Source organism: Lissotriton helveticus, chromosome 10 (assembly GCF_964261635.1).
Source record: "Lissotriton helveticus chromosome 10, aLisHel1.1, whole genome shotgun sequence".
Taxonomy (NCBI): Eukaryota; Metazoa; Chordata; class Amphibia; order Caudata; family Salamandridae; genus Lissotriton; species Lissotriton helveticus.
The window spans coordinates 765,899,322-767,052,754 of NC_136071.1; the positions used below are offsets into that span (position 1 = coordinate 765,899,322).

At 45.8% G+C, this 1,153,433-nt stretch overlaps 1 protein-coding gene and 1 long non-coding RNA gene across 7 annotated transcripts; both read right to left on the reverse strand.

The window, feature by feature from the left end:
• Positions 1 to 113,398: 113,398 nt before the first annotated feature.
• On the reverse strand, positions 113,399 to 950,939 carry CREM (cAMP responsive element modulator). Of its 6 annotated transcripts, none has more exons than XM_078663315.1 (8): positions 950,636 to 950,937; positions 844,401 to 844,463; positions 771,779 to 771,902; positions 556,112 to 556,209; positions 492,573 to 492,715; positions 251,222 to 251,410; positions 129,591 to 129,747; positions 113,399 to 114,114 (listed from the first exon to the last, which is right to left on the reverse strand). In XM_078663315.1, exons 3-8 carry the CDS (start codon positions 771,890 to 771,892, stop codon positions 113,970 to 113,972), a joined length of 846 nt encoding a protein of 281 aa, XP_078519441.1. In that variant the 5' UTR covers positions 771,893 to 771,902; positions 844,401 to 844,463; positions 950,636 to 950,937; the 3' UTR covers positions 113,399 to 113,969. The 6 variants fall into 6 exon arrangements, with proteins under 6 accessions (XP_078519441.1, XP_078519440.1, XP_078519442.1 ...); XM_078663314.1 differs by having other exon boundaries at positions 113,971 to 114,521; positions 950,636 to 950,939; XM_078663316.1 differs by lacking the exons at positions 556,112 to 556,209; positions 844,401 to 844,463; positions 950,636 to 950,937 and having other exon boundaries at positions 113,971 to 114,521; positions 771,779 to 771,904.
• Positions 740,817 to 741,365, reverse strand: LOC144785480 (uncharacterized). Its single transcript, XR_013601918.1, has 4 exons — positions 741,301 to 741,365; positions 741,152 to 741,213; positions 740,986 to 741,060; positions 740,817 to 740,893 (listed from the first exon to the last, which is right to left on the reverse strand). It is a non-coding gene; the product is annotated as an uncharacterized LOC144785480 (long non-coding RNA).
• Positions 950,940 to 1,153,433: the final 202,494 nt, after the last annotated feature.

The window sequence follows — 1,153,433 nt, forward strand, 5'->3', positions numbered from 1 at the left end:
TGTTATGCGACATCACTGAGAGGATTGCAGAACTGGCATCAGGCCCTTGTTTACTTCACTGGTTCCCTCACACCTCCAAAACCAAGATCACTAGCAAGTTTATGGACTTGGGTCTGGTATTAGCCAAACGAGAGATTACAGCACACTGGAAATGTAAAAGAGGTCCGAGCTTTAAGAGATGGAGGGGTGTTTTTCTCAGATGGGCGGAGGGTGCTAATTCAAGCAGCTAGTTGTGAGCATAGTGAAAAGGCTTTGGAAACTGCAAGAGCTTGGGAGGCGCTCACGTTGTTGTTGAGAGCGACAGATGCAGATTCGGAAGTGAACTCCACTACTAGTGATCAGACCGGTCACACTTGATTACAACTTGTTTGACACACTTATGGGGGTGTGGGGATCCCCCTGTCAGCCTAATAATGCTTGTGACCTAATTGAAGGGTTCCATCGCTACCCAAAGTAAAACTGCATATTACCCAGTGGAAAGAGATGTTGTTTCAGATTATTGGGATCTATATGCCACGCCAGGTGGGAGGGAGGGTGGGAGGGGGAGATTTTTCTGTTAGTTGAGATTACTCCGGATGGAATCAACAGTCTATATTGTTATGGTTCATGATGTGCGACAAAAGAAATGAGAAGGCAAGTGTGCAATGGCAGTTTTGACAAACAAGCATGGAGTAATCATGAGGTCAGTGGCCTATCAGATATTTTGGGTCAAATAGCTGTAAGTCTTCATAGTTGTTTGAAAGTGAGTGAGACTGTTTGAATTGCAATTAAACAAATTGAAGGGATTGTGATGGTACGTATATGAGTTGATTGTTTGTGTGTGAAGTTCTGCTGACTCGTACCTGAACTCAGGATATGACAAATAGTCGACTGACCAGATATGAACAAGTCATACTGCCAGCTGGAAACATTTAAATCAAAATGTGTAATTTCTTTTTTTTTGTTTATAAATCTTTTTTTATTAAACATACAGCGGTTCAAGAAAACATTACAGTGGAATCAAACCATCCATGCACTGCAATGACACTGAAGGAATCATGGTACACCATTAAAGGGATAGTCGTGGGGAAAGTGGATCATCATGTTCAATACAGCGAGGTGGCAAACATATTTCTCCCCAGTATGTATTCCAAGGGCCCCAAACACGGGACCACTTTTTGGGAGAGCCCCTGGCCAAGTACACCATCTTCTCCCTGTACATACAGCAGTTGAGATAGTTTTTCCAAGCTTCTATTGTGGGGGGTTGAGTTGCGCCCATAGCTGTGTAATGTTTTGTTTCGCAAGCATGAGCCCCAGTGTGGGCCATTGTGTCTGATAAGTGTTCAGGTCAGTTGGTCCCCAGATGTTTAGTAAGCATCTTCGCGCCTCCGGGTGGAGACTAACAGAGAGTACCGAATTGATGATGTTGTGCACTCTGCTCCAGAAGGAGCTTATGGAAGCACACTCCCAGATTATGTGTATAAATGTTCCCATGGTCCCACAACGCCTCCTGCACTCCCCACTATCCGCTCTCCCCATATGTATCAGTCGGGGACCTGTAATATACACCGGATGAAGGATTTTGAGCTGCACTAATCTAAGTCGTGCTGGGATGGCAACCACTCTAGGGAGGACACTGCCTCTTGCCAGTCCTCATCATCCAACTCAATCCCATTTCTTATCCATTTCTCCCGCAATGGTTGGAGGGGGTCCTTCATGTTGTTTATTAGTTTCTTATATGTTAGGGAGATAGCTTTTTCTGGTAGGTGACCGTCCATTATTCTATCTTATAAGTGAGGAGGAGTCAGGAGGAGCAGAGCCCCATGGTATATGAGCAAAATATGTAATTTCTTGAACCCTGAAATGGTGCCACCCACATAATTAGCCCTTTAAACATGTCTCTGGCCTGCCACTGCAGAGCCTGGGTGTGCAGTTTACACTTTTATGTTGACTTGGCATTTAAAACCCCTTTCCAAGCCCTAAACATCCCTTTTATTACATATAGGTCACCCCTAATGTATGCCCTAGGTAGCCCATTGGGCAGGGTGCTGTGTAATTAAAAAACATAGGACATGTACTTTTAACTTGTACATGTCCTAGTAGTGGAAAACCTCCCAAATTAGTTTTCGGGAGCCTAATTCTCCAACATATTAACATTGGGGACTCTTTGTTATATCTAATAAGCTGTAATTCCTAATTGAAAGGTAGACCTGTCATGTTTAGTACCTATGAAATTGTAATGATACATTTTCTTTAGTGGTAAAGTCAAATTTATTATTACAATTTTTGAAATACCACTTTCAGAAAGATGCAAAAAGAACAATTGATGGACAGAATGCAGACGAATGTCATACATTCACCCCAGTACAGAGATCTGGGCCTAAATCCATAGTTTTTTTGCTAACCATCCCATTCCAGTTTGGACCCAGCCATATGCAAATCAGTCTTGACCCTGCGCCCAATAGAAACAGTCCAGCCCGAACTGCCAGGCCAAGTCCTCCCTGGACTGGAAACAAGCATCCTAGGACCGGTTTCGTGCTTTCAGCCCCCATCACCCAGGATAGTTTGACTCCAGTGGCATGGAGAGCATGAGACTCACGTCTGAGCATACCCGTCCCACTCAGGGTGACAAATGCAAAAAGAACAATTGAGGGACAGAATGCAGAACAATGTCATACATTCACCCAAGTACAGAGATCTGGGCCTAAATCTATTGTTTTTTTGCTCACCATGCCATTCCAGTTTGGACCCTGCCATATGCAAATCAGTCTTGACCCTGCGCCCAATAGAAAAAGTGAAGCCCGAACTGCCAGGCGAGGTCCTCCCTGGCCTGGAAACAAGTATCCTAGGACCGGTTTCAGGCTATCAGCCCTCATCAGCCGGTCCTTGGATGCTTGTTTCCGGTCCAGGGAGGATCTGGCTTGGCAGTTCGGGCTGGACTGTTCCCATGAGGCAAAGGGTCAAGACTGATTTGCATATGACCAGGTCTAAACTGGGGTGGCATGGTGAGCAAAAGAATGATGGATTTAACCCAGATCTCTTGACTGGGGTGAATGTTTTGATTTGTTCTGCATTCCCTCCATCAATTGTGTGTCTTTTACTTTCTTTCCCTAAGTGCGCCAGGTATGCTCAGACGTGGGTCTTGGGTTCACTGTGTCACTGGAACCAAGCTATCCTGGCTGAAGAGGAGTGAAACCCTGAAACCGGTCCTAGGATGCTTTTTTCCGGTCCAGGGAGGACCTGGCTTGGCAGTTCGGACTGGACTGTTCCCATGAGGCACAGGGTCAAGACTGATTTTCATATGGCCAAGTCTAAACTGGAGTGGCATGGTGAGTAAAAGAATGATGGATTTAACCCAGATCACTTGACTGGGGGTGAATGTTTTGATTTGTTCTGCATTCCATCCATCAATTGTGTGTCATTTGCTTTCTTGCCCTAAGTGCGCCAGATATGCCCAGACGTGGGTCCTGGCCTCACTGTGCCACTGGAATCAAGCTAGAGTGGTGAAACCCCGAAACCGGTCCTAGGAGGCTTGTTTCCGGTCCAGGGAGGACCTGGCTTGGCAGTTTGGGCTGGACTGTTCCCATGACGCACAGGGTTAAGACTGATTTGCATATGGCCAGGTCTAAACTGGGATGGCATGGTGAGCAAAAGAATGATGGATTTAACCCAGATCTCGTGACTGGGGGTAAATGTTTCGATTGGTTCTGCATTCCGTCGATCAATTGTGTGTCTTTTGCTTTCTTGCCCTAAGTGCGCCAGGTATGCCCAGACATGGGTCCTGGGCTCACTGTGCCACTGAATTCAAGCTATCCTGGCTGAAAAGGGGTAAAACCCCAAAACCGGTCCTACGATGCTTGTTTCCGGTCCAGGGATGACCTGGCTTGGCAGTTCGGGCTGGACTGTTCCCATGAGGCACAGGGTCAAGACTGATTTGCATTTGGCAAGGTCTAAACTGGGGTAGCATGGTGAGCAAAAGAATGATGGATTTAACCCAGATCTCTTGACTGGGGGTGAATGTTTTGATTTGTTCTGCATTCCGTCCATCAATTGTGTGTCTTTTACTTTTAGAAAGCTGGCATTTTTCTGCAGCCTGTCTCCAATACATATCTGGGGTTGGTGACATCTTAACTTTGTGCATTCCTTCTAGACAGTCACATTGAATGGGAGCTTACGTGTGACTTGATGGGCCATCCACACCCAAGATCGTGTAGCCCGCGAAACTGCAATACAGCGAAGCACTACATTTATGTACGTAGTAAAATCACAAGCTGAACGTTGGCATGATGCTAGGGAGGAAGTATTGGATATACAGAGGTATGCCTCTGTGGAAGAACTTGACCAATGGTCTAAAGAAGGAATGTTAGATGATGAGGGTTGTTGGCGTAACAAAGAAATCAATAAATGGAAATTGCCTGTAGCCTATTTACAACTTATGGTTCAAATGGCACATGGGCTGGCACATGTTGGAGCTCTAGCAATAACTAAATTGCTTACACAAGTCTGGGAGCATCCTAAAATTGCCAGCACAGCTAAAAGAATAGTACAGTCCTGTTTGATCTGTTGGCAGTACAATCCTGGAAAAGGGACACAAACTCCTACAGGAGGGTTTGCTTCACCAACCACACCTTTTGAAGTTTTGCAGATGGATTACATCCAACTTGAACGCTGCAATAATCTAAAATACGTCCTAGTGGTGGTATGTGCCTTCAGTAAATGGATAGAGGCATATCCTACAAAGGATAATACTGCTCTTACTACAGCAAAGGTGCTTCTGAAGGAATATTTTCCTAGGTATGGTGTTTGTAAAATTTTGTGGAGTGACAACGGACCTCATTTTATTGGGCAAGTTGTTGAGTATGTCCTGAAAGGGTTAGGGATCAAACAGAAATTCCATACAGTCTTCCACCCACAATCAGCAGGATTGGTGGAAAGGTATAATGCTACCTTAAAATTGAAGCTGGTGAAAATATTGGCTTCCACGTCCCTAAAGTGGCCAGATGCATTGCCTGTGGCACTGTTATCCATAAGATCAGTACCACACTCATGATCAGGTCTTACACCGTACAAGATGGTATTTGGAAGACCGATGAACATTTGGGGAGTTCCTAAGCCACGCCACATATATGATGTACCTTGTGTTCTGTTGAATGATTATTTGGCACAGTTAACTGACAGTTTGACCTCTATTCATCAACAGGTTCGAGAAGCTCTTCCTGATAGATCTACAGGTGAGGCCCATGATCTCCTTCCCGGTGACCATGTGATGGTCAAGGTCTTCGACAGATCGAACAGCTTGGAGCCGACGTGGCGAGGTCCAGAGGAGGTGCTGTTGGCTACAAGGACAGCAGTTCGAGTGATGAACAAAAAGAACTGGCTCAATACCACGCACTGCAAGCGTGTATCGCCCGCTTTGGTGGAACCTGCTGCGCTGACCGACCATCAAGAAATTCTGGAGACGGAGGAAGGTCAAGCTATCTCATCTGATGAGTCTACAGAAGTCTTCCCGGACCACACGATTCCTGGAGCATCGCGATACAATTTGAGACAGAGAAAAGAATCTGCAGTTTTGAACGAGACTTGTTGAGCTACCACCCTGGGTTTGTGAAACGGAGAGCCAATGAGGCAAGGGAGGAGATCAGCCTTGCATTAGTGTAGTGACACCCGTCCTGGCCCGTGGTGAAGTAATCAACGGCTACCCAAGGGAGAAGAGCTCCAACGATTGTTTTCAACAGGTTCTTAGAAAGATAGATCATCGCTGTTGTTTAAATGAATAACAAGAGGATTATTTGTGCTGTAGGGTTTGTTGTTGCCCTGGTGGTTTTGGCAATAACCACTTGGTTCATTGAGAAAGCAGTTCCTACTCGACAGCTTTTTTTTTGCAACTATTCCAGCTCCACTGGAGCATTGTTACTATACTCTTTCTTATCATGAACAGAAACATCGACAATCCTATCTGAATAACACATTCCTCCAGGTGTTGCATCATACCCATAATGCTACAAATACTACCAATTGTTGGGTATGTGGGATGATACCTGCACACCAGAAGAAAGGAGGAACACCTTTTATTCCTCTACCGTTTTCCCATAATGGTTCATGTCAAGCTTGGTATGCCCTTTTGTTTGCTTATGGAAAGCCTTCAGTAGGTGGAATCATTTTTCAATTAAATAAAGAATGTTACCAAGATGAAAATGGTTATCCTCAAGCTAAAGGGACTAAATTGGAATGGGATGAATACCAACCGGACAATATTTCGACACCATATATCTTCACAAATGAGAGGAATATGAAAAACATTGGACCCTTTGTGATTTCTGTAACCAGAGCAAAAGTAGATTTATGTATTGGCAGTGTTGGGAGAATTCCCGTAGGACAAAATGAATGTATTTCTGTACTGAACATTGAGGGCATGAATACTAGTAGTTTTACATCGTCGCACAACACCTATTTTGTGTGTGGTAATAAAGGATACTATCAATTACCTGTTGGGTGGTTCGGGGTATGCTACATATCATTTTTGTTACCCCCTGTGTTTTTAGCACCTGCATCATATCATCTTGACCTGAAGTTGTACAATGATATTTCTAAGAATAGATACAAACGAACAATAAGTACAGATGAGATCGACCAGACAGATACCACTTTGCAACAATATGTCTATTTCAATTTGGGTTTGTTCTTCTTTGTGGGTGCTGCATTGAATAGCAGAAAAATCAGACGATTGACTCGTGTTGTAGAAGCTGTCACCAATCAGACAGCCATGGCACTTGGGAACATTACAGAAGAACTGCAAATTGCAAGAATTGTAGCACTCCAAAATAGGATGGTGCTCGACGTGATTTTTGCTGATCGTGGTAGTGCATGCCGCATCATCGGTAGCAGTTGCTCCGTCTTTATACCTGACCACTCACCTTCAGTTTATGACGCAATCTATAAGCTGCATAAGATTGCTGCAGACATTCACCCAGAGACTGGTACATGGACATTTTCAAACTGGATATGGACACTTTTTGTTACTTGGGGCTGGAAGCTACTGACTATTCTATGTATACTACTGGTGATACTATTTACATGCTGTACTTGCATACAATGTGGTCCCATGATTTGTTCCTTGTGCCTCACTGCTTGTACACAGGCCAAAAGAAATATTGCAAAAGAACAACAAATGTTAAATATTGAAGTTACTGAAACGATGAACATTAATATATAGGATGCAGATTTAGATTACCCCAGATAAACGAATGTCTTTAGCAAATGCTGAAAGGTCGTCTGTGGTAATTTAGCAATGATTAGGTTAAGCATTAGCAGAAGACATCTTGTATTTAGAGACTATCTTGTCCGTTTTACGGAATCCATTTTGTATTTCTGTCGGCCATTTTGTTTGCCATGTGCTCTGTCCTACTTTCCTGTTAACTGCTCTTGAAATCTGCCTAGAGACAAGATATATGTATCCTCTTCTGCTTTGCACATGCTCAGTTGAGCAGGCGGCTGTCTCCAACTTGTAACTGTCAAGATGTGTCCACCAGAATTAGCTAACTGTCAGCCCTTCCCACTTGTTGCTAGCACACTCTCTGTATGACCTTATATTTATTTGAAACCAACACTCTGTGCCTTGTACCGCCTTCATTTCAGCCCCTGTGTGGGTATAAAAGGACCAAGCTCCTTCCAGTCAGTGTGCTACCTCATACTCTACCGAAGGGTGTTGTGTGAATGTAGTTCCACCTCATGAGGTTTAATAAACTCAGTTTTTTCTATTCCAGTTCCTGTGCCAACTTCTTATTATTGGTCTAAGGACTCTAAGCAGAGATGGGTGAATCCCTTGCACTAGTAGGCCTGGTTGAGGCTTGCTACCACACTTCTTGCACTTGAATGTACGGATCCTGAATTTCCCACTCTTATTGTGTGTGATTCATATTCCTGTATACAGTCCTTTGATGATAATCTACATTATTTGCAACAAAATGGATTCAGTGATTCAAAAGGGTAGCACAATCAAGGGTAAAATGCTTTGGGTTAAGGTGGCATACATCAAAGGAGGATGCTACAACCTCATGTAATGCATACAGTGAGACATCAGCGTGTAGGAGCACACGGTGTAGGGAATTCTCTGGCTGATTAATCATTACAATAGCAGCAATTACACGCTCTAAAACTCATATAGATAACGATATCTTGGCTGCCCTGAATGCAATTAAAAACATCATCCCTTTACCAAAGGGTTTTCCTTCTAAATACTCATCATATAAATGACCAAAATGTTCCTTCTGTAACAATTCCTTTGGTTAGCAATCGCTTGATTGCCAACCAAGACAGCAGATACTGTTTGGTTGTAGCGGCCCATGAAGTTGTTGCTTCAGCACATGCTGGGGTGGCAGCCACAATGTCTCTCCTATAGCAACCTTATTGGTGGCAAGGCTTATACCAGCAAGCCAAAAAATATGTTCTCTGTTGTGACATTTGTCAACAGATTAAATGCTCCATTGTGGCTCATCCATCACAAACACCCTATTGATTTCCAACACGCCTTTTGGTTGTATCTATTTGGATCCCTGTGGTCCACTGATTTTGGACACTGCGTTCAAATTTAAATGTATTTCAGTTGCAGCTGATTCTTGCTCGGCTGACACTCAAACTGTTTTTAAAGATGGTCAGGAATTATGCATGCTGTACGTACCACTCAGACCAGGGTCTAGCTTTCGCGTCTAAAGTGTAACAAGATTCAATGACGTCCCTGAGAGTACAGGTGCATTATTCTTCTCCATGTACGCCTGTGGCAATTCTTAAAGCAGTCCTTAACGGCTAGAGTATTAGGTACTGAACATGGTTGGGTCACCCACCTCTACGGGTTTACACAAGGTCTCGATCCCCTCCCAAAAAGACCCTGGGTGGCCGGACCCCGTTTGAAGTCCTGTTTGGCATCAAGATGTATGTTATAGGCTTTGACGGTCCAGACATAGTAGCGGCTGTCGCAACCTTTGACGCAGATAACCATTATGCTGTTTTACGGGACTTACAAAACTTCTGTGGTTCTCAAGCAAGAGAACACTTGCATACATATCTCTCTCCGAGTGCACATGTAAAAACTGACCTTTCTGGCTGGATTCCGAAAATGGTGTTTCTCATTCAGGAGAATGTGGCAATTAAAAAGGAGTTTAGCCCATCTTACTGTGCTCCGGTGCCTGTCATTGGCATCCAAGGCATAAGAACTGTAATCTAGCCACCGCTTCCTGCTTCTACAGACAAACGCTTTGTCTCCATTGAACAAGTCAAACTACACCATGAGGCAGATTCTACATAGTAAGCCACAGGGTGTCCATGCTACCCCACAAGATATTCCTTTGCAGCCCCTGAGCGCCACTTAAACTGATTCTCCCCGGCAGGTGTGAATTGATTAAACACCACCGAACGCTGCTGCCTGAACTTCTCTGTGGGAACGTTTCACTTTCACCGAACTCCGAGTTAGGAGCAATAAAGTAGAATTATGTTCGCCTGATTTTCCTTCGTTTTCTTCGCCACAGGAAAGCTTCTTAGGAGGAATATTTATTTTTTGACGGAGCAGTATTGCCTCAATCTTTTCCTGCTTGCACACAATTAACAGACTGCATACCTGCCAGAGGGGTTCTCAAGACACCGGCACCGCTGCCGTCGACGCTGCTCCACCGCTGCCTGTCATCTCCCCCCGCCGCAGCCTCACTCCACCAGCGCTGCCGCAGTGTGGGGGAGACAGAGTGAAACCACAACTCCCAGCGGCCTCCGCGACCGGAAGTCGCGTTGAGTCGGAGCGCGCCAGGAGGCGCTATAAATCGGCACTCACCTGCTGGGGAGCGGGTGCTCATGCAATCTTTTCCTGCTTGCACACAATTAACAGACTGCATACCTGCCAGAGGGGTCTCAAGACACCGGCACCGCTGCCGTCGACGCTGCTCCACCGCTGCCTGTCATCTCCCCCCGCCGCAGCCTCACTCCACCAGCGCTGCCGGATGTATGACGTTACAACGCATACTTTTAAAACGACTACCATTACCACGCAATTTTTACAACGCAGGATCCATTACAACGAAGTACCATTACAACGCATGTATTTACAACGCAGATACCTTTACAACGCATACCATTACAACGTAAGTATTAGTAAGTATATAATATTTTTTGAAATGTAAATTAATTAAAATTAATTTAATTTAATGTAATTAATTTAATTAATTTAATTAATTTAATTTAATTTAATTTATTTTAATTTATTTAATTTAATGTAATTTATTTAATGTAAATAATTTAATTTAATTAATTTAATTTAATTTAATGTAATTTAATATAATTAATTAATTTTAATTTAATTTAAATAATTTAATGTAATTTAATGTAATTTAATGTAATTTATTTATTTTAAATAATTTAATTTAATTTAATGTAATTTAATATAATTAATTTATTTTAATTAAATTTAATTAATTTAATGTAATTTAATGTAATTTAATTAAATTAATTAATTTAATTTAATTTTATTTATTTTAATTAATTTAATTTAATTAATTTTATTTATTCTACTTTAATTTAATGTAATTTAATGTATTTTAATTTAATTACATTTAATTTAATTATTTTATTTTATTTAATTAATTTTTTTAAATTAAATTAAATTTAATTATTTATTTTAATTTAATTTATCCTGTACCCCTTTACCCTAAAAACCCCAAACTGACCCTGAACCCTAAAAATACCCCTTTACCCAAAAACCCAAAACTGACCCTGAACCCTAAAAATACCCCTTTACCCAAAAACTGAAAACTAACCCTGAACCCTAAAAATACCCCTTTACCCAAAAACTGAAAACTGACCCTGAACCCTAAAAATACCCCTTTACCCAAAAACTGAAAACTGACCCTGAACCCTAAAAATACCCCTTTACCCAAAAACTGAAAACTGACCCTGAACCCTAAAAATACCCTTTTACCCAAAAACTGAAAACTGACCCTGAACCCTAAAAATACCCCTTTACCCAAAAACTGAAAACTGACCCTGAACCCTAAAAATACCCCTTTACCCAAAAACTGAAAACTGACCCTGAACCCTAAAAATACCCCTTTACCCAAAAACTAAAAACTGACCCTGAACCCTAAAAATACCCCTTTACCCAAAAACTGAAAACTGGCCCTGAACACTAAAAATACCCTTTTACCCAAAAACTGAAAACTGACCCTGAACCCTAAAAATACCCCTTTACCCAAAAACTGAAAACTGACCCTGAACCCTAAAAATACCCCTTACAAAACCCAAAAATATAACATTTTAAATATAATTATTAACTTACCAATACTTACGTTGTAATGGTATGCGTTGTAAAGGTACCTGCGTTGTAAAAACATGCGTTGTAAATACATGCGTTGTAATAGTTTTTGCGTTGTAAAACTTTCGTTGTAATGGTAGTTCGTTGTAAAAGTTGCGTTGTAAAGGTTGTTTCCCGCGCTGCCGCAGTGTGGGGGAGACAGAGTGAAACCACAACTCCCAGCGGCCTCCGCGACCGGAAGTCGCGTTGAGGCGGAGCGCGCCAGGAGGCGCTATAAATCGGCACTCGCCTGCTGGGGAGCGGGTGCTCGTGCAATCTTTTCCTGCTTGCACACAATTAACAGACTGCATACCTGCCAGAGGGGTTCTCAAGACACCGGCACCGCTGCCGTCGACGCTGCTCCACCGCTGCCTGTCATCTCCCCCCGCCGCAGCCTCACTCCACCAGCGCTGCCGCAGTGTGGGGGAGACAGAGTGAAACCACATCTCACAGTGGCCTCCGCGACCGGAAGTCGCGTTGAGGCGGAGCGCGCCAGGAGGCGCTATAAATCGGCACTCACGTTGCGGGAGCGCGCGGGGCCGCGCAGGGCTAAGCCCGGGCAAAGGGCGGGCCCTCTGTGGCCCTCAGGGGTCCGAGGAGGCCGGGACGGGCCACCTCCCTGACATTTTGTGGCGCACATACCATCTAAGGTGAACTCTGCTTTTAACATATTTCTCAGCTATCTATTAAAATTCAATCTAGTAGATATCATTCACTATTGTTAGCTAAAGGATGTCGAGCACTAGGAAAACTCCAGTATCTACAAGATCTACAACCAGAACTAAAAATGTCTCTAAAATGCCACTACCTACTTTAACCGCCATAGATCTCATGCTTCAGAAGACGATTGGCGTAGTGGCAGATGCCATACAAAACACTGAGAGACGTCTTTCAGTAACTCCAGATTTGTGCTTTCCCGAACTGTCACAGCACACTACTAACAATACAAACATCATGGACAATACATTGAACTCCCAAGAGTCAATATTAATGTTATCGTTTACGGGGCTCCCAAGCTCCCAAACTAGAGACAATACCCCATCAGATCTGTTTTCTCCTTTTTTAGTAAACAGCAGGGATAGCAGTCCTATTAGGATTAGTAATTCTGGTGAGATCAATTGTTTTCCGCCCACAGTCTCTCTAGTCCCAGTGGATGTACTTGTGGAGGGACTATCATCTACAACGCAACCTATCCCTAACAATAGTTGTGCCACCTCAAATGTAAAGCAGCAACGTAAAACATAAAGCAAAACCTTTTATGAGAAAAATTCATCGTCCAATAATCAAACATAAACACTTAGCCAAGGACATCTGGTCAAACTTTAGACCGGCTAAACGTACTAGAAATACAACTCCGGCCTTAATATCATCTAATGAAGGCCTAGATTCATCTTTATGCAAAAAACAGCTGGTGCAAATAAACATGGCAAAACACCAGCCAAGCCAGTCAGACGAGTCATTGATGTCAAATAACTCCCTTCTGAGTGAAATAGAAAAGATGGTCAGGTCTCTCCTGTCGCCCATCAATGAGAGAGTGGTCAATATTGAGAAAGCTTTAGGGAAATTTGAGAGCGCCCAAAACGATGCTTCTTCCTGTATGCTAAAAATATTGAAAGCACCAAAATCAATTTCCTCCTTTGTGCCAGCAAGTAGCTCTCTTGGCTCGATTAGCACCAAAAATGTACGGGCCAAGAGAGTCTTACAAAATGTCGCCACTAATCAACCCTTGCTAAATCATGAGGGTGATAGAATTTCTACAAATCAAATAACAAATTCCCATGTAGCTATTAATACATCACACATAGTGGCCAAAACCCCGATTAGTACCCCGATTTCGCCTGAAACTGAAAACGATGAAAGCGAATGGGCCGCTGAGGGCTCCCCTGTCAAATCAGTTAAAATTCACACAGAGCCGCCGTGTCATACTAAAACCTCAAATCTGCCTACAACTACAAACACAGTAGGGGATAAACCGTTAAAACCAGCGGCATTTAAAAGACCCCTACACATTAATCTCCCCCCTGAATCTAGCCCATACACCATTGTTATGATTGGTGTACCTAAATTAGTCGGTGAGAGGACAGAATCCCACGTGGAATTAAAAAATAAGGTGAGCCACTGGCTGACCACACACAGACCGATCCCCCATCATATAAACGGTCACATCTCCCACGTGAGAAGGGTAGATTGGGTGGGAACCAGATTCAAATCGACAGAGGGTGATTGTATAGTGGTAAACTTTGGAGATAGTCGTGCGGCTAACTTTATCACTAGCTGGAAAAATGATGTGACAAATAGCCTGATCCGTACGATGGATCTAAGCTACTTTTATCCCTCCAACATCTCGGGATATAACACAATAAAACCACAGACATTCTATGGTCAGGGGGGGATGTTTGAGCCAGCACCTCATTATCGACCCAGGGAAACCCCGGGGTATTTCGGCCAGGTCATTCCAACAGATTTCACATACCGAAGGCAGGAACCATCATGGGAGAACAGGCCAAATAAGCAACCTCCAATATTTCAAGAGAGAAGGGAGATATTACCCCACACACAACAACGAGATTTCTTACACCCATACCACTTAAATACGCAATATGGGGTCCCCATCTCAAATAGATTTGATGCTTTCCAAGCTCCTGACTACCTGGATGCGATTGATTGACAAACAGCATCCTTGCCCTTATCTGCCCATCCTGAGTCCTTAAACCGGATAGTACCTCCGAATATAAGAAAGTGCATTAACATAGAGAGTGCACCAATTTCCCCCCAAGAGTCAGAAGAAACTAGCACAATAGAACTGTCAGCCTCTTATCCTAAAAACACACCGTTACTGAACGGGCCTATCTTATTAGTTTCCACCACCCAAGTTTATAACTCTGCCTCTAGTGAGGTAAATTCTCTGTCCTCTAATAGTGAAGTGCATGCAGACGTAGTGACAGATAGAGGTAATCAAGTTTCATCTATACCTCTAAATACGATACAGGCAGCAGGCCCAGGCTATGCACCACCTAGCATCATAAAATTCCTATCTTGGAATGTAGCTGGACTAGCTGGTAAGGTAAAAGATCCTACATGGGTTTCATTTATAAAGAAATTCACTGTTTTGTGCTTCCAAGAAACATGGATGGAAGAAGAAAACGTACATATTGAGGGCTATCAGAGCTTTTTCTCACCAGCAGTTTCGTCAAACAGTGGAAGATCAAAGGGGGGTTTGGTAACATACATTAGTCTTGCACTTATCTGCCAGGTTACAAATAGACAAACTGAAAACAGACATTTCCAAGCTCTGGAGCTCAGGAGAGGTAAAAGGGCTCTTACCCTGATCAACCTCTATAATGCAGTATCTCCACAAGGGGAGTGTAACATTCTCCATTTACATAATTTTTTAAAAGACAAAGCGGCGAGCTTGCCCCGAAACATATTAGTGGCTGGTGATTTTAACGTGCACCCATGTGGCAATCCAGAAATGACACCGATCGGCTCCCTAGGTTGTAACAACAGGTCCGGTTTTCATTTTGACCACTCGACGCGTGGCACGCACGCAAACAATTTAATTGACGATAGGAACCTAACTGTTGCTATGTCCATGACAGCGGATGCTTACATCTTTGATGTTCCTACCTATAAAGGCTCAGGTCGTGGATCCTACATAGACCATATTTTACTCTCCAGCGATCTTGTTTATTTAGCCTCTGACTTTCAAATTCATACAAGTATCCACAGTGACCATAACCCCATTTCCATTGTAGTAGGAGGAGGTATTTTTGAACAGCGGAAGACGTACACAGACTGTGGGTCCTTAAAGTCAATAAACGGAAATCGCCGATTGAAATGGTCAATAGTGGACAGTGACATTCTGTACAGCTCAATTAATACTAGTTGCGGCCATGAACTTGGACTTTGTGTCTCTCCAACCACATCGCCCGAAATGACTCTAAATGCCTTCTCTGATGTGGTAAAACGAGTTGGTCAAATGCTAACTATACCGGTGAAGGGTCAGTCTGATTGCCAACCTAGATGGTTTGATCAAGCATGTTCAAAGGCCGGGCGAAATCTCAAAAAAGCATTAAAATCTAACCCAAGAGACTCTGCCCTCATAAAGTTTTTGAGAGCCGAATATAAGGCAACTCTGGCATCTCGGAAAAGAGAAGTAAAAGCACGCACCTGGGAGACTCTGCTCGACCCCACAGTCTTGGGTAATAGCTCCAAGTTCTGGAACATTATAAATAAACCATTGTTTGATGATCCTAGTAATTCTTCGCCTGGAACTAATATACCCGAGGAGGAGTGGGTCTCCCATTTTAGTGTAATTTTTCAAAGTGATGAGTCACAGGCAGAATTTGATTTTAAAACTCTTGAGGAAACTCGGCTGTGCTTCACAGCCGGGGAGGTAGAGAAGGGGATCCGGGGTTTAACTTGCAACAAGGCTCCTGGCCCTGACGGCCTCCCCCCCGATTTATTCAAATCCAACATCCACCTATGGGCGCCTGTCCTCACTGCAGTAATAAACGCTGGAGCTTCAATTGGCTGCCCCAAGTCTTGGGGATCCTCAACCATAGTGCCCGTTTTCAAGAAGGGCTACCGAAATAGTGCAGTATGCTATAGACCTATTTCCCTGATTAATTCAGTTGCCAAGGTAGTGGGGGGTATAATTTTAAATAGACTGGTAGCATGGGCAAATGAAAATAATATAATGTCGCCTATACAATACGGGTTCAGACCAGGCCATTCAACTGTAACTCAATGTCTGAATCTGTATTTAATAAATGGAAAATATACTATGGCAAGAAAGGGGACCATCCATATGGCCTTTATGGACCTATCGTCTGCCTTCGATTGCGTTGACAGAGGTAGGCTCTGGGAGGTCCTGCAAAAAATGGGGGTGGAGCAAAACTTAATAAACTTTCTGGCCGATCTTCATTCGGACACAAGAGCCAATGTCCGTTATACCCAAGACCTGAAAGTAACCAGGGATTTTAGGATAAACCGGGGAGTCAGACAGGGGTGTATTTTAGCCCCGTTTCTTTTTAATCTTTATATTAATGATTTGGAGGAACACTTATTAAAAACGGGTACAGACTATCCATACATAGGAAGGAAGGGCGTGCCCGTCCTGCTATATGCGGACGACGCCGTCCTAATTTCTAGAACTGCTATTGGCCTTCAAATCTTGCTAGATTCCTTCCATGTATTCATGAACTCTCGAGGCCTGAGCATCAACAATTCGAAATCTTTTGCCATGACGACAGGATCAGGCCCCAGAAAGTTATACCCCTACTCAGTTAACGGCGAAAAAATACCGATAACCAAGACCTTTTCATACCTTGGTGTTCTTTTTGACCACAAACTAACGTGGGCACCAGCGGTACGAAAGAAGAAGGGGGAAGTAGTGCGGGCAAACGCAGCAATAATAGATTTCGCAAGGAAAATGGGAAACAGCCCAGTGGCTGCCCTGATGAAGCTATACCAAGCTAAAAGCACGGCTGTCGCGTGCTACGGGAGCGAATTATGGGGCTTTGTTCCTCTTGACGACCTTGAGGTTACTGAAAATAACTTCTTAAAACAAGTGCTAAGGGTCCCAAGGGGAACGGCAAACTTTTCAGTCCATGAGGAACTGGGCATGCCCTTTCTAAGCGATAGAATTGCTGCAAATCCTTTGTTATGTTGGTTAAATTGTTGGCTGAATATAGACATACCCCTCACCAGAAACATCTTACACGAAGCACTATCGTGGGAAGGGAGGCACAAAATCCCATGGATAAGTTATGTCAGAAGATGTCTTCTTGAAATGGGACGGGTGGACCTCTTCCTAGCCCCAGAGTCAATTACCAAATCTGATGTAAATTATGTGAAGAACACTTTTATGTCATCTAGGTACCTAGCTAGGGAAGAAAGAGAGCTCAAGAAAAACAGTGTGAGGTCGCATGTTCTGACAAAAACCTGTCCACAAATGGAACCCTACCTATCTTGGCCCATGTCTGGTTTTGAACGTTTTTTGCTGACAAGGTTTCGTTTTGACCTGTTTCATTTATTGTTAGCTGTACCAAGTGGGGCCCATAGAGGTCAAGTGTTGCCAGCTTGCGGCTGCGACAATAAGTCTCCGCAAGACCTGGCACACTTTTTATTTATCTGTTCTTACTATATAGTTCCCCGCAAACTGTTTTTAAAACCTCTTCTTTTAAAGCTGAATTTTGCACAAATCAGACCAGCACTTTATTTCCTTCAAATGCTAAACTGTGAATGTACTATGTTTATTTGTAGCTTTTTAAAATTAGCACTGAAGTTCAGGAAAAGCATGGAAGGTTAATTAATTGTGCTACTGATAGGTATATTATTTTTATCAAACTGTATACTTACACCTTTTAGCTTCTTATTTTGCCTGTGCCCGTTGCTCTTTCTGATACATTTTATTTTTAATTACATTTTGTGTCAAATGTTTTTTATTATATTTTGTGTCAAATGTTTATGCCATGAAATGTACTTTTATGATTGTCAAATGTATACAATCGAATAAAGATATTTGAACTGACCTGATACTCCCCGGCTTTTGTCGGGGGGAGGGAGGCTGAGTCCTCAACCGACAACACGACTGAAGAGACTGCAGTCTCTACTACTGAGTCTTCTGCACCTGAAGTCATTTGTACTGATCTACCCTTGGTGCACCCACCTCTGTTAGACTTTCCCTCTATTGAACCTGGACCTCTGGTTTTTCAACTAAGTACCTTTGGGTATTGCATTGATCAAAATGATTTTTCTTCAGACAGTTCTTCTGTTTTGCATCCGCCTCCAGCAAGGATTTGTGTTTGTATTACACGGTTGAACCGCACTTCCCTAGTTTCATCTTGGGTATTTATCTGAATCATACTCTCTTTGGTTTTCTTGCTCATGGATTGCATTTGTGAATGTCTTTTTCCTGTTGATTAATGGCCACTACCTCCCAGAATGTTCTGGAATGGAACTGGTCGACAGGGTGTTGGCCCCCAATTCTTTTTTTTTTTATTTCTTTATTGCATTTTACTCTGAGAACAACAAGGTAAAATAACAGTCCTGCTCAATATCCCCCCTCCCCCCATCTGACATTTCTGGCGTTCTCTGCTTACATGGTATCTTTGCATCCTTCTAATTAGTATGTACACAGCCATTTAGCCAACAACCCATAGCAGGGCAGGCGGCGCTTCACCATAATTGCAAAGTATATGTCAGTTAAGGGAAATTTTGCGCAGTCAGTAATAGCAATACAGAGGCAACACCCTAAGCTCCAGCCCCCGCCACATCAGTCATAATAGTATACAATACCCTATACCTCTGCAGCTCTTTCGGCTCCTACCCTGTTCCCCAAGTAGATTTGGTACAGTCCCCAGAAGTTCTTAGGCCTGCTAGTGGGGGGCTGTAATTCACTATACTTTTCAGATTGAGTGCAGCGATAGAGCATATCGCACGCCCAGCGCTTAGGAGTGGGCAAAGGGCCTCTCATCCAGCAACTAGCCAGCACCCGGCGGGCCACGAGCAAGCCCATGTCTACTAGCCGCCTAATCGCCTTTGGCAGCTTCCTGGTGTATCCTAAGAGAGCCATCAGGGGGTCAGGCGCGAATACAACCTCCGTCAACCCGCTAATATCAGCAAATATTTTTTCCCAAAATTCCCAGACGCCAGGGCACTGCCAAGCGAGGTGAAGAAAATCTGCATCTGGGGCGCTGCACCTCTCGCAGCAAGCAGAGTCCCTCAGTACATATCTGCAGAGTCTGGCTGGGGTGTAGTACACCCGATTTAGGAATTTAAAGGGAACCAGTCTGTGTCTGCCATTGAGTGATACTTTCTTAGCAACAGTGCAGCAATATCGCCACGTGTCGTCGTCCATCACAGTGTCTAAATCAGCCTGCCACGCTAATCGCGCCTTAGTATATGGTTTATGTGCAGTAGCTTGCGTCAGTTTGTATAGATTGGACACCAGTTTCCGGGGGGAATCAGTTTTAAGGACATATGTGAGCTCGGGGACCTCTGGGGGTTCAGCCATATCCCCGCCCAGCAGGTCTCCGAGAGCCCGGCGTACCCTGTGAAACTGGAATCGTGTCATGAGTGGGGGCGTGTCACAGGCTCCCAAGGTTTGTTCCCATGTCTTTGCGACACCGTCAATGAATAGGTCACCCGCCGTTGTTATATTCAGTGTTTGTAAAGCAGTAACTACTCCCTTTTCTTTAAGCGGGGGCAACCATTTGGCCCAGTCTATTGGCATCTCCGGCGAGTATAGCAACACGCCGCCCTGTATTTTTAAGAGACTATGCCATGCATGATTCGTGGCTGTTACAGAATCCAATAATCCTGTTCTGCGATCAGGCGATAGGAAAATCGTATGTGGGAGTGTGTTAGGGCTGGCAAAGAGAGACTCCATGCGAACATGCGGTATGTTCCTGTCCCCATGTAGCCAAGTGTGTAGATGTGATGCCTGAGCTACGCGGTAATATGCCTCCAAATCTGGAGCTCCAAGCCCCCCGTTGAGTATGGCCTAGTGAGTGTCGTCCACCGGACCCGTGGTTGCCCGCCCGCCCAGGCCAGTTTCGTCATCTGTTGCTGAAGCCGTGCAAAGAATGACTTGGGAAGAACCATCGGGATGGTCATGAACAGAAACAGAAATCTGGGGAGCACTACCATTTTCCTGATGGATATGCGTCCCATTAGGGAAAAAGGAAGTTTACTCCAGGTGAGTACGTCATCTTCTAACTTACTGACAGCAGTGCCATAATTAGCTCTAAAAAGGATTTCCGCATCCGTGTGTAACTGGATTCCCAGATAGCGGACTGTATCTGTGGTCCACTGGAGCGGATATTCCATTGGGGTTGGCTGAGTTATCAGTGTCAGTGGAAAGGCCAGAGTTTTGTTCCAATTAACCTTTAAGCCAGAAAGCGCCCCAAAGCGTACCACCTCCCTAAGTATCGACGATAGGTTGCTATCCGGGTCGCGTACATACAGCAGGGTGCCGTCTGCGTACATCGACACTATAATCTTATAGCCCGGGAATCCTAAGCCCTCATTTCCGTGATACTATCGCAGAGCGCATGCCACTAGGGCATATAAGAGGGGCGAGAGAGGGCACCCCTGCCTAGTACCTCTACTGATAGGGAAGGAATCCGAGACCAGGTCTCCCATGCGGAGCCGAGCCCGCGGATCGTGATATAGTGCCCCCATCATCTGTAGAAACGGCTGCCCCAGACCCATACGCTGCAGTACCATACGCATGAAGGGCCACTCCACCGAGTCAAAGGCTTTTTCCATGTCCAGGAATACAGCCAGTGCTTTCCTATTGTGTCTCACATGCTGAATCGTGCCTAGGACCGTACGTATGTTGTAGACTAAGTTCCTACCAGGGATAAATCCTGCCTGCTCCGGGGCCACCAGGCGGTCAGCAAGGAGCACTAAACGGGTGGCCAAAACCTTGGCAAACAGCTTGGTATCGACATTCAGGAGTGACAGGGGTCTGTATGAGCTGCACTCATCTTGTGGCTTTCCCGGCTTCAGTATGGTAACCAGGATTGCCTCCCTCATAGAACTTGGCATGCTGCCCTCAACGCATATGTCATCGAAGAGAGCCGACAGGTGTGGGAGTAGTTAGTCCCTAAAGGCTTTGTAGAAGCCCGCAGTAAGGCCGTCCGCACCCGGGGCGCTGCCCGACCGCATGCTGGCCAGCGCATCAAGGATTTCTTCCTTTTCTATCGGATGCATGAGGAACTCCCTGTCTGAGTTGGTCAGTGGTCGACGTTTTGTACCCTTCATAAGGTTGGCCAAGACCGCGCTCGGCCGCTCACCTTCCCCATACACCCTGGCGGTGGCGAATTTTGCCCATGTGTCTAACCTCCCTATCTGCTTCTTCATGATATTCTGCAAGCAGGGTCTTAATTTCTTCTCCCACTGTGGTATCCGCCTGTTCGCACTGTCTATGCTCCAGCCTAGCTAGCTGCTTCTCAAGGTCCGCCAATCTCCGCCGAATGGCCTTGAGTATGCCCGAGTGCTTCGACATCGCGACAACCCGGATATAGACCTTGAAAGCCTCCCAAATCACCTGGAAACTATTCACCGAGCCAACATTGGTTTACAAGAATACATCTATGGCCTCAGCCTCCATGTAAAAGGCGGTATAGATTTACCAGGAATGCGCAGTTCCAGCAGAACCAGTGAGTGATCAGACAGCATTCTGGGCAGCACTCTGCAGTCTCTAATGCGGTCAAAGTGGGAAGAGGAGGCAAGCCAGTAGTCTATCCTGGTATGTATATTGTGGTATGCTGAATAGTGCGTGTACCCACCTTGCTGAGGATTACGAGAGCGCCATACATCCCCTAGGCCCAGGCAAATCATAGCACACTGCAGCTCCAGAGCAGCCGTGGGTCTGCGTATAGGACCGGAAGATCTATCTAGAGCCGGGTCCATGTTTAGGTTGAAGTCTCCCCCCCACAGCAGCATATCTCTCCGGTCAAAACATTTGGCCTTAGCAGCAAGAGTCTTATAGAATTCCGGCGAGTCAAAGTTGGGGCCATAGGTGTTTACCACAGTGAAGTCTATTGCAGGGCCTTGGCATCTAGATATAACATATCTACCTTCAGCATCCGCCTCTAGGGTTTGTATCTGTAATTTGGATCTGGGATTCACCCATGTCAGGACCCCTCTGGAGCTGGAGGTATACCCGGCCACGGAGACATTACTCGCAAGACCCCTGCATCCAAGCATGCGACTGTGTGATGGAACATGCGTCTCCTGGAGCAGGGCGACGTCTATATGCTGACGTTGCAGGTAGCTGAGGACTTTCCTAACCTTGCGGTGGTCATTTAGGCCGCGAACATTCCAGTCTGGGTGTACATGACGTCCACTATCTAAAACGGAGTCAGCCATAGCGCAATATCAGTGAGCATAAATGGAGCATACGTACAACCATGCACAGTACAATCACAGAGCGTAGAGCCAGATTGGTCAGATTCCCAGTAAGAACGTAACCATAGATATGAATTTATCCAGCCCAACACAGTACCACCCTCCTCCCACAGTAGACCAACCCCAACTTGGCCTAGCATGTCGTCACCCCTCCCCAATCTAGATTCCCTTAGAACAACTAATAGCTCCCGAGGGAGCTGTGGGTGCACACAGCGCTAGGGCCGAGGTTGCCAGTAGGAACAGTCAGTAACTTTAGAAAAAATCCAGCTATTCGCCCTCCCCCAACGCCATCGCCGCATATTACAATCCTGACATGAACCCGCATAACACAGTTAAACACCTCATATGCAATTCAATATCAATATGGAGTCTTTATAATACGCATAAAAACCAGTCTTGTGTTCACCCATCAGGAAAACGCACTTATAAAGTCAGTGTTCAACATGTGAGTACATTGGCAATTTGAAAATTATATAGCATGAAACATTCTCACCCATCTGCTGGAGGATCCGTGGTTTCGGGGGTGAACTGACCGCTCGAGTGCAATCCTCAAACAGGAGAGAAAGAGGTGTCCCTATGGAGTCCGGACTCCTGGTCTGGTCCGGAGCGGCACATCAAAAACAGATTCTCAAGTAAAAGTTCAGTCACCACGCTGCTCTCCGCTCTCATTCCTGTTCCTCCACCTGGCTGCTGCTACCCTCAAAATCCCTCTGGCCGCCAGGGTCCCCCCGACGCTCCCTGAACCATACCTTCAAGGTTTTTTGAAGATCCTTCGGGGCTGTGAAGAAGTGGGAATGGCCCTGCCGGTTAATTCGTAACTTCGCTGGATACAGCATGGCGTAGTCTAAACCGAGATCGCGCAGTTGCTTCTTGTAAGGGGCAAAACGTTTGCGCTATTCCTGCACCTTTGCCGTGAAGTCCGGATATATGGAGATTTCTGAGCCTTCATATTGTAAAGTCTTTTTTTCCCCGGGGCGATTCGCAGAGCCACGTCCCTATCTCTGTAATTTAACAGTTTTGCAATAATTGGTCTCGGGGGGAACCCCGGGCGGGGCTGAGGGCCCAGCGAGCGGTGTGCTCTCTCCACGATGAACATCGGAGAGAAGGCTTCCGCCCCCAGCAGCGAGGTGAGGAGTTTCTCAACAAAGAGCTCCATTTTCCCAGTTTGCGTTGTCTCCACAAATTCCGGTGATACGTATGTTAGAGCGTCATGAGCGGGCTTCCAAATCCTCCGACTTGTCCTGTATCACTTGAAGGAGTTTATCCATCCGCTTGCGGTCTTTGTCCAGTTCAGTTTGGGCTTCTTCTACTTCAGTCAGGCGCCGCTCCGACATGTCAAGACGCTCCGCGTGCTTGTGCACTCGCTCTGCCATGCTGTCCATCCGATAGGTTAGGGCGTCGATCTTAGTGCCGATGGACGCCATACTATCTTGCAGGCCTTTCTCCATGGTGACGAGCAGGGCCTTGATGTCCGAGTAGATAGTGCCTTCAGCGCCTCTGGGCGCGGGTGCAGCGTCCGCGTCTTGAGTCTCCGAGGATTTAGCACGCCGGCTTTCAAAGAGGAGTTTACTCTGGGTCTTGTCTCCCTTGCCCATAATGAAGTCAGGCACTGTTCCCCTCGCGACCACAACAGCACCACTCGACCGGCAACAGGGACGATACCACTCCTTTCACTCCTCCCCAACAGCGGTCCACAACTGGCCTGAGTGGGTAAATCACAGGGGGTCTCTCTATTATCAAACACCCCTGTGCGTCTTCATCCAGGCGTAGCGTCTCAGCAACTCCGTCCGAGTCGCCGAGTGTGGCGCTCTCCAGGCCGGTCTCAATATGACTCCGCCGGGACCAGGGCGCACCTCCCAACAGCGCAAACGCCCGCCGGGGTATTCCACAGTCACCAGCGAAGGACCACCCAGTCAGGCACTCCGTGGTCACAAGGGCCACGGTAATTCTGTGGACAGTGACCACAGGGCAGCAGCAGTTCAACACCCGCACACGTCTCAGCCTCAAGCGGGGGGGGGGGCCGGCATCCAAAATCGAGGTGAGCTAACACTCGTGGGGGGGGGCAGGGAGGCGGCCGAGCTATGACACCGCAGAAGACCCCCGCTCACCTCAGACTGGCCCCCCTGTCTTGCCCCCGCGGCACTCTCCCGGTCCTGGTGTGGAGGCGAGGACCGCCCGGTACCAGCACAGCGTGCTCCCCCTCAGGCCCTCGAGGCAGTAAGACGAGTGGCGGCAGCGCCCCGGTGCTCGCAGGCCCACGGGTTCAGAGCCCTGCGGCGCTGCCGCACGTCAGGTCACGCCGGTCGGCGTGTGTGTAACTTGAGGCCGGGGATCTGCAGCCCTGTCCGCCGGCCGTCTCAGCCCCCCGTCGGCCGCCCCACACAGAGCAGACGCGCTCGGTTTTGTCCGCTCCGGGCACCGGAGACCTGCGGACCTCAGCTCAGATGGTCTATGCCGCAGCAGGTCAGTCAGGGAAGGATTATTGCAGGATTAAGCTTGCGATGGCGCGGAGCTGAGGATTCACCTGTCCGCCATCGGCGCTGGCAAGCTCCGCCCCCGTTGGCCCCCAATTCTTCTTCGCATAAACTGAAAAGAGACTTTTCCCTCGACAACATTTCAGCTGTTCCAGTGACTGATGGAATTCTTTGTGATAAGGTTCCTTTCGATATATTCGGCTCTACAGATACCATATGTGTTCAAAGTTTCTAAGGGTGATGTAATAGTACCTGGGTTACGTTCAGGTGATTGGGATGTTGATACCGTAAATCCAATGCTTCAAAGCTGGAATATTCTACTGTTTTTGAATCAGAGGACCTATATCTCAATTCTGCTATGTCAATAAGTTATGTTATTACAATTATGGACATAATTTTTTACACAGAGCCAGTAGTCAACATACAACTTTTAAATATACACAATGGGAAAATATTCCGACTCCCCTAAAAGGGAGTTCTAAAACATATGAAGACAAATTAGCGTATTTCACAGGATATGACACTTTAGACCCCACGTCCCTACTCTACCCAAAAATAAATATGCTTACACAGACAAAGCTCTTATATACACACATTTGTTTGTCAACCAGTGAGCCCTTAAAGGCTATGATTTTTGGGAAGACAAAATTGATTTGAAACAAATTTGGGGAACAAAACCCTGGCAGGTTCATTGAACAGAAACGTTATTTTGAGCCTGCTTAGTTTCCACACAAACGATCTTCTTGAATGACACCGTCCAACAGACTACATGTCTGAGATTGCCAAAAATTAAAGAAATGAATGTCAGAACAATTCCCTCCATTGCCCGCTTTGATAATAGGCAAAGTTTGACAAACTATACCAACAACTCAATAGCATGGTACAGAATGGTAAATTTCAATTTCAATTTGTAAACTTTATTCGGTTCTTAAAAAGACACCATAAAAGCACATATACAGAGTACACACAAAAATATTTAAAAAAGCGGAAGTAAATTTCGTTTAAAAGAGGATATAAAAGTTAAAATTATCTGTTTTTTTGACACCAAAATTCATTGGGCTAGGGGAGAAGAAGTTAATTGTTCAGGGGGACAGTTAAAATTAGGGTCCAGCTTCTCTGGTGTTCCTCAGCCGCATTGCCATCCGAATGAAATTTATAGTGCAGAAGAGAGTGTAAGCATCCTCAGCTTCCTGTAAGAACCTCAAGGCCAATTTTGCGTGTTTAAACTTTAAGTCCTTCAGAAGCCCCACCAGGAACTTGCGTCTTGGTACGGTGTAAAAAGGGCACAATAAAACAAAATGAAGGGTATCCTGCGGAGACCTATGGTCGCAGCCGCAGGTACCCTTCTCTGCCACTGTATGCGTGAACCCCGCCGGAACCGCGAAGAGATGGTGGAGCATGTTAAGTCTAAAGCGGGTCATGACATAACGATCCTGGGCGTTATACATGACTCTCAAATAGGGTTCCATTCCTTGCTTTACTGTGAGTTCACTGTAGGATAGACTTGTGGGTTTATGTCTTACTTTCTCCGCCCTTAGTAACTGTAGCCGTGCTGGGAATAGTTTTTTCACCCAAACTTTACTCTCAGTTGTTAAAGAGTCAGGTGATGTAAAAAAGTTTATACAGTCAATATCTGCTAGGGATTTCTTGACGTTTTTCAGCCAGGGGATATCTTGGCCTTTATCTCGTTTTAGGCAATCCAGTATAATTTGTCTTGTTAAGGTCGCCTCGGGATTGGTCCATAGTTTAACCCATGCCAGGAGAGGTTTAATTTTAATCCTGTCTTCTATAAAGGGTTCTCCCACCTCCTCGTGAATGATGTGAGCCGGTACACTCTGGGGCACTTTCAGTATCCTTCTCAGGAATTTATTTTCTTCTGTCTGGATTTGCTGAGCTTTGTTATCCAAAAAGCCCCACACTTCTGCCCCATAAGATACCTTCGCGCAGCAGATTGATCTGTATAAATTCAATATTTGTTCAGGGGACCATCTTCCTAGTCTTTGGCCATACCCCATGATGGCTCCTACTGATGCAGCCAGTTTCATAGCCTGTTTTTCCACCAGTGGTTTAAAGTTTAGCTGGTTATCGAACAGCACCCCCAGGTATGAGAAGGTCTTAACCTGGTCTATCTTGTGTGACCCAATGTGATAGACAAAGTTCCCTTTTGTCAGTGGCCCCGATGACATGATGTAGGATTTTTCTAGATTTGTCGCCAGGTCCAGTTTGTCCATGAACATTACAAACCCATCAATCAGTTTTTGTAGTCCTAAAGGGGTTCTGGCAAGCAAAACCGCGTCATCGGCGTAAAGTAATACGGGCACTGCACGATGACCGATTTGGGGTGAATCGACCTTCAATTTGAGGAGATCTTTTTCCAGCGAATTAATATAAATGGAAAAAAGGAAGGGCGCGAGGATACATCCCTGCCTTACTCCACTGGTGCAGGTGAAGGGATCGGTCTTTTTTCCCTCTTGATTGTACCTCACGCTTGCTGTTGTATTCCAGTGGAGATTTTGCAGGGTGTCCACTAGCGGTGGATCCGCTCCTAGTTCTATCAGCATGGACCAAAGCTTTCTTCTGTTCACGCGGTCGAAGGCCGCTGAAAGGTCCATAAACCCCATGTGAATGGACCCCTTCCCAGCAATGGTATATTTAGCTACCAAGAGATATAAATTTAGGCATTGGTCAGTGGTGGATCTGCCCTCCCTGAAACCGTATTGGATTTCAGAGAGGACCTGACGCTCCTCAGCCCAGTCTTGTAGCCGCTGTAAGATGACTCGCCCCAATACTTTTGCCGTCACATCGATGAGAGAAATAGGTCGGTAGCATTGAGGGTCGTCACGGTTCCCTTTTTTGTAGACTGGAACTATAGTCGCTGTAGACCAGGACCGAGGCAGTCCTGCCACCGCTGCCTCATTCAGCACCCTGGTAAGCAATGGGGCCCATAGTTCGGGTCTGCTTAAGAATAGATCAGGTGGGATTCCGTCCGGGCCCGGTGCTATGTTTTTACTGAGCCCTGCAATTCCCCTTTCGACTTCTTTCAAGGAGAGGTCCAAGTTCGCCGGTTGGAAGCCCCTTGATACATCCCCCTGAATAGAATGGCTTGAGTGATTATATAGACTCTGGAAATGCTTCTGCCATTGCTCCGGCAAAATAATATTCGTAATTTTTGGAACCCCTTGATCTTGAAAACATGGGGAATTGATGACTTTCCAGAAACTGGCAGAGTCTTTCCTTTCCGCGGCGTCCCTTAAGTCCTCCCAGGCTTGATTTTGTAGACTTTGTTTACGTTTTTTCAGGGCATCTTTGTATTCAATCCTGTTTTGTTTAACCCGGGACTTGTCCCTAGGAATGGCGTGGAGGCTGCCTTTCAATTCTTTTAGCGCCTTAGTACAGGTTGGGTCAAACCATCGTGGATTTTGAGACGCTTTGTTCGTCCCGGTGGACTTTAGAGAGTTATTTACGTGAAGCGCGATTTCTTCGAATGTCCTCACCACTGAAGCTCCGCTCATACTTGGATCAAGGCATTTGTTTATTGCTTCCGAGGCCTCTGTTATCAGTTTTTTATAGAATCGGTCCCCGTCGACCCTGGCCCATTTAATTCTTCTTCCCTGATCCACTGCTTTTTCTATAGTGTCGGTCCTCTTGGGACCCGTATTAAAATAAAAGCCTTCAATTGTAATAATAACCGGGTTGTGGTCACTAAAGATGCTTCTGTCTATTAAGGTTCTGCTAATATTTCTTTTTAGTGTGGGTGAGACTAAGACATAATCTATGTAAGAGTTACAACCTCTGCCTTTGTATGTTGGGGTTAGTTCTCCTTTTTCACCCAGCACGACGAGGTCTAGGGTTTGGGTCAGGTTGTACCTTTTCATTAGTCTCTCCAAGTCCCATCCCTCTTTTGAGTGAATGAAATGTGGGCCTTTCGTTATGGTGCATCTCGACCAGTCTTTGTTAAAAGGTTTTAATTTATCACAAAGGTGACAGTTAAAATCTCCCGTAAGTATTAGACTTGGGGGATTAGGTGTCTTATTTAAGAAATTCAAGTTTTGTAAGCAGGCATCCAGCTCGATTACGGCTGTTCCCTTTTCTGTCTTACCCGGAGCGTTATACCAGTTTACTAAAAAGAAAGTTAGTCTTGGTGAGTCAAACCTTAGTACTTGGAGGTAGTGTGAGGCCCCTTTAATGTTGGACCAAATGCCCTTGATATCTAAGCTGACATATGTGACGAGGCCCCCACTAGATCTCCCCGAAGCTGCCTTTTTGGCAGGGACAAAAAAACTTTTATAGCCTTCTAAGCTGTAGTCATTTAGTTCGGTTGCCCATGTTTCTTGCAAGCATATTATTTGGAATTTATTTATATAGCTAAGCCATTCCTGGGATTCAAATTTGGCCGCTAAACCTGCAATGTTCCAGGATGCAACCAGTAATTTTCCATGAGTCTTTTCCTTTGGGGATCCGATTAAATTTCTTGCTCGAGGCGCTGTAGGTTTTCCCACTGTGGATGGTATGACCAAGCTGGGTTGTATGCGACCAGGAGTCGCCAATCTACTCTGTTTGGTAACTGGCCTGTGTATTGGGAAGTTTGTCTGGCCGCCTTTTCCCTTACTTAGGTTCGACGGCTTTATGCAGTTTCCTTTGATTGATGCGGATTCAAGTCTGTCTCCTTCCCCCGTTCTCGATTCTATGTTAAGTGGTCTTGCCTCCTTCCACTTAACATTGGTGAGGGGGTGTTTTTCCCATCCCTGTCAATCGACTTCTTTGAGTGCGCTGAACCTGTTCCAATGTGCATGCTGCATTAGGAACGAATCAAAGTTTGGGGTCACGTAATGTGGCCTTTGCCACTGAGGTGGGCCATATTGAAAATCCATGTGAGGCCTTCCGAACAATGATGGTCTGTTGTTCTGCCTAGGTCTCTGTTGTGCGAATGGATAAAAATAAGATAAGTGTACCGGGTGAATTTGGGAGTCAGTAAGGCCAGGGGGAGCATTGCAGATGAAGTTAACTGCTGCGATGTCTCTAAAGTTAATCGTAATTATGTCCCCTGCAATCGTCTTTGTGCCTTTGCCGATCCACTCCCCCCTTCTTACTGAGAGGATCTCCCCGTGAATGTTAGGGGGCAGTGGTCTATGTAGTTGTAGCCACTGTGCGCATTCGTTTTTTAGCTCTACTTGTGTTTCCCTTTTGCCCTCCCTTAAGGGTGGTACTCCTGTTAAAACTACTACAAAAGGTAAGGCTTCAGGCGGAAGATTGATTGACCTGGAGCGAGTTGCTGCTTTATTATCCTTGGTAGCTGTTTTAGAGGGAGTCGGGTTGGTCTTCATACTCGCTTTGGGAATTTGAGCACTATTTCCTTCCGAGATTTGGGGGGTTCTGGGGGATGGTCTACTAGATTCCGTAGGTATCTGTTTATTGATTTTACCAGTGTTTGTTGTAGTAGTGACCTTTTGAGTATCTTTGATGCTTTTTTGTGTGACTGGGGTAGAATTTTTTGCTGCCATGTCAGGTATTGGAGGGGCCTTGTCTTTGGTTGTTCTTTTGGCTAAGGCCTCATTTTGTTTTGTTCGGGCACCCTTTTGTGCTGGTTGGCCTTTCGCACCTGCCCCCTTGTTGTTTACAAGTGATGTTAATCTATCAATTTTAGCTATGAGGGGTTTTATTAGTACCATGATGGAGTGTTCAAGGTCCGTTTTTAGATCCGCCACCATGTTGGTAACCCAGCAGGGTATTCCTGGTGTGGGTGGATTTATGGGCGTTACCAGGTTGTGATTTCTGGTTTTAGTTGGACCTTTTTTGACCCCACAATTATAGCCTTCCTTAAGCAGATTTTTGTCCAAGGTTTTTGGTTTCTTTTTGTAATTATATATTTGTGGATCCATTCGCTCTATGCTAGTTTCGGCAGACACCTGCGCACATGGGAAGTCAACAAAGGAAGAGGGAGTAAGGGCCAGGGTGGTATCGGGGTCCTCTATCAAATCTATAGAGGCTTCAGTTAGATTAATGAGGGCTTCCTGTGTTTCCTGAACAATAGTCACGGGTGGTAGGGACAGCCTTCTCTCTGTGTTAGCAATGGCGTTCGATACCGCCCCTATTGTTTGTTTAAGCATCTTATCGATAGCCGTTAGGGTTGGTAAGGGTGGAGGGGGATCTGCTTTTGATTTGGTGCTTGATCTCAAGATAGGCATCTTGGCTTTCTTGGCAATCTTCCGCATAATCCCCAAATACAGGGACAGTTTTAGTGGATTTTAGGGGGGTGGCCCAGCCCAGCCTCTTCTGGCCTCTGAGGGCCACGGAGGGCCCGCCCTTTGCCCGGGCTTCGCTCGGCGTCCCGCTCGCGTCCCGCTGAGCGTTTGAGCGCTGTTCTTAACGAGGGAGCGTTGCGACCGGGGGGCGTGTCTTGCAGGGGGGGCGCGGCCGTGCATGCCTGTGCAGCGCAGGGACTCCTGGTCTAGAGAGTCCCTGCAGCACGCGCCCTCCGTTGGAAATCGCTGCACACCCTCCTCCTTCCTCTGACTCGCAGGCCCTCCCGCAGCCTCGACCCCACGCCCACGCCGCGCACGGGTGCTGCAAGTCGTAGAGTTGCGGCGGGGTGGTCAATCCCTCCTGGGACACAGGGAGGCTGCGATGGAGACCTGGCGCTTTTCCTCGGTTCTTTGGCGGCAACACACGGGAGAGGTTCTAAACAGGAAAGGGTCCCGCTTCAGACAGGATGTCTTCCCACTTTAATGCTCTGGTCGGCCGGGGGGGCGTGTCTTGCAGGGGGGGCGCGGCCGTGCACGCCTGTGCAGCGCAGGGACTCCTGGTCTAGAGAGTCCCTGCAGCACGCGCCCTCCGTTGGAAATCGCTGCACACCCTCCTCCTTCCTCTGACTCGCAGGCCCTCCCGCAGCCTCGACCCCACGCCCACGCCGCGCAGCGGCACCCGCGAAGCGGGTGCTGCAAGTCGTAGAGTTGCGGCGGGGCGGTCAATCCCTCCTGGGACACAGGGAGGCTGCGATGGAGACCTGGCGCTTTTCCTCGGTTCTTTGGCGGCAACACACGGGAGAGGTTCTAAACAGGAAAGGGTCCCGCTTCAGACAGGATGTCTTCCCACTTTAATGCTCTGGTCGGCCGGGGGGCGTGTCTTGCAGGGGGGGCGCGGCCGTGCACGCCTGAGCAGCGCAGGGACTCCTGGTCTAGAGAGTCCCTGCAGCACGCGTCCTCCGTTGGAAATCGCTGCACACCCTCCTCCTTCCTCTGACTCGCAGGCCCTCCCGCAGCCTCGACCCCACGCCCACGCCGCGCAGCGGCACCCGCGAAGCGGGTGCTGCAAGTCGTAGAGTTGCGGCGGGGCGGTCAATCCCTCCTGGGACACAGGGAGGCTGCGATGGAGACCTGGCGCTTTTCCTCGGTTCTTTGGCAGCAACACACGGGAGAGGTTCTAAACAGGAAAGGGTCCCGCACACGTCTCAGCCTCAAGCGGGGGGGGGGGCCAGCATCCAAAATCGAGGCGAGCTAACACTCGTGGGGGGGGCAGGGGGGCGGCCGAGCTATGGCACCGCAGAAGACCCCCGCTCACCTCAGACTGGCCCCCCTGTCTAGCCCCCGCGGCACTCTCCCGGTCCTGGTGTGGAGGCGAGGACCGCCCGGTACCAGCACAGCGTGCTCCCCCTCAGGCCCTCGAGGCAGTAAGACGAGTGGCGGCAGCGCCCCGGTGCTCGCAGGCCCACGGGTTCAGAGCCCTGCGGCGCTGCCGCACGTCAGGTCACGCCGGTCGGCGTGCGTGTAACTTGAGGCCGGGGATCTGCAGCCCTGTCCGCCGGCCGTCTCAGCCCCCCGTCGGCCGCCCCACACAGAGCAGACGCGCTCGGTTTTGTCCGCTCCGGGCACCGGAGACCTGCGGACCTCAGCTCAGATGGTCTATGCCGCAGCAGGTCAGTCAGGGAAGGATTATTGCAGGATTAAGCTTGCGATGGCGCGGAGCTGAGGATTCACCCGTCCGCCATCGGCGCTGGCAAGCTCCGCCCCCGTTGGCCCCCAATTCTTCTTCGCATAAACTGAAAAGAGACTTTTCCCTCGACAACATTTCAGCTGTTCCAGTGACTGATGGAATTCTTTGTGATAAGGTTCCTTTCGATATATTCGGCTCTACAGATACCATATGTGTTCAAAGTTTCTAAGGGTGATGTAATAGTACCTGGGTTACGTTCAGGTGATTGGGATGTTGATACCGTAAATCCAATGCTTCAAAGCTGGAATATTCTACTGTTTTTTAATCAGAGGACCTATATCTCAATTCTGCTATGTCAATAAGTTCTGTTATTACAATTATGGACATAATTTTTTACACAGAGCCAGTAGTCAACATACAACTTTTAAATATACACAATGGGAAAATGTTCCGACTCCCCTAAAAGGGAGTTCTAAAACATATGAAGACAAATTGACGTATTTCACAGGATATGACACTTTAGACCCCACGTCCCTACTCTACCCAAAAATAAATATGCTTACACAGACAAAGCTCTTATATACACACATTTGTTTGTCAACCAGTGAGCCCTTAAAGGCTATGATTTTTGGGAAGACAAAATTGATTTGAAACAAATTTGGGGAACAAAACCCTGGCAGGTTCATTGAACAAAAACGTTATTTTGAGCCTGCTTAGTTTCCACACAAACGATCTTCTTGAATGACACCGTCCAACAGACTACATGTCTGAGATTGCCAAAAATTAAAGAAATGAATGTCCGAACAATTCCCTCCATTGCCCGCTTTGATAATAGGCAAAGTTTGACAAACTATACCAACAACTCAATAGCATGGTACAGAATGGTAAATTTAATTCCACACCTTCAGGTCCTAAGGGGTAGTTATTGTTACCAGTGGACACTAATGGTTGTCATGCTCGTTTTCTCAATTCTACACCTAGAGTCAAATTAAGCACATTCGATCTCTGATACTCTCAATTACAAATTTCTGGTATTGTTACCACCTATTCAGTGAGAAAATTGTGTCAACAATGGTTGGAACATTCCACACTGTCTGCAATAAAACAACAACTTTCTCTATTGTCCGAAGAAATGGATTTGTCAGATTTTCTTTTGGGTCCCAAATCCCCACATTCCAAAAGATTTATTTATGTTACTTATAATGAAATTTGGAAATTGCCCCAAATGGAAGCTGCCACACGCTTAAGACAAATTGACTATGATAATTTGGATAAAGTACTTGCTGTTGTCGATAATGATATTATTGCGCTGTCTTCTCATATTTATATTTTAAATAACATTGTGTTGTCTGTTGTTGACATTATGTAAAGTGAAATGTCAACATTGCATCATGGGCAAAGTCAACTTAGATCTATTATGCAATTTATTTGGACGCTTCAAACCCTTACAAATTGACGTGTACCATGGTGCTATTTGATTTGCAGTAATTTGTTCTTGCCCTTTAATTTAACAAACTGATGGCAATGAAAGATGCAACCTACACAATGCTACATTTAGAGAAGTTAGAACAACTTCCATTCACTATAGCTGAAACACCTTCGGCTGTGTGGTTCATACATGGCAAAATCGGTTTACCTATTTCAGTTCACAGCTTGCATGAAACATTTTCCTATTAGTAGATATTAACCCCTGGGAGGCAGCTTAATTTAAGAGTTATGGTCACTTCCCTTATACTATCGTTATGAACCTGCCAATAAGGACATTTTCCTTACTGGAGAGGAATGGGACTCTTCTGTCAGTCATTCACTCGTTTGCAAACATGTTAAGATCCATGGTGCATATAATACATCAGTTCCGAATTTCACCTGTTATTTTAAAAGAATACCAGTTCCCGCAATTCTTCCACTTTCAAATGGAAGTTATTTAATGCTTAGTGAACAAGGCTGTTAGGGAATATGAGCTGGAGTCTCCTACATCTTGTCCGTCTCCCAGCTCGTCACTTGTTGCAACAACGTCCTGGTTCCCCCTACGAATGGGAATGTAGACAGCTCGTTGTGGCCTTCCATTTCAACCTTGAAGGCAGATTTGAACATTACTGTTTCAAAAGGCGGTAGCTCTCACATGTGCTCACAACAACTTTGAATTGCAGGTGGCTGGTACTAGTGAAATACAGTCATTGTTAAATACAAACCATCCCCTTGATTTTAATGAAGTAGTGCATTGAATTTTTAATGCCTCTAACACAGCTGGTCTTGTACACTTTTTTAAAGTTGTAGGTTCCGGCCGTGTCAGTTTGTTTCAAACTGTCTTTGGAATAATAAATAATTTTATTCATTCAATTTCTTTCAGTATGTTGGGATGATTTTCACTGCTGTTATTCCTCATTTGCGGCATTCTCACCATATTACTGCGTCTCTGCAATGGATGTTCCTTTTGCAAGCCCCATGGAACTACAATCACTCCAACATTATCGTGAACGCATGCATCAGAATTTTGGAATATTTCTACTACAAGAACTGGATCTTGCTTGATCCTTAACATTCCAGCCTGTCTGGATTACCTGCGTACAATCCGTGTTCCGCTGCCTCTGGTCGCTCTTTATATTGGGCACTGGATATCTGCCTGGCTTTACAGACGTCTGCTGCCGTGGATGTTGAACTGCTAATGAGTCCCTAGCAACCCATTTTCAGGACTGTTCCTTAGGTTTGCGGCTTTGCCTCAATGAGAGGTTTGAGCCACTTACTTTCAAGGAAATATGTGAATCAGCACATTAATCAATGAATACAGGCTCTACTAACACGGATGCAGGTTACCCGGTAACTATAGCAGAGGCTGAGAACAAGTATCAAGTCTGTTCTTTGGAAATTGTGATTTGGGTTGTTAATCAATCATCTTTTGCGGAGGCTGATTCTTTTTTTGGAGTCCCTGGCCTGTGAATTTGCGAGTGACATGATAAAGTCCTCCGACGCACTATTGATTTGACTATTTTTCTAAATTGACAATTCATTCTTTAGCTTTCCCAATATAATTTTATGAATTATGCTTTGAATTTTTGTATCTTTGATTGTGATTTATCATGCTATTATCCTGACCAAATGGAGAGTGTTGTGTGTTCCTTGTATGGCCTATTGTCCTTTCCCCTTTTAGCCTAGTTGTGCACGTTGTAGGCAGCTTTTATTTCACGCATGTTACTAAATATCGCACTTGCTTTTGTGTTACATTGTCTTTTCACACAGGACCAGTGCATGTTTTTGCATTTTACTCTTTTTTGCTGGGATTTAGTATGAACAGTTTAGGCAAGGTCAAACAACATTGCCCTTTGCTATTCTCTCTGGTCAGACACTAGCAACTAGACATAACTAGCATCTGAAATGTAATAGTTCGCACCTTTGGCAGCTTATATGTTTTGAGCTATGAAGCACATTATCAGTAGGGGAAGAGATAGCTATTGAGTGACTGTATGGCACAACGTGAAATCTGAAAACATAGGAACTTTCCTAACTTCTCCACTTGAGTAAACTCTATGAATCCAGGCAAATATTTTATTTCACTGAGCTTCATTTTACCTTATTGCATGTGAGAGCACTTTGCAATATGTGCTATACTAGCACCTCTTCTGTATCTGATTTAAATAAACTATACAAATTCTAAGCCACATACAGGGTGCACATGACAGCTGACTAACCTATTCATTCATTAATGCATGGTGGTTGTGCAGGATAAGGAAGAGAACGTAAACAGAAATGTGGTTAGGAAGGGGAAAAGAAGCTGCCTTGAAGCACAGGACAAAGAAGCCTCATACAACAGGGCAGGAAAAGCCTTCAAGACTCTGCCGGATGGCTCGGATCTTGTTTCTGGGTCAACTTCCCATGGAAGTCTGGGAAACCAATATTTGCAGAAAGACTGTGCCCTATAGACATGCTGAAACCCCCATTCCCAATCAATCCCCTCCTATCCGGCTGAGCCTACTCCACTAAAACGCCAACTCGTGACCGCTCCCGCACGCGGAAACAGACTTCTGAGGCCCACTAAAACCGACACGATGATCCCTCCTCAATCTCTCGCAGGAACCAAAGCACACAGGCCCGGAGTTCAGAGCCACACTAACAAGGATGTGGAGACACAAAAACAAAGACCATCCAGAACGAAAGCAGCAATGTCCGCCAAAGAAGCTTTGGACCTAGCCTCCACTTATGACTCCTCTTTCCTAATGCCCAGGAACTCCAATATCCAAGTGTTCACGGGCTTCGGAAGAGACCTCCCTCCCGCGAAAACTATAAGACCGCCGTCCTTCCTCACCTCCATACCGTGGGCCCCATTAGGAAAACATCTGAACAAAAATAATCCAGCGACTAACTGCATGCTCATTAACAGTAGATCCGCCCCCAAACATACAACGGAATTAGCTGAAACCATCCTATCTCAGAACCATGACATTGCGTTCATCATGGAGACATGGCTAAAGGAGACCTCCCCACCCTTTCTAGACATGCTGGTACCCCCAGGTTTCACCATCATCAACAAAGACAGAAAAGGTCAACGCGGGGGGTGTAGCCATCATACATAAAGTTGACATTGACATCGCTGTAACAGACTCATGCAAATACAGCTCTTTTGAATGTCTATCTGTCTCCATCAAGACTAAGGATAACCGCCCTTTAGTTGTTAACCTTCTCTATCACCCACCTGTCAATTCCCCCACTTTTGGCGAACACCTATCTGACCTGATTGCTCACTGTGCTCTCAAAGACACTAACTTCATAATCCTGGGTGATCTCAACTTACGCTGGAACGAAACCAACAACACATTAATTCAATCTCTCAACAATCTCCTTTTTGATAGTAACATTTCCCAACACTGCTCTGAAGAAACCCACAACAAAGGAGCGACCTTGGATGCCATCATTGCCCATCAAGACGTAATAACGATCGACAACATCCTCCCAGTGGACTGGTCTGATCATCACATGATTTTATTCCGCATCAACCAAAGGGTCCTATCCCTGCCCCCTGCTCAAGATCCCCCCAAATGGTCAGGAAATCTAAACCAAATCCCCCTGGACATCATGGAGGAGAGACTCAAGTTTCTCCTACCCAATGACAAAGATCTCTCCACAAACGACCTCACCTCGCTCTATAACGCAAATTTGGGATCCCTTCTTGACCAACTAGCACCCAAGAAACTAAAAAAAAAAAGCGAGCCACCCCATCCAGATCCTGGTTTGACTCTGACACTAATGAAGAAAGGAGACAACTAAGGGCCGCAGAAAGATGCTGGAGAAACTTTACCTACCATCGTGACAAACTCAGAACTATCCGGAAGAAATACAATAATCACATCAAGAACAAAAAATCTATGTTCTTCTGCTCTGCTCTGGAGAGCGCAAAAAATAGACCTCAGGAACTCTTCAGTATCATTAGACAGTAAACCTCCAAACCAGATACTTACCTGGAACTGGCCTCCATAGAACGATGCGACAACATTTGCCAACTTCTTTGATGATAATATCTCCAAGATCGAGCACTCTCTGGCCACCAACCACTCCCCCCCCACAGCAAACAAGGTGGGGTGCTTGATAGTGCCCCCCTCCCTCTACTAAACCCTGGTCCCTCTTTCAGCCCATTCTAGAAGAAGAGATAGTCAAACTTATCGCCTCCTCTAAACTTTCATCTCACACCCTTGACCCCCTTCCTGCTCAACTCACCAAAAAACTGAAACTCTCCCTTGCCCCACTGTGGTGCAGGGTTATCAACAGCTCCCTAAAAATGGGAGTAGTCCCAGACTGTTTGAAAGTGGGACAAGTCACCCCACTACTAAAAAAACCTGGCCTGGACAAAAATGACTTAAACAACTTCAGACCCGTCTCTAACCTTCCTCTTCTCTCCAAAATCCTAGAAAAATGTGTTCTCCACCAACTAACTCGCCACTTGGACAATACCAGTCTCCTCGACTCACATCAATCGGGATTCAGGAAAGGGTGCAGCACAGAAACTTCAATCCTCAAAGTAATTGATGACCTACACAATTCACTGGACTCAGACCATTGCTCCCTCCTCATTCTCCTAGACCTATTGGCGGCTTTTGACACGGTCGACCACATTCTTCTCCTCAAAGCTCTGGAAGACGGGCCGGACTTGACGACGTGGTCCTTAACTGGTTCTCCTCATTCTTACACAACCGCTCACAAAGTATCAAAATCAGAAGCTCCGAATCCGACCTCCACCCAGTCATAAGGTGAGTACCCCAAGGCTCAGTGCTCTCCCCCCAACACTTTAATATTTACATGGAACTCCTCACCACCCTACTCAGAAAAGCCAACATGCCCTTTCACCTCTACGCTGACAATACACAACTCTACCTGGAAATTTCCTCTTCTAAAGACATCCATAGACTAAATGAAACACTAAAGGAGGTCCAACGTTGGCTGTCAAGCAACCATTTAAAGCTTAACCCAGACAAAACTGAACTGCTTCTTATCTCGAACAAAGAAGAGAACCCACAAATGAACGAATGGCTAAAAGATATTGATGCGCTCAATGGGAACCTCTCCTTGGCTGACTCCGTCAAGTCATTAGGCATCACGCTAGACTCTAAACTTGATCTGACCAAACACATCAAGATTTCGGCCAAGAGTGCCTTCCTTAACTTGAAACTTCTAAACAAAATTAAACCTTTCATTCCATCCAAAGATCTCAAACAAGCCACCCAAGCACTGGTTCTGTCACGACTGGACTATGGAAATGCAATCCTCTCGGGAATACCCAAAACTCACCTTGCTCCTCTGAAAACAACCCTCAACGCGGCAGCCAGAATGGTCACTGGAATAAAGAAATTCGATCACATTTCTCCGGCACTAAAAGAACTCAAGTGCTACCTATATAAATGCAGGCACATTTTAGAACAGCCTGCCTCACCCATAAAGCCCTTCACACAGGCAAACCCGAATATCTGGCATTCAAACTCAGAAAAAAGAGGGTCAGAACAGGACTCTCAGAAGCTCTAACACCCTACTTCTTATCCCACTCAAAGCATAAAAAAACATAAAACCACGGCCAGGTCCTTTGCCGGAAATGCACCCAAAATATGGAACTCTATCCCCCCCCACATTAGAACTATTCCTTACTTCCCGAAATTCAAAAGCCAACTCAAAATCCTTTTCCTCGACCGCTCCCTATCGAACAGATAGGAACCGCTTGGAGTGTTCAAAACGCCTTTGCTCTCCTTTACGATGCGGTTGGCCATCTCTACTTTGACTCGTATCCTGAATGCTTCGCTGACTGTATTATATTTTGCACTGCTCTCTACTTGTTGTAAAGCGCTCCGATACCTTCCGGTCAGGCTAGCGCTATATAAAACTTCTTAAATAAATAAACAATTTACAGTAGGCTGAACTCCAATATGATAGGGTTATAGTTAGTTTATGAATGAGTTTTTGTTGGTAGACCACCATGCAACAGTAAATAAAATCCAACAAACCTATCCTATACAGATAACACCCGTCCCAGAAATGCACACAAATTTGCTCCACTTAAGCCAGGAGTCACTTCGTTTTGAGGAAGGGAATGGGGAGGAAAGATATCTCATGCATAAGGTGGTAACACAACTACAGATTCCACACTGGTGGTAGCAGCATTTGTTTCTGAAAAGAGTAAAAACATGCACTACACCCAGTGGTCAAACTGCATTAAAAGTTCTGTGATGCCAAAGTGATTTTCACATTGCACACACTATGCAAATACTAAATCACAGCAAAGGGGCCTTGATGAACCATGAGGTTTCCAAATGTTGACAGAGATACAAGCTAAAAGCGTCTTGCAGCTACAGATTTCCATGAACCTTACGATGCGGTAGATGCAGGAAAATGCTCATGCTTGTGGTTGGGCTCATGCAAAACAACTAATGATACAGAGGAAGGACAAAACATTGGAAATCCTTCCTCTTGACTCTGAATCGAGCACCATCTTAAAAGAGAAGAATTTCATAATGAACACTACAATATAACTAGAGTACCAAAAAAAAAGCCACTGTTGTATTGCAAAAGTAACATTAAAAGCAATATTATGTAACACGTTTCAATTTTCAAAGTAGTACGTCACTCTTGTCAGCTATGCACAGTGCCTGAAATCACAAAGTTAAAGTACAAATATCACTCACTGATATGGAACGTTGAGTATGCCTTAATTCCAAGGATTTGAATTCCTGACTGCAGATTTCCCCATTAGTCAGCGATAACTGAACCATCCAGTCCCAGCTAACTTATCATTATACTTCTTTCAGTGAGGAGGACACCTCTAGTTTCCTACATGACACGGCTTGAGAGGGAGATTCCATTGGCCTAATTATAACTTACTGTATTGATACAGACAAAAACGAACAGTTCAAGTATAGATCCAACCACTCAGCCCCATTCGTAAAAGGGAGACAGTGAGTCGTACATCCGATGCCACAGAGAGAGAAAAATGCTCATGCTTGTGCGTGCACTCCAGCAAAACAACTAATGATACAGAGGAAGGACAAAACATTGGACATGCTTTATCTTGACACTGAATCGATCGCGATCTTAAAAGGGAAGACTTTAGCAATGAACACTGCACAATATTACTAGAGTACCAACATAAAAAAGCACTGTCATATTGCAAAAATAAAATTGAAAGCAAAATTGTGTAACGTTTCCTTTTTCAAAATAGTATATAGTTATGTCGAAATTGACTTCTTTGCAATAGAAATAAGTGTAAATTTGATTGTGATGAGCAGGAACAATTTCCAGTAGGGTGAGACAGAACATCTGAAGATATATTCAATCCTGCCCACCAGCAATGGAGAAACAAGTCAAAACAAGACTTCAACAAGGTAAAACCCCCACCCCCTTAAAAGGAAGCTCAAAACCAAACAGATACCCTACCAAAAAAGCCCAACTGACGGTCAACATGCAAAAAGGCTTAAAAAAGATGCAAGCAAAAGAGCGGAGGCACGGCGTGGGGGGCAGCACTAACACAACTGTGGCATTAAGAGGACGTGGGAGGGAGGAATGCTTTAGTAAAATGTCAGAAGCTGTGGCGCCGAAGTTGAACTGAGGCAAATACTAACAGAACAGGAAATTAAGAAAAAAAATAGTCCCCGAAAGAACAGATAAAGAACCATACCGTAGTGAGACAGTACTTTGTCCCTGCTGCGTGGGAGGAACAGAAGAGAAAAAGGAGGAACAAAGAGGCAGGACTGACCACTAGCATGCAAGGATTTTTAAACAACACTGACACAGACAAATGAAAAGCAAAGGCAAACAATGGGTGGAGTTGGAAATCCACAATGCATATACAAGAGGTTGTTAAGTGATAGTGCAAGCACTGTCTTCGCTCAACCTAATAAAAAAAAGCAGCTGCGTTTTTTAATACACATATCTTGTATTATAACTGAGGACCGGGGTTCTGAAAACAACAGACACAGAGCGAAGTTCCTGAGACAAGCGTGCTACATCAGCTGAGCTGTAGAACATCCACCTATGTATGCTAAGGTATAGGGTCTGCCACTAAACCCAGTGATCTATGATTTATAATCACGTAGCTTCAGTAGTACAGGAAGGTTTAAGCAGATCTGTCAGTTAACATGACAGGGCTTTTTATTGTATATGGTTTATTAGCCATGCTGATGATATTATTGACATGTATTTGTTTTCCAATTGTGATGCAATTATTGCATCTTAGAGCATGATAGTTTAAATAAACATTGTAATCTCCTTTATCTATTTGTGGACAAGCACGAGTGAGAGAGCAAAAGGGTATGTCCAGTTACCACGAACCCTGAGAGGGTCGAGAGTGTTGTGTTCTGGGGTGCCAAATCACTGGTCTCTCTAGAAAGGTTGGGAGAGCAAGTGAGGATCTATAGCTAGTCTGACTTGGGCTCACTGGCACTAAGGTGGTATGGTGTCTTGGTTCCTACATACTGATGTTCTATGGTCCCAAGCAAAGGTCTGTTCCTGAGCAAAATGCCTGGCAATGACCAATATGTATTATCCATGTAGAGGCATGACACATTGATACAGACTTTTTTTTGCATTACTGCTGGCTAACCCTATCTGATACACTGATGTGATAGTATTGAATGGCATTGATGCCAATTCAATCTTGTCTGATGTAGTCACAATTACACCCCTAATAATATTATTAGCTCAGGAAGATATTGACTGAACATAAGTAGCTCTTAATATAGAAAAGGATGGAGACCCCTGACCTAAATCAATCTTTAACTGTTCTTCCATAGGATATGGTATGAGAAGTAATTTATGTGCCACAGGCGTACTGGCCTTAAATCTAATTTGATGTTGGAAATTGGTAAGCCTAACATTTCTGTGACTATCTCTGGAAATTCTTTACATGTTATACTACCCCCTTCACCCCCAGTAAAAGATCTCTCTATTACAAGGGCTGGTTAATTTTCACTGGAATCAAGTTGTATACAGAGTTCTTTTTGGTGGCTTCTTGCAAGCACACTAGACACATGCTTGGCTACAAACATTTTGCCAGACGTTGCTCTTTCTTTAAAAGAAGTCCAATTGATGTCTAGTTCTTCTAAAAAAATAAAAAATAAAAAAGTCTTACCTGTATACTGTAGTTCTCCTGTATTGACATCTTTCATAGATTTACATGATTGAATATTCCCCAAACTCATGGTAGGAGTCCCACAGTAATAATAACAAGCAGTACTATACATAAGCTTTGAAAGCCATAGAGAAATCAAGTGACATAGGCAAGCGTAATACTGCTTGCCCAACTGTAGCATCAGCTTTCCACGAAGAATCCAAACAATAATATGTGGTGAAGGTATGGACAATAGTCCATGTTGCCGCTCTGCAAATGTCTGGTAACGAAACTCCCCACTAACGACTGTGGACAGAGCCACTTTACTTGTAGAATGCACCATAACCTATTGACAATGGCCTTCCTGCTTTGTCGTGGCAAAAAGTAATGGCTGGAGAAACCCAATGAGCTATACGGTTCCGTGACAAAGCAAAACGTTTTTTGGCAGAGCAAATGATATTAGAAGTTGGTAGGATGTTCTAAAAGTCTTTGTTCCATCTATATAAAACTTTAAACATCATCCGATATCCAGAGAATGTAGAGCTCTTTCAGAACTAGATGATATATTTTTCAAAAATGTCAACACAACTGCTTCATTGAAATGGAAAGAAGATGAAACTTGCTGAATGGATTTTGGATTATCTCTCCATATCACTCTGTCATCCTTGAAATGCAAGAAAAGTTCAGTAACCGTAAAAGCTTGAATCTCGCTTATTTGTTTTGCTGAAGCGAGGGCCAAGAGAAGGGCCATTTTCCACGAGACATATTTTATGTCTGCCTTATGAATAGGTTGAAACGGACTTTGCATGAGCTGTGATACAACTGCATTTAACTGCCAAATCTTCAAAGGAGAAAAGACGATGAAAAGACCTTTCATGAATTCTTTAATTAGCCTATTAGACCATAGAGAGACTTCTACCCTATTTCTGCAAAACCTTGAAATTGAAACCAAATGAACTTTAATCGAAGTATATGCCAAACCTGACTTCACTAGAAGGAGTAGGCAAGGTAGTAACTGTTCTGGGGAGATTTAAAGGGATGTAGATTGTTATTGGCACATCAATAGCAAAACCGTTTCCATTTCACTTTATAGGATTTACTTGAATCATTTGCACAGGACTGCTCAAGAAATGACTTATATTCCTGTGGAATATTCAGCAACCCAAATTCATTGTCGTGAGGAGCCAGGCTGATAAATTGAGCGATCGTATTTGCGAATGGACAATCTGGCCTTTGCTCGTGGAAATGAGGTTCTCCAAGGTTTGAACTGAACGTATGGACATTCTGAAAGAAGCTTTGTGTACCAATATTGCCTTGGCCACGCTGGAGCTATCAGAATGAGGCAGCAGGGTTCTTGCTTCATTTTTCAAATAGCTTTGGAAATGAGAGGGAAAGGAGCAAAAAGTAAGCGAACATTCCTGTCCAGGCTATCAGAAATGTATTTCCACCCAAACTTTTTTTGAGGAAACCTGCTTGCATACATTTAGCCTTTCTTGTTTTGAAGATTTGCAAACAGATCCAGATGTGGGGTTCCCCATTGTTTGAAAATCTGAAGTAACTACTGCTGGTTCATTTCCAAGTCTTGGCACTGTTTCACCATTCTGCTCAGAGAATCTGCCCATTCGTTGTTCACCCAAGGGATGTGCACCACTTGTAATTAAATGCTGTGGGTGAGTCACCATTTCCATAGTCGCTGGGCTTGAGAGGACAGTATCTTCGGTTTTGTTCCTTCATGCTTGGCGAGATAGAACATGATTGTTGTATTGTCTGTCATTACCAAGACAAATGAATTGCGAATTCTGGAAAGGAAGGATTGGAGTCCTAGGAAAACAGCCGACAGCTCCAGAAGAGTGATGTGCATTTTTGTATCTCAAGATGACCATTTTCCATGAATTTCCAGAAGGTGAGCTCTCCAACCTTCCAAGGAAGTGTCTGGCATCATTCTGAAATGGGGTGTACTGTTACGAGTGTTGGGCCCAGAGCGATATTTTCCTTTTCCCCCCGCGACGATATTGCTAGTTTCATATTTGAGATAATTTGATCAATCAATCAAGACACTTGTAAAGCACGCTACTTACCCGTGAGTGTCTCAAGGTGCTGGGGGTGTATGGGGTGGGGGGTGCTGCTACTGATCGAAGAGGAGATCTTGAGGAGTCTTCTGAAGGCCAGTAGGTCTTGGGTCTGCCGCAGGTTGGTTGGGAGGGTGTTCCAGGTCTTGGCGGCGAGGTGGGAGAAGGATCTGCCGGCAGTCGTTCTTCGGATGCAGGGGACTGTGGCGAGGGCGAGGCCGGCAGAGCGAAGCTGGTGGGTGGGGGTGTAGAAGCAGAGTCATCTGTCGAGGTATGCTGGGCCGGTGTTGTGGAGAGCTTTGTGTGCGTGGATGAGGAGCTTCAAGGTTATCTTTTTATTGACAGGGAGCCAGTGCAGGTCTCTCAGGTGGGGCGTTATGTGGCTGCGGAGGGGATGACGAGGATCAGGCGTGCCGAGGCATTCAGGATGCATTGTAGTCGTCTCAGGAACTTGGCCGACGTTCCTGCGTGGAGTGCGTTTCCGTAGTCCAGCCTGCTGGTGACGAGGGCCTGGGTGACTGTTCTTCTAGTTTCGGTGGGGATCCACTCGGAGGGTGTTGAAGCAGGATAAGGATTCAGCGTTGACCTGCTTAGTCATGCAGAGGGTGGAGTCGAGGATGACCCCTAGGTTGTATGTGTGGTCGGTGGGTGTCGGGGCTGTTCCTAGTGTTGTCGGCCACCAGGAGTTGTCCCAGGCTGAAGGGGTGGAGCCGAGGATGAGGAACTCCGTCTTGTCCGAGTTCAGCTTCAGTCAGCTGTTGCTCATCCATTCGGCGACGGCCTTCATTCCTTCATTGAGGTTGGTTTTGGCGGTGTGAGGGTCTTTGGTGAGTGAGAGGATCAGCTGGGTGTCGTCGGCGTAGGAGATGATGTCGTGCTGTTGGGCGACGTGGGCGAGGGGTGCCATGTAGATGTTGAACAGCGTCGGGCTGAGGGAGGAGCCCTGGGGTACGCCGCAGATGATCTCGGTAGCATTGGAGCGGAAGGGGGGGAGGCGGACGCTCTGAGTTCTGCCGGAGAGGAAGGATGTGGTCCAGTCCAGGGCCTTCTCTTGGATCCCGGCGTCGTGTAGGCGTCGTGTAGGCGTGTTCAAAGTGTGCGGCGGCAGACCGTGTCGAAGGCGGCTGACAGGTCCAGGAGGATGAGGGGCGCTGTTTCTCTGTTGTCAAGCAGGGTCCTGATGTCATTGGTGGCGGCAATGAGGGTGGTTTCGGTGCTGTGGTTGCTGCGGAAACCGGACTGGGATGGGTCCAGGATGCTGGTGTCCTTGAGGTAGTGGGTCAGTTGTTTGTTGACAATTTTCTAGGTGACCTTCGCTGGGAACGGGAGCAGGGAGATGGGTCAGAAGTTTTTGAGATCCTTGGGGTCTGCCTTGGGTTTCTTGAGTAAGGCGTTGATCTCGGCGTGCTTCCAGCTTTCCGGGAAGGTTGCTGTCTCGAAGGAGATGTTGATTACTTTTCAGAGATAGGGTGCGATGGCTGTGCTGGCTTTGTTGAAGATGTGGTGAGGGCATGGGTCTAGCGGTGATCCAGAGTGGATGGTGTTCATGATCTCGCTGGTGTCCTTGTCGTTGATGCTGGTCCAGGAGAGCAGGAGGTTGGTGCAAGTGGTGGTCGTGGGGGCGGTGGTTATCGGGGTGGTCGTGGCGTTGAAGCTGTTGTGAATGTCGGCGATCTTGCTGTGGAAGAAGGTGGACAGCGAGTCGCACAGTTCTTGCGAAGGCGGGATGTCGTTGGTGTTGGAGCTGGGGTTGGAGAGTTCCTTGAAAATGTTGAAGAGCTCTTTGCTGTTGTGTGCGTTGTTATCTAGGCGGTCTTTGAATGAGGTCCTCTTGGCGGCTCTGATAAGTTGATGGTGTCTGCGGGTGGCGTTCTTGTGGGCTGCACAGCTGTCCGGTGTTCGTTCGCGGAGCCAGTTCTTCTCTAGTTTTCGGCATGTTCGTTTGGAGGCCTCGAGGTCTTTGGTGAACCACATGGCTTTCTTGCTGGTGTGGCTGTTGGAGGGTGTCTTGAGCAGGGCGAGGGTGCTGGTGCAGTTGTCAATCCATTGTCTGAGGTTGCGGGCGGCGGTGTCCGGGTCGGTGGAGTCGGCAGGTGGGCTCTGGGCCAGGGTGGTGGTTAGCTGGTCTTCAGTGACTTTGCTCCAGCAGCGTCGAGGCATCTGTTGGGTGCGGTGGTGCGTGGTGGGCTTCCTGAAGGTGAAGTGGATGCAGTGGTTGTCAGTCCAGTGGTGTTCGGTGGTGTGGTTGAAGGTGATGTGGGGGCTTGCTGTGAAGATGGGGTCAAGCGTGTGGCGGGCAGTGTGGGTGGCTGTTGTCATGAGCTGTCTGAGTCCAAGGTTGGCAAGGTTGTCGATCAGGGTGGTGGAGTTGGTGTCGTTGTTGTTCTCGAGGTGGAAGTTCAGGTCCCCGAGGAGGATGTAGTCTGTGGAAGCGGGGTCATGTGTGCTGATGAAGTCGGCGATGGAGTCGATGAACTGTGGTCGAGGGGGTCTGTAGACGAGGGTTCCTCTAAGGGTGGTGTTGGGGTCGGTGTGGATCTGGAAGTGCAGGTGTTCTGCGGGGTCCTGAGGGTGTCGTAGGTGTTTGGTGAGACTCTGAGGGTGCTCCTGTGGATGATGGCGATTCCTCCTCCAACGCCGTTGGTGCGGTCTCTGTGGGTGATCTTGTAGCCTTCCGGGATGGCGATGTCGGGAGCTGAGGTGGGTTTCAGCCAGGTCTCCGTCAGGAAGGCGACGTAGCGGGTGTTGAGGAGGTTGAATCTGAGGTAGTTGGGTTTTTTGGTTGGCAGTTTGGCAGGCTGGGTGCTGGTGAAGCTGCAGTTCCAGCAGATAAAGGGTCCTTGGGTGTGCTTCGGGGTGGCCCGGTAGCAGGTGTGTTCTCATCCGGTGTTGAGTGCGTGGAGGGCGCTGGCATCGTAGCGCAGTCGAGTGTTGTGGTGTTTGTGGCGGCCAGGGGTTCTGGCGCTGGGCGCGGTCCAGGTGAGGTCGGGCGCAGACAGGCTTGCCTTCGGCACGCCAGCGGCGCGTCCGCTGCACGCATCCGCTGTGCGGCCATGCAGGGGCCGCCATATAAGGGAGGAGCCGCTGGGAGGCGGGAGCAAATGGGCAGCAAGGGGGGCGGGGCCGCAGGGGGCGCAGCGGCGGGAAGGCGGGAGGGAGCAAAAACGGCAGAGGGAAACAGAAGGCAAGAGGGGTACAGTGGGGAGAAGAGCGCAGAAGTACTAAAGAACACAATAAAACAAAACGGGCACAGTACAAATGCAGTAAGGCAAAACACAGTATAAATACAGTAATGAAGGAAAAACGAGCAGGGCCATGTCTTCAAATGTTCCCTGAGTTTTATCCATTGTGCTCCCAGTTGTTCTGGTAACTGCCTCATGTGCAGACAATTTGAAATTAACACTTACTCACACGTCCGTACAGAAGTGGACTTTTTCCTTAATAAAGAAGCTGTTATTTCCATTATGCGTTTAATTCTTTTCATAGTTGGATATGTTTTGGAGACGTTTGTATTCAGAATTGTTGCCAGGAAAACCAAAGCTCTGGATAGTATAGTATTAGGGATGACTTTTTCTGTTTGTCTTTAGACCTACATTTTTGAACAGCCGAAGATGGGCCAAGGTAGATCTGCTTGCTGAATGGAAAGTGGGCGCTTTGATAAGCCAGTTGTCCAAGTATGGAAACACCTGGTGAGCGTTTCTTCTCAAGAAGTCTACCACAGGAGCCATGTATTTTGTGAACACTCTGGAAGTAGTCTGAATTGGTAATGGCACCCGGTCACTTCGAAGCCCAGAAACTGATGATGATTTATATTTATGGGGATGTAGAAATATGCATCTAGGAGAGCTAGAGACGTCATGTAATCCTCTGTATATAGCAGGAGTAAAATCTCTCATGAAGACAGCACTCTGAAAGGTTGTCTCTATATGCATTTGTTCAACAGACTTCAGATCCATTACTTGTCATCATTTACCAGACTACTTTTTGATTAGGAAGAAATTGGAGTAGAAGTCCTTGTTGCGATATATAAGCGGACTTCCTCTATTGCACCCTTGGAGATAAGTGAGTTTATTTCCTGCTTTTACAGGGTTAGATGATGACGAGACGTCTTGCAAGGAGGAGGATATGGAGGCTTTTGAACAAATTCCAAAATGTAACCATGCTGTATTGCACCTAGCACCTACTTCTCTGAAGTGATGCTCTTCCAACGATCGTAAAATTTGGAGAAATGTTTACCTATATGTTGCCGATGAGAGGCTGAGGTGACCAGTGCCTGGAAATTGTCATGGACATCTAGCAGCATCTTGGGATCTTCTACTGAGGACATCTACGAGTTGGCTGCTGTGAATAGGTGGAAACTGAGGAGGCTCTGTACTGCTATAGTGAGGTGTATTGGGGATAATATCCCTGTTGAAAATAGGGTTGATATCTATAAGCTTGGTAGGAAGCTCTTTGTATGAATTGGGCTCTCCCGCCTCGAAATGCCTACCAATTACAATGCTGTAATGTTCCCAGAGAATGTGTGGTGACAGTGACCGTTTTCATAAATTGAAGGGTATCAACATACTTCCCAAAGAGATTTTCCACATCAATAGGCATATCCAAATTCTTAGCCTGCACTTCCGGTCGAAAGGACTTATACTTTAAACAACCTTGCTGGCAGACCACAGCTGCACCCACCATTTGCCCGAAAGCCATTGAAGATATATCCATTGCTGTATCTATGATTTCGGAGGAAGATCTTTCACCTTCCGGCAGTATTTCTCTAGCTTTTGATATGTTCGACCACATCTGTCTGTCATATCGTCCTAAAATGGGTAGCGCATTAGAAGTTCTAATAGATGTCGCTGCCATCGCTGAAAAACATTTGCTAATATTATCTAGCTGTCTTCCTTCTTTGTCCAGTGGTGCTGAACATGGGGTGGAAGGATTCCTGAACCACCTTTGTGCTGCCTGCATCACCACAGAATCAGGATGAGGATGACCTATCAAACAGGTAGCCGAATTTACAGGCGTTTAATACTTTTATCTAGTTGAGGAACTACTGCTGTAATAGCAGCTTGAGTTTTCATGAGCTTCATTACTTCCTCCCAAATGTAAGCCACAATGGGAATGGATGAAAAAAAATTCTAGCTAAATCTTTGAAATCATAGAGGTAACATTCCGTTTGCTTTACTGGCAAAGGTAAGTCAAACTGCTTAGACGTTGTTAAAAGAGTTCATAAAAACATTCTATGTCCTCTGGAGGAGAGTTAGCTGGTGATGGAGTTGTACCAACAGACAAAGGAGGAAACTAGTCATCCCACTCCTGACTAGAACCTGCTTGAGCCTGAGGAATTTCCCTTTCCTCTGTTTGTTCCTCCAGATCACTCTAAATATAGTAAACTCCAATAGTAGTTGGTGGTAAAGAACAAGTTTCTTACCTTTGGTAACAATATATCTGTAAGAAACACAGGTTAGTTGTAGATTCCTTACCTTAGAATTTCCCCCAGGCATCAGACTGGATCCGGAAAGTTTTTTCATCAGCAGTATCCCTGCGCATCGGAAGGTGGCGTCGGTCGACTCCGCGTTCGTTGTCGGCGACGTGGTCGCCGGGATGACGTCGCGGTAGCTACTTAAGACGCAGCCCTCGCGTGCTGACATCAGTTATGTACACGACTTTCCACGCCACAGTGCACAGCCATGCAAGACATTACCCACTGGTGCACAAAACTAGGGCCCTGAAAGGAAATCCTTAACCCTAGAAGTCAGTTTGCAGAATGGGGAGGATGGGTGGGGTGGTAAGGAATCTATAACTAACCTATGTTTCTTACAGATATATCGCTACCGAAGGTAAGTAACTTGTTCATATGAAAGAAACAGTTAGTGATAGATTCCTTACCTTAGAATAGATACCCCAGCAATACCAACCCAGGAGGTGGGTCTGTGAACTAAGTTCACACCAGAAGGTCCTGGAGAACAGAACGGCCAAAGAAGCCGTCTCTCCGGACTTGGCTGTACAGGCAGTAGTATTTGGTGAACGTGGGCAGCGATGCCCAAGTAGCTGCCTGACAGATGTCATTTAGGGGCACTCCTCGTCCCAAAGCAGTAGTAGCTGAAGTCGCCCTGGTGGAATGGGCGCGCAGCCCCACTGGAGGTTCCTTCTTTGCCAAGGAATAGCAGGCTTTGATGCACAGAATGACCTACCTGGAGATGGTCCATTTGTGCACGGCCCGACCTTTCTTAGCGCCCACGTAACCAACAAAGAGCTGGTCACCCACCCGGAATTGTTTGGTGCGATCCAAGTAGAAGGAAAGCACACATTTTGGATCCGTGGAGCCTATCTTTCTCTTTTGAAGGATGCAGAGGCAAAAAGTAGGTGGGCAAAGTGATGGTTTGGCCAATGTGGAAAGAAGTAACCACCTTGGGAAGAAAGGAAGACCTAGTTCTAAGGACGACCTTGTCCGGATGGACAGCCAGAAAGGGAGGCTTGGAAGAAAGAGCTTGTAGCTCACTCACCCTGCGTGCAGAGGTGAAGGCCACCAGAATAGCAGTTTTCAAAGTGAGAAGTCTGAGAGGACAGTTATACAACGGCTCAAAGGGAGCGCACATAAGATATGTAAGAACCAAGTTCAAGTCCCACTAGGGCATTACCAAGGGAACAGGAGGAAAAAGATGAGTAATGCCCTTAAGGATTCTATTTGCAACAGGGGACTTGAAAAGAGAAGGCTGATCGGGAAGTCTAAGGAAGGCTGAAATGGCAGAGAGGTAGCCATTTAGAGTGCCCTGAGGAGAGCCCAGCTAGCCCAAAGAAAGGAGGAACAAGAGAATCTCAGAAAGAGGGGCGGAAAGGAGATCCACAGCCTTTGCTGTGCACCATGCCTCAAATTTGTTCCATCTGCAGGCGTATACCGTCTTAGTGGAGGGACTCCTGGCTGCCAAGATATCATCACAGACTTGGAAAGGCAGGTCAAACCACGTCAACTACTGCCGCTCAATATCCACGCAAGGTGGTGGAGGTTGGACAGGTTCGGGTGGAGGACCATCCCCTGCTGCTGCGACAGAAGATCCTCCCAAAGAGCCAGTCGGATCGGAGGATCGAGGGCCATGTTGAACAGCTCAGGATACCAGAATGTTCACCCCCTTTTCTGAATCATTTTGTCCACCATAAGTGTGGAAGGGTATACTCAGATGTGAGTCCCTTGCTCATTGCACCATCAGGATTCAAGCAAGCCGGGCCGACGACGCCTGAAATGGCAGAAACCGGTCCCCGGAAGCTTGTTTCCTTCCCAGTATAAGAATTGGCTTGGTAGTTTGGTTTGCCCTGTTCCCATCATGCACTGGGACAGGAACAGACTAATTTGCATATAGCCAAGTTCTGAGCTGGGATGGTGCAGTGAGCTAAAAAACGGTGATGGATCAAGCCCTGATCTTTGGACTGGGTAAGAGTGGTCTGCTTAATTCAGGCACTCTGTTCATCACCACCCCCTTTTCTGAATCATTTTGTCCACCATAAGTGTGGAAGGGTATACTCAGATGTGAGTCCCTTGCTCATTGCACCATCAGGATTCAAGCAAGCCGGGCCGACGACGCCTGAAATGGCAGAAACCGGTCCCCGGAAGCTTGTTTCCTTCCCAGTATAAGAATTGGCTTGGTAGTTTGGTTTGCCCTGTTCCCATCATGCACTGGGACAGGAACAGACTAATTTGCATATAGCCAAGTTCTGAGCTGGGATGGTGCAGTGAGCTAAAAAACGGTGATGGATCAAGCCCTGATCTTTGGACTGGGTAAGAGTGGTCTGCTTAATTCAGGCACTCTGTTCATCACCACCCCCTTTTCTGAATCATTTTGTCCACCATAAGTGTGGAAGGGTATACTCAGATGTGAGTCCCTTGCTCATTGCACCATCAGGATTCAAGCAAGCCGGGCCGACGACGCCTGAAATGGCAGAAACCGGTCCCCGGAAGCTTGTTTCCTTCCCAGTATAAGAATTGGCTTGGTAGTTTGGTTTGCCCTGTTCCCATCATGCACTGGGACAGGAACAGACTAATTTGCATATAGCCAAGTTCTGAGCTGGGATGGTGCAGTGAGCTAAAAAACGGTGATGGATCAAGCCCTGATCTTTGGACTGGGTAAGAGTGGTCTGCTTAATTCAGGCACTCTGTTCATCACCACCCCCTTTTCTGAATCATGCCCAATCTGGAGCCACAAGATTGACTTGGGCCCGGTCGCGCTTGATCTTCTTCAGCACTCTGGGCATAAGTGGAATAGACGGAAAGGCGCATAGAAGACCGCAACTCCACTGACAACGAAAAGCGTCGCCATGCGAGTGCCACCTTGGAAATTCCAACGGGGAGAACTGCTGACATTGCTCGTTCTCTTCTGTGGCAAATAGATCTGACAAAGGCTCTCTCCACTGCTGAAAGAGACCTTGCACCACCTCCGAGTAAAGACGCCATTCGTGATCCATCATGCACCTGTGGCTGATCTCGTCCACCCTGTTTGTTGCAGTACCACATGGGGGTGGTGTCTGTGAACACATGCACTACTCTTCCCCGGACAGAGGGGAGGAATGCTTTGAGTGCAAGACGACTCACCCAAGCTCCAGAAGGTTGATGTGGAGCCCGGACTCCACCGGAGACTAGAGGCCTCTAATCTCCACCTCCCCCATGTGGCGGCTGTAAGGAAGTGGGTTTCTGTTGCAGTAACCCCACCACTTTTTGCCTGATACCTGGGTTCTTACCAATCAGGTACCCAGGGCCTGTGTTCCTTCCCTAAAAACTGTACTAATGCCTAAACCCAATTGGCATCTCTGGCCACATGTCAGCCCCTGGTAAATGGTACCCAGGGCATTGTGACCAAAGAAGACCCCTAAGGACAGCAGCACTTATTGTGCCACCCTTAGGGGCCATGTACCCTGACACACACACACTTCCTTTGCAGGCTGAGTGTCCTGGTGCAGAACTAAACAAAGAGTCGACATGGCACACATCCCTGTGTGCCATACCCACAACTCCACTGCCCTGGCATACATCTGCCACCCCTCAAGCTGGGTGCCCTATGCCAGTGGTGTGGGCACAGCTGCATGAGCCCTGTGCCGCTCCAGTACCCAGGGCCATTCCTGGGCACTGTAAGTGCAGTGATGCCATTAAGAGTATGTGGTGCTGAGAGCTTGTCATTACGAACTCCACAGCACCATAATGGCTTCACTGGATATCAAACTCCTCAGCACAATAAACCCACACTGATGCCAGTGTTAGGTTTAATGTAAAAATGCACTACAGAGGGCATCTTAGAGATGCCCCCTGAAACCTAACCTACAATCCACGTCTTGTCTGCCTGGCTGGAGAGCCCCCGGCTCTCCTGGGCCTGCAACAATGCAGATCCTTGGCGAGGTGCTAGGTATCCTCCCCCAGGATGGGCAGGGGAAGCTTCAAAGGCATTCCAACTTTGTGAGCTTCTCCAGGCCACTGGCTGTACTTGGCAACGGGCCCTCACCAGTTCTGACCCCCACTCTGGCGAGAAGACTGGCGGGAAACCCTACGTCAGGATTAGGGGCTGTGCCAGCCTGTGCCAACTCCACCCCTCACGTGGAGGAGGCGAGGTGAAGCACGACTCTGGGCTACCGCCATCTTGAGGATGGGGAGCCCTAACCACTCACAGCTAGGCTCCTTCCTCCCTCCCCCAGGAGAGGACCAGGTTAGGGGGTGTACCCACCCCAGGACAGGGACCTATTGGTCCCGGCCCTCACCCTACCTGTACCGCCCCTAAATGTAGTATTTAGGGGCACCCTGAACCTTCCTTCCTCAGATCCAGATTCCGAAACAAGAAAGAAGAACAAGGAACAAGAAGACCTGCTGTGCAGCTGCTAAAAAGAGGAAGAGACCAACTGATTTGGCCCCAGCCCTACCTGCCTGTCGACCCTCGAACCTGCTCCTGCTAAACCCCGGCGTCTCCAGTGGTCAGCAACCTCAAAAACCCCGGAGGACCTGACTGCCTTGTGACTCTGAGTACCTGGGTCTGCCACGAGCAGTGGCACTGCTCAAAGCAAGTAACCAGCCCTGGCATCAGCCCAGAACCGCAAACCCTGCACACTCTGCACCCGCCATGCCTGGCCTGTGCTGGAGTGAATCAAGACCACGAGGACGTCCCCCCGGCGACTGGGACCCAAAGTCCAGTGCCCAAAGACCCACCTCGACGAACCAGATGATGCCTGCAGCCTCAGAACCAGGGACCCACCATACCGCGACCAGCAGAGGGTAAGATTTCCCGACGCCAAAAGACACTCCTGCACCCGGCGCCCCATGGCCTCCTGTGCCCAACTCCTGGGTGTCCACCCCTCCTCCAGCTTCCCAACTTATCTCTCGAAGTGGTGGTCGCACCTGAAGAGTCTCCGTCCCCGAGCCTGCAGTCTTTGTTCACTTTCCAAGATCTCAATTGAATAACATTGAGCGCCCGACGGCTCAAAAGCACCCTGGACCCAGCCGCCCGAGTGCCCTGGGAGTGCAACCTCTATCCTATCTCACTTCCCCACTTGTCCTGAGCAAGTGACCAGGAGCCCAGCTCCCACAGCTGCGTGGCCTGCTAGCCAGCAGTCACCAACCAAGGGCCCCCTGCCTTCCATAGGATAACATTGGGCCTAACTCACTCTGCACCCGGCTGCCCCTGGACCGCTGAGGGTGTAACAACTGCACTTACCTGACCCTGGGAGACCCCTGAGTCTATGCCCAGAACCTTAACTCTGCCAGTCGAGTACTTACCCAAAAGTTGATAACTCACTTTTTTTTATAGGGTAACATGGACTGGTTTCACTTGAAAATTCTTCTGTGTGGAGTTTTTAAACTTTAAAATATTCGTCTAAAATCAGCCGAACCACAAATTCCGATTTACTCACCTGCTTTCAGGAGAGATCCCAGTGCTGGATCTTGGTGCCCAGCACTGACCCTGAAAAGTAATTCAAACCGTACTTACCGCTAACTCAATTTTCTTCTATAGGAAATCATTGACTGTTTTTCTGGGAAACTTCTTGTGTCGATTTTTGCAAATTACAAATATTCCTTAAAAATCGTACAAACTACGAAAGCGTAATTACTTACCTGTTTAAGATAGATGTCCCAGTGCTGAACCTAGACTCCCAGCACTGGATTACAAAAGTAACGCAAACATACTTTACCTGCAATCTGAATTTCATTCCATAGGATAACATTGCCTGGTTTTGGCTGAAAAAGTTTCTGTCGATTTTGCAAACTTCCAAATATTTTACAAAATTAACTGTATAACAAAAACACAATCTTTCAACTGGTTACAGGTGGTGCACCAGTGCTGGATCTAGGATCCCTCCCTGAGTTAGAAAGAGTACCCATAACCCCACTTACCTGCTAAGTGAATTTCTTCCATAGGAAATCATTGACTGTTTTTCTGTGAAATTTCTTCTAAGTGGCAACTTTTAAAATACCAAAATATAGCTTAAAAATCACTACTGTGACTTAATTGATTTTGCTCAACTGTTTACAATACATGTCCCAGGACTGAATCTAGGATCCAGTCCTGCAGTTAGAAAAGTATTCCTAGAAGTAATCTATTGCCTTCTTTTAGAAATTCCCTTTGAGTTCAATGTGTTACTGTGTTTGAAACTGTAACTATCCTATTCCAAAGTCTATTGTCTATTGAAAGTATGTATTTGAAAGTAACTCAACCTGAGAAAGTATATTTTGATACCTATTGTTGGTTCTAAAATAAAACAAGTATATTTTTTTTATACAAACCATTGGCCTAGAGTTCAGTTCTTGAGTGTGTGACACCATTTGCTGACTGAGTGTGTACAACCAATGCTTTACACTGTACTCTGATACTGCCTTACTGCTCGACCAAGCTACCACTTTAGAGAGTAAGGTTATATCTAACTTTAGCCTTTGCCAAAACTCTGGGGTCTGTGGACTCTATGTACCTATTTGGGAACAGTATATACATAGCCACTTTCTCACAGCGCCCCCAACACAGAAGTGATGCATCGGCCACCACTGTGAACTCTGTTTGAGGAAGGGAGAGAGATCTGCCGTCGAGCCAATCCTGGTTTATTAGCCACCACTGCAATTGGTGTTTAGTGCCCTCTGAAATCTGGACGCAATCGGACAGGTCTCCCTGATGTTGGACCCACTGGAACTTCAGGTCTCAATGCAGAGCCCTCATATGCCATCTGGCATGATTCGCCAGCAGGATGCAGGAGGCCATCAGATCCAGTAGCCTGAGGGTCATACTGACCACAACCCAGGATAGGGGCTGAAAGATCGGAATCATAGCTTGAATATCCCGGACTCGCTGTTTGGGAGGATAGACCCAAAACTGAGTTGTGTCCAGAACCACTCCGATGAAGAGGAGCTTCTGAGAAGGAATCAGGTATGACTTCGGCAAGTTGATGGAAATCCCTGCAAATGCAGGAGTTAGGCCCTAGTCTGGAGGTGGGAGACGACAGCTTTGGGCGAGACCGCCTTCAACAGCCAGTCGTCGAGGGATGTATGACATTACAACGCATGCTTTTACATCGCATGCCTTTACAATGCTGTTTTTACAACGCATGCCTTTACAACGCATAGTGCTTTGGGGTGCTGGATAGTGAATAGTTTAATTTACTATTCCAACTCCAGTCCCCGTGGATAGTAGGGAAGGTGTTGGATAGTAAATTAAATCTATTCCCTATCCTAGAGCGCCCCCCCAGCGCAATGCGTGTAATGGTTTGTATTGTAAATACCGCGTTGTAAAGGCACTACGTTGTAAAAGTTGCGTTGTAAAGGTTGTTTACCGTCGTCGAGATATGGGGAAGACTGTAACCCCTGATCTGCGCACACCCGATGGGCATTGGTAAGGCCAAAGGGGAAAACAGTAAACTGAAAATGCCCGTGGCCCACAGTGAACCGCAGGTAGCACCAGTGGGCCGGCAGGACAGGGAAGTGAAAGTAAGCGTACTGCAAGTCCACCGCTACCATCCAGTCTCCAGGATCGAGGGCAGACAGGACCTGAGTGAGAGTCAACATTTTGAACTTCTCCTTCTGGAGGAAGCGGTTGACATTCCTGAGATCCAAGATAGGATGCAGGCCTTTGTCCTTCTTGGACACCAGAAAGTAGTGGGAATAGCAACCATGACCTACTTCTGGGACAGAAACGTGCTCGATGGCTCCCTTGGCCAAGAGTGCTGAAACTTCCTGTTGGAGAAGCCCCAGATGACCCTACATTATGCAATGGTACTGAGGTGGCATTAATGGAGAGGCAGTCTCGTAGGGGCAGGAGTAGCCCCTTCGGACTATCTGCAAAACCCACCTGTCCGACGTGATGGTGCGCCAGTGGGGGAGGTGATGGCCAATCCTGCCGCCCACTGGCATTTGGTGGCCCTGAAAGGTCGGACTAGGAGGGTTTGGAGGCTGCTGCAGAGGGGGCTGTGGTGGACTGGCCCGCCCGCTGGCCCCCAGAACCTCAGCGTTGGTTCCCACATCCCGGGCCGCGCAGGGGCGGAAAAGCTTGCACCGGCCTGTGGCCCTGGGTGGGACATGGTGGGGCACCCCTTCCGTAAGCATGAAAGGAGCAAAAAGCAACCTGCGCAGGGGGGTGGTGGAGAGGCCCTAGGACTTGGCCATAGCTCGAGAGTCCTTAAAGCGCTCCAGCGCGGTTTCTGCCTTGTCGCTGACAGCCATCAAAGGGCATGTCCATAACAGTGGATTGGACATGCCCTGAAAAAGCAGTCGACCTCAACCAGGCATAGAGGCGAAGGGCTACCGACGTGGGAATCGTCCTGCCTAGTGAGTCGACGGTATCCAGCCCACAGCAGATGGTAAACTTTGCTGCGTCTCTCCCTTCGGCAACTGCTTGAGAGCGAGTAAGGCCTGGGCCTCCTCCGGGCACTGAGGCAGCACTTGCGCAACCGTATCCCACATGGAGTGGGTGTAACGGCCCAACAGACATGCAGTGTTTACCGACCGCAGCCCAAGCTGGAGGAAGAAAACATCTTCTTCCCAAGGTGGTCTAGCTTTTTGGATTCTCTATCAGGTTGGAGCGGTAGGGAATGCGCCCTTGGAGGTGGAGGCTTGGACCACCAAGCTCTCAGGGGTGGGGTGTTGAGAGAGGAAAGTGAGGTCATCCAGAGCCGGGCAGTGGCGTCGGGCAATCATCCTGTCCACAGGAGCCCCTGTGTTGGGCCTCGACAAGCTGCCCAAAAGGATGTCCGTGAGGGCTTCATTAAACGGCAGCAGGGGCTCCGAAGAGCTCGCTACCGGTTAAAGCACCTCTGTCAGGTGGTTAGTCCTGACAGCCACCATAGGTAGCTCGAAGTGGAGAGCCTCGGCCGCCCTACGCAACACCACTGATTATGCCGCTCCCTCCTCTGTAGCCACGGTAGTAGGAGACAACATGCCAATGTCTGGTGAGGTATCCAGACCACTGGCTTCCCCCAGTTCCTCTCGCCAGTCTGGTTCATAACCTAGCTGGTTGGTAGAAGGGTCGCCAGACCCCTCCCATTCCTCCTCATCTTTCTCTGGCTGCCAATCCGGTCTCACAGAGCCAGGGTAGAAGAGAGGCAAAAAAGTACCCATCAACGCCAGTCCGGTTCCGTGTCTACCTCGAGGTGGAGGCCGGGGTCAACGCTGGCTGGGGACACAGCCGATGCCGGTTGCGGACGTGGTGCCGGTGGAATCGGCGCCAGTGGAGGTGTTACAAGGTCGACCAGCGCTGATCCGGATCCAGGTCTGGATCCAAGGGACCCTGCGGTGCCGAGGCCGGAGCCGCTGCCCAAAGATGGCATGCATTGCTTCATAGGAAGCTCGTAGCTGGACAGGGGTTGCTCTGGGTCCCAGGAAGGGAGGGTGGCTCCAAACGCGGAGATGCAGGAGGGGCACCACCTGCATCTGTCGTCGCGTCGGCCAATGGACGGGGAGAAGTCGAAGAGCGACGGTGCTTCTTCAACTTCATGTGCTTGACTTACCTGACCCAGAGTGAGAGGACATAGAAGAAGAATGGTGGTGGCTCCGCGACTGGTCCCTCGACCTCCTACGTGAATGGGACCTCAAGCGGCGCGTATCTGATTACCAGGCCTCAAGTAGCTTTCGGGACTGCTCCCGCAAAGACTTTGGGGCCATGGTCTGGCTGTGGGAGCACGACCTGGGGTCGTGGTCGCACTCCAGGCAGTGGAGGCACACGCGGTGCGGATCAGTCACCGACATCAGTCGGTTACAGGAACCGAAGCCTTGAAGCCGGGCATCCCTTGTGCACCAGGAGTCAATGGACTCAAACAAGAAGTTGACAAAAGTCGAGAAGAAGTCAGTCAAAAAGTGACTGGAGGTACCGCACTCTCCGGATCTGCGCTTGCTGGCAAAGAAAAAGAAAGAACTACGTCAGCATGCGAGGGCGGCGTCTAAGTAGCTATCGCGACGTCATCCCAGCTACCACGACGACGACGAAAGCGGAGTCGGCCGATGCCACCTTCCGACGTGCAGGGGTACTGCTGACGAAAAAACTTTCCGGATCCAGTCTGACGCCTAGGGGTAGTTCTAAGGAAAGGAATCTAGAACTAACTGTTTCTTTCAGATATGTTTTTCTTTTTGTGATTGAAGGCCTAAAGCCCTTTAAGGAAGAGAGGATGCACCAGGTTTATAAGAACGCCCTGGAGTATGTGACAATGGTGCATTTGATTCAGGAACCCGCTTAGAATAGTCAGTCAGTCAGTCAAATTATCTTTATTCGATTTAGTTAAAAATCATACAAAGAGCATAAAAAATATATTATATACAAGTAAAATACAATTAAACAATGTCATTACAATCGAATACATATGACAGGGTGTAAAAACAAAATTTAAAAATCTATAAAAAACAGTTTATACAGGAATGTTTACTAAATTCCTACGTGTTCTTGATCTAGCTGCCGCCACTAAAAAATTTGCCATGCAAAATGTAATGCGGATATTTTTCAATGATTGTAGGTAAAACATGGCTGGTCTCACCTGAGAGAAGCCAGCTTCCCTTAAAACAGGTAACAAATGTTTTTTTCTCTGTTCAGAAAAAAAATCGCAAAACATAATAAAGTGCATGGTGTCTGGTGCAGAAAAATTATCACATGTACAAGGTGGTGCTAGCTCTGGTTTTGTCCAAGTATTGAAACTGCCCAAATAAAAATGAATAAGATTAAACCTGAATTTCGTTAAAAGAAACCTGTGAAATGGATTAGTGACGAAACATAAATAAGGTTCAAGCGCAGGTGAATTAACTAACAGATAATGACGTCTTACTGTTGGCTTTAACAGTTCAGTTTCTTCTCGGCTCATTCTTGCCTTTAGCATAAATTGTTTTTTTATGGAATCCACATCTTGGTTTGTTATGCCAGAAGGGTCAGTAAATAAATCTGGCCGTCCCAGGTCCATAAAGTTTTTTTTCAAATAAGCCAGCCATGGGATTGCACTGCTATGCTCCAGACACATAACATCTTTCATAATCAGATGGTTAAGGGTTAATTCTGTGTTTAACCATGTCTTGAGCCAGTATATTAGGGGCGCCAGTTTTAACCTATCGTGGACATAGTCCATTCCTACCTCCGCGTGAATGGAAAAAGTCGGTGTCGATTGGGGAAGGCACAAAAGAGAGCGTAAGAATCTATTTTCTGCCTTCTGGATGTTTTCCAAACGTACATAACCCCATAAAGGCGCGCCATAAAGTGCCACAGAGAAGCATTTACTGTTATACACCTTTAAGATGGCTTCCATCGGTCTGTGGCCCAACCTTTTGGCAAAGCCCAAGAGGGCCGTTGATGTCCTTATCACCGCTAGGCTTTTGGCCCTTACCTGGGGTCCCCAGGTACCCTTATTGTCAAAAAGCACACCAAGGTAGGGAAAAACGGGTACTCTAGAGACTACTTCTCCTTTGCATCTAAATGTTTTTACCATGGCTCTTTTGTTTTGTGGTCCAATGACCATAGTATGTGATTTATTTGAATTAACCTTCAAATCAAGATGGTCCATGAAGGTACCAAATGGATCCACAAGCTGTTGGATACAAACGCCAGTACGAGCAATAAGTACTGCGTCGCCGGCGTATAGGAGAGCAGGGATCTTAACTTCTCCTACACGCGGAAAGTCTCTCGCAGCCCCCTCTAAATGATTGCCTAGGCCATTGATGTAGATTGTGAAAAGCAGGGGTGCTAGTATGCAACCCAGCCTAACACCCCGCATCAAGTTAAAGCGGGACGTACATCTACCTTCTTTTGTGACCCTCACCACGGCAGAAAGCTCTTGATGGAGTGAGGCCATGAACCTGACCAGGGCCTCATCAATCCCTATCCTCAAGAGGGTGTCCCAAAGCCTGGACCTATTGACCAAATCGAAGGCCAAGGAGAGGTCCATGAACGCTAAGTACAAGGACCCCTCCTTGGCCACCGTGTACTTTGAGATCAATAGGTGCAAATTAGAGCACTGCTCGATCGTGCCTCTCTTCTCTCTGAATCCGTACTGGATATCAGCCAAACCACCACAGTCTTCCAGACTATCCCTTAGCCTAGCCAAAAGCACTCTGCCCAAGATCTTTATTGCAGAATCCAGAAGGAATATAGGCCGGTAGCACCCCGGATCGTCCCTTTGCCCCTTTTTTAATATGGGGACTATAGTAGAAGTCGCCCATGTGGTTGGGGGGGTACTATTTGCAGCTGTAAATACATTTGCTAGGATACCGGCCCATAGTTCTGGTGAATGTATATAAAAGTCAGCCGGTACCCCATCCGGGCCAGGGGCTTTATTCCTGGTAGTGGCGCGGATTGCTTTCTCAACCTCGGCCCTGTTAAAGTGCAGGGGAATAGCCTCAGGGAAGGTCGTGTTAAGTGGTTGGGTGATGGTACCAATATCTCCATAAACGGAACTAAAATGTGCTAACCACTTGTCATCTGGGATGACACAGTCCGTATCTAAGTTGGGTGAGTCAGAGAAGTAAGGCTGGTTGATTACATTTCAGAATTGCCTGCTGTCCCGCAAGATATCGGTAGAGATTAGATTCTCCCAGGCCTCCTGTTTGATCTTATCCTGTCTGTTCTTAATGGCTCTTTTGTATTCTTTTCTTAGAATTGCAACCACTGCCCTATCCCTAGGGTTTGCTTTAAGAGCCAGTTTTAGGGATTTGTGAGCTTTTGAACACAGAGCATCAAACCATCGGCAGTGTTTAATCTCTCCCTTCCTCAATTTGACCATGAGGTTAGTAGAAACTTTACTACAGATCGTTTGAAAAGCATCCATGATATCATGGCCCTGCGAGGATGGATTGTGGCAAATCATGATCTGGTCATTTATCTGCGGACCAATATCAGCATAAAAATCACCAGGGACCACGTTTGCCCATTTCAGCCGTCTACCCTGGTCAATTGAGCATAGGGCAGGTCCAGGGGTGACCTGTCCTGGCCTAGGGCCCATACAATCCCCCCATGCCACCACCAAGAGAACGGGATTATGGTCACTAACGGGGGAAGGGACTGTACAATAAGAGATAGTTCGATTGAGAATGGCCGGAGTCACAAAGATGTAATCAATAATTGTTCCAGGCGTTGTCCCCTTGAAGGTAGGTATTCTAGACTCCCCCTCCCTATTCACTAATTCAAAGAAATTAAAATAGGCCAAAAATTCTTCTAGTTCTTCACCTGCTTTAGTGTGCTCAATATGAGGCCCCTCCTGTCCCATTGTCTCCATATAATCAATTGAGCCACAACCATAATCACAGGGGTGGATATTAAAATCACCCATTAACACGTAATCATAATTAGTATGAGTATTATGTCTGACTGAATTTAAAATCGAATCCAATGCGGCAATATTGTCGCCACCCCATTCCTTGTTGCCGGAGTTATAGAAATTAATAAACAGAGTGCTCGTAGAAGAACTAATTACCCTTTCTACAATCAGACAGTTCGGGGAGTCATGTTTAATCTGTTGCAGCGACCCTTTAAGGTCAAGTGAAAAAAGAGTCAAAAGGCCCCCCCTAGCTCTGCCTGCATTACTTGGACTTGCAGCTACAGCGAATCCTACGAAACCATCCAACCAGAACTGGCATAAAGTGTCCCAGGTCTCCTGTAGGGCAATAACGTTATGTTCTCTAATAAAGCTCACCCAATCAGTGTCGCTCATTTTAGATCTAATACCTGCGACGTTCCAGCTAAGGATTTTGCATCCTGCTGCTCCCTTTGGGTTGCTTCCCCCTACAGTCGGTGTTAACTCAGCATTTGGTAGTCAATCTGTATTGTCCATGCCGGACAGAGGGGCATAGTGGTTACTCAAGATGAGCCTACCATCCTCTGTTGAATCCTGGGGGTTTTGTGGGCGGATAATCAGAGGGACATTTGGGACTATTGCTGATTGTATCGTTACGCCAACATTAGCGTTTCTGCGTTCCACTACTGCCCTCCTACCCTGCCATCTTGCTTGGTAATTAATTATAGGTACAGAGTAGACTGGAGGTTGATAAAAAAAACCTAAGGGAACAGGTCTCAGGCGATCCCTGAAGGAGATCGCCGAACCGTCCCAAAACAGCCTATCAGCTACACTGCCCCTACAAAAATTAATTACCACGCAATCACCGTATGTGATTTTCGATTGTTTGCCAATCCAACCCACCCTCCTTGCATGGATTATCATATCAGCAATGTTCTCCCCACAACAATTCTCGGAGCACCACATTTTCGCTTTGGCCATAAGATCCCTGGTTGATTCCCTCTCCCCTTCATAAGGGGGTCCACCCCAATGAACACAGCTACCAGAGGAGACGCCTCTGGAGGAAGGTTGAGTTTGAATGAACTTGGGGTGGCCCTCCTCTGGGGGGGTGAGATCTTCTGGGGTAAAGCCGATGATTGGGCTCCCAGAATGGGAGCGTTGGCCATCTGTTGAGGGGGAACTGGTATTAAAACCAGGGGCCTGGCATCTTTATACATAGTGCTACTTGTGGGGAGTATATTGGTCGAAATGCCTGCTGGTGTCAAGACTCCACCTGCTACCTCAGGTATACCTTTGTTTGATTGAGCGATATTGGCAGGTAAAGAGCTTACAAGTCTGTCAATGAGGGAACATTTCTTTAAGAGGCCTTCCAGGCACGTATTTAGAGTGTCCACAATGTCTTTGGCAATTCCCACCAAGAGGGGTTCAATCCTAGCCACAAAGAGTTCCTCGAGTTTATCCTCCAAGCTGACCGAAATATCAGTAGTATGTGACTTCGTATTGACTTTTTCCCCTTTTTTACGTTTATTTGGTTGAGGAGCCAGCTGGGGGGACACACTTGGAGATGTAGCAGATAAGATAGGGACAGTGTCTTTACTCGTTTGACCCAGAGGGGAAGGATTTACTATAGTGACAAGTGGTTCCAGGGGGAGACTGGATATATTAATAGGGCCTGGCACGACTACCTCCAGAGATTGAGATAATGCAACAGATCGAGGGGGGGTCGGGACAATGCCCAGTTCTTGCTCAGCATTGGCAATCTCCTTGGTTAGGGCCCCCACAGCAGAAGAGAGGTATGACATGATAGAGTTAGAATGTCTTGGTACTTTGGCATTTTTACCCCTATCCTCCATAGTTAAGTTTTTCTTCCTCTTACCCATTTGAAGGGGTAGATGTTAGTGGGGTGGCCCTGCCCTGCCTCTTCCTGCCTCGGACGGCCACAGACGGCCCACCCTCTGCCCGGGCTCAGCGCGGCGCTGCCTTCGCGCGTCCCGCGGGGCGTGAGGAGTACACGCAACTTATGGCGCCTCATGGCGCGTTTGCACAAATCACACGCCGCGACCTCCCCTGCTGCCGCTGGGTAGTGTAGTCCTCTAGGCGGGACTGTGGCCGTTGCCCTCACGGCGCCGATCAGTCAGGAGCTGCTGCTGCCGTTCCCCTCACGGCTGGATGCTTCTGTAGGTGACCCCAGGGAGCGCTCGGTGCACACGCAACTTATGGCGCCTCCTGGCGCGATTGCAGCGTCACATGCCGCGACCTCCCCTGTTGCCGCTGGGTAGTGTAGTCCTCTAGGCTGGACTGTGGCCGTTGCCCTCACGGCGCCGATCAGTCAGGAGCTGCTGCTGCCGTTCCCCTCACGGCTGGATGCTTCTGTAGTCATTTATTATAAGGCATACGTCTGTTACCAAGGAAATAGGTAGAGGAATTGTGTTGTCATGTGAGCGTGGTGCTATTCTAATGGCTCATTACATGGGTAGTGCTCCTAGAAAGAGTTGTAGCTTTGAGCTGCTGACTGCTGTCTATATTGAAAAGAGAAATCTCCTGCCAAATATGTGAAAGTGTCTTTTCCAAGGTCATCTTCATCGGTGTCATGACATTATTTTACATTAAGTTGTGTGGGACTGTAAGCTTGTCCAAAGGGTCCTTCGCCACCAGACTTTTCCATCTCAAGGAGACATACAGGAGTGTCATGTGTCTTAGTTAGGCCCACGTACAAACTTTGCCATCTTTCATCATGAACACGTTTAAGTTGCCTTCCCTTACACACAATAAACTTTTACCCACAATTGCGTACATCACACAGAAGGATGAGTTTCTATGAAACTGCTTTGCTTGCAGATTATGCTTCCCGTAACATCGTCACAACTACTTTAACAACCTGTACAAGGCCTCGACACACATCATGCACATGTTCTGCATGGCTAACTATAGTCTATAAAAATGCAGGCATTCCAGGACTCACAAGGATGCTTTTCATTATAAATAAACAAGCATTTCTGGGTTTAGTTAGATGAGCGCTTTGCTGACATTAGTGAAGTCTCTACACACTGAAACTTCGGCCGAGCAGCTTGCTGACATCTCTGCAAGGCTGTATACCTTGTGACCAAGACAGGGACTTACATTCTTTCGGTTAAGGTAACCACGGTTGGATCATCCAGTACGGGGATTCTTGGAAGAACACACACCCTAGACACTTAGGTTAAGGACGGCATAGTAGGAGTACGCCAGATTTCTATATTGTGTTATATGCCTGCATATATACAGTGGTTCAGCACTATGCTGGCACTTTTTATTCTGTTCACTGTCTTGGTACTTCTAATAACTTTCTTCTGCTTCTGTCTATTGATCATTGCAACACATATACTTTATACAAGAATCACGTTGGTTCAGAAACACTGAAAACATCTCATTGTGCATTCCTTGTATATTTCTCTCAGAATAAGAGAGCACGAGTGGCTGAGCAAAAGGGTTCTAGATCTGTTTTCACGATCCATGGAGGGATCAGGGCTGTCATGTTCAGTGGTTGCCAGAATCATTTGCTCCCCGCCTAGGTTTAGGGATACTTATGGTGGAACTGTGAGCTAGTTGGTCTATAAGACAACATCTCGTGAGGGGGTACATAGAATAAGTCTGGCACAATCATGTTGTGTAGTTCCTATATATCCTATACAGGATCTGCGCGTTTGGATAATATAAACTGTGGAATTGGTGGCAGACTGGTTCCGAGCACCCTCACCTGATATGTTAGCCTGTCTGTATCAGTTAGCTCACAGTGCCACTAGAATCTCCTCTTATTGGAGAGACAATAGTTTCTGGCAACCTCAGAACATGACAACCCTGATCCCTCAGAATCGTGGAAATAATCTACTACCTTTCGCTCAGTCACTCGTGCTCACTTAGTTGGTCTCAGAGACCAACTAAGTGGGCGTTTTAATAAGAATTTATTAAACAGTTGTTATTCTAGTGTAGAATAGATGAGGTGTAACAACCATTAGACAGTAGCAGAGATATATGATTAGCAGTACTACGAAAGTAAGGATTGGTACAGTTCTACCATTTTGCAATAATCATGAATTCATACAAGTATACAAAACACATGATAAAATTGCAAACTCCTACGATGTCTCCCTATTTAGATGTACCTAAATGTACCTAGTATCTATGGATGTGTTATGCCTCTAGGATCTAGTCAACCCCATTACCTGAGAATGAGAGAATATGGAACCCCGTCCTGGTCTCGAATTGGACACTCCACGAGGGATGTTAGTCCACTGCGAGCTGGAGTGTCTGCATGCAGGAACCTCAGCGTCTCTGGTCAGTGTGTCAGCCGGGAATTCACAGTCTCCTCTGTCTTTCTAAAGCAAGATGTGATGTATAAATACCCACAGGTCTCCACAGGGGTCCTACCTTGCTGTGTTACTGTGTCGGCCTAAAGGATGACGTCTGGCCTGAACTTTATACAGAGATATTATACAGGAGATGTTCATCCTTCTGTCAGTCCTATTGTGCTTCCAAGAAGCCTCATGCATAATGTATGAGTTTAGAACTAGGGAAAACCCTGCGTTCTGAATGCAGTGTCGTACGTAGGTAAAATGTCAGTCCCTATGAACCGTTATGTATGTAAAGTAGGAAAGGATATAGGTGAAAGGTTGCAGTGTTACCTGCGCCTATATAGGGTACCTATATGGAATATAACAATCCCAATGATCATGAATGCCATAAATGTGTAGATCATATCGTAGGGTGGAAACTACAAGACATGGCGCCACCAACGCTGGCTAGGTATTTATTTTAATGGATTGCCTGAGTAGTTCTATCGTGCCTTCTCAGAGACCCCCTACTTACCTCCAAACACGAGACATCCAGGGTGGTAGGGAAAATCCTCAGATGAGTAGGTAACCCCTATGCATTGGCTGTAGGCAGTTCAAGCTCAAACTTTTAAAGGATTAACCTCCCAGTGTTCATACCCACTCTGTAATTCATCTCCTATCATGTCTGGAGACGAAGTTCCCCGGGCGTTAAATACTGCAGAGAACTGCAGACATGCAGTTACTCTGAAACTATTGCACCATGGTCTCTCAGCCAGGGTTGGAGATGTTACCTTCGTGGTTGAGCAACATGAAGCATTTAGGACTGAGGTGTTCTATTCTTGGGTTACATTGCAGGCTGCAGACAGCACAAAACAATTATTTCACACCTACACTGAGGATGGAACACCAGCTGTCTACATTCCTTATGAGGCAACAGAAGTTCCTCTCACTTACCAAGAACACATGAATTGGTTTCAATGCACACAAACAGGAGTACACACATCAGAAAACATAAGACTAGCTCCGCTCAGCAATGACGGAGCGGCATGGGGAGTCTTGGATACACACCGCATCCTAATCTTGATAATTTACCAGCAGCAGAGGTGCGAACACTATACAAAGATTTAGTAACAATATATAAAAGTCATAAAGCACAAGTTACTTACCTTCCGTAACGATATATCTGTAAGAAACAGTAGTTAGTATTAGATTCCCTACCTTAGAATATCCCCAGGCGTCAGACTGGATCCACAAATTTTTGCGTAGCAGTACCACTGCGTGGCGGTAGGCGTCGTCTGCGGCTCCGTGTCCATCGTCTGCGTCGTTTGCGCCGGGATGACGTCGGAGTACTTAGAAGCCGCCCTCGCGCGCTGACGTCAGTTCTTATACACAGCTTTTACGCGCCAGAAACGCAGAGCCATGATAAAAACCAACACTGATGCCATGAAACTAGGGCCCTGAAAGGGGATGACCTTAACCCTAGATATCGGTTCGCAGAACGGGGAGGATGGGTGGGGCGGTAAGGAATCTAATACTAACTACTGTTTCTTACAGATATATCGTTACCGAAGGTAAGTAACTTGTGCATCTGAAAGAAACAGGTTAATATTAGATTCCTTACCTTAGAATAGATACCCCAGCAATACCAACCCCGGTGGTGGGCCTGCGAACCAATGATCACACCAGAAAGTCCTGGAGAACAGAACGTCCGAAAAAGCCATCTCTCCGGACTTGGCTGTCCAGGCAGTAGTGTCTTGTGAACGTGTGCAGCGAGGCCCATGTAGCTGCCTGACAGATGTCCTGCAAGGGGACTCCACGACCCAGGGCAGTGGTAGCCGCCGTGGCCCGAGTGGAATGGGCACGCAGCCCCACAGGAGGCTCCTTTTTAGCCAAAGAATAACAAGCCTTGATGCAAAAGACGACCCATCTGGAAATGGTTCGTTTGTGCACCGCCCGTCCCTTCTTAGCGCCCACATAACCAACAAAGAGTTGGTCATCCACCCGGAAATGGCGTGTGCGATCCAGATAGAAGGAGAGATCACGTTTTAGGTCCAGACGGTGGAGCCTCTCTTCCTCTTTCAAGGGATGCGGAGGCAGAAAGAAGGTGGGCATGGTGATGGACTGCCCGATGTGGAAGGCTGTGACTACCTTGGGCAGGAAAGGGGGTCGCGTCCGCAGCACAACTTTGTCTGGATGGACAGAGAGGAAAGGAGGTTTAGAAGAAAGGACCTGGAGCTCACTCACTCTCCTGGCAGAGGTAATGGCAACCAGGAATGCAGTCTTAAGGGTAAGAAGACGAAGAGGACAGTTTTGAAGTGGCTCGAAGGGAGCGCACATCAGATAAGTCAGAACAAGGTTCAAGTCCCACTGAGGCATCATGAAAGGAACAGGAGGGAACATATGAGTGATGCCCTTCAAGAACCTATTTACAGCTGGGGACTCGAACAAAGAGGGCTGATCAGGTAGACTTAAGAAGGCGGAAATGGCAGAGAGGTAGCCCTTGATAGTGCCCAGAGCAGAGCCCTGCTGGGCAAGAGAAAGAAGAAAGAGGAGAACCTCAGAAAGAGCGGCAGAGAGAGGATCCACAGCCTTTGCTGTGCACCATGCCACCATGCCACAAATTTGTTCCACCTGCAGGCGTATATCGATTTTGTGGAGGGACGGCTGGCTGCCAGAATAACATCACAGACTTCAGGAGGCAAGTCAAATGGCCTCAACTGTCGCCGCTCAATCTCCACGCATGGAGGTGGAGGCTGGACAGGTTCGGGTGGAGGACCGTCCCCTGCTGCTGCAACAGAAGGTCCTCCTGAACAGGCAGACGAATCAGGGGATCGACTGACATGCTGAGTAGCTCGGGATACCAGTATCTTGGTGCCCAGTCCGGAGCCACAAGGATGACTTGGGCCCGGTCGCGCCTGATCTTCTTCAGCACTCTGGGCAGAAGTGGTATAGGCGGAAAGGCGTACAACAGACCGCAACTCCACTCGCGACGAAAGGCGTCGCCGAGCGAGTGCCGTCTTGGAAATTCCAACACGCAGAACTGATGACTTTGCGCGTTCTCTTCTGTGGAGAATAGATCTAACCAAGGCTCTCCCCACTGCTGAAAGAGACCTTGAGCCACGTCCGAGTTCAGACGCCATTCGTGATCCATCATGCACCGACGGCTGAGTTTGTCCGCCCTGGCGTTCAGGGAACCTGCCAGGTGTTGAACCACCAAGGTCACACCCTGATGTTCCAGCCACTGCCAGAGGCACAGAGCCATCTGGCATAGGGTCCAAGACCCCACCCCGCCCTGTTTGTTGGAGTACCACATGGCGGTGGTGGTGTCCGTGAACACCTGCACTACACTCCCCCGGACAGAGGGGGGGAATGCCTCCAGTGCAAGCCGGATCACCCGCAGCTCCAGAAGGTTGATATGGAGCCGTGACTCCACCGGAGACCAGAGTCCTCTGATCTCCGCCTCTCTCATGTGGCCCCCCAGCCCTGGAGGGATGCGTCTGTCACAACTACGTGCTCCGGTTGGGGTAGGGAGAGGGATCTGCCGCTGACCCAATCGCGGTCCGTGAGCCACCACTGCAACTGTCTTGCAGTGCCCTCCGAGATCAAGAAGTGGTTGGACAAGTTGCCCTGATGCTGGGCCCACTGAAACGTCAGGTCCCACTGCAGATTCCGCATCCTCCACCTGGCGTGATGCACCAGATGGATGCAGGAGGCCATCAGCCCCAGAAGCCACAGCGTCAACCTGACCGAGACTCTGGATAACGGCTGAAAGATCAGAATCAGAGCCTGAATATTCCGAACCCGCTGTTCGGGAGAATAAACTCGAAACTGCGCTGAGTCTAGAACCGCTCCGAGGAAGAGGAGCTTCTGTGAGGGACACAGGTGCGACTTCGGCACATTGTTGGAGAACCCCAGCAGGTGCAGGAGGTCGACCGTAGTCTGGAGGTGGCTGACGACTGTTTAGGGTGAGCCCGCCTTCAACAACCAGTCATCGAGGTAGGAGAAGACTGAAACCCCTAACCTGCACAGATGAGCTGCGACCACCACCATCACTTTTGTGAACACCCGTGGCGCTGGTAAGGCCTACGGGGAGCACGGTAAACTGAAAGTGCTTGTGGCCTACCGTGAACCGCAGGTAACGCCGGTGGGCCGGCAGGAGGGGGATGTGAAAATAAGTGTCCTGCAAGTCCAACGCTACCATCAGTCTCCCGGGTCCAGGGCAGCTAAGACCTGAGCAAGAGTCAGCATCTTGAACTTTTCCTTCCGGAGGAAGCCGTTGACGTTCCGCAGGTCAAAGATAGGGCATAGGTCCCCTTTGCCCTTTTTGGGAACCAGAAAGTAGTGGGAGTAACAACCACACCCTACTTCTGGCCCAGGAACGCGCTCGATGGCCCCCTTGGCCAAGAGGGCCGCAACTTCCTCTTGCAGAAGTTTGAAGTGATCCCCCGACATGCGGTGGTTCTGCGGTGGCATGGCTGGAGGGGTCGCCTTCGGATGATTTGCAGCACCCACCTGTCCGATGTGAGGGTGCGCCAGTGGAGGAGGTGATGGCGAACTCTGCCCCCCACTGGCGTCCAATGGGCCTGAAAGCTCGGACTAGGAAGGCTTTGAGGCGGATACTGCGGGGGTAGATGTGGACCGGCCGCACCATTGTCCCCTGTTACCGCCGCGACGGTAACAACGTCCGGCGCCGCGCTGGATGGTAGTCTGCGGCCCGTGGCTGGCAGGACGTGTAGGGGCGCCCCTTCCGTGGCCACGAAAGGAGCGCTGGGCAGAACATTGCTGACACGGGGCAGAGAGGCCCAAGGACTTGGCCGGAGCCCTGGAGTCCTTAAAGCGTTCCAGCGCACTATCTGCCGTGCCACCGAAGAGGTGGCTGCCATCGAACGGCATGTCCATAAGGGTGTTCTGGACATTGGCCGAAAAGTTGGCGGACCTCAGCCAGGCGTGGCGGCGAACCGCCACAGATATGGAAATCGCTCTTCTTAGCGAGTCCGTGGTATCCAGTCCAAATCGTATTGAATACCGAGCTGTGTCTCTTCCCTCCGCGAGGGCTTGAGCGAGTTTCACCCGGGCCCCCTCCGGGCACTCAGGCAGCACTTCCGCGTATCCCACAGAGAGTGGGTATAACGGCCCAAGAGGCACGCGGTGTTAACCGACCACAATCCCAAACTAAGGGAGGAGAACATCTTGCCGAATTGTTCATACCTCTTGGATTCCCGATGTGGTGGTGCAGTTGGGAATGCGGACTGGGAAGTAGAGGCCTGGATAACCAGGCTCTCTGGGGTGGGGTGGGTGGACAAGATACTAGGGTCGCCCGGGGCAGGGCAGTGGCGCCTAGCGACGTTCCGATCTACAGGGGGACCTGTAGTGGGTCTGGACCAAGTGCCCAACAGGACGTCCGTGAGAGCCTCATTAAACAGCAGTAGAGGAGCTTACCTGCAGTTTAAGGACCTCTGTGAGGCTGTTGGACCTCACTGTTGCGACGGGGAGCTCAAGAGCCAAGGCCTTGGCTGCCCTCATCAGCACCACACTATAAGCAGCCCCCTCCTCCGTAGACACGGTAGGAGGGGAGACAAAACCAGTGTCTGGGGAGGTATCCAGGCTACTAGCTTCCTCTAGTTCCTGAAATGACTGGCACTCACGTGCCAGGGGGTCCTCAGACCCCCCCCCCAGTCTCCCTCGTCATCCATGTCCTGAAATTCAGGGATAAAGGATGGACCCAGATCCTCGAAGAATTCCTCTTCGGCCGGCGCCGAATGCGACGCCGCCCCGGCACCGGACACGGACCGAGGGTTGGACCAGGGACGGCGTCGTGCGGGGACGACGCGGGGGGTGACACCCAAGGGTCGACGCCGGCAGGGTCATAAGGTCGAGCAGCGGGGACCCGGATCCAGAACCGGATCCAGTGGGGCCTTGCGGCGTCGGGACCAAAGTCGCCGACAGCGCCGGGGCCGAAGCACCCGACGGCACCGGGGCCGAAGCACCTGGCCCGCTTGGGCTCCCAGTCGGGGCCGCTTGTCCTGAAGGCGCTGCAGAACCCGACGGAAGAGTGAGCGACCTCATGGCCATGAGGAAGGCCTTGATTTCCTCCGGCGTTGCATTCTGCCCAGGGACCGGCGGGCATGAAGCAGGCCGCGACGCCTGCGTGGGCGGTGTCACCCGAACCCCCGGACGCGTCGCGCGAGAGTCGGGGGGAGTCAGAAGAGCGATGTCACCTCTTCGACTTCTTGTGCCTCTTACCTGAGGACTTCGAGCCAGACGAGTGGTGTCGACTCGCCGAGCTGTGATGACTCCGGCCCCGCGACCGGTCCCTCGACTTCCTTCCGGACCGGGACCTCAAGCAGAGCGGGGCCGACTGCTGGAGCTCGAGGCGCTTACGGGACTGCTCCCGCCTAGCCTTCTACATCAAGGCCCGGCAGTCGGGGCACGACTTGTCATCGTGGTCGGGCTCCAGGCAATGTAGGCGCCGGCGATGGGGGTCGGTAACCGACATCAGTCGGTTGCAGTTGGCACAGGACTTGAACCCGGGCATCCCTACCGGCACCGATGGAGTCGTAGACTCGAAACGGATCGAAAACGCTTAGTCAAAAAATGACTCAAGGGTATCACTTTCTTCGGACCTGCGATTGCTTGCGCGGAAACATAAACTGACGTCAGAGCGCGAGGGCGGCGTCTAAGTACTCCAACGACGTCTAAGTACACCGACGACATCATAGCGGCGCCAACGACGCCGACGACGGATGCGGAGCCGCAGACGACGCCTACCGACGCGCAGGGGTACTGCTACGCAAAATTTTCCAGATCCAGTCTGACGCCTGGGGATATTCTAAGGTAAGGAATCTAATACTAACCTGTTTCTTTCAGATCAGTTTATTATGTGAACATGGACCTTAACCCCGAGCGGGCTGCTGAAGCACAATCACAATTGGGTACCTCTGGAATCAGCCCATAAAAGCTAAATGCAGTCATTGGAAACGTTTGTGTCAGACGGAAGAAGACTCCGTTCTGGATTGCACAAAAACAAGCCAGATTGAAGCAGTGTTTCCCCATACAGGCCCTCAGGAAAAACACAGAATATTAACTATCTGCTTGTCGATGGGGATGGCTCACCATGTGGAAGACTGCACCACCTGGGGCACAGTCTTTGCTGCAGTATATCCGGAACGCATTGTACCCCTTCCTTGGTTGTTTTGCCAAAAGTGCAGAAACAGCTTCAGAATGAATATGGGGCAACACCTGCCCAGCACTTGGTGATTAAACTGATGGGCAAATTTGCTGCAGTATCTGCCTTTATATTAAGTCTTTATATTAAGTAACATAAAAGTGGACATAACATAAAAGTGGAGAGGCAGGGGCGTGGTCTCTCTGGGAATGCCACTCGCTGCATTTTAAAGCGATTATTGCGGAGCTAGGGGCTCACAGGGGCCGCTTCAGAGGGCCCTTACCGGCCGCCATTTAGAGGCGCTGGGGCCCGGGTCACCCTGGTGAACTTGGAGAGCTGTCCTGAGACCCTTTGGAGCCTCCTGGTGCCACGCAGTTTCGAAACTGATGGCGGAGTGGCTGGGGCACTTCTGCGGGACCAGACTGCGTTCATGATCGGTCCTGAAACGCAGTGTGGATTCCGGACTCGGGTTGCCATTTTAGCTATAGAGCCATGGGCACCCACTGGCAGTGTGTGCTGCGGATTGCCCCCCCCAGACCGGAGCAGCGGGGTGAATGCACGTCCCCGAGACTGTGCAAGAGGTGACGGGGATTGACTCAGCTGGGAGCGTGGGCTCCCTACTCCTAGGGGCTGCAAATGGAGGCGGCCGCCATCTTGTCCGCGGCGGTCCCGGGCCGTCTGGTGTGGTGGGCACCTGTCGTGACCGGAAGATTGCGGGCTCCCAAGACCGCTGGAGGACCTGAGGATGATCTGCTGCGCGGAGGTTGCGGCTGAATTGCAGACATAAAGGGCTGGTGAGACTGTCGTTCTGGGCCTGTCACTCCCCCCTTTAGCTGGCTTGTGGTGGGGAGCGGAGACTCCTGAGGTGGCGGGCCGAACCGAATTGGCTGACTGAGCAGCGGGACAAGATGGGGGCCCACATTATGAACGCGGGCGCTGGGAGGATGCAGCAGTGCCCCGGGGAGCCATCTGGCCTGGAAGCGGTGGCTCCCTGGTCTGGTAGGCCTGTGGTTTGGTGTGGACCCTTGTTCCTATGCGCCAGACCCCCGGGCTCTGGTACAGGGCCCTGACAGCTCTGCAACACGACTCAGGTGAGGTGTATAGGGTGGGGGCACCTACTGTTGCATTTCCACCTCACGTCACACCCCCAGGCCCCTGCACCTCATGGACCCTGCGCAGCCCTGTTGTCCCGCGCCTGCCTGAGGCCTACCTTGGCAAACTGATCTACAGGCAACTAGAGGCTTGATTGACCTGACGACAGGGAAGCCCTGGTAACTGGCTCCCCTGCCATTGGTGGATCCCCTGCGACTGCTGGTGAGGTTGGACCACACAGCCTCCCCTGAGCTGCCCGCATGACCCACTCACTCTCTTAAAGACACTAGAGGCCCAGAGTCATTCCCCGAAGGTGGATGCAGGGCCTGCGACCACTGGGGCCCCCTCTGTCTTGGTCCCCGGTGCCTGCCTCTCCTACTTGGGTGCTGGGATCTCTACGCAACCTGCCCTCACGGTGTTTCACAGCGCAGCATACACTAGCCAACACCGGCAGATCTAGAGGGCTGGCGGAGGCGGATGGGAGCGGCAGGTATTTGGTGAGTCTGGATTAGCCCGTGGGGCCCCAGCCCCTGAGTGGCCATATCCCGGCCTAGCAGGAGTGTGTGGCAGGTTGCGACCCCACGCTTCTCTTTGCCCCTGGTATCCTGCTCCCAGCTGGCTTCCTGGACAACAACGCGCCTCTTGAACAGGTGGGGAGTGGAGGTGAGAGCATTCCTGAATACGGAGACCCTACCTACCCCTCCTGGCACTCGTCGCACTACTAGCTGTGGAGCCCGGTGTGACGCATTGTGACCTCCACCAACTGAGACGATACAGGTACACTCGGCAACCAAACCTACTCTCTAATGGCTCTTCAACCACCCACTAGCTCCAACGCCAGGTGCTGATGAGAGGCAGTCACACCTCAGAGATGACACATACCAAGGTCGGGAAGGACCCGGCGGCACCCCCAAAAGTCAATTCTGTCGTCGCGATGTGGGGTAAGGCGGGCACGTCAACGCCTGGAGAAGCGGCCTCACAGACTGGAAGAGACTCGTCCCCAGTCACGCAGGCTTTTATGGCAACCTTTAGGACAGAGCTTAAAACGGAAATAGGTTCCCTGCGTACCGAGGTCCACACATGTGTACGGGAGCTGAGAAAAGAGGTCACGGACCTCGGGGAAAGAGTGGATGGCCTAGAAAAGACTGTAGATGCCCGAACCGAAGACCAGAAACAACTTTGGCAGCGCCAGGCCACCCTGGAGGAGCAACACATAGAGCTGCAGCTGAAGCAGGAAGATTTAGAAAATCGAAGTCGCCGGAACAACCTCCGCATCCGGGGGGTTCCCCTCGGGGCGGAGGGGAACAGCATTATGACTTACGTAGCGCAGCTCCTGCATGAGGTCGGGGGAGATGACGATGCCTCTCCACCAGCCCTAGACCGGGCCCATCTTGTTACCGGCCCTGCTGGCAGACCGGGTGTTCTCCCGGACATCCTGACCCGGGTCCACTTCTTTACAGAAAAAGAGACTATTCTTAGAGCGGTGCGCTGGGAGGATGCAGCAGTGCCCTGGGGAGCGATCTGGCCTGGAAGCGGTGGCTCCCTGGTCTGGTAGGCCTGTGCTTTGGTGTGGACCCTTGTTCCTATGCGCCAGTTCCCCGGGCTCTGGTACAGGGCCCTGACAGCTCTGCCACACGACTCAGGTGAGGTGTATAGGGTGGGGGCACCTCCTGCTGCATTTCCACCTCACGTCACACCCCCAGACCCCTGCACCTCATGGACCCTGCGCAGCCCTGCTGTCCCGTGCCTGCCTGAGGCCTACCTTGGCAAACTGATCGACAGGCAACTGGAGGCTTGATTGACCTGACGACAGGAAAGCCCTGGTAACTGGCTCCCCTGCCATTGGTGGATCCCCTGCGACTGCTGGTGAGGTTGGACCACACAGCCTCCCCTGAGCTACCCGCATGACCCACTCACTCTCTTAAAGACACTAGAGGCCCAGCGCCATTCCCCGAAGGTGGATGCGGGGCCTGCGACCACTGGGGCCCCCTCTGTCTTGGTCCCCGTTGCCTGCCTCTCCTACTTGGGTGCTGGGATCTCTACGCAACCTGCCCTCACGGTGTTTCGGCAGCGCAGCATACACTAGCCAACACCGGCGGATCTAGAGGGCTGGCGGAGGCGGATGGGAGCGGCCGGTATTTGGTGAGTCTGGATTAGCCCGCGGGGCCCCAGCCCCTGAGTGGCCATATCCCGGCCCAGCAGGTGTGTGTGGCAGGTTGCGACCCCACGCTTCTCTTTGCCCCTGGTATCCTGCTCCCAGCTGGCTTCCTGGACAACAACGCGCCTCTTGAACAGGTGGGGAGTGGAGGTGAGAGCATTCCTGTATACGGAGACCCTACCTACCCCTCCTGGCACTCGTCGCACTACTAGCTGTGGAGCCCGGTGTGACGCATTGTGACCTCCACCAACTGAGACGATACAGGTACACTCGGCAACCAAACCTACTCTCTAATGGCTCTTCAACCACCCACTAGCTCCAACGCCAGGTGCTGATGAGAGGCAGTCACACCTCAGAGATGACACATACCAAGGTCGGGAAGGACCCGGCGGCACCAGGAACAACTTTGGCAGCGCCAGGCCACCCTGGAGGAGCAACACATAGAGCTGCAGCTGAAGCAAGAAGATTTAGAAAACTGAAGTCGTCGGAACAACCTCCGCATCGGGGGGGTTCCCCTCGGGGCGGAGGGGAACAGCATTATGACTTACGTAGCGCAGCTCCTGCATGAGGTCTGGGGAGATGACGATGCCTCTCCACCAGCCCAAGACCGGGCCCATCTTGTTACCGGCCCTGCTGGCAGACCGGGTGTTCTCTCGGACATCCTGACCCGGGTCCACTTCTTTACAGAAAAAGAGACTATTCTTAGAGCGGTGCGTGCCAAGCAGGACCTCACCTACAACGGGACCAAGATTCAGATCTATGAAGACCTCGCACGTAACACCCTCCGGAGACGTCGAGATTTTAGACCTGTGACGGACAAACTGCGAAGTCTGAATATTCCATACCAATGGGGAGACCCATTCGCTCTTATTTTTTAATGGGAGTCCAAGCGCCGGATGGTAAGGTCTTTTAAATAAGCGGCACAGCTTATCCACCTCTCCTCAATGCCACCACCTAGCCCTACACATGTATCGCACCTCGCGCGGGCTCCCGCCAAGCCCTCATGGTCTATTGTACGCCGTCACCGGCGCTCACCACAACCGGACGGCTCCCGCCAAGCCCTCATGGTCTATTGTACGCCGTCACCGGCGCTCACCGCAACCGAACAATCATCCTCGCAAGCCAGGAATGACATTATCCAACATATCCGGTCGCTGGAGGGGGAAAGATCTGCACCAAGCTCGCGACCTTGGTCTACTTGATTGATTGAAAACTCGCCTCCGCAAATGCACGAGCCTGCGGACCTCGGAAATTGTCTCAGACACCATCCGGGTTGGCGCTCACCATCTGGAACTGGACATACCCCAGCTCCCTATCTGCAGTGATGCAGGTACTGGACTACCCACCCAGACGATCCCGCAGGCAACTGACGACCCGCCCCCTACCTGTTCTTGAGAGAGTGGCATCTCTGGGATCACCCTAGCCTTCATGTCTGGGCTGACCCGCAACTGGAACAGGACAATGTGGCCCGGCTGGCCAATGTTGGTTATATACTCTTTGCTTATACTTATCTGTACTCTCTTTTCCCTCTCTTCCCTCTTCTTCTATACCTTTCGTTATGGTGGGCGGGGAACCCCCCCGGATGGTGCCCTCCCCTTGACAAGTGACAAATCCTTGCGCCTCCCTCCCACCACCCCATCTTGCTCTCTACAGTGGCTTGAAGGACTACCCACGATCTTAACACAAATATGGCTGCATCCTGCTCCCTGAAGATCTTATCCCTTAATGTTAAGGGACTTAACTCCCACAACAAACGACATCAAACATGGCGCTATCTTCTGCAACACAACCCAGACATTATTCTTCTACAAGAAACTCACCTGTTAAACGCTGATGTCCCTCACATGGCCCATCCGCAATATCCCCCTCCAATTCTGGGCTTTGACACCCACTAAAACGGCTGGGGTGGCAATCCAGCATCAGGTAGGGGGAATCTAGGGTCTTCCGTAGCTCGGATGGCCGCTTCATCAGGGCTGGGGTCCAGATTGGACAATGCCACTTTACACTGTGTACTGTGTATGCACCCAACCAGGCGCAGGACTCCTGCCTTCAGACGACCTTGCGGGAGCATGTCCCACAGGACGACCCCTCGCTAATCTTAGGAGGTGATTTCAATATGGCATGGGACCATAAAATGAACCGCAGTGAGGCATCCTCGCATGGGACCGGGGCTATGTCCTGGACCCTTTGGAGACAAATAGCGGACCTTGGTTTACTGGACTCCTGGCGCTACCACTCCCCCGAGACGCGCGAATTTTTGTATTACTCACACGTACATCGCTCGTATTTGCGCATAGATTATATTTTTATTTCTCACACCCTGGTCCGTGACATGTTCTCGGCCTCCATGTCTCCCATCTCGCTCTCCGACCACGTGTATGTTGTACTCCTCTACAAGATCCGGCCACTTGTCCCTTCCGTACCCCACAATGGCTTTTACCACTACACATTCCGCGGGACCCAGTGGATGTGGAGAGCATTCGGAATGCTATCGACTCACGATCAATGATATTCCCGAAACTCCCTTTCCCATGGTATGGGATGCATTCATGGCCACGATCCGCAGCCACATCACATCTCTGGCAATTGCAAGGGCGCGTGAGGCTTGTCTCTTGGAGAATAACCTCTCTAAAGTCATTAAGGATTTAAGAGAGCCAAGACCAGGAACACCCCACATTCGCCCGTAAATGCCGCCTCGCTAACCTCAGGGGGCAACTCTGTTCTCTCCGCACTAACAAGGCTGAGAGAGCCCTACTAACGTTGAAGCAGTGACATTTTGAGGGGGGAGACAACATTGGTAAGGTATTAGCGAGACGCCTGCAACTGCGCACTGCCAAAGCACATAGCTAACATCCAGCTCGCTAATGGTGAGAGGGCCACCACAGAACGGGCTAAACGCGAGGCCTTTCAGGCATATTACTCAGCCCTGTATACAGCGGATGAGCCGTCACCAGATCGGGTCAAGGATATCCTAGATCACTGCCCCTGGACTCCACTTAGTTCCTACCATTCCAAGCAGCTGGAGGAACCCCTCACAAAAGAGGAGCTGGCAAGTGCGCTGAAAGACCTCCCCCTTGGGAAATCACCAGGCCCGGATGGCCTCCCATTGGCCTTCTATCGTCTGATACTACCGCAACTCCAACCCTACCTCCTAAGGCTGTTCAACTCCTGCTCCGACAAGGAGGGGCCGTCGTCTTCTATGGGAATGGCAGAAATAGCCCTCATCCCCAAACTGGGAAAGGACCCCACCCTGTGCTCATCCTACCATCCCATAGCCCTTTTAAACACAGACCTTAAAATCTATACCAAAATGCTGGCCAAATGCCTTGATCCACACATGCCCGGCCTTATAGAGCCGGACCAGGTCGGCTTTATTCGTAATCGCCAGGGAGCAGACAATATACGTAGAATTGGCCATCTCGTGCGAAAGGCGCAACATTGGAATATACCGGCATGCCTTTTATCACTTGATGCGGAAAAGGCGATCGGGTCGACTGGCCCTTCCTCCGAGCGGTGCTGACGAAAATCGGACTCGGCCAGAACATAATAGCTAGGATTATGGCCCCTTATCTCTCCACCCAGGCTCGGGTGCGAGTCAATGGCCAACTCACTAACCCTATCTCCATATACAGGGGCCCGCGACAGGGCTACCCCCTGTCCCCTTTGTTGTTTGCTCTTGTGGTAGAGCCTCCAGCTATGATGATTAGACAGGACTCAGACATACATGGCCTCTTCCTCGTGGGTCAGCAGAACAAAGTGGCGCTCTTTGATGACGATCTTATCCCTATGTTATCTCGCCTGCATGTCTCCCTTCCGGCGCTAAACTCCTTACTGCAATCTTTTGAGCTGGCCTCTGGTCTTAAAATAAATCATGTAAAATCCTAGGCCTTGAACCTTACGATCCCCGAAGAGGAGATACCGACCCTGCGAGCACTCGTCCCCTATCAGTGGACCACCAACTCCATTCGATATTTAGGGCTTCAGTTGCCTCCCTCTTGCCACATGGACCCTAACGAATTGGCGGGAATGTAGCAAAGCCGTCTTTGAAGACCTGAGGGGTTGGAAATCCCTGACCCTTTCCTGGCTGGGCAGTTTGAACGCTATTAAAATGTCGGTGCTCCTGAAAATTCTGTACCTGTTCCAATGCCTGCCCACTCCCATCCCACAACACTCAATCAATGAATCAATCAAAGCATTTATAAAGTGCACTACTCACCCGGGGGGGTCTCAAGGCGCTAGGGGAGGGGGGGGGTCCACTACTGCTCGAACAGCCAGGTCTTGAGCTGCTTCCTGAAGGCAAGGTGGTCCTGGGTCAGGCGGAGGTGGGTCGGGAGGGAGTTCCAAGTCTTGGCGGCCAGGTAGGAGACGGACCTTCCTCCTGTGGTGGCTCTTCGGATGCGGGTGACGGACCAGATTAAGAGTCTTCCGAGAGATATCACCGACTTCATCGGGGGCAGACGTAGACTTCGCTTATCCAACAAAGTTCTCATGCTCCTGCAGGATAGAGGAGAGCTGGCATGGCCACACCTACTAGACTACTACTGGGCCTCTCACCTTTGCATCGTTTCGGAGTGGACAGCGTTTGAGAGTGACAAGGTCTGGTTCCATATGGACAGGGCGGTAACCGGACGAACCATTTGGGATCTTTCCTGGCTCCATCGGAATTCACGCTCCCGCAGCGCCTGTATTGCAGTGCCCACTAAAATGGTGCTAGATATATGGGACAGAGTGGCAGTGTCCAAGGGGCTCACAACCTTTCCTTCCCCTCACACCCCCATTGCAGGTAACCCGCTATTCCCGCCGGCCCTCAATCCGCGAGCGTTCTCAAAATGGCTGGATGTAGAACAATCGGGGACTCACTCAAAACCTTTGCCCAATGCAAGGAGGAGTTCCAACTCTTAGAGGGAGCTAGGCTCCAGTATGCACAGCTGCGGCATTGGCTGTTCTCGCCCGAGATGCAACAGGCCGCTACCCGCCCATTCTCCCCTTTTGAGCGGCTGGTACGCTCGTTTGATGAGTTAAAGGGTCTTATTTCCTGGACTTATCAGATCCTGCAACACCCCCCGTTGATAGCCACTCACCCGTACCAACGTCAATGGCAATCTACGTACCCTACAGAAATTATGCATGCTCAGTGGAGCAGACAGTGGCGGTACATACCGAAGGTGTATCGTAGCACAGCACAACGAGAAACCGCGTACAAGATCATGACACAGTGGTACTATACACCTTCGCGATTGCACAGGATGTTCCCCACATCCTCCCTGCAGTGCTGGAGATGCTCAAACACGTCTGGGGATTTCATTCACATCTGGTGGGCGTGCCCTCTCCTGACCCTGTTCTGGAAAAGAAGTTCTTAGTCATATCAAGGAGGTACTTGGCTTCCCTCTGCCTGAATCCACAGCCACGATCCTTCTAGGCCTAAACCCAGACAACTTACAAGCACTCACCTGTAGTGACTGGCACATTGCTCTTCACATGCTAGGGGCCGCTAAGCAACTCATAGCGTAATATTGGAAGAAGCCAGAGACCCCCCCTCCCATTGCCGCTAGGTTCGTGCGCATATGGCACGTAGTGACTATGGAATCTCTTCACAGCGCGCCTGCAGTCCCATGACACCCGATTCACCAAAATCTGGCAACCATTAGTTACATACCTCTGCAAGATAGAACATGCGCGTCTCCTGCCCCCGAAACTCCGGGCCTTAGGCCTATTTGAAGATGCTGTAATTCCATCTGAGCCCGACAGACTGCTTGAGCAACCATAACGGCCCTGCCCATTGATGCACATGACGCATGCACCGATCCCTGGCCTGATTAGGGTACTATGATTGTACCTCTCACTCCCTTCCCTGTCCGCCAGTATTTTGCCCATCACCATCATCTTATACAGCCCCCTTGTCACTGACTCCTTTCTTTCCCCTGATCTCTTTACTTCCTCGCCGTTCTTTACCAGTTCAATCTTTGCTGCTTTCTTTCTGTAGGTCTCTTGCCAACCCCTTCTTCCTTTTTTCTCGTTATGATGTTACATATGTTAACTTTGGGTCTTGAAATTCTCCCACGAATGCAATCTAATGTTATGACACATGCACTACGCAGCCGGCCCACTGAGGGTTGTAGGCGACATGCTGTGTACAGTCTACATCGCTAGACTTCTTTGGAATCACCAGAGTATCCTCTGATTTGCGCATCCGGTCCAGTGTAGGCCCTGCGCTGTGTAAATCTAGGCCCTCTCCTTATTCTTTATACGAAAATAAAACAGAAATTAAAAAAAAAAAAAGTGGAGGAAGCAGCATTGACTACACGCCAATACCTACAGGAATTGACGCTTGCACAGCAAGAGCGCAAATTACCTAAATGTATCAAAGAAACCTATGCTACGCTAGGTAGAGATAATTTGGGAACCAAACCTAATTCTGAAAAGGATAACTATAAGCAAGCACCCAACTTCAACAAATAAGAAGTGGGACAAAAAATAATAAAGACAAGACAAATTCACAGGGTGGGTGTCCTCAACAGGAAGCCACTGAAAAACAACAATCTCCGAAACTGTGATATTAGACCGCCTGACAGGTATCAAGATACTGACACACGAACGTCTCATTCCTTTCAGGGGTCATACGATAAACATTTGGAGAGAAGTGGCGCATATCGGAGGAGCACATGAAACAAAAGAAGGACTTACAACACTCATCTAACTACATAATAAAACAGGAAAATAAACAGAAAAGTTTCAAACATCAATTCAAAAAGAAGATAGCCGGACTGAAGATCAGGCATGCCCTGGATATTGAGGACTCTGCTTCTGAGCGAGGAATGGGCAATGACAATGCTAGACAACACAGCAGAAGTCACAATGGTTTGTTGGAACCTGATGGATTGTCTGGTGGGAATAGCGCTGAGTGAGCAAATCACGTGGAAACACCTGATACTAGGGTAAGTTTTCCCCATCGTTTATACGAAATAAAGCTCCAATTGGAGGGGAACATACCCACATACATCAATGTTCTCTTTTGGGATGACTTAACTTACGGTTACGATATTCTTTTGGCTGAAAAAAGACTGCCCACCCGGTTTTGTGATGGAGTGCCCAAATGGGGAAACAGTAATTTTACCTGCTTTCTCCGACCTCGTTCCAGAATCAGTAAAACATCCATATGCCAAGGAGTGGACATTAGCGCTAGCCCCAGCGTTATACCGCAACCACGTTGGGTGACATTATGGCTACTCTTATAATGAGATCCCACTGAGACCGACCCCACACCCTCAACGACAATATACAATAAAATATGAAGCTAAAAAACAAATCCGGGACATCCTAGAACCAGAGTAACAAGGTGTAATGGAAAGTTGCACCTCATCTATGAATAATCCTTTGCTTCCATGAATGAAACCAGACCATTCATATTGTCAAGTATTAGACTACAGATATTTAAACACAGCAACTCACACATTTGCAGTACACAATGCATACAGTGCTGCACTCATGAACAATATTGTGCGGTTGAAATACAAAACAGCACTTGATATCTCAAATGGATTTTTCTGCCAAAATATAGAGCCTGAAAGCAGATATTTGACTGCCTTCGGGGCGCTAGGCTCTCAGGGCAATTCGGTTGATTGCACCAGGGGTATAAGAATAGCTCCAGGCTATATTCAGCCAGAGAAACAGAGCTACTAGAAAGTTTTGACAAACAGGCGTCCTATGTCGAAGACATTTAGTTGACAGATGATGACCTTATGGAACACTCAAAAAGAGTGAATCGCATAATCTTGGGATTTGTTCACATGGGCTACAAATTCAATGTCCTTTTTTGGGGATATGAGCTGTCAAGTGAAGGCAAAAGCCTAGCGACACAGTTCCTAGAGAAATGTGCGCGCTGCTTCAACCTCCAACAACATTAAAAAGGCCATATGGGATTCCTAAATTTTTGTAGAACATACATTCCAGATTACACTGTATGGGTTAAACCATTCTACAACTTGATAAGTCCAGAATTTTGGAGCACACATTGGACACAGGAACACACAAAAATGTTACGTTCTGTACAAGCTGACATGATAGCTTCCAAACAAGTGTGAACACAACGAACCTGGTGATCGGCGTCATTTCGCTGCAACATCAGGGAACACTTACATCCCCTTCAATGAATACAAATCGCATTTATACACCAGTGCTGAAATTAATTTTGCACCTACTGAATAAATACTAACAGCAGTACAGACTGCTGTAGTGAGAGAGCGAGCCCTGGCTCAGGGTAAACATGTAATTTTTGTGAGCCCGGTGGTGACCTTAGAGGCTGTCACCAAAGAAAGCTTTCCGAACGCTGAGGCTTTACATCCACAATAGATACAATGGGCTAACTCACTCACTACAACAGATGCAACTACAGATTCGATTCTACACTACAAACACAAGCCTTACTGCAGTATGAACAAGAATATCCTATCCCTAATGAAATAATGCCTCTATATCATTATGAATACATCATGTATACTGATGGGTCTGCCCAGTAGGGACTAAGCAACAATACTCAGCTCCGTGTGCAATCGATAAAGGGTGCATGCACAATGGAGAATTCCATCCTTAGAAAACCTACACAGTCAGTCGGTGACTGCACAGCGCAGCTGGCAGAACTAAAGGTTCTGATTCTAGCACTAGAAAATACATATCATGGATTCCCCACGCACATAGTGCGTGATTCTTATTACTGTTTCCACTCCTATAATGAATACCTACACTATTGGAGCCAGAATGGATTCAAAGATTCAAAGGGTTGAAACACCATTGTACCACCAACCCCCAGTTTAACAACACCTGCCAAAGATTGATCGGACTGCCTCTGGCTACTTCATTGACTTTGATGACTTCTTTTCTGATGCATCGGATTCACCAACACAACATCTGCCTCTCCCTTTCAGGTTGAAGGTGCATGTTTTCTATCTTTGGCTGAAAAGGACATATTTTGTATCTCCTTGGTTACATCTTTGGATTACAACTGGGTTACTTTTTCTGGTCCTCTGGATTGGTTTTGGTTTGGTCTTTTCCCTGTTTCTGAATGGACATTATCTTCCAGAACGCTCTGCAGTACAACTGGTGAACTTGCTACTTAAACCATAGGCATCATCACACCGTGAACATAGAGAACTATCCCTGGTGAACATTTTACCTGCTCCAGTTCACAAGGGTATTGTTTGGTCGTCGTATGATGTGTAATGTCCCACTGACCTATTACAAATTCCACATTTGTTCAAAATTTCTTTGAATTATATCATTTCCCCTAGTAGTGTATCTGATGATTGGGACACTGATACAGTGTATGAACTGCTAGATCTAGAGCATTCAGCTGTATTTTCCTCTGATGAATTGTATGGTGGTACATCTAACTAGGATGACATGTTTTGTTTCCAACATTACGGCCATCATGTCCTGCATAAAGCAAGTGTTCCACGTACTATTTACAATTACACTCAATGGAAACATTGCCCTTAACCCCTTCATGGTAGCTCTAAAACATTTGCACCGATGTTTGCTTATTATACTAGTTATGACACATCTGAACCAGCCTCATATTTTCATAGGTTTGCACCAACACCTGCAAAGAAAAATATGCTGACACCAAGCTGATATATTCTTCTTCCTTTCTTTCTCAGCTGTTTGTACAGCGTTTTGACTTTTGGAAGGACACTACAGATGTAAAATCTATTTGGGGGACAATGGACTGGCAGCTTCAGGTAACTGAGGCTTTGTTCAGCGCATGCTTGATCCCGCAAAAATGATTTTCCTGAACAAAACTGTGCAACAAACAACATGTCTTAGAACAGCCAAGTAAAAAGATTTGAACACACCACAAATAACCACATTTGCACATTATGAAAGTTAGCAACAATTTACACATTACAGTGAGGAGAGATTGGATGCCATGCTGTGTAATGTCACATACAAGTCTTCTGACCCCAATTGGAAGGGAAGGTTAGTTTGCCCATTGGGCAGTAACAGGTGTCAAGCGCGATTCCTGGGTAACACAGAGGGTTTCAAGATTATTAGACCTGACTGGCATTATGTGCAGTATGAACACTCGGTGGTGACAGCTTTCAGTGTTGGGAAGTTGTGCCTTGATTGTCTAAAAATCTTGACACTGTTTCAGGTGAAACACTTGTCCCTTTTGTCTGATGACCAGGATCTCAGGGACCTTTTTATTGGGTCCTCGGATGCCATCTCAAAAGCGTTTCTTGTATGCCATATACAACGAATTATGGAATGTTTCTCAGCAGGACGCTGCTGGAAGACTGCATGAAATTGACAGGGCTCATTTAGAAAAGGCTTTAGCAGTGGTTAACAACATTATGACCACCCTATCCTCTAGAAAATACTCTTTGGGCAACATGCAACATAGTGTCATCTGCGATAGACATTACACAACAGGATATGTCCGCATTACAACATGGGCCATCACAACTTAGGTCTATTATGTTATTGAGCTGGACACTTCAAGCACTACGTTCTGGCAACATGCCATGGCAACATATTATTGCCACAAGCCTGTCTTCTCCATATCACCTGACGGAACAGCAGATACTCATGGTGCGTAAAGATGCAAAATACACCATATGTTACACACTGAAAATCAAGAGAAGTTACCTTTTACTGTTGTGGAAACGCCATCCATGGATTGGATAATCCATGGTTATATTACTTTGCCAATTTCGATATTACATTTCCAATATTGTTTCCAACCCCACCAAGTAGGCAAATATGCAGCATTAGGGGAAGGGTTTGTACAAGAGTATTGGGAACTGCCTATTAAGTTTCGATGTAGAAAGTCTTTCTCAGCGGTTCAGACTGGGGGAACACTTTAAGTGGGCCCTTCGTCTGCAAGGACATTTCACTTCAGGGGGCTTGTAATGAGTCTGTGGGAAACTCGTCCTATTACCTGAAAGGTTCCTTGGCAGCCATGATTCGTCTGGCTTTCAGATTGCTCTCTACTCGGAGCTATTAATGCTTAACAAACAAAGCAGCTGAGGAATATACGCCGGCATTGCTTATCTGGTGTTGATGAAATCCATAGTTACTTGTTGTACTAAAGTTCTATTTCTAATGCCCGCACAGTTATGGAGGCAACGCTATGGCCTTCAATGAATGTTTCCAACAAATGCTTTGAGGCTCTGAGCAAACTGAAAGCCATGTTGCTTCAACAAGTTGTGGCCTTAACATCTGCTAAAAAAACGTTTGATGTCCAGGTTGCAAGGTCCTCTACGGTTGCAATACTACTTCATACTGACTTCCCACTGCTTTTTTGGGGAGCTGGTCCATCATATGTATAACATGTCTGATACGAAGGGCAAAGCCCACATGTTTAAGTGTATAGGCTCTGGATTGGTTAGTACTTCCACAGTTTTTTAGAGTAATTCAATCTTTCATACACTCTGTGCTCTGAAACATTTTTGGAGGTCTTCCACTTGTCCTGCTCCTGATTTCCGGGAATGGGGTTTTAATTCTTCTGCTCCAAAATAGATGTACCAGCTCAAAACAACATGGAGCAAGCACAACCACATGTGCTGCTGTGCCGTGAATGCATGGTGCACTGCTTCAACACACCTCTGCTTCAGGAACTGAATGAGCATTGGTTCTTATCATGTCGGCCTGCCTGGCTGCACTGCGTGCAAACTGTACTCTGCTGTCTGCTGTGCACTTTCTAATGTGCCATGGACTTATACCTCAGAATGCAATTGGTTGAGCTGTTGGACATTGATGCACCGGTAGAACCCTTAAAGGCCCATTTGTATAGTTGTCCCCAGTGTATTCCATTGCTGCTGAACACATTTTCCGAGCCATCCTGGGATGCCTCAGCTCCTAGCGAAATGGATCATGGCCCTGGGAACCTTCTACAGGCTGTAGTCACTCCCTCAGCGGCTGCTGTGGGGAGTGGATGGGAATACATTTGCTTCATAAACCTGCTTCGAGGTGCGCCTCTGGGAACATCGTCTGTGGTTGCTGGAAACAGATTTGTTTAGTCTACCACTTGGAATACAAACAATTGGTTATTCTGTTTGATGGGAACTTTGAATTTGGCATGTTTTTTCTACAAAGTGAATTTAAACCAGATTTTATCAACGGTTATATATTTAATAATTTAAAGCAAATTGCTTTCTGTGTGCTTTGACTGTCAAATTGCATGATTGCCTTTTTTAGCATTAGTTTTAGACGATTTAATATCATGGCTTTTATGTGCCACTGTTTAGGGGGTTGTCCCCGTCTCATGTGTCTAAGTTAGGTCCACTTCGAAGTAATGCCATCTTTCATCATGAACACTCTTCTTAAGTTTCCTTACCTTTCACACACATTTGAGTGTGTCACAATGTGGGATTAGTTGCTCTGAAACTGCTTCGCTTACAGATGCTGCTTCGCTTAACATTATCACGACTCCTTGAACACCATGTACAAGGCCTTGACATAGATTGTACAATTGTTGTTCTATTTTTTATCCATGAGGCGATACAGCTATATATAGAGGGTAACAATGCAAGCTTGCAGAGAACTCACAAGGATGCTTTTCATTATAAATAAAAAATAAACAAGTGTTTCTGGGTTTAGTTAGAAGAGCGCTTCTGCTGAAATTGGCGAGGTCTCTACACACTGAAGCTTTGGCCCAGCAGCTTGCTGATATCTCTGCAAGGTTGTCCAGCTTGTGACCAAGACAGGGACTTACATTCTTTCCCTTCAGTTAACCGAGCTTGGATCCTCTAGTACGGGAATTCTTGGTGGAACACACACATCCTAGGCACTTAGGTTACGAACTGCACAGTAAGAGCACGCCAGATGAACAAGTTACTTACCTTCGGTAACGCTTTATCTGGTGGATAAAGTATCTGCCTGTGGATTCCTCACCTTGTGAATATCCCCCTGCGTCAGCAACATTCAGAAATTCTTTTGTAGCTCTTCACGCCGACGACGTCACAGAAGCACGGCATCGTGCGCGGCTCTGCTGACGTCACTGACTCCGTCGGCGTGATGACATCAGTTCCGCCCTTTTTTCCGTGCCCTCGAGGCACACGAACGGACCGACAACAGTAGATATATACACAATGTACACAGTTCCAAATAACCAAGTTAACACACACAGTGTGCAGTCAATGCTTGAAAGCAATTATAACAATACACTTCCTTTGACAGTAATATATGTACTTTAAAACAATGCCAATAATGCAGGTATAGAAGAGTGGACAACGGGAAAGCGGGTGGGTCAGTGAGGAATCCACAGGCAGATACTGTATCCACCAGAAAAGCGTTCCCGAAGGTAAGTAACTTGTTCTTCTGATGGATACATCTGCCAGTCGATTCCTCACCTTGTGAATAGATTCCCACAGCAGTAGGATTTCCTCCCTTCTATACCAAAAAGTCCTGAAGGACGGAACCAGCAAAGTGTCCGTCACTCCTCACCTCTGCAGCCAAACAATAATGCTTTGCGAAAGTGTGGAGGGAGGCCCAAGTTGCCGCCCTGCAAATGTCCTCCACAGGAACACCCTAGACAAAGCAAATGTAGATGACTTTGCTCTAGTAGAATGGGCTCTCAAACCTTCAGGAGGTTCCTTACCGGCCAGAGAATAGCATATCTTGATACACAAGACAATCCATCTTGACAGCGTGCGCTTGTGCACCGCTTTGCCTCTTCTGGCACCAACGAAACCCACGAAGAGCTGGTCATCAACTCTGAACTCTCTGGTTCTGTCCAGGTAGAAGCTCACCGCCCTCTTAGGGTCCAAACGGTGAAGTCTCTACTCCTCCTTGGAAGGGTGAGGGGGAGGATAGAAGGTAGGGAGGGTAATGGACTGCCCTAGATGGAAGGGAGTTACCACCTTAGGCAGAAAAGCAGCCCTGGTCCTGAGTACCATTCTTTCAGCATGAATGGTCAAGAATAGGGGCTTTGAACTCAGAGCTTGAAGCTCACTTACCCTCCTTGCCGAGGTAATCGCAATCAGAGCGACCGTTTTAAAAGATAAAAGCCTCAAGGGACACCTGTGCAAAAGGTCAAATGGATAACACATTAAGAAAGCAAGCACAAGATTCAAGTCCCACTGTGGCACAATAAATGGAGTAGGAGGAAATTTATTTGTAAGGCCCTTTAAGAACCTTAAGACAATAGGAGACTTAAATAAGGACAGCTGATCCGGCAGACAGAGAAATGCCCACAAAGCCGATAGATAACCTTTCACTGTAGCTACAGCAAACCCTTGCTGAGCCAAAGAAAGCGCAAACTGAAGAATGTCAGACAATCGAGCCTTCAAAGGGTCAATGGATTTCTCCCCACACCAAGAGACAAATTTGGACCATCTGTAAGAGTAGATAGACTTGGTGGAATGACGCCTGGCTCATAAGATGACATCCACCACATCTTGTGGGAGAGAAAAAGAATTCAGGTTGCCCCGTTCAATCTCCAGGCTTGAAGGTGTAAGGTCTGGAGGTGGGGGTGTAGAACCTGCCCCTCCACCTGAGAGAGGAGGTCTGCCCTGAGAGGGAGACGGAGCAGCTGGCACGAGGAGAGGTGGAGAAGATCTGTGTACCACACCCTTCTTGGCCAATCCGGGGCGATCAATATGACTTGGGCCCGGTCTTGGCGTATCTTCCTCAGAACCCGAGGAATCAAGGGTATGGGAGGAAACGCGTAAAGGAGTTTTGAGCCCAACTCAACTGAAACACATCCCCCAAAGCTCCCTGCATCGGATACTGGAGACTGCAGATCAACGGGCAGTGAGCATTCTCGTAAGTGGCAAACAGGTCCACCTGTGGAGTTCCCCACGTCCGAAAGACGTGACGAACCACCTCCGGATGAAGCCTCCATTCGTGGTCGGCCAAGAACTGCCGACTGAGACTGTCTGCACGTACGTTCAGAACTCCAGCCAGATGATTTGCCATCTGACAAATCTGATGGTCCTGAACCCAGGACCAGAGTCGCAGAGCCTCTCTACAGAGGCATTGCGACCCCACTCCTCCCTGCTTGTTGACATACCACATTGTTGTAGTGTTGTCCGTCAGGACCTGAACCGACTGACCGCAAAGGGAAGGGAGGAAGGCCTTGAGCACCAAACGTATTGGCCGTAACTCTAGAAGGTTGATGTGAAGCAACCTTTCCTCTGGAAACCAAAGACCCTTGATCTTCAGATCCCCCAGATGAGCACCCCACCCTAGGGTGGATGCATCCGTTATCACCGTGGCCACCGATGGAGGTAAGTGGAACAGCTTCCCTTGAGTCAGATTGCTTTCCACGCTCCAGCAAGACAGATCTGCCGCAGCTTCTCTGGAGATCCTGATCGACTCCCTGAGATCTCCATGGTGCTGATACCACTGCCTGCGGATGCACCACTGGAGTGCCCTCATGTGCCAGCATGCATGATTGACCAACAGAATGCAGGAAGCCATCAGACCGAGCAGACTAAGGACCTTCAGGACAGTAACGACTGCTCCATTGTAAAATAAAGAAATCATATCCTGTATGTCACGAATCCTTTGCATAGGAGGGAATGCCTGACACACAGTGGTATCCAGTACCACACCTATGAACAGGTTGCGCTGGGAGGGCACCAGGTGAGATATGGGCACATTTATCGAAAAGCCCAATCTGTACAACAACTGAGTTGTGACTTGCAGATGATAGAGCACCTTCTCCGGAGATTCTGCTTTGATCAGCCAATCGTCCAGATAAGGGAATACTGGTATCCCTGACCTTCTGAGATGTGCTGCCACCACCTTGGTGAAGACTCGAGGTGCAGTAGTAAGACCAAACAGAAGGACCGCAAACTGGTAATGTTGCGATCCCACCGTGAAACGGGGATACTTCCTGTGTGACTTCAGGATGGGCATATGAAAATACGCATCCTGCAAGTCGATCGACACCATCCAGTCTTCTTCCAGCAGCGCTTGAAGAACCTGTGCAAGGGTGAGCATCTTGAACTTCTCCTGTTTCAGAAAGAGATTCAAGACCCTGAGGTCCAGGATTGGACGAAGTCTGTCATCCTTCTTGGGTATCAGAAAATACCGGGAGTAACATCCCTGACCCCTTTCTTGCTCCGGAACCACCTCTATCGCACCTTTTTTTTAGTAAGGTTAGATACTCCTCCTGCAGGAGAAGAAGGTGGTCCTTCGTGCAAAATCCTTGGCAAGGAGGATAATTTGCGGGAAACTCCCGAAAGGGAAGAGCATACCCATTCTCCACGAGATTGAGAACCCAAAGGTCCGATGTGACCAATTCCCAATCTTGTAGAAAATGAGTAAGCCGACCCGCTACAGGACCAACATGATCCGGAATGGCGGATCTAGGGCTGCTTTGCTGTGGTTGGAGGGGTGGTAAGAGGAAGAGGAGGAGAAGGAGGAGAAGGAGGAGGAGGAGGAGGAGGAGGAGGAGGAGGCTTGATGACCTCTAGGGTGGCCTCCGTTTCTACCTCTGTACTATTTGTACAGAGAATTCTGCTGCTGTTGCTACTGTGGTTGCTTGTAAGAGCGAAAGGATGATCTCCCAAATCCTCTGTATCTCTTACCCGATGTACCTCTGGTCTGAAGGCCCAAAGACCTAGCCGTCGCCTTACTGTCCTTGAACCTTTCCAAAGGCAGCATCAGCCTTTTTTCCAAACAGGACGGAACCATCAAATGGAAGGTCTATTAAAGTAGCCTGTACATCAGGAGAAAATTCAGAAGACTTCAACGAAGCAGCCCTCCTGGTGGCAACAGATGATCCCATGACCCTTGCCACAGAGTCAGCCGTATCCAAACCACTCTGGATCACCTGGCGAGCAGCAGCCTGAGTATCCGCAAGAACCTCACTGAAGTTCTGCCTGTCCTCCTCCGGTATCTTTGGTACCAACTGTTTTGCAGAGACCATCAAAGCGTGTATATAGCGTCCTAAAAGGCACGTGGCATTTGTGGACTTGAGAGCCATGCTAGCCAAAGAGAATACCTTCTTAGCTGATTGGTCCAACTTCTTAGACTCCTTGTCACCAGGTACCTGTGGAAAAGCTCCAGTTGATGTCTTGGACAGGCTGCCTGAATAACTAAACTCTCTGGAGACGGATGTGTTGAGAGGAAGTCAGGATCTCCAGGAGCCACCCTATATCTCTTAGCAACAGCCCTTGATACAGCAGGTGATGAAAATGGCTTTTTCCACACTTCTATTACAGGCTCAGTAATAGCCTCATTAAAAGGCAGCATCGGTTCCACCACTGAAGAGGGAGAATGGAGTACCTCGGTCAAAATGTTCGACTTAAACTCCGCAGTAGGCAGATTCAAATCCAAAAGTTCAGCTGCCTTTCTAATAACCATGTGATATGGTGCTACATCCTTCGAAGAGACGTCAGGAGCTGAGGAAAGCTCCCACTCTGGAGATAACTCCAAACCACTAGCTTCCTTAAGGTCATCAAAGAAGTCTTCGGAGTCTTGCAGCTCTCCTTCTTCCACCTCCTCCGCTCTATATCTCCGCTCCTCCAAAAGCCTTTGAGCCTCCCGCCTAGACCTCATCTTCAGGGTCGGCATCGATGGAGCCACAACCGACTCAGACGGAGGCGGTGCGGGAGTCGAGCTCGGAGCCGGTGAATCAGTTTAGAGCGTACGAGGTCAGACCGGAGCCTGTGAAGAAGGAACCGGCGTCGATGACCTCGGAACCGGAAAATGCCAAGCCAGAGCCGGCGTCAACATAAAAGGCGTAAACGGCGCCGGTGCATATGCCTGAGGGACGCCCAAATTAAAGGCCATCTTTCTTGCCTTTCATCTTCGCCACAAGAAGCTTCGCCTCTCTTTCCCGCAGCGCCTTGGGGTTCATCTTCTTACAGCATGGACACTCTTGGACATCACGGTCAGAAGAAAGGCACCATACGCAGTCTTCGTGCGGATCTGTTATGGACATCATCTTCCCGCACTCAACAGGAAACAAAGAAACAAGAAAGCACTAGAAACAATCAACAGTAACAAAGTTATCCACGAGGTACTGAGGATCCCTAGAAAAACCGTTAGCGTCAACGACGCGGAAAAAGGGAACTGTTGTCATCACGCCAACAGAGTCGTATTATGGAGTCAGTGACATCAGCGGAGCTGCGCGCGATGCCGTGCTTCTGTGACATCGTCCACGTTGGCGTGAAGAGCTACAAAAGCATTTCCGAATGTTGCTGACGCAGGGGGATATTCACAAGGTGAGGAATCCACTGGCCGATGTATCCATCAGAATTCTATATTGTTTGATATGCCTTCATATATACATTGCTTCAGCGCAATGGTGGATTTTTTTTTATATAACAAATGTATTCGTTAAATAGCATATATGCGGCAGAGCTCTGTAACCCAGAAACTTCAGCATAATAAACGTACATTATTATTCCTGAATTTTTACACAAGTAAATTAAGGAAAATGGAGAGCGATACATATAAAAGGAATCATGAAGAAACCCTAACCCAAAACCCCTCCTATTTTTTATTATGTTCACTGCCTTGGTACTTCTAATAACTTTCATCTCCTTCGGTCTACTGATCACTGCAACACATATATTTTATACAAGAATCACGTTCGTTCAATAAACATTGAAAACGTCCCACTATCTATTCTTTGAATATTTCTCTGAGAATAAGAGAGCATGAGTCACTTAGAAAAAGGGTTCTACATCTGTTGGATCAGGTTTGTCCTGTTCAAGTGTTGCCAGAACCATTTGCTCCCAGCTTAGGTTTAGGGGCACTTACAGTGATACTGAGAGCTAGCTGGTCAATAGAACAACATATCTTGAAGGGGTGCATAGAATCAGTCTGGCATGGTTATGCCATCCACAAGCCCGCAGTTCCTACCGTAGGGTGGAAACTACACAACAGGAGGCAGAGGATACACTTTACTTGGGGATGTTTGAACCCCTTGTGAGAAGTTGGCCTGGTATATGATGTTCACTATTCTAGTGATCACCTTGCACCAGTCCAAACAACCCTCATGGTGATGGTTGTAAGTCAACCTTATAGACCAGCTATCCTAGTGGTAGCGTGGACAGAACAGTCTTAGGCTAAAAGACTCCAGAGGGCGTGTAAAGCCAGCTGTTTTACCATATGTAACCCCTTGAATATCAAATGAAAGGACACCACACAGGATATATAATAAAAATATATATGTATGTATTTCTAACACACTCCTCTGAACTCTTTATGAGGTCAGAGGCCAAAGCCCATAACAAGACACTTAGTTATTATACGTTAAGTTGCACAATTTACAGTTAGGCCCTAGGGGCGAAGCAAACCATATATTAAGAAAGTGGTATAAGTACCACGTCACGCGAAAAGGAAATGCCTAGGGCCTAGGGAATCGCTGGGGCTACACTGTCTTAACAATAGTTTAGAAGTAGGAGGCCCTCAGGCGGCGCGTGCAGTGTCTTACACACACGCGGGATTCAATGCAACGTCAATGGGAACTTAGAAGTTAGATTTAGAAGGATTTAGTACACTTCCGGTTTAGCTAGGAGGAAACAACTAGAGACTTAGACACTTGGATAGTCAATACCCTTGGGAGCACCGAAGTACTCGCGTTACCTCACCCACGGACGGCGGGTGCATAGGTGTGAAGATGTGTCGGGTTTCGGCGTTGGATCCTATGGAGACCTGAAGAAAAGAGGCTGCAAGCGACCAGGAGGAAGATGTCCGGGTGGATCCAAGGGTGGATCGAGGATGAAGAGGACCTGAAAGCAGAGGGGACAGAGTCTGGGTCACTAGCCAGTGACCGGGTGGAACCAGGAAGGAACCAGACGACGTCGAGGAGCAATCAGGTGCTGTCTTGAAGCTTGTCTTGGCAGCCACGTGGCCCAGGAGGCGTCGACGACGACCAGGTGCTGGAAACGGACTGTCCCACGAAGGATCTCGCAGATGGAGGGGTCGACTTCCGGATTGGAGTCAACAAGCCTTGGCAAAGGCAGCCCACGCAGGATACAACAAAGGCTTCTGGTGCAGACCAGCAAGGTCTGAGGTGCTTCACCTTTGCAGGGAAGCAAGGGCCAGTCTGGAGCAACCAGACCAGCGATGTGGTTCAAAAGGTTTGTCGTCACAGAGGCTACTAGCCAACGGGCCAGCAACCGGACAACACGTTGAGCAGAACAAAAGCAGAAGGGCCCCACGCAGAACTCGTGGAGTGTGGGGGGCTGATCTTCGTCGCAGATGGAGCTCAGGATCGGGGTTTCTCAATCCCCCGTGCACAGCTTCGAGGATGCCTCAGGAGCTGCGCAGGTAGCAAGTTGCAGGCTTTCCAAGATGTCCGGTCCCACGTGTCTAGTCACCTCCACGAATCCCAGCTATGCTGCAGTCGTGAAGAGAGGGTCAGAGAAGTCTGGAAGTCTGGGTCTTGTCAGGCTCTGTGCTCGGGTTCCGGCGGGAACGTCAACAAAGCAAGCCGTTGATTTGCTGGATGGTGCCTGGTTGCCCAGGGTGGTCACTCCTTGGCCACAAGGGAGATTCTTCAGTCTTCAGCTTCAGCAGAATGTCGAAGGTCCAGAGTTTCGTGTCAAGTTTCAATTCAGGATTAGTCTCCAGTCTCAGGACTCGGCTCCTACCTTTATACAACTAAAAGGGGCTGGATTACTTTCTAGGTCCCTCCTATGGGTGGGACCAGGAAGGGGGGTGGTTACACCCCCTTTCCTTTGTCCAGTTTCGCGCCAGAGCTGGGGCTGGAGTGCCCCAGCAATCAGTTTGAACCGGGGTATGCATGGAGCACCTAGGTTGCTCCAGGCAGTGTCTCAGTCTATTCAGCCCTCCCTGTCTCAAAACACAAAGTCCTGTCTGGGGTGGTGCTCGCACCTCCCCAGGCAGGAAACCTATTGTCCAAACCTCAATGACTGGAAGGACTCCCAGCAGCAGGAGGTCAGACTTGTGTCGGTGGCAGCAGCGTCCATTTTGTAACGCTGGGGCTCTGGTTACTTTAACCGGGATGGTCAGCAACAACATGTCTTCTCCCTCTAGAAGGGTGGAATGCCACCCCCGTCCCCAGAACTGGCGAGGGGGTAGTATTCCAAAGCGTATGACACCTTACACGACATGTTTTGATAAAGCCAAACCAAAGTTAGCATTTAACCGCGAGGTTCATAATGCACTTGAGAGTATATGGTATGGCAATATCCTAGAACAGCTTTAAGGACATGGTTCCGAAAGCTGCAGACAGGCTCAGCTCATGCTAGAGCACCATCTCACATAAAACCAAGCACTCTGCCTCCAGGATTGTTAAGGTCTGCCATAGGAGTGACTTATAGGTGTATATGTGTCTAGATATAAGGTTAGATATAGGTATACTATATCTAAGCAAGGGGTGATTACACGACCTTGCCCCAGCTGAGTGATCAGCCAGTTGTGTCAGTTTGGATGGCCAGCCAGGGGTGGCAAAAGATATGCTGCAGCCCCGGGTAGGCCTTGGGTGCACCTATGCCCTGGGTACCTATAGTACACTATACAGGGGCTCATAAGGTGACCCAACATGCAATTAGTTATGTACCTAAGGAACGTGGAGTCCATTTTACAGAGAGAGCAGATAGCCTGGGGCCCGGATTAGCAGGATCCCAGGTCAACTAAGTCGAAAACCAGCTAAACACAAGGCAAAAAATCTGGGGTAACCATAGTCAGGTATCCACCTTCCTACACCCCTTCCTCCGATATACATACAGTCTCTGTTTGAGCCATCGACGGGCTCGTTGACAATGGTGCCAACAACGAAGAAAGGGTCTATTTCTTGCAAACCACCTAGTGGGAGTGATTTTGGTCTTGTCGTCGTAGACGTAAAAATTCCCATTGGTGGTGTCATCAAAGTATTTATCATCAGTTTCCTCGTCAGAGAAGATGTTGTAGTTGGTTTTGTCCTCATCAGAGTTACTGATGTCATCGTCGTTACTGGCAAGGTGTGTTGCTTTGTCGTCAACACGGTAGCTGTAGATGAAATAACTGTCAATGACGGATCTGTTGAGAAGCAGATTTTTGTAGACGAGGGCTCCTTAAAAGGGGTCACAGGCACTGAGGAAGAAGATGAAGACTTTCTGTGAGAGGACGATGGACTAGATTTTTCTTTACTGAAAGACTTAACTGACTCAGAGTCCTTGATGTGAGATTTTGAGTTTTTAGGATCTTTGAAATATGAGTTTGGACCCTCATTTTTAAGTTTGCTCCCTGCTTGGAAATGACTCTGCCCCTCGTCTTCAGAGCTGTACTCTGAATGAGTCTTCTTCTTTTGGAACCATAGGAGCAGCCTGGCCTCACAATCTTTCAAAGTCTTACCAGCAAAGGTTCTGCAATGCGTTAATCCTTAGGTTTAGGAGGATGCAAGCAATTAAGGCACATGGGGACCCTCAGCGAATAGCCTTGGTGTTTAACAAGATTTACAAGGCCTGAAAAGCCTTTTTTAGATCACTCTGACATGGTGTTATAAGTGAAACAATTCAACAATTTTACCTCCGGGTTGCTTGAAGTGTCAAATGTCTCACTTCTGACAGAATGAAATGATCAAAAAGTGACTGAAACACAGTAACTGAGCATAGCTTAGGGAGACTCCCTCACCCAAGACATGCGGTTAGAAATCTGAGGTATAGTAGCCCTGCAGGGCAAAATTCTTTATGGGTCTGGGCTCCCTCTGACTGGCTGAATCTATTGGTTTGGTTCTACTAAAACAATGTGAATTGGTTGCCAATGTCACTTGACATCCTATGGCTTTCAATGTTTATGTATAGAAAAGCTTGTTTTCACCATGGGCCTCCCACAATGACGACAGGGAAGAGGCAAGCATGTAAATCTATTAAAGATTCAATACTGAAGAACTATCTTTGCCAAAAGTTTGTTTATCAAGGTTGCTGTCACTCAGAATAGAAGGTGAACATGAATCTAAAAATACTCAGATCACCTGGTAATCAAGAGCAATATCACAACTGTCAAGTGGATATCCTCACTATTTACATAAAAACCTGCTGCTGCTCATCTTCCGAACTTTTTACGGTGTGTATCTGCCTAATCCAATTTTATTAGATGTCAAGGCAAAATGGCAAATTTTAACACACCTACTATATGTAGGTGGAATTTCTAGCCAGGGAGTTAGGACTGTTTTCTAAATGCCCACCATTCACACAACAATGTCATTTTTTGGCAGTGTTCCGATTTTATTTCAGTGTAGAGGGTTAAAGTTCTTTCACTTTAACCACTTCATTTTTTTCTTTAACCTCACAAACTTAATTTTCTGGTGACTTTGTCTCTTTGACTCAATCCATTCATGCTCAATGACCTTAGCAATGAGCATGGCTTCTTTCAAGTCTGTATTGAAAAGGTTTCGCCTGGATTCACAGATAATGTTACACTTCACTAATTGGTCTCAAGTCAAGGAGTCACACAGCACATTAAGTTCTCAGGAGTTTGATAGAACCCTTCTACAAAGCAATGTAGCTAGTCTCTTTCTCATTTTTTCCTTGCAACTCTTCGAAAGAGTTTATGAGTCTCCAAAACAATGTAAATGTTTTCTTTAAATACTTTCTAGTTTCTCAAAGGTCATATGGACCACATCTAGTTGTGCATTCATTCCATCTCCATTACCACTGGTTGGGTCAGGCAAATCGTTATAGACTTTGCTACTTTTTGTTCCTAAATTGGGCCTCCAGGTAAGTTGTGCATTCAATGTAACGCTCAAACAACTGAATCTACTGTGTCCAGGGTAGTGTGGGTTCTACTACATCAATTAAGAAGGAGGGAGGGTTGATGAACTGGCAGCTGCCATAATGGAGCTAGCCAGGGTCACAGCAAAACAGGTAGAGGGAGAAATGTATAAAGGATAATGTGAAAGTAGAAGTAATCAAAATTAAAACAATTTGATATGGGCAATATATGGTACCCTAAAGGAGACTTTACAACAAAAAAATACCAAACCAATTGAGTTCCGATGGAAACGTACGTTTAAATTATACTGTTCCACATGTGGTATTTTGACTGCAACGCTATTGTATTTAAACTTCAAAGGTGAACTATGAGAGCATGCAGACAGCAGTGAGACCAACGGCTACAATTAATTTTCAACTAAAATATAGATACAAGTTTTTCCAAACCAGAAAACAAAACTGCTTCAAAGACAGAAAAAATATATTTTAGTTTACTTCGTGTTAGATTGTAGTTAGAATGGGAGTCCTATTTTATTTCCTGTGCCTTTTAGTTCTGTGCAGGAACAAGCATTCCGAAGCAGGCACTCCGCAAAGAATTCACTGTGACCTAGTGATGAGCTACGCAAGATGTTGCACACTTCCAGTGCAATGCAGCAAGTGATGCATCAGAAGAAGAGTCTTAAGGGGTGTATGGGGGGTCACAAAGAGCACCTCAAGGCTAATTATAACATTGACAGACAAGATGAACTGTTCTTTTGAAGGCTCATAAGGGAGAAATCAGCAACATTCATTAGTTTGACAAGCTAGTCCATACGAAACAGTGTTGGTGTCCCCCTGTACAGCCTAATTTTCCTTGTCGTCAGAGTCAGGTTCTAAAGAGGAAGAAGGAGAAAATCCTAAATAATATGCTGTTATTATCAATTCTCATGACTGTAGTGTACTAAGGCTTGTCAACTTCACCAAATGGCAAGCCTAGAATAGTATGATTTCCATTATAAAGGGGGGTGCCACAGCTAGGTCAAACGAAAGAAGGGGAATTTATTTATTTTATTTATATAGCGCAAATCAGCTACCCACCAAAGGGTTTCCCGGTGCTTGATAATTCAGAAGTGCGTTCTAGTGCCAAGCAATATTAGATGTTAAATAGCCAGGTTTTTAAGGCCTTTCTAAATTTCACGTGGCTCATCTCCGTACGTAATGCATATGGCATCGCATTCCAGAGAGATGGACCCAGGAAAACAAAAGATTTCCCACCCATCCGTGACAGTTTGATTTTAGGAATAACGAAGTTATTGGCTGTTGCTGACCTAAGGGTTCTAGATGGTTGGTAAGGACGGGCAAGTTTCTGCAAGTATTTTGGGGCAGTGCCAGTTGAAGGGGAAGGTGTGAAGGCAAAAAGGAAGGTGTCAAGGGAAGTATATACATAGTTAACGAGACAAGGATAATAATAATTCAGTTTAAAAAAATAAAAGACATTAAATTAGGATTACTTCAAATATATGTAATAAGGAATTGAAATATTGTGGACTCAATGTTATCTTATTCTTAACTGCTGCTCTAGATGACTGGCGCAACCTTCCACTAACATCATGCTCAGCAGCATTTCTGGACATATGCAGAGGGAGAATGGCTTTGTCAAGTGTAAAATTTGAGCAATAAAATAGTACTGTACATGCATAGGTTTGTTATCAGTTTTGGCCCAGCCTTTTGCCTTTTGTAGTTTGTAATCTATAACATTTCCTTTTCTGGCTACAAGTAGCCATGTGGGTACACAAAAGCCCAAATATGAGTGTGGATGCTCGTTTTTGTTTGATTGTACTTAGTCATTACTTTGACACCAGACTGTTAGATCAAATGGCATTTAACTTGTATTTCTAGCTGCAATTTTAAGATAGAATTAGATGCAATTTCATGGAATTACCAAACAAGGCTGCAGAGTAGGAACCATTTCTTGCCCTTCTTTGCTGATACCAGCAACAGTGATTGTGACAGGTTGCCCAAACTCAGCTTACCTTTCCAGAGCCCACATATGTAAGAAAATGGTTGTTGGGTAACTTGTAACACTTCCTCTAAAATCCCCCAAATGTTTAGTGGTATCAAGTATATTTATTTATTGAAGGGAAATAGTAATAATATTTTTATACTCAATTATAGGGTGTGTTTGAGAAGGATTAGTTACTTACCTGTAATCCTAGTTCTCATCCAGGGGTATACTCATCAAAGTCATAATCTATGAATAATCACCGCCCACGTGCGGGATCCCGGAGCATATAGAAAATACATATATGTACATATGTGAAAACATATACATGCAGCCAAGAATGTTTACAACATGGCAAAAATGCCGAAATTACATAGGTTTGTATTGTAAGAACAATACCCTCCTAACTCATAAGGAAAAGAGGAAGCAGTGAGAAATTGTCATACAACAATGCTTTATTGCCTTAGGAAAGCTTGTAATTGCAGGCAGTTGCCAGGTGGCTGCATAGCAGAGCAATGAAATAAAGAAACAACTGACACCTTCCCTTTAAGGCTTTCAAGGGTTAGGGTACCGTGCCTTTAAGACCTGCAGGAGACCCCCTTCTCTCATGATGCACCGCATGTGACCGTTAGGCCAGTTCTTTTTGACGGTGTACTATGTACAGACACCGGAGTAGACCTGCTATAAACATACGAAAACAACTCCAATAATGCTCGTCCGTGGAGGAGGGAGGGTCGCTTATGACTTTCATAAGTATACCCCTGGATAAGAACTAGGATTACAGGTAGGTAACTAATCCTTCTCATCCACGGGATACTCATCAATAGTCATAATCTATGAATAGAGTAGCAAGCCCATACCCAAAGTCTCGCGGACGAGCAATAGAGTATACAGAACATGAAATAACATCATATTCAAAATGCAATCATGCAAACAAATTCCTTAAAGAAGCCTGCCCAACCTGGGCATCAGCTTGAGCATCAGAATCTAGACAGTAATGGCGACTAAAGGTATGCACTGAACGCCATGTAGCTGCCTTGCAGATTTCAGACATAGAAACGTTGCGAAGGAGAGCTGTGGTAGAAGCTTTCCCTCTGGTAGAGTGTGCTTTAGGTCTGCCTTGTAAGGTCTTGTTAGCTAACTGGTAGGATAGAGCTATACAAGGGACGATCCATCGAGAAATAGATCTTTTAGATGCAGCTAGACCGGTGTTCGTGGAACCGTAGTTGATAAAGAGCAGGTCAGATTTCCTAAGCGGAAACGTTTTTGCCAGGTAAAACTTCAATACCCTCCGGAGATCTAAAGAGTGTAATGATCTCTCCGTGGGAGTGGATGGCTGAGGAAGGAGAGTGGGCAGAGTAATCACTTGATTGATGTGAAAATCCGAGACTACCTTAGGAAGGAAGCCCGGATGTGTTCGCAGCACCACTCTATCGGCATGAAACACAGTGTAAGGCTCTTTGCAGCACAGCACCTGAATCTCACTCACCCTGCGGGAGGAAGTGATGGCTACTAAAAATGCAGCTTTCCAGGATAAATGCTGCAAAGACACCTTATAAATAGGCTTGAACGGAGCACGCATTAGTTTGGTAAGGACAATGTTAAATTCCCAAGGTGGAGAAGGGGATCTCACTGGTGGATATACCCTCCTGAGCCCCTCCAGAAAGTCATTGACTACTGGCATTTGGAAGAATGAAGTCTGGGTAGGAGACTTTCAGTAAGCTGTAATAGCAGCCAGGTGGACCCTGATGGAGGGGTATTTCAGGCCTGACTTCGCAAGTACAGTAAGTAGGTGAGGATCACTTGCTCCTGACCCTTTGTCGGATCAAAAGCGTTGTCCTTACACCACAGATAGACTCTCTTCCACTTGAAAGCATAAGACTTTCTGGTGGAGGGTCTTTTTGCTTCCCTGAGAATGTGCATACAGTCGGCAGAGAGGTCTAGATGTCCGTACTGGATGACTTCAGGAGCCATGCAGTCAATCGCAGAGACGGGAGGTTGGGATGAAACACTCTCCCCTCGTTCTTGGTCAGCAAGTCCGGCCGGCAGGCCAGCCTCTGGTGTTGAGCTTCTGACAGCTGCAGGAGATCCGGATACCACCACTGGCGCAGCCACTCTGGTGCTATCAGGATCATTCTGGTGTTGGTCCTGTAAAACGTCGGTATGACCACCGGAATTAGAGGGAGTGGCGGTAAAGCGTACAGCAATGTCTGTGACCAGCTGATCAAAAGTGCATTTCCCCATGATCCTCGCTGAGGGAATCTGGGCACGAAGACGGGGCATTTTGTATTTGCTGCGTCTGCGAACAGGTCGATGTCTGGCACTCCCCATTGCTGAAAGACGTCCTGAGCGACTTCGTCGTTGAGCACCCAGCCGTGCGCTTCTACAAAGTCTCTGCTGAGAACATCTGCCTGCACGTTCAATGTTCCTGGAAGATGAACGGCTACGATCGGGAGATTCCTCACCAAAAGCCACTTCCATGTGGTCTGGGCCTCCAGAGTCAGGACCCGTGACTTGGTGCCTCCCTGCTTGTTCAGATAAAACATTGTTGTTGTATTGTCTGTCTGAATCTGAATGGATCTGGAATGTAGGGACGGGTGCAGAGACTTGAGAGCAAGATGGACTGCCCTTAATTCCTAGAAGTTGATGTGATAACTTCTCTCTGTCTCGGACCAGAGACCTTGTACCTGAAGCTGGTCCATGTGAGCTCCCCAACCCTGCAGTGAGGCATCTGTCACCACTGTCTGGGTCGGAGGAACCTGATGAAAAGGGACCCCTTGTAGACGATGTGAGCGTTTCATCCACCATTTGATGGAGTCTCTGGCAGTCTCAGGAAGAGAGACACGATCTTCCCAGCGACCTGACCTCTCTGTCCATTGATCTTCGAGGGACTGTTGTAGCGGCTGCATGTGTAGTGTTGCATTGGGCACAATGTAAGAGGAGGACGAAGGAAGCAATGCCTCACTGCTTGGGAGGCTGCTTGGAGGAGGACTGCTGTTGTTTGTCGTTCCCCCTCCCTCTGCCAGGACGCTTTTGCTGGAATTGGGACCTCTGTTGGTTCTGAGATGACCATTGAGGGGTTTGAACCCTCTGATGGAGGGGCCGTTTGTCGTACTGACAAAAACGCTTGCGGAACTCCTTCCGTTTTTCCAGCCCAACTGCTTTGACCGTATCGAGCTCGGTCTTCATCTTGTTCATCTCCTCATCGGCATGAGCTCCGAATAAGGAGGATCCGTTAAACGGAAGGTTCAGGATCTTCTTCTGTGCGTCTGGCGTAAGACCTGTAAGGCGTAACCAGGCTGAGCGCCGTGAACAGATTCCATGTGAGTAGCCACGAGCGACAAGATCTGAGGCGTCCGCTGCCGCGCTGATGACTTGGGGCCAGATGTAGGTCGCCATTTACCGGTCGGTAACGGCCGATTTCGGCCGTTACCGACCGGTATTTGGGAATTGGCATGTAGGGGGCATCTCATTTACAGAATCGGTATATTTACCGATTCGGTAAATATACAGAATCGGTAAAATACCGAATCAGTAAATTTACCGATTCTGTAAATCAAGATGTAGGTGGAACTTCAAAGAGTGCCACAGGCCCTTTAGGAGTCGGTATTTACCACCCAATCCTATTGGGTGGTAAAATACCGAATTCCAGTGTACATGCACAGATGTGCATGTACACCTATGCCATGTGACACACAGACATGCCCTTAGGGCATGTATGTGTGCCACATGGCACACAAGCCTGCAATTGGGGTGCTACAGGGTGTCAAAAAGACACCCCGTTCCCCCTTCCAGGATTCGGTATTTACCGATTCGGTAAATACCGAATCGGTATTTTCAATTGATTCCTATGGGCTTCAAAGCCCATAGGAATCAATGGGGAATACCGAATCGGTACCGAATCTTACAGATTCGGTAATTGTAAATTAAAAATTACCTACATCTGCCTCCTTCCAATTTACCGATTCATAAATACTGAATCGGTAAAATTCGGTATTTATGAGTCGGTAAATTAGATTTACCTACATCGGGGCCTTGATTGGCTACTAGACCCCCTTCTGCAGGATCTCATGGAAGTCCTGCTGATCCTCTTTGGTGAGCTTGTCCGTAAACCTTGCCAGGGAGTCCCAAAGGGATCTGTCATATCGCCCTAGGAGGGCTGAGGCACTTGCAATCTTCATAGATGATGCAGAAGTATTGCACATTTTTCTGCCATAAGAGTCCATCTGCTTACTGTCCTTTTCAGGAGGAACTGAAGCTGACGAGGATGCAGAGTGCGATCTCATGGCGGTTGCCACAATTGCGGAGTCCGCTGGGGGATCAGACCTAAGAAACAAGGAATCTTCAGCTGGAGCCTTGTACTTCTTAGCGATCCTCGACGGAACTGACCCCACTGAGGCAGGGGTGAGGAACGTGGCCATGGCTGGTTCTAACAAACCTGGCACCGAAGGCAGAAGCGGTCTGGGAGCTGTCCGTTGGTCCAATGAGTCAGAAATAATTGACGTAGGGATTACAGGAGTGTGCAAGGTGATATTCAGCTTCTTTGCTCCTCTACCCAGTACGTCAGAGAAAGTTCTGATGTCATCAATGGGAGATACCCTTGATGGTGGAGTCGATGAAAAAGTGGACGAATAGTCCCGAACAGAAGACCGTGTTGAAGAAGACCAGGTGGATGATCTTTTGCGTCTCTTCTTGTGTGGACGTTCGTGGTGCGAGCTGTGACGACCCCTTGACCTTGATCAGCGTGTGGAAGGCGACCTTGGTCTCCTGGGGGGGGGGGACTTGGAAGGCTTTGCAGGAGCACTTATATCTGGAGAGGTTCTGGATGGTGAGTATGTCCGAGTCACCTGTTCCGACGCCCTCCAGTCATCGGGGCGACAGACCGTAGGCCCTCTTCTTGTCAGCTCTAGGAGATCTCTCTGGAGAAATCTGCACAATATGCAGCCCTAGCGATGATGACTGGGCTCTTGAAGTCAATTGGGACCTCGACGTTAACTTGCGCCAGGCCTCCTCAGTGGTCTCTGCAATTTTGTCCCTCGACGTCGAACTTCTCGACGTCGATGAGGTCTCCGTCACCTTCGGCATCGATGTGCGCGGCGATCTGCTATGGGAACGCCGTCCTGTCCTCGCCATTGGTCTCGACGTCGATCGCCTACGACGTTATTGGGACCTTGACGTTGACTATCGACGACGTTGGGGGAACCTCGACATTGACATCCCTTGACGTCGTGCTGGCGTCAATCTCCTCGACATCGAATGATGGGACTTCGACGACGCTCTCGCCGTCGACATGTCCCTTCGCGGCATGGTTTTTGCTGTCGTGTCTCTCAACGCCGACCCCCTCGAGGGTGGCGGAGAGTGCCTCAACGTCGACGGAAGTCTCGACGTCGACTGAGCTTTCTCAGGTCGCTCTGGACCCACAGCCATTGACCCCGAAGTGCTGTGCCTCGACACCGACTTACTTGCATGCGGCGGAGAGTCTCGACGTTGAGACGATGACTACTCCCTTGACGCTGAAGAGTGCCTCTGCCTCTTCGACGGCGATCTCGACGTTGACGGCGAACATTCAGTCACCTTCTTCTTCCTGGACTCAGGAGAGGTGGAACGACGCCGTTTTCGGTGTTGCTTACTTGAGGAAGACGCTCTGAAGTCTCCATGGTCACCTCCATGATGGCTTCTGTCCTTCTCCAGCTGGGCATGAAGCTTGATTCGTTCTCTGTCGCACAGAGTCCGTCTTGAAAACTTCTGGCAATGCTAACACTGGTCAGGGTTGTGTGAAGTTGGAAGACGCACAATACACACGGAGTGTGGGTCTGACAGTGACATTTTCTTGCCACAGGAAGGACATTTCCGAAATAAAGAAGGCATTCGGACTGGAAATAATTATGGAAAAAAACAAAAACCAGTAGAATAAGCCTCTAGGAATCAGAAAATGTCGAATTTTCTGAGAAAATATCAAATAACACACTTTCAGTCAAAAAAATGAAGAACTCAAACTACAGGATCCTCACAGAAGGAGCCGGAAAAAAGAACTGACCTGTCACCTGTGGTGCATCATGGGTTCAGGGGGTGTACTGCAGGTCTTAAAGGCACGGTACCCTAACTCTTGAAAGCCTTAAAGGGAAGGTGTCCGTTTTTTCTTTGTTTTATTGCTCTGCTATGCAGCCTACAGGCAACTGCCTGCAATTACAAGCTTTCCTAAGGCAATAAAGCATTGTTGTATGACAATTTCTCACTGCTTCCTCTTTTCCTTATGGGTCAGGAGGGTATTGTTCTTACAATGCAAACCTGTGTAATTTCGGCATTTTTGCCATATTGTAATCCTTCTAGGCTGCATATATAGGTTTTCACATATGTACACACACACACACACACATATATATATATATATATATATATATAGGTCACTGCACCCGTGATTTCAGGTCGGCTGGATTCAGGAATCATGTGGTTAAGGCGTTTTGGGGACACAGGAGAGAAGCTTTCTTTCAACATCGATACTTTCCAGCAAACTTGAGCCACGTTCTTAATTTTCTCCAGGACCAGGAAGGGACACATGGAAGCTGAGAGGAGACGCTTGCCCAGCACACCGTGTCTGGTGCATGCTGGGACCTGTAGTTTGCTGATGCAGCTACATTGGAACTGTGAACTCTGACTCAGCCCACCTGGAGGCGCCACCAATTGCAGAACGGATGGTAACATATCAGGTGTGCTGGCAGGAAGTATTGCTGTTAGCAGGCATTTGATAAAGACAGTAAATGTCGAAACGCGTCATGCCACACGCTTTTAAGAAATATAGTTGCTTACCTGAATTCCCCTTTGTGTCCCTCCGGTTCTTCCCACAGCAAGAATCTTCTTTGGCATATATATATATATAGATACTTTGTTCAGAAATTGAGAACGCACTCCAACGCAGGTAGGTTTCAAACCTTTTATTTGCAAAAGCAGGCGGCTTCGCATTCTGTCATAATCCTTTGGCCTAACGCGTTTCAGAGACCTGATTCTCCTTTATCAGAGGCCAGTATGAGTAGTTCGTGATTACGTGCTTTTACATCATCCCCTGCATGCTTCATTAATTTGATTGGCCTCAGGTGTGCCTTTACAATGAAATGCTTTTCCTCATGCACGCTGGGACATGCAGTTCATTTGTGCATACTTTCTCTCTCCGGTGGGTTTGGGTACTCACACACAATTCAGGAACGTTTGTGCAGCCCTTCAGTGAGCTTCCGAATGGGATTACGCCTGCTTAAATGAATGCCTCAGCAGCGCCATGTACAAAAAGGATTTCATATATATGTATGTATTTTCTATATGCTCCGGGATCCCGCACATGGGCAGGGATTATTCATAGATTATGACTTTGATGAGTATACCCCTGGATGAGAACCATTCTGCCAGAGAGGAAGGGTACCTAAAAAGCCTGAAAGTTGAAATGGACTGACTAACATGGAACTCAAACACAACCTTGTGAATTAAACATGAATATGTGCCTTATTCTTACTGACTATAGCCAAGCGGGATTCATGGAAGCACACATCTTGAAACTCACTATCCCACGTGCTAAAGTGATCGCTAAAAGGAAGGCAGCCTGCCACAAGAGGTGTCTCAATTAACCTTTGTGGATTGGCTGTAGTGGAGGCCCCAAGAGTTTTGAGAAGACACCATTGAATTTTCAGGGAATGTCCCCTGACTGGTGGAAATATGTTTCAATCCCTTCAAGGTGGATATTAACTGGGACCATGAAAAGGAGGTTTGTGAATGACATTTCTTGTGAGCAATAATGGATGCAGGATGTATTTTTTTCAATAACAAACCCTAACTTGGCCAGATAACGTCACTTAGGAGCTTTCAGGACAAAACTGGGTTTGGAGTAGGTCAGCTTGACTACATCTAACATTATCAGGGTAATTGATAGAATGGCAGAAACTTCATTTTCGGAGATCAAAAAGGCATTTCTTATGATGCAGAGATCAACCTCTTCAAACCTTCTTTCTATCACATTACAGGCACTTCAGGAACAAAAAAGCATTTTGAAGAAAAAGAAAAGAATTTCCTATGAGTAAATACCACAACACATACAAACACCTAAATGATGTTGAGTAAACATAATTTCCAATTGTTTGGAAATACTACAAAAGTATGAAAGCATCCTGGAGGAGTGCCCTTCCTCAAAAGAACAATTGGAACTCGTCTGCCTCTAAATGCTGCATATCCAACATTTCCTAAGAGGCAAATATGGAAAAAGAGTTCCAATGAAGAATTCACTCAATTGTTCACTCAAATAGGAAATTGAACCAAGTAAATTTTTTGTGTATGAATTCAATAACATGCTACAAATAGGGGTCTAGAACGGAGTAATTCATACAGAATGGGAAAGCCATTCTATACAGTTTGGCGAGATTCTGTACAATGTGAAAGTACAAATAAATACAAAATCTAAATACGGACTCCCTTCACAGAAATTCTTTGATGGTGGGTTCTGTAGAATAAAAATATGGGAGAGATTTGTAGCTCAAGAATTTGCACTTAACCTGCAATGCAATATAATGTATTTTATTATTACTGTCATATGTTTTTAGTCTATATGAAACCAATATCCGGTCCTTTTGTTAGATCAGAGACTTTCATGATCAAAGAGGAAGAGGAGAAGGGGACAGAAGTTAAGATGGAGAGCACACTAAAAGGCGATAGAGTACGTTAAAAGACACTGTCATAGCTGTATATCCCCTAAGATCTATTGAGTGCAATGCAGACTATCCGACCGCAAGTGCCTTATTTTCATAGCAAATTTTCCCCAAGTTCTACATTAGATTTTAGAGAGGTTTAAAGTTGGAATCATTTCTTTAGACTCCAACTAAATGACTATATGACAGACCACGTTAAAGATACCAACATCCTCAGTAGAAACTACTGGAAAGAAGATGCTATAGCTTCGTTTTTTCTCTATGCAAATGCTCCTCGGAGGGCATCAGCTACCCAGAAACTAAACAACAGCTTCGGGGGTTCAATCATTTAAAAAACTGATTGTAGGTCCAAATCAATACATTTCTCAAATGTGTTACAGCAGGTAATGATATAAATAACAGACGTCACAAAATGTAACCAACATGGTTCTATTAAAATCTTTGTGCAACTATAGCATTCAATGACAGAAATGCAAGACTAATTTCACAAAGCAATTGATACAAAAATATACAGGGTAAGTTATAAATTCATTTATAAATTAACAGTATGTTTTATATGTATGCCGTAATAAACATACTTTACATATAAATTGTTGCCTGAGATACTCTGAGTGAGTAATTGTGTTTTTGTTAAGAAATGTACAGTATCAGCTCTGATTACCTCTTAAAAGACCTACAAAACAAAGTCTCACTTAGGGCACTGTATCAATAACAAATTCAAAAATGTGATAAGCAAATGTACGGCCATGGAACAATTTTTACATGTCATAAATGTTAAACTTTAACGTTATACACATACGTTTACATTTTTTGTTATTTTAAAAGAGTTACTGTTTGAGCTGATTATTAAAAATTACAGTAGAGCAATTCTGGAATGTTACAGGTCAGAAAAACAAAGAAATGGAAAAAGCAATACAGTAATTTTTACAAGTTATACCTTCAGTGCGTGTTTGGATGTTTCTACTATGTCAAAGCAAATATTAGCTCTAATCTGTTTTAGGAGAGTATATATCTTTTAAAGATTCAAGCTCTTCTATAAGTTTCTTGTTTTGAACTTCTAGTACTGCAACACGACTTTCCAGACATTTGACATACTCTTTCTTCCGACGTCTACACTCTTTTGCAGCTTCCCTACAGAAAGCAGAAGCAGAAAAGGCAAACAAAAATGAAAACAATTGACATGCCATTAAAATATATGATTAAGACCACGTAGAGCTATTCTGTATGTTCATGATTGTGGACAGTTGGAATTAAACTCCTCCTTGTACTGAACACTGAAAATATTATTCTTCCAAGAACAAAACTCCATCTTGAAGTCCACACAGCAATTGCCTCCTCCCATGCCTTACTTAATCAAAGTTCAAAGTTTAAAAAAAAGTCCCTCCAAAGGCATCTATTCTGCTTTACGACAGTAAAGATCTTTAAGTGCCTTTAGTTCCTCAATTAGAGTCTTGTTTTGGTTTTCAAGTACAGCCACCCGGTTTTCAAGACACTTGACGTACTCTTTCTTCTTCTTGCGACATTCCCGAGCAGCTTCCCTGGAAGCAACACAAGGCAAATGACTACCAAAAAACGACTTTCATCACAATACGTGTAAAGAGAAAATGTGTCCAAAATGCAAATATTTTACTTGCCAAATATGAGACGCATCCTCAACAGATACCTGTCCTAAATATATTACTTTTAAACGTCACCACATCGGTTGAAAGACACATTATAATGGTCAGCTATCATACATACAGGCTGGTCAGCTTGAACGTATACACCAAGAAAATGCTATACAATTTTAAAAACAATAGTGCAAGTCCTGACTTCCCTAAATATATATTATTTCATGTAAATTCCCAAAAGTATGTATACATACTGTATTTCTTAGTGCGTCCCTACTACTTGAAAACTGATTCATATTGTGATCATGGAAAAAAACGCCATTTTATTTCTCATCCCTGAGTGTATACTTAATGCACACAATTCAGCAATCTCTAATTCAAGTCATAATCATTTACAAAGATCACTTTAAGCAAAATCTACTGAAAAAGAAAAGCGACTACTTGTAAGTCCAAGCACAGATGATTTACTTGTTAATATCAAAATGCAAAATGAAGCAGAAGTAACCTGAAGAGGCATGAGAGGAAAGCAATGCTGCAGAGGCAATGGAAAAGCATGCTAACAATCAATAAATTAGATCATGCAGGATGGTATATTACATGCAGAAAGCAAGAAAGCGGGATCTTCATCTACAACACAGGTATGTTTACATGGCTCATATTCATGAAAGAAAATCAGCATTTAACCGAAAACCTACAGGCCTGATTCTCAAAGTTATTTGCACACCTAAGTTAAACAAGGGTGGACAAATACGTTAATTTTTTAGTGAAGAACTCACATTTTATTTTTATTAGCAAAACATGAATATGCACTTGTAAATGTTCACATCTAATAATACACTAGTATAGTGTAATGTTAAGGCTGTTAAAAATCTGTCTGCTTCAGGAGGTGTGTTGCAGACATTTCAAGGATGACATAATAGAGGAAACGACATACAAAAAGTTTGTGGTCAATTAATTAACTTATTGGAGGGACACCACTGCCCTGGAGCTTTAACTTCTGTCAAGAGCATAAGTAAATCTCTATCAACAACCGGGATGAGGAGGGAACACTGAACAAAATTGTGGAGGTACAGGGAAAGGTTTTCTCCAAAGTGAATAATATTTCCTATAAAAAGACACAGAATTCCACTTGGCTAAACATTAACATTTGCAGAAATGTATACATCTTAAATTTAGACAAGAATGTTTTTACACATAAGTAACTTGTAATTCATGAAGAAGTTTAATTCTTTGAAGCTGCATCTATAACTTCCTATGAGCATCCAAGGACATCACTGAGCATTTTGAAAAGTCTCAATTTATTTCAACAGGAAACATATATGTGAATAAATATGACTTTTAAAGAACTCATGTCTTACAGGCTGTGTTACCAAAGCATATAATCATTTTAAAAATCTAATAACATTGAATATTTTGTCTAGTAAACAATACAAACTAAAAACAACCAATGGCAAAGATAATTGCTCGTGCTTTGCCAATGCGAGACATTTTTAATTTGTGTCAGCATAGGCACAGCCAACAGCGGTGACCAGCAATCTTTCAAAGGACAGAAAATAATGTTTTCATACTTTCAAGAAGTCCTTCATGGTGCAACGTTACAATGCAACAAGAAGAACACCTTGAAATTAGGAAAAGATTGTTTTCTATTCTTTCAAGATCACTGCTGCGTTGCGTCAATCTGGGTTTAGAAAATACCTTTTGAAAAAGGATTGCTTTCCATGCGCTAGGATACATGCCACAGACAGAAAGAGATTAAGCAGTGTTGCAATTAGAGGAGCTAGTCCTGGGGCCAGTCCCTGAACTACACCTAGGGGACAAGGGTCAAGATGGTTTAGCAGAAAATATACTGTTACACCATGCTTCAACAGTAATAGACTGAAAAGAGGAAGAAGTAGGCACACAGGTGACTGACAACTGATCTGTCGTTAGATTTTTCAAGCGACAGCTCAGCTTTAATCTTCATTCAAATCGTATGTATTTTCTCCAAAACCTAATTTCAAAGCTTTTCAAATATTCCTTTTGAGGTTGCATTTAGAATCTGAATCAAAAGGGAGTTAAAATCAGATTTGATTAAATCAGATATGACCATAAAGAACAAATCACTTGCATTCGGTAGCAATCTTTCTGGTGGATAGATACTCTGTCTAACTGCTAGTTCCTCACCTTATGAATACTCTCCATTGGTCAGACTGGATCCAGAAACTATTCAGCAGTACAGCTGAGAGCCAGTAGGTGGCAGTGACATCCAGAGCCACGTATAAGCGCCACCAGTATGTGCTGACATCAGCTGCTTTCTAGGCTGTGTTTGCCCTCTGATGCAGAGCACATCAGCAAATGAGTATGACCTAGACCTAGATTAAGATCTTTTTAGAAAGAAGAGAGTCCAGTTAAAAAAAAAACAGTGAGGTCGGAGGGTTGGTGAGGAATATGCAGTTAGAGTATCCACCAGAGAGATCCATACCGAAACTTAACATAACTTTTACTTCTGATGGATACTACCAACCACAGATTTCGCACCTTAAGAATAGATACCATGACAACACTCATGTCAAAATGTCCTGCAGGACCTCATGAGCAAAATGCCCATCTCAATGAACTTCACTGTTGAGGCAGTATTGCTTCATGAAAGTGGAAAACGCAGCGCACATGGCTGCCTAATAGATGTCCAGGACAAACAGTCTGTGTGCTAGCACATTGATAGTAGCTTTGACCCTGGTGAAATGAGCCCCTAAACCCTCTTGAGGCGGTTTTGGGTCAGTGCATTTTTTTCTTTATGCAGAGAACAATCCTTCAAGAAAAGGTCCATTTTGCACGGCCTTACCGTTTATTGCTCTGGAAAACCCTACACAGAGTTGATTGTCCAATAAGTGCTTCCTCAAATGATCGATATAAAAAAATCAAAGCTCTTTCAGTGTCCAAACGATATAGTCTCTCTCTTCTTCCTTAAAGAGATATGGTGGAGCAAAGATTGCAGAAATCCTAAAAGATATACAAAGGAGTGACCGCTTCTGGTAGAAAGGAGGCCAGGGTCCTCAAAAACAAATTATTAGTGAAGAAGTTGGTGTAAGGTAGTTTTACACAGAAAGCATAAAGCTCAGTCACACGTCTATCTGATATTACGGCAATGAGAAAGGCTGTCTTCAAGGTCAGAAGTCTCAAGAGACAACTATGCAGGAGGTCAAAATGGGTGCACATCACTAAAGTGAGGACTAATTTCAAGTCCCACTTGGCAACCACAAAGGGTTTTGGAGGAAACAAGTGTTGCAAACCTTTCAGAAACCTCTCCACAACTGATGATTTAATTGAGGAAGGCTGTTCCAACAACAGCAAGAAAGCCCAAAGTAGCCCTCTGATACCGCACACAGAATTTAGTGGAGCGACACCTTGCCAGGATGACATCAACAACATCAGGGTCAGGTCAAAGGAGGTTAACTGTCGTCACTCAATCTCCAAGCATGGAGATCTAAGGCCGGCAGGCCCAGGTGCAGAACCATGCCCTGCTGCTGCAACAGCAGATCCTTCCGAAGCAGTAGCTTGAACAGAGGACAGATGCTCATGTCCAGGAGTTTCAGGTACCACACTCCCCTGGACCAAACTGGTGCCACTAAGATAACTCCTTTATCATTTCGGGCTGAAAAAGCAATGGTGGTAAGGCATACAGGAGTCCTGAACTCCACTCTAGACTGAATGCTTCTCGGAGCGAGAGCTGCTTTGGAAACTCCAGTGCACGGAAATGATGACATTGAGTATTCTCAGTGATGGAGAAAACATTGTAGGAAAAGGGCCTGTGCACCTCCTGGTATAACTGTCATTTGTGATCCGCTAGGCGCCTGGGTTTGTCCGCCTTTGGTTATAAAGAACTTGCAGTGTGTTTCACCACCAGAGAATTCCTATTAGTTATCCAGTCACTTCTGGAGGCACATGGTCCTGCTTGTTGCAGTACCATATGGAGAAGCTGCTGCCCGTGAACACCTGCACCAGCTGTCCTTTTAATAGTAGGCAGAAACGGTTTCAGTGGCAGGCAAATCGCCCCGACTCTGATGTGGAATCGAGTTTCTGCTGGAGACCAGAGTCCTCTGGTCTCCACTTCTTCAGATGGCCTCCAAAACCCAACAGTGATGCATTCATGAACGCCATCAGTTCTGGCTGAGCAAGGAGAGGGGCCTATCACTGACCCAATCACAGTCCAGTAGGCACCACTGCTGATCTTTTACTCTCGCCTCCGAAATCTGGATACAATTGGCCAGATTTTCCTGGTGTTGCGTCCACTGGAATTTCAGGTTCCACTGCAGAGCCCGCATGTGCCATCCAACTTGTGACACAATCAGGATAGAGGATGCTAAAAATCGCACCAGCTTCAGAGACGTCCACATTGGTATCCAGAACAGAGGCTGAAACATCGGGATCATATCCAGAATGACCTGGACTCTCCGTTCCAGGGGAAAGCCACAAAACCATACTCTGTCCAGAATGGCTCTGATAAAAAGGGAGCTTTTGCGAAGGAGTCAGGACTGACTTCAACTCAATGAAAGTGAACCCCAATAATGTTAGTAGGTTCTCGGTCATCTGAAGGTGGTTGATTACTATCTATGCCAAGCCTCAACAAATTAGGGGAAGACTGGTACCCAGACCTCCGCAGATGTGCTGTGACCACCAACATCACTTTTGTGACTATCCAAGAGGTGCTGGTGAGCCCAAACTGCAAATTTAAAATGCTCTTGGTCCACAGTAAACCGCAGGTAGCGTCTTTGAGACTGTTGTATAAGGTTCTGAAAATAAGCGTCATGCAGGTCCAATGCCACAATCTTATCTCTAGGGTCCAGGGTAGCGTTAGCATATTTAATTTGTACTTCCAAAGGAAGGTGTTGAGAAGGTGGATATCTAAAATAGGATAAAGGCCTCCATCCTTTTTTGGCACAAGTAAGTCGTGGGTGTAACACCCAGTTCCTACTTCCGAGGCTGGAAACCTCTCGATTGTCCCTTTGGCCAAAAGGGCCAGCACTTCCAGCCGTGAGACGGACTGATGTCCCCCCTCAGTACCCCAAAGGTGGTAAGAGTGGATGAGCAGAAATTAATGGAAGACACTGACAATTTGAAGGACCCACATGTCTGTAGAAAATCTAGATCCTGCCTCAGACAGAGTGCTCTGTGCAGGCAATGACAAACTAAAGGGGTTTTGCGGACGCTGAAGGGGTGGGGGACTGAGCAGCGTGGTGCCCCTGCTGACCTTGTTGTCTCTGGGAACCGTGGCCTAGGCTACACAAAGGCTGAACAGCCAGGCATACTGGAGGAGGAGTCTAGTGTTGAAGAATGTAGCCACAAAGAGGTCAAAATCACTGGTGGCACTGCCTTACGAGAGAAGACAGTCCCAAGGAATGCGCTATGGCTCTGCTCTCTTTAAAACACTCCAAAGATGAGTTTGCTTTATCCCCAAAAAGTGGGTTAGTTGAAGGACATGACCATTAAGGATGTCTGGACATACCCAAAGAATCACGCGGATCTTATTCAGGCATGACGACGGAGAGCCACACTGGTCCCTGATGGCGCATCTCAGTTGTGTCCAGTCCTGGGAGTATTATACATTTTGCCAAATCGCAATGATCTGGAATATCCTACATGAGAGATGCATGAATGTTATTTGGATCAGCCGGCATAACTTGGACCACTATGTCCTATAGGGCAGCAGAATGACAGCCAAAGAGAGAGCTGACAAAGACCAATCTTAGAGCAAGGCTCATGGAGGAGAATATCCTGTGCCAAAAGTCTCAATTTGCTTAGATTTACAATTGTTTGGAATAAGTAGTGGGGAAAGCATTTGTATTGGCCCTGCTGGCTGAACCTTGGGCAATCAGGCTCTCTGGGGTGAGATGCTGTATTAGAAAGGGAGGGTTCCCCAGACACAGGGCGATGGTGACGGGCAACCCGTTGACTGACGGGCAGCCTCGAACAAGTTTTAGCTCAATTGCTGCAAAGGGAGTCACTAAGGGCCCGATGTAGGAAATCTCGATTTACCTACTCTTAAATACCGAATCATACTGATTCGGTATTTAAGAGTAGGTAAATGGGATGTAGGTAATTTCTCTTTTTAAATTACCGAATCGGTAAGATTCGGTAATTACCGAATCGGTATTTACCGATTTGGTAATTGGGGGAAACATTGAAGGGTGGCAGGGTGTCACTTTGACACCCTGTTGCACCCCTCAATCGTGTATGGGTGCACATGTTGCAGACATACCATACATGCCCTAAGGGCATGTATGTCTGCAACATGGCAACGTTTGAAAAGCAAAAAAAATGCTTTTACAAGGCCTTTCATTATTTACCACCAACTTCTAGTTGGTGGTAAATAACGAATTCTTAAAGCCCTGTAGCACTGATTACAATGCTACCTACATCTCATAATACAGATTTGGTAATTTTATAGAATCTGTAAAATTACCTAATCTGTAAAATTACCGAATCTGTATTTTAGGTGGCCCTACATCTCATTTTCCAAATACCGGTTGGTAACGGCCGAAATTACCGAATTTCGGCCGTTACCGACCGGTATTTGCCTACCTACATCTGGCCCTAAGAGTCTTAGTAAAGGGCAACAGTGACTCAGTGGGAGCTTGACCAGGTTGCAATACTTTGATTAGGACATTCATTTTGACATCCATGGTTGGTAGTTGCAAGTCTAGGACTTCTGCTGCCCTTTACATCAAAACAGTAAAAGAGGCACTTTCTTCTATAGCAGGACCTGGGGGAAGACCCAAGAGCAGTATCAGACGAAGTTTCAAACCCACTGGCATCCTGTAGCTCTTCAATTGCTGTCATCATAATGGGGAAGATAAACGTTCCCTTCATCATAGTTGTCTTTCTCTGAATCCCTACCAAAAAGCATATGTAATGTCTGGCTCCCCTCATAGCCTGAGCTTCTCCCTGGTATTTTAACCAGAGTTTTACTCACAGATTATCCAGTGTGCATCTGAATGCGTAGAAAGAAAAGAACTGATGTCAGAGCTCATGGTTAGCTCTTATATGCAGCTCCACATGTAACATACGGAGCGTAATAACGTCAGTGCGAAGCCGCACAAAGTCACCCACCAGTAGGCAGAGGTGCTGCTGAAAAGTTGCCAAATCCAGTCTGATGCCTGGGGAGAATTCACAAGGTGAGAAATCTGTGGTTAAAAGTATCCATCAGAACATTTATTTGTCTGATTTGGGTATTATCTAACTCAATATGCAGTTTTTGTGACTTTTATTATCTCTTTCTAAAGCAACACAGCTTTTAAAATTAAGATCTGCTACCAGTGCAATACAGGGAGCGGCAAGGGTTATCTGCTAAATTCACTTACACATTAAGACAATTAAGTTCACTCCAGAACCACTTATTCTGAGCCATATAACTATTATTCATTAAGATACTTGATTTCAGGAGTGCCTTGACATCAAGAATCTAAGAATCAAGGCTACTCAAATGGTACTTTATATCATCAATAGATCGTTGTGTTAATTGAGCAATTTAAGCTGAAAGTTAATTGGTTTTGATCTTGTGCCAGTTGGACTTCTGTCTTTAAATTAGTGTACTTTGAGTTTTAGCTTGACCTAGCATCTTATGTAACATGGGATATAAAAGAGAAACGCTAAATGATGTATCAAATAATTTCAAATTGGGCGCCTTTTTTCACAGCCTCAAAAATTGTGAAAATGGGATCCATCAGTGGGTGGCAGAGGTCCTGGTGATTGCACATATTCATGCTCTGAATGGTGCAGATGGGGTTCCCATGTCGTGCTCATCCCCTGCAATCCTCCTCCTAGTCTGTCCCCAGAGGAACTTGTTGGAGAGCAATTAAACTGGTAAACTTACTGCCTCGTGGGGGGAGGGAGGACATGGGAGAAGGAGCTTTAGGAGGGGATGAGGATGCAGCACACCAGACTAGGTCAGCAGCAATGAGTTCCCACGTGGATTAACGTGATGTAATTTGTTGTATTACCATCTGAAGTACTGATGGCCACTTATGTGGCTCAAGAATTTGATGTGCCCTCTGCTATAGGCCAGTATAATCTGCTGCAGGCAATGAGATTTTATGATTCTCAGTCCCCCGAACAAAGTAATTGTGACCTCCCTAATGTCTGTTTCATGTGTTCAAGACTCAGTCATGCCCTATGGGGTGAGCGCCTAACTGTTCTGCCCTGAGCCTTGAGTGTCAGAAGAGCAGGCGCAGGAAGGTCCACCGGCATTCTCCTGCTGGGCAGCTTTGATAACAGCAATCTCTACATGTAGGTGGGGGAGAGGTTACCCCCACCGTGCAGCTGTGCAGGGTGGGCTGAATCCTGTCTTAGCTCTTACCAGCCTCTGATGCACCACATACCCTGAGGCACCAGCAGAGCATCCAAGGCTTTGGAAGCAGAGATGGACCGCTACCGCCTCCCCAGCGCAGCACCCCCACAAGTGATACTCTCTTCCTAAAGGCTGTCTTGTCACTCCCACAGGAAACCATCAGAGGCAGACCTATCTTGGGGAGGGGTGGTCGCACCCACTAGGCAGCAGTCCACAATGAGTGATGTCCTGGAGGCCCTTGTCTTGGTCTCACTCCAGGTCCCAAGATGCACTCCCACAAACCTCATTAAAGCGTCCACTAAATGGGATAGGGGAGAGAGGCTATTGTCGCCCCCTAAAGGAGTACCTCCTCCAAGTGGTACTCTGTCCCCAGAGTAGGGTGGACTACTCCAAACGGGCAACAGTGAAAGGAGTGCGCTGTCCTGCAGCCCTACGTCTAGGCTTCTCCCCATGCCCTGAGTTGCAGCTTGTTAGGCATCTGCAGCCTGACAACTGCAATTTACCCATGGGGCAAGCCAAAATTCTCAGCAGGTTGCGAAAAAGAGAGGTGGTATGGTCCTCCTGGTGGCAGTGTTTTTGCTCCAGTTCCGCCCTAGTTTCTCTCTCCTACCTTGCCGGGAGCTTTGCACATTCAGTAACCACAGTTGTTATGCTGTGCACACAGCAAAAATACTGGGAGGCTGCTCCTCTGGAGTTCACCAGCAACCAGATGGACTTGGCTTGATGCTCAGGTTAGCAGAGCTCTATATCCCTGTGTGCAACATCTTTGGAATGTTGTCAACGCCACTTAGCTTCACAATCTAAAAGTTACAATAGCCATGTAACCATATCTCCCACACAAAATCAATGCATGTAATCTATGTGTTTCAATGGAAATAAGTAACAATACCTAAAAGCACAATGTAGTTAAATAACAACACAAACTTAGTAAGTAATATGATATGCATAGTTGTTTGACTGACAGTGTTATGGTAATATAATTTGTAATATGACCTCAAAGATCATCTAGAAAATGTTAAATTGCATCTCTTCAATGAAGGATGAGGTTGTGTGCAATGCAGTTAGTGCACTACTATGGTTGGCATGTCTGCTGTGCGTGTTATGGATTGCAGAACCAAAATTTGTGAACTTGAGGGTTTTTCAATTTTAATTCCTAACCAGAACTGTACTTTAGCTATGATTTTTAAAAGGATTTCAGAGTTGCTTTTTTTAAACATATGTTCAGATGTTAAAAAACATATTCTAAACATAACTTCAATTTAACTGTACTTTTTCAGTGAATTTCTGTGATGTTTGATTATATGCTTCTTCCAAACATCAATCTGCACAGGTAGACAACTCTTATGTGCACATCTTTTGGCTGGGTGCAGCAAGGATTCGCTGTAAGGCCTGCTTATCGACCAGGCACTGCGGCCAGGCCCTTTCATGTAGCTAACTCCTACCGCCCGCAGAGTTCAGCTACGTACAGCAGGAGTTAGTCGTAATATCTGGGCATCATCCATGTCCTGCATCCACCCCACCCCTCGCGTGGTCAACTCTACCTGCGCAGAACCTTCTGTTAAGTTTTGCAGGGCCTGGCCTTTGGACAGACTCTGAACATAGCTCCTCGTGGGCAGCCAAACATTGCTTTGTACAGCCCTCAGCTGTATACAGTGGGGGCTGGATGGAGTGCCTGACCTTTGACCAGACCCTGTGCCCACATCCTCAGGCAGCCAACCTCTGCTGCACAAAGCATTTGGCTGTGCACAGTAAGAAGTTGGCTGCAGGAGTAGGCCAAAGGTCAGAACCTGCACCCACTCAACTCAGGAGCGATCAACCACTGCTCATGGGCTGGCTAAGTCCAGCTGTAGTGCACCAAATAATTTCCCCCTGGATTTGTGAATCAAGTGCTGGAATTCCGAATCCTAAGACACCCACAGTGTGCCCTAGAACCTTGGAGAGTCAAGGATTAGCAAATATGGCACAGGATGTGCAAATCCTCTGATAAAAAGGATTTTTGAAATATTTATTTTAAAGCCTAGGGTACCTTTGGGGCGTCCACACAAGCAGCTGGGGATCGGGTTAGGCATACCCTGTCTGTTTTGCCCTTTTGTTTTTAAATCTCTAACTTTTTATCTCTTTCAAAGTCATTTAACACTTTTTTGTAAAGCTAGTTTGTCAAAACCTACTCCCCATTTTTCTCCCAACCCATCCCTTCTGCGGAGTCTGGCCACTTGCCATTTCACTGATGGTCAAGAGTAAGGCTTCGCCAAGTGCCCATGAAAGTAAGGGCTCATAAGAGGCTAGAACAGTGTGCGAAACCCAAGGAAGGACATTTGTCTTGAGTTCAACAGTAGGCAGTTGTAGATCTTGGACCTAAGCAGCACGTATAATCACTACAGCATTCACCTCCATTGGGGTTCCAAGGTGTGAAAGCAACCCTGTATCAGGGGTAGTGTCCAGCCCACTGGCCTCCTCCAATTCATAAATATACTGTCCTCATCGTAACGCAGGAGTAAATCATCCACCCTTATCACCATAATTATTATCAGGTGGCAGCAAACTGGTCAGAATCCAAGCAAAAATTATAAAGGCGCCCCTGAGGAAGACTTCATAAGAGAGGAAGTGCTTTGTCTCCATCAGAACATACAGGAACCAGAAAGTGCAACCTTGGGCCGGGTTCCAACCCCTGAGTCAGCAGGTGCTCAACATCCAGTGTCAGTGGGATCGGCTTCACTGATGAAGGGACCAATGCAGCTATAGAAATCAGAATAGAAGTCAGCACTGCAGTCAGTGCAGAACCTTAGGCAGGTTCCAGGGGTTCAGACCGAGCCAAGGACAGATCAGCCAACGGTAACCTGAGTGAAGGCTGCTGAAGTTCCTTAGAAAACAAAAAACACGCCCGAGGGAGATTGAAGGCAGCGAAAAATTGACAGCATGGCTTCTTTAAATGTATCGACCTGCTGTGGCTTCTAAGCTGGTCCGGGGAATTTGGGGTGCTGGAGGACTAGATGTGGAATCGGTTACTCAAGCGGAGCTAGAGAACAAGATTAGTTGCCACCTTAACAACCTGACAACTTCTCTTCAGACAGAGGGAGGCGGATAGGGTCAAGTCTTGTTTTGACTTCTACTTCAATTTGGACTTCGACCATGAAGAAGTCCAGACACTGGAACGACTTTGAGTGTGGAAATGGGTCCATACACTCAACTTGAATCAGGAGCAAGGTCCATGTCTTCTTTCATGTGTTCATTGACATACAGCTTTGTTCCCAGTCCCAGCTGGTCTTCGTGTGCATGAGGGCACATACTTTGAGTAGTGCCTGAGCTTGAAAACCAGAGGCGGACCTCATGAGGATCCGTCACTGACATTTGTTTCCAACAGTCACTGCACGGTTTGAACCCTTGTAGGCTTTGGTGGGGACATTGTTTCCTTCACGCTGCAAAAAGAGAATTGAAAGGATTTGTCAACTGATAAAAAAGGGAGTGGATCTCCATATACGTGTTTGAAGGCTCAGAAAGATAGGAACTGGCATCAGCGCACATATGTAGCTCTTCTCCATTACTTCTGGGGCAGATGAAGGCTAACGTGGAGCCAGATGACCCTCCTAGCGGTGCATAGCAGCACTTCTGTTAAAACTTCCAAATCCAATCTGGCGCTCGGAGAGTACTTTAAAAGGTGAGGAATCTACAGCTAGAAGTAGCCATCAGATCTCTACACAGTTAACCTTATAAATAAGAATTTTTCTCTTCTTTTCATAGCAGACAAACAAGCAGTACAGTTTAGTATTTCACTATTTTCAATAAATGTTCCCCTTTTTGTCACACTACCTACCCCAAAATAAATATAACATAAATAATACATAGCAGGTAACTAAGTAATATGGTCTGATATTGCCATTTTGGTGTTGAATACATTAATTACCGGTAATCCTAGTTCTCTTCCAGGAGTATCTTCATCAAAGTCATAAGCACTGAATATTCCTGCCTACGTGCAGGGACCCTGGAGTACATTAAAAATATTTATAAATATACATATATACACACATATATATATATGGTGCTTGAACGAGGGGCGTGGTGTCGCCGACGGAGAGGGAGATCTTCATCTGGATGCGGTCGACTTCTAGGCCATATAGTCAAATTTTCTCTCTATCCTTGAGAGTGTGCCTGGAAAGGGTTTAGCAATGCTGGCAGGTCTCAGGAGCATGTGCCTTAGGGAGACGGAGAATACAAACAGAATGATAATCTGTATTAGCCTTCCTTCTTTGAGCCACAAGAAGGGCAAGGATCAAATAGAGAAGGCATCTTTTGACAGAAAAAAGGTAAAATTCAGTCAGGAAATACAAGCTCCTCACTCCAACAGGTGAAAGACGTTGAGTGAAAAGGAACTAGCAAGTTTTAAAAAGGATTCTTTTGATAAAAAGCCCAAAAAAGTAAGAGCTGAAAAATCCAGGGTCCTGACTGAAGGAGCCAGAAAGAACAACTGACCTAACTGTCAAACCTGAGGCATGATGGGAGGCTAAGGGGTCATGGCTGCCTTAAAGGCATGGTGCCAGTTTTTTTCTTTCATTCTTTATCCGTTATGTGTTTTTACAATGTAGCCTATGGGCTAAAATGCCTGTCCTTTTACAAGGCAGTTTGTGCAGTTATATAAAGAGATTTGAGTGCCTCTTTGTTTTCCTTATCTTTCTCCCTACAAGTGTATGTAAGGCAGTTAACAATAGAATACAAGTTTATTAATACTAATTATGGATGCATTGTTTAGCTTTGATTTTCAATAAGGCCACATTGTCTTATTTTATGGAATTTTGTTTTAGAACCAAGTCACAAGGAAAGAGTAAAAAAAGGTGAAAAACAAGAAAAGGGAGCAGGGTAGAAACACCCTGACCCCTTAGGCCTAATCAGGGGTCCCACAAGGACCACCAGGGCCACAAAAAAGCATTGTTTAATATAATTTCGGCCGAATTCGCGCTGGGTGCGCGAATCAGGACGAAATTATAAAAAAAATTAACGAAGCTTGTTAAAAAGCCCCCGGTGGGCCAGGTCTCGGGGGCAATACTATTTATGGTGTGGGGGCCCGTGGTGGCATCCACAGCCCCAGGGACTGCCACCTTCTCCGGGGCTCTATGATTTATGCGCGGGGGCACCTCCCGGGCTTAAATAAAATAAGGGTGGGGGGCCTCGCGGGCCCCCTCCAAGCCCAGGGACCACCATCTCCCCAGGGCAGTCATTAAATTAGGGTGTGGGGCCTCGTGGGCCCCCCCCAAGCCCCACGACCGCCACCTCCCGGGCCTATATTTAGTCATTAGTTTTGGGGTCTCAAGCCCCCCCACACTGCCCTGGGGACCACCACCTCCTCGGGCACTAAATATTCAAATTTGGACCCCCGTCCCCGGGGACCACCACCTCCCTGGGCCTTTAAACACATGGAAGGGGGGCCACGCGGCCCCCCTCCTGGAGCCCTTGATGGCCCTAGGTACCGCCACCCCCAGGGCCGGCTCCTGCAGAGTCACGGGTGCCCCGCCCCGGGACATTGCTGTTTGCTATGGCAGGCGGGAGCACGGCTCCCGCCCTGTCATAGAAAACTCTGCTTTGCTTGATTGAAGTGATAGCAGGAAAACCTGCTCTCGCTTCAGTGAAGCAAAGCATGATTTCTTTTGAGCAAGGGAAGCTGCATGTCAGCAGCTCCCCTTGCTCAAAAGCAATGCAGACTCCTGCGTTTGCAGCGTGGTGTAAAAAGTGGCATGGCCTCAGAACACCTCTCTGCAACGCAGCTCTGTGGCACTTACTGGAAGTAGCTGGGGGGCTAGTTGGCCCCCAGGGACCCTCAGGATTCAAGGGGACTTAATCCCCCAACTTACAATGCGCCAGGGGGCATGTTTGCACAGCGGTGCAGGGAGCGGGCGGACCTGATATAACAAGTTAGCAATCCTGCTGTGTGGGACTGACTGGAGGTAATAAAAGGGGTAGTTGATACAGGAATGATGCTAAATGACATGGGCATAAAAAACAAGGTGATGGTTGGAATGCTTGAATTAATCTGAGTCATCGCTCGCAATCGTGCGCCTACATCCCAATCCAGCGTCTTTCACCAATACTGCAATATGCAAATCAGTCTTGGCCCGCTCCAATAGGAACAGTCAACCCAGCACTGTCAGGCCAGATCCTCCCTGAACTGGACACAAGCAACCCAGGACTGGTTTCACTCTTATTAGGGCTCATCAGCCATGTATAGCTTGGTTCCAGTGGCACAATGAGCATGGGACTCAAGTCTGGACATGCCTGTCACACTTAGAGCATCAAAATCAAGGTGATGGATGGAATGCTTAAATTATTGTCAGCCACTAGCAAATGCTCGGACCACATCTCCATCTATCGTTTTTGTCCACCATGCCCACTGAGTTTGGACTCAGCCACATACAAATCAATTACATGCTCAATGACCTGGCGCAATTCTTTTGCCAAATGTTATTCTGCATCATTGGTGGTAGCAATTTCACCACCTGACGTGGCAGATAATTCTAATTATGGTGGGCAAAGTGCAACACAGAGTGCAGAAGCGTGCCACCAACCCACCGACGGGCTGCCAGCCTGCCTGCAAGGATATATATAAGTCTGCACGTCCATAAAAAGAGCATGTAAAGTAGACTTGAACTAACAAATTACAAATGCTTGAGTGATATAAATATTCGTACCTATTTTTCATAAGTCTTAGTTCTCTTTTGCGTGTAGCCTCTTCTGCTAATTGCTGAGGACTGTGCATTGTTCCTGGTGATGCAGCCATTACGACACCTTGTGGCAATCCACTTGAAGGAGTTCTTATTTGGTACGTTGGCATGTCTCCTGTGGCAGCTGTAAATACAAAATAGATGTTAGTTTTCCATAATATCATAATATGTATTCAAGTAATACTGCATGAAAGGGTATTCAACAAATAACTGATACAGTTAAACACGTGTATTGTGATATTAAAGATCAGCAGTGTAGTATACAGCTCCATGTGCTTTTATTACCATATCTTGTAGAAAGCAACTTAGGTCATTTCCAAACAAAATGTTTTTTTGGTCACATAAGAAGCTCTTAGGCCCGACTGAAAATAATGTTATGGGTTGTAATAGGCTAATTGTTAATTAGCTAAATATGTATTATTAGTTGCTGTACAACTTTACAGATACATGTAAAAAAGACTCAGCATTTATTATCATTTTAATGTTTAAATGCATAGATCTTGTACAGTGGAGACCCATGTGGTACACCCACCAAGTAGCATTTCTAACACTGTAGTCTATAGTCTACACAGTTAAATATGTAAGAAAGGTACAAAGGGGAAATAATGCAAGAGAGAGTTAAAGGAATTTGGATTTTGGTGTAGTTTGAAAAATGACGGACAGCATTGAAAAGTAAATTACTTGTAGTCCTGGTTCTTCATCAAAGGCTCTTCACAAATTGTGATTAGCACTGAGTCAGCCCACTTGCGCAGTATTCTGAAGCACGTTTAATAAGAGGTGAAATCTCAACTGACAAAAGTGTAATTAACTGAATTTGCCACTCTACTAAGAAGAAGTCCTTATGTAATGCATAATAGATTGGAATGGAATCAAACTGCTGATTTACCAAAAATGTATAATTCCTAATGGAATACATAACAGATCTCAGATCTCCTCACCGCCGCCTCCATCCGACATGCCCACACCATCCTCTTGGGTGACTTAAACCTCCCAGACAACACAAGCCAAAAAATAAAAAGTGATACTCTCTCCATCCTCGACACAGTCAACATAGTACAGCATGTCACACAACTAACACACTCTAACAACCATATTCTCGACATTATTTTTCCAACTTAACCAACAATAAAATGGAAGCCACCCATATCCCTGGATTGTAATGGCCACTTTGCCATCCCTATCTCCCTGCTTAGATTCCTCCCACCAGAGCATGGTCAACAAAAAAACGAAGATCAAACCTTCTGATCCTTCAAAGACTTGTCCTAAAACAATCAAAGGCTTGAACTCATCTCTCACCCTACCAACTCCATGTCCGATGCCAACACCCTTCTGAACAACTTCAAGAATTTTTGGAAAATTATGTGAAAATCCATGCCCTAAATAAAACCTGCAAGAACAAGCCGAAGCTTTCAGTATCCTGGTACTCTAAAGATCTTGCTGACAATAAATGATCCAATCGTAGACAGGAAACAAAATGAAAGAAAAAAATAGAACTCTTAATGACCTCATGGTACGTGTAAGAAATTGGGTTGTTGGATGACTGGTGTTGGAGCCCTGGTCAAGCAGCAGCCTCCATTCTTCCCAGAGTAAGGCACAGGCCAACCCTAAACTAACCTGTGCTCAACCCTCTGGAAGCTTGGCACATAGCAGTCAGGCTTACCTTAAAGGCAATGTGTTAAGTATTTGTGCAACACTTCAAAGAGTAATAAAGTGAAAACCACCACACAAAAAGGATCCCACATCAAGTTAGAACTATAGAGTGATTTTTAATGAATAAAAGAAGAGCAAAATAACAAAAATCCAATCAGTAGAACAGGAGATATGCAATTTTAAAGATTTTAGTGAAAGTAGCGGCAAAAAAGCACAAAGCACCAACTGTGGCTATGGTAGCACAGGACTGGGACAACATCACAAGTTCAGGCCGACTACGATGGAGTGTGGGCCGGCTATAAGGACCCAGTTAGGCCCGCTGAACAAAGTAACTTAAATCCTGGTTTGCGAAGCATTGCGAGGATCCACGTTGAAGAAGCATAGCACAGCTGAGGCGATGAGTTGGTTCTGAGATGCGGTGAGCTAGCGATCTGAGGTCCTACGTCATCGCGGAGTATCCAGTCGATGAGGGCTTGCGTTGGGATGTCCAGCATCAAGGATGTGTCGCGCAGTTGGGGCGATGCATCTGTTCGGAGGGGCTATGAGGCTGCAATGTGTAGTCTGACATTGTTGGCAAGGCTGCAGTTGACGAGAGAAGTGAGGGCCTGCACTGAGGATGCATCGCGCAGTGGCAGTTCAAAATTCCACGTAGCAGCTGTGATGCGTTGGTTCCGTTGGATCTACAGATGCTGGTAGAGCACCTTAGGCCCACTTTCAAAGGACCAGGACAGGGGTGGCACCCCTAGGAAGGGTAGACTCACAGATAGCAGAGGCCAGGTGCTGGTGTCAAGGTTGTGGGAGCCTTCAAGTCGAGGCTCAAGTCAGGAGGCCAGCCAATTATCCCTTGAAATCACTCTGGTGACCCTGGGTTTAACAGAGGCTGGCCCAGTCCTACTGACACAGGAAAAAGGGCAGCAGGGCATTACAGCAGTCCTTCAGAGCAGCAGTCCAGGAGAGTGGCATAGCAGTCCGTCTTCCTGGAAGAGTATCCACAGTTCCACAAGTGTATTGGAGAGTTGGTGTCGGAGGTCCAGTATTTATACCTAGTTGTGTCTTTGAAGTGGGGAGAAGCTTCTAGAGGCATGCCTTTTAAGTGCTCAGGTGCCGTGCCATCCCTGCCCTTCCTCCAGACTAAATACAGCCCTTTGTGTAGAGGCAGGGCACAGCCTATTCAAGTGTAAGTGGGGCTGGGCCCAGCTCCTCAGTAACATCCTGCAAGTGATGTCCCATCAAGGCACACCTAAGATCCCTATTGATGGTCATCAAGACATACCTACGATCCCTACTGAGTGGCTGTCTAGGAGGAATACACAAAGCACAACTGCCAGCTACACCCAGTCGTGTGACTAAGAGATGTGCTACAGGCACCAAAAGGTTAAGGCAGGAAAATGCAAACTTTCTTAACAGTGGCATATTCAAAATTGTAGTTTAAATTCCAGAGTCACCATAAGTTAGGATTTTCCATTACAATTCCAAAGACACAAAACATGAATTGATGTCGGCTTCCATTTGAAAGTTACATCTTATTAAATGTAACAAGGTAACTCCAAAGCTATCCTATGGGAGAGGTATACATACACCTTGCAATAATGAAAAACGAATTTAAGAGATTTTCACCATCAAGACATGTAAAACTAAAAAGTACATGTTCAACTTTTTAAATGCATTGCACGCTGCCCTATGAGTTAATATTTGTGTGCATATGTTAATACTGTTCAAATTTGCATTCATGGTTCATTAATTTAAAGCCTTTATTATTAGGGTGAGCGCTCTAAGTAAACGTAAATTCTGACTGCACTACTGACAGTGGTTCCAGTATAAAAATGTGTACACACTGTTTCAAAGTTTGGCAATATGAGGCTATGCATAATGCTCCGAGAATGCTCTCTGATTAGATGCAAATATTTGCAGAAGCTTGAAAGCAAGATTAATGATTCTTAGCTTTCAATATAAAATGTTCCTCAGAAAATAAAAGAAGGGAAAAATACATATTGCTAAACTACTGTAAAATTTCAGGTACCATTTCTTTGCAGCATCATTCAGTAAAATGTGTACATGCATGCTAGTATTTCCCAAAAATATTCATATTGGAAGATCAGTGTAACCAGTTTCAATAAGATTATAGGAAATATAAACATAAACAAGCATTGGTAAAGCCAGTAGGTCTGAAATTGGTGGTCAGCTTTTTAGTTTTGGCAATGTGTAACTTGTTTTGCCATGGTTTTTGTAAAACCTTATTGTTGAGAGGAGCCTGGCCCTCACCATTATAACAAACATTGGCAAAAGCAAAAATTGTTTTTGGTCTCAAAAAGCACACACTGTCACATTAGTTATTAGCACTGAACAAAACTACTTTGTGTGCCAATATGCTCCTTGTGAAAGAGCAGAACGTTGTCACTCGCAGTGAAGCCAGCAGATACAGAGAGAGAGAGAGAGAGAGAGAATTTTAATAAACCCAAAAGGTCATGGTTAACGCCAGACCAAATTAGGGGCCCAATTAAAAGTGCACCCTTGGTATATTTCCTTGCATTAAGTGCAGCTATATGACTTTCGTGAATTCACAAGAATTTACAGAAGTAGGGCAAGAAATTGTACTCCTAGAAAATATTTGTGAACTGCATTTTGGCATGAGCAAATATGCATGTGTAGATTTGCTCATGCGGAACCCAGAGTATTTGCAAGTTAATTTTCCTTCTAACCATACTTTTCCCAACTCTGGGAGAAGGTTTACGTCTGCCATTCTCAGGAGTAAATTTCCAACATTTCTCAGTATGGGAAAAGATTAGAGAAGAGTTGTTGAAAACCCTTAAAACATGCAAGTTAGTAGGTTTTCACAGACTCAAAAGGGCATTTCAACCCTGGAACTATTGCTTACCACTACATTCAGTCCCAGGATGTAGATCTGCCGAAATGTGGCAACCTAAAGGGATTGCTAGTATTCAAACACTATGAGCCCTGGCATAATCAGAGAAGCTATACAAGAGCTCCTATATAATGAGATTGCTGCCATAATTTGTCGCCGCACTACATGGCACCAAAGGGACAAGTGGATTTTGTTACAGGATAAGTAGATTTATGAAGCAACCTGCCCCATGAACAAGTAGATATTTTAATTAATTCCACACCCCTGCTTAAGACCATCCCTTCCCATAGAATCCTGCAATGGTCAGCCTTTAATGCCCTTCTGCAGATCTCATGGATATACTCAACTCCCTCAAAACCCCTTCTAATGAATATGATGTCTTCCATCCTCCTTTATCAAAGCTCTATTTAGGGACACACTATCTCATCCCTACTCAGCACTGTGAATGTTTCCCTCACTCAAGGCATCTTCTTAGAAGCTTTCAAGACAGGCCAGAGTCTCACACTCATAAAGACCATGGCATCCTCCCAATAGCCGGCCCATCACTCGCCTACCATTCATAGGTAAGATCATATCAATGATAACCATCAGTGAAAACTATTGCCTGCACAACAGATTGAACCAGGGAGGAAAGACATTTTACACTGAAATAGAAGGAATGTTGGGTCAAGAACACTTACTCAATAAGTTTGCAGACAATACAGAGAAAGAGAGATTGAGCAATTATTAGAGGATGAGTCAAAATAGGAGTTTTCTTTTTAACGCAGAAAATAGGAGTGTGTAGGAATAAGTGAGGAAAATAGCAGATGAAAGAGAAAGTAGAAGAAGAGAAGTGAAAAGGGTAGCAAATTAAGGTCTTCACAGTGTCAATGAAAGACTTGGTCGCTTTTGTAGCATGTTCCCAGCGCCACAACTAACGGAACAGGGCAAAAAGGTGCAGGGTGTGGTAACATCAAACTTCCCACACAACGTGGGAAAAACCGCAAAGTGTAAGCTACTGAGAAGTAGCTGACTGGAAGTGTTAGAAAGCAGCTGTTCCAGATTGATCCTAAGCTCCCAGAAGATCTGGATCTCTGATGTGAACTAACAAGGGAAATAAGGTTTCCCCAGATGAACGCCCACTTTGAATAAATGACAGTCGAGTGTGTTAAGTTGATACCCTACTTAGTATAGCATTCGTGTGGTGTGCTCCGTCATAAGAGTTTGAGTGATGTCCCTGACCTTTGTGAGGACTGCAGATCGTAGCTCCTAATGGGCAGGCGAGAATGTATATGGTATAATTTCCACCTCTCTCTCCTGCAAGAGTTCACTGTTTTTACTTTGCAAAAGTATATTATTGCATGTAGTCAGCTTATAAACGTACCAATATTCAGCAAAACTATGTGAGGCCCTTTCAGAAAAGGCAATAAAAATATATTTTTTAAAAGTGTAGGTCACCAAGCTTGTGATTTTCTTTGGTAGAGCAGGCAAGCTACCCCATATCCCATAGCATCTTAAAGCACATTCTTTACTGACACTCACTTTTTTCCTTCTGGTGCCACTGTTACCTTGAAAAAGAGTCCTCAAATATTCAGAGCTGGCTCTTAAAGTGCATTCTGCGTTCTTTAGTTGTGGGTGGTACTCACGGCTCATTTTCAAAGCCCACAAGAAATATCGAATGCTAACTGGTCAGAAGGAATTATCACAGACAAGCAACATTTTCCTCGGTCAGAAGACCTTCTTTCACTTCAAGCACTAGGGTGAAGGTCAACAAGTAAAAAGAGGCTTCACTAGCAAGACGTCTATCCTAAACATCCTACATACAATTAGACCCATCCTAATAATATTACCAGCCTTCCCATTCCCCGTTTTGCAGCCCAGTTTTGAAGCAAAGTAGATTTTTTGTGTCTGCCTGCTTTGTACTCCTTGTACATAAAATGGTATATTCTGCGTCAGCTGTGTGGGGTTCTTCTTCCAAAGTGCACACCTAGCTTGTCCAGTTCAGCCTTCCGAGCTATAAAGGAAATCTGCTGCCCATGTGCATGCTTATAATGGCTGCACTGTGTCTCTTTGACCTCTGAATGAGGAGAGGTGCCATTGATTCCATTCAGTGACATATGTTCTATTTGGTTGCCCCAGGGGATATCGTCCAGTCAACTTAACAAATTATTTTCAAATAGGGTCCTAGGGACTGATATTTAAAGACCAGGTATTGTTCTGTCCCCACACTAAACCTGAAAAAACACACAAAGAAAACTACCGGTCTAGAAGCAAAGTGATAAGGACTAACACAGAGGCCAATGTGTCTAGGTCAGTAAAGTAACTATTCACAATACATAGGAAAAAAATCCCATCAGCCCACCGTGGTGGCAATTGTCATCATCTGGGATCACGTCTGCACTATCTCTGATCATAATCCCCCGATGATGGCGCTGCAATGGGACAGGGCACGTACCTGTATTCCTAGTTGGCGGTTAAGGGTGGTGAGCTTAGAGGACCCCATGTTTCGTGATTTAATTCGGGAGGGTATTCAGAACTATTTCGCCAAGAACACTGGTACGGCTACCTCCCCACTTGTGAAATGGGACACCTTCAATGTAGTAATTTGGGGACACTGCTTATCAGAATCTACAGGAATCTTAAAGTCGCTACTGCAGGATATTGTTGTCCATGATCGGGCACTTAGTGATCTGGAACGTCGCCGCCCTGCTCATCCGGAACTGTAGCAGCATCTGCTGGAAGGCAAGGAAAAAGTGGCTGAGCATGTGGGGCGGCACTGCTGCTTCGACCACAAGGTTTACATTGTCAGGGGGACATACCGAGGGGGACAAATATGGCCCATAGCTAGCCTGACTGGCCAATCCCACATTTCACGGATCTCCAGCACTGGGATTGCTCACTCTCAACAATACTCACCTATACACTCAGGGTGATATAAATAACTCCTTTGTAGACTACTATTCCCATTGTTGTTCAGCTCGGCCAGCCCCACAGGATAACATTATCGAGGACTGGCTTGCCGTCTACCGAGGTGATGACTGACCCATGAGAATGTGGATACACTGGGAGACAACATCACTGAAGGGGAAATCCGGGCTGAGATCCAACACATGACGCCCATGGGAAGGTCCCGGGAACAGATAGTTTACCAATAGAATTTTATGCCATGTGCCAGGACATTCTTGCCCCCTGGCTGGCGGACCTATAAAAGAGCACCCTCACTGTTGGGACACTGCCCCCCCACGTTACGTGAGGCCCTTATCATTCCTCTTCTCAAACCAAGGAAACCTGCCACAGACGTGTCCGCCTACTGACCCTTGTCCATGCCCAACGTGGACTATAACATTCTTAGCAGTCTGCTTACACACCACCCACTCTCTCATATGTCTGGACTGATCTACCCTGATCAATCCGGGTTTATACCTGGTCATTGCACAACCCTTAATGTTAATCGACTTCTGGCTCTACTTAGGGAGAACACACAACTTCCTCGATGGGTGGGATGCATGTTTGTTGATATAGAGAATGCCTTTGATAGCTTGAATTAGAGCTATCTCCGTGATGTCATGCTTCAGATGGGTCTTGGTCTTGAGCCTTGATTTTTGTTATACATGGATCCTATAGCCAGGATACGCACCGGAGGCACAATCTCTGACCAATGCGCAAGGAGCCGGGGTACCCTCAAGGCTGCTCACTGTCACCACTGCTCTTTGCCCTCGCCGCGGAGCAATTGGCATGCAGGGCTCATAGTGGCATGATCTTTTCAGGCGTTCAAGTTTGTGGGGTTACCCATTCCATCTCTTTCTACACAGATGACAAGGTGCTCTTCCTTCACAATATGCGCACAGAACCATCAAGGGCCGCTTGCCTTCTCTCTGCCTTTGGTCTTAGGAGTAGTTTGTTTCCGATGCGTGACGATGAGGAGGAACCCCCAGGCCTGGTGAGCATACGCTAGGACCCGATACTGGTGCAATATCGGAGGTGCAGATATATTGGTCTCCCCCTGATCTCTTTGAGGATAATATAGGTGTGGCGGTCAATGTCATGCTTCAAAGCGTTGGGTACTGAAAAACCTTGCCCCTTTCTGTTGTGGGCCGCATCGTGGTGGCCAAGATGATGGCACTACCTCTTCTCCTGTACTCCTTTGCGGTGCTCCCTCTAGTGATCCCACAAACCACTTGAGATGAACTAGACTGTAACCTTATATGGAACAAAGGTTGCTGTGGATTGGCCTTAACAGAATTGCAACTGCAGATGGGAGGCTGAACGCACCTAACTTCTATTTATATTACTTAGCAGCTAAATTGCAGTGGTGAACAGGTAGGTTTCCTGGATCGGATGCTCTGGGATTGTTACGCTTACCAGGGCTCCCTGATTCCTAACAAGTTTGGGCCATGATGCTCAACCCAAGGTGACTCACCCATATGCGGCGCCATGACCTAATAGTCCTCCGGTCATGTTGGATATGTGTTCTTACTAGGCAGGGCTCGTCAAATCCACTCGCCCGCTCGCATTTGCGAGGGAGAATGGATGAGGACGAGCTATTTTTAGGTCCTACGAGTAGGAAGTCAAACTAACTTTTGTCCTCTGTCTTTGAAAACAGAGCAAAGGTGACAAGATAACACGATTTAAAGGCATTTTTATTGCTCACAAAGGGAATGAGCAATAAATATGCATTTAAATCTTGTTATCTTGTCACTTTTGCTCCGTTTTCAGAGACGGAGGTCAAGTAGGTTGCAGTCAGGTCGAGGGGATTTTCCATGGTACTAGACCGGCAGGACTAGTACCATTTTTCGGATTTGTCGAGCCCTGCTAGGGCGCATGGGATATCAACATAATCCCCAAATTTGCCGCTGTGGGCATCATTTACCCAACTGAAGGGTCGCTTGTTGGAATGGGAGATGGGGAAGTTGGACACAGTGGGTGCACTGTGTTCTGTTGGTGTACTGCGGCCATTCATCCATCTGTCGACTATGGTATTCCAGTGGGACAATTTCTACTGTATGGTACGCTGACGGCGTCTATGCACATAATATGGGGCTGAATTGGTGTGGAACCCAAACCTCTTCCCAGCTGTCACTTCCTCTGTAACACCTCCAACGTCCGTCGTCTGGTCTCGGGCCTTTATGTGGCCATAAGGGATAATGCCTGTTCCCCCCTCGTGGTGCTACGGGGACGATAGGAGGAAGACTTGGGAGGCCCCCATTTCTGGGGACTAGGCGACTATGTGGAAAATGGCGCTTACAAATTCACGCAAAGCTGGCTTTAAACTAATTCATTACTATGTCCTCCACTGAGTATATCTCAAGCCTTTGCAGCTTAGTATATATTTTCCCCTGACCTCAACTGATTGACCACGCTGCTGAGTTGTCACAAAAGATATCCTCCATATGCTATGGGGATGCCCCCATTTAACCCATTATTGGTCTGAGGTGGAGCGCTTTCTGCCCAAAGCCACTGACCACACTTTAACCTCTTCACTCCAATTTTGCCTCCTGGTTATCTATCCTCCTCTTGCCAAACACAGAGTCACCAAAAACCAACTGTTTCATTGACCTGGCCTTAGTACTGGCCAACTTAAGATTACTGTGATGTGGAAGAATGCTGAGGGTCCCAGAGTTGAAAGTTTTCAACCAGAAGTAATATGTTGGGCAACATATGAAAGTATGAAAGTGGCAGAAAAAATTGTGAACATACAGCTCATGGAATATCTGGAGCAAGGGCGATTCCTTCACCCTACCCAATCAGGCTTCAGAGCTCATTATTCTACTGAATCGGCAGTCCTTTATTCAACAGAACTGCTGAGGCAAATAGCTGACAAAGGCCAGACAGCAGCGCTTGTGTTACTTGACTTAAGCGCAGCTTTTGATACTGTGTCTCCACGCTGCTGTCACGTCTATCAGAGATCGGAGTTGAAGGAGATGCATATGAGTGGCTAAAGTCATTTTTGGAAAACAGAAGTTTCCAAATTCACTGCCCGCCATTCAAGTCTACTCCCAGACAGCTGAAGCACGGGGTTCCACAGGGCTCAAGTTTGAGCCCTACCTTGTTCAACCTGTACATGGAACCCCTTGCACGTATAGTTGAGTCCTTCGGTGTTAATATTATAACTTACGCCGATGATACGCAACTGATGATCATACTCAGTCAAGATGGTGAAGAGACAGCTATCAACTTTTCAGCCTGTCTTTCAGCTGTAGCGAGCTGGATGAACAACAACTGTCTGCGTCTGAATGGAGACAAGACTGAGGTGTTGCTCATTGGTAAGGCTCCTTCAGCGTGGTCATCAGACTGGTGGCCAGCAGAACTTGGTCAGACCCCTGTCCCTACGGATTCAGCCAAGAATTTGGGAATGATACTAGATACCAAACTTTCGTATGTGAAGCATATCGAATAGGTTACTGGCAAATGTTACGCAGTCCTCAAAATCCTGCGTAAGGTCCTGGACCTAGTACCGATGAGTTCAAGGAAATCCCTTGTCCATGCCTTAGTCACCCCCCATCTTGACTATGGCAATGCCCTACTTATAGGGCTGAGCCAAAAAGGTTTGAGACAACTACAAAGAGTCCAGAATATGGCTGCCCGCCTAGTTCTCAACCTCCCATGCAGAGCTTCAGGGAAAGATGCATTATCCAAATTGCACTGGCTTCCTATAAAGGAACGTATACTTTTCAAGGCCATGTGCATTTCCCATCGAATTGCACAAGGGAAAGGACCTCCTTATCTGAACAAGATCCTCAACATCCACCGCCCAAAACGTCACTTAAGGTCACTGGGCAGCATGCTGTTTTCAGTTCCTCGTATTTTTAAAGCCAAAATGGGCGGGCGTTCATTTTGTTACTTAGCGGCCTCCTATTGGAATAGACTGCCCCTTGAATTACGGATGGAACCCTCCGAGAGGAGATTCCGTATGAAACTTAAGACGCATCTCTTCCCTATAGATTAGTGGTCTGTGTCGTGTTAGAGATTCTACTGGTTTGGCTGGTCTGATGGTTTAATGATGGGGTTCTATAGCGCGGGGACACACTGTTCAGTGTAACCAGGCGCTCAATAATTGGTTTTATTATTATTATTATTATAACATGGGAGGGTATCGCTTTGCTGTTGAGGCCCACAATGGCAGGCGTCCCTTGGAAGAGGAGACGGCTTTGGATGTAATTCTGGCAGTTTTTCGGAGTGATGGGACTGAGTGCGAAGATGAATCCACTGAGTGATGGTCCCCCTAGACGCGCCCTTCCTATTAGGCTCTCTGTGCTCTGATATTCGAGTTCCTGGCGCTGCGTGAGGTGCCCCTGTATCATTACTGCAATTACATGTTGAGCCCTGCTACTTTCGCACAATATTCTTTAAGAAACTATAATTTATACCACTTTGGCCTGATAACTTTGGGATTTTCCAGAGGGTGTAAAATGGAGGAGGGGGCAGGGGGGAGATACTGCGGGAGGGGGGTTTTGGGTTTGAGTGTTTGATCACTTTTTATTAGTTTATTCAAATGTGCTAGCTCCGTATGTCATAATACACACAGCTATAACACTGACAAACATTCTTGCTCATATACATATGCCTTGGATTGTTGTTATATTGTCATATATATGCTTCGTACCTCACATTTTTTAATTGTTGGCTCTTTATGTCCCTTTATTTGTACTGATAATTGCTTGGGAGGATTGAAACATAATGTACAAACTGAAAGTGCTGCTATATTTCAATTCAATAAAATTCTGTTGAAATATTTTTTAATAAATGTTTTAAATTGATTTACAATATTATTTATTATCAAGGTTCAAATAATCTTTATTCGGTCAGCAACATAACCATTAAAAAAGAGCACATATTAAAAACAAGTACAAACAGATCACACAAATCAGTATCACAAATTTCAGTTACCAAAATATACATCATCATTGGCATTCCATATCATCATAGCTGAATTATGAGGCATATTTTTTCCTAAAACTCATCGCCTGGGTAATAAAATGTAACACTGCAAAACAGATTGTTGAGGACTCAAAACGTTGTATAACTAGTAAATCCTCTTGATGCGTTTTAAGAAATGTTCCCGATAAAATTGGACGTAAAAAACAGGTTCTAAAAACAGAGAATAAAGTGCAAAATAACACAAAGTGCTTAGTGGACTGTAAGGACACTCCGTCACATGGACAACAGGGTAAAGAAGCAGACCAAGTCCCAGTAAGAAGAAAATCCACTAATATTAATCATATTTACTCGAAGGCGAGTTTAATAGAATCTATGTTCTGGGGCCTTTATCTATGATAGATAGGGCTCCATGCTTTCACAGGTTGGCAATGAAATATATGAATGGACAGTAACCATATCAAAACTTTCTCAAATTTCATCTGATCTCTGTGGGCATGATATGCGTCCTTTACCGGATCCTTTGTGTGTGTGCTAATCTCACTAGTATCCTCGAAGAAACTAGATAATACCAGGTCTTGAAGGGTGTTTTTAATACACTTAATCCATGGGATACCCAACGTATTACTCTGTTTCAGGCAATACTCCACTATATCCTGAGTAAAACTTAACTCCAGGGTGAACCAAATTTTAACCCACAGCAAGATGGGTGCCAAGCACACCGTATCTTCTAAAAAAAATCTAGACCCACTTCTCTGTGAGTGATAAAACTTGATGCGGATCTGTGGAGTCCTAACAGCCTTGTTAAAAACGTATTTTCTCGGGCGTGGCTAGGCGCCGGCTAAGATGGCCGCCTGAACTGAGTGCTCCGGGCGACCGATCCCCCAACAGCCCTAAATCCAGCAGAAATCCGTCTAGTCCTGCAGATGGCCTTCGGCACTTGATTCACCTCACAGAGCTACACCCAGCGATCTGACTCCGGCCCGCTGCGCTCCTCCGTCATTGAGAGGCGGCCCCTGGATCTTCGGCCCGGAGGCGGGCCCGGGGAGAGAGTGCTTTGCGGGCGGCCTGTCTTGGTGGGCGAGTCCCCGGCTTTGCGGCCTGGCTGGAGCGGGACCCGTAGGTCCTGAGAGGAGCCGGGACGCATCATGGGAGCCGTACTCCCTGTTGCCTGGCTGAGGAGACCTCCGCCCCGCATCGGCTGCACGGACACGAGGTGAGGCGCATTGGCCTGGAAGGAGCGGGGGAGCGGTGCTTCGGCACGGCGGGGGATAGCGACACTGGCCGAGAGCAGTGGGATGCCTTCTTCGAGCCCCGCGAAGTTGGAGACCCGAGGCCGGCTGGTGGAGGGACCCCTTGTGAGTTGCTGGCTGACCCTGGCCACACGTGGTGGCGCAGCGGAGCGGCGAGAGTCGGCGGCCTGCCCTACACATCACTGGGCCTTCCCCCTGCCCCCGCGTCCGGCGTGACCCGGCCCCGGGGAGTGTGGAGGTGCATGCCGAGGCGGACGGCCGTGGTTGGACCGGGCTTGCAGTCCCCGTGCCTTCTGGACGACCCACGGCGACGGTCTGCTGCCTCCTGCGGCTGAGGTAGACTGTGCCAGCCTGGCCGCCGCGGCGGCTGACTGCTGCTACTGACCGGGGGCGGTCCGTGTCCTCGGGGATAGAGCATCCCAAGCATCGATTCCAGCCTGCTCCCCCCTCTGGAGGTCCCGGGTCGCTGACGTAGGGGCTGAGCGCGCTTCTACGGACCCGGGTTGGAGACCCCGCGCAAGCATGAGGCCCAAGCAGGGTACGTCCACCCAGACAAATAATCTCGATAAATATACGGTCCAGAAGGGCGCGAAACGGTCGGAGATGCCAGCAGGTGACCAACAGAGCCCAAAAGAACCGTCACTGGCCAGCATCACGACGGCCATTCAATCGCTGGGCGCGACCCTTGAGACCAAAATAGACAAGATCTCCATAGAAGTTAACCTCCTCCAAATGGACCTTAATAAAACAACGGAAAAGACAAAAGCCAACGAGGCAGAAATTGCGGGACGGCAGACGTCGACGAAGCAGCTGTAACAGCGGGTAAACGATCTAGTCCATCAACACCGCCAGATGGCACTACGGCTCGAGGACCAGGAAGGAAGGGCACGAAGAAGCAACATCCGCCTAGTGGGAGTGCCGGAAGATCTCGAGGGGCCCAGTACGGAACTCTTCGTTGAGGACTTGATCCTTAACCTTCTTAAGCCCAAACGCCTGTCCAAGATATTCACTGTTGAGCGAGCACACCAGGCGCCCATCCCAAAGCCGAAACCGGGGGCACCGCCCAGGACGATCATCGCTGAAATCCTCAATTACAGGGATAGAGACGCAGTCTTGCAGGCAGCCAGACGGGCTGGGGACTTACCCTATGAGAATGCCAATATTCCGTTCTTCCCTGACTTTACCCTTCAGGTCCAACGGGAGAGGAGATCATTTGCAGGTGTGAAAGCGGCGCTCAGAGAAAAAGGCATTAAGTACATGATGTTTTTCCCTGCCAAGCTCAAGGTCCTCGCAGGGGGAAAATCCTTCTTCTTTACTTCACCCGCCGAGGTGCAGGACTGGATCGACAGGACGTCGCCCACCGATGGTGAGGGAGCAGAGGGCCAAAATTGGAGAGACACTCGGATGGCTTCCCCAACATCTGCGGCTGGGAGATCAGAACTAGACGGTCAGAGTCAGCGTTCCTGGAGATCCCGCTCTGCAAGCCCGAGATGAGACACTCTGCGTGAAGCGGCTGGGCTCGGAGAACGAGGGACCCAAATAATCTGATAAATGCTGAACCATGAAGCAAGGTATTGCCTCTGGTCCCAATATGTCCGCCTATGGGGGGGAACTGAAACAGCTAAAGTGACACTGACGTATATAGCTGTTGGGCGAACTAATCTGCAGGACTGGTAGACACTTCACACACCTGTAATGTTGGGGGGGAGGGGACTCGGGCGGCCGGTGGGGCCGGGGCCAGTGCATGCTCCGGGCAAAAGGTCCACTCGGGAAGGAAGACTGGTTACCTAGAGTTTTAGTTTCTTCCTTTTCCGGGGTGAGTATTGAGCGAAAGGCACTCTGCTAATTGGGGATGTGGGTAGTTTTAAACCTGCGGAGCAGGGGAGCAGGGAGGGGGATTGGAGCGGGAGGAGTTGGGGGCGCGGGTGGGGAGGGGCGGGGAGCAGTTGAGGTCAGTTGTGGGATTTTGGTACTGTCACACCAAGGATGCTATCGTTTTGCTAAAACTTTTGTCACTTTGCGCAGGGCTTCAATACAGAAATGTTGTTTCATGCATTTGCAGGAGGTTCAGAAATATAGGGAGGTTAACTCGAGAGGAGGTACACACTATCATGAAGTGGGATAAGAGTATAAAGTTATTAAGTTGGAAAGTCAACGGGCTGGGGATAAGCTAAAAAGAACTATCGTCCTACAGTTTGTCAAGAGGCACCTTCCTGACGTGGTACTCCTGCAGGAGACACACTTACTGGGCAACACCTGTCACGCACTTAACCGTTTGGGCTACTCCCTCGCGGCACATGCTGGCTTCACTTCCGGATCCCGGGGGTGGGCATCCTGCTCCGTCGCAACTTCCCCTTTACCATTGAACACACAGATTCTGACCCCCTAGGACGCTTTGCATGGGTGTCGGGTGCATGGGAGGGCCGCAAGATAAACTTAGTTACGGTATACGTGCCGCCTGGTCTCCAAACACAATCCTACCAGGATCTAGGTAAGATGCTCCTTTCGCTCCCAGAGGGACGCCTCCTGATAGGGGGTGATTTCAACGCCGTAGTATCAGGGACCCTTGATAAACTTCCGCCTAGAGACATACCAACGGGACACAGATGGCTTACAGACTTTCGAGGCTTTCGGCCTGGTGGACCTTTGGCGCACCGGCCACCCTCGAGACACCCAATACACATTCTTCTCTGGCCCACACCGTTCATTTTCTCGTATTGATTACATACTAGCGGCACAATATCACGACACAACAATCCAGGAGGTTACACACCTAGCAAGAGGGATCTCAGACCACTCGCCGCTACTAGCCCACCTCACAATTGGAGACAAACAAGAGGGGTGTACTGCGCCAATCAACGCATGGTATCTGCGCTGTGCAACCATTAGACAGAAACGTATTCTTTCGATAGATCGATACTTTGTAGAAAATGATGGCACGGTGGCCTCGTCCACGGTGCTATGGGAGGCTTTTCTAACCGTTCTAAGAGGGGAGGCCCTCTCTGCGATTTCTGGACGTCGTAAGGAGCGGGAAGAACAAATCGCTAATGTGGAAAGGGACCTCCTGGAGCTGGAAACCGTGGCTCATGCTGGGGGTGAGCCGGGTGCGGTTCACCTGATGGAACTTAAGGCGGCGAATACAGGGCCCTGGCTACTGACGCTGCTAGGACTACAGCCAGAGATAAAGAGGGTAGGCTCTACGACCAAGGGGACAAGGCGGGCAAACTCATAGCCAGGCTGGACAAAAAACAACAGGGCCAAAGGATAGTCGCAGAACTCAAGACTGAGTCTGGAGCCATACTTACGGAACCTCGTGACATAGTCACAGAATTTGCGTCACATTACCGGAAGGTATATAGCAGAGGCTCGGACAGACCTGAGGAGGACTCGGTCTCCTTGCTTATTGACATCCGAATGCCCATCCTTTCGGACGCGGAGCGCGAAGACCTGGAGACTCCACTTACCGTGGAAGAACTGACTCGAGCGATCGGAGATCTCCGGCACGGAAAAGCGTTGAGGCCAAACGGACTTCCAATAGAACTATACAAGCTCGCACCCGGTGGCCTTGGCCCTTACCTAAAACGGATGTTTGAGGAGAGCAGGGATCGAGGCATTTTACCTCGTGACCAGCGTATTGCCACAATAGTGGCCATCCACAAGGAAGGGAAGCCAAGGGACTCCTGTGCCTCCTACAGGCCCATATCCCTGCTCAATGCAGAACCCAAAGGTTTAGCCAAGGTCCTCGCTAACAGGCTGTCCTGCCAACCCTGGTCCACCCGGACCAGTTGGGCTTCATGCCCCACCGCAACATGGCGCTCAACCTCCGCAGGTTGCACGGTGTGTTGGGGAGATGTCACACCATCCAGTAGGACGCGGTGGTGGTGTCCCTAGACGCAGCAATGGCGTTCGATACGCTCGAGTGGTCATACATGATGGCAGTCCTCCGCAAACTGGGCTTCGGCCCGAGTTTCATCGGGTGGGTGCGCCTCCTTTACTCTGCACCCTTGGCTCAGGTCTCTGTCAACAACAAAGTCTCTGAGGTGTTTGAACTCGGACGAGGAACACGTCAGAGGTGCCCCCTCTCGCCCCTCCTCTTTGCCCTTTCACTGGAGCCCTTGGCGGCATGGATCAGGCAGGACCTGTCCATGAAAGGGATACGATGGACTGACGGGTGGGAGGACAGGATCTCACTTCATGCGGACGACGTCCTCCTTTACCTCACGAGACCTCGTAGGTCCCTAATAGTGGCCATGGACATTTTTACCAGCTTTGGGAAAAACTCTGGCTACAGCATCAACTGGGGCAAGTCCATCCTTTATGTACTCCGGGGCGATGCCCCCGCGCTCCCTAGAAACTGTCCGATCGCGATTGTCACAGAGGGGTTTCGCTACCTGGGGATCTTTATCTCCAAAGACGCGTCGACCAGGTATGAAAGGAACCTTCTCCCGCCTTTGCAGAGATTCAAGAGGGACGCTGCATCCTGGCGCCGGCTCCCACTCTCCCTCCTCGGACGGGCGGCGCTTTTTAAAATGATGGCACTGCCCAGGTTTCTCTACGCCCTTCAGAACTACCCAGACCTGGTACCACCATCCTACTTTGCCTCCATTGAGGCCACACAGAGGGAGCTGTTATGGTCAGGAGTACCCCACATATCCCTTCAGAAACTGACTTTGGGATGGTTCAACGGCGGTATAGCGCTCCCTGATATTCGCAAATACTACTGGGCTGCACACCTTTCCGCCATTAACCAGGGCACATACAGCGACGGGAATGATCCGGCTTACGGTATGGATCGATGGATCTTGCCGGGCGGGAACTTTGAAGCGGCACTCTACTCTAAGCCGGGACGCTATCTACTGACGGGGCCCACGCAAGATTCAGTGCAGTTGTGGCATATTGTGCAACTTAAGTTAGGACACTCTTACGAAGGCCACCCCTTTGTGGGTTTCGGAGAAACTAGGTACACTCGGTCAAACCAAAGGGTTCCGAAACTGGGACCTCATAGGCATCTCCCACATCCGAGACCTGTGGGGCCCAAAGGGGATGGTGCCATTTGCCTCGCTCCAACAGACCTACGAACTCGCCCACTCGGAACACTTCAGGTATATGCAGGTTAGGCACTCCCTTCAGACTAACATTCTCGCAGGAACGCAACCCCCGGCATCCTCCCCGCTGGAGGACAGACTCCTGGATGGCCACCTCCCCGAACACGCCATTTCACTCGCGTATAAGAAAATCATTAACAATTCCCCGGACCTACTTCTCCCCCTCAAAGAGAAATGGGAAGCTGACGGCCTTGAAATAGACGAGGAAGAATGGAAAATTGCACTTGTCTCCCATAAGGAGGTCGCCATATCAGTCAGACTCTGACTCATTCAGCTAAAAATCCTACATCGTACTTACCTGTCAGAGACTAGATTGCAGCGAATGGGTCGGAGTGCAGATGGGCTCTGTAGGCGGGGGTGTGGAGAGATGGGGGCGTACTTTCATATATTGTGGGAGTGTCCACGGCTGAATCACTATTGGACTCGGGTGACCCGCTGTATGCAGGAGGTCTGGGGGGTTGGGCTCAGATTGGAAGCAAAAAGGTGCCTGTTAAACATATGGGAACCAACCGACCTGTCACCTAGTGGGAGGTTATGGGCCACACTAGGGTTTGTAATAGCCAAAATGAACATTGCTAGACAGTGGGGGGCGGACAGACCTCCTAGAGTGGGACTGTGGAAAACTGATATGGATTGGTGCATGCTCCAAGAAAAAACGGTGTACGAGGCGCGGGGGTGCCCACGGAAATGGACAGCGATATGGACCAACTGGAATGAATACAGAGGTACTATCTGTGAACCCCCCCAGGTTTCCCCGATTGACGAATCTCTTGTGCTGTGAATGTAAAATTATGTGATGTTACCAATGCCTCTATACCATGATCACTGAGAGTATGCCATAGTTTCCTGCGCTTTTCTGTAATAGACTATGCCTTGATTGTGACGACCACCACCTATTTCTTTGTTATCAATAAAAAGAATTTTTAAAAAAAACGTCTTTTCTGCTTTCCATGCAGGGTCTTTACAGATGTATGCCCCCACACTCCAGCACCATATGTGCACACAGACTGACATTTACTTCTATATAGCATGGTCAGTTTTTTGGGAGGTTTATGTCCCAAAGGTTTGGCAAATCTGACAGAGATTCATATACCGCCTCCATTGAATGGGACTTTTGGGTAATTAAACGAATTATGCAACCTCAGACTGGCACTAAATAAAATGCTGAAGTAACCAAGTTACAAAAATACAGTGTTTTCATTGTGGGTGTATTCACACTAAAACACTTCTTTGAATGGGTGGTCTTTGGCCCACATGTTAAAATATATGATTTCTCATTATTTATCATAAGATTCCACCTCTGGATAAAACTATAAAACCCATCTAAAAGTGCTTGCAGACCATAAGCAGTGCAGGCCAAAAGAACAGCATCTTCTGAGAATAGTAACACAAGAATTGAACACGAACCATAAATAAGAAATAAAAAAAGGTTCCAAAATACAACCTTGTCTCACCCTATGCGTAACTTGGATAGGGGGGGGAGTCTGTTTGCCTGTCTGAGAATAACAACCTCTCATATTCGTGTTTTGATCTAGACTTTTTAGCACACTCAATCAAGATAAATCCACTTCTGCATGTCCCATAATGTCCAGCAATTTATTTCTGTCCACTAAGTTGAAGGCATAGGAGAGGTCCATGAAAGCCATATGTACCTCTCCTAGCCTTGACGTATTTACCCACTCTCCTAGCCCTGACGTATTTACCCAAAATTAAGGAAAGATTAAACGCTTGTTCAGTGGTGCCCAATCCCAGGCTACCAACTTCCCTAAAAATGACCCTACCAAAGATTTTCCCAGACGAATCTAGCAGTGCAATCTTGTCTCATTTTTTAGGTCTCGCCTGAACGAGCGCATGCCCTGGCCTGGCCGAGACATTTAGTCAGTGGCTTTTCGAAGTGCTACCAAAGGCTGCTTTACCCGGCCACCAGCTTGCGATTACGCGCACAAGCGCGCGCCTCACTCCGCCCCTCCAATGCAGCGTACCTCGATCCACCCCTCCCCGGCCACAGATCGTGTCCCCGCGATCGTGATCGCTTTCACGGACGCGTTGAGTTGTTTAGCTGTCTTCCTCGTGCACTTCTCTCCTTTGCGTTTTTGGCTCATCCGTATGCTTCTCCCCATTGCCTCCGCTGCCTCCAGCGCTGTTTCAAGATATTTGCCTACCACCGAGATTTCCTTTTGGGCAGCTTTACTTTCTTCCGGGCGTCCTCACTTTGTTACTTCCAGAAGCCTTTTCTACAAGCATGAGTACAGATTACAATATTGTGCCCAGTGCCAGTTTTCAATGTCCTCTGAATACCAGTACGTCCAGGGTGCCAGCTCACAAATAGCCCCCTCCTCGACCATTATTTTTCTTCGTCTCATGTACACTCCAGACTTTCTTAAAGTCCATGTTTTATGGTCTCCTGTATACAACTCACTTTCTGAATATACAAAATAATAACATTCTTGCTGTTCTCACATATGGTATTTGCAAATGCCTCCCTGCTCCTCTCATCCCTTTTATTTAACTTTTTAGCCTTTTTTTGGAGGGCCGAAAAGCTGAAAGTTGTTACCAAGGAATTACAATTACTAAATTATAATTTCACTGACTGATTCTTTTTTTAAATATACTCCTAGGGTGGACGCCTGCCATCTTTGAGTGATAAATAAAAAACTTAGCTGCTCCATCATGCTGTATGTGCACACAAGGGTCGTGATGCAAGTGCATACATAGGACTTCATGCTGAGGAGACAATAAGCTGCTGCGTCTTGCCAGCCAAGTAAAATTGAAGGGCGTGCTTGGGTTGGCATCCATTGTGCAAGTCCCTATATCTTATAAAAGGATAACTGGATAACTGGATAACTACCCCCCAACTTCTCCCACCCCTCTGCTCCTATTTCTACAAAAGTTCTGCTTCTTGAAGTGCTGTCTCGAATGTTCGTGAAACATGGTCTGCGTTTCAGCTAAACGTGTTTTGAGGCTCATCTGGGAGTTGCATGCCGTACTAATGAAACTATTGTCAACAAATGGATTGTACAAAGTGCAGAGTTTGAAATACCATCTTAACTAGCATAATATTGCGCGTTCTGACACTCCAGCTCTGGCTCACAATGACAAGTTGCAGCCCTTTGAGGAGTTATCCGCTCCGTTTCGAATTTCATTCATCCTGCGGGGATCTTCACATTTGAAGACACGCATCGCGGTTACACCCATACGAGCCATACCTGGCTACTGACAGATTTACACCGCGTATTACTGAAGCTCTTTCCATGACATCCAAGACCTTCAGGCGAACCTGCAATAGTCTTGAGCCCATCAGGGGTAACAAGTGCTTTATGAATGCAAATCTTTCTTCCCCTTTTATCCCTCCGCTATCCTTCTCACTCCAAGTATCTGAGTAATATCCACCACTGAAATTACTTCATATTTCACCATATTAATTCACCACTAATCCTTTGTAGGCTTCCTGAATAGCGTGCATCAACAAGCGCTATATAAATACAAACCTTTGTCCTCCTCTATCCTTCTGCTATCATTCCAAATCCAAATAACTGACTAACCTATCCACCACTTAAAATGTACTTGCATGTTTCACTATACTAATTCAACACTAATCCTCTATGGGTCCCGGAGTAGCGTGCTACTCGCCGAAAAATTGCTTCGACGCCTCGTCAGGGGTAGTAAGCGCTATATAAACGCAATTACAATACAATTACAATACAATACATTTAACTTTCTACACAGCCTGAGGAGTCGCGGAAAAACTTTTCCATGTGCAACAAAACACGTGTCGGCTGGCTTGCTTAAGAAATTAAAAGAGACTAAACCTTCTTATACAACAAAGAAATGTTTGTGTATTTCTGACAGCTTTGCTTTGAGATTTATACGGGTCAACATTGACGTACAATTATTGTTTGTTGTGTGCATTGGGGATTTGTTTTGTTTCTACAGTACGGTGGTTTTTTCCATCACACACTCGGGGGGTTATAGGGCTTATCCGCTCACTCAATAGCACCACACCCTAACCTTTCTTTGATCTACATCATTTGCGCTCACAGTTAGCAGAGCGCCTAGCAAATTTCCCCTAACAGAAAAACCCTTACGTAGCACATTCCTTTTTGGCGGTAGTAACTTTATTAGTGTAGTATGTGAATAGCAATGGGCTTACTCTTTTCTAGGTGGTTGACTGTCCCTCCATAAACCCCTCTTTAGTAATCCCTAATCCCCTCCTTACTCCTTTCCAAAACACTTCCATTTTGTAGTAAGTATGCCTCTTTTTCCGGCCTCTTCCCATTGATCCCTTCTACATTTACCGATAAGTAGTAAATTTGCATGTGTGATGCTCTCTCCATGGAAAAGATAGGAGAGGCGGAAGTGGAGAGTCACATTTGTTAGTTTGTGAACTGCATTTTGTAGTAAGTAGTACTACTACTTTACGTACTAAAAATTGAGCTCTATGAATCAGGCCCAAAAAGTGTACGTCTCTGCATACAGAGTATTTTCACAAAACATTTAAATGTGAAAAACAACCCTGTGAAATGCATGCCAAATATGTGTTTCAAAACTTTATTTTTTAGGTTTAATAGCTTGGAACTCAAGGGGCATCCGAGAACAAAAATAAACATGTTGAAAGTTAGGCAATCTTTTTTTATCTCCACGTTAATACTGTCATCTGGTTTGTTTACATTCTATTGGCTGACTATGATATCAAATATGGAGACTGCAGTGTGGCAACAGCATTCTAAGCCTACAACACTTCTCTTGGTGGAATGTAGATAGGCGCATGCTGTGTAAATACTTTTCAACAGTTTAAAATAACTGCTGGCGACCTTTTATTTTAACATGTTTTTGCACAATATTTTTTTTAAATAACCAACCTACAATGCCTTCTGCTGACGTCTAAACTAAAACGTAATAATTGTAATTTCTTTACCTTACTTTTCACAAATCTATGTTATCAAACGTGACAAATACACCAGAAACGCCTCCAAGTAATACAATACAACCTCTACATTGTGGAAAAAACAATTACATAGTTACATCAAGTGTCTCAAGGTGTGCTCAAAGGCTCTCAAAAATGTCACCATATTTATAAAATTGTATTATAGCAGCTGACATGAAAAGTTATATTATAGATGCATTCGAATCAACAACCCACACATCTCAAGGATACAAGATAAACAACTGAGACAAGCTGCCTCGAATTCATCATATTCCCATAAAGTCTGCTATTTTCTATAAACCCAAGAAGTTTCTTGCATCTGGAATGGTAGCCCATGGGGTCGTCTACTTCCGAGAATGTATTAAGTCTGAAATTAAGAAAATGCCCACAAAATTAAGGGCAAAAGCGCTTGCACAATTTTAACTATGGTACCTGGTCAAGGGGCTCTAATGAATTAAGACTACCAAGTATGTTTTTCCCAACAAAAAACCTCTCTTGTTTCAATATAGTATTGCTTAACTCTGTTCTTTATCAAACTTTTGAAATCAGATTTCAACTGTCATTGAGTCATCATAATAATGTGGACCCTCTTATGAGTCCAACCATTATCTATATAAGTAGCACAAATACTGCCCCTCCTGTAATTTTTGTTCAGAATGAAACAACCTGTTCAGCACCCAAAGAAGAAAGTTAACTGGGAACCTAGGTCAAACTGCATTAGGTACCTTGTATAGTCTGGACTGCTAGCACATCACAAGACATCAGTCGAATGTCTCGACTTATCATCTCACTACTTGATACCTACTTCTGCAACTTCAAAACAAACCTTTTTCCAGAGCCAATTATAAACCCTAAAAACTACACCTGGACTGCAAGAACCATGTTATGGTCCAGTATGCCGAAGCAGAGGCAAGTTTCTCCTTGAAAGGTACACGGTACTGTGGGCTCTCGTGATTCATAATAACATTCCTTAGCAAGCAGCTTATGCTCTTTCCACATTACTTCGTTGTCAATAATCAAACGCCCATGTACCCAAGTTTGAAACATTTCCAGGACAATCAATCCACAATCTCCACCTGAATTATGTAGGAATCTTCCCACAACTGTGTAGAAATCTTTCCCAAAGATCATAATTTGTGATCTTCTGGGGTTAATATGGATGGGATTCACCCTAGTCAAAGTAAGGCTATTTATTGTTCCACTCATTACATCAGCCAGGGTCTGCAACTACAATGCTAACCTACGCCGTCTGAGTTTAAGAACACTGTAAAGTCAAGAAGTGTAAATTAAAATGAACAGGCAAGCACACACACTTGCTTAACTCTGCAGTGAATAAGTCTCCGTTTAACCCACTGCTGCATGCACACAATCTGTCTGCGCTGACATTCCATTAAGAAGCAGAAAAGACCCAGAGAACCACCTCCCTCCACACAAATACCTTACTCCACAATAAACAGCTGCATAACGGAAGTGTATTTGGCCACGGGCTGTGTTCAAACATGGCTCCCTTGATGCCTTAGTACGAAAACAGTGCTAAGAGGAGTGTTGCGTGGTGACGAAACTTCGGCAAAACTACATGTCTGATGCAGTCACCAACAGAGCTCGCACTAGAAGAACATGGATTTAAACTATACGTAAGAAACAATTAGGCAAGCAGATATGAACGCACAACATATGCTGTGCAGTCGTGTTTTTCTTTCATTTCGCAAGGTTACAATTAATTGATAGAATCCCACACAATAAAAAATAACAGAATGCGCGATCAAGCCTAGTTAACAAGCAAAGGCGGGTGTTTCTAGATTGCATCACGTCTGAGAAACCAGGCACACCAGGAGAACTTTGACCTTCCAAAACAAAATGTTATGAATTTAGGTAATCATTCGCCTTCGTGATTAGCATATACACGGTACAGTGCCAGAGAGTTAACAAAACGCTGGGTAAAAAAGCTTCAAGATGCACACATCCGTCCAACATCTTAAAAGGTAAAAGTTCATCATTTAAAGCAGAACGCAGCGAATAAAATAACATTTCAACAACTAACATGCAGTTCTAGGCACCTGTCAGAGCACTGCCCAATGTACTTAACTGCTTTCCACGGGAACCACTAAGATCTCTCTGCTCAAACTCACCCCACATGTTATCGCACCAGCAGAAATCTCTGGCAAGCCACAAACCAATGTATTCTCAGCAGCAGCTCTTCAGTTAGAAGCATACAATAGCACTATATTTCTAACATCTCAACAACAGTCTAAAACCTTATTTAAAAAGTAAAAATATACGTTACAGCCAAGGGTGTATGCTCGCGGAGACGGGCTGCGAGCGAGCTGGCACTCCCCACTGTCAGCGGTACGTGGTGAATCAGAAAGGAACTGACTCAAGCACAGCACGAAGCTGCGCTGACGTCAATGTGCAGCTTGTTTGGAGTTTAACATTTCCATTTGCCTGCTGTAACATGATTCCAGGAAATCCAGTGACGTCAGCATTTTCAACACAATTAGCTTGGAATAAACCATTTTTACGGGGAGGCGACAGCGAGCAGGCTTTCGACAATTCTACCACAAGGCACTGCTTACCGTTAAGGTTGCGATACATTATTACGATGTTACTTTAAAATCTCAAAATTCATTGCGGAACTCGCTCTGGAAACCGAGCAGCTCTGTAGTTTGCAACAGCAACAGGCTCTGATTGCACAAAGTAAAGTTCATTGAAGCAATGTGTGCTCCATTCACAGAGTATTATTGGCGTTGCATAGTATGCTGCGCAAACAACATTACCACCAGAGTTAGGCAATCCAAGCAAAGAAAGGACACCAGATAATAAATACATCATTATACAGCAATGTTTTATATACTGGACGCTGCTTGAAAAAGCAGAAAAAACATAACTAAACATTATTATAAAATATCTCAGCGAAGACAGACGTAAATGGCGTCCTGCCTTCTTCGTTCACTTTTACAGCTGCATTCGCCATAATAACAAACCCTTAACTCTCCCAGTCCCCAGTTTCACACAAACGGCTCCAAACCAGTCATCATCTAAAGGGTTAGTTTTAATGCTGACCTCATAGTGACATCACTGCTCGTGCTGCTAATGTGAGCTATGACTGGGGCAGTTGCTGGCAGACAACTGATAATTACTGTGTGCAAATCACAAAGCACGTTTGCGATGACTAATATAATTTACTGAGGGCGTGTTTTACAAAAACGTTTTCAGTGATGAAACTGCATTGAAACAAGCATTGGCAAGGACAAATAGTTTGGCACTGACTGCAGGCGCAGTGGTTATTTTATTATTGTTGATTGCAAGGAAATGCCACGAAATTAAAAGAAGAAAATATGCTGCCACCTAAACGTGGCCGCTACATGTCACCACATAACCAGGCTCTGAGATCATAGGAGGCTAAAAAGTGACTTAAACACTTTGTACCAGCAACGTGATTAATAGGATCTGGGAAGTGCAGGCAAAATAAACTAAACAGCTGTTATTTAAATTTGAACCTGCTTTGTCACTGAAGAAAAATAGATTATTTTAACTACCTCATGGAGTATTCTGATGTGGAAGCAAGCACGATGAAGTAATTTTTACCTATGTATACGTATGAATGTTTTTGAAAAATAGTAGAGTGGTGAAACAGCCAAGTCTAAAATGATATTCAAAAAGAGAATTATCGTGCTTTTAAGAGATTCTGCACATACACAGTACTATGTGCAGGAAAACAGGACCTCAGTGTATAGTGGTTGTACCTTCCTACCCAATTTGTGCCCAAATCCCAAAACCGACTAGCTATAGGGTCTTATTCGTTCTCCTACATAATCACAAAGCTACAAATGATAAGACAACCCAGAACACAGCACTCCCGACTCTCTCATGAATCGTGATAGCGAGACATACCCTTTCGCTCGCTCACTCGTACTTGTCCACAATAATAATTGTCAGAGTCACTGTAAAGTTCAAAATGTTTATTTTAACTATCATGCTCTAAATGCAGTATACGAGTCACTACCAGCAGCAAAATGCATAAACCTAGAACAGTTAGCATTGTTACAATACCATAGAATATGAAGAGGGATGTCATTATATACAGACAGTGCAAAAAGGACTATAAGGTCTAAGCACCCTCCCCTTGGTAAGTTAAGGTTTATTATAGAAAGAAAGATCTCTGGGCTTTGTCAGCAGACCCCATACCTTAAGGCCTAGATGCTAGCTTTACATCATAGGAACAGCATAGCTCTTCTCCAAGAAGAGGTTTCACTCCAAGTGTGTGTGAACAACATGCATTCCCATATCAAAGCACGAGCTCCCCAGCAGTGCAGCTGTGTGCCGCATGTTTTGTCTAGGTAATAGGGACTGACCAGAACAGAATAACAAGGGGCATGTTTATCAACCTTGCACATTGTGTTCAGACAAAACTCCGGGAACAGCAGAGAACACAGAAAGCAGACCGTTCTCATGTGAGAGACACAAACAGAGTCTTGCAAAATAAAGTCATGTAGTAACGTGCGCAAAAGCAGCATCATGGCAGGAGAGCGCATGCTAACTTAGCAATGTTGAGAACGACCCTAACGACATATAACACATGGAGTATGATGATGTGGACGCAAGCAGAATGAAGTCATTTTACCTATGTATATATATGAATGTTTTTGAAAAATAGTAGTGTGGTGAAAAAGCCAAATCTAAAACAATACTCAAAAAAAGAATTATCGTGCTTTTAAGAGATGGATTCTGCAACTTTACAGAACAGTGCATACTTGGCAACCTTTTTGATTTAGCCTAGTGTTCTCCAAAGTCGGTCCTGGAGAGCCGGATCCATGCCAGAGTTTACCGATGCCCTCTTGGTCCCCAAACAACCAGCTAGCTTGGCCACAATCCTACAATATTCTGATGGTCCCTTCTGTGTCAGCTATCCCTGGAAGCAGCGACCAATACTCACACTATTAGTCTGGCTCCTCGCCCATTTCCTCCTCTCAGATGAATGTGTAATTTTTTTTGTTTACCAGCTTTCTGCCCCTTGATATATCCATCGCAGACTCTCAGCTATAGGTAAGTCCTCCCTCGTACAGTCACTCACTTTTGTTTTCCATTCTCTGTTATATTTAGACCAGTTTTCCACCCATTTCTGAAGTCATTTAGCGTGTGCAGCTTGTTGTTTTGACCCTTCTATGACTCTTACATTGCAGGCGTTACTAGACTCAATTCCGTTTCTGTCTTGGTTTTCAGGGAATCCTGGGGACTAGTTAAAACTACTCCATCCAGGAGCTCGTAATCTGCTGTTGGGACTCAAAAAACCTCAGCATGGTTATGGATGTGTACCCCTACCTGAGTGCCTAATTGTACTGTTGCCTGAATCGCTAATGCTGATTTTATTGTTGTAGCCAAACACGGATCATGTGTGTGCGCCTAGTTCTAAGCTTGACTCACGCATTGCGGACTCCAAGGCCTGAGAGGGATGCCCATGCGTTAGCCACATAGTGGTAGAAGGTTACTGCTTTTATCAGGAGTTATAAATTACACAAAAAAGTTATGGAATTACTCGGGGGTCCTGTGCATACTGTGTCACTGGAACCAAGCTGTACCTGGCTGATGAGCCCATAACTAGGGTGAAACCAGTCCTGGGTTGCTTGTGTTCTGGTCTAGGGAAGACCTTGCTTGGCAGTTCGCGCTGGACTATTCGTATTGGAGCAGGGTCAAGACAGATTTGGAAACAGCTGGGTCCAAACTGAGGTGGCATTGTGGGTCCAAATTGAGGTGGCATAGTGTGCAAAATTACAATGGATTGGGATGTGGCCTCAAGTGATTACCAGAGGCTGAGATTAATTTAAGCATTCCACCCATCGCACAAGTTACTACTTGTGTAACGATATATCTGTAAGAGACATTAGTTAGTGATAGATTCCTTACCTTAGAATATCCCCAGGCGTCAGACTGGATCCGGAATTTTTTTGCGTAGCAATACCTCTGCGCGTCGGTAGGCGTCGTCTGTGGCTCCGCGTCCGTTGTCGGCGTCGTTAGCGCCGGAATGACGTCGTCGGAGTACTTAGACGCCGCCCATGCGCGCTGACGTCAGTTCTGATACACAGCTTTTCCGCGCCAGATACGCAGAGCCATAATAGAACCAACACTGGTGCCAAGAAAATAGGGCCCTGAAAGGGGATGACCTTAACCCTAGATATCGGTTCGCAGAACGGGGAGGATGGGTGGGTCGGTAAGGAATCTATCACTAACTAATGTCTCTTACAGATATATCGTTACACAAGTAGTAACTTGTGCATCTGAAAGAGACACGTTAGTGATAGATTCCTTTTCTTAAATAGATACCCCAGTAATACCAACCCCGGTGGTGGGTCTGCGAACCAATAATCACACCAGAAAGTCCTGGAGGACGGAACGGCCAAAGAAGCCATCCCTCCGGACTTGGCTGTCCAGGCAGTAGTGTTGTGCGAACGTGTGCAGCGAGGCCCACGTAGCTGCCTGGCAAATGTCCTGTAAGGGCACTCCCCGGCCCAGGGCAGTTGTAGTTGCCGTGGCCCGAGTTGAATGAGCCCTCAATCCAACAGGGGGCTCCTTCTTAGCCATGGAGTAACATGCCTGGATACACAAGATGATCCACCGGGAGATGGTCCGCTTGTGTACCGCCTTCCCCTTCTTAGCACCCACGTAGCCAACAAAGAGTTGGTCATCCACCCGGAACTGGCGTGTGCGATCCAAATAGAATGAGAGTGCACGTTTTGGGTCCAGACGGTGGAGCCGCTCTTCCTCTTTAGAGGGATGCGGAGGCGGAAAGAAGGTTGGCAAGGTGATGGACTGCCCGATGTGAAAGGCTAAGACAACCTTGGGCAGGAAAGATGGCTTAGTACGCAACACAACCTTGTCCGGATGGACAGAAAGGAAAGGTGGAGTACAAGAAAGGGCCTGGAGCTCACTCACTCTCCTGGCAGAGGTGATGGCAACCAGGAAAGCAGTCTTTAGAGTCAGAAGACGAAGAGGACAGTTGTGAAGTGGCTCAAAGGGAGCGCACATCAGGAAAGTAAGAACAAGGTTCAAGCCCCACTGGGGCATCACGAAGGGAACATGTGCGTGATGCCCTTAAGAAATCGATTTACAATAGGGGACTTGAACAAAGAAGGCTGATCAGGTAGCCGTAAGAAGGCAGAAAGGGCAGAAAGGTAGCCCTTGACGGTGCCCAGAGCAGAACCCTGCTGGGCAAGAGAAAGAAGGAAGAGGAGAACCTCAGAAAGGGGGGCAGAGAGTGGATCCACAGCCTTTGCTGTGCACCATGCCACAAATCTGTTCCACCTGCAGGCGTATACCGACTTCGTGGAGGGACGCCTGGCTGCCAGAATGACATTACAGACTTCGGGAGGCAAGTCAAATGGCCTCAACTGTCGCCGCTCAATCTCCAAGCTTGTAGGTGGAGACTGGACAGGTTCGGGTGGAGGACCGTCCCCTGCTGCTGCGACAGAAGGTCCTCCCGAAGGGGCAGACGAATCGGGGGATCTACTGACATGCTGAGTAGCTCGGGATACCAGTATCTTCGTGCCCAGTCCGGAGCCACAAGGATAACCTGGGCCCGGTCGCGCCTGATCTTCTTCAGCACTCTGGGCAGAAGTGGTATAGGAGGAAAGGCGTACAACAGACCGCAACTCCACTCGCGACGAAAAGCGTCTCCGAGCGAGTGCCGCCTTTGAAATTCCAACGCGCAGAACCGATGACATTGCGCGTTCTCTTCGGTGGCGAATAGATCTAACCAAGGCTCTCCCCATTGCTGAAAGAGGCCTTGCCCCACGTCCGAGTTCAGACCCCATTCGTGATCCATCATGCACCGACGGCTGAGTTCGTCCGCCCTGGCATTCAGAGAACCTGCCAGGTGTTGAACTACCAGGGTCACACCCTGACTTTCCAGCCACTGCCAGAGGCGCAGAGCCTCCTGGCATAGGGTCCACGACCCCACTCCGCCCTGTTTGTTGCAGTACCACATGGCGGTGGTGTTGTCCGTGAACACCTGCACTACACTCCCCCGGACAGAGGGGAGGAATGCCTTCAGCGCTAGACGAATCGCCCGTAACTCCAACAGGTTGATGTGGAGACGGGCCTCCGCCGGAGACCAGAGTCCCCTGATCTCCGCCTCTCCCATGTGGCCACCCCAGCCCTGGAGGGACGCGTCCGTCACAACCACGTGCTCCGGGTAGGGTAGGGAGAGGGACTTGCTACTGACCCAATCTCGGTCCGTGAGCCACCACTGCAACTGTCTTGCAGTGCCCTCCGAGATCAAAATGTGATCGGACAAGTTGTCCTGATGCTGGGCCCACTGAAACTTCAGGTCCCACTGCAGAGCCCGCATCCGCCACCGGGCGTGACGCACCAGTAGGATGCAGGAGGCCATCAGCCCCAGAAGCCGCAGCGGCAACCTGACCGAGATTCGGGATAACGGCTGAAAGACGGGAATCAGAGCCTGAATATCCTGGACCCGCTGTTCGGGCGGATAAACCCGAAACTGCGCCGAGTCTAGAACCGCTCCAATGAAGAGGAGCTTCTGAGATGGACACAGGTGCGACTTCGGCACATTGATGGAGAACCCCAGCAAATGCAGGAGGTCGGCCGTAGTCTGGAGGTGGCTGACGACTGTTTGGGGCGAGCCCGCCTTCAACAATCAGTCGTCGAGGTAGGGGAAGACTGACACCCCTAACCTGCGCAGATGAGCTGCGACCACCGCCATCACCTTCGTGAACACCCGTGGGGCGCTTGTAAGGCCAAAGGGGAGCACGGTAAACTGAAAGTGCTCGTGGCCTACTGTGAACCGCAGGTAACGCCGGTGGGCCGGCAGGACGGGGATGTGAAAGTAAGCGTCCTGCAAGTCCAACGCTACCATCCAGTCTCCGGGGTCCAGGGCAGCTAAGACCTGAGCCAAAGTCAGCATCTTGAACTTCTCTTGACGGAGGAAGCCGTTGACGTTCCGTAGGTCCAAGATCGGTCGCAGGCCCCCCTTGCCCTTCTTGGGCACCAGAAAGTAGTGGGAGTAACATCCACACCCTACTTCTGGCCCAGGAACGCGCTTGATGGCCCCCTTGGCCAAGAGGGCCGTGACTTCCTCTTGCAGAAGTTGCAAGTGATCCCCCGGCACGCGGTGGAATTGCGGTGGCATGGCTGGAGGGGTCGCCTCGAAGGGGAGGGAGTAGCCCCTTCGGACGATCTGCAGCACCCACTTGTCCGATGTGACAGTGCGCCAGTTGAAGTGGTGATGGCGAACCCTGCCTCCCACAGGCGTCACATGGTCCCGAAAGCTCGGACTAGGAAGGTTTGGAGGCAGGTGCTGCGGAGGGAGGTGTGGACTGGCCTCGCCGCTGACCCCGACCGCCGCCGCCAGGGCGGTTTCCACGGCCGCCACCGCGCTGCTGGGTATTCTGCGGTGCGTGGCTGGCAGCACATGTGGGGACGCCCCTTCCGTGGCCACGAAAGGAGCGAATGGCACCCGATTGCTGGCGCGTGGCCGAGAGGCCTAAGGACTTGGCCGTAGCCCTGGAGTCCTTAAAACGCTCCAGCGTATGGTCTGCCTTGTCGCCAAAAAGGCGACGGCCATCGAACGGCATATCCAGGAGGGTGGCCTGGACATCGGCCGAGAAATTGGCGGACCTCAACCAGGCGTGGCGTCGAACCGCCACCGTCGTTGCCATCGCCCTGCCCAGTGTGTCCGTGGTATCCAGTCCACACCGGATAGAGTATCGTGCCGCATCTCGACCCTCCACAAGGGCTTGGGCGAGTTTAGCCCGGACCTCCTCCGGGCATTGTGGCAGCACGTCCGCGACCGTGTCCCACAGGGTGTGGGTGTAGCGGCCCAAGAGACACGCGGTGTTTGCAGACCGCAGTCCCAAACTCAGGGACGAGAACACTTTCTTTCCGAACTGTTCGTATCTCTTGGATTCCCGATCGGGCGGGGCCGTCGGGAATGCGGTCTGGGAAGTGGAGGCCTGGATAACCAGGCTCTCGGGGGTGGGGTGGGTGGACAAAAAGCAAGGGTCGCCCGGGGCAGGGCGGTAGCGTCTGGCCACGTTCCTATCCACAGGCGGACCTGTGGCGGGCTTGGACCAAGTGCCCACAAGAACGTCACATAGGGCTTCATTAAACGGCAGCAGAGGCTCACTGGAGCTTGCCTGCGGTTTAAGAACCTCAGTGAGGAGGTTAGTCCTCACGGCCGCCACGGGGAGCTCCAGGCCCAAGGCTTTGGCTGCCCTCATCAACACTACGCTGTAAGCAGCCCCCTCCTCCGTAGCCACGGTGGGAGGGGAGACAAATCCAGTGTCTGGCGAGGTGTCAACACCACTGGCCTCCCCAAGCTCATATGTCCAGTCCTCCTGTGACTGGCAATCCTGTGCTAGAGGGTCCTCAGACCCCTCCCAATCACCTCCGTCATCAGTCTCCTGTAATCCAGGGTCAACAGACTGGGCCTCCTCATGGAAATAGAAATCTCCAAAGGCCGTCGGAAGCGGCGCCCAACGGCGCCGTTCCGGCGCCAGAGTCGGACCGAAGGGAAGACTGGGGACGGCGTCCACAATGGGCGCCGGGGGCGACACCCTCAGGGCCGGCGCCGGTGAGGTCGTGAGGTCGACCGGCGACGACCCGGATCCGGAAGCGGATCCTGTGAGGTCCTGCGGCGCCGGGACCGAAGTCGCCGGCGGCGCCCGGGCCGAAGCACCCGGCGGCGTCGGGGCCGAAGCGCTCGACCCGCTAGGGCCTCCAGCCGGGACCGCTGGGCCCGGAGGCGCCGCGGGGCCCGGCCGAGGAAGGAAGGGACTTCATGGCCATGAGGTACCGCTCGACCTCCTCCGGCGTCGCGCCGTGCCCAGGGACCCGAAGGTGTGGGGCAGGCGGCGACGCTTGTGACTTCCGCAGAGCCGCGTGGGCGGTGTCGCCCGAACCCCCGGCCGCATCGTGCGAGCGTCGGGGTGGGTTGGAGGTGCGATGACGCCGCTCCGACCTCTCATGCCTCTTACCTGAGGACTTGGATCCCGACGACCGATGTCCACTCCCGGAGCTGCGGGGACTCCGACCCCGCGACCGGTCCCTCGACCTCCCGTGGGACCGGCACCTGGAATGGCGCGGGGCCGACTGCCGGAGCTCGAGCCGCTTGCGGGACCGCTCCCGCCTAGCCTTCGACGTCAGGGCCCGGCAGTCGGAGCAGGTGCGGTCGTCGTGGTCGAGGCCTAAGCACTTCAGGCACCGGCGATGGGGGTCCGTGACCGACATCAGTCGGTCGCACTTCGAACAGGGCTTGAACCCGGGCATCCCTACCGGCACCGATAGAGTCGAAGACTCAAGAAAGAAGTGATTGAAAAAGATCAAAAAATGTTGTCAAAAAATGACTAGGGGTAGAGCTTCTCCGGATCTGCGATAGCTGGCGCGGAAAAAAGAAGAACTGACGTCAGCGCGCATGGGCAGCGTCTAAGTACTCCGACGACGTCATTCCGGCGCTAACGACGCTGACGACGGACGCGGAGCCGCAGACGACGCCTACCGACGCGCAGGGGTATTGCTACGCAAACAAATTCCGGATCCAGTCTGACGCCTGGGGATATTCTAAGGTAAGGAATCTATCACTAACGTGTCTCTTTCAGATACTGTTTTGTTTATTCACCAGGAGCTCAGCAGAACAAGTGTGGTGGTGGTAGCATACCATCTACTGATCAGTACAAGTGACCAGGCCCTTCTTAACCTGTGTCACTGGAGTGAGGCCTACTGCTCACTCAACCTTTTTAAAGTTCTGCTGCTGTGTGCTTAACTCACCTTTAGCCTACATCAGTGCTGGGCAGCACAGGAGCAGTTACTGCACTGAATATATGTGTGCCTGGGAACAATACAGTACAGGGATAGAGCAGAGCACTTCCTGATTTATTGAATCTTTCACTCCTTAAGTGCAAGGGGGAGAAGTGGTGCTGACGAGAAGAGGAGCAGCACAGAGCTTGGAATCACTCTAGCCATTCTAGCCATGGGGCAGCTGAGCTGACGAGTCACCAAGTCGCTAGCCTTCAACGCCAAATCCCTGAAGCCACTAGCCTGAGCCAAGAGCCCCAAATCAAGAACAGTGCGTGGGCCTCCTCCCCAAGTAGCCACCTGCGGTTCCCATTGTCAAATAGATATGCTTTGCCTTCACACTGTGTTAAGTTAGCATGAGCTTATTAGGAGTTTAAACGCCATTTTACCTTTCTGCTGCTTCTGCACACGGCTCATATTGTTATTAGAGCTTTGAGCCTAGTAGAATATTTTGCTTCACACGAGAATAATATGTTTTGCTATTGTATCAGCTTTGCTTGGTAAGCTATGTCTGCACAGTGAGTGCCGAGGCCTTCAAGGTTATTTCAACACAGTGGTTGTTGTGAGGTTTGATCTTCGCACGTCCTAGACATAACATATATGCAGCTGGGGCCAACTCTGGCTTTAGGCGCGATTAATATTGCACTGCGCAGAGCATGCAAACACACTTGATGTATCTTCGCATGCAGAGAGCTGGTGGAAGATGATGTGATCCCCTTCCACTAAGATCAGAGGTATGGGGCCGCCCTTCTAAAACCCAAAGAGACCTTCTTTAGATATAATATAATATACTAGCAAGGGAGGGTAAGACTTAGGTGCCATTTAGCCTTCTTCCCTTTAGCATTTTAACATGCTTTATCCCTTTGTATTTTATGGACTAGTAACTATGCTGATTACTTTGTTTCTTATAATATGTTTGCTTGTATTAGCTAAGATACTGCGTTTGAGAACACTGCATTAGAAATAAACATTTCAAACTTGCACGTGTCTTCATTTACTCCTTGTTCTGGATTGATATGTTGGTATAATGAAAGAGTGTTTATGTGTTCCACGTTACCTGAGGTGTTCTAAGTCCATGTTCTGGGTTGTCTAAACATTGGGAGTTTGTAAGAACCAATGAGACACTGATTGCTAGTCTGGTAGGGGATTTTGGGTACTAAGGTGAGTTTTGGCACACCCTAATTCACTGAGGTTCCAAGTCTCTATGCACAGTTCTGTGTGAGAGCAGGATCCCTGCGACATGGCGCCCAACGTTTGGTGGTCTTATTACATGACACTTGAGTAGTGCTTCTGTCAGTCCTTAACCCCCTTCGCTATTGTTTCCGGAAGACAGTGGTATCGGACAAACCTACCTATAGTTACATAGGTCTTTTCAAGCTTGAATCTTTTTGAACAGTTTCTTTTTGAATTACTACCCAGTTGTGCTACGTAGTTTTTATTGTACCTCTTTCTTACGGTGTCCCTATGGCTAATGCCATTGATATTTCGCAGCATAGTCGAATTGCCGTTCGCAATCATTTGCAGACTTATGATGTCCCCGTGGACGGCATGGCTGTGATCATGGTGGTGAGTGCAGAAGTGGCTTACCCATACGAAATTTTTTACTCGTGGGTGACCTTCCCGGCTGTGAATGCAAATACTAATGTGTTCGACACGTACACTCCGACTGCCATGCCACAGGAATATGTTCCCTATAGGACACAGGAAGTTCCTATTAATGCCTGGCAGCACCGAGTTTGGTTTAATGGCGCCCTACCTCACTCTTTGTTAACTCCGAGGTTAGGTCCTTTGTCCATTCCAGGCGCAACTTGGCCTGTTTTGGCAAGATTTACACCACATCCTCAACAAGGGGCGTCTCCCCTTGCAGATTTAGGACGACTACATGTAGTCGCAATTAGCGTGATTAGGTCGTTAGTGCAGTACATTACCCGCAATCTCCCGGGCGGGGCCCCAGGTGTTGCGGCGCTTCCAGCCGGACAGGGCGGAATGAAGCTCAGTCCTGTGATGGTGAACGCAGTAATGGGCAAGCAACCCTAGAATAAGGATGATTTACCTTTCTGGCTTGCCGAGAAGTTTGACCAGCTGGAAGCAGTATTTCCTAACACGACTCCTGGTGAAAAACACAGGATTCTGAAGTAGGAGAGTAGGGTCTGCTTCCTATGGTCACCCCCACTTTTTGCTTTTGCTTTACTGGTTTTCGACTTAGATGTGAATGTGGGCCTGCTAATCAGACCCACAGCCCGGATGCACTCTCTCTAAATTCACACCCTGTACTCTAGGTACATCCAATTGGGAATTGGTTCACCTTGTCAGCCCCTGTAGAAGTGTACCCTAGGTACTCAGGGCATAGGTGTAACCAAGGCCTACCAAGGGCTGCAGCATGTATTATGCCACCCCTGGCTGGCCACTCAAACTGACACAACTGGCTGATCACTCAGCTGGGGCAAGGTCGTGTAATCACCCCTTGCTTAGGTATAGTATTCCTATATCTACCCTTATATATAGACACACAGTAACCTATAAGTCACTCCTATGGCAGGCCTTAACAATCCTGGAGGCAGAGTGCTTGGTTATGAGTGAGATGGTGCTCTAGCATGAGCTGAGCCTGTCTGCAGCTTTCGGAACCATGTCCTTATAGCTGTTCTATGATATTGCCATACCATATACTCTTAAGTGCATTATAAACCTCGCGGTTAAATGCTAACTTTGGTTTGGCTTTATCTAAACATGTTGTGTAAGGTGTCATATGCTTTGGAATACTACCCCCTCGCCAATTCTGGCGACGGGGGTAGCATTCCACCCTTCTAGAGGGAGAAGACATGTTGCTGCTGACTATCCCGGTTAAAGTTAACCAGAGCCCCAGCGTCACAAAATGGATGCTGCTGCCACAGACACAAGTCTGACCTCCTGCTGCTGGGAGTCCTTCCAGCGAGGGAGGCCTGGACAATAGGTTTCCTGCCTGGAGAGGAGCGAGCACCACCCCAGACAGGATTTCGTGTATTGAGACAGGGAGGGCTGAATAGAATGAGACACGCCTGAGGCACACTAGGTGCTCCATGCCTACCCCAGTTCAAACCGGCTGCTGGGGAACTCCAGCCTCAGCTCTGGCGCGAAACTGCACAAAGGAAAGGGGGTGTAACCACCCCCCTTCCTGGTCCCACCCATAGGAGGGACCTAGTGAGTAAACCAGCCCCCTTTAGTTGTATAAAGATAGGAGCTGACCCAGGAGATTTTAGATTTGATCCTGAACTGAAACTTGAAACGAAACTCTGGACCCTTCCACATTCAACCGACTTGAAGACTGAAGAATCTCCCTTGTGCTCAAGGAGTGACCACCCAGGGAAACCAGGCACCATCCAGCAACTCGACGGCTTGCTTTGTCCCTGTTCCCGCCGGAACTCGAGCGCAGAGCCTGACAAGACCTCGACTCCAGGACTCCTCTGACCCCACTGCACGACTCCAGCACAGCTGAGCTCCGTGAAAGGCGTCGGAATCCGTGGAACCTGGCAACTTGGAAAGTCTTCAACTTGCTAACAGCGCAGCTCCTGAGGCATCCTCGAAGCTGTGCACTGGGGACTGAGACACCCCAACACCGAGCTCCACCTGCACCGAAGACCAGCCCTCCACACTCTATGAGATCTGCGTGGGGCCCTTCTGCTTGTGTTCTGCTCGACACGTTGTCCAGTTGCTGGTCCGTTGGCTAGTAGCCCTCTGACGACGATCCTTGTGAAAACCCATTGCTGGTCTGGTTGCTCCAGACTGGCCCTTGCTTCCCTGAAAAGGTGAAGTACCTCAGACCCTCCTGGTCTGCACCAGAAGCCTTTTGTGTATCCTGCGTGGGTTGCCTTTGCTTAGGCTTGTTGGCTCCAATCCTGAAGTCGACTCCTCCATCTGTGAGAACCTTTGTGGGACATCTCCTCTCTAGCACCTGGTCGTCCTCGACGTCTCCTTGTCCGCGTGGCTGCAACGACAAGCTTCACATCCCCACCTGATTGCTCCTCGACGACGTCTGGTTCCTCCCTGGTTCCACCCGGTCACTGGCTAGTGACCCAGACTCTGTCCCCTCTGCTTTCAGGTCCTCTTCATCCTAGATCCACCCTTGGATCCACCCGGACATCTTCCTCCTGGTCGCCTGCAGCATCTTTCTTCAAGGCTCCATTGAGAACAACGACGAAACCCGACACACTTTGACACCTATGCACCCGCAGCCCGTGGGTGAGGTAACGCGAGTACTTCGGTGCTCCAGTAGGGATTGACTATCCTACTGTCCAGATTTACTAGTTGTTTCCTCCTAGCTAGACCGGAAGTGTCTTAAATCTTCATTTACTTACCTTCTAAGTTACCATCGACTTAACATTGACTCCCGCGTGTGTGTAAAGACACTGCACGCGCCGCCTGTGGGCCTCCTACTCCTAACCTAAGGGTCAGATAGTGTAGCCCCAGCGATTCTCTAGGCCCTAGGCCTTCTCCTTTCCCAAGTCGTGGTCCTTATACCACTTACTTAGTATATGGTTTTACGCGCCCCTAGGGCCTAACTGTAAATTGTGCTATTTAAAGTATTTCTAAGTGTAACTTGTTATGTGCTTTTGCCTCTGACCTCATAAAGAGTTCAGAGGAGTGTGTTAGTTAATAAATACATATATATTTTATATCTTTGTACTAGCTTGAAGTGACATTGGTGTACTACAGAGCTTGTGTGTTTTACCCTGCGCTCCGTGAACAAAACGGATCGTTTTAGGAAAATTTTAGCGAATTTTTAAAATGGTATATTTCCATTCTGTAATGCACTCAGCATACTTATAATTTACTTGCACGCATTTTCGCTCATTTTTCTCGGCGTTTGCTGCCGTTAGAGCTTCAAACCGGGGTCAGGCTTTTCTGTACTCGGCGGCCATCTTGAGTGGGGGCTAGAGTGGTGGGAGCGCTCTAGTGGACCAGATATAAGGAGCCCTGAAGCAGCGCTCGCGAGATCCATTCTTTGTACTAGCTTGAAGTGACATTGGTGTACTACAGAGCTTGTGTGTTTTACCCTGCGCTCCGTGAACAAAACGGATCGTTTTAGGAAAATTTTAGCGAATTTTTAAAATTGTATATTTCCATTCTGTAATGCACTCAGCATACTTATAATTTACTTGCACGCATTTTCGCTCATTTTTCACGGCGTTTGCTGCCGTTAGAGCTTCAAACCGGGGTCAGGCTTTTCTGTACTCGGCGGCCATCTTGAGTGGGGGCTAGAGTGGTGGGAGCGCTCTAGTGGACCAGATATAAGGAGCCCTGAAGCAGCGCTCGCGAGATCCATTCTTTGTACTAGCTTGAAGTGACATTGGTGTACTACAGAGCTTGTGTGTTTTACCCTGCGCTCCGTGAACAAAACGGATCGTTTTAGGAAAATTTTAGCGAATTTTTAAAATGGTATATTTCCATTCTGTAATGCACTCAGCATACTTATAATTTACTTGCACGCATTTTCGCTCATTTTTCACGGCGTTTGCTGCCGTTAGAGCTTCAAACCGGGGTCAGGCTTTTCTGTACTCGGCGGCCATCTTGAGTGGGGGCTAGAGTGGTGGGAGCGCTCCAGTGGACCAGATATAAGGAGCCCTGAAGCAGCGCTCGCGAGATCCATTCTTTGTACTAGCTTGAAGTGACATTGGTGTACTACAGAGCTTGTGTGTTTTACCCTGCGCTCCGTGAACAAAACGGATCGTTTTAGGAAAATTTTTGCGAATTTTTAAAATTGTATATTTCCATTCTGTAATGCACTCAGCATACTTATAATTTACTTGCACGCATTTTCGCTCATTTTTCACGGCGTTTGCTGCCGTTAGAGCTTCAAACCGGGGTCAGGCTTTTCTGTACTCGGCGGCCATCTTGAGTGGGGGCTAGAGTGGTGGGAGCGCTCTAGTGGACCAGATATAAGGAAACAGTGGTGTACCGCGCTAGCGGTCGCGTTTGCGGGGGCGCCGTCCCTGCGCCGGAGTCACGCCAGAGTCAGCCCGTCTGCACCCGTCCGCGCCGCGGACGTGCACCGGGCGTGTCGTGAGATATGACGACATCTCCATCAGGTACCAAGGAACACTTAGAATGTCCTTCTATAATCAATGCATTAACAGACACAACTGGCTCTTCACGCTTAAAATATGCAACTGATTTTCTATTATCCCTACGACCCGCAAGTCATCCTTTATGCAGGACAATAGAGCCGGATCTAGAGAAAGCTATATGCCAATGTTGCCAATTCTCCACTGACCATGCAGTAATTAAAGCTTTGCAGGTCAAAAAACCTACAAATAATGCAGAAACGAGCTCAAAATCGTTTTTATTCTTCAGTATTAACTGCCGTTCAGTACCTAAGAATAAAACGGAAATTTTTAACTTGCTCTTGGATGAGGCTCCCGATGCTGTGTTTTTAACGGAAACGTGGCTTCAAGACAGCTCTGGCCCTGACTTAGCTATGGCACTCCCTGAAACATATGCTATTGTCAGACTAGATCGTGAAAAGCAATCAGGAGGAGGAATAGCAATTATCTTCAGAAATTGTTATAACTGTGAATTTAACAAACTCCCATGTGAGGGTTGCAAAGGCGTAATTTTTAAACTCTCACTTACACCTAATTTTACCTTTTCTGGAGCACTTATTTATAGGCCGCCAGGAGCCGCCTCTAAATGGCTACCTAACCTTATTGAACTCATTGGACCTCTAGTTATGAAAATGGCTAGCTTTACCATTCTAGGGGATACGAATTTACATTTGGAGAAAGAAGATTGCTCAATAGCCAATGATTTTAAAACGGACTTAGCATCACTTAATTTGACCTTAAAGAATTCCGGCCCCACACATAGAGCCGGTCATTTGTTGGATCCCATCTTTTCCAACTTAAATGACATGTTCACACACACTGCCCTTCCAGTGCCCTGGTCAGACCATTTTCTGATCAAATTTTCCCTTCTTGTAAAAATTTCTAACAAGGATAAAATATCAGTACCCACGCAACTAGTCAGGAAATGGAAAAAGCTTGACATAGAAAACCTCAATTCCTTTCTCGAAGGCCATCTTCCCTGCACAAAATCAACAGTACAAGAGTTTTCAACATCGGTCCAAACTTGGCTGATAAAAGCTATTGATTCCGTTCTGCCTAAAACTAAATTAAAACAAAATTCCCACCGCCCCCCTGCCCCTTGGTTCACTGAGACCTTGAAACACGAAAAAAGCACCTGCAAAACTGCATAACGGCAATGGAGGAAAACCTACTGTCCAGATGCCAAACTAGCCTACAAAAATAAACTTTTAAATTACCAGAGGCTATGTGGTAAAGCCAAAGCTGAACATGCCTGCACAAAAATTACTGAAGCCCTATGCCAGTCCAAAACACTTTTTAAAACTGTGAGAGAACTAGCTGGTTCCCTCACCTTACAATCTCCCCCAGACCTTAATAAATCACAATGCGACTCCCTTGCAGCCTTCTTTGTAGAAAAAGTGGATAAGATATATCAGGGTATAGAACAAACCACAATTGACATGGCCAAGACTCATGTGATTTTGCCTTCCACTGATACCAATTTTGAAACAAATACTTCAGCCTCCATCATCCCTGGTGAAACAGCTCCGTCCTCCTGCACACCCCCATATGACGTAACACCTCCAGCTATTCTAAACAACTGGCCGAAGCTTGACCTAGACCTGGTTCGCAAACTATTAAATTCTATCAAATCAGGCTCACCTAATGATCCTTTACCATGTTCAGTCCTGAAAAAATTCAATAACGAGGCCCTGGAAATAATCACTAATCTTCTTAATAAATCCTTACAGGAAGAAACCGTACCGAAGGAGTGGAAACATGCGATGATTCATCCATTGCTGAAAAAAGCAGGAGCAGATCCCAATTTGCCATCCAACTTTAGACCTATTTCCCTGTTACCAACCTTTGCGAAAATACTAGAAAAACATGTTCATAGGGTCCTTACTGATTTTATTACTATTCATGATTTATTACCCCTTCACCGATCAGGATTCCGCACAGGCTTCTCCACAGAGACGACCTTGTTAGGCGTCACCGAGAACATCCGTCTAATGCTGGACCGTGGAGAAACGGTAGCCTTGCTGTTACTCGACCTCAGTGCAGCATTTGATACTGTGTCACATGCTGTACTTGAACAAACACTCCATTCCATTGGTATCAGGGGCGCAGCTTGTAATTGGATTAAATCCTTACTGGAACAGCGCACTTTTCAAGTTTTCTCCAAATCCGCCTGCTCAGACATTATGACCCTTAAACATGGAGTACCTCAGGGCTCCATACTGAGCCCATTGCTTTTTAATATTTACATGAGCCCGCTGGCCAAAATGATAGAAGAGACTGGATTACTTATGTTCTCCTATGCTGACGATTCTCAGCTTATCTTCTCTCTATCATCCACTGAATCTAATAACATCTCGCCATTAAAACTCGGTCTAACCAATATCGCGGAGTGGATGAGAAAAATTTTTCTCAAACTCAATGGCGAAAAGACCGAGCTACTTGTTCTGGGTAAGAACAAAGAGCTCTGGGGACCCCAACACTGGCCAGATGTGATGGGTACCCCCCCGATCCCAGTCAAATCAGCCCGCAACCTCGGGGTCATCATGGATGAATCGCTTAATCTCAATCAACAAGCTGCGAAGACGTCAGCTACATGCTTTGCGATTTTAAAGTGGTTGAAAAAAATCTGTTGGATGCTGCCCAAAAATACCCAGAAAACTGTCATCAACGCTCTTATAACCTCCAGACTTGATTATGCCAACGTGCTATACTTGGGGGCCAATAAGGCCACTACCCGACGATTACAGACAGTGCAAAATGCCGCCGCGAGATTACTGTGGAAAATTCCCATCTCCACACCTACCACCAAGTACATCCGCGAATTGCACTGGCTGAAAATCGAAAATCGGGTGAAATTTAAATCTTTATGCTTTATGCATAGGATCTCAACCAACAATGCACCCAAGTACCTACAAAATCTAATACATCCCTACCGCCCATCTCGAACCCTTCGTTCAGCCACAGCCAACCACTTTGTGATTCCTAAAATCAGGCTGGCGCGAATGGGTGGAAAATCCTTCTCATATCTCGGACCCTCACTCTGGAACACTCTTCCGGTGACACTTAGGCAGGAAACCAACTATATGAAATTCAGGAAGGCCTTAAAAACCTGGTTGTTTAACATCTAGAATCTGAACCTATCAAAGCACTGGATCACTAGCGCGGGGAAACCCTTTGTTGGGTAGCTGTCTGCGCTATATAAATGAAATAAATAAAAATAAATAAATATATCTTGTGTGGTGTCCTTTCATTTGATATTCAAGGGGTTACATATGGTAAAACAGCTGGCTTTACACGCCCTCAAGAGTCTTTTAGCCTAAGACTGTTCTGTCCACGCTACCACTAGGATAGCTGGTCTATAAGATTGACTTACAACCATCACCATAAGGGTTGTTTGGACTGGTGCAAGGTGCTCACTAGAATAGTGAACATCATATACCAGGCCAACTTCTCACATCTGACAATTAGCATGCCAAAAGACTTGCAGCCAGATTCATGAAGCCCAAAACGGCTCGCAAAGGGCCAGATTCTGAGAATCTGGCCCTTTGCGAGCGCTATTTTTGCATTTGGGATTCATCATCCCAAATGCAAAAATCGCAGTTTTAGAAATCGCTAAATTGCGAATAATTGCATTTAAGTCATCTCAATTTGAGATTCCTTAAATGCAATTCATGAACCATTTTAAATTTGCGAAATCGCAATCTGGGGCCGCTATTTACCGCGAAGTCTGACTACGAGGTATATAGCGAAAACTTAGAAAAATGCACTTTAGTGGATTTTTCTAAGTTGTATGTTACACACACACACATGTCCTTTGGACATGTGTGTGCGCGACACCAGTGTACATTACAATTTCAGGGGTGCTACAGGGTGTCCTTTGGACACCCTGGCACCCTTGAAATCGCTTCCTTATTTGCGATTCGCTAATTGCTTATCGCAAATAAGGAATGACTCCCCATTCATTCCTATGGGCCCTTAGGCCCATAGGAATGAATGGGAAAGCCATTCCCTATTTGCGATTAGCAATTAGCGAATCTCAAATAAGGAAGCAGTAGAAATCGCAATAAATATTGCGATTTCTACATGCATCCCGTTTTGCGAGTCTTTAATAGCGATTCCTTAAAAATCGCTATTAAGGACTCGCAAAACAGGACTTTGATGAATCTGGGGGTTGGTCCCGGAAGCTGGTGACTGTGAAACTTGGGGTAAGATCTTTGCGGCAGTGTATACGAGGTGCTTCGGCACACCGTCAATGACTGTCCTTCCAATGGTCCTTAAGCGTGTTCAAGATGAGCACGGACCCGAAGCAGCGGTTGAATTGGGTATGCGCCTATGCGGCACTTTTGACGTAGTTTACGATCTCGTACTTGCGAATGTCAAGGCAGATGCAGTGAACTTTCAGGTGTCTAATGCTTTGCAGGCTGTACCCGATGTCGACAAACCCCGACAGCTACCAAGATTTATTGTGGCGGCTTATAAGACCGTAGGCCGTAATAGTTTGGGACTCAAGCCTTTCTCGACAAAAGAGAAAAAACAAACCCAAGGGCAGAAGTCTGAAACTGACGAACAGCCCAAGGCTAAGAAGCAAAAGTGGCCGAAAAAACAACAAAAACAGGGTAAACAACAACCGCAGAAACAGGAGTCTCGTCCTGCGTCTCCAGTGCCTGCACCTACAGAACGTATTTATGACTTGCGCGATCGCGCAACGATAAAATCACCTGATCGTTTTCAGGTTTCTGAACAACGCTCTCCTCGTTCTTTTCAGGAATCATCAGCCTCATCGACCGGTGGTGGAGGAGGTGGCAGAGGTCGGGGTGGCCAGCAGGGATGCGACCAGCCCCGCCCGAAAGACGGTAAAGGCAAGCAGGACGATTCAACACCGAAAAGTCCCCAGTTTCAGAAAAAGAAAGTTGCCGCTTTAACAGGGAGATATGCCACAGATAGTGAGAACGCAGCTTCGGAGTCGGACATGGGCTCTGAGCTTGCTGGACAGCGCGGCGGAGATTACCATAGTGCGAGAGGCCCTGCGTCCGCTACTGAAGGTGACAGCGACTGACCGATATGTTGTTGTGGAGACAGCTGACACTAGAGTAGCTCCCCCTGATAGACTTTATGAAATAGTCCTTTTAGTTGAAGGTGACATACAACGTACCATAAAAGGGGTATTTTGGGAAAATCTTACGACTACATATGACATTTTGTTAGCGGAGGCTGACTGGCCCCCACCTTTTGTGCTCGCAGCTCCGAGAGGGGAGGAGGTGATCCCTAGTTTCGCGCACACTGTCTCGAAAGAGCATGCGCTGAATTTTGCATAAGAGTGGGCTAAAGCCCTTGCGCCGGCTCTGTACCGTACACACTGTGGTTGGGATACATTTTCCCCACACCACGAGATTCCCTTACGGTCTATGCCACAGCCTCAACCTCAATATCCCATCAGACGCGAAGCTAAGGCTTCCGTTGCGGAAATCCTTGATCAATTGGAATATCAAGGTGTATTTGAAACTTGTGTGTCACCGATGAATAACCCTCTTTTTACTGTGACCAAGCAAGACGGCTCGTACCATTAGTATTGGATTATCGGCATCTTAACTCGCATTGTCGTACCTGTGCAGTACAGAATACCCACGGCTCTGCTTTAGTGGATGGTCTTGTGCGTAAACAGTTTAAAACCACATTTGACATTTCCAATGTTTTTTTTGCCCACAACTCAGATGGTCTAAGTTCCCAATAGACCAGTTTTACAAGTGGCGGCAAACAGCGCCAATACAAACGTTTGCCGATGGGCTATAAGAACAGTCCAGGAGTGTATGCTGCCCGCATAGTCTCTCTCTTAGAGAGGGTGGACACGGATGCGTGTTCGTATGTGGATGACATCTTTCTCACAGACGACGAGCTTTGGGCGCATCTGTGTCGCGTTGATCGCATAATTTGTAACTTTGCGGACTTTGGTTAAAAATTTAACTTTGCAAAGTCTCACATTGCAGAGTACACAGTGTTGTTCCTTAGCTATGAGCTCAATAATGAAGGTCGAGGATTGGCTCCTCACTTCTTGGAGAAATGCGCACAACTGCACGCTCCTACAACTCCCTAGTTTCGCGCACACTGTCTCGAAGGAGCATGCGCTGAATTTTGCAGAAGAGTAGGCTAAAGCCCTTGCGCCGGCTCTGTACCGTACACACTGTGGTTGGGATAAATGTTCCCCACACCACGAGATTCCCTTATGGTCTATGCCACAGCCTCAACCTCAATATCCCATCAGACTCGAAGCTAAGGCTTCCGTTGCGGAAATCCTTGATCAATTGGAATATCAAGGTGTAATTGTAACTTGTGTGTCACCGATGAATAACCCTCTTTTTACTGTGACAAAACCAGACGGCTCGTACCGTTTAGTATTGGATTATCGGCATCTTAACTCGCGTTGTCGTACCTGTGCAGTACAGAATACCCACGGCTCTGCTTTAGTGGATGGTCTTGTGCGTAAACGGTTTAAAATCACACTTGGCATTTCCAATGGTTTTTTTCCCCACAACTTAGATGGTCTAAGTTCCCAATGGACCAGTTTTACAAGTGGCGGCAAACAGCGCCAATACAAATGTTTGCCGATGGGCTATAAGAACAGTCCAGGCGTGTATGCTGCCCGCATAGTCTCTCTCTGAGAGAGGGTGGACACGGATGCGTGTTCGTATGTGGATGACATCTATCTCACAGACGACGAGCTTTGGGCGCATATGTGTCGCGTTGACCGCATAATTTGTAACTTTGCGGACTTCGGTTACAAATTTAACTTTGCAAAGTCTCACATTGCAGAGTACACAGTGTTGTTACTTGGCTATGAGCTCAATAATGAAGGTCGAGGTTTGGCTCCTAACTTCTTGGAGAAATGCGCACAACTGCGTGCTCCTACAACTCTGAAAAAATTACAGTCCTTGCTGGGATTTTTGAATTTCGGGCGTACACATATTCCTGAATATGCCCAGCGTATCAAGCCTTTGTATGCTTTGATACAACCTAATTTTACCAAATCGTGCTGGCTGCCAGAACATACAGCTATTTTGCAATCTTTGCAGGCTGATCTTCTAGAATGTAAATTCTTACTGACTCGTGATAACCACACCACACTGGTGATAAGTGTAGGAAGGTGGATATCTGACTATGGTTACCCCCAACTGTTTGCCTAGTGTTTTGCTGTTTTTTGACTTAGTTGGCCTGGGATCCTGCTATTCAGGACCCCAGGATTCCTGCTCTCTCTGTTAAAATGGACTCCATGTACCTTAGGTACATATCTAATTGGATACTGGGTCACCTTATCAGTCCCTGTACAGTGTACCTTAGGTACCCAGGGCATAGGTGTACCCCGGGCCTACCAGGGGCTGCAGCATGTATTATGCCACCCCTGGCTGGCCATCCAAACTGACACAACTGGCTGCTAAGACAGCTGGGGCAAGGTGGTGTAATCACCCTTTGCTATAGAGATAGTATACCTATATCTAACCCCAAAATGGACACATATACTCCTATCAGTCACTCCTATGGCAGGCCTTATCAATCCTGAAGGCAGAGTGCTTGGAATTATGTGAGATGGTGCTAATAGTCCTAATAGCTGTTCCATGATAACGCTATACCATATACTCTTAAGTGCATTATCATCCTCATGGTTGAATGCTAACTCTGGTATAACATTATCAAAACATGTCGAGTAAGGTGTCATACGAATTGGAATACTACCCCCTCACCAATTCTGGCAATGGGGGTAGCATTCCACCCTTCTAGAGGGACACGACATGTATGTAACTGTGAACCCCGGTTAAAGTTAACTCGAGCCTTGGCATCACAAAATGGATGCTGCCACCACAGACACAAGTCTGACCTCCTGCTGCTGGGAGTCCTTCCAGCGAGGGAGGCTTGGACAAAGGGTTTCCTGCCTTGGGAGGTGCTAGCACCACCCCAGACAGGATTTTGTGTATTGGGTAGGATAGGCCTGAAAGGAATGAGACATGTCTGGGGCACACAAGGTGCCCTGTGCATACACCGGTTCAAACCAGTTGCTGGGGCATCCCTGCCCCAGCTCTGGCGCGAAAACCGGACAAAGGATAGGGGGTGTAACCACCCCCCTTCCTGGTCCCACCCATAGGAGGGACCTAGTCATAGTACAGCCCCCTTTAGCAGGATAAAGGTAGGAGCTGGCCCCATTCCAAATTAGATTAATCCTGAACTACTCTACAAGAAGAAACTCTGGACTTCGACGTTCTGCTCCACAGAAGACTGAAGAAATCTCCCTTGTGGGCAAGGAGTGTCCACCCTGCAACTGCAGGCACCATCAAGCATCCAGCGGCTTCACTTTGTCGTCTTCCCTCGAGGATCCAGACTTCAGAGCCCGACAAGACCCCGGACTCCCAGACCTCTCCAATCTCAACTCACATCTGCAGCACAGCTGAGACCCGTGGGTGCGACGAGACACGTGGGACCGGCCATCTTGAAAGAAACTGCACTTCGCTTCCAGCACGACTCCCGAGGTAAACTCGACCAAGTGCTTTGGGGATTGAGAAGCCCCAGCCCCGAGCAGCCCCTGCACCGAAGACCAGCCCTCCAGCTTCCACGAGATCTGCGTGGGGCCCTTCTGCTTGTTTGCTGCCCGACGCGTTGTCTGGTCACTTGCCGGCTGGCTAGTGGCCTCCTAGACGACGAACCTTGAAATCTTCACTGCTGGTCTGGTTGCTCCAGACTGGCCCTTGCTCCCTTCTAAGAGAGGGGCATCCCGGACTCCCCTAGTCCGCACCAGACGCCTTTTCCACTCACCGCGTGGGTTGCCTTTGCCAAGGCCTGTTGATGCCGAATCCGGAACCAACACCGCCGACAGCAAGAGCCTGCGTGGGACAGCTCGTGCCTCCATCCTGGTTGTCCAAGACACCTCCTGGTCCACGTGGCTGCAGAGTCAAGCGTCCACTCTTCACCTGATCGCGACGACGACATCTGGTTCCTTCCTGGTTCCACTCCAGTCACTGGCTAGTGACTTTGAACATTTTCCCCTCTGCTTTCAGGTCTTCAGCATCTCTGATCCACCCTTGGATCACACCGGACATCTTCCTCCTGGTCGCCTGCAGCATATTTTCTTCCAGGCTCCATAGACTTCAACGCCGGAACCCGACACGGCTTTGCACCTAAGCACCCGCAGCCCGTGGGTGAGGTAACAAGAGCATTTCGGTGCTCAAGGGTAGATTGACTCTCCTAGTGTCCAGTTCCACAGTCGTTTTAGTTCTAACTAGTCAGGATTGTCCGTACTTACCTTTTTCTTGAACTGTACTGTCCATAGACGTTGTTACGCATCTCGCGTGTGAGTTCACACTCTGTACACGCTTTCCGTGGGCCTCCTATTACTTACCTAAAGTTAGGGTAGCGTGGTCCCAACGATCCTACAGCCTCTGGACAGCTCCATTCCTTCTATCGACTTTCACATTCCATTTACTTAGTATATGGTTTGCCGTGCCCCTAGGGCACCATTGTAATTTTGTGCAACTTATCGTATTTTTCCTAAGAGATTGTCATGTGCTTAGCCCTCTGATCTCATAAAGAGTTCAGAGGTGTTTGTTATTAATAAATATATTGTTTATTTTCATAACAACCTGTGTGGTGTCCTTTCATCTGGTATTCAAGGGGTTATATTGTGGTAAAACAGCTGGCTTCACATGCCAAAAGAGTTTAGCCTAAGACTGCTTTGTCCATGCTACCATTAGGATAGCTGGTCTATAAGGTTGACTTACAACCAATCACCATAAGGGTTGTTTGGACTGAGACAAGGTGATCACTAGAACTAGTGAGCATCATATATCAGGCCAACTTCTCACAATAAGAATCATCCCTGGGGCGGTAGGTTTCACATAACTTACTTTTAACGAAGGAGACACAGTACCTATTGCTTACAAGTCACACTTGTACACTTCGGCTGAAATGCGGTTTTCCTCTGTGGAAAAAGTTTTGACAGCAGTGGAGATGGCGATTCTTAAGGAACGTGCACTGTCGCAGGGAAAACGCATGTTGGTTGTTACCCCGTATCCTGCACTAGAGGCAGTGACGAAAGCCAGTGTATCAAATTCTAAAGCTTTGCACCCTCGGTGGATACAATGGGCAGCATCATTGACATATCCGGTTGTCATGTTTATTTTTGATGCCTCCTTACAGTCGGCAGGGGTTTCTGTAATATGAATTCGTTCATCCTGCACCTTTGGCTTTGCGGCCTTTGGAGGATTTCCATTGTATCATTTCCACTGATGGTTCAGCACAAGTTGCGCATGGATCTACACACGCATACATTTCCGCTTGCGCCATTGTGGTAGGTGCCATGGTGAATGATGAGTTCAAGTCCAGAGTCGTACACACGCAGACTCTAGGGGCTGCACCGCACAATTGGCAGAGCTTCGTGCTCTGATGCTTGCATTGGAGTACGCTGATCCTAGTGTGACGACTCTTATTGTGAGTGATTCTTATTACTGTGTCCAGTCTTACAATGAGAACCTCTTCTTTTGGATTCAGAATGATTTTCATGATTCCAATGATAGAACAATAATACATAAAATGATCTGGGTCCGAGTGGCTGAGCTTAAAGAGCAGTTGCCACTCGTGTTTGTAATTCACACTTTAGGTCATCAGCACATAGGAGTCCACGCTGCGTATAAGTACATCTTAGTAGCAGTTGATTCATGCACACGCTTTGTGTGGGTGTGGCCTCACCGCAGCGCTATTTCACGAACTGTCATAAGAGACTTGCGTGTCTTTGTAGGGATTTTTGCCTGTGGTACCTTCCATTCGGATCAGGGTCCGGCTTTCGCCTCTAAGGCGTATAAGGATGCCATGACTTCGTTGGGGGTCCAAGTCAAGTTTTCGTCTCCATACAGACCTGAGGGTAATAGTGTTGTGGAACGAATGAACCGAGATTTAAAGCAGCCTTTAACAGCTCGAGTTATAGGCACTGGCAGGAACTGGCTGGCCCACCTCAATAGCGTGCAGCGTGCCCTAAATAATCTCCCTAGAAGGTCTCTGGGTGGGCGGACCCCATACAAGATGCTCTTTGGTATCAAGATGTTCGTACCGGACCTTGACGGTCTAGACTCGCCGGCTGTTGATGCCTCCTTTGACGTAGATGAACATTGTGATGTTTTACAGAATCTACACGAGATGAGAGACAGTCTTGCAAAGGAACATTTGCCCTCCACCTCGGATGATGCGTTGCAGATCCCGGTAGTTGGCTGGTTACCCAAAGTTGGAGAACTGGTTCGGGAGAAGATCGAAAACAAGAAAGAATTTGGTCCCTCTTATCGAGCTCCAGTTCCAGTGCTTGGTGTGAAGGGCACAAGAACAGTCATTTTACCACCACTTCCAGGTCGTAAGGAAAACAGGTATATCTCCATTGACAATGTCAAGATACACAGAGTGGCCGATTCTTCTTAGTATGACACCGGCGGTCTCATGTCCTTCGATTTTGAGAAATTCTGTTTTGGCTCCGGCTTCAAATCCTGTGCCTGATGTTGCCCTCGAGATGCCTGCAATTTCTAGTCCTTTATTGAGTACACTGCCTGGTACTCAACTTGATGAAACTGACTTGTCGATGCCTGATTTACAGACTCGCTTGGCCACTGAATCCAGATTTTCATTTGACACTGTTTCACACACGTCAAGAAAGCCTTCAAGGATTACTATTTATGTAAGACTGTTTAAGAAACACTTTTTGATTCCCCCTTGGACCTATATTTGGATGGTGCTTTTTTTGATTTACCTTTTTATGTCAATTGGTTTTGTGTTTTATTTTTTCCGTCTCGTCAATAGACACTATGGCGAGGAGAGAACATGCATTCGACATATCAATGGAACATTGGCACCCTATTCCTCATCACACAGATTGAAGAGAGACTTGGCTTTTGTTAACATCACTGCTTGGCCTGTCCTGGATGGGATTGTATGGGATGCTATTACATTTCAAATCCATGGCCCCACTGGGGTTATAAATGTCCCTAATGTGCTTAGAGTTAACATGGGGGATGTAGTTAAACAAAATATACGTTCTGATGATTGGGATGTTCAGGCCGTAGAAGCGTTGTTTTCTGATTTAAAATATTATGCTGCCTTTGATGCTGAAGATTTGTATTTAGAATCTGCTAATTACGGTGATTTATATTCTTACCAACATTATGGCAATTACTACCTGCATAAAACTAATACCAGGAGGAACACTGTAAATTATACACAATGGGAGCATTGTCCAACTCCTATGCAAGGCAGTTCTGCTTCCTTTTTGAAAAGGTTCACTTATTTTACTGATTTTAATCAGTCAAATTCCAATGCATTTTATTTTAAAATGACTGAAAAGTCCACATCCAAAGTTAGACTTACTGATACTAAATTATTGTACTCCAACTCCTTTCTAAACCAGCTAGCTGTTGGAGGCTACGAGTTGTGGAAGGAAACAGTTGACCTTAAATCTGTTTGGGGTTCTAAAAGTTGGCAGGTGCAAGGCACTGAGGCTTTGCACCATGCATGTCTCATCCCGAATCATATGTTGTTTTTGAATTGTACAATTTCACAGACAACATGCTTTGGATTGGCTACCTCTAAAAAATTAAATGCTCCTTCTTTCCCTGATTTAGAAGAATATTCAGATTGGGGTAATACTACAAAATTTTCGATCAGAGGGTTACAAACTCTATTGCTAACTTCTTCTTTTAACATATCCAGTTTGGATCCCAATGGCTGGTTGCTCTGGCACAGAAGTGCTGACTCGTGCCAGCATCGTTTTCTGGGTTTGGCTCAAGGCTTTACACAGGTCAGGGTGGATCCCCGTTTTGAAAGTGACCATTTTGTGACTACCTATTTTGTAGGCAAATTATGTCAGGGTTGGTTCAAACATTCTACCTTGGCGTTAGTTAAACAGCATTTATCTAAACTGACTGACAATGTTGATCTGAATGATTTCATAAAAGGCCCGGCTAAAGGTAGATCTAAAAGATGGATATATGCTGTTTATAACAAATTCTGGAAAACATCCCAGATTGAGGCGGCTACCCGCCTTAGAGCTATAGATCAAGCTAATTTAGAAAAAGTGTTAGCAGTGGTATTTATTTATTTATTTTTTTTATTTTTATTTTGAAAGTTTTATATAGCGCGAACAAGATCTTTGCAGATATCAGAGCGCTTTACAAAGTAGGGAATACCAACATAAGAGTGAATAGCAGGTCCTTAAGTATATGGACATTGTGGGTAGTAAGTGGGATGGGTAGGTACGTGAGGGAGCATAAAAGCACAGGTAAATCAATACTGCAAGTAGATAGTCAGGTAAGTGAATCAATAATACAGGTAAAACACATGGTCGTAGGGATCGATCAGAATAATACAGGAAAAACACATAATCGTAGGGATCGAGCAGAATAATACAGATCGGTGCAGAGACTTTACAGATTCACGTTAATAGATCAAGTGTATTTGCCCATGAGAATAGCTTTTACTTCTTTCTTAAAAAGTGTGACGGAGGGGATGAGCCTGATTTCAGGAGGGAGTGAGTTCCAGATCCTGGGTGCCATTCCTGAGAAAGAGCGTTTATAAGTTTTTTCCTTCCGGAATCTTCGAGGTTTTAGCAGAAGATTGTTAGTGCCTCTAGTGTTTCTAGAACCGCCAGAGATTGACAGCTTCTGGGTGAGATATCCGGGAGAGCTCAGGTGTACAGCCTTGTGTGTCATGCATGCGATTTTCAGATGTATTCTGGCTTCAAAAGGCAGCCAGTTCAAGGATTTCAAGTCAGGGGAGATATGCGAGTGTTTTTTTGACCCAGTGATGAGTCTCGCTGCAGCTTTTAGAGAGGCTCTTAGGGGTGCAGTGGTGGTTAACGGGAGACCGCAGAGGGCGGTGCTGCCGTATTCAATTCGCGGAATTACTAGTGCTTGTACTGCAGTTTGGAAGTCTTTGGCTGGTAAGAAGGGTTTGAGTTTCCTCAGGGTATTGATTTGGACGTTCGCTCCCTTAGTAGCCTTGCTGATATGATGCTGCATGTTGAGATTGGAGTCGAGACTTATGCCTAGAGATTTTGCTGAGTCCACGATGGTGGGTAGGACATTGAGTGCAGTTAGCTGTTTAAGCCATGTTTGAGTGGTAGAGATCTTCGCGGGAGGTGAGATCAGAAGGAACTCTGTTTTCAGAGCATTGAGTTTGAGATGATTATTGGCAAGCCAGGATTGGGTGCTTCTGATCGTTGAGTTCAGGAGTAAAATGTCCTTGGGGGATTGTAGTTTGAGATATAATTGGGTGTCATCTGCGTACATGTGAAAAAGAACATTGGATGCTTGTAGCAAGGTGGTGAGAGGTTCCATAACTAGGTTGAACAAAGTTGGTGATAGGGAGGATCCTTGGGGGACACCTAACGAAACAGGTATTGGCGAGGACATCAGGTTGTTACTCTTGAATTTCTGCGACCTGTTGTGTAGGAAGGAGGTGAACCACTTGAGCACCGTCCCAGATAGGCCCATTCTTGTGTTCAGAAGTTCGAGTAAGTTCTCATGTTTAACAGTGTCGAATGCTGAGGAGAGATCAAGAAGGATGAGGAGGCAGGTATCATTTTGATCCAGCATTTGTAGGGCGTCGTCAATTATGTGAGTCATAGCAGTTTCAGTACTGTGTCCTGCTCGGAAGCCTGATTGATGAGCGTTGAGGAGATCAAACTGATCAATGTGTTTAGTTAGCTGTAGTTGTGAGCATGTTTCCAATAGTTTGGCGAGAGTGGGAATATTGGTAATGGGCCGGTAGTTGTTTAGGTCGGATGGGTCGGCCGTAGGTTTCTTTAGTAAGGGTGTGACTTGTCCAACTTTGAGGGAGTCAGGGATTGTTCCTTGTTGGAGCGAGCTGTTGATAATTTTAGTCCACAGTGGAAGGAGCCATGGGGTGAAATCTTTGACAGCGTTGGCAGGGAGGGGATCCGTGAGGTGATTAGAAGGTTTCAAGGTGCTGAGCAGTTTGCCTATTTCTTCTTCGGAGTAGGTGTCAAAGGATGACCATGTAGCATTGTTTTTTAGTTCGGTGGGTGTTATGCAGTTGGGTGTGGTGTAGAGGCTTGCGTCAATGCGGAGATCACTCTTTATGTTGTCAGTTTTTTGGGTAAAGAAAGCGGCGAAGTCTTCACAGGATGGTGCTTTGCCCACAGTACTGAGAGGTTGGAGTTGTTCCTTGGCTTGTGTTCTTATTAGCTCAAACAGCTTTCTTGGACGGTTTTTTGCTTGATCGAGCTGGAGGCTGAAGAAGTTTGCTTTTGAGCGCTTTATTTTCCTGAAGTAGGCGTTTCTCTTTTTCTTCAGGGTTTTCAGGTGCAGTGCAGAGGGGGCTGTTCTCCAGGTGCGCTCTGCCATTCGCATGGCTCGTCTATCTTCATTGAGACTCCCGTCGTACCATGGATTGGATATTTTAGCGGAAACTCTTTTTAATTGCATGGGAGCAGCCTCATTAATTATTGAGGTCATGGCGTTGAGATAGTGGTCAGTCAAGGATTGGACATCTGTAGCGTCCGTGGGGGGGAGCAGGAGGTCGCGGCTGTTCGGGGGTAGGGAGTATGGATTCAGTTTTTTCAAGTCTCTTTTCCATATTTTAGGTCTGGAGGATTGAGTCATGTTGAGTTTGACTTTTTCATTGATGAAGAATGTGACTATATGATGGTCTGACCAGTCACAAGGTTGGATAGACTCAAGTTGAATAGCGTCCTCTTTGGCGATGATAAGGTCGAGGATAGAACCTTTCTCATGGGTCGAAGTGTTGCATAATTGTGTGAGGTCCAGGGCGTTGAGGAAATTTTTAAGACTATTTACCACCGCATCATTGTGATCATTCCAGTGGAGGTTGAAGTCACCAAGGTATATTTGGGTGAGCTGTCGTCCGGCGTTAGTTGAAATTATGTCCATGATTTGTTGTGCGAAGGTGAGGTTGTCTCTGGGTGGGTGGTAAATGCCATGAAGAGAGCATACCGGTTTACCCTAACTGATAATATCAAGGCAGATGTATTCGCAGGAAGTTAAGGAGGGTAGGGAAGGTGCGGAGACTTTCAGGACAGAAAGGTTGTTCCTGTATATGCATGCAATTCCACCACCTATCTTGCCAGGCCTGTCAAGCCTAATGATGTGGTAGTTGGGGGGGAACCAGAATGTCCATTATAGGTGTAGAGGATTCGGTTAGCCAGGTTTCAGTCAAGATGATTAGGTCAAGGTCCAATGATAGAATGAGATCGGCAATGGCAGAGGAGTGCCTAGAAGCTGATCTACAGTTGAGGAGAGTGCATTTGAGACGGGGTGTGTTAGGGGAGGTAGAGGGTACTAGAGAGAGGGGGACTTTTCTAAGGTTATTCGGGACGGATATTCTGTTGTTTAGTGTGGAGGGTCTACTGGGATTTGAGTGTATCGTGGGAATGGGGAGGTGCGTGGCGGTTGTGTGGATTAGGGGAGCTGGGTCGTAGGAGCGGAGGAGGGTGAGAGTGTCGATATCCGAAAGAGGGTTGCATGTGCGACGTGGGCGGTTGTTGCGATTGTGAGCAGGGATCGCGGTCCACTGTGGGCGGCGGGTGCGGTTGTTGCGATTGTGGGCATGGATCGCGGTCCTGTGTGAGGGGTGTAGCTTGCGCGCGTCATTAGGACGGGTGGGGAGCCAGTTGAGGGGGGGTGGTGGTGAGTGGGGTGTGTCTGGGGGGTGTGATCAGTAGCTCTTTGATGGTGTGAATGTCTTCTTTGATGGTGTGAATGTCTTCTTTGAACTGGAGAAGGGAGGTCATAATCTTGTCCAGCGTGGGATAGGTGTTAGTGCTGGGGGAGGTAGTCATGGGTGAGTGGCTGACCTGGGAATTAGCGTGCGGGTGGGGGGGTGGGTTGGTGTTCATGCAGGGCTCCGTGGTGCCGGCGTATGAGTTGGTGTTAGGGAGGAGAGAGGGTATGGGGGCGATGGGAGTGGACGAAGTACGGAGGAGGTTGGTGGCGTAGAGGAGGGCATTGGTGGCAGGCGGAGAGAGCGGGGTGGAGGTGGCGTGTATGTTGGTGGTGATGGGGGAGCCTGAGGGGTAGTGAGGGCTGAGCGTGGGGGGGGAAATGGTGTTGGAGATGGTCCTGTCGTGAGGAGGGGGAGTTATAATAATAGATGTGGTGTGCTCTGTGTGGTTAATTAGCGGGTGGTAGTGGGGACTGAGAGTGGGGGGGACAAAGGGTGGGAATTGTCGTTATGCGTGTCGTTCTGATGCTGATCTAGGTTAGCGGAATTGTGGGTGGGAGCTGTGGTGTCAGGGGAGAGAGGAGTGGGAGTGGTATGTGTGGGGGTCCAAGTGTTGGTGTTAGGGGGGCGGCTAGTGTATGAGGGGGAGAGATTTGTGACTGTGATTGAGGAATGTGGGGTGGTAACAGCAAGTGGGTGATTGACTAGGGTGCTGGGGGTAGAGGTGGGGTGCGTGTCGTTCTGATGCTGAGCTAGGTTGGAAGTGTTGTGGGAGGGGGCTGTGATGTCAGGAGTGATAGTGCTGGAGGAGATATGGGTGGAGGTCCGGGGCTTGGAAAGGTGCTCTTTGAACTTGGGGAACAGGTTGTCTAGGAGTTCCAGGTTCTTGTCTGTGGATTGCATTAGGACAATCCCGTTATTGTAGATAGTAATGGTGATTCTGCCAGGGAAGAGTTGGGATGGTGTGATGGAGAGAGTTAGGCCATGAGCCGTTTTCCTGGTGGTGGAGACGGTGAGTAGGGTGAGGAACGCTTCTCTCCATTGAGCTCTACGTGAGGTGTGGAAGATGATATCAATGTTCAGGGATCCATTGACCGGTGAGAAGTAGGTGTCGGCAAAGGGGGTTTCGGGGTGGGACCTCAGGAGGTTGTGTTTAAAGCGTTTAGCGGCTTTTTTGGTGAGTGTGGATGGATAATTTATTCTATATGTGTACTTGCCGATGAGATCCATGTTGGGATAGCTGTAGAGGTGGGTATGGGAGGGAGAACGATAATAATACACATGCGCAAATAACAACTGTCAGTCGTAAGTTACTTAGCACAAAAGTGACACTAGTGAATGGCCAAAAATAACCACAATATAAGAGGTAGCAGTCGGTGCAGTCCAGAAGTAGCGGTGAGTGGATGCAGCTTACAAAAAATGTACAAGGTAAAAGAGGTAGCAGCCAGTTAAATGGAGCCAAAGTGACATTAGTGAGTAGCCAAAGATAACCAGAATGCAGGAGTTAGCATCGGTGTAATCCAGTAATAAAAGTGAATGTGTGCAGCTTACAAGAGTGACAAAATATATGAGGTAGCAATCAGTGCATAATAGGGATAGCAGTGCAATAGGTGTAGCTTACAAACTATACAATATACCAAATAGGAGTAAAAAACTAAAGATATACTGGAACCAATATAGGTGCAGACAGAAGGATACAGTAGACAAGTATGACACTAGTGAGCAACCGGTACAGTATGAGGTAGCGATCGGTGCAATACCGGTGAGGGAAAAGTGAAATGGGTGCAGTTTACACAGAGTGTATAAAATACAAGTAGAGGTATAAAACTGCAATATAAGGCAGACACTTAATCACACGAAGATATAAATACAGAGCTATGTAAAGTCTGTGGTAGGTGAGATTGGTCTAGACAGGCCAGCTCTTAGGGTATGTTCAGATAGTGGGAATGACTAGTCCATGATGGGCGCCAAAGCGAAAGAGAGACCAGACCAAGGTGGCCGCCCAATTAGGGGAGATCGAGACGATAGTCCTCTTTTTGGTGTTGTTGCTTGTAGATCATGGGAGTGGAGTGAGTGCAGCTTACAGATAGATAGTAGCATTAACACGCTTTCTTCCCGCATTTACACGTTGGATAATATTGTGTCATCTGTTGTTGATATTGTGCAAGATGAAGTGTCTGTATTGTACCATGGTCAAAATCAATTGCGTTCTATTATGCAGTTTGCATGGACCCTGCAGACGCTTAAGGCAGGAAAAGTGCCTAGGCATTACATGAATACCTCTTCCCTGTTTGCCCCATTTAATTTGACTGACAAGCAGCGTTTACTTTCAATGAAGGATGCCTCTTTTTCTATGTTACACATTGAGCGGTTGGAGTCTTTACCGTTTTCTGTGGCAGAGGCCCCTACTGCAACGCGGCTTATCCACGGATTGATAACTCTCCCGTTTCCTCTGTTTGAGTTTAAAAACTGTATGAAGTACTTTGCCATAGGTAGATACGAGCCTCTTGGAAGTTCTTATCTCCATGAAGCCTGGTTGCTTCCTTTTACATATCCATGCCTCAGGGAGGGCAAGGAAGTTTATTTGAATGGTGAAGAATGCACTGAAACACCATATCACTCATTAATGTGTAGACATATCCAATTACATGGCTCCTGTAATCAGAACGAGCCAAATTTAGCCTGTGTTTTGAAATGTACCCCCGTGCCTGCTAGCGTTCCCACATTCACATTACTGGCAAATGGAAGTTATTTACTATTAAACAATGAGGATTGCTGTGGGTTAATAAAAGTAATTGCTTATGTCGTTACCGTCAGTGAGTGTGTGGTTTGTTGTAAGAATGTAATGTATCCACCCCCGCATGGGAAACTGGATGTTTCCATCTGGCCCAAGTTTCCGACCTTGAAAGCAGAGTTCAATAAGATGAGTCGCATAAGAGCTCTATTGTCCCAAAAAGAAGTTGCCCTCACATCTGCTCGTGAAACATTTGTCCTTCACGTGGCTAACACCCGCACAGAGGTGCATGCTTTATTAAATACTGACCTGCCCTTGCATTTTGGCGAATTAATTCACACAATCTTTAATGCATCCTCCACAACTGGGCTGGCGCACTTTTTTAAAGTGGTTAGCAGTGGCCTTTTGACTTCAATTTAGAGTATATTTGGGGTCATTCCTGCTTTCTTTCATTCGACCTTTTCCAGCCTATTGGTGGATTTCCCATTCTACTGGCACTGGCTGCAGGCGTTCTTTTGCTGTTTTGTTTTATTCAAAATGGATGCACGTCCTGTGTTTCAAGACGAGCTGTCGCGACTGGCACTGTTTCGCAACAGAATGCTTGAGTACTATGGAGCGCTGCCGCTTGCCACCTTAAGTGCAGCTTATGGATTATCGTTTCGATTTTCCTATTTTACATGTGTCCAGCCAGTCTTTCATTGCCTGAGTTGTGATCTCGACTGGGCCCTGGATTTGTGTCTCTGCAATACGGTGTCTCCTGATATGGATTATAACCAGCTCATGAGCCCCTTAGTTGCTCATGAATTGTTTTGTTCTGACGGAGGGATTATGGCCTTTGCAGCGATGCATGGAATACTGGGTCGTTGGAATGTATTCGCAGCGGCGCAAGATTTCTTGGCACACAGTTTCATTGAGAACCCACCGAGTTGCCCTCTGATGGTGCTAGAGGCTCCGGTAATTGAAGAGCATGTATGTTCTTTCCCACTATTAAATTGGATGGCTGAACTGTTTTCGGATGAGAACAGTGATTTCCTATTGGAAGCTGTTGCTGCTTATTTTGCATGTTCAATGTTAGGATGAAGTATATCATCACAAATCAACAGAAGAGTAACGGAATAAGGAAAATAGGGCGAACCAAATAAGGGGATAGATTACTACCACCAAAGTTGGAATAGTAGAAAGATACATGCACAGTGTTAGAAAGAGCCCTCAGGCACCAAAAGATGATTGGTTGCCAGTTGTCGTCATTGGGCTCTTGTTAGAAAATTGAAAAAATGATATCCAAAGGTAGTGAAAAAGTGAATTAAAAGAAGTACTGGCTACTCCCCAGTGAAGAAACATTATTTAATACAGGGGTAGCTCTGACTTCATTAAAAACATAGTGCAGGACGGACATAAACCTGGTTGTGTAAATTTGAACCAGGGAAGTCCTATACAAAACTAGGGGTCAACATGTTTCTGCTACACAAGAGCCACAGATCGGCTTAGCATTCATCAGGACCAAGAAAAAAGATTCGCCTCTTTGAGCGACGCACCCTAAGGCGTCAGACCCAACTGGGGCGAAAAGGAAACAAAACGGTTACAAACTTGTTAGTGAACCGAGCACAGGGACTTCCTCGTGCATACCCTCCAAAGCGTGAGGGCTGAATTACACCAAGGTATCAAAGACGATACTCCTTAGGCTGGTGGAGGGGGGAAAATCTTCACGCCAGGACCGTTTGTAACCCGGCGACTGTCCTCCATTAAACCTGTTCTGTCCTCATCCACCACTCAGGTGGTGGATGAGGACAGAACAGGTTTAATGGAGGGTTTAATGGAGGGCAGTCGCCGGGTTACAAACGGTCCTGGCGTGAAGATTTTCCCCCCGCCACCAGCCTAAGGAGTATCGTCTTTGATACCTTGGTGTAATTCAGCCCTCACGCTTTGGAGGGTATGCACGAGGAAGTCCCTGTGCTAGGTTCACTAACAAGTTTGTAACCGTTTTGTTTCCTTTTCGCCCCAGTTGGGTCTGACGCCTTAGGGTGCGTCGCCCAAAAAGGCGAATCTTTTTTCTTGGTCCTGATGAATGCTAAGCCGATCTGTGGCTCTTGTGTAGCAGAAACATGTTGACCCCTAGTTTTGTATAGGACTTCCCTGGTTCAAATTTACACAACCAGGTTTATGTCCGTCCTGCACTATGTTTTTAATGAAGTCAGAGCTACCCCTGTATTAAATAATGTTTCTTCACTGGGGAGTAGCCAGTACTTCTTTTAATTCACTTTTTCACTACCTTTGGATATCATTTTTTCAATTTTCTAACAAGAGCCCAATGACGACAACTGGAACCAATCATCTTTTGGTGCCTGAGGGCTCTTTCTAACACTGTGCATGTATCTTTCTACTATTCCAACTTTGGTGGTAGTAATCTATCCCCTTATTTGGTTCGCCCTATTTTCCTTATTCCGTTACTCTTCTGTTGATTTGTATTGATAGCCTTATAAGGGGTTCAAGAGTGGCTTTTTTGACCCTTTCTCTCCTGTTGATGAAATATGAAGTATATCATCACCATTTATTGGACATTGAACATTTTTTATTATTATTTTTTTTTTAGCATAGGACAATTTTCTCTGCCCCAGGCCTATTGACTTTGCTAAAGCCAATGACTAAACTTTCTTGATTATGAGATTTTGTTTTTGGGTGATTTTTTTTTTTTCACTTGCGCAAATTTGAGCTGACTGTCGTTCTTGAACTCTGCATTTCAAAATGTGCCCCTTATCTTATCTTATCCGTGCTCGGATCAAGGGAGGGTGTCATATAGATATGCTTTGCCTTCACACTGTGTTAAGTTAGCATGAGCTTATTAGGAGTTTAAACGCCATTTTACCTTTCTGCTGCTTCTGCACACGGCACATATTGTTATTAGAGCTTTGAGCCTAGTTGAATATTTTGCATCACACGAGAATAATGTGTTTTGCTATTGTATCAGCTTTGCTTGGTAAGCTATGTCTGTACAGTGAGTGCAGAGGCCTTCAAGGTTATTTCAACACAGTGGTTGTTGTGAGGTCTGATCTTCGCACGTCCTAGACATAACATATATGCAGCTGCGGCCAACTCTGGCTTTAGGCGCGTTTAATATTGCACTGCGCAGAGCATGCAAACACACTTGATGGATCTTCGCATGCAGAGAGCTGGTGGAAGATGATGTGATCCCCTTCCACTAAGATCAGAGGTATGGGGCCGCCCTTCTAAAACCCAAAGAGACCTTCTTTAGATATAATATAATATAACATACTAGCAAGGGAGGGTAAGACTTAGGTGCCATTTAGCCTTCTCCCCCTTAGCATCTTAACATGCTTTCTCCCTTTGTATTTTATGGACTAGTAACTATGCTGATTACTTTGTTTCTTATAATATGTTTGCTTGTATTAGCTAAGATACTTCGTTTGAGAACACTGCATTAGAAATAAACATTTCAAACTTGCAAGTGACTTCATTTACTCCTTGTTCTGGATTGATATGTTGGTATAATGAAAGAGTGTTCATGTGTTCCACGTTACCTGAGGTGTTCTAAGTCCATGTTCTGGGTTGTCTAAACATTGGGCGTTTGTAAGAACCAATGAGACACCGATTGCTAGTCTGGTAGGGGATTTTGGGTACTAAGGTGAGTTTTGGCACACCCTAATTCACTGAGGTTCCAAGTCTCTATGCACAGTTCTGTGTGAGAGCAGGATCCCCTGCGACACCATTGTGAGTAGGGAGCTGTGAATCTTTCGGCCACCTTACGGCTCACTCAGCATAGCTCTATCCTTTCTTCCCGGCCCCTCCGCCTCTTGCATCTTTCTTGGGCACAGGCGGAGTGGAGCTGAGCCTTAGGGAGACTCAGGGGGCCTTGTGACTGGGAAGCGAGGAGGGGTGGAGGTGAGGAGTGTCAGCAAGGCTGGGCAGGGCTGGGTTGACAACTTGGAGACTTGGAGGAGTGGATTAGGGAAGGAGCAGACCAGGGGCAGCTCTACTGTAGGCGTTAGGCCTCTGTTCCGCTGGAGGCCCAAGGTAGGATTTCACCGAAAAGGGCAACTTAGGGATGGGTGTGGCTTGCGTCCCTGGTCTTGCTGGCCACCTGCCCAGTCTACTTGAAAACCTGTTTTCTCAGCGTCATCCTACGTCATCGTCATCCAACGTGCATATCAATGTGCCTCCCCCTTAAGCACAAAAGCAGCGATCTTAAACTAGCAAGCACAAGGTACAAGGCAGAAAACACAGAAGCCCAACGAGTGATTCAAACAGAACTGCAGAAAGCTTTTGTCACAGCGAATATGCCCCTGAGATAGACTGTGGCCTTTCAGAGTCCTGTGGCTTCAGCATTCAACAATCTATATTCAACAATCAAGAACTATTCAAAATAAGCAAAGCATCTTTGGCGATTACAATTTTAGATAAACTAATAACAATCAATAACCATCTCAATGATCTCAAGTACACAATGCCAGTCAGTCATAATAACTTTATTTCGCCAATGCATGTGGCATAAAAAGTATTCTAAAAGAAGACAATCAATCAATTACATTTGAAAATATTAAAAATAACAAATTATATATAAAAGAGTTAGAAAGTGTTAAAATCGTACAAATAGTAAAATAAATCTCATCAAGACATTCGCCATTTACATTACACCTCTCTCTATGTAAACATACAATCATCCATGAGAGTTAATTTTCTTCTTTCTATGGCGGACAGGAAGAATGAGACTACACAATAACAGAAAAAGAGATGTGACAATAATTGAAGATAATACAATGCTGGGCGACATTGGCTAAAATTTAGTTTACATGAGTGTTAAAATATATCTTTTCCTTTCGTCCACGTATAAATTACAAAAGAACAGGAAATGGAGGTCGTTATGGGGGATTGACAATCGCATGGACAAAGAGGCAGTGCATTAATAGATAATATATTAGCATGATGGCCTAGCATCAAGGGGATATATTGCAGCTAGAATCGCAGTAGGACATATCTGTGTTGTTAATTAGAAACTGATGTTAAATATGAAAACGTAGAATCGTCTATACTCTGTGTTAGGAGGTACTGATTAACCATAAACATTTTGCGATTCTTCTACCATATATCTCTGCTCAGTCTATCCAATAATTTAGATTTCAGTTCTGTTCTTGGAAATGCCACGCATAATACGGGGTCTGTAAATAGCTCTCCAAGGGTGATGGGTGATGGCTTCCAAATTGGACTGGATATATTTTAGCCACCGTATTTTAAGTGCCCTATCTAATTCCAGGCACTCTTTTACAAAGTCCCTGGTTAGGTTGAGGGTCAAATTCCCCATCAAGGTTGTATATTCCCATATAAGCTTTTAGAGTGCATTGCCCGTACACAATGCAATTCCGCGTGTACACTGAGTAGCTGCAAGCCAAAAAACAGATAAAGGCTCTACAACATCCTTAACTTTCCCTCATCTACTTCTACACAAGCCTCCCTTTTGCATCCTCACCCCCACCTTTAAGCAAGATGAGACAAACAAGAGAACGGACAAAGCTTCAAAGAGCAGGGAATACGTCAACAAGGCTCAATGCCACAAAGCCTTCATTGAAAAACTGCAGGAAATGTACTTCCATAAAATCCGAAAGCACAACCAGTATAATCAGGGAAATGAAGGCCTACATGACACCTGGAAAGGTGCAATACAGTAATGGTGACGCAACTCACCCAGATGAAATTGCAATATGCTTACACAGCTCGCCAATAGTCTCTGGGTCATGGCCTATTTCGACCAGATTTGGGAGCTACAGAACAACAAAGGCTGAAATTTATTGGGAAAAATCACATTCAAATCTTAATCTCAGCTCTTCAGTCCACTCACCAACACAACTCAACTTTAAATATAACTATAACTCTGAGCTTCAACTGGGTAGGGACAACAAAAAAAAACTCCCACTTAAGGCAGAACAGTGATTAATAACTGGGCCGACTCCAATCACACAGACCGGGTCATCACCCAAAAAGTGGACAAAATAGAAGACCCCGATCAAGCCACGAAAGAAAAGCAAGCACCTCAATAACATTCAACCTTTAGAACAATTATCTCAGTGCCCTTTCAAGAGGCACATAGCACCTCTGAGTCCTCAGCTACAGCCTCTTCAGTTAGCACATTGAACCCTATGGCCACACTATTGACTAGGATAGTGGAAGCCCTGAATCTGCAGTCCTTTAAGATGGAGGTACAAATCGACATACTCTCAAGAATTACAATACAGCTGCAAGGTTTTAACGAAAAGGTGTTTTTCCCCATGACAAGTACCTCCCTCCACTGCACACTGTTTCTGCGGAGACATCATTGATGCTACCTAGCATCCTACGTACAATGATCACTGCTTGAATGCAGATTGAAAAAGCAATTAGTCTAAGCACAACGGCCCATATTCCTTCAAATCGGGGCCTGGACAAATATGTCCCCAATCCCCATTGGCATCAAACTCATCTACCAAAATGGCAGAAGATAAGCCCCCAATATAGCTGCTACCACTATCAATACCCACCAGCTTAGCGGTTATGGCACCAAATGACCCGGAAGAGGAGTCTTGCCCGAATGGGCCAAACTCGAAGAACACCGAGGTTTTGGTGAATAACCCAGCATTACAGGAATTGCATATTTTACAGAAGTGCTCTGGACAAAAGCAAACCTAATAGTAATATTGCAACATTTTTCACCGTCAAAACACAGAAGCCTATCGTATCAGGAGATAAAACCCTGAAGAAGGTCTCCAACGGCTTAAGGAAGGATGACCAACTACCAAGATACACAACCAAATCCGACAACACCCCAGAGGGTTTCCAACCAATAGTGCATTTCTCCACCTACTCTGTGCAATCACAAGCAACACTTTGCTCTGTGGCTGAAAAAGTGAGCCTTATCCACAATCTTGACAATCTCTTCCAAATGGATAAATCATATAGCAATAACGGCTGCTTAACTGGAGTCAAGGGTAAGGGGAACGTTGATGGTCCTCAAGAAGGGCAGCCCACCAATCCAGTACTTGCATCAAAACACACAAGCTATGGTCGCTGAAATACAATGCAACTTAACACCAGTAAATGGAGTTTCTTGGACACAGCCTTGCAATACAACATCCAAGACTGAGATTCAATCAATCAAAGGCTTGTAAAGAGCGACTACTATCCAGTATGGGTCTCAAGGCGCTGGGGGGGGGGGGAGGGCGGGGCAGGAGGGGAGCTTTAGGTCCGTCAAGGCGTTGTGGGTCAGTCGAAGAGCCAGGTTTGAGGTCCTTCCTGTATTGAGACAGTGATGGTGATTGCCTGAGGTGGAGAGGCAGGGTGTTCCAGGTCTTCGCTGCGAGGAAGGAGAAGGATCTTTCTCCAGCTGTGGTTTTGCGGATACATTGGACGGTGGCCTGGGCCAGTTGGGCGGAGCAGAGGTCTCTGGTGGGAATGTGGAATGCAAGGCGGTGGATTAGGTACACTGGTCCGCATAGTATTGGGCTTTATAGGCTTGTGTGAGAATCTTGAAGGTAATTCTTTCGTTGCCTGGGAGCCAGTGGAGGTCTCTTAGGTGGCTGGTGATGTGGTTGCAGTGGGGAATGTTGAGGACGAGCCTGGCAGAAGCATTCTGGATGTTTTTCAGTTTCTTGAGAAGTTTCTGGGTGATGCCAGCATAGAGTACACCCAAAGGAGTTGAGCTAGGTGCCCGGCATCCTTTCTACGTCCCGCATGTGCCAACTACATCTAGGCAGGGACAGTATAGATGTCACAGCACAATGTCTCTCAATGGTCTCTTGGAATTTGTCAGGGGCTCATAAACTCACAAACAATATTAATCTGACGGGTTAGTTTACGAGCTTCTCTGCAATTTGTTTGCAGGATACTTCGGGCAGGGATGAGATTTCCCAACCTAGCTTTTGTTCTATGGGAAAACCAGCAGGATGTATATCTGCACACGGTCGCCTCTCGGGAGGACTAGCGGCTTATATTTAGTCAAATTTGAAATTCACCTGGTCTGCAGTCTCGATTCCATGAAATTACATTCTGGTTTCTGAAATAACCTTACACAATATGCCAGGAGTGCTTTACAATTTGTATATTGCCCAAGATTCCATTATTAAAAAGACTCACCCAGAACATTTTATTACAGCATCTTGGAGCTTACCAATCAATATCTCCGGATCATGACGAGCTTGTAACAAGAGACATAAATGCGATATTGACCCCTGAAGCATTACAATCTCAAGTTCTCAATGAGCTAACCACTCTGCACCACATTCCACGTATGTCTGTAGCTCCAAATAAGCAAAGCAGCAAAGGCAAGCTCTTCTGGTCACTATTACTCTGCCAGGGCCTGATAAACCTAAATGGCAGCTTTAAACCGGACATTCCTGCAATAGTTACTCATGTAACAACACACTTGGCTACAATTCTGGACTATATCCAGTTGACTCCACATTTTCTAGCATCAACTGAATAATTTAAAATTGTACAGTGACAAAAAGGACTACTTTCATCAAGAACTAAAAATGTATTGGAAACCAAAGCTCAATGACGCTTAGAAAACAATTTCTTCTGAGAAAAACATCATTTGCCAGTACAAAGTAAAAGGGAATATAAGTTCCGAATTTAAATACAAACAATGGAGGCAAGTGGAAGTCAATAACTTGATTGCCACCTGTGCCCAGCAGAATGTAACAGACTTTATCAGCCACAGTTGGTCTACATCTATGAAATCCAGAAATCCATGGTTGATTATCATCATAGCGTGTGCCAACAAATAACCCCCAACACTCTGGAGCAAGTGGGAGAAAATTAAGAATGTTACAGCCACCACTTAGTATTTACATGAGCTAAAAGATCTTCGGAGAGCAACGAATGAACTAAAAAGGCACTCATGCGTCAAAGAAACAAACAATGCAGTAAAAACGTGCATTCAACAGTTAACAAAAACATGTATAGCTAAATGTTGGAACATGAAAACCAAATTTGAAGCTCAGAGATGGTTTGACAATAATAAAAGGAACCATACCAAAGACAGATCAGCATTTTGGTGCCTAATTCAAAACCTTATCTCACCCAAGCAGTCAATTAACTCAATTGATGAATGAACCTGGGATGTTTATCTGACTAACCTATTATGTGGAATCATCTACAAATAACTGCAGATGAATGCCATCTTCCGAATTTCTAAATATAGATTTGAGCTCGTCCGACAGCTCCCAGACATGATCCAAGCAGCAATACATTCAAAATTCTGCATTTTTTATCCCCAGTGATAAAGTGATAACAGCGATTATGGACTTAAACACAAAAAGGGCTCCTTGCCCAAATGGAGTCCAATGGCAGCGTCCAAGCAAGGCTTGCTTCACATTTAACTCTTTGCTCAGAGGCATATTATCCTGAACCACACAACTTTACAACCATCGACCTATTATACATCGAGGCAAAAGCCTTTGCTGGGCTATTATTAGAAGAAATAGAAGACTCGGCCCTCAATCAGAATATTCTCCCGAAACTCCAGAATGGGTTTAGGAAAGCTGTGAAACGCTCAACAATATTATAGCAATCAGCCAATCACAAACAACGTCTTGAAACAAAACTCATCTCTCTAAGATTGCTTCCTGGAGAACGGTGTAGCATTTGAAAATGTGAACCGTGGCATCCTTTGGACGAAATTGCAAGCATGGGGTATTCCTGACCTGCTATGCGACGCAATCAGATTGCTATACATGGACATTTTGGTCAGTATCAAGCTGGGTACTGACTCCACAATCTAAAAGAAAATTCCAACCAACCGGGGCTTGAAGCAAGCTGTGTATTGGCTCCAGCTCTTTCCAATCTCTACAGTGCTGACCTATTACCATCTCTTACCAACCTGAGGACTTATCCGCCGAGACTAAGTGGTCAGCATGTGACCGTATTACAGTATGCCAATGACACCGTATTACTTGACCAAACAAAAATAGGCCTCAATACCTATAACATCAAGAATGAGCTAAAACTAAATCGGGCAAAAATCAGAAATTGTGAAAGTCGGCTCCGGTAAGACCAGATACTCATGGAGTGTCAACATTCAAACCATATCGACAACTGAGGCATATTATTTAGGGGCTTGGTTCGACAAAAAATATATTTAATCACAGACTCAAAGCCTTATCTGCTCGCTGCTCTTTCTTGCAAAACCAACTGCGGCGCATCTCTGAACAACTTAACTGCCTGAAAGGCTCATATATTTTGTATATATTCAAAGCTAAGGTGTTCCCAGCACTCTTATGGTTGTCCCATCTGGGCTCCGCATCTTCATAAGAGCATTCAGAGACTTAACTCAGGAGCAATTAGGGCTCTATTTGTTCTGCCGAAAACTACGTCGTTAGTCAAGTGAGGCTGGAGTGTGGCCTATTGAATATAACTTTATTAGTTGATCTTGGCTTTATGAACTACACCCGGTGAGATCCTAAAAACCCTAATTTGGAAAGAACTAATAACTTTCCCCAAAACGCATCAAACTAACGCGATATGCCACCTCAAGAAGATCTTGAATAATCTCCACTAAAAGGACTTGTGGGAGTCTAGACCAGACTAACCCCCAGATTCATCAAACCCAAATTCTGCGATTTCTAAATTGCGAGAAATACCGAATCGCAATTTAGAAATCGCAGAATGGGATTCATGAAAAATTGCGAATAAAAAAAATTGCCGATTGCGATTTTCCCAAAATCGCATAAAAATCGCAGAATCGGCCGTTTTCCTTGTTGAAATTGTGATCTCGCAATTACCGAAATCGCAAATTGCGATCTCGCTAATTGCGAGATCGCAAAAACGGGATGTCGCATTTCGAGCACAGTGATGACATCACAACCAGGAAGCAGGCAGTTCCCACCCTCATTCTGCATACTGAGCCTGAAGTGGAAGCAGCACTGTCCAGAGCTCCACTGCAGACCACCTCCAGCTCAAAATCAGGAGACACCCCACTGCAGAAAATGTCCCAGGAAGCAGCAGGGGGCAGTTCCTCAGGAAGGAAACGCAAAATAAAATTTTCAGAGCAAGAATTGGAATACTTCATTGAGGGAGTGAGCAAAGACCACGACCGGCTCTTTGGGAAGGACTCAAGGAGGGTGCCTGAGGCGGACAAAAGAAGGATTTGGATGCGCAACCGCGCCAAAGTAAATTCCGTGGGAGTGACCTAGCGCTCCATAGATGAATTAAAGAAGAGGTGGTACGACCTCAGAGGGCGTGCCAAGGAGAGGATTGCAGAGAGGCTGGGGAAGCGTGTCGCAACAGGAGGAGGAGAGCCCACTGTCCCACCCAACACCCCACTGGAGGACCTTGTGGAGGACACCCTGAATCCCCAGGCATGCGTGGGGGTAACCCAGCTGGACTCCTCCCGACCCACCCAAGATTCCCAAGGTAAGTGCCATGCGACTGCGACCCTGTCCTCTAACAATGGCCATGACCCCAGAGCAACACATTAGAAACCCCAGTCATGCAGCACATGCACATCAGAAAAGCCCTATTGCATTGTGGGACATGTAGTCTGACCACAATTTCCATCTAGCCCCATACAGCCAGACCTGTCCAGTGAGAGTCAATCCTACAGCCAGTCAGGGAATGGTAGCCTGCATGCATGTAGCAACCTTCCATGTGTAAGATACATGTCATTAATCAACGTCCACTTTACATCACAGGTGGCGCTGAAGAACCCAGCACTGATAGCGAGGCCCTGCAAATAGATGACATCCTGAGGATACCGAGGGAGACGCCCATCCTTCCCCTCAACCCGGACCATCAGGGCAAGCTGCAGCACCAGCAGTAGTACAACCACCTGCCCCTGTGGACAGTGCCACCTCAGCAACAACAGGCGCGCCACAACCGCAGCGTGAGACACCCATGCCAGTGGCACTGACAACAACAGCTGCAGCACGGACACAAACCCAGCGCACTGCCACTGTGAGAACACAGTCCAGCGGACTGGTGAGGGAGCCGCGCGACACAACACCACGCGCTGGCAGGGGGGTGAATGTGCGGGTACCTGGCCTCTCAATTGAGCGCCGTATGCTCCGCATACACCAGAAGCAGGCCCGTCATCTTGCAGCCATTCACCGACAGCTGCACAAGACCGCTAGGAATGTGGGACAGCTCTCAGACAGAATGGAGAGGATGACCACTGCAGTGGAGGAAAACACCCAGGCCATGTTGACACAGCGGGACGTCAACCAGTGCCGCCACCGCCAGCTGCTGACCCGCCTGTCTGCGTACACGCGGTCGAACAACATCATAGGGAATGCCACCTCCCAACTCTCACGACGCTCGTTGGCCATGCAAGTACAAATGGTCCAATGCTGCCAGGATGTCGCTAGGGCACTGGAGCAAGTTACCACTGCAGTGCAGGGTCTGCAGGCAACTGGCCATGGCCAGGTAGGTGGGGGGATGACGCAAGTGAGGGAAATTCAAGCCACAGCAGCCAATCGGTGCCACTGGTGATAGTACCCCGCCGCAGCACCAGGCCCACTGCTGCCTCACGGGCAAATGCTGAGGAAGAGGTGGAAAGGCGACTGGGAGCGTCCGCCCGGAGGCGCCATTGACTATTTATTTTGTACCATGAAGGGCCATGCTGCTGAGACAAGCATGCCTTCCTCACATACATGGGGACGTATGACTCAATATAGCTCCCATGTAACTGTGAGAAAAAATTCCACTTTATTGTGAAAAAAACAATAATATATGTTCAGTACCAGTTAATCTGACTCATGTCATTATTTCAATTGCCATGCATGAGTGAAGTGTTGGGTGAGGGGAGTGGGTTCACTAGAAACAGTTAATAGTGATTTGGTTGTGGCGCCTGTGTCCTTCTGCAGGATTCTCCCCGCGTGCATGACGCACATGTGCAGGTGGGCGGTTGTCCCCTTCCGACTCACTGCCAGAGATCTTTGCAGGTATCCTGCGCTTGGTAGCAATGTTGTGGAGTATTGCACACACGACGCCTGAAATGGCAGAAACCGGTCCCCGGAAGCTTGTTTCCTTCCCAGTACAAGAATTGGCTTGGTAGTTTGGTTTGCCCTGTTCCCATCATGCACTGGGACAGGAACAGACTAATTTGCATATAGCCAAGTTCTGAGCTGGGATGGTGCAGTGAGCTAAAAAACGGTGATGGATCAAGCCCTGATCTTTGGACTGGGTAAGAGTGGTCTGCTTAATTCAGGCACTCTGTTCATCACCACCCCCTTTTCTGAATCATTTTGTCCACCACAAGCGTGGAAGGGTATACTCAGATGTGAGTCCCTTGCTCATTGCACCATCAGGATTCAAGCAAGCTGGGCCGACGACGCCTGAAATGGCAGAAACCGGTCCCCGGAAGCTTGTTTCCTTCCCAGTACTAGAATTGGCTTGGTAGTTTGGTTTGCCCTGTTCCCATCATGCACTGGGACAGGAACAGACTAATTTGCATATAGCCAAGTTCTGAGCTGGGATGGTGCAGTGAGCTAAAAAACGGTGATGGATCAAGCCCTGATCTTTGGACTGGGTAAGAGTGGTCTGCTTAATTCAGGCACTCTGTTCATCACCACCCCCTTTTCTGAATCATTTTGTCCACCACAAGCGTGGAAGGGTATACTCAGATGTGAGTCCCTTGCTCATTGCACCATCAGGATTCAAGCAAGCCGGGCCGACGACGCCTGAAATGGCAGAAACCGGTCCCCGGAAGCTTGTTTCCTTCCCAGTACAAGAATTGGCTTGGTAGTTTGGTTTGCCCTGTTCCCATCATGCACTGGGACAGGAACAGACTAATTTGCATATAGCCAAGTTCTGAGCTGGGATGGTGCAGTGAGCTAAAAAACGGTGATGGATCAAGCCCTGATCTTTGGACTGGGTAAGAGTGGTCTGCTTAATTCAGGCACTCTGTTCATCACCACCCCCTTTTCTGAATCATTTTGTCCACCACAAGCGTGGAAGGGTATACTCAGATGTGAGTCCCTTGCTCATTGCACCATCAGGATTCAAGCAAGCCGGGCCGACGACGCCTGAAATGTCAGAAACCGGTCCCCGGAAGCTGGTTTCCTTCCCAGTACAAGAATTGGCTTGGTAGTTTGGTTTGCCCTGTTCCCATCATGCACTGGGACAGGAACAGACTAATTTGCATATAGCCAAGTTCTGAGCTGGGATGGTGCAGTGAGCTAAAAAACGGTGATGGATCAAGCCCTGATCTTTGGACCGGGTAAGAGTGGTCTGCTTAATTCAGGCACTCTGTTCATCACCACCCCCTTTTCTGAATCGTATTGCACACACGGCCACGATGCGGCAGCAGACCTCAGGCTTGTATTTGAGGGCCCCACCAGTCTTGTGAAGTATGCGGAATCGGCTCTTCAAAAGCCCAAATGTCCTCTCAATGCAATTTCTTGTGCGTATGTGTACAGCACTGTAACACCGTTGCTGTGGTGTTGCAGGGTTGAGGTATGGGGTGAGGAGGTACTCACGGAGACCGTAGGCGCTGTCACCTGAATGAAAGGGGCAGAGGGTGAGTGCCTGTTATGCGCAGCTACATGGTCACAGTGTACTATTTGGTGGCATGTGTACTTACCTAGTAGGTGTCCTTCGCCAAAGTCTCCCCTGGCCAGTCGTGTGTGCATGCCGCTGTGCCGGAATATGAAGGAGTCATGTGTGCTCCCCGGTATTGTGCCACTATGTCCGTGATGATTGTCTTAGCGTTGCACACCATCTGGATATTCAGGGAGTGGTAGGACTTGCGGTTCCGGTACATGTATTCTGTTTGTGCAGGTGGGCAGATGTGGATGTGGGTACGGTCAATGCATCCAATTACATGTGGGAATTGCGCAATGTTGTAGAAATGAAGCTTGGTTTGATTCAAGTCCTGTTGGGTGGTCGGGAATGTGATGTAATGGTGTAGCCGGGTCAGCATTGCCTCCAGGAAACTCCTTAGGCAGCGGGACATGGTGCTCTGGGAGATCCCCCCTGCAACAACGACTATCCCCTGGAAGCTTCCGGAGGCCAGGAGGTGCAGGCTGCACAAGACCTGGACATGGGTGGGCACGGCATTGGTCCTCCTTGTTGGGTGCTGCATCAGGGGGTCTAGGTCCCGGATCAGCTTAGTGATCATTGCCCCATTCAGGCGGTACTTGGAGTAGATTTGCTCTGCAGTTTGGCCCAGAACGGTGAACCGCTGGCGGAATATTCGCTCCTGAATCCTGCGTCTGTTCCTTGCTGCAGCCTGGAGCCTTCGCCGCCTGATCACCATGTAGAGTCCTGGCATTGTGAGAGTCCTCATGCTCCTACTGTGTCTCCTTAAGTGTGTTTGATCAGGCCTGCACCTGTGGCTAGTTAATTTTTATTTTTTTTCTTCATGGTTACCACCTGGTCTGGGTTCTCCTTAAATTGCGCGTCGCAAATCGCGATTTTCTGATTTTTCGATATTTGTGAGTTTTCATGAATTGCGTTAGCGATTATTTAGCGAGTTCGCAATATATTTTGCAGAATCCATGGATTCTAGCTAAATCTGATTTGCTATAGGGGTTCCTCCTAGATTCTGCAAATTATTTTGCGATTTCGCAATTTTTTTTAGCGATTTCGCAATTTTTAACTTTTTCTAATCATGAATTGCTTTTCTTTTAATTGCGATCACAATAGCTAATTCGCAGCTATTGCAATCGCAATTTTGGTTGATTAATCTGGCTGTAAGCCCTTTTCAAAACAACGGCCAAAGTAGCTGCTAATGGCGTTTGCTTTAGAACCAACTTTGAGGCCTTTGGAAAACTAAAAAGAGCACATTCACAATGCCATTTTTTGCATCACCTATTCATCAACCATAATTATCTATCAATTTAAAACACTAGGCACGTCTCAAATTGATCAGATGCAGACATTTATTATTTCCAATAAAGACCCTCCAACCCTGGGAATTTAAAGAAACCTGTTCATGCTGTAGGTGATGTGGCAGTAGATTAGAATTGGTAAAGTACATAATTTGCCGTTGCCCCCTTTTCTTAGACCTCAGAGGAAAATTATTGCATCCTTGTTTCATTCGCCTGGGAATCTGAACCAGCAAACAATCTCAACACGACTGCCTGCACGGAACGGATGTACAGTTTCTGACTAAATTTCAGAAGTTTCTGAGTCTTGCAATAATTCGACTGGAGAAAACTAGCCTCAATCTTCACAGCCAGTCACGTAGTGAATTCAATCAGCCACTCTCAAAAGATACTACTCTTCAGGACTCATCAAATGTTTCTTAACCAAATTACCCATGCATAAATTGCCTTGAGGCACAGCCCTAGAACTAGCTCGAGTTGCCATCACAGTCCAGATTTTTGATCATCCATTAAGCATCCATAGAATCTAAGGGCCTGATTACGATCTTGGCGGATGGACTACTCCGTCACAAATGTGATGGATATTCTGCCTGCCATATTACAAGTTTTGTAGGATATCATAGAATTGTAATTTGGCAGATGGGATATCTGTCACATTTGTAACAGAGTAACCCTGTTCGCCAAGATCGTAATCAGGTCCTTAGTAAGAATTGGGACCTATCAAAGTACTATGTTTGTTAGCAGGCTGTTCATATAATGCCTTTTGTCCCTTTCTCATGTTTATTTAATTATCTTAGATGATTGCATCAATCGTTTCCTGACTCCTTAATGGAGTGCCGTTTTATAATAACGTGTACCTCACGCCTAAATATCGCTGTTCTTCAACATGACTTAGTCCCTTTTCTTTATGGAGTCCAATAAGGTGCACATGAGATGGTCTGTTATAAGTATCAAACCCCTTATTAAGAATAATTTTATTTTTATGTTAATCCACTGCTTTGCCTTACATTAAGGGGGATCTCATACGCCACAGAGACGGGATGTGAAATACACATATAATCCGAAACCTTTCCTCTTTACAAATTTATGGAGCAAATACATGGAGGAGAATTATAAAAAAAATAGTGAGGTATGTCTGGCGTTATAAACTAAGTTTATTAAAACCATCATATAGGTTAAAATGATCTAATAAAGGGAAATATTTTTCCTGTATTAGGTGGCTATCCCCAGGTACTAACTGGAAGATTGGATAAATATATTCCAGGAATTGAATAATTATCACGCATAAACTGACAATCATAGGAGAGAGTTTAAATGGAAACTCAAAGGTACACATGAATAACTGGTTATAAAATTACCAATACTATATAGATTACAGTATATCAATTACGTGTTTCATGTTTACCTATATTAATTATAAGGTGCTGCTACCAATGAACATTTTATTATTGGAAGTGGAGATTGAAAGAATAACCATAGATTACAGTATAATAATTATGTGTTTCATGTTTACCTATATCAATTATAAGGTGCTGATACCAATGAACACTTTATTATCGGAAGTGGAGATTGAAAGAATAACCAGCATAGTCAGAATCACCACTTCTTGGTAAGCAAACTGAATGTCTTAATCTAAATATGAGCGGGTCCTTCCATATGAAAAGTCGCCCCAAATATAAAAGTGTTTGTTTAGGAATGACCTTTATTTTACATTAAGAATAGGTTCTTTTTCCTTCATTCAAAGGAAACTATGTAATAAAATTAGGTATTCGTTAGTAGGTGAATTAGGCTGATATATATGATGAGAACATGTTGATACTAATTTCAACTCTGTATAGAAGATATCGATTGCATTTATCTTTACTGTACATTCGTGTGTGTTTTTAAACTTGTAAATAAGATTCTATATAATATGTATTTTTTTATACTTGTTTGTAGCCCTGAAGAAGTCCTTTTGGACGAAACGCGTTGGCTATGTTTTATATGAAGAATAAGAATAAAGAACTATTAAAGCCCTACTGAACGGATTCTAAACTTCATTTGTTTACTATTGTTCTTTGTGGAAAGTGCTGGACTATTGTGTTTTATTGGACCTATCAAAAGGGACTGGCAGGAGCACTCTCTTCTTGTCTATTGCATATGGTCCATCTAGAAAGAAGATTGACAGTGCTTAGTCTTAGTCTTTCAAAAAATGCTTTGCCTTAACTGCAAGATTAGAATATATCTTATGTGCTCACTTGAATGTTAAATATCAGTGCTGTGCAGTGCATGCATGGTGAATGCGTGTACTGGGTGTATGTATACCAGATAGGTTTGCATTATATGAGACATGTAGTGCTGTGAAGTGCGTGAGCAGTGAAAGTATGTTCTAGGTGTATGTTTGCTTGCGAAAAGTACAATACATAATCAATCAATCAATCAATCAAGACATTTGTAGAGCGCACTACTTACCCGGAGGGTCTCAAGGCGCTTGGGGGGGGGGGGGGTGCTGCTACTGCTCAAACAGCCAGGTCTTGAGCTTCTTCCTGAAGGAGAGGTGGTCTTGGGTCAGGCGCAGGTCGGGAGGGAGGGAGTTCCAGGTCTTGGCGGCCAGGTAGGAGAAGGACCTTCCTCCTGTTGTCGTTCTTCGGATGCGGGGGACGGCGGCGAGGGCGTGACTGGCTGATCGGAGATGGCGCTTGGGAGCGTAGAAGTTGATGCGGTTGTTGAGGTAGCTCGGGCCTTGATCGTGTAGGGCTTTGTGTGCGTGGGTGAGGAGACGGAAGGTGATTCTTTTGTTGACGGGGAGCCAATGCAGGTCTCTCAGATGTCCGGAGATGTGGCTGTGTCGGGGGATGTCGAGGATGAGTCTGGCTGAGGTGTTCTGGATCCGCTGGAGTCTCTTCTGGAGCTTGGCGGTTGTTCCGGCGTAGAGGGCGTTGCCGTAGTCCAGTCGGCTGGTGACGAGGGCCTGGGTGACCGTCTTCCTGGTCTCGGTGGGGATCCACCGGAAGATCTTCCGTAGCATGCGCAGGATGTTGAAGCACGACGAGGAGACGGCGTTGACTTGTCTGGTCATGGAGAGGGAGGAGTCCAGGATGAAGCCCAGGTTGCGTGCGTGGTCTGTCGGTTTGGGTGCGGTGCCCAGGGCGGGGGGCCACCAGGAGTCGTCCCAGGCGGAGGGCGAGGAGCCCAGGATGAGGACTTCCGTCTTGTCTGAGTTCAGTTTCAGGCGGCTGGTCGTCATCCACTCGGCTACGTCTTTCATCCCTTTGCGGCGGCGGGGTCGTTGGTCAGGGAGAGGATCAGCTGGGTGTCGTCAGCGTAGGAGATGATGTTGAGGTTGTGTTGGCGTGCGATGGCCGCGAGGGGGCTCATGTAGACGTTGAAGAGGGTGGGGCTCAGCGAGGATCCTTGCGGGACGCCGCAGATGACTTCGGTGGCCTCTGACTTGTACGGTGGTAGGCGGACTCTCTGTGTTCTTCCGTCGAGGAAGGAGATGATCCATTCCAGTGCCTTCTCCTGGATTCCGACGTTGCTGAGGCGCTGCACTAGGGTGCGGTGGCAGACAGTGTCGAATGCCGCGGAGAGGTCTAGGAGGATGAGGGCCGCTGTTTCTCCGTTGTCCACATCAGGGCTCGGATGTCATCGGTGGCAGCGATGAGGGCGGTCTCGGTGCTGTGGTTGGCTCGGAAGCCAGACTGTGAGGGGTCGAGGGATCCATTCGTCTCGAGGAAGGCGGCCAGCTGTTTGTTGACGGTCTTCTCGGTGACTTTGGCTGGAAACGGGAGGAGCGAGATGGGGCGGTAATTCTTGAGTTCGGTGGGGTCCGCTGTAGGTTTCTTTAGTAGGGCGCTGAGTTCGGCGTGCTTCCAGCTCTCCGGGAAGGTGGCGGTGTCGAAGGAGGTGTTGATGATGTCCCGCAGGTGGGGTGCGATGACAGCGTCGGCCTTGTTGAAGACGTGGTGAGGGCAGGGGTCGGTCGGAGATCCGGAGTGGATGGAGTTCATCATGCGGACGGTGTCTTCGGTGCTGATCGGAGTCCAGGCGCGGAGGGTGGTGGTGGGGGGCGGTGGTTCGGTCGTGGCGTGCGACGGTTGAGTGCTGAAGCTGTTGTGTATGTCTGCGATCTTGTTGTGGAAGTAGGAGGCGAGGGAGTTGCAGAGGTCTTGCGATGGGGTGATGTCGTTGTTTCCGGCGTTGGGGTTGGAGAGCTCTTTCACGATGTTGAAGAGTTCCTTGCAGTTGTGTGCGTTGTTGTCCAGCCGGTCCTTGAATGCAGTTTTCTTGGTGGCGCAGGGTAAAGTGTTGTGCAGTGCGCACATGGTTGATGTGTGCTGGCAGTGTGTGTGTTTGCATGCAGCACATCATGGCACAATATAGAAAGGCTACAGTACTGAGCAGTGCATGCAGAGTAAATGTGTTTGCTGAATGTTTGTGTGCCGGGGGGGCACAATACATGGAGGTAACAGTACTTAACTTTGCATGTGCTTTGTATGTACACTGAATGCAAGTGTGTCTACAACGGTACAGTATATGGAGGACACTGGGATCCATTTTAGGAATTCCAAGCCTACATGGTGAACACATGAGGAGTAGAGGAGTCCCTACCAGACAGATTTGTGTATTGTTGCATTCCCATGAGCTAGGTGGGACACACTGGAGACGGGGAGAGAGACTCCCCCTGTACACTTCAAAGATTTCTCTTTGATTCAGTGAGAAATCACAAGGAAAGGGCTTGGACACATCCCAGGAGGGGGATAGGGCTGATAAGGGAATCTTAAAGAGACAAATTTCAAGGCGAAAGATCTGAAGTCTTTTCAGCACAGGATACAATCCCCTCACTGGCTTTTTCAACCTCAACAACAGTAGTTTTTTCAAGGATAAAGGTATCCATAATAGAGGAGGTAATCGAAATCGAATTCATCGAAGAAATCTTCCACTTCCTAAGGGGCACTCCTACAGTAACAGACAGCGACCTTCTCATACCCCAACTCAGTTTTCACCTCCAGTGAGAGAATCGTTATGCTTCCACCTAACAAAGTGGACTTCAATTAGTATAAACAAATGGGTATATGAAATATTGTATCTTGTCAATATTTTATATGTTTCAGGCCCCTCCACTGCTAGTTCCTCCAGTATTAACATCGAAGCATCAGATACCCATCCTGTCAAAGGATGATTAAAGTGTAAAGGACATCTTCTGTAGACCTCTTCACAACATCGATGTTGGAAATGTACCCTTCCTGCAGGTTCATCCCTGATTTTATTTTGTTGCTGAACCTTGTTTTCAGTGCCTGTAGAACTCAGTGCACTTTACCCCTGCTAACCAGCGGTAAAGTGCTTGTGCTCCTCCTTTCAACATGATAAAATAGATATACCCCACACTAGCATCTGCAACATACTTATAAGTGCCAAGTATATGATACTTAAAGTATACCCAAAGCCTGTAAGATAAATATCACCAGTGGGCTGGAGCATACACTGTTCCAACTACTACTGCAACAGAATAAAGCACATCTTCAGGCCTACCACTGTAACTCAGGCTGTGCAGTTTTAAACTGCCAATTCAACTTGTCGGAATAAACCCTTTTGACGGGCCTAAACCTTCCTTTTAAATATTAATAAGCCACCCTTAATTTAAACCCTGTTGCCCAAAGGGCCTCGTGCATGGTATTTAAAAATGTAATGTATATGATGATGACGATTGACCTTGCTGAAAATTATTGTACATTCAGCCAAATAAAGGCTTAAACACTAATGTAAAACTCAAGGTTGACATAAGTTTAATTCCTATTCTGATCAAACAAAAGTTTAAATTGTTACGCATTTTGAATAAAGTGAATTCGTGTATTCAAAAGGTGTGCATCCAGTATACAAGTGAAGAAAACAAGTTACTTACCTGTAACTACGGTTATCCAGTATTGGTATCTTTCATAGATTCACATGCCTGAATCATTCCCCGTCGCCGAGGCGGGAGTCCCAAGGTAATATTATATACAAAAGCAGTGCCTTATTAAGAAACTGTAGTAGGCTGACAAGATAATAGGCCCAAAAGGCCCAAAGCTTAGTAGCCTATCTACCTCATTATATGAAAAGAACTAAAAAATAGTTCCAACCAATCAGCTGCCAGCACCCTCTAGAACCTTCCCAGCAGAGGCAGTTCTCCTCAGATTTTCCCAGCACAAGTGAGAAGTAAGTATACCAAATAGAGAACTGTCTTGTCAGGGAGGAGGGTGGGTGCATGTGAATCTATGAAAGATACCAATACTGGATAACCGTAGTTACAGGTAAGTAACTTGTTTTCTTATCCAGTATTGGGGTATCTTTCATAGATTCACATGCCTGAATCAGAATAGCAAGCAGTAAACCTAAACATGTCGTTTGCGGAAGGTGGGAGACAAGCGTAACTGTACATATCCCCACACATCCGGAAGGTTATAGAGCACTAGAAAATGTAAACATACATCAATGCAGAAACCTTCTGAAATGAAATAAATATAGTCAGATAACATACTTCATAGTAAAAAACAGTATTTGACAAGCAAAATATCACAGTGGATTATGTTATAATCATACTTCATAAAGGCAATATGAGAGACATTTAAAAATCTAACCTTAATGAAGAAGATGCTGCAGTACTGCTTGTCCTTCTGCTGTATTGTCCTGCGATGCCGACTGCAAGCAGTAATGCTTTGTAAATGTATGGACACTTTTCCATGTTGCAGCTCGGCAAATGTCCTCCAGCGTGACCCCAGCAAATAGGGCTGTCGACGCTGACATCATTCTGGTGGAATGCGCTTTCACCTTTCTGATTAGAGGCTGGTTAGCTTTTTCGTGACAAAATTCTATTACAGAAGATATCCACCTGGCTATTGTTGCTTTTGTCACGGCTTGCCCCAATGTGGCTTGACCATAGGCGATAAATAGTTGATTAGCTTATCGTATGTCCTTAGTTTTCTGAAGATAGAACTTCAGTCAACGTTTCACATCAAGATAGTGTAGGGACTTTTTTCCCGGATCCGGGAAAAAAGTCTTTAACATCACTGGTTGGTTTAGATGAAATTGAGACGGTACTTTAGGAATTAATTTTGAATTTGTTCTCAAAGTGACGTAGTCTTTAGAGAAATGAAGGAAAGGTTATGAAATCATGAAAGCTTGGATTTCACTAACCCTCTGGGCTGAAGTGAGAGCAAGTAAAATAGCCACCTTCTAGGTTAAAAACGTTAGCTCAGTCCTGTAAATTGGTTCGAAAGGTCTCCTCATTAACTGAGATAAAACTATATTGAGATCCCATTCAGGAGGTGGAGGTCGAATTGGAGGAAAGGCTCGAACCAATCCCCTCAGGAATTGTTTTATAAGCGAGGAAGAACAGAGTAATGGCTTGTTCGAACTCTCCGTGAATCTAGAGATAGCAGCAAGATGAACTTTGATAGAGGAGAATACTAGACCTGCTTTAGCTAGTGATAGCAAGTAAGGAAGGATATCTTCCGGTGGAGCTTGGAGCGGATGAATATTATTGGTTTCACACCAACAACAGAAGCGTCTCCATTTAAAACGGTATGTTCTGATAGTACTTTGAGCACGGGCCTGAGATAGAATTTCTCTACAGTCCTGAGAAATCTCGAGATCCTTAAACTCTAAGAAGTCAGGAGCCAGGCGTGCAAGTGAAGCGATTGTAGATCCGCGTGTAAAATCTGACCTCTTTCTCTTGTTAACATTGAAAGTGTCAGTTTGAGACGAATTGGAGGCTGCTGAGACAATAGGAGTAGCTCCTGGAACCAATACTGCCTCGGCCAGCGAGGAGCAATGAGAAAAAGAGTGCAATGTTCCCTCTTCATCTTTTGCAGAATCCTCGATATTAATGGAATTGGGGGAAAAGCGTATGCATAGATTCCAGACCATCGCATGGACAGGGCATTCCCTCTTGATCCCCGTTGAGGAAATCTGCTGGTGTAATAAAGGCATTTGCTGTTCTGTTTCATCGCAAACAGATCTAGAGTTGGCGTGCCCCATCTTTGAAAGATCTTGTTCACCTGTTCTTGTTCCAGCTCCCATTCGTGGCAACCTGTGAGAGATCTGCTGAGGTTGTCGGCCAGAGAGTTTTAAACCCCTTTCACATGCTCGTCTCTGAGGGTTATGCCATGTGTTATAACTCATTCCCACATCTCTTGAGCTTCCTGCGATAGGGAGAGAGACCTCGCCCCCCCCCTGTTTGTTGATGTAAAACATGCTGGTGGTATTGTCCGTACGCACCAGCACTCAGGAATTCGCAATTCTCTGAAGGAATGCCTGCAGAGAAAGGAAAATGGCTCTTAACTCGTGACTGTTGATGTGTTTCTGCCGATATTGGTGAGACCATCGGCCCTGAATCTGAAGGTCCAGGAGGGGACATCCACATCCTTCCATAGACGCGTCCGTGGTCAGGATGAACTCCGGAAGGGTTGAAAGAAACGTGAGACCCGGAGACAGGTTGCTTCTTCTTGACCACCATTGGAGAGCATGTTTCATTCCAGAGGTCACTTGTATGTAATCGTCGAAAGAACCTCCAATTTGTTGCCATTGACGGTGCAACTCCTCTTGCAGCGGCCTCATCCTGAGTCTTGCAAATGGGACTAAACTGATCGCTGAAGAGCACATCCCCAGAAGAGATGCGAATGTTCGGACAGAAACTGACTTTTTTCTTGAGATTAGTCTTGCCAGGCTTTGTCAGTGACGCTCCCAGAAAGGTTAAAACTTGGAGGGGTTGTAATTGTGACTTCTTTGCATTGAGAGTGAGTCCCAGATTTGAGAATAGATGCAGGCAGCTTTTGACCGCTTGTCTTGTAGCCTGTTTTGATGGTCCTTTGAGCAGCCCGTCGTCGAGGTATGGGAAGACTTGTATTCCCCGAGACCTCAGCACGGCAGAGACTGGGGCTAGACATTTTGTGAATATTCTTGGTGCGGACTTCAGTCCGAACGGGAGCACCTTGAATTGAAAGTGGACGCCAGCCACCATGAATCGTAGGTATTTGCGATGTTTGGGATGTATAGGGATATGGAAGTAAGCGTCTTCCAAGTCCAGAGAAGCCATAAAGCCCCTTCGTTGAGGCAACTGAGTACATCTGCTAATGTCACCATGCGAAAACTCTGCTTCTTCAAGAACTTGTTGAGTTTGCGCAAATCCAGAATCGGGCGCCACTCTCCCGACTTTTTCTTTATGAGGAAGAAGCGAGAGTAGAATCCTTTTCCTTTCTGCGAGATTGGAACCTTTTCTATCGCATTCTTTCGAAACATGTTTAAGGCTTCTTTGAACAGTAAGTGAAGATGAGGGGGAGGCGGGCCCTTGGGCGGGGTCATAGGTGGTGTCTTTAAGAACTCCAGAGTGTGTCCTTTCTCCACCAGGTCGAGGACCCACTGATCCGATGTTATGCTCCGCCATTGTTGGAAAAAGGCTGAGATCTTCACGCCCACAGGGAGGGGAAAATGTTGGACTAGCGTCCGGCAAAGCTCATTGACGTTTATTGGAATCCCGGCCTTGATTATTCGATCTCCGTCGTCTTCCTTGACGAGAGAAATTGTTCGAAGAGGATTGCCTGTATGAAGATTGGTAATACGGCTGTTTATACTGAGAGTGGTATTGTCTGTTTTGTTGATTGTGGTAATTTCCTCTAGAAGAAAAACCACGACCCCGTGCTCCTCTAAACGAGCCTCTCTTATATTGTAGGGTACCAAGTGATTAAGCAGTGTTGGTATCCGTCTTAATGGTCAGTAGGGCGTCATCTATGTGCTTACCGAAGAGCGAGTCCCCATCGTAAGCCATATCAAGGATCTTTGTTTGCACCTCCGGCCTGAAAGAAGTTGCTTTGAGCTAACCCTGGTGTCTGAGAACCGCAGCACCCGCTAACTGTCGAAAGCTAGTATTTGCAATGTCCAGGGCGCAGTCTATTATCTCTGATGCCACCCTCTCTCCTTCAAGCACTATCTTACGGGCTTCCCGTTGGCTATCTTCCGGTATCAAATCTATGAATTCCGACAAATCCGACCACATCTGCCGGTCATAGCGTGCAAGGATTGCAAGAGAATTTGCTGCCTTGATGGATGATGCAGCATTGGTGGAGAACTTTTTCCCTATTAAATCCAATCTTCTGCCCTCTTTATCTGGTGGAGTTGAGATTGGGGTAGATGGATTCTTGGATTTCTGTTGAGCAGCTTGCGAAATTACAGAGTCCGGACGTGGATGGCCTAACAGACAAGATGGAGTTTCTGGCGGTGCTCTATATTTCTTTTCAATAAGCGGAAGGACTGCAGGAATAGAAGCCGGTGTCTTCAAATGAAATCTACGATAGGTATAGCCCTGGTGATTTTTCCATACCTCTCTTTAAAGTCGTGCAAAAAAACAGTCCGACTGCTCAATAGTAACTGGAAGTTCAAACCTTGTAGCAGCTCTTTGCATTATATTGTGAAAGCCGCCAATATCCTCAGGTGGAGAATCAGAGGGTTGCGGCAAAGGAGGCGAAGGCATGGGGATTATATATTCATCCCACGGATCTCCAGGTGTATTGTCATTCGGCAGCTCGCCTTCCTCTCTTCCATCTTCATCCAAAGAGGAAGTATCCCGATCCTCTTGTGGCATGGGGTCTATAGTGTGTCTTGGCGACACTGGAACCTGCGGTGGTGGAGGCATAGGTACATCCGCCTGTACAGGAGGCACGGTTGGAGTGGACAGTGTAGGCGGGAACCTCTGGCGATAGTCTGCCAACATGGCCTGTAAGTCCTGAATCAAAGAAGGAGGGAGATGACTTGTCTCTTCCGAACGTGGAGCTCTATATGATTGTCTATGGTAAGGTGTAGACAAATCCCCTTGACAGAAATGCTCCTGAATATCCTCTTCTTCATCCTCTTCCTGACATTTTATCCGTAATTCTGATGGATGGTGTGCAATCCCAAAGGGGCCTTCTTCATCTCCATCATCCTCATCAGATTCCTATTCTTCCACATATGTTTCCAAAATGTGTGATGGCATCAACGGCGAAATATTAGTGTAGTCCTGCCTATGATAGGTTTTTAACTGAAAATGAGTGTACGCCACAGGTGACGCATGAGACACTCGAGGTAAAGCAGGCCAGGCTCTTGCAGGTGGAGGTTTGGAGATTAAAGGACTCTTTGTTGACTTAGGCGTCTTAAACGTAGGCGGCTGAGTCATTGATGGAATTGCCATCGACGAGCTCGTCGTCAATGGACTCGTCGTCGACGGAGTTGCTTCTCGATAGACTTCTCGTCGACAGGATCGCCGTTGACGGTGCAATCGTCGACGAGGCTGTCATCGACAGGACAGTCGTCGACGGGCTCTTCTTAGATGATCCAGTCGTCGACGGGCTCTTCGTCGACGAGATCTTTGACGATGAAACTGTCGTCGACGGAATTGAAATTGAAGAAGTGTCCTTAGCCTCAGAAGATGTCTTAGAAGAGACTTTGGCTGACACAATAGTAGAAGAAATAGCTGAAGTAGACACCGTAGCAGAAGAGCTTGAGGTGGTAGAAGTCACAGAGACTGTGTGAGAAGACACAAGTGAAACAGTTTTTGCCTGGGCTTTACTCACAGTTTTAGACGCTGAAGATCCTGAAGGCGGAGATAATGGAGATTCAGAAGGAGGAGAAAATGACCTCCTTGTGGGTTCTGAAGCTCTATGAGAGGATTTTTGATGTTTCCTCCTCTCAGGAGAAGAGCTGTCTATGGATCTGGCTCTTTTGCTGGAAGTAGAAGCTCTGTCCTCATCATCTGTAACAGATGATTTGAGCCATAGAAGAACCCTTGCTTCCTTGTCCCTGATGGTTTGGGCAGGGAAGGTGCGACAAATCCTACAATCCTTCACAATGTGATTGGGATGTAGGCAGTAGATGCAGTCTTTATGCTGATCATCTATATAGACCCTCTTCTTATCACAGGTCCTGCAAGCTTTGAATAGGGCTTTCTTTTCAGACATCCTGAAGAGAAAAATATGAAAACTGATTAGGCACTCAATCAATCAATCGAGGAATTTGTAAAGCGCGCTACTCACCCGTTAGGGTCTCAAGGCGCTGGGGGGGGGGGGGGGTGGGGGGGGGTGCTACTGCTCGAACAGCCAGGTCTTGAATTGTTTCCTGAAGGCGAGGTGATCCTGGGTCAGCCGGAGATGGGTGGGGAGGGAGTTCCAAGTCTTGGCTGCCAGGTAGGAGAAGGATCTTCCTCTGGCGGTGGCTTTGCGAATTCGTGGGACGGTGGCGAGGGCGAGGCTGGCGGAGCGGAGCTGGCGGGTTGGTGTGTAGAATGCGAGGCGGTTGTTGAGGTACGTGGGGCCCGCGTCGTGGAGAGCCTTGTGTGCGTGGGTGAGGAGTCAGAATGTGATTCTCTTGCTGATGGGGAGCCAGTGCAGATTCTTCAGATGGGCAGAGATGTGGCAGTGGCGGGGGATGTCCAGGATGAGTCTTGCCGAGGCGTTCTGTATGCGCTGTAGTCTTTTCTGGAGCTTGGCTGTGGTTCCGGCGTAGAGGGTGTTTCCGTAGTCCAGGCGGCTGGTGATAAGGGCCTGGGTGACCGTCTTCCTGGTAGCGGTGGGATCCATCGGAAGATTTTTCGGAGCATGCGCAGGGTGTTGAAACAGGATGATGAGACGGCGTTGACTTGCTTGGTCATCGTGAGGGTGGAGTCCAGGATGAAGCCCAGGTTGCGTGTGTGGTCTGTGAGTTCGGGGGCGGTGCCCAGGGCAGGTGGCCACCAGGAGTTGTTCCAGGCCGAGGGGGAGGCCCCCAGGATGAGGACTTCCGTCTTGTCTGAGTTCAGTTTCAGACGGCTGAGCTTCATCCATTCCGCAACGTCCTTCATTCCTTCCTGGAGGCTGGCTCTGGCGGTGTCTGGGTCATTGGTGAGGGAGAGGATCAGCTGCGTGTCATCGGCGTAGGAGATGATGTTGAGGTTGTGTTTGCGTGCAATGGCTGCGAGGTGGCTCATGTAGACATTGAAGAGGGTGGGGCTGAGCGAGGATCCTTGTGGGACGCCGCAGATGACTTCGGTAGCCGCAGACCGGAACGGGGGGGGAGGCGGACTCTCTGGGTTCTACTGGCGAGGAGAGAGACGATCCACTCCAAGGCCTTTCCTTGGATTTCGATGTTGCTGAGGCGCTGTATCAGGGTGTGGTGGCATACCGTGTCGAAGGCTGCTGAGAGATCCAGGAGGATGAGTGCGGTGGTTTCCCCGTTGTCGAGCATAGACCTGATGTCGTCGGTAGCTGCGATGAGGGCGGTCTCGGTGCTGTGGTTTGCTCGGAAACCGGACTGTGATGGGTCGAGGGATCCGTTTGTCTCGAGGAAGGCGGAGAGTTGTTGATTGACCGTCTTCTCAATGACTTTGGCAGGAAACGGGAGGAGCGAGATGGGTCGGAAGTTCCGGAGGTCCGTGGGGTCCGCGGTGGTTTTTTTCAGGAGGGCGCTGAGTTCGGCGTGCTTCCAGTTCTCCGGGAAGGTGGCTGATGCGAAGGAGCTATTGATGACGTCCCGGAGATGGGGTGCAATGATGGAGTCGGCTTTGTTAAAGATGTGGTGAGGGCATGGGTCGGTGGGGGAGCCGGAGTGGATGGTGCTCATAGTTCAGGCGGTGTCTTCGGTGCTGATCCGGCTCCAGGTGCAGAGGGTGGCGGTTGGGTGCGCTGGTTCAGTGGTTGGGTGGTTGGTCTGTGCGCCGAAGCTGTCGTGTATGTCGCCTATCGGTGAAAATCTGAAGAGAACTGCCTCTGCTGGGAAGGTTCTAGAGGGTGCTGGCAGCTGATTGGTTGGAACTATTTTTTAGTTCTTTTCATATAATGAGGTAAATAGGCTACTAAGCTTTGGGCCTTTTGGGCCTATTATCTTGTCAGCCTACTACAGTTTCTTACTAAGGCACTGCTTTTGTACATAATATTACCGTGGGACTCCCGCCTCGGCGACGGGGAATGATTCAGGCATGTGACTCTATGAAAGATACCCCAATACTGGATAACATTCACTTGCACATTGCATTTTAAAAAGTAAGACATAGAACTTTAATATTTCATACGTCATAGTGAAAATATAAAAAAAGCTATTTTCACTGTTGCAAGGCTGGCTGCTTCCATAGGGAAACATTGAATTACACTATAACACATTTTAATGCTAAGTTTGGATTCATAACACCTAGAGAAATATTTCAATGGTTCTTTTTAATAGTTCAATAAAATACAATTTAACCCCTTCCATGCGTTGGACGGCCGGCGGCCGGCCGACGTCACGGTGGGCGTGTGCGGAGGACGGCCGGGGGCAGTCCGAACCACGCCCACGCCGTAAATCACCCGCATCGTGGCAGAATTTTCGCCGCGGTCAAGGGGTTAAAGTAAAGTTGTATTTTGCCCATTACAGAAAAAGTTGCAAGAAAAGTTACAGTTTACCAGCTTAAAGCCTCAGGAAGCCTTTCTGTAAGTATTCGACTGTCACTTGGTAGCTTGATGGATGCCTTGGGGCAAGGTGTTAACTGCTCCTAAGGCAGGCACAATAGGCCTGGGCTGTGGGGAGGTGTTTTGGCCTCCCCTTGACAACATGGCCTGGGGCCAGATCACAGGCCCTTGGTGCACTTCAAAGGACCTACTCTATCCCAGGCTGATGTAGCTCACACCTGAACCCGCCTCCCTTTTGTCTTTTTAGTCAGCCAGGCACCAAACCCAGTGGGAGGAAGAGCTTCCCCAGAACTGGTTTAGCATGACCACGAGGTGGGGCTGTGTGCATCCTCTTGGGCATTAGTGTCAAATCCAGCTTGAATGTCACATGGTGCTTGACAGGTCTGCTGGGGTTTTACATATAACATTTAGGGCACCTGTCAAAAAACACAGGCTAAGCTTCTGCTAAAAGCTACAGGGATACAAAAAGCCCCAAGAGTCCATTTCTATAACCACCCAGCTGGACTCTGCCTGTCACACTGTGAGTCTGTGAGTGCCTCCCCTGAAGTCCTGGGAGGCTACAGAAGTCAACACTTGTGCTGAATGTGACTTAAAGAACTAAAGTCAGAAGGTGAAATCTTTGATCAGAATGATCCTGGTTAGTGACATGTATCCGACCCGCTCTGCATCCAGTTCATCGTCAAATTGCACCTAGGTCCTGTTCTACTGTGACCACTGACTACCATTTGCACTTTGTGCCACTTGGCGTTATTTCTACATAAAACTTTAAAAATGTATATCTTAGGTTCCATTTATTGCCTTTGTGTCATTTTTGTCGCACTTTGTTTATTAAATATTACTCAGTTTTCTAATTAGTTATGGGAACTGTATTGCTTTGCATTTCGACTTTTACTGTTTTAGTACTGCATAAATACTTTACACATTGCCTCTCTATGCCACGGTTACCAAGTGGTTCAGCTCAAGTTTATTTAGGGACTTTAATAGTTCACCATGACAAGGATTGTGATGAATACTTGAGGTGGGAACTTACGCTCCTCAACTAATAACCCAATTGCTTATAGCTGAAAAACAGAAAATGCTCAAACTTTGTATCCAGGCTACCAGAACTTGGGTCTCTATGAAATGCTCGTTTGATCAGTTGGTCAAGGCCATTTCTTTTCTCTTTTATTCTGATCCCCTATCACATTAGTAATACAGAAACTCCAGAGATAGCGAGGAAAATCAAATTAATAGCGCTGGATGGGTCAAGGCAGTGGTGGGACCTAAACCTTCTGTAGATGTACATGGAACGGCACAGAAGACTTTCATGCAAGCTAGATCTGCTGAGTAGAACTTCAGGGGCAAATTCAATACCCGAATTTAACATAATTGGATTTGCCAACATGCCTCCTGAAGTCAGATAGCATGGATGCTAAATCTTCCACTCCCCTGTATGGAGATCTTGAAAGGAGTGAAACGTCCCTCCACAAGACCTTGCTATTCCAAGAAATGGTAAAGACTTTGCATTTGGTGTCTGGATAATGGGTATAATCCAGGCACCTGCTAGGTGGACCTTATAAAAAAACCTACTCTGGATCCTCTCATCCCCGCAAGCTATAGGCCTATCGCTTGTCTCCCATTCCCAGCAAAGATCTTCGAAAAGTCCATGAACATCCAACTTTCGAAATTCATCAATGACAACAACTTGCTTGATGATACCCAGTTCGGGTTTAGACAAGGGCACGGGACGGAAACAGCACTCCTGAAAGCCGCAGACGAAATTAGAACAACCATGGATAAAGGCGGAGCGGCTATCCTGATACTCCTAGATCTCTCCGCTGCATTTGACACGGTCGATCATGTCACTCTGATCGACCGTGTCTCAGCCATGGGAATAGGAGGTACAGCTAAAGATCTGATTGTATCATTTCTCGCCAACCGCCCCCAGACTATCAAGATGGGCAATTTCACTTCCCAGACCTTTTCACTTCCCTGCGGCGTCCCTCAGGGTTCCTCGCTAAGTCCGACGCTTTTCAATATCTATGTTTCGGACTTAGCGAGGGTGATAAAATCTTATGGAATTGCCCTTACCACATACGCCGATGACACACAACTAGTACTATCGGTGTACAACAACGGAGCCAGTGTTGCAGCCAACTTTCAGGAGGGAATGAGGGCGATAAGCTCCTGGATGTCATCAAACTGCCTCAAACTCAACTCCGACAAAACGGAGGTGATGACGTTCGGGAGCTTACAGCCATCATGGTCCCCGCAGTGGTGGCCAGTTGAGTTGGGCTCCCCCCCCCAACCAGTGGTAAAGGTCCGCAACTTAGGAGTCACCTTTGACAATAAGTTGACCTTCCACCACCACGCCAATGCCATCGTATCATCCGCTTTTTACACCCTCAAAAAAATCAAGAAACTGCTCCCTTACTTACCACAGTCAGCCGGCAAAACTCTTATCAGTACTTTAGTCTTTTCAAGAACAGACTACTGTAACTCACTTCTTTTGAATGCCCAGGAAGGAGTTCTTAACAAACTACAGACCGTGCAAAACGCGGCAGCCAGAACCTTACTGTCCATTCCTAAATTCACATCCATCTCCCACCACATCAAAAAACTCCATTGGCTCCCAATCAGGAGTCGAATCAAATTTAAGGCTCTGTGTATAGCCTATAAGACCTTGAATAACCCTGGACCACGGTTTCTAAAAGAAGCACTCCGCCCTGCGGAGCAACGCAGAACTTTACGATCCTCGGCAGCCTTCTTGCTGAACGTCCCTCGGACAAGAAAGGCCACCTGGGGAGACAGATGCTTCACGACAGCCACAGCCAAACTGTGGAACACCCTCCCACTCCATATCAAATCCGCACCCACGCTTCTTACATTTCGGAAAAACCTTAAAACATGGCTCTTCTCCTCCTCCTAACTCCCCCGTCATACTTTAGTGAGCTCTGAGATCACCAGCGCCGAGACACCCGTATGGGTATTTGTGCGCTTTAAAAATTGCAAAAATAAATAAAATAAATAAATAAATAAATAAATATTATACCATATCTCCTTCATTTAGCCCAAGTCAAGCTTCAACTCACACCAATATAAGTGTATCTGGCTGCAATTACAGCCTACAAATCTGCAAATCAAATATAGTTTTTAAAAATGCCTGTCACCAAACCCTTTTTGGAAAGAATCAAGAAAGTGCTCCCTTCAATCTCCACCATGGTAGCTTCGAGCTTGAGCCAGTACTGAATGCTACTTTGCAGCATCTCTACTAGAAGACAGCTTTTCTAGTTGCCATCATATCTCTTTGGAGAAAGAGTGGGTTACAAGCTTGATTGATGACTGAGCACTACACTCTTTTCCGTTCTAAAAGTGTGGTAATGAGTACACATCCTTCATTCCTCCCAAAGGTCGTTTCTGACTTTCAGATTAATCAAACTATTACTGGGTTTACTTTCTTTCCCAATCTTTCCTCAGCAGCAAAACGTTTCTTTTGCTTCTACCCAGACAAAAGAAAAGACCTTGAGAAAAGCATTGCAACTGTTTGTTAACTATGGCCAAATCAGGCAGGGACTAGACACATCCAAACACTCTACTGCTAGATGGATATAGCCTGTATCACGTTCTGCTACCAATTAACAAACAAATCTCTGTCAGAGAAACCTAAGGCTCACTCTACCCGAGGAAAACTAGCTACGACAGCTTGGATTAGAAATGAATCAATCAATGACATCTGCAAGCCAGAAACATGCAATCGATCCACATATTCACAAGATGCTATTGTTTAGATTCAGATAGGTAGGTTAATGCTAAAATGGGCCAGAAATCCCAGAAAAAACATACTACATCGAAAAACTCTATCAGTCGATATACCTTCTGTACACTTAGGATTGTTGTCTTTTCTTTTTCTTCCTGCTACCCAACAGTCCCCCTTTAGTGAATAAAACTAGATTGCTACTCCCATCTAGCATTTATGAGTATCAATGAAGAACCTACAAAGTACAAAAAAGGATAATTACTTGTAGTCCTTATTCCAAATCATGGGAATCTTCATTGAATTCATAAATGACTCACCCGCCTCCTCAATTGGGTAGGGTTGGGGATTGGAAAGCAAACGTGAAGACAAAAACACCCCTGATAAAATAACCTCACCATAATCCAGAGTACTCACCCCATTTCTGACCTACTTCTTTTTTGCCTTTTCTGGCCAAGCTCTTAGAGAAGACTGTCACTTCTCAGCTTTAGAGGGTACCCATCCCTTCTCTTCAAACACTGTTCCCCTGTGATGTGGGTTTCCCTTAGGAGCAGCACTATCCCCTCACTTATTTAATCTCTATGTCCAACCCTTGGCCTTACTACTGAAATCTTTTAATGCCTATTGGACAAAAGGGACATTGCCATGCTCTGTTGCTCACCCACAGCCCCAGCGTTGGCAGAATGGGCCCACGGCATGGGCCAATGTCCCTTGGTGGAGGCCACAGTATATAAACCCATGGATGGCCAGGGAAACATAGAAATTTATAAGGCAAATTGTTAGACCATTTTCATGACTTCCTGCTTCAAATGTTATAATAATGCACTCTAAGACGTAAAAGTTATTACCCTGCCACTTATCTCAGAATTTGTTTGGGAAGACTGGTTTCGCCTCTATGATATGCTGCTGTGTAATCAATTTTCCTGGTACATCCTTGTTATATAAAACCAATAAAAAGAAAAAAAAGTTCTCCAAGAGAAGCCAGAATAACAGGCTGACAAATAGACTCATAAGGTGAAAGGATCTGTTCATGCCTTGAATGTCCAGCTCGAGAATACAGAGCCCAGGTTTGCTACTGCTGGATAACAAGGTGCTCAACCAAAGGACAGATGAGCTTTGGTTTCTGATATAGGAACTAGGTAACTTCAGAACCACTGTGGTGAATGTTGTAAGTATGCTGGATATTAAGACTCAAAGCTTGAAAGTGTGCAAAGAATGGCCAATATCAGCATCTTGGGATTTCCCCCAGTGACCCTAAACACCTACCTGACTGAAGGAGAGGGCTCCTTTTTTCGGATGCACTGGGCCCTATCCATGGTACCTAAGGTGAGCTACTGAGAAAAACCTGCTAAAGCTTCACAAGCATGTGCTCCCTCTGACAGTGGCAGAGGCACAGTCATAGTAGTGCTCACAAGAGTACCTCCCTTCCTGGATTAGAGAGACAACACAATGTAAAAAAGGTCGGATGCAGGCTTTTTGCAAGCAGCTGTTGGGCTTTGGAATAGGGACAGCTGGAAATGAACCAGATAGGAACGCTATGGCAGTTATCTTTGAAATATTCATATAAAACGGTTAAATATGCATCTCTAAGAAGGAATCATTTTTCCATCATCTATAGAATTTACTGGTCTCCGAAAAAGCTGGTGAAGTTCTCCAACCAGGGTGAGGGAAGGTGCAAGGCATGTTCAGAAACCCAGGCAGATGACCGTCACATGTTCGTATAATGTCCCACTTGGCAAACATATTGGAGGAATAGAGGTACGTGATTAATGATATTTCTCAACAATAATTTTGGGGTAACTGAAGCACAGGATCTTTTATTGAGAGAAATAGACCAACGTCTTTTACTCTATTTGATTCTTTTTTCAAGAACTTTGATCTGTAAATAATGGACTGAGTTAAAGGCCCCATCTGTGTGGAAGTGGGTATCCAAAGTTGGTTTTTCTCATATTTAGACAAGAAAACAAATGGGCAATCAGGAGGGGGGCACTTTAGGAACGTTTTGAAGTTTGGAGGAGGAATCAAGTCTAATAATTACATCATAATTAGCTCTAATGACCCCCGCCCTTTAAAAATAAGGGGGTGCCAGGGGAGCAAAAACAGTTCTCCAAGAGTACCCTAAATAACAGGCAGACAAACAGACTGTATGGCCTCATAAGGTGGAAGGATCTGTTCATGCCTTGAATGTGCAGCTCGAGAATACAGAGTCCAGGTTTGCTACTATGATGACAGCTGTCGAGTTGCTGGATAACAAGATGCTCAACCATAGGACAGATACGCTTTGGTTTCTGACATTGGAACTAGGTAACTTCAGAACCACCGTGATGAATGTTATAAATCTGCTAGATAATAAAACTCAAAAGCTTGAAAGTGTGCAAAGAATGGCCAATATCAGCTTCTTGGGATTTCCCCCACTGACCCTTAACACCTACCTGACTGAAGGAGAGGTCTCCCTTTTCCGGATGCACTGGGCCCTATCCATGGTACCTAATATCCTAGTGCCAGTACTGGAAAGGGTATACAAAGCGGCTTTTGAGGAAGGTCATTTGCCAGTATCAACGATGCAAGCCCTGGTCACATCCATACCCAAGCCGGGAAGGGACAAGCTTGAAATGCCTAATTACAGGCCCCTATCAATGCTCTCAACGGAGTACAAGATTCTTAGTAAGGCTGTCGCTTTAAGGATACAGCCTTATCTCCCCGACTTGATACACCCAGATCAATGCGGTTTTCTCCCAGGAAGGAGTACATCCCAGAATACACGGAGGCTCCATGCTCTCATGACTGCCACACCGCAGGACCACTCCCAGGCGGCCTGTATAGCACTGGACCTCAAACAAGCGTTCAACTCTCTGTCTTGGACGTTTATGTTTGAAACTTTGCGACGCTTTGGTTTTCCGGACACCCTGCTGAAATGGGTCAGATTATTATATACTGATCCCAGGGCCCGCGCACGTACGGGTCGGTACATCTCAGACAGCTCCCCGATTTACAGAGGTACCCGACAGCGTTGCCCTTTATCGCCAATACTGTTTGTGATAGCACTGGTGCCCCTAGCCATACTCCTTCGGGCTTATTGAGAGCGGATGGGTATTTCGATTGGAGGAACACATAATCTGATATCGATATACGCTGACAATATCTTATTGTACTTTCGTGACCTAGAGGAAGACCACTCGGCTATAGCGGATGTCTTTAGCCGGTTTGAGGAAGTGTCTGGCCTAGCCATTAACCCAGAGAAGTCCACTGGTTTCTATTTTAGTGAAGCACCACACCCCCCATTTCTCCACTTTGGGAGATATCAGATCCCGGTAGCCCAGACTACGTTCAGATACCTAGGTATACAAGTTTATAGACGGCCCGAAGATCAGATCGAGGGCAATATCAGAAAGGCCATTACTAGCCTTCGCAGCAGTGTGGGGTTTTGGACGTCCTTACCCCTATCCGTCATGGGTAGAATTGCCATATCAAAGATGGTCCTGCTTCCCCGCATGCTATATTATTTTTTTAATCTGCCAGTCATTCTCCCACAACAGATATTTAATACATTAAACACGATCTTGATCAATCTCATCTGGGGTTCCGGACGGAGACACATTAGTCTACGAAAGCTTCAACTAGGGACTAGACTAGGAGGATTCGGGGTGCCTGACCTTCGAGGGTATTACTATGCCAGTCAACTTCAGTGGCTTGCGCGATGGGTAGCGGGTAAGAATTTTCACGAGATTGACCTCACGACAGACCAGCTGGCACGGGGAGAATTGCACTCCTTGATATTGCTCTCTCCAGACTGCCATCCTCTCCTGCGCACTGCTCTGATATGCTGGAGAAAGGCACTGGCTTACACATCAACCAGTGTGCCCTTTGCGGAGAATGTCCCCCTGTTAGGCATTCCAACACCACAGGGTAGACTTACGCAGCGCAGACTATGGCCCTGGGTAGAAGCTGGGGTAGAGGATGTGGGTGCCTTTTTTGGGGATGACACTCTGATGGACCACGACTCCTTTCTAGAGGCCACGGGTGCCCCTCAGAGAATGTACCTGCTGCACGCTACAGTATCCCACTATATACAACATACCTGGGCTCCACAGAGACTTAAACCCACACAACATGAACTGGTCCACTTGCTCTATTATATGGGAGCGGGTGGTCATTTGGTACGGTGGCTGTACACGGGGGATCAGTGAACATGCAGCCATTCCACTCACCACACTTAAAGATACATGGGTACAGGACACCGGAGAGGTGCTGTCAGATAAGGCTTGGCAGATGACTATTGAGCATCCCAAGAGGGTATTGAGGAATGTCAAATTAAAATTCATACAGGTTATGGTGCTCCACAGGGCGTACCTCACCCCTCAGAGACTACACAGAATGTTCCCGGACTCTCCCCACTGTTGCCCACGTTGTAAAGAGGACGAAGCTGGCTTTCTCCACACGTTATGGGCATGTCCGATACTGCGAAGTTACTGGGTGGAGATTTTCAAGATAATGCGTACAGTAACTACCCTGCCGGTGCCAGAAAACGCTCTATTTTGTTTAGTGGGGTATCGTAAACGACCTAAGAAACAAAAAGCTAAATTAAAATTCCTAGACCTGGCCCTGTTGTTAGCAATTAGAGCTATAATGATGAGGTGGAAGTCCCCTAGATCACCCTGAATATCTATGTGGCAGTCTGACCTGATTAGGTGGGGTAGGATGGAGGGTGTGATGCTGAGGCGGGAGGAGGAGGGAGGGCAAAGGAAGCATCCCATAGCGCAAGATTGGGAAATTATGTTGCTGGCATTGGAAGAGATAGAGATGACAATATTGCAGGCAGACGGGATGTAAACAGAAGGGAAATTACAGGGTATGGCAGTGTGTGTAGTCTAGGAGAACAAGAGCCCACAAACTCACAGGAGTAGTTTCTGTAACCCTTATTAGACACTGAATTAGATTGATCACACAGTTACGGAGTGCTTTTCTGAATATTAAGACCATGAGACGTTAGGGACAGGGGTGGGAGTTGTGGGGAGGGAGGAAGGATCGGCGGTTTGATCCTTTATATTGTTGGTTATTGAAATGGGCAATGACACACTGTACTGCTCAATGGTGTGCATGTAAATGCTGCTAGAAAATAGCACACCGACATTGAGTATGGACTATTATATACTCCTGTTCGCGCTGAGCTATGTTACACGCCATAATGTAACTGCTAATGACCGACATGTTTTGTTGGGGAGAAAATAAGAAAAATAACTGTACTGTATAATAGGTGAATGGGATATGCTATATTTTTGTTGTGCAGTTGCGAATAAAAAGTAAAAAAAAAAAATCCATGGTACCTAAGGTGAGCTACGGCGGAAAGCCTGCTAAAGCTTTCCGCCGGGTCTGGTGGCTCAGTGGACCAATGCGTCCATTGCAGGGGCCTGTGTTCGACCTCATGGTCACAGGTTCAAATCCCGGCGGGTCCACTAAGCCTTTCATCCATCTGAGGTTGATAAAATGAGTACCACTGAGTTGGGTAACAATGAACACCTGTTATTCAGCGCCAAAAGACCTCTGGGTGAACCTGTGCTTTACAAATACACATGTTATGTTATGTTAAGCTTCACAAGCATGTGCTCCCTCTGACAGTGGCAGAGGCACAGTCATAGTAGTGCTTGAGATGTCCGGGAGCCAATTTTTAGTCAGTCGGGAGCCAATTCTACAGGCAGCAGCATCATTGAAAGGCTCCCTAAAGAGAGGTATCACAAGAGTACCGACCTTCCTGGATTAGAGAGACAACACAATGTAAAAAAGGTCGGATGCAGGCTCTTTGCAAGCAGCTGTTGGGCTTTGGAACAGGGACAGCTGGAGAAGAACCAGATAGGGACGCTATGGCAATTATCTTTGAAATATTCATATAAAACAGTTAAATCTGCATCTCTGAGAAGGAATCATTTTTCCATCATCTATAGAATCTGCTGGTCTTCGAAAAGCTGGTGAAGTTCTCCAACCAGGGTGAGGGAAGGTGCAAGGCGTGTTCAAAAACCAAGGCAGATGACCGTCACATGTTCCTAAAATGTCCCACTTGGCAAACATATTGGAGGAATAGAGGTATGTGATTAATTATATTTCTTAACAATACATAGAGGTAAGCCCCCATCTCATTATTTTTGGGGTACCTGAAGCACAGGATTTATTGAGAGAGATAGACCAAAGTCTCTTACTCTATTTGATTCTTTTTTCAAGAACTTTGATCTGTAAATAATGGACTGAGTTAAAGGCCCCATCTGTGAGGAAATGGATATCCAGAGTTGGTTTTTCTCATATTTAGATAAGAAAACAGATGGGCAATCGGGGGGGAGGTGCACTTTTGTTACGTTTTGAAGCTTGGAGGAGGAATCAAGTCTAATGATTATATCATAATTGGCTCTAATGACCCCCCTCCCTCTAAAAATAAGGGGGTACCAGGGGAGCCTTGTCCTGGGGTCTGGACACATGACCGCTTTAGACAAGGACTAGAAACTAGACAAGAACTAGAGTGTGTAGTGCCTGCACAGCCCTGTAGTTGGAGCAGCTATATTCTGGTGAATGAGTACACTGTTTTGCTGATTGGGGGGAACCACATCTATGGCTTCTTTTAGAGTGATGTTGTTCCACTAATCATTAGGAACTGCACGTTTGTGGACGACAAACTTTGGGATGATGCCAGACTGATTTTGTAGGTAGCTTACAGTGCCACCATAAGCCCCCCTAACCTAGAAAGGGAGCAAACAGTTCTGGCAATCTCTGATCATGACAACCCTGTTCCCTCAGGAACCATGTTGACAGACCTAGAACCTTTTTATCATACTCTTGTAATCTCGTTTGTTGAGAGAAATATACGAAGAATACACAGATGGACATTTTCAATGTTTAGTAAACCAAAGTGGTTCTTGTATAGAAAATATGTGCTGCAATGATCAATAGACAGAAGCAGATGAAAGTTATAATAAGCGTCAGAACAGCAAACAGAACGAAAAGTTCCACCATTGTGCTGGAACAATGTTTATATGCAAGCACATAAAATAATATAACAATTCTACGTACTCCTACTATGCAAAACCCTAACCTACGTGTCTAGGGTGAGTGTGTATGTTCTGCCAAGAAACCCCCTATTGGATTATTCAACCCGATTAACGGGTGGGTAAGGATGTAGCACCCCATTTTGGTCACAAACTGGAAACCCCTCTCATGGAGAGGTCAGTCAACTGCTGTGCAAAAGCTTCGGCATGTAAGGACCTCTTAAAGTCAGCAGAAGTGCCTCCTCTGACTATACCCGGAAACAGATGTTTATTTATAGAAAAAAGCTTTCTTGCCTTGAGCTGAGATTGTGATCAGGTTGCCACTGTTTGCATTCTACAGACAGCTGTGTCTGCATATGGATGTAATTAAAAAACACATTTGCACAACGTACATGTAAGCTTTGTATATAATGCCAAGGCAGTATGATAGTGTTCTTGCAAAGTTGATTGTTTGTAAGCAAGGTTGGTGTTTCCGGGAAACTAGCCCAAAGTGTCGGAAATGTGCGATAAAAGTTGATGTGGAAAGTGAAGGCAACTTTTGGAAAGATCTGCGTACATGTAAAACATTGCAATGTTTTCTACTAGGGCTAAGTGGGACACATGACATCCACTCCTAGGGCATAAGTCGGCTAAGAAGCTGTCTTAAGTTAAAAACCTTATTACTAAAATTGCAACAACATATGTAAAGGAAATTACTAAAAATCAAATGTTGAAAATAATGATAAAAAGCACAAAAAACAGGTACTTATGCTATTTGGATACCCACAGCACAAATAAAGTCAATATTTAAAAAAATATAAACGCTGCAAAATGTAAGGCAATTTAAAAGAAATTTGGAAGTTAAACCAGGACGAATACAAAGTTACCACCAAACAGAAGAGTCAGATGTTTATGTGTTCTGAGTGGTAGATAAAACATTGCTGTTCCCAGCATCCGCAGATGATGATCCCAGAGGCACACCTCAGAGCAAGTTGATAGAGCAAGTATGTTCCCATCCAACCCCAACAGCAGCTGCTGCGGGAGCGAAAACAGCCAATTAGTGTACCGTCGAGACAGAACCAAGATCAAACCACCAGGTGCAGAGGCAACCTAGGGAGGCTCGTAGAACAAGGCCAGGAGCAATGGAAACCTCAAGGGACAGCTAAACAAATGGGCCTTTACCGGGTCCATCAGTACGTGTATGTCCGAAGGTTCAACCAATTGCAACCGCAAGCACATGTCCAGGGCACAATCGTAAGTGCACAGGAGACAGCGGAAAATGACAGGAACCAATGCTCATCCAGTTCTCAAAGCAAAGGTGCTCCAAACCAATGCACCATGCGTTCACAGCACAACAGGACATGAGGCAGTGTTAGCTCCATTTGGTCTCAAAATGGGACATTCATTACAGAGCAAAAATATTAAAAGCAATATCCCTGTAATTAGGAGCAGGACCAGCGGAACACCTCCAAAAATGCTTCAGATGACGGAGTGGATAAAAGACTCCAAACACCATCTGGAAAGTACTGACCAGCCCGGAGCCTATACTTCTGACAAACTCAGCTCTTCCAGTCAATTCAATTCAATTCAATTCAAAATCTTTTATTCGATTAAGCGTTTTGTTAATCATAAAAAGTACATCATGTTTAAACACTTCTTCATAAAAATCACATTATTATTAATACATTAATACAGTACAGGTTAAAAAGAGAAAGTAAAAAATAAAAAGTGAATACACTTTAGTTCATAAATAGAGTTAATACAGATGTTTGAAAATTCAGCTAGGTTTCATTTCTATGGCTTTACGAATTGTTATACATGATTTCAGAAACAGGGCTAAATTCTTTGCGACGTATTGTGATTCAAGCTGTTGTAATGCTAGAAATGCCGGGCGACAGGTCCTCAACCCCATCTGTCGCAGTACTGGTAAAACCCAGCGTTTACGTGTTTCAGCATAGTAATGACAAAACAGTACTACATGCATGGTTGTTTGGGCGGAGACCTTGTCGCATGGACATTTTTCTAATTCGTGTGACCAGTTTAACATTTTTGGAAAAGTAACCAATCGAAAAAACAGATTAAAACAGAACCTGGTTAATAGGTATTTTTCGTGATTAGATGTATGATATGTTAAATAAGGCTGTATACCTGGAGACACTTGGGCCATCAAAATATGAGCGTTGGATTGCTTGGATACTTCGCCAGACAGACGGAGTTCCCTTAAATGATTGAGACATTGATGTTTCAAGGTTTTTCTACTCATCTCGGTGATAGATGAAGGCTCGATGACATACTGTACAAGGTCCAGATCTTTCAGGAAGTTGCCCACATACGCCAACCATGGGATGTTATTCCAGGATGTCAGCTCTAGGCATTCTAGGATCAGGGCACGTGTGAGGTGGCATTGTGGCTTAGTCCAAATTTGATGCCATAGAAGCATTGGTTGACATTTGATGTAATCTACTAAATAGTCAATCCCAAGCTCAATATGACAGCCGTATGTGGGGGCACTCTGTGGGAGGGCCAACAAATATTTGACAAAGCCATTTTGGATTTTTTGCAATTCCACCGCTTTTACATAGCCCCATACGCCGGCTCCGTATGTGGCAATGCTCAGGCATTTAGCTTGATGAATTTTAAGTAATACAGGTGGAGTTGGTTTACCCATTTTTCTGGAGAATGAGACGAGGGCAGAAGTTGCTCGTTGGTAAAGCAATTTCCTAGTTACCATCGCCCTTTTCCATGTTAACTGGTCATCTATTAGGATGCCCAGATAGGGGTATTCCCTGACACGTTCCAGTTTTGATTGCTCAATACAGAGATGTTTAGAGCTTTTTACCTTGGGCCCTGTTTGCATGACAAAGGTCTTTGTCTTGTTCACCTTTAACCCAAGTGTGAGCATGTAGTTACAATATTTATCCAGCTGCTTCTGGAGCTGTACTAGGGTCCTAGCAAAAATTACGGAGTCGTCAGCATAGAGTAATGCTGGAATAGGGCGATGGTTGATGGTAGGTAGATCCTGACTCCCTTCTAACATGGCTGCTTCCAGACCATTGGTGTATAAGTTAAATAGAAAGGGAGCCAGGACGCAGCCCTGTCTTACTCCACGGTTTATTGGAAAAGAGGATGTTAATTCTCCACCCATGCCAAATCTTACGCAAGCCGAGGCGTCAGAGTAAAGCTCGCGCAGAATTTTAATAAGGGGAGGGTCAACACCCAACTCCTCCAAAATAGACCAAAGCTTGGCGTGGATTACACAGTCGAACGCCGCGCTGAGGTCGACGTAGACCATAAATAGGTTACCCCGTTTTACCCCAACATACTTTCCTATTAAGAGTGTTAGGTTTAGGGCCTGTTCAGCAGTGCCCAGTCCCTCCCGGAATCCATACTGAAGGTCGGTAATGATGTTCTTTTCTGCCGCCCAATCCTGTAAGCGGTCCAGAATTAGACGACCCGCGACTTTGCCCAGTGAATCCAGGAGGGAGATGGGCCTGTAGTAGGCAGGGTTGTTTCTCTCACCTTTTTTAAAAATTGGGAGAAGAATGGAGGAGGACCAAGAGTCCAAAAGGCCAGTATTTAAAACTGCCGCCATTAGCTGGGTGATGATTGGGGACCATAAATCGATGTTTGAAAGAAATATATCAAGTGGGGCACCGTCTGGGCCAGGGGCCTTTCCAATTTTTGAGGAGGATAGTGCGCTTATGACCACCCCAAGTGTAAGATGGAGGTCAATTGGATAAACCCCTTTTTTTGAGGACGCGCTCACTGGGGTGGAGTGTGCAACGCTTACCGAGGGAAGGTCACTAAAGATTGTAGAAAAGTGAGTCACCCACTCGTCCGCGGTCACAGCTACATCCAGGTGTTGATGTGAGTTTACCTCAAGTAGAAAAGGAGATTTTACTACCTGCCAGAATTGAGAGCTGTCCTTACTGTGGCAACTCTCATGTAGTTGGGCCCATAGTTTGTTTTTGTGGTCCTTTTTACAGCTAGTTTGGGCCTGCTTGTAATCAGATCTTAATTTAGCTACTTTGCTTTTGTCTCTAGTTGGATTGTGAAGCTCTTTTTTTAGAGCGGTTAAGGCTTTCCGACATGCCGTGTTGAACCATCCTGGCTCAGAGTGGCTACCCGGTTTGTGAGTTCGGAATAATTCCTTCTGGATGACTTTCAGGATTTCCCCCGAAGCTAGAAATAATTTGCTCGGGGGGGGATTCCACGTCAAGACAAATGTTTATCCATGGAAGTGCCTTAGTTATCACCATGCTTGATGTTTCTACTGGGTCTATCCTTGACCATTTCACGGAATAACCGTTGGTTCTATCCATACTCAGTGCCTTTTGAGTCAGTAGACTCTTCCTTATGTATTGGGGAGCACTCATAGGTAGCTTAAGTACAATACTATTGGGGAAATGATCTCCTGAGATTTCTAATCCTGTAATGAACTGTGAAAGTGAGCCCTTTAAAGAATATGAACACAATATAAAATCTATGATGCTAAAACAACCCCTGCCGTGAAAAGTAGGAGTAAATTCCACGGGAGGGTCTACAAGTTCATTGGCATAAGTCATTTCTAACAACATTAAACTATCGTTAAGGGAATCTCCTACTGGGGAGTGGGTAAAATGTGTCAAGGGGCAATCATTTTCGTCTAGAAGGCCACAATCTGATTTCTTATAATTAGGACACAACTGTACATTAAAATCCCCACCCCATATTACGTTACACATAGTTGATGAATGCTTGGAACGTTGTTCACTTATAAATAGTGAAATTTCAGACACAGTTTTCACACATTCTGCAGGAGATAAATTGTTGTAAAAATTAATAAGACTATATGACGTACCATTTTTAAAAGTAATCATAAGAATTTGATAATACAGAGTAGTACGCTGGATAGAGATTTTCTTTACTGCAAGATTGTTTGAAATATAAACCACAAGACCCCCCATAGGTCTGCCATGTATTGATGGGCGAGCTGGAGAATGGAATGTTATGTAGCCTTGTAAGTGCGATGGGTCAATTGTCCATGTCTCTTGCAGACAAATTATCTGATGTGAGGTGACAAAACCTAGCCAAGATGTCAATAAAATCTTAGATCGAAGGCCCGCTACGTTCCAGAATAATATAGGTACTAGCTGGGTCGACGAAGTTTCATTGATAAGTGCTGGTCTTCCTTTTTGAGATGGAATTTTTAAGGATGCACGAAAATCAGTATTGAGAGAGGAGGACAATACCTCTCCTTGGTCGTCACGTATAGTAGTAGGGCAAGGCTGACTACCGGCGCGATGGGAGGAATGTACTTCCACTGTGTCAGTTAAGATTGCTGTGGTTGGTGATGGCGTTGTTTTGGTCGATAAAATTGGGGGCAGGGGAGAACTTAGTGACATCGAGAGTGGTAAACCTAAGGGGGGAGAATTCCCATCGTCCAGGACATTGACTGTTGGTGGTCAGTCCACCATCTCCAAACAGTCAAACCTGTTGTACGTGGGAACACCCCTCCAATCCGGAAGTGTCATGGTATCTCTACCTCCTTGTCCCGACCAATTTGTCCAATCCGAATTTCTATTCCAGTTCCCTACCTGAGTCCAGTTCCACTCGGGGCCTGGTGGTAAGGATTTAGCAGGAGGGTAAAAAAAGGCTAGTCTTTTCGTACCAATTCCTTCAGAAGATGTTTGAGAGCCCCATGAGGAAATATATTCTACAGTTTGGGGGTCTTCAAAGTTTATTATTATGCAGTCTCCTGGGATAGTTTTTAACTCCTTCCCTACCCAGGGGACTCTGCGAACTGAGACAACTCTATTATTAGCAAAAGGAGGAAGTGGCCGATTCATTGACAACCAGTGGAGTACTTTATTTTTTAGGGACCATCCAGGTTCTTCGGAGTTAGTATGCAACGCTGGAACCCCGGTCATAATGACGACAAACGGAGTCGCTTCTGGGGGAAGATGAACAGGACGAGGTCCGTTGCGTCTTGTGTTATAAGCTGCATTTTTGGAGGCTGGTGTTTTTGCTGTGGTTCGTGTGGTAAATAGACTGGTAGGTTTGCCCGTTGGTGCGGGAGGACCTGAAAGGGAAGAAATAGCAGGCTTTTTCGCAGCGGTGTTAGTTACTGTATGCTGCGCGTTTGTACTAGTTGTACCAATTGGTTTTTGGTGGACCAGCACTGTGGTAGTCACCGCTTTGTGGGCTTGGGGTGTTTGTTGGGGATTTGTTCCCCCTGCATTTATTGGTTTTGGGTTGTGTTGTTGGATCACTGGAAGTGAGGGCATAGGGATCGAACTTTTCTTGGCTTTTAGTTCCGATGTTAATGTAGCTAGAGATTTTTCGATCTTTGACAGCACTAATTCAATAGGATGTAGATGTAATTTGATTAAAGCCTCTATAGAGGCCAATGTATGTGCATCTTGTAAAGGGGGGTCCCGCCCACTACCTATGGTGCCGCTCGAGGTAGGATTAAGTATGTCAGACGAGAGGTTTATTATTTCTGACATGTGATAGTCGGCTGTTGAAACATTACTGGTTGGGATAAGGGTTGGGCTAGTGAGGGAGAGTGGTCAATAGATTGTGTCAAGGAATCCTGACGAGAGTCAGTATTATTTAGGGAAGGGTTCTTATTTCCTTTTTTACCCTTACTCTTTTTCGGGATAGCACCTTCCCTCTGTCCCCTCGTGTTAGGAGACGGAAGATTCTCCTCTGGATTTGTAAAGAGTATCGGGGTTCTCTCAATTGAGCGGGGGAGGTGGGAGACGGAAGAATGTGATATTTGTGTTGTGGAGAGGTCGATGGACACCGATAAATCCACGGTCCCGGGAACCGTTTGGGTCTCATGATGTGAGTCAGAGGCTAAGGTGCGTTGCGGTGTTATGGCTGATGCCAGTAGTCCCAGTGAGGAACGTCTGGCTGCAGCTACGTCCTGTGAGACCCTCCTTTCTAACAGGAGCACACCTTGATTTATGGCATCATTAGCTTTAGCGATGAATTGATCTATTGGCCCTATAATCTGGGCGGCATGTGTAGCTTTGCTATTTCTAGTAATTCTGGGTGACATGATATCAGAAACAATATGCACGGTTACAGTATACAGTACAAAAAGTCTGAAATAAACAGAATAGTTGGATAGTATTGGTGGGGGCACACGAGATGAATTGTTAATAAGGTGGCCCAGTCCAGTCTTACCCGGTCTTGAACGGGCTTAAACGGGCCCGCCCTTGGCCCGGGCTTCGCCCGGCGTCCCGCGAGACGGGGGTGACTGGAGATTTAAGCGCCTCCGCTCGGCGGCCTCACCCCGAGGTGGAACAGGGGTCGGGCGGCGGGAGGCGGGTGGGCAAGTGGCACAGCAGTTTGGAAAGATGAAGACTGGCTTTCTGTCTTGCCAAAGGGTCCTGGTAGCAGCAATTCTTCTCGCAGTAATTCCCCCACTCGACCGGGGTGACTGGAGATTTAAGCGCCTCCTGGCGCGCGATTGACGCAGGTAGCGCCGCAAAGGATGATGGGCAATGTAGTCTTTGGCTCCCAACACCGCGCTCCGCTCGGCGGCCTCACCCCGAGGTGGAACAGGGGTCGGGCGGCGGGAGGCGGGTGGGCAAGTGGCACAGCAGTTTGGAAAGATGAAGACTGGCTTTCTGTCTTGCCAAAGGGTCCTGGTAGCAGCAATTCTTCTCGCAGTAATTCCCCCACTCGACCGGGGTGACTGGAGATTTAAGCGCCTCCTGGCGCGCGATTGACGCAGGTAGCGCCGCAAAGGATGATGGGCAATGTAGTCTTTGGCTCCCAACACCGCGCTCCGCTCGGCGGCCTCACCCCGAGGTGGAACAGGGGTCGGGCGGCGGGAGGCGGGTGGGCAAGTGGCACAGCAGTTTGGAAAGATGAAGACTGGCTTTCTGTCTTGCCAAAGGGTCCTGGTAGCAGCAATTCTTCTCGCAGTAATTCCAGTCATTTTAGACATGTTAATAATACTATGTACCAGTCCCCAAAATGATGTGGGAAGTTGGTGCAGAGTAGCCCCTGTATCTCACAAGAGGAATGTGCCACCTGAGGATCCAACAAGTTCCTTGGCCGAAGTTAATGCCACATCTTTTTGAAATAATAAGGCGTTCAGTTGGCTCAGGGCATCAGAAAGTACGCTGAAGGCATAGCGTATCCTCCCTAACTGTACCTGGCAGGTGGAAACAGGACTTGTGTACAACAAGTAATAATGGAAGACACAGTCACTACATAGACAACCCCTGGTTTCATCCCACAGCAACCTTGTCTGTTCAACATCAGGTAACTCCCATTCAAGAGTAATCTGAAAGTTGGATATATCACGGCTGCCGGACAGCCTTTCAAGTAGCAAGACAAGTTCGCCACGGACGCATTAAATACGTGCAACAAAACATCTTTGCATAATAGGGACCCAATCAAGGTATTCTCGCAGTATCCTTATTGGCACACTGGGATTTGAAAGGAAGCTCCCAATGTTCATGTATGAACCCTTCATCTAACGCTTTATATCTGTGCACTTGATGGTGTTGTAGACAGTACTGAAAGTGTTAAGTCGAGATTAGCAGTGTAATGTACCCATGGATTATCCAATCCAAGGCTGCTACCTCAGCAACTGTAACATGTAATTTCTCCAGTCTTTCAATATGTAACATAGTGTATTTTGCATCCTTCTGTGCCATAGCTATCTGTTGTTCTGAAAGGTTGTAAGGTGAAAACAGATATGTGATGTTAATGTGTTGCCAGGGTACATGGCCAGAATATAGTGCCTGTAATGTACAGTTTAACAATAGGATAGATCTAAGTTGGGACTTACCGTGTTGTAATGAAGACGTCGTGCTGTATGATGTCTATTTTGGATGATACAATGTTACCCAAGGAACATATACTGGAGGATAAGGTAGTCATACATTGTACACAACTGCAAGAGCCTGTTCTAAGTTTGCCCTTACAATCTTGAACAGTCTTTCAGCAGCCTCCTGCTGAGATATGTTCCATATCTCATAATAGACTGCCTAATTAAAGCATTTTTTACATGCTTTTTGAGGACCCATTAAAAAATCACATAGATCCAGGTCATCAGATAAAAGGGACAATTGTTGGTGTACCTGAGACAATGTCAAGGTCTTTAGCCAATCAAGGTACAACTTTCCAACGCTGTAAGTTGGTTCCACCCCCGAATGATCAGTCTGCATACATAGTATGTCGGGCCTATATGCTGTAAACCCCTTGCTGTTACTAGGGATCAAGCCTGACATCTGTTTATGTCTAATGATCAGACTAACCATCCCTTCCAATTGGGGTCTGATGAGTTAGGCTTACTCTTACGAAACATGCGGTCTGTGATATCCTCAGTGTATGGTGTTAACTGCTAATAATTTGAAAGAAGGTAACTTGCCCAAGGCAGGGATAATGTCAATGAATTTCAAAAGAGCCTTGGGCAACTATTTACAAACATAATCAAGGTAGGGGGCACATACTTAGATACACAGAGAGCCATGCATGTTGATACAAAAATAGAAAAGTATTGTTCTTTTTATGAATAGAAGTATCACTTTTTCTTTAAACATAATTATTTAAAAAAGAATACATGATCATTATGTTTTTTCTCCAAAAGAATTAATACAATGTATTCACATGACACTCATACCCACACATAGCTATGAGTGCATCAACTTCACTCATCCTTCATATAAAATATTGTTGGTGACTAAATTGTGATCATAATATGTATAAAAACAACAACAAAAAGAAGTAAATTTCGGCAGGGCAGCGCTTTACAAGATGATGGCGTTACCACGCTTCTTGTATGTCCTTGACAATTCCCCCTATCCTGTGCCACCCAGGTTCTTCCAGAAAGTAGCGGCTCTGGTATCCAACCTACTTTGGGGAAACCTCCCGGCGCGAGTGGCGCAGTCCAAGTTACACAGAGACTGGTATAGCGGAGGCATTGCGCTACCGAATTTAAAACTGTACTATTGGGCTGCGCAGCTCAAGCCCATCAATCAGTGGATACACGCACCACATACCGAGCCAGTGTTTCGCTCGGATAGGGTGCAGTTGGGCGCTGATAGTCTATTGGGTCCACTGTATGATCATCGCAAGGTGCGCACTCTGGTCGGCCCCACTAAATTAACAGTGCAGATATGGCACGCAGCTACGGCAGCTCTGGGCTGGAAGGGGAGGGTCACGGGGATGACTCCGCTGTGGGACTCACGCACACTGGGCAACCTGAGGAACACCAAGGGGTTCGCACAATGGGACACGATAGGCATCTCTGCGGTGGGTGACCTGTGGGAGAGGAATGAAGTGGTCCCCTTCGCCCGACTGAAGGAACTCTATGAGCTCAATGACAGGGAACTCTACAGATACATTCAGGTCCGTCACGCGCTGCTGGCAGTCATTCCGGCAGGCACACCGCTCCCTGAGTCCTCACCTTTGGAAGATCGCCTCCTCACCGATTACATGTTAGAACGGGCGACATCCCTCACTTACCGTAAGCTACTCAATAACAGCCCTGCGCACCTGAAAGAGAAATGGGAGGGTGAGATTGGCGACATGGATGAACCTGAATGGCACGAAGCACTTGGGTCCCCTAGAGAGGTAGGCATCTCGGCACGCATGCGGCTAGTGCAATTTAAGATTTTACACAGGGTTTACTATACCAGGACGATGCTGCATCACATACACAGGGCGCCTCATCCCTACTGTCTGCGGGGGTGTGGGGAGGAAGGCACGTTCTTCCATACTATATGGGACTGCTCCAAGATCCAGGAATACTGGAAACAAGTGCTCCGCACACTTTCGCAGACATTGGATCACTCCATACTGCCTGACCCGAGGAGGTGCTTGCTAAATATATGGGAGCCTACCGACTTAACCAGATACGAACGACTTTGGGTCACGGCGGGACTAATGGTAGCGAAACGAGACATAGCACAGCGCTGGGGGGCTGCAGAACTGCCAACCAAGTCCATGTGGTGCTTGAACATGGATCGAGTAATGTTGACCGAGCGAGCAGTGTACATCAACCGAGCCTGTCCCGGGAAATGGAATAAGATATGGCTAAAATGGAATGAATACAGGGGGGACATCTGCGAACCTTTGCGCGAAGATGATCAGGATGAGTCAGACGAGGAGGGAGAGGAGGGCTAAACCTAGGCGGGAGGAGGGGACGGGGTGGAGGCCCGGGCTGCTGCAGGGGATTTCCTCTTAGAGCTTAGGCAGGTGAGCCGAGGGGGCGGGGGCGGGTGAGGTGCGTGGAGGCATGCGCGCATGGTGTAGGGCTGTTAGGTTCCCATACTCCCAAGAGACACTAGAAACTTGAAATTCTTTGATTTGTGTTGGACCACACTGTCATTCCTAACTGTTGTTGTTATGTGTTTGTTATTTTTCGAGCATCGATCGAAAACCAAAAAAGTGAAAAATCCATCAAAACCTCAATTTCTGCCTTGAATAATTGCTCAACCGGCGCTTTTATTTTTTCAGTATACTCCATCTCGAATTTATTGTAACTGTAATTTTGTTATCCTTTTTGCTGAAAATCACTGTATACAACGATCCTCTGATAGCGGCCAGCCCACAGGGTTGTAGGCATTCCGCTGTGTACTATGCAAAGTGCAATAAAGGTTTTGAAAAAAAAAAAAAATAAAGAAGTAAATTTATTTTCTGATACAACAACGGTCAGTTCACATTTGTGGCCTAGCCAATATATTAATTTTTCTACACACGTTTCGCCACCTCTTCCCCAAGCAACTTACGCTTTACTGTGCAGCCTTTTGAATCACTGAAACCGTACTAGTTCCAACAATGTAGGTACTCATTATATGACTGCACACAATAATACGAATTACACACTATAAGTGTGGGGAATCCAGCATCCGTATTCTGCAGTGCCAGTACTATAGCTTTCAGTTCTGCCAGCTGCGCTGTGTTATCACTGAGTGACTGCATGTAGGTTTTCTCAGGATGGAAGACTCTGCTGTTTTGTCCCTAAGGCAGACTGGGCAGAACCATCAGTATAAATGATGTAGTCCTAGCAATCTAGAGGCATTATTTCATTAGGCAGAGGATATTCTTGTTCGTAATGCAGGAAAGCTTGTGTTTGTAATGAAGAATCAAACCTGTAATCTACACCTGTTGCAGTGAGTGAGTTAGCCCATTGAATGCATTTTGGATGCAGGGCTTTAGCGTTCAGAACGTTTGCTCTTGTAACCGCCTCTAACGTTGGCACCTGGGTCACGACAATAATTCAAGAGAATTTTGAAGAGAAAAAGCCTAAAAGGCCGAGCTCAGCTCTCCAAGATCCTGTCACCATGAGCCGGAAAAAAGATCTGAAGAAACTGCCACCTGCTAAGCACGATGGGGTACTCGTGGTCTCTGGATCCTTAAAGGCACAGACTCGTTTTTTACACTCATATAATGACAGCCTCTGGGGCTACAGTGTCCTGCTATACTTCATCTCTCTCCTTTACACAAAGGGTTTGTGAAAGAGATTTAAGCTGTTTTATAAAGTATTGGCTTTAAATATTCATATATATGGGTCTTGACCTTTTTTTAATCTGAAGGATTTGGCCATTGTAGCCTAGCTTTTAGGTTGCATTATGTTCTTTTCTTAAGTATTACTACAGGTCTTCCTGAAAAAAGCGAACATCTACACTTAACAAGATATACTATGAAAAAGTGCTTTGGGATCACCGCACATGAGCAAGATTATTCAGTGCTTATGACTATCAATGGAGATCCCCTGACTGAGAATAATTGGTATGGGATTTCCTTTCTCACTAATAAGCATAACTTCTATCTCCTTTGTTGATCAGTCCATTTGTGGTGTCCTGGGAGGGTGTTTTCTTTGCTTAAAAACATTATTGGCTACGTCGAACTTTGTGAAGCTTGAGTCATTGATGTGTTTCCTCATCATTGACAGGCCATCAACTGTTTGTTCATCATCCTCAATTTTGTTGAAGAGGGGTTCCTCTACACCTTATTTACTTCAGAAGATGTTCTTAATATAGGTGTTGAAGGCCCTGTCCTGGATTCTTCTGACCTTGCCAAGGTATCAGAGTGTTTTTACCGTATAATTTCTCCCTTTTGATGCACATCTTTTATCCATACCCATTTTTTCAGAGCCCTTTCGGATTTTCTTAGACAACTAGAGAAAGGAATTTGTCTTATGAGGTTTCTTGTGATGTGAATATGTTCACCCAACTACATATCCTAATAATTGTTGCTCCATTGACTTTTTCTTTTGAAACCAAAGCAGGAGTCTGCCCTCTCTATCCTTTAGAGTTTTTGCTGGAAAGTTTCTGTATATCTTATACTCCTTAGATATATGGTGTGGTTGAAGGCATACATTCTGTGGGTCCTCCGAATATAAAAAGAGCTAACCATTGGATCCACAAGGTCTGAAAATACCTTTTTTTTTAGCATATTCTAACATTATTTTTCTCTCAGAAGTTTCTTTCAGTTGGTGGAATTCTGAGGATGTATCCAAATAAGTTCAATTAAAGATCAGCTGATGCCTACAATCAGCTGAAATGCCATTTAAAGTGAGCAGAGCTCAGGGAGACTCCCTTCACACACCACAGGGTGCAGAATGGAGAGTTGGGTTAGTGTGGCCTGTTCCTGTGGGCTGAATAAACCTTTTCTTCTTGGGTTGCTCTTCGTGCCTTCGGGGGGGGGGGGGGGGTGAGGTGGGGTCTACACTTGAGAAGATGTATATGGGGAGTGCTCTGGGGTCCTTGCACATGGGCTTGACTCTTTGCTGCTCATGACTATGGTGGAAATTCCCCTACGAGAGAACAGGAGTTATGGGTAAGAAACAAATCCTTCTTTGTCAATAAAGACCACTACCAATTCATGGTCTAAGGGTCATGGACATGCACAAAGGTGTAGGTTTGACTTTGCGAATCAGGCCCTTAGCCCTCAACAACCACACAACAGACCCAATAAGTAAATGTTTGCTTTTCTTTTTGAAAAGAGAAATACTTCACATTAAAATGTAATATAGTGCATATAGAAGAGGGCAGCACTACTGGCTGCCTGTGCCTTGTTCTCCCTTACTGTCCTCCAACTTCCCACAAGCGTTTTATGAAGGGAGTCCTGTAATATATCCTCTACCTCCACTCTGACTCATCTCAAACCTCATTCTAATAATTTCCAATGCCCTACCCTATTTCTCACCTTATACCTCTCTCAATATATCCTCTACCTCCACACTCTCATTCATCCCAAACCCCATATCACTACTATGACCCCCAAAATAACCCTTTCTGGACTTTTCCCTCCTCTACCCCTCCTTCCATCATCTCATACCTCTTTTACTGTTCAGATCTCCCCGAAAAACCTTTCTAAACCCTTCTCTCTAACTCTTCCCCCTCCGCTTCCCCTTTACTAATTACAAACCCCCTCCTATTGCTATGAACCCCCCCAAAAAAACAACTTCCTAGACCCTTCCCTTTCCTATTCCTAGACCCTTCCCTCTTCTATACCCACTATTCCTTTTCAATCAAAATAACAGACAAACATGTCCACCACTCAAATAAATTAATTTTATATTTCCCTATACTAATTCCACACTAATCCTGTTTGGGTTTCAGAGTAGCGTGCTTCTCGACGAAAAGTGCTTTGACGCCTCGTATGGGGTAGTAAGCGTTATATAAATGCAATTACAATACAATACAATACATACAGCTAGAAATCTGAATCATGCTGGCCAGTAGGGGAAGTGTGTTTAGGAAGCTACTTCCTGATTGGCTGAAGATTGTTTCTTATTAAATTATGTGAATTGGTTAACAATGTCATTATTTTAAGCTTTTCTGTTCAATGCTTTTCTATGCACTGCTTGTTATAACAATCGTGGAACTCCCACCTTGACGATGAGAAAGATTCAAGCATCTGAGTCTATGAAAGAATCAATACTGGAGAAATACTGTTACCAAAGGTAAGTAAAGTATACTTCCGGTGGATCCATCTTCCTGGACATTTCTCACCTTAAAAATGGTTCCCAAAGCAATACCAGCGGAGGGGTGGGAATGAGTAGTGCAAATTAATAAAAAGAAATCATGCAGTAGACCCTAGCACAGTATCTGCAATGCAAGCTTGGGCTGTGAGAATGTAATGGTAAGCAAACATATGCAGGAATGACTACACGCCAAATCGGTAAATGTCCACCACCGAAATGCCTCTGGTGAGAGCTGTGGAAGAAACCATTGCCTATTGGAGTGGGCACAAATGTACTTCGGAGGATCTTTGTTTGGCCAAGGCATACTAGATCTTCATACACAGGACATCCTCACATGAAATGGAGCATTTGGGCACCATCTTTTTTTTCTGGCCCCTGCAAAGCCCACAAAGATCTGATCATCCACTCTATTCTGTAAAGTGTGGAACGCCAGTGATAAAGTCTATGTAGTCACTCCTCCTCTATGGTGTAATGAGGGTGAGGAAAGAAATTTTGAAGAGAGATAAACTGGGGAATATGAAAGGCTGAAACCTCCTTGGGCAAGAAGGTTGGAAAGGGATGTAGAATCAGCTACTATAGGTAGAAAACTGGCAAGAGTTGATGATTCTACATCAAGGCGTTATTGCAACACTGTTCACAAGGTACAAAGTCGAACTGCGCAACTGCGCGTCAACTCAAAAGGAGATGCCATCAAGAAAGTCAAAGCAAGAACAAAATCCCTTTGAGGAACAATGAATGGAGGGGAAGGAAACAAGTACAGTAAATCTTTCAGCACATGTGCCACCAAAGTTCACAAAAACAATGATGGCTAATCAGGAAATCTCATGACAGCCAAAGTGACATCCAGGTAACTCTTGATTGTAGCCACTGCCAGACCCTGCTAAGCAGCAGAAAGTGCAAAATGCAAGATATCAGAAAGGCCCGAACTTAAGAGATCCCAGCCATCTAACCCACACCATAGCACATATTTCTACTTGTGGCCCACATAAATTGATAGTCTAGCAGGTTTTCTGGTAGCAAGTTGTCTCAGGGTAAAATTGTTATGGTAGTGTACCGTAAGATGGGTTTTGGGCAAGGTGGCACATATACACATCCAAAACCTAGGCTCAAACCACTAGTATATCACTGTATGACTGGGGTACGAATGTTGACTGTAGGTAAACCAGTCACCAGAAGTAAACAGAACTACAAGTTCCAAAATGGCTGTCAGAAAAGGCACTACATTCAGCAGCCATGTAGTTGTCAAGATGTATAAAGACCACACTTCTGAGATTGTCCAGGGCTTGACAATCCGTTTGGAGGTGGAACTGTGTGCGACTTGGAACCCTATCCGAAATAAAAATCAATTGTTGCAAGCTTCCATAGGCTTACTTTGAGTTCTCGTCCCACTAGGGGGCATGCCGGTTATGTCCGTGGTTTGGGCATTCTTGCTTGTTGGTGGTTGCCGGATGCGTAACAAACGCCAGCTCTTTCATCTTCTTGAATCACGGAGTTGATCTGTAAGCTCCTTCTTAACATTCTGACTTTTCGCTGGGCCGCAGAGGATTGCAACGCTGTGGGGTATCTAGAAGTTTGCCACCTGGTACAGGTAAGAGAGGGGAGGGGAGGGGAGCGGCTGTCAGATGACTTGTTCATGGGGTGGGGGATGGTGGTAGTCAACAGACGAACTTGCTCACCTCTGCTGCCCCCAAAAACAGTGCTGCCTGGGGTGGACCTCTCAACGCCTGCCACCCCGCCCCCCCCCCCAAACCCCCACCTCCATCTGCGCAACTGTTGCGAAGTAGTGGAACCTTCCAGATTAACTTTCTCTTCACTGTGCTGCAAGCAGGGAGAGAGGAAACCGAACTATCTGGCAGCTGAGTATCCCGCAGTGCGCGCTCCTCGCACTAAGTTCCTTTTTGTGTACTATTGACTGCATTTGGCATAATTCCCAGATAGAACGTTTCTCTGAAGTACAGGATATGTAGGTTTTCAGTACTGCAGGGGACTTTCTAAAGTTTAACCTACAGAATACATTTGCTTACCTTTAAATTTTGTTTTGGAACTAAGTGAAATTTGGACTCTGATCTTGTGCTTCACCTTCCTGCAGCTGAATGAGGAGTGTGCTGTGAGTATTGACTATGAGGGGGGAAGAGTGTATATGATTCATGTTGAATGGAATTACAGGAGGTGGCCGACGTACCCTGCTGTTCCCTTCTCATATACAAGGCAACACACACAAGGTTGGCTCTACCCGGAGGATAGACATTTCTATTCCTATTGAGAACACTGCAGACGAGGCCTTCCAGATATCTTCAGCAGCTTTTATTAACTTGTATCATTCCTCCTCCCACTGTGTGGTTTCTCTCAGGCTAGCGGTATATTTCCGCTCTTGGGGGATAACTCAGGGGGGGAGGCGGTTGGACAGGCTTCATGACCACCGACCCCTCTGGTCGGATCCTGAAGGTGAGTGGTGTTTTAAATGTGACATTACTGACAAAAATTATGTGCAACAGGTCGCTATAATCAAGGGTACAGCCAGCACCTCTTTGTGAAAGTCAAGAGATCATTGTGAGAGACGTTTTGGTCATTAAAAATTCTGATTAGGGGGGGAGGAGCTACGCCAGCAACCAAGATGGCCGCGTAAGCTCCAGGCTCTGTCGACCTCCGCCAGCAGCTGGTATATCCTGTTCTCAATCCTGAATTCGCACCGGTCTCCCGGGTTCGTGAAGTGTTCCTGCTTCTAAAGGTGTAATCCCGAGCTTTTTATCTTGTTGGATGCCAAAGATACGCCGTGTTCCCATTCTCGGCCTAACATCGTGTGGAAGCCGGGGCCTCGATTTCTGGCCTATCCGGGTTGGAGTTGATCCCGGTCCCCCGGAGTGCATCGTAAACTGCTTGTTTGATGCTGACTTTGTGAGCGGTCTACACCGTGGAGACAACAGCGTACCGCACCGGTTGCCGTGTTCGGGGGTCTGACGCCCGGAGACCCTGCCCCTTCCCGGGGTTGACGGGCCGGGGCCCTCGCTGCCGGCGAAGGTGTCGATCTGGCACGACGAAGTGCGCCCATTACTGTCATCGGATTTGCGTGGCCTGTTACCCCGGAGAAGCTGGCCTCCGGGGTTCGAATCCTGCTCTGCCTCTTCGTGAGAGGAGATGGGGCGGACGGAAAGTACGCCATCGCTACAGGCCGTCATGGCTGCCATTGAGGCGCTCCATTCACAATCCACCGCTGTATTCCGGACACTGATCGTGCAAGTGGACAGTCTCTTGGGACCGGCACACGACTCTCCATTTAGTCCTAATACATCTGTGGTACCAGCGGTGCAATGTACGCCAGAGATCGAGGTCCCCGGGCAGAACCTGGATTCAATGTGCTTTGTCGGCCCCCAATTCACACTCAGTGAGCCCGTGATTGCCGCTATCGTTCCCTGCTCGATCCTGCTGCCGCCTCGCACAGATATGGACAGTCTTCTGTGCTGTATTCCAAAGTGACTGTTGGGGAGATTTGCTATTTCTGGACACATTCCCTCACTCGTTTTGTGGCTATCGTGACTTTCTATCCTTTTGTCGATCCTGCAACACTGATGTGGACTTTAATGAACGTTCCGCCTTTTCCTTTGTGATGGTGGTTCGAGTGAAAGAGACTCTCCCGAAATACCGTACTGGTCAGGGTTGAACTTGAGAGCTTGGACTTGATAATATGGCTTGACTCAATGCCGGGATTGTCACATGTACTGTGCTGGGAGTTGGGTGGTGCTTTGTTATACTCCCCCGATTGGTTTGTATATTTTGCTAAATGTTGGTTCGATTATGTCTCGGGGTGGTCACTGCTGGCGGTGGGTACGGGAGACCGGGGGTGTGTTTGCTTTTACGACATTCCCTCCTCCATCTTTTCCCTTCCTTGGGGTTAGTTTAGTGGGCGACAGGCACGCTGCTAGTGGGTTAGGTCGTAGCCATCCGCAGGGGTGCAGGGTGGGGGGTTGAGGGGGGGTTTGTTATTTTTCCTTTTTTTTGTTCTATGACCTTTCTTTTTCCCTTTTCCCTTCTTCACAAGAGATGTGGCGTATTCTCCTGATTTTTAGTCTCATATTTGGGTATCGAGTGTCTGGTCTTCATATCCTGTATTCTGAGTGGGCGGGACTCGCTGATGTTTGCTTAGGTTAACTGTAACGTATTGTTTCACCTCTGCCCTACGCGGCTATTGATGTCTTTCGGATGCCTATAATTGTTGTGTATTTTCCTAATTGATTTGCCCGTCCACCATTACGATATGTTCCTCCGAATGATGCCCGATATGTATATTTTTACTCTTGTGTTATAATTAATAAAAATATATATATAAAAAAAAATCTGATTAAATATACTGATGATAAAGACACTGGTGAGGCTGTCAAGACCATACAGGTCCATTGTTGATCCAACAAAATGATGCATAACCTACAAGATGCTTACAATATTTCAGAAGTTAAGGAACTTTCATCTTGAAAGTCTTTTGCCTTGATCACTAGGGTCATTTTAGAGAGTTTTGGGAATGCTACATCAAAGTTTAGAACAAACAGTGCTTAACCCACTAACATTTGTTAGCTCAAAAATAACTATTCATAGTAGAGAGAAACAAGTACAAACATTTTGAATGGTTGAAGCACAGTAGCATGGTTTGAAAGAAAGAAATGTGAAAAACAGAGACTACTAAACAGTAAATAGAATTGCATCCCAAAATCTTAAATAAAATAGATTAGATTCCCTTACCTTGAACAACAACCTGGCTGCCTGGTACAAAGAACTGCTGTGTACCATCAGCTGATTGTGCTGCATATTGGACAATGGTTGCACCTGGCTGAGGAGTTCCCGAGTTTGTCATGGTTAATGTCTGCAGTCCTTGAACACCATCAGATGCTGGATTGGCAATCTGAATAGTTCCACCTTGGGCAATTGCAACTTTGAACAGAAGGGAAACCAGAAAAGCATAATTAAAAAACTATAAATGTCTGTACAAGAACTGCAAAATGAAATTGCACATTTTATGATCTCAAGAAATGATTGCCAACATCTATTCTTAGCCCCTTAGATGCATCACAAAAGGCATAAAGGCCAAATTTGCATCCTTCTCCACACATGTTGGAGATTCTAAAGGTAATCACAGTTTGTGGAATCCCCTGAAGAGAACTGAGAATAAAGCAACAATTTAGAAAAGTTTGTTGTCAAAACATGGCATCAAAAAAGTATTAATATGCTGAGATCCTCATCTTTCCAGCTTTCAGGACTAGGCAGAGGTGTAGCAACATTGTGTTTTTCCACTCTTTCCATTTTCCTGCACGGTTGACCACGATGTATATTTTTTTAGGTAGTTTCTATCTACTTGCTGTTTGTGTTGGAAACAGGTGTGAAGCTCATGGGTGAACTCAGAAAGCAAAACATTTCAGAATAGTAGACACATTTTGAAATTCTGCAAGTTGTCATCTGTATAACTCGCTTTATGGTTTCCTAAACAAACTAATAAATGAAATAAAAAAATCATAGAACAAATACAAATAGGCGACCATCTGTATTTTCTTTTCTCCAATGGCTGATTTACAAAAGTAATATACCCTTACGTCTGTCAGACCCTTCTGATCGTAGAGAGATATGTTTAGTACAGTGATGTTCAGTAACCCAGAAATGGAGTACTGAGTGAGGACTCCTCCCCTGTTGCCACGCTCATGCCAGTCACAGAAAGGTTTGCAGAGTATCGAACGCATTGTAGCAGTTGGAATCCATGGTGGGCGCTGCAGCTTCAGGGGCTTAACACAAGCCCCCGCAGCCCACGCGGTGCGGGGGGGGGCCTCAAGCTCCAAGGAGCCCCCTCGGCTCTGCACTCTGGCCAGAGAGCTCATGATTGAGCCCGGAGGGGGCCCCTCTACGTACCGTGCAGGGAGGCCCCCTCAGTTTTCGTTACGCCAGCGTGCAGCTTGATGCTTAACCGCCCACGCCGTTCCACGTTGCCTCTAAGCTGTTCTTGCCATGGTCCTTTGGGAGGGAATGAGGGTCTCTTATTGCAGTAATTGCTGCCACTGCCGCCACCACTGCGTCCCTCTCACATTGGGAGCATAGTGAGTACGGGTGCGCAGCAAGGCAAGCAGGCTGGAGGTTACTAGTGGCTACCAGCAAGAAATGGTTTGTGGGGGCCGAGGATGCAAAGTTGATGTCTTCTTGGATCCATTTTTGTATGCTTTGCCCTCAAGGGGGAACTGAATGTTTGACGAAGCCTGTTGGAAGGACTTTTGAGCATTCACCTGCACGTTCATTGGCTTATAAATGTGCTCATAAACTTTGCTCCATACGCTCTATCTCCACGGCGAGGGACTTGTGTGACACTTGAGATCAGAGCCAGAGACTGTCAAGTGCCCTAGAGTGTTGTAAGCACATCTAATCACAGTCAAATGCCTACATGCACCGGTGGGTGGAGGCGGCGCCAGACATCAGTAAGGACCAGGGGAAGAGGTAACTGGAGGCCATTGTTGATAATCTCAATGCTGGCACTGTTCTCTTCCTGGACTATTCCTGCATGCATAGACCTTAACTTCAACCTCAACCTTAATCATGCATAGGCCTTAACTTGACCAACTAGCCTTTTGATTGAGAGAAGGAGGTTACTCGTTCTTGTTCATTAAGTTCTTGAAGGTGGGAGCAGAGGGAGGCACCTACAAAAAGAAAAAAAAAACTCATCTTTTGACACTGCTAAATCCATTAGAACCCGTTGGAGTCACCACCTTTGGACTGAACTGGGCTGTGTCTTTGTGTCGCTTGTGTTTTCTTACATCAAGCCCAAAGGTTGCTAACTCCTTTTCATCTTCTCTCCATCAGGAGTTGTTGATCCCTAGCTCACTTCCCCCTACTTCTTATAGGTCTTATAGGTTGCATAATGGGCAAGAGGAAGGTGGCGGATGTGGGCAATGGTCTCTACCTGGCAAAAAAGAGAGAAATGAGCTGGGGGGAATTGTAATATGGACTGAATAGACGACTTCCTAGAAGAAGTAGACGAGATCTTAAGTCCCCCTGCTGACTCCGTCACCCGAGGATATTGCCCAATTGAATACAAGCACTACTCAGACAAAGAAAAAAAGATCGAATTAGAGAGTATTGTAGGGGTGATGGAAGAATGGTTCACCAGTTTTTGACCACGCAGCATGCAAGACGCAGCAGAGCCTGGAGCACTCGGTGCCCTTGGAGCCAGTGGAGCCGTCGGGGGCTTGGGCTGTGCCGTTTTGAGGGGAAAGAGCTGAGGCCTCCTTCCCCCCCCCCATATCCCCGAACTCCATCATCCTTTTCAGTGGGCCGTGGATCGCAGAGGCTGCAGTGTGCCGCGAGCCGCAAGAGAGTGAGCAAGTGCGGCAGCCGCAGCAGGCTGCCGTGAAGTGTAGGTCCCAGGTGACATGGAAAGGGCCCTGTTATACCGGGTGCGGTTTGCAGCTCCTTGGAGTGCCCCCGCTTGCCCCAGAGAACACACGTCTTCTTGAGTGTGCCCCTAGTGGTGCATCAAGCTCCGGCGGCTTCAGCACCACATCCAAGAGCCACCAGGTGGGGAACAACAGACCCCGGAACCTGCCGGCCAGCCGCATTGCCATTTACTGGTAGCCAGCAGATGCCCACCAAGAGACTACGAAGGCGCTGCAGCGTCGAATCCATGAGTGTGTGTATAGGGTTGTGGGGTAGTGTTATATCTTATTCATTTATTATTCTGTTATATTATGTTTAATGTACCTTTAACAAATGTTATGTTAGTACTGCATCTTTTAACTAGATGTTGCTTAGCAGTTTAGAATGTTGGGCTCTGGCTGGTCAGTCTATGCTGGAGCTGATAGAAGAAACACTCTGTTTGGATCTGAGTGCTGTACTTGTATAAGAATAAACCGTATTCTTATTTACTAAACTTCTCATCTCTTCATTGGATGTAACATAAATTTGGCGACGAGGTGGTCAAGTCAGCAACCCTGAACCCTTCGTTTTTAACCTCTAAAGAAGATCCATCAGACCTACAGTGCTTCTTGATTACTGATTGATGACCTACTGACATTTAAGAAGATTATCATCTACTGATACCTAAGAAGATTATCATCTATACTTGAGATAAGTTTTCACTTTTCCAGCTTACATTTTGATGAATTTCCTATCTTATTTTTCAACCTTATTTGCGCTTTTGAGTTTAACTCTACTGGGAGTTTACTTTCAACATTATCGATGCAGTCTCGTAGTGTTTTGAATTCTTAATCTTACTCAATTAGAACGCTCCAAACTCAATATTTTCTCGTTGTAAGCTCTATTAATTTTGAATTCACCCTTACCTACTGGGAGCTTCGCTGCATATTACTCATAGAGGCATTTATTACATACTCTTTGCGCGCTATTTCTGCTTTCCTTTTAACACCTTGGAACTGTGTATTTTTGACCAAAATTCACTTATTTCGACTCATGGATATCTGCGTACCTGATGGCATCTTTTAAAAATCTTCACCGGCCGATCTTGGAACGCTCTGGTCTTCGGTCTCGTCATCTTGCTTACCGGCTGGAAATCGCTGCTCCATTTAAGAATTCTGCGTGAGCCTCCTTCAGCGACTTGTCTACACTTCTTTCGTCTCGTTGGTGGCACGTCTTTACGCTCCTCACGCAGTGCTCTCTACACGTCACTACGTGGCAGCCATTTTCCACAAATACTTTTCAACCGGAAACATTTTACCCGGCTACAACATTAAATACACGTAAATTGGTATTTATACCTTGATTTATGAACAATAATAACTTATTTTTCAACATTTCATTCATTTTAAACAAACATTTATTTTCAGATTTCAATGTTCTGTGCATTTCCTCGCTGATGTGCACAGCTTCTTGGACTTAATTTGTTCGTTATTTGAGGCGTTATTGTGCATTATTGTGATATTTACAACCTTCTGCTTATTTTATTTATGCTGATTTGATCTTCACAAATCTTATACATTAATACATTTTCTAGGTTTAAAGAAACATTTATTTTGGACCTGGATTTACTTAGATGCGCATTTATGTTATGTGTTTGATCTTGATTTTAATGCTGTTATTTTGAAAATGTTTATTTATCTTTAGCTAAACAGTAAGTTAAAATGATTTTAGGATTTTACGTCTAATATCAAAATTCTCTATGTTTCTATCTTGTGTATTTTTACATTTATCACCTATACCTTGCCTAATAATTTTTGTTAATTTTACTTTCTCATATTATATTATGGCTTTACAAACAGCAGTTCTTCCATCACCTTTTCTCCCTGAGCCTGGCACTCCTAAAATTAAATGGGTTCAGCGGTATAAAGCTTTTAACAGTTACATAATAGCAATTGATGGAGTAAAATGTTCTCCCATTAGGAAAAATGCCATGTTATATAATGCTTTGGGTGGAGAAGGCCAAAGAATTTTTGATCATCAACCTCAAGTTATTCGTCCACCTTCTGATGATTGGAATGAGTATACTGAGGCGGTAGCGAGATTAGAGAAACACTTTAAAGATGAGCCAAGTATAATTGTCGAAAGACATAAGTTTTATACCAGGAAACAAAGAGAACATGAAAGCATTGATACTTTTTTGGCAGAATTGAGAATTCTTGCTGTTCATGTGAATTTGAAGGTCCCATTGAACAATATTTAAGGGACCAATTAGTTGTTAATTGTTTTAATAATGAAATTCAAAAGAAGATCTTATGTTGTAGGAATCCCTCACTTACCGAAACTTTAGAATTAGCAAGGGGCGTTGAAAGGTCCGTTTCTGCTTCTAAAGAACTTGGTAACAATTCTATCAAACCTACTGTTACTGAATCAGTCAATAAAATTTCACAACATTTTTCTCAAATCTCACATAGAGATAAATCCACTAATAAAATGAATCGAAAAAAGGAGATAAATCTCTCCAGTGTTTTAGATGTGGGTCAAAGTCACATCTCGCTAACTCTCCTACCTGCCCAGCATTAAAGAAACAGTGTGCGAATTGTAAGAAAATTGGACATCTTACTTCAGTTTGCAAATTTAAGCCTAAAACAATGTTTCTTGAAATGGAACATTTAAATGAAGTGGGGATTGTTAAACAAAATAAGTCCATTAAAAATATCTTATTATCAATTGATATGGTTGACTCACAATTGGATTTTATTAGTGGGGATCCGATATGTGATATGAAAATTGGTGAAGTCCCAGTGAAAGTGAGAGTGGACTCTGGATCTCCTGTTACCATTCTTTCTGACATATTTTTCTTCAAAGAATGGAAAGGAATTAACTTAACACCTCCTGATATTCGTACTGTAGCTTTTAACGGACAGGAGATTGATATGATGGGTTACTTCAATGACAGTCTCACCTTTGAAGATAGGATCATTGAGTCTAAGATATATATTGCGAACAAGGGATATAATATTCTGGGTTGGAAAGACCAAGGGAAATTTGGTATGGTATTAAGACCAGGTACTGACGAACCTATTTCTCTGGATCGTTCAAAAAATGTGAATTATGTGACCACTGATTGTTTGTCCTTAGAAGCCATAATCAATAAACATCAAGATGTCTTCTCTGACAAGTTAGGTTCAGTTAAGGGCTTTGAAAACAAAATAATTTTGAAACCAGATGCCTTTCCAACTATTCATAAGGTTAGACATGTTCCCCTCAGCATTAGAGATAAGCTTAAAGATCATCTTGATCAATTATGCTTTGATGGAGTGATAGAACAAATTGATTCATCGCTGTGGATTTCTCCAATAGTAGTCGCTCTTAAAAAGATTTTTGACGAGCTCAGACTGTGTATTGATCTAAGGTCGCTGAATAACAATATTCAAATTGATTGTTTTCCCTTACCCCGTATCCAGGACATGTTGGCGCAATTAAAGGGCTCGAAGGTCTTCTCCACCATAGACTTAAGAGCGGCTTACCATCAAATTGAATTGCATAATGAGTCTAAAGATCTTACTGCTTTTAATACGCCATTTGGTCATTTCAGATTTTTGAGGTTACCGTTTGGGTTGGCTTCTGCGGCCTCGGTCTTCCAAAAATTAATGTACCAACTATTTGGAGATGTCAAGGACGTACTAGCTTATCAAGACGATATATTAATTTCTACCAATACAGTACAAGAACATCTTTTAAAATTAGACCAAGTTTTAGGCATATTAAATAAGTATGGCATGACGGTCAAGAAACAAAAATGTAAATTTTTACTTGATCAAGTAGAATATCTGGGTCATGTCATCTCCCATCATCCACATCATGCCACATCAGTCCTAAACAGGATTTGTTAAAAGCTATCTGTGAATGCGATCGACCTGTTAACAAACATCAGTTGAGGTCGTTCTTGGGCTTGAGTGAGTTCTATTCAAGATTTGTTCAGAATTTGCCCTGATTAGTGAACCTCTAGGAGTTTTAACTAGAAAGAAGGTTAGGTTCATGTGGGGTAATGAACAAACTTTAGCATTTGAGAATCTCAAGAATTTGATCATTACTGCTCCTGCTCTTAAACCTTTTAATGAGGAAAAGACTTCATACATTACAGTTGATGCCAGTAATATTGGGTTAGGTGCTGTACTTAGCCACAGCACGATAGAGAAAGAGGCCCTAGCTTGTGTGTGGGGTGTTAAACATTTTTCCACTTATGTTTGGGGCAGAGAATTTATCCTAATTTCTGATCACAAACCACTAATTTTTATCTGGAATAATAAGGGATTAAGAAGGGCTAGTCCTAGATTGGTTCGTTTGTTTTCGAAACTTTACGATTTTAATTTTGTTATGAGACACATCCCGGGGGGGAAAAATTTGAAAGCAGATTTTTATCCAGGTGTCCCTTACAAGATTCTGAGTATGATATGGTGATTGATGATAAAGAAGTAGTGGTCAATCTGGTTGAAGGTTTGAGTTTAATGGATAGCGTTGTGTCTCAATCTGATTGGGTAAAAGCCTCGGCGGAAGATGTTTCTCAAGAAATTCTTAGACGATACATATCTGTGGGATGGCCAAGAGAAAATCAGCTAGACAAACATTTACTTCCTTTTTCTAAAGTTAAGGAGGAATTAAGTCTTGAAAACAATTTTGTTTTGAGAGGTTCCCTACTTATCCCTCCAACTTCAATGTGAGATAAAATTGTTGCCCTGGCTCACAAAGGTCACGGGGGTATCACCAGCACTAAAAAGAGATTGAGGTTGCATTACTGGTGGCCTGGTATGGATATTAGTGTGGAGACCTTGTTGAACAATTGTACTGAGTGTACTCATGCTAAAAAGTCTTTAGGTACATATAATTCTCCTTTATCTCCGGTTATCTTTCCAAAAAATCCTTGGGAAAAGCTTGGGATTGATTTTTTAGGTCCTGTGGGTGGTTTAAATCAAGGTTTCAGATTTATCTTTACAATTGTAGATTACCACTCTAAATGGGTGTCTTTCAAATTTATGAAGCATCCCAATACTGAAAATGTTATCAAAAAATTGTTCAGATCTGAAGGCGTTCCTGCATATCTGGTTTCAGATAACGGTGTGCAATTTGTTTCACACGATACGAGAGATTTTTTTAGTATTCTTGGAATAAAACATTTAACTACAGCACTTTATAGCCCACAGGGTAATGGTTTAGTAGAAAGAGTGAACCGTGTTGTGAAAGATTCTGTTGAATTAGCCATTTCTTCAGGTCTGGTAGTACAAGAGGTGGTAAGTGACAGAATTTGGTCGTATAATAACACTCCCCATTCCACAACTGGAGTCACTCCGTTTGCTATGTTGCGAGGGAGAGAGTCATTCAATGAACTTTCTCCAGAATGTGTTGTGAACAAAACTCATTTTGGAAATATTGCACCTGAATTGGATATAGTTAAAATAAAAGTGAAAAGTTCTCAAATTAAATCAAAATCTAGATATGATGAGAATAAACATGTAAAAAATTAGAAATTTAAAGTGGGAGACAAAGTCAGAATTAAAAGACCTTTTAAAGGTAGCTTAGGGTCTAGATTTTATCCGGAAACAAACATTGTTAAAGTAGGTAAACATTCAGTTATGGTTGCTGGTGGAAAATGGTGGAGCAATAGAAATGTTGCAAGAGTGAGGAATTCAGTAGAATCAGATATTATGGTACGATCTGATGATTCCTTCGATTGTCTTTTCAGTCACACAGGTTGTTCGTCATCTAAAGCCTGTGATTTATCTGTTCGTAATGATGCTTCAGAAGACAGTGCGCTGAACATCTCAAAGAATTATGAATTAATTTCTGATGCACATGTTGAGAATAATTATATTGTTTCTCCAGACGTTTCTGAGGCACATTTGGAGAATTATCCTACTGTTTCTCCGGATATATCTGGTTCTTCAATTAGAACTAGCTCTAGGTTAAAATCCACACCTAAGTATTTGGAAGATTATGTTACTTGAATTTACTTTAGATATTGTGAGGAGAGGAGGTGTGTTATATCTTATTTTCATTTATTATTCTGTTATATTTTGTTTAATGTACCTTTAACAAATGTTATGTTAGTACTGCATCTTTTAACTAGATGTTGCTTAGCAGTTTAGAATGTTGGGCTCTGGCTGGTCAGTCTATGCGGGAGCTGATAGAAGAAACACTCTGTTTGGATCTGAGTGCTGTACTTGTATAAGAATAAACCTTATTCTTATTTACTAAACTTCTCATCTCTTCATTGGATGTAACAGGTAGCCATATGAACAGCGGGCATTTTGGGATCGCTGCCGGCCAGCCACTCGCCCCCACCTGCAAAGGATCTCCACCTCACTTCACAAGTATACACACCAGGTGAAAGGGCATCAGTCATAACAGCCCAGATAGCCTTGTGGGAGCCCACAAACGGCCTAGGACACCTCTTAGGACAGCATTCAGTTCTCTGCCTGCGAACTGTCCACACCACAGAAGGCGCACATAGTACTCTACTAATCATTACTCCAAAAAAGGAAAAAAGGGCCCAAGGGAATTATTTACCGACCCCCTTCAGATTCAATCCCCAATTCAATACTAGTTCATAACACAAAAATAATCTGGTGGTAAAAAACGCATGGTGAAAGCGAGAACCTGCAAAAACTGTGTCTACTATCACGGTAAAGGATGTCCTACCCAATGCCTACTCATACGCATAGACTCCCAGCATCACAGACAATAAAATAAAATTGGAGGATTTCCATCAACTTCCCCTCGTGGCCAGTGTCATCATCTGGAATTCCTGCATGTCTGCCAAGGCACCTATACATCACAAAAAGTGCCACCATGGGCAGAATCACCAATTAATCAGACAGCAGTAACCCAATTCGTTCAGATGGACTAAGGACAACTTTCTGCCATGTGTTCAGAGTAGACAAATGGAAGGAGTGCAGTGCAAAAAAAGGGTGAAATTTAAAAAGGATATGGAAACAAGCAGACACTTTTATTGACACATTGTTTCCAAACCTACTAAAAAAGGAGTGCAGAAACGGCTTTTAACAAATAAGCCATTGTTATCAGTGGTCTACTAGTTTCAGCCGTATAGGGCTACTCGCCCCGGCTTTCTTCAGGACCTGATGTCTGTTCAAGCTACTGCCACTCAGTGAGAAATTATATAAATCAAAAAGGTGAACTTTATTCAATAAATACCTCCATACAGGCAGGGTGATCTTCACACCTGTGGAGGTAAATTACACATAACAGATACCATGTAATGTAAAACACAGGAATGCATTTCTCAAAAAACAACCATCAATGTTAAAGGCTGATACACTCACCTGTCCTTAAAGGGGTATTGGCCTCACCGCACCTGGTAACCACTCAGGTATATGGGAAGCCCCGCCCTGCAAAAAAAGGGGTTGACTTTTCTTAATCAAAGGACCCATTCCTGTTGTAGGAGACGTGTATGTCACATGACCATACTAGGTACTTGAAATCCTGAAAAAATCATCATCTTCTTGTAAAAACCACTATGCGAATTTGAAATTAACTAGGAACCCCCAGATTTCGAGAAAAGGTCCCATACTCCTGTATCTTGCCCCTGGATGTATAAGGCATCCATATAGTCATAAAGCTAGGTTGGTAACTACAGTGAACAATAGTATTCTAAAGTCGCTGAGACCCCAAGGTCTATAACAGCCAGTATCAGCCCACGCTACCAATCACACAGGAAAGACACCAAAGGGGGAAGTAGCGCCCATGCTTTTCTAATTAAGCTCACGTGATCCGCCCATAGTATCCACACCAACAACTTAGCATACAACCCCTCTTTCTTAAGTGTATGGGTGTAAATGTCCACACTTACTACTGGTGATGGATCTAAAAACTTAGCCAAGTATTACCAAAGAAAGACTGCATAGACCGGCTACAATTCGTCTCGTTCTTCCACCTTGATAGCCGCCAAAGCCGCATGTAGTGCACTCAGCCAGGCATCTTGCTAACATCAGTATAAACAGTAAAAACAGTCATCTCAACTAGCCTGAAAATCTCTCAATGGCAGAATGACCACACCAGCGTGTCTATGTGCCGCCTGAGACGCTCTCCGCGATCTAAGCACCGCATGAGACTATCGTTAGTGTAAACAACCACAATTAACAGGCATTTCCTCAGAGGCAGCCGGAAATCCTCCAATTGTATTTTATTTTATTGTCTGTGATGCTGGGAGTCTATGCGTATGAGTAAGCATTGGGTAGGACATACTTTACCGTGATTGTAGACACAGTTTTTGCAGGTTCTCGCTTTCACCATGCGTTTTTGACCACCAGATTCTTTTTTGTGTTATACACATAGTACTCTGCCTGCTGTTAACAGCCCAATTACTAAACTCGGCCCGCGATGAGGTCAAGGAGAGTCAGGAAGAAACCAGCCAAAAACCAAAACAAAACCCTTTAACCAGCCCCTGACCTCACCATGGCATACCAGCCTCACAAACAAACAAACCTTAGAACGTCAGCTTCTGTAGTAACCACTACAAAAATGGCTACATTGAGGGATTACTTCAGGAATACTGCTGCTGCCCTAAAACCAAGATCAAGCACACATACAGAGACGTCTGACACCACTCAGGCAAGCCTGGCCTTAGATTTGCCTCAAACACGGGTCCAGGTCATGATCCACGATGCTCCCAGAGGGCCAAGTTATAGCCCACCTCTGTCTGGCACAACAAAGGTTGAACATTCCGTCCAAGAAGTTGCTGAGGGTTACCCATCACTGCATGGTCTCCACGAATTCTCTTATGATCTACTAGCCACGCATCCATACGCCGTGCTGTTCTCATCGCCAATCACCATCTTAAGTGAGTACTCATAGTTTATTTCGAACCCAAGCTCATTTTCGCCCTCATCATCTAAATTGCAAACTAATATAGACGACACTGCAGGGAGCAAAAAAGCACCCAGCTCTCAGGCTGTGCAACGGGCAACGTCCCTCTGAGGCAAAATCAAATGGCTGACCCCAACAACCTTATCAGATCATATCAATCAGTACAATCACACAGCCCCCTCAGGTGCGGACGGTAACATCAACACCTCCCTAGACATATCTGCTTTTACCACAGATCTTAAGTCTGTAGACCGGGAAGGTCGCCGCCTGATCGATATGAATGTGCTTTATTCACAACTTCTGCAAACCCTCCAATCAACGGTATAAGCGCTAAATTACCATTCTGAAACATTGAACGTATAGGTGGACCTCTTAAATACACTTGCCGTGTACACCGCTGGGATTGATAAAAAAACTAGAGGCTCTCAACAGGCTGATTAAAAAAGCACAACCTAAAGTTCAATTAGCACAAGCGGTATGTTGCTCCTCTCCAATAATTGACTCTCTGTCCTCGTTACCCCAATTTCTTTTGTCAGTCTTAACTGAAGTTAGGAAGCTACCGTTATCAAGGCTGGCTTACATCCTGCAACAGGACCTTCATTTGACAGACGCTCCAGAACTGGATGCCCAAAAGGAACATAATAGGAAGAAAGGTTCTACCAATTGTCAAGCCCCACTCGATCTTTCAACGTCAGTCAAGCAAACAGTTCTCCCAGTTATTAACTCCACCCTTGAAAATCAAAGTGCCATCTCAAAGAGTTTCCCTAACCATCAACACATACTAGTTAATGTGGACTCGAATGCTCCAGGACCAAACCAGACGACCGTGCAAAAACATGCTCTTTCAATAGGCAACGGGGCAACAGAATACGCTAATCTGGACACTGGTACATTAACCAACCTGCTGCAAGTTTATAGGTTGAGCTAGCAGGAAAAAAAAGGCTTTGGAAAAATCGCAATTGATACACTATCGAAACCCGAAACCCAATCAGCAACCACTTCTCAAAAAACAAACCCACCACACCACTGGGTTCGATTACTACATCTAGTACTATCAGCAGTCTGTCATCGGTCTATCAATCACTTATGCATCAAAAACCAACCCCAATAAATAATCTATCATCAGTAGTACTCTCACAGACTGACCCAAGTCACCTGCCAACGCTCACCCCCCAAGTGATACCATGGAATGGCCAACCTCAACCCAGCGTGGACCACAAACCTGTTCAGGAGCGAGCCCCAGCAGTGAATTATCCAGCAGCAAGCCCTGGTATCAGAATCTCCCTTTCAGCACCAGCGGGCAAGTCTAGATCAGTGCAGAGATCAGAGGTTTCAGAAAACCTTACGGGTAACTCAAACAAAGGCGTTGAAGAAAGGCTTCCGACAACACTACCTAAGTGACCCGACCCAGAGATCATATGCAAAATAGTTTCAAATAAAGCAACCCTAAACTCCACCAGTGACCAAGTAGCCCCTCAGCAATGTCCATCCACATTCCAACGGAGAATGGTTCCAAATTCAAAATCAATCGAGCCCTCTGCTATTGCAATAGAGCACAACCCGGCCATAGACCGCTCTCAGTCCAAATTGTTGCTAACCCCAGAGTACACTTCCCAAGGCCCGCATGACATCTTAAATCGCTGTAACATTCTCCGACTTTTCAAATCGATCCCAGAATTATGCAACCTGGAATCCAATGACATAACTTCAATCGAATTCAAACCTAGTGATAGCAATCGAACAACCGAAATAACCTTAATTACTTTAGCATCCAAGGCAATAAAGGAATTGGTACAATCAAAGGTAGACCAATTCAACAACTGGGGAATCAAATTAACAAAGCCCTGTGATCTTCGGTATCCTTCAATACTAGCAATCCCCCTGGCCCTTTCTAGCCTTTCAGGAAATCCACCTTTTTCTATATTGAAATCTGCCCGAAGCTGCTTCCCATCTGGAAACGATGAGTCAGTAGCAGAACGACAATCCACTTCAAGGGCCGATTGGACCTGGCTGCCAGCAGCTCTGTCTCGGGGCTTGACAGATTGAAACAACACCTATCCAGATATAACAATATGCTCTTGGAACATCAACAGCTTTTCCAAACAATCTCAATCATTTGACACACTTGAATTTCTAAAAAAACATTTCTCGAGGAAACATGGTCGGCGACAAGCATTCCAAAAGAAGGCTATCTGGAATTCAGGTCTCCCACCTCAAGACTGCACAAGCATGGCAGACTGCGAGGTGGGCTTTCAATCTATGCTGCCTGTAAACTATCTCTAAACATCAACCAGCTAGAATTCGATGAAGATTGGATCACCGGCATTAAAATTAGAAGCCCCAATTCGGCCAGACAGCTACTTTTGCTCAACATTTATATTTCTCCTCACACCAGGGAGAAAAAAGCCAAATTAGATGGTCTGATTGAAATCATGTGAAATTTAATAAACAAACATGGCAGTAAACCCTGCCTAATCTCAGGCGACTAACACAAACATCTTTCAAATCACCACCGAGGACTACAATGACACACTTAACCTCATCACTGCGGCGTGAATTCCGCCGCAGTGCTGAGCCTACCAATCGCGGGCGTGGTCATGACGGCTCCCGGCCGTCATCAGCACACGCCCACCGCGACTCATGACGGCCGGGAGCCGTCATCAGCGTAGAAGAGGTTAAAGTGGTTCCAATGCACGTTGCAGCCCAATCGATACCCGCAGGTAACAGGCCAAGTAAATTGGGAGAGTATATAGTGCTTCAATCAGCAGCGTGGGTTATACCATATTGAATGGCCGTTTTCCCAAGGACACTCCACCTGCATGGGCAAGAGCAAATTGCAACACTCACTCATTCCTGGATTTCACTTTAAGCAATAATGAAATGCTCCCTCTGATAGAGGATTACTGTATCGAATCATCGGGTGAGAGCAATCACCGTCCTCAAATAATAAGCCTTTACTTCAACGTCGTGTACCATTCGGTGATCTTTCATACAACAACTGGTACCCACACAGAGAAGTAAAAAGACTAAATTGGACAGACTTCTCAATCCCCACAACCATGGAAAAATGAAGAGCTCTCCTATGTGTATGGCGCGATGTGGACCCTACACCAATCGATGCTTGGGAGCTTCTAGCAAATCACCTACTCAGTGAATTTCCGTCTTCTTCACGAAATCCGCCAACCTTCCATCAATTACGTATCTCAATGGAGACCAAAACATTAAAAACCCAACGGAACACTGCTCTACATCACGCCAGGAAGTGCCTGGGCACTGCTCATGTATTTAACAACTACAAACAATCTCAAAAAGCATTTAGGCTATCAATCTACAGAGATAAACAAAAAGCCGTTGACCAGTTTTGGTTGAAATTCGTACACGCTAGCAAAAACTCCAACTCAAAGCTATTTTGGTCGCTTGTGAATAGGTCACGGGGCGGAAGCGGGCAAGGCAATGCAAATATAAGCGAAGCCGAATGGGTCCTCTTTCTAACAGACCACTTCTAAGAACATATCATCGGAGACGATCGACCCTGTATTTACTCATCATCTGAACCAGTGCAGCTATTATTAGATACAAAAAGCAATGGTGTGCCAACCGTGCAAATAAAATCGGCAGATGCATGCTCCAGCCGCCATCACCATTGATACTGTGAACCAGCAAGACGATTTTCTGTCAAAGACCTTGATGGCTCCAGAAACTCTTGAGAAATAATATCGCTCGTAGCATCAGTAAAGCCCAGTTAGACGGGGCACCCGGGCCCAAGTGACCGTCCTGACTCGTGCAGAAGCGGTCGCTCCCCACGCTCCCCAAGCTCCCTGCTGTCCTGGTATCGTAGCGCTTTGCTGCTCATTGCTGGCATTACCTGATTTGCTCTGCTCTCACTGCTTATAATTATAATAGTGCCGATTAATAGCGTAGCGCTATATTTGCATAGCCCACATAGTGTGTATTTCCATTTGTGCCTGCTTGAAGTCGTAGCGCTTTAGTGCAAAGTTCGCATTGCCTGTTAATTGAATTTGTGCCTGATTGTGCCGGTGCCTCTGCCCACATCATAGCGACATTGCTGCTTGTGCCCCAATCTCGTCCTGTTTCGCTTTTGTTTTGCTGCCATTTTGTTGTTGTGCCTCCCAGCCCATCTCTCCACCCCGCTCCCGCCTCCCAGCTGACCCTCCCTCCCACTGAAAGATTAGGACTGACCCGTATGCCCCAGCGCTGTGACCGTCCTGACTCGTGCAGAAGCGGTCGCTCCCCACGCTCCCCAAGCTCCCTGCTGTCCTGGTATCGTAGCACTTTGCTGCTCATTGCTGGCATTACCTGATTTGCTCTGCTCTCACTGCTTATAATTCTAATAGTGCCGATTAATAGCGTAGCGCTATATTTGCATAGCCCACATAGCGTGTATTTCCATTTGTGCCTGCTTGAAGTCGTAGCGCTTTAGTGCAAAGTTCGCATTGCCTGTTAATTGAATTTGTGCCTGATTGTGCCGGTGCCTCTGCCCACATCATTGCGACATTGCTGCATGTGCCCCAATCTCGTCCTGTTTCGCTTTTGTTTTGCTGCCATTTTGTTGTTGTGCCTCCCAGCCCGTCTCTCCACCCCGCTCCCGCCTCCCAGCTGACCCTCCCTCCCACTGAAAGATTAGGACTGACCCGTATGCCCCAGCGCTGTGACCGTCCTGACTCGTGCAGAAGCGGTCGCTCCCCACGCTCCCCAAGCTCCCTGCTGTCCTGGTATCGTAGCGCTTTGCTGCTCATTGCTGGCATTACCTGATTTGCTCTGCTCTCACTGCTTATAATTATAATAGTGCCGATTAATAGCGTAGCGCTATATTTGCATAGCCCACATAGCGTGTATTTCCATTTGTGCCTGCTTGAAGTCGTAGCGCTTTAGTGCAAAGTTCGCATTGCCTGATAATTGAATTTGTGCCTGATTGTGCCGGTGCCTCTGCCCACATCATAGCGACATTGCTGCTTGTGCCCCAATCTCGTCCTGTTTCGCTTTTGTTTTGCTGCCATTTTGTTGTTGTGCCTCCCAGCCCGTCTCTCCATCCCGCTCCCGCCTCCCAGTTGACCCTCCCTCGCTCCGCCCCCCCACTATCCACTTATGTCAGATGCACTTGCGCGCAGCGTTCACGCGCAGCAGACGCGCCCCATGCGCGCCGAAGGTGCGCCAAAGGTAAGCCCGTCTACGCCCGTCCGCGCCTGTACCGCGCCCAGCGCCAAACCCCCTGGTCCCCGCAAATTCCACTCCACCCGCATAACGTACGACGCCTCAACCCTCTCAGAACTCAACTCCGGCCGTCTCCCAGAATGCTACCAAGCCGCCCCAGGACACACCCATGAACCCTTCACCTGCCACTCTTGCAAGTTCGACTGCATCAGAACCCACACCAAATCCACAAACGCCAAACAGACCTCCGTAACTAACCAGCTGAAGTGCATCCTGCTCAATACCTGCTTGGTTCACAAACACGCCATTGAACTATGGAACCTACTAAACAGCACATCGCCGGACGTCGCCTTCCTTACGGAAACCTGGATGAACACCTCATCTGCGCCCGACATCGCCATAGTCATCCCGGACGGCTACAAGATCATCCGAAAGGACCGCACCAACCAAACAGGAGGAGGCATCGCCATCGTCCATAAGAACACCATCCGCATCACGACCAGTTCCGACGATAACCTCGCAGCCGCTGAACACCTTCACTTCCAGATCCACACCGACCCCAAGACCACACTCAGAGGCACCCTCATCTACAGGCCACCAGGACCCCGCACTCAATTCAGCGAAGACATCACTGACTTCATCAGCCCACACGCCCTCCCCTCCGAGGAATACATTCTACTGGGAGACCTCAACTTCCACCTGGAAAAGAACAACGACAGCAACACCACCACCCTTGTAGACACCCCCACCCACTATCCCGGACACACGCTCGACCCAATCTTCTCCTCCAGCAAGCACATCTCCTCCATCCGTGCAGACCGTCCTGAAGGTAAACGGGGTGGGGGGGTGGCTCTAATAGCCCGCTCGGATCTCAACTTTCAGACCCTCCCTTCTCCCCCCATCACTGATGTCGACCTTCTTGTAGCCCGTTCCACTTCCCACTTAGTTCCCCTTACCGTCGTCCTGATTTACCGTCCCCCCCAATCTACCCCTTCCTTTCTCCCTAATATTCAAACCCTCTTGGCCACTCTGGCTGTTAATAACTCCTCAGTATTAGTTCTGGGGGACCTTAACTATTGGCCTGATGATCCTGCCGAATCTCCACAATCTAAGGACTTTACAGGCCTTATGGAAAGTTTGAATTTCGTCCCGTGGATTCACAGCTCCACACACTCCCACGGCCATACGCTCGATCAAATCTGGGCGTTGAACATCCCACTTACTTCTCCTATCATATCCCCCTGTTCATGGTCGGATCACTTTATCATCACCTTCTCCCTCTCCCTTGCACCCCTGCTAAAACCCCCTCTGCCCAAAAACACCTGGGTCCGCAAATGGGGTAAGACGGATATGCCCTCCTTTTGTTCCACTCTGGTCAAAACCTGTCCTGATCTATCTGATTTACCTGTCACCCCTCAACTGGCCGTCATTAACAACTGGCTCACGACGGCAGGCGACGAATTTGCCCCACTTAAGCGCCTCTCAGTCAAGCGGATCCATGCAGCTAACCGCTGGTTTACCATCGATCTGAAGGAAAAAAAACTAGCCGCCAGAAGGGCCGAACGTGCTTGGAGAAGAACCTACGACCCTGCCAAAAAAACAACTTATTTGGCAATTCTGCAGACCTATAAAAAAAGCATCCTGGAAGCTAAAACCGAGTTTTACACTAACAGGATAATGGTCGCGGAATCGCAGTCGAAGGAAATCTTCTCCACCGTTCATGAGCTTGCCTCATCCTCTAGAGCCACTGCTGCTATTCTCCCGTCCCAACCCCTCTGTGACTCGCTCAATGAGTTTTTTATTGATAAAGTAGTTAAAATTAAACAAAACATTCCCCCGCCTTCCGCCAATTTTGTTGATCCTCACATCCCCCCCACCATTCTTAAATTGACCAACATCCCATTGCTCACTACTGCAACTCTCTTTCCTCTACTTCACCGAATTAAATCCGGTTCCCCTCTTGACTTTGCCCCCGCCAGTATTCTTAAGGAAGTTTACCTAGCTTGTCCTTCCCCTCCCTTAACCCTCCTCAATGCTTCACTCACTCTGGGTCACGTCCCTACCCTACACAAATCAGCAGTTGTTATCCCCATTCTCAAAAAACCAGATGCCGATCCCTCTCTGCCCGCTAACTTTCGCCCCATTTCACTCCTTCCCTACCTTGCGAAAGTGCTGGAAACTCACATTAGCACCACACTCAGCGCACACGTTGAAGCAAATCATTGCCTCTCCCCCTGTCAAGCTGGTTTTCGTCCCCTGCATTCTACAGAAAAAGTGGTCGTCTCAGTCATGGACAAGCTGCGGGAAGGTATTGACATCAACCTCCCGCAAGCCTTGATTTTGCTAGATCTATCCGCCGCCTTTGACACGGTGGACCACACCATCCTCCTTAACCGTGTCTGGGCGGCGGGCATAGAAGGCCTAGCCTTCTCCTGGCTGGAGTCCTTCCTGGCTGGGAGGTCCCAGGCAGTCCGGCTGGCTGACTTTAAGGCGACCTCTCGGAAAGTAGAATGCGGGGTCCCCCAGGGCTCATCACTTTCTCCCCTTCTGTTTAATCTTTATATTTTTCCCCTCATTTTTATGTTACAGCAACTGGAGGTCACCGTATTTAACTACGCGGATGACCTCCAGTTAATCTTCAATCTTTCCCATTCACCTTCATCTGCTTTAAATGTCCAAACCATCATGATCCTTATCCAAGATTGGATGAACTGCAGCCACCTCAAACTCAATCCGGACAAGACTGAATTGATCTTGACCGGAGGTGGCTGCAGTCCATGGACCCCTTCTTTCTGGCCCTCTTCCCTTGGTACCCCTCCACTCCCGGTGACTAAAGTAAAAACCCTGGGAATTTACCTTAATTCCCAACTCACTGTTCACCCACAAGTCAATTCGGTGGTCTCTTCTTGTTTTTTTTCTCTTAGGGTAATTAGGAAGGTTTCTCGTTTTTTCACCCCCCCAGCTTTAAAAATCATCATGTTAGCCATGGTTCTATCCCGTATAGACTATGGAAACATAGTCTATAACGGAGCTCCTGCATACCTGATTCGCCGTCTACAACTGGTGCAGAATCAGGCGGCTCGCCTGATCCATGGCTTACTCCGATATCACCGAGTCACACCTTTACTTAAATCGTTGCACTGGCTCCCGGTTAGAGAACGTGCCCTATTCAAACTTGGTTGTCTTGTATACCAGGCTAGATCGGGCACTGCTCCTCAGTTCATCTGTTCCCTTATCAAGCCATATTGTCCAGGCAGAGAACTTCGCTCAGCCCACTTGGCCCTTCTTACCATCCCGCGCTTTAAAAAGCAAAGGGCTGGCGGAGCGAGGTTCGCAGTCCTGGCCCCAACCTTCTGGAATTCCCTCCCTGTCACACTTCGCACTTCACTGTCCTATCCCCTGTTTCGAAAAGAGCTTAAAACTTTCTTGTTCACACAAGCATATCCGATCTAATTCTTATCTGCCGTTTGGCCACTGATCAACACTAGCGCCATGAAACCGCGTGGTATGCGAGCGCTGAATAAATAATTTTAAATTCAAATTCAAAATTCAATCACGCCACAGAACTCCATTGGACAGACCACAGCTGCGTTCACTTCAACTACAAAAAGACCACGACCCACAACCACCCACAACCAATTCCCCGCAGAAACTGGAACAAAATTACCACCGACCAGCTCTTCACATCCCTTCAACAAAACCCTCCTGCCAAATCATTGGACCCAAACCAAGCAGCCATCAACCTCACACAATGGATCACCCACAGCGCTGACGAATTAGCACCCTTGAAAAACCATCACATCAAGCAAGGTAGCAAAAAAGCCCCCTGGTTCAATGATGACCTTAAGAAATCCAAGAAGATTTGTCGCACCCTCGAGAAAGTCTGGCGAAAAAACCCAACCACTGACAACCTGGCCACCTTCAAGAACGCCACCCGCAAACACCACCAACTGATCAGATCCACCAAGAAATCAGCATTCAAGGATCGACTCGACAACAACGCCCACAACAGCAAAGAACTATTCAACATCGTCATAGAGTTTACCACCCCCACCGCCGGCACCAACGACATCACTCCCTCTCAAGACCTCTGCAACTCTCTAGCCTCGTTCTTCCACAACAAAATCGCTGACATACATAACAGCTTTGGTGACCAGTCCACCCCACCCACCTCCAAACCTAAACCCCCCTCCAACAACCTTTACGCCTGGAACCCAATCACCACTGAAGACACCATCCGCTTGATGAACTCCATCCACTCAGGATCGCCAACCGACCCATGTCCCCACCACATTTTCAACAAAGCAGACTCCATTATCGCACACCATCTCCGAGATGTCATCAACTCCGCTACTTTCCCGGAAAGCTGGAAACATGCAGAACTCAGCGCCCTCCTGAAGAAACCCACAGCAGACCCCACTGAACTTAAGAACTACCGCCCCATTTCGCTCCTCCCATTCCCTGCCAAAGTCATTGAGAAAACCGTCAACAGTCAGCTCGCCGCCTTCCTCGAATCTAACGGCTCCCTCGACCCATCTCAGTCCGGCTTCCGAGCCAAACACAGCACCGAGACCGCCCTCATCGCAGCAACAGACGACATTCGAACTCTACTGGACAACGGAGAAACAGCGGCCCTCATCCTACTTGACCTCTCCGCAGCCTTCGAAACAGTCTGTCATAGCACCCTTATACAACGCCTCAGCAACGTCGGAATACAAGGAAAAGCATTGAACTGGATCATCTCATTCCTTGCCGGAAGAACCCAGAGAGTCCGCCTCCCCCCTTTTAAATCGGAAGCCACTGAAGTCATCTGCGGCGTTCCACAAGGATCATCACTCAGTCCCACCCTCTTCAACGTATACATGAGCCCCTTCGCATCCATCGCGCGCCAACCCAACCTCAACATCATCTCCTACGCAGACGACACCCAACTGATCCTCTCCCTCACCAAAGACCCAAAGACTGCCAAAACCAACCTACACGATGGGATGAGAGAAGTGGCCGAGTGGATGAAGAACAGCCGTTTAAAACTGAACTCGGACAAAACGGAAGTCCTCATCTTAGGATCATCCCCCTCCGCTTGGGACGACTCATGGTGGTCACCGGCCCTAGGAAACGCACCCAAACCAACGGACCACGCACGTAACCTGGGCTTCATACTGGACTCCTCCCTTTCGATGAACAGACAAGTCAACGCCGTCTCATCATCATGCTTCAACATCTTACGTATGCTCAAAAAAATCTTCCGCTGGATCCCCACCGAAACAAGAAAGACGGTCACCCACGCACTGGTCACAAGCCGACTGGACTACGGAAACACCCTTTACGCCGGAACCTCAGCCAAACTACAGAAAAAACTCCAACGCATCCAGAACGCCTCAGCCAGAATCATCCTAGACATCCCCCGCCATGCTCACATTTCCAGTCACCTGAAAGACCTCCACTGGCTCCCCGTCAACAAGAGAATAACGTTCCGTCTCCTCACCCACGCACACAAAGCCCTTTACGACCTGGCACCCGAATACCTCAACATGTGCCTGACCTTTTACACCCCCACCCGCCAACTACGATCATCCAATCAAGCCCTTGCCGCGATTCCACGCATCCAAAGATCCACCATGGGGGGAAGATCCTTCTCCTACTTAGCGGCCAAGACCTGGAATTCTCTCCCCACCCATCTCCGCCTTACACAGAACCACCTCTCCTTCAGAAAACAACTAAAAACTTGGATATTCGATAAGTAACGTACCCCCCCTCCCTCAAGCGCCTTGAGACCCTCTGGGTGAGTAGTGCGCTATACAAATCTTAACTTGAACTTTGAACTTGTCTCCCCCAGGCCCTGTTCAAAGCAGACTCTAAACTGTGGTCTGAACATTTGACCCCTCTGTTTTCATATTGCTGGTTCAATCATAACATACCTGAGTCGGGGAAAGGAGCCATAATTCACCCTATTCACAAAGGAGGTGGGAGAGACAACCCTAAAAACTATAGGATTATAGCTCTCTTGGACGTTGAATCCAAACACCATGCTACTCTATTGCTTGAAGAGCTGTCATCCTGGGCCCACAATACCCAGCATCTACCTTTTAACCAGACCGGCTTTGTGACCAAAACAGGAACCACTAGTAACTTACTCGTGCTATCTGTATTGATGGAGAAAGTTGCGGCCCAAAGATCGCCACTATATTGTTGCTTCGTTTACTTTAAAGTGGTCTTCGATCGGGAGCCCAGGGGCCTGCTATGGCATAAACTGCAGAAATGAGGAATACCCTCCGTCCTTTTAAAGGCCATAATTCAACTCCACTCAAATACCTGGATCCGTATAAAGTTGGGAGAGGGATCCCACATCTCTAGAAAAATACTGACTTCCAGTGGCGTCAAACAAGGGTGTGTGTGCTGGCCCCCCTCCTTTTTAATCTTTTTATCTCAGATTTATCTCAGTTAATGGACAACTTTAATTCCCATTACCTTCAACTAGACAGATCCTTCATCAGTAATTTGCTATATGCCAATGACCTTGTTTCACTCAGCCACAAAAGGGTCGGACTACAGAGACTAATTGACCAGCCGCTTCCCTATACAAGTAAGGCCCTGGAATTAAATCTGTTGAAAACAAAGTCAATCACCTTTGGGAAGCAGAAGCAGCCGAGTGGCAGGTGGCTCTTCAACGGCAAAAACATTGAAGCAATGACATCCTATAATTATTTGGGGATCCACATCGACTCTAAGGGAAACTTTCCAAAACAGAAAGAAGTGGTTCAGGCAAAAGCCCCGTCACTTGAGGCTGCACTAATGAAGCCCGCGAGACAGCTATTCGGACCAAGCTTAACTCCGCTACTAACAGTAATGAAAGCCAAGATCACAAACTTTTTAACATATGGCTAAGAGATCATGCTGGGGTCCAACTTTAACATACCGAACAAAATAACAACTACAATCTTCAAGCGAGTTTGGCACCTCGCAAAATCTTCATCGCCAGCCCAGATAAGGCTGGAGTTTGAGCTATTAGATCACAGAAGCGTCGAGGCCGGAGCATTTATCAAGCTGTGTAACAGATTGCGTGACTCCCGGGATGGTAGTCTGGAGGCCGGGCTGTGGCAAGAAACATCTGCTGGCCAAATCGATCAAAAACATCGATGCCACCTTAAAGACTCATTGCAACTGCTTGATGTGAAGAAATACTGGGAAACAAACCCGCCCCAGCAGGCATTAAAGCTTTCCATTAAAAGAAGCGTTCAACTTTGGTCCTTTCATTCAGATAGGGCACAATTGTCTAGAAGAAAACATGCCTGGACAGTTATTTCAGAGTTCAAGCCCGGGTCAGAGGTACCCTATCTATCAAGCACCTATGCACTTTCAAGGAAGATAAGGTTTATGGCACTGAGGATGAGCGAATGGCCTTTTTAAAGTCACTTACCTGAATGGCGATGTTCAAGTGATAACACCGAGTGCAGGGGTTGCGGGAATCACCCAAAATCGATTGAGCACGTGGTCTATGTCTGTCCCACATTTCTTAACAACAGAAGGATCTTGTTGCGGGGCGAATGTAACAAACACAGAGTTTGATTGTGCGGACAAGCCATCATAGCTGCTATGAACCCAGAAAACACGATGCTCAACATCCGGTTCACCAAATTTGTCCCATGAGCGGACAAAAATCTTAGAATGGCAGGCCTGCCAGCAATCCTGCCTCAACCTGCGCACCTGTGACGCCAGTTGAGCCTCTAACGAACCCGTGAACATTCTGTGCCAATCCTAAAATGCTGCTTCTGTTTTTATTGTTTCACTCCTCCCCATACTATCTTTTTGAATGTTAATGTTCGGTCCTCATTTTTTTGTTCACAACAACAATGAAATTGCTCTAGTTAGCCCATATCTTAGATGAGATATTTGGACAATTTTGAACATTTAACATCAGGGACATCTCGCCCCAATGAACTTTTAGCAATATCACCGCTTTCTTTTTAAACCATTTTTTATCAACGATTTGCTTTTTAACTTTTTTGCATATAAGTGTTCTTTCTAATTTTCATGATTTTTTTTTTTTTTTTTTTAAAGACCTTTATTGCATATTTTCACAGTACACAGCTTCCAGCCTACAACCCAGCGGGCCGGCCGCAGATCACTCAATGTATGCATTGCCTCCTTAGGTACACAGCCCATAGCCGTCAACCCGGGGGTACGGCGGCAAAGTAAGGTGCACGTGATAAAATGTCCGAAAGATAATAGCTAAGGTCTGGTTTTTAATTTAAAACTCTATTAACCTTCCCTCTTCCGAGGACTTTCAGTACAAGCAAACTCCCCGCCCTCCCCCCACCCCCTCATCACAGTCACCAGATAGCATAGTGAGATTTGTCGCTGTACCCTCTAGGCAGCAACAGCACCGAACATACAAGCCTACCCAATAATCAAGACACCTGGGGCCTTAGATCTCCTCCGAGCTGGAGTGCTTTGTGGGAGGAGGCTCGCAGATGTCTCCCCTGAAGTCATTCCACTTAGTCCACACTTCCACCCATTTCCGTGGACACCCTCTCGCCACATACACTGTCTTTTCCTGCAGCATACACCAGTCCAGATCAGTACGCCAGTCAGCGAGTTTTGGTGGGTTAGGGCTTCCCCACAGTCTAATTTTCATGATTTTAAGTAATCAACTAATAAATACAAGGAAAAAGAACCTGGTTGCACCATCTTGTACCACTAAGGAGAGAATCTCATCGAATAGAAGTATAGATGCTAACTGCACTAATCTTAATGTCCACGGAATGGTCAACCCTGATATGCTATGGAAGAACAGGTTCTCCATCCTCTGCTCTCTGGATGAAGGCAGACGTGGGGCCCTCCCGCGGTGCAGGGTTCAGAGGAGCCTGGAGATAGTGGAGCGGACAGGCGGGTGCAGTGATCCCTCGGGAGCAGCCTGTGGGGCTGCAGGCTGGTGCGAGCGCTCCCTGCGTGGCTGGAGCTTCGGAATCACCGGGCGCGCTTCCCGCCGAGCATGGAGGCAGACAGATCCACTCCACTGCATACGGAGAGGGGCCCTGGGAGCCAGAGGGACCCGAGTGGGCAGAGAGTGAGTCAGCCAGCAGCGAAGACAGGAAGGTTTGGACACTGCGCTATGTGAGAGGCAGGGACCAGCGGAGAGGCCTGGTTGTCGGCTGGGGCCTTGCTCGGGAGCAAAGCACACCATACTTGGTGGGGAGGCCTGGAGCTCTGAGCTGTGATGGGCCTGCTGAGAGACTCGGTACACGGTTGGGTCGCCTAGTCTCCTTGGACGTCGCACAGAAGACGGGACAATGCAGGGGCTGTGCAGCTAACATTGTTGATCATGCTAGCACTCTGAAGGCCGGCGGGAAGGCGTGCATCAGCCATTGTTGCTACCTGGGGAGGTGATCGGCTGCTTCGGCTTAGCTCCTCTGCGGAGGGCGTGTTGGCGGTTCCTGGTGGTCTTGTGGCCCGGTGGAGAGTGGCAGCCCAGTCTGGTGGACAAGGGCAGGGGCCGGCTGGCCACTATCTGAGGAGAGCGCCAGAGGTGGAGGCGGGCGATGTCCACTACTAGGGGACGCAAGGATAAAACGGTGAAGGATCTCTTTGTCAAGGTTCAAGTGAACCAGCAACGTGACGCTATGGCATCTGCTTCGCCTCAGGCGCCTTCGGAGATAGGGGCCGGCTCGGAACCTATCACTAAGGCCTTTTTAGAGTCCCTATTCACGTTGCTGCGGGAAGATATCCACACCCTGAAAGCGGAGTTTGCCAGTGAGATCAAAGAGGTGAAACGGGATGTGGATGGTCTCGGGGAACGGGTGGCCGAGCTAGAGACCAAAAGTGATAACAAAGACTCTGAGCTCGCAGCCCTGCAGCAAGAAATCATACGGCTCCATGATCAGCAGGTTGACCTTCAGACCCACATGGAAGATCTGGAGAATTGCTCGGGGCGACATAATGTCCGCATCAGGAATGTGTCGATGACTGATGAAACAAAAGACCTGTTTCGCTTTGCGACTGAACTTTTCAATCATATCCTGGGGCGCCCGCTGGAGTCAGAGCTTCACCTGGATAGGGCTCCTCGTGTGGGACCTCCACGGGCTTCCCCGGCGCCCCTGCCAGATATCCTGGTCTGTGTTCAGGATTTCTGCACAAAGGAGGAGATCCTCCTGAAAGCCAGACAGATGCACCTGCTCTCGTTTCAGGGTTAATCACCACTTCTGTTCCAGGATCTCTCGGCCCTTACGTTGCAAAAACGCAGACTTTTTAAACCTGTCACGACCCACCTGCAGCAGCGAAACGTTCCTTATAGTTGGGGCCATCCGTTCCGACTGGTCTTTAAATTGGACAACAAACTTTATCAGTTGCGATCTGTCTCTGAGGCCTGTTGCCTTTTGGCCATCGACCTACCTGCCGAGGAAAGTGAGAGCCTGAGCCAGGTCGCTGACACAAGTGACACCAGACCTCAGTGGTGTCAGCAGGGCAGACGGCGTCGAGTGAAGAAACCACCAGCGGCAGTGATCGCGGAAGGCCAGAGAGCCACTGTGGAGGCGGTTGCATTGGATGGTAGCCTGGCCCTGACCGGCTGATTTCACAAGAACTATACAGTCTGATGGCACTATTTACATGTTGTTTTGTCGTTGGCGGGAGGGAGATCACTTGGATGTACATTGGAATACCTCGTTTAAATGCCTTTCTGATCATCTGGGGATGATGGACTCTCCCTGCCCGCACTGCAGCGTGCGCGATGGACTTGGCGCCTCAGGGAGACGTTATCACATCGAAAGGAGGTGACTGCCCGGATACAGTGTGCCATTTCAGACTATCTTGTACATAATAGCAACACAGACACTACACTCGCCACTCAGTGGGCTGCCTTGAAGGCTGTCCTTTGGGGGAGTTCATTGCAATCTCAGCCGCAGAGAACGCCAAGCGGCAATGCAAAAGGGATGACCTTGCGGGCGCCTTCAGGGACTTCTATGCTGATCTTTATTCCGCTGACCCTCCTGCAAAGTGAGATGGTGATGCTTTTCTGGCCTCTGTCCCTCTCAGGCAGAACACTTAGAGCGAGATATCCGGCCAGAGGAGGTTATCTCGGCCATTTCCCGCCTTAAATCGGCGAAGTCACCGGGTCCGGATGGTTTTCCGGGATTTTTTATAAAACATTCTGTGCTCAGGTTGCCCCTCTACTCACGTGCCTTTTTAATTCTTTTTCGGAGCCGGGAGCGATTCCAGTTGACCTTTTGGAGGCCTCCATAGCCGTCATACTTAAACCGGGGAAAGACCGATCGCTGTGTGGGGCATACAGCCCTATTTCTCTACTCAATGTAGATCTCAAACTATATATGGGGAATCTAACTGCCTGATTGGCACCTGATATGGGAAGCCTTGATGATCTTATCGAAAAGGCCAACCGCACAGACGGGGAATACATGATGCTGCCCATCGACCCCGAGAAGGCATTCAAGAGGGTTCACTGGCCCTACTTGGAGAAGGTGCTGGGGAAGGTGGGACTGGGCTCGAAGTTCAGCACACGCGTGATTAACTGCTACAAATTCCTGATGGCCACAGTACGGGTCAACGGCTATACATCCCCCCGGTTTGCTATCGAGAGAGGTACGAGACAGGGGTGCCCATTGTCGCCCCTACTCTTTGCTCTCTATATGGAGCCACTGGCCCAACTTTTGAGGCTTGACCCGCGAGTAACAGGGATTAAATTTGGGGACTATGTCCACACAATCAGCTTATAAGCTGATGATGTCTTGATCTCGCTGCCTCACCCGAGGAACTCCCTGCCTGCATGTTTTGGGGACCTGGAGTTGTTTGGCAGTGTATCTGGGTTCAAGGTCAATAAGAGCAAGTTGGTGGCCCTCGATCAGTCCCTGTAGAAATCCACCCGGGCTTTGCTGCAGGCCTCGTTCACCATCCAGTGGGCAACAGAAGCTGTTCCTTACCTGGGGATCCAACTGGCTCCTTCCCCAGAGCGTCTTCACGAGATAGATCACACTAAAGATGCACTGTGCTGGCGAGGTTGCGGACAGGTTAGCACGTTAGTGCACCTACTTTGGGACTGCACCCAGCTCCAGGGATATTGGAAGCAGGTATTAGATGAGGTGGACACCCACTTTGACACAGAGATCCCGCGTTTCCCATCGTATGTTCTGTTAGGACTCCCAAACCCCATAACATATCCGCTGCGCTCCCGCAGGGGCCGCTTGATAGCAATTGCATTGGGCTCAGTGATGCAGAATATACTCGCACACTGGCGCACCACACATGTTCCTACATTTCATGGGTGGCTCCATCTACTTTGGATGGTGCTTGGCATGGAAAAGCTCTCGCTGTCAATGGCGGGAGAGAGTACCAAATACTTAGAGCTATGGCAACCCTTCCTGTCCTTGTTGGCCTCAGAATTTCATGAGATCACCTGCCCTAGATACCTCCGACTATTGCGTCTCACGGATACAGAGTAGTAGCAGGCCGAAAGGGAATGCGGGGGTTGGGTTTTTATTCCCCCCTCCTTTTGCGACCTCTATGCCCCCCTCACGCACCACCACCCGCCTCACCACTCGTAGTAAACACTGGCCACTACTGGCTTTGAATCACTTCCACATGATTGGTTTGTACCTCTGTTGTCATTTGAGACACGGATTGAAGCATTTTCACCATCTTAGAACGCTCTGGAACCATGAATTCTGTTCTAGTGATCTTGTCCATTACCTTCACAAGCAGCTGGTGCCCCTCCTACAACACTAATTCATCTAATTGATCATTTATATGCTGCCTGTGATCTTTTTGCTGGGGAAACACATTCTATCAACAACTAGAGCTGTTTTTCCTGCAATATGATCAGTAAAATGGACAGAATCAATGCTGAATGAAAGAAAGTTTTCAACTATCTTTTTTCTTACATTTTTTTATCAAGCTGCATTTTCTTTATTTGGCCCATTACAATACCATGCCTGGTCTGCGTAGTTGTCAAAATGCATCTCTTCATCCGTTTTATGATTGATGTATTGTTATGACAGTGGGCCCGATTCACAGAATGAACTTAAGACTAAATCCTAAACGTACTACTATTTGGTATTCACAGAATGCACTTACTACTTTCGGGAGTCATAGAGTGAACTTACTACTTTCGGGATTCACAGAATGAACTTACTAATTTCGGTATTCACAGAATAGATTTAAGACTACTAACTTTACGTCCGCACTCAGGCCGGAAATTCCGACCCGGAGGCGGAGCTTCCGGCTTGGGGCGGAACTTGCGGCCAGGAGGCGGAGCTTCCAGCCCAGAGGCGGAGTTTGTGGCCCAGAGGTGGAGATTTCAGCCATGGCTAAATCCCCACCTCCGAGCAGGAAGCTCCACCTCCAAGCCGCAAGCTCGGTGTGACGGGGTGGGACCGGGGCTGCCAGGCTTACCTGTCTCACCTCTCTTTGACCAGCATGCAGGCGCCTGGAGGAACGCGGAAGACTCAGACGACCCGGACCCCGAGGAGGCTGGAGAGTCCTGCTACTTTAATTGGGCGGAGCTGGACTGGGAATACGTCACTGATCACGCCCCCTATGTGCAGGTAAAAGCCGCCCACGACTCCGCACAGGTGTGTTACACACTCGGAGGTGAAGAAGGAGAGACGGACGGTTGGCGAGGAGAGGACGAGAAAGAAGGTGGAGGAGAGCCGGGAGCTGAGGAGCGAGGGAGACAGAGGAGCGGAGCGGAGCCGGGATACGAATGAACATCGGAGGCCAGAGGCAGAGACAAGAGCAGGAGAACGGCGAGGAAGTGAGGAGGCTGTCCCAGACGAGGAGAGAGAAAGAAGCACGGAGAGTCGACAGCTGAAGGGAGAAACCGACAAGCCAGGAGGCCACCAGGAAGGCGCTCCGCCCAGCCACACTTCATCGAGGGAAGTGTGGCTTCCAGAGGTACGTGCACGGCTTCCAGGCTGGGCGGGCTTTAAGTGGATTAGACCACGAAAGTAGTTTGTCACTCACACCCTAAAGCACTACCCCTCCCTCACCGACCACCACCGTAGTCCATAGAAGGAGTTGTGCACGTGTGAACCCTCACTCCCTTACCCGTGATTTGGTCTCAACCAGTCAGCTGAAACGCTGTTCTTTTTTCTCCCCTGCACGGCGGACGGCTCGACATCGTGGAGGAGAGCTCCAGGACCACCAGTCCCAGAAACCACCGGGATGTGCGAAGAGCAGCAGCGGAGAAACGCCTACAAAGACTCTCTGAAGAGGCGGAGACAGCATTACCGTACTATAGAAAGACAGTACACCGTAAAAGAACGTTTAAAGCAATAAAACCTGCGTTACCCCGACTACCGGTCTCTGTCAGTCTGTTTGAAGGGACAGTAGTCCCACCCCCTGCCTCGCTCGATGTACATAGCGACCCCGAGGCGCCGCACTCCGCCTCCGGGCCGCAAGCTCCGCCCCCAAGCCAGAGCAAGGGATTTAAAACTAGGCATCGAGTCGGCACACTTTCTCCGATACTTCCCTGCTGATGGAGTATTACTGGTGTGACGCTCGTACCGCTTAAGTAAGTAGTAGACTCTTAGCGATCTGTTCTTAACAGACTAGACTTAATTTAGACAGGTGTTTGAGTTAATATTTATGTTAAGTTGGATGAGCGAGTTTTTACCCTATTAGTATCTCACTGGGGTTTGTTTCTTCCTCTTCTTTGTACTACGATCTGGGAAGAACAAACTACTGCAGACAGGACAATTAACTCGTGGCCTCGAGATGCTATTTAATATGGCGTCTTTGTCGGTACCAAAACAGATTTGCACATTACATCTTAGTTAGAACTGATGTTGGACGGTCTTAAATACATAGTGGAATGTATAGCTTTGGCATTATCTCTAACTAAGTTTATCTCTTTTCGAGATTACGCTACAAGTTTTTCCCTCAATAGAACTAGATTAGTATGATGTTTGTCAAGGAGACACCCTTGAATATGGTGTAGTACTATGATTGAGATTCCAGACATCCACTACCAAACTCGACCACCTAGAAGTTTGGCTACCATTATATTTAGGTAGAGTTCCTGCAATATAATTAGGTCATACTTTTTTTTTTTTTAAACCTTTATTATATCGTTCAACACAAAATACAGAAGTAGCCCTGCATCGAAAGGGGCCGGTCACCACATGTATGCAGAACGTATCAGGAAATCCAATAACACAGCTCTTCAGCCGACAACCCATGGGTCCGGCAGCGGTAGAGGATAGACGATGTATTGAAAACATTTCGAGATCAAGGATATGCCTAAGGTTTCATTTTATATTTAACCCCCCCCCCCCCAAAAACAAGATAAAGAAGAAGATACAGGATATCCGGAGCTACACACTGGAGATATAAAAATGCGGGTAGGCGTTAAAAGGCAGTCATGGATCAAGATAGACCAACAGTAAGAATGCAAGCGCCAGTATGTTCACTAAGGGAGAAGAACAAAGCTACCAATCTATCATCATAACCACCCACCCCAAACCCCGCCCACTCATATGCTGCGGGAAGAGATCGAAAGTATCGCTACCGGACCCTGCGAGAAAAAAGAAAAGGGGCCATAGAACACAACAAAGGCAAAATAACAAACCCCCCCCGCACCCCCCACCCTGCAATGGCTACGGCCTACCCCACTAGCAGCGTGCCTGTCGCCCAGAGGAATACCCTAAAGAGAGAGAAAGAGAAGAAAGAAGGGCCCATAGAACAAAACAAAGGCAAAATAACAAACCCCCCCACCACCCTGCACCCCTGCAATGGCTACGGCCTAGCCCACTAGCAGCGTGCCTGTCGCCCAGAAACGTCCCTAAAAGAGAGAAAGAAGCGGAGGAGGAGAGATAAAAAAAAAAAAAACACGCTCCGGGACTCCCTTACCCTCCACCAGACGCGACCACCCGGAAACAAGTGCAAAATAAATGTAGCGAGATGCACAATCAAGTACGAAACATACCACCCGACTCCCGCATTTCACAGGTCACAATCCCAGCAGCAGATTAAATTATTTTCCCGTATCCTAAAAAGTCCCACAAGTTAACCCTGGCCAGTACGAATGTCCACCGGATCACTTATAACCCAGGCCACTGCAACAATGAGAGAGGTAAAGTTTTCATGAAAGTTCAAGTCAGTATGAGCAAGCCAAATAAAGGATAAAAGTTCACGATCTCCACAGAGCAAGCGAGGAAAAGCGTGGAAGGATGATAAAACTTTCCAATAGTCACAGGTGATCTTGTTAAGGCAGTCAAGGTTGTCCATAGTGATATTCGGCGAGATAGGGTTCAAGCAAGGGACGCTGACAATGTCCACGGGTGCGCGATCTGTCTCATAGGAATCAGCAGCGCGAAAGGGATCCGGCGTCTGCACAGGGACCTCGAAGTTGGATACACGATGTTTCGTTGGTGGCACCGCTGGCTGCGATGATGGCAAAAAGCCGCTGTCCGGTCTCCGGCAAAGATCATCCATTGTTACCGACAGTGCCTGGTAGTTGACGATGATCTGTGAGTGGAGCGCTCTAATGGCCGCCATTACGGCGCGCAGCGGTGGTGTGTCTTTCGTCCCCTCCATCTCCTCTCGTAAGCAACAGATCAGGATGCAGACCCCGGAGGCCGGCTACTCCGGGGAAGCAGGCAAATCTGGAGCGGACACCAACCACGGGCGCTCTCACCTCACAATTTTGCACCTTCGCCGCTGGTCGGGGCTCCCGTCCGCACCCTCCCCGACAAGCTTACTATGTCTCCGGGCGTCGGATACAGGGCCGCAGCAAACGATGTGTCACGCCGTGGCATGTGCGTTGCAGGCAGGATACGAAATCGCCGTTTAAAACAGGTAGATTATGTCCCCGTTCGGGAGACCCGACAAAGCCCAAGGTTCACAGCCGATGTTGTTCAATTCCAGCCCGGATGGGTTAGAAATCGAGGCCCCGGCTTCCACTCCCAGGTAGGCCGAAAATGAAACACGGCGTATCTCCGTCATCATTTGTGATAAAAAGTTCGGGATTGCGCCTTCAGAGTCAGTCACTCCTCATATATACGGGAGTCCGGTTGGAAAACAGGATAACTTGCAGGATATACGAGCTGCTGGTGGAGGTCGGCGGAGCCGGGAGCTTATGCGGCCATCTTGCTTGCTAGCGTAGCTCCTCAATTAGGTCATACTTGAGGTTGCGGCTAATATGTCTATTTGGGGATTAGATCCATGAATTCCGGCTAGTCTCATTAAATCTGTTGGAGAATGCCCCTAAGTGACACTAGTTGGTTTGTTCCTAGATAAACGGACGACCAACTCCTACAAGCAGCAACTGCCATTGTAGCTCAACTGACGGCTGGAATTTCCAACAGTGCCGCCTAGAAACGTGCAGGTATAAGCTTTCCTTACCTGTTTTAGCACACCAGTTGGCATTTGGGCGATTGAGTCATTACAATTCCCTGTTTTACATTTTGACAGATTTGTTCAAGTCACGTTCCATCACCATTAAGGGCTTGCATCGAACAATCTTGCTTTCCCTCGCAATTCACCTAAGTACGTTCTTTCTAAACTTGGGTCAAAATGGGTGATGGTGATTTACTTACCCGAGAGCATATGTTGTAAATGAGCCTACATATCTGTACAGACTTAAGGTTGTTTGTCTGAAAAGAATAATACTATATTGTTTCAAATTGTAAAGTTACACCGTTTGGGTGTTACACACACGGTTCTCTTTAGTTCAAATATGTTTAGATGATATGAAATTTGTTAACATGTGTAGAATGGATTGTTAATGGTTTTATATTGTATCTACACAGGGGGCTTCCTCTGCACTTTTATCTGTCCTGATGATGGTCTTATAGACAACTGCAACAAAGACCGAAACGTCGACCTTTTACATCATCTCCTAAGGACATTTGTGTTCTCAAGAGCTTCTTTATGCCAGTAGTTGGTCTAAGTTGCCCTTCCTTCAATGATTGGAGATTATGTTTGTTATGAATTGATTTGCTGATTTTTTCATACATCTGTTCATGACATTTTGTTGGTGATCAAATCGCTTGTTTGTTCCCCTCAAATTGATTTCTGAAATATAAAATAACCTATATTTTCATATATACTAGGATTTCCGTGTGTTCTTTTCCTTTTATTTGATTGATGTCAAATCTCTTTAGATGTCTTGTTGACACGCCTGAGTAAGATTGATCACAACATACTCAATGACTGATGCCAATAAATAAACTAAATCTTTGAATTAACTAAATCCCTTGTAGACACCTCTTACCCCACATGACTCCATGTTGGCCCCCATGAGATCAATCTGACTCAACTTGCCTGACATGGCAGCCTATCCTCATTCCCTTTCCTATCTTGCCACCCTTGTCTTCTACACTCGCCCGTCTCTGGACTCAATTACCTTTGGTCACTTCCTGATCTTCACACTAAGCCGGCTGAGCACGAATCACATGGGCGATTCCCAGTGGAGCTGCTCCGACAGCTATTGGGGAGATTGGCTCTGGCACACCGCTATGGCGTCACCTACCCAGCCTGACTTCGGACATTTGCCTCATCAGTTTCTCCGCTGCTGTCTCCTTCCTGTGGTCTCCCAACTCTCCTTGGTACTTTTTGGGTCTTCATTTTCTTGTTCGCTAGTAACTGACCTTCACACTAAGCTGACTGAGCATAAATCACATGGCTGATTCCCGGTGGAGCTGCTCCGACAGCAATAGGGGAGATTGGCTCTGGCACACTGCTATGGCCGTCAGCTACCCAGCTGGACTTCAGACATATGTCTTGTTAGTTTCTCCGCTGCTGTCTCCTTCCTGTGGTCTCCCAACTCTCCTTGGTCTTTTGTTGGGTCTTGATTTTCTTGCTCGCTAGTAACTCCTGTCTTGACTAAGTAATCATGCTGTAACTAATGTGAAGGATTTGTAACATGTAACATGCTTTTCCCTTATGTAAAGGGCTTGGATACCTCCGGGTCTAGCCAGCGCTATATAAAACTCAAATAAATAAAAAAAAATAAACAGGTCAATTGGGTGGGAAAGGTGATAAGTCACAGAACGGGGATTGCATTGCAATCAATTTCGGCGCACACGCCCTAGGTAAGAAGATCCTTTGTATCTGCTCAAATACCCCCATTTTGTCTAAGACCATTATGATTGTTCCACTGGGCTACTTCTATAGACCCCTTAGGATGCTCGCTCCAGCAGAGATCGTACACTCCTCTTATGGTTTGGTTGACACCTCATTTATTCATCAATAAACATCCTTATCTTCAGTCTAATGACAGATTTCTCCGCCAAATTGAAACTAATTTGAGGAGTGGAACACAAGAAGATTGCTGCTGCAACCTGAATGGTGAAGATTGACTCCCACTAAATAGCATGCAGAATGTTATCCTGAACAATGATACCACAGAGGTGTGTGCAATACCAGGGGATCACTAAAAATTGAGGATATGATCCTAGAATGGGGAGAGCCAAAAAGCCAAATTGATTAGTGAGGAATGGGTGGGGGGGGGGTTATAGACAGTTTTGATATTTGTGTTTTACAGGAGACGTGAGTTACTGATATAATCCATAGGGTGGGGTTTATTAACTTTAGTATAGCACCCTCTCTGTCATGTTCTGGTCGCCCATCAGGAGGATTAATTATTTGAGTCACTATACGGCTAAATTGCACTCTTAAAAATCTTGACTTAAACTCTAGGGACATACTAGCCGTGAGCCTTGAAAGTCCAAACATTAAACTACCGGTTCTACCGATTAAAATCTACAACAGATTCTCTTCGCAGAACCTGGGCTCCCCTATCATAGCCCTAGACGATTGCTTGGAAAGTGCGGAGGGCGGCAAATAACTACAACTCACAAAGGACCTGAACATTACTTATGAACCCCTTAAAGTAATCTCAAATGTTACTGATGAGGATGAGGAATGGGGAGTTCCTGGTTTATGTCACGACGTAACTGCCAGGAACACGAAAGTAACCTTTCAAGAAGCCTCGCTTACAATTAAATATGGTTTGCGAGCCTGCAATGGGTGTTTAATTTCAGATAATGAACTAAGACACACCTACCAAAGAGCTAATTGTAGAACCAGGATAGAATATATATTACTGGATCTATCTCTTTGGAGATACCTGGTTGATACGAGGGTAACCGACCGATTAGACAGTGATCACAATGCCTTGAGATAAGAGCTGGACCATTCGCTCCTCTTCTCACAGTCCCAACCGAGGGTAAATTAATCCATCCAGCTGTCCTTAGTAATAATAGGAGGGTTAAGTGGCTTGTGATTGAGAGGAATCAAGATATTCTTGTACAAATATACTCTATAGCTGCATAATCACACAAATGAGGTCGAATCAATCCCAAAAATGTTCTGTGAACTTATGTGCAAGGTTTAAACATTTTATAAGGCTGGAAAAAGTAAGGTGTACATAAACAAAAAGTAGAATGGTTTGATGATCGTTGTAAGGCAGCAGGAGTGGAGTTGATGTGTGCTGCAAAAAATGGATGAAAGACTATTGTGGCGTTGAAAAGGAAACAATACAAAGCAATTCAAATGTAGGGCAAAAGCGATTTGGAAATAGGGTTCTGGAGGGACCTAGCTGTCGCGGCCAAAAATAGACAGTATGCAGTATTGGCATATACTAGCGAAGGGGTCAAAGAGCCAAATCGCTGAAGATGACTTTTATATCCAGCCCCAGTCTTGGGTAAATCATTTTAGTTTACTCTACACCAGTCAGGCAGGCAATGAGATAGAGACAAGTGGAGCAGCCCACCAGACACACACAGCGACACACAGGATGCAGATTTTAGTCTTGAGGAAACTAAGCTAGCCCTTATGTCTCTACAAAGGGATAAAGAGCCAGGACTAGATAAAATCTCAAGTGACGCCTTTCTTTCTGAGCCTGATTATAAGGAGTGTCATTCTTAACCAATGTTTTAATGACATTTTAAAGGGTGCTGTGGAACCAGACTCCTGGCAGGGGGCAGAGCAGTGGCGTAACAAAGGCCTCGCAAACCCCATAGCTCCAGGGGGTCCCCTCAGCGCAGTACCTGGCCTGGGAATTCCGGAGTAAGTTAGGAAGGGAGCCCCTTAATGTACTTCTGGGGAGATGGGGGGGGGGCGGAAGTTTCGTTACGCCTCTGGAGCAGAGGTTGTACATGTATTTAAGAAAGGTGACAAAAATTAACCATCTAATTATAGGCCAATGAGTCTGATTGATACGTCACAGAAGTTATTTTACAGGCATCTGTTGTTAAGACTACAGGATTGTTTAAGTGAGGGCCAGATATTATCACCCCAACAGGCAGGGTTTAGGGAGAACACTAGCACTATCGGCCAATTATTTAGGATCTTATTCCCAGAGATGAAATGTGAGCAGTTATGGAGCAATTAGGGGTTCAGAAGAATTTATTAGACATTATAATTAGGCTCCACAGGGATTAATATGTCCAGATTAGATGGGGATGAGGGGGGAAATTAACAGAACTGATAAAGGTGAACAGAGGGGTGAGGCAAGGATGCGTACTGCCTCCTAATCTGTTCACCCTCTACATGGCTTGATTGAGACCATAGCTGATTGTAATGGCGATCCCCCTAAGATTGCTGGCCACCCGCTGCATCCTTGCTATTCGCTGATGATACACTACTTGTTTCCAGGACACCAATGGGATTACAGAATTTTTTGGATCAATTTGTGGTAGCATTTGGGAAATTTGGATTGGAAGTGAATCTTGCTAAGACCAACTTTATGATATTAAACCTGCAGAAGACTTTTAAAGGGAAGGAGGAAAGGATGTGGCCGAACGGGCTAGGACAGTCTATCTCAAATCTGGGGAACCGAGTTTCAGTCTCAGCAATGACGCTCAACATTCTGTGATTCTGGGCAAATCACTTAATCTCCCCGTGCCTAACAAAAATGAATGTGTCCTTGTGTAACGTAACTGACGCTCATGTAAAGTGCTCTGATATCTTCGGGTCAAGTTTGCACTAACAAAATATTTTTCTTTTCTTTTTTTAAAAGGTCATATTGGCCGACATCCCTCTAGAACAAGTAAATACATTAGATTATTTGTGGGTCAGGTTTACAAACACACTATCTTGGGGTCCGCTAATCTCAAAGAGTCAGTTGTCACTTAAACACAAACTCATCCCTAGTGAAAAAGTTGAAATGATCTGAATTCAGGCCAGTTACTCCAGCTATAGGGATCTACCAGGCCAAAGGTATAGAAGCTGCACTGTACGGTGCAGCGATTTGGGATATAATAAGGTAGGGGTCATTGAAAAATTAGAGAATATTTTTATGAGATCGGTCCTTGGACTACCTAGAAATGCGCCACTAATTCCTATCCGATTAGACCTTGGCCTTAAAAATATAATGCAAGTGGGAGCTTTTAGAACGCTAGCCTATAACTCACCACTCCCACGAAGGCAATCTGTTTCTGAGGTGCTTGCACTTGATACTAAAGGGAGTATACCCTGGTTTAAATATGTTAAACAATGGTTTTTCAGACTTGGCTTCAGTGACTTATGGTCTAACCCTGGCCGTATCCAAAGGAATACAGTAAATTACCTCAAATCAAGATATTGGCTTTATAATAATGATCTTCGGTTGAATCACAGTACCGTTGGGGAGTTAAGAGGGAGGTTCATGCATTTTAAACACCAAATGCAATGTGATGAATTTTTAAACCAAATAGAACCCCCTCTAGCAAAGTCTCTGTATCTGAAATTCAGATATGGTATTTTGCCAGTAAATGGGTTTTGCAAAAGATGGAATGTTTGCAATATTTCCCCAAAATGTCCATTGTGAGAGGTTGGCTGTGAAACAGAATTTGTTTTATTCTTTGGCCCAAAATACACTGCTATTAGGAGAACTTGTCTTATCCTGATTTGTCTTATTCTTTTCATGGGACACTTGAAAACTACTATTAGTACCCTAAGAAGAGATTGTACAGAATGGCTAATCTAAATACCTCGGACATGCCTGGTGCTTAAGATGTAAAAACCTATAACCAAGCCCCAGGTTGTGGACTGGATTCTTGATGCCAATGGGTTATACCTCATTTTTTGCACTTGCATCTAAGAACTTCATTGTTTATTTGTATTTTAGCTCTGCTCCCTGAATTGTATTATTGATTTGACTAATGATTTGTACTCAACTTTTGCGCTCCTACTTGGAATCTTTTGCATTTTGCATTTTAGTCCAGGCCTTAAGTATTTTTAACTGAAACTTTGCTGCTTGCGGTTTTAACCTTGAATAGATTTTATTATACGTTTTTATGTAAAAAACGAATAAAGAAAAAAAGAGTGACTGTGGCTTAGTGGTTAAGGTTGTAGACTCTTATTCGGACGGTCTGACGGATATATGGTTGGTTGTCCAAAAATATGTGATACCCAAAGCCAACAACTGAGCTACAGCTTATAGTGATAGTTAATTGTGTACCAATAATGCAGCAGTACATGTGGTAAAATCCAATGACTGAAAAATAGGTATGAAGAAAACCTATGCACTTTTGTTTTTTACTTCATGTCTGTTTTTATTACTATGATAGAACATAAACACATACTATAGTACACGGCATATAGCAGGCTGAAGCTGGTGGTAATCTGTACATTGTTAAACAGGAGAGTCATCGAGAGCAATAGGCTGCTTGCCGTATATATCTAGCCTCTTAAAGACCAGGCACAGAGACGTAATAAAATGAGAAAATAATGACTGTGGTAGAAGGAGCTGACAAACACTTTACTCAATGTAACATAATAACTGGGCAAAGGGGGAGGAGAAAGGAGTCAGAGGTGTCATAGGGCGAGCACGGACGGGCTATCAAGCGAGCTGGGACAGGGGAAACGCAGACAAAGAAGGTTGAAAAGATAGATGAGCAAAGGAGAAAGAGGACAGAGTAGAAAGGAAGAGGGAGGAGAGGGGGAAGTTTGGGAGGGGAGTTGGGAAGGAGAATAAACAGCCGGGCTTCCCTGAGATAAACCGTTGGGGACCCCCATTGGGAGCTTGGGGGAGAATAGTGATTTTCTCCCAAGATGGGATTGGGCAACTCACGGTTAAGGTTCAGCAGCACGGAGTAGGAGAAGATCCTCGAAGAGCTGGCGGGTGCAGAGTTGGGGAGGGATGAATCAGGAGTAACCTATGCACTTTTTAAATGTGTCCATGATACTCAGTTTAGGAATAGTAGTTATATGTACAGCTCTATATGTACAGGTCACGCATACTCTCCTGTTATCCAGAGGACACTTTGCAAACTGAGTTCTTTCTTGCACGATGGCCTACATTTTGGAGCCAAAAATGGAGAGAAATTCAAATGTCAATAAACTGCACACTGTAGTTATCCAGTGTAGTTCTCCAGTATCTTTCATAGATTCACATGCTTGAATCTTCCCAGCCATCGAGTTGGATGTCCCTAAGTAATTATGACAAGCAGTATAAAGGAAAGCATTGTATAGCAAGCTTAAAGACGTGGCATTGTTAGCCAAGTCACCATATTTTAACCAAACTTCAGTCACTCAGGAAGTGAGCTCCTGAAGCACTCTTCCCCTCAACGGCCATCATTCCTCAGATTTCTCAGCACAGTGTAAAGGTAATTAGTATGATATAATAATGCACCAAGCTCCTGTGGGGAGGATAGAGGGTTGCATGAGAATCTATTAAAGATATCAATACTGGAGATCTACAGAGTAAAGGTAAGTAATTTGTTGTTCCTTCAGTATTAAATCTTTCATATATTTGATTCTGAAATTCAAGCAGTTATTAACTTATAGAAAGTCCTGTACGTGGAGGTGAGAAGAAAACATAAAAAGAAATCTTAAAATAAAAAGGGGAACTTATCTCCTTGAAATAGATGGAGAAGAACTGCTTGACCCACGGCCTAATCATTTTTCACCCAGGCATCAAAACAGTAATGACATGTAAGTGTATGCCTGTTACTCCATTTACTGGCTCTCCATGCCTGGTATGTATAATCGGTGAACTGAGTAGTAGAATTAGATACTCCTCTTGTGGAGTGTGCTCTAACTTTCATATCTAAAGGACGGCCATCCTTTTGATGACAGAAAAGTATAGCAGCTGAAACCCATCGAGATATACTGTGCCTTTACAGTGCATGTCCTTTCCTTGGAGGGCCGTAGACTACTAGAATCTGATAGGTCGTTCTGAATGTCTTAGTAATGTCAAGAGTATGAAGCACTTTTCTGCTGCATTAGAAGGATTTCTGAAAAAGGTTTGAAGGACTATTGGTTAATTTAGATGAAAGTCTAATGGAACCCCTGGGATGAAACACGGGCTAGCCCTCAATATAGCTCTGTCCTCTCTGAACTGCATGTATAGTTCCTTTATAGTTAAAGCCTGAATTTCACTAATCTCCTAGCCGCTGTTAAAGGCAGCAATAATGCCATTTTCCAATATAAGTATTTGAGATCTGCTTTATGAATAGGTTCCTCACCAGTTGGAGGAGGACAGTATTTAACTGACAAGAAAATGACGTTTTTTTTGATTGGGAGATATGCTCTGAAGAGATTATTAAGGAAGGTGGTAGCCATCACTAAAAAACGTTTTCCCACATATTCTAGACTACTTCCTTCCTTGTCAGGTGGAGTGGAGCAAGGTATAGTAAAACCACCTATGGGCCTCCTCCATATCAGCTGAATCTGGTCGCTGGTGTCTTATAAGGCAAGCCGGAATTTGTCTGGGGCCTTATATTTTTTTATCAAGGTGAACCACAACCACTGCTACTGGATTTCTCATTTGCTTCAAACCCTCGGCCCATATGTAGTCTACTATTGGTATAGCTTTTACTGACTTGCATACCGATTCCTTAAAGTAATAAAAAAAAACTGTCTGTTTTATGGGGATTGGGAGAGCAAATCTCTTGGAAGCTATCTCCAAAAAAAAGTGACACTCTCCTATGTCATCCAGATAGGAGGTAGCCGGAGGTGAAGCAGACATGGCTGATAGCAGTGCCACATAATCATCCCATTCCAATAAGGTATCAGGAGGAGGGTCTTGAGTTAGCTCATCCTACGTTAGTTCATCATCATGCTTTATGGTAATGCGAGGGGAAGTGTTCTGGGCGGTGGTTATTGTCCTGAATGAGAACCAGGACTTCTTAAGGTCTGAAATGGGTGAGGAGTATAAGGAGAAACAGAATGTTTAAGAGCAGCAGTTGTATGAGAGGGCCACCTGATCTAGAAAACTCTTATGGTAATCTGCCAGCATCTGGTGTAGATCTGTGACAAGAACTGTGGATACTTTTATTATTTGTTCCAGATATTTACCTTGTTCGTTATATGTGTCAGAAGTCTATCATTCATCAAAGGCTTCGATAGATCTTGCCGCTGGTCGGTCATGAAAAGAGAAGTCACCCTCCAAGTATGTATCATCAGCATTGTCTGATATTGGACAGGGAGCTGCTTGGGACTACATGCAGGGCCAAAAGTAACGTTGTTCTCACACTCTTCAACATCTAGCAAGTGAGTGGGTGCAACAGCATAGACCTTACTGGGGAAAGCTTGCTCTGGCATGATAGAAATTGGTATTTCCTTATCAGTAATCAAATCGATATTTTCTTCCTTCGTTGCCTGGTCCATCAATTGTTCCAACGCCAGTGCCGTCAATGGCTCTTTTCAATGTTTGAAGAATGCTGCCAGCTCAGATGATGAGGTTGTCGAAGTCTGTGTTGTTGATGAAGTTTTCCTTACAGACTGTATTTTCCCAGTAGCTGAAATCGCTGTTGATGTTGTTGTAAACAATGCTAACATTGTTGTCATTTTCGATGACGATAATGTTGTGGTCGTTCTCACCATTAATAATGCTGTTGTCGGGGGCGTGGCTTAGCCGTCTAACAAGGCAGACGTGCTTTAGCGAAGCTCCTGCAGCCTGCCATTAATCCGACATTTATCCTCCCTGCGAGTGTGCATCCTCCTGCCTTGGAGCTTGCAGACGCCTAGCGACACTGCACCGCAGCGACAGAAGATCCTCTGAGACCGCCCTGTCAGGATTGCGAGGTGGGGACCCAGCAGCGTGGCTGCCTGGTGACTGCGAGACGCGCTGCCTGCCTTTTCGGCGCCCGATCGTTGGCTGTGTTTAGAAGCCTGGTGCAGCGGGGCTAAGGCTCTGAGCCCCGAGCAGTCGTGACCCGGAGGACCAGATCGGGATGTGGCGTGGGGTCGGGACCGAACCCCGCTCGCCTTGGGCCTTACTGCGGACGGATTGCCTGCCGAGGGGTGTAGTAATGTACTACATTAGAGTAATCCAAAAAGACTTGAAAATTCAATTTATGATTTATTCAAATCAGGACCCACGACCAGTACTTCCTTGATGAAGTCTTGCCTTTGAATGATACACATAGCCTAACAGAATATTAACACTCTAGAACATGTAAGGAATTCTGCATTCATAACATTCCTTAAAGTAAAAGAACATCTTACCTACATATTACACACCGCCCTCTTTTTAAAATTTTTTTTTTTAAAGAGAGATTCGAATAAATAAATAAATAAATAAACAAAACAAGCATTAATAGTACACATACTCTCTAGAATGAATAGGAGCAGATCTTAAGCGCGTACTACATCTTGTAACATTTTCTCCACTTCCAGAAGCAATTTCACTGGAACAAGCAGGAACACGTCTAGGAACTTCTGACACATTCCTACTAAATAAATCACCTCTATCAAAAACATGTTCAACATTTCTTTGAGCCCTATGTTCGTGACGCTCTGTATGATTTGATTCAGTTAATTTATCGAGATCAAACCAATCCTGTCTTTGACATGGTGTAGTTGAACTAACGTTAGGTAGTATTATATTAGCTTGTTCAGAAGAGACCTTGACCAATGCATTACTGTTCCACCACCCTTAATATGTAACAAAACAGATGTTTTGTTAATCTTCAAAACTTTTACTGGTTCAGCAAAAATTTAGACTGACCTTTACGCACTTTATTGGGTTTTTTAACCAACACCCAATCACCAATTCTGAGAACAACCTCTTTAACATGCATTTTCTTGTCATAATTCACCTTATATTTCCTTTGCTTTTCCTCAACATGTTCCCTTACTTTTTTCAAATCAATATTATGGCACTATCCAACTTTTTTTAATAGCCAAGATGGAGTGATTGAAGAAATAGGTTTCCTACCTCTTAATAAAATAAAAGGAGCCACATCAGTAGTACTCTGAGGAGTGATATTATAATTCCAGACCTTGAACTGCAAAAATTCTAAAACATTCAAATTATTTGCCACCACAGACTGAATACCCTCTTTTATCAACCTATTCGCTCTCTCCACTAGGCCATTAGAAGCTGGACTATACAAAGGTACTCTTATATGTTTGACATCATGTTTAAGAAATCCTCAAATACCTCAGAAACAAAATGAGATCCATTATCTGTGACAACTTCTTTCACCCTTCCTTCAATTCGAAACAGAAACTTTAAGAAAGCAACAGCCGAAGCTGAAAGTGCAGTATCAACAAATGAAAAATAAAGCCATTTTGAATAGTAATCGATAGCCACAATTAAAAATCTCTTATCTATCCCAACTATATTTAAAGGACCAGTGAAATCTAATCCGATCTTTTCCCAAGCATTACTTGGCCAATTGACTGGTATAAGAGGACTATTCGAGGTTGTTTTCCAATGCTTGTCAGGGCATAAGCATTCTGAACAAGTGTCTACATGTCTCTTTACCTGACCATCAATCCCTGGCCACCAATATGTCTGTCTAATCTTTTTAACAGTGGCAGAAATTCCTAAATGGCCCTCATGGGCAAAGGCAATAATACTAGATCTTAAACTAACTGGCGGAACAAACAAATCCTGTCTCATCACAATATTATTCACTACTGATAACTCAGATGAAACTTGAGCAAAGCTTCTCAGTTCCATGGACAAATTCCTATCCTGTGGCCAACCCTTCACCAGGAACTTCTTCACCTGAGCCAGACAATCATCATTTTTACAACAATTCAACAATTCTGACTCAGAAATTTTAAACTGTTCATTAATATCTTGAACCATGAAAACATACTCCACATCATCAACATTTTTACCAGAACACTCACTCAAATCATCAGAATCAGATGGTAACCGGGACAAACAATCAGTTCTAACATTTCTTCCTCCTAAAATATACTTGATCTCAAAATTAAATTCCTGTAGTTTTGACAGAATGCGAGTCAATCTACATGAAGCCTTATTTGAACAACTGTCCCTTAACATGAATATCAAGGGTTTATGGTCTGTATGCAACTCATATCTGGTGCCCCAAATATACATTCTAAATTTCTCAGAAGCTCAAGCACATGCCAACGCTTCTCGTTCTATCGTGCTATAATTCTTCTCACTTGAATTCAACGTGCGGGGGGCAAAAGCAATTGTAGATTCCTTGCCATTAATAAACTGACTAAGCACAGCCCCATGCCCTCTAGCACTAGCATCAACTGTAATGATACATTTTACTCCATGTGTAAATGGCTTAATGGCTGGAGCAGTGACAATAAGTTTCTTTACAGATTCAAACACTCTTTGACATTCCTCAGTCCAAACATATTTCTAATTTTTAAAAAAAAGATTCCTCAGTGGTTGTACAATGACTGTATAGCCCTGAACAAAGCGAGCATAGTATTCGGTTAAACCTAAAAAGGCACACAAAGAGTCTTTGTCAGTGGGAACACTTGCATCATTAATACCACCTTTAAGCAATGAGACCTTAGGTTTTATTCCCTCTGAAGAAATATTATGCCCTAAATAGTTAACCTCTTGCGTCAAGAATTTGCATTTATTAATATTAACCGTCATGCCATTAGACCCTAGCTTCTCTAAAACTTCATCCAACAAAACAATGTGTTGGTCCAAGCCCTCAGTATGAACCAAGATATCATCCTGAAATGCTTGTATACCAACACGATCACCAAAATTTGTCCATAAGATGTTGAAAAACACTGGCTGCTGACGCCAGCCCAAATGGCATGCGTTTATACAAGTAAACACCAAATGGTGTGACAAACGTGGTCAAATGTTGAGAGTCCTTATGAAGAGGAATTTGGTAATATGCAGAGCGTAGGTCAATAGTGGAAAAATATTTACTACCCCCGACTCTAGCTAACATCTCATATATCCTAGGAAGGGGGTGACAATCAACTAGGATATTTCTGTTCAGGACCCTCAAATCCGCACATACGCGTATATCGCCAGAACTTTTCCGTGCGAGGACGGCTGCAGAAACCCACTCGGACGATCCCACCTGTACAATAATACCTTGTGACCACATATTCATGAGTAATTTTTTGAGATCTTCCTGTGCAGACAGGGATACAGGTCTTACTTTTTGTTTCACAGGAATAGCATTATTCTTAAGTTTGATGGTGTGCTCAAAATCCTTAATCACACCAATCTTATCAGAAAAGACAGTGGAAAATGTATTATGCAATTTCTTAGAAAACTCATCCAACTCAGGAATCTCTTGAATAGAGAAAACTGGCATATCACCAAGTACCACAGGTTCATCATGCCCAGGTTTTAAGATGATCCCCAATTTAGCTTGGTCCTGCCAGCCTAATATATCCCTTCCGTTGACTGCAACATATATTTTGGTGTGAATGTTCCTACCTTTAAATAAGATACATCAAAGTACCCTTTCATGATAATATTGTATTCCCCAAAGGCTTTAGGGTTGATACTGGTAGGTTTAAACACCTTTTGTGACTAAAACTTATTAAAAGTTTTCTCAGCCAAAATCGTGATCGGTGACCCAGAGTCTGCAGTGACATTCAGATCTAGAGTGCCAATTTTCGTATCACAAATAGGACCTTTACAGCGCTTCACAGAGTCACCTATTGCATTAATTTCCAGAGAAGAAATAGAAATATTGTTAACGGCTTCAGATAAGATATAATTCTCTACATCTAGTTGACTGACTCTATCTTTAGGCTTAGGTGCATGGCAAACATTAAAAAATGTCAAATTTTCCTACAATTATTACATCGTTTACCCTGGGCAGGACAATTAGGATTGTTACCCAGGTGAAACTTAGAACCACATTCTGTAGCAACTCCCACTACCTTTACGTTCATTGTTCTTTTTATACACATTTTTATGAGATACCATGCACACACTAGTTTCACTATTAGGTGAATTAATATCAACTGTAGCAACTCTGGAAACGACCAGTACTTCCTTGATGAAGTCTTGCCTTTGAATGATACACATAGCCTAACAGAATATTAACACTCTAGAACATGTAAGGAATTCTGCATTCATAACATTCCTTAAAGTAAAAGAACATCTTACCTACATATTACACACCGCCCTGTTTTAAAAAAAAAATTTTTTAAAGAGAGATTCGAATAAATAAATAAATAAATAAACAAAACAAGCATTAATAGTACACATACTCTCTAGAATGAATAGGAGCAGATCTTAAGCGCGTACTACATCTTGTAACATTTTCTCCACTTCCAGAAGCAATTTCACTGGAACAAGCAGGAACAGGTCTAGGAATTTCTGACACATTCCTACTAAATAAATCACCTCTATCAAAAACATGTTCAACATTTCTTTGAGCCCTATGTTCGAGACGCTCTGTATGATTTGATTCAGTTAATTTATCGAGATCAAACCAATCCTGTCTTTGACATGGTGTAGTTGAACTAACGTTAGGTAGTATTATATTAGCTTGTTCAGTAGAGACCTTGACCAATGCATTACTGTTCCACCACCCTTAATATGTAACAAAACAGATGTTTTGTTAATCTTCAAAACTTTTACTGGTTCAGAAAATTTAGACTGACCTTTACGCACTTTATTGGGTTTTTTAACTAACACCCAATCACCAATTCTGAGAACAACCTCTTTAACATGCATTTTCTTGTCATAATTCACCTTATATTTCCTTTGCTTTTCCTCAACATGTTCCCTTACTTTTTTCAAATCAATATTATGGCACTATCCAACTTTTCTTAATAGCCAAGATGGAGTGATTGAAGAAATAGGTTTCCTACCTCTTAATAAAATAAAAGGAGCCACATCAGTAGTACTCTGAGGAGTGATATTATAATTCCAGACCTTGAACTGCAAAAATTCTAAAACATTCAAATTATTTGCCACCACAGACTGAATACCCTCTTTTATCAACCTATTCGCTCTCTCCACTAGGCCATTTGAAGCTGGACTATACAAAGGTACTCTTATATGTTTGACATCATGTTTAAGAAATCCTCAAATACCTCAGAAACAAAATGAGATCCATTATCTGTGACAACTTCTTTCACCCTTCCTTCAATTCGAAACAGAAACTTTAAGAAAGCAACAGCCGAAGCTGAAAGTGCAGTATCAACAAATGAAAAATAAAGCCATTTTGAATAGTAATCGATAGCCACAATTAAAAATCTCTTATCTATCCCAACTATATTTAAAGGACCAGTGAAATCTAATCCGATCTTTTCCCAAGCATTACATGGCCAATTGACTTGTATAAGAGGACTATTCGAGGTTGTTTTCCAATGCTTGTCAGGGCATAAGCATTCTGAACAAGTGTCTACATGTCTCTTTACCTGACCATCAATCCCTGGCCACCAATATGTCTGTCTAATCTTTTTAACAGTGGCAGAAATTCCTAAATGGCCCTCATGGGCAAAGGCAATAATACTAGATCTTAAACTAACTGGCGGAACAAACAAATCCTGTCTCATCACAATATTATTCACTACTGATAACTCAGATGAAACTTGAGCAAAGCTTCTTAGTTCCATGGACAAATTCCTATCCTGTGGCCAACCCTTCACCAGGAACTTCTTCACCTGAGTCAGACAATCATCATTTTCACAACAATTCAACCATTCTGACTCAGAAATTTTAAACTGTTCATTAATATCTTGAACCGTGAAAACATACTCCACATCATCAACATTTTTACCAGAACACTCACTAAAATCATCAGAATCAGATGGTAACCGGGACAAACAATCAACTCTAACATTTCTTCCTCCTGGAATATACTTGATCTCAAAATTAAATTCCTGTAGTTTTGACATAATGCGAGTCCATCTATATGAAGCCTTATTTGAACAACTGTCCCCTAACATGAATATCAAGGGTTTATGGTCTGTATGCAACTCATATCTGGTGCCCCAAATATACATTCTAAATTTCTCAGAAGCCCAAGCACATGCCAACGCTTCTCGTTCTATCGTGCTATAATTCTTCTCACTTGAATTCAACGTGCGGGGGGCAAAAGCAATTGTAGATTCCTTGCCATTAATAAACTGACTAAGCACAGCCCCTAGCCCTCTAGCACTAGCATCAACTGTAATGATACATTTTACTCCATGTGTAAATGGCTTAATGGCTGGAGCAGTGACAATAAGTTTCTTTACAGATTCAAACACTCTTTGACATTCCTCAGTCCAAACATATTTCTAATTTTTTTTTAAAAGATTCCTCAGTGGTTGTACAATGACTGCATAGCCCTGAACAAAGCGAGCATAGTATTCGGTTAAACCTAAAAAGGCACGCAAAGAGTCTTTGTCAGTGGGAACACTTGCATCATTAATACCACCTTTAAGCAATGAGACCTTAGGTTTTATTCCCTCTGAAGAAATATTATGCCCTAAGTAGTTAACCTCTTGCGTCAAGAATTTGCATTTATTAATATTAACCGTCATGCCATTAGACCCTAGCTTCTCTAAAACTTCATCTAACAAAACAATGTGTTGATCCAAGCTCTCAGTATGAACCAAGATATCATCCTGAAATGCTTGTATACCAACACGATCACCAAACATTTTGTCCATAAGACGTTGAAAAACGCTGGCTGCTGACGCCAGCCCAAATGGCATGCGTTTATACAAGTAAACACCAAATGGTGTGACAAACGTGGTCAAATGTTGAGAGTCCTTATGAAGAGGAATTTGGTGATATGCAGAGCGTAGGTCAATAGTGGAAAAATATTTACTACCCCCGACTCTAGCTAACATCTCATATATCCTAGGAAGGGGATGACAATCAACTAGGATATTTCTGTTCAGGACCCTCAAATCCGCACATAAGCGTATATTGCCAGAACTTTCCCGTGCGACGACGGCTGCAGAAACCCACTCGGACGATCCCACCTGTACAATCATACCTTGTGACCACATATTCATGAGTAATTTTTTGAGATCTTCCTGTGCAGACAGGGGTACAGGTCTTACTCTTTGTTTCACAGGAATAGCATTATTCTTAAGTTTGATGGTGTGCTCAAAATCCTTAATCACACCAATCTTATCAGAAAAGACAGTGGAAAATGTATTATGCAATTTCTTAGAAAACTCATCCAACTCAGGAATCTCTTGAATAGAGAAAACTGGCATATCACCAAGTACCACAGGTTCATCATGCCCAGGTTTTAAGATGATCCCCAATTTAGCTTGGTCCTGCCAGCCTAATATATCCCTTCCGTTGACTGCAACATAAATTTTGGTGTGAATGCTCCTACCTTTGAATAAGATACATCAAAGTACCCTTTCATGATAATATTGTATTCCCCAAAGGCTTTAGGGTTGATACTGGTAGGTTTAAACACCTTTTGTGACTAAAACTTATTAAAAGTTTTCTCAGCCAAAATCGTGATCGGTGACCCAGAGTCTGCAGTGACATTCAGATCTAGAGTGCCAATTTTCGTATCACAAATAGGACCTTTACAGTGCTTCACAGAGTCACCTATTGCATTCATTTCCAGAGAAGAAATAGAAATATTGTTAACGGCTTCAGATAAGATATAATTCTCTACATCTAGTTGACTGACTCTAACTTTAGGCTTAGGTGCATGGCAAACATTAAAAAATGTCCAATTTTCCTACAATTATTAAATCGTTTACCCTGGGCAGGACAATTAGGATTGTTACCCAGGTGAAACTTAGAACCACCTTCTGTAGCAACTCCCACTACCTTTACGTTCATTGTTCTTTTTATACACATTTTTATGAGATACCATGCACACACTAGTTTCACTATTAGGTGAATTAATATCAACTGTAGCAACTCTGGAAACGACCAGTACTTCCTTGATGAAGTCTTGCCTTTGAATGATACACATAGCCTAACAGAATATTAACACTCTAGAACATGTAAGGACTTCTGCATTCATAACATTCCTTAAAGTAAAAGAACATCTTACCTACATATTACAAGGGGTCTCCCCGCTGCGGTCGCGTGGGTAAGGCCTGAGACTGCTGTGTGGTGCCGAGGGAGGTGCCGCAAGTGCCCCCATGCTGGCCATCCAGCGGAGCCTGGCAAACCCTACCAGGACACCATCCACTGACCCGGTGAGCGGAGGCTATGGGGTAGCAGTGTAGGCCGTTGTCCCGAACTGCGCAGTGGCAGCTACATGGCCGAGAGCCAAGGGAGGGAGGCAGTGATCGTTCTAATCCGACCCCCGCCTGGCGGGCCGCTTTGGCACGGAGGCGTGACGCATGCGGACTCTGGGGCCCGGCCTAATAATGGGCGCATCAGCATCTTGGCTGGACCGCGTTTAGGATCCATGACTGGTGGCATGGGCCTGATTTGACAAGAGAGCAGCTATACCTCTTCTCCAAGACACAGGGGGTACTTATTGGAACCCATGCCTGCTGTGAACGACAATACTGACACATGATGGACAGGCTGACATCGCAGCCCACCTTGCGTGTACCTTTGGGGTCCTGCTTGGTTGATAACTTAGAGCGCGATCGATGTGTCCTTTATGCTTCCCATTGCCCTGCGAGGCGTGCTGCTGATCTACTCCTCTCCTGAGTGCCGTGCTGGTGGTGGGGGAACCCTGACATACTGCCTACATATTGCTGCATTGTAGACTGGGAGCTGTGCCTTGACGCCCATTGGGGAAGGCTGGGGTGCCTAACTTGCTGAGGCGGCCAAACGAGGTTTGGTGCGGTTTGTGGATGCGGTGGCCCCACCTGGTCTGGCCCTCCCCCGCTGAGGGTAAAATACCTGGTACTTGCCACACGCATCCTTCCTACAAGCGCAGTAGGTGATTGCTGTGTCCCGACTGCTGGAAAAGCCTCTTTGGCCCCGCGGGGCTCTACCATAGCCAAGGTTAAGCCGCCTGGTGCGTCCTCTAAACAATGCAACATAGACAAATATGGTGGAACAGTAGCTTCAGGACCCTCGCTGGGCGGCCCGGAGGCACTTATGCCAGATAATGCGGTGCTGCTAGCAGCGATCACGCAGTTGAGGGAAACACCGGAGACCAAGATAGGTGCGGTGGGCGCAGATGTTATGTTGCTTCGGCAGGATCTCCGGAATGCCGTGCAACGTATCGCAGAAATAGAGTCACGCATTTCGAACGTGGAGGACAGAGTGGGCACATTGACGAAAAAAGTGACTACCCTTGAAGCTCTCACCCGGGGCCGGGCGACACGAGTAGAGGATGCAGAGGGATGGATGCCAAGGAAATAATGCATAGGGACTTATTGCCACGTGGCTCAAGGGATGGCTCGCACCCGATGCGCTTTCTCCATGTTTTGTGCTGGAGCGCATTCACTGTACGCTAGTGCAGAAGCCGCCGCCGGGTGCCCGTCCTCGCCCTATCATTGCCCGTAGCCTTAATTATAGAGACAGATATGTAATACTACAACAGGCAAGAGTGAAGAACTCCCTTACCTACGATTCTCGGCGCATCCTAATATTTCCGGACTACACCAGGCTTGTACAGCAGCGCAGACAGTCCTTTCTTGAGGCTAAAGCTCACCTTCGGGGTCTCAAGCTATAATACTCCCTGTTGTACCCGGCTCGCCTGCGGGTGGTGTACCAGTCACGCACCTACTTTTTCTAGTCCCCGCAGAAGGTGTTCCAATGGCTTGAGGAGACATTGTGATACATGGGACATTGTACGGGGAACCCATTGTCCTGGGTAGTATCTACGCCCACCCCCCTCTTTCATGGTCTCTTGTGGAGCAATTGATAACGCTCTGGACTGAACTTCCATCGGGGTTGACCTTGGTTGGGGGAGATTGGAACGATGTTATGTGCCTGTCACAAGATAACAAGATAGGTGGCGTACCACGGTGCAGGCAGCAATCAGTCAATCAATTCCATTTGCAAAACGCGCTACATATGTCAGGCTCGGACTTCCGGTCTCTTTGGGGCTGTGCTGAATTACCTATCGCTTCCCCTACAGAACGTCCCCAGAGTCTGAAGTACAAGTACAGACTGCTAAGGTAGTCCAACACGGGAAGGAAAGGAAGGGGACAGCAGGGAGGGAGATCTACAAGCACAAACAACAGACGTTTAGAAGACACCCCCCGTGACTCCCTAATCCTGACCCACCCACGTTATCTCATGTAATGCAACACAACCAATCTACACTCTCGTACCTGTAAAGAAAAATACAGAGGACTAAATCCCAGGAGATGAGAAACGAGGTGGTACCAGAGATTTTACCCAACTAAATCGTGAATGAACACACTTCAGTGGTTTAGACAAATCCCTCTGACTTGATACCCCTCGTTCGTGTCTCCTGCTTTGGTGCAAGATAAACAACACTGTGGAGAGAAAATCATAGAGAAAATAGCAGACAGGGTTAATACTTCCTTAACGTAGTCTGCAGATGCTCCAATTGGCGTCTAGAAGCCTCTAGACATATCGCAATTGGTCCAAGACCTAGAAATCCAGCCACCGATGCAGCTCGTAAATGGAGCAATCACAACAGCGCCAAAGCAAGGGCAATGCCAATGAATACCTTACTTTAAAGTCTAGTACCCCCGCTACAAGTGGATGGTCCGCCTATCCACTCTTGAGGGGAGCAGCTCTCTCAACTGAGAAGAGTCAAGAAAAGTTCGTAATACCACGCAAGAAGCGTGATCGATAACGGTGATTCAACTAGTCACAATCGGTTCTTATGCCAAAGAACCAAGGCCACGGAGGGGTAAGAAACCAAGACGCTTACCGCTTTACCAGCTTACCGTCCCGCCTGGATGTCTGGAAAGTATTATCGGCACCGCCGACTTCCTCGGTGTGATCTTTATTTCCGGGTTTTGCGTGCCATGCGTCACGTACATGACGTGCCTCCCAGCATGCTGGGAAATGTAGTTTGTTCCTTTCGGAACCTCCGTGAGCGTGCTAGCCCGGTCAGCGAACCATAAGTCATGCAGATTCTGACAGTACATCCCCCCTCACAAGGGGCGCTGACCGGCAGCAGGCCTGTCCGGACAGAAACAATGGAACTTTGCCACCAACCGGGGAGCATGCACAGCCCCAGCGGGCTCCCAGGAATTCTCCTCCGGACCATAACCCTTCCAGGAAATCAGGTACTGCAAACGCCCCCTCACCCATCTGGAATCCAGCACCCCTTGCACCTCATACTTACGTTCCTGTTGCACTCAGATAGGAAGGGGAGCACAGCGCACCGGGCAACGAGAGGGCTTCAAGAGGGACACATGGAAAACAGGGTGTATCTTGAAATGCGCAGGTAAGCGCAACTGCACAGCCACCGGATTAATGTGTTTTACAACCTTGTACGGCCCTATGAACCTCGGGTTGAACACACTATACCTCTTAAACTTGATGAGTTTCGTAGACAACCACACCAAGTCACCCCTTTTGTACACTGGGCATGGCCTGTGGTGTTTGTCAGCCTGCTTCTTGTAACTAATCTTGGCACGCATGAGATTCTTGCGTGTGGCGAGGAGCACCTTGCGAACACGCAATAACCTTTCCATGACGTCTGGCAGCCTAACGCTAGTGCTCGGAAGCAACAAAGGGTTGACTCTGGGATGATGCCCATAAGAACAAAAGAAAGGGGTGTGAAGAGTGAAGGAGTGTTGGGTGCTGTTATAAGCAATTTCAGCCACCCACAGCCAGTCCACCCATGAGTCTGTGTTGTCCTGAACGTAACAACGCAGATACTGCTTCAGAGTCTGGTTCAGCCTCTCTGTCTGACCATCAGTCTGCGGGTGGAAACTGGTGGACAAAGAAGATGTTATTTGCAGCTCGGAACACCATGTTTTCCAAAAGCAAGCAGTGAACTGGGCCCTTCTGTCTGACACTATGACCCTCGGAAGACCATGTAACCTGACTATGTTAACCAGAAGAAGGTGAGCTAATTGACCTGCTGTGGGGACCTGCTTGAATGCTATAAAGTGACCCATCTTTGTTAGATAATCAACAACCACAATGATAGCAGACTTCCCTTGATCTTTGGGGAGACCAACAATTAAGTCCACTGAGAACCTCTCCCCTGGACTGTCCGCGTGGGCATAGGGTGTAGGAGCCCCTGAGGTTGTTGCCGATCAGACTTCATCTGGGCACATTTCGTACATTCCATCACCCACCGACGAAGGTCAAGTCTAATGGAAGGCCACCAGAACTGTCTCAACGTCTTTTCAAGAGTTTTCCCATACCCCATGTGTCCAGCACAGGGAGTGTCATGACACCAGGAAAACACGGTTTTTCGTAATGTTATTGTAGGAACGAGTACTTGCGTTCCCCTCAGGGGTACTCCGTGCTTTGTTTTCCATTCAGGGTGGTGTCGAAGCCAGGTTCTCCACACACAAGTTTGCAGTCCATTTTTTACTGCCAATCATAAAATCTCCGGTGTGTGTGACACCTATGACCCTAGAGGGTTCTATGATTGCTCTGATTGGTTTCGCGGCATGTAGTGTCGGGTTTTCTTGTCTTGTCAAGGCATCCGCTTTTCGGTTATTCGCGCCTTGTCTGAAGGGGACAATAAACCGGTATTCTTCAAAGAATAACATCCAGCATAGTTGACGTGGAGTAAGATGGCGTGCAGCCCGCAGGAACTTCAGGTTCCGATGGTCGGTGTACACTGTGACTTGGTGTTTTGCTCCGATCAGCCAATGCCTCCATTCCAAAAACGCATCCCTGATAGCCAACAGCTCTTTCTCCGCGATCGTGTAGTTTATCTCAGCCGGGCTAAGTTTCCGAGACATATATGCGATGGGATGTAATAATCCAGTGGTGTCATCTCTTTGGGATAGCACCGCCCCGAGTGCAACTTCGGATGCATCGGCTTCCACTATAAAAGGCAGTTCTGTGTTAGCGTGGGTTAATACCGGAGCCGTGGAAAAAGAGACTTTCAGGTGGTTGAAGGCTTCCTGTGTTTCCTTATCCCATACGAAAGGTACGTTCTTCCGTGTGAGTCTGTTTAAAGGTGTCACCATATCTGAGAATCCGCGTATGAAACGCCTATAAAAGTTGGCGAACCCCAACAGGCTCTGGATATCCTTGACGTTACAAGGGCGAGGCCACTCTTTCACTGCCTTAACTTTTCTTTCCGCCATCACCTGTCCGGAAGGAGTGAGCATTACTCCCAGGAACTCTCCGGTGGTTACATGAAATTCACACTTGGTGATTTTGCAGTATAAATGATGGTTCAACAATGCTTGTAACACCTGACTCACATGTTCCACATGGGGAACATCGTTTACGACGCGTTTTTTACACCGCAGTGCCTTTACCCCGCAGCTATTACTACGACTTGCGCTGGATGGCGCTGTGGGATAAGAAATCTTGCAATTTTATATTCCAACACCTTCCCTACTGTTACGGGGACTGGTGTTGGAATATAAAATTATAAGATTCCTAAATCCACGCCCTCCAACGCAAGTCGTTGTAACGACTTGCGTTGTAAGACTTGCGTGGTAAAGGCATGCGTTGTTACAACATGCGTTGCAACAACGTACATCCGTTCCACATGCTCTTCAGTCGTATTCGAATAGACCAGAATATCGTCTATGTACACTACGACGTAATGATCGAGAAATTCCCTCAGGAGTTCATTTAGGAAGAATTGAAATGCGGCCGGGGCATTACATAATCCGAAGGGCATTACCAAATACTCGTAAAGCCCATACCGCGTCTTGAATGCCGTCTTCCACTCATCACCTTGTCGTATACGGATAAGGTGGTACGCGCCTCTTAGGTCCAGCTTCTAACTCCTTTCCGTCCACAGCGTACACCGTTTCGGGATGGGTCTTGGTGATAAGATGTACTACCAGACGTTCGGCTTCTGTGTAGTCCATGGAGCAACCCATAGCGCCGGAGTCCACCATCGCACGGATGTACTTTTCTTTGGAATCAATCACCAGTGACAAGCCCAGAAACAAATGATTCTTCTCCTGATCGCATCCTGGTGTTATAGAAGGGATGATATTCCTGCTTGATGGTTCCCCTTCACTCACCTTCAAGCTTTGTAGTTTTCCTGCCCCTTTACGGTGATTCCTGCTGCAGTTTGTCCCACTCTGAACCTGCCCGGCTTAGGTTTTACTGGACATTCTCTTAAAAAATGCCCCTTCTTGCCACAATAAAGACAGAGTCCTTGTTTGCGACGGTGGTCCTTTTCGCTCAGTGTTAATGAAGCCCGCACTGTTCCTATTTCCATTGGTTCTGGCACTGTGGGTGTTTCCTCCCCGTGCCCTGTGTGTTCAAAAGGCATAACAGCCCGTTCCTTCTTCTTATGATCTCCCTTCCGCTCCTTCATCCTATGATCCAAGCGTAGGGTGAGTTCAATAAGTGCGGCACAGGTACGAGGTTGAGGGTCAATGTGCGCCAACACATCCTTTAGATCGTCGTTCAACCCTTGATAAAAGAGTGCAGATTGTTTGGCTTCTGGCCAGTCACTTTCCGCCACCAGTCGACGAAAACTATTCAAGTATGTTACCAGTTCTGTGCTGCCCTGTTTAAGCTCCAGTAATTCTCTGTCAGCAGTAAATGTCTCAGCCCTTCTATCGAAAGTCTTTTCGAATTCAGCACGAAAATCATCCCATGCGTAGAGTAGAGGATCATCTCTACTGACTACAGGGACTGCCCATTGTGCTGCTTCCCCCCCCAGATATGAGATCAAAAAGGCTACCCTGGCTTGGTTAGTAGCGAACATTTTTGGTTTGCACATGAAATGCAGCAATACCTGAGTCATGAACACTTGCACCTTTTTGTTATCCCCATAAAAACGTTCAGGGGGGGCTAGGGGTATCTGTGCAGGCATCTCAACTACCACAGAGGTAGAAGGGGTTTGACTACCTCCAGCCTCTGATGTGGGAACAAGTATCCTATCTACCCTAGCCCGTAACTGTGCGTTCTCGGCTCTAGAGGCTGCCACTTCTCTATTGGAAGCCGCTAGCTCTACATGAACCAGCACCAATGCTGCCAGTACGTCATCTAGGGTTGCATTGCGACTTTCAGCACAGCCAAGAAGAGAATTATATTCTTGGGCCGATAATTCTGTCAGGCTCGGATTTCCGGTCTCTTCGGGGCTGTGCTGAATTACCTATCGCTTCCCCTACAGACCGTCCCCAGAGTCTGAAGTACAAGTACAGACTGCTAAGGTAGTCCAACAAGGGAAGGAAAGGAAGGGGACAGCAGGGAGGGAGATCTACAATGACAAACAACAGACGTTTAGAAGACACCCCCGTGACTCCCTAATCCTGACCCACCCACGTTATCTCATGTAATGCAACACAACCAATCTACACTCTCGTACCTGTAAAGAAAAATACAGAGGACGAAATCCCAGGAGATGAGAAACGAGGTGGTACCAGAGATTTTACCCAACTAAATCGTGAATGAACACACTTCAGTGGTTTAGAAAAAATCCCTCTGACTTGATACCCCTCGTTCGTGTCTCCTGCTTGGGTGAAAGATAAACAACGTTGTGGAGAGAAAATCATAGAGAAATAGCAGACAGGGTTAATACTTCCTCAACGTAGTCTGCAGATGCTCCAATTGGCGTCTAGAAGCCTCTAGACATATCGCAATTGGTGCAAGACCTAGAAATCCAGCCACCGATGCAGCTCGTAAATGGAGCAATCACAACAGCGCCAAAGCAAGGGCAATGTCAATGAATACCTTACTTTAAAGTCTAGTACCCCCGCTACAAGTGGACGATGGTCCGCCTATCAACTCTTGAGGGGAGCAGCTCTCTCAACTGAGAAGAGTCAAGAAAAGTTCGTAATACCACGCAAGAAGCGTGATCGATAACGGTGATTCAACTAGTCACAATCGGTTCTTATGCCAAAGAACCAAGGCCACGGAGGGGTAAGTAACCAAGACGCTTACCACTTTACCAGCTTACCGTCCCGCCTGGATGTCTGGAAAGTATTATCGGCACCGCCGACTTCCTCGGTGTGATCTTTATTTGCGGGGTTTTGCGTGCCATGCGTCACGTACGTGACGTGCCTCCCAGCATGCTGGGAAATGTAGACCCGTGAGGGTCTCAAGGCGCTGGTGGGAGCTGCTACTGATCGAAAAGCCAGCAGGTCCTGGGTCTGTCGTAGACCGGTAGGGAGAGTGTTCCAGGTCCTGGCGGTGAGAAGTCTTCTGAAGGCCAGCAGGTTCTGGGTCTGTCGTAGACCGGTAGGGAGAGTGTTCCAGGTCTTGGCAGCGAGGTAGGAGAAGGATCTGCCGCCGGCGGTGGTTTTCCGGATGCGTGGAACTGTGGCGAGGGTGAGGTTGGCAGAGCGGAGTCTGCGGGTGGGGGTGTAGAAGCTGAGTCGGTCGTTGAGGTATGATGGTCTGGCGTTGTGTAGGGCTTTGTGTGCGTGGATGAGGAGTTTGAAGGTGATCCAGTTGTTGATGGGGAGCCAATGCAGGCCTTTCAGGTGGGGTGTGATGTGGCTGCATCGGGCGACGTCGAGGATCAGTCGTGCCGAGGCGTTCTGGATGCGTTGCTGCCGTCTCAGGATTTTGGTTGTTGTTCCAGCGTAGAGGGCGTTCCCGTAGTCCAGTCTGCTGGTGACGAGGGCCTGGATGACAGTTTTTCTCATGTTGGAGGGGATCCATTTGAAGATCCTGCAGAGCATTCGGAGGGTGTTGAAGCAGGAGGCGGAGACGGCGTTGACCTGCTGGGTCATGGAGAGGGCGGAGTCGAGGATGACCCCCAGGTTGCGCGCGTGGTCAGTGGGTTCTGGGGCTGTCCCTAGCGATGTTGGCCACCAGGAGTCGTCCCAGGCTGAGGGGGTGGGGCCGAGAATGAGAACCTCCGTCTTGTTAGAATTCAGCTTTAGCCTGCTGTCTTTCATCCATTTGGCGATGGCCTTCATTCCTCTGTGGAGGTTGGTTTTGGCGGTGTGGGGGTCTTCGGTGAGGGATAGGATCAGCTGGGTGTCGTCTGCGTAGGAGATGATCGCGGGGGTGGTGGTCTAGGGGGTGGTGGTCTAGGCGGTGGATGTGGGGGTGGCGGTGTTGAAACTGTTGTGGATTTCGGTGATCTTGCGGCGAAAGAAGGTGGCCAGTGAGTTACACAGGTCTTGTGATGGTGGAATGTCGTTGGTGTTGGAGCTGGGGTTGGAGAGTTCTTTCACGATGTTGAAGAGTTCTTTGCTGTTGTGGACGTTGCTGTCTAGGCGGTCCTTGAAGGTGGTCCTCTTGGCGGTCCTGATGAGTTGGTGGTGTCAGCGGTTGGCGTTCTTGTGGGCTGTGTAGCTGTCTGGTGTTCGGTCGCGGAGCCAGCTCTTCTCCAGCTTCCGACAGGTGCGCTTGGAGGTCTGGAGGTCTTCGGTGAACCATGCGGCTTCTTGTTGGTGTGATTGGTGGCGGAGGTCTTGAGTGGGGCAAGGGTGTCGGCGCAGTCGTTGATCCACTGTTTGAGGTTGATGGCGGCGGTGTCGGGGTGGTGGGGTCGGCGGGTGGTCCCAGGGCGAGGGTGCTGGTCAGTTGGTCCTCGGTGACCTTGCCCCAGCAGCAACGTGGCATCTGTTGGGTGGTGTGGTGGGTTTCCTGAAGGTGAAGTGGACGCATCTGTGGTCTGTACAGTGGGGTTCGGTGGTGTGGTTGAATGAGACGTGGGGACTTGCGGAGAAGATGGGGTCCAGTGTGTGTCCAGCGGCGTGGGTGGGTGTCGTCACGAGCTGTTTGAGTCCGAGGTTGGCGAGGTTGTCGATCAGGGCGGTGGAGTTGGCGACTTTGTTGTTCTCGAGGTGGAAGTTCAGGTCCCCAAGGAGGATGTAGTCCGTGGAGGCGAGGGCGTGGGTGCTGATGAGGTCGGCCATGGAGTCGCTGAACTGTGGTCGGGGTCCGGGTGGTCTTTAGGCGAGTGCTCCTCTGAATGTGGTGTTGGGGTCGGTGTGGATCTGGAAGTGTATGTGTTCGGCGGTGGTAAGGGTGTCGTCGGTGTTGGTTGAGACTCTGAGGGTGTCCTTGTGGACGATAGCGATTCCCCCTCCCACTCCGTTGGTGCGGTCTCTGCGGGAGATCTTGTAGCCTTCTGGGATGGCTATGGCGATGTCTGGTGCCCAGGTGGTGTTCATCCAGGTCTCCGTCAGGAAGGCGACGTCGGGGGTGGTTGAGTCTAGGAGGTCCCAGAGTTCGATGGCGTGCTTGCGAGCGGAGCGGGTGTTGAGGAGGATGCATCAGAGGTGGTTGGGTTCTCTGGTTGATGGTTTGGCAGTCCGGATGCTGGTGAAGCTGCTGTTCCGGCAGGTGAAGGGTCCTTGGGTGCGCTTCGGGGTGGCCCGGTAGCAGGAGTGATCTCATCCGGGGTTGAGTGCGTGGAGGGTGTCGGAGTCGTAGTGTGGTCTGGTGTTGTGGCGGCTTCGGGGTCCAGGGGTTCTGGCGCTGGGCGCGGTCAAGGCGCGGACGGGCGCAGACGTGCTTGTCTCTGGCGCGTCCTCCATTTAAGGCAAAGTGGGAGGGAGGAGCAGCTGGGAGGTGGGAGCGGGGCGGCGGGAACGGGTCACAGAAGGAAAAGGGGCAGGCCCGCAGGGGAGCAGCAGCGGGAAGCGGGGGTGGAAAAATAGAGCGGTGGGGTACAGGAGAAAGGGGTGCTGGGAGAATCAGGAATACAATATGGGCAGAAAAACAATAGCAATCGGAGGCAAAAACAATAGCAATCAGAGGCAGCAAAACAGAAAAAAGAAACACAACGCAGGGGGAGTTCACCAGCGGTGAACTCAAGGCAGTGGAAGGCAGCACGGGGGAGTCACAAGCGCACAGGGGGAGCCGAGTGGCGTGGGGAGCGACCTGGCCTGCAGGCAGGGTCGAGGGCAGCAGGGACTCAGGACTCTAAATTACTGCCCCTGGTTCAGGGACTGGGGTGGGTTGACTCGTGGAGGACTCTACACCCCACCGCACGTGCATACACTTACTTCGCTGGAGCTCATGAGTCCTTCTCTCACCTTGATTACATTTCCCTCTCAGTGGTGCACACCCATATATTGTCTGAGGCCGAAATTCTCCCTAGGGGCTTATCAGACCATCCACCGGATCCACTCTTGTCTCTGGATCCCAGGCGCTCCCAGTTCTGGTGGCGTCTATCGCCATGGCTGTTACTTGATAATAAATATAGATCACATATCCATGGATCCCTACTGGACTATCTTTTACAAAACACATGTACGGTAGACTCCGCAGTTACTTCCTGGGAGGCGATGAAGCCCACTCTTAGAGGATCAGATACTGCCTTTTGTACTGTGAGACGCCAGCAGGGCTGTGACAAATTGTTGAAAATGGAGGCCCAGCTGCTCGTTCTGGAGTGCGCGAGTAGAGACACAGAGGGACATATTGCACGCAGGCAACTGTTGAGCGTGCAACAGACATACGCCAGGGAGATCCTAGACGAGGCCCGGCTTTGTTGGCTCACCACCCCTAGCCGGATATACCAGAGGGGGTACAAATCTAGTGCCTTGTTGCATGGTCTGTGCCAACAGACGCTACACCCTCAGACACTCTCGAGTATACGAGGTCCAGATAGGATTACTCCTACAGACCCACCAGCTTTTGCTGATTGCTTTGCCTCGTATTTTGCAGACTTGTATGCTCCCAGAGAAACTATCCCTGCGGAACTAGTTCAGAAATTCATTGATGATTTTCCCCTCGGGCCCTATCCGATGAGGTGCAAGAGGTGTTAGATGCACCCTTGTCGGTGGAAGAACTACTGAGTGCACTGCTCAATGTGCGAATGGGGATGGTGCCGGGTCCGAATGGCTTCCCCTGCGAGTTTTTCCAGAAATATCACCCACAATTGTTGAAACCTTACTTTGCGGCTCTCAAGGCTTCCACGGAAAGTGGTAGTTTCCTGCTAGATTGGAGACATGCAGAGATTGTTGTGTTTTTAAAGCCAGGTCGATCCCCGGAACAATACTTGTCATATCACCCGATCTCTTTGCTCAATGTGGAGGTCAAACTTTTGCCTGGTTCCACATATTACAGATCTGGTTCATCCTGATCAGGCAGGCTTTATGCTTGGCCGTGCCACTCGGCATAATGTCAGACGCGCACACAATCCTATAGCTGCAGTCGATAGATTTGGGAGCCCAGAGGTGCTCCTCCTGGCAGATATGAATAAGGCTTTCGATTCCCTTAGCTGGACTTATCTCTTTGCCTTGCTTGGCCGCCTAAACATTAGACCCGTCTGCGGAATCTTAGCCGCCTGTTATATACAGACATAACTGCATAGGTCCCGGTGGCCGACTCAGCTTCCAGACATTTTCTTATTGGGTGATGGACACACCAGGGCTGCCCACTCTCCCCTTATCTTTTTGCACTAGCCATGGAGCCGCTCGCAGCTTGGATACAAATAGACGGGCAGATGCTCGGCTTCGAATGGGCACCAGGAGTTTCCGATTGCATAGCGATATATGCGGATGATGTGTTATTTTTTATCACAAATCTTGACCAGACTGGTCCGCATCTCCTTCGTAATATGTAGATCTTTGGCGAGACCCCCAAGATATATATTAACCGGGGAAAATCCTTTTTATGGTCGCTGCGGGCGGAGATTGATTGGGGGGCTGGTCACCGGAGGTAGTGGTAGTCCCGGACGGCTTTAAGTATTTGGGCGTGTTTCTTTTGACATCCCAGACAATGGCGTGGGACAAGTATCTCGCCCCCCTGTGGATACAGGTGAGTGATCAGACACACTCGTGGTGTCACATGCCTATCTCTCTTTGGCAGGGCTGCCATCTTTAAAATGATCTCCTTACCCCGTCCTCTATATCAACTGCAAAACCATCCTTATCCAATAAAGCCAACATGGTTCTGCCAACTAAATGCTATTCTAGCCCACTTTCTTTGGGGGGGGTGCGTCAAGAGTAGCTCTGAGGACATGCTTCCAATCTACATATTCTGGCAGAGTGGCCACCCCAGACGTCCAGGCGTAATACATGGCCGCACACCTTCTCTTCCTCAACGACTGGTGGTACGGCGACTGCAGAGACCTGGCGTATGCTGTGGAGCGTTGACTGCTGGGAGACAATGCCCGGCACACAGCTTTCTGTTTGATGGCGCTGCTTAGGGGGCTGCCACCCGCTACCGCTACGATCTTTAAGATCTGGAAGTCTGCACTTCGTCTGATGGGTTGGTGGGGAGGCTTACCAGGGAAACTCCGCTGTGGAATACCAGGCAGCTACCACAACTGGCGCGATTGACCGGCTTTCGGGGCTGAGACGCTATAGAGATAGACACAGTGGGGGCTGTTGTACGTGCAGGGCTCGAAAATTCCACTCAACCGCTCGCATAGTCGAGCTAAATTTAACAAGGCCGAGCTGTTTTTAGGTCCTACTCACCCTTTCTGGCGAGTAGGAAAACAAACCAACTTTTGTCCTTTGTCTGTGAAAACGGAACAAATGTGACAAGATAACATTTTTATTGCTCACAAAGTTAATGAGCAATAAAGATGCCTTTAAATCTTGTTATCTTGTCACATTTGCTCCGCTTTCAGAGACGGAGGTCAAGTAGGTTGCAGTTAGGTCGAGGACATTTTTTAAGGTACTAGTCCTGCAGGACTAGTACCATCTTTTGGATTTTTCGAGCCCTGACGTGGCTGCACTCTCAAGCCTTTTCTCAAAATTCAAACGGAGTATGATATGCCCTGCACACAATTCTATCGATATCTTCAATTTAGACATGCTTTCACTGCAAAGCTATCACACCTAACAGAGATACCTGAATTTAACCCCGTTGAGGCAAAGGTCTTTATGGGCGAGTTGGGGGGACCATAAAATAACCAAAATCTATTATACACTTATTAACAACACGCCTGCAACATTACATAAAACTAGAGAGGCATGGCAGCAGGACCTGGGTCCCTTAGAGGAAGATGACTGGGTAGAGGCTCTGGAATCCCAGTGTAGTGCAATGATCGGCCCGTCTGCATCTTATCCAGTTTAAATATCTACATAGAGCCTACTAGACCAGGCACAGACTGTGGCGTGCTGGATTAATTGCTTCCCCGCATTGTTTACCATGTGGGTCTATAGAGGGTACTTCCCTACATATTGTGTGGTCTTGCCCGACACTGTTGAGTTTCTCGAGGAGGGTGTTTACATGTCTATCTGAGGTTCTGGGATGGAACATTCCATCCTCTCGGAAAATAGCCATGCTACATATCACGGAGGGTCTGGATGGTAACTGGTACAAGTGTCACCTGTTGTTTCTTGGCCTCATGTTGGCGAAAAGAGAGCTTGCCCAGAACTGGAAGGATGAATCCAAACCGCGGGTTGGGGTATGGAAGAAGGGCTTAGACTTTTGTATGGGCCTAGAAATCCTGGTCTTTGAAGCAAGAGGATGCCCTCAGAAACATTTTGAAATTTGGAATAGGTGGGCAGATTATAGGGGGCTATATCTGGAGCCTCCTTCCCCCCCCATCTACTACTGAAGAACAATTGATATGAATATACTGGACTGGAACATACATACTACACATGCTGGATGTGGTTATGGGTGGTTAAAACTCTCCCTGTATATGTGACGTTTTTACCTTTCAGACAGATGTAATGTGGCACCGTTGTTTGTTTTTCTTTAAAGTTTTCCCTCACAACTTATTCTTTGTATGAACAACATCATACTATTGTTGAAAATTTTGATATCAGTATAGGTCACCTTCTATGCATTTTGCTGCTGCCCAGTGAGGCATCATCTTTGTCTAAGCTGTCAACAATAAAATTATGTTGTGAAAAAAGAAATAATGCTGTTGTCACAGTCTGTGTTCTCATTAACAGCTTCTTTGATATGTACATTTTGTCGACAACGGGTCTATCAACGCCTTCTTTACCCCAGACCTTGTCAGCACCTTTATCAAACGTGTGGAAAGCTCAGACCTGATGTTTTATGGCCTCCCTGAAGAAGATGGATATTATTTTTTTATCGGTTATGATTTTCTACCTCTGAAGGAGGACTCTAATTTGAAGGACTCTTTTCTTGGCCCTTATGGGTATTTTTGATGAGAAAAACGATCCTCAGCTTTATCTCCTTAAGATAGATTCTATGTTGGCTTCTTTCCTGGAGCTAAAGTAGGAGCCTGCCCTCTCTATCCTTTTGGAGCTTCTATGATGAGAAGGAATGACAGCACTTACAGTCTTTTTTTGTACAGTGAGGATGAAGACAATAGAGGCATTCCTTGGGGAGTCCTCAGAGTAGAGTCTGAGCTTATCACTAGATCGATAAGTTCTAAAAATACCTTTTTGTAAAGGCTATTAACATTTGTTTCAGTCAGAATTAACACCCAGTAGATGTTATCCTGGAGATATAGCCAGGTGAAATCCAAGGAAATGTCAAAAGTTGGCAAACATCTGCTATAAATAAATTAAACTGAGCAGAGCTCAAGGAGACTCCTTTCACACGGTGTGCAGTAAGAAATGTGAAGTATGGTGTCCCTCAAGGGGAGGAGTGCTTCAGGGACTGCTTCCTGATTGGCTGAATTTTGGTTCTTATTAAAATAGTGTGAAATGGCTAACAATGCCACATGTTTCAGCTTGATATGCAATGATTTCCTTTATACTGCTTGTTATAATTACAGTGGGACTTCCACCTCGAAGACCGGGAAGATTCAAGCAAGTGAATGTATAAAGGATTCAATACTGTAGAAGAAGGCTTTTCTCCACAAAAGGAGTTTTATGTTGAAATAGGTCAATCATTCAAAAGGCTTGCAAAATCGCCTGGTCAGTTCGAGGTTCAATCCTCAGGAAAAGCAAGATACATTTCTGGAAGGAACAAAAGGAGTAGGCCCATCAGATATCTCACAGCTTCACTGGCTGTGGAGAAGAATTTCCCAAGACTGTCCAAAATGCAGCCACTTACCGCAGTGCAGGTCTTTGCAGGGATCCATCAGAACCCCTGTTTCAAAGATGTGGCGCTTCAGGTATGTATAGTTTTATAATGGGTTCCAAGGGAGAAATCCCTGGTGTTCCTCTGTTCAAATTGAATACAGTTACCCTGCAGTGGATGTAGTAGGTACACCTATATAACTAGATGAGGCCTGGGTGGAGCCGTCATGACAACAAAATGCCAGTACTTGTAAAGCGCACAGCTACCTCCAACGGAGGTGTCCTCGCACTGGGGGCCATCGGGAAGAATAAGCAAGCCAGTGCCCAGAGTCACATGGTGCTGGGCTAACCTGCAGGCCAGGGATCGAACCGTGAACCATGTGGTCTGGAGTCAGGCACCCTGGCTGCTGCGCCACACTTCTTCCTTAATGTTTTACAGAACTCTCTGAATCAGAGGAGTTGGAACTGCTCATCTCAGAAAACAAAGTGGTTGCACTTGGCTTTCGGATGTGATGCTAAAAACCCTTTATGTGTGGATGACTCCAGGCACAGGTAGCTGGGCCATAGAGGGGCGCTGGAGCAGCACCCCATGCACAGGGCAGGAGAGGTCAGGTGTCCAGATGGACTGCGCATGTGAGGGGAGCTTTTCATTTCAGCTCCAGTCTCACATTGCCAAGGCATTAGACACACTGTGCATGCCCAATACAGTGCAGTACGTCTAAGATAGAATATTGCATGGGCAGTGACGTGTGTTTGACATAGTTGTCCCATTCCCTGTCATATGCCATGATAAACCAGAGTTAAGAAGGGTCAGCTCCAAGTCATATCCTGCCTTCCAATCTGGCAGTCAGCACTCAGCTCCTGGTTTTGAAATGCATAGCTTCATATGGGATGTACGTCATGACAACGCGTGCTTTTACACCGCGCTGCCATTACGACGCATCCATTACAACGCAAGTCGTTACAACGACTTGCGCTGTAGGCACTGGATTTTGGAATAGTATGATTTACTATTCCAACTCCAGCCTACGCAACAGTAGGGAAGGTGCTGGAATAGTAAATCTACTATTCCTTAGTATCTAGCGCCATCCAGCGCAAGTCGTTGTAACAACTTGCGTTGTGATGGCAGCGTCGTAATGGCAGCGCGGTGTAAAGCCCGCATTGTCATGGCTGTCTCCCCTTCATATGGCCCATAGAAGCAGAGGAAAGGATCTATGAAGATGCCTGCAGTAAGTTGACTGGAAAGGTGGCGTTTGGATTAGTGGTCAGGTTTAATTTCAGTTCATTTTAAACATTTTCCTCAACAATAGGGCACACGAAAAGTACATAAAGTACGCAACTGTTACAATGCAACTGCCTTTGGATTGCATGCCATTACAATGCATGCCATTACAACGCATGTGACTACAACACATGCCATTACAACACATACCATTACAATGCAAGCAATTACAATGCATTATAAGGTAAGTAATAGAGTTTTTTTAGTATTAGGGTGGGTATGGGTTTTGGGGTACATGGGAATAGTAATTTATACCCCTACACTATCCAACACTTTTCGTACTGTTGCACTCACTAGAGTGGGAATAGTAATGTCTACCCCTACACTATCCAGCGCATAGTATTTTTACCCATACACTATACAACACTTACCCTACTGTTGCCCTAAAAGTATTACGTTTTGTAATGGTATGCGTTGTAATGGTATGCGTTGTAATGGTAGTTTTAAAAAATGTGTTGTAATGGCATGAGTTGTAAAATCAAGCAATGTAATGGTAGTTGCGATGTAAAGACTGCGTTGTAAAAGCATGCGTTGTAACGTCATATATTCTGTTGGACCATGAGTGACACTCTGCTCCCTAAAGTAAAAAAATTGATATTGCATGTGTGGACCATTACCACCCAGGGGAACAGCATTCCTATGAGAGCCATCAACAGCTATAAGACTGCCCTCAGTGCAAATATACTTAAGTGCAGAGATGTTTCTGATCTGCCCTACAAGGCACTGAATCTGGGTGTCCCTCATCCGTTTGTTAATAAGTTGCTCGAGAACAATAGTCACCACCACAGGGTAGGTAGAAGGGGTATTCTCCACAAGGTTAGAAGCCTTTGATTAAAATTCCAAGGTTGGAACTTAGGACAGATGGACAGTGATGAACCTCAACAAGTGAACCCAGAGATGGTCCCTATGTTCTACCAGATGGAGTTACAGCAAATGCAACTGCACAGCATGCAGTTTCATTCCTATGCGAGACACTTTTAGTCCCAACAGCCTCAGAAAAAAACAAGATACTTACCTGTACACTGCGGTTCTTTAGTATGCACATCTTTCATAGATTCACATGCTTGAATCTTCCCCGTTGTCATGGTGGGAGTCTCACGGTAACTTTAAATAGCAGTATTAGAAGTACACAGAACTCAATGCAAAAGGAGCAGAAACCTTTGTTAACCCACTGTCCTCTTTATAAGGACCAAACTTCAACCAATGAGATGCAAGCCCTGAGACCAGAAGCCCCAGCAGAGCCACCATACCTCAGATTTCAAGCACAAGTGTGAGTTGCAGCTAGCGTCCTGGGGTAAAAGTGGCCAGCCATAAACGGGGTGGCGGGCAGGCAGCATGTGAATTTATGAAAGATGTCAATACAGGACAACCACAGTGTGCAGGTAAGTAACTTGTGCTTTCTCCAGTATTGAATCTTTCATAGACTCACATGCTTGAATCAGAATAGTAAGCAGTACATAAAACGTATTTATCTCTATATGTGTGTGTTTACGTATATATATATATATATATATATATATATATATATATATAGACATATATATATATCTGCAATACCTTGCAGCGCTCCACCAATACAGTGAAATAACAAGGCATGGACCTTCTTATGCAGTATACCGTTTATTGCCCAACAAACAGCTCAGCCATGACGCGTTTCGGCCGTCCCTGCGGCCTTGGTCACATGACGATACATTTTTTTTCGCCCAATTTTAAAGTGCTAGTGCATCACATGTCAACAATAGACATAGAAGAATTACTGACGGTATAAATACCCTTGCTAGATTTAGGTAACACTGTCACAGTTTCTATCTGTATAAATACAGTAAATCATTCGCACAAACGACAGTTGGTAATTCACTACCATCAACATAAGTTCATATTACGGGCAATAACATCCCATTATTTCCGTAGCTCTTCTTCTGTCTACATATATAATTTATATCCCATAACCTAATATCTTATACTAAGTCTATATGACATGTGTTTAAAAAGGAGATATCTAAAGAACAAACGTGCTCACCATAACGTGTTTAAATTATATAATCATACTAAACAAAAAATATTTTTTACTCATAATAAAGTGCACAGGAGTTTATATAAGCATGATATTAGTCACTAAATACCAAAATTAAATTACAATCAAAGTAAATATATATATACACATATATGCAATTGCTCAACTGTCACCTGAATTTACTGTATATCAAGTCGAAAAACATACACATTGTTTGATATATAGGAGGATCCCCTTCTATAATCAAGTTAAGATGGCTTAGTGCAACAGTGCAATGAAGGTAAAGTAACTCATGCTTCTTTTTTAAAAAAAAATTAATTAATGAAACACCCAAAAGTATTATGATAACACTAATGAAGTTTCTGTTCTTTGTTCATTGTTACTTTGGGACTTTCGGGGGAAGAGGGACCAGTTACTTCTTAATCTACATTGGGGGGCAGTGTTTCAACAAGAAAATCAATACAGTACATAATTTGATTGGCTATATATCACTATTCAATTCATCTATATAGAACCATGGTTAATGGTAAAAACAGATAAAAGAATACTATTTCAATGTAAGAACAAGCCCAGTGTATAAAAAAGGATATCGGTGACATAATAAAACCAAACAATCTAAAATACATATGGATAAAACTACCCTAATGTTTAGAGGTCGGCTTATATTGACTATAGATCACCTATTGTAGATTATTGCGCGCCGGTATATTTTCCAAATCCTCTAATAATTTTGAAGGAAAAGGGGAAATAAATATATATTCGGTACAAAATATGTGCAAAATACGCAATTTGATATCCTAATCTTAAAACTTGTTCTCAACAGATTGTGGAGTGATACATGTCTACATCTACCTTTGTGAACCCCTGAGTGGCTTTCCCTATAGATATGTATGGAGGTCCTCCGTAGTGTTTAGACCTCCAGGCCACTTAGAATCAAATTCTAGAATGTAGTTCGTTTCAGTTCTTCGCATGCTGGCCTCCCTATCCCCTCCTCTCTTTGTCACTGGGATAGACCCAATTGCATAATATTTTAATCCTTGGGGCTTACTGTTGTGACATGCCTCAAAGTGTCTAGCAACTGGGTAGCTTTGATCTTTGTTTGTTATTGCACGCAAATGTTGCAGGATTCTTTTATGAACCGGCAACTTGGTGCTGCCAACATACTTAAAATGACATTCACATTCTAAAACATATATACAGTATTCGGTTTTACATGTAAGCAATTGTTTAATTTCTCGAGTTGCCTTAGGGATGACCGTAGTGTATTGTTTAGTATTCACCCCATATTGACACGCTTTACATGAAAAGCACTTATAAAATCCCCTACTTACAGGTCTGCTGGGCTCTTTCTTCTGGGATTCCTGACTTTTCTTAGTTTTGTGCCCAGGCTCATACCTTTACGATATGTTATGGACGGATTAGCGGGCATCAATTCACCAATAGTAGGGTCATCTTGTATCAAGTGCCAATTGCGTCTGACTATATTTCTTAATTCCCTTTCTTGCTTGGAATAAGTCAGAACTAACCAAACTGTGTTGGTATCCACACTCTGGATTCTTTTATCTTTCGGGATATATTTAAGGAGATCACTTCTAGCTTTTTGTCGGGACTTTCTAATAGCGGTTTCCACTGTTCTAGTGCTGTATCCTCTTTCCACAAATCTGATTAAACTTTCATTAAACTATATATATATATCAATCAAATGCTTCAATTAGTTCTCTAACGAAAAACGGAGCAATCTTCAGATGCATACTTGAAAAATTATTTTTTATTTTCCTACCCGTAGGCCATGACGCGTTTCTGCCATCAAGGCGGCCTTGTTCACACAGCTTTCACCGCATCTCTCGTCAGTGGCCTTTACATACCATGTGGTTCAACTGCAGCGAGAGCAGACTGACTCTGCTTATCTCGCTGCCCATAACTGCTTACATTTTACTCAGTTTATAGGCTGGAAAGTTAAATAACCATTCTCCTCGCAAAAAGAGGTTACACATACATTAAACAAACTGTAGAAGCTTCGCATCATTACAAGTTCTATCAAACATGTTATATATTTAAACATTCAACTATTTTCACTATTATAGATGACTTCAAAGTGCTCATGTTTCGCGCTGGATATGCTACAAATTACAAGTGCCATTAAACTATGCACGGTATAGTTACCTAGCATCGCAGAGCCTACAGTTTATAAGAAATCATCATTTTGGTTTAAAATGTTCTTGATTAATGATGCAACAGCTCCTTACAGTGTTTGTCCCTTCGGCAAGTGCCTGCATTTACAAAACAGTGCATGCAATATCACCTCATATAAAATCTCTGGGTCAGTGCCCAAATCAAATACCACATGTTATGGGCCAGCAATAAAGGGAGTTAACCAACTGCTTTATATTGAACTAATGACTCCAGGACCGAATTTTGCTGCAAGTGCACTTATTCTACCTGTCACCAACAAACTTGTGTTCATCAGTATTTGCATGTTTATAGGCATGAATGGAATTCCTCATCATAATTAATAAAATAATTATATATATTATGTTTTTTAATTAATTTTTTTTGTCTGAAAAGCCTCAGGTTTCAGGGACGTTATAGTTAGGGATTAGCATTTAAAATATAAATTCATTGAAAAAACCACAGGTTTCAGGGACGTTATAGTTAGGGTGACATTTCTGAAGAACCGGGTTATTTAAGACCCAGCAGCGCCAGGGAACATGCCCAAAGTCTCCGAGTTCACCTGTCTTCTAAACACAGAGACACGGAATCTTCTTGGTGACGTCAAAGATCGAATTTATTGGCTGCAACCAGAAACAGAGGTCCACGAAGTACAATGGCTGTATATTCGAAGGAGACTGCTCAATATTTACAAAGCAAGCCATCCCTTTTATGCCAAAAATCATATTCCAGACAAATACCTTACATTTACAAACTGTCCAATCACATGTATCCAAATCAGAGGTATCGCATGACGGTAAAACCCACTTTTTAGTTGCCCAGCACACATTCGATCATTGGTCGAGCCCAACATTCTTCATCAGACAGGTCGATCGAAACCCACCATAAAACCGGGCACCTCCCCATCGTAAACAGCCAGAGGAGTAAGGAGCAGAGACAGGTGTGAGTAAGATAAGACATAGTTGTGTGCAATAAAGGGGTTTATGATCTCCTGTGCCTTGATTCTCAATCTTGATCAGCTACTGGGAAAGGAACTGGCCTAGCAAGTTTGGCTTCAGGCAAGAGGGACGTTCGCTCGGGTCATTCAGAAGTCAGCTAAAGTGTACGTGTGCTAAAGACTCGTTCGGCCGAAGTCATCGGCCTATGTGAGGGCAACCACAAAATGGCTGCCGTATACAAAATGGAACCCGAGGGTTCAGAACGAATCCCTAAATACGTGGTGAATCCATCGGTGTAACGTAACGAAAATACTCATGCTTGCCGTACTAACTGGTTACGGTCTGCTAATACCAAATTCGTAACGAAACCATGACCTTTATGAAACGGGTTCAGGATTCACGGAACCTCAGACCCTCCTTTTGCCCTTACATAGGCAATTAACCTACACTCACGTCAATCTGAGTCCAGGTCTATATTCATCAGATCATCAAGATGTTGCTGAAGCATAATCCTATTGCTTAGTAACTCTCTTGGGACAGGGCTCCTTGCACACGTAGTAGCACAGAGGCCACATATAGCAGGAGCGCACTGCACGCAAAGACAGAACAGGAACAGAATCGCTAAAGCTATCCCAATGACCATCAGAATCTTCCATCCCCAGGTGGATAACAGTTCCCAGAACCATCCCATCAATGACCAATCTCCCTTATCCACGTGTATAGAGTCGGAGATCTTATGTAACTTGGAAATGGCCTGGCATACCGTAGGAGCATTGTCTGGAATGAAAACACAGCAGCTCGATTGGATCACTTTACATACCCCACCTCGATCGGCAAGTATGACGTCTAACGCAACTCTATTCTGGAGTGTCATAAGACGATCCGACTGGAGCTCAGCAGTCAAGTTACTAAGGGCACCGGCAGTTTCAACTACGGTGGACTCAACCACTCTCGACAATTGCCGTATGTTCCTGCTGTTAACCATCGGTCCCCAAAATGGCAGAAAACCCTTCAAGAAATTTCCAAATTCTTGTCCTGCAGTATCTTCCTTATTGAAGACACCTCTAACAATTCTTGTCCTGTGGTAATCTGCCGCGGCTGTATATGTAGGAGGCAACAGGAACGAGACAAAACATGTGCCCGAGAAGTCAGGGGGCAACCATGTGTACGCTCTATTGTAGCAGACAAAATAGGTACCCTTAGCTGCTAGAAACAATGGGGAAGTCTGGGACGCAAAAACATAAGTCTCCGTGCAGATACTCTTCCCTAGCTGAGCTCTCGGATTTTTGCCATTACCTTGCAGACAAAGATGACCCTGATGGGGTTCAATCCAAATCGGAGAGGATCTTTTCGCTCGCTGCTTCTCATTCAGACTAACTCCATATCCAGTCACGTTCCACCCAATATATGCTAGTGTCTCATCGCTCGGGATTGTCTCATAGGAGTTAACTCCTCTAATCATATCGACTATACCCTTAACCAGAGCACTATTCTTTAGATTATCCTTCACAGAACGTAGGGGGTAGACTTCACGGGCATAAATGAACATCGTTCTATATGCCCACACAGAACCATTGTAGCTGAATGGCAGGACCAGGTAAGGAATACCTTTATCAGTAGTATGCGGCATAAGGCCACACACCCAACAGTTAGTCGTGTTCACTACTAGCTGGTGTTGGTGCAGAAGCTGAACAAAGGAGTTATTAACGAATTCCAATCTTCTAATGTATTGATGTTCAGGCAGAGGATGAAAAGAATGCGAAGAAACAGTAGAAGAAGGTATGGGTTGTGTAGTGGGTGCAAACGTTACTTGAAAAGAGAATATAATGTATCCCATTAAAAACATCATCAAGCTAAGTAACATGAAAAGACACAATATTAAAAAACATTTTCTGCTCATAAGTTTACACATTTTGCTTTTAAAACTCGCTTCTTCAACAGGTCTCTCCATCTCGAAAAACTCCATCCTCTAATCGTGCTGCTCGCGGCGGTTGGGTGTTCCGTGCTAAGGAATGCGCCTGTCGATCCAGGGGAACGCCTAGGACCCACCAGAACCATTGACCTTGTGTCTTCGGCTTGCACTCCCAAGACTTTACACCGCGACCCTACAGCTGAACCCGGATGGCGGTTCGAAAAACAAAAATCGATCAAAACAGTTTCTCAGATGGGATAGCTGAATGTCAAAAATAGCAAAAGGAAAATTTTGTCATTTTATTTGTCCCATGACTCTTGGTCGCAAATTATAACGGCCTTTATCAGGTAATGTCTGGTCACGGAATAGCAGTTCAGGCTCAGTGGTGTCCAATCGAACTGACGGTGGCACAGCTTCTTGCAGAAGATCGTCGCTTTCTCGCTCAGAACTTGTCCCAATTAAACGTGCATCGCTAAAAGGCAGAAAACGTGGCACAGTGTCAGTTCCCGAATCAGGAATGCCCTCCTGGACCCACCGGTCAGACGGCAGAGGTAAAGGAACCCTCTTACAATGTACGCCGTGGATCCAGTTCTTTTTCCCTTGCACTCGCACTGCAGATTGCATTGATAACAGCACCGAGTAGGGGCCAGTCCAGCGAGGCTAATCGTTCTTTGTCCGCTGAAAGTTCTTGATTAGCACACAGGAGCCAGAATCGATGACATGTCCTGGATCGCCAGAAACCTGAGGCAGTGTATCATGAACCTGTTGGTGTAAGACACGCAATTTAGCCGTCAAATCATACAGATAGTCAAGCAATACAGGGTGTTCAATCTCGCTGAATTTCGTTGGCCTCGGCACTCCCCATATGTTTGCCGGGCGAACAAAAATTATTTCATAGGGACTAAGTCCCACTCGAGAATGTACAGTCATCCTAGTTGACAAAAGTGCTAATGGCAACGCGTCAGGCCATTTAAGACCAGAGCTCGCCTGTATCTTGGCAAGTTTTAACTTAAGAGTGCCATTATAGCACTCTACTAGTCCAGCTGGTTGCGGGTGATTTGCAGCGTGGAACTTCTGTCGGATACCTAACCCCTCACACACTCTCGTCATCACTTGACCCACAAATTCGCTCCCATTGTCACTCCAGACCATTCTCGGCAAACCATACCTAGGGAAGAACTCCTTAATAAGGGCTTTAGCTGTGGAGAAGGCAGTATTATCTTTTAGGGGATATGCTTCTACCCATCTCGAAAAGGCACAAACAACCACAAGCACGTATTTAAGGTTGTTGCATCTCTCCATGTGGATGAAATCTAATTGTAAAACCTCAAACGGATACGTCGGAGGCGCAAAATGACCAGCTGGAGTTGGGGTTCCCTTACCAGGATTGTACATCAGATAAACCATACAATTCTTGACCACATTCTCTGCACACTTAGGAATTCCAGCATTCTGCCATACTGGAGCCAACAACTTACAAATCCCTTTCGCACTGATATGAGCCATTCCATGCGCCATCGTAACCATTGCAATCACGTATGCATCGGGTAACAACCATCGCTGATGCTCTGACAGCTCAACCCAACAACCATTCGCAACCAATTTACCCGTACTCTCTCTCCACATGCTCAATTCTTTCTCTGTAGCTTCAGCTTGGATAGACTTCACACTTTCTATCGTATCCTCACACATTCCAACATCACCAATCCATCTTGCAGGGCCTGCAACATACATTCGACTCATCCCATCCCTCGCCACATCTTTCGCAACTTCATCGGCAAACGCATTACCGCGACCAACGTCATCGGTAACCTTCTTGTGCGCACTGCATTTCACAATTGCAACTTGCAACGGCAAGGTAAGTGACTCAAGAAGCTCATTCACCAACTGACCATTCTGAATCTTCGTTCCATGAGATGTGAGGAACCCACGTTCTTTCCACAAACGTCCAAAACTATGAGCCACACCAAACGCATACTGGCTGTCGGTATATATGGTCACTCTCTTTCCTTTCGATAACACACACGCTCTCGTAAGTGCAATCAACTCGGCTGCTTGAGCTGAATTATGTGGGATACGTGCAGCTTCAACAATTGTATGCAAAGTCGTAACAGCATATGCCGCAGTCGTATCACCATTTGGAAGCTTGAAACATGAGCCATCTACCCATAAGGTACCATCACACTTCACAAGAGGAGTGTCCGTAAGATCTACTCTCCCTTTCGTTTCCTCTTCTGTCCTGAGAAAACAATCATGCTGTTCAGAAACATCTGTATCTACTGAAATCGGCAACAACGTCGCTGGATTCAACGTATTGCATCTCTTTATGTGCACATGACTCGCTCAGAGTGTCAACTCATAACCTGACAGTCGAGCACTAGTTAAGTGCTGTGTCTTAGTCCTGTTTAACAAAGTATCCACTGCATGTGGCACCATTACAATCAACGTATTATTCATCACCAAGCCAGCAGACTGTCGAATAGAAACAGCTGCTGCCGCTGTGGCTCTCAAGCAACTCGGCAACGCTCTAGCTACCGGATCCAAGGTCGACGAGAAATACGCGCATGGACGTTGCTTGTCCCCAAAAGATTGCATCAACACTGACAACGCGCATCCCTCTCTCTCGTGGACATAAAGCGTAAAAGGCTTACTGTAGTCGGGGGTACCCAACACAGGAGCCGAACACAATGCATCGCGCAATTCAGAAAAACTTTTCTGACAATCGCCGGACCACGGGATGGGATTCGGTGTATCTTTACAAGTCAATGCCACCAGAGGTTTGGCCATCAAAGAAAAATTCGGTATCCATTGTCAGCAATATGACGTGATACCCAAGAAAGCATGCACTTCTCTCTGTGTAATAGGCACACTCATTTTCGCAATCGCTTGAATTCGTTCTGGGGTCAATCTTCTTCCCTCCTTCGATAAGAGATGACCTAAGTAGGTCACTTCTTGTCGACAATACTGTAACTTCAAAAGAGACACCTTGTGGTGGAAGTCAGACAAATGACGCACTAATGACAAGGTAGCTTCCTTACAAATCTCTTCAGTATTGGCAGCGACTAACAAATCGTCAACGTACTGGAGAAGGGCAGCACCATCAGGTAAAGCAATCGTATCAAGCTGTGTTTTTAAAGCCTGACTGTAGATAGAAGGACTTTCGCAATAGCCTTGAGGAGCTCTCTTAAACCGGAAGCTTCGGCCTCCTAAAGAGAAGCCAAAGATATCCCTACTCTCCTCGGCAATCGGGATGCTGAAGAAAGCATTCTTCAAATCAATCACCGAAAACCACGTGGCCGAAGCTGGAATCATTGTCAATAAGGCAGTGATATCTGGAACAACAGGAAATTGTGGAACAACTATCTTATTCACCTCTCTAAGATCGATCACAAACCTGTAAACAGGTGGCTGAGAAGAGTCGGTGCGTTTCAAGACAGGCAAAACAGGGCTATTGCAAACATTACCTCTCGTTTCTTCAATTACGTCTTTCTCAATTAGATCATGAATAATCGCTAGCAATGCTCTTTCACCATCACTAGAGATCCTATATTGGGGAATACGTGGCATTTTAACGTTCGCTTTCAGTGTCACAACATATGGTGGTATCTCCAAAAGACCCGCATCATTAGGACCAGTAGCCCAAATAGTATCAGGAAGAGAAGACAATTCTGTCGGAAATTGATCCCTCGACAAATACATCGGAGAGACCACTTTCTTACCCAATGTAAGTTGTACTCCCGAAGGAGAACAATACAATGTCGCATACAATCTTTTCAACAGATCCAATCCCAGCAAGTTCTCATCACAACCTGTCGTCAGAATGAGGGGTGCTTCGAATTCACGAGGTCCAACAGAAAGGGACAAAGGATTAGAAATCGGGTTTCTAACTGGGGCGCCAGAAAAACCTACTGAAACATTCGTTAAGCCAGACAAAGGTGCGCCAGGGAGTCTAGAGTGCATAATAGAACTCTTCGTAGCACCAGTATCCAACAGAAAAGGCTCTGACACACCTGATGTAATCACTTCAACATAAGGTCCACTCTGATCTACTGGAACTGAAACAACTCCCTCTCTTTGTCCATGGCTGTCCTAGCAATCATTACCATCCACATTCTCACTGTCTACGTAATAGTCATCAGTATAGTACTGAGGCGTCCTACCAGACGTGTTATTCTGCTGATCGAAACAATTAATTGAATTCTGCTGAGGGAAGGAACACGCGTTCTGGGGGAAACCTCCACGTCCCCTACCTCTAGAAGCTTGCGGAACACCCCGACCTCTTGCGCCAGAAACACCATTCATACGCTGTAACAAAACAGGGCAACTATGTTTAAAATGACCCTCTTCTTTGCAATATGCACATTGGTTAGGGCCTACAGGAAAACGCGGTTGAGAAGGCTCAAACCTTTGTGAGTTCCGCTGAAACTGCTGAGGTTGCTGATAATCACGTTGGTTATTACAAGGCGGATACGCTTGCTGCAAAAGAACCTTCGTCTTCAAATCTTTAGTCTTTTTATCTGCTCTATCCTTCTCATCCTTATCCCTATTTTCGTAATATTGTGCAGTAGCCAATATCTGTGCTGACGAGGAAACAGCCCAAGAACTCTCTGAATCCTTTAACTTGGTACATAACTCGGGAAGTAAATTATGCACAAACTTATCAACAAACAACCGTTGACCACCCTCGGTACTCATGTCTTGACCACTATGGTCAATAAATGTTTCTTCAAACCTAGTGAAGAAATCGGATACGGTTTCATCCTTCTTCTGCTTACACGCAGACAATTTGTCCCAATTTACTCTCATAGCAGGCATTAACATTTTCATGTAAGTAATGATCTTACCAGGAAGTTCTGCGACTAAAGGCTCAGGTTTAGCACCACCAACTTGTCGCGCATCCGCAGCACCAATATTAGCCCATGTATCACCTAACTCCGGCGCATGATCAGTATGACGAATCAAAGCCCATAAAGGCTGCGGGACCACATTATCAAACAACATGTCTATATCCGCTAGATTCATGATGCATGAGTCTGCAGTCTGTGATAATTCCTTATAATACTCTGCAGGATTTTTACGGGGGTCAGGCAAAGTCTGCTTAAGAGCCAAGACTTCAGCTCGTTTCCACGGCACATGCACCCAAACACATTGAAAATGAGCCAGTACGGCGTCAACTTGATTAGCGACATCAGCCGCAACAGCGTCCTTCCATACAGGAGGAACTTCTCTCATGGGATACTGTCTCACTTTCCTCCTAACGGAAGGGTCAGGCTCAAACAACGACCGAGAAGGAGACTCGTTCCTGAACGAAAGCAGCGTCGCTACCGCTCTTTCAACATCGGGACCCACAATAGTGCCTTTCGCAAACTCGGATTGCACATTGGACAACTCAGGCGGAGTTAGTTCCAGATCACCATCTTCCCATTCCTCACGAAGGAACGTGCACATCTTATCAAAGACATATCTCTGCTTCGGCGCTTCCCATTGACGGAAGACATCCATAACTGACTCTACATCATATCTTAGAGGACGAGTGACCCATTTATGCGCTAAATGATCCAATACTTCCCTCTCTCGGAAATCAGGCAGTTGACTACGCAACTGTTTACGCTCTGAAACGGGGGTCGCACTAAATGACCAAAAGAAAGGAGACAAAAGAGTAGTGACAGTATCAGTCATCCTCTGTCGAACAGAAGGAGAAGTTGACAGGACAGGAGTTAAAGCGGACTGAGAAAAGGTCAACGTAGGAGCAGTAGCAGGGGAGGCAGCGAGAACAGGCGGGAAAGTCGCAGGAATTAAAGGCGGAGCAGGTTGCAAAGTCGGCAGCCCTTGAGAAGGCTGCACCAGAGGAGTAGGAGCCAACTGAAGAGGAGCTGGCGGTTGTGCAACAGCATGAGGCAAAGCACCCGGAGGTTGGGCAACCAAAGGTTGCGGAGGTGCTGTAGCATTCTGAGCATAAGGGGGTGGCGAATTCAACAAATGCGACATCAAAGGATCTTTCACAAGATCCTTCATCGCATCTTGCTGAAGAGGCGGCAAAACTGGATAGCATTTATCTATCGCCATTTTACGTTGCCAGTGCAACTGCTCACTCGCTTGTTCTTCTTCATTATCTTTAAACTGTATAGCAGCTTGCATTATCGAGATACCCTTTTCTCTTTTATTTTTCTTCGCTAATTTAATTTCTTTCTGTTTGGCTTCTTTCGCCATAGGCGGAAAGAGTCAAACATCGCCGGCCGGGCTTTCTTCTTAAAAAGTCTAACTTCTAGATTATCTAAAACTTCCAAGTCAAAGCTACCATATTGGGGCCATTTAAGGACGCCGTCCTTCCTTGTGTACCTAATCCATACTTCATTATACGTGATGGGGCCCACGCCATGTTTCACATAGAGCTCATAGGTTGGAGTTCCAATCGGAAGAACCGGACACGAGTCCTCCAATCGGGAATCCCTATTACGACCAAAACAAAATTTTCTTCCAAGTCTGCTAAGACAAGGCATCTTCGCTCTCTAGTCTAGCTTCAAACTTCAAGGGAGTATCGAGTACGATAGTCTCGTGACTACACAAGTCCCTCCGCTTTGGAGCTTGCAAGTCCCAAATCAAAGATCAACGAGTTCCAAATCAAAAGATCCCAAGGGATACCCAAAAACTAAGGACTGGGAGACGCTCCACTCATACTTAACTGAAGTATCGATGATGTCGCCAGAAGATCCGTCTATCGTCTCGCTCTACAAATCATCAAAGGCTCCAAGACAGGGCGACAGTCAGGGCAGCAGTCCTTCGTAGCCGTCGGAAAGCGGGGAACCTCGCAGCAAAGACTTTCGGACCACGACGACATACAGGGGTCGATGAAGTGGCAGGCCTTCCTCCAGAATTTCCACACGAAGCTCCTCACGATCTTCAGGCTTGGACCGGTACCGCTGAAGTCGCCCCACGTTGGGCGCCAAATGAAGAACCGGGTTATTTAAGACCCAGCGGAGTCAGGGGACACGCCCAAAGTCTCTGAGTTCACCTGTCTTCCAAACACAGAGACACGGAATCTTCTTGGTGATGTCAAAGATCGAATTTATTGGCTGCAACCAGAAACAGAGGTCCACGAAGTACAATGGCTGTATATTCGTAGGAGACTGCTCAATTTTTACAAAGCAAGCCATCCCTTTTATGCCAAAAATCACATTCCAGACAAATACCTTACATTTACAAACTGTCCAATCACATGTATCCAAATCAGAGGTATCGCATGTCGGTAAAACCCACTTTTTAGTTGCCCAGCCCACGATCGATCATTGGTCAACCCAACATTCTTCATCAGACAGGTCGATCGAAACCCACCATAAAACCGGGCACCTCCCCATCGTAAACAGCCAGAGGAGTAAGGAGCAGAGACAGGTGTGAGTAAGATAAGACATAGTTGTGTGCAATAAAGGGTTTATGATCTCCTGTGCCTTGATTCTCAATCTCGATCAGCTACTGGGAAAGGAACTGGCCTAGCAAATTTGGCTTCAGGCAAGAGGGACGTTCGCTCGGGTCATTCAGAAGTCAACTAAAGTGTATGTGTGCTAAAGACTCGTTCGGCCGAAGTCATCGGCCTATGTGAGGGCAACCACAAAATGGCTGCCGTATACAAAATGGAACCCGAGGGTTCAGAACGAATCCCTAAATACGTGGTGAATCCATCGGTGTAACGTGACGAAAACACTCATGCTTGACGTACTAACTGGTCACGGTCTGCTAATACCAAATTCGCAACGAAACCATGACCTTTATGAAACGGGTTCAGGATTCACGGAACCTCATTTCACTCATACAAAACCAAAGAAATTCAGCTGTTCTAGTTAGCGCAGCTAACTAGAACTCGCACCCCCGCAATGCACTGCTGATGATGTCACATATTACATCATTGATGACATCTCAAATGACATCACTAATGACATCATCCAGTGACTGCGTGTTTTTAAAAAGTTTAAGAATTTTAAATATATATATATAGGCCAAGGTGTATTGAAGAATGAGTGGGTTTATGAGTGTCTGAATATATGATTTAGTGGGTGTGTGACTGACTGTGTAAGTGAGGGATTAGACATGTTTTAGTGACTGCATGGGTGAATGACTAAACTGTGTGAATGTCTATCAGTCTGTCAGTTGGTGTGTAAGTGGCTGTATGAGTTGGTGAGTAGCTACATGAGTGTCTATATGGGTTAATGATTGGTTGTCTGAGTACCTGTATGGGATCCTGACTATCTGTGAGGGTGGGTGGGGGGGGGGGTGTCAATCCCTAAATGGATTTGTGAGTGGGTGATTTACTGGGTGTATGGGCTCATGAGTGCATCTGCAAGGAGCTGTTTGGGTGAGTGAGTGTGCGCATGGCTGTGTTGGTGAGTGAATGGATGTCTCAGATGTATATGTGTAAGTAACCTGATTATATACAAAGGAATATCTAGGAGTCTAAAAGTGAAATCAAATCACAAACAACTGTTGATGTGACAAATAAGAGAGGTGGCAGCTACATTAACCAATTGCACCACGTGATATAATGACACCACATTCACGTGAGACACATACTCAAGGTGAGAATTTTCCCATCAGTTGTCTAACTGTTCTGCCACTTTTACATCATTTGGGTTCTCCTTACCCAGGAGTCAGTGCAATCACAGTCACACAAAACGGAATAGAGGACTGTGAGAGTAAGAAGACCCACCGTTCTTGTCTGGTGAGCGGAAACAGTGTGATAGGACAACTGAAAAAGCAGTGCAAGTAAGTGATTAGTGAGAATATAAAATTAGGTGAGACTGAGTAGAGGAACGACTTTTAATGTTTTCTCTCAGCTCCCTAACTCTAAAAGCAAAGGTGTAGAAGCAGATTTAACAAAATATCTGCTCAGCGAGTGGTCAACATGTTTCTGCATCTAAGGAAGTACTTATGCATTCATCAGGACCTAGTTGGTGCTACTGCTGTAAAATTAGTGACAAAAATAAAAAGGAATCATATCACCTGATTGTCAGGTTCAGATGCTCCACCACAATCTACAAAATAAGATCACATCAACAGGAGGGGGAAGTGAAAAGAAACACATAGCATTATAAGTTTTGTAAAACAATACACTCAAAAGTAGTGTTATTGAAGTGACTTGTCAACACATATTTCATGACATATTCACACTCACCCAATTAGTGTGGGGATCGCGCCTCACCTCACCTGGCTGCAGCTCAGGTAAATGAGGAGCACCGCTCTGTTTAGAAAAAACACATATACACATAAGCATTCACTGTTAATCCCGTCAGGTACCGAAAATTACAACACTGACCAGAGTTGCTATCAAAAGTCTCTTATTATGCCACGTGATAGCACAAACAACTCTGGACACACTGTACACTGTCCTTTGTTTCGAGTTACAGATGATCTATGTATTACATGCGCACAAGACTGTTGATGGTAATCAGTTATTGTGCCACATGCTTGTATCGACAGATTTAAAATCTTTACTTTCTATCCCTAACTTGATGTTACACGCGATCTTTATATAAAAGAAACTGTTCAACCAAAGAGGCTTTTGAGACCCATTCGGCCAAATTGTCAGAACAGCTGCGTGAGAAGAATTATCCATCTACAATTATACGCCAATCTAAGAAAAGGGCGTCGAATAACAACCGTGAAGCCCTTCTAGATTTGGCGGTCCCGAAGGAGAAGTCAGACAGGATGACTTTTGTGAACACTTTCCACACCAGATCTAATCAGGTTGAAAAGATCATAAAAAAACACTGGTCAATTCTGAATACCGGCGGGGACACACTGCCTTTACCACTCTTTGCTTTCAAGAGAGGTCAAAATATAAAAGATCAGCTGGTACACACCTGGCCAAAAAACAGGATGACTCGACAGGTGGGGACCCTATGGGATCTCCCACCTGTACAAGGACATCATCCTTGCGGAAACTGTTCTGTCTGCCCGCAGACAACTAAATCTACCACAGTTGAGATTGGCACAGGCCGTCCGTGGCAACAGATAAAATTCACAAATTGCAACAGTGAGAACACCATCTATCTCATTACTTGCCCATGCTCTAAAAGATATGTGGGCATGACCACAAGAAAAACAAGAACTCGCATTTGTGAACATAAAAGTACAGTCCGTTGCCGCAAACAAGCAACGCGCCTAACAGCCCACTTCCTTGAAGTGGGACATGGCCCCAATGATTTCACGTGAACTATACTAGAACAGCCAACCATTCCTGACCATTGCCCTGATGTAAGCAAATTTCTTTTCAGAAAAGAACAGAAATGGGTATATAAGCTGAATAGCGACAAGGAGGGCCTAAACGAACCTATTCCCTGGATGTCGTTATGATCTGATAAAGGAACTGTGGGGTACCATCATAGATATTGATCATGTTGTTGCGCAAAATATATACCACAATCTCTGTAATATAAACATTACTGATATAGAGATCGGTATCATTCATAAGATTCAGTGGTCCGCTGTATATTGATTACATAGCGGTAATAGACTAAGTATATGTCTTGGACACATTGCCTCTATAGATACCTTGCTGTAGATCACATCGCAGTTATGGGAGGCTACTGGAGTCAATAGATCAAGCCTAGTATTTCACAACGAGAGACTCATGTGTGTAGTCTACAGTCGTTGTAAATACTACTGCCTAAACATTACTGCTCAAATGACTCCTAACAAGGGCGCAGTCGGGTTTACATAAAGTAGGCATATCCGAAAATGTGCACATACATATTCCATCACAGCCAGGGTCTCTAAGAGAGTATTTTGTTAAGCAGTACGCTTTATGTACTACAATAACCATCATCCTTTGCGCTATCACGTGAGCGCATTGAGAATGTGAGTCATCAAATAGACGGCGCCCCTTCCGTTCGGTGCCTCCCCAAGTCCAGCGCAGAGGAACGCCTGGAGACACCGACGGAGAGGTAAGCGCTTTCTGCTCTGCACTCTCACGCGCGAAGTTTGACTGAATGTTGTTAATTGTTTTCGTGGCGTACGAATACGGGCCATACTGAAGATAATGTGGAGTGCTTCGCCGTATGTAGCTAAATACTCATGGCGTACTGAGTTCGTCCACATTTGAGCAAAGATAGAGTGCCTCATCATGTCATGTCTGTACGTCTGGTTGTTACGCATAGAACATCTCCCAGCCTCCCTCTGAGCCATTGTGTGAGGCGGCGTTCACGTGCACTGACTCCCGTGCTAGCGAGACGCCTGGGCGGTGTGTACTTTTCATCTTATGACTCCTTAATGCGAGTATCTCAACATCACTGGCCTCTTCGAGGGGACGCGATATAAAGATCGCGTGTAACATCAAGTTAGGGATAGAGAGTAAAGATTTTAAATCTGTCGATACAAGCATGTGGCACAATAACTGATTACCATCAACAGTCTTGTGCGCATGTAATACATAGATCATCTGTAACTCGAAACAAAGGACAGTGTACAGTGTGTCCAGAGTTTTTTATGCTATCACGTGGCATAATAAGAGACTTTTGATAGCAACTCTGGTCAGTGTTGTAATTTTCGGTACCTGACGGGATTAACAGTGAATGCTTATGTGTATATGTGTTTTTTCTAAACAGAGCGGTGCTCCTCATTTACCTGAGCTGCAGCCAGGTAAGGTGAGGCGCGATCCCCACACTAATTGGGTGAGTGTGAATATGTCATGAAATATGTGTTGACAAGTCACTTCAATAACACTACTTTTGAGTGTATTGTTTTATAAAACTTATAATGCTATGTGTTTCTTTTCACTTCCCCCTCCTGTTGATGTGATCTTATTTTGTAGATTGTGGTGGAGCATCTGAACCTGACAATCAGGTGATATGATTCCTTTTTATTTTTGTCACTAATTTTACAGCAGTAGCACCAACTAGGTCCTGATGAATGCATAGGTACTTCCTTAGATGCAGAAACATGTTGACCACTCGCTGAGCAGATATTTTGTTAAATCTGCTTCTACACCTTTGCTTTTAGAGTTAGGGAGCTGAGAGAAAACATTAAAAGTCTTTCCTCTACTCAGTCTCACCTAATTTTATATTCTCACTAATCACTTACTTGCACTGCTTTTTCAGTTGTCCTATCACACTGTTTCCGCTCACCAGACAAGAACGGTGGGTCTTCTTACTCTCACAGTCCTCTATTCCGTTTTGTGTGACTGTGATTGCACTGACTCCTGGGTAAGGAGAACCCAAATGATATAAAAGTGGCGGAACAGTTAGACAACTGATGGGAAAATTCTCACCTTGAGTATGTGCCTCACGTGAATGTGGTGTCATTATATCACGTGGTGCAATTGGTTAATGTAGCTGCCACCTCTCTTATTTGTCACGTCAACAGTTGTTTGTGATTTGATTTCACTTTTAGACTCCTAGATATTCCTTTGTATATAATCAGGTTAGTGATAGGGGCATGTATCTAGTATGAGTCGGTAAATCAGCCCTTAGACCCCCTTCCATGTAGTCTGGTAATTATGTGTAAGTAACTAAATATATGAAAGGTAGTATATGTGAGTGTTGGCCTATATAAGTGACTATATGCGAGAGTGAGTGATTGTGAGAGTGGCTGTATGGATGAGTGTGTGTTTGTGTCAGTGATTGTAGAAGAGAGTAGTATGTGTTACTATCTGTATGAATAAGTGAGGTGGTGTTTGTGTGACATGGTTGCCAAGCTGGCAAGTTGGGGGAAATGTGTCAGTGGCAAGGGCGAGTGAGGGGAGGGAGTTGGTGGGACGTAGATGAGTTAAGTAAGTTATTGCTATAAGTGGGACATGTACTTGACAGGTACTTATGTATGTATGTATGTATGTATAACACATTTATAAAGCGCTCCTGTCACCCAACGGGCATCCTGGCGCTGTGATCTAACAGGTCCTGAAGCACAGTCAATACTATATCAGCAAACTACACTATCCTAGGGAACAGGTGAGTTTTTAGTTCTTTTTTAAAGGAGAGAAGGTCTCCTAGACATCTGAGCGGCAGTGGCAAATCATTCCACAACTTGGATGCCGTAAAGCCAAAGGAGCGGCCACCCATCCGCTTTCTCCGGATCTTGGGGACAACTACCAAGTGGGCTGAGGCAGAGCGGAGAGATCTAATAGGGATGTACCAAGAGAACATCTCCTGTAGGGGCAGCGGTCCCAAGCCATGAAGCGCCCGGAAAACCAAGCATAAAGCTTTAAACTCAACCCGCTGAGAAATGGGCAGCCAGTGCAAGTCTTTAAGTGCTGCAGATGACGAGTCAAGACGTCGACGGGAAAGTGCTAATTTGGCAGCGAAATTCTGTACCCGTTGTAGTTTGCCTAATGCAGTGACAGGTGCCCCCAGAAGCAGTGCATTGCAGTAGTCGAGTCTGCTCAAGATGATACTGCGCACTACTTCTGGTCTGGCATGGGCGGGGAGCAAAGGAAGAATCTTCCGCAGGGTACGCATCAGCCTCATGCAGGTAGACACTGTTTTAGCAATGAAACCATCCAGTTGAAGATTAGGTTCCATTGTCACACCCACTTATGCAGGAGGTAAGGACTACTGTGGAGAGTCTGGATTTTTAAACAATAAGGTAGATGCCAGGCCCACGTGCGCTAAGTGAGGGGAAATATTCTGCATTGTCCTGGAATGTAAATGGGCTGGGTAACAAGATTAAGAGGGGACTAGTGGCTGGAGATATTAAGAGAGACATACCTGACGTAGATCTCTTGCAAGAGACACACTTAAGGGGCTCTCATTGTAGTTTCCTAGAGAGAGATGCATATATAACATTAGCACACGCAGGTTTTACTACAGGATCCCGGGGAGTGGTTATCCTGGTGAGGAGAACACCACCCTTCCACATTAAGAAAACATGTGTAGACTCAAATGGAACGTATGTAGTAGTAAAGGGAATCTGCTGCCGGAGAAATTTTACCGTGGTCAGTGTGTATGCCCCCCTTCGACTCCAGAGACCAAACTTAGAAACAGTGGCAGAGTTATTGTACGAGACCAGCTCATCGGCCCATATCATTTGTGGTGATTTTAACGATGTCAAGAATCAATCCCTAGACCGCACTATCCCAGTAAAAGGTTCAGAGAAAAACAATCCTGGTAGGTTTCATAGGCACCATGGGGCTTACAGACCTTTGGGGCTGTATCAACCCACTGATCGTACATACTCTTACTACTCAGGCACACACAGGGTGTTTTCCAGATTGGACTACATCTTCACACCGGCTGGAGACGTAAAAGGGCTAGAAAGAGCTGAATCTCTGGCCAGGGGACTGTCTGACCACTCCCCTCTTTGGATAACGTGTGGGGCACAGCCATACAAGGAGACACAGACTTGGAAGCGGAATACCTGGGAACTGCAAGATGAAAAGGTGGTTAGGAAAATCTGTATAGATACGGAACAGTATTTTAATGAAAAAAAGAACTCAATGACGTCCGTCCTGGTTTTGTGGGAGGATTATAAAGTAGTACTCAGAGACAGGGTGCAAAATATCAGAGCCCACAGGGAGAAAAGGGAAGTGCAGAAAATGGAGGAATTTCAGCAGACACTTCTAGAGCTAGAAGGCAGACCGGGGGCCCACTTGGACCTGGAGGTACTGCGTGTGATAGAGATAACCCATGGAGAATACCAGGCACTGGCATATCAGGAAGCTAGGGCTATCTGTGCAACATCGTTTATATGACGTAGGCTACAAGGCTGAGCGACTGCTAGCATGGCTCGATAGGAAGGCAGCAGAGGTCAATTGGGTAAAGGAGATTGTCGGAGATGGGGGCGTGGCTAGCGAGCCACGATGGCGGACGGAGTCTGCTAGAGCTCCGGTGCCGCCAGGGTTTAGCCATCCTGCTAGGTGCTTCTGGGGTGCCAAAAGCCGATCGAAACGGGCGGCTTGTGTGCTGCGGTAACACTCGGAAGCTCCGAGACGCTTTTGAAGGCACGGAAGGCGAAGGCGGCTGGAGGTTGCACCGAGGCGATTGCGGCCTCCCTCCTCGTGAGCAGCCAGGGGCTATATTCTGGAGCGGACCCGGGAGGCCTCGGACGCCGACGACCGGAAGTGCCGTGACTGGACCCGGGGAGTGCAGTCGGAACATCCGGACCCCAATCGGACCGCCCAGGAGACCTCATCGGCGGGACTGCCCCGCGACCCGACCGTCCCAGCCACAGGGGACGCTTGGAGGAGGCGAAGCCCACACACAACGTGGCACAAAGCTGGTGGGCCCAGCACGCCGGACGGAGTCTCTAAAGGAACAACGCTGAGGGTAGGGAAGCAGGGCTGGGGCCCCTGGGGGCGAAAATAGCTGGCCATATCTTTCGCCTGGGCCCCCCCCCCTCCGCTCCCTCCTTCCTTCTTTTCTTCGCTCCCCGGTCGGCTACCAAGGAATCCAGGGCTGCTGAGGGACACCAAGACCATCTCCCTCTACTGACCAAAGGGGACCGTGGGGGGCCCCGGGGCGCCGTGCGGACATTGAGGCCGCCTGGAACGCACTAGGGCCCTGGACACAGAAGCACACCAGACCCAGACATGATGGGCTAGCCAGAACTGAGGTCCTGAAGGGGGCTCCCCTGGGTACACGCCAGTTGTCACGAGTATGACTGAGGGGGAGAGGAGGTGGGCTGGGAGGCTGCACACCCAGGCGAGGGGGAGCCCAGGTAGCCCCGGACACAAATCGGAAGGGTCCCGAACCTGGCAGAGAGTGCAGAGACGAAAAGGAGGTGCCGGGCGTGGTCGCCCTGCGATACTGGCAGCATTCAGAGAGACTGAACGCGCCAGGTTTGCGACGGCCATGGTGCGAAAAAGTACCAAACCACTGCATGGCCGGGATGGCCCAGTTGTACCAGTGGTCACCCAGGCGAACGCAGCGGGAGAAGCCCCTCCGGGGACATCCGGACAGGACCCCACGGGAGACCAACAGATGGACAAACTGGACCTGATTTTAAAGGAGATCAGAGACTCTAGAACAGCGATGGATTCGCAACTGGGTACCCTAACTACCAACCTCTCCTTACTTAAAGCTGACCACACTAAAAACTGGCCGACAAAGTCAAGGACCAGGGCATGGCGATAGCGGATATGACACTGACGGTGGCAGATCACACAGCCTCCGTTCAACAGCTGCAGCAACAGGTGGCATCTCTGATGGACCGCGTGGAGCACGCGCAAGGCCGCAATTGACCGAATAACATCCGCGTCATTGGCCTTCCGGAACGCAGTGAGGGAGCCCACGCGACGGACTTTATGGAACAGTGGTTCCGTGACCATGTGGCCCCAGAGGGACTATCACCGATGTTTTGTGTGGAGAGGGCACACCGGGTCCCTACCGGGCGGCCCAGACCTGGTCAGCCACCATGCCCGCTGATCGTCCGGGACAGAGATACATTGCTGCAAAAGGCCCGAGAAAAATCCCTCATAGAGTTTGAAAATAGGCGCATCTCTCTGTATCCGGACTATACCAATGTGGTACAGAAACAACGATCATCGTACTTTGAAGTCAAGAAGAGACTCCAGAAGGCCAAGCTACGGTACGCTCTACTATTCCCGGCCCGCCTCAAGATAGTGTACGACAAAAAGACGCACTTCTTTGAAAGCCCAACCGATGGGGAGGAATGGCTGGAGGTGATGGACAGGGCAGCCAGGCTATGACCCCAGGAGCATCGGCGGACGAACCCCAGAGGGGCTCGGAACAAGCGGATGAATCGTCCCTCACCTCGATAGCAGGGCCGGGACGGAGGAGACCCTCACGAGAACAACAGAAAGATGGACAGCTGGGAGCTGTCGCTCTGGTGGGCAACTTCAGGGAAGATCGGGCAACTATTAATACGGACACAGATGACAGCACGATCCACTCGGACTCCGAACACAGCATGGTTTTGTTTCCGACTGTGACGCCCAGAGCTGCGGATGAAATACTGGACAGCGAACAAGAGTAACCACCTGAGGAGGTGTGAACTGCACATACAGAAGACCACTTATATCCTTTTTCTGTTACTTGCCTGATGGCAACACGTGCACGGGCGGGAAGAGGGATGGGGTGGTCGGGAGGCTAACAGTACAAAGTACCGTACACATGATGGACATAGGGCAGAGTACACGCACCTAGCTAACAAGAAACTTGTAGAGACTGATGCATACCTCACAAATAGGGTCCAGAGAGAACTTGACACTCTTAGAATGGGACCCCCCAGAAGATATATGTAACTACTATCCTGATATTCACACCCCTGGCGGCGCCGTTGAGCCGGCAGCACAGAAACAAATGGTTAACTGGACTAGACCTGTGCCTGGCCACCCCCCCCCAATGGCGTATGCACAAGTACTTGGTTGGTTATGTTGCAGACTTTCTTGTTCGGCTCAGCAATGTTTTCAGGCTGCGCCAAGTTAGTTTTGTTTTCGGGTGGGAAGAAGTACGTCTCCTGGCTGACACTTACGCCGTGCGCTATGAAGTGCATGGCATCATACAGTGATTATACCTGGGTCCGATCATGGCTGAAACTATAGGGAGGTATAGACTGACAACCTGGAATGTGCGAGGGCTTGGGGCCATTCAGAAAAGGCATAGGATGCATGCATTCTTATTACGCCATCACGCTCAAATCACTTTCATGCAGGAATCGCACTTGACAATGACCGAAGCACACACCTTACGGAAGAGATGGAGAGGAACCGTAATTTCTACTTCCTACTCCGCCTTCTCCAGGGGGGCTACTATTTGGGTACGTCATGGCACTCCTTTTGTAGAACTAGACCGGAGGGTGGATGATCAGGGGAGGTATGTTATGGTGAAGGGCACATTAGATGGCACCCTGTTGGTCCTGGGTAGTATTTATGCCCCGAATTTTGACCAAGACACATTCCTCGCAAAGGTGGGTCGCGCTCTGGCGGATTGGATGGATATTCCCTGGATCCTGGGAGGGGACTGGAATATGGTACTAGACGTGGGGCTAGACAGATCACACCCCCCCTGCAACTGACCGGGATACATAGAGTGGCGGAAACGTTCCAGACTTGGCTTGCGGGATGGGGACTGGTAGATGTATGGCGTGCATTACACCCGACCCACAAAGAATACTCTTACTATTCCCCACTACACAACCTTCACACGCGAATGGATAGATTCCTGTGCACTAAATCTCTGCTGTCCAAGTGTACCTCATCGGAATATCTGGCTATAACCTTCTCGGACCATAGACCACACACATTAGACCTGCAGTGGGGTAGGGTGCCGTCCCTGGTGCCCACCTGGAGGCTCAACCCACAGCTGTCAGAGGATGGCCCCTTCCGAATGTCGCTGTCAGAGGCCCTGGATAACTACTTCCGGGAGAACTGGTACACGGCAACGTCCAATTTGGTGGTGTGGGATGCCATGAAAACTGTAATACGAGGGGCAGCCATAGGACAATTAGTGGGAGCCCGGCAGGAAATTCACAAGAAACTGTGTGGGGTCGAGGATCAGTTGAAAACCCTAGAAAGGGAGGCAAGTATAGACCCTAACCGGAAGGGGGAACTACAGACTAGCAATATCGAACACGCAGAGCTGTTGGAAACGTTACGGGTCATAGACCATAAAGAGTACCTACGCCTTCAGCAGGCTGAATCAGACAGATCAGGAGCCCTGCTTGCCCGCCTGGTGCAAGATTGCCCCGAAACCCCGGTAATTACACAAATCCGAGACGGGTCAGGTAGAGTAGTACACACACAGTCGGAGATTAACACGGCGTTTCGAGACCATCTGCGGACCCTATACGCCCCCTCCCCCACGACTTCCACTGACGGGATCATAGACTTCCTACGAGATTTACCTTTCCCAGCCCTGACCAGAGATGAGCAAGCTAAGATTGATGGACCCATCACGCAGCAAGAAATACGAATAGCACTCCGATCCCTTAATCACGGTAAGACACCGGGCATGGATGGACTCCCTGTGGAGTTTTACCAGACTTACTCTGCAACCCTGGTGCCTGTTTTAGAGACTGTCTACAAGACATCGTACGAGTCTGGACATTTACCTGCATCAATGATGCAGGCCCTTGTTACCTCCATACCTAAACCTGGCAAGGATGCTCTTGAGCTGACTAATTATAGACCCCTCTCGATGCTCTCCACAGAGTATAAGATACTCAGTAAGGCCATTGCTCTGAGGATACAGGCCCGGCTCCCTGCCCTGATTCACCCAGACCAGTGCAGATTCCTCCTAGGTAGGAGTACTTCCCAAAACACACGGAGACTCCATTCCCTAATGTCGGCCACGCCGTCAGAATTCCCCCGGGCAGGCTGTGTCGCACTAGATCTCCGGCAGGCGTTCGATTCCCTGGAATGGTGGTTCATGTTTGAAGTGCTGCGGCGCTTCGGCTTACCAGAATCATTAATTAAATGGATACAACTACTATATACAGACCCCTCAGCCAGGGCACGTACCGGCAGATACATCTCGGACAGCTACTCCATTCACAGGGGCACCCGCCAAGGCTGCCCACGGTCGCCCCTCTTATTTGTTTTGACGTTAGAACCATTAGCTATCGCTCTCAGGGCTCACGCAGAGAGAGTGGGCATCTCCATAAGGGGAACCCACAACTTGATATCGATCTATGCGGACGATATCTTACTATACTTCCGGGACCTGGAGGGCGACCATTCGCCCATGGCTTCCATACTTGACCGATTTGAAGCTGTGTCGGGATTAACCGTTAACCCTGCAAAATCTACAGGATTCTACTTTGGGGCACTACAGCACCCTCCCCATATTCAATTTGGCGGACACCTGATCCCAATAGCGCAGACTACGTTCAGGTACCTAGGCATTAACGTGTATAGATTGCCTGAAGATCAGATCGAGGGAAATGTACGTAGAGCCATTAATGGACTGCGAGGTAGTGTGGGATTCTGGACGTCACTGCCCCTGTCCGTCATGGGTAGAATTGCCGTCTCTAAGATGGTTATGCTCCCTCGTATGCTATATTACTTCGTAAACCTACCGGTTCTCCTCCCACGACAAATCTTTAACACACTGAATACGCTCCTAATCACCCTAATCTGGGGCACTGGAAGGAGGAGAATTAGTCTCCGGAAACTACAACTGAGTACCAGACGGGGAGGTCTTGGAGTGCCGGACTTTAGGGGGTACTATTATGCAAGCCAGCTTCAATGGCTGACGCAATGGATTGCAGGTAGAGATCTACATGAGATTGACCTCCCGACCGACAGACTGGCATGGGGCGAACTACACTCCCTACTTCTGCCTGGGCCCAGGATCCCTCAGGACTGCCACCCTCTATTACACACTGCCCTGCCGTGCTGGCGGAAAGCACTAGGGTACACGTCTGAGGCCTTGCCCTACGCTGACAACATTCCTCTGTTAGGCGTTCCGACGCCGCAGGGATGACTGACGCAGGGTAGATTGCAACCCTGGACAGATGCGGGAGTGGACACAGTGGGAGATCTTTTTGGGGACGACGCACTATTGGACCATGACTCCTTTTTGCAAATCACTGGGGCACCCCCGAGGCTCTACATCCTACACGCCACAGTATAACACTATGTACGAAATAAATGGGCCCCACAGCGAGTAAAACCTGCACAGCACAAACTGGTACATCTTCTTTATTAGATGGGTACCGGGGGACACTTGGTGCGCTGGCTCTACACCGGGGTCAGGGAACACGCTGCCATATCTCTTAATCCAATCCGCGACTCCTGGACACTAGATTCGGGCGAGGCACTGTCGGATGGTGCCTGGAAGGTTATCCTAGAACACCCTAGAAAGGTGTCTCGGAATGTTAAGTTTAAATTCATACAAGCTATGGTACTACACAGGGCATACCTCACCCCCCACAGGCTACATAGAATGTTCCCAGATTCTCCCCACTGCTGTCCCCGTTGCAGAGCTGATGAAGGCGGCCTTCTCCATATGCTATGGGCATGCCCACGTCTGCGTACTTACTGGGGTGGGATTTGCCTGGCCCTGTGTACAATCACGGCCCTCCCGGTCCCGGAGGAAGTGCTGCCTTGCATGATGGGCCACCGGAAACGCCCCAAACACCATAAGGCCCAGGTGAGGTTCCTAGACGTATCCTTGCTGCTGGCAATCAGAGTTATAACCATGAGGTGGAAATCTGCCAGGCCTCCCGATCTGGAGGTATGGCGATCTGACTTACTGAGATGGGGCAGGGCTGAGGGAACAGTTTTGCGTAGGGAGGAAGAGAGAGGACAACGGAAATACCTGATTGCGCAGGAGTGGGAACGGATGCTACTGGAGGTGGAGGAAATGGAGAGGGAGCCAACACGTGCGGACGGCTCCTAGGTGTGAAAGTGTGGAGAATGAGTGTGGGGTTGACATGAAGCGACCTAGCCCAGGTAGCGCGCAGGTTGGTCAGATGAGTATGCATACACTAGCCGGGATGAGGCTGGTTAATGCCTGGACAGTATACCAGATACATGAATGGACCAGGAGACGTACCAAACGGGGTGGGGGGAGATGGGTGGGAGGGGAAAGGTCAGACTAAGGAGATCCTGGACTACTGTTGCATATCTAAGACAAAGTACACAGCGGCGTACGAGAAGCCCTGTCAGGGGTGAAAGGAGTATACTGTTTTACAGCTTATGATTGTGCGCTACTTGAAAGTTTTGAAAGTAACAAGATATTGCAGTTAAATTCTGTTAGTCTGGAGTTACTGATTGTGGGAGTAAAAAGAAAAGACTGTACACTGATAGAATTGTTTCACTGTATAATGTGATATGATACGCAGTCGCCCATAAAGAGTTTAAAAAAAAAAAAGAGGAGATTGTCGGAGATGACAGGATCTCTCCAGTTACACCAAAGACTATTGTAGACAAATTTGCAAGGTATACTATGCAGCTTACTAAAAGACCCGACCGTTGTCTGATGCTGCCCACATAGCTGCATACCTGGGAGAGATGCGACTTCCAACTCTGACAAGGGATGAATGACAGACCTTAGAGAGGAGGTAGACCTAGCAGAGGTCCTGGCAGCTATTGATAACTTAAAAATAGGGAAAAACCCAGATCCCAATGGTATTCGGTTGAACTTTTTAAGAAGAACGCAGGGCTCCTAGGTCTCTATCTGCTCAAGATGTTCACTGAAGCCAAGGAAACGGGTGCACTCCCACCGGACCTCCATAGCGCCACTATAGCAGTGATCCATAAAGCAAGCAAATCATCAACATAATGCAGTTCATAACGTTTGATCTCCCTCCTGAACATCGAACAAAACCTTTTTCCCCAGCTCCCGAGGATGTTTGTTTGGTTTCCCTGAAATGACGATCAGCATGCACATTGCGCTGACGTCATTTCAGTGAAACAGAAACTGAAATGAGTAGAGAGGCTCATTTCAGTTTCGCTTGCTAAGTGCTCAGGGGGCTACAGGAACACTGTGTGGTAGGACATTTGTGCCAGCACGGGGATCCCACACAAAAGTATGTGGAAAATGTGTTATTTTCAGCAAATGTTGAGGTTTACAGGGGATTCTGGGTAGGAAAACTATGAGGGATCCACACACGCCATACATCCCTGGACTCCCCCATGTGTCTATTTTTCAGAAATGTGTGGGTTTGGTAGGTTTCCCCAGATGGCCGCCGAGCCCAGGGCCCAAAACCTAGGCGCCCCCTTGCAAAACCAGGTCATCTTGTGATAGGTCATTTGGAAGTCTCCTTAATACAATTTGGGCCCTTGCCTGTCGCGGGTACTTGGGCCACCCACATGAGTGAGGTTTAATTTTTTTAGCTACATTTGAGGTTTGGAGCGGATTCAGGGTAGGAAAACTTTGGGGGTCCACGCAAGCCATACCTCCCTGAACTCCCCCGTGTGCCTAGTTTTCAGAAATGTGTGGGTTTGGTAGGTTTCTCTAGATGGCCACCAGAGCCAAAAACCCAGGTTCCCCCTTGCAAAACCATGTCATTTGTGATAGGTAATTTTGATGTCTCCACAATATGTTTTGGGCCCTTGCTTGTCACGGGTACTTGACCCATCCACGCGAGGAGGTACCATATTTATCGGAAGACCTGGGGAACACTGGGTGGTAGGACATTTGTTTCAGTCTGGTGATCCCACAACTTTCCCACACAGAAATTTGAGAAAAATTAGATTTTTGACTCCCCCAGGTGTCTAGTTTCCAGTAATGTGTGGATTTGGCAGTTTCACTAATATAATGGCTTATGCACTTCCAAGTATTCCAATCTTGCATCAAATGGTATTCAGTTTGAAGCATGCATAAAGCGTGCACTCTCTGATCATTGAGTGGAAAACATATAAAACATATAAATAAAAAATAGCGCTCCCCATCTGGAGTTCATCCACTTCAGCACAGCCGAATGCCCCTCTTTTACGAGGGAACCTTAAACCAAATAACTCCAATAGTCATCAAATTTTAACGTTGAAATATTTAAATTTTTCAAAGGTGGTATTTCCTGTTTATCATTGCACCTTGTTCGGAAATGTAATCAGTTCTCTCATATTTCTCAACAATGACAATCAAGTCTTAAATCATCCCGTCCCAATGCATTTTGGGCTAGGGTAGTCCTTCATCAGGGGATAGTAATTCTTAAAATAAATTAAATACACATAAGTAAATAACTTTTCAGAATGTTTAGCTTTCCGGGATCCATATTGGCCCTGAAAGCTGGGAAGATGATGGTATTAATACCATTTGCAGGGGAAACCACATGCTTTCTTCTGCAGCACTTTCACCCCATTTGTCCAAAAAACTAATTTAGCTGTATTTTGGCTAATTTCTGGGTCCCCTCCAGGGGAATCCACAAACCCTGGGTGCCTTTAAAATCCCTATGATATTGGAAGAAAAGGGCCCAAATTTGGCATGGCTACCTTATGTGGACACAAAGTTACAGGGGCCTAAGGGCGAACTATCCCAAATAGCCAAAAACAGGCTTAGCACGGAGGTGGGGGGGGGGGAGGTGGAAAGGCCTAGCAGCGAAAGGGTTAATACCTCGGGACCAATCAGGCTTTCTGCCCAAAGGATCACCCATGTTCAATCTCCATCAACTTTACAATTGGTCTAAGATGGATCAGAATAGGAAAGACGCTCACATAATTTTGTACTTAGATGCCAAAAAGGCATTTGACGCTGTCCATTGGCCTTTTAGGAAGCAAGTACTGGAGAGGCTTAAAATTGGGCCCAAATTTATTGCATGGATGGACCTCTTATTCACACGCCCGGTCACTAGGGTTAGGGTGGATGATGAATTGTCTGACACATTTCCCATAGAGAGGCGAACGAGACAGGGGTGTCCCTTATCGCCCCTTCAATTTGCTCTTGTATTAGAACCTTTAGCTTGCTTAATTATCTAGACCTGTCCGGGTTTCGGATAAGAGAGGGGGAATGTAGTGATGGACTGATATCACTGTATGCTGATGATATCATTCTATATGTCACCAAACCAACGGACACGTTACCAGTTGTTTTTCAGATATTTGAAAGATATGGAGCCAATGCGGGATATCGCATCAACTGGCACAAGACTAGCTTATAGCCTGCAGGAAACCCCTTCGCTCAATGAGAGTGCTCAGGGCAACTACGCCAAGATAGGCAAGGATTTCAAAACTTGGGAGTTTATGTGAACTCTAATAAGGAAGTCATCCTGGACCGCGACATAATGAGGGTAGTCTCGGACTTCCATAGTGAAGTGGAGAGGTGAAGGGCTCTCTCTCTGACACTTCTAGGGCAGGTGGGAATATTTAAAATGGTTACACTTCTGACACTTTTATATGTACTCCAAAATACATATCACAAGATCCCGGAAGAAGTGTTAATCAGAATAGACAGTGAGGTCAGGATGATGTTATGGAATGGTAGCCATCGAATAGTGGCACTAGGGACACTGCAGAGGAATCAATTCAACAGGGGAATTTCACTCCCCAACATCCGAGCATACTATTGGGCATCACACTTAATAGTGATTAATGACTAGGAATATATACCAAGAGACCATCCAACATAAGTACCTGAGAGAACCCAGTTCCAAACCCATTCCTACCTCCAATACCTATTTGGGGGTCCAGGGTCTAAAGAACTACTGACAGCGACCCAGTTGACAATTTATGCTCTTAAGGGGGTGGAGAAGATAATGAAATAGGACAAAAGACTGACGCAAAAAAACACCCCTATGGGTAGGGTCCCATTTGAAGGAATTTAGGAAATTAACAGGTTACAGGCAATGGGACATGACTGGGATTTCTAAACTAGTGGACCTCATAGAGGAGGGTACACAAATGACCTTTAATTCCCTGCAGCAACAATATCAACTATGCAGTTGATATTGTTGCTTCAGGGAATCCTTTCAATACTTGCAGATACAGCACGTCTGGCAAACAGAGAAGATAGAGTAGGCAACCTACCAGAATATGAAGCTCCAGAGGAACAGCTCCTCCAGGGAGAGATAGCTGGGAAAGCGGTCTCCTAGACATATAAGTTGATCATTAACAATGTCAGGGACACCTTGGGGAAGCTTAGAGGAAATGGAGGGGGAAGTAGGAGAACTAAACAACACAGACTGGGAGGCAGCATTGATGCACACAAGGGAGGTGGCGACTACGTCTTGCCTATGCCTAATCTAATTTAAGGTCCTCCACAAAGTGTATTACGCCAGGGCCTGCCTAAATACATTTGGTAGGGTAGAGTCACCAACCTGCAAACAATTTGGAGACGGGTATGGGACATTCATACATACGCTGTGGTCATACTCTGTGATAAATGTATATTAGTCAAGGGTGATTGAGGAACTCAACAACATCCTTGTCGTCAGCCTACCCATTGATCCTAAATGTATTCTGCTGGGGATACCAACTGATGTAGAGGAGAAGTAAACGCCACTTTTTGTAACTTGGGGCTTGTGGTAGCAAAACGTGATGTAGCTAGACATTGGGGAGTCCCCGAGCCACCCACTCTGAAAGAATGGAAAAGTGGAATTTACCTCTAGATGGTGCCTGAAACGGTGACTTAAAAGGCATGAGGTTGCCACTAAACAATTCCATACATTTTGGGACCCCTGGCTCAGGGATTACAATGTTGGGAAGCAGGGGGAGAGAGATGAGCAACCCCAATAATTGTATCTCCGATACAGTGAGCATGTGAGACAAGGGGCCCCTGCCACACTTAACCTGCACAGTGGGAGATATACTGTTTCTTACCACAGCATTGTACTGATACAAAACTGCACATTGAATCCCAAAGTAGCACCTTTGATAAACGTGATGCTGTATGCCATCCGTTGTTTCGCAGAAAAAAAATACTTTAAAAAATAAAGAAAATAAAAGTTACATTAGTTTTTTAATTTCCTATTTTAAAAACATAAAATAGAAAATACAATGTAAACAATTCAAATCAAAAACAATTTGTATACATAACTTTAAACGAATTGTATCAAATAATAAAGAAGTAATTCAATTTGAAAGTAGAATTAATGTATTGTACACATAAAAAAATTATTTCCATAAAAATATAACATGAATCTATAATAACCAATAAAACACAATATAAACATGTATAATTTTTGAAACCTTTAAAAATATACAAAAGTATATTTCAAAGGCATTATTACATTATGAATTATTTTTCAAAATTAATATTAACAATAAAACTTTTTGCACAGACTGGCTTAGACTGTGAAGATCTATTATGGAATGGAGACCGCATTCTTTTTTACTTACAAAAAAACAGAGGTAGTTGTAGCCCAAACCACTTTCTGGTCACCGGACCTGCTTGATTGCTTTTAAAACTAGGAGACTTTCGAATTCCTGAGGAGGTTCATGCAACAGCAAGCAGGACGCCAGAAACGCCAGTGAGCCGCTGCCGACAGAGCCAGAGCCGGAGCCGGAGCCGCCGCCACAGCCCGCCACAGTCCGGTGGGAAAACGGTAAGCGGAAGGCGGAAAAGCGGAAAGCGGAGAAAGCGGAGAAAAGCGAACACCGGCCATTCCCGCCGCCGTCACCACCCTGCCGCTATCCGTCACCCGCAGCCGCAGCCGCGGCCATTTATTAGTTCACCAGTTACGGCGGCCGGCGCCAAGCGGCCAAGCGGCGAAAAAGCGGCGAAAAGCTTTCATCTGCAGCCGGCGGACGGCGCAAGTCATAGAAAGTGGCAAGCAAGTCGTTGAGCCGCCAAGCAAAGCGGCATCGCAGCCACCGGCTCACTGGTACTCACCACCCCATTGCCTGCACTCTCCCGCCCCCTCCCCGCCCCAGAGTGAGCTGCTGGAGCAGCGGACTTTGCCTGGGGCCTGGGTGCAGGGGGCGGCCGGGAGCATCAGGGGGAAGCGCGGCTGTGGGGACCAGGACGGCTCCCAGAGGCCAGAGGCTAGGGTCGCCTGGGTGCAGGACGGATCTTGCTGGCTGCCACCCCCCACAATTCCCCACAACGATCCACAGGGCCAGGAGGCCAGGTGTCCAGTGGGCCAGGGGGCGCCAAGCCTAACGCTCCCCCTCATCAACGGGGGTCACGGGTGCAGCAGCAGGCCAGAGCCAGAGCCAGAGCCCCAAGCCTCCAAACGATAACCGCCCGCACAGCAGCAGCTGGTACACAGCAGACACACCCACCGAGAGCCTAGAGCCCAGAACCGCTGAAACATCACTCAGGCGAAGTTGAACAACGTATCCCCTGCGACCAGGGGGCTACCCGCTGTTTTTGGCACACAGCTTGGTCCTTCTCCGGGCAACTGGCGCTTGCCCACCAGCACAAGCACTGGATTTGCAGCAGCAGGGAGGCCAGGGCACCCTCCAACCTAGCAGGAGATTCCAGGAGATCCCACAGATCCCACCTACTACGTGGGCCCCACCAACCGAGTAGCAGCTGCCTAGGAGCCGGCAAGTCACTCAAACTAATCCTAAAATGAGGACCAGAAACTCTACTCTAATCCAATCCCAGGAGAGGCCCCGGCCACATAGCTCTGCCAAGAGACGGAAGGCGAAGCTATTTTACCCTCCAGTATTAGAACTAGGGGGGTGAAGGACTGGACTTTTAAGAACCAGCGGTGCCAGGGAACAACACCTGAAACCTTCGTAGGATACCTGTTCGGCGCACAAGTGACAGAGACACGGGACACTTCCTTCGGCGTCAAAGATCAGCGTTTATTACTGCAGGGATGCAAAAGTCATGGGAAGTACAACAGAGTGTAGGTTCCAAGAGTCTGCTTCGAATTGCAAATGTGCATCGCTCCTTTTATACACATTTTCTGCATTCAATAACGTAACGAACAAAAGGTTACAACTCAGTTCCCACAATAAACTTAAAAGGCTTCATTCATGGTGTCGGAAACCCGGAACATAATCACAGTAACATTTGTCGGTCCCCAACTGTAAAAGCACATTATCCTGCTGCTATGCACATTCCACTCTAGTTGTAAAAGGACGAGAGTAAGAGACAGGAACAGGTGCAAGGAAGTCAGACAACAGAAGGAGAAGGAGTGTGGAGGTTGTATCGGAAGCGTGATCCCAGGATCAAAGGGCTTCAAGCCGAGCGCATGCAAGGCTGAAACAATAGGCCAACGTGGGAAGATTACCCAGCTGCGGAGCCATCTGTCTTTGCCGTGCCATCCCCCAGTCTTGGGAATCACGGGATCATGAGGCGGACATTTGCCTGTTCGCTGACTACGTGAGGGCAAGAAACAAAATGGATGCCGTATCTAAAATGGAACCCGAGGGTTCAAAGTGAAGAACCTGTAAATAAGACGAACCCTTCTAAGTAGCGTAGCGAAAATGCGCACACCTATTAATCTCGTCATTTACGGTTCATAGATACCACACTTGCTAGCATCGTAACGGTTCTCATTTGTCCTCAGACGCTCGCTTTGCCCTCATGTAGGCAAGCACTAGTCGGAATCATAATCTATGTCGATATTCATCAGATCATTCAAGTGTTGTTGGAACATCATCTTATTCATCAATGTCTTGCCGGTAACAGATGGCCTTCTTATACACGCTGTAGCACAAAGGCCACATAAGGCAGGACAACACTGCACACAAAGACAACACGTGAACAGAAACGTCACAACAACCCCTATAATCATCAGAATTTTCCAACCCCAAGTTGACATCAGACCCCAAAACCATCCTAGAAGAGTCCAATCTCCCTCGTCCACGTGTATGGACTCTGAGATTTTATGCAACTTCGAGATGGCTTGATAAACCGTTGGAGCGTTATCAGGTATGAAAATGCAGCAGCTCGAATGGATGACCTTGCACACACCACCTCTGTCTGCTAGTACTACGTCTAGAACCATACGGTTCTGTAACGTCATAAGCCTATCCGCTTGAAGCTCTGCTGTTAGATTACCACGGGCGCTTGCAGTTATGTTAGCAGTTGCTTCCACTACACGAGTTAACTGTCTCAGATTCCTGCTATTGACCCTAGGACCCCAAAACGGTAGGAAACCCTTAAAGAAATCTCCTGCTTCTTGACCGGCAGTATCTTCTTTACTAATGACACCTCTCACAACTCTAGTTTTGTGATAATCTGAGGCAACAGTGAAAGTTGGAGGCAAAAGATTCGCGATATAGCAGGTACCCGAGAAGTCATGAGGTAACCACGTATATGCGCGATCATAACATACAAAATAGGTACCCTTGGCAGTCAGAAAGACAGGGGAAGAGAGCATTGGTAAAACGTAAGTATCAACACAAGCACTCTTCCCAAGCTGAGCTCTCGGATTGCGACCAAGACCTTGCAGACAGAAATTACCGAGATGAGGTACGATCCAGATTGGAGAGGAGCTTTTAAACTGCCTATTTTTCACTGATGTACTATACTCGACCTCACTCCGATCCTTATAAGCTCGCACCTCTTCCTCTGGGATAAGTGTTGCGTCAAAAATATCTCTATTTAAATCTGCAATTGCTATCGCCAAAGACTTGTGGTACGGGCCAGAACCAAGGTTTGCAGAGCGAGGCTCTCGATGGGGGTAGGAATCTAGTGCACTACGGAACATGGTCTGGAATGCTCGAGCTGACCCCTGGGGGCTATAAGGAAGAACAAAATACGGGATACCCTTATCCATGGTATGTGGCATTAACCCACATACCCAACAATTGGTAGTGTTCATCACCAACTGATGCTGATGTAGAAGTTGAACAAAAGAATTGTTCATGAATTCCGCACGTCTGACCTGTTCATGTTGGGGCAGAAGATGAAAGGAATGTGGAGACATAGTGGAAACAGAACTCAAATCATGAGAAGGAGGAGTAGGTAAAGTAGAAGGCAGCAATGATTGAAAACCAAAATATACTCCACCCACCAGCAGCATAGAAACAGTTAGGAACAACATAAAAACCTGTAACAAAAAACATTTTTTTCGAAATGTCTTGTACAATTTTGATCTTTGCGCCACCATTTTCTCAATTTCCAACAGCTTAGAAGACTTCATCTTCTAAAAACCGTCCGTGACGTTCTTGACGCACTTCGTTCTGAGTAGCGATTATCAATCCCCAGGAGTTCCCAGAAATCGACAAAAGTAATCGACCTAGTGTCAGATACCTGCTAAACAGGAGGAAGTACCCGCACGGCCCTACGGTTAACCCAGATGAAAAGGTTTTTAATCAAGAGTTCATTGAGTTCAATATACGCCTCCTAGCTGTAAGGAAAAAGGTACACAATATATATATATATATATATATATGTAATGTCCACAATTTTTATGGCAACAATAGAGGTGATGTACATTCGAAAAAATAAAAAATAATTTATTAGTCTGTTAGCGCGGTCGAAGAAAGTATCGACTTCTTCCGGGGCGAGTCTGCTCTTCAAACAGTGGATCAGACGGCAAAGGAGTGTTCGATTGTCCACGCAATTGTTCAGAACTTGAATTCTCCAATGCTGCTGAAAGAGGGTTAACTCCGGATGGTTCAACAGGGGTGTCGGGTCTTACTGTGTTATCTCCTACAAGCTGCGCGTCACTAAACGGCACGTAACTTAGAGGGACGTAAGCTTCAGACGAGCCGAATCCTTTTCTGATCCAACTATCTGCTGGCAATGGGAGCGGAATTTTCTTGGTGTGGGTGGCATGCACCCAGTGTTTTCTCCCTTCCAGCCGAACCGCAGTCCTCGTTGCCAGCAACACCTGGAAAGGTCCCACGAACCTTGGCTCAAGATTTCGTTTTCGTCCAAAGTTGCGGGTAAGAACCCAATCACCTGGTTGGAGCCGATGACCAGGACCCTCTGTTTGTGTCGGTAGAGCCTCAAAGACCTGTTGATGAATCAAACTCAATTTAGCAGTCAGATCATAGAGATAGTCAATTAACATTGGATATTCAAGTCTGTCAAATTCTTTAGGCCTCGGAACTCCCCAAATGTTCGCAGGACGGCCGAACACAATCTCATATGGGCTGAGCCCTACTCGAGAGTGCACAGTCGCTCTGGTCGATAAGAGAGCTAAAGGCAAAGCGTCGGGCCATGATAGACCAGTCGTTGCCTGGATTTTGGCAAGTTTCAGTTTCAGAGTGCCATTATATCTTTCCACTAAACCCGCAGACTGAGGATGATTAGCACTATGAAATTTCTGATTTATGCCAAGACCACGACATACACTCTTCATTACACTTCCCACAAACTCACTTCCGTTATCTGACCATACAATCCGTGGCATTCCATACCTGGGGAAATACTCTTTGAGTAGGACATTCGCTGTGGACAGGGCAGTATTATCCTTTAGGGGGTAAGCCTCAATCCATCTGGAGAACGCACAAACTACAACCAAGACGAACTTCAAATTATTGCATCTCTCCATGTGGATAAAGTCTAACTGAATAATTTCAAAGGGAAATGTGGGAGGAGCAAAATGACCACGTGGAGTGGGGGTGCCCTTGCCAGGATTATACATCAAACATACCATGCAATTTTTAACCACTCTCTCCGCACACTTAGTAATTCCATCATTCTTCCACACGGGCGACAGCAACTTACATATGCCTTTCGTACTAATGTGTGATGTACCATGAGCCATAGTAACAACAGCGAGCACGTATGCATCTGGTAACATCCATCTCTGCTTTTCCGACAAATCAACCCAACATCCATTCTCGTCTAACTTTCCCGTACTCTCTTTCCACTGAGTCTTTTCCATCTCAGTAGCTTCATCCTGTATCTTCTTCACACTCTCAACTGTGTCCTCACACATACTAGTCTCCGCTGGCCATCTTACTGAACTCGCAACGTACATTCGATTTGTCAGATCTCTAGCCGTCTCCTTTGCAATCTCATCCGCAAACGCATTACCGCGGCCAACATCATCCGTCACCTTCCGATGCGCACTACATTTGATTATTGCCACCTCTTTAGGCAATGTAAGTGCGTCCAAAAGGTCATTCACAAGCTGTCCGTGTTGAATCTTCGTACCATGCGACGTCAAAAATCCTCTTTCTCTCCACAATCGACCAAAACTATGCGCCACACCAAAAGCATACTGGCTGTCTGTAAACACATTCACCCGCTTCCCTCTGGACAACACACACGCTCTCGTCAAGGCGATCAACTCAGCCGCTTGGGCCGAATTCTGACTCAATCTCGCAGATTCAACAACCGTACTCAATGTTACTACAGCATATGCAGTCGTCACATCACCATTTGGTAACTTAAAACATGAACCATCCACATACAAAGTTCCATCGGGATCTACCAATGGAGTGTTTTTCAGGTCAATACGACCCTTCGTCTCCTCTTCAGTTCTCAAATAGCAATCATGTGGTGTTACATCACTTAATTCCATGTCGATCGGCAACAACGTTGCTGGATTCAACACATTACACCGTTTTATCCGTATGTGACTTGCCAATAACGTCAACTCATATCCAGACAACCTTGCGCTCGTCAAATGTTGAGTTTTCGTTCGGTTCAAGAGAGTGTCGACTGCATGCGGGACCATCACCGTGAGCATATTATCCATGACCAGACCTGTGGACTGTCGAATGGACGCCGCAGCTGCCGCTGTTGCTCTCAAACAACTCGGCAAGGCTCTAGCTACTGGGTCTAAGGTCGAAGAAAAATATGCGCATGGACGTTGTTTGTCGCCAAATTGTTGTGTCAGCACACTCAACGCACAACCGTCCCTCTCGTGAACATAAAGTGTGAACGGCTTATTGTAATCAGGAGTATCCAACACAGGAGCCGAACACAACGCATCACGCAATTCAGAAAAACTTTTCTGACACTCTTCAGTCCATGGCAAAGGAGATGAAACATCCTTGCACGTGAGGGCTATCAATGGTTTCGCCAACAATGAAAAATTTGGAATCCATTGTCTGCAGTATGACGTAATACCTAGAAAGGCACGTACATCTCTCTGAGTCTTTGGCACAGTCATTCGAGCAATCGCTGCAATTCTCTCTGGGGTCAACCTTCTCCCATCCTTTGACAGTAAGTGACCTAAGTAGGTTACTTCTTGACAACAATATTGTAGCTTAGAAGGTGACACCTTGTGATGTAAGTCACATAGGTGCTGCAACAATGATACTGTAGCGGTTTTGCAAATAGCCTCTGTATCAGCTGCCACTAATAGGTCGTCAACGTATTGAACTAAGGCTGCGCCTGTCGGCAACACAAATGCATCAAGCTGACTTTTAAGTGCTTGGCTATAGATCGATGGACTCTCACAGTAGCCCTGTGGTGCGCGTTTAAATCTAAAACTGCGACCACCCAGTGAAAATCCGAATAGGTCTCTGCTTTCCTCAGCGATCGGAATACTAAAGAAAGCATTCTTTAGGTCGATTACTGTGAACCAGGAGGCCGAAGCCGGAATCAGGGTCAACAAAGCCGTGATGTCCGGCACCACAGGAAACTGGGGAATCACGATTTTATTTACTTCTCGTAAATCAATTACAAAGCGGTATACAGGAGGTTTAGTTGGATCGGTGCGTTTCAAAATCGGTAACACAGGACTATTACACACATTGCCTCGAGTTTCTTCAATTACATCTTTTTCGATCAGGTCATAAATGATCGCTAATAGTGCTCGCTCACCATCAAAAGAGATACGATACTGTGGTATACGTGGGAAACGCACGTTCGATTTCAACTGAACCACATAAGGTGGGATGTTCAATAAGCCTACATCATTGGGACCCGTAGCCCATAACGACGCAGGAAGGGAACTCAATTCCGGTGGGAACTTATCAATTGATAAGTACATAGGAGAGATCGTTCTCTGACCTAATGTAAGCTCCACTCCCGCAGGAGAGCAGTACAAAGTCGCATATAACCGTTTTAACAAATCCAAGCCCAAAAGATTCTCACCACAACCAGTAGATAAAATCAATGGGGCCTCTAGCTCATGAGGACCAATCGTAAGGGACAAAGGGCTAGAGACTGGATTGCTAACAGGGGCGCCAGAGAATCCAATGGAAACATTTGTTAAGCCGGACAAAGGTGCGCCAGGGAGTTTCGAATGCATGATGGAACTTTTCGTTGCACCAGTGTCTAACAGAAAAGGCTCAACTACGCCAGATGTAGCAACTGCGACGTAAGGCCCACTCTGATCAACCGGAACTGATACTACTCCCTCTCTCTGTCGGTGGCTGTCCTAGTAGTGGTTACCTGCATCAATCTCGTGTTCGACGTAATAATCGTCCACATGATACTGTGCTGATTTATCGGACCTCACATTTCGTTGGTCAAAATAATTATTCGCGTCTGATGGGGTATGAGGGCGCTCATGATTTTGATTTTGAGGGGCACCGCGGCCTCTACCTCGGGGTGCTTGTTGAGGACCACCACGACCCCGTCGTGCCGACACACCGTTAAGCCGGTCACGCAAAGCTGGACAATCATATTTTATATGGCCCTCTCTTCTACAATATGCACACTGATTATACCCAAGCGTAGATCTAAAATCGGAGAAGTCAGGTCGTGACTGCATTCTAGTGGACTGGTCTCGTGGTCGATACTGCTGTTGCGAATCATTTTGATTCGAACGTGGAGGATATGCCTGCTGTAACAAAACCTTCGTTTTAAGCTCCTTCGTCTTCTTGTCTGAACGATCACTTTCTTCCTTTTCCCTATTCTCATAATATTGAGCCGTAGCTAATATCTGTGCAGTGGTTGAAACAGCCCATGTACTTTCTGAATTCTTCAATTTGTTGCACAGCTCAGGCAACAAATTTAACACAAACTTATCAACAAATAACCGTTGACCCCCTTCGGTGCTCATGTCCTGACCACTATGATCGACAAATGCCTCCTCAAATCTAGTAAAGAAATCGGAGACACTCTCGTCTTTCTTTTGCTTACAAGCCGATAATTTGTCCCAATTTACCTTCATCGCTGGCATGAGCGTTTTCATAAGTGTAATGATTTTCTGAGGCAGCTCCGTAATTAACTGCTCAGGCTTAGCCCCACCAACTTGTCGTCCATCTGCCGCTACTAGTGTAGCCCAGTCACCACCTAACTCAACTAAATGATTCTCTTGGCGAATTTTCGCCCAAATCGGTTGTGGTACGACATTGCCAAACAGCATGTCGATGTCCGCAAGATTCATAACAGTAGCGTCTACCAGTTGAGACAACTCTTTATAATAACCTGCCGGATTCTTGCGTGGATCAGGTAAAGATTGTTTCACCTGCAAAACTTCTGATCGCTTCCATGGGAGGTGTATCCAAACTCTCTGAAAGTATGGCAGAATCACAGGATTAGCTTGCGGGTCACCTGGCATGTACACTGGCGGAACCTCTCTCATAGGATACTGACCAGAGTTCGTTTTCTGAGTATCGGAATCGTCATCAAACGACACTCGAGAAAACACTGTGCACCGTAAGGCTAATAATCGCTCTAATGCACGTCGTACATCTCCACCTACGATCATGCCATTCGAAAATTGACTCTGAAGTTCAGTCATATCGGGCGGTACATTATCTAAATCATCATTATACCATTCTTCTCTCAAAAAGTTACACATTTCTTCAAACACAAATCTCTGAGTGGGCTCATTAAACTGAGAAAACGTATCAAAGACCACGCGCGGCGGGTAGTTAGCAGGGTGTCTTATCCATCTACGCGCCATAGTTACCAACGTGGCACTCTCCCTTCCACCAGGGATTTGACTGCGCCTCTGAGGAGTTTCAGAGACATCGGGTCGAAATAACGATCCAGAAAGTGGGGAGTAAAGAGTAGCGACAGTATTAGGGATACGATTACGAACAGAAGGAGAACAAAGAACAGGAGCAACAACATTAGAAGTGAACATAGGGACAGCAGAGGTAGCCGGGACGGCTGAGGTAACAGGAACAATTGTCTGAGGAGGTACAGGCAAAGGAGCAGTAGGAATAGGACCAGGTGGTAGGACAAACGCAGGACCAACAACAGGCTGACCAGCAGCCGCTGGAACTACAGGAGGAACTACAGGAGGGACTACAGGGGGAACTACAGGGGCTGTAGCACCCTGTGCATAAGGAGGTGGTGATTTCATCAAATACGCTAACAGAGGATCCTCCTTCGAGTCCTCTTCTGTCTTATCAAGACTAGTTGATAATACCGGATAACATTTGTCTATTCTCATGTGATGTAGTCTAGTAGAAACTTCTATTTCTTTTTCTTCTTTATCTCGCTGGCATTGTTGTACAACTTGCATTATCGGAACGATACCTTCTTTACGATTCTTTTTAAACTGTTTGATTTCTTTCTGTTTGGCCTCTTTACGCCATAACCGAAGGGAATCAAACATAGCTGGCCTAGCTTTCTTCTTAAATAATTTAGTTTCTAGATTATCTAAAATCTCCATTCCAAAACTTCCGTGTGGTGGCCAACTAAGGACACCATCCTTTCTCTTATAACGGACCCAACAGTCATTATATATAATAGGGCCCACACCATGTCGACTATAGAGCTCATATATCGGAGTTCCAACTGGAGGTATCGGACACGAGTCCTCCAACCGGGAATCCTTGTTGCAACATTTGAAGAAACCAATGAAACCACTACGGCTAGGCATCATGCACACTAACCAAGTATCAAACTTCAAGGGTTACCAAAGTACTAAATCTTCGTGAAAGACAAAACCCTCGGTTTTTGGCAATTGCAACTGTCAAATAACAACTAAGGACCAACAACTAAGCACCACGAATGCAATGGAACCATGCAAACAACTAAGCACCAACAACTAAGGACTGGGAGCGACCCACAAATACTTAACTGAGAGTTCGATGGCGTCACCAGGAAGGCCCGTCTATCGTCTCGCCATACAAAGGACTACGCCAGGCACCAAACAGGTCGACAGTCAGAGCATCGGTCCGTTGCAGCCGTCAGGAGGCGGGAATCTTCGCGGGAAAAATCTTTGGACCACTTATTTCGACAACAGGATCGATGAAGCGGGGTGCACCTTTTCCTCGGAGATTTCACACGAAGTTCCTCGCAATCGTCAGGGTTTGGACCGGTACCGCTGATGTCGCCCCGCGTTGGGCACCAACTGAAGGACTGGACTTTTAAGAACCAGCGGTGCCAGGGAACAACACCTGAAACCTTCGTAGGATACCTGTTCGGCGCACAAGTGACAGAGACACGGGACACTTCCTTCGGCGTCAAAGATCAGCGTTTATTACTGCAGGGATGCAAAAGTCATGGGAAGTACAACAGAGTGTAGGTTCCAAGAGTCTGCTTCGAATTGCAAATGTGCGTCGCTCCTTTTATACACATTTTCTGCATTCAATAACGTAACGAACAAAAGGTTACAACTCAGTTCCCACAATAAACTTAAAAGGCTTCATTCATGGTGTCGGAAACCCGGAACATAATCACAGTAACATTTGTCGGTCCCCAACTGTAAAAGCACATTATCCTGCTGCTATGCACATTCCACTCTAGTTGTAAAAGGACGAGAGTAAGAGACAGGAACAGGTGCAAGGAAGTCAGACAACAGAAGGAGAAGGAGTGTGGAGGTTGTATCGGAAGCGTGATCCCAGGATCAAAGGATTCGAGCCGAGCGCATGCAAGGCTGAAACATAGGCCAACGTGGGAAGATTACCCAGCTGCGGAGCCATCTGTCTTTGCCGTGCCATCCCCCAGTCTTGGGAATCACGGGATCATGAGGCGGACATTTGCCTGTTCGCTGACTACGTGAGGGCAAGAAACAAAATGGATGCCGTATCTAAAATGGAACCTGAGGGTTCAAAGTGAAGAACCTGTAAATAAGACGAACCCTTCTAAGTAGCGTAGCGAAAATGCGCACACCTATTAATCTCATCATTTACGGTTCATAGATACCACACTTGCTAGCATCGTAACGGTTCTCATTTGTCCTCAGGGGACTGATCAAGGCCCAAGGCCCAGGGCCCTGGGATGGGGAACACTCAGGATTAGCGGGAGCGACTGGAGCAACTCCAACCTTTCCGGGACCTCACATTGATTTCACCGTGGAACTGCCGGCTCATTTCCCCACAGTTCACCCCCCGATTGACACCACGGGGAAGCCGTATAGCCCCCCGAAGTTAAACGTGCATAAGCCTAGGCTCAGTACTAAAGAACGCTCAAACTGCTCCGCGGGAAACAGAGACATAAGAAGCTTTTTGAGCCCCAAAACAACCTCCCCCCGCCTGTTCTAGGACTTCGGACAGGTTACCTACTACTAAAGCAAAGGAGGATGGGCCGAGCCCAACACTCGCAAGCCATCGGGCCAACAGGATTCCCCTCTCACCAACAATACTTTTCCTCCATCAGAGGACTGCCAGCGGAGCACCCCTCTTTTACTCAAAGCGAATATGTACGACACCTCAGACAGCACTTACGTCGACAAGAAAGGAACAACTTCCCCCATCACAGCGATGCACACAGGTCTGGCCAACGGCTCCCCCGCTATAAAGGAAGGAGCAACCCGACAACCATTCGCCAGGACCCTAAACCATCTATTGAACTCGCCAAGTCTGGGCCTCCCGGAACACGATAAAATGGCCCTGCCCCCGCTCTCTGATAGCGGCTTTGCAAACACAAATCATCTATCATTGATCAGCGAAGCTCTTCTTTCAATGACAGGAGCAGCGATAATGCACGCGGATAAGCTTGATCTCCAGATCAATATATTACAAATAGTGGAAAACTTGATCTCTGGGATAGACTCAAAACTGGACAACTTAAACGCTCTGATACGCAGAGCGCAGGACAGCACACAATTCAAGCCAGAGTCATGTAGCTGCAGTCCGATCCTGCACAGCTTGGAAAAACTTCCAAACATCATGACCACACTAATAGAGGACCTTAAGGGTGAAGCAAATAAAAAAAACTGCCAGAAGAGCATGCCTTTAATCATACAGGGTCCCGCCCAGGCACACTCTATGGATAATGGCCCAGCAATCCCCTGCCTAAGCAGCTCGGAAAAGCCTCCTTCCACGGCCTCGCCTACAACGTCCACCGCCTGCGGAACAAGAATTACCCTGACCAAGGCTGAAAACCATGTCTCTAAACAAACCCTTAAACCGCCCAGCCCAGAGTCACAAAATCTGTCAAGGAAAAACAAGAAAAAACTAAGAAAACTCAACAAGGAGAAGAAAAACAATACATATGCTATCAGTGTTATTCATAATTGGTTACGGCCTAATAAGCAACCTTCCGGCAACTCCAGAACAGATGAAACACCCAACCTGCCAGCCACCATGCACATCGCAGAAGTAATCGAACCAACTACTGGAAATCCACACACAGTAACTTCAGCACCGGATCCAAGCTTGCCAGCTCTTCTTGCGGCCCCTCAACCCACTACAGCTCTGATAATACAAAAACACGCGCATGATTCGCAGGTACACAGCCACGATGAAGCAAATAAAGCCACGCCACACGAGCAGGAGTCCCGCCAAACAAGTTCTGAGCACCCTGCGCAAACTAAGTTTACATCGAGCGGAGCATTAGACTCCGATAACTCAAAAACTTCCAATGACACCATTGGAGACTTCCAGAGCGCCCCCCCTCCCCACCATGCCTCAAACTGGATCACGCCGTGAATAGGCTATGGAAGAACAGCCCACCCAGCTTAACGCTCATTGAGGCGCCTCAATTTACAACAGGGCCAAAACTGCAGACAAACTCTTACCAGCCCGGTTCGACATTGTTACCTCCAATCGGGACTCAGGGAAAAATTTGGCCCAACGAGGCCAGCGTAAGCTCTGCAAGTCAAGCAAGCGCGAAGGATCGGAAAATATTGTTACATCCAGAATATACCTCGCAAGGAAAATGGGACATCCTCAACCGCAGCAATCTTTTAATACTCCGCGCAAATATCCCGGGACTGGAAGGCATAAAAACCACAGACATCGAAACCATCTCTTTCCTGCCCCCGGATGCGGAGGAAAAAAATGAAACCACAGAATTAACTTTCATTAGCCCAGACCTGGCTGAGTTACTGAGGAGCCAACATTCTTTACTGGAAAGCTGGGGCATAAAGATAAAGGCAAAGCCGGCACATAAATATCCCTCAATTTTAAAAACCTTGATGTCACACTCTAAGCTGGACAACCAGGAACAGGGCGTGGCTGGCAACACACGCATAAACGCCTCTTCCATCCATCGGCCAAAAGTTGTGTCCGTCCTCCAGGGGTGTAAAGGCAGCATAAACACCAGCTCAATCAATGGAACCCCAATTAAGATTACAACTAACCCCAGTCAAGGAAATCGTTTGTGCATAACCAGGGGGCACGCAAGCAAAGATTGGTCCTGGCTGTCATCAGCACTAAATTCCAGCTCCTAACACACTCCGTCCTGCAAATTTAGCCCGATCCTATCAACACACTCCCATTGAGCGAGTAAAAACTTTAAATAATAAGAGAGCCACCGAGAGCTTAAAAATATTAACGTGGAACGTCTCAGGCCTTAAAAAGCTGCTACAAAATCAAGCCGCGGTGAAATTCTTGGAGGAAGCAGACATTATATGCATACAGGAAACCTGGCTGACCCAACCACTGTCGCTAAGAGGATATGCAGAATATGGCAAAGCAGCAAAAAAGAACAACATATTCGGAAGACCCTCAGGGGGGACTTGTGTCTACATAAAACACTCATTGAATATAGAATTTACGGAACTATATAACCAACCAGACACCCTTCAGGCGGGCATTCTGAAATTCCCCCATTCCACCAACGGCACTGTTCCAATATTATTAATCAACATCTACCATAACTTGCAGGAGAACATTGCTAACTCGCTCACACTAGCAAACCAACTAGAAACCTTACTGCTATGCCATTCATCATTAGACTGCATTATCCTCGGTGACTTTAACACTCACAACATAGGGGTCTCTACTGAGCAAAACCAACAGCGCGGGGCCGCCAAAGTATTGAATGAACTTTTAAAATCCTACAATCTGGCGACGGCCCACACAGTGCTCTTAAAGAACACCCCGGGAGCCTCGGTTGGTCTCACGTATAACAATCAAACGACGATCGACTATATCATCCTAAGCGATAAATTGCAAGCCTAAATGACAAACTTCATTGTTCACCAACGCAATGACAGCGACCACGCAGCCCTAACAATCACTATGAACTTATTAGTGAAATCACGATATAGGCCCGTATGTATTGGGCAACGGATGGCCAAGAATTAATAAAGCTACCTAGAAGAATTAAATGGGGACAGGTAGCCACCGCAACTTTTAACAACTGGGCAAACTCGTGGGCAGGTTGGCCTCCGCGCAAACACAGCCAGGACGCAATAGCAATATGGGACGGAATCACCGTGACTTTAGCGGCAAAACTCCGGGGATGCGGGGATAAACAAAGGACAACCCACTGGCATCCTCCGATGGCCTTTGGATTCAATGCAGAAATTAAAACAAGTGCAAAGGACTTAAACAAAAAAGGAAAAGCCCTCAGCAAAAACTGCACAATCATACACAAAATACTACTGCAGGAGGCCGCAAAGAGCCACTCCAAAAAAGTGTGGGCTGCAAAGCGTAACCACTGCGAGGCTCAGTGGCTGAAAATCTTCGACTTGTTGAGCCCCGGGAAATCACAAGAGTTCTGGAGTTACATAAGTCACCTTGGCCGAGGCACAAACCACAGAGAAAACTCCCTCGAGGCATCAGTCTGGGTCTCTCATGTAAAAGCGCTTTACAACGAAGAACGACCAAACACTCAGCCACACGACATGCCTTCATTAAGAGAGAATCCGGCTTTAACCATCGATATAACGCCCCCTCCCGGAAAATCTCTAGTGTCCAAAATATTAAAAAAAATCAGACCAAATGGCGCACCGGGCCCCAACGGCCTCCCAGGCCACCTGTTCAAATCAAACATTGAATTTTGGTCCGAAAATTTGACCTACTTATACACAGATTGCTGACTAACGGGGGATGTGCCTGACTCTTGGCGAGGCTCACTCTTGCACCCAATTCACAAGAAAGGGAGCAAATCGGATCCAACTAACTACCGCATGATCGCCCTCTTGGACATCGAGGGCAAAGCCTACGCCAGTGCCATCCTGAAGGACCTTACAGACTGGGCAAGCGAAGAAAACCCCCTGCCATTCTGTCAAACCGGCTTCAGACCAGGGTCCTCGACTGTAGACAACATCACAGCACTTTCCTATCTAGCCAATCGAGCGCGGCTGCGCAAAAGTCTCCCATTATTCGCCTGCTTCATCGACTATTCAGCTGCGTTCGATTAAGTAGATCGTACCATCCTATGGAGAAAGCTGGTCTATTGGAACATCAACCCCTCTCTGCTAAGAGCGATACAATCTTTGTATCAAAACACCTGGGTAAGAATTAAACTCTCAAGCGACTCTGCAACCGACAAGATTGACACGAACCGTGGTTTAAAACAAGGGTGCGTGTTGGCGCCCCTGCTGTTTAACTTATACACAGCAGACATGGAGATAGCCCTGTCGGGGGCCGCCTTAGCAACGCCAAAGATCGGGGCAACCAAAATTCATTTTATGCAATACGCGGATGACCTCGTAATCCTGGATCATACAAAAATAGGGCTTCAAAAGGCACTTACCGCCCTGGCAACATACAACAACAAAAACAGGCTGGTAGCAAACCCGACTAAGTCAAAAATAGTCATCTTTGGGCACTACCCCAAAAAAAAAGAGCAAAATGGAGCCTCGGCCATTTGACCTTGGACAGCACACAGAAATACACGTACCTGGGGGTCTCCTATCACGAATCGGGGTTGTGCGGCACCCATCTAAAGAAAATTCAGGGTAAAGGGAAGACCATCACCTTTGCCCTATGCAAACTACAAGCCTCCTTATATAGTCCATCATCAATTGCTATCCTAAGAGTCCTCAAGGCCAAGTTAATGCCGGCCCTTAATTACGCACAACAGGCGTATCCAGGCAAACTGAACAAGGAGTTGGAAAAAATTCATTGTGGGGCATACAAGAGACTGTACCATTTACCAAAATGTACAAGAAACACTCTAATTCGCCTGTAATTCTCCCTCAACCAACAAAATCTGGAAGAGATGGCAGCTCTAAGTAAATATTACTACCTCACAACAGCGGCACGTGACAACACACTGAAGGCTGTCTTGAAACATATCTTTATGGAACCCGGGAACCCTTGGTCTGCTACCATTGAATCAGCAATGACCCAACTTAACCTTGCGATCGAGTCGTGGAATCCAGACCTCGTCAACTACACGACCATCAAACACGCGATAAAAAAGCAAGTGCGCGCCTGCTCTCGGGACTTGGACCTGGAGTCTCTTGCGAAAAGAGCCTTTCATGAGTCTCTATGCTTGCCGCACACCGCGTATAACCCTCGAAACCATCTCACGCAGGCCGCGGGCCTCCCAGCCCTCCATAAGATCCTAGCCTACAGACTGCACCCCCTCCCGCTCAAAGAACTATATCACCCGGGAAACGCTGGCACGGGAGTTCGGGAATGCAGACTCTGTAATTACAAACGTGAGTCATTGGCCCACTTACTATTTTGCTGCCCTGCCCTACGTGCACCCCGCACCCTCTATCTCAGGCCTATCCTTAGGGATGCTGGGTCACGCACAGCTAAGGAGGCAATCCATCAATTATACACCTTGAGCATAGTAAAACAGATGGCTTCGTTCTGAAAGTTTATACAACAGACCCGGTCCGAGCTGATGGCAGCCAAGGGTGCACAGGAATAGAGACTTTGCTGTGGGACATTGGGTGGCCCTTCCAGGTCCCCGACTTCGTGTGCCCTTGTGAACTCCGGGAACTTCTTTTATAAATGCTTGCCTGCAGAAACTTTTCGGTTTTAACTTTTGTAATTTTATATTTGGTCTTAATGTAATGGTTTTAAGTAACCACACAATAAAGTTATTCATTCATTCATTCATGCAATGCTGCCTGGAAACGGTGGCAGATGTAAAGCATATTTTTTTTTACTATACATAGATTCATGTTTCTTTGATTATCTGGGTGGGAGTGAGAGGCAATCTAACACTTCCAGAGTATACCATCTTGGAAGGAATCAAACGGGGTTTAACAAAGAAGGTTTCCTGGGACTCTGGCTTCACATCCAAGGACACGACTGCCAACATATGGTCAGACCAGAGTTCATGGTCTTGAAAGCCATGTCAATGCGATCACTGGACTTGAGCAGCTTCTGTTTTACAGCCTTCTTTGCATAAACCTCAGAGGCATTGTCTGGGAACAAGGAGGTGTAACGGGTAATCTTGTGTGCGGTTTTCAGTCATTAACCAGTGCTGTCATCTCCCGGGTAAGAGAAACTTACACTTGCAAACCCATACTAACACATTTTTTCCCATGTATTTCAAGACATGTCTCCTTGACCACGTGGGAAGACATCACTTAATCCTAAAGGAAAGCTACCATCACCACTACAGACTGAACTTGACTTGGGTGCCTGATTCTTGTTGGGGCAGGATTTTGAGATGACAGCCTCATAGAAAGGCTTCGTCCAAATCTCACAAACCTGAGAACCTTAGATTCTATAGCCAAATGTAGAATCGATGAGGAAATGTTGATGCAAGCAGGGCATAAACACTATTATTCTCCTGCTGGGGCACCAGGGCTTCAATGAACAGCTACTCAAAATCTTTGCTATAAAAATATGGTAGCCTTTGCATGGTCATAGATCCCCACGTTAATCAATACAGGTCAACAGGCTGGTGTCTGGTTCGTCAAGACAAGCCCTCTTGCAAAGTGGTGCCACAGAAGAAGGCTCCTATCAGATTAATCCATCCATGAAGGGCTAATGTGTGCAGCTGGAACTGAAGTTGAAGACATCACACAAAGAGGCAGATTTATAATGGCATTGCATCAGTGCGAAGGCACAAAATGTGATGTAAACCAATGTAAAGTCTTGATAAACTATTTGCTTTCCAGCCAAAGCCTTTTTTGTGCTGGAAAGTTGTCTAAACTTAAAGCAAATAGAGCCTGCAATACTTTGAGGTAGTTCACGCCAAGGGGGGAGTTCCATGAGTGGTACATGGGCATTCACTTTAAACCACCCAAGGTTTTCGATGCATAGCCCTATCTACTAACATTTGTAGACATAACGTTGCTTCCGAAACATATCCCTGCCTTAACAATGCGCAAGTAGGAGAAAAGATTTGTTTCTCCAAACTTAGCATGGGTGCTGCAATGTACAGCAATGTTGGACTTGGCCATTTCTGCAGGGTCATCCCCCAAATTTTTGCCTTCACCCTCCTGTTTTCGTAACTCGTTTTTGTTGGCTGCTAACCAGTGCTAGAGTGCGTGCTCACTCCCTTAACCTTTTTAACATTGGCCTACACCCAATTAGCACAATAAACTGACATGTAAGTCCCTAGTCAAGTGGTACTACTTGTTCCCAGAGCCTGAAAATGATATGCTGCTAGTAAGCCTGCAACCATAATTGTGGCACCCACTTAAGTAGCTTTTTAAACAGGTCTCAAGCCTGCATCCTGGGTAACATGACTAGGTGGAGCTGGCAGTTGTCTTTGGGTATAACTTCCAGACAGTGAGACCAAGGGGGAATAGGTGTTGGCAGGAAGGGCCATTTCTAACTCGACAGGGGAGAGAAGCTGTCACCTACCACACTTACATATCACAAAGGCTGTACCTCAGCACACTCCCAAAGAGTTCACACTAGTCTTGTGTGCCCCTAGACATCTTGGGCGAGGGCATGGAGACAGGAAATTGCAAACACCTCTGGGGGGTAGAAACCTCCAGAGCCTTCTCCTACTTCAAAGCTGGCACCAAGTATAAATATTAGACCCTCAGACCCAACTCTTCAGTACACCTCTGGAAGACTCAGAATAACTGCTTCGCTGCTCTGCTGTAAGAAGGACTGTTACTCTCTTCCCTGCTGAGTGAGTGAGAAGGACTGGACCTGCTTACTGAACACAGGACCACCTCAGTGACACAAAGGGCTAGTTGGCTGGCCTTTTCATCAGAGCCTTAGGTATATAAAAAGCTTCGCCCACCTTGAACCCTGCACCTAGGCTCTGCCTACTGCGAGTCTTGTTCACCCAAGTAGTGCCACCCCTGTCCTGGACCCTTGGAAGTGGGCCTGAAGGCACTCATCCAACCGAGTTGTGGTCTTTTGGGCAGACCCAATGCAGCGGGACACACCTTGCAGTTAACATTAGCTGCTGCTCTGCGTTGCGTGAAATATTAGTTAATCTGCCCCAAAATGCACAGATTGTTGATTTACTTCTTTTACTTCTTTTTCTTACAAGGGTTACAGGCTTTGAGGAGTGATTTCTTTGAAGACTAAATTATCATGAAGAATCCCCTAGGGTCTTGAGAAGCAAGAAATAACACAGCAGCATTTCACTCTTGTAAGGTTCACAAAGTTTAAGGAAGGATAAAAGGTTGAAGAAATATCCACAGTGGGTGTGGGCTGGCAGGCCAATACGGCGGATGCAGACTAGTGATGCTCCATTGTCCGCCTAGACATAGTGCACCATCCTAGCAAAAAATCTTGTTGCCGACCCTTAGACCAGTGGTACAGTAGTTGATTATGTTCTGGGAAATTGGAACTCCCACCTTTTTAGGACAGCAGCCGGTAAAGGCAGAGTGCTGAGAAATTTGATATCTTTGTTTCAGGCAAGTTGGTAAGGGGGACATACCACAACGTAGAGATGGAATGGAGACCACTGATCCTCATCACCGAGGTCCACAAGGTAGTGCTGTGTTACAGCTACCTAGGCTGACGGAGTGCAGCACATAAACCCAGAGTAAAAACCCGGTGGTGTGGCCCAGAAAATAGGCCCTGGTGAGGTGAAGTAATTCAAGTGGAAGCAATGCTGGGGCAGAGCAGCAGAAGGAGGTTGCTGGTTTCCTCGGGTCAGGAGAGAGATCGAATCCGGCTGGAGATGGTGTGAAATAGAAAACCAAGGCGCACCCATGAGAGATGACTGTTGGGCTGCCACCCCAAGGAAAGGTTGACCAGCAGCAGCCCAAAAGAAAGTGCACTGCAATTATTGGTAGAGAACAGTTCCCTGTTGCAGAGGGCCGAACTGTGATGGCGCCAAAGTAGAAAGTGAATGGTGTCAATCAAAGAGTACATGCAGGGTCGACCCCAGAGACGTATTCCACTCCATCTGGCAGGAGCAGCAAGCACATACCATATCCAAACCTTGCTGCTCTTCCGAGCAGAGAGGTGTTCAGAGTCTGGCATTTCCCCGCTGACACTGTCCTCCAGGTGCACAGCTGAATCTGCTGGGAGAAGGAAATAGAAGAGGCCCGGACAGGAGCATACCACCTTACATTAATTCAGAAACCACTTTGAAAATACTAGACAGCCCCCCACTGTCAAATGAGAGAAGTAGACAACTCAGCATTGCCAACAGAGACAAGAGCATCCATACCTGCTGAGGCAAAGCCTTGGAAACTAAAATCTCAGATCCCGAATACCAGGTGTCAACGCTACAAGATAAGGTGGCCCACTTGCAGGAGTCAACTAGGGTGTTGGAAGGACAGGCAGAAGATTCAGTGGGACATGCCCGACTAAACAATCTATGACTCTTGGGCTTCCCAGAAGAAACAAATCCTGATCTCTTTCTGCCACACTGCCACACTGGATATGTGATATGTAATTCCTAACTACAAGCTTTTGGTGTGTTTTGTGGTGATTTACAAAAAGGGGTGACCCGGTATCCCTCAGAACCTGGGTATTCAATAGTTAAGCAAGAAATTGGTTCTGTTGGGTAAGACAAATTATTTGAACTATGCTCCTTAATGCAAATGAAAATCTGCTCTCAGATACAAGGACTAGTGTTACATGAGAAATCACTGCTCAAAACACAAACGAACAAAGTCATAGGGTCAAAGGATTGTATTATATACATTAATACATGGTTGCTTATATACACATCCGATTTACTTCATTCAAGGTACAAAACAAGACTGTCATATAGATTGGTGACTTTGTGTGAAAAGGTGCTCAGTGAACGTGATAGTATATACAGTGTGAGGACAAAAATCTATACAGGCGTATATACAAATACAGTTCAAGTGTGGTCAGAAGATGGTTTGATTTCAACCAGAGATTCCTATTGTTTCTGTGGGAATCCTGGTGATTCTGAACCTAAGAATTCGTCGACGTTTCGACCCTGTTGTGCCCCTGTAGGGGGTCACGGCGGGTCTGTCTCAAGACAAGGGGAAAAGGACAGTTGTAAGGACAACGTGGGGATTCCTCAGGTTGATCCTATATGGCTCAATGGCTTGTCACATCTATCAAATAGAAGCAGCGGCAGAGGCTCTGAATTGCTCTCGGCGGCTCAGTCAGATCATCGATGATCTGACTGAGCGGCCGAGAGTAATTCGGGTGGAAGAACCTTCTCCTACACTGCAGCCAAGACCTGGAACGAACTCCAGATAGACATCAGATGCGCCCCCTCTCTGCACATCTTCAGAAAGACCCTCAAGTCCAAATGACCGGAGCTGCTCCATCCCCACCCCCGAGCGCCTTGAGACACTCCCGGGTGAGTAGCACACTACACAATTTCCTGATTGATTGATTGACTGTGAGCAACCCAGAAGGTACATGAAAAGATGGCATTCTTCACCAATGGAAGGGGTCCTGGTGTAAGAAATCCAAAAGATGTAGGGGGTGTCAACTACATGACAATGATTGATAGACAGTATGCGGATTACAAATCCCCTGCAGCCATACAAACACACGAAACTCCAGCACACCAGAAGAGAACACCAATCACTTGACCGATCACTTGGCTAACTTAATAAAGAATTTACATACTATTACGCAATATGGTACAATTGTAAGTACAATTACTACTTATTATTGTACTTTGTTGCATAATGTCTGCTGACGCGCCCTCGGGTCTTATGCCACAGCTTGCTGCAGAGTCCCTGTTTACAATATGATATTTCACATCACTGGTTCCTAATCTCTCATGGCCCTGCGAGCAGCCTTTTTCCAGGCAGGCTGTCGCTTTAATAATTTCCATCTGTGATATTCTGCGTTTTCCTAAAAGCACGTCACCTTTTGGAATTTCTGCTGCTCGTGCCGGTGTGTGTCCTGTGCCAGGGCTTTATAATGATGTTATGCCTGCCATTTGCTGCAGTCACATTTCATACGTTTTTGAATTTCCCTCTTACTTTTTACGTTTTGACTATGACCATTGTGTTTTGTGTAATTTATTCGTTTTAGTGGTGTTTACCTAGATTTGTAAATCCCTGACCTGCCATCGAGCGATGCAGGAATTCTTTGCTTACTTTTTCAGGTAACCTTATTAATGTCTCTCAGACTGTCGTTTTTTTAAGTGGTGTACTCAACCGTCCTTCAATGTTCTCTAGGTGAAGCTGGTCTTTTTTGGTTGAGAAATATATTTGTCTTCTAGGGGATCCTCATCAATTTTCATAAGCACAAAATAGTACCGCCCACGTGGGGGGAGCCCGGAGCACCTATAAAATATATATAGGTGCCCTAACCCCATAGAACACATGGAAGGGTCCTTTAGGAACCCCTCATCGGCATGAAATTGCCCCCAAAAACATTTTGGGCCAAATTCGAGGATCCATAGATCCAAAGTCCATTGCAACTCCCCCTCCCCCCCGCCTCCACCTGTTCCCACACCATATCCCCACCTCGCAAGGCCAGGTGTATGCGGTGGGGTTAGCTGCAGGGCCTGGTCACAGGCAAGGCCCTGTGGCCAAACCCCACCACGCACAGCCAAAGGCGGGTGGTTGTATTAATTTACAATAATTAAATATTTCTTTATGCTAAAAAAACATAGAAATTCACTGAAAAATCCAAAGGTTACAGGGGCGTTATAGTTAGGTTCATATTTACCCACACAAAACAAAAGATTTCCAGCAGTTATATTTATACTTATAGCTATTATACTTATAGCTATACCTATCTGAAGAAATTATAACTTAGGCCACTAAGGGCCAGATGTAGGTAATCCCAATTTACCTACTCTTAAATACCGAATTTTACCGATTCGGTTTTTAAGAATAGGTAAATAGGATGTAGATACATTTTCGGTAAAAATTACCGAATCTGTAAGATTCGGTATTTACCGATTCGGTAATTGACATTCATTCCTATGGGCTTCCAGGCCATTAGGAATGAATGGCAATTACCGAATCGGTAAATACAGATTCGGTAAAATGGGGGAAATATTCAAGGGTGTCACTTTGACACCCTGTTGCACCCCTGAATCGTGCTTGTGTGCAGATGTGGCACACATACATGCCCTAAGGGCATGTATGTCTGCCACATGGCACAGTTGAAAATGCACAGATTTGCATTTTCAAAGGTATTCGTTATTTACCACCAACTTATAGTTGGTGGTAAATAACGAATCACAGGTGAAAAGCACTCACTTGAGTGCTTCCTACATTTCAGATTCGGTAATTTACCGAATCGGGCCAGATGTAGGTAAAATAGATTTACCGATTCTTAATTACCGAAAATTACCGAATTTTACCGATTCGGTAATTAAAAATCGGTAAATCTGAGGGGTGGATATGTAGGTATTCCAGATGTGCTGGAATAACGATTCGGAAGAATTCGGTATTTACCGAATCGGTAAATACCGAATCGGTAATGCCCATTCATTCCTATGGGCTTTGAAGCCCATCGGAATGAATGGGCATTACGGATTCGGTATTTACCGAATCGGTAAATACCGATTTTCACAAGGGTGCAGGGGGTGTCACTTTGACACCCTCTGGCCCCCCCAAAACAGGCTCGGGTGCCATGTGGCAGGCATACATGCCCTAAGGGCAGGTCTGCCTGTCACGTGGCATAGGTGTGCATGCACACATGTGCATGCACACCGGAATCGGTATTTTACCATCAAATTGGATTTGATGGTAAAATACCGATTCGGTAAGGCCTCTGGGACTCAGAAGAGTCCCACCTACATCTGGGTGCCTCAGAATCGGTAAATTTACTGAATTTTTATTTTACAGAATCGGTAAAATTACCGAATCGGTAATTTTACCGATTCCGTAAAAAAATGCCCCCTACATACCTGTCACCCATTTACCGATCGGTAACGGCCAAAATCGGCCGTTACCGGTCGGTAAATGGCCTGAAACGGCCTCCTACATCTGGCCCTCAGTATTTAAGAATTCGGTAATTTACCGAATTCTTAATTACCGAATCTGAAATGTAGCCACCTACATCCCAAATGCCTTATACCGGTCGGTAACAGCCGAAATTCGGTAATTTCGGCCGTTACCGACCGGTATTAGGGTTCCTACATTTGGCCCTAAGTAATTAATATTGGCTACGAGCTATAGTTTCTGAACATAAAAAATGGTGACCCCAATTATCCTACAATAGAGATTGGTGCAATGAACATGAACAAAATCCTGATAACTTATACTTATTTGGGATTAACAGGATCGCCATTATCTCGAGAAGCGGTAACAGAGAGAAGAGAGGCCTTAAATTCAAGTTAATCATTCTCCTCAACAGCAAATCTCTAGGAGGTTTGATTGTGCACAAGGAACTATTTGTGTACATTGGATGAGTACACTTTGTACTTATACATTGAGACTTGTTAGTTGACTCTTTTTAATGATGATTCTCTACAATTATACTTTCTATTGTTTCTTGGTTGGAGGTCTCCTCCTGACAAATTGCTTATGTGAAAATCAATTATTTACGTTCTGTGAAGATTGCAAGCAGAATTTCCCTTTTCTAATGTGCTAATCTACTATTATTTCTCAATATACTTTACTGTATACTTTGCTACCAATGAGAATTATGATATGTACTCATGGTATGATGGAATTTGCAATCGTTAGGCCACTTTGGAAGGGCAGATATTGACCTATTAAGATTAGGTCACATGACCTTGCAATAGTGGCCTGCTCAGGGGTCCCACAAGGACTCCCAGGGCCCAAAAAAGCATTTTGTGTTTATAATTTCGGCGGAAATCGCGATAGGGTGGCGAATCTTGCCGAAATTATAAAAAAAAAAACAGAAGCACGGGCTTCGTTTAAAAAAAGCCACTGGGTGGGCCAGGTCCCGGGGCACTATAAATTCATTTGCGGGGGCCCCCGCAGCCCCGGGGACAGCCACCTCCCTGGGGCTGTTAAAAAATGCGTGGTGGGGTCCCTGGGGCTTTTACAAATAACCGCGGGGGCTCGGGCCCACCCACAGCCCTGGGGACCACCACCTCATGTGGCTTAATTTTTTATAAAATAACCTGTGGGGTGGGGGGCTCGAGTCCCCCCACAGGCCCCCGGGGACCACCACCTCCCCGGGGCACTGTAAATGTGGGGTTCCGTTAAGGACCCCCGAGCCCCGGGGACCACCACCTCTGTTGCTCCCAAAGTGTAATTTATTGTTCTTAGCCCTCCTATAAATTACACTTTGGGAGCAACCACGCAGAACAGAGTAAGGCTTCAATATAAAGGGGAAATACTACATATCCCACAGTGCAATACTAATTGTACTCACCTGTGAGGCCCCACTGGGAGGTAACAAAAAGAAGCTAATCACGAGCACTGCAAAGTTGAATCCCAGCCTGTGACCAAGGACAGGAGGTCTGAAATGTGTACGGCTTGACGAATTAAGCTGTGTGACTATGCCGGTTTTGCCATTAAATTATGATCTGCTGCAGAGTGCGTCTTAATGCTTTGGGCATCTTTGGTTGAAAATAGATTTTCCGAACATCCCATTAAATCTATGACACTATCAGAAGTATCTTCTAAGACAGAACAATTGACTCACAAATACTCATAGGGGCACTAGACCCGTTATCTCATAACACCAAACAAAGTACTGACCAACTCAGAAGGCATCAAAAGACACAACATTGAGCCCATGCTAGCATATCCAGTCCAAGATGCAACACACAGCAATCATGGCACTAACTTTAGATTCAAACAAAAAGAAGTGCACACTATGCTGCAATAACTGCCTATTTGCCAGTCATGTTTTTTAACCCTTTATCACCATTATAAATTATATGTGCATTAACCTTTAGTATTTCCTTTATGTTCATAAGTATGTCACTTAACTGTACTGTTAAATACCACTGTTATGGAGGCAGAGGTCATGTGCCCAAGACCATGGACGAAACGCGTACTCAATTTTAGATATGGTATCATTGGAGATATATATATAGATATATATATATGCCAGGAAATCCTCCGTGGAAACTGCCTCTGCCTAACCAAAAGCCGCTTCGTTTTAATGGGCGTCACGGAAGACCGTCCCTTTAAATATACCTTTACTTCTACAAAATTTCTTAGAAGTACGAAGCCATGTGCGGTTCTTTTCCAATTTCTTTATTCAGCCAGCATCATATCATATATATATATATATATATATATATATTGTATTTCAAAGATGCTCTCAGGATTGAAAGAGCACTCGACAGTGCCCCCACCATCTGGCATTTGTCACCTCGCTGCAGCTTGCCTCTCACATGCCAAGCATTTCCTTCATGTCCGACGCATTTCGAGGCTGACGCCTCTTCTTCATGGGCTCAAAGGACAAGCATTGATAAACAACTCATTTCCGGTATTTATTTCATTTGCCTAATTGGCTTTTGCCTCGTGCATCATAACCGTTGCATTAAAGTCCTGTAAAAAGAGTCCCACTTTAATCCTCCTATAGTAGGCTCAACGTTGTGTCCGATTAATAGTTTGTGGTGTGTGTGTGTGTGTGTTACTGTCCTTGTGGGGACTTGGGTGTGATAACACACTCACGCTGTGGGGACTTGATTGCACTGTGGGGACCTGAACCCAGGCCCCCACAAGGCAATGCCTTCTAAACGTTAAAAAATGACTTCAGGAACATCTGCGTCAATTTTCACAACTTTTTTAAAAAATTGCATTGTGGGGACCTGTGTTTCATCAAGTGTCTTTATATTTTTGCTCAGCTCTGCCCCTGTACACAGGAAGCAGTACTGCAGTCTTAAACACACTTTGCATTTAAACACACTTTGCTCACTGGAAACACATGCCAGCAGCAGAAAGGACAGACTTTTCAAGGAAAAGCTGCATACCTGTGTGCTTATCTAACTATTTTTCATGTAAATGAACCTTTTTTCTATTTATTAAAATAAATCTTTATTTTAGATGAAGCTATTGAATTTAGATTTTTTGTGTCTGAAAATTGTAAGTGGTTTTAAAACTTTTCTAAAAGCAATTTGCATCAGATTTGAATCCCAGAATACTTCACTATTGCCGTTTGATCCTTATCTGCAACTAAAGAATCATTGTGCGCTACACTGTAATAGAATAGATACTGATTTGACAGATATTTGCTAATAACCTAAAGGCAATCCATTACTATTGTTAGCTTGCAAAGCTTGTACCGAGATTCGAGTCTTTATGTTGTTTTCCTTTGTTTACATAATATTATGCACCATGGACTATGTTCATTTTTTCTCTCTATCAGTGCTAGGGCATGTTTGGCTGCCACGCGCCAACACACACCCTTGCGCTATAGAGCAAAAGGGTATGTGCGTTTTCTAAAGCACAGCTTTTGTACCGGAAGGCAAACCTTTCAGTACAAAAACTATGCATTAAGACTTTTCCCACTTTGCACGTGTGCATTCATGCAAAGTTGAGAAAATAAGGAGAAATTAAGGCATTTCCTATAATTACACCAGCCTTGTGAAAGCATTTAGTTTTGGCACAAATACATGTCTACCAATGTAAATAGATAGAGATTTTCATCAAAACCCATGGAACATTCATTGATGCAAATTACATTTGAGACAGGGAGGAGTGACCGTGTTATGTATGATCCACCTATTACTCCGTTGTCCATCTGGGGAAATAGATAGCAAGGGTAGATGGTTTTGGAAGTAATACATAACATAAAATTAGAGATGGGTAAAAGTGAACCTCAGGTATGACCTGTAAGACCTCTGACACTGGTCTCAGGCCTATGCTCTCCCCACAGCTCTGCTCCTCCTGCGTTGCCACTGAGCCCTCCTGCCCCCTCTGGGGAGGTTTTCGAGGCCGCTGTGTGCTCTGCCTGAGTCTACCTCCTTGCTGCGTTGTGCCCATAATTGCTGGTACTGTCTGTGTTGTCATTTAATTTTTGCTGGACCCGTAATTGCTGGTATTGTCTGTGTCTTCTGTGTTTTTTGCCTCCTTGGTAGTGTCAGTTTCAGTTCAGTGCTGTAGTTCCCAGTTCCTAGTCTCTCCCTGCTCCCTTCCTACTGCTGCTGCCCCTTTGGCCCCGCCCCCCTGTCCATGCCCTTTCCCTGTCACCCAGCTGCTGTCCCTCCCACCTCCCCTATTTAATGGCAGCCGCTGCGGGGTCACTCCGCAGGTGCACCAAAGGCGCATTTAAGGCAAGCCCATCTGCGCCCGTAGGCAACCCGAACACGACCAGCGCAAGGGACCCTGCATCTTGTTCCCCCCACCACTACAGCTCAGCCACCCTCCACGCACTCAATACAGGAAGAATCAGAGACTGCCTTCAAGCCACGCCAAACACAACCCACGGCAGGATCTCCTGCTTCCACTGCCACCAGACCTTCAACACCACCCTGGCCTCCAAAAACACGGATGACAATACCAACGACACCCTCAGCTGCATCCTCCTCATTGTGCGCTCCATGCACCAACACGCCGTGGATATATGGAACCTACTGGACGTCTTCTCGCCTGACAACACCTTCTTCATGGAGACCTGGACCAACACCACCTCTGACCCTGACATCAACATTGCCATCCCCGACTGATATAAAGTCCAGAGGAAGGACCACCCAAACCACCCAGAAGGGGGCCTCGCCATCGCCCACAAGAACACCCTCCTCCTCCTCAACACCTCCAGCAAGACCTTCCCCACCACCGAACACCTACATTTCCATATCAAAACCCGCCCCGGCTCCACACTCCATGGAAACCTCATCTACAGACCCCCCCGGGCCCCCTTTGCCACCGCCACTACTGAACTCATCGCACACCATGCCATCGCCTCAATGAACTCCATACTCATTGGAGTTCTGAACTTCCACCTCGTCAACCTCAGTGACCCTAACTCCACCACCCTCAGGGACAACCTCGCCAACATCGGACTTAAGGAACTCTTCACCACACCAACCCACAGGGACACACCCTCAACCCCATCTTTGCCACAGGAAGCAGCGTACACTTCAGCCACACTATGCAACCTCCCTGGACCGACCACCACTGCGTACACTTCACAGTCGACAAGCCCAGGACACCCAAACATGCCCCACCATGAAGGAACTGGAGCAAGGTCAAAGACGAGCAACTGAACTCCACCCTCACTCGCACCCGAGACAACCACACCACGGCAGCAGACGCCAACATCGCAACCAGGGAACCACACCTGGATCTCCACCTGCATAGACGAGCTCGTCCCGCTATGCAGCCCCGACAAACAATGCCCCAGGAGAGCCGCCTGGTTCACCGCTGATCTCCAAGAGGCCAGACACACCTGCAGATGACTAGAGAAGAACTGGAGAAACACTAAGACACCCAAAAACCACACCACCTACAAGGACGCCATGACGGACTACCAAAAGTGGATCAGAACCACCAAGAGGACTTTCATCCACAACAAGATCCTCGCCAACTCCACTAACTCCAAGAAACTCTTCAGTGTCATCCAAAAATTCAGCAACCCTCGCAGTGAGCCCACAGACATCACGCTATCCCAAGACCTCTGCGACAAGCTCGGAATCGACTTCCACCTCAAAATCAAAAACCTCTATGACAACTTCACCGACCAACGAGACGCCACAGCCGGCCCGCCCCCTAGACACTCCAGCCAGCCCAATATCTCCACCTGGACGCCGATCAGGGCCAAAGACACTGCCACGACCATGAAAGGCATTCACTCAGGGGCACCCACCGACCCCTGCCTGCCACACATCTACCACAAAGCCGCCACCACCATCTCCCCCAAACTACAAAGCACCATCAACACCACCCTCGAAACAGGCACCTTCCCAGATGAGTTGAAATATGCAGAAGTCAGACCCCTACTCAAGAAGCCCACTGCTGACCCCACTGACCTCAAGAACTACCGGTCCATCTCACTCCTCCCCTATGCGGCCAAAGTTGCAGAGAAAACAATCAACAGGGAACTGACATGTTTCATCGAGGACAATGCCATACTCGACCCATCCCAATCAGGATTCAGAAGCAACCACAGCACGAAAACCGACTCACCGCCACAGACAACATACGTAACATCCTCAACCAAGGCCACTCAGCAGCCCTCATCCTTCTTGACCTCTCAGTAGCCTTCAACACCATCTCCCACCGCACCCTCCTCTTCAGACTACACAATGCTGGCATACAAGGAACAACCCTAGACTGGATCCGATCCTTCCTCATCGTAAGAAGCCAGAGAATCAGACTGCCACCCTTTCTCTCCGCAACCACAGAATTCGCCTGCAGAGTCCTACAGGGATCATAAGTGAGCCCGATTCTCTTCAACATCTACATGGCCATCTTCCGAAAACACGGCCTCAACATAGTATCCTACGCTGACGACACCCAGCTGATCCTCTCCCTCACCAAAGATCGCACCACTGCCAGACTAAACTTCCAGATAAGAATGCAGGACGTAGCAGCCTGGATGCCCAACAGCTAGGTAAAACTCAACAAAAGTCATCATACTGCGTACCACCCCTTCCGCATGGGAAAAACACCTGGTGGCCGACCACCCTCAGAAGCCCCCCAAACCCCTCGGACCACATCAGAAACCTTGGAATCATACTCAACTCATCTCTCATCATGAACCGACAGATCAACACCGTCACCTCCAGCTGCTTCAACACCCTCCGCATCCTCTGCAAGACTTTCAAATGGATCCCCCCCGAGTCAAGGAAGACCGCCACCCACGCACTCATCACAAGCAAACTAGACTATGGAAATGCACTCTACGCCTGCATGAACAATTCCCTACTCCGAAAACTCCAGACAATACAGAACATCGCCGCCAGATTCGTCCTCGGCATCCCCGGCACGAACACATCAGCCTTCACCTTCGAAGCCTCCACTGGCTCCCTGTGGAGATAAGGGTCACCTTCAAAATCCTCACCCACACCTACAAATGCCTACACAACACCGGACCCAAATACCTCAAGGGCATAGTTAACTACTACGTACCCAAGAGAAACCTCTGATCCTCCAACCTCGTACTAGCTGAATCCCCGCGCATCCACAGAGCCAGGGCAGGCGAAGATTCTTCTCCCACATCACGGCCCAAACCTGGAACGAGCTACCGGCAAATATCAGACACGCCCGTCCCTGATACCTTCAGGAAGACCCTTAAGACCTGGCTTTTCGGCTAACTGATCTGCAATTCACCAGTTCGGGGCCCGAAGACAGGCGTGCAATGACGTGAGGTGACCAGCAGATGACTACACCCTGAGCCCTATCCCTGATAGAGGGGGACTGCAGAGCACCTGCAGGGCTCCCAGTGGAGACAACAGTACAGTACAGTGTGAAGGTCACACGGCGGATCTGCCAGCTAAAGTACGCGCACCCACCTATGGCATCTCCAAGGGTGAGCAATAGGATATCCCCTGCACACACACCACGCCATGAGAGAACACATAGGATTATTTGCCCACCAGCATCAATGGAGGCTGCAGCGCCCAGTGAGATGCACTGCAAGGGCAGGAAAAGTAAACTGAAGTGAAGTGGAGAGGAGAGGTGAAACCTGGTAGATTGGATGGAGTGAGGTGGGGGAAAGCAGCAGCAGGGTGCTCGTGCCCAGGGTGTAGAGGGTGAGATGGTCCGGGAAGGGTGAAACACCCATCTACGTGGCAGGCCGGGAGAGGAGACGAGAATCCAAAAGACTGGCACAAACCACCCCGGAGCCTAGACCGGAACACCTGCCGAAGGGGATTCCACTGCCGGATGCATCCCCAACCACTCCAGGTGCCTACTTGCAATCTTCTGGTAGGCCCTGACCCCAACGTAAGGAGTCCCCCATCGATGTGAAACTTGCAACCCCCTTAGACACCTGTCAAAGAAGAAACTGGGTTCAGTCTCTCTTAAAATGATATCTTTCAAGCATTCTTTTTAGATGTGTAGTGTTCAACCTCTCCAATATACCATGTATTTCAGTAGAAACTGTAAACTGGCTGTGAGTGCAGGGCATCCTGTAGCAGGCACACTGTGGGCTGCAGCAAGATGACCCACAAGAGTGCTCCCTCATGCCCCTGTTTACCATTAATGCACCAAATAACTGATACATCCATTTACTCAGTGATTCATTCATGCACTCACGTCAATCCTTGTGCCCACTTGCCTATTCATTCATCCATTCATTCATTTATCCAGCATTTCATCTATACTGGTTTATCCTAATACTCGGTCACTCATTCATTTATCAGTCTATGCAGTTAATCACTCAACCATCCATGCGCTCACCAAGGGAAAACAAGTTGACAAACATGTTTCTCTGTTGTCCATTCAGGGTTGAACAAAGAGAGAAGGATAAGGCGAATAGCCCTCAAAGTAATTTATTTTTCTTTGTTGGGTGCTTTCATCCACAGCTCTTTTATTTTAGAAAATATGAAGACAGAATGAGGAGAATACAATTTTTTTTATTCTTTACGAGTTTTAAGAGTCTTGGTCTGGGCCCCGATTTTAGTTATAGACACAATTGCAGCGCATCTGATAATTGTGTTGATTTTGTGTTTACATATATATATTTTGTAAGCTTAAAATGTATGACTGGGAGCAGGTGTGCCACAATTGTGCATCCCATAGCACCACTCCTCCTGCTACAGCAACAAAGCAATAGGTACTCAAATCAAATCCCCACACTCTGTTCTGCACTTAATTATCAAGGGCCGCGCAACGGGGTGCTAAATCGACTCAATGCTTCAGAGGTGATTTGTTAAGCCATGCAAGGCCACCTTCCATGGCCCTAAGTGGCTTGATAAATCAAGAGTAACTCTGCCCCAGGGAGGTGTTCCATGGGTGGTGCATAGTTGTTCCCATGCAAAACCCATGGATTTTGATGAATTTCCAGATTTACCATAAGTGGTAGACCTGGGAATGCGCTAAAACAGCTACGCCTCCGCAGGTGAGACATAATGAGGAGAAATGAGTTTATTTCCCCTCATTTTAACCTGCATTCTGCAGCACACATGGAAAGAGGAAAATGCCTCAAGGGATTGTTTTTGCTCAGGAAGGGGCCCCTTTCTGCACAAAAACAATCATGCTAGCAATGCAGGGACCCTTGCACCATGGAGCAAGAGTGCCTGCGTTGGTGCTAGGCAGCACATTCTGCCCCAGCACAGGGAAAAGCAGAAGTGTGCCGCACAACAACAGCGCATTCCTGCCTTTTCATTATCACACAGTGCAGCAAAGTCACTTGCTGCGCTGCATGATATGATGATAAATATGTCCCAGGGTTAGGTGCTGGACCTTTTAATTATATTTTTCTGGATAGGTGCTTTAGTTTCAGACAGCACAGCTCAGAAACAGATACAGGCAACCTTTGACTACTGTTACAGAACTATAATATCTAAAAATAATGTAGTAACTGAGAGAAATTTGGGGTAAAGGAGTTTTATTTACTCAATACAGGCCCACAGAAACAGGTGCTTGGCTCAGTGCACCAGAAAAGGTTGTGTAAGCCCTATGTTAAACTCAAGAGAAAAAATATATATATATCTACACTTGATGTAACAAAATGTACGCCTGTTTATTTTGCGCATCCCAATTGTGTCTACGTTATTGTGTATAATGGAGTAGCTCTTTCCATTAGGAAATACGCCTGGCAAACCATATAGTGCAATATTTATTGTTGATGTTCCTGATTGGACAACACTATGGCTTTTTTTGCAGTTTATATAGGTGGACCCGACCTAAATGTTTTTGGTGTGCTTTACATAAGCACCAGTTACATTAAACAAGTTTTAGGCATGTGGAGATGAACTGCTTAAACTCGTCAGACCTTAAAAGACAGATGTGCGTGCTAGCTTCATTCTAAACTCTGAGAGGCCTTTTGAAAAAAAGTATCGAATGTTCTGCTGTTTCTGTGAATCATTCCTGCTTTGAGAGGAAACCCGAGGCAGGACTTCAGGATGCCTGGCCAGAGATGTACATGCACCTCTACGCACAACAAAGGGGACATTAGCATCGCTAAAGACCCCTCCGCTCTTAACCCAGACTGGGGGATGAGCCTTGCTAACAACGCACCTTTCTACAGAGAAGCAACATGAAAGGACTGAGATGTGCACAGCCACAATATACCACCAGTCAAACAATTGCAATCATTAAGTGATGTAGGATTTTAAAGGCGCAGAACATTTTTATGTGTACATTGCATGTTAGATTTAATTATAAAAACGAAGGATACTGTTTTAGTTAAATTGATTAAATAAAAGCACTATGTACAAAAACACTTTTACAATCAAATGCTGCTTTTTCCCCAACATGAAAGAGTGGTATTTTATTTGCTGCTCTCATATGTTTAACCCCAGGAAAGAACGAACGCACATTCTCTCACCATTGAACAAAAATGCCGGGCCCCGGGGGAAGCACAGTCGCAGACTAGTCTTCCCCCGGGGTCATTCGCGCTGATAGGCCAGGTAGGGGAAAGGGAGGAGTTAGGGGGTGGGGTATATAGGCGCAGGGGAGGAAGGGAACTTCCTCTTCCTGCGCCTGGCACCATCGGGAGGGTTTACGAAAGGGAGGTTAGTGTCAGCTAGGGCCTTTTGTCTGGTAGTGTAGTCGGGTGGTATTTGGTCGGTCCTGTAAGCGCCGGGGGCTGTTCTCACACGGCAGCCGGTTGATTCCCACGCCGGAAGCGTGCATTTCAGCACGATGTCGGGCATTTCGTCACAGGAGGTCCGGGAGGCCTTGCTGCTTCTTGCGAGGGCCGGGCGGGAGGACCTGCTTCGCCCAGGGGTCTTAGGCCAAGCGTGGGTGGGGGCGACCAGGGGCACACGTGCTGCCTCGGCCGGGGTTTCGGCCGCGGTGGCCGCTTGTCAGGTGGACGAGCCTGACGCAGCAGAGTCCGGCAGCGAGCGGAGGGGGGGCGGAGCGCACAGAGACACGGCGAGGGGCGTGAAACGCAAGAGCCTGCCCCCGCGTGCCTTCCCGCAGATAGAATTTGTGCCTGGGGCCACGGGGGCCGCTGTGGAGCCCGCGCCCTCCGCGCTTGCCATCATGGACCCCCTGCAGGTGCCGGCTGGCGCGGGGTGGGGCGGGAAGACACCTTTTCTGGTCCTGCCCTGGAGCTGGGGGGGTCCCTGGGTGGGGTTGGGACACCTGGGATAGTCGGGGGGGCTGCTAACTTCTCCCCTGGGGCTGGCTTGTCAGGGGACATCACCAGGGAGGGCGGAGGCCTGGAGGAGGAGGCTCCCATCGACCTGTCCACTGGCTCCAGGGCTGGCACCCCAGCCCCGGCGGGTCAGGCGGCAGCAGGGTCCCAGGGGGGAGGGGGGGCGGCCCATACTGTTTCCCATGGCTGGGGGGCCCGGCTGGGCCCCGGGGTTCCCTCAAGGGGGTTTCTTCCCCACGGGGGCTGAATTTTACGGCTACTGCCCGCCCCCGCCCCCTCAGATCTGGGGTGCTGCTTCCTGGGAGGAGAGAGCTAGGGGGGAGAGGATCCTGGAGCAGATCCGGGAGGCCCGGCGGGCTGAACAGTCCGGGGCCGGGGTGAGTGCAGTTTGACACCGTGATTTTGATGAGTGCCCCTCCCCGACCTCCGAGGAGGAACGGGAGGCGGAGAAGGTGGAAGAGCTCAGGAGAGTCAGGGCCAAGAAGTCTGTGGAGGACCCCCCTCCCCAGAGTGTCATGGCAGGTGTAGGGACGGCCAGGACGGCTTTGAGGCCCGATGGTGCCGGGGCCCACTCAGGCTGGAGCGACCTGAGGGGCGGGAGGGGATCCAAGCCGGCGGCTGCTGGCAGAGCCCGGGGGTGCCTGGCGGAGCGCAAGACGGCTCCGAAACGCAGGACTGAAGTAGCAGGGCAGTCTGCGGCGGCTGTCCCTCCTCCGAGGGCTCGGGCCCCTGCGGCGCTTGTGGAAGCGGGCATGCGTGTGCCGAAGGGTGTCCAGAAAGGTGTGAAGAGAGCGGTGAAGGAGGTGGAGAATGTGCGTGTGGATCAGGAACCGGTGCTTGAGTTGGATTATGGCACGGAGAGTGATGACCTGGAGGACGGGGAGGTGCGGGATGACTTGGTAGACTTAGGGGGCGCTGCGGACAACGGCGACCTTCGTGTTTTACAGGCCCCGGCGTCGACGAGGACTAAGACGCGGACGACGGTGGTCCAGGTGGCGGTGCCCAGGGGTCGGCCCAAGGAAAGGACGGAGACACTCACAGGTGAGGGTGCATGGTGGGCCGCCTGGGATGACGGTCCCCGGAGTGGGGAAGGGCGCAAGAGGGCTTGTAGGTCTGTGGGAGTTGGGGAGGGGTCGGTGAGGGAGGGGGAGAAGCCATCGGGCAGTCCTCCTGAGGATGGTGAACAGGTGGACGGTAAGTTGGTGACGTTGGGGGTGCAGACGGACAAGGTGGGGGGAAAAGAGGAGAAGGGAGTGAAGTTACCGAAGAAGCTGCCATACATGGGGCTGGCTATGCCGCTGGGGTCCCACCTGTCGGAGAAATTGAAGGACAGGATTTGGAAGCATGAGTTTGTGGACGTCTTTAAGTTGCTGCACAGGGAGGTGCAGGCGAAGGAAGGGTCCAAAGAGGAGGAGTGGGAGCTGACTAGGCGCCCTAGGGTGCCGGTGACTATGGAGAATTGGACGTCGGCATTCTTAATCTTTGCCAGTGTCTACTGCCAGAGGTATTTGGATAGGGCGATTGCGCTGTTCAAATACATGGATATCATTCGTAAGGCCCAGATGCAGTTCGGGGGGTTTGCATGGCTGAGCTACGACGAGGAGTTTCGAGCCAGGGTCAGTGCGAATCCGGAGAAGAGCTGGGGGGAAGTGGACCAGGAACTCTTGTAGTGTAGTTCCTATCATCCCAATAGGCTCTGCGCATTGGAATAATACCTACAGCAGTAAAGGCCTAGACCAGACGTTAACTAGGTCTACTACTGTCGATACTAGACTTAAAGTTTTGGGTTTGCCAGCTTAGCTCAGAGTTCACTAGAAACTTTCTCGAATGTTCAAGGAGGACTTAACTTCCCTGATTAGACAAGAAGGGATTTAGTTTCTGACAACCATAGAACATGACAACTTTGCTCTCCCCTAATCAAGAGTATATCTCGAGAGTCGTGTGAACAAAAGGCAATTTATTTTACTCAGTCAGTACGTGCATTCTTAGTCTCATCAGATTGTAGAGAAAAGGAAGAGACAGGCGTGTTCAATAAAAAGGTGTTATTTATTGATCAGTCTCTTTTCTCATACAAGAGAAATGGATCGATATTATTGCAATACTTATAGTTAAGTAAAGTGCATACATTAAAAGCAATAGTATAAAATAATACTGTAAAAACATTGATATGGTTTCTAAGCCATAAGATGTTTAAAATGAATAAAATATATTACATACACATATACATTTGACTAAACGTACTCAACTGGTGTTTCTAAATACGCCTACCCCGTGTACCTGACCTAAGTCTAATACGTGGGCGGGAATAGAAAGTTACAGTTTAAGTTAAGTTTGTTTTTGCCAAGTGAATAACTAAAGAATTCTCTGTGAGGGGTTATTCAGTTCTGTACCTGGAATCTAGGTTGAATGAGGGATGGTATCTCTCGTCTCTGGTCTCGATATTCCAGGCTGCCTGCGAGGGCTACCCAGAAACGCCGGTGCTGGATTTCTCGGCAGGAGAAAGCAGCTTCTCTCAGCGCGTCAGAAAGGCGTGGCTGCGCCAGCGGGGTCTGCTCTGCTCTTCGCTTCGGCAAGTATGGCTGCTCCGTCTCGTCACCACGCGTGTGTTTGCATAGGGCAATATCGGTAATATTTATACCTTTAAGGTGCCGAGATTGACGTAAGGATGGAAATAGATACGTCAATAAGGATGTCATACGACTTGCTCGTTAGCACATTCTTTTACTGAAGTTCTCGGTGAAATCAAAACAATGGCCGCAGGGTTTTGCCCAGGTTGTCATAGGTTTGATTTGTTATGAGAACTCCGTATGCCTTATCAGGGGCTGGAGGAATATCGCTTGTCTAATTAGATCGCAAGCGTTATGACCTAATCAGATAACACGTTCCTGTGCCGTAGTGTGACTGCGTCAGATAACGGTATCTGCATCATGGGGGTTTTCTGCCTCATGGGCTGACTGCTAGTTAACTTGTTGGTTTGTTTAACCAGAATAGGGTCAGGAATAGGGGGATCGATTCAGAACCTATAGGAATACATCACACCCACTCCACGCTAACTATGGTCATATTTACTAATCTATGCATAGTTATAACATAGTACAACATACTATAGAGTATAGTGTATACCTTACCACCCCAAAATACATAAATGCATTTTGAAATTTTCAAATATACGGAAAAATTGCAGACATATGTATTGTATGCACTCAAGCTGTAGAATAATGCCAAAGTAATCGCATTTGTATACATTATTGCTATTTTGTATATGAGAATTACACATGAAATGGCTCTTAATACAGAAAAAAAGTTTGAGACCATTCCATCACAGAATAAAATATTTAAAATATTTATGAACATACCAGCGGGCAGCTAATGTCTATAAGCTATATCTATAAGCTATCTAAAATTTAGAAACCTTAGTTCTTTAAGAATAGTTCTTACTTTAAGCAGAAGATAGTGTCCCGAAAAATATGCAAAAATATTCTGGGGCTGCTGAAAAATTGCTGTCCGTGAACTGGAGGGAAAATTGTTCATGTGACTTTATTTTTAAAGTTGAAGGCCGAATTCAGGGAACGCCGTGTGCGAGCTTGTTCAAAAGTCTCTATTTCTGTTCTGGCGAGAACATCATATCATTTAGGCTTTCGAAAAAACTGTCAACAGCTTCCTGGGAAAGTTCCACTAACTCGGATATAGGTGTAATCATGCATTCGTGCGCATGATTGTCTCCATTGACATTCTGATTCGCATTGCTGACAGAAGGTCGTACCTGATCGATGCTGCTTTCATCTTGAACTTCACTACCCATCAATCGTAGTGGTGAAGCTTCCACGAATGCCGTCATCAGGATTGGTAGCCTTTGAGGGCAGCACAAAGCATGAACCTTGATCGGGCTCAACAATGTTTCTGCATCCATTGGCGCATCCGATTGTAGCGTCAGACAGGTGTCTAACACGCATTCTTCTCCGCATAGCAGACACCTTAATACAGGTAAAACACATCTTTGCCACATTGGTCGAAATGATAGAAACCAAGTCATGTTCAGGTCTCTAAGCCGGGAGAGTCCCAGGATTTTTGATATCCGGTCCCGGTATCCAATGGCTAGGACTGTTTCTTCCCTTGTCGCAAGAGTTTTGTCTGTGACATGGGTTGCCATAACGAAAAATAAGGACTAAGAATAGGATTCCTGCAATTAGTCCCAAGATCAGGGGAAGTCCGCCAAAAATCGAATGGACGAAATCTGGAAAAATACCCAGTATGGCTTTGAATGGTGTTAATGCCATCGAAAATACTGTCTTAAATACCTTTGAGACCCCATTGGTATCAGAAATATTTAAGATTTCGTTTAGAATTTCCGCGAAATGTATGGGGGAATTAGTTGATAACAATGAATGTATCTCTGCAGTCGTCCTTGCGACTTGTAGATCATACGTTTCTTTTGATGACGTGAGCCTTGTAGGCGTCTGAAGAAGCACTGTTTTCATTCTGCTTAAAGTATCTATTCGAATAGAAGTAATTTTCAAATTGGGCCATGCCCTTGCCTCCCTGTCTGGAAAGGAGCTGGGGAACAATGAGCGTCCACAGCACTTGACCTTCGCAGTCGTAGTTACTAGATAAGGAGTCCCGGGCATAAGACTACAACATCTGCGGTCTACAATTAGAATGTAACTCCCATTATAGAGTCTTTGAAAGAATGGTTCTATTTCTGTTGCAGGTGCGCCTTGCTGGTGACATGAAAGGTTGTATGAATTCCCTTCACAGGCTCCATGCAAACTAATTCCGTTACACAGAAGTGTGCCACTTAGTGACATCGCACAATTGTTGCCACTAAGAAACACTTTCTGTCCTTTATTACTGACACATGCATGTGTATAGGGCAGGTTCCATGTTGTTTTAAGGTACCCCTTTCCCAATTTCTCGTACATGCCAGCCTGTATATATTTTTGGCAGTATTGAAACCTGAAGGTTGAGATTGGAATATTTATTATCCCATGTATTATCCATTCACTGACAGGTCGTTCTGACATTGTCACTGGTAATCTCTCGAGTTTTTCAATGCTCAAGATTGTATAATCAGCACCCTTTTGTGCCATACTGATTTGTCTATCAGTAAGGTTAAAGATTTGGAATAGTGACGTTGTGTTGATTAAACGCCAAGGCACATAGCCTGAACGTAGATTTTGTAACGTCCAGCCAAGCTGTACAATAGAGCGCAATTGTGACTGACCGTGTTGTAATAACAGTAAGTCTTGCGACAATATGTCGATTGCTGAAGACACAATGCTGTCCAAAGAAAAAATTCTGGAGGACAGAGTCATTAACCCATTGTCCACTACAGAAAGTGATTTTTCCAAATTAATACGGTCAATTTCCCGTATTCTCTCTGCTGTTTCAATTTAAGTAACCTTCCAGGCCTCATTGTATGCTGCATATGGATGTATGACGTTATAACGCATACTTTTACTCCGCAGACCATTACAACGCGACTTTTACTCCGCATACCGTTACAACGCATAGCGCCTTGGGGCGCTGGATAGTGGTAAGTATAATTTACTATTCTAACTCCAGTCCCCGTGGACCCTAGGGAAGGTGTTGGATAGTAAATTATACTTATTCCCTATCCTAGAGCGCCCCCCAGCGCAATGCGTTGTAATGGTATGCGGAGTAATGGTCGCGTTGTAATGGGTCTGCGGAGTAAAAGATCAGTTGTAACGGGTGTATACCGCTGCATATACAGAGGCTGCTATGAAACGTTTTTGACGCTGTTTGCGCGGTCCCATAATGAAATCACGCAAGTCAGCACCATCAGTAAGTAAAGTTAGGTGTTGTTTAATTTCTGCCAGTGTGGAAGTTTGTAGCCATTGAAGGCATAATTTGCCCACACTGTAGGTTGTTATTATCCCTGGGTGATGTCTTTGAGGATATCTAGGGTCTGGCCTGGTCATTTTGAACCCCTGTGTTTTATTCAGGAATCTGTCTTGACAGTTATTAGTATCTGGGGCCAGATCAACCATTGTTTCCAATCAGGATGTGTTCTGTTTTGGTTTAGTACATAATTTACGTCTATCTCTTCATCTGTAGAGCTATTGCTGAGCATTGTTGGCTTTGGAATAGACGGTTTATTTAAATCTTTGATTTTGGCTAGGCCAAGACAGGTAGTTTGTTGAACAGTGTCATTTAAAAATATCATTTGTTCTGGGATCATGCAGGCTCTAAACAAAGATTCTATACCCTGCACTTGCCATTCTTTTGTACCCCAAACACTTTTCAATTCAACATTTTTGTCCCAATAATCAAAACCAAAAGTATTCATTTGTTCAAAAAATGAGTCTGAATATATCAATTTTGTGTTGGTTATCATGGTCTTTGTCCCTGTCTTGTTTGACAATTTAAAATAGAATGCTTCAGAATTACTTGTGTTAAAACCTGAAAAGTATGAATATTTGTCATAGAAGGTCCTTGAGCTTCCTTTTGGAGGGGTTGCACAATGTTCCCATTGATTATAATTTAAAACATTTCTAGGTTGTGCAGATCTATGTAAAAAATGGTTACCATAGTGGTTATAACAGTACATACTATCATAATTTGTAGAACCCTGCAAATAATCATGTTTGGTAAATTTACTGCACCCGTCCGCGGCCGGACGGGGCCAGGGGCACAACACCATGCCAAAAACTTGTCCTATTCCTCCAAGGACCTCTTCGCCCTCCAAGGCCTTTGGCCACTCCCGGATCCCGTCCGTAGAATTGTCTCCTCACTAGGCCTTGCCCCTACACTCCCCACACCTCCGCTCTCCCCGCCACCTGTTCCCCCGTCTCCCTGTCCTTCCTTCCCCGACCCCCAACCCACGACCCCAGCACTGTCTGCTATCCTACTCAACACCAGGTCAGCGGTCAAGCACCACCACGAGCTGTTCGTCCTACTAGATTCAGAGAAACCGGACCTACTGCTCCTGACCGAAACCTGGTATTGTGAGTCCTCCCTCCCCGTTCTCTTGGCTACCCTACCCCCTTCCTACGTGGCCCTGCGCGCCGACCGTCCGGCGGGCAGGGCTGGTGGTGGGGTCGCCTTAATCGCCAGGTCAGACTTACATTTTCAATCACTTCCCTTTCCCTCTATGCTCCCTGTTGATTTTCTGGTATTCCGCTCCCTCTTATCCTCTTCTCCCATCACTTGCCTTCTCATGTACCGCCCCCCCCAGCCCTCACCCTCTTTTTTATCTGCTTTTCAAGACCTACTGGCCAATCTAGTGGTCAATTATGCCTCGGTTTTGGTGCTGGGGGATTTCAATTACTGGCCCTCAGACCCACACGAGTGCCCCGCGTCAAAAGAATTCACTGAATCCTTATTATCCTTCAACTTCGTGTCACATATTACTGTCCCCACTCACTCTCATGGACACACACTCGACCAGGTCTGGTCTCTTAACCTCCCATTGGCCTCGGTGGCTGTCTCTCCATGCCCTTGGTCCGACCATGCCCTCATCTCCTTCTCCATTCTCCACAACCCATTATCTAAAACCCCACATGCCAAAAATACCTGGGCGCGGAACTGGAACAGGCTGGATCTTCCCTCCTTGACCTCCCTGCTCCGCAACTCCACCCCCACCTTTGCTGGTCTATCATCTGCCTCTCAAGCCAAGGCCATTAACACCTGGCTGGCTGGAGGTTGCGACTCAGTGGCTCCCCTACGTCGCATTTCCATCCGCCGACTTAAGGACTCCAACAGATGGTTTAACGACCACCTAAAAGAACTTAAACTGAGCGCCCGACGGGCGGAGAGGCAGTGGAGGAAAGACTACAGCCCCTTGTCAAAAACACACTTCCTTGCATCACTGGCTAAATATAAATCAGCAATCTTGGCTGCAAAAACCGATTACTTTTCCACAAAAATAACGTCTGCCGACAACAAACCCAGGGTAATCTTTGGGATTGTGAATGACCTGGCATTCTCTGACCGAACCTCGCCCCAAATCCCCCCCTCCCAGCTTCTCTGCGACCAACTTAATAACTACTTCTTGGATAAAATCACAACTATCAAGATCAACATCCCATTACCCTCGTCGGCTTTTGTCGATCCCTCCCCCCCCATCGTCCAAAATACTCTCACCTTTATCCCTCCCCTCACTCAGGAATCCTTTCTAGCGATACTCCCCAGAGTGAAGTCGGGGTCTCCGGCGGACGTCTGCCCCGCACGCATCTTACAGCAAATCTACTCTGGCTGCCCCGATCCCCCTATTGCCTTCCTTAACAGCTCCTTGGCACAGGGCGTTGTGACCCCTGCACTAAAGGCAGCCACCATAGTGCCCCTGCTGAAGAAACCCGGCGCGGACCCTTCCATCTCGGCCAACTTTCGCCCCATCTCCCTGCTGCCCTTCTTGGGCAAGGTGATGGAACGCCATGTCACCGCGGTACTGAGCGCTCACATCGAGGCGAATGGGGGGCTGGCTTCTCGCCAGGCAGGATTCCGCCCGAGGCATTCGACCGAATCGGTCGTAGTCTCAGTCTTAGACAACCTCAGAAAGGGTATAGATGACAACAACCACCAGGCACTGGTCCTCCTTGATCTCTCCGCCGCCTTTGACACGGTGGACCACACTATCCTACTTGCCCGTGTCAAGGCGGCCGGCATCGGGGGATCAGCTCTGGTCTGGCTCTCCTCCTTTCTGAGGGACCGCACCCAGGCGGTCCGACTAGGCGATTTCACCTCCACCCCTCTCCCTATCACCTGCGGTGTTCCCCAGGGCTCTTCTCTTTCTCCCTTACTCTTTAATCTCTACATCTTTCCTCTTATCTTTGCACTCCAGCAGCTGGAGGTCACCGTCTACAACTATGCGGATGACCTCCAGCTCATCTTTGATCTGTCCCCTTCTTCTCTTTCGGTTTCTAACTTCCAGTCAACTATGACATTCATCAGGGACTGGATGAACCACAACCATCTTAAACTGAACCCGGATAAAACCGAGCTGGTTCTCACTGGTGGTTCATCCAGCCCCTGGAACTCTCTTTTCTGGCCCCCCTCTCTTGGCCCGGCACCATCCCCTTCCACCTCGGTCAAAACACTGGGTGTCAAAATGAATAATCAGCTCACTCTTCACTCACAAATCAGCTCTGTGGTCTCCTCCTGTTTCCTCACTCTCCGAACTATCCGCTCTGTTTCCCGCTTTTTCTCTCCCCAGGCACTAAAGATGATTATAGCCGCCCTGGTAATTTCGCGTTTGGACTACGCCAACGCCCTCTATCATGGCATTCCAGCTTACAGCCTGCGTAGACTCCAAACCATCCAGAACCAGGCAGCCCGGCTGGTATACGGCCTTCCACGCTATCACCACTCCACCCCCCTACTGAGAGAGCTCCATTGGCTCCCCGTGAAACAACGCTCCCTTTTCAAGATCGGATGCATGGTCTTTCAGGCCCGTCAGGGCACTGCCCCTGCGTTCATCACTTCACTTATTAAACCTTATGTCCCTGCAAGAGATCTCCGGTCTTCCTCCAAGTCCCTTCTCCAGATCCCCCGCTTTTCACGCAAAAAGTGGGGTGGGTCCAACTTCTCAACTTTGGCCCCTATTTTCTGGAACTCACTTCCAGACAATCTCCGTTCTGCAACTCAGTACCTCTCCTTCCGTAGAGACCTGAAAACTTTCCTCTTCTGCCAGGCTTTCCCCGTCTAAACTTACCTCACCCTCTCCCTGGTCTTTCTCCCTCAGTTGATGAACCCCCAGCGCCAAGAAACCGCAAGGTGTACGCTGCGCTTTACAAGTGTTTTTAAATTAAATTAAATTAAATTAAATTAAATTACTAAGTCAGACATCATATTATTAATGCTTTCGAAGTCCCAATCATCAGCAAATGAGCTTGGTTTTACAAAGTCACTCAAGGAGATCTTAATTTGGTGTGGATATTTCAGGATTTCGACCGGACCATAAATTTCATAGTCAGTGTTGTCCCAGGCTACCCCACCCGGTATCGGATTGGCTGTGAAGTTGACTGAAGAAAGTTCTCTTTTCTCGATGTGTGAAGATGTGTGTGGTTTGAGGATCAAGTTGATTTTCTGACTTGCTGTGTCCATTTTTGCATATTTTCCCTCAATGAAGCGTCCCAAAGTTAGTATCATGATGAGCCAAAGTATGAGGATAAATGCACCAAAACCCACCCAAAATTCAATCCATGGGGAAATCAGATATGTTTCTTTCAGTTGTTTCAAAAGTTCTTTAGCTTTATCTTTAAAGGTTTTTGATGATGGCTGTGTCTTTGATTCACTGAAGCCTTCAGAGGAATCATCGAAGTTTATGAAGTAGCCGGATGCTGTTCTGTCAATTGTTCCAATTGCTTCAGGATTACTGTTTCTTGCATTTTCACTTGGTACTTCATTATAGATTGGTGTGTCTCTGCTAAATGTTTTTATTTGGGTTTTCAGAGGTCTGAGTTCTATTGCATTGTTGCATAGTCCTTGTTGTTCTTCTGTAGGCGTTTCAAATGTGATGAGCCTCTTCGTTAGGACCTCTGTACTGGTAGCAAACCTTGGTGTTCTGCTACTTATTGGGAGTCCACTTGGCCTACTGTTTGTTATCGGCCACATGTTGTGGTTTTACCAGGTCGATGGATACAACTCGGTTCTCCTTTTTTCCAGCAAGTGGCGGTAGTACAACTGATCTTGTCCCGTTGACAGACAAGACAGGAACTGCTTTTCTATAAGAAGGCCCAAATTCCTTCTTTACCGCGATCTTTTCCCTGACTAGATCCCCGACTTTTGGAATCCAGACAGGTCTTGCTGGGACAGGTGGTGGTTCTTCAGTGGTTGTTGGCTGTTGTTTCAACTTTATGTTGCTCAGGTCTTTTCTTGTTTTTTTTAAGTCCTGCAAAATAGCCAAACGGTCTTTGATATCAAAGCTTTTTTCTTCTACCACTGAAGTCTGACTATCAATGTCAGAGATCAACATCCTAGTTCCAAATAATAATTCGTACGCACTGAATCCCTTCAGAGAATTTCTTGGCAAGTTATTTAGACTACGTTGGACACTTATTAGATGTTTGACCCACCCAGCTCCCGAACCTAATATCCTTTCCGCTATAGATTGCTTTATGCCTTGGTTTTTTCTTTACACCATCCCGTACCCTCAGGAAGGAAGTGAGAAGATTCCCGCTGGGCTATGCTCATTTGGTCATGTTTCCCCTCAGGCTGTTGGGCTAGAGTGAAGACAATGGTCAAACGTAGCATGCTCTTAGCGTATATGCCATTTAGACTCGCAAATCTTTGTATAACAGTCCAGACGTCAGCCGAGTGCTGGTGATCTACATTATAAGTGGAACTAGCCTGTATATGTTAATCGCAACCCTTCCTTTTTACTCCTGATTTTTCCTGGAGTAAACCGACGAGGTATTAAACTGTTTCTCTCCCCACTGCGATCTCTGTTGCAGTTTGGGCAGTTTTTTACAAATATGGTGTGACGCAGGCTCATGCCTGGCCACCAGTACCGTGATTGTAATTCTTCCAGAGAATCTTTTAGTTTGAGGTGTCTGAGACCCTCGCCCATATGTGCGTCTGCGATTAAAAAGTTTCTCCTGTCCATGTTTGGAATCACCCTATCCCCCACTCCAGGGATTCGAGCAAAAGGGACGGAGTTTGCATCGATTATGTATGTATAATTGAGTGGATAGTTGATCGGTAACGCTGAGCAGTCGCCTTTTGATGACGTTTTCACTGCCAGCACTGTTTCACCGTCAATGTATTTTAATGTACGCTTTTTTCGATCTACGGGAGCCGATTTAGTGGCTGCCGCTGTGGCTGTCTCAGCCAATGAATTCCCTGCAACGTGAACGCCATCACGCTGATGACTCAGTGAGTGTGTCACGTGAGTCTTTGGTAGTTCTTTTTGTAAAAGAGCTATTTGTTCCCAGAGCAGTTTCTGCTTTATTGGTGCATCTGTGTCATCTTTGTAACCGTTTCGAATCCATGTCTGCAAATCCTTGTTATATGATTTGACGCAGTAATATGAATCTGACACTATAAGTGTCGGGAATTCGCGATCCGCATTATCTAGCGCCATTTTCAAAGCTAATATTTCAGTTTGTTGTTCTGAATTAGTTTCTACTGAGTGTGTTTTTGTTAATAGAGTTTTAGTTTACCTCCGCGCCACACTTCTTTTGTAATCCCACATGTGGGGTTGTATGCCTGTTCGCCCCAAACGGGGGGTTGAGCATGTCCGTCTGTATAAATTACACAGGCGTAATGTCGTAAAGGCAGAATATCGATTGGCAGAGGATATGTTTTTTCATATTCTAGATTTTTTAATTCTTCTAGTTCTGGATCAAAGTAGTAGTACACTTTGTCCGTTGTGATTGAATTCACCCATTGTATCCATTCCGGATTCAATGTTGTTGTTGGTAAATTACACGGTGTTGTTAGTGCCTCAAAGGCTGATTCTGCTGTTCTGACTGTGATATGTCTACCGTCCGCTTGATCTTTTTCTCTAGCTATTGCGGTTTGAACTGCATGAACAATTTTTTCTTTGTTGCTGAATTTCTGTTCAGCTTCTGTGTACAAGTGTGATTTGAATGCAATTGGTACCTTTTCTCCCTCATTAGAGGTCAGGTATGTGAATCCGCATCTCCCTGGGATGACTCGAATCACAAGATTGCGTGTGTTATCACGTGTTTCTAATTTTGTTTTAATTAGCATGTCTGTTTGTAGGGATCTCAAAATTTCTGTGTGTATTTGAGTCCAATTGGATCTTTTAAAATCTGGTTTTATCAGATCATATAGGGGTTTGACCCTTTCTGCGTAATTCGCAATGTATGTTCTTCGGAAATTTAGGAAGCCTAGAATCGACTGTAGGTTTTTTAGTGTTCTAGGTGCTTGGATTACGGCACATTTCTCTAGGAAATTGTCAGCCAGGCTTTTGCCTTCACTTGATAATTCATATCCTAAGAACAGGACTGTCAGATAGGCAATTCTGGATTTTTTAAAGTTGAATTTGTAACCCTCTGCAGCGAACCCAAGTATTATGGTGTTCACTCTTTTCAAGTGAGTCTCCAAGTCATCATCTGTTAAGTAAATGTCATCGACATAAGATAATGCTTCATCATCATATATTTGTAGTAATTCTGTTACTCTCGCTGAGAATACTCCCGGGCTGTTCTTGTACCCCTGGGCTAACCGACAGAATTGTTTTTGAGTGCCATTTATTGAGAATGCAGTTAAATATCTGCTCTCTGGTGCTATGTTTTGACAAAAGAATCCATTATGTCTAATGTTGTTTTGTATTTTTTGCGCACTATGTTATTCATTAGTGCAGCACTATGTGAGTTTTGCACTGCAAAAGTTTTGCAACATGTGTTAAGGTGTCGGTAATCCAAAACTAGACGATATGAATTGTCTGGTTTGGAGACCGGAAACAAAGGGTTGTTCATTTGTGAGGTGCAAGTTTCAATCACCCCCTGGTATTCTAGCTGATCTAGTATTTCATTTACCTGTTTTTTAGCTTCTTGCTTAATTGGGTACTGCCTTTGTGCAGTAGGTTGTGATTTTAACTGGATTTTGTGAGGAGGAGAGTCCTCATCCCATCCCACGTGATTTTTATATAAAGCAGGAGCTAGAGCTACTGCCCACTTTCTGGCAAGTGTGTATTTTTTATGAATTGGGATATGATTTGAGAAGGCAGGCATAATTACTTCTTCGCCATGAGGGCACTCCCTGACAAACTCTGGTGGCCAGTCTTTTTCAGCTAGAAGGATATCATAGCCCTTGGAGAGATTATCCCAAAATAGTCCCCTTATTTTCCTAGTCTTATCTCCCTCTATACGCAATGTTATTTCGTATATTTTGTGAGGTTTGCTAACTCTCGTGTCCGCAGTTTCCACTTGAAGATATTCATTCGTGTCCACTGTCTCCAGATGATTCATAAGGACTTTGCGAGCTATGCTCACTTCTGCTGCGCTGTCTAGCATTGTCTGAGCCCATTCTCCGTTTTCAGTTGTGTCCTCAGTATTCTCGGCATTGTTAACTACCTTGATACTGGCTACCTTCTTTTTTGGAAATTTTAATTTCTTTTTTAGCTGAGCAGGTTCCTTGTCTTTGGACTTGGTGTGCTCTTCTCTTTGTTCTGATCGTCCTCTTCTTTCCGATTTCTGCGAGGAAGTCTGAAAAGATTGAGAGGGACGTGTATCAATGTCTTGATATCTATCAGGCTTTTTAATATTATCCCTATTTCTAAGGTTATATCTTTTCCCAGAGGGGTCACTCTGAGGTGACCTGTGTCTTTGGTTCGGAGATTTTTCTCTTCGCCTAGGAGACCTTCCTCGGGACTGGAATTTCTTTTCTTTAGGATTGGATTGTTTGTTTCCATCCCAGTTCTTTTTTGGTGATGTAGAATTATTATTAAAAAATATTTTTTCAGGACTTTCAATTAGTTGCGGTTTTACTGGTATTCCACCTAAACTATCTCTACCTAGTTCCTCATAGGATTTTTCTATGATTCTGGCAATTTCAGCTGGTTGGTCTGCTATATCTGTCTCTTTTAACCTCTGGCGGATCGCCACGTTTGCTGCTTCACCTTTTATGTTGGCTAATAATATAGCCGAGACCTGCTTGAAGTCTTTTAGTAATTTCATACCAAGAGTTAAAGCGGGTTCAGGACCATATTCATCTTGAATTTGTTTTAGCACATCTGGTATTACCGAAATGGATGGAACACCGTGCGTTTTTGTGTAGATGGAAGCAAAGACTGTACCCCAAGTGTCACAGTCCTCAATGTGTGGTGCGATTCCCATTGGAAGACAGATAGTCAGAATCCTGTGCTTTTCTAGCAGGGTGGTGTCTGGAAACACCGCCTCTATTTGGGTGATTTTCTGCGCTAGCCAGAATGGTATTTGTTCCCGTTTAGCCGGTACTTTACCTAGGCAGGACTGGATGTTCTGTGGTGTAATTTTATTTGTGTTCCCCTGGTGAGGGGTCAGCTGTGGGAGTTTAATCGCTGGCTGAATTGTTGAAGTCCGCATCACATATTGGACTAATTGTCTGTGTATTTTTATTAGTTGTTTTAGCTGTGTTAAAAGGTTTGGTGCAGACATCCCATCGATGTCTGGATGTGGTGTGTATCCGGCTAGGACCGGCCACGTTGCTCCTGGTCTACCTAAAGGACCGAGCCTGGTGATGTGATTATTGTGTTTTAGGGCGCCATCAAATAAGAGCAAATGCTCTTGAAATTTGAGTGGTACTTCCACCTCCTCGAAAGGAGTGTACGTTTCAGGAGGTTCCTCTATTTTGTAATAGTGGAAGTACTTTGTTACAGGATTTGCTGCTGGAAAATTTATCCATGAATAGTATACCTCTGTCTGCCGATATTCGTGTGCCTCAATTACGAATATGACTGTACCACCTCTAGGTGTCAGTCCATTTTCTATAAGTTTTATGGTTATAGATTTCCTTTTAATGACCGGGATGAGTATTATATCCTCGTCTGCTGCCTGCATGGTAGCATCAGCTGCTGCGAGTTCAGTTGCTAATCTAACTGCCTCTCTTTCATCTTCATTGTCTGACATTTTACTGTCCAAAAGGTTTTTTCTTTTGTTTGCAGATCAGGTTTCTTATGGAAACAAAGATTAGATGCACAATATTTTGGAACCGTGTATCCTTCAACGTTGACTTGTACCAAGAACCATACATAGGAGATCCCTCCTGCGAGGTCTGGCGGATATAACCTTTCACCCACTCCAGACGTCTTTGGAGTATTTGGGAAAAGGGGTCTGAATGAGAAAGCACGACTGAGTTACTCTAAATGTCTTACGTTAGTTTTATCGCCCTTTCCAAACGCGTTGGGCGCCATGTAGTGTAGTTCCTATCATCCCAATAGGCTCTGCGCATTGGAATAATACCTACAGCAGTAAAGGCCTAGACCAGACGTTAACTAGGTCTACTACTGTCGATACTAGACTTAAAGTTTTGGGTTTGCCAGCTTAGCTCAGAGTTCACTAGAAACTTTCTCGAATGTTCAAGGAGGACTTAACTTCCCTGATTAGACAAGAAGGGATTTGGTTTCTGACAACCATAGAACATGACAACTTTGCTCTCCCCTAATCAAGAGTATATCTCGAGAGTCGTGTGAACAAAAGGCAATTTATTTTACTCAGTCAGTACGTGCATTCTTAGTCTCATCAGATTGTAGAGAAAAGGAAGAGACGGGCGTGTTCAATAAAAAGGTGTTATTTATTGATCAGTCTCTTTTCTCATACAAGAGAAATGGATCGATATTATTGCAATACTTATAGTTAAGTAAAGTGCATACATTAAAAGCAATAGTATAAAATAATACTGTAAAAACATTGATATGGTTTCTAAGCCATAAGATGTTTAAAATGAATAAAATATATTACATACACATATACATTTGACTAAACGTACTCAACTGGTGTTTCTAAATACGCCTACCCCGTGTACCTGACCTAAGTCTAATACGTGGGCGGGAATAGAAAGTTACAGTTTAAGTTAAGTTTGTTTTTGCCAAGTGAATAACTAAAGAATTCTCTGTGAGGGGTTATTCAGTTCTGTACCTGGAATCTAGGTTGAATGAGGGATGGTATCTCTCGTCTCTGGTCTCGATATTCCAGGCTGCCTGCGAGGGCTACCCAGAAACGCCGGTGCTGGATTTCTCGGCAGGAGAAAGCAGCTTCTCTCAGCGCGTCAGAAAGGCGGGGCTGCGCCAGCGGGGTCTGCTCTGCTCTTCGCTTCGGCAAGTATGGCTGCTCCGTCTCGTCACCACGCGTGTGTTTGCATAGGGCAATATCGGTAATATTTATACCTTTAAGGTGCCGAGATTGACGTAAGGATGGACATAGATACGTCAATAAGGATGTCATACGACTTGCTCGTTAGCACATTCTTTTACTGAAGTTCTCGGTGAAATCAAAACAATGGCCGCAGGGTTTTGCCCAGGTTGTCATAGGTTTGATTTGTTATGAGAACTCCGTATGCCTTATCAGGGGCTGGAGGAATATCGCTTGTCTAATTAGATCGCAAGCGTTATGACCTAATCAGATAACACGTTCCTGTGCCGTAGTGTGACTGCGTCAGATAACGGTATCTGCATCATGGGGGTTTTCTGCCTCATGGGCTGACTGCTAGTTAACTTGTTGGTTTGTTTAACCAGAATAGGGTCAGGAATAGGGGGATCGATTCAGAACCTATAGGAATACATCACACTCTGGGTGCAATGGATGGCGTTGACGCACTCCACTGCGTCCACTCATACTGCTAGTGGCCTGCCGGTGGTGTATCGGTCCTTTCCGCCGCGTTCCGCCCATGGTGGGGCGGGGGGAGGCTCGTGCCCAGCACCATCGTCTCTGGACAACAGTCCAAGACGGGAGGTGTTTCCACGGGGGTTTGTTGGAGTTACAGCAGAGGGTACTGTTCTCGGTACCCCTGTAAATTCAAACATGAGTGTTCCAAATGTGGTGGGAAGCATTCCCTTACTCAGTGCCTTACCCTCACCACGCCCTCGGAGCAGTGGAGGAACGCTAGGGGGCGGGGACACCCTGGACAGAAGGGCACCTACTCCGGTTAGCGTGGAGGCGATGGCCCCTTGGCTCTCTTGTTACCTGGATAGGGAGGCCGCGGCGCGGCTTTTCTGGGGTTTCACGGAGGGTTTTAGGGTGGGCTATCAGGGTCCTAGGGAGCGACGTTGGGCCGACAATTTGAGATCAGCAAAGGAACTGCCGAGTGTAGTGGCTGCGAAGCTGCAGAAGGAGGTGTTGGAAGGAAGGGTGGCTGGCCCGTTTGCTGACTGGCCTTTGTGTGATTTGATCGTCTCTCCATTAGGGGTGGTGCCGAAGAAGGAGGAAGGGGAGTTCAGGTTGATCCATCATCTGTCTTGGCCGGAAGGCCAGTCGGTGAATGATTTCATTGCGGAGGAGGATTCTAGGGTGCTCTATGCGTCAGTGGACGACGCGATCCGGCTGGTGAGGGTTTGTGGTCCGGGGGCGGAATTGGCGAAATGCGACATCAAGTCGGCCTTCCGTCTGCTGCCTATTCACCCGGCGGATTTTTCACTACTGGGCATGCAGTTTGGGGGGGCCATCTACGTGGACAAGGTTTTGCCCATGGGGTGTGCCATTTCCTGTGCCCTTTTTGAGCTCTTTAGCACTTTTCTGCAGTGGGTCATGGTTCGGGTCAGTGGGTGCCGTGAGGTTACTCACTACTTGGACGATTTCCTCTTCCTGGGGAGGGCGGATTCCGGGGATTGCGACAGGGCCCTGTCGCATTTCCAGGAGATGGCCTTTCGTTTCGGGGTGCCTCTGGCGCCGGAGAAGACGGCTGGTCCCAGCTGTTGCCTCACGTGCCTGGGGATTGAATTGGACTCGGTGCAGTGGATGGCGCGCCTCCCTGCGGCCAAGGTGACGGAGATACTGGCATGCCTGGACTGGGCGGTTGGGGAGAAACGGATTCCTTTGCGGGCAGTTCAGAAACTTCTAGGCTTTCTCAACTTTGCGTGTAGGGTGGTGCGGGCAGGACGGACGTTCTGCAGGCGGCTCGGCATGGCCATGTCGGGGGCAGTGCTTCCGCATCACAGAGTCAGGATTTCCATGGGAGTGAGGGCTGACTTGAGGACATGGATGGCTTTCTTGCAGGATTTCAATGGTGTGTCCCTGGATTTTGATGAGGAAAGGGCGGTCTGGCAATGCCAAATTTACTCCGATGCGGCTGGGTCGGCGGGGTTTGGTGTTTTCTGGGACGGGAGGTGGTGTGCAGAGGTCTGGCCGGCTCCATGGTTGAAACAGGGGAGGAGCATTGCCTTCTTGGAATTCTTCCCGTTGCTGGTGGCACTGGAGGTCTGGGGGGAGGAATTTCGGAATAGATCTGTGCTTTTCCATGTGGACAACATGACTGTTGTGGAGTTGGTGAATCATCAGAGGGCACGGGACCTGAGAGTGTTGCGCTTGTTGCGGAGTTTCATGTTGACGTGTCTGCGGTTGAATGTGGTGTTTCGGGCTAAGCATGTCCCTGGAGCGAATAATGACATTGCGGATGCTTTGTCTCGTTCGCAGTGGCAGCGGTTTCCACGCCTGGCACCGGGAGCGGATACTTGCAAGACCGAGCTGCCAGCCGGCATCTGGGCCTTGGGGGAGTGAGGATGATTGGACTGGTGGAGGGTTCGCTGGCTGAAACTACAAGGAAGACATATCGTTTGGCATGGTCGGAATTTAGTGCTTTCATGGGCTGGAACGTGGATTGTGTGGTGGGAGCTGAGTCTGGTGTGAGGCAAGGGCGGAGACGTTTTGTGTTGGTTTGTGTGGACAGGGGTTTGTCTGCGGCTACGATCTCGGGCAAATTGGCGGGGATCTCTTTTTACTGTGTGCTGTTTCTGGGGTTTGATCCGACCAAGGATGTGATCGTGAGTAGGATGTTGCGGGGTTGGGGCAGGGAGCGCGGGAGTGGGGGGGGGGGGTAGGCTGCGTGAGGCGATCACTTTTGAGTTGCTGGTTCGGCTGGCTGGGGTGTTGCCGGATTGTTGTTACGACCTGGTTGAGGCTGGCCTTTTCCGTTTGTGTATGGTGTGGATGTTTTTCGGGGCTTTCCGGGTATCGGAGTTGTTGGGTTCGAGGAGGATGGCTGGCAGGTTGTTCGAGGAGATTCGGGCGGATGGGGGCCGGCTGGGGATTTGGTTGCGGTGCTCGAAGACTGACCAGTTGGGCAGGGGTAAGTGGGTGTGGCTGAATGAGACTGAGGGCGGGGGGGTGTGCCCAGTGTTTGAGTGGCGGTCTTTCCTGAGGTCGGTGAGGGTGACGCGGGGGGAGATTTTTGTTCATGCATCTGGCGTGAGAGTGACGGCGGGCCAGTTGCTGGCAGTGTTGCGCAAGGCTGTGGGGAGGCTGGGACTGGATGCATCTGGGTTCGGGACTCATTCGTTCCGGATTGGGGCTGCGACAGCTGCGGCCAGGCTGGGGTGGTCCTGGGACAGTATAAGGAGGATTGGGCGGTGGAAGTCCCGCTGTTGCGAGAAGTATGTGAGGAAGTGAGGGTTTCCTGTCGAGTTGTTGTTGAGCATGTTGTTGTGTTCCTGTTTCTAACATCTTTTTCTTCGTAGGTTGCGTGGGTGGACCGGGCAGTAAGACGGTGAATTAGATTGTTGGGCACTCCTTCGTGCATTGGGCATCCAAATATGCGGAGCGACAGGTTTACGGCCGTAACCTGGGACTGAAAGGACACTTGCATGAGGTACAATGGTGGGGCAAAGGTGGTATGCGATGGGGGGCACTACTGCCCTGGCTCGCGAAGATGGTCCCACAGAGGGGATGCCCTGATTTGTTGATCATACATCTGGGTGAGAACGACCTGGTGCAGCTGTCCGGTTTGGCACTTTTGCATTGCCTGGACGGAGTTGGTCCCCAGGAAAGTGTGGAGAGGGGCTATGAAGCATAGGGCGATCGAGAGGGCATGAAGGAAACTCAACAGGGCCATGAGACTTTATTGTGGTGACAAAGACATTAAAGTAATTGCACATGAAGGAATTCGACTTGCGGAGCCGTTAGTTTTTAGGGACGACGGGGTGCACTTGTCACAGTTGGGCAATGCCTATTACATGATGGAGATGAGGGATGTGGTGAGCAAGTTGTGGAATGAGGCTATCTGGTGTCCCAGAGTATGAATGCTGGTGAGTGCTGTGGACCGGGACCCCTTGGAGGGGGGGGTGGGGCAGTGAACCGCCCTACAGGGGGTTTCACTGGTTGGCGGTACTTGAAGGGACAAGGGGGTCAAGAGCGGGCACACCCATCCCTTGGGGGGGGGAGTTCTTAGGGGGGATAGAAGCGTGAATGGCAGGACGCAATGAGTGGGCTGGATGACAAATGATTGAGGGGCAGGAAGAAAGCATGGTATGGAGCCTCCAGGGCTTTGTGATGAGGTGGAACGAGTGAAACGAGTGAGAGGGGAGTGTGAGTGGGGGTTTGATGTTATTACCTGTATTTGTTTACTGTTTTGTACAGATTACGCAGTTTCTGGTCTAATAAAATGGCCTTTTACGCTGACACTGCGTGGTCTGTTTATTGCGCGATGCCGGGCCCCGGGGGAAGCACAGTCGCAGACTAGTCTTCCCCCGGGGTCATTCGCGCTGATAGGCCAGGTAGGGGAAAGGGAGGAGTTAGGGGGTGGGGTATATAGGCGCAGGGGATGAAGGGAACTTCCTCTTCCTGCGCCTGGCACCATCGGGAGGGTTTACGAAAGGCCGCCCACCCACCCGGCAGTTGGAGGTGGTTTTTGGGCTGGTCGATGGCGTTGCCAGTTTAGGCCAGAGCTGCGTTAGGCGGTACTTGAAGGGACAAGGGGGTCAAGAGCGGGCACACCCATCCCTTGGGGGGGGAGTTCTTAGGGGGGATAGAAGCGTGAATGGCAGGACGCAATGAGTGGGCTGGATGACAAATGATTGAGGGGCAGGAAGAAAGCATGGTATGGAGCCTCCAGGGCTTTGTGATGAGGTGGAACTAGTGAAACGAGTGAGAGGGGAGTGTGAGTGGGGGTTTGATGTTATTACCTGTTTATGTTTACTGTTTTGTACAGATTACGCAGTTTCTGGTCTAATAAAATGGCCTTTTATGCTGACACTGCGTGGTCTGTTTATTGCGCGAATGCGCACCTGTTTGAAAGCGGACTGCAATCGAGAGGAAGAGTAATCGCCCCTGTGTAGGCACAGATAGTTAATGGCTCTCAGTTGCGCCCATCCCCGACCCTTCCCATATACTCAGTGTGGAAGCCTTGGGGGGCTAAAAAGCACTCCTTGAGGCTGCGTTCAAGGCGTGGCAGCCGCAGCCGTAGCACTGAATGGAACACATTAACAGCTCCGTGGGGGAGGTGCTAAAGGTGCAGCTCTAGGTCCTGGGCACTTATCTCTCTTTCATGTGATATTTTATAATAAAAAAACAGCATCCCGATAAAGGGCAGGTTACGCATAAATCAATTCAGTATTTTTTGTCTCGCAACATCAACATTTTAGTCTCTCAATACATTCAGAACAGGCGCTCTTTGGAGATTTTCCTGTGATCCTACTGCCTTCTGGTCAAAATGAATAGTATATCTGTCGTTCTTTTCCATTGTCAAGGCATGGAGTGGCCTCTGACATTAACATTTGTGCTTTCATTTCCATAATAGCACTGAGGCCTTCCAACAAATGCAGTTTGCTGCTATGCTTTTTATTAAGTTTGCTAACTTTATTATTCTCACAATTCACTGTTATATTGTGTGCAATGCCATGCCATCGTAGCAAAAGTAAATTTGGAACGGTGCAAAGGTAAAATCTAAGTTTATTAGCTTAGTCAGAGCCAAATTATGCAGCACGGTTGAGTAAATTATGGGGCAAGAAAAGGCAAGTTATGTGGCTAATACATGCTATTTTGTGATAGTATTACTTAATTCTTTTTCATTTTTACACTTGTTAACACAGGTCTGGGCATTGGTTGTACTTCATTAGTAACAGTTTAACACCTATATATTTTTTTTATTTTATTGATAAATAAAATACAACAACTATCAAGGCATTAAATACAGTACTGGCGATCTCGTGTCCGCATAGAGTGTCACTCCAAATATTCAGGAAAAAATAATACACTAATAATATGTCGTGAGGGGGGGGGCAGTGGGGAAACAGTGCAGCACTCATAGTATTAAACAGTACTTGGAACGTCATTTAGGGGGATAAGGGAACATCAGGTAGTAAGTCTTGCGGGGGAGTATATATTCCCACGATAGGCATTCCACTGAGACCAAACTCTGTTCCATTTCCTAGGTCTACCCCTAGCCAGATACACCGTTTTCTCCCTAAACATGCACCAATCCATGCCCTCCTTCCATGCCAATACCGTGGGCGACCTCTGGGAACCCCACAACCTTGCGATGTCTCTCTTAGCTATCATGTTACCAAGGGTCGCCCAACGGATCTGAGCAACAGTGTAATCATTTGGCTCCCACACGTTCAGCAGGCAGCGCCTAACTTCGGGTAACAACGACACTCCGGTAACTCTTTCCATCACCGCATGCACTCGGGCCCAAAACCCCGCCACCGCCGAACACTCCCACAGAATGTGAAGGAAGGTTCCAGGCATGCCGCAACCACGTTTACACAACCCATTCAGAGAATAGCCCATTCGCACCAGACTCGGACCAGTAACATATATATTGTGAAGGATCTTAAGTTGGACAAAACGAAGACGGGCAGGAATAGCAACCTCCTTAGGCGACGACAACGCGGATTGCCAGTCTTCGTCATCTAATTCCAATCCATCCTCAGTCCATACCGCTCTGAGATGCACAAGTAGATCAGTTCGATTATTGATCAATTTTTTATAAATCAATGAAATCGTGCTGTCAGGGACATAACCATCCAATATACGGTCCTCAAGAGGAGAGGACTCGGGGACGTCAGTGCCTGCAGCGAAAACCGACAGCAAGGCATGGCGCACTTGCACGTATCTGAAAAATTCTTTGTCTCCGAGCTCATATTCCGTCCTCAGCGCTTCAAAGGTTTTAACATTTCCCTTGGTCCAGAGGTCACCCACTCTGCTGATACCAATCATGTCCCATTTCTCAAAACCTTTCGTCCTCCATAAGTAACCCAATCGTTCAGAGTCATACAACGGAGCCGCACGAGTCAATCTATCACTCCCCCCCAGAGCCGCATTCGCATCTCGCCAAACTCGCACAGCAATCTTAGTGGGGCCGGTTAACGTCCTGCAAATCCCTTTGGAGTAAAGCGCCCTACTATAATTCCCGCCAGGTAAAAGGTGTTTATCCATCTCGAAAGCAGGTGAAGGACCCGGAGCATAGGTTGCATGGTTAATCGCACTCAATTGAGAGGCCCAATAGTAACGCTTGATGTCTGGGAGAGCGATGCCCCCGTCGTACCAAGGGAGCGTAAGCTTGGGGAGAGCAATACGCGCGCGTCCATCCCAAAACAAGCGACGCTGTAGGCTCTCCACCTCCCAAAAAAAAACCCGGAGGGAATAGGGTCAAAGGAGTTTTGGAGTGCGTACAAAAATCTCGGCAGCGACATCATCTTAAAAAGAGCAGCACGCCCGAGTGGCGACAGCGGTAACCGACTCCAGCGTTAGACATCAAGTTTCAGTCGCTGGAGCGGGGGAAGCAGGTTGCGCTCGTAGCGAACCACAAGATCCAGGGAGATATAAATCCCCAAATACTTGAACCCTGACTCGGTGACTTGGATCGGGAATCTGCGAGGCAGAGCGGGAAGCCCTCCTGCTAACACATAGACACAGGATTTCGTCCAATTTATAACAAGACCTGAGTTCTTCCCGAATGAAATTAAAACGTCAAAAAGCACATTCAGGGATTTCTGGGGGGATGTGAGGTACAAAAGGATGTCATCCGCATAAAGCGAAATACGATCCTCGAAGTCAGGAGTCCACCTAATGCCCTTTATCGAGGGCTCCCAGCGGAGCCACGCGGCCAGCGGTTTGAGCGCAAGGGCAAAAAGCAAGGGAGACAACGGGCAGCCCTGCCGAGTGCCCCGTCCAAGAGTAAAAATGCCAGATACCTTCCCATTAACCATCACCTGACCAGAGGCTTCTCATAGAGAAGTTTCACCCATGCAATGAACATCGGGCCAAAACCAAATTTGTCGAGAGCCGCCCAGAGATAAGGCCATTCGATAGTATCAAAGGCCATAGTGGCATCCAAGGAAGCCAAAACGGCCGGCTTAGATAGGGTCCCGGCTCTCGCGAGAACTCCATGAAGCCGCCTAAGATTAAGGGCAGTATTGCGATGTGGGATAAAACCGGATTGATCCGGATGGATCAAATCACAGATCACCTTAACCAAGCGGTTAGCTAACAATTTGGCTAAAATTTTAGGTTCAGGGTTTAAAAGGGAGATGGGCCTATAAGAGGCACAACGGTCGCGCGGCTTACCCTCCTTGTGTATTACCACAATAGAGGTCAGCCGTTGATCCGCGGGGAGGGAACCGGATTTCAGCGCCTCAAGGAACATATCCCTCAGATAGTGCGCCATTTTGTCAGGCCGCAGTTTGTACAATTCAATAGGCAAGCCATTGGGGCCCATAGCCTTACCAGAGCGAAGGGAGCGGATGGTAATCGCTATTTCATCTGTAGTAAGCGGTGCATCCATAAAATCCCTATCAACATCAGAGAGACAGGGCAATGCAATGTCCCGCAATAACAACTGGGAATCCTCCTCGTCCCTATCACAAACTGAAGAATACACAGTACGGAAATGATCTACAAAACAGTCAATGATCCCAGCCGGGTCAGTCACACACACTCCATCCGACCTTTCAATCACAGGAACTACACGATTCGCTCTTTCCTTCTTATCAAGCCACGCAAGCAATTTACCAGCCCTGTCACCCACATCATACAGCCTACCCTGTTGCCCTCTGTCCATTACTTTAGCAGCGTCGGTCACCAGGGCTTTATAATCAGATTGTTTTAAGCTGAGGGAGTGGAGCTTAGCACGGGTGACACCCGCCTCGAGGTCACTCTCAATGACAGTTATGTCAGCTTCTATGCGTACCAGTTCCTCACATTTGGCCTTCTTGGCACCAGTAATTAACGACAAAGAATGTCCACGTATAACAGTCTTGAAAGCTTCCCACAATGACAGATGATGAAACAGATCCCACATTATCGAGGAAGTAATGATCAATAGATTTTATCAGCTCCGAGCGGATCTTAGGAGTCCGGAGATACCAGGGGTTGATGGGAGCAACCCTGCCCTCACTGCACACCCCAGCTTCCACACAGAGCCACAAGGGGGAATGATCTGAAATGCCCCTGGGAAGGTGTCGGATTTCCCTGATAGAGGAGGATTGAGCCGCTGGCATTAGGAGATAATCAAGCCTGGAGAGGCTCCCGTGGGCTCCTGAATGGAAGGTATATTGTAACTGCGCAGGATGCATCAACCTCCAACTATCAACCAGCCCAAAAGTTTCCAAAAACCCACTCATCCATAACTGAGATCTAGCCAAATCTCTGGGAGGGTAGCGATCCGAGGAACCAGAGAGGACAGAGTTAAAGTCCCCACCCAGGATTAAAAGACCTTCAGGAAGCCCTAGAACAACCCGTTCAATATCAGCAAAGGTAGGAGTCTGCAGGCCAGGGGGGACATAGATCGTAAGTATGGAGAGCGTCTTCCCCTCCCATCTACCAGTGAGCGCGGCGTAGCGCCCCCTATCATCAAGTATTACGTCATCAATCTCAAAGGGGAGGGAAGACCGAACCAGAATACCCACCCCCCTAGAGCCAGAAGTAAATCCGGAATGGGCAACCAAGCGATAGCCTCGTCTATTCATGGCTTGACAAGCGTTACCAATTAAGTGTGTCTCTTGCAGAAGGACAAAATCAGGAGAATGGGGTCTCAAAAACTGCAGGACGACCCCTCGTTTTATCCTGTCCCCCAACCCGTTGACATTCCAAGACAGCAGTCTCAACTCACTACCCCCCATTCCCGAAGAGACTGCAGAGCACACCCCACAAAGAACACATCCATCGAAGCAATAAGGAATACAATACGATGCCTTGCGAAAAAGAACAAACAAACAAACACCCCCCCACCACCCCCCAACTTGAACCCGTTACAACTCCCCCCACCCTGCACCCCTGCATTAGACTCAATAGCCACCCCAACTTGCAGTGTGCCTGTCGCCCAGTCATTAAACTAATCTAAACAAAGAAACCCAGGAGGAGGAAAGAGTCCCGATTTACCCCCCCGCCACCCCGGACCAATATAGAACAGGACATAAGAAGACCCAAATATTAGACTCAGCTGAAATACGAATGAAAAGTTCAGACATCGGGAACCACAGTGTCACTCCTGCTCCAACAAACCACCCTCGGCACCACCAGGGTGCTCGGATCGATCGTTCTTTTTAGGCAAAGAGTCAAGCCAGTCACTGACACTCTCCGGGCGATCAAAGAAAAATGTCAGATCCTCATATTCGATCCGAAGTCTAGTTGGGAACAGCATGGCGTACTTAAGACCCAAGTCACGTAGCCGCCGTTTCACACCTTGAAAACCCATTCTCTGCCTTTGAACCAACTGAGTAAAATCCGGGTAGAAGTGAACGGACGTATTCTCGAACTTCACTGGGCCGCCCACCCGAGAAGCCTGCAGGATAGCGTCTCTATCAAGAAAGTGCAAAAGTTTTGCAATGATAGGTCTCGGTGGGGCACCCAGTTTCGGTTTTCCACCCGGAACTCGATGGGCTCGCTCAACGGCGAAGAATTTGCTGAGCCCGGAGGGGGCGAGATGATTTAAAACAAGATCTTCCACCAGGAGATCGATCAAAGAATGTTCATGGTTCTCAGGGACTCCAATAATGCGTACATTATTACGCCGTGCCCTATTTTCAAAATCCTCAAGCCGGTGTGCCATCAAGTCGTTCGAGGAATGCAGGTTGCTGACTTCAGTCTGTATATCGGAGACGTCGGTAGTTAGGCTAGAGGTCTTCAAATCTAAGGACTTGACCCTCTCATTAGTTTTCGCCAGGTCTGCTCTAATCAAAGTGACGTCGACGGCCACAGTGTCGATCTTCGAGGCAAGGGCCTCGTATTGCTGACCCATCGAAGCCTTCATGCCGGCGATGGCGCTCATGACATCCTGTAGGGAGAGTTCAGGAGAAGCGGCAGATTCAGCTCCCGGATCCTCAGGAGTACGGCCGGTACTACCGGGGGACCCCTTAGGATGGGTGTAACGATCCATAACATTGGTTTGAATCTGTCCCCCTCGGAGAGGCGTCTTAGTCTTGCGCTGCTCTGGGTCAGGTCTGGTGGCCATATTGAAAAGGGTGCCCCGAAGGGGCCCGCGAGACCTGGTGAAAATGGCCGTTTATGGCGAGGCCAAAAGTCAGAAAAAGTGAGCCACAGTGGAATAAGTGCCAGAAAAGTTGAAGGCAAAATGCTCACGAATGAAACACGTTGCAGAGGGGCGAAGCCAAGCCGGAGAGAGGGTGAACCTGAGCCGTTCTCCAATCGAACAAGGCCCGGAGTAGGAAAACGAAACCGAAAGTTGAGATGAGGCCGTCCGGGGGAGAACCCCTTCTGCCGATGTTATTCAACTACTCCACGGCTTTCTGGCTAAGAGAGCCCCGGCCACGTCCTGGGGCAGGCCGCAAAAGTTCAATCAATCAATCAATCAGGTCATTTGTAGAGCGCACTACTCACCCGTAGGGTCTCAAGGCGCTGGGAGGGGGGGGGGGTGCCGCTACTGCTCGAACAGCCAGGTCTTGAGCTTCTTCCTGAAGGAGAGGTGGTCTTGGGTCAGGCGCAGATTGGTGGGAAGTGAGTTCCAGGTCTTGGCGGCCAGGTAGGAGAAGGATCTTCCTCCTGTTGTCGCTCTTCGGATGCGGGGGACGGCGGCGAGGGCGTGGTTGGTTGATCTGAGGAGGCGCTTGGGAGTGTAGAAGTTGATCCGGTTGTTGAGGTAGCTCGGGCCTTGGTCGTGTAGGGCTTTGTGTGCGTGGGTGAGGAGGCGGAAGGTGATTCTCTTGTTGACCGGGAGCCAGTGCAGATCTCTCAGGTGTCCGGAGATGTGGCTGCGTCGGGGGATGTCGAGGATGAGTCTCGCCGAGGCGTTCTGGATCCGCTGGAGTCTCTTCTGGAGTTTGGCAGTGGTTCCGGCGTAGAGGGCGTTGCCGTAGTCCAGTCGGCTGGTGACGAGGGCTTGGGTGACCGTCTTCCTCGTCTCGGTGGGGATCCACCGGAAGATCTTACGTAGCATGCGCAGGATGTTGAAGCATGATGAGGAGACGGCGTTGACTTGCCTGGTCATGGAGAGGGAGGAGTCCAGGATGAAGCCCAGGTTGCGTGCGTGGTCCGTTGGTTTGGGTGCGGTGCCTAGGGCGGGAGGCCACCAGGAGTCGTCCCAGGCGGAGGGTGAGGAGCCCAGGATGAGGACCTCCGTCTTGTCTGAGTTCAGTTTCAGGCGGCTGGTCGTCATCCATTCGGCTACGTCTCTCATCCCTTCGTGCAGGTTGGCTCTGGCGGTGGTGGGGTCGTTGGTCAGGGAGAGGATCAGCTGGGTGTCGTCAGCGTAGGAGATTATGTTGAGGTTGTGTTGGCGTGCGATGGCCGCGAGGGGGCTCATGTAGACGTTGAAGAGGGTGGGACTCAACGAGGATCCTTGAGGGACGCCGCAGATGACTTTGGTGGCCTCTGACTTGTACGGTGGTAGGCGGACTCTTTGTGTTCTTCCGTCGAGGAAGGAGGTGATCCATTCCAGTGCCTTCTCCCGGATTCCGATGTTGCTGAGGCGCTGTATTAGGGTGCGGTGGCAGACAGTGTCGAAAGCCGCGGAGAGGTCCAGGAGGATGAGGGCCGCTGTTTCTCCGTTGTCCATCAGGGTTCGAAGGTCGTCGGTGGCGGCGATGAGGGCGGTCTCGGTGCTGTGGTTCGCTCGGAAGCCAGACTGTGAGGGGTCGAGGGATCCATTCGTCTCGAGGAAGGCGGCCAGCTGTTTGTTGACGGTCTTCTCGATGACTTTGGCCGGGAACGGGAGGAGCGAGATGGGACGGTAGTTCTTGAGGTCGGTGGGGTCTGCTGTGGGTTTCTTGAGGAGAGCGCTGAGTTCGGCGTGCTTCCAGCTCTCAGGGAAGGTGGCGGAGTCGAAGGAGGTGTTGATGATGTCCCGCAGGTGGGGTGCGAGGACAGTGTCGGCTTCGTTGAAGATGTGGTGAGGGCAGGGGTCAGTCGGAGATCCGGAATGGATGGAGTTCATGGTGCGGATGGTGTCTTCGGTGCTGATCGGGGTCCAGGTGCGGAGGGTGGTGGTGGGTGGCGTCGTTGCGGTTGTGGCTGGCGTTGGTTGGTTGTTGAAGCTGTTGTGTATGTCCGTGATCTTGTTGTGGAAGTAGGACGCGAGGGAGTTGCAGAGTTCTTGCGACGGGGTGATGTCATTGTTTCCGGCGTTGGGGTTGGATAGCTCTTTCACGATGTTGAAGAGCTCCTTGCAGTTGTGTGCGTTGTTGTCCAGCCGGTCCTTGTATGCATTTTTCTTGGTGGCGCGGATCAGTTGGTGGTGCTTCCGGGTGGCGAGCTTGAGGGTGGTCATGTTGTCCGTCGTTGGTTCCCTTCTCCATGCTTTCTCGAGGGCTCGACAGTTCTTCTTGGAGCTCTTGAGTTCGTCGGTGAACCATGGTGTTTTTCTGCTGCAGGGTCTGCTGGGTGGGGTTCTCAGAGGGGCGAGTTCGTCCGCGCAGTCGTTGATCCATTTCGTGAGGTTGTCGGCGGCCTGGCTGGGGTTCGCTGAGTTGGCGGGAGGGTGCTGGCTCAGGGAAGCGGTGAGCTGGTCGGCTGTGATCTTGTTCCAGCTTCTTCGAGCAACCTGTTGCTGGTGGTGGTGGATCGTCGTTCTTCTGAAGGTGAAGTGGACGCAGCTGTGGTCCGTCCAGTGGAGTTCTGTTGCGTGGCTGAAGGTGACGTCTTTGCTGGATGAGAAGACGGCGTCGAGTGTGTGTCCGGCGTAGTGGGTGGGGGTGGTCACCAGTTGCTTGAGTCCTAGGTTGTCGGGGTTGTCGAGCAGGCTGATGGTGTTGCGGTCGTTGTTGTTCTCCAGGTGGAAGTTGAGGTCCCCCAGGAGGATGTAGTCAGCGGAGGGGAGAGCGTGCGGGCTGACGAAGTCGGCGATGTCCTCGCTGAATCGTGTGCGTGGTCCCGGGGGTCGGTAGATCAGGGTGCCTCTGAGGGTGGTCTTTGGGTTGGTGTGGATCTGGAAGTGCAGGTGTTCAGCGGTGGTGAGGGTGTCATCGGTGTTGGTAGTGATGCGGATGGTGTCTCTGTGGATGATGGCGATGCCTCCTCCGGTCTGGTTGTCGCGGTCCCTCCGGGTGATCTTGTAGCCCTCTGGGATGGCGATGGCGATGTCTGGGGCTGAGGAGGCGTTCATCCAGGTCTCGGTGATGAAGGCAACGTCGGGGGCGGTGGTGTCGAGCAGGTTCCAGAGTTCTACGGCGTGTCTGTGGACGGAGCGGGTGTTGAGCAGGATACACTTGAGGTGGGTGCTGCTGGAGTTCGGCTTGGCGGGTGCAGGGAAGGTCCGGATGCAGGTGAACTTGCAGGCGTGGCAGCTGAAGGGTCCGTGGGTGTGCTTCGGGGCGGCTCGGTGACATCCTGGGATGTGGCCGGTGTTGAGTGCGGTGAGGTCGGCGGCGCTGTAGGTTCGTCGGGTCGGCTTCCGTCGGTGGGGGCCAGGGGTCCTGGCGCTGGGCGCGATCCGGTCGCGGACGGGCGCAGACGGGCTTACCTTTGGCGCGCCTTCGGCGCACAATCGGCGCGCCCGCTGCGCGTGACCGCTGCGCGTTCGCACGGTCGCCATTTAAGGCGAAGTGCGCGGGTGGGCGGAGCAGCTGGGAGGCGGGAGCGGGGAGGGAAACAGAAGAGAAAAGGGGCGGGGCTGAAGGCGGTGGCGGGAAGCGGGAGCGGGGGGCGGCGAGGGGGCCAAGCACGACGAGAAGCGGCAAAAAGCAAGCACAATTACAGTCAGAGACACGGGGGAAAAAAAGACAGTGAAACGCTCTGGGGAGGAAAAAACAAGCACAATTACAGGCAAAAACACGGGGAAAAAAGACAGTGACACGCTCTGGGGAAAAAAAAATACAAGCACAATTTCAGGCAAAACTAGGAAAAAACCAAGGAGAGCGCTCAGGGCGGCAGCGAGGCTGGCGCTGAGGCAGAGGCAGGCACTGGGGGCACACGCAGCAGCTGGTGGCCGTGCGGCGCGGGGGTGTCCCACAAGTGGGTCACACTCACCTGCGTCGCACGGTCGCCATTTAAGGCCAAGTGCGCGGGTGGGCGGAGCAGCTGGGAGGCGGGAGCGGGGAGGGAAACAGAAGAGAAAAGGGGCGGGGCTGAAGGCGGTGGCGGGAAGCGGGAGCGGGGGGCGGCGAGGGGGCCAAGCACGACGAGAAGCGGCAAAAAGCAAGCACAATTACAGTCAGAGACACGGGGGAAAAAAAGACAGTGAAACGCTCTGGGGAGGAAAAAACAAGCACAATTACAGGCAAAAACACGGGGAAAAAAAGACAGTGACACGCTCTGGGGAGGAGAAAACAAGCACAATTACAGGCAAAAACACGGGGAAAAAAGACAGTGACACGCTCTGGGGAAGAAAAAAATACAAGCACAATTTCAGGCAAAACTAGGAAAAAACCAAGGAGAGCGCTCAGGGCGGCAGCGAGGCTGGCGCTGAGGCAGAGGCAGGCACTGGGGGCACACGCAGCAGCTGGTGGCCGTGCGGCGCGGGGGTGTCCCACAAGTGGGTCACACTCACCTGCGTCGCACGGTCGCCATTTAAGGCCAAGAGTTGAAGTCGATGTAGCAGTGGCTCCCGACTTCCAAATTAAATTCTCGAAAAAGTTTTGAGATCAGCCAAAGCGCGTCTTCAAAAGCCCATCTTCGAAATCAGGATATATTTCAGGATAGTAGCGAAGGGCGGCGAGGGTCCCAGGAGCTCTGTGCTCGCGCGACCATCTTGGATGATCGCGAAGCTCCTCCTCAACACCTATATTTAGCGATGAGCAACAAAGAGGGTCAGTCAGACTTTTGAAAGGGCCTTTACTGCAAGGCAACATGTGTCACTGTTTTTCTAGCAAAAAAGAAACATGAACAAAACTGTTTTACTGCCTTTCAATTAATAATCTGCTATCTATTTAACTCTAAACATGTACCCCTGGGCAGTGTGCTACTTGCCTCAACACGCATCAATGCCTCATCAAGGGTAGTAAGCATTATATTATATATAGCTCCAACTGGGGCTATTACGACATTGTGACAGGTACAAATCCCAAGCACGCCGCTGACTGCAAGGTGTACAGGCCGGCCACAGAGTCACATGGATCCCTAAGTAACAGTACCTTGGAAATCAGAGTCAATGGAGGGTGCACAGCATCATGGAGGTGAAGCGTTGATGGGCCAAGGTGAGGGCTGGCTCCTTACTGCCTTAGGGGAGGTGAGGCGTTGAGTCTAGGGGAGGTGAACCGCTGGCAGGGGAGGTGAACCAACGGTGAGGAGTCGATTCCTTTCAGCAGTTGGTGTCGATGAGTTCGGGAAGTCACCCTCATCGGTTATTAGCTCTGGCATCGGGAAGAACAATAACTTGCAGGTGTCGGCGGGTGTCTGAGCTGGGGTGCAGTCAGGGCAGTGGGTCATATACTTCACGAACAGGTGCCTACGGCCTCGGTGCATGTCGCGGCATCACTGGCAGCAACGCTCACCCAGGAACTGGAATTGGCACCCTTTGGCAGGAGTCCAGCAGGGGAAGCCAGGTGCTGGTAAAGTCTTTGTGTCCCTGAAACTTCAGGACAGGAGGAAAACTCTACTTTAAGCCCTTGGAGAATCTTCCTAAATAGGATACCACAGCAAGGCAAAAGTCCATCCTTTCCACTGCCGACAGACAGAAACAGCAATTGCAGACCAACCCAACAATGCAACACTTGTTCCCATCGCTCTGTGTGCTGCACAGAGGCCAAGCATTAGATCAGCATGTAATATGCACACATTTATGACCCTATGCCATGCAATGTGAGAAACTCTCACTGCCTTCATCTTCAACTATGAAACCCTCAACTGTGGCCCTTTATGAATTGCCATCCCCAACCCAATTTCACCCAGACACCTATGGGCGACTCAGTTCACAGTATGGACTAGACAAGAATTCTATGTTGCATGAAAATACCTACAGAAAAATACCATCTGGCAAAACTAGATTACACTTGGAGTGTAGTGTTAGTGATGCAGTCCCTGTTTACATTTCTCGTGTTTTTTCATGCTAAAAAAACATGAAATGTAAACAGAGACTGTATCACTAACATAGATTACTGTTGGTCGGGTGCCAAGGCTTAAATCTGGATACCCAGTTGCACCTGTCTACAGCTCTGGCCATAACACCGCATCCTGGGAAGAGGGTAGAAGGCAGGCAAAAGCCACATGAAAGATTGGCTTGTTTTTTAGATCAAGGTTATAACAAAACCTCAATCTGAGCCAGGGCCAGGATTCAGGATCAAGCCTGACTCAAAATGTCAGTGTCTTGACCCACCTCTAATTTGTTTGATTGGAGAATCAGCTTCTGCCAGAATTCAAGAAGAGAAAAAAGAAGGAAGCTCCGATGCGGAGTGGGATGTCGTTCTCCACTTTAGGAGTGATGTCATAGAATGCCCATCATACGAGTTCTGCGTATGCATGGAATGTATGCAGATTGCAGTCCTGCGGAACAGTGGTGTCTAGTATGGTTGGTGGAAGGAGATGCAACTATTCAGATATGTAGTGTCTAAGTTGTCTAGTGCCTTCATTGAGTGTGTGAGGTGTTTGAAATGAGTGTGTTTGTGTATCAAGAGTCAGTGAAGCTCCCTGCGGTGTGGTGTGATGTGAGCAATATGTGGGATGTTGTGGATGAGTAAGACAGCTGATTTCTGAATGATTTCTAGTGGGTTGCTTTATGATCTCAGAGTAGAGGCTGTTCCGGTAGCCTAACTTGCTAGTGACCGGTTTTCTAGTGTTGATTAGGAGCCATTTTGAAGATGCTCCTCAGCATTTCCAGAGTGTGGTGATGGTGCTGACATGTGCATTTATGTCTAGTTTGCTGTTGATGATTTTGAGGTTCCTGGTATAGGTGGTGGGTGTGGTTGTGGGTCCGAGCTTGTCACCAGTTGGAGTCCTATGGCGAAGTGTTCTTGACGAAAATCACTAGTTCTATCTTATCAGTGTTAAGCTTTAGACAGTTGACTCTCATCCAATTAGCAACTTTGGTCATGCAGGCCGTGAACTTAACTCTCCTGTTGGGTCTCTTGTCTGAGAGGGAGAGTATGAGTTGTGTGTACTCGGCCAGTAGCGGTTGGTGACATTTAAAAGTAGCATTTTGTATACGTTGGTTATGATTTTTATGTAGGGAGCGAAGTGAGCAAGCCTAATGGACAAACATGAAGTTTGGGAGATCCTCCTCCAGAGAATTAAAAAAAAACAATTAGCAAATGGTGCAAACCAATTTAGTGAGAAAGCAAAGTTTAATAAGCAGTGGTAACGTATAGTCTTAAAATATTAAAGAAATTGAAAAGGTCCCTGAATCTTACTGCATTAACATGCTCAACAGTGCCTGTAATGTGAAAATTGTACAGCGCTACAACTTTAGGCCAAGCGACTTGCACCACATGCAGTATAGACTTGGAAGAAAATGCTCTAACCAGGTTTCGGGAAGCACCCACACCTGCTGGCTGCAATCAGTCATATGGAAATATGTGCAGACAGGTTTGAAAGCGGGATGAAAAAAGTGGGAGCTATCTAAAAAGGGAAATGAAAATAAATTTATCTTTCCCATAGTGTGCCACTCAACCAGCATTTTGATTTCTTTCTGAGCTGTTACTGTATCCTTATATATAACACAACAACTGACATACACCTAAAACCTGCCAGTACTATTTTCTTTGTCAATCGTTGTTAGTTGTTTAAGATAAATGAGTACCAGCAATAATTTGTAATAAATAATTAATATCGGAAATGTTTACATTCTGAAATTGTGAAACTGTGAATTCAATATTATCGAGGCTGTGGAAGGGGCATATGACACTACGTATAAACGCGAGGGAAGAATAGTCATGTTCAAAGCATCCCTGTGCTGATTCTAAATGGATCTCTTGGCTGCATTTTTTACTGTTGACCATCAAGTGCTTCTTAAAACAATGTCAGAAAGAGCTGGTATTGTTGAATTGTACTGTTCTGTTCTGCTTTGCATCAGTTCTTCCGAATGATACTCATTTAATTAATCTACCTCATTTGCTCTCAGATACTGCCAACATCACACGGAGAGTAACCTGTGCCTTAACTTTTTCTTCAGCACTTTTCTTTATCTGCATGGCACTTTTTACACACTTTATAGACTTAGACCAGGTTGGCTATCCAATTTATGCTAATGACACCCTGTTCCATGCTATGCTAAAAGAAGATGTTTTACATTTCATGGTGCAGTTCTGTTTTTAAGAGGCAAAGGCTACAGTAACCTAGATCGAGCTTCAGGACTGGATTGGCAGTGCACCCATTGCCTGATCTGATGTGATCAACAAAATAGAGCTTTCACAGTCCTACTGAGAGTGAGGGAGAAATTTAGGATCCACTCACATGTAGCTTTCCCTTAGCACATGACTTGACAGGGATGCATTTGTGTTGTTCTGCTACAAACACTGCTTGAATTGCACTTTTTAGCTTGAGGCAAAATGTATGCTCATTACAGAAGTTGGTTATGGTGTCAAGCCAGTGATAATGATCATGGCTATGCGCCTGATCTATTTGTTATTAAATGTTGTGACAAAGCCACTAGACCTAACATATTTTTGGTAAAAAGCATATGAGAACACCAATAGGCATTTAAGTGTGGATCTTGATTACTCTATATTAAAACCTTCAGCTAAGCATTTTGTTAGATGGAATCTCATAGATTACCATGGTGGGCAATTTGTTTTGATGTTGGCCACCCAGTGTGACAAACCATGGATATAGAAGGTATGCTCTTCAGAATCCTTTCTAGGCTGTAGGTATATTGATTGGCAAACTTTAATATTGACCCCTTCCTAACTTTATGGTTGTTTCCGATCGTTGCCCTGTGGAAAAGCTTACACTCAAACTTTAGGTTTGGGTTTCGATATGGATATATTATGTCCAATGCTATAGATCTAGTCTATTCATACATTTACATCCATATAAATACATAGAGGACCTTTGGGTCAGCTCTCTGTCAATGCATTGGTCTGTCTGAGTGTCATTTACACTCTGCTTCCTTTCATGAAAGTGAAGTGCATGGGGTAAAGTTTCAGTGGCCATCAGTCATCCTCCCTCTTGTGAATGACAGCATTTGCTGATCATGTGTGCACAGGCACCTGAAGATGAGGGTGCATTAGTGTCAGGCCTAGTTGGTCAGTCCTTTAAATTGTAACGTATTATTCCCCTTTTATTTATTTGCTTTTCTTATCTTTATTCTAATACTTCTTAAGAGGATTCTACAGCTCTCCAGGCGATCCTAAAGGGTCACTTACTTGCTGCTCATTTAATCTGCAGTACACCGCATCTTACTTGGCCGCTTCCTCTACACCAGGAGACCATTATGGATATCCTATATCATAGGTTTAGCATTCCAAGATGGGAAATACATTGGTTCTAAATTTGGTGGCCATGCGTGAACTTTGAAACAACCACATGTACTTGACGTAAATCTAGCACACTCAGGCATGATCTGAAATACCTCCTTGAGTATACAACTAGTAGCATAGAATTTAAAAACAGGGCTAAGCCAATACTAAACTTCATCCCATGGACACAGGATACAAATGTGTACTCTTTCCTAAAGGGGGCAGGTGAGGCAATTCCCAAGTACCCAACAGATTGAAGTCTACAACTTTGAGTAGTGCCCTCTCATTGTTGCTATCCAAATGTGTCAGGAATGGTATGTAGAGGCATCCACCAATAATCTTTTTTCCGTTTTCTGGAGTAGTGCACTATTCACCAAAAAGTGCTTCATTGTCGGATACTTGGGGATCAACAAGAGGATAACCTTCAAGCTCCTCACCCATGCACACAAGGCACTCCACGACACCGGACTAGTGTACCTCAACAGCCGACTCAGCCTCTACACCCCTGCCTGCCAGCTCCGCTCCGCAGACCGCGCCCTCGCCACCGTCCCCCGCATCCGAAGAATGACTGCTGGCGGCAGATCATTCTCCCACCTTGCCGCCAAGACGTGGAACACCCTCCCCATCCACCTACGGCAGTTCGCAGATCGCCTAACCTTCAGGAGACTTCTCAAGACCTGGCTCTTCAAACAGTAGCAGCGTTCCCCCCCACCCCCAGCACCTTGAGACCTTCACGTGTATGAAGCTTGCTTTACAAATGCTATGATTGATTGATTAAGCTGACTTTCGAGGCAAGGGACATGGTTCTGGTGCGAATTGTCCTGAAGAGCCCAAAGCTTGATTTCAAGAGCTCTAGAGCCACACTAAAGATCCAGGACCTGTGGGGCATCACTTGAGGGTAAGGAACTAACTGACCATGGGTCCAGGAGCTTTTAGGGAGCCTTTTGTGTCCCCGAAGCTGAGATTAGGAGGCCAGCACCTTAGCTCTTTAAGTCACTGTGGCATCCTGGGTTCAGGATGAGTTGCAGGCCCAGAGCTCAGCAGAGCAGCAGTCACTGTAGAGCAGCAGTTCCTGTAGAGTAGCAGTCCAGCAGAGTATCACTACTTGTAACAGCCCAGCAGTGCTTCCAGGCAGAGTATCAACAGGATCTGAACTGTATTGAAGTGGTGGTGTTGAGGTCCTTCGTTTTTACACCATTGTGCATTTGCAGTGGAGAAAAGCCTCTAGAGGCATGCATTTGAAGAGCACAGATGCCATGCCTTCCCTGGCTCCAGACTAACCACAGGAGTTATGGAGCCCTTTGTGTGGAGACAGGACACAACCTATTCAAGTGTAAGTGGGGCTGTGCCAAGTACCTCCTCATCCTGCCAGTCATAGCCCATCCAGTCACACCTATGCTCCCATTGTTTACATGGTGTGTGGCAGTCTAGGAATACACAAACCCAACTGCCAACTACAACCAGTCATGTGACCCAGAGACAGGCTGAAGGCACAAAAGGGTAAGGCAAGAAAATGCCAACTTTCTAAAGCTTAACAAAGAGAAACAGGAGTTGGGCCAATACCACATCAGCAAGGCTAGGCCACTAACAATAAAACAGAAATTGAATTGGCAATGCTGACAATCCTTTAATACATTCACTTGTTTTGGGGGCACGGAAATTAATTACTGCAACCACCATTTATTTTTTTATATTCTGAAATATTCATAAATCATTTTTGCATCAAAAACAAATTGACAGTTGACCAACATCCATGAAAAACAATACCAGCATATTTTTTAAAATCACATAAATAACCCACAAAACATTTTACGCAAATCATAACTTACACATGTGAAAAATATCAACAAGCTATTCACACCAGTGTGTACAACTAAACAACCTTGTATCCCAGTTCTGAATTGAATAACCCACTAAGAGCCACAGTAATGTAATCATTCGCCTAGCTTCTATCAAGTGGGCAAATCCAGAAGCGTGACAAAAATAACTTGAATTCAATGAATGGTGCTAGGAATCTATTCTTTACATCATTTTAACCTAATCGTGTTCCCTGTATACCAGTAATGTCTTTGAAGCATGCAGGAGCAGCCTGTCAGTTGATTCCATTGTGTTCAACTGCAGCCTCCCTGAGTGTTCTAAAAAAAATTAGAGCGCTAACAGTCTTACTTATGACAAAACCACGGCACACTTCTAACCATGTTGAGTGAATCAAACTGGTAGAACTTAAAACATTTAATTTAGTAAGGAACATAATGAAGGGTTCATCTTTTTGTGCAAATTATGGTTCGTTCTGTAGAAAGAGTGAGTACTCAAATATCTTCCACTTCTATTTCATTAAAAATATTCTGACATGCAGACTGAAACGGGAACTTTCGATACCAGCAGCAGATTGCCAGTTAACTCCCTGGTGATCAGCAGCTTAACTATAGTGTTCTATTGAGCAACTAGAGTGCTAACATTCTGAATTTATGCCGAAAGTGTGGAACATCTGAACACCATCTTAATAGAATGGAAGTGGAAAACTGAAAGCATTTTCTTCTGAGGATGCTGCAGTAAATGAGGAAATTAGGGAACTACATAACAGATTAGTCTCCCAAGATGTGCACTAGAGAAAAAAGGGCCCAAATATAGAACAAATATCACCCAAATGTAGCCCAATGTCAGAGGTGTGCAAAACATGTCTTGTTGTTGTTTTTCTGCAGTATTATATAGCGCAAACTTGATTCAGAAGTATTGGAGTGAGCAACATCAGTCAAGGACAAATTAGTTTTGTTTTTAGGCATGGGACTATTGATGTTGAGCTGACATCGAAACTCAAACCTGGTTCCCCAGTTGCAAATGCCACATCCTCACTCTTACGTGTGACAAATAATCAATCTATCAACTATATAAAAAAAAGAAAAAAGAAAGCAAATTATTTACAAGCGCATTGTTGCTATTTATGAACTCAGCAAATATTTCCTCATTTTAGTTGTTTAGAGCACTAACTATAGTTTCTCTGGTAATAAGACCCTCTCATGGAGGAGGGAGCAGAGGAAATAGGTTGACCACGCTGAGCAGGTGGGAGGGGCAGTGGCAGCACATTGTACCATGAAGGGCAGAGGAAAGAGGGGCAAGGGCAGCAAACCAATTATGCAATACAGGCAAAAGAGGCTGTGGCAACATGAAAGACCATTGAGGGCAGAAGGAAGAGGCATTGGCAGTACAACCATAGATGCCAAGAGACCCAATTCAGGCACGAGACTCCCATGTTTTAATGCCCAAAAGCGCTGCATTTTATCTGTCGCCTACCTAAAAGCACCTCTTTTTTAATGTGAGTCAATAGGGAAAATAAATTCCCCTTTTTTCTTTTTCAAAATCTCCCTCTTACAAAGTACAAAATGTTGGCAAATAAAGTACATTAAATCACGGAGGGCAGGAGGAATGGGGTAGGGACTTGGACTCAGATAAGAGAGGACAGGAGGAAGATGGGCTGGGGCCCAAACGGATCTTACAGAGCAGGCATCAGGGGTGATAACAGCACAATATACCACGCAGTGCAAGTGGGATGGGAGGGCAGCACAACGGACCCTGGAAAGCAATAGGGAGTGGACAGGGCCATGCACATTGACAACAGAGAACAGAGAGGATAGATGCAATGGCAGCAAGCTGACCATAACGAACAGACAAGAGGGACAGTTGCAGCCTAACTGACCATGAAGGGCAGGAGGGAGGGGGCAGGGGCATGACAAAGGACCAGGTAAGGCAGAAAGGAGGGGATAGAGGTCTGAACATGGAAAACGGAGTCCAGTGGTAAAGGGGCAGGACAGGAGCAGCAATCTGACTGTTAGGAATTCAAGGCTCGGGCGCACTAGAAGACCTTGACATGTGTTCTTATCCTCAGGTTCCCCTTATGTCCTTGCACACGATCCCTACGGCATTACTCCCATTGCAGGCAGAGATTTTCAGACGCTCCCTTGGACACGTAAAGAGGCGCGTCGGAACATAGCCATTGCTTGGCTTACTGTTCCGGTACCACGCCCCCTTCCTACTTCCTGGTTACGAGAGGCTCCTTCCCACGGCAGTCGCTGTTTTGTTCCTGGCTCCTCTCTGTTTCTGGATATTCAGACCTTCCGGTAGTGCTCTGCCATCCTTCGTGATAACGGGTATTTCCCCGCCTCTTCCAAGTTCCTCCAGTCCGGTGAGCGTCACTCTGTTCCGGCTGGAATCTTTTGCCCCGCCCTGTAATCTCTAAGCCATTTGGAGGGCGTTTTTCCCCTGCCAGGGATTTGAGCCCTTTCTCTCATTACCAAGTGCTTGGAGGACGCTCTTCCAGGCAGTTATTCCTGAACGTCCTTTTACCTGTACGGAGCCCCTGCTCACAGACAAACAGTATGGGCTCATCCTTTCTTTTCCCCTGCTGAGAGAGAGCGCTCCGCTCGGAATAGTTTCCCGGGCCGGGTGTCTCTCCTCTTGAGAGTGTAGCTGCTCCGCTCTTTGTCCCCCGAGAGAGCCGGCCAGTGCACCTCAAGTCCTTCCCCTTTTCATATTTTCTTGTGTGTATGGTGAGTGTGTGTCCTTTCATGAGTCCTGCTCTTTTAGGCCTGGCATCATATTCCTCAGGCCATATTCTTCAGCAAGAACTCACCTTAAGACAACCCGTGAACTTCACTGGGGTAAGTGACCTTTGTGGTATAAAAACGCATGTCAATGTATTGATAGGTCGCTCTTTTGAATAAGCGTCTAGTGTATTGGTGAATGTCCTGTTTTTTTACAGCCCGGACTACACCAACCAGAACTGCACCTGCCCTGTTACCTAACCCCTCGTATGGGGAGAGTGGTGGACACTACTTGGGTTTTTCCCACATACTTTTAGGGAACAGTTGTCAGGAGTGTGTTCACTGTCGCATTCTTGTTTCTGTTTTCTGGAGGTGTTGGGGATACCTCTTCGTTCCCGTGGAAACTGGCTTGTATCCTTTGAACCCTGACACTGACCATGGAGGGCAGAAGGGATGCGCAACGGAAGCACAACACACCATGAAGGGCAACAGTGAAACTATAATGCTACATACAGACATTGGAGGAAAGGCGGATTGGTCAGGGACAGAAAACTGACTATACAGGGCAGGTGGGAGGGGATGTGGCAGCACAGAAAACTATGCATGGCAAGCAGGAGGGTTAGTGCCAGCACAACGGCCATTGTGGGCAAGAGGAAGGGGACAGGAGCATGCACAAAGGACCATGGAGGACAGAAGGGAGAGGTATAGGCTGGACACACACAAAAGAGGGCAGGGGAAGGGCTTCACAACAGCCCACGCAGGGCAGGCAGGAGGAGCAGTTGCAGCAAAACAGAGCATGGATGACAGAAGGGAGTAGCAACAAAATGGATCTTGGAGGACAGGAGATAGGGGATGGGGCATGGAACTTGACAGGCAGGGTGGAGGTAGCAGGGACAGGCGGCAGCCATCTGACGAGGCCAGGCAGGTGGAGGGGCAGTGGCAGCTCAACAGAACACTTAGACTAGATAGGAGTATGACAGGTCCATGGAATATGGTTGGCAGAAAGAGAGAGCAGGGGCATGCACACAGACATCGGAGGGCAAGTAGAAAGGGAGTAGGGGCAGCAAGCTAAGCACAGAAGCTGAGCAGGTGGAAATGATGAGGCATAGAATTGGGCCATGGTAGGCAGGAGGAGTGGGCAGGGACATCAAGCTTGATGAAGAGCAGTGGCAGCACAGCAGACCATGCAGGGCAGGAGCGGGGGCTTGTGCATGGATTCAGACAAAATAGGGAGGAGGGTGATGGGGCAGGAAGGAAAGTAGCTCAACACTAGCCACTAATGGCTGTCATGAGGTAGCAGGATCATGGACTTGGACAATAGATGGCAAGGAGGGGGGTGGGCAAGAGCAGCAAGCTTGGGTAGAGGAAGCACAATACCAGGCCATACCCTGTGTTTAACCTCCCACTGTGCATTGTGATGGGCATCTTACTTAACAGTAAAAAAAGCATAGAAATTCACTGAAAAAAACCCAAAGGTTACAGGGTCATTATACTTAGGAAACAGAATTAAAAAACCCTTAGAAATTCACTGAAAAAGCCAAAGGTTACAGGAACGTTATAGTTACTTGTACAAAATCAGTGAAATTCAGCAGTTATAATTACCTGAGCTAATAATTTATGCCCCCACAATGCACTTCTTATGACCTCACATATTAGATCACTTATGAAATGGTCAGTGACATTACTCATGACACCACTGATGACATAATTCAGTGATTGTTAGTGTTTTCTAAAAGTTACTGAGTTTTAAATATAAAAACAAAGGCACTACAAAAGTACCACATAGCCCAGATATACAAATTAGGTTTCCTATAATATCTCAATAGCTACTGAACAATTTACACCAAATAATAATAGGCGTGATCTCAGAACAGAATCTACTTTTCTCCCAATTATTTTGTAATTCTGTCCGGCGGTTCGGGCTGTAGGAGTCTCCAAAGTCTCTGTGTAATTAATATGGGAAATGCACTTTGTTTTACCTCTGCCTTTTTCTGTGGCCCCAAACCCTTCCATGCACATCTAGAATCATAGGCACACTTTTTTGGGAACCCAAAAAACCCATACCCACCTAATCCCATAAAAACTCAGCAGCCACCCAAAAACACGCACTTACCCTAATCCCCAAAAATTCCCATAGCACCCAAAAAGCCATACCCACTTGAAACCATGAAATTTCCCTTGCCCCCAAAAAATTCACACTCACCATAAACCTTAAAAATTCCCTTGCCGCCCAAAAACCCACACCCGTTCTAAACCCTAAAAAAAACCCTTATTACCCAAATCCTATACCCACCATAAACCCTGAAAATGCACTTGCCACCTCAAAACCCAAATTTACCCTAAACTCTAAAAATACCCTTGCCACCCAAAAAGACATGCCTACCCTCTACCCTAAAGCATCTGGTACCACTCAAATATCCACCCCCACCCTAAATATGCCCTTGCCACCCAAAAACCCACACCCACCCTAAACCCTAAGAAGTCCCTAACCACCCAAAAACTCATACCCACCGAAACCATAAAATTTCCCTTGCCCCCCAAAAACCCACACCCACCATAAACCTTAAAAATTCCCTTGCCAGCCAAAAACCCACACCTATAATAAACCCTAAAAAAGCCCCTACCACCCAAAACCTATACCCACCATAAACCCTAAAAATTAACTTGCCACCTAAAACCCCAATCATCCCAAGGAAGGGCATTAAGGGGCTCCTCCTCCCACTGATAAGCCTGGTAAGTCTCCTGAACAGGGTCCATGACACCAGGCAGACAAACCCTCTGAAAGGTAAGTGGGCAATTAAGACCGGTAGGTCAGTTATGGGGGGCTGGGTGTCAGCCTACACTTTAGGCAAGCAGAGCCTGCGTTTAAATAGGGCTACAGCCCAGGACCCAACAGCCCAGGTGCAAGAAGAATATTAATGGGCAGTCTGCCTAAAAAATAAGAGGGCCCTTGGAATCCTAAAATTCCACCAGACAGACTCCCCAGGAGCGTAGACAGAAAAAATCGGCCTATTACAGACCCCTCTGGTACCAACAACAACTGCCAATTGGCAGAATACAGACCTGAGAAAAACGGGCGTGAGGAGGGGCATGCTCACCAAACAAAAGCTGCCTAATGGCAGAGTACAGACCCAAGCGAGCGTGAGGCAGACCAAGGCTCCACCGCGGAGCTGCTCGTCAGCTGAGGAATGCTCGGAATGCGTAAAATGCCGTTAGAGCGCACGCCGCGGGAGAGAGCACCCACGGTCCCTCTAGCGGCCAGAGGAGCGGACCGCGAGCCAGCACCAGCCGCGGCCATTAAGGAAACAGCGCTCCCACAGCCGTAACAAAGCAGCCCGAGTAGCGCGCGTGCTCATAAACAAAGACCTGCCAGTGTAAAAGCAAACACAGAATAAAGCATCGGACGAACCCGCAGCGGTGAAAGTAAACAAACCGCTAGCGCGTTCGTGCGAGCGTCTGACACCGCTGAATGGAAAAAAGATCACGCAGCGGGAAACAGCAATAGCGAGAACACCTCACAAGGAGGCAATACAAGGCTGCACTATCCTTAAGATATGACCAACAATAATACACATAGGCATAGAATGAACATTAACATTCTCAAACAGCTTGAAATAAACAATGAGCAATCTCAAAACCAATGACCCAGAAACATTTACTGAGAGAAAAAGGAAGGCACTTATCTGGCTGCAAGCAGCGAAGAAATAAGGGGAGTAGAGGCTGAAAGAGGACTATGTGATGTTGGAAGCCCTGTGATTGGTGGATTCCCACGGACACTCTGTACATGGACTGCATACTCTATTGTTAAAAACTCTATTCCATTCCCTATGGCTCATGGGAATATTCGTTTTCACTAGTTCATTAAAATGGCTGCCTGTTAATAAAGTAGAGAAGGTAAAGCATAATCCTCGCCTCCGGTCCTGACATAGAATTACAGCTGCTTAGTTTCACTGGAATTTTCCCAGACCCTTCAACACAGAAACTAGCTGCGGTATTGATGACAGGTACGGGCATAATTTCATTTTCAGTGATATTTCATGCATGTAAAAAAATTAAAGTATTCAGTAACATTGAATCCCGAGAGCACACCTTGGGGGCAAGCCTTACTGTATCCTGCCGTCCCGGAGACCGCCACTTCTGGGTCCTGCTTCCTCCCCTCCCACCGCCGCAATCCACATCCTTCAGCGGCCGCAGCGCGGAGGGGTGAATACATCCGGACTTCAAAGCCCAGACGCCCTAGCGGCAGCGGAAGCCGCAACTCGCACTCTTCGCGCCAGGAGGCGCACAAAAAGGGACGCAACCTCTGTGGAGCGGGGGCCCGAGAGCACACCTTGGGGGCAAGCCTTACTGTATCCTGCCGTCCCGGAGACCGCCACTTCTGGGTCCTGCTTCCTCCCCTCCCGCCGCCGCAATCCACATCCTTCAGCGGCCGCAGCGCGGAGGGGTGAATACATCCGGACTTCAAAGCCCAGACGCCCTAGCGGCAGCGGAAGCCGCAACTCGCACTCTTCGCGCCAGGAGGCGCACAAAAAGGGACGCAACCCCCGCGTCGCGGGACCGCGAGCGGGCTAAGCCCGGGCAAAGGGCGGGCCCTCTAAGGCCCTCATAGGCCAGAGGAGGCCGGGTCGGGCTACCCCACTTGATCTGTCCACTGGATCAGGTATTGAGATCCATTTTACGTTTTGTCTTGCTTAGTATTGCTTATTCTTGTTTCTGCGGGGGACCGTGTACTAAATATGTCAGTTTGGGAGGAGCTTAACGCTTTGTGTGGCACCAAGTACGTACCGGATGCTTCACCCCCCTCAAGCATTTCAATCGTGGGCGAAAAATCTGACTATGTAAGTGGTACTACGCGGGCCCTACTCTCACCCCTAAACAAAGACTTAATTGAGTCCAATCCTCTGTCTCGGGGTTTCAATACTAAAAGGAAGCATGATGGGGCAAATGCTAATGAGAATCCACCGAAAACTAAAAAGTTATACACCAGCCCCACAACATCCCCCTCTAATCTAATCACATCAAAGGCGGATATGGATCCGGACACAACAGATGACCCTGTCTCGACCACCCATTTGACTTTGTTGGCACAGCTCGAGCAATTGTTTCTATCGGCTATATCACCTATGGTTACAAAACTTAACGACTTGGGGGATAGGCTGTCTAGTATTGAGATACAAATGAAAAGGAATTCCTCACCAACCAAGAAACTGGTAATACCCGTTCATTCTAATCTGCCCACTACCCCTGTCAAGTCCAAGTCATCCATTCACAAGAATGTCCAAACCAACATACCTCCACTCCCGCTTAACTCACCTACTGCAATAGGTCCTAAAGTGGCACTGAAACCATTGTTAACCAAATATACAGTGGCCAGAGCAGATCCAGTAAGAACGCCACACATAAATCTACCCCCTGATGCTGCCCCATACGTGACTGTCCTCTTCAGGGTTCCCCCACTTAGACAGGGAAAACATGAAACATACCAGGAGCTGCTAAACAAAGCTATTTTCTGGCTACAGGACAAAAGACCTTTGCCACCAGATCTAGATGGTGGAATCCTGAGTGTCAGGAGGGTGGGGTGGATAGGTACGTTGCCCAAAAACACCTCTGGAGACCTTGTTTTAATTAAATTTAAGAATAAGAACACCACCCCATACTTACAATCCTACCTGCCTAATGAAGGAGACTGGCCTATCTGCATTTGTGACTTGCATGATTTTTACCCAAGTATCTCACCCAACCCGTTGCCCAGATTAATGACAAAGAGATACAACCCCTGGGGAAGGGGACCCTATACATCCAGCACCACTAACCATCTAGCCTTTAACAGATCTGATCAAAGGTGTACAAATCGTATTTTGACATTTTTTCTTTTTTTTCCCCCCTAAACATTAGCTATTTTGTGGCACTGTATGTATGACCCGCATTTTATTTAGAGATGTTATGAAATGTCCTACATTGATTAGCTGTTTTGTTATATCCATTTAATTCTATTTTAGCAGTTGAAATTAATTTTTGTAATGTAATGTTAAGGTATTTATTTTTGTATTGCTGCTGCTTTTATGATTTTAAACCAAAAATCGAATAAAGCTAATCTGACTGACTGACATTGAATCCCTGAAAGTCCAGCATTTCATCTTGCAGCCATGTGATATTTCTATTAATCTCGAAAACGTTCATGCAAGCATCTGGACGTAGAGTACCCTCCTTTCCACCTATACAGGGAGTATAACCCTGGTGTACCACTACATACTCTAATGCTGCTTGATGATCAGACTCCATCATATCCATAGCGTCAGCATGATAATGAATATATACCATAGAAAGCAACTGGAACCATGCCTCGCAGCTACCTAGGTACGAAAAGGGTAAAGACACCAGTAAATCATTCTTGTGTACGACAGATGGGAATAAGCCACACACCCAGCAATTTGTGCCATTGGTTGTGTTGTGTACCTGATAAAGCATTTGCACAAACGCATTCTCAACGTATGCCTGTCTATGTCTCTCCTTGTGTGGAGCCAATGTACCAAACAGACGCTTAGGTGGAACCGGGGTAGCCCCTATCAGAGTGTGTGCTGGGTGGTGTTCTTCTAACTACCATACGACCCCGAACATTGTGATCAAGAGTATGAGAAAGAAAACCACTACTACTATCTTACTCCTAGTGGACCAGCTAGACCAACCAGGACTACTCTGTCCTAGTGGTGGGGCCGCTAGGGGCTGTTCTTCTCCTATAACAGCACTACCAAATGGATACATTTATAAAATCTCTAGAGGAACTTATGTTTATGAGGAAAAATCAACAACTGGAGCCACCAATACTACAACAGAGACAGAGGGGCACAAGTTACACAGTGTCTTTCAGAGCCTCACTGGTAGACTCCTATTGTTCATCAACGACAGTGCTAGGAAGCACTCCCTCGGGAAACAAAGTTGTCATGTTTATGCGGTTGTCAGAAATGAATCCCTTCTTGTTCATTCGAGAAGTTTCTAGTGACCTCTGAGTTAGCTGTAGGGTGACCAGAATTTTAAAGCCAAAAACTGGGACATTTCACGAAAATAGAAGAAGGACTACAGTTTTATTTCAAGCGAGCGCACAGAATGACAGCGCTCCTCAGCAGAGAATTACAGAACAGGCAGCTAGAACATAAATAAAATGCAATTTTTAAACCCATAAGTGTGCCTGTTAATTAGATTGCTTTCTTGAAACAACTGCTAAGTATCCCTGCTCTGTAAAACATATAAAAGCACCTCCCACAGTTTTCAGTCACCCCTCTCTAAAAACCGGGAGAGGAGCTAAATTTCCTGAAATTTGCCCAGACAGCAGGTGAAAAAACAGGGACCGTCCGGGCAAATCAGGGACGCCTGTTCACCCTAGTTAGCTGGCACACACAAGTAATTAACCCCTTGAGTGCTTGTGACGAGCTCAGCTCGTCATGAGGCACAGTGGAGCTGCACTCATGACGAGCTGAGCTCGTCACGGCCGTTGGAACGTTCGCACGCGGGGATAATTTCCCCGCTGTGCTGAACGTTCCAAAACGGGTGTGGCTGTGAGGAGCTCAGCTCGTCATGAGTGCAGCTCCACTATGCCTCATGACGAGCTGAGCTCGTCACAAGCACAGCGGCACCACGCGCGGCCCCCTCCTCCCGCACAGCGGGGGGAAAACCCCCCGCAGTGAAGGGGTTAAGTTCAATGTACTCAATAGAGGCATACTGACCTCAGTCCTATGTCAAAACCATAGTGTATATTATTCCAATGCGCATAGCCTATCAGGGATATAGGAACTACACTACAGCAGCAACTGTCTCTGTTTTCCAGACAGGTCATTCCAGCACCCATCCTCATTCAAACACCCTGTACTCTCCTCACATATTGCCAATTTTTCTAATGTGTCCTCAAACATTCCATTGTCTGGGACCCACCTAGCGGTACCTGCCACAAACATCTTTTTCATCTTCGATCTAGCTGTCTCCTTAGCTGTCTGATCTGCGAATGTATTTCCCCTCCCAACATCATCTGTTATGGCTTTGCAGGCACTTCATTTTATTATTGCCAACTTATCAGGAAGTGTCAATGCTGACAACAGTCTATGTATCAATGGGCCATTCTGTATTCGCAATCCATGCAAGGTCAAGAACCCTCTCTCTGCCCAGAGGTGCCCAAAATTATGAGCCACCCCAAAGGCATAGTGGCTTTGGGTATAGACATTGACAGTCAGTCCCTCACTCAACTCACAAGCCCTAGGAGGGCAACCAACTCAGCAGCTTGGGCTGATTGTTATGGGATACGGGATGTCTCAACTATAGTATGTAACGTTGTGATTACGTACACTGCAGTGGTCGTGCCATATGGTAGTTTGAAACAAGAGCCATCGACATATAGTTCCCCTTGGGGGTTAGGTAAAGGAATATCAGTCAGGTCTACCCATCCCTTAGTTTCTTCTTCAGTCTGAAATAAACAATCATGGACATCATTGTCCTTTTCTTCTGAAGGGAGGGGTAGTAACGTGGCTGGGTTCAGAGTAGTACAGTGTTTGAAGGCAAACAAGGTCAATTAAAATCCATTCAGACGTGCACTAGTAAGGCGCTGTGTCTTTGTGTTATTCAAAAGCGTATCCACAGCATGAGGTACCATTACTGTAAGATCAGTATCAAGGACGAGCCCTGCTGATTGTCTGATAGAAACTGCCACCGCTGCAGCAGCTCTTAGGCAGCTCGGAAGAGCTCTGGCGACGTTATTAAAAACAGCACAGAAATTAGCGCAGAGTCTCTGCTTACCACCGACACCCTGTGTTAGAACAGAGAGCGCGCAACCATCTGCTTCGTGTACGTAGAGCACAAGAGACTTCTGGTAATCAGGAGAACTAAGCACAGGAGCAGAGCAAAGCATAACCTTTAATTGCTCAAAAGCTTGCTGGTATGCAGATGTCCAAGGCAAGGGTTCATGCACTTCTTTGGTGGTCACGTAAAGGAGGGGTTTTGTTAGTAGGGAATAATTGGGGATCCATTGGCGACAATACGTGGTAATGCCAATAAATGTTCATACTTCGCTTTGGGTCCTAGGAGCAGGCATATTAGTGATAGCGGCTATGCGTTCAGGGGTTAGTCTGCGACCCTCCTACGACAATAGGTGACCTAAATAGGTGACCTCCTGTCGACAATATTGAAATTTTGAAAGAGACACCTTGTGTCCATGGTGTGCTAAATGCAACAGCAATTTAACTGTGGCATCTTTACAACCATCCTCAGTATCAAAACCCACAAGGAGGTCGTCAACGTACTGCAACAGCACATTACCAGGGGGAAGTTCCAAAGATTCCAATAGATTTTTTAAAGCTTGACTATAGATACTAGGGCTTTCTGTATAGCCTTGTGGAGCATGACAGAATCTAAAGCTCCTGCCGGCTATGGCAAATCCAAACAGATATCTGCTATCGGTATGGATTGGGATGCTGAAGAAAGGATTCTTGAAATCGATCACAGAAAATCATTTTGCTGATGGGGAAATCATTGTCAAGATAGTGGTAATGTCTGGAACTACAGGATACTGGGGAACTACTATATTGTTAACCTCCCTAAGGTCAATTACGAAGCTGTAAACATCAGGATGAGCATCAGAAGAATTAAAGGGTGTCTTTTTAAGAATAGGAAGAATGGGGCTATTGCACACATTTGCCAATGTCTTTTCAACCACACCAGACTTAATCAAATCCTGTATTATTTGAAATAAGGTCTTTTCTGCTGCCTGTTGAATCTTGTACTGGGGAATACGGGGCAATATGGCATTGTCTTTGATCTGGATAGAGACTGGTGGGATCCAGAGCAACCCCACATAAGTGTCTATTGTAGCCCACAATGTGCGTGGCACATCTTTAAACTCTTCAGGGAGGGGGGTATCTTTTGCAAAGCATTGTTTTGCACGGGCCACATGTGGCCCAATAGTCATGTTAACAAATCCAAGCCCATCAAATTCTCCCCATAATCTGACTTTAACAAAAATGACGAATCAACCATAAAGGGACCAATAGTCAAAGCAAGAGATTTAGACATGGGGCTAAAAACCGACATGCCTGAAAAACCTACAGACACATTATTTTGTCCAGACAGAGCTGCCCCTGGGACCAGCAAATGAGAAACAGATCTATTCATAGTACCCGTTTCAATTAAAAGTGTCTTAGCCGTGCCTTGCAGATCCGCTGTGACATGGGGTCCGCGTTGATCTACAGGCACCGGAACTAGTCCCTCGCCCTGTCCCTGGCTATCCTGGCTGTGGGACATCCCCGTCACTTTGTCCATGTCCTAGTCATTATGATAGTACTGCCTTCCTCGAGGATCGTCAAAATAGTTACCGCTCTGTCGAGTATACGATGTATTCTCTGACTGTATCTCCCCTCGGCCGCCTCCTCTTTTTCCACGTCCTCTAAAACCCCGACCTCTCGGGGCCTCACCTTTCTGCAATAACTCCGGACACTCATTCCGCCAATATCCCTCCTGCTAACAATACTCACATTGGTTGAGCCCAATAGGTGCACCGGAAGCACCACCCCTGTTAGACCGGGGTAGCCGCTGGGCCGAACCTGAACCTCTGCCTCGTCCACTTCCTCTCGCTACTTGCTGCATCAACACCCTAGTCTTCAATTCCTTTCACTTTTTCTCCACTTCCTTTTTCTCCTCATTCTCCCTATGCTCATAGTACTGTGCCATACTCAATATTACTGATGGGGGGCAGGTGCTCCAAGTACTTTCCAAAGCCTTCAACCTAGTCGCAATCTCGGAAAGCAAGTTATTAACAAATCTGCTGACAAACAACCGGACACCACCCTCCAACGACAGATCCTGACCACTAAAGTCTAGAAACACCCCTTCAAACCTAGTAAAGAAATCAGACACACTCTCGTCCTTCTTCTGACGACATGCAGTCAACTTGTCTCAATCCATTCGTCTCGCCGGGATAAGGGAATGCAAATAAGTGATAATGCGACCCGGCAAGGCTAATAACTCTGCCTTAGGCTTCTCGCCGGGCTTGCGTACCTTGTCCCACGTCCTAATCTGATCCCATGTTCCACCCAATTCCACTACATGATCCTGTGTATGCACATGCCTCCATATGTCTACCAGTACCAATAGGCCAAAGAACAACTCAATATCAGCTAACGTCATCACTGTGGAGGCCGCCGCCTCTCTCAACTCTTTGTAGTACGCAGACAGATTTTTCCGAGGTTCCAGCAACTGAGCTTTAAGGGATATTACCTTACTCCTCTTCCAAGGAGTATAAATCCACTGTTCATAAAACCGTGCATCGACTCATGGTCGAGTTACAGTATTAGTGGCATTGAGCAGTTCTGGTATTTCAGGATGGTAAATGCGATGGACCTCCCTCATGGGACACTGTGTCACTATCGTCTAAACCTTTTGGAGCAATCTGCCCCGATAACCCACCAATGTTGTTACATTACTAAGAACCTCATTGGGGGCCATACCTGTAGCATATATCCTGTCCCGTATGTCATAGATGACCTATGGTGCAACACCATGAAAACACTGCTCCCACAGTCCAATCAGCGTAGACGACATATGCTTAAGAGCATGCTGCTGTCTGAATGGCTCATAATCTTTCATCACACTCCACACATCTTCCACACTATAGATCGAGTTCCGAGCCCACTGAGCCGCCTGATTCGCCACCATTTCCGTTTCCACATCACCCACAGCAGAGCGCACCAACACTTTCTCCATTCGGTCTCGCGTTGGTGCCCAATTCACTTCATGCACCCCAAGCACAGGTGTCTCGCCATTTTGCAGTGTTTGAAGTGTCACACTTAAGGGAGAAAGAGCATATGAAGAGGCAGGTACCATCATGAACGGAGACTGTGTTGTAGGAGTAAAAGGGGGCTTAGCAGCAGGTACGGAGCAAGTAGAGTGAATAGGAGAGCTAACAGATTCCACCCCTGTGACTTGCGTAAGTAAAGAAGAAGCAGGTGGGCCGGAGCCGAAGCAGTTGGGCTAGAAACAGAAATACTAGGGAGGGCGGCACCAGGGGACAAAGACTGAGATGTCGGAACTGTTGAATATATCTGCATAGGTGCATAAGGAGGTGGGGGTCGAGAATAATAACTCCTCAACGAAAACATCACCTTCCTCTCTAGTAACATAACATTTATCATTCTGCAAACGAAACTTCCTATCTGTGCATTCTATGCCTTTCTCTATCTTCTCTCTATCATAGGCCACGGCTTTCTGCATTATTGTTTGCATCTGTCTCGTCCGGGCTTCCTTCTCTGCTCTCATACGCCTTTGCTTTGCTTCCTTCTGCCATACTCTTAAAGAATCAAACATCGACTGCCTGCTCTTTTTGGCGAACAATTTGTCCTGCAAGAAATTCAACTTTTGTTCATCAAATGTGCTAGTAAGCAGCCATTTTAAATCAGCATTGTGCCTCGTATATTTATTCCACAACGTGCTAAACATAATAGGGCCAATGCCATGCTTGACATATACATCAAAATTTAGGGTACCCTCCGGAGGCGCAGGCTGGCTCTCATGTAGTCGAGCCTCAGAAGAACAACACCGACATCTAAAACACCCCAGTTTACTTAGACAAGGCATCTTAATATAAGACACATGTGCTGTCCCCAACAGACAAATATAACACCAACAAATAAAAATGTTTGAGAACCAAACCAAACGGTCCAAGGACCGCACCCTACAGGGTGGAGACTGCACCAAGTTCAAGAAGACAGGCTGCAGCCTCACACCTTTTCAAGAGTAAGCCGAATTTCCAGTTGGCCTGGCAGATTGTTTGCAAACACTTTGTGTCTTTTAAGGGTCCGCAAACCCACCAAGTTCAAACCAAGACAGTCAGACGACCGTACTAAGACACTGTCCGTAGGCTTGTGCCGTTCAAGCAAGGCAGTCTGAAAACTGCACCAAGACAGACCAGAGACTGTACCAAGACACATGCCATAGGCTTGTGCCGCTCAAGAATGGCACCATTTTCCAAGAATCGAATCACTCACCTGGTGCACTTAGGTTAAGCAAGGTTATTCTCCAGTGCCGACTCTTCGGACCAAATGGTTAAATCCAAGGTTTCGCCTGCTCAGGACCCCAGCCGGTGACCACTAGACAAGGAGTCGCCCGATCTGATGGGCGGGGCAGCCAAGAGAACCGGGCTCCTGCCCGCCCGCCTGGACACAACCCCAACCCTACAACCCGATTACAGGCGAGTCAGGTCAACTTGCCGGGTCCCTGGGGGCGCTAGGTGGCGCTGCACCAAGATGGCCGCGCGCTAAAGAGGCTCCCGCCCGCCCGAACTTAATGACGATCCTTCATTCATCCTGAGTGCACGAAACTGCGCACAGACACCAGCGTTGGATTCGTGACCGGCAGAGGATTCCTCCGACACCCAGATGGTCGCTCCAGTCGGACCGAGCTGCGGCTGTCGGCGTTGCCTCGGGTTCCTGGTTGGAGCCTGAGCGGAGGTGGGGCCGGCGGCGCCTTGCAGTACAGCCCGTGGCTTTGGGGCCTACCCTGACGGGAACCTCCTGGATTCGCCTGCTGTCCTGGGCACCGCCTGCGGATATCCAGCATCCTGCCCACAGCCTCCGGAGGTCCCGCTAACACTTCAGGTGCAGTGAACTGTACACCTGACTTCCCGACCGGCGGGCCAACCGAGACGGGAATTCACTGCCTTCCCACCCCCCCGTCCTCCTCATCACCGGACGCTGTGGCCGCCGCTGGACGAGGTGATCTCTGGGACTCCCGACGTACGCTCGGACTGTGGTGAGCTGCACTCCGGGCCCCCATGTCATCCGAGGCTAGAGCCCGACTGCACTTTTGAAGTCCTGGAGGGGGATTGGATCCATTGGCTTGCGGAGAGCCATCCCCATGTGGTAAGCCGTGAGGCCTGCGGCTGGATTGACCGGGCCTGAGTGGAACACAGCCTCCCCTCCCTCCCCCCCCTTCTGGTGGACACTCCACGGAGCGGACTCAGCCCTGCCCGGCTCCGCACTAGCGACGCCTCCAGGTACGTTTGCCTTGCGGGGGGTTCTGTCCCGGGCCTACGCCATCTCCTAGGCCTGTGCCCGGCTGGGCTTCTGAGGGCCTGGGCAGCAGACAGGAGCCTTCCTCACTCGGCCCGTTACCGCTGACCCACCCGGACCATCTTACCTGCTGCTCTCCTGGCCCCCCCACCCCTGCTGACCTACGGGCACCCGCCCCCCGGTCTACCACACTCCGCTGCCTCTCCTCACACGCTCTCCGGCCCGGCTTGCCTCCAAGCAGATAGCCGCACCGGCCCAAGGCGCCCCTCGAGTTTCTGGGCGCTACCCCGGACTGCAGACGTACGCTGATCATCGCAAACCTTGCGCTGGCCCCAGACGCTGTGAGACGGTGACCTATCTGGGCGCTCATCGCTAGCACCTGCCTGGCCTTCACCCTCTTCCCGTCCTGGCCCGACTGATTGACCACCTCTCCCCACGAGCCAAGGCTGCACTCCCGGGACAGGGAGGTCCCTGACGAGGCGCCCAGCAGACAGCTGCGTCCTGCCCACCTGGGGAGTTCCTGCTTGGTCCCAGACTCAGCTGCTGGCAGCCCAGGGGCCATACATAGCCAAAAGCGTGCTGCAACTCCCCCCGGCTGCCCCTCGGTGGCCTAGTCCACTTGCCCCCCCCTTGAATCCTGCGCCAGGATGGGGCGCACTGATGCTAGGCAATCCAAGCTGCCTTATGAGACCCGGAAAACAGTGGATCCTCAGCAGGTCGAGCAGCCAGCTCCCGGCGCCACAGCCCCGGATGAAGATGACTGGAAATCTCTCCTGCTGGTCATGAAAAATAGCCTAACCTCCATAGACTCCAAAATTGGTGCCCTCACTTCCCGAATGGACTCAGTGGTGGCGAAACTGGACCAACATGACCAGCGTTTAAAGGAGGCGGAGGGCCACATTTCCACGCTTCAAGACACTTCCGCCACGTCGAGCCGCCAGCTTACTCAAATGGACAAACTCCTCAAAATTATTGCGGACAAAAATGAGGACCTTGAAGCCAGGTCTCGAAGAAACAACGTCCGCATTCTGGGCCTTGCGGAGTCAACCAACACTGGGCGGATGGAGGAATTCATCGAACAGCTACTGATTGGCTTGTTCGGCAGGGACTCCTTCTCGGCGCACTTCATCGTAGAGAGAGCGCATCGATCTCTTGCTGCTCGTCCTCCCCCCGGAGCCACACCTCGTCCCATAATAGCCAGACTCCTCAACTATCGGGACAGAGACACTATTCTACGACTAGCCAGGGAGAAACAAAACGTCCCCTACGAGAATACTTCGCTATCCTTCTATCCTGACTTTACCGCGACTGTACAGGAGGCAAGACGCAAGTTCACGGATGTGAAAAAAAAACTGCAGAAGATGGAAATTCCCTATGCCATGCTGTACCCTGCCAAGCTCAAGATCACGCATGAGGGAAAGCAGCATTTCTTTGGCACTCCTCAACAAGTGGAAGACTACCTTAAGCAGCACAGAAGGGCGACACGTGGAGCGGCTGCAGCCAGAGCTCACTCCTGATCGCCCTCTCTCAACCAGGCTGACCCTTGACACATGTCTTTGTGCTGGGGGATTCCTCTCTGGTCTACGAGACGGAACGATTTGCTGAACACTCTGGTGATGTATGACTTTAAAGTGCATTCTGCGCCTTTTCATTTTATGTTGCACTCATATTGATGCTCGGACTTATCTCTCCGTCCCACTCGTGTGCTCTCAGGACTACTGGGAGCCTGGTGGGTGCAAGTAGGGAGAGATATGGGTAGGTCCAGCGCACCTGGTGACTTCTTCCCCCCCTCATGTGGGCGATCCCCCTACTTGCTATCCAGGTTTTCTTGTTACTCCCTTATGTTCTCGGTTACTTTGGGTGGGATCATGTACCCGGCGAGTTGGGGCAGCCGGTGTGGGAGGAGGGAGGGAATGTTGGAAACAGTACCGCTATACTAGTATGTAAATGCCCTGCATCTATTGCACACTTTCTATCCCGTTCACGCCATCCACTTCTGTCTTCATGCGCACAAACACTACCCTCAGCACTAGGGAAACGGGGGAGAAGTGGCTATGGCCACTCCTAGCGCAGATAGCTTGCACCAAAACATCACGATTGCCACCTGGAACGTTCGGGACTTAGCGACCCTAGGAAACAGAGACAGGTATTGGGTTATTTAGATCGCCATGATATCAAGGTGGCCCTCTTACAAGAAACACATCTGAACCCACACGGGCCTACTCAGTTCGCCTCCAAATGGGCCACCAGTTGCACCTTCTCCTCTTACTCGAGCTACGCCAGAGGGGTTACTATCCTCGTTAAGAAGGGGGTTGCCTTTACACCACGAGGGTCAGAACTGGACTCAGCGGGCAGGTTCTGTTTGGTGTGGGGACGCCTGTATGCACATGATATCCTATTCGCAAACTACTATGGTCCCAATACAGATGACCCCTCCTTCATCCTAGCGTTGTGGGGTAAAATCCTTACATTAGGCATTACACACGTGGTGTGGGGGGGGCGATTTCAACACGGCACTACACCCCCAGATGGACAGGTCGAGGGTGCTCCCTGCACACTACACGAACACGCAGAGAACACTCAGTGATATAGTTCAGGAGGGCGGCCTACTGGATGTATGGAGATTCGCCCGCCCCTCCTTGAGAGAAGGCACGCACCACTCCTCAGTCCACTCCTCATGGGCACGGCTAGACTGCATATTCGTCTCAGGGGGACTGACCCCATGGCTGGCGCGAACGCAACACTTAGGCGCACCCACTCAGATCACTCACCTGTGCTATTGGTTCTTCGACTCCCACTGGCATGCTCCCCGTATTTATCTTGCCGCCTTAACCCTGCACACCTTAAGGACACGGCCTTCAAGGCCGAACTGGAACAGGATATCCGTGACTTTTTTGACCGCAATATGTCCTCAGTAGACAGTGTGACTATGGTCTGGGAGGCTTTTAAAGTTACCGTCCGAGGCTGGTGCATAGCCAAAGGTGGGGGTATCCTCAAGTCACTCCGCACTGAGCTCCGCACCTTGGAATTGGAGTTGCGTCAGCTTGAGAGGGATATCTCCTCACGCCCTGATGACCCTTCTCTAAAGCTCGAATGAGAGGCAAGCTTACCGAATACACAGAAACTGCAGGTAGGGAGTGCAAATTTCTGGGACGCCCGCACTTGGCCCGCATTTTTGGCGAGGGAGATAGGCCTGGTAAGGCACTCGCGAACTCAGTTAAACCCCCTAGGTTCCGATCCTATGTCTCTGAAATACAAGACTCCCGCGGCGTCATTCAGAGAAATCTCCCCGAGCAACTCCATACCTTTCGGGAGCATTATAGAGCTCTTTACTCTTCCCAGAGGACTGCACCCTTGGACCTCACGGACTATTCGGCGGATACCGCACTGGCGTGGCTGGGTGAAGGCCAGCAGAAATTTCTCCATCACGAACTAGAGCTGGATGAGATAACAGACGCCATTATGAGCATGCAATCGGGGAAGGCGCCAGGCTCGGATGGCTTGCCAATTGACTTCTATAAAATGTTTGCCCCTATTCTAGCCCCCATTCTAAAGCAAGTATTCTACTCGGCACTCGAGGAGGGCATCCTGCCGCGCACCATGCGCGAGGCACTCATCACATCCCTGTTGAAGCCGGACAAACCTCCCACGCTGTGTGACTCATACAGACCCCTGTGGCTATTAAACTGCGATACTAAAATCCAAGCTAAGACGTTGGCGACGCGCCTTAATCTCCTTATGGAGCGCCTAGTTCTCCCAGATCAAGCTGGGTTCGTCCCCAACCACACTACGGCACATAACCTCCGCACCCTGCATGCTGTCCTTCAGGACATCAACCCCAGATGCGAGGCAGCTGCCGTATTCCTTGACGCTACCAAGGCCTTCGATTCCCTGGAATGGGATTACCTCACTGGCACCCTGCGTCACGTGGGGGTGCCATTCCGCTTTCTGGACTGGGTTTGGCTACTTTATACACAGCCGACGGCCACGGTGCTACTCAATGGCGCCAGAACTGAACCCTTCGCTGTGCAGCTAGGAACGCGCCAAGGCTGCCCCTTATCTCCTGCCCTCCTTGCTGTCGCAATCGAACCCCTGGCTGCAAAGTTGCGCCAGCATCACAATCACCGTGCCCTTATCCACCCCTCCCGCCCGTTATTAGTGTCCCTATACGCGGACGATATCACCCTCTATATTGCAAAGCCAAAAGAAAACCTCAACCCGATCTTACGCGAGATCACTAAATTTGGAGGATTTGCTGGAGTGCAAATTAACTGGGGGAAATCCGCCATTTTTCCACTGACTGACATCACTTTACCTCACCCGCTTGACTACCCCTTGATATGGGAGCAAGATGAACTGAAATATTTGGGCATTCGCATCTCCCGTAACAAGGAGAACATGATGCGGGCCAACTACGGCACCGTTATTGACAAGATTACTGACAATATCACAAAGTGGATCCATCTCCCACTCTCAATGGCAGGTAGGATAGCCTTGATCAAGATGGTACTCCTCCCCAAACTATTATATCTGTTCATCAACATTCCCTATAATCCAGGGAAATTTTTCTTCAGCACCCTTCGATCCCAGCTTACCAGATTGATATAGGGCGGGAAGCAGACACGTGTTAGCCTGGATACCCTTATGCTCCCTTTCCATCTGGGTGGGTTTGACGTCTCTAACTTTCAGAGGTATTATGACTGCGCTCAGGCCCACTTCGCGGCCTACTGGTACTTCCCACCTCCCTTTATGGCACACCTTGCCGTCGAGGATGGCTATATGGCTCCCACGACCACCTCAGGCTACATACACTCTATGGTGCGGCCTAGAGAACGGGACCCTTCCACAGTGGACTGCACAGTGGCAGCATGGCAACGCATGGCGCAAACCCTAGACTGCGCGTTTCTCTACTAACCCAAGCTACCCCTAGCGAATGACCCCAGTCTCCGGGTTACATGTGAAGAGATAGGGCGCAAACTCCTTAGAGAACTGGGCTTTGTCCACTGGGGCGAGCTGTATCCGAACGGGACCTTCCTAACGGCTGAACAGTTCTTCAGGGAGAGATCGGCCTCAGTCATGGACACCTTCCTCTTCACCCGATTGCGACAAAATGTGCGCGCTATCACCCCCGACTTCCCCACGGAGCCGGATACCTTCGCACCACTACATGCTATCGTACATGCGGAAGCTCCACGCCATGTAGTCTCTAAACTCTACAAGCATGTTCAGGACGTTCCGCACCCCCCTTCCCTTAAAGCCCGGCAGGAATGGGATGGTGACCTCACGGAGCCACTCACCGATGATCAGTGGGTAACTAGCTGTACACAAACTCAGGCTATAACAGGTAATAACAGATTGCGCCTCCTACACTATAAATTCCTGCATCGAGTATACCATACACCTGCGCGCTTACACAGATTCCAACTCCGTGATTCTGACTGCTGCCTTCGCTGCGGCTCTGCTGGGGCGGACTTCTTTCATTTAGCCTGGACCTGCCCACAGGTGGCCGCATACTGGTCGGGGGCGTTTGAGGGGCTCTCGGCTATGCTGGGCATCACCATAGACCCTTGCCCTTTGGTTGCTCTGCTCGGCCTGTCACAACAGATAGCCACCCCACACAGAAAACTCCTTGCACTCAGTCTCCTTCTTGCCAAGAGATGTGTGGCATGCCGATGGGGAAGAGGACGGGCGCCTACATTTAAATGCTGGCTCCGGGATATGACCACCTGGCAGGAACGATTGCACGATTATGCTGAGCTAATGCCTGTGAGGTCTAAACCTAAGGACATCTGGGCCCCCTTTGTATCTTACCTGCTTGGCCGGCAGGCGGAGGAAGAGGATGCCCACGACCCTCCTCTTACATGCAGTCCTGTCAGCCCTTGAGGCTTCTGGGCTATGGCTGGTCCATTGGGCTGCATACCACTCCCCCCTCCTTGTTCTGTATATTGGGCCTCATGTGACTATTACCTTACACTTGTACACTTATCCCTTGTGACACCTCAAAAAGGCCAGGTGGCGCGGATAACCGGGGTGGCTTGGTCCCGCCTCCCTCATTTGTGATTCCTTCCCGTTTGTGCACTGACTTATGGATGGGCTAATTTGTGTGCGACACTACACTTCATGATAGGAATAGTGTGGTAACTGTTTCCCTGGGGTTATAGTTTGCTGTTTATCTTCCCCTTTTTTTCGTTCCACGCATAAACTGTTCCCTGTGTCCTACATAGCATGGGAATATGAAACACATTGATATCCCACTTGACACACAGTTGCCCGATCTGAATGCATCGATGTACCGTGCTCCCAAAAAGAGCTTTGGGGAATATATTGGGAAGCAGCGAGGAACAACGTATAGTGAAAATGTAAGACGATGGCATATCCTCAGCAACCTTGCGCGATGGCAATTGTGCATCCTGGACAACGCTGCCGGACCCTTGGTTGTCGGCTTAAAAGCTGTGTAAATATGTTAGAAAACTGAGGTGAAGTTTTTACCACTGCCGGCCCAATGGGTTGTAGGCATCAGGCTGTGTCATGCTGGCTATTATCAATAAAGGTCTTACAAACTAAAAAAAAAAAAAAAACTTGCGGGGTACCTGTTCGGGCGCCAACTGAAGGCAGTGACCCAAAAGAGTCAGCCGGGTTACTGAAAACCACCTGCTATGCCTTCTCAAGTAATGAAGAGTTGGTCAGACAGTAGAGAATACAAACAAGCATTTATTAGCAATACTTTGCAGAGGAGTCCAATCTGACCTTCACCCTAAGATGTCTGCCGTGGGACTTGCCCCCCAACAGTCTGCAACGTATAACCATTCCTCCAGGAAAATCCTAACCACGCCCACAGTGGAAAGTTACCAGCTCAGGCTGAGCATGAACAAAGAAGGCACAGAAGGATGGGCTACCACCTGCTAGATTGGTACACACTATCACAGTTTCAAGGTTGCCGTGCCAGGTCTCAGCGTCTCCTAATGTGGGAGCAGGGCTACACACATGGATAGGTATAAAAAAGGTGGAATTGCCTATTCATTAGTAAGTCAGAAGGCAACCTTGAACAGAAGAGAAAATAATAACTAAATACAGTGTTCGGCTGACGCGAGCAAAATGAATAAAGGGGCCTAGTTCAGACACAGCCTAATGGGATTGCGAAATATAAAATTGAGTCACACTCGCTAACTGTAACTCACTCATTACCAGGATAACTCAGTGGGTTGCATAACTGAAGTACTGGGTTTTTCAGAACCCAGCGGTGCCAGGGAACACACCCAAAGACTTCGAGTTCTTCCTGTTTCAGACTACAGAAACACAGAGTCTTCTAGGTGAAGTCAAAGATCGAGTTTATTGGCTGCAGCCAGTAACAGGTATCCTAGAAGTACAACACGGTGTATATTCTCAGGAGACTGCTCAAACTTACAAAGCTAGCCATCCCTTTTATACAAAATATTATGCTTTAGGCAAACATTCCTTAATTTACAGTTGACCATTCACATATTTTCATTACAAAGAAAAAACAGAGTCATGATGACAAGCCCATATTTCAGTTTGTTCAGCCCACAATCAATTACCCGGCAAGGCCCAACATTTTCATCAGATATCGGCGGACCCCCAATAAAAACGGGCACCTCCTCCTCGTAAAGTAAGTCATAAAGTAAGGAACAGAGACAGGTGTGTGTAAGATTAGGCATGGTTTGTGTGCGATGAAAGGTTTATGGTATGTTGTGCCTTGATACTAATCTCGATCGGCCACTGGGAGAGGAACTGCCCGAACAGGTTTGGCCTTGGGCAGTAGAGTCAGCTTGCCCAGGTCGTGCAGGAGTCAGCAAAGGTGTACGTGTCCTTCAGGCTCGTGTTTGGCCTTAGTCACCGGCCTATGTGAGGGCAATTACAAAATGGCTGCCGATCACAAAATGGAACCCGAGGGTTCAGGGCGGAATCTCTGTTTTGCAGGGTGATCTCGTGACTCGAATACGACGAAAACACTCGTGCATAGTATACTCGTCATTCTCGGTCTTTTGATACTAAAATCGTCATAATACGACGATGCTTATGACATGGGTCAGAATTTTCAGTACCACAGACCCTCCTTTTGCCCTTACATAGGCAATTAACCTATACTCACTCTAATCTGAGTCCAGGTCTATATTCGTAAAGTCATTGAGATGTTGCTGTAGCATCATCCTATTACTTAGCTCGTCCCTCGATACAGGTTTCCTTATAAACGATGTAGCACAGAGGCCACATATAGCAGGAGCACACTGTACGCACAGACAGAACAGGAAAAGAATGGCTAAGACCATCCCAATGACCATTAGAATCGTCCATCCCCAGGCAGATAACAGTTCCCAGAACCATCCCATCAACGACCAGTCTCCTCTATTCACGTGGATAAAGTCGGAGATTTTGTGCAGTTTGGAAATGGCCTGGTACACTGTTGGAGCGTTATCTGGAATGAAAACACAGCAACTCGATTGGATCACTTTACATACCCCACCTCGGTCTGCAAGGATGATGTCTAACGCGACCCTGTTCTGGAGGGTCATAAGACGATCCGACTGGAGCTCAGCAGTCAAGTTACTAAGGACATCGGCAGTTTTAACTACGGTGGATTCAACCACCCTCGACAATTGCCTTATGTTCCTGCTGTTAACCATGGGTCCCCAAAACGGCAGAAAACCCTTTACAAAGTCTCCGAATTCTTGTCCTGCAGTGTCTTCTTTGCTGAGGACACCTCTAACTATCCTTGTCTTATGGTAATCTGCCGCAGCTGTGTAGGGGGGAGGCAAAAGGAACGAAACAAAACATGTGCCCGAAAAGTCAGGAGGCAACCATGTATAGGCTCTATCATGACAGATGAAATAGGTACCCCTAGCTGCTAGGAACGAAGGGGAAGTCTGAGACGCAAAAACATACGTCTCGTTGCAGATACTCTTCCCTAGCTGAGCTCTGGGATTCTTGCCATTACCTTGCAGACAAAGGTGACCCTGATGGGGTACTATCCAAATCGGGGAGGATCTCTTAGCTTGCTGTTTTTCACTCAGAGTAACTTCATATCCGGTCACGTTCCATCCAATGTATGCTAGTGTCTCATCTCTCGGGAAAGTCTCATAGGAAGTATCTTCCCTAATCATATCTACTATGCCCTTAACTAGAGCACTATTCTTAGGATTATCTTTCACAGAACGTAGGGGAGAGACTTCATGTGCATAAATGAACATTGTTCTGTATGCCCACACAGAACCATTATGGCTGAAAGGCAGGACCAGATAAGGGATACCTTTATCCGTTGTGTGAGGCATAAGACCACACACCCAACAGTTGGTCGTGTTTATTACTAATTGGTGTTGGTGTAAAAGCTGAACGAAGGAGTTATTAATAAACTCTAATCTCCTAACAGACTCATGTTCAGAAAAAGGGTGGAACGAATGCAAGGAAACAGTAGGAGGAGGTATGGGTTGTGTAGTGGGTGCAAATGTCACTCGAAAAGAGTATAAAACATATCCTATTAAAAACATCATTACACTGGACAACATAAAAATGCATAATATCAAAAAACTTTTCTTGGTCATCATTCTGCAAATTCTATCTTTAAAGTTCATCTGTTTGACAGGTCTCTCCATCTCGAAAAACTCCATCCTCTCTAATTGCTGCCCACGGTGGTAGGGTGTTCTATGCTAAGGAATGCTTCTGTCAGTCCAGGTCAACTCCCTTAGACCAACCAGAACCGTCGACCTAACGTCTTCAGCTGCACCCCAAAGACTTGGGCAACCGCGACCCTACAGCCGAACCCGGATGGTGGTTCGAAAAACAAAAATAAAAAAGTTTCTCAGATGAGAGAGCTGCACTTTTGAATATAGCAATGAAAAGGAAAATTTTATTAGTCTATAGTCCTCGGCCTCAGGTTATAGCGTCTTTTTCCAGGTAATGTCTGGTCTTGGAAAAGGAGTTCAGGCTCTGTAGTGTCCAATCGGATTGTCGGTGGCACAGCTTCCTGTAAAAGATTGTCACTTTCTCGTTCAGAAATTGTTCCTTTCACACGTGCATCGCTGAAAGGCAGGAAACGAGGCACAGTTTCAGTCTCTGAGTCAGCGACACCCTCCTGTCGTACGGCAGAGGCAAAGGGACCCTCTTGCAGTATACACCGTGGATCCAGTTCTTTTTCCCTTCCACTCGAACGGCTGATCTCGTTGAGAAAAGGACTAGGTGAGGGCCGGTCCAGCGGGGCTGGTCATTCTTTGTCCGCTGGAAATTTTTGACCAGAACCCAGGATCCAGGATCGATAGGATGTCCTGGAGCTTCAGAGACCTGAGGCAGAGTATCGTGAACCTGTTGGTGTAAAACACGCAATTTAGCCGTCAATTCATACAAGTAGTCAAGCAACACAGGGTGTTCGATCTCACTGAATTTTGTCGGCCTTGGCACTCCCCATTGGTTGGCCGGATGGCCGAACACGATTTCATAAGGACTAAGTCCCACTTGCGAATGCACAGTCATTCTTGTTGATAGGAGTGCTAAAGGCAGAGCGTCAGGCCATTTAAGACCCGAGCTCGCTTGAATTTTGGCCAATTTCAGTTTTAGTGTGCCATTGTAGCATTCTACTAGTCCAGCTGATTGGGGGTGATTTGCAGCGTGGAATTTTTGTTGGATACCTAGCCCTTCACATACTTTCTTCATCACTTGACCCACAAATTCATTCCCATTATCACTCCAGACCATTCTTGGCATTCCAAACCTAGGGAAAAATTCTTTGACAAGGGCTTTAGCTGTGGATAAGGCAGTGTTGTCTTTCAGGGGATATGCTTCTACCCATCTCGAAAAGGCACAAACAACAACGAGTACGTATTTTAAATTGTTGCACCTTTCCATGTGGATGAAATCTAGCTGCAAAACGGATACGTTGGAGGCGCAAAGTGACCAGCTGGAGTTGGGGTTCCCTTACCAGGATTGTATTTCAGACACACCATGCAATTCTTGACCACATTCTCCGCACACTTAGGAATTCCAGCATTTTGCCATACCGGAGTCAACAACTTACAAATCCCTTTCACACTGATGTGAGCCATTCCATGAGCCATTGTAACCACTGCAAGCACATACGCATCGGGTAACAACCATCTCTGATGCTCTGACAATTCAACCCAACAACCATTCGCATCCAATTTACCCTTACTCTCTCTCCACACACTCAACTCTTTCTCTGTAGCTTCAGCTTGAATAGACTTCACACTCTCCATCGTGTCTTCACACATTTCAACGTCACCAATCCATCTTGCAGCGCTGCAACATACATTCGACTCATCCCATCCCTTGCTGTTTCTTTGTGACTTCATCAGCAAATGCATTTCCACGACCAACATCATCAGTAACCTTTTTGTGCGCACTGCATTTCACAATCGCAACTTGCAACGGCAAAGTAAGTGACTCGAGAAGCTCATTCACCAACTGACCATGTTGTATCTTAGCTCCATGAGAAGTCAGAAACCCACGTTCTTTCCACAATCGTCCAAAACTATGGGCCACACCAAACGCATACTGGCTGTCGGTATATATGGTCACTTTCATTCCTTTTGACAACACACACGCTCTCGTAAGTGCAATCAATTCTGCTGCTTGAGCTGAATTATGTGGGATACGTGCAGCTTCAACAATCGTATGCAGAGTCGTAACAGCATATGCCGCAGTCGTATCTCCATTCGGAAGCTTGAAGCACGAACCATCCACCCATAAGGTACCATCACACTTCACAAGAGGAGTGTCCTGAAGATCTATTCTTCCTTTCGTTTCTTCCTCTGTCCTGAGAAAACAATCATGCTGTTCAGAAGCATCTGTCTCTGCTACAATCGGCAACAACGTAGCTGGATTCAACGTGTTGCATCTCTTTATGTGTACATGACTCGCTAAAAGTGTCAACTCGTAACCTGACAATCGAGCACTAGTTAAGTGCTGTGTATTGGTCCTGTTTAACAACGTGTCCACTGCATGTGGAACCATCACAATCAATGTATTATTCATTACTAACCCAGCAGACTGTCGAATGGAAACAGCTGCTGCCGCTGTGGCTCTTAAGCAACTCGGCAACGCTTTAGCTACCGGGTCCAAAGTTGACGAAAAATACGCGCATGGACGCTGCATGTTCCCGAACAACTGTGTCAGTACCGATAATGCACAACCTTCTTTCTCATGGACATACAATGTAAAGGGCTTACTGTAGTCGGGGGTACCCAACACAGGAGCGGAACATAATGCATTGCGCAATTCGGAAAAACTTTTCTGACGGTATACAACCTTTACCACGCATTTTTTACCACGCAATACCATTACCACGAATTTTTTACCACGCAAAAACTCTTTCCACGCATACTTTTACCACGCATACTTTTACCACACAAATACCTTTACAACGCATATACTTTTACAACGCATTATGTTTATAAGTATGCTTAATGATAAGTAATGAATTATTAAAATATTTTTATTTATATTATTTAAATTTTGTATTATTAAAAAAATTTAATTAAATATTATTTATTATAAAGAAGTATTTATTTTTTATTTTTACATATTATTTAATTTTTTTTAAATTATGATAAAGTAAAATATAAAAATAATTAGAGTATTTATTTTTTATATTATTTTATCAAAAAATTAAAAAAATATATAATAATCTATTTATTAGTATTAATACCATTTGATGAGAATTATTTGATTATTTTAAAAATGTATTTACATTATATAAAAATTTTAAATAAATAAAATTATATTTAATATAATAAAATATATAATCTTTTGGGAACATTAAAAAAATTAATAAACATTATATAGAAGTTAGAAAATATATAAATAGAGTATTTATTTGTAGTAAATTATAGATTAATTAAAAATACAAGTTCATAGTGTAATATTAACATATTACCAATACATTTAACATTGGGTTCCCACGGTTTAACATTGAATCCAATGGCAACTGTTGTCCTTCTTTTATTTTCATGACATATCCTATGTGTCCCGCGGTACATGGAAAAGATGAGAAAAAGAGGATGAAAGAAGAAAGAAAAAAGAGAAAAGGAAAAAGAATACAGGTAAGAAGATAAAAAGATTATTTATACATATAAGAAATACAGTTAAGAAGTATTGCAAGTAATTAAGAAAATAAGAAAATAACGATAACTTGTTTAAAATATTTTTATTTTTCAACAGATAAATATTAAAAAATTGCATACTTTTACTAATATTTAATACATTTATTTGCATTTTTTAGCAATTGGGAAATATTAAAAAAAAATGATTTTAATAATGAATAACAAATTAAATAGTCCTTTTTTTATTGTAACAGCTTTGTAACACGTATTGACGTTAACGTAAAGCGTAAGCGGCCATTTTGAACGGGACCCAAGGAGGAAGCTGCTGGAAGCTGATCTGCGTCCAGGTAGGAAACATTTAAAACTTTATTATATGTTTGTATTTACAAAAAAATAATAATATATTGTAAGGAAAGGATAAGGAGAGGTTGCTTAATACGTAAATGTTGTTAAATACGTTTAAAAAACATGTCGCCGATCTAATAGCTAGAATATGCCTAAGTCGGGTGTGGGAGGAAAAATAAAAAGAGTAATTTATATTGTTTAATAAAAAATGTTTTATAATATCTAATAGATATACGATGTGTACGTTTTTACATTTTGATTTCAGTAATGTATAATTGAAAAACAAATGCATTTTTGAAAGTTTGATTTTTTTTATGGAAAACTTAGGATAGAAGTTGAAGAGGTTATTTTATTGCTGGAAAAAGCTTTGTCGAAAACAAATGTATTTCTAAGTTTGTAACATAGGGAAGTTGAATTATGGAATTGATCATATGGAGTTTTTCATTGGCATTCTATACGTTGTTTGAAATTAATTGGTTTTTTTGGTCACATTACGGTATTTAAATCAAAAGAGTGGTTATTCGGCTGATTATATTCTGATGAGTTGCGAGATATGGTTGAGCAAAAATGTAAATATATTGTTTCTTTGATTAAAAAAAACACCTTTTGAAAATATGAAAAAGTTGATGAATTAATGAAGATATGTATGGGATTGTGTCATTGAAATAATATCTCAAAGGAAATTAAATGAATGTTTTCATGAAGCTTTTTGTTCACAATTTTGAGAAATGAGCAGTAAAATTTACATAGTAATTTTTTAAAAATGCATTTATTTAATCTTTTAATAACTATTTTTTGCAAGTGAAAATGTTAAAAAAAATTGTACTAAATGGTGAGTGTATCCAATTAGATTAAATTAATACAAAAAATAAGATAAATAAAAAATAATACAAAAACACCCGACTTCTTTAAATTTTATGTATAAATTTAGAAAACATTTTTAGCCAATTAAATTCAGAAAGGGAACAATTTTAGAGCAAAGCAGGAAAGTAATGTGAAGATGATGATTAAAAAGTTAAGATGTTAGCAATATTTTCCAGGTAATCTAAAGCCACACACAACGAAAACTGTTGTAAAAGTGCCAATAGTCTCTCGGACATTTCCTTTGTTTTATGGGTTATTCGTGGGTTTAAACTTCCTGTAAGAGCTTGAGAAATTCTCATTTCCTGAAAACTTTGCTCCTTCTTCAAAGTTTCAAGAAAAGAGTAAAAATTAGGGTGGGGTTTTCCAATTGTATGATTGAAGGAGTTATGCCATCCCTCAATAGCATTATTTGTTTTAGCCTCTCCCTGTAAGCAAGTCGAATAACAGTTCCACCACTCCACATTGAAACGTGGCTTCCTCCTGCGACCCGATCTGCTTAGGTGTCCAATCCATGTGTCTTCCATGTAATTTAGAATGGGTGCCAATTTTTCTTCATTTGCAATGTAATAATCAGATTCAGTAATGGCAGTGTAGTACTCGTCTACACTTTCGGGAGGGACAAAACAAAGAGCAGTTCGTTTTTTTAATTCTACCTGTAATTTGCTGTCTGAGGAGTATTCTGTAACCAGGGGTGTTTTTTGTAATTTACGCCAGAATGCCTGGGAAAAATGGAAAAAACACCCCTGAATTTGGGTATCCGTGTACGTTTTTGTGATTACATTAATCATGCTCAATTCAAAATCAATGATAATTTTCCTAGGGCTTTGGTTTGTGGTTGATTTTATAACTGATAATAGTTCAGTGTAGGTTGCAGAAGTCTTATCAGGCAGCAAACTATATACTAGGGGAATAACATTGTTATTAATTTGGGGCGTGTATAGTATAAATTTGGGTGAATGGATGGGGTGTACTTTTAAACGTCCCATCCATCATCCAAATTTCACTATTTTCAAGTTTAACAAGATTTCTAGGTGTACTAAAAATTAATATACGTTTTTGAGGGTTTTCATTATCATGCAGAAGGAAAGGTTCATCAGAAAAAGAAATAGTGAGTTCATGAGGAATAACTATATCAGAAAAAGTATGGGGTGTATTTATTTGTGTGTTACTTGCCTGCTTTTGACGTTGAATAATTCTTCTCAAATTATGAATGGTAGGCATATTACTAGCTATATGACCTGGGACATGCTGAGCAACCTCTCGTAAAATATTTCCTGTAGAATCATTGGAGATGCATGCAAGTTCCTTCATTTCATTCAAAGTTTCTCTAATATCAACATCCATTGCAGAGGCAGAGTGGTTATGGTCAGTTGTTTTTACAATAATATCATCAACCGTAACCGCTCTGCCGCTGCAACGGGTTGAGAAGTATTGCACGCATCTCCAATGATTTCTTGGGAAACTTATCCTTTCCTTACAATATATGTAACCCATATGACTTAAAGGATTGTTTCCTTTTCTTGATTTGATGTACTTTGCTGTTGGTTGAGCAGACATTATCTGAAAAAAAAATCAAACAATAAGGATAGAGTTATTTTATTTTTTACATTTTACATAATACATACACATTATCCTGCACTTTAACTACTGCAGCACTTAACTGGAGTTAGATTAGAAATTTATACCCCTATACTATCCAGCACTTTCACTAATGCAGCACTTAACTGGAGTTAGAATAGTAATTGATATCCCTAAACTATCCAACAATTTCACTAATGCAGCACTTAACTGGAGTTAGAATAGTAATTGATACCCCTACACTATCCAGCACTTTCCCTAATGCAGCACTTACCTGGAGTTAGAATACTAATTGATACCCATACACTATCCAGCACTTTCCCTAATGCAGCACTTAAATGGAGTTAGAATAGTGATTGATACCTCTACACTATCCAGCACTTTCACTAATGCAGCACTTACCTGGAGTTAGAATACTTATTGATACCCATACACTATCCAGCACTTTCCCTAATGCAGCACTTAACTGGAGTTAGAATAGTAATTGATATCCCTACACTATCCAACACTTTCTCTAATGCAGCACTTACCTGGAGTTAGAATAGTAATTGATACACCTACACTATCCAGCACTTTCCCTAATGCAGCACTTACCTGGAGTTAGAATAGTAATTGATACCCCTACAATACCCAGCACTTTCTTTAATGCAGGACCTAACTGGAGTTAGAATAGTAATTTATACTCATACAATATCCTGCACTTTATGTACTGCAGCACTTTTCTGGACATAAAATAGTAATTGAAACCCAAACAATATCCAGCACTTTCTCTAATGCAGCACTTAACTGGACATAAAATAGTAATTGAAATCCAAACACTATCCAGCACTTTCCCTAATGCAGCACTTAAATGGAGTTAGAATAGTAATTGATACCTCTACACTATCCAGCACTTTCACTAATGCAGCACTTACCTGGAGTTAGAATACTTATTGATACCCATACACTATCCAGCACTTTCCCTAATGCAGCACTTAACTGGAGTTAGAATAGTAATTGATACCCCTACACTATCCAACACTTTCTCTAATGCAGCACTTACCTGGAGTTAGAATAGTAATTGATACACCTACTCTATCCAGCACTTTCCCTAATGCAGCACTTACCTGGAGTTAGAATAGTAATTGATACCCCTACAATATCCAGCACTTTCTTTAATGCAGGACTTAACTGGAGTTAGAATAGTAATTTATACTCATACAATATCCTGCACTTTATGTACTGCAGCACTTTTCTGGACATAAAATAGTAATTGAAACCCAAACAATATCCAGCACTTTGTCTAATGCAGTACTTACCTGGAGTTAGAATAGTAATTGAAACCTAAACACTATCCAGCACTTTCCCTAATGCAGCACTTAACTGGACATAAAATAATAATTGAAATCCAAACACTATCCAGCACTTTCCCTAATGCAGCACTTAACTGGAGTTAAAATAGTAATTCATACCCCTAAACTATCCAGCACTTTCTCTAATGCAGCACTTACCTGGAGTTAGATTAGTAATTATTACCCCTACAATATAAAGCAATTTCTCTACTGCAGTACCTTCCAAATGAACAAATAAAATTTTTGATGATTATCATTGTGATTTTAAATTCATTTACCTTCTTAGTTTGGTGTGTTTTCCTTGTTAGGTTGTTAGATTGGTTTGGATTTGATGTTATATGGTATATAAAGAGTTGCTTGGTAATCTATGAGCAGAAAAAAAATGATTTTGTATGTTTTTCCTTTTAAATGTTTTATGAAAATTAGAAAATGTCTACATTTCAGTTGAACAAATTAATGTTTACAAAAATATGCTTTTACACCAACTCACATTTTCACTACTACAGCATTTTTCAAGAGTTACATTATATTTTGAAACCCATATATTATCCAGCACTTTCCCTAATGCATCAATTAACTGGCGTTAAAATAGTCATTCTAACCCCTACACTATTCAGCACTTTCCCTAATGCAGCACTTAACTGGAGTTAGATTAGTAAATCATACCCCTACACTATCCAGCACTTTCCCTAATGCAGCACTTACCTGGAGTTAGAATAATAATTCATACCCCTACACTATCCAGTACTTTCCCTAATGCAGCACTTACTTGGAGTTAGAATAGTAATTAATACCTCTAAATTATCTAGCACTTTCCCTAAAGTAGCACTTACTTGTACTTAGATTAGTAATTGATACCCCTACACTATCCAGCACTTTCCCTACTGCAGCACTTAACTGGAGTTAGAATAGTAATTAATACCTCTAAACTATCCAGCACTTTCCCTAATGCAGCACTTACCTGGAGTTAGAATAGTAATTAAAACCCAAACACTATCCAGCATTTTCCCTAATGCAGCACTTACCTGGAGTTAGAATAGTAATTAATACCTCTAAACTATCTAGCACTTTCCCTAAAGTAGCACTTACCTGTAGTTAGATTAGTAATTGATACCCCTACACTATCCAGCACTTTCCCTAATGCAGCACTTCACTGGAGTTACAATAGTAATTGATACCCCTACACTATCCAGCACTTTCCCTAATGCTGCACTTACCTGGAATTAGAATAGTAATTGATACACCTACACTATCCAGCACTTTCCCTAATGCAGCACTTACCTGGAGTTAGATTAGTAATTGATACCACTACACTATCCAGCACTTTCCCTAATGCAGCACTTACCTGGAGTTAGAATAGTATTATATACCCCTACACTATCCAGCACTTTCCCTACTGCAGCACTTATCTGGAGTTAGATTAGAAATTATTACCCCTACAATATCAAGCACTTTCTCTACTGTAGTACCTTCCAAAAAGAATAAATAAAAATTTTGATGAATGTCATTGTAATTTTACATTCAATTACCTTCTTAGTTTGGTGTGTTTTCCTTGTTTGGTTGTTAGATTGGCTTGGATTTGATGTTCTTATGGTATATAAAGAGTTGCTTGGTAATCTATGAGCAGAAAAAAAATGATTTTGTATGTTTTTCCTTTTAAATGTTTTATGAAAATTGGAAAATGTCTACATTTCAGTTGAACAAATTAATGTTTACAAAAATATGCTTTTACACCAAATCACATTTTCACTACTACAGCATTTTTTAATAGTTACATTATATTTTGAAAACCAAATACTATCCAGCACTTTCCCTAATGTATCACTTAACTGGAGTTAAAATAGTATTTTTAACCCCTACACTATTCAGCATTTTCCCTAGTACAACACTTACCTGCAACTAAAATAGTAATTGATATCCCTATACTATTCAGCACTTTCCCTAATGCAGCATTTACCTGGAGTTAGAATACTAATTCATACTCCTACACTATCCAGCACTTTCCCTAATGCAGCACTTACCTGGAGTTAGAATACTAATTCATACCCCTACACTATCCAGCACTTTCCATAATGCAGCACTTACCTGGAGTTAGAATAGTAATTCATACCCCTACACTATCCTGCACTTTCCCTAATGCAGCACTTACCTGGAGTTAGAATAGTAATTCATACCCCTACACTATCCTGCACTTTCCCTAATGCAGCACTTACCTGGAGTTACATTAGTAATTGATACCACTACACTATTCTGCACTTTCCCTAATGCAGCACTTACCTGGAGTTACATTAGTAATTGATGCCACTACACTATCCAGCACTTTCCCTAATACAGCACTTACCTGGAGTTAGAATATTAATTGATACCCCTACACTATCCAGCACTTTTTTAATGCAACACTTTACATGAGTTACAATAGTAAATAATAAACATACACTAAACAGCAATCTCTCTACTGCAGCAAGAGTAAAAATAAAAATTTTAAACACTATTATTGTACTTTTTAAATCTATTACCTTTTTAGTTTGGTGACTTTTCCTTGTTTCGTTATTAGATTGCCTTGGATTTGATTTTCTTATGGTATAACAAGAGTTGCTTGGTAATAGATGAAAAGAAAAAAAAATGATTTTATATGCTTTTGGTTTTAACTGTTTTATGAAATGTGTTTATTGTTTACATTTCAGTTGAAAAGTTTATTATTGAGATTACTGAGGTATTTAAAAATGAGAAATAATCTTACTTTTAGATGTATTCTGTTTTTAAATAAATTACGACGATTTTCTGATATTTAAATGGCTTTCTTTTTTGTCAGCTCTGTTGGGATGTATGCTTTGATCAGAGGGCTGTAAAAATATTTTTAAAAAATAATGTCCTTATTTATTTAAATGTTAGTGAGGTAAGTATTTAAAAAATGAAATACATTATACAGTTTTGCGTTTTCTGAACATGTTATCATGGTATTAAAAATAATAAATTCTTTTTCTAAAAAATATATATTTACCTCTAAATAAATGTTCAAGAAGAATGTGGCTTTTTTAACAAAATCCTTTATCTGAAGACGTTGTGTTGTCGACAGAGTTTGTAAGAGGTGTTCTAAAAAAAAAGAAATATATATTGAATGTTATTGAAAATCTTTAGAATAAATAATTAAATATTTTACGATAATATAAATTTAAGCTTTGTTACAGAATTATTTCGGAAACTTACTGGTTTAGTTGAGAAAAATGCTCCAAAACACGTTTTTGCTATAATCAAGTTGAAGGGTCAGAGGGTCAGCTTTTGACGTCTGGTTACTCTGGGAGTTGTCAACCAACTGAATACAAAATGGTGTTTGGCTTGTATTTATAAGTTTTATACAGATATATCGTTTATTTATGAGAAATACCTCGTTAGTAACGTAATTTAAATATCTATCTAATAATGTGGAAACTAATAATTTAATTTGTAGTGTTTAAAAATATTCCTTAGTGATATTTTACGAAAATCGTGCCGTTTTGGCATCCATTTTGAATGTATTGTTGTGGTTTGTTTTAATGAAAAGAGTTGAAGGACAAATGAAGTAACTGAATATTTTAAAATGGTTAAAAAAGGTTGGTGAGTGTTTGTATGTTGTTAGTTTAATCGTAAATTAAATGATTTATTTATAAAATAAAATTTTATTTAATCGTTGACTTGGTAAAATATGTCAATTTTGTAATAATTTTAGTATTAATTTTAATACTGGAGTATTAATTTTAATACTGGAGTATTAATTTATAGAAATCGGTTGTATTTAGTAATAGTGTGAATAAATATTGTTTAATGACATTTAATTATATTCGTTTTATTTTGGCATCCATTGTGAATATATTGTTGTGGTTTGATTTAATGAAAAGAGTTGAAGGACAAATGTAGTTACTGAATAGTTTTATATGGTTTAAAATGGCTGGTGAGTGTTTGTATATTGTTAGTTTCATCGTAAATTAAATAATATATTTATAAATTAAAAATTTATTTAGTCGTCGATATGGTAAAATATGTAAAATTCGAAAAAATGTAAATATTATTTTTAATACTCGAGTATTAATTTTAATACTCGAGTATTAATTTTTCCAAATCGGTATTATTTCGTAATATAACGTTTAGTTTTTTTACTACATTTTAAAACACTTCCCCACCCAAAACCCCTATTTTCCCTGGATCCCGTCCCAGGTTTTATTTTACAAAAATATATATATATATATATATATATATATTTGCGTTGTAATAGTATGCGTTTTAAAAGATATCGTTGTAAAAGTAGTTTTTCATTAAATACATGGTATTGCGTTGTAATGGTATTCGTTGTAAAATACTGCGTTGTAATAGTATCTGCGTTGTAAAAAATGCGTTGTAAAAGTATGCGTGCTAAAAGTATGCGTTGTAACGTCATACATCCTTTTCTGACACTCTTCAGACCATGGAAGGGGATTCGGTGTATCTTTACAAGTTAATGCCACCAAAGGTTTGGCCAACAAAGAAAAATTCGGTATCCATTGTCTGCAATATGATGTAATGCCCAAGAAAGCACGCACTTCCCTCTGTGTCCTTGGCACACTCAATTTTGCAATTGCCTGAATTCTTTCTGGGGTCAGTTTCCTTCCCTCCTTCGATAAGAGATGACCTAAGTAGGTCACTTCTTGTCGACAATACTGTAATTTCTGAAAGAGACACTTTGTGATGCAAATCAGACAAATGGCGCAACAATGACAACGTGGCTTCTTTACAAATTTCCTCAGTATCTGCAGCAATTAGCAAATCGTCGACGTACTGAATAAGGGTAGCGCCGTCAGGTAAAACAATCGTATCAAGCTGTGTTTTTAAAGCCTGACTATATATCGATGGACTTTCACAGTAGCGTTGGGGAGCGCGTTTGAAGCGGAAGCTTCGGCCTCCTAAACAGAAGTCGAAAATATCCCTACTCTCCTCGGCAATCGGGATGCTGAAGAAAGCATTCTTCAAGTCAATCACCGAGAACCAGGTCGCAGAAGCTGCAATCATAGTCAATAGGGCAGTTATATCAGGGACAACTGGAAATTGTGGCACAACGATCTTGTTCACCTCTCTAAGATCAATCACAAACCTGTAAACAGGGGGCTGAGAAGGGTCAGTACGTTTCAGAACAGGCAAAACAGGGCTATTGCAAACATTGCCTCTTGTCTCTTCAATCACATCTTTTTCAATCAAATCATAAATGATCGCTAGCAACGCTTTTTCACCTTCACTAGAGATTTTGTATTGGGGAATGCGTGGCATTTTAACATTGGCTTTCAATGTCACAACATATGGCGGTATTTCCAAAAGACCCACATCATTAGGACCAGTAGCCCAAAGAATATCAGGAAGAAACGACAATTCTGTCGGAAGTTTATCCTTCGACAAATACATTGGAGAGACCACTTTCTTACCCAGTGTAAGTTGTACTCCCGAAGGTCGCATCGCATACAACCTTTTCAACAGATCTAATCCTAACAAGTTCTCACCACAACCTGTCGTCAAAATAAGGGCTGCTTCTAATTCACAAGGTCCAACAGAAAGGGACATAGGACTAGAAATCGGGTTCCCAACCGGGGCGCCAGAAAAACCTACTGAAACATTCATTTCGCCAGACAAAGGTGCGCCAGGGAGTTTAGAGTGCATAATAGAACTCTTTGTAGCACCAGTATCCAACAGAAAAGGCTCTGACACACCTGATGTAATCACCTCAACATAAGGTCCACTCTGATCTACTGGAACTGAAACAAATCCCTCTCTTTGTCTATGGCTGTCCTAGCAATCATTACCTTCCATATGCTCATCTTCTGCATAGTAGTCATCAGCATAGTACTGAGCCGTCCTACCGGACGCATTGTTCTGCTGATCAAAACTATTCATAGAATTCTGTGGCGGAAAAGAACGCGCGTTCTGGGTGAAATTTCCACGTCCTCTACCTCTATGCGCTTGTGGAGTACCTCGACTCGTGCGCTAGAAACACCAGTCATACGCTGTAACAAAGCAGGGCAACTACTTTTAAAATGGCCCTCCTCTTTACAATATGCACACTGATTAGGGCCTACAGGAAAACGTTGTTGAGGATATTCGGTCCTTTGCGTGTTTCTCTGAAACTGCTGAGGCTGCTGATAATTACGCTCCTTACTACGAGGCGGATACGCCTGCTGTAAAAGGACCTTTGTTTTTAACTCTTTAGTTTTCTTGTCTGCTCTATCCTTCTCATCTTTATCTCGATTTTCATAATATTGCGCAGTAGCCAATATCTGTGCTGAAGAAGAAACGGCCCAAGAACTCTTTGAATCTTTTAATTTCTTACACAACTCGGGAAGCAAATTATGTACGAACTTGTCAACGAACAACCGTTGACCACCTTCTGTACTCATGTCTTGACCACTGTGGTCGATAAATGTTTCTTCAAACCTGGTGAAGAAATCAGACACTGTCTCCTCTTTCTTCTGCTTACATGCAGACAATTTGTCCCAATTCACACGCATCACATGCATTAAAGTCTTCATATAAGTAACGATCTTGCCAGGGAGTTCTGCAACTAAAGGCTCGGGTTTAGCACCACCAACTTGTCGGCCATCTGCAGCAGCAACATTAACCCAGGTATCACCTAATTCCTGCGCATGATCAGTATGACGAATCAAACCCCATAAAGGCTGTGGAACAACATTCCCAAACAACATGTCTATATCCGCCAAATTCATAACACATGAGTCTGCAGTCTGTGATAATTCCTTGTGATACCCTGCAGGATTTTTGCGGGGGTCAGGTAAAGTCTGCTTAAGGGCCAAAACTTCAGCTCGTTTCCAAGGAACATGTACAAAAACACGCTGAAAGTGTGCTGGCACAGCATCGATATTATGAGCGGCATCAGCCTGAACTGCTTCCTTCCATACCGGAGGAACCTCTCTCATTGGGTACTGTCTCGCTTTCCTCCTAACAGAGGAATCATGCCCAAACAATGACTGAGAAACACCCTCACTTCTAAACGACAACAATGTCGCAACTGCTTTTTCAACATCAGAACCCACAATTGTGCCTTTTGCAAACTCGTACCGTACACGACATAGCTCAGGTGGATTGCATTCTAAATCATTTTCCTCCAATTCCTCACAAAGAAAAGCACACATTTTCTCGAAAACGTATCTCTGTTTTGGTTCTTCCCACTGATGGAAGACATCCATAACAGAATCTAGCTCATATCTTGTGGGGTCTGTAACCCATTTGTGTGCCAAATAATTCAATGTTTCCCGCTCTCTAGAGTCGGGCAGTTGACTACGCAACTGTTTGCTCGTTGAAACAGGGGTCATACTGGTTGCCCCAAAAAGAGGACACAGAAGGCTAGCGACTGTGTCAGTCATTCTCTGTCGAACAGAAGGAGAAGTCGACGAAAGAACAGAAGGAAAAGCAGAGTGAGGCAAGGCAGATGCAGATGCAGACGCAGTAACAGGAGGAATATCAGAAGAGCTAGTCGATGCAGTAAGCAAAGTCGTAGGAAGTATAGAGGGAGCAGGTAGCAAAGTCGGCGGCCCCTGAGGAGGCTGCGCCGTAGCAGTAAGGGCCAACTGGAGAGGAGCTGGCGGTTGTGGAAGAACCTGAGGCACAACAACCGGAGGTTGCACAACTAAAGGTTGCGGAGGTGCAGTAGCACTCTGCGCATAGGGGGTGGCGAACTCAATAAGTGAGACATTAGAGGGTCTTTCTCAAGTTCTTTTGCTGCATCTTGCTGAAGAGGCGGCAAAACTGGATAACATTTATCGATCGCCATTTTACGTTGCCTGTGCAACTGCTCACTCGCTTGCTCTTCTTCGTTATCTTTATACTGCATAGCAGCTTGCATTATCGAAATACCCTTTTCTCTTTTATTTTTCTTTGCTAATTTAATTTCTTTCTGTTTGGCTTCCTTTCGCCACAGGCGGAAAGAGTCAAACATCGCCGGCCGGGCTTTCTTTTTAAAGAGTCCAACCTCTAAATTATCTAATATCTCTGTGTCAAAACTACCATATTGGGGCCACTTTAGACCCCCATCCTTCCTGGTGTATCGGATCTATACTTCATTATACGTGATGGGGCCCACGCCGTGTTTCACGTAGAGCTCATAGGTTGGAGTTCCAATCGGAGGAACCGGACACGAATCCTCCAATCGGGAATCCCTATTACAACCAAGACAAAACAAATTTCCAAGTCTGCAAAGACAGGCATCTTCGCTCACTAGTCTAGCTTCAAACTTCAAAGGATTATCGATTACGATAGTCTCGTGAATACACGAGTCCCTCGGCTTTGGTACTTGCAAGTTCCAAATCAAAGATCCCAAGGGGATACCCAAACTAAGAACCAAACTAAGGACTGGGAGACGCTCCACTTATACTTAACTGAGGTATCGATGACGTCACCAGAAGACTCGTCTATCGTTTCGCTCTACCAACATCAAGGGTCCAAAACAGGGCGATAGTCAGGGCAGCAGTCCTTCGTAGCCGTCGGGAAGCGGGGAACCTCGCAGCAAAGACTTTCGGACCACGTCGACATGCAGGGGTCGATGAAGTGGCGGCCTTCCTCCAGAATTTTCACACGAAGCTCCTCACGAACCTCTGGCTTGGACTGGTACCGCTGATATCGCCCAACGTTGGGCGCCAACTGAAGTACTGGGTTTTTCGGAACCCAGCGGTGCCAGGGAACACACCCAAAGACTTCGAGTTCTTCCTGTTTCAGACTACAGAAACACAGAGTCTTCTAGGTGAAGTCAAAGATCGAGTTTATTGGCTGCAGCCAGTAACAGGTATCCTAGAAGTACAACACGGTGTATATTCTCAGGAGACTGCTCAAACTTACAAAGCTAGTCATCCCTTTTATACAAAATATTATGCTTTAGGCAAACATTCCTTAATTTACAGTTGACCATTCACATATTTTCATTACAAAGAAAAAAACAGAGTCATGATGACAAGCCCATATTTCAGTTTGTTCAGCCCACAATCAATTACCCGGCAAGGCCCAACATTTTCATCAGATATCGGCGGACCCCCAATAAAAACGGGCACCTCCTCCTCGTAAAGTAAGTCATAAAGTAAGGAACAGAGACAGGTGTGTGTAAGATTAGGCATGGTTTGTGTGCGATGAAAGGTTTATGGTATGTTGTGCCTTGATACTAATCTCGATCGGCCACTGGGAGAGGAACTGCCCGAACAGGTTTGGCCTTGGGCAGTAGAGTCAGCTTGCCCAGGTCGTGCCGGAGTCAGCAAAGGTGTACGTGTCCTTCAGGCTCGTTTTTGGCCTTAGTCACCGGCCTATGTGAGGGCAATTACAAAATGGCTGCCAATCACAAAATGGAACCCGAGGGTTCAGGGCGGAATCTCTGTTTTGCAGGGTGATCTCGTGACTCGAATACGACGAAAACACTTGTGCATAGTATGCTCGTCATTCTCGGTCTTTTGATACTAAAATCGTCATAATACGACGATGCTTATGACATGGGTCAGAATTTTCAGTACCACATAACGTGAATACACATGAGATCTAATTTAGCCGCACACTGCTAACCTACTATGGCACGAAACAAGTATATAATGAGAATGGGGTTTTTCAAACCTAAAACACTAACTGATACTCCTCCAGCTAGTCTCTCCAGTAGATGATCTCTCCACAATTAATGATGTATTTGTGATGGGGCTACGAAATTGAACATCAAGATGCCCACCACAACTACTTTGACTTCAGTGTTCCTTCCAGACTTCTAAAGATGTACAAACCACTAGATCAGGACCCCCTTTCTTAGGAAAAGATCCTACACCGGATTCAGTGATTGTAGCTGCAGCTAAAAAATTATATACAGTTGTTCCTACTTCTACTGGCTCACCAGACAAAGAGAGCAAAAGGATCAACTCCTTGGGCAGCAAAAGGTGCAGAGCAACAGCTCTCTTGGGAAGATAATATTTCCCTGTGGAACTGTTTACAACAATACTCTGACAATCTTACCAAAGAAGATAGACAAGACTGCCAAGAGATCCTTAATGAAGGGATGCTAGTCTTAAATCAAACCATTATGACAGCAGCAGATTCATCCGACTTAGCAGTGCATGGGAATTGCTATGGCATCTCCACAAAATGCAACTCTTGGTTAAGACTGACTGGCCTTAAAACCAAAGCGCAGCAAAGGACTGACAATTTACCATTCTCAGGCTCAACATTATTTGGCTCACATGCAGATGAAGAAATGTTATGAATGGAGTCTGAAATACACAATTTAAAAGCAGTTGGCCCTGAGAAGAGAAAAGAGTTCAGAAGGCAATACAGGTCTTATGACAGGCGTTACTTCTCTCAGAGGGTTCAAACCCCTCAATGGTTACACCAAAAGCAGCAGCAACTACAGCAACCGCACCACCACAGGAAATCTTCTAGAGGGAAAGGAGTACTCCACCAACCGCAATCTGCACCTGCAAAACAATGGTTTTCTCCTTCCTCCTTCTCGGTCGCCTACTTCAGTAGGAAGCAGTATAGGCAATTATGTCTAAAAGTGCCGCCAAATAACCATAGACAAATGGGTCTTAAATATTTTGCAGAATGGATATTCTCTACACTTCAGATCCCCTTCTCCTTCAGTACCACCAACCAAACCATCAGACTATCAGATAGATCTACTGCGGAAAGAGGTCAACACATTGAAGCTGAAAAAATGCAGTGGAGGAGGTTTCATACTATCAAAAAGGATTGGGTGTTTACTCCAGGTACCTTCTGGTTCAGAAGAAGGGACCCGAACAAGAACTCAGACCCATACTAGACTTGAGAACTCTAAACATATTCATAAAAAAAGAAAAGTTCAAGATGCTGGCATTACACTAAATATACCCCCACTACAACAAGGAGACTGGGTGTGTGCTATAAACCTACAAGATGCACATTTCCACATATCGGTCTTACAGAAAGATTGAACATTTCTACGATTTGTGGGAGGCCCCAAACATCTTCAACTCACAGTTCTTCAATTTGAGTTGATGTCATCACCCAGGACATTTTCGAATTGCATGGCTGTCGTAGCAGCACATTTAAGAACGGTAAAGATATTTGTCTATCCCTATCTATTCAATTGGTTAATAAAGAGTTCATCCTCAGAAACAACCCTACAGAGTTTCCAGAAATGTCTGGACACGTTCTCACGACTAGGTATTCAAGTTAAACATAAACAAATAAATAGTACATCCTATCCATAAGATACACTATTTGGGTGCTATTCTGGGGACCCAAGCTGCAAAAGTATCCTTTGGAGGAGAGACTCATCTATCCACCTGAAATATCTCACTCTGTTACAAACTCATCATCCTTCAGCCCAACAGATATCACTACTACTGGGATCATTGGCATCTTGCATATTCATAGTTCCCTATGCCAGACTACACATGACACTACTGCAACAGTGTCTGATGGATCAGTGGACGCAGTCCTCAGAACAGTTGGGAACAGAAACTAACTCTGTCACAGTTGGTGCTCCAGTCTCTTCCAGGATGAACTAAGTCGAAAAATCTAAAAGTGGCAATCACCTTCCATCAGGATCTCCCAAATCAAACTCTTGTCACAGATGTTTCCCTTAAAAGATGGGGTGCTCACATGGGTCATTTACAGATTCAAGAAATATGGTCGGAGAAAATAAAGTCTTACCATATCAATAAGCTAGAACTGAGAGCGGTTCATCTAGCATTGAAGTCCCTCCTTCCTTTGATAAAGTTTAACTCCCGGTTAGTTCAGACAGACAATACTACAATGTTGAATAACATGAGTAAACAGGGAGGAAAACATTCCAGACCTCTGTCACTCGAATCACAGGCCATAAGGAAATGGATCATTGCGAGAAACCAAACAATTATAGCAGAGTGCCTTACAGGGGCAGTATTATGAATACCTCGCAACTTTCCTTGTTTGCACCATGGCGCACCTTTCGAAACGTGCACTCTAGCCAAACAAGGGAAGCGCATCATGTTCAAATAAATGCACTGCCCCAAGAGTTGCCGCGAACTCCAGATGCCCTGGGGGCAGTGCATTCATGTAAAATATGGAACAGCTGTTTAAAAGCTGCTCCATGTTTCCCTATGCAGTTGTCAGCCTGCCTGCAATTTTTAGGGGGATAAGAGAATCCCTTGCAGGTGGGAGTAGACAGTGACTGCACCATCCTGAAGTGGTGTGTTTCTCCCCCCCCCCCCAAGAGGACTGCCTTTAGTGGTGGCACTTTTCTTTACCGGAGTTTAATATAGCGTGAACTTGACCCGAAGCTATCAGGTATCACTATCAGAGCGCTTTACATGATCACCGGTTGCGTTACACAAGGACACATTCATTTTTGTTAGGCACTGGGAGATTAAGGGATTTGCCTAGAGTCACAGGTTGTTGGGCGTCATTGCTGAGACTCGAACCAGGTTCCCCAGGTTTTAGATAGGCTGGCCTGGATGTGAGACCACATCCAACTTAAAGTTCACCACCTTTTTGTCGCGCACTTTCAGTGCCTCTTAAAGACATGTTTGCTTCTACCCTCGGTAATATGGAACAGAGGCAAGGTGATTCCCTCATTTGCATGGGGCCATGCCTCTATGAAATGAGGAAACACTCTCATATGATAATGCTGGCGCAAGACGTGCACTAGCGCTATCTGTATTACAGAAGGGTACACACAAGCGTCTGCATTTCATTCTGAAATACCATTGTGCCCCGGGGAGCTCGAAGGAGGTGCACACACCTGTTGCACCCCCGAGCCACAATGTATAACATGGGCCCTGATGTTCGAAATACAGAAGCAGATTCCCTCAGTCAGAATATTTAAGACAACCACGACTGGGTATCAAACCACAAAGTATTGGAGGAAACTTTTCAAGAATGGGGCTGTCCCCAAAGAGACCTGTTTGCAGATGCAGAAAACAAAATATGCCAAGACTACGCCTCCAGATTTTACCAACCGGGGTCAAAGGACAATGCCCTTTTGATTGACTGATCAAGAACATATTGCTATGCTTTTCCACAAATCCTTCTAATTCCGCAGCTGTGATCAAGCTGTACAAATCCAAAACCAGAATGATACTAACAGCGCTGGAAAGTCCTCGTCAGTGGTGGTACACAGACCGTCACCTCTTCGAGCACCCACACAAGAGGTTACCATGCAGGCAGGATCTCCTTTACAAGTTAGGAGGTCAGATTCTCTATCCCTGTCTTCCATCACTACGATTGATTGCTTGGCTCCCGAATTCTTACAATATGGCCATCTAAAGCTATCACAAGACTGTGTGGACATTTTGAGAGAGTTCAAGCGCCCTTCCACAAGAAAATCCTATGCCTCTAAGGGGAAGGGATTTTGTATTTGGTGTATTCAAAACAATTCTGATCCATTTAATTGTCATGCTGAAGTGTTGTTACCGTACCTGCTTTATCTAGCAAAGTCTACTTTACAGTACTCCTTATTAAGGTACACCTTGCAATCATAACCGCCCATCTCGCTGTTGCCTATCTTTTCTAAGATCTTAGAAAGGCATATCAATACACAGCTTACTCATTTTGTGGAAAGCTCAGGCTTTCTGCATACATTTCAATCAGGCTTCAGGTCAAATCACTCCACTGAAACAACGCTTTTAGGAGTCACCGAGAGATTGCGTCACTGTATCGATCGCGGAGAAACATCTGTACTCATACTTCTGGATTTGAGTGCGGCTTTCGATACGGTGTCACATTCCATCCTTCTCGCATCTCTTCGGTCTCTAGGAGTTGAGGGTCCTGCTCTGGCTTGGGTGGCCTCTTTTTTAAGTGGCCGCACTTTCCAGGTTTTTTCTGCAAAAGCCGACTCCAAAGTTTGCTCTTCAGTGTACGGCGTTCCCTAGGGGTCTATTTTGAGCCCTTCATTATTTAATATTTACGTTAGACCCCTGGCCACCATAGTGGAGGAAGCTGGCCTCACCTTATTCTCCTACGCCAACGATACGCAAATTATCTTTTCCCTTTCGAATGTGGAAGGTGGCAAAATCTCCGTTCTGAAACAAGGATTGACTCGGGTCTCTGAGTGGATGCGCAGTAACTTTCTCAAACTTAATGGAGATAAGATCGAGGTTGTTATCCTGGGAAAGGGGAGAGATTCATGGGGTCCTCAACATTGGCCCAATGAAATGGGCCTCATTCCTCAACCTGTTGCCCAGGTGCGCAACCTCGGATTCCTCATTGATGAGAAGCTTACGATGCACCAGCAGGTAGTAAAGGTAGCTTCCATCTGCTTTGTTACTCTAAAATGGCTCCAAAAAATCCTTTGGATACTTCCAGTCTCCACACAGAGGACAGTGGTCCAGGCGTTGGTTGTTTCCCGGCTGGACTACGGAAATGTTCTTTATTTAGGAGCCGATCTAGCAACACTACATAAACTTCAGGTTGTGCAGAACGCGGCTGCACAGCTTCTACTCCATGTCCCCCGGAGAGCCTCTGTTTCCCATGCACTCCATGATCTTCACTGGCTTAGGATTGCCAGTCGAATTAAATTCAAGGCTCTCTGTTACATTTTTAAGATTAAACAAGGCTTAGCTCCTGCATACCTACATGACCTTATCCAAGCTTACCACCCCAGTCGTTCCTCGAGATCCTCTGGGATAGGTAATTTTGTGATTCTGAGATTCAGATTGGTGAAGATGGGCGGCCGCTCTTTCTCCCACCTGGGTCCGAAGTTCTGGAATGCTTTGCCTGTTGTTTTAAAAACAGAAACCAATCTTTTTCGTTTACGCAAGGGACTTAAAACATGGCTCTTTCAGTAATGACTTGGCTGTCCTCCTCAGTAACTGACTTATGGTTGCTCTCTTTCCATTCTTTTAAATTGTCCCTTGGCGCCGGGAAACCCACTGCGGGTAGCTGTGCGCCTTATAAGTTGAATAAATAAATAAATAAAGAAAATCCCCCTCACAAACTTCATTTTTTTAAATTCCTGTGGTTAAGGATTTCTTAGAGAGTATTAAGAAAGTTTCCCCTCCAGTTGGAACTCCCTCTCCCCATGATAGCTTAACATTGTTCTATCTAAATTAATGGTGCCTCCTTTTTACCCTATTCAGAAGCCCTCTCCACAACACCTTAGATGGAAAACAGCTTCCTTAGTTGCAATTACTTCAGCGTGCAGAGTACGCAAAATCCTAGCCCTGTGTGCATTTTCACTCAGGTGGACAGCAACTTGGGCCCTCCTCCTCATCAGAACCAGAGTCTGATATGGACTTTTTCTTTTGGAGCCATAGTGGAAGTCTGGCTTCTCTGTCCATCAGAGTCTTGGCAGAAAATGTTCTACAGTGTTTACATTGCGTATGCAAACAATATAGGCACTCCTTATGGGGACCTTCTTAGAAAAGTCGTTGCTTTCCACAAGACCTGCATGGCCTGAAACGCCTTCTCTTAGATCCCTCTGACATATTGTAGGTAATTCTGAGAAAAATCAGTATCTCAAAGCTGAAGCAGTCCAATGTTTCATTCCTTGAGAGAGGAAGAAGGATCAAAAGTTCACAAACTGTATCCAACTGAGGAGATCTCCGGGAGACTCCGTCACACACGAAATGTAGTTAGAAATCTGAGCTATGGAGGTTCTGCAGGGGAAGAGTGGTTCAGGGTCTTGCCTCTGATTGGTTGAAATTTAGGTCTATTGTTAACAATGTCACTTGCTTTCTCTATGTCTTTGACTGTACTTAAATGGTACTGCTTGTTTTAAATACTGTGGCGCTCCCACCATGCCTCTGGGAAAGATTCAAGCATGTGAATCTGTGAAAGATTCCAAACTGGAGAATCACTTTTCCTAGTCACAAAGGCTCCTGATTCAAAGCAGAATCTATTTTAATAGGCTCTGTAATGTGCAAAAATATCTACATGATTTAGCACCTGAATTTTTGAAAAACAAAAAAGGCCCCACTTTGGCCATGTGTTATTTCTATGCTTTCCTTCTTGTACAACCTTCTTTTAAAAAATCCAGTTTGGGTTGCAAAGATGTTTCGGTCTTGATGCCAGGCTTGTGGAATGTCCTTTCTATAAAACTAAAAAAAACCTCTTCTCTTGCTCTTTTTAGGAACATTAAAAAAACAGCCTTTTTCCATGCTATACTGTTTCTTTACAGAGTTAGGGCCTGAACAAGAGTTCAGTGGATGGGTAACTCCGTCACGTTTCCCATCCGCCGAAAAACAAGTGTCACTGGATACAATGCAAATAGTGCGGGTGGGATATCTGTCAAGTTTATGATAGAGTAAACTGTCTGCCGAACTCTAAATGAGGCCTTTAGTTTTTAGAGCCAAGAGACATTTTTTGGTGAAGGCTGCTCTCTAAAAATACTTATTAAGAGCAATACATACAAAGTCTGGAATAGAATGCATGCTTTCCCTAACAAAACTCCATTTGTACCGGGGGACATGCGCAAGTTGCTGACAAAGATTGATGCGGGGGACATAAGCAAGCTGCAGACAAAGATGGCTGCCTAGATCAGCAGCTCCGACTGTGGGGAGAAATGGGGACCACATGAGCGGTCTGACCCAATTTGTGGAAAACCATTGCGGGATTGCTCGGATGGAGTGTTTTTGAGAACCTCCTTACACCATAATCCAGAGATCTGAGACTCGAATATGACTGGCCATGTATCCTGAAAATGACGACTAAGTGAAGGAGGAGGAGTAGAGGGAAGTGCGACCACCACATGGCATAAGGTCAATGAAGCGTTTTCATTTATCATACACCAAGCAGCCCAACAGAGCACTGTGCTGCCTATATCCTCCACCTAACAGAAAGATAGGAGCCTTTAAGTAGAGGAAATAGGGCGCTCCTTCATCTCTAGGATGGTGCTCTGATCCAACATTACTGGCATGTGAGAAAATTGTGCCGTCATGCAAGTTAAATAAGTAATCAAAACCTGCACATATATTAATCAAAAGAAGTGTTTTTTCAGTGAAATAATCTGTAATTAAACCATCTATATTCCGACCTACCAAGCAAGAAAGTGAAACTTCCACCGTCATTGGGCTAAGTCGCTGTCTATGGGCAACTAAATTATACTAAATTAAAAAACTTCATCCAACTTATATTTTTTCAGATCTATCGATTTCTAAGCATAACAATGCAGTGAGTTCAACCTATATGCCTACATAATAAATCTAATGGACATGTGTATGCAAGAAACAACATCATGATGCGAGAATCAATATGACAAAGCTATAGTTTACAGGTTATTACAAATACCCAAAGGACTAAAAGACATTTCAAATGCAGGAGGGTATCTTGGAAATCATATCTGATGGTATAGAAGTATGACCTTTTAAAATCAGACAAAAACAGGCTACATTATGCCTACTCCTGATCTTTAGTTACCTGTAAAAGTTGATGCAACCGACACGCCTATGATATCCCAATTGCTCAGACCTTGGGATTAAAATCGTTTCTCACTCAGAAACTAGAATAGTCCACATCATGACAGACAAATAACAAAAAGAACAGAAACCAGGAATGAAAGGCAGAATATCCGGTACCAGACTCATCTACCAAAAATAAAAACAGAATCGACTGCCCAATGAAAACAATCCTTAAAAAAATGGAAGTACGTGACCTGGCTAAATTTACCAAGGTCAATACTGCTTCTACGAAACCAGAATAAGGGACAAAATCAAACAGATCCACAGCAGACTATCTGAAGCAGAGAATTAAATAAAAAATCTAGAAGATAAAGAAGCAGCACATGAAAGATCTCCCTAACCTCAAATATATAATACGTTCCCTACAAAGAGAAGTCTCAGACTAAGAAGATCATAACAGAAGGGGTAATCTGCTATTTTTGGACTACCAGAGGGCTCAGATGGCCAAGATGTCAATGCTTGTCTCACATTCTTAGAATCCTGGATTCCTCAATCGAATGGTCTACCCTTTAAGAAAAGCTCTGAACTGGAAAGGGGTAGCTGAGTACCACCAAGGGCTACTCCACATTAGCGAACTCAGACCAATAGACTGTATACCCCTCAAACTGCAATATACTGAGCTGATACTGAACTTTATGAGGAATAATAATCATATTCTCTGGAAAAGCAAAAAATATAAATTTCTCAGAACTATTCAAAAACAATGTGGACATCACGAAAGGCTTTTTTACCATTTAACGTATATGGAGAGCCAGAAATCTAAAGTTTTGTTTTGCAGGTCCATCAAGATTCTGTGGTTCACTCAACAGCTCACTGTATATATTCCTAAACTATAAAGAATCGAAAACAATTCTAGATGAATTAAACAAATCAGAAATGGAAACTTCTGCCTTAAAATCTTTTTCTCATTACATTGCAAGTGCACAAGATAGCTGAATATTTGCAGCAGTACACTATTACTTTTGTCTATCCTCCATACTTAAATATTTATGACAACATCAGACATTGTAAATGTTATAACCCTCTTTAACTACCTGGGGAAATATCATTTCCTCTTCCCTACGGGCCTGGTAAATGTTGTGGTGGGAGGGTGGGCAGGTCACTTGGGCATATGAGGTTTTGTTTAATGTTTCCTTATAAGGTCCTTGTTAGTGCTCAATGTGAGTTACCAACAAGACTACCCTACGTCGCAAAGACAGCTGTACACTTCTAGCGCTAGTGTTTTCATACTTATAGCTCTACACTCTATTTCTCCACATATGGGAATACATTCTCACTTGGTCATACTACAACAACTTCCACTTTACCTGTACCATATTTTTCCTTTTAGGAAGTGTAAGTTATACAGTTTACATAAACCCTTTGATCTTACACAATTCAATTTTGAAAAATGCACGAATTAGGTACTGTTAAAATAGTAGATGGCTCATTATAAAAATACTCTAAATATTATTTGTATTCAATTCAAGGGAGTTGGCTCTCCCAGTTAAGAGAAATAATGCCAACGATTATCTGTATAAATTAAAAGGGGACATTATTTTACTAAAACAATGTAAAATTGTAGCAAACGAGGCTGTCTCCTTTATAAGTAAATGGACAATTGCAGTAGTTTGGTCTCCAGAAGCAGAGAAAAAATAGAGTACTAACCATGGTACCCATTAGAACAAATACCTCTATGACCTTTAATAACATAGATAAAGAAGGAACATGGATAATCTCTGACATGAACAAAGAGCGGAAAGCGATATTTATAGTCAACATGCACCAGAGATAAACAATAATTCTGGAAAGAAGTGTCTAAAAATATAAGTTACATCTCAGATGATGCAATCATACTACCAGGTGGAGATTTAAACTTTTAGATGGATTGTCCTTTAGACTGGTCCTTCTCACGCAAAAATAGGCCATTCGGATACACAAATACCTGAAAACTTATGTTCAAATCACAATTTAAAAGACTCATAGAGACAACAACACCAAGACACTTCTGACTTTACATTCTTTTCACCTCCCCATCTCTCCTATTCTAGGATAAACTACCTAATGATCTTATGCAATCAAACACAATACAAGTACCAAAACATATATCTGATCGCTCCTGTATCACATGATCGCGTACATGTTGTGTTCCTGTACACAAACACAACCTTGGAGACTTAATGATGAAATTATAAATAATAAAGAGCACAAAAGTAAAATACAGAAATACATTTTAAACTTCATTGATAATAACCCTATTAATTAAAGGTCAACTCTCTCTAGACAGGAAACATTAAAAGCCACCAGTGGAGGTTCCCTCATTAGCATCAGAGCTTACATGAACAAAGCAACAAATGAATCACTGTACAAACTGGAGAAAGAAATTAAAAACCACAGACATTCAAGTAACAATTGCCTATTGGTAAACCTAAATAATAAAAAAATATGAGTTTAACACAATATTAAGCACAAAAGCAGGTACCCCGAAACAAAAAAGTACTAGACTATGTGAAGCTAATAAAGCAGGGAGGATGTTGGCATCATATTTGAAATTTAAAAAAATTAATTCTTCATCCCAAACATAAAAGATAAAGATGGCAATGCACAATTAAAACCAAACCGCATAATTGAATTTTTGAGGGTGTTCTATATAGATCACCATGACAATAACAATACTAACCCAATAAAATGTAGAGATTTCCTTGAGAATCTAAATCTAACATCCATTTCTAATGAGGAGAAATGATTTGGTGCTTCCATCGCGTTCAAAGGAATAGGGGAATTCATTTAGAAAAACTAAAATTTAATAAGGCCCCAGACACACAGGTTCAGTTTATAAATCACCCTGGCCTGAACTGGAATCTCCATTGTTAAACCAGCACTTTTCTCCCACTGGAGAAATTATTTGCCCTGCTGCTGAAGCAGTTATAACATGTATTCCGAAAGATGGAAAAGATCGCTTGTTTCCCAAAAATTATAGCACAATTTCATTAGTTAACATAGACAGCACTATATATGCTAAAAAGTCTTGCCACTTGTCTAGAAAAAGTAATACCTAAATTCAAAAATCCCACTCAAGCACATTTTCCTAAAAAAAGACTGTCTAGTCACAATACCATATTATAATGCCACATTATTGAATGACTCTCCAATGGTTGCAATTGCCCTTCAAGACAAAAAGGTTTTTGACAAGGTGGCCTGCCTGCTTTTGAATGCAGCTCTTTCTAAACATAACTTGGGGGAAGATATCATCAGGATGGTAATGGCTTTATATGCCAAAGCAAAAGCTAGAGTTAGACTAAATGAGACACTACCGGACTACTTCAAGTTAAAACAAGGTACGAATCAAGGCTCCCCACTTCCACTTGACCTGCTTCTACCAGTTATCAAACCATTATTACAGTTAATAAGAGAAAACAAAGACATAGTAAGATTAACATGTGGTAATACAACTGCGAAAGCGGCCACATACACAGAGGACCTCCTAATTGTTACAGAAAAGGCAGAATAATCTATGCAAGCCCTACTTAGCACCATTTATACCTTTTCCTAAGTATCGGGTTATACCTTAAATAGGGATGAATCAAAGTAATTGCATTGAATAATTGTCATTGCATTAAATACATTTGGAGGTAAAGAAGTGCTCGATGATTCAGGGCTATCCTGGCAAGCTAAATATATAAAATATATTGGCACTGAATTTAATGATGACTTTGCTTTATCTATTGAACATAATGAAAACATTACCCTAAAAATGTACTAAACTTATTGAAAGCGTTGTCCCTAAAATGTTTAACTTGGTTGAAGAGAATCAAAACATTAGAAATGATGTTCCAACCTATGATAAACTATTTACTGACCATGATTACAATGAATTCTTTTCTAAACAAAGCATAATTTTAAACACAATCCTAAGGATTTCCCTGAAAAAACGAAAACTACCCAAAATTCAGAGTGTGATTGAAATGGCTAACTTTAAATTATTCAGAGTGTGATTGAAATGGCTAACTTTAAATTATACCAATCAGCCTTTATATTTAAACAAGCTTCAGAAAGCTAACCCAAACAGACCAGTATCAACCTACCTGGTTAGAGAAAGAGAAACAGATTTTACAGTATTCCAGATTGGCCTGATTGCTTACATCTCCAAGGTTTACTTCCCCACTCTAACACTATCTTCCATAAGTTAAAAAAAAACAATCCTGTATTTTGCTTCAAAGTCAGTCACTAACTTAGCCTTGATATGGAACAATAAAAATATTAGAATTGAAGATTCACCCATAGATTGGAACGATTGGACATCTAAAGTTGTCTATATCTTGAAACAACTACGTTCAAAACATGTACCAATTTCCTTCTCCAATCTATAAAATACTTACCAGCTACATAATGAAGAATTCTACTTCTTCCTTGAATTCCCTACTCCTACCAAAATTACCCAGACATACATAGTCCAAATGGGAATTTAAAAACATCCCAAGTAAAATTGGCCTCCGCTGGTAGGAAATCTGGATGTCATTTTTTAAGAATAAAATCACACTCTCTTTATCTCAAACCAAATTTTATCGACGCCATAGAACATTTCCCAACCCACAATGTCAATATGAAATAAAGCTACGAGATGACCTTTTATGAAGGAATTATAATGTAACAACAGGAGACCCTATTATGTTTTACTTTCATTTAGTTAAAGAATTCTGGAAATACATCTTTAAAGTTGCTGAGGATGAATACAAATTAAAACTAACTTTTGTTTTGATTACCTACTAATCGAACCACATGATCCACTCATTACAGACATAAATGATAGATACCTTTTGGACATAATTCTCACCCTTGAATGTAAAATCATTTTAAACAATTGGAGAGGTAAAGTCTCATTCCAAGCTTGTAAAAAATTGCTAATTTATAAAAGCGGGTCATATAGCATCACTCTCCAACATTTCCCATGGAAACCCAAGACACAGCCTGTTTGGGAAAAAGTTAGAAAGCTTTCTAGTAAAAAGTTAAACCTCCATGACTTTGTACTCTGTGTTTTAGCCATCAAACTGTAGACGCCGGAGAGCACACGGGTGAGACGCGGGCTCTCACTGCACCTTTGTTAAACTCCCCTGACGAAGGACTGCGGTCCGAAATGCATCGGGAGGGAAATTGTAAATAAGTCTAAATGCGCCTTTTGGATTGAACATTAATTCCTTTGAGTGAAATTGGATAATGGATTAAATTCAACATATGTGAATTAAACATGGAAAACGGATCTTTGCAACTTTGGTTTAGTGAATAATTTTTCCATTTAAAGGTTGTGCTCAGGGAGCTGGTGCCTATTGCTGACACCACGGACTACATTAGCCATCAAACTGTCATATAGTGAAATATATTGATATGTATGCATAAACACCTTGCTGTCAGACACATTGATCTCTTTATTCTTCTTTAGTCTTTTTTTCCCCTCTCTCTTACCACCCTATTACTCTCCTTCCATTGTTAGATGTTGTAGTTTACATGTGTTACATTTCATCCTGTAAACATACTGATCAAAATACTTTTAAAAGTGGAGGTATTGATATTAAGTGCATAACAAACAAGTTACTTACCTTCGGTAACGCTTTTTCTGGTGGATAGAGTATCTGCCTTTGGATTCCTCACCTTGTGAATATCCTCTGCGCCAGCAACATTCGGAAACTTTTGTAGCTCTCCACGCCGACGAGGATGAGGACGACGTCACAGAGGCACGACTTCACTCGCGACCTCGCTGACGTCACCAGAGCCATAAGAGAGCCTCGTCGGCGTGATGCCGTCAGTTCCGCCCTTTTTTCCGTGCCCCCGAGGCACACCGACGGACCAACATAAATAGGTACAGTATACACAGTACACAGTATTCAAACCAACACACATAGGGGCCGATTAGGATGGAGGATTTTCCGCCTCCTCCGGGCCGGCGGAAGCCACCTCCGGCCCGGAGGAGGCGGAAAATCCTCTGCGGAGTCACCAAAGACCCACCGCCGCATTACGATGGCTGGTGGGTCTTGGTTTCTGTCCGCTGCTTTTCCGCCGCGGTCGGACTACAACCGCTGCGGAAAAGCTCTCATTTGGCTTGGAGTGTCTATCAGACACCGCCAGCCAAATTAGGAAACATTTGTAAACATGCTTTTCCGCTGCGGTTTTTCCGCCGTGGAAAAGCATGTGTACTTTTGATTTTGGGGGGCCGTTGCGGGCCCCAGGGTGTAGGCAGGTGGGGGGTGCACATGGGGGGTACCTATGGTACCCCCCAGCATTTACATGCACAAAGCGGCAGGCACCGCGCGGTGCCTGCCGCTTTGTGCATGTAAATGTTAAACATGCACTTTTAACATTGCGGCGGGTGCTGCTTGAAGCAGCACCCGCCGCAATGTTAAATATCCAGGATGTGACCGCCAGGATGGCGGTCACATCCTAATTTGCACGGAGGGACCGCCGCAGCCCATGCGGACGGTCCCTCCACCTCTGGGATGGCGGACGGACGCAAGTCCGTCCGCCATCCTAATCGGCCCCATAGTGTGGAATCAATGCAAAAAGCAAGAACAATTAAACATTTCCATTGAAAGATACAATCATAAAATAAACTCTTTGCAGGTATAGAAGAGTGGACAATGGGGAGGCGGGTGGGTCAGTGAGGAATCCACAGGCATATACTGTATCCACCAGAAAACGCATTACCGAAGGTAAGTAACTTGTTCTTCTGATGGATACATCTGCCAGTGGATTCCTCACCTTGTGAATAGAATCCCACAGCAGTCCCCACTCCCGGAGGAGGGTGTCCACTCTTCTATACCAAGAAATCCTGTAGGATAGAGCGCGCAAAGTGGCCATCCCTCCTCACTTCGGAATCTAAGCAGTAATGCTTCGGGAAAGTGTGAAGGGAGGCCCAAGTTGCCGCCCTACAAATGTCCTCAACAGGAACACCTCTAGATAAGGCAGATGTAGAAGACTTTGCCCTGGTAGAATGAGCTCTTAAACCCTCTGGAGGTTCCTTACCGGCCAAAGAGTAACAAATCTTGATGCACAAGACAATCCATCTGGAAAGTGTGCGCTTGTGCACCGCTCTGCCTTTTCTGCAGCCAGCAAAGCCCACGAAGAGCTGGTCATCCACACGATAGTCTTTAGTTCTATCAAGGTAGAAGCTCCACGCCCTCTTTGGGTCCAAGCGGTGAAGCCGCTCCTCCTCCTTGGAAGGGTGAGGGGGAGGATAGAAGGAAGGAAGGGTGATGGACTGCCCCAGATGGAAGGGAGTTATCACCTTAGGCAGAAAAGCAGCCCTGGTCCCGAGTACCATTCTTTCAGCATGAATGGTCAAGAATGGGGGTTTCGAACTTAAAGCTTGAAGCTCACTTACCCTCCTTGCCGAGGTAATAGCAACTAAAAATACTGTCTTAAAAGACAACAGTCTCAAGGGACACTTATGCAAGGGCTCGAAGGGAGAACCCATCAAATAGGTTAAGACAAGATTCAAGTCCCATTGAGGCACAATAAAAGGAGTGGGCGGATATTTGTTGGTAAGGCCCTTAATAAAACGCAAAACAATAGGTGACTTAAACAAAGATGGCTGGTCCAGCATGCAAAGGAATGCCGACAAAGCCGACAAATAGCCTTTCACAGTAGCCACAGCAAAACCCTGCTGAGCTAAAGAAAGAGCAAACTGAAGGATGTTGGATAAACGAGCCCTTAAGGGGTCAATAGACTTCTCTCCACACCATGAGACAAATATGGACCACCTATAGGAATAAATAGTCTTGGTGGAGTGTCACCTGGCCGAAAGAATCACATCCACCACGTCAGGCGGGAGAAAAAAAGAATTCAGATTGCCCCGTTCAATCTCCAGGCATGAAGGTGTAAGCTCTGGAGGTGGGGGTGTAGAACCTGCCCCTGCGACTGCGAGAGGAGGTCTGCCCTGAGAGGGAGATGGAGCGGAGGGCACGAGGAGAGGTGGAGAAGATCTGGATACCACACCCTTCTTGGCCAATCCGGGGCGATCAATATGATTTGGGCCCGGTCTTGGCGAATCTTCCTCAAAACCCGAGGAATCAAGGGTATGGGAGGAAACGCGTAAAGGAGCTGTGAGTCCCAACTCAACTGAAACGCGTCCCCCAAAGCTCCCTGCATCGGATACTGGGGACTGCAGAATGACGGGCAGTGAGCATTCTCGTGAGTGGCAAACAGGTCCACCCGAGGAGTTCCCCACTTCCGGAAGACGTGATGAACCACCTCCAGATGAAGCCTCCACTCTTGATCGGCTGAGAACTGCCGACTGAGACTGTCCGCACGTACGTTCAGAACTCCGGCCAGATGATTTGCCATCAGACAAATCTGATGGTCCTGAACCCAGGACCAGAGACGCAGAGCCTCTCTGCAGAGACAATGCGACTCTACTCCTCCCTATTTGTTGACATACCACATCACTGTAGTGTTGTCCGTTAGGACTTGAACCGACTGACCGCGAAGGGAAGGAAGGAAGGCCTTGAGCGCCAAACGTATCGCCCGTAACTCCAGAAGGTTGACTTCCTCTGGAGACCTAAGACCCTTGATCTCCAGTTCCCCCAGATGAGCACCCCACCCTAGAGTGGATGCATCCGTTATCACCGCGGCCACCGATGGAGGTAGGTGGAAGGGCTTTCCCTGAGACACATTGCCTTCCACGCTCCACCAAGATAGATCCGCTGCAGCTTCTCTGGAGATCCTCACAGACTCCCTGAGATCTTCATTGTGCTGATACCACTGCTTGCGGAGGCACCACTGGAGCGCCCTCATGTGCCAGCGTGCATGGTTGACCAACAGAATGTAGGAATCAAACAGACCGAGCAGGCAAAGGACCTTCAGGACTGGAACGACTGCTCCATTGTAAAACAAGGGAATCATTTCCTGAATGTCGAGAATCCTTTGAGGAGGAGGCTATGCTCGACACACAGTAGTGTCCAGTACTGCCCCTATGAACAGGTTGCGCTGAGAGGGCACCAGGTGAGACTTGGGCACGTTTATCGAAAAACCCAACTTGTACAACAGCCGAGCTGTCACCTGCAGATGATGAAGCACCTTCTCTGGCGACTCCGCTTCTGAGATTGGCTGCCACCACTGCCATCACCTTGGTGAAGACTCGAGGTGCAGTAGTAAGTCCAAATGGGAGGACCACAGACTGATAATGTTGTGACCCCACAGTGAAACGGAGATACTTCCTGTGCGACTTCAGGATCGGGATATGAAAATACGCGTCCTGCAAGTCGATCGACACCATCCAGTCCTCTTTCTGCAGCGCTTGAAGAACCTTCGCTAGGGTAAGCATCTTGAACTTTTCTTGCTTCAGAAATAGATTCAAGATCCTGAGATCCAGGATTGGACGTAACCTGCCATCCTTTTTGGGTATGAGGAAATACCGGGAGTAGCATCCCTGACCCCTTTCCTGCTCTGGCACCACCTCTATCGTACCTTTTTTTAATAAAGCTAGAACTTCCTCCTGTAGGAGAAGAAGGTGGTCCTCCGAGCAAACCCCTTGACAAAGAGGGTTGGAGGGAATTTCTGAAAGGGAAGAGCATACCCATTCTCCACAAGATTGAGAACCCAAAGGTCTGTAGTGACCGATTCCCAATCTTGTAAAAAATGAGTAAGCCGACCCCCCACAGGACCAAAATGATCCAGAATGGTGGATCTAGGGCTGCTTTGCTGTGGTAAGAGGGGGAGAGGTAGAGGAGGAGGAGGAGGAGGGCTGACGACCTCGTGGACGACCTCTGTTTTTGACCCTGCATAACTTATATAGGGCATTCTGCTGCTGCTGCTGCTGCTGAGGTTGTTTGTAGGTGATAAAGGACGACCTCCCAAAGCCTCTGTACCTTCTATAAGATGAACCCCTAGACTGTGCCTGCAGACCCAGGGACTTGGCCGTAGCCTTGCTATCTTTAAATCTTTCTAAAGCTGAATCCGCCTTTTTTCCAAAAAGTCCAGAGCCATTAAACGGGAGGTCCAAAAGAGTCGCCTGGACATCCTAAGAGAACTCTGAAGATTTAAGCCAGGCACTCCTTCTAGATGCAATTGAAGAACCCATTATCCTGGCTACAGAGTCCGCAGTATCAAGACCACTCTGATTCACCTGTCGTGCAGCAGCCTGCGTTCAGACAAGACTTCATCAAAATTCTTTCTATCCTCCTCCGATAACTTCGGGGCCAGCAGTTTAGCAGAATCCATTAAGGCATGAATGTACCTGCCCAAAAGGCAAGTAGCATTAGTGGACTTAAGTGCCATAGACGCTGAAGAAAACACCTTTTTAGCAGCCTGATTCAGTCTCTTTGACTCTCTTTCACCCGGAATCTGCGGAAAAGCACCAGATGATTTCTTCGAACAGGCAGCTTGGATAACTAGACTCTCAGGTGAAGGATGTGAAGTAAGAAACTCCGGATCTCCTGGAGCCGCCCTCTATCTCCTGGCAACAGATCTCGAGACTGCCGGAGCCGAAAAGGGCTTTTGCCAAACCTCCATAACCAGTTCAGTGATGGCGTCATTGAATGGTAGTAAAGGTTCTATTACTGCAGAAGGAGAATGGACTACCTCTGTCGGAATGTTGGATTTAAATTCAGCTGTCGGGAGTTTTAGACCTAAAAGATCAGCAGCCTTACGTATCACAGTGTGGTAGGGAGCCACATCCTTAGAGGGAATATCTGAAGGTGGAGAGAGTTGCCATTCTGGTGACATATCCAGAGCACTTGCCACTCTTAAGACTTCAAAAAAGTCCTCTGACTCCTGAAGCTCACCTTCCTCTATCTCATCCTCCCTATATTGCTGTTCCTCCAACAATCTTTGAGCCTCCCGCCTGGACCTTATCATCTGGGCCGGAGCTGACGGAGTCGTACACGGCTCCGATGAATTCAGAACTGGCGTTGAAACCCGGATCCAGGGGCACAATCTAAGTCGAACGAGGTCGAGCTGACAGCGCCGGAGATGGAGGTATCGGCGTCGAAATCCTCGGCACCGGGAAATGCCAGGACGGAGCCGCAGGGAGAAAAGGCATAAAGGGAACCTGAGCATAGGCTTGAGGAACCCCCAAATTGAACGCCATAGGACCCATGGGACCCAAAGGTGCACCAGAGGGGTACATTGCCTTCGCAAAGACACCATACATAGCATTGAGATAATGCGATGGTTCTTGCCCTGGACTAGGAAAGGGAGGGTACTCGCCTGGAATACGCTCAGGCATAGGCATCACCGGACTCCGGCCTGCCGGCGCCGACGGTGGATCCACTGGAGTTGACGGCCCTTCAGGTATGTTATGTTATGTGCATACCTCTTCTACCGGAGCCGGAGAATGTTCCAGAGATGGAGAAGGAATCGGCGCCGGTGACTGCGCCGGTGAAGCAACAGGAGAAGTCGCTCTCTCTGTAGAAGTAGAAGGAGATACATAGTCCTCCCGATGTCGATGGACTTTCGAGGTCGACGTCTGAGCCTCTTCCTTATCCGAACGGCGTTGAGAGCCGTGCCTCTTCTTCTTCTTGTGCTTCTTGGGTTTTGAAGCATGACCCGATGTCGACTTCGAGCCCGACCTCGACCTGGATCTCGACCTGGATCTCCTCCGGACCCTCTTTTCTTTCCGCATCTTGGCCATGAACAGCTTGGCCTCACTTTCTTTCAGAGCCCTCTGGTTCATTTTCCTGCAGGAAGCGCAATCCTCAACGTCATGGTCCGATGACTAACACCATACGCAATCGTCGTAAGGATCTGTTATGGACATGTGTCCACCGCACCGAGAAATAAAAGAGAACAGGATTCAAGGTAGAAAACACAAAGTAGCAATACAACCATGGAGAGTCCCAAGAAACCGTTAGCGTCGACAGCACGGAAAAAAGGGACCTGACGTCATCACGCCGACGAGGCTCTCTTATGGCTCAGGTGACGTCAGCGAGGTCGCAAGCAAAGTCGAGCCTCTGTGACGTCTTCCTTGTCGGCGTGGAGAGCTACAAAAGTTTCTGAATGTTGCTGGCGCAGGGGATATTCACAAGGTGAGGAATCCACTGGCAGATGTATCCATCAGAAACTTATTATTGTTTTTTTTCTAAAACTCAATTTACTTTTTCTGAAATTAACAAAAACAAAACTCCATATGTAGCAACCACAGTAGGCGTCCTTGGAGCTGGCAATATTCACAATTCCAAGATAAAATATTGTATTTTTTAAAGTTTCCGCAATGGGGTTTTCATTTTTTTTACTTGTATGTATGTATACATGTAGCAAGATATTTCTGAAGTCTGTTTTCCTAATGTTAAGACGTAGCATTAACATGCACTTTGTTTCTATATCTATCAACATGCAGGAAGTGTTCATAAGCTCACTCCCACTTACGGGACATTGCAACTCTTTTCTTGTGCTGGAGTAGCGCGAGGCGACTGCAATGTATAAATGTATGTATTAACAAGAAAACAGTTTATTTTTAAAATGTCAGTATTGAAAAGAAAATGTCAGGATACTCTCTGGGGATGGATAATTAGTCAAAGCGTAAGAATCTAAGAGGGGTGTTCAGTGAGGAGTAATTTAATTATTCTCTATTACATTAAATTACATACTGTATTGACCAGTGCTAGTCTGATAGATGGATGTTGGCACAGCCATGGTAGTGATAGCAGATTGAGGTCCTTCTTCTTCAGACTTTTCTTCTTCAATCTTTGGAACTCCAGCAACATCAGAAGACAGATCATTCAAATGTTTTCTAAAATGCAGAATTATAGTTATATTTGTAATTCCTACCAAATAGCAGCCTCCAATAGAAATGAATACAGGAAATGACAAGATGATGTTTTTACTCTGTATGCCTTTTAGTAGTAGAACTAAAAAGTGCTTAGTACAGAAGACGTGGAGATGAAAACAAGTTACTTACCTGTAACTTTGGTTCCCCAGTATTGGTAACTTTCATAGATTCCCATGCTTTTGTATCATTCCCCGTCGTCAGAATGGGAGTATCGGTAACAAAATAACATAGCAGTAGGTACAAAAGAGAAAGAAAAAGGCCTAGGCCTCATTCCCTTTTGTAGCATATCCGCCTCTTTTTGTAAAAGAGACCAAACTAAGCATCAGCTAATGAGAAGAGCCTCACCCCATAGAACCCTCCTGAAGGAACCTCAGAGCCTCAGATTTTGGTAGCCGTTGTGTAACAGTCATCATATCTGCTGAAGGCTGAGCTATCCTCGGGGAGGTGGGTGGGCGCATGGGAATCTATGAAAGTTACCAATACTGGGGAACAAAAGTTACAGGTAAGCAACTTGTTTTCTTGCCCCAGTATTGGAACTTTCATAGATTCCCATGCTTTTGTATCAGAGTAGCAAGCAGTCAGCAATAAAACACATTTTGTGGCATGAACATACATTGCAATAAAGGGCATGGTGAAACATCCTGGGCAACTATATAAACCTGAGGGGTATACTATGAGTAACTAAAGACTATGGCTATCACACCAAAGGAATTTTTCCATGGATGGTTACAGCTTGCCATGGTTATTTTGATCTAGATGACCTCTATTTGTGATTAGTTAACAATATAGCCTTCTCTTCACATAAGCTGCAGTAAGCTTTTATTCTGTTACCTCCTGGAGGGGTATAGAATATTTTCGAAGATCCTTCTGATCACTCTTTTTGCTTTATGGTTTTTGCTAAGGTGATTAGAAAAGAACGAAAAAAAGAAAAAAGAAAAAAAGAAGAAAAGAATTATTATGTGCCCATTTCGTCTTTGGCTGCAGTTATTTTTAGTAAATAACATACGTTGACAAATGGCTGGTGACGCGGTATCATGACGGTTAGGAGTGTCTTTGCTCTTTAAACCGTAATGATAAAGTTTGTTTGTTTTTAACAGACAATAAATAGTTTGGAAGGAGCAATGGATGTTTTGTTCATAACGTTCTTGGAGATCCAATCAGATGGGGAGCACTTACTTTTGTGCCTTCTGATTGGCCGACCCTTTGCACTTTCAGCCAATCAAATACTTTCTTTCTGGTAGTTTGATGCAGGGGGCCACGTGACCGGCACTCAGCCAATGACGCGCGGCGTCATATACCGGAGCCATGGCTTGCCTCGATACCTCCCCAATCGGCTCGGATGCCGGTTTCCGAAGTACCGACTGATAGGTAGGCTCTGTGTGTAAGAACGTGACTATCCATGGCGTTTTCTAACTTTAAACTTTAAACCTTTCTAAAACCGCAGAGTGGAAGTTTAGAGGCACTACCCTCCTGTTTGTTGTGATTACAAGACTTCCAGCATAGATGCCTGATAAGATGTACGACTCACAATTCTGGAGTTTTATTACTTTCGTGCACTTTAACATAGTCGTGAAAAAGGTTGCAGAGTGGAAGTTTGATTGATCAACGCAGAATGGATCATTCTAAGCAATAGAGAGGGACTCGTTCTCATAGTGTTTGTGTACCTGTCTTCTTTCTTGTAGAGCGGTGCTTCCCTTTTTCCTGAGCCGTGGCCAGGTGGGGTGAGGTCTGTACCTCTTACGAGTCTGGTAAGATGGTTTCTGTTCCCTCTTGTTATTCTTAAACTGATCCAATGATGAGACATTAGCACACAGGTTTGCAGTGCTATTGGTGTACATGATTATGACACACAATACTAGGGTTGATACATATGAATCTTGTTTATATATATTTACTATGATGTGCACGCGGTGTCTATTGGTAGACACCTATATTGACCTCCATTCTTTTCACTGTTTCTGTAGTGTTTTTACACAACTAGAAGAGTGGAGAAACGATGCGGACACCTAGTGGATTCAGGTGATCTCTGTATTCGTTCCATTTATGTTGGTTTTGAGCACTTTTTTGTTTAATTATCACTTCGTTGCAGTAGCTATCAGTATTTGGTCCTGAAGAAAGCAATTACATAATGTGTCGATAATTGCTGAAATATGTTGACCTTATAGTACATCCGGGCAGTCAATAATTTTGTGACTGTCACTGAATACATTTTAATGTTGGAAGAGTGGGTAGCACCAGAATAAATATCCTTTTCAGTACCCCCTCATCCAATTTTATGATACCTTTTTCTTACTTCATATACACCCTTTTTTGCACTGCGACATCAGTCCCCCCTTTGTGCCAACACCCTCACAATCGAGTAGCAAGACCATAGTAAGACCTGTCTGACCGGTTGAGGGCTCTTTCCTACCATCTGGGCCCTCTTCCATGAAAACTAGTGGCACTCCTAGTGGTGGTCTTGATGGAATCCCAAATGATGAAGGGCGGTTCCGTGTGGTGACTGATGGGCATCCTTGCCTGACCACTACGTGGGTTTGTCGAAGGGATGACCCTAGATAGATATACACATGGTAGGGATATTTAGGATTTCCTGTTAGTTTACCTTTGCGTACACACTAGTTTTTCCTTGCTAGACCCTCTGATATTTGTGTGTAGTTCCATACATTGCAATAGCCATATTTACATGAAGATACAAAATGTGCAGAAAAAAGGAAGGTGGGATAGAAAGTAAAGCTCACCAATTAGTGGAAGAGGTTCCTAAGCACTGCCTGGCCCACAGCCGTGTCCTCCTGTGTCAAGGATTCCAAGCAGTAATGCTTTGTAAAGGTGTGCACGCTGCTCCAAGTCGCAGCCCTGCAAATGTCTCTGATGTGCACTCCCACGAAGAGAGCTGTCGAAGAAGCCACCGATCTAGTGGATTGCGCTCTAATTCTGCTGGTCAGCGGCTTACCCGCTGTCGAATGGCAATAGAGAATGGCATGGGAAATCCATCTAACAATACTTTGTTTTGAAAGAGGGAGGCCCTTGCGAGGACCACCAAAAGCAATGAACAGTTGGGAAGATTTACGGAATCCTTTGGTGCGATCCAAATAAAATTTTAAGCACCGTTGTACATCCAGAGAATGCAGTGACCTCTCCGCTGGTGTAGAAGGGTGAGGAAAGAAAGATTGAAGAATAACTGGCTCATTCAAGTGAAAGTCCTAGGGCAACTTGGGTATGAACCTCGGGTTAGGTCTTAAGATTACTGTATTCCTTTTGAATTGGAGAAACGGTTCCTGAATTATGAGAGCCTGCAACTCCCCAATGTGTCTTGCCGATGTGAGGGCAAGAAGGAGAGCCAATTTCCATGAAAGGAATTTCATGTCCGTTCGATGTATTGGTTCAAATGGGTCTTTCATGAGCTGTGTGAGGACCAAATTCAGTTGCCAAGTAGGAGGCGGAGGCATCACCGGGGGATAGACATGGAAGAGTCCTTTAAGAAACTGTTTAATTATCCTAGAAGACCAAAGAGAAGGTCCAGACGCAGAACGTCTGTACCGAGAAATCGCTGCCAAGTGCACTTTTATGGATGAATGGGCTAGCCCCGTCTTAGCTAAGGACAAAAGATAAGGCAGAAGCTGATGAGGATGAGAAGAGAAAGGGTCAACACCTTCTTTCCTGCATCAAATGCAACATCTTTTCCATTTGAAATGGTAAGTCTTATTCGTGGAAGGAGCTCTAGCCTGGGAGAGAACCTCTCTTATTTCATTTGAGATGGGAAGGTTCATGAATTCTTGCTGTTCAGGAGCCATGCTGTCAGGTGCAATGAAGCTGGATCCGGATGCCAAATTTGCCCCTCGGACATTGTGAGAAGGTCCGGAATGGTTCGCAAGGGAAGAGGAGGAACAAGCGACAACAGATGGAGTTCCGTGAACCAGACCTTTCTCGGCCAAGCAGGGGCTATCAAGATCATCTTGCATGGCTCCACTTTGATTTTCCTGATAAGTCTCGGGATCATTGGAATGGGGGGAAAGGCGTAAACAAATGTCCCTGACCAGGCTATCCAAAGTGCATTCCCCAATGATCCTTGATGGTGAAGCTTGCTTGCATAAGACCGGCATTTCTTGTTGGTCGGTGTGGCAAATAGATCTATTGCAGGCTTGCACCACTTTTGGAAAACCTTGTCCAGAACCCGCTGGTTCATTTCCCACTTGTGACTGACTGAGGATAGCCTGCTTAGTCTGTCGGCATTTTCGTTTAAGATCCCTGGCAGATGTTCCGCCTGCAGTGAAATTCTGTGAAGGATCACCCATTCCCAGATTTCTTGAGCTTCCTGAGATAACGGGAGAGACCTGGTTCCTCCTTCCTTGTTTATGTAATGCATTGCCGTGGTGTTGTCCATCTGGATGAGAACATTCGAACCTCCTAGTCGAGGGAGAAAAGCTTGAAGAGCCAGTTTGATTTCCCTGAGTTCCAAGAGATTGATGTGAAGCAGACGGTTCTGAGGTTACCAATGTCCACTGACATGCAGTTCCTGCAGTTCTGCCCCCCAGCCGTCCAATGACGCATCTGTTGTCACAACCTGAGGAGACGGATCGCTTACGAAGGATAGACCTTGGGACAAGATCTCCTGCATTGTCCACCACAATGCAGCTTTTCTCATTGCCAAGGTGATGGTCACTTTGTCGTAGAACGAACCGAGAATCTGTCTCCACTGGATGTCCAGCTGCTCCTGAAGAGGACGCATCCTCAATCTGCAGTGTGGAATTAGAGGAATGCATGAAGAAATCACTCCTAGAAGAGATTTGTAACGGCGTACTGAAAGACACCTTCTTCTTCTTAAGGCTAGCACCATGGTTTGTAGTTTTTCCTGCCTCTCCAAGGTTGGGAAAGCTTTTTTGAGATTCGAGTTCAAGATGGCCCCCAGGAAGCGAGCAGTCCTGGACGGAACCAGAGATGACTTTTCCTTGTTTAGAGGGAGACCCAAATTCTGAAACAGGTTTGTACATGCATTGACCGCTTCCCTCGCGGCCTCCCTGGACAGAGTCTTCAGCAACCAGTCGTCCAGGTAAGGGAAGACTTGAAAGTGATTCTTCCGTAGAAATGCTGCCAATGGTGCCAGCACCTTGGTGAAGATTCTTGGGGCTGAGCGAAGGGTAAAACGCTGAATTGAAAGGGGCTCTTGGCTACTGTAAATCATAGAAACCTTCTGTGTGCTGGGTGAATCGGTATGTGAAAGTACGCATCTTCGAGATCGAGCATGGCCATGAAATCCCCTGGATTGATGAGACGTAGTATGTCTTGAAGTGAGACCATCCGGAAAGATAGGTGTTGAGCTCCCTGAGATCTAAAATGGGGCGCCATTTCTCTAGCGTCTTCCTTATCAGGAAGAACCTGGAATAGAATCCTTCTCCTCTTTGGGCGGAGGGGACCGGCTCTATAGCACCTTTCAGGAGCATCTGATGAACTTCGAGCCGCAGAAGGCGCAGATGTTTCGATGGGATGGCGGCCGGGGGCTTGGATGGTGGGATTTGTGTAAATTCCAAAGTATGGCCCTTTCGAATGATGTTGAGCACCCGGTCTGATGTTATCTTGGATCAATTCTGAAGGTAATGAGATACCCTGCCTGCCTCCTACTGATGATCTTGTGGAGGTGGGCACAGTAGGAAGAGCCAGGAGGCCGCTATTGTCTCTTGGACGTTTCACGTCCTTGGCGAGTTTGCCTTCCTCTATTATTAGATCTTGAGAAATTCGAGGACTGGCCTTATCTTTGCTGATAAGGCTGGCGGTACTGTTGCGAACCTGAGCCATACGATGAGTACCGTTGCTGCTGGTAAGAGCCTCTGTACGTGGTACTCTTGCCTCTGGAACCTCTGAATGGAGCTTTACGGTACTGAAGCGTACCCAGAGACTTAGCCGTCTCAGTGTCTTTTTTAATATCCTGGAGAGTGTCATCTATCAACTTTCCAAACAATGCCTCTCCATCGAAAGGTAGATCCAGGATCTTATTCTGTATTTCGGGTCTGAACCAAGTCGCCTTGAGCCATCCCTGGCGACCAAGGACTGCAGCACCAGCTAATGAACGAAAAGCTGTTGTGGGGATGTCCATGGCACAGTCTATAGTTTCCATTGACGTTGCTTCCCCTTCTTGTAAAATCTTCTTCGCCTCTGTTTTTGATTCTGGAGATGGTTGATCCAAATGTGGTAAAACGTCACACCATAGTTGGCGATCATACCTGCCCAATATTGCCAAGGCATTTGCTGCCCGCACCAAAAGACTAGCCATTGAAGAGAACCTCTTCCCGGCGTTGTCTAACCTCCTGCCTTCTTTAACTGGAGGAGTTGTCAAAGGAGCTGAAGGGTTGCGTGACTTCCTTTGTGCCGCTTGAGAAATTACAGAGTCCGGTTTTGGGTGTCCCGTCAAAGACTCAGGTGCTTTGTATTTTTTGTCGAGGCGCAGTAGTACAGGGACCACCGTCGATGGATTCTTCATTGCCTTAAGACCTTCATCCCAAACATGTTGGACAATAGGGATAGATCTAGTAGTCTTTTTATAAGGCTCTTTGAAGTCATATAAAAAAACATTCGGTGGTAACAGAAGGCATTGGTAGCTTGAATCTGCCAGCCGCTCTCTCCATCAGCTTATGGAACCCCCCTATATCCGCTGGCGGGGAGTCCACCGCATACGGACATGGTAAAGCTGGGTATGGGATGACATACTCGTCCCATTCTACACCTTGATCAGGTCTGCCATCAAAGTTTTGATCCTCATCCGAGGAATCATCATGAGCGTCCAGTGGTATCGAAGATACCTGTGGAACCGGTGTCTGCGGCTGAGATGTCACCTGAGCCGGCAATTCTGGAGAAACCACTGCAGGAGCCGCAGGGACAGGCAGAGCTTGCGTAGTCGGAACAGCAGCAGGCTGTGAACATCTAGATTTGTAATCCTGAAGCATGTTGTGAAGATCCTGCAAGAGAGAAGATGGTACAGACACCATGTCTTGCCTCGAATACTGTTGTGACTGGGCAGAATGATGATACCCACATTCCTGCTGGTACTCCCCTTCGGAATCCGTCTCTTGGCATTTAACCAGAAGCTGAGATGGACTGTTTGCATAACCATATGAGCTCCTGATCGTCATCATCAGATTCGTCATCATCCTCCTTTAACAGCAGAGCTGGAGACAAGGGGGTAACTCTCCTAGGAGACGTCATGTCAGGTGTAATTCGTGTCATAGAAAAAGTAATTCTTTCCGTCGACGACAGAATCGGCGACGATCCCATCGACGATGGAGCTGTATGTGGTAATACTGCCGTCGTCGATGTCGTTGACGGAGTAGACTTCGTCGACGAACGAACAATCGACGACGAGATGGGCGTCGTCGACGACGAGACCGTCGACGCTCCTGCCGTCGTCGTTGTCAATTTTGTCATCGTTGAAGCCCTCGATGCCGACACTGTCGTCGTCACCACCGTCGGCGAACTCTTCGTCGTCGCTGCCGTCATCGCTGCCGTCGTTGACATCTTCGTCGATATCGCTGACACTGTCGTCGACGACTCCGTCGTCGCCGATGATCCCGTCGACATCGATTGTACCGTGGACGGGCCCGTCGACGCTACCATTTTAAGCTTAGGCTTCAACGTCTTCGTCAACGAAGTCTTCGTCGACGAAGCCTTCATCTACGTCGTCGATGACTTGGAACCTCTGTCAAACTTCCCAGAAGACTGAGAAGAAGGTCTTTTGAAGGCTGGATCAGTCTTCATCCCAGAAGAAGGTGTAGATGGTCCTTCCCTCTTCTTTTCACCATGGTGAGGAGATTCGACCGGACCCTGGCTCTCAGACTCTCTGGGGGTCTTTTTTGAGGCCTTAGATAGATGCTCCATAGAAGGAGAAAGGGAAACCCTACCCCTTTTGACTGACCTTCTTGTAGATGAGGCTGAAGAAGAGTCTTCACTGTCACTGGAGACTGTGTCTTTTCTGGACTTCAACTTCTGGAGCCAGGTAAGAAGCCTACTCTCACGATCCTGTAGGGTCTTGGTAGAAAAGGTGCGGGAGATCTTGCAGTCCGCAGCCTTATGATCAGGATAGAGGCAATAAATACAATCTTTATGCTTGTCCTCAACAATCTTTTCTTGCCACAGGTGGAACATGGCTTGAAAAGGGCCTTCTTCTTCTCCTTATCTGACATCCTGGAAGGGACAGCCAACAATTCTGAAGAGAAATCCTGAAGAAAACTTCTGAAAAGAGTAGAGATTGAGCAGAGCTCAAAGGAGACTCCCTAAGCACAACGTGCGGTAGAAAATCTGAGGCTCTGAGGTTCCTTCAGGAGGGTTCTATGGGGTGAGGCTCTTCTGATTGGCTGATGTTTAGTTTGGTCTCTTTTACAAAAAGAGGCGGATGTGCTACAAAAGGGAATGAGGCCTAGGCCTTTTTCTTTCTCTTTTGTACCTACTGCTATGTTATTTTGTTACCGAGACTCCCATTCCTGCTATCCCCAACCCTTTTCATCTTTGCAGTGGTATCCACATCTGATATTACATTAGGAGTGACAAAATCAAAGCAGCAGTCAGAGATTTTGTGTTATCTCTTTTAATTCTCCAGTAAACCTCAATTCTGGTTCATAGTCAAGTTTAAAGAAGACATAGGAGGTTATTTGGTGCAGAAGGAGTCATGTTGTAAAGCTCTCTCCCCACCAATCCTGCAATTTCAACAATTCATTTAGCGGAGGAAGAATCTCTAGGTTTCCAATGGCGTCCTAGGGCCACTGTGTCAATGCATTGAAAAGCAAGTAAAAGAGTCAAGGTCCCTGTGACGGGGTGGGTCGATGTCCCGATGAACAGAAGAATACACGAGAATGGTGGTCAGCGGTGCCTCTCTTACTGACTTATGTCCCCTTACAGCAGGACAATGCCCCTTACCAGAAGGAAGAATGGGTCCCGGATACTCAGCCTTTATGGAGTCCTGAAGACGAACAGGGACAAGGCTCCTTTGACTGGGGTTTCTAGCAAGACGAAACCCCTCCCCTGGATGACGTCACCATGCCTGGACCGTCAAAAGAAGGAGAATCCCGGAAGAGGACGGACGGCATTTCCCTGGAGGAAGAAGGTGATCTGGAGTGGAGAAGAAGGACGAGAACAGAGACCAAGGAGGAAGAAGCAGACGAAGGCGAACGGGAGACGGAGTACTACAGGCGTTCCCAACAAGCCAGGAGGCCACCGACACCTCGAGCCGCCCTGCCACGTTCCCACAGGAGGAGCGTGGCTGGAACAGGTACGGGGCAAAGTAGCGGGTTGGGTGGGGAGACGGAGCCATCCTGCCATGTAAAACCCTCAGTATACCGCTTGTACATATATCTGTATATAGTGCCTGTACAGTCTACTTCCCTCCCCTTCACCACGAGCACCAGAGCACAGTACCTCGCCGCACTCGTCTGGACACTTGAGCACTCGGTTTCCCTCACTCCCGGCCCCTCGTGATCCTGTGTAAGGACGACCGTCCTAATCCTTGTGTTTCTTTGTTTAATTTTGGGTTCCGGATACCGAGGGAGACCCCGACGCTACGGCGTTCCTGTTATCTGAGCCACTACCAGCAACCCATTCATTCTGGATCCTCTACGGAGAATCAAGACGGACCCTGCGGCGTTCGCCAAAGAAAGACTTACATGCCGAGAAAGAAAAGTGTTCATAAAAATAAAGCCTTCCCTGAAACGCACCAGTAACCTCTCTGACTCAGTCACTGTTACCCCGCCACAGTCCCCTATGCACAAGGAAACATTTCCCTGCATGTCAGGATCGTAAATATTGTCTTTTGCAAACATAAGACCTAGATTTGGGGTTTATTTTTTCAATACAAAAAAGAAAAACTACATCCCTGACATAGAAATCAGCTGTCATTACTACTATTTTGCTAGAATTACACAGCACAGCAGGTTGTCCACGGCATGGCAGGTGGAGGCAAGGACCTATGCCAAGTCAGTGGGCAGCAGGTAGCCTGCTAAGCACTTAATTAACCTCATAGTCTTTTTTTTTTTAAATACGATGAAGTGAGTCAACAGCATAAAACCAATTTAAGTTAAACTAATGGCCAAAGTTGCTGCTAGTCTTTTATTAAAATCAATTGAAATCTATCTAAAGGTACAAAAGTTCAAAATTCTGTTATACTGACTCTGCTGCCTATTTGTTGCAAGGTAAACTATACTGCTTTCTTAAAAAAATCCACCTATTAACAATAGTCTTCTTGGCAGGCGCCAGCGGCGAGTCAGTAGTCTGTAAGCAGCAACAACCTAAAGTTGTTTCCTCAATCAAGTGGTATAAACAGTGCTTATTCAGATAGTGCAAGCTGGACTTTAAATTAACAAGAGTATTGTTTCTCAACTCAATGTATTTCTTAAATGGGGTGATTTGGCTTCTGTGCAGCACCAAACAATACTGTGTTTTTCCAGTTAATATATTATCTGGATGCTCACTCTCGAGATGGGTAGGAACCACTACTCTGCACATTTTAAGCAATACTAATAATGTGAAAAGTGCAAATCTGATGAAAAACCACTGAACTGATAATGGAAGTATCCTACTGGGTACGAGGAAAGCGAGGGATCTCCCGTCATGCTCCTCGTCTAAACTGCTTCACAGTAACAGCTGCCGCACTCATGCCAATCTAATGGCTGCAGGGAAAGAAGAGCAGCAGGCACAGCATCTTTATGAAACATCCAAGATAGGCATGAAACATTTGACAGTCGACCTCTTCCGCATTTTGACGGTGCTGAATTCAGATGCTTTCACACAAACATTTCCACAAGCAAGTAAAAGCCTGAAATTCTATCTGTCAATAAAGGGCACATGGAAGGGGGAGAGTGGATCCTGAGAATCTTGTGCAGCAAACTCTTCTAAGGGAGTACAGACTTCACAATAAGCTCTAAAACCACAACCACATCCAGTAGTGTAACAAAACTTGCAGGGGCCCCTCTGCAAAGTGCAAGGAGCCCCCCATGCTCCTGACCCAGTCAGGTGCTCTCAGTCACGCCTTTGCATAGTACTGGAAGGGACCCCAGGAACTACGGGGTCCCTCTGCACCGCAGGGGCTATTCTTACGTCAGTGACCACATCAATGATTACATAGCTGGGGGTTTCTTTCAATTCAAAACACTAGAGCACTGTCTGGAAAACACACAAGCACTGCAGATGCTTCAGCGCCCTAGACGGACATGGCGCTGCATCATCGAGGCAACTTCAGGAAGGTACATTAGGTGCCCCCCAGAAGGTGGCAGCAACGTGGGGGGCAGTGGAGACGGCCCACATAGAGTTGGGTGCGGTTTGTGGCTTCCATTGCTTCTGCCAATCATTAAGGTGCCAAGATAACTTATAGCGCACAGGCCGCACATAGTCAATCGCTCTCTTGAAGCACTTTATTCTATGGTCAAAAAGTGGCTGGCTCTCCCCATCCTCCCTACCCCCCTTCATTTCTGATCCAATGAAGGAGTAATCCATGCGCAAGGCAACAAGCAAAACCCGAGCTCCATCTAAGTCAGTCAAGGCTTTCCGGACTCGTAACGATCAAGGGGTCGCAGGTGGTTTGAAGACCGTGGAAAGAGAAGACAGGCAACCCAAAAGTATTAGTTGCTTCCTCCCTGTCAGAAACTCACAATCTTGAATTGGATTTCACTACTCTCCCTCAGGAGAGGGGAGACAAAGGTTCGAAAAGGTACTATCCCGGACAGCCCTGATCATCAGAATCTTGCCTGATTAGCCCATTCCCCAGATTAAATGCTGACTCTTAAGGAAATACATCTTTCCTTAGAAGAATTATCTCTTTCACAGCAGGATTCTTCACAAATCCCTAAAACTTATCAAATGTGGCGGTCTGGCCCCGTCTGCAATAAAAGCTCATTCCCAACCTTGATCTATCCACTGTTCTCACCATCAGTGTCGAAAGGGGAAGGGTAAATACAACAATTTCGGCCAGCAGAAAAAATTAGACGCTGTTACAGACTACTATCTTACCTCCCATAAATTCTCAGAAAAATGTTGTTACTATGGTAAAGGAATTAATCTCCTCAGTCTCCCCGAATAGAGAAAACATTCAGCGCGAGGGTGATAATTCTCAAGCATTTTTTATACATCCTGCACTGCCTTTGGTTACATTCTTAGATTTCCTTTGGTAATGAGAGCTCAATAAATGACCACGTGGATACGGTTGAGGTGGATCACTCTCCATATTTGGCTGGGATATTACAGCAGATTTTAGGAGTACCTAAGGAAATGAAAGATTCTCAAGCCAGAGCCCTCAAGGATCTCCATCAACAACCTAATAAAATTAATGATAATATCCACCAGCTTAATATCAGATTGAAGCAGGCTGAGCATAGGATCTCTAATATTGAAGATTCTCATATCAATATGGATTCCTTTGTTACAAACGATAAAGTTACAATATCTGAACTAGAGATTAATCTAGAAGACATGGAAAACAGAGCTTGCCGCTAAATCCTGTGAATTGTGGGGGTTCCAGAAGGAAGGGAGAGGGGCCAGGACGTGAATAAGTTAATTTCTGATCTACTTAAACAATATGTAATTCCTGGGCATCAAGATAACGTGGATGACCTTTCTATCATGCGTGTGGATCGAGTTCCTTCTTTCCATTCCCCAAATGCTAGGTATCCCAGTCCGTTTGTGGTCAATTTGGGAGACTATTGATTAAAAGAGAAGATTCTTTCAAAAGCTATACAAAATAAATAATGGCTATCAGACAGTGGACAATTTTGCATTCAATATTTTTTTCGATATGTCAGCGGCCACAGCACATCATCACCAAGAACTGGAAGCTTTTATTGTTTCCTTCAAACAGGGAATACAGGCCGCTTTGACCCAGCAATCCAAACTCAAAGTACTGTTTTGAGGGACATTTTTGTACCTTCTCATCGCTGAAACAAGCCAATCAACTTCTCCAATCCATTATTCCAAAGCGGAGAGATGAAGGGTATTCTTAAGAAGTCTTAAGATTACATTCCAAAAGCAATGACACTGCAGTGAAATATAAATAGGAAATTAAATGTTTCCCTTCACAAATTTTCTTTTTGTAAATTTTTCCCCTCTTTTTTCTCCTATTTTCCCCTTTTTCTACTCTTTTTTTGGGGGGACTCTAGCATAAAGTTAGTGCAGTTGTGTAATTATGCTATTATAAATGGCGGTTCCCCGCATAGAGTCAGAGACAGACGAGACTCTCAGGGTTTTGGTTCTTGAGAGAGGAAGGATACTGGGCTAGGGTTCGATGGGAGGGGAAGGGAGGGGTGAGGCCTTTAGAAGACATCAAAATATATGTAGCAGAGTTGATGGATTTCATAATAAGCAGACAATTTATCAAAATGTCTGTGCAAACAGTACGATATGGCTTATAGATTATTAATGAATTATATCAAGCAATGAGAATGGTTTAAATACTAGGTTTCAACTTTGGGCGATAATAGCGTGTTTCAATCATTAAAAGCAAGTTTAATACTATTGCAGGAAATGCACCTTAAAGCCAATAGTTCTTCCTTAGCTACACCAGGCTACATTCAACGCTCTTTTTTTTGCTTCGTCACAGACTGCAACTAGAGACATAGTAATTCTGGTTGGTAAAGAGCTACCATGTGAGATACTTGAGATAATAATTGATCCAGGCATGGATCTGGGTGAAACACTTTGATTCAAAAGCAATTAATACATTTTGTGAGCTATATTGGTCCTATCAAGGATTCACCTTCAGCAATATACAGTATTGCAAAAGAAATGCCTGGTTCTCTAGTGTTAGTGGGCAATTTCAAATTATTGTCAAATATTTCCTGAGATTCATCTCGCGTTGATAAACATCAACCGTAAATCATTAAGATACTTCATCTAAAAACACAACATGTAGAACTGGTAGATCCCTGGCATAACGACCATCCAAAAACAAGACAATACACTTGTCATTCTAAAAGATACAATTCAGCTTCACGTAGAGACTTCTTTTTAAAATCTCAAACATTTTCTAGAGCTCAGACCAAAATAATTGTCAATGCATTCTCAGATCATTCGGTAATTACCGTAGATATTTGTTGACCAGCACCGAATCGCAGAGATCCAGATGGATCTTCAAAAAAACATTCAGAACTATGGATAGAATGGAAGTGTCACACTCAATTAATTTTTAGAACGCAATACTGATTTGGCTCCCTATTTCGCAGTATGGGAAGCATCAAAATCTTTTTTCAGGGGAGAGTTCATCGCTTTTCAAGCTAATCAGAAACAGCTGGAAAAGGCGAAATACAATCAGCTGCGGACCACCTTAAAGAACAAGTTAGTTACCTTTGGTAACGATATATCTGTTAGAGACATAGATCAGTTATGGATTCTTCACCTTAGAATTACCCCCAGGCGTCAGACTGGATCCGGAGAATTATTTTTTTCTCAGGGGTACCCCTGCGCATCAATAGGTGGCGTTGGTCGACTCCGCGTTCGTTGTTGGCATTGTGGTCGCAGGAATGACGTCAGAATATCTACTTAGACGCCGCCCTCGCGCGCTGAGGTCAGTTCTTTACAGAACATTCCACACCAGAAGCGCAGAGCCATGCAAGACACTGACCACTGGTGCACAAAAACTAGGGTTCTGAAAGGAAAGTCTTTTACCCTAGAAGTCAGTTCTCAGAACGGGGATGATGGGTGGGGTGGTGAGGAATCCATAACTAATCTATGTCTCTTACAGATATATTGTTACCGAAAGTAAGTAACTTGTTCATCTGAAAGAAACAATTAGTTATGGATTCCTCACAATAGATACCCCAGCAATACCAACCCTGGAGGTGGGTCAGAAAATCCTGGAGAACTGAACGGCAAAAAGCTGTCTCTCCGGACTTGGCTGTCCAGGCAGTAGTGTTTGGTAAAGATGTGCAGTGAAGCCCACATAGCTGCCTGGCAGATGTCAAGAAGGGGGACTCCATATCCCAAAGCAGTAGTGGCTGCAGTCGCCCTGGTGGAATGGGCACGAAACCCCACTGGAGGTTCCTTTTTTACTAAGGAATAGCAGACTTCGATGCAAAGAACGACCCATCGGGAGATGGTTAATTTTTGCATGACCTGACCTTTCTTGGCGTCTATGTAACCAACAAAGAGCCGGAATTCCACCCGGAATTGTTTTGTACGATCCAGATTGAACGAAAGCGCACACTTTGGATCCAGACGGTGGAGCCTCTCTTCCTTTTTAGAAGGATGCGGAGGCGGAAAGAAGGTGGGCAAAGTGAAGGTCTGTCCTATATGGAAAGATGTAACCACTTTGGGAAGGAAAGAAGGCCTAGTGCGGAGGACAACTTTGTCTGGATGAACAGCCAGGAAAGGAGGCTTAGAAGAAAGGGCTTGTAGCTCACTCACCCTGCGAGCAGAGTTGCTGGCAACCAGAAAGGCAGTTTCAAGGGTCAGGAGTCTGAGAGGACAGTTATGGAGAGGCTCGAAAGGAGCACACATAAAGATAAATAAGAACCAAGTGCAAGTCCCACTGCGGCATCACAAAAGGAGTTGGATGAAACAAGTGAGAAATACCCTTAAGGAAGCAATTTACAATAGGGGCTTGAAAAGAGAAGGCTGGTCAGGCAGCCGAAGGAAGGCCGAAATGGCTGAAAGATAGCCTTTGAGAGTGCCCAGAGCAGAGCCCTGCTGGGCCAAATAAAGAATGAAGAGAAAAACCTCTGAAAGGGGGGCAGAAAGGGGATCCACAGCCTTTGCTGTACACCATGCCACAAACTTGTTCCATCTACAGTTGTATACTGTTTTGGTGGAGGGACACCTGGCTGCCAAGATAACATTACAGACTTCGGGAGGAAGATCGAAAGCCGTCAACTGTCGCCGCTCAGTCTCCACGCAAGGAGGTGGAGGCTGGACAGGTTCGGGTGGAGGCCGTCCCCTGCTGCTGCGACAGAAGATCCTCCCGAAGAGGCAGTCTGATCGGAGGATTGATGGCCATGTGTAATAGCTCGGGATACCAGATTCTTTGTGCCCAATCCGGGGCATCAAGAATGACTTGGGCCCGGTAGCGCTTGATCTTCTTCAGCACTCGGAAGTGGTATAGGCAGAAAGGTGTATAGAAGACCGCAACTCCACTCGCGACGAAAAGTGTCGCCTAGCGAGTGCCGCCTTAGCAGTTCCAACGCGCAGAACTGCTGACATTGCACGTTCTCTTTGGTGGCGAATAGATCTAACCAAGGCTCTCCCCACTGCTGAAAGAGACCTTGCACCACCTCCGAGTAAAGACGCCATTGGTGATCCATCATGCACCTGCGGCTGAGCTCGCCCGCCCTGGCGTTCGGAGAACCTGCAAGGTGTTAAACCACCAGAGATATGCCCTGATGTTCCAGCCATGTCCAAAGGCAGAGAACCTCTTGACATAGGGTCCATGACCCCACCTCACCCCGTTTCTTGCAGTACCACATGGCTGTGGTGTTGTTCGTGAACACCTGCACTACTCTTCCGCTGACAGGCGGAAGGAATGCCTTTAGTGCAAGACGAATCGCACGAAGCTCCAAGACGTTGAAATGGAGTCCAGACTCCGCTGGAGACCAGAGGCCTCTGATCTCCGCCTCTCCCATGTGGCCGCCCCACCCCAGCAGTAATGCATTTGTCACCATTGTGAACTCTGGCAGGGGAAGAAAGAGGATCTGCCGTTGACCCAATCCCGGTTCGTTAGCCACCACTGCAAATGACGTGCAGATCTGGACAAAAATCGGAAAGATTCCCCTGATGCTGTGCCGACTGGAACTTCAGGTCCCACTGCAGAGCCCGCATATGCCACCAGCAGGATGCAGGAGGCCATGAGGCCCAGTAGCCTCAGGGTCATTCTGACCGAAACCCAGGATAGAGGCTGAAAGATCAGAATCATAGTCTGAATATCTTGGACTTGCTGCTCGGAAGGATAAGCCCGAAACTGCTTGTGTCCTTAACCGCTCGATGAAAAGGAGCTTCTGAGAGGGAATCAGGTGTGACTTGGTCACATTGATGGTGAACCCCAGCGAATGCAGGAGGTCGGTCGTAGTCTGGAGGTGGGAGACGACAGCCTGTGGCGAGCCTGCCTTCAACAGCCAGTCATCGAGATAGGGGAAGATTGGAACCTCTGATATGCGCAGATGAGCTGCGATCACTGCCATCACTTTCGTGAACACCCGAGGAGCGCTGGTAAGGCCAAAGGTAAACTGAAAATGATTGTGGCCTACCGTGAACCGCAGATAGCGCCGGTGGGCCGGCAGGACGGGGATGTGAAAGTAAGCGTCCTGCAAGTCCAACATTACCATCCAGTCTCCAGGGTAGAGGGCAGACAGGACCTGAGCGATCGTCAACATTTTAAACTTCTCCTTCCTGAGATCCAAGATAGGACGCAGGCTTTTGTCCTTCTTGGGCACCGGAAAGTAGTGGGAATAACAACCACAAACTACTTCTGAGACAGAAACGCGCTTGATGGCTCCCTTGGCCAAGAGTTCCTGTTGGAGAAGGGCCGGATGAACCTCGGACATGCGATGGTACTGAGGTGGCATGGATGGAGGGGCAGTCTCGAAGGGGAGAGAGTAGCCCCTTTGGACTATCTGCAAAACCCACCTGTCCCGTGTGATGATGCGCCAGTGGGGGAAGTGATGGCGAATCCTGCCGTCGATTGGCGTTTGGTGGCCCTGAAACGTCAGACTAGGAGGGTCTGGAGGCTGCAGCAGAGGGGGCTGTGGTGGACTGGCCCACCCGCTGGCCCCTAGAACCACAGCGCTGGTTCCCACATCCCCGGCGAGCAGAGGCTGAACAGCTCGTACCGGCTTGTGGCTCTGGGCGGGACATGGCGGGGCACCCCTTCCATAGCCACCAAAGGGGCAAAATGCAGACTGCGCAGGGCGGGTGGTGGGGAGGCCCAAGGACCTGGCCGTAGCTTAAGAGTCCTTAAAGCGCTCTAGCGCATTGTCTGCCTTGTCCCTGAAAAGGCGACGGGCATCAAAAGGCATGTCCATAAGAGTGCATTGGACATCCCCCGAAAAACCAGTCGACCTCAACCGGGCGTAGTGTCGAAGGGCTTCCAAAGTTGAAATAGTCCTGCCTAGTGAGTCGGCGGTATACAGCCCACAGCGGATGGTAAACTTCGCTGCGTCCCTCCCCTCTGCGACTGCAAGGAAGAGCAGGGCCCGGGCCTCCTCCGGGCACTGGGGTGGCACCTTTGCTACCGTATCCCACACAGAGTGGGTGTAACGGCCCAACAGACATGCAGTGCTTACCAACCGCAGTCCCAAGCTGGAGGGAGAAAACATCTTCTTCCCAAGGTGGTCCAGCTTTTTGAATTCCCTATCGGGTAGTGTGTTAGGTAATGAGCCCTTGGACGTGGAGGCTTGGACCACCAAGCTCTCAGGGGTGGGGTGTTGGGAGAGGAAAGTGGGGTCGCCCGGGGCTAGTCGGTGGGGTCAGGCAATCTTCCTGTCCACAGTAGCCCCTGTGTTAGGCCTGGACCAGGTGCCCAAAAGGACGTCCTTGAGGGCTTCATTAAACGGTTGGCGGGGCTCTGAAGAGATTGCTGCCGGTTGAAGCACCTCTGGCAGGAGGTTAGTCCTGACTGCCACCATAGGTAGCTTGAGGTGGAGAGCCTCGGCTGCCCTACGCGACACCACTGCGTATGATGCTCCCTCCTCCGTAGCCACGGTAGGAGGAGACAACATGCCAAGGTCTGGGGAGGTATCCAGACCACTGGCTTCCCCCAGTTCCTCTCTCAAATCCGGGTCATAACCTAACTGGTTGGTTAAAGGGTCCCCAGACCCCTCCCAGTCCTACTCACCCTCCTCTAGCTGCCATTCTGATCTCAAAGAGCCGGGGTGGAATAGGGGCACAAAAGTACCCATTGGCGCTGGATTTGGCGTTGGTCGACAGAGGTCCGGCTCCGTGTCTACTTCGAGGTGGGGACCGGGGTCGACATCGGCTGGTGACACAGCTGATGCCGGCTGCGGAGCCGGTGTAATCGAGGCAGGCGTAACAAGTTCGACCAGCACTGATCTGGATCCAGGCCTGGATCCAAGGGGAACCAAGGGGACCCTGCGGCACCAAGTTCAGAGCAGCCGGTGTCGGAGGCCAGGGCTCCCAGCCGAGTCCGCGGGGCCCGAACGCGCCCCGTTGGAGTCGGGCTGCCCAAAGATGGCGTGCATCGCTTCATAAAACTGACGAAGCTGGGCAGGGGTCGCTCCCAGTCCCGGGAAGGCGGGGAAACACCGGAGCCGACCCTTCGGGCTCCACATGCAGAGATATGGGAGGGGCACCGCCTGCATCCCTCGTCGCGTTGGCCGACGGACGGGGAGAAGTCGAAGAGCGACAATACTTCTTGGACTTCTTCTGGTGCTTCGACTTACCTGACCCCGAGTACAAAGACTTGGATGAAGAATGGTGGTGGGTCCGTGTCCGGTCCCTCCAACTCCTACGTGAAAAGGATATCGAGCGACGAGGAGCTGACTGCCGGGCCTCGAGTAGCTTTCGGGACCGCTCCTGCAAATACTTCGGGCCATGGTCCGTCAGTCGGAACACAACTTGGAGTCCTGGTTGCGCTCCAGGCAGTAGAGGCACACGCGGTGCAGATCCGTCACTGACATCAGTCAGTTACAGGAACCGCAAGCCTAGAAGCCGGGCATCCCTTGTGCACCAGGAGTAGATGGACTCAAAAAACGATGTCGACAAAAGTCGAAAAAGTCAGTCAAAAAGTGACTGGCGGTATTGCTCTCTCTGGAACTGACGTCAGCGCACAAGGGCGGCATCTATGTAGCTACCGCGACATCATCCTGGTGACCCCTACGTCGACGATGAACGTGGAGTCGACAGACACCACCTTCCGATGCGCAGGGATTCTACTGACGAAAAAACTTTCTGGATTCAGTCTGACGCCTGGGGGTAATTCGAAGGTAATGAATCTATAACTAACTGTTTCTTTCAGATTTAGGGGTGTACTTCAACAAAAAACATTCATGGGCATGTATGGTGAATAACAAGGCATTAACAGAGGAGCAGGGTATGGAAGCAATCTGTACCTTGGCAAAAAGACTAGGATCGAAACCAGTACCAATAATAAAAAAGGTACACCAGGATATGATAGTAACAGCAGTAACTTACGGGGTCAGGGGTATGGGGGATGGCCCTGGCAATCCAACTAAAACTTTGGAGGATAGATTTTACAAAAAAAATGTTTACGTCCCTATTTCATATTCAAATTACAACTACAATCTTGAATTGGAAATCCCTTATTTGATCGATAATATCCAGATAGCCTCGGTACTCCTGTGGCATTCGATCTGGCGCAGGGATACAGTGAACCTGACCCAGGCAATAATCAAAAACTGTTGAGCTCTGGTTAACACTGGTAAAATTCCCTGGTTCGGGTATGTGAGATCTTCACTGTTGGCACTTGGATTCGAAGAATTTTTGATTACCCCGAGTCTTTGTAAAACCATAACAAAAGAAAAATTAAGGTCATATTTTTTGTGACATTGACACATGAGCGCCAAAATGCAAATTTCCCTAAGGCTACAGTGATGTTCTACCATAACACCCCGACGATACCATTTGGGGGTTATTCATATTTACAGCATAAAAGAAATTCGCAGCACAGATTTATCTTGATTAGATTTCGGCTGAATTTAATCCTGCTAGGTTTCCCAGTGAGGAGGTTTAGACATGATGACTTGGTACCTTGTCCTTTTGACAGTGGATCAGAGCAGTCTGATCTCCCTATACTCAGTGGGTTTTATAAAAAAGAACGAATTCTATTTTTACGTCCAATTTGAAAGAAAATGAATTTTAACCAATGCCGTCTTGCATGATATTATTTTAAAGAAACTCTTGGATCCATTTGTATGTTTTCATTGCTATATCCATTTGTATGTTTTTCATTGCCATATCTAAGTAGAAGGAAAACTCTAGAGATCAGCTCTGAACAGGGGTGAGGAGGCATATCGTGCATGGTAATAATTTAAAGAATGATGTAATGACAGGTTGAAATCGTTTATGAGAAAGTCTGTGTATCTTATACGCCCTGGAACTAGAGATGAAACTGCTATTCCATCAGACTTATTAATTTCAATTTAATATGCATAATAGATCCAGTGCTCACCTAATCTCTTTGTACATCCCATATGAATGTAGATGAAGTGGTTTTAGCCTTATTAACTCAAATGTAATGTGGATATTTGTAAATAGTATTTATTACATCAATTTGTAATGTTTTTTAGCATGCCTGGTGCCAAAAGCTAAACGGGAACTGTGCAAATTGACTTGGATTTAAAAATGGTTCTTTTTTCCTTTTTTTCCTTTTATTATCTGTATTTTAAAATGGATTGAATAAAGTTTCTTTGAGTTGAGTCGAGTCAGAAATATTCGTTACCATGTGCTGATATTAAATGTCTAAGGGTTTCCAATCTGTGAAAATTGTTTGGATTATGACAGTTTATGTTAGGTTGTAAAGTAGTACTATCAGTATTTTGTCTACTTTATAATGTTAATTATTAAAAAATTAGTTTTTGTTATCTTTGAATATAGTAGTTTATAAGTTATAAAGATAGACATTTTGATAGACAATACACATACCTTTATTTAATATGTCTTATCATGTTCTCATATTTAACCCACAATATAAAATATTTTGAAGATAGTACACATTTCTGCATGGACTTGCAACTACTGACAAGAGGAAGTGAGGAAAAAGTAAAATGAAAACATTAAGGGGTCGCTTCCGATCCGGTAAAAAGCGCTCCGATTAGCTGTACGGAGCCTTTTTCCCGTACGAATCGTACACCCGTACGAACTAGCAAGTACGATCCTAACCCAAAGCGCCACTCCGTACGACTCGTACCGAACACCGTACAACAACAAAGTACATACGGATTCACTCCGTCTGACGCTGTACGCCACGTCCGTACGTAAATATGCAGCCATTTCCGAACCAGGAAGTACGATCCGTGTTGATCACACTCCGTACGGCCCTTTTGCTACGAGAGCTGGAAACTGCCGTAAAACCAGAGTCCGCCACGAACTGCACCCCAGTACGCGACATACACGACATGAACCCCATCGACCGTGTCATCCGAGCCCTGTACGCCTATGACCTCGTACATAGAAACCGACGACGGCGCAGACGGTGAGTACAACCCACCGCAACAACGGAAGTATACCTGTACGGTGCGCCACACGCCAGCGCATATCACCATTTCAATAGGGATACGTGCTGCACACACGTCGTAAATCTCGGGGTACGGTGCGTCACACGCTAGCGCATATCACCATTGCAATAGTGATACGCGCCGCACAAACGTCATAAATCTCGGGGTACGGTGCGTCACACGCAAGCGCATAGCACCATTGCAATAGTGATACGCGCCGCACACACGTCATAAATCTAGGGGTACGGTGCGTCACACGCAAGCGCATATCACCATTGCAATAGTGATACGCGCCGCACACACGTCAGAAAGCTCAGGGTACGGTGCGTCACACGCTAGCGCATATCACCATTGCAATAGTGATACGCACCGCACACACGTCAGAAAGCTCGGGGTACGGTGCGTCACACGCTAGCGCATATCACCATTGCAATAGTGATACGCGCCGCACACACGTCAGAAAGCGCGGGGTACGGTGCGTCACACGCTATTTCATATCACCATTGCAATAGTGATACGTGCTGCACACACGTCAGAAAGCTCGGGGTATGGTGCGTCACGCGCTAGCGCATATCACCATTGCAATAGTGATACGTGCCACACACACGCCGAAATATGGGGGTACGGTTCGTCACATCTGAGTGGTGGTTGGAAAAGAACCCAGCAGTGCCCAGCAGTATAGGGGGTGGTTGCAGAGGACCCCCAGCAGTGCCCAGCAGTGCCCAACAGTAGAGGGGGTGGGTGCAGAGGACCCCCAGCAGTGCCCAACAGTAGAGGGGGTGGGTACACAGGACCCCCAGCATTGCCCAGCAGTGCAACAACAGTAGAGGGGGTGGTTGCAGAGGACCCCCAGCAGTGCCCAACAGTATAGGGGGTGGTTGCAGAGGACCCCCAGCAGTGCCCAGCAGTGCCCAACAGTAGAGGGGGTGGGTGCAGTGGACCCCCAGCAGTGCCCAACAGTAGAGGGGGTGGGTGCAGAGGACCCCCAGCAGTGCCCAACAGTAGAGGGGGTGGTTGCAGAGGACCCTCAGCAGTGCCCAACAGTATAGGGGTGGTTGCAGAGGACCCCCAGTAGTGCCCAGCAGTGCCCAACAGTAGAGGGGATGGGTGCAGAGGACCCCCAGCAGTGCCCAACAGTAGAGGGGGGGGTGCACAGGACCCCCAGCAGTGCTCAGCAGTGCCCAACAGTAGAGGGGGTGGTTGCAGAGGACACCCAGCAGTGCCCAACAGTATAGGGGTGGTTGCAGAGGACCCCCAGCAGTGCCCAACAGTAGAGGGGGTGGGTGCAGAGGACCCCCAGCAGTGCCCAACAGTAGAGGGGGTGTTTGCAGCAGTGCCCAGCAGTGCCCAACAGTAGAGGGGGTGGGTGCAGAGGACCCCCAGCAGTGCCCAACAGTAGAGGGGGTGGGTGCAGAGGACCCCCAGCAGTGCCCAACAGTAGAGGGGGTGGGTGCAGAGGACCCCCAGCAGTGCACAGCAGTGCCCAACAGTATAGGGGGTGGTTGCAGAGGACCCCAGCAGTGCCCAGCAGTGCCCAACAGTAGAGGGGGTGGGTGCAGAGGACCCCCAGCAGTGCCCAACAGTAGAGGGGGTGGGTGCAGAGGACCCCCAGCAGTGCCCAACAGTAGAGGGGGTGGTTGCAGAGGACCCCCAGCAGTGCCCAACAGTATAGGGGGTGGTTGCAGAGGACCCCCAGCAGTGCCCAACAATAGAGGGGGTGGTTGCAGAGGACCCCCAGCAGTGCCCAACAGCAGAGTGGGTGGGTGCAGAGGACCCCCAGCAGTGCCCAACAGTAGAGGGGGTGGGTGCACAGGACCCCCAGCAGTGCCCAGCAGTGCTCAACAGTAGAGGGGGTGGGTGCAGAGGACCCCCAGCAGTGCCCAACAGTAGAGGGGGTGGGTGCAGAGGACCCCCAGCAGTGCCCAACAGTAGAGGGGGTGGTTGCAGAGGACCCCCAGCAGTGCCCAGACATAGGGATGTGCATTTCCTACATCATACAACAAGTACCTGCCTGTATGTGTAGATCCCTAACTTGTGACACTCATGATAGTTGCATATCAACACATCACTCACAGCAGTGACCTACTCCACGGAGAATGTTCTCCTGTCACACACTGAGTGACACACCACATGTGGTTGTTTTGGAAGATACCACAGCCAGATCCACCCATGTAGTTTGCTCGCACATTCCCCCCCCCCTCCAGCATGACTCAATAGTGTGTAGTCATGCAACACACCACTCAACAAATGAAGCACAAATGGAATTAGGAAGACTCATGTACATCCCGGACATGATGTGACTGTCCATGTGGTGAAACATGTACTCCCTCATGGAAGGAACAGGGTAGGAAAGCCCTAGATACAAAGCACCCAAATGTGTATTTTTAACACGTATCTTAAATGTGACTATCAGAATCATGAGGTCAAGGTGGGTAACATTGTCATGCATAGTGTGGAAAATTATGATGGACTCCCTGAAGACATTAATACACACCACAAACCCCAGCACAGTGAGTAGCATGGATGGCAATGACCAATTGTCAGATAGCATTTGTGAGCAGGCATGGCCATTGCGCAAGTGAATGCACTAATCAATGGGAAACTATACTGAAGTCACCACAACAATTGTGCAACTGTCTGCAGTGAATATCTCATGTGTCACAGAGGAAGGGACACTGTTTTGTATAATGTCTGTATGCAAAGTACACACACACAAATCTAGATAATTATTAGAAACATTGGGATAGCACAGAGATACCATGGTCCACCTCATTCCCATCTGAAAAATAGACATCTTTCACAATACCAAAACATTGACATCACACAAACTTGTAGGCACACAGCACCTAAAGAAACTCCCTGAAATGCAATAGTTCAGACAGAAAATTAAAATGCTTTATTCAGCGCCAATCTGTAAAAAATAAACTTAAATGAGTCCAGGCTCACAGAAGGCCAATGGCCAGTCCAAAATCAAGTCCATTACAGTGGTGACTATGTGGAGGCTGTCACCACAAAACTTGCCCGCACATGTTGGACTTAGAGGTCCGTGGACCCATGGGGGGCATCATCTGAGTCTGGGTCTGGCACCGCGGGTTCAGGAGAGGGAAGGGTATGTGTAGTGGGCGCAGGTGGGGAGGATTTCTCCACAGTGGCAGGGTCAGTGCAAAAGGTTGCTACATATTCAGCGCTGCACACTGCTGCCAGTTCAGACAGGCTACCACCTGAACCCGGGGACACAATGGGAGTGGAGGTAGAGGGCTGTGAGTCAGGTGTATGGTGCCTGTGGGTGGGTGGGTGATGTGTGTCCCCTGTCCCTGTGAGTGTGCGTACATCCCCCTGAGATTGGGTGAATGGAGGTCTGCGCTTAGACTTACGTGTGGGTGTGCTGGGTGTCTCTGTTGGGGTGTGTGATCTTGTGCGTCTGCGTGTATGGTGGACAGGGATGGGAGAGGGGGATGTGGATGGGTCAGAAGGAGTGGGGGGGCTTGACGCTGCAGGATGGTAGGTGCTGCCGTCAGTGGTGAGTCCATGGACGCCAAAATCCGATGTTGATCAGACATGTCAGCTGACATGCCCTCCATGAATGACAACAACTGAGTCATTATTTTTGTTTGGCCATGGATGACAGTCAGCATTGACGCCTGACCAACCTGAATCAGCCGGAGTAGGTCAACAGACTCAGCACTGAGGGCAGCAGGGGAGACAGGGGCAGGGGGTGCGGTGCCGGGGAAAAAGGAGACACGGGGGGTATAACGGACTCTAGGGCCCCTAACAACTGGGAGGGTGGAGACGGGTCTGGAGGAGGAGGGGACAGACATAGTTGGAGTTGATGGCATTGCTGCAAATTCCCCCTCCTCCTGGGAGTCAGAATCCGAGACGTCTGCATGGTAGGAGGTGTCGTGCTCATGATGTCAGGCCGCCTGACTCCCCTCACCCTCTGTGCCACTGCTTCCCTCCGACTCCTCGAAGCTGGTGGCACTGTTGCTGGGTCCCTCTGTCCGTTCTGTGTCTGTGTCTCCTCCAGGTTGTGGTGATGATGCTGTTGGCAACGAGAAAAAGAACAATATATCAGTCACCTCTCCACATCATACATATCAGCAAGAAAAATTGTGGGGACATTTCTAATCATGGCATGCATCATGAGTCACATGCCACATAACTCAGCACATATATAAGTCTAGTTATGCGCAATTGTAAGAGACACAATGCTCATTGTATACACAGATCAAAGTCACAAACCAGGCCACAACTTGGATTACAGTCACAATGATGAACCACTGCCTGTCAACAGGAGAGGTGTTAAGCAATCATCTCTGGGAGCCAATAACATTTCCTGTAAATCCTACAATGACTACATTCTCCAGCAGCACTGCCTAAGTGCATAGTGACAAGTCCACATCAGATATGACATCCTCAGCACACCACTGACAAGGCTAAACAGTTGGTCCCATCACACCTCCCATGCACAACATCCCAAGCACTCCGTCAATGTGAGTAATACTGCCCAAGTAGTAGAAAATATGAATCTGGCTCGCAATAACTGGAAACCTATATAAAGTAAGCCAAGGTCACATAGTTTTGCTGCACATCAATATTAGTCCCAAATAAACTGCTACATTTCTTGTGAATATGCACACACGCACTGCCCAGTGTGAGTATGCACAATGCAAAATTAGGATACATGGACAGTGTGCACATGTAGCTAACACATGAGAAATACAAAGCATACCAAGGACAAAGGCCACTGATGCAGACCCGTGCAGAACTCCTTCTTAAGACTCATGATCAGTGCCAAGGTATCATGAAGGGCAACCACAGTGCACAGGTTGTTGAACAGTCAAGGTACCACCAAGTGTCACAGACCCCCCTCCAACATGATGATGTGATAATCTATCTGCATACGAATACCTTTCTTCACTAGGAGGACATGCACTAATATGAAATCGAAAAAGCATGGGCCAAATGTGGAGGAGGGAAAGGGATGCAAAAGAGAATCAGCTCAAAAAGGGCCATTGAAATGACAATGCATAAAGTGCCTGTCTGACCACACCACCCCAACTGTGGGAATGTTACCAGGCTTCCAAACACTGCAGGTAGCATGTGAAACACATGACAGCAAACAAACATGTACCTACCCCCTCCTTGCTGCTGTCCCTCCTTCATCTGCCTATGGAGGTCAGGGAAAACGACGGCCAGGACCCGGAGCAGGTTGGGGGTGAGGTGGCGTGTGCCTCCATGCCGGCGTGGAGCCTCAAGCTTGAGCTGCACCCGGGTGATACGGCGGGTCCAGCACCGGATGTCCTGCCACCTCTTGCGGATGTTCAGGAACCTGCGGTAAGGTCCCCCCTCAGACCCGACATCCCTGACAGCCCTGGCAATGTCCAGCCAGATGTCCTCCTTCTCATGGGCAGATACCTGTCATGAAAAAAAAGTGAAAGTACATCAGTACACCTGCTCCATGTCCCAAAGACACACACTTGCCACACATTGATGATAACAACAGGGCAGAGGATGCAGACAGGAGTAGTATCATTTTTCATGTGAATGTGGCCTGTGAGCAAAAAACAATGCACTACATGCCTGTGCAAGGCAACAGATGCCCTAGGGCTTTAAAGCCACTCACTGAGCATGGCTAACACTGAACAAGGTATGCTTTAGCAGGGTGGTGTAGAGCACGTGATATGCTGGCTCATATCCCACTACACCTAAGAACTCTAAGCAGACCACACATGCTCAAGTGAATGCACTTAGCACAATGCCGGTAAGCAGTAAACACAATTTAAGTACACCTTTGACTGCATGGTACATATCTTAATGTACACATCAGGCACTCACTCCAAAGTAAATTGCATCTCTCTGTCCCATAAATACACAATGGCTGTAGTGACACTCACACATTAAGCACTCACCTGATCCCCTGGTTTCCCATACAGCTTGCTGTAGTTGGGTAGGAGGGCATCCAGCAGTGCCTGTCCTCCTCCTCACTGAATGCAGGTGCCCTCTCCATGTCCAGCAAAATCAGGGTCCAGGGAATGCAGAGACAGCAGCAGTGTTGTCCACTCCAATGTTGTGCAGGCAAGTGCCCTCTCACAGCCACATGCAGCCTTAAATCTGTGCTGCTGAGGGGCTGTCATTCTCATGAAGACAGTGTGATAGGGCACATTACTTTGCATCCTATGTTTCATCCAATCCCATTCCGCATAAGGCCCTGACACACATTTGCATGGTTTGAAATTTTAGCTCTAGCTACACAACAAACATTGCAACATTGTATACTTTTGGCCAACTGCATTTTGCAGGACACCTGTAGCACACTCAAATCTCTGTTTCCTTGACAACCAGCCTGCATTCAGTGCATCCAACTCGTCCCCTAGGTGTTCCCTATGTATTTTCAGACATCCACACACAAGTACGGTGCGTGAATCGTTGCAAACGCCATGTTTCGATAGTGATACAACCCGTACACCCGCACGCACCAGTGGGGTACGCTCCAGACTTGTATCGCGTATGTGCACAATGCATTGGTGAGACGACCCGTACACCTGCACGCACCAGTGGGGTACGCTCCAGACTTGTATCGCGTATGGGCACAATGCATTGGTGAGACGACCCGTACACCCGCACGCACCAGTGGGGTACGCTCCACACGCGTATGGGCACAATGCATTGGTGATACAAACCGTACACCCGCATGCACCAGTGGGGTACACTCCAGACTTGTATCGCGTATGTGCACAATGCATTGGTGAGACGACCCGTACACCCACACGCACCAGTGGGGTACGCTCCAGACTTGTATCGCGTATGTGCACAATGCATTGGTGAGACGACCCGTACACCCGCACGCACCAGTGGGGTACGCTCCAGACTTGTATCGCGTATGTGCACAATGTTTTGGTGAGATGACCCGTACACCCGCACGCACCAGTGGGGTACGCTCCAGACTTGTATAGCGTATGTGCACAATGCATTGGTGAGACGACCCGTACACCCGCACGCACCAGTGGGGTACGCTCCAGACTTGTATCGCGTATGTGCACAATGCATTGGTGAGACGACCCGTACACCCACACGCACCAGTGGGGTACGCTCCAGACTTGTGTCGCGTATGTGCACAATGCATTGGTGAGACGACCCGTACACCCGCACGCATCAGTGGGGTACGCTCCAGACTTGTATCGCGTATGGGCACAATGCATTGGTGAGACGACCCGTACACCTGCACGCACCAGTGGGGTACTGTGCGTATCACATGCTCCAGTGAATGCATGTGTACAGTGTGTTCCACAAGCTCACGCATGGCACCATTACTATAGTGACAACAGGAAAACACATGGCAGGGATGTGGGTGTGAGTTCATCATGAGGATGTCCATGTATGTATTTGCATGGCAGACCTACATTATCAGGCCCCCGGTGTGGCACACAGTCATATAGCAGAGGGCATATGAACTAGTGGCACTGTTGATGTGTGATGGGCTGTGGAGACAAATTTGTGACGGGCCACTATGTGGTTTACATTACCTTGACACTTGGCACATGAGTAACATAATGGACATGTAGTCATTCACATGAACACTGTGATGGCACACTCTTCATTACGGACATCTGTCACATGATGCCAGGGACAGGGGCACTGTCTCACTGTACCAATTTAGGCTAGGCATGACCCTGTGTGACAATGTAATGTGTGTGCCATGTAATAGATTGGACATACAGTTTGTATTGGGTAAACGTCTATAGGTGCATCTATGATGGGTCTGTGTCGTAATAGCAAGTGTCTCACATGTACGCACACCATGCCACAGGGGCATTTCAGCAGCTCATGTGTGTGATGGCATCATAGAGCATTTGGCCACAGACATACAGATGTGCATTCAGAGGATGGCTGTGGTGTAGTATTGTAAAATGCTAAACTCATGCACAATATCACTGAAATGCGAAATATAGAGCACATGTGACGTGGATGTGTTCCGTCCAGTCAGCTTTCTGGATGTGTTGACCACCTTCTCATGCAGGTCACGTGACGTGTGTCACTGACGCTATACATTGGTCTGCCAACTCTGACATGCCCAGATTTCCTTTTGTGTGCATGTCATGTACATTTCACAGACAACAGGGGAATCAGTTTTGTGGTAAGAGTGCCAAGTAGCTTGCATAACTGTCCATGATGTATAGCCCACGGCAGGTTCATAAGTAATTTCATGTGTGTAATCAGTGTTGATTGTGCTATGTACATTGTAAAATGTTTTGGCTGATAGTTGTACACATTTTTACCCACACATGTCGTGCAGGGCACCCTCTCTGCCAAGGCCGTTGCCTGACTTGGATGCCATGAGGGAACGTGATTGCATCCACCGCTACAGATTTCCACAGGAGTTGATTCAGAATTTGACGGACAGGTTGGAACCACATCTACAACCGCGACACAGGTATCCAACTGCGCTGACACCCAAGGTAAAGGTGATGGCAGCCCTACATTTCTTTGCCACAGGTACGTTCCAATTCACCATAGGTGATGTGGGGGGATGTCCCAGACCATGTTCAGCCGTGTCCTCCGTGATGTCTTAGCTGCTATGTTGCAGCACATTGATGAATTCATTAAGTTCCCCACTCCACAAGAGTTGAACAATGTCAAGGGTGCATTCTATACCCTGGGACACATGCCACATGTAATTGGGTCCATTGATGGGACACATGTTGGACTGGTGCCACCACAGGCTCAGGAGCAGGCCTTCCGCAACCGGAAACATTACCACTCCATAAATGCCCTGGTGGTGTGTCTTGCTAACATGATGATTTCTCATGTTTGTGCACGTTTTCCAGGATCATGCCACGATGCATTCATGATGAGGCGGAGCAGGGTACCACAGATGATGCTGCAGCTGGGCAACCATCGGGCATGTCTTGTTGGTGGGTATACACTGTTACTCATGTATGTCTCTAAGTAAATTAGCTCTCTCATGGCTACTCATTGCACACTCATTGACATGATGTATTGTTGTAGGAGACGCCGGATATCCGAACATGCCGTGGCTCATGACTCCACTACGCAACCCCAGAACTGCCGCAGACCAGCGTTACAATAATACACATGGCCAGACACGGCGTGTGATCGAGCGTACGTTTGGACTCCTGAAGAGCCGGTTCAGGTGTCTCGACAAGACAGGCGGATCACCACAGTGGAGTGGTGTGGCTCACTGGTTAGAGGCGGCAGACCCGGAAGCAGAGGACGGCCCGGGACCAGGGTTCAATTCCCGATGCGGCAGGGTCGTGGACCAGGGTCAGCGGACTCGATAATTCTCGCCTCGGTGCCTACTCTAACCAGGGATCACACTCGGCAACTCTGGGCATTAGCTTGCCTTATCTCCACAACGGCCCCCCACATACGCCGGGGATGCCTGGTTTCACCTTGGAGATACCCAGTAGGGACCATCTCACAGGGAAAGCCAGGACGGGTTCGCCAGCGGTCTACAGCGCAGAGATACTCCTTCGGGAGTCGATTCTAGCACTTTAGAAACCCCCAATTAATTAATTAATTAATTAACTACCATACTCCCCGCTCAAGGTGTGTGACATCTTCACCGTGTGCTGCATGCTGCACAACATGGCAGTGGAGGGGGAGGTGCCACTCATCCTGGATCCTGATGAAGAGGACCATCTGCCCGTTGAGGACGAAGGCCTTGGCCAGGATGCTAGCGATGAGGAGGAGGAGGGTGATATCCGGAGTCAACTCATACGCAACTTCTTCTCATAACGGTGAGTACCTGTATAATAGTGTGCAATCTACCACCTCAGAGTGACATGTGTAGCATAATGTGTGTCCAGCAGACTTTACACAATATCACTTGGATGTTTGTGGTGCTGTGTCACACAAGTGACGATGTCATGCCACACACATGAGCACAATGATTGAAGTTTGAATGTACAAGTGTACTACGTTGTTAGTGTATTGTACGTGACCATGTCTAAATGAATCTATACAGTACGTGACCCCTTGTGTGCCTGTCCTTTCCAGGTTTCCCGGGCTGTTGTCTGTTTGTGTCATCTTGGTCCTCCTGCAATTCCTCTTGATGATAGCAACGTCGGGTGAATCAGCGTACCCAATACAGACATGGGGAAAAGTCATTGTGGGTAAGGATTCCAAACAGGCAGTTCATTGTTGTAATGGTTTGTTTTTTTGTAGAAACTGTGCGCATGTTGTAGGCCCATACATAGATGTCACATTGCCATGTATCAAATTGCATGTAGCGCCACTCCCATGACAAGACAGTCACCTTACTTGACAGTCATCTGTAGTCGAGTTTTGAATTTGGTGAATGCATCAATGTGTGTTAACATTGACCCTGACACATTGCGGATGGCATGGGTTGCCATTGTGTGTGACATCACAAACACAGGCACTGTGGAGAATTGCTGCCTCACTGTGTGCCGCAGGATGTGTCCGAATCATCCACTCAACCTTGTGGGCCAGTACAGTTTGATTTCCTGTGAACCATGTTGTGCCGGTGTGGGCCAGTGTATGTCCCACATGTTCTGTCAATTGTCCTGTGAGTCTGTTTGCATGGATGCATTGCCCCTTGTGGCAGTATGTCATGTCACTGTCACATCATTACCTCAGTGCCGGTGGACAACACTGCTTCGCTAGCCTTCTCAGTAAGTTGATTTTACCTTTCCTTTCTCATGATGCCAGGTATGTTGCGCGGATTACATCACAACATTGGCCTGTAGCTAATGTTCACGCTTACGTGGCAACAGTCCGTTGAGGTAAATGTCTGAAATCTCTTCTGCCATGCAGCATATCCTGGTCACGGTAGGGTTGTATCTTTTAGCGTTCCTATGTACTTGCAGTTGAGTTTGTTTACACATGCTTGTCCTGTCTAGCATAGTGAGGCACAGTTGCAAGAGGTAATGAGTGGCCCCTATGGGGCTTCATGTTGTTTAGGTTATTTCCTTCCTCATTTGAGGAGCTGCTTACGGCTCTTGCGGGTGATGTCAACTTTCCCTTATTCACAGGGCTGAGTACGTATAGTTGGCTTTGTGTCATTTGCACTGCTATACGTCACAATTACTGAGATAGCGAGCATCAATCATACACTGTGACGTCGTTCATGACTGCATGGATCTCATTGCATTGTAGCAGCCTAGTGAGCGTCATACATCCTCCATTTTGGTGACAACCCCTACCAACTCTCATGTGTCCGTGTTGAAGGATCTGCTCTTGTCTCATTGCAAGATCTGTGATCACTAATAAGACACAGTGGCAGTGGTTACACTACACAGATGTGAGTGGTACAAGATAATCTGTGAATCTGTAACTGAAAGTATGGAATCCTCATGCTTGTTTTGCTTTTTTCAGATCTCCCTCCCTGCAGTTCCCATCCTCACCTTCCCTCGCCTGATCGCCCTAATGTGTCTGTCATTAGTAGTCAGACCAAGGGGATATTGGGAGATGGAAACCTCCAGCATCACACCACCCTGATGGTCACAGGTACGGACAGTCCCTGGCAGTTGTGGGGAGAGTGTATCACCAGCATTACAGGTAACATAATTGCATGAGTGTTATAGTTGTCTGAGCAATGCCACTGGCCATGTAAATTGGCTGATGCAGCATGGCCTTGCAACTAAGTTCATACTATTGTGTAGGAACTGTGTTTCACACTGTACATTGTGCCTCATTGCTGTCACGGCCGGTATCTTTCCAGACTGCATGCATTCAATATGTCATTCTTTACAGTGATTGATCATATGTGGTTATGTGTACACTGACAACCAGCATGCTGTTCGTAATGGCTAATGAACCATATTGTGCATGATGCACATGGCTGTGTATGTGTTCTGTTGCTTGATACACACAACGTGCAGGCTACAGCTGCTGACACAGTGTGTCCTGTGCCCCGCTTGGCATTATGGTGACTGGTCCTGTGGCCGTGATGTTTATTCAATGTTCACACATTTGCTGGGACTGACCCATGGTTAACCAGTCACTCCAGGTTCACATACACATGTCAATTTTTGCCTAGCAAGAATCCTTGGGTTGTGTGGCTGTTTGGCATGTTCTATCGCCCCTTCTGCCGTCATGTGTTCACTCCTCCCGGCTGCAGCATCCCCAGCCACAACGCTGCACCGCATGCCCCAATCAAGCCACACATACCTATGAGATACTCATCCATACATCCATCCATCCATCATTGGAGCATGCCGCAGCTTGTCTGTGCCACTGACAAAGGCAGGTCCGTCAGCACCTGCAACATGCACACTGCTAGACACTCAGCACATTTGATGACACATGTGACCGCATCAGTAGGAAGTTGTGTAGCTAGCAAGTCCCTCCCCTTTTTAATAGTGGTGGACGATTGTCCTTGGCTCACATAGGGGTACCAGGTGCACACACACATGAATTTCACCATAATTAACATGAGGGGACATAGTGGTTGATTATTTTATCACCATATTATTATTAGTTAGGGAATCACTGTTTGTATTTACCTCTTTGTTCTTTACTCAGACGAAGACAGAGTGGCCGATGATGAGAAGTGGGTAAACTGGCAATTGTCTGTCAGGAACCCCCTCGGGTGTTGCTACCGTGAGGCACTCTCTCTTAGCTCTCTTCATTTTTAATTTTGGGAGTGGGATCAGACCTTGGTGTCAATTTGATGTAAACATAAAACACAACATGACCCTATGGATAGTGTAAAGGTACACCTCTGAGGCAGTATTTTGGATTGGCCATGTAACTCTGTCATTGTTTGTAAGGAATTTGTTGAGAGTTGGGTTAGGCCTTTTTGTTGTTGAACAGTGTCTGAATGAGGTGCGGCATTTTCCCTTGGCATCCACTTAGACTCCTTTGGATTGAATTACAGATGTGACACAACAGACTCATGCCCCAGACAACCTACACACAGTGAACAGCTGACAATCATCCACCTGGTAACACGCTACCAAGAACACACCCATGACAGCCTCTCTGGCTGTGTGTGCAACTCATACTGACAACTCGACGCAGACACACTTAACAGTGCGTGTACGTACAACCAGGTCATGTGCCTCGTACTGCACACACACTACTTCCAGCAGCACCACATTGTGGTGTATTACCTCGTTGACACAACACCACCACACATCGCCTCAAATGCTGTAAAGTGGTAGTACGCAACCTGAGAACACCACTCATGCCGGGACATCACAGACGGATTGTCCAAATCCCACAGGGATCACACACCCAATCCAGGATTATGATTGGTCAGACTTAACGGCCTACACCCTCTGAGTCACATCTAACACCATGGACACACTGCATTGTCAAAATCTGCACAGCCTGTTTCACACCAGCATCATGACCAGCATAATTGTAACTATCATCTACAGCTCTCCTACACTACACACAGATTTTGCCCAAGCCATCTACAATCAGTTGATTCATTAGTTTGACGCACTACCTACCCGTGATGCTCTCAATGCGCTGGGGGGTGCTGGTACTTATCTAAACACACTGGCCTTGAGAAGTATTGTGAAGGGCAGCAGGTCTTGGGTCTGTAGTTGACTTGTAGGGAGGGTGTTCCAGGTCTTGGATTTGAGGTAGAAGAATGATCTGTCACTGTCCGTGTTATTCCGGATGTGAAGGACAGTGGCGAGAGCATGGTTGGTAGAGCAGAGGCTGTGGGTGGGTGTGTAGAAGGTGAGTCTGTCGTTGTGGTATGCTGGTCCTGCGTGGTGTAGACATTTGTGTGCGTGGATGTGGATTTTGAAGCTTATTCTGTTGTTGACAGGGAGCCAGTGCAGGCCTCTTGGGTGTTGTGTGATGTGGCCGGGTTGTGGCAAAGGAGGATCAGACGTGCCAATGTGTTCCAGATGCATTGCAGCAGGCTCAGGGGTTTGGTTGTTGTAGCTGCGTAGATGGCGTTCACTTACTCAAGTCAGCTGTCGGAGAGGGGCAGGGTGACTGTATTTTGTATATTAGAGCTGATCCATTATAAGATCCTGCGGGCCATTCAGAGGGTGTTGAAGCTGAAAGCAGAGATGGCGTAGTCCTGCTTGGTCATGGGGAGTGAGTAGTCCAGGATGGCCCACAGGTAGTGTGCGTGTTTGGTGGGTTATGGTGCTGTTCCTAGCGATGTTGGCCACCAGGAGTCGTCACAGGCTGAGCTGGTTGGGCCGAGGATGTGTTCCTCAGATTTTTCTTGATTCTGCATCAACCTGCTGTCCTTACTCCATTTTGCTACAGCCGTGATTCCTCTGTGGAGGTAGATGTTGCCAGTGTGTGGGTCCTTGGTGAGGGATATGATCAAATGGGTGTAATTTGCATAGTAGATGATATAGAGGCTCTGTTGTTGTGCCACATGGGTGAGTTGTGCCATGTGGATATTTAAGTCAGTTGGGCTTGTGGGATGATCCCTGTGTGACGCTGTGGATGGTGTCAGTGGTATTGGAACAGTACTGTGGGAGGCAGATGCTCGAGGTTGTGCCGGTAGGAAAGGATGTGGGCCAGCCAGGGCACTCGCTTTGCTTCCTGCGTCATGGATGTGTACTGTTAGGGTGCCGTGGGCGACCGTGTGGAAGTCTGCTGATAGGTCCTGATGGATGTGTGCGTCTGTTTCTCCTTTGTCCATGAGGATGCAGATGTTGTTGGTGTTGGCTATGAGGGCAGGGTCCGTGCTCTGGTTGATGTAGGATCCAGACTGTGTTGGTTCTATGATGTTTTTGTCTTTGAATGAATGAATGAATGAAGTGTTTCTTGTATAGCGCATACTTTGCCCAGTGGGCGTCAAGGCGCCTAAGTCAAATGCAGAAGCTAGCACCCTACCACGTCCTATTCTCTCATAAGTAGGCCTTCTTAAAGAAGTAGGTTTTTAGAGCCTTTTTAAAAGACTCGATGGAGGGGAGAGTTTTTATTTCAATGGGGATGGAGTTCCATAGCTGCGGAGCAACCACGGAAAAAGCTCTGGCTCCCCATCTGGCAAGTTTGACACGTGGAACAGCCAGTTGACAGAGTCCCGCAGAGCGAAGACTTCTTGTGGGGACGTACAGCATAAGAAGAGAACCGATAGCACTAGCAGGACCATCCATCAATGCTCTGTGGGTCAAACAGAGGGTTTTGAAGGCGATTCTGTGCTGCACCGGAAGCCAATGAAGCTCCTTCCTGGCTAAGGTGGCAGAAGAGGCTTTAGGGAGATCCAAAACAAAGCGTGCTGCAGCGTTCTGAAGGATCTGCAGACGATGTATCAGGCCTTTATTAGCTTCCATGTACAAGGAGTTGCAGTAATCCAGCCTCGAGCCAACCAGGGCGACTGCAACCTGTTTACGCGCCTGGGGAGAGAGGTACCCACGGATTTTATTGAGTATCCTGATCACGCCCCAGCAAGTGGCCACGGTCCTGTTAACTTGCAGGGACAGAGAGAGCGAGGTGTCAAATAATACCCCAAGATTTCTGGCAGGTAGGGAGGGAGTGGGGCAGATGCCAAGAGAAGAAGGCCACCACTCGCTCGACCACAGATTTTGGTCCTTCCCAAAGATCAACACCTCCGTTTTTTCGCCGTTTAGTTTGAGGGAGTTTATAGTCATCCAGTCTGCCACATACTGCATGCATACCCTGAAACTAGCGGCAGATGTACTAACGGAGGTGTGAGCTAATGATACCATAATCTGGGTATCATCTGCGTAGGATACCACCTCCATCCCCTGAGATTTAACTAGTCTTGCAAGGGGGGCCACATAGATGTTAAACAGGGTCGGGCTTAAGGCCGACCCTTGTGGCACCCCACATAGCAATGACTTGGCAGGGGAGAGGTGGTTCCCAAGCATCACTCTCTGTTCCCTTTCAGTCACGAAGGAGTTTAAGAGGCTCAGGGCCGGTCCCATGACGCCAGCTTCCCTCAGCCGAGATGTAAGAATGGCGGGGGACAGGGTGTCGAACGCGGCTGTGAGGTCTAACAGAACCAGAACCGTAGTTTGGCCAGAGTCCACCTTGCGTCGGATGTTGTCGACCACACAGGTAAGGGCGGACTCTGTGCTGTGGTGTTTTCTGAAACCATGTTGGGTGTTGTCCAGGTATTTGAGGCTGTGGGTCAGCTGTCTGTTGATTATCTTCAACATGACTTGTTCTGGGAAGGGGAGCAGAGAGATGTGCAGGAATTTCGAGATGTAATTGTGGTCTACCTTAGGTATATTCAGTAAGGCAGTGAACACACCATTGTCAAAACTCCCTGTGAATGTTGTTGTCTTGAAGGAGAAGTAGGATATTTTTACGGAGAAGGGGTGATATGGCTTATCTGGCTTGTTCGGAAATGTGGATATGCCATGGTTCAGATGGGGATCCAGAGTGAATGTAGTCCTTGCTCATGATGGTGTCTTCAGTGCGGACGTTGTAGCAGGCAATAAGGTGAATTTTGTGGGTGTTTGTCGCAGGGGGGGTGGTCTCGGTTGTGGATGTGGGGCTAGTGGAGTAGAAGCTTTTGTGGATGTCGTTGATCTTACCGTGAGCGGAGTTGGCCAGTGAGTCACACAGGTCTTGTGATGGTGGAATGTGGTTGGCGCTATATTTGGCTTTAGAGAGTTGATTAGCGATGTTGATGTGCTATTTGCTGGTGTGTGCATTGCTGTGTAGCCGGTCCTTGATGGGTGTCCTGTTGTCGGTCATGAACTGTTGGTGGTGTATGCGGGGGGCACTCTGGTGTACGTTGTAGCTTTCTGGTGATTGTTTGCAGTGCGTGCTCCTCTACAGCTTACAAGAGGTGGACTTGGAGGTCCGGGGATCTTTGGTGAACCATGTGGCAATGTGGTTGTTGTGTTAGGGGGCGGAGGACTTGATTGGGATGAAGGTGCCTGCGCAGTCGGTGATCCACTGTTTGAGGGAGATGGCAGCGGTGTGGGGGTTGGTGGTGTAGGCTTGTGGGCCCAGGGTAAGGGTGGCTGTCAGTTAGTCCTTGTTGAGCTTGCACCAGCAGCTGCGTGGCATGGTCTGTGTGCAGGGGGATTGTGTTTGGTTTCCTGAAGGTGAAGTGTAGGCTTCTGTGGTCTCTCCAGTGTTGTGAGGTGATGTGTGGAGTTCCTGCAAAGATGGGGTCCTGTGTGTGTCTAGCGTTGTGGGTGTGGGTTGTCACTTGTTGTTGTAATCCAAGGTTGGCAAGGTTGTCCATCAGGGCGGTGGAGTTTACGTCATAGTTGTAATTACGGTGAAAGTAAATTTCCCCAAGGAGGATGTAGTCCGTGTGGGCGAGGGTATGCGTGCTGATGAGATGAGCGATGGAGTTGGTGAATAGTGTTGGGACTCCAGGTGGTCTGTAGATGAGTGTTCCTCAGAGGGTGGTGTTTGTGTGGATCAGGAAATGCATGTTTTAGGAGATGTGGAGTGTGTCGTTGTTGTTGGTAGTGACTCTGGGAATGTTAATGTGGATGATGGGAATTCCTCCTACCACTCTGTCGGTGTGGTGTTAGAGGGATTTGTCATTTCCTTCAGGTATGTATATGGTGATGTCTGTTGGCAAGGTGGTGTTCACCTGGTTACCGTCCACAACACCAGCCAGCCCTACTACAGCAACTACCTCTACACAGGAACAAGAACGTGACTTACGGAGTACTTGTGGAAATCCAGGGTGCATGCACACACCTCATCCTCAACATCCCCTGCTGCTGCCACATGACCATCCGCCTGAGATACCTACAATGGTCCCACAGTCAAATGCAGGTTCACCTTCATACTCATCAGCCACACTCAGTCGGCACTCCACAGACCCAGGCTAAATAAATGATATGGACGTCTAACATCTGACACCCTATTGCCCACAGTCCCTGTTGGCACCCTCGTCAAGGCCATCAATCTTCACATCCACAGTACAACATCAAGTGGCTGATAGTTCTCATACCTCATTACACAGATCCTGGTGCTCCCTCCGTGGACACCTAGCATATTTTCCATGCTCTTGACACCTCACACACTCTTGTATGACTGTCTGTCATTGCAGTATTTCAAGCAAACCCCATCTTCTGCAGTTAGTAACCATCACGGGTGAGTATAGCTATCCATGTACGTAATTTAGGCTATCTTGTGACCTATGTATTTCCACTGCCGGACTAAAATCCCTGTGTGTAGATGGCTAGAGTTTGCAGGAGACGGTGGCATTTGAAGACATTTCACCTCACAAATGTATTAGAATCTGGGTACATACAAATACATCAATGCTTTTAGTGCAATTTAGATTTTTTTTTTACTCTTGTGCGTGTAACGTGAGTAGGTGCTGTACAAGAAGGGGGGAATCCAAATTTCACAGCGGGAGATGCGATGCCTTACAGTATGAGTCAACAGATTCCAGGCCACAGTGCTTGGCATCATTGGGCACACTGCGACCAGCAAGTCCATGTGGGAGAGTCTGAAAGTCAATAGGGTGATGCTGTTGCCCACAAAGGCAAGATGCCAGACCAGGTGACCTGGGAGTTGTTCATGGTCCTATGCCTCTCAAAGTCTTGACCGTGGACGACCCACCTTCCTTGGGGGACCCTCACGTGCAGGCCTTGACGATGCATGGGATTCTCCGTCTGACAATTCCACCTCCTCCTCCCTCCCTGTGCATGTTGTTGGTTTTTGCCTAGAGGTTTCTGGCCGCGTGACACAGGGAGGGTGCTGCATGTTGACAGCGATCAGACGGAGCGATTGGTTAATTTCCCGGTACACCGTCAGGAGCTCATCCAGTCTTGCCTCCATCCGACCCTGGTGTTGTTCTTGACTGGCATGTAGCTGGGCCTGCTGATCTGTCATTTTGTTGAGGGCCTCCACTACCAGGCTGAACTCCCTGGTGTCCCGCCGCTATTCATCCATGATGTCTCGGAGTTCGGACATACCGGGACCTGCAGCTGGCTGGTCAGGTTCTCGCCTCCGCCTCCGCCTTGCGCCACTCCCACCCCCCCTGCCCACACGAGCCGGGCCAACGCTTGTGGGCACATCATGTCGACGGGACCCATGAGTGCTGGCAGTGGAGGTGTCGTCTGCCACCTCATGGGTGCCCGGCGAACGATGTCCCTCATTGTCAGACAGGCTCTGTTGTGTATTATGGGCAGGGCTCCGAGCTGTCTGCTGGGATGTGGCGGGAATGGTTGTGGTGGTTGGCACAGATGTATCTGTTCCAGCTGCTGCAGGTGTTTGGGATCCAGAGGGGCCTGGTTGGTTGGGGTCATCCACAGTGTGTTGAGAGGCTTCGGTTACGGTGGGGTCACTGCCGTGCTGAGCCTGGGACTGGGATCCTTCTCCACCCTGGTTGGGGGTAGTTTCCACACTTTCCCCTGTGTGTGTGAGAGAGAAACACTGTTAATGCACTATCATGCAACATCCAAATGTAATATACATAGTCGTTATCAATGTTCCCCCTGCTTTGTATTTTTGAAATTGTTCACTTGTGTATGTGTATGTTGTGGGCTGAGATTGACATGTGATCAGGGGTGCTTGACATGTTGGGTACTGTTTTCGATGAATGTCACAGCCATTCCTGTGGCTTGTGTGGCCAGCACCACACAGTTCCAGATGTGCTCTGTGTGGCCCAATCTGCACAATGCAGTCTCAATAGTTATTGCTGGTGCAAGCATGCACAAGGTTTTTATGCTGCATGTTTATGATGGCGACTGAGTGGAATTTAGCTGATTTCATCACGCTACTTTGGAGAGGGTTTGCAGGGCCAAGACAGCCATCCACTACCAACCCCCCAGGAGCAGTACACCCTCTTCAGGCACAGGGCTTTAGGACGTGGCACTTCTCTAAGATGCATTACCTTGTCAATACCCATGTCCATGGTGCTACTTGAGTGCATCCACAGCATCAACAGGCTGTGGCAACAGCACTGTGTGAGAGGCACAAATGGACTTGGGATTCTGCACTGTGCTTTATTTGTTTGCATACGTCATCAGATCAGTATTTGAGAGATTTTGTTACATGACGATTGTGACAGCGGTGCACTCCATTGTATGTCCCCAGGGGCTCAGTTTTTGTAAGGGGTGTGTGTGACAGGCCATGGTAGTAGTTTGAGTGTGATTGGCAAGTGGGCGTCCCTCGTGGTGTGTGTGTCCCCCCATGAAGCATGCTGCCATGATAGTGGTCGTAAGTTCCTGTGCAAGATATCTGCACTTGTCCTGGTGTTAGTGTTTGCATTGGTCACAGGAGGCCCATGTGCTGCCTACACCAGGGCCAAGTGTCAGCTATCTTTTTTTTTTTTAAACTCTTTTTATTATATAGAAAGAAAACAAACAAACAAGGCAAAAAGAGCATTACAATACAGGCGCTTTGTCTGAGCGGGAAGGAAAAGGCAATAGCATCACAGTGCAAGTCAATCAACAAAAATCAGAGGGGGGGCATAATCGGGGGAAAAAGACTAAAGATTTTAAAACATATGAAATAGAACAAATCATGGAACATCAGGATCAGGGAGAATGTGAAACATCGGGGACATCAGGAAGGGGTGGCGTGCATATACCTCCTCTGTAGGAGTTCCATTGATTCCAAATTTTCCCCCAGTTTTGGGGCCTACCTCGTGCCACATACATCGTCTTCTCTCGAAACATACACCAATCCATATTTTCCTTCCACACCAAGACCGTCGGCGGGCGGGGAGCGCCCCACAACTGTGCAATGTCTCGTTTAGCAATCATGTTGGCCAGGGTCGCCCATCGCGTCTGAGCCAAGTCATAGTCATTCGGTTCCCACACATTTAGCAGACACCGCCTAGCTTCCGGTTGTATCTCGACTCCCGTGACCTCTTTCATGACCGCATGCACTCTATTCCAAAATGCAGCAAACTCCGGACATTCCCAAATGATGTGAAGGAAAGTAGCAAGCTGACCACAACCACGGATACATAACCCATCAACAGAATAACCCATTCGAATCAGTCGCGGGCCAGTAACATACACACGGTGTAAGATCTTGAGTTGGACTAGTCGAAGACGGGCCGGTATCGCGACCTCCTTGGGTGAGGAAATCGCGGACTGCCAGTCCTCATCATCTAATAGTAAACTGTCTCTGGTCCAGACCTCCCTTAAATGCGTTAACAGGTCAGACCGATCATTAATTAATTTCTTATAAATCAAAGAAATCGTGCTATCGGGCACATATCCGTCAACTATCCGATCCTCCAACGGGGAAGATTCCGGAATAACGGTCCCAATGGGGAAAACAGAGCCCAACGCGTGACGAACCTGTAAATAGCGAAAAAATTCCCGATCACTCAATTCATATTCCGCCTTCAAGACCTCAAAAGTCTTAATCCTATCCTTAACCCAGAGATCGCCCACTCTACTGATACCAATCATATCCCATTTCTCAAAGCCTTTCGTCCTCCATAAACTTCCCAGCTTGCAAGAATCGTACAAGGGGGTCGCCCGGGTCAGTCTCCCGCTCCACCCCATTGCCGCATTCGCACAATTCCACACCTGCACGGCGATCTTGGTAGGACCAGTAAGCGTCCGAATTGCAGATCTAGAGTATAGCGCCCTATTATAGTTCCCTCCCGGTAAAAGCCACCTATCCATCTCAAATGCAGGATCTAAACCCGGACCATACATACCGTGATTGATTGCACTCAATTGAGAGGCCCAATAGTAACGCCTGATATCGGGAAGAGCAATACCGCCGTCATACCAGGGAAGAGTAAGTTTAGGGAGGGCGACACGGGCACGCCCATCCCAAATCAGCTGTCTTTGTAGACTCTCCACTTCCCGGAAGTATCTTGCCGGAATTGCGTCAAACGTATTCTGGAGCGCGTATAAAAACCGCGGTAGAGACATCATCTTGAAAAGGGTTGCTCGCCCGAGGGGGGACAGAGGAAGGCCGCGCCAGCCCACCACGTCAGAACGCAACCGTTGTAGCGGAGGGAGTAAATTACGTTCGTATCTGGCTACGGGGTCCAAAGTGATAAAAATTCCCAAATATTTGAAACCCTCTTGTGTCACCTGTATTGGACAACCACGCGGCAATGCAGGGGAGCCACCCGCGAGTACGTACATACAAGACTTGGACCAATTGATCACGAGGCCAGAATTGCGTCCGAATGAAATCAACACATCAAACAGCACGTTTAACGACTTTTGGGGCGAAGTGAGGTACAACAGAATATCGTCCGCATAGAGCGATACGCGATCTTCAAACTCAGGGGTCCACTGTATACCTCTCATCGATGGTTCCCAGCGCAACCATGCAGCCAGAGGCTCCAGGGCGAGTGCAAAGAGGAGTGGAGACAACGGACAGCCTTGCCGAGTACCCCTTCCCAGAGCAAAGGGACTGGATACCCGACCATTGACCACCACCTGTGTCAATGGAGCCTCATAGAGAAGTTTCACCGAGCTAATAAAGCCAGGACCAAAGCCGAATTTCGCCAGAGTGGCCCACAAATACGACCATTCCACAGTGTCAAAAGCCATCGTGGCGTCAAGAGAGACCAAGATGGCCGACTCCAGAAGATATGGGGCTCTCGCGAGAACGCCGTGTAGGCGTCTCAAATTCAGTGCTGTATTACGGCGCGGGATGAATCCGGACTGGTCCGGATGAATCAAGTCACTAATCACATTGATAAGACGGTTAGCTAGTACCTTAGCAAGGATCTTTGGCTCCGCATTAAGAAGCGAAATGGGTCTGTAGGACGTACAACAAGCCCTTGGCTTTCCCTCTTTGTGAATCACTACTATCGATGCAAGACGCTGATCGTAAGGGAGGGAGCCAGTATCTCTCGATTCCATGAACATACCGCGGAGATATGGTGCAATCCTGTCTGGACGCAACTTGTATAACTCAATAGGGAGACCATTTGGACCCATAGCCTTCCCCGAACGAAGAGAACGTATAGCAGTAGCTATCTCATCCACTGAAAGTGGCGCTTCCAGCAGCTCCCTGTCTGAGTCCGATAGGCACGGCAGTGAAATATCTCTCAACAACTGGTGAGATTCTTCTTCGGGTCTAACAGAAACTGGAGAATAAACCTCACGAAAATGATCAGCGAAACACTCAACTATCTCAACCGGGTCAGTCACACGCATTCCATCTGGCCTCTCAATCACCGGAACCACACGACTCGCTCTCTCTTTTCTGTCGAACCAGGCGATCAACTTCCCAGCCTTGTCCCCCACATCATACAGCCGTCCCTGTCGCTCCCTACTCATGAGTTTAGCGGCATCAGTCACCAAGGCCCTATAATCAGACTGTTTGAGACCGAGAACATGAAGTTTGTCTCGGGTGACCCCCAACTCCAACTCTCCTTCCAGTTCAGTAATATCAGCCTCAAGTCGGACCACCGCCTCATTCCTGCTCTTTTTAGCACCAGCAATCAATGATAAGGCATGTCCATGAAGGACCATCTTAAACGCTTCCCATAATGAGACAGAAGAAGATACCGATCCCTCATTCTCAAGAAAGTAGTGATCAAGGGACTTGACAAGTTCAGCACGGGTCTTAGGGTTCTGAAGATACCAGGGGTTAATCGGAGCCACTCTACCCCCAGTGCCCGGATTAATGTCCATATGAAGCCATACGGGAGAGTGATCCGAAATCCCCCTATCTAAGTGTCTGATCTCCTTTATCAATGAGGCCTGTGCTGCTCGCATCAAAACATAGTCCAACCTGGACAGGCTACCATGGGCACCCGAGTGGAAGGTAAACTGTGTCCGACCAGGGTGCATCACCCTCCAACAATCAATCAAGCCCAGAGTTTCCAGGAATCCACTCAACCATGATTGGGACCTTGCAAGATCTCGGGGGGGGGGGGATGGCGGTCCTCCACCCCAGAAACAACAGAATTTAAGTCTCCGCCCACGATCAGCATACAGTCAGGAAGTCCCAGAGCCACCCTCCCCAAATCAGAAAAGGTCGAGGACTGCAAACCAGGGGGGACGTAGACAGAAAGCAGCGTGATGGTCTTCCCCTCCCACCTACCAGTGAGGGCAGCGTAACGCCCTCTATCGTCACACATTACATTGTCAACCTCCAGGGGAAGGGAGTTCCGAACAAGAATACCCACCCTCCTGGAACCGGAGGTGAAACCAGCATGGGCAGCAAGGTGGTATCCCCACCTATTCATAGCATGACAAGTGTTCCCAATCAGATGTGTTTCCTGCAATAACACTACATCCGGGGAGATACGTTTCAAGTATTGCAACACAACACCCAGTTTTATCCTGTCCCCCAATCCATTAACATTCCAACATAAAAGTCTCAACCCTCTACCCCCCATACTCGAAATGGTAGCAGAGCCCTCCCAACCCGCAGCGCAGCACCCAAATCAAATAGTAAATCAATACGTTGCCTTGAAAAAGAACCAAAACACACCCCAAACACTCCCCCCCCACAATCCCAGGAAACTAACACCCCCCACCCTGCACCCCTGCGTTAGACTCAAAAGCCACCCCAACTTGCAGTGTGCCTGTCGCCCTAACATAGAACTAATCTACACGAAGAAACCCAGAGGAGGAAAGAGTCCCACCCCCCCCCCCACCTCAGGGTACACACAGAAGTCTTAGAAATGCGGGAGACGTCTAACCACAGTGACATATCATAAACAGTGTCAGTAACTCGGGAGCTACAGCTCATTCCTGGTCAGGTTGGCCACCCTCAGCTCCGCCGGAATGTTCCGTACGATCTCGTCGCTCAGGCAAAGAATCAAGCCAGTCACTCACTCTGTTAGGGCGATCAAAGAAAAATGTCCGGTCCTCATATTCAATCCGTAGTCGGGTCGGGAAAAGCATCGCATATTTCAGTCCCATGTCCCTCAGTCTCCGCTTCACTCCTTGGAACTCCATCCTCTGTTTCTGAAAATATTGTGTGAAGTCCGGGTAGTAGCTCAAAGTGGTATTCTCAAACTTCACCGGGCCACCCGTTCGCGATGCCTGCTGGATAGCGTCTCTATCCCTGAAATAGAAGATTCTAGCAATAATTGGGCGTGGTGGAGCACCGGTTTTAGGCTGACCACCCGGAACTCAATGCGCACGTTCCACGGCAAAAAATTTGCTGAGGCCTTTAGGAGCAAGATGCGTGAGAATGAGGTCTTCAACAAGGAGATCCGTGGAAGAGGCCGTGGAATTTTCCGGAACACCGATGATGCGCACGTTATTGCGTCGCGCCCGGCTTTCAAAATCCTCAAGTCGGCGATTAAAGAGGTCATTAGAAGTCCGGAGATTACGCACCTCCATTTGGAGGTCAGCGACATCCATAGTGAGGCTGGAAGTCTTTAAGTCCAATGATTTTACCTTTTCGTTGGTCTTTGATAAATCCATTCTGATAATATTGACGTCGATGGCCACTGTGTCTAGCTTGAGGGCGATGGCCTCATACTGTTGGTCCATAGAAGTCCCCCTTGTGTTCCAGCCATCATTTGGAAACAAGCAAAACTCGTGATCTCCTGATTTTAATTGTGGCTCCTGAAGAAGGCGTTCTTGCTCAAACGCCGAAACGCGCGTCGAAGATTATTATTGTTTGCCACTACCTTATGAATTTATTAATTGTGTCATTGATATTTTTATTTTGTATGTCAACTAGTGTTGTTTTTTAATTAGAATAGGTCAAGTGTAATATTTGGCTATATAATTGATTTCAAATGTTTTTATCCTGAGTATATATACTTAACAATAAAGCAATATTTTGTACTTTTAATTTGTATGTTGCGCCTTGTGTTGTCGTTATCTCCCTGGTGATATCATATTTGATGGTTATTTTTCACATGGTCCATAGAAGTCTTCATACCAGTGATGGCGCCCATGACGTCTTGCAATGTAAGATCAGCCAACATGGCGGGGTCCTCGGCCACTTCACCCCGATTCCTATTCGCTCCTCCGAGTGACACCTTAGGCTGGGTGTAGCGGTCCATGACGTTCGTTTGAACGGAACCACCTCGGAGAGGGGTCTTGGTCTTGCGTTTCTCGCTGTCGGGTTTGCCCGCCATGTCAGGCGGCAAGCCCCCAGGAAGCGCCCTGGACCTGGTGAAAATGATTTGTGTGTTTTCCACCAATATTACCGATAGCAAGCTAGCGGGCACACGGCGTCGACCACAGACACGCCGCCTTGGGCTCACAGCGAAAATCCAGGGCCCAGGCGCAACACAGGCTATTGCGACAGGATAAAGATGCGAGAGGGTGAAGATCCAAAAACGAAACTGAAAGTGAACTCGGGGCAGCAACCAAGACTCCGCCCCGTTGTTGTTGAATTACAGCCTGGGCACTCAGACCACCCGAGGCCCGGAGGTGTCCATGGCGCAGGCCTCAAAAGTTCAGAGTATCATAAGTTCGGTTCCCGGAGTCCAAATCGATTTCTGAAAACAGCTCGTATGTCAGCTGAGTTGCGTCTTCAATAGCCCGTCGATGTTGGCAGGATAATATTCAGGATAAATGCGGGAGGTGGCGAGGGTCTCGGGAGCCCTGGGCTCACGCGGCCATCTTGGATGAGCGCGTAGCTCCTCCTCAGTGTCAGCTATCTTGTCAGTACTTTCACACTCCCTGTGCATTGAGCATGGTGCATGGGTGTGTTCCTGGCCCATATGGGTTGGGTGCTGCCTCCTACCATACACCTTGCACCCTCTCACCCTCCCCCTTGCAGCCTTCTGCGACTCCCCTAGCACCCCCATGCTGTTGGGCACTGCAGGGACTCATGGCCACACCCCCCATACTGTTGGGCACTGCAGGGACTCATGGCCACACCCCCCCCATACTGTTGGGCACTGCAGGGACTCATGGCCACACCCCCCCATACTATTGTGCACTGCTGGGAGTCATGGCCACATCCCCCATTCTGTTGTGCACTGCTGGGAGTCATGGCCACACCCCCCATACTGTTGGGCACTGCTGGGAGTAATGGCCACACACCCCCACACCCCCACACCCCCAAACCCCCTACTGTTGGGCACTGCAGGGACTCATGGCCACACACCCCCATACTGTTGGGCACTGCAGGGACTCATGGCCACACCACCCCCATACTGTTGGGCACTGCAGGGAGTCATGCCCACACCCCCACACACCCCCTACTGTTGGGCACTGCAGGGACTCATGGCCACACACCCCATACTGTTGGGCACTGCTGGGAGTCATGGCCACACCCCCCCTACTGTTGGGCACTGCTGGGAGTAATGGCCACACCCCCCACCCCCCCTACTGTTGGGCACTGCAGGGACTCATGGCCACACCCCCCCACACCCCCATACTGTTGGGCACTGCAGGGACTCATGGCCACACCCCCCATACCCCCACACCCCCCCATACTGTTGGGCACTGCAGGGAGTCATGCCCATACCCCCACACACACCCCCACCCCCCCTACTGTTGGGCACTGCAGGGACTCATGGCCACACACCCCCACACCCCCCCATACTGTTGGGCACTGCAGGGAGTCATGCCCACACCCCACAGCACACCCCTACAGCCCCCTACTGTTGGGCTCTGCAGGGAATCATGGCCACCCCCCCCCATACTGTTGGGCACTGCTGGGAGTCATGGCCACACCCCCCATACTGTTGGGCACTGCTGGGAGTAATGGCCACACACCCCCACACCCCGCCACCACCCCACCTCCCCCCACCCCCCTACTGTTGGGCACTACAGGGACTCATTGCCACACCCCCACACACCCCCACAGCCCCCAAACTGTTGGGCACTGCAGGGAGTCATGGCCACACACCCCCACCCCCCACCCCATGCTGTTGGGCACTGCAGGGAGTCATGGCCACCCCCCCATACTGTTGGGCACTGCAGGGTGTCATGGCCACCCCCCCCATACTGTTGGGCACTGCTTGGAGTCCCCCCCATGTTACATGAGTTGTTTGTATACTCACCAGGCTCAACAGCTCCTTCGATTCCGTGATCTCCCACCGGTGGTAGCATGGCCATGACTTTCTCCTCCCAGGGATGGTACTGTGCAGGTCTGCGGGGAGGTCCACCTCCAGTGTGATGAGCGTTGGCATAGTCCTCATCCATCTTGCGCTTGACCATCCTCCGCAGATCGTACCACCTGTTCTGGCAAACCGCCCTGGTGCGCCTAATGGGTGCAACGATTCAAAAAGGGGGGTGGTGATGGACAGAGTATCTGAATTAAGCAGAACACTCCTACCCAGTCAAAAGATCAGGGCTTGATCCATCACCGTTTTTTAGCTCACTGCACCATCCCAGTTCAGAACCTGGCTACATGCAAATTAGTCTGACCCTGGCCCAGTGCATCATGGGAACAGGGCAGACCAAACTACCAAGCCAATTCTTTACTGGAAAGGAAACAAGCTTCCGGGGACCGGTTTCTGGCATTACAGCCGTCTTCGGCCCGGCTTGCTTGAATCCTGATGGTGTAGTGAGCAAGGGACTCACATCTGAGCATACCCTTCCACACTTGTGGTGGCCAAAACGATTCAAAAAGGGGGGTGGTGATGAACAGAGTATCTGAATTAAGCAGAACACTCCTACCCAGTCAAAGGATCAGGGCTTGATCCATCACCGTTTTTTAGCTCACTGCACCATGCCAAGCCAAGCCCTGATCTTTTGACTGGGTAGGAGTGTTCTGCTTAATTCAGATACTCTGTCCATCACCACCCCCCTTTTTGAATCGTTTTGGCCACCACAAGTGTGGAAGGGTATGCTCAGACATGAGTCCCTTGCTCACTGCACCATCAGGATTCAAGCAAGCCGGGCCGAAGACGGCTGTAATGCCAGAGACCGGTCCCCGGAAGCTTGTTTCCTTTCCAGTGAAGAATTGGCCTGGTAGTTTGGTCTGCCCTGTTCCCATGATGCACAGGGCCAGGGACAGACTAATTTGCATATAGCCAGGTTCTGAACTGGGATGGTGCAGTGAGCTAAAAAACGGTGATGGATCAAGCCCTGATCTGTTGACTGGGTAGGAGTGTTCTGATTAACTCAGATACTCTGTCCATCACCACCCCCTTTTGAAATATTTTGGCCACCACAAGTGTGGAAGGGTATGCTCAGACATGAGTCCCTTGCTCACTGCACCATCAGGATTCAAGCAAGCCGGGCCGAAGACGGCTGTAATGCCAGAAACCGGTCCCCGGAAGCTTGTTTCCTTTCCAGTGAAGAATTGGCTTGGTAGTTTGGTCTGCCCTGTTCCCATGATGCACTGGGCCAGGGACAGACTAATTTGCATATAGCCAGGTTCTGAACTGGGATGGTGCAGTGAGCTAAAAAACGGTGATGGATCAAGCCCTGATCTGTTGACTGGGTAGGAGTGTTCTGATTAACTCAGATACTCTGTCCATCACCACCCCCTTTTGAAATATGATGGGTGCAACAGCATTCACCTTCTCGACTATCCTCTCCCACAAGCGTGTCTTATCAGCTATGCTGGTCTGTCTGACCAATGCACCAAACAGCTGTGGATAGACTCTGATGACTTCATCTGTAAGGATCTTCTCCATCTCCGGGTTAGTGAACTTTGGACCTTTGGTGTGGCCATGGAGTGGGGTGTATGTGATTGGGGGGGTGATGGTGTGTATGGATGAGGGTTTGTGGGTCCGATTGTGAAGAGGGTGGTGTGTGTGAATGAGATAGGGTGTATGTGTGAAGGTGGGTGGCTGCAGTTGTTGGTGTGATGTCAGTGTCTTAGCAAGAATAGGTATGTTGCAAAGGATGATGGGTTGTATGTGTGGGCCCTTTTATTGGACCATTTGTGGGTGTGGCTTTTTTTTGAATTTTTTGTGGGTGTGTCATAAGGGGTAGTTGCGACTTTGGCCCTCTGTTTGTTTGTTTGTATGTGCCAAGGACATTGTTTTCCTATGCTGTGTAGACTGTAGCCTTGTTTATTGGGCTGTGCGCGTCGAATTTGTTGGTGCGTCTGGCAGTTAGACTCGTTTATCGTGGCCGGGGTACGTGTACGCTTGATTGTGGGGTGTGCGCCTCGTATTTGTTAGTGCGTCTGGCAGTTAGACTCGTTTATCGTGGCCGGGGTACGTGTACGCTTGATTGTGGGGTGTGCGCCTCGTATTTGTTAGTGCACCTGGCAGTTAGGCTCGTTTATCGTGGCCGGGGTACGTGTACGCTTGATTGTGGGGTGTGCGCCTCGTATTTGTTGGTGCGTCTGACAGTTAGGCTCGTTTCTCGTGGCCGGGGTACGTGTACGCTTGATTGTGGGGTGTGCGCCTCTTATTTGTTTGTGCGTCTGGCAGTTAGGGTCGTTTATCGGGCCCGGGGTACGTGTACGCTTGATTGTGCGGTGTGCGCCTCTTATTTGTTTGTGCGTCTGGCAGTTAGGGTCGTTTATCGGGCCCAGGGTACGTGTAAGCTTGATTGTGGGGTGTGCGCCTCGTATTTGTTGGTGCGGCTCGCTCATACGCGATGTTTTCCGAACGAATCGTGCTTCATGCGGGACAACGTTTGCCCATACAAATCGCGTACTTGGTCCCTGGTCAGGATCGTACTTGTTTGTTCGTACTGCATGTTTACAAATCGTACGGTTGGAATTCCGACAACATTTCGTACGGGTCTTCGATTGTGATTTGTACGGTTCGCTGATATTCGTACGTATTTTCGGAAATCGGATCGTACTAGGCTATTCGGACGGTCTTTTCTAAATCGTACGGAAACGGCTACGAATACGAATCCTATGACGGATTTTTCTCCCGAATTGGAATCGGACCCTAAATGTACAAACAGCAACTCCTTTGGAGGGTTCCACTAGCTCCTGGAACACAAATCCATTCATTTTAAATTGATCTGTCTGTACATAGCTTTCTGCACTTCTAAAAAAAATCTATTCAAATACATTTAAATATAAAAGAAAAAAACATTGATATCTACCAAAATTGTATTATTTTAAAATTATGGAGGTATTAAGTGACATAGAAGATGGGTATCCTGAGTAAACAGATGTGGCAAGAGAAGGTTTTTGTAAACTATTTTAACCCCTCTACAAATATTATGCCTCAAATAACTAAACACTATACATCCCCTTCAAATTTTGGAGCCAGCTGGTTTCATGTTTGCATTAATACAACCATGCCCATTTAACTCAACTTGCTCCTCAGGAAAAGCTTTAAACTCAACAGTGCCAATTAAAACAATATTGGTTTTGAGTCCTCACTTTTTTCCTGAATGTTAGCAATCTAGCAGTTCATTAGAACTCTGTAGTAATGCTACAGTAGATCACTGGGGAGTCGAGTCACAGACTGCTAGCAACTGATAGGACTGTGACCTTTCTGTTGACACTAATCCATAAAAAGACAAAAAATACTTTAAATGCATCAGAATTACAATAGTGAAATTCAAAAAACTAATGTAGAGAAGGACAAAATGCCTTCTCGAGGGCACTATCAACCTCTATGTAATCAAGGTTAATGCATCTTGATACAAATTTAAAAAACACTTTAAAAAGTTAATAAATTCTATCACAAAACATTTCATTCAGTGGTATATAAAGTGACTGTAATAGTGCTGAAGCTGATAGGATAGACAACTGCAAGCATATCGGCCTCAAACAATTCCGCCGACATAATGACAGAGCAGGGCAGAGAAACAAAACATGGTTAAGATCTTGTAAACCAATTTTGCACAAGTGAGAAATCGCTGATGAACCATACGATTTAGCCAGCAGGTGATTCAAAGGGAGAATGCTCTGTATCAGAAGTATGAAAAAGTGCTGTACTCCATGTGGCAGATTCCAAAAAATATAAGCCTGTGCTTTGTTTTTCAAACAGGAATCAATAGTAGTATGGTGACCCCTCTTTAAGGTACAGGTCTCACTTTCCATACAAAAACTCAGGGACCAACTGGCTTGTTTTAAGGTAAGTTTTAATTGTGGCGTTGAAGTAAGGACCAGAGAAGGATCTAATTGCAGCAAAATTGCCACTGCCATAAAATTTCTATAGCATAGGGAATTTTCTTTTGGGCTGTCTAAGATTTATTTTCTTAACCAAAAGTGTACCATGATCACTTTTTGCTATGCTCAGGGACCAACGCTCTATCCCTGCAAGGCCCTGAACAAAGGTACTTTTCAGTCCAAATTCTAGTCTTAAAGCCGCCACTGAAAAGGCTGTATTAACTGAGGTGAAGCTTCAAAGCGCTCGACCTTCCATTGTATCTTAGAAACTCCATTTCGAGATGTCAATCAATTCAATGCCATATAACAAAGAGGCAGGAATCTTAGCACAATAGAACTCCAATAAAGGTGCAAAATGCCTTTGCCCGGTGGCCCTATGAAAGGAAACCAGACATTTAGTCTGGGAGGTGGCTTTAGACATATAATTTTCTATATGATCTTTTTCACTTAGATTTACACATACTATTTTCCCCAAAAAAAGTATGTCCAATTTTACAATTTCCAATTTTTAACCGCGCAGAGACAATTCAAAATTACCGTAGTTCGGCTTCTTTCTCCCATGCACACACATAACTTTGCTTCTAGATACATTGAGCTTTAACTAATGAGTCTCAGCAAATTGTTGAGGTGCCTGCAGATTACCTTTCGGGGTAAGATCAAAATGTATTAGGTTGTCTGCATAAAGTAGACACACAATAGGCCTTCCTGCACCTATTGGGGCAACATCCTTACTCCGGACCAAAATATTGGGGAGGTCAGAAATATATAGGGAAAAGAGAAGAGGGGCGAGCAAACACCCTTGTTTTAACTCATTTGCAGTAGAGATTGCTCGAGATAAACCCTTATCCCTTCCCAGGAGAACTCTACACCAAATATCAGTGTGGATGGTACAAACTAGTGCTAAAAGGGTTCCTGGCATACCCAAACTTAAAAGCTTACTGCACAGCAAAGAGCAATATAAATGCTGTGGAGAAAACTATAAAAGACATGTATAACCTTCCCCCTCTAACTTCACCATATTTTTTCGTCCATAATTTATCGATTATTCCAAGCTTAATCCTGAACCCAGACTGCTCCATCGGAATAGTTTTATGATCTTCCACCCATTCACTTATCTGGGTCAGCAAGCATTTAGCAAAGACCGTACCAACCGCGTCAAGTAGGGCTTTCTGACAAGACTTTTCATCCAGCGTATGGTCTCCCTCATCGCAACATTTAAAAAAAGGGCAGAGGATTTTACTCCAAAGGGGTCAATTTTGTTTTATAACAGTAATTGGTATTTCATCATGGTACATCGCTGCCGAAGTACGCATTGCCCTAATTTTAAGTTCTATCTCTTTTTCAGATGGCGGATCATACGGAGAGAAGTCATCCTTTACTATAAGCTTCTTTACAGCACCCTCATTTATAGCATAGAGACCCTGGATGTAATTAACCCATCTCAACAACAACAGGGAAGGATCTAGATACACAACCGTCTGCTACAAGAGCCCAGAAAGCCCTTGTCTGACCTTTTAGGACTGCTTCTCTAAATTTTATCCATAAACTATCCTCCACTTCTTCTCTTAAACAAGCCTTCAACCGCCTCCGCCTCCTTTTTAATAACAACACCCTAGTATATCTTTCAGGGACATAATCCAAATATTGCTCCCTAATAAGAGCATTTATTTCACATTTTAACAAGAGAAGGGGACAGGGAATCCCTTCCAAACTTTCCAGTGGATTTACTTTTTTGACTGCTTTAACAAACTGATGCATAAGAATATTATAACTTTCCATTTCTTTTCCAGACTAACCAGGCAACTTATCTAGGATAGCCTCTAGGGTATCTCCGCGGCTTGAAATTGTCCTAAAGTCCCAAAGAGTTTTCCCTGTTTTCCTATTAAACCTAGCAGACTGACCATCAAACTGTCAAGAACCAATAGGAGATGTATTAACATTTACAGAAATGGTTAGGAGATTATGGTCGCCAAGAGTGGAATCAGTGAACTTTAATTCACCCAATAAACAAATGGAAGCACATCCCACCACAACATAATCCAAAACTGATGCCCCGCCTGCAGCTTTATGTGTATATGCTGCAGGGGAACCAGAAGGTAAGTTCCCGTTCCCTATAGCCCCATCAACTGTTTTCAGCTAGGCTGCTAACATTTTTCCTCTCTTGTTTGTTCTTATTGTTGAAGGCAAAAGGGCTGGTGGTATCTGCAATGATTCCTCTTTTTCTATCTCTTGCAGTTGATCTAAGGCAGAGTTGGATATTTTGCAATTCAAATTCCCAACCAAAATTATATGTGGGGGAACCTCTTTATCAGACACTTTTTTTAATATAAGACCTCATTTAAGAGGACTTCATATGTGGTATCAGGGGGAATATAGATATTTATCAACATTAGAGGGAGAGTTCTCTGGTTTGTACCAGAATTAAAGAATATTACTGACAAAAATAAATTACTTGAATCTTTATAACATTCATACCTTCTCTGGTTTTTATTGGACAGCAAACATGCCATCCCTCCCTTCGTATGTCCCCTCCTTGAAGGTGTTGCTTCACAGACTAAGATAATATAATCATCACAAACCAAATCCTCCATACACCAAGTCTCCTGGAGGCAAATCACATGTACCTCTAATGAACTTAAAAAATATAGCTTCTCCCTACTATTCTTCATCCCTGCCGCACTCCAGGATATCATTTTTAACTCAATGCTAATAAGAGGGACGTAGAAAGTGACTTGTCTGGGAAACACTGGAAAATACATCAAGTAACCAATTCCATTTGAGGGGGTTAGCTTTGGAAATTCCTAGGATAGTAAGAGCAGAAGATTCTCTGATAGACTCTTGTCAACCAGGTTTATCTAGATGGATTGTTATCCCCTTTAAATCAGTCACAGGCTCGCCACTAACAGAGGAAGATTAGTGCAGCGGAGTCCTTTTATCCACAACACACAATTCCATCCTCTTTAAAATTGGAATAACATCAATCCCCCTACTTTGCAGGCTTTTGGACAAACTTAAGATCACATTTGCGGTAAGTTTAGAATAAAACATTACCCTTGATTTAACACCAGCTTCAGAAGGTAAAAAGGAGACCAAATTAATATCGCTATCTTGGATAAGCTTCAGATTCTTGATCTACGAAAAAACATTTGAGCAACGTGGACCTATTTAGGAATAAATCTGTCCCTTGGTCGAAACATTAGCAATACTACTATCAAGGACCGTGGCATGATGAACTACTTGCGGGGGTCGTGTTTTACTAACTATGGCATCCATACACTCTCTAAAACACAATCTCCTTTGACTCTTTTTAGTAAACCTGCGGATGGGTTATTTCTTCTCTCCTCTTCACTTTTCCTTCCTCTCCACCACCTTTGTTAGGTGAGCACTTAATTCACCATCATTGATTTCCTATCTAGGCTGCGGTTTAAAAATTAGAAACACATCCTGTTCAACACCCTGAGAGTTTCCGTAATAAATCTACCTATTAAGAATAGTATTCAAAATTAATTTTATGAATTCTACTGGACTCTCGGAGTGTAAAACATCTTTTAAGAGACTTCTCACATTGTGATTTACCAGCCTGGGAACAAAAGTAAATTTGACCACCCACATCTATCTGATCATTCTCCTTGCTAGACATAAGGACCCCTTCGATTTCTACTGGTTCTCCCTGACCTGGATCTTTTTCTTTTTTATTGTGTACCATCTCCCTTTAATATTTCTGTTAAGAAAACAATCAGAACCACCAACACATTTTTCAAAAAACTTTAAGAATGAGAAAAAATAATGCTTTCTAACCACACCAAGGAAGCTGATACTTTTACCTCTTCATTAGGAGGATGACAAAACTGTATACCACTTACATCAAGATCAGGTGCTACAGAAAGATGAGATATCAAAGATAAAAAATTATTTGAAGGCGTACAACTAAAAAGATGAAATCCTGTGGGTTACGTCGCAGGAGGAGTAGCTACGGCCTCCACAATCTTACTGTTGTCTTGTAAGCCGCATCTCCTACAAAGATCTATATCCAGATCTGGTAAGGCGAAATCCTCGTCCTGAGCATCTACCACTGTAGATAGACAAAGAACTTCATGAGGAGTTATGCAAGGGTTGGCAATTACAGTCAACAAAACTGATAAAGGGGCACCTGAGGAGGCCAAATGGGAAGATAAACTAGTGAGGGGTGAATTAGATCTACACCCTGAAAACTGTATAGGATCCTTCTGCAATGTAGGCAGCTCTTCCCCCTTACATCACCGGTAGGATGTACATTTGCATAACCATTAGACCCCTCGTTTAGTCATACAAACACATTCAGTTCATCTTGCAATAGGTTTTCCTTTTCCCCCAACCTAAATATCAGTTTTTTTTCCTTTGAACACCGTAACAAGGGCATCTTTATTCCAGAGAGGATTTGATTTCGTCTTTGCATAGACCCTACCCTGAAGCAGGTGACCAGATCACAGCTTTCTTGCAGTTATTATTAATTCTGGTAACTTTAAAGATTTCCCACACTGGGGCCTGCGCCTCTTTCTTGTTAGTGTCTTCTAATTTTTTGAGACTGAAGTCCCCACAATAGCTTAGGACCAATGACTGGGCAGATGTAAGAAAAATCTAATGGAGCACAAAATAGGCAAGGGCTGCCTTCGTGCCTCCCTTCTTTGAAAACTCTTTGTATCTCTAAGATAAAATTTGGGTTTTAGATATTAAAATTCCGGGAGGGCTGTAATATGCCATGTTTGGATAAAAGAGAGCCGGGCGGGCAGAAGTCCCCACAAGCCGCAACTGGACCTAGCCAGGCTACCTCCACAGAGATGAGCCTATCCCTCTATGCCACGTAACTAATACCGGGCACTCGCATAGCCCTACTATTAAGCCATAGTATTTAAAGACCCCAATGTTGACCAAATACTTAAGGCCTGCTTCAACCCCCTCCCTCACCGCTCTTGTCACTTATCTGTTGTTTCAAGTTTCACACCCCAAACAGAAGATGCTGGAAAACTGCCCGCTACCTGCTGTAAAGTTCCCAGCTGGAACTGCAACCTTATATCCGGGGCCTTTGTGGGGGTCCACAAGGGTACATCTCCGAGACTCCAGGTAGTGGCCGAAATACAACAAAGGCAGAAAGGGCCGAGGCCCAGAGCGCAGCTGCAAACGACTTTACTGCCTCGAGGCAATGCAGATTGTGCTGCTGCCAACAGCACCAACTGGCACTCCAACCAAAGAGCCACCCGGCGTTTAGAAGCAAGGGGAAGCCCTACAATTCCTTTTAATGTTGAGGCTCACCACCCCCGGCGACAGCAGCAGGATGGCTGAGCGGCAAAATGTCAGAACAAGTCGCAACAACAGTTCCTACAGCTGTGAACAGCACCCGCTGTGGCTTCCTCGCCGTGTCCTCCTTGCAGCCGCATCCTCATTGCCACCTTCTCCACTTCACCGTTTTTTGGCTTAATCAACATGCCCAAAGTCAAACATTATCTATTCCATTTGAATGAATAGAGGCACTTTTTAGGTGACACCATGGGTCATGCAATCTGGTCAATACGTTCAGTTTGCATGGCAACCTCTTGTTCAGCTTTACTGACATCTGTAGAAGATCCGAGAACCATCACTAACTGGGCCATTTGGAGGCAATCAGGATCACTGTTGCATTGTTGCCGAAGCTACAAGATGACTTCAGGGATCAGTGGAATAGTCAGAACGAAATATAGTAATGTTGTTGAGCATTTATCGAAAGGGCCTTCTACAGCAAGCCTTGCTCCCACCTCCGGGACACAAAATCTTGGCATTTTGTTATTTAGGGATGGCTTGCATAGTTTAAAGCCCACTTTTTTTTTTTTTAAACCTCGGTGATGAAGCCTGCTTGTTAATTTTGTGCTCTTGGGAGATGGCTTGCCTTTAATGTCAGACCTCTTGCTAGAACCAACAACCTGATTTGCTGTGCCACCAGGCAGAAGGGTTTCAATCTTGTTCCTTTTTGTTTGTTTAGGCACTGCATCATCGTGGTCTTGTCTGTTTGAATGAGAACACTGTTCATTGTCATAGATGGAAGGAAAGCATTGAGAGCTAGCTGGGCTGATCTGAGCTCTAAATAGTTGATATAACTGTGATTCTCCCGTTGCGACTTCAGACCTTGCACCAAAAGATTTCCTAAAAGGGCTCACCGCCAGGCAGGGATGGCACTGTGACTACAGTCTGCACAAGAAGATCCTGCTGGGAAGGCATACATGTAGAAGATTGCACTTCTTGAACCAACATAGAAGAGATTTCTTTGCTGCTATGAAGAGCTGAAGCTTGTTTCTATATTTTTTTCCACTGAGGCCATTGACCCTCAAGATATTGCTGAAGTGGCACCATATGCAGTGTTGCACTTGGGACAACAAAGATGCAGGATCTCCTACAGCCCATGTTGCAAAGTAACTCCTTCTTGGGTGGACACCAGAGTTTTTCATTTTTTGGGAACTCACCTGCTGATATTTTTTTACTTTAATAGTGGACACTGCTATCCAATGCCCAGTGTATATTCTCTGACCCCCAAAAGCAAAATTGCACTAGGCTTAAAACCGTATTTACTTATTTACCAGAAGACCATTGTACATGCTGCAACAACTACACATACAGCATATAAAATTAAATGTCACCTGCGTACTGAAGCACCATATTGTGCCATCCACTTTGTGACCCTGATAACATGTCACAGGCCTCCCCCGAGTTCTAGTCCCCAGCCGCCTGGAGGTTCTCATGCTTACAGTGGACATGTAAAAATACACTTATTAACAGAATGAAAAACCTGCTTCAATGTGCTAACTAACCCCCCTAAAAATATCTTTTTACCCATTAAGTTGGATGCATAGCGCCTAGAAGTGGTACATGTCAAAATAAATGTTAGTCTGCCTACAGAGAATTAATCACCAAAACCTATTTTCACAGTATTTGGTGTTTCTGCTTCCGTAGGGAATACTGTTAAAGCAGAGCAAATTACTATTTCTAAATTATACTGGAGGAAACATCCACAGAAAAAGTTTAAGAACGTTTACTGTTGTTAAAAATAAAATTCATTGCTAAAGTCAGATTATTTTTCAACAATTTGGGAAATATAACTTTATGTACAGTTTATAGCCAGGTTAGGCTAATTGGCTTTATTCTGAAGCTGCTGCACTACCACTAATGAGGTGTGAAATTCCTTCCGGGAACCACACAAAAAACAACTTTCATTGACAGGAGAACTTCAATGGGCCATGATCACCCATCTAAGTGTCCACCACAAGCAGAAAGAAAGAGGATACCAAATTCCACCCTGTCTTTCGAACATATATTTGAGCAACCACAAAGTATACAATAGAGATAAACATGCTGTACCTACTGGGAGAGTGCCCTTGTCCTAAAGAGACAATATCAAATATATTAGATGGAAAAGCCTCACCCACATCATTGTGGCATGCTTCATCTTAGGCAATTTCGCCCCACCTTGGTAGGATATTACAACCAAGGTGTTCTCAACCTCAGGATGAGGGAAATCCAAATCAATGGTCCTGAATAGGTGATAGATCTATAATATTCAGCTAAAGCTACCGCAGCGTAAACCCAGAAGGAGATACCTTTATTTCAAGAGTACACTGGTCAGGGTTAACCACTTGCATGCTTCGGAAAGGCCCCGGCCGTCCGAATCCCACCCACTATTTAAATCGCCCGCACAGCGCGAAAATGCGCGCTGCATGCAAGGGGTTAAAGAAATCAGTTGGATGTGTTACGATATATCTCAGTCGTCCTTTCTAACAACATTTTTCGGCTCCTTTGATATCCGAATAAGGGATCTCTGACATTCATCAGGGTAAACCAGTACCCCACTGCAGTCCGCCCACCCTCTTAATTTAGGGATTTAAGCTCCACTGGTCTCACTGTAGTCACACATTCATCAAGAAGATGCTTCTTTCTCTGTGAGCTGCATTCTATGCATCACAACAGGTGATTTAATTAACAAGGGCTGATCTGGAAACTGTAAGACCGCGAAGTACCCTTTAACTGTGCCCAAAGCAGAGTCTTGTCGGGCGAGGGAGAGAGCAAACAACAGAACATCCGAAAACTTGTCCTGGAGATGGTCTGTCTTTCGCATGCTGCATCGACCCACAAATATGTCTAAACCAGAGGTGTTAACAGATTTTGTTTAGGGACACCTGGTTGCCACAATTACATCAACCACCTCTGGAGGAAGGTCAAATGTGCTCAGCTGTTGCAGCATAATCTCCAAGCATGAAGGAGAAGCATGCTGAGACTCAGGTGCATAATCCCTGCCCTGTTGCTGTGACAGCAGATCCCTCCCGGAAGGATAGCCTTATCGGATGACAGATACTCACACCTCGGAGTTCTGGATGCCATACTCGCCATGCTCAATCAGAGACAAGTAGGATCAATTGGGCCTGGACGTTTATGACTTTCTTTGGAGCTCATGGCAGGAGGGGTATTTTAGAGCCAAAAACTAAGTAGAAAATGTTGTTTCATGTTTCTAATTAAAAATATTTTACAATGGTGTTCTGGAGATCTAGCAGGTATGCAGAGAGGTTCTATGTATTAATATCAGAGCAAATATAATGATAGGCAACATAATGGTTCCCCCAACGATAAATAAATTGGGTAACAGTATTTGTGGCAGAGTGAGATATTTGTAGTATACAAAAGATTTCCCACGTACCCCTCTCTCGATGACCACATAAATGAGAAGGGGAAATAACGTACATTGTGATATTAAATAAAAGGCTATTCCAAAACTTCATGTGAATTATGGCTAACATTGGTTTAAACAGTGGGGGACAGAAAGGAAAAAGACATGTTAGACTTGCTGGCTTGCAATGCTGGAAACTAGCTGGATAAATGGGGGCAAAAGCAGAGGAACCATTAAAAAAAGTACTGCAGACAGAGAGCAGGAATGTCTGGAAACTAATGAAGGAACCAAGGAATGCTGGTTGGCAAATAGACAGACACTCTCCAGATTTAGAGGGGGCCTAGATTGCACTTGCCAGTTACCAGGCCTATAGTTGCTGATTCCTGGAAAGCTGTGAGCAATAAAGTACTGAGGTTACTTATCTTCAAGCATGGAAAAGTAAATATTCTCCAACCCCCCGCCCTAATCTAATACATTTGCTACCCAGAAGTCATACTTAAAATCTATTTGATAGTTTGTTATGTTTGAGAGACAATTCAGTGCTTGGCTTCAGTATCTGATTTAGGCATCTGTATTAGTAACATCTCTTTTACCTTTGCTTGAAACTGTTTTATGTGAATAAGGGTTGCATTATATTATGTGCATAAACCATATCACAATTGTATATTATTGATGGAGCTTGTAAGACATGGTGGATGAATCAGTATTAGTCCCCGGTAACTTTATATAAACCATGGAGGAGGTGAATAATTGTCCATGGTAAAGCAATAGTGTTACCCCTTCTTTTGATCTCACCGATAAGGTCTTCTTGAAACAATCTCTCTGCGTTTTTGAGAATTAGTCACAACATCTGTTGTATCTGTGGACTCATCAGGTTCTGCAATTGTTCCAACCTGCAAAATTTAAATTTCTAAAATGTAATATTCCGTTTGATGCATTTATATTTAAATATCCTCTAATCAGCTTAGTTATTACTATACAATGATTATCACTGAAAAAGATAAACGTTTATGTAAAATGTTTTTTTACTGGTTTTCAAATACACAAGCACATTAACATTGTGAAATCCTGAGGAAATCACACCAACCCCTCCCCACCCCGCCACCATACCCCATTCCTCAAGTGTCTTGTGGTAGGCCTTCAGCATTAGGGGTTGTGCCTCGAGGCAGGTTTGTAAGGCCGTAGTCTTCCCACCATCTGCCCGATAAGGATAAAGAAACGTTTATGATGATTATATTAATTCTAGTTTGTTGTTCCTTTCCCAATTCAACTTGTGGGAATCCCGACCTGCTAGAGGCATAACCAAACAATTCTATGGCTGTAATGATATTTAGTTTATGCCCATGTACTGCAAATGCTTTGTTATGGTATACGATGGGTGCCTGCTCTGGAGTGTGTATGCGCACCCCCACTAGGTACGTTTAAATTAAACAAGCATTGGTAAAACCAATTGTTTGGGGTTTTTTATGTGCTAAAGCATCCAAACATTGTTATGTCCGCATGCCATGTGCCCTTGTTAGACATTGTTTAGATGTTAAATAGGCTAAAACTGCATCTTTATTTTGCAAATCATTTACCCTAAAATACACTAAACTGACTTTGGGCGCATTTCTGCCCACATCCTTGGCCCCGAGCGACACATCTTGGGTAGGACCACAACCCCCAGCAGGCCCTGCCGTAAGAACACGCTCATAAGCGCTGGGGGTGTCTGGCTGCGCTGGGGCTGACTTTGGCCGTATTTCTGCCCAAATCCTTGGCCAGGAAAGGCTCTGCTGGAGTGGAACTGCATCCCTCAGCAAGTCCTGCTGCATTCACGTGTTTATAAGCATTGGGAGCGTTCCGCTGCATGTAACGTGTGCGAGATGCACCCATGCGAAGACCAGGCCAAGACTGGGCCAGTCTGCACCTGAATAAGTCCGGGCCAGGCCACCCCTCTTGACCTGAGGAATCCCAGGACATACGAGAATCCCTGTAAGATTTTCCTTTCTTTTGTAACCAAAAAAACAAATTAAAGTGACTGGGCTTGGGATAGGAGGATAATTCAAACATGGGCAGACGAAAATTAGCCCAAGGCTCTGCTGGAAAAAACTGTAAAGCTACAAACATTATAACTAATTATTTTATTCATACAATAGGCTTAATCAATAGCGAGATCATGAGCTAAAGTCACCACCCGCGATAAAGGGTAGACAGCCAACTAAAATAATGAGTACCAAGTCCAAGCAGACCAGCAGGGTCCCTAGTATAAGCTATCAAGGTAATTATTCTAATAGATCCAACAAGGAACAGGACCCTGCCCCAACAAAGAAAATTAAGAAATTTATGAAAAAGGTCAAAACATAAAATGCAACCCTTGGGTTTATGCACATTTATTGCCTAGTTGAGAACTTAACCGTCATGGAAGCAGCACTTATAGGTCCTGAAGAAAGCCTCAACACCTTCTGGGTCATAGACTGAAACATGCAGACCTTTTTGTGACACAAAAGCGGGTCTAATCACCCCCTCAGTGCCAAGTTTTTTTTTTTAACCTAGCCCAGGGTCACCATAATAAAGTTTTTACGAATCCTGTAGTTAGTTTTAACCATCACTTTCACCTGCTCTGCTGCCTTCACCACCCTGAGCTCCTCACTCTGGTATTTAGTATACCTCTCTTCGTACAAAAACATCCCTGAGCTCCTTCCTCTCAGAGAGAGGGCTATAGCCCTTATTGTGACTAGGCATCCCAATACAATGTTTCCGTTGATTAAGCATGCCACCTACGATGGGTGTGGGAAACCGTCCTATAAAAAGGACATTCCATGACGGTTAGTTTCTCAGCTAGGCGATAAGGATTCCATTTTGTATTTTGATATATTTGGAATGGGAGCCTACCCTTGTAGGTCTTTAGACTTCCTAAAACCTTCATTTTTGATATAATTGATCAAAAAAGACCATGCAAAACTGGACAATATAGAAAGGAAACTCCTACTTGAAATTAGGGAAGTTAAGGAAAGCTTTATATCGCTTGAGTTAGTTGTAAAGAAAACGCCAGGTATAATCCAGAATGGTGATAGAATAAGTAATCTATTTGAGTCAACTGTAAAGAATGTCCCTGTTGAAATAGAACATCCAGTACCTAACAGGCCCTCAAAAGGGAGCATCAATATGTTGCTACCCAAGGATACGCAAAGTGTAAATCCAACCAGAGGCTCGCATGAGGCCCACCCACCTATTTCATCAGCTCCGCCGGAGGTGGTAACTGCGCAGCAAATTGGCAAAGCAAATATGGGGACAACTGTGACTGTACTAGATACTTTACATATATTGCCAGATGGCACCTCTTATGTAATCATTTTAAAGGATATGCCCAAACTAGAATAAAGTGTGACAGAAAATTGGCAGGACAGGGTAAACAAAGCTGTGCACTGGATGGCAGATCGCACCTGTAATATTAACTTGTTATATAATGAAATAATAATGGTGAGAATGGTAAACTGGATTGGGTATTCTTGAAAACTAGTCCATGATGACTGCACTACTGTTAATTTCTGTCACCTGTACGTGGTAAAGTCTCTTCTCTCGAAATTTTACCGAAGGCAAAAGCCCCTTGATAACCCGAATGGAAAGATCACAGCTGTCCCACTGGAGTTCTTTTATAAACCCCCAGTAACAGCTATTCAGTATCAATGGTCTTTGCTCTATCCTCGTATAAGATGGGAACAAATGGCTAGAACGGATAAGAGCCTGACCACCTCTAACAGATTTGCTTCACTATACAGCTGCAGTAAGTTGAATTGACAACTCGAGGACAAAGAGCCAGGGTCTCACCATATGGTATTGGGGGAAATACAAAAACATGAAAAGAGGGAGGACAAAATGCGTTAGTCTGGAGGTATCTGATAACACACTAGTTATTACATTGTGAAATGTGGCCAGAATTACGAATGGCTGAGCATTACAAACACCTCACAGTTAGCATGCCTACAGGAAACCTGGGAGGTTTTAATGTTGAAGGCTTTGCCTCCATTTTCTCAATACCATCAAATAGCAGATGGGCTAAGTGAGGCATGGTGATGTAAATATCAACAATAGCACCATTAACCATGAAGAAATCTTATTTCAAATTACTCTTTTTCCAGTTTTTACTTTTTCAAATTGATGGGAAACCGGATTTTGCACTGATGAAATAATATAACAATCTATTTATTAAAACCTGAAATAAGATAAAAATTTACCTCGCAAATGAACTTGAATATTTCATGAGAGGATATGGGGCAGGCTGTATTTATATATGGGTGGGAGGCTTCAACATAACTAAATGCCCGTTTACACCAATGGAGGTCTGTGTATAATCTGACAGACCTCCATTGCATTTTCAGCATGACCCATATGGTGAGACTATAAAGGAGCTCATATTTAAGTATAATCTTGTACTATTGGAACACACCACTGATAATAATAAGGCTTCTTTATTAACTTATCAAGGGATTGGTAGTTGTTCCACCATTGATCATACATTACTCTTAGTAAATGGTAGGGGGTATTTAAATCAGTAAGGGATGACTCAAGTACCTTAAGTGACCACTTTCTCCTAATACTTGTTCTTAACATTAAAACTGAACATACAGAAGGGCTACCATTAGAGAAAACATTGAACCATCCGGCCATAATGGCATAGGCCTTAAATGGACAGGGGTAAATAAAACTGCCTTTTTAGATAGGATTGTAAAAGAGAATTTAGACGAATTAGTTACCTGTATAGAAGAGTATGTTGACCCATATAAGATACTGACAGACTTCTGCAAATTAAACTCTGCAATTGCCGATAGGCTAGGAGTGCAAACAAGGGCACCAACGAAAAGTATACTGGGTGGTTTGATCACCATTGCACACAGGCCAATCAAAACCTTAGAAAAGCATTCAAATCAGTTCCGAGAAATAGGGAATACCTTAAAGCACTACGGCTTACCTACAAGCAAACAGTGAACAATAGGAAAAAAGAATTACAGGAACAGGCCTGGGCTAACTTAGAACAAGCAACATAAACTAAAGATAGCTGTTTTGCAAAACTATTAATATGCCATTTCTTAGGGACAACCTAGCACCCAAGGTTGAGGCTCTATTTATCCCCAGCAGACTGGATCAGCAACTTTGGAGAGATCTTTAACTCCAAGAATGAAAGGGTAGAATTTCACTTAGAATCTAATCAACCAGCTGTATTGTTACATCTAAAGCCAGTGAGTGTAGAGGAAATGAGCACTGCAATTGAAAAAAGATGCCTCCGGAAAAGTCCCTGGACCTGACGGGGTCCCAGTGGATCGGTTTAAATCCATGATCACACTCTGTGGGCCAATTCTGACCCAATTGGGTAATGTAGCACCAGAAGTAGTTTTCCTCCAATATGGTCAGATAGCATTATAGTGCCGATATTTAAGAAAGGTGATGGGGATGCAAAATGTTACGGCCAATATCCCTGCGTTACTCATCTGCTAAGCTTATGGGAAGAATAAGTCTGGAAAGATTTGAAACCTGGGCAACGGATAACCTGGTGCTGACTAGTCACAGTATAGGTTCAGGAGTGATCTTGGCATGATGGAACAATGCATTATTCTAAACCTCCTTATCAGTAAATACACAAAAGCCTAGGAATGTCACATGCATCTCTGTTTTGCAAATCTGAGCAGTGCTTTCGATCTTGTTAATCATGCTAAGGTGTGGCAAAACATGGTAAAAATGGGTGCCCCTTTGGACATCATTTCGGACTTGTAACAGTTGTATGACTCTCTGACAGCACAAGTACTATATTTTACAAACGGGGAATGCAGGCCAATATTTAGGACCACAAGAGGCATCAGACAAGCATGTGTCCTTGCCCCTTTTTTGTTTTTCCCTACACATAAATGGAGTAGATAGCTCTTTGCAAAAGGTAAATGCCAGTGGCGGCGGCCTCGGAACAGGGATGGTGCAGCGGGGGCTGACAAAATAAGTAAAATAAACTCACCTTCTCCGCTGCCGCACACCTCTCCTCCGTCCTCTTCTCTCAGCAACAGTAGCAACACAGCCAGGTGGAGAACATGGTAAGTGCGCGTGACTGTTTTGCCGGCCCCAGAGGGCTGCCCAATCAGTCATGCGCAGTTAGGGAGTGCAAACCACTCCTCACTCTGCTCTGGCGAGCTCAGCCCCGCCCCGCCACCGCCCCGACCTGGCCCTGTGTCCCACATTGAAAAATAAAATGATAATAACATCTTGTTATTTATCATTTTATTTTTATTTTTTTACTGCTCAAAGAGCAGTGGGGCGACACTCCTCCGCTTTAGCGGAAGGGTCACCACTGGTAAATGCAGATACCCTGAGAGTTGGCAAGCAGCCAACTCCAGTTCTTCTATACACAGATGATGTCGTGTTGTTATCGACAGCTAATGATCTGCAACGTCTGCTAGATAATGTATCTGCATATATGGAGGAGAAAGATCTGAAGCTAAACTTATCGAAAATATTTACAATGGTATGTGGGAATGGAAAACCAAAGAAAATAACCCACTGTGTTAGGGGAACATATTTAGCTGAAACAAAGAACTTTATGTATCTGGGTATTCAATTCCCCCGAGGTGGACAATGGGGCCGTCAGGTGAAAAATGCAAAATTAACATTTTTAAGGACATCCAAAGCCCTTTTAAGATTTGTCAGAAAAATAGGGAGTAAATCCATAGGAGAAATGCTGCAACTATGTAAAAGTAAATGCTTGACAGGAGTTAATATGGGGGTGCATTATGGGGTAAGGCAAATAGTATGGAACTGCAAACGCAGGAGAATCTTTTCTTGCATAGACTTTTGGCAGTGCCACAATTAACATCGACTTATGTTATACATAAGGAACTAGATGTACCCTATTTAGAAGACATAATACAGATAAATCAGATTATTACTTAACACAGTTTTTAGAGTAAAATAGGTACAAAGTTCACACAGGAAATAATACAAGATTGCCTATCACTTGCGCGGTATGTCAAAATTCCTTGGCCAGCCACATAAGTAAACTGTTAAAGGAGATTGATAAAACAGTCAGCATAGAGGATTCCACCAGTATCCTGCAATATAGTAAGAAGGAGCTGAAAATGATCCTCATACGGAAAAGAGAAGTTAAAAGAGAAACTAGAGAAAAGTCTAAACTCCGGTACGTAGATATTGCTCAGGACACATTGACAAGGCATTCAAAGGTAGCTGATTACTGTATTCAAACTACAAAACAGGTTCTATTTTATCAGATTACAATTAGCCATTATAAACTATTTCGGTGCCTCCCTCAACAAGAGGGTCTGGGATGAAAAAGCACACATATGCCTGTGTGGTGGAAAATTATCCAATCCACAGTGCACTTTATCTTATTTTGTACATTTTATAAAGATATAAGAAAGCGTTTTTGCAGCCACTATTTTTATCAATACAACTTATTGATAATTTAGATGCTTTTTACGTAAACTGGAAGTGCTAGAACCTGCTATGCTGTATCCTCATTTATCTCACTGGCAATTAGGAGAAGGAGGTGCATTTCATATCTAGAAAGTCTAACCTAAGAGGAAGAATAATGCACACATTTTTGTGATATTTAAACACCCATTCATTATATATCTTGTTACTTGCATAACGTTCCTGCATTTTCGCACAGCTGAATGTTTTGCCAAATGTATAGTATATCATGTTTATTATGCACTTTATATTGATATGGAACTGGTTTCAAATTTGATTATGATAAGACGTTGATTTTTAAAAACCTCTCATAATATATCTTGTCAACTCTATAAATGTCTCACACTTTGCACAATGTACTGTATTGCACAATATGTAGCTTATCATGTATTTTATGAACGTTAGATCACAGGAACTTGTATCTAACTTGATTATGATAAGATTTTAATTTTTAATACAGGATTTGCAGCAAATGTAATCAGTTTTTAGCTTATTGTTTTTATTTTATTTTATAGATTAGTTTTAATCCGAATAAAGATTTTTGATGATGATGATGCAGGTGGCATACGGCATTAAATACATACCTAGCGAAAGTGATTTTCACGTTATGCACTTACAAGAGAGATGAAGATTTTAATGCCGTATTACAATCCCACCTACACATTAAACACAATTGAAGAAAACACAGATTCAGAGTGGTTATATTACATTTTTCAAATGAATGTGCCTCCACAAAAGCCTCCATTAGGAGCACACGGATACCTCTGCAAAAAGATACCATTCCAGCCAGCATTTCAGCATCACAAAATGAGGCTCACAAGTTGAAGTCTCTGGAATTAGGAATAACCTGCTGGATACTGGAATTACTGCATTGTTTAGTGGAGGCTTTCCCAGTTTCTAAGGAGTCTAACACAAATATGTCCGCAGGTTGTAAATATCTATGGAGGTGGTGGGCTTGGGGGATGTGGGCGTGTGACCCGGAGTCTATGTGGGGGAGGAGAGGTTGGTGGCTCCCCTGGGGGCGTGGGTGGGAGTCAGGCATATTGTCTCCCCCTCATGGTGTCTGAGTGGTAGGCAGCCAGACTGTGCTTCTGTGCTTCTGCCCTACAGCTCCAAACCTCGTTTTTCTCGATGTGGATCTGCACCCATCAAAACTTGTCTGGTATTTCCGCATCTGGAAATTTTGGTTCTAGAAATACAGAGCCACTTGAAGTTGTCCTGAATGGTATCTAAGGATATGACTCCAAGAAGCTCATAATGGAGACCGCAGAGAGCAGATCGTAGGGAGAAGAAAGATTCATTATTTGCTAAAGCTTTGAGCATGTTTACTTTCATCAAGATTTGTCTGAACTCATCAACCAATTGAAAATATGTAAATGGATAAATTGCACGGAAAGTGGTGTCCAAGAGCCACCACAAACTGTATAAAGCAGTTGGAAGACCCCAAAGCACTTCAACGATGGTGTTATCCTAGAGGACCGCATTGGGATTGGCATCGGCCTTGCAGTCTTCTCAAGAGTGCAATAGCATGGAAGCCAGAGCCCATGCTGGTTGGACAGGTGTATGAAGCTGTGCCACTGAAAGCAGTGGAAACATGTTGATGCCTGTTGGTGTTCACAACTGCTTGAGAAAGCCGTGCTGTGAGTGGTAGCCGGTGAGTTCCCCAGGGAGGGTTAGGTCTCAAGCCTCAGTCATCAGAGTGAAGCGACGGGCTACAGACCACATTGGGTAAATGAGACGGGGCAAACTAGACTTCTAAGTGGGATGCATTTGGGCAAATGAGGATGCCCTGTTGAAATACCAGCTCTCAAAAAAACACATATTAAATTGCATTGTGTGTGGGTGCACAGCTTCATGCTTTGCTATTGGGTCTTAATGGAACCTACCTCAAAGTACTGTATTGACAGCGCAACATGAGCACTGTGAATATCTCACAAGTGTGGCGTTCCCAAGTGGCAGAATAGAGAGCTTACCAAACTTTCAGCTGCCTGCCATCAGACACAAGAAAAGCTGGCAAAGTATGTGCATGTGTCAAATGAATACATGGAAAGTGGGTGCCACTGTGTCAGCGTGCATCCTGCACCGGGAAGAACAGCCTCATTTTGCTATGTGAGAAAACCATTCCCATAAAGGGAAATTTAAGTCACTGTGTTTGTGCTACGAAAGGTATGCAATTAAAAAGTATAGGGGAAAATGTTAATTTATAAAATTAGACTAAATGAAATGAAAGAAAGACTCAGCACTGAATGGATGATGCCCTATGGGAAAGCGATCATGCACTATGTTAAAAAATATATGTGAAGAGATCACAATATGATCATGAAAACTACATAGAAAAAAAGTGGCAAACACTATTGCTCATAAGCCATGCATCAGATTTATACAAATGAAATAACATAGGGAAAAAGAAAAAGCTACTTACCTGTAATACTAGTTCTCTTCCAGGGGTAAGTCATAAGCACTGAATTGTTCAGCCCCCGCACAGAGACCCCGGAGCACTTATAAAATAAATAGATAGATATGTGTGTGTTAAAAAAAATATTTACACTCACAATTACTGCAGACTATTAACAGACTAAAAAATCAAAATTGTATTTTTGTTTTAAAAAGAAAAACATTTACTTTCATATAGGTCACTATAGAGTAAAGGTGAACATATCAAACCTTCCTTAAAAGAAAAAGACATGAAAGACAGTACATTCAGCCAATGCAACTGGCACTGTGCCTTTAAGAACCTCAGAGTACCCTCAGTTTCTCATTGTGCTGCACAGGTGACTGCTCGGTCAGGTCCCTTTTATGGGACAATATAGGAAATTGGATAAAATGTTATGAGCACTGTAGCATTTCTTATCCGGGTTAGGCAACTGGGTTGCTTATGAATTTGATGAGGAGGCCTCGGTTTAGAGGTAAGCAATATTCCTTCTCTTCCAGGGGATCCCCATCAATAGTCATAAGCACTGAACAGAATGGCAAGCCCATCCCTTAGAGGGCAAATAAATATTGAGGGATTTAGGAAAAAAGTGGGCAAGAAATAGTCCGATTCATGTGGAAATTATAGGAAAAGTTCTGCACACAGTTCATGGATTTCGCTTACTCTGCGCACTGAACAAATTGTGACTAAGAAAGCTGTTGCAAAGAAGACTTGTGAATAATATTGTCAAAAGGAGGCCCCATTAATTTAGATCGAACAATGTTAAGCTCCCACTGGGGAGCGAGAATGCTAACTGGAGGAAAAACTTTCTTAATACCCCCTAAGAAATCCTTAACCACAGGAATTTTAGAAAGTGAAGTTTGTAAGTGGGATTTTCTATAGACGGTTATGGCAGCAAGGTGTACCTTAAAAGAGAAGTACTGTAAATTAGACTATGCTAGATGTAGCAGGTAAGGTAACAACACTTCAACATGACAATTAACCCCTTCGCTGCTAGGCCTTTTCGTCCCCTGTGCTAAGCCTTTTTTGGGCTATTTGGGGTAGTTCATGCTTAGGCCCCTGTAACGTTTTGACCACATAAGGTATCCACGCCAAATTTGCGTCCTTTTCTTCCAACATCATGGGGATTCTAAAGGTACCCAGGATTTGTGGATTCCCCTGTAGGGGACCCAGAAATTAGCCGAAATACAGCTACATTTAGGTTTTTGGGGGAAAAAAGTGCTGCAAATGAAAGAGTCTGGTTTTATCCCTGCAAATGGTATCAAAAAAGGGTTTGTGGGGCTGAAATCACAATTTTCCCTGCTTTTAGGGAATGACAGACATTTGTCGGAAAACCAAAAATGTTTCCATAGTTTTAGCATTTTTCAGAGACATATCCTATTTTTGCTATTTGTTGTGCTTTTAACCTCCTTCTAGTTAATGGTAGAAATGGGTATGAAAGCAATTATGGACCCTGGAAAGCTATACATTTTAGAAAAGTAGACTGAATTCAGCAAGGGGTCATTTCGGTAGATCCTTCAAGGTTTCTTTGTAGAATCTAACAGTTAAATATAGTAAACATTGAAAATTAGTTGAAAAAAACAGCCATTCGTGTCAACATTTTCACCTGTAACAACTTCTAATTATGACAGCACTTTGAAAGCAATATACCGTTACATCCGCTGGACTTTACTGGTTGTGGGATATATAGGAATTGTAGGTTCACCAAGAACCAGACGAACCCAGAGCCAAAAACTGAGCAGCTACTTGCAATGTTTTTTTTATTATGTACCGTGTATATAGCAATTATTCTGGTAAAATGTATACATGGAAAAATCGGTATGAAAGACATCTATGTATTTCTGAAATGGGAACAAAAAATAGAGTTTAGAAACAGTAGATATTTGCACATTTCCGAAATTGGGAATACTCATACTAGCATGAGAATTATTGGTCATTTTTCAAAATGACTTCTTTTTTACACATTGTCTTTCATTTGGAAGGCAGGAATGCATCGAAAGTCAATAGGTAATAACAGCTGCTCTACAAATCGGAATTTCCCTAAGTCTCCCAATGAAGATGGTACCTCACTTGTGTGGGTAGGCCTAGTGCCTGCGACAAGAAATGGCTCAAAACGCAACGTGGACACACCAAAATTTCACAGTGAAAAATTCCCCTTTTTTTGCAAAGTGCCTAGCTGTAGTTTTTGAACCCCAGCTCTGCTGGCACCTAAGGAAACCTAGAAAACCTATAAATTTTTGAAAACTATACCCCCAGGGGAATCCAGGATGGGGTGACTTGACTGGCTCGCACCAGGTTCTGTTACACAGAATCCCTTGCAAACCTAAAAAATTGTCCAGAAAAAAACACATTTTCCTCACATTTCTGTGGTGGTAAGTTCTGGAATCTGCGTGGATCCACACAATTCCACCCACTCCGTGTTCCTCAAAATCTTCTGAGAAAAATGGTACCTCACTTGCATGGGTGGGTCAAGTACCCGCGACAGGCAAGGGCCCAAAACCTATTGAGGCGACATCACAATTACCTATCACAAATCAACCAGGTTTTACAAGGGGGGTCCCATGAGTTTTTGGCCCGAGGCTCGGCGCCCATCTAGAGAAACCTACCAAACCCACACATTTATGAAAACTAGAGACCCAGGGGAGTCCAGGGAGGTATGGCTTGCGTGGGTCCCCCAATGTTTTCTTACCCAGAATGCCCTGAAAACCTCAAATTTAGATGAAAAAAATCACTTTTTTCTCAAATTTCTGTGTGGGCAAGTCTGGAATCTACGTGGATCCACATATTTCCTACCACCCAGCGTCCCCCCAGGTCTCCCGATAAAAATGATACCTCACTCACGTGGGTGAGTCAAGTACCCGCGACAGGGAAGGGCCCAAAATGTATTGAGGAGACATCAAAATTACCTATCACAAAACAACCTGGTTTTGCAAGAGGGGTCACCTGGGTTTTGGCCCTGGGCGTGGCGGCCATCTTAGAAAACTACCAAACTCACACATTTCTGAAAACTAGACACCCGGGGGAGTCCAGCGAGGTATGGCTTGCGTGGATCCCTTAACGTTTCCCTACCCAGAATGTCCTGTAAACCTCAAATTTAGCTGAAAAAACACATTTTCCACATATTTTTGGGTGGAATCACTGTGCCGGCACAAATATCCTACCCCACAGCGTTGCCCTCAGTCTAAAGAGTAAAGTGATACCTCACATGTGTGAGTGGGGCATGGGCCTGTGGCTGGGAAGAGCCCAAAACATAGGGAACAAGGGTATAGCACTGAGAATTCTAAGTGGATTTTCTTTTTAAAAATAAGTTTTTAGCCAATTCTGCATTGGACACCCAAACAAGTGAAGTGTCATTTTACTCGGGACACTAAGGAGAATGATGTGGGGTAGGACATGTGTGCCACCACGGTGATTCCACACAAAAATATGTGGGGAAAAAAAGTGAATTTTTCAGCTAAATGTGAGGTTTGCAGGGGATTCTCGGTAGGTAAATGTTGGGGGACCCACGCAAGCCATACCTTGCTTGACTCCTCCGGGTGTCTAATTTTCTGAAATGTGTGGGTTTGGTAGGTTTCCTCAGGTAGATGCCGAGCCCGGGGGGGGCAGAAAGTCTGTTGCGGCCAAACAAATATGGGGGGAACAAAGGCCCTTCCCTGGCGCTAGTGGGTGGATCCCTGCTTGGGGATCGCCTTCCTGGGGTGATCCCCAAGCAGGGATCCACTAGGGAAGGGTACCATTGGAAATGGGAGATTCTCCTCTTTCCAATGATACCTCTCCCATCTTTTTCGGTGCTCGGGGGCTGAGATAGCCCCACAAGCACCAAAACTGAGAAACTGAAACTAAGTTTCAGTTTTGTTGCAATGACGATAGCGCACCATGCGTGCGATCGTCATTGCAAAGAAATTCACAAATATGCCTTGGGAGGTTGGGGGAGCTCTTCCCCACCTCCGCAGGCAAAAAAAAGGGAAATCCCTCTGCTGTCAGCAGCAGAGGAATTTCCTGAGGATGCGCTCATGACGGAATGGTTCCGTCATGAGCACACTAGAACTTGTGCTCATGACTGAACCATTCCGTCATGAGCATGGAAGGGGTTAAATGGATCAAAATAGTTTTAAGTTAACCAAATACAAACTCTTCCACTTTGAGGCATAGGATTTTCTAGTGGAAGGGGCTTGGACTCGCAAAATGTTCATAAAGCCTCGTGGTAGCTTTAGATTGCCATACTGTAAGAATTCAGGAGCCAAGCAGTCAAGCAGCGATGGAAGATTGGGATGGAGAATCTTACCTCCCGACTTGTAAATGAGATCCCCTCTACACTGCAACCTCTTTCTCTCTGAACTAATAGGGAGTTTGTTTTTATCCCAAGAGGGAAGGACTTTAATGCTAGGTGGATTGCTCTCAGTTCTAGCAGATTGATATGGTAAGACGCTTCTTTGTCCAACCATATTCCTTGAGTGTATAAATGACCCATCCTTGAAGGGAAGCATCCATGACAAGTGTTTGGGTTGGGAGATCCTAATGTAAGGATACTCTCACTTTTAAGACTTCTCGACTTGGTCTACCGTGGGAGAGACTGAAGCGCCGACTGTGACAGAGTTTGTTTCAGTTACCAGCTGTTCGAGGACTACTTCCACTGATCCTCCAAAAAATGTTGCAGTAGTCTCAATTGCAGTCTGGCATGGGGAACTATGAATATGCATTACACCACTGATCCCAGTAGGGAAGATATCTGTTGGGCTGAAGGATGATGAGTTTGTAACAGAGTGAGACATTTCAGGTGGATAGATGACAGTCTCTCCTTGGAAGGATACAATTTTGCTGCTTACGTATTCACAAAAGCACCCAGATTGTATATCTTTTGGACAGGATGTACTACTGATTTGTTTATGTTGACTTGACGACCTAGTTGTGAGAGTTGCTTCTAAGGACGTACTCTTTATTAATTAGGGACAGATAAATATATTTTGCTTTCTCAGATGTGCTACTATGACAGCCATGCATTTTGAAACCTCCTGGGTGCTGACTTTAGCCTAAATGGAAGAATTATAAATTGAAGCTGTTTGGATCCTACCACGAATCGTACATTTTTTCAATGTTTCTGTACAATCAATATGTGGAAGTAGGCATCATGTAGGTCTACAGCACACATCCAACCTCCTTTTTGTAGCTGGGGGTATATTTGATGTAATGCCAGCATCCTGGACTTTTCTTTTTTTATTAAATTGGTTTAAGTTCTCCAGTGTGGTATGGGTCTGAATTCTTGTTTGGGTCCCTTATTCCGAACCAGAAACTCCCAATCAGTTTTGATAGTGCGGAACCTTCTCCACTGCATTTTTTGGCATCAGTGTGTTGACCTCTTTTTGCAACAGACTTATCTGATATTCCAGTAGTATGGTGGGTGGTGTTGAAGTAGGAGGGGTTTTGAAATGTAGAGAATATCCATTCTGCCTTCAAGACTCATTTGTCTTTGGTTATTTGGCACCACTCTTGGACATAATTGCTTATACTTCCGCCTATTGGAGTAGGCGACAGAGAAGAAGGAAGGAGGAAATCATTGTTTTACTGGAGCTTTTCCTGTGGAAGAAGTTTGTGGTAGATGGAGAACTCCTTTCCCTCTAGACGATTTCCGGGGGGGGGGGGGGTATAGTTGCCTTGGTTGCTGCTGCTGTTGGTGCAACCAATGAGGGATATGACCCCTCAGACTGAAATAATGCCGGTCATAAGACCTGTATCACCTTTTGACATTTCGTCATCCACATGCGAGCCGAATAATGTTGAGCCTGAGACTAGTAAATTAGCAACCCTCTGTTGCGCCTCAGGTTTTAGGCCGGTCATTCTTAACCAAGAGTGGCGTCTTGAGGAGATGCCCTGGCAGTACCCAGGCGCTGCCAAGTCAGATGAATCTGCTGCTGCTGCCACAATGATTTGATTAGAGACTAGCATTCCTTTATTAAGTATCTCTTGGAAGTCTTGTCTATCTTCCTTTGGGAGTTTGTCAGTGTATTTTTGTAAGGAGTCCCACAGGGAAAGATGATATCTTCCCAAACGAGCTGTATTTTTATTTGTTGCAGACATTCCAAACATTTTTCTCCCCAAGGAGTACATCCTTTTGCTCTCTTTTTCTGGTGGGGCAGTAGAAGTAGGCGCAAATGTATGTGATTTTTTGCTGCGGCTACAATGCCCGATTCCGGCGTAGGATCTTGCCTTGAAAAAGGGGGGTTCTGATCCGGCGGCCTGTAGTTCTTTAGAAGTCCGGAAGGAACAGAACTAATCAATGCAGGTGTCACAAATAGCTGCACTGCAAGCTCTAAAAGACCTGTGACCAAAGGCAATAGAGGTCTAGAAGAGGCTCTTTGGTGGAAAGTTTCAAATATCACTGAAGTCAAAGTATTTGTGATGGGTATCATGATTGTCTATTTTGTAGCCCTTCTCACAAATAAATCATGAAAGGCGGAGACATGATCTACTGAAGAGGGTCTAGCTGGGGGAGAGGAGAGCCCATCAGTGTTGGAGAGTAATCGGTTATAGAAGATCTTTAGGTAGTTGAAAGTAAATATCTCATATGGTGAGATTGAGACCTTGCCGATCGTTGACCTGATTATTTTGAATGAGAAAAGGTAGAGCCTGTAGTAGATGGTCTTTTAGATCTAGAGCGAATTTGATGCCTCCTCCTCAGTGCTCTCAGTCTCCTTGGAGGGGCTACCTATCTGACTGGAGAAGGGAGCAGCTGTAGCTTCTACTAACAGTCTTGGAGAAGTGGTGCCAAATCCAGTTCCTGACTTCTTGGAAGTAGAACCTGGTGATCTGAGGGAGAAAATCCATGCATCGACTTGTTTTTCCAGCACATCACCTCTGCTGCACCTCGCATCGTCTTTGACTTTTGATGCATCCAAGGTACTCTGTGCTAAGAATGACACATCCATAGATTTCTCTGGACTAAACTGATTTAACTTTTGAAAAGTGATATCTTGACTTGTGTATGTTTAAATGTTTATGTTTTGGTCTTGTTTCTTTCCGATAAATAGTGGCTATGTTTTTAAACTGGTGTGGACTCATTTTGTAGTTTTTCCACAGTGCTACTGTGTGTGTATGTACAACTGCTTTACACATTGCCTCTGAGACTGCTTGTGCCCAGCTACCAAGGGGGTGAGCAGGGGTTATCTTAGCTGTGTGACTCTCTTACTCTGACTAGAGTTAGGCTCCCTACTTGGACAGGGTGCAAACCACTGCCAACTAGAGACCCCATTTCTAACAAAGGCAAATAGGTAGGCAGGTTTCTCAACTACATGGTCCTCAACGTCATACTCATTAACGTCAATTGTGACCGATATCTCTCCCCTTGGTGCCTTCTCTACTTGGATCTGCCTCTAGGGGAGACCTTGGAGCAGGAGGAAAGTGCTATGGCGGTAGGCTGTCCTTCACCAGGGCTTCTAGAGGAACCAGCAGTCTTCTCCTGTTGTTTTTCTTGCGATTTCTCCCATAGTGCATGGTCTGATGTTTTTCTCTATCTCTCAATGTTCTTCTGAAGAGTTTTTACAGTGTCTGCACGACCTAGGATGGTGATCTTCTGGCAGGCAGTGGATACAGACGCTGTATGGATCTGTTTGAGCCATCGTCTTCCCACAGAATGGGCACTTCACAAAAAGTGAAGGCATTCAGACAGGAAAATGCACAGTGCCAGTTGCATTAGCTAAATGTATTATTTGCAGCGTATTGGCTAATTCTGTCCATAATTTTTTTTTACTTTTTAAAGAAAGATTGTGAAAGGTTTGATATGTTCATCTTTACTCTATAGTGACTTATATAAAAGTAAATGTTTTTCCTTTGAAAATGAAAATAAAATTTGGACTTCTTAGTCTGCTTATGTACTGCAATTGTGAGTGTAAATAATGTTGAGACTTATATATATATATATATATATATATATATATATATGTAGCTCGTAATCCTCAGATTCCTCTCGGAAAACAGCACTCGTAGGCTCGTTGATATTAACACTCCTGTTTATTTACACAGAGTCGACAAACGCGTTTCGGCTACCAGCCTTCGTCAGTGTCGATTGTCGCGCGCCAAACAGCAGTGTATTTAAAGGATATCACATGATTTTGGTCAGTGCATTACATAAAAGAGGGACTTACAACATTCTTGCATGTAGTCGCGCCATCTTAGAATGAGAAAATTTGAACCAGTTAATGGACATAATGATGTTTACATAATTATCACTCTTAATGCGCTTTGCAAGACTTTACCGGTCAAGTGTATTGCCGTGAATCGGCCTATCACCCCGGTTCTGGGCATGCCTCAAAACATTTTAAGGATCGCATAAATTTATGCTAGAAATGTATCCTACATCTGGCATAATGCCAGATTGTTAGATGTCTAATGTGTATACATTCTTCAAAAATTCCTGTATGGATCTGTTTGAGCCATCCTCTTCCCACAGAATGGGCACTTCACAAAAAGTGAAGACATTCAGACAGGAAAATGCACAGTGCCAGTTGCATTAGCTAAATGTATTATTTGCAGTGTATTGGCTAATTCTGTCCATAATTATTTTTACTTTTTAAAGAAAGATTGTGAAAGGTTTGATATGTTCATCTTTACTCTATAGTGACTTATATAAAAGTAAATGTTTTTCTTTTGAAAATGAAAATAAAATTTGGACTTCTTAGTCTGCTTATGTACTGCAATTGTGTGTAAATAATGTTGAGACTTATATACATGTATTTTATAAGTATTCCGAGGTCCCACGCATGGGCGGGACTATTCAGTACTTGTTTATTGATAATGATCTCCTGGAAGAGAACATACGCAAATAAAAAGAAGAAAAAAACCAGAATAAAAGGCGAAAAGAATCTGGGACTTGCTGTAAGAGGTCAAATGTGTTGCTTAAGGGTGCACATCACCCGACAGAAACATATGAATTACACAAAAAACGCAATTTGAACAAGTATTGGCATAGCCAATAGGTCTCGCTTTTCGGACCTTATAAGTATTTAGCTATGCAGCACAATTTACTTGGTGCAACAACATCAACTGTGGCATGGTGAAACACTTATAAGGTCCCAAAAGCGAGCCCTAATGGCTATGCCAATGCTTGTTTAGGTCTGATCTTTAGACAGCTATTGCAACCTTCGCTACTTCCTGTAATTGAAAAAAAAAGGTACGTATGTATTTACATATACAGAGAGGCTTTCGGTCAGTCAGCCCTCTTCATCCATTTGGGTAAGCCCTCTTCATTTGAATTGTACAAGACTTTCACCCTAACACCCATGGCATCCAAAGGAAGTGAAATATCGGGCGCCCAGATAATAATTAAATTATAGGCACAGATAAAATGATACAGTGGCTGATATATCAGAAGTTAAAATGCAAGCTTAAAACCACTGTACTAAAACCATTGTGTATTCCCATATTGATACTGGACCTTTAGATTTATTCATCACTCTGTCTGGAAGCCTTGGAGAGATACAGACATGGAGAGCCAGCACAAGTAGCAACAGGAGTGCTGAACTTTAGAAAACCCAAGTGAAAGAAAGGAAACATAGAAAAAGTATTTAAAATTAACAAATAGCGTTCAGAAAGGCATAGGTTTAACAACAATAAGACAAAGGGGAAACTGTTCAAAGAAATATATAGTGCCTCTATGCTTTAAGGGGCCACTAGAACATATCAGTATAGTCAAATGCAAGAAAGACTGTGCGAGTGCATCGACAAAGGTAATGATGCACACTGAAAGTGGTGATTGTCCAAATAGGTACCAAAAAGTAGCTGAGAAATAATGGAGATCCGTAATTCCTGGTTCCCCAATAGTTGTGAGTCAAGTTAGGGACTGCGACGCGTTGGTGTTCAATTTTGTCATCGGCCAAGACACGTGACAAGGAAAGTGCATTGTACTCCGTCCTGTGAGGGCCTCCTTGATAAGAGTCTGGTGTGTAACCTGGATTAAGCAGAAATATCATGTGAAAAAGTATATAAACACAAGGAATCCTTAATGTGGAAAGACCGAGGAGATGAGAGTCTAAGGATGTCCAGAAACAAAGAGAAAATATATATAACGCCGTAGGTATACGGTGCCACAGTAAATCATGAGTAAAACTTAAGTTAACATACGGAATCCTTAATTGTGACCAGCAGAGGAATACAGATTCTAAAGAGGACCTGGAAAGGGGAAAACTAAGCCGTAGGTAAATGGTGCAATAGTTGACTAGAAACCAGCCTGGATGGTTAAAACACGGCGTTGAGACCACTTGGGGGCCTGGTGGGGAGACAGTGAAAAGCTGCTGTCTATACGTGACTCATCCTGCGTGATAGTCCGCCACCCACATATGAAATCCGCGGTGTGTTGATAATAAAATGTGAGCTGTTCAAGGGAAGTTAGCGTTGTCCCCACCACAATGTCTTTATGATCGCAAGAAAATGTAAACTGTCAAAGCGGTGGGGCAGTTGTAATAACTAACAGCCGGTTTGCGCTCAGCGAGAAGTGGGCTGCCTTGAGGAAGAAGTCAAATACGGGTGTAACTACAAGGGTGAACAGTATGTCCCCGTAATATTATGAACCCTGGGCTTGGCAGGAATAAGTTTAAAATTTAAAGTAGACTCGGAATATCAATATCTAAACATCGATCTATGTGACATACATCACCGCAAGTAAAGCGAATAGTGTGTCCGAAAGATGTTTACCTTTTGTGCCGTGTGTAGATGTTGCTCCTTCCCGGATCAAAGTCGAAGTGGAATGCCCGCCCGATAAGCCTTATTTAAATTCCAGAAAACCATGGGAAAGACAAAAATAAAGTCATTGCGATCACAAGCGGAAATGGAGTCGGAAAAACAAAGGGGTAGGGGAAAGCATTCACGCGCGCGCTAGATCAAAGAAGCCACATGCCAGCTGGGTGTAGGGAAAGCTTTTACGAGCGCTTAATAAAAGAAGCCGCGACAGCTGTGCACGTCGAGCTCACGCTTGTGCGCGTTCTAGCAAGCTGATCGCCGGCAAAGTAGCATTTCTCAGAGCCCTACTAAATGTCTCGCCCAGGGCAGCGCATGCGCTGGCTCAGGCGAGACCTAAAAATGTGAACATTAGAAAAACAGCCTGTTGTGTACCTTCACGCCAAGATCCATTTTTTAAACATTCAGTTTGCCTGTCTTCCTTTGGACCACGTTCAACATATTATTTTTAGCAGAACGTATGACTGTGTCATTTTAATCTAAATACTGATTTTTTATAACATCAAGTGACAAAAGTCTGATACAAACTCCTTGATATCTACATCTCAGGGTTTAACAGTAGATATGGAAAGTAAATATGTAATTCGAGTTCACGTATTTTCATCATGCTGGTTTAGACCGACTGCATCCTGAATTTTGCAAAAAACCCACCAGATTGTGCAATGCAAGCTAAAAGTTAGTGGTGAATGTTCTCTATAAACCTCTCCAACTGACCACTGAGGAGGAGTCACCTTCATGCCATGTTATCACACAGTCCCACCAGACTGCCATAACATTCACTCTTATGCCACAAGTTGATCCAGTGAGGAGAGGAACTGAGCCCAGCTGATACTATACCTTTCCTTCCGAGGGCACACTCTCTTCCTAGTTGAAGTCTGATACAATACAGCTGATGTGTTGTAAACAGGTATGCAGTGCACAAGTCCCCAAAACACTCTAGAGGCAAGTTAGCGATTCCATGCTTTCATAGTGTAGTGCACAGAAGTAGCATTATGCTTTTAGAATACTATGAACATTCTAAAACATGTTAGAACTGTTCATATTGTTTTTGCTGCTAGCAGCATGCACAAGTGCTGTTTTAATTATACTCTGTATCATTAATGTACTAAGGAACATAATAAGACTGTTGAAATAAAAACTTTAAAATATACAGTGTCATTGCTAGTGGGATGCTTGAGTGTGCTATTCCTTGTCTCCAGATTTACACCAGATTACATGAAGAGATCTGGTGCTGCAATTTCTACAGTTCCGAATGTTCCAATCAATGCTGTCTTTTTTTTTTTTTAAAGAAACCTGCAAGCGTCAACATCAATTGCGATGCTGCCTTTTCAAGAAATAACACTTTATGTTAAAGAATCTGAATTCCATACAGTATTTTGGAAGTTCTGGTTTCTATTTCACACTATGGTGAGTCTAGGTCGAGCTTGTTTCCTGTTAGGTTGTGCAGTTAGTGGGTACTGATTCGCCGGTAGGCTTAGTGATATTATCGCTAGTAGGCCAAGTGATATTATTGTAGCATTTAGTCAAAGTGTAAATTTGTCCCAATTTGCAATCTAATTGGTCCCTAAAGCATTTTCTGTTTTTTCTCTTTATTAGATCCTCCTAGTTCTCGTCTATTACCTTGTTTAGTATCTTGTAATTTTTATTGCGATCTCTCCCCAGTTTACGTCATCCTTTTTTTTGGTAAGGCTGTCCACTTCTGCTTTGAATTGGTCATGTTCCTTTTCTGCTATGTCTATGGATTATTTCATCAAATAGTTAGGTGCTTCTTTCAAGTTGGTTTCCCATTTCTTAATTTAATCTGGATTTTCTGTTTTGACTGATTTGGCGGTTTCTTTTTACAGCGCTCTATCTGGTTGAAAAAAATAATATAGGTGAAAATATGCTCCATTTCATGTCTTGAAATGTATTTCAGCCACTACTCTTTCTCCACCGCTTGGCGCCAGTTCACATACTTTGCTAGTGTAGTGAAGTAAAAGTTACTTATCGTCAGTAACGCTATATCTGGTAGAGGCACAGTCTAGCCGCGGATTCCTTAACTTTGTATTCTCCCCAGGAGCCAGTCTAGATCTGGAATTTTTCTTTTTCAGTAGTACCTCTGCGCGCGGGGCAGCGGCGTTGTACGGCTCCACACTGACGTCGTCTCCGGACATGATGTCAGTGGAGCCATCGAAGTCCCCCCAGGCACACGGATGTCAGTTTCTTCTGTGAAACTTTCCGCACCAGGCGAACAAGTTACTTACTATTGGTAACACTTTTTCTGGTGGATACGGAATCTAAGCAATAATGCTTTGCGAAAGTGTGGAGGGAGGCCCAAGTTGCCGCTCTACAAATGTCCTCCACAGAAACGCCTCAAGACAAGGCAGACGTAGAAGACTTTGCTCTGGTAGAGTGGGCTCTAATACCCTATGGGGGTTCCTTACCAGCCAAAGAGTAACAGATCTTGATGCACAAGATAATCCACTCTTGCCTTTCCTGCGACCAATGAAGCCCACGAAGAGCTGGTCATCAACACAGAAGTCTTTAGTCCTATCAAGGTAAAAACTCACCGCCCGTTTAGGGTCCAGGCGGTGAAGTCGCTCCTCTTCCTTGGAAGGGTGAGGGTGAGGGGGAGGATAGAAGGTAGGAAGGGTAATGGACTGCCGCAGATGGAAGGGAGTTACCACCTTAGGCAGAAAAGCAGCCCTGGTCCTTTCAGCATGAATGGTCAAGAATGGGAGTTTTGAACTCAGAGCTTGAAGCTCACTTACCCTCCTTGTCGAGGTAATGGCTACAAGAAAAACTGTCCTAAAGGACAACAGCCTCAAAGGACACTTGTGCAAAGGCTCAACGGGAGAATCCATTAAGTAGGTTAGGACCAGATTTAAGTCCCATTGAGGCACAATAAAGGGAGTGAGTGGAAATTTGTTAGTAAGGCCCTTAAGGAACCTTAACACAATGGGCGATTTGAACAAGGATGGCTGATCCGGAAAGCAAAGGAACGCCGATAAATAGCCCTTCACAGTAGCCACAAAAAACCCTGCTGGGCTAGAGAGAGAGCAAACTGAAGGATGTCGGATAAACAAGCCCTCAAAGGGTCAATAGACTTCTCTCCACACCATTCGACAAATTTGGACCACCTGTACGGATAGACTTGGTGGAGTGTCGCATGGCAGATAAAATAATGTCCTCCACGTGAGGCGCGAGAGAGAAAGAGTTCAGGTTGCCCCATACAATCTCCAGGCATGAAGGTGCTAGCTCTGGAGGTGGGGTTGTAGAACCTGCCCCTGCGACTGCGAGAGGAGGTCTGCCCTGAGAGGGAGACGGAGCGCAGAGTGCGACGAGAGGTGAAGTAGATCTGTGTACCAGACCCTTCTTGGCAAATCCAGGGATATCAATATGACTTGGGCCCGGTCTTGACAAATCTTCCTCAGAACCCGAGGAATCAAGGGTATGGGAGGAAACGCGTAAAGGAGTTGTGAGCCCCAACTCAACTGAAAAGCGTCCCCCAAAGCTCCCTGCATCAGGTACTTGAGACTGCAGAATGACGGGCAGTGAGCGTACTCGTGAGTGGCAAACAGGTCCACCCCAGTAGTTCCCCACGTCCGAAAGACGTGACGAACCACCTCTGGGTGAAGCTTCCACTCGTGGTCGGCAGAGAAATGCCGACTGAGACTGTCTGCACGCACGTTCAGAGCTCCGGCCAGATGATCTGTCATCAGACAAATCTGGTGGTCCTGAACCCAGGACCAGAGACGCAGAGCCTCTCTGCAGAGACGATTCGACCCTACTCCTCCCTGCTTGTTAACATAACACATTGCGGTAGTGTTGTCCGTCAGGATCTGCACTGACCGACCGCGAAGGGAAGGGAGGAAGGCCTTGAGCGCCAAACGTATCGCCTGCAATCCTAGAAGGTTGATGTGAAGCAACCTTTCCTCTGGTCACCAAAGACCCTTGATCTCCAGGTCCCCCAGATGAGCACCCCATCCTAGAGTGGACTCATCCGTTATCACTGTGGCCACCGATGGAGAAAGATGGAAGGGCTTTCCTTGAGACAGATTGCCCTCCACGCTCCACCAAGACATTTCCGCTGCAGTGTCTCTGGAGATCTTGATCGACCCCCTGAGATCCCCATTGTGTTGAAACCACTGCCTACGGAGGCACAACTGGAGTGCCCTCATGTGCCAGCGTGCATGGTTGACCAGCAGAATGCAGGAAGCAAACAGATCGAGCAGGCGAAGGACCTTCAGAACTGGAACGACCGCTCCATTGTAGAATGAAGGGATAATTTCCTGAATGTCGAGAATCCTTTGTGGAGGTGGGAATGCTCGACACACAGTAGTGTCCAGTACCGCCCCTATGAACAGGTTGCGCTAAGAGGACACTAGGTGAAATTTGGGCACGTTTATCGAGAAACCCAATTTGAACAACAGCTGTGTTGTCACCTGTAAATGATGAATCACCTTCTCTGGCGACTCCGCTTTGAGCAGCCAGTCATCCAGATAGGGAAAAACTGGAATCCCCAATTTCCTGAGATGGCCTGCCATCACCTTGGTGAAGACTCGAGGTGCAGTAGTAAGTCCAAACGGGAGAACCGCAAACTGATAGAGTTGTGACCCTACCATAAAACAGAGATACTTCCTGTGCGACTTCAGGATAGGAATATGAAAATACGCATCCTGCAAGTCGATGGACACCATCCAGTCCTCCTGTTGCAGCGCTTGAAGAACCTGCGCAAGGGTGAGCATCTTAAACTTCTCCTGCTTCAGAAAAAGGTTCAAGATCCTGAGATCCAGGATTTAACGTAGCCTGCCATCCTTTTTGGAAATCAGGAAATACTGGGAGTAGCATCCCTGACCCCCTCTCCCGCTCCGGAATCAACTCTATCGCACCTTTCTTTAGCAATGAAAGGACTTCCTCCTGCAGAATAGAAGATGGTCCTCTGAACATGCCCCTTGGCAAGGAGGGTAATTTGGAGGAAATGGCATACCCATTTTCCACAAGATTTAGAACCCAAAGGTCCGTAGGTCTTGTAGAAAGTGGGTAAGCCGACCCGCAACACAACCCACATGATCCAGGATGGTGTATCTAGGGCTGCTTTGCTGAATTGGCAATAGGGGGGGAGGTAGAGGAGAAGGAGGGCTGACGACCTCGTGGACGTCCTCTGTTCGTGCCTCTGTAGGTCTTATACAGAGGCTGCTGCTGCTGTTGCTGCTGCTGAGGCTGTCTGTAGGTCCGAAAGGACGACCTACCAAAACCTCAGATTCTTCTGTAGCCGTAGCCCCTAGGTTGCGCCTGCAGGCCCTAAGACTTTGCGGTGGCTATGCTGTCCTTGAACCTCTGCAAGGCGGAATCGGCCTTCTCACCAAACTGCCTGGAGCCATCAAAAGGGAGGTCAAGAAGAGCCGCCTTGCACATCAGGAGAGAACTCTGATGACCGGAGCCAAGCACTTCTCCTCATGGCAATAGAAGAGCCCATGATTCTAGCAACGAGTCAGCAGTGTCCAGACCACTCTGTATAACCTGGCGTGCAGCTACCGGAGTATCCGCCAAAACCTCATTAAAATTCAGTCTGTCCTCTTCAGACAATTTTGGAACAAGCTGCTTCACGGAGTCCATAAGAGCATGGATGTAACGACCCAGTAGACAAGTGGCATTGGTGGATTTTAGGGCCATACTTGCTGAAGAAAAGACCTTTTTAGCAGATTGTTCAAGCTTCTTAGAGTCTCCGTCTCCAGGGCCTTGAGAAAAGGCCCCAGAAGATTTTTTGGAACAAGCAGCCTGTACCACCAGGCTCTCAGGAGAAGGATGAGATGAAAGGAAATCCGGGTCTCTTGGAGCAGTCCTGTACCTCCTAGCAACAGACTTCGACACAGCTGGAGCTGAAAAGGGCTTACGCCAGACTTCCAACACTAGCTCAGTGATATCATCATTAAAGGGCAATATTTGCTCTATCACAGTAGAAGGAGCATGCAGTACCTCAGTAAGAATGTTAGATTTAAATTCAGCCGTTGGTAGTTGCAGATCTAAAAGCTCTGCTGCTTTCCTAATCACTGTGCGGTAAGGGGCCACATCCTTAGACGGAGCATCTGTATGTGGAGAAAGTTCCCACTCCCGGGACGGTTCTAGTCCACTAGCCTCCTTCAATCCCTCAAACAAGTCTTCCGGCTCCTCAAGCTCACCTTCCTCCATTTCCTCTTCCGCCTGGAAACGCTGTTCCTCCAAAATCCTCTGTGCCTCTTGCCTTGATCTCATCCTCGGGATCGGCGTCGGCTGTACCAGACACAAATCTGACGGAAAAACAACTTAATACAGGGCTACATGAATCTGTGTGCTCTAGACAATAATTCCCCTATGAGGGAAAAATACCCTTCCCTCTATGCACCATACATCAATGGTCATGAATGGCATGGCAATAGTCCAACAGGGTCTACAACAGCAGCACTAAGCTGTGTGTTAACTTACGCCATCACCTGATATATTAACAATACAGACGCCAAGGTATGACGTTAACAAGAAATCTTTCGAAGAAAGAACAAGTTAATACTGCTCTACGGTATTATAACCGGCAAGAAAGAGAGAACACATCCATTCTACCAACCAAACAAATTCAGAAATGGACAGTATTGCACCTATAAACAAAAGCCAAGAAGACAGGCCAAGCAACCTGTTTACCCCTAACATACGATTGAGACAGTGATCACTGGTATATAAGCCCAGTACTGAAAGGGAATAACCCTTGCTTAAAGAACCATTTGCAGAGCAGACAGGATGGGCAGCGCGTTAAGGAATCTGCATCTAGACTGTGTCTCTACCAGGTATAGCGTTACCGAAGGTAAGTAACTTTTACATCTGACAGAGACATCTAGCTGCAGATTCCTTAACTTTGCATAAAATACCATAGCTATAACCCACTGGAGGAGGGTCTGCGATCTAGTCCTATGATAACTACTGGCCAAGTGTATATAGGAATAGCAGAACCCGGACTTGATTCCTACAGAATCCACATATAAATTAAAACAACCTTACCATACCGAGAGAATCGGCCCACGAAAGAATAAAGGGAAAAAAGAAAACACAATGGCCAAAAAGGATCAGCACAATGACAAAGTTCTATAATCTGCATTAGTCACAACAACATTAACCATAAAAGAATCTGTCCTGATAAAATCCCAGAAGAGGACTTACAGAACAACAATACCGCCTTTGTATAGATAATTCAACCCAAACTAAAGAATATTCATATTCATTCCATGCACCGACTGTATAACATCTTGCCAAAGATGCATATATAGACACAAAAAATACGTACAAACATAAATGCATCACAGATACCTCAATTGACCTAACAATTCATAGAATGTTAACTGGCCAAACATTACCACCAGTAGACAGAAGGTATGAAGCTAGCCTCCATACAGTCTTGAATGCCATAGTGCAATAGACTGAATACTAACTAAAACTTTGGAAAGAGCTCAAACACCAAGGTAAGCGAGAAAGGATGAAAACCCACATATTTTCTACCTTTCTACCTTTCCCTGTTTTTCTTACTTACTTTTTTTTTTTTTTAACCTAAACATGGGTACCACATACACACAAGGTCATATAACCACCCTATATTATATAGGTTGCAGCGTGATCAAGGGCTTTTCAGCTCGAAACGCGTCGCTGGTTCTGTTTCTGTAATAAATCCATCTGTTGCTGACTTTGTTGGTCCGTTCCTCATTTATGCTGGCGTGGAGGCGGTGTCTGCGAGCGCAGAGCGTGCTGAGGAGGAGCTCTAATTTTATATATATATATATATATATATATATGCAAAAAAGAAGGAGAGAACTCTGGGTAGTTCTCTAGTTTAGGTGGAAAGCATCTCCTGTTAGAGCACTCTCAACACCAGCGACACTCTAGAGATAGATAAGGACAAAGTCTTTTGCCATTTCTACAGCAAAGTCTTTAAGCATAGGACTAGCACAGTGCTGTCCTTGCCGAGCTGTATAATGACAAAAGCCATTTATCACTCCAGGCACAGTATTACAGCTTTGAATTGGTAAAATACCAATTCAAGCCAACCTGAAATGAGTAAAAGCAACCCCTGACACAGTGTTTCGCTCTAATTAGAGCTCTTCAGAGAGGTATAGCTTTGTCCAGACACAAGGGAGCACCCAGTATAAGTCAAAGCAAAACCCTTTCAGGCATAGAGTGATGCATAAATTATGCAAAAAAGGAGAGAACTCTGGGTAGTTCTCTAGTTTAGGTGGAAAGCACCTCCTGTTAGAGCACTCTCAACACCAGCGACACTCTAGATCTGCTTACCTCAAATATCTGTTTTTCTATCAAAGTATTCAAGCATAGGATTAGCACAGTGCCATCCACGCCGAGATAGAAAAGGACAACGTCTTTTGCCATTTCTACAGCAAAGTCTTTAAGCATAGGACTAGCACAGTGTCATATATGACATCATCAGCAGTGGATTCCGGGCGTGTGAGTTATACTTAGTACAACTAACTATAACGGAGGAATTTCAATGGTTTTGTACGAGTGAAATGTCCAGCTAACTATAACACCCCTAAAACCTATGGTTTTTTCAGTGAATTTCTAAGGTTTTTTAAATGCTAATTCCCAACTCTAACATGTCTGAAACCTATGGTTTTTTCAGTGAATCTCTAATTCCTTACTATAACATGTCTGAAACCTATGGTTTTTCAGTGAATTTCAAAGGTTTTTTAAATGACAAATTTTAAATGTATTAATTGTTATATCTTTTTTTTATACTGACTTCTACATTTTTTTAAACTATTTATTTTTAGATATTTTATTTTTTAGATTACATTATAATTACATTATACATTAAAAATATACTTTCTCAGAATGAATTACTTTAGTTTAAATACTTTGCAAATAGGCAATAGACTTAAGTACAGTAGTTACAGTTGTTGCAATGGGCAACACGATTTCAAACACAATGCAACATTGAGCTCAATAGGAATTTCTATTTAAATGCAATTAGTTACTTTATGGATTACTATTCTAACCACGGTACTGGATCCTAGATCCAGTCCTGGGACATCTCCTGTAAACAGTTAAGTAAAAGTGTTCTGGTTACAGGTTACAGTAGTGTTTTTTAAGGAATATTATTGTATTTTAAAAGTTGACACTTAGAAACTTTTTCACATGGAATCACCAATGTTATCCTAAGGGAGGAAATTCACTTAGCAGGTAAGTAATGTTATCGTTACTTTTTCTTACTCAGTGGTGGATACTGGATCCAGCACTGGTGCATCTCCTGTAAACAGTTGAAAGAATGCGTTTAAGTCATACAGGCGATTTTTAATGAATATTTGTAGTTTGTGAAAATAGACACAGAAACTTTTCTGGTGAAAACCAGACAATGTATTCCTATGGAAGGAAATACAAGTTACTTATAAGTACGGTTAGCATTACTTTTCAGGGTCAGTGCTGGGCTAAAAGATGCAGCACTGAGGTCTCTCCTGATAACAGGTGAGTAAATCAGAATTCGCTGTTCGGATGATTTTAGGTGAATATTTTAAAGTCCCAAAACTCCACACTTAGAAGAATTTCCAAGTGAAACCAGTCAATGTCAGTCTATGGAAGGAAATTCAACTTACTGGTAAGTATGGTTAGAATTTCTTCTCAGGATCAGTACTGGGCTCAAAGATGCAGCACTGAGGTCTCTTCTGATAACAGGTGAGTAAATCGTAATTTGTAGTTCGGCTGATTTTAGAGGAATATTTGTAAGTTTCAAACATTAACACTTAGAAACTTTTTCAGCAAAAAGCAGGCAATGATATCCTATGGAAGGAAATTCAAGTTACTGGTAAGTACGGTTATATTTACTTTTCAGGATCAGTACTGGGCTCAAAGATGCAGCACTGAGGTCTCTCCTGATAACAGGTGAGTAAATCGAAATTCGTAGTTCAGCTGATTTTATGGTTTAAATCTTTTTATAAATTTTCATACAGAATAAAGAACAGGACCCTCTGCTCCCATGTCAGAATGCAAAAGAGACCGCAGGGTCGTAATGGATAACGTTACCATAGGCAATAAGCATGGAGCGGGTCGACAGAATCAACAAAAGAAAAACAGATACAGAGTTCCCCAAACTAACCCCCCACCCTTAATCCCCACCCGTCTCACCCACCCCTCGTCCAATAAAAAACAAAACTTGGAAGGGGAAAGGAATAAGGGGAAGGCAACACACTGATTAGCAGCATCCTTTACGACTTTCGTAGAGCTGCCACTTGGAATCTGCGTTTCTGGGAGGTGAAGTAGTCGAAGATATCTGGGGCATGTCAACTCCCGGAACTCAGACACTAGGAGAGTCAGGAAGGGCCGCCAGAACTCAGGGAACTCCGATCCCCTACCAGCCAGTGTGAGCGTGAGTTTCTTCATACCCAATACCACCCAAAGCTGTTGAAGCCAACCAGAGAGTGTGGGGAGTTGGGCACTGCGCCAATGGATCAGGATGTTCTGCAAGGCCACTCCTATGGTGATCACTATTAGTCGCCCCCTTCGGGATTTAAGTGGGTACGTTATTGGGTTAGGTAAGCCCAAGAGTATGTAGGAGGGGAAGCAAGGGAGTTGAGTTTCTAAGTGAAGATCTATTTCATCCAGGACTTGGGACCAATATGGCTGTATGTGGGCGCAGCTCCAGAGGACGTGTTCCAGTGTACCTCTCTCTCCACACACCCTCCAGCATAGGTCACTGCCCCGTGGGTCAAAGTGATATATGCCCTCCAGCGTATAGTACCAATAAGTAACAATTTTGGTCAAGGTCTCCGTGAGGCCCATATGGTACTCCGAGTGGCGTGCCCTGTGGTAAATGCCCTCCCATTCCTTGACTTAGAGTTCTCCCCAAATCCCTCTCCCATCAGGCTCGGCCTGCATTATAGGTGTGTGCGATGGGGCCTAGGAGCATCTTATAGAGATCAGAGATGAGCCTCTTGTCAGAGGTGCGAGTTATCAGCAACTTTTCATAAAGAGACAGAAATCGTTGTGCTTGCGGCCTAATGTGAGGGTCTAGTGCCCAGTTTCGGACCTGAAGGTATGACAGGCATTCTGTTTCGGGGAGACCGTAGTGTTCCCTAAACTGTGGAAACGGGATAATACCCTCTAAATCAAAGAGATGTAGCAGGGACCTGCAAGGGGAAGAACGCCAAGCTTGAAAGGCTCGGGCCTCTGTACCGGGTTGAAACTCCGGATTGTCGAATAATGGCATGAGAGGTGATGGGAATGTGGTCAGTTGTGCATGGGTGTTGGTGCGATCCCAGGATTCCATGATGGTGCTTGTGATGTATGAAGCATGAAGATTGGCTGGTCGGTGATTTTTGTGGAGAAAGGGAACCCCCTGTAGTGGTCTGCCAGCTACCGCCTGGTCCTGAAACAGCCAGTGCTTGTCTGACTCCAGCCGCTGCGATTCTACGAGATATCTGAGCTGAGCAGCATGAAAGCATGACTGAAGGTCAGGCACCCCCACCCCAAACCCCTCCGGTGGGAGAATTGCGACCTGATGGCGGAATCGTGGCTTACGACCGTGCCATATAAAACGTGAGAGGTCCGTCTGTGTCTGCTGGATCCAGCCTGGTGGGGTCGAAGGGGAAGGGTCTAGAATATGTATAAACTTTGAGGGAGTATGGTCATTTTGGTAGCTGCTATCCTGCCCAGCCAGGATATTGTGCAGTGGTTCCACCTGCTCAGCTCCTTTCTAATGCGCGTTCGGAGGTTGGAGTAATTAATGTCGGTAGTGGCCTGAATGGTGAGAGCGAGCTAGATGCCTAAGTACGGGATCGCCTCATTTGACCACTGCATCGGGTGTTCCTCTTGGAGGTGGGCAAGAGTATGTGGAGAGAGAGACTGAGGGCCAGGGATTTATCTATGTTAATTTTAAACCCCGACCCCTGAGCAAAGTTGTGCAGTTCCATAAAAAGGGCTCGCACGGACGTGATCGGTCCGAGAGGGATAGTAGGACATCATCGGCATAGAGGCCGATGGTGTGGGTATCCCCTCCAAACGTATTCCCAGTTATTAGAGGATGGCGGCTGATTTTGAGTGCTAGGGGTTCCATATAGAGTGCAAAAAGGAGGGGGGACAGGGGGCAACCATGTCTAGTGCCCCTCCCGATAGGGAACCGGGAAGACGTGTTGCCATTGTCGCGGACGGTCGCCATTGGCGATCTATAGCAGTTTAGGATGCGAGTGCGGAGCTTCTCACCAAAGCCAGCCGCAATCAACACCATCTCCAGATAAGGCCAATGCACTCTATCGAAGGCCTTCTCTGCATCGATGGCCAGAAGCATATACTCGCATAAGATGCCGTATGCGCTTAGTGTTGTCACTTGTCTGCTTTTGTGGAATAAATCCGGCCTGGTCAGCTTCGACCAACTGTGCCATGTAGGGCGCTAGTCGAGTCGCTAGGATGCTGGTGTAGAGTTTAATATCTATATTGAGCAGTGAGATAGGTCTATATGCACTACAGGCCGTCTTGTCCTTTCCGGGGTTTCGGGATTACGACCACTGCTGCCTCCAGCATCTCCCCCGGGATTGCTCCAGTGTGTTCGAAAGTGTTGAACAGTCGTGTCAGAGTGGGGGCCAGTTGGTTGCAAAAGGTCTTGTAGAAGGCGGCCGTGTAGCCGTCTGGACCGGGCGACGTACCCACTTTGAGGCGAGAAATTGCCGGAATGACCTCCTATACTTGTATGGCTCTGTCAAGATAGTCAGCCTGCGCTGGGGAAAGGGAAGGCATTTCGGAAGCAGCTATGTAGTCTGCACTACACTGGAGATCAAGTGGGTCTCCGGTGTAGAGGTCTGTATAGAAATCCCGAAAGATTTCAGCTATAGTTGCATCATCTGTCACCGGCTCGCCCTCAGATGTATGTATAGTCTGGACCCCCTGTTGCTGTCTGGGCTCGCGGGGCTTGTTGGTGAGAAGGCGACCGCACCTGTCCCCCGTGTAGTAAGGGTGTCAGGCTGCGTATTCTGCTTTGTCTTGATCTAAGGCTGCGAGTTGCTTCCTCTCTAGACAAAGTTGGCGCCATGCTCTAGAAGCCCCTGTCCTCTGATGGAGTTGCTCAAGTTCCGAAGCTCTCTGGGTGAGTTCCGCCCTCTTGCGTTCCCTATCTCGATTGTGGGCTGAAGAAATTGCTATGAATTCCCCCTGGAGGACTGCCTTTAAGGCTGTCCACTGCGTAGCTATGGGAGTGTCAGGGTTAGCGTTGAGGGAGTTAAAATCTGTGATGGCTTTCTGGATTTGAGTAAGTACTGATAGGAGCTGCAGCAGCATGTCGCGCAAGCGCCATTGTCTGAGAGGACGTGGTGAGCATGGGAGGTAGAAACTGGCCAGCACTGGGGAGTGATCTGAAAGATAGGCCGTCAGAATATCTATACTGGTCGCGTGAGCCTGGAAGGAGGAGGAGCTGATGAGATAGTCCAGACGTGCATAGGTTTTGTGTGCCCCCGAGTAAAACGTATAGCTACGACAGCGGGGTGAAAGTGACGCCAGAGGTCAGACAGTCCCAGCTCCTGGAGCAGTGCTCGCCCTGAGGGCGGGAGTGCCCCGGTTGATTCGACCTCTGACAGGAGCGATCTAGTTCATTGTCAAAGACAAGGTTGAGGTACCCCCAAGCAGCAAATGTCTATCTACGGCAGTGGCCGCCTCCCGTAGAGCCTTATGGAGGAACTTCATCTACCCCTCATTAGGTGCATATATAGACCCTATAACAAAGGCCATTTCTCCTAGTGAGACCTGGTATGTCAATAGGCGGCCCCTGGTCTCTGCTTGCTTCTGTAGAACCCTCCCCGAAAAGGACCGGGAAACTAGGATGGCCACCCCGTTGATTTTGTGGTGTTGGAGGAGAACAATTGTATGGGGAATGCCTTAGCCCTCATTCTATGATGATCCTTGGAGAGGAGGTGGGTCTCCTGAAGCAAACATGTGCGGTCTTAGAATGCTCAAGGTAATGTAGTATGGCCCTGCATTTGATTGGATTCTTCAAGCCACGCACGTTAAGGGTAAGAACCTTAAGGGGGTTGTGCGCCATCAGAGACCTGGGATCGGGACTAGGTGCGGTACGCAGCGCTGGCTATGTTGTGCAGCAATGAATCCATGAATATGGAAGAAAGCATGGGGTGACCAGCGGTTTAGAATACGACAGATCGCAAGGGGTACTTAGGGGAGGTGGACAAGGAAACTCAAACCCAACAAAAAAAAGCCCAAAAACAATTCCAAGAACAATAATGTCTCAGTTAATAGCAAAGAAGTAAAAAATGCAGATAAAACCAAGGGCCCGATGTAGGTAAATCTCATTTACCGACTCTAGAATACCGAATTTTACCGATTCGGTATTCTAGATTCGGTAAATGAGATTTCGGTAAAAATTAGGTAATTTTTACCGAATCGGTATGATTCGGTAATTACCGAATCGGGATTTACCGATTCGGTAATTGCCATTGATTCCTATGGGCCTTGAAAATTACCGAATTGTCAAGGGGGACAGGGTGTCACTTTGACACCCTGTTGTGTTGCACCCCTGATTCTGGCTTGTGTGCCATGTGGCACACATACATGCCCTAAGGGCCCTAAGGGCATGTATGTGTGTCACATGGCACAGGTGTACATGCACAGATGTGCATGTATACAGGAATTCGTGATTTACCATGAAATAGTATTTCAGGGTAAATAACAAATTCTTAAGGGCCTCTGGCACTGTTTTCAGTGCCACCTACATCTAGATTTACCGATTCGGTAAATTTACTGATTAGGTATTTTACCGAATCTGTAAATGTACCGAATTGGTAAATTTAAGGCCCCCTACATTTCAAAAGCCAAATACCGGTCGGTAACGGTCGAAATCGGCGGTTACCGACCGGTATTTGGTGTTCTACATCGGGCCCCAAGTCTCTTGGGTATAGTCTGCCAACCCGGAGGAGCCGGGCAGTCGTCAAGTGGGGGCTCATGATGTGACCAAGGGGAGAGGACCAGTTACCCCCCACCATCCACCGGAAACCAGAGTGTCACTGCAAGGGCACATAGTAACCAGTGTCTCACTCGGTGGTGGAATTCGTCCCAGGCCAGGGCATTGGCCGCAGAGGCAAGGGCCTCCTGCGGTCCCTTTACGACATCCGAGAATGTGTCTGCTGCCGACTGCCACGGACACCAAGGACAGAAACGGAGTCGGGAGGTCCTCCGCCACCAAAATTCACTGCCCCCGGACCTCCGGCAAGCTACTCAAGGCTAATTACGGCGGACGGCGGGCAGGAGCTCCGATATCCGCGTTCTACCACGCCGCCATCTTGGCCACGCCCCCGTTCGGCTGATTTTAGAGGAATGTTTTAAAGTTCCAAAACTCTACACTTAGAAGAATTTCCAAGTGAAACCAGTCAATGTTAGCCTATGGAAGGAAATACAAGTTACTGGTAAGTACGGTTAGAATTACTTTTCAGGGTCAGTACTGGGCTCAAAGATGCAGCCCTGAGGTCTCTTCTGATAGCAGGGGAGTAAATCGGTATTTGTAGTTCGGCTGATTTTAGAGGAATATTTGTAAGTTTCAAAAATCGACACTTAAAAACGTTTTCAGCAAAAAGCAGGCAATGATATCCTATGGAAAGAAATTAAAGTTATTGGTAAGTACGGTTAGAATTACTTTTCAGGATCACTACTGGGCTCAACGATGCAGCACTGAGGTCTATCCTGATAACAGGTGAGCAAATCGGAATTCGTAGTACGGCTGATTTTAGAGGAATATTTTAAAGTTCCAAAACATAACACTTAGAAGAACTTCCAAGTGAATCAGTTAATGTTAGCCTATGGAAGGAAATTCAAGTTACTGGTATGTATGGTTAGAATTACTTTTCAGGATCAGTACTGGGCTCAAAGATGCAGCACGGACGTCTCTCCTGATAACATGTGAGTAAATTGGAATTCGTATTTCGGCTGATTTTAGAGGAATATTTTAAAGTTCCAAAACTCCACACTTAAAAGAATTTCCAAGTGAAACCAGTCAATGTTAGCCTATGGAAGGAAATTCAAGGTACTGGTAAGTATGGTTAGAATTACTTTTTAGGATCAGTACAGCGCTCAAAGATGCAGCACTGAGTTCTCTACTGATAACAGGTGAGTCAATCGGAATTCGCACTTCGGCTGATTTTACTTCGGTCCAGTATATATAGAGCCACTTTCTTACACCATCCCCTCCCTTCACCACTGTGCAAACACACCCTGTGGCATGTTTTAAGTCGGGGAAATAATTCCCCTTCAATCCTGAGGGTCCCTAGGGGTCCAAATAGCCCACTAGGTACATCCAAAAAGCGCCACAGAGCTGCGTAGCAGAGAGATGTAAAAAGGGGCACGGCCTAGACCACCTCTCTGCAACGCAGCGCAGTGGCGCTTACTGGATGCACCTGGTGGGCTAGTTCGCCCCCAGGGTCCCTCAGGATAGAAGGGAAACTTTTCCCCAACTTAAAACGCGCCAAGGGGGGCTGAGTGGCCCCCCTTCTTTTCCTAATATTTTGGCCCAGGGGACCCTTATCCCAAAGGGCCTGACCCCCTTTTTATATAAATTTGGAAGGGGGCCGCGTGGCCCCCCTCCTGAGGCCACAATTGGCCCCAGGGACCCCATCCCCCAGGGCCTGGCCATTTTTAAAAAAATTTAATTTTATGAGGGAAGCTGCGTAGCCCCCTCCTTAGGCCATTTATGGCCCCGGGGACGCCATCCCCCGTGGCTGGCCTTTCCTTTTTTCCCCCTAATTTTATTTATTTATTTATAAATAATTGGGATGGGGGGCCGCTTGGCCCCCTCCTTGGCCACTTATGCCCCCGGGGACCCCATCCCCCTGTGGCTGGTCCTTTCTGTTGGGAACCGTGGGGGGTCCCCAATCCCCCACGGTCCCACTGGCTCCCCGCGTCCTGCGGGAGCCGGCATTGCTTTTCCACATGGGGAGCTGCTAAGATGTAGCTCCCCTTGTGGAAAAGCAACCTGCGTTGGTATTTGGAAGAGAGAGCAGTTTCCCTGCTCTCTCTTCCAAATACCAAAGCAGAGTTTGCTCTGCCATAGCAAAATACAGTGTCCCGGGGGTGGGCACCCCGGGACACTGCAGGAGCCGGCCCTGGGGGGTGGCGGTCCCCAGGGCCATGACAGGGCTCCAGGAGGTGGGTCACGCGCCCCCCCCTCCCAACTTTACGAAAGCCCCGGGGAAGTGGTGGTCCCCGGGGCTGGGGGGGTCCGTCACAGACCCCCCCCCCCCCCAATTTTAATATTTAGAGCCCCGGGAAGGTGGCGGTCCTCGGGGCGTGTGGGGGGGCTCAAGCCCCCCCACACAGGTTATTTTTTATTCATTTTTTTAAAACACAAGCCCCGGGGGGTGGCGGTACCCGGGGCTGCGGGGGAGGGGGGCATGAGCCCCCTGCAAATATTTTCAGAAAGCCCCGGGGTTGGAGGTCCCGGGGCTTGGGTGGGCCTTTGAGCTCCCCCACCCATGTAGTTTAGAAGACCTGGGGGGTGGCGGTCCCCGGGGCTTGGGGGGCCTTTGAGTCCCCCACTCATTTATGTTTGAAGCCCCGGGGTTGGCGGTTCCTAGTGCTGGGGGGGCTGTGAGCCCCCTCACATATTTTAGATAAGCCCCAGGGTTGGCGGTCCCCAGGGCAGGGGGGCCCCTCTGGGCCCCCCATTACATTAAAAATATTGCCCCTGGGACTTGGCCCCCGGGGGCTAAATAGAAACGAAGCACGTTTTTTTTTCACTGCCGGATCCGCGGATCCATTGTGCATTTTGCCAATTAAAAAAATAATAATAATTGGGGGAGGGGGGGCTGGGGGTCCTTGTGGGACCCCCTAAGCAGGCCTAGGGGGTTAGGGGGTTTCTACCCTGCCCTCTTTTTGCGTTTTGCGCATTTCTTTTACTGATTTTTTGTGCCACGGTTCTACCGATATAACAAAATACAATATCCCAATAGGTAATATTCGAAAGACAAATAATTTTGTATGCACAAGGCATTACACGAACAAGAGTAAAGGAGACAATTATTCAAATCACATGGTTATTGAAGTTATTCTTGTATTTCAAAAAAAGTTAAAGGACAAGGTCATATTCATACACTTGGGGCAGCACAGCAAGAAAAAATTCAAATGACAACCAGATATAAACTTGGTTCTCAAATATGTACAAATAGTCAGTGGCGACACAAGTGATATAGTGAACAGCGTGAACGGCGCAAGGTGCACGAAGTGAACAATATATACAGTGAGTGACTCAGTGCGTGACAAAGTTGGAGTGACCTTACACTTATAATCACAATTTAAACAGAGCCACAATAAAAGATGCGCCTGCAATTGCGCTGCGGGGTCGACGACGTTTCGGTCCTCAATAATTCAGGACCATCCTCAGGACATGGTTGCCTCAATAAAGGTGCTGGTGAGAAAACAGCGATCGGTCAGAAGGATCCGATCTTCTGCAAGTGTCGAGTCTTCCTCAATGGGGTCTGGACCCAGTGGAAAAAGAGGTCTCCAGTTGGAAAGTGTCTTAGTTAGTTGATCGAATTCAGGGGTCCAAGTGAACCGGACCTGGAAAATTCAAGGTCGGGATCTGGATTAAATCTGTGGTATTCTACCGGTCTGAGATCGGGCATGTAATGACTTCCGCATTCGAATGCTTTGAACCCTAATCCCGACTAGGTTTACGGGTCACACTCCTGTTACCCCTTACACGGTTCTACCGAGGCACAAGATGGCTGCCAACACTTCCTGGTTTGGAGTGTTGACGGCCAATTCCGCAATCCTTCTTCCTACAATGTACAGAAATAGCCCTTAACAGAAACTTTTTTGCCTATAAGGATCAACTGTACCTACAGGTATCGGGCACATCGATGGGGGCAACTTTTGCCCCCAGTCTGGCCTGCATCTATATGGGTGAATTTGAGGCAAATTATGTTTATCATTCTGTGAACCCCTTCCGGACTAACATTGGTCTCTGGAACTGTGCTAGTGGTTCTCAGACTTCTTTCTTAGGGAATGTGTCATCTCACAACCCTCATATATCCAAGACACCACTGATGTCATTAACATCATAGACAAATTGGATTTTGACCCCACCCAGCAAATTTTGGTCACCATTGACGTAGAATTCTTATACACCAGCATCCCCCAGGAAGCCACGCTGGTGGCAGCAGCGCGGGCCCTGGGGGAATGCGAATGGTTCTACGATGTTCCTCAATCCTTCATCCTACAATGTACAGAAATAGCCCTTACCAGAATTTTTTTTCCTATAAGTATCAACGGTACCTACAGGTGTTGGGCACATTGATGGGGGCAACTTTTGCCCCCAGTCTGGCCTGCATCTATGTGGGTCAATTTGAGGCAAATTATGTTAATCATTCTGTGAACCCCTTCCGGACCAACATTGGTCTCTGGAAGAGGTTCATAGATTATATTCTCTGTATTTGGAAAGGCTCAGAAGAAGATCTAATCCAGTTTCTGAACTGGTTGAACAATTGTGATCCCAGCCTTAAATTCACCTGAACCTACAGTAGGAACACATCGGTCTATCTGGACTTGGATATATACATAGACAACAACAAAATCTTGACAACTGTCCATCAAAAAAATTGCACCCAGGTCCAAACATTTGCTCAACAATCGGAAGAACTGGCACTTAAATTGGAACAAAGGGCTTATCTACCTAAGGTGATCAGACAGGCGAGGAAAAGGGCCTTCAATACTCCCAGGACAGCTCTACTTCAAAGGAACAAGCGTGAGAAAGGGGATTGTATCCCTGTGGTAACTACCTTTGACCCACTGTCTACCAAAATTCGGGGGATAATTAGGAAACACTGGCCCATATTGAATACAGCTAGCATGAAGATGCCACCCCCTGGTTCGCCTTTAAGCGTTCCTTTAACCTCCGAGACAAGTTGGTCCATACTCGCCCCATTCAAAACATCAGAGAAACAGGAATGCCCACTGGACATTATCCATGTGGCGGATGCTTAGTTTGTGAGTTAACTGAACCCTCCAAGTACGTAACCCTGACCAGTGGCAAAATCTCGCATTTGAACAAATTGAGTAACTGCAACACACCCAATGTTGTATACAGGTTAACATGTCCCTGTGATCTTCATTACATAGGCCTCACCACACGGAAGGTACACCTCAGCACTTTAAAAGCCAATAAGTTAACAAGCAAATTGGTGCAGCATTTTGTTGAAAAAGAACATCATTTCAAAAGCATTAAGTGGGTTGTTTTGGAAAAAGTGATGGGTGACAGACACAATATGGAGCTGAGATTGGCGCAAAAAGAAGCACGATGGATCTATCAGGAAGGGGTGGACCAACGGGGCCTAAACGATGTCATTGAGTGGAATCGGTTTGGTACCTATTTCACCAACATATGGAACCACCATTCTGCAATGTTGCAATAGGGATGCCAGTGATATAATGATCAGGTACACATCCTTGGTGTGACTGACGGTGGTCTAGATTCGAAACGCTGAATATATAGACCTGTCACTCACATTAGACCTCCGGGAGTATTATTCACAATGTTGCATCTGGGTTCTTATAGACCGATTTTGAATGTCAGGGGCCCTTTATCCTAGGGGTCATTGAAACTTTACACCACCCGGCTGAGGTAGCTTGCAGGAGAGATATGGGTGCCCCAGCTTTAAGTGATCAATATATAACATTTCCCATGACCCGCAGGGCTATAAATGGTACAATGGGCTCTATAATAGAAATGCTCTATTTTTCTGCATCTTTACAAATGAAGCTACAATGACTGCCCGGATCCATAGAAATAACACCAATGGGGAGAGTGTGATGCTGTCACATCATCGCTGTCACGTCATTGAACAGGCGTCACCACATTGCGGCAGTGTAGTGTAATAAAAGATGAGAAATAGCACTATATTAACATTCAGAAAGGGACCTAAAATACCGTCATAGGGGGGTACTAAGATGGCGCCCACGTTAGTATGCCGGGATCGGCATACAGACACCGGACATTGCGTACCTAGCACTTATGGTATAACAAAGGGGCGGAACTTGAGGGGCAGCGCCATCGCTGCCTTTTTAACTGACATCAGCCCGCAGTATGAGTGAGCGGACGATGAAATACGCTGCATCCTACTCACCCGGTAAGGAGAAGCGGGAGGGGGCTCCTTAGTTGGATACTTTTTCTCTAAAAGGGGCTTAAAGGCGGTAGGTGACAGGCAGAGCTTCTGCTATCTTTTTAGAGGCTAGCAGTCAGCGATATAAGCGTGCGGACAAGTAAGAACCACCACAGTTTTACAAAGGGTTGAAATGGTACTAAATGCCTTTTAACTATGTGGGCAGAGCAGCTGTGAGGGGCAGGTCACGGCACCACAACGCACTACTTTCCCCGCATCTGTAACAAGACTGTTGATGATGTAAGGATTAATAACACCAAGCAGGATCATGGGCAGATTCCAATAACATGTGTATTGTCCCCACAGACTAACAAAAGGTAAAACGAGATAAAGACCGCTACAATAATCACGGAAAGGAGGTCATCGGTATGCCCAAGCAGGGCACCCAAGCGGTAACTATATACTGGCTTATCGTGTGGACCATGGTATATTAATGGAATTCACCATCCCGGGGTGCTGTACTATGTGTTGTTTGTGTTTTTTTTTTAAATGTGTTCCCCAGGTATTCATTGGCAGATTAAATTAAAGCAGAGTGGAGAGAACTGACCCTTGCCCTGAAGAAATTGCCGGAAATGACTCAAGGCAATGAAACATGTTGGCCCTCTATATAGCTAAAAGGCAACTGAGTGTCTTTTAAAGTGAGCAAACCCACGGAACAGAATAAAGGATAATAGGCAGCGTAGGTTTAGCTTGTTTTATTATAAATAAGGTGGTCCTAATAGTTTCAGGTTCCACTTTATTTTGGGTCAGGAGTTAAGCAATAGGGAGATACGTCCTAGCGCTTATATTTCCAGTCAGCAATAATTCTTTGACTGGGTCACTGTTTGCTCACTACACCTGCACACTTTGTTTATACATTTTGTGTTCACACACTTTTCTGTTGGGTATGGTAGTGCTAATGATGAGAACCAGATGCCACTGGTGAGAACCTGCCAGTGGACTCCCATGGGGTTACTTCCGTGAGGCACTCCATACCTGTGCCCACTTTTTTTCATGTTTGTTTATCTTTCCTCACAATATTGTGGGAGGATCAGTGTTGCACTACACGCCAGGATGAGTACATGTGGGGAACATTTTTAATAAGGGAACAGAGATCCATGATGGCACATTGGGATACAAACAATTGCCTGTGTAGTACGTAAAGTTTTGGTGACTACAGATATACATGCGGTCCAAGTTTATCTGTTCTAAATAGAAGAGTCAGGTTATTTGTGTGTGTTCAATATTAGTGCCAACAATGCCTCATCCCAAGAAGGTGGCAATCTTCCCCCTGTTTCAAAGATATGAGAAAATAAGCTGTCCATTACCGGTATAAGAACCTCTGCTAAATTTCTGTACAATTCTGCTGGGAGACCATCGGGCCCTGCCGCCTTTCCTTTTCCCTGAATCTATTGCCATTTTAATTTCAGTTTGACTTATTGGTCTATTGAGATTATCAGACTTTACATCAGTGATTTTTTTTAAGGGAATATCCTCAAACCATGCTTCAATACTTTAGGCCTTTACTATTAAGTCCTCTCGATAAACTTTATTAAAATGGACGAAAAAGACTTCTTCAATTTCTTGCGGCGTTTTGCATAATTTCCCAGTATTTTCACAAATTATTTCTTTTATGTTAGCTTTAGCCCGATCGTTTTTAGTCTTCCAAGCTAGAAGGCGGCCACAACCTTCTCCATATTCAAAATTAGCCAACTTACTTGCTTCCCACCTTTTGTTAAGTCTGGCATCTAGCAGGTCTACCAGCTCTAATCTAAGTGATTGTAAGGCATCTTCCTGGGGGGTAGCTTAATTTTCTAGATCCTGAATTTCGCGTTCAATATCTCCTATTTCTGCCTTATATTTCTTTTGTCTAGTAATTTGGATGGCAGTTATCCTACCTCTCAAGAAGGCATTGTAAGCGTCCCAAACTATTTCAATAGATGCAGTTTCCAAACTAATCTGAAAATAACTTACTGTATCAGTTGTTAAACTGGTAATTACATCCTGATCTAACAAAATTATACGGTCTAGTGTCCATCTCTTGTTGATCGAATTACTTGGGAGTTTCAGAGATAATATGACTGGGACATGATCTGAAAGATGACCCCCTAAATGTATTATCTCCTTTACCCATACTCTCAACTCTATGCTAATTAGCAAAAAATCCAATCTGGATTTATGATTATACTTTTTATTATGAAAGGTGTATCCGCTCCTGATACCCATCCTTGCCCTCCATATATCCACCCAGACTTGATTTTTCATTGTATTTTTTAGCAACGATCTCATCTTATGATGCTGGGCTGATCTACTATTTACCGACCTATCCAAGGCAGGATCCAAAACCAGGTTAAAATCACACGCCAATATTAGGGGGTCCTGAAAAGGTAATAATTCTAATAAATCCTTTAAGGGATGAAAATCATCTAAGTTGGGACCATAATACCCAGCGATCGTAAATTTGTATGCATACAATGTTATTCTGGCAATAACCCATCTACCCCCTTTATCTACCTTAAAATTTTCCACAAGTAATGCAGGATCTTTCATGATTATAGCCACCCCCTTGGTTGTTATGTTTTGTGAAGTGCATATTACTTCACAAATCCACTTCCTTTTTTTACATAGATCCTTCATTTCCAATTCAGTAAGATGAGTTTCCTGAAGAATGAATATTTGTTCTGCAGCATCCTTAATATATTGAAGTATTCGTTCCATCCTAGGTTTCACCCTAAGACCATTTAAATTCCAGGACATCACTCTCAGATATCTAGCTACATCAGTTGTGGCCATCCTTATTATTCCTCATGTAATTGTGTGGCATCATATAAAAATCACTATGATGATTTGGCCAATTTTTTTTCAATTTCTTCCCTATGCTCCCCACCCAGTGCCATAACTCTAAACCCCCCATTACCCTTCCACATGCTCCCCTGGAGAAACCCCCCACCTTCTCTTATGGCCCTACTCTGGCCTATGAGAACTCCCTTGGAGGTCGGGATAGTGAAAAATTCAAATACACCTCTCTGCATCTACATTGTTAGTCATTTGATCATTATTCATTAATCAATCATTTTTAAGCCTATTCGAGTTGCAGAGGGACTGATCGTTCACCCTGATAGGAAATAGACTGTAAAAATGCCTCCGCTTCATCAAAATGTTTACTAAGATTTTAGCGGAGAGAATGAATGGGATCATAACTGATCTAATACATGAGGATCAAAAGGGATTTGTGAGAGGTAGATGCCTTCAGGATTTAACATATAATTTAATTGGGGCTAAAGATATGGCATCCCTATATAAATCCCGATGGCTATTATTACGCTTGACGCCACAAAAGCGTTCGACCGGGTTAATTGGTCCTAATTAAACATAACTTGGGTGAAAACTTTTGTAGGGCAATTCTGTCGATTTATCATACTCCAATGGTAAGAATATTAATAAATCGCAATCTCTCCTTCCCAATACCAATTTAAAGAGGGACTAGGCAGGGATGCCCCCTTCCACCCTTGCTTTTTAATTTGTATATTGAACTGCATGCTCAGAAGATCAAAAGGCAGGACCACATACTTCCTTTTAAGTGTAAAAATTAGGAAAAAAAGTGTCGCTATATGCAGATGATATGCTGATTTTTACATCTGATTTAGAAATGGCCATACCCTGTATATATAACTTACCTGAGCAGTTTGGGAAGTTCTCGGGATACGAGATAAATCAGTCCAAAACTGAATGTATGGCATGGAATGTGGATGTGCAGTCTGTTAATTATTCCTTAAAAAAAGAAATAAGATATCTGGGCATCAGGATCACTAAAAATATCAATGATTTAATTGGCATATCTACCTATGAATTTAATTGGTAGGATCAACCTGGTCAAAATGATGCTCCTTCCAAAATGTATTTTTCTTTTTCAAAACATACCACTAGCGTTTAAAGAATCTGGATTGAAGAAAATTCAGGGAAGGATAAACTCCTTTATCTGGGCTTCTAAAGGAACTAGAATTTCGTATAAAAAGCTACGACGGAGGAAAAACAAGGGAGGTTTATGTGCTCCGGATCTGTTATTTTATGCATGGGTATTCCTATTAAAAGCAGGGAAAATGCTTATGTGGGAACCAAATAGCTCTGACATAGATAAAATGTTAAAGACAATGTTGCAAGTTGTAAAGGGTGGAGCTCAAGCTTTTCTATATAAATTTGGAGATCCACGTTTTTTTAAGAAGATCCGTTTAAACATTTTAAAAGACTACGCCAGCACCTGATACAAAGTGAGGAAACTTCTTAAGATAAGTTATTTTAGCGCAATGGCCCCTATATGGGACACACCTGGGTCTCCCGAATGGACCAAAGATGTATTAGTGGTACCACTTAAAGCAGTGGGGATCAACTTATGGACTCAACTCAGACCAGAAGGTAGTGTGTTACCATGGGAAGTTCTTAAGGAAACAACCAATAAGCAACTTTCCAAATTCAAGTACATCCAAATAAAAAGCTGGTCACAATCAAGTGGTTTTGCAGTCGGCAAAACAAATGAGACGGAATCAACTTTAAATAAGAATCAACGGCACAAGAAAGAAGTGGCAAATTTATATTGGCTTCTGATCAGAAAGGCAGATGACGATTTTACCCTTCCAACACAATTGTGGGGAGAATGCTTGCCGGGTTCCAGTACAGAAACATTATGGCAAGTATCTTATGACCTATCATATTCTACAGTATATTCTGCCAATTTAAGAAGAAATCACATTTTCTGTCTTCACAGAGTGAATTGGTCACCATACAAGCTTTCCAAGTTTACGAAAGGTGTAGTACCTTGCTGCCCAAAATGTTTGTTGGATAAAGCAGATGACGAGCACATGTTCATAAGCAGCCCATATTTGGTTTTGAAATAGAGGTGAGCATCTTATTGATATTTTTTGGTTTACTTCTAAATTATGAGATATTAGCATTGGATAAAAATAAGTTGTGTTTATACTTTATTATATTAGCTCTGAGAGAAATTTGTAAGTGTTCGATTGAATCGGTACCCCCTACCTTTTTAGATTGGGCAAATGCTATTAAATATGTAGTTAAACTGGATACAGCCAGGGAGACAAATGACAGTGGAAAGAAGAAGCAGTTCTGGATAGCGGATAGCATGTAAGACCTGGCTGGATAATTTATAATCAATAGAGAACCATGTCCAATGATTAAGCCTATACATGGAAATACTTAACTACTTGGGTTAGTCCCGACGGCCACCAAGTTAGTAGAGTGGGACAGACTGAAATCAAGTAGCTCTGTGTAAAGCGCTTCCCATTTAGACCAGAGGGTTTACGGTGGTGCAAATCAGTTAGGGGGCCACAGTGGACATCAAATATCTCTGGAACTGCTTAATAGTGTATGAGGACAAAAAAAAAGAAAAGTTGGGGGTTTATTCAAATCATAAACCCGCCGTGACGCGTTTCGCCACCGAGATGGCTTGTTCACACAGCGTTTGTGAAAACAGCACAGTCATTACATACATTTCTGTTCATGATAGACATAGTAAACAGACTTCTGAATGTACAAACAAAGCTCAGGCAGTGGTAACATAGTTGCCATATTGGCATAATACTGGGGCCATGAAATGAGGCTAGTGTTGCATAAACAGCTGTTTAGTGCTGTTTAGATTTCCAAACATTTTGTACACTTTTGTGGCACAAACCATTAGTTACAAAGTTATGTGCATTCAATGGAAAAGACTTTTACATCCGTAAAGTACATGTAATTGTATCATTGCCCTCCTATGTATCTTCAAGATTTGCCTGTCATGATTTTTGAGCATGTTATTAGAGTGCATGTTGTTATTTTATCGTTCCATGACTCGCGACTGCATGCTATATTTCGTAAGGGGTGTGCATGTGTTCCCTATGCGCACAGGATTATGGTATCTGTGGTACGACCTGTAGGTCGGTTGGCTACCCCGCATGTTCTATTACGTATGTGTGTAGTTCCCTGATTAGTGGGTCCTCTGCGCGTTGTTCTAATAATCATGGAGATGTTCTCATTGAAGAGTAAGCATTGTGCGCGATATTATTATACTTATATCGCTTCTGGTTAATTGCGGGTAAATGTAGTGTTAATTTAATTAACCTTGTGGCTGAGCATGTAGGTTCAAACTTAGCGTGAATGAATATATACCCTTGTTAGTGGGTTGGTGGAGACACTGAATTTTTGTCCCTTGTACAGATTACATATTAGGCACATGCAGCGTTCTCATGTAGACAGGCATCTTTGATCTTATTAAAACCTAGAAGGTAAAGTCTGGCTCTTTCTCCCCCCTATCAAGCACGGGGGTGTTCAAAATAAACAATCAATAAGTGCAAGTTAAAATCTTATCTGTAGCTCGTAGTGTGACTGGAAGATGGTATGAAGAAAAGGGTTCACTTCCTTTTCTCTTGTAGGAGACAAATATTGGCTATAACTTTGGCGTCATTTGACCAATCTGCAAGAAGTTTTACCAAAAAAGTGTCACGGTTGGAACTATTGATTTGAGAAAGTTGGGGGTTATCCATGTAGTGGGAACCGAGAATTAGGGGCTGGAAATAAGGTTGCGCTTGTAATGTTAAATCCTATAGGAACCTTTAGTCTCCTCTACAGCCCGAACCGCTGAACGAACTTACACCAAATTTTGCAGGGAGATAGATTTCGGTTCAAGGAAGTGCATTTTGCTTATTTTGGTGTAAATCCGTTCAGTAGTTTGAGAAATTTAAGTTTAAAATTAAAGCGATATCTCTAGCCGCGGATATTTCGCGATAAATCATGAATGCATGTTCCAAAGGGAATGCTCTGATTGGCTGGATGCAACCTCAATAGAATGTTGTGGCCACCATTTTATCAATTGGGATCGGTTCCCAGAGAGGAAAATCAGAGTGAAAGCTTACATAAGGGGTCAGGGTGGAGATACTCTGACTCCATGGTTGAGAAATGGAGGTGTTAGTGACAAAAGATATACGTCCAAAATTGATTTTTTTAATAGTGCGTGATATTCGCAAAGACGCTGCAACCACTAGCGGGCCCCCGTGTACCATCACAACTATCAATGTTGTTGCGAATATTGGGGAAAATAAAAATAATATACCAATGAATCATTAGTATGCATTGTTATAGAGATATTCATAAATGTTTTTATATAGTTATTTACATAGTGAGTTATCTACAGTGATGGTTAAAATTTATTATAAAGTTATAAATTTATTAAATGGTGGTGGCTACTGAATTCCAACTTTTGCTTTCTGCAGTCGAGATGTACCTGTGGGGATCGCGATGACCAACGTCATTGCGATCTACGGTCTTATTGGGAAAACTGAAAATATTAAAATTTAGAAATGGTTGTTCTTGAAATAGACAAGAAAAACATGAATTTGAAGTGAACAATAATAAACCTTTAGTGTATAGAATACTGTAATGTGTGTGCATATACATGTTTTCACTTTATGGAAAAGACACAATCATCACTGTTAACAATGTCATTGTGACGTCCCGAATAACCGCGAACACAGAAAATAGGTCTGAAAGATGGTTTTTAACCCCTTCGATGCTCATGACGAGCTCAGCTCGTCATGAGGTACACCTCTCGTACACTCATGACGAGCTGAGCTCGTCATGAACAATGGGTTTTTGCATATTTCAGCGCACAGCGGTACATATGCACCGCATTGATCTGGTTAAAGAAACTTAGTACAAAAATATGAGGTTAAAAATGCTTTAAAGTAAGTATTTATATAGTAATGTGTGTTGGGAAATGCCCAGAATGGATTTTTTATATACTTTTGGATGTGTTGGTCGTTACTGATTGACTACTTTTATTTTCATTTTTTGTGAGGTGTCCCGGGGAATCGCGAATACCGACTACGTCGCGTTCTCCTGAGTCACCGCGAAAAATAGGTTTTACAGATGGTTTTTATAGAAACTCTCTACAAAAACATGACTAAGAGACTACTGTAAGAAACCCCTAGTGTATAAAATAGTGTTGTATGTGTGCATATATGTGTTTTCACTTTATGGAAATGGTGCGATCGTCGCAGTTAATGACGTCATCAAGACGTGCAGAATAATCGCAAAAACAAAAATAGGTCTATAAGATGGGTTTTAAAGAAACTTAGTACAAAAATATGAGTTTAAGCATGCTTTGAAAGAATTATTTATATTAATATGTGTGGGGCAATGTTTAGAATGGATTTCTTTACATATTTTTGGATGTGTTGGTGGCCATTGAATGTCTGCGTTTGTTTTCTGTTTTCGCTAAGTGTCCGCACGGATCGTGATGTCATCGCGAAGATTCCCATAAACTAAAGAAAACAAATACCGTTAACCACAATATGCTAATATCGAGACTGACAGAGCTGGGTGTCCACATCTCGGCTACAACGCTACTCTCGTCTTATCTCTCCGAAAGATCCTTCAGAGTAGAAGCAGAAGGAACCAGCTCACAAACCTTAAATCTTCACTGTGGAGTCCCCCAGAGCTCTTCTTTGAGCCCCACGCTCTTTAATGTATATGTGGCCCCTTTGGCCGCATTTGACAGTTTGGGTTCTCAGTAATCAGTTATGCGGATGACACACAAATTGTAGTGTCAATTACCACCAACGAAGACGAGGTGGCAGAATGCTTCAACATCTGTATGTCCCACGTCAACAACTGGATGCAATCCAACTGCCTAAAATTAAATGGCAGCAAAACTGAGGTCCTACTGCTAGGCACCAATCCCTTAGGTTGGTCTCCGAAATGGTGGCCCACTGAGTTGGGCGATTGCCCCCCACCAGTTTCTAAGATCAAAAATCTTGGGGTGATCTTTGACTGTTGGCTAACCTTTGACAGCCAGATCAACTGCCTTACTGCTAGGTTCTGGGCTATACTAAAACTGATCAGTGGTAACTGCCCTTGCAATCTCCAGGTTGGATTATGGAAATGCTCTCTACCTTGGGATCCAAATTCAACATCTGAGTAAACTCCAACGACTGCAGAATGTGGCAGCTAGACTGATCCTGAACATCCCCAGGCATGAATCAGTGTCCCAGCGACTGGCAGCACTTCACTGGCTGCCGGTACAGAAAAGAATAACATTCAAGGCACTCTGCATTACGTTTAAGGCACTTCAGGGTAGAGGTCCCTCCTACCTGACCTCCAGAATAAAGTATTATGTCCCGTCCAGGAACCTCAGATCAGCACAACTAAAACTGCTCCAAGTACCTAGATTTAAGCAGGTAGGCTGGGGAGGCAGGAGCTTTCTGCTAAGAGAGGCTTAACTCTGGAATCTCCTACCTGTTTCAATTAAAAACAGCCTGAACCTTACCTCATTCAGAAAATCACTAAAAACCTGGCTATTCCAAGCAGACCTTTAACCCGCCCGCACCCATCCTGACCCGACCTTTTGTTTTCAGTGCCAAGGCACCTCCGGACATTCGTTGCGCTTTATAAATTCAAAAATCAAAATCAATCAAAAATCAATAGTTTTTATAAATTCCATGCATGTCAAAACATAGATTGTTGGCATAGATACAGCCCATGCGATGGTCTCCGAGGAATGCAGAAATAGTTATTATTAACATGTTTTCTGGCTTTGTCAATCTGTGGACAGAATTGATGTGACCACATACATTTCTGTCTTTGATATTAGAGTACAGCAAGACAGTTTGTGGGAAAAGCGACATCAGTTCTGCATAGGTTTCTTTCATTAGAATTACCAGCCCTACCCCAGTCAATGTGCCTAGGCCGTTGCCACCACAGTGCACAATCATGAGGCGAAGAGGTTGGGAATTCACAATGGATTTAACCAAAGCCTGCAACTGATGAAACTTTAACCCTCTCTGGCCAAACCAATTAATCTGCACATTTGGCAAACCCCAGTCCCTGCCAATACCTCTCTTTTTTGCAGCCTCTTTAGCCCAATATAGCTGGTGCCCACAATCTTTACTCTAAGCATTTTGAAGTGAAAGAGCAATAGTAGTCAGGAGAAGGCTGGAGCTGAATAAAGAAGTTTTCCAAAGGAAAAAGCTGTCATAATGGAGGTGTTTAAAAAAAAAGTATATATATATATATATATGTATATTACCTACTGGCGGTCGCCAGTAGGTAGTTATAGTTAGGACCTAGTTTCCATAGGAAATCCGCAACATTCTATTGGGAATAACTTTGGCGCCGGTGGACGAATGTTTGCGAATTTCTCAAATTAGGTGGCCAGCTCCGCTCCGCTCCTTCCCAGAATTTTTTTTTGATGTGGGGGCCATAAAAGGTCCCTGCGGGGCAAAAAAAACCAAAAACGATTTTCGCGGGGGGAGCCCCCGGTACGCGCACCGGGGAGCGTACCAGGGAGCGTACCAAGGGGAAAACCCAGTGAAACAGTACAATAATAATTGAAAGTGCTTAGAGGTAGGGTAGCTGTGAATAGAGTTGTTGTGTTCTGTGGGTGATTTAAGTACCAACATGTAGGTACCAATGCAGAGTTTTAAATTCAATATAGACCGTCTCCTTTGTAGATAATTTGCATGTTGTTACAGAAGTTATTGTGGTATATGGAATCCATAGTATAGCCTGTCAGGAAAGTAGAAACAGATCCTTTAAGCACACCCTGAGAAGGTCTAGGGGATCATAGGTAGTCTATCCTGCTCCCTTATGATGTTTTCCAGTATTACATTTAATCTCTTCTAAATCTACAGAAAATTGGCGGTGATATCGTGCATTAGAGGCAGACAGTGAGAGAAAGGAGGCAGGAGATGAAAAACAGATGTCAAATACACTTTGGAGATAATATAGTGGGAGAAAGGAAGTAACTATGAGCAAACTTACTATGTAACTCCAAAAAATTGCACAGTATAGTATAAGTCTCACTTTATAATATAATCTTTTTGGTACGACTTCAAGAACTACATAAGAATTACATATAAAAATGAATAATGTCTGAAACAATTTTTAATTATTAAATAAAAATTTATTGTTGAGATTTTTCATACTCTATTAAACCTTCTAACATCAGATTATCTGGAATCTCCTCCACAATTTCTTTGCATGATTCCATTGCTTCAAGACAGTTTATTAGTTCTTGATCCCCAGACTCATCCATGAAATCAAAGTCTTCGTTAAGAATGTTGTTATGCATAATTTCAAAAGAAATTGTATTGGTCTCCTCTTTACCTTCTATTTTTTGGCTGTAAATTGCCTAAAAAATAACTATATTAGTAGAGTTAGGGCACTGTTGGGTTTAAGTTCAGACAGGTACTTCTGAGTTTTTACCAGTGAAGTTATCTTTGGGCAGTGTATGTTATCAGGCAGGAAGTAGAAATATAAAAAAGTGCATGTGAAGAAGCCTAAGTAAATTCATAATTATACTAGAGAAGCCTAAATCAATCCATAACTACAACAGAGAAGCCTATCTGAATCTATAACTATAACAGAGGGACAGTAAAAAACTATCAGAAAATGTTTTTCCAATTTAACTTACAGTGCAGAACATAGTTCCCCTTACAAATTAACAAATTACCTTTCAGAAAGGAGTTGATGTTTTCAGAGGAAATCCTTTATAAATGTACCTCAGGTAGTAGTACTCAAAATGGCCGTGTTTCCCTCTCATTTTTCATATATTTTCATGTTCATAACCAATGAAATTTCAGCACATAAAAATACAAAATGAAAGTAACATTTTCATTGGTTGCAAATTCTAACACTTTCATATGTGTTTTAGTCATGTAATTTACCTCAGGATATTTAGACAGGGCTACAGCCCAAATGGCTCAATGGAATTCCACCAAATTTGGGAAAATGGTAGGGACTGCTATGTAGTAGGGCCTATTCTATATATGGTGAAAGTCTCTCCAGTGGTTTTTAATTAAATTGACTTCCAAACATTTTTAAGAGCGCTTACCGGTGCGCGCCCCGGTACGCGTACCGGCAGCGCTACGGGAGTCCTCCATCTTGTGTTTCGGTAGATTTGGGACACAAGATGGAGGACTAACAACGTTGGGAATGGGTAAAAGGGGACACGGTAGACACCCCATGACCCCCTAGGTTTTCTGAGGGGGGCTTAGGCGGCCCATATAGGCCAAAAAAAAAAAAATATTACATTTTTCGCGGGGGGAGCGCCCGGTACGCATACCGGGGAGCGTACTCGTACCGGGGAGCGTACTTTGGTGAAAAACAGTGAAAAAAGTTAGAGTAAAATAATCATTTGGAGTGATCAGAGGTAGGGTAGCCCTGAAAAGAGCTTTTGGGTTCTGTGGCTTATTTAGGTACCTACAAGTAGGTTCCAATGCACAGTCTTACATTTAGGAGGAATATTCTATTCCCCTCATCTGAGAAGTGCACACCATCTCCTCTGTAGATATATTGCATGTTGTAACGCAAGTTATTGTTGTATATTGAACCCATTCCATAGTCTCTCATGTAAGCAGAAACAGATTTATTCACATGTTTCCGTGCTTTCTCAAATTGTGGACAAAATTGGTTGGACCACTTCCATTTCTGTCTTTGGCATATATTGGAAAATACCAAGGCAGTTTGAGGAAAAAGTGCCATCAATTGCTCAAAGGTGTCCTTTAAAAGCATTTCCAGACCTACCCCAGTCAAAGTGCCTAAGTCATTTCCACCACAGTGCAGAATTATGAGGTGAGGGTGTGGCAGATGCAAAAAGGTTTTCACCAATGGTATCAATTGATGACATCTGAATCCTCTCTGGCCAATCCATTTGATGTGCACATTTGGTAAATCAAGGTTGTGAAAATTTCTGGTAGCTCTATACCTTTGAGCCCAGTGGATGTAGCTATGTCCAATAATCCTGACAGAATACATGGTAAGAGGAGGTTCTGGTGCAGTCAGATGAAGTGTGGGAATGAAATGGCAGTTGGAACAGTAGGAGTTTGCAAAAAAAAAAAAGAACTGTGGAGTTTCAGTGCTCTTGAATCCGAAGCAATGATTGGTGGATTCAGATTGTTGAAAACTGAAAGTTAGGGTGCATGGTTCTGTTTTGTGAAAGAAGCAATTTGAATGGTTAAGAAAAAGTCATTTAAAGAAACATTGCACTGGATAAGCTGGTGTATTGAGAGGTCAAACATCCTTGCTAAGTTCAATTGCAACATTGTAGAATAAACTTTTAAACCTGAGAGCTCAGTGAGGAGGGAGTTGCTATGGTAACAGGTAAAAAAGGGCTGAGGGGGGGGAAGGGTGTTGGTTTGAAAATAGAGAGGGAAGAGTTTTGATTGGTTACCATGAGGAATATGTGTGTAGAATTAGAGGTTCTCTGTGCCATTTATGGTTGCAGTGCTTGGAGTGCATACCTTTTGCTCTGCTAAAGAAATATTGGTGTGTGTGTCTGACACTGTTCTCAATCTCCCAAAGCATTTGTAAAGGTGAGTAATGATTCATTTAATATAGAGAGAGACTTGTATACTCTATGGAGAAGATTTGGAAGCAAATTGTGGTTTTTTAATGTTGCGTTGTGTCATGTTTTTTGAAAATGCTTGGTAAAAAGTTTTTAGTGCATAGAGGAATTGTATTTTGTAAAATTGTGAAGTTTCAGTAGTGACATGGAATGCTTGTACATAGGACCTGTGCAGTGTTTCTTAAATGTAATGTGAAAAACGATTATGGGGAAAATGAAAGGCTTTTACATTTTTGAGAAGGAATAAATGGTGTCCGCATGCTTAAAGAAATACATTTGACCCTTTCACAATGATGTTACCTGTGTTAACTCAGAGTAGGAAGCACATTGAGTTTCTTTGCTGTTGGTTTGTGTCATGTTTTTTGATAATGCTTGGTATCAACATTTGCAAGATAGAGGATTTGTATTTTGTGAAATAGTGAGGTTTCAGTAGAGAAATTGAATGCTTGTACATAGGACCTGTGCTCTGTTTCTAAAATGTTATTTAAAAAACGATTTTGGGGCAAATCAATGGCTTTTAGATTTTTGAGAAGGAATAAATTGTAGTGTAGTTCCTATATTCCCAATAGGCTCTGCGCATTGGAATAATATCTTCAGTAGTGTAGACGTAGGACTGAGGTTAACTAGGTCTCTACTGACTATATTAGACTTAAGTTTTTGCCAGCTAGCTCAGAGTTCACTAGAAACTTTCTCGAATAAGCGAGGAGGAGTTTAACCTCCCTGGATAGACAAGAAGAGATTTAGTTTCTGACAACCATAGAACATGACAACTTTGCTCTCCCTGATTAAGAGTGTATCTCTAGAGTTGTGTGAAAACAAAAGACAGCTATTTCACTCAGTCAATAAGTGCGTACTTAGTTTCACCAGATTGCAGAGAAAAAGAGAGACGGGCGTTTTCAATAAAAGGTGTTATTTATTGAGCAGTCTCTTTCCTCATACAAGAGAAATGAATTGCTACAATTGCAATACTTATAGTTAAGTAAAGTGCATACAGTAAAAGCAGGATTATGAAATAATACTGTAAAAGCATGGATATGGTTTCTTAGCCATATGATACTTTAAAATGGATAAAATAGATACATACATATATACATTGACTAATCGTACTCAACTGGTGCTTCTAACTACGCCTACCCCGGTGTACCTAACCTAAGCCTAATAAGTGGGAGGGAGTAAGTAAGTAGCAGTTTAAGTTAAGTTTGTTTTGCCAAGAATCTGACTCAAGAATTCTCTGTAAGGGTTTAGTCAGTTCAGTACCTGGGTAATAGAAGGCAGGAGGGCTGGTATCTCTCTCTCAGGACTCGGTATCCCAGTCACCCGCAAGGGTAAGCTGGAAACGCCAGAGGCTGGTATTCTCGGCAAGAGAAAAGACAGCGTCTTTCTCAGCGCGTCAAAAGGGAGGGGCAGCGTCCGTGGGCTCTCGCATCAGCTGGGCTCTCGGGCAAGTAGTCGCTGCTCCAGATTCACCACCACCATGTCTTTGCTTAAGGCAGCGTTGGTATATTTATACCTGAAAGGTGCCGGGTTTGACGTAAGGATGGACATAAGACGTCAATAAAGATGTCACTAAGAACTGGTCGTTCTTACAGTGCTTTACAGGTGTTCTCGGACGAAATCAAAACAATAGCAGGCGGGAATTTCCCAGATTGCTGATGGCTTGGATTAGTTTAAGAACTCGGTGTGCTTTCTAGGGGGCTGGAGGAATAGTGCTTGCTTAATGTGACAGCATGCGCTATGACCGAATTATGAAAAGGGTTTCTATTCCATTGTAAGGATATTATTGATTTATAACCAGACAAAGGCAAAGAATAGGAATATTGATTCAGGTACCTAGATAAACACATTACACCCACTCCACGAATTCATGTCCATAATTACTAAACTAAGCAATAGTAAACATATCTAACGGTGCATGTGTATACCGATCCACCCCGAAATAAATTGTTTGCATCTGAAATGGCATATGCGAAATACACGAAAAATGAGTATAGGTACTGTATGCTTTCAAGCAGTGTAATCATTCATTAAAAGGATGCACATATATATCAGCATGAATGATTTGCGAAAATTACACATGAAATGTCTCTTAATACAAAAAAGAAAAGTGCGAGATCATTTCATCACATATAAATACAGTTATATGTAAATATGCTAGAGGCTGAAGTAATATATTGTCTCTAGAGTTCCTAAAATTAGAAGCTCAGTTCTCTAAGAATAGTTCTACTTTAAGCAGAGGATGAGTGCCAAAAAAAGGTAAATATTTTGGAATCGGGGAAAAAAATAATTTCGTTTTTCAGGGAAAAAAGTCAAAACAGTTCCAAATATTTCCAGAAGCTTTTGTTTTTCAAAGCTGAAGGCCAAATTCAGAGTTCAGGGAACGCTGTGTGCTCGTATGCTTAAAGTTATTCTTTTTGTTCGGGGGAGAACATCATTTCAGACAGACTTTCAAAAAAGCAGTTTACCGCTTCAGGTGAAAGTTCGACCAAGGTGGAAAATGTCGCTACCATGCAGTCTTGAGCATGATTGCTTTCAATGATGTTTTGATCAGCATTGCTTACAGAAGGTCGTACCTGGTTGATGCTGCTCTCATCTTGTACTTCACTACCCTTTAATCGCAGAGGTGAAGTTTCCACGAATGCCGTCATCAGGATAGGTAACCGCTGGGGACAACACGATGCATGAGCCTTTACTGGACTTAGAAAAGTATCTGTATCCAATGGTACTTCTGATTGTAGTGTGAGACAGACGTCTAACACGCATTCTTCTCCGCACAGCATACATCTTAACACAGGTAAGATACAATTCTGCCAGATGGGTCTGAATGAAAGAAACCAGGTCATATTCAGATCTCTTAGCCGGGCTAATCCAAGGACTTTAGTTATGCGGTCCCGATAGCGTATAGCTAGGATCGTTTCTTCCATTGTTGCCGGAGTCTTGTCCGCGTTTTGGCTTGCCATAACGAAGCAGGAGAATCAAAAATAAAATGCCTGCTACGAGTCCTAACAGGAGTGGAAGGCCACCAAAGATCGAATGGACAAAATTAGGAAAAATGCCCAGGACTGCTTTGAAGGGTGTTAACAGTCCCGAAAAAATTGACTTAAATACACTCGCGATACCATTCGTATCAGAAATGTTTAAGATTTCGTTTAGCATTTTTGCGAAGTGTAGGGGGCAATTTGTTGATAATAATGCATGTATCTCTGTCGTTGTCCTTGCAACTTGGAGATCATACGTTTCTTTCGATGACGTCAAGGGCACAGGCGTCTGTAGAAGAACAGACTTCATTCTGCTTAAAGTATCAATTCGAATAGAAGAGATTTTCAGACTGGGCCAAATTCTACCCTCCCTGTCTGGAGTGTCGTTCGGATACAATACTTGCATACAACAAGTGACCATGGACGAAACGCTTACGAGATAAGCTTTTCCTGGCACTAAGCCACAACATCTGTGGTCCACAATTAGAACGTAGCTACCGTTAGAAAGCCGTCTAAAGAATGGCTCTATTCGAGTTGCAGGTGTGCCAAGCTGGTGACATGAAAGGTTATTTGAAGTCCCCTCACAGGCCCCATGTAGATTTATACCCTGACACAGAAGTATACCACTTAGTGATTTTTCACAATTATTACCACTAAGAAATGCATTCTGTCCTTTTTCACTATGACATGTGTGTGTGTAAGGTAATTTCCATGATGACTTAATGTATCCTTTACCCAACCTTTCATACTGGCCTGCCTGTATATACTCTTGGCAGTATCGAAATTGGAAAGTTGTTATCGGAATAGTTATGATTCCGTGTATTATCCATTCAATGACAGGTCGTTCTGACATTGTCAATGGTAATCTCTCAAGTTTTTCAATGCTCAGAATTGTATACTCTGCTCCTTTTTGTGCCAAGCTGATTTGTATATCAGTAAGGTTAAAGATAGAGAACAGTGACGTTGTGTTGATTAAACGCCAAGGCACGTAGCCTGAACGCAGATTTTGTAACGTCCAGCCAAGCTCTACAATAGAACGCAATTGGGACTGACCATGTTGTAACATTAGTAAATCCTGCTCTATTATATCGATTGCAGATGATACAATACTGTCCAGTGAATATATTCTGGAAGACATTAACCCATTGTCCACAACAGAAAGTGATTTTTCCAAATTAATACGGTCAATTTCCCGTATTTTCTCTGCTGTCTCAATTTGAGTTACTTTCCAAGCTTTGTTATAAGCTGCATATATAGAGGCCGCTACGAAACGTTTTTGACGCTGTTTGCGTGGTCCCATTATGAAATCACGCAAGTCAGCACCTTCTTTAAGTAAAGTTAAGTGTTGCTTAATTTCTGCCAGAGTGGATGTATGTAGCCATTCGAGGCAGAGTTTTCCTACACTGTATGTTGTTACAATCCCTGGATGTTGTCTCCGGGAGTATCTAAGGTCTGGCCTTGTCAATTCGAACCCCTGTATTTTGTTCAGGAATCTGTCTTGACAGTTATTTGTGCCTGTGGGCCAGATCAACCATTTCTTCCAATCAGGATGTGTTCTGTTTTGGTTTAAAATATGGGATACGTCTATCTCAACCTCTGTGGTGCTATTACTGTCAGGTGTTGGCATTGGAATAGACGGTTTGTTTAAGTCTTTAATTTTGGCTAGGCCAAAACAGGATGTTTGCTGAATTGTGTCATTCAAAAATATAATTTGTTCTGGGATCATGCAGGCTCTGAATAATGATTCTATACCTTGGACCTGCCAGTCCCTGGTACCCCAGATCGTTTTCGTTTCAATGTTTTTATTCCAAAAATCAAAACCAAATGTGTTCATGTTTTCAAAAAAATGTTTCTGAATAGATTAATTTTGTATTCGTCAGCATGGTTTTCATTCCTGTCTTATTTAGCAGTTTGAAATAAAATGTTTCAGCTTCACTTGTGTTAAACCCTGAGAAGTATGGGAATTTCTCATAAAATGTTTTTGAACTGCCTTTTGGTGGAGTTGCACAATGTTCCCATTGATTATAATTTAAAACATTTCTAGGTTGAGCAGATTTATGCAAATAATGGTTAGCATAGTGGTTGTAGCAGTACATCTGTTCATAATTTGACGAACCTTGCAAATAATCATGTTCTTTAAATTTTGCTGACATAACTAAGTCTGACATCATATCATTAATACTTTCAAAGTCCCAATCATCAGAGAATGTACTCGGTTTTACAAAGTCACTTAATGAAACCTTAAATTGATGAGGATACTTCAAGAGCTCGACCGGGCCATATATATCGTAATCTGTTTTGTCCCAAGCTACCCCACCGGGTATCGGATTGGCTGTGAAGTTTACTGAAGAAAGTTCTCTTTTCTCGATGTGTGAAGACTTGTGTGGCTTTAGGACCAAGTTGATATTCTGACTTGCTGTGTCCATTGTAACATATTTTCCTTCAATTAAGTGTCCCAAGCATAGTACCATGATGAGCCAAAGCAGGAGGAAAAGTACACCTAGCACCACCCAAAATTTAATCCATGGGGAAATAAGATAGGTTTCTTGTAGTTGATGAAAGAGTTCTTTAGCTTTGTCTTTAAAAGTTGTTGTTGTTGGCTGTTCTTCAGGTTCGCTCGGATCCTCAGAAAAGTCATCGAAATTGATGAAGTAGCCTGATGCAGTTCTGTCAATTGTTGGAATTGCTTCTTGATTTTTCTTTGTTTTTGGAATTTTCTTTGTTTCATTAGCATAGTCTGTGGCTACGTCGTTGTAGACAGGTGTTTCTTGACGAATTGTTGCAATTTGGGTTTCAAGAGGCATAAGTTCCATGGCTTTGTTGCATAGTCCTTGTTGACTCACTGTAGGTTTATCAAATGTGATTAGTCTCTCAGTTTGAACCTCTTGATTTGTAGCAAACTTTGGTGTTCTGCTATTTCTTGGGAGTCCACTTGGCCTACTACTTATTATTGGCCACATGATTGTGGTTTAACCAAGTCGATGGATACAACTCAGTTCTCCTTTTTACCAGCAAGGGGCGGTAGTACAACTGATCTTGTTCCGTTGACAGCTAAGACCGGTACTGCTTTTCTGTAAGAAGGCCCAAATTCCTTCTTCACCGCGATTTTCTCTCTGACCAGATTCCCAATTTTTGGAATCCATACAGGCCTTGCTGGGACAGGTGGTTTCTCTTCAGTGGCTGTTGGCTGTTGTTTCAACTTTATGTTGCTCAGGTCTTTTCTTGTTTCATTTAGGTCCTGTAAAATAGCCAAACGATATTTGATATCAAAGCATTTTCCTTCTAACACTCAAGTTTGACTATCGAGGTCCTGGATATGCATTCTAGTCCCGAACAATAGTTCGTACGGACTGAAACATTTTAAAGAATTTCTTGGCAGATTATTAAGACTACGTTGGACACTTGTTAAATGTTTGACCCACCCAACCCCCGAACCTAATACCTTTTCCGTTATAGATTGCTATACGTCTCAGTTTTTATTTTCCACCATCCCGTTTCCCTCAGGAAGGAAGTGACAAGATTACCGCAACGCAATGCCCATGCTGGTCATGGCCTCCTTATAAGCTCGAGAGCTAAAAGCAGGACCCTGGTCAGAATGTAGCCAGCCAATTGCGTATATGCTGATATAGACTCGCAAATCTTTTTATTACAGTTCTGGCGTCAGCCGAGAGCTGGGGTCTATATTTTAAGTGAATCTAGTCTTAAATAATTATTCAAGGGACGCATTTTTCCTGGGTATTTTTCATTGTTATTCTTATGATATCTAAAAGAAGGGCATTGGTACTACTCCGGGCATTTCGCCACTGCGGTCTCTGTTGCAGTTTTGACAGTAAAATGCAAATTTGTAGTTTTGCAGGCTCATTCCCGGCCACCAGTATATTGATTGTAATTCTTTCAGAGATTCCAAGATCCCTCGATGCCCTAGACCTTCACCCATATGTGCGTCTGCTATTAACAAGTTTCTCCTGTTCATGTTTGGAATTACCCTATCCCCCACTCCAGGGATTTGAGCAAAAGGAACGGAGTTTGCATCGATTACGTATGTATAATTGAGTGGATAGTTGACGGGTAGCGCTGCACAGTCGCCTTTTGATGGCGTTTTCACCGCCAGCATCGTTTCCCCGTCTATGTATTTTCCTGAACGCTTTTTTGTAGCTACGGAAGCCGGTTTAGTTGCTTCCGCTGTGGCTGTCTCAGCCAATGAATTCCCTGTAACGTGAACGCCATCACGTCCATGACTCAATGAATGTATCACGTGAGTCTTTGGTAGTTCTTTCTGTGAGAGAACTACTTGTTCCCAAAGCGATTTTTGCTTTATTGTGGCACCTGTGTCATCTTTGTAACCGTTTTGAACCCATTTCTGCAAGTCGTTATTGTATGATTTGACGCAGTAATACGAATCGCACACTATTAGTGTTGGGAATTCGCGATTGGCATTATCTAGCGCCATTTTTAACGCTATTATTTCAGTTTGTTGTTCTGAATTGTTCTCTACAGAGTGTGATATTGTTACCAGAGGTCTCAATTTACCTCCGCGCCACACGTTTTTAACAATTTCGCATGTGGCGTTATAGGCTTGTTCTCCCCAAACTGAGGGTTGTGCATATCAGTCTGTATATATTACACAGGCGTACTGTCGTATGGGCAGAATGTCGATTGGCAGAGGATATTCTCTTTCATATTCTAGATTTTTTAATCTTTTCAAATTTGGACCAAAATAGTATTTCACTTTGTCTGTAGCAAGAGAATTTTCCCATTGTATCCATTTTGGATTTAATGCCACGGTAATTAAATTACATGGGCTTGATGATGCCTCAAAAGCTGATTCTGCTGTTATAACAGTAATCTGTCTGCCATCAGCTTGGTCTCTTTCTTTTGCTACAGCTGTTTGAACCGCATGTACAATGTTTTCCTTAATACTGAATGTTTTTTCAGCTTCTGTGTACAAATGTGAATTGTATGCTATTGGTACCGTTTCTCCCTCATTAGAGGTTAGGTATGTGAATCCGCATCTTCCTGGGATGACCCGGATCACAAGGTTGCGTGTGTTATCGCGTGTTTGCAATTTTGTTTTAGCTAACATGTCTGTTTGCAATAATCTCAAAATTTCTGTGGGTTTTTGAGTCCAATTGATTGTTTTAAAATCTGGTTTTATTAGTTCATAGAGGGGTTTAACCCTCTCTGCATAATTTAGAATGTAAGTTCTTCCGAAATTCAGGAAACCTAGAATTGATTGTAAGTTTTTCAGCGTTCTTGGTGCTTGGATTACAGCGCATTTCTCTAAGAAATTGTCTGCCAGGCTTTTGCCTTCACTTGATAATTCATATCCTAAAAACAGGACAGTAAGATGGGCAATTCGTGACTTTTTAAAGTTGAATTTGTAACCCTCTGCTGCGAACCCAAGTATTATGGTGTTCACTCTTTTCAAGTGAGTATCCAAGTCATCATCTGTTAGATAGATGTCATCGACATAAGATAATGCCTCATCATCATATATTTGTAGTAACTCTGTTACTCTTGCTGAGAATAATCCTGGGCTGTTCTTGAACCCCTGTGGGAGTCGACAGAATTTTTTCTGCGAGCCCATTATTGAGAAAGCGGTCAAATACCTGCTTTCAGGTGCTATGTTTTGACAAAAGAATCCATTAGAGATGTCTAATGTTGTTTTGTATTTTTTGCGCACAATGTTATTCATTAGTGCTGCACTATGTGAGTTTTGTACTGCAAATGTCTTGCAACATGAGTTAAGGTGTCTGTAGTCCAAAACTAGACGATATGACTCGTCTGGTTTGGAGACAGGAAACAAAGGATTGTTCATTTGTGAGGTGCATGTTTCAATCACCCCCTGGTATTCAAGTTGATCTAAGATCTCCCTGACCTGTTTTTTAGCTTCTTGCTTAATTGGGTACTGTCTCTGTGCAGTTAGTTGTGATTTTAACTAGATTTTGTGAGGAGGAGAGTCCTCATCCCATCCAACATGGTTTTTATATAATGCAGGAGCTTGGGCTACTGCCCACTTTCTTGCAAGTGTATATTTTTTATGAATTGGAATGTGATTTGAGAAGGCAGGCATAATCATTTCTTCGCCATGAGGGCACTCCCTGACAAACTCCGGTGGCCAGTCTTTTTCAGCTAAAAGGATGTCATAGCCTTTGGAGAGGTTATCCCAAAATAGACCCCTTATTTTCCTAGTCTTATCTCCCTCTATACGTAATGTTATTTCGTATATTTTATGAGGTTTGCTAACTCTGGTATCTGCAGTTTCCACCTGAATGTATTCATTCGTGTCCACTGTCTCCAGATGATTCATCAGGATCTTGCGAGCTATGCTCACTTCTGCTGCGCTGTCTAGCATTGTCTGAGCCCACTCTCCATTTTTCAGCTGTGTCCTCAGGATCCTCGGCATGTTTGATTACTTTAATACTGGCTACCTTCTTTTTTGGAAATTGTAATTTTTTACTTTGATGAGCAGGTTCCTTGTCTTTGGACTTGGTGTGCTCTTCACTGTGTTCTGACCGTCCTCTTCTTTCCGATTTCTGCGAGGAAGTCTGAAAAGATCGAGAGGGACGTGTATCAATATCTTGATATCTATCAGGTTTCTTCAAATTATCCCTATTTCTAAGATTGTATCTTTTCTCAGAGGGCTCCCTCTGGGGAGACTTGTGTCCTTGGTCCGGAGACCTTTCTCTCCGCCGAGGAGACTTTCCTCTGGACTGGAATATTTTTTCTTTGGGATTCGATTGTTTATTTCCATCCCAGCTCTTTTTTGGAGTGTTTAGATTATTTTTAATAAATATATTTTCAGGATTTTCAGTTAGTTGGGGTTTTACTGGTTTCCCACCCAAACTATCTCTTCCTAGCTCTTCATAGGATTTTTCTATGATTCTGGCAAGTTCAAATGGTTGTTCTGTTATATCTGTTTCTTTCAGTTTCTGGCGGATCGCCACAGATGCTGCTTCTCCTTTTATGTTTAATAATAATAAAGCTGAGACCTGCTTGAAGTCTTTCAGTAGTTTCATACCCAGAGTTAAAGCAGGTTCTGGACCGTATTCATTTTGAATCTGTCTTGGCACATCGGGTATTACCGCCATGGACGGAACACCATGTGTTTTTGTATAAATGGAAGCAAAGACTGTGCCCCAAGTGTCACAGTCTTCCACATGTGGTGCGATCCCCATTGGAAGACAGATAGTCAGAATTCTGTGTTTCTCAACAGGGGTAGTATCCGGAAACACTGCCTCTATCTGAGTGATTTTTTGTGCTAACCAGAATGGAATTTGTTCCCGTTTTATGGGTACTTTACCCAGACATGACTGTATGTTCTGTGGTGTAATTTAATTTGTGTTCCCCTGATGAGAGGTCAGCTGTGGAATGTTAATAGCTGGTTGAACTGTTGAAGTCCGCATTACATATTGGACTAATTGTCTATGTATTTTAATCAGTTGTTTTAGCTGTGCTAACAGTTCTGGTATTGACATTTTTTCAATGTCTGGATGTGGTGTGTAGCTGGCTAGAACCGGCCACGTTGCTCCTGGTCTACCTAGTGGACCGAGCCTGGTGATGTGATTATTATGTTTTAGGGCGCCTTTAAACCAGAGCAGGTGCTCTTGGTATTTTAATGGGATTTCCACCTCCTCGAAAGGAGTGTAGTCATCCGGAGGTTCCTCTATTTTATAATAGTGGAACTCGCGTGTGACAGCGTTTGCTGCTGGAAAGTTTATCCATGAATAGAATACCTCTGTCTGCCGATATTCATGTGCCTCAATTACGAATATGACTGTACCACCTCTCGATGTCAGTCCATTTTCTATGAGTATAAGAGTTATAGTTTTTCTTATGTAGACCGGGATGAGTATTGCATCCGGGTCATTCTGTAGCCGAGTTGTGCCATCCGCTAGGAGTTGAGCTGCTACTCTAGCTGCCTCCCTTTCTTCTTCACCGTCTGACATTTTACTGACAGGAAGGTTTTTGTTGCAGATCAAGTTTCAAGGAAACAAAGATTAGGTGCACAATATTTTGGAACACTGTATCCTTCAACGTTGAATAAACCAAAAACTACACATAGAAGTCTCCTCCTACTAAGTTTCGGCGGATTTTAACCTTTGACCCACTCCAGACGTCTTTGGAGTATTTACGGGAGAAAGGGTCTGTGTGAAAAAGCACGACTGAGTTACTCTAATGTCTTGCGTTAGATGTATCGCCTTACCAAACGTTTGGGCGCCATGTAGTGTAGTTCCTATATTCCCAATAGGCTCTGCGCATTGGAATAATATCTTCAGTAGTGTAGACGTAGGACTGAGGTTAACTAGGTCTCTACTGACTATATTAGACTTAAGTTTTTGCCAGCTAGCTCAGAGTTCACTAGAAACTTTCTCGAATAAGCGAGGAGTTTAACCTCCCTGGATAGAGAAGGGATTTTGTTTCTGACAACCATAGAACATGACAACTTTGCTCTCCCTGATTAAGAGTGTATCTCTAGAGTCGTGTGAAAACAAAAGACAGCTATTTCACTCAGTCAATAAGTGCGTACTTAGTTTCACCAGATTGCAGAGAAAAAGAGAGACGGGCGTTTTCAATAAAAGGTGTTATTTATTGAGCAGTCTCTTTCCTCATACAAGAGAAATGAATTGCTACAATTGCAATACTTATAGTTAAGTAAAGTGCATACAGTAAAAGCAGGATTATGAAATAATACTGTAAAAGCATGGATATGGTTTCTTAGCCATATGATACTTTAAAATGGATAAAATAGATACATACATATATACATTGACTAATCGTACTCAACTGGTGCTTCTAACTACGCCTACCCCGGTGTACCTGACCTAAGCCTAATACGTGGGAAGGAGTAAGTAAGTAGCAGTTTAAGTTAAGTTTGTTTTGCCAAGAATCTGACTCAAGAATTCTCTGTAAGGGTTTAGTCAGTTCAGTACCTGGGTATTAGAAGGCAGGAGGGCTGGTATCTCTCTCTCAGGACTCGGTATCCCAGTCACCCGCAAGGGTAAGCTGGAAACGCCGGAGGCTGGATTTCTCGGCAAGAGAAAAGACAGCGTCTTTCTCAGCGCGTCAAAAGGGAGGGGCAGCGTCCGTGGGCTCTCGCATCAGCTGGGCTCTCGGGCAAGTAGTGGCTGCTCCAGATTCACCACCACCGTGTCTTTTCTTAAGGCAGCGTTGGTATATTTATACCTGAAAGGTGCCGGGTTTGACGTAAGGATGGACATAAGACGTCAATAAAGATGTCACTAAGAACTGGTCGTTCTTACAGTGGTTTACAGGAGTTCTCGGCCGAAATCAAAACAATAGCAGGCGGGGATTTCCCAGGTTGCTGATGGCTTGGATTTGTTTAAGAACTCGGTGTGCTTTCTAGGGGGCTGGAGGAATAGTGCTTGCTTAATGTGACAGCATGCGCTATGACCGAATTATGAAAAGGGTTTCTATGCCATTGTAAGGATATTATTGATTTATAACCAGACAAAGGCAAAGAATAGGAATATTGATTCAGGTACCTAGATAAACACACTACAAAATAGTGTCTGCATGATTAAATAAATATATTTGAACCTTTCACAATGATGTCACCTGTGTTACCTCAGATTAGGAAGCACATTGAGCTTCTTTGCTGTTGGTTTGTGTCATGTTTTTTGATAATGCTTGGTATCAACATTTGCAAGATAGAGGATTTGTATTTTGTGAAATAGTGAGGTTTCAGTAGGGAAATTGAATGCTTGTACATAGGACCTGTGTTGTGTTTCTTAAATGTGATGTTAAAAAACGATTTTGGGGAAAATGAATGGCTTTTACATTTTTGAGAAGGAATAAATCGTGTCTGCATGATTAAAGAAATAAATTTGAACCTTTCACAATGATGTCACCTGTGTTACCTCATACTAGGAAGCACATTGAGCTTCTTTGCTGTTGGTTTGTGTCATGTTTTTTGATAATGCTTGGTATCAACATTTGCAAGATAGAGGATTTGTACTTTGTGAAATAGTGAGGTTTCAGTAGTGAAATTGAAGGCTTGTACATAGGACCTGTGCTGTGTTTCTTAAATGTGATGTAAAAAACGATTTTGGGGAAAATGGATGGCTTTTACATTTTTGAGAAGGAATAAATAGTGTCTGCATGATTAAAGAAATACATTTGAACCTTTCACTATGATGTCACCTGTGTTACCTCATACTAGGAAGCACATTGAGCTTCTTTGCTGTTGGTTTGTGTCATGTTTTTTGATAATGCTTGGTATCAACATTTGCAAGATAGAGGATTTGTATTTTGTGAAATAGTGAGGTTTCAGTAGTGAAATTGAATGCTTGTACATAGGACCTGTGCTCTGTGTCTAAAATGTTATTTAAAAAACGATTTTGGAGCAAATCAATGACTTTTACATTTTTGAGAAGGAATAAATAGTGTCTGCATGATTAAATAAATATATTTCAACCTTTCACAATGATGTCAGCTGTGTTATGTCAGATTAGGAAATAGATTGTGCAGATGAAGTGAGGCATGTCCAGAGGTACAGAGGAGGTGAGGCCTGTGTTCAAGACTGTAGTGGGAGAGAGGCCTTTCCTGGGGAGCATAGGTGGTGAAGCCTGTGTCTAAGAGTGCAGTGGACTAGACTTCATGAAGCCTATCCCCCACTGCACTCTTAGACACAGGCCTCACCTCCTTTGTACCCCTAGACAGACCTCTCTTCCACTACACTTTTCAATACAGACCTCACTTCCTCTGCACCCCTGGACAATCCTCACCTCATCTGCAACCCTGAATAGACCTCAACTCATCTGCATCCTTAGACAGGCCTCAGCTTTTTTACACCCCTGGACACGCGTCACCTCATCTGCACCCAGTTACCATCAATTATACCCAATACATTGAGGCCTGTCCAGAGGACACAGATGAGGTAAGGCTTGTCCAAGGGTCAGAGGAGGTGAGTCCTCTCCACTGCACTCATGGACACAGGCCTCACCTCCTTTGCACTCCTGGACAGGCCTCACCTCATCTGCACAATCTGTTTACTAATCTGAGGAAACACAGGTAACATGATTGTGAAATGTGCTAATATTTTTTTTTAATTATGCAGATACTATCTAATCCTTGTCAATAATGTAAAACCAATTCATGTGCCCGAAATATTTTTTTAGAATAACATTTAAAAAACAGAGATAAGGTCATATGTATAAGCATTATAGTGTTTATATCGTTTGCTTATTGTCATTGCTTTGTTGTTTGGTAATAGTGGTCTATAATGTGTTATTTTTTTCTTTACCACAGATTGAAATCAAGATTTCAATAGTAAGGAAATATGTCCTCAAGGCAGAGGAGAAGAAAAGATGCCAAGCGGAAAAAAACAAAAACAGCAACGGAATTACAGTACTCCTCTCCAACAAATACATCAAAAAACAGGAAAAAAGCCCCTGGTAAGACAACTAATTCTTTCTTACGGAACATATGTAGATCAAAAAAAAATGTTGGTCAGAATGTGGATAAAGAGAAGGAGAGAGCAAATTTGAAAAGGAACAAGAGGCCCCCCAAAAATTTTACTACTGGAGCAGGAGAGAATAATATGTATAGGAATAGAAGGCAAAACCAATTTAGGGACATTCGTAAACGAATGTTTCGCAATAGGGTGGTTTTAAATTTGTTAAAAAATATTAAAAAAGGTAAACAGAGAGCTGCTTTTTATAAGAAAAAGAAATGTGTAGAGAAGATTGTTGATCAGGCTTTTGAACTTAAGAAATTTTTTTTATTTTAATAATCAATAGAATTAGGACACTTAACAAGACAATTGATGTTTTTAAATCAAACAGTAGATGCAAAAGAGTAATTAATCGGACTCATTTTTGTAAAGTTTTTTCTGGAGAATGGATGCATAGTTCAAGTTGTGAGCCATTTTTTAATGAAGAGAGTTACTTCCAGGAGAATGATTTAGTGCATGCAGTTGACACCAGTGGTCGAGCATATGAGGTGAAAGACGGTTGTCCGATTGAAAAAGAGAAACTTGTGCCTAGAGAAGCAGAAGAGGTGTTAACTGATGAAGTTTTAGAGAGACGTACTAAGGGTCCAGTGTACACTTGGAAGTGTAGTAGTATTTGTACTGTGCGACAGGATTCAATCGATTTGTTTCGTAATTTCTTACGTACATATAGTAAGAAAAGTCTAAAACAGAAAATGAAGATGTTGCATGACTTAGATCCTTGCAGAGTGAGAGAAATCACAGGTTTGCAAGAGCATTCACTGGCTTGTCTTTCTAGAAAAGTGTGTCAGAGTGTTTTTCATCATTTTAGGATGTTAGCAGTGCATCATAACAAAATGAGGAAATTAGTGAGAAGGTTGTATTATGCAAAAAGTCCAGCACTTAAGCTTAAACAATTAAACAGTGCTCTTTTGCATGGAACTGAATTAGATGTGAAGAAGATTTGTGAAGAAATTGAGATTTGTTATTTTGGTGAAAAAGAGGATAGTGTAGAAATTGACACAGAAATTCAAGGTAATGTGGAAGACAATGTACAGATTTCAAGTACAGAAAAGTTTGACCAGGAAATTACCAGGTTTAAGGTGAAATCAAGTGAAAGGCCGAATTTTACTTGTGTGTGTCGTCGACGAACTATTATAAGCATCAAACTAGATTAGTTGATTTATACGTAAAAAGTGAAAAGATAAATAATTATGAGTGGAAGGATTTTGCAACTTATTTGTGGGTGGAGAATTCTTTTGATTTGAGTTCTGATCAGCGTATTTGTAAATATTGTTATAATAAATTAAATCAAAACAGAATGCCTGCAAGAGCTGTTCATAATAATCTTGAGTTGGTAGACATTTCTCCTGAATTGATGGATTTAAATACATATGAGTCTATTTTGATTCAATGTGTCCATCCTTTTCAGGCAATTGTTCGCATGGAGCCTAAGATAGGGAAATTGCCTCCTTCAGATTTACAGAGAGGATTAAAGGGAAGAGTTGTTTATTTGCCTCTAGATTTCAAGAAAAATATTGATACAATTGGTGTAGAGAAAGTGGAAGAGGAACCTCTGGTTATTCTAGTGAATGGGATTCCGACAAAGAGTAAGAAAATCTGGCAAGATTTAGTGGATGTTAGGAAAGTCAAAAAGGCAACGTTGTATTTGGTCAAAAACAATGAGTACTACAAACATGTATGTGTTGAAGCAGAGGAAACAGTTGCAGAAGAAGACAGTGACTGTTCAGCCGGCCAAATTGAAAAAGTTGATGTGTCTAGAAGTGAAGAAATATATGAACATTATACTGTTCATCCTTTGCATTCCAAAGAAGTGATGTGGAATGCAATTGACTTGTTTCAAATGAAAGCAGCAAAAGGAAGTCCCATTAGTGTATGGGAAGAAAGTTTGGAACCTCGTTGTTTTCCACAGTTATTTCCAACAGGTCGAGGTGGACGATATGACGATCGACCACTTCAAATTCCTGCATCTGAATACCGGACTTTAAGATTATATGCTGAAGATCCAAGGTTTTGTCAATGTATTCCTTATTTGTTTCATCTACTGTATGAAAGTGACTTGTCTGGGCTTTCTTATGCAGTGAACCATATACTGAAAAGTGGACCACATCTGCAAAATGTTTCGGCGAGGGACTTCATGGAGAAAGTCAATCTGCAAGACAGTATTTTGGAATCTCAGCTAATCAATCTCATGGCATGTCAACGTGGAACAAACGAGTATTGGTTCCGTCGTCATGGGGAATTGAAATGTATGCTAAGAAACTTAGGAACTCCTACATGGTTCCTCACTCTTAGCTGTGCTGAGTATGCATGGGACGACTTACTTCAATTTCTACAAGAGGCAAACGCAAACATACAAAATATAGAATTCAAAACTCCTGGAGAACTGTGTTCTTTGGATCCAGTGTATGTATGCAGATATTTCAATCATAGATTTGAAGCTATGATGTCTTTTATTACCAATAAAAAAAATCCTCCCCTTGGAGAGGTTTTGGATTTCTTTTGGAGAAAGGAGTATCAAGCGAGGGGTGCTCCTCACATACATATGTTGTTGTGGATTAAAGATGCACCCAAATTTGGAACAGATTCAGATGAGACAGTGATGAGCTTCATTGAAGAGTATTCAACATGTGCTGTTCCGAAACCTACCGAAGAAAACAGTTTAAGGCTACAAGTTTTACGCTTTCAATCCCATCGTTGTGGAAAGTACTGTCGTCGAAAATTCAGAAACAAGGACACGTTCTACACAAAATGTCGTTTCGGGTTTCCACGACCAGTGATTTCTAAAGGAAGAGTAAATAATTTGATGTCTTCTCTGCGACATACTGTGACGAGGAAATCACCAAAAAATACAATTTAAAAAGAAACGAAGAGTCCAAGTACATCAACGACTACAACCCAGTGATTTTGTCCATGTGGAATGCTAACATGGATATTCAGTTCGTTGCTGACAACTCTATTGCTGTGGCTCGATATGTGACGTCTTACATCACAAAAAAAGAAAAGACAGAACTGAAGGAAATGTGGGAGGACATTTCACATGAAAAGAGTATAAGTAAAAAATTATACAGTTTCAGTCTGAAGATGTTGTCGCATCGAGAAATTGGAGCATATGAATGTTCTGATCGGTTATCATCAGCAAGTCTCTACGCCAAGTCTAGAACAATTATTTGGGCAAGTCTAGGTCTTTCTACAACATGAAACCGAGTTTTGAAATCTATACAAGAAATTGAGTATTTGGCGGAGAAAGAACCAAACAGTACAGATATTTTGAAGACAAACATGTTGGATACATACTATCCAAATAGAAGTAGTCATCTTAAGAACAGGTGTTTGTATGAAGTTCTGCAAAACTATATTTATAAGAGGAACATCAGAGAAGATATCAATAATGGAATATATGCTGTCATTGGGTGTGAAGGATGTCTAGCGAAGCAGAGAAAAGGCCATTTGATTAATCATCGAAAATTGAGTTGCGAAAATCCAGAGAAAAGGGAATTTTACTGTTTAGCTCTTTTGCAACTCTTTAAGCCATGGCGTACAGAAGAGGAACTACTTGGAGATTTTCTCTGTTACGAAGATTCTTTTAATGCAACCAAGGATACCATAGAATGTCCTGTTTTTCCAAATTATCTGCAAATGTTAAACGAAGAAATAGAGCAAGAAGCCACAGTTGCTGTAGAGATTGCTAGAGACAGTTCTCAAGACAGTCAGAGTTCTGCTTCATTGAGTCAGGATCCACTTGGAGGACCAATTATTCAAAATGAAGCTGCCACTGCCATGGATGAGGTGGAAAGAGCTATGGAACAAGCTCAAGATGATGTAGTTAACTTAGAAGATTTGGTGAAACAACTAAACCTTGAGCAGAAACAGATATATGACGAAGTCACAGAACGGATAGAACATGGAGTCAATCATGAGAAAAAAGAGTGCTCATGTACATCATTTAAGCCTGTCCGACTGTACGTGAGTGGAGAAGCGGGAACTGGAAAAAGTTTTCTGATTAAAGCAATTGCAACTTATCTGCAGAAAAGGACTGAATCACCGCTGTCTTGTGTTGTTACCGCTCCAACTGGGCTGGCAGCTCATAACATTAAAGGGATTACTTTACATCGTTTACTGATGCTACCAGTCGAGCATGATAACAAATTGCAATACCACAAGCTATCTGGAGATGCGTGTTCCGAAGTTTCCAGAGTCCTGAAGAAAATGAAACTTCTTATCATTGATGAAGTAAGCATGGTCTCAAATCTAATGCTTGCTTTTGTGCATTTGAGAATGCAAGAAATTCTTAGAACAGAGTATGATGTGTTATTTGGAGGGAAACACATGATTGTTTTTGGAGATCTACTGCAGTTGACTCCCGTGAAAGGACAACCAGTGTTTAAAATGGTCACACATGAAGATACCAGGAAGTGCCTAGGAAGCATTGGAAACGTTAATATATGGTTAAATTTCAAATATGCAGAACTACTTCAAAATATACGACAGGCAAAGGATGAAGATTATAAAAATATTCTACAAGATGTAAGAATCGGAAAAGTAAGTGAGCATGGGAAAGAAGCTTTACATGCACGATTAATTTCAAATTTGTATCCAAATGAAAACATTCTTCCAGAGAATATTTTTAAGAAAATTAACGAGAACAAATCTGAGATATGTTTGATGCCAACTCTGAAAGAATGTTCCATCTTCAACAACAAAATGTTAAAGTTAGAAAATGAAGAGATTGTGAAACTGGAAGCTATAGATAAAATAGAGCATATGGGAGCAACAATTATTTTGTCAGAAAATTTGAAATCAAAAATTGGATTCATTAGAGAAGACTATATCTAAAACTGCTGGTTTTGAAAAGACTCTGAATGTGTGTTTAAATTGTCGTATCATTTTGAGAAGGAATTTAAATGTTGAAAGAGGTCTGGTAAATGGAGCAATGGGTCATGTTGTTGATTTTGTGAATTACAAAAATAGAGATGGAATTGAAATTTTTAAAATTGAATTTGATCGCATTGACGAAATAGAACAAATTGGTCGTTGTTCAGCTAGATTTTTGCTTGTGAAAGACTTATATGTTCGCCGAAAACAGTTTCCTGTTTGTTTGGCATATGCGGTGACAATTCATAAATCTCAAGGTTTAAGTGTAGATAGTGCTTTGGTGAACATTGGAAGTTCTGTGTTTAAAGAGGGTATGGCATATGTGGCATTATCACGAGTCAGAACTTTATCAGGATTGTACTTGATTGAGTGTGATGAAACAAAGATTTGTGCAGATCTAGATTGTGTTAAAGAATACAATAGGTTAAGAAGAGAGTATGCTCCACATTTGCCTCAATATCCTCTGTTTGAAAAACGTGTGGTAGGCCGAAAAAGAAGAAATTAGAAAAATTGCAGTGAGGTAGTAGCAAAAAGACAACAAGTAGATGAAACTGTAATTATAAGCAGAAAGAAAAAGGATTCTGTTGAAGATGTTGTTGGATTTCAGTTTGAAAACAGTTCTGGTGTCAACTGCTATGCTAATGTAGTGGTTAATATTGTTTTTTTTCTTCAAAATTTACAAGAACAGATTGTTGAAAATCGGGATCAAACATTCTGCTGTTTATTGAATTCTGTGTTTGAGAAATGTAGCAGTGATAGAGCAAAAATAGAAAGTGTTTCAGAAATTCGAAATCTTCTAGACATATGTTCTGGTCAAAATCAATTTTCACAAAATATTCAGCAGGATTGTCAGGAATTTTTAATGTATATGTTTGATGTATTGCAAGATGAAGGTGTAGATATAAAAATTTTTTTTAGCCTTTCTTATCAATGGCAGCATGATTGCGACAACTGTAGTTTATCAAGTAGTACTACAATAGACACTGAAAGATTTATATATTTGACTTTACCAGACTGCAAATCAGTGTCTTTTAATAATCTAGTTAAAGCAGCTGATCACAATATGCTGTCCACATTATTTTTACAAACTTATGGTAAATATGTCATTTTAATGTTCCAACGATGTAGACCTGATGGAAGTAAATTGTCAACTTCTATTAAAAATTTCGTGGCTTCTCAGTTATCAACATCAGGGAGAACTTTTGCAACTGTAGCTATTATTTATCATGACGGTCCTTCAACAACATCAGGGCATTACACATGCTATTTAAAATGTCGAAAAGGTTGGACTATCTGTAATGACACTCATTTGACTTTCAAACAACGTTTGCCTTTTGACTTAAAAAATTCATACCTAGTGTTTTTAGAACCAAAATTTAAGTAAAGTTAATTGCCCTATGAAGACGGGAGCAGTTAATAAAAGTTAGTTTGCTGTTTAAAATTATATTGTGAGTAACAGTGATGAAGATAATATAAAAATTATAGTTCTCATAAAGGTATGGTAAGTGGATCGCATAGTAAGTGATATCAGTATATAGGAAATGTTGAACATGAGAGAGCCAGAGATGGAATTATGAATATTTAAATATTGTGAAAATGTTGTTTGAGTCTTTCTTTCAGAACGTCGGGAAAACGGTAATTTTAGAGTTTGTTTTAAGTAATTTGAAAATATACTGATACATCTGACACTATTTGGCCTTAAGGAAATGTGAAGGAATGAGCAATCAGTCATGACTGAACAGAAGGAGTATATGAAAAGATTGAAACATATTTCAGATGTTCTTGGAGCTTTTTTTCTAGAGAGTCGATGAAATTGAATTTTTAGAGAACAGCAGAGTACCTTCCAACGTAAAGGACCTTCATGATGTACTATCTGGCCTAAAGGAAAAGTAAGTGAATGAAAGATTAGTGTACATATGTGATTTGTAAGTTTATATGTTTTTTTTTAAACACAATCTTTTTGATTGTGTTGTTTTTTCCCCGCTATCATATGATGAATAGTTTGAACTCACTGTTTTTAGTGAAATTCAATATGTTCTGAGAACAGCAAAAATAAACTATCCAACATGTTGTATAAATTATTCTATAGTTTGTATTGTGTAATTTATATTGTATTCCCATTGTCTCACACTCACTTTCCTTTCTCCTCTCTCTTTCAGGTCTCTTTACTCACTCACACTGCCTTTCTCTCACTCTGTTTCACACCATTTCGTTTACTGCACTTCTTTCACAACCCCTCATTTCCATTTCAACTGTCTGCATCTCCTCTCTCCCTTGCACCACTTTTCAGCTTTCAGTCTCTCTGTTTTACTTCCCTTTTCTGTCTTTTCCTCCTTTGCTCTTTTAGTAATTCCTCTTTACTCACTCACCAGTATTGTTGCACTTTATCACTATAACTCACCCACTCTCCCTCGCTTATCTTTGTTTGCTCCTTTTTTTTTACCTCTTCTCTCTATTTTCCGTTCACTACCTCTATGTCCTCAGTCCCTCACTCTCCTTGTGTTATGTTCACTTGTGTTTATCTACCTTCTATCATTTCTCTTACAACATCTTCACTGCTCCTCTCTCATCGTTCTTCACCCCGTTTCTTTTAGTCCGGTTCCATTACTACCCTTCATTTCCTATCTTTCAATGTTCTTCTCTTTACTTTCATCACCGAATCACTTTCTCTCAGTACCACTGCTTTAGTCCTCTTCTCCTCTCTTTCCTTCTTTGGCTCCCTTACTCATTTTCCTTTCCTCACTCATTGTACTCCACATCACTCAATCCTTCCCTTAGTTTCTTTGTCTACTAACTTCCTCACTCCTTTTCCCTCAATCCTTCTATATTATCCTCTCTCCCTTCATCCCTTCACTCTATGACTCTCCTTCACTTACTCTCAGTTATCTTCCATTCCTCATTCTTCTAAATGCATCCTTAATTAGACTCCTTTCCCTCTCAGTCATTGTCTTTTTACTTACTCCTGTTTCCTGATTTAGTTTTGCTAACTCACATTCTTTTAGTATCTTTCTTACCTTCAGTTCCTTTCTCTCTTCTTCTCTTCCTCTCTGTCAGTGAATCTATATGCCTTACTCTTAGTAATTTGCTCTCCTTCTATTTCTTTAACCCTCTTTTTGTCCTTCTACATTACTTTATTTCCCTTTCTGTGTCCTTCACTCTTACTTTATTTCTTAGTACACTTTTATGATTTTTAACCTCTTCATTTGTATATTTTAATTTAAAATATATATTTTACTAATTATAACTTATTTTTTCTTCTCTGTTTCACAGATACAAAGTGTAGTAAAAAAATGTAATTAAAGTTACATTAATTATATGGTAAGTGTGACAAAAAAAATGTAGTTTGTCATCACCCTTTGCTTTAACCTCACTATTATTCTTTCACCCTACCTCACTCCTGTTTCCTTACTCTGCTTCCCTCACTTATTCTTATCCTCCATGTTTACTCCCCTTTCCCTAACTCCCCTCCCACATTCAACTTCTTTCAGTCCCCCTGCTTTACTTCCCTTACCCTCTGTTCCCTTCCTTTGCTCCCTCACTCATTCCCTGTCCCTTAATCATTTACTTTACTCCTGTCACTCCTTCTCTCAGTCCGTCTGTTCTCACAGTTCCTCATTTCCGTTCCCTCACTCTGTCTCTCTTATCGTCGCTGTCTCTGTCCCCTCATTCTGTCAATACTCTTTCGTCATGCTCACTCTCTACAACTCACCCACACTCCCTCACTTACCTTTCTTTGCTGCTTTACTCACTACCTTTCCGTCACTCCTTCATTTACTCTCTCTCTCTTTTCTCTCTGTCACTCCCCATGTCTTACCCTTATTCACTTTTATCCACCCTCGTTCACCCCTCTTTACTTACAGTCACTGCTCTTTTCTAACCCTCCATCACCGTTGTTCCTTTACTCCGGTTCCGTCACTACCCCTCATTCCCCATCCTTTACTGTCCTTCCCTTTACTTTCAACACCCACTCACATTCTCCCAGTACCTCTGCTTTAGTTTTGTTCCTCTCTCTTCCCTTGTTTTGCTCCCTTATTCATTTTCCTTTTCTCACTTACACCCTATTACACCTTCTCTCTGTCTTACTATCTAATACACAGTCCCTCTGTGTTGCTCCCTCTAGCTCTCTTTCTCTTAACATCACTCTCTCTGTGTCCTTCCCTCATGCTCACTCCTTCATTAATTTTTTTTTGGTGCGCGCCTCGGTGCGCGCCCCGGTGCACGTGCCGGTACGCGTACCCCAGAGAAAAAAGAATGACAGAGATTTTTTTAAAATATAGCATTTTTTTATAAATTGGAGGTAGTTCTAAAAAGAACTGTTTTTTTTATTCTTTTTGTTGTTTTATATTTTTTTGGTTTTTTTGAACATTTTTTACTTTTTTTGGCTTTTTGAACTATTTTATATATTTTTTTATATTTTTATGGGGAGAAACAAAAAACAGAGAATTGTAAACGGCTCAACTGGAGCAAAAAAAAAGTCAGGAAAAAATTATGGTTTTTTGGGGCAATTGTGGTTGTCACCAGCAAGGACAATGAGCTTTATGCTCTGCTCACCATAGGTGATGGTCTTACCACAAAAAATGTCACTGACCATGTCATGAGTGATGTAATATGTGACGTCATCAGCAGTGCATTACACGCGTAAGTTATAGTGAGTCCAACTAGCTATAACGTGGGAATTTCAATGGTTTTATGCGAGTACAATTTCCAGCTAACTATAACTGGTGTGAAACCTATGTTTTTTTCAGTGAATTTAATAGGTTTTTTAAATGCTAATTCCTAACTATAACTGGTGTGAAACCTATGGTTTTTTCAGTGAATATATATATATATATATAAATATTCGATTGGATGCTGTCAGCCTGAAAGTGAATACAATTAGGTAGTGAGTTGGATTGCTCAGGAAAAAGTCTTATTATTGGCTGTTGTTTAAAAAAGAAATGTAATACAGACATTGATATGCTTTAGAATCTGTGGAGTAAACCACACCTGGTGTATCGCATTTGGAATTAGCACGTTCCTCCAAGAATGTGCAGTGAACTTGTGACCTAATGGTTCCACTGGATTGTTACGTTCACTGATCTAAGAGTGTATTTGGGGGGGAAGGGTGTTAAAGAGATAAACCATTTTTTTAAGTTGAGTAGTGATTTAAGTAATGGCTAGCTTTATTTACCAATTCAGGATTATGTCATAAACTGTTGTGTAGTTTACATATTTTTTTAAATGAAGCTAGATATAGGTTTTGCCGCCTATTTTCTTTCGCGATTTCTCAGCGATCATTGGGAATACATCACAAACACACATAGATAGGAATAGGTTTTTGAAAGAGGAGAAAGGGTTAACAGATATTAACCATTCACAAGTGGAGATAGTGCAGTCTAAAATGAAAGTCATGATTTCATTTTCTGTCTTTCATGATCACAGAGTTCATTCATGGTTGCTTTGTATGAGAGTGGTGTACCATTCTTGTGCTTGGTTTTTACAAATGCTAACCGTGTCAAAACTATCCAGAAAGGGGGCGTGTCTAAGATGGCGACCTGATCGGACGCAGGTCTTCGCGGCTCCCTGCCCAGATCTCTCCTACGGCCCCTAAAAGTAACGCCTAACCTCCCCAGAGCACCAAGCACCTCCAGTATCGACAGCGGAGCACAGCCGCTGCCCCCGGAGAACTGTCGCTGACTCTGTGCGGCCCCGGCAGGGCTCTAGACACGGAAGGGCAGGTCAGCCACGACTCCTGTAATGGCGGCCACCCCGGAGGAGTAACCTGCTTGAGCGCTCCCTGCCCCCGGAACAAGTAGCCGGGCCAACTGACTACCTGCGGAACCCGCGGAGACGACCTGCTGCCTCCGACCCTGGGTTCGGGACCATCGCTGGACGCTAAATGCCACCACCGCGACCCGGCCGGTGGTGAAGGAGGACCTGCCAGGAGTCGCGAAAATTGAGGCCCCGGCTTCGGGCCTACTGGGAGGAGCAACTGTGGGGCACAGCACGACCCTACTGGAGTGTCCCTGGGGTGTGGAGGCGGCACCCGGGACGCATTTAGCACGACACGCTGCCCCGAGTTGAGCTGGACGAGTGTCCTAAGTCGGGAGGCCACAGCTTTGGCCTGGCATGACTATCGAGCCGGGGAGGGACGGCAGAGCTGCATTTCACCAGCGAGGCCCAACGGACTGGGCCTAACGGAGCACCGGACAACGCCGGGAGGTCGGAGCTGAGGCGGAAGGCGGCCTGAGCACACCGAAGATCGACAGGCGGCACCAGCCAGTGTACAGAGGTGAGGAGAGCAGCAGTGGGAGCAGCGGAGGAGGCTCGGGGGGCATGATCGAGCTCCCGGAGCTGGGTTCTGTAGGCCACGCTGCGCCGGCGGGACAGTGGTAGAGCTGCGAGCTTCCCATCAACGCTTCCGGACGTTTGGTCCCTAACCATCTCTTCCCATCCATACACATAGCCTGGAAGCAGGTGCGGTCATTTGAACAGGGAGGCCTACCCCGGTGCACGAACTTGCCTGACTTCTCCCGCCTGCCTCGTGGTGACCGCGGGGGTCGGTAGGGGGGGACGCGGGGGCCCCCGGAGGAGACCACCCATTGTCTGGTCGCCCCTTGGTGCCATGGGGTCCGCTGCCATATTATTGGACCCAGGGGCTCGACCGTTAAACAAACGATTAGCACTGACCACGAGGTGAGGGACAAGGCGCAAACCATCGTCAGCGCGGCAGCTGGCCGCCTTAATTTTCGTCGGGGAGCCCTGACACAGCAGTGAGAGCGCCGTTCTCCTTACCGCACGGATCGCACTTACCCTCGATATTGCCGGGCCTCCGTGCTTGCCTCCGGCTCCCTAGAAATCACAGAGCCGGACCGTCCCGGTGGCTGGGTGCAACATGGCGGGACTCAGGGGTTAAAAATGACCCAAACAATCCCGGAGATGATGGCAAAATCCCAGCATAAGGCCGGCAAGGACCCACCCTCCCCTGAGACCACTAGACTACCGCCGGACCCGTCCAGTGACCAAGTGCCGATTCCCCGGTCCTTTCTGGAGACACTGTTCAATTCCCTCAGGGATGACTTCAAGTCCCTAAAGCAGGAGGTGGCAGGTGAGGTCCGGGAACCCCGATGGGACGTGGAGGGTCTTGGGGAACGGGTGGTCGCTATCGAGGAGGCCGACCAGACTAGAAGCGACGAAATCGAACAGCTCCAGCAGGAAGTCCTGAGACTTACGGACCAGCAACTGGACCTCCAGGCCCACGCGGAGGACCTTGAAAACCGCTCCCGTCGCAACAACATACGGGTCCGGGGGGTCCCTCAGAAAGCGGAAGGGACGGATGTCACTAGTTACCTACAGGACCTTTTCCGCAGCATCTTGGGGGAACCTGCTGACTTTATCGTCCGCATCGATCGGGCACACAGAGTTGGGCTTCCCAGACGCGCTTCTGCCCCACCGCCGGACATCTTAGCCTTTCTTCCGGACTTCCTGCTAAAGGAGCGGATTCTTCGAGAGGCCAGGCGGGCACAGCCTCTTCAATTTCAAGGCCACCCCGTTGCCCTATACTAGGATCTTTCGGCCATCACACTACAAAAGTGGAAAGTGTTTAAAGTAGCAACGGACTTTCTGCGACGGCAGGAAATTCCATACTCATGGGGCCACCCGTTCCGGTTGATATATAAATGGAATGGGGCCCTACACCAAATGCGCTCGCTCAAAGACACTTGTGCCCTTCTGGGACTTGACTTGGAAGAAGATGCGCCGACAGTGAAAGCGTCACAGGGGTCCTCCAGAGGGGACTGGCAGACAGTGGGCCGCAGACGATCCCCGTCGCAATGTTTGAAACCCGATGCCCACATAATCACACAGGAAAGGGCGACAGCAGTGGCGGAAGTAGCCAGAGAGACATCACCCTCTTAATAATCTTTACATTTGATGGGGAGACGGATCATAGCACGTATCTTGCACATGGGCTGGGGGCGGTGCCGGGCGGGGGGCCGCGATGTCCACCATCGGACATGACCCTTGTAAGTGACTTCACCACGGCCCTGTGTGGACTGACAGGACTGGGACTATACATTTTTCTAGTTTGGGGGTTGGGGAGTGGGCATTGGGTGGGGGGTGAAGACCATTCAAGTCTGAGCATTTGGATCTTGGTTTGGGGAAGCTGGTTTGGGAGTTGGGGCGTTGGGGGAGAGGGGGGGGGCAGGGAGGGGGGTGTTGTTGGGACCAGGGGTTGGGAGGGGAATTGCGGGAGGGACCCAGTGTGCCAGGGGGTTCTGCGGGACTGGAATGTTCACTGAGTCGTCCTCGGCTCCAACAATGGGATTGCATTCACATAGCCCATGGATTGTTTGATCTCCTGTGATGGAGTCTAGTTTGAAGGTACTAACCCTTAATGTGAAGGGCTTGAATAACCCGATAAAACAAAGGGCTGTGATCTCATACCTGGAGAACTCCGGGGCCGACATATGTTTACTACAGGAAACCCATCTCCTGCCAAAAGATTAGCAAAGGATGCGCTCACGCGCCTTTCCCCAGCAGTTTTTTTCCTCTCTCCCAACAAAAAAGGCAGGGGTGGCTATTTTAGTCTCCAAGCACTTCCGTGGCAGCGTGGGTGATAGGATGGGGGAGATCAAAGGCAGGATGCTCGCATACACCTTTATACTGGGGGGCCAACGCTTCACGATTGTCTCCCTTTACGCCCCGAATTCAGGACAAGAAGCCTTTTTAAAGGGCGCCGTTTCCGAGTCACTCCAATCCCCTACCTCTCTCTTGCTCATTGGGGGGGACCTCAATCTAGTGATGGACACAAATATGGACAGATCGGGGCATCGCTATGGGGACACCGGCACCATTACAACCGCCGGTAAAGACTGGCTAAACGAGCGAGACCTAGTGGATCTATGGAGGGCTACACATCCCACCACATCACATTTTACGTTCTACTCCCACGTACATTGCACGTATGCCAGGTTAGACCACTTCTCAGGTTCTTCTGAACTACTTACCACTCTCGGTGATGTGAGCATTGTCCCAGCGGCACTGTCTGATCACGATGCGGTGGAGTTGACACTCCAGGTTCCCAAGTCCACCCGCCCCCCTGGAGCGTGGCGATTGCGTGAAACCCTCTTACACAGGCCAGAGGTCACCCAGCAACTTCACACGTGCCTCGCTGAATACCTGGCTATTAATGATACCCCCAAGACTTCGGTGTCTGCTCTCTGGGGGGCGTTAAAAGCAGTGGCTCGCGGCGAGCTTATTGCGATTGCAGCAGCAGAGGCTAAGGTCCGCAAAGCAAAAAGAGATGACCTCACTGCTCAGATCTCTGAACTAGAGAGGGTCCATAGCCGCACTGGTGCCCCGCGGGTCTGGAGACAATTGAAGGCCGCCAGAGCCCAACTAGCCAGCCTAGATACAGATCGGGCGGAATTCACTGCTCTACGCCTCCGTCACTCCTATTACATCGGGGGATAAAAACGTGCCGCTTACTAGCTAGCGCCCTGAAGGCGAAAACCCAACACTCCAAAATGACCACCCTCACAGATGACTCTGGTCTGGATATCATTGGCGAGGCCCGGGTCGCGGACGCATTTAAGACATTCTTTGCCACTCTATATAAAGCCGACTCTGTGTCATCGGAGGATGTCCATACCTACTTGGAATCGGCTACGGTCACGGAGTTGTCTCAGGCCAATGTGGATGCCCTAGATGCCCCTATCCGCCTGGATGAAGTCCTTGCCGCTATCTCCCACCTCCGCCCCCTCAAGTCCCCCGGGCCTGACGGCTTCTCGGCCGGGTTTTACAAAACCTTCAGACAGCTTTTAGCACCTGTTCTCACCCGGCTTTTCAATTCCTTTGAGGGCCCGAGCTCCATTCCCCCAGACATGCTTGCAGCCGATATAGTAGTACTGCCTAAACCGGGGAAAAAACCCACGCGCTGTTCCGCATTCCAGCCTATATCCCTACTTAACCTGGACCTGAAACTCTTTACAGGGGTCCTAGCGGCGCGTCTTGGTCCATGTTTGCCCGGGATCTTGGAACCCGACCAATCGGGCTTTGTTCCGAATCGCCAATGTAGCGATAACACTAAACGAATACTTCATTTGATAGACAAGGCTCACTTCCAGAACTCAGATTCTGCACTGCTGGCTGTTGACGCGGAGAAAGCGTTCGACCGGGTTGACTGGACCTATCTTCAACAAGTCCTGCGGCGCTTTCGGATAGGGGACCGCTTTCAGGCTTGGATCGCAAGCTGCTACCACCGCCCTCAGGCTCAAGTTTGCATAGGCGGCCTGCGCTCTGACCCTTTTGAGATCCAGCGTGGCACGCAGCAGGGGTACCCCCTCTCGCCCCTCCTGTTCGCCTTGTACGTAGAGCCCCTTGCGCAAAAGATCCGCGACAACCCTGCCATCCAGGGTATGACCTTCGGCCGGGAACCTCATGTGATCGGCCTTTAGGCCGATCATATCATAGCTGCTCTGGAGTGTCCGGACCGCTCTGTCCCGCCTTCCTGGCTGAGTTGGACTCCTTTGGAGATGTCTCCGGCTTCAAGATCAATAGGGGGAAATCCCTCATACTGCCTCAGGGCAAAAATGCTCAAACACAGGCAACTCTACCTGCATATGGGGGGGATTACTGTCGACCACACAACTCCCATACTTAGGTGTCACTCTTACCTCCTCCACGGAGTCTACGATGACTCTCAACTACGCAGCCCTCTCCTCCCAAATCCGGTCCGATCTCGCGCGCTGGTCCAATCAACCCCTATCCCTGCTAGGACGTGTTGCGGCAGTGAAAATGTCAGCTTTACCCAAAATTTTGTACGTTTTCCAGACTCTCCCGGTGCTCCCTCCGGCTGGCACCATCGCGAATCTACAAGCTGCCTTCCATCAATTTATCTGGGAAGGCCTACATAAACGACTAGCATACAGGAATGCGGACGAAGGGGCTCTTGGTATCCCCAACCTTTCACAATATTTCCAAGTCGCGCAAATTCGATATCTGGTGGAATGGTTCCGACCAGAATCCGGGAAACAATGGTTATTTCAGGACAGGGCGATGGCCCTGACATCCCTTTGGAAAATTCCGTTCCTTCCTCGGCAACATCGACCACGCTACCTCCTGCGATCCCCTATTACTCGCACCGTCATGCAGGTCTGGAACGCGGTTGCGGTCAAGAAAGGGCTTACTACCTTCCCCTCTCCGCTTACCCCTGTCCTGGACAACCCGGAATTCCCACCAGGCAATGCCCCTCATGCATTCCCGCAATGGCGAGGCATCAGCTGCCTCTCCGCCGGCCACTTCTTCGACCTACAGGGCTTTCTCACCCTCGCAGACATAATCCAGGGCTACGACGTTGTCTCCCCCCACTTATTTCAGTACTTCCAGCTTAGGCACTGGCTCACGAGTCCAGACATCGCCCCCCTAGTTGGTAGGCCCATGACGACTTTTGAGAAATGGCTGGTGACGAAGGACTCGGACAGACATCTTATTTCAGACATCTACAAAATGCTTACGCCCCCCCGCGCCCTCGGGCAAGACAGCAGGCCAGAAGCGCTGGGAGGCAGAACTGGGGAGGGCCCTGTCACCCAAGGAGTGGAGTTCTGTGTATTATCGGGCCTCTCACACCACTCGCAACACTGCAGGTAGGGAGGCGGCGACAAAGCTGGCCATGTACTGGCATCTCACCCCTGTCTGGCTCAATAAAGGTAACCCAACACGTAGTGCGCTGTGCTGGAGGAGCTATGGGGAAAAGGGCACCTTGACTCACCTCCTCTGGGAATGCTGTGAAGTCCAGGACTATTGGAACACGGTCTTGGACGACATTGACTCTACCTTTGATACTGAAATCCCTAAATTCCCAGCTTACACCATCCTAGGCCTACCTAATGCAATCACCTTTCCCCTAAAATCTCCCAGAGGTCGCCAGATGGGGATCGCCGTGCAAGCCGCAACACAACACGTTCTGTCCCTCTGGGGTTCCAACACCAGGCCAACTCACACGGGATGGTTGCATAAAATATGGTTCACCTTAGGAATGGAACGTATCCATGCCACACTCACACACTCTACGGCTGCTTATCGGAAGGTATGGCTCCCGTTGCTTTCCCTCCTGTCCAAAGAATTCAACGAGATCACATGCCCCAAATACCTTCGCTTGCTACGACTCACAGAGACCACACATGACTCCTTGTGATCCTATGGGTACCTGCGATAGTTATTACACGATTGCATCTGTGTTTGTTTTACATGTTTGGCACACTGGGTGGGGGGGAGTGGGGAAGGGGGAAGGGGGATTGGGTGGGTGTTTTGGTTATGGTTTTTGCTCCTACAACTTTGTCACCTCACTACACGTGACATCTGCAACCCAGGCACTGTACCTTTGCTATGTCTACTATACCTAGCCATCTATTCGATTGGTAGAGACTGTGTACTTATCTGTCTTGATTGCCTTTCATGCCTGATGCATTTCCATCGCAATGTAGTGTCTACTGTTGCTCTTAAAATCAATAAAACAAATTAAAAAGAAAAAAACTATCCAGAAAGAGATAAAACCACACTATAATCACCAAACTGAATTCACTGGTAACTACATAACTTTTTAATCCTTTATAAATATGACATTAGAAATAAAGATGTATATGGGAGATTGATAAAAAAGGGTATCAAAGTGATATGAAAGAAATATCAGATGAACTGTATGTATTAGAGAGTATGGGGTCGATTAGGATCGCGGACGGAAACGTGTACCGTCCGCCGCGGAAGGTGGCAAGATACTCCGGACCTGTCCGCGTAAAATCCGCAACAGCAATTAGGATAAAACATGCAAAAAACGCCGACCGCGGCGTACGGAGCACACCAATTCCCGTCCGCGGCGGTCGGAGTACACCCGAGTCCGCGGCAGGCGGACGGAACAGAAAGAACACCGACCGCCGCATACGCACATGACCGCGAATACATCCACTACCCCCGCGATACCTGCGCAATGTCCGTGTCCGCAATTAGGATAACTCCGCAAGTACCCCGGTAGTCACCGCCATCCACGTCCGCAGCGGTACCAATGCACCGAGAATCCGTGCTCCACAGCGGAACGACAACACAAACAACATCCCTACTGTCAAACCAATGCCATACATTGCGACGGAAGTTATCACCACACACACGAAAAAGAACGACCACCCACCGAAAACATCCAAACCAATCACAACACACAATAATCCACCGCCAAGCACCACACAATGCACACCTGGCAACACTCCCACCTAGCACCTGACTGCCAATAACCATTCAGACACGGCCAAGACACACACCATAAAATAACTCCCACCCACTCCACAAATCCTCTGCATCAAAGCATAGCTGCTAGCAGGATACACTACTGAACTGACAGCAAAGACATATATCATTCACACAACCCACACCCAAACACACCCACCACACAAAGACCCACCACACCATTCCTACACACCACACACCTGCACCTCCCCATTCACGCAAACCCACACCCCGAGCACCACACACCATGGCACCAAAAAAAAAACCAAAATTCACTGACACCGAGTTAAAGGTTATGGTAGATGAGATAATCCGTGTCGAACCCCACTTATTCGGGGCCCTAGTGCAGCAGACCAGCATAGCCAGGAGAAACAGCATGTGGCACCGGATAGTCACCAGGGTGAATGCCTCCGGGAGCGTCCCGAGGACGAAGCAGGATATACAGAGGCGGTGGCATGATCTCAAGACCCGAGTGAAATCCATTCGAGCCAAGAACTATCTCCGGGCAAATCACACAGGCGGTGGAACCCCCCCGGAGCCCTTACCCTACACCGAGTGGGAGGACAAGGTGATGAACATCATCCACCCTGAGAGCCTTGATGGACTTGCTGAGGGAGAAGAGGCTGGTAAGTACAAACCAAGCACCACGAGCACAACTACATGGTGTGCCTCACACAACTGTGAAGACACATCTCCCAGACCCCAACCCATGCATGCAGTCCACATACTCACCAACGTCGAAATCACTCCAACAGGCCCCCATGTCCATAGGGATGGCGGTGGTGGTGGTGGGTGGTGGTGGGTGTGAGGGGACGGAACTACAACTCCCAACAGGCCCCCATGTCCATAGGGATGGCGGTGGTGGTGGTGGGTGGTGGTGGGTGTGAGGGGACGGAACTACAACTCCCAACAGGCCCCCATGTCCATAGGGATGGCGGTGGCGGGTGGTGGTGGGTGTGAGGGGACGGAACTACAACTCCCAACAGGCCCCCATGTCCATAGGGATGGCGGTGGTGGTGGTGGGTGGTGGTGGGTGTGAGGGGACGGAACTACAACTCCCAACAGGCCCCCATGTCCATAGGGATGGCGGTGGTGGTGGTGGGTGGTGGTGGGTGTGAGGGGACGGAACTACAACTCCCAACAGGCCCCCATGTCCATAGGGATGGCGGTGGTGGTGGTGGGTGTGAGGGGACGGAACTACAACTCCCAACAGGCCCCCATGTCCATAGGGATGGCGGTGGTGGTGGTGGGTGGTGGTGGGTGTGAGGGGACGGAACTACAACTCCAAACAGGCCCCCATGTCCATAGGGATGGCGGTGGTGGTGGTGGGTGGTGGTGGGTGTGAGGGGACGGAACTACAACTCCCAACAGGCCCCCATGTCCATAGGGATGGCGGTGGTGGTGGTGGGTGGGGTGAGTACCAGTGCAGACAGAATCGGCAACAAAATGAAAACAACCTGTCAAGTCCACATTACTTATCCTCACATTTCCGTTTTGCAGGTCATCCTAATCTGACAGCTGGAAGCAACACCCGCCCTCCAGACTCGCCACTCACAGAAGTCTCAGGGGACGATTGGGCAGCCACCTCCGGGGCAGAGGATGATCCCGGCACAAGCAGGCAGCCAGGGCCATCTGGCTCCCAGGTCACACCTGCACCAACGACTACGGCCTCTGCCATTGTCACAACACCGGCCACTGTGACCTGCACAGCCACCACCAGCACCACCTCCACCACCACCACTACTACCACCACTTCTGCCCCTGCCACCCTGCCCAACCCACCGGCCAACGCCGTGCCAGCTCCATCCCAGCCACGCAGGGAGAGTGTGAGGCAAGGCAGAGATGCAAGGCCAGATCCGGCAGGCAGGAGCATACGCCAAAGACGACATGAGGATACCAACACACACAATCCTGTGCAACAGTCATTGGAAGCACTGGGCAGGGTGGAGGTAAGCTATCAACGTGGTCAGGCACAGGCAGACCGGGCCCACCAGGACTTTGTTGACAACACTGCTATGTTGGGGGCCATTGAGAGGCGGCTTGGCCAACTAGTGGACATTTTTACCATGACAACCAACATGCGGATGCCATGTACATCCGCCAACACCACCCTTCCCACAACCCCACAAACAACGCCACCGCCACCTGCGGCGGATGTGGTACCTGATGCCCCAGCGCAACCAGCTGACTCCGTACCGTCACAAAGACGGAGGGGCCGTCCGAGGCTGGAAGTGGGCGAGAGCAGTGTGGAAGCAGCTGGCACACGCTCCAAGAGGAACAGAAAATGACTATAACAGTACCTGAGCATGCCATTCACCCTGCCAACTATCCGGTCCCACCTGCCACAGGCCTGCTGTACTAGGCAGACACCACCCTATGTGGTGTCAGCACGGACATTTCATCTGCCATAACCTTCTACTCTCACACCCCCACCCCTTCACTCATTTGTAAATATGCACCTACACCCATGCACAATTTGTAAATAAATGCCACTTACTCACTCAATCATGTGTTGCCTCCATGTTTATTCACATGAATGCATCAGAAACAGATGTTACTAGGTACAGGTATCCAACTGGTACAGAATCATGGCGCTGCGGGAGTGACCTAGGGAAAATAGAAACCGCAAAGACATGTCAGGAAACATGATCACACTCATCAGAACACACTGCAGTGCAACATTGAACAACCCACACGCATCACAACAGTAATGGATGAGACGACACACATCATGGAGATGTGCATTGGCTAAAAATTAACACACACACACATGCATGCATCACATAGCAGAACACAGAGATGAAGCACACCACAATGCCACAACACCAGCACACATTCACAGGGCATACCCAAGCAGCACAAGAGGAGCACACTCACAATCAAGGGAAGTAGCGATCAATGATCTGGCGCCTCTGGTCCACACCTTCCTCCTCACCACTATCCTCATCAGTTGACATGGGTGGGTCGGGAGGGCGAGGAACTTGCAGTTCATCAGGGTCCAAGAGCAGTTCAATGTTATAGCGCACAGCCAGGTTGTGGAGCATGCAGCACGCTATCACGATCTTGCATACTTTGCCTGGTGAGTAAGGCAGGGCCCCTCCAGTCTTATCCAGGCACCGAAACCTAGACTTGAGCAGGCCAAATGTTCGTTCTACCACTCGACGTGTCCTACCATGGGCATCATTGTATCTCATTTCTCCAGCTGTAGTGGGATTGCGTATGGGACTGAGCAGCCAAGGCCTGTTTGGGTAAGCCGAGTCGCCTGTGTTGGTGGGAGAGAGAGAGAAACATCACAACCTGCATTGTGGGGCACACCATGCCACACAGATATTACTCCTGTCACCACAGCATACTCACCAACAAGCCACGCTTGTGCCGGACGCAGATTAGCCATCAGTTGGGGGACCATGCTGCTCCGCATGATGTGGGCGTCATGTGCAGAGCCAGGGAATCTTGCACACACATGTGAGATGATGTTGTCGGCCTGGCACACCACCTGCACGTTGAGGGAATGGAAGTGTTTCCGATTCCTATACACCTGCTCACGTGCCCGTGGTGCAATGATAGCGATATGCGTGCCATCAATGGAACCCACAACGTGTGGTATACGACCCAGGGCATAGAAGTCAGCTTTGACCGCTGCCAACTCCGCCGCCTGAGGGAAATGTATATAGTCATGCTTGTACAGCATCATGGCTGTCAGTACATCCCGGAGTACCGTGCTGAACATGGCCTGTGACATTCCCCCGGCATCTCCAACTGTGTACTGGAATGTGCCTGTTGCAAAGAAATGGAGTGCCGCCATCACCTTTTGCGTGGGTGTCATGGAACCTGGATAGGTTCTTCGCGGCTGCAGGTGAGGAGACAATAGGGTCACAAGTTCCAACAATCGACGGCGATCCAGCCTGAATTTCCGGATCACCTCCTCGTCCACCATATCCTCCAGCACAGTGTATGGGCGATGGACATTTGGAGCCCTCCTGTGTGGGAGTAGATGGAATGGAAGTCAATTCACATACAACGCATGTGTGTGCAACTCAATCACGTCAACGCCCTCTACCAACATGTAGTATCCAGTGTATGAATGTCATATGTGTGACTCCTCTGATTGTCAGGACAACATGGATTGACGTAGCAACAATGTGCATCCACTAGCAACATGATGTTTAGCAACATGTGCAATGCACAGTGTCTCACCTCAACATTACTGCCAACCAGACATGTGACATGACCCACATGTGTAGGCCCAACATCACATGCAAGTACATGCACACATACTAAATTAAACACCCCCCGCCCCCCCATTTCATGAAGCACCAATGGCAACACCAGTAATGTTGGGCATACGGACATCACATGCATGGGGACACACTAGGCAACACACATGTACAGTACACAACAGAACCCCCACCATAGTCATCATCTGACACATACCACTCACTGACAACTGATTCACAGGTGCCCATACATACGGGATCTACTGTGTACATGTGAGGTACGACAAACTTGTGTAGGGTACTACCCAATGTGGACATGCACACGTGATGGACACTTGTGGCTCACCGATGGACATGGTATGGACACACATGGGATGGAGCATGACATGTGTAGCCACGCAATCACGCACACAACCGTGAGCAGGCAGCTGCAGACAATGGTACAAGGTGCATCATCAGCTAAGATGCAAACATTGACCACGCCATGGCGGTGCACTGCATCCGCTGTTTACGTCTGGGCATACGCGGCCCGCCTTCGACATTCACATTGTCTGCACGTGCACAGACCGTCACGCTCACACACCGGCAAGTGCATGTGCAAGGTTCCGGGACGGATGGTCGATTTGCAACAATGTTGTTTCACTGGCGCCAACATGGCGGGCACGTGTTCGGCGGGGGACGTGCAGGCCAACACATCCATTAGCTGATGTCAATGCACATGGCAGGTCATGCCCCCCTTACAGTGCCATTGCATCATCCAGCCTTCACCGGCCGGCCGGCCCTGCCCTGCCCAGGACCGCCCTGCCGGCCATGGCAACCACCGCCATTGCACGGCCCTTCCACTACCGCCGTGCCAGGCCCTGCCCAGGACCGCCCTGCCGGCCATGGCAACCACCGCCATTGCACGGCCCTTCCACTACCGGCGTTCCCTGGCGGTCCGTGCAACGGCGGTGGTTGCCATGGCCGGCAGGGCGGTCCTGGGCAGGGCAGGGCCGGCCGGCCGGCCGGCCGGTGAAGGCTGGATGATGCAATGGCACTGTAAGGGGGGGCATGACCTGCCATGTGCATTGACATCAGCTAATGGATGTGTTGGCCTGCACGTCCCCCGCCGAACACGTGCCCCGCCATGTTGGCGCCAGTGATACAACATTGTTGCAAATCGACCATCCGTCCCGGAACCTTGCACATGCACTTGCCGGTGTGTGAGCGTGACGGTCTGTGCACGTGCAGAAATGGGAGGTGCGAACAAGGGCGGCGTGTGCCCAATAGAATGTAACGTATGCTGTGCAGCTCAACACCAGGGCCAGTCATTGGCCCATTTCCAAACACGCTTCTAGGGCTGCCCAATGGCTGTCGCCGTATGCCACTGACATGGCCACAGGGCCCTATAAATGTGTCATGTGCAATACCACACATTCCACGATCACCACCGACTGCTGCCTGTGACCATCACCTCCAACTGCTGCTGCGGAGCTGACCACCGACTGCTGCCTGTGACCATCACCTCCAACTGCTGCTGCGGAGCTGACCACCGACTGCTGCCTGTGACCATCACCTCCAACTGCTGCTGCGGAGCTGACCACCGACTGCTGCCTGTGACCATCACCTCCAACTGCTGCTGCGGAGCTGACCACCGACTGCTGCCTGTGACCATCACCTCCAACTGCTGCTGCGGAGCTGACCACCGACTGCCGCTCTAGTGCCCTACTCCGTGACCTTGCCATGTCGAGAGGCAAAGAGATCCGGTCTCGTCCCTTCACCGCCGCGGAGCTGGATGTCCTCGTGGACGGTGTGCTCTGCAACTACGGACGCCTGTACGGCGCACCCGGACAGGTGGTAAGTGCAGTGGGGGACAAGTTGGTGTGCATGATGTGTACCATCACACCTGGGCTCTGGGATCTTGGCGGTGTGATGTGGGACCAACGCATGAACCGCAATGTGCATGGCTGCTTGAGAGTAACGTGTTGCCCCAATCTGTGTGACTGGCCAACTGTCCACTAACTTGCACCCTTTTGTCTCCCATCATGGTAGGTCAAGCTGCACCTTCGCAAGAACGTGTGGAGGAGCATTGCACGTGATGTACGAGCAGTGGGGGTGTCCAATAGACGACATACACACTGCCACAAACGCTGGGACGACATTTCCAGGCTGAGCAGGAACGTAGCGGAAGTGACACTAGGGATGATTCCAAGAACGGCACGACTGGCCCGACGCTCAATGACCCCTCTCATGCACCGTATCATAGCTGTGACGCATCCTGCCCTGTCCGAGCGGTTGCGTATGGATGACCAGCAACGTGGCGGTAAGCATACTGTCAGTGAATGTTGCTTGTGAGTGCAATGCATGTTATGTTGGCCAGACACATTAGTGACTTCCGTGAATCGTGCGTCTCGTTGCAATGCCATGTTGGTGACATTGGCGCAGTTAAAAGTCACTTTCCGGTGCGGCATATTGAGACGGCACTCGCTAAGCAGTTGAGTGTTGGTGCACATGCTGTAGTGCTCCGTCACCCCATGGCAAGACTGGTGTGCAGATGTAGTTGCTCATGCCCTGTCCGCATGCTTTACATGTCGCACGGACAACGCCACTTATTTCGTGTGAGGATGACTGGTAGGGGTGGCCCGTGTGTAGGTTGGGGGATCGAAATACATCGTCAGCAATGGCAATAGGGTTTCCGTACCAGTACTGTACGTGAGTGTGGCCGTGACTTACACCTCTTTTCTGTGAATTTCAGCTTTGGCAGTGGACAGTCAGCCACAGACCGAGGAGATGTTTGAAGCCAATGCATCCGGATCAGACGTCGGGCACACGCAGACTGACACAGAAGGGGGCAGCACCGGAGAGGGGGACAGGACCGTCCCGGAGGACTCGCATGTGGAGACAACATCGTCAACATCTTCCGACAGTGTTGGTGAGTCAGCACTGTTGTCACAGACTGGGAGTGGGCAATCAACACCTTTGGTCGGGACACAGCACACAGGGCCCACCCTGCCGCCAACTGCACCATGTACTGTTCGTGCACGCAGGAGTAGGGGGAGCAGAGTAGCGTTCGGTGCCGGAACCGCTGCCCCGGCCTCCGTGAGCCAAAATGCTCTTTGTGCTGAGGCTGTTGATCTGCTGCGACAGCTGTGTGTGGGGCAGACCAATATGATTAATGCTTTCCAAGACCACGATAGGAAGTTGGGGCAGGTGGTAGCTTTCATGGAAGGTATGCATGGCGATCTGGCTGCTCTACACAGGACAGTGCAGTCATTGGGTAAAAGTGTGTCGTCTGCCATTGTACAGTCGCAGGGACTGGGAGCAACTTCTGTTCCACCATCTACAACACTGGATGTCTCAGGGGGGAGTCAATTGTCTGACCAGGACTCGAACACAGGTCATTGCACTAGAAGCAGCGTCAGCCAGCACGTCAAGTCTCGGAGGGCTCAGACACCATCCCCTAGGTCAGCTAAATCTGTTCACAGAGACACCGTCAGAGACAGTGGAGTACAGACACGTGATCCAATAGAGGGTTTTGGTTCAATGGCAACACATGCTGCACAGGCATCCCACACACAAGGTACTCCCAAGGCAAACCTTACTCCCAGTTCCATTGACACTACCTTGGACATGGACAGTGAGAAGAGGAAGGCACCTCATGAGAGCAGGGACACTCCCAGGGGCAGGGAGACATAGGAAGGGAGGAGCCACTCCCAAGGGCAGGGAGACTAGGAAGGAAGGAGACACTCCCAAGGGCAGGGAGACTAGGAAGGAAGGAGCCACTCCCAAGGGCAGGGAGACTAGGAAGGAAGGAGCCACTCCCAAGGGCAGGGAGACTAGGATGGAAGGAGACACTCCCAAGGGCAGGGAGACTAGGAAGGAAGGAGCCACTACCAAGGGCAGGGAGACTAGGAAGGAAGGAGACACTCCCAAGGGCAGGGAGACTAGGATGGAAGGAGACACTCCCAAGGGCAGGGAGACTAGGAGGGAAGGAGCCACTCCCAAGGGCAGGGAGACTAGAAAGGAAGGAGACACTCCCAAGGGCAGGGAGACTAGGATGGAAGGAGACACTCCCAAGGGCAGGGAGACTAGGAAGGAAGGAGCCACTCCCAAGGGCAGGGAGACTAGGATGGAAGGAGACACTCCCAAGGGCAGGGAGACTAGGAAGGAAGGAGCCACTCCCAAGGGCAGGGAGACTAGGAAGGAAGGAGCCACTCCCAAGGGCAGGGAGACTAGGATGGAAGGAGACACTCCCAAGGGCAGGGAGACTAGGAAGGAAGGAGACACTCCCAAGGGCAGGGAGACTAGGAAGGAAGGAGACACTCCCAAGGGCATGGACAAGGACAGTCACAAGACATACGCACCTAAGAAGAGCACGGACACTCCCAGGGGCAGGGACACACACAGGGAGAAGGTGTGTCCTGGGGATGTGTACACCAAAGACAAGTCTGCTGCCTGGGACAGGGCACCATCCAGGGAACAGGGAAGATCCACAGACATCATTCCTCCTACGGAAATTGGACATCCAAGGGCAAAGGCATCTCCCATGGACAGTGGTGCTGTCAAGGACAGGCATACATCACCCCTTGATGCACTGCGGTTGCTGTTTTCTGGGAAACGGAATACAGATGTCTCCGCAGTGGAGTCACCCCTTACCTCCACTCCCATCAGGGCCCGTCACGAGCGGATGGAGGTTGACCCTGTAGTAGCATCCCCCATGCCACATGTTGCAGAGGCCAGAAGGCAGCCACACAGCAAACGACAAGCTGGCTCAAGCACGTCCCCAGAGAGCATTCCCCCGCCAGCAGATGCACCTCCCATGGTGGGTGATATTTCTACCCAGTCAGGCCCACTTGCCAGTCCTGTCCTGTCCAGGGTGCAGTCACATGTCACCAAGAAACGGAAACACACACCATTGACACATGCCCAACCCGATGTCGGCCAATTGCAACTATCCCCCGCTCCCAGAGCCACCCTGCCTCCTGGCCCATACAGCCCTGTGGCTCATCATTTCAGTGGTCCCAGTGGCGCCGCTGCAGTTGACTCGCATGTGTCAGGTTGTGGCACTGTGTCGGTTGTTTGCTGTCATGCATCATGTAGTGGCACTGTATCAGTTGTGCCTCATCCTGTTTCAGGTGCTGGCAGTCTGTCTGGGTCTGTGGCCCATGTGTCGGTCACTCGGGCTGTGGCTGTGTCTCACACTCCTGTTTCAGGTGCTGGCAGTCTGTCTGGGTCTGTGGCCCATGTGTCGGTCACTCGGGCTGTGGCTGTGTCTCACACTCCTGTTTCAGGTGCTGGCAGTCTGTCTGGGTCTGTGGCCCATGTGTCGGTCACTCTGGCTGTGTCTCACACTCCTGTTTCAGGTGCTGGCAGTCTGTCTGGGTCTGTGGCCCATGTGTCGGTCACTCGGGCTGTGGCTGTGTCTCACACTCCTGTTTCAGGTGCTGGCAGTCTGTCTGGGTCTGTGGCCCATGTGTCGGTCACTCGGGCTGTGGCTGTGTCTCACACTCCTGTTTCAGGTGCTGGCAGTCTGTCTGGGTCTGTGGCCCATGTGTCGGTCACTCGGGCTGTGGCTGTGTCTCACACTCCTGTTTCAGGTGCTGGCAGTCTGTCTGGGTCTGTGGCCCATGTGTCGGTCACTCGGGCTGTGGCTGTGTCTCACACTCCTGTTTCAGGTGCTGGCAGTCTGTCCGATGCGGGAACTTCACGCAATCCACCTGATAGTGTGATGTAAGGTGCTGTTGTCTTCACTCACATGTAATTGGACATGGTGTGTGAATTGTCCATTGTACACAGTCTTCCACTGCTGTGGACCTTGTTACGGGTTGTTGGTGATTCGTACTTGTGGTGCCTCAGATACTGCTGTATGCCCTGTGATGTACCTGCTCTGGTGTCCACACTGCCCTGTTGCTGTTCTCATACTGCTGTATGCCCTCTGATGTACCTGCTCTGGTGTCCACACTGCCCTGTTGCTGTTCTCATACTGCTGTATGCCCTGTGATGTACCTGCTCTGGTGTCCACACTGCCCTGTTGCTGTTCTCATACTGCTGTATGCCCTGTGATGTACCTGCTCTGGTGTCCACACTGCCCTGTTGCTGTTCTCATACTGCTGTATGCCCTGTGATGTACCTGCTCTGGTGTCCACACTGCCCTGTTGCTATTCTCATACTGCTGTATGCCCTGTGATGTACTGCCTCTGATGTACCTGCTCTGGTGTCCACACTGCCCTGTTGCTGTTCTCATACTGCTGTATGCCCTGTGATGTACCTGCTCTGGTGTCCACACTGCCCTGTTGCTGTTCTCATACTGCTGTATGCCCTGTGATGTACCTGCTCTGGTGTCCACACTGCCCTGTTGCTGTTCTCATACTGCTGTATGCCCTGTGATGTACTGCCTCTGATGTACCTGCTCTGGTGTCCACACTGCCCTGTTGCTGTTCTCATACTGCTGTATGCCCTGTGATGTACCTGCTCTGGTGTCCACACTGCCCTGTTGCTGTTCTCATACTGCTGTATGCCCTGTGATGTACCTGCTCTGGTGTCCACACTGCCATGTTGCTGTTCTCATACTGCTGTATGCCCTGTGATGTACTGCCTCTGATGTACCTGCTCTGGTGTCCACACTGCCCTGTTGCTGTTCTCATACTGCTGTATGCCCTGTGATGTACCTGCTCTGGTGTCCACACTGCCCTGTTGTTGTTCTCATACTGCTGTATGCCCTGTGATGTACCTGCTCTGGTGTCCACACTGCCCTGTTGCTGTTCTCATACTGCTGTATGCCCTGTGATGTACTGCCTCTGATGTACCTGCTCTGGTGTCCACACTGCCCTGTTGCTGTTCTCATACTGCTGTATGCCCTGTGATGTACCTGCTCTGGTGTCCACACTGCCCTGTTGCTGTTCTCATACTGCTGTATGCCCTGTGATGTACCTGCTCTGGTGTCCACACTGCCCTGTTGCTGTTCTCATACTGCTGTATGCCCTGTGATGTACCTGCTCTGGTGTCCACACTGCCCTGTTGCTGTTCTCATACTGCTGTATGCCCTGTGATGTACTGCCTCTGATGTACCTGCTCTGGTGTCCACACTGCCCTGTTGCTGTTCTCATGCTGCTGTATGCCCTGTGATGTACTGCCTCTGATGTACCTGCTCTGGTGTCCACACTGCCCTGTTGCTGTTCTCATGCTGCTGTATGCCCTGTGATGTACTGCCTCTGATGTACCTGCTCTGGTGTCCACACTGCCCTGTTGCTGTTCTCATGCTGCTGTATGCCCTGTGATGTACTGCCTCTGATGTACCTGCTCTGGTGTCCACACTGCCCTGTTGCTGTTCACATGCTGCTGTATGCCCTCTCATGTGCTGCCTATGATGGACCTGTGCCTTGCCATGGACTGTTGGTGCACTTAGCCCCTCTCACGTGCTGCCTCTGATGGACATGTTCTGTGCAATGGACTGTTGATGCACTTAGCCCCTCTCACGTGCTGCCTCTGATGGACATGTTCTGTGCAATGGACTGTTGATGCACTTTGCCCCTCTCACGTGCTGCCTCTGATGGACATGTTCTGTGCAATGGACTGTTGATGCACTTAGCCCCTCTCACGTGCTGCCTCTGATGGACATGTTCTGTGCAATGGACTGTTGATGCACTTAGCCCCTCTCACGTGCTGCCTCTGATGGACCTGCTCTGTACTCCACAATGCCCTGTTGATGCTCTGATACTGCATTCTGCCCTCTCGTTTACTGCCAATGATGTACCTGCTCTGTACTGCACAATGCCCTGTTGATGCTCTGATACTGCATTCTGCCCTCTCGTTTACTGCCAATGATGTACCTGCTCTGTACTGCACAATGCCCTGTTGATGCTCTGATACTGCATTCTGCCCTCTCGTTAACTGCCAATGATGTACCTGCTCTGTACTCCACAATGCCCTGTTGATGCTCTGATACTGCATTCTGCCCTCTCGTTAACTGCCAATGATGTAGCTGCTCTGGTGCCCACTTTGCCCATGCTCACGCATACACTGTGATTATACCCCTATTTTGTACAATAAAGGTAGTCTATCAAGTCTCGTGGTCTGTCGTTGTCATTCCTGCTTGCGTACTACAAATGTGTATTCGTATTTGCTTCTCATCAGTGGTTTCGGTAACATGACACTCCCCCTCTCTACGTCACGTCCCTTGCTGGTATTCCCCTCCAGGCAGCCAATGGTTTGTGCCTTACCTGCGTCGTCGTCCATAGTGGGCCATGACTAGGACGTGGTGGATCGTGAAGAGCATCGGGAAAGCGTGTAGCGCTGGGTCCATGGTGGTGGTCAGCTTGCGGTGGGTATCTCTGCTATGTCACCTATGTTCGCTGTGGGGATTCCGCCGTGTTCAGACAGGTTGTTTTTCCGCTGCGGTTTTATGTGTATTTTCCGCCATCTTGATTTGGGGGACGGTCTTAGACGTCAGTACGTACGGCGGGGCCTCCGGATGTGTTCCGTCCGCCACGTGGTCGTGTGTAGTTCGGCGGCGGTGCGTGCTTTTCCGTCGCGGACGGAAATTTGACACGTTTTCCTATCCTGATATGGCAGACGGAGTATCCGCGGCAGGCGGACACGGAAAAGGCTTTTTCCGCCTACTCCAGGGCCGCGGTGGCTCTTCCGTCCGCCATCCTAATGAGCCCCTAAGTGTTTAAGAGCGTAGTGGTGAACGTTTAGGGAAGTAAAAGAAAAATGAATTAGTGCCTCTTTATTACATTGTGTACTTTATTGAAACAAATAGCATAGTATTGTGGAATGTTGCAATGAGGAACTAACACATTTTCAAATGTCTAAATATCATGTGCAAAATAACTACATCTGTGATTTGTATTCTGGGAGTTGTAGTACTTTCAGTAACATTATTAAACAGTAGCAGTGTAGTTACAAATAAAAGATGAGAGCATGTTGCCTGCCTGTATATGAATTAGAGAGAAGATATATATTGGGAAGTGTTTGTCAATGTGGTTTTTAACTTATGTGATAGTTTAGCATATGCTTGTATGGCAAGATATGGTTCTTGTGGTTGTAGATAGCTATATATACAGTGGGACTTTTGAGTTTAATTAAAGATGCAGAGAGGTATAGAAAGATGGCTTGAAGGTGTACATCTATTTAGAAATCGCATATATGTTTACATGGTGATCTATGTTCAGTAAGGCTGATGAAAATGCCATGTATCTGGTGAGGGTGGTGTTTTTTTCTTCAAACATGGTTTGTTTAAAATTGAGAAGGATTAATAGTGCAGAATGCTTTGAGAGTTCTTGTGCTAGCTTCATTTGGATTGTAACTTTTGTTTGGAAAACACTGAACATATGTTTTAAAGGCAGGAGAAGTATTTTGAGAAATTATGTAGCTATACCATTCACATAAGGTTTTGTGTTTTGACATTTTTTTAAATGTTGTTTTCCGTTTTAGAAACTTAGTGATGCATGTGGATGCTCAGTAACAAACCAATGCATGCTGCTAGAGAGCCATGTATGAAATTATATACCAAGTGTGATATCTAGACTTCAGTCACACATAGCTCAGTGGAAAAGCATATATATAGTAAAACAGTTAGTTTGATAGTGACAGAAGGAGACAACCAATGAGTCAGGTATATAGTCACAACTGTTATGTATTTAACAGTAATGAAGATACTATAATTTTTTTTAAATATCTTTATTGCATTTTATCTTCACTGGTACATTATTCCACACACATCTATACATATCAGTTCGGCAACGATATCACTTGTTTCATAACACTATGCACATATATCAAAATATTTCCTGCATTTTGCTTCAGTGTCAGCCTTGTCTGGGGTCGCATATATGTATACAATTCACTTTGGGCTCCTACAGCCCACACATTCTGTCGTCTCCAGTGGAGGGCCAGGGTGAAGGTGCTAAGTGCCCCTCTCCATGTCAGCTACGGTAATGCATAAGAACATCAATGCATACAGGTAAGTACATTTCACAATGAGATCCAACTCTGGGATTGCATCATATAACGTGTCATAGTAAGTAGATCAATGTACGTTCCAACGTCCAGTCCGTGCATTAGATATTATTTTTATAACAACAGTTTAACCGCATTTTAACAACAATAAAAATAATTTTAAAAAAAGAAGGACATCAAATTACCGAGGGTGTACATATCAATTGTCTAGAGTATCTTCTGGGAGGATTCGCGGCCAGACTGGCGTGCGGGTATGGTGTAGGGGCTGCTACTTTAATTTTCGGTGTGATTGCGTGGTGTAGAGGTGACGCGCTGTAGGAGCTGCTTTGGTGTGGTGTTTTCGGGGGAATGTGAGGTGCCTGCCTAGCCCAGCGATTGCAGTTGGGTGGCATGTAAAAACAGCACAGTGTCGGCGACCAGGTGGCTGTTTAGGTGTCAGGTCCTGCTTGTTGCACCGGGGGCATCTGCAGCGTGTGGTGTTTTCAGGGGAATGTGAAGTGCCTGCCTAGCCCAGCGATTGCTTTTGGGGTGGCATGTAAAAACTGCACAGTGTCGGCGACCAGGTGGCTCTTTAGGTGACAGGTCCTGCTTGTTGCACCTGAGGCATCTGCAGCATGGCATCAGAGCGAGTGAGATTCCTTAGCATTTCGTCCCAGGTCTGAGAAATAGGATACTTTCGCAACCCAGCCGTTTCTTCCCTGGGTTGGGTAGTATCCTCCGTCCGCACCCAGACTTCAAGGGATTTCACCCAGTGTGATACCTCTGGTGGATCCTTGTGTTTCCACCTCTTAGTTTGGAGGCGCTTCGCTGTTATGAGCCCAGGTCCCGAAACCTGGATCCTGCCTCATTGGCCTTGGTTCTCTTATAGAGCCCCAGGATGCAGACCTCCCAAGTGAAGGGTATCTCAAGGCTTGTGCAGTTGGCGAGTGTTTCCAGTATCGCCGCCAGTAGGGTAGAAGCAGGGGACAGGACCACAACATATGCAAAAGACAAGCGCCCAGGAGACGACACCTCAGGCATTCGGAAGTGTTGATGTTAAAATATTAATTAATTTTGTCTGGTGAAAGATAAGCCCTAGGTCATATGGAAGTTTGGATGAGTTTGAATCGTGAGTTTCGCGGTATATGCGTGGCACTAGCTACAACGCGCTCCCACTCTTTATCCGTCGAGGGACGGCCTCTGTCTTCTGTCCAGTACGTGCGCAGTCTCTGCAATGGTTTTAGTACATTGATGAGCAGGGCTTGCGCCAACCAATGTATCACATGCGATCCCTCCTCCATTACATGCAAGTATTGTAATAACTGATGTCGGTGGCTCGTTTGTCATGTCACCCCACTTTTGTGGGAATGTTCACATAATGGCTGCGTGCAGAAGAAACTGGCCCGCTGGTAGCCCATTTTCTGCTGTCATTGTCGCAAAAGGTAGTAAGGCACCTACCGCGTACAAGTCTCCAAGTGTCTCCAAACCCTCTGCAACCCAGGGCGTCAATGTGACATCTGTTATAGGGACTCTACCTCTGGGCGTCCCAAAAAGCGGTAGTACAGGGGCATATGGGAGTGTTTCTTTTGTGAGGTGACGGCTTCTCCTGAAACACCTGTGAGCCAACTCGACATGTATTTATGTCGGGCGAGGAGTTTTTCCTAGCGGGTGAAACAATCCACAGATCTGGGCCTGCATCCAGACTGTGTCCCCGGTTGTTGTGTCCGCTAGATTCTTGCCGCTGAGCCACCTTGCGACCCACTGTAATTGCGCCGCTAAATAATATAGTTCCAGATGAGGGACTGCTAAGCCACCACATTCCGGGGGTGCATATAGTTTCTGCAGTGCTATCATAGGCCGCCCGCATTCCAGATCAAGCCACAGAGCATCCCCTCTAAGTCTCTGAAGAGTTTTACTGGGACATACACCGGAAGATTCGCAAAATAATATAATAACCTGGGTAGTACTATCATTTTGGTTAAGGTGACATGGCCCATCACGTTGAGTGGCAGGAATTCCAGCACTGCATCTGTGCTCTGACTGAGGAGACGGCGCGAACCAGATTACCCTCCAGTATATCTGTCTGGGACCTGTAAATATATATTCCTAGGTATCTGAACGTGGTCAGATAACAATTAAGCGCAGTTCCGTTAAAGATTATATCAGCCGCTGCCATGTCCTCACAGAAAGAGTAAGCGTCTGATTTGGCCCAGTTTACCCTGAGGCCTGATACCACCTCAAATCTACAGAACAGTGCTGATATCTCCGGTGGCAAAGCATGAAGATCTTGCATATACAATAACAGGTCGTCCGCATATAGGGACACTGTATGCAGTCCGTCGTTTAATGTCCCTCGTCTCATCCTGATTTCATCTGATAGGATCCTGCCCGTGCGAGCCCGCACTGTGGGCCGTTGGTACAGCAATTGCACCAGCTGCAGATAATCATCCCACGGCTCATATTTACGTAAGACCTCTGCGAAATAAGGCCACTCCAGCGAATCAAATGCCTTCTCCAGATCCAGTACTAGACAATCAGATCTAGGCCTGCCCTCCATAGCATATTTCAAGACCCGGAATAAGCGTTTAATATTTAGGGAGGTGCTACTGGTGGGTACAAATCCATTTTGGTCGGCATGTACCAGGGTTGGCACAAACTGGGCAAGACGTTTAGCGAGGGCCGAGGCAAGTATTTTATAGTCGGTGTTTAACAGGGCCAATGGGCGATAAGATCCCAGGAGATCAGGGTTCCTGCCTGGCTTCAAAAGAGAAACCACTGTTGCCTCATTTTGTGTGGGGGTAAGCGTTGAATATTCCAGCACTGCCTTATATACTCGCAACAGCTCTGGTATCAATGCATCTGAGTATGCCTAGTAGAATTCAGCGGGTAGTCCATCCGGACCCGGTGCCTTGCCATTCGATAGAGAGTATATACTATCAGTTATTCCCTCTGGTGACAGAGGAGCACCTACGTCTCCCCGTTGACAATCCATAAGCTGCGGCAACGTTAGTGTGGGCAGGAAATTCTGTATGTCTGTATCCGTAACTGTAAAGCAAGATCTATATACTGTGGAGTAGTGTTCCTCAAAAGCGTAATGTATATCTTTTTGGGTGTGTACTATGACTCCTTGAGTATTTTGTATGTCTTGCCTTATCAGCCATGACAGCAACCTACAAATTGTCTCCCATGTGATGGGTGCGCGTTGAATGTGCTGCATAGTTTAAATTACGGAGACAGTCTAGTAATCTAGAATGTTCGTCTCTAAATGTTCCACAGGACCAGTATTCCCCTCCAACGCCTCTCCCTCCCTCCGAAGCAGGTCAGTTTTGAGGCGCGTGAGATCTGCTTCCAACTGTCGCCTCACGCCTGCCTGTGCTCCAAGGCAGTTCCCCCTTATTACGACTTTGAACGCGTCCCACTCCACCAAAGGAGTCGTGGACGTGCCAGCATTCTCCTCAAAATACCGGGGGATATTGGCAGCCAGTAGGTCCCTGAAGGGCGCATCCAGTAAAAGGTCTGGTTGCAGCCACCAGGTCGGGATTGGCGGGCGAGGGCGTTCCCAGGACACCTCCAGAACATGCGGGTTATGGTCAGAGTGCGTCCAAGCTAGATAGTATACCGCCAATACATGGGGGAGCAGCTCATCCGAGGGCATATAATTGTCTAGTCGCACGTGCAGGTCATGGGCTCCTGAATAGTAAGAATATACCCTGTCTTGGAGATGACGGTGCCTCCAGGCATCCTTCAAATGCCATTGTGTAGCCCAATTAGTCAATGTCTTCATAGAGTGGTGTGTGCTTTTACCCGGAAGGGGAGGGAAGGAGCGGTCTAGTGACATGTCAAGTACGCTATTATAGTCGCCCCCTAAAAGCATGGGTATGTATGGGGCGCTCGACTTCACATTACCTGTGGACTGTATAATCATTGCTACAGGATGTAGACCCACACATAGAAGCGGTGGCAGTCTATTTGGACGCTATCAAAGTGTTTGATTCGGTGGAATGGGGTACCTCCGGGGGTCGATAGGACGGATGGGGATCCCCTCTTCTGGATAGCGCTTTTGTACCAGCAGCCGCAGGCCAAGACGCCAGTGAATGGCATGTGCCCCACCATATTTTTCGGTATCACGAGGGACGAGGCAGGGGTGCCCACTGTCACCTCTATTATTCGAGTTGGCTACAGAGCCACTAGCAGTGAAGATCTGTCAAAAACATCGAGAGCATGCGATGCAGTACCCCACCAGACATATTATGATATTCCTGCATGTGGATGATGTTACTTTACATGTCCAGAATCTGCAGTTTAGCCTAAACCTCACATTACAGGAATTTAACACTTTTGGAGGAATCTCAGGCTTTACAACTAACTGGGCCAAGACGCAAATGTTTCCATTAACCACAGCCACTCGCCCTTACCCTCTGGATTACACTATAGAATGGTGCCAGGCAGAGGGAAAGTATTTAGGAATAGCTCTCACTCGGGACAGGAAAGAATTGATACGGGCTAATTATGGTCGTGCCAGAAGTCCTTGACGGATATGATAACATGTTGGATCGCTCTGCCCTTCTCAATGGCGGGACGCATAGCATTGATAAAAATGATAATACTGCCCAAGCTACTGTACCTGTTTTTAAACATACCATACAACCAGAGTCAAATTTTTATTAAAGAGCTGGAATCACAGCAGATCAGACTGGCGTGGGGAGGGAAACAACCCAGGCTAAAATGGAACACATTAACTCGCCCCTTTTCACAGGGTAACTTTGAGGCACTAGACATGAAACTATACTATAGATGCACACAGGCACACTATGCCACTTACTGGTCTCATCCTCCCCCATACATGCCGCACATAGCCATTAAGCAGGAATATATAGACCCTATCCCACTAGAGGGATTCATCGCACATCGACCTAGGGTCAGGGATTTGGATCCCACCAGGGTAGACTGCACTAATACGTCATGGAGGGACATTGCTGCTAGACTTCAAATACCAATGTTATATTCACCAGGACTGCAACTCTCACAGTCGCCGCACCTTGAGGTAACAAGAGAAGTGGTTTTCAGCGAATATTGCAAAAATGCAAATTGGACACGTAGGGGGACCTTTCATCATTGCGAACCTACGTCCATGGATCTGTTCATGTATGTTAGACTCTGCCAGAGCTTTAATGCCATTACACCTGACTTCCCTCGAGAACCACCTACGCTGGGCCCACTACACACAATCTTACAATAAACTTCCCATTCTCACATAGTCTCCCTGCTATGTCACCCCACGCAGGTATCGTCGACACACACCCAAGACACCTCTAGGCCCACCGGGAGAAAGATTTGGGTACACTCCTCTCTGATAAACAGTGGACATATTGCTTTCATCAGACTGGAAACATATCTGCAAATAGCCAATTGAGGATAATACATTATAAGTTTTTCCACCGCCTGTATTATACCCCGGCTAAGATGCATTTATTTATTTGATGAGTTTTATATAGCGCTGGCTAGACCCGGAGGTATCAGAGTGCTTTACATAAGGAATGATGAGTTAGTAAGTAATGTTACGGTAATTCGTCGGAGGGACGGGGAGGAAGGAGACATAACAGGGATAAGGGGAGAAACTGTGCCCAATGTCCGGTTGGGTAGGTGTCGGCTGAGGGGGTGAACCAGGGTCAATCTCCTCTATAGTTGTCTAAGCAGCTCCACCAGGCATCGGCCATAATGCACGGGCTCCGCTGTCAGAAAATAATGATCAGGTTAAATGGGAGAATGTCGAAATCCAACGAGGGAGTTGGAGAGATGAGAAAAAACGCAGTCCGATCCAAACCCAGGTGTAAGAGGGATTATTGGTTCAGTGATCAACAAGACGCAATCAGCAGGAAGCTCAATGTCCAGGAGAGGCAGGCACCAGAGAACCGGAGAAGACAATGGGCAGAAACAAAGTCAAGGGGTGGGACCATCTTACAGTCAGGCGTTGTTCTGGCCCGACCTTACAGTGTACACCACGGCCTCGAAATGTCTCCAGAATAGAGCGCCTTCGTAAGGGGGGATCAGATGGAGTGCCCCAGCAGCTCAGTTTGGGAGTGCACCGGAGCCTCAGGAGTCCCCGCGGCGGTAATCATGACTCGTCCGAGTCGCCATCTTGAGGTCAGGCACTGTCCTGAGAGGGATCCGCAATAGATATTTCGGCCTCAACAGAGTCCCCGGGCCACATCGCTATGTCAGGGGGGATTCCCAGTAATGCCCCCTCTGCTACCATTACGCTGTTAAAATGTGCTTCTTAGAAGAACCCATATTCAGTCACAATGGGCGCTATCTTGGAGTCAGGCACTGGCCCCGGTCTCAATCATAATGAGTTAGGATTAGAGCTCACTGTAACTTGGGGGCTATTGTGGGCACAGCGATTAGTTCCTCATGCCAGTGTCATCTTTGTCTTTCCCCTATGAGACACGCTAGCAAGACTCAAGCAGTTCAGGGAGGGCCGCCCTTACCGAGCCAGTGAACGTTCCGAGTCCAGTGCTGCTAGAGGCCCCTCCCGCTTCCGTATCTCATGTTCGAATCGGCACTTTGCTATTTTTTTTTTTTTTTTAAAGACGTTTATTAGTAATCAAAAGAGCATTACATATAGCAGAGCCTACAACCCCGTGGGCCGGCTGCATCATCGTGTTGTCATGGTGGAATAAAGGAGCATAGAGGAGGGTGTTCAATTCCCTCAGTCATATCAGCAGTAAATGATCCGTTAAGTACCAATTTCCATGCCACATGTGCTCAATAGTCAGTTACTCTGTCAAATGACGTCTTGTTTTATCTTTTTATATATAAGGAAACATATTAACTCTGGAAACAAAACAACTCTCATCGGTGTGTCTCAATCTGCGGCTACTCCTTCGCACAATTCTCCGGTGTCTACGACACCGAAACCCATGGGTTGTGACATCAGACCATGGAGGTGCGTCAATGAGATAGGGGTTAACAGCGCATATGTTATCGGCACTTTGCTATAGTGCGGTTGCAGTATTATTATCACTATAATCCCTACAGCACCAGTTGGTACGCACAGCTACTAATCCATGGTCCCACCTCTCCCTAGTCAGTGATGTTGCCCCACCTGCGACTTGGCAAGCGCCAATATCAGCCTTTTAAGATAACGGGCGAACGGGCGATTCACCTTGTCTCCCTCAGAGCCCCACTGGCAATCTCCACAATTCAGGAAACCTCCAGATCCAGTGTACCCCACTCAGCAGGGGTGTGCGTCTGTCCCATTTTTCTCACCTCATCTGCCACTGCTGGTGAATCCGGGAGGCCCGAGCGAGGGAGAAGGCCACCAACGCCCAGCACAACAGCACAGTCAGCCAATGCCCGCACCACAACGCAAGCCCTCTCAACCAGCCAACTCAAAGCATAGGTACCAGATTCGGACAGATTACAGATTTGACAGGTGTGAGCATGGGAACGCAGACTTTCTGCACTTAGCATGGGAATGTGAATCTATCATGGCTTACTGGCAGCAGATCCTGGAGGTGCTCGGAGAATGGTAGGGACATCGCTGCTGAGGTCCCCCATTTTGGCGCTCCTGGTATATACTGAAGAAGTTGAGGCCGCCTAAAGGCAATTTACCACATTGGGGCTTTTGTTGGTGAAGAGAAGGGTGGCTTGTAGGTGGGGTGGGGCAGGGCACCGAAATTTAAGGACTGGATCCAAGACCTTATACTGTGGCAGGAACAATCTCTCACATATGCCAAGCTCATCCTGCCGACCTCCAGGCCAAAAGACATATGAGATCCTCTTTGAATGTATGTATTAACACACACACCTTAGAAGAGTGAGGAAGCATGCAGAGCTAATGTGGGATGAGACAGCAGGAGGAGGGGGGGAAGATGGAGGGCATGTGGGGCATGTCTAGTGAATTGAGAACCCACATCCCTGCGTCAGGCCGAAATGGTTTTAAAATATGGCATATTCACCTTTTTTGTCTATTGCATAATGTTGTTGATGTTCTACATATGAACCAGTTCTATTGTACAGAAGTGGTCAAGCTGGAACTGTAAAACGCTTCTTGATTAAAGATCTGACAAGTTACGGGAAACAGCCTTTACAACGAGGTTTTAACCTCGTTAAGCCTTTAAAGTGCTTTTTTAGCGCAAATATTTGTACAGCGAATATGCATTTAAAATGCATGCCAATACAAAACATTTAAGGTAAGTTGGTGGGGTGGGGGTCTCACCCCACTAATACATTGCTTTTAAATATAAAAATAACGTGTGGTATTGGCATGCGTTTTAAATGCATTTTCGCTGTAAAAACATGCGCGCTAAAAAATGTGTGTAAAAGGAATGCAAAGTAATTACATGTGATGTGCTGTCGTACAACCACAAGTTACCTTCAGAAGACAACAGATTCCAATTTGTCGTGTGTAGTCACTGCACCTACAGGGTTACCTGCTCATAATGTTAAAGGACTTACCCTTCATCGATTATTAATGTTGTCTGTTGAACATGACAACAAATTACAATACAACAAATTATCTGGTGAAACTTGTCATGAAGTGGCAAGAGTATTAAAGAAAGAAATTAAAGCTACTAATTGCTTTTATACATTTAAACCCTTCCATGCTCATGACGGCGGGCGTGTGCACACGACGGCCGGGGGCCATCTCAGCCACGCCCGCGATTGGAATGTCCAGCACCGCGGCGGAATATGTGCCGCAGCCAAGGGTTAAGAATGCAGCAAATATTAAAAACTGACTAGGGTGTACTTTTTGGAGGAAAACACTTAATAGTCTTTGGAGACCTGCTACTAACTTCCATAAAAGGAAAACCTGTATTCAAGAAACAACTACATAATGAAAGAAGGAATTCACTAGGAAGTATTGGAAATGTAAACATTTGGAAAAAAATTCAATACAGAGAGTCAGATATGCATTATGCAGCTATACTAAAGGATATAAGAGGGGAGTGCTCACAAAAGAGGTAAAGACAGTATTACAAACCCACCTCATCAAAAATGTGTTGCCAAGTAATGTTTCAGCTTCTGAAGTAAGGAACAAAATTGTTAAGGAAGAGAAGTGTATTGTTTGTTTGATGCCAACTCTGTAGTAAATTCAATGACAATTATTGAAACTGGGAAAAGAAGAGATTGTCGAAATTAGAGCAAATGATAAGATGGAACACGAAGGAGTTAAAGAACAACTAACAGAAAAAACTACAATCAAAATTGGATAGTTTAGAAAAGTCTGTGTCGAAAACTGCAGGATTAGAAAAACAGTTACGTATCTGTAATAATTATCGTGTATTCCTACGTCGTAATTTAAATGTTGAAGAAGGGCTAATAAATGGTGCAATGGGTAAAGTTATGAAATGTGTTAATTATCCAAACAGAAATGATGTGGAATACGTAGCCATAAAATTTGATGATATTGCTGAAGTTAAGCAGATTGGTAGATGCATTGTACTATGGACCCTGCAGGATTGGGCCTGACCGCGGGAGTGGAACCGGGGACTGGATTGCAGTGATTGTCGACAAGGTGAGGGGCGACCTTGGCGACCCGGACCGGAAGTCGGCGGCCCGGACCGGAATCGCTGCCCGTCATTGCATCCGGCCCTTGTGGTGACACATACGTTATTACCGGAGGGGAGGGAGGCGCCCACCCACCCTTGCGCCAGCTCCCCTCCGGAGCCGGGCGTGGAGAGAGGCCCCAGTGACGCTGCAGCGCCCGTGCTCGCCGTACTGCTTTAGCAGGGCCGGAGCGCTGCGGAACTACACGCGGAGTGGGGGTGAGTGACTCAGGATTCCCCCCCTCCCCTGAATTGCAGAGGGCTGCAGTGAGGCTGAGGCCGAGATCGGAGACCTCATTTTTACCGTGGCGCCATACCAGCCATCCAGCGGCCATTGTTGCTGACCAGGCGGAGATGCAGGCTGGCGGCGGTGCCAGAGAGCGACTGTGACCCCTCAGGGCCGATACATAGCTGCTAAGGGAAACACCAACATTGCGCGTGCTGGGGGGATACTATAGATCTGAATTAACAATGTCAGTGGTAAATTAACCGTTAAAATTAGGAGCTGCAACAAGCTGCCTAAGTACTTTGGTCCTGAAGAAAGCCTCTAGAATTTACAAGAAGGCAGAAACATGTCAACCCAATAGTGCGGTAGACTAGTAACTGGGTCTACAACTGCACCATAACTGTTTTTACTTTCTCACTTCACTATTTTTGGAATAAAATTTCGGTGTTACATAGCGAAATAGAGAATTTTAACTCACTGCACTAGAGCACCTGCACTTTTTTCAGTTTCTAATCTCTGGACAATACTGAAAATCAGTTGGTCTACCTCCGGTGGAGGACAGCATACTACCAATACAGGAACCCTATGATGATGCTGGAATGTTACACCTAGGTGGAGAATCAAGATACACCGCCACCGGCCTGTGTACGTTTTATGAGAGTTTTTATATGATTCCGATAAAAGACCCTGATTTGACAGGACACGTGATCCATTCTCTTTTGATTATTGCTGTAACCTCAGGAAGCTGAATGGATCAGAGCTTCTTTTTCCCTCTACTTTGATTACTACACAATGGGAAGGGAAGACAGCTACAATCGTCTCAGTATACGTCCCGCCTGGCCTTCAGACGGAAACATTCAAAGACATGGGTTCGATTTTCTTGACATTTCCACTGGGAATCCTGATAGAGGGAGGAGATTTCAATGCAATGATGGCCGGGGACCTAGACCGACATCCGCCTTGTGCAATCAGACCCACTCAGAGGTGGCTGCCTGAATTTTTAGACACAGTGGGGCTGGTGGATGGCTGGCGAATACACAACCCAGACAGAACACAAATCTGGTGCACACCGCAGTTTGTCACGCATAGACTATATCCTTCTCCCGGCGGCGTAGGCCCATGCTATCCGGGAGATACATCATCTGAGACTGGGCATTTCAGATCACTCCCATGTGTGGCTAAGAATGGAATTTGACCATGTGAGCGTTGGCAGAGTAGCCCCCATTAATATGTGGTATTTTAACGATCCGACTACCCGGAAGTACATTGTCAAAGCCACTGATAATTGCTTTCAAGAAAATGAGGGTACGGTCGACTCCGCACAGACCCTATGGGAGGCGTATAAACAGTTATCTGGGGAGAAACGCTCTCCCTGATAGTGGGAAAAAAGAGGGAAAGACAGGCTGAACTTGAAAGAGCAGAGGAGGACGTGTTAAAGTCAGAAGAGGAGTTAGCCCGAGCAGTAACCCCTCAAGGCCTTCACCTCCTGAGGTTAAGGTAAGATGCGTTCAATAGTATCGCCAGAGATAGAGCCAGGGCGCAGAGTAGAGACCTCCAGGGGAGAATCTAGGAACATGGAGACAAGGCAGGAAAGCTGATAGCGTGGCTAGACAGACGGGAGTGGGCATCGAGACTGGTGCCCGAGGTGTAGGGAAAAGACTCCGGTCCTATAACAGACCCGCAGGCCATAGCGGACACGTTTGTAGACTATTATCGCACGTTGTATAGCACGACCGGCAGGTTCTCCGAAGCAGAAAATAGTGAGATGCTTAGAGATATAAGACTTCCTACGCTCTCAGACGAAAACAGGGACTACCTGGAGTCCCCGCTGATGGATGATGAGGTGGCGCAGGCTATCAGGGGTGTAAATTCAGGTAAAGCTACAGGGCCCAACGGTATACCCATTGAACAGTATAAACTGAGGCCTAATAAACTTGCCCCCTATATCCGTTCTATTTAACGGGGAGTAGAGAGAAGGGAATGCTCCCATATGACCAACGTGTGGCCGACATAGTGGTCATATATAAAGAAGGCAAACTCAGAACCAGCTGCGCCTCCTATAGGCCAATATCACTTCTAAATATGGAGGCCAAAGTCCTTGCAAAATTGCTAGCGAGACGGCTGATTAAAGTCATTAACACCCTGGTCCACCCAGATCAGTCGGGCTTCATGCCTCATCGCAATACGGCCCTTAACCTGCGTCGACTACATGGAGTACGGAGTAGAACGCCTACCATCCTGGAGCCGGCAACTCTAGCATCATTAGACGTCACCATGGTATTCGACATGGATGAGTGGCCCTATCTATTGGCAGTTCTAGGCAAATTGGGATTCGGCCCGGAATTAACAGGCTGGATTCGCCTCCTGTACTCCGGCCCGATGGCCCGGGTGGTAGTAAACAATCTCAAGTCCTCGGACTTCCAGCTGAGCAGGGGCACTCGGCAGGCCTGCCCCCTGTCTCCGCTCCTCTTTGCGTTGGCATTAGAGCCACTGGCGGCCTTGATCAGGCAGGACCGATCCATCCGCGGAATGCGGTGGTCACTGCGTTGGGAGGACGAGATATCCCTATATGCAGATGACATTCTTCTTTACTTCACTAATCCAAGAGCATCATTGATCTGCCTCCTAGATGTGCTGGCAATATTCGGAAGATACTCTGGATTCACTGTAAACTGGTCCAAATCAGTAGTTTACATCCTTCAGGGTGACCCGCCTATTATACGGCGAAATTGCCCGATCCAGATTGCACCTGAAGGTTTCCAACATCTCGGTATCTATGTGACTCTGGATTCGAAACTCAGCTTTGCCCGTAATTTAGACCCACCCATGCAGAGACTTAAGAATGATGTCGCACACTGGAGATCCCTTCCTCTGTTTTGTGGCGTTTAGAGCTCAGAGTGAATTTTCCCGAGTCATGTCCTTATATAGGCATAGAAATCAATCCCTTATTGAGGCATAGACCATGCGACCCAAATACAGGGATGGCTACTTCCACCCGTACCAAACGTCGCAACGATTTCTTGGAAAATCGGCTTAAGCAGTTATGGATCTTCCCCTTGCTTGAATATTGATTTGTCCAAGAACTCATGTACTTTGCAAAGAATAACTATTCCCTAGAGGTTCTTTCCTGACGTTCATATGCTCGACTTTACGTCAAACTATGGCATTCCTAAACACCTTCAAGGTATAAATATACCTTCACTTTCTATGGCAAACTACGGTGGTTCGGAGCAGTTCGACTATCTACTTGCCCGACGCAGCTCGCTACAGCAAGTGCCAAAGGAAGCCGACCCTCCAGCTGACGCACTGATCGAGAGGCTGCCCTTCTCCTGCCGAGAATCCAGCTCCAGTGTTTCCAAGCTCCCCTTGCGGGGTGTTGGGAAATCGAGTCCCGAGACTGAGATACCAGGCCTCCTTCATTCTAACTAAGGTATGGAGCTGATTAGAACCTAGAGAAACCTTGGGTAGATTCTTGGCAAAAACAACTAAACCTATGTTATGTTATGTTATGTTAAAATTTTGTTAAAGCGCGCAGCTGTCCCAGTTAAGGGGCGTCCCGGCGCTGACCGTTCATTTGTACAGGAGACATAATAGGCTGAGAAGATGAAAACCCTAGTTCAGAGGAAAAAGAAAAGTCTTAATGGCTTTCCGGAATAATAGTAATTCGTCAATGCAACGAATAGATACAGGCAGGGAATTCCACAATTTGGCCGCAAGTAGTCGAAAGGAACGGCCACCAACACGACAAAGTCTGAACTTGGGTATAGTCACCAGATGTTGGCCCAAGGAACGCAAGTTACGTTGCAGAATATAAGGGGTTAAAAGAGGACAAAGTAGCTCAGGTCTTGTACCCTTAAGAATCTTAAACGACAAACAAAGCGTCTTAAACTGAATTCTTGCTTGGATCGGTAGCCAGTGTAAAGCAGTAATCGTGGCTCTGGCAGAACATCTACATGGGAGTCCCACAAGAGCACGGGCTGCCGAGTTCTGTACTCCCTGGAGACGTGAGATCTCAGCTTTATTAGCGCCAAGAAGTAAAACACTAGCATAGTCCAAGCGCGATAGAATTGTAGCCTGGATAATGAGCTGCCGAACAGGTGCATTAAAAAACCTCAGAATAGGGTGGAGGCATCTCAGCAGGCCCACACACGTCGCTGCCACCTTCTTCGTGTGGCACTGAAAATTAAGATCCGCGTCCAGCCAAACTCTCAAGTTCTTAACCACTGGCTTGGCTGTAGGCATAGTGCCTAAGGAAGCCGGCCACCAATGTTCGTTCCAGAAGGAGATGTTCTTCCCTACCAGCATCACTTCTGTTTTTGTGGCATTCAATTGTAGACAGTTGTTACACAATACTGCGCACTAGACTTAGGTTAGGTACATTGGGGTAGGTGTATTTAGGAGCACCCACCGGTTGAGTATTTTAGTCAATGTTATTTATGTATGTATTTTTATATGGCTTAGAATCCGTACAATGCTTTTACAGTATTATTTTATAATACTATTCTCGCTGTATGCATTATACTTTACAGTCTGTTTAACGATTGTAGCAGTTCACTTCTCTTGTATGAGAAAGAAGACTGTTCAATCAACCTTTTTTATTGAAAACGCCCGTCTCTCTATTTTCTCTACAACTCTGTTGAAACGAAGCATGCACGATTGACTGAGTCAAATACTTATCTATTGTTTCCGCGACTCAGAGATGTATTTCTTATTCTTGGGAAACAAAGTTGTCATGTTTATGCGGTTGTCAGAAACTAATCCCTTCTTGTGAATTCGAGAAAGCTTCCAGTGACCTCTGAGCTAGCTGGCACTCACTATTAAGTTTAATATATTCGATAGAGACCCAGTCGACCTCAGTCCTACGTCTAATCTATAGGATATATTATTCCAATGCACAGAGCCTATTGGGAATATAGGAACTACACTACATGGCGCCCAATGTTTGGTAAGGCACTAATTCAATGCTAGATACTAAAGTAACTCAGTCGTGATTTTCTCAGAGACCCCTTTGTCCCGTAAATACTCCAGTAGATGTCTGGATTGGGTAAAGGGATAAAATATCCACCATAATTGAGTGGGACAACAATCCTATGTATTCGTTTTTGGTTATTTCAACATTGAAGGATACAGTGTTTCAAAATATTGTGCACCTTATCTTTGTTTCCTTGAATCTTGCTCTGCAAACTTTCATTAAACAAAAATGCCGGATAGCGACACCGAGAACGGTTAAGCTACAGGCGGCAATGCTATACACATTTTAAACTTTACAGGTCTCCAAGAGACCGTTGCGTTTGCAATAAGCATTCCAGAAACTTTAAGGAAAGCCATCACTATGAAACTTATACGAAATGGCCTATCAGCAAGAGGTGGTAGGGTAGTTTTTGTGACTGAGGCACACGAATAACATCAGACAGAGGTATTCTATTCATGGAAAGTCTTCCCTGAAGCAAAGCCAAGAACAAAAGTGTTTCACTTCTACAAAGAAGATGAAGCTCCAGAGGAATACATTCCTTTCGAAGATGTTGAAATTCGACTAACATACCAAGTTTAAGTTTAAATTTAAAGTTTAAGTTTAAAGGCGCCCTAAAACATACACATCACATTACCAGGCTCGGTCCAATAGGTAGACCAAGAGCAACATGGCCGGTATTAGCCATTATACACCACATCCGGTCATTGAAAATATGACAGATGCGGAATTATTAGTTCAAATAAAAGAGCTAATTAAAAACCACAGACAATTGGTTCAAAATGTCATGCGGACCTTTACTGTCCAAAGAGCAATAAGGATTCCACAACACACCCCTTACCAGGGGAACACAAATAAAATTACACCAGAGACTATACAATCAGTCGTTGGCAAATTACCCGCAAAATGGGAACAAATTCCATTCTGGATACTCAAAAAATTATTACTCAAATTGAGGCAGTATTTCCTGATACTACCCCTCATGAGAAACATAGGACTTTAACAATCTGATTACCAATGGGGATCGCACCACACCTGGAGGACGGCGACACTTGGGGTACAGTCTTTGCTGCAATCTACACAAAAACACATGGTGGTAATACCAGATGTCCTGAAACAGATTCAAAACGAATACGGGGCAGAACCTTCTTTGAATCTGGGTATGAAACTACTGAAAGATTTCAAACAGGTCTCAACAATAATATTAGCTAATATTAAAGGTGAAGCAGCATCCGTGACGATCCGCCAAAAGTTAAGAGAATTTGATGCAACTGAGCAACCATATGAACTGGCTAGAATAATTTGAAAAATCCTATGAAGAACTAGGTAGAGACAGTTTGGGTGGTAAACCAGTGAAACCCCAACTGACTGAAAGTCCTTAAAAGGTCTTTATTAAAAACACTCCTACTCCTCCTAAAAAGAAGTGGGAGAACACTAAATACATTTCTAAAGAGAAGCGTTCTCAATCCAGAGGTAGGTCTCCTCAAAAGGAGCCCTCTGAAAGGAGGTATAACCTCAGGAACAGAGATAATTTGAGAAAACCTCATAGATATCAAGATACTGATACACGTTCCTCTCGTACCTTTCAGAATTCCTCACAGAAATCCGAAAGAAGAGGACGATCAGAACAAAAGGAAGAACGCGTGAAGTCCAAAGACGATTCACCAAAAAGAAGGTAGCAGGTCTAAAAATCAGACATGCCGAGGATCTTGAGGACACAACTCAAGATCGAGGAATGGGCTCAAACAATGTTGGACAGCGCAGCAGAAGTCACCATAGCTTGCAAGAACTTGAAGGATCATCTGGTGACAGTGCACTTGAATGAGTACATCCAAGTTTAAACTGCAGATACCAGAGTTCGTGTCCCACATAAGTTATATGAAGTAATACTCCGGATGGAGGGGGACATAACTAGAAAAATAAGAGCACTCTTTTGGGAGAAGCTCTCTCAGGGTTGTGACATTCTTCTAGCTGAACAAGACTGGCCACCTGAATTTGTCAAGGAATGCCCACATGGCGACCCCGGCCACCTACCAGAATGCGAACTGCGCATGCACGCTTTTCGCGCATGCGCGGAGCACGCACAATCCAGGAAGTACCGCAGCCTGACACACGCTACTTAACCGGCAGTTCCCGGCACAATCCCACCAGCCGGGACGCCAAGAGACCAGAATCAGGTTTGCAACGGAGGACAGCGCACCACCAAGTAAGGCCTCGGGGCTCCGTAGACACTGCCTTATGCACGCACCATACCGGCCCCCATCCAGCTAGCTTGAGCGTCTCCATTCTTGTCTCTCCATTTCAGATTGACAACACGCTGTGCCTCCTCCCCGAGCCCTGTATAACTGCCATACTCCATCGTAGCACTGTAATTATTGATGCATTTTTTAACCTATTTTATTTCTTCATGTATTATTGTTTTCCCTAACGTTTAAACTCTGCATGGTAGCCTTTTTCTATACACCGCATATATTTAGCGGTAACATTATATACCATGCATGCCTTCATAAACTTGCATGCAGCGCGCCCCAGCGGACCATTAGAACGCCCCTGTGCTAAATGACTAAGTGCACTCACGAGCGCACTCAGAGCTCTATATTGCACTGCGCCACGTGTACAGCTGTCAACTACCTCGGCATGGCATGCTATTCATAATTTGCATGCCGTCTTGCCCCATATAACAGTCACCTGAATGGCCCATAAAGACTACTGCATGACACTGATGTTTGCCAAAAGATTGCATTTTATGTTGCGAAATCATATATGTTGTGTATTGTCTTTTCCTTCCTTACAGGATTTTTTTTCGCTACCGAACTGTGTCCGTAAGTACGCCGACACTGTTCTTTTTTTGCTACACACCTTAGCAAGTGTGTACGAAGAACACTGTTTCACGTGGCCACTTTTTTGCCACAGTTTCACCCTTTGGTCCTGACGAAAGCCCCAGAAATCTCCCTGAGGGGGCTAAAACATGTAGACCGCACCACTTCAGTCAACTCACAGGATAATTATTTCTTAAGTAGTTGCATCACATAAATTTTAAAACAATACCCTGGGCCGCCAACAATAAAACATTAGGCAAGGACTCCCAGAGGTATTTTTTAGCATTCACCTTCACTCACACCACACTGTTGCACCACACCCGCTCCGCTGTAGTCAGGCGTCGAAGCACAACCAAGTGGCACTCGGCCGCCTGGTTGGGACCCCGATGATGAAGCATGAAACCAACCCGGTTGGTATGTGAGGGGTCTTTTAATAACACCTAATGGGTTCAGTATCTAGGCCACAATCAAAAGTGACTAATGATAAATGCATACACATAGTGGGCTAGGCCACATAGTTTCAACACGAAGACATCATTATGCCAGCTTTCTCCAATCATATTCCAATTCATAAAAATATACCTATGCTAGGAAATGGGCAGTAGCCCAGGCTCCTGCGTTATATTAAAAATCATGTAGGATGGGAGGAGGATTCTCCTCAACATAAAATCCAGCTAAAAAATCAACCAACTGCACAAAGGCAGTACCCAGTTAAGCAAGAAGCTAAAAACCAAGTCGGGGAGATCTTAGATCAACTTGAATACCAAGGGGTGATTGAAACATGCACCTCATCAATGAACACTCCTTTGTTTCCTGTCTCCAAACCAGACAATACATAATGTCTAGTTTTGGATTACAGACATCTAAACTCTTGTTGCAAAACTTTTGCAGTACAAAATGCCCACAGTGCAGCACCAATGAATAACATTGTGCGTAAAAAATATAAAACCACATTAGAGATTTGGAAGGGTTTCTTCTGTCAAAACATTGCACCAGAAAGTAGGTATTTGACCTCTTTCTCAATTATGGGGACACATCGTCAATTCTGTCGTCTCTCACAGGGATTCAAAAATAGTCCATGGTTATTTTCAGCCAGAGTAACAGAGTTACTACAGACCTATGATAATGAGGCACTATCATATGTCGATGACATCTTTCTAACAGACGAGGACTTGGACAGGCACTTGAACAGAGTGAACACCATAATATTGGGCTTCGCCTCTGAAGTGTACAAATTCAATTTCAAGAAATCAAGAATTGCCCATTTAAACATCATTTTCCTAGGATATGAATTATTAAGTGAAGGTAAAAGCCTGGCAGCAAACTTTCTAGAAACATGTGCGTTGCTCCAACCTCCAAAAACGCTGAAAAACTTACAGTCAATTCTAGGTTTCCTAAATTTTGGAAGAACTTACATTCTAAATTACGCAGAAAGGGTTAAACCTCTCTACGAACGAATCAAACCTGATTTTAAAACAGTTAATTGGACGCAAAACACACAGAAATTTTGCATTCAGTCCAAAAAGACATGTTAGCAACAAAACATTTGCAAACACGTGTAAACATACGCAACCTAGTGATCCAAATCATTCCAGGAAGATGCAGATTCTCGTACTTAACCTTTAATGAAGGAGAAAAAGTTCCAATAGCTTACAAATCACATTTGTACACACAAGCAGAAATGAAATTCACTTCAACAGAAAAAATTCTGACAGCGGTTCAAACTGCAGTAACCAAAGAGAGAGCCCTCGCACAGGGTAAGCACATAATGGTCGTTACTCCTGTAGCTGCCTTAGAGGCAGTGACAAAAGCGAGCATTCCTAATGCTAAGGCTATACATCCGAGATGGATACAATGGTTGTATGTTCTTACAACGAACTCCGTTGTAACGCATGCCTTTACCACGCATGCGTTACAACGGAATGCTATTTTCACGCTTATCCTTTTCCACGTATTTTTCCGTGGTGACGTCATACGTAATAAATAAAAAACGGCCGTTTCCTTCGTCTGCGACGCCGATTGCCTGCACATCTCGACTAAAGGTTAGTGTTTTTATTGGTGGGGGAAACCCCCCCTCCCCCCACCCCCCTTTTTTTATTTGTACCTTTTACCACACATGCGTTTACTACTTACCTCATAGTAAACATATGCGTGGTAAAGGCTTTCGTTGTAACCACGCATGCGTTGTAATGCATGCGTGGTTAAGGTTTTCGTTGAAACGCCCGTGTTGTAGTGGCCTTTTCCCGGATACAATGGGTTAATTCTCTTGCTGCAACAGACGTTAAATACGTTTTTGACCTATATTTGAAAACACAAGAATTTCTACAATATGAACAAGAATGCTCTCTGCCTACTGAAATTCTGCCTCTATAGCAGTATGAATGTATATTTTATACTGACGGATCAGCACAGCCCGCTACGAGGGGTAAACAAACTTATAGTGCTGCATTAGCGATTGTTAAAGGTCGCTGGCATGATGGTAAATTCCGACCTATGGTCAATAAAACACAATCTCTAGGAGATTGTACAGCTCAGCGAGCTGAACTACGAGCATCCAAGATGGCCCTTGAAAATACAGATAGCGAATTCCCCACACTCATAGTGTACGATTCATATTATTGCGTTCAATGTTATAATGAATACTTGCAGAACTGGATTGAAAACGGTTTCAAAGATGCAAAAGGTGGCACAATTAAACATAAATTGCTTTGGGAACAAGTAGTTCAGTTACGACAAAAACTACAAAAAGCTCACGTGATCCATACAATGAGTCATCAACTTGATGGAGTTCACGTTGCAGGGAATTCATTGGCTGATGAAGCCGCGAAGGCAGCTGTACAAACGGCTTCTGTAGCTGCAATCACTCGTTCAAAAAACAAAAATAGACGGCGAAATAATGCAAGCTGTCAATGCTTCAAGCAAAGACAGTGGTAAAACATTACCAAAAGGCTTTCCACTCAAGTACTCTTACATAACTGATGCAAATAATGTTCCGTTTGCGCGAATCCCTGGAGTGGGGGATAGAGTAATTCCAAACATAGAACATAGATCAGGAATAATCTTAGCAGCACATGAAGGGCTCGCCTCTGCACACGCAGGTGTTTCCGCCACAGTGTCATTATTAAAACAGCGATACTGGTGGTCACGCATGTGGAAACAGACCAGGAACTATGTTTTGGAATGTGAAATCTGTCAAAAGATGAAAGTCTCTACTGTGAAACATCCTGTGCAGATGCCCCTGTTAATTTCAGATAAACCATTAGCTTGCGTTTACCTGGATCACTGCGGTCCCTTACAGAGGGATGGTAACTATAAATATATCATGGTTGCAGTGGATTCGTGTTCAAGATTCATTTGGATGTGGCCTCAGCGCTCGTCTGACGCCCGAACTGTTATAAAAGATTTGCGAGTCTTTATCTGCACATGCGCAGTCGGCACGCTACATTCTGACCAGGGTCCTGCTTTTAGCTCTCGAGCTTACAAGGAGGCCATGGCCAATATGGGCGTTGCATTGCGGTATTCTAGTCCATTCCATCCTGAGGGAAATTCAGTTGTGGAGAAAAAAAAACGGGACAAAAAAACAATCTATAACAGCTAGGGTATTAGGCTCGGGTGATGGGTGGGTCAAACATCTAATAAGTGTCCAACGTAGTCTTAACAATCTGCCAAGAAGTTCTCTAGGGGGTATCACTCCATATGAAATCCTTTTTGGAACTAGAATGATTGTGCTGGACCTCGATTGTCACACTTCGGTGGTAGAACAAAAACCCTTTGATATCAAAGATCGTTTGGCTGTTTTGCAGGACTTAAATGAAATAAGATCCAGACAAAGTATTGTACTCCTGAAGCCAACAACCACTGAAGAGAAACCATCCATCACAGCAAGACCTGTCTGGATTCCAAAGATTAGGGATCTGGTCAGAGAAAAGATCGAGGACAAGAAGGAATTTGGGCCTTCTTACAGACAACCAGTACCTGTCCTAGCCATCCACGGATCAAGAACAGTATTACTGCCGCCCCTTGCTGGTAGAAAGGAGAACAGGTTTGTGTCCATTGACCTGGTAAAACCACATCATGTGGCCAATCATAAGCAGTAGGCCATGTGGACTCCAAAGATATAGCAGACGCCCAAATCTGGTACTAGGAGGTTCAAACAGAGAGACTCATCACATTTGAAGAATCTGCAGTGCAAAAAGAAGGACTATGCAACAAAGCCATGGAACTTGTACCTCTTGAGACCCAAATAACAGTTTGTCAAGAAACGCCTGTCTACATTGAAATAGCAATTGACTATACAAATGTAAAAAGTGATCAAGTGGTTACAGCGATTACATCAAATCTTGAAGCAATCCATACAATTGACAGAACTGCCTCTGGCTATTTCATTTACTTTGATACGTTTTCCAGGGGATCCCAGCGAACATGAAGAGACGCCAGTAAAAAGAACTTTCAAAGAACAAGCAACAGAACTTTTTTATCAACTGGAAAAGACTTATCTGGTTTGACCATGGATTGAATTTTGGATTGTGTTGGGTGTACTTTTTCTTCTAATTTTGTTGACTCTTGTATTTTCTTTGGGAATGCTGATAAATGGAAGATATGTTAAAAAGGACACAGCAAGTAAGAACATCAACTTACTCCTCAAGCCGCACAAATCATCTCATTGTGAACAAAGAGACTTGTCATCAGTGAACATCACAGCCGTTCCTATACCAGGTGGTATAGCTTGGGACAGAACTGAATATGACATTCTTGGTCCGGCGGAGCAGTTGAAGATTCCACACCAATTCAAGATTTCCTTGAGTGACTTTGTTTCATCTAGTACCTTTTCTGATGATTGGGACTTTGAGACGGTTAATAATATGATGTCAGACTTAGAAATGTCTGCAAAATTTACAAATCATGAATACTTAGAAGGTTTATCAGATTATGAACAAATGTATTGTTATAATCACTATCATCATTACTTGCATAATATCTGCACATCCTAGAAATGTATTAACTTATAACCAATGGGGACATTGTCCTACGCCACCAAAGGGTAGCTCAAAAACATTTTTGGGCAAATTTCCATACTTGTCAGGGTATAATGTTTCAAATCCAGAATCATTTAACTTTAAAAATGTTAATAGGACAGGAATGAAAAGTATGTTGACAAATACAAAGCAAATATATTCTGCTGCCTTCGATGCTCAGCTGTCTACATTAGGCTTTGACTTTTGGAAAGACACCATTGAGACAAAAACAGTCTGGGGCACAAAGGACTGGCAGGTGCAGGGATTAGAACCTTTATTTAGAGCCTGCATCATCCCAGAGCAAATACTGTTTTTGAATGACACTGTCCAGCAGACATCTTGTCTTGGGTTAGCCAAGATAAAAGATTTAAATAATCCGTCCATACCTACACCTATGACTGATAGCAGTAACACTTCAGAGGGGGATGTCGACTTACATACTATTTTGCTTCACAACAGAACAGACCATGATTGGAAAAAATGGTTAATCTGGCCCACAGACACAAACAACTGTCAAGACAGTTTCCTGAATAAGACACACGGGTTCACATTCACTAGGCCAGATCCAAGATATGTTCAAGGACAGCATCCAGGGATAGTAACATCATACAGTGTAGGGAAACTTAGCCTTGAATGGCTACGCAAGTCTACACTAAAGGAAGTAAAACAACACTTATCTTTACTTAAAGATGGCGCTGACCTAAGGGACTTCTTACAAGGACCTAAAAGACCGCATCATAAACGTTTTATATGCGCTGGTATCTATGCCATGTATGATGAAGCATGGAAGATTACGCAAGCAGAGACTGCAGAACGAATATGAGAAATTGATCGTAATCATTTAAGAAATCTCTCTCTGTATTTGACAATGGGTTAACAACTCTGTCATCCAGGATATATTCTTTGGACAGCATAGTATCCTCTGCTATAGACATAATGGAACAGGACTTGGTCATGGTGCAACATGGTCATTCGCAATTGCGTTCTATAATGCTATTAGGCTGGACATTACAAAACCTTCGTTCAGGCTATGTATGTGCCTAGCCTTAGCGTTTAATCAATACAATGTCACTGTTTTCTGAATTTAATCTCACAGATAAACAAATCAAATTGGCACAGAGGGGGGCAGACTATACGGCGTTGAGCATTGAAAAACTGGAAAGATTGTCATTTACAGTCGCTGAAAAACCAGCCATTGAATGGATAATACATGGTACAATCACTCTGCCTGTTACAATTTTCAATTTTCAGTATTGCTTAAAATGTATACCAGCAGGCATATATGAAAGGTTGGATAAAGAATACATCAAGACCTCCTGGGAATTACCTTATACACAAAGATGTTGGAGTGGGGGGAAAGAAGTGTTTCTTAGTGGCAATAATTGTGAAAACGCACTAAGCGGTTCTCTTCTATGTCAGGGTATAAACTTACACGGGCCTGCAATGGTTTCTCTAACAATGTATCCTGCCATCTGCAAGGTTCACCAGCTGCAGTGATTGATCCAAATTTTTAGGCAACTTTCTAATGGGAGTTCCATCATGTTGAATGATCACAGCTGCTGTGGCATGTTGTCAGGCTTCGCCTATCTCGTAACTGTGACAGCCGGGGTCACTTGCTGTATGCAAGTATTGTTTCCAAAAACCAAGACAGACCAGGAGTCGCCGTTATGGCCTTCACTGAACAGCTCTTCTATACGAATTGATACTTTGAGCAGAATGAAAGGCATTCTTTTACAAAAAACTGTGCCATTGACCTCGGCCAAAGAAACCTATGATCTGCAAGTCGCAAGGACTTCGGCAGAGATACACACCCTATTAACTACAAACTACCATGTACATTTCTCAGAAATGTTAGGTCGTATCTTAAACATGTTTGATACGAGTGGTATTGTACATGTTTTTAAGACGATTTTTTCAGTACTGTTAGCACCTTTTGAAGTCATTTAAGATTCAGAAAATTGTTAAAGACCTTTCTGTTTGTTTGAATCTCGGAGTCTGAATGAGTTGGAAGCGCTGGGATGCCCTCGGGTAGCCATGCGCTATACAAGTGCGTAATTCATTCATTCATTCATTCAAGTAGTCCTAGGAATTTTTCCAAACTTTGGGCACTCTGTGTTTGGAGGACTGCCTCTTGTTTTGGGACTGGCAGCAGGGATAGTATTTTTGCTCCTTCTGCTCCGACATGGCAAGCCAAATCACCAGCGATACCCAGATCCCCGTGGAAAATACTCTACTGGCGATGAAGTGTCGTGAGTGCATAGTCCAAATTCTGGGATTAACATGTTTAAGAGAATTAAATACCACATGGTTTATGTCATTTATTTATTTATTTATTTATAGCTTTGTATAGCGCCTGATTCAATTCCCGAAGGGATATCTCTGCGCTTGTGCTTCTACTGGTAGTCTCTAACAAGATATTAGGTTGGTTAGTTATGGCTGCAGTATGGGGAGGCTATACCTATGGCATGGTGTAAAGGTAGGTTTTTAGGTTTTTTCTGAAGGATTGAAGGTTTGTGATTTGTTTCAGCACAGGTGGTAGGGAGTTCCATAGGACAGGTCCCTTATAGGAGAGGGCCCGTCCTCCCTGTCTGGCTTTCTAAACTTTGGAACCTGGAGTAGGTGGTGGCTGCTGGACCGTAGAGTGCGTCCAGGAGTGTATGGGATGAATTTTTCCTTTAAATATCTGGGACCAGAGCCAAACAGGCATTTATGTATAGTGACACATATCTTGAATTTTACACGTTGCTTTACTGGTAGCCAGTGGAGTTGGTGAAGAAGGGGGCGAGAGGGAGTTCTGGGAGGGGCATTGAGAACTAGCCTTGCTGCAGTGTTTTGCACTATTTGCAATTTCTTCAATTGTTCCTCATTAGCTGAAATATAGAGGCCATTACAATAGTCCATCCTGCTTATTATTAGGGTCTGAACAAGCGTTTTTCTGTGGTTGTCTGGTAGAAATGGGAAAACACGTCGAAGCATCCCAACCACACGGAAACATGCACCTGTGACTTGGGTAGTGTGTTCCTTAAGTAGGAGACCCTGATCCAGGCGGATGCCAAGATTTTTAACTGTTTGTTTCGGGGTTGGGACAGGTCCCAGCTCCAAGGGCCACCAATCGGGGGACCATGTTAGAGTTGCCCCTCCAAACAACATGACCTCAGTTTTGGTCACGTTGCATTGAAGGTAGTTCTGTGCCATCCAGTGTGCCACTGCTCTCATACCATCCGCAAATGATTTTTGGATTGCGGGTGTGAGAGTGTGGAAAGGAAATAAAAGCTGGGTGTCATCAGCGTATGACACCGGAGTGAATACATATGATCTTATAATGTTTGCCAAGGGGGCCACAGACACGTTAAAAAGCGTGGGGCTTAGGCATGAGCCCTGTGGCACTCCCTTGGTAAGCTCCCTGAAGATGGAAGAGTGGGAGCCTAGCTTGACCCCTTGTGATCGACCCGAAAGAAAGCTTTCCAGCCATGACATAGCCACCCCTCCTATGCCCACATCTCTCAATCGGCCGAGAAGGAGTTCATGTGACACCGTGTCGAAGGCAGCGGATAGATCTAACAGCACCAGAATCATTGAGCCTCCTACATCAAGTGACATCCTGATGTTATCAGTCACTGAGAGGAGGGCTGATTCGGTGCTATGATTGGGCCTGAACCCGGATTGAGAATGGTCCAGGCCCTCCGCAGCCTCGATGTAATTTGACAGGTGTGTATTTACATGTTTCTTGGTCAATTTACTGAGATATGGCAAAAGGGAGATGGGTCGAAGATTGGAAAGGTCTGACCATGGAAGTGTGGCATTCTTTCGGATGGGGTTGACCACTGCTTTTTTCCATTCCACTGGTACATGCCCTTCTCTGAGGGAGTGATTTATGACTGTTTGGATTTGAGGTCCTAATAAGGTATTCAAGGGGGCCATCAATTTTGCTGGTACTAGATCATTGGAGGAGCCTGATTTTATATGGCTGGTAAGGAGGGGGAGATCAGCGACGGTTACTGGTGGAAAGGTCAACAGGGAGGTTTTCCTTTGGGTGGGGGCGGAGGAAAAAATGGTGTTACAATTGGAGTTTGAGGATTTCAAAAAATTTTCATAGATTGAGTTTATTTTATTTTCGACCAATCTGGCAAGATAGCATCTTACCTGTTCTACGATGCCTGCTATGTGGAGAAGAATGAATGCTAGACATCTGTCTGACACTTCCATCAGTCATGCCAACGGATGTTGATGCTTTGCTGGACCCGGTAAAGACCCATGCGCAGTGTTGTCCCCAGCGGCTACCAATTCTGATGACGACATTCATTGAGATATCACAGACACAAAATGCTGATGGTGAGGTACGAGAGGAAAGCGGAACACAGGTATCAAATCTTAACATTGCTAACGCGATCAACGCTGACGGCGATGCTTCGCATCTTTGTGCAATTAATCTTCTTAACGAGGTAATCCAACTTTCACCTACAATGGTTGGCAAATTCTTTTCAGACTTAAAAGATTTGATGTTTTCTCCAAACAATAACACTGACTTTTGATTTTGGCACATAGTGTTCTGAGAGACTCTGAATTCGACCTTCATTTTTCAAAACTAAGTTTTAACTTTGGAACTCTATTTTTTCTATGATCAAACTTTGGTTTTTCCAAATTTGTATTTTTTCATTTTTGGCACAAAGTAATCTGCTTGGAGTAGACCTTTTCATTGAGAACTAGAATTCTTTGAAAACTTCCAAGAGACAATATTTGACCTTGTCTACACTCAAACAGTTTATATCATCTGCCATGAAATGGTCTCTATCTTTTCTTCTGTAATTAAGAGCCATTTCATAAATGTATTTTCGTGATTCATTCGAATAGCATTTTTAAATGTCAAACTATATGCTTTGAATGAAACATTGCTTTGAATGCGTACAGCACAAATGCTTTTCGTGTACAACCAGTACCAATGCATTTTTATGTATTTTGGGTGGGTATTTAACACACCATGTTTAGATATGTTTTAATGTGTTTAGAACTTAGTAATTACGTACATAAGAAAGTGGACTAGGTGTTGGGTGGCGTTTAGAGCTCCAAGTGAATTTTCCCGATTCATGCCCTTATATAGGCATAGAAATCAATCCCTTATTTAGGTATAGACCATGTGACCCAAATACAGGCATGGCTACTTCCACCCGTACCAAACGTCACAAAGATTTCTAGAAAAATCGTTTTAAGTAGTTAGGGAACTTCCCCTTGCTTGAATATTGATTTGTCCAAGAACTCATGTACTTTGCAAAGAACAACTATTCGCTAGGGGTTCTTTCCTGATGTTCATATGCCCGACTTTATGTCAAACTATGGCATTCCTAAACACCTTCAAGGTATAACTATACCTTCATTGGCTATGGCAAACTACGGTAGTTAGGAGCAGTTCGACTATATACTTGACCGACGCAGCTCGCTACAGCACGTGCCAATGGAAGCCGACCCTCCAGCTGACGCACTGATCAAGAGGCTGCCCTTCTCCTGCCGAGAATCCAGCTCCAGTGTTTCCAAGCTACCCTTGCGGGGTGTTGGGAAATCGGGTCCCGAGACTGAGATACCAGACCTCCTTCATTCTAACTAAGGTATGGAGCTGATTAGAACCTAGAGAAACATTGGGTAGATTCTTGGCAAAAACAACTAAACCTATGCTACACAATACTTACTTCTTTTCGCGTACTAGACTTCGGTTGGGTACATTGGGGTAGGCGTATTTAGAAGCACCAGTTGAGTATTTTAGTCAATTTTATTTATGTATGTATTTTTATATGGCTTAGAAACCATAAAATGCTTTTACAGTATTATTTTATAAAACTGTTCCCGCTGTACGCATTATACTTTGCAGTCTGCTTAACGATTGTAGCAGTTCACTTCTCTTGTATGAGAAAGAAGACTGTTCAATCAACCTTTTTTATTGAAAACGCCCGTCTCTCTATTTTCTCTACAACTCTGTTGAAACGAAGCATGCACGATTGACTGAGTGAAATACTTATCTATTGTTTCCGCGACTCTGAGAGACATATTTCTTAATCTTGGGAAACATAGTTGTCATGCTTATGCGGTTTTCAGAAACTAAACCATTCTTGTGAATTCGAGAAAGTTTCTAGTGACCTCTGAGCTAGCTGGCACTCACTATTAAGTTTAATATATTCGACAGAGACCTAGTCGACCTCAGTCCTACGTCTAATCTATAGGATATATTATTCCAATGAGCAGAGCCTTTTGGGAATATAGGAACTACACTACACCTCTTTCGATTTCAGGTAGGGCGGTCCTTTTTAAAATGATAGCTTTGACTTGTTTTTTATATGCACTCCAGAATACGATGGATTCGGTCCCAATGTCCTACTTCAAGGAAATTGGGAGTCTCCACAGGCAACTTCTCTGGGATGGCAGGTCCCGCATAGCATTCTCAAAGTTGACTCTTAACTGGTACGATGGGGGAATTAGTCTTCCCGACCTAAAGAAAAATTATTGGGCGTCTCAGCTTGCGGCTATCAACCACGGGATCTATGGCCGCCCGGATGATCCCGGATATGCCATGGATAGGTGGCTGCTCCCAGGGGGAGACTATACAAGGGCATTATACGCCACACCCCGTAGATTCCTACTGAATGGACCAACAGCGTATGCCATCCAGATATGGAATACAGTCAATAGACACCTTAAATGGGAGAATAAACTCACACTAGCCACACCACTGTGGAATTCTGAGAAACTGGGGAACCACTGGAAATCCAAGGGTTTTGATAAATGGGACCTTATAGGGATCTCGCGAATCAAAGACATCTGGGGGAAGGAAAGGTTCAGCCATTTGCGTCACTCAAAACACAGTACAGCATGGCAGACACTGAGTATTACCGTTACCTCCAAGTCCGCCATGCGTTACTCACTCAGATCCCTAGTGACATGACACTGCCGGAGGCCTCCCCCCTGGAGGATAGGGTGCTGGATGGGCATCTCCCAGGGAAGACCATTTCCCTCATATATAGGAAGTTGATCAACAACATGGAAGATCCATTACTGACCCTTAAAGGAAAATGGAACGGTAATGGCTTAGAACTTGATGACGAGGACTTGCAGGAGGCGATCTCTTCCCCAAGAGTGGTGGCAATCCAGGGAAGGCTGAGATTAGTGCAGCTTAAAATACTGCATAGGACCTATGTAACGGGACCCTGCTTGGTTCGAATGAGACAGACAGAAAGCGGAGAGTGCGGAAGGGGGTGTGGGGAATTGGGAACATTCATCCACATTCTGTGGAACTGTCAACAGATACAATTATATTGGAGGGACATCCACCACACACTGCGGGCAGTTTTGGGGGTTGACATGCAGCCAGAGGCACACAGGTGCACACTGAATGTCTGGGAGCCCACGGATCTCAACACGTACACTACGCAATGGGCAACGTTGGCATATATGGTAGCAAAAAGAAACATCGCACAGCTGCGGGGTGCTAGTCAACCGCCTCAAGAGGGGAGGTGGAAGGAAGATCTAGACTGGTGCATGTACAGGGAAAAGTCAGTCTTCATAGCTAGGGGATGACCTGGGAAATAGAATAAGGTATGGGGAGCTTGGAACCGCTACAGAGGCGTCATTTGCCTCCCACCTGGTCAGCGGATTGACACTGAAACCCCTTGATCTAAGCAATATGATAACTGTAATGTAGTTTGTAATGTATATAATGTCACTGAGAAATGATGGAGTCGCCTGCTTGTAATCAATTGATGTGCTTCAGTTGAACTGTTTAATAAAAAGAAATATTAAAAAATATATTTTAATGGGGGAGGGGGCCGGCTCCCCGCCTCCTGCCGGAGCCGGCATTGTTTTTCCACATGGTGAGCAGCTAACATGCTGCTCCCCATGGGGAAATGCAATCTGCTTTGCTTCATTGAAGCAAGAGTAGGTTTCTCTGCTCTCGCTTCAATGAAGCAAAGCAATATGCAAAGACAGGGTAGGAGCCGCCATTGCAAATAGCAGTGTCCCAGGGGTGGGCACCCCGGGACACTGCAGGAGCCGGCCCTGGGGAGGTGGCGGTCCCCAGGGCCCCCCTCCCACATTTGTTAGAAGCCCGGGGGGGGTGGCGGTCCCCAGGGCTGGGGGGGCCTCAGAGCCCCCCCACACCCAATTTTTTGTAGCCCCTGGGGATGATGGTCCCAGGGGCTTGGGGGCCCCTTTGAGCCCCCTTTACATATAATGCATTGCCCCCGGGAGTTGACCCCCCGGGGGGCTAAATACCAATAAACCTTTTTTTTATTTTTTTTTATCGGCAGGATGTGCGGGTCCTGCGCGCATCCTCCTGTTTTTTTGTTTTTTTTGGGCCTTGGGGTTCCTTGTGGGACCACCTGAGCAGGCCTAGGGGTTCAGGGTGTTTCTACCCTGCCCTCTTTTTGCGTTTTGCAAGGTTTTTTGGGGTGTTTCTGGCTGCCAAGACTTCCTGATTTGGAGTGTTGCCAGCCAATTAGAATACAGCTTGTGCACGGCAGGGTGCGCTTAGGGTACGCAGACCATCCGAGGCCATAGATATATATGTACTTTTAGATGTCATTTTCTCAGGAACTACTGAACGGATTTACACCATTTAAGCAAAAGGCACAAGTCTGAACTAAGGACCACCTCTTTGCCAAATTTGGTGTAATTCCGTTCAGCAGTTCGGGCTGTAGCTGCGGCTAAAGGTCCTAAGGGAAATTGCATGGGGAAAATGAGTTTTGGGACCCCCCTTTTTTCTCGGCCCCCGCTTGATGAATCACCGTGAAACTTGCAGGATAGGAGCGGACCGGAGCTGACCGTAACTTTTGTAAAGTTCGCGGAGATTCGTCAATCGGAGCCAAAGTTATTCCAAATAGAATGTTGCAGATTTCCTATGGAAAATAGGTCCTAACTATAACTATCTACTGGCGACCGCCAGTAGATTTTATATATATATATATCTATATACACATATGGATTATGTTTTTCCGGGACCTTATTGGGCCTATTGGGGGTATTGTCTACAGCAAGCTTTTACTACAAGCTTTTACTACAATACAGGTTTCACCTTACTGACTAGATTTTTACAAATTCCTTCAGCTTAAAGTAGGACTTACAAAACTAAATCTATCAAGCTCTCGACCCTCTATTGTTGCCCTCATAAGTCAGCTCTCCAAAGTAGGTCACCTAGTATCACGCATTTACAAAATCCTTTTACCGAACCCAAATAAATCTCTATCTCGCAACCAACAGAAATGTGAATCCGATCCTACAAAAATAACTGGTCTCCATTAACAAATCCACATTTTCACAAAAAATCTCACCAATATTACCACAAACTAAATTCATGTTAATCAACAGAACCTATTGGACTCCGGCAAAACTCTTTAAACTCGGCCTTACTAAAAACCCAACCTGCTGGTGCTGCGGAAAAAAATGAGGGCTCTCTAGAGCACATGCTTTTTACCTGCCCGCTACTCTAAACATATTGGTCAAAGATTTTTGACTACATCACATTAAAGATTATCCCAATGAGAGAATTTGCATACATCTTACTAGGGCCTTTGGACCCCCAAATCAGCTGTGATAATGACCGCCTACTGTTGGATCTAATGCTTACACAAGCGTGCAAACTAATCCTATCCAACTGAAAAAACTTTGGAACGACCTCCTTCACCAAATGGCAAGAATAGCTCTCTTTCCTGAGAGCTGCTCAATCTGGCAGGCACTAGACACAAGGGACTTTGCTTACAAACCGCCATGATTCAGTCTATGACTTCCACTCCTACATATTTTCTTCATTTACTGTACTTTCTTCTGCGATACATATCAGTATTCCTCGTACTTCACCATGTAATCGCTATCATTAAACACCACGCCGCATACTTGTGTGACAAATCCTTTCTGTTCTCCACTGTGCATACCATGGGTCACTGATTAGTACATTGTACCCCTTTGCAAATTTTTACTCAGCTCACCAATAGCTATCATGAATATAACTCAGCTTTCATGTAAATACGTTATGCAACCAGCTCACTTAGCTCAATACCTTGGAGCATCTATACGACATGATCGGACCAGACCTCCAGTGTACACAACCTGTATACTTGAGAACTTCATACCTATGTTGTATATTCAATGTATTATACTATTTATTTGCAGTTTATTATCTGTTCCACTGAGCTATGCACAGCCTCTACCCCTTACCCCTCAATACATCCATCCTTTCTACTCTGTACATTTGTTTTGTTCGCCACTGTACTCCTTATATGTAAAAGCTTAATAACATACTCTGAACTAAAAAGGAAATGAAGGACTCTTTTGAACTTCAAGAAAGGAATTTATAAATATTTGAGGGCTACATTGAGTTACTACAGATAAAAGTGAATGGAGTTATTATAATACCAGTAGCCTTAAGTCCCCTTTTGTTTCTGCTACAGCAACTTCTACGTAGCACACTGAGTTATGTTTTTCGGTCGAGCCTGGGCAGTGCAATCGCTGCTCTGCAAGCCATTCTGTATTGCGGTATGTACTTGAAGCCCCGCCCACTCTCTGCCTAGATTTGTAATTTGCATGTGTAATTGTCCTTCATAAATGCTGGCTTCTGATTTGTTATTAGGCTTGTTAGTCCCTTCTTAGTACCACCTTGTCTTCATTTGTTACCTCCGTTGAAGACTGGCCCTTTTACTTCAGTTGATACATGGTATGTCTCATTTAGTTTGCAAGCACTAATTTATTTAATTATTTTTTCCTGCAGATGAGTCATGCTTACCTGCGTGAGGCACCTTCAGGTTCCAGAATGGCAGCCGCTCATTTCTTGTTATGAGCATGTTATGCGCTGCTGCCAAAATTAACACAAACTCACGAATGGTGCCTGCTGTTCACAGCCCCTCATCTCAGTCCTCCAGGGTACAAGTCCTAAAAAAAGAAGTTGGGGGAAGCGGCCGTCACGACAGGAAGTGACATCACGAAAGGTGGCTTGCACCATCAGACTCATTGCCTCCCCTCGCTCACCCCTTAGATGCGATTGCATCAGAGAAGCCAGCGCGTGAGCAGCGTTCTGAATGAGCTCCAATCTCGTCCCAGAGAGGCCAAAGAGTGAATGTGTGGCTCCATTTGCTCCAGTTATCGAGCTCCTGGTAAAATAAGTGGGGGGACGCCGTCCACCCGGGTGGTACCCTAACTCGAGCCCTGCCGTCCTCCCCATGTTGTTCGTGCTTACATTTCATGTGCTTTACTTAATTTTGTTTTTAACAGCAGTACGCTGCACCCCCAGGGCTCGGACATGCTGCAATGATCATTATCACCATTTGGGTATCCATCCTGCCTTCCACTTACCCTCTTGATCATAGAGGAATAGAGTCTATTCCTCTATTAGTGAGGATGAGGTGAGTGATGGGAATCCAACAATCTGTAAGGGTCTCTTTACTCTATAGTCCTTCTTACCCTCTTGTGGTCTACTCTTAATGACAGAGGTGTCCAGTGATCTCTCCCTTTTTTACTCCAACAGCTAGCTGGTAAATCAGACCCCGGATTATCGATTTATTATTGATTTTACGGATTTGAGGATTTAATCCGCGATAGGTCTATAATTTCTCCCTTGGACCCTCCATCACCTTTGTGTTTTTCTTGTACCTGTAGATCGTCCCCTATTGCCACATGCAGCGTCTTGCTCACTGAGCCATCTGTTTATCTTTCCAGCTGCTGAATTCTTTGAGTTGTCAAAATGATGCACACTGTCGGTCCGGATCTCCTGATGACCACATTGACAGAAAAGACCATAGGGCACTACTTCGAGGGCTGAGGTGTTATAGAGGAAGTGGCCAAGACACCAATATGGGCAACTTTCTTCCTTTGCAAGATGCTTTTGTCAGGTGGATCGGATAGCGTGTCTCCAAGTGGCTATAATTCTGTGTCCTGGCCAGGTGCAGACAAGGAAGCTCCTGCAGGGAAATACTTCTTTGCTGAAAAGAATATTCTAGGGGCTACATTTGTGGGTGTCCACTGGTGCAGTTGTTGTTGGGCTTTTAGACCCTCACGCCTCATCAGCCCTTGCTGGGCAGGGAGATGCTGCTGTGTCAAAAACATTTTCTGAGGCGCTACCTTTGTTAGTATTCACCGGTGCAGGAACTGACAGATTTATAGCCCTTTCCCAGGAGGGAGATGATGCTGCCCTGAAACAATATCTGAGGCGCTACATTTGTGGGCGTCCACCAGTGGCGAGTGATGCGTATTCAGAGTCTCAGATGATAGCGATTCTGCTGTGCTGTGTCTTAGGCGCTACTTTAGTTGGCGTTCACTGGTGCAAGCCTTATTAGCGTTTCTAGCCCATTGCCTGCAAGGAGATGGTGCAGTGCTAAAAACAGTATCTAAGGCGCTACATTTGTGGTGTCCACCAAGGCGAGTACTAATAAATGTTTAGCCCATTTTCTGCAGATTTGGCGCTGTGCTGAAGCTGGTCCACTCTTCTTTACTCCACTCAACTCCAGGCCTTTCTGCTTTACTTTGTGCCTCTCTGCTTTACGCTGCACCTCTCTGCTTTACGCCACTGAACTGCAATATACGCCACCACACTCCACACAATCGCACTCCACTCTTCTCTACACAACTGCACTCCACTCTATGCTACACCACTCTACACAAGTGCACTGCTCTCTACGCCACAACACTTCATGCCACTAAGCTCTACGCAGTGCCACTAGATACACCACCACTCAATACAATGCCAATCCATGCAGCTCCACTTCACTCTACCCCACTCCGCACAGCCCCACTTTACACCACTCCACACAACTGCACTCCTCTCTAAGCAGTGCCGGGCCACTCAACACAACTGCACTTCACTTTGCGCCACACCACTCCATGCAGCGTCAATTGATGTAGCACCACCCAGGCAATGTCACTTCTTGCAATGCCAATGGACTCTACACAACACAACACCACTCCACCTAACCCCACTCTGCTCTATGCACCACCACTCCAACCAACTGCACTCCACACAATGCTACACAACTGCACCCCACTTTACGCTCTCCACTCAACGCCACACCACTCTACTCTACTGTACTCTGCGTCACTTCACACAACACCACTCAATATGCCAATCCATATAACCACCCCACACAACTTAATTGCAATCTACATAATACCACATAATTCAACTCCACCTAATTACACATTTCTCAATACCACATAAAAACACCCCAAATAAATCCACTCAATACCTCCTAACAATCCACATGAAACCGCTCAACCCCATGCCACATAATTCCACTGAACAGTTTCACTCTATACCATACTGTTCCATGCCACACTATTGAACTCCACACAAATCTATTCCACACCACTTAATTAAAAAATATATATTCCACCCCACAAAACAATTTCACTACACACCACATATATCTAATTTACAACACATAATTCAACATCATACTATAAAATCAGTACACCATATAATTCTAAAATCCCACTCCACACATTTCCAATACACTCGAAAACACATAATTACTATCGACATAATACAATTGCACACCATGTCACATAATTCCACTACACTAATCAACTCTACAGCAATTCTGTGCCGCACAATGCACAATTAACAATTCCAATCCAACCTACATAATTCCACTACACAACAAATACATCCACCCCAATCCATAACATATAGGCAAGAGACATTTACATTTATACCGCCAATAGTTCTAACTCTGTTTTTTTGTGTAACACCCAAGCACACAGAAATGAAGCCTAGATTTTACCTATTTCATCGCCAAACAGGTAAAGCTATCCACACAGTCCCACACCACACAAGTCAACTCCACCATTTGCAATCCACACCACATAATTTGACATCGAAGCGTATAATACAATTCAACACAACTGCACAACACACCACATACATCTAATCCAAACCACATATTTCCACATTGGGTCTCAAAATTCAACAGCACACCACATAATTAAACTCCACCACATACCACTCTACAACACACAATCCCACTCCACATAATTCCAGTACACTCAATACCACATATTTACTATCCATATAATTCCACAGCACACTATTTCAGATTATTCCACCACACAAATCCAATACACGCCACACCATTACACAACAAATCCAATTCAACACCACAAACATGCATTTCTTAGCACATAGATACAAAAATTGCCAACTCAAACAAATGCAAGACATGTTGCATTTTCAATGCTTGTTCATACAGGGACTAAGAATATTTTAGACATAATTTGACCTAACAGAGATATTTAAAAAAGGATATGCAAAAATGAAGGCTGCTTCATAATTGTTGAACATTTTGTACCAGATACAAGAATATCAGAAACAGTTTTACCATATAGTTGCATTCATTTATGTAGTAACCCATAAGCAAGCCAATATTAAAAAACATGTAGGGACTGCAGTGAACAGTATGGCATAGTTGTAATGATCTACAGTGCATGTTGTTTTTGGGTTTTTTACAATCCATGGATTGTTTTTTCTCACTGTTTCATGATGTGTCTTCATACAAAGCACTGCTGAAAGTGAACAAGTATGAAAGCTGAAAACAGGAAAAAAAGTAAAAACATTTGTCTATGTTGAATTAAATCAAAGTTTTGCTTAAAAAATATTGTATGTTGTTTAGTTACCTAATGTTCGATATGAAATTCTAATAAATGTTTGTCTGTTTCTATATTTTCAGTGGTTGGAGGTCGAGATATATTACGTGTATCACATCAATAATCTAGTGATGGATTCATTGAGTTACTGCTCATGTACTCATCCCTTCTCCCAAGTTCAACAGTTGCACTTGTCCAATCAACGAGCCAATACCTAAGCAGTCATCCAATCACTCAGGTACTGCACTTGAATTTATCTAATCTCCCAGCCACTACTCAGGCACTCATCCAATCACCTAGATGCTACCCATGCATTATGCAATCACCCAGACACTATGTATGCACTCATCCATTCACTGAGGCACTACCCATGCACTCATCCACTTACCCAGGCCCTACTCATGGACTCATTCAATCACCCAGGCAGTACACATGCACTCATCCATTCACCTAGGCACTCTCCATGCACTCATCCAATCATGCAGGCAGTATCCATTCATTCACCCAATTACCCAGGCCCTATCCGTGCACTCACCCAATCACCAATCCACTACCCTTGCACTCATCCAATCACCCAGGTGCTACTCTTGCACTCATTCAGTCACCTATGCGTTACTCACGAACTCATACAATAAATCATGCAATCATCCAATTGCCCAAGCAGTACCCATGCACTCGTCCATTCACTCAAGCACTATCCATGCACTCTCACAATCACTTAGGCACTATCCATACACTCATCCAATCACCCAGACACTAGCCTTGCACTCATCCATTCATTCAGGCATTATTCATTCAGTCATCCATTCAACTTGGAACTACCCATGCACACATTCAATCACACAGGGACTAACCATGTACCCAGGCACTACACAAGTGCTCATCCATTCACTAAGGCACTACCCATACACTCATGCAATGACGCAGGTACTGCACTTGCACTCATCCATTCACTCACGCAGTGCCCAAACACTCATTCGTTCACCCAGGCACTACTCTTGCACTCATCCATTCACCATGCACATATCCAATCACTCAGGCACTACACATGCACTACACATGCACTCTTCCATTGATTCTGGCCCTACCCATGCACTCATCCATTCACCCAGGCACTACCCATGCGCTCATTCAATCACCCAGGCACTACCTTTGCACTCAACCATTCACTCAGGCACTACACATGCACTTATCACCATCACCAACCCCCCCCCCCACCCCACCCCACCCACCCCCCTTTTCCAAAATCGGTTTATCCACACTATGTGTGGGAGGGTATGCTCAGACGTGAGTCCCTTGCTTATTGCACCATCAGGATTCAAGCAAGCCGGGCCGAAGAAGGCTGTGATGCCAGAAACCGGTCCCCGGAAGCTTGTTTCCTTACCAGTATAAGAATTGGCTTGGTAGTTTGGTTTGCCCTGTTCCCATCATGCACTGGGACAGGAACAGACTAATTTGCATATAGCCAGGTTCTGAGCTGGGATGGTGCATTGAGCTAAAAAACGGTGATGGATTAAAACCATGATCTCTTGACTTGGTAAGAGTATTCAATATCATTCAGAAACTCTGTCCATCACCACCCCCCTTTTCCAAAATCGGTTTATCCACACTATGTGTGGGAGGGTATGCTCAGACGTGAGTCCCTAGCTCATTGCACCATCAGGATTCAAGCAAGCCGGGCCGAAGAAGGCTGTGATGCCAGAAACCGGTCCCCGGAAGCTTGTTTCCTTACCAGTATAAGAATTGGCTTGGTAGTTTGGTTTGCCCTGTTCCCATCATGCACTGGGACAGGAACAGACTAAATTGCATATAGCCAGGTTCTGAGCTGGGATGGTGCATTGAGCTAAAAAACGGAGATGGATTAAAACCATGATCTCTTGACTTGGTAAGAGTATTCTGCATCATTCAGAAACTCTGTCCATCACCACCCCCCTTTTCCAAAATCACTACCTTTGCACTCAACTATTCACTCAGGCACTACACATGCGCTTATCCATTCATTCAGCCACTACCCATGCACTCATCCAATGAGCTAGGCAATACCCTTGAACTCATCCATTCAATCAGCCACTACCCATGCATCCTCAATTCACTCAGCAACTACACATGCACTGATCCATTCACCCAGGCACTACCCATGAACTCATTCATTCACTAAGGCACTACCCATGCACTCCTCCATTCACACAGGCACTATCCATGCATTAATTCATTCACCCAACCATTATCCATGCACTCATCCATTAACTCAGGCACTACCTTTGCACTTTTCATTCACTCAGGCACTACATATGCACTCATCCATTCACCCAGGCACTACCCATGCACACATCCAATCACCCAATCACTACGCTTGCACTCATCCAATCACTCAGCACTACTTATGTACTCATAGATTTACTCAGGCACCACTGCTGCACTCAATCTAACATCCATGCACCAGTTGTGAACTAATTCAATCATTCATACACTCATTCCAACATATATACATACTTTATCTTTTTTAACTGTAAAAGGCGGTTCCAACAGGAACCTTTTTTTAAAAAAAAGCTATTGTAAAGTTTTACTTTTTTTTGTTCTTTTCTTTAACAACAAAAATGGCAACTGGGACACCAGGAATTGAAAAAACGTGCACTGAAAAATTTTAAAACATATAAAAGGGGAAAAAATAGCATGTATGCTGTTTTGCTGCATTGCGACTAGCTGTAAGACACTTCTCACCAGCACTTATGACAACACTTCAGTCCATGCAGTACGTAGCCATTCTTGACAACTCTGGAGCCATATCTGTTGCAATAGTCTGCATCTCAGAAGGGAGTTTCTGACCAGGAATTGTTGCTCCTGCAACTGAAGTAGATGCTCCTCCAGCTTCCCTCTGCTTGATCACCAGTTGGAGAGGTTTTTTATGATAGGTTTTTAGATGGTATAACGTGGACATTGTCCCACATGACTATTTATTGTTCGTCCCTCTAGAGAGGGTCTTCTTGCAGATTGTACATTGCACAAGTTTAGCAGCTTTTATCGATTCACTTGATGGGAGTGTAAAAAGAATCTCATGTCACACTAGCTCTCTTTTGTCGAGGTTCCTCTTCGTCCACATCTTCAGTCTCCACCTCCTCCACATTCTGGTCCAGCTATTGTTCCTGCTGACCCTCAGCTCGATGCTGTGTTGCCATTTCTGAGAGAAAAAAAGATCAAAAAGTTTGCACAGCAAAATGAATCCACCTGCTCAGAATAAAGTTCTATGAAAGAAGATTCACGGACAAGGAGTGGGTGTGTACTTCCTATTCATTTTGCTGAAAAGTATATTATCCAATGATACTCCTTGCTTTCCCGGTCATGTGATATTTGCGGTGACCGAAATAGTCGCGGTTATCGCTGTGAAGCGGATATGCAAAATACAAGTTTAAAGTAGGATTTTTTTTTAATTGAGAGAAAAGGATAACTTTCACTACTATAATAGTATACAGCTACACTAAACTTGTTCACAATACTTCTACATATATGTTTCAGAGTTGTTGAAAAACCCGCTATCCGCGATTAACGACGTCATCGCGACTGCCACTGTCTTCTCAGAAATGGGAAAATGTGTTTGAAGGCGATATTCTGAAAACTCACTAGAAAAATATGAGTTTGAAAAGTACACTAATAAAGCTCTACTGTTAAATATGCTGTTGCATATGTCTATATATATGTTTTACACTTTGTGTAAAGCACGCGCTCTACGCGACTACCAAAGTCATTGCGTTGACTTTGATAGTTGCGAATATATATATATTTTTTTAAAGGTGGCTTTCTTCTAAATTGATCATACAAAGAAAAGTTAAAGCAATATTCCACTAAATATTTATAGTTAAACTTTCTTTAAAAAATGCCTTTAAGTATATATTTTTAAGTATGTGAAATAGATTTACTGATGAGATTCTCCACTGTAACGTTGTGCCGACTTACAAAATTGTTAAAAATAAAACCAATTATTAATGTATTTTCTGATACACACATATGAAATCAAAAACTAAATGGTGTATTATATATAGCAAGAAAGTATGAAAATATTAAAGGATTACTTAGAAACAAAAAGACCTCACAATTAACAAATAGAATTGAAAAAAAACTTAGAAATTGGAAAAAACTAAGGATACGGGAACATTATAGTTAACAATTAGCATTTAAAGAACCTTAGAAATTCACTGAAAAAACCAAATGCTACAGGGACGTAATAGTTAGGAAATAGAATTTTTAAAAGCGTTAGAAATTCACTGAAAACAACAAAGATTACAGGGATGTTATGGTTAGGCTGACATTTCACTCATACAAAATCAGAGAAGTTCAGCAGTTAACTATAACTCGCACCCCGCAATGCACTGCTTAAGGCCTCACATATTACATCACTCATGACATGGTCAGTAACATCACTGATCAAATCATGAGTGATGCCTTAGTACTTAGCCGCCTGGATTTCAGCAATGCTTTGCTGATCTCTGCCAAAGAATCTGCCCTGAACAGTTTACAGGCGGTACAGAACACAGCAGCTCGCCTGGTATCTAGTGCACCCCATCGAGCTCCGTCACTTCCCTTGCTACGCAAACTTCACTGGTTACCCATATGCAAAAAAAAGAATCCAATTCAAAATCTGCTGTATGGTGTTCAAAGGCCCTAACCAGCTGGGTCCTACATATCTGGCTGACAAACTGGTCAGACACACACCAGCAAGCACCCTTTGCTCCAATGGGAAAGGTCTTCTTATCATTCCACGCATCATGTAAACCAGATTGGGAGGCAAATTGTTCTCCTATCTGGCCCCTCAACTCCGGAACCAACTACCCTTGGACATACGACTCTGCACTAATTATCTGAGCTTTAGGAAAAAACTCAAAACCTCACTCTTTAAACACTCAGTGCCTCACCTGCGTCCGTCCTCAGCGCGGAGATATCCCAAGTGGGTTGATTCAGGCGCTTTACAAATGATATAAATAAATAATATGTGAGGTCTTAAGCAGCATCACTGATGACGTCTCAAAGGACATCACTGATGACATCCTCCACTGAATCTGATGCATCACTCACATCCCCATGTAACCTTTCATACACCCACTGTAACTTTCACACTACCATTCTCAAAACCATTGACACACCTTTTCCAGTACTTACATACCCACTCACTGATTCATAGGTCTACACACACACATCAACTCACTCACCCACCCATACAGCCACTCATACATTCACTCACTCACTCACTCACTAATAAAGCGACTGACATACCCACTCACACACCCATACAGCCACTCACACAGTCACTCACACATACAGTCACTTATATACTCCAACATTCACCTTTACTGCCTTTCACTTATGCACTTACTCACCCATAAACCCCTAACACATCCATACGGACAATCTATCACACATACAACCCCTCTCAGACACACTCGCTCACCCATACAGCCAGTGATTCACCCACTCACTCATCCATGCAAGGAGTCACACTCCCCCTCACCAATCCACACAGACACTCATACACCCATACAGGCACTCAAAAAACCAATCAATAACCCATACAGACACTCATGTACCTACTCACCAATGCATGCAGTCACTTACACACCACCTGACAGACTGATACAGACATTCACACAAAGTAGTCACTCACCCATACTTTCACTGAGACACGTATAATCACTCACTTATACAGTCAGTTGCCACCCCACTACATCATCCATACAGGCACTCATACACCCACTGATTCTCCAATACACCTTGGTGTATATATATTTAACACTCAAACTTTTTAGAAACACTCACAGTCACCACTTGATGTAATCAGTGATTTCATTTGAGAACTCATCAGTGCTGTCTTCAGTGAGGTCACTGACCATGTCATGAATGATGTCATATGTGAGGTCATAAGCAGTGCATTGGGGGGGCGCAAGTTATAGTTAGCTCAGCTAACTATAAATGCTGAATGTCTCTGTTTTTTTACGAGTGAAATGTCAGCCTAACTATAACTACCGCTCGCAAGCAGTGTGCTTGTGTGGATTTTGTGCTGCCATTCGTGAGGGGCTCACTGGGACTGCAAGGACCAGCAGCCCGGATCCAGCCACAGCTGCGGCCTCTTCCCGGCCGGACACGCCCCCCTGCCTCCTGCTCTTCACTGCTCGCGGCCCCCGCTTCACTGGAGCCGCTCGCAAGAAGTGTGCTTGTGTGGATTTTGTGCTGCCATTCGCGAGGGGCTCACCGGGACTGCGAGGACCAGCAGCCCGGATCCAGCCACAGCTGCGGCCTCTTCCCGGCCGGACACGCCCACCTACTTCTGCCCACTTAGCAGTTGATTGCTCCCACATCGCGGGTCGCGCGCGGGCGTGCGCCGGGCGAAGCCCGGGCCCGTTTAAGCCCGTTAGAGACCGTGAGAGACCGGACCGGGCCACCTCTCTAACTTTATTGGTCAATTAATATACAAGCTTGATGTACTGTGTATTGTTTGTAACTATTTAGTGACTTATTCCGCCCCCAAAAAGATCCATCCTTTGAGTTCACTGGGTGTTCTATCATTTACCATGTCTACACGGGGAAGTCGGAGTAAAACAGCGGCAGTTGGGGGTCAGTTAATAGGTCCCATAGACAGCTTGATTACAAGGGCAAATTCATTCATAGACCAGGAAATCTTGTTGATGGAACGCAGAGTGTACAAGACTTAGCGGTAGCAAAGAGATCCTCCTTGGGCCACTTGGCTTCTGCCAGAACTCCCGAGAAAAGTGATGGGAAAGAGCGGACAGAAATACATGCTGATAGGCATAGCCTTCCTAATGTTGTTGATTTATCAGCTTCTCAACTATCTTCAAACTATTTAACAGAGTCCGAATTGGAAAAGACCCCCGTATTGGAATTAATTCCCACCCCAGAGGTCAGAAGAAGGCAGAGGGGGAGGAGGGAGGGCGCGGTACGGAAAAAAAGGGAGAATACCAAGTTAATAAAGGTTAATGCCCCTCCAGAGGTAGCAAATAAGCAGAGTGCAAACACAAAGAAAGCCCCCCTGGGAGGCCAGAATAAGCGACGTGCAGAGTCGGCAAACAACCCTAGGAAAGACATTCTGGATAAAAGAGATCTGGCATTCACGAGTAACGAGCCAGGGGATCTAAATAACATCGAAAAACTGGGAGAGATTCTTAAATCATACTTTCTCCCGCTAGAAGCCAGACTCCTTTCTATCGAAAATAAAGTGGTCGAAATGAGCACTCTTATTAAAAATCAAGCTCAGGATGGTAGCGTCAAGACTGTGGGAACCACAGCCCCCAGTAACAAGCCCGTACGTGTCCAAGGTAAAAAAACACCTATTGTAGGAGCAAACACAAAGTCAAAAAACCCATATTAACACAGAGATCTAGTGCTGTAAAACCAAAAGAACCTATAGTACAGACAAGTCAGGAGAGTGTTAGTATTAGGGCTCCTGCCCCGAGTTGGAATGAAACAAGGAGAAACAGAGACGAAGTTGAAAGACTGGCTGTCCACCTCCCTCCTGAGGCTAGTCCCTTTGTGGTGGTGTTGACTGGTGTCGACGCAGGGCTCCATGGGTGGGTCATGGTAAGAAATCAACACAGGGCGATTGTGTTTTGATTAATTTCGACGATCCAAGAACCGTGGAACATATTTGTTCCTGGCCTACTACAAACAAGAATGTAGGCATTGAAACTAGGCCTCTCTCATTTTTCTATCCCCCAAGGAATTGTCTTCCCCAAGTCCATGACGGGAACTGGCACGGTGCAGGCCAGTTAAGTCAGATCGGATTTTGTGAGACACAGAGAGGTAATGTGATCGGAAATCCTACCTGGGATCCATCTTATTTAGACGGCTGGAGAAGAATTCCGATCACAAATAGATTTAATTGCCTGGAAATGGTCGATTGACCATCACCGATAAAGAGCCCCCTGGACAGCCGCAATGTGATACCTGATTCTGCTCCACCCGTGGCCACCCGGACAGTGAGTGATCCTCCACTTACAAAGATCAAATTTGTTTTTTGGAATGTGGCAGGCCTCGGCTCTAAGGTGGAGGACGGTAGGGCCCTAAGTCTTTTGGAGAACTACAATATTATCTGTCTCCAGGAGACTTGGGCCACAACTGAACTCCACCTAAATGGATATAAAACATATTTTGTTGCAGCTAGTGCGGGTCCTATGGGAAAGCCTAAGGGTGGTCTAACTATTTTCATAGGGAATACTCTGCGAGGGTTAGAAATATCTGTTCTCTTTTTTGACACAAATTATCAGCTCCTCAGGCTCTCCTTTAATAAGAAAGACATCATCCTCCTACTGAATTTCTATAATAATCTTTCGGAGGAGGTGGTGAGGGTGTTACGTGACCTGTACGATAAGCTTTTACAGCTTACGCTGGACCTTGGCGCTAGAGCTAACGTTAGCATTATCTGGGGGGGGGATTTTAATCTCCATCCGTGTCCACGTAACGATAGTAACATCTGTGGCCTAGTGGATGAAGATGATGTCCCTATTCCCCATTACATTCATTCTAACATGGGGCAGTGCTTAAACAAACTTTTGTCAGTCTTGGGTCTCCCGATAGCGAACAAAGTTGATCCAAATACGTGTCAGTTTGATCCAACTTATTTGGGGCGGGGACACGAAACAACGGTTGACTATGTCCTAATATCAACTGTCTTGGGTAACCGAGTTGGGGGCTTTAACACGATAGTTAACACTCCAAGCGATCACTCTGCCCTCAGCTTAGACCTGGTCGTTTCATATCCTCACCCTTCTGCAAAGGCAATTGCAAGTGTATTAAGTCAGAACACATTGCATATAAACAAGACCAACGGTTACTCCCTAAGATGGGAGAAGGTTGACCCCGGGGACATGATTTAAAAGGTCATAGAAGCAGCATATTTCTCATTTGTTAAATGCTTAGACCTGACAGCCACAGATGAGGAGGTTCTAAGCAACTTTGCAGTAATCCGACAAAAAATCAAAGAACTACTTACAATTAAGACTCAAAGTAACCGACATACAAAACCAGGATGGTTTAACCATAGTTGTACTGCAGCCTGTAAAAGGCTAAAGGCTGCGCGTAATAAACCTATTAGAGATCAACCTGAAATAAGTAGGCTTAGAAAGGAATACAAGATTGAATGCTCAAAGAGGAAGGTAGAGCTAAAGCAAGAACTGTGGGAGCAACTCCACAGTAGCTCCATGGAAAAAAATAGCGAGGCGTTCTGGAGGGTGGTCAAATCCCCGTTCCTAGTAAAGGATAGTACCCTTCCAAGTATTGAAGTAGCCATAGAGGAATCAGCTTGGGTGGCTCACTTCTGAAAAATATTTCAGATAAATAGCACCACATCAGAAAACTCGGTAGAGCCTAACCCTAGCTCAGGCAGGGTCATTTATCCTATCTTGCTAGATTTCGAGATTCTTGAGGTACTTCAGGCTCTAAACGCCAGTAAAGATGGGAAAGCCCCGGGACCCGACGGGGTTCCCGTAGATATATTTAAGCATAACATGGACCTGTGGGCACCGGTGCTGACCAGGGTGTTTGGGGCTGTAGCAGTGAAGGGCCTGCCGGATTCTTGGTCCAAGTCCATCATGGTGCCAATATTTAAAAAAGGAGACCGGCAGGATGTATCTTGCTACCGACCAATATCCCTGTTGGACTCTTTGGGCAAGGTGGTGGGAAGGATAGTACTCGAGCGCTTGCAGCAATGGGCAAATGATGGTGGTGTTCTTTCCGATCTTCAATTCGGGTTTCGGGAGGGTCTAGGGACCACCGAACAGGCCTTAAATTTATCAATGATCATGGGGAAATATGTTTTTGCAAAAAATGATAAGCTGTACATGATATACGTTGATTTGTCTGCGGCTTTCGATTGCGTGTGTCATGCAAAGCTTTGGGCTGTCCTTTTCCAAATGGGGGTCGACGCCTCATTGATAGATTTTTTAAGGGAGCTATATTCGAAGGCCTCTGCTAGGGTGCGATTTGGTGTGAGGGGTGAATTGTCGGCGTCATTTGGAGTGGAGAGTGGTGTGAGGCAGGGGTGTGTCCTGGCCCCCTTTCTGTTCTCGCTGTACACCAATGGATTGGAGGCGGCGATGCTGGTGGGGGGTCAGGACTTACCCCGAGTGAAAGAGCGGCCGATACCCGCTCTGCTCTACGCGGATGATGCCGTCATCCTTGCGCGCACTCCACGTGAACTACAGAGGGCCTTGAATAGATATGTGGATTTTATGGGGAGCTTAGACCTGCACATAAACATAAAAAAGACCTTTGTAATGGTGACAGGATCAGGGAAAAAATGTCCTAAAGACATTATTCTCAAAAATCAAAAACTTGAAACTACGGCACAGTACACCTACTTCTGAATTTTAATTGATGCAAAAATGAATTGGAAAGCTGCAGTGGAGACAAGAAAACATCTCTTCATGAGAGCCTTTGTAGCTCTAATTAATTTTTCCCAGAAGTTGGGCAAAAGGCCCCCAGCAGAACTCCTGAGAATTTATAGTGCAAAATGTCAGGCAATAGCATTGTATGGGGAGGGAGTTTGGGCCCATGTTAATATTAGCTCCCTACAAGTGGCAGAGAACATATTCTTACGTTTTTTGTTAGCGGCACCCAAATGTGTTTCTACCTTTGTATGCCATACTGAGCTGGGAATTCACTATCTAGAAGATGTGGCAAAAATCCAGCCACTCTTGTTATGGCGACGTATTTGGTCATCGGAAAAAAATATTTTAACAAGGCAGATTTTGGTGGACTGCATGTCCTTAGATTATGCTATGAAAATTAGTTGGCTTTCCTATGTTAAAAAGTTTATGACCGACATAGGGCTAAGGAAATACTATACCGTCCCAGAAACAATCAGTGAACTCACGAAGAAGGACTTAAAAGCAAGGGCATTGGCACACCTGGAAGAAATCCGCCTAGTTAAAGAAGCGAATAAAGTCTCTGTGCAACACATATTGGCGGTACAGATTTCTCCGTCAATTAAACCCTACCTGCTACACGATCTTAAAGTTTTTGAACGTCTTCTTTTGACGAGGTTCAGGCTAAACATATTCCATCGTTTAGTTGCCTTTCCTGTAAAAAACAGTTGGGATCTAAAACTTCCCCTTTGTCCTTGTGATGATATGTCAGAGCACACAACGATTCATACAGTACTGTTCTGTAAATTTTATCATGATCATCGCAAGCTGTGGCTGTTACCACTTTCAAAAACATGGGGTATCAGACAATGTCGCCCAGCAATGTTGCGTCTGCAGTTCTTAGACTCAGAATATATTTGCTATCATGTGGATAATTTCCTGAAATGCATTTTTAAACACAGAACAAACCTGTGATAAGTGGAACTGTTCTTAAAATTATTGATGGTTAGTATCATCTGTATAGAATCCATTACTGGCCCTTTTGGAAATCTGTCTACTATGAATTTGTACTGACATATGATTCTTCTGATGTATAAAATTGTGTTTTATGTCTGTCTCTTTTATGGTTTTTAAACATTTTTAAAAACCGAATAAAGAAAGAATAATAATAATAACTACCCTATATCCTTTAGTTAGTTCAGTGAATTTCTAAGGTTTTTTAAACTATAACCTCCCTGCAATGTTTTTTTTCATGTAAATATATATATATATATACACACACACACACATACAGCTATAAATACACACATACATACATGTATATACACACACACAGCATGGTTGGACTGTTCATTCTCTTCACCTTGTTCATAACGCTCTTTTATCTGCCTAATTATTGCAGCTTATTCTTTCTATGCAAGATTACGACTGTTTAAATAAATAAATTGAAAACTCTATTCATATCTTTCCTTGTGTTTACCATGGACATACATAAATAAACAACAATTCCCTTGGGGTTCAGAGTGTCATATTCGAGATTGCCAAAATCACCTACCACCCCATGAAGGTTAGGGGTTTGTGTGAGGCACTCTGAGCTAGCTAGGAATTCAGCCAACAGTCTCTAATGGTGTAGATGGACAAAGTCTAAGTCTAAGTACTGAGTACTGAGTACCTTTCAGTATGAATAGAATACAGCAAACTGACACATTAATTGGACGAGGTCTTCTATGATGTCGTCAGTGATATCAATTGAGAAGTCATCTGTTATGTCACCATGATGGCATTTACCATGTCAAGAGTGATGTAATGAGAGGTCATAGGCAGTGCATGGAGGGCCACAACTTATATCTAGCTTGCAGAATATTTAGATTTTTTAGTATTTGTTTTTATTTGATTTCAACACCTAACTACACCCTTTAACTTTTGTATTTTCAGTGAATATATCCACCTATCTATATATGTACGTATGCAGACATCCGTCTGCAGATTGGAGATTTACTGGCCAGGTTGTTTGACCCATAACACTCAGAAGCTGAATGAGTGAGAGACACCCATCTGTTCTCCTTTTCTCGGAAGGGGTGAGACATGCTTTAACCCCTTGAGGCTGAGGCGAACCAAGCTGGTGTGCCCTGCTAAACTAAGAGGTCATTATGATAGAATCAAGGTAGATCCATTATAAGGTAGTTAAGGTGCACCTGTGTCCTTCTCTTTCTCAGGAGATGATTAGATTCTTCCAACATACTTATTTGACTGCTTTGCACCAGCTTGAATCATATGTCCAGAATCACCACTATTTAGACACAGCTAATTATTTTGCAGCATTCGTTTTCATTTCCTTTTTAAAATTCCTACTGCTCTCTCTTGCATACTATACTCTCTTATTGAGGTAACAGGTCCCCTGAAAAATCTGATCGACCAGATGAGAAAACGCAGGAAAATATCTTCATTGGGAGCTCCTTCTTTCATTATGTCTCTCTTGTGATCTGTGTTTAATCAACAGCACTATATGGTCAGCAGAAGTTTGGATGTTCAAACACCACCATATGTCTCCAAACAAGCATACAAATTTGTTACTGAAGGAATAACCCTGGCAACTGTAAATTCAGTAAAGCAAAAAATCAAGTGAAACATCTTGGCTAAGCTGTCAAAAGAGAACAACTAAATGTTTCGAAAGAGTGTAATTAAGTACATTTTTATTGTTTAGTCAATTAAAATCTTAACAATCTAGACACATATGTAAAATAGAAGTAAAAACATTAAAAAAAAGAAATATAAAGAGAATGTAAAAATTCTCTTAACTGCAAGGGATCCCCAGACAAACAGCAGAACTTGAATGAACAATTGGGATTTCGCTAGACTGTAATAGCTAGGGCCGTTTTAATGCTGACTTATCAAGATGAGATTGTTGTAACTCTTTCACTATGCCCTTGGAAGGATCCAGAGAGTAATCAAACCTAAGAAGTCATTGGTGCTTTATTGAGCCAAGGACTGGACGCAGAGTGTGCCAGATCTGTCTCCTTCAATGCCAAGAAAACAGGGACACATCGCAACAGCTACAGTGTATCCCTGAATTAACAGTAAACATGAAAGGTGTCAAGTGGCTTCTTAAGAGGGTCCTAGTTAGGATAGAAAAAACACAAAAGGTAAATAAAAAGACCTCTGTGGCAATCTTGTTGCTGTTTAATAAAGACAAAGATAAAAAAAAGAAGTTATCATCAAAACCTCAAACTCCCCCTGATGTCGGGGAAGAAGAAAGAACCAAGCAATAATAAGTAAAAGTAGATACAGTACAGGTTCAAACTGCACAAAGAAAAATAGATGTATATAATTAGTGGGAAGGTGGAAACTAATGCAATGAAAAATGAAGTAACAGGGCAGTTGCAACACCTTCATCATTTGTAAGTTGCTACTTATATATGACTCAAATAGGTACTGATATCACCTGAAAAGATTCTACTTCAAATTGGATTGGGAACCTCAGACAGAATTTCTGAACAGACCGCCATTTTGCAAAGGGCAATTTATATGGCTTTACTGACCCCTTTTCATGAAACTCATGTTATCGATTGACACAAGATAAAAAGCCCAAGGCTTATATCCTTTGCCCAGCCCTGAACTGAATAGTCCTGCCACTGCCCTTCGAGCCTAATGTTCTCTATGGCTCATAGAACACCCCTCCGAATTATCACAAGCTCAGTACCACTAATACGGTCCAGGTGGCGAGGAACCTTAACCACATGCTGCGTGTGGAGTCCAGAAACATGCTTCCTGACTGTGCGAGGCGTACAGTGCATTCCTCTGAAAGCCTGCAAAGTCTATTAAACTCTCCGCAAATATTTAACAGTAGAGTTGACTGGCTTGAAAGCAGCAGATGAGGAATACTGGCAATATTTTTAAGGAGCCAGATATTGTGCAATGGTGTACAAAGGTAATGGCAATTTGATGTTTGAGGAAAATTGAATTTTGCCCTGTCATGTGTCCCTACGTATTCCCCATTGTATGTTATAAGTGCATGATCGATATGCATATGTTCCCCCTTGACCGAATAAAGACGCAATTATAGTTGTGTCCAACGTTAGTATGCCAGTTATCCAGTCCTCGTGAAAGCAACGAGTATTAGGCCTATGTTGCCAACGTCTTTACATTGTGCACGTTAAATCATCGAGTTGTCCCCGTTTCTAGGCCTCATAGGGCCCGGACACCAGATTCAAGCTCCAGTCTCCTGAAACCACTCCGAGGAGCGATGCAGCCCCTCCCGCATCCCTGACCCTTCACTTACTTTCTGCCAAGCAGCGCGGTGCCCGGCCTGGCCTGCCTGCCTGTCTGCCAAGAATATGTTATGCCTCTAGTTATCAGTTCAGCTCCCCGGCTTCACATTCCTAAGCTAACGAAACGCATAAACATCCTCATCTACAGTCTGGTCTTACTGTCTCCATGCAAGAGAATTACTGAATTAGTATCCATAGAAGATTCATAGCACACGCAATACACTAAGCAATATATGCATGCACCAGCCTTAGTGTCAAGAAGCCTTTACCCTGATGACTTTTAGATTCAAGCAACATGTTCTCCAAACACAAGATATCAGATATGCTATAGGTACATGTCGTCCTGACATCCCAGACTTTAGTCTCCTCTTCTAGTGCCAGATGTCAGAGCCCCCAGCTCTCCCCAGTTACACGTCATGGCCCTTTTGCACGCACCAGTAGGTTAAAGGTTCCAGCTGCCCAGGTAGCCCCCTCCATGTACCCACCCATTTATGACACTTCTGTGACGTTTTCATCACATGTCTCCGTGCACGCCCTGTGCACGCCTTCTTTGTACGCCCATATGTTCTTATCTTTCGTTTGTCACTTGTTACGCCTACTGTATGCAATACAATTGTACTGTTTTACTATATATACTATGTAATGTTAATGAGACGGGGCAGATGCCATTCCATTCCATTGCATGCCACTTCATGGTCTTTAGGCTCGAGCCATCCGATTAAAGCCATTCTGACTCAGATATCACGGATCCTGCCTCTTATTTATTGAGCTATCTGTTATAGTTAATGTATAGAAAAATAGTATCGGTAATTAATTATTTATTTACCACATAATGGCGCCCGAACAGGGACGAGCCCCTTCCCCACGCGCCGGCGATGTAACGCAGGCCCCTTGACCCTTCTACAGCCGTGACGGAACCTCTACCGTGCACGTGCAGATATTTCTGCTTCAAGTCTCCCTCAGGCCCACGGAGGAGACGGAGACTGCGGTCCGGCATCCAGACGAGGCGGTGAGGAAGGCGGGTCGTTCCGACCAGAGCCCAAGCCGAGAGAGCAAGGTCCGAGGTATCCGGAGGCCCACCTGTAACCGAAGCCCGAAGCCCGAAGCGCATGCGTAGTGCGTAGCAGTAACCAGACGTCGTAGCAGTCCAGTCCAGTCCGAGGCCTTCAGTTTGCTTCCCGGTGAGTACCGTTGCTGGGGGTATCTAGACGGGTTCATTAATTTGTGCCCAGTCCGACGGGTTTGGGTACACAGATCCGGTCCGACGTGTTCACCTAGGTGGATACGGTATGACGTGTCTCTTTAGGAGACCGGTATGTTCTGTACTGTTTTAGCAGTGCATCCAGAAATTCTAGTAAGTCCGTTTCTCGAGAAAATCCAAGTATTATGTTTTCAATGTATTAGGTAGTATCTGTTGGAACTGTTATTAATGTGTTTTTTTGATGTCGTGGTATGAGTGATTGTTTTGCTATTTCATTACTGTGTTCATTGTGTATTGTGTTCAAGTTCAAGTACGGTTCAAACATGCCGCTGTTTTCGAAGTTACGTCAGATAAAAACCAGAAAAGGGTTACTCGAAGAATCGGTTCCTGTCCCTCCCAGGGACAGTCCTGGACATTTCATGTATCATAAGCATGGCTTAGATGCCATACTGTATCTAGATTTATGGGTGGACTACACCAAACATCTTGAAGAGAAATATAGATGGCCTGTATCAGGAACATGGGATGCCGAGTGCATCATGAGAGTAGAAGAAGCATTATGGAAAAAGAAAGCCAGACAATCCCAGAAAGATGCCATAGAATTATGGCGTAAAGAATCGCATAAAAGAACAGAGAAAGAATTCAGAAAAGCAGAATTAAGTAGGGAATCCTCCGAAAAAGCCCAAGAAAGGGAATTACTAGAAGAAGGTGAACGAGTTAGAACAGAACAATCAGACAGACAGAGAAATGCCCTTATTAAAGGTATGTATCCTCTTCTCGCCGAGGGTTTGTCTAAGGCGACCCCGGAAACACCCTGTAATTTACCGCCACCATTGGTCCCGACTAAGCTGCGTCATAAACCGACTGCAGCTGAAATTTTCCTTTCTTCCTATTTAGACGACACTGTCCCAGAATATGCTAATACGAATCCTACACCAGTTCAACTTCCACCTCCTGTTAATGTAATTACTGTGCCTCCAGTCGTTGGTCCTGTTAATGTGCCAGCACCCCAGGACCAACCCACATTACGTACCTCTACTTTGCCAGTCACGTTACCAGTAGCCGCACACTCAGTATTAATTGACGATTCCAGTTCAGGAGGGGCAGGGGGAGGTATTCCTATCACCCCGCCTCAAACAAAACGTCTGACGCTGAGAGATGCAGCGTTACAACGTACCCCGAAAGTGACTACGTACGAAGCCCTCAGAAAGTATTTCAATGAGTGCGGATCTGATTGTAGATATGATCCAGTACCAGGTGAAGATAGTATGATAATATATTCCATACGCTTACGACGAGTTGCAAGCTTCTTGGTTACCATATCAAATATGAAAGAACATCTAGACAGAATATATCATTTCATCCGAACAGGGGAGAAACCAGAAAGTATTCACGAAGCTATGGTACACAGAAAAGTCGAGATTCAAGGCATGATCTTGCAATTTTTAATAAATTGTTTAATAAGAGAACAGGATCATCCTGATAAAAATCCAGAAGAGATGAGAGTCCTGACCAGATGGAGTGACAATATAGCAGAAGGAAAACACAGAACACAGAATAGTATAGAAACCATGTACAGGAAGATTCGTAAAGAAATTATAGGTATACACCAAAAGGAGGAAGCAATGAGAGTAGCCGAGAAAGAGAATGACTCTTCAGACGAAGAGGTAGACAACGAGAATCCCACCAGAATAGCGTATGTAGGTAGAACGAGACTTTCTGATAGACACACACGCCTAGACTACAAGAAAGCTTTTCCTCGTCCCGTACCAGAACAGTGTTCTCTTGAACAATTATTCCAGGCTACCGATAAAGTTCTGAAATTACGAATTGGTTACAGTAAACTTAGTACCATGCATGAACAAGAACTCGCCCGATCAGCAGTCCGATGGACTAGTGATTCTACCACGTTTTCAGACAAAGTAGTGGCTCAAATGTTTCTGAAACTACCGCCAGCCGAGCAGCGACTGGTGGGTATGTACATGATCCAGCACCTCATCACACTGTACGAGAGTCAGCATTCTGATCCAGGTCCCTTATATAATGTACTGAACGAGTTACTCCTAAACAGATGGAAAGGTCTAGGTACCGATTTAATTAACGTCATTCTAGAACAGCGCCACAAATACAGAACGTTCCTGACTCCGCATTTTGTTTCTGTTTCACCCCCATTCTACATAGATAGACAGAATCCGTTGCGAGAAGTGCATCCTGTTAAAGGAACGGGGGGTGAGCTCGAACGAGTATTTGTTTACACCCCTATAACGAAAATAGAATTACTAGAAATGAAAAAGTTAGTGCCCTGTCACGATAAAGATCCAGCAGGGTTCCACCGAGAGTTAAAGGACATGCTCCGTATGGGAGAATACACGTATCCTGATATCATCAAAATGTTAAAGGTCCTGTTGCCTGCGGGCATATATGAAAAACTCAAAGAAAAAGAATGGGAGGTGGGAGAGAAAAAGATTGACTGGACCGCGTTAGAGAACGAAGATAACATACGAGTCCCAGGTACTGGTCTTGGGGATAAAGCCAAAGAATTGCCCGAACTGTTAATACAAGTCTTGCCAAGATTACTAGCCACGAAAAAGGAGGATTGGGACGCCATCTCAGCCTGTAAACAGAAACAAGACGAAGACACTAGTGATTTTTATTCCAGATTTGAGAAATGTTTCATTATTAATAGCGGTCTGAAAACAAGTAGTGAATCGTATCCACATCTTTTTGTTACCAAACTAGTCGAGAATTCCTTACCGCAAGTTAAAAATAGAGTATTGAAGGTCGAAAGTACTTGGCAAGCTAATACCCCGTCCCAAATGCTACAGATGCTACAGTATCACCAGAATAGAATCAGGGAAGAGCAAGAACACGAAAGGAGACGTATGAAAGACACGAAAATGAAAGTACTAGTTGCACCGTCTGTTCCAGCAGATAGTCAGAAGAGGGGTACGAATCAGACTAGTCATTCTGCAGCTCCCGTTAAAGGGACATGCAATTACTGTAAACAGCCAGGTCATTACATAAACGAATGTGCAGTTCTGAAACATAACATAGCTACAGGTAAGACGAAAGAGAGACCGCGTCCTCCTAGACAAGAACATGTTTCGCAGAATGCCCAGCCACCGCAGAACGCACAACAGACAGTTACAGTACCGCAGCCTATAGCTGCCACACAACACGTTACACAACAGATGTACCAGTACGCACAGTCAGATTATCCAGAATATCAGCAGTATTCATGAAACAGCCTAGAGAGGGAGGTTGGCTTGCCTCTCATCGATTTCCTGTAGATCAAGAGGGTCCCTATGTACACAGTCAAGTATTAGGGAAAGACAGAAAGTTTCTAATTGATACAGGGGCAAGTAGGACTACCATCAGTCATGACGAGGTTCCAGGGGCTCCACTCTCAGGCTCAAGAAACGTTTCCCTGGGATTTTCAGGAAAGCCTATTGTTAATGAAATATCGAAACCAGTTTCCCTAGAAGTTGGTCCATTGTCCCGAACTACAGACTTGTTACTTACGAAATCCTGTCCCGAAAATGTACTAGGTATTAAAACATTGAAAGAGTTAGGTGCCATAATATGCTGCTCTCCGGAAGGAGTGAGATTGTTTTTACGAGATTTTAAAGGTCATTATGTGTTACGTGATTTTGATCCAAGATTATTGAATGTACCACAGCATTTATGGGCGCAAGGTCCAACTGATGTAGGTTGTATGCACATTACACCATATCGTGTCACTCTGAAACAAGGTGTTGTATTACCACGAATCCGACAATACAAGTTGCCACCCGAGGCTGTAGCAGCCTTAGCGAAAATCATTGACGAGCTCATCGCTCAAGGAGTGGTTGTAGAAACTGACTCCAATGTATGTAATTCTCCTATCATTCCGATTCTTAAACGTACTGATCCAAATGCCCCTCCAGTTTATCGATTAGTGATTGACCTTCGAGAACTTAATAAATGTATCATACCCCAGTACCCTGTGGTTCCAGATATCTCTTCCCTATTGACTGCCATTGATTCTGAAGCTACGTTCTTTACTGTTATTGATCTCAAGAACGCATTCTTTAGTGTCCCCATTCATCCAGACAGCCAGTTTCTTTTCGGATTCTGTTTAAATGGAAGAAGCTATAAATTCACACGAGCACCTCAAGGTTTCACAGAAAGTCCTAGTATTTACAGTCAAGCACTTAAAAGACAACTAGACAGTATTCACATGCCAACTGACACTGCCCTGCTCCAGTATGTCGATGATCTATTGATCACAGCCCGTACAGAACGTGACTGCGAACGTGCGTCACTGACAGTCTTGTATTTCCTGGCAGACATGGGGCACAAGGTGTCCCCTTCCAAGCTGCAATTCTGTGTCCAGCAAGTGGTATACCTTGGACACTTACTGTCCAAGAGGGGTAGACAGTTGACACCTGACCGTATCCAGTTAATAGCACATCTTCCACAGCCCAAGACACAGAAGGAGGTACGAGCTTTTATCGGCCTCACTTCTTACTGCAGACAATGGATTCCTCAGTACGCATATCTAGCTAAACCACTGATACAGTTAACGACACAGGAGGCAGCCACATCGACTGTCCTCCCTTGGACCCAGGAACATACACTTGTTTTCAATGAGTTAAAGAAAGCTTTATGTAATGCACCTGTGTTAGCGACACCAAACTACAGTAAGCCTTTTACGCTTTTTGTTACTGAACGTGATGGTACAGCATTATCTGTTCTCACGCAAGATCAAGCAGGACAACACAAGCCTTGTGCTTATTTTTCTAGCACATTAGATCCAGTAGCCCAGGCTTTGCCTGCGTGCCTCAAGTCGGTTGCAGCCACAGCTCTAGCTATCAGACAAAGTGATTCCATAGTGTTAGGACACTCCCTGACAGTACAAGTTCCACACTCTGTGGAAGTTCTTTTAAACCGAACACAGACTCAGCACTTGACAATTGCACGTTTAACAGGTTATGAATTGACACTGTTTCAGCCACACATAGAAATCAGACGCTGCAACGTTTTAAATCCTGCTACACTGTTACCCTCGAGTACATCAAATCCTGCCACACATGACTGTGTGGGAGTTATCAACACCATGACAAAGCCAAGACAAGACTTGACAGACATTGCATTACCTGATCCAGACCTGACACTTTATGTGGATGGTTCATGTATGAGAACAAGTACAGGAGAGTTAGTAGCCGCGTATGCAGTGACTACTGAAGCTAAAGTTATAGAAACACATCGTATTGACACCCTGTCTGCTCAAGCAGCAGAGCTCATCGCTCTGACCCAAGCCTGCATACAAGCCAAGAACCTGAAAGTAAACATATACACAGATTCACGTTACGCATTCGAGTCGTTCACGACTTTGGAGTCCTTTGGCAAGAAAGAGGTTTCATGACCTCTCATGGAGCCAAGATTCAGCATGGTCCCCTCATTCAAGCTCTGTTAGAAGCAATACATTTACCGAAAGCCATTGCCATCATGAAGTGCAAAGCACATACGAAAGCCACTGACATCATTTCTCAAGGTAACGATCTAGCAGATCGAACAGCCAAGCTTACAGCCCAGACTCCAGACGTTCCAGTTAACACGATCAAGATAGATATTCCAGATCAGACTACTTGTATGACAGTTAAGGACCCTACACGAGATGTACTAGACATACAGACACATGCTACCCCAGACGAAATCAAGAAATGGTCTGAACAAGGAGGGGTCCAGACAGATCAGGGATGGTTGACGAAGGGAAAAGCCACCTGGTTTCTCCCCGACTCTATGGTTCAAGTCATTATTAATACAGCACACAGTCCAGCACACTTAGGAGAAAAGGCCATGTTAGACAGCATCCAGAACCTTTGGTTTAACAAGCATTTACGAGCAGCAGCCAAGCAGAAAGTGCGTACCTGCATGATCTGTTGTCAGTTCAATCCAGGTAAAGGTGTTCCGGTGGAACAAGGTGGATTCCATCCTCCTGACCACCCTTTTGAAGTCCTCCAGATGGATTATATTCAGATGGACCGATGTCGAGGTTTCAAGTATGTCCTCGTAGTTGTATGCGCTTTGTCCAGATGGACAGAAGCATATCCAGTTCCAGATTACACTGCCGCGACCACTGCCAGGCAGTTGGTTCGTGAGTTTTTCCCACGCTATGGTTTGCCCAGGGTCGTGTATTCAGACAACGGCCAGCCATTCTCATCCGAACTCATGAAACAAGTATCTCTTCTGTTAGGGTACCAGTGGAAGTTCCATTGTGTACGACACCCCGAGGCAGCTGGCCTCGTCGAGAGACATAATCAAACTCTGAAAATACGCATTGCGAAGGTCTGTGCCGAGAAAGGCGTAGATTGGTTGGTAGCTCTGCCAGTCGCCCTTTTTTACATGAGAATGATCGCTCACTCCCGTTCAGGTCTGTCTCCTTATGAAGTTGTTTTCGGTCGTCCCCCGAACATGTGGGGTACACCGATGCCACGTAAAATTACCGATGTTGACAGTAATATGCTGACAGATTACCTAGCTTCCTTGATGTCTGCACTACTCTCTTGTCGTTCACAGGTTGCGGCTGCCTTTCCAGACAACACCCAGGTGAAACCGCACGAGGTCGTTCCAGGTGATCTGGTTTTGATCCGAAACTTTGATCGTTCAAGTCCGCTGGAGCCCCGCTGGAAAGAGCCGAAGCTAGTTCTGATGACCACAAGGACCGCCGTCAAAGTGGAGGGCCGCAAGGGATGGCTCCACTCCAGTCACATTAAACGTTTTCATGGACTCCGTCCAAAGACTTTTTTCAAGGACTGCCCAGATACTGACTCTAAACTCCCCCTGTTAGAGAAAACTCCGCAGCAGGAGTATAAAATGAAATTGAGGTCTAGCAAGTCAGACAGTTTAATTGTTTAAGTCCCTCTCGGGTGAAGCGGTTAGACAGGTTCCTGACATGTATGAGATAGACCCCCCTAGTGAGAGAGTTAGACGAAACTCTAAGAAAATACGTTATTGTAAAAATTTGCGCAGCAGATGCGTAATCACTTTATTGTTTATGTTATTTCTGAGTCTTACGGTTACATGCATAAGTTATGTTTTACATGTATATTTTCCCCCTATTGATTTACATGTACATCTTTCCTCTAATAATACAGTAGAGCACACTTTTAGTGAACTACCTCCTCACGAGTTATCCTATCGACTTGCCATGCGCAACAATACTTTTATACGAATGTTACACTATTCACACCAGACTAGCAATGCCACTAATTGTTGGGTATGTGGTCGACTCCCCCCTTTCCAGACACCGAAGGGAGTTCTGCCACTCTTTCCCTATCCGTTTTCACACAACGGTTCGTGTGGAGCATGGTTTACGATAACATCATCCCTAGACGATAAGTCCCTTCTGAATAACACATGTTTCCCAGACAAGGAAGGTCTTTCCCATAGGACAGGGTTAGATCTAGAAAATGAAGTATATGATCTAGGTAATTTCTCCTCGAATTTCATGGTTTTGAATGTTCAGTCCGAGACTACTCCAGACTTGCCTGCTATTACAGTTCTACCAGTAAAAGGCGAATTATGTGTCCGAAAGAATGGTTCAGTACATCTAGGACACAGTGATTGTACTACTGTGGTCAAGTACAGTGACAGTGGGAAATCTAATTTCAAAGCCTCACGTCATTCGTATTTTGTATGTGGTCAGACCGCATATGTACGTCTGCCCCTAGATTGGGATGGAACATGTTACATTGCCTTCCTACTACCACCAGTTTTTCTAGCCCCATCCGATTATCACAGAAATACACATCTAGTACACATCAGACATAGAAGGGAGATCGAGTCCTCAATTGTCGATCAAACTGAAACTGCCTTAGAACAGTATACAGACTTCAATAAAGGTTTCTTTTCCTTCATAGGACCTATCCAGAATAGTAAGCTAATACGTAGGTTAACCAGAACCCTTGAAGCAGTAGTGAATGAGACTACTTCCGCTCTAGGTAACTTAACTGAAGAGCAATCTGCTATGAGATTTGTTGTCCTTCAAAATCGCCTTGTTCTTGACGTCATACTGGCCGATAGGGGCGGAGCTTGTAGAGTCATCGGATATAGTTGTTGCATTTTCATTCCTAATAACGCATCGTCTGTTTATTCAGCTATAACCAGACTTCACAAGATAGCCCATCAGTTGCACCAGAATCCAGGCACCTGGACATGGTCCGGTTGGCTCTGGAGTATAATATCTGCTTGGGGATGGAAAGTATTGTCATTCCTAGGAATAATAGTAATGATCATATTCAGTTGTTGTCTATGTTTACAATGTGGCCCTGCGATTTGCGGCTTGTGTGCTACCTCTTGTATTCCAAGTCCAAAGTCCCATTCCAAGAAGATAAGAGACGAACAAATGATGCTCTATGAACAGATAGATGGTCTCATGAATATTGATGTTTCCTGAAGGAAACGTAGGGAACAAGGAGGGAATGAGGAAAATTGAATTTTGCCCTGTCATGTGTCCCTACGTATTCCCCATTGTATGTTATAAGTGCATGATCGATATGCATATGTTCCCCCTTGACCGAATAAAGACGCAATTATAGTTGTGTCCAACGTTAGTATGCCAGTTATCCAGCCCTCGTGAAAGCAACGAGTATTAGGCCTATGTTGCCAACGTCTTTACATTGTGCACGTTAAATCATCGAGTTGTCCCCGTTTCTAGGCCTCATAGGGCCCGGACACCAGATTCAAGCTCCAGTCTCCTGAAACCACTCCGAGGAGCAATGCAGCCCCTCCCGCATCCCTGACCCTTCACTTACTTTCTGCCAAGCAGCGCGGTGCCCGGCCTGGCCTGCCTGCCTAGAATATGTTATGCCTCTAGTTATCAGTTCAGCTCCCCGGCTTCACATTCCTAAGCTAACGAAACGCATAAACATCCTCATCTATAGTCTGGTCTTACTGTCTCCATGCAAGAGAATTACTGAATTAGTATCCATAGAAGATTCATAGCACACGCAATACACTAAGCAATATATGCATGCACCAGCCTTAGCGTCAAGAAGCCTTTACCCTGATGACTTTTAGATTCAAGCAACATGTTCTCCAAACACAAGATATCAGATATGCTATAGGTACATGTCGTCCTGACATCCCAGACTTTAGTCTCCTCTTCTAGTGCCAGATGTCAGAGCCCCCAGCTCTCCCCAGTTACACGTCATGGCCCTTTTGCACGCACCAGTAGGTTAAAGGTTCCAGCTGCCCAGGTAGCCCCCTCCATGTACCCACCCATTTATGACACTTCTGTGACGTTTTCATCACATGTCTCCGTGCACGCCCTGTGCACGCCTTCTTTGTACGCCCATATGTTCTTATCTTTCGTTTGTTACTTGTTACGCCTACTGTATGCAATACAATTGTACTGTTTTACTATATATACTATGTAATGTTAATGAGACGGGCAGATGCCATTCCATTCCATTGCATGCCACTTCATGGTCTTTAGGCTCGAGCCATCCGATTAAAGCCATTCTGACTCAGATATCACGGATCCTGCCTCTTATTTATTGAGCTATCTGTTATAGTTAATGTATAGAAAAATAGTATCGGTAATTAATTATTTATTTACCACATGTTTCTCATACTAGCAAGACGTCTTTCTGCAGGGAAATTTACATGGCGCCTTTTATCTGTTGAATATGCATTAACCCGCAAAGTATTTCATACAATAAGCTTTATACGAAGCCCAAGATTCTCCATCTGTAAGCCATTTGGAACTTTTTGGAACTAAAACAGAAGACCTAGCGAAAAGATAATTTTACAGGGGACTGTTACATAAAGATGCAAAGAGCTTTGACAAGAATAGCAAAGCAAACAGGAGGAAACCCACTGGATGTATTTTTAAAAATCTTTTATTGCACTTACTCAACAGTAACACATTACTGTTTATAAAAACAGTAATCACATCACATTACCAAATGCTCAGCTGTGTTCATATTAATGAAATGTCCAATTATTCTCCTACCCTATTCAATCAAGTCTCAATTTGGTGGCATTCCCATAGTGTATGTGAGAAAGGCCTGTTTGTTGGCATCTTCAAAGACACCTGTTGTCCTGGATCATACCAAACTTGCAGCCCAATTTAAATCTTGGTGAGAGGCCCAGTAGACATTTCTAGTCATCACGGCGGTTCCTCTCATTACACTGTAAATTTGACGGAAGGCTATGTCAACATGATGTTGAGGTATGGCACACTTACAATGCTCTTTTCTTTTCAAAACAAAATCCGAAAGTGGTATTTTCTTTTGAAAATTAAAAAAATCCAATGCCCCTCGTGCCATGGGAGTTTTCTCCAATGGTGAGGAGGGCATTGATAATTTTCAATGCCCCTTACTGCCAGATAGACGAGCACTGAAAATTGGCTGCATATCCACCCATCTAAATTAGGTGGGTAGACATATAGCGTAACCTCTGTCGGCCCTTACTCCTTTGAGCCATCAGAGGGGTTTGATCATGGAGGAGACAGAGTAGTCTTGCCGTCGTCAACCCTATGGCACACTGATTCTAATTTGGGGATGCAACCCATAATGTTGGTGGGGGGGGGACTCCATCGACGTTGCGATGGAGTTCCCTCTCTACCAACATTTAAACCAGGTCATTAGTGAGTTGTTCTGGGCTTTAGTATACATTATGCAATCTTCTGAAGTGTACCAAACTAGACCCCGCCCTAGTGGTCTTCTCCTGTGGGTACATGCTGCCTCTACCCAATGGCATTACACTTTGTTTTGAGTTTCACATGTGCCGTTTGTGTGTCATTGTTGAATGATTTGCACATATTTTCAGATTCAGCATGTCATTGGCTCCATGGCCAGGGCAAAGAAGAGTGGAGATAAGAGACACATGCCATTCTTCCCCTACCTAATGTAAAGAGGGGTTCTCACTCTGACCATGGGCTGTGTGAATAGCAATGTGGACTATCATATGAAACTTGGGCCATCCTTTTCTATGTTGTTGTCTCCTGTATTCCCTATGAAACTTATTGTCATTTTCTAATTGTGGACGTTTGTGCACTTTTGCTTTGTACATGTTACAAAATATCATGCTTGTTTTTGTGCCACATTGTTATTTTGAAAATAGGCTGTGCATGTTTTTGTACTTTGTTCTTCTGCTTCAGTTGTAACATCTTATGAAAGGTCATACAACACTGCTCCTTATTATTCCCTGTGGTCGAACACTAACACAAGGACTTAGGCAAATCTGCCAACTAATATGACAGGGCTTTTAACTGTGTATGGTCTTCTAATCATGCTAATCACATTGTTGACCTTTATATGCTTTCTAATTGCAGCGCAATTTCTCCATAATAAAAGCTGATGGTTTCAATACATTTATAAACTATTTTGTCTCTCTTTTTCATTTTGTTTTGGACATGTATGAGTGATAGAATGAAAGGTGATGACCTGCTACTGCGATCCCGGAGAGGATCTAGGGTACCAAATCACTAGTCTCTCTGGAAAAGTTAGGCAGGCAAGTGAGGCACTATTAGCTTTCTCATGAAAGGTCATGAAAGGTCAAACAACACTGCTCCTTACTATTCTCTGTGCTTGGACACTAGCACACAGACATAATACCGAAATCCAGCTGCAGTTTGTGAACATATAAGTTTTCTCACATAACTCAAGACTTGTCATTTTGAAAACACACAGAGTGAAGACACAGTCGCAGAGCAAAGGTACAGAGAGGAGAGGGCTGCGCCAGCTGAGATGTAGAACAGCTATCTATGTATGCCTGGTACGGGTTTCGCCACCAATCCCGGAGATCTATATTATTTAATTGTTTTCCGTAGTGAGGTAAGGCTTAGGCAAATCTGCCAGCTAATATGACAGGGCTTTTAACTGTGTATGGTCTTCTAATCATGCTAATTACATTGTTGACCTGTATATGCTTTCTAATTGCAGCACAATTTCTCCAAATAATAAAAGCTGATAGTTTCAATAAATATTGTAAACTTTTTGTCTCTCTTTTTCATTTTGTTGTGGACATGTATGAGTGAGAGAATGAAAGGTGATGACCTGCTACTGCGATCCCGGAGAGGGTCTGGGGTGCCAAATCACTCGTCTCTCTGGAAAAGTTAGGCAGGCAAGTGAGGCACTATTAGCTTTCTCATGTAAGGTCAAATAACACTGCTCCTTATTATTCTCTGTGGTTGGACGCTAGCACACAGACATAATACAGAAATCCAGCTGCAGTTTGTGAACATATAAGTTCTCTCACATAACCCAGGACTTCTCATTTTGAAAACACACAGAGTGAAGACATAGTTGCAGAGCAAAGGTACAGAAAGGAGAGGGCTGCGCCAACTGAGATGTAGAACAGCTATCTATGTATGCCAGGTACAGGGTTCGCCACCAAACCCGGAGATCTATAATATACAATTATTTTCCATAGTGAGGTAAGGCTTAGGCAAATCTGCCAGCTAATATGACAGGGTTTTATTTGTGTATGGTCTTCTAATCATGCTAATCACATGGTTGACATGCATTTGCTTTCGAATTGCAGCGCAATTGCTCCATAATAAAAGATGATAGTTTCAATAAATATTGTAAACTTTTTTGTCTCTCTTTTTCATTTTGTTGTGGACATGTATGAGTGACAGAATGAAAGGTGATCACCTGCTACCGCAATTCCGGAGAGGACCTGGGGTGCCAAATCACTTGTCTTTCTGGAAAAGTTAGATGGTTAAGTGAGGCACTATAAGCTAGTCAGATTTGGGCCCACAGTTACTCATGTGGTATAGTGACTCAGTCCCTACATACTGATGTTCTATAGTCTCAGGCATAGTTCTGTTTCAGAGCAGAATCCCTGCAACGTGGTGCTGCCAATGATTGGTCTGGTACTTATTCACAGGTCTCCTGAGTAGTGCTTGTGCATGTCCACAATATCCCTACACCTACCACCGGAGAAGTCTACGGTGTTAGGCATTAATCCTCCACAGTGTTTAGGAAGCAACTTATTCTGTTGATTTTTCAAGCTTGAAAGTTAAAAAGTACTGGACCATACTGCTATACTATGGTTGCACAGCCTGTTGTTATTCCTGTTAATTGCAGACCTGCAGGCCATGCACACGTAATTCAACATGGACTTCCTAATGCAGGTGGTGCTTTTATCTTTGTGGTAGAAGCAAATGATGCATTTTGTTTTGAAGGATTTTATTCTTTAGTTGATCTTCCAGCTGTGGAAGCTAATTCAAACACATTTTATACATACACTACACCTCCAATGCCATATTTATATAGACTTAGAACGTGAGGCTAGAGAGTCTCTAGTCCCATCCCTTAGTTGGCACTCAAAACGGTTGTCCTTCCTTGGAACAAGAAAGTGACTTTCATTCAATGTTCGTTGTAGTTTGTTTTTATTTCGTAATAAAGTTCATTATTTCCAAAAAACTGTTCTGATCATTTCACGATCATTTTCAACATTGTGAATTCAAGCACTGTCTTACAAACGGGTCCAATGCATTTCGGGCATTATTGATATGCCCTTCATCAGGGAATTGACACTAGAAGCAATGATATGAGCATACGTTAGAATGATAATAGTTGTATACAAAAAATCATAAAATGGCATACATTGGCTACAGCATACTCGTCATTACATGATGAAAGTTCAAAAAAGCAACGGTAAACAAGTCAAAAAACGTTTTTCAGTGCGTAAAGGGAAACAATTGTGGTGTGTGCATGCACCAGTGAAGGTTGAAATGAGACGACGTGTCACTTACGTGCCTCTTGTAAACAATTATATCGAGATCTAAAAGAAAAGGGCGAGCGGGCTCTCGTTAGAATCTGTCAATTGTGGGACTGCGTTGGATTGTGTGGGGTGGCTGGGGGAATGGGAACTGACCTGAGATTAAACGGCGATGTGCATAGGTCCGGTGTTTGACTCTGAAGAATGCCGGCAAAAGGTTTACGTTTGCCGCGTTAGATAAATTCAAATGGGGGGGTGTCATGTGATCGATGACGTATAGATAGACATGATGAAAAGACTATGCGTGTCGATAATGAGTGAGTTGGTTAAATCGCTGTACTGTGGTGATTGAATGAGTACTCAAGATGCATGTTACCAACGATAAGGTAAATGGTGACAAATAAAATGTCAAAATATCCAGGTGAAAGCAAGAATTAACGATTAAAAAAATTTCGAAAAATTTAAAAAAATCCTGTGGGTTCAAACTGAGGTCTATTGGGTTATAAACCCGGTGGTTAAGCCGGGTGGCTAGAAAGAGGTGAGATAGAAACGTGCTGATTGAACAGTGTCAATGATCTTATAACTGGGAACGCACACATTAACAGCAAGGTGGGTGTACAGAGCAATTCAATCATAAATAACAAGAAAATTCAATTCTGTCATTGAGACCCATTGGTTTCTGGGTCGACAATTTATAAATCCAATAATTCTCTCTTCTGAGTAGAAATTTATTGTTGTCTATTCCTTCTTGTTTCATAACAGTCTCAAGAATGATAAATTTGATTTGAGAGACATAATGTTGTGCTTCAACAAAAGGTGATGATAACGCTGACTTGGTGCGCCTCACGGAACACAAGTCCAACATTAGACTGAAAAATTCCAAGTGGATGGATTTATAAATTGTCGACCCAGAAACCAATGGGTCTCAATGACAGAATTGAATTTTCTTGTTATTTATGATTGAATTGCTCTGTACACCCACCTTGCTGTTAATGTGTGCGTTCCCAGTTATAAGATCATTGACACTGTTCAATCAGCACGTTTCTATCTCACCTCTTTCTAGCCACCCGGCTTAACCACCGGGTTTATAACCCCATAGACCTCAGTTTGAACCCACAGGATTTTTTTTAAATTTTTCTAAATTTTTTTAATCGTTAATTCTTGCTTTCACCTGGATATTTTGACATTTTATTTGTCACCATTTACCTTATCGTTGGTAACATGCATCTTGAGTACTCATTCAATCACCACAGTACAGCGATTTAACCAACTCACTCATTATCGACACGCATAGTCTTTTCATCATGTCTATCTATACGTCATCGATCACATGACACCCCCCCATTTGAATTTATCTAACGCGGCAAACGTAAACCTTTTGCCGGCATTCTTCAGAGTCAAACACCGGACCTATGCACATCGCCGTTTAATCTCAGGTCAGTTCCCATTCCCCCAGCCACCCCACACAATCCAACGCAGTCCCACAATTGACAGATTCTAACGAGAGCCCGCTCGCCCTTTTCTTTTAGATCTCGATATAATTGTTTACAAGAGGCACGTAAGTGACACGTCGTCTCATTCCAACCTTCACTGGTGCATGCACACACCACAATTGTTTCCCTTTACGCACTGAAAAACGTTTTTTGACTTGTTTACCGTTGCTTTTTTGAACTTTCATCATGTAATGACGAGTATGCTGTAGCCAATGTATGCCATTTTATGATTTTTTGTATACAACTATTATCATTCTAACGTATGCTCATATCATTGCTTCTAGTGTCAATTCCCTGATGAAGGGCATATCAATAATGCCCGAAATGCATTGGACCCGTTTGTAAGACAGTGCTTGAATTCACAATGTTGAAAATGATCGTGAAATGATCAGAACAGTTTTTTGGAAATAATGAACTTTATTACGAAATAAAAACAAACTACAACGAACCTTGAATGAAAGTCACTTTCTTGTTCCAAGGAAGTACAACCGTTTTGAGTGCCAACTAAGGGATGGGACTAGAGACTCTCTAGCCTCACGTTCTAAGTACTTTGTTTGACACCGTTGGGCCATCGACGTCACCTTGTTGTGCACCTATAAAAATCACAAACCAAGCTCAATTTTTTCAATCATTTCGCTGTGCATCTATCTGCCACTTGCAATATTTATATAGACCTCATGCCCTTATGGAGATACCTCTGTCTTATTGGGCACACCATACTTGGTTCTTTAGCGCCCTTCTACATGTACCTAGCCCTGTTCCCTTAGTAATGATGTGGCAACCTGGCCAGCTAGATATACACCATACCCTGATATGGCTAATCAAAATGTTGTGCAATCACAAGCTTTGGTCTAATTACCTTATATAGACACTTAACTCAGTTTGTTTCGCACCCCTTGCTGGCACAGACAGCAAGGGCTGGCCTGCAATGGAAATCCAGTTGCCTGCAGTTCCTACAATAAGACCTGTAATTGTTCATTCAAAGATGGGCAAATAAACCACTAATCCCCAACCTTCGAGCAAGGGGTCCGTAGTGAGATTGAAATCTGGAAGTGGAGATAGGAATGTTAGCCCTGCAGATAGATTGTTTGAGGATTGCCAGCAAGGAAGTACCTTTTTCATGGCCGGTTGTAGGAAAGTGGGTTTCTGTTGCAGTAACCCCACCCCACACTTTTTGCCAGGTTTCTGATGCACTTTGACTTGATGTTCCCTGCGTCCCTGCCAATCAGGTTCCCAGGGCATGTGTTCTCTCCCCAACACTGTCCCTTTGTACCCTCAATCGGCACATCTCTGACCACAGATAAGCTCCTTGTAAAAGGTACCATGGGTACCAAAGGCACTGTGACTAGGGAAGGCCTTTCAGGGCTGTAGCACCTATTGTGCCACAATTAGGGGCCCTGCACCCTAACACCCACATCTTTCCATTGAAGGCTATGTGTTTTGGTGCAGAGAGAAGTGAACATTGACTTGTCCTGCAGCCACCAGCCTCCAGAACCGCTGGGAGGACTGACTGCCTTCCACAAAGACCGGATCTCCTGTGAACAGCAGCTCTGTTCAGAAGAAAACTCCAAAGACAGACTCTGAGCCTGCTGAGGATGAAGAAACTCGATCACTGGTCTCAGCGAGGTCCCCCAGCGCTCCAGAGTCTGATTTCACTGTGGGTGGACTCCTCCTGGACTCCCCGCTGTCGCCTGCAGCCTCTGCACGGAGAACCCCCCCCCTCCACGCGAGAGGCCCGGTAAGGTGAAATCAGACCTCAAAAGGCACCCCTGCATTCGGCCGCGCTGCACCCTGAAAAAGAGGACCTGAGGTGCACCTACCTCCCCGAGCCCTCCAATTTACCTGCCCAGCTGTTGGTTCCTCCTGGAAGACTTGCTAGACTGAGCCTGAAGCCAAAATCCAAAACCCACAACCTTCCTAGGATTGCCTTGGTCTCCCGACCCCTCCGAAGCACCCTGCATAGGGCTCCTGACCCCTCCTTAGCACCCTGCACCCAGCCACCCCTGCACTGCTGGTGGTGTGGACTTGGTGCTAACCTGGGCCCTCTTTTGCCCTGACCTTAACCCTAGGAGCTTGCCTCCCAAGAACGACTGGCCTGTTCCTGAGTAGCCCCCTAAGACCCATTGGCTAGGATTGGGCCTCTGCACTCTGCACCCAGCCACCCTAGTGCTGCTGGTGGTGCGATTTGAGTGTCTAACTGGACCTTGGGGAACCTTGTTCCTAACCACTGAAACTCATAATTGTAAGTTGTTTACTTACCTGTAAACCGCTAACACTCTTATCACTATAGGAACCAATGTTACGAGTATTGTTCCTAAAAAATGTTGAGCTATTGTTTTGTATGAAATGAAAGTAACTATGCTTTAACTTAAGAACTGTCATACTTACCTGTAAGTGCAAACTCTAGTGTATGATATCTCTGCATATCACCGCAAGTAAATGAAAAGTAATCCAAGAGTAATCAAAAGTAATCTTACTGTATTTTTAACTGTTTTAAAAGTAATACAAACCTGTAATCGATTCCAATACAATCCACAATTACATTTCAGTGTACAGCTTTGCATTTGAAAGTATTTCTTTCTGGCCTGTGCTAAGTCCTGCTTAGTTCTACAAAGTAAAATACAAGTATACTTTTTTAGACTTACCTAATTGGTCTGGATTCTGTCTCTGAGTGTAAGTGATCAGCCTCGATTGAGTGAATACAATAAATGCTTAACAGACGCCCCGGATAAGCCTAACTGCTTGTCCATACTACCACAAAGAGAGTTGTTAGTACTTGTCTTATTTAGCATCTGCTATACCTCTGGAAGTCCCTGGACTCTGTTCACACTATACTTTACTTTGGTATAGTACATACAGAGCCAGCTTCCTGCAACGGGGAGATGTGAATCAGATCGTCGAATGATTCGGTGACTTAAAGCCATTGTTTGTTCAGCTGCTATTGGAAGGGTTTTATCCTGAGTCGTAAGTGAGGCATCATGAGAATGACTAAGGACATCATGCCGAGGAAAGATTTAAGGAGACAAACAGAAAAGAACTCTCTTTTGGATAGGTCGTGCCTGTCTCTTTGCGAACAAGAATGCCTTGTCTAATAAGGTATCAACAGTTGCTCCTAACAAGTTTATCCTCTGAGAGGGAGACAAAATCGATTTTTGATACTTGACTGTTAGCCCCAGAAAGTGAAACATATGCAAGCAAATAGATGTGGCATCTGTAGCCTGTCGAAGAGATGGAGCTTTTATGAGGCAGTCGTCCAGGTATGGAAAAAGAGTTGGAGACCTTCGAGTCGTAGATGCGCTGCTATAGTGGCGAGACATTTGGTGAAGACTCGGCGGGCTGAGTGGAGACAAAAGGGCAGAACTTTTAACTGATGAATAGGGAGGTGAAAATACGCATCTTGTAAATCTAGACTGGCCATGAAATCATTATTGTTGAGAAGTCGCAATATCTCATGAAGAGTGACCATATGGAAGGACTTTTTCCGCAAATACTTGTGGAGTTTTCTCAGGTCCAGAATGGGACGCCAGTCTTCTGACTTTTTGTCCCTAGAAAGAAGCGAGGATAGAATCCCATCCCTTTCTGAGAGTGTGGAACTTTTTCGATGGCACCTTTCCGAAGCAAGATGAGTGCTTCCTTCTTGAGCAGATGATGAGAAAGAAGTGATCTTTCTGGTGGATGTGAAGGTGGAACTGTTACTAACTCCAATGTTTGGCCATATTTTATTATATTTAGGACCCATTTGTCTGTTATTTGTCACCATTAGTCGAAATAGCAAGAGATTCATGCTCCTGTGAATGGAAGGATAGAGGGGGCTGTTAGGCTCTACAGGATTGTTACTGCTTTCTGGCAGTGTATCAGGAAAGGGCGGGTTGCTTCCATTTAGGTTGTGGTCTTGAATATACAGCTTGTGGTGGTGCATGATATACCTGGTACTGTTGGTAGGTGGCGGTAAGACTGACAGGCCTGCAGCTGATATCTTTGATAGCCTCCACAAAAGGAGTAAGCTCTTTGTCTTCATGCTCTATGAAAAGGTTTCTTCCTGCATTGGAGCGTACCCTTCTTCTGGCAGTGTCTGCATCAGCCTTGATGGCTTGCAAGTTGTCATCAAAGTTCTTTCCAAAAAGCGCTTCGCCATCAAAAGGAATTTTGCCCTGAACCTCAGGACAGAAAGAGGTATCCTTAAGCCAACCCTGGTGTCATAGAACTGCTGCACCTGCTAGCTGAAGATAAGCAAAGGAGGCTATATCAATAGACGCATCGAGAAGCAGATCTTTCTCCCACTTTTACGTGCTTCCTGCTTCTTTTCTTCTGGTGGAAGATCTAGATACGGAACAATATCTGACCACATCTGGCGGTTGTACCTTCCCAAAATTGCTAAGGCATTGGCAGCACGGACAGTGGTTCCTGAGATAGTTGTGAATCTTTTGCCAATATTGTCCAAACACCTTCCTTCCTTATCAGGGGGTGCAGCGATAGGCGCTGAAGGATTTTTAGATCGACACTGTACAGTTATTATAGTCTGGCTTTAGATGTCCTACCAAACATGCAGGTGTGTAGTTAGGGGCATTGTACCTTTTATCAATCCTGGGAAGGGTTGCGGTTTCTGTTGTTGGTGTCTTAATAACCTTCACACCTTCATTTCGTATGTGATTGATAATTAGTATCACTGAACGTTCTTCTTGATTGGTTTTTAAAATTGTAAAGAAAATAGTCAGACTGCTTTACTGTCAAGGGGAGCTGAAACCTTGAAGCAGCCATTTCCATCAAAGCGTGGAAACCGCCTATGTCCCCTGGCAGTGAGCCTACCGGTTAAGGAGCTGGAGGGGAATTAGATATTCATTACGCTCAATGCTAGGTGTTTGAGTGTCCTGAATTTCACCCTCCTCCGTGTCATCACAAAACAATGGATCTTGCCCTGGTGGTCTATCAACATGCAAAGCATGTTGGAATTCTAGGCGTGGAAAGAGGCATCAGTATAGGAGATCTTGGTGGAGGAGGAGGTGGTAGCACTCCTGCAGGTGACAAAAAACGAGTTTGATAGTCCTGCAAAATGGCTTGCAAATCCTGCACCAATGCCATAGGAAGTTCAACCATGGGTTGGTGAATGGGTTCCAAGGTCTTGCTATCACCGCGCTGGTAATGGTATTCCTGCGCATAAAAGTTATTATTATATTCATCTTCGTCATTATCTTGACATTTAACATGAAGTTCTGATGGACTATGTGCTGGTCCAAACAATCCATCTGTCAGGCCATGAAAACCGGGAGAAAGCCTCCTTGAAAGAAGTGTCAAAAAAGAAACTGATAGGATTGTCTTTGTTTCGACGTATTGTCCCAACTCAAATTTTCTAGCAACTGGCATTTGGTGAAAAATTTGCATACATCACTCAATAACAAATCATTGTTCGCATTCAGAAAAGATCGGAGTATTGCGAATCAACTAGTTAGGGCGGCCCTCCCGCCGAAAGAACAAATCACAATAAGATCCTTTGTGGGCCTACCACCCATCGTAGGACATAAGAAATGTGGGACTTGCATATGTTGCTCCACTACTGAAGAAGGGTCTATTTTCAAGTACAAGAACATTTTTTGGAAACACAATTCGTTTACGAATTGTAGATCACGTTATGTGGTTTATGGGATCAAGTGCCATGCGACCTCTTATATATTGGTAAGACCAATCAAGAGGTCAGAACCAGAATCACACAACATAAATCGAGAATAAAAATGAATATAATGACTGCTCCGCTGGTCAACCACTGGCATACAATAAACCATAGCGAAACTGACCTCAAGTGGACAGTAATCTCGAAGGTCGAACGTGATCTAAGAGGCGGGGATCTAGATGCAAAATTATCTGGAAGAGAAGCAATGCTTATTGTTAAATTCAACTCGGCCGTGGAAGGCCTTAATGAACTGTCAGAACCTGTCACCAAGGTTCGTAACCTTGGAGTCATATTCGACGATAGACTGACCTTTCACCATCATGTCAACTCCGTAGTCTCCACTTCCTTCTTCACTCTGAAGAAAATTAAAAAACTTCTTCCCTCCTTCCCACTTCAGCTGGTAAAACCCTAATCAGCACTCTGGTCTTCGCCAAAACAGACTACTGTAACGCCCTCCTTCTTAATGCTCAGGAAAAAGTTCTTAATAGGCTTCAGCTAGTACAGAATGCCTCAGCCAGAATCCTACTGGGCATTCCCAAGTTCACCTCCATCTCCCCGTATATCCAACAGCTTCATTGGCTCCCTGTTAGGAGCCGTACAAAATTCAAGGCATTGTGTATTGCCTATAAAGCAATCAACAACTCAGGCCCACAGTTTCTCAAGGAAGCCCTCTGCCCGCTAATCTAAGAACGCTTCGTTCCTCCTCAGCCCATCTGCTCAAAGTCCAACGTACTAAAAAGGCCAACTGGGGTGACAGATGCTTCGTGATTTCCACAGCCAGACTTTGGAACGCACTCCCCCTCTCCATTAAAACGGCCCCAACGCTTCTTAGCTTCAGGAAGAAATTAAAAACCTGGCTTTTCCCACATTAAAATCTGCTATAGCCATCGTTCTGCTCAGTGAGCGCCGAGACACCCCCGGGTAGTTGTGCGCTATAAAAATTGCCAAAACATAAACATAAACATATAAGCTAAATTAAGATGCAACCAGCTTCCCTCCTCAGCACTAGATACAGTATCCTGTGCTACCAGAGAATACAGAATTCAAAGAATCTAGGGCCCACCCATGACCTTATCAGGTCTAAGAGATATGCCATAGTCTACGCACGCAACTAATGCCTGCTCAAATAACTGCAAATAATCACAGGCGCCATTAAGCATTTTAGACATTCCATTGAACCTCACAACTCCACCTCCCACGATGCATCTCAAGAGATTTGTCATCACACAATTGGAATCCCTCATCAGACACAGCCAGCTATGGCAGGGTGAAGCACTTAATAGTTTGCATTTAAGCTTTTAACTTCACCTCTCAAGATGCACCTCAAGAGATGGGGCATTATACGATACAAATTAGAGCGTAAGCAAATAATCTATTTATGCCAAAAATATGTCTATTTCTATTTTTATGAATGTCCACATGTTTAATTGAAGGAGCGTCCGTTCCACAGCCTTGATGGAGTCATCATATCGCATTAAAGATTCTCGGCACACACGCGATACCTCAAACAACAAATCCCATGATGCTTGGACCGGGACAGCATCATGCATCAAGCAAACTTTAATTCCCAGCAGGCGCACCCCCATGATTGAAACTCAACAAGGAAATCCTCCAGGGTTAAATCACAGCGTTTTTTACCGAACAAACACGCCTTTGCAAAGACAGACTGCGTGACAGAGTGCTCCCCTAACGAAGGTAAGAGGATTACTTCAGTGCGGCATTCTCGCGACTGTAGACTGCTCCCCCTGCTTAACCGATAGTTATTTTCAACCGCACTCGTCTTTTTGCAGGTTCCATAAACAACCATTGGCACCGTAAATACATACAGGAAGACGAATAACTACAAGTAAGCACACTAAATCACACTAGATACTAAAAAGGCACTCATTAGACAAGTCACCTTGAATGACTGTATTGTCTTTACAGAATTCCTGCGCATTACATTGACACCCCGAAGCGATGTAAGTAAGCTTTACCTTGCACTATTTTTAGGTGTTTTTTTAGAGATGAGAGTGGGCCGTAGACATTTACTTGCATCTGTTGGTGTTAATGGATTCACCATAATGATTTGGGTCCATCGCTTTGTCTTTTCCAGTTGTTCAGGCCGGGCACTTCACGAATTAGGGCACATTCCATCCGTAAGGCAAGAGTCTTAAAGAATAAGTGGCAGATAGTGTTGTAGTTGTAGTCCTCACTCATAGTGACACAGACATTCTTTTTTCTTCTCCACAGCTATGAGGTCCTGATGAGAACTCCATACTCAATAGGGGTTCGAAACGCGTAGACCGTTTTGCTACGCCATAAGATTCCTCAAAAATAGCTACATATGTAACAGAATTTTCAAAATCAAATAAATTACTGTCTATGGTGATAATTATATGTACCACTGTATGATAAATTGTAAATAAAGTATGTTTGTTGGGTGTATGTGAGAGTGTAAGAATGGAATGTGTAATGTTGATCAACGATGTATGAAAGCAGAGGATGAAGTGTTTTATTATGAAATTGTTTTTTCTATTGCTCGTTCTATGTTAATTGTGAAATTTGGTGAAATTTAACCAACGAATATCGTAAAAATATATACAAATAAAAAGTGATTCATTCAGACTGATTTCCAAGTCTTGTACTCACACTAAGTTTTATTATTTTTGTTGAGAACCCTAGTAGGTTGAATTAGAGATAACAGTATTGGCACTTGTTTAGTTGTTTAGTTATTTAGTGGCTTGGCCTTACTGTGGGAAGCCCACACCCAGTGTTGTTTTTCCCACATGAAAACCGGTTAGGCACTGACTGCGGGGAAAAACGTGAGTCCCGAGAGGAAAGACTACATTTCCCAGTGGGCATAGCGCGAGTCACACTTCACGTGACGCAACGGCATGCAAACCCGGATATAGCTGCCATAGGAACAGCGGACGCTGCAGATTATTCTTTGTTGTTGGCCAGTTGGTTGGATCTTCTGTTTTCCTGTTTGGCGGTTCCAAAGGTAACTTTACGCTTTCTTCCTTGGCTCGGGGAAGTTCGTCCGTTCGTTACGGACGCATTTGGATTCCTGTTCTTTGGCGCTTCGCTCCTCTGTTGGCGGGACAGCCCGTAGGCGGCTCTTGCAGAGGAGCGCTTTAGGACATTACTTTGCGGCTTCACTCCTCTGTTGGCGAGACAGCCCGTAGGCGTCTCTTGCAGAGGAGCGTTTTTGGGCATTTCTTTGGCGCTTTGCTCCTCTGTTGGCGAGATCGCAGGACTGAGGTCTCATGCAGAGGAGCGTATTCTATTTGCTCTTCTATTGGCAAGTGCACACAACGGAGAGTAATACAGAAGAGCGTGGTGATGCATTTCTCTTAGACAAGAAAACACAGAAGTAAGGTACCGGCTCAGGATCTTACAGAGTTGAGTTTCAGAACCTTTTTTCTCATTCCTGTGTTCATGTTAGTTTGCCACGCACTGATACAACTATTTATTGAATGCACTGGCATCATATCCGAACATTCTTTATATGCTGCTGGCTTTGTGATCATTAACTATGAATTTATATGATGAGTGATCATATATGGTACAAGAAGACATTGTGCCTTCATTCGTGCTCATAAACTTAAGATTGGTTCTTTTCTTTATTGTTTGTCCTAGAAAAGAGAGACGGCAGAGGGGTGCGGAAATAAAGTGCCTACTTTAGGTTGGAACCACAGATATCTTTTAGGGTATGTAGGAAAGGGGGTAACACCAAGCTCTAAGGGGAAAGTGAGAGAAGAACACATTTTCTAGGCTTGAACTAGTTTCATTGTGTACTCTTTCTTTACATGTAGTATCCAGCTGAAGGTCCGCACCTACCCTCTCCTCTCCTCTTCTGATGATGCCATTCCTATTTTACTTTACAGGTAGAGTGTTATTAATCTCATCAAGTATACATAGGTCATGGTTGTTGTTTGCTTCCTAGACAATAACATTAGGAAGTAACTAACTGTGTGTTATTTGTATCTTCCTTAGGTCTCCCTCCACGCTGTCCCTACCCTTTCCTTCCCTCACTTGACTATCCCACAAGTCTGTGTATATTTGTATCCCGGACTTGGAGGCAGTCGAGAGGTGGACCCATATGAGCATCAGCACAACCCAGAGGAACCGAAAAGGTGGAACCTGACACCATCATCCTCATCTTCTAAAACAGTATTTGGAGGCAAAGTTGAAATTATAGAAGGATCCTGAAGAAAACTCCTCGTCGATGGTGTCGTCAACGGTGCCAAAATAGGTGTATTAGGCAAAGTGGAAAGTCTTTTTATCTTCAACGGCGGAGACGCAGCGAGTTTCTCATCAACGTTGGTGGCGGTGATGACTGCCACCGACGAGGAAATAGGAAGGACCGACGACGAGGGTGTTGTCTCCAAGGCCATTGATGCAGTGGTCTTAGTCGTTGAAGAGGTTGTGGTTGTCGACGAGGTGGTAGTCATCGGCATTGATGGTACAGATGCCGATGGTTAAGTTGTTGCTAACAGTGTCGGTTTTAACTGGCCAGTTTTCGGCAACAGTGCAGCTTTTGTTGATGGTGGAACCGCTGACGACGACAGAGGGGAAATGCGGTCCGAAGGCGGTTTTTGCATCAACGAAGACTTTGATGGCACTCCCGTCGACTATAAGGATTTAATGGAGATCTTAATCTTAAACAACAAGGAATCTGAAGAAGACTTCACAGACTTTAAGGCCAAATAAGAAGGTGTTAGGGGGTCATATTTAGCCTCAGTAGAACATGGATGCATTCTTTTTTGTGAGGAGGGTTGAATGTGAGACTTTTTGAAAGCCTTTCTATGGCCTTCAGGAGAACCTCTTTTTAGATTTTTCCCCAGAGGTGTCAGAACTCGCAGTAACATCATCAGAGACCATCAGATTTGGTTTTTATTTTCTGTAACCAAATAAGCTCGGTTGTGGCGGGTGCCCGAATTAGCTTCCTATGCAGAGGCGCTATCAGAGGTCATGGCAACGGAAGGCTGGTCCAGGATTAAATGGTTGAGGGATGTAAAATGGCTATTAGTGGAGTTAGGGCTTGGTGATGCGTGGGCCTCGAGAACTGCCCCACCCAAAGCCATGATAAAGAAACTGTATTGGAATTGGGTCTCCTCTAAACTATCTACAGATCCACGTCATTGTAATTCCACTGTAGCCTTTGTGAGGATTAAAGATGTGGTGGCTTATGAACCATATCTAGATATGATCTCCATCCTTTTTGACCGGGCCCTGTATTTTAAATTTAGAGTGGGGACCCTACCTGTAGGTGAACTGATTGCCCGATGGAAATCCTCTCACCAGTCCTCCCCCTTTTGTGCGCGTTGTCCCACTCGAGTAGAGTCGGTAGCCCACATTCTTTTCGAATGTCCGGATTACTGTGCACCTAGGAGGCGCTGGCTTAAACCCTTATGTAGACTTTTAGGCACCCGCCAGCACACAGTGGCGCTACGCATTTTAATGTCTGACACATCTGCTTTGGTTGTTTGCGGTGTTTCAAAATTTTTAAAGTGGTCATGGTTGATTCGTGTAAGAAGGCTGTCCTTGTCAATTTAATTCTTGTTTTAACTGTTTTAACATTTTACCCCCTTTCTCTCTATCTGTGTAATTAGGAAGTGATTTCTGTGTAATTAGGAAGTGATTGTTGTAAATGTTGTGTTTTATAATTGTTGAACAAGCTTTTATGATATTTTTATATCGAAATAAAGCCTATCAATCAATCAATCAATCAATCAAATAAGCAACTTCCCCTCTCTGTCCTTGAAGGTTTTAGTCGAGAAGGTTCTGTAGATCTTGCAGTCTTTGACCTTATGCTGTGGGTAATGGCAATATATATATATATAGTATTTTTAGTCTTTTTTGGGGTCATCAATATGAAGCGTTTTCTTACCACAAGATCCACATGATCTGAAAAGCCCTTTTTTTTACAATTCCGGCAAGGTGAACAGCCAACAGAGAAAAACTGAGCAGAGCTCAGGATGACTCTCTGTCACAAAACATGCGGTAGAAAATCTGAGGGACTCAGCCTCTCTTGGGAGTGTTCTACAGGGTGCTGTTGCATGATTGGTTATAGCTTAAGTTTGGTTCTTTTTTACAAAATTATATAGACTATTGCAGTACCTTTTCATTGCATTGTAGCCTATGGCTATGTCGTGTCTGTAATTGCTTTTGTGATAGTACTGTGGAACTCCCACCTCAACGACGTTAATGATTCAAGCATGTGAATCTATGAAAGATCCAATACTGGATAAAATGTTTTTCAAAAGCTATGTTATCTAATAAAAATTGCTATAACCCCTGCTAAGGGGGAGGCGGGCCGCGCGGCGCTCCCGTACTCGTGACGGAACCGCTCCGTCACGGCCCGCGGGTGAGCTGTGCTTGTGACGGAACGGTTCCGTCACGGCCCCGCCCGCTCTTTAGAACGTCAGCGCAGGCGCGGAATTCGCGCAGTGCAGGCATGGCGAGCGGGCCGTGAAGGAACCGTTCCGTCACCAGCACAGCCCACCCACGGCTCGTGACCGAACGGATCCGTCACGAGCATGGGAGGGGTTAAAGGTGGGAAGAAAACACCTGAGGTGTGTTCAGAGATCCTGCCTAAAGGAGCCGGGAAAGAGAACTGACTCTGACTCTCACAGGCAAACTGCCACTACAAGGCATTCTGGGTAGGGTTGTCCTTCAAGGAAAGAGGCTCCTTTTTTCTTTCCTCTCAATGTAAGTTTTTTTCCATGACAAATGATGTACTTTTAACAAGCTGCTCAGTGTCATCAACCTTTTTTCTAGCATTCAGAAAAAAACATGACATTTACAACAGACTACACTGAGGATCCGTAGGAAATTAACTTTATTATGGAACATTCTCCAAGGGTAATTTTCTCCAATGAATATAAATATATATTATAAAGATGTTCCAGGATTACGCAGTGGGGAATTATTCAATGTCTATGACTATCAATGAAGATTCTACAATGCAGAACAAGTTATTACCTGTACAGTGTGCTTATCCAGTAGAACAGTTTACTTACCTTGGGTTTTAAATGGCAAAGATTCTATTCAGCGCAGACTCCTTACCTTAGAATTATCCTAAGGCATCAGATTGGATCCGTACATTTTTCATGAGCAATACCAATGAGTAGGTGGCACCGTTTGGCTCTGCATGGCGGCGTCCGTGCCAGAAGGGACGTGCACGATGACTATACAGGTGCCAAACCAGCGCTCTGACATCAGTTTTCTTTTACAACTTTCCACACCAATAGCGCAGAGCCCAGAATAACACATGCCACTCGTTTGGAAAGCTAGGGCCCTGAAAGGAGGCACAGCTCTATCCCTAGAAATCTGTTCACAGAGCAGAGAGAATGGTTAGGTCGATAAGGAATCAGCGGCAAGACATAGTCTACCAAATGAGGCATTACCGAAGGTAAGTAACTTGTTCATCTGATAGAGATTTCTAGCCACAGATTCCTTATGTTTGAATAGATATTCAAGCAATGCCTCCCCAGAGGTATTGCTTGGATATGCAATTTCTCCTGGGAGGTATTGCTTGGGTCTGCAAAATAATTTCACACTAAAATGTCCTGCAGGACCGAAGGCCAAAGTTCCCATCCCTAACGGACCTGACTGTCCAGGCAGTAGTGCATGGTAAACAGGTGCAGAGATGCCCACGTTGCTGCCTTGGCTCTGGTAGAATGAGCACCCAAATCCTCAGGGGATTGCTTTTTGGCCAATGAGTAGATTTTGATACCGACTACGATCATTCGGAAGATGGTCGACTTCTGTACTTCCTTCCCTTTCTGGGCATCACATACCATATAAAGAGTTGTTAATCTACCCAAAGCTCTTTCGTCAAGTTAAACAACAAATCTCTTATTGGGTCCAGCTGATGGAGCTGCTCATCTTTAGAAGGATGAGTCGGAGCATAAAAGGTAGGAAGGGTGATGAACCGGCCTACATCAAAGAGAGTGAACACCTGTAGTAGTAAGGAATCTCTACTATGAAGGACCAGCTTGTCTGTGAAGATGTTGAGGTATGGGGCCTAGATGAAAAAGCCTGGAGCTTATTGACTCTCCGGGTAGATGTTATTGCCACTAGAAAGCCCTCTTGATAGTTAGAAGCCTGAGAGGACAGATGTGGAGCCGCTTGAAAGGAGCACACATGAGAAAAGTCAGAACTAAATTTAGGTCCCACTGAGGCATGATGAAAGGTGAAGTAGGAAACAAATGTTGGAGACCTTTCAGAAACCTATGTACAATAGGGCACTTGAAGAGGGATGGCTGATTAGGCAACCGCAGAAATGCCAAGATGGCAGAAAGATAGCCTTTTAAAGGTGCCCAGAGAATAACCCTGTTGGGCAAGAGAGAGAATAAACAGAAGGACCTGTGAAAGGAGGGTAGAAAGGGGTCAATCTGTTTCTCTGCACACCATGTCACAAACTTGCCCCAATTTATACAGTCTTGGTGGAGGGACGACTGGCTGCCAAGATGACATTACAGACTTCAGTAGGGGAAGGTCGAAAGCTGTCAACTGTCAACGCTCAATCTCCACGAGTGAAGGCAGAGCATTGACAGGTTTGTGTGGAGAACCCTTCATTACTGCTGTGACAGAAGATCTTCCAGAAGAGAGAGCCTGATCAGAGGACCCGTGGCCATGCTCAAAAGGATACCAAACTCTATGGGACCAGTTCGGAGCCACAAGGAAGGCCCTGATCTATTTGAGAACTCTGGGCAGGAGTGGCATTGGCGGAAAGGCATACAAGAGGCCAGAGCTCCAATCAAGACGAAAAGTGTCTCTGAGCGAGAGCCGCCTTGGAAACGCAAGCTCACAGAAGATATTGGTGATATTGCACGTTCTCTGTGGTGGTAAAGAGATCTAACCAAGGTTCTCCCCACTGTTGAAAGAGTCCTTGCACCACCTCCGGATAGAGATGCCATTTATGATCCACTAGGCTTCTTTGGCTGAGTTTGTTCGCCCTGGCATTCAGAGAGGCCGCCAAACGTTGATATACGAGGGCAATGCCCTGATGTTCTAGCCATGTCCAGAGATGCAGGGCCCCTTGACAAAGGGTCCACAGACCCACCCTGCCCTGTTTGTTGCAATACCAGATGATGGTAGTGTTGTCCAAGAGCACCTGAACAATGCTGTTGAAGATACTAAGAGGAACTCAGCTGTAGAGATCTGGATAGAGTAAGGACGTCTGTCCTCTGTCTAGGCAACTATGTGTGTATGTCAGCAGAATCTTTCAACAGCAGGCACATGAGGTATAAACAAGAAAGAATGTCTGTATCAACTCCTTAGAGCAGAATTAGCACATCCAAGGAATTAGCACATCCAAGGCTGAATGAAATATAATTAAACAATAATGTCTTCAGTGCTAATACCGACCTTCAAAGCAGGGTATTGTTTCATTTAAAGTCATGAAGACAAATGAGATGCCCCAACCCCTCGTATCTTAATGATACAACTATTTCAGCAAGACCAAATACAAATTCATTAGACCTGGTCACGTACTTTTATTTATACCCATCACTCATATTCTTTTATACTTTTTTTGGAGATCTTATTCTTTATAGGCAAAAGAAGATATACATTTATAACATAACATAACAAACTAAGCAATTTTCACAAAGAATATAAATAAAAAATACATCCAATTAACACAAAACATTGGACATTAAAAATTCATTTCATCAATGATTACAAGTCAAATCCTTTTTTTAAAGACAAACAAAGCAACTTTAAATCACAAGAGTAAAGCAATATGTATTTGTTTTTAATATATCAATCAATGATATAGTTAACTCTTGTAGGTGTGCCGACGCGTTTCAGGTTCGAGTAACCAGTTCTCGAACCCTCATCAGGGCTTTGTTATTTATCTGTATAGGATGCAAAAAAACAATAAAGTTTTATTGACAACCTGTACGCCTCAAAGCTACCACTCTTAAATTATAGAATCATCAAAATCTACCTGTATCTTTCAGGCTGGCGGTGTTTCCATTAGTGTCAAAATGGGGGACGTTGTGCTGAGCTTCAAGTTTTATTTCTAAAATGAATAAGGCGCAGACTATGTGAAGAATGTTGACAACAACGCATAGTTTTTAGCGCTCAGGAGCGCGTATCTTAGTTCTACATACCTCCATGTGCACCATCCGGCACCTCTTGGAGGGAGGAGGTCGTGGTGGCTGTGTCAGGGATCCTAATTCAAGAAAAGGATTTATGTGTAATCTTGTTTGGCTTTTTTATCCGATCAATATGCATTTCCTTCCCCAAAGCGGCCCCATACCTTATGTCCATGTCCTGGGTTGAGGGGACGTTTCAATTCTCTGTCTCTCAATGGCAGTTAGTTGTGAACACGACCTATCAAGAATGGAGGACCAATTACAAACGACACGGGCCCAAATAATTTAAAATACCCGAGTATCTTTGTTTGCATGTCGTTTTCATAAAATAAAGAGTACCTGTATTTAAATTCGATTTCAATTTCTCCCTCGTTGTCTTTTTCGAAAAATGCCCCCGGGTTTCCGTTATGTCCCTCGTTAATCGTCACACACTACATAAAAAATGGGTAATAGCATGCACTTAATACGTCTGAGAGCCAGTGGTGTATGTTATAAAATGTAGATAGCGGCTCCACCATTCCTACCTGAATGCGCTCGCTCAATGCCTCCACTGTCAGGTTCCCACTAGATCGCCTCACTAGCTGCGGCGGCCATCTCGGCTGGTTTTAAGATTACGGGTTCAGCGTCCCAGTGTATTATGGAACATGTAGTTTAGACATGCGAACGGTAAAGACTTGGCATTATAAAGGTTGAAGAATTGTGCCATGTCATGTTATGGAAGGTGTGTCCCATTCTTGAGTCATTATTATGCGCATTTATTTCAACATGTTATGTTCATTTCAGGACGATTGGGGAGAATTTCGGTCTGGCGCAGCTTGGAGTTTATTTGGTAATGCTCGACATGCACACTCCCTGGAGTTGTCCTCATTTTGCATGGCTGTGATTATTACGTGTATTGCCAACATTCTCCAACAGCCTATGCTATTCATAAGGTGGTACAATGGGACAGATTATAAAGCTTTTTAAGGGGGAATGTAATCGCGTCGCCATTGTGAATAACACGTCCATTTAGATCCTTGACAGTTCAGACATGCTGTTCAGGCATGTCAATGTACTGTTGAATTTAAGGATAAGATATGCTTCCTTTTGCCCTGTATGGATGGTTTCTTAAAAACCTCATTATATAAGAAATCAACTGACAAAAGCACCATCCTGCACCACAGAAGCCACCACCCCAGGAACCTAAAAGCTAATTTGCCCTATGGGCAATTGCTGCGGATACGCAGAAATTGTACGGAGGTTAGTGACTTTGATCACCATGCTCAGACATTCTGTCAAGAGATGATTCATAGGGGTTACCCCAAAAAACTACTAAAATACTCTTACAAAAGAGCTCGTTTCACGCCAAGGGAGTGCCTGCTACAAACAAAAGAAAAAGAAAGAGCTAGATCGTTTGGTTTGTGTGACCACTTTTGGTCCTGACACACATAGAATGAGACAAACGATTTTAAAAAATTGGCATCTTTTAGAGGGATTGGAATGTCCTTTTCCCCGCCCAATTTATGCGTACAAAAAGAATAAAAGTATTGGACAGCAAATTGTGAGGGCTAATTTAGCACAGCTTAAACCCAAACATGACCTTCTGGCTCTCTGGAACATGAAGCCGATTGATGGTCATCATAGATGCGGCAATTGTGTCGCATGTCCAAACCCAATTGAAGGAAATGAATTTGAACATCAGGGGGTCAAGTGGAAACATTCGGGTTTCTCGAATTGCAGGACCAAAAATAGTTGTATCATTAAGATACGAGGGGTTGGGGCATCTCATTTGTCTTCATTTAGTAGAACGGTCCAGCCCACCCTCAGTCCCGATAAGGACCTAACTCCTTTTTGTGCCTCATTTAAAGTCATGGCACAAAAATATTAATGAAAAAAGAACAGATTGAGCATGTAAGGGAACTGCCAAGTACTTAGGTGTCGATTCCAATGTCCGCTGTAACTCTGTTTCTTCACCAAGGTTCAAGACACAGGGAACGGGACGCACAGGGCTCTGGTCTGTTTTATCTCACAGATGTATGATTCTCTGGCATGCTGCAGGAATCAAAGGAAAGCAGCAGGTAACGAGCCGAAGGGCACTGGCTCTAAAGAAAAGTTGTTACCTCAAAGGCCTTTCCGCGACCGGCGACCTTTCAAACAAGAACGCTCCCAGCCACAGAACGCAGCTGAGGCGCCCCCACCGGGGCCGAAAACGGAATCAACTAGATACCAAAACAATTTGCAGGAGTCAAGAGGTATTTCCTTATCAGTTGTCTGAATCACTCGAAGTTCCATTCCAAGATGGATTATCAAGCACTGGGCAATCCCATAGGCATAGTTTATATATCGCCGTCTCTCTATTGGGCAGCAGGAGGAAGTGTCTTTTCTTGACCGCTAAGATGGCTTCTGGGACACGTAGTTCTGTTTCCGTTTAGTGACTGATTCACATCCATACCACATCCGAATCCCAGTCATACAGTGATATAGGAAGGGTGTGAGCTTGTGAGTTGTGTGTGTACATGTACTGTCTTGTCCAGGACCCATGTTTCTGTGCCGCAAAGACCGACGTCTCGGCGGACTCCCATGTATCGAGGGATGCTGCACATTGAATCGTCGGAAGTGCTGGGCAGTGGAGGTTACTAACAGGAGCCCATGTCCAATCCTCAGGCCCAAACCCTTTCCAACCAATTAAATAATAAACTCTTCCCCTATGCAACTTAGAAGCAAGAAGGCCTTTTACCTCATACTCCACTTCACCCTCAATTTCTAAAGATGGTGGCGTGTTCATGAGTCTGGAATGTGAAGGACAGGGAAGTAGCAAGCATACATGGAATACAGAGTGTATATGCCAAGAAGGGGGGTATGGACAGTTTCATAGCAATGGGATTCACTGTTCTTACAATGCTATATGGGCCAACGTATTTTGTTTTTAACTTATTGGATCCCTTTAAATGTAGGTTCTTTCTGGCCAACCATACCTTATCCCCCACTTGATATGAAGGCTCCTCTGAGCGTTTTTTTTATCTGTGTATCGTTTGCCTACTTCTTGTGCCTTCACTAAATTGGTCTTAGCATCCAAAAGCACAGTACGGAGGTGGGCATGGCTTTCGCGAATAGAGAGATGACTCAAGGTAATAGGCCACTCAAAGGGAAGCATCTTCAAATGGTAGCCATTCAGACAAAAGAAAGGTGAACACCCCAATGTTGAATGTTCGGCATTGTTGTATGCCATCTATTATAAAGTAATCCACTCCTCCTAATTCTACAGGGTAAAACATCCGAGATACTGTTCCAGGGTCTGATTCAATCATTCTGTTTTTCCCATGAGTCTGCGGGCGGAAACTGGTGGACAGTCTGACATTCACTTTCATAACAAAACATAGTGCTTGCCAGAACCTGCAGGTGAACTGGGTTACTCAAGGTGAACTGGGTTACTCTATCTGTAATAGGCACTGCCGGTATGCTATGAGCTCTGACCTTATGTTATAGGCAAACCTTTGCAAGCGCAGAGGACGTAGGCACTTCACTCATAGGAATGAAATGAACCATCTTTGTCAAATGATCTACAACAACAAGTATCACAGTGTTTTCTTCGCTGGAGGGCATTTCTACTATGAGATCCATTGAAACTGTAGGCCAATGACTCGGAGGGATAGGGATTAGTCTTAACAAACCCCCTGGTTTCCCTGAACACATATGGCACATCCAGTCACATAGTTCTTTACGTCTGAGCGTACGGTAGGCCACCAGAATTGGTGTTCTGTCGCACTGATGGTCCTCTGTATCCTCATATGCCCTCCCAATAGGGAATCATGGATCCAGGTTAGAACTTGGTGCTGTTAGGGTCCATCCGGTATGTACAAAGCATGATTGTGATATAAAAGGTAGTATGTCATGGTACGATGATCCAGATATTCTCGAGACCATGCTTGTTGATCCATGTGAACCAACTGAATCTTTTTAATTCTGTGAGAAAGTCATCTGAGGTTATCAGAGTTACTTTGCCTTTGGGGAATGTTGCCTTTTGGAGGATTACTGGTTGTTCCACAAGTGGTACTATGCCAGTCTTGGGTGGACCGTCTGTCCAGGAGAGGGCGTCTTCCTTGCCGTTTTGTGGTCCTGGGCACAACTTGATCACAAAATCATAATCTGAAAAAAAGATAGACCAGCGCAACTGTCTAGGTGTGAGTGCTTGGGCGTTTTTCAAAAACATTAGGTTTCAGTGGTCAGTGTAGATCTCAATCATGTGCTGGGCTCCTAGCAGATAGTGTCTTCATTCTTCACAGACATGTTTGATAGCCAAGAGCTCCTTATCCGTGATATTATAGTTTATCTCATAAGATGTTAACTTATGGAAATAGAACACCACAGGATGCAGTTGCCCTGTTTCGGGGTGTCGCTGGGATAACACTCCCCCTAACGCATACTGCGAAGGGCCTGTTTCTACCACAAAGGGCAATCCCACATACAGCTGCCGTAAGATGGGGGCCTGTGTAAAACCTAAAGTGTTGAAATACCTGCTCTGCTTCCTCATCCCAGACATACGGTGTTCCTTTCTTTAGAAGACAAGTGGTGGGTTGCATGGTCTCTGCGAAATCTTTAATGAATTGTCTGTAGAAGTTAGCGAATCCTAAAAAACTTTATCCTTGTAGGTGTTTTCCATTGTGTTATAGCTGAGACTTTTTGGTCATTCATTTTTACTCCTCCTGTATCGATGACATACCCCTGGAATTCTATTTCAGGAACATGAAATAAACATTTTTCTAGTTTTGCGTATAAGGAATGCAGTTCTAGTACTGCAGTGACGTGAGATATATGTTCATGTAGGGTTAGTGAGTAGATCAGGATGTCATCAATATATACATTGCAGGACACATCCAGAAAACCCCTCAGTCCCTCATCCATGAAGATTTGGAAAGCGGCTGGAGCATTAGACAACCTGAAGGGCATCACCTGGTACTCAAATAAACCAAACTTCGTCCGGACGCCGTCTTCATTCATCACCCTGTCCCACATGTACCAGGTGATATGCCCCTCTAAGATCCAACTCTGTGAATCTCTGAGCTCCTTTGAGTTAATCCAGCAATACTTGAATGAGAGGTAGTGGCTAATGTTTTTTATAGTTATCCTGTTGACCGCTCTGTAGTCAATACAAGTCCTTAAATCACCTTCCTTCTTTGGTATAAAAAAACAAAGGGGAGGATGCCGGACATGAAGAATCCTAAAACAAGATTTTCATGTAGGTATTCCAGAGATGATCTGTTTCGGGCTCAGTTAGATCCGGCTACAGAGAATAGCAGCCCCTGGCATCAAATCTATCCTGCAGTCGTACTCCCTATGAGGAGGGAGGTGACTGGCTTCTTTTTATCGAATACGGAGTGATATGAATCGTCCTCCAGGAGCAGTGAAGTTGCATAACACACCAAGGTTTTGTTACATCCTGTGGCTAGAAATTAGGCTTCGCATTTCCTTGGATCCCTGATGGAAGGCTCTTTCCTTGGTACAATTCTCGCTGCAAATTGAGGAATCTATGGTAACGGCGCGGGTAGCTAATTTGACTGACGGATCGTGCTCTGTCAGCCAATACATTCCTAAAATGAGGCAAATGTGAGGAGCGTCGATGAGGTCGAACTGAATCACTTCATAATGGTCTATGCCAAACTGCAGTACCACTGGCCGGTTTTGGAGGAGGCAGAAAGTACCTTAATTCTCCCTGAGTTTTATCTCTTTTTCTCTCTTATATCCTATAATCTAACTGCACCGATAATTCAATAAATTCTTCACAGGCATGAGGCAAGTCTACTACTTGAGCTAGGACATCCTTCAAATCACTCTTGAAAGAACAAGGATGTCCTATTTTCCACTGGCCAATCAGTTTCCACTACCAGTCTATGGAAGGTGGTGACCAGGGTTAATAAGTCCTGTGAACCTTGTTTAAGGGTGATTAATTCCCTATCTTATGAAAGGAGATGTGATTTCCTATTAAAGAGTTTGCACATTTTACTACTGAAATCAATGAAGATATACAGTATGGGGTTATCTCCTTCTATCAAAGGGATTGACCAACTGCCTGAATTTTTCCCCAACTATTATATGACAAAGGCTGTTTTAGCTGGTTCATTATGGAACACCGTTAGCATACACAGGAAATGCAGATGGGACTGATTAAGGAAAATCCCAAACTTTCTGGGATCTCTGAAAAAGCGCTCAGGTGGTGCTAATGATATCTGAGGGGGGGGGGGCTGAATAAGTTGAATGGAGGCAGAACCCGACGTAGACTGAAAAGGATTACGTGGAGCTGTAAAATACCCCCTACCCTGTGTCCTCCCTCCATTCTGTGAATGTACTGTAGGCTCTGAACGTGTGCCTAAGGCATGCATGAGAGGTGGCAGAGTTCAAACCCTAATATAAGACCCTCCATTATTTTAATGTATCCCTTTCCTCAACAGTACGGCTACCTTCCTTTGAACTGATCCCCAGCTCCTTTCGTAAGTACTGGTTATAAGTGCGGAAGGCATTAACTTCTATCTGTAGACTGGTTATAGTTTCTAGTATAGAGGTAAGGACAGTGTTAGTATCCATCGGCCAGTCTCGATATAAAACATGGGCTTGACTATCTGTCAGAAATGTCAGATTGGGACACCACTAACCTGAAGCATCTTTCCAGCGGGGGTGATGTATGAAAGTTGCCCCTCTATTCCCCTTTGTGTTATCCCCAAGAGCAAATATAAGCGATGTTCTGGGAGATACCAGACAGGGGAAAAGAGGAATGGGATGATATAAGAAAATGCTGCAGAAGATACCAGGAGGGCCTTGGCTGTAGAGATCTGGATAGAGTAGGGACGTCTGTTCACTCTCTGTGCAACTCTGTCAGCACAATCTTTCAACAGCAGTCACAAAAGTTATAAACAAGAATAAATGTCTGTATTAACTCCTTAGTGTAAGATTAGCACACCCTTGGCTGAATGAAATTTAATTAAGCAATGTCGTCTTCGGTGCTGCTAATGGCCTTCAAAACTGGGTATTGTTTCACTTAAAGTCACAGCACAAAAATATAAATGAGAAAAGAACAGATTGAGCATTAAAGGGAACTGCCAAGTACTTAGCTGTTGATTCCAATGTCCGCTGTAACTCGTTTTTTTCACCAAGGTTCAGCACATGGGGGGCGGGACGTACATGGCTATGGTCTGTTTTATCTTAGAGATGCATGATTCTTCGGCATGCTGCAGGAACCTGAGGAAGGCTGCAGGTAACAAGTCGAAAAGCACTGGCTCTAAAGAATAGTTGTTAACGCAAAGGCCTTTCCTCGAACGGCAACCGTTCAAAAAATAACGCTACCAGCAACAGAACGCAGCTGAGATGCCCCCTCCCTGGACAAAAACAGAATCAGCTAGATACCAAAGCAATTTACAGGAGTCAAGAGGTCTTTCCTTATCCGGTGTCTGAATCACTTGAAGTTCCCTATGTGTGGTTTTTATATTGTCATCTGTCTACTGGGCAGCAGGAGAAAGTGTCTTTTCCTGACCGCCCAGGTGGCTTCTGGGACATGTAGTTCTGTTTTGATACTGATGCGCATCCATACCACATCCGAATCCCAGTCATCCGTGACCTTTCAACGTACACAGCGTCTGGCCTGCAGTATAGAAGATCTGCTTGTATTCACGTTGTATCATTAACGCGAGGAGCAAGCACAAAGTGGAGCGGAAATATAAAGAACTGTCTGGCATTTCCTCAGCTGTGTTCCCCAGGCAGAGAAAGGGTGCAGTTTACATGCCGCATTTGGATTACTTTTTCTATTAATTTTTTGAATGCATACATGAGCCATTGAGAGCCTCGGATTGGGTTGTACCACGTATGTGATTTATCATGTGTCTTTAACAAGGTGTACTGGAACCAAATAATTATAATCGTCATTTGAAGATTAACCTAGAGGCTCAAGACTGCTTGACCAGATAAGTACATTATGTCAGAGCCACCTTCCTCTGCCTTTTATTCTGCTGAACCTTGCATCCTGGGAGTACTATGAACAAAGAAGAATTTGTTTTCTTTTCTTTATTTTTACCTTTTGTGCTTTTCTTTTCTCTCCAGATGAATGTGGCAAATGTAATGTGAGTTTAGTCAAACTTAGTATATATATATATATATTCACTGAGTGGGTTAGGGGGGATTATCTAATGTTTGTTCTGTTGTGTCTCCCCTACAGGGAACACTGGGCTTTCATAGGAGTGAAGCCTACAACTCCTTTCTTCCGCGTTATTGTGTGTTCTGCCAGCCACAGCCTTTTTGTTTCGTTTATCCCTTTTTTTTCCCTTCCCCTGCTGTGGTAATATCTGTAGAGTGTCTACATATCAGCTCTCAGGTAGTGGCGCTTACAGGAAAAAGGGTTATCTAGCATCGCTCCTGCTGTATCCGGCTTTTCAAGGTTAGTCAACCAGTCTCTGTTGTGACAACCGCAAAGCCAGACTGTCGTTAGAAAAATCAGTCTTACACAAGGTGACCAGTCTTTTGGAATCTTTATCCGGTGGGGTGGTAGAAGATGCGCCAGGATTTACTCGGAAGTGGAGGCTTGGACCACCAAGCTCTCCAGGGTATGGTGTTTGGTGAGGAAAGAAGGATTTCCTGGGGAAGGGCAATGTCAGCGAGCAAGTGTTCTGTTCACAGGAGCTCCTGTGCATGGAGCAAGACGCCTGTGAGGGCTTCGTTAAATGGGAGAAGCGGTTCTGAAGAGGTAACTCCTAGTTGAAGCACCTCCACATCAAGACGTTATTCTTGTCAGTCACAGAGGAAAACTGAAGGCCCAGGACCTCGGCCAACCTTCTCACCACCATGGTAAATATGGCTCCCTGCTCTGTAGCCACGGTGGGAGTAGAGACCAAGTCAGTATCAGGAAAGGTGTCCAGTCCACTGGCATCTGCCAAATCTTCCCCAAGTCCTTTCCCATAGTAGGACTCAGGATTCAGCCTGGAAAGAATGGATCCAATTGGCGCTGGAGTCTGGGATGGGCGACGCTCCTTCGGCTCTGTATCGCAGTCGGAGATAAAAAGGGGAACAGCAGCGCCAGATGGCGCCGGGAGCATCAACAGTGGTACTGGCTTTGGGAAAGGTCGAGGTGGTACGACCAGTGCTTGCCGGATCTATTTGTGGATCCAAGGGGTCTGACTGGCACAGAGGGTGGATCTGCCGGCAGCGAAACAGTAGAGAACCCTTCCAAACCATTGGGGCCCAAAGGCGCTCCAGCTGTGATAGGCTGCCCAAATATGAGGTGCATGGCCTCACAGAAGTCTCAGAGATGGTTAGAGGTCCCGCCCAGAAACTCTGGGAGGCATGGAGATGGCCCAGGTGCATGCTTATCCACGGAGACGCTTCATCTCGTCGGATGACTTTGATAGACAGGGTAAAGTCAAAGAAATGTTCAACTTCTTGCTCTTCTTCTTCTTGTGGGGCATTTATCAGAGTGGGACAACATTGACTGCCACGAAGATTTACAGCATTGCGACTGATCCTGGGACCTTCTCTCGACCAGGATTGAGACCATCACTGCATCGAATGTCAAGTAGCAAGGAGATTGACAGATCGTTTGCGCTCAAGGCACCAGAGACAGACGTGGTGAAGGTCTGGTTCCGACATTTGCTGGTGTCAGAAGCCACATGGCTTGAATCCAGCCTTTCTCATTGACATCCCTAACACACCAGGAGATGAGTCCTAAAAATAAAAAGAATCAAGTTTAAAAAAAAGTTTTAAAAAAAAAAGACCGTAAACAAATGACTGGCAGTAGCAGTCTATGGGTCTGTGCTGTTTGGCACGGAAAGAAAAGAACTGACGTCTGCACGCTGGGGTGGAGCCTATAGAGGCACTGCACACGTCACTTCTGGCGCAGATGCGGAGAAGAATGGTGAAGGGTACTGTTTGCAAACATTTCTGGATTCAGTCGGATGCCTTTTGATAATTCTAAGGTAAAACATCTACAACTAGTAGTGTTTCAGATTTTATACATTTCATTGATTCACATGCTTGAATGTTCTCCGTTGTCAGGGTGGGATTCCCAGTAATAATCACAAGTAGTGTATAGAGAAGCATTAAAAATAATATTAAAAATAAAGTGACATTGTTAACCAATTCACATTGTTTTGTTAGAACCAAAGCTCAGCCAATACAAGTGCAGCTACCTCAGCACTCTTTCCCTACGGGCCACCACACCTCAGATTTCAAACATGAGTGTTGTAAATTTATGAGGTATAGAGAAAGAGAGAGATCAAGAGGTGGTGAAGTCTCCAGGGGAATAGGGATAGTCGCTTGTGAATCTTTGAAAGATATCAAGACTGGAGAACCACAATGAACAGGCAAGTAACTTGTTTTTTCTCCAGTATTGAATCTTTCATGCATTCAAATGCTCGAATCCGAGTATCTAGAAGTAATTACCAAGAAAAGAGGTGGTGCGTAGAGCAACCACTCATAAATATACTATGTGCATCAATATAAACAGTAAAACATTATCGTAACAAACATTGTGTGAAGCACACTTTGGATTTATTTCGCTATATATAAATATAAACATATCATGATAACTCGTTATCAATAAAATATCCAAATCTCACCTCATTGAAAGAGATGGCGTAGAACTGCTTGTCCCACTGCTGTGTCAGCTTTTGAGGTTAAGTCCAAACAGTAATGCTTGGTCAATGTATGAACATTATGCCAAGTTACTGCTCTGCAAATCTCTAGTAAAGATACTCCGGCAAACAATTCTGTAGAAGCTGCAACACTTCTTGTAGAGTGTGCTTTGACGTTGCCAATCAATGGTCGGCCCGCCTTGCTGTGACAGTAGGAAATGGCCACCAAAAACCAGCAAACTATACTGCCCCTTGAAATAGCATAACCTTTCCTGGGAGGGACAAAGGCTATGAACAGCTGGTCCGACCTTCTGAAGGTCTTTGTTCTTTCTATATAGAATTTCAGACATCTTCTGACATCGAAAGTATGCCATGGATGGATCTTTGAAAAAATGTTCTTAAGACTGTTGGCTCATTCAAATGAAAAGAGGTTGGAACCTTTGGAAAAAATAAGAGGATTGGTCCTCAATATTACTCTATCGTCTTTGAACTGTAGATACGGATCCTTGATTGTAAAGGCTTGAATCTCACTTATTCTACTGCTGAAGTAAGAGCTCATAAAAGGGCTATTTTCCTAGACAAATATTTAAATTCTGCTTAATGAATAGGTATGAATGGACTTCTAATTAGTTGAGATAACACTAAATTCAACTGCCATGTGATCATTGGTTTCTTAATCAGAGGAACAAATATGAAGAGACCTTCTATGAACTCTTTTATCAGTCTATTAAACCAAGGACAACCAAAGTTTCTGTGTTTTAATGAAATTATACGCAAAACTGGATTGTGCCAGATGTAATAAATAAGGTAGAATTTGTTCTGGAGTCGATCGAAAAGGGTGCAGATCCTTTCCTGAACACAAAGAACATCCGATCCATTTTGCTTTAGAACATTTGTTTGTAAAGAGCGCTCTAACTTATTCAAGAATCGCTGTACATTCTTCAGGTATATTCAGAAAGGTAAAATTATTGTCTTCGGGAGTCATGCTGATAAGTTAAATGATTTTATCATTGGATGAGTCACTTGTGCTTTGTTCATTGTTCAGAGACATGATACCAGTGAACCAACATTATCTAGGCCCCGCCAAAGCTATCTGAATGAGACGGCATGACTCCTGTTCTATTTTGCGTCGGACCTCAGGAAGCAGAAGGAAAGGAGAAAAAGCAAAGGCAAAGATTTCTGTCCAAGCTATCTAAAAAGCATAGACCCAAGAATGATTCTGGGGAAACCTGTTTATGAACAATCGACATTTCTTGTTCGGAGTTGTGAAAAACAGATCCAGATACGGGATGCCACATTCGCAGAAGATTTTTAATAATTGTGACTGGTTGCTTCTCATTTATTGCATTCCTTTATTGTTCTGCTTAGGGAATATGCCCAATTATTTTTTACTCCTGGAACATGTTCCAACAGGAGGAACTTTTTGTGGAGAAGGGCCGATTTCCAAATTTGCTATGAATGTGTTGATAGTAGTTACGATTTTGCTCCACATTGCTTGTTCAGGTAAAACATGGTAGTGGTATTGTCTGTGCGTTCCGGTTCTGCTGAATTCTTTATTCTGGGAAGAAATGACTGAAGCCCTAGAAACACCGCTTTCAACTCTAAAAGGTTGGTGGGCATGTTGGTTTCCAGAGGAGATCATTTGCGGAGAATGTCTAGGTCTTGCAAATGAGGCATCTGTTGTCATTATAAAGCAAGGGTGAAAGTAGATGAAATATAGGCCTGGGGAAATGTTGACTTCTCTCTTCCACGATGCCATTGCTACCTTCATGGATCATGTAATTTGAAATATGTCTATAAAAGATTCTTGCACAGGAAACCATTGAGTATCTATTTATTCTTTTAGCAGTCTCGTTTGCAGCCTGCAGTTTGGCATTAGTGGAATACATGAAGACATTCAGGTTCGCCCCCAGGAAAGCAATCCATCTGCATGGTATCAGAGAGAACTTTTCCTTGTTTAACTATAGCCCTAGATCTTTGAAGATCCTCATACTAACCAACGTAGAACTTCTTGCAGATCAAAACGACAGACCACTGATGAGCCACTATGGTTCTTAGGAACACTGATACCAGAGCAATACACTTGGTGAAAATTCTGGGAGCAGATCGAAGTCCAGATGGGAGAACTTTGAATTGACAAAGGCACCCTGCCACCTCAATCCTTAAATACTTTCTATATATCACATGAATATGGATGTGAAAGTAGGCATCAAGAAGATCTAGAGAAGTCGTAAAATCTACTTGCTTTAGAAACTGTAGAATCTCCAGGCGCAAAAGCATCCTGAACATCTGTTTCTTTATGAATTTGTTTAAACGTCTTAACTTAATAAATTGCCTCCATTCCGCTGAATTTATTTATGAGGAAGACATTTAAATAAGTCCACAACTTCTTCAATAGCTCCTTTGTGAATAAGAATTAAGATATCTTGTCGGAGGAGTACTAGATGTTGATGAGACCTCTTTTGTAGAGGGTTCCTGGGAAGCTTTTGAACAAATTCTAGGGTGTGACTGTGTACCCATTTTTTGGATGAGCTATTCTACTACTGGTCATAGTAAAAGGACTAGTCTGTGATGTAATGTATTTTCAGAGGTGAAGAGGTGACTGGTGCCTGAGAATTTTCACTGAAGATTAGAAGCTTCACAATCTTTTCCTGCCATTGAAGGTCTCCTACGAGCTGGTTGTAGCGTATAAGATGCAGCTAGTGGTGCTCTATATTGTTGCTACAGGACATACTGTTGCCGAAACCCCTGCTGTAACAATCTCAGCGAATATGCTGTGTCGGTGTCAGCCTTAATGGATTGCAGAACTTCATCCACATGCTTGCCAAAAAGATTTTCCCTATCAAAAGGCATGCCCAGAATCTTGAGCTCAACTTCTGGATGGAAAGAGGTAGTGTTGGGCCAACCTTGTCGGCGTAACACTATTGCTCCAGCCATTAGTAGAAAAGCTGTAGAAGCTACATCCATAGCAGTATTGATAATTTATTTTCCCTTATTCCAATAATTCCATAGCCTCTTTCCATTTGTCCTCAGGTAAGCGCTCAAGGAAGGCTGCCATATCTGACCACATCTGTGTTTCATATCTACTGAATATGGCCAGCAGTTTGGATGCTCTTGTGGTGAACCTCTTCCCTACATTATCCAAAAATCTACCTTCTGTATCAGGTGCAGCTGGACAGGGAGTTTATGGATTTCCAGATTACCTCTGGGCCGCCTACATAACCACTGAATCTGGACAAGGATGCCCAATTAGACATAAGGGAGAATTGTCTGGCACTTTATACTTTTTGTCAAGTTGAGAAATGGCAGCTGCCACCGAAGCTGGAGTTTTCATTAACTTTAGACCTTCTTCCCAGATGTGATTTACTATGGGAATGGGTTTTACTGAGTCTTTAAAGTCATACAAAGAACAATACTAAAAGCGCATGAATCTAAAAGCTCATGAAATTCTCCGATATCCTCTGGAGGGGAACTAGTAGGTGGTGGTGTGGGTGATGCCAATTAGGGTCTAAATAATAATCCCATTCTTGCCCGAAACAGATTGACCCAAAGGGATCGCGCCCTCCTCGGGATGGCCCTCACCAGTTTTTCATATAATCATCATGAATCGTGATTGGTGGTTTATAAGGTTTTGTCCCACATTTGCTACACCCCGGAGGCACCAGGCGTATCAGGATGTGCTGGGGTAGTCTGTGGATTTGTTACTGCAGGAGCATTTTCTAAAATAAATCTTTTATAATAATCGACAAGCATGTGACGGAGATTAATCACTAATCTAGTGTATACTGAGGTTGCTCCTCAAATGCCTTCTCATAAGGGTAATTCTCTTGAAAAGATTCATAATGATTAGACTTATATCCCTGTCTATGCTGAAAGGAGAAATCCTCTTCATAGTAAGAGGATGCGTCTTTAATTTGATCGTCCTCCTGGCGCTTTTCGTGCAGCTGCATAGGACTAGTTGCTTGACCGGAGGGGCCATCCTCACCTTCTGAGTCCTCTACTTCTAGAAGTTGTGCAGGTGGAAGCGGTGATACTTAATTTGGGGAGGACTGATGCAGTTGGATGGTCACAGGCATGCCCTTCCGAGTAATCAAAATTGCGGTTTCCTGTGCCATCCACGAGCCAGTCAATTATACTGTTGACAAAGGAGATTGCGTGTGTTAGGTTGCACCAATAGCCCTGGCCAAAGCCATTTTAGGGGTTGACAAAGTGTTTGTCGACAAGAACACTGTCAATGGCTCAGTCAATGAAGCTGACGTGGTGGCTGTCTTCGATGACGAGGATGAAGATTGACATCGTCATTGTTTTTTTCATCGCCGTGTCCAAAGCCATTGTCATTGACACCATCATCGATGGTTTTTCGACGACGTGACACCTCTCGGCGGCCTACTTTTTGACAGCAGGTCTGTCGTCTATATAGTTTTCCAAGAAGGAGAAAATTCCTTGAAGGGAGTAGCTGGCTCACAATTCTTTCCAGGGCATTTTCAAGAGGAACGGAAGACTGGATCCCCTTTTTGAACTGGTTTATCAGCATCTGCTGATTTTTATAATGTTTAATCTTTTTAGAAGTCTCCCCATATGAGGTGTAGTCCTCTGCCTACCAGAAAACGCAGACATAAGATGGGTTGGCCTTCCTCGCCATATGCAGTATCTCCTAAAGCTTATTATTTTAAACCACAGAAATACATTTGCCTCCCTGTTTTTTAAGGTTTTTGCCAAAACAGTCCTCCAATGTTTACATTCAATTGGCTGATGCAGGGGATTTAAACAGTATAGAGATTCTTTATGTGGGTCTTCTGAGAATAATTTTGGTATCCCATAATATTAACATGGCCTAAAAATTATTTTCTTAGACCCACTCTGACATGATGGTCAGTCAGCAAAACACAGCTCAGTAGTTACCTAACAGCTGCATGAAGAACAATTCGGAATATCTTAAGTTAAAGGGTCAATAGTTGACTGGATGCACTGTAGAACTGAGCAGAGCTCAGTGAGAGTCCCTCAGACACGATGTGTGGTCAGAAATCTGAGGTATGGTGGCCCTGCAGGGCAAGAGTGCTCAGGGAGATGTGTTCGGACTGGCCACATTTTGGTTCTAACAAAACAAAGTGGATTGGTTAACAATGTCACTTGATTTTTAATATTGCTTTTAATGCTTCTCTTTGAACTACTTGTGATTATCCCCCTGGAACTCCCACCATGACAATAAAGACTCAAGCATGTAAATCTGTGAAAGATTCAATACTGGAGAACTGTGTAATATTACTGCTAATGTTAACAAGTGACTTACTATGAATGCCTGTTGAAACCCGCTTTTTACGTTTTGTTCAAATCAAATCAAATCAAAACAGCTTTATTCGGTGACAACAAGGCAAACACCATAAAAGCATACTAATACACATATATCTAAAAAAGTACATTCTAACTGTAATTCATAGGGGAACATTGATTATGGTACAATATGTGCAAATTTAAGGTACCTGGGAAAAAAATAACACCGTAAAATAGCAGGTCCATTTTTCAAAATCCTTAAAATACAATCTACCACTAATTCATACAATAACGTGCAAGTGCAATCAGTGCAAAAGAATGTGATTAAAAAAGATATTACTCATCATCTTTTTCATACAGCAGAACATCCAAAAGTGCATAATCTTTTCTCCTTCTAATTGATTTTTGTATAAAGCATATTACAGCGCTTATCATTTTCATAGTGTCCAAGCTGCATATAAAATTAAACGCATCCTTGTAGTGGTTTCAATACAGTAAAATAAAAATCACTCCCCTATTGAGGTCATATTTTAAAGTACAAGAGAGTGTTCAAAATAAAGCTACCATGGAAATCCCCGCTCCACTAGGGATAGTAGAACTCCCAACGGTTGCCACTACCAGTGCCCCCTCAGAGGCCTCCTCAAGGGATCCAATAGAACAGCTACTGTTACAGGAAGGAGCGCAGTCCCCGGTTCTAAATCAGACAACAAATCAGAGCCCAATCAACAGTTACAACTCGAGTCAAGCTCAATCTTCACTTAAAGACCCCACGAGTATCACACTTAATAGTCCTTCAAAAAGTCCCCCTATTCCCACTAATTCTACAAATCTGCAGGATGACTCAAGAAGCAGTACAGACATTATACTGGAAAAAATGCTCGAGGAGATGAGGTCCAGGTTTAAAATCTCAGAAGATAACCAAAATAAATTTTATGAAAGATTTGAATCTTTAGACTTCAAACTAATAGCTCTAAATGATAAAGTTTCCTCAGTGGAAGCAGAAGTTGAAGGTCTGACCAAGAAAGTAGAGCAATCTGAGAAGAGCATCAGAGCCTTAAGGGCAAAGGACAAAAGCATAGATGAAAAGCTGGAAGCTTTAGAAAATCAGTCCAGAAGGTGCAATCTCAGATTTCTCAATATTCCAGAAGGGCAAGAAGGGTCGGATATAATTTTTTTTATAATAGCACTCATAGAGGAGCACTTTCCTTGGAGCAAAACCATGGGCTTGGAAGAGGACATTCAACGGGTTCACCGGGACCCTTTTGGAAAACCCAAAGAGAGGAAAAATCCAAGAAAAATCTTAATAAACTTTAAATCTTATACTCTCAAAGAGAGAATTCTAGGTGAGGCTCTGAAAAGTGGGGTTTACAGGAAAGACGACTGGTCTTTTAGGATTCGATCCGATATCGCGAAAGTGACTCAAGACAGGCAATGGGAACTGGGGCAAAAAATGCCCGATTTGAAAGAGCTCGGGGCAACTGTCCAAATGAAGCTCCCGGCTTCACTCAGGATAATGTGGAGGAACAGGATGCACAACATCAGAGATCCTCAGGAAGTTGATACACTCTTAGAGCAGATGCGTGACCAGATTCAAATACATCCACATTCCTAGTAAAAATTTAATCACTAGTGATAATAAAAAAATAATTAAAAAAAACATCAGTAGTATTAGCAGTAGCACCTTCATAGTAATTATACAGAATTTTTAATCACCCAGGCACGGGTCTCGAAATGGGCTATTATTAAGGCCCAAAGGAAAGGGAGGCTTCCCCTGGGAGGGAAAGTGCACCCCCGTGCCTTCCTTTTTTTTTCTTTTTACTTATTTTGCACATCCACATTCGGTTTAATGTATACACTAGAGGGAAAAAGGAGGGGGGGGGGAGCACGGGTGAAGGGAGCAAACTAGGGAAAAATACAAAAAAATGTCCTCAGCAAAATGTTGATTCCGAAGCAAAGGGGGTAATCAGGGCCCAACATAACTGGCGAAAATCGACTAAAATCAGGGAGAGATGGAAAGAAATTCTAAAAAAATACAAATAACCTCCTGGAATGTTAATGGGCTAAGAACTAAGAGCAGGCGACGGAAAATCTTTGAATACTTGAAATCTCTTGACAGCGAGATCCTTATTTTACAAGAAACACACCTATTAAAAAAAGAGTGGGAAGAGATAGTGAAAACTCTCTATTGGGTCGATTTTTATATATGCACCAATCAAGATTGTGTTACAAAAGGTGTAGCAATCCTTTTTAAAAAATCCCTAAAAGCAAGATTAACCTCATCTGATTCAGACTTCAAGGGGAGGTGGGCCATAGCCAATGTTACCATACTTGGGGATGCATTTACCGTAGTAGGATATTATGGTCCAAATATAGATGACCCCATTCCACTCCAATCACTATACTCTCAATTATTTCAGCAATATCACCAGTGATTTTGGGTGGAGATTTCAATATCATCCTAGACCCAAAGCTAGATCGATACCCTAGAGGTAACCAGACAAGCTTGCAAAAAATGAGAGCGTGGTTAGAAATTTTTAAAAGAGACCTAAGCCTTATTGATATATGGAAAGAGAAGGGCGTTAAACAAGATAATTTTACCTTTAAAAATAAGAAGCTAGGCATACAGTCTAGAATTGATTATTTTCTAATAGATCAAGAGCTACTAGAGAAAACTCAAAATGTATCTCACCTCCCTGCACATCTCTCGGATCACTATGCCGTCCAAATTACATTAAAAATAAAAAATATCTTAATGACTCCAAGATGGACACTGGACCGCTCAGCCTTCCTAGACCCCATAATTATTGACCAACTAAAACAAGAGACAGAACTATACTTTAAGAATAACAACCGGAGTGCCACACCTCAAACGGTTTGGGAGGCATATAAAGCAGTAATAAGGGGTAAGATCTGTGGATTGACTATATATAAATCAAGGGAACTTAAAACAGAAATCTAGAAAATAGAAAATAACATAAAAATACTGGATCAGCAGATATCCTCAGGTATATCATCCCTGAGAAGTCAAGATCTAGAAAAGGAAAGGCTTAACCTTAAGGAAAACCTATTGACGATACTAGAGGTTATAATTAGAGAGAGATGGGAGTGTAGTAAGCTCGCTCATTATGAGTATGGAGAAGGCTGTGGAAAAATGCTCGCCTGGAAGATTAAAACAGACCAGGTAAGAAACAAAATTGGCAGTATAGACCCAATAGATAGTTCCCGAAATGGTTCTGAGGAGGCGGTAATAAGAGAGGAATTCTCAGCCTTTTTTACAAATTTATACACAGAGGATTGCTCCCCGGAAGTTGAAGAAATAAATAAATTCCTAGACATACAAAACATCCCCAGTCTATCCTCTGAAGAGAAGGATATCCTAAACAGTGAAATAACAACAGACGAGGTAGACGGAGTTATCAAAAAACTAAAAAGAGGTAAGGCGGCAGGCCCGGATGCCCTCCCAAATGACCTTTATATGAAACTAAAGGATTTACTGGTCCCCCAATTGACAACTCTCTTCAATAAACATTTTTTGAACAATGACAAAATTCCAGAGACTTGGCTACCATCTCCATCCTTTTAAAACCGGGTAAAAATCCAAAAACGTGCGAGTCTTACCGCCCAATATCTATATTAAATTGTGATTACAAGATCTTCACTCAAATCATGGCCAAAAGACTGGGGAAAATCGTGGGGTCACTGATAAACATCAATCAAAAGGGCTTCGTGGCAGGAAGACACCTTCAAGACCTCACCCATGAGTTGATCGGTACAATAGATATCGCCACCACTGAGAAAATCTCTCTATCGATAATTACAATTGACGCTGCTAAAGCGTTCGATAGAGTTAACTGGAGGTACTTAAGTGAAGTCCTGAAGAAATTTAATCTAGGGGAAAACATACTAAAAATGGTAGAAAACATCTATAACTCTCCTAAAGCCAAAATATTAATCAATGGCAACTTAACAGACAACATTCAGATAGAAAGAGGAACTCGCCAGGGATGTCCCCTTTCCCCCCTGCTCTTTAACTTTTATATTGAACCGGTGGCAGAATGTCTTAGGAGCCTCCCCACAATCTCTCCCTTCCAATACCAAGGATGGCATAAAAAAGTAGCTCTATATGCGGATGACCTCATGATCTTTACTTCAGATTTAAAAGAGGCTCTTAAAGCAACAGAGGAGACTCTGATTGGTTTTGGGAAATTATCTGGTTACCAGATAAATCAAACCAAAACTGAAACCATGAGCTGGAATGAGAAATTCATATCCCCTTTTAGCAAAGATAAAATAAGATATCTGGGTATCGACCTTGTGAAAGATCTGGATAAAATAACCTACACTAACATTCACAGAATAGAAACTGAGGTAAAAAAGTTATTGAAAGTATGGAGTGGGCTTCCACTAACCTTCTTGGGCAAATCCAATATTATAAAAATGGCAATCCTGCCGAAATTCACCTTCATTTTTAGCTCTATCCCGTTGGAGTTCAAAAGAGAAACCTTAAAAAAGATCCATGGAGACTTATCTAGTTTTATTTGGTCGTCAAAAAGACCAGGAATCGCCTGGCATAAAATAAGGAGGAAAAAGGAGCAGGGAGGACTGGCAAGTCCTGACCTCTTAGAATACTGTAGGGCCTTTCAATTTAAATCCAGTAGGGCACTGCTGGGCCCTTATGAAACCTACCCCATGTTTCTCCAGAAACTCACAAATAACACTAGCCACTTTTTATATAAATTCGGCCATCCGAAATTTTAAAAAACAATTAAACTGAAGATCTTAAAGTCAGCTGCCAGGTTATGGTACTGTATTAGAACCACCATAGACATTCCCCTATATAGCGATAAAGCTCCGATTTGGGACTCCCAAACTACACCAGAATGCCTGAAAGACAGCTTAGCGATACCTTTAAAAACGGCAGATCTACTAGAATGGGGACAACTCTTATTTCAGAATAAACTACTAGACTGAGAAATATTATCAGAATATACAAATTCCACATTATCAACATTTAAATATTACCAACTGCTCAGCTTGACTAACTCAAAGAAACCAAAAAAGGGAACATATTCCTTGAAGTAAAGATGTTGACAAAGAAGCCGTTTCCGAAAGAAGTATCCTACTGGTACTGGGCCCTAATTTCAGCGGGGGAGGAGGACTTCCAGATTCCGGAGAGCATCTGGGGGAAAGACCTGCCGACGCTGGATACAACTAATACATTGCAAGTATCTATGAGCAAATGCTGGTCGATTGTAACTTCTGCTGCTCTTAAAAGAAATCATTTACTCACCATCCATAGAGCTTATTGGACTCCGAAAAGGTTATCCAAACTGAACGGGTCCACAATAAAGAACTGCCCAAAATGTGGACTACAGAAGGCCGATGACCTGCACATGTTCAGGCAGTGTCCCAGTCTCGATGATTTCTGGAAAGATGTGGGAACCACCTTAGAAGGGGTAATGGGAAAACAACTAACTGTAAGTATGGACCTAGTTATATTTGGGGTTACAGGTATAAATACTTTGAGAACATTAACGAAAGCCCAAGAAAATCTAATCTTTATGTTGATTCTCCTGGCAAGGAGGGAGGTCTGCATAAATTGGATAAGTCCAACACCTTCAACTCACAGTGATTGGCTAGCGTCTGTCTTTAAAGTTTATAGTTTGGATAGAAAAAATAAATTATTCTCTAAGAAATTTAAATTTTGGGAAATATGGGAAGAGTTTCATAAGGTTTGATTTGATTTTAGTTATAATGTGGCTCTGTAAATGTTTTAGTATACATCTATTTGGGCTCATTCAAGTACTCCGCTAAGTCCAATGATTACGCTTATGCAACAATAACAGATGAAGGCTCTTAAAAGTAGCCAAAATGGCCATCTTACCCTCGATCGCATTAAAGAGCTCTTTTTCATAAAAGTGTATGGAAGTAAAGGGTTCCTTTTCTCTGAAATACCGGAAGACCGTGGCCCAGATCCATAAGCAAACAATGAAAGGTTTGAGTAAGAGAAAGGACCCTGATAATCTCCAAACTTTAACATGTTGCGTAATGAGGACAAAAATAAATAAATAAATAAATAAAATAAAGTGCAAGTGCAATCAGTGCAAAAGAAAGTGATTAAAAAAGATATTACTCATCATCTTTTTCATACAGCAGAACATCCAAAAGTGCATAATCTTTTCTCCTAATTGATTTTTGTATAAAGCATATTACAGCGCTTATCATTTTCATAGTGTCCAAGCTGCATAAAAAATTAAACGCATCCTTGTAGTGGTTTCAATACAGTTTTTCAGATATCCATGTAAAAAGGGCAAAATTGAATAAAATGCAGGGTGGATTGAGAGGTTTTACCATCACATGGATAGGGGGCAACATTCTATGCCATTTCTCAGTTTTTGGGAAAGCAGTTAGATAATGTAAAGTGCTCATCCTTAGCCTGGTCAGATAAAATCTGTGCTGGACATTCTGAACCAAGAGAAGATATAACGGAGTGCCCCTCATGTATGGACGTTCACAGGAAGCTGTCACTGTCTGTTTTTGCTTAATCGTCCTATCCCTGTCATGTTCTATAGCAGCAAGATATCTCAATTTAAGATCTCTTTTACTATATTCTTGTATGCTTATGGGGTCGTCTGTACGTATTTCAAATTTTGTCAAAAGATTAAAAATGTGACACAACCATGGTATTTTTATACCATGGTCTAGTGTTAGACAATCTATGACTAAATCCTTAGAGAATTTAGTTTCTTCCTTTGTCCATAAGCCATGCCAGAGTGTAAGGGCAGCTATATTGAGGGTATCACTTAAGTATGGGACAGACAATTCTTTGTGTACGATCATGTTTGCGGCTGCACTAGGAAATGCCAGTAGTCTTTTTAGGAACTTATTTTCATTAATTTGGAGGATTGTCGTATTTGCTCTCCCCCATATAGCGGCTTCATAATTAACTGCTGGAACACACTTACTCCTATACAAATTTAAAATTTCTCGTAGAGGTTTATTCCCAAGTTTTGCCGCAAACCTCATGATCCCCTCAGTCGTTTTTAAAATTTTCATTTTACATAGTTCGATATGCGGAATCCATGTGCCGTTATTGCAAAATAGTAACCCCAAATATGAAAAAGTTGGAGCTCTACTTATAGGAACCCCACCCACGTGATGCTGTCTACACTTTTGTCTCTTGCCTCCACATGACATTACAAATGTTTTTTTCAAGTTCAGCTGTAGATCTATGTTAGTCATGTATTGGGCAAAATGTTCTATTAGGCAATGTAAGCCGTTAGCGGTTCTAGACATCAAGACAGCATCATCTGCATATAATAACAAGGGGGTGGGGAGTATTCCAACGTTTGGGGCATCTACGGCTAATTCTTGTAAAAATGGATCCACATTATGTATATATAAAGAAAATAAAAGGGGGGCCAATACACATCCCTGTCTAATACCCCGCTTTACTGCAAAGTCAGGCGTGCATTCCCCTGATTTTCCGTACCGTACCCTTGAGCTTAGATAATTGTAAATTTGGGATAAAAAGAGGATTATTTCTATGGGAACGCCAAGCCCTCTTAAAATTTGCCATAATTTTTGATGATTAACTAAGTCAAAGGCACTAGTCAAATCTACGAAACATAGATGAAGAGTACCTTCCTTGGCTAGCGTATACTTCCAGATTATCAGGTCTAAATTCAGACATTGCTCCATCGTCCTAATACCCCTTCTGAAGCCATACTGTGCCTCTGATAAGATGTAGTTTTCACTGGCCCAGTCTTCAAGCCTTTCTAACGTGATTTGTCCCACGATCTTGGAAGAGGAATCAAGAAAGGAAATTGGGCGGTAGCAATTAGCCTTTTCCCTGTCCCCTTTTTTAAATATGGGTACGATAACGCTTTCAACCCATGTAATTGGCAAGACTCCTCCCAGAGCGGCATTAAAAACTGTCACTAGTATCGGTGTCCAAAAATCCAGATCATGCTTAAAAACATCTATCGGCACACCGTCTGGACCTGCTGCTTTCCCACTTGCACTTTTCTGAAGTGCAAGTTTTACTTCTTCTGGTGTGACTGGCGATGTTTTAACTGAATTTACCCTGATACATTTTTTGTTTTTCCAATCTATAATATTTATATCTTCTGGATTGAAAATACTCTTAAAATGTAACACCCAATCTTCCGGTGGTACCACAGTATCAATCCTTACTGCGTTATTATCTTTAAAATAAGGGTGGTTGACTATCTTCCAGAAGAGTGCTGGGTCTTTTAGCTCTGCTGCTCGATTTAGGTTTTCCCAAGCCTCTTCACGGATCTCCCTTTTCCTTATTACCAGTATCTTTTTATAATCTCTCCTGGAGGCACTTATTTTTTGTGGGTCTCTAGGTTTTTGTTTAAGCACAAGTTTTAATTCCCCATTTATCCTTGTGCATTCATGGTTAAACCATCTTTGGTTTACACTATGTGGTTTTTCCTTTTTTTGGCTTCAGATCACCTGAAATTACTTCAGTGATATTCGAAAAGGCGTTAATAACTGCAGTATGTGTAGATGAGCCGTCCAAACATGTTTCTAATTCTTTTGGTATTTTCCCTTTAAGGGTTTCCATAAAAGTGGAGGGGTTAACACCTGTCCATTTCAAAGAAACCCCATTGTTACCTTGAGTGTCTATGTCGACGTCTCCATCCTTACCCCTTTGTTTAGGTGACAAGCTTATTTCTAAAATCAAACTTAGGGAATGATGGTCACTAAACAAACTAATATTTATCGAAACTTCCTTGGCCATCTCTTTGCCATTAGATGATATTATGACATGGTCTATATCTGAGGATGACCTCGTTCCCACAAAGGTGTGCAAGTTTTCTTCCCCCTCTGGGGTAATTGGTTCTAAGATTATTAGATCATGTTTGTGTATTACATTATTAATGGCTACCCATATCTTTCATGTTTAAAATGTGCGATCTTTTCGCCAGAATGGTCACAATACCCACATGGCTCGCCAGCTTCAATATCACATAGATCACTGTTAAAGTCCCCAACCCAAATTAAAACATAAGGCCCTACAATTCCCTTCATAAAACAATCTAAGTCCCTTTCTAGTAAGTCAATTACAGTGCTCCTTGAGTTGTCAAAAACATTATTATAGAAGTTTATAATGACAAAATATAATTTTCATTAGAAGTTAATTTTAAAAAACTGAGAATATTTTGAAATAGTAAAAATGTTCCCTACAGTCAGGAGGGAGGCAACTGGTATTAGGGTTGCCAAGCATCCTTTCGCCCTTCCCTTTCTCGATGGAATTGCCCTTGTACGAATGCTTTGGTACCCATTTAGAGAAAAGGTTTCAGCGCACCAGGTTTCTTGTAATAGAACAACCCCCAATCCCTCCAATATGTTTTTCCAGTTGGCATTGTTGATCTTATTTTTGATGCCAGCTATATTCCATGTTGTAATTTTTAATATGTTACTCATTCATGGTTCGGGGTCAGCTATCATGGGGTTAACCGGTCTGGCATTGTAATCATACTCAGGTGCGTCCTCTACCTCTCTTTCACAGGTATCTACTAAGTTAGCAATTCTCACATTTGTTTTGAGGTTACCATTTCTCATGTTAGGACTACTACCCCCATATGTAGCACAAAAGTCTATTTGGGCAGGTTGTTGGCTATTTGCTTTTAAGTGTATCTTAGAGAAGCTTGTGCTTCGCTCGACAACAATAGATCTGGCATTTGGGTCACATTGTAGCATAGTTTTAGGAAGAGTAGGGTCCCCTAAGTTTTGCCTATTACAGTTTGAAACCGACTCTCCCTTGTCCCTTGCAGTTGAATGTATAGGACTAAGATGTTTAGGTATCAGACCCAGTCAATCATTTTGCTCTAATGTACTCAGGGCCTCATATCTGTTGCGAGTTGGCACTTCACAAGTAATGGGGCCCAGCAACAATCCAGGATGCCTTTGTGTCCCCCCTCTGGGGATTGCATTTACTCGATAAAAGTCCCCAAGGGGAGGACATTAATAGAGTTGTTCCGTATTGTGAAAGGAGCTGCCCTATCCAATATACACCTGACCAAGTTCGGCGACCTAAAGCTTAAGACCATATTGTCCCCAGCCAGGCCTTTTTCACATTTTCCCACCCAGGCAACCCTTCTGACCATCATGAAGTCATTAAATAAATGATTTCCAAGCTCAGTTTTTAAATCTAAGTAGTGGAGGACCTTATTCTTTAGTGACGACCAATGTTCATCCTCTTGTGGTTTCAATTTCGGAACATTTGCTAGCACTACGGTATGCGGCGTGGCATCTGGTGGGAGGTCAAGAAGGACCCCTTTCGTTCTATCCACTTCCACCCTCTGCAATCTTCTTGCAGGACCGTTTGATGCTTGCATGCATGTATGTGGGGCGTAAGATACTAATAATGATGGCACAGGCTGGATCGGCGGGCACACTAAAGTGGGGGAGGGGGTGTGTGGATGTACTTCTACCTGATGTTGTGATCTGGAACTATTTCCTACCAAGCTAGGCTCCGTGGTTTTTGTAGTACAACTCCCAATGCGAATTCCTGAGTCCTTCGCCAAATGTTCCTCTATTTTGGATAACCTCTGATCTATTGCCATTAATCTGAACATGAGAGGATTGATTAAAGCCATGACTTGTACTTCCATTTGGTTAAGAAACTCATCTTTAGCTTCTACGGAATCTGAATGTGGCGGGCCAGGCTGATCACTATCAGTTCCCTCTATACCCACTCCATCTTGTTCCTTCTCAAATGATGGAACTGGGATGCCTCCCCTCTCTAAGGCCACACTCTTGTTCTTAGCTAGTTTTGCTGCCTGTAGACTAGCTTTTGGGGCACTCCGCGCTTTCCTTTTCTTTGCCTGGCTGTTATTTCCTGGGACAACTGCTAATTTTTTCTGTCTAGTGCAAACATTAGTAGTATTGACAACAGAGACGGGTAATTTACTGGTTTCATTATCCACATCTAGGACGCCTAACTGAGAACTATCTATAATAATTTGTGATGAATCTAGACATGTAATAGAATCTGTATTACAATCTTTAAAAACAGTTTGTCCTGTAAGTGGATTTAATGGATCAAGTAAAAGCCGCCTTTCTGTTATCTCAATTTCATGCATAAGTACTGATTCTGCTCGGCTGAGAAAGGCGTCCAAGGTCCCTGCCACTCCCACCCCCCTTTACGTAAGTTCTTACTCATTCCCAAATAAGAGTTGAATAACAATTCAATATGGGAATCTGTTGATGCCAGATATTGAGTAGGTTTAACAAGTTAGCACACCCCCCTTCAATCCAAATCAATCCTTGTCAAATTGCTTATTTAATGTCCTAGTGTGGGCGTTAGAGGGGAGGCCAGTGGCGTCATCATTGTGCGACTCGGGCTGCCGGGAAATGTAGTCCCGGTCCTGGCATGGCGTGGCTGTCAGTTCGGCAGTTCAGCGGGCCGAGGCAGCGTCACTAATCCCCCAAAAGGCGCAGCAACAATGAGGGCAAAGAGCAAGGAGCAACAGGTAAATCCCGCGCTGCGGGAGGCACTCCTTGAATTTAACAGCCTCCAGGCGCTCCTGTGGCGTCTTGAGTGTGCGCGACTGGGAGCTGCCGGGAAATGTAGTCCCGGTCCTGGCGTGGCGTGGCTGTCAGTTCAGCAGTTCAGCGGGCCGAGGCAGCGTTGTTAATCCCCCAAAAGGTGCAGCAACAATGAGGGCAAAGAGCAAGGAGCAACAGGTAAATTACTTTGTACAATGACTTGAAAGTGATATTAAAATATTTTATACTGTAATTTTAAATATATTACTGAATACGAGTGTCGATTCTCCTAAAGAAGAGCAGTGAGCTATATAAACAGTCATTAGATATTGATGAAATAACATTAATAATTATTACTGAATGAAATTACGTAAATTGAAGAGTAAAGAATTTTCTAAGTAACTTTATTTAAAACCAAAAGACCACTGCTTAATCTACACTGTGCTTATTGGATCGGAAAAAATATAAACTCCTGAAGCGTGATTATTGCTGGAGATTAATGCTGCACCATATGTAAAAGTGGTGGTCATAAGTGGGTATTCACATCCCTTATAACTAGGCAGTGGAAAGAGACAAGGATGTTCTTTGTTACTGTTTGCTATGGCTCTGTTTGTTTTTGTTTAGAAAGGAGCCCCTGCTGCTTACTTGCAAAGGCATGGTATGATTTTGGGGGTGAGATTTGGAAATAGGACTGATAAGGTTTCATTATTTGCAGACAATGATATGCTTTCCCTCACAGATCGAGACACATCTCGAATGTGCTAATCTTAGTGCTACAGTCCTATTGCAGTGTTTTGTGTTTTATTAACAGGGACATGACCAAACTGTCCCATATTAATCTCAAAGACAAGGAATTGTCCTTGATATGAAAACTGATCACCTTTAGCATTATGGACATGTCAGTAGGGAACCTAGGAGTTAATGTGATCCTTAAAGCCTCTGGATTGTATAGAGCCAATAAACACACCATATGGTAGGAAGTCAAGATGGGCCACACCAGATGCTGATTTCTGTTAATCTAATGGTGATGATATATGCATGCCTTCCCTATATGGATGAACGGGGAATCTTGGTTGAACAAGAGAGGCCATCCACACTGTCAACTTGGTGAGGTTCATATGTGACAGGGAAGGACCTGGTTCAGTGGACCTGTTAGTATATTATATGGCAAAAGATTTACACATTTTGGCAGAATTGACCCAGGGAGGATCTGACAAACGATGGTACTGAGGGACCAAACAGTTGCTGCTTGAGCTATCTGGGATGTCCTATGGCTAAATAGAAAAGAAAGACTTGCCCAATCTCTAAAGCAACTAGGTCACCAGAATCATACTGAAGGTTTTAGACTTTATTGTGGCTTTGAATATGCTCACTGCCTTTGCTTCCCATGTTTCCAATCCATTATGTACCATTATTTGCCTGCAAGTAAGGGATACGCCTATGTTATATATAGAAACAGTGAACTATTGCAGGTATGTTTATGGGCACCAGAGTGAGATCTTTTGAGGACTGTAAAATACAGTGTAATCTGAACGAGATGTTTCACCATCAACAAATATGCCACTGACTGTATCACCTGTTGATAAAACAGCTAGCTTTTAGGCAACAGATACCAATTGAAGTATTTGTTCGTGGGTTGTAAGGGACATATGTTAACGTTTTACAAGTTCCTTACCATCCTGAAGGGAAAATACATTTGGATGTGTGAGAAGATTCCCAATGGCAACATTTAGTTGGATGAGTGGAGAGGCTTGTGGAAGAACAAAGAAATAAACAGCTATCCTATTCAGCAAAAGAAGAATGTGTTTATGGTCATGTCAGGATGCTATCCAATACCAGATACACTCAGAAAAATGCATCTCAAAAGCCAGCAGCAACTACTGAATACTCTATGACCAAGATGGGCCTTCCAATCTAAGCGTTGGCAATGTTCCAAGTTGCATAATCTCTGAAGAAGTCTTTATGACTACACAGAGGATATACAGGGCTACCTTATGAATGAATGAATGAATGAGATCATTTAAAAGAGCACAGCTACTCAAACAGAGTGTCCCGGCACTAATGGTCCCAATCTATCATGTGAAAACGTCCCTAGTTGCAGAGAGGTTTAAAGCAGTATCTAAGGCTAAAGGGTCAGTTACGGAATAACCAGGTTTTGAGCAGCTTCTTGAAAACGGCAAGGTCCGTCACAGTTCTGAGGGACCGCGGAAGAAGATTCCAGAATTTGGCACCCAAAAACCTAAAGGAGCTACCTCCAGACCGGGCGCAGAATATTCTAGGAACAGAGGCAGGGCCCACTGAGGATGACCTCAAAGTTCTTGATGGCGCATAATTGGAAACTGCTGAGATGCCCCACGCCACTGCCTTGCAGGGCTTTGAAAAATAACACCAGCATCTTAAACCTAATCCTCTTTTTTACTGGCAGCCAGTGTAGTGCTTTGAGGTGCGGGGATATGTCAGTCCTAGGCTTAAGCATAAGTACCATTCTAGCAGCTGCATTTTGGGCCACTTGCAAGCGATTGAGAAGGCATTCGGGGAGGCCCAGTTTCAGGACATAAGCATGCCTGTGGCGCCCCAGGGCACTTTCTGTCATACAGTCCCATGTGTTGGATACTTTTTATTTATTAACGGTGCACTCCTAATAATATTTGTTCCAAAAAAGGGGCGGCAACAAATGTACTGTATACCCTTTGTTCTTGATTGATTCACATAAAAGAAAATGGCAAAGCCAAATTCTAGATTGGAGCATAGAGGTTAAAGGCAACTGGGAAACTTAAGGGAACTTTAATGGCTGTGACCTGCTTTTTCTGCTCATAGAAAGACTGGAGAAATGACTAGTACTGCTACTTGGGTTTACCACCTACTAGTACTCTTTCATGGGCCTGCAATCGTCTGCATTTGGTTAACCCTGGGCATAGTTTGCGAAGTAGCGCTATGCTCTACGCGAGTTACTGTGTAGTAGCAAAAAATGACCGCTACGCTACGCGTGTTTGCACTGTGCTACGTGCAGTTCGCGTAGTGCTAAGTAGCGCAAACTTCGCAAACTACGCGAGCGAAGCATAGTGCTTTGCCCAGGGTTATATTTGTTACTAGTACCACAAATAGAAATGCTCTTTTCAGTTACACAGTCATTTTCTACAGAAATATTGTGAACCATGAGACCCAATTTTAGATTCATGCTGACGATGTTGCAATTATCTAGCACTAGAATCCTGAATATCTATTCCTATACAGACAATAGAGCAAAAGACAAGTTTATTACCTGCTTTATAGAAGGAATCGGAGGTTGTCCGGGCTGGGTTTGTATGTGGATAACATCACTCTCTGCCACAGAATCTATTGCATTGATACCCTGTTGAGATTGTACTGTTTCCATTGTCGTTTTTCTAAAAACAAAGAAAATCATATCAAGTTAGCATACAATTGAAAAAAGTTCTTTTTATAAGCAAAATATTTATATCCCCATGAAGAAACAAATTAATTTTTATCCAACCACAGAATCTCTGTAGGATTGTAGGGCATCAATAAAGAACATCATTTTTTTTCCCAAACTTATTTTATTGTTTTTTTGTGCATTCTTCATACATATACATATTAATCATCAGCCATCTCGACGATTCAACCCTACAGAGGTATTTAACCCTCTGCCACTTTTCATTCCATTCAACACAATTACTGCGATTTAGTAGGTGGCCGAAATGTCAATAACCATTACCTGCTAATTTGCTTACCCCCAACTCCCCTCAGCTGTTGTGAATCCACCCTCCCCCTCCCATCTCACCGGTGTGTGCGCTGCTGTCAAGTCTTTTGGTTGTGTGTTAACAATAGTTGCAACTGTTCTAGTCTCTCAGTGTACCTGTCATAGCTCGGGGGTCCCCTATTGCTACTTTGCCATCTCCTACTCATCTTCCGTCCGGTAATCCTGCAGTGCTTGTACTAAAGTTTCCCATACTGTCGCTGCCTCCAGCGCCCTTTCATTGCTCAGCCGTCTCGCCTGCTGGTATCTAATTGTACTTTCGCTACTCGCCCATTTTATAAATTCAGCCCTCCATCTCTTGCTGCTAGGCCCTACCTTCGCCTTCCAGTGTCGTGTTATTTTCCGTTTCGCCAATAGGAGCCCCATATCTACAAATGTACTCGTTATCTTGTTATTTGATGTATGAGGGAACCAGTGCAAAACGCTTGTGGCCATATCAAAGGTCAATTGCCGTTCCCTAATCGTAATTAGGATGTCTCCCACTACCTCCCAGTAGGTTCCCATCCCACAACATGACCACAACATGTGCCCTAGCTCTGCTCCCGTCTGTGCACATCGAGGGCACGCTGCCTCTTCTACCTTAAAATATTTCTTCATTTTCCCTGGTGTTAAATATGCTCTATGGAGTATGTAGAAGTGCACTAGCTGGAATCTCGCGTTTCTCGTGCTCTTCCAGGCTCTACGCATGATCTGGATCCAGGTCGTTTTAGGAATAGGTCTCCCTATGTCCACTTCCCATTTTCCTCTCAGTGTCTCCAGGGGTGCTAAACCCTTCATTGATCATTCTGGAGTAGGGGCATGTCACTGCCTTGAAGGTCCCGGCCACCATCATGGTGTATTGGCATGCCATTGTTGTCTTAGGCTCTACTAACCCCTCTCGCCAGTGTGCCTGCAGTGCTCTTGTCAGTGCTGCATGCAAAAGAAATCCCCCTCTCGGCAGATCATACCTTTCTTGTAGCGCCTGGTAGGGCAGCATTGCTCCATCCTCGTATACATTTCCAATCATCTGGATCCCTGCATTTTCCCAGTCCTGTAGTGGCGTCCAGTCGCCGCCGTGGGGTAGCGCTGTTGCCATTCCTAAAGCGATTTCGGGCGAATATGGGTGCAAGACTCCCGCCCTGCGTTGGGATCGATTCCAGCACAGTCTTAGCGTTTTTTCCTCCATAGAGAGGTCTCTAAGGTCCAATTTTTGTTGTAGTGTTATGAATGAGAGGACATGGCGTGGGATTCCCCTACCTCTTTGTTGTTCCGGGCCTCTAAATTCCTGCGCTACTGCCTGTGTTAGTATCTGGTGTTGGGCCGCTAAATAATATAGCTCAAAATCTGGGACCGCCAACCCTCCCTCAGCCTTGGGCCGAATGAGCGTTGCCTGCGCCACCCTACGTCTACCCGTTCCCCACAGGAAACCCACTATGATCGATTTCAACAGTTTAAACACTGAGCACGGGATCCATAACGGCAGAGTTCTGAAAAAGTACAACAATCTGGGTAGTGCTACCATTTTCAATAGGGCTATTCGTCCCGTCACTGATAGCGGGGGAGTGGCCCAAAAGGCCATGCTACTTTTTAATGCTCTCACGCCCCGTCACACATTTCCTTCCAGCATATCGGTGGCAGTGTGATAAACATGTACCCCCAGGTATTTCAAACAAGTGGGCTCCCATCTCACCTCCCTATATATATTGGGCTGGGGCCCTCCCTGCCTCACCGGGAACAGACATGTTTTTGCCCAGTTCACTCGTAGTCCCGAGATGTCCCCAAACTCCGAGAGCAAATTCTCTGCTCCCATCAATGCTCTTCCTGCGTCCTCGAGAAAAAGCAACAGGTCATCAGCATATAGCGATATGTACTGCTGATCTCCCCTATACCTCAAACCGTCATAGTATTCCCCCAGTTTGGCCTTTGCCGCCAGCGGCTCCACCGCTAGGGCAAACAACAAAGGGGAGAGCGAGCACCCCTATCTGAGTATTCCGATGATATCAGCGTTCCAATACGCACTCTAGCCACTGCAGACGTGTATAATACTTTCGTCCACTGCACAAAATCGGCTCCCAGGCCGAAGAGCCCCATTGTTTTATATAGATACAGCCATTCTAAGCTGTCAAAAGCTTTCTCAATATCTACAGATAATTCCATTGGTTGACGCGCTTCTGGCTGTTCTTCCTCAAGTAACCGGAACCAATCTTCTGACGTTAGTGGACGCGCTCCTCGTCGGTATGAACCCAGCTTGATCCCCATGGATTAACGTGGTCATATGGTTTAGGAGGCGGGTCGCCAAAATGCTGCTCAGTATTTTATAGTCTGCAGTCAGCATTGACAATGGGCGGTAGGACGACGTATTTGTACCCTCCCGGCCCGGTTTTAAAAGCGGGATCACCAGAGCCTCCCGCATGGAATTAGGCAATCAACCCAGTTCTTTTGCTTCCTTATAGATCTCCAGGAGTTTCGGTGCCATCAAATCCACATATTTCCCATAAAATTCTACCGGTAACGCGTTTACTCCTGGCGTTTTATTTCTAGCCATACGCTTAATAGCACTCCTAACTTCCCCTATCTTTATGTCCCGACTTAACCATTTTGCTTGTTCCTTTCCCAATTCCGGGAGTGTCAGTCCATCTAAAAAGGAGTCGATTTCAAGGTCCCCGCTACTAATGAACTCTCATACAGTCCCTCATAATATCGCAAAAAGCGGTGTAGGATGTCGTTTTGGGTGTCAACCACCTCCCCATTATCATTCTCTAGAGCCAATATAGGGGAACCTCTTTTTGTCGGATTGGCCAGCCAAGCCAGTAATGTACCTGCCTTGTCCCCCTCTGCATGTACCCTCGCAGTGTAAGCCTTATAATCAAAGCAACGCAATCTTTCAACCTCTGCTGCCACCTCTTCTTTCGCTGCTTTGACCTCCGCCTGAAGGTCAGGGTGACCAGGCCTCGCCTATTCTGCTTTACGTAATCTATCCTCGGCTCGATTCAGGTCTTGTAGCAACACCTTCCGCACCCCGCTTGTTTCCCTATGCAGATCACCCTTATGACTACTTTAAACGCGTCTCATTCTATCGCCCTTGTGGAGGCCGAGCCAGCATTCTCTGCAAAATAATGAGTTATCCCTTCGCTCACTTCTCTGTAAAAAAATCGGGTCCTCTAGTGTTTCAGGTCGTAGTCTCCAAGTGGGGATGCTCGACACCCCGGTCATCCAATGCATGGTAAATAGCAATGGGTTGTTATCGAAGACCGTCCTAGTTAGATATTCAGTCTGCACCACAGAGGGCAGCACCGACGGCGAGCACAACACCGTGTCCAGACGGACATGTAAATCATGCCTCCCAGAGAAGTAGGAATAGTCTTGGTCAAGTGGGTGATGCGTGCACCACGCGTCCACCAGATTCCATCTATTTTGCCATTCAAGCCTGCTTTTAGTCAGTCTGTGTACCGGGGAATCAGCTAATGGGGGGTATGATCTATCCAGCGATACATCTGTTATGGAGTTGAAGTCACCTCCCAACACCACTGAACCCGCAAAATAGTGTGCTAACGAGCCAGAGAGTTGCCCCAAGAAGCCCATCTGGTCAACGTTAGGCGCGTAAACACTACAGATTGCTATGTCTCTGACCCTAAGTCTGCCCTCTATGGCCTCAAACCTGCCTGCTGGATCTATCGTCTGCCTTGTCACCTGAAAAGGGACCCCAGCTCTAATCCAGATCCAAGCTCCTCGTGCAAACGCTGAGTAGGTGGTGTTAAATACCTGTCCCCTCCATCGTCTCTGCAGTGCTATGCCCTCCGCCCTAGTTAGGTGAGTCTCCTGTAGTAATGCTATGTGTATCCCTCTTCGAACTAAATATGCGTGTATCTTGTGACGTTGCGTCATTGTATGTAGCCCCCTCACATTCCAGGTAATACCTAGTAAACCAGCGATATCTTCCATTGCCCATTAGTAACATCTGCATTCCAAATCTTACTCCAGCTTCCACACCGGTGATCTCCCCCTCCCGACACCCCTCCCAACCAACCAATCTACCCACCCCCCAAGAACAGGTCCTAGAAACAAACAGCTAGTCCCCATCCAAACCATTGCAAACTCCAGCACACATCTAAGCCCAGCAGCAGTCGCTGAGGGCATGCCTTAGGGGCTACGAGGGGGACTTTATGCCGACGGGCCGACGCCCAACTTCTGTGTACAGCCCACCTCAAATCGAGCCCCAAATCAATAAGAGCCTCATTGACCGCCGCCCCCCAATCGCCGCCCTATCCCCCCCGACATCTCCAGCAGTTATTCCACTTAAACCTCGGAGTCCTTGGAGGGGACACCCCTCGCAATCTCCCCTGCTGTTTAGGAGCCCCATGGTCCACTCCCGGACTATGTTCACAAATCTCTTATCTTCTCCCATCGACATCTTGTTCATTTCTCCAGGTACTTTAGCCCTCATCCAACATCCCCTCTGCCGTTGCAGGTGTGACCCTCGGTAGGCGTACACTGTCCGCCTCCGAGTGTTCCGTGTCAGATCGGTCTTTGTCCTTCTCAGAATCCGTTCCTCCCGGAGACAGCGTCTCCCGCTCCCCCGACAGAGCCGAGACCACCTCCAGCACTCCTCTTCGTTCCGCTTCTGCCTATGACGTCGAGGGTCTCCTCAGCCCCCTCTGTCTTTGCCAAAGCCTTCTCGATTTCCGTTGGGGCATTCCTTCTGTGGCGTTTTGTGCCCTTTGTTCATTACCATCCTTCCCAGCTCTGTATAACTCTAGCCAAGCGCAGGCATCCTCCGGGGTATCATAAAAACACGTTTTACCATCCACAATTACCCTCAACTTGGCCGGGAACAGTAGGGAATATTGAAGTCCCTCTTCTCTCAATTCTCTCTTGACAGCCAGGAAGGATGTCCGGCGTCGCTGGGTTTCATATGTATAGTCCGGGAATAGGTTGACCCTGCTGTTCCCCACTTGATAGGGGCCGTCTGTGCGTGCCTTCTGGAGCAACAGGTCTCTGTCACGGAAGTGCAACAGTCGGGCTACCACCGGTCGTGGGGGTCGTCCTTGTTGCGGTGGCCTAGTCGGTACTCTGTGCGCTGGTTCTAAAGTGTAAAAAGTAGAGAGGCCTTCCGGTGCCACTACTGTTTTTAGCCAGTTCTCGAGGTACAACACCATGTCTGGTGCCTCCGTCTTTTCAGGTAGCCCCACTATGCGGATGTTGTTCCGCCGATTACGTCCTTGGGCATCCTCGGCCCTCCTCTCCAGTACACCAATACGATCTAAAACATTTGTCATTGTGGCTTTGAGGTCTTTCTGCAACGGTTCAATGACATCAATCGCTCCCTCCACCAACTTAACTCTGTCTGCCAATTTAACATGATCTGCACACAATAGGCCCAAACCCATGGACACCTGCGCTATGTCATGTTGGAGCGCAGTTCAGGAGTCCACTATCGCTGCTAGAATTTTGTCTAGCTGGTGTTGCAGGTAGGGATCACGCGGCTCTTCAGGCTCATCCTGCTCCCTCTGCCCAGGGAGTTCATTGTCCGATGCTGCCTGAACCCCGTCTTTTTTCCCTTTCAATGTCCCCATGCTGAAGCGTGGCGGCGGCTATATCCTCCTCCCCACCCGGTGGCCTTTCCTATGAGATCATGCTCCGGGGAGTCTCGCTGTCAACGCCCCCAAGTTACGAGCGCAGCTGCGCAGCTCATCTCCCACCGTGTCGGTGTGGGATTTACGTGTGGGAGCTCAGTAGCGTGGTGCAACACTGCTCGTATCAGTCAGGCCACTGGTTGCCCAATTTTCGGAGTCAGTTATGGAGGCAGGTTCTCCCCGTCATTTGGTTCTCCCCCGCCCATAAAAGATATCCTCAGGGATTCACCAACTGCACTTCCGACTGAGCCTCCGCCTTTTCCTGAGTCAATCCAGGTTGGGCCGCTCTCCCATCGATTCTCAACCAAACCTCCCCCACTGGCCTCTAGTGTGCTGCGCTATGTGCTACAACCCCTGACCATTAGTAGGGTATTCTGTGATACCAAGTAGGACTCCTCGCAGTGCCTCCTCTCCAGGTGAATTCCCCGCTCAGCCACAACCTAGTCCAGCGCCTGTCGCTTCTCCGCAGTCCGCCTAGTCCGGAGTCCCCGGGATGATCCTTACTAGTTACCCATGGCCCGGGAGGCAGCGCTCCTCAGTCCTCCGCCAATCTCTTAGTACGTGCCTCTGGGTCTCTTCGGGCTATCACAAGCTGCCTAGCTCACTCCCCTCCCCGGATCGCAGTGCACAGTGGTCCTGGGATCCCGCGCCCGCCTCTGCAGCTCGCGGTCCCCAGCCCCGCCACGCCTCGCTCACAAGTGCCAGGGTGAGCCCCCCTGTGACGTCCTCCGCTCATGTGACCACCTCGGCGCCCTCTGCCGCAGTCCCGTGAAGATCGCGGCCGCTCTGCAGACTGGCCTCAGGTCGCCCGTGATATGGGGACGCCCTGTACTGCTCATCCGTCTCTGGTCAGAGGTCCGAAGTCCCCAAGGCGCCGCCGCTGTGTATCTCGCCCCCGCCCAGCGTCCGCACTAGTGGCAGGGTGTGCTCCCCCTGGGACGTCCTCCGCTCGTGGAAAGGCCTCAGCGCCCTCTGCTGCAGTCCCGCAAAGGTCGCGGGCACTCTGCAGACGTCCCTGAGATTGGCCTTGGGTCGCCCGTGATGTGGGGAGGCCCCGTACTGCTCGTCCGCATTGTGTCAGAGATCCGAAGTCCCCAGGGCGCCACCGCCGTATATCACGCCTCCACCCGGCGTCCGTAGCAGGGCATAGCCTGCTTCGCGCTCTCGGCCCTACAGAGTTTTGTTTCACTCTGCGGCCGTCATCTTAGATCCCTCGTCCTTTCTCCGCGCCAGCCTGATTTCGAGCGAGTATTGTCGGGGCTTCAGGGCAAGCTCGGTTTCCAAATCCAGCTCGGGCGCAGTCCTTTTACCCGCCTTTGGTGGTGGCAGGGGGCCCGATGTGTCTGCTATTCAGGATTATTGAGGGCTCAGTTACGGAGCTCGTCGCTTAGGCGGCTTCCTCCATCGGCTGCAAGCCACGCCCCCCCATCAATAAAGAACATCATTTTCAAAGTTTGTTTTTTTCCAAACCATTTATGACTGAGGGGGTTACATTAAATGGTTATTTAGAGAAAGTGATAGTTTTCAATGAGTTATAACCCTTGATTTGGTTGTATCAAATAATAGGCTTGACCGTACAAATGTTTTACTGAAAGAATACTATTAACTGAAAGACTGCTGTTGTGCTCTGTCACATGTACTGATGGCATACAATTTGCACATTGCCTTAAATGAGATTAACTTTTTTCTTGTGAGTTGATGTGCAAAGAAAAAGTAATATTAACAGTCACTGAGCATGTGGGAAGGCAACACTATATCCTGGGACTCTACAATGAACAGTCTTGTAGTTTGTGTGCATGGACCTTGAATAATGACTGTTAAGGAAGTATTGCTGCCGCTGGACAGGTATGATGGGAGTGGATATTTACATTTTTAGCAATGTGACAAAGTTAGCTGCAGGCGTCCAGAATAAAAGGTTAGGCTCCATTTTCCCGTTCATATTTCCAAAAAATATCTGTGTTAATATGTGCTAAAACCATAACATATTTCCTAGTGTCTAGCTTAGTTTTAAATAAAGATTTAGAAAATATGTACTTGTGAATGTTTATGATTGCTCAGAGAAAGATGGGGATCATATTTAAGACAAATACATTATAAGTGTATCTAGAAGGATCTGAGTTGATCTGAGTTGATCGTTACACTGATAAACCAGGTGCACTATGTACATTTGAAGACCGGTGACATCCCTGCCTGCTTTCTCTGATCTGTTAATCCCAAGGATAGATATATTGGTTTGAGAGTTAGGGCAAATTTAATTGGGGGGGTGGGGGGCATTTATTATTGCTCAGTTGAAAAACTTATGACTTGTATTTAGTTTACATCTTTTCATATAGTGTTTTTTCAATTGAATGTTTCAATTTAATTGTGCATTATACTTATGGAAAGAGAACAGACGATAGGCAGCCAACCCCACGCCGTACACTGCCAAAGGGCATGCGCGGAGTGGGATTGGCTACAGGGCCGGGCTGTACTTCCAACTCCCCATGGGCAGTCAACCCCGCGACGCACAAAATGTGTAGTTGGCCACGGCCCATGCCCTGCATCCAATCCCAAAGGTGCCCAACCCCCTGCTGCGCACAAGCCATGGGTAGCTGGGGGCTGCGCAAAAGGCCTGGTGCCCAAACTCCTGCAGGTGCTTATGGCTGAATACAATGGGTGAGCTACTGACTGTGTCAAAGGGTCAGAACACCATAATATATAAAGTTGGCCTATTGGCTGTATAAAAGGGTCAGAATATCGATCTATGCAAAGCACAAACATTGTCTTCGTCAGTAAATGACCAATAATTCTAATGAAATAATATTTCATTAATTCACACTGTTCAATGTTTAATAAAAGTGATCATTAAAAAACGAATAAAGCTTTATTTAAAAAATCAACTTCTGAGTTTATTTTATTTTAACTACAAAGTGCAGTCACAGAACCTACCAAAAGGGGGCTCTGCACTCCAGCGGAAGAGCACAGAGCTCCAGTTAGGAGTGCTTTAAAAAAAATATGGTGAGCTCTCCTGGGGCAGGGATTTAATGTCCCAGGAGATTTACTTTTTGTTTTTTAATGTTGAAGGACGCCTGCGGCAATCTCTGCAGCTACCCCCCCCCCCCCCACAAACATTAGTAAAATATTTTGTGGTGTCCCTGATTCTCCTAGGGACACAGCAAACACAAAGAGATCATGGACGGAACGCTAAAACTTTTCAGGCACTCACCCCCAGTCACAGATCTGGGTTGAATCCATCATCGTTCTTAAGCTCACTTCGCCACCTCAGTTCAGACCCAGCCACAAGGAAATCAGTCTTGAACCTGTCCCACAGGAGAACAGTCCAGCCCGGACTACCAAGCCAGGTATTCCCTGGACCGGAAACGAGCATCCTGGTACCGGTTTCAGGGTAACACCCCTCATCAGCCAGTCTAGCTTTAATCCAGTGGCAAAATGAGCAAGGGGACCATGTCTGGGCATACCCTAACAACTTAGGGCAAACAAAGCAAACACAAAGAGATGATGTACGGAGCGCTGAAACATTTCAGACACTCACCCCCAGTCACAGATCTGGGTTGAATCCATCATCGTTTTTTATCTCACTTCGCCGCCCCAGTACAGACCCTGCCATATACAAATCAGTCTTGACAGTGTTCCTCATAGTCCAGTCCAGTCCTGAGCCAGGTCTTCCATTGACTGGAAACAAGCATCCTCGGACCGGTTTCTGGGTAACACCCCTCATCAGCCGGACTAGCGTGAATCCAGTGGCAAAGTGAGCAAGGGACCCACGTCTGGGCATACCCTGCCAATGTAGGACAAACAAAGAGATGCTGGACGGACGTCAGCATATGTCTTCTTACAAATTGCTGCTCATTTTATCCCTGTGATTGGTATTTACGTGTGTTTCTCGGACTCCACAGTTAGAGAATGTTATAAAGTGAGCTGTCTGACAATTATGCTAGGCACACAACATTTAAATAGCTTGCAAATTAATTCAGTACAAATATTTCCAAATATTTTTCAGTAGTTAGGAACGCACTTATTTTATAACTTTGAGGTGAGGTGGAAATAAATATCTTAATAGATGAAAAAAAATCAGAATACTTTACTTCGTAATGTGCAAATGATAGAAATTTGCAGAAACCTAATGTTCACACATTATCGTTAGTATGCTATATAGTTTTATCCGTAAAGCTGCATGTCAGTGGGAAAGTTTGTGGGCATTTCAATTGAAAATGTCTGTCTGGAGATGCCATTGTGATACTACATCATGCTTTAGTAACATATTTATTAAAATTGCGAGTTTTTTATTATGAACTGAGAAACATTACTGCCCTCGCTATGAAGGCATTGCAATTAGTGAACTAAGAGGCATGCCAGTGATCATAAGTACGCTACATGTGAGCTATAGTCTTATTATACATGGTGCAAAGGTTTTGGCTATTAAATCAAACAAAGGAGTTTTTGTACAGCAGACATGCTGAAATCACATATATAAAGGTGTTCTTATAAGTGATAATGAAGAAAAAGGCAACTCTGTGAAATAAAAGTAATTGACTAGGGTAGCACAATTTGAAACGAGTTTATGAGTCAAGTGCATTACAGTTGGGTTAAGTAATATTTTTTCGATTTTTCGAGGCCTGTGAAAATCAACAGGGTTTGGAGTTGGGTGTGAGGCAGCTTGAAAATGTCCCAACTAGAAACTTTCTTCACTTGCATCCTTATAAAGAAATTGTAGATCAGGCCATGTCCAAAGCCTTGGATCACCCTTCAGATAGTGTCTAACTAGAGGGCAGCTACTAGGCCTACTGAAGGAGTAAGAATTATGTTTAGAAGGTGGACTGAAAACTGACTTTCCACCTTCATTGTCCACTATACATGTCTGCGGTATAAAAGTACTAACTACAATTAAAGAAGCAGAAACAACAGTTTAACATGGGGACAAGTATGTGGAATACTCAGTTAGTAACCGATAAAAACAAGCAAAATGAATTCTGACATCAGGCCTAAAAGTACTGAATACCATTTATCCTGTAACCGGCTTTAGATCCTTAACTTCTTCTTGTCTGTATGAGTGAAGGAGGTGACAAAGGAAATTCGAACCTCAAAGTGAAGTAACACATGCCTACTTCCTATCACCTGTTTCTAAAAACTCATATTGAAACAGGCACATCAGCATAGATAATAAAGTGAGAAACTGCGTATTCTAGAAAGTCAGCATTCTTCAGAGTTGGGTGTTAAGCATTCTCAAAATTTCACATCTAGAGACATCTTTACTTTCCTTGCTTACATCTTGAGAAGAGAATAGGTACTCAACCCACATGCCACTTCTTGGAAACAGCCTTCTCAAAAGGTCTGAAAAGCAGGATGCTTCTATGTGTAACGAAGGAGAAAGAATGGTCTTCAGAAAGTGGACTAAAAATTCACTTTCCACCTTCCTCATCTACTAAACATGACTCTAGTATAGCAACTCAAGGAGAAACAGAAGTTCAACTCGGGTACAAGTAATAATAATAATAATAATAAGCATTTATTGAGCGCCTGGCTACACAAGGCTGTGTGTCCCCGCGCTGACTGCAAAATGCAAACCCATCAAGAAGAGCTTGAACCATGAGATGACAGAGGTTAGTGTTTAGGGAAGAGGTGGGTTTTTAGTTCGGCTCTGAATCTCATTTCTGAGGGCTCCATCCGCAATTGGATTGGCAGAGCATTCCAGTACTTAGTGGCCAGATAGCGAAAGGATTTTCCTCCCATTTTAGCTTTTGTGATGCGGGGGACTTTAAATAGCATCATGCCCGACGATCTTAGATCTCTGATCGGCCGGTGAATGGTAATGAGACCTTTCAGGTAGCTGTGGCCTTTATTTTGAGCAATGCGATGAGCATAGCAGAGAGTCTTAAATATGATTCTCTCTTTAATAGGGAGCCAGTGAAGTTTAGCAAGCGCGTTTTTGGTAGATGTTTTCCGAGGGAGACCAAGCACCAGTCGTGCTGCTGAGTTCTGTATACAATGTAATTGGTGCAGTCCCTTCTGATTTAGACCTAGTAAGAGAACATTGCCATAGTCCAAATGAGGAGATATTAAAGCATGAACTATGGTTTTTCTCGCTTCGGTCGGCAGGAGGTCAAGTACTTTACGAAGTACTTTTAAAGTGCCAAAGCATTTGCTTGTCACCTTATTCACATGGGCTTTGCCTGAGAGGTCGGCGTCCAGCATGACGCCAAGATTTTTCACTTTCTCCACAGGCATGGGTAATTCTCCTAGTTCGCTAGGCCACCATGCATGGGACCAAGCAGAAACAGCTTTACCTACTATCAATACCTCTGTTTTGTCTCCGTTTAAGCGGAGGCAATTAGTATTCATCCAAGTCGCTATCGCTGACATACAGTCAGAGAAGTTGGTAGCTAAGTCTCTGCTGTCTGGAGTTAGTTTGAACACCAACTGAGTGTCGTCAGCGTAGCTGACAATGCCCACCCCAAATTCCTCCGCAATGTGTGCCAGGGGTTCCATGTAGATGTTAAATAAAGTTGGGCTCAAACTGGAGCCCTGTGGAACCCCATGGCTAACACTGCGAGGCGATGACTTAAAGGGTGGGCAATAGAGTTGGAATGTTCTGTCAGTAAGATAGGACTGGAACCAGGTGAGAGCTAGGCCTTTTACTCCCATGTCTGAGAGTCGAGACAGCAGCGTTGAGTGCAGCACGGTATCAAACGCTGCACTTAAGTCCAGTAGGACCAACGCTGCTGTCTCACCCTCATCCACCATCTTCCGGATCTGTTCAGTAGAAAACAGAACTGCTGATTCGGTTGAATGGCCTGATCTAAACCCTGACTGAGAGGGGTGGAGGAGAGATTCACTCTCCAAAAACTCCATGAGTTGTAGATTAGCCACCTTTTCTATGATTTTGGCACAGAAAGGGAGAAGCGAGATCGGCCTTAAATTTTGGAGCTGAGAAATTGGGATATTAGGTTTCTTTTTTAAGGGTATTACTTGGGCAGATTTCCAATTTTTCAGGACGTGGCCTTCCTGGAACAATAAGGTGATCATGTTACTAATTTGATCTAGTAATATGTTTTCCATGACTGCTTTACATTGTTCCGGGGGACAGGCATCCATAGGGGAGCCTGAGCAAATTCCATTAATTATTTTCATTAAGTCTTGTTTGTTAGGGGTCCTGAAGTTGTTAAGGAGGGATTTATAGGAGAAAGAGCCTAGATTATCTACATTATTTTTGACCATCTTAGTGCTACTTGAAAAAGTAGCATGGATTTTTTCTACCTTCTCCACGAAGAAATCCGCTATCTGGTTGCATATCTCCGTGGAGTAGGTGTCTTTAGTATCCAGACGTGAAGGGATGGTGATTTCTCTGTAGATACTAAATAGCTCCTTCGTGGGGTTCTTAGATTCCACAATTCTGCTTTTGTAATAGTAACTTTTTTCTAATCTTACCAATTTTTGATACTTTTTCAGTTCGCTTCTGTAGTTTTCTTTGAGTTCCGGCGTATAGTTTTTCCTCCACTTACGTTCTATGGATTTACATAGGGCTTTAGCATTTTTAAGTTTCTCTGAGAACCAGGGGGCGTTTTTGGTTTGTCTGGCTGGAGGTTTGATGGTCCATGGAGCAGTTTTGTCTAAAGCTTTGGTTAGCCACGATTCAAAGTTATCCCATACCTCCTGTAAGGAGTTTCCTGTTAAAGGGGGATGCTCAATTAGTTCATGTGAAAATAGTTCAGGAGTACATTTTTTGAAATTACGGCGTCTGTAAGGTGGCAGTTTGGCATGGGTATTATTGATATGTTTTCTAGCTATCTTAAACGGTACCATACTATGGTCAGACCATATTAGTGGGATGGGTGGCGAGGTGTTAATGCCTTCCCAGTTAGCAAAGATAGGGTCTAATAAATGCCCTTGTTGATGGGTGGGCAAAGTGGAGAGAAGTTTGAGATCAACCGAGTTAAAAGCATTCAGTAAAAGTTGAGCTTCCTTGGAGTGGCTATCCTCTAGATGTATGTTGAGGTCGCCAAGGATGATGACATTTTTGTGTCTGATGGCGAGCTGAGTGGCCAATTCAATGAGTTGGCTACAGAAGGACACCGCTGCTCCAGGGGGTCTATATATAAGTAAGCCAATGATTGTGTTGGTAGCATCTAGTTTAACGGTAAATCTACCACACTCGCTATCAGTGATATTTAATGCGGTAAATGTACACTCTAGTTCTTCTTTGCAAATCATTGCCAGTCCCCCCCCCGTTGTCTTTGACGATCGATTCTTAGGAGACTGTAGTTGTTAGGTATAGCCTCTAAGATATCCGGGGAGGAAGCTTCGTCTAGCTATGTTTCAGTGAGAAACATGGCGTCCAGGTCTTCATTAATCAAGAGGTCATAAATTTCGGTTTTATGTTTGGGCATAGACCTACAATTGAGTAATAGCAATTTGAGATTCATCGTTTTATTAGGAGTCGAGGTAAACTTGGGGAGAGGTTGATAGCATATGTTGCACTGCGCGGGTAAAGACTCCGGGTCTATAGAGTGCATACAGTTGCGGGACATTGACTTACCAAGTTTCAAGAGGTCAAATTTAGTGTAGTGGCGGCGATGTATCTTATTAGTGAGTGTCTCTGTAGGTAATGAGGAGCAAGGTCTATGGAGTCCTGCCCCGCGCCCCGATCGTTCGCGGACGGGCGCAGACGGGCTGGACTCTGGCTTGACTCCGGCGCGCGATCGGCGCGCCCGCAATGCGCGTCCGCTGCGCGGAGCCATATACGTATGTTTTTATATCGTCGTCCGAGCGACGTTCCCAGCGAGCCCACACTAAGATGGCCGCTGTCCTAAATCACCCAGTCCCCGCAGATGACGGCCCTTAGATCGGCCCCACCCACAGAGAAGATCCGAGCAAGTAAGCTGCTCGTTGTCTGGGGAACGGAATGAATCGCAAGGTACACACACCTTTCCTCCTAAATAGCTATGGGCATAGTTCAATGGCAGAGTCTAAGATGTAGAATGCCAGAGTAACAATATCGCGTTTTGCAGCATCAGCGCGAAGGGAGGGGGTAGGACACACAGGGAAAATTCAAACAGTTTTAAAATCAGCGAGGATTAAAAAGCATAACCTTCCGGCTCAAGCCTCAGGAGAGAAAGCAAGCAGTGTGCAGAATTGTATCTTGGCCTGTTTTTATATCGTCGTCCGAGCGACGTTCCCAGCGAGCCCACACTAAGATGGCCGCTGTCCTAAATCACCCAGTCCCCGCAGATGACGGCCCTTAGATCGGCCCCACCCACAGAGAAGATCCGAGCAAGTAAGCTGCTCGTTGTCTGGGGAACGGAATGAATCGCAAGGTACACACACCTTTCCTCCTAAATAGCTATGGGAATAGATTCAATGGCAGAGTCTAAGATGTAGAATGCCAGAGTAACGATATCGCGTTTTGCAGCTTCAGCGCGAAGGGAGGGGGTAGGACACACAGGGAAAATTCAAACAGTTTTAAAATCAGCGAGGATTAAAAAGCATAACCTCCCGGCTCAAGCCTCAGGAGAGAAAGCAAGCAGTCTGCAGAATTGTATCTTGGCCTGTTTTTATATCGTCGTCCGAGCGACGTTCCCAGCGAGCCCACACTAAGATGGCCGCTGTCCTAAATCACCCAGTCCCCGCAGATGACGGCCCTTAGATCGGCCCCACCCACAGAGAAGATCCGAGCAAGTAAGCTGCTCGTTGTCTGGGGAACGGAATGAATCGCAAGGTACACACACCTTTTCTCCTAAATAGCTATGGGCATAGTTCAATGGCAGAGTCTAAGATGTAGAATGCCAGAGTAACGATATCGCGTTTTGCAGCTTCAGCGCGAAGGGAGGGGGTAGGACACACAGGGAAAATTCAAACAGTTTTAAAATCAGCGAGGATTAAAAAGCATAACCTCCCGGCTCAAGCCTCAGGAGAGAAAGCAAGCAGTGTAGTTTGAAAGTAGGTGAAATACTACATTAGTAACCCATGAAAACATGCAACATGAAATCTTAAAGTAGGACTGAAAACTATTTAAACATTTTAATTGGTAAAGATCAGAATAGTCTTAGATTTTTATAGTCTACGTGATGACTGAAGTTGGTGACAAAAGAACATCAAAACTCAAACTGAAGAAAGAAATGGGGGGGCCAATCGGCCCCCACGCAGGCATGGCGGGGCCCGGCCCCTCCCATATCCCGGTTCCTTCGTGGTGGCTTGCCCCCCGCCCTCGCCCCGGAAGTAGTTGTGCACTTCCGGGGCGAGGGGGCGGGGCCGCGACGACGAAGGGGTTAAGAGCCTGGGGAGCGCGGGAAGCGGCCTCTTTGTGCCCGCGCTCCCAGGCTCGCTCCTCGCCCCACCGTGGGGCTGTGTAATTTTCTCTTAATTTTTTCCTTCTGCAGGTTTGCAGTCGCCTATTAAAAGTCAGCTGGTGCCAGCAGTGCGGGAATGGCGGAGGAGCTAGATCCGGGGGAAAGAGCGGACAACGTGGAGCGGAACATGCTGCAGCACCCGGGCCCCCAGCGGCCCGTAATTTCTTTTCCTTTTGTCCCCCTCTGCAGGTGTGCGGCCTACTACGACGGTCAGCCGGAATGGCGGAGGAGCTAGATCCTGGGAAGGAGCGGACAATCCGAAGCTGCGGGTGAATGGTGGAGCGCGAGGGTGAAGTGGCCCGAAGCTGCGGGTGAATACGCTTTCAGGCCTCCGGTCCGAGGGAGAGCAGCAGCGTCGTCACTGGGGAGCCATGCTCGAGGATACAGGACCATGTTGAAGTTAAGTTGCTTCGAGAGGGCACACTGTATAGCACACTACAGTAGAAGGCTGCCATCCTTATAATGGTTGTCGTGCGGTGCGGTGCGCTGATATCTGCGAGGGCTTAATTTCACGGCGCACGTTTATTCTCTTGGGCACATACCGAGGGATTACTACAATACTAGTGCCTGGGCCGTGCGGAGAGGGCGCCGCTAAAGCTTCCTCTTTGTGTTGTTTTATTACCAATATGGGTGGGGAGTTACAGCGGCCCGCAGTGCACAAGGCTAATGCTTTTTCTTCGCTGTATGCGTTCGCCTCTAATTACTGCCCGTTGTATTTAAGCCGCTCTTGCGGGGTTGTTCGAGCCACGAGTGCAGAGTCTGATGATGTGGAGGGGAGGGAACCGGATGAATGCTCAGCGGTACGAGTTGCCGACTCAGGAGCTTGGTGACCAGTGCTCACTTCATGTAATTTAAGCTGTAATGGGGGAATGTACTTCAAAATTCACATGTTCTCGTTACCGTTTCTCGTGTTACCATTCAGAAGGTTTGAGTCAGCTGTGAATTGCAGGGTCAATTGGGGGTCTATTACGGTATTGTTAATTTATTTTGCGTTGTAATTAGCGCGGACTTCTACCCGAGGGCGTCAGAGCCCTTTACAGGCAGGGGTGATGAGAAACCCTAGGTGAATTTTTGCCTCCTTCCCATGTCCGTATGCTGTGCGCGTTAATTATTATTATTATTATTATTATGCGTTCTTATATAGCGCTCGATTACCCGTAGGCATCTCGGCGCCTGCCTTGGGAACCCGTCCTGACTTTTCCCTGTGAGATACCCGAACTGGGCATCCCCAAGGTGAAAGCCAGGCATCCCGCCGCGGGGGGGCCGTAGTGGAGATTAAGCAAGCTAATGCCCAGAGCTGCAGAGTGTGAACCCGTGACTCAAGTAGGCACCGAAACGAGAATTATCGAGTCCGTGGATATTTGGGCTCAAGACCCTGCCGCGTCGGGAATTGAACCCTGGTCCCAGGTCTGACCTCTGCTTCAGGGTCTGCCTCCTCTAACCAGTGAGCCACACTTCTCCACTAAACCACTAGACATGGTTAATGCCATGTCCCGCTTTCTTGTCCATGTACCTCCTTTAGCTAAAGTCACCAGGAATTGAAGTTTTTGTAAGAAATATGCTTAAATGGGAAATATGGTAAAAGCGAACGCTTGAGAAGGCTCCATTTCGCTTTTCTAGCAAGTTAGTCGTTATAATTTTCAGTTGCAGCAGTTCACGAAGGCTTCTCTCCCTGGAATGGCTTCATGTTAAAAAACTGTGCGGTTCCCTTTCTGGAACGGGTTTTAAATTGTTTAATATGATCGTGTGGGTCCTTCCGGTCATTGTTTACAGTGAGGGCGTCAGAGCGCTTCCCAAACGAACAGAAAATTAGTAATGTACAAATTACATAACAGACGACAAGTTACATGAAGTAAAAGTGACAATTGTGAGCAATACAAATCCATGAGGTAGCGCCGAGGTGTTTTGATGGGGGCAGAATAGCTCAATGGGTTAGAGCGCAGTGCTAATAACTACAAGGTCACGGGTTCGGATCCCGTGCTGATAACTGTTCCCCTTGCCTGATGCTTCTGCTTTGCAATGGGGGGCGGGGGGGCATTTTTAACGTATGTGGATGCCCGATATCAGGTTGAGCCTTTTTCTAATGATGTTGTTAGCAGTGCTGGCTTCTTCTGCCTGTTTCATTGTTTTATGTTTTAATATGGCAACATTTATATTTGTTGTGCGTTTTACAGGTACAAGCAATTATATGGGATAATGTGACTTGAAAAATATAGGTTTGATGGAAGCTCAGACATTTATAATGTAAAGTTGTTTGTAGGGAGTACCACATTTTAAAGCACTGGTATTAACCGTTTAAGAGACTGGGGCACATTTCGCTTTTAATGTTTGTATTATGTTGAAGCATTTATAGGAGTATTGACCTGGGCCCTGGGCGGTACGTCCCAGGCTCCTCGAGTGCACTGGGCACGTATGTGGCACAGCGGCGCGCTCGCCGTGTGGTCATGCATTTTAGATTCCTCCTCTCCCCCTCGTTGGCGGGAGGGAATTTTTTGATCTTCTTGAAGTATTCTCTTAGGGAGGAATGTGCACTTCCTGGACGCTCACGGGGTTAACAAGATGCAGGCAGCATCTGTCTGGGGGCTCAGAAAAGCCTAATAACGTTGTGATACCCAGTGGAGGCCACTAACTTATTAGATGCAGTACGGGGCAAGGCGAAATGGGCTAGACAAAGAAAGGGTAAGGAGGGGCAGATCAACATAATCTATAATCTAAAAAATGGCGATTGGGACACTGCTGGCCATTATTCACCACGACCGGATGCTTACAGCAGTGGGTCCCCTACACCACCGACCGCCAGCAAGTATAGATCGTACCTTTTTAAACATCAGCAGGCTCCTGCCGCAGGGGGTTGTCCTGGTACTCACTAGTCTAAGCGTTGGTGTAGCAGTAGGGCAAGACCTGGGAACGCTAATGCAGGGGCAGAGCAGAGTGTTTCTTCCTTTGGTGGTTACTTATACATAAAGGCTGATGTATGTGTAATATTACAGTTCTACTCGCCGGGTGGTGATGCTACATCACCAGGGTGCTTTAGTTTGCTCCGTGTTACCACTTTTTCTGCAGTGGTTAAACGTGTTGTATTACGGCATGGTGCGGTTTCATTGTGTACCATGTTTGTAACTTTGGCGCTGTGATTACAAGTTTCCTTAGATCACCCGGGTGCGGGCGTTAAACACATTCCTTAATCGCCGTGATGCCCGGGCTACATAGGCCTCTTTTGTGTTCATCCTGGGCTTCTTTATTGATGTCCTCCAGGCACTTGCAATATTTTATCCAAGCCATGGTTGCTGCTTATTTATCTTACGCAAGGAACAGCCATTTGACATAAGTCAAATTTTGACACTCTAGAATTACTATCATTGGTATCTTGAGGTGATAGTTAGAACAATCGTGGAACCATTCACGAATAGGGTATACCCCTTTTCTTGGGGTCCTCCTGGTGAGTAACGCACATCTAAGGGTAGGGCTTGACGAGGCTGTGAAAGCCAGTTTCCCAGGTCCCACATTCCTTTGCAAGCCAAAGCAGAAAGCCAAACAAGGGACTTATTTCATTGTGAAGGTAATCAACATCTGAGGTGCTGTTCACTATTCTAGGGGGGACATTGCACCAGTCCAAACGACCCTTCATTGATGGTAGGTTAAAGTCAACCTTATTAGAAAGCTATCCTAGTGGTAGCTGTGGGGAGCAGCCTTCAGGCTAAGTCTTGAAGGAATGTAGAGCAGCTTGTTTTACCAGTCTAGAATCTCATGAATGAGTAAATGAAAAGAGAACAGGTGTATAACAAATATATGTATTTGTTCTAAACACATCCCTCTAGTTCCTTTACGAGGCTAAAGGCAAGAAATTACAGTCAGTAAACTTATTTAACACACAAGTAAATTGGCACAATATACGTTGAGCCTATGATGAGATTAGAGGCAAATAATTACAGTCTGTAAACCTATATAGCACACAGTAATTTAGCACCATATACGTGGAGCTCTAGGGGTGTACCAAAACCATATATCAATAAAGTGGTAGGGGAACCACGAATGGCATAGAGACAGGGCCTAGAGCCTGTAGAATTGCTGAGGGCCACCACAATGGCATCAACCGAACTGATGGTCACATCAACAGTGGGAAGCTCTACACGCTAATGACTTTTTTCCTGAGGTCTTGATATTCCGACACCCTGGCCCTTGTTGTTATACCTTCAAAGGTATCCCGGTGCTCCGTTGCAGCATCAATTAGGCAGTGGGGGATCGGTGTCTAAACCCCGGGGCTACATGTGCTGGTAGTGCGCTTTGGTAGCGACGGAAAGTAGTCATGAAAGGGCTATGGCAGTCACTGGGGTATACAGGTTTATTATTAGGCAAGGGTATACTAATAGGCACACCACGGTAGCATTGAGTTAAGTGCGCTACATGTGACGCAAGTGACACAAGCTGATGCTATGCTGACCACTCGCAAGTGACGAGTAAGGAAGGAAATACATACGGGGTTAATGCCAGCTAGGGCCTACCAGACACGGGTGGGGCAGCTTTAGTTGGGAAGCCAGGAACCCTACCCATCATACAGCGCTACTGCACAGGACTTCACACTGTGTATTGTCAGGAAAGAATCAGGGATGGGCGATTGCATTTACGGTGGATTATAGGTCTAGGCTTTCACGAGGATCATACTACCAGGCACCCTCACGGTTGCCATGATGTAAATGCCCCGCAGGTGGCACAAGACGGATGCTATGGGACACACTGGCGGTTGCAGGGTGATTTGAAATGCATCTGGGGGCAGACTTTAGCTATGGCTTAGCGTGTTACAAAACATAGTACGGGCATGTGTACTGTATTTTCGTACAGAAACCAGAAACACTAATCGTTCTGTGTCTGTTTTATTTTATGTCTGACTGGACCCATGGTTGACACCCGGGAAGACCCCACACCACAATTACAGGAGGTGGACAGCCAAGAGGATCAGTACACCGGCATCGGGAGTGTCGAAGAAAAGCATCAAGTGTGAAGAGCGGCCATTTCAACGGTGAAATCGGTGCCGACTGGTAAAGGTGCTACCCATGTATCATAATTGTAATGTGTGATGGTCACGCATTGGCGTTGCCAGGGGCAGGGCCCCCGTAATGTAGCAGGATGTTGCATCGCATAAAGTGGCAGGGCCCCAGTAATGTAGCGGGATGCTGCATCACATAAAATGGCATGGCTTATCTGGAAAACTTATTTCTACAGTAACGGCGCCCATGCTCGCAGAGGCCACCAGGGTCAGCATGGTCTATTAATAGGTTGCCAATTGGTAGGGCCAGCGATGGGGATGTGGCAATGCATAGTGCTAGCCTGGGCAACCCCAGGAGTAGTAGGCGAATGCAACACCTCAGCACCCGGACGGCGGAGGCCAGGTAGCGTCACCGAGAAGGGGCGTTAGGTGCCTATGCGTAGGCCAGCCCCGGCTTTCGCCCCTGCAACTTGGGCAGGCTACTGAGTTAGGTGGGGTGTACACGTATAGGGCCGGGATAACCCGGGTCACAACAACTACAGGGACCCAAAAGATGGGGGTTTGGCTGTCCAGAGTGGAGAGTGAGAAGTACTCGAGAGGCACACCCCTCCACCCTCAGTTTGTTTAACTGCGGGTAGTGACAATTTGGTTCAACCGGGCAGGTGGTTTCTGGTGGAAGGGATAATCTCAGTGGTAAGCAGGTTAGCAAAAAATAAACCCAGACGGCACCAGGGGGGTCTCAGTTGTTTCCTAGGTTACAGTAAAGGGGGGGGACTCGGTTAGTGCGCTGAATCACGCAGTAAAGAACCACTCGGTAAAGAGGACCAACACGTGGATTGAGAAACTATTTCGAACACCTCAATTGCAGTAGAGACAGGCAGTGAGCTGCAGACAAAGGTAGTTGGGCCATGGGGGGAGGGTCGCTTCTACTTACAGGATGGGGCAGATTTGACGGTCAGGGAAGGCCCTATTGATATGGAACCTACTAGCAGGGGTAGAGGGTTTTTTATTAGGAAGATATGACCTTTCAGGGTAGGCTGTTGGGGGGGCCAGATAGTCGGTCAACTATGCTGGCCTGTGGCGGTAAGGTCATAATCGGTGAGCAGCAATTTAAGGTCCTTAGGGGGGGGCGGTCCCATTCACGAAAGGGGCCGCCCAGGGGGAGGGGCCACTGGTCTCTCCCAGAACTTCAGGGGCAGGATATGATATCCATTACTTAGAAGGGGGAGGGAGTCTACGCTTTCCTCAGGCTGGTAGCCACCCCTCACAGACACTATGACGTCATCAAGGTGCGCGAGTGTACGGGCCCTCCTGTTATGGTTAAATGGAGTTCAGGGAGCGCACGTGGGTGAAACGTGCCCTGGGTTGCGCACGCACGTGGGTGAAACGTGCCCTGGGTTGCGCATGCGCATCTCGAACGTGAGAGCGTAGCTGTAAAAGGATCTGACACCGGTTAGCGACCTTGCCGTACGACTTATATTATTAGAATGCATTTTAATTTTCAGGATGTTAGATTCGGTTAGGAAACACGCTGTACTAGATATTTGTTAAGGTTAGCCCATCATACCATGTCAAAATGGATGTAAATCTAATGTTCTGAAATGTGCATTTAATAATTGTCTAAATGTTTATTTTATTAAAGTTTTTAATTTTGTTTTTATATTTTAATAAATACGGCCAGGGGGGGCCCTGACCCCCTGACTTCCAAAGACCCATGTGTTGAATGGTTGAATTAGGTAATGCTGTCAGTGTGTTAAGGAGGGGGGTGACCGGTAGTCCCAGACCATGAGAAAAGGGGGGGCCAATCGGCCCCCACGCAGGCATGGCGGGGCCCGGCCCCTCCCATATCCTGGTTCCTTCGTGGTGGCTTGCCCCCCGCCCTCGCCCCGGAAGTAGTTGTGCACTTCCGGGGCGAGGGGGCGGGGCCGCGACGACGAAGGGGTTAAGAGCCTGGGGAGCGCGGGAAGCGGCCTCTTTGTGCCCGCGCTCCCAGGCTCGCTCCTCGCCCCACCGTGGGGCTGTGTAATTTTCCCCACCCTCCATCCCCTTGATTAGCGGAATTTGGGTACATTCAGTGGTAGGTATACTGTCTAGCGATGTGCAGGATCATAGGAATATCATGCTTGCTTCATTAGGCCTTTTTTCCCGTTTACAGGTGGAATGTACATATGGAGATGTTTTGTGCTTTGCTGTGGTTTTTAACTAATCTTCTCCTTAGGCCTTTTTTCCCGTTGACAGGAAAATGTACATATGTATATGTTTTTGTGCTTTGCTGTGTGTTAACGAATTTTCTCCTTAGGCCTTTTTTCCCTCTTAGTATAGCAATGTCGTATTTATTATGTGTGTCTGGCGGTAAGGTCATAATCGGTGAGCAGCAATTTAAGGTCCTTAGGGGGGGGCGGTCCCATTCACAAAAGGGGCCGCCCAGGGGGAGGGGCCACTGGTCTCTCCCAGAACTTCAGGGGCAGGATATGATATCCATTACTTAGAAGGGGGAGGGAGTCTACGCTTTCCTCAGGCTGGTAGCCACCCCTCACAGACACTATGACGTCATCAAGGTGCGCGAGTGTACGGGCCCTCCTGTTATGGTTAAATGGAGTTCAGGGCGCGCACGTGGGTGAAACGTGCCCTGGGTTGCGCGCGCACGTGGGTGAAACGTGCCCTGGGTTGCGCATGCGCATCTCGAACGTGAGAGCGTAGCTGTAAAAGGATCTGACACTGGTTAGCGACCTTGCCGTACGACTTAAATTATTAGAATGCATTTTAATTTTCAGGATGTTAGATTCGGTTAGGAAACACGCTGTACTAAATATTTGTTAAGGTTAGCCCATCATACCGTGTCAAAATGGATGTAAATCTAATGTTCTGAAATGTGCATTTAATAATTGTCTAAATGTTTATTTTATTAAAGTTTTTAATTTTGTTTTTATATTTTAATAAATACGGCCGGGGGGGCCCTGACCCCCTGACTTCCAAAGACCCATGTGTTGAATGGTTGAATTAGGTAATGCTGTCAGTGTGTTAAGGAGGGGGGTGGCCGGTAGTCCCAGACCATGCTTGTCCCTGGTTCCAAACAAATGCACCTGAAAGCTCATAGTCAAACAGAGTAGAACAGCATAGGCCTTAAGGTGGTAAAGTGCACATTATAGTCAGCATGGTTTGGGGTCAGCTGTGAGGCAGCTGCAAAATTCTACAACTCTAGATATCTTTATTGTCCTCTCTTGGATCCTGGGAAGGAAACTGGAGCTCAGCCAGCGAGGAACATCTTGGAAACAGCGTTAACAAATTGTCCAAAAAGTAGGCTAGGACTAGGTGTACCACAGCAGCATACTCATTCACTGAAAAAGACTGTAAAATACAAGTACATTTCAAGTAGGAGAAACAGCAGCTTAACCTGGGGTAACAGTATGTGGAAAACTACAATAATAACCCCTTCAAATATGCAAAATGAAGAATGAAGCTGGGCTTGAAAAGTACTGAAAATCATTTAATCTGTAAATAGCTATAGAGCCTTACCTTCTTATGGTCTTTGTGAAAACTGGAGTTGATGACGAAGGAAAATCCAAACTCAGACTAACTTGCCCCTGCTTCCTAACCATTTTGTCTGAAAATTCATAGGTAAACACTGCATAGACCTTAAGGTGGAAAACCGAGCATTCTAGAAAGTCATTATACTTTTCTCTCTTACATCCTGAAACAAGCATTGAAAATGCAACAGGTCTCACCCTTTGATTAAGTTAAAGCCATTTGCTTTGCTAATGGTATTGTATTGTATAGCAAAGTAAATGGCTTTAACTTAATGAAAGGTGAGGTGCAAAAGCGTACAAGATGTGCGGGAGCGGGGCTATAGTAGGTGTGATGCGTTAGGTGTGGGTATAGAAATTTTTCTGCCCCGTTAAAAGGAGGGTGGGGTACCAGCAGGGCAACTAAGTGAAAGCTCAGATTTGGGATGAGATGAGGAAACGAAAATCCAGCTCCGGGGCAGACCCGAAATAATGTTTTACGGCTTGTGCTTGCCTAAAGGGTCTCTGAATATACACTTTTGTCTAGAGCTGTAACTGCTAATGTTCACTGCTTTGATTGATTTTCCTTTGAGAAACGTAAAACCAACCTGCAGTGGGCAAAGAAACGAATCATTTGATTGCACAAATAAAGCATTATGTTAAACAGCATATCCCCGCCCCAGCACTTGCGTTTTTGTTTCCACCAAACCCTCAGTTCCCATCTTTATTTTGCAGACTGAGCCGACGCAGGCGCTTGTGGTGCTGAGGTGAGTGCTGGAGTTCGAGGCAGGTGAGGGACGGGGACAGGATTTACGAAGCGACACGGTGGAGTGCTGCAGAGCGAGTCAGCCCTGCCGACTATTAGCTGCTGGGGGCAGGATTTAGAAAGTGACATGGGGGAGTGCTGAAGAGCGAGTCAGCTCCACCAATGGTTATTAGCTGCGGGGGAGGGGGGGGGGGGCAGGATTTAGAAAGCGACATCGGTGGAGTGTTTCAGTGCAAGTCATCTCCACTCATGAGTGTTAGTTGCCGGGAACAGCAAAGTGTATGTGTGTTTTTAAGCAGAGCAGAGGTGTACGAGCTGCGCCGTGTTAAACATTAGAAAGGTGCATCCAGTATACTTGAAGATAAAACATGGCGCACAGCAAAAAAAATAAAACAGAATGGTTTTAAAAGTTGAGTTTGGTGAGCAGCGCAGAACAATAGAAAGGCACATGTCCGCCATTGTTAAATATAAAGCGCAGGAAGAAAAAAAAAGTGACCAGCAAAGTTGAAGCACGAGAACCTTCAATGAAAAAACAAGCAGCACATAACAACGGGATGAGCTGTGGGGGAGGTGGAAAATCTGACCCCTGGGGTCGGACAGAAGGCCATCGGTGTATTTACACCATGGTTGGAGGATAGCGCCTGACTGGGAGGGAGGGACAAAAGGGTAGCTGGAGCGCTTTTTTACCTTTTTTGTTTCCCCTCCTCCCCCTGGAGATTCAGCTTGGCATCTGTGAGGGAGGAGGTAGGGGAAAGGCAGAGGCAGTGTGGTCCTGGGAGTGGCTTGATCATGAAACAGCAAAACACACAAAATGATGGACAAAATGTTGCACAATGGCAAAACATTCACCCCCAGTCACAGATCTGGGTTAAATCCATCGTTATTTTGCTCACCAAGCAACCCCAGTACAGACATGGCCATATGCAAATCAGTCTTGACCCTGTGCCTCATGGGAACAGTCCAGCACGAACTGCCAAGCCATGTCTTTCCTGGACCGGAATCAAGCATCCTAGGACCGGTTTCTGGCTATCAGCCGTCTTCTGCCAGGATAGCTTGACTCCAGTGGCTTAGTGAGCATGAAACAGGGCAGCATCGGCATCCTCACGAAACTTATTGCAGTGGGGATATAAAGCAAATGACGCGGTAGGTAGTAATTTTTGGCCAGAGTAAGCTACTCGGGAATGAGGAGGTGGGAGAAAAGCTTTAAATGCGCACATATGCTTTTGTGCCCTTTTACGTCCCACAAATACAATGCGTTCACGCATGAGTATTATTTGAAGCTACCAAAAAGAGTTTCTGGACAACACAGTGCAAAGCAACAAATTAAAAGCCCCTTGAAAAGAAGAAGCGTCCGTCAAACCCAACGTCCCGCGAGTGCTGGGGGGGGGGGAGGGGAGGGGCAACCCGTTCTTAAAGTGAAAGCGGTGGGGGCAGCCCTTCTTAAAGTGAAAGCGCGTGGCGAGCTGTGTCCCCCCGTGAAGCGGCGTGGCATGCTGTGTCCCCCCGACAGCTCTGTCATGGTTCCCGTGGCCCGACCTCCCAAAATTCCGCCGCGCGTTTACCTCTTACGCGCAGGCGGAACTCAGCAATTCTCTTCCGGTGGACGGGCGTTTTGCAGTCTAGCATTCGACCAGAAACCGCCACTGCCCACAGCGCTTCCGGGGGAAATCGCATAAAACAACAGCGGTTCCCCCGGTTCTGCGCTTCAGATTAATGCGCATGCTAGCGACTCCTGACTGCATCCTTGTTCGGTCACCTACCATGTAGCGCTGGTGCGCTGTTCTTGGGGTCTCCTGCCAAGTCGCACTGGAGAGCTGTTCTTGGGTTCTCAGCCGAGCTGCGCTGGAGCGCTCTTTTGGGCTGTGAGACACGCCACGCAGGAGCACATTGTTAGGTATGCCTGCACGCCGCGCTGGAGCGCTTGTTGGGTATGCTGACACGCCGCGCTGGAGCGCTTTGTAGGGTTTTGGGACACGCCGCGCTGGAGCGCTTTGTAGGGCTGAGAGACACGCCGCTCTGGAGCTCTTTATTTCCTTTTTGCCTTGCTTAAACACCCCACTCTTGTGTTCATGTTTGGGTGTTCACTCTCTGCGCAGGAGTGCATGCTTATTTTCCTTTGTCCTGCTTTCTATGAGGTCTCCTTGCAGGATATAGCAGCCATGCTTGCTAGTATGCAGGCAGAGAACCTCAGTCTACGCCATGACATTACGACCTTACAGGGTCAGGTGGCGGCTGGGATACCAGGTCCTTGGGGTCCGTCTCCTTCTTCCAGGGTAAGACAGGAAGGGATACTATGACCTCCCTTATTCACTTTTGGGGGGTCATCCTCTGCTTCCAACCATGACCAGTGCAACTGGCGCCTCCCGAACGCTTCTATGGTGACAGCACCAAGTACAGCATCTTCCTTCACCAGTGCCACCTTCACTTCATGGCCAGAGCAACGGCCTTCCCCGACGACGCATCCAAAATCGCCTTCATTCTTTCCTATATGGGTGGTGATGCCGCTCAATGGTCCATCTCCTTGGTGGAAAACGACGACCCCCATGTTATATAACCTACCAGTATTCAAAGAGACAATGCGACGAATGTTAGCCCGCCAGACCTTTGTACAAGCCGCAGATAATGAACTACTCAAACTAAAACAAGGTAACACCGACCTGCTCCACTACATCACGACATTCAGCAGACTCGTCATCGAGGCCCGATGGCCTGAAGCCAAGAAGGTATCCGTCCTCTATAGGGGTTTACGGGACGAGCTTAAGGATTTGATCTCGCAGCTGCCCAATCCCCCAGAGGAAATAGGGCCATCATAGATCTGGTAGTCAAAGTGAACTACAGGATACAGGAGCGAAAGTCCGAAAAGACCAAAGGAGGTGATAGTCGGTTCCTGTCCTTCAGGGAGAAAACAAAGGATGAACCAGCTCCAGCCAGTGATGCACCCGAACCCATGCAAATAGGTGGTATCGGGGGACCACTCACCAGCGAGGAAAGAGAGAAACGAAGGAAACAGAACCTGTGTTTATATTGTGGCAAAAATGGTCACTTTGTTAGGGAATGCCCAGTGAAACCCACATGGACAAGGGGAAGGAGACCCTTCGCCTTGCCTGTGTCCGAAGGAGAGAAGCCGGGAAACGGAGAGACCCAGTAGGCAGCGGGGTCCGGCTACTGCGTTCATCATCCTGCAAAACAGCGACCCCTGCCTTCCTAGGAGGCAACCGCCATCTGGGTGTAGAAGTGGTACTATGTGCTCGATCAGGCCAGGTATGGCATGTGACGGCGCTTCTCGACTCCGGAGCCACTGGCAATTTCGTTGACACCCAGTATTCTAAGGACTTGGGTATGGCCATTGGGAAACATCCTTTACAAGGCAACTTTTACCACGCAGTGCTATTACAACGCAGGTTTTATAACGAAAACCATTACAACGCATTGCGCTGGGGGGCGCTCTAGGATAGGGAATAGATTTAATTTACTATCCAACACCTTCCCTAGTGTCCAGTGGGACTGGAGTTGGAATAGTAAATTAAACTATTCACTATCCAGCACCCCAAAGCGCTATGCGTTGTAATGGTATGCATTGCAAAAACTGCGTTGTAACAGCATGCGTGGTAAAAGCATGCGTTGTAACGTCATACATCCTGTCCATTATACCCAAGGAAAAACCAGAAACGGTCAAAGCAGTAGTTGGCACAGATCTTACCTCCGGTCTGATTCGATATCAGACAGAGGACATGACTATGACATTCGTCAACAACCACGCAGAAACCATCGGCTTTAATGTCATCGATGCACCTCAGTTTTGAGTCATATTGGGCTTTCCATAGCTAGTGCATCATAACCCTAGGATCGATTGGGTATTCAAGACCATTGACCTGGATTACGAGCATTGTCGCAATACCTGCTACACTCAAACCAAGGACTCTGGTAACTACACCATACAGGCCCACTCGCTACCATTGACAGGGATGGGTGCGGTGACCCAGGATAACGTCCCAGAAGCATATCATGACTTGATGGCAGTGTTCGAGAAGAAGGGTGCCAATACACTTCCTCCTCACCGTTCGTTTGACTGCAGGATAGACCTCATTCCTGGTTCCACGCTTCCTTGCAGTAGGATTTACTCCCTCACAAAAAAGGAGAACGAACACCTGCGCTCTTACCTGGACGAATACCTAGGTAATGGGTTCATACGCCACTGCAGATCACCGGTATCCTCTTCTCTTTTTTTGTGACGAAGAAGGAAGGTGATCTGAGGACCTGCATCGACTTCAGGGCGATGAACGCCATTACCGTGAAGAATAGGTATCCCCTGCCTTTAATTTCCAACCTGTTGGACTAGGTAAAGAATGCCTCCATTTACACCAAGCTGGACCTGCGGGGGCGTATCACCTCATCCGAGTCCGAAGGGGTGATGAATGGAAGACCGCCTTCCGGACCAAATTCGGCCTCCTCGAATATCAGGTCATGCCCTTCGGACTCTGTAACGCCCCCGCAGCGTTCCAGTACTTCATCGATGAAGTACTCAGGGACTATATTGACGTCTTTTGCATAGCATATATTGATGACATTCTGATATACTCGTGTTCCCTCACAGAACACGTCCAGCACGTACGTACCATTCTCCAGCAATTGGAACGTCATCGCCTATATGTGAAACTGGAGAAAAGCGTGTTCCACGCCAATGCGGTTGAATTCCTGGGACATATCGTCACTCCTGACGAAATCCAGATGGATACCAAAAAAGTGGACGCCACACTACAGTGGCCACCTCCAACCAACGTAAAAGTAGTTCAGAGGTTCTTAGGATTTTCCAACAATTACCGGCGCTTCATCACCGGCTTTTCCAGGATAGTCACCCCTATCACCCGGTTGCTGCGCAAGGGTGTCCTCTTTTGTTGGGATTCATTCATAAGCCGAACACGCCTTTCTGGATTTGAAGAGAAGGTTCACTACGGCTCCCATCCTAAGACACCCCAACTCAGAACTCCCGTTTGTTGTGGAAGCCGATGCCTCACAAGACGCCCTGGGAGGTGTGTTATCACAAAGAGACGTCCTCCATCCTGTGGCATTCTATTCCAGGAAACTACATCCCACCGAACGAAACTACACAGTCTCAGACCGAGAACTCCTGGCCATAAAAACAGCGTTCGAGGAATGGCGTCATTACCTGAAGGACGCCAAGCATTCTGTGTTCATCTACACGGATCACAGAAACCTGCAATTCCTTCGCTCCGCCCATGTCCTTACATCACGACAACTGCGCTGGACTTTATTCATTAACGAATACGACTTTACCATTTCATACCGACCCGGTAAGGAAAAAGCAAAGGCCGATGCACTGTCTCGTCTGGAAAAAAAAAACAACGAAACCATATCCACCACAGACCCGGTGTCAATCATTCCTGAACACCATTTCCAGGGGGTGGTTCTGTCTTGTGAGTTTCTCGCCCAACTACAGAAGGACATAGACCAGTCCGGTCCGGCAGCTGTGGTGAAGGAAATAAAGGGTATAACCATACGGAACGGGTTCCTGTATAAGAACGACAAGTACTACTTACCTATGATGACACACCAACAACAAGCATTATACATGTGTCATGATCACGTCCTGTCCATTCATCCGAGATACCACAAGACCACTGAACTACTACAAAGGCACTTCTGGTGGCCCACGTTAGAAGCAGACACTAGGGTCTATATAGCTTGTTGTGCGGTGTGCGCCCAAGGAAAGAACATGTCAGTGCCCTCAACGGGGCGGTTGCATCCCATCCCTGTTCCTCCATATCCGTGGCACACCATCTCCATGGACTTTGTGGTTGAATTACCTGCCACGAGATCTGGTTATACCACTGTACTCACCATCGTTGACCACCTCTCTAAGATGGCTCATTTTGTGCCTCTGAAAAAACTGCCTTCGGCAGCTGAACTGGCTTTAGTATTTCTGCAAAACGTAATCCGACTTCACGGCATTCCGTCTGTTGTAATAACAGACCGAGGTTCACAGTTCGTGTCCCGTTTCTGGTGTGAAGTATGCAAGATCATGGACATGGACGTACGCTTATCATCCGCGTATCATCCCTAGACCGAAGGCCAAGCGGAAAATACAAATCACACCATGGAACAGTATCTCCGCTGCTTGCTACTAGCGGTAGACAGGGAATGGGCGGAGGTACTGTGGATGGTGGAATATGCATACAATAATAACAGGCATTCTGCCATCGGAATGTCTCCCTTCTATTGCCTCCAAGGAAAGCATCCACGTACCACAGCATGGGATGAACCTCAGCACAGACCCCCGCCCACGGTTCTGGCTTATCATGCCAAGCTTTGCAAACTCTGGCATCAAGCCCGGTTTGAGTTGGCCAAGGCCAAGGAATCCTACAAGCAGTTCGCCGACAGTCGCCGGAGAACACAACCTGAATACAAAAAAGGGGACAGAGTATGGCTCTCCGTTCGTAACGTCAACATGCATGGCCAAAGAAGCTGCTGCCTCGCTTTGTGGGACCCTACGTCATCGAGAAGGTGGTTAACCCTGTCGCTTTGAAACTCTCGTTGCCTCCCCAAATGAAGATACACCCGGTCTTCCATGTTTCCCTGCTACGTGCTGTTCACCCTGAGTGCACTGTCTCTTCTCCTGCTTCCCCGATTCTAAGAGATGATCACCTTGAGTACAAGGTTAGGGCTATACTGGGGTCACGTCGTACCCGGGGGCGGCTGTATTACTTGGTTGACTGGAAAGGCTACGGTCCAGGGGAGCGGTCCTGGGAACCCCTGTCCCACGTTCGTCACGTTCCCCAGCTAGTCAGCGCTTTCCACATTGGTCACCCTCTGAGCCCTCACCCTGCCACCCCTGCATGAGCCATGTGGTAACGGGAGGGGAATCTGTCTTTTGAGGGGGTACTGTCATGGTTTCCGTGGCCCGACCTCCCGAAATTCAACAGCGCGTTTACCTCTTGCGCGCAAGCAGAACTCGGCGTTTCTCTTCCGGTGGACGGGCGTTTTGCGGTCTAGCATTCGACCGGAAACCGCCACTGTCCACAGCGCTTCCGGGGGAAATCGCATAAAACAACAGAGGTTCCCCCGGTTCTGCGCTTCAGATTAACGCGCATGCTAGCGACTCCTGCCTGCATCCTTGTTCGGTCACCTACTAAGTAGCGCTGGAGCGCTGTTCTTGGGGTCTCCTGCCACGTCGTGCTGGAGCGCTGTTCTTGGGTTCTCAGCCAAGCCGCGCTGGAGCGCTCTTTCGGGCTGTGAGACACGCCGCGCAGGAGCACATTGTTAGGTATCTCTACACGCCGCGCTAGAGTGCTTTGTTGGGTATACTGACACGCCGCGCTGGTGCGCTTTGTAGGGTTTCGGAACACGCCGCGCTGGAGCGCCTGGTTAGGTATACTGACACGCCACGCTGGAGCGCTTTGTATGGTTTTGGGACACGCCGCACTGGAGCGCTTTATAGGGCTGAGAGACACGCCGCGCTGAAGCGCTTTATTTCCTTTTTGCCTTGCTTAAACATCCCACTCTTGTGTTCATGTTTGAGTGTCCACTCTCTGCGCAGGAGCGCATGCTTATTTTCCTTTCTCCTGCTTTCTATGAGGGGGTAAACTATAACTTTCCTGACAGCCCCATAGCGCTTGGAAGTGAATGAAGTAAATTCCTTTTCATAGAGCTGGGGTGTTGGACATTTACTTTACCTAGTTACCAGTTAGGAGCTGGTACTGCCATCCTTGTGGAGCCTTTGCGTAGCTTCTGAACTCTGAAGGAGCACTATCTCTACTTCTAGTGGTTCCTGCAGTTGCTTCCACGCCTTTTCCTACCCTCCACAAGGTAAGCGCTACACCAAATGTGCGTAGGAGGTAAACCTAGATAGGGTGTTGTTTACGCCAAACATTACAAGGTCTCCCTATTTCCCCTACAGCTGAGTTGGCGGTTCTTCTCCAATCCAAGGGTGGTTCTCTGCTGGCCTCTTTGAGCGTTCCCCTTTCATCCTTGGCTTCCTTCCCCGGTTCCATCTTCATCCCGGTTGGTGTACACTCCGCAACAGGGGTAAGGTGGGTACGGGAGCGGTAGCTCATTTCGTCTCTGTGGAAATACTTCGCAAGCAACAGGTAAGCCTTGTGGGGTACCTGACAGCTCAACAGTGACAGTTTTCTTTGCATTTCAGCTTCTGTTTTTGGCATACATATTTGAGTGACAACAAAGTACTATCGCACCACCCTCTACGGCTACGACAGCAGTAAAGTTTCAAACTGCACTTTGTCATTTCAAAAGGGAAACCAGCGCGGCCAAAACAGACCGCGCTTGTGCAATGAAGTGAATAAACATATAAATAAGCATTACAAGCGCGGCCGAAACAGACCGCGCTTGTGCAATGAAGTGAATAAACATGTAAATAAGCATTACAAGCGTGGCCGAAACGGACCGCCCTCGTGCATTGAAGTGAATAAACATGTAAATAAGCAGCATTACAAATGCGGCCGAAATGGACCGCGCTCGTGCAATGAAGTGAATAAACATTACAAGCGCGGCCGAAACGCTTGTGCAATTGAAGCTTACCTCGATGACAATGAAAAACAAAGAGTGCTTCCAGGCTTTTCAAGAAGCCTGTGTAACTCCGCCACTAAACCATCCAGTCCCTGTGGGCGGGTCTAAAAGTGGACAGGGTGGTAACCAAGAGGGGCTAAAAAGCCTCACTTACAATCATCACACTCCACTGAGCATACGTTATGACACGAACCAACCAGAATAAGGGGCGTAGCTGAAAGCACACTTTGGAAACTATTGATTCCAAGAAGGTCTCGAATGCCGAGAGCAGCACACACGCTCTGCTATCGACAGCCGAGACCTAAAAAGAAATTGGAGCTCGTCCCACGTGGAATCCCCTTGAGAGAACCTTCATAAATTGTCTGGAAAGTGACTTGCTGCTTAGGCCTAACCAAGCAGTAAGAGTTACAATTGGAAAGATGCCTGAAAACTAATTTTATAGCTTCCTTGTCCATTGCACATGACTTTGCTATACAAATATTACACCTCAAGAAGTAGAAACCTCAGTTTAACTCATGGAAAGGTTATCTGGAACACACTGCTGGTAACCAGCGAAAATATACAAAATGAAGCAATGGAAAATCAAAGTTTTTACTAAGCTGTTTTTTGAGACGCTTCTGTTAAATAAAGACAAAATGTCCATCATTGATGTATAAATAATCTTAGTGCTCTAGTTACTTTTTAGACCACTGTGATGAAGCAGCAGTAGAACACCGCATATGCCAAAGCAAACACTCTTGCACAATAAAACAAGGGTGACTGTGCTCCATCAATCATAGGTTTGTACTGCAAGTGCTCCCTTCTTGTACAAAAAAATACTCTTTAACGCTGTCCCACTTTGTGTGTGTGATTTCAGTGTAGCACACATGCAAACATGTGGACAGATTTAAAACTTGCTCCACAATTACACCTGCTTCATGGACACATACACTTGTGTTACAGATCCTTGGCTATCAATATTAGTAGATACAAATTTGAATCACAAACTACGAGTGATTGCATGGAAGATAATGTTCCTTACCTGGAGAGCATATATCTGGGAGAGCATATATCAAGTCCCAGATTCATCACCTTAGAATAATCCCAGGCATCAGACTGGATCTGGAAACTTTGAATAGTACCTCCATTTGGCGTCGTTTGGCTCCACGTCGAAAGTGTCAAGTGGGGTGCCTATACAGGCACCACCCTGAGTGCGCTGACATCAGTTACTTTTCTTAGTCTTTCTACGCCATAAGCGCAGAGCCATGAAGGTTGTTGATGTACCAGTGTACAGATACTAACGACTTCATAAGGGTTACCCTGTCCAGAAAAATCCATTCGCAGACTGGAAAGGATGGGAGGATTGGTGTAGGAAAGTAGGATCTGATTTCATGGTTACCCCCACTTTTTGCTGGTGTCAATATGTGTTTTTTTGACTAGTGTGACTAGGATCCTGCTAATCAGGAGCCCAATCACTGTGCTTCCTCCCTAAATCTGACTTGGTAAGTACTTTTGTATCTCCGCAATTGGCTACTGGTGTACCTCTATAAGTCCCTAGTATATGGTACTGAGGTAGCCTGAGCATAGGTACATCAGGGATCTCCCATGGGCTGCAGTATATATTGTGCCACCCATGAGAGGCCACTCAAACGGTGACTATAGGCCTTCCACTGCAGTCTGTGTAAGTTGGTGCTAGCACCTTGCACTGCAAATATAAGTTTTCTTGTATCTGAGGTCACTACACCTGAAAAATATGAGTCGTCCCTAAGGCAGGCCTTTCAATCCTGAAGGCAGGGTGCTGGGTCATAAGTGTGTGGGTGCCCCTGCCTGAGCAGTAACTGCGGTCAGCCATTTTTAAACATATAGCGGCCATCCGTCATTATGCGATGTCTAACTATATGGTGGCTGTGCCGAACCTTGATATCAACCATATTTGAATAATACCCCAACACCGTTACCTTTGTTGGAGGTATGATTCCATGCACTGAAGGGCTTATCCGGGAAGCCCCAAGTGCTCCTGGTAACAGCCTTCAAGGGTCTGCCAGCAAGCTACTGTTTACTGCCGACCCCAGACACATTTCTGCTCTCCTGCTGCTGAGCTGAGCTCAAGCAGTGGGAGGTAAAACATTAGGTTTCCTGTCACAGTGAGGTGTGACCACCTACCAGGCAGGACTTAGTGTATTGGGCTGGGGTGGGGACGCTTGCCTGAACCACCAGACTGCTTTGAAGGGCACATTTGGCGCCCTCCTTGCACATGTTCGAGCCAGTTCAGGGAGCTCTTGGCTCCCGCTCTGGTGCGAAACTGGACAAAGGGCAGGGGTGTATCCTCCCCTCTGTCCAGTCCCTCCTAAGGGAGGATCCATTAGCAGTAAAAAACACTTTCCTAGGGTAAATAAAGGCTTACCTGAGGGTGGGTCCTCAGATTCGATGTGGGACAAGACTCAAGCCTGAAACCACCTCACTCTCTGACCGTATGGACACTTGGACTTCGCCTGGAACCAAGACTGCATCACAGAAAACTCCTGCTGCTCCTGGTCTCGCTGTTCCGCGAGTCTTCTTTGTCTGTGTTTGTGCTTCATTCAGGATCTTCAACAGACCTGTGGGCATCAAGGACACCGGAAGTAAACTCCCTTGGAGTGAAGGAGTCACTCCCCTGCATCTACAGGCACCACAACGATTCTGACTGGTCTGCTGCTCCTGACGTCCCATGGACTTCAAAAGCCTTAGCAACATAGGTGGTGGTTCTGCAACTTCCTCGAGGCATAACCTGTACTCTCTGCAATTTTGAAGCCGGTATCCCTCGTCTGGACCGCTGGGACTAAACACCTGTACACAGCGTCGACTTGCCGTTGCCAAGGCTTGTTGGCTGTGCACTCCAGAGATCTTTAGAATACAAGAAGCTCCAGCCTCCAGCAACTCTTCCTGCCAAGATCATCGTCCTCACCGCATCCTCTGCACTGTGGCCCTTCATCCTTGGTGAGCTGCTCGAGCTCCTCTTGCGACTCATATGCCCTTGGCCTGTGAGTCCTCTCGAGGGTCTTCTCCTGCGTCAGTGGGTTCCCCTGCTTGTTCAGGGCCTGCTCTGACTCTCCTACTTGGTGAGTCCCTTGGACCTTGCTGGTCCCAACGTTGCTCCTTCTTCGCTTTCCACGCCTGTTTCAGCTGCCAGGGCTGTTGGTGCTCCCGCCGGATACTGACCCTCTGGTTCTCAAATTCTGACATGGGACAGCTCGTGCACAGCCCTTGGTCATCTTCAGCATCACCTGCTCCTCACAGCTGCAGCGACATGGTCACTGTCATCCCTCCTGCATCTTCTGACATCGGTGGACATTGCTCTTCTGTGCTTCCTGGTCACCTCAAGTGGCATAGACTCTATCCCCTCTGGTTGCAGGTTCTTCTCTTCAAGAATCCACCCTCGGATTCCTCCAGATTCTTGCATAGTCTTCGTCAGAGGCTTCTTTACTGAAGTCCTCCATTGTGGTCTACGGCTGTTTCCGACATCAATTAGCACCTATGCACCCAGCTTCCCTGGTGTAGGTTTCCTGGTTCCTGTGGTATCCACAGGTGGGGTGGCTCTCCAACCTTCTGTCTTCCACTGGGCTTCTCCAGGGTCCACTGAGAAGGGTCTATCTTCTTCAAAACTGCAACCATGAACTTCCCATTGACTTCTATTGAGTACACAGCTGTGGTTCCACTCTGCACACAGTCTCCGTGGGTTCCTGGGTACTTACCTTTGGTGGTTCTTTGTGTCCCCAGCTCTTTTGAGTCTCCTGGTCCAAGTCCCGACTTTGGTCACTGTTCGCATTCCACTTTTCTAGCATATGGTTTGGTCTCTCCTAGAGACCACTGTGTATTGTGCTTATTTACCTGTTTGCACTTGAAGTATTGTTGTGTATTTGTGTTGATATCTCATGGTAGGAGATATGCCAAAGTGTTAGTGAGTGTTGTGTAATAAATAGAACTATTTTTATATATACACTGTGTGAGTCTTTTTCATTTGACCTACATACACTACATGATTAGATCTGGTAAAACAAGCTGCTTAACACTTCTTCAAGAAAAGCCTGAAGGCTACTCTCCACAGCTACCACTTAGAAAGCTTTGTATGGTTGTCTACGACCACTAAAATCACCATAAGGGTTGTCTGGGTTAGAGCAAGGTGCTTCACTTAAGTATGCACCATATACTAAGCCAGCCTCCTACAATCGGTAAAGAATCTGTGACAAGATGGAGTCTCTACCAGATAAGGTGCTTCCAAAGGTAAGTAACTTGTTCATCTGATAGACACTTCTAGCTGCAGATTCCTTACCTTAGAATATTTACCCAAGTAAAACTACTTCAGAGGTGGTTTTGTGAACAGATTTAGAACAAGAAGTCCTAGAGGACCGAACAGGCAAAGTGCCCAGCACAACAGATATGACTATCCAGGCAGTAGTTCTTGGTAAACATGTGCACTGATGCCTGATGCAGCATGACAGATGTCCAGGACAGGGACTCCGCAAGCTAGCACAGTAATCACAGCTTTGGCTCTGGTGGAATGAGCATGCAAGCCCTCGGGGGCTGCATCTTGGCCAGTGAATAGTAGATGGTAATACAAAGTACAATCCATCGCAAGATGGTCCTTTTCTTAATAGCCTTTCTTTTCTTTGCTTCAGCGAACCCAATGAAAAGTTAATTGTCCACCTGGTGTTCGTTAGTACAATCACTGTAGAAAGAAAATGCTGTTTGTGGGTCCAGTCGATGGAGTCTCTCCTCCTATTTGGAAGGATGAGGCAGAGAAAAGAAGGTCAGCAGTTTGATGGTGGTTGATGTGGAAGGGTGTACCATTTTCGGGAGGAGAGAGGCACGTGTTCTCAGAAACAGTTTGTCTGGAAAAAAATTGGAATCTGGAGGGTGCATGGATAGTTCCTGCAGTTCGCTAACCCTCTTGGCTAATGTCATGGCCACTAAAAATACAGTTTTTATGGTCAGAAGTCAAAAAGAGAAGTTGTGGAAAGTCTTGAATGAAGGGTTTTGGAGGGAACAGATATTGCTGACCTTCCAGGAATCGAGTTACAAGAGATGACTTAAACAAGGAGGGCTAATGCGGCAACTGGAAGAACGCCAATTTGGCAGAAAGATAGTCTTTAACTGTGCCCAAAGCAAAGCCTTGCCGGGCTAATGAAAGAACAAGTAACAACAATAACTGACAGAGGTGCAGAAAGGGGATCGAACATTTTTTTTAGTACACCAAACCACACATTTGCCCAACGGCATGTGTATACAGTCTTGGTTGAGGGATGCCTGACTGCCAGAATGACATCACAAACGTTATAAGGAAGGTTGAAAACTGTCATTGCCGACAAGCCATCTCCATGCATGAAGGCAAAGCATGCACAGGTTCGGTTAGAAGACTGCCCTGTGGCTGTGACAGTAGGTCCTCCCAAGAGGGCAGCCTGATGACAAGACAAATGTTCATGCTCAGGAGTTAAGGATACCATACTCTCTGTGCTCACTCCTGGACCACGAGAATAACTTGGACTTCATCGTTCCTGATCTTTTTGAAAACTTTGGGCTGGAGTGGTATCGGGGGAAAGGTGTACAGGAGGCCTTAGCTCCACTTGAGATAAAAGGCATCTCCGAGCAAGAGTTGCCTTGGAAACTCCGGCACGCAGAAGTACTGACACTGCGCTATCTCAACAATTTTGAATAGATTTAACCAAGGTTCTCCCTAATCTCTGAAGACACCTTGTACCACCTCCGGATGGAATCGCCATTTATGATCAGCTAGCAGGCTGATTTTTCCCCTCTGGCATTCAGAGAGCCTGCCAGATGTTGAACCACCAGGCCCTGACATTCCAGCCATGTCCAGAGTCACAGAGCCCATGACCCACACCGCCCTGCTTGTTGCAAAACCATGTGGCTGTGGTGTTGTCCATGAACACCTGAGGTCGATTTGTTCGCCACCACAGAAAACAACAAATGCCAAAACTTTGCCTCAAGGTTCTACCAACTGGGAACTCTGGGGAATGCCATATGGAGAAACCGGTCAGGCAGATTTCTCTACGCCTTTCCTCCTATCCCCCTGATCCCTGCAAACATCATCAAGGTCTCACACTCATGGGCCAAGATGATTCTCATGGTCCCGGAGTAGCCACGTCAATGGTGGTTCACAGACCTTCTTCACCGGTCTATCCTTCCACATCCCAGGCTGCCATGCAAATCAGACCAGCTAATGAAATTCGGAGGACAGATGGTGCATCCCAACCTCTCATCCTTGAATTTGGCAGCATGGGTCCTGAGTTAGTGCAGTATGGACATTTGAACTTACCTCAGGAGTGCATGGACATCCTTAAGGAAGCTAAGCGGCCATCCACTTGCTCTGCTCATGCGTAGAAATGGAAGAGATTCTGTATCTGGTGTTCATCAAAGAACGAGTATCCTACTTATTGCCAGGAAGATGTCATCTTTCCATACTTGCTTCATCTAACGCAATCTAGCCTTCAATTCTCTTCCATTAAGGTTTACCTGGCAGCTCTGACTGCTTTCAGGAAATGCCCTTCACAAACTTCCTTTTTTAGAATTCCTGTCATTAAAGATTTCTTGGAAGGTTTGAAGAAAGTTTTTCCTCCCATTAAGAGCCCTTCTCTTCCTTGGGAGCTTAATGTGGTTCTTTCTCAACTAATGCAAGAGCCCTTTGAACCCATTCATAGGGCTACTTTTCAGCATCTGACCTGGAAGACAGCTTTCCTTGTGGCTATCACTTTAGCCCGCAGGGTCAGTGAAATCCAGGCACTTTGCTGTCAAGAACCATACACAGTTTTCCATACATCTAAAGTGGTTATGAGAACTCATCCGAAATTCCTTCCTAAGGAAATTTCGGACTTCCATGTAAATCATACTATTTCCTTGACTACATTTTTCCAGCATCCTTCTTCTCCAGCGGAGAAATCGCTTCACTTCCTGATGTGAGGAGGGTTTTGAAGTTTAATTTGGACAAAACTAAAGATACAAGTAGATCAGATCAGTTATTTGTAAAATATGGTTCTCTTCATACAGGTCTAGTGACCTCCAAACAATCCATCTCCAGATGGATTGTTTCCTGTATTTTACTCTGTTACCAGAAGGCCAACAAAACTCTTGTTAGTAAGCCTAGGGCTCACTCTACCAGAGTGAAAGCAGTGACTGAAACCTTGCTTCGTAATATACCCATTTCTGAGACTTGTAAGGCTGCTACCTGGAAGTAGTTCATACATTTACAAAACACTAATGCCTGGACTCTGATGCCAAGGAAGATGCTCAAGTTGGACAGGCTTCCCTTCGGAACCTGTTTGCTTAAACCAGCATGTTAATTTTTCTGTCTCTTCCACCGCGTGTTTCTTGTAAAGATGGGCTTGCTAGTCTATTCAAGTGCTTATGACTATACACAGAAATCTCCTATAAGAGAATGAATAGTTTCTTACCAGTAACACCAGTTCTCTTGTAGGGGTATTTCCGTGATAAGTCATAAGCAACCCTCCTTCCTCCCCGGTGGAATAGACAGACATATACGTAACTTAATACAGGCATTCACTTCTCTGCGCCTTCAAAAAGAACTGAAGTGACTGCCACTGGATGTGCATCATGGGATACTGGTGGTCTCTGGAGACTCTTAAAGGCACAGCTTCTATTTTGAGACATATAATAGCACCCTTTGGGGCTACTCTGTCCAGCCCTTTCATCTCTATCATGAAAAAAGGAGTTTTGTGAAGGGAAGTTTTCTCTGTGTATTAAACTCCATACAAATTGTTAAATATAAATTCACTGGCTATCTTTTTCACTTCAGGATGAAGTTGTGGCCAGTGTAGCCTAATTAGTTAGGCAGCATTGTTGTCTTTTCTATCTCTTAAGTGTCTTTGCAGACCTTCCTGAAGAAAGGCGAAAAATATTCACTTAAGAAGATATATCTAAGGAAGTGCTACGGGGTCCCCGCACGTGGGAGGGACTTATGACTTATCACAGAAATACCCCTACAAGAGAACTGGAGTTACAGATAAGAAACTATTCCTTATAAAACACAGGCAAATTGTTGGTGCCCTGCTGAAAGAGCAAAGTGTGCCTTCCAGCAAGCCTATGGCGGCTGCACTCCAGATTTAATAATCAAAGGCTGTAGGGACAGCTCTATACGGGCCTGAACTATGGGGTTTTTCAAGTACAGCAGAGATGTCTAAGATGGAACATAAGTTTTTAAGAAATCTTGTTCACCTGCCGCCTGGTACTCCACTTCACCCCCTAAAATTATTATACTGGAGAAGGCTGATGTCCACCCAAGAACTAGCTCTCTATGCAGAAGAATTCCAGGATGCAGTTAACATTAATAATTTCCATAACATACCTTGGTTTAGTTATGTCAAGAAGCTGCTAACCTCCATGGGCTTGCAAGCAGCATGGAACACTACCCCCCACCCCCCGAAACCTATCCCCTCGAAGGCCCAAATGAAGAAACATTACTGAGCATGGGTAGCACAGACTGAGTCTGTATCCCCCTCAAGAGGGTCTTTGACAAACATGTTCTTAGATTTAAAGCCGGTCCGTGCACTTGAGCTTGTACTTGGATTTTATCACAGCTCCCTTGGATAGGAAACTGTATATTCAATTTAGACATGTCTCTCTCTTCCTGAAAAGATTCTCTGCAAAATGGGCAGCAAGTAGTGGAGTATTCACACTTTGCCCTGGATGTAACTTTGTAAGTGAAACAGTGGCATACGTCCTATTTGCTTGCCATGCATATTCTGGTCCGCGTTCAGGGTGGATTAAGCCTGTCTGCAGGTAATTCGACAAGCGCTGCGATATATCTGGCCTGAGGATATTCAAAACAGACCCCATTACGCCTGCTCTGCTGCCAATTATTGGGATGCACGTGGCTCATTAGAAGTAAGGCCCTATAAGACCAGTTGATGAATGTCTAAAAATGCTTGAAATTGCTCAAAATTTTGTTTACCTGCCTAGACCTGCTGTGGTTATACTATGTGTGATTGATATAGTATGTTATGTATTCGGTTTAGGATTAAAAATCTAGTTTTATATATCATGCAAATGTAATATTTAAGGTAAATCGAATTGGTGTAGAGACAGGCACATACTATTGTTAGCATTCACAATTAATAGTTAAGTATTGCTGTCGGATTTGAAAGGTTCAGATTGACTTGTAAACTAGGCTGAATACTATCCTCCAGCTATGATCCGATGGATAAATAACCCTTTCATGACTGTATGTTTTAATGTTTTTAGCTTTTTATATATTTATGTATGTTCTGCACACATTTGCAAAAGGTTTTGCGGCACTGTCTGCCAAAATAAAGTATTTGAAACTAAATGAAGGAGGGGAGATGGCAGGCAGACTGCTCACACTCCAGCTGCAGCAAGAAGAAGCACAATTAGCTAGTCCAGCCTAGACATTTTATTGGGAAGATTCTTACGCACCATGAGAACATCACAGAGGCCTTCGCCTCTTACTATACATCTTTGTACTCATCATCAAACTCGAATGACCACGTGGAGGAAGACCGGTTTCTGGATTCACTCCATTTAACGTCCATCACGAAAAAAGACAGGGCCTTGCTAGAGGAGGAAATAAAACTAGAAGAAATAAATGAAGCCATTTCCAAGCAACCCACCTCCAAAGCACCAGGTGAGGATAGGTTACCTGAAGAATTTTATAAGGCTTGTAGAATTAAGGCTTCCCCGATGTTACATGAGGTCTTCAGAGAGGAGGAAATCTCAAATCCTCTGGCAACTATTTCCAACAAGGCTATCATTATTCTTCTACTGAAGGATGGCAATGATCCACTAGACTTTGGGAGTTATAGGCCCATATCTCTCATCAATGTGGACATTAAAATTCTGGCCAAAATCTTAGTGACCAGACTATGTAAAGTAATTCCATCCCCTATCCATCCCACGCAGGTGGATTTTGTTCCTGGTACCTCCTTTAGAATTCACCTGAGGACACTGGCACATCTTCTGTGAGCCTTGAAAGATTTCGAACAGTAAACTCAGGCCGTATCACTCGATGTGGAGAAAGCCTTTCACAGAGTGGAATGGTCATACCTGTTCATGGTCCTGAACAGATTTGGACTGGGGCATCAGTTTATCAGAATAAGTTAAATGACTCTACCAGATCCCAGAGGCATAATTTAATTGCAGATGCTATCTTTACTCCAGTTTACCCATTCAATGTGAAACGCAACAAGGCTACCCTCTTTCTCTACTACTATTACTGTTAGCCCTGGAGCCTATGGCTACGGCACTCAGAAACCCTCCGCAGATTAATGGTACCTCCATTTACTATGCGACAGTAAAGGCGCTCCTCTAAGCTGATGATATTCTTATGACCATCACCAAACTAGGGGAAACACTTCTCACATTCATGAGCCTACTGAACACTTTTCTCAGTTTTCAGGGTATAAAATAAATTGGGGCAAAGGTGAAGTAATGCCCATGTCCTGGAGTACGACCAAAGCCTGCATGGAAGGCAATAATTTCAAATGGGTGCCTAATGGGATGAAATATTTAGGGATTATCATAACACAAGGCTTAGCCCACATGATGGAGGACTTCATACTTCCCCTATTGGAAAAAACCCCAATCAACTTCACTCAATTGTCAGCCATCCAATTGTCTCTCTGGGGTCGGTGCAAGTTGGAAGATGGTCATAGGACCCTGATTCAACTATGTGTTTGAGATGCTTCCAGTACTAATACCTAAACAATTATGGACTCTGATAGATTCAACTATAAAATCTTTCATGGGGGGTTAAGGGGCGGCATCCAACCCAGATTATAAAAGATGTATTGTTTTCCCATACTGAAACTGGAGACCTTCGATTACGTCATATGTTCTCCTACTATACTGCTGATCATCTCTCGCAGATGGTGTACTAAATGGCCATGATCCCAGACACGCCCACTTGGGCTGACATTGAAAAAGATATTTTGAAATGTGAGCGATCTATTGTTATTTGTAGGCCCTCTCCATCCCCAGCGCAAAATGATAACTCAGTGATTACAGCCATGATGTACACTTGGAAAGTTGCATATAACCTCCTAAAGAGTAACCCCTGGCTCCATGTTTCAGCCCCAAGGTAGCATAATCAAGAAAAGCATATAGGGGGCAACTCAATGTTCTGGCCAATTTGGAGGTCTGCAGGACTCGCTTGCGTATATCAGCCATTTAATAGGAAAAGACTCAAAACCTTTCTGGAACTCTGTTCAGAATGTTGCATAGGACAGTACTACAAATTACCTTATGCCCAAATAACATACGGTCTAGGCAGATATCAGGCAAGGTTTTTACAGACATGCCTCATCGGCCTATACAGCAATACTTGGAGACATGGGGAAAATACAGGGAAGAGATTTCAGGCCTTTATGGACATCTGGTACATAAATTATTCCCAGGCCCCTGAGGGAGAGGGCCAGGGAGAAGAGAAATTGCAACTTCTCTTATACTGAGATCAAACTCTAAAATATTGGGAGACTCTCATGCATACCCCATGATACACTACTCCGCGAGACAAAGTTGAAATTTGCCTACTTCAAGGAGCTACTTAACTGGTACTGGACACCCATGGTTCTTCATAGATTGGGTTTCATCCCCTATGATTTTTGCTGGAGATGCAGGACAATAGATTGTCACCCAACGCATGTCCTAAGGCACTACACTGTACATACCCTTTATTGGATTTCTATCTGGGCGACCCTCAAGAGGGTGCAGAGTCAACCTTCAATACATCTCATTGATTGCTTAGTGTCAAACAAACAGCCAGCGTGGCTGGCAACTGCCTTGGTAGCTGCCAAGGTATGCATTCTAAGATCTTGAAGACAGCCCTTTGTTCCTTCCCTCTCGAAACGGCTAACCTATCTATCCAGGGCAGTGGATTGTGAACATGTGATTCATAAAGTCAATGACCAAAAAGGGGTGTTTGAGGCTGTATGGGAAACCGTCCTTAAACCCACTCCATACCAAGATCCGAAGCTACCCATGGGTTAAAAAACACACTGGGCACTAGCTGCTGAGCATCAGACAGTGCTAACACCTGGAGTGGTTTGGACTCATTACTAGACCGAAGTTTTATTCTGAACTGTGTTAGGATACAATGGTTCTACCATATACAGATTTCTTGGTAAATTAGTCACACATTGAGACTATTCCTACATGAAACTGATGGGTGATAGGATCCTCATCGGATCCATACGTCTATACAAAGAGTTTGAGGAGAGGTTATTGCTGTTTTATAACCCCAGTATGGAATTTTCGGCATGACCAGTCATGGAAAGCTTTGTTATAATATATTGTGGATTTAATTTTTTTTGTTTGGATCAATAATGGTTATTAAAAAAACAAAAGTTTGATCAAGCACTGATTGACTAGCACGAGATAGGAAGAGGGTGTTCCAAGGGTTCCAAGAAATTATTTGCCTTGCAAGTTTGGCAACATTAACAACCATGTACATTTGTGAGCAAACTCAGACTTCTCTCCATCTTCTTTCCACCATAGAAATGGTGAGAGATTACTTCAGGGTTGAGAATGGGAACTGATCATCCGCAGATTTGAAGAGGGAATAGAGGAAGTGCTTTCTTCATGGGAAATATGGTTTTCCCATGTAAAACAAAAAGTGTGCCTTTGCATAGAGGAGTACATAGAAAATTAAGCTCAGAGAGAGGAATACATCTCCACCCATACTTTTGTTTATTTTCATGAATCTGGCATTCCACAGTGCTTAAGGTCTCTGCTTCCGTCTCCATTTATTGGATCTCCTTCTACTTAGTGTCCAAATAAGGTTGAACACATAAAGGGCAACTCAGTATTTTCTCTTGCATCGCTGGAGTTAAAGCTGTAAGCTCCAGTCATGAAGAAGAAAACAGAAGTACCATGCAGATGTTTGCAGTGGCAAGGTCAAACTTTACTTCAGAATATGCTAAAAAGTCTTTCTTTTATCTTTTGGTAGGAATATAGGAAATTGATTCAAAGACTCCAAAAGGGATCACTGATGTCACATGCAAAGATTGTGCTGGGGAGTTCCCTTTAATTTAGGATCAGAATCATTAGGTGTGGACTACTTCTCCAAGGTCTTTATCACTGGACATTCAGATTATGAATTCACATACATGTCCATCATTGGTTTTAAGAGCTCAGGAACCAAAGGTACAATAGGTTATGCTTTTTACTTAGGATGTTTTCAAAGAAGACTAATGTGCTAACTTCAGTGGGGGTCAGAATATAACATTTCCTTGCTGCTCCATTTAACAGCTCATGGTAATGGACGATGCTATCAAACGAAGAAATTTTAGATGGGTTAGACTCAGAGAAAGCACAAAATAAGGCGTGTGTGATGAACAGAAGTCCATGTCTATATGCTAAGGAGTAGTACATCTGTGTCTGCTTTCCCTCCTTGGGCTGGGGGTCTGACTGTCACTATAACATATGCAATGCGTTTCCTGTAACTCAATGGCTTGAGAGAACAGCACTGAGAAGCCTCAGTTCTTGAATAGAAAGACCTTCATCAGGGGGGAGATTAGAATTTCCATTGAAAGTTCAGGAGGCCGGGCTGTCTAATAGTTGCTGGAATTATATCAAGTCGCCAAATTTTGTGATTGTATCCAAAAGTTGCAATAAAAAACATAAATGTGTTCACGATTTTTTTGAGGTGCCCTGATCAAAGCAGAGAAAGAGGTTGCCATTCCAGAGGTACCCTGCAAGACATCTGAGTTTAGGTCAATGAGGTGTTGTCCTCTCTCCTTTCCTCATCTCAGATGAAGCAACAGGGCTATGTGAGCCCACCTTGCTGAAGGGTACGCTTTGCTTGAAGATACCTACCTTCAGGGTGCTCAAAGTCTTTAAGAGTACACTACTGATGTCACCAAATGCCATGGTTGCTTAATATTAAGGCAGACTAGGCTTGATTCCATCTCATGCCTCTTTCTTCCACCACCCTTCCTACCTGCTCTTACTCTTGTGGGATCTTTTACACCCTGCTTTCTTTTTCTCACTATTTTCCTATCTTTCTCTTCATTTTCTTCCCTATTCTACTTATTATCGCTTGCTCTTGGTCAAAGTCTTAAGACAAAAAATACTTTTCCACCCTGCCTTGGAATGTTTACAATCACCCATCTCATGGGGTCAGAAAAACAGAAAAGGCAACCTAAGCAGAAAAATAATACATTCTAAAATTACTCCGTTTTCTGGAACCCTTACTAATATTTTAACAAAACCTAAATCTCTGAGCAGCTTCCGAGTCTCTTTCTGCAGAAAAGAGACAATAAAGTTCAATATTTAAACATATTTTTTTGAGAAATTTATTTTAAAAGTGTAATAGGATCCCGTGGAACAATCAGAATATTCGAACAGTGATACATTTTATGAAGATCTAATGATTAATACCTTTACATTTACCCTACCATCATCTTTGTTTAAACAGATATCCACATTGTAATGCATAAAAGTAAAACCTTGGGCATGTAGAGGAATAGTATAATTTGCCTGTTTAAACCTTGAGGTATGTACCTTGAAGAGTACAAATGAACAAGTTACTTACCTTCGGTAACGCTTTTTCTGGTGGATACAGTGTCTGCCTGTGGATTCCGCACTTTGTGAATATTCCCTGTACCAGCAGCATTCGGAAATTTTTCGTAGCTCTCCACGCCGACGACATAGAAGCATGGCTCCGCTCGCTGCTCCACTGACGTCACCGGAGCCATAAGAGAGCCTCGTCGGCGTGATGACGTCAGTTCCGCACTTTTTATCCGTGCCTTCGAGGCACATGGACGGACTGACATAAATATATACAGTATACACAGTACACAGTATTCAAACCAACACACACAGTGTGGAATCAATGCAGCAAAGCAAAAAGAATAAAAACACTTCCATTGAGAGTAACAGATAGAAATTATCAACATTGCAGGTAAACAAGGGTGGACAACGGGGGGGCGGGTGGTTCAGTGAGGAATCCACAGGCAGATACTGTATCCACCAGAAAAAGCGTTATCGAAGGTAAGTAACTTGTTCTTCTGATGGATACATCTGCCAGTGGATTCCTCACCTTGTGAATAGAGTAACACAGCATTCCCCACTCCCGGAGGAGGGTGTCCACCCTTCTATACCAAAAAGTCCTGTGGGACAGAATGAGCAAAGTGTCCGTCCCTCCACACCTTGGAATCTAAGCAGTAATGCTTTGCGAAAGTGTGGAAGGAGGCCCAAGTTGCCGCTCTACAAACGTCCTCCACAGGAACACCCCTAGATAAGGCAGATGTAGAAGACTTTGCTCTGGTAGAGTGAGCTCTTATACCCTCTGGAGGATCCTTACCGGCCAAAGAGTAACAGATCTTGATGCACAAGATAATCCATCTGGAAAGGGTGCGCTTGTGCACCGCTCTGCCTTTCCTGCAGCCAAGGAAGCCCAAGAAGAGCTACTCATCCACACAAAAGTCTTTAGTCCTATTGTGGTAAAAACTCACCGCGCTTTTAGGGTCTAAGCAGTGAAGCCGCTCCTCCTCCTTGGAAGGGCGAGGGGGAGGGTAGAAGATAGGAAGGGTAATGGACTGCCCCAGATGGAAGGGAGTTACCACCTTAGGCAGAAAAGCAGCCCTGGTCCTGAGTACCATTCTATCAGCATGAATGGTCAAGAATGGGGGTTTCGAACTCAGACCTTGAAGCTCACTTATCCTCCTTGCCGAGGCAATGGCAACAAGAAATACTGTTTTAAAAGACAATAGTCTCAAGGGACACTTGTGTAAGGGCTCAAAGGGAGAACCCATCAAGTAGGTTAAGACAATATTTAAGTCCCAATGAGGCACAATAAAGGGAGTGGGCAGAAACTTTTAGTAAGGCCCTTAATGAACCTTAACACAATGGGCAACAAACAAAGACGGCTGATCCGGCAAGCAAATAAACACTGACAAAGCTGATAAATAGCCCTTCACAGTAGCCACAGCAAAGCCTTGCTGGGCTAGAGAGAGAGCAAACTGAAGGATGTTGGATAAGCGAGCTCTCAAAGGGTCGATAGACTTCTCCCCACACCAATTGACAAACTTGGACCACCTATAAGAATAGATAGACTTGGTGGAGTGTCGCCTGGCCGATACAAGAACGTCCACCACGTCAGGCGGGAGAGAAAAAGAATTCAGGTTGCCCCGTTCAATCTCCAGGCATGAAGGTGTAAGCTCTGGAGGTGGGGGTGTAGAACCTGCCCCTGTGACTGCAAGTGGAGGTCTGCCCTGAGAGGGAGACGGAGCGGAGGGTGCGAAGAGAGGTGAAGTAGATCTGTGTACCACACCCTTTTTGGCCAATCCGGGGCGATCATTATGACTTGGGCCCGGTCTTGGCGAATCTTCCTCAGAACCCGAGGAGTCAAGGGTATGGGAGGAAACATGTAAAGGAGTTGCGAGCTCCAACTCAACTGAAACGCGTCCCCCAAAGCTCCCTGCATCGGATACTGGAGTCTGCAGAATGACGGGCAGTGAGCGTTCTCAAACTAGTCCACCGAGGGGTTCTCCAAGTCCAAAAGACATGACGAACCACCTCCGGGTGAAGCCTCCACTCGTGGTCGGCAGAGAGCTGCCGACTGTGACTGTCTGCACGCACGTTTAGAGCAACGGGCAGATGATTTGCCAACAGACAAATCTGGTGGTCCTGAACCCAGGACCAGAGATGCAGAGCCTCTCTGCAGAGACGATGTGACCCTACTCCTCCCTGCTTGTTGACATACCACATCGCAGTAGAGTTGTCCGTCGGGACTTGAACCGACTGACCGCGAAGGGAAGGGAGGAAGGCCTTGAGCGCCAAACGAATTGTCCGCAACTCTAGAAGGTTGATGTGAAGCAACCTATCCTCTGGAGACCAAAGACTCTTGATCTCCAGGTCCCCCAGATGAGCACCCCACCCTAAAGTGGATGCATCCGTAATCACTGTGGCCAAAGATGAGGGTAGATGGAAGGGCTTTCCTTGAGACAGATTGCCCTCCACGCTCCACCAAGACAGATCGGCTGCAGCTTCTCTGGAGATCCCGACTGACTCCCTGAGATCTCCGTTGTGCGGATATCACTGCCTGCGGAGGCACCACTGGAGTGCCCTCATGTGCCAGCGTGCATGGTTGACCAACAGAATGCAGGATGCAAACAGACAGAGCAGACGAAGGATCTTCAGGACTGGAACGATTGCTCCATTGTAGAATAAAGGGATCATTTCCTGAATGTCGAGAATCCTTTGAGGTGGTGGGAATGCTCGATACACAGTAGTGTCCAGTATCGCCCCTATGAACAGGTTGCGCTGAGAAGGCACCAGGTGAGACTTGGGCACGTTTATCGAGAAACCCAATTTGGACAACAGCTGGGTTGTCACTTGCACACCTTATCTGGCGACTCCACTTTGAGCAGCCAGTCGACAGATAGGGGAAAACCGGAATCCCCAATCTCCTGAGATGGGCTGCCACCACTGCCATTACCTTGGTGAAGACTCAAGGTGCAGTAGTAAGTCCAAACGGGAGAACCGCAAACTGATAGGTTTGCGCCCCTACCGCAAAACGGAGATACTTCCTGTGCGACTTCAGGATTTAGATATGAAAATACGCACCCTGCAAGTAGATGGACACCATCCAGTCCTCCTGTTGCAGCCCTTGAAGAACCTGCGCAAGGATGAGCATCTTGAACTTTTCCTGCTTCAGAAAAAGGTTCAAGATCCTGAGGTCCAGGATTGGACGTAGCCTGCCAGCCTTTTTGGGTATCAGTCAATACCGGGAGTAGCACCCCTGACCCCTTTCCAGCTCTGGAACCACCTCTATTGCACCTTTTTTCAGTAATGATGAGACTTCCTCCTGCAGGAGAAGAAGGTGGTCATCCAAGCAAGCCTCTTGGCAAGGAGGGTCATTTGAAGGGAATTCCCGAAAGGGAAGAGCATACCCGTTTTCCACAAGATCTAGAACCCAAAGGTCCGTAGTGACCGATTCCCAATCTTGTCGAAAATGGGTAAGCCGAACCCCCACAGGACCCACATGATCCAGAATGGTGGATCTAGGGCTGCTTTGCTGTGCCAAGAGGGGGAGAGGTAGAGGAGAAGGAGGAGGAGGGCTGACGACCTCAAGGACAACCCCTGTTCTTGCCTCTATATGATTTATACAGGGTATTTTGCTGCTGCTGCGGAGGCTGCCTGTGGGTCAGATAGGATAACCTTCCAAAACCTCTGTATCTTCTGTAACTGGAACCTTTAGTCTGTGCCTGAAGGCCCAGAGACTTAGCGGTGGCCTTGCTGTCCTTGAACCTCTCCAAGGCTGCATCTGCTTTTTTACCAAACAGCCCAGAACCATCGAAAGGGAGGTCAAGAAGCATCGCCTGATGATCAGGGAGCTCGTCATCAGACCACCCCTGCCATCTGCGATGCCTTCCTATCCTACTACAAGGACTTGTACACCTCGGGGCTATCGGCTGACTGTCACGACCCTGGCCCCTATATTAACGAAATCTCTATGGTCTTTCCTGGAAAAACACATGCAGGACTTTCTGGCGATGCCTATTGAACCGGACAGCGTTGTGGAAGCCGGGGCTAGATGGCTTTTCAGCTGACTTCTATAAGGAGTACAAGGAGGAACTGGTACCTCGCCTGATTGAGGTGTATGCGGAGTCACTCGAGACGGGGATTCTGCCACCCACATTGCGGGAGGCCGTTATCATCTTACTCCCCAAACCGGATCGGGACCCCACTAGGTGCGGTTCCTACAGGCCCCTTTCCCTGCTCGATCTTGACTATAAAATTTTGGCGAAAGTCCTTGCTACCCGACTATCTTTACTTATGGAGTCTATCATTTCGCCAGCCCAGTCCGGGTTCGTTCCCCATAGATCCACCTCCTTTAATCTGCGGACGCTGTTTTCTGTTCTTCACAAAATTGAGCCGACTACGCCGGCAGCTGCGGTGTTTTTAGACGCCAAGAAGGCATTTGACACCTTAGAATGGTCGTTCTTTCTATCTGTCATGCACCGTATGGGCATGCCGTCCTTGTTTGTCTCCACGGTCGAGCTGCTTTATACTGCCCCCAGAGCGAGACTGCGCCTTAATGGCACGCTCTCTGATAGCTTCCCTCTTTCCCGGGGAACCAGGCAGGGATGCCCCCTGTCCCCTCTGTTATATATTCTAGCCATGGACCCTTTGGTACGTCATTTTCAGGAGCGCCACCTGCACCGCGGGCTCCAGTTCCGGACAGGCCCGTTACTCGTCTCCCTCTACGCTGATGATACCATTCTGTATGTCAGGTCTCCGGAGACCAACCTGTCACCTTTGCTGCTTGAGGTGGAACGCTTTGGGAGGTACTCCGGTCTTCGCATTAATTGGCATAAATCTGAGATCTTTCCGCTCACCCCCTCCACTGCTCGCTGGGACTGCCCGTTCCCGCTGGAATGGAATACAGACTCGGTGAAATATCTGGGTATCCACATTCATCTAGAAACGGTATCCATGATTCGTCTTAACTATGGGCGGGCGTTGGACTTTCTGGAGGATAATATTGCACGGTGGATTCGCCTCCCTATCTCTATGGCCGGCCGTATCGCCATAATTAAAATGATCATTCTTCCCCGCTTTCTGTACTTATTTAATAACATACCGGTCGCGCTCACTCGGATTTTCTTCACGCAGCTCCGCTCATTGTTGTTGCGGTTAGTGTGGGGGGATAAAAGGCCGCGAGTTTCTTGGCGCATTTTAACGCTGCCCTATGAGCGAGGTGGCTTTGGAGTGCCGGACTTTTATATTTATTACCTGGTCGCGCAGTGCGCCTATGCACACCCTTGGTTTCACCCGGACGCTCGGATCCCGTATTTGAGACCTGAAGCAGACTTGGTGCTGCCACTTACCCTCAACTCGATCTTGCCCGGAGGCTTTCCGCGTGACCCTCTTGACATACAAACTGTGTCCACTACATCGTGGGCCTGGATGCAGGTGCGTAGACTGCTCCAGCTGGACGTACTGTATTCCCCGGCTCTTCCATTACCTAACCCTCACTGGCTCCCCATCACTGCGGAAGCGGTGGTCTGCAGAACGCTGGCCAAATACCAGCTCACCACAATAGGAGATCTGTTTCCGGACGGACATGTTTTCTCTGTGTCCGAGGATCCACGGTTCACGGACCGGACATTTATGGATTCCTTTGTCCTGACCAGACTGAGGTCCCTGCTTAGAGCGCAGTTTCCGTCGTTCCCATTGCCGCCGGATGAAATGACAGCACTGACTTTTCTACTCCAGTCGCAAACGGGAGCCCATATGGTCTCCAGGTTGTATGGACTTTGTGTGGCGGCCCTCCCGTCTTCGGATGCGAAGGTTCGGGCGGCGTGGGAGCTTGATTTGGGCGGCCCCATCACAGATGCCCAATGGGATGCCTGTTGCCGCTCCACTAAAGAGGTCTCTATTAACAGTAGACACAAACTGATTCATTTCAAATTTTTGAGGCGACTATACTTCACTCCGGCGTTGGCCCACAGAATCGATCCAAACAGACCTCATCACTGCCCTAAATGCAAAGCTCCCCATGCCGATTTTGCACATCTCACATGGACCTGTCCGAAACTGCACACTTACTGGCTACAGGTACACCACATTTTGGGAGACATTCTAGAGTGCGAACTGCAACATAAGCCGGAAATTGCACTGCTTGGCTATGTCGCAGAGTTCCCCCGGGCCACGCGTAAGCTTGCCGCCATAGGTTTCTTGCTGGCGAAAAGGGAAATTGCTTTACTTTGGGGGTACAGGCGAATCCCTACTTCCGTGAATTGGATGCGCAGCCTTGCCCAATGTAACACCAATAGTGTGGAATATTCCACCCAGATTCCTACAGCCTCACGCCCACTTGACATTTGGGGCCCATATCGACAGTATCTTAGCAAGATTACACGGGATACACACTCCCAGGCTGCTAGCTCAATTGTCCCAGAGGGGGTGGGCTAGGTGATTGTAGCTGCACCACCAGTGCGCTGCCTATTGGGGTCTGCAGGGCTTAACGTCCACACACCACTGGAGTGGGTTATGAGTGAGCTGCTGATTTTGGACTGTGTGCTGCTTGGGGCCGGGGCGTCTCCCTCTTCAGTTCCCTTGCACGCCTTGCCCCGGATGGGGTGGTTGCTTCGCCCTAGTCCTTACGCTTGTCGTTTTAATTACCCTCGTCTGCCTATGCCTCTGGTTATGCCATCTTACTAGTCACTAGGTGTATTGCTTGCCGCTCTGTCTGTCATGAAGGCTCACTTGTTTTCGTTTTGTTTGTGAAAAGTTGTATCTCTTTATACCGCATGTGCAATTTTCCTTCAGGTATGGAAAAGTGAAAATAAGAATCTAGAATGTGCTACACTACCTGTAATGTCATTGGTCCAGTCATCCATGTACTTCTTTTGTATAACGATCATTAACGTTTTTATTGTCGACAATTTCTTGTGTATTTGTATGCTTGCACGGACCAATCTGATGCTAATAAAGAGATTTAAAAAAAAAAAAAAGCGTCGCCTGCACATCGGAGAGAACTCCGATGACTTGAGCCAAGCACTCCTCATGGCAACTAAAGATCCCATAATCCTAGCAACAGAGTCCGCAGTGTCCAGACACTCTGAATAACCTGGCGTGCAGCTGCCTGAGTGTCCGCCAAGACCTCATTAAAATTCTGTCTGCCCTCCTCAGACAATTTAGGAGCAAGCTGTTTTGCAGAGTCCATTAGAGCATGAATGTAACGTCCCAAAAGAAAGATGGCATTTGTGGACTTCAAGGCCATACTTGCTGAGGAGAAAACCTTTTTATCCGATTGATCAAGCCTTTCAGAGTCTCTATCTCCGGGGACTTGAGGAAAAGCCCCACAAGATTTCTTAGAACAGGCAGCTTGAACCACCAGACTCTCAGGAGAAGGATGAGATGTAAGGATGTCCGGATCTCAAGGAGCTGCCCTATACCTCCTAGTTACAGACTTAGAAACTGCTGGAGCTGAAAAGGGCTTACACCAGACCTCCAAAACCGGTTCAGTAATGGCGTCATTAAAAGGCAATAAAGGCTCTATCACAGTGGAGGGAGAATGTAGAACCTCAGTCAAAATATTAGACTTGAACTCAGCTGTTGGAAGCTGTAGATCCAAAAGCTCCGCTGCCTTCCTTATATCTGTGTGGTAAGGAGCACATCCTTAGAAGAAGCATCTGAATGAGGAGAAAGCTCCCACTCCAGGGACATATCCAGGCCACTTGCTTCCTTCAACCCCTCAAATAAGTCCTCTGACTCTTCAAGTTCACTTTCCTCCATTTCTTCCTCCGCACGATAACGTTGCTCCTCCAAAACTCTCTGCGTCTCTCGCCTGGACCTCATCCTCGGAACCGGCGGCGGCGGCGCCAGACATGACTCCGACGGATCCGGAGCCGGCTTCGAACACGGATCCAGAGGCACAGCCTGAGTCGAGCAAGGTTGACCTGACGGCGCCGGAGATGAAGGAAACGGCGTTGATGTCCTCAGCGCCGGTAAATACCAGAATGGCGCTGCTGGAAGAAACAGCAGGAAGTGAGCCTGAGCATAAGCCTGAGGAACTCCCAGGTTAAAGGCCATAGGACCCATGGGACCCAAAGGCGCTCCAGAGGGGTACATAGCTCTTGCAAAAACTCCATACATTGCATTTAAGTAATGTGATGGATCTTTACCCGGGCCAGGAAAAGGTGGGTAAGCCCCGGGTACAGACTCAGGCTGAGGCATTACCAGACTCGGGCCAACCGGCCGAAGACTCGTCAGGTACTGGAGCATCTTCCACCTGAGCAGGAGAATGAGCTGGCATCAAAGAGCGCACCGGTGAAGCTTCAGGCGAAGCCAAACAAGCAGGAGTACCCTGATTCGAGCCTGAAGGAGATGGAGAGACATAGTCCTTACGACGCCGAGGGGCTGGAGAAGTCGACTTCGGAGCCGCGTCCTTATCTGAACGCCGTCGAGAGCCGTGCCTCTTCTTCTTCTTGTGCTTCTTTGACTTCGAAGCATGACCCGACTTCGAACCCTACCTCGACCTTGACCTGGACCTTGATCTTCTTGGACCTCTCTTATCCTTTCTCATCTTCGCCATGAATAGCTTGGCCTCTCTCTCCTTTAACGCCTTCGGGTTAATCTTAAGACAGCAAGCAGAACCCTCAACATCGTGATCCGACGACAGGCACCAGACACAATCCTCGTGGGGGTCAGTGATGGACATATGGCCCTCACACTCCCTACAGGGCTTGAAACCCGACTTCTTTGAAGACATCTTCTAAAAAGAAACAAGAGAAGCAAGCCAAAAACACAATGTAGCAACAAAACCATGGAGAGTCCCAGAAAACCGTTAGCGTTGACGGCGCGGAAAAAAGGGAACTGACGTCATCACGCCGATGAGGCTCTCTTATGGCTCCGGTAACGTCAGCGGAGCCGCAAGCGGAGCCATGCTTCTGTGACGTCGTCATCGTCGGCGTGGAGAGCTACAAAAAATTTCAGAATGCTGATGGCGCAGGGGCTATTCACAAGGTGAGGAATCCACTGGCAGATGTATCCATCAGAAACTCTAACACTTAAAGGTTAACGTGAGCAAACTGAAAAAATACCACCTATACACCAGGCAAAGCGATGGTCCTCAATAGAGGTGAGAATCAATAAGTGCAAAGTACGCTACATCAAGGACAAATCTTCTGGGTCAAGGTCACAGACTGTCTACTGTATCTAGGATCAGGTGATTAACATACAACCTCTCAATATATTAAGTGCTAAGCATGCTAGTGAATTAACCTCCGGACAATAACATTTTTTTAATGTTTTTATTATTGATTTGGTATAGAGTACAAACATGCTAATCAGAAAAATATTAAGGATTTTGGCACAACTTTAATAGTTCACTTTCTTCTACAGCTTATGTCAAGGTGTTGTAACATCTGCATCTTAGTCCCATCCTGTAGTTTATCATGCAGCTGACTCCTGACCCTTCCCGTCTTTTGTTGGTGTGTCGGACTGTGACGGTAGGAATTGAACCGATGAACCCAAAATTTCTTTCGGTCGTGAGGCAGCAGGTAGCTACTCTGCATAAGCTTCTAATTGTTCCTTGCAGTATACCATGTCAGTGTAGCAAGGTCAAGCTGGAGAAGCCCTCTAACTGGTGGTTGCCTGTCCCTCCTTCCCCTCGTTCCCTGCAGACTAACAACCCAAGGGCGGAGTGGGACAGCGTTTCAGAACAGGAGGAAAACAGAGACCGCGGCGCCTTTAATTGGACCTTCGTGGAGCAGGACGAGACTCCGCCCCTTTCCGACGTCAGAGGACCCGGACTGGACAAAGGGCAGGAAATCCTGTATGGTGGGTGTGTTTACACCCCGGAGGACGAGAGCGGAGGAGGCGAGCGAGTGAGGAAGTACGGGAACGGAGAAGAAGAGGAGGACCGGAGCCGAGGAGCGGAGAAGGAGGACGAGTACACCGAGAGTGAGGGAGAGCCAGGAGGCCAACGACCCTGTGCATCGCCGTGCCACACTCCCGAGGGAGGAGTGTGGCTTACCCAGGTACGGAGACGTTTGGCGGCTTGGGTGGGGAAGAAGAACGCCCCTGTGTAAATCTGTATATAGCCCTGTGCGTACCTTCCCTTTTTGTGTTCCAGTCCCGTTCCCCCCTTTACCCGTCTGGTTTCCTCACATTCATACCCCGCCACTCTGCACATGGTAGATAAGGTAGCGAGAGACACGGGTGACTCCTCACTGCACTTGGGCCCCTGAATAGTCGGAAGTACCCAGTTAGTAAACTAACGGCTCCCTCTGTTGGTCTCCTTTTTCCCTCGGTACATCGGCCCGGAGAACCAAGCCGAAGATCCCTACGCCGGTCAAGACCACGTGGACCCCCTATAAGTCAAGAAACCGCCACCACGAACAACCTGGAGTTCGCAAGGGAAAGGCTGACGTACAGGACAAAGAGAACCATAAAAATAAAGCCTAGTTTGAAACGCTATACCAGTGTCACGCCTCTACCTGACCCAGTACCCAGTGCCACACCCCCTCCCACGCCTACAGTGGTGTCAGAAGTGGGATCTGCCCCTTCACTGCCGGACCCCGCGATGGAACAGGTGATCCAGCAGCTCATAGAGGGGCAACAGAAACTGGAATGGGCGGTAGGACAGCAGATGTCAGCTGCCGATGCAGACAGAGACCTGTTTAAAGCAACAATGGCCACCCAGATGGACAGTCTGCAGAAAGTGGTACAGAGTCCAGGTGCACCGATACCAATGGAGAGAAGACAGTTTGGACCCTCGGGGGTTCATTTGCAAAAATACGTGCCGGGTGAAGACCCCGACGCCTTCCTAGTTAACTTTGAACGAGCCGCCAGAGCATGTGGATGGCCGGAAGATAAGTGGCCTTTCTTTTTGGCCCCCCTACTTTCCGGCGAAGCCCAGGCGGCCTACCAAGTGGCTAACCCTACAGGGGTAACACCCTATGCGGCCATCAAGGCCGTAATTCTGGATCACTTGGGACTGGATTCCGAAGCTTACCGTCTCCGGTTCAGAAAGGAAAAAGGTATAGCCGGAGAGCACCCAAAGACCCTGTATCTCAGACTAAAAATGGCAGCGGACAAATGGTTGAGACCTGAGAGTCGTACTAAGGAAGAGGTAATGGCCAGCATCTATCTCGAGCAATTCATGGAGGCTCTGCCCTACGGCACACAGCGTTGGTTGCGACAACATTCTGGGCTGACTCCAGACCAAGCTATCGAGATGGCTTCTAGTTACAACAGAGCGATGCCTCGCATGTTTCCCTGGGACTCTGAAAAGGGCAACAAATCCAGCACGGGACCCGTGAAACAAGAAAAAAAAAACCTCAAGCCAACTCAGGACATTGGGAGACCCCGACCGATAAGAATGGATGCTCCTCCTCATAGGGGTCCGCAGTGTTTTGAGTGTGGGGAGTGGGGCCACATTGCCAGAATGTGTCCACGAAAAAAGACTGGAGAAGAGCCAATGGAAGTCGGGTACATACCGAGAGCAGTGATGTACACCGCCGAGATGGGGCCCTCCTTTTACGTAAGGATGTTTGTAAACAGTATGGGCGTTAAAGCCCTGTTAGACTCTGGGTGTCGACAATCTGTAATACAGTCCAAGTTCGTTCTACCCTCACAAATAGGCCCCGAAGATGTTGTGCATATCAGATGTGTTCATGGGGACGTGAAGCCATACCCCGTAGCCCAGATCACTCTACACCCCATAGGCAGAGACCCCTGTGACGTAAAAGTGGGGGTGGTGGACTCCTTGCCCGAGGACCTGATAGTGGGTATAGATAACCCCGATTTCCTTGCCCTCTTCAGGAGGGAGCTGAGGACCCAGCCCCGAGAAGCCTATCTAGCAGCAGAACCTTGGGTGTTGGATAAGGGGTTCAAGTTCGCTCAAGCCAATGATCCCACCCTCATGAACGCATGGGAGTCAGGACATAGAGAACAATCAGGGCCTTCCCCGGGGTATCCCAAGTTCAGGATCATGAATGACCTTCTGTATAGGGAAGGGAAGGCAGGTGAACCCCTTCAGTTAGTTGTCCCGAAGGATTTCAGGGACCAGATAATGTTCTATGCGCACACCCACTTGACAGCGGGGCATAGCGGGGCCGAAAAAACACTACAAAGCATAAGTCGTTTATTCTTTTGGCCTGGAATTTACAGGACTGCCGAGATGTATTGTAAGCAATGCGAAGTCTGCCAGAAGAAGAACATGTACAGGCCCCCAGCAGTCCCCCTACAACCCTTGCCTATCATAGGTAACCCCTTTGAGAGGGTGGGTATGGACTTGATAGGACCTCTCCCACGCACCCCGAGAGGGCACACCTACGCCTTAGTCATAGTGGACTACAACACCAGGTTTCCGGAAGCCTTTGCCCTGAGTGCTCCTACAACAAAAAACGTGGCAGAAAAGTTGATGGAACTATTTTCTAGGGTAGGATTCCCTAGAGAGATACTCACAGACCAGGGAACCCCTTTTGTGTCCCGAATGATGGCGGAGGTGTGCCAACTGTTAGATCTGAAACACATACGAACGTTCGCCTACCATCCCCAGACAGACGGGTTGGTCGAAAGGTATAATCGCACATTGAAGTCCACCCTTAAGAAAATGTTAAGTGCGGAAAACAAAGACTGGGACAAATTGCTACCCCTGGCGCTTTATGTGATACGGTCACAAGTGCAGAGCAGTTTAGGGTTCTCGCCTTTCGAACTCCTTTACGGGAGACAGCCCAGGTCTCTCTTAGAAATCACCAGGGAAGCCTTGGAAAGGGAAGAAGCGGCAGAACAGAGGTCCTTATTGGATTATACGAGTCAACTGAAGTCCCGGTTAGGCAAACTCAGAGATCTAGCTTATTCCAATTTGGAAAAAGCCCAGGTCCAGCAGAAAGTACAGTACGACAAAGGGAAGAAATGGAGGATACTACACAAAGGAGATTGGGCCTTGGTACTTCTACCGTCGACCAACCAGAAGTTTAGGAGTGAATGGAAGGGGCCCTATCTGATCACAGAAACCCTGGGAAAAACCACTTACAAGCTACAGGTCTCCACATCACGTCAACAAACGTTCCACATCAATCTGTTAAAAAAGTGGATAGGTCCCCCTCCCAAAACCATACAGTTAGCACTACCAGGACCAGATGAGAGGTCAACCCTTGATCAACTACCGATTAATCCTGATTTACCAACCGATAAACGGGAGGAGCTGTCACAAAGATTACAACGGTTCTCCTCCATGTTCTCGGACAAACCCGGATGTACCCCCCTAGCCGAACACTGTATACAGACAGAAGAAGGAAAAATAGTGAAGCAAAGACCATACCGCATCCCAGCCGCCAGGCGAGCCAATGTTTGAAAGGAGGTGAGGGACATGCTGCAATCAGGCGTCATACGTCCCTCAAAAAGCAATTGGACTTCGCCCATAGTTATGGTCCCCAAACCGGACGGGTCCACCCGTTTTTGTATGGACTTTAGGGCACTAAACGCCATCTCCACCTTCGACTCCTTCCCTATCCCCAGGGTAGATGAATTAATAGAAAGGATAGGGGAAGCTAAGTACATAACTACGCTGGACCTGACCAAAGGCTATTGGCAGGTGCCCCTGAGGGAAGCGACAAGCACAAAACAGCCTTTGCCACCGTTGAGGGCTTGTACGAATTCAACGTTTTACCATTCGGGCTCCATGGAGCCCCAGCCACGTTCCAAAGATTAATGACCACAGTATTAGCCCCACACTCCGAGTATAGTTCAGTATACCTGGATGATATTGTTATTTTTAGTCTCACGTGGGAGGATCACTTAGGACATATCGAGAGCATCCTCAAGGCCCTACAAAAAGCCAGGCTCCATGTCAATGCTAAGAAATCCAGAGCAGCCTTCCCCAGAGTACAGTATCTAGGGTACATGTTAGGAGACGGCGTTATCGCTCCTCAGGAAGAGAAAGTAAACGCCATAACCAAAACTCCCTTTCCATCCTCTATCAGAGAACTGCGGGCCTTCTTGGGCCTGATAGGCTATTTCAGGCGGTTCATTAGGGACTTCGCAGAAGTTGCAGCCCCCTTAACGAATCTCCTGAAAAAGACTTCCAGCTTCAACCGAGGGAAACCCCCCCCAGAAGAAGCACGACTGGCGTTTGAGGCTCTAAAATATACCATCACCTCCAGCCCGGTGTTAATACCCCCTAACTATGAGAAACCTTTTATCCTGGCTACCGATGCCTCCGATACAGGCATAGGCGCAGCCCTATCACAGGAGGGGGAGGACGGGTTGGAACATCCTATACTCTTTGTAAGCAGAAAACTACACCCCAGAGAAAAACAGTACCCCACAGTAGAAAAAGAATGCCTGGCAATACGCTGGGCCGTGGACAAACTTAGATATTATCTGGAAGGGAGACCCTTCACACTGCACTCAGATCACGCTCCGCTACAGTGGATGCAGAAGAACCTATCCCAGAACGCACGAGTGCAGAGATGGTTTTTGTACCTGCAGCCCTTTCAGATGACAATCGTACACAAGAAAGGCATAGCAAACAGCAATGCCGACTACCTGTCGAGGGCACCCTTTCTCCCCGAACGGGAGAATCTAAGGGGGGAGGAGTGTAGCAAGGTCAAGCTGGAGAAGCCCTCTAACTGGTGGTTGCCTGTCCCTCCTTCCCCTCGTTCCCTGCAGACTAACAACCCAAGGGCGGAGTGGGACAGCGTTTCAGAACAGGAGGAAAACAGAGACCGCGGCGCCTTTAATTGGACCTTCGTGGAGCAGGACGAGACTCCGCCCCTTTCCGACGTCAGAGGACCCGGACTGGACAAAGGGCAGGAAATCCTGTATGGTGGGTGTGTTTACACCCCGGAGGACGAGAGCGGAGGAGGCGAGCGAGTGAGGAAGTACGGGAACGGAGAAGAAGAGGAGGACCGGAGCCGAGGAGCGGAGAAGGAGGACGAGTACACCGAGAGTGAGGGAGAGCCAGGAGGCCAACGACCCTGTGCATCGCCGTGCCACACTCCCGAGGGAGGAGTGTGGCTTACCCAGGTACGGAGACGTTTGGCGGCTTGGGTGGGGAAGAAGAACGCCCCTGTGTAAATCTGTATATAGCCCTGTGCGTACCTTCCCTTTTTGTGTTCCAGTCCCGTTCCCCCCTTTACCCGTCTGGTTTCCTCACATTCATACCCCGCCACTCTGCACATGGTAGATAAGGTAGCGAGAGACACGGGTGACTCCTCACTGCACTTGGGCCCCTGAATAGTCGGAAGTACCCAGTTAGTAAACTAACGGCTCCCTCTGTTGGTCTCCTTTTTCCCTCGGTACATCGGCCCGGAGAACCAAGCCGAAGATCCCTACACCGGTCAAGACCACGTGGACCCCCTATAAGTCAAGAAACCGCCACCACGAACAACCTGGAGTTCGCAAGGGAAAGGCTGACGTACAGGACAAAGAGAACCATAAAAATAAAGCCTAGTTTGAAACGCTATACCGGTGTCACGCCTCTACCTGACCCAGTACCCAGTGCCACACCCCCTCCCACGCCTACAGTCAGATATCCAACATTTTGTTGTTCGGAGTTTGTCTGCTACCCCATCTCATGGCAATACATCTTTTGGCCAGTAAAAGGGTTACACCTAGTAATCCTGCTTGGACGGTCTCTGGAATTTCACCAGACCCAGTAGACAAATCTGTGGGGTACCGGGGGATCAGTTCTGATAGCATAGTTCCCAGAGTGTTTGTCATTTCCCCCCAGTACTGCCATAACCAGAGGATATGCCCCCGCTACATGCAAAATGTCAGCCTGGAGGCCTCCACAGCATATATATTTGGCACCTCCCCACAATCCATATTTATGTAGTTGTGTTGGCGTATAGTATATTTGTTGTAGGAATTTAAAATGAATTATGTGTAAATTACAGTTTGGCGTGAGCATCTTCTTAAGTGTTCTCAGTCGCTGGGAACAGAGGTGTGTCAAGCACAGCATTCCATCTGTCCACTGCCTGTTCAGAATTTCTATACTGCTCATGTTGAGCTGTATTATAGTTTAGTTGTGAGATGTATGCGCGAGGGTGCGGGCAGCAGCATCTATAGTGAATGAAGTGTTGGGGGTTGCTGAGAGAAGGATGGATAAAGGTTTTTGAGTGCTAGTCACAGACACAAGTATGTAAAGAGCAGTAGTGGGGTGTGAGAGGTGTCAGGAAGGATGCCTGAGTTAACAAATGATCCCACTCGGAACATGTCGCCATTGGTGTGAAGGCAGATTGTGGCCAGCATCTCCTGTGCTGTCTGATCTTGTGTCACAGATATATGTGCCTGGTGTGATAGTGGGAGGGCAGGAGAGTAGAGTGGCACTTGTCAGCATGTTGCCCTATTTTGCGCTATGCTATAGTGGTACTCTGGTTCATGTTTATTGCAGAGAGGAGATGCCTGATATCTTCTGTGGTATAAGGGCAGACAGTGGGATTGGATGTGCTTTGTCTGATTATATATCGATGAGAGGAAGATGGTTTAGTGGATGCACTTGAGCATAGAGGTAATAGAGATGGAGATCCGGGGCCCCAAAGCCTCCTTGTGCATACGGATGTGTGAGCTACCTCCAGCCGAATCTTGGCTGTCGGCCCGCCCACATAGGCGTACTCAAATGAGATAGCAATTTCAGGATAAAGTGCTGGGTCAGGGTGATAGGTATGTTGAGGAATAGATACAAGAAGCATGGCAGTAATTTCATTTTCGGAGGCACTATGCAGTCTGCCAGAGACATTGACAACCGGACCAAACAGGACACCTGATCTTCCAGTTTGGACAGTGCTCTCCCATAGTTCTCGGGAACCACCAGTTCTGGTTCACGGTGCACCGAGATCCCTAGATATTTAACCGGGTCTCTTCACCAGAGCAGGGGAAATTCCACGGAGAATTGTTGTGTGCAGAGCATTAGTGGGATAACTACTGATTTAGCCCAGTTTATACTTAAACCGGAGTATCGTTCTACATAAATAAACTCCCTTATCAGTGGTGTTAGATTATCTGCCCGGTTGCAAACATAAAGGACCATATTGTCTGCATATAGGGAGATGCTTATAGGCAGCAATCAAAAACACAGTTATAAGGGGCTGCCGTGTACCTCTCTAAATGTGTGATGGGTCCGCTGTGTTACCATATATGCAAATTCCGGCAGCCGGTTCAGTATACAATAGATGGATCCAGCGAAGGAAGGTGTGTGGGAACCCCATTTTACGCAGGACAGAAAACACAAATCCCCACTTCACAGAGTTGAATGCTTTGGCATCATCTAATAATGCAGCCGCTGCAGGCAATCAGGGTCCAGCTGATGAAACGGAGCAAATATCGTGCGCAGGTTATTTGTCCGGATTGATCAGGTAAAACTAAGTATTGTATCAGGGGTTGTAGTCTGGTGGCTAGTATTTTTGCTTAGATTTTAGCGTCGGTGTTGATAAGTGAGAAAGGTCAGTAAGATTCACAATGATCTGGATTCTTATCTGGTTTGAGTAATGTTACTAACAGAGCCCCCTGGAGAGTTGGGGGGAGAACACCTTGCTCATAGGCTTCCGCATACTTTGCGAGCAGATGTGAGACTAACAAGTCGCTAAACTCCTTGTAAAATTCGCCCAGCCAGCCATCTGTTCTGATGGGCTTGCCATTTGGCAGGGAGCTCATCGTGCCCGGACCTCATCCTCAGTGACGAGCTGCATAAATCATTCTCTATGCCCATCAGACAGCCAGGCCAGGGCAATGTCTTTTAAATAGTCAGCGATCTTATCGACAGAAGCAGTCAGGCATGTGGATTATAATTGTGAATAATAGTCTGTGAACACCGGTAATATAGACGGCGTGTCATACCATTCCCTAACCTGAGCATTTATTATCTGCACGATTTGTGTGGGGGTCTGTGTTGCTTGCAGCCTGGTTGTGACCGTGCGGCGTGGACGGCCGCCCTTCGCATACATCCATGCTTTGTGTCTATGAGATAGAAACCGGATTTCACGTTCTGCCATCTCCTGATATGACGACCTCTTTTCTCTAACTGTGGCTAGTAGTGTGGCATCTAGTGTTTTTTTTCATGTTCCCTCTCTAATGCTTGGCTAGTGTTTTCAAGCATAGTGAGTGGCTGGTGGATGCCATGTAAAACACGTGTTTGTTTGCTGATAAAAACCCCAAGCACTATTACCTTAAAGGCCTCCCACAGTGTTTGTGTATTCGCCACTGTTACCTGCATGATACTTAAAGTATTCAACAATGGCATGTCTTATTTCATCCCTGAAGACTTGGTCCATAATTGCTGCTGTCGGGAAGCACCTTGTGAATTGTCAGAGTGTGTGAGTGGGTAGCGTCAATACCAGACAGACGGGGGCATGATCGGATAGATTCTTCAACATGTGTTCTATTGTATCCGTCCACGTACTAACCTCACGGGTAGCTAACCAATAATCTATTCTAGAACAGGAGTTATGTGTGGATGAGGAATAAGTGCCCTCTCGTCTTCCTGGGTGACGCAGTCTCCAAAGATCAATCACATTTTGCTCTGCCATACCATCCCGAGTACCCTGGCTGCTAGTTTGTTGTAGCAGTAAGTATGGGTTGAGCTGTCCATTGCTGGGTCAATGCAGGTATTAAAGTCTCTGCCTGATCTGTGCATAAAATGCAGGTACATCAGTGTTTGGTCCATAAACATTAACTAATGTCAGGATGGTACCACTAAAGTTCCCCTGCACAACAACATAACAGCTTTCTGTGTCAACAGTGATATATAATACAGTAAAAGGGGTCCCTTTTTTAACCAGGAAAAGCACCCCGCTGGCATATGTAGAGTAGGAGAAGGCTATGCGTATGGACGGCCATCTAGCACCCACGTTTAGTTCTGTGTGTTGAGTGAGGTGTGTTTCCTAGAGGAACGCTACTTGCACACCGTGGTGGTCCAAATATGGCAAAACCCGTCTAGTCTTACACAGGTTGTTCAGTCCTCTAATGTTCCATTTAGGTAGGGTCAAAGGTCTTAAGGAAGGCACCATAGTGTATCTTGGTATAGCGTCTTAGAAAGTAGCACAGGATGAAATATGCAATATCAAGCAGTGTAACTGTCGTGTCAGTTCTATTGATGTCATTGAAAATAAGTTTCGACCCCAACATGTACCCACCCCCCTCCCACTCCAACACCCCAATTGTGTCGGAGACATTACCTTTCCCTAGACAAGCTCCTCCAGAAAACCCCACCCCTCACCCCCTACAAACAACTCAGCTTTATAGAAAGAGTGTGGTTCACACATGGGGGCAAAAATGGCCCGCCGGATACCCCCAAAGTGTGATACATGCGGAAGGGGGCCGCCCAGAAGTGATAATCAGTGCGCCCATAACATAGCATCCATATGAAAACCATAACACGCTTCTCTTTTGCAATAAGAGATCTCTAGGAATGTCCCTGGCCCAACCCGACAAGGGAGGCACTGGGCAGAAATATCACTTACCAGCAGACACCTCACTGTCCCGCCCAGCAATCTGTGGACAGTCAATGGATTGCACGCAGAGTCACAGTATATTATGGGACCCTGCTGAACAAAGTAGTGTTAGTTCGGGTCATCTAGGCCGGAGAGAGGTACCTGTTTGCCAGCGTCCCCCCTGGGAGATTTCCGTCTATTGCCTGCCCCCTCTTTCTGCTGTATGAATTGTTGTAGACTTTTTAGATCTCTGAAGACCTTTAGTGTGCCGTCTTTTGTTATCTTGAGGCGAGCAGGGTATAGCATGGCATAGGCGATATTCATTTCTTGGAGCTTCCTCTTTACTGGTAGAAACTTATTTTGTGCCTCTTGGACCTGGGTTGTGAAGTCCGGGTAGATGGAGATCTCCTCGCCCTCATATCTGAGGGTCCGTAATTCCCTAGAGTGACGCAATGCCACACCATGATTTCTGTAGTTCAGGATCCTCGCTATAATGGGGCGAGGCATTGCCCCAAGCAGTGGCTGGGGCACTAGCGATCGGTGAACCCGCTCTACCACAAATATGACTGAAAAGGCATTCCCCTCCCACCGGCAACAACGACATCACTCCTTCACAAGATCTCTGCGACTCTCTCGCCTCGTTCTTCCACCGCAAGATCGCCGACATCCACAACAGCTTCGACGCACCATCCACGCACCCTACCGTCGAACCAACGCCCCCCACCGCCACCCTCTGCACCTGGATCACGGTGACCACCGAAGATACAGCCCGCACGATGAGCACCATCCACTCCGGATCTCCAACTGACCCCTGCCCCCACCACGTCTTCAACAAGGCCGACTCCACCATCGCACCCCAACTCCGGAACATCATCAACACCTCCTTCAACACCGCCACCTTCCCGGAGAGCTGGAAGCATGCCGAGCTCAGCGCCCTACTGAAGAAACCAACAGCGGACCCCACCGACCTCAAGAACTTCCGCCCCATCTCGCTCCTCCCTTTTCCTGCCAAAGTCATCGAGAAGACCGTCAACAGACAGCTTGCCGCCTTCCTCAAGACGAACGGATCCCTCGACCCCTCGTAGTCCGGTTTCAGAGCCAACCACAGCACCGAGACCGCCCTCATCGCAGCCACCGACGACATCCTAGACCTGCTCGACAACGGGGAAACGGCGGCACTCATCCTCCTGGACCTCTCTGCAGCGTTCGACACTGTCTGCCACCGCACCCTAGTTCAACGCCTAAGCAACATCGGTATCCAAGAGAAGGCACTGGAGTGGATCATCTCGTTCCTCGCCGGAAGAACACAGAGAGTCCGCCTCCCCCCGTTTCGATCCGAGGCCACCGAAGTCATCTGTGGCGTCCCGCAAGGATCATCACTCAGCCCCACCCTCTTCAACGTCTACATGAGACCTCTTGCAGCCATCGCACGCCAGCACAACCTCAACATCATCTCCTACGCCGACGACACACAGCTGATCCTCTCCCTCACCAGAGACCCCGACACCTCAAGAACTAGCCTACACGAAGGGATGAAAGACGTCGCCGAATGGATGAAGAACAGCCGCCTGAAACTGAATTCAGACAAGACGGAAGTCCTCATCCTGGGACCATCGCCCTCCGCCTGGGATGACTCCTGGTGGCCCCCCGCCCTGGGCACCACTCCCAAGCCAACAGACCACGCACGCAACCTGGGCTTCATCCTGGACTCCTCCCTCTCGATGACCAGACAAGTCAACGCCGTCTCCTCATCATGCTTCAACACCCTACGCATGCTCCGCAAGATCTTCCGCTGGATCCCGACCGAAACCAGGAAGACGGTCACCCATGCACTCGTCACCAGCCGACTGGACTACGGAAACACCCTCTACGCCGGAACCACAGCCAAGCTACAGAAAAGACTCCAACGCGTCCAGAACGCTCCCCGTCAGCAAGAGGATCACTTTCAGGCTCCTCACCCACGCACACAAGTCTCTCCACGACCTGGGCCCCAAGTACCTCAACGACCGCCTGACCTTATACGCGCCCACCCGTCAGCTACGTTCTACAAGCCACACCCTCACCGCCGTACCACGCATCCGAAGAGCCTAAGCCTGAGGCAGATCCTTCTCCTACCTGGCGGCCAAGACATGGAACTCCCTCCCCATCCACCTCCGGCTGACCCAGGACCATCTCGCCTTCAGGAGACAACTCAAGACCTGGCTGTTCGAGCAATAGCGGACCCCTTCCCCCAAGCGCCTTGAGACCCTTCCGGGTGAGTAGTGCGCTATACAAATGCTATGATTGATTGATTGATTGAATATGTCAGCGAATAGCTTTACTATGAATCGCTCTTATTGCGTGTATTTGTGGACTCGGCAATTGCAGCCATTCTGAGGTTATTGCATCTGGAGGGTGCCTCTAGGTCCTCTGCCTTGGTGTGGAGCGATTCCAACACTCTCTCCATCTTCTTCTGGGACTCAGCAGCGGTGCCCTATGTATCTTCCGTATCGGACACCCTGCGCTCCAAAGTGTCTAGACGCTCTGCGTGTTTGTCCATTCTCTCCGACAGTCTATCCACGCGATATGCAAGAGCGTCCAGTTTCCCATCAATAGCCGTCAGAGTGACCTGTATTGCGGAGAGGATCTGGTGCAGACCCCCTCCGATCCCAGATTCCTGGGTTCCTGGAACTCCGGCCCGTACCCATTGTCGTTTGGTTCTCACTTCCCGGCCCCCGAGACCTGTGCTGCTCAAAGTGTAGCCTTGACTGCGTTTTATCCGTATTCCCCATTGCTCTAGTCGCATGGTACAGGGAGGGTGTGTGAGAGAAGTAAAGATATCCGCTTCCAGTGGCCCTCAGAGACACGACGGATGAGTCAGCAGTGCATCCACTAAGTGGCCCGATGGGAGGCTCAAAGTGTTAATTATGAGTGACCACGCAGGAACCCAGATAGGATCTGTCTGCAATGTTCCCACACCCATTGCAGCTCGTATAATATCAATCCCAGAGCCAGGCCAAATCATGATGATCTGTGGTGCAGTCGGCACGTTTTTGGTTGCAGGTCCACTGCAGCTCGTATAATATCAATTCCAGAGCCAGGCCAAATCATGATGATCTGTGGTGCAGTCGGCACGTTTTTGGTTGCAGGTCCACTGCAGCTACGCAATCGAAAGGTAAGCCCCGGAGCTCTTTCAATTGGTATTGGGAGGTTAACAGTGGTCTCATTCCAGGAGACCAGCAATGGTTCTGGCAGGTGCAGAGCAACCCGCCTGGTCGTTAGTGCAGAGCAAGGCGTGCGCGGGGCAGAGTAGCAGGCATCACAGGCCGCTATTGGGTTTTCGAGCCCTCCCCGCAGTTATAAACAATGCACCGGCTCTTCAGCGATGAAGGCCATCCAGGCCCTGCGGCAGACAGGCCAGGAGGGGCGCCACCACCACCACCACCTTGGTCACACAGGCTCCGAAAGCGAAGACAGCGACAGTCAAAACCGCCGGCCCAGCACAGCACCGAGCTCCACAGCGGGCCACCTGCATTCCCCGGCTCAGGGCAGAGGGCCCACGATGTCGCGGTCCGGCACACCCAACTCCAATGCCGGGCTCCACGGGGTCTGTGGAGGTTCCATCCACCGGGTCACGGGATTGCACCCGCGAGCGATGATCTGGGGGAGCACACCACCCACCAGCAGCTGTCGCCTCCTCCTCCACTGCAAGGAGCACACTCTCGGCGCGGACTCTCCCCAGCCTGCCCAGTTACGGCCTCCGATATCGCACAGTCTACAGTGCTCTGGTATAGATTTCTACCACGCAGTCGAGCCGGATACACTCAGGCACACCAGAACGGGTGACAGAAGGCGCTGCGATTTGCTATGGCGCAGGATGTTTCAGGATAGATTCGCAGGCCGAAGGAGCTCGCTTAGGAAGTGGCATTCTTTGAGCCAGGCAAGCTCCGCCCCAGGACAGTTACATTAAAGCTAATAGCTTCCAAAACCACTGGAAAAGTCAGACAAGAGTTCACAACATACAAGTTTAAAACCCAAGGAAAATAAATATACTGAAATATATCACTTTGAGTCAAAAGGAACCTTGTGAGAAATGCTCGACAGCATCTTAAGACATTGAGCTGGTTATAAACTGCTCTAGAAATAGGCAAAATATTACCATTAAAATAGTTCTTGGAAAGTAATCAGGATCAAAAAAGTATACTTGCAAAAAGTTGCATTCTACTCACGCCTTTAAAGCATATTGCCAAGAAAAGAATGATTTATGTGGTTTATTAAACGTGGTTTGTTGGTTGTCACTGCTTGATATTTGGATTGCCCTCTCAAGAGCCTGTAGTGTTGCATAACTGTTGCCAGAATAAAATGCAATTCAAAAACAGAACGGGAAAACATCTTTTACAAAGTAACCTTTCAATTAACTCAAATCAAGAGTGCAATAAACAGTCAGTAAATATAGCCACCAAAACAATTAGGCATTTCTTATCAGAAAATAAGACAAAATGTGACCTTCGTTCATGGTGGCAACATCCTAATCCAGCTCCTTTTCTTTTATGCTTGATGTTTCTGGCCCTGAGTGCAAAAACGGAAAGATTGGTCAGTCAATATGGTTGAAAACTATAGGCAAAAATTTCTCCAAAACAGATTGAAACTAGTCTGTGAAGAGGGACAATGAAATATCAGTTTGTATTTAATATTCTCAATAGAACAAGAAAGTATGCTACGCTGTGATCAACGGTGTTACTTATCCAGGTTTTTACAACATCAAAGAACAAGTTACTTACCTTCGGTAACACCTTGTATAGTAGAGACTCTATCTAGCTGCAGATTCTCTACCTTAGAATATTCCCCAGGCGTCAGACTGGATACGAATGTTTTTAGGAAGTACCCATAAACGCTGGTATGTGGCTTTTTTCAGCTCTATTTCAGCATCATCCACGCTGGAACTGACATGTGAAATAACTCTATAGGTACCACCCTGCATGCTAACGTCAGTTACTTTTGCAACTTTCCACACCAGGAGCACAGAATCACAATGAGAACTGACCACTGGTGTGAAATACCAAGGTCCTGCAATCGGCTTACAAAACTGGGAGGATGGGTCGGTAAAGAATCTGCAACTGGATAGAGTCTCTACCAGATAAGGAGTTACCGAAGATAAGTAACTTGCTCATAGAGATTTCTAGCCGGAGATTCCTTACCTTAGAATAGATACCCAAGCAATGCCTCCCTGGAGTTGGGTCTGTAAAGCCAATTTAAACCAAAACGTCCTACAACACTGAACAGTCTAGGTGCCCGTCACAATGGACTTGACTGTCCAGAGAGAGAGTGTGGTAAACATATGCAAAGAAGCGGATGTTGTTGCCTGGCAAATGTCCTGAATAGGTACTCCGTGGGCTAACAAGGTGATCTCAGCCTTAGCACTGGTGGAATAAGCACACAATTCTTCAGGAGGTAGCTTCTTGGCCAATGTGCAGCAGATCTTGATGCAGAACACTATCCATCTTGTGATGGACCGTTTCTGCACAGCCTTCCCTTTCTTAGCTCCTATGAACCCCACAAAGAGTTGAAAGTCGACCAGGAATTCTTTTGTGCAATCAAAGTAGAATGACAACTCTCTTTTTGGGTTCAGATGGTGGAGTCCTTCTTTGGAGGGGTGAGGAGGAGCAAAGAAAGTAGGCAGAGTAATGTTCTGGCCTACATGGATGGGAGTTACAATTTCTAGAGGAAAGGGTGCACATGCTCGGAGGACCAGTATGTCCAGCTAGAAGTTGGGGTAGGGAGGGTGCGCCAAGAGTGCCTGGAATTCGCTGACCCTACTGAACGATGTTTTAACCACTAGAAAGGCATTACAAAAAAATTCTTTATCAGTTTTACAGTGTACAACATTCAGTTAACGTTACATTGCCCTATCTTATCGCAACCTTGACACACATTTCCCTGATTCACATATCATTTATATTTGTTACATCGTTCCAGAGACCGTCAGTTCACATTTGTTTAGCGCGACTACAGCAATTATTAATCTTCCTGTGTAGGTCCGTGCTCCCTCCTACATGACTCTACCGAGTTCTCCCAGTGTTTTCATTTCTGTGCCCTGTTGTCCCATGACTGTTTGTTGTTCATGGTGTTCTAATTTGTGTCAGTGTTTGCAGCAGCAATGTCCTGTTCTAACAAGTAAGGCTGCAGCGACTCCCTGATATCTCGGGGTCTCGAGGTAAGTGGCAGCAGCTCAGCATATGTGATGAGTTGATCCCTGCAGTGGGCCACATCATGGAGCCATTCCTTGTATTTGGGGGCTTGCCCTCTTCCCCATCTACATGCCACTAGTCTTTTTGCTAACAATAGACCTAATGATATGAGCTTCCTATGCAGTGCATCTATCTCCTCTGTGTAACTTAGCAGAGCGATTACGGAGTCTGGGACTATATGTTGTTCAGACATAAGGTACAGAGAAGTGAACACCTCCACCCAGAACTCATGTATGGACCTATATTCCCAAGCTGTATGAAGGAAACGCGCCCCTTCACACGAACAGTGTGCGCAACTGTCATCTTGTCGCAAGTGATATTTGAACAGCATAACTGGGATGTGGTAAACCCTTTGCACATATTTATAGTGTATCATTCTAAGAAGGCTGCTAGCTGTAACGGACTTACAGCAATATATGCACTGTTTATCCGTTAGCAGGGTGTCCAATTCAGAGTCCCACCCCTCCCATGCACCCCTTGTTTCTGTTAGACGTTCTAATTGTGCCGCCTTATACAAGTGAGACACTGTATGGATAGGCCTCGGATATTGTCCTAGTATATGCAGTGTCTTGAATATAGGGGGTGCCTTTGGGAACATAGGTGAAACCGTTTTGACATCATGTCTGATCCTAATATACAGAAATGCCTCAAGTGGAGTGTATGGCTTGTCGCTGAAGAACTGTGTGTGATCTTTAAACTCGCCATCCTGATAAAGATTGCCCCATTCCGTAACCCCCCTACTGTGTAACATGGATCTGCAGGCTGCTTCAAAATCAGAAAACTATACAAAATAACCAATTGGGAATAAAACAACAAAATTTCTAAATAAGTTGGGATATTTTCTACCAAACATCGACATTTACTTTGGAAGCATTACAATACCAATCCAGCAAAATGGATATACAAATTGAACTGCTAAAAAGAATGGCAAATACAGTTGTAGGGATTGACAATAAAATTGCTCAACAAATGGATTGATAATTAGGGCCCAGAAACAGAATGAGAAATTATCTACAGAACAAATCTATTCACCAACCATAGATAAACTTGCCACAATACCAGAGGTTCTGACCAGTATAATAGAAGACACTAAACGAAGTATGAAAATGAAAAAAGGTAAAAACTATGAAAACAAGGAAGACAACAGTAAAAACAACAAATTAAATAATAAGTTGGAAAATGAATTTATCAGCCTCAAAGAAAATGATAAGGGCCAGGAAGAAATATTATCTACAAATCCATACATAAAAACAGTAGCATCTAGTGAAGAACATCGAATAATGGACAAGCACACATTCAATGAGCAATCAATGGACTGTATAAGGGAGGATACTATTGATACTGGAATTAGGGAAGATCAGGAAACTAAGGAAGATAATATAAATGGCTTCACTATGCTGTCCAAACGTCAAAAGAAAAAAACTACGGAAAGCGAGAAAACAATTAAAAACTAAAAAGTGTGTTACAATAAAAACAGATGAAGACCAGATAACAACCATAGATGGGAATAGATACGGGATAGGGAAAGATAGTGCTGTAGATCAAAAACAGAAGATAATCCTAGATTTAAACAGGCAGGAAATAGGATTAACAAATGAAGGAAAAAAGGTCGCAATATCGAATATGATTGGAACTAACAAATACTTCCCACTATTTGATCAAAAATTATCCAAGGGATTTGTTCATGAAAAATGCGCCAAAACAAAGCAAAAAGAGAACGAAAAAAATAAACAGGATGGAAACACCGGTAGAAGGAATCTAGAATTTAAAGGTGAACGGGTGAATAAAGATCAAAAAATACAGCCGGAGGTATGGAAATTAAAGGAACAGCAGGAAGATAAAAGGACCATAGATAATTCGCCTCAATCGGAGGAAGAGATACTTGAATGGGAGGAGGAAGAAGAGATGGGTCCATTAACCAACAGTCACCAAAGAAGGAAGGATAAAACCCCAATAAAAGTAGTAATAAATCAGACAAACCAGCGATATCAACATGCTGGTGAAAAACCAGAATTATCCATCAAATCCAGTACAACTGAGGAAGATATAGATAACTCAAAAAATACCGAATGGGACCAGTTGGTTAAAGAAAGTAGTGAAGGGGAAAAAAGAATTACCTTCAAAACAAAGTCATCAAATGGAAACCTCCCGCAGTACAATTACTCACCAAATAACAAAGTACAAATTATCTTTAAACCAGAATTTGAGTCTAGAGGTAGGCAAGATACCCTGAATCAAGGCAATATACTCAGACTAGTCAAGTCAATTCCATCCCTCTCGAAGATAGTGAGTAAGGATATCCATTCTATTGAATTTATGTCAGGAAACGAGAATTCACATGCTCCCACTTTAATTACACTAAACTCCCCGATAATAGCGGAATTGATTTTGATAGAACAACACGCATTCAAAGCTTGGGGTATATTAATTAAGAAACAAGGCCCAAAGGTTTATCCAACACCGCTTATTGATGAAGAAAATACCAAACATGCAAAAATAGACAGACAAATAGTACCAGTACTAAAAAACGCCCGAGGAAATTCACCCAATAAAGTGGGAGAATGGTTGTCTCAGAAGTATATGGGCAAAAACCCTGTAATAAATGAAAAATTGATCACCAAGTCACTACACAGTAATAAGGAACAATGATTTAATATTACTAGGTGCTCCACAGTCAAAGTAGATGAGATAGGTCCTGTCCGATTGTGTTTATGGAATATAAATGGGCTTGGAGCAAAGGTTCACAATGCTCATATAGGCTCAATATTGCTCCCCTCTCATATTATTTTTTTACAAGAAACGTGGGAAACCAAACCATTTGTTCTACATGGATTCAAAGGCTATTTTGAGCATGCAAATAAAAACCATAAATTTGGCCGTCCCAGTGGAGGGCTAGCAATCTTCGTTTCCACGGACTTACAGGTTGAACATGAACGACTCGAGTCAAAAAGTGCAAATATCTTAATAATTAAGTTGAAATATGAAACAACGAAACAGGAACTAAAGTTTGCATATCTGATTAATGTTTATATTCAGCCAACAGGCCCTAGTAGGGAGTCAACTTGCGGTATACTGTATAACCTTCTCGTGGATTTAATGCTGTCAGACCCTCTAGCGGATTTTATTGTGTCAGGGGACTTTAACCTTAACTTAATGCCATCCTTCACGAGGGATGACACCTGTCAAACACAGGATTATCAATGGTCTATCCCACAACAGGATTTAGGAAAAGAAACCTTGCCGTTTAGTAATAAAATTGCAATATCCTTTGTCAAAGATATGGAAGCGATGGGCCTGCGTATACTAAATGGTCGATTTAAAGAAGATTCACCTCCTGCGTATACATATTTTAAGAACAAGTCAAGGTCAAGGATTGACTACACAATGATATCTCTTAATGCCTTCCATAATATCATTGCATATCAAATAAAGGAAGTGACGAATAGTGATCATTGCCAGCAGATAACAACGATTAACCTTATGAATAAGGCAAATCAACCGTATCAAACTGTCCCGGGTCATATTGGAACAGTAAACTATAAAAAACTAATTTGGACTACTAGGAACAAGGATGTGACGAATGATCAAGTTAACCAAATAATAGAATTGTGCTGCAATGAAAGATCACCTGAAACCTCGCTAGAACAATGGGTAAAATTTACCATGATGCTGGTTAAACCCCAACCTCAGTTGCGACGGGATAAAAGTAATCAAAATGATGACCAAAAGGAAAACAAATCATACATAAACCTGCCATATACCATTACTAAACTAAAAAGAGCACGGAATAGGATGATAAGGCAAATCAAGAAAACTATTCCTAACATGGAAACATCAGGCAAACTGAAAGCTGCGAATCAAAACCTAAGGAAATTAATATGGGATGAGAAAAATCAGGCAAAACAAGCACTTTGGGCAAAAATATACCACACAAGCAAACAGATAAACACAAGAGAGTTCTGGAAAATTATAAATGGTTTGGCTAGACCAAATAAAAGGGTTGTTTCCTCCGTTCTAACTGAGCAGGAATGGGTGATATTTCTTAAAAAACATTTAAACCAAAATAGTATGACAATAGAGAAAATTGAATGCCAACCGACAGATACCCACGATGGAGATATGGAAACCCCAATTGTAGTAACAAAAGATCAACTAAGAAAATTAATTAAAAAACAGAAAGATGGAGCACCAGGACCCAACGGTATCCCTTTTGCCCTATTCAAAGAGAATCCAGATCTATGGGCAGCACATTTAGAAAAGGTATTAATGAAGTTATTAAAAAAGGCGTTATCCTGGAGTCATGGCGAGGATCATTAATAACGCCAATTTACAAAAAAGGGAACTGGGCACTTGCAGAAAATTACAGGCTCATCACACTTCAAGATACAGATGCCAAGTTGTTTGCTAGGATCTTACTGAATGAGTTGAATGACTGGGCAATAGAAAGTAAGATCCTGCCACTGAATCAAACAGGCTTTATTAAAGGATTGGGGACATAAACAAACATCTTGGCTTTATCTCTATTAATGGACAAGTCAATTAGTCTTAAACAGCCCTTGTATCTTTGTTTCGTTGATTTTAAATCAGCCTTCGATTGTGTTCAAAGGAATTTATTGTGGAAAAAGCTTAGAGAAATGAACATTCCAACGGCCCTACTGAAAATGATCCAGCTATTGTATAGCAAAACTTGGGTTAGGGTAAGGATGGGGGATGGGCAAAGGCTGTCAAAGGAAATCCCAGCTAACGAAGGATTAAAACAAGGCTGCGTACTGGCCCCCCTTCTTTTTAATTTATTCTTGGCAGATATGTCGGGGACTTTAGATGAATTAAATGCTCACCCCCCAAAATTAGCGGATAGGCATATTTCAAACTTACTGTATGCCGATGATGCCATCCTGTTAAGCCAAACAAAAATTGGGCTGCAGCGACTAATTTCTGGAACATGTACCTACGCAAGGGAAAATGGGATGGTGATCAATGAAACTAAAACAAAGATCATGATTGTCGCAAAGAGCAAAAAATGTAGAAAAAAAAATTTAATTGGTATATGGAAAACACCAAACTATGCTCACGAATAGATCTGACGTGGGCATCGGATGAACTAATTGATTCAGGACATATGGAGATCATCCCAAGAATATCATCCGATCATAACCCTATCCTTTTTACGTTTTGTATAGCTCAAAGGCCATTAGAACTGCGACCCTTTACGTTCCCAAGATATTTATTAACAGATGTAGTATTTGTAGCAGGCCTTAAGGAACATATAAAAGAATTTATTGAAAATAATATTAATACTGCTACTCTTCTATCAGTGTGGGATGCCTGTAAAGCCTCAATTAGGGGGCGGGCACAACAATATGTATTTAAACAAAACGCACTGCGTAGGAAAGAAACCAAGGCGGCAACCGCTAATATTTTACTTGTTGAAAACCAATTAGCTGATAATCTTAGGGCTGGTGGGCTAAGCAGTCAAGACATTGCTCAATTGGAAACCAAACTTGTTACTTTACGCTCAATTATTAAAAGCTCCCTCAGGGAGAAAAATAGTTGTAAAATACTTAAATATAAACTGTCCCAATATGAATGTGGGGATAGAGTAGGGAAGCTTCTGGCTTACAAAGTTGCTGATGATCGGGCAACGACCTTAATTAAATCCATAAAGGGCCCCAACGACATTCTATACTCCCAACCTGCACAAATTATGGGACAGTTTGCCTCATATTATGAAAACTTATACACCCACGAGAGTAGGAGCACGGGAGATCAGACTCAATCTTATATAAATGAGAAACTACCGTTAAGAGAATATTTAGATCAGGAAAGTATCGACCAACTGGAGGAGAAGTATACATTAGCAGGACTCCGTATGGCGGTTTCCTCTCTACCATCTAACAAGGCGGCAGGTGAAGATACACTTCCGATAGAATTATACAAAATTTGTGCAGATGAAATTCTGCCTCTTTTTTGTTTAGTAATTAATTTAATTGGTGCTACAGGGAAGGCCCCGGACTCTTGGAAAACAGCTAAAATTATGTTCTTTAAAAAAAAAAAAAAAAAAACACCTACGGATTGCGGGTCTTACAGACCTATTTCTTTGATAAACGCCGACGCTAAAGCTTACTCCAAACTGTTAGCAATGCGAATGGCACCTTTCATGCCATACTTGGTAAATGATCAACAGCACGGCTTAGTTGTAGGGAGGGATACCACCACCCATGTCAACATGGCCATCACTGCTTTTGACGTGGCTGCAACTAATCTCACCCCACTCGGTATGATACTTTTAGACGCAGAGAAGGCGTTCGACCGAGTGGGGTGGGATTATTTGTGGGGGGTCTTGAAGCAATCTGGCATTAAAGGGCAGTTCCTCAGAAGCATACAGGCACTATACAGGGACCCTAACGCTAAAATCAGCTACGCTGGGTCACTTTCGTCAACTTTTGTGATCTTAAGGGGGACTCGGCAGGGGTGCCCGTTATCACCCCTGCTTTTTGCTCTTTCTATGGAGCCTTTTATCAACGCCCTGCAAGCTCAAGTTAAGATCGTACCGATGCAACATGAAGACAAAATCCTTAAAATAACCGCATATGCGGACGATTTAGCTATCTATACCACTAATGTGGTGGATGCACTACTAGGAATAACAGAGGAAGCCAAAAACTTTGGAGTTATCTCCGGCTATAAATTAAACATCAATAAAACACAGGTTATCATGAATTATCAAGCTAACTCTTTAGTGCAAGGACTCTGTAAATCCGCAGTCTACTTAGGGGTAAAAATGTCTTCTAAGATTACTGAAATAAATACGTTCAGCTATGATCCCTTACTAAAAGAGGTGACCATGCTGCTCAAAAAATGTCACAAGATCCCGCTCAATCTACTTGGTCGAATCAACCTGATCAAGACGAACATTTTGCCGAAATTTTTATATTTTTTACGCTCCATTCCTTTTCGGGTTAATAATTTATTCTTGAAAAAATTAGATGGAATCCTCAGCAGCTTTATCTGGGGCTATAAGAAGGCCAGAAGGTCTATGCCTACATTAAAATTACCACTTGAAAGAGGGGGTTTGAATTTCCCGGACATTAGAGCTTATTTTTTCGCATCCTTTTTAGGCCGGCTTCGTAGTTTGTTTATAGTTAATGATCAATACTTTTTCTATCAGTTCATGCTTGGTACTAACTCAAAACAGTTCTTGGCAAAAGTGCAAGACCCAAACTATTTTAAATGTGTAAAATTTAAGACCGCGAGAGATGCAGTACGTATTTGAAACCTGATCTTGAGCAACTGCGACACTTCCTTTTTTCATACTGAGCTACCACTCTGGGACAATCCAGGGCTTCCTGATATTTTCAGTGATAAAACTGGGCGGGACTGGGCTAAGTATGGAATTAAGACGTTAGGAGACTTATATGGTACAGAGGGTTTTCTACAATTTGCAACATTGCAAATTCTGTATAACTTGCCCGAAGTAATGATATACAAATACTTTCAAATCAAGGATTATTTGATACGTAAGATGAATCTGAAACAAATGAATAGCTCAGGTATTTGGACTTGCTTCTATTCTACGAAAAGGAAGTCACTAATTAGTCCGGGATACAAGTGTCTCGGCCAAAACAAATTGGATGATTGCCCTAGATTGGCGTCAAAATGGACTGCTGATTTGGGATTTAATGTGACATCCCAGAATGTTTCAGCCGCTTTAGTTAATATTAACAAAGTAGTTCACTCTTCTAGTCTGAAACTACAACTTTATAGGACAGTTAGTCAACTTTACTATACTCCATTAAAAATATCTAAATGGTCACAAAACATTTCAGGTAGCGATCACACTAAATGCTCTAAATGTGGTCTGGTGGCAGCAGACCTCATACATATGATCTATTCATGCCCACTGTTAACCAAATATTGGTCAGAAATTGAAAATATTTTACTTCAAAAACAGTTGATTAATACTTTAATTACTGCACCTTTGGTATTACTATATATATATATATTCTACGGGCACCATCAATAGGAGTTGGTTAAGTATAGCTCTGTCCTGCGCCAGATCGAGTGGTGGAATCTTTTACATGAAATTTACACTATGGAAAGGGCACTAGCCAGGAGCAGAGGCTCAAAAGCAATTGCTAAGTTTGGAAAGATTTGGGACAACTTTTTGTAAATTGTATACCGATCTGGTCAATGGAATCTTTGTGTTTTAGCTGATACTATTGATTTTGTCAAGAAGTTCTATTTTATTGGTTCCTCTGTTTTCTACTACAGTATGTTGATCTGTACCTGCAATAACTGAAAACTTTTTCTTTCTGTATGTATACGAAAAATTTTACTCTCCTTGACTTGCTTGTCAAATAAAAAAAAATTTAAAAAAAGGAAAACACCAACCTAGAACAGGTTTAAGTATATAAGTACCTGGGCGTACTTTTTGATGAGAAGGGTAGTTACCAGCCGCAAATAAGAAATATTCAGAGGAAGCCCAACTCCCTAACAGCCGCATTTAGAATCTTGCAGAGATCGCTGGGCAACCTCACATATGGGCCATTTTTAAAGGTTATAGCAGCAAGATTACTACCAACAATTACATACGGCAGTGAGTCATTAATGGGAAGGGATACGGAAACAATAAATAATGCTGTATCTAAAACATATAAATTACTATTTCATCTCCCAACAAATGCCTCACCAGCCCAAATTAGACTTGAGTTGGGCTTAACTAACCAATATTATGCGAGGAAGGGACATTTTATCAAAACCTGGAACCGGATTAAAAACAATCAAGATAACCAAATTTCTCAGTTATTATGGAAGGAGATAAGTAATAACACAAAGGCAACACCGTGGATTTTTCTTAAAGAGGCTATAGAAGAGTTTGCAGTCACCTCAATTTGGAATAATACCATAACTAATGCTTCCTTCAAGAAAATAATTAATAGAACGTCAAATCAACTATCAATTGTAAATGATAAAGATAGTCTGACATAAAGAAAACATGCCTGGACAATATTAAATGGATATAAAACATAGAAGGTACAAGACTATTTGGAAATACCATGGTCAGGAAATAACAAACAAATCCTTCTCAAAGCAAGATTTGGAATCCTTCCGGGAACCTGCCACCTCCCGCCTTGGAAAATCTCTGAAAGGAGTTTAATATGTAGACTATGTAACAATGGAAAGGAGAATATTGTCCACTTGCTCTGTATTTGTCCGGGACTCCGAAATGAAAGGACAAAACTACTTAAAGTCCCTTTTAATGTACGCAGAATACGATCACACGTATACCATAAACAGAAATACTCACCTGTAATCAGGAAAGTAGTTAATGATAGACATATTGGCCCTGTAGTGGACTACAAAAGTAATCCTAACTATACTTACCAGTAACTTCAATTTACTTACATAGGAAACTGTTAACAGTTACTCTCTAAAACTTCTTAAAAATGTCAATATTTGCAAAATATTCTTTAAAAATTGTACTAAATAGTAAAACAAAATTACTATCCTGCATAGATCGAACTCCTAGTGATGAACTTACAATTCCAGTATTAGATTACAAAAGTAGTGGAAACAAACTTTACCTAAAACTTGAATTTTGTTCCATGAGATAACATTGCTCAATTGTTTACTAAAAGTATCTAAGTGCCAACTTAAAAAAACATGTATATTCTTTTAGAAATTACAACTATAACCAATACACTTTTACTTAACTATTTACAATTTATATCTCAGGACTAAATTAAAGATCCAGACTTATGGTTAAAAAATAAATTCTTAAATGATCAACTGCATTTATATAAAATAAATGTATTCAACTCATTTTTAACTTGTGTTTACAATTCTATTGCCTCTTGTATTCACTGTAGCTATTAAAATTACAAAGTCTATAGCCTTTCTACTAAATAATTACTTAAACTCGTCAGATTCAGATAAGTATATTTTGATACCTGTTCATTTTAAATAAAAACAATTATATCTTTTAATATATAAACAATTAACATAGAGTTTAGTTCTTTCATGAGTAAAACTTTGTTTGCATAAGGGTGTAAAAGAAAGGCTTTACATTGTCTTTTCATGCATGGCATTAGGCAAGTCTTATGTGTTGTCCTACTGCATGTCCATATTTAATATTGTTTTCACTAATAAGCAGTAAAGAATAATAAGGTCCATAAAAATGCACCATCTCTGTCCATAAATCTTTAATAATATATATATCAAAATCTCTCAGCCTAATAAACACTTCAATAAATTAGTCACTACAATAACACAGTATTCTTACAATTCAAATCTTCATAAAGAATGTTTATATACAAAATCTATCACTCACTAATTCCTGTTTCTCCTTCATAAATATGCTTTTCCTCACTTTTCATTCTTTTTCTTTCCAAATAAAACCTTTTGTCTTGCATTTACATCTTGTCCCCATCCTGCTAACCTATAACATACTTATTTAAAATGTTCAATATAAAGCATACACTTACTACTAACAAATATAGCAAACCAATTACTTATAATCATCGTTACATCTTTTAGAATATAGCATCATTTTGGCTTACACTGTATCATTTATCTAAAATTATAATACCTATTTTCCAAAATAGATACTAAAAGCTTTCTAAAAATCTTGCTAAAGTAGCTTTTTGTTTATAGCCATTCTTTATTATTAATATCGCTTTATTAAGCCTAGTGTAAATAATACATTGAAAATATAATGCTAAAACTGTCATATCTGCTTTTTCTCTAGCTTTAAAAAGCATAACTTACAACTATACACTATAATATATTATTACAATACGTCAGCATATTCATTTTGCAGAGCATTAATTATTGGATTTTGATTGAGCCTATTTGATGTCATATTAATATAATACAAAACAACAAATATAAGCTACATTTAAAGTCACAAATAAAAATATTAACATGTTGTATATGTCCTTTTATAAAATACACCAAGATAATACTGTCAAATATGTACTACCATTATCAAAATAATTAAATACTTGATCTACACCTTTCTAAACAATATGACTTTCTGATAACTCTGTACTATGTTAACATATATTACATTAATAGAGCAATACCTTATCCAATACCTCTGTACCATATTTATATATATCACATTAACATAGCAATAATTAAAGTAACTTATTCTACAGCATATTATAATTTGCTAAACTATATATAAAAACAGATATTGTTATGTGTGCATTATAATAAAGTATATGTGCTGCTGTTCCTATTTAATTTGTAAAAAATATAAACTATTTGTATGCAAATATCATCAACAAGTACTATCTTATAATATGTTTTTATTTTTAGATATCTGCAAAAGAAAGAAAATATCTGTGAGGTAAGATTTATGCTACAATAAAAATAAATTGTCATTTTTATATAGATTGTTTATATGTATCATAATGCTATAGTACTACTAAATAATATTATCAGTTTTAATACTAACTAAACAAAAAATACAAATCATATTTGCATATGTGCAATAAAAATGCATGTATAAGAAGCTATATACCTATAAAAGGCAAAATATAAATATACAAATACAGGTAGCAATACTTCAAAAAAAGCATCTTTATACAACCATATAAAATGCATAATATTATTCAAGCCAATTACCACCAAGGGCATGAAAAATTTGCAGCGACTTCTAGAGGCAAGCAATGTTTACCAAATAGCACTTTTGCCATTATTCACAATTATGACAGACCAGCACACATATGGGATGTAGAAGACTTACATTATATAATGGACCTAGGAGACACTCTATATGCAGAAATGCACTATATTAATGAACAAGATCTTATGCATCTTGATGATTTACCAAAATATACAGAACATATAAACAATATATATTCTATCAAACTTAATCAACCATACTATGGAAACATATTTAAACGTTTTGACTTATCATATCCTGATATACAAGAAGCATTAACTCTATCGTTAACACATTCTGGAGTTTTACTATGCAGGGATATATATGTTATTTCAATAATCAAAAATGAAGATAAATATTTCATTTTTGATTCGGATAGTCGTGATAGCAAAGGAATGCCTACTCCAAATGGAACATGTATAATCCTTCAGAAAAAACTTTTCAAGAACTAATGAACTACATTAATAATTCTGCAAATTACATCAAACATAATGCAGATGATGTTCCATTTGAATTAACAGCAATAGACATAAATACAATTAAAAAATAGCCATTTCAAAAAGCTCAAAACATAAACAAACAAAAAACTACAGGTAAAGCTACTACATTTTTGTGCATAATACAATACTTTTAACAAAAGTTAATAGTAATTTAAACTACTGTACTAAACAAACAACAACACCACAGTTAGATGAAACAAATACTAATACCACAAATGATGCACAAACATCAACTTTATCATTAAATACACCACAAAAGATTGCTATGCAAAAAAACTAATACAAAAAGGCACAATAATATTAATAATAATAGGGAGTCTTGTAAAGCGCTTGGTGACGCACAACGGCGTGTCCCCGCGCTGAGAGTGGTGCGAGAGTTAGCAAAGGAGAGTACTTGAGCGTGGGGCAGCTACCGGGCGTACAAGAATGTCTTTAGCTTCGCTCTAAAGATGGACTCTGAGGGTTCCAGACGCAGCGCGGTGGGGAGTTTGTTCCAGCTCGATGCTGCCAGATACCTAAAAGATCTGCCGCCCATCCGAGCTTTGAACACTTTGGGAATGGACAGGCGCCCTGAACCAGAAGATCTAAGGGAGCGGGAGTTCCGACTGGACTGTTCCCATGAGGCACAGGGTCAGAGCTGATTTGCATATAGCCAGTGTCTAACCCAGGGTGGTGTGGAGTGCAAAAAAACGATGGATTTAGGCCCAGATCCTTGTACTGGGGTGAATGTATGACATTGTTCTACATTCTGTCCATCAACTGTGTTTTTTGCAATTTCATATCGTGTCAGCAGGCCTTGCATAGGCCGAGGTGCCCTGCCATTGACAATACGATGGCAGGTGCAAAGCGCTTTAAATTCCACCCTACTTCTCACCGGAAGCCAGTGCAGGGCTTGGAGCGCGGCTTTAGACGCTGATCGTCTGGGCAGTCTAAGAACCAGGCGGGCTGCGGCATTTTGCAAGACCTGCAGGCGACTCAGATTCTTCTCCAGAGTCCCTAGGTAGAGTAGGTTGCCGTAGTCCATTTTGGACGTTACTAGTGCATGCACTAGTGTTTGGCGGGCTTTGATGGGAAGGAGCTCCAGAACCTTCCTGAGACTCTTAAGTATCCCAAAGCAAGTGCCAACCACTCGGTTAACCTGGGGACCGAAGGTCAGGTTGGTATCAAACCAAACACCCAAATTCCTCGCCTCCTGGCAGGGAATTGGTGCCGGACCAAGGCAGGGTGGCCACCACGCCGACGTCCAGGCCGCTTGGTCTCCACCCACCACCAGCACCTCAGTCTTGCCTCCGTTGAGCTTGAGGCAGTTAGCGGACATCCAGGCAGCGAGATCTTGCATGCATGCTCTGAAGTTGTCCGCTGCGAGACTGGGTGCGCGTGATTGGGAGATGACCAACTGCGTGTCGTCGGCGTATGACACCAAGCGCAGACCGTGGCTCTCCACTATGGTGGCCACCGGGGCAACGTACAGATTAAAAAGGGTAGGACTCAGGGACGAGCCCTGCGGCACTCCCTGGTCCAAGGCTACTCGCTTGGAGTAGCAGTCGCCCTGTCTGACTTTGAAGCCGCGGTCAGCCAGAAACGATTGGAACCACTTTAACGCTGCACCTCCTACCCCTCCTTTGTTCAGACACTGTAGCAAGGTGGAATGTGCTACAGTGGCGAACGCTGCACTCAGGTCCAGAAGAATCAAGGCCATGGTATGGACCTCATCGGCGCCTTGCCTGATGGTTTCAGATGCCATGAGGAGCGCTGACTCTGTCGAGTGCCGTGGGCGAAACCCAAACTGGGTGGGATGTAGAAGGTTGGTATCTTCCACAAATTGCATTAGCTGCAAATTAACCACCTTCTCTGCCACTTTGGAGAAATAAGGTAGTAAGGAAATGGGGCGTAAATTCTCCAGCTTTTCGAGGCTGATGTTGGGCTTCTTACGAAGGGGGAGCACCACGGCTTGTTTCCATTCCCTAGGCAACCTGCTGGACCTGAAAGAGACATCCAGCAGGTGTCTAATATAAGGTTCAAGTGCCGTCAGACTATCCCCCAGCCGTTTAGAAGATACTGGGTCCCGTGGAGAGCCTGATTTCACTGACCTACATATTCTGATCAGATCTTCTGCTGGAGGGCAGGTCAGGTTGAGCAGCAGGTCCTTGTCATCTGCCTCTTTTTTTAATTCTTCAAACTCACCTCCTGCAGAGGGTCGAGCAGGGAATGCCGAATAAATTTTGGCTACTTTGTCGCCAAAATATTCTGCAATGCGATTACAGGTGTCTGCTGAGCAGTCCTCCGTACCTGCTGAGAGCTTAGGGATGGTTAAGGATTTGTAAACACAGAACAACTCTTTCGACGAGTTCTCTGCACCCAGGATCCTGTCGGCATAGTGGGCAGCTTTCACTATCCTGATCAGGTTGTGATATGCCCGTCTATTTACAAGATATCTCTCTCTTGCCTGATTGTCATAGGCTACCCTCCACTGCCTTTCTGCTCGCTTGCAGTCCCTCTTAGCTCCACGCAGTTCCTCGTTGAACCAAGGTGCCGTTCTCTGTTTCCGGCCACCCTCCTTCGTCCGACCAAAAGGGGCCGTGCGATCCAGGGCAGCCGTGATGCGGTCATTAAGTAGTTTATTAGCTGTCTCCGCATCAGTACCTCAGGGAGGGCCCTCAGCGGTAAGAGCCATATTAAACTCTGACAGAGAGAACTTGGCCCATTTCCGTCTTTGGTAATTGAGGGGGGTACTGTCTGTCTCCTTGTGTTTTGGGAGCTGAATTACAAATGGCACCAGGAAGTGGTCGGTCCAGGGGAAAGGCACAGGCCGCGCCACTGCGACTGCATCCCAGTTTGCAAATATCGGATCTAACAAGTGTCCGTGCTGATGTGTCGGAGACTGACCTTTTAACTCTAATTGTAAGGCCTGAAGGTCTTGTTGGAACTCAACCGCTCCTTTATCCTTCTGATCCTCTAGGTGCATATTGAGGACGCCAAGGAGCAGAAACTTGTCTCTCCGTAACGCTGCCTCCGTAACACACTCTAAAAGGTTATCTTTAAACCTTGGCAGGGGTCCCGGGGGACGATAGATCAAATAACCCTTAACCGTGATACCCCCATTAATTTTAATGGAGAATGCGCCGGCCTCGCTTTCAGCTATTTGGACTAATTCTAGATGACAGGCAAGCTGCTGTTTAAAGGCAATAGCTATGCCCCCCCCTCTGCCCTTCGGTCTATCTAATCTCACCATCGAGTATTCCTCCGGTAGTGCCTGAATGATATCCGGGTCAGAATAAGCATCTAGCCAAGTTTCCGTGAGAAATAACAGATCAAGTTGTCTTTCAGCGAGTAGATCGTTGATGTCAAACTTGTGGCAGCGTAATGATCTCACGTTAAGTAGGCCGCAGGATAATGAGGGGCTACCCCTTGTATCCTCTATCGCTGTTTTAAATGAGTATTCGCAGTGTCTACACCCTCCTTCCTTCCCTGTGTTTATGCTATGCTATGCTGACCGGGGACACAAGTGATAGTGGAAAAACTTACAAGGTCGTCTCTACTCCATTGAATTAGAGTGGCAGCACCAGGGGTTATGGCCCTGGGCCGTGTCCGGTCGCGGACGGGCGCAGACGGGCTTGGCTTAGGCGCGCACCCGGCGCGCCCGCTGCGCCAGCCCTCTGCGCCGTCTGGTGATACAACACATTATATGGTGGGAGGAGGGTGGGAGGCCGGCGCGACTAGAGCGCTGCCTCACCCCCACCCCCATATGTCACCGGCTCTAAAGTCAGCTGGATGGAGCAGAAAAGACTGGAAGAGTGTGAAGGGGTGTCAGTGAGTCGGTAAGCACATTAAAATCACCAAATTACAAGCCCAAGCAAAATTTATAAAAACGAGTACACAGTATTAAAAAGTAATGCAGCTGTCACGCTTTTCGCACAATTCTTTACTAGCAGCTCGCAGCCCTAGTTGTGCTCGCTAGGGAGAGCTACAATGGGCAACGCGGCCGCCGAAGATCCCCGTTTAAGTATCCTGGGAGGGCGGGAGGCCGGCGCGACTAGAGCGCTGCCTCACCCCCACCTAAGATGGCGCCCACCCCCGTCTGCCACCGGCTCTAAAGTCAGCTGGATGGAGCAGAAAAGACTGGAAGAGTGTGAAGGGGTGTCAGTGAGTCGGTAAGCACATTAAAATCACCAAATTACAAGCCCAAGCAAAATTTATAAAAACGAGTACACAGTATTAAAAAGTAATGCAGCTGTTACGCTTTTCGTACAATTCTGTACTAGCAGCTCGCAGCCCTAGTTGTGCTCGCTAGGGAGAGCTACAATGGGCAACGCGGCCGCCGAAGATCCCCGTTTAAGTATCCTGGGAGGGCGGGAGGCCGGCGCGACTAGAGCGCTGCCTCACCCCCACCTAAGATGGCGCCCACCCCCGTCTGCCACCGGCTCTAAAGTCAGCTGGATGGAGCAGAAAAGACTGGAAGAGTGTGAAGGGGTGTCAGTGAGTCGGTAAGCACATTAAAATCACCAAATTACAAGCCAAAGCAAAATTTATAAAAACGACTACACAGTATTAAAAAGTAATGCAGCTGTCACGCTTTTCGTACAATTCTTTACTAGCAGCTCGCAGCCCTAGTTGTGCTCGCTAGGGAGAGCTACAATGGGCAACGCAGCCGCCGAAGATCCCCGTTTAAGTATCCTGGGCGGGCGGGATTCCGGCGCGACTAGAGCGCTGCCTCACCCCCACCTAAAATGGCGCCCCCCCCGTCTGCCACCGGCTCTAAAGTCAGCTGGATGGAGCAGAAAAGACTGGAAGAGTGTGAAGGGGTGTCAGTGAGTCGGTAAGCACATTAAAATCACCAAATTACAAGCCCAAGCAAAATTTATAAAAACGAGTACACAGTATTAAAAAGTAATGCAGCTGTCACGCTTTTCGTACAATTCTTTACTAGCAGCTCGCAGCCCTAGTTGTGCTCGCTAGGGAGAGCTACAATACAAACATACGTCACTATGAAACACTTAAAAAGAGTAAACATTCTACGCCATTGAAAAAATATATACCACAAGTAGTAATATAAGTAATATATCTAATACAAATATACCTACACAAACTAATTTATTAACAACGGATGTACAGACAATACAAATGGATATTAAAGATACTTCTACAGACAAACACATACAACAAACAACAACAATAGATGAACTACATACAACAAAAACACTTACAAATATTACACATCATATAAACAAAGATACAACAAAAATTGAATATAATAATACAATAAAACATACAATAAAAGAATCACTTAGTGTCGAAAAACAAAATCTTAATAATGCAAAGCAAAACAGTAACTTAATAATAGAAACAAATTTCACAATACAACACAAAGAATTACAACAAAATGTAATAGACAATGCATACATTTGCAATAATGTATTAGCTATAATTTATAATCACTATAAAAGTGCATCTATATGGACTGCACAAGATGTGCATGATATAATGCAACTAGGCAACACAATGTATATAGAATTAATGATTTTTTATAACAAACAAAACATAGAATTGAAAGATATACCTACGTATATAGAACACAATAATACAATATATACAATTAAAATGAAAAAGCAATGTAAAAGTAGCACATCAATACCTAATACGTTAGAAAAAGATATAAAAGCAGCACTGCATAGTGCATTAACTACACATAATTCTATTATAATATGCCTACATACAGACATAATTTCCATTAGCAAAAGTAATGAGGAATATTTTACATTTCATTCATGTACAATAAACACCTAAGAAACATTATATAAAAATTGTAAAAGTATAGCTATGAGGAATATTTTACATTTCATTCATGTACAATAAACACCTAAGAAACATTATATAAAAATGGTAAAAGTATAGCTATGAAAATAAACAACTTAAAAAAACCTTACACAACATATAATAGAACTTGCAATTAATATAACACTCCATAATATAAATGTAATGCTGTTAACAAGAACACAAATTAATGTAAACACCATTAAACAAAAATCCTTTAAAACAGCACAAAAAAGAGCCATTTTAAAAGAGACTGTAAAAGGTACAAAACATATGTATTTGCATTCTGCTAAACCATTAAACAGTACCAATACAATTATATTGCCAAAATACTATACAAAATAAATAGTATTAATACACATCAAAAATGCAATAGTCAAATAACACATAATATAAGTAATACTACAACAACGAATGCTATACACCTTATGGAACCAATTAAATCAACGTCTTTACAAAAACAACATAATCAAATTCTCCCTTCTATTGAAAATATTAATACAGATATTACTAGTAATACAAGTATACAAATAACAACAAAAAAGTCTAATATTAATAAATGTCATACAGAAATACAATATTGCCCAGAATATGTTTGTACTATATGTACCCAAATGTGGCACAAACAAACAGTAAAGGGAACCCAAAATATTAATAACCAAAACACTTTTATATTATGTAACATTAGCAAACATAAAACATGCTGTATATGTACCACATGCTACAAATATATTAGCAAGGATAAATACCACCAAGTTCTGTTTATAATAGTATGGGACTCCCTGACATACAACCTGAACTTAATTTACATAATCTAGAAGATTAGTAGCACCAACAATACCTTTTTTGCAAATTAGAACATTGCCACGTGGATTCCAAAAATCATTATCAGGTGCTGTTGTTAATGTTCCATCTGATGTAATGACAACAATTACAATATTACCAAGACAAATAAATGATAGTATGACAATACCTATAGAGTTAAAACGGAAATTAAGTTACAAATCATACACACATTTTGAAAATGTAAGACCTAACATTGTAAAAAATGCAGCTATATGGCTAGCATACAAAAGCAGTTTGTTTAAAGAATATGGAGTAACAGTAAATAAAAACTAGGAATATGCACCACAAGAAACAAACAGTAACATTAACACTTCTGAAACAAATTATACATCAAGTAGTACAATTAATATTCCAGTAGGACATTTATTTACATTATTAACTAATGAAACAATAACTGATAACATAAATATGATGTCTAGCCCCTGCAGAACATAACACACCACGTGGTTTATATGAAGACAAAGATTCTGAATATTTAGCATTTGCAACAATATTTTGTGGGGAACGTAGACCATCTAATAAAGATAGACATATACCAGTACATTACAGTACACTATGTCAATGGTAATTAAGAAGTTATGACAGAAGAGTAGCTAATTGTATCACAAACATTTTTTAAGCTAAACAAATTACATGTAAAACAAATACAAGACAAAATATTTAGTTCACTAAAAAAGCATTTTTATACTGGTAAAGGTATTACAGACCAATATATAAAAGACAATTTAGAAGGCATACTACAATACAATGAAGGATACAAAATATTAAAACTATTCGAAGCTCCCCTCCATACTGGGAAAATTGCAAAAGAGATTTATTTGCAATGATAAGACAATTAGGAACACCCACATTTTTCTTGACTTTGTCAGCAGCAGAAACAAAATGGTATCATTTAATAAATATATTATTACGCATTAACAAGAAAAATGAATGCACTAGAGAGGAATTTCAAAGTATGTCCTGGGAAACAAAATGCACATTAATACAGCAAAACCCTATAACATGTGCACGGCATTTTGATTATCAAGTTAGGCAATTATTTAATTGTATATTATTACACAAAAGTCATCCAATGGCAAAATTGTTGATTTTTTTTACAGAATTGAATTTCAACAAAGAGGGTCACCACATATACATGCATTGATATGGATAAATAATGCTCCACAATATGGCAAAGCAAAAGATGAAGAAGTTATACATTTCAGTGACAAACACATAACATGTAGTAAAACAAATGATACATGTATAGAACCTTTATTACCATTACAAAAACATGGCCATACCAAACATTGTCGCATAAAACTTGAGAGCATGTAAATATCAATATCCTATGCCATATACTGCTATACTAGAACCATTACAATTAGACAAAACCGATAATATCTTAAAGCAACACATAGAAATAATACATATAACAATGAATACACAACACTTTAATACTTATACATTTGCACAATTTCTAGAGCATATGAATTTAACTGAACAACAATATATAACATGCATACAATCAATTTTAGAAAAAACAACTATAGTTTTAAAAAGAACACCAGCTGAATGTTTTATCAATAACTACAATAATATAATATTGCAAGCATGGCAAGCTAACATAGATATACAATATATTTTAGACGCTTATGCTTGTACCGTATATATTGTATCATATATTAGTAAATCACAACGTGGATTACGTAGAATAATTGCACAAGCTGCAAAAGAAGTACACCATAATCCGAACATTAAAGAACAATTAAAGCATATTGGTAACAAATTCCTAAATTGTACTGAAATTAGTGCACAAGAAGCAGCCTAGATCTTATTGCAAATTCCATTAAGGAAAAGTTCAAGGGCATTTGTATTTATTAACACTAATATGCCAGATAAACGAACATACTTGATGAAAGCAATAAACACAATAAACTCATCACCAGATACCTCAAATGAGATACAATTTGACAATATAATTGTTAAATACAGCAAGCGCCCAAAAGCATTCGAAAAATGTACATTAGCTGACTAGGCATCAAAATACAATAAAACAAAGCAACAGAAAAAACAAATTGAAAATAACTATGATAGTTTACTTTTAGAAACTAACTTTTATAGCTCAGATAAAGAAGAACTTGCAATAGATGACTTACTTACTCAAAAAAGCAGCATAATATATACCAAGCGAAAACAGCAAAACATTATCCGTCATCGTAGATTTAGCAAAGTAAATGACTCTGAGAATTATTACAGAGAACTATTAATGCTTTATTATCCATGGAGAATTGAAAGCAATATCATTATCCCAAAAAACACATACTATGAAAAATACTTACAAGTACAGAAACAAGTTGATAAAAATCATTATTTATACAATAAACGATCAGAAATAGTTAACAATCGGAATACATTAACAAATAATGACGATACGCTCACACCTCCAATATCACCTATAGCAGAACTATCAATATAGAATATAGACAGTAACACACAAGAATATCAACAACAACAACAATATGACATATCATTAGATTTAGGAATTAAAAGTACTACAGAAGAATAAATACTAATAAATAATATACTACCACAAAATATAATAAAATAATGCAAAATTTAACACCTGAACAACTTAACTTTATATATCACCACTTAAACTGGATTAAAACACAAAACACGCCTTGTTATACTTTTTGTACTGGTGGTGCAGGAGTAGGTAAAAGGTTTCTTATAACTGCACTTTATCAAACTTTATTACGATACTGCAATACTAAAGTAGGAGAGAATACAGATAACATTCATATATTACTAACAGCTCCAACAGGAAAAGCAACACATAATGTAAATGGAAAAACATTACATAGTACATTTAAAATACCAATATCAAAAACATTATCATATAAACAGTTAACACATGAAAACAAAGGTGCCCTACAAAACCAACTTATGCATTTAAAGGTGCTAATAATAGATGAAATATCAATGGTAGGTGCAAATATGTTTAATTTTATACATAATAAATTGCAAGAAATAAAAGCATCTAATCAACCTTTTGGAGGCATATCTATATTAGCAATTGGAGATTTCTATCAATTAAAACCTGTATTCGATACATACATATTTGAAAATTCAAAACATTTGTATGGACCATTAAGCACAAACTTATGGCAAACACATTTTAAATTATATGAACTAACAAAAATAATGAGACAACTAAATGACTTACCGTTTGCAGAAATGCTTAATAGATTGAGAATAGATAAACATACACAGACTGATATTGCAAACATAAAATTGCAAGAAATAGACCCTCACCCACGTATTATACAAACTATACCATATATAATGTCTACAAACAAAGAACTAAATTAAATAAATAATAACATATTAATGGTCCATATCCAACACAATGCAGTTTATACAACAACCGCGATAGATGCAGTTGCAACAGACTCAACTGAAGAAGTAAAGCAAGCAATATTAAAACAAATACCAGCAGACTCAACAAAAACTATGGGGAGGGGCGTGGCTAGCAACCAGCCAAGATGGCCGCAAACTAACGGAGCTCTGTAGCTGACGAGCTCTCTCGTGAATTATCCAGGTATTAATCCGCGATACCGCAACCTGCCTGCGCTAAGCCTCCGGTGCACAAAGAGCCGACTCGCGTCCCGGAGAGTGGCAAAACTGCGGAGATACATCGAGGTCCGAACTGCGGCCTAATTTCGCGCCTGAAGGCGGGGACTGTGGTGAGTGCCAGGCCGACCGGGCGAACACCTTGCGCTGCGGCCGGACGCGTAGCGGTACACAGACGCGCCGCACTCCAGCGGCGCAACAGCGGCCCACCTACCATCGACGGGACCCCCGCCTGGCCCCCCGGTCCCCATCATAGAAGACCAGCGTGGTACCGACCCAGGGTAGAGAGAGGATCGTAAACAGCCGCAAGCTCAAAAGCCACGAGCCGCGACTGATCACGGCACCCGGGCCCCTCCAGTAGCCACAGCAACTACGTAGTGAAGCACCGAAGAGGGAAATAGTGCCGAGACCCAGCCGCCAACACCCTACCATTTTCCTGGAATACTGGGGCGCGTGGATCACACACATCCTAGCAGTGAACAATCCGAAGCTGTCCTGCACATTAAAAACGGCATTCTCTGACCAGCTCGTCATTCCAGGCCTACAACCTATTCCCACATCGACCTACCAATCTACCACACGCAAGTAATACCACTGCACGCATACCAGAAGCAGGAGAGCGCCAGACCGGCCCTACTCGCCCGAAAATCACGGTGCTAGTCCCACCACTCCACCGAACTCGGATCCAACCTTGGGCACACACTGACCCCGCTCTGAGGGACACATCCCATCAACTGCAGTATGAGTGGGAGGGGAACACGAGGCCAACAGACCCTGAAGCTGGACAAATTTGCTTACACTAAAGACCCGCCGGACGCCCCAAGAGGTGACACACAGCGTACGTCACCCCAGCCCAACGGGGCATCAAATGACACCGAGAAGATCACCCTCCACGACGTGATGGCGACCCTGAAGATGATGCAATCCTCCATGGGCACCATCTCTACCGACGTATCACTGATAAGGGCTGACTTGGCGAAAATGTCGGATCGCCTCGGAGAAGTGGAGAAGACCTCCACGGGACTCGTTGGAGACACGTCAGACCTGCAACGCAGGGTCCTACAACTAGAAAACGATAACACCACACTAAGAGCCAAACTTGACGACCAGGAAGGGCGCTCCCGGCGCAATAACGTCCGCTTGATTGGCGTACCGGAATCTGAAGGTGGACCAGCCTTGGACCTATATGTTGAGGATCTTATACAACAACAGCTCAAACCCAGGGGACTATCCAATTATTTTTCGGTACAAAGGGCTACCCAGTACCTGGAGGAAAGGCCAAATCGGGGGCTACACCTCGCCCCATTTTGGCGCGAATTTTCAACTTCAGGGACCGAGACGCCATTTTACAAGCAGCCCGAACACACCCGCCAATCAGAATTGGCAACTCGGATGTAAACTTTTACCCGGACTACACGGCGGCAGTGGCTCAACAAAGGAGGAGCTTCACAGACGTAAAGAAAGAACTGCGAGCCCGAGAACTTAAGTACTCAATGCTCTTCCCGGCGAAGCTCCGCGTGGAATCAGAAGGTAAAACTTGTTTTTTTGACTCGCCACAAGACGCACAGGATTGGCTGGAGGGCTGGAGACCAGCTAGAGGACCCAAGAACCGCGACCCACGGCGAAATAATGGTGATAGGAGCCCTCAGATGACTGATGGAACTGAATAAACAGGTGCCACTCTGCAGCCTACGCGACAGACATTTTAATGAAGGCCGAATTGGACACGGATGGCTCGGCTGTGAACTGCACCCGTATCCTCAGATATGACAAAGAAACTGCCAGCGGCTGAAAGACTATCTGCATCTACCTGACATTGGCAAACAGGGTAAGACTCAGACCCGAGACATGTGCGTCGAGCAGGTAAGAAACCCATATCTACCAGACTTTGCATATAATTTGCGGTGAGAGAGACTCAAAGAAGACTACAGAAGTCTCACCCCCACGAACAATAATCAAAAGTTGGGACACTAAGCACTCTGCTCAGTTTGGGGGGTGGAAGGTTCTTTATCCACCGGGCAGGGAGGCAGGAAGGGGGGCAGGGGAGTTGCACGCAATGTGTTTGTTCTGTTTATGTTCTAGGTTTATGGTTTGGCTAGCCTTGGCACACATACAAGATGCACCCGATATGGCTCTTTCTCATACACTCAGAAATACGGCCTCGGAAGAGGCCAGCCTACAAAAACATTCAGCATTGCATTCACACACTTCATCCACCCAACGGCACAAAGGTTAGAAGCTTGGGGCTCTTCCCCAGATAGCGGCCTATTACTGGCCCTGTCACAGATACACTCCGCACCACTCCAGACATCCCTTTGTACTGACCACGATGGGGGATGATAACTTAACGGGCGTAGATCACCAATTGAACAAATTGACATCCCCACCACTATCAATTATCTCCTGGAATGTGAACGGCCTGGGGCATAAAATAAAATGGGGATTGGTCTTACAATATCTAAAGCGCAAGGTCCCCACACTTATCCTCCTACAAGAAACACACCTCGTAGGAAACGCCACCCAAGCAATGAATCGCTGAGGGTTCAAAATGGTCATACATGCGGAGTTTTCCTCCGGATCCCGAGGAGTCGGAATCTTAGTGAGTAAGAAGGCACCGTTAATAATCAAACGCACATGGGCAGATGACCAAGGGCGCTTTGCGGGGATCACGTGTCAATGGGAGGGAAGGATTTACAATATACTAACGGTTTATATTCCCCCATCACTACACCAAGGGACACTTCAGGATCTAGGGAAACTACTACTTGAACTCCCTGAGGGACGCCTGATCGTCGGGGGTGACTTTAACGCGGTATTGGACACAGACATAGACCGCCAACCTCCCCGGGACCCGACCAGATCGAGCTACCTCTTCAAAGAATTCCAAGACGCAATAGGGCTTGTAGATATGTGGCGGATTAAACACAGTAATGAACGCAGCTACACATTCCACTCCGGAGCACACAACAGTCTCTCCCGAATAGATTACATCCTTACCTTAGAAATACCCCCGGAAACGGTAACATCCCTAGAACACCTACCAAGAGGGATATCAGATCACTCTCCAATCCATCTCACCTATGCCACACACCCCACTAGGCGACAAAGAATCTACCCGATTTACCCAGGATACCTGAAGAACCCCAAAATTGCAAAAGCCCTAGACACTACAACCACGCACTACTTTGAAGAAAACCTATCGTCGGTAAACTCACCATCCATACTATGGGAAGCGTATAAAACTGTTCTCAGAGGACAGGCCATTTCCTCTATTACAAGACACAAAAAGGAACAAAGGGAGGCCATAGAACGACTAGAATCTGCAGTCCTTCTGGCAGAATCAGCCCATACCTCAGATCCTACTAACGCCACGACACAAACACTTGCCCTGACTTCACACGCATATAGAGCATATGCGGAGGAGATGGCCAAAGGAAGACACACTGACACCCTACATAGGATTTATGAGTTAGGGGATAAAACGGGGAAAATGCTCGCATGGCTGGAAAAAAAGGAAAGAGCAGACAGGTGGATAGCCCAACTGAAACTGGCCAATGGTACGCACACTACCTCCCCACAAAGAATAGTTGAAGAATTAGCCACATACTATGAACAAATATACACAGCACGCAGCAGCGTGACGGAGGGCACCAGCGAACATTTCCTCAATGACGTACCACTTGCCACTCTGTCCCAAGAGGACGCACAAACACTTGAAGATGATTTAACGATAGATGAATTAGGGAAAGCACTAACAGCATTACACACAGGCAAAGCGCTGGGGCCCAACGGCCTGCCGGTAGAATTCTATAAAACAATGGCCAAACATCTCCTTCCCTACATGCTTCCCATGTATAATGAATGTCTCACGAGAGGTAGTTTGACAGAAGAACAACGCTTAGCCACTATTGTGGCCATACACAAACCTGGCAAACCGACAGACCAACCGTCCTCCTACCGGTCCATCTCACTGATGAACGTAGATGCCAAAGTTCTGGCGAAGCTCTTGGCGTTACGCCTACAACCGCACCTCATGACATTGGTACACCCGGACCAATCGGGGTTCATGCCCGGGAGAAATACATCCCTCAACTTGCGACGCCTTAATGGCGTATTACACCGTATTCCGATGCTGAATGAAGAGGCGGCCATTCTATCCTTAGACGCAACTATGGCATTTGACCTAGTGGAATGGCCCTTTCTTTTTGCGGTGCTTCGGAAGATGGGATTTGGCCCCAAGTTCTGTGGCTGGGTAAAGCTATTATACACAGGTCCCCTGGCGCAGGTAGTGGCAAATGGAAGTATTTTGCGTACATTCACGCTGGGTCGCGGTACAAGACAAGGGTGCCCACTGTCCCCGCTCCTGTTCGCACTCGTGCTGGAACCACTGGCGGTGAAAGTAAGAACGGAACCACAGATCCGAGGAATCACGTGGGAACCGGGGTGGGAAGACCGTATCTCTCTCTACGCCGATGACGTACTAATTTATATAATGTCCCCGACCACGTCCCTATCCACCCTGTTAGACATCCTGGAGGAATACAGAGAAATATCAGGGTACACAATTAACTGGGTGAAATCACTGTTGTACGTACTCCTCGGACAAACACCCACGTTACCCCCTACATGCACACTACAGATAGCGACTAGGGGTTTCCGATATCTCGGAATCTACGTTACACCGCAACAATCCGTTTTTATGGAAGGAAATCTACTAAAACCACTACAGAGGCTCAAATCTGATGTAAAACACTGGCGCTCCCTCCCACTGACACTATTAGGAAGAGCAGCACTCTTCAAAATGCTTTCACTCCCCAAATTCCTATACGCATTACAAAATACCCCATTTCCAATTCCGCTCACTTACTTCAAAGCGATAGATGCTGAAATCTCCTCTCTGCTATGGGACGGTAAGCCGGCACGCATAGCACATACCAAACTCATCCGTAGTTGGTACGACGGAGGGATAGCACTCCCGAGTGTCAAACTGTATTATTGGGCCTCACAACTGACGACTGTTAACCACTGGCTGCATGCCCCACAGAACGATCCAGCATACAGCTTAGACAGAGCTATACTCCCCTCTGACAAGCTACTGAAAGCTCTCTACACCAACAAACGACGACATACACTCACTGGCCCAACGGCACACACGATCAGGATCTGGCATACAGCCCAAAGAGCCCTGGGATGGAAGGGAGTCTTTACTCTTGCTACCCCACTATGGGATACACGGCGTCTTGGCACCCTAGCCAACACTCAGGGCTTCAGACAATGGGACCTAATAGGCATTTCAAAGATAGGGGACATGTGGAACCAGGGAGCAGTTATCACGTTTGAGGCCCTGAAAGACAAGTACGGAATGGCAGACACCGAACTATACCGCTATACACAAATCAGACATGCCCTACAGGGCGCCATTCCCCCAGGGACCACACTAGTGGACTCCTCCCCACTGGAAGATAGACTCCTTACTGATCACCTGGAAAAAAAGGCAATCTCGCTTACATACCGTAAACTCATCAATAATCTTCCAGATCCCATGGTGGTACTCCGAAGAAAATGGGAGGTGGAACTGGGAGATATAGACGACGAGGACTGGTTATATGCGCTGGCCTCGGCTAGAGACGCCTCCATACCATCCCGGTTGAAACTTGTACAACTAAAGGTGTTACACAGGGTATACTATACACGCACTCTTTTGCACAAACTAGGACGCGTACCGCAGCCAGACTGCCTGAGAGGCTGTGGAATGCGGGGTACATACTATCACACGATATGGGAATGTCCTTCCATACAAACATACTGGTCATCTGTCATGTCGGATATATCCGAAGCGAGTGAAGTAGAACTAACACCAGAACCCAGGTGCTGTCTATTAAATATATGGTCCCCCACGGACCTTAACCGTGGGTTGCAAACATGGGCCACACTGGGCATGACTTTAGCAAAGCGAAATATCGCTAGGAAATGGGGGTCTAACACTACACCCTCGCGAACGCAAAGGGGGAAATGATATGGATGCGGCGATGGTGGCGGAAAAGGCCGTTTACATGAACAGGGGGTGCCTGAAAAAATGGTCCCGGATATGGGAGAAATGGAATATATACCGCGGTAACATATGCGAACCCCCAAAAGAAATGCCAGACCCTGACACAAGCCCATAAAGTGAGGTGGAGGTTGCACTGTGTATATGATGATGTCATGGTCAAGAATGAAGAAAGAACCGTAAGGAATATATGTATTGATTGGATGATGTAAATATCTCTTGTAAGACTTAATCTCGAACCTGCGATGCACAATGTTTATGTAACAGAATACGAACATCTATCGTGAGAATACGTCGACCGAAGACTATGTTATTGAATAAGACTGTAAACTATTGATCCGAGCAGCGAACACACTTTAATGTAAGCATTTCATGAAAGAGATGACAAATTGTAACTGTATTGTGACAATGCAAAAAAAAAAAGCCAAATAAAACAAAAACTATGGGTTTACCAAATATATTGCAATTAAACTACGTAATGATTTGACATCTAATATTAATGTAAATGATGGCTTAACTAATGGTGCAACAGGTATAATTGAATATGAAGATACTGCTAAAGACACACCAGTTGTAGTATGGGTAAATTTTGATAATCCCAAAATAGGCAAACAAACTAAACAACAAAACAAACACCTATACCATATTAACATTTCACACAATTGGACACCAATCCTACCTATATCAAGAAATTTCCAATTCACCAAAAAATGTATCACAATAATCAGAAACAATTTCCATTGCGACAATCATCTGCACGCACTATACATAGAACACAAGCTGAAACAATCGAACCTTTATATATACACATTTTAATAATTCATAAATACACCATTTACATTATGCAGCAGAGCAAAATCCTTAAAAAATATATATATTAAAAATGTTGATGAAACTAAAATACTAATACACCCAAAAGTCCATGAAGAAATGCTACGCTTAAGAACATATATGTTATTACAAATATCTATACCACAAATTGAACAATATAATACCCCACTTTACAATTATAGTACACGATATACGATCATTACAAAAATCTTTCAAAGCAATGAGAGCTGACACTAATATATTAAATACTGATATATTATGTCTAACAGAAATAAATACTACACGAAGAGCAAATTCACAAACATTTCAAATTGCCCATTATCATTTAATGTTATTTGATAAATATACTTACAAACATACAAACCATGGCATTGCAATATATATATTTTTTAAATCACATATTACAGCCAATTTTTACAAATGAACAACAAATTTACATCTTACAATTCACAAAACCTATAAATAACACACAATACTTTATAATCCTTTTATACAAACCACCAAGAGTCACAATCCAAACATTATTACATGTTCTAACAGATGTAATACTTTTCCCAATTATAAATATATCATAATGGGTGACTTTAATATAAATTTACAAATAGCAACACACAACAGCAATGTGTTATTAAACTACCTGACAGAACACTTTAACTGTATACAAAAAATAAACATACCTACAACAGACTACAATTGTTTGTTAGATCATATTTTTACAAACACACATTTACCATATTATGGAACATTAGAATTATATTTCAGTGATCACAAACCAATATGGCTAGCTTTTTAAGTACAATGTATTATACTAAAAATCTGTTTACTAAACCAGTTTAAAAAATGTATAACTATAATGTTTAACTACTGCTTTTATTTTACAGATGATTTCCATCCAAGAATTAAAAGATATGAAACATGAAGATGCAAAGCAATACCAAAAGGCAGTACGTGTCAACAATATTAAATGTTCAGCCGAGACCTATTATGGAAATGCCAAACAAGAAAACAAATTCTTGTATCATATGGCTCTACCAGATGGAACTGGCTCTATAAAAGCAACTTGCTATAATGAAGATTATTATGCACAAACCAAAGAACACAATGGAATGCTAATCCACAATTATATCATCAAAAAGGCTATTTTGCTTATCACCAAACAAACAAAAATATCAAGAATGCCACCAATTTCAATAACACCAGATATTATCAAAGAAGCTGAATATATTTTACAGCCACCAGCCAAAGCAGCAAAATACCAATGCAATATGTATATAATCATTATGAATGCATTTTTAGTAAAAAATTGTCTAAACATGAAGACAATATTAAACATTAATACAATATTATATTGCTACTTTTATAAAACTGTCTTATGTATATTAATAAATGCATATAACAAATGTATATGTCTATCTCTAAGGTAAGCCACATTTCTTTCTATGGCTATTCATTTTTACTATTTTAATGTATGACAAAATTTATGTAAAAACAATCTAAAAAAAATGCTAACTCAATAACAAAATGTATATCTAATATCTAACTGTTAATACATATATTTGTAGATATTGAAATGTATGACTATAACTAAGTCAATAGAATTAATTAAAATGCATGTAACATAGCAAATTATGAATGCAAACATACAAAAACGAGTTAACAGGTAAGTAACATTAAAACATAATAGCAATTTCTATCAACATACATATTCTTATCAACGTATAATAAAAATGCCTTTACCAAAGATATTTGTTTTTCGAATTATTTTTATTATGGTTTTGTAATAAACATTATATTTTGCCAATATATGTATATGTAGTGTAGTTCCTATTATCCCAATAGGCTCTGCGCATTGGAATAATATCTTCAATAGTATAGACGTAGGACAGAGGTTAACTAGGTCTTCTACTGACGATATTAGACTTAAAGTTTTGTGTGCCAGCTAGCTCAGAGTTCACTAGAAACTTTCTCGAATAGGCAAGGAGGAGTTTAACCTCCCTGGATAGACAAGAAGGGATTTACTTTCTGACAACCATAGAACATGACAACTTTGCTCTCCCTAATCAAGAGTATATCTCTAGAATCGTGTGAAAACAAAAGACAATTATTTTACTCAGTCAGTACGTGCATACTTAGTTTCACCAGATTGTAGAGAAAAGGAAGAGACGGGCGTGTTCAATAAAAAAGGTGTAATTTATTGATCAGTCTCTTTTCTCATACAAGAGAAATGAATCGCTATGATTGCAATACTTATAGTTAAATAAAGTGCATACAGTAAAACCAGGATTATAAAATAATACTGTAAAAGCATTGATATGGTTTCTTAGCCATATGATACTTTAAAATGGATAAAAGTTATACATACATATATACATTGACTAATCGTACTCAACTGGTGCTTCTAACTACGCCTACCCCGGTGTACCTGACCTAAGCCTAATACGTGGGAGGGAGTAAATAAGTAGCAGTTTAAGTTAAGTTTGCTTTGCCAAGAGTCTGACTCAAGAATTCTCTGTAAGGGGTTAGTCAGTTCAGTACCTGGGATTTAGAAGGCAGGAGGGCTGGTATCTCTCTCTCAGGACTCGGTATCCCAGTTACCCGCGAGGGCAAGCCGGAAACGCCGGAGGCTGGATTTCTCGGCAGGAATAAAGACAGCGTCTCTCTCAGCGCGTCAAAAGGGAGGGGCAGCGTCCGTGGGCTTCCTGCATCAGCTGGGCTCTCCGGCAAGTAGCGCTGCTCCAAGCTCATCACCACCGTGTCTTTGCTTAGGGCAGCGTCGGTATATTTATACCTGAAAGGTGCCGAGTTTGACGTAAAAGGATGGACATAAAACGTCAGTAAGGATGTCATAAGAACTGGTTGTTCTTACATTCTTTACAGGAGTTCTCGAACGAAATCAAAACAATAGCTGCGGGGGATTTCCCAGGTCTGCTGGTGGTTTGGTTTGTTTTGAGAACTCGGTGTGCTTTCTAGGGGGCTGGAGGAATAGTGCTTGCTTAATGTGAGAACATGCGCTATGACTTAATCTGAAAGCGGGTTTCTGTGCCTTTGTATGGATATTAGTGATTTATTAACCGGACAAGGGTCAGAAATAGGAGTATCGATATAGGTCCCTATATAAACACACTACATATATATACATCCCATAACACAAAGGTTGCCCTTGATAGAAACGCCACACAGTTGAAATTTGCACCCTTCTTTATTGCGGGCACAGGCTCAGCGCGCTTTCTCTCCCATCTCAAGCGCCAAATGCATTTCAGGCTTCGTGCCCTTTCTCAATGGCTTGTCACGAGCGTCCTGGCAGCTATGTGGACCTCTACTATACTGTCATATCCTTGTGGGACTTTGCGCCTCAACGACTTCTGGGACAGGTAGTCCGTGCTTTGTGGAATGCTCTCAGGTATTCGTGATATATTGTACTCACCCAGTGGATTCGGTGGAGGAGAACCGCTTCTGTGCTTGCCAATGTTCTTTGCCGCAAAACAGGTACGTTTTTCAACCCGCACAGCACTAGGATCTCCAGGTGCCGGGTCCGCTGTCTCTGTGGCAGGGCGTTTCTGCGACGAGGCAAGCCGCAAATTAATTCCATAACACAAAGGTTGCCCTTGATAGAAACGCCAGACAGTTGAAATTTGCACCCTTCTTTATTGCGGGCACAGGCTCAGCGCGCTTTCTCCCCCATCTCAAGCACCAAATGCATTTCAAGTTTTGCGCCCTTTCTCAAGGGCTTTTCACGAAAGTCCTGGCAGCTATGTGGACCTCTACTATACTGCCACGCCCTTGTGGGACTTTGCGCCTCAACGACTTCTGGGACAGGTAGTCTGTGCTTTTTCACCAAAGTGGAATGCTCTCAGGTATTCGTGATATATTGTACTCCCCCAGTTGGTTCGGTGGAGCAGAACCGCACTTCTTGGTTAGTTTTGTCTATATACAGCATGTTACACGGGCACCTTATGCCATATCCCACATTTCGCGATTTGCAATTGGTAAACACCTCGTGTTTCCAATAGATTGTCTTATGTGTGAACAGTATTCCTTCTTCGGTAGTGGCACAGCATATGCAAGTCCCACATTTGTGGTGTCCTTGCACTGGAGGAAGGCCCACATATGTTCTGACTGTGGCATGTTTTACTTGAGGAGGTGCTGCACGCACTATCTGATTGGCAATACTACTATATTTTTTGAAAGCAATCAATGGTTTAGTAGATAGTGTCTGATCCAATTTTTTTACTAGGGGCCAATTTTGATTAATCACTTTCTTTAGAAGGTTTGAATTGGGGCAGAATGTTGACACGCACACTATTCTGTCCATCGCTGGTTTGGTTCTTTTTTAAAGGAGTACTTCTCTGGGTGTCCACCAGGCTCGTTTCATCACCCTTTTCAATAGTTTCTTAGGGTACCCTCGAACCTTCAAGTTCTCTAGCAGTTTTGTGGCATGAAGGATATATTCATCTTTGTGGTAACAGTTCCTCCTTATTAGGAGGATTTGCCCATAGGGCAGATTTTCCTTCAGATTCCGGGGATGGTTACTTAAGAAATGCAATGCTTTATTGCGATCTGTTTGTTTTTTGTAGAGGGTTGTAACCAAACCTCCTTCTGACAGGTAAACTTCCACGTCCAAAAACGAAGTGAGAAAAATATGAGGTGGTATGAGGACCCTGAAGCACGGGATTATTGGTAAGGGGTGGTTTTCACAGAGGTACCACCCTCTTGGGTGAAAAAGATATGTTTTTTTGCAGTGTAGTGTATTCCCTGTACCACTGAGCCCGTGCCCTGACTGGTTCTGCTGGAGTAACATGGATTACGGACATTGACGCACAAAAGCACACGCATGTATTTAGCAGTTACACACACACACACACACACACAGAACACATACACACCTCAATACACACACAAAAAACCCATATATACACACACTCCTGGCACACAGAAACACACACACACATCCTCACACACAAAGAAACACACGCATACACACCCGACACAAAACACATTCACAACCCTACACACACAAACCCCCACACACAGGACCACACACACACTCCCTTCAACCGCATAGTCAACACCCACCTCTACACATACAACTACATGTACACACACACACACACACCTGCACACAGAACCACACACAAACACACAGAGCACATACATACACACACAATTCCACATTCAGATACACCCACACAGACACACACTCAGAGACACCCATAGCACACATCCGAACAGACGCACACATACTTCCAGACACATACCTGGTTGTTCTTTTGAGGAGGAGGCTTGGGTTACATTTTTTTTAAATGTTACATTTGTACCATGGTTCTTCTGTGTTACTATATAAACCTGGTTATTTACCAAGTGTGGTACCTTGGAAGCATGACGTAAAAAACGAAAACTACAGCCACACAGGCACATCCACACAGAAACATACAGAACTTAAACACATACAGATCCACACATACACCCAACACACAGTGGCACACACAAATATACACCCAGCGTGCCCTTGGTCTGTAGGTCCTCTCAAGGGTCTTTTCCTGTGTCAGTGGGCTCCCCTGCTTGCACGGGGCCTGCTCTGACTCTCCTGCTTGTGGTGAGTCCCTTGGACCTTGCTGGCTCCTTCTTCACATCCCACACCTGTTGCAGCTGCCAAGGCTTGTTGTGGTGTTCCCGGCTGACACCGATCCCCTGGTTCACGCCTTCCGACATGGGACAGCTCATGCACGATTCCTGGTCTTCCTCAGCGTTGCCTGGTTCCCACAGCTGCAGCGACAAGGTCACAGTCAACTATCCTGAACCAATTGATTTCAGCGGGATTTGCTCTTCCGTGCCTCCTGGTCACGTACGAGTGGCATAGATTTTGTTCCCTCTGCTTGCAGGTTCTGCTCTTCAAGAATCCACCCTTGGATTGCACCGGATTTTGACGAAGTCTTCTCCAGCTGCATCTCTCATGAAGTCCTCTATTGTCCTCCTTTGTGGTCTACAGCGGTTTCTGACATCACTTAGCATCTATGCGCCCGGCTTCCCTGGTGTAGGTATCCTGGTTCCGGAGATATCCACAGGTGGGGTGACTCTCCAACCTTGGGAACGATCTTTCTTCTCCAAAACTGCAACCACAACTTCCCCTTTGACTTCTATTGGACAAGTGGCTGTGTTCCCACTCTGCACACAGCCTCCGTGGGGTTCCTGGGTACCTACCTTGGATGGTTCTTTGTGTCCCCAGTTCCTCCGAGTATCCTGGTCCAAATCCTGACTTCGGTCGCAGTTCGCATTCCACTTTTTTAGTATATGGTTTGGTCTCCCCTGGAGACCACTGTATTTTGTGCTTACTTACCTGTTTACAATTGATGTATTATTGTGTATTTGTGCTTATATCTCCGGCTTGGAGATATACCAATGTGTTAGTGTTGTGTAATAAATAGACATATTTTTATACATTCACTGTGTGGTTCTTTTTCGTTTAACCAACACTGCATGATTATATCTGGTAAAACAAGCTGCTTAACACTCCTTATGGACGAAGCTTGAAGGCTGCTCTCCGCAGCTACAACTCAGAGAGCTTTCTATTGCTGACTAAGACCACTAAAACCACCATAAGGGTTGCTTTAATTAGTCCAAAGAGATTCCCTTAAATTGGTGTACACCCTATACTAAGCCAGCCTCATACAAACTCCCTCAACAACAATTTGGCAACTGTAAGGCTATCCGATTTCTGGGCGGGACAGGTTTTGACCCATGTTGAAAACAAGCAATGACCAAGATGTATTTCAAACTATTGCAAGCTGGCATCTCTACAAAGTCTGCCTGGAATCCTGTAAATAGACCTTTTGATTTGCCAATATGATTTATCAGAGTTAGTGTCTTCTGACCTTGATTGTTTCTTTGACTTGTCATATACCTGTTACAAATGTCCTTCACAACATTTATAGGTCCTGTGTTTTCCCAATATGTTTTATATATGTGCCTTAGGCTGTGCAACCTATTGAAAGGGGGAAGATCCCAATATTACAGAAAATAGTGCAATTCCTCCTCGGTTTTGAGTCCCAATTCCACACTCCGTAATATGCAAATGAGGCATGCCTCACTTCTCCTCAGGGATAGCTCCCTGTCCCCTCCTCTTGGATTATGTGGGCTGCGATCAATACCTATGAACCAAAAATCCTCACCACTGCTATGATTTTCTTGCATATGGTAAGTCAGAGTGTATCTTAGATCATTGTTCCGTAGGGCCCTTAGATGTTCCTGAACTCTAATCTTTAGAGGTCGTTTGGTGCTGCCCACGTAAATCTTGTTGCACGAACAGCCCAATATGTAGGTCACATATTTTGTTTTGCAATTAATCATGTGTGAGATGTTATATTTTCAGCCCGTATTAAAGCTAAATGTCTTGGTTCTGTTTTTACCCAGTACACAGATATTACAGTTCCCACATGTATAGAAGCCTTTGGAATTGTGGGGCAACCAAGTTATTAGCTTTGAGTCACATATCTGGGACAGACAAGGTTTCTGAGGGTCTTACCCCTACTATATGTACCGTTCGGCCTACGTGTTACTGTTTCTCCTAGGCTTGGTATAGTAGTGAGGAGATGCCAGTGTTTCCTAAGGATGTTGTACACCCTACTGCTACGGTCATTGTATTGTGTTGTAAATGTAACTGGGACCTTCCTCTTTTTTGTAACACTTCTCGGTTTTAACGTGGATTCCCTGGGCATGTTACTAATTCTCCTTTCAGTTTTCCTATGCTATTTGTAGGGTACCCTCTCGCAAGGAAACGTTGTTTTGTTTCCCTGATGATCCTAGAAAAAATATTGTCTGTACAATTCCTTCTCATGCGCACCATTTCTCCATATTGGATGTTATATATAACATAACGAGGGTGCGCACTGCTAAAGTGTTGGGTACTATTGCACGCTGGGCTCTTACGATGAGTAGTACTCTGTATGACGTTATTTCGGACAAAAAACGTAATGTCCAAAAAATCAATTTCTTCCCTGCTGTAGCTGATAGTGAACTGTATATTAAACGGGTTATCGTTAAGGAATGCATGGTATTCCAACAGGTCCGAGGCAGGTGCATTCCAGAGCATAATAACATTGTCGATGTATCTGCCCCCGAAAAGAAAATCACGCATTTCATCCATCTGGCAGCATGATGGCCCCAGGATGCACCCGCTCAAATCAGCCCATAAAGAGCCCGGAATAGGCAGGAGCAAACCTGAAACCCATTGCTGTGCCTTGAATCTGGTGGTACTATTGTGAGTCATGGAGAATTCTTTTTTTTGACAAGCTGATGTCTGTCATTTGCATAAGTACCTCATTGTGCACATGGTGGTCTGCTGTTCTCTGTCCCAAGAAAAATTCTAGTGCTTTTACACCAAAATCTTTCTTAATACTAGTGTATAAGCTGGTGACGTCCAGTGTGACAAACAACAGAGAGTCAGACCATGTCAGTCGTCCAAATTCGACTAGGATGTCCTTACTGTCCTTAATATAGGCAGGTGGATTTTGGACCAAAGGTTGTAAATATTGATCCACATATTCCGACTGTTTTTCTGTGGGGGAATTCACCCCCGAGATGATAGGTCGTCCAGGTGGGAACCGCCCCCATTATGTCATTTTGGCAAGATGTAAATGCAATGAAAGGAGGATTCCCAACTGTCAAATAATTGTATTCTGTATCACGTATTAGGCCTCTCTCCCGCCATTCAACTAATCTCATGTTGATGTAAGTACTAAGTTTCCCAGTTGGATTACCCGGGAGTTTGGTGTAACAAGAACTATCTGCCAGATGGCGATCAATTTCCTGCATATAGCTCACCTTGTCCATAACAAAAACATTCCCCCCCTTGTCTGCGTCTCTAATGACTATCGAGGAGTCACATCTGAGATCCCGCAGGGCCTTGTTTTCTGCCCATGAGAGATTGTTATTAACATTGTGACAAGGGGCTGGATGTTCCAAAAGCTCGTGGAAACTCTGTGTAACCCTATCCTTAGAGAGGTCGATGTTGGGGTGTGTTCCCACCGGGATACATTTAGTCTATGTCACTCAGGAGTGGCCAGGAGACTTGGAAGACGAATGCCTTCCGATTTGGGGTGTTGCAGGAGAGTTGGCGAGGACCTTGACTCTGCAGCTGTGAGGAGCAGGCAACGTTGAGGAAGTCCAGGAGCAGTTCACGAGGTGTCCCATGTCGGATGTCGATTGCAGAGGGATAGGTGTCCAGCTGGAGCATCAACAAGCCTTGGCAAATGCAACCCACACAGAAGTCGAAGAAAGTGCAATGTCGGGACCAGCCAGGTCCAGGGAACTCACTAGAAGCAGGGGAGTCAGGTCAGGCCCCGAGCAATCGGGGAAGCCCAAGAGAAGTAAAGGTGACACTCAAATGGACCCACAGGCCGGAGGCCATGATGCACACAATGCGGTGTGGCTGAAGATTCTGGTCACAGGAGATGCTCGAGGTTGGGGCTACTTGGAGCCTGAAGATCTTTTTGGAGAGGTCAATAAGCCTTTGCAACTGCAAGTTGACGCGGTGCACAGGGGTCCGGTTATTGAACCCCCACGAGGGATGCTGGCCTCAAACTTGGTCGCAAGGGTAGAGCAGGCCTCGGGAGCCTTGGAAAACCACCACCTGTGTTGCAGAGCCGTTCGGAGTCCAGAGGAGCTCAGGATCAGCAGACCGGTCAATTTAGTTGCGGTGCCTGCGAATGCACGGGAATGACTCCTTCACTCCAAGTGAGATTCCTTCAAGAGTCTTTGATGTTTCACAGGTCTTGGGAGGTTTCTGTATGATGCACAGACAATGAAGCAGACTGGAAGGGAGATGAAGTCAGGCCCAGAAGAAGTCCAGCGAAGTCCAGAGTGCCCAAACGGTAGAAGTAGAAGTGATGTCTGATCTGAATCTTATCCCACGACCAATCTAGGGACCTACACCTAGGTAAGCCCTTCAGTACCCTAGGGAAAAGTTTGGGAAGATTAAGGGGACCCTCCCAGGGGAGGGTCTGGACAGTGGAGTGGTTACTCCCATGTCCTTTGACCAGTTTTGTGCCAGAGCGGGAGCCAATGCTCCCAGGACTGGTTTGAACTGGACAATGCATGGGGACAGCAAATGTGCCCCACATGCAGACTGAGTAACGCTGGCAATCGCACCCACCCTGCCCCACTATACTAAATCCTGTCTGGGAGGCACCTCCCTGTGACAGGATGCCTATTGTTCTGCCTTCCTTTCCAGGTCTGGAAGACTGGTATCGGGGAAATGGAGAGCCTAACGGAGGTCTCTTCAATGTTTAGAATCATACCTCCAACACCGTTTACAGTATGAGGGTATCATTCCAACATGTTTAATACCAAACATGATAGGATTTGTTGCAGCCAGTTTTGAGATGGTCATCGTGTAATTACGCAGTGCCCCTCTATATAGTATATGGCTGCTTCACTGACACACCGGGAGAATGGGCTCCGTAGGCTGTAGGGGTGTCCTGCTCATGTAGAGGCACCCTCTTACTTAGAACTAAGCCCCCTGCGTTCAGGATTGCAAAGGCCTGCTATAGGAGTGACATATGTTTTGAGTGAAGTGACCCTAGATATAGGAAACCTATATCTTTAGTAAGTGGTGCTAGCACCAGCTTGCTCATTGGAAAAGTTTGTGCACCGGGCTCAGTGCTGATTGACTGTAAAGGTCGTGAAAACTCTAGATACACAACATAAAAATTCTTAGAACACAAATTATAAAAAAAAAAGATTTTATAATTCTTTTTATTTGTTTTTGTATGTAGAAAAAGATATATATGTGTTAAAACATTTAAAAAAATCTCTCTTATTTATACACAATTAATTTCAAAGCATAAATGAATATACATTTCAACTATTTAAATACATTGGTCAAAACCACATCTGTGTATTGATTCAAGATTGTCCTTAAGGGAATAGATGTTTATATTTGGTACAACTATACTAGATCAAATACCATTGATTATTCGAACAATACATTGCATTCATATTGATACATTGCGTTCATAACGATCTGTATTGTTGTTACACAATTCACTATAAAGAATTTAAAGCAATGTATGCCATCACTGGTAATGATTTGTAGAATACCACCAATGCGTTTTGGCAAATACCTTCTTCAGGATTTTATTACCAGTGGTTTGCTGTACTGAATTCTTCTTGTAGTCTATATAGACATCTCTCTTCATCCACTTAGAATAGGAAATATAGATTGCCCTCCTGTATTTGCACTTATATTAAAAAGGGATAAGTCTTCAGGATAAAAATTGGAGGTTTTATTGCGGAGGCAGATACGTCAGAATTATTTTCTTCTTTATCTGACTTATTCTCTTTTTTGTTACAAGTCTCTGTTTGTTTATTAACTGTTGATGCTGGCCGGCTGTATGATGAATCTATCCACCATATATATTCTAAAGTGAAGATCAATCTGCTGATAGTCGCCTCTATATTATTTTCTTAATGCCATTGTTGATTGGTGCAATACGACAAAGCTCTATTGTCTTGAGATGAAATACGATGTCTTCCTGCCTCTTTACTGACCAGCTATCCGGCACAGGCTGCAATGGCAGGCCTGTAGTTCCATTTTGAATGGTCTCCCATGGGTGGCATAATGCATGATTCAGCCCATGGCAGACCCCTGGGGTACCTATGCCCTGGGTACCTTAGTACCATATACTAGGGACTTATAAGGGTACCCCAGTATCCAATCTGGGATGTTCCTAAGTACTGAACATAACCCATTTAGGGAGAAAGCAGATAGACCAGGGTCCTGTTTAGCAGGATCCCAGTCAGACTAGTCAGTAACAGCTTAGCACAAGGCAAAAAGTGGGGGTAACCATAAAAGCAGATCCTACTTTCCTACACGCTCCAAAAGTATACTTTAAAAAATTGTCATATTCACATTTTCTGACAAGCAGCAAGCTCTAGCAAAAGCAAGCAATTCTGTCACTTGAGTTGAAGTTACATTCAACAGAAACGATGATTCCAAAGTCTCAGAGACTAAACATACCGCATAGGCAGCTCTGAATGCTCCATGTTGGTCTCTCAAGCAAGAACCATCAACAAATAATATCACATCAGTCATGCTCATAAGAGTTTCTTTTCAATACAGTTATGCTCCAACTTGTCATCAATTTCATCAATCCCTCTGTCTTTGCGCCTCCAATCTGATTTAGGAAGCAGTGTTGCTGGGTTCAAAGAATTACAACTCTTAATACAAATGTTTTCACCTCCAAAAATAACTTGCTCATAACAAGTTAGCCTACTGTCTGTCATGTGTTGAGTTCTTGTTGACACAATCTTCAATGAATGTGGGTCAAATACAATTAAAGTATCACCCATCGCTAATCCTTCACTTTGTTCAATGGCAATGGAAACAGCTGCAACCTATTTCAAACAACCTGGAAGATTTGCAGCTACTGGATCTAATATAGCTTATAGGTATGCCACTAGTTGCATCAACCCACCATGCTCCTGGTTATACACAGATAATGTACATCCACCTCTTTCATGACAGAATAGGAAGAAAAGTAATAATTTGGCATTAAAAGTGCTGGTGCATGACAAAGACACTCAACTGCTGAATGCTTCAGAACACTCTTTGTCAAATGGTGCTAGATTCTGTATATCACTGTGGGTCGGTATTACTAAAGGCTTTGCAATCAAGGAAAAATTTGGAATCCACTGATGACAGCAGCCAAATAATTCCGAGAAACAAGGTGGTTGGGAGATTAAAACTTCAGGCTAGATGCACTACCGTATTGATACTTGGACAGTGTGGGTAGTTGCACTCATGCCCGCCCACACAACGGCGTCACACGCCATCTGAGACATGCTGTGAGATGCGCCGTAAGAGACGGAAAGAAGCCGAGATGACCCATGGACGTGCTGCATCCCGTGTCTGCACCTCTGACCCACCCACCCCACCGCAGCCTAGCTGTCTCTTATTTTGATGGGATGTTTGGAAGCGACCCCATGCTGTAAGCTGTGTGTCATGAGCCTTGAGCTTGTACGTTCCAGGTGTATCCAGGTCAGCCCATTCAATTACCGCAACTACCGCTAGCATTGCATTGCTGCTGCTGCTACAGTGGACATGCAGCATGGGAGAACTCCTGACTATTTCTCCTGAACTGCGTCCTGTGAATGAGTCTAGTGAACCTAGTGAATGCCAGTGCATCCCGGCGCGTCCTGAGTGAGGAGCCTCGAGGAGGAGCATGTACCGCCAATGGTATCCTTACTGTCACTGCGCCTAGCCCCCTTGCGGAGGTGAGTAGGTGTAGGTGTACAGCAGGGTGGAGAGGTGACCACCACCCAGTACCTGCTTTGTGCCTGCTCAATGCCTGACAGAGGAGTTGAACAGGTAGGAGTTTGGTTACTGGTCGGAGTCGACTGGAGGTGGTCTTCCAAAGGAACACAAAGAGTAATAACACATTCAAGCCCTCTGCTGCCAGTGTACTCTAGTGCAGAGTTCTGAGCCCAGAGTGTTGAGTCCGGTAATAGGTGACCCACTCCAAGACTTGAAACCTTCTTGAACTAAGTTGGTGCATGTGGTGTGGCGGCGGCAAAATCGGGGTGGAGGGAACTTCCAGTTTCAGCGGTTAATTTCTTTCTGCCCATTTCAATTTGCTGATTCTGACTTTTTGTGCACTTCTTCCCATCACTGTCAGAGATGGACACTTTTCATACACTCTCAGTTGTCAGATTGGTCCCTTTGATCTTCTTGACTACTCCCTGCGGTTGGGACGTTTGTCTGCATTGCTAGGGTAGGGCCTTTTCTCCCTTCCTTCCTACAGCCTGGTCTGGCGGCTTGGTAGGTTTGGGGAACACTTTGACAGAGAACCATGGGGAAACGCAAAATGGTGGTAATGTTGCCCGCCCTTCTGTCTCGATCAATTGCATGCTGGAGCAGGTTGTTGGAATTGTAAGCAACAAGATCGAATTGACTGAAAGCAGATTTTCCCTTGACTGCGGGGTGTTGTTGGGTCCTTGCCTCGTCTGAGATAATGCAAGCGCCAGCAACTCTGAAGGGAGGGTCTCCCCCGTTCCAGTCACGACTGGTCTGGTTATTAGACCTGAAACAGCACTCCATCACTGGGCAGCTCCCCATTGCAGCAACAGGCCCTTATTATAGCAGTCGAGAGAAAAAAAGACAACCTGGAAAGAATGAGGGCACCAAGAGGTAACAACCCCCCATTACCAAATCCCCAATGAACCCTACGAACCAACTGCTCACATGCATTACCCCAAAATGCAGAATGCCAGACTGACAGCATACAGCTCATGGACTCCCTGGATTCCCCGACACTTGTGGCATTGTGCAACAAATTTGGGAAATCATGGAGGACAAACTGAAAACAGTGATGGACAGTCTGGATAATCTTAAAAACTGTGCTGCCAGTCTTTCACAAATCCTTTCATGAACTTATAAAGAGGACACGGGTCTGCCCCATTACTTGTATCTCACCAACCCTCACAAACATAGCTCCTAGCGAAAATCTTACTGGTACCAATATCCCTATCCAGCCAGCCGAGAAGACGAAGTTGTTGCCCAGCAAGACAGTAGTTTACTTCAACCTGGTGCTCGCCCACAGAGCAACACAATCCCCATTGCCCCGCCCATTACAGTATTGCCCATACCAGCCCCTGTTAGTTATTAGTATGCCCCATGCACTGACAACCTGAGCCTTCCCCACAGCTTGTCCCTATGTCTTGATTTTTGCTGGGGTTCCTCGGCTGAAGGTTGAGCAGCATGAGTTTTGGGACAAACTATGCATAAAGTCTGCTTAGTGGCTCTCCAGGCATAAGCATTTCAATGCCTGGGGATTAAATGGAATCATAATGGGCAGATGGGTGGGATGGGTGGGGCAGTCTAAGAAAGATATTGAAAGGGGACTGTGTTGTTTTAAATTTTAATATACTGCGCGCTAAGGCACTTCTCAACTCTGCTGAAACAAAGGCAGTTCCTCTCCCTCTTGGCCTCTTTTACAGGCCACCTCTACTCCTTCCAGCACAATGTCAATGCCCTACGGACGCACCCGGTCATGTTGCCTGTTTTAATAGATTCACCGTCCTAAGCAACCTAGCAGCCATGGAATGACTTCCAGTCAACGAGGTAATGGATAACCAAGTGTCTCCCACCATAGTTCACAATAGGGTGCCCCACAACCCCAATAGCTCTGAAGGTCAGCCAGAAAATCTTCCAATGTATCCAGTCTTTGTTGTTCCAGGTGTCCCAGGGAAGGTCCAACTTATCTCTTGGAATGTGGCAGGCCTGGGATCCAAAATAGTACGTCCGGACTGGTGTGAGTTTATTGAACAGTATGATGTGTGCCTTTCAAGAGACATGGTCTCCTCAACGCCAGTTCCATGTCGGCTACGCAAGCTATACCAAGGTCACCACCACAGCAGGCAAGGGCCTGCCTCTAGGGGGCCTCACGACTGGGGTTAGGACTACTGTGAGGGGTATCATAAAAGAAATATTGGTTGACTCCCTTGATTTACTGTGCAAATGCCTTAAGGCCCCACACGGTGAAACCTACCTAATATCCAATGTGTACTGTAGAACGGCGGGAAGAGACCAGGAAACAATGGTTCTTGAACAACAGTATGCATATATATCACCCCAGTCACCAGACGGAAGAAACATTGTGGGGGGTGACCTCAATTGTCAGGTCGAGCCTTTGTGGCTCGATAACCCATCCCTCTCAGATGAAGAGGATGATTTATGGTCAGTCTCAGCCCTAGAAATATCTCCCTTGGGAAAATGGCCTCCAGCGGCAATAAAGATCAATGACCCTACCTTAAATCGGGGTTTGAGAGCCTGTAATGACAGAACCAGTTCAGATTGATTAGGGGCTCATATATTTGATCGCCCAAACTCAAACTTGATTGATTATATTCTTTTGGGCCTTCGACTATAGCCACACTTCGAAGACACGCAAGTAGTCACTATCCTGTTGAAGCACCACAATGCTCTAGTCCTCACACTGAATTTAAACCTAGTTCAACAGGCTGACCATTGTGGAGAGCTACTGGATAGGAGATTGAGGATCACTAGCAATAGGGGTAAGGTTAAATGGTGTTGCTTGAAGCCCTCGCGAGAGGCCAAAAGTCTGATATTTCGTATTCAGGATGGAGGGTCTGGTGCCACTTCTCCTGAAATGTTGAAAGCTAAGGACCCTATTTTTCATTGAAACCAGGCATAGTGCTGAGGATAAACAATCTCCAATCTGGTACAACAAAACCTGCAGAGATGTCAAGTCCAAACAGGTTGAGGCAATAAAGGAACGGGACAGGTCCTTGACCCAGGAGGCCAGGCACATCCATAAAAATACCTTTGATGCTAAAAAAGACTCTCCACAAATGGGAGAGCTTGCTACAAGCTGCCAATTGTAAGGATCACAGTTGGTTCTGAACATCATCTCTAGTGGCACTAGGAAAGGGTCCTGGCCCACAGATGTTAACATTCCAGCAACTGGCTGGGTAGCCCATTATTCAAGTCTGTATGTGCAGAAGGGAGAACAATGCCCGCTGTTGGTGATTTTGTAGAATTGGGGATGGGGAGCCGATTAATTTAGGTTATAGGAGAGGAGGCTGACATCTTTCAAGCAGCAGCCAGATGTGTACCCAATAAAGCACAAGGTCTGGACAAAATTCCCACGGACGTATTTCTGAGGGAGGCCGACATCTGGGGCCCTTACTTTTCCCTATTATTTACAGCTTTTCTAACAAGCATTTACAATGCAATAGGTCTCGCATTAGGAAAGTTTGAGCTATTGGTATTGTAAATGACAAATTTTTTATTTATGTTTTGTTTTTGAAAATAGCTAAATTAATAGCTATGTCATTTACAATGCTAATAGTTATAACTTTCGCAAATGCGACACCTATAGCATTTCTAATGCAATATGTGTTGTATTTACGCGACTTAGATGTATTGATATTACAAATAACAATGGCTGTTAATTTTTACAAATAATTAATACTTAAATAAGTTATTGTAATTTATAATGGCAGTAGCTTAAACTTTTGTAAATAACTTTTGTGAAGATTATGTTCAGAGTATTTTATTGTGACGAAAATCCAAGAACATAAGTGAAAATTTAACATCTTTTGTTACATTTGTAATAAAGCTTGAAGCACACTCACAAAGGGTTAGACGTCAGAATTTTGTGACTCTAGAAAACCTGGGGCCAGGGCAGGGCAGGGAGGCAGGAATTAAATAGCACAATCTACGCTCTTTTTCTGCCTAGCAGAAGCACCACCAGGCATCTGCACGGCAGGCGGAGAGGGTGCTGGGTAGGAGCAGAGACCCTCGGATCTCGATGGATTGGGCAGGCAGTGTGCACCAGCACCCAGAGCCGCGGATCTGTGCCCAGCCAGAAGCAGCCCATGCGCACACGCACACTTCATTAGGGCAGTACACGTTTCCCGCCAAGGAACCTACAATTTCAATTTGTCTCGGTCAGCAGAGGTGGTGGCAGATCTATAATTTTCTTGCTAGGTTGTCTGCATGAGCACGTGGCAGGTTAATCACTCCCCGCCGCCGGGACCCCGCCTCCCGGGGAGGGGAGGGCAGGGCGCCCCAGGCGTGCGCACCGCCGCCAGAGGACCACCATTAAGCAGTCATTAACTACATTAATGACCGCCTGCAAGGGGAAGGGGCCGCTATGAAACGAATTGATGGGTTTTAGCGAACGGCCCCAGCGTGCAGAGAAAGAAAGACCGCTCAGAACCAATGGGACCCAGTCACCGCGAGGAGTGCCGTCACTTGTCGGCTTCTTGGCGCTGCACCCACAGCAAACCATAAGAGAGTGAAACAAGCATTGGCAAAGCCAATAGTTTTGGCTTGCATTTTCACTCTAAGCTAGTAGGTTACAAGAACCCTGCTGCAGTGACTAGACCAAAAATAAATACAAATCCAAAATAAAGGATTGGTTTCTGCATTTAATGCATCAGTGAGATAAATAATGTAATGTATCATGACGCTGAGTACTTTGAACAGCTAAAATATCCCCGTGTTCTGTAATGCAAGCGGACCACAAAAGGTGAGGTTATGATACCTACACCAAAGAGCCGGAGGAATGAGGACAGAGAAATCCTCCTGTGGCAGAGCCAAACCCACTCTATGCATTTCATAAAGCATTGGTAAAGACAGCACTTGCAGGATGAGCTTAATTAAGTAAAGATGCCTGATAAAACCGGGAGCATCAGAAGGTGCACACAGAAAAGGGCCCCGTTTTCACCGCAGCCCCTGAAGAAGGCGAGTGTGGCGGAAAGTAGCCCTACGGCAAGAATAGCTTTTCATTCACAACATGGGAGGCAAATCCAAGGATGCGAGGCAAGTGAAAGCCTTTTATGACCTTCAGTGGTCTGAAGGGATCCGGGGGAAGCAGTCAGATTGAGCAATCAGATCAAACAAACCACACGGACGTACCCTGCGCTCTGACCTTGCTGCTGTGTCCCTGTTTGGCGGAGTCGGTGCAGGAGCTGAGGGCGCCCAACAGCAGGATGTTGGTGGCTGCATGGCCGTGGCGGGAGCTGCCCTGCTGCAGCCCGCCCGCCATGCTGCATCTTCCCCCTCCGCCTTCCTCCAACAGTCCTCAGCGCCGGCGCATTTTTAGCTTCCTCAGCTGGCTTCCTCGCTCCCCGCGGGCAGGCTGATCAATCAGTATCAGAGCCACGTCCGGAAGGAGGGACAAAGGGCCGGAAGTCTCGGGGCGTGGCTATCATGTAGTGGCCGGAGCCGAAGGGAAATACACGGAGAGCCCCTTAGGGACCGTTAGTGTGCTACCAAACGGGATGGGGTGGGGGTAAAAGGGCCATCCTCACGACCTTGTCATCCCATAACAACGTAATGCGCAGCTCCTGCCCTCAAGGCTATCGCCTTCAACTTCTGCCGCGGCTCACAGTGGTGTTTAGGAGGTGGGCGGCGGCGGCGGCGGCCGGCCGGCTGGAAGACCTGGACACGCTGGCCACAGTGGTGCGAGCCTAGTAAGGGGGGGGGGGGTGTTTGCCTGTATGTCTGTATGTCTGTGTGCCTGCGTGCGTGTGTGTGTGTCTGTCTGTCTGTCTGTCTGTCTGTCTGTCTGCGCGCGCGAGTGTGTCTGTGTCTGCGTGTGTGCCTGTGTGTCTGTGTATGTATGCATGCCTGCATGCATGCGTGCGTAAAAAGATCCGATGACTAGTGGGGGGATGTAAAGTGAAAGTAAGCAGCGCGCGTGTGTTTCAGTCTGTGTGGTGGCTGGCTGTGTGCGCACGCGTGGACGGAGGCGACGTGCGCGTTCGCGTACCCAAATCCGGCCGCTTTCAAGCTCGTAACACCCTCTTGTCCTCCTCCCCCCGAGACAGACAACATTAGGTCTCCAGCTGGACACCTGCATCCTTTGGATGCAGTTTACCAGCTCGACCTAAAAAGGGACCTCTTGGCCCCTCTTGGGCTGGGGCCGAAATCATACCCGAAACAGCCTTGGTGGCTGTCACAGATAACATCAGGGTAGCGCTTGACAGCAGTCATTCCACTCTCCTGGTGTTATTAGATCTCTCTGCATCATTCGATACGGTCAACCATGAGATCTTGCCCAGGAGACTGGAGGAATCTGGTATTGGTGGTGTAGCACTGCAATGGATGACAAGTTACCTCACAAATCGCTCCTAGACTGTGAACCTGGGACCGTATCGATCTAAGTCCAAAGAACTAGCCAAGGGAGTGCCCCATGGGTCTTATTTAAACCCTACCTTATTCAACATCTATATCACTCCCTTGGCTGCTCTTCTAAGGAACTATGGATTCAGCCCGATATCTTATGCAGAAGACACCCAACTTACCTTTTCCTTTAAGAAATCCCCACAGATGGCTCAAGCCACCTGCTCCTCCGGCATGCTGGCAATCTCTCAATGGATGCGTAACAACGTTTTACAACTAAACGCCGGAAAGACTGAGGTCATGCTGTTTGGAGAGACTCCACTGTTGTGGACCCCTGAGTGGTGGCCTAGAGAGCTAGGGACTGTAATAGTACCAAAGACAATGGTGAAAAACGTAGGGGTGCGTACTGAGTAGACCCTAACCATGACGGAGCATGTAACCCATATGATTGAATCCTGCTTCTATGTGCTTAGCCTGTTAAGAAGAGTCTTCCCTTTCCTTCCTGATTCCATAAGGAAGTCTCTTATCTAGGCTCTAGCACTGAGCAGACTGGATTATTGTAACGCTTTGCTGATTGCAGCCAATGAGTCTTCTCTGAATCGCCTACAGGTGGTACAGAATATGGCGCCCGCCAAACACTGAACGCCCCTTCTTGAACTGCCTCACTCCCCCCTTCTTCAAAAGCTCCACTGGCTGCCTGTACGCACACAAATACAATTTAAAGTCTGTTGTATTACTCACAGAGCAGTGTGGGGTAAAGGACCTATTTATTTAGCAGAGATACTCCACCGTTTCATTCCCCACAGGGACCTACGTTCTGGCTCAAAATCCCTCCTTAAGATACTGAAGATCATGAAGTCGAGGATGGGGGGAAAAGCCTTTTCATATTTGGCACTTCTTTATTGGAATCAGCTCTCCATTTCATCGAGGCAGTGCTCAGACCATCTGCAGTTTAGGAAAGCACTGAAAACGGATCTGTTCTAGCCCCTCGCTCCTATGTGACAGCCTTCTCACTATGCGTCCGTAAGCGCTGAGATACCCCTTCGGGGGTGATTCAAGTGCTATATAAGTCCTTAAATTAAATTAAAATTAAATTTACAAGAAAGGCCCTTGCAATGAACTATCAAATTATAGACCCATACGTCTTATCAACAGCTCGCAAAAGCTGTTTTGTAGGGTCATACTCGGCAGACTGCAGGAGTGGATGGTTAGGAATTACATTCTGTCCCCCCTACAGGCATGCTTTAGAGAGGCAACAAGCATGATTGACCAGGTGTTCCGGCTCCTGATGGTGTACGGGAATGTGGTCACCCTGGGAGGTGGACACCTGTATGTTGTGTTTGTTGAACTTTGCTTTGCCTTTGATTTTGAGCTCAGATCAACCATGTGGCGGGTATTACAAAAGATTTGAGTACCCAGCAATTTATTAAACATCATTGTGAGGCTGCACATTGTTAGACCTGGCACCTTAGCGTGGGTCTCCCTTCCATTTTTGCTGTTGCCTCATGTTTTTTTGCTGGCGTTAGATGCTTTGGGCACTGTGCCACTGCTGTCCAGTGCCACAGTGCAAGTGCTTCCAATTGTAAATTGATGTATGGATTAGTGATTCCATGATTGGCTGATTTGGTTTACTGGTCTGACCCTAGTACAGTGCACAGGGTGTGCCCAGGGCTTGTAAACCAAATGCTGCTACTGGGCTTGCAGCACTGGTGGTGCCACCCCCAGAAGCAGCCTGTAAAAGTGTGTCTAAGGCCTGCTATTTCAGAGCCTGTGTGAAGTCTGGTACTGGAATGCTGACTGGGCAAGGGCACCCACATGTCAGTCCCTAAACCTTCCCTTTTCTTCATATCAGAAACCCCTATTGTAGGCCCAAGGGCAGGGTGCATTGTAAGTATAAAGTAGGACATGACCTTGTGTGTGTGGCATGTCCTAATAGTGAATTACAGCCATTTTCGTTTTTTACAATTGCAAGGCTACCTCCATAGGCCAGAATGGGCAGTTAGATGATTACATCTTATAATCCTAACTGACTCAGGGAACATGGTAGAAATTCGAGTTTAGTATGCCTGAACTCAGAATGATAAAATACATCTTTTAGTGACGTTGGTTTTAGCATTCTGTGTTTGAAAATACCACTTTTAGAAATTAAGGAATTTTCTTGTCTAACTATCCAAGCCAGCCTCTGCTAGGTTGTGTATTCCTTGTCTGGTGTGTGAGTGACAGGGCTGGGGGATTCCAAGAGACAGGTGAGTCAGCCCAGTGGTGAATAGAGAGATCTGCATGTAGATGGGAGGGAGGAGTTGCACCTGGGACATGAATAGGGCTGTGCCTTCCCTCCATAATGCCGGCTCCACCTCCTGTGAGGCGTCTGATGTTTCTGCCCTGCACTGTGAAAGGAAAGAAGGAGTCATGTAAACAGAGTGCTCCAGAACTGGGTTGGACTGGGCAAAGGCACCTCTACCCTCAGAGGACAAAGGATTTTGGGGTATAAGTATTGGGACCCTGATCCCAAGAATTTAGATCACTTTTGGACAAGAAGAAGAAACCTTTGCTGAGGAGTGGAACCAGAGAGACTGAGGATAGACTATTCCTAAGCTGAAGTGCTGCTTGGGGGATTGGCCTGCAGTAGTTGCCTGACTGCCAAAGAAAGGAGAGTGGAACTTTGTGTACTTTCATCAACTTGTAAGGATTTCCAAGGACTTGAGACAGAGCTTGCCTCCTGCTGAAGTCTCAGGGACAACTGACTTCATCCACCAGCTCCCCAAGAGTTCTCTTGAAGTGTCTGCAGTTATGCTGGACTTTTTGGGGTCTTGCGTGTCTCAAGAACAGGAAGCGTGTCGCCGAACTGCCGCTTCACAACACGAAGCGCCTCGCATCGCTGGAGAAGAGGATCGACGTCGCAGCAGACACCGCCGCATCACCGGGAAGCGTGTCACAGGAGAAGAGGATCGACATCGCATTAGACGCTGCCACATCTCCGAGAAGCGCGTCGCACGGCCTGTCGCGGCTCATCGCCGGAGAAGAGGATCAACGTCGCCGCAGAGGCCGCCGCATCACCGGGAAGAGTGTCACCAGGCCTGCCGCGGCTTGCATCGTTGTGGAAGCAACTCGCATTGCCAGGAGAGAGGTTTGACGTCACAGCAGACGCTGCCGCAATACGGGGAAGCGTGTCGCAGGGCTGGTACGGCTCACATCGTGTAAAGCATCTTGCATCCCTGGAGAAGAAGATCGACGCGCAGCAGATGATGCCGCATCACCGTGAAGCGTGTCGCATCAAGGAGAAAGCGCCATCTTTATTTCTCTGCACTAGATCTTCAAAGCATCACCGTCCTTGCGTGTAAGGAACTACCGCATCACCTTTCCTGCAACACTTTTGTTGCCCTGCATGTCACATCTTAAGGTACATGGACTCAAAGTGTCGCATTTTAAGATCTACAAAGAAATAAGCTAATTCTACCATTTTAAGTACAGTATTGTGGATTTTTGTCGTTTGCGGTCCTGTGTTAAGTCTATATAAAATATACTTATTTTTTATATAAAACTTGTGTGGGGTCCATCTGTTGTGTTGTCACTTAATTACTGTATGTGTTAACAAATGCTTTACACACTGCCTCTGAGATAAGCCTGTCTGCTCGTGCCAAGCTACCAAGGGGTGAGCAGGGGTGATTTTAGGAGTGTACCCTCTTACCCGGACTAGAGGCAAGGGTCCCTATTTGTCACAAGTACCTACCTGTGCCAACTAGAGACCCTCAAATCTAACACACATGAACAATTATGCCTAAGTGAGGGTTGGCCAGGCTGGTGAGCTGTCAGAGCCCTTCCCCATAAGTAGAGGGGTATGACAGGGCTGTGTACTAGCCCCAACGCACTTTTCCCTACATCAATGGCCTTATACACTATCTGGGGCAGATTGATAATGATGACCCTAGACTGGCGAGCATGAGAATTCCTGCCATCATGTTTGAGGGCGACACTCTCTTGCTGTCAAAAACCCCATGGGCTTGCAAAAGCACAAACATTTTCTTTTTCAAAAATGTCTATAGTTTATGTCAAATGCATGTATCAGTCAATGGGGAATTTCAGAAAGAAAGTAAACATTTGAAACAATCAAACAGCATTTTCACCTCAAAGTCCAAGCTAAAAAAAACAAAAATCGTTGAAGACTTGCAGTTCAATAAAACCATAGTAATGAAAAAGAAAGTCAATATAGCAAGTATTCAAGAAAGATTGTCCACAAGTTCATCCCCTACAGCCTCAGGATCGTTAAATAGATTGCCTTTTTTTAAGGAAATATTTCTGGGCCAACTTATGGAAAGTTCAGATTCTATTTCCAACCCTGGGCAGAGCAAAGTAATGTACCAAAGGATAGTATCAGCAGTTTTCTGCACCACAAATCTTCTTCTTTTCATTCAAAGATTCTTTTCTCTTCAGCTCTTGACAGTTCTCAGTTATTTATTTCAGTATTTCTTGACTCTTTGTTATCAGCTTGCCATCAGGGAGGCTCATACAGTTCAAACTTTGCATTACACAGTTCATTCAATGTAGCATTCTGTATTTTTTTCCATGCAATTTGACGACCCAGGTGCTGAGAAACTCTGACAGAGCACCATCAATCCTTTGCACGCTTCAATCCAAGCTTTTCACTTTTATTTTCACTTTGATCCGTTTCAGACATTTCAGCTATGGGTGCAAATGATTTTTCAAAGGACCACTGCAGACATTTTGGATACACTTTCAGCCAGCTTTTTTTTCTCCCTCCAATGGTAGGCCCAGGGCACTAATATTTCCTTCAGAGGCTGTCCCTGACTCATTCACCTCTTTGACACCACTTTCATCTTAGCCAGTTTTCACTTTTTGATTTTCCAGTGCAGTTTGCTTTAGTGCTGCTTCAAACTGTGTGTGTTCCCTTACAGCTTGACTGACCCTCTTCTGTTGGCTTTTGACCACTGCTGGCATCTTTTCTTGAAGAGGAGCTGTTTTATCAGGAGGACACAGGACCATAGTTTGTGAGAGGCATACACCCAATTTAGAAGGCCACCACATTTCACAAGTCTTTGCCAGGATAATTTAGAACAGGCCTTTCCATTTCACAGCATCTCTCAGATTGGTCCTTAACCATGCAGGGCCTTATAAGCCAGGCACAGTGATTTAAACATGATATTTGTTTCTATCGGTAACCAGTGGAGGGCCCTCAGTCTGTGTGCAACTGGCTCAGATCTAGGTATCTCCAGCGCTAAACTTGCAGCCGCATTCTGCAAACGCTGGAGTTTTTATAAATGTTGGACTTGAATCCCTGCGTACAGGGCATTGCCGTAATCCAGTCCGGACAAGGCCAATGCCGTAACCAACATTTTACGTGAATCAAGGGGAATAAATGGGCATACTCTTCTAATCCTGTTTAGAATATACCAGATGGTTGTTTATCTGGGATCAAAAGTCAATTTATCGTCAAATATGAGTCATAGGTTTTTAACTTTGCCCACTGGTTTTGGACAGTCGTCCAAACTGGCCGGCCAGCATTTAGGAGACCAAAAGTCTGCATCTGATCCCAATAAAATGACTTTGGTTTTATCACCGTTCAACTTCAAGCAGTTTAGCTGCATCCATTGATCAACCTGTGTCATACAGTCAATAAAGCGCTCAGCGGTTTCCTCCACATTGCTTGCAACTGACACCACTATTTGGGTATCATCAGACGAATATAAAGAGAGCACAGCGTGTGCTGCTCCGAATCTGTCATTGTTACCTTTCAAACCTGGGCAATCTACAAAATGGACATTGTTGGGCTCAATCAGATGTTCATTCTTAAAGTCTAACCTTGGCTTTACGCATAGATTCATGACACCTAGACATTCAGATTCAGTTTCATTACAAGCAATTTGATTTGTTGGCTGTAAGCTCAATACATTTGAATTAAGACATTTCTTAGTCATAGTATTATCCCAAAACAACTTTACAAAGCAAGGCATGAATTCCTCACTCTTTTGTGACTGACATTTACCATAACTACTAAATTAAGGCAGCTGGGCATTTCTGTGACATTGGGGGTCAAGGTTAATTGGGAAATACGCCACAGACATTTGAACACATTCATGTTTCTGAACAGTCATTGAGAGTGCGCAGCCCTCTCTCGCACTGCAAATTGGTGTATTTTCTTTTAAATAAACTTGTACTCCTAGAGCCGGGGAGCAACTCTTTTTCTCTTTCAACTCTAGGAATGTTTTTGTGCAATTGGTGTCCAATGGAAGCGGATCAGACACATCCTTGTGTGTCGGCCTCAGTAAAGGTTTAGCCACTAGGGAAAGGTTTGGTAACCACTCACTACAGCAGCCAACCATTTCCAAAAAACATCCTGACTTCTTTCTGAATTTGAGGTGGATTCATCTAGTGAATTATTTCCACTCTCTCTGGTGACACCTTTCTGGCTCCTTTTCTGATTATGTGTCCCAACATTCATCTCCTTTTTTTTAACAGTATTCCTAACTATTCTCATGCAATAGCACTGTGACATGAACTTGCCAAAAATCAATAACAGTAAGCCATTTTTCAGCACATGGAATGTTAAAAAACAATATTGGCTGGATTCAGTACCATAGGACAACCTAGAAAAGTTATACTTCTACTCTCCTACATTATTCTGGTTTTTCATTTCGTTTCTGTGAACCTGTGATCAGAAAGTTACATAAACTTCCAATCAATTCCATTAAAAATCCTTTAATCAATCAATCAATACATTTGTAGAGCGCGCTACTCACCCGTGAGGGTCTCAAGGCACTGTAGGGAGGGGGGCGGTGCCGCTATTGTCGAATAGCCAGGTCTTGAGGTGTTTCCTGATGGTGAGATGGTCCTGGGTCAGTCGTAGGTGTGCGGGGAGGGAGTTCCATGTCTTAGCTGCCAGGTAGGAGAACGGTCTTCCTCCGGTGGTGGTTCTGCGAATCCGTGGGATGGTGGCGAGGGCGAGGCTGGTGGAACGGAGCTGGCGGGTGGGGGTGTAGAACGAGAGGCGGTTGTTGAGGTATTGGGGGCCCATGTTGTGGAGCGCTTTGTGTGCTTGGGTGAGCAGCCTGAACGTGATCCTCTTGCTGACGGGGAGCCAGTGCAGGTTTCTCAGGCGGGCAGATATGTGGCTGTAGCGAGGGATGTCGAGGATGAGTCGTGCGGAGGCGTTCTGTATGCACTGAAGGCGTTTCTGCAGTTTGGCTGTGGTTCCTGCGTATAGGGCGTTCCCGTAGTCCAGTCGGCTGGTGACGAGGGCCTGGGTGACTGTCTTTCTGGTTTCCGTGGGGATCCACCGAAAGATCTTTTGGAGCATGCGCAGGGTGTTGAAACAAGAGGACGAGACTGCGTTGACTTGCTTGGTCATCGTGAGGGATGAGTCCAGGATTGGGTGTGAGTGTTTGATTGGTTCAGATGCTCCGTCCATCACCACCCCCTTTTGTACCACTTTGTTCGCATAAGTTGGCAGGGTATGCTCAGACGTGAGTCCCTTGCTCACTCTGCCACTGGATTACAAAAATGGCAGCCCTCACTCACACGATTGAACCAAGCCATGAGCTTTGAGACGGTCTATCTGACTTCTTCCATGAGAAAATCAATCAAATCTTCTTTTCTTTTAATACCCCTGGCTTGCCCTGCATAGAGACGGTGCGCCAGCACCCCACCCCCACTCGTGATACGAGGTTACGCACGTTTGAACCCATCTCTCTGGAATTGGCCGTGAGAAAAATCCAGCAATGCAAGTCAGGCTCTCCATTAGACCCCATGCCCGCCCAGGTGTTCACAGCCGTGGCGTTGGTTGTCGGGCAACCCCTGACTACTATATGGAATACCTCCCTCCTAACTGGTGTCTTTCCGGAGACATGGAAACAGGCTATCCTTATTCCCCTGACAAACAAGGCAGAAGCAGACCCGGCAGTATACAATAACTATCGCCCAATATCTCTTCTCCCTAAACCGGCAAAAATTCTGGAAAAAATTGTTCAAGAACAACTCTCCGATTATTTAGAAACAAATAATCTGCTCCATGACTCGCAGTCCGGTTTTAGGTCCAGATATAGCACGTAGACGGCACTGCTGGAGGTCACAGAGACTGTAAGGGAAAGCGTGGACAGAGGAGAGGTGGCCATGTTAGTGCTCCTCGACCTGTCCGCAGCTTTCGATACGGTCTCCTACTCCATACTGTTGGGCAGACTCCATGAGATTGGGATCTGTGACACCCCCTTAACCTGGATTACATCGTTCCTGGCGAAACGAACACAACAGGTGTGGTGCCGACCCTACTGGTCTAAAGACAAAAAAACCCTCAGCTGTGGCGTCCCGCAGGGGTCAGCCCTCAGTCCACTTTTTTTTAATATTTATCTTGCACCCTTGGCTTTGAGGCACTCGGGGTCAGAGTTATCTCCTACGCTGACGATACTCAGCTCATCTTTTCATTCAGAGACCACTCTGACCATGGATTGGAGAAATTCAAAACTTGCCTCTCCAACATTGTCACCTGGATGACCAATAACACTCTAAAACTTACCACCGAAAAAACTGAGATACTCTTTTTTAATCAAACATCCCCCCTCACGCCGGGCAAGTGGTGGCCCCATGAGTTGAATCCGCCCCCCCCTGCCCGGTCAAGGTAGCACGCAATCCTGGCGTCCAAATTGACAATGAACTATCCTTTAAAAAGCAGATCCATAAGGTCACCTCGGCCTGTTTTGGCAAACTCCATATGATCAGGAAAATCTCTCCCTACCTGCCTCTGGAATCCATGAAGACGGTCATCCATGCCCTTATTATGTCCCACCTGGACTACACCAATAGCCTGTATGTAGGAGTGCCAGCCTACCTCCTACATCGGCTACAAATGGTGCAGAATGCTGCGGCCAGATTGATCTGTAAGATCCCGTACTGCCACTCGATCTCCCTCCATTTGAGGAACCTTCACTGGCTGCCTTTCGCTGCACGCATCCAGTTTAAAGCCCTGGTGCTCATCTTCAGGGCTCTGAAGGGCAAGGGGCCTGGATACCTCAGACGAAGACTTAAGGTAGTCCACTCGTCCAGGGCACTCAGATCTAATCACCTCCGGCTCCTACTCACCCCCAGATTTCGTTTAGCGAGAAAGGGGGGCAGAGCTTTCACGGTAGTGGCCTCCAGACTTTGGAATTCCCTGCCGCTCAATCTTCGCCTCACGAACTCAGAACCCCAATTCAGGAAAAATCTGAAGACGTTCCTATTCTCCAGCTGTTAACTTTTCAGGTTTTCTATTTCGTGGTCCACAGTGCCGGGACACTCCCGTTGGGGGTAGCCGCGCGCTCAACAAATGCCAGAATAATAATAATAATAATAATAATTCAAGCAAACTGGGCTGAAGACAGCTGAAATGCCAGAAACCGGTCCTCGGAAGCTTGTTTCCGGTCCAGGGAAGGCATGGCTTGGCAGTTCGGGCTGGACTGTTCCCATGAGGCACAGGGTCAGACTGATTTGCATATGGCCATGTCTGAACTGGGGTGGCAGAGTGGGCTAAAAAACTGTGATGGATTAAACCCAGATCTGTTGACTGGGTGTGAGTGTTTGATTGGTTCAGGTGCTCCGTCCATCACCACCCCTTTTTGTACCACTTTGTTCGCCATAAGTTGGCAGGGTATGCTCAGACGTGAGTCCCTTGCTCACTCTGCCACTGGATTCAAGCAAGCCGGGCTGATGACGGCTGAAATGCCAGAAACCGGTCCTCGGAAGCTTGTTTCCGGTCCAGGGAAGGCATGGCTTGGCAGTTCGGGCTGGACTGTTCCCATGAGGCACAGGGTCAGACTGATTTGCATAGGGCCATGTCTGAACTGGGGTGGCAGAGAGGGATAAAGAATGGTGATGGATTAAACCCAGATCTGTTGACTGGGTGTGAGTGTTTGATTGGTTCAGATGCTCCGTCCATCACCACCCCCTTTTGTACCACTTTGTTTGCCATAAGTTGGCATGGTATGCTCAGACGTGAGCACCTTGCTCACTTTGCCACTGGATTCAAGCAAGCCGGGCTGAAGACGGCTGAAATGCCAGAAACCGGTCCTCGAAAGCTTGTTTCCGGTCCAGGGACGGCATGGCTTGGCAGTTCGGGCTGGACTGTTCCCATGAGGCACAGGGTCAGACTGATTTGCATATAGCCATGTCTGAACTGGGGTGGCAGGGTGGGCTAAAGAACGGTGATGGATTAAACCCAGATCTGTTGACTGGGTGTGAGTGTTTGATTGGTTCAGATGCTCCGTCCATCACCACCCCCTTTTGTACCACAGCGAGGTGGGTGGGCATGTCCACCAGTTGCTTGAGTCAGAGGTTGGCGAGGTTGTCGAGCAGGGTGGAGGTGTTGTTGTCGCTGTTTTAATCCAGGTGGAAGTTCAGGTCCTCTAGGAGAATGTACTCTGGTGAGGCTAGGGCGTGCGGGCTGATGAAGTCGCGATGGTTTCGCTGTAGATGAGCGTTCCTCTGAGGGTGGTCTGGGGGTCGGTGTGGATCTGGCGGTGAGTGTGTCTTCGGCGTTGGTGGTGACGCTGATGGTGTTCCTGTAGACGATGGCGATTCCTCCTCCAGTTTTGTTAACGCGGTCCTTCCGGGTGATTTTGTAGCCGGCCGGGATGGCTATGGCGATGTCGGGGGCCTAGGAGGCGTTCATCCAGGTTTCCGTGAGGAAGGCGACGTCTGGTGCTGTTGTATCAAGGAGTTCCCAGAGTTCTACGGCGTGTTTGTGGATGGAGCGGGTGTTGAGGAGGATGCACTTGAGGTGGTTGTCGTTATCGTTGCTGTGTTCGGTGGGCGGGGAGCAGGTTCGGAGGCAGGTGAATTTGCAGGCTTGGCAGGTGAAGGGTCCGTGGGTGCGCCTCGGGGTGGCTCGGTGGCAGGCGGCAGGTCATCCGGTGTTGAGTGCGACGAGGGTGGCGGTGTCGTATCTCAGTCGGGTGCCCAGGCCTCGGCTGGGGCCAGGGGTTCCGGCGCTGGGCGCGGTCCAGGCGCAGACAGGCTTGCCTTTGGCGCGCCTTCGGCACGCCAGCGGCGCGTCTGCTGCGCGGTCGCAGCGCGGCCTCCATAAGAGGTGAAGTGGGATGGAGGGGCAGCTGGGAGGCGGGAGCGGGGCGCCCAATGGGCGGGCAGGGGTACAGAAGGGAAAAGGGGGCGGGCCGCGGGGGAGCAGCGTCAGGAAGCGGGGAGCGGGGGGGGGCACAGAGGGGCAGGGGCGCACAGGAAGCGCCAAGAAACCAAAAAATAGAAAAACAGTAAAAAATAGACAATACAGGAGCAACAACAATTTACCAAACGGAATGCAAAGACCCGGGGCACACCAGCGGCGAACCCTCGTCAACCCTCGGGTCCCAGAGGGTCGAGCGGCGTGGGGAGTGACCTGGGGTTACTGAGTTTATCTCCAATTATTAGTAGAATTTCTGCAACTTATGGTGTTCTTGAACATATGTCATCTAGTTCTAATTTGAATAAGACATGTTCTGCATGTTTTATTAATCTGACATTTTTCTCAGTGAACTCCCTTACTCCTGTGTTTATTAATTTTCCAACTGTAATTTCTGCTATAGCTGTCTCTTGTTGGCCACTTTAAAATGTACATCCTCATAAGGAATCTGATAATCAACATAATCTACTACTTTCTGGTGCGCACTACACTTGACAATAGCCACTCACGTTGGTAATGTTAATGCAGTCAGCAAATTTTTAACTAACTCTCTAGGCTGTCTCCACAATTGTATGCAGTGTGGTGATGGCATAAGCTGCAGTTGTGGTGCCATCGGGTAGCTCAAAACAAGATCCATCTACATACAATTCACCCTGAGCATCAGGCAGGGGCATGTCAGTCAGGTCCACTCGACCCTTTGTTTGTTCTTTAGTGGTAAAAATACAGTCATGTATATCACTAGGCTGTTCAGAGGGTAATGGCAACAAAGTAGCAGGATTCAATGTCAGGTAGCATTTAAGTGTAATGTGTGGTGCTATCAAAGTGGGTTCGTATCCGGTAAGACTAGCACTCATCAAATGTTGTGTCTTAGTTTGATTCAATAATACAGTAACTGAATGGGGAACAAAAACCGTCAATTTATGATCCAGTAAAAGTCCTGCTGATTGTCTGATTGAAATGGCAGTTGTTGCCACGGCCTTCAGGCAAACAGGGAGTGCCCTGGTCACAAATATTTTTTTGCATTTAAAGTCTAACCCTGCTCTCATCACTTTCTACACTCTATTCTTGTGCTTTTAATTGTTAATTCTTTAATGTTCTATACAATAGTCTGTTCTTCAAATTTCTTCCTATCCTTTTCCTCTTTAATCTATTTCTGTTTAATTTGTTTTCCCCATAACCCTACGGCATCATACATACTCTGCCTACTTTTTCTCTTAAAGAGCTGCTCCTCTACATATTGCAGTTTATTTAAATCAATGATAACATTTAAGTGGCCACTGTAAAGTGGCATCTGCCTTCATACGGGGTCTTACGGGGCCTTCATACCGGGTCTGGTGGCTCAGTGGACTAATGCGTCTACTGCAGGGGCCTGTGTTCGACCTCATGGTCACAGGTTCAAATCCCGGCGGGTCCACTCAGCCTTTCATCCATTTGGGGTCGATAAAATGAGTACCATTGAGTTGGGTAACAACAAACATCTGTTATTTCAGCGCCAAGATGCCCGTAGTGGTGAACGTGCGCTTTACAAATACTCATGTTATGTTATGTTATTTTTGTTCCACAATGTGCTAAACAGTATGGAAGAAATACTGTATTTAATGTACATTTCATAATCAGAGTGCCTTCTAGAGGCGCTGGCTGTCTTCCTTTCAAAATACTATTTGTGTTGCAACAACAAAATAATACACGAAGTGTGCTCAAAACAGGCATCTTTACCAAATACTTCTTAACAATAGAGTTAAGAGACTCTTATACCAAAACAAAAGATGAGAAAAAATTCTCACATTACCTGTCAAAAGACCCAAAAAAGACAACCAATTCGATCCTACCTGATTGCAGTACTCCAACTCCCACCTGCCAATCCTCTGATGAATAGATCACCTCCAAAATGCCAACTGAAGAGCCCCAGTTGAGACAAACAGCCGCCACAAAGGTCAGGTCGATAAGCTGAAAACCACCTTGGCCACAAGAGCAAGCCTCAGTCTGCAGAGAGCCCTTAGTGTTTCTGTCCCATCGAAACAACCTCCTTCTGGTCCAGCTGTGTCCTTCAATGGGGCCCCACGTTGCCGGCGCCAATTGTAGAAGTGAGATATCTTATCTGTCTCACTGGTGCAGGGTTACCCCTTGTCTATGTGATCATAAATGAGGATCGATACCGGAGTGGAATAAAACACAAGTTTAATATATCTCATGAGATGGCTCCCTCATACAGACACCGCAAGTGCCTGAAAGGGAACAAACTAGAACGGTTCCAAACCTGCCTTTTTATACATTTTGGGTACCATAGGAATTCACCAAAAAACCCTTTGTCATAGTTACATCAAACTATACATAACCCTCTTTAGCATTTTTACATAATGCTTACACAACCCCTTACGTAACCCTTTGCACAATGCTTACATGCTGAACTGTTGGATCCTGATAAACCCCTACCCACAACATCTTTGTAGATAGGCAAGGGAGGTTACAGCAGTTGGTGGGCAAACAGATTAGACAGCTGTGCACGTAGGCCCTAGGGCAGGGCTGCTTACTCTGACACGCGAGCATTACCTGTACAACCTGCTTTCAGTGAACACATAACTTCTGACTTTATGAAAGTCCCTTCAGAAACACAAAAATGGGGGCTGGTAGACAAAATGGAAGAGGAGTAGAGGCTAACTTAACAGAATACTTTTTTTACCGTTCAACAGCTGCTGGATTATTTTCAACATTTTTGCAGAAATCGGGATCTGGAAATCAATATAGGCAAAACAAAGTACATGATTTTAAACCCAGGGCACTAGACAAGGGCTTGCCCAGTTCTAGCAAAGTTCCCCTTGAAAGGATGCAATTATTCACACACCTGGGTATTACAATCACTGAACATATGGGGTGGTAGGCACACAACACCCAGCGCAGGCTCAAACTAGAGCAAATTGCAGGGGACATTTTCAAGATGGCATATAGATCACAGTTTTGTCCAGCAAGCCCTGCAAGTTTATCAATCGCAGGCTCTGGGGTCCGCTTTGTATGGTGCAGAGCTGCCGGGCCATGTGGAAGTAACTACGCTTGATTTAGTTGAAAACCAATTCATCAGGCAACTGGTAGGTGTCCCTATTAGTACCCTGTAGCGACCTTGGAATGAGACCCTTATCTGCTAAAACTGGTATACGCCTAATCTTGTGCTGGAAGCGGTCTGGACTACTCCGGAGCTCCAACATTGCCGGGCAGGCCTAGTTAAGATCCTCAGTTCTTGCAGGCTCTAGTAAAATTCCCTGGATTTGGTTTGTGTGGTCCCTCGTGGAGAAAATCGAGTTTTTAACTATGTGGAGCATTCCAAACGAGTCAGCTGGGTTCTTCAAGAACAGCATAAAAAAAGCCATTTGGCAGCACATAGATATTGCAGCAAACACTGAGAAAAGCAGAGGTTCTTTGACCGAAGCATTCCTCATAGTTCAGGATGTTTATAGCATAAAAAACGTAATGGATGAGATTGAACCTCCTATGGTTAAGCACCTGTACTTGCAGTTCCGATACGGGACGCTTCCCCTCAGGTCTGTCATAGCTAGAAGGGCTAAAGTAACCAGTGCAGATGAGAGGCACTGCCCGTCATGTGGTGCCCCCAAGGCGACCCTAGATCATGTCCTGTTTTTCTGCCTGGTGTACGAGAGCAGTCGCCAATGCAGGATATCACTGCTGTGCCAGTCCCTAGGCACTAGAGAATACAAAGTTGCCCTAAGGATACTAAGAACTGATCTTAGTAGGCCATTAACTCTTTACACTACCACGTTATCTACTGGCTAGGAGGAAAGCTAGGGCTAAGCTTTCCATAGTAACTGGAAATCCAACACTGGTTGATGTAGTGACGTGATATACTGCAAATTCTGTGCTCAGTCTTGGATTCTAACACTTGACCCTACTGTTATCTTTCCACATCCTTCACTACAGTGCACCCACTAATCAACAGTCCTTTAATTACATACAATCTGTCATTTTTATAACCCATAGAACTCTAATTGTATTTTAACCATCTTTATGTTTTATAATGAATAATATTTTTATGTGCTTTTATGGCCCTTTAGGCCGTAATAAAAGAAGAATTGATTGATTGGTGGGCTCATTTTCAGAATTGCACAAATATGTTCTTTTGAGAACTTTCCTCACATCTTTTTCAATATGGTGTCCAAGATAAATCACTTCCTTAGTACAATTCTGTATTTTAATTGGAAAGACCTTATGTCCACTGTCAGGTAAGTGATTTAATAAGGTAATTGTATTAAGTTTACAGTCATCTTTTGTCTTACATGTGACAAGCAAATCATCAATTCACTGCACAAAGACCGAGTTACAAGGCAACTTCAAGCTTTCTAGATGTTTGTTCAGGGTAGGATTAAAGATTGAAGGACTCTCTGTATACCCTTGTGGGATTGTATACCCCACGAGAACTTCATTAGAAAATTGGAATGCAGAGAGGTATTGACTCCCTTTGTGAAGGGGAAAAGAAAAGAATGCTTGGCATAAGTTGGTGACTATATACCATTCTGCATCTGAAAAATCTCTGCTGGATTCAATACCGCATGACAATATGGGATGACAAATGTTATACATTTTGTGTAAATCCTGAACTGGTCTCCACTTTCCATTTGGTTTCTTTATCCCCATCATATGAGAGTTACAAGGACTGCCAAGTACCTCCCAAGGTATTCCCTGCTCAATCATATTTCCAATCACTGGCATCATTTCCTCCATGGCTTCTTTTGTGAGTCTGTACAGATTATTTCTAGGGAAAATTGCATCTGCCTTTACTTTTATTTTTACTCGCTTTGCTTGCTCTTCTAATCAATCCAATCTCCTTTCAAGAAAAATCCCATACCTCATTGTTGACAGTATGGGTTATATCCAGAGGTCGGTCCTCTTTTGTTTACACCAGGAACAACTGAATTCTGTCTTGTGCATTTATTTTAAACACTGAGACCTCATCTTTTGTCTCCATTGCAACATCATCCTGTGTGTGGTTAATTACACAATACATTTTGCAAACCAAGTCCCTACCTAATAGATTCATAGGACATGAATCGCAAAAAATGAACTGGTGTTAGTTTTCCATCTGACCAATTTTAACAGAAAATTATGCTGCAACCTGATTAGCAATTAGTTTATTATTATTTCCTACAACTTCGACTTCTCTTCCCGAGAGGGGTAGGTTTAAAACTTCCAAAGAACAAACAGTAGAACAGGTAGCCCCTATATCAATGAACAATATGAAACAGAATGGCCATTGACTTCTCCGTCAACCTATGGGTCACTTGGGTCTACCTCTAGGACTGCTCCACGTATGCAATCCTACTCCTCCTCCCCAGGCACCACCATTGTGAATTGTTCGGTGCTGTATCATTCAGAATCAATGGATTCTATTAGTCCTCTACACTATATGGCATCTTATTTCACTTGTTTTGCTGCATCACTGGTGCTGAAGGCATAAACATTCAAATTGATTTCTGATTCTGCACACCCTGCTCAGAATTTGGCATAGTCAGAGCCACCACATTTTTCTGCATTTGAGAAACAACTTCTCCATGAATACTATATGGATTTTGGCGACATTCACGTTTACAATGCCGGGTCTTCCCACAGAAATGACAAGCAGTGTTTCTTTTCATAATTTCACCATTCACATTCACTCCATCATTGTTCATCATCCCTCTTCCATAACCTTGCATCGCTACATTTCCTATTTGCAGGCCTTACATATGATTCACTCCGGACTGAACATAATTCATATCTGAAACTATTTGGTTTCAGGATCTTCTCTCACAGTGCTTCAGCTGGGCAATCATGAGCTTCTCTTTAATCTTTTTCTGTTTCACATCAAAGTAATCACTACTGTATTTCGACAGCTTCAATATTTCATCTATGCTTTTCATATGCCAACACAATTTACTCAGCTGGATGTGATTACTAAGCTCTATCTCCTTCAAGGTCAGGCTATACATGACATCAGGTATCATCGGAATGTATGTGGACATTTTAAGGGGATTCTTATGTAACGTGATGGACTCATTGTTTTATGGACTCAATTGCATTATTGGTACCAACTTTCTGTATTCCTATTCATGTGACTTATTATTGTTTCAACGCTCTGTAACTATTCGTACTGAACCGACTATTCCTGTACTGATGAATCTCTTTTCAGCTCCTAATAAAAATCTTTTGAACTGAAAAAAAAATACATTACGAAAGCAGAAACAAAATCACTGACACCATCTTCCTCAGGATCGACTCTGCTGTGTTTCCTAAAAATGTACATAAGCCTTTTATCAAAAGAATGCGCTGACACTCATTTCGTCTGAAGTTCCCAAGATTTTTACCTCATTTATAGCCTTTCCAGGTAGTCTTTCCTTCAAATATTTAATTACCAGCCTATACATATTGGCTACTTCCTCAGAAGGAGCATTCTTAGGAGCAACTCTAGCTGGTTGTCCACCCAACTACCGCTTTACACTCTGCCCACAAATCTCTAGGAACCACAATCTCAAATAATGAATTCAAAATCAGTACACAACATCTGGGGAATGATAGTCAGACTGCACTTCTTTGCACCACTTCTTTGGTTTCTGGCACAACTTCAATACATTTGTTATAAAAGCTTATAGATCAGCTTGTGTCCATGGAATATGCACTAGATTCCTTCAATGCACTTACCTTAAAGGAAATTATAAAACCATTCCTATTACCGATTTCAAATAACTTGCTGCTCCCTTTGTCCTCCCTTCAATCCCTATATATATTTTTTTATTTGCTGTCCACCTTTCTCTGTATTTCTTCAAATGCCTCCATTTTCTATATTTTTTTAGTTAAATCCTTAATAAGGGCTCTCAGAGTGATTAAGCCCATTTCCTACATTTCATCAAGTGTCAAATCCATTTTATAATTTTGTTTCACGTTTTTCAATCTATTGATGTCCACCTCACATTCACTAGCTAACTCTTTTAATTTCAATTTGTTGTGTGCCTCTGTTAGGTCTATGTCGCGCGCTTGGTCTCGGAGTGGAATGTGTCGGGGGGATTCTGGAATGTGGGTAGTTGACGGTTGTGGGTTGGAGATGCAGCTACGATGCTCCTGCTGGCTTAAAGAATAAAACCATGCTTCTTACCTACGAAGTGCCTCCTTTCACTGGCGACAAGTTGCCTGGCAGCAGGTGTCCCCATGCGTCGTTACAAAGCTGGCGGAGTCCGCCTTCCTCTGCAAGCTTCCTCCGACCTGATTTCGGCCTCCGGTGCCCGAGCGAACGTACATTGTGCGCATAGTGAGCAGTTCTGTGCGAGCTACCTCCGGCCTCCATTTACAGAGGAAAGCCGGCTCTCGGTGCCACAGCACTTCTACACACTGAGAGCTGCCTTCAATAGCTCACTGCTGCCGTCCGTGCTCACGAGCTGTAGGCTTAATTTTGCTGTGCCTGACTTGTGCCTGGCCTGCCTGTCTTCGCGTACGTACTCATACGCGTGCACACACGCTGGCGGCCATCTTGCTTTGGGCTTACACTAGGCACGTTTTCTGGAAATTTCAGATCCATGTTGCATCTTCACACCACGGTGACACACATACCTTTTTAAACAGTAAAAACGTGTATCCTTCTTGGAAAAGAGGAAAAGAAGCAATACCAAGTGAAAGTTATAACAGCTACAACAATTAAAAAGAAAAAAAATACAGGAACAAAACAAGGAACACAAATAAAGAAACTTTATACCCGGAAAAGACAATGTTTTCCTCATCTAAAAATTACAAACTGCGTATTATAAAAAGTGTGATTTGAAAACATACAACAAACAATATTACCACCTCCAGCGTTTCTATCCAATCCTGCGTCTCCAGAAACTGATTGGAAGAGATGGAAGGATGGGTTTGAAGTTTACCTTGAAGCCATTGAGGGTGAATCTTTTACTCACAAAAAGGAATATGCGATTTTAAGAGACTGTTTAGGTTCAGAAGGTCGCAGCATTCTTAACACCTTCACTGCGGCGGCTATTCCGCCGCAGTGCTAAGGGTGTTGGGCGGCCGCGCGGCGGCCGCATGCTGGTGACGGAACCGCTCCGTCACCAGCGTCGGTTGAGCTGTGCTCGTGACGGAGCGGTTCCGTCACGGCCCGCCCCGCTCAATAGAACCCTCAGCGCAGGTGCGGAATTCGCGCCGCGCATGAGCGTTCTATCGAGCTGGGCGGGCCATGACGGAACCGCTCCGTCATCAGCACAGCGCGACCGCGGCTGATGACGGAGCGGTTCCGTCATCAGCACCGAAGGGGTTAAACACATTCCCAAGATTGTTGTTTTGTTTGCTTAAGCTGAAGGTGATGGCATAGAAGATGAATACGCCACAGCCATCAAACCTTTAGATACAAGATTTAAAACATGCACAAATGTAACACACAAGAGACATACATTTTAAAAGAGAGCTCAATTGCCTGGTGAATCTGCATCCAGTTATGATGGCGTACTGCAAATTGTGGCTGTTTCTTGCGAATTTAAAACATTTGTGGAAAAATCAAACAGTAAAAAAGTTCAAGAAGCATTACTGCCCATGCCTGATTTGACTTTGCAAAAAGCTTTGGAAATAGCAACCAGGATTGAAAGCACTACGTCATATTTAGAACAAATGGCTATTTCGGATCCATTAATCCATTCAGATGGATTTCTAGCTGTCAAAAGTAAATACAAGTTATCAAAGGATAAATTGCACCAAGAAAAAGATAATTAGCACCAAGAAAGGAACTATGGGAATGAGAAATCTGTTCCAAAACCTTCATAAAAACGATGGGAGTGTTATCTTTGTGGCAGCACATCTTACCTCGGTAACGTCAAAGTGTGTCCCGCCACGGACAAAACATGGGCTAAGTGTTTCAAAAAGGGCAATTTCGCAAAAGTTTGCAGATCTACTAGAAAAAGATCATTCAATGCAGGTCCCTCAAGGAAAGTGCTCAATGTGGAACATTGTACAGAAGAAGAGCCATCTTCAAGCGAAGAAGAACAGGTCTACACCCTCAGAGACACTCTCACCGCGAGCATGTGTAGTGCCATCTTGCATGGAATTAAACGCCCTTTGTGCATTGTGAACATCAATGGGGTGGATGTCAAAGTACGAGCGGATTCAGGTTTCCCATTTACTTTAATAAGTGCAAGAGTCTGGGAGGATTTGTTTCAAACTCAAGGATTTACCTTGAGACATTCCGTGATTCAACCTATTGGATATGGAGGGAAAGCTAAGTAGGCGAATTCAATGCTAATCTAATGCTAATGCAAGATCAATGATCAAACATAAGTTTGAATTAAACAAATTCATTTGTTCTTTTTCTTTTGATCTGATCTTTGTTGTTGAAACCTGGGCGGATGAAGTGTCTGGTCCAGACATGGCTGTTGCCATTCCACAAGGTTATGGAATTGCCAGGAGGGATACAATTGGAAAAAGGGAAGGTGGCTTAGCGATTATTTATAAACAACAATTTAGAGCCTCCTTCAATGATTCTTTTGATGATTTGGAGGCAGAGATCCTTGCTTTTAAAATCGGTATCTGTTCCACCTACTCTTTTAGCGGACTATTAATTTATAGGCCTCCTGGACCGTGTTCTAAATTCTTAAATACCCTGGGACATCTTCTTGAAGCCAAGGTTTTGACTCAAGATTTTACTATCCTAGGGGATTTAAATGATCACTTCGAGAATATGGAAGATAAAGACTCTCTTGCCTTGCTGGACCTGATGTCAGGGGCAAGCATGGTACAAAAAGTACAAGGGTCTACCCATTTAGCCGGTCACCTATTCGACGCAGTCTTTACCGACTCTTCCCGGCTTGAATTTCGGGAGCTTTTGAGTCTTCACTGGTCTGACCATCAGGCTGTATCTTTTACCCTCTTACAATTTACTGAATCTAGGGGACACAAGAGCAGGTCCGCCCCTAGAAGACATTGTCGTGCAGTGGAAAGGCGCTGGCGTTAATCTTATAAAGACTGTGACAAAGAATCTTATAAAAAATGTGTGATTGAATATAAAGTTTTAATTAAACATGCTAAAATAGATTATTTTACGGAAAGGATTACTCAGACAAAGAATAATTCAAAGGAACTCTTTGACACGGTGCTTAAGTTAAGTAATGCCCCAACTATCGAAGATAACTCAATAGACCAGCAGTTCTGTAATGAACTGGCTTTAGCATTTCGTAAGAAAGTATCTGATATCTTCGATACCTTTTCTAGTCAAGGCCCTTCAAATCTACAAAAGTCCGATACAGTCTTAACTGTCTTAATGCCCCTTCCCTCCCGAGGCCTCAATCATAATGAAACTGACCCTATTTTTAATGAGTTTCCTACACTATCAACCGAGCAAACTTATAACCTGCTAGCAATGATAAAATCTGGCTCCCCCCTGGATCCCTGTCCTCCCAGGGTGTTTGGCATAGTTGCAGAATTGACATCACAGCAACTTACTCCAGTTTTGAATTTGGCTGTGGAACATGGCGTGTTTCCTTTAGCTTGGAAACAGACCTCGATCCTACCACTTTAAAAAAAATCTAATCTGGAGCCGAGACAGGTAATTATCGTCCTATTGCTCGCCTCCCCGGCTAAGGTTTTGGAAAAACACTTGAATTCTCACCTCTCCCTCCATCTTGAGAAAAATCGCAAACTAGATCCCTCTCAATTTGGATTTCGAACATCTCACAGTACTGAACTGGCTCTCATTACTGCCATTGAGGATGTTAGGAAGGCAGTCGACTCAGGAGGTACTGCTATATTGATCCTCCTTGATTTGCCGGCCGCCTTCGACAGGGTGGATCATGATCTTCTTTCCCATCGTCTTCAAGCAGCAGGTGTTGGAGGCACTGCTCTTGCTTTGCTGATTTCCTTTTTGTCCCATAGGCGTCAGTATGTTGAAGTGGGAGGGTTTAAGTCTGAAGAGTTTAGACTTCCTTGTGGGGTTCCTCAGGGCTCTTCCTTAAGCCCTACACTTTTTAATGTTTATGTAGCCCCCCTTGCTAATCTAATAAGAAGTCATGGTTTGAATTTAGTTTCCTACGCTGACGATATACAGATCATTGTGTCTGTCTCCAGTAACATTTCTGAGTCAGCTTCTAATTTTCAAAAATGTATAAGTGATGTCAGCAGTTGGATGGATACCAATTGTTTAAGCTCAACTCTAATAAGACTGAGGTACTAATTTTCGGAAAGGATGCCTCAATATGGTCTGCTGATTGGTGGCCCGCCGAGCTGGGCCCCACTCCATCTCCGGTAGTAAAGGCTAAAAACCTTGGTGTCATTATTGATTCCTCCCTTGGTTTTTCTCAACACATAAACATGTTGACATCCTCTACTTATTACACCCTTCGTATTCTTCGGAAAGTGTTTCTTTTTATTCCAGTTGATCAACAAAGAACAGTGATGGCAGCGTTGGTCATGTCCAAGTTGGATTACTGTAACGGGCTGTTGGTGGGCGCCTGCAAATCTGTTACTGCCAAGCTACAGGTTCTCCAAAATGCAGCGGCCCGCCTTCTGTTCAGTCTTCCCCGTTTCTCTTCTGCAAAACATGCCTTAAATGAATTACATTGGCTGCCTATTACAAAGCCAATTCACTTTAAAGCCCTGTGCATCGCCTTTAAGGCTTTACATGGTATTGGCCCGGAGTCTTTGCGGGATCTTTTTCAATGGTATCTACCCTCTAGGACGCTCCCCATCGGCCAATAATGTCAAGATTCCCAATTACCACCTACAGAGATGGGGAGGGAAAAGCTTTCATCTCATTACGGCCAGGTGGTGGAATGCACTTCCTATTCTTCTTAAAATCAGCCCAAGATCTTCTGCCTTTTAGAAAAGATCTGAAAACGTGGCTCGTTTCCATCTAATCTTTTGTGCTCTTTCTTACGTGGCTGTTGTGATTTGTTTCCGCCAGGCTAGCGCCTAGACGCCTTCGGGTCGTAGTGCGCTATATAAATAAATAAATAAATAAATAAATAAATAAATAAATAAATCTATGCTTCAAAGATAGTAAAGCCCAAGGAATAGTATACATAGCTAAAGAGGATGCTAGTTTGTTGGGGTGGCAGGATCAAGGGAATCTAGGAATACTGGATCCTAATAATCCCCATCAGGTAATATTGAAAAAAGAATGTAATTGTGTTCAAACTATCAAAGAGGAATCATGGAAGACCAAGTAGCCAGAAGTTTTCAGGAGGTAATTAGGTCTTTTTAATGGATTTATGCACAAAATAAGATTGCTCGATGGGGCAAAAGCTGTTGTGCACAAGGTTCACAGGGTGCCTTTGCTGTTACGTGATGAATTGAAAAAAGAATTAGATCATTTATGTGCCAGCAATGTGATCGAACCTATCAAGTCATCTGATTGGGTTTCCCAGATTGTCCTAGCCAAAAAAGCTAATGGGAATCTTTGCATGTGTGCTGATTGACACAATCTAAACCAGCACATATGGGTAGATCCACACCCTTTACCTAATATCGTTGAAATGCCTTACACTCTCAATGGTGGAAAGTAGTTCAGTTTACTGGACATGACTCCTGCCTACCACCAAATTGATTTGCACCCTGACTTACATTACACTGCTTTCATCACCCCGGAAGGTTTATTCCAGTTCAAACGCTTGCCCTTTGGACTTGCTGCTGCCTCTGCTGTGTTTCAGAGAATTGTGGAGAGCATGTTCAAGGGTATGTCCGGGATGATGTTCTTCAGGATGATGTTTTGGTGTTTGGCTCCAGCCCAGAACAACACAATGCAAAATTGCACTCTGTATTGTCTATTCTAGAAAGGAAAGGTGTCACTCTGAGCCTCGACAAATGCAAATTGAGTAGGCTTACCGTGGAGTATTTAGGCTACAAATTGTACGCTGAGGGGTGGCGCTAGAAGCCAGTTTAGTCCAACCAATAGAAAATTTCAGCAACCTGAGGACAAGGAGCAATTGAGGTCCTTCATGGGCCTCATTGAGTTTTATGCAAGATTTGTGCCTAATTGTGCTGCAAAAACTTACCACATGAGGAGCCTCCTCAAGAAGAACACCATGTTCAAGTGGAATAATGAATGTACAGAAGAATTTATTTTGATTAAAGGAGAGATTGCACATGTCATTCCCTTAAAACCTTTTGAAACCAAGGGTCATACAATAATCATGACCGGTGCCAGTCAGAGAGGGTTGGGTGCTGTACTTATGCAACACAGAGAGGGAAAGGATGAAGTCACAGCTTTTGGGTCCAGAGGCTTAAGAGGTGCAGAAGCAATGTATTCCATTGTTGAAGGCGAGGCGTTAGCTTGCTGGTGGTGCATTGTCCATTTCAAACATTACTTATGGGGTTCTAAATTTACAGTGAGGGTCCATCTTTTCACCACAAAGGGGGCACTTAAGGCAACCCACAGGATTGCCAAGAGGCAGTATAGACTTTTGGAGCACAATTTTATAGTTGAATATGTTCCTGGCAAGAAGAATCTGTTAGCTGATTGTGTGTCTAGATTACCCAGTTGTGAAAAAACAGGTGGTGGGTAAGATGACAGGGATATTGATTCTGAGATTATTTGTCATACTGTGTGCAGTTCCCATGGTGCTTTGTTGGAACAAGAGTGGAAGAGTGCTTATAAGACAGATATAGAAATTAAGAAAGTCATGAGTTTAGTGCGCATAGTTTGGTCTGGAACCTATTCAAGGGACAACTCTCTTAGCAAGTTCGAATATGTCTTTGAAGAGTTATCCATTGTTAATGGATTCTTGTATCAAACTTCTTTGTTGTGGTTCCTGAGGCCATGCGTAATAAAGTCCTTGTGTTAGCTCACGAGAGCCACATTGGTATGCGTGCCATGAAGAGGAGAATCAGAGAACATTTCTGGTGGCCTGGTTTGGACCAGCAGGTGGAACACATTGGAGGGTTTGTTTGTCCAGAGCTATCAGCCACAAGTCACAGGTGACAGTGCTCAGTCCAATAGAAGCGATTGAGGTGCCCACCAAAGCTTGGTCAAAACTTGCCATTGACATCGTAGGGCCCATGTCTCTGTCCGTCAGCGGCTTTCCCGAGTATGGTATAGTTCTTGTAGACTACTACAGTCGCTGGCCTGAGGTCAAGTTTGTGAAAACACCCACCACTGTTTGTATCATCGAGTTTCTTGAATCACTATTTGCAAGAGAAGGGATTCCTGATGAGGTACTTTCTGACAACGGTTGTCAATTTACATCAGCGCAATTTAATGAGTTTATGGAATGTATGGCTATAAAACACATCAAGAGTATATAGCACAGGGGAATTATTCAATGTAGGAAACCAGTAGCCGGAATCAATATACTAACAATTTCATAAACAAAATACCTCTGGCACCATTAATCACACTGTTTCTTTTGGCCACACTAGTCCTTTTAATTGACTTTGGGCATCAACTAAAACATTTTCTTTTTCATCAAAACTTTTTTGATTGAGAATTTTCATTCATCAACTATATTTACACATCTCCTATGTTTGTGACAACACATAAAACATGTATATACAAAACATATACACATTTATATTATTCCTAAACAAACTCTAAATGAAGGAAAATTCTCAATCAAAAAAAGTTTTGATGAAAAAAAAAAAAATGTTGAGTTGATGCCCAAAGTCAATTAAAAAGACTAGTGTGGCCAAAAGAAACAGTGTGATTAATGGTGCCAGGGGTATTTTGTTTATGAATTTGTTAGTATTAAACACATTAAGAAGCATCTTTATCACCCTAGGAGCAATGGCCTCATGGAAAGGTTCAATAGGATGATCAAGGATAATATACAACTGTCAAAAGCCAGTGGTTTAAATTCTAGGCAAGAACTAAACAAACTGTTGTGGGCAATACGCACCATTGCCAACACTGATACAGAGGTCTCTCCATTTATTTTGTTGAGAGACGCGTTGCTTCTTCCAATACTTTGAGGAGGTGGATGGGATAGTTCAGGTTGCCTGAAGGAAATCTTAAGACGCTGAGTAGTAAGAGAGTTGACGTTCCAAACAAATATATTCAACCATGGACCAGAGCGCTGAGAGTATGTATTGGTGCTCGAGTGAGGGTAAAATATCCTAGAATTGTTCCTAAGGGGGAATCCAAATTCCGATGGTGGAACAAAAGTAAAATCACGGTGCCTTGGTCACACCAAAGTGATGTGTCTGGGAAGATGGGTCTCCGGGTTCTCAAGCTGTTCACACATGAGTGCACCATGAGAAAAGGTGCCTGTGTACCTTCTTCCAGGATTTCCAGGTTGCCACTCAAATTTCATGAGCATGTTATGTATTAGTTTTTCTATTATTCTAGTTTAAGTGTCTACTTTTGTATTTACTCAAGAATTTTGTTGGAACTTGATTATTAACTTCTATATGTTCCATAAATTTTTTCCAACTTTGGTCAACTATAGTTATGTTTGCAAATACTATTGCATTGTTATGTATTTTGTTTATTTGTTACTGTATAAGAGGAAGATGTGTTATGTCTATGTCGAAAGCTTGGTCTCGGGTGGAATGTGTCGGGGGATTCTGGAAGGTGGGCATTTGACGGTTGGAGATGCGGCTACGATGCTCCTGCTGGCTTAAAGAATAAAATCATACTTCTTACCTACGAAGTGCCTCCTTTTGTCGTGTATTTCTATAGGTTCTGAATCGATCCCCCTATTCCTGACCCTATTCTGGTTAAACTTACTAGCTAGTTAACTAACAGTCAGCCCATGAGGCAAGAAATCCCCCATGATGCAGATACCGTTATCTGACGCAGTCACACTACGGCACAGGAACGTGTTATCTGATTAGGTCATAACGCTTGAGATCTAATTAGACAAGCGACATTCCTCCAGCCCCTGATAAGGCATACGACGTTCTCATAACAAATCAAACCTATGACAACCTGGATAATCCGTGCGGCCATTGTTTTGATTTCACAGAGAACTTTAGTAAAGAATGTGCTAACGAGCAAGTCGTATGACATCTTTATTGACGTACCTATGTCCATCCTTACGTCAATCCCGGCACCTTTAAGGTATAAATATTGCCGACCTTGCCCTATGCAAAACACACGCGTGGTGACAAGACGGAGCAGCCATACTTGCCGAAGCAGAGAGCAGAAGCAGACCCCGCAGGCAGCAGCCCCGCCTTCCTGACGCGCTGAGAGACGCGCTGCTATCTCAAGCCGAGAGACCCAGCACCGGCGCTTCTGGGTAGCCCTCGCAGGCAGCCTGGAATATCGAGAGCAGAGAAAGAGATACCATTCCTCATTCATCCTAAATTCCAGGTACAGAACTGAATAACCCCTCCTAGAGAATTCTTTAGTTATTCACTTGGCAAAAACAAACTTAACTTAAACTGTAACTTTCTATTCCCGCCCACGCATTAGACTTAGGTCAGGTACACGGGGTAGGCGTATTTAGAAACACCAGTTGAGTACGTTTAGTCAAATGTATATGTGTATGTAAATATATTTTAATTATTTTAAACATCATATGGCTCAGAAACCATATCAATGTTTTTACAGTATTATTTTATACTATTGCTTCTAATGTATGCACTTTACTTAACTATAAGTATCGCAATAATATCGATCCATTTCTCTTGTACGAGAAAAGAGACTGATCAATAAATAACATCTTTTATTGAACACGCCCGTCTCTTCCTTTTCTCTACATTCTGATGAGACTAAGAATGCACGTACTGACTGAGTAAAATAATTGCCTTGTGCTCACACGACTCTTGAGATTGACTCTTGATTAGGGGAGAGCAAAGTTGTCATGTTCTATGGTTGTCAGAAACTAAATCCCTTCTTGTCTAATCAGGGAAGTTAATCCTTCCTTGAACATTCGAGAAAGTTTCTAGCGAACTCTGAGCTTAGCTGGCAAACCCAAAAATTAAGTCTAGTATCGACAATAGTAGACCTAGTTAACGTCTGGCCTAGGCCTTTACTGCTGTAGGTACTATTCCAATGCGCAGAGCCTATTGGGAAAATAGGAGCTACACTACATGGCGCCCAACGCGTTTGGAAAGGGCGATAAAACTAACGTAAGACATTTAGAGTAACTCAGTCGTGCTTTCTCACTCAGACCCCTTTTCCCAAATACTCCAAAGACGTCTGGAGTGGGTGAAAGGTTATAATATCCTCCAAAACCTCGCAGGAGGGAACTCCTATGTATGGTTCTTGGTCTAGTCAACGTTGAAGGATAAAACAGTTCCAAAATATTGTGCATCTAATCTCTGTTTCCATAAAGAAACCTGATCTGCAAATAAACATAATACCATCCTGTCAGCAAAATGGACAGCGATGAAGAACGAGAGGTTACTAGATTAGCTACTGAAATAGCAGATGCTGATGCTACCATGCAAGCAGCAGACGCGGATATAATACTCATTCCGGTCGCCAAAAGGAGATCTATAACCTTAAAACTTATAGAAAATGGACTGACACCTAGAGGTGGCACAGTCATATTCGTAATCGAGGCACACGAATATCGGCAGACAGAGGTATACTATACATGGATAAATTTTCCAGCAGCTAATACTATAACAAAGTACTTCCACTATTACAAAGTAGAGGAACCTCCTAATGAGTACACTCCTTTCGAGGAGGTGGAAGTACTACTCAAATTCCAAGAGCATTTGCTCTTATTTGATGGCGCCCTAAAACATAATAATCACATTACAAGGCTCGGTCCTTTAGGAAGACCAGGAGCAACGTGGCCGGTCTTAGCCGGATACACACCATATCCAGACATCGAAAGAATGCCTGCAGCAGAGCTGTTAATACAGCTAAAACAACTACTAAAAATTCACAGACAATTAGTTCAGTATGTAATGCGGACTTCAACAATTCAGCCAGCGATTAAACTTCCACAGCTGACCCCTCACCAGGGGAACACAAATAAAATTACACCACAGAACATCCAATCCTGCCTAGGTAAAGTTCCAGCTAAACGGGAACAGATACCATTCTGGTTGGCACAGAAAATTACCCAAATAGAGGCGGTGTTTCCTGACACCACCCCATTAGAAAAACACAGAATTCTGACTATATGTCTCCCAATGGGAATCGCACCACACATTGAGGACTGTGACACTTGGGGTACAGTATTTGCTTCCATCTACACAAAAACGCACGGTGTTCCATCCATTTCGGTAATACCAGATGTGCTAAAACAAATTCAAGATGAATACGGTCCAGAACCTGCTTTAACTCTTGGTATGAAATTACTAAAAGACTTCAAGCAGGTCTCGGCTATATTACTAGCCAACATAAAGGGTGAAGCAGCAAACGTGGCGATCCGCCAGAGGTTAAAAGAGACAGATATAGCAGACCAACCAGCTGAAATTGCCAGAATCATAGAAAAATCCTATGAAGAACTAGGCAGAGATAGTCTAGGTGGAATACCAGTAAAACCGCAACTGACTACAAGTCCAGAAAAAATGTTTTTTAATAATAATAATAATTCACCAAAAAAGAACTGGGATGGAAACAAACAATCCAATCCAAAAGAAAAGAAATTCCAGTCCAGAGGAAGGTCCCCTAGGCGAAGAGAGAAATCTCCAAACCCGAGACAAAGGTCACCCCAGAGTGAACCCTCTGGGAATAGATATAACCTTAGAAATAGGGATAATATTAAAAAACCTGATAGATATCAAGACATTGATACACGTCCCTCTCAATCTTTTCAGAATTCCTCGCAGAAATCGGAAAGAAGAGGACGATCAGAAGAGCACGCCAAGTCCAAAGACAAGGAACCTGCTCAACTGAAAAAGAAATTACAATTTCCCAAAAAGAAGGTAGCCAGTATCAAGGTAGTTAACAATGCCGAGAATACTGAGGACACAACTGAAAAACGGAGAATGGGCTCAGACAATGCTAGACAGCACAGCAGAGGTGAGCATAGCTCGCAAAGTCCTTATGGATCATCTGGAGACAGTGGACACGAATGAATATCTTCAAGTGGAAACTGCAGATACCAGAGTTAGCAAGCCCCACAAAATATACGAGATAACATTACGTATAGAGGGAGATAAGACTAGGAAAATAAGGGGACTATTTTGGGATAACCTATCCAAAGGCTATGACATCCTTCTAGCTGAAAAAGACTGGCCACCAGAGTTTGTCAGGGAGTGCCCTCATGGCGAAGAAGTAATTATGCCTGCCTTCTCGAATCAAATACCGATTCATAAAAAATATACACTTGCTAGAAAGTGGGCAGTGGCCTTAGCACCTGCTTTATATAAAAATCATGTAGGATGGGATGAGGATTCTCCTCCTCACAAAATCCAGTTAAAATCACAACCTACTGCACAAAGGCAGTACCCAATTAAGCAAGAAGCTAAAAAACAAGTAAATGAAATACTAGATCAGCTAGAATACCAGGGGGTGATTGAAACTTGCACCTCACAAATGAACAATCCTTTGTTTCCGGTCTCCAAACCAGACAATTCGTACCGTCTAGTTTTGGATTACCGACACCTTAACACATGTTGCAAAACTTTTGCAGTGCAAAACTCACACAGTGCTGCACTAATGAATAACATAGTGCGCAAAAAATACAAAACAACCTTGGACATCTCCAACGGATTCTTTTGTCAAAACATAGCACCAGAGAGCAGATATTTAACTGCATTCTCAGTAAATGGCACTCAAAAACAATTCTGTCGGTTAGCCCAGGGGTACAAGAACAGCCCGGGGGTATTCTCAGCGAGAGTAACAGAATTACTACAACTATATGATGATGAAGCATTATCTTATGTCGATGACATTTACTTAACAGATGATGACTTGGAGACTCACTTGAAAAGAGTGAACACCATAATACTTGGTTTCGCTGCAGAGGGTTACAAATTCAACTTCAAAAAGTCCAGAATTGCCCATCTGACGGTCCTATTCTTAGGATATGAGTTATCAAGTGAAGGCAAAAGCCTGGCAGACAATTTCCTAGAGAAATGTGCCGTAATCCAAGCTCCTAAAACACTAAAAAACCTACAGTCAATTCTAGGCTTCCTAAATTTCGGAAGAACATATATTGCAAATTACGCAGAAAGGGTCAAACCCCTTTATGATCTAATTAAACCAGACTTTAAAAGATCCAGTTGGACTCAAGCACACACAGAAATTTTGAGATCCTTACAAACAGACATGCTAATTAAAACAAAATTAGAAACCCGTGATAATACACGCAACCTTGTGATCCGAGTCATCCCAGGGAGATGCGGATTCACATACCTGACTTCTAATGAAGGAGATAAGGTACCAATTGCATTCAAATCACATTTGTACACAAAAGCTGAACAGAGATTCAACAACAAAGGAAAAATTGTTCAAGCAGTTCAAACCGCAATAGCTAGAGAAAAAGACATAGCTGACGGTAGACATATCACAGTCAGAACAGCAGAATCAGCCTTTGAGGCATTAACAACACCGTGTAATTTACCAACAACAACATTGGATCCAGAATGGTTACAATGGGTAAATTCAATCACAACGGACAAAGTATATTACTTCTTTGATCCAGAACTAGAAGAATTAAAAAATCTAAAATATGAAAAAACGTATCCTCTGCCAATCGACATTCTGCCTCTACGACACTACGCCTGTGTAATCTATACAGACGGACATGCTAAACCCTCCGTTTGGGGAGAACATGCATACAATCCCACATGTGAGATTACAAAAGAAGTGTGGCACGGAGGTAAACTAAGACCTCTATTAACAAAATCACACTCAGTAGAAACTAATTCAGAACTACAAACTGAAATATTAGCTTTGAAAATGGCGCTAGATAATGCGGATCGCGAATTCCCGACACTTATAGTGTCAGATTCATATTTCTGCGTCAAAGCATATAACAAGGATTTGCAGACCTGGATTCAGAACGATTACAAAGATGACACGGATGCACCAATAAAGCAGAGACTGCTCTGGGAACAGGTAGCTCTTTTGAAAAAAGAACTACCAAAGACTCACGTGACACACTCACTGAGTCACCAACGTGATGGCGTTCACGTTGTAGGGAATTCATTGGCTGAAACAGCCACAGCGGCAGCCAGTAAACCGGCTCCCGTAGATCGGAAAAAGCGTACATTAAAATACATTGACGGCGAAACATTGCTGGCAGTAAAAACGTCATCAAAAGGCGACTGCTCGGCGTTACCGATCAACTATCCACTCAATTACACATACATCATAGATGCAAACTCCATTCCTTTTGCTCGAATCCCTGGAGTGGGGGATAGAGTGATTCCAAACATGGACAGGAGAAACTTGTTAATCGCAGACGCACACATGGGCGAGGGTCTCAGACACCTTAAATTAAAAGATTCTCTGGAAGAATTACAATCACGGTACTGGTGGCCAGGCATGAGCCTGCACTACACCATGTTTGTAAAAAACTGCCCAAACTGCAACAGAGATCGCAGTGGGGAGAGAAGCAGTTTAATACCTCGTCGTATCAAGGCAGATAACATCACCACTAAAAAGAATGGCTTGCGATTAACATATACAGGCTAGTTCCCACTTATAATGTAGATCCACAGCACTCGGCTGACGTCCGGACTGTTATACAAGATTTGCGAGTCTAAATGGCATATACGCTAAGAGCATGCTACGTCCGACCATTTTTTTCTTTTTCTCAGGCAATCCAGCCTGGGGGGGGGAAAGAATGGCCAAATGAGCACAGCCCAGCGGGAATCTTCTCACTTCCTTCCTGAGGGTATGGGATGGTGTAAAGAAAAAACCAAGACAGAAAGCAATCTATAGTAGAAAGGATATTAGGTTCGGGAGCTGGGTGGGTCAAACATCTAATAAGTGTCCAACGTAGTCTAAATAACTTGCCAAGAAATTCTCTGAAGGGATTCAGTCCGTACGAATTATTATTCGGAACTAGGATGTTGATCTCTGACCTTGATAGTCAGACTTCAGTGGTAACAGAAAAAAGCTTTGATGTCAAAGACCGTTTGGCTATTTTGCAGGACTTAAACAAAACAAGAAAAGACCTGAGCAACATACAGTTGAAACAACAGCCAACGACCACTGAAGATTCACCACCTGTCCCAGCAAGACCTGTCTGGATTCCAAAAGTCGGGGATCTAGTCAGGGAGAAGATCGCGGTAAAGAAGGAATTTGGGCCTTCTTACAGAAAAGCAGTTCCTGTCTTGTCTGTCAACGGGACAAGATCAGTTGTACTACCGCCACTTGCTGGAAAAAAGGAGAACCGAGTTGTATCCATCGACCTGGTAAAACCACAACATGTGGCCGATAACCAACGGTAGGCCAAGTGGACTCCCAATAAGTAGCAGAACACCAAGGTTTGCTACCAGTACAGAGGTTCTATCAAAAAGGCTCATCACATTCGAAACGCCTACAGAAGAACAACAAGGACTATGCAACAATGCAATAGAACTAAGACCTCTGAAAACCCAAATAAAAACATTTAGCAGAGACACACCAATCTATACAGAAGTACCAAGTGAAAATGCAAGAAACAAAAATCCTGAACCAATTGGAACAATTGACAGAACTGCATCCGGTTACTTCATCAACTTCGATGATTCCTCTGACGGTTTCAGCGAACAAAAGACACAGCCATCATCAAAATCCTTTAAAGACAAAGCGAAGGAACTTTTGAAACAACTAAAAGAAACATATCTGATTTCTCCATGGATTGAATTTTGGGTGGGTTTTGGTGCATTTATCCTCATACTTTGGCTCATCATGGTATTTACCTTGGGACGCTTCATTGAGGGAAAATATGCTAAAATGGACACAGCAAGTCAGAACATCAACTTGGTCCTCAAACCACACACATCTTCACACGTCGAGAAACGAGAACTTTCTTCAGCCAACTTCACAGCAATTCCAATACCTGGTGGGGTAGCCTGGGACAACACTGACTATGAAATTTATGGTCCGGTCGAGATCCTGAAATATCCACACCAAATCAAGATCTCCTTGAGTGACTTTGCAAAACCAAACTCATTTGCTGATGATTGGGACTTTGAAAGTATTAACAATATGATGTCTGACTTAGTAATGTCTGCTAAATTTACAAAACATGATTATTTGCAGGGTTCTACAAATTATGACAGCATGTACTGCTATAACCATTATGGTAACCATTTCTTGCATAAATCTGCACAACCTAGAAATGTTTTAAATTTTAATCAATGGGAACATTGTGCTACACCTCCAAAAGGGAGCTCAAGAACCGTGTATGGCAAATATTCATATTTTTCAGGTTTTAACACAAGTAATGCGGAAACATTTTATTTTAAATTGTCAAACAAGACAGGGACCAAAACCATGATAACCAACACAAAATTGATTTATTCTGACTCATTCTTTGAAAAAATGAATACTTTTGGATTCGATTATTGGGACAAAAATGTTGATTTGAAAAGTGTTTGGGGGACGAAAGAATGGCAAGTACAGGGTTTAGAAGCTTTGTTTAGAGCCTGCATGATCCCAGAACAAATGATATTTTTAAATGACACTGTTCAACAAACCACCTGTCTTGGCTTAGCCAAAATCAAAGATTTAAATAACCCGTCTATTCCAAAGCCAACAATGTTTAGCAATAACTCTGATACAGATGAAGAAATAGACATAAACCATATACTTAACCAAAACAGAACACATCCTGATTGGAAACAATGGTTGATCTGGCCCACAGATACAAATAACTGTCAAGATAGATTCCTGAATAAAACACAGGGTTTCAAAATGACCAGGCCAGACCCTAGATATCCCCAAAGACATCACCCAGGGATAGTAACAACCTACAGTGTGGGCAAATTATGCCTTCAATGGCTACAAACTTCCACACTGCCTGAAATTAAGCAACACCTAACTTTACTTACTGATGGTGCTGACTTGCGTGATTTCATACTGGGACCACGCAAACAGCGTCAAAAGCGTTTCATAGCAGCCTCTGTATATGCAGCATACAATGAGGCCTGGAAGGTTACTCAAATTGAAACAGCAGAAAGAATACGGGAAATTGACCGTATTAATTTGGAAAAATCACTTTCTGTAGTGGACAATGGGTTAATGACTCTGTCCTCCAGAATTTTTTCATTGGACAGCATTGTGTCTTCAGCAATCGATATATTATCGCAAGACTTACTGTTATTACAACATGGTCAGTCACAATTGCGTTCTATTGTACAGCTTGGCTGGACGTTACAAAATCTGCGTTCTGGCTATGTGCCTTGGCGTTTAATCAACACAACGTCACTATTCCAAATCTTTAACCTTACTGATAGACAAATCGGTATGGCGCAGAAGGGTGCTGATTATACAATCTTGAGCATTGAAAAACTAGAAAGATTACCGTTGACAATGTCAGAACGACCTGTCAGTGAATGGATAATCCACGGAATCATAAATATTCCAATCTCAACCTTCAGGTTTCAATACTGCCAAAAATATATACAGGCTGGCATGTACGAGAAATTGGGAAAGGGGTACCTTAAAACAACTTGGAACCTGCCCTATTCACATGCATGTGTCAGTAACAAAGGACAGAAAGTGTTTCTTAGTGGCAACAATTGTGCTATGTCACTAAGCGGCACGCTTCTGTGTAACGGTATTAGTTTGCACGGAGCCTGTGAAGGGAATTCATACAACCTTTCATGTCACCAGCAAGGCGCACCTGCAACTGAAATAGAACCATTCTTTCAAAGACTCTATAATGGGAGTTACATTCTTATTGTAGACCGCAGATGTTGTAGTCTTATGCCCGGGACTCCTTATCTCGTCACTACGACGGCGAAGGTCAAGTGCTGTGGACGTTCTTTGTTCCCCAGCTCCTTTCCAGACAGGGAGGCAAGGGCATGGCCCGGTCTGAAAATTACTTCTATTCGAATAGACACTTTAAGCAGAATGAAAACAGTGCTTCTTCAGACGCCTACAAGGCTCACGTCATCTAAAGAAACGTATGATCTACAAGTCGCAAGGACGACTGCAGAGATACATACATTATTATCAACCAATTCCCCCGTACATTTCGCGGAAATCCTGAGCGAAATCTTAAATATTTCTGATACCACTGGGGTCTCAAAGGTATTTAAGAAAGTATTTTCGATGGCATTAACACCATTCAAAGCCATACTGGGTATTTTTCCAGATTTCGTCCATTCGATTTTTGGCGGACTTCCCCTGATCCTGGGACTAATTGCAGGAATCCTATTCCTAGTCCTTATTTTTCGTTATGGCAACCCATGTCACAGACCAAACTCTGACGACAATGGAAGATACGATCCTAGCCATTGGATACCGGGACCGGATATCAAAAATCCTGGGACTCTCCCGGCTTAGAGACCTAAACATGACTTGGTTTCTATCATTTCGACCAATGTGGCAAAGGTGTGTTTTACCTGTACTAAGGTGTCTGCTATGCGGAGAAGAATGCGTGTTAGACACCTGTCTGACGCTACAATCGGATGCGCCGGTGGATGCAGATACACTGTTGGTTCCTACCAAGGTTCACGCACTGTGCTGCCCTCAAAGGCTGCCAATTCTGATGACGGCATTCCTGGAATCTTCACCACTGCGATTGAAGAGTAGTGAAGTTCAAGATGAAAGCAGCATCGAACAGGTACGACCTTCTGTCAGCAATGCAAATCAGAATGTCAATGGAGACAATCATGCGCACGAATGCATGGTTACCCCTATTTCCGACTTAGAGGAACTTTCCCATGAAGCTGTTGACAGTTTTTTCGAAAGCCTGAATGATATGATGTTCTCTCCGGAACAGAAATAGAGACTTTTGAGTAAACTCGCACACGGCGTTCCCTGAATTCGGCCTTCAACTCTAAAAATAAAGTCACATGAACAATTACAATCCAGTTCACGGACAGCAACTTTTTTCAGCAAGCCCCTAAAATATTTTTCTATATATTTTTTCCCGGGACACTGATCTTCTGCTTAAAGTAAGAAACTATTCCTAGAGAACTAAGATTTCTATTTTTTTAGATACTTTATAGACTTTATATAGACTTTAGCTGCCCGCTGGTATGTTCACAATATATTTTATGTGATGAAATGGTTTCGACTTTTTTTCTGTATAGCCATATTAAGAGCCATTTCATGTGTATTTCTCATATACCAACAAGCAATAATGCATAACAATGCGTGTTTACTTTTGCATTTAATTCATAGCTTAAGTGCATACAATATATATGACTGCAATTTTTCAGTATATTTGAAAATTTCGAAATGCATTTATGTATTTTGGGGTGGTAAGGTATACACTATACTCTATAGTATGTTGTACTATGTTATACTATGCATAGATTAGTAGATATGACCATAGTTAGCGTGGAGTGGGTGTCGTGTATTTCTATAGGTTCTGAATCGATCCCCCTATTCCTGACCCTATTCTGGTTAAACTTACTAGCTAGTTAACTAACAGTCAGCCCATGAGGCAAGAAATCCCCCATGATGCAGATACCGTTATCTGACGCAGTCACACTACGGCACAGGAACGTGTTATCTGATTAGGTCATAACGCTTGAGATCTAATTAGACAAGCGACATTCCTCCAGCCCCTGATAAGGCATACGACGTTCTCATAACAAATCAAACCTATGACAACCTGGATAATCCGTGCGGCCATTGTTTTGATTTCACAGAGAACTTTAGTAAAGAATGTGCTAACGAGCAAGTCGTATGACATCTTTATTGACGTACCTATGTCCATCCTTACGTCAATCCCGGCACCTTTAAGGTATAAATATTGCCGACCTTGCCCTATGCAAAACACACGCGTGGTGACAAGACGGAGCAGCCATACTTGCCGAAGCAGAGAGCAGAAGCAGACCCCGCAGGCAGCAGCCCCGCCTTCCTGACGCGCTGAGAGACGCGCTGCTATCTCAAGCCGAGAGACCCAGCACCGGCGCTTCTGGGTAGCCCTCGCAGGCAGCCTGGAATATCGAGAGCAGAGAAAGAGATACCATTCCTCATTCATCCTAAATTCCAGGTACAGAACTGAATAACCCCTCCTAGAGAATTCTTTAGTTATTCACTTAGCAAAAACAAACTTAACTTAAACTGTAACTTTCTATTCCCGCCCACGCATTAGACTTAGGTCAGGTACACGGGGTAGGCGTATTTAGAAACACCAGTTGAGTACGTTTAGTCAAATGTATATGTGTATGTAAATATATTTTAATCATTTTAAACATCATATGGCTCAGAAACCATATCAATGTTTTTACAGTATTATTTTATACTATTGCTTCTAATGTATGCACTTTACTTAACTATAAGTATCGCAATAATATCGATCCATTTCTCTTGTACGAGAAAAGAGACTGATCAATAAATAACATCTTTTATTGAACACGCCCGTCTCTTCCTTTTCTCTACATTCTGATGAGACTAAGAATGCACGTACTGACTGAGTAAAATAATTGCCTTGTGCTCACACGACTCTTGAGATTGACTCTTGATTAGGGGAGAGCAAAGTTGTCATGTTCTATGGTTGTCAGAAACTAAATCCCTTCTTGTCTAATCAGGGAAGTTAATCCTTCCTTGAACATTCGAGAAAGTTTCTAGCGAACTCTGAGCTTAGCTGGCAAACCCAAAAATTAAGTCTAGTATCGACAATAGTAGACCTAGTTAACGTCTGGCCTAGGCCTTTACTGCTGTAGGTACTATTCCAATGCGCAGAGCCTATTGGGAAAATAGGAGCTACACTACACTTTCAGCCTCATTTACATATCTGGCGGCTTCTTTGATCAAATATCTCATTTCATCTGCATCGTATGTCAACGCCGTGTTTAGATCAATGTTTCCCTGTAACATTTCACAAAGTTCAAATTTTGAAAAAGCAAATGTTAATTGCTTTAGGAGGCTCTTCAACCATCACTATATTTACAGATGAATCAACTTCAAATGGAGCATCAGGTTGAGTATCCCTACTTAAACTAGGCAATGCGGTCATTGCCATCTCAGCTGGTGCATTTGGTACCATTACTACAGCAGTAGTTCTATCTCCTGTACCCACATCAGGTCCCAAACAAGAATCATTTGTCTTCATTGCTCAAGCTGAATATCAAGGAGATCTCGAATTCAGAAGATCATTTAGAAAAATATCCTCCTCATCAGAATCACTGGTTTGCTTCTCTCCTTCTTTTGTCTTGTCTTTATCATTAGTTTCTTTAACTATAGCAGGATAGGCTTGTACAACTTCCATCATAACCTCTCTCCGGCATTTCTCTTGTCAATCCCATTTGCTGTCTAGCCACTGTCTAAATAAACCCTTTACCTGCTAAGAAATTCTCTTCCTCTCTTGCCATTAAATCCCATTTATTTAATTCCTGAAACACTGTAGCTCTGGGCATCGGCTTCATGTCATTCATGGTTTGTCATAAGAAATCCAGCTTTTTCATGTTAAAGGTAACCTCTAACATAAACTGTAACTTTTTGTTAGATGCAGTATATTCATGCCGTTCAGAAATCCAAGTGACTGTATTGTTCTAAGGACCCCTGTTCTTTATAATAATGTATAGAATCCATGGCCCGTCATCATTTTATGTGCAGGCATTCGCTCAGCAGGTCATTTCTGGCCCTCTGCAGATAAAACAGAAACTTTAGGCTTTTCCGCTACGTTCCCCATTATTTTCGCTTAAAATTATCTAAAAAATCATGACAAACGAACTAGCAAACAAAAACCAATCCCAGTGTGAATCTGTCAAAGGTCAAATTATCAAAATGCATACCCACCAGCAACCGACCGATGAAAGGGCGTTTTTTTGGTGACGTCTCACTATTCCCAGCATGGCTCCCTGGCTGACTAACCAATAACAGCGCCACTTCTCCTTGAACAGGGAAAACAATTGCAGAACCTTTCTAACTCAATTTTAAATTAAATAAACCCTTGTCTGCTCAACCTAAATTAAAATTAATTCAGTAAATCACGGCAAGGTTAAACTCTCAATTGATAGAAAACCAGAATAGCTAAACAGCACCCTTCAGAATATTGTTTAAAGTCTCAACTCGCTCTAGTGCCCATAGGAGCAAGGTACACTACCCCAAATTAGATACACAATCCTGGAAAGGAAATGTATTCGTTCAGAAACACCTGTCTGTGTGCATGCAACGCCACACACTACACACGACCTTGTGTAGACAAGAAAAAGCACACTATCTCAAGATGTTGGGATTTCGACGAATCCGAAACCAAACAAACCAATAATAAACAAAATAGACTCACAAATCTGAATAACACATCAGCAATACAGTTATCAATCCAGCAATTGCACCCACCATAAGCATTGCATATCCAAACATCTTAAAAAGAGCACAGCAATCCACTCACCTCACAAATACATTCAACACTGACAAATCAATTCACCCTATTTATACTTACACTCCAAATCATTCAAGAACGCGATGTAAATTCCCTCCCGAGAAACTCCAGCACTAGAACTGTTGGCAAAGTTACAGAAAATTGCTAGTTTCGGACGGGGCATTAAGGACCTGTTGGGGACCCCTGAGATAGAGAAAGTACTCTTTAATGCGTAACCATCCTCCGCTACAAATTTGTAGCAGCAGAAGTGTATCCCAATATTAAGGACATTGCAATGAAAAGTTAAGGTGTTTTCTTTTACAGAAATTAAGAATAAACACCTGGAAGGCTGAAACGCAGAATTGTACAGAGTAGCAACGTCAGAAATGAACCGGCATCTCAAATGAACAGAAAAATCATAAAGAAATAGGGCAGCAACCCTAGCAGGAAAACGGTTTAATAAAAAAATCTGGCTCACTTCCAGAATCAAGGGGTTCTTATACAGAAGTTTTGTATAACAAATTGGAGACCGAATAGAATCATCGGTGTATGATCACCGGTATCAACTCTTTTAGCAAATCGACAGGTCATATTCTAAGTTCATAAGCACAATTCCATTTATAAAAGCTTCCAGCATCTTCCACGCTATTGCCACTCGGAGATATTCAAACTAAACGCTTTACACCAATGAATAAGATCAGGCCCAGCAATGAAACTAAAGAGGAAGGGCCTTGGAAAGAGTTTGGAATATTAGGAAGTTCATTCAAAGCACGATAGTACAAATCTATGACATCAGCTTGCTTTCGTTTCTGCAGAACTTGTAAGGAGAGAAGATGCACAGGGGGACGAGATAGGAGGTGGAAGAAGAGGAGTGAATGATAGAAATAGCATCAAAACAGCAACTGTGTTATCCAAGATGGTGTTTTCATATAAATGTGGCATAACTAAATTATATTAGTAAACACACGTCTATACATATTAAACTTGTTTCAACTGTAAAAATATTAGTTCAGCATTTGCGTATTGTTTTCATCAGTACAACCATTTGTCAATTATTTCTCAGGAAAATACGAACGTATAAAAACGCTACTAAAAACCAACTGCTTGTATCCAACTACAGCCACACACACAATAAAAATCCATATGAACATGCAAAAGCAATCCCCCATGTATGACTGATCTAACCACAACATCCTTATTTATAGCATTTATAAAGCACATATTCATCTCCTAAGGTATATATTGGCGCTAAACAACAGTCCTGACACAAAACAACTCTCCATTAAACAGAGAGGTACAGAGAGCTTAAAAGAGCAAACAGTCAAGTTTTCAATAATTCATGAAATGTAATAAGATCAGAGGTAGAATACAGATCAAAGGGAAAACTGAATGCAAAATATGGAAATAGATTAATGGATCCAACCTAAAAAGTGTCCCCAATATTTAACACTGGTATTACCAAAACATTCAAGTGCAATAATTACGGCAGGCATGTCACCACTGTGTCAATGATGTGTCAGGATGTAAAGAACTATCAGTGTTATGCCAGAGCAAGCATTATCTACGAGTAAGCGATATTATGCCTGTGTATGAATAGTATGTTAAGAATTACAGCCATGAAAAATTATAATGATAATTTCTTGTGTGGCAAGGCTCACAAAATTAAACAGAGAACCTTCAAATTAATACAGGTACAACAATATCCTTTCTCTCATTTTACATATTTTATTACTTTTTCTGTAGTTTATCAAAAATATTTAAAATGTTTTTTTCTTTTTAAATCGTTTCTTGTGTATACATCATTTCATAAACATGGGTAATAATCCAATCAATATTAAAAATACAGTGAAAATACAATGTGTTAAAAAAAACAACACTGGCGTGGAAATCACACAAATAATGTCTGTGCTACCTCAACCTTAGAAATTGTTTTTGAATCTGTAAATTTGTAGAGTGGTATGAATGAGTAAGTGTGTATGTTGGTTGGTGTGTGACAGACAGGGTGATAGTTTTTCATTGGAAAGCACTTGGTTTTTTTAACATATTGTATTTTCACTGTATTTTTAATATTGATTGGATTATTACCAATGTTTATGAAATGATGTATACACAAGAAAAGATTTAAAAAGAAAAAAACATTTAAAATATTTTTGATAAACTACAGAAAAAGAAATAAAATATGTAAAATTAGAAAGGATATTGTTGTACCTGTATTAATTTGAAGGTTCTCTGTTTAATTTTGTGAGCCTTGCCACACAAGAAATTAGGATTTGACCACGGGGGAATATCATTATAATTTTTCATGCGTGTTGTCCTCTCTTTTCCCTGGTCATTAAAGTAACCATAGAGGGGGTCCCAAAATTCATGTGAAGAATTACAGCCATGACCAGCATTGAGAGTTGGAAAACGTTATCTATTCCTGAGAATACATTACGTGGCGTATCAAAATATATCACGCCGCCATTGCATTTTCATTTCACTGTGATACTACATCAAAAAAAGAAAAAATCATCTCTTGTGTGCTCCCTACTGATCACTTACCAGGTTTGTTCATGTTACAGGCAATTTCGAGCCAGTGAAAAGATGGCAATTTCACAAACAACTGTGCATCTCTTTCACACACTTGCCAATCAAGAACCATGTTTCTGAATTTTACTTTTTTCCAGAGGTGCGTATGGAAAGTAGGCTGCAATGCATTTTATTTGCCTGGGCTCCACCACAAGGCAGTAAGACTATTTCGATTGGGATGGCACTCAGCAACAGAGTGCACCTCATATGCTGCTCCAGTACCAAACACCATAACTGCTGCTTGCAGGCACTCTGTATGTGGGACCAGACACATTGCTTTCTATAGTCTTGCATCTAGAGTCATATACTTCACCTATCAATCTCTGAAATAATGGAGCAAAGTGGCTTTACTCACAATACCCAACACCCAAACCACCAAATGGCTGTTCAGTACAAACAATAATATAACACTGGCTATAAAACTAGTGGGTGAGAGGGAATAACCCACTGCCCCACTCTAAGTATTCTGGCTTATGGATTGATCCAACTTGTGCAAGAAGCTCCAACTACGCCCAGTTATAAGATCTAAAAATGCTGCCACCTTTTTAACAATCAATTTCAAATATTCCAGAGTATCATAGAACAAAAACAAAATAGAAGCTGTTCAGCCAGATCTAAACACATTGCTACCCTCCTAACAGCAGAAAGGTCAAGTGTACCAAAATATCCAACATCTGACGAGATCAGAGGAGACACAGGATTGGAATTCAGGCTTTCAGGCTCAGGTCTGAAATACAATTTTCAGACCATAATTTAAACAAACATTTCCACTGAGCTGTGCAGTTCAAAAACAGACTAAACATTCCGTAGATAAGAGTCAAATAGCTATTTGGGAGGGTTGAGTTGCTGGCCCTTTTCCCACAATTCCCTAAATCTGAATAAAAATGTGCACTTTTATTTTCAAATAACTGAAGAAAATGTTAGAAAGCAGGTTGCAGATAGAGGTTAATATCCACCAGTTGAGAGGACATAACATCTAGCAGCTAAGTTGCAAATTTTGCAGCTGAGATACCTACACTCAACTCTCAGCTCTCCTTTGTTTAAAATATGTGATTACGGTTACCTATAATTACGTCATTTAACAGTGTGTGAGGCAAATCAAAACATCCGTGGAGACCCCAAGCTGTCCCATTCCCAGGTGTGATGAGTTGATCCAGCTCTGTTTTCGCTTTATTTGTATTGTGATGATTCTGGTTGTTTCTCGGTTCAAAATACAGTCTTGTTTTACAAAGAAATCACTGTAAAAAGCGGGGCCTGATTTAGGCTTTGGCAGACACAATACACTCTTCCCAGGTGGCAGGGAGCATCACCTGCACCACTGTGACGAACTGCTGTCTGCCAAATTTGGAGATTACCTCTGTCCCAGCTTAACATTCTTACCAGCCAACCAAAAGCATGCTCCAAGCCTCCAAAATAAACCCTCACTTTTATTGTGAGCAAGATGAAACAGCAAATTATGGACATGCTGCTATCTGTGTGAAAAAAATCACAAGCCAGAAATCTGGAAAGGCTAACCCGGCCTTTCATCTTTGTGAGGTTGATTAATTGAATACCATTGCTTATGTAATAGTTACAACTAGATATTCACAGTACTTACAAATATCAACAATTGTATTTAGCTATATTTAGAAAACAAAGTACTATTAATTACAGAGGAGCCCTGATCTGATGCCTTAGCAAGCCTTCCTTTGTTTTAATACTGTTGGGTCTCTGGTGCAAGAAAAAAATGAACAAAAGTTGTGTAAATAGCACAGGACTGATTTAGGGATCAAACTGAGGTGCCATTTAAGGGAAAAAGTAATTTCAGTTGTGGCATTACCCGTTATCTGTAATAAAGCGGATAGTAGCTGTGCAGTGTTCTACAACATTTTTTTTACAATGCATGCCAGATAGTTTTACTAACTAGGGCGAGAGGAGAAAATGTTGAGGGATAGAGGGAGGGAGGGCGGGCTGTAGGGAGACTTTTCAGTGCCTTAGCATAGAAGGGTGGCATCAGCTCCAACAGGAATGCTTTCACAGGTCAAGAGAGCTTCAGGTGGAGGCGTGGCCAGCAGCATGGCCAGCTAGGAGGTGTCTCCTTGTAGCTCCGGACGAGCTGCTCTTAATCCGGCGGAAAACTGATGCTTCACAGCCCAAAATCAACCCCTAAAGACACGTTGAGCTGCTGTACCTCCCTATAACTAGTAATCTACCGGTCAAACAGCGAAACTAGCCGAAAACAGCAGAAACGGTGACGGAAGCGAACCCGGCCGTAGTGCATCAAGATGGCGGGGGCACACTGAATGACTGGATCTTGCCCGGGGACGGAGCACTGCTCGGACCGATTCACTGGCAGAGGGACAACAGCCGAGCGCTCCCCGGCCGCCTTCAGGATCGTCGCGGATGAGGAGAAGTGGCCGGCGCCCATACGCAGGACGCTCCTGGAGCACAAGGTAGCTGGCGGTGAAACCCGATCGAGCCCACTGCACCCCCCACCCGCAGGGCTGCGGAGACGCCGACGTCGGATCGTGGCGGGATCTATCCTGGGTGCGGGGGGAATAGAGACGGAGCCCGCCGTAAGGGGCAGACTGCGCCCGCGACGGCAAGCACGGCGCACACGGAACCCCGTGACATCACCGGCCGGCTGCCGGGAGGTAAGAAGAACCCCTGTGCCTCGGTGGCACGCGGGAGCTTGGCCCGCAAACGTGTGCCTAACACTGCAATATCCCGACACGAGCTCCGGTGGGCCTGACCAGACTACCTCCGCACTGGACAGACCTGCTCTACATCTCCCCTGCGGCGTGGGGCTGGTTCCCCCCCCCACCCCCTGGCCAGTGGGACTGGGCGCTGGTGGCAGAGTGGAGAGGCCTGCGAGGCCTGGGCCTTGCTGCGTCCATGAGGTAGAGCGTGGCTCTGGGCTGATTGATAGGGGCCGGAAGTGGGGACATAGCCTATGAGTACCTGGATTAGGCGGCGTCCAGAGCAACACCCGGCCAGCAGACTACATCCACAGCTGGACGCTACAACACTGAGGTGGAGGAAAAAGGACAGGACGCAGCAGGTGGGAGGCACAATATAACGAGGCACTACGCACGCCCAAAGCACCTCATCCGAATAGACTCCAAGGAAGTGGGTGCCATACAAATTAACCCTCGTAGAAGACGGCAAGGAGACCGTAGACTGCGGACAGGGATTGGGACCCCAGACAAGGCACTGCTCGGATTTGAAGATACGTGCAGCGAGGCGCAGGTCTCGAGTCCGCAGGCCTGCTGCACTGGTGGAGATAGACATAAGTTCCGCGCGGAAGGCGCTGCTCGGCGCCATCGTCCATGGGGAAGAAAGATACACTCCCCAAATCTGCCAAACAGGGCCCCATGGACAACTTCGCCGCACCACGACCGAACACTGAGGTCGCATCCACGACAAACGGCCCGCGTTCAGACACCAACCTCCTGATGGCCGCCATCCAGGCATCCAGGGCTGACATTCAGGAATCCAGGACAGCATTGGAAGTTAAAATTGGCGAAGTGGGGTCGGAGGTGACGCTACTACGACAAGACTTCCGGAAGCTCTCAGACCGGGTGACTACGGCGGAGACGCGAATAGGGGAAGCGGAAGACTCGATCTCCACGCTGAGGAAGGACATGGCTGAGCTCCAGGCCTCGCATCGTCAGCTACTGTGGAAGGTTGACGATGCAGAAAATAGGGCGAGACGCAACCACCTGCGCTTTGTCGGATTTAGAGAGGGAATTGAGGGGACGGACATGGTGGCCTTCCTCCACTCCTGGCTGACGACAACCTTCCCGACGGCGCAGTTCTCAAACTGTTTCATCATCGAAAGGGCCCATAGAGCCCTACTGGCTCGACCACCTGAGGGAGCGAGACCCAGACCCGTCATTGCGCGCTTCCTCAATTTCGCGGACCGGGACCTGACATTGCAAGTCTAGAAAGCTGGGGGAAATCCGCATGGAGAACGCAACTATCATGATTTTCCCTCACTATAGCCAGGAAGTGCAGAAGCAACGCCGTTCCTTCGACGCGGTCAAAGCAAAGCTGAGAGACATGAACATTATCTATATGCTACTTTTCCCACCAAATTTAAGGTGATCTACAAAGACAAAGCGCACTTCTTTAATCATCCGGAGGATGCCTGGCAATGGCTAGAAGAACGTCCCATATTTCGCAGACAGGACAACAATGGAGGGGGCGGATCAGACAGACCGACTCCACACGGACCGCAGTGGGAACGGCCGAAGACTCAGCGACCAAAAGCGCAAAGATTTAGGAGACAGACACAGACCACGCCCTACCCGGGACGCACCCAGATGGACAGACGAAAAGGTCACTCTGCATCACCCAGTGGGAGAGGCGCAACGGGATCTGGACTTGGTCGTACGGGCAGGGCCTCTCGCTCGGAAGGAGAAGAGAGAGAAGACTCCGAAGCCCGCTCATCGGGAGAGGAAGAGCACACTCCGTCCATCCACTGGAAAAAGCGATTCGTGAGTTAGAACAAGATGACTCAGGGCAAGTGACGGATCCCCGTCCGGACACGCAGGACTCACACTCCTGAACAAGGGCAGATTGGGCAACTGAGATTGCAGCTCGTCGCTAAGAGGACACGCAAGTTGTTACACCCTCCTTACACCTATTGTTCTCTATTGGCTGCAGATTTTCTTGTACACACACTTTTTTTTTCTTGGCTTTGACTCCTGAGACTGTCTAATGGGGAATGTACTACATGTTTTGCATTGAATTCGTTAAAGTAGGTGAAAAGGGTGGGGGTCTTCTGGGAGGGCGATAGACCTTCTCCTGCTGACAGTTCTGCCTTACAGTGAGATGGGATTGAAAGGGGGGGGGGGAGGTGGGGTGGGGGGAAGGCGGGGGGATTTCGCTATGTTGAAGCAGCAGGTTGGGGACACCACATGGGGGGGGAGAGGGAGTTGTAGGGAGTTGGGGGGGAGGGGGGAGCGAGGCACTCCGTTTGAGTGTCGCAACCATAGGTAGGACGGACACACGCGACAGGCAACACATCCCACGACAAAACATCAGAGGCTATCTAGTACTAATTAGTGCATCACGCAGGCTGTTGGCCTCTGTCCCACACCGGACACCGTCACAGGGGATGCGGGGTTTCCCACTTACACATTACCGACGTGACTATGGGGGATCATGAGCGGAGAGCTGGCCACGAAGAGGGCATTAAGGTGATGACCTGGAATGTTAACGGCCTAGGCTGTAAGATTAAACGTGGCTTGGTAAACAATTACATCAAGAGGTCTGGGGCAGATGTTGTACTCCTCCAGGAAACACACCTACAGGGTAATAGATGCGCCTTTCTGGCAAGGGGACAGTACAAAGTTTTGGCGCACGCAGGGTTCTCCTCCGGGTCTAGAGGGACTGCGATACTCATTAAAAAGAACCCACCAATGAGAGTTACACAGATCTGGACGGATAGACAGGGCACCTATGTAGGGGTCAGGGGGTCATGGAGAAGAAGGGAATACACAATCATATCAGCATATGCCCCACCCAAACTGCAGGCAGATACCATGAAGGGGATATCAGACATTATTCCTAATACATCGGACACGATTCAAATCCTTGGGGGAGACTTCAATGACGTGATGAGCCTCTCCGCTGACCGGACTGGTGAGCGAGATAGATCCCAAAATACTACCCCCCTAGCTAAATCTATGGAGACACTAGGACTCCTAGATGTATGGCGCTGGCTACATCCGGACACACGGGCGTTTTCCTTCTTCTCCGGGGCACACAAGGTTTACTCTCGCCTGGACTATATCTTCATGGCACGACAGGCGCTGCAAGTGTCAGACTCGGCGGAATACTATGCTCGAGGGGTGTCTGACCACTCCCCCCTAGCGATCCAGATTGGTAGACGAAAGAGGAGGGGTCCCACGACCCTTCGGCTCTCGGCCAGGGATTTACAAAACCCGGACATTAGGAAGGGACTTAGGGCCGACGTGAAGGTGTTCTTACGGGAAAATGTGGGAACGGTAGACTCGAGAGTAGTCCTGTGGGAGACGCTCAAAGTGGTGCTGCGTGATAAGGCCCACTGTAGACTGGCTGAGGCTAGAAAGAAGAACCAGACTGAGGTACAGACCCTGGAAGCACAAATATTACGACTAGAGCAGGACCATTTACTCACGAGAGACATAGGGATGCAACGACGCCTTGCAGATACCCAAGCACAATACAGACAGCTAGTGACGGGGGAGGCCAGGACGCAAGCATTGGCTACATTACACCGCATATATGATGTGGGTGATAAATCGGGGAGACTATTGGCCTGGCTCAGTAGGAAGGAGAGAGACGAACGTTGGGTAGAGAAAATAAAGATAGGTGCTGACTCTTGGGCCAGCACCGACGATAAAATAGCTGAAGCATTTGCCGAATGCTACGAAAATCTATACAAGGCCCGAGATCTGGGCTCCAAAACGGAGGCACTCCAATACATGGCTCCCATCACTCTCCCGGTACTTGAGGAGGCCGACTGTGCGGACCTAGAGTCCGACATCACGGAAGAGGAAGTCCGAGCAGCGCTGGCCAAACTTCACAACGGCTTTCCTGCGGAGCTCTTCAAGAGCATGGCCGACCTCCTGACGCGACATTTGCTGGGCATGTTCCAGGATGCAGAAAAGGAGGGACAGTTCCCCCTGGATCTTAGACAAGCTACGATTGTCTCGATCCACAAACCTGGGAAGCCACCAGAGGACTGCACCTCGTACCGCCCCATCTCCCTGCTAAATGTAGAGGCCAAGATATATGCAACCATACTGGCTCTGCGAATGAGAAGAGTCGTCCCAGGCCTGATACATATGGATCAGACAGGATTCGTCCCCGAAAGGGCCACCAGGTACAATTTACGGAGGACGCATAACTGGCTACATGTGATAAAGGACAGAGCAGAACCACATTGGTTCATGTCCCTAGACGCAGAAAAGGCGTTCAACGCTGTCCACTGGCCCTTCTTAGAGGGAGTGCTCGAACGAACGGGTTTTGGACCCAACTACAGGAAGAAAATCAATCTACTGTATCCAGGCCCTGGAGCCCGAGTAAGGGTCAATGGGGTGACGTCGAGGACATTTCCTATACAACGGGGAACCCGACAGGGATGCCCCCTGTCACCCCTACTATTCGCCCTGACAATTGAGGTGATGGCCTCCGCGGTCAGACAAAACGAGAGGATCACGGGGTTCTGTATAAGCCATACAGACACACGAGAGGAAAAATTGTCCCTCTACGCCGACGACATTCTCCTCTATATCACGCGACCGGAAAGCACAATAAGGGCGCTATTTGACGAACTGGCAAACTACGGTGCGAGGTCCGGATACCAGATTAACTGGCACAAATCAACACTCTATGACCCCCGGGGGCGTAAGGACTGGCCTCAATTGCCGCAAAATCTACAGACAACTGATGAAGGCTTCCGATACCCAGGGATATGTATCACTGCTGACAGAGACGCCTCATATGTACATAATATCGCACGGATCATACTTGACTTCAAAGCTGACGCGAGTAGGTGGCAGTCCCTTCCCTTGACAATACTTGGTAGGGCAGCGATGTTCAAAATGATATCTCTCCCAAAATTCCTTTATGCCTTCCAAAATGAATATTTCCTGATACCACCCAAGACTTTCCGAGACATACATGCGGACCTCCGATCATTCCTCTGGTTGGGGAAACACCCCAGAGTTGCACTGGCTACACTACAGAGACACCAGTATGACGGGGGGGATCTCACTTCCTGACCTGGAAGCCTACTATTGGGCAGAACACCTGGCTCCCATCAATGACTGGCTCCACGCACCTGCCACTCACCCCACATACGCCCTAGAAAGATACCAAATGGGTACACACTCAAGCCTACACTACATATATGGCGGGAAGGGGCGGACGGGACTACTGCCGGCCACAAAGATCACGCTGGGGGCGTGGAACAGAGTCACGAATGTCACGGGATGGGCGCACAGGGCCACGAAGCAAACACCAATATGGGAGTGCTCATGGCTCAAAGAGCTCAGCAAACTGAGAGGGTTCGAGGGATGGGACGACATCGGCATCACTACACTAGGGGACATCACCAAAAATGGAGCACTGAAACCCTTTGCTTCGTTGCAAACCGAATTTGGGCTACAGCGTTCTCAATTCTTTAAATATATACAATTGCGACACGCTTACTTGGCGGAAGGGGCACTACAAGAGCCGCTACCCGAATACGCACCACTAGAGGGCCGTCTGTTACAGGAACAGATCCCAGGCAAAGCGGTCTCCTTGACCTACAAAACAATCATGAATAATAGACCAAACACACTGGCGGGCCTCCGAGACAAATGGGAGCAGGAAGTGGGTGAGATGGATGAGGTAGACTGGGGGGGGTACTGATGCACCCTAGAGAAGTAGCAATCAAGTCACGATTACGCCTAATCCAGTTTAAGATCTTACATAGAGTATACTATGATAGAGTAAGGCTATGCAAAACGGGGAGGGTATCAGACCCCAGCTGCCTACGCTGCAGACACGAGAACGGGACCTTCCTACACATAATATGGTCATGCCCAAATATACAAGCCTACTGGAGCGCGATTATCACGGAACTGAGTGACGTACTGGAGATAGACATACCATTGGAACCGAAATTGGTCCTCTTGGGCATGACTAATGATATAGATCTAGCCCGCCCCCTACTAATCTTTCTGGTGTTAGCCCTGGTGGTGGCCAAGAGAGACGTAGCTAGGAAGTGGGTAGCGCCCGACACGCCTCAGCTAGGGGAATGGAGGAGGGGACTAGACATCTACATGGCTGCCGAAAGGGTCACGTATAAAGCAAGAGGCTGTCCGAGGAAATTCCGTAAAGTGTGGGGTAAATGGAGGCGTTATCATGGCCTGGACGGGGGCCTCTGATGGGACATAAAACAGTTATGTGTTGGCCAGCAGAAGTGGGGAAGCCACGAGCCTCAAGATGGTGGGTGGGAACTGCAGGGGGAACTGTGATGGATGGACATGTTGGTCTGCGATGATGGAAATTCCACTTTGACGGAGGAGGGCGGGATGTGGGATTTGGGGTGCGGGATTCCTACCTGATGATGACATGCATGTTCTATGTACTGCCTTGTTGGGAAAAAACAATAAAAATGTTTTTTTTTTAAAAAGAGATTCAGCTGTGCGTGCTTTTATTCATTTGTGCCTTTTTGTTCCTGAAAATTCTACCAGTGTGAGCTTTTACCTAACCTCAAATAGAAGTGCCTCCCCAGTGCTTTTGTGATCCCAGATTGCATCAGCTTTCCCAGCAGTGAAACCTTCTTGGTGCTGGAAAATTACAAGACTACAGAACTGTGAACTTCTTCAAGAAGTGTCCTATCAGTGGGAAAAGATCTTCACAGTGTATACACTTATGAGCTCTCTTTTACTAATTTTATTTATTCTTTAAAGCAGCGATTCTTAACCTGGGGCCTGAGGACCTCTGGGGGTCTGCACCGCCTACTCAATGGGTCCACGGCTGCTTATACAATTAAATATTAACATATTTATTGAGTATATAAATAAGCAAAATTACAAATGTTAAAATGTTCTATAACGGCGAAGGAAATTTGAGGCTAAAAATTAAGTTGGTATCCTAAGATTGAATCATTGGAGCAATGCAAGAGCGTCAAACAGAATAAAGTAAGGCGATGGGATCTATTTGGGAAAGCTACAAACGTCCCTTTTTTTATTTTGTTTTATTTATTTGTAAATTAAATAAAATATTTCCTCATTTGTGTATTTGTTTGATGAAAGTTTGTTTCCGTATTTTTGTGTGTATTGTTTTGCAGTTCAAATCATCGAAGTTGCTTGGATTGAGGTCCCCGGATTCGAATAGGGACCAAGGGTGGTGGGGATCCCCAGATTCCAGTGGGTGTCCCCAGAAGGTCAAAAGGCAAATAACTACTTTACAGCATTTGTGGGATTATAAATAAACAAAGGAGATGTGAAATAAGATCTGTGTAATGCCCGGTCCCCAGCAGTTCCTGTTTAGTACCACAAAGCAGATGTGCAAGTTTACACTGGGCGCAATTTCAGTAACGGTGAAGTGGGAGAACTTAAACAATAATTGTTCAGCAGGAATATTAAAATCAGTGCCCTTGAGAAAGACGAAATCGTTTGTCTTGACAGCCAGCCCTGCCAAGTATCACGCATAAGGCGTTAGACTAACGCATTTCAGTGTGGTAATCCGCTTTACCGCACTGAAATGCATTGTCACGCATATCTGCATTGGTGTGTCTCAACCTGAAACCTCCAAGCGCAGGCGGCAGCAGCGCGCCACCCGTAGCGTGCACTAGGCGCGCTGTGCTACCGCAGCAGGCTTTAACTCACACTCAGTGACAACTGAACTGAACTGCAGTGCCCGTGGCCTCATGGATTCAACTTTATGTGATCAGATAATTCGGCACGGGTGACTGGTAGCCTGACGTCATGATGATCTATGGCAGTGTCCAATGGCTGTAGCTACAATTGCGCCCCTGGGGACGTCACATCCTGGTAATGGGGAGTGAGAAGGTTTAGGGAAGGCGCACCTCCGCGATGGCAGGTTATGGGCGGCTCCCCATTAACAAAATGAAAGAAACCTCTTTGGACGAGATTCTCTCGCATTAACCAGGGAATTAAACGTCATAAAATCTGACAGAATGTAACTGAAGTTTATATCGGAACATCGGACTTTCCAGAGAGCACGTATGGTACCGAAGCGGTCTGTCCGCGTGGATGAGAAGATGTACTCTGCAGCAGGAAGAGAGGCTCCTCTGCAGGATGAACCATGAGTTGAGAAGCTTGTTCTAACACCGAAGGTAAAGCAAAAATGCAGTAAGTTTGTTTTTAAAATGACATAAATCTTTTCTATTTGCCACAGAATAGATGCAATTCTCCGAGTTTATTAACTCGTGCAAATAGGTTAACTTCTGTTTAGCGGGCGGTGCGCCGAACCCATGGGTCTACCACTTACTGGGGTGGCATTTGGAAATACTACAACCTACTGTGAGCGCTGTGTGTGCCTCACAGCCGGCTCTCATGAGGCTTGCCCAGCAATCATGCTACCATGACACTGCTGACTGCGGGGGCCGGAGTCCGCCAGTCAGCTGACGCTGATTACTTTATGGTATAGGCCTGAGGCAGCTCAGCGTTAGGGCCTCTCAGATTTCTGGTTCTGCAGTCTAAAAGCAAGTTCTTGCTCTTTTTGATATTAATTCTTATCAGAGCCATGTAACCTGCTTTTTTGATGTCCGCTTTATATTGTATTCTTGTGGTGACCTCCGAGACTTACATTCCTACCGCACAGCATTCGCTTATGAATAATGTGGCTCAATTCACCCCACTGCAAATGATCAATCTTTTCTCATCACATTCATTTTTTGCATGACCTCGTCTAGGACAACAGCCACCACCTGGTAAAAGGGATTTGTTTTATTCTCCCTGTTTTAACATGCTCCTCATCTTTTTTTTTTGCCTGATTAGCATTGCTTCCTCCTTTTTTAGTCAATACATTATGCCATCCAAAAGTCACAAGTTTATTATACAAGCAGCATTGTACAAGGAAAGCTATTAAATAGCAATAAAATAAAGCACATACTTTCATCACTTTTATGAAATATGTAAGTAAAGAACACTCAGTCTGAGGAGTATGACCATGGTCTTCAATGCTATGTCGTGTGAAGTGATGCCCGCCCTCTTTCATAGCTGCCAAGGTTTCAGATTGCTATTTATGATGTTTTGATAATTTCGTTGTAATTATGAGTCCGCCATTTGCAGCAGTTTTGAGATCTTCTTAGAGTTTCTCAATGCCCAAATGGGTCTAATTTCATATATGTATGCGCTTCCCTCGTCTTCATTGCTTGATTTTCAGCACGCAAGAAAAGTGTCACTCATATTCGTTGAAATGTCACACATAATTACACTGAAATTATGAAAATGTCTCACAAGGCAATATGAAACCTTGGCAGCTATGGACAGCACCCCTAGTAAAATGGTGTCATCCACTGAAAAGTACCGCCATTTGGTGAGTCTAGGCTTCCTTTTCCCTTTGACAGAGATTTATACCTGCAAACTATCACTATTTTCTACGATTCTCGTGTGTTTTATTTAAAAACCTAATCATTTCTGGTCTGTAGATAGACGTGTTTATAGGTACAAGCTGGCAGTAGTACTTAGGCTTTGGGCTATTTCAGATTGACGGGTAATAACATCTACACGTTGGCCAAGAAAATAAGTGCCGGGAAGTTGTAGTGTCTATGCTGATGTACTATGAAGCCGAGCCTGTATTTGTAACGAAAAAGTTATTAACCATTTGGATCACTAAATCACATTGATTGAATAGAGGGTACGACGGAAGCTAACAAAGTGGGATATGCAGTGCACAGGCCTAAACTAGCTCTTAACTTCAGTGACACACGCCTGAGCGAGAGAGGTGCAAGCTGCCTGCATCATGCGCTCATGCTAACCGTCTTTGTGACCCAGAGATTCATCTGCCCCGCCTCCCTCCTTCTCCGACTCACCCAGACTAGGCGGTAGTCGCCACTACGTAGTTGGCCCCGTCACTGATTACGGGCGGAGCGGATGGCTGCGAAAGCAGCCCACGTAACCAACACGTCAGCTCTGATGCGACTCTGCGTTGAGAGAAAATGCCGGCGGGGCGGGGTCTGCGCGCCCTCCTCAGCTCAGAGAACGACGCTTTGCTCACCAGCACGAGCCCAGTGTAGAAAGAGCGCTTGTTAGGTAGGGAAGAAAGAAGCGGGGGCCTTTGGGCAACGCTAGCGCGATATGTAGTAATGGAAACAGGAGGACGTGACGAACGCGAATGTTAATCGGTTGGGCGTATTCAACCGCCGCAGCACGTGCACAACTTGAAAGAATGCTCACACCTTTGTGAGGGCCGTTCCCGCGAAATAACCTTGGAGGCGCGATAGTCAATTTATTTTTATTTATGCAATTTTATATAGCGCGAACTTTACCCGAAGGTGTCAGAGCGCTTTACATAGGACCCAGTTACAACCATAAGGCATGAAGGTTACAATCGGAAGAACAAATTTGCAAAATTTTTGACTTACATAAGAACCAGTTGAAAACATACGGACTTAGGATTACATGCGTTTTAAAAAGGTACAAACAGAAAAAATTGCAAATGTACAAGATATAGAGTCACACAAGGAGGAGATACAAATGGATAAACTCTAGGCATATACTAATGATACCTCTATCTACTTAGGGAGGGGATACACATGGATATACTCTAAGAGTCACAAAGGAATGGTAGAGAGCAAAGCGGACTCCTGCATAGACTAGTGATTAGAGTTATCTCTATATACAAAGGGAAGGGGTATGACTGGATATACTCTAAAAGTCACATAGGAATGGAAGAGAGCATAGCGGACTACTGCATGTTCCAGTGATTAGAGTTATCTCTATATACATAGGGAAGGGATACACATGGATATACTCTAAAAGTCACATAGGAGACTAGTCATTAGAGTTATCTCTATATACATAGGAAGGGATAAGACCGGATATACTCTAATGGTCACATAGGAATGGTAGAGAATACAAAGGTCTACTGCATATACTAGTGATTAGAGTTATCTCTATATACATAGGGAGGGGATATGACTGGAAAAACTCTAAGGGTCACATAGGAATGGTATACGGTGCAAGGTCTAAGGCAAATACCATTGATTAGAGTGATTACAATATACAGTCACAGCACAAAGGGAGGGTGGGAGGGGTGGAAGGGTATGGAGAGAGGGGGAAGCAGAAAAGGGAGGGAACATTTGAGGATCTTCCACAGGGAAAAGGGTCAAAGGACGGGGGAATGGGAGGAGGGCTAGAGTCCAGAGAAACTGTCCGAAAACAGCAACAAAGTGTCGGTCAGGACAAAGCAAAAGTCAAGAAGTCCAGGAGTGAAGGTGGGAGATGAAGCTGGAGGCCAGCCGCAGGCGCGTCACCATCTTGGAGAGCTTGCAGTCAGCCGTCACGGTGGGGGTGAGAGTGCGCCAGGTGGTGAAGGCCCTGTTGACGCTGTTGGTGCGGTCACGCCTTGGCCGTGAGGCGCTGCACGGCAGCCGGTGGGTTGTGTCTGCATTCAACCGTAATTAAGTGCTTGCAAATTGGCATAAATCAAAGCAATAACAAATTATGATGTGTCGTCTATATATATATATATATATATCAGCGCAAACTCCAAAAACAGCCACTACTGGTTCTTGTGAGAATCAGAACCCTCCAGGCAATAAGGAGACGGACCACGAACTGGATACACAGCTGTTTTATTGTGCAAGGGTTGAAAATAGCGAGGGCAAGATATATATATATATATAATGTCTTCTATCATACTCCTTTCATGGCAGATAGAACCTGCTAAATACTAGTTACACTATTGCACGTTTCAGAAGCTTCGTGTACTTTAGGACAGACTCGCTCCAGAGGTTGCAGGGAAATATACTTTTTCCTTAGACATTTAGGGGCTTATTTACAAACCCCTTGCACCGCCAGTACGTCACTTTTTCCCAATGGAGGAACAGAGGTAATAGGACTGCCAACGGGTATTTGTTGGCAGCCTGGCCTTTGTTTTTATGTTATGGTTACTACAAATTACCCGGAAAACTATTTATTTTATTTAATGCAGTTTTATATAGCGCAAACTTTACCCAAAGGTGTCAAAGCGCTTTATGAAAGAACCAAGTACCTTACAAAAGGTATACAAGATAGACTAAACACGCAAACACGTTTTTTTTTTTTATACTTTATTTAGCAGTTTTTATGAAAAGTAAAGCAGAGCACATAGTTCAATTGCATTACATATAAGGTAAATTTTCAACACAGTCATTCTAGCATAGTCATTAAAGCACAATAGGACAACGCAGCGTTAATCATAGCACAGCTGATGTAGTCTAAAACCCCAGCAATTGACACGTCATTTCTTCAATCTGAGGGGACTCTTCCCGACCCTCCATTAGTCCACATATACCGAAAAGTAGCTTCAGCTCCATTTATCATACTATGTAGGATATACGCAAGCACATTATGAGTGCAGTGTCTCCTTCAACCCACCCCGTCGGTTCTATACCCTGCACCTGTTGCGTAGGGGGGCTTGCTGCTGCAATGCAAGGAAAGCTCGGAATGGTCCCCAAATATCTTTAGGTCTGGAAGAAGTCGGAATAGTACCAGCATACAAATCACTCTTTATTGAACAATTCGCTAAGCTTTGGATCCATCCAGTTGTCGTCGGTGCTCTCTTGCTACCCCAATAAAGTGCGACTTCTCTTTTAGCTAGGAGTCTTCTCATCCAGCACAGACATCGTTTTCAGCCACGCCACAGAGCTTCAATGGACGGACCACAGCTGCGTCCACTTCACCTTCAAGAGAACGACGACCCACCACCACCAGCAACAGGCTGCCCGCAGAAGCTGGAACAAGATCACAGCAGACCAGCTCGCCACCTCCCTGAGCCAGCACCCTCCTGCCAGCTCAGCGAACCCCAGCCAGGCCGCCGACAACCTCACGAAGTGGATCAGCAACTGCGCGGACGAGCTCGCCCCGCTGAGGACCCCGCCCAGCAGACCCGGCAGCAAGAAAGCCCCGTGGTTCACCGACGAACTCAAGAGCTCCAAGAAGAACTGCCGAGCCCTCGAGAAAGTCTGGAGAAGGGAACCTACTCCCGACCACAGGACCGCCTTCAAGCTGGCCACCCGGAAGCACCACCAGCTGATCCGCGCCGCCAAGAAAACTGCATTCAAGGACCGGCTGGACAACAACGCACACAACTGCAAGGAACTCTTCAACATCGTGAAAGAGCTATCCAACCCCAGCGCAGGAAACAACAACATCACCCCATCGCAAGACCTCTGCAACTCCCTCGCCTCATACTTCCACAACAAGATCGCGGACATACACAACAGCTTTAACAACCAACCAACGCACACCAAGACCGAACAACCACCCCCCACCACCACCCTCCACGCCTGGAACCCGATCAGCACCAAAGACACCATCCGCACGATGAACTCCATCCACTCCGGATCACCAACCGACCCCTGCCCTCACCACGTCTTCAACAAGGCCGACGCTGTCATCGCACCCCACCTGCGAGACATCATCAACACATCCTTCGACACCGCCACCTTCCCTGAGAGCTGGAAGCACGCCGAACTCAGCGCTCTACTCAAGAAACCAACAGCGGACCCCACCGAACTCAAGAATTACCGCCCCATCTCGCTCCTCCCGTTTCCAGCCAAAGTCATCGAGAAGACCGTCAACAAGCAGATGGCCGCCTTCCTCGAGACGAATGGATCCCTCGACCCCTCACAGTCTGGCTTCCGGGCCAACCACAGCACCGAGACCGCCCTCATCGCCGCCACCGATGACATCCGAGCCCTGATGGACAACGGAGAAACAGCGGCCCTCATCCTCCTAGACCTCTCCGCGGCCTTCGACACTGTCTGCCACCGCACCCTAGTGCAACGTCGGAATCCAGGACAAGGCGCTGGAATGGATCATCTCCTTCCTCGACGGAAGAACACAGAGAGTCCGCCTACCACCGTACAAGTCAGAGGCCACCGAAGTCATCTGCGGCGTCCCTCAAGGATCCTCACTGAGCCCCACCCTCTTCAACGTCTACATGAGCCCCCTCGCGGCCATCGCACGCCAACACAACCTCAGCATAATCTCCTACGCCGACGACACCCAGCTGATCCTCTCCCTGACCAACGACCCCGCCGCCGCCAGAGCCAACCTGCACGAAGGGATGAAAGAGGTAGCCGAGTGGATGACGACCAGCCGCCTGAAACTGAACTCAGACAAGACGGAGGTCCTCATCCTGGGCTCTTCACCCTCCGCCTGGGACGACTCCTGGTGGCCTCCCGCCCTGGGCACCGCACCCAAACCGACAGACCACGCACGCAACCTGGGCTTCATCCTAGACTCCTCCCTCTCCATGACCAGGCAAGTCAACAACGTCTCCTCGGCGTGCTTCAACATCCAACGCATGCTACGGAAGATCTTCTGGTGGATCCCCACCGACACCAGGAAGACCGTCACCCAGGCCCTCGTCACTAGCCGACTGGACTACGGCAACGCCCTCTACGCCGGTACCACCGCCAAGCTCCAGAAGAGACTCCAGCGGATCCAGAACGCCTCAGCCAGACTCATCCTCGACATCCCACGAACCAGCCACATCTCCGGACATCTGAGAGACCTACACTGGCTCCCCGTCAACAAAAGAATCACCTTCCGCCTCCTCACCCACGCACACAAAGCCCTACACGACCAAGGCCCGAGCTACCTCAACAGCCGAATCAACTTCTACGCTCCCAAACGCCACCTCCGATCAGCCAACCACGCCCTCGCCGCCGTCCCCCGCATCCGAAGAGCGACTACAGGAGGGAGGTCCTTCTCCTACCTGGCCGCCAAGACCTGGAACTCCCTCCCGACCGACCTGCGCCTGACCCAAGACCACCTCTCCTTCAGGAAGAAACTGAAGACCTGGCTGTTCGAGCAGTAGCGGCACCCCCCCCTCCCCAGCGCCTTGAGACCCTACGGGTATGTAGTGCGCTCTATAAATGTCATTGATTGATTGATTGATTGAGTAGGGAAATGGCAGCAAATCTGCGAACTTTCGGGGGAATCTGTACCACATATCCCAGTAGTGCTATCTCGGGTAAAGGTTCCATCGGGATTTGAATCAATCTGCTTAGAAGCTTATGTACTTCCACCCAAAAAGCATGAATTCGCGGGCAAGCCCAGGCAAGATGTGAAAAGTCCGCTTGTGGGGTCTGGAAACGCTGACAGGAGTGAGGTCTGGAGGGATCTATCTTGTGTGTTCGGTCGGGTGTAACAGATTCTACATAAGAACTTAACTTAAAGTGTATCAATTTATGTTTGCTGTTCAATGATACTGTTCTAGTAACCTTGCAGCAGGCTAGCCACTGCTCGTCCGTGATTGCGTTGCCCAAATCCGATTCCCATGCAGAGCGTACCCTTACATCGTCCACCGGGACCAGATCAGAGCAGGCCCTATACAACTGGGATATAAGATGGAGCCCCTTGCTGCTGTCTATCACCAATGTGAGGGGGGGAAATGAAGGGGGTTCCAATGGGTAGTCCAGGAATCTTTCTCGCAACGCTGAGCGTAGTCTGGCCAGAATGAACCTGTCCATGAAAGTAGCTTCCGAAATTGTGGACATATCTTCCAGGTCAAAGACATGGCCCGCAGGAAAGAGATCAAACACGCAAACAAGTTACATATGTACAGTTACATGTACACTATTTCAGTCTGCTAATTTTCCCATGTGAAATGTAAACCTAAAAACCAAATGCATGAAAAAATCCCCTAAAAAGTAGATGAAAACATAGTTATTTCTAAATGATTATTAAAAATAACTTATTGATAGTTGACATATGAATATAGAAGCTCTTGCACGCAAATGTACCAGCTCTAGCCGCTTCCAGGGCCGTCCGACGTCACTGTGGGTGTGGGCGTCAGACAGCCGGGGGCCATCCAATCTGCACACGCATAAAATTTGCCCGCACCACAGCGGAATGTCTGCCGCGGCGAAGAGGCTAGTTCGTCCCAGAAAAGCAAAACATAAACACGTCTGGTATTTTTTTTCTGAGAAAGATGGCAAAGGTAGAATGAGGTTTTGGGTAAAGGACATCTGGTGTGCAAAGGTGAGACTGTAGAGGGTAAGATGAGCTGGGGCTATAAGAGGGCGAGTTAACTGGTAACTGAAGACAATAGGAGCCAGGCTGGAAGAGGGCAGATTGTATATAGAAGCAGAGGAAGCTCAGAGCTCAAGGGTGGAAGGAAAGCAGGGGTGAGGTAGGAGAGGACACCAGAAGATGACTGTTGCGGAGGGGGGGGGGGTGAAGGTAAAATAGGGAGAGGGGAGCAGGTTGAAGGAGGGCAAGTTGTGCTCGGGCAGGAAAGAGCTAGGTGGGGGGGAGCTTCTGAGGAAGAAAGTCAAGTAGAAGGGGAGTAAGAAGAGCTGCCGAGAAGGAAGAGGGCTCGGCTAGACTGAATACGAGGGGTTGATGTTCAGCCATGAAGGTAAAGAAAAGCTGGGATCAAAGTGGGAGAATGTATCAGCTACTAAAGTTGGCTGAATGTGTGAAAAACATCCACATGTAAAGAAGGAAAGGGGCAGTTTCCTGTGAGTTGAGAGAGTGGGAGCTGAGGCCACAAGACTTGACTCTTTACATCTTCTATCCTGCTCTGCTTTTTAGGAACTTTAAGCTGGACAGCTAAGCCTCTTGGCACCTATTGTTCAGTGGTGGACCTTAGATGCTGATATTAGCAAACCTCTGTACAGTGAATATCTGAGACTTGGAGTGTGAGAAGGAGGAACATTGCATAAAATTCCCATACTCTTCAGGACTGAAGTGTTTTTGTAAACTCTGTTAATATGCAGTTAGTTGTAACTTCTAAAGCCATGGATCTCCAACATTTTCTGTAATAAAAACTACGTATGTTCTATGAAATACATCCTGAGCTACTATTATTAGTGATGTAATAGTAACCACCTCATCCAAGATTGTCAGTAGTGATTGCATCAGTGCATTAGGCAGGGTTTCCAGTGATGTAAAATAGCTTTGACAATTTGAAATGACTGTACATGGGTAATACATAAAAGCCATAGCTGCAAGTCCCCTGGCAACAAGGAAATAACACTAATACATCTTTCCAGCTCAATAGTAGCTTTAAATACAGTTTTAAAATTCAACAGTTTTTCTCCAAACACCAATCAGCTTACAAGCTCTGAAAATACACACATTTTTATCTTAAATACATGTTTTTTAATTTTGGTATGTGTTATAACTTTATGCATCCTCCCCCAGTGTTCCAAGTCCCTGCTGCTGAGCCAGAATGAATCTGATGTAGTGGAATACTGGAGTGCTTGGTAATGTAATAGAAAACTTGAGTGTCTGGTGAGGTTGAGAGTGTCAGTTGCAGTGTGTGGGCTGAACAGCGAGGAGGCTGCTCCTGGTGGGGCTACCCTTTGGTATAGCTGTCATCTTGCTTGTAATCAAGATCTAATAAACCTATAACTTACACTACGGCCGCTGGACTTCGTTTACTACACCGGCGATGATCTAGGAGAAGAATCCACGCTTGATGAACTACCAATTAGGTTATGGAGATCTGAGAACTACAGAAGCAACTAAGAGGCCTGAAAGAAACTGTACCTACAGAGAAACAAGGATCCAAAGGAGTTAAAGCCTGTCAGAAGTAATACACCCTGGATTCAGCCTCCCCAGTGTCTATTTCAACAGACAGCCTGCAGTCCAGGGCATTTTCTCAAGCCAGCTTATTGTGTGAGCAGTTCATTGTTTGGCTTGTCATGCCGTAGGGGAATTAACTGACCGGTGTGCAAGAAATGGTGAGTTGCAGGGCCGTGTACCCTGGAGGGTTTTTACCTGAGACTTTGGTCCTGTCAGGTGTGCAAGAAGTTGTGTGCCTTTCGGGGTTGTGTACCCTGGAGTGTTTTTACCTGATACTTTTGTCCTGTCAGGTGTGCAAGAAGTTGTGTGTGTTGTGGGGTCGTGTACCCTGGAGTGTTTTACCTGAGACCTTTGGTCCCGTCAGGTGTGCAGGAAGTTGTGTGTGCAGACGGGGGTGAGTGAGGGTGTTACTGTTTCACTGTGCTATACTTTTGTTGTGGTTTCAGTTCTCGAAGTCCTGCACAGGATTATATTGTGGGGGTTTTAGGTGCTGTTATTTTTTACCGTATCCAATGTCATGGGACTGTTTCATCATTTATCATCATACATCCCCCAATGTTTTCAATTGTAATTTTTATTTTATATATACATATATGGGGAGAAGTGTTATAACTTTATGCATCTTCCTCAGTGTTCCAAGTCCCTGCTGCTCAGCCAGTATGAATGTGGTGTAGTAGAATGCTGGAGTGGTTGGTGATGTAATGAAATGCTTGAGTGTCTGGTGAGGTTGAGACTGTCAGGTGGAGTGTGTGGGCTGAGCAGCAAGGGGGCTCCTCATGGTGGGGCTATACTTTGAGCTATCATTTTACCTACTTGTAACCAATATCTAATAAACCTTATATAACCTACACTTTGGGCACTGGACTTTGTTTACAACAGTATACATACAATAATTCAACCAATCAAAACTTCTATATTCGTAGGCTGGGCTGCACACAGGAGAGCTACTTGCAGGTAGCTAGAAAGCTTCTGGTAGCTCATGAGATACCCGTTCTAAACATAGGCTGCATCTTGTAACACCTAGAAAGCACTCCTGAGAGCAAAGTGATTCAAGGAGAGCCCTCCAGTTTGAAGCACCTTGTCATTGTGTGAGGAAAACATTCTGGCATTTTATAGGCCAATGTTTTTATATTGAGCAATGTCCACAGTTTTCATCAACCCCCTTTATACCATGGTGTGGCGACATAGAGGGGAAAGGGAGGAAAGAAGTATCCCTACAGATTCTAGTTGCTTTAAACACCAATTACTGGGAGGTGGGGGAGCTCTAATTTGCAACCAACCTGCTCCTCAAGTTGTCTTTAGATCTTACACCACATTTTGCCCATTTACTTTGGCCCAAGGTGTTACAATGTATGTTTTCAAACGTTTGTTTAATGTGGACTATACCCACTGTAGAAAGGTGGATATCTGACTATATGGTTACCCCAACTTTTTGCCTAGTGTTTAGCTGGTTTTTGACTTAGTTTGCCTGGGATCCTGCTATTCAGGACCCCAGGCTATCTGCTCTCTCTGTAAAATGGACTCCATGGGCCTTATTTATGAAGGCCTTGTGAGCACATGTACAGTGTACCATAGGTACCCAGGGCATAGGTGCATCCAAGGCCTACCAGGGGCTGCAGCATGTATTATGCCACCCCTGGCTGACCATCCAAACTGACGCCACAGGCTGATCACTCAGCTTGGGCAAGGTCGTGTAATCACCCCTTGCTTAGATATAGTAGACCTATATCTACCCTTATATATAGATACATAGATACCTGTAAGTCACTCCTATGGCAGGCCTTAACAATCCTGGAGGCAGAGTGCTTGGTTTTATGTGAGATGGTGCTCTAGCATGAGCTGAGCCTGTCTGCAGCTTTCGGAACCATGTCCTTATAGCTGTTCTATGATATAGCCATACCATATACTCTTAAGTGCATTATAATCCTTGCGGTTAATGCTAACTTTGGTTTGGCTTTATCAAATCATGTCGTGTAAGGTGTCATACGCTTTGGAATACTACCCCCCCCCCGCCAGTTCTGGCGGCGGGGGTAGCATTCCACCCTTCTAGAGTGAGAAGACATGTAGTTACTACTTTACCAGGTTAAAGTTAAACAGAGCCTCAGCATCACAAAATGGATGCTGCTGCCACAGACATGAGTCTGACCTCCTGCTGCTGGACGAATCTCCGACAGGGGAGGCCTGGTCAATAGGTTTCCTGCCTTGGGAGGTGCTAGCACCTCCCCAGACAGACCTTTAGTGTATTGGGGCAGGACGGGGCTGAGAAATGAGACACTGCCTGGGGCACACAAGGTGCTCCACGGATAGCCCAGGTTCAAACCAGTTGCTGGGGCACTCCAGCCCCAGCTCTGGCGCGAAACTGGACAAAGGGAAAGGGGTGTAACCACCCCCTTCCCAGGTTCCAACCACAGGAGGGACCTAGCAGGTAATCCAGCCCCTTAGTTTAGTATAAAGTTAGGAGCTAAGTCTAGAGACTAAAGATTATCCTGGAAAGAAACTCTGACACGAACTCTTGGACCTTCGAGGTTCCACATCGACTGGAAGACTGAAGACATCTCCCTTGTGGTCAAGGAGTGACCACCCTGTGCAAACAGGCACCAACAGTAACTTGCCGGTTTGCTTTGTCGACGCTCCAGCCGGATCCCGAAGACTTAGCGACGCAGGAACTGGACTCCCAGACTTCTCTGACTCCGACCCACATCCACAGGAAAGCTGAGACCCGTGGCGGACATGAGCGACATGGGACCGGACATCCTGGACTACCTGCTTTTTGCTACCTGTGCAGCTCCTGAGGTACCCTCGAAGTTGTGCATTGGGGTTTGAGAAGCCCCAGACCCGAGCAGCATTTGCACCGAAGCTCAGCCCTCCACACTCCACGAGTGCCGCTTGGGGCCTGTGCCTGCATTTCAGCTCAACACGTGTTCCCGGTTGGTAGCCCGTTGGCTAGTGAGCCCTACGAAGACGAGCCTTTGAATTTACAATGCTTGCCTGGTTGCTCCAGTCTTGCTCCAGCTTCCCTGTGAAAGAGAAGCGCCCCAGACCTTGCTGGTCTGAACAGAAGCCCATCTTCACTTCCTGCGTGGGTTGCGGTTACTAAGGCTTGTTGGGTCCAATCCGGATACCGACACCGCAGTCACCGAGATCCTTCGTGGGACAGCTTGCATCCAGCACCTGGTCGTCGTCGACGCCTCCTGGTCCACGTGGCTGCAGAGACAAGCTTCACTTCTTCACCTGATTGCATCTCGAAATAGCCTGGTTCCTTCCTGGTCACTGGCTAGTGACCCAGACTCTGTCCCCTCTGCTTTCAGGTTCTTCTCGACTCCGATCCACCTGGACACTTTCCTCCTGCAGCACTTTCTTGCAGCTCTCCATGGGATTCAGCGACGAAACCCGTCACGAAAGAACACCTATGCACCCGGCTTCCCTGGGTGAGGTAACTCGAGTACTCCGGTGCTCCCATTGTTAACAACTATCCAAGTGTCCTAGTTTAACAGGGTTTTCCCGTAGTCCACCTGGAAGTGTTCGAAATCTACTACTTTGTAACTTTTACGTTCCCATTGAAACTCTATGGTAACTCGCGTGTGTTTAGACACTGCACACGCATCCTGTGGGCCTCCTACTTCCAATCCCTTGGTTGATCAGTGTAGCCCCAGCGATTTCCTAGGCTCTAGGCCTACTCACCTTTCCTGAAGTGGTTCTTATACCACTTCTTTAGTATATGGTACGTGAGGCCCCTAGGGCAGAATTGTATTTGTACAACTTATAGTATGCTTATTGAGTAACTTGTGCTGTATCTCGAACTCTGACCTCATAAAGAGTGCAGAGGGGTTGTGTTAGTAATAAATACATATATATTTGATATATACCTTGTGTGGTGTCCTTTCATTTGGTATTCAATGGATTATATATGGTAAAACAGCTGGTTTCACATGCTCTCTGAAGTGTTAGCCTAAGACTGCTTTGTCCATGCTACCACTAGGATAGCTGGTCTATAAGGTTGACTTTACAACCATCACCATAAGGGTTGTTTGGACTGGTGCAAGGTGCCCACTAGAATAGTGGACTTCATATACCAGGCCAACTTCTCACACCCACCAAGTAAAGTTGTTTTTAAGCTCTATCCAACTTTACAATTTAAATCATTTACAAAACTTTCAATCTGTGACATAGCACAGCGCTTCAACTAAATAGGGCCCTTTTAGTACAGTGACCAAGCGTTCTGGATTTGCCAGTACAGCCCTGCTTTTTTCACCATCTGTCCCACCGAATGACAGTAAATTTAGCACATATTATGGTTTTCAGAGAGGCTCTGTTGAACACGGAGGCAGGCAAGTTTTCATGTGCTGAAGCGCAGAATTAGCAGCCCCTAGCAGAAAGAAATTTAGTTAACACATGGTACTGTGTGTAAAGGTTACACTTAATTCCACGTAGTGCCTCGTTGCATTTTGTTTGTTGTTGACTGCTGTCAATTAAGTCATTCTGTGTCCTGCTGATGATGCAAAATTGTAGTCCTACACGTTTGTGAAATGCCCAGATTTTGAAAACAAAAAACGGGTCACCTTTTAATACAAATCATTTATGACCAATGCTACTTGGCAGATGTGCTCGAAATTGCACAACTGGTCACAACGTGTTCTGTAAATGTACAGACAGTTTTCCATAGGGGCATCTTTTAACAAGTTTTTTCGAAAATGATATGAAAGTGTCAATGATCATATAATGAAATACATGTAATATATTCTAATGTAGCTATATAACACAAATCAATCACCTTTGGATGCAATATGTAACAGCCAGATTGATTCCACTCCAGAAGTGACTAGGAAGACAGCCAACATGTTTTGCTGGCTAGATCCGCCTTCTCAAGGCTTTGAATTCAAAACATAAATAACATCTTCAGCATATTATGTTTAACACATATGAAACCTAACTTGCTTTTTTTATACACCATTAACGATTTACAAACCAGCGGGACAGTTGTAATAAACTTAGCTATGTATTTCTCTTTTGATAACCATACAATTTGTATTGGTGATATAGTTCAACATATCTCAGCAAACCCAGGACTGAGAGACAATAACAGAGAGAAAAACCACCACTAAAATGCAAGGGACTGAGACTGAGACTGACAAGAAAGCCATCTAGTCATAAGCAAGGATTAGCTCTGAGGAGTGTTGCATACAATGCTATTTGTGACAGAGGAACGGACTATATAGCAAGACCACAAAAGAAATTATCTTTATTATTCACCAATAAAAAAGGAAAAGTATATATGCGCCACAGCTATTTCCCTTAGCAGGTCAGGGTGTCTGACAGTAGTTTCAAACCTGCCTGTCTTGTAACTTGTTGACATAGTACCCAGCATTAATACTGTGCAGCACACATAGATGCTGTTGACACTGTTCATCGGTTTAGTGGTATTAGGGTTAGTATAAGAAAGACTCTAATGATCAGTTTTGCAGGTCTTGAGGACTGTGCGAAAACAGAAGAGAAAATAGCAACTACTATTCCCAGATGCCTAACTTGGGGGAGATGGACAACGTTAAGAATGGCTAGTTGGAAATCTGGGGGAAAGAATAGACCGCTAACCTAGAATTGTACTTGTTTCCTGCTCAGACCTACCACTTCCAGGGCTTTGTAAGCAGGGGGGCTCATAAGCCTTTAATAAGAATGTTGTAGCTGGCTAGCAACATTTCAGCTAGTCGTATGGCTACCCAGTTTGAGAGTTTGTCACAGTTTTCTATACCAGCACCGTAATCGTGTTTTCCTTGCATGGTTCCTTCATGAAGTGGGGTGAGGCAGGATAGTTTCCTTGTTTGTTTGTCCATTTCCTGTTTTAGCATTTACATACTGTACCCACCTGGGTTTGACATCTGTCTCTCTCTCTCTCACTCTCACTTACTCGTTACTCTCCCCTCTTCCCTTCAGACTCTGTATAATCTAACTATAATTGTTTTGATCACCAGATATAGAGCAGGATTTTAATTGGAACAGCCTGACTTGCAAAACTTGACAAGCACCTGTTCTATTGGAATCTATTATGAATAAAAACTGAAAAAACTATTATTTATTGAATTTGTACTATAGAGATTCAAACTCAGGGCGAGTGTCCTGGTCACACCGGGATAACATGGAAACCGTTTTCCTTTTAGTCAGCAATAAAAAAAAAGTGTGCATATATATCACCCAGTAGCAGTTGCTACTGGTTCGTTTTAATTAGGATAGTGTTTCCATAGGCAATGCATTTTTAGTGTTGCTAATAACTTTGGCCCCGTTTGACGAATCTCCACAAAACTTTCAAACAAAATGCTACTTTTTGACTAGTTAGTGCATGAAAAGTTTCGGGGTGATCTGTCAAGCGGGGGCCAAGAAAAAGTGGGCATTCTTAAACACTTTTCACCATTTATTTTTCCATAGGAAGTTTAGCCACCTTCACAGCCCAAACCGCTGAATGGATTTACACCAAATTTGGCAGAAAGCTAGATCTTGGTCCGGAAAGAGTGCCTATTGTGTTGTGTTGTACATGCGTTCAGTCAGTGGAGAAATTAAAGTTTAATAAAATGGTATCTATCAGGCCCGAAGCTGACAGATCTAAAACTGATATCTGCTTAGTTGCCACCATCTCATACAGGAAGTAGTGACAGACATCTTAGGACTCGGGACTCAGTCCAGAGTCCTAGAAAAAAACGTTAAAATAAACAGACATAAGAAGGCAGGGTATCAGGCCTAGTGGTGGGGTCCCAGAGAAACCCTACCTGTAACAAATTTGTTTTTTTTAAAAAACATTTTCTGCAAATTCGCTGTGGATCCATCAATCTGGGCAATTTAAAAAAAATAAACTGCGGGCTCCCGCGATTCTTTTTTAAAACCATACAGAGGTGGGCCAGGGCGTGGGGGGATGACACATATTTGGTTTTTTTTGGGTAGGGGTGGTGTGGCCCCCCTCCCCAGATTGTTTTCGGCCTCAGGGACCCCATCTTTTGGGGCCCAAAGTATTTTGTATGGGGAGGGGGGTGCACTGTCCCCCTACCTAGGCACTTTTCAGCCCCGGGGATCCCATCCCCCAAGGCCAAAGAATTTTAAAGGGGAGGGAGGCATGTGGCCTAGCTCACCTTTAATTTTTTTTTTATGCGGCCCTGGAGAATGGGGTACCCAAGGCCTAATGAGGCTCAGGGTTCCGTCCCCTTTAAAAAATAAATGCCCTGTGAGAAGGCAGTCATGTGGCCCTGGGGGAATGCGTACCCAGGTCCTAAGTCTTGAGGAGGGGGCCGCGTAGCCTCCATTCCCGTTTTTATTATATTTGGCCCTGGGGAGATGGAATTCCGGGCCCAAAGACCAATCCTATGCCGTGTGGCAAGGGCTCAATCTCTGTAGCATAAAGTTGACTGCTTGTGGGGTGGTGGGGTGTTAGACGCCGGCCCTATGGCCAATCCCCTGTCATGCACAGCCGGAGGCCCGGTGCATCGTGGTATTGGATTCCTTTGGGGGGTTGACTGCATGCATCTGCTTCGATGTACGTATGTTAATAAATTATTAGTTCACCTTAAAAAATACCTAGAAATTCTCTGAAAAAACAAAGGTTAAAGTAATGTTATGGTTAGTTGAAATGTTCAGTAACAACGTAACGTTTTAAACTCCATAAAAATCTGAGAAATTCACCAGTTATAGCTATTTCAAGTCACTATAACTTGTTCCCTAAGGTAACTATAACTTGCGCCCTTGCCACGTACTGTTGAATTACCTCACATATTACATCACTCATGACATATTTTATGACATCATTGATAATATCACAGCAACATTTGAAATTAAACACAATTATTGATGAGAAAACTGCATTGCTGGGTGCCGAGTTATAGTTACCTAAGGGCGCGAGTTATAATTACTTGAAATACCTATAACTGATGAATTTGTGTGGTTTTTAGAGTTTAAAATGTTATATTGTTACTGAACATTTCACCTAACTATCTATCTATCTGTTTGTATATATATATACATTTTTTTTTTTCAAGAAAAAGAGTTACCCCTCGATACCTCAGCCCAGGTCATGAGGCGCACCACTGTGGATGCGGTTCCGCCGCTGTTGTGGTGACAGCGGCCTTTGGAGCAGGAGGTCTGGGTCGGTGTCATGTTTGGTAATCCGCATTTTTAAATCACAGTGCAAGTGCAAGACTCCAGCAGCCCACTTGGGATTCACTTGACGATCTTCCAGTCCCAGAATGCTATTTTACTCACCTGTGTTGATATTCACATGATTAAAAGGGGAGGTTCAGGAAATCCATGCTTGTTGGTGGTCTTTATGCAGCACTCCTTTGATGAAGGGCGTTGGCCTGAAACGCGTCGGAGCAGCGGCAACTGAAAATCTGTCCCTGTGCTCACTGACCTCCTGGGGGTGCGCTTCAATCAAGGGGTAACTCTTTTTCTTTAAATATTGATGGCCAGCCCAGGTCATGAGGCACACCACCGCGGATGCGGTTCCGCTGCTGTTGTGGTGATAGAGGCCTTTGGAGCAGGAGGTCTGGGGCAGTGTCATGTTCGGTAAACCGCATTTTTAAATCACCGTGCAAGTGCAAGACTCCAGCAGCCCACTTGGGATTCACGTCAAGGACTTCCTGTCCCAGAATGCTATTTTACTCACCTTAGTTGAGGTTTACATGATTAAAAGGGGAGGTACAGGAAATCCATGCTTGTTGATGGTCTTTATGCAGCACTCCTTTGATGAAGGGCGTTGGCCTGAAACGCGTCGGAGCAGCGGCAACTGAAAATCTGTCCCCGTGCTCACTGACCTCCTGGGGGTGCGCTTCAATCGAGGGGTAACTCTTTTTCTTTAAATATTGATGGCCAGCCCAGGTAATGAGGCGCACCACCGGGGATGCGGTTCTGCTGCTGTTGTGGTGACAGCGGCCTATGGAGCAGGCGGTCTGACGCGGTATCATGTTCGGTAAACCGCATTTTTAAATCACCTTGCAAGGGCAAGACTCCAGCAGCCCACTTGGGATTCACTTGAAGGACTTCCAGTCCCAGAACGCTATTTTACTCACCTGAGTTGATGTTCACATGATTAAAAGGGGAGGTACTGGAAATCCATGCTTGTTGGTGGTCTTTATGCAGCACTCCTTTGCAGCGGCAACTAAAAATCTGTCCCTGTGCTCACTGACCTCCTGGGGGTGCGCTTCAATGACCAAGATGCTTGCAGCATCGAAACGCGTTGATCGAATGCTTTCTTTTGCCCTAAAGCAACTTTAAAATAAATGAAATTGTGGCAATTCGAAGGGAGTGCGCCCATTTATCTTTTCTAACTGGAGGGAGAGAGTGACGTTATTAAACGGCGTGGTTCCGCCGTAGGTGCCGGCACCCGCGAGGAGCGCTCAATGGCCGGGGACCAGTGAACCAAAGTGTGGATATATATATATATATATGTAAATATTCCAGAAGAAAAACACATACTCTTCGGTAGGTGTAGATAGGCCAATCCATACATGTTTATATGACAGTCCTTTATTTCAGCAAGTTGTTCAGCATTCAGCATAACACGTTTCAACTCTTATGAGCCTTAATCATATGCAGCTGGTAAGTACGTGCATCTGTTTTGCTCTTTTTATAAAAAAAGGATAAAATATTCACCGACACTGAGATAGAACTACTATTTTTCAGCATATACCATTGTGTTAAAGTGGTAGTAGGTCAATTATTGCAATAATCATTATGTATCTTTGCCAAAAAAGCAGTGTCATCTTTGCATAATTTCCTTAACTTCGTTGTTGGACACAATGTTATTACACTTAAAAAAGTATTTGCCACTGCACTGATTTTGCTTAATTGTCTGATGTCTCTCCGACCACAACAACCAGAATGCTTTGTAATTCTCAGGAGAAAATGTTCAATATCTCTCAGTGTCTTTCACTTAATCTGTTTATTTCGATAGCACATATCAAGGAAAGGTGGAATTCCATTTATGGCTGAGTCACTTGGTAAAAAGTTAGAATCAATTTCTTCAGCAAATAACTACTTGTCTGAATTTAGTTTAGTCATCACGATGTACAAGGGTTAAGTACCCCCGTAAACCCTGGCTGTTCCATAGTACTTTCAAAGTATAACCTCCTGGATTGCCTGTAGGTAGTTATAGCTAGGACCATGTTTCCATAGGAGAAACAAGTTTTTGGCTTGCTTTTAACTTTAGCCCAGTTTGATGAATGTTTACAAACTGTTCCCAAAAATGTGCCAAGTTGGGTCTTGTGCATGGATAGTTTCAGGATGATCCAACAAGCGGGGTCCAAGAAAAAGGGGGGATGGGGTGTGTAAAAAAAGTGTGTTTCCCATGTTAATTCCCCTGGGGATTTAAAGAGTTACCTGCAGTGTGAACTGCTGGATGGAATTGCACCAAATTTAGCTGAAATGTAGATTTTGTTCTGAAGATCACACTTTTGTGTTATTTAGTGTAAATCCGTTCAGTAGTTTTTGAGAAATTAAACCTAAGCACAGATCTCATGGTGAGATCTGATTGGCTGTCAGCATTTCAAGCAGGAAGTGCTGGCAGTCATCTAGGGAACACCATACATGATAACAGCCATTGAAATGCATTGTAGTGAACGGCAGGTTTTGGGAGTCACAAAAAGGAGAATGTATAAAGTTAGTGCTGTAGAAAGAAAAACTAGGACACATTTTAAGTGAGTTCTCAAATATCTTCCTCTTCGCTGCGTGGTACAGTACTTGACGCCACGTCGTTGCCCAGCCACCGACGCGCCCAATGAGCACGCGGGCTTGTGGCAGCGCTCCGAGCCATACCATTTAACCAGGCAGTAAAGCCTCAGTCGGTTGCATTGCATCCCCTGCAACCGACGGATGAGTTACTTCACCACCGTCCTGGACCGACTTCAGCGTAGATTTAAGGTAAGCGCATCACTCCCTGATGGTGTCGGGCAGCTTCACCTGATATCGCAAGAACGCTGGCCATGGCAGTTTTTTAACATACATAGGCACAGCGTGAACCTTAATTAATTTCTTCCATCCACCTCCATACCCCACAGTCAGGCGGCCAATTCACTAAGGGCACTTTTAATTCCACCGGGTAGCCTCAACACAATCGGGCACCTTAATTAATAATCATCAGCCTGTCGCCCCATTCCTTACGGGTGCTACACGGCCTTAAGTAAACAGCACTTTTAATTAATGCCACCGCAAAACGGGTAGGTTTCACCCCGCCCTTGCACACACGCAACGGGCACCACACAGCCTTTGAAAACACAGGCGGTTTGAATGCACTTCACCGTCAAAGGGGTAGGATTCACCCCGCTCTGGCATAGATGCGACGGTTGTGGTCTTATGCAACCTGGGCCCCCTCTAGCCCTGCACACGGCGGTTGCCAATGGACACCGCAAGTTGCTCTCACCGCGAGGATGGCATTCCAGCCCCGGTAGCCTTCCTCCCGCTTGTCACACGCACAAGACATCACAGGTGCATGCTAGCATACTCACCAACTCAGATCGTAGTGTGTTCTCTTGGCAGCCTCACGCGCCAAGTATTGACAGATTCCATCCGCCCCCACAAGTACAAGAGCCACTGTGCCAAACCAGTTCAGGATGAGAAGTTCCGGCCTAGAAACCAAAGTGAGTACACATGCTTTCCTCCATTTTAGGTGCAACTCTAAGTGCCCCTATAGCCTCTCTGATACACAGCATTTATTTAATTGCAGACTGTCACCAAACCCAACCCATTCCTGTCTTGAAAAAGACCCGCCATGACCACCGATTGGGGCACCATAGGGCTAAACGTCAACGCTTGTCCTGGGGTCCAGCATAACCAGGATTCCAACAAGAAGAATAGGAATCCTTGGCTAAAAATTGTTAGCTGGCCACTGAAATCCTTGTATATATCTGTACATATGATATTGTCTACACTGTATATATCTTTCACATTTTGAGCACTAAAACACAATTGTCACTGAACTGCACCTTGCCACTTATGCTGACAGTCTACCCATGTATTGTAGGATATCATTGAATGACGTAATTCTGATAAAACGATACAATATCAGTCGATCTTATGAGTTATTTGTTAAACATTTATTTCTGAAAACAATGTGTATATGAGAGCGTCCGTCTTAGATTGCATTTCATAGGAGTGCCTAAAGTAATTTTGTTTTACCCAACAGAACCACTTTCTTGTTTAACAATAAATTACCCAGGTTCTGAGGGACACAGGGTTATCCCTTTTTCTTTAACCGCTTTGGGACAGGCATCGTACCAAGACAGGGCGGCCAAGAGAGGGCCGAAGAAGGTGAAGGAGACTTGCCCAGAAACATTAGTTCTGTCTTGATGAGTTAGGAAGATTAGGATGTGGAGAATATCTGCCCCCATGGGATCCAGACTCCGTTGCAGACACCAACCCATCCACCGAGACCAGGCTGACCGGTAGCGTTTAACCGTACCGTCTGCCCATGCCTGAGAGAGGAGCTTCGCAGCGTTGTCGCAAAAGTCCAGAGACCTTCCATCGAGTCCGGTAATCATCCATGCCTTCAGGGATAGTGAATCGTTCACTATCAGGGGATGAGGGTTGCCCACTGGTTCGAGCAGGAGATGAGGGAGCTGGGGAAGACGGATTGGAGAAGCACAGGAAAGTTCCATCAGAACTAGAAACCATCCAGGCCGGGGTGATCACAACCAACTCCGCCCCCTGCCGACGGACATGTGTTCTCAACCGCATTATCATGGCGAAGGGGTGTAACGCATAACCCTGCTCCAGTGACCAATCCTGGAGGAATGCGTTGGTGGCTGTCATCCCCAGGTCCAGTCTCCAGTTGAAGTACCTTGGAAGCTGGTGGTCGAGGCGTGAGACAAATAGATCGACAGAGAAAGGACCCCACTGACCCTGAAGGGCTTGGAACATTAGGGGAAACAGCTTCCATAGACTTGAGTCTCGAAGATGTCAGGATTGACAATCTTCTACTTGGTTGGCCACTCCCGGAAGGTGGTCCGCTATCATCGATACCTGGTGGGACAGGCAGTATTCTCAGAAGTCTTTGGCCAAACCCACTAGAGCTTTGGAGTGGGTCCCACCAAGGTGGTTTATGTAGCGCACAGCTGGCACGTTGTCCATCTTCAGAAGGACACATGAGTGAGCTCTGTCCCTGGTCCGACAACGGACCGCAAAGGACCCTGCCATGAGCTCTAGGCAGTTGTTGTGAAGGGAACGCTATGCGGCTGCCCAACCTCCTCCTGTTGTGAACTCCCCACAATGTGCCCCACAGCCTGAACCACTGGCGTCTGACTCGATCACTAGGTCCAGTAGGGATCTGAAGATAGCCCACCCGTTCCAGGCCTCCATGTGGGAAAGCCACCACTGGAGCTACTCCTCGGACAGAGGAACTCGCTGAGTGTTTGACAAACCCCAGCGCAGGTGAAACACCTTGAGTCTCTGGAGAGCCCCGGAAGATGGCCTGGATCGAGGCTGACAACAACCCGACCACCCTGGCGATACTTCGCCGGGAAGTCAGAGGCTTCCAAAGAATTTGCTGTATCTTTTGGCGAATCTTCACCATCTTCCTGGAATGGAGATTCAGGGTCGCTTCCACGGAGTTGATGAAGAACCCTAGGAAGGGGATCAAGCGAGTGGGAAGGAGGCAGGACTTTGTCTGGTTGATTACAAACCCCAGTGAATGAAGAAGAAGTATGCCGACTGGAACTGTTGTGACAACATTCCTGGACACTAATGCATGAACAGCATGTCGTCTGGATAAATAATCATCCTGACTCCTTGCGATCTCAAACTCTCCACCACCGGATGCAGGACCCTGGTGAACACCAGAGTACTGACGATAGGTCAACGGGAAGAGAGGTGAACTCTAAAGTTTGACCAGCTACTGGAATTGCAGGAAACGACGGTGAGGCGGAAAAATATGGACTGTCAGGTAGGTGTCCTTGAGATCCAAGTGGACCCTCCAGTCGTTGGGATGCAGTAAGTCTCGGAGAAGGTGAATGCCCTCCATCTTGAAATGGCGGTAGACCAGCCACTCGTTGAAGTCTCAGAGGTTTATCACCGGGCGTTGACCCCCATCCTGTTTCTGAACCAGAAAAAGATTGCTTAATATGAATGTTGAGTCAAATTTGCTCAGCTCCTTAACAAACGGGTCCCCGAACAGGCCGCCCTGAGCCACCTGACCCGCCACTGAGGTGGCAAGTTCCCCGAGTTTCGGATCCAGTTTGATGAGAGGCAACCTGCGCCTCTCAGTAGAGATGGCGCAGTTTGCATTCCCTAGGAAAATAATCACCCTTTGGGCCCAATGAGACAAGACCTCTGGTGGTATTAGGGCTCCTGACGCCATGTCATCTGTGAGCGGGAAGTATTGTCTCTCCTCTTCCTCCTCGTAATATTAGTCAAACTCCTCCATTCCCCTAAGAACAGGAGAAGCTGAGGACCTGAGTTAGGTGTCAGGTAAGTAAGGTAAGTCACTTGGTGGCCACCCACCAGGTGAGAGGGCTAGCAAAGACTGGGACGGTGCCCAAATAGAGTTTCAAAAGGGGGATGTTAACCCCAAGCAAAGCGGGTCTAAAAGAGGGGCCCAAACCTACTAATATAGGTCTCTCACACTAGGCTGAAATTTGCAGAAAATATCAACACGCCCTTACATTTACATGGGCAGAAATGTAGCAACCTGGGTTAATCCGCACTGCTCTAAGGCAGAGATAACACTAATCCTACCCCTAGAGGGGTGTTCAAACTCCAGGTTGAGCCAGCAGAAAAAAGGCGTGACAGCACAGACGCAGGCGGAGGTACTCGGCGATGGCTCCAACTGACGCGACCTCCGACCGCGTCTCGCTGAGGAGAAAGGCGCCTGTGAGGAGAAAGAGAGGCGGGTTCTTTGGCGGTCGGCGGACCGCCGCACACTCCCGCTGGGTAAGTAACCAGCTATTGGGGCCGCGTAGGAACGACAGAGCATTCCTGCGGCCGCGTCTTAGAAGCAGAGGCTCCAATAACCAACCTGAAAATAAAGGCAACAAAAACCAAGGAAACGTGGCACAAGCGGCGCGTACGAGGAACGGACACTACTTTGACAACCTGAAACAATGGCAATGAACCAAGCGAGTCAAAACCCACACAGCATAGAAATACTGAGGGAAGTGGAACTTAACTGAAGGAGGCTGCCAGCAGCGAAGGAAGAGAGGAGGTGCAGCAGGGATCGTTGACTTTTATCGCCCCAGGATGCGCCTGATTGGTTGATGGACTTGTTATGAACTTGATGGATTTTCTCTAGGCTTCACGGGAAATGAAGTCCTTTTGATGATTTACTGTTTGTTTTAAAAGGCTGCTGGTTACATTAAAGAAGAAAGAACAGCCTAATCCTCGCCTCCAGGTCCTGACATAGATTTAGGAAGCTTCATAACAAATAAGTCTCCCAAGATAGTCACCAGAAAAAATAAGAGGCCAAATATAGCACAAATATTACCTAAATATAGCCGAAGTATAGCCCAGTGACAGAAGTGTGCAAAAAACTTAATTTTTTGTTTTTTTGCAGTTTTATATAGCGCAGACTTGACTCAAAGGTATTCGAGTGCTTTACATGAGCATCATTTACATTACCGAGGACACCTGCATTTTGGTTTTAGGCATGGGGTGATTAAGTGATTTAAGAAGAATCACAGGATGTCGAGCTGACGCTGAAGCTCGAACCTGGTTCCCCTGTTGCAAATTATGCAGATGTGGCTGTAACACCTCATCCTCTCCCCTAGTGTACCATATAATCAAGTGATCAACTGGATAAAAAATAAATAAAGATAACATAATTTAAAAGTGCGTTTTAGCTATTTGTGAGCTCAGAAAATAGGTCCTCATTTTAGTTTTTTAGAACACTAAACATAATTTCTATGGGATTAAGACCCTCTCATTTTTATAATTTCTAAAGGACATTTGTCATAAATATAGAATGTTAGCAATCTGGGCCTAGATGGAGGTAATTCCCATTTACAGACTCTTAAATACCGAATTTTACTGATTCGGTATTTAAGAGTCTGTAAATGGGAAGGGGGCAGATTTAGGTAATTCCGAATTCAGGAATAAGATTCGGTATTTACAGATTCGGTAAATACCGAATCGGTATTGCCCATCGATTCCTATGGGCCTTGAAGCCCATAGGAATCAATGGGCAATACCGATTCGGTATTTACCGACTCGGTAAATACCGAATCCTGCAAGGGTGCAGGGGGTGTCACTTTGACACGCTCTAGCACCCCAAGTACAGGCTTGTGTGACATGTGGCACACATACATGCCCTAAGGGCATGTCTGTGTGTCACATAGCACAGGTGTGCATGCACAGATAATAGGATTGTGTGGTAAAATACAGACTCTTAAGGGCCTGTGGCACTCTTAGGAGTGTCAGCTACATATGGATTTACCGATTCGGTAAATATACCGATTCGGTATTTTACTGAATCGGTATATTTACTGAATCGTTAAAATTACCGATTCTTAAAATAACATGCCCCTACATCTGAAAACCCTAATACCGGTCGGAAACAGCCGAAATCGGCCGTTTCCGACCGGTATTAGGGCTCCTACATCTGGCCCCTAGTTGTTCATTAGATTACTATTGAAAGGCAGAATTCTGGGGCACGGACTTGAATAATTGAGGACAGGGAGGAGGGTGCAGAGGCAACAAGTTGACCACGCTGGGCAGGCGGGAGGGGCAGTAGCAGCACAACGGACCATAGAGGGCAGGGGCATGGGGCAACAAACCAACACTGCAAGAAAGGCAAGAGAGGATGTGGCAATATAACAGACCATTGAGGGAAGAAGGAAAAGGCAGTGGCAGTACAACTATACATGCCAACATATTTGATTCAGGCAGGCGACTGCCAATGTTTTTACGCCCAAAAAGGCTTTCTATAATCTGTCTAATGCCTAAAATCTCTTTTTCAATGTAAATCAAGGGGGAAAATCAATTCCCCAGGTTTCTTTTTCAAAATCTCCCACAGGGCAAGTAGGACAGCAGTACAGCTCAACAGAGCATGGAAAGCAATAGGGGCAGCGCCATGCACATGGACAACAGAGAGCAGAGGAGAAAGAGGCAAGGGAGGGAGAGGTGTGGTGCAGCAGCGAGAGCGTCTGATTCCGGAGCACGGGGCTTACGGTTCGATCGTCCGTGGCAGCTCAGCTCAGCACCTTGTGACTCTGGACCATAGCTCACTTAATCTCCCCAACTGCCTCCTGCACCTTGAGAACCCTAGGGGTGATTAGTTTGCGGTTTACAAATAACGGATACAAAAATACCGGATACTAGAGCAGCAATCTGACTATACCGGACAGACAGTGGCATCATAATGGACCATGAAGGGCAGGAGGGAGGGGGCAGGGGCACGACAATGGACCACACAAGGCAGAAGGGAGGAAATAGGATCCTACACATGGAAAACTGAGGGAAGGAGGCAGGGAAGGAGCAGCAAGCTGACCATGGAGGGCAACAGGATGGGCACTGGAAACACAACACACCATGGAGGGAAGCAGTGAGACTATCATGGCATACACACAGATAAAAGTTGCAGACAGGTATCACTTTGGGAACTGGTCTAATCTGTTTTAAATTTAAACTTGCCCTGATTTTTTAACTACTGGAAATTGTTACAATGCATTTTTAATGTGTTTGTTTTTTAAAATGCCGATGTTTGTTTCCTAACTGTTGGAAACACTACCTGAGTAGTTGCTGCTCTCTCGCTATCTTCCCAGGTCCACGCAGCTTCCTGTGCTGTTTGAATGGAGGGAAGACTTGGACCTCTGTTTCCTCACTTCCGTGTGGCCATCAGTGGTCACCATTTTTGGGAGGAGATGGTCTAATCTCTTCCCTGAGCACTTCCCTTCTGGTATTTAAACAAGGGATGGTGCCGACACGCAGCTGAAAAGTTGCAGACAGGTATCACTTTAGGAACTGGTCTAATCTGTTTTAAATTTAAACTTGCTCTGATTTTTAAACTATTTGAAAATGTTAGAATGCATTTTTAATGTGTTTGTTTTTTAAAACAATGGTATCTGTTTCCTAACTGTTCGAAACGCTACCTGAGTAGTTGCTGCTCTCTCGCTATCTTTCCCGGTCCACCGCAACTTCTTGTGCTGTTTGAGTGCAGGGAAGACTTGGACCTCTGTTTTCTCACTTATGTGTGGCCATCAGTGGTCGCCATTTTGGGAAGGGAACGGTCTAGTCTATTCTCTGAACACACCCCGTCCGGTATTTAAACAAGGGATGGCGCCGAAACGCAGTTGAAAAGTTGCAGACAGGTATCGCTTTTGGAACCGGTCTAATTTAATTAAAATTTAAACTTGCTCTGTTTTTAAACTATTGGAAACTGTTAGAATGCATTTTTAATGTGCTTGGTTTTTTAAAACGCCGGTATCTGTTTCCTAACTGTTGGAAACGCTACCTGAGTAGTTGCTGCTCTCTCAATATTTCCCCCCGTCCACCCCAGCTTCCTGTGCTGTGTGAGTGGAGGGAAGACTTGGACCTCTGTTTCCTCACTTCCGTATGGCAATCAGTGGTCACCATTTTGGGAAGGAGACGGTCTAATCTCTTCCCTGAGCACCTCCCTTCCGGTATTTAAACAGGGGATGGCGCCGACGCGCAGCGGACGCGTGCAGCAGGCACGCCGAAGGCAAGCTCGTCTGTGTCCTTCCGTGTCTGGAACGCGTCCAGCACCAGAAATGCTGCCCAATTTTCACAAAGTACACGTTTTTCTCGAGAATTTATTTTGGAACTTAATAACAGCCCTCACAACTGCAAAGACTCTTTTTAATCTTGTAGCCTCGGCAGGCAAGCATATACTATCAGGGGACCCAACTGAAGACAACAAACGATTCACATCATGGTTAACCAACCTGAAGGATCACTTCACAGCATCCGGTCCTGAAAAGAACCGCTTGCTAAAGAAGCCCTCGGCCCCTTGGTATACCCAAGAGTTAAAAGAAATGCATAGCCACTGCAGAAAATTGGAACGCAGATGGAGATTTAAATATAATCAGACAGAGCGTACCAATTTCAAGGGCGCCCTTAAAAATTATCATCAAAATATAAAAACTACCAAGAAATCATATTTTACTGAAATACTTGAACAGGCTAATTCTAATAAAAAAACTATTTTTAAAATTGTGAGCTCCTTTTTAAACCCCACGACACTCAAACAAGAGATTCCCCCTTCACAATCTCTCTGTGACCACATTGCGAAGTTTTTTGAGGAAAAGGTCCAGCTGCTGCAAAAAGACTTCCCCCCCTCTTTTGCCCCTTACACATCCCAAGATCGTCTCTGATAGAGACGGACCTTCCCTCCAAGTGTTCCAAAACTGCAGTGTAGATCAGACCTGTCAAGCAATTCTGGCTGTTAAATCTGGGTCACCTTTTTACCCCTGCCCCACTCTGACCTTAAATGCCCTGATAGATACTGTCAACCCAATCATCCACAACATAATAAATACTTCCTTATCTACTGGGGAGGTTCCTAATGAGTGGAAACTTGTGGCAGTCAAACCCCTGCAAAAGAAACAGCTTGCCGATCCCACCATCCTCACTAACCTGCGTCCCATTTCCCTCCTGCCCTGCCTAAGTAAGATCACAGAAAAATTGGTCAACTCACAACAATTGGTTTCAGATCACAGCATTTTACGAAATCAGCCCTTCTGTATACTGCTGAATCCCTAAAAGCCGCCCTTGATCAGGGAAAGAGCGCTGTGCTGGTTCTATTGGACCTATCTGCCGCTTTTGATACGGTCTTGCACGACATCCTCCTTGACCGCCTCAAAACATATGGCATTTCCCATCTTGCCCTGACCTGGTTAAAATCTTCCCTTCAAAACGGAAGGCAAGTCATTACCCTAGGGCAATATCAATCAGCAGAAAAGCCTCTGCTCTCCGGGGTCCCACAGGGTTCTATCCTCAGCCCAGTGCTTTTTAATGTCTATATGACCCCACTGATAAGGTTGTATTGTATTGTATGGCCTACTTATATAGCGCAAAACTGTCACCCAAAGGGTATCCTGGCGCTTGACTTGAACAGCCCTACACAGCTTTATGCTACTTTAAAAACTTTACAGCGACCTGGGAAAAAGATATGTTTTTAATCCTTTTTTAAAGGAGGAAAGGTCCTCCTTACTTCTCCGCGACAAAGGTAGAGCATTCCACAGCTTGGCTGCGGTAAACCTGAAGGAGCGTCCACCCATCCGCTTCCTCATGATTTTAGGAGTAACCACCAAACAGGGGAAAGAGGAGCGAAGGGATCTGGCAGGGATGTACCAAGAGAACATCGTCTGCAGCGAAGAAGGCCCCTAGCCATGAAGAGCCCTAAAAACAAGGCAAAGTGCCTTAAAGTCAATACGCCGGGCGATTGGCAGCCAGTGGAGATCCATGAGCGCCGAGGAAGATGAATCAAGGCGCCGTCTGCAAAGGGCCAGCTTAGCAGCCATATTCTGTACCCGCTGCAGTTTACCCACTAGGGTGACTGGCGCGCCCAGAAGTAGCGCGTTGCAGTAATCAAGCCTGCTTAAGATGATGCTGCGCACTACCTCTGGGCGGGCATGCCCCGGGAGAAAGGAAAGGATCTTCTGTAAGGTTCGAAGCAGCAGCATGCACGTTGCCACGTTTTTTTTTTTTTTTTTGTTTGTTTTGGATTATAAACTTTTATTCGTCATCCATGCATGCACACAGCTTTCCGCCTACAACCCTGGGGCCGGCAGCAATTGAGGATCATGTCAATACAATATGCTGGTCCGTTGTTCCTGAAAGGGAGAAAGGAAGAAATTGTGCAAAGCATTCCACCGGCGTCACCTTGTCCAGTTGCCTGAGTCTCAAGTAGAACAACAACATTATCATGCATGGACGCCAGTGCCCCAATTCATTACTCTCCAGTGCTACAGGAGGGTGTGCTCTGCTTTCTCCAGTGCTGTATTAGTAGTCTCTTATGGTGCGCGCATTCGACTACGTGGTCTAAGTCTAACATCCCAAACCCAACATGCCCACTAACCCCCCTTCCCTCCCCCCTCAACTGCCTGTGCGCCTCGTCCCGTGCGTTACTGCCTTCTCAATGCTATGTGTCTTGTGCCCCAGCCAAAGCCTCCCGCTCCCTCCCCACCCATCCATTCTCTCACACACTCTGTGCCCCTAACCTGAGGCTCTCCCCTTGCTTGCAGTCTATGTGTCCTTGGTCTCTAGTGTCGGCGTTACCTGGGTGTCCCTCCCGCGTGGTCCCTTCAGGAGATTTGAAATTATCTAGTCCTCGTTGTCCCCCCCCCCCTTATTTCTGCTCCTCAGTCTCCTCCTGATCCTCAACCGTGTCGTTCCTGTTCGAGTTGTATGTCAGGTATTGGTCCCAGAAGTTCCGCGGCCTACTCACAGGTGGTAAGAGTTCACTATACAGCTGGGATTGTGTGCAGCTGTACAACATAGCCCCTTCCCAGCCTCTTTTAGTTGGAAGCGGCCCGCGCATCCAACACATTGCTATCGCTCTCCGTGCCATAATTAACCCTATGCCAGCCAGGCGACGCGTAGCTGGGGGTAAGACTTTGGTATATCCCAGCAGAGCCAGTGCCGGATCTACCGGGAGCTCCGTCTCCAGTATCCGCCCCAGCTCGAGAAAAACCTCTTCCCAGAAGTTGTTTATCCCCGGGCAGGACCAAGCCAGGTGTAGGAAGTCCGCCACTGACGCTCCGCAACGTTCACATTCCGGCGTCTGCCGGAGTCCATATCTGTGCAAGCGTTCCGGAGTGTAATATACTCTCTGCAAAAATTTAAACTGCACAAGCCTATGCCTAGCATTCAGCGACACCCGTTTCATGTTCTGGCAGCAATATTTCCACATTTCGTCACTTATCTCCGTCTGTAAGTCTCGTTGCCACGCCTGTCGGGCCTTCGAGGGTTCTTGCGTTCGGTGACACTGCCCCATCCTGTACAGTCGTGCTATCATCTTGCTGCTCGACTGTGTTTTTATTACGTACGTCAGTTCTGGTAGTTCTGTGGGTTCCGCCATATCCGGGCCCAGCAGCTCCTGTAGTGCCGCACGGACTCTGTGCAGATGGAAGCGGTGCAGCAGCGTCGTAGTGGTCTGGGAGGGAGCAACCTGTTCCCAGGTGAGTACCTTCCCGTCCTTAAACAGGTCCCCCAGCTTGTGTATGCCCAGCTGATTAAGGGCGCGCGTGACCCCCTTTTCTCGCAGCGGTGGGAGCCAAATGGCCCATTCTATCGGGACCAGGGGGGAATATAGCAGTGTGCAGTCACGACTTCTGGCCAAAGAGTGCCATGCGTGATTCGTACTCGTAATAGAGTCCAGAGTGCCAACACGTCGCGTAGCCGGTTCGAATACAGTAGCCGCTGGCAGGAGGGGTTTCGCAAAGAGCGTCTCTAGAATCACGTGAGGAATATCGCTATCCCCATGTACCCAAGTGTGTAAGTGCATCGCTTGCGCGACTCTATAGTACTGTTCTACGTCCGGGGCCCCCAGACCGCCTTGGTCATATGGGAGGGTCAGGACTTGCCACTTAACCCTCGGTTGTTTACCTCCCCATGCCAGTCTCGTGAGAGTCTGAATGAGCGTTTTAAAGAATGCCTTAGATAGGACCACCGGTAGGTTACAAAAGAGAAACAAGCACCTCGGAAGCACCAGCATTTTCATGAGCGCAATGCGACCCGCGAGGGACAGCGGCAGCCTACACCATCTGTCAACATCGTCAACCAGCTTCATGTAAGCCACTCCATAATTTTCCCTGATCAATACATCCGGGTCCGGGTGTAGTTTTATGCCTAAATACCTAACCGGATCTTCCGACCACTGCAGTGGGTAGTCCATGCCAAATTTATTTGTCACCGGTGTCAGCGGGAATGCCACCGATTTAGACCAGTTTACCTTTAGACCAGATAGGGCTCCGAACTGCACTACCTCCCTTAGTATTGGCGCGAGGTTAAGCTCCGGGTCCCTGACGTACAAGAGCGTGTCGTCAGCGTACGTGGATATGCATATCTTATATGTAGGAAAATTAATACCTTCATGGCTATTGTATTCTCGGAGTGCACACGCTAGGGGTTACGCTACTAGTGCGTATAGCAACGGGGAGAGTGGGCAGCCCTGTCGTGTGCCCCTGCTGATTCCGAACGCCTCCGTGACCGTGTCACCAATTCGTAGCCTGGCCGTCGGTTTGTAATAGAGAGCGCCTATCATCTGTAGAAAGGGTTCACCCAGGCCCAGTTTCCTAAGTACCCTGGACATGAAAGGCCATTCCACGGAGTCGAAGGCTTTCTCCATATCTAGGAATATTGCCAACGCCTTATTCTCCGGTTTCACGTGCTGCATTGTCCCCAGGACCGTACGAATGTTGTATGTGAGGTTCCTAGATGGGATAAAACCCGCCTGTTCCGGGGCCACCAGGGTAGGGGCGAGGAGTGCAAGACGCGTCGCCAGTACCTTTGCGTACAGTTTAGCATCAACATTGATCAAGGAGAGGGGTCTGTACGAACCGCATTCCGTGTCAGGCTTCCCAGGTTTGAGTATCGTTATGATGAGTGCCTCTCGCATAGTCGGGGGCATAGAGCCTTCCATGCATATGTCATCAAATAATGCTGAGAGGTAGGGGACCAGCAGTTCCTTAAATGATTTATAGAAGCCGACAGTCAGCCCATCGGCGCCCGGAGCGCTACCTGTCCGCATACTATCTAAGGCCTCCTCTATCTCCTCTCTCTGGATGGGCATCATAAGAAATTCTCTTTGTGAATCGGCCAGTTGTGGCATTTTAATATAACTCAGGTAGTCGTCGATTGCGCCGTCCATTCCCGTCGAGTTCGATTCGTACAGAGCAGAGTAGTACCGCCTGAATTCCCCGACAATCTGTTCCTCGTCTGTGAGTGTCTCTCCCGTACTCGAGGTCAACTCTCCAATCAGCACTGGCCTCCGCTCCTGTTTAATTATCTTAGCCAGGAGAGAACCAGGCCTTTCACCCTCGCAGTACACGCGTGCCGTGGCATATTTGCCCATGTGTTGTACCCCTCTGTCTGCCTCTGAGTGATATTCTGTCAGCAAGTGTTTGATCTGGTCTAGTGCGTCTCCCTCTGGTTCCGCCTGGTGCCTCCCTTCAAGTTCCTTCAGCTGGCTCTCTAAATATTTAAGCCGCTGTCTAATGGACTTCAGGACACTGGAGTGTTTGGCCATGGCTATCCCGCGTATGTAGACCTTAAAGGCCTCCCACAGCGTCTGCAAACTTTCCACAGAGCCCGTATTCGTCTCAAAAAAGTTTTCGATTTCATTCGCGAGTTCCCCTCTGTACACCTCGTCTAGTAAAGAGTACGGGGGGAAGCGCCACGTAAAGGGTGGGATCCCGCGTACTGGCGACTCCAGGATCAGGAGGAGAGGAGAGTGGTCAGACAGTGTGCGTGGCAATATATGACAGTCCCTTACAGTATTGTATAGCTGCCGTGATACAAACCAGTAGTCTATTCTCGTGTGCAGTGCATGATACGCTGAATAATGTGTGTACCCCCCTCTGGAGTGATGTCTACTGCGCCATACATCCAAGAGATCCAAGTGCACCATTTCTGTTTGGAGCACCGTGGCAGCCGCCGACGGGCTCCTGCTCGGTCCCGCAGATCTGTCCAGATCCAGGTCAAGGACCAGGTTAAAGTCCCCGCCCCAAAGCATATACGAGTAATCATACATCTTACATCTCCGGACTAAGTCCGCGTAGAAATCAGGTGAATCATAGTTAGGCCCGTATACATTCACAAGCAGCAAGTCATGTCCCCGGCCCCTGCATCTGCAGATGACGTACCTCCCCTCCGGGTCCGTCTCCAGTGACGTCAATGTGAGTTTGGAGTGTGGGTTTACCCATATTAGTGTTCCTCTCGAGTGTGTGGTAAAGCCCGCTGCAATACTACAGCCCACTAACCCCTTGTGCTGTAACATCCTGCTGGCTAGCGGTAAATGTGTCTCCTGTAGGAGAGCGAGATTCATGTTATGCCTGCGCAGGTAACTAAGGACCTTTCTCAGCTTCCTAAAGTCGTTTAGGCCCCTGACGTTCCATGTCAGTGCCCGCATATGGGCGCTAGCTGTGTCGGACTGAGGTGTAACGTTCTCAACTCCCGCCATAGTGTATAGTATGTGCGGTAAGACTACTCTGCAATAGTATCCATCGCTCCCGTGAAGCAGGGTTAGGCAGTTGACATAGCATGTTGGTGTCGGTCCCAAGGCTCGGGGGACTCACCCAATTCACTACTGGCAGCATCTCGGCAGTCAAACACAAAAATAAGTGGTACTCAAATACAAACCCCAACATTCCCCCCACCACCCACAGCAGACCCACCCCAATTTGGCCTTGCAGAGTCCCATCCCACCCATCCCTCCCTAGCAACAAGTAGAACAGTCCCATGTGCACAACGCTCAGAAGTAGTAGGGCCACGGAAAAGACAGGGGAACGTGTCCAGTTCTTTCAAGTTCTCTCCCGCCGCCGGCCGCCAAAGTGAATCAATATCCGCTCGGCTTTCATCCATCAGCCATCAGCCGTTTCCGCCAGTTCCAGTGCCGCTGTCGCAACTGCCGCCCTTTGCCCTTCATGAATCACCTCCTGGGGAGGGCGACGCGGCCTGCGCCGCCGTCTCTGTTGTCGCCATTGTCCAGCGGAGCCGGTCTCCGAGTTTTTCCCTGGTTGTGAGTCTCCCGCCGGTTCAGGTTCTTCTATGCCCAACAGCCGGCAAGCTTCAGTGAGAGAGCGTATCTGGTGTACTTTGTTGTCCCATTTAAACACAATCCGGAACGGGTGCCCCCAACTATACGTGACACCTAGGTGTCGCAGTTCTGCAGTCACCGGTCTGAATGATCTACGCTTCTCCAGGGTGATGGCCGCCAGGTCCTGAAAGAGTGTCGGCGAGTGATCGCCATAGGTGACGGCGCCCAGTTGTCGCGCCTTGTTGAGAATCTCTTCTTTAGTGCGAAAATCCTGAACGCAGACCAGGATATCTGCCGGCAAGGTACTCGAGGCTTTAGGCGGACCAGTCCGATGTGCCCTGTCCAGAGTGATATTGGAGTCGGCCGGTCTACCCAGGATATGGTTGAAGAGGCCCTGCGTGAACTTGAAGAGATCTGCTGTGTCCGGGGTGGATTTTACCCCTCTAATCCGAATGTTATGCCTCCGAGATCGGTTTTCCAAATCCTCAACATGCGATTGTAAGTCAACCTGCTGGTCATGGATGCGGATAATTTCTTGCTGGAGCGCTTCCATCTCGACATCCCGGCCATCGCTCTTCGTCTCTAGGTCCGCTACCCGCTCGCCAATGGCGTCCGTGTCTCGCCTCAGTTCCCGAATCTCCCCCTTCAATTCAGCCTTAAGGAGCTGGAGGTCTTCCCTTAGGCCGCCAAATAGAGATTCCAAGAAAGATCTCGTAACTGGCTCGTCGGTGCTTTGGGGGCTGTTGCCCGAGGCGCCGGCCGGTGACTTAGCGGGCGCCGCGTGGGTTCCAGCGCTGTGAAGGTCGGTTTTCTTCCCCATAGTGTTGGGAGTGAGCAAGTCCTTGATGGACCTTTCCTTGCGTACTCTGCCAGTCGCCATACTCCTCAGACCCGCCAGCAGCCCAGTCCAGGGTGAGTCGGGCCGGAAGCCGGTCGCAGTTCCGATAGATAAGTACCGGACAGTTGGGGCTAAGAGTCTGGCCCCAGTTGACCACTGGCTGTCTCCTCTGCTCCAAATACTCTCGCCGCTAGAGCAGAAGCGCCAGTGTCTCCCCCTCAGTTACTGTACCAAATCTCTTCCGTGTCAGGCAAGTGGGCAGTTCAGGGGGCGGCAAGGCGGTCGGAGTCTAAAGTCGCAGGACCAGTCGCAGGCCTCAAACGGCTGATCAGTGCTGGGGGATCTGTGCAGAAACTGTGTAGGGGCCACCGAGTGAGCAGAAGAGGTGTTTGGTGCAGGGGTCCCCCCCCCCGCTCCGTGTCCCTGACGTGTGGGCCCTTGTCTGCCTCCTGCCACTTGTTGCTGCCCACTGCGCAGGTCGGTTCTCCGTTGCTGGTCTCCCGGTGCTCAATATGGGGTGATATCTAGTGTTGCACCCTCCCGCTGGGGAACAGTGCAGGCTCACCGAGGGCGCCGTCCCAGGCGCGGTGCCAGGCCCCCCAAAATGGCGGGTCGTCTTGCTGCTCAGTTCCCGCCGGGCGGAGGGGGAAAGCTGGTGCTCTGCATCTGGGGGGGGCTCACCTCCTCGTTCACTGTCCCCTCGCCGGGGTGCGTGCCGCCCAGGTCGGGGTCCGATTATCTACCCCCCGCCTCTCACCTCCGGCCATCTGAAGGGCCCCCCAAGCGCCGCCGTCCTCCTCTCCGGTGCACACCGGCAGCCCCGGCAGGCCGCAGGGCGAGGGCAGCACCGATGCTCAGGTGGGGCGTCAAGTCCGCAGAAGCCCCCGCTAGTGAATGCGGGAGGCCTCGCGCGTCGCCGCACGGGCCGGACCTGTCGCCACCACCGCTGTCCGCTCCGGCTTGCTCCAAGTCGGCCTCCAGGCTCCGCCCACCACGGCCTCGTTCTCGCCGCTCCGCACAGGTCAGGCCCCAACGGCCGCGACAGCCTCGGTCAGAACCAGGCGCCCCCCGTCGCCAGCACCCACCGCAGGCGGCTCCGCGGCAGCAACGCTGGTATTAGGCGTTTCAGGAGACCCCTCGGGCCGGGATCAATGCTGTAAGTATCACGTTGCCACGGTTTTATTGACAAACGCGTCAAGCTGTAGATTGGGTTCGAATAGCACCCCCAGGTTCCGGGTGGACACTGCCACTGCCCCCGTGCTCTGGAAAAAAGAAGGCCAAAAGTCTGGTGGCAAAGGCCGAGGGACGCGGTCCGAAGAGCAGTGCAGTACCTCGGTCTTTGAGCTGTTGAATTGCAGTGAGTTGAGACTTAGCCATTCTGCAGTAGCAGACATACAGCGATGGTAAGTCTCCTGTGACACAGCATCCTTACCCTCAAACGAGAAGATAAGTTGCGTGTCATCCGCATAATTGATGACCGCAATGCCATAGGACTTGATTAAACTGATCAGGGGACGGAGGTAAAGATTGAAAAGAATAGGGCTAATGGCCGACCCTTGAGGCACGCCCTGCCCCACCCGCCTGATGTCCGAGCGGTAGGGTGGCAAGGCAACCACCTGGTGTCTGTTACCAAGGTACGAGACCAACCAGTCAAGGGCCAGGCCCGAAACCCCAGTCTCCTCTAGTCTCCTGATCAGAAAGGTGTGGCTGACCGTGTCGAACGCGGCCGACATGTCGAGCAGCACTAAAAAGGCTGCTCGACCAAGGTCGACACGCGAGCGAAGGTCATCCAAGGCGGTTACCAATGCGGACTCAGTGCCGTGTGCTGGCCTGAAACCAAACTGGGCCGTATCCAGGCAGTTGTTAGTCTCCAGAAAACTGGACAGTTGTTTTGTCGCCAGCTTCTCCAAGATCTTGATTGGGAGGGGGAGCAGGGAGATAGGTCTATAATTCTCCGAGCAGGTAGGGTCCAGTGTGTCCTTTTTCAGAAGTGGCGATACCACAGCCAACTTCCAACAGTCCGGCACCTGAGCAGTGCTAAAGGACTGGCAGCAGATAGCGTGAAGAGGGGGATAAAGCTCCTTATGGAACAGTTTCCAATATTTTTGTGGCAGTGGGTCTAGAGGAGAATCCGACGAGATCCCATCTGCCACCGAACAGAAATCCTCAAGAGAGGGAGGAAGGAAACTGTTCAACTGAGCCCGCCTAGCGTCCGGCTCTGAGAGCCCAGGAGTGATCCCCCCTACCGGGTGAGGCAAAGCTTGAAGAGCTGAGGTGACCGGGTTCGCAAGATTACTCAGAATGAGTGAGATCTTGTCCTCAAAGGCCTTTGCCAAAGAATCGCAAAGCAATTGAGAGGCCAGGATGTCCTTGGTGGCACATGCGGGGCGAGATAGATCCCTCACAGTCTTAAACAGTGCCTGGGATTTATTTGCCGCTGTTAGCAATGTTTCCTCAAGGAAACTAGCTTTAGCGCGCTTAATCTCAGTTTTGTAGACCAACAGCGCTTGTTTAAAAACAGCCTTGTCAGACTCAAGATATTGTCTCCTCCAATGGCGCTCAGCGCGTCTACACTGGAGTTTTAACTGAAAAAGCTCCTTGGAGAACCAAGGCATAGCCGGTTTAGCCCTGTCTCTAATTTTCCGTAGTGAAGCTAATTTATCCAGTGAGGTGGAGATTTTCTGACAAAAGGTCAAATAACTCTCCTCCACGTTGCCTCCCAGAGAGAAGCCTTCCGCTAGCAGGGTTGGTAGACTCGACTGTTTCAGGAGCCTAGACCATTGCCTACCCAGCTTTGAGGTGGCTCCTTTCCTACCCCTCTCCAAAGAATCAACAGGCAGTAGCAGGGAGAAATGGACCAAGAAATGGTCCGTCCAACATTGAGGAATAATGGTCCGTACCCGCACCTGACTGGCATCTGCCGGGATCATGTCCAATACATGACCCTTAGAGTGGGTCGGAGTGAGTACCAGTTGCTGCAGATGGATGTTGCGACAGGACTGAATCAGCTCTGTATATGCTAAGTCCATGGATCCCTCCGGCCACAGATTGAGATCTCCCAGGATTAAAAATCTAGTGTGTGAGTTGGAGAGCTCGTAAATCAGATCAATCAACTCAGGTATAGCAGACAGAGCATTAGCCGGGGGTCTGTAACACAGCAGCCCGGAGCACAGAACACCTCCTTGTCCATTTAAAGAGAAGCCCATTAGTTCGCACCCCCGGACTTCTCTTATCTCTAACTGAGAGACATCTAGACTTTCTCTGTAAATGAGACCTATGCCCCCCCCTCTAGTCCCAACCCGAGGCTTGTGTCTGATTTTATAGCCCGGAGGGCAGGCAAGACCCAGTTCAACCGAACTGTCTTCTGTAGTCCATGTCTCTGTCATGCAGAGCATGTCTAAATCATGTGACTCTATGAGTAGTGTGATTTCATCGTGGTGTCTACAGAGCGATCTAACGTTAAGCAGCCCACAGGACAAAGTTTCCTGACGAGTGACGATAGTGTGAGCCTGACCACTCGGTGTGGGAGAGGGATCCAAACTTATAAGCTGGTCTCTCGTGTAGGTAATAAAGGGAGGAGGCAAAGAGGCAGCATAACCGGCGCCCGGCGCAACCTGTGCGCGAACGGGCGCAAACGGGCTTACCTCTGGCGCACCTCCTGCGCGCCTGCGTCGCGCCCGCTGCGCGCCAATGCTGCGTGCTTGAGAGGTCACCATCCTTTATACCGTAGTTCGCGGACGTCCTGTGAGGGCAAGCCAGTGGAGCCTCCACCAAGATGGCCCCTGAACTGCGTCGCCTCGTGTAACCCTCACCCAATATGGCGGCGGAGAAGACGGCGCGATGCAGACCCACCCTCCCTGAGGTCCCTCTGTCCCGCAAGCACGGGTGAACAACTATTACAGTGCAGGTGAGAGCTAACAGGGATGCCCGATGTTTCTAGTTAGGCAAAGTGCCAGCAAGCGTCTATGTTTAATAATCACGCAGCGCGGCGCTATAAATCAATTGCCACGACAATTTAGCAGTAGGGGTTTTAAAAGCAACCAGGTGCCGGTCGAATGTAAAATAAATTAAAAGCAGCGCGAGTGCGCAAATCAGCAAGTCAACCCTTCACAGGGCAGGACCCACCTTTATATAGACTACCCCCTTCGAGTGCGCACGTCCTGTGAGGGCAAGCCAGTGGCGCCTCCACCAAGATGGCCCCTGAACTGCGTCGCCTCGTGTAACCCTCACCCAATATGGCGGCGGAGAAGACGGCGCGATGCAGACCCACCCTCCCTGAGGTCCCTCTGTCCCGCAAGGGGGGGTGAACAACTATTACAGTGCAGGTGAGAGCTAACAGGGATGCCCGATGTTTCTAGTTAGGCAAAGTGCCAGCAAGCGTCTATGTTTAATAATCGCGCAGCGCGGCGCTATAAATCAAGTGCCACAACAATTTAGCAGTAGGGGTTTTAAAAGCAACCAGATGCCGGTCGAATGTAAATTAAATTAAAAGCAGCGCGAGTGCGCAAATCAGCAAGTCTTTAAATATCGTCCTTCAACATTGAGAACATCTCATACACGGATGACACACAGCTGGTATTGGTCCCAGACAAAAATACCACACTAGCTGAGGAAAACCTGTGCCAATGTCTCACAGCTGTTTTTCACTGGATGAAGACCAACCACCTGAGATGTAACTCAGAAAAAAACAAATTATGCCGTTGGGGAAGGGCAATAATATCTGCCCCATCCGATGGTGGCTGGCTGACATCCCTCCTCCCCCGAATACAGAAACAGCTGCCAGACACCTGGGAGTCAGATTTGATTCTGCCCTGTCCTTCCATCAGTAAGCTATATCTGTAGCAGGCATCTGCTTTCACTTAATCAAATCACTAAAAAGATTTTGATCTACTTCCCATTACGACGAAGCAGAAGGTTGCAACAGCTTTGATTACTTCTAGAATCGACTATTGCAACCGCCTTTAAGCAGGAGACAATAAATCAGTTCTTCATAAACGTCAGATGGTTCAACATGCTGCAGCAAGTCTAGTCCTAAAATGGCCCAGGAAATCATCTGCATCAGCCACTCCTAAAACACTGCTCTGGTTACCCGTCCACAAAAAAATTTAAAATCCTAATAATTACTTTCAGAAGCTTTTAATTCTTCTGCCCCCCAGTATCTTTGGTCTAGGTTCACCCACTATGTACACTGCAGCACGCTTAGATCTTCCAGTTTAAATCTATTAAAACCCCCAGCCTTCAGAAGTATCTCAAAAGAGGCAAATCCATTGCAGTGTTAGGCACAAAGGCGTGGAACCGACTCCCTAGTAGCCTCCCTTTCATTCAATCAGAAACACTCTTTAGGTAGTCCCTGAAAACCTGGATCTTTACTGCCCCAGATGTACTATGCAAAACACTCATCTAACCCCTCTCAGTCCAGTTCTAATTTTTGTTATGTTCTGCCCGCAACTCAATAGACTAATGCGCAATGATACTCCTCGGAGTGAAAGCTGCGCTCTTCAAATACTCTCTAACATAACATAACATAACATAACAATGGAGGGAAGGTGGGAGGGGGTCAAGGGGAGCAAGTTAACCACACAGAGGCTGTGGCAGCACAGAAGACCATGCTTGGCAAGCGGGAGGACCATGGTGGGCAAGAGGGAGGGTGCAGGGGCATGCACAAATGACCATGGAGGACAGAATGGGTGGGTAGCGGTTGGACACAGGCAAGAGAGGGCAGGGGAAGGGACTTCACAACAGATCATGCAGGCAGGAGGAGCAGTTGCAACACAACAGAGCATGGAGGGCAAAAAGGGAGTAGCAGCAAAATGGACCATGGAGGATGGGAGGGAGGGGATAGGCACAGGGGGAAGGAGAGTAGAGTAAGCTAAGCATAGAGGCTAAGCAAGAGGTCAATAATGGGGCATAGAATTGGGCAACAGAGGGCAGGAGGAGTGGGCAGGGACATCAAGCTAAATAAAGGACAGTGGCAGCACATTGGACCATGCAGGGCAGGAGGGAGGACACTGGTACTTGGACTCAGAAAACAGAGGGTAGGAAGGAGGTAGGTAGGGCCGCAAGCTAACTGTTCAGGAAGGCAGGAAGGGCAGTGGCAGAACAACAGCCACATAAGGCTGTAATGAGGGAGCAGGGGCATGGACAATGGATGGCAAGGAAGGGGGCAGGAGCAGCAAGCTTGGGTGGAGGCAGCACAATGCCAGACCCTACCCTGCGAATCCCCCTCCCACATGTGTACTGTGATGGGTATCTTACTTAACTTCAACAAAACCCTAAAAATTCACTGAAAAAAACAAAGATTACAGGAACGCTATAGTTAGACTCAGATTTCACTCAAACAAAACCAGTGAAATTCAGCAGTTATAGTTACCTGAGCTAACTATAATGTATTCCCCTGCCATGCACTGCTTATGACCTCACATATTACATCACCTAAGAAATCTTGTGCTGGTAATGATATAATTCTTGAGCTGCATCTATGTTCACGCAAGTCTTATTTTTTTTTTTTACTCGCGTGAACATAGACACGGTTGGCCGGACGGCAGCGACGAACATAGTTCTCTTTGCAGTGTGATTAACGTTTCCTGAATCGAGCATTCTGATGTATGAACCGTGATACATAAGACTAATTACTGAAGACCTTTGGAAATATTTACTTGAACCTAATCAGTGGGAAATGAAGGCTTTGGGACTGTGGCGGGACTCTGCTGCTCACTGCGTTCGCTGCGCGTAGCGACTGGCATCCAACTTATATAGTGAGGGGGAGAGGAACAACTGGTCTGCTGACCTTTGCGCCTCTTCTGAGCCGAAAGTAGAATCACTACCGGTAAGTGCATGTTTGCGGCTTCCCTCCACTCAAACTAACTGCTCAGCGGTGGACCGGGGAAGTGCAAATGGTGAGAGCAACTTTGTCGGAGATAATGCTAAAATACAGGGATGAAAGGTTTAAAACCAGTGCTGATGCGGTGAATTAATAAGTGATAATTAGCTCAAGATAGTCTGTCGCAGGAGCCCTTTGCCAGGCGCTCCTGTTAAGAGTAGTGGTCAGCATGTTTTTTTACCTGTCTTAGTGCGCCCGTATAGGTGAGAAAATGACTGTGTGATTGACTCTAGGTGAGTGGGGAGGTATGTGAGTAGCTATATGAGTCACTGACAGTGTACGAGTGGCTATATAGGTGTAAGAATGAATCTATCAGTGGCTGTATTAGTGAGTCAGTTGGTGAATGAGTAGCTGTATGGGTGACTGAGTGGATGTGTATGTAGACCTATGAATCAGTGAGAAGGTGTGTAAGTACTGGTATGGGTGTGTCAATGTTTTGAGAATGGTAGTGTGGAAGTTGGAGTGGCTGTAAGAAAGGCTATATGGGGTGTGAGTTGGTGCATCAGTGATGTCACTGAGCATGTCATCCATACTAATATTATAAAGAGAGAGCCCAAACCTTTGAGGCGGGTAATCTCAGTAACCACAGCACCAATCACAACACCCAATACAGCGTTGGAATGGGCAGTTGCAGCAGAATGACATAGGCTATGCAGACGGCCACCATATACATTTAAAAGGTAAAAGAACCGTGCCAGCAAAGTAGTCCCTTGTGGGCGTGTCTGCGTTCTGCTGTGGGAGTGTGCTGGGGGCGTGACAAACGCTGGGGGCGTGTGGTACGTTCGGCCCTTCATGCCATGTGAGTCGTAATTGCGCCGCATCAAGGGGCACGCTGGGGGCGTGACACGCTGGGGCCGTGACAAACGCTGTGGGTGTGTGTCCGCGCTGAGGGCATGTGTCCGCCCTTCATGCCATGTGAAGCGCCAATTACGCAATTGCGCCGCATCAAGGGGCACGCTGGGGGCGTGGCAAACACTGGGGGCGTGTGCTACGTCCAGCACTTCATGCCATCTGGCTCATACATTAATCAGATCGTCTGCTGTGGCCGTGTGCTGGGGGCGTCACAAAGGCGTTCACCTCGAAGCGTGGTAAGTAACCATTTGCAAGACTCCCTTGGGGGACTGCCCGTGGTCTCACACATACTGGGGTGCCGAATGCAGTGTGTGCCTTGGCCTGGGTGCGTCTGAAAGGGCCGAACGCAGTGTGTGGCTTGGCCTGGGTGCGTCTAAAAAGCACTTGGGGCCGAAGAGCGTCGGTGTGGGTCATAAAAAAATAAGAACAGCGGAAAACAATCATTCAAGACTAACACAATTCTAATTGTTAGACGGTCACCGCTGGCCCTCAAGCGGGGGCACACGTGTCTGAGTGTGCCTGCGGGGACAATTACTGCAGCCTCTCATGCGCGCTGTTACTGAACTATCACATTAAATCAAATTACACGCGCCTGCTAACATCAGCCAGGGCTGTAGCCGGGCTCAGGCGGCGGATCACTACACTAATTACTTGCGCCTGCTAACATGAACCAGGGCTGCAGCTGGGCCTCAAGCGGGGGGACACACGCCTGCCAACATCAACCAGGGCTGCAGCTGGGCCTCAAGCGGGGGAACACGCGAATGACCGTATCTGAATACACACATTCTATTTCATACCCGGACAACGTCGGGACGGGCTGCTAGTAAGTTATATAACATGTGAGGTCATAAGCAGTGCATTGCGGTGACCCAAGTTATAGTTAGCTTAGCTAACTATAACTACTGAATTTCTCTGGTTTTGCACAAGTGAAACTTGAACCTAACTATAATGTCTCAGGAACCTTTGTTATTTTCAGTGAGTTTCTATGTTTTTTAAAATTCCATTTCCTAACTATAACGTCCTTGTAACCGTTATTTTTTTCAGTGAATTTCTAAGGTTTTTTAAATGTCAATTTCTAACTATAAAGTCCCTGTAACTTTTGTTTTTACAGTGAATGTCTATGTTTTTAAAAAGTTCTATTTACTAACTATAACGTCCCTGTAAAATTTAGTTTTTTTAGTTAATTTCTAAGATTTTTCAAATTCGATTTCCCAACTATAACTTCAGTGTAACCAAGGATTTTTTAATTACATTTCTGAAGATTTTAAATTGTATTTTCTATCTAAAATGGCTCTATAAGGTGTATTTTTATAAGCTTGTATTTTCTTCAGTGGATTAATAATCGTAGTTTTATTCTTCTTCAGATTTTTTATAATCGCAAAACAAAAGCAGACATTCAACGTCCAACACATTCCAAAATTTTTACTTAAAAATAATTCCATTACAATACACACATTACTAACTTAAAGAATGTTTGTACACACATTTGTGTTGTAACTTTTAAAAAAAACGTTTGAACCCTACCTGGTTTCGCCATTACGCAGAGAGTTGCAATGACTCGGTAACCGCAACGATTGCGCCTTTTTTAGGGGGTGCATAACCCATATATGCCGACATTTTACAGTATTTTAGACACTAGGGGTTTATTAATGCACTGTTTAAAGTCATATTTGTGTAGGGAGTTTCTATAAAAACAACAATTTAAACCGATTTTCAGGTTTTGCGCCGACGTCGGACATCGCCATGAAATTGGTAGCCACAATCACTGTGAAATTACAAAACAAATGCAGACATTTAATAGCCACCACCACATCCAAAACTTATAACTGCAAAAGGAATTATAACCAACAGACTAAACACATTACTATCTAAATAACTGTATAATAGCACATACAGCTCCCTTACTATCTCTATAACACAGTGCATAACTTTTTCAGTGTAATCTATAACTGCATGTATCACTGTATCAGTAAGTCACTCATTCACTGTATAATAATGTCACTGAACCTGTAACATAGTGCTTCAATCTATAAATGCTTCTGTAACAAACTGCATGACTGTCTCAGTGCATCTATGAGTGGGTGCATCAGTGACTCAATGGATCTGTGATTCATTGCATGACTCCGTCAATCTGTGAGTAAGTGCATGAGTGCCTTTGTGTACTTGTAAGTAAGTACACAACTGACTAGATCTGTGAGTGGATACATGAGTGTCTAAGTGGGTGTTTGAGTGGGTCAGTGAGTGGATGCATGAATGTCTGAGTAGGTCTTTGACTAAGTACATGAGTCTCAGTGGGTCTATGACTGGGAGCGCGAGTGTCTCTGTGACTCTGTGAGTGGGTCCGTGGATCTCGAAGTGGGACTGAGAGTAGATGTGTGAGTCTCTGAGTATATGAGTGAGTGGCTGCATATGTCTCTGAGTGGGTTTGTGACCGGGTGTGTGAGTGTCTGATGGGCCTGTGAGTTGGATTATGAGTGTCAGTGACTGTGAGTGGGTGTACAAGTATTTCAATCGGTCTGTGAGTGACAGCATAAGTCTCAGAGGGTGAGTGAATGGGTGCATACATGAGTGTCAGAGTGTGTCTGTGACTGGGAGGGCGAGTGTCTGGGTAGGTCTGTGAGTGGATGCATGAGCCTTGAGTGGGTGAGTGAGTGGGTGTGTGTATATCTGAGTGAGCTTGTGAGGGGGTGGGTGACTTTCTGAGTATATCAGTGAGTAACTGAGTCCATAAATCTCTAAGAGAGTCTGAGACTAAGTGTGAGAGTGCATGTATGGGTGGGCGAGTTGGTGTATGAGTGGGTCTGTAAGTGGGTGCCTGAGTCTCTGTGTGTGTCTGTACATGGGTGTGTGACTCTCCAAGTGAGCCTGTAGGTGGGTGCATGAGTATCTGAGTGGGTATGTGACTAGATGTATGTGTGTGAGTGGGTAGGTGAATGGGTGTATAAGTGTCTGAGTGAGTTTGTGAGTGTGTGAATGTGACCAGCAAGGGTGCGTATATATATATATATATATATATATATATATATATATATATATATAAATATATATATATATATATATATATATAGAAGCAATAACCCTTCAAAAAAGAAGATCGCCGCACACCACTCCGATGGTTCTTTATATTTTTATTTCATCTAGGTATTCCCCACCTACGCGTTTCGGGCAGTAAATGTCCCTGTTTTTGTTAACCGTGAACAGGGACATTTACTGTCCGAAACGCGTAGGTGGGGAATACCTAGATGAAATAAAAATATAAAGAACCATCGGAGTGGTGTGCGGCGATCTTCTTTTTTGAAGGGTTATTGCTTCTAAATAATTTACAAGGCTGTCCTAACCTTGCCGCCAGCACCAGCTATCAGTTGCTCCCCCCGCCTGGGACATTTGCTCGTGATATATATATATATATATTTTATATTTTTTTATGTTTCTACCAATATTCACGATGTTGCAGCGAAATTCGTGATGTCCTGCAATGGTACATGGGGAGCCGCGCTGCGGGTCACATCGTCGTCGCGAATATGGTGCATGATGAAAAAAAAATCAATTTTGGACACATATCTCCTGTCACTAACACACCCATTTCTCAAACATGGGGCCAGAGTATCTCCACCCTGACCCCTTATGTGGGCTTTCACACAAAAATGTTCAGCCCTGGGAACTGTCCTCGGACAATAAAAGGGCGGCCGCAACTTTCTGTTCAGGTTGCATCCAGCCAATCAGAGCATTCATGTTGGCATGTGCAGCCGTGATTAATCGCAAAACCGTCGCAAAATATTCACTGCCAGAGATATATCTATATAATTCAGCTGAAATGTCTCAAAAACTGCTGGTCGGATTTGCACCAAATAACAAAGAGCACGATCTATGTAACAACATCTACCTTTCTTTGAAATTTGTTGTTATTCCATCCAGTGGTTCGGGCTGTAGGTTCAACAACACGTTCCTATAGGAATTAACATTACAAACGTACCCTTTTTTCACACCCCTATTTCTCGGCCCCCACTGCACGGATCACCCCCAAACTTTCATGATGATTGGTAAAACAACAGAAAAGTTATAGGCAAGTCAAAAAATTATTTTTCTATGAAAACTAGGTCCTAACTATAACTACCTACTGACGACCGCCAGTACGTAATATATCTATATATGTATTCACTGAAAAAACCATAGGTTTCACACCAGTTATAGTTAGCTGAACATTTTACTCATACAAAACCATTGAAATTCCCACGTTATAGTTAGTTGGACTCACTATAACTCGCGCGCCCGCAATCCACTGCTGATGATGTCACATATTACATCATTCATGACATGGTCAGTGACATCACTGATGACATCTCAAATGACATCACTGATGACATCATCCAGTGTCTGTGTGTTTCTGTAAAGTTAAAATATGTTTAACATATTGAAGAATGAGTGTATATATGAGTGTCTGGATAAAGGATTTAGTAGGTGCGTGACTGACTGTATGAGTGGGTGATTAAATGTGTCTTACTGAATACATGGGTTAGTGAGTAAACTGTTTGAATTTGTGCATCATTATGTCTGTTTTTGTGTAAGCTGCTCCATGTATTGATTAGTAGTTATATGACTGGCTATATGGGTTATTCATTGGTTGCCCAAGTATTTGTATGTGAGGGTGAGTGTGTGTGTGGGTGGCTGAGAGGTGTGTGACTCTGTGCATAGATGTGTGAGCAGTTGATTCACTTGGTGTATGGGTTCAAGAGTGCATGTGGAAACAGCTGTATGGGCGGTTGACTGTGTGCATGGGTGTGTTGGTGAGTGAATGAATATCTCAGTGCTACATGTCCAAGTAAGTACATATGTAAAACACAGTGCATGTGAGAGTTGGCATATATCAATGACTATACATGAGAGCCTGTGATTGCGTAAGTGACTGTATGGATCAATGTGTACTTGTATCAGTGATTATAAAAGAGAGTAAGTATGTGTTAGTATATGTTTGAATAAGTAAGGTTATGTGTGTATAACTGTATAGATGAGGAAATGGGAGTGTGATTGATTCTTTGCATGACTGACTAGGTTTGTGAGTAACTCCATGGATGAATGGCACTGTGTGAGTGTCTGTATAGGTGTATGAGTGCATATGATAGTGTTGTATTGATGAGTGACTGTATGTATGAGTGATTGTATGGGTGAATGAGTGGATGTGTGTGTAGACTTAGGAATCAGTGAGTGTGTATGTAGTAACTGGTATTGGTGTGTCAATGGTTTCAGGAATGGTAGTCTGTATTCAACACTGGATGATACAAAGGTTAGATTAGAGTGTGATGAGGTGCATTATATTATCACATGGATGATGTCATCAGTGAAGTCATCAGTGATGTCATTTGAGATGTCATCAGTGATGTCATCAGTGATGTCACTGACCATGTCATGAATGATGTAATATGTGACATCATCAGCAGTGGATTGCGGGCGCGCCAGTTATAGTGAGTCCAACTAACTATAACGTGGGAATTTCAATGGTTTTGTATGAGTAAAATGTTCAGCTGTTATGTTATGTTATTAGAAATTTATAAAGCGCACGTACGCCCGAGGGCTTCTTGGCGCTGGAAAAATAAAAAAACATAACAAAGGGTGAGTCTACCGGCAGCGTTATTTCAAGTAAGCTTTTGTGAAAAGGTGAGTCTTGAATGCCTTTCTGAAGGCAAGGAGATCTTTACTCTGTCTGAGGGCTAGTGGCAGAGAATTCCATAAGCTAGCTGCTAGGAAATGGAAGCTGCTGCCACCTTGTCGTTTTTTCTTAAAGCGAGGAACTTCAAGAAGGTCTTTGTGGGCAGATCTTAGGTTCCGTGAGGGAACATATCTTCCGATCAGCTGTCTGATGAATAGAGGTCCCTTGCCTTGCAGAGCCTTAAAAATAATGCACCCGGCTTTGAATTCGGCTCTTTGAGCCACGGGTAGCCAGTGCAGGCTCTCTAGGCCTGGTTTAATTGATTCCCACTTGGGTACTTTGCAGATCAGCCTGGCGGCCTGATTCTGCAAGTACTGCAGTCTTCTGAGTTGTCCTGCGGGTAGGCCTAGGTATAGGCTGTTTGAGAAGTCGATGTGGGAGAGGACTAAGGCTAACTATAACTGGTGTGAAACCTATGGTTTTTTCAGTGAATTTCAAAGGTTTTTTAAATGCTAATTCCTAACTATAACGAGTGTGAAACCTATGGTTTTTTCAGTGAATTTCAAAGGTTTTTTAAATGCTAATTCCTAACTATAACGATTGTGAAACCTATGTTTTTTTTAGTGAATTTCAAAGGTTTTTTAAATGCTAATTCCTTTGTATATCGACTTTGTAACCTACGTTTTTTTTATTAGCTGTTTTTAACAAATAATAATTATATTTAAAAAAAAAAATTATTAGTTCAATGTATATATTTTTTTTAAATCATTTTTTCCTGGTGCGCTCAGGATGCGCGCACCGGTAAGCTCTCCTGAGAGCGCAGCGAGAGCGCTATTTCTGCGTTAGTAAAAAAAAATATGTATAAAAACTAAATAATAATGCAAGACATTCTGAACCATACTGATAAAGCAGTATTTTTGATTTTCCGAATGAAAATGAGTTTTGATTTCCGTAAAGCTACCAAAACATCACTCAGGCACGCCACGTAAGCGCCCCTGGAAGCGCCTACGTTCGCGACGCGTGAGCGCCCCCGGAAGCGCCTACGTTCGCGCCGCGTGAGCGCCCCCGGAAGCGCTCCAGTGCGCGTAGCTTAAGCGCGTCAAGTCATGTGACCTTAAAATAACAATTTTCATTGGTTGCTAACAGATTTTTTTTCCAAAGAATGAAAACCCCACCCTTTTCCTTCACTTCTTCTTTCATTTTGTTGAGAGCAAGACCTCTTTTTTTCTCTGCTTATAATCTGTGGATACAATGGCTGCCAGAGCATCCAGCAGCAGTGATGACTCCGATGGATTCATAAATGAAGTGCCTCCTCAGCCGAAGGTCAAAGAACATTTCATATGGAAATTTTTTGATATACCTGAGGGACGTAAAAAAGTAAATGCTCCAAAGGTGGAGTGTAAGATCTGCCATACTGTACTTTCCAGAGGAGACCCCACAAGGAAGTACAGTTTTGGTAATTCTACCATGATTCGCCACGTGCAGAGAAGACATCCCCAGAACTATGCCCGGGAGAGTGTCAGGGCTCTGGCACGAGAGGCTCCCAGTGATGGGGCCTCTACTTCAACAGGAGGACAAACTGCATCAGGAAGGGAGCAATCACAAGAGCTGATTCCTAACATTCAGCCTGCTTTTAATAAAGGCGTTATTAAATGCAGATATTACGTTCAGCTAATTTGCTATGCGGAACAAAGTGTTCTTCTCATGGCTCGAGCATTGGATAACCATCGCTGCCGTTCCCATCCCTAATTTTGTTTTGTTTTTTTTGCTCCTGTTGAGCAGTTTCCCATTCCCTGTTTTTGTTTTTGTTCTAAAAAAAGAAAAAAAAAGAAAAAAAAAAGTTATTTTCAGAACTACCTCCAATTCTCATCAAAGAGCTGTGTTCTTAAAAAAATGAAAAAGAGTAAGTGAAGTGGAGTGCAGTGAGAGAGGAGAGGAAAATGAGTGAGAAAGCAAAAAAAGGTACGAGAGGGGAAGGGAAGTGAAGTAGGGGGACTGAAAGAAGGTGAGTGTGGGGAAGGAGAGTGAGGAGAAGGAGAGTAAACATGGGGAATGTGGATATGCGAAGAAAATGTAGTAAAGGAACGGGGGGTGGAAGGGTAAGAAAAGAGCAGTGATGTTTTGGAAAGAGTGGAGATACAGACTGGATAAAGACAAGTAAGTGTGAGACCAGGTAAGTAAGGCAGTGAAGAAACAGAGAAAGTGAAAGAAAAAATAAGAGTAGATGACTGAAGGCCTCATTTTTGCACCTGCCTCACAGCAGGCGTAACACTGACGCAGGTCCTTTAACATGGGCCTGGCCCCATGTGAAAGGATGCATTGCTGGAGTTGTCACTTTTGTGACACACTCCAGCAATGCATCACTTTTGCGCTTACAGATACGTCAGAAATACTGACGTATCTGTAAGTACTTGCGACATAATGCGTCATAAATTAAATATGACGCATGAGTAGAAGACTGAAGGCCTCATTTATGTGGCCATGCGTCACTTTTACGCCACCGGTGCGTCACTTTTTGTGACGCAGCAGTGGTGTAAAAATTGCACCTTGTTGAGTTATATTTACAAAGTGCCGCATCTAGGTAGATGCGTCACTTTGTAAACCCCTGCACCACATTATACCTACGTCAGGTGTAATGTATGAAAAAGGGGCGTATTGACGCAAGAAAGGGTCGTAGAGGTGGCGCAGTGAAATCTATGAGATTTCATTGCATCACTTTTAGGACGCCGTTGTGTCAAAATCTTGCGCCTGTCTCACAGCAGGCGTAAGACTGATGCAGGCCCTTTCACATGGGACTTGCCCCATGTGAAAGGATGCATTGCTGGAGTTGTGTCACTTTTGTGACACACTCCAGCAATGCATCACTTTTGCGCTTACAGATACGTCAGAAATACTGACGTATCTGTAACTCCTTGCGACATAATGCGTCATACATTAAATATGACGCATGAGTAGAAGACTGAAGGCCTCATTTATGAGGCCACGCGTCACTTTTACGCCACCGATGCGTCACTTTTTGTGACGCACCAGTGGTGTAAAAAATGCACCTTGTTGAGTCATATTTACAAAGTGACGCATCTAGGTAGATGCGTCACTTTGTAAACCCCTGCGCCACATTATACCTGCGCCACCTGTAATGTATGCAAAGGGGACATATTGACATAAGGAAGAGTCGTAGAAGTGACGCAGTGACATCTAAGAGATATCACTGCGTCACTTTTATGACGCTGTTGCGTCCAAATCTTGCGCCTGCTTAACAGCAGCCGTAAGACTGACGCAGGCCCTTTCACATAGGACTGGCCCCATGTGAAAGGATGCATTGCTGCAGTTGCATCATTTTTGTGACACACTCCAGCAATGCATCACGTTCCTCTAAACACTCTACTTTATTTTTTTACTCTATTTTTTTACACTGTTTTTCCCCGTGGTGCGCTCAGTGTGCGCGTACCGGAGCGCGCACCTGGGAGCGCTCCCAGCGCTTACCCCGCGAATTTAAAAAAAAAAAAAAAGATTTTTTGCCCTTCAGGGTCCTTCTAGGCCCCCCTCAGAAAACCTAGGCGGTCAGGGGGTGTCTACTCTGCCCCCTTTTAATTATTTCCCCCTTTCTTTTTCACCTCTTGTGTCTCGATTCTACCGAGACACAAGATGGCGGACTCTCCGGACTGTTTAGAATGTTGACAGACACCCGACAGCCAATCAGCTTTCCGCTCGCGCACTCCCGTAGCGCGCCGGGTGCGCTCCCCGGTACGCGCACCTGTGAGCGCTCGAAGCGCGCCTATAGATATATATGTGTTTTTTAAGTTAATTTTCAAAAAAACCACGGGAGCAATTTTCACCTAATATAGCAAAGGCACATCTACGTACCAGTCCCTATAATTTTGCCAAGTTTGGCGTAATTCCGTTCAGCGGTTCGGGCTGTAGACTTGTCAGACCGTCCTATGGAAATTAACATGGGGAAAACACGTTTTGGGACCCCCCTTTTTTCTCGGCCCCCACTTCACGAATCCCCCCGAAACTTTCAGGGAAGGAGCGCAGCGGAGCTGGCCAAAATTTTGGAAAGTTACACACAAATTCCTCAACCGGCGCCAGAGTTATTCCCAATAGAATGTTGCGGATTTCCTATGGGAGCCAATCCTAACTATAACTACCTACTGGCGACCGCCAGTAGGTAATATATATATATATATATATATATATATATATATATAAATGTAGCTCCTCCTCGACTTTCTCAGCGTCTCAAGCCACAGCCGTGCATGCCAGCAAACGAGGGAGACAGACCACCAAGAATCAGCATAAGTTGTTTTTATTTCAACCTTACAGAGACCAGCTACGCGTTTCAGGCAAGTTTGCCCTTGATCACGCTGCAACAGTGAAATAGACGAATGCTTTTTTTATATGCATTTGCAGTGTTGGGTGTACACCACCTCACCATGACCTCATCTACCATGTGACTAATGAAAAGCGAAAAGATACTATTGCAAAGCGTTTTACAGCCTAGATTGCACATATGAATATCACCGTATAAATCCAAACATTCAAAAAACATCAGAAAAAGGTGTCGTAAGAAACAAATAAATACATTTCATACATTCAGGTCAAAAGATAACTGTATAAATACATTAATTCGGTCTTGCTTAATGACCCAAATACTGATGGTGCCTACTGATACGGCAATGGTACAAGAAACTTGTTATAATTCATAAGTTGATAGTGTGCAAAACTTAGCCAAAGCAGCAATAGATAATAAAGTGCTAAATAAATGTGCAAAACACGCGAGAAAAAAGTGCAATACTGTCAATCATCAAGAGATAAAATCATCGAGACATAAGAAAACTTCTCAGATCCCTGAGATAAGTAACCTGTATACTATCAATGAGTAAAATCCATCTCTTAAAACCAAACAGTAAAAAAAATATCAAAAGTTTAAAAGCCCACAACCTAATATGGAATTCATGGATAATGAATAAATACAAAAACAACCAATGAATATTATATCCGGAAGGATAATAATAAAAAAAAGTTGATAATAAATAGTCAGAAATTCATCCTATCTATGAATATACAGTCAATACAAAGATATCAAAGAATAAATAAGAACCATCATAAATACATCACTCAATAAGAGAATATATACATGTATATAAAAAAATATACATATAAATATATATACATGTGTAGAAACAGTTGCAAAAGGAAGTATATATGGTGTAGGAGGACAGATACAGTCTAATAGATAGCCAGGTCACTAGCTCAACCTCAAAATCGGAAACCTAACTAGGAGGGAGTCAATAGAAAATGTAGTGCACAAGTCTGAACTAGGGAAAGAATAACAGAAAGTTTCTCCACTTCTATAAAAAGTGGTGCATTTCCTCAAAGTTATTCAATCCGTTAGGCCAACGGCTGTCGAGTTCAAGAATCATTTTGGTTTCAAGCTGTCTCAATAATAATTCCCGGTCTCCACCTCTTTCGAGATGGGGAATAGCACCAACCACAAAATATTTGAGACAAGATAGGTCGTTGTTATGGACTCTCTTTAAGTGGCGGGCAACCGGGTAGGCCGGATCATTATGCAAAATTGCACGTAAGTGCTGTAAAATCCTGACGTGCACCTGGAACTTAGTAATACCCACATATCTTAACCCACAGGTGCACGTCAGGACATAAACAGCGTGATCAATTTTGCAATTATAATTTCCATAGATCGGCCTAGGATCCGCAGCAAAAGGAGTGGAATAGTGCGAAGTATTGATGCTAAATTTACAGGCACGACAGCTTGAACACTTGAAAAAACCCCTAGATGGTTTTAGCCAAGGAATTTTGGATTTGAGTTCTGGGGCAGTCATGCCCATACTCCTGGCTCGTCTAAAGGTGATGATAGGGTTGGCCGGTAATCTAGTGTTCAGAACATGATCACTTAGAACAATAGGCCAATTCTTTTTTAGTATGGCTTTAAGTTTCCTGTCCTCACTACTAAATGCAGTGATCATACGTGGACACTCATCCTGCGGTCCAGTACTGATTTCCACATCAGAATCAGAAAGAGCCTCCGGAAAGAGACTCTGCCTAGACCTAGACTTAGACTTCTCAACAGCCTGGCTCAGGATGGCGTCAGAGTATCCTCTGACCTTAAGTCGTGCCAACAGATCTTTCAGGCAAGATTCATAGTCAGATGGAGAACTGCATATCCTTTTTAGCCTAAGAATCTCTCCATACGGTATTCCCGTGATGGTGTGCTTGGGGTGCATACTAGCTGCATGGAGAGTGGCATTCCCAGCTGTAGGTTTCCTGTGCAAGGTAGTATTAATCTTAGAATTAGCAATATATACTTCGACGTCCAAGAACTGCATAGTGTGTTTGTCAATATGAGCTGTGAAAATAAGATTCATGGAGTTATCATTGATGCTTTGGATAAATGATAAAGCCTCATCCTTAGTGCCCTTCCATGCTATAAAGATATTATCTATATATCTTAAATAGCATTTAACATGGTTGTTCATCCAGCTCCCATGTAGTGCGGTGAGGACCTGCTCCTCCCACCAGCCTACGTGCAAGCACGCATAGCTGGGGGAGAAACAGGCCCCCATCGCTACTCCTCTCAGTTGTTTGAAGATGTCCTTCCCAAAGGAGAAGTAATTATTGTGTAAACACCATTCTATGAGACACAAGATGACTTTGTTGTGCTCATAGTAGGCCATGGGTCTTTTGGAAAGGTAATGTTTGACAGCAGAGAGGCCTTGTACATGATCGATGCTAGTGTATAGCGCTTCTACATCCAGTGAAATTAGCCACATATCTTCATCCCATTGGATGTGTTCAATTTTGGACAAAAGATTTTGTACTATGTCTTGAAGAAAAAAGTCTATATACTCCCCCACTTTCTCTCCCATACTTCTAATAGCAGAAACAATGGGCCTGCCAGGCACCGGTTCAACACCTTTATTTATTTTTCGGAATTAAATATAGTGCTGGCAGAACAGGGAATTCAATGTGCATAAACTTATATTCTTCAGACGAAATGAGACCTCTTTTCCATTGTCCTAGCATTTTCTGTAATTTACCTTTAGCATCCACGTACTCTTTTTGTGTTGATGTCTTGTAGCAAAGGGGGTCGGACAGTTGGCGTTTGGCCTCTTTGATATAGTCCTGCTTAGGCCAAATAACCAAATTACCCCCCTTGTCTGATTTTTTAATCACTATTTCATGATTTTCCCCATGTTTTTTCATTAATTTCACATATTCTCTTTTTATATGAGTGATTTTCTTTTTAGTTTTGTTGTTGGTCCTTAAATAAAGTTTTTTAATGTCATTAGTGACACATTCGTAGAACACATCGATGGCATCCTTAGGCATTAGGGGAATATATTTGGACTTACTTTTAAACAGGCTGAGCCCTGCTCCCTTTTGAGAAATGGAAATTTTCTTCAACCTAGCTTGTGTAGCCACATCAGGGTCAATCTCCGGGTCATAAGTATATAACTATAACTACCTACTACGACCGCCAGTAGGTAATATATATATATATATATATATATATATATATATATATATATATATATATATATATATATATATATATATATATATATATATTATATATATATATTACCTACTGGCGGTCGTAGTAGGTAGTTATAGTTATATACTTATGACCCGGAGATTGACCCTGATGTGGCTACATATATATATATATATATATATTATATATATATATATTACCTACTGGCGGTCGTAGTAGGTAGTTATAGTTATATACTTATGACCCGGAGATTGACCCTGATGTGGCTACACAAGCTAGGTTGAAGAAAATTCAATATATATTCAGGTAATATATATATATATATATATATATATATATATATATATATATATATATATATTACCTACTGGCGGTCGCCAGTAGGTATATATAGTTAGGATTTTTTCTCTATGGGTTTTTTGAAAATTCTATGTCTAATAACTTTGGCGTTTGTGGACGGAATTGGCTGAAATTTTCTGGAAAATGGCACATTTTGTTTCTGAGCAGCCCCTGAAAATTGGGGGGGGGGGTTCGTCCAGGGGGGGTCGAGAAAAAAGGGGGGTCCTAAACTCGTGTTTTTAACATTGAGTTTTCCATAGGGCGGTTGGCCTCACTTTTAGCCCGAACGGCTGAATGGATTTGCACGAAACTTGGCAAAATTGTAGGGACTGGTAGCCCGATGTGCCTTTTGTAGGTCTCAATATATGTGCTACAGTGGATTTTGAGAAATTAACGTTTAAAAAAAGATATATATCTGTAACAGCGGACCGGGCAGCGCTCCAGGACGCGTACTTTTCGCGCAACGGAGCTTTGTGAAGCGAAGCTGATTGGTTCTCCGGCGTCTGTCAACATTCCAAACAGTCCGTAGCGGCCGCCATCTTGTCTCTCGGTAGGATCGAGAGACAAGAGGAGGCCAAAGCGAAGGGGCAAATGACCATAAGGGGGACTAGTAGATCCTCGCTGACCCCCTAGGTTTGATGTGGAGGTTTTAAAAGGGCCCCGCGGGGCAAAAAAAAAAAATAATAATAATAATCGAACGGCTGAATGGATTTGCACGAAACTTGGCAAAATTGTAGGGACTGGTAGCCCGATGTGCCTTTGCTAGGTCTCAATATATGTGCTTCAGTGGATTTTGAGAAATTAACGTTCAAAAAAAGATATATATCTGTAACAGCGCACCGCTTCGCGTACTTTTCGCGTTACGGAGCTTTGCGAAGCGAAGCTGATTGGCTCTCCGGTGTCTGTAAACATTCCAAACAGTACGTAGCGGCCGCCATCTTGTCTCTCGGTAGGATCGAGAGACAAGAGGAGGCCAAAGCGAAGGGGCAAATGACCATAAGGGGGCATAGTAGATCCTCGCTGACCCCCTAGGTTTGATGTGGAGGTTTTAAAAGGGCCCCGCGGGGCAAAAAAAAAAAATAATAATAATAATCGAACGGCTGAATGGATTTGCATGAAACTTGGTAAAATATTAGGGACTGGTAGCCCGATGTGCCTTTGCTAGGTCTCAATATATGTGCTTCAGTGCATTTTGAGAAATTAACGTTCAAAAACAAGATATATATCTGTAACAGCGCTCCGCTTCGCGGAGATAAAATTATATCTGTATTACCTAGCTGTTGCTAACACCAGTTAGCGACGGCTAGTAGGAGATAGCGACCATCTTGGGCCCCACTTTGCATGTGAGTGATATTTATCACTAATGACATGCAAAGTGGGCATGCCAAGATGTTAGCGACTGGAAACAGTCGCTAACATCGCTATCTCCTATTATCAACTTTTGGAAATATTCGAGATAAGCGCGAATATCTCCAAAAAGTAACAGCTGCCCTGAGCAGTTCTTAGCCATGTTATCCAATGGGAGGTGGATAACATGGCTAAGAGCATTAGCTCGGTAATGCATGAATATCGCTGAGTTTTCAGCGATATTAATGCATTGCGGTCGTTTTTTATCGTATTTGCGATAAACCTTGATAATAGCAAGGTTTATCTGCGATAATTTCTGACGGTAAAAAAATCTTTGCAATGCATCGTTAGGGATAAATATCGCTTAACTTTGGTAATATGCCCCAACGTCTGTTAACGTTCGATTCGAAGGAAATCAGGAAGTGTTGAAAAACATTGTCTGCGCCATCTTGTCTTTTTTCAAATGCCACACTTTTGTCGTGCACGGCAGCCATTTTAGATGCCTTGACCAGACCCACTCTGTGCACGCTGTCGATCCTTAGCATGGCTCCCCACCCTCGCAAGCATCTCACCCAGGCAGTGGTCACCCCCGCTCTCTGTCTTATGCATGGGTAATAAACCTCCCCCCATCTGCGCTGCTCTTCCCTGAGAATCACACCCTGTGCCCGCCCGACACCTCCCTTTCGCCCTATTCACTACCGCACCCTCTGACACTTCTTTTCCTCTGTGTCCGATTGTCCAGGCCGGTCCTAGGCTATCAGCTAGCCCTGCAGATGTAGTTTATGGCCACAGCTGTAAAGAATCACCCCTCTTCAAAGGAGTTATAGTAGATCAAGGCCCACACTCGATGAGATCCGTCACAGCAGAAGCGTTGCTATTATCTGAAAACCATCCTGTATTGTGATTGGGGAGGGGACCGAGCGTGAAGCGGAAGATTCCAGGGATGACTCTTTGTACATCAAAGTTTTTACAATTATGTGTCACATTAAAAATATATAGCACTCCGACAAAGTAGTAAGATTATAAAACTTTAATAATTTATAAATATATACAAGAAAACAAAAATAGTAATAACATATAAACATTTTTAGGGAAAAACAACGAAGTAGCGGTCGGCTGTGCGAATAGTCCCAATGCAGCACAACGTCCAGATTTCCGGCGTGGGGCGTCGCGGGGGGTGGGTCATCAGTAGCAAACTGTTGTGCGAATAGTTCCAAGGCAGCAGAACGCGCCGAAATCTAGATGACACGAAAGTGATGTCTAGTAAGTTGCCACCCAGCAAATAACGGCGTGGGGCGTCGCGGGGGGTGGGTCATCAGTAGCAAACTGTTGTGCGAATAGTTCCAAGGCAGCAGAACGATGGCACCAAGGTGATGTCCAGTAAGTTGCCGCACTGGTTTTGGTATCCTACAATGCTGCTCCGAATAACGGCGTGGGGCGCCCCGGGGGAGGCGGCGTGAACGGGCCTCTCCAGGTGGAGTGTCATCTGTTGTAGTGGGGCGCCCCTTTACCGTTTCAGTTGCCATTCCGTCCGTTTTTGGTCCACTGTGTCAAAAGCCGCAATTCAGCTGAGTTGCGCCCACTCTTGCGGTGCAGCGATAGGCGGCTGTCACAGGACTCTCAAAATGGCGGCAGGCTCTTTCCTTTTTGGGCCTGGTCCACTGAAATGGCCCTGGGACACCTTGGAAATCGGACGCTTGTCTGCTAGGTCTTGGACCCCATTCTCGAAAGCGTCCCCTCGGCCTTGAGAATTCATCAAAAGTTTTGGGGGCCCCGACTCCTGCAGGCTTCTGGTGGGGAGCGGCTGCCATGATTGCTCGCGGAATGACCACGACGGAGCTACGAGATGGTGGTGCTCTCATGCTGACGCCAGTTTAGTCTGAAACATCCAGAAACAAGGTGGGGCTTTCATCGTTTGGGAAAAAAAAAAAAGTTTTCATCCAATGAAAAGTGTTGTTTTTAGGTCATATGATCAAGCCTTCCATCATTAGGAAACCAAAAGTAAAATGAACCAATGAAAAGTTTTATAAACAAGTCACATGACCTGTTATGCGGCATAGGGTATAAAATGCGTAGAAAATACGTTGGCACGTGAGGCGGCGTCAGTAGCGGACCGATGTGCGAATAGGCCGAAGGCAATACAACGCGCCAAGATCCGGATGGCACCGAGGTGGTGTCCAGCAAGTTGCAGCACTGGTGTGGCCATCCTACAATGCTGAAAGTCGGCGTGGGGCGCCCCGTTGGCCTGTGAGTTTGCGTCAGTAGCGGACCGATGTGCGAATAGGCCGAAGGCAGCACAACGCGCCAAGATCCGGATGGCACCGAGGTGGTGTCTAGTAAGTTGCCGCACTGGTGTGGCCATCCAACAATGCTGAAAGTCGGCGTGGGGCACCCCGTTGGCCTGTGAGATGGCGTCAGTAGCGGACCGATGTGCGAATAGGCCGAAGGCAGCACAACGCGCCAAGATCCGGATGGCACCGAGGTGGTGTCTAGTAAGTTGTCGCACTTCTGTGGCCATCCTACAATGTTGAAAGTCGGCGTGGGGCGCCCCGTTGGCCTGTGAGATGGCGTTAGTAGCGGACCGATGTGCGAATGGGGCCAAAGGCAGCGCAACAATATTTTCTGACTGACACCACAAGGCGCTGAGATGCCAAGATCCGGATGGCACCGAGGTGATGTCTAAGTTGCGGACTGATGTGCGAATGGGGCCAAAGGCAGCGTAACAATATTTTTTGTATGGAAGATACCACTAGGCGTTGAGATGCCAAGATTCGGATGGCACAGAGGTGATGTCTAGCAAGTTGCTGTACTGGTGTGGTCATCCTACAATGCTGAAACTCGGCGTGGGTCGCCCCATTAGCCTGTGAGATGGCGTCAGTAGCGGACCGATGTGCGAATAGGCCGAAGGCAGCACAACGCGCCAAGATCCGGATGTCACCGTGGTGGTTTCATAGTTGAGAGGCACTTCATCTGCAGTGGGGCGCCGAGATCCGGATGGCACCGAGGTGATGTCTAGCAAGTTGCTGTACTGGTGTGGTCATTCTACAATGCTGAAAGTCGGCGTGGGGCGCCCCATTAGCCTGTTAGATGGCGTCAGTAGCGGACTGATGTGCGAATGGGGCCAAAGGCAGCGCAACAATATTTTCTGAAGAGAAGACACCAAAAGGTGCTGACATTCCAAGATCCGGATGGCACCGAGGTGGTGTCTAGCAAGCTATGCAGTTGAGTTGTGTGCGCACTTGCGGCGAATAGGTCGAAGGCAGCATAACAATGTTTTTTGAATAGAAGACACCACAAGGCGTTGAGATTCGGTTACCACCGAGGTGATGTCTAGCAAGTTGCCGCACTGGTGCGGCCATCCTACAATACTGCTCCGAATAACGGCGTGGGGTGCCCGAAGGGGGGGGGAGCCGGCGTGAATGGGCCTTCCTAGGTGGAGGCTCGTCTGCTGTAGTGGGGCGCCCCTTTACCGTTTCAGTTGCCATTCAGCTGAGTTTCGGCTGCTCTTGATGCTACAGCGACAGGCGGCTGCAAGAGGACTCTCAAAATGGCGGCCTGTTCTTTGGATTTGGGCCTGGTCCACTAAAATGGCCCTGGGACACCTTAGAACTCGGACGCTCGATTTTTTTTTCCTTTCCTGTACATGCAAAAAAAGGTAAATGCCCGGTACGTTACACGCTTCATCTGCCACGATGAACTCTCCAGAGGAACCGAAAAAAAATATAGTTGTGGTAACTATACCATGCATCGTCATATGGAGAGGTGGCACCAATTAATTATAGTGCTGCATAAAAGAGAGATTTGGAGGAGAACCCCTGACCTGCTAGTACATTCATCAAAGAAGTGGCACTGAGAGCTTCAGAGGCAAGGGAAACGGTCCCAAATATTTAGAAGAACTTTGGAAAGATTAAAATGACATGTTTAGATTGTGGCAAATTAATTTCATGTGGACAGATGAGTGTTACTCTAATAAATACAGCATATGAACATCATCATAGTCGATGGTTGGTAGAGACATTTTGACTATATCCTGGACCTGCCCGTCCTCGCCCAAAATGGCGCCGGAATAAATGGGACTCGTAACTCCTTGTTGTGTACTGGTTGCAGAACCTTGAAATCACGAGATACGTATGCAGTTTTGAAGTACATGGCGGGCGGGGACGAGAATTGATTGACTATTTCGACATCCCTATTGATATTAAGTTCTGATGTGTTATTGATTACTGTACTGTTGAAAGTTCGAATTAACGTCACCCATGGTACTTGCCCGCAAATGTATATCTAGATAATTTTATTGTAACTGGCCCTGTCGTATTTTAATTATAAAATGTACGTCCACCGATTCCGTAACTGTTAGACACCTTAGTTCTTGCAACCTAATGGCCCGCCCGTTACGTTCCTCTACAGTGTAAATGTCTATTCATCATATACGATTACAGTTTGCTCTGTGGCAGGCCCACGTGGTTATAGGCTCGTATTTGTATAATGACATTTTCACAATAAAGGTTTTTAAAAGAAAACATGGTAGTAGTATATACATTGGTAAAGTTTTTAATAATAGTGACTGTTTTAGAATCATTAAAAGGCAAGTGAAATAAAGCAGACCAATTACATGAAGGGTAAAAGGTATAATACGAAGGAACGCAGTAAAGATAAATGGTCAAGGGCTGTTGTGTTTTCTATTCCTGCAACATAAAGTGATCGATAAGAATCTCATATTCAGGCGTATCGGCGACTAAGACAGCAGGTCGACCCTCTTTTGCTCAACGGCTCCGTCATGGGACGAAGAAACGCTCTTTTTCTCGAAAAAAGAATATATTTTACTTGCAGGACAGTTGTAAAAGTTCCGGGAAAGTACATTAGCCTGGAACATTATAACATATATTTAAGAAAAAATAATGTTCGGAAGTAATGAAAAGCGTAATTTTTAGGTCATATGACCAAGCCTTTCATCATTACAATAAGAAAAGTAAAATGAACCAATGAAAAGTTTTATTAACAAGTCACATGACTTGTTATGCTTACGTTACGCGCTGCGCGCCCCGGATGACTTCCGGATGCGCTAACGCGGCGCGTCATATGACGCATTATGCGACAACGCAGGTACAGAATATAGTCAAAATGTCTCCACCAACCAGCGGTCGGAACACAACCCCTTTCAGCAGGCTAAATAGTTCTGTTAAATGGCAACAGAAGGGACAGGCAACAAGAACCATCAGTCAAAGAGGGGAGGGCTAGTTCTTCTCTACCGGGTTACATTGGGGCGCTACCGGAACTGATCGAATTGGTAGTCTACAGTGTTTCTGGATGTTTCAGACTGAAGCTGGGGTTAGCATGAGAGCAGCACCATTTCGTAGCTCCGTCGTGGTCATTCCGCAACCAATCATGGCAGCCGTTCTTTATCGTTATTTTGGGCGGGGTGGGTGGCGGAGCCGAGCTGTTTTGCAGCCATCATTGTGTGGAGTTCAGTTCATCTCACTAGTTTTGTATTTGTCATGAGGGGTTGTTCCTAATGTTTCTATTTTAGCGAGGTCAAAAAGAGATCCCATTAGTGGCCTACTGATTTTGCTCGATTCCTTTTCTTTTTTTTTACACGATTTTTCGTTATCTGCAAAGACTAAACAGAGTATTGCGACTCTGTGTTTGTTTGTAAATAGAGAATGAACCAAAGAGAACTAATTCTAAAACAGTAAATACTTGGATAACAATCAATCAAATGGAGAGAGAAGCAGGCACGACGGATTACAACGGGGGCAAATGCCTGCGTTAACTACCTTTCACTATCTGCAAAGAGAGAGTACTCCTAATAGAAATGAGGGGGGGGGGGCACCATTCAAAGCAGATCAGTGTGCATAAACACGAAAATGTTTTCACTTACCACGTACTTGACATTCGACAGCTTATGATATTTGCTATTAAAAAAACATTGAAATTCACTGAAAAAACCATAGGTTATAGACCATATATAGTTAGGAATTAGCATTTACAAAACCTTGAAAATTCACTGAAAAAACCATAGGTTATAGACCATATATAGTTAGGAATTAGCATTTAAAAAACCTTATTTTACTCACACAAAACCATTGAAATTCCATATATAGTTAGTTGCACTAACTATATATCGCGCACCCGCAATCCACTGCTGATCATGTCACATATTACATCATTCATGACATGGTCAGTGACATCACTGATGACATCACTGATGACATCTCAAATGACATCACTGATGACATCACTGATGACATCTCATTTGACATCATTCTTGTGCTAATACGATAAACCTCTTCAGACTCTAATATAACCTTAGATACACTCAGTGTATACAGACACTCACACACTGCCACTCATCCATGGAGTTACTCACACACCCAGTCAGTCATGCAAAGAAACAATCTCACCTCAATTTCTTCAACTATACAGTTAAACACACCTTACTTATTGAAACATATACTAACACATATTTACTCTCTTATACAATCCCTGATACAAGTTCACAATGATCGATACAACCACTCACTCATTCAGTGGCTCTCATGCACAGTTATTTATATATGCCAACTCTCACATGTACTGTGTTTTACATATGTACTTACTATGACATGTAGCATTGAGATATCCATTCACTCATCAATACACTCATGCACACAGTCAACTGCCCATGTAGCTGTTTCCACATGCACTCTTGAACTCATACACCTAGTGAATAAACTGCTCACACATCTATGCATAGAGTCACACACCTTCCAGCCACCCCCACACAAACTCAATCTCCCATAGAAATACTTGGGCAACCAATTAATAACACATATAGCCTCTCGTATAGCTAATGATCAACACATGCAGCAGTTTACAGAACAACAGACATAATGATGCACAAATTAAGACAGTTTAGTCACTAACCCATGCATTCAGTGAGACACATTTAATCACTCACTCATACAGTCAGTAATGCACCTACTAAATCCTTCATCCAGACACTTATACATCCACTCAAGACATATTTTAACTTTACAGAAAAATACAGTCACTGGATGTTGTCATCAGTGATGTCATCAGTGATGTCATTTGAGATGTCATCAGTGATGTCATCAGTGATGTCACTGACCATGTCATGAATGATGTAATATGTGACATGATCAGCAGTGGATTGCGGGTGCGCGATATATAGTTAGTGCAACTAACTATATATGGAATTTCAATGGTTTTGTGTGAGTAAAATAAGGTTTTTTAAATGCTAATTCCTAACTATATATGGTCTATAACCTATGGTTTTTTCAGTGAATATATATATATATATATATATATATATATATATATATATATATATATATATAGATAGATAGATAGTTAGATAGATATATTACCTACTGGTAGTCGGCAGTAGGTAGTTATAGTTAGGACCAGGGTTCCATAGGAAATCCACAACATTCTATTTGGAATAACTTTGGCGCCGGTGGATGAATCTGCTCGGTTCCGCCCCTTCCCAGAAAGTTTGGGGGTGATTCATCAAGGGGGGGCCGAGAAAAAAGGGGGGTCCCAAAACGTGTTTTCCCCATGCAATTTTCCATAGGGACCTTTAGCCAGGGCTACAGCCCGAACGGCTGAACGGAATTTCACGAAATTTGGCAGAGAGGTAGAGTTCTGTTCGCATATTGTGCTTTTTGTTAAATGGTGTAAATCCGTTCAGTAGTTTCTAAGAAAATTGCAAGTAAAATCATAGCGATATCTAGAGACGGAGTTCAGCACGCATGCTGATGGGCTGTGAACACTCGAAACCAGGAAGTGTTGGCGGCCATCTTGTGCCTCGCTAGAACCGAGTCACAAGAAAACAGTAAAACAAAGTTGAGAAATAAGGGAAGGGGGTAGGGTAGAGACATTCTGACCCTCTAGGCTTGCTCAGGGGGTCGTACATGGATGTTTAGGCTCTATTTTTTATTTTATTTTATTTTAAAAACGGGGCAGGGTAGAAACATTCTGAGCCAATAGTCATGGTCAGGGGGTGGTACATGGATCTTTAGGCTCAATTTTTTTAAAAATAAAAAATGGCGGGGTACTCGCTCGTGCAGTACTTGCACGCGGTGGAAAAGGTGAGAAAAAAGTAGAAGTCCGTTTTATTCATTAGGTCCCGGGGGGGCAAATTACGGGGGCAATTTTTCTGCATAATGGAAGCTTGTAAGGTGCCCGAGCACTGGGGATCGGCACTTCTTCTCAACAAAAGGCGATACATTATCGTCGGTTTTATTGGCAGGAAACTGCCGATAAAGCGGCGATAATGGGCTTGATAATATGCCCTTGTGAATAACCATAGCAGCCCAGGTTAACATCAGAACTTGGGCCGCTATGGGAATTTACAAGGGCCTATGGTTTTTTAATAATGTTGGGAGGGTGGGCTTGATAATACGTCCTTGTTAATTGCCATAGAAGCTATGTTCTGGTGTTAACATGGGCTTCTATGGGAAATAACAAGGCTGTATTAATATGGTCATTATCGCCGTTTTATCGGCGGTTTCTTGCCAATAAAACGGCGATAATTGTAACACCGGTCCTTGATAATATGCACCTAAGTTTAATAGTCAAAAAAAGAGCAATGAGCCATATTATCAACAAAAGGCGATACATTATCGTCGCTTTTATCGGCAGGAAACTTCCGATAAAGCGGCGATAATGGGCTTGATAATATGCCCTTGTGAATAACCATAGGAGCCCAGGTTAACACCAGAACCTGGGCTGCTATGGGAAGTTACAAGGGCCTATTATCAAGCACATTATCGCCGCTTTATAGGCAGTTTGGTCGATAAAAGCAGCAATAATTTATCGCCTTTTGTTGATAATATGCTCCTTCATTTCTATGATAGTATGTAAAGCTTTCCTTTTTTTTGGTGTAGCAGTTGTACTCTCTTCGCATGCTCAGCGTCAATTCGAAGCCCACGTTTTCTTTTTCTTCAACAAGCAAACCTTTCTTTATATCAGGTAGTAAATCTGTTGCTTTCTTTTCCTGGTTCGTGTGTGTCATCCGCTGCTGTACTTTTGTACAGTATTAATAGTCATATTTTTTATATATTTATTTGAAAGGTAGTGCTGAGGCGCCGAACGTTGATTACGTACTCCGTCCACCGCCATTTTAGTAGTTTCTCACCGTTGTTTTTATTATATCTGTTAGTTAGAACTCAGTAGTTTTCAATCCTAGTTTTGAGTATCTATAGTATTTCAACATTATTTTTATTGTGGGCCGTCATACCCCCCCCCCCCACGAAATAAAAGTATGTCGTTTTTTTAATTAACTTTTATTAAACAATAAATATAAACGAAACTAAACTCAATTATAACTATATTAGAACTGGAAAAATAACTTAAACAATATTATAAACAAATTGTGAAATGGATTCCAAAAGGTGTCCGATTGGTAATCTGCAAAAGAAAAAAGAAAATTAGAGTTTAGAATTATGTAGATGTGAGTAAATGAGCTGAAGCATTACGGGGCATATTATTTCAGCGGCAGGAAACTGCAGCTAAAGCGGCGATAATGGGCTTGATAATATGCTGTTGTGAATTCCCATAGCAGTCGCGGTTCTGGTGTTAACCTGGGCTACTATGGGAATTCACAAGGGCATATTATCAAGCCCATTATCGCCGCTTTAGCGGCAGTTTCCTGCTGCTGAAATGGCGATAATTTTATTGCCGTTCTTGATACTATGCCCCTACAAGTTATGGTAACTCTACGGTTTTACGTGTGCAGTGTGACTCGTACATTCCAGTTCTGTTACAGTGCCGCGTTCAAGTGGTGTCTATATGGAAGTGCCTACTGCGTTACTGACGCCCATTATGGCGACTTATTTCTAATGCATTCCTATGAAGGCTTTGTAGATCTAGGCCTCTGTGCTTACCGTTGTATAAACCTTGCGGGTAAACATTTCAGGCAGTTGGTGTCACAACTTATTCTGAACAATTCTTCCACACGTCTACACGTCCAAGACAGCAGTGTCTAAGTTTAAGAGAAAAAAAGAAATGATGTCACAGAGAGTGAGAGAGAGAAAGAGAGAGAAAACAACATTAAAACTGTGTCACAGAGTCTGGAGTTGAGATTTTTTCTTGAAAAGTCAGATGTAGATTTACTAGCTCCTTGCATCACTTTACCCATGTTAAAAGTGACTCAAAAGTGGCAAGTGGCGTAATAAGGTTGTGGATCTGTTTGTCAGACTGTTGTAACGTATCTGTTGTCACTGCTCGGAGGTAATTATAGATTTTATTTATTTATTTATTTAGTGTGTTTTATATAGCGCACAGCTACCCCAACGGGGTGTCCCGGCGCTTCTGTGTATATGCTGGGTCTCGCTCATGGGTAATTTAGCAGAAGAGGAATGTTTTCAAGGCCTTACGAAAAGGCAACTCCTCCTGAATCTGCCTGATGGAGTTAGGCAATTTGTTCCATTGATGGGAGGCACAAGCCTGGAAGGTTTTTCCCCCAGAGCGTTCTTTCTTAAATCTGGGGGTACACAGCAAGTTTTTTTAGCTGGATCGAAGGTATCTCGCATTGCTGTAGGGGCGGAGACAGGAAGAAAGATATGCGGAGCCCTTTCCCTTAATTGCGCGATGTGCCAAGGTGAGTGCTTTGAATTCTGCCCTTTTTTGAACTGGCAGCCAATGAAGCCTTCGTCGATAAGGAGAGATATGCTCCCGAAAGGAGATGCCACAGACCAGCCGGACTGCAGCATTTTGGACTGTCTGTAACCGGTGGCAAAGGCCAGAAGCAAGGCCAAGGTACAGACTGTTGGCATAATCCAAATGAGAAGTTATTAATGCCTGGACAATGGTTTTCCTGGTATTAATAGGAAGAAAATTAATGAATTTTTTAATCATACTGATTTTAGAGAGGCATGCGGCAGTCTGGACTTGGTTTTGGAAGGAGAGGCTGGAATCCCATCTAACCCCCAGGTTTCTTACTGATTTCTTGGGGGAGGGGGGCATGCTCAAATCATGAGGCCACCAGAGGTTTGAGTCCAATGGGGAGGATTGGTGGAAAAAGAGGACCTCGGTTTTCCCAGCATTTAACCGAAGGAATTTGTTGTCCATCCAGCGGGCGATGTTGCGGAGGCAATCTTTTAGTGCGTCAAAGGTGGTGTGGGTAATAGTGTCATAAGAAAATAAAAGCTCAATGTCATCAGCGTAAGAGGTTGCCTTAATTCCTGACTGAGCAATGAGCTCTGCCAGGGGGGAAAATTAAACATTAAACAAAAGGGAGCTCCATGAGGAGCCCTGTGGGACTCCCCATTTTAACGGCCGACTTTCGGAGGTGTAGGGGGGGGTAAACACCGCCTGTGTCCGATTGGATAAAAATGAGGACAGCCAGTCCAAGGCTTTGCCTTGGATGCCTTTAGCCTGGAGACGGTTAAGTAGGACGGGGTGAGAGACGGTGTCAAATGCTGCCGACAAATCAAGCAGCCCCAACACCGCTCTCGAGCCCCCGTCCAACTTCCAACACACGGAGTCAGCCATCTCTATTAGGGCTGACTCGGTGCTATGGCCTGGTCTAAACCCGTGTTGTGAGTCGTGAAATAGACCATGGGTTTCAAAGAAGCCCGCTAGTTGTTGGTGCACTAGCTTTTCAAGGACCTTAGCTGGAGCGGTCAGTAAGGAGATGGGCCTGTAATTGGCTGGTTCATCTGGATCTGCATTGGTTTTTTTGATGATGGGAACTAATTGGGCATGTTTCCATGCCTCAGGAAATGTACCTGTCTTGAGGGAGTCATTCCAAATGCAGTTGAGCATGGGGTTAAGAAGAGGGGCCAGTGCTTTGTATTGTTTGGCCGGCCAAGGGTCAATTGGCGAACCTGATCTACATTTTAATAGTTCTGCCAGAGAATGTTCTAAGTTGATCTCCTCAAAGTCTGAGAAAACAGGAGCTGATTCTGGTGGGTCTACGGGTTTATCATTAGAGTTCTGCTGTTACAGGGAAAGGAGTCGTAAATAGAGGCAATTTTTTCCTCGAAGTAATCAGAAAGGCGGGTACAAAGGGATTGTGATACCGGGGATTGGAGTTTGAGGGCCATAGGATTTGTAAACGTTCTGACCGTATTGAAGATTTCCCTTGTAGAACCTTGAGCTCTATTTATTTTCTCCTCCAGGTAGGTTTTTTTATGGGCAAGTATCTTCTTCCGATAGTTTTTAAGAACTATTTTATATTTAGTTTTACTATCTGGGGAGTACGAATGTCTCCATCGACGCTCCAGGAGTTTGCAAGTGGATTTGCACTTACGGAGTTCGACGGAGTACCAAGGTGCCGAAGGGGCAGAACGAAAAGTTTTAATGGGCCTGATAGGGGCGATGGAGTCGATGGCAGAAATGACCCAGCTGTTAAAGTTAACCAGCCTCGAGTCCAAATCAGGGGCATCTACAGGGACAGTGGTAGAGAGATGTGCCGCAAGGCTATCTGGGGAGATCTTGCTCCAGTTACGACCAACCAACTTGGCCGAAACCCTAGGTTTGTCTTGGTGGCAAAGGGGGAAAGAAAAAGGAATAAAAAAATGGTCTGACCAGATCACTGGGTAAGGAGTACTGATGGAAATGTCTGCCAGGTTAGAGCAGATTAGGTCGAGTGTATGCCCGGCCTTATGGGTAGGGTGAGATACTAATTGATTTAATCCGCCATCAATTAAGGTGGAGAGAAAATTGAGGGAGGTGGGGTCAGAGGCATCCTCCACATGCAAATTAAAATCCCCAAGTAGGGTGAAGTTTGCATAGCGGGAGCTAGCCTGGAGGACAAAATCCAAAAGAACGGGAAGAAAGGATACCTTGGATTTAGGGGGACGATATACAAGTAGGCCTGAACATGTAATATTAGCAGCAAGTTTAATACAAAAAGGTACTGCTTCGATGGATTCGATCTGGGTGTAGGGAAAAGAAGAGATGGTCCATTGTGATCTGTAAAATATAGCTACACCTCCACCATGATTGTGACTTTGTCGATTGGCACACAAGATGTTATAATCAGAGGGAATGGCTAGACATAAGGCTGGATTGGTTTCATCACCCAACCAAGTTTCCGTTAGGAAAAGAAGGTCCCACTTGTTGTCCATCAGAGTCTGGGCTATATCCAAGGAATGTTTTACCAGTGAACGACAGTTAATTAGACCCGCTTTAAGAGTAAAAAATTTCCCAGCGTGGATAGGTCCTGTGGGTGCCTGTCGGAGGGGGCAATGAAATAGGGGGTTGTCAGCTTCATGTCCGGTGCTGCAAGGCTTGCATGGGTAAGAGGAAGTGGAGAGGTCCGGAGGGATGAAATGTGAGAAGACACACTGTTTAGGTTTTAGCTGAAGTAGTGTCTCCCTATCGTAAGATAAGCAGGAAGAGGTGCCGCAATCGGCAGAGTCAGTAGCCACGGCCGCGTCATGGTCGCGGACGGGCGCAGACGGGCAGGACTCTGGCACGACTCCGGCGCAGATCCGGCGCTTCCGCTGGTCGCGTCCGCTGCGCGGAGACATGCCCATCTTCTTTTATGCTGGCCACTAGAATGCGTGCAAACGCTTCCACCACCCAAGATGGCCGCCACGAATTTCAGCCCGGCCGGGACCGAATCACCTCAGCGCCTGAGTCGGGAGAGGCTGGCCCGGGTAGCGTGGGAATGCGGGGGTGGGTAAGTAACAATTCAGCGCTTGTCGCTTCGATTTGAGCGGGATGAGAGGTGCCAATACAATTTTAAAAGCTTAGTGAGTCAAGCAGGGGTACAATACGAAATTAAAATGCTTAGTGAATCAAGCATAGGTAAAGTGCAATTTCGAAAACGAGGCAAGGAAAATAAGGCAATGATTTTTAAAATTAGCGCAGAGCAACACAGCAACCTCCCGGCTTCCGCCTCAGGAGGAAATATACATACAACAGAGTTAGCGTCTGGCTCAGGGTGCTCCTTTTATGCTGGCCACTAGAATGCGTGCAAACGCTTCCCCCACCCAAGATGGCCGCCACGAATTTCAGCCCGGCCGGGACCGAATCAACTCAGCGCCTGAGTAGGGAGAGGCTGGCCCGGGTAGCGTGGGAATGCGGGGGTGGGTAAGTAACAATTCAGCGCTTGTCGCTTTGATTTGAGCGGGATGAGAGGTGCCAATACAATTTTAAAAGCTTAGTGAGTCAAGCAGGGGTACAATACGAAATTAAAATGCTTAGTGAATCAAGCAGACGTAAAGTGCAAATTCGAAAACGAGGCAATGAAAATAAGGCAATGATTTTTAAAATTAGCGCAGAGCAACACAGCAACCTCCCGGCTTCCGGCTCAGGAGGAAATATACATACAACAGAGTCAGCGTCTGGCTCAGGGTGCTCCTTTTATGCTGGCCACTAGAATGCGTGCAAACACTTCCCCCACCCAAGATGGCCACCACGAATTTCAGCCCGGCCGGGACCGAGTCACCTCAGCGCCTTAGTCGGGAGAGGCTGGCCCGGGTAGCGTGGGAATGCGGGGGTGGGTAAGTAACAATTCAGCGCTTGTTGCTTCGATTTGAGCGGGATGAGAGGTGCCAATACAATTTTAAAAGCTTAGTGAGTCAAGCAGGGGTACAATACGAAATTAAAATGCTTAGTGAATCAAGCAGAGATAAAGTGCAATTTCGAAAACGAGGCAATGAAAATAAGGCAATGATTTTTAAAATTAGCGCAGAGCAACACAGCAACCTCCCGGCTACCGCCTTAGGAAGAAATATACATACAACAGAGAAGATGCTGTACACTACGCACTCTGGGCCATAATATCAAGCCTGGGCGACAAAATTATCGCCACTTTATCGGCAGGAAAGTGTCGCTAAAGTGGCGATAATGGATTTGATAATATGCTCTATAGAATTCCAATCGAAGCTCATGTTAGATGTCCTTCACATCTAACATGAGCTTCGATTGGAATTCAATAGAGCATATTATCAAACCTATTATGGTCACTTTAGCGGCAGTTTGCTGCCGATAAAGTGGCGATAATTTTGTCGCCAAGGCTTGATAATATGGCCCTCTCTCAGGGGCGGTGGGTGACATTTGAAAGTGGTGTGGCGCAAGGTGATTTGCATACAGCACCGTAGCGAGCGAGCGGAGCGAGCGAGCCCGAACCCCTTAAGGGGTGTTTGGGGGGATATCCCCCCCCAAGAAAATTTTGAAAAAAGAGAAGAAAAATCGTGCATTTTCCAAGCAAATTTGAGAAAGCAGGAAGGTTAATAAAGCAAATGTGAAAGTGCAGTTATTACATAAATAGATGGCATAACATAGGTAGCTGCTTATACAGTATAACCACAGAGCTTCATACATTCCGTCCTATTACGCTGCTGAATTCAGACTATAAGACTTGCATGAAAATCTCAGCTCTAAGAGTAGAAGAAGTTGCACAGCAGTTGGGAGACAGCCTTTACAAAGCCCTCTGTCCCACTCGTTTTTTGTACCTTTCTGCCCCCTGTTCCACTCGTTTTTGTGCCCTTCTGCCTTCTGTCCCACTCCTTTTTGTGCCTTTCTGCTCTCTGTCCCACTCGTTTTTTGTGCCTCTCTGCCCATCAGGGGGGGTTCGGAAATTTTTTTAAAAAGAGAAGAAAATCGTGCATTTTCAAGCAAATTTGAGAAAGCAGGAAGGTTAATAAAGCAATTGTGAAAGTGCAGTTATTACATTACAAACACACGCCCACACACAGAGACACGCTTTCACATACAGACTCACACACACACCCACACATCAATCCACACACACACACTCACACAGACACCCCCCCACACACACACATATCTAGATAGATTCCAATTTCCACAGTCACTACATAAGGTGCCAGCTCTCTACCACACATGCCTATTCTTTCGAAAAGGCAAATTAAGGATCTAGCATACACACACAAACACACACACTCATGCAGATTGTGTTCCTGCAGGTAGCTTGCTGTCAGGCTGTTTGAGGCCTAAGTACTTGCAGCCAGTTTTTACAGTCCGTCTTTGTTTACATCTTAGATGTACCCCAAAAGTGAGCACATCCCACCAGCAAAACCGCAAAACCATAAATATTGTAGCAAGGCCAACTCTGAAGCCGTGTAGTCTTACAGGCTAAGGGAAAGATGGAAGCAGCGGGCCCACAAAAATATGGTGGCACTGTGGCAGCCATTGTGTGCTCTTTAGTCAGATTAAAGTGCTTTAACATTAACATAATAGTGTTTAAGTGTATTTAGGTTCCGACAGGACAGGATGTGAGGCTGATGCCAGGCTTCCAGGAACAGGGTGCGTGTAACACAGTAACCCAGAAGACGGCAAGGCGTAGAAAATTGCTGACATGAAAATTAAAACTTAGCTACTGCTTCTCCCTAGCCTACGCCATCTCAACCCCTTCATGGAATTCACACTGACTTCACCTCTGTACTGTAGAACAGGAAACAGCCCACAAACTTTCCATTTGAATCCCTGAGGTAGCCATAGTGATTTCTTCATGTTAGCTACTCAAACGCCATTGCCTAAAACTAAATCAGTAACCCCGAATGTCCAGACGGCCTGTTCCTGGCTCATTCATACCAGTTGTGATATACCCCCAAAATTCCTGTATGTGATCGTTGAACAGGACACTTGATTTACACAACACGACAGTCTGTGACATTATGTGTCTGCCAAGTCACACACCCACATCTCCCCTGGCTTATATTGGTTACCTATTGGTTACAAGCTGCTTTGAATCACTCACTAAGCATACCTAGAATACAAACACTTTTCATCAGGAAAAAATTAACAAATGCATTCAACAAAGGAACAGCCACTCAAAACTGGCATGCGCCTCAGAGTCCCACCATACATGAATAAAAACATGGCAAAATAAAACGCAACACAAGTTCCACAGTTGTATGATCAGCGTAATGGGAGGCGCGGAGGGAAGGAAGCAACACAGAGGGCGCGGGAGAGAAGCACTCTAACTGAGAGAAAGGCGAGAGTAACATGTAGCATGGGGGGTGAAAGTAATAGGAGGGGTGTGGCACAATCGTAGTGGCTGGAGGTAGGGGAATCATCAGGAGGGCACGAGGGAAACGTAATGGGAGTCGTGGGTGGGGAGAGCCAACACGGGAAGGTGCGGCAATGGAAGCAATCTAATGGGGAGAGACAGAGAGAAACATGGAACGTGGAGGTGGTGGTGGAAGTAACTCAGATGGCAGGGCGCAATCAAGGCGGAGTTGGGAGAAGCAACAGAAAGGCACAGGGAGGGTAGCGAGCGACATGGGAGGCGAGGGTGGGGGGATGCAACACAGAGTGCACCGGGAGGAGGCAAGTAAAGCAGTAGGGAAAAAGAGCAATGTATAGTGGAGGAGGAAAAGTAAAAGTGGGAGCGAGCAATGAGAGCGGGCAGGGGAGAAGCAAACGGTCACGAGAGACTGTAATACGAAGCGCAGAGAGGGAGGAAAGAAGCACAATAGGGAGGCCCCTATATCACATAATAACACATTAAATATAGGCCCATTAGAACCAGCAAAATGTGGATGTAAACTGCATACTTATTAATGTGGAAAAACGCAAAGATCAGTGAAACGTCGTTTCTGCAGATTACTTCTATGGAAATACAATGTCACTGCAGTTTCCTGATTACTCAAAAGTAAACCTCTAAATGAAAAGCTTAATGTCTAGGGAAAACATGCACTCTTGTCGAAACATGTTAATTCCACCTCGTGCTGCCGAAGATTCCATGACTTAGTGTCGTGTGCACTTCTTGCTGCGGAAATTGCTGGTACAACATTGTGAAGGTGACAATTTGAAAAGGGTGGGAAAGCGCGCAGTGGGTCTACAAGGTTTACAATGTATGAGCTGCAGGTAACAAAAGGATCTCTGTGCTCAAAACAGTAACCCACTTTACTATCTACATAAAATAAATCTGTGAGCTGAATGTTACATGATGTGCTTTGCAGGAGACAGCTGTGTTTTAAAAAAAAAACATGTTATTGCATTTTCAGTTGGCATATGCTATATCATACACATATCAGAGCACTATTGCATAATTATGTGGTACATCTATGCTCACAACATTGTATAAGATTCACACCATGTGTGTTGCGATATCATGAATAACAAACCTGAAGAAGGTAGTAACAAATTGAGGTTCAACAATCCGCAAACTCCCCTTCCTACCCCTCAAGAACAGTGGGTGATTATGTTTTGCAGGAGAGACATTAACCTTCTATACTACTTTGATTCAAATATGGGACTACACAAAACACAGATCTCTCCCAAAAATGTGTTAACCTCCAGAGTTATCTCACCACTAATATGATTCCCTGAGATCTACTGGACACCTCGGTAGCAGATGCCTTAACCCCATAAAATATTTTAAAATGCAGACTTTGCAACCAATTAAGCAGAACAGATCTACTTCCATGCTTTTCCTTGTTGCTAATTTCTTTATGGCACTGACACATACTGACTGAGTTGACACGCGCCACAGTTAGTTACTACAGCAAATGAATTTGAAAATACCTGATGATCAGCAAGCAACACTCAGCAAGCTTGAATGTAGGAGGACTGTAAGGCCCACGGGTCGAGACTCGAGAGAGACGACGAGAGAGAAGCCAGTGACAGTGTACCGCTTTTGGCCGCCATAAGTGTGGCAGGGTATGCTCAGACGCGAGTCCCTTGCTCACTTTGCCACTGGATTCAAGCAAGCCGGGCTGAAGACGGCTGGAATGAGAGAAACCGGTCCTCGGAAGCTTGTTTCCGGTCCAGGGAAGACATGGCTTGGCAGTTCGGGCTGGACTGTTCCCATGAGGCACAGGGTCAGACTGATTTGCATATAGCCATGTCTGAGCTGGGGTGGCAGAGTGGGCTAAAGAATGGTGATGGATTAAACCCAGATCTTTTGACTGGGTGTGAGTGTTTGATTGATTCAGATGCTCCGTCCATCACCACCCCCTTTTGTACCGCTAGTGAAAGGGCAGAGGGCACACAGGCTGGCTCATGTGCACGCACCACTGTCCACGACTCCAGGTCCCTGCGGCAGAGCCTGGAACCCTCGATCAGGCAGGACAGTCTGGGAGCCTCTTGCATAGCACAGAGCCCTTGTCCCCCGGCACTTCCTGGATCCCTCCCTTCTACCTCTGCCGTGCAGCACAGCCTCAAAGCCCTTCAGCCCTGGTCGCCCGCCTCTTTCTACTTTGCCATCCCTGGAACCTGCGAACCCGTAGGCCCGTGGTCCGGCCGGCAGAGCAGCAAGACTTCGACCCACGGTGGAACCTGGACATGTATCACTGCCTGACATGTTTGGCCTGTAGCATAACACGAAGCCTGGTGATGCAGCCAAGCCTGAAACCACTGCCCTGCAGCACGCCCAGCAACCCTGACCTGAGGTTGCTGGAGGGGTATTCGGGATATCAGATTGTGCTGAATGGAAGATAAGACTGGATATCAAGCCCAATTTGACTGGTGTATACAGCCTTGAAAAAATGTGAAATGCCCCTGGGTTCACGTGTGACAGTGGCAGAGGGTTCAAAGTAGGAGGATCACATGTTATGCAGGGGGATCCATGTGGAATGGGCATGTGAAGACCAGGAAATGGCGGATGCAAAGGCTGTCCCACCGCCTCCATTTCACACCAGGAAAACAGCAAGGCCACAGCACAGCATCAACGCAGACCATCACCCCTCTGAAGCTTTCCGTGGTAGACAACTCCTGGATTGTGTTCCTCTCCTCCACTTTCCCCCATCACTAGCCCCTCAAAATGGCGTGACATTGTAACCCAATCCTTCCTTGGTGAGAGCGAAAGTGGAGCCCCAATGCCAAAGAATAACCACAGCCACATTCAGGACACTGACAGTCACTTTTAACTCTGCCAGCTCTCAAGCTTATCATAATTACCATTCAAAAAATACTTTGGCTGTCTCCATATGCTGAACAAACAGATCCGATTTGGAATGTTGCCGTGATCTGGTTCGCAGATTAGCCAGTCAACAGTAAATAGATTTATCTTGAGTGTTTGATGCCTGTAAGGGGGAGGGGGGTTACTTCAAAGGTTCAGACAATCTTAGCGAAAATGACAGTAGAAACGGCAGACTTCTTTATCTCCGTGATGAAGCACCTCAGGCTCTATTATGGCCTTTACCCACACAAGCGGGTTATTATTAGCGTCAATTAGACTTTTATTAAACATCACAAACATAGCTGGCTGGGTCTCCTCGTCTGATTTTTGACCCACAGAGAACCGGGGGCTCTGCAGAGGATGTGTCTGTGAGAGCAAAGATGGGGGAGCCGGAGGAGCATTCCCTGTTCATGTGCTTTTAGATGGAGTTGAGTCAAGTGTGCGCTGCGACGTGTTCACAACTGCAATAAATAATAAGTGCATACAATAGAACAAATAAAATGATAATGTAGCCACTTCAGAGGCTGCAAAGTCACGGATTTTCTAACTGACTAACTTTCTGGTCTGAAGTCAAGTAATTATTGAACAAGGATGCTCAGCGCTTGCAAGCGGCTGGAAGGCAGGATATTTCCGGTTTACAAAATAATTGCATACAAATTATTTTGTTAAAGTACTATTAAAAACGTGTTATTGCACATCATGCCAACTCAATTGCCCTCTCTTTAATGATCTAAAATAAAAGAAAACTTTACATGATACCTCCATGATCACAAGACTAGAAGTCTGCATTCACATTTATTTACTTATCGGCATACCGCTAATACTCCATTGACTGACCGTTTTGAAGAGCTAGAGAGGTAAACAGTCTGTTAGAAGGGTGGGAAGGAGAAGAATAAATGTCAACACGCCGAATGTTTAAAATACAAGATATTGTGCAAGCGATCAAGTGGTTTAATGTCGGTTCCTTGGTTTTAACGCTAATCAACATAACAAACAAATCAACCTAGCACGATTAGCCCTGCCCAGCAAGTGTTTCTCCGCTTAGATATTTTTAGACGCTCCTTAAGAAATATTAGATGTATTTGAAATATGGACCTCTCACAGTAAATGTCTTTAGCATCGCCCTCTCTGGCGCTCCATGGAGGAAGGTTCCGCTGCATGTCCGGCGCGGGCTGCCGTGTGATGCTGCCGTGTGATGCCTCCTCCCTGGCTGCTGCTATGGCTGCTGCGGCCCAGCAGGGGGCAAAGACCCTCCTCCCCGATGACCCCCGCTGGGCTCAGCTACATACGTTCTGCCAAGAAGCTAATTTATTTTTCTCTCATTAACATATTTCAGATGTAACTTGTTTCGGATTTACACCGCTGCAAAGGTGTTTATTTAAACAAAAGCACATTTTGACAAGTTCATCGGAAAACCCCACTTTATTTTCGAGGCGCTTTGAATACCCGTCATTGCTATGCACGAGTTCACCAATCAAATCCCACCACGAAAGAAATGACACTCACCTCTATGCCGTGGTCTCTCTGCCTCTCGGCGCTTTAAGAATGAACTTCCACAGACCAGCGCCCAGTGCGGCCGCAGCGTTCGCACTGCCCTAAAGCCGGCCCTTCAGTAAGTGTCAGTGATATATTTACCTTGAGAGGCTCCTCACAAGCACGCTCCGGAGGCCCTTGGCAGTATCCTTGTGTGGTGACCGAGGCCCGGGGCCCGGGGCCCTCTGCTGCTGCCTGTGTGCACGTGGAGAGAGTCACTAAGTGCTGTGCGACTCATTCAACACCAGGACAACGTCACGGCCCGCGCGCCGTCCAGAATGACCAATCACTGCATGGCTTCACAATGAAGTCACACAGTGATTGGCCATGCAGTGCTGAGCCTGAGCCAGTGTGCCACCAGCCAATCCTGGCGTTGCATCAGCGCCAGGATTGGCTAGGGGGGCTCACTGACTCCTCGCCCTGGCGCCTTCCATACCACGGGGCCCGGCTACAGCAGCACCCCTCCCCCGGCCCCTTCATTCTGTAAGCATCTCTGGCCAGCGCGCATGCTCGGGCTAGATGCAGCCCTACGTTTCATATGCGCACTGTGTGCACACTGTACTGCTGCTGGCCTGCTGACGTCTGCACTCTGCAGACTGTCACTCAGCAGACCAGCCAGCCCCACCCTCTGCACACTGACTGACGTCACTCGGACTCCCTATTCAACCGCAACCCGGATTGAAGCGCTGCGGCTGCTCAAAATTAAATTCAATATTCATTTCTTTGTGTATGCTATGCGGTGCGTCCAGGCTTAGTGGGGCTACGCCCCTACGCCCCTATGGACGCACCCCTGCTGCCCTCTCTCGTTTCACAAATAAAGCTAACACTACAGTTTTACGAGTGCAGTGTACCTGGTACATTTTACTTGTTAGAGTGCCGCGTTCAAGTGGTGTCTATATGGAAGTGCCTACTGCGTTACTAACGTCCGTTATGCCGAATTATTTCTAATGCATTCCTATGAAGGATTTGTTGATCTAGGCCTCTGTGCTTACCGTTGTATAAACCTTGCGGCCAAACACATAAGGAAGTAGACTTCACAACTTCACTTCAACAATTCTTCTACACGTCCAAGCAGACAGCAATGTCTAAGTTTAAGAGAGAAAGAGAAATTATGTCACAGAGAGTGAGAGAGAGAGAGAAAACATTAAAACTGTGTCGCAGAGTCTGGAGTTGAGATTCTTTCTTGAAAAGTTAGACGTAGATTTACTAGCTCCTTGCATCACTTTACCCATTTTAAAAGTGACTCAAAAGTGGCTTAATAAGGTTGTGGATCTGTTTGTCAGACTGTTGTAAGCTATCTGTTGTCACTGTTCGGAGGTAATTATAGATTTTACAGAGAAGCTGCTGTACACTACGCACTCTGGGCCATAATATCAAGCCTGGGCGACAAAATTCTCGCCACTTTATTGGCAGGAAAGTGTCGCAAAAGTGGCGATAAAGGGTTTGATAATATGCTATATGGAATTCCAATCGAAGCTCATGTTAGATGTCCTTCACATCTAACATGAGCTTCGATTGGAATTCAATAGAGCATATTATCAAACCTATTATGGCCACTTTAGGGGCAGTTTGCTGCCGATAAAGTGGCGATAATTCTGTCGCCAAGGCTTGATAATATGGCCCTCTCTCGTTTCACAAATAAAGCTAACACTACAGTTTTACGAGTGCAGTGTACCTGGTACATTTTACTTGTTATAGTGCCGCGTTCAAGTGGTGTCTATATGGAAGTGCCTACTGCGTTACTAACGCCCGTTATGCCGAATTATTTCTAATGCATTCCTATGATGGATTTGTAGATCTAGGCCTCTGTGCTTACTGTTGTATAAACCTTGCGGCCAAACACATAAGGAAGTAGACTTCACAACTTCACTTCAACAATTCTTCTACACGTCCAAGCAGACAGCAGTGTCTAAGTTTAACCGCATGCGTGCGGGCGGAATTCCGCTCGTACGCTGAGATTTTTCAAAGCGCACTTTACGTGACGAGCTGGGCTCGTCATCAGCGTAGCAGGAGGCTACCTCATGACGAGCCCAGCTCGTCATCAGCGTCGAAGGGGTTAAGAGACAAAGATAAATGATGTCACAGAGAGTGAGAGAGAGAGAAAACATTAAAACTGTGTCGCAGAGTCTGGAGTTGAGATTTGTTCTTGAAAAGTCAGACGTAGATTTACTAGCTCCTTGCATCACTTTACCCATGTTAAAAGCGACTCAAAAGTGGCGTAATAAGGTTGTGGATCTGTTGGTCAGACTGTTGTAAGCTATCTGTTGTCACTGCTCGGAGGTAATTATAGATTTTACAGAGAAGCTGCTGTACACTACGCACTCTGGGCCATAATATCAAGCCTGGGCGACATAATTATCGCCACTTTATCGGCAGGAAAGGGTCGCTAAAGTGGCGATAATGGGTTTGATAATATGCACTATGGAATTCCAATCGAAGCTCATGTTAGATGTCCTTCACATCTAACATGAGCTTCGATTGGAATTCAATAGAGCATATTATCAAACATATTATGGCCACTTTAGCGGCAGTTTGCTGCCGATAAAGTGGTGATAATTTTGTTGCCAAGGTTTGATAATATGGCCCTCTCTCCTTTCATAAATAAAAGTTACACTACAGTTTTACGAGTGCAGTGTACCCGGTACATTTTACTTGTTATAGTGCCGCATTCAAGTGGTGTCTATATGGAAGTGCCTACTGCGTTACTAGCGCCCCTTATGGCGAATTATTTCTAATGCATTCCTATGAAGTATTTGTAGATCTAGGCCTCTGTGCTTACCGTTGTATAAACCTTGCTGCCAAACACTTCAGCCAGTTGGATTGACAACTTCATTTCAACAATTCTTCTACACGTCCAAGCAGACAGCAGTGTCTAAGTTTAAGAGAGAAAGAGAAATTATGTCACAGAGAGTGAGAGAGAGAAAGAGAGAGAAAACAACATTAAAACTGTGTCGCAGAGTCTGGAGTTGAGATTTTTTCTTGAAAAGTCAGACGTAGATTTACTAGCTCCTTGCATCACTTTACCCATGTTAAAAGTGACTCAAAGTGGCTTAATAAGGTTGTGGATCTGTTTGTCAGACTATTGTAACCTATCTGTTATCACTGCTCAGAGGTAATTATAGATTTTACAGAGAAGCTGCTGTACACTACGCACTCTGGGCCATAATATCAATCCTGGGCGCCAAAATTATTGACACTTTATCGGCAGGAAAGTGTCGCTAAAGTGGCGATAATGGGTTTGATAATATGCTCTATGGAATTCCAATCGAAGCTCATGTCTGATGTCCTTCACATCTAACATGAGCTTTGATTGGAATTCCATAGAGCTTGGCTATGGCTCAAATCCTTCTTGAGTGACAGATCCTTCCAAGTTTGTGATGGAGATACAGTGTCCATGAGCAAACCTTTGAGGTGCGGAGTCCCACAAGGCTCTTCCTTAAGCCCCGCACTTTTCAACATCTATATGAGACCACTGGCTGAGGTTGTTCGTCCATTTGGGGTCAAGATTATTTCTTACGTAGACGACACCCAGCTGGTGGTCTCCCTGGCGCAGGAGGCCGATCGGCCGTCGTCAGGTGGGTTAATAAAGTGCTTAGAGGAGGTAAAGGGCTGGATGACCTCCTCGTCCCTAAAGCTCAATGGGTATAAAACGGAGCTGATGCTCCTGGGCCCCTCAAACCCCACCTTTTTCAACTCTCTGTGGCCCCCTTGCCTAGGTGCCCCCCCAGTACCCAAGGACAATATTAAGAGCCTTGGGGTGTGGCTGGACAAAACCCTCTTGTTTAACACCCAGGCCACAAAACTCTCGGCTACCTGCTTTGGACTTCTTAGGATGCTAAAGAAAATCCTTCCTCTTTTGCCTATGGAGGCAAAGCAGGTGGCCATCCAAGGGCTGATACAGTCTCGTTTAGACTTTAATAATATCCTCTACCTTGGCGCCCCGGAATACATCCTGCGCAGACTACAGATAGTGCAGAATTGTGCGGTTCGCACACTGTTACAGCTACCACGCAGACAATCAACCAAACCGGGTTTGATCAGCCTGCACTGGCTGCCGGTACGACAAAGAGTCATCTTTAAGGCCATGTGTATTGCCCATCAGGCCTTTTGGGACACAGGACCAATGATTGACCGGGACCTAGTAAAACAGTATCTTCCCAGTAGAAACCTTCGCTCTAGCCAGGCCTGTACGGCTATAGTTCCCCGAATAAAAAAGGCAAGAGCTGGTGGCAGGACGTTTACTTACAATGCCTCTAAGATCTGGTACTCACTGCCTCTCCACCTTAGATCCAACCCTAACCTTCTCTCATTTCGAAAACAGCTGAAGACCTTTTTGTTTAACGCCCCTCAATAATTTATGCAAGGTTCCTCTGTCAAGCAGTTTCTACTCTGGTCTCTAGCGCTTGGACGCCTCTGGGCAGCAATTGCGCTTTATAAATTTACTTTTCATTTCATTTCATTTCATATTATCAAACCCATTATCACCACTTTAGCGGCACTTTCCTGCCGATAAAGTGGCTATAATTTTGTCGCGCAGGCTTGATAATATGGCCCTCTCTCGTTTCACAAATAAAGCTAACACTACAGTTTTACGAGTGCAGTGTACCTGGTATATTTCAGTTGTTATAGTGCCGCGTTCAAGTGGTGTCTATATGGAAGTGCCTACTGCATTACTGACGCCTGTTATGGCGACTTATTTCTAATGCATTGCTATGAAGGCTTTGTAGATCTAGGCTGCTGTGCTTACCTTGTATAAAGAGTGCGGCCACCGGAGTTCACCATTCGACTTGAACTCTGCTTCTATACGTCAAAGTATATTCAATAAGTTGCAGAGAATTCCATTGCTGTTGCTCGATAGGCCATGGTTGCTTCTGAACGATGTTTGGTGAAGGAAACAAAAGGACATTTTGATTAGTCATCGTAAACTGAGTTGCGTAACTACTATCAAAAGTGAATTTTAATGTGGGTTCTTAATATTCCGTAGTTGAGACTGTTGCAGCTCCAGCAAACAAAGGAAGATCAATAAGTTAATAGAGGCCTGGGACGGCCTCCTGACGCAGAAAAAAAAATACTATCATGGACGCACAATTAATAATAATAGAGGCCTAAGCACGTGGCGTAGTACAGAAATACGACACAGAAATTTATGCACGCACAATTTTTAAGATTAGAGGTGTATAGGACCTCGTGACTTATAAAGAAATATTTCAATTATGTAAGTACAATTTAAAACCATTGAGGGGTAGGAAAGCCATATGAAGGATAAAAAAATAGCATTATGCATATACAATTTACAGTGGAGGCTGATGTTGTGACGTCTTCTCTTACCTTTGCTTCTGTCGTCTTTTGTCGTGTCTTGAAAGGCTGCGGTTTCGCTGAGTCTGGGGTGTTTTCGACAGTCTGTCTGTCACCGCAGCAGAGGCAGGCAAAAGAGAGCGTGCTCACGTCAGTGCCCGCATTATATGGGAACCGCGGGGGCTGACCAAACCAAGCCCAGGGCTGTCATTGGTAGCTTTTTCGCGGTCTGCAAGAATGATGGCCCTGGGGGACATGCCATTGGGTAATGTATTGGTTTCCAGGCTAAATGATAGCAAGCATGCTAGGTGGTGGTATGTGGGTAGTGTGGGCGGGCGTGCACCGCGCATGTGCAAGTATGAGTGTGTGCACTAACAATTAACAACAGAGAGAGATGGGGGCGGTGTTATAATGTACGCAGAGGCAGGCCCAGAATCGGATCTGAAATGAGTCAGCACTTCTAATCATTCTCCTTAGCGTGCCTGGAGCTCTGATTTGTCACTGAGAGGGTGATCGCAGCATAGTTTGTACTGCTTATCATACTCAGCGTGTCCCCGTGCGCATACGGTACGAATATGCTTTGACGTTACGCGTCGCATTAAAGCTTCGGTGTGACGTCATGTACGGCGTTCTGTACACGACAGGGGGCAATGTTTCTACTTGGTTCAAAACATGTATGTATTTAATGTACATACTAAGGGCAGACATTTGGGATAACTATTAATTATTTTTAATACTTGTAATAATCATATATTACTTTTAAAAAGAATTACACAAATCGCGGTAGAACATCATGCGTACTCGTATTGAAAGAGCTGCGCAAGCGCATCATAAGCGTACGCAAAGTGATGTGACTTTAAAAGTAGAGATTTGATTTGTTCATAAATTTTCCGATTGCGACTGTTGAAAGTTCCGTCCCATTATAATTATTCGACTTTGACTTTCTAAGAAGAAGCATTTGTTCTGAGAATCTTTTCAAATAGAAGGAAGATCACAATAATAAGAACAATAGAGTCATCTTCCAGCAGTTCTTCAGAGAAAGATTTCATTCCTGAAGAACGTCCAAAGAAGAGGAAAGAAGCTCTAATTTGGAAGTTTTTCACTTTTCCAGAAGGTCAAAAAAAGGTTGATGCTCCAAAAGTAACCTGTAAAATTTGCGAAACAACTCTTTCAAGGGGTGATCCATGTAAAAAATACTCCTTTGGCACAGCAAATATAGTGCGACACGTGAAGAACTTGCACCCCAAGAACTTTTCTCGAGCTGCAAGACGGAGGTTGCACGAGAACCCACCTGCTGCTACACCAAGCCCATCAACTGCGGCAGCAGAATTTTCAGCAAGCAGTCCACACCCACATATCGATTCTGACTTGGCTAAAGGTAAAATTCTATGCATTTATTGCGATAAACTTTTGTGTTATGGGGAACAGTCTATAGACTTGATGAAACGCAGGATGCAGGATCATTGCTGTCCTCGACATTAGTTGTTCTTTTTTTCATTCTCCGCTAGGAATTTGTTGAGAAAACACACAAAAAATACAACACCAAACAAACAGTTCTTTTTAGAACTACCTTCACTGGTCAAAGAAAGAACTATATTTCTATGTTAGTGTGTAAAAGTTTGTCAGAATGAATGTGTAGGTCATAAATGAATGAATGAATATGTTACAAGTGTATGGAGAATGTGAAAGTGCAGAACTATAAGGAACTGCTACAGCATACATCTATAGGGTGTTTATCTATAGTATACTGTAGTGTGTCCGAAGCACTTGAATGTATTATATGTACATAAATATGTTACAAGTCTATGCTTCCATTTGCGCTGCTGGTGAAAGTGCCTGGGTGAATTTGAATGTGTTAGGGGCGGATTTACAATCCCTTGTGCCTCTTTTACACAGCCGTTGCATCACTTTTGTGACACAGCGGTGGTGCAAAAGATGTGCCATTGTGTATGCTATTAACAATGTGACGCATCTGGAGGGTGTATTACATTGTAAAGCGCTGCGCCAGAGAGGCTTTCTTGTGCAGAAGGGGGTGCAGCAAGGCCTCCTAAAAGTGACTGAGTGAAATGTATAACATTCCATTCAGTGACTTTTGAGCTTATGCTGCGTCAAAACCTTGCACATGCTTGAAGCAGGTGTAAGGATTGATACATCATTGTGAGCATAGGGCCCCAAGAGAATTGCTGGAGCTGTGTTATACTTACAACCGACGTCAAGCAATAATTCATCCAAAAATTACTTTGCAATTTAGTTTTGTTATTATTTATAATAAGAATATGAAATATAATCTAAAAAATAAAATAAATATAAATATTTATATTAAAAAATATAGGAAATTAGTATAAAAAGAAAGACATAATAATTAATACATTTATAAATTATCATTTATAAAACCTTTAAAATTCACTGAAAAAAACATAGGTTTCACACACGTTATAGTTAGGAATTAGCATTTAAAAAACCTTGGAAATTAATTGAAAAAACCATAGGTTTCACACCCGTTATAGTTAGGAATTAGCATTTATGTGATGTCATCAGGGATGTCATTCGAGATGTCATCAGTGATGTCATGAGTGATGTCACTGACCATGTCATGAGTGATGTAATATGTGACGTCATCAGCAGTGCATTGCGGGCACGCAAGTTATAGATAACGGAGGAATTTCAAAGGTTTTGTATGAGAGAAATGTTCAGCTAACTATAACGTGTGAAACTATGGTTTTTTCAATGAATTTGCATGGTTTTTTAAATGCTAATTCTTAACTATAACGTGTGTGAAACCTATGATTTTTTCAATGAATATATATATATATATATATATATATATATATATATATATATATATATATATATATTACCTACTGGCGGTCGCCAGTAGGTAGTTATAGTTAGGACCTAGTTTCCATAGGAAATCCACAATATTCTATTTGGAATAACTTTGGCGCCGGTGGATGAATCTTCGTGTATTTCTCCAAGAAAATGGCCTGCTCGGTTCCGCTGCTTTCCTGAAAGTTTGGGGGTGATTCGTCAAGTGGGGGAAGAGAAAAAAGGGGGGTCCCAAAACGTGTTTTCCCCATGCAATTTTTCATAGGGACCTTTAGCCAGGGCTACAGCCCGAACGGCTGAACGGAATTACACTAAATTTGGCAGAGAGGTAGAGTTTGGTTCGTAGATTGTGCTTTTTGTTAAAAGGTGTAAATCCGTTCAGCAGTTTCTGAGAAAATTACAAGTAAAACCATAGCGATATCTAGAGGTGAAACCAGTGTTGGCAGCCATCTTGTTCGTCGCTAGAACCGAGTCACAAGAAAACAGTAAAACAAAGTTGAGAAATAAGGGAAGGAGGCAGGCTAGAAACATTCTGACCCTCTAGGCTTGCTCAGGGGGTCGTACATGGATGTTTAGGGTCTATTTTTTATTTATTTTTTCTAAAGAAAAATCGCGGCGTATGCGTACGGAAATATGTACAATTATGAGCAGGAGCTGCATGCTGATTGGCTGTCAATACTCCAAACCAGGAAGTGTTGGCAGCCATCTTGTTTGTCGGGAGAGCAGAGTCACAAGAAAACAGTAAAACAAAGTTGAGAAATAAGGAAAGGGGGCAGGGTAGAAACATTCTCACCCTATAGTCTTGGTCAGGGGGTGGTACATGGATCTTTAGGCTCAATTTTTATTTTTTTTAAAATAAAAAATGGCGGGGTACTCGTGCAGTACTTGTACGCGGTGGAAAAGGTGAAAAAAAACTAGAAGTCCGTCTTATTCATAATGGGGGCTTGTAAGGTGCCAGAGCACTGGGGAACGGCACTCCTCTGGTTTTATTTTGAAGTATGCGGGGGGGGGGTTACGGTCCTACTCCCCGCAGTCTCGGTGAGCGGCACCCCTCGGGTCTTTTTAAAAAAAATATATGTTTTGAGCTCTCTCTCTCTATCCCCGAACACGTCGCCGGGAACGCCACCTTTCTGGGGCAGTAATATGTAAAATGACCTTCCAGCTCCGGGTACCTGCATTGTCTGGAGTTTTTTATTAATGTTGGGAGCTCATTATCGCCGTTTTATCGGCAGTTTCCTGCCAATAAAACGGCAATCATTTTAACACCGGTCCTTGATAATATGCACCTAAGTTTACTGGTAAAATAAAAGAGCAATGGGCCATATTATCAACAAAAGGCGATACATTATCGTCGCTTTTATCGGCAGGAAACTGCCGATAAAGCGGCGATAATGGGCTTGATAATATGCCCTTGTGAATAACCATAGCAGCCCGGGTTAACATCGGAACCTGGGCTGCTATGGGAATTTACAAGGGCCTATGTTTTTTTTATTAATGTTGGAAGGGTGGGCTTGATAATATGTCCTTGTTAATTCCTATAGAAGCCTATGTTCTGGTGTTAACATGGGCTTCTATGGGAAATAACAAGGTTGTATTATCAAGCTCATTATCGGCGTTTTATCGGCAGTTTCCTGCCAATGACACAGCGATAATTTTAACACCGGTCCTTGATACTATGCACCTAAGTTTACTGGTCAAAAAAAGGCAATGGGCCATAATATCAACAAAAGGCGATACATTATTGTCGCTTTTATCAGCAGGAAACTGCCGATAAAGCGGCGATAATGGGCTTGATAATATGCCCTTGTGAATAACCATAGCAGCCCAGGTTAACATCAGAACCCGGGCTGCTATGGGAATTTACAAGGGCCTATGGTTTTTTATTAATGTTGGGAGGGTGGGCTTGATAATACGTCCTTATAAATTCCCATAGAAGCCTATGTTCTGGTGTTAACATGGGCTTCTAGGGGAAATAACAAGGCCATATTATCAAGCTCATTATCGCCGTTTTATTGGCAGTTTCCTGCCAATAAAACGGCGATAATTTTAACAACGGTCCTTGATAATATGCACCTAAGTTTACTGGTCAACAAAAAGAGCAATGGGCCATATTATCAACAAAAGACGATACATTATCGTCGCTTTTATCGGCAGGAAACTGCCGTTAAAGCGGCGATAATGGGCTTGATAATATGCCCTTGTGAACAACCATAGCAGCCAGGTTAACATCAGAACCTGGGCTGCTATGGGAATTTACAAGGGCCTATGGTTTTTTATTAATGTTGGGAGGGTGGGCTTGATAATACATCCTTGTTAATTCCCATAGAAAACTATGTTCTGGTGTTAACATGGGCTTCTATGGGAAATAACAAGGCCGTATTATCAAGCTCATTATCGCCGTTTAATCGGCAGTTTCTTGCCAATTCAACGGCGATAATTTTAATACCGGCCCTTGATACTATGCACCTAAGTTTACTGGTCAAAAAAAAGAGCAATGGGCCATATTATCAACAAGAGGCGATACATTATCGCCGCTTTTATCGGCAGGAAACTGCCGATAAAGCCGCGATAATGGGCTTGATAATATGCCCTTGTGAATTCCCATAGCAGCCCAGGTTAACATCAGAACCTGGGCTGCTATGGGAATTTACAAGGGCCTATAATCAAGCCCATTATCGGCGCTTTATCTGCAGTTTCCTGTCGATAAAAGTGGCGATAATGTATCGCCTTTTGTTGATAATATGCTCCTTCATTTCTATGATAGTATGTAAAACTTTCCTTTTTTTGTGTAGCAGTTGTACTCTCTACGCAGGCGCAGCCTCGTTTCGAAGCCCATGTTTTTTTCTTTTTCTTCAAGTGCAACAAGCAATCCTTTCTTTATTTCAGGTAGTAAATGTGTCGCTTTCTTTTCCCGGCTCGTGTGTGTCATCCGCTGCTGTACTTTTGTAATATATTAATAATCATATTTTTTCTATATTTATTTGAAAGGTGCGCTAAACGTTGATTACGTACTCTGTCCACTGCCATTTTAGTAGTTTTTTACCGTTATTTTTTATTATATCTGTTAGTTTGAACTGAGTAGTTTTCAATCCTAGTCTTGAATATCTTACTATAGTATTTCAACATTATTTTTATTGTGGACCGTCATACCCCTCCCTCACAAAATAAAAGAAGTATGTGGTTTTTTTAAATTAACTTTTATTAAATCAATAAATGTAAGCAAACAATATTATAAACAAATTGTTAAATGGACTCCAAAAGATGTCCGATTGGTAATCTGCAAAACAAAAAAGAAAATTAGAGTTTAGAATTATGTAGATGTGAGTACATGAGCTGAAGCATTACAAGTTTTGGTAACTCTACGGTTTTACTTGTGCAGTGTGCCTCGTACATTTCAGTTCTGCTATAGTGCCGCGTTCAAGTGGTGTCTATATGGAAGTGCCTATTGCGTTACTGACGCCCGTTATGCCGACTTATTTCTAATGCATGGCTATGAAGGCTTTGTAGATTTAGGCCTCTGTGCTTACCGTTGTATAAACCTTGCGGCCAAACACTTCAGGCAGTTGAATTCCCAACTTGTTTTGAACAATTCTTCTACACGTCCAAGCAGACAGCAGTTTCTATAAGTTTAAGAGGGAAAGAGAAATGATGTCATAGAGAGTGAGAGAGAGAAAGAGAGAGAGAGAAAACAACATTAAAACTGTGTCGCAGAGTCTGGAGCTGAGATTTTTTCTTGAAAAGTCAGACGTAGATTTACTAGCTCCTTGCATCACTTTACCCATGTTAAAAGTGACACAAAGTGCCATAATAAGGTTCTGGATCTGTTTGTCAGACCGTTGTAACCTATCTCTTCTCACTGCTCGGAGGTAATTATAGATTTTACAGAGAAGCTGCTGTACACTACTCACTCTGGGCCATAATATCAAGCCTGGGCGACAAAAGTATCGCCACTTTATCGGCAGGAAAGTGCGATGCAGTGCAAGCAACGAAATTCGTTTTATTTATTTTTATGTTTACTTACCTCTTAAAGTCTGTATTTCATACATTACTACCCCTTACCCTGCCCCTCCCCCTCCCCACGTCACCGCCCGGCCGGTACTCCCACTACCGGCCGCGGCTGTTATCGCCACTTTTATTGGCAGGAAACTGCAGATAAAGCGGCGATCATGGGCTTGGTAGTATGCCCTTGTGAATTCCTATCAGGGCAACAAGAAAGGTTTGGGTCCTATCTCTGACCGGCTTGGACCTCAACAATCTACAAAACAGAACAAGTGGCCAGTCAGGTTTACTTTTTTGTCAATTGTTCACACCCAGCCTATAAGTACTGAGTGATCCACTTTTTCATTTGAAATTTTTATTTACTTCAAAAGTTTTTCATTTATTTCTTTGCATGTCCTCAAAGGCACAATTATAAAAACAATCGAGCATACAAACAAAAAAGAATAATGTGCGCAATATATACAGGTGTTGAAACTGTATACAAACAATACTCAAAAATTCAAAACACCAAAAACACAGATATATACAAAAATCAATTAATACAATACAACAATTTAGATAAGCACCAGTCCTTCAAATTATATACCAGAAGACAGGCGGACAAAGGAATTCAGAAATACTGCCTGCCTGTCTTACTCAGACTGTGATTGGATACTAAAAGGATTGAACAACAAGGGATAAACAGAGTGGTATCAATTGGTGCCACTTTAACCCTCTCTGTCCAATCCAATAATGTCTACATTTGGCAAACGTAGGTCTTTGGGAATTCCTTTCCGTTCTGTGTACCTTTGACTCCAGAAAATATAGCTGTGTCCCACAATCCACACTGTAAGCATCTTGAAGAGAGGTCTGGATGCACTCTGAAGGTCTCTGTAAATGAAGTGGCAGTTTGAAAAGTGAGATTTTTTCTAAAATGGTGGACAACATGCAGTTTTGAAAAAATAAAAGGATTGATTAGTTGTTCGAGAACATTCTGCACTAAGCTACGATGAATGTTTCTGTGTTTTAAAAGGCTGATTTTTATTGGTTAAGAATAAGTGTTAGCAAAGAACGTTACATAAAATAAGCTGGTGTATTCTCAAGTGAAGCATACTTGCTGTTTTAATTTGCAACAATGTATGATGAACTTTTCACCTGTGTGCTGAGTTAGGTGTTCCCTAAAGTGTTTCTATGGTAACTGGCAGATTGTGGAATGGAGGAAGGGTTGAAAGTTTTGTCAGTTGGAAAGGGTGCAAAAGTTCAAGCAATATAAATGTGTGTTTCGTTTTGAATTTAATGTGGGAATAAATGTGATTTTTTATTTATTTGTATATGTGTGTAGATTGAGTGTGTAGTTTGATCGGAAAAGTTTGCTATTTCCTATAGGACTTCCTGATCCCGTAGGACTGCTTAGGGGGATTTACAATGATGTCCAAGTTTAAAATCTTTGATGGCCTTTGTTGGGCCTTTGATGGCCCTGGGGAGCACCGTCTCCGAGGGTCGGCTCTTGTAGTGTTATAGGGTGCCTATTCATGGGAGTCTGCTGTTTGCTATGGTTGGGCAAGAGTTCTTTTTGAAGTAGGAAAGCAGATTGTTTTTCGTCTGAGAGAGCAGTATGTAAGGTAGTTTCTCTGACCAAAAGCAATTCCGGCTCCCGAATGATGCAGGGAGCCGGCTGGTACCGTGGTGGATTTGGGTGCTACCTATGGTCTTTGAACGTTATATTTGAGGCTTGGTGGATGGGGTGTCCGGCGATTGTAAAAAATGAGTGATGTATGCTATTTTGTTTTTTACGGTATATTTATTGTGCACGTACAGTGCGAATTTTGAAAGTTGTTCCATAGGCGTACGTAAGCAAGAAAAATTAATTAAAATAAATCTTTTACAGATATTTATCAAGTTTATGTGTTTATATCTTTGTTGCTTGTAATGAGACGTTTTTGCTTTATTGGTACTTATAAGTAAGTGCTTATACATAGTCTAAATTTGTTGAGGAGCAGTGTTTTATACAGTGCTGAACTTTTGACCTCTGTTGACAGTTGACTTTTGCATGATCTGTTGGGGGTAGGGTGGAAAGTTATGTCAGTTGGAAAGGTTTGGAATGTTAAATCAATAGAAATGTGTGTAGTATTTTAATTGGTTATTTATATGTATGTATGTGAAAAATGAGAGGGAAAATGTTCCATTTGACGGTTCTGCTGCAAGCACGGAACTAGAGAGATTCTGTACAAGAATATCCACTGTGTGAGTGGTATTCTTCTTAATCTACAAATCAATTTGAAAGGTGAGTTGATTAAGCATGGGCGGATTTTGCGAATTGGCAATCCGCGAACTTGCGTATTTACGGATCCGCAAAATCCGCGAACTCTCGCGGATTTTTTATTTTTTTTGTGTTCGCAAGGGTTTCTGCCAGTTCGCGAGGGTTGTGTACCAGTTTGGAATTGCGAACTTACTTGTCGGCTCGCAACGGCAGCGACTATGTTGTTTCTATGTCTGGTTCATCATCACAGGTTCACAGCACCCTCTGTTTCACCACTGCCACCCTCTGGTACACCCATGCCACCCTCTGGTACATCACTGCCACCCTCTGGTTGGTTTATCACTGTAGATTATGGGGGTGAAAAAAAGCAAGCACACCTGCCCTGCTTCAACTGACATGAATTAATTTGGGGTTGATTAATGTGTCACTGAATTTAAACTTCCAGTCTGGCTGGCAACTGCTTCCTTATCTGTAATTTGCTTTCTGTTGCAGTGCAATTGTTTTTCACAGGACCTTTGTGGCCTACTTGTAGCTATTCTCTGAGCCTGCTGTGAGGGTCAGAGCAGGGTCATAGAATAGTTGCAAGTAGGCAACTGAACTCTGAAGGGGCCCCTCAGGAAGCACTACAGGGAATGGTTACTAATGATAAGATTGAACTTTTGCACCTGCTGAGTGCTTTCAGTTTTGTCTGTAATTGTTTTCTGTTGCAGTGTAATTTTTTTAACAGGACCTTTGTTGTATACTTGTAGCTATTCTCTGAGCCTGCTGTGAGGGTCAGAGCAGGGTCATAGAATAGTTGCAAGTAGGCAAATGAACTCTGAAGGGGCCCCTCAGGAAGCACTACAGGGAATGGTTACTAATGATAAGATTGAACGTTTGCACCTACTGAGTGCTTTCAGTTTTGCAAAAATCCAAATATCCAGCAGCATCCACAAAAAGTAATCCTTCCAGGTCAAGATCCAAATCAAAGTGACCAGCACATGAAGAAAGCACTGGGAGGAGCCTGCTGGACAGGAACAGGAAGTTGGAGACTGTGGGGCACTTCCTTCCTCCCACCCCCCCCCAAAATGGACTCCTTGCAAAGAAAAAGTGCAGGCAAATGTCAACCTGAGGAGTTATTCTGATGAAAATCATAATTTTCAAGGTTTATGCTGCCTGCTGGTGGATTTCTTGTGCGAAATTGCAAATTTTGCAATCTTGCAATTGCGAGATTGTCGCTGCCCGCCGCATCTACGTGTTCGCAAGTGTTTACTCCCGCGAAATTGTATAGTATTCTAGTTGGCAAGTGCGACCAAGCAAAAAATCCGCTTCGCACGGATTTTACGAATTTTCGGCAAGTTCGCGAGAGTTCGCGGATTGCGAATTTGCCGAAAATCCGCAAAATCCGCGGGCGGAACGGATTTTACGCTCATGTGTGGAGTTGATAAGTTGTATGGGAGTGTGTGCGGTGCATCTTTGTACATTAAGGAATTATGGGGTATATCAAGACAGGCGATAATTTTATTGCCGCTTTATGAGTAGAAAACTGCTGATAAAGCGGCGATAATGTTATCGCCTGTCTTGATAATATGCCCCTATATTCGTCCGGTGTTAAACGTTTTATAGTAGTAAATGTGTTTTGCTATAATGCATGCTGTTATGTTTTTTTGTTTAATATCAGTTTGTCCGTCTCTGTTCATTAAGGGATTATGGGCCATATTATCAATAAAGGGCAATACATTATCGCCGCTTTTATCGGCAGGAAACTGCCGGTAAAGCGGTGATAATGGTCTTGATAATATATCCTTGTGAATTGCCATAGAAGCCCAGATTAACACTAGAACCTGGGCTGCTATGGGAATTTACAAGGGCCTATTATCAAGCCCATTATCGCCGCTTTAGCGGCAGTTTCCTGCCGATAAAAGCAGCGATAATGTATCGCCCTTTACTGATAATATGGCACTGACGGGCCTATTATCAAGGACCGGTGTTAAAATTATCGACGTTTTATGGGCAGGAAACTGCTGATAAAACGGCGAAAATGGTCTTGATATTACGCCCTTATTAATTCCCATAGAAGCCCGTGTTCTGGTGTTAACATGGGCTTCTATGAGAATTAACAAGGGCGTATTATCAAGCCCAGCCGCGGCCCCTGGAGGGAGTTGCGGTGGGCCAGGCGGGGCGGGGGAGGGGCAGGGTAGGGGGTGATAAACAACAGAATCTGGATGATTGTAGGTAAGTAAACAATTAAATTAATAAAACAAATTTCGGGCCATATTATCAACAACATAAGGCGATACATTATCGCCTGTTTTATCGGCAGGAAACTGCCGATAAAGCGGCGATAATGGCCTTGATAATATGCCCTTGTGAATTCCCATAGTAGCCCAGGTTAACACCAGAACCTGGGCTGCTATGGGAATTTACGAGGGCCTATTATCAAGCCCATTATTGCCGCTTTATCGGCAGTTTCCTGCCGATAAAAGCGGCGATAATGTATCGCCTTATGTTGTTGATAATATGCCGCTTCGTTCCGTGCCCTGCATCGCATTTTGCAATGCAGGGCTCGCTACGAAATTCAGGGCATATTATCAAGGACCGGTGTTAAAATTATCACCGTTTTATCGTATTCGTAGCGTATGGTGAAAATGATTAGCAGTAGAAATTATGGTGCGATCACTCTATCACTGTCAAATCAGAGCACAGGGCGCGCTATGAGAATAGTTAGAAGTGGTCACTAATTGGAGATCCGATTCAGCTGTGTGGCTTATTGTGTGATGTTAGCAGGCATCGCTTACATGATTATGGTAACTGAGCGTGTGGTTTGCTATAAAAAAGTTGTGTTTACTCCTCTGTATGGGAAGCTGGATGTTTCCATCTGGCTGTCGATTCCGACCTTGAAAGAAGAGTCAACCAAATGAGCCGTATATGAGCGCTATTGTCTCAAAAAGAGGTCGCTCTTACATCTGCTAGAGAAACATTTGTCCTTCATGTAGCAAACACCCGCACAGAATTGTATGCTTTATGAAATACAGACGTGCCCCGGAATTGTAGGGAGTTAATTTAGACTATCTTTAATGCGTCCTCAAGTAGGGGGTTAGCTTACTTTTTTAAAGTTATAAGCATTGGCCTTGTGACTTCTGTAGAAACTATATTTGGTGTCTTGTCTGTGTTTTTTCATTCAATTTTTTCCAGCATCTTTGGTGAATTGTGCTTAATGCTCACATTAATTGCCGGTGTGCTTGTATTAATTTGTGTACTTAAATATGGATGCACATCTTGCAGCAGACGACAATATTTCTCGGTTGTTGCTGGTCCGCAACCAAATGCTTAGTTACTATGGAGCGCTGCCTCTTGCAACGTTGAGTGAAGCTTATGGATGATCGTTTCGATTCTCCTTTTTCACATGCGTTCAGCCTATCTTCCATTGCCTGAGCTGCGATTTCGACTGGGCCCTGGATTTGTGTCTCTGCAGTACGGTGTCTCTCAACGCGGATTATGACTAGATGATGAGCCCCTCAGTGGTCATGACGTGCTCTGTTCTGGTGGCGGGATTATGGCCTTAGCAGCGACACATGGAATAATGGGACGTTGGAATGTTTTTGCAGCGGCGCTTGAATTCTTGGCACGCAGTTACATTGAAGATGACCCGAGTTTTCCTCCGATGGTGATAGAGTCTCCGGTCGTTGAGGAACATGTGAACTTGACTCTGCTTTTTAGGCTTGGACTCTGCGTTCGTAATTTGCCCGTGTTTATATTATGTGCTTTGGTCAAGGAAATGTGTCGTGGGCTGAGCCTTGCACTCACACCGTGTTAAGTTAGCATGGGTTTATTAGAAGCTTAAACGCCATTTTTGTTTTCCTGCTCTGCTTTGCACACAACACGCACTTGCAATATTGTTTAAAGAAGGGTGAGTATTTTGCTTCATATGAGAATAATTTGATATACTACATTTGTAGACTGCCTCGCTACTTTGTTGTGTGTAGAGTGAGAGCATGAAACATCAAGGTTATGTGGGATACTGTGTGTGTTATTCGGAATGATGTTTGCACGTTCGAGCCATAAGAGATATGCAGCTGTGGCATCTCTTATACTTGCGCGTTTAGTAATTAAGTGTGCAGGTATGATTACACACAGTTTGAGAACATTCGTATCTTGACAGTTTGTGCAGAACTCAATGTGATCCACTACTGAGAGGTATGGGTCTGCCTATGTAGTCGTATGAGATCTTCTGTAGTAAAAACTAACCTGCTAAGTAGGGAGGGTGAAATTTAGGTATATTTTAAATCTGTTTCCGTTTTGCATTATAGGATGCTTTCTCCCTTTGTATTTTATGGAATAGTAACAATGCTGACAACTTTGTTTCTGATGATATGTTTGCTTGTATTATGTAAGGTACTGGGCATGAGATTACGGTGTTAGAAATAAACATTTCAAAGTTGCAGGTGTGTTTATTAAGTGCTTGTTTTGGACTGGTATAAGAATGTAACGAAAGAGTGCTCTTGGTATCTACCTTACCTAAGGTAACCTAAGTCGCATGTTGTGGGTTGACTAATAATTGGTGTTTTTGCTATAGGAGGAAGAACCAATGAGTCACTGATTGCTAGTCTGTTAGGGGGTTTGGGTACTAAGGTGGGGTTTGAAACACCGTAATTCACTGAGGTCGTAAGTCTTTATGCACAGTTGTGTGTAGGATCAGAATCACTGCAACAGTAGTTACAACAAAAAGGCTCAATAAAGGGCCTTGAGTTTGAATTAAAATATGAAATTGAAGAATAATTGATAAGTGCAGCCAAGAAAGGGAGCAAGTGTGCAAATGTCATAGTGCCTTCGGCCGGGGTAGTTGTTATAATAAAAAGCGTTGATAAAGGGCCTGTACTTTGAATTTGAATTAAAGCAGAATGATTGATAACTCCAGCCAAGAAAGGGAGCAAGTAGGTGTGTGTATGTGTGGATGATGTGTTGATTGAGCAGAAGATGAATAAGGTGAAAAATAAGAAAGGCTGCAGACATGCAAACTTTGTACTTCTTTGTAAGGGAAGTGCCTGTTTAGTTTTCCTGTGCACATATATATATATATATATATATATATATATATATACATATTTATATATATGTATATATATATACATATTTATATATATAACGCTCCAAGTCCACTTTGCGGTGAGCACTCTTGAGGACGGGTGCAGCAAATGTGGAAGTGGGTCCACAGACAATATTCACGCTCCTGTTCCAATGCAGAAACACTGCACTCGCGGGAGCCCCTTTCAAAGATTCTTTATTGCAACTACGCGTTTCGGCGATGCCTTCCTCAGCTTGCTAAAAGAAAACGCCCTCCAACCAGTTAATGTATTTAACTAGGTAGGTTGATGTCCATTGGTTGTGGCGGCTCGACATGGAAGACAGACTAACATGTTCCACGGAGCAGTCTCTATCCCATGTAGATGCATTCTGGGAAATGTGGTCTGCGGGTTTGTCGAGTGTTGATCCCAATGTTATGCATCCTGTTGTATACAGGCACCCTAACAGACCAGTGCCACAAACCAGAGAGCGTTGTAGATGAGCCCCTCTCCGGGGGCCCCCTCGTCCACCTTCAGAGCCACTAAGCACCATCCACGGGAGTCGGTCATATGGACGACGTTCCCCCAGCCAATATGGCCGTCGAATTTCTCGGCGGTAGTGCCTCGCTACTCCGCTGGTGGTGCCACCGCCACAAACATAACGCTCCAAGTCCACTTTGCGGTGAGCACTCTTGAGGACGGGTGCAGCAAATGTGGAAGTGGGTCCACAGACAATATTCACGCTCCTGTTCCAATGAAGAAACACTGCACTCGCGGGAGCCCCTTTCAAAGATTCTTTATTGCAAGGACGCGTTTCGGCGATGCCTTCCTCAGCTTGCTAAAAGAAAACGCCCTCCAACCAGTTAATGTATTTAACTAGGTAGGTTGATGTCCATTGGTTGTGGCGGCTCGACATGGAAGACAGACTAACATGTTCCACGGAGCAGTCTCTATCCCATGTAGATGCATTCTGGGAAATGTGGTCTGCGGGTTTGTCGAGTGTTGATCCCAATGTTATGCATCCTGTTGTATACAGGCACCCTAACAGACCAGTGCCACAAACCAGAGAGCGTTGTAGATGAGCCCCTCTCCGGGGGCCCCCTCGTCCACCTTCAGAGCCACTAAGCACCATCCACGGGAGTCGGTCATATCGACGACGTTCCCCCAGCCAATATGGCCGTCGAATTTCTCGGCGGTAGTGCCTCGCTACTCCGCTGGTGGTGCCACCGCCACAAACATAACGCTCCAAGTCCACTTTGCGGTGAGCACTCTTGAGGACGGGTGCAGCAAATGTGGAAGTGGGTCCACAGACAATATTCACGCTCCTGTTCCAATGAAGAAACACTGCACTCGCGGGAGCCCCTTTCAAAGATTCTTTATTGCAAGGACGCGTTTCGGCGATGCCTTCCTCAGCTTGCTAAAAGAAAACGCCCTCCAACCAGTTAATGTATTTAACTAGGTAGGTTGATGTCCATTGGTTGTGGCGGCTCGACATGGAAGACAGACTAACATGTTCCACGGAGCAGTCTCTATCCCATGTAGATGCATTCTGGGAAATGTGGTCTGCGGGTTTGTCGAGTGTTGATCCCAATGTTATGCATCCTGTTGTATACAGGCACCCTAACAGACCAGTGCCACAAACCAGAGAGCGTTGTAGATGAGCCCCTCTCCGGGGGCCCCCTCGTCCACCTTCAGAGCCACTAAGCACCATCCACGGGAGTCGGTCATATGGACGACGTTCCCCCAGCCAATATGACAGTCGAATTTCTCGGCGGTAGTGCCTCGCTACTCCGCTGGTGGTGCCACCGCCACAAACATAACGCTCCAAGTCCACTTTGCGGTGAGCACTCTTGAGGACGGGTGCAGCAAATGTGGAAGTGGGTCCACAGACAATATTCAGGCTCCTGTTCCAATGAAGAAACACTGCACTCGCGGGAGCCCCTTTCAAAGATTCTTTATTGCAAGGACGCGTTTCGGCGATGCCTTCCTCAGCTTGCTAAAAGAAAACGCCCTCCAACCAGTTAATGTATTTAACTAGGTAGGTTGATGTCCATTGGTTGTGGCGGCTCGACATAGAAGACAGACTAACATGTTCCACGGAGCAGTCTCTATCCCATGTAGATGCATTCTGGGAAATGTGGTCTGCGGGTTTGTCGAGTGTTGATCCCAATGTTATGCATCCTGTTGTATACAGGCACCCTAACAGACCAGTGCCACAAACCAGAGAGCGTTGTAGATGAGCCCCTCTCCGGGGGCCCCCTCGTCCACCTTCAGAGCCACTAAGCACCATCCACGGGAGTCGGTCATATGGACGACGTTCCCCCAGCCAATATGGCCGTCGAATTTCTCGGCGGTAGTGCCTCGCTACTCCGCTGGTGGTGCCACCGCCACAAACATAACGCTCCAAGTCCACTTTGCGGTGAGCACCCTTGAGGACGGGTGCAGCAAATGTGGAAGTGGGTCCACAGACAATATTCACGCTCCTGTTCCAATGAAGAAACACTGCACTCGCGGGAGCCCCTTTCAAAGATTCTTTATTGCAAGGACGCGTTTCGGCGATGCCTTCCTCAGCTTGCTAAAAGAAAACGCCCTCCAACCAGTTAATGTATTTAACTAGGTAGGTTGATGTCCATTGGTTGTGGCGGCTCGACATGGAAGACAGACTAACATGTTCCACGGAGCAGTCTCTATCCCATGTAGATGCATTCTGGGAAATGTGGTCTGCGGGTTTGTCGAGTGTTGATCCCAATGTTATGCATCCTGTTGTATACAGGCACCCTAACAGACCAGTGCCACAAACCAGAGAGCGTTGTAGATGAGCCCCTCTCCGGGGGCCCCCTCGTCCACCTTCAGAGCCACTAAGCACCATCCACGGGAGTCGGTCATATGGACGACGTTCCCCCAGCCAATATGGCCGTCGAATTTCTCGGCGGTAGTGCCTCGCTACTCCGCTGGTGGTGCCACCGCCACAAACATAACGCTCCAAGTCCACTTTGCGGTGAGCACTCTTGAGGACGGGTGCAGCAAATGTGGAAGTGGGTCCACAGACAATATTCACGCTCCTGTTCCAATGAAGAAACACTGCACTCGCGGGAGCCCCTTTCAAAGATTCTTTATTGCAAGGACGTGTTTCGGCGATGCCTTCCTCAGCTTGCTAAAAGAAAACGCCCTCCAACCAGTTAATGTATTTAACTAGGTAGGTTGATGTCCATTGGTTGTGGCGGCTCGACATGGAAGACAGACTAACATGTTCCACGGAGCAGTCTCTATCCCATGTAGATGCATTCTGGGAAATGTGGTCTGCGGGTTTGTCGAGTGTTGATCCCAATGTTATGCATCCTGTTGTATACAGGCACCCTAACAGACCAGTGCCACAAACCAGAGAGCGTTGTAGATGAGCCCCTCTCCGGGGGCCCCCTCGTCCACCTTCAGAGCCACTAAGCACCATCCACGGGAGTCGGTCATATGGACGACGTTCCCCCAGCCAATATGGCCGTCGAATTTCTCGGCGGTAGTGCCTCGCTACTCCGCTGGTGGTGCCACAGCCACAAACATAACGCTCCAAGTCCACTTTGCGGTGAGCACTCTTGAGGACGGGTGCAGCAAATGTGGAAGTGGGTCCACAGACAATATTCACGCTCCTGTTCCAATGAAGAAACACTGCACTCGCGGGAGCCCCTTTCAAAGATTCTTTATTGCAAGGACGCGTTTCGGCGATGCCTTCCTCAGCTTGCTAAAAGAAAACGCCTCCAACCAGTTAATGTATTTAACTAGGTAGGTTGATGTCCATTGGTTGTGGCAGCTCGACATGGAAGACAGACTAACATGTTCCACGGAGCAGTCTCTATCCCATGTAGATGCATTCTGGGAAATGTGGTCTGCGGGTTTGTCGAGTGTTGATCCCAATGTTATGCATCCTGTTGTATACAGGCACCCTAACAGACCAGTGCCACAAACCAGAGAGCGTTGTAGATGAGCCCCTCTCCGGGGGCCCCCTCGTCCACCTTCAGAGCCACTAAGCACCATCCACGGGAGTCGGTCATATGGACGACGTTCCCCCAGCCAATATGGCCGTCGAATTTCTCGGCGGTAGTGCCTCGCTACTCCGCTGGTGGTGCCACCGCCACAAACATAACGCTCCAAGTCCACTTTGCGGTGAGCACTCTTGAGGACGGGTGCAGCAAATGTGGAAGTGGGTCCACAGACAATATTCACGCTCCTGTTCCAATGAAGAAACACTGCACTCGCGGGAGCCCCTTTCAAAGATTCTTTATTGCAAGGACGCGTTTCGGCGATGCCTTCCTCAGCTTGCTAAAAGAAAACGCCCTCCAACCAGTTAATGTATTTAACTACGTAGGTTGATGTCCATTGGTTGTGGCGGCTCGACATGGAAGACAGACTAACATGTTCCACGGAGCAATCTCTATCCCATGTAGATGCATTCTGGGAAATGTGGTCTGCGGGTTTGTCGAGTGTTGATCCCAATGTTATGCATCCTGTTGTATACAGGCACCCTAACAGACCAGTGCCACAAACCAGAGAGCGTTGTAGATGAGCCCCTCTCCGGGGGCCCCCTCGTCCACCTTCAGAGCCACTAAGCACCATCCACGGGAGTCGGTCATATGGACGACGTTCCCCCAGCCAATATGGCCGTCGAATTTCTCGGCGGTAGTGCCTCGCTACTCCGCTGGTGGTGCCACCGCCACAAACATAACGCTCCAAGTCCACTTTGCGGTGAGCACTCTTGAGGACGGGTGCAGCAAATGTGGAAGTGGGTCCACAGACAATATTCACGCTCCTGTTCCAATGAAAAAACACTGCACTCGCGGGAGCCCCTTTCAAAGATTCTTTATTGCAAGGACGCGTTTCGGCGATGCCTTCCTCAGCTTGCTAAAAGAAAACGCCCTCCAACCAGTTAATGTATTTAACTAGGTAGGTTGATGTCCATTGGTTGTGGCGGCTCGACATAGAAGACAGACTAACATGTTCCACGGAGCAGTCTCTATCCCATGTAGATGCATTCTGGGAAATGTGGTCTGCGGGTTTGTCGAGTGTTGATCCCAATGTTATGCATCCTGTTGTATACAGGCACCCTAACAGACCAGTGCCACAAACCAGAGAGCGTTGTAGATGAGCCCCTCTCCGGGGGCCCCCTCGTCCACCTTCAGAGCCACTAAGCACCATCCACGGGAGTCGGTCATATGGACGACGTTCCCCCAGCCAATATGGCCGTCGAATTTCTCGGCGGTAGTGCCTCGCTACTCCGCTGGTGGTGCCACCGCCACAAACATAACGCTCCAAGTCCACTTTGCGGTGAGCACCCTTGAGGACGGGTGCAGCAAATGTGGAAGTGGGTCCACAGACAATATTCACGCTCCTGTTCCAATGGAGAAACACTGCACTCGCGGGAGCCCCTTTCAAAGATTCTTTATTGCAAGGACGCGTTTCGGCGATGCCTTCCTCAGCTTGCTAAAAGAAAACGCCCTCCAACCAGTTAATGTATTTAACTAGGTAGGTTGATGTCCATTGGTTGTGGCGGCTCGACATGGAAGACAGACTAACATGTTCCACGGAGCAGTCTCTATCCCATGTAGATGCATTCTGGGAAATGTGGTCTGCGGGTTTGTCGAGTGTTGATCCCAATGTTATGCATCCTGTTGTATACAGGCACCCTAACAGACCAGTGCCACAAACCAGAGAGCGTTGTAGATGAGCCCCTCTCCGGGGGCCCCCTCGTCCACCTTCAGAGCCACTAAGCACCATCCACGGGAGTCGGTCATATGGACGACGTTCCCCCAGCCAATATGGCCGTCGAATTTCTCGGCGGTAGTGCCTCGCTACTCCGCTGGTGGTGCCACCGCCACAAACATAACGCTCCAAGTCCACTTTGCGGTGAGCACTCTTGAGGACGGGTGCAGCAAATGTGGAAGTGGGTCCACAGACAATATTCATGCTCCTGTTCCAATGAAGAAACACTGCACTCGCGGGAGCCCCTTTCAAAGATTCTTTATTGCAAGGACGCGTTTCGGCGATGCCTTCCTCAGCTTGCTAAAAGAAAACGCCCTCAAACCAGTTAATGTATTTAACTAGGTAGGTTGATGTCCATTGGCTGTGTCGGCTCGACATGGAAGACAGACTAACATGTTCCACGGAGCAGTCTCTATCCCATGTAGATGCATTCTGGGAAATGTGGTCTGCGGGTTTGTCGAGTGTTGATCTCAATGTTATGCATCCTGTTGTATACAGGCACCCTAACAGACCAGTGCCACAAACCAGAGAGCGTTGTAGATGAGCCCCTCTCCGGGGGCCCCCTCGTCCACCTTCAGAGCCACTAAGCACCATCCACGGGAGTCGGTCATATGGACGACGTTCCCCCAGCCAATATGGCCGTCGAATTTCTCGGCGGTAGTGCCTCGCTACTCCGCTGGTGGTGCCACCGCCACAAACATAACGCTCCAAGTCCACTTTGCGGTGAGCACTCTTGAGGACGGTGGCACAACCAGCGGAGTAGCGAGGCACTACCGCCGAGAAATTCGACGGTCATATTGGCTGGGGGAACGTCGTCCATATGACCGACTCCCGTGCATGGTGCTTAGTGGCTCTGAAGGTGGACGAGGGGGCCCAAGGAGAGGGGCTCATCTACAACGCTCTCTGGTTTGTGGCACTGGTCTGTTAGGGTGCCTGTATACAACAGGATGCATAACATTGGGATCAACACTCGACAAACCCGCAGACCACATTTCCCAGAATGCATCTACATGGGATAGAGATTGCTCCGTGGAACATGTTAGTCTGTCTTCCATGTCGAGCCGCCACAACCAATGGACATCAACCTACGTAGTTAAATACATTAACTGGTTGGAGGGCGTTTTCTTTTAGCAAGCTGAGGAAGGCATCGCCGAAACGCGTCCTTGCAATAAAGAATCTTTGAAAGGGGCTCCCGCGAGTGCAGTGTTTCTTCATTGGAACAGGAGCGTGAATATTGTCTGTGGACCCACTTCCACATTTGCTGCACCCGTCCTCAAGAGTGCTCACCGCAAAGTGGACTTGGAGCGTTATGTTTGTGGCGGTGGCACCACCAGCGGAGTAGCGAGGCACTACCGCCGAGAAATTCGACGGCCATATTGGCTGGGGGAACGTCGTCCATATGACCGACTCCCGTGGATGGTGCTTAGTGGCTCTGAAGGTGGACGAGGGGGCCCCCGGAGAGGGGCTCATCTACAACGCTCTCTGGTTTGTGGCACTGGTCTGTTAGGGTGCCTGTATACAACAGGATGCATAACATTGGGATCAACACTCGACAAACCCGCAGACCACATTTCCCAGAATGCATCTACATGGGATAGAGACTGCTCCGTGGAACATGTTAGTCTGTCTTCCATGTCGAGCTGCCACAACCAATGGACATCAACCTACCTAGTTAAATACATTAACTGGTTGGAGGCGTTTTCTTTTAGCAAGCTGAGGAAGGCATCGCCGAAACGCGTCCTTGCAATAAAGAATCTTTGAAAGGGGCTCCCGCGAGTGCAGTGTTTCTTCATTGGAACAGGAGCGTGAATATTGTCTGTGGACCCACTTCCACATTTGCTGCACCCGTCCTCAAGAGTGCTCACCGCAAAGTGGACTTGGAGCGTTATGTTTGTGGCTGTGGCACCACCAGCGGAGTAGCGAGGCACTACCGCCGAGAAATTCGACGGCCATATTGGCTGGGGGAACGTCGTCCATATGACCGACTCCCGTGGATGGTGCTTAGTGGCTCTGAAGGTGGACGAGGGGGCCCCCGGAGAGGGGCTCATCTACAACGCTCTCTGGTTTGTGGCACTGGTCTGTTAGGGTGCCTGTATACAACAGGATGCATAACATTGGGATCAACACTCGACAAACCCGCAGACCACATTTCCCAGAATGCATCTACATGGGATAGAGACTGCTCCGTGGAACATGTTAGTCTGTCTTCCATGTCGAGCCGCCACAACCAATGGACATCAATCTACCTAGTTAAATACATTAACTGGTTGGAGGGCGTTTTCTTTTAGCAAGCTGAGGAAGGCATCGCCGAAACGTGTCCTTGCAATAAAGAATCTTTGAAAGGGGCTCCCGCGAGTGCAGTGTTTCTTCATTGGAACAGGAGCGTGAATATTGTCTGTGGACCCACTTCCACATTTGCTGCACCCGTCCTCAAGAGTGCTCACCGCAAAGTGGACTTGGAGCGTTATGTTTGTGGCGGTGGCACCACCAGCGGAGTAGCGAGGCACTACCGCCGAGAAATTCGACGGCCATATTGGCTGGGGGAACGTCGTCCATATGACCGACTCCCGTGGATGGTGCTTAGAGGCTCTGAAGGTGGACGAGGGGGCCCCCGGAGAGGGGCTCATCTACAACGCTCTCTGGTTTGTGGCACTGGTCTGTTAGGGTGCCTGTATACAACAGGATGCATAACATTGGGATCAACACTCGACAAACCCGCAGACCACATTTCCCAGAATGCATCTACATGGGATAGAGACTGCTCCGTGGAACATGTTAGTCTGTCTTCCATGTCGAGCTGCCACAACCAATGGACATCAACCTACCTAGTTAAATACATTAACTGGTTGGAGGCGTTTTCTTTTAGCAAGCTGAGGAAGGCATCGCCGAAACGCGTCCTTGCAATAAAGAATCTTTGAAAGGGGCTCCCGCGAGTGCAGTGTTTCTTCATTGAAACAGGAGCGTGAATATTGTCTGTGGACCCACTTCCACATTTGCTGCACCCGTCCTCAAGAGTGCTCACCGCAAAGTGGACTTGGAGCGTTATGTTTGTGGCTGTGGCACCACCAGCGGAGTAGCGAGGCACTACCGCCGAGAAATTCGACGGCCATATTGGCTGGGGGAACGTCGTCCATATGACCGACTCCCGTGGATGGTGCTTAGTGGCTCTGAAGGTGGACGAGGGGGCCCCCGGAGAGGGGCTCATCTACAACGCTCTCTGGTTTGTGGCACTGGTCTGTTAGGGTGCCTGTATACAACAGGATGCATAACATTGGGATCAACACTCGACAAACCCGCAGACCACATTTCCCAGAATGCATCTACATGGGATAGAGACTGCTCCGTGGAACATGTTAGTCTGTCTTCCATGTCGAGCCGCCACAACCAATGGACATCAATCTACCTAGTTAAATACATTAACTGGTTGGAGGGCGTTTTCTTTTAGCAAGCTGAGGAAGGCATCGCCGAAACGCGTCCTTGCAATAAAGAATCTTTGAAAGGGGCTCCCGCGAGTGCAGTGTTTCTTCATTGGAACAGGAGCGTGAATATTGTCTGTGGACCCACTTCCACATTTGCTGCACCCGTCCTCAAGAGTGCTCACCGCAAAGTGGACTTGGAGCGTTATGTTTGTGGCGGTGGCACCACCAGCGGAGTAGCGAGGCACTACCGCCGAGAAATTCGACGGCCATATTGGCTGGGGGAACGTCGTCCATATGACCGACTCCCGTGGATGGTGCTTAGAGGCTCTGAAGGTGGACGAGGGGGCCCCCGGAGAGGGGCTCATCTACAACGCTCTCTGGTTTGTGGCACTGGTCTGTTAGGGTGCCTGTATACAACAGGATGCATAACATTGGGATCAACACTCGACAAACCCGCAGACCACATTTCCCAGAATGCATCTACATGGGATAGAGACTGCTCCGTGGAACATGTTAGTCTGTCTTCCATGTCGAGCCGCCACAACCAATGGACATCAACCTACCTAGTTAAATACATTAACTGGTTGGAGGGCGTTTTCTTTTAGCAAGCTGAGGAAGGCATCGCCGAAACGCGTCCTTGCAATAAAGAATCTTTGAAAGGGGCTCCCGCGAGTGCAGTGTTTCTTCATTGGAACAGGAGCGTGAATATTGTCTGTGGACCCACTTCCACATTTGCTGCACCCGTCCTCAAGAGTGCTCACCGCAAAGTGGACTTGGAGCGTTATGTTTGTGGCGGTGGCACCACCAGCGGAGTAGCGAGGCACTACCGCCGAGAAATTCGACGGCCATATTGGCTGGGGGAACGTCGTCCATATGACCGACTCCCGTGGATGGTGCTTAGTGGCTCTGAAGGTGGACGAGGGGGCCCCCGGAGAGGGGCTCATCTACAACGCTCTCTGGTTTGTGGCACTGGTCTGTTAGGGTGCCTGTATACAACAGGATGCATAACATTGGGATCAACACTCGACAAACCCGCAGACCACATTTCCCAGAATGCATCTACATGGGATAGAGACTGCTCCGTGGAACATGTTAGCCTGTCTTCCATGTCGAGCCGCCACAACCAATGGACATCAACCTACCTAGTTAAATACATTAACTGGTTGGAGTGCGTTTTCTTTTAGCAAGCTGAGGAAGGCATCGCCGAAACGCGTCCTTGCAATAAAGAATCTTTGAAAGGGGCTCCCGCGAGTGCAGTGTTTCTTCATTGGAACAGGAGCGTGAATATTGTCTGTGGACCCACTTCCACATTTGCTGCACCCGTCCTCAAGAGTGCTCACCGCAAAGTGGACTTGGAGCGTTATGTTTGTGGCGGTGGCACCACCAGCGGAGTAGCGAGGCACTACCGCCGAGAAATTCGACGGCCATATTGGCTGGGGGAACATCGTCCATATGACCGACTCCCGTGGATGGTGCTTAGTGGCTCTGAAGGTGGACGAGGGGGCCCCCGGAGAGGGGCTCATCTACAACGCTCTCTGGTTTGTGGCACTGGTCTGTTAGGGTGCCTGTATACAACAGGATGCATAACATTGGGATCAACACTCGACAAACCCGCAGACCTCATTTCCCAGAATGCATCTACATGGGATAGAGACTGCTCCGTGGAACATGTTAGTCTGTCTTCCATGTCGAGCCGCCACAACCAATGGACATCAACCTACCTAGTTAAATACATTAACTGGTTGGAGGGCGTTTTCTTTTAGCAAGCTGAGGCAGGAATCGCCGAAACGCGTCCTTGCAATAAAGAATCTTTGAAAGGCGCTCCCGCGAGTGCAGTGTTTCTTCATTGGAACAGGAGCGTGAATATTGTCTGTGGACCCACTTCCACATTTGCTGCACCCGTCCTCAAGAGTGCTCACCGCAAAGTGGACTTGGAGCGTTATGTTTGTGGCGGTGGCACCACCAGCGGAGTAGCGAGGCACTACCGCCGAGAAATTCGACGGCCATATTGACTGGGGGAACGTCGTCCATATGACCGACTCCCGTGGATGTTGCTTAGTGGCTCTGAAGGTGGACGAGGGGGCCCCCGGAGAGGGGCTCATCTACAACGCTCTCTGGTTTGTGGCACTGGTCTGTTAGGGTGCCTGTATACAACAGGATGCATAACATTGGGATCAACACTCGACAAACCCGCAGACCACATTTCCCAGAATGCATCTACATGGGATAGAGACTGCTCCGTGGAACATGTTAGTCTGTCTTCCATGTCGAGCCGCCACAACCAATGGACATCAACCTACCTAGTTAAATACATTAACTGGTTGGAGGGCGTTTTCTTTTAGCAAGCTGAGGAAGGCATCGCCGAAACGCGTCCTTGCAATAAAGAATCTTTGAAAGGGGCTCCCGCGAGTGCAGTGTTTCTTCATTGGAACAGGAGCGTGAATATATATATATATATATATATATATATATATATATATATATATATAAATAAATGTAATTCGCCAACCGACTCAAGCCCTCGCCCCAGCCCAGTTCCAAATGACGAAGGAGCAGACCCATAAATAAGTGCTCAGTCAAGGTGCTTTATTTCATCCAGCAAGCCAGCCGCCATTACGCGTTTCGCCTTTCACAAAGCTTGATCATATATATATATATATATTGACTTAAAAAACCATAGGTTTCACATACGTTATAGTTAGCAATTAGCATTTAAAAAACCTTAGAAATTCAATGAATTTTGTGAATTTGCAAGGTTTTTTAAATGCTAATTCCTAACTATAACATGTGTGGAACCTATGGTTTTTTCAGTGAATTTCTAAGGTTTTTTAAATGCTAATTCCTAACTATAACGTGTGTGAAACCTATGTTTTTTTCAGTGAATATATATATATATATATATATATATATTTTTTAATTTTTTTTCACTGAAAAATCAAAGGTTACAGGGATGTTATAGTTAGGCTCAGGTTCGACTCATACAAAACCAGTGAAATTCAGCAGTTATAGTTAGCTGAGCTAACTTTAACTCTGGCCCCTGCAATGCAATGCTTATGACCTCACATATTACATCACTCATGACATGGTCAGTGACATCACTGATGACATCTCAAATGACATCACTCATTACATCACTGATAACATCATCCGGTGACTGAGTGTTTCTAAAATGTTTATGAGTGAATCAGTAGGTGTAGGAGTGTCTGTATGAATGATTTAGTGGGTGCATGACTATAAGTGTGTGATTATACGTGTCTCAGTGAATGTATGGGTGAGTGAATAATTTGTGTGAATGTTTATCAGTTTGTCAGTTGGTGTGTAAGTGCTGTATGGATTGGCGAGTAAGTACATGAGTGGCTGTATGGGTTATTGATTGCTTGCCTGAGTACCTGTATGGGTGTATGAGTGTCTGTGTGAGTGGGTGAAGGGGTGTGTGACTGCCTGCATGGATGAGTGAGTGGGAGGGTGAGTCAGTGGCTGAATGGGTTCACAAGTATGTCTGTGAGGGCCTGTGTGGCTGAGTGAGTGTGTGTATGGCTGTGTCAGTGAATGAATAGATGTGTCAGTGGTTTATGAGTGAGTAACTGCATATGTGAAAGGCAATATAGGTGAGTGTTGGAGTATATAAGTGACTGTATGTGTGAGTGAGTGATTGTGAGAGCGGCTGTATGTTGAGTGTGTGCTTGTGTCAGTGACTATATTATTGAGTGAGTATGTGTTAGTATCTGTATCAATAAGTGAGTTGGTGTGTGTTGAATTGTATAGGTGAGTAAGTGGATGTGTGATTGACTCCATTGATGAGTGAGTAGGTGTGTGAGTACCTCTCTGGGTGACTGAGAGTATGTGAGTGGCTGTAAGGGTGTATGAGTGGCTATATCATTGGCTATATTAGTGAGTGAGTTGGTGTATGAGTGGCTGTATGGGTGAATGAATAGTTGTGTGTGTAGACCTATGAATCAGTGAGTGGGTGTGTATGTACTGGTATGGTTGTGTCAATGGTTTTGAGAATGGTAGTGTGAAAGTTGGAGTGGGCAAATTAAAAGGTTATATTGGTATATTGGAATGTGAGTGGGTATGTGAGAGAATCTGTGGATGATGTATTCAGTGATGATATTTGAGATTTCATCAGTGATGTCATGAGTGATGTCACTGCCCATGTCATGAGTGATGTAATATGTGAGGCCATAAGCAGTGCTTTACGGGGGTGCAAGTTATAGTTAGCTTAACTAACCATATCTGGTGATATTCACAGTTTTTATACGAGTAGAACCTGAGCCTAACTATAACGTCCCTGTAACCTTTGTTTTTTCAGTGAATTTCTAAGGTTTTTTAAATGCTGATTCCTAACATTTGTTGTTTTTCAGTGAATTTCTAAGGTTTTTTAAAGTTCTATTTCTAAATTGTATCATCCATTTTTTTAAGTGAACCTTTGTTGCAGTCTGAGGCTTATCTTTGCCCCATACCTTATATCTGAGTGTGTGGGTCCAGCTCTTTTTTGGTGGCGGGTTGTTCCCTTTTCAGTTTCCTGCTATCTCGCCTTTGGGGTTGGGGTTTTCTGTTTTTCCTTGCCCCGTGGGCTGCACTGCTGTTCTGTTTCTGCGCAGCCGCAATGTGCGGGCAGGTGTAATTGAGGGCCGCCTCCCCGTATGTCAGTGCTTGGATTCCCTTCTGCAGCAAGAAACCACGTTGCCTTGTTCCTTTGACGATTTTGTCTATTCCCGCTGCAGTAGATGCGTAAAGATCCTCATTCCAGTATTTCTTGAGGATGACTGGAGCATTCAGGTTAACAAGGAGTATTTTCTCCTCGGCGTCGTATTTTGTTAAAACCCCAGTGCACTGGTGATTGCCTAGTGGTAAACGGACTCTTTGCTTTCCTTTGGCTTTTCCTCCTTCTTACAGTGTTTTTTTTTTTACGCTAGGCGTTTTTTCCCACTCTTCTGGCATTACCCCTGCTTGGATTCTTCTCGGAACATTGTGGACTGCATTGATTCATTCTCCCTTTTGTTCTTTTCGTTTAGGACTACCTTCCGAGCATTTGTTTTCTTATGGACCCCATACCATGACAATAAGGGGTGAGCAGGGTTCTTCTTGTACTCTTGTCTTGACTTATACTGTTTTCCTTTTGTGTGTCCTCTGTTTTCACTGCTGTTAACGGATGTGCTTTTCTTCTACAGTGTGCCCTTGTTAATGGTTTGCTGTATACCTGCAGTCCCGAGGACCCCTGAGGGTAGCTGTTCCATCCTTCTACATCCCGTTCTTTTTCCCTTCCTATCTACCCCCGGTGCGTTGTCCGCTCGTGCTTCTGTACAATAACAGTGCGCCCTTTTCTTGGCACCTGACTAAAAACCCTTTTCAGACCATTAGAACGCTCGTGCTTCTGTGTTTGGTGTGAGGGTCGAGGCATTAGGGAGGGGTGGATGGGACTATCGTCGCTCCTGCAGTATTGGTGATATTGGTGAGTGGGGCTGGAACAACCTTTAAGACTTTCGTATTTTCTTTCTATTATTGGATATTGTGTATTATATTTATATTATATACCACTCTTTTTTTTATTTGGTATGTTTTTATCAGAAAGTACATTAATAACTGGTTTTATTTTTAACAGTTTTGTGAGTCAGCACAACATTGTCGCATTTAGTGTCGAGAATATGTGATCAGTAAATGTATTTCTCATTCTGAAAAATAGACTTAAAGACATTTTTTTAAATCCAATTTAAGTCTATATATTTAGTAAGATATTTTTATAACTTTTCTTTCTGTGACCAATTTAGGAGAAAACCACCTTTCCCAAAAAAATAATATTTGTGACTACTGTCATTATTATGATGACGTCCGTAGTCACAAAGTGTAAAATAAACATAGACATATTCTACAGTAGATGTGTACTTTTTTATTGTTTAAACTTATGTTGTTGTTTTTATTTAGCTTTAAAGTAATGTTGAAATCTATTTATCTAATTTTGCGGTGACGCTGATCTTTGCAAATATATTTATAATTGTGACGATAGCTAGTTTTTGATAAGTTTAAAAATGTATATACACACATTTTAGAGTAAGTGTGACAGTAGGTGCTTATATCCCACAGCTTTAAAGTCATGCTTTTATATGTACTGTATTCAAACCTACTTTTACATTCCATTTCCGGTGTTCGCGAATACGTAGGTAGTCACGAAGATCACGTGACCTGAAAAGAATGTTATATGATTGGATAAAACAGTTTTCAACTATATTAATAGGAAGTCCCCACCCATACTTTTATCTCACTGCTCCATTCATTGGGGAATCATTTTGAGCAGGTGCGTATGCACAGGAGAACTCATTATGGAGGTTGGCTGCTTTTTCATTTTTTTTATTTTTTTTATTATTTTTTTAAAAAGACCTTTATTAAGAGTAATGGCAGAGGTGATAAATACAGCTCAAGGCCTACAACCCACAGGGCCGGCCGCATCCAACATACTCGTCATCAACATTGTTTGTATGTACATAGCCGTAAGGCCGACAACCCTGGGGTCCGGCGGCATATCACACAATTGTATCCGACATATCACATCCCAATTCGTGGTGATCGGCTATTAGGTCTTTTTATTTTATATTTTTTGTGTCATGAACCATAACTCGTAACTGTGGTCAAGAAGAATATGCACACTCAACTGCTAACACCCTGTCTACGTCTGTCCGTTGGGTGATGCCATTCGTAAACAGTAATGTAACCCAGAGCTAGTACTCAAGTTCAGTGCAACCCCAGTCCCCCTTTGTGCTATGCCGCCCATCCACACCCTCTAAACGTCACCCTCTTCTTCATCTGAACTCACTTCATTCTCTTCCGGTAAGGGGTCACACAACTCCCCTCTGTACACATTCCAGGCTGCTCACACTTTGTTCCATTTACGGGGGCAGGCCCTAAGCACATATACCACCCTCTCTGTGAACATTAATGAGTCCATGTTCCTACTCCACATGGACACCGTGGGTAAGTCCGCAGTGCCCCACTTTTGTGCAATGTCTCTTTTGGCCACCATTACCGCCAGAGTGGTCCATATAAGTCCATATCTAGTCAGGTCGTTCGGTTCCCAAATATTTAACAGGCATTTGCGTGGTTCAGGTGTGAGGGAAATCTGAAGCGTTTGCGAGATGGTGCGCATAACCTGTCGCCAAAATTCCATTATGAGGGGGCAGTCCCAAAGCGTGTGGAACAGCGTGCCTTCTTCCCCGCAACCGCCGAGACAAAAGGGGTGTGGCGCCCTGTGTATCTTGTGGAGCATGCACCGTGTGTAATAAATGCGATGTAGGATTTTGAGTTGTACTAATCTAAATTTCGCCGAGATGCCCACTTCTTTCGGGGATGCTAGCGCTTTATTCCACTCCGAGTCATCAATATCTCCCACGTCTCCCACCCACTTCTCCCGCAAGGCCAGTGTGGGGTCATTCAAATTATTGAGTAATTTCTTGTATGTGAGGGAGGTTGCACCCTGCTGCATGTAATCAGTAAGCAGTCTGTCTTCTAGCGGTGAGGAATCTGGCACTTCGGTGCCCATCGGTATTGCCTGCAATAGCACGTGTCTGATTTGTATGTACCTGTAAGTTTCGTTTGGGCCTAGGCCATATTGTTGCTGAAGCTGGGCGAACGCGATCACAGTGTCTTTCTCCCACAAATCTCCCACCGTGGAGATCCCAATACTGTCCCACTGCGCAAATCCCTTACTGTGCCTCAGGCGCCCCAGGGCTTTCATGTCCCAGAGAGGGGTTAGTTTGGTAATTTTCCCCTTCCATCCTAGCTTCGCCTGCGCTGCGTGCCACAAAGTGGTCGTGTGTTTTGCGGGCCCTACCAGTCGCGAGACTTGTTGTTTATTGTACAGTACGGACAGCATGCAGTCCGTTCCTAGCTGTGCCCAGTCAGCTCTATATGCCGGGTCATCTCTCGGTGCGTGGATCCACTGGTTTATTATTTTTAGGTGCGCCGCCCAATAGTATAATTGTATGTTCGGTAAGGCTATACCCCCCTCATACCAACTTCTGGTTAATTTAGCATGTGCAATGCGTGCCGGACCATTACTCCATAGCAGATTGGAGACCAATGCTGTGACTTGTTTAAAATATCGCGGTGCAATCGGGAATGGTGTATTTTCCAGGACATACAAGAATCTAGGAAGCGCCATCATTTTGTACAGGGCCGCGCGTCCAAGGAGGGTCAATGGCAGGGTCGCCCAGTGCTTCACGTCCGTTCGGAGACGTTCCAAGGGCGGCCTCAAGTTCCTGTCAAAGAAATCTGGGGCGTTATCGGTGATGTAGATGCCCAGATACTTAAAGGAGTCCGATGTCAGCGTGAGCGGGCAATCCGATGCTAGCACAGGTCTTGGTCCCTTCAGCACATAGAGCACTGACTTTAACCAATTCAATGTATAACCCGACGTCGTCCCGTGTGCGTCACAGAGTGTTAAAAGCACTGGGACGCCACTTTCGGGATTCGTTAAATAAATCAGCATGTCGTCAGCATAGAGGGACACATGGTCCTCCCAGCCTTCCGCCCACTCAATTCCCTTGAGCAACGGTGTCGTTCTGATCAATGTTGCCAACGGCTCCAATACCAAGGCGAAGAGCAAGGGGGATAGGGGGCAGCCCTACTGCTTTTTCATTTTTTAAGAGAAAATGTCAGCAGGAGGCAGAACAGGATATTGAGGTGGTGGAAGGAGGAGGAGAAGAAGGGGAAGAGCCCCAGCTGAAGAAGAGCAGTATAGCTTGGGAATTTTCCACTATCCCATCTGGGGAGTCTGAGATGGATGCGAAGTTGGTAAAGTGCTCTCTTTCTCTTTGTGAGAAAACATTATCGAGAGGTTTAAACAAGAAGTACTTCTGTGGTGCAACTTCTATGTTGTACCATCTCAAAACATACCATAATAATGCTTTAAAAAGGGCAAAGAAAGACAGAGAAGCTGCAGGACCATCATCATCTTCAGCTGCACCACCAGTACCAGGGCAAAACGTCCCGTCTGAAATTGAGAGCTGTTATGTAGACCTGGTTCCAGAATTCTATTGTATAGCAATGTACTGCATGTACTGTACTACCATAGTCACTGCAGGAGAGCAGTCAATTGCAGCTATGAGAGATGCAGCAAAGCAGCACAATTGTTAATCTTATTTTTCAAATCTTAGTTTATGCAGCTTGTTTTTGCTGCTTGTTTTAGTTTTTATACCTTGTTTACCATTTCTTTGGAAAGAAACACCCCAAAAAAATATTTTAAAAAACTGTTCTTTTTAGAACTGCCTTTCATGGTTAAAAAAAAGATAAGCTGAATGAATTTATAACTGCATGGGTAGTGCCTGAGTGATTGGATGGCTGCAAGTGTATTGACTGGGTGATTGGATGAGTGAATGTTAATGCCTGGGTGATTGTGTGAGTGCATGGCTAGTGGCTGAGTGACTGGATGAGTGCATCAGTAGTGCCTGGGTGACTGGATGAGTGTAAGAATAGCACCTTGGTGATTGGATGAATGCATAGGTAGGGCCTCATTGAATGGATGAGTGCAAAGCTAGTGCCTGAGTGATTGGATGAGTGCATGGATAGTGCCTGGGTAATTGGATGGATGTGTCAGTAGTGCATGGGTAGTGCCTGGGTGAGTGCAATGGTAGTGCCTAGGTGATTGGATGTGTGCATGGTTAGTGGGTGAATGGATGAGTGCATGGGTAGTGCATGAGTGAATGGATGAATGCAAGGGTAGTGCCTGGGTCATTGGATGACTACATGTGTAGTGCCTTGGTGAATGGGTGAGTGCATGGGTAGTGCCTGAGCAAATGGATGAGTGCAAGGGTAGTACCTGAGTAAATGTATGAGTGCAAGGGTAGTGCATGTGTAATTCTGTGAGTGCATGGTTAATGCCTGGGTTATTGGGTGAATGCATGAATAGTGTGTGGGTGATTGGATGACTGCATGAGTAGTGCCTGGGTGATTGGATAAGTGCATGAGTTGTGCCTCAGTGAATGGATGCATAGAAGTGTAATGCCAGACTGATTGGATGAGTGCATACTTAGTGCCTGGGTGAGTGGATGAATGCAAGAGTAGCACCTGGGTGATTGGATGAGTGCATCACTAGCACCTCATTGAATGGATGAGTGCAAGGGTAGTGCGTGGGTGACTGGATGAGTGCAAGAGTAGCACCTGGGAGATTGGATGAGTGCATTGGTAGCACCTCATTGAATGGATGAGTGCAAGGTGATTGGATGAGTGCATATAGTGCCTGGGTGTTTGGGTAAGTGCACCGCCGGCATCAACAAGTTCCTACTCCGCAAACTCCAGACAATACAGAACACTGCCGCCAGACATCCCCCGACACAAACACATCAATCAACACCTACGAAGTCTCCACTGGCTCCCAGTGGAGAAAAGAGTCACTTTCAAAATTCTCACTCACGTTTACAAATGTCTACACAACATCGGACCCAAATACCTCAACAACAGAATCAACTTCCACGTACCCAAAAGAAACCTCCGATCTTCCAACCTCGCACTGGCCAAAAACCCTGCGCATCCAGAGCCAGAGCAGGCGGAAGATCCTTCTCTCACATTGCAGCCAAGACCAGGCTCTTCGGCTAAACAGATCTGCAGACCCCCCCCACCCCCTCCCCCCAGCGCCTTGATACCTCGCGGGTGATTAGCATGCTTACAATTCCCTGATTGATTGATTGATTGATGAGTGCATGAGTAGTGTCTAAGTGAATGGATGAGTGCAAGGGTAATGACTGAGTGATTGGATGAGTGCATGAGTATTGCCTGGGTAATTGAATGAGTGCATGGGTAGTGCCTGGTTGATTGCTTGATGGCATGGGTAGTGCTTGGGTGAATGGATGACTGCATGGGTAGTACCTGGGTGATTGCATGGGTGCATGGGTAGTGCCTGGGTGATTGGATGAGTGCATGGGTAGTGCATGAGTAAATGGATGAGCGCATGCGTTGTACCTGTGTGAATGAATGCAAGGGTAGTGCCTGGGTGCTTGGATGTGTGCATAGGTAGTGCATGGGTGAATGGATAAGTGCATGGGTAGTGCCTCAGCAAATAGATGAGTGCAAGGGTAGTGCCATAGTGAATGAATGAGTGCATGGGTGATTGGGTGATTGCATGGTTAGTGCCTGGGTGATTGGGTGAGTGCATGGATAGTGCGTGGGTGATTGGATGAGTGCATGAGTAGTGCCTCAGTGAATGGATGCTTAGAAGTATAGTGCCTGAGTAATTGGATGAGTGCATACATAGTGCCTGGGTGAGTGGATGAGTGCAAGAGCAGCACCTGGGTGATTGGAGGAGTGAATGGGTAGCACCTCATTGAATGGATGAGGGAAAAGGTAGTGCCTGGGTGATTGGATGAGTGCAAGGGTAGTGCCTGATTGATTGGATGAGTGTATGGGTACTGCCTGGGTGATTGAATGAGTGCATGGGTAGTGCCTGGTTGATTGCATGACTGTATAAGTAGGGCCTGAGTGAATGGATGATTGCGTGGGTAGTGCCTGGGTGATTGCCTGAGTGAATGGGTTGTGCCTGGGTGATTGGATGAGTGCATGAGTAGTGCCAGGGTGATTGGATGAGTGCATGGGTAGTACCTGAGTGAATGGATTAGTACATTTCTAATATACTTTTTTGATAAAGGATAAAAAAAGTTATCTACATCCCAGTGAATTTAGTTTGTAGATTATATTGTTGTTTTAGCTCTTTGTGGATAGTTTTGACACTGTTAGGATTTATAAAAACTAAGCACAAGACTGGTACACCACTCTCATACATAGCAACTATAAAATGGCAACCTCCTCAACGTTGCACTCTGTGATCATGAGAAAGGTAGCAAATTAAATCATGTCTTTCATTTTAGAATACACTATCCCCACTCGTGAATGGTTAATATCTGGTAATGTTAACCCTTTCCCTCTCTTTCAAAAAGAGATTCCTATCTATGTGTTTTTGCTATGTTTTTGCAATCTTCGCAGAGAAATCGTGAAAAAACAGGAGTTCAAACCTATATCTAGCTTCATTTTTTAACCTTTTAATACTACATAACAGTTTATTACATAGTGCTGAGTTGGAAATTAAAAAAGTGTAGTGTGGTTTATGGGCGTCTTTTTTGTGCATGTTAAGTTAGCATGGCTTACTAGGAGTTTAAACGCCATTTTACCTTTTGCTGCTTTTTTGCACACGACACTGCTTAGCTGTTTTTGCAGAGTTAGCTTTCACGAAGGTCTATACATGATAAAAGGTTTGTTTTTCGACATCTCTAGACATACATCGTGCCCCCAGTCTGTACAGTGAGTGCTGAGCCGCCAAGGTTATCATAACGTGCAAGCCTGTTTATCTGCGTGTCCGTGTAACAGATTCTAGACAAAACAATTTGGCAGCTGCAAGCCGAGTAGGATTCTGGCTCCTTTATCATAGCACACTTGCCAGAATTGAACACACTTGGAAGATTCCAGGCATGCAGAGAGACTAACCGGCCCTGATGTAATTTACACTTACCGAGCGAACAGGTAAATGGGCTCCCCCTAATAAAGCTCAATAGACCTTCTATAGTTTTATAATACATAGTTCCTAGATAGGGAGGATGCTTAAACTAGGCACTTTCATCAACTGTTTGCACTATCATTGGGATATGATTCCACCTTTTGTATTTTATAGAGTTGTAACCATGCTGACCGTATTATTTTTAATCATATGTATGCTTATGTTGACTAAAATATTGCGCTTGAGATCACGTTGTTAAAATAAATATTTTAACCTTATCGTATCTCTAATTTACTCCTGTTGTGGACTGGTATGAGCCTATAACAAAAGAGTGTTCTCACTGCCCACCATTCCTGAGATGGTCCTAAGTCGCATGTTCTAGGTTGTGTAATCATTGGTTTCTTTGCTATAGGATGAAGAGCTAATGGGACACTGATTGCTAGTCTGGAAGGGGATTTTGGGTACTAATGTCGGTTTTTGGCACACCCTAATTCACTGAGGTCCTGAGTCTCTGTGCACAGTTCTGTGTCTGAGCAGAATCCCGGTAACATGGCGCCACCAACGAGTGTGGTCTTATTTTGAGACACTTGAGCAGTGCTTATATCAGTCTACGACCCCCTCACTATCGTTTCCGGTTGACGGTGGTGATGGATAAAAAACCTACCTATAATTACATAGGTTATTTCAAGCTTGATACTTCTCAAAGGTTTACTGTTTGAATTACTACCCAGTTGTGTATTATAATATTGTATTGTACTTCTCTAATACTGCTTCGATATGGCTGCAGTTGATATCCCGGCACACAGTCGTGTTGCTGTGAGAAATCATTTGCAGGAATACCTCGTTTCTCTAGAGGGACAGGCACTGGTTTTTGTAGTCTCTGCTGATGCTGCGTACCCGTTTGAGTTGTATTACTCATGGTTCACGTTTCCCTCGGTGGATGCTAATTCTGGTGTTTTTCACACTTATATCCCTGCTGATGCTCCCGCGGCGTACGCTCCATATCGGACAGTAGAAATTCCGATTTCTGCTTGGCAGCATGCCGTTTAGTTTAATGGCGCCCTCCCACACGTTATTACTGCGGTCAGACAAGGGCCGTTGTCCATTCCAGGTGCTACTTGGCCTGTTTAGCTGCTTACAACCCGCATCCTTTGGCGGGGCAGTTGAGCTCAGCAACTGCGACCCCTATATGCCTCTTTGGTTGCAGTTATTAGGGGTCTGGTTCACTAGATTACTCGCAACCTCCCAGGTGGGGTCCCGGAGGGTGGGGTGCATCCAGTTGGCGGTGGCGGACTCAAACTTAGTCCCGTCATGGTTAATGCGGTCATGGGCAATCGTCCCCAGGATAAGGAAGAGAAACACAGGATTCTCACCGTGAGCTTGCAGAAAGACTTAGTGCCTGACGTAACTGAGCGTACAACTTGGGGGGTGATTTTTGCAGCAGTCTATACTAGGTGCTTTGGCCCCCCTGACTGTTTTTCCCACTGTGATCAAGCGTGTTCAAGATGAGCACGGACCAGAGACAGCTGTGGAGTTGGGAATGCGACTCGTGGGAGCGTTTGATATGGTACGCAATCTATTCCTTGCAAATGTCAAGGGGGATGCAGTAAGTTTCCAAGTCTCTAATGCTCTGTGCGAGGTGCCCGATGCTGACAAACCCCGTCAGTTACCGAAAATTATTACCGAGGCTTATAAGACCGTGGGCCGTAATAGTTTAGGTGTTAAGCCTTTCGCGAAGAAAGAAAAACAACAGCAAACTCAGCAAGGGTCATCTAATAAAGATGACCGCCCAAAAGTTCAGAAACAAAATTGGAGTAAGAACAAAAAACAGGGAAAGTAGCAGCAGAAACAGGGTTCCCGTCCCTCTTCACCTACACCTGCCCCTGTTGAGCGTAAATATAATTTGCGCGACCACAGTACAGGTTCCTGAACAACGTTCTCCTCGCTCTTTGCAGGAAACATCGGTAACAGCCACCAGTGGGGGAGGCGGCAGCAGACGTCAAGGTGCCCAACAGAGCCGTGAGCAGCCTCGTAAGGCTGATAGGAAAGGCAAGCAGGACGAGTCACCGCGTCAAAGACCCCAGTTTCAGAAGAAGAAAGTTGCAGCTGTAACAGCGAAATATGCCAAAGATAGTGAGAACGCAGTTTCGGAATCTGACATGGACGCTGACGCTGCTAGACAGCGCGGCGAAGATTACCATTGTTCGAGAGGCGCTGCGTCCACTACTGAGGGTGACAGCGACTGACACCTTCGTTGTAGTGGAAACGGATGACACTAGAGTGGCTCCCCCTGAAAGACTTTAGGAAATTGTCCTTGTAATTGAAGGAGACATAGAACCTACCATAAAACTTTTTTGGGTGAAAATCTAACAACTACTTATGATATTTTGTTGGAGGAGGTCGACTGGCCCCCACCTTTAGTCTTGGCCACTCCACAAGGGGAGGAGGTGATCCTCCCCACTTTCACGCATACAGTGCCGAAGGAGCAGGTGCTGCAGTTTGCAGAAGATTGGGCTAAGGCACTTGCGCCAGCGCTGTACCATACTCAATGTGGATGGGACAAATTTTCCCCTCGACATGAGATCTCTTTGCGGTCCATGCCACAGCCACAACCCCAATACCCCATACGGCATAAGGCGAAAGCCTCTGTAGCCGAAATCCTTGAACAATTGGAATATCAAGGTGTAATTTAAACGTCTGCGTCTCCGATGAATAACCCACTTTTTACTGTGACCAAGCCAGATGGCTGGTACCGTTTGGTGTTGGATTACCGCCACTTAAACTCACATTGTCGTACGTGTGCAGTGCAGTATACTCACAGTTCTGCTCTTGTGGATAGTCTTGTGTGTAAAAGGTTCAAAACCTCGCTTGACATATCCAATGGCTTTTTTGCCCATAATTTGTCCCCCCTTAGTAGTCAGTGGACGAGTTTTACCTGTGGTGGCAAAGAGCGCCAATTCCTTCAATTGGCCATGAGCTACAAGAATAGTCCAGGTTTTTTTGCCGCCCGAATTGTCTATCTCCTTGAGAGGCTTGACGCAGATGCATATTCGTATGTGGATGACATTTATCTCACAGACGATGAATTATGGCCGCATCTGTGCTGTGTTGAGCACATAATTTGCAGTTTTGCGGACTTTGGCTATAAATTTAACTTAGCGAAATCACACATTGCAGAGTACACAGTGTTGTTCCTGGGCTACGATCTCAACAATGAAGGTAGAGGCTTGGCTCCTCACTTCTTGGAGAAATGCGCACTTTTGCGCGTTCCCACAACGCTGAAAAAGCTACAATCCTTACTGGGTTTTTTGAATTTTGGACGTACATACATTCCGGAATATGCCCAGCGTATCAAGCCGCTCTAAGCATTGATACAACCTACTTTTTCCAAATCGTGCTGGCTGCCAGAACATTCAGCCATCTTGCAATCTTTGCAGGCTGGATTGCTTGAATCAAAATTCTTGTCGACTCGTGATAACCCCACCAACCTGGTGATATGAATAGTGCCAGGGCGGTGGGTTTCACGTACCTCACTTTTAATGAGGGAGACACAGTCCCTATCGCTTACAAGTCACACCTGTACACTTCGGCCGAGTTGTGGTTTTCCACTGTGGAAAAGTTTTGACAGCAGTGCAAATGGCAATTTTTAAGGAACGTGCACTGTCACAGGGAAAACGCATTGTGGTTGTTACTCCGTATCCTGCCTTGGAGGCAGTGACGAAGGCCAGTGTACCAAATTCCAAAGCTTTGCACCCTCGGTGGATACAATGGGCTACATCCTTGACATCCCCGGATGTAACGTTCATTTTCGATTCCTCTTTGCAGACTCAAGAGTTTTTGCAGTATGAGTTTGTTCATCCTGCTCCTCTGACTATGCGCCCACTTGAGGATTTTCGTTGCATCATTTACACTGATGGAAGTGCGCAAGCGGCTACGGATTCTAGACACGCGTATTCCGCGGCCTGCCCAATTGTGGTTGGTACTATGGTGGATGGTGAATTCAAGTCAGATGTCGTGCATACACAGACATTAGGGGACTGTACCGCCCAGTTGGCAGAACTACGTCCTCTAATGCTTGCGTTGAAGTACGCGGACCCCAGTGTGACTACTCTTGTTGTGAGTGATTCTTACTACTGTGTACAGTCTTTCAATGACAATCTACCCTCTTGGACTCAAAATGATTATCGTGACTCCAAAGGTCGCACAATAAAACATAACATGATCTGGGTTCGAGTGGCGGAGCTAAAAGAATGACTCCCACTAATTTTTGTAATTCATACTCTGGGTCATCAGCGCGTTGGGGTTCACGCTGTCGGCAACTGTCTCACGGCCGAGGCTGCGAAGACAGCAGTAGCAACATTTGCAGTGGCAGGGGTTACACGTTCCTAAAGTAAGATTGATGATGACATCTTGGCAGCTGATGCCGCAACTGAGAAGGGAGGTAATTATCCTAAGAGTTTCCCTTCGAAGTACTCTTATCATTTAAGTCCCGATAAAGTTCCTTATGTGAGAATTAACGACGTTGGTGACAGACTGATTCCCAGCGTGGACCGCAGACAGGCTTTGATTACAGCAGCCCACGCCGGGATGGCTTCGGCGCATGCTGGCGTGTCAGCTACTGTATCTCTCCTCCAGCAACGATATTGGTGGCGGGGTTTGTACAAACAGACACGTGATTTTGTCCTTCAATTTGGCATTTGTCAGCAAATTAAACCTTCTTCTGCTGCACGCCCGCCCCAAACTCAGTTGTACATATCTAATAAACCACTTGCGTGTGTTTATTTGGATCACTGCGGTCCTTTTTCCTCTGATACTGCGTATAAGTACATCTTAGTAGCAGTTGACTCTTGCACGCGCTTTGTCTGGGTGTGGCCTCAAAGGAGCGCTGATGCTAGAACTGTCGTAAGGGATTTGCGTGTCTTTGTGGGAATTTTTGCGGGTGGCACCTTCCATTCGGACCAGGGTCCAGCGTTTACCTCTAAGGCGTACAAGGATGCCATGGCTTCATTGGGGGTCCAAGTCAAATTTTCGTCTCCATACAGGCCTGAGGGCAATAGTGTTGTGGAGCGGATGAACCGTGATTTAAAGCAATCCTTGACAGCGAAGGTTTTAGGTGCTGGCAGAGACTGGCTTACCCACCTTAATAGCGTACAACGTACACTTAATAATCTCCCTAGAAGGTCTCTGGGTGGGCGGACCCCATACAAAATGCTCTTTGGTATCAAGATGTTTGTTCCGGACCTTGACAGTCTAGACTTGGCAGCGGGAGCCGCATCCTTTGACGTAGACAAACATTCTAATGTTTTACAGAACCTACATAAGACCAAATACAGTCTTGCAAAGGAACACTTGCCCTCCATGTCTGAAGCTGCATTGCAGATTCCGGTAGTCGGCTGGCTACCCCAGGTTGGAGAACTGGTCTGAGAGAAAATCGACAACAAGAAAGAATTTGGTCCTTCCTATCGAGCTCCAGTTGCCGTACTTGGTGTGCAGGGTACAAGAACAGTCATTTTACCTCCTCTTCCTGGGCAAAAGGGGAACAGGTATATTTCAAATGACCATGTCAAACCACACAGGGTGGCCGATACTCTTGTAGTGTAGTTCCTATTATCCCAATAGGCTATGCGCATTGGAATAATATCTTCAATAGTATAGACGTAGGACAGAGGTTTACTAGGTCTTCTACTGACGATATTAGACTTAAAGTTTTGTGTGCCAGCTAGCTCAGAGTTCACTAGAAACTTTCTCGAATAGGCAAGGAGGAGTTTAACCTCCCTGGATAGACAAGAAGGGATTTCGTTTCTGACAACCATAGAACATGACAACTTTGCTCTCCCTAATCAAGAGTATATCTCTAGAGTCGTGTGAAAACAAAAGACAATTATTTTACTCAGTCAGTACGTGCATACTTAGTTTCACCAGATTGTAGAGAAAAGGAAGAGACGGGCGTGTTCAATAAAAAAGGTGTTATTTATTGATCAGTCTCTTTTCTCATACAAGAGAAATGAATCGCTATGATTGCAATACTTATAGTTAAGTAAAGTGCATACAGTACAAGCAGGATTATAAAATAATACTGTAAAAGCATTGATATGGTTTCTTAGCCATATGATACTTTAAAATGGATAAAAGTTATACATACATATATACATTGACTAATCGTACTCAACTGGTGCTTCGAACTACGCCTACCCCGGTGTACCTGACCTAAGCCTAATACGTGGGAGGGAGTAAATAAGTAGCAGTTTAAGTTAAGTTTGCTTTGCCAAGGGTCTGACTCAAGAATTCTCTGTAAGGGGTTAGTCAGTTCAGTACCTGGGATTTAGAAGGCAGGAGGGCTGGTATCTCTCTCTCTCAGGACTCGGTATCCCAGTTTCCCGCGAGGGCAAGCTGGAAACGCCGGAGGCTGGATTTCTCGGCAGGAGAAAAGACAGCGTCTCTCTCAGCGCGTCAAAAGGGAGGGGCAGCGTCCATGGGCTTCCTGCATCAGCTGGGCTCTCCGGCAAGTAGCGCTGCTCCAAGCTCATCACCACCGTGTCTTTGCTTAGGGCAGCGTCGGTATATTTATACCTGAAAGGTGCCGAGTTTGACGTAAGGATGGACATAAAACGTCAGTAAGGATGTCATAAGAACTGGTCATTCTTACATTCTTTACAGGAGTTCTCGAACGAAATCAAAACAATAGCTGCGGGGGATTTCCCAGGTCTGCTGGTGGTTTGGTTTGTTTTGAGAACTCAGTGTGCTTTCTAGGGGGCTGGAGGAATAGTGCTTGCTTAATGTGATAGCATGCGCAATGACTTAATCTGAAAGCGGGTTTCTGTGCCTTTGTATGGATATTAGTGATTTATTAACCGGACAAGGGTCAGAAATAGGAGTATCGATATAGGTCCCTATATAAACACACTACACCCACTCCACGCATTTATGTACATATTTACTAACCTAAGCAGTAGTAAACATAACTAACAGTGCATGTGTATACCGAACCACCCCAAAATAAAAAAAATTTCTTTGCATTTGAAAAATGGCTTATGCGAAATACACGAAATGAGTATAGGTACTGTATGCATTCAAGCAGTATAATCATTCAAAAAAGAGATGCACATTTTATATCAGCATGAATGATTTGCGAAAATTACACATGAAATGGCTCTTAATACAGAAGAAAAAGTGCGAGACCACTTCATCACATATAAATACAATCACTTGTAAATAAGCTAGATGTTGAGGTAATGTAATGTTTCTAGAGTTCCTAAAAATAGAAGCTCTGTTCTCTAAGAATAGTTGTACTTTAAGCAGAAGATAAGTGCAAAAAGGGAAATATTTTTGGATTTGAAAAAATTCCAGTTTGTCAGGGGAGAAGAGAAAAAATAGTTCACAGTCGCTTTGTTTTCACAAAGCTGAAGGCCAAATTCAGAGTTCAGGGAACGCTGTGTGCAATTTCGTTTAAAGTCACTCTCTCTGTTCTGGTGAAAACATCATTTCAGACAGACTCTCGAAAAAACAGTCTACCGCTTCTGGTGAAAGTTCGACCAAGTTGGAAAATGTCGCTATCATGCAGTCGTGCGCATGTTCGCTTTCAGTGATGTTTCGATCAGCATTGCTTACAGAAGGCCGTACCTGGTTGATGCTGCTCTCATCCTGTACTTCACTACCCTTCAATCGTAGTGGTGAAGTCTCCACGAATGCCGTCATCAGGAGAGGTAGCCGCTGGGGACAGCACAAAGCATGAGCCTTTACTGGACCCAACAAAGTATCTGCATCCAATGGTACTTCTGATTGTAGTGTAAGACAGGTGTCCAACACGCATTCTTCGCCGCATAGCATGCACCTCAATACAGGCATAACAGAATTCTGCCATATGGGTCTGAACGAAAGAAACCAGGTCATATTCAGATCTCGTAGCCGGGCTAATCCAAGGACTTTAGTTATGCGGTCCCGGTAGCGTATAGCTAGGATCGTTTCTTCCATTGTTGCTGGAGTCTTGTCTGTGACATGGTTTGCCATAACGAAGCAAGAGTAGCAAAAATAAAATGCCTGCTACTAGTCCCAACAGGAGTGGAAGTCCGCCAAAGATGGAATGGACGAAATTAGGAAAAATACCCAGGACTGCTTTGAATGGTGTCAACAGTCCCGAAAAAACGGTCTTAAATACACTCGCGATACCACTTGTATCAGAAATGTTTAAGATTTCGTTTAGCATTTCTGTGAAGTGTAGGGGGCAATTTGTTGATAACAATGCATGTATCTCACCCGTTGTCCTTGCAACTTGGAGATCATACGTTTCTTTTGATGACGTCAAATGAGTTGGCGTCTGTAGGAGCACAGTCTTCATTCTGCTTAAAGTATCAATTCGAATAGAAGAGATATTCAAACTGGGCCAGATTTTTCCCTCCCTGTCTGGTGTGTCATTCGGAAACAATACTCTCTGACAACAAGTGACCATGGAGCTCACGCTCACTAGATAAGGGTTTCCTGGCAGCAAGCCACAACATCTGTGATCCACAATTAGAATGTAACTCCCGTTAGAAAGTCTTCTAAAGAATGGTTCTATTTTCGTTGCAGGTGTGCCGAGCTGGTGACATGAAAGGTTATTTGAAGTCCCCTCACAGGCCCCATGTAAACTTATACCCTGACACAGAAGTATACCACTTAGTGATTTTTCACAATTGTTACCACTAAGAAATACACTCTGTCCTTTACTACTGTAACATGTGTGTGTATAAGGTAAGTTCCATGTTGACTTAATGTATCCTTTACCCAACCTTTCATACTGGCCTGCCTGTATATATTTTTGGCAGTATCGAAACTTGAAAGTCGTTATTGGAATAGTTATGATTCCATGTATTATCCATTCAATGACAGGTCGTTCTGACATTGTCAATGGCAATCTCTCAAGTTTTTCAATGCTCAGAATTGTATAATCAGCACCCTTTTGTGCCAAGCTGATTTGTGTATCAGTAAGGTTAAAGATACTGAATAATGACGTTGTGTTGATTAAACGCCAAGGCATGTAGCCTGAACGCAGATTTTGTAACGTCCAGCCAAGCTGTACAATAGAACGTAATTGGGACCGACCGTGTTGCAACATCAGTAAGTCTTGCTCTATTATATCGATTGCAGATGATACAATACTGTCCAGTGAATATATTCTGGAAGATAGAGTCATTAACCCATTGTCTACAACAGAAAGTGATTTTTCCAAATTAACACGGTCAATTTCCCGTATTCTCTCTGCTGTCTCAATTTGAGTTTCTTTCCAAGCTTTGTTGTAAGCTGCATATATAGAGGCCGCTATGAAACGTTTTTGACGCTGTTTGCGTGGTCCCATAATGAAATCACGCAAGTCAGCACCTTCTTTAAGTAAAGTCAAGTGTTGCTTAATTTCAACCAGTGTGGATGTATGTAGCCATTCGAGGCAGAGTTTCCCTACACTGTAAGTAGTTACAATCCCTGGATGTTGTCTCTGGGAGTATCTAGGGTCTGGCCTGGTCAATGTGAACCCCTGTATTTTGTTCAGGAATCTATCTTGACAGTTATTTGTGTCTGTGGGCCAGATCAACCATTTTTTCCAATCAGGATTCGTTCTGTTTTGGTTTAAAATATGGGATACGTCTATCTCAACATCTGTAGTGCTATTACTGTCAGGTGTTGGTTTTGGAATAGACGGTTTGTTTAAGTCTTTAATTTTGGCTAGGCCAAGACAGGTTGTCTGTTGAATTGTATCATTCAAGAATATAATTTGTTCTGGGATCATGCAGGCTCTAAATAATGATTCTATACCTTGCACTTGCCAATCTTTTGTACCCCAGATAGTTTTTGTTTCAATATTATTGTTCCAGAAATCAAAACCGAATGTTTTCATTTTTTCAAAAAATGTCTCTGAATAGATTAATTTTGTGTTTGTAAGCATGGTTTTCATTCCTGTCCTATTTAACAATTTGAAATAAAATGTTTCTGCATCACTCGTGTTGAACCCTGAGAAATAAGAACATTTTTCATAAAATGTTTTTGAACTGCCTTTTGGCGGAGTAGCACAATGTTCCCATTGGCTATAATTAAAAATATTTCTAGGTTGAGCAGATTTATGCAGATAATGGTGACCATAGTGGTTGTAACAATACATCTGGCCATAATTAGATGAACCCTGTAAATAATCATGTTCTGTAAATTTAGCTGACATCACTAGATCTGACATCATATCATTAATACTTTCAAAGTCCCAATCATCAGCGAATGTGCTTGGTTTTACAAAGTCACTCAATGAAACTTGAATTGATGAGGATACTTCAGGAGCTCGACCGGACCATAGATTTCGTAATCAGTTTTGTCCCATGCTACCCCACTGGGTATAGGATTGGCTGTGAAGTTTACTGAAGAAAGTTCTCTTTTCTCGATGTGTGAAGACTTGTGTGGTTTTAGGACCAAGTTGATTTTCTGACTTGCTGTGTCCATTGTAACATATTTTCCCTCAATAAAATGTCCCAAGCATAGTACCATGATGAGCCAAAGTATGAGGACGAATACACCTAGTGCCACCCAAATTTCAATTCATGGAGATATCAGATAGGTTTCTTTTAGTTGATGAAAAAGTTCCTTTGCTTTGTCTTTAAAAGTTTTTGTTGTTGGCTGTTCCTCAGGTTCACTTGGATCCTCAGAAAAATCATCGAAGTTGATGAAGTAGCCTGATGCTGTTCTGTCAATGGTTTCAATTGCTTCTGGATTCCTTTTTGCTTTTGGAATTTGCTTTGTTTCATTAGCATAGTCAGTGGTTACATCATTGTAGATTGGTGTTTCTTGATGTAAGAATTTGATTTGGGTTTCAAGAGGTTTTAGTTCCATGGCTTTGTTGCATAGTCCTTGTTGATTCACTGTAGGTTTATCAAAGGTGATTAGTCTCTCAGTTTGAACCTCTGTATTTGTAGCAAACTTTGGTGTTCTGCTACTTCTTGGGAGTCCACTTGGCCTACTACTTGTTATCGGCCACATGATTGTGGTTTAACTCATAGTGTGCGATTCATATTATTGCGTCCAGTCTTACAATGAATACTTGCAGAACTGGGTTCCGAACGGTTTTAAAGATGCAAAAGGTGGCACAATCAAGCATAAAACGCTGTGGGAACAAGTAGTTATTTTACAAAAAGAACTACAAAAGACTCACGTGATACATACACTGAGTCATCAACGTGATGGCGTTCACGTTGCAGGGAATTCATTGGCTGATGAGGCCGCGAAGGCAGCCGTGCAAACGGCTTCCGTAGCTGCCATCACCCGGTCAAAAACAAAAATAGACAGCGAAATATTACAAGCTGTCAGCGCTACAGTAAAAGATGCGATAGAAACACTCCCAAAAGGGTTTCCAGTAAAGTACTCATACATAACTGATGCGAATAACGTTCCATTTGCTCGAATCCCTGGGGTGGGGGATAGGGCAATTCCAAACATGGAATATAGGTTAGGACTCATTATAGCGGCACATGAAGGGCTTGCTTCTGTACATGCTGGTGTTTCAGCCACAGTATCATTATTAAAACAGAGATACTGGTGGCCACAAATGAGAAGACAAACCAGGAACTATGTTCTAGAATGTGAAATATGTCAACGAATGAAGGTATCAACCGTGAAACGACCAGCACAGACGCCCCTTCTAATCTCAGATAAACCATTAGCATGTGTTTACCTGGACCACTGCGGTCCCTTACAAAGGGACGGTAACTATAAATATATCATGGTCGCAGTTGATTCATGCACGAGATTCATTTGGATGTGGCCCCAGCGCTCGGCTGACGCCAGAAATGTTATAAAAGATTTGCGAGTCTCTATCGGCACATACGCAATTGGCAAGCTACATTCTGACCAGGGTCCTGCTTTTAGCTCTCGAGCTTATAAGGAGGCCATGACCAGCATGGGCATTGCATTGCGGTACTCTTGTCCCTTTCATCCTGAGGGAAACGGAATTGTGGAAAGAAAAAACCGTGACATAAAGCAATCTATAACGGCAAAGGTATTAGGTTCGGGAGCTGGGTGGGTCAAGCATTTAATAAGTGTCCAACGTAGTCTTAATAATCTGCCAAGAAATTCTCTGAGAGGTCTCAGTCCGTACGAACTATTGTTTGGGACTAGAATGTTAATCCAGGACCTCGATAGTCAAACTTCAGTGGTTAAAGAAAAATGCTTTAATATCAAAGATCGGGGAGGAGCCAAGATGGCGATCGGAACAGTCGCATAAACGCCTCGCTCCGAGATCCCTTCCTCCCCGCCGCCTATCCTGTCTTTAATCCTGATCGGGGTGTTCCGAATTTGGTTACCTGGGAAGAGCCTTCACTTACCGTCTTTTTCCGGGGCTCTGGCGTGCAGTGGTTTCTGCGTTCTGCCCTTGTAACCTTGCTGGCCTTCCCGGCCCTGACGCCGGGGCCTCGAGTGCTGTGTCTGCCCGGAGGTGTTCGGAGTGCCGGCGGCCCGGAACCGCTGAAGAGACCCGATGGTGGGAGCCTGAGAGCCGCGAGCCGGAAGCGCCGGAGCGGACCCACCCCCGATGGTGGGCCACCCCGCATGCCTGATTGCCTGCCGGCCCGAAGAAGAGAAGCCGCGTTGTCCGGCACCCCTCGGGTGAGAAGCCCACTCCTGTTGATTGTCCCGCCTGGGATCCGGTGCAGGGCTCCCCCGAGTGTCGTGGGGAGCACGCCCGTTCTTCTGGTGACTCTCCTTTCTCCGCCGAGCGCCATCCGCCGCGGATCGGCTGTGTGTCCTGGGGCCTCCGGCACTCCTGGTGGGCTTGGCGGCGGATGCGACAATGGCGGCGGGCGATATGCACAAGATGGCGGATGGCCCCTCGGAGTGTCTTCCTCCTGGAGACAGGGACGTTGCTGCATTTGCTCTCCCCAGACCTCGTTTGATTCGGGCGGCCCCTACACGGAGTACTGTCTTGTTCGCCCTGGGTGCTCTGCGGATCGACCTGTCCTTGCACTGCCGGGACTTGGAGTTGCGGATCGCCGCCATGGTTGTTCAGCCATTTTGTGACGCGGTGTCGTCTCCCCGAGTTGGTATTGTTGAGACTTCTCCAGCCGCTGTGCTGGGATATCCGGCTGGGTGTTCGATTCCATGGGATCAAGTGGACCCGGTGCCGATGCAGCAGTATTTCCTACATCCTGATTTCTTTGCTTTGTGCTGGACAGCCCGGACTTTGTGCTTGGCCACGTGGATCTTTGGGTTACTTCTGCATTCTGACTGCTGCCGAGTTTTCCTGGCTGCTTTTTGTTCGCCGAGACGGTGTTCCGTGAAGATCCCACTTGCTTTCCTTGACTGGTATGGACCCACTGTATCATGCTGTTTCCTGGCCGTGGCGGGGTCTGGCAGCTCTGCTTTTCATAGAAGTGGACAGGGGTGATCGTGCCTGGGTGCCTGCGGGACTTTTGTTTTGTTAATTGGCATCTCCGTGCCTCATCATTTGGACAGTTCCTGTCTTCATCCTTTATGTAGGCTTTTCTCAGTATCCTTTTTTGACCTCGACTAGTGATCCGTTATTGCGGGTGGGGTGGTGTTCTGTATTTCGATCGCTGGCTCCCCTCCTCTCTTCTCTCCTCTCCTTCTCTTCCCTCTTTTTCCTCTCCTTTTATCCCTTTCTCTTTTTTCCCTTCGTTATTATTCCCTTTCTCTCTCTTCTATATTTCGGGTGACTCTGGGCGACAGGCACGCTGTTTAGTGGGATAGGCCATAGCCATTACAGTGATGTAGGGTGGGGGGGGTGTTTGTTATTTTAGTTTGTTTTCTTCTATGGTCCCTTTTTTGCTTTCTTTCTAGGGGGTGGGCTATGTCCCTTTGTTCTTTCTCCTTCGTTTCGTAAGTGTCTGCACTTTCTCCTTTTTCGGGGCAGGAGGGCGGTCTATGCGGTGACCCATTTACTTGTTTGCTACGATTTGTCCTTTATTTTTGAACCTTTGATGGGCATTGGATGTATCTGGGCTTTGCTCTACTGTGGTTATTTGATTGCGTAGGGGGCTGCATCCCTCTCGTCCCCCCCCTCTTTTTCTGAGTATGTTGCATGACACATGGGTAGATATGGCTTCTGCCTCCTCTATACATCATAAAATGAAACCTTTCTTATCCTGGCGCTTACTGTGTAACGATTTCATTACTCGTCTATCCTGTATTCATCCTACCGTACACATTGATGTTGTTCTCTTTTGACTCTCCTGATTTTGCGGCCGGCCCTTGTGGTTGTAGGCCTGCGCTTGTACTTATACCTGTTTCTCAATAAAGGTTTTTAAAAAAAAAAATAAAAAATAAAAATAAAAATAATATCAAAGATCGTTTGGCTATTTTACAGGACTTAAATGAAAAAAGAAAAGACCTGAGCAACATTAAATTGAAACAACAGCCAACAACCACTGAAGAGAAACCACCTATCCCAGAAAGGCCTGTCTGGATTCCAAAAATCGGGGATCTGGTCAGAGAGAAGATCGCAGTAAAGAAGCAATTTGGGCCTTCTTACAGAAAAGCAGTACCTGTCTTGGCTATCAACGGGACAAGATCAGTAGTATTACCGCCCCTTGCTGGTAAAAAGGAGAACCGAGTTGTATCCATCGACCTGGTTAAACTTTGGAAATGAACAGTGTTATTTCTGTCAGTGGACTTCCTATACATTTCCGTTTCTATCTTACCTTGGTGCAAATTTACTCGAACATCCAAAAAAGTGATTGAAGAAGCAGATCCCTGACGGATAATTTAGTTTATTTCCTTTTTTGGCAAATTGTGTTTTAGAGCAAAGAACTTTTTATAAGTTTCCACAATGAGAACTTTATTGTATCCTGCTCACGAACGCTTTCACAATACCAGAAGGGACGGACTCACTCCCATTGGCTGTAGTCCCGAACACATGATCGGAGATACAACCAATGAGAGCGAGGCATATGAAAGAGCTTGTGAAACGTTTAGTTAAAGTACTAGCAATTGGACCGGCATCGCGCTAATGCCGGAACCTGTTTTTTGGAAGAGTGAACAGGATAGAGAAGACGTTTTCTTCACGTCTATTAAGTGAGTAACACGGATATGTTGAACAGGATGAAATAGAGACAGGAGCGGAACGTTTTAGAAAAGCGTTTTCCCATAATGATTTCGTAATGATTTCGTTCGTTTTTTTCTTGTCAATTTTTCATATAGTGTTGTGTTCAATGCAAACAGCACAAACCGAACAAAAAAGTGAGTGCCTGATAGGCGTTTTTTTTGTCACAATAGAGAACTAGAGCATGCCCACACCCGGGTGTCATCACAGATGGTCACAGTTTTGTTTTTTGTCTAACCAGCATTATGAACATGCATGAATGTTTTATGTTTATATTTCATGATTTCACCACTGATATATAGCATTGTTATGCCTTGTTTCAGCTCATATGGTCCCAGATGAAGGTCACAGCGACCGAAATGCATTGGACTGACTTAAGAATACAAATGCACTTATAAGATGTTTAAACGATGAACATAAGCAGCAAAAGAATGAATTTTGTGTGAAAAAATAAAAAATATGAACAGTCAAAACTTTGTGTGGAGTGAACTATAGGGGAACTCTGGGCAATCCCCAGTAGGATTTCATAGCAGTGCATCAAGGGATGCTTTCACCTTTTCAGTGGGAAGCACAACTTAGGATTACTCATGGGACGCCCAAGGCAAGAGGCGCCGCTTTGATTGCACGCTCAATAAACAAGAGGAGCTAGTGAACTGAGAAACTTCAGCTATATATAATAGAGAGCAGTGCGCTCAGAGCCTCTCAACATTACAGTTCTGTATTTTTTCTTGCCACGGAGGCGAGCTGCACGTGAATCAAACAATAATTTGCTCATAATAAAGATTGTCAAAAATGCAATATGAAGAGGTCACAAAGAGCACAGAAGCAAGGGCAAATACGTTCGCTTTTCAGGAGGGAGAAGCCTCCAGAATCTATTCTTTAATTCAGGAAGAGATGACTCAGACGTCCTCAAGTAGGACCAAGGCACAAAACTTGAAGCAGTTGATTTATATCTCCAAACGTCATGTGAATCAAAAACTTCACGCGAGTACATTGATCAGGTACCACAAAGCACAGCGAATACCCAGGGGACTATGAATTGCCCTTAAACCCTCCCTCTGCAAAAATTTGAAAGCCTTTCAAGACAAGTGGTACGCCATTCTGAACAGATGTTCGTTGGATCTAATTTTACTGATCATTGAAGAGCTTTCACTTATCTTGATAGAATTAACGAAAGAGAAGGATGAACTCACAGAGGAGCTATCAAAAATGATGACTGCAGATGAATTAGACACAGCCTTAAAGGATGCAAAAGAACAAATAGATTGTCACACCCAAGAAGTGAATGAACGAAAGATAAGAAAATTTAAACGGGATACACTCGATTATAAGCTAGGGGAAGTGTACACATGGGCAGATGTGTATGCCCAGAGAAGGAGAAATCGCCCCTACACCCCATTCACTGACACCTCATCATCAGGAAGCGACGCCACAAACAGACCACCATCCAACAGAAGCTATCCACCGAGAAAGGCACCACAGTCTTCACAAATGAATATACCAACAGTTACAAAAGAGGGAGCAATAGTGGCAGAAAACCTCAGCAGGTACCAATACCACAGATGAGCATTTTTTAGAAGTAGGCCCAGACCAACAAGAAGATCCAGGTGGAGAAAAGGAGGCTCCAAACACAAGAAGCGCTACAACAAAGATGAAGGAGAAAGACAAAAAGAAAACCACACCCAAGAACGTTTAGTGATTAACATATCCAAGTACAAGCTAACAGCACAAGAATTAGCAGTATTGGAGAAAGGTACTTCCTTTGTTCCGACAACCCCCACCAATTCACTCGAACTTGAAATTAGTTTTTTCAAACTAATGCGCAAATTGAGGTTGCGCTATTTCTTTGATCATGTAGTCGATAAACCTACTATAACGGAAGAGGACCAACTCAAAGGATTACGAGCAAGAAGTACCTTCATGGCTCCATTGAGTCATAAAACCCTAGATTTGTTTGAAACGATGGTTAAGCAAGATCTGAGCAGGATCGAATTTGACAAAAAGCCAAGAAGGAACCTTACCAACAAGGACATGGATACTCTAAAGAAACTGGCGCATAACAAGGATATTGTTTGCACTAAAGCAGACAAAGGCGGAGGCCTGGTCATAATGGATGCCACCATGTACCAACAGAAGTTAGAAGAACATCTAGCTGACTCTAACACCTATGCAGTGCTAAATTCGAATCCTACTCATGAATATGCCAAAAAACTGACAGAACTGGTTGGCCGAGCCAGGGAGAATGGCACCATCAATGATAAAACAAAAAACTTTTTGCTCAAAGAGAATCCTAGCAGCCCGATGTTTTACATGATACCGAAGGTGCACAAAAACCTATGGGATCCTCCATTGCGTCCCATTGTATCTACGAGAAATAGCATCCATGAAGCTACTGGGCAATTCATTGACAAGTACATGCAACCGACAGTACAAAACATGACTACGTACATCAAGGATTCCACAGACTTTTTAACGAGATTAAACCTTTTGGAAATAGGAGTGAATGAGGAATTACTATTGTGCACAGCTGACGTAAAGTCCTTATACACCTCAATACCCCATGGAGCTGGAATTGAAGCGATGGAGGAAGCAATTTTGTCAACAGATCACAATGAACCAATGCAAATTTTCTTGTTGGAACTGATAATCTTTACGCTATACCATAGCTATTTTAAGGTCAACAACAAGTGGTGCCAACAATTGGTTGGAACCTCAATGGGCAATTGCGCCGCCCCTGTATATGCTAATTTATACATGAAGGCATATGAGGAACAATACATCTTGAATAATGCTACATGGACCAGTAACCTGAAAATGCTAGTTCGTTATATTGATGACGTATTCATCATATGGAAGAACAGTGAAGAATCACTTCAAGAGGCACTAACGGAACTGAATTCCAAGAATGACAGGATAGAACTTACCTGGGAAATCTCTAAGTCTTCATTCACTTTTTTGGATGTTTGAGTAAATTTGCACCAAGGTAAGATAGAAACGGAAATGTATAGGAAGTCCACTGACAGAAATAACACTGTTCATTTCCAAAGTTTTCATCAGGATTCGCTAAAAACTCACCTACCCACATCCCAAATGATGAGAGCAAAAAGAATCACCTCAGATACCAACAAAGTAAAAAGCACATTAGAAACCATGGGTGAAAGATTTCGCAAGAGAGGATATCCAGTTAGCCTGATTGAACAATCAATTGATAAGGTGAAATGCATCTCTAGATCAGAATTAATGAAGACACGAGTCAAATCAAAACAAGAAAGAATGACTGTAGTATCTAAATACTCAACGATGAGTCACAAATTTAAGAAGATCATACAAACCCATTGGAACATCTTACGAGCCGAAAGTGACTTTGATAAAAGCTTTGAACAGTATCCCATCTTTGCTTTCACCAGAGGCAAAAATCTTGGCGAATTGTTAAAACAAAAGAAACTAAAAGATGAAACATATCGAGGTACCAGACCTTGCCTACAATGTGGGCACTGCAACAACATCAGTAGAGGAAGCACAATTACACATCCAATGAAAGGACATAGTATCAAACTCCGTGTAAATGCGACTTGCGACACGGCCAATGCCATCTACATGCTGAAATGCCCTTGCGGGAAGGTTTATGTAGGGAAAACCACCCGCAAGTTTAAGACACGACTAAATGAACACAAGTCAAACATCAGGACTGGTAACGTCAAGTCATCCGTAGCAGCTCATTTTAAGGAAGAAAAGCACAACGTGTCTCAGTTACAATTCTCAGTTTTAGAAGTGATCGAAAAAATTGAAGGACGGGACAATAACAGATTTCTCCTTCAGAGGGAGAACAGTTGGATGTATATGTTGAACTCACATAAGCCTTTCGGGCTTAATGATCGCGTGGAATTTACCTGCTACTTATAGACATTTTCTACAAGTTCATTGAAGCACATGTGTGCTCAGCCTTACCTACGTTAATGGACGTAGGAGCCATCTGTCGTAAACACATTTAATTTAGTTTGTTTAATCATGCTGTCATGTTTTACCACTTTCTTAGAAGCAGATCCCTGACGGATAATTTAGTTTATTTCCTTTTTTGGCAAATTGTGTTTTTTTTTCACAACAAATGTTTTATTAGTTGATTAGGCAAAGCATGAACGTGGCTCTCCACAGCCGACGATCACCACCACACATCATGACACATTTCAGTATTATTGCATTGCACTATCACCCCTACCACCACCCCCACCACCCAACATCCCTGCAACCCACCCCTTATCCCTCCCTAACCCGTTGCACGTGATCACAATTAGCTATCAGTGTTCTACTGTAGTGTGTTCAACAGGGCCCACCTCCCTAGGCCCGAGGGTCTTCCTCCACCTGCATATCATTCTCGTGGTCCACCGGGGGATCCAGAAGTAACCCCCTATACTCCACCCACCGTTTCCAGATCTTATAGTGTTTACGAGGGCATCCTCTGGCCTCAAATACTGGGCGCTCCAACCCCATGAAGTAGTCCAGACCCGCCTTCCATGCACACAGGGGGGGGGCTCTCACTCCCTTCCACGCCCTTGCCAGGTCTCTTTGCGACAACCAAACCCAGGAGCAGCAGGTGCCGCTTGTATACATTCCCCCCTATACCTTCCAGTACATGAAGGAGCCCTAATCGGGGGGTGCGGGGTAGATCCCATCCTAGCACTTCCGACAAACATCCCCAGACACCACTCCAGAATCTGTGTATGCCAGTACAAGACCAAACGGTATGCAGCAGCGTACCCCTCTCAACTCCACAGCGCAGACATTCCGGAGACACAATCAGACCCGCCTTCCACAAACGTTCCCTGGTATAGTAGGCCCTGTGTATGTATTTAAATTGAATAAGCCTAAGTCTTATCGCTATAGCTGTCCCTCTCGGGGACTCTAGCGCCTCCCTCCAATCATCCTCATCTAATGGTCCAACGTCTTTCTCCCATGCCGCCTTCAAGGGGAGCAGGGAGGAAGAACAATGCGTCACCAGCGTCTGGTAGATTTTGGACACTTTCTTATCGCCAAGGTCGCCCATGAAGACCTTCGCCTCCACTGGGCTGAATTCCGGCAGCGTCTCCAATCCTACAATGCTAGGCTCCAGTGCATGGCGAAGCTGCAGATAACGAAAGAATTGGGTCTTGGGCATGTGGAACTCTGTACTGAGCTCTTGGAAGGACTTGAGGGTGACTCTGGTCAGCACATGTCCCAGCGACGAGATCCCGATTGCGTCCCATCCACCAAACCCCTGGAGCGAGGCCAGCTCGGGGAATCTCCCGTTCTTCCACAACGGAGTCTCTGCAGTCAATCTGCCCCACCAGCCCATACGACGCAGTGCCTGCCGCCAGACAACAAATACCACTTGCGCAGTACACGGCAGCCCGCGCCGCAACTTGGCTGAATATAGGATCGTGTGCAGCGTATTGTCACCCATCAGTGCGCGCTCAAGGGCGTATGCCGGGTCACCTCTGTCCCCGTACCACCATTCGTTGAGCACTAACAGGTGGGAGGCCTGATAATAAGACAACAGATCCGACGTAGCCAGGCCACCACAGTACGTGGACAGGAAGCACGTTCGCAAAGCCACCCTAGCCGCTCCTTCAGCCCAGAGAAAGCGGCTCAGGACAGAATTAACCTGACGAAACCACTGGGGCACAACGATGTGAGGGTGATTCTGTAATTGATACAAGAGGCACGGAAGCGCGACCATCTTGAAGATCGCAGACCTGCCATAGATGGTAAGGGGCATCCGAGACCAAGTTTTGATATCCGACTGGACTTTTTCCCACACCGGTACTACGTTACGTTCCCACGCGATGTCCGCGGACTCGGTGAGGAACACTCCCAGGTATTTCAATCCTCCAGCCGCGACCTGCAGCGTCGCCGCCCATGGGTCTGTCACTACCCCTCCCCCCAATACCCACAGAGTGGATTTACGCGGGTTCAAACAAAGGCCCGAGACTTCCCCGAAGATACGCATGATTTCTAATACTCGGGGGCCCGATCTGCGCAGATCCGTTAAGAAGAAGAGGACATTGTCCGCATACAGTGCAATTCTGTCGGTGAGGCCTCCCCCCCATTCAAAGCCCCGCATTTGTGCGTCTATGCGAACCCAAGAGGCCAAAGGCTCCATTGCTAATGCAAATAAATAGGGGGAGAGCGGACAACCCTGTCGGGTCCCACGTCCTATCGGAAACTTTTTGGAAACCGCCCCGGAGACTCGCACGGACGCAGTGATATCGGTATAAAGCAGTCTAACGTAGGAGGTAAACACTGGGCCCAAATTCAGGTGCGGTAGGAGCGCAAACAGGTAAGTCCAACTGACTGAGTCAAAGGCTCTATCGATGTCTGCCAACAGTAGGGCCGCGCGGTCATCCCTGGCCCTCATAGCAGCTATCGTCGCCTGCGCCCGCCTGATATTATGCCTCGTCGCCCTGTGCGGCATAAAACCAGCCTGATCCGGATGGACCAGGTCAGTCACATACGGAAGGAGTCGGTTCGCCAGGGCCTTAGCCAGCAGCTTGGCCTCGATATGCAGTAAGGAGATTGGGCGATAGGAGTCAGGCCGGTCGGGGGGCCTGCCAGGCTTTTGAAAGACAACTACTTCTGCGTGTCGCCAGTCAGCCGGCAATCTACCCTGCGCCCTCGCCGCCTCCAGTGCAGCACGGTAGTGGGACCCCAGTTGGAGATGGAACGTTTTATAAAACTCACATGGGAAGCCGCTCGGTCCAGGCGCCTTCCCCGTGTTAAGCTGTCCCAGTGCTTCGCCCAGTTCCTCCGCCGTTAGGGGAAGGTCCAGCGCTTTCCTGGTTTCGTCCGAGACTGCCCTCGGCGGCAAGTCCCCAATGAATCTATCAATCTCATCAGCCGAAAGACAATCCCGCGGAGCGTATTGCTCCCTATAGTAGTGGGCGAACCTCGCTTCCAGCACCGCTGGGTCTGTGATCACCATGCCATTACCGTCCGTGAGGCCCGGGAGTGTAATTGGCTGGAGGGTACGCTGACACAGCCTATGAAGCATAGAACAGGACTTATCTCCCCATTGATAGATTCTGCTTCGCGTGGCTAGCCACGCCTGTCTAGCCTCGTCCATCAACACAGAGGCATATGACTGTTGTGCCTGCAGGAGCAGCCGCACCGCCACCTCATCTCCGCCTTCCCGACACTGTTGTTCTAGAGTATCTACCCGTTCCGCTGCCGCAGTGACATCCTCCCTACGCTGACGGCGCGCCGCCGCGCACCATGCTATATCCACCCCTCTTAGAGTGGGCTTCATGGCTTCCCAAATCACTACTGCATCCATCCCCTCTACCAAATTCTCCTGCCAATAATGCGCGATCGTACCTCTCAGGTGTTGGATGTAGTCGGCCCGTTGGAGGTGCCATGAGGACATTCTCCAGCGGAAAGGCTGACGTGCCCTCTGTAGTCCCACCCTAACGGCCACCGGGGAGTGGTCCGACAGCCCCCTAGGTAGTATTCCAGCCTCGCACACCCTGGTCAAAAACGCGTGGGGCACAAAAACATAATCTAGTCGTGAGAACGACCCATGTACTGCCGATACGTACGTAAAGTCTCGCGCCGTGGGATGCATATGACGCCACACATCCACCCAACCCATCCCTTCCACCATAGCATTCAACCGGGTAGGGGCAGCTGCCGTCAACATCCCTCGCAATCTCCGACGGTCCATACATGCGTCCATCACGTCATTCCAATCACCACCCAGCACAGCCAGGGACTCCGGGATGTCCGCCCACACCGCAAACAATTTCTCGGACAGGGACCATTGCAACGGGGGAGGGGCATACACACTACCAAAGATCACCGGTTCAGTACCTATCTTCCCTTTAATAAAAATGTAACGACCCTGCGGGTCAGCCCACTGTTTCTCATGGACATATGCCAGCCTGCGGTGCACCAAGACAGCAACCCCTCTGGACCCCCTGGAGAACCCGGCATGATAGACTTGTTGGTAACCAAACCTCTGCAGGCTAAGCACTTTCGTCCCCATCATATGAGTTTCTTGCAATAACAATACATCTGCAGCCTCCCTCTTCCCCCATCGCAGGACTGCCCCCCGTTTGATCTTATCGAGCATCCCCCTCACATTCCACGTTATCACTCGCATGGACTCCCTAGGGAGCCCTGATGGCGGCGTGTCAGCCATAGTCTACAGGTATGGACCCCTCCGGCCCCCAGCACCCCGCTTGAGCACACATCTCAAACATTGACAAAGCATCGGAAATCACGTGCATTCCCCCCCAACCGCCCTCGCACCCCTTAACAACCCCAACTTCCCCCCCACCCCATCCCCAACCTGCCCCTCCCAGACCCACTCCTCTGTCCTCCAGAACCCCCCACCCCTATACCTCATAAAACTCTGAAGTATCTGTCGCGGCATGGGTAACCTCGGGCCCAAAACAGAGCGCCCAAGGCCAACCATACCAATGGATCCCAAATCGCCTTCCAACAACAGGAACCCCCCCCCTAACAACTCCCACTAACGTAGGAGGCAAGTAGCCCCTATTTAGGAGCACCCCGGACCCCTCCCTCCACCCCACAGTCAATAACAGATAAGCATATATCTCACCTCGATAGGTGCAGCAGTCAAATAACTACACGGTACAGTATAAAGGCATAGCTCCGCTCCAGTTGGAGCCCGCAGCATCCACAGCATAACAGACAACTCCAATGTATCTCATCAGCCCTTTCAAGACTGATCGGCGGCCCCTGACGCAACCGTGGGAGACCCACTCCTCGAAGCAGAACGTTTCCTAGATCGGGACCTTCGGTTTCTTTTGGCCCGGGCCGGCTGGTCCCCTCGATCTTGCGACGAGTCTCTCGAGCATCCCGGGTTCAGTCCAGGGTGAGCATGTGGCCTAACACTCACTGTTTCGTCGGTCCATTTGAAGACCTCCTCCGGCGTGTCAAAAAAGTGTGTACGGGATTGAAAGACCACCCGAAGGCGAGCTGGATAAAGCAGGGAGTATTGGATTTTTAGGCCTCGAAGTTTCGCCTTGGTGGCAATGAAGGAGTGTCGCTGCTGCTGCACAAGCCTGGTATAGTCGGGGAAAATCATTATCTTCTGATTCTCAAAGAGAAGGGAGTCTTTGGTCCTGGCTTCCCGCAATATCGTGTCCCTGTCGTGAAAGTTTAGAAGTCTAGCGATCACTGGTCTGGGCCTCTCTCCCGCCGGCGGCTTCTGCGTCAGGGCCCTATGGGCGCGTTCAATCACAAAGCAACGGGATAGGACATCCGGGGGGAGCCAACTCTCCAGCCACTGAGATAGAAATTGTTCCATGAGTCCCTTCTCGCAGCCCTCCGGAAAGCCTACGAAGCGAAGGTTATTTCTGCGCGCCCGCCCTTCCGCATCTTCCACCCGGAGAGCCAGGCCCCTTTGAATGTTTTCCATCGCCGCCATTTTCCGCTTCAAGGTCCCCACATCGTCCTCCACAACCGAAATCCGGGATTCCGTCTCCATTATCCGTGCGACCGCTTTGCGCAGGTCTTGGCGCAACAGGGTCACGTCCGCCCCGACCGCCCCAATCATGGCATCCAGCATGTCTCTAGACTGGGTTATGGCCGCCATGAGCGCCGCGTTATCAGGGCCCGACCCCGGACCTCCTGCAGCCCCGGAACCTCCACTTGGACCAGTAAATTTGTCTATGGGTCCCTGCTTGGCAGGCCCACCCCCCCTCGGGTCATGATCCGGCACAACTTGGGGCTTCTGCCTTCGTATCTGTTGCAGGCCTCTCAGCAAGGGGTCACGCGTCGCCAATGTCCACCACAAAAGCAACCCAGCCAGTCGTCTTCGCCACCACCACTATTGCCGACCACTTCAGGCCACCACTCCAGTATGATTCTATGGGGTACTCCACACAACACTGGTGCACCGCTCCCAAGTAGCTCCTCAGCCCCCAGGCAGATGGCGTGGGTCCGCCCGCAGCTCCGGCCAGGAATCGACGCACCAGGTGCAAGCGACTCCTGCCTCGAACGTCCCCTGTCAAAGCACTCCCAGCGGGTGACTGGATGTCCCTCACCCCTCGATGCGACACTCCAGGGCCGTTAATTGGGGCTCCCCGACAGCACCAGCTCCACCACCTTCCAGTCGGGCTCCTCTTATGCCGCAGTCCGCTCGGGGCCCCCAAAGATGGCGCGCGCACCCCTCTCCACTCTCTCGCACCAGTGGGCAGGCACACCCTCTCGGGGGATCAGTCTCTGGAGGGCTTCAAAACCCCAAATGCTAGACCAATTCACACCCCCCGGGCAAGCGTGTGCAGGGTCTCTCTACCGGTGGCCTTCTTCACCAACAGACACGCTGCCGCCCTGCCCCGGCCTCAGTCGCGCTGTACCTTCGGTGGAGGGGGTCGCCAAACTCGAGTCCCCGGCTTCTGGAGGCCGGTGTAGGCCACCGTCCCCTCACAGCTCCCGGGAGTCACCGGCACACTTTCACCACAGCGGGGCTCCGTTACACCCCTTGCCGCCGCACAGCTGACTCCACTGACCCGAAATCACGGGTCTCGCCGCCACGCCAACCAGCCGACACCAGTGGCTTCCGGTCTGGGACCGCCGAAATCGAGGCCCCGGCTGCCCACGATGTGTGTAGGCCCGGGAATGCTGCCGCCGCTATCTTGACCCCCAAGGAACCGGGCGCCCAGAGTCATGCACCGGAGGACGCCTCTTGCTGGCTGCTACCTTCGCCGCTGGTGGGGGGGGAAGATTCGGGTCCGGAGGCCAGGATAAACACTCGGATAGATAACGGGCTGGCGGGAGCTCTAACAAGCCACGTCCGCCATCTTCGCCCTCGTAGCCACGCCCCCGCAAATTGTGTTTTAGAGCAAAGAACTTTTTATAAGTTTCCACAATGATAACTTTATTGTATCCTGCTCACGAACGCTTTCACAATACCAGAAGGGACGGACTCACTCCCATTGGCTGTAGTCCCGATCACATGATCGGAGACACAACCAATGAGAGCAAGGCATATGAAAGAGCTTGTGAAACGTTTAGTTAAAGTACTAGCAATTGGACCGGCATCGCGCTAATGCAGGAACCCGTTTTTTGGAAGAGTGAACAGGATAGAGAAGACGTTTTCTTCACGTCTATTAAGTGAGTAACACGGATATGTTGAACAGGATGAAATAGAGACAGGAGCGGAACGTTTTAGAAAAGCGTTTTCCCATAATGATTTCGTAATGATTTCGTTCGTTTTTTTCTTGTCAATTTTTCATATAGTGTTGTGTTCAATGCAAACAGCACAAACCGAACAAAAAAGTGAGTGCCTGATAGGCGTTTTTTTTTGTCACAATAGAGCACTAGAGCATGCCCACACCCAGGTGTCATCACAGATGGTCACAGTTTTGTTTTTTGTCTAACCAGCATTATGAACATGCATGAATGTTTTATGTTTATATTTCATGATTTCACCACTGATATATAGCATTGTTATGCCTTGTTTCAGCTCATATGGTCCCAGATGAAGGTCACAGCGACCGAAATGCATTGGACTGACTTAAGAATACAAATGCACTTATAAGATGTTTAAACGATGAACATAAGCAGCAAAAGAATGAATTTTGTGTGAAAAAATAAAAAATATGAACAGTCAAAACTTTGTGTGGAGTGAACCATAGGGGAACTCTGGGCAATCCCCAGTAGGATTGCATAGCAGTGCATCAAGGGATGCTTTCACCTTTTCAGTGGGAAGCACAACTTAGGATTACTCATGGGACGCCCAAGGCAAGAGGCGCCGCTTTGATTGCACGCTCAATAAACAAGAGGAGCTAGTGAACTGAGAAACTTCAGCTATATATAATAGAGAGCAGTGCGCTCAGAGCCTCTCAACATTACAGATAGATGTCATCGACATAAGATAATGCCTCATCATCATATATTTGTAGTAACTCTGTTACTCTCGCTGAGAATAATCCTGGGCTGTTCTTGAACCCCTGTGGTAAACGACAGAAATTTTCTGCGAGCCGTTTATTGAGAACGCGGTCAAATATCTGCTTTCTGGTGCTATATTTTGACAAAAGAATCCATTAGAGATGTCTAATGTTGTTTTGTATTTTTTGCGCACTATGCTATTCATTAGTGCTGCACTGTGTTTTGTACTGCAAAGGTCTTGCAACATGAGTTTAGGTGTCTGTAGTCCAAAACTAGACGATATGAATCATCTGGTTTGGAGACAGGAAACAAAGGATTGTTCATTTGTGAGGTGCAAGTTTCAATCACCCCTTGGTATTCAAGTTGATCTAAGAGCTCCCTGACCTGTTTTTTAGCTTCTTGCTTAATTGGGTACTGCCTCTGTGCAGTTGGTTGAGATTTTAACTGGATTTTGTGAGGAGGAGAGTCCTCATCCCATCCCACATGATTTTTATATAGTGCAGGAGCCTGGGCTACTGCCCACTTTCTTGCAAGTGTATATTTTTTATGAATTGGAATATGATTTGAGAAGGCAGGCATAATCATTTCTTCGCTATGAGGGCACTCCCTGACAAACTCTGGTGGCCAGTCTTTTTCAGCTAGAAGGATGTCATAACCTTTGGAGAGATTATCCCAAAATAGACCCCTTATTTTCCTAGTCTTATCTCCCTCTATACGTAATGTTAGTTCATATATTTTATGAGGTTTGCTAACTCTGGTATCTGCAGTTTCCACTTGAATGTATTCATTCGTGTCCACTGTCTCCAGATGATTCATCAGGATCTTGCGAGCTATGCTCACTTCTGCTGCGCTCTCTAGCATTGTCTGAGCCCACTCTCCGTTTTTCAGTTGTGTCCTCAGTATCCTCGGCATGTTTGATTATTTTAATACTGGCTACCTTCTTCTTTGGAAATTGTAACTTTTTACTTTGATGAGCAGGTTCTTTGTCTTTGGACTTGACGTGCTCTTCCCTGTGTTCTGACCGTCCTCTTCTTTCCGATTTCTGCGAGGAAGTCTGAAAAGATCGAGAGGGAGAGGGACGTGTATCAATATCTTGATATCTATCAGGTTTCTTCAAATTATCCCTATTTCTAAGGTTGTATTTTTTCTCAGAGGGCTCCCTCTGGGGAGACTTGTGTCCTTGGTTCGGAGATCTTTCTCTCCGCCGAGGAGACCTTCCTCTGGACTGGAATCTTTTTTCTTTGGGAGTGGATTGTTTATTTTCATCCCAGCTCTTTTTTGGAGTGTTTAGATTATTTTTAATAAATACCTTTTCAGGATTTTCAGTTAGTTGGGGTTTCACTGGTTTCCCACCCAAACTATCTCTTCCTAGTTCTTCATAGGATTTTTCTATGATTCTGGCAAGTTCAAATGGTTGGTCTGCTATATCTGTTTCTTTCAACCTTTGGCGGATCGCCACAGTTGCTGCTTCCCCCTTTATGTTGGCTAGTAATATTGCCAAGACCTGCTTGAAGTCTTTCAGTAATTTCATACCCAGAGTTAAAGCAGGTTCTGGACCGTATTCACTTTGAATCTGTTTTAGCACCTCTGGTATTACCGCTATGGATGGAACACCATGTGTTTTTGCATAAATGGAAGCAAAAACTGTGCCCCAAGTGTCACAGTCTTCCATATGTGGTGCGATCCCCATTGGAAGACAGATAGTCAGAATTCTGTGTTTCTCAACAGGGGTGGTATCTGGAAATACCGCCTCTATTTGAGTGATTTTTTGTGCTAACCAGAATGGAATTTGTTCCCTTTTAATGGGTACTTTACCTAGACAGGACTGTATGTTCTGTGGTGTGATTTTATTTGTGTTCCCCTGATGAGGGGTCAGCTGTGGAATTTTAATAGCTGTTTGGACTGTTGAAGTCCGCATTACATATTGGACTAATTGTCTGTGTATTTTAATCAGTTGTTTTAGCTGTGCTAAAAGTTCTGGTATTGACATTTTTTCAATGTCTGGGTGTGGTGTGTATCCGGCTAGAACCGGCCACGTTGCTCCTGGTCTACCTAGTGGACCGAGCCTGGTGATGTGATCATTATGTTTTAGGGCGCCTTTAAACCAGAGCAGGTGCTCTTGGTATTTTAGTGGTATTTCCACCTCCTCGAAGGGAGTGTACTCATCCGGAGGTTCCTCTATCTTGTAATAGTGGAATTCCTTTGTTACAGCGTTTGCTGCTGCAAAGTTTATCCATGAATAGAATACCTCTGTCTGCCGATATTCATGTACCACCTCTCGATGTCAGTCCGTTTTCTATAAGTTTTAAGGTTATAGTTTTTCTTATGTTGACCGGGATGATGATTGCACCCGGTTCATTTTCATTAAACCCTGTAACATCGAAACCCCGTTGATCTGCATTTACTGCAGTTTCCCCGGTTTCATTGTTGTCGCCGTTAGTTGACATTGTTTTAATGAGATTTTGCAGAGCAGGTTTCCAAGGAAACAAAGATTAGGTGCACAATATTTTGGAACAGTGTATCCTTCAACGTTGAATAAACCAAAAACTATACATAGGAGTCTCCTCCTACTAAGTTTAGCGGATTTAACATTTGACCCACTCCAGACGTCTTTGGAGTATTTATGGGAGAAAGGGTCTGTGTGAAAAAGCACGACTGAGTTACTCTAATGCCTTGCGTTAGATTTATCGCCTATCCAAACCGTTGGGCGCCATGTAGTGTAGTTCCTATTATCCCAGTAGGCTCTGCGCATTGGAATAATATCTTAAATAGTATAGACGTAGGACAGAGGTTAACTAGGTCTTCTACTGACGATATTAGACTTAAAGTTTTGTGTGCCAGCTAGCTCAGAGTTCACTAGAAACTTTCTCGAATAGGCAAGGAGGAGTTTAACCTCCCTGGATAGACAAGAAGGGATTTAGTTTCTGACAACCATAGAACATGACAACTTTGCTCTCCCTAATCAAGAGTATATCTCTAGAGTCGTGTGAAAACAAAAGACAATTATTTTACTCAGTCAGTACGTGCATACTTAGTTTCACCAGATTGTAGAGAAAAGGAAGAGACGGGCGTGTTCAATAAAAAAGGTGTTATTTATTGATCAGTCTCTTTTCTCATACAAGAGAAATGAATCGCTATGATTGCAATACTTATAGTTAAGTAAAGGGCATACAGTAAAAGCAGGATTATAAAATAATACTGTAAAAGCATTGATATGGTTTCTTAGCCATATGATACTTTAAAATGGATAAAAGTTATACATACATATATACATTGACTAATCGTACTCAACTGGTGCTTCTAACTACGCCTACCCCGGTGTACCTGACCTAAGTCTAATACGTGGGAGGGAGTAAATAAGTAGCAGTTTAAGTTAAGTTTGCTTTGCCAAGAGTCTGACTCAAGAATTCTCTGTAAGGGGTTAGTCAGTTCAGTACCTGGGATTTAGAAGGCAGGAGGGCTGGTATCTCTCTCTCTCAGGACTCGGTATCCCAGTTACCCGCGAGGGCAAGCTGGAAACGCCAGAGGCTGGATTTCTCGGCAGGAGAAAAGACAGCGTCTCTCTCAGCGCGTCAAAAGGGAGGGGCAGCGTCCGTGGGCTTACTGCATCAGCTGGGCTCTCCGGCAAGTAGCGCTGCTCCAAGCTCATCACCACCGTGTCTTTGCTTAGGGCAGCGTCGGTATATTTATACCTGAAAGGTGCCGAGTTTGACGTAAGGATGGACATAAAACGTCAGTAAGGATGTCATAAGAACTGGTCATTCTTACATTCTTTACAGGAGTTCCCGAACGAAATCAAAACAATAGCTGCCGGGGATTTCCCAGGTCTGATGGTGGTTTGGTTTGTTCTGAGAACTCGGTGTGCTTTCTAGGGGGCTGGAGGAATAGTGCTTGCTTAATGTGATAGCATGCGCTATGACTTAATCTGAAAGCGGGTTTCTGTGCCTTTGTATGGATATTAGTGATTTATTAACCGGACAAGGGTCAGAAATAGGAGTATCGATATAGGTCCCTATATAAACACACTACACTCTATAGTATGACGCCTGCAGTTTCGTGTCCAGCAATGGTGCGACACTCTGTTTTGGCCCCGGATCCTGCCATCGGGCCTGATGTTGCCATTGAAGTGAGTCCACTTACAAATCCTTTATTGAATCAACCTGCTGGTGATCCTCTTAATGACACTGAATATGCTTACCCCACTGACTTGTCTATGTCTGATTTGGAGACCCGTGTGGCTAATCAATCCCGTTTTTAATTTGACACTGGCTCTTCCACATCAAAGTCCCCTTCAAAAGTTTTGATTTTTGCTACCTGGTTTAAAAAAAATGTTTTGATCCCACCTTGTATGTACATTTGGCTGGTGCTGACTTCATTTTTTCTGTTCATGTCCATAGGATTTGTGGTATATTTATTTTGTTTTATCAATGGACACTATGTTGAGGAAAGAACTTCAATTCGAGTGATTGATGGAACTTTGGCTCCCCACTCCTCTTCGCACATCATGAAGAGGGACCAGACTTTTGTGAATATAACTGCTTGGCCCGTTTTTGATGAGATTGTATGGGATGCTGTAAAGTTCCAGATTCATAGTCTCACAGAGGTTATTAATGTTCCCAATGTACTCCGTGTTTCAATGGGGGATGTGGTTAAACAAAATATTCGCTCTGATGATTGGGATGTTAAAGCTGTAGAGGCTTTATTTACTGATTTGAAATATTATGCTGCCTTCGATGCTGAAGATTTATATTTGGAGTCTGCGAATTATGGTGATTTGTACTGTTACCAGCGTTTTGGCAATCACTTTCTGCATAAAACTAACTCATTTAGAAATATGGTTAATTACACACAGTGGGAGCATTGTCCCGCGCCAGTGGAAAGCAGTTCGAAAACGTTTTTGAAAAAGTTTTCCTATTTTACTGATTTTGATCAATCCAACCCTAATGCATTTTATTTTAAATTGACTGGAGTTCGTACGCTATTCAAGCCGTACGATTTAAGGGGAAGGGGTTAAGGTTGACCATGTTCAACGTTTGCAACAATGGGGCTGGGGGAGACTATAACACACTTGTAGGGGAACTGGATGACAGATTGGGCCAGGAAACTACAGTTAGGAAGGCACATGTACCTGCTGTACTGGTCATGGGAGACTTTAATTGTCACCTTTGTCCGGCCCTAGTTCCAATAGACGCTGAATGGTCTCATTGCCCCGTGGAGAACGGGCCGCATTTTGTTCATACGCCGGAAGGTCTGGCTTTTAGCAAACTCCTTCACAACCACGATTTAGAGCACACAATTAATATGATGGTTGTGCAGAGGGATGGCAGTCTAACACCGACATTTAAGGGCAGAGGGTGCTCCTCATTTATCGACTATATCCTAGTCTCCAGACCTTTAAAAAACAGAATCACTAGTGTAGGGATAGAATGGAACACTTTTAGTGACCACAATCCCCTTGTACTAGAGCTGCTTTACTTGGCTGGCCCCAGAAGGAGACAGTATGGCACAGCTATTGAGAAGGTAACGGACCAGGGTATGCGACTGAGGTGGTCCAAAATAGATGGGGAAACCTTCTACAAATCCTTGATTGATACCTGGAAATCTGCCTTCGAGGAATGTCTAGATACGGCAGTACAAGGTCCTCCGTTACTCGCAGCATTTGGGCAGATTGATAAACTGATAGATGGACTGTTAAAAACAAGGGCGCCTACAAGGAATCATTATCACCCACGATGGTTCGATCGAGATTGCTCACAGGCCTTAAGGGAGCTTAAATGTAGTCTCAAAACCAGACCAAGGGACCCCCAACAAGTTGCATTGTGCAGGAAGAAATACAAGAGTGAGACCAAGAGGAGGAAATTAGCCCTACAGGGGGAAGCATGGGCAGACTTAAGAGAAGCGGGGGGAAAAAGGGACATGTCTGAATTCTGGAGAATTATTAACAGACCAAGTTTCCAGGAAAACAATGTCCCTGAAATAGGGACGAATATTCGGCCGGACCAGTGGGTTTCCCACTATAAGGGGCTGTATAATCATGAAGCAGGAACAACTGAAGAGCAGGTTAAGAAGCAGCATCAGGGCCCACCAGTAGTTTTTTCCATTAAGGAGATTACTGCTGGAATTGAGGGTTTGATGAAAAACAAAGCCCCTGGCCCAGAGGGGATCCCGCCTGATTTGTTTCTGAGCTGTGTGGAACTGTGGGCCCCCTTAATGACTAGGGTTATAAACACTGCCATCATTTGTGGTTTGCCTCCCTCATGGTCAACGGCCATAATCGTCCCCATCTTTAAGAAGGGCAACAGGGACGACCCCCCGTGCTATCGCCCTATTTCCCTGATTGATGTGTCTGCTAAACTTCTGGGTAGGGGGATCCTTAACCGTTTGACTGAGTGGACCGAGGAAAATAACATCATCTCGGACACTCAGTACGGCTTTAGGATGGGGAGGTCCACTAGTGACCAATGTCTGAACCTCTATATGCTGACTGCCAAATACACCAAGGCCAGCAATGAAGCCATCTACATGGGGTTCATGGACTTGGCAGCTGCATTCGATCACGTGAATAGGGATAAGCTCTGGGATATGATGTCGCTTATGGGGATTGAGGTTGGCCTAATTAACATTTTAAGGGAACTTCACAGTGACACTTCAGCAAAAGTCCGGTACAACATGGAGGGTGGGTTGACTGAATCATTCCCCTGTAGGAGCGGGGTACGACAAGGTTGCATTCTCGCCCCGTTTTTATTCTCACTCTATATAAATAATTTAGAGCAGTTTCTGTTAAATTTAAGGACAGATTGCCCAAGAGTAGGGTCGCGTTATATCCCTGTTTTACTTTACGTGGATGACGCGGTCCTGCTTGTACGTACGCCAAAGAGTCTGCAGATTTTGATTGACGGATTTGTCAATTTTATGGGTTCTTTAGATTTGCACGTTAACCTGGGCAAATCATATGTGCTGTTGGCTGGCAAAAAACCTTGCACTAAATCCACTTACACGATAGGAAGTCACAAAATAGAAGAGGTTAAAACATTTTCATACCTAGGCTTACTATTCGATAGGTCTTTACAATTTAACTCCCTGGTGGAGGAGCGTTGTTGCAAAATGATTGCTACCAATGGTGCTATTGCTAGTTATGGGAGGAGGGTAGGTAGATGGTGCCCCGAACAGGTGATGAACCTTTATGGTTCCATATGCTGCTCCAAAGTCATCTATGGGGCAGAGGTATGGGGCTTTGCTAACATCTCGCAACTTCAGCGGGAGGAAAATAAATATTTAAGATCCATCTTGAAAGCCCCACCAAGCACCGCTGGCGTAATAGCCCATAGGGAATTAGGGAGGCCATACCTCGAAGACCTGGTAAAGCTAAGACCTATAGTGGCATGGCTAAAAATTTGGTCTAACCCCGAGGCGTCTTTGAGCAGGGAAATTTTAAATGATTGCCTAGGAAGAGAGAAATGTATGAGAATACCATGGCTCAGCTATGTAAAGGCCACCTTAGAAGCTCTGGGCTACAAGAATCTCTTTACTGATCCGGTAGTAATTGTACCCCAGCACAAAGTGATCGTAAATAAAGCTTTTTTAGCCCAGAAAACAACAGAGAGAGCTGAGGCCGAAGGGTCAAAAAATACTGTGCGGGCTCACACTCTTGTTAAGAGCACTGAGGGAATGGAGCCATATTTGTACCTCATGCATAACGCCCAGGATAGGTTTTTAATGTGTCGTTTTAGGCTCAATTTATTACCATATTTATTAGCGTCACCAGTTGGGTTTTTAACTACAATTGAGCAGAAGGGAACCTGCGGTTGCGACAATAGGTCTCCGCAGGATTCCCTTCATTTTGTATTGTTGTGTCCTTTTTACTCAATGCCTAGGCGCAGATTCTTGGTAAACATTTTAAAACAAGCTAAAATGAAACATGCTCGTGAGGCCTTAATCTATTTACAACAAGCATCTGACCCGTTGACATTGTGTTGCATCATGAATTTCATTAAAGTGGCGGTCCGATTAAGGGTAACCAGAGAGAAGGTATGATTGATAAAATTGTCATTGTATTCTTTTAGATTCCCTTCTCCCCTTTTATATGTATTTAGTAGTATTACAAGCAGGATTCTGACAAAGATTTAATTCAATTTTAAATTGTTGTATGTATATATGTGCTTTTATGGTGATTTTTAATCATCGAATAAAGAATTCTTGACTTGACTTGACTTGACTGGAGAGTCATTTTCCAAGGTTAGACTTACCCACACAAAATTACTTTATTCGAAGTCCTTTATTGACCAGTTGGCTGTTGGGGGCTATGAATTGTGGAGAGATACTATTGATCTTAAATCTGTTAGGGGTCTAAAATTTGGCAAGTGCAAGGTACTGAGGCTTGGCACCGTTCATGTCTCATCCCAAACCATATGTTGTTTCTGAATGACACTATTTCACAAACCACATGCTTTGGATTGGCTTCTTCTGAAAAATTAAATTCTCCTTCATTGCCTGATTTGGGTGAATTTCCCCATTGGAATAATTATACCAGTGCTCCCCTGAGTGAAATACAGGCACTGTTTAGAAATTCCTCTTTTAATGTTTCCAGCATTAATCCCGAAGGCTGGCTGCTATGGCAAAAAAGTGCAGATTCCTGCCAGCACTGTTTTTTGGGTCTGACCCCTGGCTATAAAGAGGTTAGAACTGATCCCCGTTTTCAAATTCACCATCAGTCACCACCTTTTCTGTAGGCAAATTGTGCCAGAGTTGGCTCAGACATTCATCCTTGGCGTCTGTTAAGTCACACTTGTCCAAACTCACTAACACTGTCGATTTAAATGATTTTGTGAAAGGCCCTGCGGGTGGCAGATCAAAAAGATGGATAAATGCTGCTTACAATGAGGTTTGGAAACTGTCTCAAATTGAAGCTGCTTCTAGGCTTAGATCTATTGATCAGGCCAATTTATAAAAAGTGCTTGCCGTTGTAGATAATAGCATTAACACCCTTTCCTCACAAATTTACACTCCAGACAATATTGTGTCATCTGTGGTTGATATTGTGCAAGAAGATGTTGCAGTATTGTATCATGGGCAAAATCAATTGCTTTCTGTTATGCAGTTTGCCTGGACTTTGCAAACGTTATAAAATGGCCGAGTTCCATGGGATTACATGAACACGAGTTTATTATTTCTGCCTTTCAATTTGACTGTTAAACAGCAATTTATGTCAATGAAAGATGCCACGTTTTCCCTGTTACATATTGAAAAGTTGGAACCTTTGCCTTTTTCTGTAGCAGAAGCAAATTCAGCAGTTTGGTTTATCTATGGGTCAATAACCTTACCATTTTCTCTTTTCAAATTCGAGGCCTGCATGAAACATTATGCTATAGGGAGATTTGAGCCCCTGGGCGGAGCATATCTTCATGAAGTTTGGAATCTCCCATTCACATATAGATGTTTGTGGGATGGTAAAGAAGTTTTTTTAAATGGCAAAGATTGCACCACGACACCAGATCATTCATTAACATGCAGAAATGTTCAATTGCACGGCCATTGTAATGTACTTGCACCAAATTTAGCGTGTGTTCTGAAAGGCTTACTAATGGTAGTTATTTATTATTAAAAAATGAAGATTGTTGTGGGAAGTACGCAGGTATTGCTTATATCGTTACCATCTCCAAGCGTGTAACTTGCTGCAAGAATGTGTTGTTCCCTCCTCCGCATGGCAGGCTTAATGTTTCCATTTGGCCCTCGATTCCGCCCTTGAAAGCAGAGTTCAACAAGATGAGCAGAATAAGAGCTCTTTTGTCCCAGAAGGAAGTTCCCCTTACATCTGCACGTGAGACATTCATCCTTCACGTTGCAAATACTGGTACTGAGGTTAATGCCTTATTAAACACGGACCTGACCCTGCACTTCGGTGCTTTGATCCACACAATCTCAAATGCCTCGTCGACTACTGGCCTGGCACATTTTTTTAAAGTAGTATGCTCTGGCCTTGTAACCTCATTTCAGACTATATTCGGTGTGATCCCTGCATTTTTTCATTCAATTTTTTGAGTGTCTTTGGAGGTTTCCCCTTGCTCCTGGCTTTAGGCGCCGGCATTCTGCTGGTATTTTGTTTATTACAAAATGGATGCACAGTTTGTGCCCCACGACGTCCTTTCCCGGCTGGTCCACCTGCGTAACCGGATGCTAGAATACTATGGAGCGCTGCCTTTGGCGACTCTAAGTGTGCCGTATGGTTTATCCTTCCGGTTCTCTTACTGCACTTGCGTGCAGTCTGTTTTCCATTGCCAGGATTGTGATTTTGAATGGGCCCTGGATTTGTGTCTCTCCAACACGGTGTCTCCTGATCTGGATTTTAATCTACTAATAAGTCCCTTAGTTGCTCATGAAATAGACTGTTCTAGTACTGGGATTATGGCCTGCGCAGCGGCACATGGGGTTCTAGGCAATTGGAACATTTGGACTGCGGCAATGACTTTCTGGATCGCAGTTATCTTGAAATAAGCCTGCGTTGTCCTCTGATGATGCTAAAGGCTCGGGAAATCGAGGAACATGTATGTTCTTTCCCTTTGCTTAATTGGATGGCTGAAATGTTCATGGATGAAAATAACAACTTCTTATTGGAAGTAGTTGCAACATATGGTGCGTACATGTTGTTGGACTGAAGTACAGATTTTTTTGCTTCATAGACACGTGCTGAACTCGTGAATATTTTTGATTTTATGTCTTGATTTTTCCTTACATATTTGAGGTCTTTTTAAACACCATGGTCATGTGTGATTGTTTTCACTGATTTGGGTTTTTGAATTTTACTTACATATTTTCAAGTTTGGCAAAATTTCTGAACTTGGTTCTGTCTCATTCGTACTTGAACTCTGCGTTCTATGAAGTTTGCCCTTAGTTCTGTGTGTTCCCCGAACATGGGGTGGTGTAGTGTGGTTTATGGGCCTCTTTTTTCGTGCATGTTAAGTTGCATCGCTTATTAAGAGTTTAAATGCCATTTTACTTTTTGCTGCTTTTTTGCAAACGACATGCTTAGCTGTTTTGGCAGAGTTAGCTTTCACGAAGGTCTATACATGAGAGAAGGTTTGTATTTCGACATCTATACACATACATTGTGCCCCTAGTCTATACAGTGAGTGCTGAGCCGCGAAGGTTATCATAACGTGCAAGCCTGTTTATCGGAGTGTCCGTGTAACACATTCTAGACACAACAATTTGACAGCTGCTAGCCGAGTAGGAATCTGGCTCCTTTATCATAGCACACTTGCCAGAATTGAACACACTTGGAAGATTCCAGGCATGCAGAAAGACTAACCGATCCTGATGTAATTTACACTTACTGAGCGGACAGGTAAATGGGGTCCCCCTAATAAGCTCAAGAGACCTTCTATAGTTTTATAATACATAGTTCCTGAATAGGGAGGGTGCTTAAACTAGGCGCTTTTATCACCTGTTTGCACTATCATTGTAATTTATTCCTCCTTTTGTATCTTATGGAGTTGTAACCATGCTGACCGTATTATTTTTAATCATATGTATGCTTATGTTGACTCAAATACTGCGCTTGAGATCATGTCGTTAAAATAAATATTTTAACCTTACCGTGTCTCTATTTTAATCCTGTTGTGGACTGGTATGAGCGTATAACAAAAGAGTGTTCTCACTTCCCACCATTCCTGAGATGGTCCTAAGTTGCATGTTCTAGGTTGTCTAATCATTGGTTTCTTTGCTATAGGACTAAGAGCTAATGTGACACCGATTGCTAGTCTGGGTGGGGATTTTGGGTACTAATGTGAGTTTTTGGCACACCTTAATTCACTGAGGTCCTGAGTCTCTGTGCACAGTTCTGTGTCTGAGCAGAATCCCATCCCTGTAACAGAAGCTTGCCATTACTTAAATTGTGTCATCACTCCTTAAACTAAAAAATAAAAATTCTGTCTCTGTATCACCCTTACCCTCAATACACTCTTAGCTCAGTGTACCTAAAAACCAGGTAGAACCAGCAGGTCACATGTTCACACCACAATCTAGAAGGAACATGTTACTTCCAAATGAGATACAGCAGGTGTGGTTTACTCCACAGATTCAAAAGCATATCCATGTCTGTATTACATTTCTTTTTTTAAACAACAACCAATAATGAGACTTCTTCATAAGGCATCCAACAAACAACCTAATTTTATTGACTGTCATGCTTACAGCATCTAATGAAATATATAATTTAAATGTTTTTAAACCTCCATTTTAACTGCTTTCCAGCTCCAGCCTTCTCCTGACTACTATTGCTCCTTCCCTTCAAAATGCTTAGAGCATGGATTGTGGGCCACAGCTATATCTATTGGGCTAAAGAGGTTGCACAAAGGAGAGGTATTGATAGGGACTTGGGTTTTCCAAATGTGCAGATTACTTGGTTTAGCCAGAGAAGGTTAAGGTTTCGTCAGGTGCTGGATTTGGTTAAATCCATTGTGGATTCCTAAGCTCCTCACCTCATGATTGTGCACTGTGGTGGCAATGACCTAGGCACATTGACTGTGGGTATGGCTAGAAATCCTAATGTAAGTAAGTAAGTAAGTAATCTTTATTGCTTGATTAATAAAAATCTTAGCAAGCAGCTGAATAATAAAACACATATAAAATAAATCAGCACTTGATCCGATAAAAATTGCACTGATTTCGTAAAATACAGAGGTATAACGCTTACATATAGTACAAAAGAAAAAATAATAATATATATATTATGTTAGGCGCTCAATGTCTGCTGGGAGACCATCCTCCTTGGAATTCACCTCAGTTCAAATGTCTAAGTGTAAGATCCTTACCCGATTAGTGGTAATTCTAAGATTGATCATTCCCAGTGTGCAGATACTAGTGAATTAACAGCAGCTTGGGTTGCTAGCCAATTTGTAGGGAGGTTGCCAAGGTTACATTTTTTTTACTACGTTCATGAAATGATCAAAGCTGCAGGCTAACCGGACATCGACCCCCTTGAAGCAGGCCTTCACCGTCTGTCTGCATGTTTGTATCTGGTTTTCACTCAGGCGAGGCTTTAGAAGCTGTCTTCATTCTAGATCTAAACTCTTACAAACGCACAGTAGGTGTAGACGTCCTCTTTGGGGCTGTCACATAATCTGCAGTGAGCAGTCGGATGTGTGCGTTTCCACGGCGGTAAGTGCGGTTTTACCGGTAGAATTCCCAGCCTCATTGACCAAAGGCTTTACTTCATACTTCTCAAGAAGCTTATACTTAAATGTGGCTGAGGTGCCCATCTTGAGTAGCTCTGAATCACAAACCAGTAGTGAGCCCTCTTATTTAGGTCTGTTTTATCTTCTTCGAGGGAAATAATCTTTACCGATTTGTTTACCAAGGCCTTAAAACTGTCGTAAGGAAGACTGAATTTCCACAAGTCCTGTAAAGCGAGCAACCTTATTCCTGACTGAAGATAAACCATAGTCGGGCAGTCATTTTTCCTTGTCATCTCTTTCCACAGGTATGAGTTTAGAGAACCAGACTTGGCAGTCTTTATTTTGTACCAGCATTTGGCATACACGCCCTTCCTTGCTATTGTCTGCTTTTGTAGGCCAAGCTCCAGCCTTATTTGTGCTGGAGAGGAGTATTGTGGGAGATTGAATAATATTCTAGCAGCTTTGGAGACAACCTTATCCAGAATTATTTAGTCTTTACCTCTCATTGATTTGCTGCCATACGTAATTGTAGGTAGAAGTTTTGCCCGGAGTACTCCCAGTAGCGATATAAGATTGGGGCCAGTTATGTTGTGCTTGATGTTTTTTAGCATAACAGCCAGAAGGGATAGCCACTTTTTGTGTGTGGTACGTACCCATACTGTCAAAAGTAATTCCCAAATATTTGTAACTTTTGACCGTCTCCAGCTGCCTACCCCCCAGCAGCCATCTGAATTTATTTTTGGTGCTTCGCTGGTTGAATACCATAACTTTTGACTTCTCATGGTTTATGCTTAATCCGTTCTTTTTGGCAGAATCGCTTGTGACATTTATCAAATGCTGTAGGCCAACTGGGGTTCAGCTGATCAGGTCGTCGGCGTATAGTACGTTTAAAAGTGTCAGGCCACCCAAGTTTGGGGCGTGGTGATGGAAATTCTCCAACTCATTTGAGAAGTTGTATTGCTTTGCCCACTTGCGTGATCTAAACTTACGCACACCACTTACAACCACTTACTCACACAGAAACTCCAACACTCCTCTGGAGGTAAAAAATTAGCTTTATTAATATCGTAGGCAAAGACAATAAGTCACTGAAGCTAGTAAATTCTTAGGCACAGAGTGAAAGGCAATAAACAGTGAATACACCACACTATATATATATATATATATATATATATATATATATATATATATATATATATATATATATATATATATGAAACTGTAAATACAGGTATATAAACAGTTAATGTATAAAGCACCTCACCAGATGCGTCTGCACCGGAGACTTCAACATTGCTTGCCAAGCACTGAACACTAAGTCGGGAACCCTGTAGAGACCGGGGCACAGGAAGTAATCTCTCCAGGCACCAAAGTTGTCCCGCGAGTGCGTCCACTCCGAGACTGAGTTCCTGAGCTCCACCCCACAGACACCGCTTTTTAGGTTTCGACTGCAAAAAGCTGCGCAAGCAGCTTTTGCGCAGGAGAAATCTTATGAGAACTGTAGTGTGGCTTTGGGTCGGCCCTCGTCATTCATTGGCTGGCTCCATAAATGGAGCCTAGCCATTGGACGAGGGGCCTGTCCATCAATGCCGGACCAGACACGGGGGCGTTCCCGAGATTCTTTGCCTTTTGCCGACGTCACGCGACGCCGGGAACGCCCCCAGAGTCTGTTCCGGCATTGCCGGCACCTCCCTTGCTGCTCGGGACGGGTCTCCTTATTTGTTCCTAGCTGCCCCTCTCCCGCCTCCCTCGTCCTCTCCCGCCCCCCTCCCGCCGTTCGTGTACTCTCCCGCCTCCCTCGTCCTCTCCCGCCCCCCTCCCGCCGTTCGTGTACTCTCCCGCCCCCCTCGTTCTCTCCCGCCCCCCTCCCGCCGTTCGTGTACTCTCCCGCCCCTCCCGGGTTCAACCACGGCATTAGGAACATCTCCGCCCCCTCCCGTGTTGCTGAGTGTCTTTTTCCTCCGTATACGGGGCCGCGGATGAAACCGTGGAGACTGCCGGCAGGCGGAGGCACCGAGGCCCGAGATGGAGGGCTCGAAAAGTGCCTGGCAGCCATTGGAGTGGAGGAGCACCGCTGCGGGGCGTCGGCCGTTGCTCTGAGACCAGACGTCCTGCGAATCCTGAGACAGCGCTGCTGGGAGGCACGAGAGGCAGGGCAGCTGGGCGTGATAGCTGAGCTGTGTCATGTGGACGAGGAGCGCGGCAATTTCTGCACGAATCCTATAATCTTCTCTCTGAATATTTATGCTCTGTGGCAGCCTCTAAGCTGTCCTTTGCATCTTTATGTTAGGCCCCCCCCCTCTTTCCCCCCACACACACACATCATCCTGGCTTCGCCTCCATGCTTTCAAACGGGGCCAACGTGTCGAAAGCGAAATAAATGTTTGTTTGTGAATGTTTATCAAAGATTAGCATAAATTTGTCCTCATTTGACCACGACCACTCTTCTCTCGCGCCGAGTGAGTATTTTTTGTGCGTGGAGTGGTTACTTTCAAGTACTCATCGTGAAGATCACGGAAAAGCGACTGCTGCCAAAACATGGGGGTGGAAGCGACTGTGAGTAGTGTTTTTACGCCGAGCATCACTGGGAGGATATCATATGCGATTTAAAAAGGGCCATGGCTATGTATGTCTGCATAAAGACGAGCACACCTGTAAAATATGGATTATGTTGTAGCAGTTGTGCATTGATTTATAGCTTGCCCTTCACATGCATTTTCCATTTTTTTGGGCATTACTGACCAGTAGGTTTATTAATTTTGAACTCGCCTTTGAAAAATAATTTTGCATTTGGCAAGATAACTTGTAGCTCTTCTGTAATATAACTTATTAAAATGAACTAATCAGTGTTGAGGTCCGTGTTTAATCACCAGGTCAAGTCTTCACATTTAACCCGGGTTAAATCAGCCTTTCATCCTTCACGAGTCTCAACAACGAATCCTATTGATTAACAGCTATATCTGCCATGCACAGCGCTGTGCAAACTCTATCAAAGTAAATGTAATTACAGAGAGCATCTATGAGGAGCTCAGGGGCATCATATCCGGTCCCTACAACAATCTTTGGCTTGTGTGTTCCACGAGCTCCTGTGCATTGAGTTACTTGAGAAACGTGTGCGTTACACACTGCAGGCATCTGCAAGGCGCTTTGTGTGCACTGCGACCCTTGGATGTTTTTCTGACGTGCACAGTCAACATCATTGTAGCCACTGCTTAAGTCTGGTGCCCACTTATTACAAGTGGATACATATAGTCATATTCCCGTCATGCACCTGACCATGGTCAGTTACACATTTTAGTCAGCCTTGTACCCTTTCCATTAAAAGCTAGGCGAGTTGACTCATATTTCAGCGTGCCAGTGAATGTTTCAAAGACTCTTGGAATCCAGCAGACATTATTTGCATATGCATTTTTTGTGGTAATGATATATTAAACTGGCCTCTATTTTGGTGGTAGATGTAGGTGGCAAACACATTGCAGGGGCGTGTCCTTTCTGTGTACGGGGTTGGCAGTTTCCTTGGGCTGCACGCCATCAGTAATGCTGCTTCCCTACCATATCACATCTGCTCGGCCGCCTCCCAGGAGGAGACATGCAGAGCCGTGCATTCAGCAAAGCCCCATTAGCCCCTGTTTTCTGCACATCTTGTAAAAGGAGCCAGACCTCGGGGGGCTTGGAGGCCTATTCGTCTGAAATGCCCAAGTCAGATGTGAAGGACGGGTTTCAGGAATCCCTTGGCCTTGGGGCACACATTTTTTTGAAAAGGAGGCTTCTTAATTAATATTAAAAAATGCAGGGATTTGGTGTTGCTGAAGAAAGAGTTTTTTAAATCACAGATATAGAACATTTGCCCATCTGTGCATGTTTCCCATGCCTCTTAATATCGTAAATCCAATTATTACATATGAAAGTAATTGTTTCTATCTCGTTGTTTAAAAAAAAAAAAAAAATCTATCTATCCGTACTTCCACTCTTAATTGTAAATGGCCAGGATGTTTGATCAATTTACTGTACTAAAAAAGGTACTGCAGCTATCTAAGCATGCATGCTTGGCTTCAGTGACATTGTTTTGCGGCTTTTTGCGGCGATGTCGGCATAATTGTTGGCAGGTATAAAGCCTCTAAATTAATGTTAGCTTTACGACTAATGCATGTGCCCAGTAGCAGCAACCAACACGGTGCTGAATCTCAACATCGTACTTCTGTCGCTACCAGTTTTGTAAAAAATGAATCATTTTAACTCTGCATTCTGTGAAAGGTGGTTTCTACTAGGATAAGTTTTGGTACTGTCACATGACTGATAAAGCCAATGTTTTACATTTGCCAGTAATTACGCTTAGCATATTGACTTGTAGATTGCAGTACCCTAGTGTATACAAATCCCAGATGAAAATTCCCCAGTTTGTTTACGAACTTTGCCACACAACAGTAATCTATCTATTAGAAACAAAACACTTTGCCACTCTTATTTTCTCCACTCTGATTTTTAGGTCGAGCCTAGACAGCTTGCAAGCGGCGTGTAGCTCTAGGTGTATGTGTGTCTCTAGGTGTGTGTGTGTGGAGCTCTGTGTGTGTGGATCTGAGTGTGTGTGGCTCAGGATGTGTGTGTGTGCGTGTGGCTCTGTGTGTGTATGTCTTTGTGTGGCTCTGGGTGTGTGTATGTGGCTCTAGGTGTGTATGTGTGTGTGGCTCTGTATGTGTGTGTATATGTGTGTGTAACTCTGGGTGTATGTATAACTCTATGTGTGTGACTCTGGGTATGTATGTGTAGCTCTGTGTGTGCATCTGGGTGTGTTTGTAATCAGTGTGTATGTGTGTGGCTCTGGCTATATATGTGTAGCTCAAAGTGTGTATGTGTGTGTGGCTCTGGGGTGGTGTGTGGCTCTGGGGTGGTGAGTGTGTGGCTCTGGGGTGGTGTGTGTGTAGCTCTGGGAGGAGTGTGTGGCTTTGGGGGGGTGTGGCTCTAAGTGTGCATGTGTGACTAGGGAGTGCAGAGTGACTAGGGAGTGCAGAGTGACTAGGGAGTGACTAAGGAGTGACTAAGGAGTGCTAGGAAATGACTAGAGAGTGCTAGGGAGTGCACAATGCTAAGAGGCGCGGAGGGACTAGGGAAGCTAGGGAGTGCACAATGCTAAGAGGTGCGGAGGGACTAGGGAAGCTAGGGAGTGCACAATGCTAAGAGGTGCGGAGGGACTAGGGAAGCTAGGAAGTGCACAGTGCTAGGGAGTGCTATGGAGTTCTAGAGACTCCAGAGATTAAGCTAATAACAATGTAAGTGACAATGCCATTTATTTATCTGTTTTCAAAACCAACACATAAATAAAAATGTTGTCATTAACAATGCCAATAGCTCAAACTTTTCCAAAGGCGAAACCATTGCATTGAAAATGCTTGTTATAGTTTAAATCAACACGTTCGAGAAGTCTCTAGCAGGCGCTCTCGCCCATCTATTCAGAGGTGCTGGCCCCATCTCTGCATCACATCCACCTGCACAGACCTGGCCAGATTCTGTTTGGGTGTGCCGAGGTAAAGGACATTCCTTTCCGTATCTCCGGCCTTGGAGCTTTGCACGGCGCATCCTCCCTCTGTCCTAGAGATAAGCATAGAATGCACTAAAACAAGCTGAAGGTACAACATAACCTCACAAGATACCTCGCACCAGCTTGTACTGGTTTACGTGAAAAACATGTTTATGTTACTGCTGAAGTGTAACTACAGGGCAAGGCAGCACAAAATGGAAGTGTGATGCAACAAAATGGAAGATCAGAGCCCTGCATGGAATCGAGGTCAACATATAATTTAGCACGTTGTCCCAGGTTAGGGGGGAAAGTAAGGCTCGGGTCTAACTCCACTGGGGTAACCAAGGGGGAGGATGTCAAGTGAGAGGCCGAATCCTTAAGTAAAGTTTTCAACGAAGGCTTTATTTTAATGTAACAGCGTCGTTGCCGGCTTGTGATCTGTTCTCGTGTAAACGCTGCTGGGTCAAAGGGCGACTTCCGCTTGCTTCAGTAAGGTCTCTTCGCGGGATTCGTCGCTTCTCCTCTCCGGCTCCGGGGCCTGTGGCCGTATCAGATCAAAGCTCGAGACCATACAGGTCGGAGGGGCCGGGGGTGAGGGAAACCGGTGAACAGTGCAGTATATACACTCAGTGAGGGAAGTGCTCGTGTAGGGAGGAGGTTTAGGTGTTGGAGCTTTACACGGGGCTGTCCAATCACTCAGGAGGCTGGACCCTGCGTCCCACCCAGCCCGCCACTCGGCCCCGTACCTGTTGGAGCCACGCCCCTCCCGTGGGAGCGTGGCGGGGCGAAGCGTGGAAACGTTGGCCTCCTGGCTTCAGGTCCGCTGCTCCTTCTCCGCTCTCCGTCACTTCTCTCGTTTCTCCTTCTCCCGTCTTCTCTCCGCAATCAGCACTCCAAACTCCTTGCTCCACCTGGGAAAGGCCGTCCGCTGCTTCCGGGGCTGGTCTCTCTTTTGACGTCCTGCCGTGGCTGTAGATGGGAGGGGCCATGTCGTCCCTTGCCTCGTAGTTAAAGGGGCCACATCTCATTGTCTCTCTCGGCCAGTTCGATTCCGGCTCCTCGTTCCAAGAGGGGTCAGGCGGCTGTTGGAAAGTAAAGGAAGTGGGTAATAGGGGGGTGGCGGACCACCAGTCAGTGTTCTCTTCCTCTCCTGGACCACTCGCCCCGTCACATACCTCCCCCCCTGGCTTCTCCCGATCGGGGAGAGGAAACACTCAGGAGAGAAAGTCCGCATTCCCGTTATCTCTTCCCTTTCGGTGCATTACAGAAAAGGAGTATGGTTGCAGCAAGAGGAACCATCGTAGTACCCTAGGATTGTTACTACTGTTTTGGTGCATCCACTTCAGGGGGGCGTGGTCGGTATGGAGGATGAATGGTTTCCCCTCTAAGTAATATCGTAACTTCTCTATGGCCCATTTAATTGCTAGACCCTCCCTCTCAATGGTGGAATACCTGCCTTCTCGGGGGAAAAGCTTCCTGCTGATATATAACACAGGATGTTCCTGCCCATCTGCACCTGTCTGGGACAAGAAAGCCCCTATTCCCACGTTGGAGGCATCTGTGGCAAGTATGATGGGTTTGCAAAAGTCCGGGGACACTAGCACAGGGGCCAAGGTCATGGTCTGTTTCAGGAGGTGAAAAGCCCTTAGGCCCTCCGGGGAGGGGTGCATTATATCCCTGGTTTTGGTCTCTTTGCGCAAGAGGTCGGTCAGGGGGGCGGCCACCTCTGCGAACCTGGCAATGAAGCGGCAGTAGTAGCCTATTAGGCCTAGGAAGGCTCTCAGGTCCCTTTTATTGTTTGGGAAGGGTACATTGGCTATGGCTTTAACCTTCTCGCTTTGGGGAGTGATGGTTCCATCCCCCAAGACGTACCCCAGATAATTGACACTGGTAAATGCCGCTCTGGATTTTTTTGAGTTAATGTGTAACCCCGCTCGACGGAGTGCAGTTAGAATGGTTTGAAGATGGCTCATGTGTTCATCCCAATCCCGGCTGTAGATCACTATGTCATCCAAATATGCCGAGCTGAATGAAGAGTAGGGCTGCAATACATTGTTCATGAGTCTCTGGAATGTCGCTGGTGCCCCATGGAGGCCAAAGGGGAGGACTGTGAACTCGTATAGTCCGTTATCTGTTACGAAGGCTGTTTTCTTCCGATCCTCCTCACGAAGAGGCACCTGTCAGTACCCCTTCGTGAGGTCAATGGTCGTGATATACTGAGCATCACCTATTTTTTCAATTAATTCGTCAACCCTCGGAATAGGGTATGTGTCAAAATTAGATATTGTGTTTAAGGCCCTAAAATCCTTACAAAAGCGTTTGGATCCGTCGGGTTTCGGTATCATCACGATGGGTGATGACCAGGGACTCGTGGAGGGTCGTATCACTCCCAATTTGAGCATTTCGTGCACTTCTTTCTGTACGGCCTCACGTCGGGCCGCGGGGATCCGATAGGGTCTTTGTTTCACTATCTTCCCTGGCAGGGTTTCGATATGGTGTTCTACGAGGTCCATTCTCCCGGGTAGGTCCGAAAAGACGTCCGAAAATGGCCTCAGGACTTTTTGTAAACTCTTCTTCATCGGCACCGTGAGATTCGGGTTTACCACAAGTTGATCCAACGTGGAGGTGTTCGTTTGGGAGGATGCTACAATCCAATGGTTCCCCTGGGGTACAGGCTCCAGCCATTCCTTCAACAGATTAATGTGGTAGGTCTGGGTCTTCTTGGACGAGAGACGCAGTCGGTAGGTCGTCTCTCCTATTGTTTCGATGACCTGAAAGGGCCCCTACCACTCATTTTTGGACTTGCTGCTTAATGAGGGCAACAGTACTAGAGCCCATTTTCCTACTTCTATTTTTCTTAGCCTCTTGCCTTTGTCATAGTTTCTTTTATATTTTTCCTGGTGGTGTTCCAGACTGGTGTGGGCCAGGTTCCGTAATTTGCCCAGCCGGGTTCGGAGTTGGGTGGTATATTCCAACATGTTCTTTTGTTCTTGAGCCTCCTCTGTTTCCCACAGGTCCTTGGTCATTTCGAGGAGGAACCTGGGGAGGAGCCCGTACAACAGCTCGAAGGACGAACAGCCCAAGCTACTTTGTTTCTGTGCTCTCAAAACATACAGGGCCAAAGGCAGAAGCCTGTCCCAGTTCGTGCCTTCGGAGGATAACATTTTCTTCAAGGTGGACTTGAGGGATTGGTTATATCTTTCGACGAGGCCATCGGTCTGAGGGTGGTATACCGAGGTCTCCAGATGTTTTGTCCCCAGGGTTTTACACACTTCTTTCATGAGCTTGGACGTGAAGGGGGTACCCTGATCTGTCAAGACCTCTTTGGGAAAACCCACGCGGGCGAACAGCTCCACAAACTTCTCTGCAATCACCGACGTGGTGGTGGTCTTCAGTGGAAAGGCCTCCACGAACCTAGTGGCATAATCCACGAGGACCAGTGCGTATAGATGGCCTTTTGTGGATCTGGGCAATGGCCCGATGATGTCCATGCCCACTCGGTCGAAGGGAACACCGATGATAGGCATGGGTTGCAGAGGCGCGGCACTGGGACGATGTGTATTCCTCCTTTGGCATACGTCGCACTTGGCACAATAATCCTGTACATCTCAGTAAATACCCGGCCAGAAGAAGTGTCTGAGGATGCTCTCGGTGGTCTTTTCTTTTCCCGCATGGCCCGCCGTTAGATGGGTGTGTGCAAAGAAGAGCACTTGTTCCCGGAATGAGACTAGCACTAACAACTGACAACTGCTACTCTCCGTGGCCTGTCTGTACAGCAGGTCGTTTTTGGTCAGGAATCGGGGATACGTCTGGGTAGATGTTCCTTGACTGTGGTGAGCGCTTTCCCATGTGTTGTACCGTGTTCTGTCCTCTGCCTGTGCGAAACGGAAGCTCCTATCTATTGCCCAGGGCTCTGGGGTTATGAATGCTTGGAAGGGTCCCTCCTCCCTGGATGTGGGGACTGTGAGCTTCTCCCTAAAGAGGGATAGGAACTCAGGATTGTCAATTCCTAAGATCATATCTTCCGGAAGGGTATCTACCACTCCTACCCTGACAGTACACGGAGCCCTATCCGGTAGCACTATTGTTATTGAAGCCAGTGGCTAAGGCTTCACGTCTCCGTGTACGCAGCATATGTGTACCTCTGACTTCTGTACATATTGGTCGGGAAGGACAAAGCGCTCCTGTATCACGGACTGTCTGCACCCCGAGCCCAGGAGGGCCCTCACACTAAAACCATTCATCCTCATACTCACGTAAAATGATGTGCCCAGTTCGGCCGAATACATAACAGTCTTAGGGAGGTATCCGACCTCCATCGGCTCCTCAGGGGATCTCTTACGGGGACACATCCTCGCGATGTGGCCCCATTCCCCACAGTCATAACATTGGGGCCCTTTGAACATGGGGGACATCATTCCTGATGGTCGGGGTCTTGGTGCTTCTACCCCTGGTCTGGGTTTTTTCTCTACTTTAAAGGGTGGAAGAGGTTTACTGGTCTTCTCGTTTTCCCCACCGCTGATTCTAGGCTGTGCTCTGGCATAGTGTGCAGCCATTTCAATGGCCTGGTCGACGTCCAACCCGGCGTGTTGGCGCAGCCATCTTTGGGTTGCATACGGCGGGGCATCCATGAACTGTTCCAAGTATATGTTATTGATGATTTCCTCTTTACTACATACTTCAGGTCTTAACCATTTGTTGGCGGCCATTAGCAACCTAAAGAATAAGGTCTTGGGATTCTCTCCAGGTAGGCCTCTTTCTTTCCTGAATTTTACAAGGTAGGCTTCTTGATCCAGGCCCAGGTGGTCCAATATTACTTCCTTCACTACAGCGTACGGGGTGTTTCCCAGGGGATTAGCGGCCTGGTAGGCGGATTGTGCCTCCTCTGTCAGGAGGGGGGCGAGAAAGAAGGGCCACTTATCCTCGGGCCACCCTAATTCCCGGGCGGCCCTTTCAAAATTCAGTAGGAAGGCATCAGGGTCGTCACCCTGTATGTATTTTTGTAGCCGGGCTTCGCCAGCTGGGATCGGGGCAGGAGGCGGCACATTCTTCAGGCCTTCTATGTGGGCAGTGATCGAGGTTTTAAACAGTTCCCTGTCCGCTTGAGCCGAGGACATCTGTCTTTCCATTGCCCACTTGAGTTTTTGCTGGCCTTTAATGAGGTGCTCAATGAGGGTGTCCATCTTGTTGCTACAGAGGGGGGATGTTGCTGATCCCACTTCTGACACCACTTGTCCCAGGTTAGGGGGAAAGTAAGGCTCGGTTCTAACTCCACTGGGGTAACCAAGGGGGAGGATGTCAAGTGAGAGGCCGAATCCTTAAGTAAAGTTTTCAACGAAGGCTTTATTTTAATGTAACAGCGTCGTTGCCGACTTGTGATCCGTTCTCGTGCAAACGCTGCTGGGTCAAAGGGCGACTTCCGCGATGAATCCAGCTTGCTTCAGTAAGGTCTCTTCGCGGGATTCGTCGCTTCTCCTCTCCGGCTCCGGGGCGTGTGGAAAGAGGGAGAGAGAGACCGTATCAGATCAAAGCTCGAGATCATACAGGTCGGAGGGGCCGGGGGTGAGGGAAACCGGTGAACAGTGCAGTACACTCAGTGAGGGAAGTGCTCGTGTAGGGAGGAGGTTTAGGTGTTGGAGCTTTACACGGGGCTGTCCAATCACTCAGGAGGCTGGACCCTGCGTCCCACCCAGCCCGCCACTCGGCCCCGTACCTATTGGAGCCACGCCCCTCCCGTGGGAGCGTGGCGGGGCAAAGCGTGGAAACGTTGGCCTCCTGGCTTCAGGTCCGCTGCTCCTTCTCCGCTCTCCGTCACTTCTCTAGTTCCTCCTTCTCCCGTCTTCTCTCCGCAATCAGCACTCCAAACTCCTTGCTCCACCTGGGAAACGCCGTCCGCTGCTTCCGGGGCTGGTCTCTCTTTTGATGTCCCGCCGTGGCTGTAGATGGGAGGGGCCATGTCGTCCCTTGCCTCGTAGTTAAAGGGGCCACATCTCATTGCCTCGCTCAGCCAGTTCTATTCCGGCTCCTCGTTTCAAGAGGGGTCAGGTGGCTGTTGGAAAGTAAAGGAAGTGGGTAATAGGGGGGTGGCGGACCACCAGTCAGTGTTCTCTTCCTCTCCTGGACCACTCGCCCCGTCACACACGTGTAAAATGGCAAACGCAGTACAGAAGTCTGACACAAAAAGGTTAAACAAGGTTGGAACAAGAACACAGCCCTGTTTTAACCCTGTGGTAGTTGGAATCCTTCTCGACAGACTGTCGCCGGACCCCAGCTTAATTTGGACCCATGTCTTGGAGTGGAGTAAGATTAGCTGATTCAGAAGGGTTGGGGCTATTTTCCACCCACCTAGCTTAGCCTACAATTTCCCTCTGTTGACGCTATCAAAAGCAGCTTCATAGTCGATGAAACAGACAAATAGTGGTTTATTGATTGCTTTTGTGACATCTATTAAAAGTGAAAGGGCAAGAACGTTTGCAGTTGTCCCCAGGTTTTTTAAATACCTGTTTGATTGATTGGGATTAGGTTGTTTTCCCTGCCCACTCGATTAGTTCAACCAGTAGTAGGCCGGCGTAATATTTGGCCTCAATGTCGATTAGTGCTATGAGTCTATAGTTTTTTGGTTCGTTCTTGCTACCTTTCTTGTGGTTAGGTGAGATGATTGATCCTTTCCAAGAATCTGGGATTCTTCCGGTTTCCAAAATATTGTCAAAGAGTGGTTGAATCTTGCTTGTATACAATTGGAGGAAGCCCGTTAGGCCCAGGTGTGCCTTCGTTTCGACTTTTTTGCAATTCTATCCAGAATCGTTTTAATTTAAAAGAACGGTACGACCTTGATGTTTTAGGGAGTGCCACTCTGGCATGCCACTATGTCTTGTGTGTTTTCACCACCTTCCATATTAAAATGACTCTAAGTATTTTACCCAGGCATCCTCCGTTATATGTGAGTTCATTCCTGGTGCCGTTGAATTCTCTATTTTCTTGACTGTCTGCCAAAACCTGGGGCTGTTCTTTGATTTTGCGTCATGTAACAGTTTTTCCCATGTTGTTTCAGCAGTTTCCTTTTTTGCTAGCCTGATAATTTTATTTTGTTCGGGCCCTGAGCTTCCTTAATTTCGGCTGTGTGTTGTAGACGGGGCAATTTTGACCGAGCTTACGCGTTGCTCTGTTTATTTTGCCCCTTATTTGTTGTAACTCGGCGTGATGGATTGCCGATAGATGAATTCCTTTTTTGTTTACTGGCCTACTCACTGGTTTTTGCTCTAATTTGTTGAATTCGCTTTTGGGCTAGATGGGCCAAAGCTTTCAGTAAAGCTTTCCCAGGCTGTTAGGATGTTATCATATAATAGTTTGTTATCCTCCTACTGTTTTTTGACTATGCCAAGAGTTTTACTGGGTGACACATATTACATTTTATTCTCCTGTGGTTATATGTGGCGTTTGTACATAAGTCAGCAGTTGAGTAAGTGAGCGCTGTTCCTTGCATGGCAAGTGTGAACTCTTGCGGTTGATGATCAGTAGATTCTTGTATGCTGATCCTGAAATCTTTTATCAAATGGTAAAGTGGTAAGGATGAAAAATTATAGTCTATTGCTGTGTAAACAAGTGCATTGTGGAAAGTTGCAGCTTGGGGGCGATCCCCCGTTTAGAGCTACCAAGGATAAGCTTTCTAGATCCTTCAACAGTTCTTTAGAAATTTTTGTTGGCTTACCCCACTTACACTTATCCTGAAGCGTGATCCCCCATGCTGTATGTTGGTCTTCTGCCGGCCTGTCTTTAAGTTGCCACTCCCCATAAGGAACATATTAAAATTGCCTGAGATTATATAGTTCGAAGTTGCATTCTCAGTAATTAGTTTGATTAGTTCTGTAACCAGTTGTTTTGCACTGTTTCTTTTGTTCCGGGGGTGTAGATAGGTGTTAACAAAAATGAACTGCTGTTTATCTTTAGGACCACCTACGTCCAGCTGAATTGTTTTTATCTCATTTGTTGGGGTGCTTTTGCTTGTTAGTTCCTTAACCGTCCTTATGGTTTTATCGAGGTGTAAGTCGTGAGGCCTCCTTTGAAATAGCAGAAGTTTGAATTTGTAGTTGCGGGTAGATGATATGATTTGTAACCTAGTAGGTGAAGTGGATCTGCCAACCACGTTTCTTGAAGCAGAATCAGGTCAAATTGTTGAAGATACGCCAGCAAAGCGTTGTCCGTTGTTTTTGTTCCAAAGCCGTTTATGTTCCAGGAGCAGAATTTTAGATTCGAAGTATTTGCTTCCTGTTCTAGTTCCAGTCAAGGGGACTCCCTTTTTGTGTTTATGGTTTTTGCCATGCAAGACCAATCCTGTAGTGTGTCGTTTTTTTCCTTGACCCTGGATGTCCCGATTGATGGAACTATTTCTCTCCGAAGTCTCTGCAGGGGTACTGTGTGCCCCCTTGAGCATGGAGTTAACAGGCCCATTGCTTCTCCTTCTGCTTGGTCTGCTATTTTTGGGCTCTTGATGGTGGTGGAGTAGTGGATCTGGGTACCCGACTGCTTGATGGAGATGCAGTTGGATCCCCCAGGTTTCTAGTTGATGCTTTTCCTTGAAGATGTTATCCACTATTTCTCCAGTTGCCCAAACTATCTTGGTTGCCTCTTTCTCTGAAAGAAGTTTAAAAGTTTCAAATTCTACTGATTCCAGATCTTATGAACTGATCCCTGCCAGACTGCTAATAACAGTTAGTATTCGAAGAATATTGCCTCTGTTTACGGTATCGCCTCCTCCTTTGGATTTGTATTGAACAGAACTGCATTGGGGGGTCTCACTTTGGAACGCATTCTGGGGGGATCCACTGCATATGGATTTCCCATTTCTCCCTGCACTTCTGGGTATCGCATTTTGTTGTTCTACCCTTTCTGCGATGTCTGGGCTTCGCTCTTTTTCCATGCACCGCCCGCTGACGCTTTGCTGTTGCACTAGCCTCGTTCTATTCGCTGTTTCCACTTCTAGCTTGGCATCCCTTGATGTTAGTTGTTCGGTATGTGCTATTAAGGATGTTGTGTTTTGTTGTTTTGCCCTCTCTGTGGGGTCCGGGGTTTGCTCTTATTCTGTGCACCATCCACGGGTGCTTCGCTGTTCCGCTGGCCTTGTTCTATTTGCTTTTTCCATGTTTGATTTGGCATTCCTTATTTTTAATTGATCAGTGTGTCCCATTGCAACTACTGTTAACGCAGGGGCAGCTTCACTTAATGCTTTAGTTTCCAGCTGATTTTCTGTCTGCTCGTTTGAATTAGTGAGTCCGAGGGAGTTATGCTTGCTTATGTTCGCCTCTCCTACTTGTTCCTTCCCTGATGAGCAGGGGGCGTTGATGGCATTTGACTCAAACTGCGCTTGAGCTCTCCAAGCTCTCCAAGTTCTCCAGCTGGATAAACAGGGTATGGTTGTAGTTATGGTTTGTAGTTTGTGGTTTGGTGGAGACTTTTTTGGCGTGAAACATGGAGCCAGCTGAGCCGCGAGGGGGAGTGGGAGGAGCGGCGAGCCCCTACAAGTTTTCCTTGCTTAGGCCTGCCCCGGGGCTTCGGCCTCTCACCTCCACTCAACCTCCTAGCCTCTCTCTAGTCTCTCTCTCGTTTTCTTTCTATGGCGCTACGCCCACACTCCCGGTCACTCTTCTGTGGCTCTGCGCCTGCATCTTCTTGTTTGTCTCCTGCTCCCGATGCCTGCTACTGCCTCCACTGCTGGTTAGTGTCACTGTTAGCGCACTGCAGCTGACGTGTAGGCATGCTCCCGACGGGGAGCTCTTCACAGGGCTCAGCAGCCTGTGCACAGGGCCACTCTCCACTCTCCCTGAGCCCCTTAGACCCACGGCTCACCACCAGTGGGAGTGCCGCGGGAGCCGCTCTGAGCCACTCCGGACCGTCGAACAGTGCGGCGGCGACGCAGCAGTTTTCACGGCTGGAAGAGGGCTGATGGGTGGACGGGAGCGAGCGAGTGAGCAAAAGCGGTGGGGACAGCAGTGATTAATCCTGCTCAAGCTCCGGCCCGATCCCCCGAGTTTCATGCGCTGTTCCCCAGGCTCTGTCTCCGACTCCTCCTCTTTCCAGCAACTTCCGGCTCCGTCACCAAGCAATGAAAGAAACCTTTGTAGAACTGATGTCGCTTTTCCCCCCACACTGTCTTGGTGTACTCGAATATATGCCAAAGACAGAAATGGAAGTGGTCACATCAATTTTGTACACAGATTAACAAAGCCAGGAAACATGTTATTAAAACTGTTTCTGCATTCCTCAGAGACTATTGTATGGTTTGTATCGATAACAACATTCTGCTTTTTGACATGCCTGGAATTTAGAGAAATGATGGAGTCCACTTTACAGATGAAGGCATCAAGGTGTTTCTAAGTAACCTAAAACTCTGCATCCAGTCTGAAGTATAGCAGTCATCCGCAGACAACCAACACAACAGCTTGTGTCAGAACCATCCTAGTACCCGAAATATTGGGAAGTTTTTTTCTAAAGGTTTTTTTTTCTTTCGTTTTTGGGAATCTTCGCGACAATGTCGCTTTCCCCACGGACATGCTGTGAAAACGGAAAACAAAAGCAGGCATTCAATGACCACCAACACATCCAAAAATAATATGTAAAAAAATCCATTCTGAATATTGCACTACACATATTACTATATACATACTTCTTTCAAAGCATGTTTAAACTCCTATCTTTGTACTTTATAATCCATCTTTCAGATCTATTTTCCATTTTCGCAGTTATTCAGGATGTCACGATGACGTTAACCGCATGTGTCTTTTCCATAAAGTCTAAAACACATATATCCACACACACTACAGTATTTTACACACTAGGGGTTTCTTACACTATTCTCTAAAGTTATTTTTTTCTAGACAGTTTCTATAAAACCATCTCTAAAACCTACTTTATCTTTTCACGGTGACTCTGGAGACCGCAATGACATCGGTAATCGTGATCCCCGCGGACATGTCACGAAAATCGAAAACAAAAGCAGACATTCAATGACCTCCAACACATCTAAAAATAATATGTAAAAGAATCCATTCTGAACATTGCCCTACACATATTACTACATACATACTTCTTACAAAGCATGTTTAAACTCATATTTTCTATCAAGTTTCTTTAAAACCATATTTCAGACCTATTTTACGTGTTCTCAGTTATTCGGGACATTGCGATGACGGCGTTAACCGCGACGATCATGCCTTTTCCATAAAGTGAAAACTCATATATGCACACATATTACAGTATTTTACACACTAGGGGTTTATTGCTTTACACTTCAAAGTCATGTTTTTCTAGTGTATTTCTAGGACAACCATTTCTAAAACCTATTTTCCGTTTTCACGGTGAGGCCAGAGATCGCAGTGACGTTGGTCATCACGATCCCTGCGGTTATGTCGCGAAAGTAGAAAGCTAAACCAGGAATTCAATAGCCACCACCACATTAAAACATTATAACAATATAATTAATTCTAACCATCACAATAGATAACTCACTACTTAAACAACTCTATAAAACATTTATCAAAATCTCAATATCTCTATAACAATGTGTATTAATGATTCACTGATGTATTTTTTTATATTTCCACCAATATTCACGATGACGTTGATAGTCGTGATGTCCCGCCGATGATACATGGGCCAGAAACCGGTCCTCGGAAGCTTGTTTCCGGTCCAGGGAAGGCATGGCTTGGCAGTTCGGGCTGGACTGTTCCCATGAGGCACAGGGTCAGACTGATTTGCATATAGCCATGTCTGAACTGGGGTGGCAGAGTGGGCTAAAGAACGGTGATGAATTAAACCCAGATCTCTTGACTGGGTGTGAGTGTTTGATTGGTTCAGATGCTCCGTCCATCACCACCCCCTTTTGTACCGCTTTTGGCCGCCATAAGTGTGGCAGGGTATGCTCAGACGTGAGTCCCTTGCTCACTTTGCCACTGGATTCAAGAAAGCCGGGCTGAAGACGGCTGTAATGCCAGAAACCGGTCCTCGGAAGCTTGTTTCCGGTCCAGGGAAGGCATGGCTTGGCAGTTCGGGCTGGACTGTTCCCATGAGGCACAGGGTCAGACTGATATGCATATAGCCATGTCTGAACTGGGGTGGCAGAGTGGGCTAAAGAACGGTGATGGATTAAACCCAGATCTCTTGACTGGGTGTGAGTGTTTGATTGGTTCAGATGCTCCGTCCATCACCACCCCCTTTTGTACCGCTTTTGGCTGCCATAAGTGTGACAGGGTATGCTCAGACGTGAGTCCCTTGCTCACTTTGCCACTGGATTCAAGCAAGCCGGGCTGAAGACGGCTGTAATGCCAGAAACCAGTCCTCGGAAGCTTGTTTCCGGTTCAGGGAAGGCATGGCTTGGCAGTTCGGGCTGGACTGTTCCCATGAGGCACAGGGTCAGACTGATTTGCATATAGCCATGTCTGAACTGGGGTGGCAGAGTGGGCTAAAGAACGGTGATGGATTAAACCCAGATCTCTTGACTGGGTGTGAGTGTTTGATTGGTTCAGATGCTCCGTCCATCACCACCCCCTTTTGTACCGCTTTTGGCCGCCATAAGTGTGGCAGGGTATGCTCAGACGTGAGTCCCTTGCTCACTTTGCCACTGGATTCAAGCAAGCCGGGCTGAAGACGGCTGTAATGCCAGAAACCGGTCCTCGGAAGCTTGTTTCCGGTCCAGGGAAAGCATGGCTTGACAGTTCGGGCTGGACTGTTCCCATGAGGCACAGGGTCAGACTGATTTGCATATAGCCATGTCTGAACTGGGGTGGCAGAGTGGGCTAAAGAACGGTGATGGATTAAACCCAGATCTCTTGACTGGGTGTGAGTGTTTGATTGGTTCAGATGCTCTGTCCATCACCACCCCCTTTTGTAACGATACATGGGAGGCAGCACTGGTGGTTGCGGCGTCGTCGCGAATAACGCACACAATAAAAACAATTAATTTTGCACACAAAACTTGTGTCACTAACAGCCCCATTCCTCAAACATGGGTTTAGAGTACCTCTACTCTGACCCCTTATGTTAGCTTTTTCAGAAATGTTCAGCCTCGGAAATCGTTTTCGAGCAAACAAATGGCAGCCACATCTTTCTGTTCAGGTTCCGTCAAGCCAATCATTAAAACTTAAATTTCACAACAACTACTGAATGGATTTACACCAAATAGGTAATAGGCACTTCCTTGAACCAACATCTACCTCCCTGCCAAATTTGGTATCAATTTGTTTAGCGGTTTGGGCTGTAGCTGTGGCAAAAGGTTCCTATGGGAATTAACATTACAAATGCACCCTTATTTCGTGCCCCAGTTCTCAGTCCCCAACTTTCCAGGACTGACCCTGACACTTTTGGGGGAAAATGTCATGAAGATTGGTCAAACGGCGCCAAAGTTATAGGCAAGTCAAAAAATGTTTTTGCGATGGAAACTAGGTCCTAAATATAACTACCTACTGGAGACTGGCAGTAGGTCATACATACACATGCCTTCATCACATGACAGCATCATCCAGTTTGATAGATTATTTAAAGTAACCGTGCATACCAGCCAATTGCTGGAAATGGAAAAAATATATATTTATACATGCATGTATACAGAAATGTTCCACCTATTGACAATATAAAATACTTGCTCAAATGCACAATATAAACCATAAAATACTGTTATATAACCAAAGAAATGCATACAATACATATTGCCAATTATGGTATTTTGGGTGTGTAATCCAGGTTAGTACTTTTTTCATGTATCTGAAAAAAACTTTGATTAAGTGCTTAAAAATCATTAATATACAAGCTTTCCAATCCATACTACATTGGCTGATTACAAACTTCTAAAGTGTAATTTCTACTTAGTGTTCTAAATTAATTCTAAAAGTGCTAAAACAAGTACAGTTCTAGTGCTAAAAAAGAAAATTATACACGTATATATCTTGTATTGCCAGAAGCATTCACTTATGACCTAATATCTTTTTATGGTTTCTATGATGCCCTGGCAATATATATAAAGTGCAAACTTAGCAAGTGCAAACCAGGCAAATACGCATGGGGCAAGACAGTGCAGTATTCATAATACCAATTTTGAAGCAGTTGATTCCCACAGTTGTAAACATAAACATATAAATATGCAAATAAATACATATAGATATCAGTATAAATACAACTCAATTGCCTAAAAACTTGATAAAATTCTTCACACATCTCTCTAAATTTGTCAACAATTGATCTAAAATTTTTAATGAACCATATGAACATCAGATCGGACATTAGCCAGTTATGTACACTGATTCTAGAAGTGTATATTTGTTTAAAGACAAAATCCACACACAAAATGTTATATATAAAAAATGATTTAAAACCATCTATACACTACATTTTAAGTAGATTGCAACATGTGGAGCATAGAATATAAAATTAGAATCCCTGCATATTTAGAATTCAAGTGGAGAGTGGAGAGATTGTACAAATATGTGTACAGCTCCTCACTCGTCTTGAGGCCCCCAGGATGTTTCGTATCCATCTCTAATATATAGTGAGTCTCAAGGTACCTCAGTTTACGTATATATGTAACAGGGATCAAGGCGGTTATCCGCTGAAACGTGTTGGGCAACTTTCTGAAATCCGATGCACATGGAATAAACCTGGATGTTTTCAACCAAACCGCCTGCTGTGCGTGACTCGTCTTTGGGAGGACTGCATTCGCGCCACTTTGTGGCGTTTGGTGAAACTTGATATGATACAGGGCATCTCCGACCCTGGATTGCACCGTTGCTTGAAGAGTCCCGGCATTTTGGGGATTGTGCGTGTGTGTGTGTATATATATATATATATATATATATATATATATATATATCCAATTACCACTCCTGGTTCATAGGCTCACCATACAACGAGAAACGGACACTTGGAATTCAAATCACTGCAGGCAGAAATAATTCTTAAATATTTATTTGTATTTTTCTTCCATCAGCGCAAAAACGACGGGCGAGATGACGCGTTTCGACCAACAACGTGGCCTTGCTCACATAAATGCGAAGCTGGACTGACCAAATTATATACACCTGTGTAGTGATCACATGTTCAACAAAGACTACAAATTTAAATAGAGAGTGAAAAAACAATACCTTGTACAAACTACCAACGTTTGTTTACAACCAAAATCAGTGGTCTTAGTCACAGAAAAAAAATTGTTACATATATATGCGCTTACATGTGGTTACATATACAGTTCAGTGATTCACGCAGTGATATTAACTCTTTTACATCGTCAAACCATTATATGTACATCCGATGTAATGGCGTTGCGAACATAAAGAATTTGAAAAAACATGCAAATGCGTTAGTGCAAGTTATTCAAAAGTACAAATATAAGTACATGAGTGAAAAATAAAACAGTAGATTTCACACTGACTTGAATAATCGACCGATTTGTTTAGATAAAGCTGATATGCACTCCTTGTCAACTGCATATGCGCATTGTGGTCACCAGTGCACATTAAACATGCCTCCATACTCGTATCATTCTCTTTATTTGATAACCGCTCCAATGCAAAAGAGACTCCAACCAGTTCACCCCCAATTAAATTTATCCAAGCCTTTAAGGAACCAAAGGCACTAAAGAAGCTGAAATTTCATCAATAATAGATAAACAAAAAATCAGCCAAATGACACCGTGTAAATACTAACAAAAGGCACACCCTTTACTGTACCCTCATCATGGTGCCTTTATCACTCACATTGGTCTATATGGACCTATCTACAGGGGACCTGTCTTCTATCTAATATCCGCATTGTTCATACGGTAATGACCACCTATTAAGCATGTACAATGTTATACCTAACCACCTATTAAACATGTGACTAATGTTGTACCTAAAAGGGTAGTGTTAATAAGTGCACGTGTAATTTAAAAAACGTTGTCTATCACACATAGACTGACTATCCTTAGAGAGAGAGAGAGAGACGGCATTAGACCTCATATCGAAAGAATATATTAATAAATCGTATACATACAGGTCTGTGCAATGTTAGCAATTCCTGTATTAAGTCAAATTTAAATTTGAACGCCTAGAACCATACCATATCATTCTCCACTTATACGATTCCAATATATTGTTGAAAAATTATGGTAAATAACTAATAGGCATGACAATGGAGTGCTATAAAGCAACATTACATGATCAATGATAGAGCAGAAGAAGACATTAAAAAACAAGGAAATACTGGTTACATCATCTAGAAAATGTGCATACTGAAAGATGAAATAATAATCGGCTAGTTAGAGGAAATGATGCAAATCTTCGCATAAGTTCAGCCCCCTCGGTGACTTAGTATCTAGCTCGATAATATCGGTATTCACGGAGTCCGCCTGGAACTTCAAACAGCCTTGAATGGACTGAGGTATTTTATCTCTATGAGGCACACAGTCTCGCATTTGACTGCCCCCACTCATTGTTCGTCTTGGAGCAACAGGCTACAGCAGCATGCAAGGGGACCTAGGGCAGACACGCTTGTTTCAGCTAACCCTTGACCCACCAGACTCACCTGCAATCTGCGCCCATCCAATGATGTTACTCACTCCCCCATACCACCAACCCGACGCTGCCAACATAGTGCCTGCTGGGATTCGTAGTTCGTTTCATCTCTTCACGAACTTCTGTTGGTGTGCTGATCACAGGAGGGGGAGGAGACCCAGGTGCAAACGAGCATTTAACACAGGAGGAGTTAATATGGGGTGTGTTCTTTACAGCGAAGGGCGCTGAAGAAGGCTACCACGCCGAAATGCATCCGCCGCCGCTGGGGTCTGATGGAATAAAGTTGTGTTTTGCTCGAAACCCCCCTTGTGGCCTCTGATCTTTTCTTGCAAAGGATTTTCCAGTCATATCTATATATATATATATATATATATATATATATATATATATATATATATATATATATATATATATATATATATATATATAGCAGAACTCTGGGTAGTTCACAAGTTTAGGAAGGCAGCTCCTGTATGAAGCACCCTCAACACCAGCAACACTAAATTTTCTCACCTCAAATGTCTGCTTTTGTCAAAATCTTTAAGCATTGGATTAGCACAGTGCCATCCATGGAGAGATAGAAAGGGACAAAGTCTTTTGCCATTACAACAACAAAGTTTTTAAACACAGGATTAGCACAGTGCTATCGATGCAGAGCTGCATGACGAAAGCCTTTTACCACTCCAGGCACATTATTACAGCTTTCAATTAGTAAAATACCAACCAAGCCAACCTGAAACGAATAAAAGCAACCCTGAAAAGTCTTTCGCTATCATAACAGCTCTTCAGAAAAGTTCATCTCTCTATGCCTTAAAGGCTATTGTTTTGACTTATACTGGGTGCTTCATTGTGTCTGGGCAAAGATAAACCTCTCTGAAGAGCTTTGATGATAGTGAATATATATATATATATATATATAAATATATATATATATAAATATATATATATATATATATATATATATATATATATATATAGGTCAATACGTACTTCGCTATGACCTCTGCCTTCTTAGTGGTGGCGGGCTACCGGCAAGGTCGCGAACCTCCGAAATCCAGCAAATAGTTCTCTCAAGAATGAAGAGAATACACCGAGCCCCAATTGTTGTTTTTTAGCGCGTATTTATTTCATACAGGATGCGACAAACAACTCCCGACGCGTTTCGAAACCCGTAGGTTTCTTGGTCACGGGTCAGATTGGAGTTTACCATGGTCACATGATATAGGCAAATCACATTCAACATAATCAAAAAAGGACTACAGCTGCTATACTTTCTTTAAGCAAACTGACCACCATTTTAGAATGGGTTAATGACAAAGGAAAAGCAATTCAATACAAAAGAGGGAACCATATGTGGACGATATTTAACAGGGTCCAGTGTACATGTCCAGTCAACCATACACAACAAAAGGTACCAAGTTCCCCGGGAGATAGACAAGAAAGTGTGTGTCACTTTCTTGTCTATCTCCCGGGGAACTTTGTACCTTTTGTTGTGTAGAGGAAAAGCAATGACATATGATATCAACATTGCTAAGCATTGACTTAACACAAATAAATAATACCCAAGGAAGTAATTCGTCCTTTTCCTTAGTCATGTACTGGGTTATAATAAATGCCAATTACATATATATATATGTATATATACACTTTATACACATATACGCACACGCATGCACGCACACACACACACACATATCTATATCTATGCATTTTTGAATCCCAATGGAAAACCCCGGAGCACTCACGGAATAGCATTTCAATAGTCATTTAATGCCAGTGAACAAGTTTTGGCTTTCGCATTTCACAATTATAACAGTCCAACAATTTGGTATTGCAACAATGCTTTTAAATTCAACTGTGACATTTCTATTGGTTAATTGATAGTCTCACGCAAAAGAGGACTGCTGCCGTCCTTTCTGGTATTTACTATCCATGGCATCCATCTCTTTGTGTGTTTTTTCTCCATCATGCCAAATGGTACCGTTCACGCAGTACTTTAATCTCCCACAAATCGGAATCAACACAAATAGTTAATTCTGCCTTAAAAAGCTGTACTGCACTGTGAATGCTTGCTGATTAAATGTCACACAGACTACTTAAATTACTCAGTCCTCTTTGCTCCATATTTGTCTGTAACGTGCATTTGAAAATTCAAGTCAGCTGCGTGATGTTTTAAAAAATTATTAAATAATTACTCTCGCTACTGCCTTAATATCCAGTTTCATAAGCACCTCACTCGCAGGAATCAGACCAATGCCCATATTTCCAGCAATTTGTATAAATACTGATATGTTCGACAAGGCTGTGCTTTACAAAGTAGTACACGGTGATGCAAGCACTGTCGTAATACAAACGCTTCTAAAGTTCACCTGTAGCTCATTTGACTTCAGGACGAGTCCCTCCCCTGCTCGGTGGTCAATCAAGCCATCAGAGGTTTGTAAAGCGCAGCTATTCACCTGTTAGGGTCTCAAGGTGCATTGGGGGGTTTCTGGCTCCGTTGAGGCCATCTGAAGAGCCAGGTCTTGAGGTCCTTCCTGAACTGCAGCAGTGTAGGGCTTTGCCAGAGGGTCTTGGCTGCGATGTAGGAGAATGACCTTCTGCCCGTTCTGGTCCTGCAGAAGCGTGAGACGGTGGCAAGGGAGAGGTCCGCTGATCGGAGGTTTCTCTTGGGGACGTGGAAGGAGAGACAGTTGTTGAGGGTTTCTGGTCTGATGTTGTGGAGGGCCTTGTATGCGTGCGTGAGCAGCTTGAATGTAATTCTTCTTTCGATGTGCCGGGGATGCTAGAGATTAATCTGGCTGTGGCGTTCTGGACGGTCTGGAGCTTGCAGAAGAGTGTTTTGTTGATTCCGGCGTAGAGGGCGTTGCCGTAGTCCAGTCTGCTGGTGATGAGGGCGTGTGTGACTATTTTTCTGGATTCGGAGGGGATCCATTTGTATGTTTTTCAGAGTATGTGGAGGATGTTGAAGCAGGCCAAGTATATAGCGTTGATCTGGCGGTTCATAGTGAGCGATGAGTCCAGTATGAAGCCGGGATTATGTGCATGGTCCATTGGGGTGGGTGGGGTTCAAAGGGTGGGGGCCACCAGCTGTCGTCCCAAGCTGAGGGGGTGGAGCTCAGGATGAGGACTTCTGTTTTCTCTGAGTTGAGTTTCAGGCAGCTGTTCTTCATCCAGGTTGCAACAGCTTTAATCCCCTCTTGGAAGTTGTGCCTGGTAATGTTGGGTTCTTTGGTGAGGGAGAGGATGAGCTGGGTGTAATCGGCATAGGAGACAATGTTGAGCCCGTGATTTCTAATGATGGTTGCGAGGGGTGCCATGTAGATGTTGAAGAGGGTCGGGCTGAGGGAGGATCCTTGGGGCACACCACGTCTGGTCTCTGTTGGTTCTGAGAGGTAGGGCGGGAGTCTGACTCTCTGTGTTCTGACTGTGAGGAATGAGCGTATCCAGTCAAGGGCGTTCTCTCGGATGCTTGCATCGTGGAGTCCGGGGGGTAAGTGTGCGGTGGGAGATGGTGTCAAAGGCAGCTGATAGGTCCAGGAGGATGAGGGCTGCCGTTTGGCCCTGGCCGAGGAGGGTACGGATGTCGTCAGGGGCGGTGAGAAGGGCGGTATCAGTGCTGTGGTTACTGTGGAATCCGGATTGGGGGATATTGCTAGGACGTTGTTGGCTATGATGAAGTTTGTTAGCTGGGTGTTGGCGACCTTTTTGATCACCTTTTCGACGACCTTGGCTGTGCATGGAAGCAGAAAGATGGGCTTGAAGTTCTGTTGGTCCGTTGGGTCTGTGGCAGATTTCTACAGACGGGTTTGACTTCGGCGTGTTTCCAGTCATCGGGGAATGTGGCGGTTTTGAGTCAGCAGTTGATCGTCTGACGTAGCTTGGGTGCGTGGCTGTGGCAGGCTTGTGGAAGATGTGGGATGGACAGGGGTCCGAGGGTGCTCTGAAGTGGATGCTCTACATGGTTTTTAAGATGTCTTCTGTCATGAGCGGGGTCCAAGTGAATAGGGTCTGTTGGGTGGCCTTTGCACTAATACCACTCCTGTCCAGAATTAACAAGAAGAACAGGATCGAGTCATCTTAACGGCTCCTGATTCGGCAAGGATAGTCTGGTATCCCAAGCTTCTGAGCATGAGCATCTGTCCTCTTATCAGGCTGCCCCTTCTTAAGGAGCTCCTGTCGCAGCAACAGGGCAGGGTCCTGCACCCAAACATGCACACTCTCCATCTATATGCATGGAGATTGTACGCTGACAGTTGAGGGTATTTGATCCCCCCAGAAGGGTATTATATCAACCTGGCAGCCAGGTCTCACTCCACGAAAACAATTTACACCTGCTGATGGGGCACATTTGTGGCTTGGTGTGTTTCTGGTTCTGTTAATCCTCTGTCTGCACCCTTGTCTGAAGTTCTTTTGTTTGATTTATCCCTTGCCCGGCAAAGCCTTACTTTGGACATAGTTGAAGGGTACTTTTTGACTATTTCAGCCTTCCTGTGATTGCCAAATCAACTCGCCTTGTTCATGTCAACTGAGGTGACACTTTTCCTGAAAGGTTCACAGCACGTTTACTCCTACACCTTTCACCATGCCCCAATGGGATCTGAATTTAGTTTTCACATTCCTGATGTGTTTGCCTTTTGAGCCCTTACAAAGCTGCCCTCTGAGTCTTCCTATTGTAGGAAATTGAGTTTCTAGTTTAGGTGGGTCCAACCCTACTCAAGCACCAACCAGAATTCATGTCAGGGTAAAACACTACGAAACCCCAAAATAACCTGTGCTGTTCCCTCTGGTAGTCTGGCGCAAAAGCAGTCAGGCTTAACTTAGAGGCAAGGTGTGAAGTATTTATGCAGCACTTCAAACAGTAATAAAGTGACAATACAATACAAGAAAAATCCCACTCTCCAATTTAGAAAAATAGAGTACAATGTAATAAATTGGGGGGCATGGCTTAGCAAGCCAAGATGGCGGTCGCACTCTGAGAGTGCTCCAGACCCCTCAATAATCCGTCGTCATCCTTCTCCTTCTAAGGCTGATTACTGGCGAGGGCACCTCTGGCAATAAGGTGCCCCCGCACGCGACAACCCTGATCTGGGTTTGTTTTCAAAACTGCACAAGTGATGAGGCGCCACCTAGGATCCTCCCAAGGCAGCGCGGCCTGCTGTAAAATGGCACCGCAGAGACCCACGTCCTGGAACTGACTGATATGCGCCTGAAGCATTTCCAGAGGTCAGACGGCCGATCCTTACTGTTCCCTCCGGACGCGCACCCACCTCAGCTGCTGCGCAATATACAGCGCTGGTGACGGGAGTGTGTCGAAAGTGAGCCGGAGTGCAGACTGCTGCATGGGGGCTGCCACGTTGCCTTCCGGAGCACCTGGTCTACCGGCGTTGGCCTGCCCTGGAGGGCCAGCAGTGGGGCACTCCACTAGACTCGACCAGCGATCAGCGGGGATGCTGTGTGGGTTTGCCCCTCCCCCGAAGGCCATCGAGGTAATCCTGAGGCCGGGAGAAGGCGCCATTGTGGATGATTCGATAAGAGCGAGGAGGTGAGGAGGGGGCACCGGTTGTGGTGGGGGGCTGCTGCGCTGCTTCCTGGGCTGGTTCGGGCCCCCCTGGCTCTACCACTGCCGGTTGCCCTGAGCTTTCGGGCCATGATCGGCGGGACCCTCCCCTTTCCCTCCCTCCATCTCTCCTCTGCAAGGGACTGCGTAGAGGTGCTGGGCTTGCCCCCGCTCCTGGCGATGGCAGCTGTTCTGTGGGTGCCCCCCTGGCTGATGAGCAGTAGGCACCGCGCCGGGGGGGCACTGAAATATAGGCGCTGCGGGGGCGGCCGGTGGCTGGCTGGACACCTCGGGAGAGATCTTCAAGATTTGGACTGAGACTGGAAGCCTGCCCCCCACCCGAGCAAGCAACATGTGGGCGGCAGTATCTATAACGGAGGGTTGCAGCGCTTGGGCATGAACGGACAAGCGCCCCACACTTTAATCGTATTGATCTCCTCCTTCCTTTCCTTTCTCCCCCCCGTCAAGTGCCACAAGGAGACTCTGGACCAGCCACTGGCATGTTTGGGTGAGACCTCGCTGGTGGCAGGCGCTGCCCTGGTTGCTGGCCTCGGGGGATGAATCGAGGCAGCTGAAGAGGCCTAGCGCTAGCGCTGCGGCGGGGCCCTGGCACGTTTACCGCTTGGGACCACGTACAAAGGGCCAGCAACAACATCGACCCAAAGCTCAAGAGACTACTTGAGTGATCTGTAGTGTAGTTCCTATATTCCCAATAGGATCTGAAAAGCACGACTGAGTTACTCTAGTATCTAGCGTTAAATTATCGCCTTACCAAATGCTGGGCGCCATGTAGTGTAGTTCCTATATTCCCCAATAGGCTCTGCGCATTGGAATAGTGTATCCTGTAGTTTAGACATAGGACTGAAGTCAACTAGGTCTCTACCGAATATACTAAACTTAATTGTGTGTGTGCCAGCTAGCTCAGAGGTCACTAGAAACTTTCTCGAATAAACAAGAAGGGATTAGTTTCTGAAAACCGCTTAAAACATGACAGCTTTGTTCCCCAAGAATAAGAAATGTATCTCTAGAGTCGCGGAAACAATAGATAGTTATTTCACTCAGTCAATCGTGCATGCTTCGTTTCCACAGAGGTGCAGAGAAATAGAGAGACAGGCGTTTTCAATTAAAGGGTATTTATTGAACAGTCTTCTTTCTCAAGCATAAGAAATGAACTGCTGCAATCGTAATACAATCTGTAAAGTACAGAGCATGTAATACGAAGAGTATTATAAAATAGTACTGTAAAAGCATGGTATGGTTTCTAAGCCATAAGATACATAAAATGCATAAAATACATACAGTGATAAATAATGATTAAAAGTACTCGACTGGTGCTTCTAAAATACGCCTACCCCAGTGTACCTAACCTAGGTCTAGTACAAGGAAAGAAGTAAGTGAGGTGTAGTCTAGTTTTAGTATTAGTTGCCAAGAATCTATTCCAAGAATTCTCTTAGGGTCTAATCAGCTCCGTACCTTGGTTTAGAATGTAGGAGGTCTTGTATCTCTCTCTCGGGACTCAATTTCCCAGCAACCCGCAAGGGTAGCCTGGAAACACTGGAGCTGGATTTCTCGGCAGGAAAAAGGACAGCGTCTCTCAGTGCGTCAGCTGGAGGGTCGGCTTCCTTCGGCACTTGCTGCAGCAGGGCGCGTCGGGCAAGTAGATAGTCGAACTGCTCCAAACCACCGTGTGTTTGTTTGGACAAGTGTGGGCATATTTATACCTTGAAGCTGCCGACTTTGACGTAAGATTGGACATAATAACGTCATCAGAGACTTAATTCTCTGAAAACTCCATGATTTCTTGGATAACTTAATATTCATGCAGGGGGAAGTCCCTGACTGCTGAAGGCAGGTTTTTCCAAGAAATCGTTGTAGATTTTCGGAACTGGTGGCAGTAGCCAAGCTGTATTAGGACTACTTGAGCTATGTCTTAATATGGTTATGATTTCTATGCCTATATAAGGATACAGTATTTTATACCTATATAAGGGCATGAATCGGGAAAATTACACTAGGGTCCTAAAACGCTATACAACAGATCGACGCCATGAGAGTGTGGCCCCGCGACACATAACCCTCTGGGGCCCTGTCTCTGGCTGTTCTAGAGGCGTTGCTGAGTCTGCATTATGCCCAGGGGTGGTGTTTTGTCTCTAGCTACTCACCCGGGATTGCACGGATGGCCTAATACTCTACTTGCCACCAGACTTTCCATCATAGTTGAGCGGGCATCCCAAGCCCCAACCATGAGTGAGGACTGACCGTACCTGGGCCTGAAGTGGGCTGGTGACACACAAACTGATCCGCACCCGGTGGCTGCGACCGCTCGGACACTGTGGACTTCCCAGGCGCAACTGCTTACTTCTGCACACAGCCGGCCAGGGACTCAGACGCCTGTCCCTTCTCCTGCCCTGAGCTCTTTACCCTCTCTGGCGGCGCACATTGGGCCAACCGACTCCCCGGCAAACCTACAATAAAGTGAGACCCATCATGGGGAAGGACAAAGGGACAAGGACCCAACCGACCCAAACCAAAAATGGACCAATATGCGGTCAGTGCCCCCACCCAGATCGAATCCGCACTTTCCACGACTGGCCACCCCAAAAGAGACCTGGCTACCATACTGCAAACCATCAACACCTGTCAAGAGTCAATGGAAACCAAAATTGGGGAGGTCCGGGTGGACATGGCTCTCCTCCGTCATGACCTCCGTAACGTGACTACCAGGGTGGCAGCAGCGGAATCCCGCCTTTCAGACATGGAGGACGACGTCTCCACCCTGGAAAAGCAAGTGAAGCAACTCCTGTCCCACACATCGGACCTCCACAAATAGGCTGAAGATGCTGAAAACTGTTCCCGCCAGAACAACCTCTACCTGGTCAGTCTTCCCGAAGACACAGAACCTACCCAGGTCACCACCTTTATCGAGGAATGGGTTAGGTCCTGGATGCCGGCGAACGCCCTCTCCCCATGGTTTGTGAAGGAGCGTGACCACCGTGCTCTTGCCCCGAAGCCACCGCCGAGGGCCCCACACCAGTCCATCATCATGAAAATCCTCAACTTCAGGCACCGGGACACCATCCTCCAGGAGGCACGCTCACGTCCAGAGCTGCTCCACAAAGGGGTCAAACGTATGCAGTTTCCTGACTACACCTAAGAGGTGCAAGCTCACAGATGCTCTTTTCTTCATGTGAAACGAAAGCCATGTGCTCTCAACCAGCCCTACAGGCTTCTTTTTCCTGCTCGTCTTAAGGTGATCTTCCAGGGCAAATCCCTTTTCTTTGATACACCGGAGGCGGTTTGGACCTGGTCCACGAGGACTGCCCAATTCACCCAGTGAAAAGAAACCCCACGATGGACCCCTGGACAGGGCCGCACTGAGCCATGCCGGTGCCCGCGTGGGTGACACGCTGGGTCCCGGAAAAGGCACAACACCTGTGGAGCAACGTCCACCTCGCCGGATGGCTCCCCCTCACGAGGAATTGAATCGCCTGGACTTCGAGACAACTCTAATGGCCCAGATCTGATGACCACAAGAGATCCGAGTGGCTCCCCGAGACCCAGCTCTGTGGATACTAACCTATGACGTAGTCCCCGCATCTAAACTTCAGTGCCACCATTATGTAAACTTCAGTTAGAGGAACTGGTATCCTTGCACATTGAGGGACTCACCAGATAGCTTTGCAAAACGCCCCACCATTGACTGACTGGTCAATTGTTGGTAAATCACTGTCCCCTTCTGGCACATCAGGGATTCGATAGAGTGTGGCACATCGGATTCTCTAGGGGTTCACGCAGGATGGCAATCCTCCTGCAACGCTCCTTCCCTTTGTCACCGACCCAAGTGCTCACGGATTCACAAGGCCGGTTCACTATCTTACGGGTACTCGTGGGGACTCCGTTATCAATCTTATGTCACTATATCTGCCGCCGGCGACTCTAGAACTCACCCTCCGAGACGCGCTTGGGACACTATCCGCCCTTCCTCAAGGACTGACCATAATCAGAGGGGATTTTAATGCTGTCCCTGGTCCCAGTATTGATGCCACAGGCACCTCCACATCCCATAGGAACACGGGAAGCAAACGCCTCACTGACTGGGCCGCCACATTGGGTCTCTGAGACGTCTGGCGCACTTGGCACCCTCAGACACCGCAGTACACACACACTTCAGCTATACACCACACTAACTCCAGTATAGACCTCCCTTTTATGCCTGCCCCAGACTGGATCCGACGTTCAAATATTGGTGCACGGAGTGTCAGAGCACGCCCCACTCCTCTTGTGAGTGGGGGCCCCTCAGGAGCACGGTGACCCATATGGCGTCTGAATGCGTAGTTTCTACAGGATTCAGAGTATAAGGAGAAACTTGGGGAAGAACTCACCACATATTTTTGCCCAAACGAGGGTACAGTACAACTACAGGGTGCATTGTGGGAGGCTGGTAAAGACATGATCCGGGGATACGTGAAAGGGTTCCTCAAATACAAACGGCAGGTCCAGGACCGCCGACTCTCCCAACTCGAGGCCCAAGCCCTCGGCTTAGAGCGCTCATTGGGGGCCGGGGAGGGAGAAGTGGAACGCCGTCAGCTACAACTCGTATGTGAGGAGATCGAAAATATCTCCCTTGAATCTGCCAAACTGATCTTGAGGGTCTCTGTGGCCAGGATCTACCGATGGGGAGACAAGAATGGCAAATTACTCCATTGGCTCGCCACCCATCCCATGGCCAACCGGATTGTGCCTGAGATCTGTGATGCACAAGGACAAATCTCTCACACCCCTGTGGCAATTGCACAGGCTTTCACGGACGGCCTACTACAAAGAACAGTATTCAGCGGATCTCTCACATAACCCACAGAATAGCTCCTCCTTCCTGTAGGATAACCCCTCTACAGAGGCTCTCCCAAGCTGAATGTGCTAGCTTAGACAAACCCATCACGCCTGAGGAAATTGAACGCTATCTCCTCTCTGGCCACCCATACGACTCCCGGTCCAGATGGGCTTCCTGTGGAATAATATGCAGCTTTTCATGAGACATTGATCCCCAAACTCCACGCCCTCTTTGAGGAGACTATAGAAAGGGGTACCTTCCCATCACTCACAGACAGTGCCACTATTGTGGTCATACCGAAGGTACATCCTCCGCCTTCCTCCTGTGCTCAGTACCGTCCAATTTATCTTATCAACACTGTTAGGTTTGGGGGTCTCTAGTTGGCACAGGTAGGTACGTGTGATAAATAGGGACCCTCTCCTCTAGTCAGGATAAGGGGATTATACTCCTAAAATAACCCCTGCTCACCCCCTTGATAGCTTGGCACGAGCAGCAAGGCCTTATCTCAGAGGCGTTGTAAGTTAAGCAGTTGTGACCACATACAGTAACCCAGTGACAACACTACAAATGGACATCACACAGGTTTTATATCAAAAATAAGTAGACTTTATATAGAGTTACCACAAGACCATAAACGACAAAAAATACATAATACGATTACTTTAAGATGGTAGATTTAATCTCAGTTCAGTTCAGTTCTTAGATGCGACACTCTGCGTCAATGTACCTTAGGTTGCGTTGCGCTGCCACGACAAGCAATGTCGCAGTGATGGTAAATGCGGCAAAGTTCAGATACAAAGAAATAAAGACGTGAAGATCTTCCAGATGCGGCACGCTTCTCGGGGATGCGAGAAGTTCTCGGTTCAATGCGTGAACTGCAGCGGCGACACCCTTACGATGTGACGACAATGGCTCCAGCGGTGACGCTCTTCTCCCACGATGCGTGAAGCTTCCGCTCAATGCGACAACTACAGCGGCGACATCCAAGATGCGATGGCAACAGCTCCGACGGCAGCGCACTTCTCGGGGATGCGAGGTGCTCTTGGTCGATGTGGTGAAATGTGACAGTTCCAGCGGCGACACCCTCATTCGGAGTTGTGACAGCAGGCACAGCGACGGCGACACACTCCGACCTTGTTGCGAGATTCTTCTCCTGATGCGGTGCAGTGTGACAACTACAGTGGCGACACCCTCCTTCGGAGTTGCGACGGCAGTAGCAGCAACGGCGACACGTGTCCTCTTTGTTGAGGCACGCTTCTCTCCGATGCGGTGCAGTGCGACAGTTCCAGCGGCGAAACCCTCCTTCTGAGTTGCGACGGCAGGCACAGCGACGGCGACACGCTTCTTCTCGTTGAGTCGCGCTTCGACCTCCTTGGGACACGCAGTCCCTCACAAGGCCCAAAACAGCAGCAGGCACTCTGCTGAGCTGGGGGGTGAAGTCTGTTGTCCCTGAGACTTCAGCAGGAGGCAAGCTATTTTCCAAGCCCTTGGAGATCCTTCACAAGTTGAAAGCAAAGTACACAAAGTTCCTTTCTCCTTTCATGGCAGTAAGGCAACCCCTGCAGGCCAATCCTCCGAGCAGCACTTCAGCTTGGGAATAGTCTCTCCTCAGTTTCTTCAAGTTCCTCTCCTCAGTAAAGGTTTCTTCTTGTAGTCCAAAGTGATCTAATCTCATGGGATCAGGGTCCCAATATTTAGACCCCAAAATCCTTTGTTCTCTGAGGGGAGAGGGGCCTTTGCCCAGTCCAAACCAGTTCTGAAGCACTCTGTTTACCAGACTTCTCCTTTCCTTTCATAGTGTAGGGCAGGCGCATCAGACACCCCACAGGAGGTGGAGCCAGCATTGGGGAAGGCAAGTACAGTCCTGGAGTACTTTGTTTACTAAACTCCTTCTCTTCTTTCAGTGTGCAGGGCAGAGACATCAGCCGCTCCCCAGGAGGTGGAGCCAGCATTGTGGAAGGCAGGCACAGCCCTATTCAAGGTTCAGGTGCAACTCCTCCCTCCCATCTAGATGCAGATCTCTCTATTCACCAACGGGTGACTCAGTCTGTCTCCTGGAATTCCCCAGCCCTGTCACTCACAAAACCAGACATAGGAATACACAACCTAGCAGAGGCAGGTTTAAATGGTTAGACAAGCAAATACCTACTTTCTAAAAGTGGTATTTGCAAACACAGAATATTAAAACCAACTTCACTAAAAGATGTATTTTATTATTCTGAGTTCAGGCATACTAAACTTGAATTTCTACCATGTTCTCTGAGACAGTTAGGATTATAGAATGTAATAACTCTAACAGCCCATTCTGGCCTATAAAGAACAGGTAGCCTTGCAATAGTGAAAAACGAAAATGGCTGTAATTCACTATTAGGACATGCCACACACATCAGGGCTTGTCTTACCTTATACTTACAATGCATCCTGCCCTTGGGCCTACGATAGGGGTGACTGATATGAAGAAAAGGGAAGGGTTTAGGGACTGGGAAGTGGGTGCACTTGACCAGTCAGCAGGACAGTACCAGACTGCATGCAGGCTCTGCAATGTCAGACCTTAGACACATCTTACAAGGCTGCTTCTGTGGGTGGCACAACGAGTGCTGCAAGCCCACCAGCAGCATTTGGATTTACACGCCCTGGGCACACAGTGCACTAGACTAGGGTCTGACAAGTAAACCAAATAGCCGAACATGGAACCACTGAGTAATAGATCAATTTATAGTAGGGAGCACTTGCACTGTGGCACTGGATAGCAGGGGCACAGTGCCCAAAGCATCTAATACCAGCAAAAATACACGAGGCAACAGCAAAAACGGAAGGGAGACCCACGCCAGCGGTGCCAGGTCTAACAAACACGGCGGTCAAAATCTTTGCAACCATCCTCGCCACCTGTATGAAACAGGTGCTCCACATCCTCATCCATCCCGACCAGTGTGGCTTCATGCCATGCCGTAGTACGAGGCACTGTCTCAGATGTGTACAAATAGCCCTCGCCCATCGCAGTCACCTGTCGCCATACCTGGCCTTAGTCCTACTCGACTTTGAAAAGGCCTTTGATATGGAGAACTGGTGCTACATTAGGGATGTACTGGAGAGAGCGGGATTCAGGCCCTACTACCAAGGGATGGTGAAGGTCCTTTACTCTGCTCCGTCAGCCAGAATCCTCATAAATGGCGCAGGGTCGGATGCCTTTCTGATCAAGAGGGGGACCTGCCAGGGATGTCCGCTTTCCCCTCTCCTGTTCACTCTCGAACCATTGGCCTGTCGTATTCGCAGTGATGGCCAGATCCAGGGCTGGCAATGGCAGAAATCTCATGTGGGCTGGATCGCCCTCTATGCCGAAGACGTCCTCCTCCATCTGTCAGACCCAGCCCGGTCCGGACCAAGATCTCTCCACATCCTCCACCTGTTTGAGAAGGCATCGGGCTGCATCTCAACACAGTGGTACCTCTCCATGTTTCAAGGGAGTGTGTGGACTGGCAGGCAACCATTCCCTTACATAGGCTCTCATTCACATACCTCGGGATCTGGGTGGCACTCCTTCCCAAATGGATCTGGCCCCTTAATCTCACTCCACTCCTCAAGCACGTGAAAGAAGACCTCCGTCGTTGACAGACCCTCCTGAAGAATCCCCTAGGCAAAGTTGCACTTTTTAAGATGACGATTCTCCCCCTTCTTCTGTACATCATTCAAAACCTTCCACTCCATCTCCCTTGCGGCTGGTTCCGCGAACTAGATGGTCTAATCACAACCTTCCTCTGGGGGGGCGAGACCATGGCTGGCTGTCACAACATGTCAACGGCCCACATACGACAGGGGGATGGGAATGACAAACCCATTCCTGTACTACCTGGCCACGCGCCTTTTAGTGATCCATGACTGGTTTAATGGAGGGTAGTCAGACTCCACCTATCGACTGGGACTAGATAGCCTCGGATTCTCCAGTGTTTAGGCCATGCTCTATGGGGCCCCAATCCCATGCACCCTACTAGCAATTACCCACACAGTCCTCCTGGCATGGAGTTCCATGCTGCGACACATCCAATGGGACACTAAACTCTCACTACAAACACCACTATGGCATGGCACATGGCTATGGGAGGTTGCGACTTTGCCAGGTTTCCATAAATGGGGCCTGATTGGCGTGACCTGCTTGGGAGACATATGGAAGGGGAGCACCTGTCCTCCTTCCAAGACCTGCAAAAGACATACATCCTTGCACTCCACCCAATTTTTTCGATATCTCATGCTGCGACACGCCCTGACCTTTCATGTCCCAGATCACACAACCATCCCGGAATTTAGCCGCTAGGAGGCGAAAATCCTTATGGGGAGTTTAGGAAGAGAGGGGGGGGGGTCCCAAATGTATTGCTCCCTGGTTAACAACAGCCCATCAACAATAGAGCCTCTTAGGGTCCCATGGGATCAGTGGATTGGCCCTTTTGAGGAGGAGGACTAGCGGGCCACCCTGATGGCCCCCAGGAGGCTCACAATCGCCGCTAAGCTCCTACTCATTCAGATCTACTATCTCCACTGTGTCTATCTTACCCTGGTACGACTCCACAGGGCACTCCCTGCAGGCCCCACATTGCCCACGCTGCAAAGCAGACACAGCAGACTTCTATCACATGGTTTGATCTTGCGACATTCTCACCAAATACTGGGCTTCCATTGTGTCTGAGTTAAGTGAGGTGCTGGGTTGGGAGGTTCCCCTCAGTCCCTGTGCCCTTCTCCTGTAAATGATGGAGGGACTGGATGGCTCCCGGGCTGACTAGCTATTCCTTGGGACCGCAGTGCTCATAGCCAAGAGAGATATAGCATCTGCCTGGAAGGACTCGGCGCTCCCTCCTTAGCTAAATGACGTAGAGGTGTAGATTGGTGCGCCACCCAAGATAGAGCCGTCTACGAAGCAAGAGGGTGCTCAACTAAGCATAAACGTATATGGGGCAAATGGCTGGGAACTCTGGTTTGATTGTCCGCCGTTTGGGTGGAAGAAGATTCCATACGAACAGATTGGGTAAATCTCTTGTAACTGTATTGCAGTATGTATCATGTCTGAATGGTGCTACGTCTATGTTGTTGCTGCTGGTTTTCTTAAAAATGCCAATAAAATTGATTATCCCCCCCCAAAAAAATTATTAATTAAAAATTCAATCTGTGGAACCGGAGGCAGGCCTAGAAAAATCATAAAAATGCTACTAGACCTGCAGGTCTAGTGACTTAAATTTTTCTACTAGACCTAATTATAATGCTCTTTACCCAGAAACTGTTTTCAAATTATGTGATACTGGGCAAAGGGCAAATATTTGAATACACTGACCTGCAATTTTCTTCTATATTACATATGAGAGCACCTTCAAACGTGCAAGTTCTACATGTCTGCTGTACAAAGAACACTTTTATTTGATTTAATAGACTAAACCTTTGCTCCATATATATAATACAAATCTAGCCACATATAGGATACACATGACCACTCACTTGCCTCTTAGTTCATTAACAGCATTGTCATCAGGATGGGGGCAGGAATGTTTCTCAACTCAGGTTTAAAAACTATCACTTTTAATAAATTCATAGCTAAAGCATAAAGTGATAGCACACTCATTTGCAATTAGCAGATTTTTCATTGAAATGGCCACAAAATTTCCCACTGACATGCGGTTTCACTGACAGGTTTACTCATTACTATTAATTCGTCTGCACTTAACTGCCTCATTTTTAAAATCTTTTAAAATCCTTTTAATTTGAAATTGTGTGGGAATTCGGGGGGACTAATGAACTTATGTTAAAGTGTGTTTTGGAGTGTGTTAAACGGCATGTTTTCTCGTACCTGCCACCATTGTGGGGATTCGTGGCGTGAGCGGTTAGCGCTCTGGTTGTTCTGACGCCTTTTTGCACGCCGTCCACCCATTAAGCTATTTAATGGAGTCGGGATGGGCGCGCAGTGCCTGACAGGTTTACTCATTACTATTAATTTGTCTGCACTTTACTGCCTCATTTTAAAAATCTTTTTAAATCCTTTTAATTTGAAATTGTGTGGGAATTCGGGGGGACTAATGAACTTATGTTAAATTGTGTTTTGGAGTGTGTTAAACGCCGTGTTTTCTCGTACCTGCCACCATTGTGGGGACTCGCGGCGTGAGCGGTTAGCGCTCTAGTTGTTCTGGCGCCTTTTTGCACGCCGCCCGCCCATTAAGCTATTTAAAGGAGTCGGGATGGGCGCGCAGTGCCTGACAGGTTTACTCATTACTATGATTTCGTCTGCACTTAACAGCCTCATTTTTAAAATCTTTTAAAATCCTTTTAATTTGAAATTGTGTGCGAATTCGGGGGGACTAATGAACTTATGTTAAAGTGTGTTTTGGAGTGTGTTAAACGCCGTGTTTTCTCGTACCTGCCACCATTCTGGGGACTCGTGCTGTGAGCGGTTAGCGCTCTAGTTGTTCTGACGCTTTTTTGCACGCCGCTCGCCCATTAAGCTATTTAATGGAGTCGGGACGGACGCGCAGCGGACGCGCGCAACGAGGGCGCCGACGGTGCGCCGAAGACGCGCCAAAGACAAGCCCGTCTGCGCCCGTCCGCGCCTGTACGGGCCCAGGGGCCATGCGTTCTACTCAAATTTATACTACCCCTCGCATATATTCATCTAAACAACTGTGGGATCTACGGTCTGATCTCCAAACTGACTGTTCCTTGCTGCATCCTGGCTCTCTGTTTGAAACATCAAAAAGTTGTCAGAAATGCGGCTTTACTTTACTCCATCCAACTACGAAGGGTCAGTCTGACCTTAACTGTCCCTCTCTTACTAACAGCTGTAAGGCTAACGGTATGCCAAATAATACTTTTATTAAGAATGGAGAATTTAAATTCTTTAGTCTAAATTGTCGCTCATTCCCAAAGCCTAAATCTGATATATTTGCTCTTCTTAATAATGAACATCCTGATGCTGTTTTTCTAACCGAAACATGGCTTCATGTAAGCTCCGGTCCGGATGTGGCGGCCGCGCTTCCTGCCGGCTATTCTATAGTTCGTAGGGATCGTGAAGGTAAAATAGGTGGCGGCCTAGCTATAATTTTTAAAACTGCGTATAACTGTAAATTTGAAAAACTTGACTGGAAAGATAGTGAGGCTATGTTATTCAAGCTTGCTCTTAGTCCTCAGTTTACCTTTTCAGGAACATTACTTTACCGTCCACCTGGCCCTGCTGGTCTGTGGGCCTCGACTCTTCCCAATTTGCTCTCTCCCCATTTACTTAGCGCTGCTAATTTTACTATTTTGGGGGATTTAAACATCCATTTTGATGATCTGTCTTGCCCCGCTAGTATATCTTTAATTTCTGACCTAGCGGCTATGAATTGTGTACTAATTAATTCTGAACCTACACATACAGCAGGTCATTTACTGGACCCAATTTTCTCCAATCTACCTAGCCTGCGATGTACTTCGACCCTTCCTATAATTTGGTCTGATCATTTTATAGTTACTTGTCGACTTATGGTAGAGCATACAAATCAGTTTCTACCCAATCTGGGGGAGAAATTTAAAACCAGAAACTGGAACAAACTTGACATGGATCATCTCAATCATCATCTAATGGAAACTATGCCCTCTATTAGTCATACTTCTATGGCTGACCTAGGGACTATTATGAACTGGATTTCTAATTCAGGGGACATCTGTATCCCGTGGTCTTCCCAGAAGGTGAAAAACCATCGCCCTCCGACTCATTGGTACTCACCGTCTTTGCAAACAATGAAAAGTAAATGCAAAGCAATGGAAAGAGTCTGGAGGAAAGACTATGCCTTAGAAGCTAAAGTAATATATAAACAAACTATTAGAGAATATCACTCTCTATGTAACACTGCTCGGGCAGAATATGTCAGTACCACTATTACGAATGCTCAAAATTGCCCTAAAGTTCTGTTTAATTTGGTCAAGGAATTGTCCCAAATGGCTTGTCAAGCTACACAATTTACTTTATCAGATTCGCAATGTGAGGAGCTTGCTATATTTTTTCTTGACAAAGTAGAACAGATTTATTCCAGATTAAATATTCCTGAAGCTTCCATTTCACAACAACGTATGGCTACCACTGATTCATCCAAATCTGATATTCAGCAAGTGACTCAGGTTGTGAACAGCGGGATTAAACTTGAACAATGGTCACTGTTTGATACGATTTCCTTGAATAGTGTCCTAAAAAGCGTTAAATCAGGTTCCCCTCGTGACCTGCTGCCCATTTCTATGCTACAAAAAATGCATCCGTCTATTCTAGCTCAGATTAAGGAACTTCTTAATGCTTCCAATCAATCAAACAGTCAATCAGGGGTTTGTTAAAGCGCGGCTACTCACCCGTAAGGGTCTCAAGGCGCTAGGGGTGGGGGGAGGTGTAGGTTCCATTCCATCAAGGAGGGGGTCTGGCGAAGAGCCAGGTTTTGAGGTTTCTTGCGAAGATGGTGAGCGATGTTGTCTGTCTGTCCCTACGTGAAGCCTTCATTCCTCCTGAATGGAAGCATGCTATGGTTCTTCCTTTGTTAAAGAAACCTAATGCTGATCCAGCTCAACTCTCCAATTTTCGACCTATTTCCTTGCTCCAGGTTTTTTCCAAGTTATTGGAGAAACATGTGAATTTACAACTAACCCACTATGTGGAGTCTCATAAGCTCTTACACCCATCTCAATTAGGGTTCAGAGAAGGGTACTCTTCTGAAACCACACTTTTGGGAGTGAGTGAAATGCTGCAGCCATTTGGATGATGGTGACACCGTGGCGCTCATATTGTTAGATCTGAGCGCCGCTTTTGACACGGTGTCCCACACTGTGCTTTTGCAAACACTCAGATCCATTGGCGTGTCGGGAGTTGCCTTGGAGTGGGTTGCAAACTTTCTGTCCGGTCGTACTTTTCAGATTTCTTTCTCAGGGGCAGCTTTCAAAATTCATGCTTCACCCTATGGGGTGCCTCAGGGCTCTATTCTCAGCCCGCTGCTGTTTAACATTTATGTGAAACCATTGGCCGAGATTGCAGAGGAGGCAGGGCTGTCAATCTATTCTTATGCTGACGACACCCAAATAATCATCTCCCTCTCTGCTAAAGGAGCCTTCGGACCCTCATGTCTCCAGTTAGGTCTGAGCAAAATCATGCAGTGGATGTTAAACAACTCTCTTAAGCTTAATGGTGAAAAGACCGAGGTGCTTATTCTGGGGAAAAACAAAGAACTCTGGGGCCCCCAACACTGGCCTCCTGAGCTGGGTACCACCCCTCGGCCTACTAAACAAGCCCGCAGTCTGGGTTTTATAATCGACGATCAGCTCTCTATGAGGCCACAAGCCATTAAAGTTGCTGCTTCTTGTTTCAACATCCTTAGATGGCTCAAAAAAATTCTATGGATGCTGCCTGAATCGACTAAAAGAACTGTCATCCAGGCTCTGATTACTTCGCGCCTGGATTATGGCAACATCCTGTTTCTTGGAGCAAACAAGGAAGTGATTCATAAACTTCAAATTGTTCAAAATACTTCTGCCCGATTGCTCTGCCAAATTCCCAAATTCTCTTTGGTGTCTAGCTCTTTACGTGACCTCCACTGGTTGAAAGTGGAGAATCGTATTAAATTTAAGTCCTTAACCTTTATGTATAAGATCAAAATGGGTAAGGCTCCCCAATATCTGAAATCTACTGACCAACTGTATGTGCCTTCTTGTTCTCTTCGTTCTGCTAGTCAGACTAAATTTGTGGTCCCTAGATACAGACTGTCTAGAATGGGCGGTCGCCCTTTTTCTTATTTAGGACCTACCCTGTGGAACTCTCTTCCTCAGACTTTAAGAAATGAGCCAAACTTTGTGCACTTTCGTGGGATGTTGAAGACCTGGCTTTTTAATCAATAGGCCCTCTCCCGTATTTGTTTTGACCTATGCAGGCGGCGCCGGGAAACCCTTGGGTAGCTGAGCGCCTTATAAAATTAAATAACATAACATAACTGATAAAACTATATAGTGTACGGTGGTTAGAAGTCGAGTTTCTGCAAATATTTGTCATTTGAACATCACCAAGAAATGTATTCTGACTTGTTGTGCTCCTATTATATCTTTGTTTGCATCACACTTCTGAATTACAAAAAATAATGTGCTTTCGTAATCCCTGATATATTTTTAAATATTTGTGCTATTCATTTACAAGCTGTTTTTATGTTGTGTGTTAGAAAAAAACTGACATCTAACAGCCTTTTGTTTCACAATGATTGTCAGATAGATCAATTGCCAAAAAAAAAAAGAAAAGTAAACACCTTTTTCCAGGATAAGATAAGCAGCAATTAGTAAAAAGACAAACTGATATTTGACCTTTGTCCTTGAACAGTCAGCCAATCTGTCAAGATAAAAACACGATTTAAAGGTGTTTCAAATGCTTATTCACTTTCTGAATGAACAGAACATGTGTTCATTTCCAGTTTAAGTTCACTCGCCAGAACAGACAATTAGGTCCAATTAATAGCTTGACCTGATCAAATCTGACTCGCCATAGCAAGTGGGAGACTTTTTAGGCCTGGGAGATATGTCATTTTAAAGCTTTACGTGCAAATGGTGCCTTGTAACACAAAGTGCCACCTATGATTATCTGGTTGTACTGGACCGGGATAAAGTCACAAGTTCAGGCCGACCACGATTGAGCACGGGGCGCATACAGAGACTAAGTTAGGCCTGTTGAACAAAGTACCTGAAACCCTGTTGTGGAGTGTTGGAGATCCTGTGTCGAAGATGCATCATGCAGTGTCGGTTTCGATGAGCTGCCGGTGGCAATGCGTGTCCATGGTTCAGGACTGGGGTGGCACCATTTGAGGGGCAAGACTCAAAACAGACAGAATCCAGGTGCTGGGTGCAAAGTGGTTAGAGCCTTTTATGTCCCTAAGGCTCTGATCAGGGGGCCAGTCAACGCTCCGTCCATCATCCCCTTTGGTTTTTCTTTGTTCGCCCTAAGTTGGCAGGGTATGCTCAGACGTGAGTCCCTTGCTCACTTTGCCACTGGATTCAAGCAAGCCCG

What these genes read in the sequence shown, in the direction of transcription:
- CREM (XM_078663315.1), bottom strand. Translation starts at nt 771,892, where the DNA reads ATGGAAACAGTACAATCTCAACAGGGTATCAATGCAATAGATTCTGTG. An exon ending in GACTAGCACTGGTCAATACA is followed by an intron (nt 251,411 to 492,572) that starts GTATGTAATTTA and finishes TTCTGTTCAAAG; the next exon opens with TTGCAATTGCCCAAGGTGGA. An exon ending in CAGCCAGGTTGTTGTTCAAG is followed by an intron (nt 129,748 to 251,221) that starts GTAAGGGAATCT and finishes TTGTATTTACAG; the next exon opens with CTGCCACAGGAGACATGCCA.